The sequence below is a fragment of the Penicillium pulvis genome, assembly GCF_028828015.1.
Source record: "Penicillium pulvis strain IBT 33274 chromosome Unknown contig_10_segment0_segment0, whole genome shotgun sequence".
Taxonomy (NCBI): domain Eukaryota; kingdom Fungi; phylum Ascomycota; class Eurotiomycetes; order Eurotiales; family Aspergillaceae; genus Penicillium; species Penicillium pulvis.
Window position 1 is genome coordinate 649275 of NW_026643071.1, and position 1000626 is coordinate 1649900.

The 1000626-nt window shown below is 47.1% G+C and overlaps 375 protein-coding genes across 375 annotated transcripts; 179 read left to right on the plus strand and 196 right to left on the minus strand.

Annotated features, from left to right (window-relative positions):
- Positions 1 to 1439: 1439 nt before the first annotated feature.
- N7503_000262 (putative C6 finger domain protein) lies at positions 1440 to 2854 on the minus strand (the record flags this gene model as incomplete). The annotated part of the gene is made up of 3 exons (XM_057059823.1): positions 1440 to 2086; positions 2207 to 2545; positions 2737 to 2854. 3 exons carry the CDS (start codon positions 2852 to 2854, stop codon positions 1440 to 1442), a joined length of 1104 nt encoding a protein of 367 aa, XP_056926746.1.
- A 4993-nt stretch (positions 2855 to 7847) lies between these two features.
- On the minus strand, positions 7848 to 12458 carry N7503_000263 (uncharacterized protein; the record flags this gene model as incomplete). Its single annotated transcript, XM_057059824.1, has 6 exons — positions 12380 to 12458; positions 12254 to 12324; positions 12150 to 12197; positions 11485 to 12085; positions 10849 to 10999; positions 7848 to 10769 (listed from the first exon to the last, which is right to left on the minus strand). The coding sequence occupies exons 1-6, from the start codon at positions 12406 to 12408 to the stop codon at positions 7848 to 7850; spliced, it is 3822 nt and encodes a 1273-aa protein (XP_056926747.1). The 5' UTR covers positions 12409 to 12458.
- A 4757-nt stretch (positions 12459 to 17215) lies between these two features.
- Positions 17216 to 18518, plus strand: N7503_000264 (putative C2H2 finger domain protein; the record flags this gene model as incomplete). Its single annotated transcript, XM_057059825.1, has 2 exons — positions 17216 to 18334; positions 18393 to 18518. 2 exons carry the CDS (start codon positions 17216 to 17218, stop codon positions 18516 to 18518), a joined length of 1245 nt encoding a protein of 414 aa, XP_056926748.1.
- Positions 18519 to 19501: 983 nt separating this feature from the next.
- On the plus strand, positions 19502 to 20956 carry N7503_000265 (uncharacterized protein; the record flags this gene model as incomplete). The annotated part of the gene is made up of 3 exons (XM_057059826.1): positions 19502 to 20119; positions 20203 to 20367; positions 20495 to 20956. 3 exons carry the CDS (start codon positions 19502 to 19504, stop codon positions 20954 to 20956), a joined length of 1245 nt encoding a protein of 414 aa, XP_056926749.1.
- Positions 20957 to 21245: 289 nt separating this feature from the next.
- Positions 21246 to 23102, minus strand: N7503_000266 (uncharacterized protein; the record flags this gene model as incomplete). The annotated part of the gene is made up of 2 exons (XM_057059827.1): positions 23043 to 23102; positions 21246 to 22966 (listed from the first exon to the last, which is right to left on the minus strand). Exons 1-2 carry the CDS (start codon positions 23074 to 23076, stop codon positions 21246 to 21248), a joined length of 1755 nt encoding a protein of 584 aa, XP_056926750.1. The 5' UTR covers positions 23077 to 23102.
- Positions 23103 to 25062: 1960 nt separating this feature from the next.
- On the plus strand, positions 25063 to 26486 carry N7503_000267 (uncharacterized protein; the record flags this gene model as incomplete). The annotated part of the gene is made up of 6 exons (XM_057059828.1): positions 25063 to 25200; positions 25258 to 25484; positions 25545 to 25684; positions 25746 to 25840; positions 25895 to 26008; positions 26067 to 26486. The coding sequence occupies 6 exons, from the start codon at positions 25063 to 25065 to the stop codon at positions 26484 to 26486; spliced, it is 1134 nt and encodes a 377-aa protein (XP_056926751.1).
- A 564-nt stretch (positions 26487 to 27050) lies between these two features.
- On the plus strand, positions 27051 to 28485 carry N7503_000268 (glycoside hydrolase family 39 protein; the record flags this gene model as incomplete). Its single annotated transcript, XM_057059829.1, has 2 exons — positions 27051 to 27514; positions 27678 to 28485. The coding sequence occupies 2 exons, from the start codon at positions 27051 to 27053 to the stop codon at positions 28483 to 28485; spliced, it is 1272 nt and encodes a 423-aa protein (XP_056926752.1).
- A 202-nt stretch (positions 28486 to 28687) lies between these two features.
- Positions 28688 to 32711, minus strand: N7503_000269 (uncharacterized protein; the record flags this gene model as incomplete). Its single annotated transcript, XM_057059830.1, has 3 exons — positions 28688 to 31234; positions 31434 to 31678; positions 31736 to 32711. The coding sequence occupies 3 exons, from the start codon at positions 32709 to 32711 to the stop codon at positions 28688 to 28690; spliced, it is 3768 nt and encodes a 1255-aa protein (XP_056926753.1).
- Positions 32712 to 33787: 1076 nt separating this feature from the next.
- Positions 33788 to 34711, plus strand: N7503_000270 (secondary metabolism biosynthetic enzyme; the record flags this gene model as incomplete). The annotated part of the gene is made up of 1 exon (XM_057059831.1): positions 33788 to 34711. One exon carries the CDS (start codon positions 33788 to 33790, stop codon positions 34709 to 34711), a length of 924 nt encoding a protein of 307 aa, XP_056926754.1.
- A 1610-nt stretch (positions 34712 to 36321) lies between these two features.
- N7503_000271 (beta-glucosidase) lies at positions 36322 to 38811 on the plus strand (the record flags this gene model as incomplete). The annotated part of the gene is made up of 2 exons (XM_057059832.1): positions 36322 to 36454; positions 36527 to 38811. 2 exons carry the CDS (start codon positions 36322 to 36324, stop codon positions 38809 to 38811), a joined length of 2418 nt encoding a protein of 805 aa, XP_056926755.1.
- A 447-nt stretch (positions 38812 to 39258) lies between these two features.
- Positions 39259 to 39769, plus strand: N7503_000272 (uncharacterized protein; the record flags this gene model as incomplete). The annotated part of the gene is made up of 2 exons (XM_057059833.1): positions 39259 to 39629; positions 39685 to 39769. 2 exons carry the CDS (start codon positions 39259 to 39261, stop codon positions 39758 to 39760), a joined length of 447 nt encoding a protein of 148 aa, XP_056926756.1. The 3' UTR covers positions 39761 to 39769.
- A 2160-nt stretch (positions 39770 to 41929) lies between these two features.
- On the plus strand, positions 41930 to 43369 carry N7503_000273 (uncharacterized protein; the record flags this gene model as incomplete). The annotated part of the gene is made up of 3 exons (XM_057059834.1): positions 41930 to 41986; positions 42043 to 42367; positions 42423 to 43369. The coding sequence occupies 3 exons, from the start codon at positions 41930 to 41932 to the stop codon at positions 43367 to 43369; spliced, it is 1329 nt and encodes a 442-aa protein (XP_056926757.1).
- Positions 43370 to 44023: 654 nt separating this feature from the next.
- On the plus strand, positions 44024 to 45556 carry N7503_000274 (uncharacterized protein; the record flags this gene model as incomplete). The annotated part of the gene is made up of 6 exons (XM_057059835.1): positions 44024 to 44194; positions 44257 to 44390; positions 44447 to 44574; positions 44624 to 45281; positions 45336 to 45422; positions 45481 to 45556. The coding sequence occupies 6 exons, from the start codon at positions 44024 to 44026 to the stop codon at positions 45554 to 45556; spliced, it is 1254 nt and encodes a 417-aa protein (XP_056926758.1).
- Positions 45557 to 46236: 680 nt separating this feature from the next.
- Positions 46237 to 46995, minus strand: N7503_000275 (inorganic pyrophosphatase; the record flags this gene model as incomplete). The annotated part of the gene is made up of 3 exons (XM_057059836.1): positions 46237 to 46584; positions 46644 to 46763; positions 46849 to 46995. The coding sequence occupies 3 exons, from the start codon at positions 46993 to 46995 to the stop codon at positions 46237 to 46239; spliced, it is 615 nt and encodes a 204-aa protein (XP_056926759.1).
- Positions 46996 to 47303: 308 nt separating this feature from the next.
- Positions 47304 to 47660, plus strand: N7503_000276 (uncharacterized protein; the record flags this gene model as incomplete). Its single annotated transcript, XM_057059837.1, has 1 exon — positions 47304 to 47660. One exon carries the CDS (start codon positions 47304 to 47306, stop codon positions 47658 to 47660), a length of 357 nt encoding a protein of 118 aa, XP_056926760.1.
- Positions 47661 to 48469: 809 nt separating this feature from the next.
- On the minus strand, positions 48470 to 50024 carry N7503_000277 (enolase; the record flags this gene model as incomplete). The annotated part of the gene is made up of 5 exons (XM_057059838.1): positions 48470 to 48716; positions 48785 to 49235; positions 49308 to 49542; positions 49596 to 49891; positions 49943 to 50024. 5 exons carry the CDS (start codon positions 50022 to 50024, stop codon positions 48470 to 48472), a joined length of 1311 nt encoding a protein of 436 aa, XP_056926761.1.
- A 984-nt stretch (positions 50025 to 51008) lies between these two features.
- On the plus strand, positions 51009 to 51846 carry N7503_000278 (peptidyl-prolyl cis-trans isomerase f ppif; the record flags this gene model as incomplete). The annotated part of the gene is made up of 4 exons (XM_057059839.1): positions 51009 to 51057; positions 51241 to 51410; positions 51500 to 51606; positions 51672 to 51846. The coding sequence occupies 4 exons, from the start codon at positions 51009 to 51011 to the stop codon at positions 51844 to 51846; spliced, it is 501 nt and encodes a 166-aa protein (XP_056926762.1).
- A 1885-nt stretch (positions 51847 to 53731) lies between these two features.
- Positions 53732 to 56528, plus strand: N7503_000279 (Zn(II)2Cys6 transcription factor; the record flags this gene model as incomplete). The annotated part of the gene is made up of 5 exons (XM_057059840.1): positions 53732 to 53850; positions 53902 to 53929; positions 53988 to 54872; positions 54925 to 55503; positions 55563 to 56528. The coding sequence occupies 5 exons, from the start codon at positions 53732 to 53734 to the stop codon at positions 56526 to 56528; spliced, it is 2577 nt and encodes an 858-aa protein (XP_056926763.1).
- Positions 56529 to 56690: 162 nt separating this feature from the next.
- Positions 56691 to 58559, minus strand: N7503_000280 (MFS transporter; the record flags this gene model as incomplete). The annotated part of the gene is made up of 5 exons (XM_057059841.1): positions 56691 to 57321; positions 57375 to 57645; positions 57704 to 58089; positions 58149 to 58363; positions 58542 to 58559. 5 exons carry the CDS (start codon positions 58557 to 58559, stop codon positions 56691 to 56693), a joined length of 1521 nt encoding a protein of 506 aa, XP_056926764.1.
- A 35-nt stretch (positions 58560 to 58594) lies between these two features.
- On the minus strand, positions 58595 to 60399 carry N7503_000281 (putative MFS transporter; the record flags this gene model as incomplete). Its single annotated transcript, XM_057059842.1, has 6 exons — positions 58595 to 58754; positions 58817 to 59284; positions 59333 to 59747; positions 59807 to 60092; positions 60147 to 60172; positions 60234 to 60399. 6 exons carry the CDS (start codon positions 60397 to 60399, stop codon positions 58595 to 58597), a joined length of 1521 nt encoding a protein of 506 aa, XP_056926765.1.
- A 1451-nt stretch (positions 60400 to 61850) lies between these two features.
- N7503_000282 (NAD(P)-dependent alcohol dehydrogenase) lies at positions 61851 to 62849 on the plus strand (the record flags this gene model as incomplete). Its single annotated transcript, XM_057059843.1, has 1 exon — positions 61851 to 62849. One exon carries the CDS (start codon positions 61851 to 61853, stop codon positions 62847 to 62849), a length of 999 nt encoding a protein of 332 aa, XP_056926766.1.
- A 440-nt stretch (positions 62850 to 63289) lies between these two features.
- N7503_000283 (uncharacterized protein) lies at positions 63290 to 65048 on the minus strand (the record flags this gene model as incomplete). The annotated part of the gene is made up of 6 exons (XM_057059844.1): positions 63290 to 63551; positions 63605 to 63916; positions 63982 to 64105; positions 64159 to 64617; positions 64681 to 64838; positions 64897 to 65048. The coding sequence occupies 6 exons, from the start codon at positions 65046 to 65048 to the stop codon at positions 63290 to 63292; spliced, it is 1467 nt and encodes a 488-aa protein (XP_056926767.1).
- Positions 65049 to 65484: 436 nt separating this feature from the next.
- Positions 65485 to 67937, plus strand: N7503_000284 (fungal specific transcription factor domain-containing protein; the record flags this gene model as incomplete). Its single annotated transcript, XM_057059845.1, has 3 exons — positions 65485 to 65574; positions 65633 to 66417; positions 66473 to 67937. 3 exons carry the CDS (start codon positions 65485 to 65487, stop codon positions 67935 to 67937), a joined length of 2340 nt encoding a protein of 779 aa, XP_056926768.1.
- A 110-nt stretch (positions 67938 to 68047) lies between these two features.
- On the minus strand, positions 68048 to 69205 carry N7503_000285 (sugar phosphate isomerase/epimerase family protein; the record flags this gene model as incomplete). Its single annotated transcript, XM_057059846.1, has 1 exon — positions 68048 to 69205. The coding sequence occupies one exon, from the start codon at positions 69203 to 69205 to the stop codon at positions 68048 to 68050; it is 1158 nt and encodes a 385-aa protein (XP_056926769.1).
- A 1606-nt stretch (positions 69206 to 70811) lies between these two features.
- On the plus strand, positions 70812 to 71903 carry N7503_000286 (zinc-dependent alcohol dehydrogenase; the record flags this gene model as incomplete). The annotated part of the gene is made up of 1 exon (XM_057059847.1): positions 70812 to 71903. The coding sequence occupies one exon, from the start codon at positions 70812 to 70814 to the stop codon at positions 71901 to 71903; it is 1092 nt and encodes a 363-aa protein (XP_056926770.1).
- Positions 71904 to 72868: 965 nt separating this feature from the next.
- On the plus strand, positions 72869 to 73552 carry N7503_000287 (peroxiredoxin family protein; the record flags this gene model as incomplete). The annotated part of the gene is made up of 4 exons (XM_057059848.1): positions 72869 to 72918; positions 72974 to 73247; positions 73302 to 73448; positions 73517 to 73552. The coding sequence occupies 4 exons, from the start codon at positions 72869 to 72871 to the stop codon at positions 73550 to 73552; spliced, it is 507 nt and encodes a 168-aa protein (XP_056926771.1).
- Positions 73553 to 76350: 2798 nt separating this feature from the next.
- On the minus strand, positions 76351 to 76548 carry N7503_000288 (uncharacterized protein; the record flags this gene model as incomplete). Its single annotated transcript, XM_057059849.1, has 1 exon — positions 76351 to 76548. The coding sequence occupies one exon, from the start codon at positions 76546 to 76548 to the stop codon at positions 76351 to 76353; it is 198 nt and encodes a 65-aa protein (XP_056926772.1).
- Positions 76549 to 76635: 87 nt separating this feature from the next.
- Positions 76636 to 77439, plus strand: N7503_000289 (uncharacterized protein; the record flags this gene model as incomplete). Its single annotated transcript, XM_057059850.1, has 1 exon — positions 76636 to 77439. The coding sequence occupies one exon, from the start codon at positions 76636 to 76638 to the stop codon at positions 77437 to 77439; it is 804 nt and encodes a 267-aa protein (XP_056926773.1).
- Positions 77440 to 78388: 949 nt separating this feature from the next.
- Positions 78389 to 79237, minus strand: N7503_000290 (uncharacterized protein; the record flags this gene model as incomplete). The annotated part of the gene is made up of 1 exon (XM_057059851.1): positions 78389 to 79237. One exon carries the CDS (start codon positions 79235 to 79237, stop codon positions 78389 to 78391), a length of 849 nt encoding a protein of 282 aa, XP_056926774.1.
- A 1022-nt stretch (positions 79238 to 80259) lies between these two features.
- Positions 80260 to 80895, minus strand: cyp1 (putative peptidyl prolyl cis-trans isomerase (CypC); the record flags this gene model as incomplete). Its single annotated transcript, XM_057059852.1, has 3 exons — positions 80830 to 80895; positions 80736 to 80777; positions 80260 to 80673 (listed from the first exon to the last, which is right to left on the minus strand). Exons 1-3 carry the CDS (start codon positions 80860 to 80862, stop codon positions 80260 to 80262), a joined length of 489 nt encoding a protein of 162 aa, XP_056926775.1. The 5' UTR covers positions 80863 to 80895.
- Positions 80896 to 81109: 214 nt separating this feature from the next.
- On the plus strand, positions 81110 to 83002 carry N7503_000292 (aspartic endopeptidase; the record flags this gene model as incomplete). Its single annotated transcript, XM_057059853.1, has 1 exon — positions 81110 to 83002. One exon carries the CDS (start codon positions 81110 to 81112, stop codon positions 83000 to 83002), a length of 1893 nt encoding a protein of 630 aa, XP_056926776.1.
- A 156-nt stretch (positions 83003 to 83158) lies between these two features.
- On the minus strand, positions 83159 to 84313 carry N7503_000293 (3' exoribonuclease family protein; the record flags this gene model as incomplete). The annotated part of the gene is made up of 1 exon (XM_057059854.1): positions 83159 to 84313. One exon carries the CDS (start codon positions 84311 to 84313, stop codon positions 83159 to 83161), a length of 1155 nt encoding a protein of 384 aa, XP_056926777.1.
- A 1527-nt stretch (positions 84314 to 85840) lies between these two features.
- Positions 85841 to 88042, plus strand: N7503_000294 (putative metalloreductase transmembrane component; the record flags this gene model as incomplete). The annotated part of the gene is made up of 1 exon (XM_057059855.1): positions 85841 to 88042. One exon carries the CDS (start codon positions 85841 to 85843, stop codon positions 88040 to 88042), a length of 2202 nt encoding a protein of 733 aa, XP_056926778.1.
- Positions 88043 to 88352: 310 nt separating this feature from the next.
- N7503_000295 (GNAT family N-acetyltransferase) lies at positions 88353 to 89378 on the minus strand (the record flags this gene model as incomplete). The annotated part of the gene is made up of 1 exon (XM_057059856.1): positions 88353 to 89378. The coding sequence occupies one exon, from the start codon at positions 89376 to 89378 to the stop codon at positions 88353 to 88355; it is 1026 nt and encodes a 341-aa protein (XP_056926779.1).
- A 34-nt stretch (positions 89379 to 89412) lies between these two features.
- Positions 89413 to 90917, plus strand: N7503_000296 (uncharacterized protein; the record flags this gene model as incomplete). The annotated part of the gene is made up of 3 exons (XM_057059857.1): positions 89413 to 89548; positions 89732 to 90023; positions 90087 to 90917. Exons 2-3 carry the CDS (start codon positions 89967 to 89969, stop codon positions 90915 to 90917), a joined length of 888 nt encoding a protein of 295 aa, XP_056926780.1. The 5' UTR covers positions 89413 to 89548; positions 89732 to 89966.
- Positions 90918 to 91229: 312 nt separating this feature from the next.
- On the minus strand, positions 91230 to 92558 carry N7503_000297 (uncharacterized protein; the record flags this gene model as incomplete). Its single annotated transcript, XM_057059858.1, has 1 exon — positions 91230 to 92558. The coding sequence occupies one exon, from the start codon at positions 92556 to 92558 to the stop codon at positions 91230 to 91232; it is 1329 nt and encodes a 442-aa protein (XP_056926781.1).
- Positions 92559 to 92798: 240 nt separating this feature from the next.
- On the plus strand, positions 92799 to 94796 carry N7503_000298 (putative glucan 1,4-alpha-glucosidase; the record flags this gene model as incomplete). Its single annotated transcript, XM_057059859.1, has 3 exons — positions 92799 to 93051; positions 93102 to 93940; positions 93978 to 94796. Coding segments are annotated over 3 exons (1911 nt in total), but the record flags the coding sequence as incomplete, so codon positions are not given.
- Positions 94797 to 96347: 1551 nt separating this feature from the next.
- On the plus strand, positions 96348 to 98100 carry N7503_000299 (cytochrome P450; the record flags this gene model as incomplete). The annotated part of the gene is made up of 3 exons (XM_057059860.1): positions 96348 to 96425; positions 96529 to 97143; positions 97204 to 98100. The coding sequence occupies 3 exons, from the start codon at positions 96348 to 96350 to the stop codon at positions 98098 to 98100; spliced, it is 1590 nt and encodes a 529-aa protein (XP_056926783.1).
- A 265-nt stretch (positions 98101 to 98365) lies between these two features.
- N7503_000300 (Mpv17/PMP22 family protein) lies at positions 98366 to 99162 on the plus strand (the record flags this gene model as incomplete). Its single annotated transcript, XM_057059861.1, has 3 exons — positions 98366 to 98461; positions 98544 to 98957; positions 99010 to 99162. 3 exons carry the CDS (start codon positions 98366 to 98368, stop codon positions 99160 to 99162), a joined length of 663 nt encoding a protein of 220 aa, XP_056926784.1.
- Positions 99163 to 99927: 765 nt separating this feature from the next.
- Positions 99928 to 101734, minus strand: glkA (glucokinase glkA; the record flags this gene model as incomplete). Its single annotated transcript, XM_057059862.1, has 2 exons — positions 99928 to 101330; positions 101390 to 101734. The coding sequence occupies 2 exons, from the start codon at positions 101732 to 101734 to the stop codon at positions 100044 to 100046; spliced, it is 1632 nt and encodes a 543-aa protein (XP_056926785.1). The 3' UTR covers positions 99928 to 100043.
- A 1546-nt stretch (positions 101735 to 103280) lies between these two features.
- Positions 103281 to 104438, plus strand: N7503_000302 (Mic19 family protein). Its single transcript, XM_057059863.1, has 3 exons — positions 103281 to 103417; positions 103604 to 103661; positions 103735 to 104438. Exons 1-3 carry the CDS (start codon positions 103359 to 103361, stop codon positions 104263 to 104265), a joined length of 648 nt encoding a protein of 215 aa, XP_056926786.1. The 5' UTR covers positions 103281 to 103358; the 3' UTR covers positions 104266 to 104438.
- A 129-nt stretch (positions 104439 to 104567) lies between these two features.
- On the minus strand, positions 104568 to 107243 carry N7503_000303 (ribonuclease P/MRP protein subunit POP1; the record flags this gene model as incomplete). The annotated part of the gene is made up of 2 exons (XM_057059864.1): positions 104568 to 106844; positions 106908 to 107243. The coding sequence occupies 2 exons, from the start codon at positions 107241 to 107243 to the stop codon at positions 104568 to 104570; spliced, it is 2613 nt and encodes an 870-aa protein (XP_056926787.1).
- A 309-nt stretch (positions 107244 to 107552) lies between these two features.
- N7503_000304 (putative MFS drug efflux pump) lies at positions 107553 to 109684 on the minus strand (the record flags this gene model as incomplete). Its single annotated transcript, XM_057059865.1, has 8 exons — positions 107553 to 107963; positions 108017 to 108147; positions 108203 to 108575; positions 108629 to 109008; positions 109060 to 109216; positions 109271 to 109329; positions 109381 to 109459; positions 109517 to 109684. The coding sequence occupies 8 exons, from the start codon at positions 109682 to 109684 to the stop codon at positions 107553 to 107555; spliced, it is 1758 nt and encodes a 585-aa protein (XP_056926788.1).
- Positions 109685 to 110629: 945 nt separating this feature from the next.
- Positions 110630 to 111555, minus strand: N7503_000305 (PaaI family thioesterase; the record flags this gene model as incomplete). The annotated part of the gene is made up of 2 exons (XM_057059866.1): positions 110630 to 111007; positions 111145 to 111555. 2 exons carry the CDS (start codon positions 111553 to 111555, stop codon positions 110630 to 110632), a joined length of 789 nt encoding a protein of 262 aa, XP_056926789.1.
- Positions 111556 to 111815: 260 nt separating this feature from the next.
- Positions 111816 to 113671, minus strand: N7503_000306 (ubiquitin-specific protease UBP6; the record flags this gene model as incomplete). The annotated part of the gene is made up of 3 exons (XM_057059867.1): positions 111816 to 111877; positions 111929 to 113599; positions 113656 to 113671. The coding sequence occupies 3 exons, from the start codon at positions 113669 to 113671 to the stop codon at positions 111816 to 111818; spliced, it is 1749 nt and encodes a 582-aa protein (XP_056926790.1).
- A 353-nt stretch (positions 113672 to 114024) lies between these two features.
- On the plus strand, positions 114025 to 114994 carry N7503_000307 (actin-related protein 2/3 complex subunit 4 family protein; the record flags this gene model as incomplete). The annotated part of the gene is made up of 8 exons (XM_057059868.1): positions 114025 to 114056; positions 114123 to 114280; positions 114347 to 114409; positions 114463 to 114539; positions 114636 to 114718; positions 114780 to 114822; positions 114886 to 114930; positions 114986 to 114994. 8 exons carry the CDS (start codon positions 114025 to 114027, stop codon positions 114992 to 114994), a joined length of 510 nt encoding a protein of 169 aa, XP_056926791.1.
- Positions 114995 to 115403: 409 nt separating this feature from the next.
- N7503_000308 (uncharacterized protein) lies at positions 115404 to 115628 on the plus strand (the record flags this gene model as incomplete). The annotated part of the gene is made up of 1 exon (XM_057059869.1): positions 115404 to 115628. The coding sequence occupies one exon, from the start codon at positions 115404 to 115406 to the stop codon at positions 115626 to 115628; it is 225 nt and encodes a 74-aa protein (XP_056926792.1).
- A 1678-nt stretch (positions 115629 to 117306) lies between these two features.
- Positions 117307 to 118471, minus strand: N7503_000309 (tRNA wybutosine-synthesizing 3 family protein; the record flags this gene model as incomplete). Its single annotated transcript, XM_057059870.1, has 2 exons — positions 117307 to 117840; positions 117998 to 118471. The coding sequence occupies 2 exons, from the start codon at positions 118469 to 118471 to the stop codon at positions 117307 to 117309; spliced, it is 1008 nt and encodes a 335-aa protein (XP_056926793.1).
- A 497-nt stretch (positions 118472 to 118968) lies between these two features.
- N7503_000310 (DUF2461 domain-containing protein) lies at positions 118969 to 121550 on the plus strand (the record flags this gene model as incomplete). The annotated part of the gene is made up of 8 exons (XM_057059871.1): positions 118969 to 119512; positions 119574 to 119689; positions 119753 to 119806; positions 119903 to 119922; positions 119971 to 120041; positions 120135 to 120337; positions 121149 to 121289; positions 121512 to 121550. 8 exons carry the CDS (start codon positions 118969 to 118971, stop codon positions 121548 to 121550), a joined length of 1188 nt encoding a protein of 395 aa, XP_056926794.1.
- Positions 121551 to 127221: 5671 nt separating this feature from the next.
- N7503_000311 (Zn(II)2Cys6 transcription factor domain-containing protein) lies at positions 127222 to 128460 on the plus strand (the record flags this gene model as incomplete). The annotated part of the gene is made up of 4 exons (XM_057059872.1): positions 127222 to 127299; positions 127371 to 127622; positions 127681 to 127986; positions 128056 to 128460. 4 exons carry the CDS (start codon positions 127222 to 127224, stop codon positions 128458 to 128460), a joined length of 1041 nt encoding a protein of 346 aa, XP_056926795.1.
- Positions 128461 to 132657: 4197 nt separating this feature from the next.
- On the minus strand, positions 132658 to 133434 carry N7503_000312 (uncharacterized protein; the record flags this gene model as incomplete). The annotated part of the gene is made up of 1 exon (XM_057059873.1): positions 132658 to 133434. The coding sequence occupies one exon, from the start codon at positions 133432 to 133434 to the stop codon at positions 132658 to 132660; it is 777 nt and encodes a 258-aa protein (XP_056926796.1).
- A 439-nt stretch (positions 133435 to 133873) lies between these two features.
- On the plus strand, positions 133874 to 136536 carry N7503_000313 (FAD-dependent oxidoreductase; the record flags this gene model as incomplete). The annotated part of the gene is made up of 4 exons (XM_057059874.1): positions 133874 to 134172; positions 134234 to 134924; positions 134987 to 135732; positions 135798 to 136536. 4 exons carry the CDS (start codon positions 133874 to 133876, stop codon positions 136534 to 136536), a joined length of 2475 nt encoding a protein of 824 aa, XP_056926797.1.
- Positions 136537 to 137109: 573 nt separating this feature from the next.
- On the minus strand, positions 137110 to 141004 carry N7503_000314 (uncharacterized protein; the record flags this gene model as incomplete). Its single annotated transcript, XM_057059875.1, has 4 exons — positions 137110 to 137342; positions 137391 to 139582; positions 139633 to 140361; positions 140412 to 141004. The coding sequence occupies 4 exons, from the start codon at positions 141002 to 141004 to the stop codon at positions 137110 to 137112; spliced, it is 3747 nt and encodes a 1248-aa protein (XP_056926798.1).
- A 1708-nt stretch (positions 141005 to 142712) lies between these two features.
- Positions 142713 to 143415, plus strand: N7503_000315 (nuclear transport factor 2 family protein; the record flags this gene model as incomplete). The annotated part of the gene is made up of 2 exons (XM_057059876.1): positions 142713 to 142792; positions 143022 to 143415. 2 exons carry the CDS (start codon positions 142713 to 142715, stop codon positions 143413 to 143415), a joined length of 474 nt encoding a protein of 157 aa, XP_056926799.1.
- An 827-nt stretch (positions 143416 to 144242) lies between these two features.
- Positions 144243 to 145321, plus strand: N7503_000316 (Fig1 domain-containing protein; the record flags this gene model as incomplete). Its single annotated transcript, XM_057059877.1, has 4 exons — positions 144243 to 144270; positions 144329 to 144400; positions 144462 to 144840; positions 144901 to 145321. The coding sequence occupies 4 exons, from the start codon at positions 144243 to 144245 to the stop codon at positions 145319 to 145321; spliced, it is 900 nt and encodes a 299-aa protein (XP_056926800.1).
- A 496-nt stretch (positions 145322 to 145817) lies between these two features.
- N7503_000317 (Mg2+ transporter protein CorA-like/Zinc transport protein ZntB) lies at positions 145818 to 148631 on the plus strand (the record flags this gene model as incomplete). Its single annotated transcript, XM_057059878.1, has 2 exons — positions 145818 to 146886; positions 146938 to 148631. Coding segments are annotated over 2 exons (2763 nt in total), but the record flags the coding sequence as incomplete, so codon positions are not given.
- Positions 148632 to 149924: 1293 nt separating this feature from the next.
- On the plus strand, positions 149925 to 152271 carry N7503_000318 (uncharacterized protein; the record flags this gene model as incomplete). The annotated part of the gene is made up of 3 exons (XM_057059879.1): positions 149925 to 150058; positions 150125 to 150342; positions 150404 to 152271. 3 exons carry the CDS (start codon positions 149925 to 149927, stop codon positions 152269 to 152271), a joined length of 2220 nt encoding a protein of 739 aa, XP_056926802.1.
- Positions 152272 to 152394: 123 nt separating this feature from the next.
- N7503_000319 (ankyrin repeat domain-containing protein) lies at positions 152395 to 153597 on the plus strand (the record flags this gene model as incomplete). Its single annotated transcript, XM_057059880.1, has 1 exon — positions 152395 to 153597. The coding sequence occupies one exon, from the start codon at positions 152395 to 152397 to the stop codon at positions 153595 to 153597; it is 1203 nt and encodes a 400-aa protein (XP_056926803.1).
- An 818-nt stretch (positions 153598 to 154415) lies between these two features.
- Positions 154416 to 156868, plus strand: N7503_000320 (uncharacterized protein; the record flags this gene model as incomplete). The annotated part of the gene is made up of 8 exons (XM_057059881.1): positions 154416 to 154459; positions 154508 to 154630; positions 154684 to 154784; positions 154831 to 155004; positions 155055 to 155593; positions 155649 to 155922; positions 155979 to 156338; positions 156387 to 156868. The coding sequence occupies 8 exons, from the start codon at positions 154416 to 154418 to the stop codon at positions 156866 to 156868; spliced, it is 2097 nt and encodes a 698-aa protein (XP_056926804.1).
- A 226-nt stretch (positions 156869 to 157094) lies between these two features.
- On the minus strand, positions 157095 to 157417 carry N7503_000321 (uncharacterized protein; the record flags this gene model as incomplete). Its single annotated transcript, XM_057059882.1, has 2 exons — positions 157095 to 157102; positions 157216 to 157417. 2 exons carry the CDS (start codon positions 157415 to 157417, stop codon positions 157095 to 157097), a joined length of 210 nt encoding a protein of 69 aa, XP_056926805.1.
- Positions 157418 to 157851: 434 nt separating this feature from the next.
- On the minus strand, positions 157852 to 159228 carry N7503_000322 (NAD(P)/FAD-dependent oxidoreductase; the record flags this gene model as incomplete). Its single annotated transcript, XM_057059883.1, has 2 exons — positions 157852 to 158955; positions 159019 to 159228. 2 exons carry the CDS (start codon positions 159226 to 159228, stop codon positions 157852 to 157854), a joined length of 1314 nt encoding a protein of 437 aa, XP_056926806.1.
- A 305-nt stretch (positions 159229 to 159533) lies between these two features.
- On the plus strand, positions 159534 to 160481 carry N7503_000323 (pyrroline-5-carboxylate reductase family protein; the record flags this gene model as incomplete). The annotated part of the gene is made up of 2 exons (XM_057059884.1): positions 159534 to 159573; positions 159622 to 160481. The coding sequence occupies 2 exons, from the start codon at positions 159534 to 159536 to the stop codon at positions 160479 to 160481; spliced, it is 900 nt and encodes a 299-aa protein (XP_056926807.1).
- Positions 160482 to 160607: 126 nt separating this feature from the next.
- On the minus strand, positions 160608 to 161506 carry N7503_000324 (uncharacterized protein; the record flags this gene model as incomplete). The annotated part of the gene is made up of 2 exons (XM_057059885.1): positions 160608 to 161319; positions 161385 to 161506. The coding sequence occupies 2 exons, from the start codon at positions 161504 to 161506 to the stop codon at positions 160608 to 160610; spliced, it is 834 nt and encodes a 277-aa protein (XP_056926808.1).
- A 326-nt stretch (positions 161507 to 161832) lies between these two features.
- N7503_000325 (Aldehyde/histidinol dehydrogenase) lies at positions 161833 to 163688 on the plus strand (the record flags this gene model as incomplete). Its single annotated transcript, XM_057059886.1, has 3 exons — positions 161833 to 161976; positions 162037 to 163459; positions 163516 to 163688. 3 exons carry the CDS (start codon positions 161833 to 161835, stop codon positions 163686 to 163688), a joined length of 1740 nt encoding a protein of 579 aa, XP_056926809.1.
- Positions 163689 to 164671: 983 nt separating this feature from the next.
- Positions 164672 to 165492, minus strand: N7503_000326 (type 1 glutamine amidotransferase domain-containing protein; the record flags this gene model as incomplete). Its single annotated transcript, XM_057059887.1, has 3 exons — positions 164672 to 165057; positions 165113 to 165350; positions 165415 to 165492. The coding sequence occupies 3 exons, from the start codon at positions 165490 to 165492 to the stop codon at positions 164672 to 164674; spliced, it is 702 nt and encodes a 233-aa protein (XP_056926810.1).
- Positions 165493 to 168849: 3357 nt separating this feature from the next.
- Positions 168850 to 169747, minus strand: N7503_000327 (RTA1 domain-containing protein; the record flags this gene model as incomplete). The annotated part of the gene is made up of 2 exons (XM_057059888.1): positions 168850 to 169499; positions 169579 to 169747. The coding sequence occupies 2 exons, from the start codon at positions 169745 to 169747 to the stop codon at positions 168850 to 168852; spliced, it is 819 nt and encodes a 272-aa protein (XP_056926811.1).
- A 736-nt stretch (positions 169748 to 170483) lies between these two features.
- N7503_000328 (uncharacterized protein) lies at positions 170484 to 171656 on the plus strand (the record flags this gene model as incomplete). The annotated part of the gene is made up of 1 exon (XM_057059889.1): positions 170484 to 171656. The coding sequence occupies one exon, from the start codon at positions 170484 to 170486 to the stop codon at positions 171654 to 171656; it is 1173 nt and encodes a 390-aa protein (XP_056926812.1).
- Positions 171657 to 172569: 913 nt separating this feature from the next.
- Positions 172570 to 173139, minus strand: N7503_000329 (uncharacterized protein; the record flags this gene model as incomplete). The annotated part of the gene is made up of 1 exon (XM_057059890.1): positions 172570 to 173139. One exon carries the CDS (start codon positions 173137 to 173139, stop codon positions 172570 to 172572), a length of 570 nt encoding a protein of 189 aa, XP_056926813.1.
- Positions 173140 to 173225: 86 nt separating this feature from the next.
- On the minus strand, positions 173226 to 174572 carry N7503_000330 (uncharacterized protein; the record flags this gene model as incomplete). The annotated part of the gene is made up of 1 exon (XM_057059891.1): positions 173226 to 174572. The coding sequence occupies one exon, from the start codon at positions 174570 to 174572 to the stop codon at positions 173226 to 173228; it is 1347 nt and encodes a 448-aa protein (XP_056926814.1).
- A 654-nt stretch (positions 174573 to 175226) lies between these two features.
- N7503_000331 (uncharacterized protein) lies at positions 175227 to 175913 on the plus strand (the record flags this gene model as incomplete). Its single annotated transcript, XM_057059892.1, has 3 exons — positions 175227 to 175292; positions 175320 to 175433; positions 175695 to 175913. 3 exons carry the CDS (start codon positions 175227 to 175229, stop codon positions 175911 to 175913), a joined length of 399 nt encoding a protein of 132 aa, XP_056926815.1.
- A 262-nt stretch (positions 175914 to 176175) lies between these two features.
- On the minus strand, positions 176176 to 177589 carry N7503_000332 (proline dehydrogenase family protein; the record flags this gene model as incomplete). Its single annotated transcript, XM_057059893.1, has 2 exons — positions 176176 to 176983; positions 177042 to 177589. The coding sequence occupies 2 exons, from the start codon at positions 177587 to 177589 to the stop codon at positions 176176 to 176178; spliced, it is 1356 nt and encodes a 451-aa protein (XP_056926816.1).
- A 1245-nt stretch (positions 177590 to 178834) lies between these two features.
- On the plus strand, positions 178835 to 179585 carry N7503_000333 (peroxiredoxin family protein; the record flags this gene model as incomplete). The annotated part of the gene is made up of 4 exons (XM_057059894.1): positions 178835 to 178881; positions 178978 to 179090; positions 179180 to 179343; positions 179406 to 179585. 4 exons carry the CDS (start codon positions 178835 to 178837, stop codon positions 179583 to 179585), a joined length of 504 nt encoding a protein of 167 aa, XP_056926817.1.
- Positions 179586 to 180403: 818 nt separating this feature from the next.
- N7503_000334 (uncharacterized protein) lies at positions 180404 to 184086 on the minus strand (the record flags this gene model as incomplete). The annotated part of the gene is made up of 4 exons (XM_057059895.1): positions 180404 to 181582; positions 181630 to 182977; positions 183041 to 183755; positions 183813 to 184086. The coding sequence occupies 4 exons, from the start codon at positions 184084 to 184086 to the stop codon at positions 180404 to 180406; spliced, it is 3516 nt and encodes a 1171-aa protein (XP_056926818.1).
- Positions 184087 to 184347: 261 nt separating this feature from the next.
- N7503_000335 (uncharacterized protein) lies at positions 184348 to 185235 on the plus strand (the record flags this gene model as incomplete). Its single annotated transcript, XM_057059896.1, has 1 exon — positions 184348 to 185235. The coding sequence occupies one exon, from the start codon at positions 184348 to 184350 to the stop codon at positions 185233 to 185235; it is 888 nt and encodes a 295-aa protein (XP_056926819.1).
- Positions 185236 to 185356: 121 nt separating this feature from the next.
- N7503_000336 (uncharacterized protein) lies at positions 185357 to 187225 on the plus strand (the record flags this gene model as incomplete). The annotated part of the gene is made up of 1 exon (XM_057059897.1): positions 185357 to 187225. The coding sequence occupies one exon, from the start codon at positions 185357 to 185359 to the stop codon at positions 187223 to 187225; it is 1869 nt and encodes a 622-aa protein (XP_056926820.1).
- A 1165-nt stretch (positions 187226 to 188390) lies between these two features.
- Positions 188391 to 189196, plus strand: N7503_000337 (OBAP family protein; the record flags this gene model as incomplete). The annotated part of the gene is made up of 3 exons (XM_057059898.1): positions 188391 to 188607; positions 188666 to 189121; positions 189180 to 189196. The coding sequence occupies 3 exons, from the start codon at positions 188391 to 188393 to the stop codon at positions 189194 to 189196; spliced, it is 690 nt and encodes a 229-aa protein (XP_056926821.1).
- A 232-nt stretch (positions 189197 to 189428) lies between these two features.
- On the minus strand, positions 189429 to 191318 carry N7503_000338 (cytochrome P450; the record flags this gene model as incomplete). Its single annotated transcript, XM_057059899.1, has 6 exons — positions 189429 to 189650; positions 189704 to 189994; positions 190055 to 190234; positions 190296 to 190914; positions 190964 to 191083; positions 191143 to 191318. The coding sequence occupies 6 exons, from the start codon at positions 191316 to 191318 to the stop codon at positions 189429 to 189431; spliced, it is 1608 nt and encodes a 535-aa protein (XP_056926822.1).
- A 555-nt stretch (positions 191319 to 191873) lies between these two features.
- N7503_000339 (Mtc5p) lies at positions 191874 to 196162 on the minus strand (the record flags this gene model as incomplete). The annotated part of the gene is made up of 2 exons (XM_057059900.1): positions 191874 to 192899; positions 192956 to 196162. 2 exons carry the CDS (start codon positions 196160 to 196162, stop codon positions 191874 to 191876), a joined length of 4233 nt encoding a protein of 1410 aa, XP_056926823.1.
- Positions 196163 to 196612: 450 nt separating this feature from the next.
- On the plus strand, positions 196613 to 197237 carry N7503_000340 (E2 ubiquitin-conjugating protein UBC13; the record flags this gene model as incomplete). The annotated part of the gene is made up of 4 exons (XM_057059901.1): positions 196613 to 196665; positions 196730 to 196818; positions 196872 to 197003; positions 197062 to 197237. The coding sequence occupies 4 exons, from the start codon at positions 196613 to 196615 to the stop codon at positions 197235 to 197237; spliced, it is 450 nt and encodes a 149-aa protein (XP_056926824.1).
- An 892-nt stretch (positions 197238 to 198129) lies between these two features.
- On the minus strand, positions 198130 to 199962 carry N7503_000341 (uncharacterized protein; the record flags this gene model as incomplete). Its single annotated transcript, XM_057059902.1, has 1 exon — positions 198130 to 199962. One exon carries the CDS (start codon positions 199960 to 199962, stop codon positions 198130 to 198132), a length of 1833 nt encoding a protein of 610 aa, XP_056926825.1.
- Positions 199963 to 201333: 1371 nt separating this feature from the next.
- On the plus strand, positions 201334 to 201867 carry N7503_000342 (uncharacterized protein; the record flags this gene model as incomplete). The annotated part of the gene is made up of 1 exon (XM_057059903.1): positions 201334 to 201867. One exon carries the CDS (start codon positions 201334 to 201336, stop codon positions 201865 to 201867), a length of 534 nt encoding a protein of 177 aa, XP_056926826.1.
- Positions 201868 to 203221: 1354 nt separating this feature from the next.
- Positions 203222 to 204153, plus strand: N7503_000343 (60S ribosomal protein eL24; the record flags this gene model as incomplete). Its single annotated transcript, XM_057059904.1, has 3 exons — positions 203222 to 203272; positions 203521 to 203664; positions 203872 to 204153. The coding sequence occupies 3 exons, from the start codon at positions 203222 to 203224 to the stop codon at positions 204151 to 204153; spliced, it is 477 nt and encodes a 158-aa protein (XP_056926827.1).
- Positions 204154 to 205066: 913 nt separating this feature from the next.
- gup1 (glucosamine 6-phosphate N-acetyltransferase) lies at positions 205067 to 205750 on the minus strand (the record flags this gene model as incomplete). Its single annotated transcript, XM_057059905.1, has 2 exons — positions 205067 to 205169; positions 205256 to 205750. The coding sequence occupies 2 exons, from the start codon at positions 205748 to 205750 to the stop codon at positions 205080 to 205082; spliced, it is 585 nt and encodes a 194-aa protein (XP_056926828.1). The 3' UTR covers positions 205067 to 205079.
- A 497-nt stretch (positions 205751 to 206247) lies between these two features.
- N7503_000345 (class II fumarate hydratase) lies at positions 206248 to 208383 on the minus strand. Its single transcript, XM_057059906.1, has 7 exons — positions 208351 to 208383; positions 208055 to 208296; positions 207954 to 207998; positions 207851 to 207888; positions 207667 to 207782; positions 206582 to 207599; positions 206248 to 206523 (listed from the first exon to the last, which is right to left on the minus strand). The coding sequence occupies exons 2-7, from the start codon at positions 208271 to 208273 to the stop codon at positions 206340 to 206342; spliced, it is 1620 nt and encodes a 539-aa protein (XP_056926829.1). The 5' UTR covers positions 208274 to 208296; positions 208351 to 208383; the 3' UTR covers positions 206248 to 206339.
- Positions 208384 to 208595: 212 nt separating this feature from the next.
- Positions 208596 to 209822, minus strand: N7503_000346 (alpha/beta hydrolase; the record flags this gene model as incomplete). The annotated part of the gene is made up of 3 exons (XM_057059907.1): positions 208596 to 208853; positions 208907 to 209224; positions 209286 to 209822. The coding sequence occupies 3 exons, from the start codon at positions 209820 to 209822 to the stop codon at positions 208596 to 208598; spliced, it is 1113 nt and encodes a 370-aa protein (XP_056926830.1).
- A 793-nt stretch (positions 209823 to 210615) lies between these two features.
- N7503_000347 (putative aspartate transaminase) lies at positions 210616 to 212279 on the plus strand. Its single transcript, XM_057059908.1, has 3 exons — positions 210616 to 211770; positions 211830 to 211935; positions 211995 to 212279. Exons 1-3 carry the CDS (start codon positions 210691 to 210693, stop codon positions 212057 to 212059), a joined length of 1251 nt encoding a protein of 416 aa, XP_056926831.1. The 5' UTR covers positions 210616 to 210690; the 3' UTR covers positions 212060 to 212279.
- A 232-nt stretch (positions 212280 to 212511) lies between these two features.
- On the minus strand, positions 212512 to 213863 carry N7503_000348 (putative chitin biosynthesis protein (Chs5); the record flags this gene model as incomplete). The annotated part of the gene is made up of 2 exons (XM_057059909.1): positions 212512 to 213690; positions 213792 to 213863. 2 exons carry the CDS (start codon positions 213861 to 213863, stop codon positions 212512 to 212514), a joined length of 1251 nt encoding a protein of 416 aa, XP_056926832.1.
- Positions 213864 to 214220: 357 nt separating this feature from the next.
- N7503_000349 (uncharacterized protein) lies at positions 214221 to 214730 on the minus strand (the record flags this gene model as incomplete). Its single annotated transcript, XM_057059910.1, has 1 exon — positions 214221 to 214730. The coding sequence occupies one exon, from the start codon at positions 214728 to 214730 to the stop codon at positions 214221 to 214223; it is 510 nt and encodes a 169-aa protein (XP_056926833.1).
- Positions 214731 to 215179: 449 nt separating this feature from the next.
- Positions 215180 to 216519, plus strand: N7503_000350 (translation initiation complex factor eIF1A). The gene is made up of 2 exons (XM_057059911.1): positions 215180 to 215314; positions 215498 to 216519. The coding sequence occupies exons 1-2, from the start codon at positions 215294 to 215296 to the stop codon at positions 215924 to 215926; spliced, it is 450 nt and encodes a 149-aa protein (XP_056926834.1). The 5' UTR covers positions 215180 to 215293; the 3' UTR covers positions 215927 to 216519.
- A 307-nt stretch (positions 216520 to 216826) lies between these two features.
- Positions 216827 to 219083, minus strand: N7503_000351 (uncharacterized protein; the record flags this gene model as incomplete). Its single annotated transcript, XM_057059912.1, has 6 exons — positions 216827 to 217330; positions 217378 to 218233; positions 218291 to 218417; positions 218470 to 218724; positions 218776 to 218910; positions 219002 to 219083. The coding sequence occupies 6 exons, from the start codon at positions 219081 to 219083 to the stop codon at positions 216827 to 216829; spliced, it is 1959 nt and encodes a 652-aa protein (XP_056926835.1).
- A 697-nt stretch (positions 219084 to 219780) lies between these two features.
- On the minus strand, positions 219781 to 220133 carry N7503_000352 (uncharacterized protein). The gene is made up of 2 exons (XM_057059913.1): positions 219946 to 220133; positions 219781 to 219893 (listed from the first exon to the last, which is right to left on the minus strand). Exons 1-2 carry the CDS (start codon positions 220070 to 220072, stop codon positions 219820 to 219822), a joined length of 201 nt encoding a protein of 66 aa, XP_056926836.1. The 5' UTR covers positions 220073 to 220133; the 3' UTR covers positions 219781 to 219819.
- An 820-nt stretch (positions 220134 to 220953) lies between these two features.
- N7503_000353 (WASP family protein) lies at positions 220954 to 223270 on the plus strand (the record flags this gene model as incomplete). Its single annotated transcript, XM_057059914.1, has 3 exons — positions 220954 to 221157; positions 221215 to 223045; positions 223105 to 223270. 3 exons carry the CDS (start codon positions 220954 to 220956, stop codon positions 223134 to 223136), a joined length of 2067 nt encoding a protein of 688 aa, XP_056926837.1. The 3' UTR covers positions 223137 to 223270.
- Positions 223271 to 223622: 352 nt separating this feature from the next.
- On the minus strand, positions 223623 to 225617 carry N7503_000354 (purple acid phosphatase family protein; the record flags this gene model as incomplete). The annotated part of the gene is made up of 3 exons (XM_057059915.1): positions 223623 to 224466; positions 224515 to 225201; positions 225253 to 225617. 3 exons carry the CDS (start codon positions 225615 to 225617, stop codon positions 223623 to 223625), a joined length of 1896 nt encoding a protein of 631 aa, XP_056926838.1.
- Positions 225618 to 227339: 1722 nt separating this feature from the next.
- N7503_000355 (uncharacterized protein) lies at positions 227340 to 227867 on the plus strand (the record flags this gene model as incomplete). The annotated part of the gene is made up of 1 exon (XM_057059916.1): positions 227340 to 227867. One exon carries the CDS (start codon positions 227340 to 227342, stop codon positions 227865 to 227867), a length of 528 nt encoding a protein of 175 aa, XP_056926839.1.
- Positions 227868 to 229131: 1264 nt separating this feature from the next.
- N7503_000356 (uncharacterized protein) lies at positions 229132 to 230645 on the minus strand (the record flags this gene model as incomplete). The annotated part of the gene is made up of 2 exons (XM_057059917.1): positions 229132 to 230260; positions 230320 to 230645. 2 exons carry the CDS (start codon positions 230643 to 230645, stop codon positions 229132 to 229134), a joined length of 1455 nt encoding a protein of 484 aa, XP_056926840.1.
- A 567-nt stretch (positions 230646 to 231212) lies between these two features.
- Positions 231213 to 232875, minus strand: N7503_000357 (sugar porter family MFS transporter; the record flags this gene model as incomplete). The annotated part of the gene is made up of 3 exons (XM_057059918.1): positions 231213 to 231854; positions 231907 to 232610; positions 232665 to 232875. The coding sequence occupies 3 exons, from the start codon at positions 232873 to 232875 to the stop codon at positions 231213 to 231215; spliced, it is 1557 nt and encodes a 518-aa protein (XP_056926841.1).
- A 1869-nt stretch (positions 232876 to 234744) lies between these two features.
- N7503_000358 (uncharacterized protein) lies at positions 234745 to 236435 on the plus strand (the record flags this gene model as incomplete). The annotated part of the gene is made up of 2 exons (XM_057059919.1): positions 234745 to 235111; positions 235159 to 236435. Coding segments are annotated over 2 exons (1644 nt in total), but the record flags the coding sequence as incomplete, so codon positions are not given.
- Positions 236436 to 239127: 2692 nt separating this feature from the next.
- N7503_000359 (CorA family magnesium transporter) lies at positions 239128 to 240936 on the plus strand (the record flags this gene model as incomplete). The annotated part of the gene is made up of 3 exons (XM_057059920.1): positions 239128 to 239658; positions 239715 to 240352; positions 240405 to 240936. The coding sequence occupies 3 exons, from the start codon at positions 239128 to 239130 to the stop codon at positions 240934 to 240936; spliced, it is 1701 nt and encodes a 566-aa protein (XP_056926843.1).
- A 291-nt stretch (positions 240937 to 241227) lies between these two features.
- On the minus strand, positions 241228 to 242797 carry N7503_000360 (glycoside hydrolase family 27 protein; the record flags this gene model as incomplete). Its single annotated transcript, XM_057059921.1, has 4 exons — positions 241228 to 241862; positions 241916 to 242285; positions 242342 to 242665; positions 242714 to 242797. 4 exons carry the CDS (start codon positions 242795 to 242797, stop codon positions 241228 to 241230), a joined length of 1413 nt encoding a protein of 470 aa, XP_056926844.1.
- A 237-nt stretch (positions 242798 to 243034) lies between these two features.
- trm44 (tRNA (uracil) methyltransferase) lies at positions 243035 to 244192 on the minus strand (the record flags this gene model as incomplete). Its single annotated transcript, XM_057059922.1, has 1 exon — positions 243035 to 244192. The coding sequence occupies one exon, from the start codon at positions 244190 to 244192 to the stop codon at positions 243035 to 243037; it is 1158 nt and encodes a 385-aa protein (XP_056926845.1).
- Positions 244193 to 245543: 1351 nt separating this feature from the next.
- N7503_000362 (uncharacterized protein) lies at positions 245544 to 245819 on the minus strand (the record flags this gene model as incomplete). The annotated part of the gene is made up of 1 exon (XM_057059923.1): positions 245544 to 245819. One exon carries the CDS (start codon positions 245817 to 245819, stop codon positions 245544 to 245546), a length of 276 nt encoding a protein of 91 aa, XP_056926846.1.
- Positions 245820 to 246982: 1163 nt separating this feature from the next.
- On the minus strand, positions 246983 to 247782 carry N7503_000363 (uncharacterized protein; the record flags this gene model as incomplete). Its single annotated transcript, XM_057059924.1, has 2 exons — positions 246983 to 247682; positions 247730 to 247782. The coding sequence occupies 2 exons, from the start codon at positions 247780 to 247782 to the stop codon at positions 246983 to 246985; spliced, it is 753 nt and encodes a 250-aa protein (XP_056926847.1).
- Positions 247783 to 250247: 2465 nt separating this feature from the next.
- N7503_000364 (uncharacterized protein) lies at positions 250248 to 253777 on the plus strand (the record flags this gene model as incomplete). The annotated part of the gene is made up of 13 exons (XM_057059925.1): positions 250248 to 250878; positions 250931 to 250983; positions 251036 to 251535; positions 251584 to 251639; positions 251695 to 251870; positions 251923 to 252080; positions 252132 to 252158; positions 252221 to 252581; positions 252676 to 252742; positions 252777 to 252856; positions 252915 to 253249; positions 253312 to 253403; positions 253455 to 253777. 13 exons carry the CDS (start codon positions 250248 to 250250, stop codon positions 253775 to 253777), a joined length of 2859 nt encoding a protein of 952 aa, XP_056926848.1.
- A 174-nt stretch (positions 253778 to 253951) lies between these two features.
- N7503_000365 (GMC family oxidoreductase) lies at positions 253952 to 255610 on the minus strand (the record flags this gene model as incomplete). The annotated part of the gene is made up of 1 exon (XM_057059926.1): positions 253952 to 255610. The coding sequence occupies one exon, from the start codon at positions 255608 to 255610 to the stop codon at positions 253952 to 253954; it is 1659 nt and encodes a 552-aa protein (XP_056926849.1).
- Positions 255611 to 256212: 602 nt separating this feature from the next.
- Positions 256213 to 257186, plus strand: N7503_000366 (histidine phosphatase family protein; the record flags this gene model as incomplete). Its single annotated transcript, XM_057059927.1, has 4 exons — positions 256213 to 256388; positions 256501 to 256764; positions 256820 to 257035; positions 257123 to 257186. The coding sequence occupies 4 exons, from the start codon at positions 256213 to 256215 to the stop codon at positions 257184 to 257186; spliced, it is 720 nt and encodes a 239-aa protein (XP_056926850.1).
- A 190-nt stretch (positions 257187 to 257376) lies between these two features.
- On the minus strand, positions 257377 to 257754 carry N7503_000367 (DASH complex subunit HSK3 family protein; the record flags this gene model as incomplete). Its single annotated transcript, XM_057059928.1, has 1 exon — positions 257377 to 257754. One exon carries the CDS (start codon positions 257752 to 257754, stop codon positions 257377 to 257379), a length of 378 nt encoding a protein of 125 aa, XP_056926851.1.
- A 937-nt stretch (positions 257755 to 258691) lies between these two features.
- Positions 258692 to 261947, minus strand: N7503_000368 (ketopantoate reductase family protein). The gene is made up of 5 exons (XM_057059929.1): positions 261616 to 261947; positions 261414 to 261534; positions 261311 to 261351; positions 260817 to 261246; positions 258692 to 260758 (listed from the first exon to the last, which is right to left on the minus strand). The coding sequence occupies exons 1-5, from the start codon at positions 261647 to 261649 to the stop codon at positions 259099 to 259101; spliced, it is 2286 nt and encodes a 761-aa protein (XP_056926852.1). The 5' UTR covers positions 261650 to 261947; the 3' UTR covers positions 258692 to 259098.
- A 4946-nt stretch (positions 261948 to 266893) lies between these two features.
- Positions 266894 to 269325, minus strand: N7503_000369 (ATP-dependent RNA helicase SUB2). Its single transcript, XM_057059930.1, has 5 exons — positions 268864 to 269325; positions 267902 to 268312; positions 267480 to 267840; positions 267169 to 267426; positions 266894 to 267117 (listed from the first exon to the last, which is right to left on the minus strand). The coding sequence occupies exons 1-5, from the start codon at positions 269111 to 269113 to the stop codon at positions 267072 to 267074; spliced, it is 1326 nt and encodes a 441-aa protein (XP_056926853.1). The 5' UTR covers positions 269114 to 269325; the 3' UTR covers positions 266894 to 267071.
- A 1838-nt stretch (positions 269326 to 271163) lies between these two features.
- N7503_000370 (uncharacterized protein) lies at positions 271164 to 271750 on the minus strand (the record flags this gene model as incomplete). The annotated part of the gene is made up of 2 exons (XM_057059931.1): positions 271164 to 271391; positions 271475 to 271750. The coding sequence occupies 2 exons, from the start codon at positions 271748 to 271750 to the stop codon at positions 271164 to 271166; spliced, it is 504 nt and encodes a 167-aa protein (XP_056926854.1).
- A 1535-nt stretch (positions 271751 to 273285) lies between these two features.
- N7503_000371 (WW domain binding protein 11) lies at positions 273286 to 274101 on the plus strand (the record flags this gene model as incomplete). Its single annotated transcript, XM_057059932.1, has 1 exon — positions 273286 to 274101. The coding sequence occupies one exon, from the start codon at positions 273286 to 273288 to the stop codon at positions 274099 to 274101; it is 816 nt and encodes a 271-aa protein (XP_056926855.1).
- Positions 274102 to 274930: 829 nt separating this feature from the next.
- nimA (serine/threonine protein kinase nimA) lies at positions 274931 to 277213 on the minus strand (the record flags this gene model as incomplete). Its single annotated transcript, XM_057059933.1, has 4 exons — positions 274931 to 275304; positions 275375 to 276995; positions 277043 to 277095; positions 277162 to 277213. The coding sequence occupies 4 exons, from the start codon at positions 277211 to 277213 to the stop codon at positions 274931 to 274933; spliced, it is 2100 nt and encodes a 699-aa protein (XP_056926856.1).
- Positions 277214 to 277773: 560 nt separating this feature from the next.
- N7503_000373 (ankyrin repeat and BTB/POZ domain protein) lies at positions 277774 to 279761 on the plus strand (the record flags this gene model as incomplete). The annotated part of the gene is made up of 3 exons (XM_057059934.1): positions 277774 to 278016; positions 278086 to 278171; positions 278231 to 279761. 3 exons carry the CDS (start codon positions 277774 to 277776, stop codon positions 279759 to 279761), a joined length of 1860 nt encoding a protein of 619 aa, XP_056926857.1.
- A 494-nt stretch (positions 279762 to 280255) lies between these two features.
- On the minus strand, positions 280256 to 280676 carry N7503_000374 (uncharacterized protein; the record flags this gene model as incomplete). Its single annotated transcript, XM_057059935.1, has 2 exons — positions 280256 to 280444; positions 280563 to 280676. 2 exons carry the CDS (start codon positions 280674 to 280676, stop codon positions 280256 to 280258), a joined length of 303 nt encoding a protein of 100 aa, XP_056926858.1.
- Positions 280677 to 280863: 187 nt separating this feature from the next.
- Positions 280864 to 285026, plus strand: N7503_000375 (DNA repair ATPase SMC5; the record flags this gene model as incomplete). The annotated part of the gene is made up of 6 exons (XM_057059936.1): positions 280864 to 281373; positions 281431 to 282342; positions 282394 to 283284; positions 283338 to 283410; positions 283465 to 283592; positions 283642 to 285026. The coding sequence occupies 6 exons, from the start codon at positions 280864 to 280866 to the stop codon at positions 284767 to 284769; spliced, it is 3642 nt and encodes a 1213-aa protein (XP_056926859.1). The 3' UTR covers positions 284770 to 285026.
- Positions 285027 to 291363: 6337 nt separating this feature from the next.
- Positions 291364 to 292403, plus strand: N7503_000376 (uncharacterized protein). Its single transcript, XM_057059937.1, has 2 exons — positions 291364 to 291649; positions 291705 to 292403. The coding sequence occupies exons 1-2, from the start codon at positions 291484 to 291486 to the stop codon at positions 292373 to 292375; spliced, it is 837 nt and encodes a 278-aa protein (XP_056926860.1). The 5' UTR covers positions 291364 to 291483; the 3' UTR covers positions 292376 to 292403.
- A 1731-nt stretch (positions 292404 to 294134) lies between these two features.
- N7503_000377 (lipase family protein) lies at positions 294135 to 297561 on the minus strand (the record flags this gene model as incomplete). Its single annotated transcript, XM_057059938.1, has 2 exons — positions 294135 to 297191; positions 297244 to 297561. The coding sequence occupies 2 exons, from the start codon at positions 297559 to 297561 to the stop codon at positions 294135 to 294137; spliced, it is 3375 nt and encodes a 1124-aa protein (XP_056926861.1).
- Positions 297562 to 297726: 165 nt separating this feature from the next.
- On the minus strand, positions 297727 to 299109 carry N7503_000378 (lactate 2-monooxygenase; the record flags this gene model as incomplete). The annotated part of the gene is made up of 4 exons (XM_057059939.1): positions 297727 to 298064; positions 298115 to 298757; positions 298824 to 298845; positions 298901 to 299109. 4 exons carry the CDS (start codon positions 299107 to 299109, stop codon positions 297727 to 297729), a joined length of 1212 nt encoding a protein of 403 aa, XP_056926862.1.
- Positions 299110 to 300926: 1817 nt separating this feature from the next.
- On the minus strand, positions 300927 to 301507 carry N7503_000379 (uncharacterized protein; the record flags this gene model as incomplete). The annotated part of the gene is made up of 4 exons (XM_057059940.1): positions 300927 to 300948; positions 301012 to 301152; positions 301215 to 301302; positions 301384 to 301507. The coding sequence occupies 4 exons, from the start codon at positions 301505 to 301507 to the stop codon at positions 300927 to 300929; spliced, it is 375 nt and encodes a 124-aa protein (XP_056926863.1).
- Positions 301508 to 303495: 1988 nt separating this feature from the next.
- N7503_000380 (putative MFS alpha-glucoside transporter) lies at positions 303496 to 305352 on the minus strand (the record flags this gene model as incomplete). Its single annotated transcript, XM_057059941.1, has 5 exons — positions 303496 to 303707; positions 303766 to 304228; positions 304285 to 304710; positions 304779 to 305078; positions 305137 to 305352. The coding sequence occupies 5 exons, from the start codon at positions 305350 to 305352 to the stop codon at positions 303496 to 303498; spliced, it is 1617 nt and encodes a 538-aa protein (XP_056926864.1).
- Positions 305353 to 307905: 2553 nt separating this feature from the next.
- Positions 307906 to 308264, plus strand: N7503_000381 (NAD(P)-binding protein; the record flags this gene model as incomplete). Its single annotated transcript, XM_057059942.1, has 2 exons — positions 307906 to 308160; positions 308214 to 308264. 2 exons carry the CDS (start codon positions 307906 to 307908, stop codon positions 308262 to 308264), a joined length of 306 nt encoding a protein of 101 aa, XP_056926865.1.
- Positions 308265 to 309617: 1353 nt separating this feature from the next.
- N7503_000382 (uncharacterized protein) lies at positions 309618 to 311036 on the minus strand (the record flags this gene model as incomplete). Its single annotated transcript, XM_057059943.1, has 3 exons — positions 309618 to 309670; positions 309726 to 310656; positions 310713 to 311036. Coding segments are annotated over 3 exons (1308 nt in total), but the record flags the coding sequence as incomplete, so codon positions are not given.
- Positions 311037 to 312411: 1375 nt separating this feature from the next.
- Positions 312412 to 312699, plus strand: N7503_000383 (uncharacterized protein; the record flags this gene model as incomplete). Its single annotated transcript, XM_057059944.1, has 2 exons — positions 312412 to 312448; positions 312518 to 312699. The coding sequence occupies 2 exons, from the start codon at positions 312412 to 312414 to the stop codon at positions 312697 to 312699; spliced, it is 219 nt and encodes a 72-aa protein (XP_056926867.1).
- Positions 312700 to 313143: 444 nt separating this feature from the next.
- N7503_000384 (uncharacterized protein) lies at positions 313144 to 316007 on the plus strand (the record flags this gene model as incomplete). Its single annotated transcript, XM_057059945.1, has 3 exons — positions 313144 to 313228; positions 313278 to 313434; positions 313481 to 316007. 3 exons carry the CDS (start codon positions 313144 to 313146, stop codon positions 316005 to 316007), a joined length of 2769 nt encoding a protein of 922 aa, XP_056926868.1.
- A 1297-nt stretch (positions 316008 to 317304) lies between these two features.
- Positions 317305 to 318000, plus strand: N7503_000385 (uncharacterized protein; the record flags this gene model as incomplete). The annotated part of the gene is made up of 1 exon (XM_057059946.1): positions 317305 to 318000. One exon carries the CDS (start codon positions 317305 to 317307, stop codon positions 317998 to 318000), a length of 696 nt encoding a protein of 231 aa, XP_056926869.1.
- A 99-nt stretch (positions 318001 to 318099) lies between these two features.
- N7503_000386 (Lovastatin nonaketide synthase) lies at positions 318100 to 320038 on the plus strand (the record flags this gene model as incomplete). Its single annotated transcript, XM_057059947.1, has 3 exons — positions 318100 to 318511; positions 318712 to 319124; positions 319436 to 320038. 3 exons carry the CDS (start codon positions 318100 to 318102, stop codon positions 320036 to 320038), a joined length of 1428 nt encoding a protein of 475 aa, XP_056926870.1.
- Positions 320039 to 321313: 1275 nt separating this feature from the next.
- Positions 321314 to 322523, plus strand: N7503_000387 (uncharacterized protein; the record flags this gene model as incomplete). Its single annotated transcript, XM_057059948.1, has 3 exons — positions 321314 to 321783; positions 321850 to 321901; positions 321984 to 322523. 3 exons carry the CDS (start codon positions 321314 to 321316, stop codon positions 322521 to 322523), a joined length of 1062 nt encoding a protein of 353 aa, XP_056926871.1.
- Positions 322524 to 323330: 807 nt separating this feature from the next.
- Positions 323331 to 323843, plus strand: N7503_000388 (uncharacterized protein; the record flags this gene model as incomplete). The annotated part of the gene is made up of 1 exon (XM_057059949.1): positions 323331 to 323843. One exon carries the CDS (start codon positions 323331 to 323333, stop codon positions 323841 to 323843), a length of 513 nt encoding a protein of 170 aa, XP_056926872.1.
- Positions 323844 to 324323: 480 nt separating this feature from the next.
- Positions 324324 to 325841, minus strand: N7503_000389 (MFS transporter; the record flags this gene model as incomplete). The annotated part of the gene is made up of 4 exons (XM_057059950.1): positions 324324 to 324382; positions 324434 to 324607; positions 324674 to 325705; positions 325751 to 325841. The coding sequence occupies 4 exons, from the start codon at positions 325839 to 325841 to the stop codon at positions 324324 to 324326; spliced, it is 1356 nt and encodes a 451-aa protein (XP_056926873.1).
- A 1258-nt stretch (positions 325842 to 327099) lies between these two features.
- Positions 327100 to 328597, minus strand: N7503_000390 (uncharacterized protein; the record flags this gene model as incomplete). The annotated part of the gene is made up of 3 exons (XM_057059951.1): positions 327100 to 328069; positions 328133 to 328366; positions 328419 to 328597. The coding sequence occupies 3 exons, from the start codon at positions 328595 to 328597 to the stop codon at positions 327100 to 327102; spliced, it is 1383 nt and encodes a 460-aa protein (XP_056926874.1).
- Positions 328598 to 329201: 604 nt separating this feature from the next.
- On the minus strand, positions 329202 to 330110 carry N7503_000391 (uncharacterized protein; the record flags this gene model as incomplete). Its single annotated transcript, XM_057059952.1, has 2 exons — positions 329202 to 330025; positions 330074 to 330110. The coding sequence occupies 2 exons, from the start codon at positions 330108 to 330110 to the stop codon at positions 329202 to 329204; spliced, it is 861 nt and encodes a 286-aa protein (XP_056926875.1).
- A 596-nt stretch (positions 330111 to 330706) lies between these two features.
- N7503_000392 (uncharacterized protein) lies at positions 330707 to 332308 on the minus strand (the record flags this gene model as incomplete). The annotated part of the gene is made up of 3 exons (XM_057059953.1): positions 330707 to 331606; positions 331657 to 331896; positions 331955 to 332308. The coding sequence occupies 3 exons, from the start codon at positions 332306 to 332308 to the stop codon at positions 330707 to 330709; spliced, it is 1494 nt and encodes a 497-aa protein (XP_056926876.1).
- Positions 332309 to 333597: 1289 nt separating this feature from the next.
- N7503_000393 (uncharacterized protein) lies at positions 333598 to 335542 on the minus strand (the record flags this gene model as incomplete). The annotated part of the gene is made up of 4 exons (XM_057059954.1): positions 333598 to 333798; positions 333846 to 334920; positions 334974 to 335280; positions 335350 to 335542. The coding sequence occupies 4 exons, from the start codon at positions 335540 to 335542 to the stop codon at positions 333598 to 333600; spliced, it is 1776 nt and encodes a 591-aa protein (XP_056926877.1).
- Positions 335543 to 336251: 709 nt separating this feature from the next.
- N7503_000394 (aldehyde dehydrogenase family protein) lies at positions 336252 to 338014 on the minus strand (the record flags this gene model as incomplete). The annotated part of the gene is made up of 4 exons (XM_057059955.1): positions 336252 to 336619; positions 336691 to 337490; positions 337567 to 337797; positions 337872 to 338014. The coding sequence occupies 4 exons, from the start codon at positions 338012 to 338014 to the stop codon at positions 336252 to 336254; spliced, it is 1542 nt and encodes a 513-aa protein (XP_056926878.1).
- Positions 338015 to 338676: 662 nt separating this feature from the next.
- Positions 338677 to 339369, plus strand: N7503_000395 (type 1 glutamine amidotransferase domain-containing protein; the record flags this gene model as incomplete). The annotated part of the gene is made up of 1 exon (XM_057059956.1): positions 338677 to 339369. One exon carries the CDS (start codon positions 338677 to 338679, stop codon positions 339367 to 339369), a length of 693 nt encoding a protein of 230 aa, XP_056926879.1.
- Positions 339370 to 339818: 449 nt separating this feature from the next.
- N7503_000396 (uncharacterized protein) lies at positions 339819 to 340839 on the minus strand (the record flags this gene model as incomplete). Its single annotated transcript, XM_057059957.1, has 2 exons — positions 339819 to 340740; positions 340805 to 340839. The coding sequence occupies 2 exons, from the start codon at positions 340837 to 340839 to the stop codon at positions 339819 to 339821; spliced, it is 957 nt and encodes a 318-aa protein (XP_056926880.1).
- Positions 340840 to 343767: 2928 nt separating this feature from the next.
- On the minus strand, positions 343768 to 344598 carry N7503_000397 (alpha/beta fold hydrolase; the record flags this gene model as incomplete). The annotated part of the gene is made up of 1 exon (XM_057059958.1): positions 343768 to 344598. The coding sequence occupies one exon, from the start codon at positions 344596 to 344598 to the stop codon at positions 343768 to 343770; it is 831 nt and encodes a 276-aa protein (XP_056926881.1).
- A 962-nt stretch (positions 344599 to 345560) lies between these two features.
- Positions 345561 to 346580, plus strand: N7503_000398 (alpha/beta hydrolase; the record flags this gene model as incomplete). Its single annotated transcript, XM_057059959.1, has 1 exon — positions 345561 to 346580. The coding sequence occupies one exon, from the start codon at positions 345561 to 345563 to the stop codon at positions 346578 to 346580; it is 1020 nt and encodes a 339-aa protein (XP_056926882.1).
- Positions 346581 to 347525: 945 nt separating this feature from the next.
- N7503_000399 (NADP-dependent oxidoreductase) lies at positions 347526 to 348764 on the minus strand (the record flags this gene model as incomplete). Its single annotated transcript, XM_057059960.1, has 4 exons — positions 347526 to 348004; positions 348062 to 348193; positions 348247 to 348533; positions 348589 to 348764. The coding sequence occupies 4 exons, from the start codon at positions 348762 to 348764 to the stop codon at positions 347526 to 347528; spliced, it is 1074 nt and encodes a 357-aa protein (XP_056926883.1).
- Positions 348765 to 350903: 2139 nt separating this feature from the next.
- Positions 350904 to 351847, minus strand: N7503_000400 (uncharacterized protein; the record flags this gene model as incomplete). Its single annotated transcript, XM_057059961.1, has 2 exons — positions 350904 to 351616; positions 351685 to 351847. 2 exons carry the CDS (start codon positions 351845 to 351847, stop codon positions 350904 to 350906), a joined length of 876 nt encoding a protein of 291 aa, XP_056926884.1.
- Positions 351848 to 353786: 1939 nt separating this feature from the next.
- Positions 353787 to 355088, plus strand: N7503_000401 (phosphatase PAP2 family protein; the record flags this gene model as incomplete). The annotated part of the gene is made up of 3 exons (XM_057059962.1): positions 353787 to 353873; positions 353932 to 354458; positions 354521 to 355088. 3 exons carry the CDS (start codon positions 353787 to 353789, stop codon positions 355086 to 355088), a joined length of 1182 nt encoding a protein of 393 aa, XP_056926885.1.
- Positions 355089 to 355727: 639 nt separating this feature from the next.
- On the plus strand, positions 355728 to 356170 carry N7503_000402 (uncharacterized protein; the record flags this gene model as incomplete). Its single annotated transcript, XM_057059963.1, has 2 exons — positions 355728 to 355766; positions 355913 to 356170. 2 exons carry the CDS (start codon positions 355728 to 355730, stop codon positions 356168 to 356170), a joined length of 297 nt encoding a protein of 98 aa, XP_056926886.1.
- A 1161-nt stretch (positions 356171 to 357331) lies between these two features.
- N7503_000403 (uncharacterized protein) lies at positions 357332 to 357714 on the plus strand (the record flags this gene model as incomplete). Its single annotated transcript, XM_057059964.1, has 2 exons — positions 357332 to 357454; positions 357535 to 357714. The coding sequence occupies 2 exons, from the start codon at positions 357332 to 357334 to the stop codon at positions 357712 to 357714; spliced, it is 303 nt and encodes a 100-aa protein (XP_056926887.1).
- Positions 357715 to 359167: 1453 nt separating this feature from the next.
- On the minus strand, positions 359168 to 359581 carry N7503_000404 (EthD domain-containing protein; the record flags this gene model as incomplete). Its single annotated transcript, XM_057059965.1, has 1 exon — positions 359168 to 359581. One exon carries the CDS (start codon positions 359579 to 359581, stop codon positions 359168 to 359170), a length of 414 nt encoding a protein of 137 aa, XP_056926888.1.
- A 2207-nt stretch (positions 359582 to 361788) lies between these two features.
- N7503_000405 (glycoside hydrolase family 72 protein) lies at positions 361789 to 363690 on the plus strand (the record flags this gene model as incomplete). Its single annotated transcript, XM_057059966.1, has 4 exons — positions 361789 to 361996; positions 362061 to 362098; positions 362152 to 362177; positions 362231 to 363690. The coding sequence occupies exons 1-4, from the start codon at positions 361919 to 361921 to the stop codon at positions 363688 to 363690; spliced, it is 1602 nt and encodes a 533-aa protein (XP_056926889.1). The 5' UTR covers positions 361789 to 361918.
- A 1647-nt stretch (positions 363691 to 365337) lies between these two features.
- On the plus strand, positions 365338 to 365720 carry N7503_000406 (uncharacterized protein; the record flags this gene model as incomplete). Its single annotated transcript, XM_057059967.1, has 2 exons — positions 365338 to 365465; positions 365489 to 365720. 2 exons carry the CDS (start codon positions 365338 to 365340, stop codon positions 365718 to 365720), a joined length of 360 nt encoding a protein of 119 aa, XP_056926890.1.
- Positions 365721 to 367223: 1503 nt separating this feature from the next.
- Positions 367224 to 368810, plus strand: N7503_000407 (putative MFS transporter; the record flags this gene model as incomplete). Its single annotated transcript, XM_057059968.1, has 3 exons — positions 367224 to 367413; positions 367463 to 367563; positions 367617 to 368810. 3 exons carry the CDS (start codon positions 367224 to 367226, stop codon positions 368808 to 368810), a joined length of 1485 nt encoding a protein of 494 aa, XP_056926891.1.
- An 823-nt stretch (positions 368811 to 369633) lies between these two features.
- On the plus strand, positions 369634 to 370974 carry N7503_000408 (ferritin-like domain-containing protein; the record flags this gene model as incomplete). Its single annotated transcript, XM_057059969.1, has 5 exons — positions 369634 to 369718; positions 369797 to 369982; positions 370038 to 370127; positions 370180 to 370697; positions 370774 to 370974. 5 exons carry the CDS (start codon positions 369634 to 369636, stop codon positions 370972 to 370974), a joined length of 1080 nt encoding a protein of 359 aa, XP_056926892.1.
- A 1166-nt stretch (positions 370975 to 372140) lies between these two features.
- On the plus strand, positions 372141 to 372635 carry N7503_000409 (uncharacterized protein; the record flags this gene model as incomplete). The annotated part of the gene is made up of 1 exon (XM_057059970.1): positions 372141 to 372635. The coding sequence occupies one exon, from the start codon at positions 372141 to 372143 to the stop codon at positions 372633 to 372635; it is 495 nt and encodes a 164-aa protein (XP_056926893.1).
- Positions 372636 to 375847: 3212 nt separating this feature from the next.
- N7503_000410 (Zn(II)2Cys6 transcription factor domain-containing protein) lies at positions 375848 to 377020 on the plus strand (the record flags this gene model as incomplete). The annotated part of the gene is made up of 1 exon (XM_057059971.1): positions 375848 to 377020. The coding sequence occupies one exon, from the start codon at positions 375848 to 375850 to the stop codon at positions 377018 to 377020; it is 1173 nt and encodes a 390-aa protein (XP_056926894.1).
- A 2407-nt stretch (positions 377021 to 379427) lies between these two features.
- N7503_000411 (uncharacterized protein) lies at positions 379428 to 380918 on the plus strand (the record flags this gene model as incomplete). The annotated part of the gene is made up of 1 exon (XM_057059972.1): positions 379428 to 380918. The coding sequence occupies one exon, from the start codon at positions 379428 to 379430 to the stop codon at positions 380916 to 380918; it is 1491 nt and encodes a 496-aa protein (XP_056926895.1).
- Positions 380919 to 381440: 522 nt separating this feature from the next.
- N7503_000412 (Multiple inositol polyphosphate phosphatase) lies at positions 381441 to 382686 on the plus strand (the record flags this gene model as incomplete). Its single annotated transcript, XM_057059973.1, has 3 exons — positions 381441 to 381773; positions 381824 to 381869; positions 381926 to 382686. The coding sequence occupies 3 exons, from the start codon at positions 381441 to 381443 to the stop codon at positions 382684 to 382686; spliced, it is 1140 nt and encodes a 379-aa protein (XP_056926896.1).
- Positions 382687 to 383464: 778 nt separating this feature from the next.
- N7503_000413 (uncharacterized protein) lies at positions 383465 to 384809 on the plus strand (the record flags this gene model as incomplete). Its single annotated transcript, XM_057059974.1, has 2 exons — positions 383465 to 383547; positions 383612 to 384809. The coding sequence occupies 2 exons, from the start codon at positions 383465 to 383467 to the stop codon at positions 384807 to 384809; spliced, it is 1281 nt and encodes a 426-aa protein (XP_056926897.1).
- Positions 384810 to 385301: 492 nt separating this feature from the next.
- Positions 385302 to 386159, minus strand: N7503_000414 (nascent polypeptide-associated complex subunit family protein; the record flags this gene model as incomplete). The annotated part of the gene is made up of 3 exons (XM_057059975.1): positions 385302 to 385540; positions 385591 to 385763; positions 386095 to 386159. 3 exons carry the CDS (start codon positions 386157 to 386159, stop codon positions 385302 to 385304), a joined length of 477 nt encoding a protein of 158 aa, XP_056926898.1.
- A 1329-nt stretch (positions 386160 to 387488) lies between these two features.
- Positions 387489 to 388438, minus strand: N7503_000415 (NAD-dependent epimerase/dehydratase family protein; the record flags this gene model as incomplete). The annotated part of the gene is made up of 2 exons (XM_057059976.1): positions 387489 to 388108; positions 388165 to 388438. 2 exons carry the CDS (start codon positions 388436 to 388438, stop codon positions 387489 to 387491), a joined length of 894 nt encoding a protein of 297 aa, XP_056926899.1.
- Positions 388439 to 388774: 336 nt separating this feature from the next.
- Positions 388775 to 389887, minus strand: N7503_000416 (putative short-chain dehydrogenase/reductase family protein; the record flags this gene model as incomplete). The annotated part of the gene is made up of 2 exons (XM_057059977.1): positions 388775 to 389640; positions 389704 to 389887. The coding sequence occupies 2 exons, from the start codon at positions 389885 to 389887 to the stop codon at positions 388775 to 388777; spliced, it is 1050 nt and encodes a 349-aa protein (XP_056926900.1).
- Positions 389888 to 391692: 1805 nt separating this feature from the next.
- Positions 391693 to 393276, plus strand: N7503_000417 (carboxylesterase/lipase family protein; the record flags this gene model as incomplete). Its single annotated transcript, XM_057059978.1, has 1 exon — positions 391693 to 393276. One exon carries the CDS (start codon positions 391693 to 391695, stop codon positions 393274 to 393276), a length of 1584 nt encoding a protein of 527 aa, XP_056926901.1.
- Positions 393277 to 393929: 653 nt separating this feature from the next.
- On the plus strand, positions 393930 to 394735 carry N7503_000418 (putative DUF341 family oxidoreductase; the record flags this gene model as incomplete). The annotated part of the gene is made up of 3 exons (XM_057059979.1): positions 393930 to 393971; positions 394022 to 394121; positions 394236 to 394735. 3 exons carry the CDS (start codon positions 393930 to 393932, stop codon positions 394733 to 394735), a joined length of 642 nt encoding a protein of 213 aa, XP_056926902.1.
- Positions 394736 to 395033: 298 nt separating this feature from the next.
- On the minus strand, positions 395034 to 396026 carry N7503_000419 (palmitoyl-(protein) hydrolase; the record flags this gene model as incomplete). Its single annotated transcript, XM_057059980.1, has 6 exons — positions 395034 to 395127; positions 395177 to 395565; positions 395623 to 395676; positions 395726 to 395816; positions 395878 to 395889; positions 395944 to 396026. 6 exons carry the CDS (start codon positions 396024 to 396026, stop codon positions 395034 to 395036), a joined length of 723 nt encoding a protein of 240 aa, XP_056926903.1.
- A 2026-nt stretch (positions 396027 to 398052) lies between these two features.
- N7503_000420 (F-box protein) lies at positions 398053 to 398877 on the minus strand (the record flags this gene model as incomplete). Its single annotated transcript, XM_057059981.1, has 1 exon — positions 398053 to 398877. The coding sequence occupies one exon, from the start codon at positions 398875 to 398877 to the stop codon at positions 398053 to 398055; it is 825 nt and encodes a 274-aa protein (XP_056926904.1).
- Positions 398878 to 401497: 2620 nt separating this feature from the next.
- Positions 401498 to 403975, minus strand: N7503_000421 (uncharacterized protein; the record flags this gene model as incomplete). The annotated part of the gene is made up of 3 exons (XM_057059982.1): positions 401498 to 402278; positions 402335 to 403237; positions 403293 to 403975. The coding sequence occupies 3 exons, from the start codon at positions 403973 to 403975 to the stop codon at positions 401498 to 401500; spliced, it is 2367 nt and encodes a 788-aa protein (XP_056926905.1).
- A 2117-nt stretch (positions 403976 to 406092) lies between these two features.
- On the minus strand, positions 406093 to 407361 carry N7503_000422 (Mitochondrial dicarboxylate transporter; the record flags this gene model as incomplete). Its single annotated transcript, XM_057059983.1, has 2 exons — positions 406093 to 406754; positions 407229 to 407361. The coding sequence occupies 2 exons, from the start codon at positions 407359 to 407361 to the stop codon at positions 406093 to 406095; spliced, it is 795 nt and encodes a 264-aa protein (XP_056926906.1).
- Positions 407362 to 407820: 459 nt separating this feature from the next.
- Positions 407821 to 409531, plus strand: N7503_000423 (CaiB/BaiF CoA transferase family protein; the record flags this gene model as incomplete). Its single annotated transcript, XM_057059984.1, has 6 exons — positions 407821 to 408015; positions 408094 to 408165; positions 408234 to 408406; positions 408470 to 408567; positions 408641 to 409315; positions 409389 to 409531. The coding sequence occupies 6 exons, from the start codon at positions 407821 to 407823 to the stop codon at positions 409529 to 409531; spliced, it is 1356 nt and encodes a 451-aa protein (XP_056926907.1).
- A 329-nt stretch (positions 409532 to 409860) lies between these two features.
- Positions 409861 to 410619, minus strand: N7503_000424 (uncharacterized protein; the record flags this gene model as incomplete). The annotated part of the gene is made up of 3 exons (XM_057059985.1): positions 409861 to 410034; positions 410099 to 410416; positions 410485 to 410619. The coding sequence occupies 3 exons, from the start codon at positions 410617 to 410619 to the stop codon at positions 409861 to 409863; spliced, it is 627 nt and encodes a 208-aa protein (XP_056926908.1).
- Positions 410582 to 413270, plus strand: N7503_000425 (uncharacterized protein; the record flags this gene model as incomplete). The annotated part of the gene is made up of 12 exons (XM_057059986.1): positions 410582 to 410884; positions 411141 to 411220; positions 411291 to 411316; positions 411362 to 411441; positions 411531 to 411617; positions 411671 to 411762; positions 411826 to 412010; positions 412132 to 412428; positions 412493 to 412647; positions 412792 to 412910; positions 412969 to 413092; positions 413157 to 413270. 12 exons carry the CDS (start codon positions 410582 to 410584, stop codon positions 413268 to 413270), a joined length of 1662 nt encoding a protein of 553 aa, XP_056926909.1.
- An 849-nt stretch (positions 413271 to 414119) lies between these two features.
- Positions 414120 to 416192, minus strand: N7503_000426 (Zn(II)2Cys6 transcription factor; the record flags this gene model as incomplete). Its single annotated transcript, XM_057059987.1, has 5 exons — positions 414120 to 415064; positions 415128 to 415773; positions 415846 to 415965; positions 416009 to 416073; positions 416124 to 416192. 5 exons carry the CDS (start codon positions 416190 to 416192, stop codon positions 414120 to 414122), a joined length of 1845 nt encoding a protein of 614 aa, XP_056926910.1.
- A 726-nt stretch (positions 416193 to 416918) lies between these two features.
- Positions 416919 to 418170, plus strand: N7503_000427 (uncharacterized protein; the record flags this gene model as incomplete). The annotated part of the gene is made up of 5 exons (XM_057059988.1): positions 416919 to 417094; positions 417144 to 417366; positions 417417 to 417668; positions 417719 to 417828; positions 417885 to 418170. 5 exons carry the CDS (start codon positions 416919 to 416921, stop codon positions 418168 to 418170), a joined length of 1047 nt encoding a protein of 348 aa, XP_056926911.1.
- A 638-nt stretch (positions 418171 to 418808) lies between these two features.
- N7503_000428 (uncharacterized protein) lies at positions 418809 to 420182 on the minus strand (the record flags this gene model as incomplete). The annotated part of the gene is made up of 1 exon (XM_057059989.1): positions 418809 to 420182. One exon carries the CDS (start codon positions 420180 to 420182, stop codon positions 418809 to 418811), a length of 1374 nt encoding a protein of 457 aa, XP_056926912.1.
- Positions 420183 to 425662: 5480 nt separating this feature from the next.
- Positions 425663 to 425857, plus strand: N7503_000429 (uncharacterized protein; the record flags this gene model as incomplete). The annotated part of the gene is made up of 1 exon (XM_057059990.1): positions 425663 to 425857. One exon carries the CDS (start codon positions 425663 to 425665, stop codon positions 425855 to 425857), a length of 195 nt encoding a protein of 64 aa, XP_056926913.1.
- A 1010-nt stretch (positions 425858 to 426867) lies between these two features.
- On the plus strand, positions 426868 to 431788 carry N7503_000430 (P-loop containing nucleoside triphosphate hydrolase protein; the record flags this gene model as incomplete). The annotated part of the gene is made up of 12 exons (XM_057059991.1): positions 426868 to 427092; positions 427160 to 427688; positions 427743 to 427969; positions 428019 to 428298; positions 428357 to 428590; positions 428638 to 429341; positions 429398 to 429560; positions 429613 to 429948; positions 430004 to 430937; positions 430991 to 431074; positions 431132 to 431506; positions 431560 to 431788. 12 exons carry the CDS (start codon positions 426868 to 426870, stop codon positions 431786 to 431788), a joined length of 4320 nt encoding a protein of 1439 aa, XP_056926914.1.
- Positions 431789 to 432193: 405 nt separating this feature from the next.
- Positions 432194 to 433758, minus strand: N7503_000431 (uncharacterized protein; the record flags this gene model as incomplete). The annotated part of the gene is made up of 3 exons (XM_057059992.1): positions 432194 to 432988; positions 433046 to 433605; positions 433713 to 433758. The coding sequence occupies 3 exons, from the start codon at positions 433756 to 433758 to the stop codon at positions 432194 to 432196; spliced, it is 1401 nt and encodes a 466-aa protein (XP_056926915.1).
- Positions 433759 to 434830: 1072 nt separating this feature from the next.
- N7503_000432 (putative MFS monosaccharide transporter) lies at positions 434831 to 436516 on the minus strand (the record flags this gene model as incomplete). Its single annotated transcript, XM_057059993.1, has 5 exons — positions 434831 to 434950; positions 435005 to 435655; positions 435738 to 435937; positions 435998 to 436328; positions 436388 to 436516. 5 exons carry the CDS (start codon positions 436514 to 436516, stop codon positions 434831 to 434833), a joined length of 1431 nt encoding a protein of 476 aa, XP_056926916.1.
- A 758-nt stretch (positions 436517 to 437274) lies between these two features.
- N7503_000433 (uncharacterized protein) lies at positions 437275 to 438793 on the plus strand (the record flags this gene model as incomplete). Its single annotated transcript, XM_057059994.1, has 4 exons — positions 437275 to 437312; positions 437381 to 438207; positions 438268 to 438638; positions 438716 to 438793. The coding sequence occupies 4 exons, from the start codon at positions 437275 to 437277 to the stop codon at positions 438791 to 438793; spliced, it is 1314 nt and encodes a 437-aa protein (XP_056926917.1).
- Positions 438794 to 439956: 1163 nt separating this feature from the next.
- N7503_000434 (uncharacterized protein) lies at positions 439957 to 440619 on the minus strand (the record flags this gene model as incomplete). The annotated part of the gene is made up of 1 exon (XM_057059995.1): positions 439957 to 440619. The coding sequence occupies one exon, from the start codon at positions 440617 to 440619 to the stop codon at positions 439957 to 439959; it is 663 nt and encodes a 220-aa protein (XP_056926918.1).
- A 1749-nt stretch (positions 440620 to 442368) lies between these two features.
- N7503_000435 (uncharacterized protein) lies at positions 442369 to 442719 on the plus strand (the record flags this gene model as incomplete). Its single annotated transcript, XM_057059996.1, has 1 exon — positions 442369 to 442719. One exon carries the CDS (start codon positions 442369 to 442371, stop codon positions 442717 to 442719), a length of 351 nt encoding a protein of 116 aa, XP_056926919.1.
- A 1213-nt stretch (positions 442720 to 443932) lies between these two features.
- Positions 443933 to 445966, plus strand: N7503_000436 (uncharacterized protein; the record flags this gene model as incomplete). Its single annotated transcript, XM_057059997.1, has 3 exons — positions 443933 to 445411; positions 445493 to 445783; positions 445901 to 445966. The coding sequence occupies 3 exons, from the start codon at positions 443933 to 443935 to the stop codon at positions 445964 to 445966; spliced, it is 1836 nt and encodes a 611-aa protein (XP_056926920.1).
- Positions 445967 to 446019: 53 nt separating this feature from the next.
- On the minus strand, positions 446020 to 450616 carry N7503_000437 (ankyrin repeat and protein kinase domain-containing protein; the record flags this gene model as incomplete). Its single annotated transcript, XM_057059998.1, has 5 exons — positions 446020 to 446183; positions 446250 to 448683; positions 448765 to 448822; positions 448873 to 448944; positions 448998 to 450616. The coding sequence occupies 5 exons, from the start codon at positions 450614 to 450616 to the stop codon at positions 446020 to 446022; spliced, it is 4347 nt and encodes a 1448-aa protein (XP_056926921.1).
- A 349-nt stretch (positions 450617 to 450965) lies between these two features.
- On the plus strand, positions 450966 to 452699 carry N7503_000438 (uncharacterized protein; the record flags this gene model as incomplete). Its single annotated transcript, XM_057059999.1, has 1 exon — positions 450966 to 452699. The coding sequence occupies one exon, from the start codon at positions 450966 to 450968 to the stop codon at positions 452697 to 452699; it is 1734 nt and encodes a 577-aa protein (XP_056926922.1).
- A 977-nt stretch (positions 452700 to 453676) lies between these two features.
- On the minus strand, positions 453677 to 454924 carry N7503_000439 (uncharacterized protein; the record flags this gene model as incomplete). The annotated part of the gene is given in 5 exon segments (XM_057060000.1): positions 453677 to 453985; positions 454030 to 454325; positions 454364 to 454523; positions 454576 to 454640; positions 454654 to 454924. 5 exon segments carry the CDS (start codon positions 454922 to 454924, stop codon positions 453677 to 453679), a joined length of 1101 nt encoding a protein of 366 aa, XP_056926923.1.
- Positions 454835 to 455751, plus strand: N7503_000440 (uncharacterized protein; the record flags this gene model as incomplete). The annotated part of the gene is made up of 2 exons (XM_057060001.1): positions 454835 to 455657; positions 455705 to 455751. 2 exons carry the CDS (start codon positions 454835 to 454837, stop codon positions 455749 to 455751), a joined length of 870 nt encoding a protein of 289 aa, XP_056926924.1.
- A 123-nt stretch (positions 455752 to 455874) lies between these two features.
- On the minus strand, positions 455875 to 457484 carry N7503_000441 (putative MFS transporter; the record flags this gene model as incomplete). The annotated part of the gene is made up of 2 exons (XM_057060002.1): positions 455875 to 456811; positions 456862 to 457484. Coding segments are annotated over 2 exons (1560 nt in total), but the record flags the coding sequence as incomplete, so codon positions are not given.
- A 3104-nt stretch (positions 457485 to 460588) lies between these two features.
- N7503_000442 (uncharacterized protein) lies at positions 460589 to 462116 on the plus strand (the record flags this gene model as incomplete). The annotated part of the gene is made up of 2 exons (XM_057060003.1): positions 460589 to 460939; positions 460995 to 462116. 2 exons carry the CDS (start codon positions 460589 to 460591, stop codon positions 462114 to 462116), a joined length of 1473 nt encoding a protein of 490 aa, XP_056926926.1.
- Positions 462117 to 463265: 1149 nt separating this feature from the next.
- Positions 463266 to 464189, plus strand: N7503_000443 (uncharacterized protein; the record flags this gene model as incomplete). The annotated part of the gene is made up of 1 exon (XM_057060004.1): positions 463266 to 464189. The coding sequence occupies one exon, from the start codon at positions 463266 to 463268 to the stop codon at positions 464187 to 464189; it is 924 nt and encodes a 307-aa protein (XP_056926927.1).
- A 1178-nt stretch (positions 464190 to 465367) lies between these two features.
- Positions 465368 to 469120, plus strand: N7503_000444 (uncharacterized protein; the record flags this gene model as incomplete). The annotated part of the gene is made up of 5 exons (XM_057060005.1): positions 465368 to 465456; positions 465516 to 468410; positions 468462 to 468669; positions 468720 to 468828; positions 468879 to 469120. 5 exons carry the CDS (start codon positions 465368 to 465370, stop codon positions 469118 to 469120), a joined length of 3543 nt encoding a protein of 1180 aa, XP_056926928.1.
- Positions 469121 to 470182: 1062 nt separating this feature from the next.
- Positions 470183 to 470698, plus strand: N7503_000445 (uncharacterized protein; the record flags this gene model as incomplete). The annotated part of the gene is made up of 2 exons (XM_057060006.1): positions 470183 to 470194; positions 470249 to 470698. The coding sequence occupies 2 exons, from the start codon at positions 470183 to 470185 to the stop codon at positions 470696 to 470698; spliced, it is 462 nt and encodes a 153-aa protein (XP_056926929.1).
- Positions 470699 to 471224: 526 nt separating this feature from the next.
- N7503_000446 (putative serine/threonine protein kinase) lies at positions 471225 to 473294 on the minus strand (the record flags this gene model as incomplete). The annotated part of the gene is made up of 3 exons (XM_057060007.1): positions 471225 to 471312; positions 471367 to 472681; positions 472736 to 473294. 3 exons carry the CDS (start codon positions 473292 to 473294, stop codon positions 471225 to 471227), a joined length of 1962 nt encoding a protein of 653 aa, XP_056926930.1.
- Positions 473295 to 474276: 982 nt separating this feature from the next.
- On the minus strand, positions 474277 to 474746 carry N7503_000447 (cupin domain-containing protein; the record flags this gene model as incomplete). The annotated part of the gene is made up of 3 exons (XM_057060008.1): positions 474277 to 474306; positions 474358 to 474589; positions 474649 to 474746. The coding sequence occupies 3 exons, from the start codon at positions 474744 to 474746 to the stop codon at positions 474277 to 474279; spliced, it is 360 nt and encodes a 119-aa protein (XP_056926931.1).
- Positions 474747 to 475574: 828 nt separating this feature from the next.
- Positions 475575 to 476383, minus strand: N7503_000448 (uncharacterized protein; the record flags this gene model as incomplete). The annotated part of the gene is made up of 3 exons (XM_057060009.1): positions 475575 to 475882; positions 475947 to 476181; positions 476240 to 476383. The coding sequence occupies 3 exons, from the start codon at positions 476381 to 476383 to the stop codon at positions 475575 to 475577; spliced, it is 687 nt and encodes a 228-aa protein (XP_056926932.1).
- Positions 476384 to 477011: 628 nt separating this feature from the next.
- Positions 477012 to 479341, plus strand: N7503_000449 (Zn(II)2Cys6 transcription factor; the record flags this gene model as incomplete). The annotated part of the gene is made up of 6 exons (XM_057060010.1): positions 477012 to 477068; positions 477128 to 477216; positions 477274 to 477680; positions 477731 to 478249; positions 478303 to 478687; positions 478735 to 479341. 6 exons carry the CDS (start codon positions 477012 to 477014, stop codon positions 479339 to 479341), a joined length of 2064 nt encoding a protein of 687 aa, XP_056926933.1.
- Positions 479342 to 479544: 203 nt separating this feature from the next.
- On the minus strand, positions 479545 to 480456 carry N7503_000450 (NAD-dependent epimerase/dehydratase family protein; the record flags this gene model as incomplete). The annotated part of the gene is made up of 1 exon (XM_057060011.1): positions 479545 to 480456. One exon carries the CDS (start codon positions 480454 to 480456, stop codon positions 479545 to 479547), a length of 912 nt encoding a protein of 303 aa, XP_056926934.1.
- A 755-nt stretch (positions 480457 to 481211) lies between these two features.
- On the plus strand, positions 481212 to 483266 carry N7503_000451 (IlvD/Edd family dehydratase; the record flags this gene model as incomplete). The annotated part of the gene is made up of 3 exons (XM_057060012.1): positions 481212 to 481799; positions 481854 to 482008; positions 482057 to 483266. 3 exons carry the CDS (start codon positions 481212 to 481214, stop codon positions 483264 to 483266), a joined length of 1953 nt encoding a protein of 650 aa, XP_056926935.1.
- A 654-nt stretch (positions 483267 to 483920) lies between these two features.
- On the plus strand, positions 483921 to 485165 carry N7503_000452 (NAD(P)/FAD-dependent oxidoreductase; the record flags this gene model as incomplete). The annotated part of the gene is made up of 1 exon (XM_057060013.1): positions 483921 to 485165. One exon carries the CDS (start codon positions 483921 to 483923, stop codon positions 485163 to 485165), a length of 1245 nt encoding a protein of 414 aa, XP_056926936.1.
- Positions 485166 to 485602: 437 nt separating this feature from the next.
- On the minus strand, positions 485603 to 487972 carry N7503_000453 (fungal specific transcription factor domain-containing protein; the record flags this gene model as incomplete). The annotated part of the gene is made up of 4 exons (XM_057060014.1): positions 485603 to 485616; positions 485672 to 487621; positions 487687 to 487801; positions 487970 to 487972. The coding sequence occupies 4 exons, from the start codon at positions 487970 to 487972 to the stop codon at positions 485603 to 485605; spliced, it is 2082 nt and encodes a 693-aa protein (XP_056926937.1).
- A 1438-nt stretch (positions 487973 to 489410) lies between these two features.
- On the minus strand, positions 489411 to 490299 carry N7503_000454 (uncharacterized protein; the record flags this gene model as incomplete). Its single annotated transcript, XM_057060015.1, has 2 exons — positions 489411 to 489913; positions 489984 to 490299. The coding sequence occupies 2 exons, from the start codon at positions 490297 to 490299 to the stop codon at positions 489411 to 489413; spliced, it is 819 nt and encodes a 272-aa protein (XP_056926938.1).
- An 898-nt stretch (positions 490300 to 491197) lies between these two features.
- N7503_000455 (methylisocitrate lyase ICL2) lies at positions 491198 to 493274 on the plus strand (the record flags this gene model as incomplete). The annotated part of the gene is made up of 6 exons (XM_057060016.1): positions 491198 to 491606; positions 491675 to 491963; positions 492022 to 492434; positions 492485 to 492908; positions 492963 to 493216; positions 493267 to 493274. The coding sequence occupies 6 exons, from the start codon at positions 491198 to 491200 to the stop codon at positions 493272 to 493274; spliced, it is 1797 nt and encodes a 598-aa protein (XP_056926939.1).
- Positions 493275 to 493933: 659 nt separating this feature from the next.
- N7503_000456 (uncharacterized protein) lies at positions 493934 to 494617 on the minus strand (the record flags this gene model as incomplete). Its single annotated transcript, XM_057060017.1, has 3 exons — positions 494278 to 494617; positions 494163 to 494228; positions 493934 to 494104 (listed from the first exon to the last, which is right to left on the minus strand). The coding sequence occupies exons 1-3, from the start codon at positions 494596 to 494598 to the stop codon at positions 493934 to 493936; spliced, it is 558 nt and encodes a 185-aa protein (XP_056926940.1). The 5' UTR covers positions 494599 to 494617.
- A 922-nt stretch (positions 494618 to 495539) lies between these two features.
- On the plus strand, positions 495540 to 495737 carry N7503_000457 (uncharacterized protein; the record flags this gene model as incomplete). The annotated part of the gene is made up of 1 exon (XM_057060018.1): positions 495540 to 495737. The coding sequence occupies one exon, from the start codon at positions 495540 to 495542 to the stop codon at positions 495735 to 495737; it is 198 nt and encodes a 65-aa protein (XP_056926941.1).
- Positions 495738 to 496475: 738 nt separating this feature from the next.
- On the plus strand, positions 496476 to 497844 carry N7503_000458 (uncharacterized protein; the record flags this gene model as incomplete). Its single annotated transcript, XM_057060019.1, has 6 exons — positions 496476 to 496643; positions 496693 to 497074; positions 497133 to 497250; positions 497300 to 497367; positions 497427 to 497772; positions 497823 to 497844. The coding sequence occupies 6 exons, from the start codon at positions 496476 to 496478 to the stop codon at positions 497842 to 497844; spliced, it is 1104 nt and encodes a 367-aa protein (XP_056926942.1).
- A 163-nt stretch (positions 497845 to 498007) lies between these two features.
- On the minus strand, positions 498008 to 499893 carry N7503_000459 (fungal specific transcription factor domain-containing protein; the record flags this gene model as incomplete). Its single annotated transcript, XM_057060020.1, has 2 exons — positions 498008 to 498026; positions 498200 to 499893. The coding sequence occupies 2 exons, from the start codon at positions 499891 to 499893 to the stop codon at positions 498008 to 498010; spliced, it is 1713 nt and encodes a 570-aa protein (XP_056926943.1).
- A 623-nt stretch (positions 499894 to 500516) lies between these two features.
- On the minus strand, positions 500517 to 501305 carry N7503_000460 (aspartate/glutamate racemase family protein; the record flags this gene model as incomplete). The annotated part of the gene is made up of 1 exon (XM_057060021.1): positions 500517 to 501305. One exon carries the CDS (start codon positions 501303 to 501305, stop codon positions 500517 to 500519), a length of 789 nt encoding a protein of 262 aa, XP_056926944.1.
- A 488-nt stretch (positions 501306 to 501793) lies between these two features.
- On the minus strand, positions 501794 to 503385 carry N7503_000461 (hydantoinase/dihydropyrimidinase family protein; the record flags this gene model as incomplete). Its single annotated transcript, XM_057060022.1, has 2 exons — positions 501794 to 503281; positions 503350 to 503385. The coding sequence occupies 2 exons, from the start codon at positions 503383 to 503385 to the stop codon at positions 501794 to 501796; spliced, it is 1524 nt and encodes a 507-aa protein (XP_056926945.1).
- A 1526-nt stretch (positions 503386 to 504911) lies between these two features.
- N7503_000462 (uncharacterized protein) lies at positions 504912 to 505997 on the minus strand (the record flags this gene model as incomplete). Its single annotated transcript, XM_057060023.1, has 1 exon — positions 504912 to 505997. One exon carries the CDS (start codon positions 505995 to 505997, stop codon positions 504912 to 504914), a length of 1086 nt encoding a protein of 361 aa, XP_056926946.1.
- A 749-nt stretch (positions 505998 to 506746) lies between these two features.
- On the plus strand, positions 506747 to 508281 carry N7503_000463 (MFS transporter SHS family lactate transporter; the record flags this gene model as incomplete). The annotated part of the gene is made up of 2 exons (XM_057060024.1): positions 506747 to 507138; positions 507195 to 508281. The coding sequence occupies 2 exons, from the start codon at positions 506747 to 506749 to the stop codon at positions 508279 to 508281; spliced, it is 1479 nt and encodes a 492-aa protein (XP_056926947.1).
- Positions 508282 to 509498: 1217 nt separating this feature from the next.
- N7503_000464 (DUF3237 domain-containing protein) lies at positions 509499 to 510981 on the minus strand (the record flags this gene model as incomplete). Its single annotated transcript, XM_057060025.1, has 5 exons — positions 509499 to 509527; positions 509581 to 509875; positions 509929 to 510249; positions 510327 to 510821; positions 510913 to 510981. The coding sequence occupies 5 exons, from the start codon at positions 510979 to 510981 to the stop codon at positions 509499 to 509501; spliced, it is 1209 nt and encodes a 402-aa protein (XP_056926948.1).
- Positions 510982 to 511692: 711 nt separating this feature from the next.
- Positions 511693 to 512566, minus strand: N7503_000465 (glutathione S-transferase; the record flags this gene model as incomplete). The annotated part of the gene is made up of 3 exons (XM_057060026.1): positions 511693 to 512331; positions 512388 to 512464; positions 512512 to 512566. 3 exons carry the CDS (start codon positions 512564 to 512566, stop codon positions 511693 to 511695), a joined length of 771 nt encoding a protein of 256 aa, XP_056926949.1.
- Positions 512567 to 513588: 1022 nt separating this feature from the next.
- On the minus strand, positions 513589 to 515853 carry N7503_000466 (Rad21/Rec8 N terminal domain protein; the record flags this gene model as incomplete). Its single annotated transcript, XM_057060027.1, has 5 exons — positions 513589 to 515257; positions 515328 to 515462; positions 515533 to 515673; positions 515728 to 515764; positions 515835 to 515853. The coding sequence occupies 5 exons, from the start codon at positions 515851 to 515853 to the stop codon at positions 513589 to 513591; spliced, it is 2001 nt and encodes a 666-aa protein (XP_056926950.1).
- Positions 515854 to 516807: 954 nt separating this feature from the next.
- On the minus strand, positions 516808 to 518305 carry N7503_000467 (uncharacterized protein; the record flags this gene model as incomplete). Its single annotated transcript, XM_057060028.1, has 2 exons — positions 516808 to 516863; positions 516919 to 518305. 2 exons carry the CDS (start codon positions 518303 to 518305, stop codon positions 516808 to 516810), a joined length of 1443 nt encoding a protein of 480 aa, XP_056926951.1.
- N7503_000468 (uncharacterized protein) lies at positions 518269 to 519546 on the minus strand (the record flags this gene model as incomplete). The annotated part of the gene is made up of 1 exon (XM_057060029.1): positions 518269 to 519546. The coding sequence occupies one exon, from the start codon at positions 519544 to 519546 to the stop codon at positions 518269 to 518271; it is 1278 nt and encodes a 425-aa protein (XP_056926952.1).
- A 637-nt stretch (positions 519547 to 520183) lies between these two features.
- Positions 520184 to 520396, minus strand: N7503_000469 (uncharacterized protein; the record flags this gene model as incomplete). The annotated part of the gene is made up of 1 exon (XM_057060030.1): positions 520184 to 520396. The coding sequence occupies one exon, from the start codon at positions 520394 to 520396 to the stop codon at positions 520184 to 520186; it is 213 nt and encodes a 70-aa protein (XP_056926953.1).
- A 484-nt stretch (positions 520397 to 520880) lies between these two features.
- Positions 520881 to 522009, minus strand: N7503_000470 (SNAP receptor SNC2; the record flags this gene model as incomplete). Its single annotated transcript, XM_057060031.1, has 5 exons — positions 520881 to 520903; positions 520992 to 521220; positions 521390 to 521518; positions 521611 to 521726; positions 521976 to 522009. The coding sequence occupies 5 exons, from the start codon at positions 522007 to 522009 to the stop codon at positions 520881 to 520883; spliced, it is 531 nt and encodes a 176-aa protein (XP_056926954.1).
- A 1099-nt stretch (positions 522010 to 523108) lies between these two features.
- Positions 523109 to 524128, minus strand: N7503_000471 (SDR family NAD(P)-dependent oxidoreductase; the record flags this gene model as incomplete). The annotated part of the gene is made up of 2 exons (XM_057060032.1): positions 523109 to 523320; positions 523405 to 524128. The coding sequence occupies 2 exons, from the start codon at positions 524126 to 524128 to the stop codon at positions 523109 to 523111; spliced, it is 936 nt and encodes a 311-aa protein (XP_056926955.1).
- A 1350-nt stretch (positions 524129 to 525478) lies between these two features.
- N7503_000472 (Major facilitator superfamily domain general substrate transporter) lies at positions 525479 to 527167 on the minus strand (the record flags this gene model as incomplete). Its single annotated transcript, XM_057060033.1, has 1 exon — positions 525479 to 527167. One exon carries the CDS (start codon positions 527165 to 527167, stop codon positions 525479 to 525481), a length of 1689 nt encoding a protein of 562 aa, XP_056926956.1.
- A 1548-nt stretch (positions 527168 to 528715) lies between these two features.
- On the minus strand, positions 528716 to 529261 carry N7503_000473 (uncharacterized protein; the record flags this gene model as incomplete). The annotated part of the gene is made up of 3 exons (XM_057060034.1): positions 528716 to 528849; positions 528947 to 529131; positions 529224 to 529261. 3 exons carry the CDS (start codon positions 529259 to 529261, stop codon positions 528716 to 528718), a joined length of 357 nt encoding a protein of 118 aa, XP_056926957.1.
- Positions 529262 to 530737: 1476 nt separating this feature from the next.
- On the plus strand, positions 530738 to 531190 carry N7503_000474 (uncharacterized protein; the record flags this gene model as incomplete). The annotated part of the gene is made up of 2 exons (XM_057060035.1): positions 530738 to 530911; positions 530963 to 531190. 2 exons carry the CDS (start codon positions 530738 to 530740, stop codon positions 531188 to 531190), a joined length of 402 nt encoding a protein of 133 aa, XP_056926958.1.
- Positions 531191 to 531390: 200 nt separating this feature from the next.
- Positions 531391 to 533426, plus strand: N7503_000475 (uncharacterized protein; the record flags this gene model as incomplete). Its single annotated transcript, XM_057060036.1, has 2 exons — positions 531391 to 533239; positions 533299 to 533426. 2 exons carry the CDS (start codon positions 531391 to 531393, stop codon positions 533424 to 533426), a joined length of 1977 nt encoding a protein of 658 aa, XP_056926959.1.
- Positions 533427 to 534226: 800 nt separating this feature from the next.
- On the plus strand, positions 534227 to 535563 carry N7503_000476 (DODA-type extradiol aromatic ring-opening family dioxygenase; the record flags this gene model as incomplete). Its single annotated transcript, XM_057060037.1, has 4 exons — positions 534227 to 534559; positions 534652 to 534824; positions 534883 to 535043; positions 535100 to 535563. The coding sequence occupies 4 exons, from the start codon at positions 534227 to 534229 to the stop codon at positions 535561 to 535563; spliced, it is 1131 nt and encodes a 376-aa protein (XP_056926960.1).
- Positions 535564 to 535814: 251 nt separating this feature from the next.
- N7503_000477 (L51/S25/CI-B8 domain-containing protein) lies at positions 535815 to 536332 on the minus strand (the record flags this gene model as incomplete). The annotated part of the gene is made up of 4 exons (XM_057060038.1): positions 535815 to 535873; positions 535930 to 535962; positions 536046 to 536152; positions 536247 to 536332. The coding sequence occupies 4 exons, from the start codon at positions 536330 to 536332 to the stop codon at positions 535815 to 535817; spliced, it is 285 nt and encodes a 94-aa protein (XP_056926961.1).
- A 363-nt stretch (positions 536333 to 536695) lies between these two features.
- On the plus strand, positions 536696 to 537814 carry N7503_000478 (mitochondrial pyruvate carrier family protein). The gene is made up of 4 exons (XM_057060039.1): positions 536696 to 536923; positions 536996 to 537011; positions 537160 to 537296; positions 537367 to 537814. The coding sequence occupies exons 1-4, from the start codon at positions 536733 to 536735 to the stop codon at positions 537572 to 537574; spliced, it is 552 nt and encodes a 183-aa protein (XP_056926962.1). The 5' UTR covers positions 536696 to 536732; the 3' UTR covers positions 537575 to 537814.
- Positions 537815 to 538364: 550 nt separating this feature from the next.
- Positions 538365 to 540072, plus strand: N7503_000479 (putative extracellular exo-polygalacturonase; the record flags this gene model as incomplete). Its single annotated transcript, XM_057060040.1, has 8 exons — positions 538365 to 538695; positions 538753 to 539119; positions 539166 to 539224; positions 539275 to 539435; positions 539484 to 539672; positions 539738 to 539839; positions 539894 to 539974; positions 540031 to 540072. 8 exons carry the CDS (start codon positions 538365 to 538367, stop codon positions 540070 to 540072), a joined length of 1332 nt encoding a protein of 443 aa, XP_056926963.1.
- A 376-nt stretch (positions 540073 to 540448) lies between these two features.
- Positions 540449 to 542399, minus strand: N7503_000480 (major facilitator superfamily domain-containing protein; the record flags this gene model as incomplete). The annotated part of the gene is made up of 7 exons (XM_057060041.1): positions 540449 to 540512; positions 540570 to 540924; positions 540974 to 541376; positions 541430 to 541578; positions 541634 to 541713; positions 541769 to 542081; positions 542156 to 542399. 7 exons carry the CDS (start codon positions 542397 to 542399, stop codon positions 540449 to 540451), a joined length of 1608 nt encoding a protein of 535 aa, XP_056926964.1.
- Positions 542400 to 543500: 1101 nt separating this feature from the next.
- On the minus strand, positions 543501 to 544673 carry N7503_000481 (uncharacterized protein; the record flags this gene model as incomplete). The annotated part of the gene is made up of 1 exon (XM_057060042.1): positions 543501 to 544673. One exon carries the CDS (start codon positions 544671 to 544673, stop codon positions 543501 to 543503), a length of 1173 nt encoding a protein of 390 aa, XP_056926965.1.
- A 2927-nt stretch (positions 544674 to 547600) lies between these two features.
- Positions 547601 to 548474, minus strand: N7503_000482 (uncharacterized protein; the record flags this gene model as incomplete). Its single annotated transcript, XM_057060043.1, has 3 exons — positions 547601 to 548155; positions 548208 to 548366; positions 548463 to 548474. 3 exons carry the CDS (start codon positions 548472 to 548474, stop codon positions 547601 to 547603), a joined length of 726 nt encoding a protein of 241 aa, XP_056926966.1.
- Positions 548475 to 550335: 1861 nt separating this feature from the next.
- Positions 550336 to 550695, plus strand: N7503_000483 (uncharacterized protein; the record flags this gene model as incomplete). The annotated part of the gene is made up of 2 exons (XM_057060044.1): positions 550336 to 550607; positions 550653 to 550695. 2 exons carry the CDS (start codon positions 550336 to 550338, stop codon positions 550693 to 550695), a joined length of 315 nt encoding a protein of 104 aa, XP_056926967.1.
- A 789-nt stretch (positions 550696 to 551484) lies between these two features.
- N7503_000484 (pepsin-like aspartic protease) lies at positions 551485 to 553098 on the minus strand (the record flags this gene model as incomplete). Its single annotated transcript, XM_057060045.1, has 3 exons — positions 551485 to 552359; positions 552424 to 552741; positions 552807 to 553098. 3 exons carry the CDS (start codon positions 553096 to 553098, stop codon positions 551485 to 551487), a joined length of 1485 nt encoding a protein of 494 aa, XP_056926968.1.
- A 1655-nt stretch (positions 553099 to 554753) lies between these two features.
- N7503_000485 (cytochrome P450) lies at positions 554754 to 556478 on the minus strand (the record flags this gene model as incomplete). The annotated part of the gene is made up of 3 exons (XM_057060046.1): positions 554754 to 555251; positions 555302 to 556095; positions 556187 to 556478. The coding sequence occupies 3 exons, from the start codon at positions 556476 to 556478 to the stop codon at positions 554754 to 554756; spliced, it is 1584 nt and encodes a 527-aa protein (XP_056926969.1).
- Positions 556479 to 559086: 2608 nt separating this feature from the next.
- On the plus strand, positions 559087 to 561030 carry N7503_000486 (GMC family oxidoreductase; the record flags this gene model as incomplete). Its single annotated transcript, XM_057060047.1, has 1 exon — positions 559087 to 561030. The coding sequence occupies one exon, from the start codon at positions 559087 to 559089 to the stop codon at positions 561028 to 561030; it is 1944 nt and encodes a 647-aa protein (XP_056926970.1).
- Positions 561031 to 561325: 295 nt separating this feature from the next.
- On the minus strand, positions 561326 to 565789 carry N7503_000487 (uncharacterized protein; the record flags this gene model as incomplete). The annotated part of the gene is made up of 5 exons (XM_057060048.1): positions 561326 to 561779; positions 561850 to 563504; positions 563589 to 563712; positions 563776 to 564604; positions 564670 to 565789. The coding sequence occupies 5 exons, from the start codon at positions 565787 to 565789 to the stop codon at positions 561326 to 561328; spliced, it is 4182 nt and encodes a 1393-aa protein (XP_056926971.1).
- Positions 565790 to 567042: 1253 nt separating this feature from the next.
- On the plus strand, positions 567043 to 568896 carry N7503_000488 (GIY-YIG nuclease family protein; the record flags this gene model as incomplete). Its single annotated transcript, XM_057060049.1, has 1 exon — positions 567043 to 568896. One exon carries the CDS (start codon positions 567043 to 567045, stop codon positions 568894 to 568896), a length of 1854 nt encoding a protein of 617 aa, XP_056926972.1.
- Positions 568897 to 569477: 581 nt separating this feature from the next.
- N7503_000489 (uncharacterized protein) lies at positions 569478 to 570679 on the minus strand (the record flags this gene model as incomplete). Its single annotated transcript, XM_057060050.1, has 4 exons — positions 569478 to 569878; positions 569967 to 570111; positions 570187 to 570572; positions 570622 to 570679. 4 exons carry the CDS (start codon positions 570677 to 570679, stop codon positions 569478 to 569480), a joined length of 990 nt encoding a protein of 329 aa, XP_056926973.1.
- A 1738-nt stretch (positions 570680 to 572417) lies between these two features.
- N7503_000490 (intradiol ring-cleavage dioxygenase) lies at positions 572418 to 573654 on the plus strand (the record flags this gene model as incomplete). Its single annotated transcript, XM_057060051.1, has 3 exons — positions 572418 to 572702; positions 572742 to 573052; positions 573114 to 573654. 3 exons carry the CDS (start codon positions 572418 to 572420, stop codon positions 573652 to 573654), a joined length of 1137 nt encoding a protein of 378 aa, XP_056926974.1.
- Positions 573655 to 574482: 828 nt separating this feature from the next.
- Positions 574483 to 576044, minus strand: N7503_000491 (glycoside hydrolase family 76 protein; the record flags this gene model as incomplete). The annotated part of the gene is made up of 4 exons (XM_057060052.1): positions 574483 to 575061; positions 575110 to 575559; positions 575616 to 575860; positions 575945 to 576044. 4 exons carry the CDS (start codon positions 576042 to 576044, stop codon positions 574483 to 574485), a joined length of 1374 nt encoding a protein of 457 aa, XP_056926975.1.
- A 1699-nt stretch (positions 576045 to 577743) lies between these two features.
- N7503_000492 (putative short chain dehydrogenase/reductase) lies at positions 577744 to 578749 on the plus strand (the record flags this gene model as incomplete). Its single annotated transcript, XM_057060053.1, has 4 exons — positions 577744 to 577774; positions 577908 to 578183; positions 578244 to 578468; positions 578529 to 578749. The coding sequence occupies 4 exons, from the start codon at positions 577744 to 577746 to the stop codon at positions 578747 to 578749; spliced, it is 753 nt and encodes a 250-aa protein (XP_056926976.1).
- Positions 578750 to 579103: 354 nt separating this feature from the next.
- N7503_000493 (uncharacterized protein) lies at positions 579104 to 581486 on the minus strand (the record flags this gene model as incomplete). The annotated part of the gene is made up of 8 exons (XM_057060054.1): positions 579104 to 579465; positions 579520 to 579794; positions 579846 to 579937; positions 579987 to 580915; positions 580965 to 581082; positions 581143 to 581242; positions 581296 to 581350; positions 581399 to 581486. The coding sequence occupies 8 exons, from the start codon at positions 581484 to 581486 to the stop codon at positions 579104 to 579106; spliced, it is 2019 nt and encodes a 672-aa protein (XP_056926977.1).
- A 1163-nt stretch (positions 581487 to 582649) lies between these two features.
- N7503_000494 (flavin-containing monooxygenase) lies at positions 582650 to 584718 on the minus strand (the record flags this gene model as incomplete). Its single annotated transcript, XM_057060055.1, has 5 exons — positions 582650 to 583605; positions 583788 to 583935; positions 583987 to 584151; positions 584205 to 584398; positions 584463 to 584718. The coding sequence occupies 5 exons, from the start codon at positions 584716 to 584718 to the stop codon at positions 582650 to 582652; spliced, it is 1719 nt and encodes a 572-aa protein (XP_056926978.1).
- Positions 584719 to 586595: 1877 nt separating this feature from the next.
- N7503_000495 (putative phenol monooxygenase) lies at positions 586596 to 588770 on the plus strand (the record flags this gene model as incomplete). Its single annotated transcript, XM_057060056.1, has 5 exons — positions 586596 to 586931; positions 586989 to 587739; positions 587794 to 587816; positions 587877 to 588333; positions 588385 to 588770. 5 exons carry the CDS (start codon positions 586596 to 586598, stop codon positions 588768 to 588770), a joined length of 1953 nt encoding a protein of 650 aa, XP_056926979.1.
- Positions 588771 to 589105: 335 nt separating this feature from the next.
- On the minus strand, positions 589106 to 590854 carry N7503_000496 (WD40 repeat domain-containing protein; the record flags this gene model as incomplete). Its single annotated transcript, XM_057060057.1, has 1 exon — positions 589106 to 590854. One exon carries the CDS (start codon positions 590852 to 590854, stop codon positions 589106 to 589108), a length of 1749 nt encoding a protein of 582 aa, XP_056926980.1.
- Positions 590855 to 591191: 337 nt separating this feature from the next.
- Positions 591192 to 592981, minus strand: N7503_000497 (uncharacterized protein; the record flags this gene model as incomplete). The annotated part of the gene is made up of 3 exons (XM_057060058.1): positions 591192 to 591235; positions 591330 to 592817; positions 592873 to 592981. The coding sequence occupies 3 exons, from the start codon at positions 592979 to 592981 to the stop codon at positions 591192 to 591194; spliced, it is 1641 nt and encodes a 546-aa protein (XP_056926981.1).
- Positions 592982 to 594296: 1315 nt separating this feature from the next.
- Positions 594297 to 595941, plus strand: N7503_000498 (HNH endonuclease signature motif containing protein; the record flags this gene model as incomplete). The annotated part of the gene is made up of 2 exons (XM_057060059.1): positions 594297 to 595469; positions 595531 to 595941. The coding sequence occupies 2 exons, from the start codon at positions 594297 to 594299 to the stop codon at positions 595939 to 595941; spliced, it is 1584 nt and encodes a 527-aa protein (XP_056926982.1).
- Positions 595942 to 596370: 429 nt separating this feature from the next.
- On the plus strand, positions 596371 to 596858 carry N7503_000499 (uncharacterized protein; the record flags this gene model as incomplete). Its single annotated transcript, XM_057060060.1, has 2 exons — positions 596371 to 596459; positions 596528 to 596858. 2 exons carry the CDS (start codon positions 596371 to 596373, stop codon positions 596856 to 596858), a joined length of 420 nt encoding a protein of 139 aa, XP_056926983.1.
- Positions 596859 to 597445: 587 nt separating this feature from the next.
- N7503_000500 (uncharacterized protein) lies at positions 597446 to 598300 on the plus strand (the record flags this gene model as incomplete). The annotated part of the gene is made up of 2 exons (XM_057060061.1): positions 597446 to 597723; positions 597790 to 598300. The coding sequence occupies 2 exons, from the start codon at positions 597446 to 597448 to the stop codon at positions 598298 to 598300; spliced, it is 789 nt and encodes a 262-aa protein (XP_056926984.1).
- A 1243-nt stretch (positions 598301 to 599543) lies between these two features.
- N7503_000501 (uncharacterized protein) lies at positions 599544 to 601216 on the plus strand (the record flags this gene model as incomplete). Its single annotated transcript, XM_057060062.1, has 5 exons — positions 599544 to 599800; positions 599856 to 599941; positions 599994 to 600089; positions 600141 to 600513; positions 600574 to 601216. 5 exons carry the CDS (start codon positions 599544 to 599546, stop codon positions 601214 to 601216), a joined length of 1455 nt encoding a protein of 484 aa, XP_056926985.1.
- Positions 601217 to 601930: 714 nt separating this feature from the next.
- On the plus strand, positions 601931 to 603333 carry N7503_000502 (cupredoxin domain-containing protein; the record flags this gene model as incomplete). The annotated part of the gene is made up of 5 exons (XM_057060063.1): positions 601931 to 602401; positions 602455 to 602490; positions 602546 to 602614; positions 602669 to 603239; positions 603296 to 603333. 5 exons carry the CDS (start codon positions 601931 to 601933, stop codon positions 603331 to 603333), a joined length of 1185 nt encoding a protein of 394 aa, XP_056926986.1.
- A 445-nt stretch (positions 603334 to 603778) lies between these two features.
- N7503_000503 (uncharacterized protein) lies at positions 603779 to 605634 on the minus strand (the record flags this gene model as incomplete). Its single annotated transcript, XM_057060064.1, has 6 exons — positions 603779 to 604250; positions 604304 to 604426; positions 604494 to 604664; positions 604718 to 604879; positions 604939 to 605350; positions 605550 to 605634. 6 exons carry the CDS (start codon positions 605632 to 605634, stop codon positions 603779 to 603781), a joined length of 1425 nt encoding a protein of 474 aa, XP_056926987.1.
- Positions 605635 to 607201: 1567 nt separating this feature from the next.
- Positions 607202 to 608310, plus strand: N7503_000504 (NAD(P)-binding protein; the record flags this gene model as incomplete). Its single annotated transcript, XM_057060065.1, has 2 exons — positions 607202 to 607860; positions 607917 to 608310. 2 exons carry the CDS (start codon positions 607202 to 607204, stop codon positions 608308 to 608310), a joined length of 1053 nt encoding a protein of 350 aa, XP_056926988.1.
- Positions 608311 to 608841: 531 nt separating this feature from the next.
- N7503_000505 (uncharacterized protein) lies at positions 608842 to 609354 on the plus strand (the record flags this gene model as incomplete). Its single annotated transcript, XM_057060066.1, has 1 exon — positions 608842 to 609354. The coding sequence occupies one exon, from the start codon at positions 608842 to 608844 to the stop codon at positions 609352 to 609354; it is 513 nt and encodes a 170-aa protein (XP_056926989.1).
- A 101-nt stretch (positions 609355 to 609455) lies between these two features.
- On the minus strand, positions 609456 to 610413 carry N7503_000506 (sulfurtransferase; the record flags this gene model as incomplete). The annotated part of the gene is made up of 2 exons (XM_057060067.1): positions 609456 to 610197; positions 610253 to 610413. The coding sequence occupies 2 exons, from the start codon at positions 610411 to 610413 to the stop codon at positions 609456 to 609458; spliced, it is 903 nt and encodes a 300-aa protein (XP_056926990.1).
- Positions 610414 to 611172: 759 nt separating this feature from the next.
- Positions 611173 to 613133, minus strand: N7503_000507 (cytochrome P450; the record flags this gene model as incomplete). The annotated part of the gene is made up of 7 exons (XM_057060068.1): positions 611173 to 611360; positions 611408 to 611636; positions 611684 to 611855; positions 611910 to 612031; positions 612097 to 612431; positions 612487 to 612669; positions 612722 to 613133. 7 exons carry the CDS (start codon positions 613131 to 613133, stop codon positions 611173 to 611175), a joined length of 1641 nt encoding a protein of 546 aa, XP_056926991.1.
- A 3778-nt stretch (positions 613134 to 616911) lies between these two features.
- Positions 616912 to 617725, plus strand: N7503_000508 (uncharacterized protein; the record flags this gene model as incomplete). Its single annotated transcript, XM_057060069.1, is given in 2 exon segments — positions 616912 to 617512; positions 617529 to 617725. The coding sequence occupies 2 exon segments, from the start codon at positions 616912 to 616914 to the stop codon at positions 617723 to 617725; spliced, it is 798 nt and encodes a 265-aa protein (XP_056926992.1).
- Positions 617726 to 618673: 948 nt separating this feature from the next.
- On the plus strand, positions 618674 to 620115 carry N7503_000509 (NAD(P)-dependent alcohol dehydrogenase; the record flags this gene model as incomplete). Its single annotated transcript, XM_057060070.1, has 6 exons — positions 618674 to 618884; positions 618961 to 619385; positions 619446 to 619748; positions 619809 to 619859; positions 619917 to 619988; positions 620038 to 620115. The coding sequence occupies 6 exons, from the start codon at positions 618674 to 618676 to the stop codon at positions 620113 to 620115; spliced, it is 1140 nt and encodes a 379-aa protein (XP_056926993.1).
- A 274-nt stretch (positions 620116 to 620389) lies between these two features.
- N7503_000510 (intradiol ring-cleavage dioxygenase) lies at positions 620390 to 621798 on the minus strand (the record flags this gene model as incomplete). The annotated part of the gene is made up of 5 exons (XM_057060071.1): positions 620390 to 620841; positions 620919 to 621084; positions 621147 to 621289; positions 621341 to 621496; positions 621549 to 621798. 5 exons carry the CDS (start codon positions 621796 to 621798, stop codon positions 620390 to 620392), a joined length of 1167 nt encoding a protein of 388 aa, XP_056926994.1.
- Positions 621799 to 623180: 1382 nt separating this feature from the next.
- On the minus strand, positions 623181 to 624791 carry N7503_000511 (sugar porter family MFS transporter; the record flags this gene model as incomplete). Its single annotated transcript, XM_057060072.1, has 1 exon — positions 623181 to 624791. One exon carries the CDS (start codon positions 624789 to 624791, stop codon positions 623181 to 623183), a length of 1611 nt encoding a protein of 536 aa, XP_056926995.1.
- A 1931-nt stretch (positions 624792 to 626722) lies between these two features.
- N7503_000512 (uncharacterized protein) lies at positions 626723 to 627569 on the minus strand (the record flags this gene model as incomplete). The annotated part of the gene is made up of 3 exons (XM_057060073.1): positions 626723 to 626928; positions 626974 to 627287; positions 627403 to 627569. 3 exons carry the CDS (start codon positions 627567 to 627569, stop codon positions 626723 to 626725), a joined length of 687 nt encoding a protein of 228 aa, XP_056926996.1.
- A 336-nt stretch (positions 627570 to 627905) lies between these two features.
- N7503_000513 (uncharacterized protein) lies at positions 627906 to 628468 on the minus strand (the record flags this gene model as incomplete). The annotated part of the gene is made up of 3 exons (XM_057060074.1): positions 627906 to 628191; positions 628220 to 628413; positions 628442 to 628468. 3 exons carry the CDS (start codon positions 628466 to 628468, stop codon positions 627906 to 627908), a joined length of 507 nt encoding a protein of 168 aa, XP_056926997.1.
- A 1668-nt stretch (positions 628469 to 630136) lies between these two features.
- N7503_000514 (uncharacterized protein) lies at positions 630137 to 631083 on the plus strand (the record flags this gene model as incomplete). The annotated part of the gene is made up of 3 exons (XM_057060075.1): positions 630137 to 630205; positions 630265 to 630542; positions 630600 to 631083. The coding sequence occupies 3 exons, from the start codon at positions 630137 to 630139 to the stop codon at positions 631081 to 631083; spliced, it is 831 nt and encodes a 276-aa protein (XP_056926998.1).
- A 604-nt stretch (positions 631084 to 631687) lies between these two features.
- N7503_000515 (methyltransferase family protein) lies at positions 631688 to 632209 on the plus strand (the record flags this gene model as incomplete). The annotated part of the gene is made up of 1 exon (XM_057060076.1): positions 631688 to 632209. One exon carries the CDS (start codon positions 631688 to 631690, stop codon positions 632207 to 632209), a length of 522 nt encoding a protein of 173 aa, XP_056926999.1.
- Positions 632210 to 633114: 905 nt separating this feature from the next.
- N7503_000516 (uncharacterized protein) lies at positions 633115 to 635575 on the minus strand (the record flags this gene model as incomplete). The annotated part of the gene is made up of 20 exons (XM_057060077.1): positions 633115 to 633224; positions 633273 to 633351; positions 633404 to 633551; positions 633597 to 633725; positions 633775 to 633852; positions 633902 to 634103; positions 634152 to 634176; positions 634224 to 634256; positions 634310 to 634338; positions 634387 to 634421; positions 634469 to 634547; positions 634594 to 634708; positions 634762 to 634833; positions 634883 to 634947; positions 634998 to 635000; positions 635058 to 635086; positions 635134 to 635206; positions 635262 to 635331; positions 635397 to 635430; positions 635487 to 635575. The coding sequence occupies 20 exons, from the start codon at positions 635573 to 635575 to the stop codon at positions 633115 to 633117; spliced, it is 1497 nt and encodes a 498-aa protein (XP_056927000.1).
- A 659-nt stretch (positions 635576 to 636234) lies between these two features.
- Positions 636235 to 638094, plus strand: N7503_000517 (uncharacterized protein; the record flags this gene model as incomplete). The annotated part of the gene is made up of 6 exons (XM_057060078.1): positions 636235 to 636347; positions 636409 to 636439; positions 636499 to 636636; positions 636685 to 636715; positions 636768 to 637040; positions 637091 to 638094. The coding sequence occupies 6 exons, from the start codon at positions 636235 to 636237 to the stop codon at positions 638092 to 638094; spliced, it is 1590 nt and encodes a 529-aa protein (XP_056927001.1).
- Positions 638095 to 638230: 136 nt separating this feature from the next.
- Positions 638231 to 641776, minus strand: N7503_000518 (uncharacterized protein; the record flags this gene model as incomplete). The annotated part of the gene is made up of 1 exon (XM_057060079.1): positions 638231 to 641776. One exon carries the CDS (start codon positions 641774 to 641776, stop codon positions 638231 to 638233), a length of 3546 nt encoding a protein of 1181 aa, XP_056927002.1.
- A 1278-nt stretch (positions 641777 to 643054) lies between these two features.
- On the plus strand, positions 643055 to 644491 carry N7503_000519 (Gfo/Idh/MocA family protein; the record flags this gene model as incomplete). Its single annotated transcript, XM_057060080.1, has 3 exons — positions 643055 to 643164; positions 643229 to 643362; positions 643428 to 644491. 3 exons carry the CDS (start codon positions 643055 to 643057, stop codon positions 644489 to 644491), a joined length of 1308 nt encoding a protein of 435 aa, XP_056927003.1.
- A 273-nt stretch (positions 644492 to 644764) lies between these two features.
- On the minus strand, positions 644765 to 645481 carry N7503_000520 (putative IgE-binding protein; the record flags this gene model as incomplete). Its single annotated transcript, XM_057060081.1, has 2 exons — positions 644765 to 645151; positions 645215 to 645481. 2 exons carry the CDS (start codon positions 645479 to 645481, stop codon positions 644765 to 644767), a joined length of 654 nt encoding a protein of 217 aa, XP_056927004.1.
- Positions 645482 to 647017: 1536 nt separating this feature from the next.
- N7503_000521 (beta-glucosidase) lies at positions 647018 to 650356 on the minus strand (the record flags this gene model as incomplete). The annotated part of the gene is made up of 3 exons (XM_057060082.1): positions 647018 to 649422; positions 649480 to 649642; positions 649712 to 650356. The coding sequence occupies 3 exons, from the start codon at positions 650354 to 650356 to the stop codon at positions 647018 to 647020; spliced, it is 3213 nt and encodes a 1070-aa protein (XP_056927005.1).
- Positions 650357 to 650861: 505 nt separating this feature from the next.
- On the minus strand, positions 650862 to 652337 carry N7503_000522 (uncharacterized protein; the record flags this gene model as incomplete). Its single annotated transcript, XM_057060083.1, has 5 exons — positions 650862 to 650897; positions 650955 to 651550; positions 651597 to 651777; positions 651834 to 652088; positions 652140 to 652337. 5 exons carry the CDS (start codon positions 652335 to 652337, stop codon positions 650862 to 650864), a joined length of 1266 nt encoding a protein of 421 aa, XP_056927006.1.
- Positions 652338 to 653928: 1591 nt separating this feature from the next.
- On the minus strand, positions 653929 to 657536 carry N7503_000523 (putative mRNA-nucleus export ATPase (Elf1); the record flags this gene model as incomplete). Its single annotated transcript, XM_057060084.1, has 2 exons — positions 653929 to 654860; positions 654910 to 657536. Coding segments are annotated over 2 exons (3357 nt in total), but the record flags the coding sequence as incomplete, so codon positions are not given.
- A 2091-nt stretch (positions 657537 to 659627) lies between these two features.
- On the plus strand, positions 659628 to 660644 carry N7503_000524 (uncharacterized protein; the record flags this gene model as incomplete). Its single annotated transcript, XM_057060085.1, has 1 exon — positions 659628 to 660644. The coding sequence occupies one exon, from the start codon at positions 659628 to 659630 to the stop codon at positions 660642 to 660644; it is 1017 nt and encodes a 338-aa protein (XP_056927008.1).
- A 933-nt stretch (positions 660645 to 661577) lies between these two features.
- N7503_000525 (sterol desaturase family protein) lies at positions 661578 to 662624 on the plus strand (the record flags this gene model as incomplete). Its single annotated transcript, XM_057060086.1, has 1 exon — positions 661578 to 662624. The coding sequence occupies one exon, from the start codon at positions 661578 to 661580 to the stop codon at positions 662622 to 662624; it is 1047 nt and encodes a 348-aa protein (XP_056927009.1).
- Positions 662625 to 662818: 194 nt separating this feature from the next.
- N7503_000526 (dihydroflavonal-4-reductase) lies at positions 662819 to 663854 on the minus strand (the record flags this gene model as incomplete). Its single annotated transcript, XM_057060087.1, has 2 exons — positions 662819 to 663372; positions 663425 to 663854. 2 exons carry the CDS (start codon positions 663852 to 663854, stop codon positions 662819 to 662821), a joined length of 984 nt encoding a protein of 327 aa, XP_056927010.1.
- Positions 663855 to 664505: 651 nt separating this feature from the next.
- N7503_000527 (tautomerase family protein) lies at positions 664506 to 664967 on the plus strand (the record flags this gene model as incomplete). The annotated part of the gene is made up of 1 exon (XM_057060088.1): positions 664506 to 664967. One exon carries the CDS (start codon positions 664506 to 664508, stop codon positions 664965 to 664967), a length of 462 nt encoding a protein of 153 aa, XP_056927011.1.
- A 231-nt stretch (positions 664968 to 665198) lies between these two features.
- N7503_000528 (uncharacterized protein) lies at positions 665199 to 666708 on the minus strand (the record flags this gene model as incomplete). Its single annotated transcript, XM_057060089.1, has 4 exons — positions 665199 to 665630; positions 665681 to 666444; positions 666496 to 666509; positions 666569 to 666708. 4 exons carry the CDS (start codon positions 666706 to 666708, stop codon positions 665199 to 665201), a joined length of 1350 nt encoding a protein of 449 aa, XP_056927012.1.
- Positions 666709 to 668430: 1722 nt separating this feature from the next.
- bioDA (adenosylmethionine-8-amino-7-oxononanoate aminotransferase) lies at positions 668431 to 670995 on the minus strand (the record flags this gene model as incomplete). Its single annotated transcript, XM_057060090.1, has 5 exons — positions 668431 to 668603; positions 668655 to 669226; positions 669285 to 670618; positions 670667 to 670760; positions 670814 to 670995. 5 exons carry the CDS (start codon positions 670993 to 670995, stop codon positions 668431 to 668433), a joined length of 2355 nt encoding a protein of 784 aa, XP_056927013.1.
- Positions 670996 to 671425: 430 nt separating this feature from the next.
- Positions 671426 to 672796, plus strand: N7503_000530 (aminotransferase class I/II-fold pyridoxal phosphate-dependent enzyme; the record flags this gene model as incomplete). Its single annotated transcript, XM_057060091.1, has 3 exons — positions 671426 to 672218; positions 672271 to 672413; positions 672467 to 672796. The coding sequence occupies 3 exons, from the start codon at positions 671426 to 671428 to the stop codon at positions 672794 to 672796; spliced, it is 1266 nt and encodes a 421-aa protein (XP_056927014.1).
- Positions 672797 to 673204: 408 nt separating this feature from the next.
- Positions 673205 to 674767, plus strand: N7503_000531 (uncharacterized protein; the record flags this gene model as incomplete). Its single annotated transcript, XM_057060092.1, has 4 exons — positions 673205 to 673343; positions 673427 to 673530; positions 673588 to 674466; positions 674522 to 674767. The coding sequence occupies 4 exons, from the start codon at positions 673205 to 673207 to the stop codon at positions 674765 to 674767; spliced, it is 1368 nt and encodes a 455-aa protein (XP_056927015.1).
- Positions 674768 to 674983: 216 nt separating this feature from the next.
- On the minus strand, positions 674984 to 678383 carry N7503_000532 (uncharacterized protein; the record flags this gene model as incomplete). Its single annotated transcript, XM_057060093.1, has 4 exons — positions 674984 to 675646; positions 675704 to 677774; positions 677824 to 678089; positions 678141 to 678383. The coding sequence occupies 4 exons, from the start codon at positions 678381 to 678383 to the stop codon at positions 674984 to 674986; spliced, it is 3243 nt and encodes a 1080-aa protein (XP_056927016.1).
- Positions 678384 to 679347: 964 nt separating this feature from the next.
- N7503_000533 (uncharacterized protein) lies at positions 679348 to 679690 on the plus strand (the record flags this gene model as incomplete). The annotated part of the gene is made up of 2 exons (XM_057060094.1): positions 679348 to 679436; positions 679534 to 679690. 2 exons carry the CDS (start codon positions 679348 to 679350, stop codon positions 679688 to 679690), a joined length of 246 nt encoding a protein of 81 aa, XP_056927017.1.
- A 975-nt stretch (positions 679691 to 680665) lies between these two features.
- On the minus strand, positions 680666 to 681772 carry pmeA (putative pectin methylesterase; the record flags this gene model as incomplete). Its single annotated transcript, XM_057060095.1, has 3 exons — positions 680666 to 681093; positions 681161 to 681273; positions 681327 to 681772. The coding sequence occupies 3 exons, from the start codon at positions 681770 to 681772 to the stop codon at positions 680666 to 680668; spliced, it is 987 nt and encodes a 328-aa protein (XP_056927018.1).
- Positions 681773 to 682525: 753 nt separating this feature from the next.
- Positions 682526 to 683792, plus strand: N7503_000535 (putative extracellular exo-polygalacturonase; the record flags this gene model as incomplete). The annotated part of the gene is made up of 2 exons (XM_057060096.1): positions 682526 to 682926; positions 682988 to 683792. 2 exons carry the CDS (start codon positions 682526 to 682528, stop codon positions 683790 to 683792), a joined length of 1206 nt encoding a protein of 401 aa, XP_056927019.1.
- A 131-nt stretch (positions 683793 to 683923) lies between these two features.
- On the minus strand, positions 683924 to 684199 carry N7503_000536 (2-methylcitrate dehydratase; the record flags this gene model as incomplete). Its single annotated transcript, XM_057060097.1, has 1 exon — positions 683924 to 684199. One exon carries the CDS (start codon positions 684197 to 684199, stop codon positions 683924 to 683926), a length of 276 nt encoding a protein of 91 aa, XP_056927020.1.
- A 37-nt stretch (positions 684200 to 684236) lies between these two features.
- N7503_000537 (2-methylcitrate dehydratase) lies at positions 684237 to 685747 on the minus strand (the record flags this gene model as incomplete). The annotated part of the gene is made up of 4 exons (XM_057060098.1): positions 684237 to 684356; positions 684410 to 684594; positions 684644 to 685421; positions 685496 to 685747. 4 exons carry the CDS (start codon positions 685745 to 685747, stop codon positions 684237 to 684239), a joined length of 1335 nt encoding a protein of 444 aa, XP_056927021.1.
- Positions 685748 to 686315: 568 nt separating this feature from the next.
- On the minus strand, positions 686316 to 688316 carry N7503_000538 (DNA cytosine methyltransferase; the record flags this gene model as incomplete). The annotated part of the gene is made up of 2 exons (XM_057060099.1): positions 686316 to 686751; positions 686809 to 688316. 2 exons carry the CDS (start codon positions 688314 to 688316, stop codon positions 686316 to 686318), a joined length of 1944 nt encoding a protein of 647 aa, XP_056927022.1.
- An 845-nt stretch (positions 688317 to 689161) lies between these two features.
- On the plus strand, positions 689162 to 691020 carry N7503_000539 (amidophosphoribosyltransferase; the record flags this gene model as incomplete). The annotated part of the gene is made up of 3 exons (XM_057060100.1): positions 689162 to 689246; positions 689313 to 689765; positions 689831 to 691020. The coding sequence occupies 3 exons, from the start codon at positions 689162 to 689164 to the stop codon at positions 691018 to 691020; spliced, it is 1728 nt and encodes a 575-aa protein (XP_056927023.1).
- Positions 691021 to 691563: 543 nt separating this feature from the next.
- N7503_000540 (endonuclease III domain-containing protein) lies at positions 691564 to 693315 on the plus strand (the record flags this gene model as incomplete). The annotated part of the gene is made up of 1 exon (XM_057060101.1): positions 691564 to 693315. One exon carries the CDS (start codon positions 691564 to 691566, stop codon positions 693313 to 693315), a length of 1752 nt encoding a protein of 583 aa, XP_056927024.1.
- Positions 693316 to 693778: 463 nt separating this feature from the next.
- Positions 693779 to 695360, minus strand: N7503_000541 (acyl-CoA dehydrogenase family protein; the record flags this gene model as incomplete). The annotated part of the gene is made up of 7 exons (XM_057060102.1): positions 693779 to 694233; positions 694287 to 694376; positions 694436 to 694669; positions 694728 to 694905; positions 694954 to 694979; positions 695029 to 695134; positions 695181 to 695360. 7 exons carry the CDS (start codon positions 695358 to 695360, stop codon positions 693779 to 693781), a joined length of 1269 nt encoding a protein of 422 aa, XP_056927025.1.
- Positions 695361 to 695674: 314 nt separating this feature from the next.
- On the plus strand, positions 695675 to 696693 carry N7503_000542 (SDR family NAD(P)-dependent oxidoreductase; the record flags this gene model as incomplete). Its single annotated transcript, XM_057060103.1, has 4 exons — positions 695675 to 695780; positions 695834 to 696058; positions 696106 to 696367; positions 696420 to 696693. 4 exons carry the CDS (start codon positions 695675 to 695677, stop codon positions 696691 to 696693), a joined length of 867 nt encoding a protein of 288 aa, XP_056927026.1.
- A 1152-nt stretch (positions 696694 to 697845) lies between these two features.
- Positions 697846 to 702253, minus strand: N7503_000543 (uncharacterized protein; the record flags this gene model as incomplete). The annotated part of the gene is made up of 3 exons (XM_057060104.1): positions 697846 to 701540; positions 701565 to 701639; positions 701689 to 702253. 3 exons carry the CDS (start codon positions 702251 to 702253, stop codon positions 697846 to 697848), a joined length of 4335 nt encoding a protein of 1444 aa, XP_056927027.1.
- Positions 702254 to 703383: 1130 nt separating this feature from the next.
- N7503_000544 (uncharacterized protein) lies at positions 703384 to 704723 on the minus strand (the record flags this gene model as incomplete). Its single annotated transcript, XM_057060105.1, has 2 exons — positions 703384 to 703400; positions 703463 to 704723. The coding sequence occupies 2 exons, from the start codon at positions 704721 to 704723 to the stop codon at positions 703384 to 703386; spliced, it is 1278 nt and encodes a 425-aa protein (XP_056927028.1).
- A 2233-nt stretch (positions 704724 to 706956) lies between these two features.
- Positions 706957 to 707387, plus strand: N7503_000545 (saposin domain-containing protein; the record flags this gene model as incomplete). The annotated part of the gene is made up of 2 exons (XM_057060106.1): positions 706957 to 707014; positions 707119 to 707387. The coding sequence occupies 2 exons, from the start codon at positions 706957 to 706959 to the stop codon at positions 707385 to 707387; spliced, it is 327 nt and encodes a 108-aa protein (XP_056927029.1).
- Positions 707388 to 708108: 721 nt separating this feature from the next.
- N7503_000546 (Urea carboxylase) lies at positions 708109 to 713655 on the plus strand (the record flags this gene model as incomplete). The annotated part of the gene is made up of 2 exons (XM_057060107.1): positions 708109 to 713478; positions 713530 to 713655. 2 exons carry the CDS (start codon positions 708109 to 708111, stop codon positions 713653 to 713655), a joined length of 5496 nt encoding a protein of 1831 aa, XP_056927030.1.
- Positions 713656 to 713930: 275 nt separating this feature from the next.
- N7503_000547 (fungal specific transcription factor domain-containing protein) lies at positions 713931 to 715764 on the minus strand (the record flags this gene model as incomplete). The annotated part of the gene is made up of 2 exons (XM_057060108.1): positions 713931 to 715512; positions 715568 to 715764. 2 exons carry the CDS (start codon positions 715762 to 715764, stop codon positions 713931 to 713933), a joined length of 1779 nt encoding a protein of 592 aa, XP_056927031.1.
- A 1087-nt stretch (positions 715765 to 716851) lies between these two features.
- N7503_000548 (uncharacterized protein) lies at positions 716852 to 718498 on the plus strand (the record flags this gene model as incomplete). Its single annotated transcript, XM_057060109.1, has 1 exon — positions 716852 to 718498. The coding sequence occupies one exon, from the start codon at positions 716852 to 716854 to the stop codon at positions 718496 to 718498; it is 1647 nt and encodes a 548-aa protein (XP_056927032.1).
- Positions 718499 to 718769: 271 nt separating this feature from the next.
- On the minus strand, positions 718770 to 719465 carry N7503_000549 (uncharacterized protein; the record flags this gene model as incomplete). The annotated part of the gene is made up of 1 exon (XM_057060110.1): positions 718770 to 719465. The coding sequence occupies one exon, from the start codon at positions 719463 to 719465 to the stop codon at positions 718770 to 718772; it is 696 nt and encodes a 231-aa protein (XP_056927033.1).
- A 2995-nt stretch (positions 719466 to 722460) lies between these two features.
- On the plus strand, positions 722461 to 723072 carry N7503_000550 (SRPBCC domain-containing protein; the record flags this gene model as incomplete). Its single annotated transcript, XM_057060111.1, has 3 exons — positions 722461 to 722537; positions 722608 to 722760; positions 722830 to 723072. The coding sequence occupies exons 1-3, from the start codon at positions 722484 to 722486 to the stop codon at positions 723070 to 723072; spliced, it is 450 nt and encodes a 149-aa protein (XP_056927034.1). The 5' UTR covers positions 722461 to 722483.
- A 274-nt stretch (positions 723073 to 723346) lies between these two features.
- Positions 723347 to 732015, minus strand: N7503_000551 (type I polyketide synthase; the record flags this gene model as incomplete). The annotated part of the gene is made up of 8 exons (XM_057060112.1): positions 723347 to 723512; positions 723894 to 724795; positions 724848 to 725168; positions 725224 to 729866; positions 729933 to 730569; positions 730627 to 730868; positions 730999 to 731219; positions 731279 to 732015. The coding sequence occupies 8 exons, from the start codon at positions 732013 to 732015 to the stop codon at positions 723347 to 723349; spliced, it is 7869 nt and encodes a 2622-aa protein (XP_056927035.1).
- A 3814-nt stretch (positions 732016 to 735829) lies between these two features.
- N7503_000552 (uncharacterized protein) lies at positions 735830 to 740291 on the minus strand (the record flags this gene model as incomplete). Its single annotated transcript, XM_057060113.1, has 3 exons — positions 735830 to 738809; positions 738865 to 740146; positions 740207 to 740291. 3 exons carry the CDS (start codon positions 740289 to 740291, stop codon positions 735830 to 735832), a joined length of 4347 nt encoding a protein of 1448 aa, XP_056927036.1.
- Positions 740292 to 740873: 582 nt separating this feature from the next.
- N7503_000553 (uncharacterized protein) lies at positions 740874 to 742139 on the minus strand (the record flags this gene model as incomplete). Its single annotated transcript, XM_057060114.1, has 1 exon — positions 740874 to 742139. The coding sequence occupies one exon, from the start codon at positions 742137 to 742139 to the stop codon at positions 740874 to 740876; it is 1266 nt and encodes a 421-aa protein (XP_056927037.1).
- A 589-nt stretch (positions 742140 to 742728) lies between these two features.
- Positions 742729 to 743382, plus strand: N7503_000554 (GNAT family N-acetyltransferase; the record flags this gene model as incomplete). Its single annotated transcript, XM_057060115.1, has 1 exon — positions 742729 to 743382. One exon carries the CDS (start codon positions 742729 to 742731, stop codon positions 743380 to 743382), a length of 654 nt encoding a protein of 217 aa, XP_056927038.1.
- Positions 743383 to 746420: 3038 nt separating this feature from the next.
- Positions 746421 to 746811, minus strand: N7503_000555 (uncharacterized protein; the record flags this gene model as incomplete). Its single annotated transcript, XM_057060116.1, has 2 exons — positions 746421 to 746662; positions 746724 to 746811. 2 exons carry the CDS (start codon positions 746809 to 746811, stop codon positions 746421 to 746423), a joined length of 330 nt encoding a protein of 109 aa, XP_056927039.1.
- Positions 746812 to 747153: 342 nt separating this feature from the next.
- N7503_000556 (uncharacterized protein) lies at positions 747154 to 748651 on the minus strand (the record flags this gene model as incomplete). The annotated part of the gene is made up of 4 exons (XM_057060117.1): positions 747154 to 747164; positions 747265 to 747438; positions 747498 to 748517; positions 748567 to 748651. The coding sequence occupies 4 exons, from the start codon at positions 748649 to 748651 to the stop codon at positions 747154 to 747156; spliced, it is 1290 nt and encodes a 429-aa protein (XP_056927040.1).
- A 1084-nt stretch (positions 748652 to 749735) lies between these two features.
- Positions 749736 to 751346, minus strand: N7503_000557 (arylsulfotransferase family protein; the record flags this gene model as incomplete). Its single annotated transcript, XM_057060118.1, has 2 exons — positions 749736 to 750458; positions 750519 to 751346. 2 exons carry the CDS (start codon positions 751344 to 751346, stop codon positions 749736 to 749738), a joined length of 1551 nt encoding a protein of 516 aa, XP_056927041.1.
- Positions 751347 to 752409: 1063 nt separating this feature from the next.
- On the plus strand, positions 752410 to 753920 carry N7503_000558 (quinidine resistance protein 2; the record flags this gene model as incomplete). The annotated part of the gene is made up of 2 exons (XM_057060119.1): positions 752410 to 752652; positions 752709 to 753920. 2 exons carry the CDS (start codon positions 752410 to 752412, stop codon positions 753918 to 753920), a joined length of 1455 nt encoding a protein of 484 aa, XP_056927042.1.
- Positions 753921 to 754615: 695 nt separating this feature from the next.
- On the minus strand, positions 754616 to 755874 carry N7503_000559 (uncharacterized protein; the record flags this gene model as incomplete). Its single annotated transcript, XM_057060120.1, has 2 exons — positions 754616 to 755576; positions 755633 to 755874. 2 exons carry the CDS (start codon positions 755872 to 755874, stop codon positions 754616 to 754618), a joined length of 1203 nt encoding a protein of 400 aa, XP_056927043.1.
- A 660-nt stretch (positions 755875 to 756534) lies between these two features.
- On the plus strand, positions 756535 to 757589 carry N7503_000560 (SDR family NAD(P)-dependent oxidoreductase; the record flags this gene model as incomplete). Its single annotated transcript, XM_057060121.1, has 4 exons — positions 756535 to 756654; positions 756719 to 757006; positions 757079 to 757207; positions 757257 to 757589. The coding sequence occupies 4 exons, from the start codon at positions 756535 to 756537 to the stop codon at positions 757587 to 757589; spliced, it is 870 nt and encodes a 289-aa protein (XP_056927044.1).
- Positions 757590 to 757636: 47 nt separating this feature from the next.
- On the minus strand, positions 757637 to 759739 carry N7503_000561 (uncharacterized protein; the record flags this gene model as incomplete). Its single annotated transcript, XM_057060122.1, has 1 exon — positions 757637 to 759739. One exon carries the CDS (start codon positions 759737 to 759739, stop codon positions 757637 to 757639), a length of 2103 nt encoding a protein of 700 aa, XP_056927045.1.
- Positions 759740 to 760576: 837 nt separating this feature from the next.
- Positions 760577 to 761494, minus strand: N7503_000562 (uncharacterized protein; the record flags this gene model as incomplete). Its single annotated transcript, XM_057060123.1, has 1 exon — positions 760577 to 761494. One exon carries the CDS (start codon positions 761492 to 761494, stop codon positions 760577 to 760579), a length of 918 nt encoding a protein of 305 aa, XP_056927046.1.
- A 348-nt stretch (positions 761495 to 761842) lies between these two features.
- N7503_000563 (uncharacterized protein) lies at positions 761843 to 763495 on the plus strand (the record flags this gene model as incomplete). The annotated part of the gene is made up of 3 exons (XM_057060124.1): positions 761843 to 762187; positions 762248 to 762499; positions 762593 to 763495. The coding sequence occupies 3 exons, from the start codon at positions 761843 to 761845 to the stop codon at positions 763493 to 763495; spliced, it is 1500 nt and encodes a 499-aa protein (XP_056927047.1).
- A 1112-nt stretch (positions 763496 to 764607) lies between these two features.
- Positions 764608 to 765519, plus strand: N7503_000564 (alpha/beta fold hydrolase; the record flags this gene model as incomplete). Its single annotated transcript, XM_057060125.1, has 1 exon — positions 764608 to 765519. The coding sequence occupies one exon, from the start codon at positions 764608 to 764610 to the stop codon at positions 765517 to 765519; it is 912 nt and encodes a 303-aa protein (XP_056927048.1).
- A 3444-nt stretch (positions 765520 to 768963) lies between these two features.
- Positions 768964 to 777037, plus strand: N7503_000565 (lovastatin nonaketide synthase; the record flags this gene model as incomplete). Its single annotated transcript, XM_057060126.1, has 7 exons — positions 768964 to 769600; positions 769657 to 770304; positions 770360 to 773120; positions 773190 to 773410; positions 773468 to 775721; positions 775787 to 776484; positions 776547 to 777037. 7 exons carry the CDS (start codon positions 768964 to 768966, stop codon positions 777035 to 777037), a joined length of 7710 nt encoding a protein of 2569 aa, XP_056927049.1.
- A 314-nt stretch (positions 777038 to 777351) lies between these two features.
- N7503_000566 (uncharacterized protein) lies at positions 777352 to 779244 on the plus strand (the record flags this gene model as incomplete). The annotated part of the gene is made up of 5 exons (XM_057060127.1): positions 777352 to 778296; positions 778353 to 778407; positions 778471 to 778654; positions 778710 to 778841; positions 778905 to 779244. 5 exons carry the CDS (start codon positions 777352 to 777354, stop codon positions 779242 to 779244), a joined length of 1656 nt encoding a protein of 551 aa, XP_056927050.1.
- Positions 779245 to 779318: 74 nt separating this feature from the next.
- On the minus strand, positions 779319 to 781231 carry N7503_000567 (fungal specific transcription factor domain-containing protein; the record flags this gene model as incomplete). Its single annotated transcript, XM_057060128.1, has 2 exons — positions 779319 to 779909; positions 780026 to 781231. The coding sequence occupies 2 exons, from the start codon at positions 781229 to 781231 to the stop codon at positions 779319 to 779321; spliced, it is 1797 nt and encodes a 598-aa protein (XP_056927051.1).
- Positions 781232 to 783954: 2723 nt separating this feature from the next.
- On the plus strand, positions 783955 to 784226 carry N7503_000568 (uncharacterized protein; the record flags this gene model as incomplete). Its single annotated transcript, XM_057060129.1, has 2 exons — positions 783955 to 783975; positions 784047 to 784226. The coding sequence occupies 2 exons, from the start codon at positions 783955 to 783957 to the stop codon at positions 784224 to 784226; spliced, it is 201 nt and encodes a 66-aa protein (XP_056927052.1).
- Positions 784227 to 784562: 336 nt separating this feature from the next.
- N7503_000569 (uncharacterized protein) lies at positions 784563 to 785648 on the minus strand (the record flags this gene model as incomplete). Its single annotated transcript, XM_057060130.1, has 1 exon — positions 784563 to 785648. The coding sequence occupies one exon, from the start codon at positions 785646 to 785648 to the stop codon at positions 784563 to 784565; it is 1086 nt and encodes a 361-aa protein (XP_056927053.1).
- Positions 785649 to 786663: 1015 nt separating this feature from the next.
- Positions 786664 to 787397, minus strand: N7503_000570 (F1F0 ATP synthase subunit d; the record flags this gene model as incomplete). The annotated part of the gene is made up of 4 exons (XM_057060131.1): positions 786664 to 786693; positions 786759 to 786845; positions 786908 to 787303; positions 787389 to 787397. The coding sequence occupies 4 exons, from the start codon at positions 787395 to 787397 to the stop codon at positions 786664 to 786666; spliced, it is 522 nt and encodes a 173-aa protein (XP_056927054.1).
- Positions 787398 to 787627: 230 nt separating this feature from the next.
- Positions 787628 to 788916, minus strand: N7503_000571 (nascent polypeptide-associated complex subunit alpha). Its single transcript, XM_057060132.1, has 4 exons — positions 788782 to 788916; positions 788339 to 788581; positions 788150 to 788208; positions 787628 to 788088 (listed from the first exon to the last, which is right to left on the minus strand). The coding sequence occupies exons 2-4, from the start codon at positions 788558 to 788560 to the stop codon at positions 787755 to 787757; spliced, it is 615 nt and encodes a 204-aa protein (XP_056927055.1). The 5' UTR covers positions 788561 to 788581; positions 788782 to 788916; the 3' UTR covers positions 787628 to 787754.
- A 2304-nt stretch (positions 788917 to 791220) lies between these two features.
- Positions 791221 to 792404, minus strand: N7503_000572 (protein transporter YIF1; the record flags this gene model as incomplete). The annotated part of the gene is made up of 3 exons (XM_057060133.1): positions 791221 to 791418; positions 791490 to 792050; positions 792108 to 792404. 3 exons carry the CDS (start codon positions 792402 to 792404, stop codon positions 791221 to 791223), a joined length of 1056 nt encoding a protein of 351 aa, XP_056927056.1.
- A 180-nt stretch (positions 792405 to 792584) lies between these two features.
- Positions 792585 to 794751, plus strand: N7503_000573 (signal recognition particle receptor subunit alpha). Its single transcript, XM_057060134.1, has 3 exons — positions 792585 to 792903; positions 792963 to 793245; positions 793301 to 794751. Exons 1-3 carry the CDS (start codon positions 792679 to 792681, stop codon positions 794740 to 794742), a joined length of 1950 nt encoding a protein of 649 aa, XP_056927057.1. The 5' UTR covers positions 792585 to 792678; the 3' UTR covers positions 794743 to 794751.
- Positions 794752 to 798145: 3394 nt separating this feature from the next.
- N7503_000574 (uncharacterized protein) lies at positions 798146 to 798558 on the minus strand (the record flags this gene model as incomplete). The annotated part of the gene is made up of 2 exons (XM_057060135.1): positions 798146 to 798363; positions 798426 to 798558. The coding sequence occupies 2 exons, from the start codon at positions 798556 to 798558 to the stop codon at positions 798152 to 798154; spliced, it is 345 nt and encodes a 114-aa protein (XP_056927058.1). The 3' UTR covers positions 798146 to 798151.
- Positions 798559 to 799749: 1191 nt separating this feature from the next.
- On the plus strand, positions 799750 to 801441 carry N7503_000575 (MFS transporter; the record flags this gene model as incomplete). The annotated part of the gene is made up of 1 exon (XM_057060136.1): positions 799750 to 801441. The coding sequence occupies one exon, from the start codon at positions 799750 to 799752 to the stop codon at positions 801439 to 801441; it is 1692 nt and encodes a 563-aa protein (XP_056927059.1).
- Positions 801442 to 802112: 671 nt separating this feature from the next.
- Positions 802113 to 803847, minus strand: N7503_000576 (cytochrome P450; the record flags this gene model as incomplete). The annotated part of the gene is made up of 4 exons (XM_057060137.1): positions 802113 to 802287; positions 802352 to 802518; positions 802576 to 803688; positions 803761 to 803847. 4 exons carry the CDS (start codon positions 803845 to 803847, stop codon positions 802113 to 802115), a joined length of 1542 nt encoding a protein of 513 aa, XP_056927060.1.
- A 2354-nt stretch (positions 803848 to 806201) lies between these two features.
- Positions 806202 to 807499, plus strand: N7503_000577 (uncharacterized protein; the record flags this gene model as incomplete). The annotated part of the gene is made up of 3 exons (XM_057060138.1): positions 806202 to 806212; positions 806283 to 806933; positions 806995 to 807499. 3 exons carry the CDS (start codon positions 806202 to 806204, stop codon positions 807497 to 807499), a joined length of 1167 nt encoding a protein of 388 aa, XP_056927061.1.
- A 963-nt stretch (positions 807500 to 808462) lies between these two features.
- Positions 808463 to 809326, plus strand: N7503_000578 (uncharacterized protein; the record flags this gene model as incomplete). Its single annotated transcript, XM_057060139.1, has 1 exon — positions 808463 to 809326. The coding sequence occupies one exon, from the start codon at positions 808463 to 808465 to the stop codon at positions 809324 to 809326; it is 864 nt and encodes a 287-aa protein (XP_056927062.1).
- A 1079-nt stretch (positions 809327 to 810405) lies between these two features.
- N7503_000579 (Dehydrogenase) lies at positions 810406 to 811551 on the plus strand (the record flags this gene model as incomplete). The annotated part of the gene is made up of 2 exons (XM_057060140.1): positions 810406 to 810450; positions 810583 to 811551. 2 exons carry the CDS (start codon positions 810406 to 810408, stop codon positions 811549 to 811551), a joined length of 1014 nt encoding a protein of 337 aa, XP_056927063.1.
- A 1813-nt stretch (positions 811552 to 813364) lies between these two features.
- On the minus strand, positions 813365 to 814817 carry N7503_000580 (putative iron-sulfur cluster-binding protein; the record flags this gene model as incomplete). The annotated part of the gene is made up of 4 exons (XM_057060141.1): positions 813365 to 813441; positions 813500 to 813991; positions 814042 to 814519; positions 814575 to 814817. 4 exons carry the CDS (start codon positions 814815 to 814817, stop codon positions 813365 to 813367), a joined length of 1290 nt encoding a protein of 429 aa, XP_056927064.1.
- Positions 814818 to 815238: 421 nt separating this feature from the next.
- Positions 815239 to 816409, minus strand: N7503_000581 (aromatic ring-hydroxylating oxygenase subunit alpha; the record flags this gene model as incomplete). Its single annotated transcript, XM_057060142.1, has 5 exons — positions 815239 to 815372; positions 815429 to 815844; positions 815892 to 816073; positions 816121 to 816273; positions 816323 to 816409. The coding sequence occupies 5 exons, from the start codon at positions 816407 to 816409 to the stop codon at positions 815251 to 815253; spliced, it is 960 nt and encodes a 319-aa protein (XP_056927065.1). The 3' UTR covers positions 815239 to 815250.
- An 824-nt stretch (positions 816410 to 817233) lies between these two features.
- N7503_000582 (GTPase-activating protein GYP7) lies at positions 817234 to 819873 on the plus strand (the record flags this gene model as incomplete). The annotated part of the gene is made up of 5 exons (XM_057060143.1): positions 817234 to 817386; positions 817441 to 818803; positions 818853 to 819115; positions 819166 to 819484; positions 819536 to 819873. 5 exons carry the CDS (start codon positions 817234 to 817236, stop codon positions 819871 to 819873), a joined length of 2436 nt encoding a protein of 811 aa, XP_056927066.1.
- Positions 819874 to 820421: 548 nt separating this feature from the next.
- N7503_000583 (uncharacterized protein) lies at positions 820422 to 820804 on the minus strand (the record flags this gene model as incomplete). The annotated part of the gene is made up of 2 exons (XM_057060144.1): positions 820422 to 820472; positions 820538 to 820804. The coding sequence occupies 2 exons, from the start codon at positions 820802 to 820804 to the stop codon at positions 820422 to 820424; spliced, it is 318 nt and encodes a 105-aa protein (XP_056927067.1).
- A 463-nt stretch (positions 820805 to 821267) lies between these two features.
- Positions 821268 to 821623, minus strand: N7503_000584 (major facilitator superfamily domain-containing protein; the record flags this gene model as incomplete). The annotated part of the gene is made up of 2 exons (XM_057060145.1): positions 821268 to 821533; positions 821566 to 821623. 2 exons carry the CDS (start codon positions 821621 to 821623, stop codon positions 821268 to 821270), a joined length of 324 nt encoding a protein of 107 aa, XP_056927068.1.
- Positions 821624 to 822926: 1303 nt separating this feature from the next.
- On the minus strand, positions 822927 to 825040 carry N7503_000585 (uncharacterized protein; the record flags this gene model as incomplete). The annotated part of the gene is made up of 2 exons (XM_057060146.1): positions 822927 to 823536; positions 823593 to 825040. 2 exons carry the CDS (start codon positions 825038 to 825040, stop codon positions 822927 to 822929), a joined length of 2058 nt encoding a protein of 685 aa, XP_056927069.1.
- An 882-nt stretch (positions 825041 to 825922) lies between these two features.
- N7503_000586 (alpha/beta hydrolase) lies at positions 825923 to 827279 on the minus strand (the record flags this gene model as incomplete). Its single annotated transcript, XM_057060147.1, has 4 exons — positions 825923 to 826227; positions 826290 to 826584; positions 826654 to 826838; positions 826868 to 827279. 4 exons carry the CDS (start codon positions 827277 to 827279, stop codon positions 825923 to 825925), a joined length of 1197 nt encoding a protein of 398 aa, XP_056927070.1.
- A 453-nt stretch (positions 827280 to 827732) lies between these two features.
- N7503_000587 (Major facilitator superfamily domain general substrate transporter) lies at positions 827733 to 829774 on the plus strand (the record flags this gene model as incomplete). Its single annotated transcript, XM_057060148.1, has 8 exons — positions 827733 to 827870; positions 827926 to 827981; positions 828053 to 828180; positions 828235 to 828625; positions 828676 to 828925; positions 828979 to 829135; positions 829197 to 829443; positions 829501 to 829774. 8 exons carry the CDS (start codon positions 827733 to 827735, stop codon positions 829772 to 829774), a joined length of 1641 nt encoding a protein of 546 aa, XP_056927071.1.
- Positions 829775 to 830721: 947 nt separating this feature from the next.
- On the plus strand, positions 830722 to 832053 carry N7503_000588 (FAD-dependent oxidoreductase; the record flags this gene model as incomplete). The annotated part of the gene is made up of 5 exons (XM_057060149.1): positions 830722 to 830750; positions 830816 to 830935; positions 831004 to 831202; positions 831265 to 831665; positions 831729 to 832053. 5 exons carry the CDS (start codon positions 830722 to 830724, stop codon positions 832051 to 832053), a joined length of 1074 nt encoding a protein of 357 aa, XP_056927072.1.
- A 2143-nt stretch (positions 832054 to 834196) lies between these two features.
- N7503_000589 (uncharacterized protein) lies at positions 834197 to 835730 on the minus strand (the record flags this gene model as incomplete). The annotated part of the gene is made up of 3 exons (XM_057060150.1): positions 834197 to 835134; positions 835206 to 835597; positions 835678 to 835730. 3 exons carry the CDS (start codon positions 835728 to 835730, stop codon positions 834197 to 834199), a joined length of 1383 nt encoding a protein of 460 aa, XP_056927073.1.
- Positions 835731 to 837040: 1310 nt separating this feature from the next.
- On the plus strand, positions 837041 to 840144 carry N7503_000590 (ATP-binding protein; the record flags this gene model as incomplete). The annotated part of the gene is made up of 2 exons (XM_057060151.1): positions 837041 to 839075; positions 839126 to 840144. The coding sequence occupies 2 exons, from the start codon at positions 837041 to 837043 to the stop codon at positions 840142 to 840144; spliced, it is 3054 nt and encodes a 1017-aa protein (XP_056927074.1).
- Positions 840145 to 842258: 2114 nt separating this feature from the next.
- N7503_000591 (GAS2 domain protein) lies at positions 842259 to 846164 on the minus strand (the record flags this gene model as incomplete). Its single annotated transcript, XM_057060152.1, has 1 exon — positions 842259 to 846164. The coding sequence occupies one exon, from the start codon at positions 846162 to 846164 to the stop codon at positions 842259 to 842261; it is 3906 nt and encodes a 1301-aa protein (XP_056927075.1).
- Positions 846165 to 847894: 1730 nt separating this feature from the next.
- On the plus strand, positions 847895 to 849196 carry N7503_000592 (checkpoint protein HUS1 family protein; the record flags this gene model as incomplete). The annotated part of the gene is made up of 5 exons (XM_057060153.1): positions 847895 to 847937; positions 847984 to 848102; positions 848171 to 848975; positions 849038 to 849114; positions 849170 to 849196. 5 exons carry the CDS (start codon positions 847895 to 847897, stop codon positions 849194 to 849196), a joined length of 1071 nt encoding a protein of 356 aa, XP_056927076.1.
- Positions 849197 to 849747: 551 nt separating this feature from the next.
- sec16 (COPII coat assembly protein SEC16) lies at positions 849748 to 855691 on the minus strand (the record flags this gene model as incomplete). The annotated part of the gene is made up of 2 exons (XM_057060154.1): positions 849748 to 850298; positions 850351 to 855691. 2 exons carry the CDS (start codon positions 855689 to 855691, stop codon positions 849748 to 849750), a joined length of 5892 nt encoding a protein of 1963 aa, XP_056927077.1.
- A 745-nt stretch (positions 855692 to 856436) lies between these two features.
- Positions 856437 to 860257, plus strand: N7503_000594 (aminophospholipid-translocating P4-type ATPase NEO1; the record flags this gene model as incomplete). Its single annotated transcript, XM_057060155.1, is given in 3 exon segments — positions 856437 to 856947; positions 856959 to 858230; positions 858285 to 860257. 3 exon segments carry the CDS (start codon positions 856437 to 856439, stop codon positions 860255 to 860257), a joined length of 3756 nt encoding a protein of 1251 aa, XP_056927078.1.
- Positions 860258 to 860975: 718 nt separating this feature from the next.
- N7503_000595 (uncharacterized protein) lies at positions 860976 to 862556 on the minus strand (the record flags this gene model as incomplete). Its single annotated transcript, XM_057060156.1, has 1 exon — positions 860976 to 862556. The coding sequence occupies one exon, from the start codon at positions 862554 to 862556 to the stop codon at positions 860976 to 860978; it is 1581 nt and encodes a 526-aa protein (XP_056927079.1).
- A 3094-nt stretch (positions 862557 to 865650) lies between these two features.
- On the plus strand, positions 865651 to 866308 carry N7503_000596 (uncharacterized protein; the record flags this gene model as incomplete). Its single annotated transcript, XM_057060157.1, has 3 exons — positions 865651 to 866089; positions 866126 to 866175; positions 866288 to 866308. The coding sequence occupies 3 exons, from the start codon at positions 865651 to 865653 to the stop codon at positions 866306 to 866308; spliced, it is 510 nt and encodes a 169-aa protein (XP_056927080.1).
- Positions 866309 to 867680: 1372 nt separating this feature from the next.
- On the plus strand, positions 867681 to 868426 carry N7503_000597 (uncharacterized protein; the record flags this gene model as incomplete). Its single annotated transcript, XM_057060158.1, is given in 4 exon segments — positions 867681 to 867686; positions 867753 to 868117; positions 868136 to 868300; positions 868396 to 868426. The coding sequence occupies 4 exon segments, from the start codon at positions 867681 to 867683 to the stop codon at positions 868424 to 868426; spliced, it is 567 nt and encodes a 188-aa protein (XP_056927081.1).
- Positions 868427 to 869414: 988 nt separating this feature from the next.
- N7503_000598 (uncharacterized protein) lies at positions 869415 to 870880 on the plus strand (the record flags this gene model as incomplete). The annotated part of the gene is made up of 4 exons (XM_057060159.1): positions 869415 to 869559; positions 869908 to 870535; positions 870601 to 870676; positions 870716 to 870880. 4 exons carry the CDS (start codon positions 869415 to 869417, stop codon positions 870878 to 870880), a joined length of 1014 nt encoding a protein of 337 aa, XP_056927082.1.
- A 3546-nt stretch (positions 870881 to 874426) lies between these two features.
- N7503_000599 (glycoside hydrolase family 11 protein) lies at positions 874427 to 875117 on the plus strand (the record flags this gene model as incomplete). Its single annotated transcript, XM_057060160.1, has 2 exons — positions 874427 to 874656; positions 874706 to 875117. 2 exons carry the CDS (start codon positions 874427 to 874429, stop codon positions 875115 to 875117), a joined length of 642 nt encoding a protein of 213 aa, XP_056927083.1.
- Positions 875118 to 875736: 619 nt separating this feature from the next.
- On the minus strand, positions 875737 to 876794 carry N7503_000600 (ferritin-like domain-containing protein; the record flags this gene model as incomplete). Its single annotated transcript, XM_057060161.1, has 4 exons — positions 875737 to 876266; positions 876322 to 876411; positions 876461 to 876646; positions 876707 to 876794. 4 exons carry the CDS (start codon positions 876792 to 876794, stop codon positions 875737 to 875739), a joined length of 894 nt encoding a protein of 297 aa, XP_056927084.1.
- A 2097-nt stretch (positions 876795 to 878891) lies between these two features.
- Positions 878892 to 880620, plus strand: N7503_000601 (ferric reductase-like transmembrane domain-containing protein; the record flags this gene model as incomplete). The annotated part of the gene is made up of 3 exons (XM_057060162.1): positions 878892 to 879712; positions 879763 to 880297; positions 880540 to 880620. 3 exons carry the CDS (start codon positions 878892 to 878894, stop codon positions 880618 to 880620), a joined length of 1437 nt encoding a protein of 478 aa, XP_056927085.1.
- Positions 880621 to 881257: 637 nt separating this feature from the next.
- Positions 881258 to 882589, minus strand: N7503_000602 (ferritin-like domain-containing protein; the record flags this gene model as incomplete). The annotated part of the gene is made up of 3 exons (XM_057060163.1): positions 881258 to 881539; positions 881660 to 882261; positions 882319 to 882589. 3 exons carry the CDS (start codon positions 882587 to 882589, stop codon positions 881258 to 881260), a joined length of 1155 nt encoding a protein of 384 aa, XP_056927086.1.
- Positions 882590 to 884159: 1570 nt separating this feature from the next.
- On the plus strand, positions 884160 to 886022 carry N7503_000603 (uncharacterized protein; the record flags this gene model as incomplete). Its single annotated transcript, XM_057060164.1, has 3 exons — positions 884160 to 884804; positions 884870 to 885141; positions 885212 to 886022. 3 exons carry the CDS (start codon positions 884160 to 884162, stop codon positions 886020 to 886022), a joined length of 1728 nt encoding a protein of 575 aa, XP_056927087.1.
- A 1317-nt stretch (positions 886023 to 887339) lies between these two features.
- N7503_000604 (B3/B4 domain-containing protein) lies at positions 887340 to 888047 on the plus strand (the record flags this gene model as incomplete). Its single annotated transcript, XM_057060165.1, has 1 exon — positions 887340 to 888047. One exon carries the CDS (start codon positions 887340 to 887342, stop codon positions 888045 to 888047), a length of 708 nt encoding a protein of 235 aa, XP_056927088.1.
- A 2393-nt stretch (positions 888048 to 890440) lies between these two features.
- Positions 890441 to 892236, plus strand: N7503_000605 (fungal specific transcription factor domain-containing protein; the record flags this gene model as incomplete). Its single annotated transcript, XM_057060166.1, has 3 exons — positions 890441 to 891049; positions 891104 to 891729; positions 891783 to 892236. The coding sequence occupies 3 exons, from the start codon at positions 890441 to 890443 to the stop codon at positions 892234 to 892236; spliced, it is 1689 nt and encodes a 562-aa protein (XP_056927089.1).
- A 300-nt stretch (positions 892237 to 892536) lies between these two features.
- On the minus strand, positions 892537 to 894122 carry N7503_000606 (MFS transporter; the record flags this gene model as incomplete). Its single annotated transcript, XM_057060167.1, has 3 exons — positions 892537 to 893192; positions 893246 to 893786; positions 893853 to 894122. 3 exons carry the CDS (start codon positions 894120 to 894122, stop codon positions 892537 to 892539), a joined length of 1467 nt encoding a protein of 488 aa, XP_056927090.1.
- Positions 894123 to 894409: 287 nt separating this feature from the next.
- N7503_000607 (fatty acid synthase subunit beta) lies at positions 894410 to 895140 on the minus strand (the record flags this gene model as incomplete). Its single annotated transcript, XM_057060168.1, has 4 exons — positions 894410 to 894440; positions 894500 to 894831; positions 894886 to 895001; positions 895059 to 895140. 4 exons carry the CDS (start codon positions 895138 to 895140, stop codon positions 894410 to 894412), a joined length of 561 nt encoding a protein of 186 aa, XP_056927091.1.
- Positions 895141 to 895548: 408 nt separating this feature from the next.
- N7503_000608 (beta subunit of fatty acid synthase) lies at positions 895549 to 897396 on the minus strand (the record flags this gene model as incomplete). Its single annotated transcript, XM_057060169.1, has 2 exons — positions 895549 to 896545; positions 896624 to 897396. The coding sequence occupies 2 exons, from the start codon at positions 897394 to 897396 to the stop codon at positions 895549 to 895551; spliced, it is 1770 nt and encodes a 589-aa protein (XP_056927092.1).
- Positions 897397 to 901551: 4155 nt separating this feature from the next.
- N7503_000609 (O-acetylhomoserine aminocarboxypropyltransferase/cysteine synthase family protein) lies at positions 901552 to 903019 on the plus strand (the record flags this gene model as incomplete). Its single annotated transcript, XM_057060170.1, has 4 exons — positions 901552 to 901598; positions 901651 to 902149; positions 902202 to 902770; positions 902818 to 903019. 4 exons carry the CDS (start codon positions 901552 to 901554, stop codon positions 903017 to 903019), a joined length of 1317 nt encoding a protein of 438 aa, XP_056927093.1.
- A 770-nt stretch (positions 903020 to 903789) lies between these two features.
- On the minus strand, positions 903790 to 904506 carry N7503_000610 (uncharacterized protein; the record flags this gene model as incomplete). Its single annotated transcript, XM_057060171.1, has 1 exon — positions 903790 to 904506. The coding sequence occupies one exon, from the start codon at positions 904504 to 904506 to the stop codon at positions 903790 to 903792; it is 717 nt and encodes a 238-aa protein (XP_056927094.1).
- Positions 904507 to 904714: 208 nt separating this feature from the next.
- N7503_000611 (Nrd1 complex RNA-binding subunit) lies at positions 904715 to 906252 on the minus strand (the record flags this gene model as incomplete). Its single annotated transcript, XM_057060172.1, has 4 exons — positions 904715 to 905481; positions 905593 to 905689; positions 905826 to 906071; positions 906133 to 906252. The coding sequence occupies 4 exons, from the start codon at positions 906250 to 906252 to the stop codon at positions 904715 to 904717; spliced, it is 1230 nt and encodes a 409-aa protein (XP_056927095.1).
- Positions 906253 to 907702: 1450 nt separating this feature from the next.
- Positions 907703 to 909351, plus strand: cit1 (citrate (Si)-synthase CIT1; the record flags this gene model as incomplete). The annotated part of the gene is made up of 5 exons (XM_057060173.1): positions 907703 to 907810; positions 907865 to 907929; positions 907983 to 908067; positions 908139 to 908186; positions 908245 to 909351. 5 exons carry the CDS (start codon positions 907703 to 907705, stop codon positions 909349 to 909351), a joined length of 1413 nt encoding a protein of 470 aa, XP_056927096.1.
- Positions 909352 to 910125: 774 nt separating this feature from the next.
- N7503_000613 (putative mitochondrial DNA replication protein (Yhm2)) lies at positions 910126 to 911330 on the plus strand (the record flags this gene model as incomplete). Its single annotated transcript, XM_057060174.1, has 4 exons — positions 910126 to 910242; positions 910333 to 910429; positions 910542 to 911214; positions 911276 to 911330. The coding sequence occupies 4 exons, from the start codon at positions 910126 to 910128 to the stop codon at positions 911328 to 911330; spliced, it is 942 nt and encodes a 313-aa protein (XP_056927097.1).
- A 961-nt stretch (positions 911331 to 912291) lies between these two features.
- N7503_000614 (ubiquinol--cytochrome-c reductase subunit 2) lies at positions 912292 to 913922 on the minus strand (the record flags this gene model as incomplete). Its single annotated transcript, XM_057060175.1, has 4 exons — positions 912292 to 912387; positions 912451 to 913310; positions 913450 to 913624; positions 913683 to 913922. 4 exons carry the CDS (start codon positions 913920 to 913922, stop codon positions 912292 to 912294), a joined length of 1371 nt encoding a protein of 456 aa, XP_056927098.1.
- Positions 913923 to 914463: 541 nt separating this feature from the next.
- N7503_000615 (uncharacterized protein) lies at positions 914464 to 916592 on the plus strand (the record flags this gene model as incomplete). Its single annotated transcript, XM_057060176.1, has 4 exons — positions 914464 to 914475; positions 914531 to 914587; positions 914698 to 915516; positions 915582 to 916592. 4 exons carry the CDS (start codon positions 914464 to 914466, stop codon positions 916590 to 916592), a joined length of 1899 nt encoding a protein of 632 aa, XP_056927099.1.
- A 253-nt stretch (positions 916593 to 916845) lies between these two features.
- Positions 916846 to 919251, minus strand: N7503_000616 (phosphate-sensing transcription factor PHO4). The gene is made up of 3 exons (XM_057060177.1): positions 918715 to 919251; positions 917640 to 918648; positions 916846 to 917578 (listed from the first exon to the last, which is right to left on the minus strand). Exons 1-3 carry the CDS (start codon positions 919228 to 919230, stop codon positions 917091 to 917093), a joined length of 2013 nt encoding a protein of 670 aa, XP_056927100.1. The 5' UTR covers positions 919231 to 919251; the 3' UTR covers positions 916846 to 917090.
- A 935-nt stretch (positions 919252 to 920186) lies between these two features.
- On the plus strand, positions 920187 to 921045 carry N7503_000617 (uncharacterized protein; the record flags this gene model as incomplete). The annotated part of the gene is made up of 3 exons (XM_057060178.1): positions 920187 to 920631; positions 920689 to 920781; positions 920843 to 921045. The coding sequence occupies 3 exons, from the start codon at positions 920187 to 920189 to the stop codon at positions 921043 to 921045; spliced, it is 741 nt and encodes a 246-aa protein (XP_056927101.1).
- Positions 921046 to 921351: 306 nt separating this feature from the next.
- Positions 921352 to 922552, minus strand: N7503_000618 (WW domain-containing protein; the record flags this gene model as incomplete). The annotated part of the gene is made up of 3 exons (XM_057060179.1): positions 921352 to 922207; positions 922282 to 922405; positions 922492 to 922552. 3 exons carry the CDS (start codon positions 922550 to 922552, stop codon positions 921352 to 921354), a joined length of 1041 nt encoding a protein of 346 aa, XP_056927102.1.
- A 712-nt stretch (positions 922553 to 923264) lies between these two features.
- On the plus strand, positions 923265 to 924188 carry N7503_000619 (uncharacterized protein; the record flags this gene model as incomplete). The annotated part of the gene is made up of 1 exon (XM_057060180.1): positions 923265 to 924188. One exon carries the CDS (start codon positions 923265 to 923267, stop codon positions 924186 to 924188), a length of 924 nt encoding a protein of 307 aa, XP_056927103.1.
- Positions 924189 to 924682: 494 nt separating this feature from the next.
- N7503_000620 (WD repeat protein) lies at positions 924683 to 927475 on the minus strand (the record flags this gene model as incomplete). Its single annotated transcript, XM_057060181.1, has 1 exon — positions 924683 to 927475. The coding sequence occupies one exon, from the start codon at positions 927473 to 927475 to the stop codon at positions 924683 to 924685; it is 2793 nt and encodes a 930-aa protein (XP_056927104.1).
- Positions 927476 to 928159: 684 nt separating this feature from the next.
- On the minus strand, positions 928160 to 929303 carry pmp47 (putative peroxisomal membrane protein Pmp47; the record flags this gene model as incomplete). The annotated part of the gene is made up of 3 exons (XM_057060182.1): positions 929148 to 929303; positions 928364 to 929091; positions 928160 to 928275 (listed from the first exon to the last, which is right to left on the minus strand). Exons 1-3 carry the CDS (start codon positions 929258 to 929260, stop codon positions 928160 to 928162), a joined length of 957 nt encoding a protein of 318 aa, XP_056927105.1. The 5' UTR covers positions 929261 to 929303.
- Positions 929304 to 930046: 743 nt separating this feature from the next.
- On the minus strand, positions 930047 to 931085 carry N7503_000622 (Rab family GTPase YPT1; the record flags this gene model as incomplete). The annotated part of the gene is made up of 5 exons (XM_057060183.1): positions 930047 to 930241; positions 930337 to 930564; positions 930619 to 930666; positions 930727 to 930850; positions 931075 to 931085. The coding sequence occupies 5 exons, from the start codon at positions 931083 to 931085 to the stop codon at positions 930047 to 930049; spliced, it is 606 nt and encodes a 201-aa protein (XP_056927106.1).
- A 528-nt stretch (positions 931086 to 931613) lies between these two features.
- N7503_000623 (M1 family metallopeptidase) lies at positions 931614 to 935026 on the minus strand (the record flags this gene model as incomplete). The annotated part of the gene is made up of 12 exons (XM_057060184.1): positions 931614 to 932208; positions 932273 to 932485; positions 932551 to 932993; positions 933060 to 933130; positions 933193 to 933403; positions 933465 to 933490; positions 933543 to 933659; positions 933723 to 933840; positions 933907 to 934128; positions 934190 to 934614; positions 934699 to 934868; positions 934992 to 935026. The coding sequence occupies 12 exons, from the start codon at positions 935024 to 935026 to the stop codon at positions 931614 to 931616; spliced, it is 2646 nt and encodes an 881-aa protein (XP_056927107.1).
- A 468-nt stretch (positions 935027 to 935494) lies between these two features.
- On the plus strand, positions 935495 to 937763 carry N7503_000624 (Ssl1-domain-containing protein; the record flags this gene model as incomplete). The annotated part of the gene is made up of 5 exons (XM_057060185.1): positions 935495 to 935709; positions 935772 to 936107; positions 936158 to 936560; positions 937243 to 937367; positions 937421 to 937763. 5 exons carry the CDS (start codon positions 935495 to 935497, stop codon positions 937761 to 937763), a joined length of 1422 nt encoding a protein of 473 aa, XP_056927108.1.
- A 690-nt stretch (positions 937764 to 938453) lies between these two features.
- On the minus strand, positions 938454 to 941320 carry N7503_000625 (uncharacterized protein; the record flags this gene model as incomplete). The annotated part of the gene is made up of 7 exons (XM_057060186.1): positions 938454 to 938670; positions 938735 to 938825; positions 938879 to 939158; positions 939217 to 939843; positions 939892 to 940959; positions 941017 to 941127; positions 941213 to 941320. 7 exons carry the CDS (start codon positions 941318 to 941320, stop codon positions 938454 to 938456), a joined length of 2502 nt encoding a protein of 833 aa, XP_056927109.1.
- A 1466-nt stretch (positions 941321 to 942786) lies between these two features.
- On the plus strand, positions 942787 to 944493 carry N7503_000626 (putative ER to Golgi transport protein (Sly41); the record flags this gene model as incomplete). The annotated part of the gene is made up of 2 exons (XM_057060187.1): positions 942787 to 943176; positions 943228 to 944493. The coding sequence occupies 2 exons, from the start codon at positions 942787 to 942789 to the stop codon at positions 944491 to 944493; spliced, it is 1656 nt and encodes a 551-aa protein (XP_056927110.1).
- A 1027-nt stretch (positions 944494 to 945520) lies between these two features.
- On the plus strand, positions 945521 to 948070 carry N7503_000627 (putative NADH-ubiquinone oxidoreductase, subunit G; the record flags this gene model as incomplete). The annotated part of the gene is made up of 7 exons (XM_057060188.1): positions 945521 to 945626; positions 945682 to 945705; positions 945758 to 945809; positions 945869 to 945883; positions 945941 to 945963; positions 946030 to 947911; positions 947968 to 948070. The coding sequence occupies 7 exons, from the start codon at positions 945521 to 945523 to the stop codon at positions 948068 to 948070; spliced, it is 2205 nt and encodes a 734-aa protein (XP_056927111.1).
- Positions 948071 to 948558: 488 nt separating this feature from the next.
- Positions 948559 to 949863, minus strand: N7503_000628 (uncharacterized protein; the record flags this gene model as incomplete). The annotated part of the gene is made up of 4 exons (XM_057060189.1): positions 948559 to 948995; positions 949090 to 949396; positions 949458 to 949672; positions 949728 to 949863. The coding sequence occupies 4 exons, from the start codon at positions 949861 to 949863 to the stop codon at positions 948559 to 948561; spliced, it is 1095 nt and encodes a 364-aa protein (XP_056927112.1).
- Positions 949864 to 950629: 766 nt separating this feature from the next.
- Positions 950630 to 953652, plus strand: N7503_000629 (putative cytokinesis regulator (Byr4); the record flags this gene model as incomplete). Its single annotated transcript, XM_057060190.1, has 2 exons — positions 950630 to 953033; positions 953096 to 953652. The coding sequence occupies 2 exons, from the start codon at positions 950630 to 950632 to the stop codon at positions 953650 to 953652; spliced, it is 2961 nt and encodes a 986-aa protein (XP_056927113.1).
- Positions 953653 to 955490: 1838 nt separating this feature from the next.
- Positions 955491 to 956946, plus strand: N7503_000630 (integrase zinc binding domain-containing protein; the record flags this gene model as incomplete). The annotated part of the gene is made up of 5 exons (XM_057060191.1): positions 955491 to 955957; positions 956024 to 956146; positions 956197 to 956251; positions 956307 to 956446; positions 956508 to 956946. The coding sequence occupies 5 exons, from the start codon at positions 955491 to 955493 to the stop codon at positions 956944 to 956946; spliced, it is 1224 nt and encodes a 407-aa protein (XP_056927114.1).
- A 661-nt stretch (positions 956947 to 957607) lies between these two features.
- N7503_000631 (uncharacterized protein) lies at positions 957608 to 958541 on the minus strand (the record flags this gene model as incomplete). Its single annotated transcript, XM_057060192.1, has 6 exons — positions 957608 to 957644; positions 957701 to 957963; positions 958015 to 958220; positions 958297 to 958363; positions 958411 to 958469; positions 958520 to 958541. 6 exons carry the CDS (start codon positions 958539 to 958541, stop codon positions 957608 to 957610), a joined length of 654 nt encoding a protein of 217 aa, XP_056927115.1.
- A 351-nt stretch (positions 958542 to 958892) lies between these two features.
- N7503_000632 (uncharacterized protein) lies at positions 958893 to 959330 on the minus strand (the record flags this gene model as incomplete). The annotated part of the gene is made up of 1 exon (XM_057060193.1): positions 958893 to 959330. The coding sequence occupies one exon, from the start codon at positions 959328 to 959330 to the stop codon at positions 958893 to 958895; it is 438 nt and encodes a 145-aa protein (XP_056927116.1).
- A 401-nt stretch (positions 959331 to 959731) lies between these two features.
- N7503_000633 (uncharacterized protein) lies at positions 959732 to 960464 on the minus strand (the record flags this gene model as incomplete). Its single annotated transcript, XM_057060194.1, has 2 exons — positions 959732 to 960395; positions 960445 to 960464. The coding sequence occupies 2 exons, from the start codon at positions 960462 to 960464 to the stop codon at positions 959732 to 959734; spliced, it is 684 nt and encodes a 227-aa protein (XP_056927117.1).
- Positions 960465 to 960727: 263 nt separating this feature from the next.
- Positions 960728 to 962457, minus strand: N7503_000634 (U2 snRNP complex subunit CUS1; the record flags this gene model as incomplete). Its single annotated transcript, XM_057060195.1, has 2 exons — positions 960728 to 962347; positions 962401 to 962457. 2 exons carry the CDS (start codon positions 962455 to 962457, stop codon positions 960728 to 960730), a joined length of 1677 nt encoding a protein of 558 aa, XP_056927118.1.
- Positions 962458 to 963049: 592 nt separating this feature from the next.
- Positions 963050 to 963552, minus strand: N7503_000635 (mitochondrial 37S ribosomal protein mS33; the record flags this gene model as incomplete). The annotated part of the gene is made up of 4 exons (XM_057060196.1): positions 963050 to 963078; positions 963146 to 963195; positions 963252 to 963460; positions 963520 to 963552. 4 exons carry the CDS (start codon positions 963550 to 963552, stop codon positions 963050 to 963052), a joined length of 321 nt encoding a protein of 106 aa, XP_056927119.1.
- A 343-nt stretch (positions 963553 to 963895) lies between these two features.
- Positions 963896 to 964918, plus strand: N7503_000636 (ribonuclease III; the record flags this gene model as incomplete). Its single annotated transcript, XM_057060197.1, has 1 exon — positions 963896 to 964918. One exon carries the CDS (start codon positions 963896 to 963898, stop codon positions 964916 to 964918), a length of 1023 nt encoding a protein of 340 aa, XP_056927120.1.
- Between the last annotated feature and the right edge of the window lie 35708 nt (positions 964919 to 1000626).

Genomic DNA, 1000626 nt, shown 5'->3' on the forward strand with positions numbered 1-1000626 from the left:
TTTGAATCTTTTATATGAATTACTACGTTCAGAGCACATGGAGATACCAGAAAGTAAGACGTATGCTATCTGTTCTTGGTGAAACCAAAGGTCGTGAGTCGATGTAATATCAGCTGGCACTTAAAGTGGGTAATTGAGCGCAAAAGCAAATAGTCTACCAAGAGATGCCAAGCAAAGCTTAGAGAAGAAGAAATTTCCCTGCGCCTTGGTATTCCTTGTCGCTACCGACATCTTAGAACCCCACAAAAACCCCTGGAGCTTGGCCTGTCACTTTTGCGATCTTAAATATGACACTAAAATTCGATTCCCCCAAGGTTGCGGGTTGTAGATCGCGAGATGCAAATTAAATTCTTGGCATTATGGACGAGATGCATTTTTTCATGTTAACGTTATTTCCTTCTGTGAGGGTAAAACTCCTGATCATCGCCCATATCCCAATAGACATACAAAGCAACTGAATAGTCAAAATCAATAGACAAGCGGATCAAGTTTCATGTAGAAGAATATAATATATACAATGTATGCAATCTTCATGAAAAACCAGGCTCGATCCCAAAAAAATGTCGTAACGTGAAAGCAGTGGTCCAGGATGAAAAACGACTAGATCCGCGAGTTCCCTGTCCTGTCCTCCCACCTGGTATATATTTCCCATTCGCCCATCAATCGAGACCCGCGTCCCCTCGCGCCCCGGCCAGGTATTCCCAAACAAAAAGACAAAAAAATAATGAACACGCGATTGACCATGCAAATGAGACAAGATGTTTCCACCGGAGAAAAGAAGGTTCGGATCAGAATGAGATGTGATAATAGTGGGGATAGAATAGAGGATAAGAAAAGAAAACCCAGGCCTGACCCTTGGTCAGAGTGTAGGGTTGAATGTCAATGGTTGGGAAGGGGGTGAAACGAAAGTCTATATGCCCAAAACAAAGCCCCCATTTGAATAGAATGAATGCTGCCGTTGATGGTCCCAGTATGCATCCATGTCTGTTACATATGGGAACACCACCGGATGCATGCCAGATCTTTCGGCCAGGAGAGTAGTAAAAGGTTGAAAGCGAGAGAATAAAAAAATAAAGGTTGGGCCGTGCCATGATAGAATCAAACGGAAAAATGCCACCCGAGAACCTTGGAACCCTTGCGCCCGCTAATGACAGCTGCGAAGCAGACCCGCAACGGTATATGAGGATGAGGCAAAAACCAGAAAAGCAGTGCAAAAAAGCAGAAAGAAAAAGAGCAATAAAGAAAATAGTCAACGCAGATGGAAAACCCATAATTGTATATATCCCACGGGGTATTAGAAATGAAACAAGGCCGTCTAGGAATGTGGTATGTAAAACGTGAAGTCGTCCGGGCCCGAGAAGTGAAGTGCAAGAGATTTGCCTGGAGATGAAGTTGAATGAAGCGGATGGATGGTAGCGATTGGTGATTGATCAGGAACATCAAGGTCCTGAGCGTCCTGCCCCCGGATGTCCCATTGGAGGGGGTTGGGTAGAGTATTGTTGTTGTGGAACCGCTTCGCCTGCATACATGGGGTATGGAACGACGCCCATACCCGGTTGCATATTCATGGGCCACTGGGCATATTCCATGCCCGGTTGAGGCGGGTAAGGTACCGGGCCTGGAGGTTGCATATCGGAAGCTGAACCAGGTGAGCTGTGTGCACCGGCACTTGAAGAAAGGGACTGAGCGGGTGTTGTCATTCTCCTCTTCAGGTCTGGAGGCATTTGAGGTTGATATTGATTTTGGTATGAAGGGCTCATTTCCTGACCGGGGTAACTCATCGCTCTTGATGGTTGTTGTGGTGGGACTTGCCAGACTGTTCCGTCGGGTTGCATGGCGTAGGTGGGAGCGCTCATAGGCTGTGCTTGGCCAGACATTGGAGATGCGCCGGACATTGGTGAGCTGGGTGATAAGCCGGCTGGTACGGAGCCGGGAGTCCAGACGTTTGGTGATAGATTCATCATCTGGTTCTTGTTGGCAGCCATTGTAGCCAACATCTGGGGGTCTGATATCGTTGTGAATTCATCCCATGGGACCCCTGTTTCCATCGTGGGGTGTGTCGGGAATTCTCCGCCCATTGGTCGATCTATAGTACATGATCTGTTAATAATCCGAATCTTTTTCTTTTGCTCCCATTGTTTCCTTCTGCGCCGCGCATTCAACTGCCGAAGCAACCCAAAACCAACAAGAATAAGGGCTAACCTACCTGGCGCAAAGCCCGACATGGGGTGACCAGCATAGACGGCTGGATTAAAAGCAGATATGTCCTGACCGGACGACGCATTCAAAGGAATTTGCGGATACGGATAGTAAGGTTCCGCGGAATCGAATTTCACGTTTGTTGGTGACGAAGTAATTGTTGTCGAGTGATCCGCCGGCGGTTGCGTCTCCAATCGCGAAGTCGGCCTCGACTTTTTCTCAATCGGAGGTTGTTGATCGACTGGGAAAAACTGGCATTCCTTTCGCAATCGAATACAATTCTCACAACGTCCTTGTGAATCGTCCGGGGCTACCAAGCATCGAATCTTCCGTCGTCGGCAGTGCACTAGAAACCAAAAACAGTAAGTACTAGTTCGGCCCCCACAGTTGGTAGCGCATTCCCTCCGCATCATCGCCCAGTCCATAAAATGGTAACCTGTACATCTGCGCAAATGCGCCCAATGCGACATGGTCCTGAACAAAACAGGCGACACAGGAAGCGCGAGCGCATCGATAAGAGATTGAGAGTGAACTGACCACATGCGACAGACGTCCGATGATACCCCAATTTGTTACGTTTCTTATCTGCGTTACTCGCATCCATAGCGCTCTGTGAATTCGGTGTAGTTGCCATCGCCTCGACAGCCGCGGGCATAGCTCTTCCCCACAAAAGATCAGATCAAGATCGATCTAGATGACTGCTCCGCTCAGCGCATCAAAAGCGCCGTTCCAGCGAAACAATGATAGAAGCCGGGTTTTTAGGCGAGATCTGGGATGAAATGGCGAGAAACAAAAGAGGCCCGGCCATGCAGGCACCTCCGCAGCGAGTTCTGAACCGGAGGAGGCCGAGAGGGTCGGATATGACGCTGCGACAGTAAAACGCCCCGACGTTTTTTTCGTTCTTTAGATGCCGGTTCCACCTGCGCGCCACTAGACCAACAGGGATATTGCGCGCGTTTCAGCAGGGTCGCAAGGTAATTCGGGGGTTGGATTGGTAGGGGGATGGTAGAGTGGTAGAGTAGAGTGGGAGGGGCCCGCAGTATGCGTGTTTCGTGGTGGAAGGGTCGTCACGGTCGAGGATAGATTGGATTTCGTTTGGGTCCCCAAGCCCTGAGCCCCAGGCGAATTAATCGAGAGTAATTATAGTAAATTAGAGTGTCGGGTGGAAGTTCATGAAAGGGGAAGATCGGAAGACTTCTAGAATAAAGTATGGGCTTCCAATATGTCGACCCCGATTGACGACAATCACCGAAACAAGATTAGTAGGAAGGGAAATAATAAAATAATATAAAAAAGAAGAAACCAAAGGAGTGAATGAAGTGTAGGAAGATCGGAGAGAAGAATATCGTATAGAGTCGAGAAAGAGCTAATCGCGGGGTGAAACGCCCTTGGGCTGGTTTTGTGTTATTTTTTTTCTGACCTTTTCTTTTCTGGAATAAAATGATTTTGATAATAATAATTAATTTTTTAACTCAATTCAATCCATACGTGGAACAAAGTGGCTCTGCATCAGACCGACACTAGGACTAAGAGGGATGTATCGACTTAACCCAAATCAATGATGATCTCACTCAGGGGGAACTTCGTGACCAGACTCTATAGAGTTCTATACTTTCTTTTATTTTTCCCAATGCTAAAAGACTGTACAGGTTTAGTACAATGTAGTTCCCTTTTTTTTTTCTTTCCTTTCCCTTCTTCCTTGATTTTTCAATTCTTTTTTTAAAACTTAGGTACCAGTGTTCAGTGGCCACATATACCTGGATTAGGTAAACCAGCCCAAGCAACCCCTGATTGCGTACTATACCCCCTCAGGGCTGGTTCATGGCAAATGAGGCAGAGGCGAGGAACCATGGTCTGGGAGCCCTGACACAGTGGGGTCATAGAGTGGATGTGAGGTAGGTGACGATTTGGGGTTAGAGGAGGCCTTTTACCTGTCAATCCTTGATGAACTGGGGAATTCATCCATTCCAAGTCCCGGCGAGCTGATTGGGGTCGGGAAGCTTGGGTCGGCAGCTGGAACCAATGAGCTTGTTGGGTATAGGGTCCATTACTGCGAAAGAACCTTCTGTCTCTGGGCATTTCGGAGGTGATCATCGGAAACCTTGAGGGCTTCTCGAAGGACAACCCCCTTGAGAGGTACTAACGTGATTTCTTTAATTTCCATTGAACCCATACATATCAAAAGCGTTATTTTTCATGTACTTTTTTCCAACCCAATTTCCGATTTGTATCAACAGGAACGAACCACAGATTGATTGCTTCTAAAAACAGAAATTCAGGGTCCACGTATCAGCTTATACCGTGGACAGCACGCAATTCGGCTTTTTTTTTCTTTTTTTTTTTCATTTCAGTTCATATTCTTTCCTCTTTTGTCAAATTGTATTTATTTTTTCTTTTTTCTTAAAGTCTTTCCCCCCTTTTCTGCCTTTTCGTTGCCTTGTTTCTGGTTGGATCTTGACCCCAACTGCCTGGGGCGTAGCTTATTCTCCTTAGTATACCGATGACATCGTTTCAGATAATCTATATCGTTTCGAGGTTCAATCTCTTACATCGGATATCATTTCTTTTCTTTTTTGTAACTGCACTCTTTCCCCCTTTTTTTCCCCCTTCGGCAAAAATGATCTCTTCACTGGCTCGCCAATGAGCATTGTGATTTTCCTTAGTCATTGATCCATTTTACCCGCAGTGTACCATGAGGATACGTGCCCCGGTACCTTGGGTGGGAGTCGATAGCCGGTTAATCAGGACAATCTTAATCATATCGATTTACGCGACACTCCCAGACTAGAATCGTATTAGACGATCATGTACGAGAACTGACTTGGTAGGAGGCGAAGCAGAAAAAATAATAATAAAAAATAAAAAATTATAAAGCCACGGAGTATACTTAGTGGCCGACCAAAAAAAATGACATAATATGCATCTAGCTACACCCGAGTTGGACGTTGGTCCGAGGGGCTTAAAGAACACAGTGATGCAAGAAGACTTTCGGGGCAGACGGGGGCAAAAAAGAACAGCCAAGCCCCCCAAATGGAGGAAGCGATCTTGCTCCAACTGCCATTCTGTAACAAGGTCCCACATGTGGGGCCTTACTCAAGGTTTGATTAAGGATCATCGCGACGCAGTAGCGTGTTAGAGGATGGACTTGGCACCCGTCGGAAACGAGAAATGGGCCCCAGATCAAGATTCTTTTGTTCTTCGAAGCCTCAAGCGAGCTTCCATGAGCGATGCCTAATGGAGCAATGGAGCAGAAAGGAAGGTTCTACGAACCACTCTGTCGGTTGTGGAGCATAAAAATAGAGAAATCAACGAAAAATAGTAATAATTATTTATTAGAAAACGAGGAACAGAGGAGAAAAAAGAGGGCCTTGAGACGATCATAAGCGATCAAGACTACATAGAGAATCTTGGTGAGGGATCAACCCCTCTATCGCCTCTGTGGAGCGGATCAAGCTGGAAGAGAAAATGAAAGAGACAATCACTAGAAAAGGGGCAATTACTGTCCATAGGAACGTGTCACCACCAGCGTGGCTTTTTTGTGGACACGACCTTGCTCGTATGAAGTCGTTGAGAACCAATCATTGCTAAAAGCCATACAGCAACAACTCAACGACGATTCAGCGCTCGACCGCTCTTTGCTCTCGAGACTCCGTGCTCAGCTCTGGCCCCGCAGCATATCACCTCTAACACGCATCTGGTGGATGATCGTCAAGAATCGGATCCGAAAACCAAAAAGCGATTGGATCTGCAGTTGGGTAAAGAAAAAAGGTCGGGGTGCATTTGCATGTGTTGACGCGGCGAGTTGACAAGCACGCGATTAGATCTGGCAGTAGCGCGGAAATAGGATGCTCCACTCGGCTGTGCACTGTACCATTGTACACAAAGAGACTTTTGCTCCGATCGCATGGGTCTAGGATGTATCTGTGCATAAGTTCGGCTTCGGTTGGGCGATTGGGCAACGTGCGATCGGCTTTTGGTTGGATGAAACAAGGGTCCAAGGCTGACTCAGATCTCTGTTTCGCAAGAATCTAAAATTTAGACATTAAGATTGAAGTGAAACATAACGTTTTTCATCCTTGGAACTATATCGCTTTTAGTATTTAATCACTTTATCCCTTTCGGTTGGATCCGCGATTTTTTGGATTTTGATTGATTTGTGTCTTGTCGCTTCCAATCACCAATTGTCCGGTCTGACGTGGGATTCACATTGACCCCCTCGCTAGACCCGGTGTGGTTTAGCAGGCAACCAAGTTTTCTGCCTTTTCAACTGCCGACAGGGCTTGCATTGCGCACATCCCGGACTCCGTCACCGACATCTCTCAAGTAAAGGCAGATGTACTCCGGAACTTGTCCTAATTCGGGCTTCCCCCTAAGCCCTACTGTATACTTCGTTGGAACACTTTTTTTCTGTCGAGTCTTGACTATAAAGTGCTACAGCTCGGAAGCCCACCCGAAAAGGTAGCGAAACACCCGAAAATGAGACATTTTGGCCTCCCAACCCCCCCCACCATAATTTATTTCTATGTACATAACTCTTTAATCCGTGGGGGGGGTTTTAGACATCCACAATCCATTGTACAGTATTTGCGGAGAAAACAACATCCGCATATGAATATTTGCGTGTTCAACCTTGGAAGTTAGAGAGCAAATCAAGGAAGGTAGAGGATACCGATAAGCAACTGATCTCCTGACCATCACCCCAACCAGAACACCACCCTGTACCGTTCACTGTTCAACGGAGGTATCTCCCGGTGGGAAACCCGATCTCAGAGTCTCGACTTTCCCACTCCCGGTGGACCCCAGATGCAGGGACCTCACTGGTTCCAAACCAATTCCCCGGTTGTTTCACCATCCTCGGGCCCTTAACCTATTAAAGGAATGGGCTCCTCTCCATGGGTCTCCCTCTTTAACCTGCAACCTGCCTTACGCGTCCTCCCAAGAAAATCAGCAAAAAAATCCCCTCAAAAAAAGAAATCGGATCCAGGATTGAAAATTTCCTTTTTCAGCTGGGGCGTCCTTGTTCGCCCTATCAGCATACCCTGGGGGGATTTTGGTTTGGCTGTACCCTACAGCTGGGATTGTGGACTGCTCTCCATGGTGTCCAGCAGAAAGAGAAGGTGGTATCTGACTTCAAACTTCCGACCGTGGCTGTGCCCGTGAGATTTTATTTAATTTTATTTTCCATCCTCATTTCCTTTTTGCTCGCGTATTATTTTTATCTATGCAATTTCAGCATTGCAGAAAAAGCCGCAAAATCTTTGGGATGTTGGGAAAGGGGGCTCCTCTCGGTTGCGTGGAAATGGCGAATCCCGATCAAAAGCCGAACTTCTTCCCCGGTGATGTACATGGCACTCGGGCAACTCCTGAATACCGCCATGCTTTCGACTACTTATCTTCGACTACTTATCTTACGGAAACCTCGAGCTATACCGGCAATGGCAACTAATTACCGATGCTAATTACAAAGAGTAAACGCCACGCGACCTCTGCAATGATCTTCAACCTCCTATTACAGCTTTGATGCGCGGCGCCTTAAACGGTATGATGACATTTGTACATCTGCAGATCGCGATCATCTCAGATATCTGCCAAGATTGCAGCAACGTGCTCGTGTGATGACGACATCTTTACTACACATACTTGATATGTTAGTAGTCTCCTACTCGAACCACGACTTGCACATTGATCGCACGTGCTTCTCGGACACAACATGCGATGCATGTTTTCCCGACGCGACCGATTAACGCGTGACTTCCTACTGACGCGCACCAGGCTCGGACGAACGTCTCCTTGGTTCGGGATCCGCGCGCATCAATCACGATGACCTCATGGGGTCCATCTGTGTTGGCCGATGGGGCTGGTTGTTGAGGCAGGGACTCGAGAGAGACGTTCTTGTATGTATATGATCGATGCAGTGGATGGCCTGGTAGGCGTTTGAACCCACTCCACTCTGAGGATTCTGCTTTGTCACCTTTGTCCTGGTGATGGGATAGGAAGCCGAGTGGTGGACGACATTCATGGCCGGATATAAAGCGCACATTGTACCTGAGTGGCAACGTAACCGTAGTTGGAGCCTTAGATTCAGATTTAGACTCAGATTCCATCTCAAGAGCAAAAGAGATAGAAGCCTCATCGCTCTTAATGATATTCCTCCGTCGAGGCGTATGCACAGGCAAAATAAGCGCCTCTAGCCTCACGGTTGGCGCGGAACCACTCGTAGCAGGCTGATCAACCGGCAACGTAAAAGCATCAGCACTGATATCACCCGTGCCGAGCGGGGTTGAATCCAGTGCAAGCCTGCCTCCTTGCTTGATACGAGGACGGCACGCGGCTGAAGCCGAACCCGTGCGCGACACCCGCTGAACTGGGGCCTCAAACCGCTGAACCGGGACCTCAAACCAGCCCGGATCCAATGGGTTCATGGTATTCACATCGCGGGGAAGCACGTCACTGCCGACCCATCCCATACAGGTCTGGGCACAATCTAAAGCCGACAAGACACGGCCGACGATGCATGCCTTGCTCCACCAGCTGCGGCTGCCGTATATAAAGCCGCCGTAGAGATTGGCTGTCGGTCCTAGTTGCTCGATTGCGTTGGTGTCGTTCTCCAATAATGTACCGATCAGGAGGTGGCTTATTCCTTCGCCGGGTATGACAAACCCTGATAACCAGGTTCGAGAGATCCAGCCTAGAGTCTCGGATGCATGCGGATCATCATCTTCTATGCAGGGACTGCGCAGCTTGATGCACCGTCTAGACTGGCTTCGTGTGTACATGTCTTCTTGCACCGCTCTTGCGGCTGCAGGGTTGCTTGCTGTCTTTTCCGATGCTGGTTGATGTCCCTCAGTTTCGACTGGGGGAAAAGTTAAAGCCTGGCTGCCGTTGCGGAGTTTCTGTTCTAAAGTAGTCTTGAGTGTGTCGATATCCGGCCATCCAATGTTTTCCGCAAAGACACAGAGTCCTTCCAACTGCTGGCGGATATGCGGGGAACTGATGTGACATTGCCATGCTGAACGGCAATCAGGCTCAGTGGACGACGTGAGGCGACGATTGATAGACTCAAGCAACGAAAAGCGATGTTTGGTTGGTTTGTCGGATGGTGCGGATGACGGGGTGCCAACTGGTGAAGCTTCAGCTGGAGTCGAACCATAAGCAATATCAAGATTGTCGAGGAATCGCCGCGCAACAATGAGATCCCAGTTTACTTTTCCCTCTCGCATCCTGTCATAATGTTCGAGTTCTTGCATTGTCATCAGACCGCCGTGAGGGTCGTGTAACATGCCCCTGCGAACAAACGCATCGAGACGGATCAGGAGCTCCGCTGCAAGTAACAGTTGAACCAGGAGCCACTTTCGTTCCATACCTGGATTCATCCATGGTTTTTGTGATGAACCGGTTTCGCTTTCATTGAAGCAGTCTCCGTCTGCGTGCGGGGGTGCTTCCCATAGAATCTGGCCAGCTCGAACACGCCACTCTGGGAGACTGAAATCAATCCATGCTCCGCGTGTGGCGAGGACAGTCGTCAATGTCTTGATCTGTGATTTGAGACTCTCCGGATGCCCTGGCATCAGGTCTGCGGGTGGAGGATGAGGATACAGAAACTGGGTATGCAAAATTGTATGTAGTTCATGAGACGTTTCTATGTCCAAAACCGTCATCGTCGATCCATCGATGAGGATTTTCAAGCGCAATTGTCGCAAGTGTGTCAAGCGCTGCACCAGAGTCCGAAGATTGATATCTCGTACCCCAATACGCTTCCACGCAGCAGGTCCCTCTCGAAAGAGTTGGTGTCGGTCAAGCACAGCACCACTGAGACACTGCGAGTACGGCTTGCTATAGCCATCCATCAGCCCAAACGCTTCAGTAGCAGGAAGTTGCCCGAGTCGCTGGAATTCCGGGTCTACCCTAGGCTCGAGACGCCCGGAATACCGTTTCATATCAGCGATATCGAATTCCAAGAAATGTCGGTACCCGACAGTCCCTGGCTCTCTCCCGTTGTTGGCCAACATGTTTGGTACCTCAAAGACGCCCACATCGAATGAAGCTCTTTTGAACCCTCCAGTACGCTGCCAGCTGTGTAGGTGTAGAGGAACACCGCCCCTCACGGCCCAGTCATCTGGCACTGGTAAATGCGCATGGAGAGTACAAAGGGTGAACGAAGCATGAGGCAGCGGCTTGCGATCTAGCATGCGAAGAATAGGTGGATGATGTTCATCCCAGGGAAAAATGACTTGCGGGTAAAAGCGACCATGTTTGCCTCTTTCGAGCAAGAAATGGGGAGCTCCAGAGAAAATAGCCTTGATATCTTTTTTCGTGAGAGCCGCCTTATCTGGTGACTGTCCATCTTTGAGCTTGGCCGCTTCATCAAGACGGAATTCCAAATAATCCTGGATATTGCTCGGTTGCCTCGGCTCACCATGCGAAACAGCAGAAGATGGCTCTGGAGTTCCAGGCGTTCTAGGAGCTGAGGATCCAGAGTGAGAGCGTGAGCGATCGCTATGTCGGCTACTTTCGCGACCCCTGTCAGGCCTGGACTGACTGGTATCAATTCGGGGGACAGGGCCCCGGCTCTGTAATCACGATTAGCGATTTCGTCCCTTTGTGCCGTCGATTTCCCAATGCGACCATCTACATAAGTGCCAAGCGTACCAATGTCCCAGGTTTCGGCCTCGACGAATCTGATTTTAGCAAGCTCTCACTCTTCCTTCGAAACAAGCCATGGAAAATGCCTGAGCCCGAATCAGTCGCCGGTTCCTGCACAGAGTCAGGCGATGCGACCTCTGATTGGGAACGGCGACGACTAGTGAGGAACGTCATTAGACGAGATGCTTGTCTAGGCTAAAGCATGTGCCTGGCATGCGCTGACACGCATAGGACATGAATCATGAATTTATGTCGCGAGTAATGGTGAAAGAATCAGGAAAGATGCAAAGCTCCAAAGATGATGTAGCTGCAGATAAGCACTAGACCTAGAGCGCTGATCTCGGGTCACTCGGCTTGTGGCGGATCCCTGGCAACGGGTGACGGCAATGAAAGCGGGGATCACCCGAATTTGGTTATCTGGAGCACTAATGACGGAAAGTAACCAAAACCATCAATTCTTAGATTGCGCTATATACAGTGAACGGCTAGGTGAAAGTCCAATATCAATCTTCTGAGCTCAAGAGCTAACCCTCTCTACAGTCCGCATAGCGTGCAGAACTACAGACGATTCTTTGGCACAGGGGATCTAAATTGCATCAACTACCCTGATAAATTATTTTTGATATGGGTAGCAGTTCTTACGCGTGCTGGCCAAAGAACTGGAGCAGGGTCTTGTAGCCACGCTCGTATTCGCTCTTCACCTCAGAATCCTCCAGGTCAGAGCGGGCAGCCATCCAGCCGTGAATCTGAGTCGAGAAGGTCTCAACGTGGTTAGGGACGACGAGATTGGCCTTGAAAGCATCGACATCACTCTGGGGCTCATCCTTGGAAGCGAGCATGGCGAAAGGCACCTTAATAGTCTTGGCGTCGTTGGGGTCGACCATGGCGGGGTGGCACTGAGCGGCGCACTTGAAAATCTTGTTATCGCCAGCAACGGACAACGCCGCGATCTTACCACCCCAGCAGAATCCAAGGATAGACCAGTCGAATCCGCCATTGGGGGCCAGCTTGTTGGCCTCTGACACGATCTCGGGAAGCTTGGGGAGGTGGAGGGGCGGGGCGGCCTGGTTCTGGAAGAAGTTGCCGAGGAGCTTCTTGTGCTCGTCAGTGGTCGGCGGGTACCACGAAATATCGGCGGGCTTGCCCTCGAAGAAGTCGGGCATAAACACGCGGTATTTCTGCTCGTTAGAGTGGGCCAGGATATCGGCACCCTGGATGGTCTGGTCGAAGAAGCCGAAGATATCTGGACAGCCAATCCACAATTAGCTTGCGACTCTGGTGTCTGATGACTTCGCATAATAACTCACCGTATACGACAAGGATGGCTTTGGTCGCGGTCTCGGGGCCAGTCACGTCTGCATTGGTCAGATTAGCCTTTGATCTGAGTCGTGTCGTGTCGGCCTCGGCTTACATGTCTTCATGCCATTGATTTTCTGGTAGGAGCCCTTGGCCTGGTATCCTTTGGACACGACAGGGGGGATACTATAGAGAGTCAGCCACCGTTAACCAATCCCATGTTCAGAAGGTGTCGACGAACGAGCAGCAAGCCTTGCTAATTCCAGACATGATTGCCGATAGTGGATAGGTTGTGAAATAAGGCGTTTTGGTGCGAAAGGCTTCAGATGGTTATTTGTTAGAACACAAATAAATTGCGATTGAATCAAGGAGTTCACTTTACAATTTGAAATTCAAGCTTTTGGTAACTGGGGAGGAGAAGTTTCTCAGTAGAAGGAGGGTTTTGAAGAACCCCGCCGAATCGACGTCATCGGAACTAAGCTCGGCAATTCAAAACATTCCGTGAATGAACAATCCATGGATGTTCTAAGATATAATATCCATGCAAGCTTGTCTTTCAGATGATGATCCAGAGTGTATTGAGTTATGTCATATTTATTGGCCTCGGTAATGTACTTCAGAGCTAACATATATGTAACGTAAATTGAATGTCCATTTTATCTACGGTCGCATCGTAATCTCGCCGAGGTACGGGGTATATATAGATCGATCCGATCAACTATCACCACATGCCCTTACTTGAAAACATCCATAGATGCACTGAAAGCTGAAATGCAACGTTGCACACAGCAGCAAGATACCCCACAGAGAAAGCTACACTATTCTGATCGATCTAGGTGGTTTGCGATCGTGCAAGGTGGTTTGCAAAGTTGTGTTGGGGAAAGCGTATAGCCGACTCAAGCATCCAAGTTGAGATCTTTTTCAGACTCCCTCTTCCACGGCTTCAGAGAGCAGCCTTCTTAAAGGGAATGATACATCCCGAATAGATGTTCAGCATATGCATTAAAGTCACTAAGTCAGTCAGCTTCGGTTGCACTACTGTACAACCCCAAGGCTGTTTAGATCCAACTACATACCCACGGGTATATGATAGGTATCGCGGCTCAAGGTGTCATACTTTCGCAACTTGCTATTCGCCACTTGCCACTTGCCTATCCACTGACCATCCGTATTCCGTATTCATTATCGATGTACTCCGTATAGTAGACGATACATCACGTCGATCCAGTCTGGATCCAGCCTCAAGATGAATCTAGGCCTAGAAAACCTAATCTGAAACAAAGATAGCAGGCAATAATCAACATAAACTAACGCCAAAAACTCCTAGTGCAAAAGCCTCCTCGGGACCAGAAATAGAGGATCAAATAAAAAACAAGGGCTCAAATACATCTGCCGAACGCACATAACAGGACAGAACGATTAGATAAGGTATAGGGGTGCGAGCTCGGGGAGCGAGACCGAAAAAGAAAACAACCGTCCATAGGTGTTGTTTCTCCCCATTCCCACTCAAACTCAGCCCTGCAGAACAGAATTAGACCCTCTCCTCATGGACGTAGATCTCCCGAGAGACATCTTTTAGGCTTTACCCTCCCTGGATGCCCTGGAGTCGATCACCGTTCAACCCCAGGGATCAATTCTTGATTTCAAGGCCCACGGTGAACGCCAACCGCGCAGCCACAACCGGCAGGAACCGACGCAGGCGACGATCGCATGGCTCGAGCCCTGGATAGAACAGCTTTGGTGGATCCACTCGCACTGTCACATTTTGACGGGAGCCGCCTTGCATGAGACTGGGGCTGTCTAGCAAATCGGCTGCGAACCACAGCGCGCAGTGTGGTCCCGAGAGGGGGTTTAAACGGATTAGAATGAGGGTCCTAGGGGAGTCAATTTTATTTTTCTTGAAGGGGGAGGGGGGAAAAATAGAAAGAGTGGTCTAGAAGGTCGAGATGAACAACCTTTCTTGCCGGAGGGGCTGTGCAGTGTGCAGTGCATCAAGTCTTGTCTATCACCAATGTCTTATTATTTTTGATTTCATTTTGCATGTCTCAAGCTCATGTGAGATACTAGTTTCATTACGATTTATCATTAGCGCTTCCGAGTGTCCGAAATCTCCGTCTTATCCTGTCTCGATTGGGGGTCCACCACGGAGTACGCGCGGATCGAACTAGGAACTAGTGTAAGTATGTGCCATTACAATTCCTTCGGGAACAAAGCACGGAGGCAATTCGTTTTAAAATTTGCCCTAGACTTTACCCTTAATATTTATCATAGGATTACCCTTGGAATGTGACCGTGGTAAAAGGGAAAGTATCGGCCTCACATGCTTCCCCCTTCGAGGATTATGAGCTAGACCGGGGGCGGGGAGACTAAGGAGTCAATGCGGACCCGATCGCGATATCCGATGCGGTAGAATGCAGTAGTCAGTAGAAGCGAAGACATAGTGCTTTAGAGACAACGGATGTGTCCGGAACATCCGATGGATCAATCTCGGTTGTTTTCTTCAATTTTAAGGGTGAGTGGGGGGAGGAGTTTCATCTGAGAATTTCCAGTACGAGTATGTCCATCCAGCTGAACTTCACTTTGAGCTTTTGCATTTGCATTTGCATTTTTAACTTTTTACTTTTTATTTATCTCTCTAAGTTCATGAACTTCGGTACGTTTTCCTTGTCTATGAATGTTGAGCAGGGATCGACAGGGCATGTATCTGTACCCGTGCTCTTTTCGCCCCCGATTTCATAAGCATCTGTCAGGAGTCTGTGCTGTTCGGGGACCAACGAAGGATTCCCCTTCTATTGGTTGATAGGGAGGCGCCCATGCTGGTCCCATGGAAGCGAAGTCAATATGATTTTGACTCGTGTGGAGTTTATCACGGTGCCATTTCCGAGCGCCACCCCGATCGCACGCGCCAATGTGCAGGTGAAGAGACTAAAGCTAGAAGCTCTAAGCCCTAGGTTTGTGGTTATTTCCCGAGTATCGTAAGGAGACCGGTCCCGGGGGAATGGATGCGCACAAAATAAGTTTGGGCCTTTCGTTGGTGCAAAGTTGGTACCCTTGGTACGCTCTTGACCACGCTACAGATATTCCCGTTCCTAGGGACTTCTCCGACGGCTGAACCAATGAAAAACTCACGCTGGGTGTGTGAAAGAGATAGTTACAACCGAGTCCGGGGTTGACCGACTCCGTAAAAAAAAAGAAAGAAATTAAACAGATTTAATCAATATCTGCCGGGGGGGACCCTCTTTTGTGTTTCTTATTCTAGACCTCTTTTTAAATTTGATTTGTATTTTTTTTTTCTACATGTATGCCTTTGCCGTTTCTCGCTAACCGATGAGCATAGATATATTAATTCTCTGGTATTTTTGATCCCTCGGTGGGGGCTGAAAGGGGGTTTTTTTTTTCTTTTAGTTACTTTAGTTCTTCGCTTTGCAGGTGACCCGGAGCATGTTAGCCCCTCTTTTTCTTCTCGCAGCTAAACTACATTCGGGAATTGGGTCTAGCGCGCCGGGAAGGTAACGAATCACCAACGGCCCAGCTCGCTTGCCTCTACCCGGGGACGCGCCGGACGCTCCAGACCCCCATCGTCTCGTATTCTAGTCATTCCGACCTAGTCCGTGCGTTCTGCTTCTGACATGCGCCCCATTGGGCAGGAATCTCGCCAAATGCCGAATGGGATATAATCTTCTGCTTGACCATATCAATATTAAAGTATGTTAAAGGGGGTAAGATAGAGAGGTGAGTTGATAGATTACCGGATGAGAATCCAAATTCATCTTAGAACCAATCCTTTTTCCTTTCTTTTTTTTTACTCTCCGGAAGTCCCTACGCTAGATCCCTTTTCATTTATTTTTAATTGATTTAATTTTCTGTCTTTCCTTTTCACGCGATCAGTCGGGACGCAAGGAGCCTCTCTTTCTACGGAGTACTTCCCTCCCCACTTATTTTTTTTTTTTCCCTCGGTTCCCTTCCCACCTATATGTACGAGTTTAATAATAAATCTATAGGATTTTCCCAAAGTACCGTATATATCAAAAGAAAGGAAAAAACGAGACTAGCTTATCTATCAACCTAACTGCAGGGAGGCAGGACTGTCAAACGGTCTCATTCTTCCTTCATTCTCTCTTTCATCTCTCATATCTTCAAGTGGCGATCAGATCGAGTGATACAAGTCGATCTCGATTCCTAAAGCTCGGAACGGCCAACCGGGGACAGGACACTAGGGGAACTTGATTTTAGGGCCTGTCAACCACGTTGCCTTTTTTCCCTCCTTTTTTCATTAAAAAAAAAAAAACTAAAAAAAAATCGATTTTTGATTAAAATCCACTTTTGGCATATTTCGCTATTATTGACCGCGATTTGATTATTCTCTGGTTCATCTTCTGGAGTCTTCGCATCGTTCTTCCCCACGCTTTGGCCCAGACCCAAGTCGACCGTGGCCTTTCTATTTGGTTATTTACCATTTGGTCCGGCCTTTTTATACTATAATTACCTGTTCCCCCCCCCCGCGCTTGCCTTTACGCCTCCCCCAACGCCACGGCTGTTTTCTTTATCTTGACTGTTTCCCCCCCCCACCGAAGCTTTTGTTCTTCGTTACACGTGTTTGCATTATCGTGCACTATCCCCGATACCATGCCATTTCCGCGCTTACGTCGACCGTGACAATCTTCCCACCCCATGTCGCGCGGGCTGGTCAACTTTCAACTTCTCTAATCCGTTAGTCTTCACGGGCTGACGCCCCTCGAGATCCGCCATCTACTAAGGCGTTTCTATCTCCTCTACCTCCCCTCCAAAAAGCCTATCATCAATTTCCAACTGCCAAACTCCATCAACAGCTGAGATCGACTCGAGTCTTCGACTGTTGCTCCACTCTACGATCGCAACACCCAGCGATCGACACTCGCCCCTCCTGGATCCTTCGAGCCCTTCGGGGGCCCTTTCTGGTGGTCGAGACTGGAATTTGAATCCTGAAAATTCTTTTGCCACTATCCCGATCCATCTCCATTCATCTTTACCCGACTCCGATCTTTACGGCCCGAATAATCACACCGTCAACCTGGCAACTCTCGCGGTTCCCGCTCCCATGGGGACGGCGTTGGATGCGCTGGCCACTCAGCCATTGGTGAATCGACGACCTGCAGCCCCGACCTTGCCGAGTTTTGAGCTTCCGCCACCGCAGTTTGGATTGCCCGGAGGTGTCGCCAATAAATTCTCGACTCTTCAGAACCACCCCCCAGTCTCGCATCCACCCGCCAACGTGAGCGTGGGGAATCTCCTAACACCACCCGCGACAAACCAGTCGGGGGAGACTATCCACCCCGGGCACCACTTGTCATCTGCGGGAGCTTCCGAGCTGCCCCCAACATATTGGCCAGGAAATAGTCCGTACGGCGCTCCAGGTTCGGGATCCGCGACTCAGGCTTGGGCTTCTGGGGTACACGCAGCCTATCAGGGACGCCCGGCCTATTCCCCGGGGACTGTAGGCCGTCACAACGTGACATCTCCTCCCGTGACGGACGGACATCACCAACCTTTTGAGGCGCCGTCATTAGCTTCATTCCAACAAGGGTTGCCCGCACCACCATCCAGTGGTCCGCCCCACGTTTCACACCCCGCCACTATGGCTTTATATTCATCGGCGCACGCCACATCTCCCGCACCGTTGCCATCAAATGACCCTTATGCACCCAAACATCCTTCACTATATGGCGCTCCACCGCATCTGAGCCCTCACCAGACTGGATTTTCTCCCATCTACGCTGCGCCGTCCCTGGGAGGCGGAGGACTTGGAATGAACCACTCAGGAAGGATGCCCGCTCAAAGTCCGCCAGGTCAACCGCACATGGGCTATCCTCCACGCCAGCCCTGGCCCTCTTACTCCCTTCCCGCGATGAACGGACCCGTGATGACCAACGTCCACAGCCCGAACAGTCCGATGGCTATGATGGGGGGTATGCAGCCGGGATATTTATCTGGATTCAACAGCGGTCATGTGGCAAATACCCAGCACCTCTATGGAGGTCACCCGCCACCTCATGGTCTACCCGCGCCAGCCCCAGATCGTCCGTTCAAGTGCGATCAATGCCCACAAAGCTTCAACCGCAACCATGATCTCAAGCGACACAAGCGAATTCATTTGGCGGTGAAGCCTTTCCCCTGTGCCCATTGTGACAAGAGCTTCTCGCGGAAAGATGCGCTCAAGGTATGTAATCCAACTCTACAGATTAAGACTATCCAGAGCTCCGGCTAATCATTTACAGCGGCACATCCTGGTCAAGGGCTGCGGCAAGGATGGTGATTCCGACGGAAACAACAACCAAACCGGGGACACCATCAAAGGCGAACGAAGTGAGGACGGCAGTCCCACACTCAACGGACGAGTTTAACCCGTACCACTATATTTCTGCATCCCTGTGGCATTTTCGTCGTCCCTTATTTACGCGCCCTAATCTCTGTATGTATATCCGGGGCGAAGGATAAAGGGGACCTGTAACTACAGCGGCTTAGGAGTTGGTGAGGTCTATATCCACTTTTGATTGTTCTTGTGCTGTTTATTTTCGCGCTGGCGAAGGGTGTGTTGACATGGGCATATTGGGACGGTCTTCTTTTTACTGTTTGATTATTGTTTCTGAGCCTGACGTGTGACGTGTGTACTGATCTCTTTTTTCTGATTTACAAGCGAGCCCGGTTTGATTGTTTTGCCGGGAGTTGGACTCGGTGTTTGGTATATAACAACTGTGCATGAATGTTCCCATAATGGATAGCATCTACTTACAATTCCAAACATGCTTATAAGCCCTGGATTTCTTCTTTGCATCCATAATACAACCACATCAACTTAATTCCCTGACGCACGCTAGACAGATGACCCACGGCTCGATATTACTATAAGACAATGACAACAATATCAAGAATCCCTTAAGCCAGAACCGTAATTTATCGCCGTCTTTCTTTGTTCATCTTTGCCGCCAAGGTCCTCTTGGACCTTGAAGTGGGCGGTTTAGTAGCGCCTCACCCGTATGGCTGATACTCGCCCCATGCATGGCAGCACGACGCCCTGTAATTGATTTGTCTATACTATACCTGACAAAGAACGTCGTTTCCAGTCTCGGTAAAAAAAACTTTAAACAGGATGATCCAGTCTTTGACGACAGTCATCAGCCAAGAACGGGCCCAGGAGAATGACTTTTACAAGCCATGGCTTCAAGGACCCCTACTAGAGGTACTAATATGTGCCATTATCCCTACTGGCAGCTTGTTACTCCGACTTTTGTCCCCTGCCTTTCATACTACCTTATTACGTATTATATACCAGGGTAGCTCCCACCTACCCGAGCCCCGATCTATATCATCCGATCATCTTGAGAAAATGTATCAAAGACTCCTAAACCAACTCCTAACAGGACTTATATCTCTAACACTCCTGATCCAAACATATGCAATCCCATCTCATCCACACGCGAATTTCCTTCCAAATCCAAACCTCCATCCACCCCGCCAGAAAGAAACCACCTACCGAATTCCTAGCAAAATCCAAACCGGCACTGCAACCGCCCGCTTCAACATCGCATCCCCAAACAAAACCCTCTCAGACACTTCCATCCTCGCGCTAGACAGCCCCCAAATATCAAAAGTGACTTCCACGTCTTTCGACTGGTGGTACTTCGATGCCGTCTCAACAACAACTCCAGCAGAGTCCTTGACGATCATCCTATTCACGTCCGCAGCGAGCGCATTTCCATGGCTAGATTCTAGTGAATCGTCTGTGTTGATCGCGTACCTGTGGGCGGCGTTTGCGAATGGATCCGTGTTTCAGGAGTATGTTCCTGCGAAATTAGCTGTTGTTGAAGAGGGGCCGGCTGGGAAGGGCTCTGGTGCTTGGGATGGGAGTGGGTTTCAGTGGGTTGCTGGAGATGAGGATTCGAAGTATAGTGTTGTTGTTGCGTCGGAGGAAATGGGTGTCTATGGAAGGTTTTCGTTGAGCTCCGTGAGTTATTTTACTTTTCATGCTTTTGTTTTGAGTATAATAGAGAATGAATGGATGAGCGGCTAACATAAAGTTTCTTGAAGCAACATAAACCTCATTTACCGTGTGGTATTCAGGAAAGTACATCGACATTAGAGATAATGCCGGATATTGGTTGGGCGAGTCTTGTTCCGGATGCTTTAGCCACTGTGGATATGAATATTAAGGGATCGACATTGAGTTTCCAGGGACGCGGGTACCATGATAAGGTCAGTTGAGATCTTCATTTCATTATGCGCTGCACATTTTATGCAACTTGAAAGATATAGCTGCAGCTGCAGTTTCTTCGTTAATTATGCATATACTCTACCAGCGAACACATACTCACAGCAATAGAATTGGTCAAATCTCCCTTTCACAGAAAGCGTCCAAAACTGGTACTGGGGCCACGGCCGCATCGGAGACTACTCTATAGTCTGGTTCAGTGCCATCGCAATGGACAACATCACCTACACGAGCAGCTACGTCGCTCGAGATGACCAGGTCCTTGTATCTTCGTGTGACACTACGCTCCTCACAGTTCGTCCAGTGAGTGGTAATGTGACTTCCAATCCGACTGGGGGACGATATCCGCCTCAGGCAGGAGATATTCCGGACGGGTTTACCATTGAGGCTTCTTTGGGTGAGGAGGGTTGGTTGAAGGTTAATATTACGATTGTCACGCTTGTTACTGGGGATGGGGAGTACTATATGCGGTGGTCTGGGGAGTTGGTGGGGAGTGTTGTCGACACTGAGGGAATGGTGACGGATGCTGGGAGTGGAGTTGCTGTTTTTGAGCAGTTCGCTTTGGTTGAGTAATTGTATATTTTTGGGGATATCTGTATCCATATTTGTTTTTGTACATGGAGATTCCAAGGATATTCTGGCCCGGGAAAGCTTGGATTGTATTGTTTTGTGAGTTGTATATAGGATTGTACACGATTAGATTGAGTTGAGTCTATATCAGGATCGATTTGTTGAGCAAGTCTCTGGTGCCAAGGTAGACATCAACCAAATGAGGACCATATCGGATTGTTGTATGGAACATCGGGGTATATCGCGGGATGCGCGAAGGAAAACAAAATCGAAAGAAAAGGAGGGAACAAATTTATGCTTTGGATTTCCATTCATCCACCAAGCCCTTGTAATCCTCCGTCCCATACGGCTGGAAGCATCGTGCTAGCATACCCTTCTTGCGCTCCGTGGACAAGCCCAAGTCCCGCAGCATGAGATCAATGTACGGGATAGCATCGAATACAAAATCAGGATTCCGCTTGCCAAAGCCAGCCGGGTATCGGAACTTTCCAAACTCAGAGTGCAGAGTCGTCTCCCAGGCCAAGTCAAGCTCGGAATCATCCTCGGACTTGGAGTCGGAGCATGCGCGGACAGCGGGAGGGCAGCGCTCGGTTGAAGTAGGTGTGTATCGATCTGAGAAATATGCTGAGATCCAAAGGGCTTGTGTTTGGGCCACCAGGGTCGTGTTGATTGTCATAGGGACACCCATGAAGGCCAATGATCGCTCATTGAGTGTTGACAAGGGGACCATGAAACGGGCCAGGCGGAAGGGATGCGGGGCCGCTGCCTCGGATGTCTCATCGAGGGGGTGATATTTAGGATTGGGGTTAGGTTGGTCGCTGAGGCGAGGGAAACGGCGCAGAATCTCTGCGTCGGCGGCTTCCACCATTTTGGCATCAATTGGATCTTTGCTCCAAGGGAATCCCAGTGTGCGGTCGATGCCCTCGGGAAGGAATTTCAAGTTTGGGGTACAACGCCAGCCCGTAGCGCAGATGAGGGCTGTGGTGGGTAGTTCATCGCCTGTTGACAGATGAACTGTGTGGTCGGAGAGATGGTCCAGATCGGCGACATGAATTTTGACTGAGCCATTCTTGACTAGATCGAAGAAGTCGGTTGGGTAGTTCAGGATACTTAGTGATGAAGCAATCCAAAATGGGCTCACCCAAGGCTTGAGCTTCTTCATCTCCGGATCCTTGTCATAGCCGTTCAGCTGCACGACATCATCTGCTAGCACGCCCCAGAACGCATCGACGATCTTCCGTCCCAGCCAAGTTCCGTGCAGGAAGCTCCGCACACGAGTGTACCCATCGGCTTCACCCCAGATACAGGGGCTGAACCAGGTCAAGAGCCGTGTTGTCACCAGCTTCTCCAGCCACTTCTTCAGTGGAGTCACGTATGGCGGGGCCATCCAGCATGGACCGTGTCCCGACTCCCGCACGACCCAATCAACCTTCATGCCCGATGTTGCGCTCGCATAAACAGCATCCCATGCGGACTTGGTAGCACCAAAGACGGTGACTCGCTCCCCGGATTTAAAGACGTCGGCTTCATACTGCAGAATGTCCCGGCAGTGGAACAATGGTGCGCCGAAGGTCTCCTGGCCCTTGAAAGTAGGCAGATAAGCCTGCGAAGTGATTCCAGTCGCGACGATCAATTTCTTAGCCTCAATCGTCAGTGATTGTTCCTCATGCGACACGATCAATTTCCATGATCCATCCAGGTTGTGTTCAGCACTCTCAACAGAATGGTTCAACCGAACGCGATCGAGGAATTTGAAGTGCTCGGCGTACGCGACAAGGTACCGCTGCACCACGTCACCAGGGATATGCTCCCCAGGTTTCACGCCAAATGTGGCCTCATCCATAGGGAAATCGCTGTACTCGTACGTTCCAAGCATGTTATTGGACTTGAGGCCCTTGTACAGACGGTGCTTTGCCCACACTCCACCGACCGAGCTGGCTGCCTCCAATAACAGGACATTGCTGGTGGGATTGACCTCGCGGTAGGTCTTGACAGCAGCGAGACCGCTCCAACCTAGATAGATGTGAGATTACCGCTCAATCGCTAGTTGTTGGATCAATGCGCCTGACGCGCATTGCTTTAAACTTACCTGCGCCCACGACTACCAGATCCACGCTCTCCATGGTGAATAAGGGGTGTTTGTCCAATATAATATAATGGAATGACACTTTTCCCAATGAACGAACCAATGGAAGAAGTAAAACTACAAAGAAACAAAATCAAGGTCGCGAAAGAGTTGGAATGAATTCAAGGGCCGCGGAAAGTGGGGATGGAAACAGTCACAATGGCAATTACCGGGGAAATGAAATCGTACAATCTCTAATCGTACTCATACATTCTCCACTTTTGACAAAGAAAACGTAAAAGAGGACAACTCATGGAATCGGGTTGGTACGACATGCAACTAATCATTTCCGGTCCAGACTAAACCGATAGTACAACAAGTGATGGATTATTATTGGTGCGACCTTCAAGCTAGTCAAGGGGGAACATACCAATGCAGTAAACGGCGCAAGGTCCACCAAAGTCCAAGGTACTATCCGCCGTTTGACATGCTCGTTTAGCGCAAACCTAGACTGTCAAGGCGTTGGAGCCGCTAACCTGTCTGATCCATTAGAACGTGATGTGATCCACTCCACCGAGTCTGAGGCCGCGGACTGTCCAAACAGATGCATTCTTGCGCTTGTACTTTTGACTCATCCCTATCGGAGTATGCAGCTTGCCAAAGGACCAAAGAAACTATTGATTGCCCGACGATCATGCAGCCATGCTACATATATCAAAGAAAGATAAACTCAAATTCTTTGAACTTACACAGCCTTGGGACTATTTCCAACAATTCGATGAATCGTCCACGGTAGATGAGAAGTCGCAGAGTCCCGGCTCTGGACCCCTGAGACCAGCCCCACTTCACAACGGCACCAAACCGAACTTCCGGCCGCACTGAAACAGGGAACCGTGTCTTCAACCGCGGAGAAACATGGCTTGGCTTTAATTCAACTAGGGAAAAGAGTTACAAAAAACAAAAGATCTATAGATTGACACCATGCATAATCAAAGTCTTCAAAAACGGATACATCATAAATGAGACTAACAGAGGCAAAAAAAGCAATGAGATTCGGTACACTTGTAGGCTGATCGCAGATTGACCCACGGGTATACACGGGAGTCCATGCTGAATAGCCGATATCGAGGGGGAATCTCCGACCACAAAGATCAGCGATGCATACGTCTCGGTAGGGCAAATGGTATGACCTACAAAGCTTATGACTGGACCGGTTAACCGCAGACGCTCTGGCCGCACTGCATTTGCAACCTTTGACCAGAGGACAAAGAAAGTTCGACGCCATCACGATCTGCGATATCCCTTGGTGTAACCAATCATGCATAGAGAGAGAAAAAAGGGAAGGAGTCAGGTCCGTTGGTCGTCATCTTGCTAGCACGTGCAAGTCGTCAGGAGCTTTTCTTCACTTCCACAACGGCGATCGCTCGCTCGATGGGGTAAGGCTGAGTTCCACTTAGCCAGAAGAGCTGTGGATTTCTTAGTAAACCCGCCAACCAGGACTCAGAAACAATCCCCGAAGATGGGGCTTCTGGATCTTCAACTATTCCCGACGCCCGGGATGGATCCATTGCGGACCTGTGTGCCGCCAAAACACAGCGAACCGTGGAACGGCGCGGGCGGCACACGTCAAAGCCGTTAGGTTTATCATCCCCGTTTGGGGCGTTCTGAACTGTCAGAATTCGTTCCGAATTATCCAGCTCGCTAGCTGGTATCTTACTTGATTTTGTGGATTCCACAATTGCCAGTGGCGCCTCGATGGCGCGGGCTTGTTATCCGGGTTTTCTTTATTCATAAACCGACTAGGGTTGCGGACTTGCTTCTTTGTCTGGCCTGGTTCCATTGACAAGCAGAGGGGTGAAGGGGAAATAACCCAACAGTACACTCATTACAGCCATTTTTTTTTGTTTTCTTTTCCTTTCTTTCATGAGTTGTCCATCTCCCTAGTCGGGGTTGATTTGGTTCTTTATCTGGGTGTAACCCCTCGAAACGGAGTTCATTTCTTTGCGCTCCTTGAAAGAATAACCAACTATCTTTACCTTTCATCATGAGTGAGTTCGTCACAGAGGCATTCACTCTTCTGGGTGTCGCTATTGTGGTTATTGGTCTCAGAACCACGGCACGATGGATTATGGTCGGCCCTAAGAACTTCCAGGCGGATGATTATATTATGCTGGTGGCATGTGTGAGTACTCGACGTGGACGTAATTTGGACTTTGCTAATGACAACTACGAATTATAGGTTGTGTACGGGCTGGAAACCGCTGCTGCATATATGGTCGGCGCGTGGTTTGATGGTCTCGCAAACAATTCTATGACAGACGAAGAACGAGCCACCCTATCTCCTGACTCGCATGAATATCATTTGCGGGTGGGAGGCTCCAAGGTCCAGGTGACCGGTTGGTCGCTATATACGTTGCTGTTATGGCTGTTAAAGACATGCATGGCTATTTTTTACTCGCGATTGACGTGAGTAGACCCAATAGACTGGTACTAGGTATTGAAAAATCCTAACAACTTGATGATTAGTGCCGGACTGATCAACATGCGTGTACGAATCCACGTTGCCTATGTCTTGATTGCGTCAACCTATATTGTGACCCTTTGTTCGATTCTATTTGGGTGCCATCCCATGCACAAAAACTGGCAGATCAACCCAGACCCCGGCAGTAAGCACTGATGAACTGTTTGAATCGCTGGAAATAGGCTTACATTATGCGAACCTTCCAGATCACTGCCAGCCCGCTGTCTCCAAAATTGACATTTACGTGACTGTTGTACTCAACGTCGTGACAGATATCTACCTCATCAGTATCCCCGCCCCGGTAAGCACATGCGATTGGAAGTCAATTTCACGGCCAACCCTAACATCACCTCAGATGCTATTTAAAGCCCGACTACACTGGCGCGAAAAACTCGAACTCCTCGTCCTCTTCAGTGGAGGTCTATTCGTCATGATGTGCGGCATCCTCCGCTGTGTCTTAATTTTAACAGTAAATACAACCCTTTACCCGCTCCAAATACGCCTGCTAACATTTTGGCTCTCTCCAGGCTGGCGCAAACGGCGCTGAACAAGCCGGCAGCTGGGCCTGTCGCGAAACCTTCGTCGCCGTCGTAATCGGCAACGTCCCCATGATATACCCTCTCGTCCGCCGCCTCGCCCGTCGCGCAGGCCTATACCTCACAACAAGAACCGGTGCATCCGAAAGCTACCAGCTGTCCGAAGGAGATACCGGAGGCGGTTATGTCAAGCGGAAGAAGTTTAAGCACCCCCTATCGCTTCCGGCTGATACGCAGTGGAATACTGTCAGCGATGAACAAATGATACTACCCACGTCACGCCAACAGCCCCCGACTTGTTCGGCTGGGGATGGAGACTGGGATACGGCTAGCCATGGGAGCCACGGAGGTGGGATCAAGGTTGTTCACGAGACTATTGTACACAGCGCGGAAAAGAAGTCACGATCATAGAGAACATAGCGTTCGCTTATTTAAATGGTACCTTTCTTTCTTTGTTGACATTTCTGGAATGAAAGGAAATTCGCCTTCTCGATTCGATTGCAAGGTACTCTTGCTCAGCTTCCGTTTTTTGCTCACCAATACCTCGGCAGATCCGGCTTTACTACCCAACCTCACTTCCAGGACCACCATGACCATCTTAGTAAACACACATTTGGTCCACCGGAATAATTCTACAATGAGCCTAGACGTATGCACACTCCCCACCGGAAGAAAAAAAAGCATCCACATTTGAAATTCCATCAACCGATCAAATCCGGGGAAACTTCGCAATAATGCGGGGCTGCAGGTAGCTGCAGAATACCCCTGCGCCCAATTTCGTCACAAATAAACATACGATCTGTCACGGAGCTCCACAATGCACATTTAAATCCCGTGGAGAGCGGACGATGGAATTTACACTCCGTGAACAAGAGGAAAGAGGAAACGGGGTTCCGGCGAGACAAAGATAAAAGGCCAGACGCGTCGCATTCCAGGAACGACTCGTGCACACCATTCCTCCGAGCAACCTTCAAGATGATTCGCTCTGGGATTTTGACAGCTCTCCTGGCCACATCGCTGGCAGCGGCAGATAATATCACTGCCACTGTCAATCTTGCCGTGACAAAAGGACCTCCCAAGCACTTGGCCTCCGGATTCATTTACGGAATCCCTGACACGGCGGACTTTATCCCAGACCATTGGTACACGGATATGGGATTCCGGTATGGTCGAGCTGGAGGCGCGCAGCTAGAAGCTCCAAATCGGGGTTGGATCTGGGGTTTGAAGGAATACAAAGGTCGTCTTGCTTCGACTCTTTCGAACTATGATACCAGTCGCAAGTATGGCGCGGACTTTATTATCTTGCCCCATGATATATGGGGAACGGACCATGCCAACTCGTCGACTGTCTGGCCGGGTGACAACGGCGATTGGACAAATTATGATCTGTTTATACGCACATTGATGGCCGATCTCAAGGCTAATAATGCGCTTGAGGGGTTGGTGTGGGATATCTGGAATGAGCCTGATTTGACGGCTTTCTGGGTTCGGAGTCAGCAACAGTGGCTTGATTTGTATATTCGGACGCACAAACTTCTCAGGCAAGTATCATCTCTTCCCAAGTTCACGAATATATGACATGTGACTAATGATTTTCTACAGAGAGGATGCGGACTTCAACAAGGTCCAAATCTCGGGACCTACACTGGCTGGCTCGCCTCAAACTGACAACAGCTGGTGGACGAACTGGCTATCTCAAGTCGCCGGCAACAAAACAATTCCGGATCAATACGCATATCACCTGGAAGGAGTATCCACCGATTATTATGATGACCTCCAAAACACCAATGTAACATTGACAGCCATGCTTAAAACATACAAATTGCCCTCAAGACAAGTTAATATCAACGAGTACGCCAACTTCGCAGAGCAGATTCCCGCTGGCGCAGCATGGTGGATCTCACGACTGGAGCGCTACGACACACTTGGACTCCGAGGAAACTGGCAGAGTCTCTGCGTCCTACATGACCTATTCGCCAACCTCCTAACAAAAGTCGTCGATCCAACCGTCTGCACCGAGACGGACTACGTTTCCGCTCCAGAATACCAGGTTTACAAATACTACAACCTCAACATGACCGGTGAACGGGCGAGTACCACTGGCACAGGCGACCGGTTAATGGACGTATACGCGACCATAGATAAGGACAAAGTCCGCATTCTCTGCGGTGTCCGAGTTACCGAAGGTACTTGGCAGATTACGGTTGATAACATGAGTGCAGTTGGACTTCCGAAGTCGGGCACGATTGATATTCAGACTTGGGGATTTGCTGGCACCGATGTCTGGGAAGAGGTTGATTCGTATAGTGATCGGGGGATTGTTTCGCATACTTATTCGGGGAATACGTTGACTTTCCCCATTTATCAGACTGATACTAGTACGGCTTGGGCTTTTGAGTTTGCGAGGTAGATTTTGTTTATTGAAATACTTTGCAACGAAGACCTTTGGACATGCTTTTAGTGAACTGGGTACATCCTCTGTTTCTGGGGATGGATGCCAATAGTTAAAACAGGAGCATAATGGCTAAGGTTGCGATGGGATTAAGAGATAGGGAAACCAGGAACAAAAGCATTCTAGGCTGCGTTTTTCCGAGGCTCATGAGCTTTTTATTTTATAGCCTTTTGGGAGGAGGAGGCACGATGTCCAGTAATTCGGTACCGTTCTCTAGCAGCATTTGCGCGATCTTGTCGCGATGGAAGTAACGAGCAGCCTCGAGAGCAGTTCCGTGTATTCCACCCTTGGCGTTGACTTTGGCGCCCTTTTCTAGAAGCATCTGCACGATCTCATCGAGTCCTTTAGAACAAGCAGCCTGCAGTGCATTTCCATAATATCCACCCTGGGCGTTGACATCGGCTCCATATTCTAGAAGTACCCGCGCGATATTATCATGCCCTCGAAGACAAGCGGCCTGGAGTGCATCTCCATCTTCTAAACCCTGGGCGTTGACGTCAGCTCCATTTTCTAGCAGTACCCGCGCGATATTATCATGCCCTTGAAGACAAGCGGCCTGGAGCGCATTTCTATAATGTCCATCCCGGGCGTTGACATCGGCTCCATTCCCCAGAAGCATATGCACGAGCGTATCGTGTCCTTCACGGCAAGCAGCCTGGAGTGCATTTCCATATTCTCCACCCTGGGCGTTGACGTCAGCTCCATTATCTAGCAGTACCCGCGCGATATTATCATGCCCTCGAAGACAAGCGGCCTGGAGCGCATTACCATATTGTCCACCCCAGGCGTTGACTTTGGCGCCCTTTTCTCGAAGCATCTGCACGATCTCATCGTGTCCTTGAGAACAAGCAGCCTGGAGTGCATTTCCATAATATCCACCCCAGGCGTTGACATCGGCTCCATTTTCTAGAAGTACCCGCGCGATATTATCATGCCCTCGAAGACAAGCGGCCTGGAGCGCATTACCATATTGTCCACCCCAGGCGTTGACTTTGGCGCCCTTTTCTAGAAGCATCTGCACGATCTCATCGTGTCCATTAGAACAAGCAGCCTGGAGTGCATTTCCATAATGTCCACCCCAGGCGTTGACATCGGCTCCATTTTCTAGAAGTACCCGCGCGATATTATCATTCCCTCGAAGACAAGCGGCCTGGAGCGCATGACCATATTCTCCACCCCAGGCGTTGACATCGGCTCCATTTTCTAGCAGCATCGGTGCGAGACTATCGTGTCCTCGAAGACAAGCAATCTGGAGCGCATTTCCATGGTATCTACCACCCTGCGCGTTGACATCGGCTCCGTTCTCTAGCAAAATCTGCGCAATCCCACCATGTCCACGAGAACAAGCAGCCTGGAGTGCATTTTCATAAAATCCACCCCGGGCGTTGATGTCAGCTCCATTCTCTAATAATATATGCGTGGCGTTCCTATATCCATTGAGCGATGCCCAGCTTAACGGAGACGTCGATGAATCATCTGTGGTATTGATGTCCGTTTCTCCGAGTGAAAGCAGAAAGCGAATCTCCTCCACATGGCCATTGAATGCTGCTAGGTGTAGCGGTTGCATTCCAGGATCTTCCTTATATGGGCTTACTCTCTTCCAAAAAAGTGGAAACCATAGTAAGAAGCGTTCTTCACTCATTCCATATACACAATGTAGTAAATTGGACACTTCTTCGTCTGACTCCAAAGCCATTTGCCGGATATGGTCAGCCCAGTGAATTGCTGAGTATGCTAAGAAGCACTGAATATGAGACGAGGAATCCTGTTCTTCTTCCAGATCCTCTTCTTCTTCCAGATCCTCCATTAAAAGGTATCGTAAGCAGATCCGACCCATTTGACGTTCCGAATCATTTAGACTGCTCCAGTATGACAAATCTTGTCTTTTGATAAGGAACTCCCGGGCTGTTTGGTGAATGAGATATACTTTGGAGTTATTAGTAAAGACAAAAAGCCCACATAAATGCCGAATTTTCTTATCCAAATGAGATTCATCTAGGCCGGCTTGTTTTGTCGTCCGGGCTTCTGGGCAGGTGGCAATGCCCAGGGCCATAGCCATTTCTTGTATTGTTAGAGGACGCCGTGCCGCGACAATGATCTCTAGAATCTTCTTGACTGTCTCCATTTGATCGGCTGGGGCTCGAGAGAGGATCTTTTCGTATGCTGCGTTGACAGAACGCGGTATCAGCGTAATCAAACTTTGTTCTGGCCGAAGGCTGCGCTCAAAGGTCGTGCGGATTTCATCGATAGCAAGGTGTAACCATAGGTATGTACGATGTTTCATCTGAAGAAGCTGCTGCTCAACTCGTTGGTGAATATCAGGAGGTAGTGAGAGTTCCCTCACTCGAGCTTTCACTACTAAACTGATTTCATCGTGGATTCTGTCGTTTTCTTCTTCCCCCTTGATATGTATATGCGGGAATAAATCCGTGATTGTTTGAAAGTGATGCTGTATATGATCGTAAGGGCGGCTGGTGACCAAGAATTTCAGATAGGTATTCTGTGTTGATAAATGTGCATCTTGGTGAAAACACTGGAGGTACCTGATCAGTTGCCCCTGGTGATTGTCCCGGCATTCATCAAGTGCATCAAAGACACAGATCGTTTTGCATGATATAGCTGAGGTTGCCGTTATCAGAATTTGCCATAATTCATTCACGTCCTTTCGAAGCGCCTCTCCATTATTCTCCCACGGTTGCATCGCGAACTGTAGTAAGTCGGGTCTCTTGTTAAAGAGCTGATGGATTATCGAACATAGCGCAGTGGCAAGATCGTTCTGTTCATTGTTGTCCTTGAAAAAAAAAGTAACAAATCGTCACTTCTGAGTCCGGGCTAGGGCATTCCAAGTAATAATCAATAATAGACCTGGCTAGCACTGACTTTCCACAACCAGGATCAGCTGATACCCAGATGAGCTCATTGCAGTTGCTTTCCGACCAACGGATATATTGAGGGCTCTGTAGAACCCATTGGCAGGTCCCTTCTGCTCGTCTTGGATTGATGTTCTTTTGTTCAGTGTAGTTTGCGACTTTGAAAACTTGATGGCAAAGATGCTGCTTATCTGTGAGTGCTTGGTTCAGACCTTCGTAATGGTGCTGTTCCTTTTGATCGTGCAGTCGATCTAAGCGCAAGTTGGTGCCATCTAGCTTGTCTAGTAATATATTTAGTCAATATAATTCCGTATAGTCTCAGGCTGCTCTAGACTAACCAGACAAAATGACACTGATCCTCTTCTCCGCCTCAACTTCGTTAAGAGGGATCCTTTGTAGAAGGTCTTTCGTGTACGCAGCAGCTACCATCGCTGCATACCCTTGCCATCCCTTGTTCTTATGCGAATCCGAGTAGTCGCAGATGCCCCGGATAACAAGGCAGGGAAAGGAATTCATCAGCCCAGCGGCTTCCATTTCGAAGCAGAGAACGTCTTTTTCCGCGGCAAGTCTATCTCGAAGCAGAGCATCTCTCAACAATCCATTACCAGAAGCGACTAGCCCATAGTGAATAGCAGGGTTGTCTTCATCTTCGGCTCGCTCATGTCGTAGCACTAGCTTCGACGGATCATCCGCACATATAGCACAGTCTCCAGGGCTATGGATAACTTCGGGCCGAAACAACCGATCGGTGCTTAGTTCTGGCCGCTTATACCTTCGGCGTAGTCTCGGGTTATTTTCAAGGATAGTTTGAATAGATTCCTCAAGCTGATGCCCTTTTCTCTCGTACTGGGCCCGAATTCCCGTCATTGCAGTGCGCAACATAGTTGGTGGCTGATTCAGGAACCGCGTATGCTGAAAACTTTGACCCTGGACCGACTTGCCAAAATCGTATTGAAACACACCACCTTCACCACCACGAGGTGCGCTAACGACAATATCACCTAAGCGAATGTCATGGCGTTCGCTTGGTACACCTCCACCGATGCCGACCATGAGGCCAATCTTGACGTTGTGGAAACTGTTCAGCATATTTGTTGCAACATTGGCGGCGGAAGCCGTTCCATATTCGCCATCCGGTAAGACAGCGATAACAATGTTGTGTTCACCCATTTTCCCTAAGGTATAGTCGTTGGAATCATTTGGCGACACAAAGTTCGGTTTTTCATGCTCTTCGTCGAGAAGTTCTTGCGCGGCAATGTATTCCACGGGTAAGGCGCAAATCCAGCCCACGGTATAATTCGTTGGGTCTGACATGATTTCGAACAAGAAGCTCTGAGTAGCGGCAGTGAATGAGCCTGGACTTAGGTCGGCTATGCACACTGCGTATTTGATAGTCTCTTCGTCACGAGTGTAATAGACGCCAAGTCACGGAGACAACCCGTGCCAATATTAATAAGAGGGAAGTCGGAAGGGTGGAGGAAGACAGAGAATTAGTCGGCGGTTGCAGGGGGGCTCAGCCCCATGATGGAACACGTAGTAGCAGGGGGAAGAAGGGGATTGTCATTGGCGGAAGCCGTCATCCCCATGCGTCTTAAGCAAAAGAATGGCAGGATCTTGAGGCGCATATTTTGTTCAGATAAAGCGCCTGACTTTTCAATGTATTGTGTGATTCAGTTGACGATAGCTAGCACATACTGCTAATTGGTGTGATCTTTCCCAAGTCTCGATTCCTGAGGCGTCCGTTCCATGGCTACGGGGCGCGTCGGTACGCGCCGTACAGAACCCCTCTCAAGGCTGAGCTCGTAGACCCACTTCCACGAGCCACCAAATCATGTGCTTCATTTGACGACGTAAAAATGTAATTGAGTCCGCTCACATAATGGAAAATATTCCGAGATATTGTCTGGACGATCGTACTCCTTTCTCAATCAGGTTGAGCGTACATGATCCCTCTGATGTAGTTAGGCCGATCTAGATCAAGGCAAATTCAGGCAACCTTCGATCGGAGCCGTGGGCTCTGTTCACAAGCCACCGTAAGCTGACCTTGAATATTTTATGCGTGATCGAGGATGAATAACCCTTCCTGGCCAACCGATTTTAGGATTATACTTGGCATAGACTTTGATTGGATAGTGTCAAGATGGAGTTACGGGATCCAACGTGCTTTACGAAGTCAAGGAGCCAATGAAGCATCTTTCTACTATCATTAGCTACACTTGAACAAACCTTTCAAGTCACTTCCATTTTTTCGAGTAGACCCCCGTATTGGAGCAATGCGACGGAACTCGGGACCCAGATATAAAATGGCTGACTTCTCTCCAGCATAGACTGTAAGTCAATACTAACTTAAAACATTCCATCTTTCAAAATAATCCGCTCCTATTGTGACCATGACTGCCGTTGGAGTCACTAGAAAGTTTGACCCTATGCGGTTCTTGACCGATTTCAAGAGAACCTCCGATGCTATCGGTGCCTCTTATTCCGAGCCCTCCATACTGGAAACGCTAAATACTTTCAAAAGCTGCTTTCAGAACAGCATCGTGATCTGGCGTACTACCAACCGAGAAAACGATCCTCTGAATTACCGATTCTTCCTCCAGCAGCGACTGAACACAGTCGAAATCGCCATAAAAGCTGGCTACATCGAGCCAGATAATCAAATGGGGCGACTGATCACATCTTGGAGTGCATTATACAATGGAGAGTCCCAACAGTGGTGCGATTTCCACCCCGAAAGAGGCCTGGTTAAGACCTGGGTAAATTTGAAACGTGGACGACCAGTCAATGACATTCTGAATGCGCCAGGAGTTCCATACTCCGTTCAGTGCCATGGTCCAACATTTCGAAGCCTGGGCCTGGAGCTAGTAAGCTTCGTGGCCGTTGATTACGAAAGCTCAACAATGAACATATATTTCATTGCTCCAGGGCCAATTTCCGAGACCCAGGCTGCACAGTATACTGCACTAGCTCAATGCAAACCTCCCACCAGGGAAGAATTTCAAGATATGCGTTCATTCTTGGATCACCAAGGATTTACTTTCGCTATTACGATGGATTATGAGACAGGGGCTGTGACACGAGTGGCGTTCTATGCGTTGAACCTGTCAACAGATAGATTACCTGCTATCGGGGAGAGGCTTCTTATTCTCTTGGAAGCGGCACCGTCGTACGATAGGCAACAAACCATATGTCTAGCCTGGTCCTTTGGGTTAGGAGACAAGAAGTATATGAAGGCTGAGTCAAGCTATGTGGGGGACTTTACTTCGCTGTTGAGTCTCGGCTCACCACGCTATAAGACCACACCCAAACTGTGAAATAGGAAATAGGTTGGCAAAGACGGAACGACACATCGTCAGTAGATTCATCATCACAGAGTGCGGGACACCCTTCTGATACAAAGCCTCAGGCACCAACATCACGCTTTCGGCTTGTTACGTCAGGCATATCGCCAACAGAATCAATATAGGAGCTGCGGCAGAGATGTGGAACCTATGCGGTGTCTCCTGCTTAGATATAGAGCTGTTGGAATTTAGCTGTTTACAGATGTTTTAGAAACCCAACACTTCTGCCGTCTATCAAGGCGTATCTGCCCAAAAATACCGCGGTAATGCCTACGTTTGGGCAAACTTCCCTTTCCATTGACTGAGAAATCTACCGATCCCAACTGCCTTAGTGGAGTATCTAAAAGGTTCTTAAACCCGTTTTGGCCATATGTTGTGTATTCTAGGTGGTGCCCTTTCAGAAGCATGGCAGTCCATGTGGGGCCTCGCTCAATTGTCGGCAATTCAATACACCGCTACGCCAATGGCTTTTCGGTAGACCCTGGCAGTTAGTTCTGCATTTCGTAACCTCGAAATACTTGTTCTGCATGAAGGAACCCACTGAGCATATCACAATTGCACAGGAATATGATTTATCCGCGGCCTATCTCGTGATCATATCATCAAAACGGGCTTCCGTTACCAAATTTCAATTTGCTCCTCAGTAGGGAATCTTGGCGGTGCTCTGAGTCTTCAGAGAGTTTCTACTGGAAAGGCCTATGTGTCGTCATTGAAGTTGAAGCTACCGTATCAACAAGGAACCTGGCGCTCGGGATTTGTTCCTTGCCGTGTGCTCGATCGGTGTTGTGCTGAAGACCGGACTGCCGAATAAGAGACTTTCTAGGCTTAAATCTTGTCTGCTGATTGGGAACCTTGGCGGTGTTTCCGGGATCCCTTTTTCCGTTTCTACTTTGAGACACGGCTCCGTAGGCAAAAGCGTGATTGGCATCCGAGCTGTCCCTCATCGGCTAATGTTTCCCTATGGGCTAAAAAGTGGCACTGAATAGAGCCATTGCCCCGCGAATACCGGTTAAACATCGGAAGCATAACATCTTTATAAACCTAGACTAAGACGGATTAGGATTTTAGCATCTGTGTGCACGTGGTTCTTTCCCGCACAGCAGCCAACTTTGGTACCCCAGAAAGTTAAAACCAAAGTGAGCGGGGAACAATAAACACAACTCTATCGACATTCAATTTTGTCAGTATCCAAATGTAAATCCTTAAAAGGCTTGAGGAAAGTGACGTTTCGAGGAAGGGATCATGCGCAATTTTCTAATTCAATCATGGCTCACATGGCTCGCGTGGGAATGCCAGAAAAATGCGGGGCCCCGCTTTCTAACCCGTGCTAAAAGAAAGCCCCACTATTTTCTAAGGAAATTGGCCGAACCGGCTGTGTGCAATCAAGGCGTTGTCGAGTGCCAACTTCATTACCTCCGATCCGTGCTGCAATTATGAAGCTCAGATTGCCGTGTGGCTTACTGCCCGGGGTATATAAACTATGACTGCTTGCCCGTTGAAAGAGCATTTGACCCAGAACACAATACACTTTCATTCCCTTACTTGCCCGCTCTTTCTCTCTATTATTGCGACAACCTAGGAGGATGAAGCTAAACACGGTATCTGCCGCAGCGTTACTGCTGGTGTGGGGTGTCTCGGCAGAGAGTGAATCTTCCAAGGCCGCTGCCCTGGAGAAATTTTGGTCCTATGGCAGATCTGAGCCTGTGTATCCCACGCGTAAGCTTTTTGCCTCCACTTCCATTTTAATTCTCTGTAATGGATGATGGGATTAACAAATATGATGCCCAGCTGAAACGAAGGGTCTTGGAGATTGGAAGACCGCTTACACAAAAGCGAAAGCTCTCGTTGCTCAAATGACAAATGAGGAGAAGAACAACCTTACCTATGGATATACATCAACAACCAATGGCTGTAGTGGAAACTCAGGTGGTGCCCCGCGTCTGGGCTTCCCCGGAATCTGTTTGCAGGATGCCGGGAATGGTGTTCGGGGTACCGACATGGTTAACGGTTATCCTTCAGGCGTTCACGTTGGAGCAGCGTGGAACCGTGAGCTCTCATACCAGCGTGCCAGCCACATGGGTGCCGAATTTAAGAAGAAGGGTGTCAATGTAGCTTTGGGTCCAGTTGTCGGCCCTTCGGGTCGGATAGCCCGGGGCGGTCGTAACTGGGAAGGGTTCAGTAATGACCCCTACCTGGGTGGTGCCTTGGCCGGCGAGACAGTCACCGGTCTACAAGAGAACGTGATTGCATGCGTCAAACACTTCATTACCAATGAACAGGAAACAAATCGCAACCAAGCTTTGCTGCTGGCCGACAGCTACAACCAGTCTTACTCTAGCAATATCGATGACAAGACTATGCATGAGCAATACCTCTGGGCCTTCCAGGACACGGTCAAAGCTGGCGCTGGCTCTATCATGTGTAGCTACAACAGAATCAACAACAGCTATGGTTGTCAAAATAGCAAGACACTCAATGGTCTTCTGAAGGGCGAATTGGGTTTCCAGGGCTTCGTTGTGACGGATTGGAGTGCCCAGCACTCTGGCCTTGCAAGCACATTGTCTGGGTTGGATATGGTCATGCCGTCATCAACATACTGGGAGAACGGCACACTCGCCTTGGCGGTGAGCAATGGATCGCTCCCCCAGAGCCGTCTCGATGATATGGCCACCCGCATCGTGGCTTCTTGGTACAAATACGCCGAGCTGGAAGATCCAGGTCACGGAATGCCATTGAGTCTTCTTGAGCCGCACACTCTGGTAGACGCTCGGGACCCGAAATCCAAAAAGACTATCTTCCAAGGTGCTGTGGAAGGCCATGTTCTCGTGAAGAACATTGACAACACCCTGCCACTCAACAAGCCCAAGCTTCTTTCCCTTTTCGGCTATGATGCTGTGGCCGCATCAAAGAACACTGCAGACGGGCTTTCTCTTGACGGGTGGTCTCTCGGTCTGGACAACACTCTATCTTGGTCCAACGGTTCTGCAATCTCAGCGACTACCATTGAGTATCTTTTCCTATCTAGCCTTGATCCAACAACCAAAGGCCCCGGTGTTGCCCTGAACGGAACAATGATCTCCGGTGGAGGTTCCGGCTCCACAACGCCATCCTACATCGATGCACCCTTTGATGCCTTCCAGCGCCAAGCATACCAAGATGATACCTTCCTTGCATGGGATTTCACTTCACAAGACCCGCTCGTCAACCCTGCCTCTGAAGCCTGTATTGTTTTCATCAACGAGCAGTCAAGTGAAGGTTGGGACCGCCCATACCTGGCCGACCCATACTCCGATGAGCTAGTCTTGAATGTTGCAGCCCAATGCAACAACACTATCGTTGTTATCCACAACGCTGGAGTCCGACTTGTTGACCAGTGGATCGAGAATCCCAATATCACGGCTGTCATCTACGCCCATCTCCCCGGCCAAGACAGTGGCCGAGCCCTGGTGGAAGTTATGTACGGCAAGCAGTCACCTTCCGGCCGTCTCCCCTACACCGTTGCCAAGAAAGCAGCGGATTACGGTACCCTTCTCAACCCGACTGTTCCCTCAGGCGACCTTGACCTTTGGTATCCTCAAGCCAATTACACTGAAGGTGTCTACATCGATTACAAGGCTTTCGAAAAGAAGGGAATCACGCCTCAGTACGCATTCGGCTATGGTCTTACTTACACTACTTTCAAATACTCGGACCTGGAAGTCTCACTTGCACGCGGTGTGAGCACCAGCTACACGCCTCCTGGCAGCGTTGTTGCCGAAGGTGGTTTGCCATCGCTGTGGGATGTTGTCGCTTCTGTCACCTGTACCGTCGCTAACTCTGGATCTGTGGCGGCTGCGGAGGTTGCTCAGCTTTACGTTGGCATTCCTGGAGGTCCCGTGAAGGTTCTGCGTGGGTTTGAAAAACAGCTCATCCAGCCTGGTGCACACAAGAACTTCACGTTTGACCTGACGCGTCGTGATCTCAGTGCTTGGGATACTGAGAAACAAGTATGGGGCTTGCAGAAGGGCAAGTATCCAATTTATGTGGGCAAGAGTGTGTTGGATATCCAGTTGACTGGATCTTTGACTCTGTAGATTGTTCAATATCCTATAGACTTTCTTCAATGATGATTAATGTTGAGCCTCCACTATATTTACTTTAAAGGTGCGGACATCGACGACCCTTAGATCAGTCTGGCTGCCCACATGAGCAAATAGAGCTTTCGGATGGGCGTAGTTGAACACGGGGAAAGTCTCGTAGAACCTAAATTGTTCTTGCGGCTGATGCGATTGGGGGCAACTCACAGCCTTACCTAGAGTAGCACAGCCAAGGATTTGGGGGCTAAAAGGACCCTGGACCCTGCTGCCTAATTCCAGCTTATCACACTGTCATCCCGCACTCCTTGGCATTTACAATCTCTCCCCATGAGGCTTGGTAAGTCTTCCACATTCCTTTACATCTCTGAATTCTCTTTGAGGATTCACTCATTTGATATATAGTACTGCTGTTGTACTCCCTGATTTCAGCTTCACTGTGAAATCATGCGATCGTTCACCCTTTTTGCTCTGAGTCTCCTCGGAGCCACGGCTGCTGCTTTCCCCACCTCTACCAATCCCACGCACTCGGATGTTGTGTCTCTGACCCACAATTCATTCTACGATTTCATAGAGCAGCATGACCTGGTTTTGGTTAATTTCTATGCACCGTGGTGTCATTATTCCAAAGAGTTAGCCCCTAGATTCGAGGAAGCGGCCACAGTGCTGAAAACCGACAACATTCCCCTAGCCAAGGTGGACTGCACCCTGGAAAGAAGGCTATGCTCTGATTATGGGATTCGTGGTTATCCTACTTTGAAAGTGTTTCGTGGCCTCGAGTCGGTTGAGCGATACCCTGGCTCTCGTCGAACAGAATGGTATGCAACCCGCTAAATAAAACGGCACTTTTGGTTCATGCTAACCTCCTGACAGGATTGTCTCACATATGAGGAAGGAGTTGGCTTTCTCTCAGGCTGGAGAAGGCTTGTATCTTCAAACCTATGACTAAACTAGCATCGTAACTAGACCAGTGGACTCAATATTATTAAGCAGGCTTCTGGATTTCTTTTCAACATCCCAAGGATATGTACGGTCGGATATAGCGGTGCATAGAGAGTTACCTACCGAGTTTTCGAATAGAACCGGGGAGAACCAGGGCAGGCAATAGATGAACATAGTGACCGGCTCTTATACTGAAGCGAAACGACAAGATCTCACACAAGTCTTCTATAAAGTCCAATACAGACAAGCCGCTCCTGCTGCGAGACCCGCTACAAGGCTGGCTTAAGATGCGACTGTCGCGTCGACTGGCCTATACCACACGAAACCAAAATATATTTGCACTGATGTTGATTGTGAGTATTCAAGTAATTTTCACGAAGAGCTGGATTAGAGCATGGTGGCCGCGGTGCTTTCTGCAGCGGTCATTAATCGGTGTTTCGGGCTCATAACCTTTGCCTGGAATGTCACAGCGACTGCAATTATGTAGTTTGGCTTGTTGTAGGAGCAAGTGGCTACACTGTTTTTGACATGGCAGTCGTTTCACAGGGAGATGTTCCGGGGGAGAGGCCCTCGGCCAAAAAAAAAAAAAAAAAAAACAAAAACATATGGAGCAGCGGCGAATCGAACGCCGGACCTTTCGCATGCAAAGCGAACATTATACCACTAAACCACAACCCCATTTGATAAAACTTTAACCCTGATAAACGTTCTCCGAAGATGATTATTATATGCCTGGACTCGAGGGCTGGTGCGGTTCCGAACAAACTTCGCCGACCCACGGACAGGCCCACGAAAAGCCGGTCAAAGCGGGTCTCATGGAAGCCCTTTCTCGGTGAAAACATAACGGTTCCACAGAGTATATCGGTTTATCATGCCTAAATTCAACTACCTGAACAACCTTTGTGATACGCCAGACAACTGCAAACTACTAGAAGACTGCCAGCGAAGTGTTTTTCGGGAAGTATGAGGAGTTAGGACAAGGACTCGCGACCTGGCCTAACACCCGTTGGGCGAGAGCGTCTCCATAGATATGATAGGATAGATATATATTAGACCCTGTTTCTGTGCGTATTGAGTTGTTCACGTTCAATATTGGAAATCCAGACAAGTATCAAAGTTCCAAGGTTAGAAGAGCTCGAGCGTCAGAGGAAAGAAGAGTCAGATCATCTTGAAAAAGAGCGTATGGAGACCGAAGATTATCGCAAATGAGACCTATGTTGCTTATGATGCTGATGGGCAATAATGCCCTCAAGAGATCTCAAACTTCATACCGATGTTCAAGAGCTTGACTCGACGCAATTGGCTGGGAGCAGCCAGTCAGGCTCTCTATAAGTTACAATGTACTTCTCTAACGTATCGTCTCTTTGCCATTCCACTAAGCAGTGAGGGACATCGCTGATCATTCTTAAGATAGAATTTCTGGCTACATTGAATGCCATAAGAGGATTAGTTATCCGCGAGCTCGTATTCGTCTCCCACGGACCGCGATTGTGGATCCGTTCAATTAGCGATGTAGCATTGAGGCGCATTAAGTAACTAGCCTCATTGCTTTGGTCAGCCTTGCTCATAACGATCATCTCATTGGCGAGCTCCTACATACAAAGTCCAACTGGTGCAAATCATTTCCTATGTAGCTGCATCCTCGTAGACCCTGACAGCGCTGCCAAGCCAAGGAAGCCACTAATCAGCGGAGGAAAGCTTCTTATGGCATTGAATACCGAAATGCCAAGATCGACCGTTTGCCTGAGCTCTCGTATTGCATGTCAATTGTTTGTTCGGCACTTGGAGCGCAAGACCCTGGACAATAAGTTAAGCCTCCCGCGCCATCACATTACGGGGTATATACTTTTTCTTTCTTCATCTCTACGAGAACGGGATTCGTTACAGCATTCAAAGATCATGGCTTTGTGGAATCAGACTAGACCCAAATTTTTCACTTGGAAGGGCTCAATCAAAGCACTTCTCTTTTTCAACCTTCTTCTACTCGCGTCAGCAACAGCAGGGCCCAGATATGTCTCGCTGCAGCTGCACAGAAATGCCCGACCCTCTCTTGTGAAACGAAGTGTCGCAGAAGTGCCATTAGCCTACTTCCATTGGAGAAACCTCTTCTGGTTGAATGCTACTGTTGGAACCCCTCCACAGCCAGTCCAGCTTCAAATCGACACTGGAAGCAGTGATGTCTGGGTATTCGGACCAGACTCGTGTGGCTCAGAACAGTGCTATGGAAAACATTGTAAGTTAGCAAGACCACCACATTTCCGTGTTTGAAGCATTCCCGTTAACTCCCAGCTTGATGAAGATGACGAATCGCAATCCAGCACCGCTAGCTTGATCGATAAGGATGGGTTCCAAATAATGTATGGAGATAATTCGCAAGTCTTCGGGGATTATATGTCAGACAGTTTCCGGTTCAGTTCAATTACAATCAAAGACTTAGAATTTGCTGTTGCTAGAGAAACAAGTGGAGGCTCGATAGGCATTATGGGCATTGGCTTTGATGCAGGGGAGTCGATCGCGTATGCGGGTGGGAAGTCCTACAAGAATATCATGGACTCGATGGTGGATCAAGATCTGATCAACTCGCGCTCCTACAGCCTCTGGCTCAATGATCTTGGTAAGTCGGAAAAGAACAAAAGTTAACGCCAGCTGACTTTGCAATCTTATTTCAGAAAGTGGAACGGGTAATATTTTGTTTGGTGGTTATGACACGGCCAAATTCAAGGGTAATCTAACCCCAATCGCCATCCAAGATGACGCAAAAAGTGGCAAGATTACGTCTATGACCGTCCCATGGACATCGCTTTCAATTACAGATCCTACCGAAGGCACGACGAGCCTGACTGGAAAGGACTTCGCGGAGCCCGCAGTACTTGATTCGGGGTCATCGATCTCTATTGTCCCACAGGATATATATGATCAAGTCGCTGACTTTGCTAACGTACTTTACTATGAAGAAATGGCTTATGTTGAGTGCGAGGTCATGAAGTCGTATAAAGGTACCCTCAACTTTGGGTTTGATGGTTCCAGTGGGCCTATGATCTCAGTGCTCTTCTCCGAGCTTTGCCCTCCCATGGTGGACATAGATGGCGCGCCCATAACCCTTTCAAATGGAAACACATTATGCTGGTTTGGGCTTGAAGCAGCTCAGGAAGGTGGCATGATAGTGCTAGGCGACTCCTTCCTTCGCTCAGCATATGTTGTGTACAATCTAGACCGCAAAGAGATCGCTATTGCTCCGACCATTTTTGAAACCGACGAATCTAATGTTGTGGAAATTGACGCTCAGGGATCTTCTGGCGACCAAATATGGCATCTTTCTGGTGGGGTGACTGTCCAGCAGACGGCGACGGCTCGGCCAGAAGGACCAGGCCAACAAAATACCATGACAGTCACCACTGAGCTCTCGTACACGCCGACAGCCACTGGATTTCACCTCACCGGCTCTACTGTCTCGCAAAGCAGTACTTCCTCTCAACAAAGTGGCAGTCCTCAGTCAACAGAAGCATCCCAAGGCACCGCTACATCTTCAGCAGCTCCTAAGTCGGGTGCTTTTGTCAGCCTTACAATTTTCATTATATCCCTTTTCTTGGTAAGCGAGTTGATACTGATGGTGTGAAAGAAAGGATTGAGAGGAATCGGATCAAATGATTACTTTCCTTTTATATGTCAATATACACAATATGAGACCGAATCTTAGTGTTATATAATCATCACTTCTTTTCATAAGCTAGGTAAGTGTACCTTATGCAAGTGGCCTGGTCCACTTGCTCATGACTCAGTAGCCATCTAAAGCGCGAGACTAGCTAAATCAGCTGTGGATCGGAAAATTGGACTTGACTAGAAGTAGTCCATTGCAGATGGGCCACGCGGCTAAGCTTGAAGGATGATACTCGTTCTTCCCAATGAATTGGTGGAATGATTATTCATCAGCTAGAACTTCACCCATTATCCCAGTATTAGTGACCTGAACGTTATGCTTAAATTTATTTACCATTGATCATGATCTGGAGAAGGGACACTGCAGAGTACTTGCTATGTTTCTCATATTGCGACATAATGGCGTAACAGCCGCTACTAACGCGAGTTGCCAATGGCGTGCTCCTAGATACGTATTACTTCAAGCTATCGATTTCCCCGCAGAACCAAAGTATAAAGCTCAAGATGGTAATCCTATTTTCTTGAATCGACTTCCAAGAATCAGGTTCAGTAACAAAATGGGTAGCATAGCAGCAAATCCTTTTCAAAATGTGCCAGCGGGCCGAACAGGTAAATGATACATTTGATAATTGGCAAACCAGCATTAAGAACCTATCTTTCAGAGAACCTCGAGGCTCTTCTAACGCAGTTCCGAGCCGATACCGATCCGCGCAGAACTGATCTCCTGGTCGGTGTCTACAAAACGAACGAAGGAAAAGCCTATGTGCTACCAAGTGTGAAAGAGGTATGACTTCTCAAAGTTTAGTCCATGCCGGAACATCTTCAATAATTAACTTCGCACCACAGGCGAAGACGAGGATATTGAATGATCCTGATTGGCATCATGAGTATCGCCCTTCTTCTCTAGGATCCCTGACTTACAGGAACTTGAGCGCCAAGTTACTCTTTGGGTCTGATCATCGTCTTTTGCGGGAGAAAAGGTAAAATATAAATGATGCAATTCCAAAAATGATTCTAAAGCTGATTTATGAACTAGGGTTATCTCCACACAGACACTTGGCGCAAGTGGCGGATGCCATGTGGGCGCAGTCATGTTGAAAAATCATTATGAGCCATGGAAGGAGACTGGGAATTCCGAGATTTTCCTTCCGAGTGAGACCTGGTGTATGGAGTCGCTTTATCACACACGAAATCAATGCTAACTAAATCGAAGTAAATCATGCCCCTCTATTTGAATACGCGGGAATCAAGCCTAGCCTTCTGCCTTATTTCAGCAGCAAGACAAACAGCTTCGATTTTGAGAGATTTTCAGAGGCTATCAAGTTATTGCCAGCTCAATCCGTTGTTCTTCTCCAGTCTGGAGCCCAGAACCCAACAGGATGTGATCCATCGCCAGATCAGTGGCGAGCGCTGGCCTCAATCTTCTCCCAGCGTGGTCATCTGGCATTCTTCGATGCTGCATATCCCGGCTTTGCCTCTGGAGATATTGACACGGATCTTGAAGGTGTTCGTTTATTCGCCGACCGCGAAATCCCGCTCATCTTTGTCTCAACTTACGGAAAATCCTTTGGCCTTTACAGCGAGCGCGTTGGAATTCTCTCCATTCTTGCTCCGAGCGAGGAAGTCGGAAAGAGAATAGAGAAGCAATTGAGCCTACTAGCGCGTGCAGAGTCTGGAGCGCCCCCTGATTTTGGCTCCAAAATAATCGAAACTGTTCTATCAGATCAGACTTTGGAGCGCCAGTGGCGTGTAGAAGTGCGTGAGATGGCAAAGCAACTCAAGCAGCGCCGAGTTGCGCTCAGGGAGAGGTTGGAGGAGTTGGAAACACCGGGAGACTGGCAGCACATTACCGATCAGAACGGGATGTTCTCGTAAGACTTACCCTTATTGGTGCCAACCAGATTTATCTTGTTAACTTTCTTTAGATACGTTGGACTTTCTGTGGAACAAGTCACTCTCCTCCGAGACGAGCATCATGTTTACCTCCAAGATACTGGGAGAATATCCATCGCGTATGTTGAATGAGCAAACTCTGGGAACAAGCGCTGAGCTGACACTTCTTGCCTTTAGGGGGCTCAACAAATTCAATATAGACCACACTGCTCGCAGTATTAGCGACGTTATCAAAGCCACAACTCCTGAATGAAGGGGAAAACATTGGAAGGCCGCGTCAAAAACTTCGCGCCTGCTAGCCAAGCGAAGGGTTCAGATTCTCTTGTTTTAAAACCAGAGTGCTCTCACGTAGTGGCGATGCTCTGCGCTCGGGCAATCGTGGCTGTAGACTGAAGTCCTATACCCACTATACAGAATATACATGACAGCATTTCTTTATATTCCGCCTGTCCTTGTATCCATCTCCGCAGCAGCTGGTAAATCCACCAGTGTAGTGCATCTAGACCATGGATAAAGGCTGCCATTTGCTATCATCCACCACATGTCAATCATGGTCAATATCAATCTTATTCCGTAAGGTCAGAAATCGAGCCTCCATTTTGCAAACGAGTTTTCATTCGATGCTGAATCTTTCTACCTCAGAGATGTTTCCATTATTATGTGTAAGAATTGGCAAGTCCAATGCGACGGAGAAGTAAGACAAAGCCCAAAATGAAGGATGGGTGAGTTACCAAATTATGCTTCCTCGAGAGGAGTCTCCCACACCGAATATGGAGGACAGATATCTATTCAGAACGGGACCACCTTTCCAACACGAGAGCTACGCATCTGGGTAACCATTCCGAGGCTGCCAAGCAGTATGACAATTGCTTATGAGATCCAATGCAAATCTGTCTTTCATTAATGCCATCGCAATCAATGGGCGCATATCACTTACTGGCGGCTCATCAGTTCCCCGTCCAGTCCGAGCCTGTTCTCGCCCTTTCCCTCTGGCACTTTATACCGACAATACCAGCCTTTCAGGGAATCCAGAAAACCTGGCAGGTACCTTTCCACATCAGATATATCCGAAAGCTCATTGGCAAGAGGGTCGCCAATGTCGACAGCAACAATTTTCCAGTCTGTTTGTCCTTCATCCAACAGAGCAAAAGCGCCCAGAGGTTTGATCTTCTTCACCTGACCACACGCGCCAAGTGCGCTACCAATCTCACAAACATCGAGCGGGTCGTCATCTCCTCCAAGTCTTGTGTGGGTATCGATGAAATTTGGATCTTCCCAAGTCTAAATTCAAGTTAGTAAACTGAAGCGAAAAGAATCGGAGTGTAACTGAGGAAACTTACCTGAGGAAGAGCACCGTAGTTACAGGGGTAGCCTTGGAATGGAGCAATGTCTGCAAGCTGTCTTGGTCGGCCGTTGGAAATGTCCTGCTTGATAGGGTTGTACCTATCTCCCTTGGATATCTAGCGAATATTAGCGGTGTTTATTGCATTGGATCGACAGTCAACTTGCCTCCATTTTCGCCCTACTATGTCGAGGGATCTCAACAATCATGTTCAAGATCTCGCACTTGTCGTCTGTAAACAAGGGAATATCGTGCCACGGTGAGATTTGTTGACCGTTGCTTTTGAAAAACAGGCAATCCTCTCCGCTTTCCGATATCTGCAGCGTCTCAATTTCAAAGCTTGAAGACATTCCAGTTTCTCTGGGTAATTCCTTTGATGATCTGTGGTCATACAGAGGCCTCTGAAGAATGTCATAAATGTATGCGCATTCTACGGTGGACGGGAAAAGAAATGCTGAAACTCGGATACGACGTCATGGTCATGAAATTTGGGCATAGTGAAAAGAGGCTAAGCCGGGCAAACCAGGAAAGGCCATCCGAGATAGAAGGATTAAATGCGTAGGATAGATTTATGGTCGCTTTGTCTTCTTCCCTTTGCCAAACACAGCCTTACACTAGTCGGCAAATTTGTTTCCCAGCTTACGCTCACACTTACAAAATGAAAGCCCCTTTCGAAAAGCTTTGGGCTTTTTTGGCGGGCATTGCACATCCAAAGCAAAAGGCCAATAATGCAGATTCTCATCAAATCACCGAGAATGACGACAAAGCCGATTCATTGCACGTGAGAAAATCATACCCTCATGAAGGGCTTGACGATCCCGATGGTGGCTCTTATGCTGCTCTTAGCGAAATTGCAGCTCCCGAGCCCGTGGATAGACTCTCAGAAGGGGAATTGGCACATCGTCGTTCTTTAGAACAACGCCTGTCACAAACGCCCCATTCAAGTGCCGACCATGGGAACGGATGTGAAGCTTTGTGTGAGGTTGCAGAACCGGTGCCCGTGGAAAGGCAATAAGACGGGGGAACAGCGCAACATCCGTCTGATGAAGGGAGATATCTAAGCGTATCATGTTGATATCGGCCCTTCACTCGATAATTCTTTCTTCAACCCTCTTCGAGTCCTGTACCTGGCCTTCGGGTCTATAATATCTTGGATTTGTCGTCAAAAGTCAGTTCTGCAGGCAATGTGCAACACCTGTACATGCTGCCGTATATCGCTCATTACCTTTAATAAATTATGTAGTGGATATACTTGAGAGTTTTGCTTTAGTAAAGACTAAGTCCCCTGTGATGATCCGGAATGTTGGCAGAGTGTGTGGGGGTTTAAGTCACAATTACCACTATGTCTGGTAAAATCGTTTCCTCCTCCGCGCCCTCCCACCTACCCAATAGGTTTTCATCATGCTTTCATGAAAGCTATTGGAAATTCTCAGCAAGGAAGATAGGTTGGAGCCTTGCTTCATCTAGTGACATTGAAAACAATAACACTGCCGGGCTAAGGCTGGGAATGATCTGCGCTAAGCCGAGATTAACCTCCTCATTCAAAGGCTGACAGCCCAATTCTTGTATATTTAACATGCATTGATGAGTAGGCGCTTACAGTAGCGAATTCGACCTTGGAACTGCTTATGGTGGCCATTTTTGGGGTCCGACTGGCCCACAAGGCTTCTAGTGCAACATAGATCTGAGCCAAGCATCGCTAAAGAATCTCCAACCTCTTAGGCCTATACTTCCTGTATAGGCATTTCACGCTTTAAGACAAGGGTGTCATTGTTCTATCGCGACATGAAGAAGGCCCTCGTTAATATCAGACAAAACGTGGCTTTAGCACTTAGATGCCACCCTGAATTGTGAACCAGCATAAATGCATTTTTCACCCTTTGCCAAAAGCTCTGCCTCAATATCCATGAGCCGGTTATACTTGGCGACTCTCTCGCCCCGGCAAGGTGCCCCGGATTTGAGATGACCTGTTCTCAAGCCCACTGCCAAATCCGCAATGAAGTCATCGGTCGTCTCACCAGATCGATGAGACACGAAAACGCCCCAATCAAAACTGAAGGCCAGGTTTGCCCTACGAAAAGTTAGCACCGAAGTTTTTCGAAGTTTTTGGCAAAGTTTATTGCGAAGGAAAAGACTCACGCGTCTATCGCTTCGGAAATAGTCCCTATTTGGTTGATTTTCAGCAGCATAGAATTGCACGCTCTCTTCTCGTAAGCCTCCTGCACGTATTGCGTATTCGTGACCAGTAAATCATCCCCAACCAGTTCGACTGGGCATCCTTCATTGAACTTTGTCCAACTATCCCAATCAGTTTCGGCGAACGGATCCTCCAAGAGGACGACGGGATAATCCTGCAAGAGTGAATGATACAGGTCCATCATCTGTTTTGCGCTTTGCGCGTTCGGCCTTTTGTCTTTGAACCCAAGGTCGTAGTTTCCATCTCGGAAAAACTCACTTGATGCTGGATCAATCGCAAATTTGATTTTGCCAGTATATCCAGCAAGTGAAACTGCTTGAACTAGGAGGCCTAATGCTTCATAAGGCTGCGAGATTGGTGGCGCAAAACCTCCTTCGTCCCCAATACCGGCAGCTTGGAGGAGTTTATCAGTAATGATCAGGATAGAGATGTTTACCTAGGTGACTTTGGAAATGGTGCACAAACCAGATGGTCCAAACTTGTCAACGATGATTTTCTTCAGCTGTTGATAAACCTCACTACCCATTTGAATTGCTTCCATAAAAGACGACGCTCCAACAGGGGCTATCATAGTCTCTTGAAAAGCCATTTTGTTGCCCGAATGCACACCTCCATTTAGGACATTGAAGAACGGAACTGGCATCACAAAAGGCTTTTGCGCGCCAGACTCACGTTGAAGGAACTCGTATAAGGGAATGTCCTACAAGCCTCAGTCACACGTTTCGACCGTACTTTATCTGGTTCTCCACCTACTGAATGGGCTGCCCCAGCTCTGGCACAAGCCATACTGACGCCCAGAATAGCGTTCGCTCCGAGCTTTGCCTTATTCTTCGTACCGTCCAACTTCTTAAGAAGATGATCAATCTTTCTCTGATCCGTATCAACATTGAACCCACTCTTTACTAGCGCAGGATTGATAACGAGTCCGACATTTAAGACAGCCTTCTGAACACCATGGCCACCATATGCAGACTTGTCCCGATCTCGCAGCTCTATAGCTTCATTCGCACCTGTAGACGCACCGGAAGGGACGATAGATCGAAAAGTACCTGACTAATGTCAGACCGATACTTTTGTGGTGTAGATAGATATTCCCTTACCTCTGTCCGTAGTAATATCGACTTGAACAGTTGGATTTCCCCGCGAATCCAACCTTTGAGCGGCATGGATGGACCTGATCATCGTTAAATTCTTGAATTCAAAAGGCCCCGCGTAATGATTTGATACGTCAATCAAAAGAAGAAGAAGAAACGCTACAATTTTCTTTCTTGAGCGTTACCATCACCCTCATGAACAAAATAAGGCTTAATACAAATCGACAAAGGGAAGTATGAGCTAATAGATGAAAGATGATGATATCAAGCAGGAAGGTCACCCCGTCCTTACCGTCCTTACCGTCATTGCCGTCATTGCCGTCTTTGCCATCTCTGCCAGTTTGCCAACTTGCCAATGGCGCTCGAAGCCCAAGCTAGTATTTCCCTGCCTTTAGCCGTAAAACCACTTCCATTCTGACCACTGGGATTCGTGCATTCGTGCAGGTCACAAAACAACACCCTTCAAGAGCAGGTGGAGGTGAAGAATACCGTGGAATTTGGCATTACCCGGGCATTCATTCTACCGCTCGTGGCTACTTTAAGTGCAACAATTGCTAGCTGGATAATGGAGTGGAGAAATATTGAAGAAGATAGGGAAGCTCTAGCTCTTATGGAGTTGGGTCGAGTAGCTTTATTAGCACTGAGTACTCACTACTTGATCCCTCATAGACGGGGGATATGCTATAATCGGAAGTTGCTGACTGTACCCCCTCAACCTAAATGACATTGTCTTGGATTTCGAGATATACAGTCTGTATGCCGCCACGAAACTGATATTGTTGTAGATATAGCATTAATTGATCGCGCGGAGCTATACAAGCCAACACTTCATTGCCATCCAAGTAGCATGAGGGCTTACATTGAATAATTGATCTCCAGGCTCAAGGGTTTCGTGTAGTTGACTCCGTGAGGACGCGCTCAGACCTCGGGACGTGGCACCGAGTGGGGCAATTGCGAGTGCCCCTCCAAAGCTGCAAACTCCCCGCCTTCTTCCGCCTTGCCCTTATACCCCACCCGATTTCCTTCTCTTCTCTCATTCCTTTCAATACTAGCAACAACAAAGTCGTCCATCATGTCTTCCGCCCATTTTATCGTCGAGTACGGTCCCTCCGAGGACAACAGTGAGTGCCCTTTCTCCCAGCACCTTTGGATCCACTACCCACCCTCCTCCTGTCGCTTTAGTGTCAATAGCATTGTAAAACATCTCCCATGGCCAGCAATCATACCTCAATTGCTGCCTTTCGTCTATTCAATATTCCAAAGTAGTAAATGCAACCGTGCTAACTCATTCTCTCTCATTCCAGCCAAGCAGGGTCGCATCAGCTTCAAGCTTTACAACGATGTTGTCCCTGAGACCGCCGACAACTTCGCTCAGCTCTGCAACAAGCCCGCGGGCCAGGGCTACAAGGGCTCCAAGTTCCACCGTGTCATCCCCCAGTTCATGCTCCAGGGTGGTGACTTCACCAACCACAACGTAAGTGGCTCGGTCTATTCTTTTCTCTTCTCTGGCTTCCATGTCTTTCTTCTTGAGACAAGAGCTAATTAGGACATTCCCCACCTTAGGGTACCGGCGGCCGCTCTATCTACGGCGAAAAGTTCAAGGATGAGAACTTCAAGATCAAGCACACCAAGCCCGGTCTGCTTTCCATGGCCAACGCTGGTCCCAACACGTGAGTCACGTGCCATTGTCCTCGTCCATCGGGTTGAAATGCGGAGCTAATCCATTATCCAATAGCAACGGCTCCCAGTTCTTCATCACTACTGTTGTCACCAGCTGGCTCGACGGCAAGCACGTCGTCTTCGGCGAGGTTACCGAGGGCTATGAGCACGTTCAGGCCATCGAGGCTCTTGGCACCGGCTCCGGCACTGTCCGCGGCGTTGCCCGCATCGTCGACTCCGGCTCTCCTTAAATAATTTAGCCTCTGAAATTTAATTAAATCGCTAGGTCTACCGCCTCACAGTCATGCGGCTTAGGCCTTATTCGCTATTTCTTGATGATAAGCTTCACTGTAGTCATTATAAGAACTGCTGGAGAATTCATGTAATGTTATCCGATAACTAACGGGTAGAGACAGAATCAGCCAGCTGAGCTACCCTGGAGGCTCTTCCAAGGTTGGGGAAAGTAAGGGGTAGCCTGAGAGGAATACGAACCTCCTTTTAATATGTTTCTGGAGCTGCGAGAATCTACAACGCATCCTTTTAAATTCTCGAGATGTCGCTGCCTGAATTATAAGCGACGTACGGACCCGGATTGGTTCCGGAGGCTTTGGACCCTTTAGACCCTTTAGTGGGCCCCCGAGACAAGGCTACAGTCGAGGTCAAAAAGAGGTTAGCGTGAGAATCTAGAGGCTAGGCAATTTTGTTTTCTCTTCCTATCTTGCCCAATTCTGTTCCTCCGTTAATCTACTTCCAAGCAGTGCCAGTATGTCGGTTTGGTTATGCAGGTGAAATAATTCTGTCCCAATTTCTTGAAAACCTCCCTAACAATTCATTGGATTGTTTAGTCTGTTGTTAGGTTTAAATGCCCTGTCATTCATTCCACAGATTCGCCAGCTATACCGATTGAAAAGCGATGCGAGAATATCTGTCCTTTTACTACTTTTCAGTATCATCAGCGCAATGCAGCAGCTAAAACTCTGTTACTATTTTTCCTCGATGACAGGAAAGCATAGCCTAACAGCCCAGTCGTCAGAATGGATGCATCTGTTCTATGCAACTGCAGCATGGTTGTTAGCTTCTTCTATTCTGTACGCCACCAATTTAATCATTTAAAGTCCAACGTGATCAGAGAAACACGCTGATAGTAATTGCTACAACCAGGTTTATTACAGACATCTGCTATTCGTTCCTGCCGCTCATTAAAAAGTTGACGATCATAAGCCTCCTTTTGTTTTGCGAATTTGTCTCTCTCCACCCTCTCGCCACCGGTGGGAAAGGTCGTTCGACAACTCTGTTAGGATTTTCCAGCTTATTGCTGCGTATTAACCCTGCGGTGTTTTGTGTTACAGTGTATGTGGTCGATGACTCAGTCAACCAATATAGGCCGGATTCCACCTCACTTTGGAGCGTCGCAGGAACTGTTAGCCAACTTTTGATCCACATTATACTACCTATATCCTGGTTAGGGCTGGTTATCATCCCGTTTGAGAAGCTTCTGTCTTTACCGTTGATGGGGTTAGTGGGAGTTTACGAAATATTTGGTTGGGCATTAGTGGATAATGCTTTCTTTGCAGTGCTCCATGGGTGGCTTCTTTGGATGGCGTTGAAGGAAAAAAGGGCTCAGGCTACTCTTGAGAAGGGAAAATCTTTCATCGGGCCTTAGAGCCAGTACTGTGGATGTTTCGAAGATTCACTTGTATCTGCAGAAGCTGTTTGAATTGGCCTTCAAATCAAGAACTGTGTTCCTTTTCAGCAATTTAAAAATCCATAGATTGAAATCCAGTTCTAGTTACTGGGGCTGTATAGTACGTTCATGTCGTGTCCACAACCTATAACGGAGTATTACTTAGTCTCGGGATCTGCACGCATCTTGGTTGCCCGATATTTCAGGCCAGAAGCCGAGGTCTTCGCTGGGATACGGTTGAACCATCTTGCTTTGTTGTTCTCTTACTCGAACTCACATCATCTACTAATTGACTTTGAAAGCCCATCGACATGAGTCAATCTATACCGAGGAATCTACATATTCGGCAAAGGCGGCGACCCAGACCCAAGATTCCGATGATTCCGAAAGACCCACCTTCCACCTGAATTCCGCTTTCCCGGGCCAGCTCGGTATCTTCACCAATTGTTAAAATGAGGGATTCAGGGTCACAAAATAGACAAAGTCATGTCGATCCCGAGGAGAGTCAGGAGAATGATGTTTCGCAGCCGCCGAAAAGGCCAAAAAGAGCAAAATATGCCTCGAAAGCCTGGTCTGTTTTGCCCCAGAACCAAGACAACCGCATTGGCCTAACATCTTGAAGTACCCAGTGCAAAAGGCGGAAAATCAAAGTATGAATCGAAAGGTAGACAATTCATACAAATACCTTGCTAACATTGTACTCATTAGTGCGATGGTGATGCGCCATGCCAATCTTGCATAGCCAAGGGAAAGAAGTGCGAGCGAATTGGAACCGACATGCGCGGGAAATGGAGGAATACAGATCGCACAAGTGGCTCGGGTGATGAATCTTCTTCACTACTAAAAGAATTTGAGCCCCGGATGAGTTCGATGACAGATCCGGAATTTTATCCTCACAAGACGTCAGAAGGTCAAAGTGATCTCGACCGACCGGAAGCCCAACGCAACGTGAAAGACTCTAGAGAAGAGCGGACATCCCGTTCTGAACCCTGCCCTCGCTCTACGCAAGTCCCGACATTTTCTGGAGAAACATCCATTACACATAATTTGACAGTTGTTGAGAGTCGCCTTGAGCAGATGGGTGTCCAGTATGCCCGGCTTCAATCTGCATCACCCAATCGCGAATTTCGGTCTTGTCTGACACCTTCCCCCGAAAGCTCAGCCAAGCGCTATACAGAGACACGAACGACCTTTCTCAATCAGGTTCTGAATGCTCATGGATTGGCTCCCGACCGAGAGCAATGGGATGGACTTCTGCGTACCTTTTGCGATGAAGTGCACGTTCTTGTGCCATTTCTTCATTTACAAAACCTCTGGGAGCTGTATGAGAGAATGTGGGAAGCCCCATTGGAGGCGCAGCCAGAAAGCAACGATCGGCAACGAAACGGTGCTGTCCGTGTCCAGTACGCTCATATCTTACTATGCCTTGCTAATGGTAGGTGCGTTGAATCCTCCCGTTTTGAAGGTGACGAGGGGCGATATTCTGCAGGCTGGAGCTTGTACAATGCAGCCCGAGATATTTTTGGAGATCTTCTCGATGGATTCACCCAGTGCGCCGATCAAATCTTCGTGCTTCAAACGGTTCTTCTGATGGTAAGCATAAGTAATTATTCACATCGCGTGAAATTTTCTTGACATGATTCAGGTTGTCTATCTTTTCCGTATCGACTCCCATGGGTCTGCAGAAAAGGTTCTCGCGCTCTTGATATCGCATTCTCATCATCTTGGTCTCCACAGAAACCGAGTGGTCGAGTCTATGACACCTTTTGAGAGCGAGATGTCTCGGCGCTTATGGTGGTGTCAATATATTATGGATAGAAGACTCGCCATAGAGACTGGCCGCCCATTTTTTATTCAGGATGTTAATGTCGACGTGGGCCTTCCGCGCAACGTGGACGATGAATGGCTCACGAGGTCTCAAAGTACATTAAGAAAACACCACTCAGAGCAATCAACTAACGACCCCGAGATGGTTCCCGTTCCCTACCTTATTGCCATGGCAAGTTACTCTAAGGTAGTGGGCAAAGTTTGGGAAGCTCTTTATGGTGCCGCAACATCGGAATCCACCCCAAGCCCTCTTCTCAATGAGTACTTGGAGCACCTCATCACCCAATCACAAAGAGGCATTCACCCAGAGTTCACATACGACCCTCGGAACCCTGGGAGAGTTCAAAGTGATGGCGTGCCCTGGTGGAAGATCAAACAGAAATTTATAATGCGAATCGTATGTGACAAGAAAGGCATTTCTCACTTTTGTTCATAGAGGCTAACATACGTATCCAGAGGTGGTCGTCCTTATATCTACTGATTCGAAAACCGATGCTTCAAAAGTCCTGGACGCCAAATCAGCCAATTCCGGAAGCTATCGAAAACGAAGTTATTTGCATGCGTGTCGCCCAGAGTATATTTGACGACTTCAACGGCATGCCAGAACAACATCCAAAATACACATTTCCATTCCTACACTACGTCACCAATGCAACAATCATTGCCCTTGGGCTTATCATTAAGCAGCCTTCGTTCAAGCGAGCCTATGGCCAACTTACTCTTCAAGCTACACGTTCGCTATGGGACCATTGTCGCAAAACCTGGGTTTCTGGAAAAATGGCACGGACAGTTTGGAAACTGAATCAGATGGCCGATGCAACTCTCAGCCATCCTAGCGAGCGGTTGCAGGAGAGGGTTGGCGAACTTCGACATAATAGGGATCAGTCTGTTCTGAACGGGGCATCGCACTCGCCATCGCCTATTTTCACAGGCTCCGAATCTTCACCTATGTTGAGGTCCAACGGTGGGGATCAAGGTCTAAAAAACAATGCCATATATAAAAGGAAGGGCCATCGGAATATCCAAAGTGCCAATGAGCCATCAGCTGCGCGAACAAATGATTTCACTGGACTCGATGAACCTTTCACCACTGGATTTGAAATTGGACAGCAATGTCCCATTCCGAACGCTAGCATCGTGCGGGATTCGGAGAGAGCACAACTGGTCGAGAACAATCAACATAAACAGGCTGAGCCAATATCTGAAATACATGCCGTATCAGAAGCGAGTGCTCCCAATACCCGAAGTCAATTTGAAATGACACGGCCACATCCTTATTCGTCTGAGACTGTCCAGACGGGGCAGGACGAATTGGATGTAGACATGTCATTTTCTGGTGAGATGATAGATGGGGGGATGGAATGGTTGCAATCGCTGTTTGTCAATGGGCTAGATACTCAACTTCCTCCAGTGTGGGACTGAATTCCTACAAGATATTGAAAAATCCAATCGCAGTTTGATTAACGTGGAATCAGGTTAGTTAAGCAATAATATTGACCTCTGTCAAGGCAGTCTATATGATCATATGCAAGCAGGGCCTTTGACCATTTCTGGTCATCTCTGATTGACCAAATTCATTACCCCTCAAATACCCTTCACAATCATAGGGCTCCGCATTCGAATCCGATCGCCATATTTGTAGAATATAAAGGGAATTGGAATGAGAACAACCTCAATCAGCGCAAGCATGGTTCCAGCCCACTCAGCCCCCATCGCATGGTACATTCTATTTCCTGCTAGAGGAAGGACTCCCGCGAGACCGTATCGCACGATCGAATTCCCAGCAAGAGACGAGGCGGCATAAACGGTATAACTTCCCGCTAGGTAGTTGGTGGCATAGATGAATACCAAGCCATTGCCCAGTCCAAAAGGAAGCCCTGCCAATATTGGGCAGATCCAGTGAACGGGTGGCCGAGCAGTCCATGCAAACCAAAATTCGCCGATGGGGATTAATACACTACCCACACAGACAGCAAAGACCGCAGCTTCGGGGGCTGGTCGACCAGTAACAGGATTCTTGGGATGCATGGAAATGATCCGTCTAATCAATGGTTCCAGACTTACCGCGATTGCGGTGCCTGTTCCTATTCCACAATAGCTTAGCCCGGCTAACCCTGGAGACCAGCTTCGAAGCTCTTCGAAAACGATCGGATACGCAACGAAGCATAGAAACAGGACTGCGTACACTACTCCGACGTAGAGATTCCAGAAGACACTGAAAGCATGTTAGCTCCAACTGCAATTTGTTTTGGATGGCTGTTAGCTCACCAGATTGGCTCGAGGACAGCCATCCTCAAAGGTCGAATCATGTTTGTTTTGACGATTTGAAACCCCGTTTCCTCATGATCGTATAGGCACCACCATCGTTCGTCATCCGTTTCCTTCTGAATTCGTCTTGTTCTTTGTCGAAGAAGGGCTGGAGCATATGTTTCTTTAACTAAGAACATCAAAACAAAAGATACCCCGGAACAGATCAAGACGAGCCAGTTTATCCAGCGCCATCCGAGGTACTGATAGACAAAGCCCCCAATGATAGGACCTTTGAAGCAGCCTCACGTCAGATAGTAGCGACAATTTGGAATAAGATGGAGTCATACCAAGAACAGGCCCGTTCATCGTTCCAAGACTCCAACAACTTATAGCCAAAGCACGATACTTGTCATCAGTGACATCAGTAACACTACCAGGGGCACTTGCAATCCAAGCACCACCAAAGAAGCCACCAAAAAACCTGCTGATCAGAACGGCTTCGATGTTCTTCGCCAGAGCCACGGGTAGGATCATCAGGGCAAATAGTGTGACAGAGATGAGATATATTAGTCGGCGACCATATATCTCTGACAAAGAGGAAAGTATCACAGAGCCGATAGCAAGACCAAAGAGGTTTGTCGTCAAGCCGAGAAGAACAACAATATCGGATGAAATGTCGAAAGTCTGTTGAATACCTGCGATGCCTGAGGTGTACATTGTCGTATAAATTACCCTGGGCATCGTTAATAACCACTCTTTAATCCGGATTACTTGAAATCGTGTCAAACTTACACTATCGTTGTCGAAAAAGACATCGCCGCCACAATAAAACTTCTATACCAAACGGACCAATTCCGCGGGTTTTCGGGATCTCCATCTTCCCATGTCACCTCAAACTGGGGATCGCGTTGCAACACAACATCTTCTGGAGTAGGGAGTATCTCAAAGGATTTTGATTCCTCCATGATGGATCTTGTGCTTGCCGGTCCTTTCTGGGGGCGTTTCGGCTACTATAAAAGCCGGGGTTTTGCGGGGTAAAATATGTGCGGAATCTTAAGATTCCGTGACGCTAAATTGAACGTGATTGCACTAAATTTGCCGGGCTGCCTGTGCAGTGAATAATTATGTATTGACAAAAGTAAAACAGTCTTTTTTTATTGGCCATGAGCCAATGGGTCTCCATACAATCGGCAGACCATTCATTACATTGCCGTCTGAGGGCTGTTGGGTGTACTTTTTTACAGAACATATCTGAAGAACGGGTTCTCCTTGTCTGTTAGATCATCGAAAGCAATTTTGTCGCGGAGCACCTCGTCAAGCTCCAATTTCTCACGCGCTTTGTTCTCACGCCAGAGCACTACGTATAACGCAACAGCCGCGGCGATGGTGATGCAGTAGCTATAATGGTATTAGTAAGTTGTGTAACATGTATAATGAAAGGGAAGAAATGATAGACTGACCAAATAATCATTCCCTCCCACAGCTCTGGGTAATGCTGGGCCTTAGTCTTGGTTTTGACGAGCTGAGGCCCGATGATGTTTCCAACAGTGTAAGCGACGAAGGTAGTAGCGGCCATGATAGTTTTCTTAGTAGCTCCAGCCACGTTGCTGGCACCAATTGTAATGATCAAGCTGACGACTGGGCCGAAGAAGCCAGTGAGGGCATAACCGACGACTGGGGTAGCCGGGTGGTATCCCCATTGAGACTTCCAGATCATGATACAGCCGGCGATGACAGGGAGACAGCATGCGATGAGCATGGGAATGCGTGTGTTAGGGATGACGGTGGGAATGTATCCGCAGAGCGGAATGAAAATGATGCAAATCCCGCCGACGGGGAATTGGAACAGAATTGAGTCTAGGGTATCGTAGCCAAAGGTCGAAACAATCAAGGGCCCGAATCCAGAAATGGCTCCGTTAATTGTGTACCTGGTAAAATTAGCATGTGGAATGTGTTGGAAAGTCAAAGAGACTCACGCTGCTGCCATCATCAGAGCGACCAAGTAGATCTTTGGATCGGTGATCGACTCCTTCACCTGGCTGAACTTGATCTGCTGGCATCGAACACCTGTCTGTCCCCTGCGGAGGCGCTCTACAGCAACCAGCCGCTCTTCAGGGGTGAGGAACCAGGCAGTGACGGGGGAGTTAGGCATGACACAGCACCAAAGGCCGAACAAGAAGGTGAGTACACCGGCAAAAATGTAGATATACTGCCAGCTCTTCAGAGCTCCTGCGGTGATTTGACCAAAGCCATAGTTAAGTGCTCCACCAATGATTGTGAACCAACCAACACCGGAGAACCACCAAGCTTGTCGCATGGTCTGCTCTTCCTGGGTGTAATAACCACTGACAATAGTCATGAATCCGGTTGGGATCACGCTCTCAATGACTCCTATGGAGTGTTAGAAGTCGGCCATTTTCAAAATAATAATGATATCGATAGAGACGTACCAAGGAAGAACCGCTGGACGAACAATCCTCGCCAGGATGTCACACCAGCAGTCGCCGCACAGGTAACAGCCCAGAGCAGAACAACAGGACCAAAAACATAGCGCAGATTGAATTTCTGGAGGACAAGTGTCATAGGATACAATCCTGCCAGCATTCCAAAATAGAAAATCGACGTTGCCCAGCTAAGACGCTCAGTACTGGTTGTCGCCGGGGTGGTCGAATAATCAGTCACAGACAATGCCAGATCGGTGGTCATTCCAAAGAGAGAAGCACTTCCCAGAATGGCCTACAAAGGATGTTAATCGCCACCATTGCACGTAGAGATGTGAGCCATCCATACCTTATCCCAATAGACAATACCATAGCCTAGATAGAGATAGAATTCGGTCAGTTATGATTATGCAAATCCCGAAGCATGCATACATACCTATCAGCATCGCCGGCATGAAATAAAGATCGATTTTGCGTAACACTCTCTTTGCAACAATTGGATCAATATCCTGTGCTACATCGCCAACTACCGCTAAGGCCGCATCTTTCTCGGTATCATGCGCGGGGTCGCTCCCGCTACCAATGCCATGAACTTGAATCATCTTGCTCCCAGTCACGACGACAATATCGGCTTTTTCACTCAACTTCTAAATTGTAAACAAAAAAACTTTGCGAAAGTTAATCCCAACGAAATTGACTTTTCCACACTTCCCAATTGGGAGACCCGATATCGCGGGTAAACCAGCGCTTCACCGCCCCGGATACGGGCAGAACCGGTCAGCATCGGAGATGTGTAGTCCGCCAGGTCGTTCATTCGCTTCAGGTCTGTCTTTACAATGTACAAAGGATGTGGTATTGGGATGCGTAACCCATTGTTAAGATTCTGCAAGCTTTATGTGCTAGGTATTCGGATTGTTGCACAGAAGATATATCCAAGTGTAACTCTTCCACCACTTCGTTGGACAATTTACGCCGATTCTCAAATTTGATATTGTCCACTCATTCTGTGTGATATTGTCCACTCATTCACAGAATCAAACCTTGATCAGATAACTTATGACGCCGACCTCGGCCGTTCTGTGGTCTAGCCCTGGTTTTAACAAGCATTGCGAACCTGAGCTTTTGACCGACTGAAGTATTTAGCAATATGCTTATTGGAACAGCCATCCTCGCGGAGGATAATGATTTGGAGTCGGTCGCGGACAAGTTGCTTTCAGTGATATCTGTGCGCTAGAGTAGTAGGATTGATACTTGGCTCAGGGTGGTATGTGGGGCGTCGAGGTACAAGGGGGGTCCATAACCTTGGAATGGAGATTGTAGGATTGATGGAGTATATTGAGTATTTGGAAAATACTGAAGTCTGCAAAATAGCTATGGAATTTCGCAGGATATGGAGTCTGGAAGATATCGAACATGCATACAATTGGTGAATTTATGGATTGCAAGGTTTATTAACATGCTACCTGATGAGGAGTAGCATATCATAGTATTTGGTCGGATTCTGTGATATAAGGATGATATCATGCCTTAACTTGACAGTAATATGATAAGCGGTATCATATGATAGGAAGGCGGAGTCATATTTGTCTTACCGCCCGTGGGCTCAAATATCAAGCCTCGCGCCGACCGAGTCACCGACCGAGGCACATGCATGACCGCCTGGGCACAAGTATCCACAAAAGTTTCCTAGGGCTGCATCAATGATTAGAAATCAAACCAAGATTTACCATCCTTGGGTCAGATCATGATTCAGAGTCGGAAGGTCTTGTTCTGGATCTCGGTCATGAATAGAGTTCCCTTGATAAAGCGGGACCCGGAGAGGCCAAATGTGATGATATCAGCGATCCAGCTTGACCCGCCCTAGATAGCCAAACAGGTTACATCACCAGCAAATTGTCTTAGAACGGAAGTTTGCAACTGATTTTCTGGTCTCCATCTGCTTCTCTGCTTTTCATATGACGTAGGATGTAAGAGTTCCCTGGGTATTATAAAAGATGAGAGTTCCTGAAGGTGAATATGGATAACAAATCCAATTGCAAACCTGTTCACCACAATGTCGATCGAATTTACCGTATATAAAGGTGCCGAAGATGGTATCAAAGAAGAAGTGACGCGCAAAGATGAATTGAAGCGCGACGACGTGCTCGTCCGCGTCACTCACTCAGGCGTCTGCGGCACCGACCTCCATTATCAGACCGCCGACATGGCCCTTGGCCATGAGGGAACAGGTGTGGTAGAAGCGACCGGGCCCGATGCCCACATTCTGAAGAAAGGCGACCGAGTAGGCTGGGGATACGAACACGATTGCTGCGGCCACTGTCGCCAATGCCTGACAGGCTGGGAGACGCTATGCTCCGAGCGAAAGATGTACGGGTCGGCCGATCTGGATCAAGGATCCTTCGCGACGCATGCTGTGTGGCGTGAGGCCTTCCTTTTCAAGATCCCAGACAACCTTCTTAATGAGGATGCGGCTCCACTGATGTGTGGTGGATCCACCGTCTGGAATGCTCTGAATGTCGCCGGGGTGCGACCGACATCTCGCGTCGGCATCGTCGGTATTGGAGGACTGGGACATCTAGCCATCCAGTTCGCTGCTAAAATGGGCTGTGAGGTTGTTGTGTTCTCTGGTACGGATAGTAAGAAAGAAGAGGCGTCCAAATTGGGAGCAACGGAATTCCATGCGACCAAGGGTTTGAAGGAGTTGAAGCTGGAAAGGCCTATTGATAACCTACTCGTCACTACCAGCAGTCAGCCGGATTGGTCGATGTACTTCAACGTGATGGCGCCTGGCGGCGTCATTTCACCTTTGTCGGTGGATTCGGGCGAACTGAAGGTTCCGTATATGCCTTTGCTGACGACGGGTCTCCGGGTGCAGGGTGGAATTGTTTCTTCAAGACAGGTGCACCGTGAGATGCTGGACTTTGCGGCTCATCACAAAATCAAGCCTGTGAAGATGACTTTCCCAATGACTTTGGAAGGAGTGAAGCAGAGTCTGAAGACGCTGGAGGATGGCAAGATGCGTTACCGAGGTGTTCTTGTCGCGGGCAAGTAAACGCTGTTGCGCGTACCCTTGGTCTTCGCTTTTTCGAGTTTGAAAAGTTCCCAGACATTTCCACACGGGAAGTTGGAAGCTGTGTGTTATTTGAATGATAATTGTCAATGATGTCAAATGAGGACCTTGGGAGTCCCGAATCCCAACGTTGCGACTCCGATATCCACAGCCTCACATGAATATATATCCAGTCACTGCCAAACCTAAAACGAAGCCTTTCGAAAGATTCGATTTACTATAATTTTCCGAACTTATCAGAACATGCAAATAATTACTCCGTAACCTTGTGTTAACACAAATAATCCACCTGCCCGTCAGGTGCTAATTCTCAAGATTGTTAGGTAAACTTGTGTCTCCATCTACCCCCTGAAAGCACTGACCCCTCTCTTGCTTTCAAGTCTTCTTCTTTGGCAGAAACATACATCCGAGGCTGCTTTGACTTATAGCCGACCGTTCATAGGCGCCGCATCCTTTGCATCGGCAGCCGGCAGACGAGGTTCTGGTAATCCCAGCTCCTGCGCGATCACCCTCGCAGCCCACAAACCGGTCACGAATGCAAGAGCAAGACCACCAGCATAGCCAAGGTTACTGAATCCACCAGCATCAACTCCAGCAACCAAAAGGCCAGGAACTTCGGTTTTGTCAGGGGTCAAGGCATGCCCATGCTTGTCGATTGAGATTCCACCGTATGTGAAAGTAATTCTAAAGACGAGTGTCAACAAAAGCGAAAAACAGGAGTATTAGGACAAGCTTACGATGGTTGAACTTCCATGGCGTAGAATGGCCCTTCGCCATCAACTAGGGACGCAGGTGGTGGGCCGCCACGACCAACGGGAGCATCGAGTCCAACATTCGTTTTTCCGAGGCGCACAACCTGGTCATATTGTTCAATCGTGCGAGCGCACTGAGCGGAATCTACTCTCCACTGACGAAGTATTGCCATTAAGCCGCTTAGAGTTGGCGCACTTGCGACATTGCATCCATAATCACGCGCTTTCTGCAGACGATCAATAGAGCCGGCATTGGGGAACGGTGCACCCACGGTGTGTTGAAGGCGAGTCTTCTCACTAGTATGATCGAAGGGCATGAGATTAGTCTCCCACTGTCAAACCGCGATCTGGGCGTAACTTACTTGAAAAGCAAGAATCCTCTGCGCTTTTCTTGCTTTGCCAAATATTGGTTCACAATTTCATCGCCAGTCGTCTCGTCAGCAAATCGCTTTCCAGCTTCGTTGACCAACAAGCAGAATTTGCTCTCTATTGAGATTATTAGAGATTTGATCAACAGAAGGCCAGCCTCGTTTGCTTACGGTATTGTGCCAGTGGAAGGTAATCCTTCGGGTCCACATCCTGTGCCCGCACAGGTGCCGCCAAGAGGTGACCGTAGTATGTATTCATACCCCTGGTAGTTCCAGCACCTGACCTGGAGGCAAGACTGAGGCCATCGCCCACGGATCCTGGATTGGACCGCACGAAAATGTTGTCTCCGCCCTGTCCCAAGTATGTAGCTGTCATCTGGGGAGATCCTTGAAATCCTCCAGTGGCCAAAACAACCACCTTTGCCTTAACTTCGTAGTAGTTTTCCGCCAGTCCTGGGGTATGTTGACGAACAATAGCACCTGTGACCCGCGATCCAGGTACCCCCGGCTTCTCTTGAATGAGCTTTACCACAGATGTATTGGTCATAATCCGAGAACCATTTTTGCTTCCTTCGATGCGCTTCCGGTGCAGTTCATGAAGCTGAGGAATCTTGATTGGGAAACCAATTCCTTTCCCGTGGACTTGCTGTTAGTCGATAGTTCAGACTGGGCTGGGGCCAGAAGCATGCATACCGATAGTCATGATGCCGTCGAATCGCTGCGCCGTCGGGATCCCATTGTCTCGCATCCATTGCACTGCCGACAGATACTCGTCCATCCATGCTTGTTGAAGAACTGGGTCACCTTCTGGTACCCAGGCTCGCAATTTTTCGAACGTGTGAGGAGCCCAGCTGCATGATGAGAACCCAAATCAATTGAATGAGCTTGAGTAAGAATATTTAAACTTACAACATGCCTGCTGAAAGGGCCGATGATCCGCCGACCTCTGCTTGTTTCTCAACCACCAGTGTTTTGGCTCCTGCGCCTGCTGCAAATGCAGCGCATGACATGCCAGACATTCCGCCGCCACAGACCAAGGTGTCCACTTTGAGTATTTCCATTTTGCATGTATTTGGCGATGTAAATGATTTCAAAAGAATATGTCAGTAGCAATGACCAAACAACTAATGCTTATAAGTCTGTTGGGGCTTTATAAGAAATCTAAAATCTTGGTTGGTACTGTACCTCGGAGCCGGCCATTTGAATAATTGACCGGGTGGGGCTTCCACTCCGTCGATCCAATGCTCAAGGATCGATGCAAAGACTCACCCGACAGGAAATCAAGACATGGCGAGACTATGACTGAATGCTAGCTCGCTGCTATCAAACTGACAGTTGCGTGATCGCTAATCGCCGAACTGCTCGGAAGGTCCGATCAACGTTTCAAATAGCCTCAATTCCCCGCCACGCAGGATCTCTGGAACTGCCCCTCTTTCAGCCTCAATTCCGGGATGGACCCTGAAACCCACGCAAGGGTTCATCTGCAACAATCGTACGATGGATGTCACAGACACTGGCTCCGAGACTGGCCGGGCTTCGGTTCGCCCGGCTGCCGCGGCTGCCTGTGAAGCATGCCGGAAGATGAAGGTAAGCACGCGACTGAAACATCGGAATCTGCCCGCAATGAAATTGACAGCCTTGACAGATGAGATGCATTCGACCAGACACAAACGAGTCGAAAGGTCGAATAATAAGCCCTTGTGAACGATGTATGCGCACGAACCGGACCTGCAGGATCCCAGAGCCGCGTCCACTGGGGCGAAAACGGGGCGCGCGTGGTCGGTATTCAGGCTTCGAGAAGGCAGTACGCAAACTGCGATCGGAGATGAGGAAGGAAAAAATGGAACCTGAAGCAGAAAAGTTGCAGGATATTGTTCATCTTCCATCCAGCGGGCAAGCAACACCAAATCCGTATCTCCCCAGCGAACCAATATATCGCACGTCCTCTCCAACTACGAATAACATACCGGGGCTAGAATTCCACCAAGGTCAAGAAAGCATATCGCGACAAGGTGGCGGATTGCCCATAGGTTATTCGTTGCCTCATCATACCCAAGAACCAATCAGCAATCCTCTTGCGCTGCTGGCAGACGCATCAGATGCTGCTCGTGCACTTGAACACCATTCGATACCGGCTGACCACACACCACATTCTATGGATGAATCATCAGCCCAGGGGGATAATCTCGCAAGTGGAAGTCTTGGTCGTTTACTTCGTCGACCTGGCTACGTTTCACTTGGGCTACAACTGAGCAGAGAAAGCATGGAGCATGCATTAGATGCTTTGCTCACACCGTCACCAAACGTGGACAGATATTCAAATTATTTTAAAAAACCTGTTCAGAACTCACTTCGAGATGTCGGACCTGATGTTGACCCCGTCGACCTGGGATTGATCACTATGGAGGAGGCATATTACCTATTCCCAATGTGAGTCTCTTATCCTCTGTTGGCTCATATTAGCGTCCTTAACTTACATGTTCAGATATTTTACCCGCCTACATCCAATAAATGGAATACTTGACCCTGTCCTTCATACCCCAGAATTTGTGCGCTCCCGATCTGCATTGCTTTTCACGTGGGTCCTTGCCCTGACAGCACAATTTGACCATGCGTCTGCTTCAATCGCCAAAAGACTCCGTTTACACGGGGAGAAGCTATCGAAGCATGTCCATACCCGCGGTTTCAAGTCTGTGGAGATCGTCCAAGGCTACTATATCTCACTACTTTCCGCCACTCCCGCCGAGACATTGGCTAAGGAACGTTCGTGGCTGTATACAATGCATGCCTTTGGTGTAGCTGCAGAACTTGGGTTGGACCAATACTCTGATACTGAGGAATCTCGCAATAGCCTGGGTCTATCTGTATATCACCAGGATCGGGGGATATCAGCAATCTCACGGAGCTCAGAGGCGATGACTAACCAGATCTCTCCTCAATACGAAGGAAAAGATACCTCATATGGCCAGCGGTTGATCCGCAATAGAGAAAGAACGTGGTTCAGAATTCTTCTATGGGAAAGAGCCAATAGCGCCGCATATGGTCGGATTCATAGCTTCCCTGAAACAGCACTGACCAAAGGAATTGAGCGATGGTGGATGCATCCACTAGCAGATCCTACTGATAGGCATACGAGCGCATTCATCGCCCTACGACGGATCCTAGCGTCTCTTAACAGTGACCTCCGAGATAAACAGGAAGCACACCACGCCGATCCACACTGGGTCCGCGATCTAGTCGACAATAAACTTCAGCCTTGGTGCAATACGTGGCTAGGAACAGTGGCTACCAGTGCGTCCTGCTCGACCGAGCAACTTTCAAATACCTTCCTTCGATATGTTTACCTGCATGGAAGGCTTTGGACCCTTTCGATTGCACTTCATAACTCGAAAGACCAGAGCGGCAACCAGGCTGGCATTCGTAACGATTGTTTTGAAGCTGCCATAAATGCGTGCGAAGTGGCCGTAAATGATCTTGAAGTGATAGGAGAGCCATTATATGCCATGCTAGCACCGACTTGGGCGATGATTTCTTACGCTGCAGTTCTAGCTCTAAAACTGTTCCCTGCGATATATGGATCTCGTGTTGGAAGCCAGCTTGAGCTCCTTGCACTACTGAGTCAGGTTGCTCTACAACTCGAACGCGCTGGGCAGACGCCTTCTCATCGCTTCGGGATTGCGGCCTTGTTGGGCCAGCATATTATGAGAATACTCCGAGCTAAATCTGTGGCCTTAAGGGAAGAGCTAGATATTGAGTTGTCTTATCCTCAAGGCTCTGGCAACAACCAGCAAATGCCTCAGGATGGCGAAGAGGGGCATCCGAGTGGTCCATTTGTCTCTGACTATGATCCTTTTCTCACAAACGCTACCCTGCTTGGTGATGTTACCGAGGAGGGATTTGCAGATTTATTCCGAGAGATTTTCGGACCAGGCTTCGGAGGCGTGTTTTGATGAGCTTGACGTTGAAATGAATTATGATATATATTGACATTGTACATAAAGTAGAAGAATTAGTAACTCATCAACACCTAATTCTCAATACACAAATTTGATCAAACTGATCATAACCGATGGCTTGTCGTGCGTAAGCGCTGAATGACTTGAGAAATGGCTTGCTGGGCATGAACTTGGCTTTTCCAAAACGGAGCAAGCTTTGTTGCTGTGTTATACAACTTTTTCAGACTTTCCATACCACGAACAGCATGAGTCGTCGCAATATCATCCCCAGGTTTGTTTAAAGAAGCATTGAAAACCTCGAGCGAGATAGGTCCTTTATATCCTGTTCCGAGTACGGCGGCAGCCACAAGCTCAACGGGCATATAACCACCACGCGACTGCTCAAGGGGATACAGCCGGTGACTGCGCGACCAAGGTAGAAGAGCAGGAATGCTAGGGTCTTCTGGAGGGAAAAATGTTGAAGGATTCATCAACTCGGCATCACCACACTGGAAGAAAAAGATTCGATCCCCAGGAACGGTAGCGGCCAAGGACGCAAGCGACCCAGTCAAGACCTCCAACGATTCCTCCAGCATAGGATAAATGCGTCCATGTCCGGCAGGATTATACGGGTCCGCAAACTCAACAGCAAGAATATTGAACGCGTCAACAATCAAACCAACATTAGGTCGATTAGCAAACCGCACAGCCTCCCAAGACGAAGACCAAGTATTCCTCGTCGCCCAAGATAACCCCTCATACCCAATCTTCAGCATCCTCCCACCATCGGCCTTAGAATATGCCGCTGCCATATCACCCAGTTCTCCCAGATCCTTAGCGACAACCTTAAGATCAGACGTAACACCGCTATCTGTGCGAATACTAGCACACATAAAAACTAGATCGGTATCAAAAGCGCGCATGAACGGGAACCGCTTCGCAACCAGATCCAATGTCGCACGACGCTCAACCGGGTCTTTAATACCCTCGATCATGCGCAGAGGCTGTGTACAAGCGATCCGCATCCCGAGGGACTTCACCAGATCGCCCAACTTCCGGGCAACGCGCAGATTGTCCGGGGTAGCTTTCCAAAGCTCTTCACCTGAGAGACCATGTTCAACCAGGTATGCGGCCCAGCACTCATCGAAGAGATCAATCCATTGGTAGCCTGCTTTAGCGGCCGCTTCGAGTCGCGGGGTGAGTTTGTGCTCTCTCCAATTGCCGAGAGAGAGAGTGGCGATGCCGAGTTCGTTTGGTTGTTGAGGGGGCCACAGGGAGGACATGGTGATAGTTCTTTTGTTGGTTTGAGGAATTTTGGACGTGCGACCGTCGCTATTAGAAGGAAACTGGGTGATCGAATATCCGTCATGTCTTGCTCCGGGTACTCCACCCCCACAGTTCGGGGCCTTTTTTAATCTGCCGGGCTCTTCTCCGCCGGGGGGCATGCAGCCATTGGATCCACATAGAGGCAGCGTGTACCTATCGACAACACCTTTTGAGGGCTACCTTTGCGGGGAAATAAGGGCGGATAAAGGCTAACTACTGAGCGGATGAAATTAAAATTGGATTCCGCCCCTCGCATCATGTTCATGGCATCTAGGAGGGAAGACCGACTGCGCATTGTTGCTGTATACGAGCCGCTGGCTTCAACGCCTACTGCCCGAAGCAGCCGTGGGAATTGTCAGTCTTGAGTTTTACAATGGGCACATGACTACAATTTTGTTAACTCCATAAGCATTGAATTAACACATGCCCTTTATTTGAGATCTACAAGAGGTCTGTGTATCCACATGTACAACTATGCCTGCCCTCTAAAGAAGTCTAACTGCTTGGCAAGGGAATAACTAGTACTGTGTGGACATCTCGAGAATTAGTCGACAGCGGTTCATCTTGATATGAGAAACAAATTCTAAGCAGCTGCACAACTGCATTAACATTAGCCTTCTGTTTGAGGCTTGCTGGTCACCGCGAAGTAGTAGTAGTAGTTATTGTTTTTTTGTGTTCATCAATGTCCGGAGAAGCAAAGCAACGCCTTGTCTCGATCGTTCGCCCTTGATTGGGAAGATGCTTAGTTCCGGAGTTTTATATATCTGTGCAATTGTAAATAGCAAAAATAAGTCAAGGTGGCCAGTTGACGAAAAACGATTTCGAGCAAAAATCGACGGCTGGCGGATTCGAACCGCCGCCTCCGAAGAGAATTGATTTCTAGTCAATCGCCTTAGACCACTCGGCCAAACCGCCTATTGATGATGTCATCACAAAACAAAGCCTATATAGTTTAACTCTACTGTCGCCGCCTCAGAGCGAGGAGCCACAGGCATCGGGCGCGGAGAAGGAAGCAGCAAGTAAAGAGAAGCGAGGGAAAAGCTCACACTGGTCAAACAAAAGACCCTGACTCATTTCAAAAGATGTCTAGATTCGTAGCTAAATAGCAATAAACATTTAGTTAGGTTATGTGTTGAGCGCTTTGTAAACCGTAGACGTCGGGTGGGGTCCATAGGGATGAAGCGGGAGGAACCCGGGGGCGGGGTCCAAGCAAGGCGCTAACTAAAAGAGGTGCGTACTTCTTTTCGAGAATGAAAACATAACAGGATTCTCAGAGACCAAACCAAGAAAGTTCAATGGTGATGTAGAGCAGTCATGATAGTTCTTTATCGAATTGTGACGTCATGTCTAAGAATCAACTACGGCACCACAGCATGATTTCAATGTACATTTGATTCTGGATGCAAACGAACATCATTCCATTTGTATTTAATGTCCTATTACCTTGGGATGACGTTTAGTTTTAACCTGTTATACATAGATATTAATCGCGTATATAACATGATATCCTCGACATTCCACCAAGGTCCCTCAGTCTCAATTCAATTCACACCATAACCAATCATGACAGAGCAAATCCCCAAAACCATGCGGGCGGCCGTCGTCAAGGACTTCAACAAAGGCTACGAAGTCCGCGACATTGACGTACCCACCGACCTTGGCCCAAATGACATTCTCGTTAAAATTGCTGCAGCAGGCTACTGCCATACCGATCTACAAGTGTTGCAAGGCGTCTACGAATCATCAGGAGCAAAGCCTGGCCTTGTAGGATCGCATGAACCTGCCGGAACTGTCGTCAAGGCCGGATCTGACGCAGCGAAATCAAACATCCACGTTGGCGACCGTGTTGGCTCGATCAATACCTATGCATTCTGCGGAGAATGTAGCGCCTGTAAACACCAGGGCCAGCAGCTCTGTGAGAAGCTGGTTGGCATGCTCGGCTTGACTATCAACGGTGGTTTTGCCCAGTATATGAAAGCGGATGCCCGTGTCGTCTCAAAGATTCCAGAGTCTATTCCGTGGGATGAAGCTGCGCCACTTTTCTGCGCGGGTGCCACGGTTTATGGTGCTCTTCTGGCATCCGGTGTTAAGAAAGGCCAATGGCTAGCGATAGTCGGCATTGGTGGCCTTGGGCACCTGGGCGTGCAATATGCCAAAGCCTTAGGCGCTAATGTAATTGCCATTGACAACCGACAAGAAGGTATTGACACGGCTCTCTCTGTTCCATCACACCTCAGGCCGGATAAGACATTCGTGATCGACTCGGATGACGCACAGAACAAAGTCATCGAAGAACTACAGTCTTCCTTCTATGAAACCAATCCGGGTGTGGACCGCGTGGTTATCAACGCAGAGGCGCGAGGTCTTATCAAATTCTCGCAGCAGTTCTTGCGTAAAGGCGGCGTCGTGGTTGATGTTGGCTTGCCATCGGAGTGGTCGCTCGAAGTCGATCCGTTTGCACTAAGTTTCAAAGAACAGACTATCAAGGGACGGTTGATCTGTACACCCGAGCAGAGTCAGGATATGATCAATCTTCATGCGGACAATGGATGCAAGGTGCATATTGAGAAGACTTATGGGGTGGAGCAAATCAATGAGATGTGCGAGCATTACCAACGCAAAGATTTGAAGGGCCGACTTTGCATGGTGTTTTAATCTAGGGATTGAGGCGCGATATGGAAGATTCAGGCATTTATTTTCAAATCGAATCGAGGCAAATAGGCGAATGACGAAGCTTTCAGTTGCGCCAACTTGTTCTCCAACATATATCTAGATCTTTGAATCAGAATCTCATTTTCCTTTCCATATCCCGCAAGCTGGAGCCCGACATTGGATGTTCGACCTGTACCATCGTGGTGCTCGAACAGGTCTCGAAACCCGATCAGTTCTTGCATTATCTCGTCATAGATCAACATGAAAGTTGCTCCAATCTATCTGCGTACCTCCAGCTCCACAGTGATTCCTTTGGAAATGAAATTCTTCTTTCAGATAATTTTTTTTTTTTTTTAAATATTGACTGCCAGCGTTCAGATTTCGCGCTAATTCTTAGATTACAACAAATAATAAATTACATCATTTAGATAAGGATCAACAAACCTGTGCTTGAAGTCTATATGGCCAAGGAATAGGTAAGTCTGTCCGGTCACACGGTTGTCAAGAGCACGCAAGGGGTGTAGCATCCAGATCGTGAGCATACCAATTTTAGGTGCCGGAATCATGCTTGAAAGATAACAAGATGAAGTCAATATCTATCTCAATATAGGTCTTATAAAGAAAAAAGGCCAGTATCGGACTGTTCCGCCACAGGAATACTCTAAGGACATTTCAACTTGCGGTCCGAAGTCTACTTAAATCCCTCTGGGACTCAAAGTAAACGTTTCTATTGAAGTAGACACGATTCTTGACCGCTAAATCGAAGGAATAGACTAATCACAGCACTAGAATGCGACTTGCATCGGCGGGCTCCGGCCATTAATAAGCTTTGCCCGCAAGGTCGTCTCCACCCTGTGGGACCGCGGTACAATCATACCGCGGTCTGCCCCGCATCCCCTCCGAAGCTCTTCTGCCCAAACTCCATTTGTTTTCCAATAACTTCACCATTACAATCACCATAGCCCATCATGACTACACTCCAACCCGGCGACACCTTCCCCTCCGATGTGACCTTCCAGTAAGCTCTTGAACTCGGTACAGAAACAAGCTCATCGCTAATTGAATGTCAATAGGTACATCCCATGGTCCCAGGAGAGCAGCGAGCCCTCTTCATGCGGAATCCCAATCAAATACGATGCCTCCAAGGAGTGGGCGGATAAGAAGGTCGTCCTTTTCTCGGTTCCCGGTGCCTTTACCCCCACCTGCTCCGCCAACCACGTTCCCGGATACATCCAGAACCTCCCCAAGCTGAAGGAGAAGGGTGTTGATATTGTTGCTGTTCTTGCTTTCAACGACCCCTTTGTTATGAGCGCATGGGGCAAGGTGAACGGAGTGCGGGATTCCATCGTGAGTGCCAACGATTTTGCATCTTTTGACCAGCCACTTACATTCTTCGAAAAGCTCTTCCTTTCCGACCCTGATGCCAAGTTCTCCAAGAGCATTGGATGGGCCGATGCCGCCTCAGGACGCACTGGTCGGTATGCTATTGTCATTGACCACGGCAAGATTAGCTATGCCCAGATTGAGACCGAGCGGGGAGCCGTCAAGGTAAGAGACCGCCTTTGTGGATTTCAGTCTTTCTTGCTTGAGATATCTAATAAACTTTACTTTCGCAGAAATCCGGAGCTGATGCTGTGCTTGCTTCGCTGTAAATGAGACCATGGGACTATTCGCTTATCCACTTGGCCATTCGCGCGAGATCGAAGTAAGATTCTTTCATGCATATTCCCTCCATAGATATAAGATAGAACAACGACAACCTTGGGTCAACAACTGGCATACTTTGCGTCTCTCCTTTTCCATGTGTCTATGTAGGTGCATCACTAGCACAGGATATTAAATATGTCATCATGGTGGGTTGGGTACCGAGGATGAGGAAGGTACTGAAGAATTAATAGACATCTAGGTACTTGGGGCGGCTTAAAGAATGTTATTTTCTGCATATGTATAATCAATACTAGCAAAATAAAGATGATAATGAGAAGATATCTTCCTTTCTCTTTGTGGATTTCAGAAGGCAGACATGCGATGGACATCTCATTATCACCAGGAAGCACGCAAGTTGAGTGACTAAAAGAGATTGACCAGGAGAAGGGTCCAAGAAGAGAGTCAGAAACCACTTCGTTTGGTTACCTCCCGTTCCTCACCAGAAGCACCATTGTCAAAGCGCAAAACAACGGAAAAGGCCACACATAGCATCAATGACTTGACGTGATCCGCTGCAAATATTCTCATCACCGACATAAGCAAGCCATCCATGCCCAACAAGCGCCATTGCAACTGTTGACTGGTCCGGATCATTGCGGCTAAAGTCTTTGGATAAAGATCCAACGATACTATACAATCGATGGTCTGGATCAACATTCGTAAGAGTTGTACCATGCATGTCGAAAGTGGTTGGTAGACATCCATCCATGAAGCTTCGAGCAGTGGCTTGATTGAGCGTCAATGTAACCCGATCGCACCTACCTAGCCCCCAACTCAAGCCTGCCTTCCTGAAGAATGAATTGTCGGTCTCTTTACAGAGCGCGAAATGACCCATAGTGATGCATAGTCCGCCCTTGCGTACGTACCCCAGGATTGTATTCCAAACGAAATGATTGCTTGGGAGAAGCAAAGCTTTGTCCACGAGAAAGACCGCCTTTGGTAGGGATGATTTTCGTTCCGGTGGGTCTTTCAGTAGCGTTACGACTAGATGTGGGTCATTGATGGTTTGGATATTGAACTCTTTTTTCAGTTCGTCAAAGAGTGCAGGGTGTCTTTCATCGAATGATTGTGTCGATTCTTGCATAATGGATACAGTCAAGATCCACTCACGAGGCCCGAGAAGACGCATCCTTGAGGGTAGAGCAAGACTGGAAAGCTTGAATTCGAGGATAATTGAAAAAGTTGCTGTTTCAAGAAGGTTGAAAGTACTTATGAAGTGAGTTGTGAGTGCGTCAGTAGGCAAGATGAATGCATTGGCTATAGATGTAAAAGTGGCTGAAAGCTAAGAAAGAAGTGATGGAAAATCGAGGCAAAGGTGATGATCATTGATGTATAGGTTTATTGTTGCAATACGACTTGTATGAGATCAATTTCAACTTCTAAGTTTCTATAATTCGAATTTCTACTTCCTGAGACAGGGTATATAAGCTTTACGTGAATCAAATGTTTTGTTTCCTACATATTGCTATTGATGTTATAGCCTCACTGGCTGATTACAACAAACAGCCAGCAGCTGTGCTCATAGAGCTGGTAGGTAGCGATAAAAAAAAGATAATCTTACATAAGCATCATACACGCTCGGCTAAATATTTTCTTTGCTTGAAGATAGACCCACGGGGTTTGTTGAGAAATTGATGATTGAAAGTGTTATGGGCAACATATAATAGGGAACATATGTATGAAGTTCTCAGAGATTATAAATTTTTAGATTTAATGTGATATAGCTATGGCTCGCTTTTGAAAAGATGCGTGAAAAATAGAAGCCCGGAACGCGCGGTTAGCTACTATTTATCTTCCAGTGCATATAGCAAAATCACTGAGTTTAGCAGATCACCATAAGACTTGTGGTCCGGGCATGATTCTCAAATCGAATTGTGTCATATATATGCCACTGTATCCATCGCTGCATTGTTGAAGGCATACGCATGGTGGACCATCTTTTTCTCGAAATTTCCTACGTGACCCATTGTTCATCGGCCAATCCTTCCCAATTTCTACCGGTGGATCAGATTAGGGTTGGTTGTATTTCAGGAACCGTTTCGAAGTTCCGCGCTATCCCCCTTTAATGCGTTTATCAGTGGATGGCTCTGCTTTCCGAAGTGGATACATTTTTGAATATTTCTTCACCTTGAGGCCCTACTGTCCTTACATTCTACCTTCCTTGTCATCACCACTTGCCATATTATGTTTTCCATTCATTTAAATTCCGAAATTGCACAATATTTTTATGCGCATTATTTTTTGCTTTGCATCTGACGCTTATCTTGACATTGTTCGAGAATCCCACACTATAACGCCAAGGGACCTGTTTGCTTGCACCCGTGCAGATGATTCTTCATATGCTATAAAGCTGCTCTAATCCTCAAGGCCTTTCTCCGCTCGACTTGTTGTTCAGTGGTCGAACCAGACCAGCACGAATCCCATGGATGGTTCAATTCTTCCGAACGAGCTGCTCGTCTTAGTAGGAGAGCAACTCGGTGAACAGAATGATCGGTGGAATCTGATATTTGTTTGCCGGCATTTCTATCAGGTGTTGCTACCTGTGCTCTATCGCTCTCCAAAGCTGCGCGACTGGCCGCAAGTCGAGTCGTTTTTTTATGCAATTAGAAAAAATACAAGGCTTTCCTTGGCAGTCCGTGAACTGGATCTCGGAGATTGGATATCGAAGCCAGCCCCCTGCAAAGAGGAACAGGAAGAAATTAAGGCTTCGATTGCTGTGAGAAAACACTTTTTGCGGCTAGTCTCACAGAATGAAAATAACCTGGGACAATTCACAACCGGCCTTGGTAAAGGCCACACCGATGCCTGGGTTATGTTGATATTGCCGTTGATGAGCCAGCTCAGACAGCTCTCTCTCCCATGGAGCAACAGGGAAGGTCGCATGATTCATGGTGCCTTCAATACCGAAGGCCGATTTAGAGACAAATGCCACTTTCAACATCTTGAAAAGATCTCGTTTCAATTCTGCCCACGAGTGAATGATGATGAAATTGAATTTGGCAGTGAAAAGGCTTTCTCTGAGCTCATAATGCCTTTCTTTCAAATGCCATCCCTGCGTGCAATTTTGATTAACAACCTCATTGACCCAAGCTCCGGACTCGGCACGGAGTATAAGGGCCCCATGGGCTCCTCGACCATCACAGACATTGATTTGCGCGAAAGCTGCGCCAACAATGGTATGAATAAACTCATATTCTCGTGTGCGGCCCTCAGATCTTTCAAATATCAGCACTCGGATTTGCCTGTTGCATCCATCGGGTATCATCCAGAAAGGCTTTACCACTCCTTGATGCGGCACAGGGAAACTCTAGAGGTATTATGGCTGGACCATAATGGAAAGCATTACCCGTATACCGCAGCCGGGCTTAATCAGACCTACAAACAATGGATTGGGTCTTTCGCAGGATTTACTGCTCTTCGAGAACTCCGCATCCCATTGCATAATCTCCTCGATATTCGATTTAGAAGCGTACCGGCCACGCCCCTCTTTGAATGTCTTCCTTCGTCACTGGAATCAATTCACATCGAAGGCTGCGATCACAAACTATTTTCCATGTTAGTCTTGGAGCTTGGTGCGGTGATTGCAGATTGTGACACTCGGTTTCCAAACCTGCAACACGTGGCAATTGAAGGAAGGCTGCTGGATCCCACGTCAGTTGAATCGGGGGGTATTGACTTTTCAACACCGGACACTCCAGGGCCAGCTTTGAACGGCCACATTCTGCTGGCTGCCAAAACACTGCAACGATGTTGTGATGCAGTCGGCATTTCCTTACGAATTTACCATAACAACGCGCCCACACCCATTGAATTGCTCCATTCCCGGATGTAAATCACATCATAATAGTTTGCGTCTTTCAGTTCATGGCATCTTAGCGATTTCAGGCAGAAACCTCGCCAGATCGGCTGGGTCAGGCATAATTCATCAAGAAAACATTTTCAATGACAAGACTATTTTAATATCGTGACTGCTTAATTGGCTAGGAAGGCTAGGCCCTTTCTGACTTGTTCGTCCAGTGTATGTCAAAGATAGACGGTGAAACAACTGCGTCAGCACGTCTCTGCTCTTCCAACTTCTCCGCAGCTATCTGAGCAGCTTCCTTTTCCAGGGTGTCTTTTTCCAACTGTCTGCACTCATCCAAGAGTCTTCCTTTTTGAATACAATATATCGCACATTGATGCTCCGTGATAGAGTCCGCAACCGATCAACGATATGACCCAGGAGATCGTACTCGGTTCGAGCTCGGTTAGCGAAATCGCTAGGCCATTCCTCCCATGCTTCTTCCCTGTCGCATCCTTTGATGCAGCTAAACACGGACATAAATTGCACTGCTTCAGGTTGTTTATTGGGTACCCATCCACGCCTAATAACTCTGACCAGGCACCAAAGGGTGGAAAAAGTTTTATTGGAATGTTGTTGGTGTGTAGTGCTGTTGGAAGAGCGTTGACACATCAGCCATCAGTTTCTGGGGGAGGGGAGAGGAGAAGAAGCGGGACATGAGATTTCAAAATGTACGTACTGCATAAATTAAGATGAGCCTATTCCAATGAGTGGCAGATGTTTCCATTGGCGGGAACATCAAACGTGGTTATTTCAAATGATATAAACCGAGAATATAATCTTCTATATCTAGCTATCTATAAACCTTGAAGCCCAGCAGTTTTTTTTTTTTTTTTTTGGGAGTCTTTATGGTCATCGAAATCCACGTCATGGCGTTTTATACATTAGACCATCGCCACCGAAAGTATCATGAAAAACGAATATCAAAGCATTCCAGCGTTTAAGCAGACGCGGCCACAGCACTCGCTACTGCAGTCTGCTGAACATCAATGTACCACAGCATCAAAGCCGAAGAGAGGGTCGCAATCTCCCAGACTTCCCCCAGCGTCCCAGTAAGACCAGCACCCATAAATGCAAATCTGAATCCCTTTGTCATGCTAAATGAAGCATTATGAGCAATTATAGCCACTATTTCGTAGCCATCGCTAGTAACACCTGCGGCCCGCTTCTTTCTGCTCCCGCCAACATCGCTTCCAGGCCCAGATACACGTACCAACTTCCATCCATGAGAGACCCCAGTAGCGAGGTCCTTTATCTCTTTCCCATGGCTACTTCGCCATTCAAACCTCTCCCGTGAGCTACCTTTATCCTTCGCATCAATCTCAAAAGCCCAGGTTGATGAAGCGGACATGGAGCTCTTCGACGATCCTGGAACCAATTGTTCCTCGATCGACCCCACGTGGGGGCTACCAGGGCGGGCGGGAAGAGTAATGGTGGCTGGCTTGGTGCGACCCCATTTATCGGCACGGACTGTCGCCATGACTGGGTGTTCGTTTGTAGGGCCATCGTGTAGCTCGATCAAGGGCTTGCTACTCATAATATTCGCGTGGGTTGTCACCGCAAATAGTTTCTCCTCAGCAGAGGGTCCCAAGTGGAATGTTTTGGTTAGTTTCCATTGGAAATAGCCGTTCAGTACGGGCGGAAACTTGGTAGAGCTTTGGATTGTTTTGGAGCCATCTGCCTTCTCGTCATAAGAAGGAGTTTCATATGGTGGGACGTCCTGGTGCGATGGTTGGGCGCTCTCTGTATAGGGCGGCGGCGAGGCATCTCGATACACCGCCTTGGACATGATGATTTCGAGACAAAGAGAATAATGACTTCTTGAAGTCGATGGATTCAGGCGGTGCTGGTATTATATAGGGAACCATTGCTGACAACCCGGCCGGTGGCGGGGCGTAGCGCCAAGTTGGGAACGAAAGTTGACTTTGGGGCGAGATCGACAGCCGTAGTATATTCGGACCCTGAATAGCCTCATTGGTTGTTAATAGCTGCGGCCAGAGAATGACTGAATGGCGTATTTTAACTTTCTGTGTACATCCACATCTCTATGCACTATATGATTTCGATCCTTCGTAAACAGTGACGTCGACTATTATCGCTAGCCACTAGTACAGAGCTTGTACCACAATACTACCCAGTCAGATATTACGACAGATGTGTCCAGTTTGAACCACGCAATCCTATAAGCATTATATTCCGAATATGCACGTAGTCTGCAAGACTGGATGCCCAGGGTTCATCTTGCGATGAAGCTAGCTGTATTTCCACGTGACCCGATTACTCAGCCACCCACATTTAAGCAAAATTCGACGGCCCAGCAATTCTTTTCCCTCTTCATGCGCTCCCAGTGTTTTGCACAGCCCGACTGCCCTCCATGGCAAATTGGGTTTTATGGCGAGAGCCTTCACTGGATCTCGTCGTGGGAGTGCTAGAGAGACTTCACTCTGTATCTGCTGCTCCGGAATGGTAACATCTGATGGAAGCGGTTCGTTTTGTAGTGATACATTCATTTGTCTATAGCTAGGAGTTGTCTACATCTCCTAGCTCTCGTAGTATTGATAGAAATAGTCATGATCTGGTCATAGCCAAAACCTGTAAGCCACAACTATGGCTGTATCGCTCCGGCGGAGCGTCGCCTTAGAACTGGTGCTGCGCTTGTGTTTGCTCTTGTCCTGTTCGACAAGTCTTTGATCCCAATGCAAAGGTATAGTCTGCGCTTCCTGTCGATCACACAGAATGCGTAGAGAACAAGCTAAAGACCCTCCCTGCAATGGCAGCGGTATTAAATGATGGTGCTGAGCCTTCATGGCTTCACTCCTCTGCCCCTTCTTCCACCACTCTGGCCCGGATGATCTTGACCTCATCCACAGGTCGGTCCTCTCCCTTGGTCTTGACTAGACCCATGCGCTGAATAACCCGCATCCCGCTCTTCACGCGACCAAAGATTGTATGTTTGCCATCCAGCCAGGGTGTGGGTGCGAGAGTAACGAAGAATTGACTGCCGTTTGTGTTGGGACCGCTGTTCGCCATACTGAGAACACCAGCTCCAGTGTGCTTCAGGTCGCCGCGGATCTCGTCCTCGAATTTTTCGCCGTAGATTGAGCTGCCTCCACGGCCGGTGCCGGTAGGATCACCGGTTTGGACCATGAAGTTGGGGATGATGCGGTGGAAAATGACATTGTTGTAGTAGCCTCTTTGTGCGAGCGTCGCGAAGTTCTTGCAAGTCTAGATAGCTTGGTGTTAGGTCTTGGATCGTTGCGACAGAGTGTGGGGTGGTGGTTGCTCACCTTGGGCGCATGGGTGTTGTAGAGCTCAACGGTGAAAGTACCCTACTAGGAGTCAGCAATAGGTCACGGGCATGATGATCACTTCATGAATTACCATTGAGGTATCAAATGCTACTTCGGTCGACATCTTGAGGCTGGCTTCTGGAAGATGCGATCGCTGGTGCTTTGCGCAGTTCTTTTGGAGAGATGGAAGAGCAAAGGCGGAGCTTGGCGCGGCAGTTTACACGGTTTAACAACTTGCATGATTTCCAACTTCAACGTCACCCAGACCACCATGAACTAAATCCGTACTGTTTACAATCATTACTTCTTTCATATTGACTCTACCGCATCTTTGACTGCCTGCCTTGTTTAGGCTAAGGCTCAGAAACACCATGTCTGCGGCCAATGTCATGTCTGAGGACAATATCAATCCCCTCGTTGACTTCATTGCCTACGCGTTCTATTATCTCCCTCGCTTGGGACCTGAACTCTCCTTATATGGTCATTTACTGGTCTCTGCTCTTTTCCCCATCTGGATCGCCGCGCATGCTGCTCTTTCAAGGCCATCATCTGCCGCCAAGCCTCCTAAGAAGTCCGATAAAGACTGTGATGAGGATGGTGAAGACGAAGAGGACGAAGATGAAGAGGGGCCTGTAGAGAAGTTGGAAGGATTGCAGCCATCAGATGCTTTGATGTTCCCACTAATGGCAGGTTTCACACTGTGCTCCCTGTACGCGGCCCTCAAATGGCTCAAAGATCCCTCCATTGTCAACAAGATCCTTGGCTTTTACTTCTCGCAAATGGGCATGTTCTTCGCTGTGGCTTTTCTGAAGGATATCCTCCTATTTGGACGGTCTTTTATCTTCCCCAAATACTATCGCCATCAAGGGAGAATATTCCATGCGAAGCAGTCCGAGCGAGTGTTTAAAACCAAAACGACAGACGAAGTCAACAGCCCTGGGCATGTACGAAACTCACCTCTCCCCGGCGTATTTGGCAGAGTCCCACTTCCAGGCTTTGTTTTGAACCAACTCTGGGCCTGTCGCAATGCCTCCTATCAGCAGCTAAGGCTGCGGTTTCACATTCGTGGCTTGTTCAATATCAAACCCCTTGTGGGCCTTCTTGACCTTCTGAGTGTAACCGTTGCTCTTGTTGCCGTGGCCTACTTCCAGTTTGTGGAGAAGCCATGGTGGCTGACCAATTTCCTTGGCTTCAGTTTCTCCTACGGGACCATGCAGCTGATGTCCCCAACAACTTTCGGGACTGGATCACTTATCTTAACATCTTTGTTCTTCTATGATATCTACTTTGTGTTCTTCACCCCCGTGATGGTCCACGTCGCCAAGAACCTGGATGTTCCCATCAAACTCATGTTTCCTCGAACCGATGAAACTGGTGAACCGGCCCATGCTATGCTAGGCTTGGGAGATATTGTTATCCCGGGTATGATGGTTTGTCTCGCACTTCGGTTTGACCTTTTCCTTTACTATCGGCTTAAGGGGGCTCAAAAGGCAAAGATTGAAGGCTTGGATGGCGAAATCGCCAAACCCGAGTACCAGCGAGCAACCGGTCTGTGGGGTGAGCGATTCTGGGCACCGTCAGTAAGAACGAAAGAAGCAGAAGTTGAGCCGCCATATCACGATGCTAGAGCCTTTCCGAAGGTCTACTTCACTGCCAGCCTTGTTGGTTATGTCGCCGGCATGATTGCAACCCTTGTCGTCATGCAAAAATTCAATCACGCCCAGCCTGCTCTGCTGTATTTGGTTCCTGGTATATTGATCTCACTTTGGGGCACGGCGCTTGCCCGCGGTGAAGTCCGTTTGATGCTGGACTTCAGCGACGCTGAGGAGGATGAAGAGGAAGAAGGTAATGAGAAGAAAGATTCGAACAAGAAATTGGCAGATGCGGAAGCTGAGCCCGCCAAGGATGGAGTGAAGGGCCTTTTCATGCGTATCTTGTCTGGCGATACGACAGTCTTCAGCTCGAAATCCGAGCAGAAAAAGGAGGATGTGAATGAAAAGACCGAGTCGAAAGAATCCAAGGCAAGCAAGACCAAGGAGTCTGCAGCTGAGAAATCCAGAGCGAAAAATGCCGAGGACGACTTGGATTTGATTACATTCTCGATTTCCCTCCCCGGGAAGAAACACGCCAAACGTGGCATTGATTATGATGAGATCCCTACCAAAGATGAAGGGCTGGTTATGATTCCCGGTCCCGTCGATGACGATGATGAGCGCCCATTAAAGAAACGGCGCGGAACTCCCAGAAGGCCGACTTTGGAGTGAGCATAAGCGCACTTGAGCCTTTGTATCGCTAGATCCTTGTTTAAAGTTAACAACTCATGTGCTATAGAAATGAAACAATTCAATATTGAAAAACTTAGTTCATTATCTCGAAATTCTAAAGATGTGGTATCATGTCTTCTTTTCATGCTTTCAGAATCATCCTAGTATCTGTTTCATCTCATCCCATCGCTGCGCCGAAATATCCACCAATTGTCGGAGATCTTCTGTGTCGATGGTCCAACCACCAAGTTTCTCCATCTTCAGGATGACTGTCTTCTCGTTCTCCTTATCAACGACAACACAAGCCTTCTCCATTGTCAAACCCTCCTCGTATCCATCAGGATCAGCAAGAATCCACCTGCTCTGGGAGCCCTTCTTCTTTTGCTTCTCTGCATTCTGCTCCTCGGCATCCGGAATAACAATAGCTCGCCACCCCGCAGCAGCGTCGGCTTCGAAAACACAGAAAGAACTGGCAATTGGCATACCACGCAGAGAAAGCTTGTGAGCTTCGTTGATATCTTCCGAGCAGAGAATAGTCTCGTTATCCACATCCCACCAGGCCTTGGGCAATTTTGTATCGCGCAGGGCAGCCAGAACAGAGGCCCAGGCCGCATCGAAAGCATTGCCCGCAAGTGAAATGATCATGATATCAATGTAGAGTACCCAGAAAGCCTTAATCTCGCGAGGGTGGCGGTTCTCACTGCCGCCATCCACATCCATCTCATTCTCATTATGTTCTAGATTCGGCGGTTGGTACCAAACACGCAAATCGTCCGCCTTGACGAGGCGTGTGCTGTGGAGAAGCGACAAAATCTGATGTGAAAGCGACTGAGCCAGCGCGGAAGGTGGGGCGGAGGGAATGAAGCCCGGTGCGCAGCCGGTGCTCAAGGAAAGGTTGGGGACGAGCAAGTTGAGGTCTTCGATTTGAGCGCGATCCTCCTCGTTTTCGACGTCAGTCCCTTGGCCACCAGCTTCACTGGATTGGTTGGTAGCGGACGAAGACTGAGATACGCTCCACGATGCAATGTCCTCGGTGTGTAGCAATTCGGCGCGGACACCGCACACGGCGGCTGTGTCACCAATGCGCACCACGGCGCTGCCATTTGTGTGGGTCAAGGAGCCTGCGTTGGCTGATGTGACTCGGAATTGGGAAGCAGCGCGGCCATTAGCTCGGACGGAGGGTTGGTTCATTGCTGGTGGTGGGGAAAGATGAGCGAGGAGGTAGGCGTGTGGTTGAAGGCGAGCGAATTGTGAAGGAGGAAGTGAGAGAGATGGAGGCACCGAAGGTGCCGCCGTTGCCGAGGAAGTCATGACAGCGTGTTGATATAGAAGGTATAGCTATATCAATCTGTAGCTTGATCTTTCCGATCGTCAAGGAAAAAGTGATATCGATTGATTCGGCAGTACCTTTCCGCCTAGAGGCGGTGTCACTCTTGCCTGAGGCAGCCTAGCTCTATATAGTGCACGTGACCTATCTCAGTATGGGCACAAATGGGATGTTTTTTATCGAAGTTCTTAGCTGCTATTGAGATTTCTATTGGTCGTGATAAGATCTTGAATCTGATACGCTACACGGATTACCCGAAGGAACTTGCAATGAACTGTATAACGCCACAGGGGAAAATACGAAGTATAAGTAACTTTGCCAACAACAGACCTGCATGTGCCCAAAAGTTTGAAATTTTGAGATAATTACTTGATCACTGTGATGGTACTTGCATAGATAGATTCTATTTTCGCTCACTGTTGGCTCAATGAAGCTAAGTCATAGGCTTCGCTTCCTCGGACTCGCCATGGAACACCACCTCACTTAACATAGCTCACATTTGGAAACACAGGACTCTGCCCAGAAGGAATACCGGCCACAATGAATTCATGGTTTCTGGCCTCATGGGAAGTTCCTGTTGTCCAACTCAAACAGGGGCCACAAGCACCAAGTTCTAGGTGATTTGTGCTTCTATTTGGGGGAGGGAATGGGAAGCACCGACCTTAGAAAGCCCCTCCAAAGCCCCGGGATTTGTCTTTCCCTCGCTAACAGCTTTCTAGGTGCGTTTTTCCCTGCGCAAATCCTCCAGGTAATACTATTTTTACCCAGTCGGAGATTCGGCCCAAATGGACAAACTTAGAACGCGTCAGGGGTGATGAACCATATTCTCCGAGTCGAGTGTAACGAATAACGATGCAGCACTACAGCAATCAGGCACGAACCGAATTCCGACTTTGCAAGTTTAGCAGAGGAACCGTGCAGAGAAGCAGTACTATTTCAGCAATCTCCACCACACTAATGCGGCCCGATCACCCCAGTCACCTTGTCAGCAAAACGTTCCCGCTGATTGGTCTTGGGGGCGCTAAACCGTCACCTATCACTGGAAGATCCCCTTTCCACGAGGCCCAAAAGTTGCGGTCGCCCTGGCGTCACGCCCGATTCGAGGGATTCGACACCGTAAGTTGACCACTCACGGATCGTACAGCTTGGATTGGTCGTTGCTAGCCAACCGTTCGAATTATGATGTGGCTGATCTTACTTACAGTCTGACCATGCAAGACGGCGTGGGTCCCCGCTTTGGTGCACTACATACATCTAGAAGGGGGTTCCCCCCAGTTTTTCCTGTTTCGCCTTCGAACTAGTGAATTGATGATATCCTCGTGCTCTCGTGCCGATATGAACTTGATGCAACGTTAGGACTTGGAAGAGAGAGCTCTTCATATTTGAACTTTGAACTCTATTTGGTGAATAAGGTAGGCTCCACAGTCGTCCAGTGGACAAACAACAAACTTATCATATGGCAAAGATATAGACAATTTGAATCACAGATCTTGTCCATTACTGTGACTACAATGTCGGGGGAAATTCTTTCCCTCGCCAAGCGCGTGTATGTCGAGGTCACCGCCTCGACAACCACAGCTGAACAGAATGAAATGCAACGAGACTCTTTCCGTAAGGCCGCCAAATACGGATATGGATTCATCTATTTTGCAATTGTGCTGTTGTTCATTACTACTCTGATTCGACTCTATCACGGCTATAGCGACAAAGTACGGATTATCTTGCATAAGGAGAGCAATCCTCAAACCTTTTATGGCACCTCGACACCGGACGAATATGAACTTCCCAGTGCAGGCACTGATGCTTCAAGCATGAACTTCTTCCCGACAGCAGCATCACATCCGCCCCCTAGGCGCGAATCACTTCTTCAAAAAGTCATTCGCTTGAATAAAGTGATCGCGTTCTTCCGATGGATCTTCTATCGCCCTATTCCTACTCTAAGCATTCTGGGCATAGAATTTGTGTTCCCATCTCTGGCTGTGGTGGGCATAGTATTAGCCACCTTCATCTTCGTCACTCTATATTGCTTCGTCCCACAGCCTCTGTATTATTGGTACATTGCTTTGGGATCTCCTCCGCTTGCAGTTCGTGCAGGCATGCTGGCCGTCGCCATGATCCCATGGATTGTCGCACTAGCCACAAAAGCCAATTTCATCACCATGATGACCGGGCTTGGGCATGAACGACTGAATGGATTGCACCGCTGGTTGTCGTATATTTGTCTTTTTCTTTGCATTGTCCATGTGGTACCGTTCTATATCACACCAATCTGGACGGGTGATGCTCTGATCAACTATCGAAACTGGATTCCATCAGGTATCTACTACTATGGAAATGGATGGGCAGCATTTGCACCATTGATTGTTCTCTGCGTTCATTCGCTTCCTATCCTTCGGCATCGGATGTATGAGCTTTTCATCTTCATTCATATCCCTGTTTCCTGGATCTTCGTCGCAATGATGTTCTGGCACAGCAAGAACTATCTTAAGTCATGGGCTTATCTTTGGACAACTGTGGCTATCTGGGTTTCTACATACCTCATTCGACTGTTCTACCTGAACTGGTCCAATCCCTTCCGGACATCATCGTTCATGATCGGTGAAGAATCCGCCATCACACTGCTCCCGCAAAATGCCATCAAAGTGACAATCCCCACGAAAATGCGCTGGAGAGCTGGTCAGTATGTCTACCTGCGCATGCCCAGCATTGGATTTATGGAGAGTCATCCTTTCACGATTGCGTCGCTCTGCAGTGATGACTTCCCATCTGCTTATGGGGAAGAATACCGCGACATGACACTTGTCTTCCGCCCATTCGAAGGTTTCACTCAAAACGTTCTGAAGAAGGCGTTGGAATATGGTCCATTCAAAACGTATACCGCTTACCTAGAAGGACCTTATGGCGGGATGCAACGCAATATGGCGGCATTCGACGATGTAGTCTTTTTCGCTGGTGGAAGTGGCATCACCGCGATTGCCAGCCAGCTTCTAGACCTCATTAAACGGATTCGAGATGGCAAAGCCGTCACAAAGTCAATCAAGGTCATCTGGGCATTGAGGTCTGCCGAGACCATGGGGTGGTTCTCAGAAGAGCTCCGAATCTGTCGCGATAGTGCACCAGCGAACCTTGTGCACTGCCATTTCTTTCTTACCGGTATGCAGCTAGCTGATCAAGCCGGCCGAGACCTAGTCCAGGAGAAGATCTATGGTATGCTCCAAGGCATTGACAAACGAAACTCAGCATACATCCGGGAAGAAGCTGCTGGCGACGCAGAGCGCGAGAAGGAGCTGCGTCGAGAGAACGAAGATGGACTTGCTGCTCTCCCAGGCGCATATACTGTGAACAACATTCCCACACCTCGGCATTATATCCCGCCGAATATGTTGGGCTCACCTGCAAGCAGTAGTCCTGGCTTCGATTTTGGATTTGGGAATACAACACCTGTGTCCCAGATACAACCCACGCCACGGTTTGCGTCTTTCCAGCCTTCTATGCGAAGAGACAACTGGAAGACGGACTATTTCCGACCTGATGTTTCCAGCTTGCTAAACGAGTACTCAAAGAGCTTCGGACGTCGTGCTTGTATCTTTGTCTGTGGCCCACCGAGTCTGCGTGTCGAGGTGTCGAATACCGTGGCCAAGCTGCAGCTGCAGGTTCTGACTGATAGCTCCAAGGATGAGATCTTCCTGCACGCGGAAAACTATAACCACTAGTCTAGCGGGCTCCTGTATAATTTTGTCTTTCATGTTGTTGATACCCTTGGCGTTTTTAATCCTGTTATGAAGATAATTATGATACTTAGCTATCGAGTCTTAGGACAGTGCTGTTTCAATCAAGCAATCATTTCATAATTTCATTCGAAGCCGTCATAAACATTATGCTTGTTTCATATATAGCCACCGTATCACATTGATGCATGAAATGAACCTGCTATGCAGGCAAAACTCTAATTAATGAGCGGCCCCGGGGGTATCCAAACTATATCCGAACTTATAAACAGGCCTGTCAACGGGCCCAGCATGCTCATCGCCGTTGCGAATTATTTCCCTTCTCTTCCTCAGCCTTGCGTTTCCTTGAGGGTGTCTCATCACCATCGAGGATTCGTGAGTCACTCAGTAGCTGCACACCATGATCCTCCTCTTCTCCATCTTCTGCCTCCACCTTCTCCCAGTCCTCATCATCTGCATCATTCGGGGATGAGTCCTTGGCAGCTTCTTTCCATTCTATGGACACTTGGGACCTGCCCTCAGCTTCCACATCCTCCCATTGTACCTCTAAACGAACGACTTTGGCGCCCGAGGGCTTCAAACGTCGGTAATAACCTTCAACAACACCTTCCTGCACCTTAAAGCCCCTAGACACATACCACTTCAAAGCATCTTCATTCGCTTCATGAACATGGGCAGTAACAGAGGTGATATTATAGTGTTTGACCAAATCAGAAACTTGATCAGGGGCCCCCTCCACGGTCGGTGCAAGGAGCAATGAGTTCAGCAGTGAGGTCGCAACACCACGGCCACGATGAGCTGATAGAAGATGTAAAGTCTGGATGTACAGGTTCGTAGCCTCCCGTCCATGGATTACCTGTCCGGGATCCTGCTTCTCCAGCTTACACCGAATACCGCCGATCACTTGGTCTGTGCCTGGCACATATCCTGGGGATAGTCCCGCGGCGACAGGGTGGTCATGATATATTGCGACGCGTGAAAGCGACGCGATGACCGGGTCAGTGATAGTACTTGTGTAGAACGAAGTTGGGTAGCGAATAGGCAAGAGTGCAGTCGTGATACGCGTCAAAGAAGGTATGTGTACGGTTTTGACAGTCTCTACTGTGATGTAGGGATGCCCCGTCGCGTAGCCCGTGGGAATCTCATGAGGATATGGCAGGAAAGTGTCCTGGCTGACAATAGGCGGGCCACTCTTTGCGACAGCGGATGACAGGAGAGGGGGTGGGTAGCTAGGCGGTTTATGCGGACGAGCCGGACGGTGTGGCGATGGAGAAGAGGATGAGGTCCTCGACTTTGACTTAGCAAAGAACTGATATGCCATCTTTGAAAGTAAGAATATAAGCACGGGATTCTTTGAAGTTCAAGTTGTCGAGTTGAATGCGAATGCGGAGATGCGATAAGAGATAAGACAGTGAACAACTTGCTCCAGCCTCGTTCTCTTCTTTCATCTGTATCCACAAGCTGGACTCGGCCCAGCTTTCTATTCAGTTGGTCAGTTTTTTTCCCTGCATTACTCTCAATTCACTGGTATCCATTCATCCGTATCCTTCCCTTCGGAGTCATTCCCCTGATTGGAAACCAGAGTGGATCACCTCATTCCACCTCCCGAATTCACTGAACCCGCATCCGAGACTACTCACCTCTTCAATCTTGCTGACATTCACTTCCTGGTAGTGACAAGCCTACTTAAGGGTGTGTGCTTGGTTGGATTTCATATGTCCGACACTCCTCTTGCTTTCGGGCCGACTCCGATTTCGTTGCACGCACCTCCCTGCATAGATTTACTGCACATGGAGGACTAAGACAATACACTGGCGCGAAACTACGATTTGAACTGTGTCGCGGGTAGACACAGTCGGCCATACAGGAACAGTCAATCAATCTGGGGACTTCCCCGACGGCTCCGAAGATGGCCGGCTCCAATTCTGCGACGCCGGTCTACCCTGCCGGCACTGTCGCCAAAGTGGTATGTATCTGTCCAGGGATTCATATTCCCCGTGCAGGACAGTTCTGACCGTCTCATCTTTAGTCGACCGATATTCTCAACGAAACCTTCCACAACATCATCCATGATCTAGTCGCCAAAGTCCACCGGGAAGAGAAGGTGGCGCGGATGCGCTCTGCCGTGGTGCTCGCGAGACAAAAGGCCGAGGAAGGAGCATACGTGCCGGATGAGTCGCCTAGCAAGTCGATCGTCGATAGCAAGACTAGGGAAATGGTCATCGACCCAGTCAAACTTGCGAGCACGCATCTCGAGACCGATGCCGCCACATTTGACCACGGCAAAGTGTATCTGAAGGGAAATCCTTTGCATACAGTCAAGGAAATCATATGTACTGAATGTCGACTGCCCCGCCTTTCATATCCTCCTACCGGCGCCGGATTCCGACCACCCCCCGATCCACATCGCAAATACTGTGAGAACGGACCGATGATCGTACTACCAGGCCATGACGTCCACGGCAAGCTCTTCGCCATCATGCCAAATCCCAAGAAAAAGAAGACGGAAAAGGACAGCACAATTCCCGAAGTCCCGACAAGCAAGTGTCCCGTCTGTCCCCGGTACTTTGTCATGAATCGCGTGGCCCAGCATTTGGATCGCTGCATGAACATCTCCGGTCGCAACAGCACTCGCAATAAAACACCTACAGACAGCGGCGCTAGTGGCGCCAACAGTCCCACCTCCTCTGCACCAAAACGTGCTCATACCGACGAGGATGAAGGCAGTCCCAGCCCAACCAAGAAGAAGAAGCTGAATACGTCCAAGAAGGGGTCCTCAAATAAGCCCGGGCCTAGCAAGCTGAAGAACTCGTTCACGGTGGAAGACCACGAGGATGATATTAAGAGTGAGGATGCGTGAACTAGGCGATTTCTTTGTGCTTCATTTCGGTCATCTGGGTGTCTTAGGCGTTACAAGTTTGCTTCTTTCGTGTTATGGCGTCTGTGGGTTTGTTTTATCCAAGAATTTGCATAGATGACGGTGATGAATCGGGTGGGACAGGATTGTATATTACTACTCCATAATCGCAAGGCATAGTCATTATGGGCTTGACTGACTTGAAATCAACATATAACAAGGACTTTGTATAGAACAATGTAAGACTAGGTATGATCTAGGTAGCATGATCCACACTGGGCAGTTGCCCAGGCATTGTTTAATGTCTACTTCTACTTAGCCAGTATATGTAGCATACTGGCACCACTCCAAATCCTCACACAACCCCCGAATCTCCCAATTCTTCAAACAAAAAAGCACATCCACATCCCCGTCATTCATCATAGGTAAGAAAAACAGCAAACCCTGCACAGGTTTCGCCTTAGGTCTCCGCACAAAAGCCGGCTTCCCAAGTAGCCCATAGTCGAGCCTGTGCGTCGCAGCACTAGCCCACGACGATGCATTAATCCACGTATCAGGATTGAACCCATCGACAAAACTAATGGTGCTTTTATCTGGCGCTTCTGCAATCAAAGTAGCAAGACTGCGAAGGAAATGCTGATCTCTGACTCGTCGGACGTCTTGACGCAACTGTGCTGCGACATCTGCTAAGGAGGATTGTTCCATCGAGTTGAATGTCATCCGCGAGGAAGTTTTCATAACTGCTACGCCCATGTACTCGATTGGAATATTTAGTGTTCGTCGAAGATCGACTGCGCGAGAGAATCCTGTTATTGAATCTGGGTTCTGGTGACGATGCCGGATTGCACTTAGTCGCTTCCAGATAAAGGCGCTTAGAGCATCGTCTGTTGAGGGCGTTTCGGCGAGAACAGTAAGTCGAGTCAGATTGGATGCGCTGAATCGGAAGTAGTGGAACGCGGGCTTGGGACCTGGTCGGGGATTGGGACGTGGCGCTGGTGTGAATGAGGATGGACAGCGCATCTTCGAGTGATCATAGCGTTTCTCCCCAGCACCAAGAAGGGGAAATATACTCAGGCGATCTTGGGTATTAGCTGCAATGACCACATCGCTGAACTCTTTGTCTTGAAGTGCGATGGCTAGTAGCTGAAAGAATTGATCGATACCACCCATGTCTAGGATATTATGCTGTGCAGCGCAGTCGAGCACCACGCCGCCTTGTATCCAGCTCGCTGTCAGTGTCAGCACGGGTGCCGGGTTGGCTTCTGCTTCCGTGTATGTATCTGGCATGGCCGTCTCCGCTGAGAGTAGGCTTCCATCTAGCTGGTCGCTTGAAGCTTTGGCATGGAGGATCTTGTTGAAAGATGGGCAGTCTTTAGATCGGTCTTGGACCTTGAGGATGTTTTCTGTTTGTGGGCACCGAATTACTGTGAAATTGCCTGTGCATCCTTGGCTTGTGTTTAAATTTATAACTGCGCCACCGAGCCATGGGAGGGCTGATGTGATTTTATGGGTTGCTGCTTGAAGATGTGCGGCTATCGTTTCTCGGGATGATTCTGGTTGTGAGAAAAATACGGCAAGGTGGGTGTATCCTTTCATTCGAGGTAATTGTCCCCATACATCTTGCATTCCGGGAAACGTATCCATTCTGACGTTTCTTGGTATTTTGAAACTCGATTTCCTGTATATGACGTAGGACGAGGGCGTATGTCGTTAAGAACCGTGAGGCCTGGACTATTCGGCAAGTATGAGTGGAGCTCGCGGAGGTCGGGAAATTATCGGGAATTAGTATGGAGAAGCTTGTTCTCCGCATTGCACGGACATGATCTAGTTGAATAGCCGAAAACATAAATACTGCTCAGGATTAGCTGCCACTCAAATAATCAGCCAATTGCAATTTCTTTTCATCCTGGGGTTTTATCCTTCAAAATGAGGTCAACCTTCCTTACTGTTGCTGGAGTCCTCGTGGGAGGACAGGTAGCAGCTGCTAAACCCTTCAGTTCCCTAGACTCTTTCATATTGAAGGAGGGCGCGCGGTCCTATCAAGGGATAATCGACAATCTGGGAAACAAAGGTGTTAAAGCACCTGGTACAGCTGCTGGCTTGTTTGTTGCGAGTCCCAACACAGCGAATCCAGACTGTAAGTGAACAACCCAGAATTAGTTATGCAATTCTGACTGTGATTCTCAGACTTTTACACTTGGACTCGTGACTCTGCTTTGACTTTCAAGTGCTTGATTGATCTGTTCGATGGTGGTAGTTCCGAATTTGGCTTGAAGAACAGCGAATTGGAAACCGATATTCGGAACTATGTCTCCTCGCAGGCAGTTCTGCAGAATGTATCCAATCCATCTGGGACTCTAGAGAATGGAGCGGGCCTCGGTGAGCCCAAATTTGAAGTTGATTTGAATCCCTTCACTGGCTCTTGGGGCCGGCCTCAGCGAGATGGCCCCGCTCTCCGAGCTACTGCTTTGATCACCTACACCAACTACCTGCTTTCCAAGGGTCAAAAGTCCGAGGCAGTCAACATCATGTGGCCCATTATCTCCAATGACCTGGCATATGTTGGCCAGTACTGGAATGACACCGGCTTTGACCTCTGGGAAGAGACTGACGGATCTTCGTTCTTCACATTGGCCGTTCAACACCGTGCTTTGGTGCAGGGAGCAACTCTAGCACAGAAGCTTGGCAAGTCATGCACTGCGTGTTCGTCTCAAGCGCCCCAGATCCTTTGCTTCCTGCAGAGCTTTTGGAACGGAAAATACATCACTGCAAACATCAATCTCGACACCAGCCGTACTGGTATTGATGCAAACACCCTTTTGGGAAGCATTCACACCTTCGATCCCGAAGCTGCGTGTGATGATTCGACTTTCCAGCCTTGCTCAGCTAGAGCACTGGCAAATCACAAGGTTTATGTTGATGCTTTCCGCTCAATCTACAAGATCAACAGTGGCATTGCCGAGGGTTCTCCCGCCAATGTTGGCCGCTACCCAGAAGACGTCTATCAAGGGGGTAACCCATGGCGAGTTGATTCTCTAGAATTTTCATCCTCTACCGATCTAGGAAGCTAATAATCAAATATATAGGTATCTCACCACTCTGGCATCAGCTGAATTGCTCTACGATGCCTTATATCAATGGAACAAGATTGGCGGCCTTGATGTTACCGAGACTTCTCTGGCGTTCTTCAAGGATTTCCACTCATCTGTGAAGACTGGTTCCTACTCGGCACATAGCCAGACCTACAAGACGCTCACATCTGCCATCCGAACTTATGCCGACGGCTTTGTTGGCCTTGTCCAGGAATACACCCCTGCTAACGGCTCCTTGGCTGAGCAGTACAACCGCAACACCAGTGTCCCACTCTCAGCAAATGATCTGACATGGTCGTTTGCTTCCTTTTTGACGGCGATCCAACGCCGCGAATCAATCGTGCCTGGCTCGTGGGGCGAGAAGTCTGCCAACACTGTCCCAACCACCTGCTCCGCTTCACCTGTTACTGGCACCTATAAGGCTGCTACTTCGACATTCCCTACTTCCACTGCTGGGTGTGTTCCCGCGACTGATGTCGTGCCAATCACATTCTACCTCATTGAGAACACATACTATGGGGAGAATGTTTACATGACCGGTAACATCAGTGCGCTCGGCAATTGGGACACAAGTGATGGCCTTGCGCTCGACGCAGGGCTTTACACTGAGACGGACAATTTGTGGTTTGGCACTCTGGAACTGGTTACTGCAGGTACTCCATTCGAGTACAAGTACTACAAGATTGAGCCTAATGGAACGGTTACTTGGGAATCCGGCGACAATCGGGTGTCCGTCGTGCCCACTGGCTGCCCTATCCAGCCCAGTCTACACGATGTGTGGCGGTCTTAATTTCTTCTAGACTATCATCAGATAGTGGACGAGTGAAGTTTCCCTGTGGAAGCTTCTTGCAGAGTTGGTAATATCCAAACATGATGTTGTCCGCTGACTCCTTCCAAATATTTACCATTTACGTGAGCTTAAGCTTGTGTATCCCCAAGATATAGCAATATATCGATATTTTCCAAGGTCAATATACGGATGTATCTCTTTGATTATACTTGAAGTTTTTTGTCCATTATTCTAAGTATCAATATTCCAAAATTTCAATGTTCTCCGACCATATGAAACAACATACAGTATATCATCGAGTAAATATCCCACGGATCCGAGCCTCACCACAAACAATCTTCCCAAGCTGATAAGACATATTGCTCTCCTAAGGGTAATTACTATTACCGTCCCGTAACCACCAAAAACCGAAAATATGCTCCCGAGGTCGTTAAGCGTCCATAATATTTGAGGAGCGACAGAGGTTCGCGGGTATACAAATATACCCGTGGACCGCTACAAATCCAACGTCAAAGCCACTGAAACCTAATATAGCTCATCTGACGGCCTATATGAGTCTGCTAGCGTCCACTAGATTGGTTAAAGCCGGCTTCTTGCTGATAGATTAATACTGCCTGCATGGCCCGCCTTAAAAGACAAGGCAGCTGCGAGACCGGAGAGCTCGGAGCGAAAACGGCGATATTGACGCATACAGGATTACAATGATGACAATAGCCGGCAACCGTGTGGATCTTAGTTGTGGGATCTCAATAGTCCACTTATTATGTCGTGCGATATGATTCCGAGGCTGCTGAAGAGATTCGCTGCCTCGTGCAACCTAGTTATTTTGGTGAAAAATAAACAACAGCTCTCTAACCTTGAAGTGTTGAGTTCACCTTACCCAAAGCGAACTCCTTATTCGAGTTCCTCGACATGGGTAGTTGACAATGTACTCCACCAGTGGAGTATCCAAAGGCACGGGTATCGGCGGTGCGCTGCCTTGAAAGTACCACTGTAAGCCGCAGTGGGTATCAATTGAGGGGCAAATAGTACTGATTACTAGGAAGATGGAGCGCCGAAGTGATCTACTTTTTGTGTGGGTAAGTGCCTATAGGCGTCAAAGAGAAATACCAAAGAGTACGCATAACCTAGCATTAAGCGATTAAACGTAGAAGCTCCGACTTTAAACTCAAACACTGAATAAAATCCCGCAGATTGAGCAATTTATCCCCCACAAATACCACGAGCGAATAGTGTTTTAAGCATAACTCACCCGAAAACAATGTGGGGTTGTGTTATGCTTCATCCTTCATTCACCTTTCACAAACCACCCGCGGTGAAACACCAAATATCCGATATTACCCGTCAGATAGGATAAACACGACATCAAATTCCCTAAACGTCAGCATTCCAGACCAAACACAGTGGATTTGGGCGGGATCCATCGTCATTGACACCAAACTCGGCTGGGCGCGGATACCCGCGGTGACAGATCAGGTGCAAGTATAAAGTCCCACGCAACCAAAGATAAGCAGCGTGAAACTAATCACAGATGACGTGTGAACAGACATAATGCTCGTCGAACCAGTATTAAATTCTATGAGTTTGAAGGGGCTGGCGATTGATTTGGTTGCGGTGCTAGGTGTCTTGGTATGTTGTTATTCTCAGCCGCTTTGATCGGCGGAAGATCTATGCAGGGCTTCATTTTACTTTTACTGCAAAGCACCTCTAACGCGAAATTGAAAATGACCAGACAGTCGCCTTCGCGCTATACAACCGACTCGTTCATCCGCTCCGTCGAATTCCTGGCCCTTTCCTCGCCTCTCTCACACCCTGGGTCCAGCTCTACCACGGTCTAAAAGGTGATCGACACCTGTGGCTACATGATTTACACAAGAAGTACGGAACGCATGTGCGTGTTGCGCCAAATTTCGTCTCGGTGAATAGCGATCGTGGTCTGCATGATATCTACGGTCATGGCAAGCGAATTCAGAAAGCCGATTTCTACAATGCGTTCCCGGCCATTAAGGGTGTGTATAACACGCATAACGCCATTGATAAGACCATGCACGGACGTAAGAGACGTGTACTCAGCCAAGCATTTTCGGAAGCGGCCTTGAAGGGCATGGAGGATGTGATGCTGCTGCATGTGCGACAGCTTTGTGCCTCTCTGGCGGGTTACACCGCGAATGAGAATAGCCCGCCCGACTCCAAGGGTGTGGTGCGGAACATGGGAGATTGGTTCAGCTACCTCTCGTATGATGTGATGGGAGAGCTGTGTTTCGGAAAAAGCTTCGATATGCTCATTGCCGACGGAAAGAGACATATGATCGGCTTGGTGGATCGAGCCGCGAACCGGCACTATGTGGTAAGTGCAAACCCCAGCTTTTGTTTTGCTCAGTGAGAATAGACTCTAACAATAATTCAGTGTGGTCTCTGGATGCCTCTTGATCGCTGGCATCTCGACCAAATCTTCATCCGACAACTCACACAAGACCGATGGAACTTCATCATGAATTCCCGCGTGGAAGCGAACAAGCGAGCACAGGAACGAGCCTTAGCCGGCCGTGAAGCGAAAAAGGATTTCTTCTACTACCTGCTCAACGCCAAAGACCCCGAAACAGGCAAAGGACTCACAACACCAGAGCTCTGGGGTGAAGCAAATGTGCTCATGATCGCGGGCAGTGACACGACTTCCACAACACTCGCAGCCACCCTCTTCCACCTTGTCCGGTCGCCAGCAGCACGAGCCAAACTAAGCAAGGAAATTCGTGACGCATTTACAAACGTCGAAGAGATCATCAGTGGTTCAAGACTTAACGAGCTGGTATACCTGAAAGCATGTATCGACGAAGCACTTCGACTTGCGCCTGCTGTACCTGGTGCTATTCCTCGCCAGGTAATGGAAGGCGGCGCAATGGTTGACGGAGTCTTCCTACCTGCTGGAACGGACTGCGGTACACCTGTTTACTCCATCCACAGACAGGAGCAGTACTACCGCTCCGCAGAAAAGTTTGTGCCCGAGCGCTGGATTGAGGGCGCGACGTGCTCTGTATCTGGTGCCGAATGGACGACTACCAAGGAGGACATTGAGGTCGCTCGTCGGGCATTCTGCCCGTTTAGTATCGGACCTCGTGGGTGTATTGGAAAGAGCATGGCTTTCATGGAGATGCGCCTTACATTGGCGAGGCTGGTTTTCTTATTTGATATGACATTGGCTGATCGCGTTGGCGAGGACGCAGGCGGCCATTTGGCGCTCGTAGACCACTTTACCAGTGCGAAGAACGGGCCAAATGTGGAGTTTCAAAAAGTGATTTCAGCATAGGAATTTTGCAGTTATTTTCCGTCAATCAATATTATTTTCTGAACATTTAATAAAGAGAAAGTAAGGGAAAGCTGTAAACGAGGCTGTAGATCAGTACGGAGTAGCGATAACGATCCTTATCTCGTTAGTCAGGACACGTTTGCGTGCGAGGTCTTGGCAGCCCCCAAGGTCACACTCGACAACCTCAATAGACCCCAGATAACCCATCCAGACGCCTAGGATTCCTCGCTGAGTATTCTATGGCTGACCCGATGGTGCTAGGACTATGCTGTCGCCTCTGACTGTGACGTTCGTTCAGTCGACATTCCTCAATGCCCTGTCGAACATCCTAGCACAGCTAATCGACCAGCGCAACAACACCGTGAGTGACTACATAGACGGAGAAAAACATGACCAGGCATATGTAAAACTACAGAAGAAGCACAGTGCTAACATTGAATCAGACGCCCTTCGCGCTTAACACCTTAGCGCTACTGCAGTTTGTCACATATGGCATCCTGATCGTGCCAATCAATTTTTACTGGCAACGCGCCCTGGAGGCGCGTTACCCTGGTTTTCCATCGCGCGCTGAGATAGGCAATGTCTTCCGGTGCTCATCGCGGTCTTGTTCGTTGAAATCAGTGTTTTCATCCATTCGTTCTTTATTTTCTCCGTCCGCCTCGGATGATACCCTTCCGTCCAACAAGGATAAGGAGAAATGGGCACCTCGAGCTAGGAAGTCTGGTCTGCATAGTTTTATGATGAAATTCCTTCTGGATCAGACGGTCGCGGGCGCTATGAACATTGTGCTATTCATCGTCCTGATCCATTTCTTGAAGGGGGAGACCTTGAAGCGGTTGTGGGATTTGGTTTTAGAGGTATGTCTTGCTTGCCCCCATTCTTGACCGGCTCAGATGCTAATCTATGTAGGATTTCCGTCCTATCATGATTGCAAGAATGAAGTATCGTCCTGTTGTCTCTACTTTGATGTATACCGTCATACCAGTCGACCGTCGGGTCGTTTTTGCCAGTGCTTGTGGGGTCATCTGGGGTATTTACCTGAGTCTTTATGCAGCGGTCTAGTCTTTCTTATGTAATTGTGTCTTTTATAGCGGGTCTTTGAACTGAGCCGGTTTATATTATAGAGGGATCTAGAGTCCACGTCTAATACAACTTGCATGTCAACAAGGCAACTTCTCGCTCCCTAGAGTAAAATCAAGCACGATACGCGTATTCTTGGATTAGAGAGGATTGCGAAACGGCGATCGGTGTCAGGCTGCCATATTAGGTTAGTCTTTACGGGATTAACCGGCTGTTGGGGTAAATCTGGGGACGTTTGCGCCTTACCATTGGTCTAGCTGGTGTCTGCAGGTAGCCCTGGAGATATGATGGGAAATGAGAATTATTCAATGGCCCTAATGCATGTCTTCTCTACTTGGTCGTCTTTCAAAGGAGCAATGCGTGAGCTACGGCAAATCAAGAAACTCTGCTTGAATGTCTGGTTGGAAATTGATCCATATATGCAAAAATGTACTGAGATTGGATGCCCTCCCGCGCCAGGTGGCGCAACTCCATAAGACCGGATCAAAGCTAATGATACATTCTGCTGCAGGAGCGAGGCAAGAGCAGAATTGGTAGGTGAATAAACGAAACTATAAAGACGTGGCGCGTGAAATTGCTGATCCCACAGGTAACAATTCCTGTTTATTTCCTGGCCTGCTTGCGTTGAGCAGTTTTGCCTTGGAATGGGCCATGCAAGGATAATGGGTAAACGATGGGCAGGTGAGATGAGAGACAGATATTGGTACTTAAACCAAGACCAAGTACGCTTTTGACATGTCGCAATGACAAGCTCAAGATCACCAATAGCTACTGGCCCAGCCAGTGAGTAACAGCCCAAAGAAGTGAAATCGTAATAAGGTGGTAATGTTGAGGTGATTAGACAGCAAATGACGACCTCGGGCTTATTCGCGGGGGTTCTTCAAGTTCTCGTCCTTGCTAGCGACCAAGGCGATCAGGGCAGCACCAACACCGCTGCCATCCTTGGAAATTCCAATGCGGACCTTCTTGTCGCCCTCGACACCAACCTCCTTCACCTCTCGAAGGGCCTCGCGCAGGTGAGCCTCGAAGTTGGGGTAGAACTCGACGACACTGCCATCAACACCAACGTCGACCATGTCATCTGTCTGGAGTTTGCCAGTGTGGATGAGGATGGCCGCAAGGGGAACAGCGCTGAGACGAGCGGCACGCTTACCAATAGCGTGGGTCAAGATCTTGACTGCTTGGCAGTCTTCATTGCTGGCGTTCTCGATGTTCAGGTGGTCCTTCAGAGCAGTCTTGATATCGGTCATCTGGGAGGTGTTATCGGCCTCAACCACGCTGAGCAAGCTGGTGTCAAGACCCCACTGGCGGTAGAGAAGGCCCTCAGGAGTGATCGAGACGTTGGAGAAAAGGTCAACCTTGGAGTCTTTGTGCAGAGCCACCAAAGCCCGACGCAGGATCTCACCCAGGAACATTCCCGAGACCCGCTTCTCGAACATCTGAATACCAGGGTTGTTGCTATCCGCATCCAATTCACGGTCATAGATGGTGCTGGGCAGCACACCCAATTGGTTGTCAAAGCTACCCCACTCAGCGTTGATGATCATCTCGCCGGTGGAGGTATCGAAGTGCGCATCCTTCATGCTCTTCAGCTTGGTGATCTTATCGATCTTCTCAACGTAGGCACCGTTGGTTCCGGTACCAAAAATAGCACCGAGAAGGGTACCGGTCTCTCCGGGTGATGTGTAGGAACGAGCCATCAGAGTACCAACAGTGTCGTTGACAAGCGCAGCCACGCGAACGGGCAGGTCGAGATCATCAATGGCCGACTGGAGCAACGCGCACACATCGTGACCAACTGCATCGGGAATGTTGAAGCCCTTGGTCCACCGAATCAAAGTACCGGAGTTGATACCGTACTGACGCACGGGGAAACTGAAAGTGAAACCGAGGTCGAACAGCTCCTCCTCACCCTTGCCCTCTCGTCTCCGACGCTGGTGGGCCTCAAAGTGCTCGTTGTGGTGAATGCGCAGGAAAGCCTCGATCTGGCGTGCGAGGAAAGTGAAAAGGTCCTTGGAGGTTCCGGAGGCCATGAGTTCCCGAGGAATCATGATCTTGGACTGAGTGAGGGAGAAGGTGGTATCGCCGTGCAACTCAACGGAGCAGACACGGAAGTTGGTGCCACCCAGGTCAACAGCCAGGTACAAGCCCTGCATAGTGTCAGTTTTGAAAGGGTCTTTCAGGGCACAGTCAGATCGCATCACGATACCTTCTCTGTGCCATTGGGCACTGCGGTCACGAATGTTGGGATCTGGCTCAAAGTGGTGTTCTCCTGTGCCAAACCCTCGTTGGACTGACGAATGTATTCAGCAACCCCGCGCTGGACCTGAGCGGCGGGGTAATCGAACTCGCGCGCAATGCGCGTGGCCTCGGCCAACAGCGGGGAGGACATGGCGGGGCACGGAAAGTAGAGATGCTGGCGGAGAGAGAAGAAAAGGATGGAGAGTAGAAGAATAAGGATACTCGGAATGGAGAGAATGGTGTAAGAATGAGCTTTAGAGGATTTGAAGAAGGGAAATAAGGAAAAAAGTGGGAGGAGGGGTTCACTTTCCATGAGGTCAGTTCCCTTGGCGGTCGATTGCGGTACGAGACTCGACTACGTAGTGCCACTAAATCACTCTCACACTAAAACACCGGGTTTACCGGAGACTTGGCTGTATCTTTTTCCCCAGAATCGGCAGTTGTCGCTTTGTTTCCCTGATTTCTCTACATTTATACCTAGATTTAAATAACAGTCTGCGCAGGTGCTCCTGCATTCCACGAGGTTTCACAGCCATTCCCTCTCGCGCTTTATTCGCCCTTTTTTTATTTTTTCCTCGATGACGGCATAAAATTTCCTTGAAACCACGGAGATGTGGGGAGTGGCTGTGAATGGTCAATGGCTCTCCATGGCACGTTTTTCCCCGACTTCACCGGTGAGCCACAGTGGTTAAGACAAAGCGGGAGGTCGGGGGAATTCGAACAGGGAACGGGAAAGGCAAGGAATCACGGGGAAGGGGCTGCACAGTGTCGTATGCAGGTGCACGGGGAATCTCCGTTAGATGCCCGATTCATGTATGATTCGGGTATATTTTGAGTACTATAGACTTTTGCGATTGGATCAACTCCCTTCAATACCAAGGCCTGTCAATGTGATTCGGGATGGGTCGGCATCACAAACTCGGCTTCCGTCTGAAATCGGGTGGATTGGCCCGAGTGGTACGGAATACCGAGAATGCTTGCACAGTTCTCATTACCAAATGGGTGGATTCAGTAATAACCCCAAACCTCTTCTAGAAAGGTGGTCCCAACGGAACTGGGCTTAATTATGGGAGGAACTAGCTCTTCATTGGGGTTAGATTGGAAATTGGTCTGCACAGAATCCATGTGGAGGTTTTTTGTAAAAAAAAAAAGTAGATCCAGGGTCAACTGACCGACGTCACTGAGGCTTGTCTCGCCGACAATAATGCCTATGTTGAACAAGAAACCTTGTTTTTAAGGTTTTAGGTGGTGGAGGGCGCATCTATGTCATACAGACATGCATACCTATGCGCACATGGAGGATGACATACACTTAGTCCCTGAGAGATGCAAGACCGCGTTCGAGACCCATGGAATCTTACAGTTGATTCCACGAGATTAAGCCAGCGGACAGTTGCCTATAAGCCGACTGTAAAACGTGCAGAGCGCGATGCAATGCAGGCAAGATAAGTAAATCTGTAAGCTAGACTTTGATGTCAGAGCTAGAATGACGACTAGCAATTTGATGTTTCACTAGGTAAGAGCGTTCAAACGCAGAGACAATGACTGTTGCGCAGGAAGACGGACTGTTAGACAAACAACATTCGTTCTTTCGTAGCTGATGAACTGTTCAGGAGCATTATGTATTTCTCAATTCCCTCATATTCTTTTCTAGTACATAGTCTAACTATTTAGACTAATGACAGTATAGGTGGGATTGGAACAAAAGATTTGAAAGTTGTACTACTTAATCTGAGCAGTTGCCCAATTCCAAATTCCAAATACCAAGTTGATCGAACAAGCGTGCCAGTCCTGCAAGTCAAGATGGTCAACTGGCGACTAGGATCGTGATGACTAAGTTCACGTGACCTGAAGTATCGGAGCTTCGGGTGAACTGCATCTCACACACCCGCCCTTCTCTAGACTTGATTCGACAGCAATCACGGCCATATACAATCATGGGTGCTGGCAGTTCTAAGCCCGAGGCTGCGGGTGACTCCAAGCATGTCTTCTCCAGGTATTACCTCCCCGAAACCCGCTCTCCCTAGACCTCCGAAAGCACGACACGCGGGAAACGAACATGGCTCCGGTTATTGGGGATGGATCAATTGCGACGATAACCAGCCTGCCATCGACTCAATCCCACCAGCACATACAATGCCATATGCAGAGAAGAAACCAAACTAACGCCAAACCCGCATAGTAACTCCCCCATCCAATTCTCTTCCAACCTAGTGGACGCCCTCCAATCCACCTCCGAGGTACGTGATTGATACCAACCGCAATCTCAACTTAAAGCAAAGCAATGAAAATAACATATCACAAAATGAGCAGACCGACTCCTCCCGCTCCAAAGCCATCGAGCTCGAAATCCAAAACCGCGTCGCGGCCGAACTCAAGCGCCTCCACGAGCGCGAAAAGCAAACCCTCGCCGAGATCGAGAAGCGCATCTCCGAGTCCAAAGACAGCGGTGCCGCCCCCATCACCGCATCCACAGGCCCAGTGGCACAAGGCTACCCAATCGGCTCTTTGAACCTGGACGCTCCCCGGATTCCGTTCGCAGGCCGTGAGCACGACGCTCCTGCTTTCGTTGCGCCTGTCGAGACACCCGAGCAGGCGCCCGTTGCCAACCGCGAGATTTCGCGGGACTCTGTTTCCAGCGAGATTGATAAGCTGCGGACCCGGTTGGATGGACGTCGGAAGCTTGTTGATCTCGATGAGAGCGTTGAGAAGGCTAAGTCTGATGTTGTTGGTTGTTTGAGACTTAATGACCGTCGGCCGTTGAACTGTTGGAAGGAGGTTGAGGCTTTCAAGCAGGAGGTTGCTAAGATGGAGACTGCTTTTGTGGATCGGATTGTGGGTTAAATTCGGTTTGATCTGATTCGGTTCTAATTCGAAGCCGCGGGTTTGCCTTGCATAAAGATGTCTCTTTTTTTGTTCTCTTTTAGTTTTTTTTGGACTGTCATGGCTGCTGTACTGTATTGTATAGATAGCGCTTTTTGTTTGCCATGAATAGCATGGGATGGAATTGATCCTGGAATGATGATCTACTGCTAGCTTTCTACGTAGACTGTTTTACGGTGATCCAATAGCAAGGTATGAGCATATCATATAAGCGTGGTTCGTTCATCATCTTCTATATGGCAGTGGATCATAGGGTATCAACATCAGACAAGCTCCCACGTGCCTAACCGTCCTGACTTCTCCCCAGCCGCACGAACGATACACATTCTTCTCTCATGTTGCTTGACATCGGGTATCAAGACCTTCGAAAGCAAAATCGATCCAATACCAGTGCCTTTGCCCTCGGAAAGATTGTAGTTTCCAGAGGTCGCAAATCCGATCAAATCGTCCTCGGTGGGGACCTCCAAACAATCAGAGGCTGTCACTGGTGCTGAACATGAGAGCAGTGACTCGGCAAGTTGACGCCGGGCTTCCTCGTCTGACATTTCTGAAGCTGTCCGGCCCTTGGGCTTCTGGTCGGCATTCTTAGTTGTTGAGGCGAGATCTAACCATTTCTGACGCAATGAAGGGTCGGTTGGGAGACGGTAGATACGGGCACAGGGAACGGGTGTACCACGAGTGCAAAGTGTAAGGTAGACTGGAGCTAGGGCGCCAGAGCCTGGAGGAGACTTGATGAGGTTGCTGAGGATGCGATCGGTATTGCTAGGAGGGTATCGGATGTTGTGGATGTTGAGAGGAGGGGAAACAGAGGTGTCAGAACCAGCATCAACATTAGCATCAGCTGCTTTCTTGGAAGGCGCGGCATTAACAGCTTCCTGCGATGGTCCCTGGAGAAGTCGTTCCCAATCACACGCCCAACCATGTCCTATTTCTCCCTTCGGACGGTCAGCGCCCAGAGCGAGACTATCAAACTCAGGCCGACGCCCTTTGGGTCTGCGTTCCCACTCCTTTTGAGATTTCTGCGCTTCCTTCTGACCCCATTCCCAACCAGCTCGGGTTCCAGGGAAATCACCAGGGAACCACGGCTCGCCCGCCTCAAAGGCAAGCTGTTGCTGTTCTTTCAAGCCGCCGAAGCGCGGGTTTCCTCCGCTTGAAAGCGGGTAGTACATAATAGAGTACCAAACAGGAACGACACACCTCCATGGTAAAAGCACAGTCCAGGACCCGGGTGCGCTGTTCCGCTTGGATAAGGCAGATGGTTTGTTTGCCAGGATCATGACCGGAATATGTGGGTCGTTGGGCTGCGGAGCGGGACGAACGCCCGGGCCAGCGAGACCCCGACGACGGTTGATGGCTTTCTGGCTAGGAAGCTGACGAGCAGCTGCTAAGCGATTGGAGCGTTCGAATAGGAGAGAAGGTCCTTGTGTTTGATCAGGAGACCACTTGGCGAGCAACATGGCCAGATCATTCATGTGGGATTCGTTATCCGGAACTCGGAGGGTTTGTGGTGGGAATTGAAGGCGCGGATCGGAAACAGCAAAGGACAAAAGGGCATTTTGGGGAAGGGAACACGGGTTTGATACTCCCAGCAAAGAGGACCAGGTCGTCTCTGGACTCTGAGGTCCTGGGGCTTGGCCTTCTGAGCCCTGAACAGGCCGCAATGCTGCGAGCAAGGCTTCTGCAGATCCCGGTCCAGTAATTTCAATGCTGCCAATGTCAAATCGCAAATCTTCAATCATAACAGGAGGATTCTGTCTCTTCGAAGACTCGAGCAGATCTGTCCAGAGATGCAGGAATGCCGATGGATGAACTCGAACCCACAGCTTCCGTCGCGGGTCCTTTGTTGGCTGGCTTTGATCGGCACTGGTCATTTCAATATCTTCGTCCTTTGGCTGTGCGCACCAGACCAGTGTAACAGGCGCCAGTGGTCTTGTCGAATTAGCTTTCTCATAGGCCCACGCCTGTAACGACCGAGTACCAGCCCTCCACTTCTTTCCCTTGGAACCCCAGGCCTCATCGCCAACGATACCAACAGCCCTTAGGACAGCCTCAATGCACGGTTCTTTTCCCTCGAGCTGTACAGTAGACATGTAACTCATATCCCATGCCACCGCACCTCGTGACCCGCGTGCTCTGTGCGTAGGTCTATAGCTCTTTTCCGTAGGCGACACAGGGATCGCAAATCGCCAAATAGGATTCTTAGTCGTCGCCATATGAGCACGCTTCGCATGAAACATGTGAGTCGGCAACCAAGTCTTGCAACGCTGACGCTTCTTATATTTAGCCTCCGGCGGAGGCGGCCGCGAAAGCTTATTCTTCTTGATCTTAGGTATCCTTGGCGCAGTATTGAATGGATGGCTTCCCTCCTCTTTCAGCGTCGTAGCCGCATCCTTCGCCGCTTTGCCCTTCTTCGTCGCACGTCTCGCCTTAGACTTGGCATTGAGGTTCTGCAGGCGTCTGGCAGTTTCGAGTCGGATGCGCATAATCTGCGTGGGTTTGCGTCTCCGGGCAGTAACAGTCGGCGTCTTGTCCTCGATCATCTAATAATTCCAGCAATTTAAAATTAATTTACGCAAGTAAACTTTCGCAATTGCAACACTTACCTCCCGCTTGGCTCTCGCCCTCAACCTCCGTGGGACCCGTTTCACATTGTGACTTGCTGTTCGTCTCCGCAGGGAGCGGGGCACTTTCTGGAATGCTCGTGTTGTGAGTGCATCTCTTGAGCGCTGCATTCCATTTTCTAGAGCCTGGATTTCGAATGCGCGGGCAGCTGCGTATGCGGCGACATCGAGTTCGCCTGTTATTGAGAGGGCGGCATCGGTCGACTGGACGGCTAGGGTGCGGGCGTCGAATGTTTTTGCGCGCTTCCTAGATGCCCCTGTTGATCCATGGGGGCCTGGAGCGCCAAAGGGCTTCCTTTTAGCGAGATTGGAGGCCATGGTGACAGCTGATGGAGGTGCGGAGGTCAAGCGCAAGTGCGGATTAAAAAAGTTGTCGGGCTTGGCGCGTCATTGATCGGCGGCCCCACGCTACACTTTATTTACTTACAGGAACCAAGTTCTGGTATCTAGCTCTAAAGGACCTCGGGATGAAAGTGGAAAACTTTGATCGTATTAATTGATATTAATATATGGAATAATAACATATCATATGGATTCCAATAGTCAAGTTAAATGGTTGTAAGAAGGCAAGGTATGACAAGTATCGAGGTACACTTTCACGATATATATCCTCCACAACGCTGCCGATCACATCACAACCGCAACATGGTTGGTCATGTATTTGGAAATATTGCCCAAGAAACAAGCTGAGATAATAGAGATCACACCAAAGGCAATGCTCACATAATAAACATACTTGTATGATTCGGCGTAAGCCAGCTGGCCCGCTTCAACCACGATCTGATAGGCAGTCTCATTGCCTGCAATCCCGGGGATCTCTTTGATTTCATCCAACAGAGAAGCACCTGTGAGTGTAATAACTTCGGTGATGACTTCGACATCCGTGATATTAAGGTACATCTCCATGGCACCGCCGATGTAGTATGTGGCTTTGGGGACGAACTTGGAGATGAAGACGTTGTAGTAGATGGTGTAGCCAATACCGCCACCCACGACACGAATGGATAGAGTGAGAGCAGAGATAGTAGCGATGAGATCCTAAAGAGGTCAGTGATTGGCCCCACTTCATGGCTTCAGGGGTCAATACTTACATCGGGACAAATGATGGTGGTGATAATCGAAGCAGGGACAACAATACCACCGATTCCAAGACCAGCGAGAACCAATAGTCCCCACATCTGATACATGTTGTCGACACGTCCAATAGATAAAGCACCACAGCCTAAGAAGAACAAGGGTCAGTGTCTGTGAGATATTGTTTGACTGGAGGCACTTACCAGCAGTCATCAGGACACTGCTAGCAATCAACAGTTCTTTATTATGTCCTCTGAAAACACTCAACAGAACAAGGACAATGCAAGCCCCAGCAAGAATGGCAAATCCAATAGGCAGACTGCGAAGCCCAACCTCGACCGGGTCGTGACCGTAGACATTGAATGACTCAGTGGGCCAGAACATCAGGACAGAGAAGAAATTGCAGCCAGAAATGCAAGTGATAACCAGGGTAAGACCCAAAGTCCGAGGCTCTTGCTTCAAACGTGTTGGGAAGATTGGGTACTTGGCGCCATAGATCTCCCAGAATGCGAAAGCTACCAACAGCAGGAAACCAATGATCAGGGGTGCGAGGACATGGGCTGAACTCCAGGCATACTATAGTAACACGTCAGTAGAAGCGCTAGTACACCGACTGTCAAACAACATACCATGTATCCACCCCACTGCAATCCAGCCAGGAAAATGATAAGTCCTGTAATGCTCAAGAATCCACCCACAAAGTCAATGCGTTTGATGACCTCTCTTCGGCTTAGCCCGACTGAATTTTCCCGAGGAGGAGGGAAGTAGAACAGGACAGTAATCAGAAGACCAAATGCGTTCCACGCGCCACTGAATGCACCAACATAACGCCAGCTACTGTAGTATGCGATGAGCTGGGCCCAGAGTACCGACGGGCAAAAGGGGAGGATGGTGAAGATCAGGACGGCGACATAGACACCTCGCTTGCGGGTTGGTGCCATCTCTGAGGTTGCAGCCAGCGCAGTCAATTCATTCACACCGGCGCCAGCACCAGCAATCGCCATACCGGCTATTTCATTGTTAGTCTCAATATTGAATTGGAGTTACTCAGCAGACTAACCGATGAAAATATTCATGGTGTTTGCCGTGCTGCAGACAATCATTCCGATAACAATAAGGGAAGCCCCGATAATGGCAACATAGCGACGGCCAAGCAGATCAGACAGAGATCCGACAAAGGGACAGACTGCTGCAAGACCGAGTAAGTTCGCGAGAACCTGTAGATGAGTCAATCAATATGTGGTTGAGGACTTGGTAGGAGATGTACATACAAACCAAACCCAACGATCGGCTCCTCCGATGGATCCGTAAATATAGGGTGGAATTCCTCCTGAAAACAGTTAGAATGGGCCCCTGTGATAGACAAGTAAGTTTATCTTACCAAATAGATAAACAGGGATCTGACTGCCTGTCCACAAAAAGGCCATGGCCGCAAATCCCATGAAGCGCCGGAAAGTCATCTGAAATCGATCGCATATTAGGATAATTCACACAACAGACAACAGTGTTTGCCTTACCGGAAGATCCATCTCAGACTCTGTAAGACCAGCCTCAGTCGAGCTCAAATCAGCCACCTCCTGGTGACTGTGTCGACGATAAATGTCGCTGCTCTCCTGCGGCATGATCCCATTCTTCTCGTCCATCCGGGGTGGACCCGTGCCTGTGTCTTCAATTGAACCCGTCATGATGGAGATGGGCAGATAAAAAAATCGTAAACAGCACAACAGCTATCAAGGCGGGGTACAAGGATAATAAGGAAGTCAACAAAGGGGTAGGTAAAAAGATACAGATTTCAATTCCACCCAAGTTAGATGGATTGTCGATCCCCACTAGATGGGGGCTAGGAGAAGTATATACTCCGGTAACATCGCTTCGACAAGGTTGCACGATCTTATTGTCCCAAATGATTGGGGCCAAAAGCCAATAACCACACTCGTCCCGTTGTTTTCCATTGTCGGGACCTTCCGCTGGTTGCTGGGCTTGTAACGCACCAATCAGCGGATGCAGTGGCGATAATGGGGAATTATCCTGCACTGAATACGCAATAAAAAGCGAGACCAGATAAGCGATAGCCGGGAGAAAAGAGCAGAAATCCAGAAAATACCGAGGCAGCCTCGGATCCTTGGGTAGTCTTGGGGGCGATTCCGGTTGTGGTACATCGGAAAATGCGGGGGAAAGCGTGGAGAAGGTGGATCCTGGGAAAGAATGGAGCTGTCGAGGATGTCATGAACGCGGGTCTCGCCCTTTTTCCGGTTTAATGCCCATAATAGGACCAGCCCCGAAACCATAACACTTTGTCATTCGTGAATGTATTCTCCTTCCTTTTCTAGGGTCTGTGCTTAATGCTTGCCGATGGGACTAGTTACAACTTCCGACTAGTTACAGCATCAGTTGACGAGATGCAGGGTTCGATGTCATTGTGCGTAAAGATCTATGTTTAGGGAAAGATGTACAGAGATATGAAACGGTCCACGGGTTATCCGGAAGTATCACTATATGTACATGGGGAAAATCCGGTGGGGTAGATGATCTGTGGCAAATGACTCCTGATCGTAATCTATCGTATTCCCACCGGAAGAGCTAGTCACCAGACTTGAATCTCAGGTCTGAATTGCCACGCGGCTCATCATTTAGAATTTGTCCCCAATGGATGCAAGCTTGAACTTCTTGGGTACGACAAAAAGACCCGTGGCTTCAACACAGACTTGGCCTGTCAGATCGCGTACCTCACAAATGGTGTAAGCCTTTCGGTCCGTGCTCCGTTCCTGGTCCAGCCGTGTGTGGAAGGTGTAAAAAAGTCCCGAGTAAACAGGACGCCGATAGTTGATATTCATGTTAGCAGTCACTCCGGTTCGTTCGGGAAAGTGTCGAATGGCTGCTCGTCCCATATTCTCATCAACTACAGTTCCCAAAGCACCACCGTGAACCATGGTGGGCCATCCTTCAAGACCGGGTCCGAGGTAAACCACGCTGACAACCTTTTTCTCCTTGTCATTTGAGAAGACTCTCTATCGGAAACCATAAATGTTAGAAGATGACATCCCGAGGTTCGGTAGTTGAGGTGTTCGGCAGTTGTTTTTCTAAGGTTGGCGCGGCTGCCCCTGCACGACAATGGGCTCGTATGCTGACAGCCAAGGCAACTTACCTGTAATGCTATTCCTCTACTTCCAGCCAATGCGCTTGAAGTTAATCGATGGGCCTTGCTTGTCTCCGGCATGCCTTGGTATACACCCGATTCCTCATAATCAGGGTTATTTCGTAGCTCCTGTACGATCGGGAGACCCCGTTCGTAGACACGGTGAATTTCCTTCATGAATATCTGGTCCTCCGGTGATCCAGGCTGAGGAGGCAATGAAATCTTGCTATCCAGAACCCCGCCAGCTGCGACTCCAAGAGCTCCAAATATGCTGGCGTAAATTAGACGGCGGGTCCATCGCGAACGACCGGAAGGGGTTTGGGGCGCGGCGGTGGAGGCATGTCTAACAGACAATCGGGCAGCAATCGGAAGCCTTAAGATAGGCGTACGCAGTGGTAGTTGTAGTACCCGGGAATGCATGGTGGTCACATTGCCATTTTAGAAGAGAGAAGCTGCTGCGATACAGAGCCGCAGATCAACCGAGGCTATCATCACGTGATGATACGTTGCGCTGCAAGATCTCGAGCTTTGAACTACACGCAATCTGTAAACTACTGAATTCATAGTACGATTACCGCAATTGAGATAAAAAATAACATCCATTTGTGCCCATAAACATCCACTCGTGATCTTCGTTTCTATTCATCTAGAGGCATGTCTTTTGGTCATGGATAGTCCAATCAGTCCACAGTGGGCAATTCAATAGCGCGGTAGAGAAGAATCAAAGCTGAGTGGGACTCGCCTGAGATGACAAATTAGCAAAGTTTATAAAGGACGTGAGATAGGAACTTACCACCACCAGCCAAGGTCTCGATCTTCTCGGCCTCGACCTCGGTGACTTTGTCGTCATTGAACCACCACCACTTGTTGTTGTCTTCCTCCTCACGACGCTTGCTACCAGTCTGGTTGTCGGCCTTTCGGCTCTGCTGCTTGACATATGCTGTGTAGTGACCGCTGTCGGCGCTCGCACCCTGGTGGGTAATCACACCACGGAGTTCGTACAGGCCCGACTGGTTGGTCCCGCTATCCGAGGAGCCGCGTTGCTTGAGAAGCTCCTGCAGCTCTATCTTGGCAGCCTTGATCGCAGCATTCTTCTCCTCTTCGTATTGAGCATCGGTCTTGAACTCCTCCTCCATCTCAGTATCACCGTCCTTGTCGTTCTTCTTGTCGGTCTTCTTGTCCTTGGTCTCCTCAACCACCTTCTTCTTCTGCATCGGTTCCAAGTTTGCACTTTCACCGCCCTCAGCTTCATTCTTCTTTTGTTGTTCTTCCCGATCAAGAGCTAGTCTTTGACGCTTGCGAGAGCGCTCGGCATCTACCTCATCTTTGCGAATTTCGCGGACCTTGTCACGAACAGGGACAAGTTGGTCCCGAAGTTCATCGGTACAGAATTCCACCACGTCAAGCTCAGCCGGGAATGTTACCTTACGCATGATCTTGGCCTTCTTCTGAGTCTCGCGCTTCCAGAAGAAGCGGACAAAATGCACGGTCAAGTACTGCGGCAGGCGAGAAATCCGCGATCGCTTAGTGTACATAGCATTGCGGTCCAAAGTTGGGGACTGCTTTTCGATCTGCTCCTCCAAGCCGGCCATGATGCCATCCTGAAGGTGATTGGTGTCCTTGCCGATGTGGCAATCCAGTTTGAAAAAGACGTCAGAGGACTTGTTGGGTTCCTCACCCACCTGCTTGGCTGCGGGATCATCGCACTCCGTGACGGAGCTGAACTGACCGGCCATATATCTGTCGACGAACGACGTCCGACTGCCTGACTCTCCGTCCGAGATCGTCAGTTTGGCCCGCAGTTGGTTGATAATCTGCGACCAAGCCTCTTCGGCATCTTGCTGCGCATAGCCGTGGCCGTTGCGGTCCTGTTGAGCAAATTGGGGGAAAACTTCTCGGAGAGCAACCAGGAACTCCAAGGGCGGAATGCCCTCCTGGGTCTCAGACATCTGCTTGAACAGATTCCGTAGCTGCGCAGCAATGTCCTTTCGGCTTTCTAAGCCACCAAGACCAAAGCTGCTGAGACGTGACAGATTCGACTCAGCGGAGCTGCTGCTTGGCTGGTACTTAACAAGCTCCGCCTGCAGCTCAGGAACACCGCGAAGGGTCTGGAGGGTGGAGTTCAAGTAGCAGGTGTTGCCCAAGTTCTGTAGACCAGCAGGGATGGCTCCCTCTTGCTGTGCCACTTCAGCATCCGTCATGTCCTCCAAAAACTTCATTGTCTCCTTGGGTTTGCTCAGAGCGTCTTGGCCTCCGGAAGGTGTGCCCATCATCATGAAGGTTTGGCCTGGTTTGGCGTTGAGGGAGTACAGGGGGGTGTCATCTTTAAGGCCACCCTTGATGAGTACCTTTTGTCGATCTGGTTCCACGCCGGTCAGGGAGAATAGCTGATATTTCAATGTTTCGCCGGTGGAGGCTGGATCAAGCTCGACTTCGTAGCGCTTGCCGCCGTGTTTGATGATAACTTAGCACCTGTTAGCAGGAGGTACAGAGACCAAAGTCGTGGCATTTGGAACGTACTAGGTATGGCTGCCATTGTGACGAACCGATGGAACTGTTCAAAGCTTTGAGAGGGGTTTGAAAGAAGGTTGGGATGTAAACAGCTTCGAGGAGATGGAAAGATGGCGTGGGGCGCTCGCCTGCAAACACACCAAACAACCCATGGACCGCCGTCATCATCACCGCCCCCGGGGAGCGGGACGCCAACTCGCCCTCTGCCTAGCCATTCTCCACGATCTCCGAGCCTTTAATCCTCTGCCACCGGTGGTTGCGGATATCAAGGAATACTGCCTTGTGCGATTGAGCTTCCCATCTTGATCTAGAGTCTATTTGCGAAGTTCCCGTACTTGGATTGCCTCAATAACAACCACCCCCTCCCCCTCCCGCACCATGTCTCAATCACTCCGCCCATACCTCCAATGGTCTGTAACAGCTCTACAAGGCCCTATGACATCTGGAACTACTGGCTGATTGTATCTTACCTATAGTGTGCGCTCGTCGCTTACGGCAGCCTTGGCAATCTCCAACTTTGCTTCTCAGACATCCGAGCGTCATAACGTCCCAGAGATCGAGGCGCAGACATCCCCCGAGCTTATCCTGAACCCCTTGACAGTATCGCGTAATGCAGACGAGCGGGTTCTGATTGGTATGTGGTCCGAGCCTAGCTGGAACCCCATCTATATCTATCCAGGTGCTGAAGTGTGAAATGTAGAACCCTCGGTCAACAGTGTCCGAGTTTCGATCAGGATCAAGCAGGCGGATGAGATTGAGCACAGTATGTTGAACCTGGCAATATGTCCTTGTTTCGCAAGCTAATGAATCCGGCAGTCCTGGTCCACAAGTTCACCCGTTTCCTGCAACAACGTGCTGAGTCCTTCTTCATTCTCCGCCGGAAGCCTATCAAGGTGCGTATTCATTTACTGGACATATCGTGAAGCATACTCTAGATACTATGGTCGTATGCTTGGCCTGCTTGATCTTTCTCTAACGATCTCATCCAGGGCTATGATATTTCTTTCCTGATTACCAACGTGCATGTCGAAGCGATGTTGAAGCACAAATTGGTAGACTTTATCATTCAATTGTATGGTTCCCTTAACCAAGCGCGCCAGTTGGTTTTCACTAATCCGTCATTCTCTCTTTAGCATGGAGGAAGTCGACAAGGAGATTTCCGAGATGAAGTTGTTTGTGAGTGGTGGCCCCGATATACTCCCCTGTTGTTAATTACTACCATGTACTAATATCACGCAGTTGAATGCTCGTGCTCGCTTCGTTGCTGAATCTTTCTTGACTCCGGTAATTATTGGCTTAGTCTTCCCTCCCCTAGATCCGTTGCTAATACTCTTCCTAGTTCGACTAAACTATATGGCGTTCTTTTCTTCCTGGCGACGAATGATGCATGCTCCTGCTTTTCCTCTTTATCTAGGTACTTCTGTACATCTACCTCAGGCGGGCAATGATATTTCAGTTTGACCGTGAATCCAAACCCTTCTCCAATACTCACTTATGGCCGTACCAGGATCTAGGCATCAAAGCTTGAAATAGGGCCCAGCATTGTCGGCAAATATGCTTACAAGTTTCTTTTCCCTTGGGGACCTTGACAGTGGTTCCGTGATGGGTAGGCCAGTGATTGAACTGGGAAATACTAATTTAATCACGTGTCACCAATAACTACTATATAGAATCCCTCATCCTTGCAATGTTTTCAATTCTTTCAACCATGTCACATGGATCATAATATGAGCAGAATGAAAGCCCGATACACCACAATGACCATGCGTTCTATGTTTGGCGATGAGAACTATACGGATCGACTTCAGCATGCCCCTTTACAGCTAGAGATTGCGACTGACGAAGCTCGAAATCACTGGTATCCGCTCGATGATGAAGCTATGACCCATCTTGATGACGGAAAAATTCATCCAACTATCTCATCACGAGATATTCTATTCAGAGCTCCCGCATTACCAGCCAGCCAGCTTGCGCTTTACTAAGTGCTAGTCATATCAGTCTGGCACGAAAGTGATTTTGACCGCTGCATCATCATCGCTGCACGCTAGCAAAGCAGAGGAATACAGCACCCGCGATGCAAAGAAGGATATGAAAGCAGCGCTGTTGATTGGGATCCAGATTCCTGTTGCCAGTCATCTAAACGGCACCCTATATCCAAAATCTTAGAAAAAGGGAAGTAAGGCACAGGACTTTCAAATTCCATTGGCGCCCTTTGGCTTGCCTAGTCTTACATCCTTTCTAGTTGGCGATTTGATGAGCAGCAGCAGGAAGACTTAGAGATACGTTACACGGTCTCGACTGCTTGCTGGTAGCATCACGAGGTGTTGGATCAAAGGACGGAACGCGTGAGCTCTCTTGAAATCGACATCGGCAAGGTTTGAAAGAGTACTGTTCGGAGGTGGGCAGCCAGCTTAGCTCCCGGGTAAGGATGGAAAGTGTCTGTTCTAGAGAAAAAGCGTGAAATTTATTTTCACCTTGGTCAATCGCTTGAGAACAGGACCGAACGTTCACCATTATTCAGCTGGACGACAACTATCGGCGCCTTAATTCGTCACAAGCTGCATAAAGATCTCTTGCTTACTTCTACTTATGTTATGATCCAGGGCCATATTTTCTGGCCGGTCTTCCCGCAGCCTCAACATTCCTAACCCATCGTCATCTTAAAAGATATCATTGGGTTACTGTTCATAATTATAACGTAAGTTCAGGCTGGTCAATCTCTCGAAAACTAATTAATAAACGATCTACCTCTACGGATAATGATATGCCTTTGTCTGTGGCCCTGAGTTATATATACAGTATTATAGTATTAGTCTCTATGGTTCATTCTAAAAGCCAATTGTCCCATGCACTCTTATCAGTCGATGGATGCGTCTGGGTTTTGGGAGAAAATACTAAAGACATACATGGATACGGAATGTACAAAAGCCAGGACGATATCATAAAATCATTGATCATATATGCGGTAAGCACCACCTCGCCTTTCGTCTCTTTGAATTAGAGCGACCTTAAGCGGGAATATGCTAAAGGTCTTAGAGTCTGTTCATAGCGGGACGCTTCCTCATGACCCTACCGTAACTCTATAATGTCACCTTTTCACTATAGTCGCTCATCGAGGAAGTCCAGCAGAAATATTGTGTTCCACGTGTCTGCGCTCATATGCCATATCCAAGACGACAGCTAACCTACACTTATTGACCTTGGCAAAAAGAAGGCGACTCTTGTTTGCGGGACTGAGAGGTTTTCTTAGGCGACCCGAGTCACTCCCAGCAAACTTCTTATATACGAACTAAGCGAAAGAAGACTAGTATCAAAAAGTGCCCATTTTGCCATCCCAGAATGCGTCACTAAAAACCTTTAGCTTGGCTCTAGTAAACTGTGGGGGGACGCCAGCTAAGGCAATATATGATGATGGGTTAGACATACTGGATTCTTCCAGGAGCGAAATCAGTAATGATGGAGAGGCACGTTATCGAAGGCAGATAAATCAGGACGAATCGATTGGTTGTTCTCAAAAAGAGTCAAGCAATGAACTGTTTCAAGAACAATGCATGATAACCAGCCTTATACCTGGTATCACTTGCTGATGGCAACCGTGGGCTTCGCTATCTGGACGAATTTGTAACTTCATTTGAAATTGACACACTAATGCCCAGCCATTTAATAAGTATTCCCTCTAATATAGTCCATAGGATCTTTAGAATTATCCAGATCCTGTCCAGTAGGTTCTAATGCCTTCTGACTATCCAGGAGCTTCTTCTTCATCAACCCTTCTGCTCGCATTCTCTCCTTTCTAACCAAGGGATCTTCCCAGTCTGCCGGCTTCCCCTTCCCCTTACCAGACAATCGAATCTGATCAGGGGAGTAGGACTGTAACAACCCCATCCGGAAACGTCCCCTTCGATCCGCATTAACCGCAAATCGCTCATTAGCCATCTTAATCAGCATCTCGAGATACTCCTCTGTGACCAAACTGCGCACCACAGGCTCCGCACCGCTGTCGTCGTCATCACAATACCCAATCACCGATTCCAGTGAGAGACCAGATGACCGAACTGCAACAACAGGGCTGGGTCCTTCTTCACCCTCCAAGCAGCGCAGGCCTTGCAGACCACTTTCACGGAAGCCAGATGCAGCTGCCACCGCTAGAACTGGTTGAGCCTGGTGAAGGGTAGCTGTCATTATGTGGAGGATCTGAATCTAGTTAGTTGGGGTAATCTGATTTCCATCATTTCAAGGTTTTCGCAGCTTTTGTAACACGATGGCTAACATAAATATGTAGCCGATGCTAGCTTCTACCCTACTTGCAACAATCTCTAGACAAGGGTCCCAATGATAATTTAGTACATACCAAGGGTTCAAAATGAAAACGAACAAGTTGCAACGCTTTTCCAGTAGGTGGTTTCCCGTCTCCAGGAACCAAACCAAACCGTTCATGCAGTGGGAACACCCGTGTCCCAGACGCGGAAACATTGCTCTCAGGAAGAACAAAGGGATCATGCGATACATACAGCCAGCGACCGGTACCTTTACCCCCAGATTGGGCAAATTGTCTTTGCGCCTGCACTGATACCTGCTCGTCCTGTACAGAGCTGGTGCTCTTCTTCTTCCCCTCCAAAAATACACTAATACGACCTGCACAGCTGCTGGTCGTAACTAGGCCAGGCAGGGCATTGATATCTCGAATCAGATCACGGATACCCTCATCTACCGATCCTTTAGGCGAAGCATCTGTGTACTCGGCATCTGGCAATGACAATTCCTCTAGGATCTTGTTTTTGCGGGCCTCAAACACCGCGGGGATATTCGATGTGGGGTTGGACATGGCAGTAACTTCTGTCACATAAGCTTTTTCAATGGGCTTCGTGCTGGTCGGCTGAATCAGACGGGCTATAGTAATTGAAATGTACAATGGAATGTACCGGAATTAAGTGGAAATAGCGTTGATGACCAGTTCAGGGCAGAAAAAGAACCGAAGGGTTTCGGGGAGCTAAAAGGCGGAGAATCAGTTCCTTTCGTATTACGCAGTAAACCGAGAAAAAAAGCCGGTTTTACATTAAGGTATTTCCCACCCCTTGGATCCGTTTTTAATTCTCAATCTCCGTCAATCTCTTGAAATTTCTGTTCCAATTCCCGAAACTCGACTGGTGTCTGGATACAGTTTGTGTTCCTGTTCCTGGATCTCGATCTTTTCTACTTGATTGGGAAAACACAACTCCAAATTCGGTCAAATAAATACCTACAAATATTTACGCACCGACAAACAAGATACACATAGTAAAAAACTCGCACCGGCAACTCAGTATCTAACTCCACTTGATCATGGCCCGACGATCGTCTCGGCCCGGGCCCGCAGAAGTGCCTAAGTCAGCGCCAAAACGACGCGCCTCTGCACGACTGTCCGCCCCACAGGGAGAGATCAAAAGAATCAAGTCAAATAGCGCATTGACGGACTCGGTGAAATCCACCAGCAAGAAAAGCAAGTATTTCGAGCCAGAGAGCTCCGCGGAGCCGGAGCTGAATTCGAGTGACTCCGACGGTGGGGATTCGGGCTCCGCTTATGAGGAGAAAGAATCAGAAGACTCACCGACTCCGGAGGTAGAATTGGAGGCCTCCGAGAGCGACGAAGAACCCCGGGGCAAGGGTAAGCAGCAACGAAGTGGCACGTCTGCCAGCAGTCTCAAGGGCAAGGAGCTTTGGCGCGAAGGTGTTCGTACAGGACTAGGACCAGGGAAGGAGGTTTTTATCGCAAAACCCCAGGCCCGAGATGCTGGGGACGTGCCATATGAAGATGAGACGCTGCACCCGAATACGAAACTGTTTCTGCAGGACCTGGCCGAGAACAATGACCGCCAATGGCTGAAAGGTGGGTTGCATCCACCACGCGGTTAATCATGTCGCTGACCGGGATTTTTTGTTTTCGCTAGCGCATGATCCCGATTTCCGCGCGGCAAAGAAAGATTTTGAGACGTTTGTTGAGACGTTGTCCGCGAAGGTCTCCGAGGTGGATAGCACTGTCCCCGAGCTTCCCATGAAGGATCTGGTATGTCGCATATGGTTTTGGGGTCTCGTCACACCGTTTTCCAGTGCTGACTAGGTCATTCAGATTTTTCGCATTCATCGGGATGTTCGGTTTAGCAAGAATCCTCTTCCATACAAGGTAGGTGAAATGGTCTCCTCCACCCCCGGTCCAGTCGGGTGGCGAAGATGCCTTGTGCTACTGTGATGAGTTAGCGCCGTGCTAACGGACGAATAGATTCACTTCTCTGCTGCATGGTAAGTGTTCACGACAGGGAATGAGACCATTCACTCATATCAGCGCAGGTCCCGCACTGGCAAAAAGGGCCCATATGCAGCGTACTATGTCCACTTCCAACCTGGCTCCAGCTTCGTGGGTATGCTGTCTCCCATCGTCGTGTTTCTTGTTCCTTTCTCTGCGCTTTGCCTTTATTTATGATGGCCTGGCTGATTCGCATCGATTGTTATAGGTTGTGGTCTCTGGAACCCTGAGGCCGATGCACTGGCGGCGCTTCGAGAGGACATTGACACGTACGCAGATCAATGGAAGGAGGTGCTCCGAGCACCCGAGATGCGTCGAGAGTTTTTGAAGGGAGCTCGTGCCGAGGATGACGCGGTTGTGAAAGCCTTCGCGCATCACAATAGAGAATCTGCACTCAAGACCAAGCCCAAGGTATGTGTCTTCCATTAGTTTGCCATCTGTCGTCAGTCATCAGTCATCTATCATCCAATACTTTGCACTCTCGCTTTGGGGCAGAGACTATCATCAACCCTTGGTCATCTTCATCCCTTCTATGGTTCATCGTTAGCCATACTCGATGATGAAACCAAATGGCTTCAGAGGGTTAAGCGATCGCTGCGATCGAAGCTCTATCGTCTGATCGGACCCAGGCATCGAAATGACCTGATTTCCATCTTCATCACGGAGTCAAGTCATCTCTCTAGCCATGGTTTCCACGGTTCACCTCGGCAACGGGGGAAACCTATCCTGCCGTTCGAGGTGTTCTGCTGGGTCGCAGCGCGTTACTCAGGAATCCCCGCTGGAACACGAAGACCCAGGCCTATGACAGCATCATACGAGCCATTTCCACAAAGGAATGATGGCCTCAACGCCGACCACAGCTCAGTGGTGGCGGAAAGCATGACCGCGCACGGGTGTCAGCGGGAGGGTAACCCGTGTTTTGGAAAGCAACCGCACAAAGTCTTTCGGGAATCAACCTTGGCCCTGGGTCTCGTACCAGAGATTCAGAGATTATTGTCTATTTGTTTTCATTTTCTGTTTTTCTGGGTTTTGGGGGAGCATTTTCCCCTTTTCTTTCGTATTAAAATATTTTCTCACGCCGTCTCTTCTGGTTCCATGGTTCAGTCTGGCGCCAGTCTCCACGGGCCATGAGGAAATGGAAGAATGTCCCTCGGGCCCCCGAACGCCCCCGGAACCAAAACAAGGAGCACAATGATCTATGGTCACTAACATTGTTTTTTAGGGCTACGAGGCTGACAATAAGAATATCGAATTGCTTCGATTACGAAGCTTCACGATCGGACGACCCATCACTGACACGGAAATCATGGCAGCGGATGCGCAGGACCGGATCGTCGCGCTGATTGGGGTTATGGAGCCCTTCGTAAGCCCCCCTTCTGTTCCCCTCTCTCTGATCTATCGTGCTTTGTCTTGCCTCTGCCCCCGCCGATTTTGCCCCCTCTTGACTAGCCCCATTTCCCTTCTGAGCTAGCCACTTAGGCTCGGTTGCCCGTCCCCTTTAATGCCCCTCACCGAATGCGAGATGAGCTACTTCCTTCTTGTTGGGCCATGTTTGGAACATTTGCTGACCGCTTCTCTCAAACAGGTGACGTATCTCAACAGTGTTGTGATGCCCGATCAGTAATTGAGATTGGACTGGATCTGCTGCATTCGATTCCTCCGCACTGGCACTGACCAAGCGGAGAAAAAAAAATCACTTGAACGTAATTGGAAATACGTAGAGGGGGAAACCACCAATTTACTTGCATATTCTTCACGGGCGAAGCCGATTGATACTGTATCCACCAGATCCATTTTCACCGGGGAATTTCCACGGCCAATTTACTGATTATTTCGTGTCATTTTCGTCCGCACCCTTCGGGGAATCTCTAGCCTGCAACCAAATCAACTTGAACCACTAACCAAATCCTCGGCCGTCTTAGGCAACTACAGTTACGAGGCTGTGTACGGATCTCTATTTCTATCTCTAATTCGAATCCTGCGCCTGCAGCTTGTCCTCGTTGTTCTTTGTGCATCCTAATGCCCAAACATAGACAGCTGCATTTCCTGGTCCCATTTCTATGCAGAAGCAAGTGTCACTGCATCCTCGTCACATCTTAGCTGCAGACAAAGCGCCAATTCAACACGGAAAGATGAAACGGGAGGCGCTGATCAATTCTAGAATTATTTTCTTATTTTCATTACTCACTTGGTTTCACGACTGTTTCCCACTAGTCACCATCAAAGCCACCCGCAAATGCGATGTGCAGACTAGGTACGAACCTTGTCAAGCAATAAGGGCCAATAGTCCACGGGTCAATGGAATAGCGCAATTTCAACCCGTTCCATCCATGATAATCACAATTCTAACAAACTTTATCTACTCCTCTCTTCTGCCGTCGAAGTAGTAGTACATTAACCGATCCTCTCCCGATAGAACGGTTCAATCTGCGACAACCACTGTCACCTCGTAATTTCTTCACCAAAATAGAACAGCAGGAGCGCAGCGGACCGAATACGAATCCCAAAAGCGCAATACCTATTAAACAAAACTGGGTCAGTCAAACCCACAACCTTCCAGAAAGACATCAAAAAACCCCGACTCCATTTCCTCATTTTGGGGTCCCACCGGTCCCCGAAAAAAAGGCACTAGAAACGTAGAAGTAGCAAATGGAGCCATGGAAGAAAAATGGAATCCCGAACCACACTGCCGTGGAATACTAGTAGTGAGTAGTGTCGCCACCGCAAGCGCGCCCGCGCCCGCGCGCCGCGTTCGGCCCGTTGTCGGGCATGCCCGCTAGGCGAAACCTTGGGTGACTCCATCTGGATGGGATTGGATTGGGTCGGGTCGGGACTCCGCCGCGTTCCAGTACCAGAGTTTGGTGTCTGTACCAGTACCAGGTTTTCAGTGGTACAGTAGTTGCTGAGCACCTTCCTGGTATGGAATGGCTTTTACTGCATTCGGTAGGATCGGATGGATGGAGATTCTGTTCGAATGGGGACCTGCTTTCTTGGGATTGAATCCCGGTGTGTAGCAGATGTACGCAAATGAGTTTTGGCTTGGAATTTAGTTGTGTGCGGGCGTTGTGGTCGTGATTGTTTTATCTTCTCGAGCTTGATTATCTTCTTGAGCTTGGTAGCTGTACTTGTTGTTGGTGGTTATTTCTGCAGGTATAGATGCCTGATTAATGTACATGTACATGCATGTGCGTGTGCATTGCGTTTAGTGCCAATGTAGGGGGTACAGCGTACATGCTTGAGTGCATTATCATTGCAGGGCTACCCGTCTACTGTACATTATGCAGAGATCAGTGGAGTAAGGGGAAAAGGTAGAGAGAAGTGATGATCTTGATTGTGATCGACCGGGGAGGTAGTTTCCTCCACACCGGCCAACCAGAACCAGGTCCGAAGTAGTCTCTCGATTATCGGACTTGGATAATCACCGACTGGGGCTATGATGAGTTGGGATGTAGGTGTTGTATTCGAAGCCAACATCTCGTTGGCTGCTTTGCAGTGCCTCGTGGGTATGGTGTTCCATGTACAGAGATCTTTTGGGAAAGATGGAGATGCCAGACTGTACCGGATCTGGTGTTTTCGTCGCAAATTTGTGACCTGTCTTAGAGCCAGGCGTTGTTTGGTTTAGTTTGGAGCATTTATGGGGCTAGCAAGTTAGCTCAACAAGATAGTCTGCGGTTTTGAGATTAGGATTGTCGATGAAATCGTGGCTGGGGGCAGAGGAATGGTCGTTGAATGTCAGCCAGTAGAGGGCCTTGGATGTGACACCTGGTCTGTCAAGGTTTTTGTGACTGGGACATCGTGAAAAGACCGGAATTTTGTTGCAACTCGCAATGGCGAAGACTGCTAGTGTATGTATTTTGTGACTCACCCTTCTGTTCCAAGGTTGTCCTCAAAGTCATGCCAGCATGCAAGATAAAAGCATCATTGATCCGTAAATGATGAATGACATCAGCCTACATAATCAGCAGATCTCATCACAATTGACATGGTTTAGTTCCCACACCCTGTGCACGATTTCGATATACAATGCACCGGCCAATAGGAGCCCCGGACCCCAAGGTCCAACCCGCAGCGCCCAGCCACGTTAAGGCACCTGGGGAACCCCTGCCACGGGCTACAGATGATGTCCCATGCAGGCGCAATGCATAACCGAGACCTTGCTGCCCAAAGCCCGGGATCTGAGCGGCTCCTTGATGATTTTGAGTTGTTTGCTGACCCTCGGAAGGATAGCATTTAGCTTCAGCAATGGTCACGATCTCTGGTCACCCTGTCAGCCCTGTGGTCTGGAAGGGGGCCGTTCACTCCGACCCCGGTTGATTTACATAATGAACGGTGTGATGTCACCCATCAACATTATCAACTGGCTTTTTTTTTTATTTTTTTTTTGAGATGATAAGAGAATATTATTTGACTACAATGAAAGTTTATGGAGTAGACAGTATTTACTATTTCTTTTGAGTAAAAGCCTGAAAAAGAGCAAGTGGTGTGGTGTCAGATCGCTCATGCATCGGATAGCAGCAGGAAAAGAGGGAAAAAGCAATGTGATCGACCCGTCCTGTACGACAAACATTCAAATAAAAACAAAACGACAAATCGATAATTAAATTACTTTTTGTGTATTTCGCTCTGAGTCAAAATCCCAATCCTACGGTGTCACCGCCAGTCCTAAGTGTCCTGGGCCCATCACACGACTGGTGCACTGCCACATAAACCCTGCTAAACCCAACTCGCCACGTCAGATTCTGTCTCGTCATAGGCCCGTGTTCCCGTGACCGTCGTGCCATGCGGGCTGCAGCGGGCTGCGCCTATTAGTGCCCGACCGGCTCCATCCTGATAGACGCGCTCCCGTGTGGATAAAATTAGGAAGGAAAAAAAAAGGAGAAGAGGGGCAGGCCCCTCAATTCCTCTCCTGGGGGCCAAAAATTCATCTATAGGTAACCAAACAACAGGTAAGCTAATATAAATTGAAACCCGACGAGTCCACTTTGAACGCCGAGCAGGGGGAAATGAAAAAAAAAAAAAAAAAAAAAAAAAAAAAAAACCCCAACAAATCCTTGCCAATACGAAACGAAACCAAAAAAGAAAGAAAAAAAAGTCGTAGCCTGCACCACGGGTCGGGGTTGGATCCCTAAAGTCAGCGCTCAGTCCCTCCATTGGGTCCAGCTGGACTAGCGCGTCCCTAGCACAAACCGCATCGAGTGGCCAGGGAGTTTGGGTCGGGTGTGGATCCAAGAAACAGCGCAGAAAAAAAGAGGTGTTGCTCCGTACTCCGGTGCAAAGTCTGGTACGCTAAATGTAAGAGCAAAGGCCACGACAGAACAAAGTGGAGTTCAGCGGACGGAAAGACGCGGACGGGAATGCAAGCGCCGATTGGGTTCGCCAGGAAAAACAGGGAACAAAAAACGTGGCAAGACCCAGATTAATCTCTAGACTCCCGGACCTAGATCCTGAAAGAAAAATCATTTAATCGAGAAATAAAATTAGAAAGATATCCACTGGCGTTTCCCGTATAAATTAGATCAGAGTTAGGCAATCATCCCGAGCCTTGTTCTTCCTTGTTTGTCGAACACATGCATGAGATCGGCGGGAAGGCCGGAGCGGCCCGTGGGACAAGTACCCCGAGGCCAAAAGTTCGCCCGGCGGGATACTACCATTTTGAGGTATACTGTGCTTACGGTTAGTAAGTAATATTAAGTAGAGAGTACCTACCCTTCTAGTATAGTACACTGACCTCTGTTCGAACCAGAATGGTAATTAATTTAGGTGTCCCCGCTTCAGATGAAATCATAAGCGCTGATTTCCAAGGAACCGAGTCCACCAAAAAACGAGATGAGGTGGATCCCCGGGATTAGCGGTGACCGGCATCTTTTTAGGACTTGTAATTACTGACTGGAGACGTGCAACGTGGTTGTGGCTCCCTCTAGGAACCCGCCCCTGTCAGTTGCCAGCCGGCGCTAATGCAGGTTACCTTGGCTCTTGATGGGCCTTCCGAACCCAAACCAACCTTTCGGGCCCGGGTAGGAAGAGAGCAGGCTCCGCTCTCCGTCACCAGACACTCGTATCTTTGAGTGGCGAAAGCTGAGAAGTGGATTCGAAATGTTCAGCTGAAGTCTGATCGCCACCTCGCACACCGCTCTCAACTGGGCGAGGGATTGTTCAGTAGTACTTGCAGTAGCGCCCTGTACATGGCCCGGAGAAGATATGCCACATTTTTTTCTTTTTTCTTTTTCCCTGACTTGTGTTTCCAGTTTATTTTATATTTTAGTTTTTCTTGTTTCCCCTCCCACTTGATTAATAATATATTAATTACATTACCATTTTTTTCGTCTTCTTATTAGCCAGGATATGGTGGTGGATATTGGGTTGCAATGGATTAATGCAGGCAGATTCGTCCCGACCCGCGCCCATCGCCATGGTAGAGGATCCTGGTTCCGCGGGGCCGGTTGCGGTTGTGCGACGAGAGGAATGACGATCCCCATGGGCAGGGTTTATTCCATGAAATCTGGGTCAGCTGGATCTCGTCTTTTTTTAATTCGTTTTTCTTGATTGCAGATGATATCGATAATCTTAAGATCGAAAAATATGGTCAGACTCGGGGGAAATCCTGCTCTTTAATGATTACATCCTTGACCGACTATCTTAGTTTTGTGGGGAGAGAGGGGAATTAAATGGGGGCTGAAAAAGGATTGGAGTTATACTTTCGGGACGCGTTAACTAGTTCAAAGGGATAAGATATCCCTTGCCACACCGTTCTCGGTTCCACGGACCTTCGCAGCTGAGTTCCAAGAGTGCTGAGGTCTCAAGAGGGTCCGTCAATATGGATCCTGGGTCAATTGGCGCCGCTTTAGCCCGCGGTGCCCGGGCTCCACTGCGTTCTACGTAAAATAAAATAAAAATCCGTTACCAATGAGAAAATTGATTCCTTTTTTATTTTTCTTTCTTTTTCTTTTTTCTACTTGAATATTCTCTGATTGGTATCTTCGTCTTTTTTTCTATAGGACTCTGATTCCTGCTCACGTCATAGTCGACGCCGAGGCTCTTATTCTTTTCTTTTTTATTTTTTTTTCTCTTTCTCTTTTCCCCCTTGATTTCCTTTTTCTTCCTTGTTCTGCACTATCGCATTTCGGGATTTAGATTGGATCTTTCCTTCTTTCTTCCCCTGCGCTATGCTGGCGTGACTTGACCTTCCCCCCCTTTCATAACCCGACGTCACATCCCTGTACCCTTGACTCATCTCATTTGTTTCTCTTTTCTTACTGTACTTCCCCTCTCCCCTCTTCCCTCCAAAAATCATACAAATGTCGGGCCATCCCCCCGGATCGGGACCGCCGTACCCACCCACTTGGACATCCGACGATCCTTATCATCAGCCTCAGGTATGTTGAACACAGAGGATTATCGTCGTGGTCCACAATGCGCCCAATCTGACCTGGAATGGTCTTTCAAGTACTCGCAGGGACAATACCCTCCTCCTCCAGACACCGAGCGCTACTATCCTCCACCTCCGGCGCAATCGCAATACCCTCCTCCTCCCCCCATGGCTGCTGTTCACCAACACCAAAGGCAAGATCCTTATCAGTTGCCTCCACCGCCTCCAGGCTACCCCCCAGACCCCTATGGACAACCTGGAGTCGTCTACCAGGCTGCAGCACCGCGCCAACGAACAGCAATTGCGTGTCGCTACTGTCGCCGACGGAAGGTACGTGGGGAAAGATCTGTCAAGATTGACTGCGACCAGAGCTAATGAAACCCAACAGATTCGTTGCTCCGGGTTTGAAAGCTCATCGGATGGGCGGTGTACTAACTGCGTGCGATTTAACCAAGAGTGCATGTTCACACCCGTCTCGTCACAGGCGCAAGCATTTGTCCCCGCACATGCCGCCTACCCTCACCTACGCAACGCCGGACCAGGCCCCCGCGGTGGCCCTATGACACTCTACGGAGCCCACGGACAGCCTCTGCCTCCTCACCAGCAACAGCAAGGTGAATCTACCTTGCCGCCGCCTCAAGGGATGTACCCGCACTATGGTGGAGCACCCCTTGCATCATCGATGCCGGATCCGGTAAGGCAGTCATTCCAGGAACCGATAATCAAGACACGAACATGAGATCTAATATGTTGTTCCCCACAGAGACAACCTGGTGGTCGACGAGGTTCAGGCTCTGAGCCCGCTTATCCCGATCCGACAAATCTCGCTCCCGTTACTCCCGCCGGGTCCATCCCGGGATACCAGACCTCCAGCCCCTACTATGCACCTCACCCGCAGGATCGACGCGGCTCGCCTTCTGCCTACGGCTATGAAGCCCGTCATTCCTCTTCGCCCCACGGCTCGCCATACCCGCCCATTGCGCCGCCGCAAAGTGGTCCCACTCCACCTCCTTCGACCTCAGCGTCAACGCCCAGCGGCTCTGCTCGTGCGGGTCTGAATGTACGCGACATGCTGAACCCTGGCGATCCTCACACTCGCAGTCCCGCCGATAGCGACATGCTCAATGCGCTAAACCGGCGTGGTGGACCCGGTGGACCCGGTCACTAATTCTTCGGTGTTCTTTTTGGGATCTCGCGCTGGGTTGTGTCTGAACCCTGAGACCTGTGGAGAAGCGACGCGCGCGACGGGAATGCGGGGGAGTGCGAAGGAATGATCCGTGTGCTGGCCACACGGTTAGGGAGCACCATGTGTTGAAAATTATGGTGATCTAGAGGTATCGTGGCTGGACCGGCCAAATCCAGTTGGATTTGTGCCTTTATTTTTGTTTTCTTTCCTCTTTTGTCTCTCAGGGCCCGTCTCCTGCCGAGAGAGTTTTCTCTGGAATTCTCCTACCCCCTTTCGATGATCATGATCTTGCGAATGTGAGGGTGCCATTTTCCTACATGATTACTCCGGGGAAAATGCCAGGAATGATACTGGAAGGGTCGCTCTCAGATTACTCCGATCATGAAAACCCGATCTGGACGTAAGAATCTTGGCAGCTGATGAAACCGTTCGGATTTTGTCCCCCGATCCGACACGATGCCACACGAAACGCGGACCCATGAGCTTTACGAGCCGCACGAACTTTGAAGCACCGAATTTCCTATCGGCATACGATTTTATTTTTTCCTTGTTTCACCCATACATTTCGTTTCTCCTTGCCTTTCTGATTAATTGTGGAGGGTCTCGAGCACTAGACTTGGAGGGTGCGTTTTTCTGCAGTGCGAGAACCCACTTTTGTCGTTACTTTTCGGATCGCAATGTGGCAATCTTCTTCGGGAAGAATAGCTACATTCCTCGAATAACGACCTGGATCCATCCAGCAAGCCTTAGCGCTCATCGGTTCCATGCATACACGAACCATCCCCATTCCCATTTTTTTCCCCGTCCCCTTGTGATAAACCACTCGGAGATCACAGGTGGCTCACATACTTTTTTACAATCTCGGGCGGCTATTTGATCATTCCTGCGTTCTGGTTTGGTTCCATCATCATTTCGCGTCCTTTTGCGTTCATGCTCATGTTTATGGTACATCCTATCTTATGCGGCTGGCAATCTCTTTAAAGCTTTGATTTTTTGCGTGTTTGTTTGACAAAAGACGGTCGGCTGTGTCAACTTTTTCCGTTCCCTTTGCTACCGTTCTTCGTTCTCCCTTTTTGCACTTATTTTATGGTACTCTGCGCGTCTGCCGTTTCTTCAAGTGTTTACTTATTACTGGGAAGGCTGTTTGATCACTTTTTAGTTTTTACTGCACGTTATGTTCTCCATCTATCGTCTAGCGCTTGAGCTCGATCGCTCGAATCAACTCCTGCGTTATCTTCACAACTTTATCCACTGCAAGGAAATTATTGTAGTAACCAGCCTTGGAACGTAATTGGCTCATTTATTTACACTACTGTATTTAATTCGATCCAGATCCAGATCTCGTAGACTAAAATCGCAAACTCAAAGATCCAGATTCGAGCCGACCCGAGATAATGCACTTCATAGATCGCGGGACGGACCACTCCCTGATGCCATAAGGGTTCGTAGGGCTGATTCGACAAGGGTAGTAATTAGGGCTAAGCTAACCTGAATATGTCCGGGAGACGGGAGGGGAGGCTCCCGCGATCGAGCGGAAGGCCCGTTGGCCCGAGCAGTTAGTCAATAGCTTAATTTATCGCAACTTAATCTTATCGCGTCTATCAACGTGCGTGAATTTTTGAGACTTTTATTTGCTTAGGGTGTTAGGCGAATATTTTATGGACATTGGCGTTGAGTTTTTTTTTCTTTGCTTGTGATGTTGGTGATTGAGGTCTGGCTGGTAGATGGGGTTGAAAATGCATAGGTAAAGTTATCTGTAGTGTAAGGGGTCAATGAGGGCATTGGATTTTGTGAAAAGTGACTTGAACGGCCTTACTTACATGGAAACTATTGATAAAGTAGCTTTTCTGTCGTTGACTTGCGAGGAGCAGTTGAGCCTGAAATGATTGTTACTACGGGTTCGGCTTGGTGGCTTATCTCCTTGGCTTTTGTGCTTTTACTACTGTTTTCGACCTGTCAGTCTTCACTACATGCTTATTCTCGTTGTAAACCCGTGTCTTATGCATCCATGCCACTATGAAACGAGAGGGGAGTATTTGCTTGTTACAATTAGTGGTGAGTTCAAAGGCCTTCTACTCAATGAACTTGTACTTATTCTTGGCTAGGGGATTGTGTTTTGATAGAAACACCTTAAGTTGATTCTTCCTTGATCCTTGAATGGAAGAACAAATCACAGATTTACATGTATATAATGGTTTTCAAAGATTGATGGATTGATGTGATGACCTGTGGTCGACAAAAGAATGAAACTATGATCAACTTGAAGAGGTATCAGCATGAACGCAAAGCAACATAAACAAGTCTTCTTTAGAACCAGTGCTTCTTCACTGCTGCCACTTAGCCCCGGCCGCTAGTCTATAGCCACTAATATGGGCAAGGTGCTTCCCCGGGTGGCCCCTATCCAGATGGGACTCATTATCAGGTAGGTGCTTCATCACACCCTTGGCGTCGTTGGAACACCACAGCTTGCTCCTTCACACAACAATCGTTCGCACAACAACGAACGATAAATGAGTCACGAAGATCGATGTTCTTGATGTGTCATGGCCAAGTCTTGATTGAATTTGACCTGACACTCAGCTTCGTGGTTTGTAATTTTTGCTGAATGACGCCTGTTCAGAGAGGACATGAACCAAAACAGAGGGTTTAAGTCGGGTCAAGTGATGGATGGATGCTGTGGTGTTTTGATGCTGTGGTGTTTTGATGTTTTGTTTTTTGAATTTAATGTTTTGATTCTCATGTTTTGTCATGTTTTGTTGTGTTGTTCTTAGTGTTTTGTTTTTGTGGATTGTTTCTTTTGCTGGTGCTTCTTCACCACATGTGCATGATGTAAACCCGAGACTTGTTCCTCCACGCCACGATGAAAAGAATGGGCCAAGAAGTTCGGTGCTGGAATCGAGTTCAAGGGCCAGGTCCTCACTGAATTTGTCCTGACACGCAGCTGTTCCAGCTTCGTGACGCCTGTTCAGAGAGGAAAAGCAACTTGAAAACACAAGGGAATGGGGGAGGGGGAGGCGACGAGTTCACGGAGTGTGCTGCAAGATGAGTGAAGCTTCAGAGTGAAGAGTGCCTGTTCAGCAGACTCAGTTGGCGGAGAAGCAAATTGTGGAGAGTCATCTGGAAGGAGGAAGTAGAAGACTTGCACAGTCTGGAAAGTTAGCGAGGCACAGGAAATAAAGATTGCAAACAAACCTTGAACTCGTCGAGGCAAGTTGAGAAATTTGTTGAACAGCGTGATCAGGTTGATGGCATGTGTCAAGGAGGAAAAGTGACATGGCTTGATGTCAAATGTGAATGAATTTTTGATTCATGATGCATGCAAGGTGAAGATATGATTGAAGCATGATGAGAAATGAAGATGGAACTTGCAGAAGATGGAAGCAAGTTCAAAGACGAAGAAGAAGAGGAAAGTTGGAACTTGGAAGAGACGAGAGCAAGTTCGAAGTTCAAAGTGGAAGAAGGAAGTCAAAGTTGGAAGTCAGAACTTGGAAGACATGGGAGTTGAGGAAGGAAGAAAGAGGGGAGAAGGTGGAAAAGTTGAGGCTGTTTATACCTTTGGGTGGAGACTCTGGGGTACCTCAGGATCACTCCCCTTCGCGTAAATCGGCCTATCAAACGAAGGGTTACTTGCTCAGAATCAACTTTTATATTCAGAAACGACCAATCGGGCGAAAGGTAACAGCAAGACCACGCATCCTCAAGTGCTTGGACGAATTTCTTGCTTCATTTTGAACCTGCTTCCTTACACATACCCTTTCCATACCATTTGGCCCAACCTTTGCTTGAGGTGTTGCCCATTTGTTATAAGTTATACCTGCCTCTTGCCTCAGTAGCTCAATCTATTACCACCTTACAAGGTCCTCGAATTATCCTCCTTGCCTGACTCTGCACCACGCCTGTGCGTAGCTCCCATTGCTTTTTACTTCGTTATTGCTTCTTGTGTTTCTATGTACAGCTCGTACACGGGCAACTTCATCGACACCTTTCTCTTGGAGACATGCTTGCCTTATAGCTCTGGCCTTCGCAATGGTTGCACATGTGTTGTTTGATACGAGTAGGATTTGGCATAACGACAGTAAAATCTTTGCCTCTTCTCTTTCCGAGGGGATTGAATATAAAAACTTCATATGAAAGAACAGGCGCCACCTCCTCACTCCAGTCTCGGCGAGGAATCAAGTACTAATACACATAACACTCGTAGTGAAACTCCTTCAAAATTTCCGTAAACTGACCCACAGCAGCAACAATAGACAGAATATCATCCTCAGACCTATCAGCTTCAACAAGAGCAGCTGTCAAGTACCACCGCGGGCGATAGAACAGCGGACCTTGGTCCTCACGAGGAAGCACATCAAAAGACTTGCCAAGGGCATTCTCGATTTTGTCCCAACGCACCTTCCAAGCAGAATCAGTCATATTCATGTCATCTTGCCAAGCAAATTGACACCAAAGAATGCAAATCTCATTGCAAGGCATCGGGAGATCAAACAAGCTGACAAGGTAATCTGTGAGAAGTCCCATTTCCCATCGAAAGCGTATTGTCGCCGCGAGCATCGAGGCCTGCGCTTTGCCTTCGCCATGCTCGTAGTACGACCGCAAAGTGGCACTGAATGCCACATTCATGTCCAGAGTCCAGTCACCAGGGCACGTTTGATGGAATATCCGCGCCGTTTCTTTGAGTGTACCGTGAGCGAGGGCTTCTGTCATCTTAGAGACTATTTCTGGTTCGGGGCTGGTGTCTAGTTGGTGGGAGGCGGGCGTGCTCCAGCGTTGCTCGAAGTCTTCCAGTGAGAGTTCGATCTCGTCGAGGAATAGTTTTGGTGGTTCTTTCTCGTTGGGTTGGCGGGCGTCGCTTCCCTTGATGAGAAGCCGATAGAGCCAGCGAAGGGGTGTAGTATCAATAACAATATTCATGGCCTCGTTGGTTGGAATATGAGCTGCTAGAGACGTCCACATTGCAAAATAGAATGACTGGAATGTTAATAACTTGAAGTGTCTCGTGCTCGCTCCGGGCTTGTTCGCTTCGTTCCGGTGTTTCTGTAGAAAATGTACTGGTATTTAGCGACGACGAGAAAGGCTGTAGACGCAATATGTATCTCTGACTCTGAATCTGTATGATCCACTCGCATCCTGCTCGAAATGACATCAGATCGAGGTTGGTTTGCGGCTGACGAGTATAGAGCCCTCGGACTCCATATCTACTCGCTATGATTGGACAGCTCGTATAAGGTCCCACTCTGCCGCCCGCACTTAGTGTGGAGCGGTAAAGAGAACAAAGAAAGTTGATCGATCAACTCATTCCCGACTCCTTTTTTTCTTTGACCTTCTTGTTATCCTTTTCAAGCTTGTCTCGGCTTATACTTCTCAATTATTCCACCCAACAGTAGTAAAAGACATGGCGCCGAAGCAGAACTTCCGTGTGGTTATTGTCGGTGGATCAATCGCCGGCTTAACCCTTTCCCACTGTCTAGCGCGCCACAACATCGACTTTGTTTTGTTGGAAGCGCGCGAGGAAATCGCTCCACAAGAAGGCGCCTCGATCAGTATCTTTCCGACTGCTTGTTTGTCGCTGGAACAGCTAGGCGTTTTGGATGATATTCTGGAACAAGTGGAGCCGTTGAAGCCGTTGTACAATTGGGATTCGAACGGCAAGCTCCTTGCTTATACTGAAGTACCGGCTATATCCCAGAAGAGGTAGTGCCCTTGTTCCTTTGTTGAAACTTGACTTGGATGTGACTGATTACGCTCTTCTCAGGCATGGATACCCGGGAGCTTTCTTGGCGCGTCAAAGTATTCTTGAGATCTTGTATAAACATCTTGGAGAACGACAAGGCGCGGTCCTGACCGGCAAGAAGGTCATTAGTGTCGAGCACTTTGACAATCATGTTACTGTTCACTGCGCTGATGGGTCTTCCTTCGATGGAGATCTGGTGGTTGGTGCGGATGGTGTGAGAAGCATTGTCCGGCAGTTGATGTGGAGTCATATGGATTCCCGTGGGCTTCAAGCAGAAGCTCGAGAAGAGCGTGATCGTATGCTTTACCCCCGTTCTATGCAACCTAAGACTAATAATGAGCTAGGTATGACATGCGAGTACGATTGTGTGTTTGGAATATCCTCACCAACCCCTGGACTTTCAACACCGGATATCCACCGGACATATGCTCGGGGATGGTCAACAATCGTGGTCGCTGGAAAGGACAAGGCCTTCTGGTTCCTCTTTACCAAACTAGACCGCAAGTACAAAAGCCATGAGGTTCCAAGATTCAACCACGACGAGATTGACAAACATCTCGCTCCTTACATGAACATCCCCGTCTCGAACACTGTTCCCTTCTCCGAGGTGTACAACAGGAGAGAGGTTAGCAACTGGTTGGCATTAGAGGAGGTACTCTACAAGAACTGGTGTATAGACCGATTTGTCATCATCGGAGATGCAGCTCACAAGGTACGTTGAAGAACAATCTTCCAGCAATCAACATCTACCAGATACATTAACATGGTAAACAGATGGCTCCGAACTCAGGCCATGGCGGAGACACAGCTGTAGAAACATCAGTCTCCTTATCCAACACTATAGCATCAATGCTCGAAAAGCATCCAGAAATTCATACAAAAGACATCAACGACTCCCTCAAGAATTGGCAAGAAGCTCGAACCCCCCGAGTCACTCAGATCTGGCAAACAGCAGCTCAGGTAGTCCGCCTTGAAACATTAACCAGCTTCAAGCACAGAGTCATCCAACATTTCCTTCCAACCCTGATCGCACTGGCGCAAAACAAAGGATCTGCATATGCGGCTGCAGCAGAGCGAATCGATTGCCTCCCTCTACCGCCAAGATCATTTACAGGCACAATGCCATACAAATGTCAGGAGAATCTGGGACAAGTCCTTCAAGAGAAATTCTGGAAGCGGGTATTATGGGGTCTTCCACTATTCGCCCTGATGTGTATCGGAGCCTGTACAGTTGGGGCTACGATACTCAACATTAGGCCACATGCGGAAGCGCTATTAGAGCATGGATTCTGGAATGCTAGCACAGGAGAAGCTTTCAGCATTCACAAGCCGATCTACAAGCTTCGGGTTTTGGATGATATCTTCCAGCCTATCATCTTGTGTTTCCTTCCGTCGATTACAGGAACAGATCCGCAATCATGGACGCAGATGTTCAGTTTTATCCCGGAGTACGGCGCTGTATACGCTATCTGGCTGCTGGAAGGGTATCGCAAAGTAAATTCCTGGCCTGCAGTATTATTGTAAGTGGTCTTGGAAGGAGACAAACTTCCAAGAACCTCAGATATCAAATGCTAACGTCTGACAGCCCAATCATCATGGGCCAAGGAGCCCAACTCCTCTCCGTCGCTGCATTTGGTCCGCTATACTACTCCCTCCAATACCTCCAAGTCTCACTATACGAAACAGCTCCCAGCAATAACCGGGAGATTGATCCGACATGCACATACACGCTCCTCGCAGCTCTAGTAGCAGCCCATTACATCCCCTCATATGCGAGCTTCCTCGTCCCAGACCTCCAAGAAAGAAGATTATGGAACGCAGCATGGCAAATCTTCCCTCTTACAGTCCCCCTCCTCCAGCTCCCGTTGTCACTATTCCTGGGGTCTAAGCTTAATCCAGACGCAGCATCCGTTGAAGCGCGCGCAGAAAACAGGAAGAGGAGCTTAATCGCGATCCGGGTGGCGTATTGCTCATTAGCTGTGATTTCGGCGTTGGGATTCGTGTACGCACGTGCGAATGCACCGGTTGGGTCTTCGATGCTGGATATCTTTTGGCCAGGATTGAGGGGATATGCGTTGCCTGGTGATGCTTCATTTGAGGAGGGGATTGCAAGGTTCATGCAATATGATCAGGTCAGTTCAATGGCGTCGGGATTCGTTTGGCTTGGTTTGCGACTGCGGGAGCTGAGAAAATCTGGTGTTGAATTCTCTTGGTTTGGGGTAGTTGGTGGGTTAGTAGGGATTACATCTGTGTTTGGGCCTGGAACTGCATTTCTACTTGGATGGGGGTTGAAAGAGGAGCTGCTCCATAGACTTGGAGCTTGAGTATTGGGCAAATGGTCAAGAAATCGCATATTAGAGGTACTTTAGTTTTGAACAGACGGCTGAACCTAAATAATGTGAATGTATTGCAAAGCTAGCTACATGTAGTCGATGCAGTAACCTTCTGCCTGATCTGATGGAAGAGCAGGACTGGACCACGCCGATAGGCGAGTAACGTATGCGCGGTAATTATGAATTACACCCCGATTAAAGTCCGATCAATAGGCAAGGCCGTTACAGGAAAGAAAACACGCGTAAAGTAAAATCAAATGCAAAGTGATCGAGGGATATGAGGTTTTGAAGGGTTGGAGATAAGACGAAATTCAAGGGGACATAGATTGGTATGCTACCATGCGGATGAACGAACGAATGAGCCCACTAAAGTAGGTGAGACTCGATGGCGTGCGGGAAGGAAGCGTGAGATACAGGGAGACCGAGTGTGATGAGACGAAAACAGATGAAATGAGATGCAGTAAGTGCTTTTGCAGGCTGGAACGCATGGATGGGGAATGGATGAGCGAGGGACTTGGGTGAGCTGATGAATCATTCGGACAAAAGGACAGAGGACGTAGGAAATTAGGCGCTGGGGATAGTATCGAGCACGCGGGCCATCTTCTTTGCTCGCGCGGGATCCTCGACGATGAGGCCACGGGACTTCATAATTTGATAGACAGTGTCGACGACCTTGTTGAATGAGGACGCAGCACCACGCTCCTGCTTGAATTTAACAAGACTCAAGTTGGCCTGGCGGCCGTGTTCTAGGACAGTGTAGAACTGGGCCGTGAACTCAACTTCACGTAGTCGGAGAACTGAAATCAATTAGCATACTGTAGAGAAAATGAAGGATAGAAACTTACAGTTGACCTCGCCCACACGACCGTGAACAATGCTGTTGGCCTTGTCCATACGGACATCTTCCATTCCATAGTCCTCCCAGTCCACTAGGAGATGGTGGACTACCTTTCGGCCCTTAACCTTGCTGGTATTTAGAGCAATAATCCGAGTCGCAGGTTTGATTTGGAAAACACGAGCAAACCAATTGTGGTTTGCGATCGAGCGTCGCTTGTTTTGGAACGGATTTTGCGGATCATCGGTCTCGAAGGAACTATCCGTCTCAGGATAACCCTTGCAAAGTACATCTGACTGGCGGCGATCCTTGGGGTTGGGGTTGTCTTCAAACAATCTCAGTGAAATTCCGGTGCAGCTGCGGGGATTCAACCTACCAATCCCTGGCTCGGGAGTCTTGCTTGGCTTCTTCGACACCAGCTTCTTTAAGGCACCTCCAAATCTCTCCATTGACGTCTTGCGAGTTGGAACAGGCCGGGTGGGAGACTGGGGCTCTAGCGGGGGGTTGACAATGACTGTCCCAGTACTGGGGATGATTGGCGGTATGTCTTTCGGTGGGAGAGTAGGCAACGTGTCGGAATTCTGAGAGCGGGCTCTAAACCATGACCACTTCTTGTTTTCTGTACCTTTTCCGTCTTTCTTGGGGGATCCTGGGACTTCGCTGATGGGGTCAAGACCGCCAGGGTTACGGCTCTGTCTCGATGTAGCGGAGAAGGCTCGCATGGGATCAGTGGTGTAAGTATCTGGCTCCATGAGCTGGTTCTTTTTGCGGATCATCAATGGCTTAACTTCCTGCATTGAACCAAGCGAGCTGTGTGGGACCATTCGGATAGTGGCCTTGCCATCGCTATGGCGAGTCGTCGTATGGCGCAACTTGGGCCTCCGCTTTGGACTCACTTCATCTGGACCACCACGAATGGGGCTAGCGAATTCTTCACTGATCGCAGGCAAAGGAAGCTCACTGGTAGGAGGAGTAGGTATGGTGAATGGATCAACGAACCGAGGTTCGTTTTCTCCTACTCCATTACCAATCTTTTGAGACTGTTCTTCTTCGATCAGCCGATCTAGGTGGCCAATTACACCAGATAGGTAGCCCGGAATATTATCGGTGCGACCCGAGCTGTGTTCAACGAGCTTCTGTCGAGTCTCGGTCAGTTCCTGAATGCCATAAGATCGACTTGACTCTCTCGGTGGATGATAGCTGACCCTCTTTGAAGATTGATCAATGCGCCCCGGGCTCGCCATGGAGACAGGCGTTGTGGGGGTTTCGTAACCCATCTCTGTGCTGGTACTAGCAGTGCGGATGGTTGTCACAGAGCTACCATTGAACGCCTCTTCACAGATCTGGCTCAGCTCATTGGACACTTTACGAGCATCCTCCTTCCATACGAAGTCTGGATGGCGGAACCTTCTGGGTGGGTCCAAGTTCTTGACTTTGTTTCCGCTTCGGACGACTGTGGGTTGGGCAGGGAGCGGTGGACTGCTGGGGATATCATGAACGGATAGACCATCCGCGATCATCTGCAAGCTCGCAGCGCTAGGAGACCTCTTCAATTCACCCTGCTGGGTAAGCGTAGTCTTTCTTCGCTTTGGCTTGGTCGATCCCTGTGAGCGATTGCGCGTGTGGCGGAATGACACATTCCGGCGGTAGCTTGTTGAGTGAGTAGACAGGCCAGGCAGACGAGAGCTTGAATGAGGCATTTTCGAGGACTGCAAAGACTTCATAGAGTTGGGTTTATGTTTTCGTTTTTGCAGAACAGTGAATGGTGAGTCAGATACTTCGTTCTCATCCTCTGGCTCATCCACCTCCATAATGGAAGGCGGGGGCTTTCCGACTGGCGAAACTTCACCACGCTCAGGAATCTCCGGGACGGCATGGTGGACTGTAATTTGTGCGAACTTGGCTTCGACGGCCGTTCCTTGAGCTTTGGGCGACCTGAAGGGATCGTAACTTTGCACGCTCGCCGGAGAATTCGGTTCCTGTGTATTACCTAGCCGACGATGTAGATGTTTCATTGCAGGAGAGCGTCGTTTGGAATTTGCTACTCCAGTTTCAGTTCGACCACGTTGAGCCCTTTCGCCGATTCTCGAAATATGATGGTAGTCACTGGCAGAATACTCCAACGGCTGTCCCTGGTAGTTCTCCAGTTGTTCGTCTCGAAACTTGACAAGGGAGTTGTAGAACATTCGCTCGTGTGTGGGCCTTTCGTCATGTCAGCAAACTATATCAGACGACAACGTATTTTAACTCACTCAAGCGACATCACTCTCTGTATCAAACCTTCGGGCTTGACATCGTGCCACAAAGTTTGCAAGTTTCGAAGAATATCCATGTCAATCTCGCTGCGGCTAGTCACCGGGTTACCACAGTCCTTTATGGACAACGGTGGAGGCGGTCCAATATAGTAGTCGGCCATGGCATTGTGCAACTTCTCATATTTGGTCAAGAGGGGATGGGTCCAAATCTCCGGCATCGAGATACGGTCCTCCGGTCGCTTCTGCAGAATCCTAGTGATCAGATTGGCCGCCTCACAACTCAGCTCCTGAGGTATCATGTATTCGCCCTTCTTGACAAGCCGTAGTGTGTTGGGCAAGTCACCGCCATCAAATGGCAGGTATCCAGTCAAAAGAGCATACAGAATAATACCACAGCTCCACATATCCGCTCTGTCGCCACGATATTTCCGACCGTAGATGATCTCTGGGGCTGCATAATGAGGGCTTCCGCAAGAAGTGTTGAGCCAATGACCTGCAGGCTGGAGCGCAGCCATGCCAAAATCTGCCAGCTTGACGTTATGATTGCCATCGAGTAAGATATTCTCCGGCTTCAGATCTCGGTGGCAGATGTTGAATCTATGACAGTATCCTAGTCCAGCGATGATCTGGCGAAATAATCGAACAGCTTCTTCCTCTGGAAGTGGTCCGTTTTGAGAGACATAGTCGAACAGCTCGCCTCCTTCCACATATTCCAGGACAAGGTACCTGTAGATTGTCAATCATGATCTTCAGTTCGAGACTTGGGGGAAACATACAGTTCTCCACGATTTTCCCAGACGTCATACAAACTGATGACGTTGGAATGTTCAATCAGCTTCATTATCACAACCTCACGTTCAATCCCACACGGCATCTGTCGGGTATTCGAAAATCCTGCGAAATTGCTGGAGTTCCGATCCATTGCCGCAATACTTTCGCTCTGCACCATGGCAGCAGACTTCTTTGATACGATCTTGATAGCCGCGGTCTGCCCAGTGACCGCGTGTTTGGCCAATCGGACCCGACCAGTCGCACCTTTACCCAAGGTTCTGCCCAACTGCCATGGACCAACATGTGTCTTTCTTTTTCCCTTGCCCGACAAGATGGAAGCTGCAGAGACAACTGAGTTCCGTGCAGATTCTGTTTGCCAATCAGTAGCAACTGATAACCGCTGGTTTTCTTTGTCGCCGGGAGTTGGGCTCATGACTACCGACATGCGATCAGGGGTCTTGAGCTGGTCAAATTCCTCCACTTTGACGCGAGGTGTTTCCACTTTTGGTGATTTGCTGTGATTGATTCTGCTCGAGGCATCCATGAATGGCTGACGCCTCCGAAGAGTGTCATCCGAGTCCAACATTATTTGATCCATGTTGGCAATGAGGGGCTACTCGTATTCACAGCGGCGGCATAAATGTTTGTTCTGAAAAAGGTGCGTATGTTAGTTGAAACTAAAATACCAAGTCAGTCATGGTTGGTTCGACGTGTGGTTTGCAGCTACTCACATTAAGTCGAAGTAACGGCAAAGGGGGTTCACACGGAGAGCGCTTGTTGAAGAGATTGTGATTAAAGATCGGCTAGAGCAGTTTCTCGAAAGACAAAGAGTGACAAGTGGTTAATCAGAGTAACATCGCGGGGTCGAAGAATAGAACGAGAGGCGGGAGCTGTATACCCGGTTCAACGAAAGTGGTCGACACGAGGAAGAGGTCGTGAGATGGTGGCTCTGGGGGACAAGATCAAAAGAGGAGTGGGAGGGAACGGTTGTGTGGCATGCCTCAGCACCACTGTTGTGGAATGAGCGAAGAGATGAGATTCCACCTCATCATCGTTTGTCTGGAATGCACTTCCACTTTCCACTTTAACTATACTTCTACTTCTAATTTTCTCTAGAACGGACTGGATACTTCCTTCTAATACCTTCTATTTTCTTGTTTGAAATTGCTCTTCGTGATTCCTAGGAGTCTTCATGTATCAAACCTCTGTCCTGGGTAAGTATTTGTTCACTGTGCTAGTACTAACACTGCGTATACTTCCCGGGTGAGACACTCGAGACAACCTTTCCGACTGATCGTCAGTGTTGTTATGAGAGATAGACGGCAAGCAAAAAATCAGGTCTTCCTCAGAGAGAGGAAATCCATAAACATTCCATGGATGGTAGGGGGAAAACAATGTCGCAACAGCTTATCGGGGTTTATCGTGGCCAGGGGTTCACACATTTCACCCTCGACCCGTTGGGCATTCCACTCCCTACAGTCCGTAGTAAATCTAAAATTAAGTCACAGGAAAATCCTGTTTTCCGAAGTCGAAGGCCATCAATTGATTTGGAGCGGCATTGGATAATTGATTCTAATCTTTGACAGCTTGGTACAGGCTCCACTTACCCGTAGACTCCGCCAAATGCACCCCACCATACCGAACTTCGTATGCTTCAATGTTGTACAATCCATGAATTAATCAATAGTACATTTTTGCTTTTCTTGGTCCGACTTAGATTTAAATCAAAACAGCGTAATATGAATCAAATGCATGTGTAAATTTGGGCTGGCTAGTGGAACGAAATACGAAGTTCGATATTATGGATTCTGCGAGAGTCAATATATATTTTGCGGGACACGTCTATGTATCCTCGAGTATATCCACGTACCCAAGGTTTCCGTTATATGTTCGAAGGATATAACAAAAGCCACAGGCTGTGCAACAACAGATAATTTCTAACATTATTAAATTTGAAGGTATTGAATGCAGGGCTGAATAAATTACTACTATCTTGGGATCCTGCAAATTGGGAGCCAAATAGACTATCGCTGAATCGTAACTAGCGCTGACGATATTACCACACGATAACTGGCTGCGGTGCTTATAATCTCCGCAAAAGCCCACAAGCAAAGCCCGAAATTCCACATGGGATTTGCTATCGTTAGCAGACTATTCTGTAAGTCCGTACTGTTATCTTCGGCAGAGACTTCAGCCCTGGAGGCACCAGGATTAGAGTATAAAACCTTCCCGCGATACTTTCTACGGTCGCTTAGACTCAATCTTCCCTTCAACATCCCGCAACTTACACTTCATAATTCCTAAAAATGGCGGACATTAAACCTCCTTTCACAAAAGAGACGGCCCACAAAAAGGTCAAGGCAGCTCAGAATATGTGGAACACCCAGTAAGTTCACCCTGATCTCTTGACACATGGCCGCAGAAAGGGCGATAAATATCCCCATCCCTTGCATTCCACCCACCGCAATGTTTGTCCGTGCGAAGACCCTGCGCACATGCAGCCATGCCCTTTTCAGCGTAGCACATAATCTGATTCCCATTTGATTTCACCTCTGCTCTGCAGGCTGTCCTGGTTGTGCAGTTACCCGTGAATGACGTAGTTGACCATGCGACAGGGATCCCCCGCGCGTTGCCCTGGCATACACCCCAGATTGCATCTGGCGGAATCGAACATCATTCTTGTCAGGAACTGAGGGTATTGTCGAGTTTCTGACAGCCAAGTGGAAGCGAGAGCACAACTATCGGTTGCGTAAGGAGCTTTTCGCCTTTACCGATGATCGAATTGCTGTTCAATTCTGGTATGAGTATCAGGATGCGGATGATGGAATGCGCTGGAAGAGATGTTATGGGTTGGAAGATTGGACTTTTGATTGGGAGACTGGAAAGATGCGTAAGCGTATGATGAGTGGGAATGATATGCTTCTCGGGCCCGATGGGAATGGTGAAGGACGATGGTTCGTGGAAGGGGTTGATGTGAACGAAGTGCCGATTAGCGAACAGCACTGGTGAAATCAATTTCAAAAGAAGTAGTTGCGAGCCAATGGAAAAAATTGCTGAATAAAGGGCTCTCTGTCTATCTTCCAGGCTGTTGAACCTCCACCCGAGGACTGGGGGGTATTTGCACTAGTAGCACTACTCTCGTAACGGGTTTTGTTGAATGGTAGCTCCATACTACAAAATAGATCGCCACGAATCTCAAACCTAATCAATATGCTTGTTTGACCTCCAAGATTCATGGATGCTATTAAACACTGCTATGTACTATGCACCAGTACTCTTGAGGTTTACCTTAAGCTTCCGGATGCCAAGGTCCACACCCATTGTCCAATATATATCTCACGATAGACCTAATATTGGACACGAGGTTGGAACCTCAAGTAACCTTAATATTTTTTTTTGAGGCTTCAAGAAAATTCCGACGATCAGTTTCAGTGCGATTTCCTATGTCTCATCCCCCACTTGGGGCATTTTCACTAATGCTGGCGCCAAATTTTCGTATTCGGGCTGAGAAGTGGAGATTAGAAAAAGTGGGTTGTTTTTTCGGGCCGCCCGCATGCTGGCGTGATAAGAGGCTTACCGCTACTTTATCACATTAAAACCACGGCAGGTTGCTAAAATACACGCACTGTTCGTGCTGCATACACAGCTAAGCCTGTATTTGCCTAGCGCATGAGGCTGCATACACAACACGAGATTCTGACAGACATGACTTCTGCAAGGCATTCCCCACGATTGTCAGCATCCGGAACTTCCAACCTTGGAAGGCTTGAGGCCATAGGATTCCATCGAGTGGATATTCCTATTGCCAAACTTGTTGTGCTATCACCTGGCACACCATGAAGACGACGTTCAATGTATCATGGAGTAGGTTTAATTTACGCGAAGTGGAAGCCAACATTTGCTGACGACACAACGCGAATAGCCCGTTTCGTTCCTATGATCGGGTACCATCATGTTCTCATGATGATTTCGATGAGCGCAATCATTCTGCTATGTAAGAGAGAGTAGAAGCCCTTGAGAATGAATTTTCGAATTTCTGAACTCACTGCTTAAAGCAATTCTACTTGCCGGGTGCACGACCTCTGATTCTCTCAGCAATGTCTACTTATTATCGTTGCGATATACAAATAATTCCGAGGCAGCAACAAAACCGGCGCAAGTGAGCACCGTGATTCAATCAGCTGTTTACAATGTTTCGCAGACAAATTCTGGTTCGACATTTGAGGTGCGTGCGGGGTACATGGGGCTCTGCATATCGCAGGGTGACGTGGGGCGCGTCTGTTCCAGCAACGCCAAAATCCTGGCGAATATTGTCAAGGCCGAGAAGACAAGCAGTGCCACTGGCAACCTGACGACTGAGACTTCGCCCGATCCGCTTAATTTAATAATGATTGCTGAGGAGTTTAGGACGAAGATAGTGTTTGATGGCCTATTGTGAGGTTCCACGATTCATTTACTCCACTGGATTGCAAAGATACTAATAGGTTTACGCAGGTACATTGCTATCATTCTTGCTTTTGCATGTTTCATACTGCTGTCGACATTCCCCGGATGGCACTCGGAGACATCCGCGGAGGGATCGGATGTAGAAGTGAAGCCGTTCCCTTCTCGAGTTGTCTCCCAAGTCGCTTTGTGTCTAACAAGCTTTTCATTTGCGTTCGTTTCTATCTCAGTACTCTGGCAACATATAAATAGCAGCTCGACGGCATCAATGGCAGAGACCCTCACCTATGGTGCCGTTTCGGGACATGTTGGAACGGCTGCGATGGTACTGGGATGGTTTGCAGTCGGGCTTATTGGCGTCACCACCATTGGGCTGCTCATCATGATCATGAGTATCTCTCTGATTATAAGAATGACCGATGGAAGCGATGTGTCCTACGCTGAGTATATCCATTCTGATGATGAGGATTGAGATTTGGAACCACATATTGTTAGTTTGACACATCAGCCACATCTAGTATCATGCAGCGATTGGAATTCAGAATAAGATTAGAATGCTCACAAGGTGCCCTGTTACCGAATGATGGCCTTACAAATGATCCTGGGTCGATCGACACGTTTTTGTGCATTTTGACTTGAATGAAGCGAATCACATGCTGTTGATACCCAATTTACCAGGCAGCAAATTACTTGCATCTTATTTACTACGCTAGTCCAAATATGGGCTAGTGGAGGCATTCAGCTGTATTGTTCAATGGTTGATTTCCTCACAATTGACGTGGTCAGCCCTAGTCCGATTTCGGTAATGCTGACATGCACGGCCCAACCCTGCGGCTGGGGACCCTCACAACTATTGTCTTTGAAACCAAACATTCAATAATTCAAGAACGGACATTTCAGTCCGGATGGCGGGAGGACAACCTTCCGATCGACTCTTGGAATGGCTGAATCAATCAGAAAATCTAGAGCCTCCCATCGAACAGCGCCAAGAGGATTTAGATGAGCAGCCCCGCGAAGCGCAAGATGATCCACCCGTGATTGAAGAGCGACGAGATAATGTTAATAATCCACAAGGGGCGGGAGATACTGTGGATGGTATGGATCATCATGGTCCAATTGAACCAGACGTGGCCCCTGAAGCAATACCCCTGCCCAAGTCTGGCTCTGTATCTATAGCCAGCCATAATCACCAAGACGAGCACGAAGTTGCGCGCTCTGGGGATGACGCAGCGTCTCAAAATTCACTGGGTTTGCCTCCAGAGGCTCAGCCAGAACCTCCGGTGTCTGACCCTGAAGCGCTACAGCCCGAACTGCCAGAAGAGATACCCCAGGTGGTGGCTCCATCGGGATTCTGGGGAGGCAGGCGGGCTGAGAATCGACGGAAGAAAACACCAGGCAGGCTTACCTATGGAAAAATTCTTGATAATGCAGCCAAAGTGCTGGACCATATCAAAGACGGCAGTGTCCTTCGTTCCTCCAGGCACAACAGGACATCAATAACGTTTTACGATTATACCGAAGACACAATATCTGAGCCAAGACAGATCTTTACCGATAATGATATCCCGGTAATGGGGCACGCGGACAAAATTGTCAAACAGCGGCTTATTCTCGTGGAAGATCTCTCCAGACCAACCATAGATGCTCTTGGGATTACCTTCAGCATCAACCCGGAGTTCTTTGAGGAGCACTTATTGGACTCGAACTATGCGGGCTCAAGGCACAATGAGCCACCAGCTCGAACGTGGAAGACGGCGACGTTCCCAAAATCCCATATCTCCTTCAAGTGGATTCGACCTGTTTATCGACAGCCCACGTATTTTTCGCATCGAGATCTGGATGACCTCCTTGAAGGGTCGACTGAACATTATACTCGCCACGGCAATGTCACCACTAAAGTGATGACGAATATCTTCCGCATAGAGTGGGGGCTATGGACAGACCCGACTAAAACAGTGAGGATGGAGCGGGAATGTGGATTGGAAGAGAAGGTATCGATTTGGAAAGGCCAACTTCGGGGGCGAGATACCGAGATTGGTAAGCCATGGACGGCCATTTAGTGGTCAGACTATATTAACACACCACTAGTGATTGTACTCCTGGATCCTTTACCCGTGATAAGCGAGCACCATCGTGATTGGAGATTAAAGAAATCGGAGACAGTAACGGACTGGGGATTCGAACATCATCTTGTGGATGTGACATCGGAGAGATCCATACCAGAGAGCGACTTGATTGAAGAAGGGCTCGGGGGGTTGTTTTTGGCCGTACCCCGGCGTGTACGGGATGGTCGGCCTATTTCCAGGATTTGGGCTGATATGATCGTGGGACGTTGGAGAAAGCGCCCTGAAACCACCGACACATCCGAAGAGGATGAAGAGGAAAGAGAGGGAGTGCGGAAGGTCATCGTCAAGCAGATGGCGCCCCGCAAGCCTTTGGATGTTGATCTAAACCAAATATTTCGCTCAACGCGTCCGACAAAAAATTTTGGTACTAAACTTAGTGAGACGAAGTCAACTCAATATGGCATCCGGGAGGCGCTTGATATAGGTGGCGCCCCAGTCGGGATCCTAGGGCCCCTGCTTGACATCATCCGACGAGATACAACCACTCTACTCCAACATCTACGACAGATTCTCGACGAGGTAGAAGTCGATATTCTTGACGACACAAAGATGGAAGACCGATTGGCTTTATGGCGCCAGATCATCCACCGGGCCCAAAGAGAGCTGCCGGAGCTGAAGAACTCTTTGGAACCCCTTTACAAGTTCGGTCTGACAGTCACTCCTGAGACTGTATCCACAGAGCCACAAAGTGAGCTATCCAACAGCATCCAAAGTTATCAACAGCTCCCACATGATATCGACCAAATGATTGAGCGATTACGAGCCACTTCCGCCTCACTAACCTCAAACATGGGTCTCTTGGAAAGTCGCCGCTCGATCGATGAAGCTCACGCTGTGACGAGACTTACCGAGCTCGCTTTCGTTTTTATCCCTCTCTCCTTCGCCACATCCGTCTTCGGCATGCAGATTGAGCCCTTCGCTAACCCTGTTCCCATATGGAACTTCTTCGTCGTGGCAATCTCCGTGACCGCGTTTTCATATTTGATGAGAATGACAATGCGAAGCCAGTGGCTTACCCGCCTCAAAGCCGAAGTGAAGTACGACGTCCGGAAATACGCAGAAAAGCACGGCCAGCCCGTGCAATCTCGGTCACTGCCCATGCTTCTCATCATGCAATGGCTGGGGAACAGGCTAGGTCTCAGCATGATCAACACGGTAAAATGGACATTCAGACAGTGTGTTTGGGTTGGAAAGGGAACCTGGCATGTATTCGGCTTTTCCATCCTATTTGTCTTGTTGATTGGTGCCGTCTCGGGAATACCCATTGCCGTGATCTGCACTCGCGATCTTGAACCCGGTATCAAGATCCCCATCATCTTGTCTATTCTTGGAATTGCCTTTTGCATAGCGGGTCTTCCGTTTTTGTACAGCTATGACCCCGCGGCTCGTGACGTCTTGCCAAAACTCTTGATTTCAGGTGTTAGGCACACGCCTAGTTGGGTTCTGGTTACACTTCTCCTACTTGGTGCAATGGGGGCCTTGATTGGAGTGCCATTAGCGTTGATCTGGACCCGCTCACTCGCTACTGGCATTAAAGGCGGCCTCAGCGCTGGAGTTGTCATTATGGCGGTTCTTACGATGGCTGCATTTGGTACATTGAGAGCATTTGGAAATCGGTGGCCTCAAAGAAAGCGGGTAATTACCAGACTACGCTGAATTCTGTCAACGAAGTGTCCAACTTTCCTTGAGCTCAATTACAGCTCTCCCTGTAGAAATTCTCTGAGGTTATAGTCTCTATAATGCAATGGATTAGCAAGATCAAGGTACCCACTCAAATGTCGGCACAACCCATCATGAGGTAAGACAAGGACGAAATAGAATAGCGGCTAAGATTGACCATGCCCTCCTACTATACGTGTTTGGCCTCAAGAACAACTATTTGATCAATTGCACAACCTCTCATACAGCCATTCTAAATAGGCAATCACATATGCTCTTTGTCGGATACGACTAGTGTAGTACCCGTTCGTTGAAAATGGCTGTTAGGCTTGCTCGCCAGAAAATTCTGGATTAGGCCTTATTTTCTGTTAGGTGCCATCGTATGGTCCGCACCATGTATGTCTAATCCAGGAAAGACGTCCATGGTGACGCTCGGTATCTTTCTAGCTTCAGGGATGCGTTTACTCGCTCCATCGGTGAATTTGGCTGCTTCACAATGATGAATCAATGCTGATCTCGCCATTCTGATCTCGCCATTCTTCTATTGTGTTGCGCGAGCACGGAAACAAAGCAGAATGACGGAAGTTCGGCAGGTAGGACTGGAGTTTCGAGTGGATGTACTTATCGGTCTGACTGTTGAATTTTTATCTCACAATCGCAAGCCCGGGGCTTGAAATTGGGCAAGAGGTTGAATGACAGCTTGGAAATACAGACTAGCGGTACCACAATGGCTACTGCCTCCACTACCATAATTGCGTCAACGTTAGATATTGGAAGACTGACAAAAAGACCTAGTTGAGAAGAAAGTGAAAAAGGGGGGGCAATGGATGCCAGAATTACGGTGTGGCAGGGTAGAGTGAAAAAGCAATTATGGATGACTGCCCCTGACAGGGATTAGTATGTGTTGTCCCTTTTCAGTCCCAATGGCTTCGACCAATAGAAAGGGCTTAACGAGACGAAAAACATGATTTAGAGCTTAGCGTGAGACTACGTGGCGTACAGTCATTTGTTGAGACCAGAAACGACACAAGTAGCTATCGCTTCTGGAAACGACGCGTTTCGCCTTGGACGTTACATGGAAACTTTGGCCTTAATTGGGGGGCCAGGTCAATGCACACAGCAGCTTGAAAAATCATTCTGTACCTTTTGGCAACGTCCAATGGAGAGCTGGCCAACCTATCCCCTTTACTGGAATTCTGGCCATCCGCCTCAATCATTCGAGGTATAAAAGCGAAATGGATGGGCCAACGTTGAATCAGAAATTTTGTCAATCAGATAAACTCGAGACACATGGCGCGAACGAAAGATGAGACAGCTGAGTGGGAGAAATACCGCGATGAGCTCAAGTCGCTGTGGTTAGACAAACGATGGACCTTGAAACAGGTGAAAGAATACATGTCTCAGGCGCATAATTTCTGCAAAAGGTCAGTTGGTCAAGCTCATACAGGACCCTGTTGCAAATTATCTAATGCATTTCATTGGCCATTCAGTGAAAGTCAGTTCACTCGACAATTCAGCAGATGGGGGTTTAAGAAGAATTTGACAGATGCGGAATGGAAATTTGTCGCAAGGCGTGGGGAGAAGCGGAAACGTGAAGGAAAAGAGCCAGGTCCTGTCCGACTGCATGGAAAACTCATTCCTGAACCCAAAGTCAGGAAAGAGACCTCTCGTCATTCCAAATTGTCCAACCAGTACGTCGGCGATCTTGGTATGTATTGACTGCTTAGCTTTGCTGTGCCCATTCAAAAACACACTTGCTGATTGATCAGACCCGCCAACTCCTGATGGTGTTGTGGTGGGGACACCTAGGGTAGAGATAGAAAGTTTCTTTGATGCACCCTTAGAGTGGCTCCAGAATGGAAGTTTCGATTTTTTGAACCTCGATGCTCTATCCCCGGTTCCATCAAACCATGGAGATCTTGCATTCCAGTTCGAAATAGCGGAACCATTCCCGTCAGATTTCTGTCTTCATTCTCAATGGAATGAGCAGCCAGCTGTCATTTCCAATCCAAACGAGCTTACGGTGAAGCACCAAACAATAGCCCTTCTTTCATCATCCTCCGCCGTTGCCACACATAATGGAAACTGGCCCAGTTCCGACCATAAGATGGTTAAGGAGACTCTTCATATTCTCCTACGACAGTTTGTTGCTTGCGGCGGCCGGGGACATGGTGATCTGGTCTTAGCCCTGGAACCGGTTACGACAGGAGCAGACACTCAATATCAAATTTCTTCCCCAACAAACCCTTCAAACTACCTGCGGATGTGTGTCTATCTGGCATCTAATAATCTCCTTGCTTTAGCTTCAACAAGACAGCTGGTCTCGCTCATCGCAGAATCAAACTCTCATTCCAGTTTGAAGACGTTTGTGGAACCGTATTCTACAAGTAATGAGATATTCATGAGCACTCTGCTAGCAAGCGCAGCAGCCGTGGGAGACGCCAAGATCTGTCAAATACTCATTGAGGCTGGGGCAGACCTGGACACTCTCAGCGGAACGACCATGCGAACAACACCACTCCACCTCGCCATTCAAAATGGGAACACAAGATGTACGAAACTGTTACTGGAAGCTGGTGCGGACCCAAATTTGGTGGTCGAAAGAAACACGCCACTTCACAGTGCTTGCGTATACTGGTACTCTCGGCGAGCGCTCGATATTGTGAATCTTTTACTCCGGCATGGAGCACAGGTAAATCCATCGCAAGATTGCGCTCGATCGACACCTCTGCAACTTGCTGCGGACACCGAAGAGCCTGAGATCTTGAAGTCACTTCTCGACAATGGAGCGGACCCAAATGTTTCCACAACCTCTATGAGTGGCACTGCTCTACAGAGGGCGTGTTACGGCAATTCGAGGAACGCCAATATGGTAGAACTTCTGGTGAACGCAGGGGCCGACATCAATTATTGCTCTGGTTGCAGATTCCCCAGCCGAGATGGAGCTTCTTCTGCGGATCGCGATACATTCTCTTCCTCGAGCCAAGTCTTAGACGATTGGGGAAGTGGATTTGGGCTCCCACGTTCCTTCAAGCCTCCCATTCTCATTGCAGCCGAAAAAGGGAATTGGGAGACAGTGCAGCTTTTATTGGAAGAAGGAGCTGCAGTAAATACTGATTTAAAAAGCTGCCCCTCCCGAGCCCTTGAAAAAGAGCTCGACATAGCGGAAATAGCTGTTTTCACTCCACTGCAAGCTGCAATTCGAGCAAAAAACATGACCATGACTCGTATGTTATTGGTAAACGGCGCTGATGTCAATATGAAGGTGAAGGGCAATTATGGGCATACGGCGCTTCAAATTGCTGCTATGGTCGGCAACGAACGGCTTATCGGAATTTTATTGCGAGAGGGCGCAGATATTAATTCCCCTGCTGGTGTCTATTGTGGCCGGACAGCACTCCAAGCCGCTGCAATCCATTCCGGCACACGGCTTTTGGGTCTCTTACTTAGCGAGGGAGCAGATGTCAACGCCTCTCCAGCTCGGTTCTACGGCAGGACTTCTCTGCAGATAGCAATCACAGCAGGAAACATCGAAGGCGTCAGAATGCTGCTTGATGCGGGGGCCATCTTCAACACTGATCCTGATCTAACTGAGGGGGTCACTTGTCTTCAAGCAGCTTTCAAATTCGCCAATTAAGCAATCAAAATTGAAGTTGTTCATCTTTTGCTGCGTGTTGGGGTATCTGTTGGTGTAATCAAATCCGACCAAGAGTGCCAAAGTGGTCTTCTCCACGCTGCAGTGAGTAATCAAGATCTGGAAATGACAAGAAAGCTTCTGGAGAAAGGCGCAAACCCAAATATTGGATTTGGCAACTTCGAAAACCAAACCCTACTGCAGAGAGCTTCATCGCTAGGGAATAATGTTCTCGTACAGGAATTGATAAAACATGGAGCAGAAGTGAATGCTTCACCTTACCCGCTTGGTGGACGCACTGCATTGCAAGCAGCCTCTGAGCGGGGCCACGAAACTACAGCTCTGATTCTGCTGGACTTTGGCGCAACAATTAAAGCAGAAAGAGCCGGAGTCGATGGAGTCTCTGCAATCGAAGCTTCTCTCTATTCAAGCGATTTTGGGCTTACTCAGCTTTTCCTCAAGAGAGATCCCAACGCCATATCATCTGATCCCGTCACGAGTCGTCAGATCATAGGGAAAGCTTTGAATTTTCACAATTGCAATGTGGCCCTGCTCGAACTTCTTATCAGAAAAGGAGCCGATGTTGGCAACGCTCCGCACTCCGATTCAATATCAAACCTCCAAAGAGCAGCAAAAAGAGGCAACTTCCAAATCGTCCAATGTCTGATTTTGGCTGATACCAATATTAATCATCGCTGGAAAAAGACATCTGGAGGTGAAGTGACCGCTCTTCAAAGCGCTGTCGCTAGAGGGAACATCAATATCGTGGAATTACTTCTTCAAAGAGGTGCCGATGTCAATGCCCCTGCGAACGAGCATGGTGGAGAAACTGCGCTCCAAATAGCAGCTTCCCAGAATAACCACGTAATGGTGAAGCTCCTGAGGGGCCACGGCGCTGATGTCAATGGCTTACCAAGCCCGATCCGAGGCCGATCCGCACTACAGGAGGCTGCAAGTAGTGGCTTCATGCAACTCACTGAATATTTATTGGCTTCCGGAGCGGACCCTAATCTTCCACCAGCACGATTCGGAGGGGTGAGTGCTTTACAAGGAGCGGCCATTGAAGGAAAGATACGCATCGTGATCATGCTACTCCAAGCTGGAGCGTTGGTCAATGCAGCGCCTGCTATCGAAGAGGGACGTAGTGCAATCGAGGGTGCTGCGGAGAACGGCAGGCTTGATACACTGCGCCTTTTATTAGATTATCATCCCGACACGGAAGATTTTGAGATCACGAGGAAGAGGGCGGCAAGACTGGCTTTGTCTAATGGCCACTTGGCTATTGGGAGGTTTTTGATGGCCTATCGCAAGCATGCTTGGAAGGCATGATCAATGGATTTGGTTGATTTGTCATGGTATTGGGAGAATGTACTCAAATCTTCTGGGAAGAAGAAGGTTGAGATCTATTCTTGCTTTACTGAAAGTGTGGGGAATTCGTACTCCCCTTTTGATGGGACAAGGCATTTTAAAATCCTATTCTGTTATCGTGCAGAGTTGCATTCCTTGAATTTACATTCCCTTCTCTTTCCACTTGGCCGACCGATCGCGTTTCTCTGGAGAGGAAAGCGCCTACCACAGAATTAAAGTAGTAATCATTTGCGTCCATGCATGATGCTGGTTATTGTGATGAGGTGGATAATCGGGAAGCGGGCCCGAGAATCTTATCAAAACAAGACAAACAGACCGGGCGGCCTCCCGGTCGCCAATTATCCAGAAAGTTTCTTGAGAACGTGCCGGATCTCCTCAATAAATCTGTCTGGAATTTACATCTGGGGTAGATATAACACATGAATCATTCTACACCCCTCTCGCCAGGAATAGAAAGACAGGGTCGCATATTGGGAGGTATCGAAGTGTATGGCGATTTTATCATCAGTTTCAGCAAAACCATCTTAGATAGCCTACACTAGTTTGATATGGAAAGGATCAGCATATTTGCAAAATAAACGTCTCTCACAACTTGACTTTTCACCAAATTCATAAGGTTATAAATGATTCTTATCAAGTACATGGTGGTGGCGCCGCGTTATCTTACCGAATCAAGATAAGCTCCACCTCCGAATCCCCCCGCATTTCAAGGATGATTGATATTACGACCGACGTCCGATAGACGGCATTGAATCCGGCGATCATTATTAAGTATTCTTATGGCAGGAAACACAGCTAGAGTCACGAAGAGATCGCTGAATGCGTATGAACAACCCTCTAGCACCCGAGCTTTCTGACTGACTCAACGCAGGTGCACGCGATGCCGCAGACAAAAGATCAAATGCTCGGGGTCACAACCATGCGATAGCTGCAATAAACGCAAGCTCACATGTATCTTTGATGATCGAGATCAGAAGATACTTGTCACTAGGGGGTATGAATCGAATTCTCCCGCAGATATCGGCAAATATTCTAACGTGTGGGCAGTTATCTCGATGAGCTACAGCAGAAATTGGCTAGGTTGCAAGGAGATGAAAATAACGAGTCTGTTCCTCTAAGTCCAGAATATGGCGAGGAGATATCACATGGTTGGTTTCTTTGTTCTTTGTCACTACTACTGCTAAATCCTGACAGGATTGAAAGATCACAATGACGCACCGGGCATTACCCAGTCCTCGCCGAATGACAAGGAGGATGTCCAATCCAACCAAGAAATCCAGCAAGAGCTTGAAGATCCAGCATCGGGATTGACGAATCCGTTGTCGACAGGGCCGCCGGCCTTTATGTCAGCCGAGAACGGGCGAACATGTGTGCTAAGCCCCTCATCCTGGAAGAGCATTTGTCTAATCATACTACAGTTTATCTTGGAACTTCCTCCAATTGGTCATTCACCCGTCGAGTGCTGAGCCTAACACACGAGTTCATATACCAGGAAGCTCTCCCAACGGGGGCCTTGGCATTCGACGGTGCGACTTATGACCTAGGCTGGGATGGGCTCCGAACGCCTCAGAGACCCGATATCCCCACCGTACCAACCTTTGACCATGCTATGTATCTTATCAATACCGTGAAGTTTCGCTGTGGCCAGCTCTATCATCTCTTCGATGAAGCGGAATTCATGGGTGGCCTACACGATTTCTATTCGCAATCCAAGCCAAATGCGACATCCAGCTTATGGTATGTCCATTTCCTACTCATGCTCGCTTTTGGAAAGGGGTTCGTCCAGCACAAGGTACAAGGGAGTAAGCCTCCCGGTGCCGAATTCTTTGTGAAGGCTCTACAGCTATTGCCTGATATCAGTGTGTTGCACCAAGAACCCATCGAGTCAACGGAGATTATGTGTTGCATTGCACTCTACTTGCAAGCGCTTGATTGTCGATCATCTGCACACAATTATGTAAGTCATCTAAGCACCTCCTTAGCTTAGGTTCTCTACTAATTACACTCTTCAGATCGGCTCAGCGATGCGAATGGCCATGGCGGAGGGTTTGCACACCCAGATGCCGGTCGAATATTTGGGAGAGGATTTAGTCCAACGCTGTCGAAAGATTTGGTGGACTGTATACATTCTGGATCGTGAGATGTCCTCGCTCATGGGCCTACCTCAGTCCATCAGTGATGATCACATCAATACCTTGCTGCCGGCATTTCCGGGATCTGCACAGCGGACAGCCGGCATCAATATGCATATTAAAATTTCCAGAATAATCGCAGAGATTAGCAGTGGTAAATATTGATCGGTCAGCATTATCGATCCAGTTTTTTACTAACTTCGTTGACAGCTGTCTATGCAATCGACGGTCGTCTTAATCGGAACTTCTTACTTCGCACCAAATCCGCTTTAGCCAGTATCGCCCGGCTTGCAGATGAGCTTCATGAAGGCTTCCCCTTACACCTTGATCGATCAATGAGTGGGGTCTCCAGGACATCAGCCTATCTCCACCTCTTATATCACCGATGTATCGTTCTCGCCACCCGACCATTACTCTTCTGTTTTTTGAAGATCCGCTTCGAGTCTCCCGAACATTGCTTGGAAGCTCTGAACACATCCCGAAATGTTCGTAACTTGATACAGATGTGCATTGACTCATCTCAGAAGATGATCAACATCCTACACAGCCTTCAGTCCGAAGACCTCCTAGGTAACCACCACCCGATCACCTTTAGAGACTCAACTAATAAAACCTCAGAAACTTTCCTCCCTTTCGACCTCGAATCCGTCTTTGTCTCAACAGTAGTACTCCTCATGGCCCCAGCAATCGACGCCAGATGGTCCTCTCCAGCCTGGCTAGAGAAAGCCTACCTAATATTCGAAGAGATAATAGATAACGGAAATCTAATCGCCAAATTCCGGCGATCGGAACTACAGCTCCTGGACGAATTACTGAGCTGTTTTCCCCAAGATAACTCCCGATGTTTATCGGCAGCCGTTTCCTTCCCAACTAGTATCCTCAATAACCCCCACACGAGTGTTCAACTTGCAAGCTCTTTCCATCCTTCTGCGCATGCTCTAGGTAATGATCTGCTCACGGATCCTGGGGCGACGAATGATGATGAGTATGACTTGACAAGTGGCTTGACTGCGGCGCAGATTATGGCCGTTGCAGATTCCATTGAGAGTATCGATACGGAGTGGATGTCTAATGCTATGATTCAACATGGTATCTGGTAATGTGATATGATTCTATGTTATTAATGTTCACTGTTAGCGAATTGATACGTTTTACTGAATATATGCATCGGCTTAAAAGAAACGCCAGCTGCTCAGTGGTGTGTTTCTGGGCAGTTTTTCAAAGCCTATATTTAATCACAGCCGTATTGGCTTTCTCAAGATTCCTGAAGGTCAATTTCACAAGTCCAAGACATTCTCAATTTTTCATCATACTAAGACCATATTCTCATACCACTATCAATCCACAAGTTTAGATATAGTTACATTCAGCTTGTGACCCTACCTCTGATTAGCAGTAACAGGAGTCGTAAGACCCTTGACACAAGAAGGGCAGTTTCCAGACTTACCGTCACCACCCTTGAAGAATTTCTTGACTCTCGTGAAAAGCGGTGTCTTCGGAACAATAACTTTGCGGGTCAGGTCTTCGCACAGGACCTTGCAGGGAGTGGCATTTTCTTCAGCTTCAGAGCATTGCTCTACACTCTGAATCCACAAGTGGCCACAGCCTCCGGGGAGCTTAGCGTAGTCGAGTATATTGAGCTGGCACATTATAAAGGTTTTATCTGTATATTTTTAGAATACGGACTTGCCTTGAGCTTTTACTCGGAATGCTGGGGAGATGTCGAGTTAGTAGACTGATGTTTGTCTGACTTCTGGTTGATGATAGATTTCAGGGTTCATGTATGGAGATACCCGGTGTTCTTATACATAGGCGCCATTTGATCCTTGATTTTGTGTGCACAATGGTCTTTGTGAAGGGTTCAGGTCAACAACAAAGAGCAACTCTATATGCGCATAATGATATTGTCCTATTTTGCAGCGGCTTTGTTTTGTATGAAAGAAATGAGACATGTACGAATCAAGTAACGAAGAATAGAATGAAAGATGTCTAAGACAGTAGAGAAGAGATACTGAAAAACAATGTAATTGTTCATTGGAATGCAAACTTGATTCATATCTAATTCCAGATGCCATGATTCAATTTACAGCTTCGAGGCCTTTGGAGGTAGGATCGAAGTGAACTCCGTAGACTGCCCAAGACGCCAGCTAACATCACCACCCCAGTCGGCTTTCTCAGCATCGGCAGCAGGCTGCTTCCACCTCCACCGCTCCACAGACTGCTTATTATCAGGTGCAGACAGGAGATCAGTAATCCAAGAGCCCACAATAGGGAACATCTTGAAACCATGTCCCGAATCACCAGACATAATGATAATAGATGAGGACGTACTGGGAATATAATCCACAATAAAGTCCGAGTCGTTGGTGTCGGCAAACCAACACAAAGACTTCCTAACGAAAGGCCGGTCCGCAAGCGAAGGAAGAGTTTGACGCAGCAGATCTCTAAGCTGCTTTTCGTCCGCCTCAGGCAAGAAAGCGCTATCGCTCACATTCTCAGGCGCATGTGAGACACCAGTCTTGGGATCGGTATTAATATACCCACCACCCATCGGGCAAAGTTTCAGCAAGTTCGTCTTCGGATCAGGCTCGAAGAAGAACCCCAAATCACGCGCATAGGTGACAGGAATACCGCGGAGAGCAGAGGTCTCGTCATCCGTGAGATGCACATGAGCAACAGACCAAGACTTTGCCACGACTTCCTTGCCGATTTCGGGAACTAGGCGACCGGCTCCGGCTCCGGCTGCAACGATCACCAATGATGAGGGGTGGAAGCGACCATTCTTAGTTCTGATACCGGCGCATTTACGCCCTCCAAGGGTGCTCACATACACAATTTCGCTGACGGCACCTTGTTCTCCGAGGAAGAAACGGACCCCTGCTGCCTGGGTTTCGCGGTATACTGCTGCCAGGGCATTGGCTGAGTGGGCGTATCCGTCGAAGCGGTTTAGGTAACCGTGCCATCCTGTTAGCTCTCCATCAAGCTGCCAGCAGGCCTGGCGGACCTCGTTCACATCCTTCAGAGGCAGAACGTGGGGCTTAATCCTAGGATCATTCTCGGCTGATGCGCGAAATCGGTTTAATGTGTCGACGGCCTTCTCAGGGGCGGCTCCGGAAACACAATGCAAAAAGCCGGTTTGGTGGAAGTGAGGAGCAAACAATGGCGTTTTCCAGGCATCTATCGCTTTCTAGAGATTTAACTGTTAGCAATGGGACTCTTTGTCTTGTTGAACCGTACTGGGTGGTCGTACAATGGTCAAGTCGGTGTAAAACTGATCCTCATATTCGGCCCGCACAATTTTGTTCAAGTCGTTGGCTGCTGAAGAGCGAGGTGGGACGTTGTCATCTTTCTCGAACACGGAGATATTGGTATACCCTTTTCGAGAGAGATGAAGGGCTGACGAGAGGCCGAAGGCACCTCCGCCGACGATGATGATCGCGTCGGATTTGGACACCACCATGATTGAATGACAAACAATAATTATCTGCCGGTTTTAATGCTGTAGCTTCAATCATATATGTCGCGTTCTGTTACCAAATTCCGACATTGTTTGCGATATGTCGTGTCATCTGCATCGGCAACGCTTCCGAGTGGAGTCCGTGAGGGGAAACTCTATCAAAGTGCAGGTTACCCCACCATCATCGGCGCGGTTTCCGACTGCCAAAACTCATCTTATCGGCGGGGGGTTATGAGTATTGACACTTTCATACAAACTGGATTCATATCAAATATTCTCAGACAGACCAATTGCGTCGATACGAAAATATGACAGACAAGCCTTACACTCTGTGCTTTCTAGGATGCGGTAAGTAATTCAGTCAAAGTCATCGAGAATAGAGACTGATTATTTCAGGTAACCTGGGAGCTGCGATCCTTGACAGCTTGCTAAGCGCGTCAAACAATGAGCTGCCTTTCACACTTTTCGTTGCATGTGTTCGCAGTCAACAGTCACAGACGAAATTAGCCGCCCGTTTCTCCGAGCAGCTGGATCGATTAACCATCACCAAAGGCGATAATGTCTCAGCCATCCGTAAATCCGACGTGATCATTCTTGGCGTGGATCCTGTCGACATCGCGAAAGTGTTGACACAAACCGGAATCCGCGAGGCATTAAAGGACAAGCTGTTGATCAGCATCGCAGCCGGTTGGACGCGTCAAAAGCTCGAGCAAACAATTTATGAAAGCGAAACAACCAGCGAAAACACGGACGGTCGTGCGTGGGTGGTGCGTACGCTTCCCAACATCGCTGCACAAGTTTCCCAGTCCTTGACCGCGATCGAGATGTCGGAGCCCACACCACCAGATGAATATCTTCAAATCACGACAGCGATCTTCGAGCGGATTGGACGCACAGTGCAGATCCCTCCCCACCTCATGAATGCGACTACCGCGGTTGGAGGGTCCACTCCGGCTTTCTTTGCTGTGATCTGCGATGCTATGATCGATGCTGCCGTGGCGGTTGGCGTTCCTCGGGATTTGGCGCATACCATGATCTTCCAGTCTATGCAAGGGACAGCCACTATGCTTCAGACTGGAATTCACCCTGCTCTTCTTAAGGATCAGGGAACATCTCCTGAGGGATGCACTATTGGTGGCTTGATGGTTATGGAGGAGGCGGGTGTTCGGGGTCATATTGGACGGGCTCTTCGAGAGTCTGTCACGCTGGCTCGTCTTATGGAGACAAGCTCGCACGTCAACGATACACGGCATTGAGCCGCTAAACATAGATAAGATCTATAATGTTACGTGCTAAGAAGTATGCAGAAATTATAGGAGCATCCAATAACCACCCCTATCTGTAGTCTTGATTTATTGATGGAACATCTCGAGGTTTCTAATTCATCCATTCAAATTTCTATGAAAAAGCGACCGCAGTTCCAAGTTCGCCAAACATCCAAATCCAAAGGCAGGTAAAATCCGAATACACCTCACAACAGTCGTAGAAGCAAGATACCTCTGTGACTGCACAACCCGATCAACTAATGGCACAGCATGCTGCCGCATATAAAGATCCAACCCCAGCAAATGCAACGGCGTGGCTACGAATTGAGTCAGAACTGGAACGGTCAACTGCGAGATAACCGGTTTTGCCTGTGGATGCGAAGTGACGCTATCAGGAATCGCAGCGGATAATTTTGGCGCAAGTGTGAAGGATCCGAAAATGGTGACTCCATCACGCAGGAGAAAAATTGCCGTAGCTGCTCTCGCAACACCACGATTCTGTACGAGTGCAGGCCGTACTGCTTCGACGTCGTGCGCGTAGGTTTGGGTGCCGAATATTTTTGCGAAGCGGATGTCCTTCCATACCCCCATTGGCACGTTCACTAGGGTTGTTGTTGCGAATGTGATCATCCCTGTCCCGGAGGCTTTGAGCTTGGTGCTGATTGTATCGGTTCCATTTGCGACGATGTATGTTGCTGCATAGAGGGACCAGATTATGCCGAATGGTAGTTGGAAGACGAACCGCGCGGGGCTTTTGAATGCTTGAAGCGCATGTCGTCTTAATCCACGGAGGAGAGACTGGTTCCACGAAGATTTCTCGACAATTGCCCTGGGAACAATTAGAATCGCTCTGTTCGCCCTTTTTTTTTTTCTCAAGCTTTGTCACCGATTTACCTGTCTATTATTGTCACCGCTGGTGCGACTAGAGTTGCAGAAGCTATTGCGGCCCCAACGTCACCCGCCAGTCGACGAAAAAGCGTACTATCCCATACCTCTTCGTCCGATCGGTGCTGCATGATTGCGGTGTTCTTCCATCGTAATGGAAATTGCCACAAATAACTCAAGTGCTATCAGGGCAGCTCATGTTTCCCCGCCTACATTATGGAAAAGTGGAGATCCGGTGATATCGGGATCGCTTCCCGGTCCGACATAACAATTCTAGCTTTATCTTGAACCCCACATATTGAGTCCGTCATAGCTCCAGAGCTTCGATGGCGGGGTATCGCGTGTCACCATCGGGTGCGCGCCCGATGCTCCAAATCCTTGTTCACGATAAAGATGTACATTTAAAGACCAGGGTTCTGGATTCGTTCTGCTCTTCATCGCACACATCACGCACATCATGTCTTCTACATCTCTCCTGAGCATGCGCTCATCTCGAGTCTTCTCTCCTCGTCTGCGTTCCAACCTTTCCAAGCCCTCAATTCAGATCCGGGCTAAGGCTACCGCGCCTTTCCGTCTTCCCGATCCTCGCAATGAACCTAACGTAAGTACCTGTGGCAAATATGATTGGATGATAGTATGTGATTTTAATTGATGAAAATAGCCATTATACAAAAGAGGATCCGAAGAGCGTATCAAGCTAGAAGAGGCTCTTGTCAAGCTCCGAGCTCAACTTCCTGTCCAGAGCGACATCATCTACGACGGCAAGGTTCAAAAGAGCGCTCAGTCCTGGGACCAGCCTTTGCCTGCCGAGCATGCCACCGTCTTTACCAACTACCCTCTTGCAACCAGGGAGCAGATTAAAGAGGCCATTAAAGGCGCACTTGAGGCCAAAAAAGATTGGGAAGAGACTCCCTTCGTCGACCGTGCCGCCATCTTCCTCAAAGCCGCCGAGCTGGTGACCGGAAAATACCGCCATGAGTTGATTGCCGCAACTATGCTGGGTCAGGGCAAGAACATCTGGCAGGGCGAGATTGATGCCGCGGCCGAGTTGGCAGATTTCTTCCGCTTGAACTGCAACTACGCCGCGGAGATTCTCGAGAAACAGCCCACCCGCGGCAGCGATGGCATGTGGAGTCGTCTGGACCACCGCCCTCTGGAAGGATTCGTCTACGCGATCTCGCCTTTCAACTTCACCGCGTTAGGCGGAAATTTGATCTCCGGTCCAGCTTTGCTGGGTAACGTTGTGATCTGGAAGCCGTCACCCTCAAACGTCTACGCCAGCAGCATCGTGTACAAGATTCTTCTCGAGGCCGGTCTGCCCCCGAACGTCGTGCAATTCGTTACTGGAGACCCAGAGACGATCAACGATGTCGCATTGTCCCACCGCGACTTCGCCGGTCTGAATTTCATCGGTTCCTCTGATGTCTTCCGCTCTCTGTACTCTAGGATCGGCGAGGGCGTTGGGAAGAAGACATATCGCGAGTTCCCCCGCGTTGTCGCCGAGACAAGCGGCAAGAACTTCCACCTCGTCCACCCTTCAGCCGACATCCCCAGCGCAGTCAACCACACCATCCGCGGTTCTTTTGAGTACCAGGGTCAGAAATGCTCTGCTACCTCCCGGTTGTACCTGCCTGAGTCCCGGGCCGAGGAGTTCTTCGCTCTGCTCAAGGCTGGTGTGAAGGATATCACCATCGGAAACCCGGATAAGAACCTGGAGGCCTTCATGGGTCCTGTTATTCACCGTCGCTCGTTTGACAAGATCAAATCTATCATTGATAACTGCAACAAAGATCCTTCTCTCAAGCTCATTGCTGGAGGTACTACTGATGACTCTGTTGGCTTCTACGTTCACCCTACTGTCTACCAGGTTGACTCAGCAGATCATCAGCTGTTCAACGAGGAGATTTTCGGGCCCGTCCTTGCCGTCTACGTCTACCCCGACGCTGAGTGGTCCTCCACTCTGAAGAAGGTTGATCAGGCAGGTGGTGGCTTTGCCTTGACCGGTGCTGTTTTCGCTCAGGACCGCCGCGCTATCCGTGAGGCTGAGGATGCTCTCCGCTACTCTGCCGGCAACTTCTATATCAGTAAGTTTACATTCTCTGTACATTCTCTACCCTCATCACTGACTCATATCTATCAGACTGCAAGACAACTGCTGCCCTTATTGGCCAACAATCCTTCGGTGGTGCCCGTGCCAGTGGTACCAATGACAAGGCTGGTAGCTCTGATTCTCTGCGCCGATTCACCATCCCTCGGCTGATTAAAGAGGAGTTCTTCCCTCAGCATGGTTTCACCTACCCCAGCAACCACTAAATACCTACGAAAGTCATATTTGTATATAGATAGCATTTCGTGTCCAAAATCATTTTCATCGTCCATGTGGATTTCAATTTCTGATACTAGCTGTTTTGTGTATTTGTGTATTGGGGGCCTGTTTCATTACGATATGCGAGGGTCATGATAAGATTGTGCTCTATCACATGGTGATGGATCGAATCGCCTCAGGTAATTCCTGTATATCTTGCGCGTGATCGGCAATGGACTTCAAAGGTATTTCGTGAGCACCCTCCATGGTCCATTTACTGAAAGGCTCGTATCTGAACCTGAGTCTCCGTCTGTCTACCTTGCGGAGGAGCCACTCCAGTGCAGGTTCGTCGAAGGCACCCATAGTATCCAAGTGTGCACATGTTCCTGTCGCCGAGTACACACAGCGATTAATAATGACGTCGCTCAAGCGCGGCAACTTGCCCGTCTCCAAATTAATCTTCAATCACGTTCCAGATTTGAGCTCCACCCTCCAGAAATGAATCCCTTCCATGGTCTCCGCAGATTGGTGCATCACGGAAATCAAGGTATCCGATGAGATGGCAACACCTTTCAGGTTCAGGTACCTCAGACGTAGCAAACGAAGAAGGAAAGAGAAACTTTCTGCAAAGAATTGAGGATTCCTAGAGGGAACTAATCGCCCAACTTCCTTACGCTAGACGTTCGTTTCTCATATTAGTTCTATGGGCCCTATCTAGTCGTAATAAGACCGAAAGGCTCGCAGAGACTTCGACTTAATGCGCCTCAAAAATAGTTAGGGTTGGCTGATTTGGCCCCAGCAGGCGACTTCTCAAACAGGCAAGCACTCCTTCTCGAATGTCTACAACTAGTCACCTTAATTAATAGTTGTAGGCTACCACTATTGTTACCATGGCCTGCGTGGTACGTTCAACAAAACATGATCTCATATCGAATTGGAGGACATTCATTTCGCTCACATATGTCATAGTGATTAGCCCTTCAACCTATAGTCATAGGCCCAAGGCTTTGAGAATCTCCTCCCCAACAGCTGCAGCACTCGCCGGATTTTGACCAGTGATTATAAGCGAACCGTTACCGGCCGACCGAGAAACAACAACATTTTCGCTGAAGGGCTTTGCCTTTATATATTTACCGGATACACGATCCAGTTCTGATTCTAAAAGAAACGGCATGACTGAGGTTGTACCAACAGCGTCCTCCTCAGCATTTGACAGACCTGTCACTTCAACACCATCAATAACGGATTGACCGGATGGGGTCTTTGCCTGAAGGAGAACAGCTGGTCCATGGCAGACGGATGCGATAGGCTTCTGAGCAGCCACAAAATTCTCAATCAGGGCAATGCTATCGAAATCGTTGGTCAAGTCAAACATCGCTGATTTTGTCATTAGTGCAGTCTAAGCCAGCATTCAGCTGAGAGTTGCACTTACGCCCATGTCCACCAACATAAAAAAGTGCGTCGAACTCATCTGCTCGGGGAACCATTTCGTGGAGTCTGACTGTATTGCTCCAGAGAGCTTTCTGCTCTTTCAAAAACTTCATGCTTATCGCATCGTTCTGAGAAAGCTTGATAGATTCAGGAGCTAGAGGTGCTTCTCCACCCTTAGGAGACGCCACAAGTATATCAACCTTGCCATTCAGAATATAAAATGGGTGGGCGAATTCAGGCTGTTGATAAGTTTGTTAGCGCTTCCGTGAGCCACATCATATCAGGGGCAAAGGCAATATTCACGAGATACCATCCACTAGGGTGGTTGTTTGCTGGGATAAATGCTTGCGAAGTAAGGATGACAAGAACTTTTGGGGCCATTGCGACTTTTTGTTAATTAAGACAATTGTTTTGTCACTTAAAGATTGGTTGGATCCTTACACCCGGAAACAAGACATATTAAGTAGATCTGGAGACTATTATGTCAGTCAGGCTGGGTGCGGTCAGTTCAGAAGTAACGAATGTCACTGTGAATGCATAAATTGACCTTAATTCGTAGCTGCGGAGTTTCCGTAATTTGCGGAGTTTTGCGGAATTTCATCTGCAGCTGTTCAAGTCATAATAATCTTCATCTTTTGATGGATCGTGAGTTCGTAAGCAACTCCGCAAACTCCGCAACAGAATTCTTCCGCAAATCAAAGCGGTTTTGGCATCCAATGATGCAAACAGCTTACATATTCATAAATTTTGCTGGGCGTTCTGCGTGGAGGATATCGCGGCGACAAGGTGAACTCGGCAGAACAGGCAGAAGCCCAGCACAAATCAAATTTTCGATATATGTTTGTCAATTGTTGGGATAAGGAAGCCTAGGCTGCTAGGTAATGCATATACAGAAGCTTCTACCAAAACCTCAAAGCGTAGTGTCTAGATTACTCGAGAGACTCTCAGGTCTCCCATCGACTTTAAGAAAGGATGATCAATTGTAAGTTTGGTCACACTGCCTTCAAGAGTCCGTCGTTTAACTGTGTAGATCAAGTTGTTTAGGTTAAAAAGGCTACAGGACACCTGCTACTGGACTTTATCTAATGGTGCTGATTTATTTTGGGGCCCATATGTTAATTGCTTATGCCTTACTATAAGCCTCGCTGGAAATTAGAACTGGAAAGTTATTATGGAATGTAAGAGTGATATGTACGCGCAGACGCCTAGCACCGCCAGGGGTAGAGCAGCCATTGGAATAATACTTTGGGATTCATATAATGACTCCGAACATGAGTCTCGGGGATTTTAAACTGATTGATAGTGAATAGCTAACTCAAAGTTTACGTTTTCACGCTTGCGTAGGAAGGAGTCGATTGGATCAACCAGTTTAGGTTAACGTATAGTACAGTGATTAAAATCAATTAACAGCAGTCTTCTTCGTACTGACGAGAGCCACATATGAAAAATGAAGGTAAAATGTGCGACTTTTTTCAGGCTTGGGGATTAAAAGACCGCACTCTGGTGTACTCCATATTTCTACTTAGTGGAAGAATTTAGCGCGACGCTCAGGACAGCCCACATTGCTGAAATTTATTTCTAACCCCAAAGGATCAGGATCAGAATCAGTTAGGGAAGGTAAAGATTTCTTTTGGATTCAAGCTCTTCGCGGTGAGCATAAGCGGTTTCTTACGTCACAATTGGTGGTTAGATTATATAGCATCATAGAAGGGTCCGGAGTACCACGCTATTGTCGAAAGGTGTCTCTTTTAGGATAGGAATCAAATACCTAATCTGGAAAATGACGGGATGGAGGATGAGATTTATCAACATATAGTGCTTCCAATTATCAATAACTTGAAAATTTTCAGAAGGGTATCTCTTAGACGAAATGCAGATTTTAAGGCACTGATCTTGTCTAAATACCGACACGCGCACTCCAGGGCTACAAATTCAATCTTGAAGAACACAGTTCCATTTCTAGTTCATCTTCCTCGTTGTGCCAGTGGTAGGGCTGATCGACTCCTTGAAGGAAAGAATCCATCCAACAGAGGATCCTAGACTAAGTTAAAGAAGGGTAAAAGAAGATAGGAAGTAATAGAAACAGAGCGGGAACACAAAGAGAAGGAAAAAGAAGGTATAATTTAGCTCTGCCGTTACAGCAGTCCTATCTTTCCTAGTATACATGTTAATGAGAGAAGAGATATAGGCAGATATTTATCGTATGAGAATCCAAATATAGAACGATTTAGAGCATTTTGAGATTACAAGTAAATTAAACTTCCAAAAGTGTAATAAGAATCAATGAGGGGATGATTCATATGAATATATGTATATATTGGTTTTGGAAGACAATTTGATTCAAGCATCGAAGAACATTGACTAAGAGCGCAAACAATGGATATGTGCTGCGTCCTTGAAAGTGTTGCCGAGATTGCCGAGACCATCCCAAACAGTTGCGGCTGAGAGAATGCACGTGCAAGGAAAAGGTCACACTTCGCCGTTGTTGGAACTGCTGAGCTTCGGCTCTCAGTCCAACACGACGGGTACTCTGGCGCCAGAAACGAATCCTGAACACCCGGACAGCCCAACAAGAAAGATAGTGAGAGAGATCTAAATCGAATATAAAGCAGTACTAGTATAGCATGGATTTAGGGTCTAAGGCAATATGGTTCATATTGATTTCAAAACTAATTGTTAAGGAAGGAAAGAATTAAAAGAGAGGGATTCTTCTTCTTCCTTAATATAGAGAGAGCGTGTTAAGATATAAGGGTTGACTAGGCAAGGTCGAAGGTGTCACATATAATTCAAACGTAGAATAGACAAAAACTAATCCTTGAGGAATCAACTAATTCCTCAAGCGTGCTGAATATATACATGATGGGGCAATGCCCTGATCAAGCGAGTCATGCAGGTGCTTCCCGGGAGTAGATCGGGCATGATCAGGTAACGTCTCGGCCTATCCTGATATTATGCCCTAACGACGAGGTTACGCCGTAACAGAGTGAAAGAAAAGTAAGCGATTTATAATAATCTCACTCTTATGTATCACTCGTTATAGACTAGCTCTAGGTAAGCCTAGAGCTCACTTTTAATCTAGATGCTAATTCACTTCTGATTTAGCGCCGTTTTAGGATTTCTAAGGTATCTTATGATTTCTGCCTTAGAAAAGTGGTAATCATCCTTTCTTTTATAATAGGTGCACTATATGCCGAAGCCTACTTATATATTATATAGAGGTATTATAAAGTCAGCTTTTTAACGGTGTGATCTATATAAACTCTATGGCTCTTACTTTATTTTCTTTGATTTATTATAACGTTTTTAAACGATAAAGGATGGTTAGGCTAATATACAGTTAGTAAGGTGGTGAAGCTACATGTTCTATAGAGATATATATCTCCCCCATCAGAGCGGCAAGTCAACCACTTCAAATATTGCCACTTTATACTATATCTAATGGACAGGGGACCGCTCGAAGGCAGCACACTCCGAGATATGCGGGTCGATTCAGCCGTACAATATAATAACACAAGCAGCCGTAGGGTATATAGGATATAAGTGGTAGCACCTATATATGTAGCATGCGAGAGGTATAGAAGCGTGTTGTTCAATACTTTTCTCGAGCTGCTAGATATACTACCCATGCCCAGCAATTCAGCGTACTGAGAACTGGGTGTCATAATATAGGTCGGAAAACATCTTTCGGTCTATCCTGTAATGTCAAATAACTGGGGATTCCCGGTTCCCACTCCACTATCAATCATGAATGGAAGAATCCCTTCCTCCACGATGGAGCCCATGTGGATACCACAGGTAAAAGGCTACCATGAGCAGAAACATCAATGACGCATCGAAAACATAAAGAGGCCACTCTGTGATGACGAGATAGCCATCTTTGTTAACAGACTGCATCACAAATTCAACAACACGGTAGATGTTGCGCACGAGGACGGTAGTGGATGTCATGTACAACATGTTGATACAGGACTGCCAGGGCAGGTGTATGACCGGGCAAGACTCTGCTACATATGCTCGCATCCTCTTATTGAAAATCCCACAACAAACAATAAAGAAAGTAAACACGATGATCTGCAAAATAAGGCCGGCGATGATGATATAGTCGGCAATTAAGGTGAGGTCCTCATTTCCCAACAACCCGGCCGCATTGCCTTGAATCATGAGACAAGTGAAATCGCCAGTAATGAAAATCCAACTGACCCATCGTATGGGAATTGGCGAGAGGTCTTCAGCATGAACAGCGCGAACTATGCGAGCATAGACTATATAGAGCGTTGCGGCGAAGCCGATGGGAGGGACAACCAGGAGGATAGACGGTAGAAGGTATAGGATCAAGCTACCGGTGTTGGAAGAAGCAGCTGCTCGTGTGACATAACCAAATATCTCACCTACCCGGACAAGAGATTCAGTAAGAGTTCAAGAACTTTATCACGAGTCAATCCTGCGAAAGAGCGTGGTAGAACTCACAGATGCCGCCAACTATGAACGGAATTGTAAACAATGCCTTGGTCTTGTATAGTCGCCAGCAGTGGAATGAGGTCACAATGGTAAATAGGCCGAGAAACATCACCGAGAGTGGTAGGCTGGGAACATATCTCCACAAGTACACTCCCTGATAGGTCTGAAGTGTTGGCATAGTTGGCCGCACCGCAACGGAGACTAGTCTGGCGGAGTGAATTGGAAGAGGTATACAAAATGTTGTAAAGCGTGATTTGCGGAGCGACTCATTTCTTTTAAGTACCTCAACCAAGATACTTGGACCCAAACTGGCATCTCCTTTTTAAATGAGAATTGAATTGAGCTAGAGCCTGTCTCTGCAAATTGATAGAAAAATTCTGGAATACGCGTGTTACCTAACTGTCAAACCGAAGCTTATAGGCGCTAAAATAGTAAGCAGAGACTATGAAATCCACCCAGGCCTCCGGTTTCAGCCCGATGAGCGGGCCATGTTACGTAATACGCGTATTTGGAAGCGGCCCCATCTGACGGCTATTGGATGCCTTCTTTAGATTCTTACGACACGAGGTATCTACTCTGCAAAGCGGTATCCACGTCGTATCACTGTGCTCTCGGGTCTGAATACCCGCGGCCACCTATATGCTCCGTCGCAGCCACAGGAAATCACGAGCTGGATGTCTACCATGGTGAGTAGTACCTAAACAACGCCCATTCAACCCCGCTTCATGGGCCTTTTCTTTATTGACAAACTCCCCCATAGCAAAAAAAGACATGTCAAGGTAATACGCCCTGCTAGCTCATTCGCTGTCTAGCCCTTCTTAGATGGAACTCTCCCTTGTCCGATCGGGCTCCCGCCGCTAATATAGAGGCACCTTTAGTGCGACGAGCACCGCCCAGAATGTATACTCTGCACCATGTCAAATCGGAAGTGCAGTTACGCGGTACCAAGTGGTGATACTAATCAATCACCACTTGATCTTAGTTCCTCGCACTCTTCCAGGCTTCATCAACCTGACAAGTCAAACAACGATATCTTCCTCAGACGAGATCATGACTTCGAAGTTCAGTCGCTCAGTGGAGAACCATCGGGGACCAAATCGAATTATACATTGGCTCAACAGCAACCTATACCGACTCACTACCCCGAAAACAAGGTGGATCCTGCGCAGGAATCATCGACCGACGTCAACATCGATCATATGGAATTACTTATCCACTTGACGCTTGACAATAACGTAATCTGCCTCAGTCTTGGTGACGACGCCTTCACCAACCCTGTGTCTCTTTCCCTTGCACTGAAGGCGGGATTGAAGTCATCATATCTCCTGTATGAACTACTCGCAATTTCTGCACTTCATTTGGCCTCCCTGAATCCAACACGGTCAGATCTTCACTGGCATCAAGCTATTACTCTGCAAAGCCGCGCACTGGCTATGTTCAACTCAGAGTATAAGGCAATCAACGAAACAAATTGCGTTGATATCCTCTTGTTTTCCTCCATCCTTGGTCACCACCTTCTTGCCGACACATTAGCGAAGCGGGACCCCGGCGGCCTCGAAGCCTTCATGAGGAACTATATCCATTGTATTGAGATTCATCGAGGAATTCACACAATTGCTATGACTGCCTGGCCGCAGCTGGTGAAGTCGGAGCTTGAACCTATTCTCTCAGCAAGTTCGCGCTTTACATCACGCTCGCCGAGAGGCTGCGAGTGCCAACGTATTTTCGAGCTGGTAGATACTTGCGAAGGATTAGATCACGACGGTAAAGAGGCTTGTCAGCTCATGATTCGACATCTGCAAGTAGGCCTTGATGCTGCCGCAACAGAGCAACAGCAAGGATACAGACACTACATGATCTACACTTGGTTAATGCTAGCTCCACCAAAGTTCATTGATTTGCTTTACGAGAGGAGACCAGAGGCGCTGATATTGTTAGCGTACTATGCGATTTTGCTGCACTATGGTAGAAACATGTGGCAAGTCAGGGATGCAGGAGTGTATCTTTTTAAGATGATTCGTGATTATCTTCACCCACAGTGGAATGCATGGTTGCAGTACCCACAGGAGCTGATATTATCTGGTTAGTATGGTGAGATTATTACTTGTATCTTAAGGTGAAGCTGGAAGTGGCCTTATCTAGACCTAAAGCATGGAAATATGGGACAAGGAAGAAGAACTAGAGTGCATCAAAGTATGTAAATTAGAATAGAGTAAGAGAACGAGGAAGGGGATGCAATAGTCCAGACCCAGAGGTTAGCAATAACTACGAACGCCGATAAATATCTCTATATTCCCTACATGCAAATTGAGAAGTATAACAAACCTTTCATCATCGGTTATTATACAGTACGTAAACGAAGTTATTAGATATATTATTTTGGAAAATATTAAGAAAACTATGATCAAGTGATCGGGGGCCCCTAAGCTAGCATTTATTTATTTTTACCTGGCTAGGGGAAGTCATAGAGTCAAATCACCCCCTAGGGTGAGAATTTTCACTCCGTTCTCACTTCTCTCACCCAGTCTCCAAACTTGTCACCCGTATCACCCACACTCACCCTAACGTCGACCTTATTGTAGTGATTTATTTTCTATTTTTCTTATCTATAGAATAAAAAAGTTATGGTCTATATTTATTATGTTCTAATATGGGTGACCAGGGCGTGTGGAGAATTGACCGTGCGGAATACGTGGCTTAAGTACGGCTGAGCGGACGGGAAGCCCTGTTCTCCACACCCTATGGCGTATGTACTATATTATTATTTATCCAAAAAATATAGTATTGTCTCATGAGCAATTTGGTAAGAGCCGCTATAGGGTCGCGCATCCAGGGTGAGACATGTGAGTGCGCAATAGATAGGGTGAGAAGTAGGATGGGAATCACCCAAGTCGCGCTTAACAAAGGTATTGTTCCACATGGCAATTAGTGAGATGGGTCTGCCGTCACTATCGAATTAAAATTCAAATTGCTCCTTGATGTACACCTCCCCCCTCAAAACTATTGAACAATGTCTGCAGAAACTGAATATGGAGGCGGATGCTCCAACTCTTCAAACTCCGTCATCGAAAGCTCATACCCGAGATGTCGCTTAAGCAATTCATGAGTGATAAATCGCTCCGGAGTATTACCCTGAGCATCAACAAACGAAACATGAGGGTTAACCTCGCTGATTCGCTGCAGCTCGTTTGCATGGCGATGATGGTGTGGGCATCCGTCCACGCCAATCAGGAAGATTGTAACATGGACCCAAGAGAGACCGAGAAGATCAAGTTCAAACTCATCCATGTCGAGCGCTTCTCCGTCGAGTAAAAGAAGTAACCGCAGTTTCGGGGTCTCTGGACCAGCTTGCCAGCCATAAATTGGATGGTATGTTGCTGATTCGGAATGTTTTTGGAAATGCTTTTCCTTTACTTTCTGCCACCCAGTCATGACTCTTGTGAGACCCCCGAATGCGACCCATCGCCACATTTCATCCAAGTTCCAGTGATTTATGACGCCGATGTGATCTGCTTGGCTTGAGAATGTGGTGAGTTCGTAGCCTTGCCAATTTTTGTCGTGGTTGGCCATTGCGTCGGTGAAGCGACGAATTATTGCCTTTGCAACGTCTGCGGTGTAGAATGTTAGTGTTGATTATAGATTAATGATGTATCGCACTAGCCTTTATTCCTTGGTTGGGTCGATTTCGAGTACCCAGTGATAAGGTACTGGTTATAATTTGGTCGCACAGGCTCGAAATCCATGGAGCCGGAAACGTCTAACAAAATCATCGTATCGTCCAAAGGAGTCTCAACGCCGTCAAATGGTCTGAAAGCGGGAGGCATAACTTGATGTGAATAGCCCTTGGATGTATGCTGAACGTGACAGACATCATCGACAGCAAAGTATGCAGGAGGCGGTTCCACTGCAGACGCCATTCGAGCCCGCGCCCTATCCAAAGCAGATATCATATCTGGCTTCAGGCGAGCCCCGGTACTCCCTGCCCTATGATTCAAGACCCAATAGAGGCGTTCTTCGGCAGTGTCTTCGTATCCTCTCCACGCTGGTGTAATTCCTCTCCACCCCGCAGCGGCGTCAATCGAGAATTTGAGTGGATTGGAAGCCAAGTTTGCCCAAGATACAGGGATAGGTTCGAAGTATCCGGCTCGAAGTAAATGCAGGTATTGAAGAGGGTAGCGAGTTCGAAGTTCAGATATTTTCTCAGTCATCCCCATCTCCTCCTGGTATATACTCACAATCTTCCGTGTCGCCTCGTCGGGCCATCTTCCACGCTCTTCATAAAGTATGGCGGGGCGTAGCTCGATCCATTTACTAGCTTTTATAGCTGCCTTGTCCTTGGATGATTTGATTGAAAATGCCCGCTTGAGCCCGGAAAGCTTGGATCGCGTCGAGGGCTGGCCAGATGAATTAGAAGCCGGATCAGCGATAGACATGCTCGACATCGAAGATTCAAGTGAATTAGTCTCCCAAATGTTAAATGACGGTTCCTGGGCGTGAACAGCAGCCTGGGCCTTGGCATTCAGGGACTCATTCAAACTTATTGTCTGCCGAATTGAGACCGCATGGTAGCGCGCACTGGGCATTTGGGACCCATATAGACTCGCGCCATTAAATCCATAGGGAGAAACGACGAAGGTTGAGTACGGATTGTTTGTGAACCAGCTCACTTGGTAGCAGTCATGATAGAACTTTTCGCCTGGATACATAACAGCCCTTGACCACATCTCCAGAACATTAAGGCGGTTTATCTTTCTGCCAATATACCGGTGGATATGGCAGTTGCAATAGTAGTCTGTGTCGTGTTCCGGTTCGATTTCCGGATTGTAGATGCGAGATAGTTGCTGGACATTCTGTAGCAGAAACTGCATCTCCTGCTCATCCCGAGCACGGAAATGGCCGGCTTCGATGACTGCATTCGTATGTAGTGCAGGTGAGATCCTGTCTGCGGTGGCTGAATAAGAGGGGGGAAGGTCGGCTGGCTTTTTAATCTTTGAGGACTGCATAATCCCTGTCGGTTAGAAGATTGATGATGATTCCTGGCGATGTTCAGGTTGCACGCAGAAATGGAGAGAAATAAGCACGCGATGCGGGCGCATGGAGAGCCACGAGGGAATTAATAGCGCGGGGGGCGACAAACACGGGTACGTCGGCCACGTTTCCCCCCGCTCAGCCACAACTGATTAAAAGCTTGTCATGATAAATGACCGTGATTACGCAACGCGGACGTTTACCCGCACTTCTATCCATGGACATAGATACAAGGCAGAATGCTGTATATCAAGCCGGATCTCTTGGCGTTTCTTGGGTCCATCACACAACCGGTCCAGTGCATCCACAGAGTGGGGAGATTGCAGATCAATTTACGTGGGGCCGCACCGGCCCCTTTTCAATTATAAAGCGGCTCCTCAATTATTATTTGAACATTCAAAATAATAGGATAACAGTCGATCTATTTATAGGATTTCCGTAGGTGGATGCCTAAGGAGAAAGGTAGTAATTTCTTCGCTGACTGAAGGGGATTCATCCGGAATTACCCTCAGGTTACCCCTTTATCGCGTTCTCCGACTTCTCACCCATATCACCCACACTCACCCTCGATCACTTTCGCTAGCCGTTTCAGACGAAAAGGAGTATTGAGGGCGCTTCGAAAATTGGCCATGCAAAACTTGTGGCTCAAGTACGGCCGAGCGGACGAGAAGCCCTATTCTCCGCGCCCTATGGTCGTATGTACTTGACAGACGATTGAATAGCATAATGCAGGGCTAGATGTGATCCAATGCCAGCATAGTTGGTCATCTTTGAACTTGCTTCACTTGGCAGAGCCAGCCGCGGTCTTCGCGTGGGATATATCGTTCCAATGCGAGGTAGGTGAAACTCAAGAACTTCGACTTAAGCTTTTGAGTCAAAAACAAAGCACATGTTTCATAGTAATCGGTAAAGCTCCTTGAAGATACTGACATATACTATGAGATCCAAGAATTGTATTGCATAAACATGTAAGAAAGATATGCCTTGATATGGGCAGATCTGATCGAAAAGAAGAAAGAACGATTCCGTTGTATTCGTCCAAGGGCATCGAATCATTAAATGCTTTTGACAATCCCGCTCTAGAATACCTTTTTTAGACGGCGAACAAAAACAGAATCGCTGTTGGATATCCGGAATTTCCCGAGTCAAAAGTTGAAGGCCTCAACACGATGCCTTGGAAGTCAATTATTGAGCACTCTCAGGAGATCGCGAGATTTGCAGAGGACGTAATTCCGTATTTGCCGGAGGAGTCTGAGGATGCACTGGATGGGGTTGAAAGTGATGAAGACGGCTTTTGGGAGAATATTTGGGCATGAAGACGGGGATGTTGGTGTTATGATCAGGCCAGGATGTAATTGTGATGAGTGCCTGTATGACTTCCTTGACCCGAATGTATTTAATTCTCAATTCAGCATTCCTCTTTAAGATCATTTGGAGGTGGTACCTGGCTTTCTACAATGGGTATTCTCGATGTCTAGCGTAATAAGGCCATATGGAAGGGGACCAGGTTCACTTTGCCCAAGAATTGGTTCGATTCCATGAAACTGTAAGTCGTTTTTATGAAGCTGTTGTATCCAATCATGAAGAAGAAAAGGAAAAGGCAGCCCGAATCCTCCGTCCAAATTCTGCTTTCAAAGCATCATACTCATCACTGGTACGCATAACCGCATCTCGATTCTCAATAGCCCTCCGAAGTAGATAAGCCAAGCATTCGCCCATAGTACCCCAAGTCGAGCACTTGTACACCTCAGGCGTTCCATCGGCCCCCTTAAGCTGGAGCAGCGAGAAGCTGACTTCGTCCGACATTCCGTGTAGTTGAGCAAATCCAACAGGGACGGTAGGTAATCCTGCAGCGGTGCGCTGCTTATGAAGTTGGTGAGCATCCACGACACTCGCTTTGTTGTGGCTGGCCAAGAACAGGTTCACAGATGGGAAGGTAGTCTCAGTGCCGAACTTTCCAAAGCTCTGTTCGAGAACTCCCTGGGCGATTCCGTTGTAGGCATCATCGGTGTCTTGTTTTGTGTCGTGGATCAGGGAACGTTCGTCGGAGGCGAGGTAAGCACCACGCACTAATTTCAGTCCAAGTGTGAAACCTTCTTGTTGTGCCGCTGTCATGTGTCTTTCGAGTGTGGCCGGCGTGCTCTTGAGGTAGGCTTGGTATGTGAAGTAGATCAGGGCGTATCCATTGTGGTTGTATTTCCGCATCAGGTCGAGGGTGGTTCTACGCATTCCTGATAGGAAGTGGTGGGACTCGGCATCGACGAGAATGCGGACGTTGCGTTCTTCACATCGCCTGCATATTTCGTCTAGGGCGTCGAGCATCTGGTTTGGTGGTAGTTCGCCCTTGGAGAAGGCGTCAGTAACGATGGGACCGGCTCCGGTCAATCTTGAAAGGAAATCAGTTAATATGTATTTGCCGTTGATGAAAAAATGGAACAACTTACTTCATAGCCAGATAATCACCATCGCTGAGCTGTTTAATTGTCTCAAGGGTTCCTTTTTGCCATGCTTCGATGTTCGCACAGTGAGCAACCCGTGGATGTAGAGGATCATCGTTCTTTTCCGCATCCAGCGCGGCAATACCCAGCCCCTGCTGGGTGTTGGTACGGTGATCAAACACAGTCTCCTTGGCATAAGTCATAATCACACCGCGGAAGCCCATATCCTTCAGCTCACGGATTGTGGCTCTTGTCTCGGTATCAGTTTCACCCGCACAGAACTGCTCGTAGAATGTCTTCTTCAAGATTCCATGCAAAATGGGATTGCGGTCCACATTCGTGAGCCAGCCTCTGTCTGGCTTGGAAAGGATTGACATAAGCCAGAGAGAGGGGCCTAGTAGAAGTGGCTTAGAGGATATAGTAGAAACCAGCAATGATCGGAGAAGAACTTTGGTGGGCAGAGCCGAGAGAGGTGGCAGCGGGGCAGCAGTGTGAGTTCTGCTCTTCGCAGCCATTTGCAAGGTAGATGAAAAGCGCTGCTGCTTAGATGACATTGAGATGGTTGGTTGATGTATGCTGCATCGTGCGACGAGTAACTCGCTAGCCCGTGGACCAGGAGACTTTCCAACAGACCATAGAGTCACGGTTGACATTGTTCGAGGCGGGCAATCAGAATGCACTCTTATTTAGTATAGCCTCCAGAGTACGAGCAACCAGTTTATTTATCGTTTATCCTGCTACCCCACCTGTGCTTGTCCACCCCGCGATATCTTCCAGATTTACTTTCAGAAACCCAGTATCGGGCCCTTGTCGGGTGCTCATCCGACAAGGTTATCGCAACCAAAGGCATCGCGAGGGGCTGTTATGGGACAAATAAATTCATGTTACGTCCATGGTTGAATCTGGCGGGTTCATTTACCAATTCGGAAGAGAATCTCTTTGTCATGTGGCCAGAATAAGCATGGCCGGGAAGACGTCCGTACCGTCAGCTTGTCCGGAGTCGGATGGTCTACCGTCTACCCGTAGATAGGCTTCGCATAACACGCGGGGAAGGGCAGCAGCACAAAATCAGGTTGATAGAAAACATATAAGACTGTGATGTAAACCTTTAGCAAATAGTACAATGTGCGTCGCTTTTTCGTTCGTTATTACCTTGGTTTGGTGACAAAGGTGTTTGAACGAGCAAAATTGGTCGATCTGTTCTAGGCACTAAAGGAAAAATACATGAGTCATTTTCAATATGCTGCCGGGTTCTCAGTCGTTTGATCTGTCAAGAACGTATATCTAGAATCAGATTGTGTCTTACTCGGATTAGAGGCGATGGACTATACCCGATGTCGGGAATCGACTCCCGATACTGCCTGAGGCACTATCGGGTCCAGATGACAGTCAGGTGACCATGATTCTATAATTCTATGATTCCATGGCGTTACGTAATATGAACTAATTTTTTTAGTTTCGGCTTAATGCACGGTTCAGGCAGCCAGGCACTGATCGCCCCTCCTTGATAACATGATAAGTCAGCGGGGCAGTTCTCGCTCGGTCTTTCTTGATAATCCATGCGGTTCGGTATCTTTCTGCTTCGGATCAGCTCATAGAACGGTCCAATTGTTCCACCCCATTCGTCATATCTCTGATCCCGATGGGCCGATATGTGTAAGCGCCGGAGGCCGGAATATTAATACCGCCATTGCGCCCCTTGAACCGTTTCCTTATCTCTGTAAACTTAAACTTCTTTCCTTCCCGTACATTCAATTCTTTCCCATCTTCTCTTCTCAAACCAAATACACATATTCAAAATGTCTCTCAAGGCCGGTGACAACTTCCCCTCGGGCGTCGTCTTCTCGTACGTTTTTCTTGCATTTTTCCCAAGCCCCCCCCCCCCTCCATCCCCTCCATAACTACTCCCGAGTCAATTGCCGAAACTAACGAATTGCCACAGCTACATCCCCTGGGCTGAGGAGAGCGCCGAGTTCAAGGTCTGCGGTAACCCCATCAACTTCAACGTCGACAAGGAGTGGGCCAACAAGAAGGTTGTCCTCTTCGCTCTGCCCGGTTCGTCACCGCTTCTTTCCCCGTGTTATGATGTGTCTTTTTTTTCTCGCTCCCCCAAGGTTCTCCCCGCTGACCGCCACTCTCTACAGGTGCTTTCACTCCCGTCTGCTCCGCCAACCACGTCCCCGAGTACCTCGCCAAGCTCCCTGAGCTCCGCGCCAAGGGTGTCGATGCTGTTGCCGTCCTTGCCTACAACGATGCCTACGTTATGAGCGCCTGGGGCAAGGCCAACGGTGTTACCGGTGATGACATTGTACGTTCATCAATCCACTTGATTTCCTATTACCGATTTTCAACTAACATTCTTTTCTCCAGCTCTTCCTCTCCGACCCCGAGGCCCGTTTCTCCAAGTCCATCGGCTGGGCCGACGCTGAGGGCCGTACCTACCGTTACGCCATCATCATTGACAACGGCAAGGTCACCTACGCCGCCAAGGAGGCTGCCAAGAACGTCCTCGAGGTTACCTCCGCCGACCACATCCTCAAGCAGCTGTAAGCTTGCTTTGACCGTTTAGAAATGGGTTCAACTTAGACCAGCGCATGATTACGGGCTAGCGGGGTCCTCCAACTTCCAAATCGGCCTTTCTATTCTTGAAGAATGATCGGATTGTATTTGAGTCGTTGGTCAGGGCCCTCTTTTAGATTGCCCGCTCCTTTTAGCTTGCTCTTGTGTCGACATAGAGGAATACATCCTAATGATGCTATGACATTCTTTACCTTTCCACTGTTACGTGTCTTCGTAGTCGTAAATCGGAATCGCATGAACGACTCAAATTCATAAATCAACTACTTACGGGCTAAGCTTTCGTGGTGGCGCATTGTTTCCAGCCCAGCAAAGCCCGGCCCTTCTGATTGGTGCGGGGCTTGCCATACGAGGTCTGTCCGCAAGGCCAGTGCCCGCTCATTCTACTATCTGATCCGGGGAGGGGATCACTGGGGCTAGTGGGGATCGGCAAGTCAGCAGTTTTCAGGGGCTTAGTATGGAAAAGCCTAGTGGATGGGTGTTTTGGTTTCTACAAAAGTCCTGTCTATTTTGTTCGCAGCTTATACATGAGTATGTACAGTTCAGCACTGTTTTCCCTTGCTGGAATTTTGAGATAAGGTAGCCCTCCCATAAAGTCAATATTGATAGATGACAGTTCCCCAAAGCGAGCAATGCGTCAACACCCAATGCATAGTAGAACCCTTTCGAGTCGCTGGGACTTCGCAAGACCTATGCATGTTGTTCTCATTTCGGCTTACTATTTGCAAAATGATCCAGTCAATTAATCTGATGAAGACGCGGTGCTTGGGGCAAGCGATAAAGATCATTTCCTACCTCGAAAGCAAATTTCGCCAAGTTGACTCGCCCGGTGTTCCTCCAAAGCTTTCCTGCATTCTCTCTGTTCTCGACTTCCTGAAAGGTTCAAGCCCTGTTTCTCCCAAGGCTTGATATCTCCCAAAAGTTATGCTCAGCTTTTCCTTTACTTCCCTAGCGCTATTTCTTTTAGCTTGATCAATCTCAAAGACGCTCGTCTCAAGATACCTCAACACGAATTCCACAGCGTTCCCTTCATGAGGATCCCGTTTGCGTGCTTGGTCAATAAGATGTGTATGCCATGACTTAATGACCGGATGAGATTTTGGAGGCGAACTTGCCCTCTCACGCACGACGCAAAATGAATCGTGGCTTTTTGCAAGACGGTGATTGGTTCTCGCATCTGTGTACCGAGTTACCTCTTCGGAGCCGCCTTCTAGATATGTGAAAACAACGCTGAGGACACATCCCAGGGACCAGACATCACTTTTTGACCCCATGCTTGGAGTCGATGAGGTTGATTCAGGCGCCAGGTATGTGCTTTCTCCACGCTCGTTGGGAACCAATTCATCTGCTTCCAACCGGCTGCTGGAAACTCTCCGTATCCCGCCGCCCAGCCGACGACGCCGCCTTACTATATGAGCCAGACTGAAGCCGCTTAGTTTCCAAGTATATTTGGTTTCCCAGTTATGAGTCTCTCGGAAGAGTAGGATATTCCTAGGATTGATGTTCATGTGGTAACAGACCAGATCCTCCTTATCGGACGATCTTAAATCATTGTGAAGAAACTCCAGCCCGAGCGCAAGACCCATGAGGGAAGAAACAACTTCTGCCCTCTCCATACGGGTTTTGGGCTCCCTCTCAGGATGCTCCATCATGTAGGTCCAGAGATCATAGATGGCGAGGGGCATGAACAGACTGTACGTCGAGCCGACATCAAGGCTGCCATAGTATTCGATAACATTTTTGCATGTCAGATTCGATCCCGTGAAGATTTTCATTAACTCGCGTTGTGTCTGTACGGGCCGTGTGGGAAACGTTTCGTTGATGGTGTAGACCTTGCGCACCATTTCTATAGGCTCCTGGCGTGTTTGTCGACCTCGGGGGTCATAGAAGTGGCCCTGGGCAATCTTGACCTTGTAAACACCGCCGAATGCCCCGTGTGAAAGCAATTTCTGTTTTAGGAAAGGCAACCGCTGAGTTTTAGGGTCTTGAATTCGGACTTCCTCCCCCGGCGAATCACTGCGGGACAAAAACAAGCCTGGTTCGTGAAGAACTTCTCCGCGGTGCTCCGGTCACCAAAAAATTTCACGAGGTCTTCAAGACACACAGGTAGGGAATAAATTGTCCTTCTCGTGTCTGGGACTCGCCATGTCTCCTCATCCATAAGCTGGGTGGTAAATCTCCGGGCTTGCTCCATTTTACATTTTGCAAATATTAGAGTGGCCAGGAAGTCATGAAGCTTCCTTTCGTTTATCCTTCTGACAAAATCTCCCTCGCTAATTTGGACATGAGGGCCCAAGAGAATGCTTCGAAAGAAACGTAGCAGAATGTCGCGACGTAGAGTCTTCTGGGCGGTTCCATTTTTGGCAAAGCGAAGCTGGTCTTCATCTTTCCTTTCCATTCTCCTATATATTTGCTCGTATATTGCGTCGCAAATGCGGTCGTACTCGTCATTGAATCCTGATGGAATCGCTTCTAGCGCGACTTTTTGGTTTATCAGGGCATCATAATGGCGGGGGACGTCATGCCAATCCATGTACTCAGAATCTGGGACTGTGTCTTGCGAGGGATGTATAGAGCTGAGATCAATGTCACTATCTCCTTTTAGTGAGGAAATCTCCATATTGTTGACCTCCTGATTGAGATCAGTCTTATCCGAGCTGACCCATGACGATTGGTGGTCGGTTATGCCTGGAGCGCTCTGGTTATCTGCTGAAACTTCCATTGCAACATCTATAGATATTAAACGTAGCGTTAGAATCATGACACCTTGTAGATGTGCAGCTATATGGCTCGCAATCATTTCTACGCTAACGAGGTTGCTCGAGGATGGATCGCCTATGACCTCTGGTTCTGACTGCTCCTTTATCGTTTCAAATCCATCTCCACTGTTTTGTCCTGAACGTGTATGACCAATCTCTGTCTTGGTGCGCTTGTGGCTACTTTTCGAGCTTGCCATGAAGTGTGGTTCCTTAGGAAATGACTCTTCACTTTTACGGCCCAAATTCTTCGACGGAATATCATGTTGGTTCTTTATGGGAAGGCAACAGAGAGGGCAGACATCTCGCGGACGAGGGAGCCAAAGTCTACTCTGTCGCACGATAGCCTGAATTTGAGCTTCCGTAAAGGTGTCTTCATGGAGACTGTTGAGATGCGCGGTAAGGTCGCTCGGGTTGGAAAAGCTAGCGTCTTCTATACACAAAGGGCAAACCCACGATGACGGCGCGTGCACTTCCCGATGCCAGTTTTGGCCGTGTGTGGTAAGCATGTGCTGTAACCATTGCGTCGAGGTGGCAAACCTGGGCAATGTTTCGGCGCACTTCTCTGAGATACAAACGTAAGGCCTATGATCTTCATTCACATGCTGGCTATGATGTTTCAGATAAGTATGCACATTTAAGAGTAGGAAATTGGAGCTAAAGAATTCATACCGCCACTTGGTTCCCACCAACAATTTAGTCGGGAGAGGGCTAAAGCACCAGTCGCAGGTCAAGCTTCCTTTAGTTGGTTGGGGATAGTCTACCGGATTTACCATGATCGACATTGTTTTGGCTTTTGAAGAGGGGCTGAACATCTTTTTGTATTTGTTTCTGACTTCCTGAGTATCCACAGATGTAGGCTCAGAGTGGGGCAACAAGTGAGTTGCCCGAAGCGGCGTAGATCGAAGCTCTTTTAGGGTTAAAGATTTGCTTGGCTCAGGTACTGGTATCTCGATATCCATGGGGCTTCCGACATTGGCATCTAAAATTGACTGCTCCTCTGTAGGGAGCAGAATTCGGTTTTGGCGTTGTGATCGTGGGGATTGAAGCCGTTCCTGACGAGATTTGCGACGAAGGAACAAGGCGTATGTCTGCGTCATGCATCGAGTGAGCTGTTCAAGGAGACCCTCGCTGGCATCGGTGTAAAGTTTTCTGAGAGATAGATACGCAATCTCCTCGAAAGACGTGAAGTCAAATCTTTCTGCGAGCTTTCTCGTCTTTGCTGTTTGGCTCGTGACAGATGACTGTCGGATTGCGATTCCGAGGTGGTTGAGGCGTTCAATAGCCCCAGATATTGCCTCCAAGCTGGAAATACTAATATGAAGTTGTTGGCGCCTGTCGAAAGACTCGATTTTCACGCGTTCTGGTGAGTGATCCGGTTCGAATACTACCTACCGTGTCAGTACTCAATACCCTGCCGGGCGGGGAGGAAAGAATAAGGCACAGTAGGTCAAGTTTCTCTGCATGAGGTCCAGCAGAAGGAGCACCTGATCTTGGATCTCTACATGGTGCCGAAGCCTGTGATCCAAACAAATCCTCGATTCCGCGAAGACACCAAGGAAGGCTGCCCAAGCAGCGAATCGTTGGTTCAGCTCCGAAAGAATCGTCGCGCCATTTGGCTCGTCGTCATTGTTTAGCCTGGAGATCTGTTCTGCAAATAGCGTTTCACATTCCTCGGCAAGGCCGAAAATCGGTTCATTGTGCTCGATATCGTCCATGGTCCCTGATTCAACGAGGACAACAGGGACGTGACTGCATCCAATACCCGCACTTCTCCACTCTGAAATGCGGCACGTGCGGGGCAGCCGAGTCAGCCCCCACCTGACTAAGTTCAACACCCGATCTCGAGCTGATGATTAACCCTTCACTACTGTCCACTTCAAAGAATCTCGTGCGGCTTCTTCTGCGCGGTCCAATGGTAGTGAGATATGCTACCAACAATCATGTCTTTGGGATAGAGCGGCGAAGATAGTCCAACCATGCTACCGACTGAATCGCTTGGGTGGAACGGCCTCCAAGCTCTCAAATCACGTTTGTCCGGCAGACTAGAGAGGTTTACGAGAGACAAAACACCCAGTAGTCGCCCGCAGAAATTACAGAACGACGCAGCCTTCTTCGAGGTCGACCTGCGCCACATTTTCACGATAACACCCACGGTTTACGATATATCACAAGATGACTACTACTATATGGATGAAGTGGCACAAAATCTTCTGGCCTCACTAAACGAGATGGTCAACAAAGACATCATCGAGCATTCTGATGAATCAATCGGTCAAGAAATCAGATCTTTCAGAAGCGTACCATCCAGGTGCCCACGTACAGACGCTCACGATATCACAGTACTTGGCGACACGTACCCACAACTGAGTGCCCTGCTCGCCTTCTTAGATAATTCAACAGATCACTTCAACTTGGCTACGGGTCCAGGGTCACTATTATTTGAACTGCCCCAAGGACAGGCTGGCGTTATTGCGATGGACCACGTAATCACATGGAAAACATTCTTAGAAAAACTTGCGTCTAGCACACAGGAATCGCAAGTTTTTCAACATATATCCCCACAGCAAGAGGAGTTCTTGTCGCCAGAATCAACCCAGAACCAGCTAGGCTTGCGTCAAAAGCGGGCAAGCATTGTGGTAGACGCAATATTCAAGGAATTTCGAAAATATGATTGTGGAAAGACTCACGAAATCAAGTTGAAAGTTTCAGACGATTGGCAAACTAGTCCTTACCAAACGGCTCTGAATATGTTCGTGTCTTGCTGTCCGGACGGAAGTGTTTGGCAGGAAGCCAAGTGCGGCTCATTCCAGTACGTTTACACTACCACTCTTGATTTGCTGGCTTTTCTTTTGACAGATGATTAGTGTAACGATCGATGTGGCTGAGAAGGCCAACATATGTACGATAATCCAAAAAGCCCGGGAACGGGGTATAAAGCTCTATGCGTCCGTTGACAAACGAGGGCTGTTCGACATCTCGGATAAAATGCCGCCAAAGACGTCATCTTTGGATAGATTTACCGCCGAGTCCCTTGGCGAACTGCTCGATCAAAAGGTCTTCAGTCGCATCACCCCTCGGGACTACCTAGAAGGTGCAACAAAGGAGAAGTTCGGTTCTCGTGAAAAGGCCGTGCTAGCCCTTGCTCTTGCTAGATGTCTGATGGACTTCTTTGACGAGGACCTCGAACTAGCCTCGTATAGTTGGAAACCGGAAAGCATATATTTTCTGCGCTCTTCCGACACCAATGCGAGTAGCCGTGTCCCGTATATTTCGCTCAGGCCGAAAGCTTCGTCGAGCCCCAAATACCCCGATTTACTGAAGGCAGTTGGACCTGGAAACCCGATATTTCTTTCCTTTGCTAGGCTTCTGCTAGAAATTGATAATGGCGAGCAGATTCCGATGGATATACACCCTGAAAGCAAGGCTAATGTGTCTAACTGGGGTGAGATGTGTGCCTACGTTAACGTGGCAGAAAGAGACGGGAGCAGCAGCTACCTTAAAGCTGTTGAAGGATGTCTGTATCTGCACATGGCCCTGCCAAGATCACAAGATCAAACAATCACTTCTGCTGGTGAGGTATTGAGGAAGGTCATTTACGACCAAATAGTCCGGAATCTTGAGCTCATGGTGAACCCCCAGATTTCAAAACGAAAACGACGAGATTCAGTGTCAGACCTTCCGCTGGCGAAAAAACTTTCAATCTCGTCGCCTCCACATGTAAATTCACAAGAGGTGCTACCCTGTCGTGCCATCAACCCGCCCGGCAAGAAGTATGTACGCCCTGCTAGCCGCGATGATTTTGGCATTGCGATAGTATGCGCATTGCCGCTTGAGTATGATGCCGTGTCTTTACTCATCGACGAATATTGGGACGAGGAGTGCGACCACTATGGCAAGGCCGATGGAGACTTGAACGAGTACGCCACGGGACGAATGGGAGATTCCAACATCGTTCTTGTACTTCTTCCGGGAATGGGTAAAGTCAGCGCGGCTGGCACATCCGCCAGTCTTCGATCCAGCTATCCGAGACTGAGGCTCATCTTTTTGACTGGGGTCTGCGGCGGCGTACCGCATCCGAAACCAAACAAAGAGCTTCTCCTCGGCGACGTAGTCCTTAGTAAGGGTATCAGGCAATACGATCTTGGCAGGCAATACCCCGACGAGTTCGTGGTGAAAGATACCGTGGAAGATAGCCTTGGTAGAGCCCCTAAGCACATACGCAGCTTGCTTGCTATATGCGAGACAAAACTGAGCCGTGGCAGATTAGAGCGGAGTGCTGCCATTCACCTCCAGAAAATCCAGAGCAGCCCTTCTCAGAGGTGGGACAGAGAACAATACCAGTATCCAGGAGCCGCCGAAGATAAACTCTTCCGGCCAGATTACAGGCACAAACACCATGTCTCTTCCTATTGTCTCTGTGCAGAAAGTCACGAAAGCTATGTGTCCATATGCAAGGAATCCAGGGATTTGTCTTGTGATGATCTCGGATGCGACAATGACTATCTGGTACCGCGGAAGCGTCTCGAGCTCAAGCGAAAGCTAGAGCAAGAAGGGCGTAGCCAGGAGGCCCAAGCCCCTTCAATATTTGTTGGGCGTATAGGGTCAGGTGATACGGTAGTGAAGTCTGGCGAAGACCGTGACAGGATTGCCAAGAGTCACGGTGTCATTGCATTCGAGATGGAAGGCGCAGGTATATGGGACGAGTTACCCTGCATTGTGGTCAAGGCTGTTTGTGACTACGCGGATAGCCACAAGAACAAGATTTGGCAAGACTTTGCCGCCGCGACGGCAGCATCTGTCACAAAGGCGCTCCTGGAACGATATATTCGAATTGATAACTCATCAAGAGCGTAAAGCGTTCGGCTCCAAGATCACCCCTTTCGTTGAGAACGTCACGGACCCACTTAAAGGGACCTTTTGGAGACGATTTGATCAGGATTTTATACTTCAGAAATACACGAGACATTCTTCATCTATAGGTATCAAGCCAAAATTCATACAGCAATCACAAGATGATGGAAATTGATCAACCGAAGGACTTGAAATAAATATGGTGATTATGAGTAGATAGATTACCACAATTCCGATTGTAAAAGATTTCATAAGGGCGAAGAATCCCTTCGGATTTCTCAAATTCATCTGATATGACATTCATAAGCTGGTTGAAAGTAGTGAACTTGACCAGTAACTCTCAGTAATAGTATGATCTACATTAAAGAAGCCCGAACTCACACTGACTTCTAGCGCAGCAGCGGAAGCAAAATGAGAAGCGTAAATGCTTCAGAGCACCTCATCGCGCGTCTCCAAATCTTTCATCTTCTTCTGCTTTGATCCATACTCAGACTCAATAGTCGTTATCATGTTTATAAAGAGCTTTTAATATCCAAATGTTCGAAATTCGGAGGGTTTTATTTTCCAATAAGCTTGATAAGCAGACTCGGAGCTCCGAATCTTGTACATGATTGGTCAACTGCTGACCCACTGATCCCTTCCCTTTCAACGCTCGCCGTTCTCACCTCTATTTTGTGGCCTTCGACTGGGAAGCCCGACACAGGATGACGGAGAGCGCAACTCATCTAGATCTTATGTTATTTGCGTATCCTACGAAATGTAACGGAACGATCCAAATGCTGAGTCGCTGAATCACGTATCATCTCTATCGCTCTACCCTTGTCAAATCTGAAATACTTCGCATTCTCAGCACCGCTCCTTTTGGGGACGCTGATATTATGTAGTCTCGTGAGGCGATCCGCCAATTGATGGATTATGACCCGGGAAGCTAGCATCGGCCTTGGCTCACCCAGGCTGAGATAGACAATATTCAAATCATCATGACGTCAGAAATTCAAGGCGGACAGCGAGGCAAGAATTACGAAACCGAAAGCATTAAATATCGAATGAACAGGAAAAAAGCAACAAAATTTAGTATAACCTCATTACTCAGGAATCTTTCGTACAGAAACCCAAGTAGACCACTTGTTCAAATACCCGCAAGCGCAAATTCAAATTACGTCTCAAAATGTCCGCTTGTGCAAAAAGCTCGGAGAATGAAAACAGCTCTATCGCAGGTGGTGACCGCACGACAAAGAGCAAAGTTCTCGAGACAGGGGCTGGTCTAGTCCAGGACTTTACACCCGTCAAGCAGATTTGCGCTCATCTAAACGCATTCCACGTCTACGCCAACGACCGAACTCGATGCGTTGAAGCTAACCATTATTGCACGCATTTAACCGAAGGTATGAACATGGTTACTGTTTCTATTGTAGAAGAGATACCATGCTAATTCAAATCCAGATGTGCGACAGTGCTTGATCTATGACTCTCCGGATGCCAAAGCTCGCCTGATCGGCGTCGAGTATATGGTCTCACCACGCGTCTTCAAGACCCTTCCAGCCGAAGAGCGCAAGTTGTGGCACACTCACGAATTTGAAGTCAAAAGCGGCATGCTCATCATGCCGGCACCGGCATCTATGCCCAACGCGGCATGGGAGGCAGCGGAGACGGCGGAAATGGAGGATGTTGCGCCGATTTATGGAAAGACGTACCATTTCTGGCAAGTTGACCGTGGAGACGTGGTTCCTATGGGACCCCCACAGTTGATGGGGAGTTTCGGGTCGGAAGATGATGTGAAGAAGGCGTGTCCAGGTGGACTTGACGAATTGCTTCGGGAACGGGATGAGCGGTTTGGGGTGGATTATAAGGTGAAGGCGAAGAAGCGGGAAGGTATTGCGGCTGTTGACAAGCACCCAGGTATGTTACATATTTAAGTGCTATTGCGTTGAGATCATAAACTAACTTGGCTTGCTAGACGCAGACACAATGTGAGACAAGTCTGAATGAATAGGACTTCAGCCCCGTTCGTTCAGACTGAAGGTCATACTTACATTCAAAGACAAGGGGAGGGTATGGGATGCGGGGAAGAGTGATTAATGAATATTGATGCATTATCTGATATGTCTGAATGAATATGGGGTGTCTCCCCACTGCAACACCTCAAGACCTAGTCTAGTAATTAGATAAGGTCGAGTTGAGACTTGGCTAATGCTTTTTGTCATCATCAAGTCTCCTTCCCAAATCTTCCAAGATACTCCTCGGATTTCTCGAATTCATCTCGAATAACCTGCACCCGCTTATCGGAACGAGGAACAAACTCAACAGGGAATTTCTTAGGTGCAACAATAAATCCATCAGAAAAGGCCGAGCTCATACTAACGTCCAGCGGAGCTGCAGAAGTAGATTTAATATCGAATAGCCAAACCATCTTGGCAATATTAAGCATCTAGTGATCGATTAGCATTGTTTCAGATCACACTCCAGTCTTTCAAGAAGTACCAGCGAGTTCTCGGCCAATTTTTGACCAGGACAGACTCGTCGTCCTGCGCCAAACCCGTAAGTCGTTCGACGGTGCTTATCAGTGACTTCAGTCTTGGATCCGAATTTGTTGCCGAGGAAGCGCTCCGGTAAGAATCTATCAGGTTCTTCGTATTCGCTTTCGTCCATGTGGATGGCCCATGTGTTCGCAAATAAGATCGTACCCTTAGGCAGAAAGTATTCCCCGTAGTTGTCATCTTGGATTAGCATGTGAGGAATACCGCCAGGTGCGATTGGTCGCCATCGCAGAGTCTGCATAGGTTAGTTTCTTTAGCCTCTTCTTATTAAACTGCGTCATTGTGTGGGTCCTACTTCGTTCATACACGCCGATAAGTACTCCAATTGTCCAATGTCATCAAAGGTAGGCGATTTTTCACTGCTGCAGATACGGTCTACCTCTTCTTGTGCCTTTCTCAGAACCCCAGGGTTCTGCGTCATGGCGAGCACAAACGTAAGCAAAGTCGATGATGTGGTATCAGATCCAGCTTCCATCTAGAAACTCACTCAGCGAATGAAATCTCACAAGCGTTACGGCATCCAAGAGAAAACTTACCAAGATGCCTCCTAGGTATGCCACCTGCTCGTCGCTAAAGCCGATCTTCTCCTGGTCATCCATAAGCTTCTCCATAAAGCAAGAAGTCGAATTCCCCTTCCTAATGCGATCCCTGGTCTCATCTAGAAGCTTAAAATAAAGTGAACTCTGCTCTTGTCTTATTCCATTAGCCTCTTTCTTCCAAGGGCTAAGAAACTCCGGGGTGGCCTTCAAGAAGGGAAATGCATCCACAGGCGGAGTTGCCCCAGTTTCAAGAATTGCAGTGAATCTGTCCTGTGCGTGATACAAAGCCTGCACTTTGGGTGACTGGAAACTCTCGCCTCGTTGACCAAATACAGAAGCAAGAATGACAGCAGTGGAATAGCGACGGATATGGTCGTAATAGCCAGCTGGGTCGTCCAGCAATTGACACATCGTCTGTGTAGCTTCGGCTGTTTGTATGGGATGCAGCGCATCGACGGCAGCCACATTCAGCAAGCCTTGAACGGACTTGCGGAGAGTCCTCCAGCCTGCACCGTATTGTGCTAGCAGAATGTGAATTTCGTTTGGGCAGATGAGCTCCCGGCCGACGTAGTTTTCAGGTCGACCGGAGTAGATGGCGCCTCGTTTATCGAAAAGCCTGTCCAGGAGTCTATGTGAGCATTTATATCCGGGTAGTCACCGCTCACAGAGCCTTGAAGCCTTTGACTAACTCTGAGACATGGCGATGACTGTTTAACACCACGGCGTTTAGAGGACCTAGTTTCAGCCCAATGATACTTCCATATTCCTTGGTCCATTCATGTTGCCTATAAACCTTTGATTAAATATTACCAAGATATAAGGAGCCCATTAGGGTTTTACGCACTTTAAGAACCCTTTTCGCACGGGTAACTGATGTAGGTTTCCAATAATAGGAAGCCCAGGTGGTCCGGGAGGGAAGTTTTTGGGTCGACGGCTGGCAACCGCGTACTTTGTGATCAGGAGGATCAATGGAAGCACGATCCAAGCGAAAGCCAAGTTGAAAAGATTTAGCATGGCCATCTTCCAGCAGATGGTTGTGGAAAAAGCTGAAATTCTAGATGGCTGGCTCCACAGGTTTTGTGGAGCCTGAAGTATGTAGTACAAGTATCATCATTCCCACACCTTGCAGATCTTACCCCGCCCGCCATTTGGTTCGTCATATAGCAACTCTTTCCGAGATAAGGAGGCGGGGATACGTGCATAGAGGGACAAATTGGGACTCTTTTAAACCAGACCGATGTAACCTGGGAATGAGGGACCTAGCGAATCCCAACGCAGGAGCAGATGCGCTAGCGATATCTACATTCCAGGGCTAGGCAACTCTCAATGGTATGAGATCAAGTTTTCAGATACAACACTAAGAGGCTCGATGTTGTTCAATTTGATGGATGTCCTGTGTGAATCCCATGTACTTGGGGCGAAATTTGCAGTATGTCTTCTAATGTAGGTATCACAATGTATCCAGGCATAGAGGTATATCTGGAAAGAAGAAAATCATAATATACAACGCCATTGGTATCAATGATAAAGATCCCATCTCAACGCCAATAAAAAACATTTATATCAAGTCAAACATTATTTCCGCTTGGGCATGGCGATCGCTACGGAGCGATTCTTTCTCCGGTGCTCCTCCTTCGAGCGTAGACCCTGGCTGAGTCCACCGCCCATACCTCGTGCGAGAGATGCAAAAGGTGAAGAGGTTTGGAACATATCCAATTCATTTTCTTGTTGACCCAGGGCCGTTTTCACGGTGGGCGTACTTCGACCCGAATTATTGTTTCCTGCAGGTTCAGACTGCCGACGACGGTGACGCTTTTCTTGAGCGAGTGTCTGAGTGGGACCAGCAGGAGTTTCTGTCGGGTTGGGAGAGGTTGGCTCCCACGCCGGCATCGGCACAGCAGCTGTGACATGTTCAAAGCAGTTGCAGCCACATCCGCTTGGACAAGGTGGAGGAGGGAAGTCGGCAGGGTTTTTGAGATCAGCAGGTGGAAGGAACCAGCGTTGGTGACAGTCGAAACAGCTCACGTGGCCACAGCTGAGACATGGTACCAGCATTCCATCCACAACCTCACGACAGATCACACAAGGAAGCTTGGTGGGTAGTGCTTGTCGAGGATTGCAGTTCGAACAACGGCGGAATGAAGTCTGACGATTGTGCTTGGATGGTGTATCGGGAGCCACGGGCGTCGGAGCAAAAATGGAGGTTTGCAAGGCATGACCGCAATTCGCACAGTGACGTTGGAAATCAAGACCCTCGAGACCTTCCATGGCATCACGCTTTGTCGATTCACGAAGTGGGGACATCTTGGAACCGTTGCTGTTCCAATAATGGCTCATGTGCATGTCATCTATATCGTCGGCCACCTCGCCAATCTTGAGGACCTCGGCTTGTTGGATAGGCAGATCCCACATCGACAATATATCGGAATACGCAGCACGGTACGATTTCCAAAGCCACTCTTTGCTTCGGTCTAGAAGGCAATAGCCTGGTGTAGACTCGTCGCCATCAAATTCACTTTGATTTTTGAAAGTGACTTTGAACCGTGCGGCAGGCTTCATGATCTTGGGAGGAGGCTGATCGCTTTCGGTATCAGAAAAGGGCTGTAGGATAATAGTTAGAATATGGATTTCACAGGTCAAGGTATCATTACACTAACCGCTTGAACAGTTACCACGCTCGGGCTCTCGGCTGGGCTTTGTTTCTTCTTGCTAAGGTGAGTTACTGGAGGAGATGCCGATGATGGCCCGAATGTGAATGAGCGTGATAGTGAAGATGCTAGGACCGAGCCAAACCCGGACCCACTTCGTGGATGAGACTGCTGATCAGGCGAAGCCGCAATGGATACATTTTGACTCTGTGCTTTCCGATTAGCGGCTATGCCGCGTGGGCGGGATAGGTAAGGGGGTGTAGTGCCGGTAGAATAAGGGGGTGTGGAGTCAACACGCCAAAGCTCGCTCGATGACCTTGCTGACGTGTGGGGCGGTATGGCTTGGGGCTCTTTTGGGACGGATGAAGCCGGGGTAGTGGCCAGTGATTTGTTCTGTACAGTCGAGGTCACAGACCCAAAGTCCAAGGAGAAATCCTGTTGTTCGGGGTGCGTTCCTTTCACTTTTTCTGAGCGTCCTTCCTTGTTGGGTTCAAAGAGGACACAAGAGAGCATAGCGACCATTTGCACGTCGCCGATACGCTCAAAATGATCGAATAGGGCGGAGACAAGCCAGTGGCTACCCAAGGGGTGATCACCCCATCGAATAACACTATTAGCAACATCTTTGTAAATTGCGTTTTTGCCCAGGCTTTGGCTAATATCGAGGCGTTCTTTTCTTAATGCCCGTCTTGTCCCCAGCTTGGTCTCTATAGGAGACACCGGTTTTCGCTGGATGTGCAAGATCAGCTTGATCAGACCCCATATTTGAGCCAGTTCGTAATATCCAGCATCCAGGGCAACTGCAGCATTATGAGCGCATACAACTGTCCCTTCGCCGCAAATGCGATACTTGCTGGCCAATTCCCGTTTGACGGGTAACAGATCGCTGAAGTCATGAATAGAAACTACATTTTGAGTTGAATCGGCGGATTTGCTTGTCATGGCACCACCAATGGATCGCTGCGAATTATCCGTAGATCGAGGCCGGTAAATCCCCATACTACCGGCACTGCGCCAAGTCTGTGGTGGCTGGAAACGAGTCACAGGTAGTCCAGACAGAATATCAGAAGAGCCTGACGAGCTCGAGGTCTCGGAGTATGAATCATCGGAGTCATCGGATGCACCATCGGCCGTGCTTGTGATTGTACCGGTCATACGTGGTCCCGGGGAGCTAGTCTGCAGGCGCCCGAACCCTTCAAAAACTTTGTCTGTCCGTGACAATCTGCTCATCTCTTTGAACCCAAGATTGTCAAACAGAGCGATGGATTTGTCCTTCTTAGCAGGGAAAAAGCAGATCAGGCGGCCATCGTTTGCCCACAGCGCACCGCATCCTTTTGCTACTGGGACCATAACATTGGCATTCACTGGGCGGAGCAGCTCAGAGCTCATTCCCAGCTCCTGACTTTGTGTCATACCGACTTCGTCTTCGTCGCTGGATTCGCCTTCCAATTCTCCGTTGATCGGAGATTTAATCGTGTCAGTTGTTTCACCCAGGACCAATGCTACACTCTCCTCCAGTGAACTCTCGCCCAGAAGATAGCGCACAGCACCTTCCAGGCAACCTCGTTTCCGAGACATGTATGTTTCAGCAATTGTTCGCAATTCAGCTGTGATCTTGCCAGATAATTCATCGGTAACAGCCGCAGTTTTTTGACAATTGAAGGTTGGAATGGCGGTCTTCGGATAGCTGACCGGGAATTTTATATCCACTTTAAGAAAAAGGCTATCCCCATTTGCACCCCATGGTCCGTTCAGCGATATGGTGATCTTTCTCTGGCGAACATCAACTGATTCGAAGACAACCTTTGTAAACATGTCTCCTACGTGGCTGATCTCGTCTCCCAGAGTCTCGATATCCCAACCTGAGATTTTCACACCACGCATCCAAGCAATGGGATTTGTGTCTGCCCTGAGATTTGATCGTGGCTGCATACCCATGCGAGCATCGACATGGGCACCCTTTGTCCAGGCGCGAGCATGTGGGACTGAAATGGCATTCATTCCAGGTCCCCCAGCAAATTGTGTGGTCGTGTTGTGTTGGATCGAAGATGCTGAGTCTACATCTTCCAGGTCTAGATCCGAATTGACATCTCTGAAACTTCGATAGACTGCGCCTAGGCGAGTCACATTTCGAGTAGAGATGTATGATTTGCCCTTTTCATATCCAACGCGCTCAAAGATTTCCTGATTGACACGGTGTAGACGCAGCTCTCGGTCTGTGCCCCATGTGACCAGCTGAAATTCTCGGTGGTCAATTCCATCCACCACCCCGCCGCGGGGCCTCCATAGAAATTCTTTCACCTGACCTTTATGACCTGGAAAGCTGTGCACTAAAGGCAAGTCATCGTCGGGACTGCTGCCTTCGCCGGCTCGCCGACTATAAAGATGAAGATCGCTGTTCCCCCTCTGCGGCATAGCAGTCACACCCCATCCAAATGGAGTGTTTCTGGCGCGCCATACAGGGAATGGAGTGCGGATCAGCTTCTCGGGTTCATCTGTTTCCGAGGTATAGTCCCAAAACTTGATAGTTTTATCAAGGGAGCATGTCGTTAAAGCACCCCGCCGGACACGATTCCAATCCACACCATAGATCTTTGTGTCATGAGCTTCGATAGATCGGATCGGGTACGCACCCATGCGATCATCCCAGATACGAAGAAAGCGATCATGAGAACTAGCAATCACATGGGGATCTTGGCGATTCCATTTCACCTGAGTAGCGCCGGTAAACCAATCCGAAAAGGATATCACCGGACGGGACGGTGTGCGAAGATCCCAACAATGAACGAAGCTGTCGACGGCACAGGTAGCGAGAATGTCAGGATGAAATGCCGAGAAATTTATGTCTGTGATCGCGCGCGAATGTGCGTGCAGTACAAATTCAATGGAGTTCTGCCATGTCTTCATGGCCAAATTCCACACCAAAGCTTTTTGGTTAGATGTACTTACCACCCAATAGTCGCGGGAGGCAAAAGGCGACCACTGCACATCGGCGACCTCCCATGGTGTATGGTGAGGCAGATAACGGGGTGGAGAATACGGTGAGTCCAGGTCAATGACATGCAGACCTTCCTTGGAGGCAAGTACCACATCTCGCCCACATGGGGAAATGGACATAGACCCGACCGGCTGTTCCACATGGAATGAGCTGTCCTCATCGAAGGTCGGGCTCTCGAAGGCCGACGTGAGCGGCCGCGGCTCCATGGAGCTCGACATCTTGTCAGCGATCGAGACAGTAGGCCAATCGGGGCCAGAGTTGTTGTAGAGATTGCACTGTGAAAGATTTATGCACTATGTAGAAGCTCATGAGGAGCCGGTGCTCCCATATTGGCCATGCATATCCACGCTTGCATGGATAGACACTCGCGTGCCAGGGAGCTCCGATAAGGGAAGCGGGAATCGCAACGGGTGTGGCTGGTGTGGATCGTGTGGCTGGAGGCTGTTATAGTGTGGCGCAGTTTACGGAACACGGCAGAACCCCGCGGTGCAGTAATGCCCCTCTGGTTTATCATCAGTTATTAAACGTTGCTCGGCATTTTCTCAGCCTCGATCTTTCACTTTGATCTTTCTTGCTCGATTTAGCTATTGAACGTGACTTCTTTTCTGCAAAACTCGTCACTATATCTTCACAACTATATCCACACGTGAGCGATAAGCCTTGCAATCATGGCCCTGCCGAAGCGCATTATCAAGGAGACCGAGCGGTTGATGGCCGAGCCGTGAGTTTTAATTCTGGTCAACAGATACAAATGTTAGACTTCGGACTAATCAAGCTGCATCCAGCGTCCCCGGTATTAATGCTGTTCCCCACGACGACAACCTCCGATACTTCGATGTCTCGATTCACGGTCCATCCCAGTCTCCCTACGAAGGTACGCATTACTCGATCTCGTGCCTACAAACATGATAACTCATTTCCTTGCAGGTGGCATCTTCCGTCTTGAGCTGTTCCTTCCCGACGACTACCCTATGACCCCGCCGAAGATTCGTTTCTTGACCAAGATCTACCACCCCAACATCGACCGTCTCGGCCGCATTTGCTTGGATGTCCTCAAAAGTAAGCTTCACTTTACCAACTTTTTGTGTTTTTAATGCCTAATAAATTCCGCAAATAGACAACTGGTCCCCTGCCCTTCAGATCCGCACTATCCTCCTTTCCATCCAAGCCCTCCTCGGAGCCCCGAACCCGGATGACCCGCTCGCCAACGATGTGGCTCAGCGCTGGAAGGATGACGAGCCCGCTGCTATCCAGACAGCAAAGGAGTGGACTCGTACTCATGCTATGACTTGAATACGGCCAATTGTGATGTGACCATGAAGCAAAAAAGAGAAAGTAACAAAGTGTGGGGCAAGGGATATCCATTCCACTGAGATCATTGGGACGGGCAAGCTCGTTTTTCACCTTTTTAGCGTGATGTTGCCTTCCGCCACATCCATCATGTATGGGTTGGTGGCTTATTCAGAAGGCGTTGCATAGAATTAAATGTGTTAAAATCACATTACTCGGGTCTACTGGGCCTCTTCCACGATCAAGATAACGACGAGATACTTGCAATCGACAGTCTAGAATTCAGTCATAAGCCAAGCGTACAGAATACTGCAGATATTGTTAGCGGTGTATGATCTGGGTCAGCTGTGAGGATTGCCTTGACTGTCTAAAACAATCGGCGAACAAGGACGTGTGCTACCCAGAAGAGAAGGCCCATTACTGGATCACATCCTAAGGTATATCAAACTAACGAGAACCACCGTAGAGGAACACCACGCTCTCTCAGTGCCTCTGGTGTCATATGAGGATCCGACCTGGTGACCTCCCCAGTCCCCTTGTTCCTGAATACTCGAAATATCACTGGATCGCATCCGGTTCTCTCGGCCGTTTCTACCTCCCAATCCTCTGAGGGAGACGTTGTTCTTGGATCTTGGTCCGACAAAATTCCCGTCTCAGTGTTAAAATAACGGTAGATGCTGCATCTATTATGGGACTCGGCAAAGGCCTGGACCCTCCACGGCGATGGTAACGGGCCAAGGAAAGCATTCGCGTCGTCCAGCTCGGGGACAAAACATTCTCCGATTACAACAAACTTTCCTTGTGGTTGTCTTCGTAGGAGAATTGGTGACTCACAACCTAGTAAGCAGACTATGATATCGCCTTTCCTTGATCATCAGTCCACGGTTGAGAAAGACTAAGGTGGAGCATGGATCATACCTGGTTGTGCATCTGGAGGGCCAAGCCCGATATAGCCTTCCTCCGTTGTTAAGTAGGTTCGATCAAGAAGTATACCCAAGGAATATTCCTCTTGAAACGTGAGGTTTTCCCCAAAAATGTCATCGTTCGTCTGGATCCGTTCCTTCCACTGCTCCAGGGTGTCGACCCGGGGTTCTGGAAACCGGTCTTTCAGATAATTTCCGGTTATTGCTCGAGCAAATACATCCTGCTGGCTCTCTACTCCCACGCCCTTTCCGGAAAGATCAACACCAAGCAAGTTCCGAGCGGCAGAGGTCGAGTCGAGAAGGTTAATGCGATCTGCCTCGCGTCGATAATTTGGTACAGGACCACGGACAGTTCGGATCGTGGCAGCGTAGACGCCCTCAGCATCAAGAATATTGGGCTCGCGGAACACTACGTGGCAGGCGGAGTATCCCGAGCAAAATTGCCATTCAGCCGGCTTGACCCAGTCTTTCTTGTTATAATCTGGTACCCACGACGGGATAGTGGTCGTACGGTATCCCGAACGGCAGTATCGGAGGAGTTCTAACCTTTCGACTTGTCTAATGTGGGAGCAGACGAACAAAGTATAGATATCTTCGGCGGGTAAGGAGTACTGAGGATGGATGTTCTTTCTAAAATTCTCGTGGAATAGACCGAGAACACCGTAGATTATGTCCCGGGGATCCGCGCATTCTCTCTTGTTGGTGAGGCGGAGGATTAACGAGATTGGAGTATTGGACTGGATTGGATTAACAAGGGGCTCGATGAATGCTATTCTGGGCCGCGAGAGAGACGGGCATGCATTAAACTTGGTCCATAGCAGCACAATAGAGCGACGAAAATGTGTCCATGATATCTGGTCAAGCCCACACTGCAAAGTTGCATTGCTTGCAAGATGGATCTCCTGCAAGATCCATACCCGATTGAACCAATCGCGACTGAGGAAGGAGTTGACGGTTATCCAGGTATCAGATTCATATGGCAACCTGACGGCGGAATAGCACCAGTCTGGTTCAACCGCCTCGGGGGACGCTATTATCCAACTGTCCATCGTTGTCACGGCCTGCTGTCCTATAAAGCTGAGGGTTTTCATCGCGATGCCGCTATCGACGGACCCAGGCCCAAGCCAGACGACTACCTGGTCCGCTTCCTTGTAAATGTATGACATGCGCTTGACTTGCTCCTCTCTCTCGGATTGATCCTGCTGGTTCATGCAAATTGCGTCGGCCCAGATGGTGCGAGCACGGTCCTCATATCGGAGGTGCCGAAGCGCGAGGGCGAGGTTGTGGCCAATTTGAAGCTCTGTCGCCGACTCTTTCGACATGGATGCATGCGTAGGTATCACGTAGGTCACTTCATCGTCTGCCCTCGATCCCCATGTGTACGACAAGGCTTCGTAGCGGGGTCCCTCAGACTTCTTGGGCTGGGTTGAGTATTGACTGGGATCAATATTGGGATCAGGATGTGTCCACGTGGACTTGCAGTTGTTTCCATCTGAGTCTTCATAATAAAAAAGAATCTTCTGGTCTGTGTCTTCATGAACCTCCCAGCCCGGCGGTAGCGTTGCTCCCAATTTCTCTAAGCTGAACTTTGGTGCGGAGTCGTCTGATGGCCGAAGAGATACATGCAAAATACTGAGGTGAATGTCGTCGGAGAAAGTGCCGGGATGCAGCTGTATCAATCGGATTTCGTTTCGCGAGCTTTGTAGCTGAGAATAGCGGTAGGGATTCGACGAAGACTTCATTCTCATGTTGATATTGGCGTCTTCTAGAGTTCCAACATCAGTTGAGGATGGCAAAGACCTCATTTTTGAGACTTGCTCCTATGACCCCTCCCAAGCTGACACCCCGGTCAGATGACACGCTAAGATGGACCCCCTTGTAATAGTAGTATTTCCTGTCTCTGGAGGTACCAAGGCTACACGTAACGTGGGTCGTAAGGGTTCTTGTACGACGGGGTGACTTTAGGAAATGTATGAAATATAGATTATGGGGATGAATAGTAGGGCTTTGGACGGGTCTCCCTAAATTTGATGATTTATCATCACCGGTATTTTGATGACATTCAAGGAGGCCAGGATCGATGGGTATCTATGGACCGGGAGACCCTGCATCAAGTGAATCTATATTACTCGAAATTGAGGAATTGCCGAAATTGGCTGCACCACGAGGCTTGGCTGAGCCATTCAGACCCCCTCGGCAATTGATGATTTGATCATCAAGTTGCCTGAAAAGAAGCTTACAAAGAAGCTTGTAGTAGATTGGTGGATATCATGCTGACGGTCAGCACAGACGTTACATTGAAGATCTACCGCCACGGGCCGAGGGTTCGCTGATGACCATGTTACCGTGGGGCTGGTATGCAAGGGGCCGCACCAAGGTGAAGCTTTACTTCAGCGCGAAATCGCTAGTGGAGCCTGTGCCGCCACTAGGGCTCTGATAGCGCTAGGCTGTGGAGCCCCTGGACCCTGACTCCTTGGGAGACCTTTATTCTACGAATACCACTGGAGTTGGCTCCATGTCGGTTTGAATCAAGCCCTCAAATAATGCACAAACATCCTGTGAGTATAGGTACGCCTTATACAACGCTTTCATTTCAAAGTTGTGGTTACCAGCAAAATTTACTGAGCCATCTTGATAATAATGTAGATCATTACTCAAGTAATGGGGGCAAGAGAACAGTACCCTAGGGCTGCTTACTATGGGGCTAAGAATCACCAGATATACTATTGGAAGCAAAAAAAAAAAAGCAATGTGAAATCCAACTCCGCTGTCTAAGATATGCGGCATTTTCTTGATTGGGAAATTGGTGCTTTGCGCCTGCTTGTAGCAAGCCCATTCTCTAGCTGATACCACCCAATCCACATGTACACGACTCAATGAGGCCAAGACGGCAATGTAGAAATTTTGTAGATAGAAGGCTACATAATGTACTCTTCGTCCACCTCAAATCCATTCTTCGCCTCGCTCAGCATCAGTCAGCCAGCACAGTTCTTTTACTGAGGTACACACTCGGAGAGGCCTTTTAAAGCATAGAATAAAGCTAATTCTTGAATAGCTCCAAACACTCCAGTCCAATTCAGTCTTCCGCTTCCCAGCACTCAATTCCAAGTTCTTCATATGAACGCATCTGTCTCAATAGCCCTCATCATCAACTGGATCATTTTGACAATAGCAACATGCGGGCTTTTGCCATTGGACGTCTACTTGTATGTGTCAGCATCGGGGCTGGCCTGGCTCTCTCTAGCGCTATTCCGATCGGCCTGAAGAAGGAGCGCTCAGTCGCCCTGACCGACTCAACCGACGCGGCAGAGACGGCAATCAACTGGAAGGTTGTCAGGGGAGGCCTCAAAGTCACTCGGGATGTGATCGTTGTGGCAGCAGGCGCAACCTCAGCCATTGCAGCAGTAGTTGTCTGGATCCAGAGCGACAGTTCTAAAAACACTTGCAGTCCTATTTCAGGGAGTGGACAATCGGACAACGGTCAGCAGAAGTACAACTTCAAGTACTGGGTAACCACTACTGGAAAGAATTGTGATACCACTGCACAGACGAAGACTGTCTCTGCTGCCCTTGATGATGCTTGGGATGATGTTCACAAGCGCAATTATGACTATGCGTGCCTCGATTTCAGCCATGGAGGCACTTGGCATGGACATCTGGCAATGGCTACGGTTGATTCGGGTGTAGATGTCAACACAATGTGTAACTAGGGAGGATTTAAACTGGTGGGGCTTCAAGGATTTCGACATTTCCTGCATGCGGATACCGAGATACGGGGTTTTTGCTTGAGGCGGGGGACGTATCTGTGCAGCTTTTCAGTACAACTATCTCTGGGGCTGAGCTCTAAGCTCATGGAACTTTGATTGATGAGCTGGTGGGATCTGAATAGTTATGAATCAAGGATGGGTGAAAGAGGTGGTGATGGATTAGATCCAGCTCCAGAAGTCTGAGTTTAGCATGATCGGGCAAATCAGTATGACCAAACCAATATGAGCCCAATTCAAAAAAAGACATTCGCTTTGAACAATAGGCTCTGTCGCAGCTGTTCACATGTTTCTGGATTCGGTATTTGCTTGGCCTCATTCGAAGCAACAGGCTGGAGTCCTGCTCCTAGACATCTTCAATAAGAGGTGGAATTCTCCACGGCTAAATTATATGAGACCAGCAGAAGCTGAAAATTTGGAATAGCCTAGGCCCACGAGTATTGAATACCAAAAGTCAAAAAGTCAGATGCCTTAGTACATAGCATTGGTCATGTAGGTGCAGCCTGTGAGTTGAGAGCCCACACATGTATGAACTAAATATATATATATATGTATCCAGGGACTCATGGAGAGGGACCTCTCGCCCGGGTGGCATCCAAATGTCCACAGCACTCGACACCCATCTGCATAACTTTTGGAAGCCAAATCATGCAGTATAGTTGGGTTGGTGAGCCTGATTGCCGGTTAAAGCATGAAATGTGCCAACAAAGCTCTCTGAGCGTCATAACATTGGAAACGAAGCTGATAAATGATAAGTTTCACACCCACAAAAAAGGATTGTGCGGGTGAAAGACGAGGATTTTATGAACATTAAAAAGGATTTCGCTATTCCACATCAAGTAGGCAACAATGATGCTGAAGCGTGAATTCAGCCAAGGAAAGAGAAGGAGTTGAATGGCGTATCATTTAAGCTTATCTATCTGACTAGGAGAGTGGTGGAGAGCAGGCGTAGGGAGAAGAGATCAAAGAATTCTAAGCATATATCGAATCTCGGATCGGGCAGTTTCCTATTGCATAGATTAAATGCATCAAACGAGTAAACATCAAATTAGCAAACATCAAACATAACTCGGGCGCTCTGCTGTGGAAACCCACGATAAGTCTTATCGATAAGCGATAAGATACATAGATGAGACACACATCATGTGACTTGGGTCGGTCCCGAAAAGGGCAGCGTGCGTCACGTGTCGCACTTTAGCGAGGCGCACCACAATTGGACCCAGCGACGCTACTACCGCGATCCCCGAATTTCGACCATCACCAACGCCAACCGACCGTCAGCGCATCGTCCACCGTCAAGATGCGTACCTACGACGACTCCTTCAGCGGCCAGAAGATCTACCCTGGCAAGGTGCGTTTTGTTCCTGTCCCTCGATCCCCGTCTGCGCGAGAAGGAAATGGAAATTGTGCGGATTCGAGATTGAACGATACAACGCCACACATCGCGATGATCAACCACCACGACACCACCTACGGTCCTCTTGTCACCGATATCGATTTCGACTTGTCTCCGCCGGTTTCATGACACTTTTTGCGCAGACTTTATGCGGGGTTTATTTGTGGGAACTCAGATTGCTAATATTGGTTGTGGTGATACAGGGTAAGCTGTACGTCCGTGGCGACAGCAAGATCTTCCGCTTCCAGAACGGCAAGTCCGAGTCGCTGTTCCTCCAGCGCAAGAACCCCCGCCGCATTGCCTGGACTGTCCTTTACCGTCGCCAGCACCGCAAGGGTATCTCTGAGGTCGGTTACCAATCAATTCCTTTGGCTTTTGTTCGATTGTGTGATGGAAATGGCCCTTATTGAACCATTATTGGAAGCATTCTACAATCTTTTGATATTGGGGAGATGATGGCGCAAGAGGAGGGATATGATATCATTTCCAATGAAGTGGATCAAGAAAAACCGGGCATTTGCAAAATGGAATACTGATCTTTCTCGAATATATAGGAGGTTGCCAAGAAGCGCACTCGCCGTGTCGTGAAGCACCAGCGTGCTATCGTCGGTGCCTCCCTTGACGTTATCAAGGAGCGCCGCTCCCAGCGCCCCGAGGCCCGTGAGGCTGCCCGCAAGCAGGCTATCTCCGACGCCAAGGAGAAGAAGACCGCCGCCGCTGCCCAGAAGAAGGCCGACAAGGCCAAGAACGCTGCCTCCAAGGGTGGTGCTCAGCGCATTGCCTCCAAGCAGGGTGCTAAGGGCTCTGCTCCCAAGGTCGCCGCCAAGTCCCGCTAAATTACCCCATGACAAAAAGCTGGATGGTGTTTTATTCGTTGACGGTTGCGATATGATGGAACTTGCGGACAATGGGCTGGAGTACTGTCTGTGAGGACTGGCCCCAGGCCAATTTTTTTTACCTTGTTTCAGATATGAAATGCAGAAATGGGACAAGGAATCTCAATTAAAATTATTCACCGCAACTATTCTCTCATATTGATGTATTTCATCCATGGATATATTGGGCAAAATTGTCCTTGCCTCTCAAGGCTACATGTGGGTTTGGTCTCCTCCAATCCTGTGGAGGGGTCGATCAAGCCCATATACTTGAGCCGCAATATTTACCTTTGGGTACACACCCTTGGGCTCTCTATACGGTTGTGACTTATACAATGTAACCGACCTTGGAATTTTGAAACTCTACACATAATGTTTTTAGTAGTAGTCAACCCCGTAACCTAATTAATGCCAATTGATCCATCAATATATATTGCTTCTGTGGTTGGCAACTGGCCCATATAACCCTTGAATGCAGCACGTCTATACATGTAGTACATTATTTCAGTGTCTATCCCTCGATGCCATGGTTTCCACGCAAACCTTGAGCCATTTCTAGCTTAAACAGTTAGACTGATCAAGACAGCCCTATAGCCGATACTTGACACATCTGGATGAAAAGACAACAAGTACAGTGATCAAGGATCTCAAGGACCTGCTCTCAATCTCAAATCATGCTTTCTGTTCAATCCCACATTTATATGCACAGCTGAACCCATGCAAAAGCGTTCAAGTAATGTTGAATGCTCAGGTGAGCGGGTGTGTTCCCATATGATAGCCTCAAGAACAAGAGCGCAACCTCGAGGCTAACCATCCGAATGCCCTAAACGCCAGACCCGAAACGGGCAAGAACAAATCTAAAAACAAATTCCAAGCCCTGACCAAGCTCAGTAGTAGTGAGCCATCTCCAAACCAGCGCGCTTGAACCCGCACTTAACATAGAAGCCCTCATTGGCCTCGGAACAATCAAGAATGCTCTGTCGAACAAAGTCAGCACAAACCCCAACAAGAAACTCCCGCATATATAATGGAAAGAAGCGATCCAGAGACGAAAGAAATTTACCTTATAGCACCCAACCTGCGCCGCAACAAAATCCAAAGCCTGAATAATCCTCAATCCCAACTTCTTTCCCTGCTGACCCTTCTCAACAGCAATATCCTCAATGTGTCCAACCATGCCCAGCTCATGAATAAACTTGCGCTCAACAAGCAGAGACCCAGTACCAACGACCCGATCCGCTCCATCACACACAACAAGCATGTAATACTCGTCATTCCGGGACTTGATCCAGTCAAAGCGCTTGTCCCACTGCTCCTCGCTGATCTCACCAACGGTAGTCAGCACGCGCAAGACATCGAGGTAGCCACGCTGGTAGTCTGAGCGGCGGAGGGGACGAATGGTATAGTCTGTTGGAAGGAGGGAGATGACCTCGGGCGAGATCAGGGAGGCAGGGAACAAGGGACCGTCTTCAAGGTCTGTGACTGGGGTGACGGTTGAGGACATTGTTTTGGTAGGTTCGGTTGGAATGGTGGCTTGGGCGATGGTGGGAGTTGCCATTGTTTATGGTTGTGTGAGGATTGGTGAGCGTTGGAGAGGTGTGGTTTGGGTTTGAGATTTTGAAAGTTGTTGATCCAGGGGAGGGGCGAGACGGCGGGGTTTTAGCGCAAGGGAGATCGACGTGGGAAATTGGTCCAATATTGGCTTTATTCGGAGTTCTTTGCTTTGAATAATCTATGTAGAGAGTTGGAGGAGGTTGGGAAGAATTGATCGAGGTTTACATTTGCAATTAATATGGTTCCAAGGTTCGGGTGTGAAACATTGCCCCTGGAGCTCTTGCTATTAATACATACCCATGCCGGCGGACTAGTGGATTCTTGGAGCACTGCCCTGCATAATATTTTTCTACTTTGTTATGATTCGCGCATGTTGGATGAACATCGGTACGATTGTTTCTCCTTATCTTCATACATTAGAGGGGTTGTGCACGATTCCCGATCGCTACTATTTTTAAACCCGCAATCGCCCCGCCATAACGTCTACATTCTTTGAAGAGTGGATAATAGGAATACAATGCTTCTTATTCAGTATACAAGCCCCATTAGAACTATTCTATAGTGGCGGTTGAACAGCTGGGCTGTCAATTAATTTAAAGCTCCTTGGGAGCAAGCATCAGCTCGGGGCGGACGTGCTTGTCGAAGTCCTCCTCGCTGAGGGCCTTAAGTTCCATAGCGGACTCCTTAAGGGTGAGGCCCTTCTTGTGGGCGTTCTTGGCGACCTTGGAGGCCATGTCGTAACCAATGACGGGGTTCAGGCAGGTCACGAGCATCAGACTAGAAAGCCAGTTAGTAAGTGCAAGGGATAGGTAGGAAGGGGGAGAAAGGGACATACCTCTCGTGGAGAAGAGCGTTGATGCGGGACTCGTTAGCCTCCAGACCCTCAACAAGGTGCTTACGGAAGCTGTCCATGCCGTCAGACAGAATGCGAACGCTGTGGAGCAGGTTGCGGATCATGACGGGCTTGAAGACGTTCAGCTCGAACTGGCCGTTCATGCCACCAATGGTAGCGGCGACGTGGTTACCCATAACCTGGGAGCAGACCATGGTCAGGGACTCGCACTGAGTGGGGTTAACCTTGCCGGGCATGATGGAAGAGCCGGGCTCGTTCTCGGGGAGGCTCAGCTCGCCGAGACCGCAGCGGGGGCCGGAACCGAGGTAACGGATATCCTGGGCAATCTTGAACAGAGAGCCGGCAAGGGTGTTCAGGGAGCCGGAGGCCTCAACGATGGAGTCGTGGGCAGCGAGGACCTCGAACTTGTTGGGGGCAGTCTTGAACTCGGTGCCGGTCATCTTGGTGATCTCGGCGGCAATGGCCTCATCGAAGCCCTTGAAGGTGTTCAGACCGGTACCGACGGCGGTACCACCCTGAGCGAGGAAGCGCAGGTGGGGGATGCTGGCCTCGACACGCTCAACGTTGCGGTCAAGCTGGGCGACGTAGCCAGAGAACTCCTGGCCGAGAGTGAGGGGGGTGGCATCCTGCAAGTGGGTACGGCCAATCTTGATGATGTGGTTGAAGTCCTCAACCTTCTTCTGCAGGGCGTCGCGCAGGCCCTTGAGGGAGGGGATCAAGGTGTTCTCGAGCTCCACAACGGCGGCAATGTGCATAACGGTGGGGAAGGAGTCGTTGGAGGAAGCGGACATGTTGACGTGGTCGTTGGGGTGAACGGGCTTCTTGGAACCCATCTCGCCGCCCAGGATCTCAATGGCACGGTTGGAGATGACCTCGTTGGAGTTCATGTTGGACTGGGTGCCAGAGCCGGTCTGCCAGACAACCAGAGGGAAGTGGTCCAGCAGCTTACCCTCGGCGACCTCAGCAGCGGCCTGCTTGATGGCCTCACCGACCTTGGGGTCTTTGTAAAGTCAGTATCGTAGTTTTTTTGGGCGCATGTTTCTTGTAGTTTCAAGTGTTTCACTTACCAAGGCCGTACTTCATGTTGACGGTGGCGGCAGCACCCTTGAGGATACCGAAAGCCTTAACCACGGGGGCGGGCATGCGGTCCTGGGGCTGGTTGATGTCGAAGTTGCCCAGGGAGCTGTTCCCAATAACTCATCAGTTTCCCTATACAGTATGCCATTTGGAACTTCGTTGTGGTCGTCTTACCGCTGGGTCTGGGCACCCCAGTACTTGTCGGAGGGGACCTAATGAAGACTCGGATTAGGACTCCGCGTAGATGAGGGGAAAGCAGCTGTAAATTGAAACTCACCTGAATCTCGCCGAAGGCATCGCTCTCAGTACGGGAAGCAGAAGACTGCATTTCTTGTCAATAAAGTCCATCTAGACTTGGGTTCCTGATTCGCTTCCTACCATCTTGATGGTTGTGCTGAAGGCTCGCTTGTTGTTGTTGACAAGCTGAAGGCGGGGGAATTGACCGAGACGGCTACTGGAGCTCAAAGCCCGGCTGGCATAGGCCGGGGAGCGAGCAGCAACCGACACAAGGTTGCGGGCTGCGGGGTTGGCAGCTCTGGTCGCATGTGTCAAGGTGGCCATTGACCGCACCGCGGCTCGGGAGGTGGAGGGATTCATTTTGTGCCTGTGTATGCTTTAAACTGTGTCACAAGTCCAGTTAGAGTGCCCAATGGCTTGATTGAGTGGAGACGAACAAGAGTATGGGGTCAGAACGCTACCTTTATAAACAGCGACAGGAAGAAGAAAAGAAGAAACAAATGAACACCGAGTCGCAAAGCCGACTCTTCCCGGTATCGGCATAACAATACCAAAACGCTGATCCGATCTGCCGTGGGCGGTTACTGTAGTGACATCCCGTTGTATTGGAAATATATTGTATTGTACGGTTACCACCTAGCGCTTATACGTTCATCCATAATATTTATCTGATCAATGATCTTCACTCCACGAGCTCCCGTTGGAGTGCCGCGATCACTGCTGCATTGAACTGTCGCCCTCCTTCAAGAATGCCATCCAGAGCACTTAGTAAATGCGGTACCCCCAGGTATCGCTTGACTTCTACGCGAACCCCTGCTGCTTCAAGTTTGGCTGCGTATACCTCGCCCTCGTCGCGCAAAGGGTCAAGCTCGGCAGTTGAGACAAGGGCCGGAGCTAGCCTTGTGAAATCGGGTGCGAGCATGGGAGATATCTTCCAGTCCTATAAGAACGGTCAGCTTAGATTTTGTTGTAAAAATTGACTGTAAGACCCACATCTTCAGATGGTGGAGGTCGAGGCACGCCGAGGAAGTGTCGGTGAAAGTATGCCATGCGAGCCGCCGGAAGCGCTGGAGCAAACTCCATCTCTCGATAGGATTCGTATGGACAATTTTCACGGTCGAACTCGCCGTCTGGTGTAAAGACTTGGTGCATGTCACACACGGGGACAGTCAAGACTTGTAACCCAAGAGGGATCCCTTCATTGCGACAAAGATGAGCGATGACAGCTGCAAGATGGCCACCTGCAGATGCACCGCCTACAGATAGTCGAACCGGATCGAGGTTGAACTCGGCTGCCTTTTCGGTGCGGATCTAGATAGCTGTTAGTCCCAACGACTAGAATTCATTACAGCACTGGAGGATGTCTTCGCACCCAATTGAAGGCCGCCCAGCAATCCTCTACGGGGATTGGATACGGATTTTCAGGAGCCAGTCGGTAATCCACATCAAATGCAACAAGATTTCCATCAAGACCATCAACAAGAGTCTTGCAGAAATCATGGTCGGTGCCTAGGTTTCCAAATACCCATCCGCCGCCGTGAAAGTTGATATAGGCTGCTTTCTTCTTTTGCTCACCCTGAGCCTCCTGCTTTGGGGCCGGCTCAAATATGCGAATAGTAATTTCGCCTCCCTTCACGGGGCATTTTTGCTCAGTGATGCGATAGACATCGGGACCACGAGCACGGCCGTACGCGATGAGATACCTGGCTGGATTCTTGCGAAAGTCCTTAATTGGAACCTCGTGGGTATGCAAACGTCCAGCGTTGTATTTATTATAATACTCAACATAGACAGGATCATAGCGATTGATCAGCTCTGGAGGAATACTGTTGTGGAGAGATTGATAGATCTCTGGGAATTGAAATTCATGCAAGGCCGGGTCGCCTGTCTGCCACTCTTGCTGGGACATTCTGGAAGTTTGTTTTCTTTGAAAGGGGCGAGGAATGAGGTTCCCAAGGAGAAATTATATATGAATATCTCGTGAGGGGAAACTACCTCTATCTTTGTATCATCAGTCCATGATTGGCCCCTGTGGTTGTACGGCGCGGGGTCGTCAGTCTCCAAGTCCACAGATCTCTTGTCCCAATTCGCCCCGGCCATCATGATACGATTCCATCCGATTTCCCTCTGCTTTTCAAATGGTAAAATCTATATGATTTCATCTCGAATTGTTGGCCGGGAGTTCATGTTAGCAGTCATGGGTGGCACATACAGTATTAGAGATCTACTCCACACCCGCAGGAGAAACCAACTATATATTTCCAATGAACAGATCTATTTGGTTGACAACCCCCCACAAGAACCCTTTTAGAATGGGGATATACGACTTTTACACTCTCTATCACACCAATACGGAGTTCTCTCCGAGAATTTTAGAGTACTTATCTCGTATCCTTACTCCAAAGGAGTCAGCATGCATTTGATGACGTGCCTTGCTGATGACAAGGTTTAGATCTCCCCAGGAACAATAAGACTTGTCCAAACTTCAATATTTCCACATCCATGGATCCTAAACAAAGGCTAGCAACGGCATAAATGGCCTCGTGACATTCAGAAATCAAGATGAAGAGAAACATGATGCCAATATCCTTGGTGAGGGAACCGTTATTAAGCGGCCGTTCCCGCGGGGCAAAAAATATCTTTGAAGGCGATATCGGGTTTGACTCAGCGTACCAAACCCTCGCCCGCATTCCGGTGTTTCCTTTTGTTCCACGCATCAATCTCCCATTGCATTCTCTCCACACTTCCGAGCCCTCAATCGCCTCATAAACCTCACAATGGAAAAGGTTCCCACCCGTCTGAACGTTGCTCCGGTCCCACCGGATGAGATCTTCGCCTTGAACGGCGCCTACTTCGCCGATACCCACCCGCAAAAGGTCAGTCTCGGAGTCGGTGTTTACCGCACAGACGACGGCAAGCCATGGCCCCTCCCAGTCGTGGAGAAGGCTGAGAAGCAATTGGCAGCCGAGAACGACCTCATGCGACACGAATACACCGCTATCGAGGGCGATGTCCCCTTCCTGGAATTGGCGCGGGACCTGATGTTCGGCTTTGAGAACGGCACCGGCGACGCAGAGGGAAAGGCACGTATCGCATCAGTGCAGACTGTTGCTGGAACCGGCGCAAACCATCTCGGTGCCCTTTTCCTCGCACACCACATGAAGCCGCGTAACGTTTGGCTGTCGAATCCTTCGTGGGCGAACCACATGACTATCTGGGAATTGGCCGGCGTGCCCCGCAAGACCTACCCTTACTATCACGCCGCGACTCGGTCGTTCGACTTCGAGGGCATGATTGCTACCCTGGAGTCCGAGGCGCAGGAGGGAGATGCTGTTCTTCTGCATGCCTGTGCACACAACCCCACTGGTCTGGACCCGAATAAGGAGCAGTGGAAGGCCATTGCGGACGTGTGCGAGCGTAAGAAGCTTTTCCCCTTCTTTGATTCCGCGTACCAGGGTTTTGCTTCTGGATCCGTTGAGGAGGATGCCTGGGCTGTTCGCTATTTCTTTAACAACAAGCCTGATATGGAGATGTGCGTGGCACAGTCTTTCTCTAAGAACTTTGGTCTGTACGGTCAGCGTGTTGGTGCTTTCCACTACGTTACCAACCGCAGTGCCACTGTTATTCGCGATATTGTTGTGAACAACTTGTGCCACTTGATCCGTGGCGAGTTCTCCATGGGCCCTCGTATTGGTACTACTATTGTGAAGAAGATTTTGACCAATGATGAATTGGTCGCCGAATGGCACCAGGACCTCGAGGTCATGAGTTCCCGCATTAAGACCATGCGCCAGGCGCTGTATGACGAGTTGGTTCGTTTGAAGACTCCTGGCACTTGGGAGCACATTATTGAGCAGGTAAGTTTTAAACATTGGGTCTTAGCTTTGGTTGCACAAGTTACTAATCGTCTATCCAGAACGGCATGTTCTCCTACACCGGTCTGACTCCCAAGCAAGTCTATGCTCTCAAGGACCAGTACCACATCTACCTGCTCAAGTCCGGCCGAGCATCTATCAGCGGCTGTAAGTATACTGCATTCAAAACCTAATCGGAACATCCCACTAATCATGTCTCTATCTAGTGAGTGAGAAGAACGTCAAGTACGTGGCACAAGCCATCGACGACGTCATTCGAAACGTGCTTTAAATTGCGTTATAGACATATAAGTGATTTTGGTTGAAATATCGGGTTCGCATTGCGGGAAAAAGCCCTACTCCTTGGCCATCGAGATGAGATGAAATGCATTAGGCGGGCTGCCGGTCCTTACCTACTAACGAATGTTGATGATAGACTTCATAGATCATGACCGCCATGCTATAATTCATCCTGAATTTTGGCTTGAATACATATTGGTTCTTTTCTTTAATCAAATGTAAAAGGGTCGGAATATCAGGTTGCATTAAGAAACTATCTACTGTACACAAAGCGCAGCAAGTAAAAGAAGGGTAAACATCGAATATTCGTAACTAAAGCACCTTGTCTAGCAGGCTCTAGACCGCGATGACGTGAAACTGTACTGGATATAATCGTAGGAAGTGTCCACCAGACAAGAGAAGGCCGGACAAGGATCGGTATCAAGAAATGAGAAAAAAGGCTCTCTAGAGTGTTACTTCGCTGAAATCGCCTTCACCCTCTTTCCCTTTGCCCTTAGGATTAGGCTCATCCCCTTCGGGTTTGTGTTGCGGCAGTGTACTCTCTTTGCTTTCCTGTTCGGCATCTTCTTCGGCATCGTCTATCTGGACTGGTGGTTCTTCAGGTTTCTCAGACTCTGGTTCAGGCTCCGCGTGCCCATTCTGTTGGTGTGTTTCCTCTGCAATTTCTTCTGTATCGGACTCATCTTTGGGCGGCGGTGGAGGCGGGGCTTCTTCCTCATCTTGTGACCCAACTTCCTCTGCCTGCGCTTGTGGCTGAGCAGTGGCCTCACCCCCAGGGAATGGCGTCAGAGGTGGTTCAGCAGGAGGCTGCTCTGGTTCACTACGTTGTGGCTGGGTACTGGGTCTGCCCTGAGCGGTTGTAGCAGAGGACATGGTTGATGTAGTGCGTTGATGCGAAGAGCCATGGATGACACCGAGCTGACGGGTCTTGGGGTCCGCATTCAGATAATATCCGCGCACACCAGCAATTGTACCCTCCGATTCACAGGCATCGACCCATTCCGGCACCACAACCGGGATGTTCATCTCAACAGCCTTCTCCCACAGCGGGCCACGGCCCTCCGCACAGACGAAGTGTGTAGTATCAATGCGAACGGTATCAATCATCTTGCCACCAATACGTTCCAGTGTAGCTCCCAATGCCTCCTTGCGCGCCGGGTCCAGAATACCAGGGGTCACTGTAATACCGGAGAGATCGGTCATCTTGTGTGTGCGGCACGTCAACTTCTCCGACTGGTAAGTGCCAGCGGTAGTGCGCAAGACGAGATGGAAGGTGTATTCGGCATGAATGGCTAGACCGCTAATCTTGGTACTGCGAGTCTCGAGCGGGCGGGGTATGGAGCCGGCCTTGGAGTTGTTGCGGTAGAGGGAGAGTGTTTTCAGGGACGCGGTGGCCAGGTCTATGGGGTCCCACTCGAGTACAAGGGATGTTTGAGTTGCATTGCGCAGACGCAGTATGGGCGGCGATGGGGTTTTGACGCCGTAGGTGTTTAGGATTCGCTTCTGGAGTGATTGAAAGGCGTTGACGTTGGCGGTTTCCGCGGCGTGGTTGCGCGCAACATTGATGTCGACAATACTGCCAGATGAAATGTTATTTGGGAGGAGAACGGAGGGAAATTCAATCTAAGTTTGGTTGTATTAGTACACAGCTGGTCTTCGGTTCTTTGTATTGACTTTGGCATCCGTCTGGGGAAGGCCTCAGGCGACCAGGGGCTGGAGCTTACGATGCGGTTGTCCTGGGTCAAGAGCACAGCGACGCCGGCGTCTACCTTGCCGACAGTCAAGGAGACTAGCATGGCGAAATCGAATCAAAGAAATGGGGAGGATTTAAGAAGTGGTGGTCGGAGATGGGAGGAGGTGTAGTTGACAAGTCCCGTGTTGATTCCGCCAGATCGGCATTTAGCGAGGCTTGAGGCAGCGGAAGCTAAAATATGCTGTTCTATATTTACTCTTTGTCTCCGGCGCTCCACCAACCACCAACAATGATCAAGAATGCAGTTGATTTGTATTGATACGTTAATGCGTTTGAGTAGAGATGTACTAAATAGTGGATATAGTCTAAATTCATTCCCAACGCCATGCAAAGATGCTCCAATAATGTACAGGTATGCCCTACTCGGGCTGGTGATATAATACATATTGTACACTGCCAATCAAGACCCCGTAGAAGGCTTCTGAGGCTTTGCAGTTTTTAATGGCCTTGCAGGTTTCTTGGCCGTACGTTCAAAAAGCGCTGACCGTTGCTTCAGCATCTTTTGTAAGAGGTTATCGGCGTCCTTCTGAACTATCTTAAAGTCAAGATCGACACATGCAGGACGAAGTACCACCTCCAAAGAGCCCGTGAGATTGTGTTTTCGAGGCGTAGGGAAATCCTGTAGCGGGACTCCCAACTCATCATATCCTTGGTTTCGCAGCGCTTGTTGAAACGCGATTCTTGTCCTGCGTGCGCACCAGGAACGAACAACCCGCTTCATATGTCCGATGGGTGCTACTGAGACTCGCCACCACAGAGTATTCGGATCACGATTGGCCCACATATGAGCGATTTTAGGACGGATCGGATGGGTAGGAGAGCCTAGGTAGCGTTGCGCAATGGAAGGAATGATGTTTTGCGGACAATAGCGGAGGTTCATGCCAACCGAAGAAGTGGTTAACCACTTCATGATGAATCGGCTCGCACTGTAAGGAGTTGCCAGATTGGCTGGTAGGAAATAGTATCGCAACAGCAGCACATCGGTATCATAGCGAATTCAAGTCGAGGATCATGAAGGTCTCGAGACCTGGTAGGGTCGTGCGCTCCGGCGATTCGGGTCTCACTGGTACCAAATTGGGCAATGCTCAGGTATGGCTTGAAGCCCGAATGTCGCAAGTAAGTTGTCAAACACAGGCAGGCTAGCAGCCGCTTCAGACGCAAAGATCAAGACCGTTCACGATCTGCTTGGTCGCACCTGATTGTTATCGCGTGTATCTTTTTTCTGCCAAGTCAACACCGGGCGGTGGGACTGAACTAGCCTGAAAGAATTGGCCCACATTGCCACCTTTGTGCCTGATTAGGTAAGACGCAGATTTGAGCAGGACACAGATCCCCCACTCCCAACTCTCTTTCTTTCCACTCGACCACTCCGGGGATTATCTACTCCTCTTTTCTTCTTCACCGACGAAGAAAGAACCACGAGTACCATCACATAGCGAGACTTGAGTCCAGTGAAGGTCACGTCCCGCCACTATGCCCAAGAACAAGGGAAAGGTAAGATTGCAAAATATTCAGCCCCTCCTTGTTGGAATGTGTCACCCCGCCACCGTCCCTAATGAGTGGCCACACACTCATAAAATGGATCGATGAGCACGAAAAAGGGTGAAGATTTCAACTATGGTGTTTTTAGGCCTCGCACAAACCCCCTTGATCACATATACTAACAACTGAGTACAGGGTGGTAAGAACCGTCGTCGTGGAAAGAACGAGAACGACAATGAGAAGCGTGAGCTTGTCTTCAAGGAGGAGGGCCAGGAGTACGCTCAGGTCGTGAAGATGCTCGGTAACGGCCGTCTGGAGGCTCTTTGCTTCGATGGCGAGAAGCGTCTGGCCCACATTCGCGGCAAGCTTCGCAAGAAGGTCTGGATCAACCAGGGTGACATCATTCTCCTCTCCCTGCGTGACTACCAAGACGAGAAGGGCGATGTTATCATGAAGTACACCGCCGATGAGGCCCGTTCCCTGAAGGCCTACGGCGAGCTGCCCGAGCACGCCAAGATCAACGAGACCGATACCTACGGCGCCGAGGGCGCAGACGACAACGTCGAGTTCGACGAAGACCGTGACAGCGAGGATGAGAAGGAAATCGATGTCGACGAGCTCTAAGCTCACCCCTATCCACCCCAGAGCTCGATGCTCTCTGCCCTGCAAGGGTGCCATCATGGCGCTCTCCAGATGTTTCGCCAAACACCCCTCCTACACTGCCGCTGATGGTGGTCAGTATACTGGATCTAATGCTCCCGATCGCTCGAGCCTCCTTGCTCCACGAGGCCGACATCAGATCATTACATTCGTTTTTTGAACGGGTATAAAAAGCAATCGTCAACCAGTCTACGACGCTGAAGCCCATTACGGCTTTGCATGAGGATGAGGGCTTCTTTGTACCCCCTCTTAGGCGCTACGACAATTATCAGGACATGAAGCAATCGACGACACGGTTTCGGGATTTGCATGGCTGTTATGGGTGTCTGGGGTCGATTGTCTCCTTCAGTTCCCATTTGTCTTTGCAAAGCACCCGGGATCATGCTACAGAGAAAAGTGGTTGCAACGCGCATGATGAACCTGTGTGTCTGTGTACTTGCATCGCATCGAATGCTATGTGACTTAATCTGTTTAGCCTTGCTTTCCTTCCATTCCTTTCGAGTGATAGAGTTATGAAAAAGGTCACAAGAATTGAAAATAGTTATCATTATTACAAACTACTTCGTAATTTCCATTATTAGTAGACTCCAGGCTGCCAGATGCAAAAACTGTATTTACCTGATAGCCAGGGATAAGAACCCCCCTTATTACCTATTACCATCGATGATCGTTAAACGAATTCCACCTTATCCTACTTAGTATGCCGATATGAGACTACTATTAATGCTAGTTGCCCAAGAAAGTAGCCTTGCATCTTGATGGAATGAAGAATATTTTGAAATGGATCATAAACTAGCAGCTCGTTATTCTAGAATCGGTAAAGCAATAATCTAAAGAAAATACACGAAGGAATAAGAAACCAATTCACGAATCATCCAAACTACCCGTCCCACCGGTAGACCCATTCACACATCCAAAACTCCCAAACATCGCCTTAGCAGCAGCCTCCCAGACCGTCTCCTGCTGCAAGTAATTCTCCAGTGTGTAGAAAAGTCGACACTCCGCTGCTTCATAAACAAACTGCAACGGCGTCTCATCATCATCCGGATCATACTCATTACGCAGATTCAAATTGCCGCTCCATGCGAAAGATTCTGCAAGACTAGGGCTGGACTCATTGAATCTCTTCCATTCGGCCCGTGTGAGGAGTGGAGAGGATGTGTTGGCTGTGTTGCGAATCAGTGTGTTCGCTTGCTGGATGTAGCCGTTGATATAGTCGACTCCAAGAGATTGGCCTCCCTTTACGCCGCCAACGCCCTGCATGGGTTCATTTGTGGGACGGCCACCGAAGGCGATTGTGCGGACGCCTTGGCGCTTCATCAATTTGACGAAGAAGGCGCAGGTAGAGACGCAGTCGCCGTCTGTTATCTGGAAGGGGTTAGATGCTGAGTAGAATGATGGCTAGAAAGACTTACGATAGCGATGTTTTCTGCGGCGAAGAGAGCCTTGTTTGGATTCAGCGGAACAGAACCGTATCCATTAATCGGGAATGACTTGGATGAGGAAGATGTGTAGTTGAAATTGGCCAGGAGGCTAGATGAAGAGCTTCCCAAGATATCATGAGGACCATAAAGATCTTCCCAGGAAAGGAAACCATTCTGCTGGTTCGGTGTGACCATTTCCTTGTAGGCGAAGATATTGCTCGTATCCTTGGTGTTATCACGCGAGTAGGCCTGGGTCAGATACTTCGCAGCCTCATGGGCTCTGAATCGTGTCGCTGTATAGGGGAATGAGTTTGGGAAGAAAATACGGGACATGTCTATACCTGTAGACATGTATCCTCCAGGATTGGCAGTAACGTCGATCAAGATATTCTTCTTTCCGGCTGCTGTGACATTTTGTAAGAAGTCAACAGCCACTTGAGCCACTTGGGTTGGACTCGAGGAGAATGTCGGCAAGAAGAGAATAGCCGTGTCTTGAAGACTAGTAAGGTTTGAGAAGTAGCCAGCAATAGAGCTCTCAGGATTGCCCAATGTAGCACCAGGGAGCCCAGTATCTTCGGATGCCTGCTCAGCGCCCGCGTCAGAGCTCGTCTCCGTTGGCAAGCTTTGCGGAAGACAGTTGATATTGTACAGTTCTGTTCCATTCTGATAGGAGAAGTATCGCTCCATTGGCGTAGCGGTCTTCTGTACAGTATGGCTGCTTCCGTTGGCGTACTTGACGACGAGCTCTGACCCTTCAGTCCAAGCACTATTGGTAACCCAGATGCCATTCTGGTTTGTAGGCGTATTGGTAAAGGTGCGTGCCAGTGCCGGGAAGACTCGATTGTACCTGAGAAAGTCAATCATGGGACACATCTTGATAGGAAGGAGCTGCGAAGGGACTTACTGCGCATCACGGTCTTGAAGACTTTGGCTGAACGCATATGATCCAAGATACTCGGCAACAGCAGTGCCGTTTATGGATTCAATAGGTGACACGTCCTTCAAACCATCTTTTTGAGCCTTCGCATCGCCTAGTATCAATCAGCATGTATGTCGAGACTCAAAGCAGATGGGATGACAAACTCATCGTGTACACTTCCGGCAGTGAAAGCCCATCCGACGAGATAGACACAAGAGGCAAATCAATTTGAAAGCTGAAGATTGACTGCGAACACAGTTGAAATACCAAGTGACCATCATGAGCAGATGTTATGAGATTAGAGACATCCAAGTCCATCTCAAATTGGCTAGAATAGGTTTCGTTGTTGACATTGTCTAGAATAGAGTCAATCCCTCCTAGAAGATCGACAGCAGGCATGTCATAACCAGACGGTGGATCTATTAAGGACCATTAGTACCCAAGAAGCAAGCGAATATTGGGCTCCATACTCTTGAGAATATCAACCGTTGACTGAAACTCAAGCATTTTCCGGACTTGAGTCAAAAAAACAACCGCACGGTCCGAATCAAAAGGCATCGACATCAAGCATTGATACGCCAATTCATGGGTAATCGAAGTGGTCGCTGTGATGATTAGCCGTATCCATCCGAAACCAAGCCGATCACTTACTTTGGGCCTGATTGGCGCTCGAGACCATATTAGTGATCTACGCACATGGTTCAATATCGCGTGCAATATTTGCCCCGCAGACTGCCGCCAAAGCAACCGGGGCAAACAATTTTGCCTTGAGGAACATCGTTGGGAAGTTGAAGATGACAAAATGAAGTGGAATCGGTTTCAAAGAGTCTTGTATGGGGTTCTCCACTCTCAGGGGCCTAGTGGACCCTTGCGTGTTCCTTTTTTAGCCGATCTGCAGGCCCAAGATCTCCGCCAAGACGGTATTGAAGAAGTGCGATTTAGAATTTGGTCATACATCCTAGGTGGTTTGGGTTGGAATGTCAATTCCCTTATCTTCATGGCCAGTAGAAATTACAAGAGAAGAGTAGGGAAGGTACGGTGGTCTGTTGTCGGATTTGTTTACTGGCAGACTTGGTTGAGTACTGTAAAAACGGTTGCCTTGGATACCCAATCAATAATCATCCCATCATTATATCCTGATTGAGTAGTGTATACTTTTTCATTCCTCTTGGATCCGTATCTAATAGTAATGCCTGTTGACTTTGATCTGTTATCCCGAGGTCGGGGGTCGTTCAGTGGTCATTTTGATCACCAAGAACATTCCATCAAGCGCTCAACTATCTCAGGATGGTCGGGTGATACTGATATTGATTGCAATGGCTCGGGAAGTAATATATCGGCATTCAACGTTTAATTTTGACCTTGATCACCTACTGACTACGCTAATAGGTCACCGCAAGAAGTGCGATTGGCGCAACGAATACCAAACTAGTCGTAAAAGTATGCATTATAAAACAGGAGCTAAAACAGTCCTATGTGACCCCAAGGAAGTAAAAACAGGCTATTGAAGAGCATCAGTCTTTCTTGGACTTATTCAGTTCCTCCTTGCGTGCCTCGATCTCCTCATGCGAGGCCTTTGGCGGCATCTCTGGTTGGCGACGATTAGCTATTGCATCGCTAGCCGTAATTTGATAACTCACCGTCGGGAATTTGTGGACCCTTGGATATGTGATCTTGAGCTGAAGCCTTTGGCTTGTCCTCGGATTTAGTCTCACTGCTTCCCTTCTGGGCGGTGGGAAAATTCTCGGGCTCAGGAATAATAGGCATTTTGAGGCAGTAACGAAAGAGTTTCAACGATGATAGATTCAGGATAAGCTTGAGATTTGTATTTAGAATTGATACAAGCAGATGAGTTGGTGGAAAGACAAGGTTTTGGCGCTGATAACCTGCCCTTTTATAGATCCCTGTGGAATGACGTCGGCGGTCGGGAAGCTTGGTCTCACGCAGAGGCAACGTCAGGAAAAGCAGATGCCTAGATCTAATGATCGGTCTTCGATAATTATATAAGGATGGAACATACGCCCATAACAGAAACCTTCATATTCGGTAATGAGATTATAAGTAATTGTCTATGAGTCTACTGTTCATCCACGGTTCATATGGCTTATCAAGCATAGGGCGGCTCTTAGTGCGCTCAGAGTCCACTTGTCCATAACACTCGGCATTTCCCAACAAGGCATCAGAACTGATAGAAATAACAAAACGGTTTATTTGAAGAGAAGAAGACTTCATTCGTCAAGTATATGGAATGAGCATCAAATTGCCGCGTGCGCCGGTAGCTCCTTACTTAGTACTTTGAAGGTACCACGTGCCCTGTGGCAGATACGCGCCATCATCAAGTACCGCCCGAGTACTCCGCCCCCCGCCAACGTCTGACCTCTTTCCGCACACTGTTCTCTCTTTCTCTTCAAGGCAACCGCCGGTCGGCTCCTTTCCAATTCCTCACCTTCGATTACCCCGTGAGTCAGTTCCCAACGACTTCGCTCATCGCTCGACCCCTATCTCCACAGCCCTTATCCGGTTACCCTGTGAACTGGGGCCATTCTCGCCAGTGCTCCGCCCGGCTGCTATGCGCGCCCGACTAGTTTAACACCTACCAACACCGTCACACATACCCGTCTTCTCCATTTTTGGAGCTATACTCTACCATGTCTGGCCTCAAACTTCTGAGCAAGGCCGAGGAAACCATTGTCGAAAGACATCTGCCTAGAGATATCGCAAAAGGTGTCGCACGACTCCTTGTCGCCAACCCAGACCCCACGAAATGGCAATATACTGGACTGCAAGGCGTAATAGCCCTATGTGAGGATACGGTTGGACATTGCTTTTGGCTAAAAATGGTCGATGTCTCGGTGCGTGACCCTTAACTTTCCAAGTAACGATGAGAGACTGACATAGCTTTGGAACAGCCCGGTGGAAGTGGTACTGTGATCTGGGACCTCGAGCTCGAACAAAACTTTGATTATGTCAAGGAGAGAGAATTCTTCCATTCATTCGTTTTCGACGGTGCTCTGTTTGGACTCCTGTTCGCTGATTTGAAAGAGGCCAAGGAGTTTATTGCCGCGATCGAAAAGCGTGAGAAGATCGCCAGCAAGGAGACGAAAAAGAACCCATACAAGACCTACGAAAATGGTGCCCTTCTTATGGATCCTAACTCTACCAACGAGAAGAAAACCAAATCTCGGTTTGGAAGCTTGTTGCATCGTTCATCTCATAACTCCAATCCTACTCCGCAGTCAATAATACCTGTCGCGCCACTACCAACGCAACTACCAAGCCAACCCGCGGCGCAACCACCGGCGCAACCACCGGCGCAACCCCCAGCGCAACCACCGATGCAACCACCCAGCTCGGCTCCACAGGGGGGCTTGTTATTCGACCCCAAAGATCCACAATGGAAATGGCTGGTTGATGAGCTCTTCACTATGGGCATTTCGGGGGATCAGATTGTTGAGAATGCTGACTTTATCAATGATTATATTAAGCAACAAGGATTCTTGCCAGCAGCTCAAACAACTGCCGCCGCCGAGGAGCAACAGAAGCCAAGGGCAGCTCCCCCGCCTCCTCCGGGTCCTCCAGCTCCCAAGATCGTTCCAATCAGTCCCCAGGACACTGGAAGCAGTTCAGGCAGTCGACGTGGTCCTCCCCCACCACCACCAGCTCGGAAGAGTCGAACCGATGCTGCGGAAGAGTCAATCCCAACGCCGCCTCGAGAGCCATCGCCTCCAGCTCCGCCAGTTCGCAGGTTTAACGCGCCGCCTCCCTTCGCGGATGCAGGCAAGTTTGCTGTCCAGGAGGGCCCTTCAGAACGCAGACGACCACGGGCCGTTTCGAATGCTGCAGCTCCCAATGTCCCTCCACCGCCGCCGCGGCCTCCGAAGGCTCCGATGGACGATAGCCAGCCTCGGTTTGGAGTTCCTCCCCCATTCGCCGGGGATCGCAAGGTCTCTGCACCACCGGCACCTCCAATTCGTAGTCCTGTTCCTGGTCCACCCCCACCTCCCCCTCGTGGAGACAATGCGCCCCAGCTTCCCCCCAAAATCCCAAACACAATGGCTCCAGGGCTCCCTCCCCCTCCGCCTCCCAGAGGACCAACCTCTCCACCTCTACCACCAGCTCGGACAGCTCCTCCATCGATTACTCCTGCATTACCCCCACCGCCGCCACCCCGGGGCCCATCTTCACCTCCGCCGATACACCATGCTCCCCCACCACCACCTCAGGTTCCAGGCCGCGCTGTGCCACCACCACCCGGTCCAGCTGGTGGGCCTCCACCCCCTCCGGTGCGCAGTACCCCTCCAGTGCCACCTCCCCCTCCCCCAGTACCTACCTCTGGTGGATCCGGAGCACCTCCTCCGCCTCCTCCACCCCCGGGATTACCCTCTCGTGGGCCTGGAGTCCCCCCACCCCCTCCGCCCCCAGGAGGTGGAGCCTCAATCCCACCTCCGCCTCCTCCACCTGGCCCAGGGGGACCCCCGCCACCGCCAGCTCCGCCATTGCCCTCGACTGGTGGAGGTGGTCGAGACGATCTTTTGGCAGCTATTCGTGCATCTGGTGGCCAGGGTGGAGGCGGGTTGCGGAAAGTTAATGCCTCGGAGAAGAAAGACCGAAGTGCAGCCATGGTTCCTGGAGGTGCTGCGGAGTCATCTGCAGCAGCAACTAGTTCTGCTCCACAGGGTGGCTTGGCTGGTGCCTTGCAGGATGCTTTGAAGAAGCGGAAGCAGAAAGTCAGCGGAAGTGGTGAGTAGTCTCGGTCCTGATTTCATGAACAATTGTCTTTGTGCTAACTACAGATGTAGATGACGAGAAGGAAGACGACGACGATTGGTAGATTATTGTCATTTTTGCATCGGATCGCTTTCATCCATGATACCTATACCTTTGCCTAAGCATTTTTGCGGACATTAAGCATTATTTCCCTCTGATTGATCTTGCGGCGGTTGGTAAAAAGTTCGGATTCGAGCGTTCATGAAGGAGCATTCTATGCTTTGTATATATTCATTAGTTTGAAGCTCCAGTGATGTTGCTTAGTTTGATAAGTTTTTTCTGTGCAGACTTAGTAATCTATAAGTATGAGGCGAAGTGTTACATGCCGGAGGGTACCCTTTAGTTCAACAGACTCAGCCCATAGCATATCTACTACTGTATACTACTAACTCGAAAGCATATCATGAATCTGACCATCGTATTGAAACATTGATTAACATAGACAAGGCCTTTTCATCATGCATCTAATCGTGATTACCAGGATAGTACCGGCCACGTGCATAAAAGTTCAAGGTTACATACAAACATTACATCAATACATCACGTCGCTCTAGTAGTTAACAAAGCGAGGCTTCTTGCCAGCCGGGGTAGGCTTCTTTCCAGCACCCTGACCCTTTCCGGGGACCTGAGCATTAGAAGCAGTAGGCTTAAGCATCCAAAGCGAATCACCAACGGACCCATCATTGCCCTTGATGTACTCCCACTTCATAGCAGTAGAATTGGCAACAGTCAACTTGCTGAAACCATACTCCTTGGTGTTAAGCACAGCAGTAATGTTAGTGAGACCCTCACCAGTGCTGAACTCACTGTGGCTCTCAATGTTACCGGCCATACCGTTAACAACGTGAGTCATGGACTTGCCGGGGTTCATGCGGTAAGTGTGGTTGTTGATCACGGAGGCGGTATCAATGGTACCGTTACCGAGAGGGAACAGACGCTCATACCAGTGGATGTGTCCAGAGAGGTAGAGATCAACACCGTGCTCAAGGAAGAGAGCCTCGAACGCAGCGCGGATCTTCTTCATGTAGGAGGAGTAGGCGGAGCTGTACATGGGACGGTGACTCATGATGACGATCCAGGGAGTCTTGGTGCGGTCGACGCTCTCGAGATCAGCCTTGAGCCACTTGTACTGCTCGTAGGACTTGGTGTCGTCGACATCGCTGACAGCACCGAAGGGACCGCTGTCAGTGATGAAGGTCTCGGACTCGGTGGGGAGGGTCTCGTCGCCGGAGACATCCTCGGCGAAGGACCATTCAGGGCTGTCGGCGTAATCGGTCTCACCGTCCATGGAGACGAAGTGAGCAAGACCGTAGTCGAAGGAGTACCAGAAGTTGCTCACACCGCCGGACTCCTTACCGGGCATGCGGAAACGGTGCTGGTAAGCAGTGAAGTTTCTATAATCGATTAGCTTTTGCAAGGATAGAGGTTGGATGTAGTCTTACCTCTGCGAAGGAGGGCAGCTGTAGTAGGTAAGGTTGTCGGTGGGCCAGGTGCTGTTGGGCTGGTTCTCATCGAGGTAAGCAGTCAAGACGTTACCAGGACCATCGAACTCGCCACAGGAAGCCTCGTGGTTACCGGGCAGAACCATGTAAGGAATCTTCTTGGTAACGCTACCCATCCACTGCTGCCACAGATCCCAGTTGGATTCGTAGATAACACTCATATCACCACCCTGGGGACCACCCTGGTTGGGGATCTCGCCGGCAGGCAGAGGCTTCTTGTACTCGTCGGTGATGCCACCGGGCAGCTCACTGCTGGAGCCATTGTAGCAGACGGGCCAGTCAGACTCGCAAGCCATGATACCGGAGGACCAGTCATCAGCGTAACTGATGTCACCACCGTGCCAGGCGAAGGCAGCCTCGCTAGCAGCCTCGGTCAAGTACTTGTGGGTACCCTGGGCGTTGGTGTAGCCCATATCGTTCAGGACAGCAACGCTGAACTCGGTGGGGTCACCAGCCTTGCGGGCGGTGGTGAAGCTCAAGACCTCGGACTCGGTGGTGCCATTGGCAGCGGGGATCTGGTAGTAGTAGGTCTTACCAGACTCGAGGTGGGGGAGGGAGACTTCGTGGAAGTACTCGCTGCACTGGGTCACAGCCTTGATCTGCGAGCACGAAGGGGTACGGTCATAGCTATAAATGATCAGCATAAGCCTTGATCAATTGGTTGTAAAAGGAACTCACGAGTGACTGTAGCCTCGTGCGATGTTGGTCAAATGGTGAGGGTTGGTACCCCACTTGACAGTAGGCGCTCTTCCAAGACCGAAAGGAGTCTGGTAGTGAATGAGCATACCATCGGGGATGTAAGCCAACGAAATGACATTGACGTTGTTGGTCGGGTTCTTGTGAGCAGGCTTCACAGCGGGAGCCTCGACCAGACGAGTGAAACCCTTGCCATTGCCATTGATCGTGTTATCGACCCAATCGCCAATGGGGACAGCGGGACCCTTGTAGGGGAAGCGCTCGTCCACAGTTCTGCGATCAACCGCAGGACTGGCATTGGCGGCGGCGGACAGAGCCAGCAAGATGGAAGCAGTGGTAGCCTTCATGGTGAAAGAAAATTGAGCTCGTGTCTCCCCACAACAAACGGCTGCAGGGCCGGCTTTTATCTGTAACGCCCATTGCCGCTAAGGTGCTGGTGTGCATTCGGGCGTCGCTGATAAGCTAAGGTACAGAGCTTCTACACGTGCAATTGGGTGGTTGAGCGATTGGTTTATGCAAGATTAAACTAGTGTTAGCCTCCGCAGCGCCATAGTTGGGGGCTATAGGCACGGGATCTTGTCAAAACGCACGCACCCACACGATGTAAATAGTGGACATTCTGTGGGGATTAAATTGCTTATCCGTGGCAGTACCGGAGTTTCCCGGGCACATAACCACATGTGCACCGAAGTGGTTGGTGATTGGCTTGTCACACTTGGTTCAGGTACCCTTGATGATGGAATTGTGGAACACCCAAGGAACGACAGTTTCTTGTTTTGATCGTTGAAATGCTGCTTTCTGAGATTGATTAATTATTCAGATCGTATGATTGGCGGCACTCTTAGCCAAGTCGGCCATTCCCCACTCTATTAGAGCCTCGGGTTTATCCTCCGCTTCCGCATCGACTGGAGCCAATGCCGAGTTTCCAGAACATCACGTCCCTCGTACCCGTGTACACATTTACCCATTTATACATTTACCTAATAGATCCGGGTCATCTCTACTCCATAGCTTCTCCACGTACCATGTGCCTTTGAAGCTCCATACACTGCTTATGCTACGAACAAAGTGGTACGATATCCGTATCGGTTATCTCTCCGTCAAATATCGCTACAGTTATGAGCCACGGACACAGATAGCGGACCACATACATTATCCACCCGCAAGTTAAGCATCTGGACTTTAACATTTGACAGGTCGCATGCTGTCGCCTAGCATCGACAATGGGAAGTAAGCGATCCAGTGGAGTGGCGGCGGAAATCCGACGGCTAGCCTGAATGGGTACATTAACCGTCCCGCCTTTCCCGTTATTCTTGCGTGGTTGGAGTGCGTGGCTTGAGCTCGTCTGCAAGCGACATTGCTATTGCGGAGACTGCGCTTGGAGCCATTGTGCTTCAGCTTGATTGCACGTGCGTCATTGTTCATCATCGTAGTTGGAGGAGGGCCTAGTCCCTGATGGGCATCTTGTGATTAGCGCTCTCGGCTAAACTCTTCTATGGGGATCCTGAGTAGAAGGTAAGCTCTCGAGCTAAGGCTGTCACTCCTCTAGTCTCTGACAAGAGATTATTTCAGCCTACTTATGCGAACTACTACCCCCCGCTGGCCATATAAGCTTGACTATAGCCAATTATTTACTTACATAGGAAGCTTCATCGCTAGAGTACGGCGGGCTTTTAATATGAACTGAGCACTATGCACAACTGGAATCCCGGCAATTAAATTCGGGCGGGACTCGGGAGTAAGCTATGTGTGTGGCCGCATCGCCACAGCTAAAGGTGGATACGGCTGTTAAATGCTACGATTAGATAGCAAAGAAAGCAGAGGACCATATGTATATGTTTTTTGGAGGAAGGCGAAGTTAAGTAGCTACAAAAAAGTGCATTTATAGATGTTGAGATCCTTGAAGGGGTTATGTGACTCAGTGTCCAACAGCTGCATCTGTTTTGGTGATACTTTCCCATTCCTCCCAACATCACCCATGAATGATGTTCTCCGCGACTGTGCCAAATTTTGTAGTTCACTACCGATGGCATATCTCTGACAGTCTCAAGTTCTGAAATGGCCTAGATATGCTTGATAGCTTTCAGACCACTGTCTTTGAGGACCGAGGCCTCTTTGAAGGCGCGAGCACAGCGACAATCCGTGAGGATTTCCAGAAATGGGCAACGACTGCTATACAGGAAGAGGGCGGCTCGCTTGATATGATAGGGTCCTGGAGTTTTAGAGTGACACGTCATCGTTTCTGTCTTTTTGTTGATGAAGAATCCCTACAAAGTGTTCTGCAGGCACCTATTGAGGACTGCATTAACAAACATGCATTCGCGAATATGCTGAATGGGCGGTGGAAACCCGAGTCTATTGAAGGTTACAGCCAGGATGACCTTGACGATGGTGATAAATTAGAGGATCTAGTTGATGATGGATATGATCCCATTGAAGGGTACACTGTGAAGGATGTTGGGTGGATGAAGATTGCTTTGTGTGATGCGGGGCTGGAAGGGTTTGAAAAATTGGGCGAGGGCTTTGAATGGGAAAGAGTTTATGAGCGACCCCAGAAAATTTGTTGCAATATTTCAAACTTCCATGCCCGGCAATAGAATGATTTTAATGAGCTAAGGGAACGTGACACTCTTTGCACTTGCGTGAACAGCGTTTCAAGCCACAGTGCTCCAGAGTGATTACACATAAGTCTTTGTCCAGCATGGTGTCTTCTCTGGATTGATCTAGTTCCATGAAGTCCATTAGAGTCATCTCCATGAAACTTGCAATTCCCATTTTCTGGAGATAATAAAACCGCTGACGCATCTGATCTGGGGTGTTAGGCAACTTCTTTCTCCGCGAGCGGTAGAGCGCGACTGCGCTTGTATATCTCTCCTTCATTATTTGTTCCTCCTCTGTGCGCTTTAAGTCCTCTTGAGCCCTATGCTCACTAGGTATATTTCCCCAGCTTGTGGGTCGATCTGCGGCTGGTGAGCCGGAGATAGGTTTGCGATAGCAAAACTCTAGAAAATAATAAGGATCGAATGAAGTAAGTGGAAGAAGCCGAAGACACGAAGAGCAGCCCAATTTCATCGTGTTCCATTGTGGCCTTTCCCAGAGACTCTCGAAGGCAAGGTAGTTATATATGCTGTGATATGTGAGGGCGGTTTTACGCCCATTCTTCTCCGAAGGTCGACATTCGATAGCCATAAGTCTCTCTACAAAATGAACTTTTTGTGGATTGACGAGAGCCCGGAAATGAGAGCTGGCTTGGCTGATGGAAATGAGGCCGATGGGATCCAAGAGACGGAATATAAGACATTGAATTTCGACCGGCAAAGTACTCAAGTGTAGAGTTGGCATTTTTAGACAAATTGTTGAATGTCTGAAGCTACAGCAATAGTTCAAGGTGCAGAGTTGAGTACTTCTGTAAGGAAAAGAATGTCCATGGGTGTAATGGTCGCGGTGATGCCTTCCGAGTCCTAACTTAGCCAAATTAATCCCATTCTAGGAATCGGCGCACCTGAGTCATAGTGTAGATCACGGTACAACAGCAATATTGCAATGAAAATCTCGATTCGATAGAAGTTTTGATACGGTGGCGGAGGGCGATAGGTCAGTGAAAAGGAAACTTCTGTGGCTGGACAGGGCTGCATTACTCGTTTATGTTGACTGTGAATTACCTCGAAACACTGTCGGCGCCCAGTTTGAACTCCCATATCTTCTGGGTTGAGCCCCAATAAACAATATTATTAGACTTATCTATGCCATAGATCCAATTTTCTTGTACATTACTACTAGAAACCTCGATTGCAGCATATATCAATATTGTATAAACAATAATGCCTCCCAGAAAGATTAAGTGCAAAAAGATGGCATGTATTAATCAACTAACCATCCTTCGGGCTGCTGCCAAAGAAGTGGATGATCCTCGTCCGCGTATTCCGGGACCTCTTTTGCTCGTGGAATGACAGGGTCAAAGCCTTCGATTGTTCTCAGCAGTGGCAATCTTGCATCTTTATCAGCCACCAACTTTTCCAAAAGAGAATCAACATTCAGGTCAGGTGGGTAATTTCTCCCGCCCAATATTGGGTCACCCTCTTCTCCTTTTCCATAAAGCCGTATGCTTTGCAACGAGGCTGGCAAGGTATGCACTAGAGAGAATGACTCAGCATCGAGCCGATCTGGACCTATTCCTCTTGCCAGAAAACAGAGTGTATGAACACCTAGGCTCAGGCTTCTCAAGTCTGAGAAATCCGCTAGAGAGATGTTTCGTGGTGCTGTTTCAAGTTTCATATCGAGCTCGCTCATCTCTTCTTCCCATAATTCTTCGTACTCTGTATCTTCATCCACATCGAATCCTTCAGTAGACTCTATGCCCTCGTTGCCATATAATTCACCCCAAGAGACATTGTCTTCAACATCTAGATCAAGTTCCTCTAGACAATGACGGTGTCTCCAAAGACATCTTGCAATGGGTGTAAGAGTCACAGATGCCTTGCCTCCCTCTGGTTGAGCACGCCCACCAATAGTGTATGTAAATTTGCGCAGGGCCTTAGAGGAATTGATGATGTAGCACATCTCAGACTCGTCTAAATTTGAGTGGGTAAAACTGATATCGCTGTAATTTGCGGACTTTGGCGGAGGAGGCAAGCCGGCCTCATTGTTCCACGAGGCTAAACTGAAAGACACGGACTTCAGCGCTGGAAGTCGTCGCACCAAGTTTAGTCGATGATGATAATCTTCAGCGGTATTGTACCAAAAGCCATCATTACCCACGGAACAGTCGTCAGGTAGAAAAATAATCCGATTGAGGTTCTGTAGATAAGGAATCGACTCAGAGTTCCTGTTTGCGCGACGGAGCATAGTGAGGAGAGCAAAACTTTTAGTCTCGGAACTAGGTTCTCCGACATGAAATACAGCAAGGGACTGTAGCTGCGGTGATATAGCAATCAGCAGCGCTGCAAGGGCTTGTTTGAAGGCCATATGGCACAAGTGAGAGGAGTCCCGTCTATTGAATTTGTTAGTACATCATTACGGAAGCAGAATAGAAAAGAGTAATTCACGTACAAGTCTCTTCCGGATGGTTGGAGCAGCATATGTAGCACCAATTGTGGCTCATTTTCATCTGTAAACCCAGCTGTCTTAATGGCTGACTCTAATCTCCTAAGATCGTTCAGCTCCAGCTCCCGAGGGTTATCAGGTGGGTTATTAAAATCAAAATTGTGGCCATGCGATACACTTCGACGCCCATGGACTTCTAGATGACGAACATATTCGGCAATCTCCGGATTTTTTATAAGAAACAAGAGGGTCTTAAATCCATTCTCAAGATCATCTCCAACGCCGAGCCGTAACCGGCGATATTTTTCTCTATCTTCCGTTTTGGAGACCATGTGCATATATTGCCTCTGGCTTGGGACGTTGATTCCATTCTTCCATGGCTTCTTTGATACCAAATTTCGCAGTGTTGGTGATTGGGGACCTATGCAGCGGCGAATGTTTTGATGAAGTATTATCGACAGAAAAGTCAGTTTAGAAAAGAACATGAATAACGATGCGGAATTGTCAGGTCAATCTTTCTTGTGAAGTAGAACAAAGAGGTCTCTTTTAGGGGGAAGAACAGGATTACAATTGCCAAGGTGGAGTTCAATAATTGAACACCACACCAAGCTATATTTAGCCTAGTGTGTAATGGTAATACCGACGATAATAACTGTATTTGGGACCAGGTTGACAATTTTCCACAGAATAGGGGCGAATAGCAAAAATTACCATCTAATTACGAAGGTAAACTGGATTTACTCTAGTGTGTGTTCAATCATTGAACTCATATTCATGCCTGACAAAAAGGGAAAACAAATCTTAAGAGGAAAAAGAGCCGATGGTCTTCACGTACCACACCGGTAACCGCAGACGACATGTAAGCATCTCATTCCAATTTCCCATGCCGTCAAGTATATCTAGGCCTTGACCTCTTCGTGAACATATTCGCTCTTAGAACCACTATTCTCCGAATCTGGTCGATTCGATTGCAACTGCATCCGACGTGCCACTCGAGGTGGATCAAAGATATTCTTCGACTGAGCAAAGATCTCATCGATCTCCTCCAGCGTCCGTCCCTTAGTCTCAGGAAAGAAAAAGTAAACAGATGGCACAATGGCCGCATTGACCACTGCAAACACAATATAGTACTTGTTCCCGATGGTCGAAAAGCCGATAGGCGTCACTTCAGCAAGCAAGAAGTTGAACACCCATACTGTAGCAGTAGAGACTGCACTGACTGCAGCCCGAACCTGTAGGGGAGCCATTTCGGCAGCGTAGAGGAAAGTGAGACCTGAGTATCCAGTCGTGAAGATAAATTGGAAGCAGAAGAGTGCAATCACAGCAACCACTAGAGCAGCGGTGCTATCGGCTGCTCCGGGTGATGTTGTACCCGCGAGAATGGCCATGCAGATGCACATGGCTCCGGCACTCCAGAGCATGAGTGGTCGGCGACCGAGTCTATCGATTGTATAGTATGCAAGATAGCCGCCAAAGGGCTGCATTAAGCCCATAGATGCAGCGAGGATACGGGACTTCACGGCGTCGAGACCGAGATATTGCTAGACGTATGTTAGTAAATAGCATCGAGAGGGATCAAGAGTTTTAACCGACCTGGAAGATACTGGTCGCATAGTAGGTAATCAAATTAACACCACACATCTGTTGGAAGAACTGGCCAGTGGCCGCCAAATACGCACGATGAAAGAGACGCTGCTCTCCATTCGTGAACATCGCAGTCCAGGAGGTGTTTCCGCAGACAGAAAGGGTGGTCTGAATTTGTTGGATACTATCGGTGATTGTCTGCGAGTCAAGCTCAAGTTCTTGGAGAGCTGACATGACTTCCCGGGCTTCTTCAACCCGACCAACCTTAATCAGCCAGCGTGGTGACTCCGGAAGCACCAAGATGGAAGCCATGGCTATGGCGGACATGAGTATAGGGAATGCGAGAGGGAATCGCCAGGAGACAGAGTTTTCTTTCACGAAATAAAAGCCGAGATCGATCCAAAGCGCTATAGTCACCCCGAGACCGACAAAGATTCCGTCGGTAACAACATTCGAGCCTCGCTTGTGTGCTGGTGAGATTTCCGACTGCCAAACGGGTACTGTAGCGACGTATCCTCCAATGCCGACACCGAGGATTAATCTTGCGACGATGAACTGGGCAAAATCGAAGGATGTTGCCATGAGAAGGGCGCCGATAATGTTGATCAGGTTGGTCCAGAAGATAACTTTCTTCCGTCCTAGGAGGTCACCGAGGTAGACGCATGATAGGGCTCCGAAGATACCGCCGACAGTGTAGAGGGCGATGACCGTGCCTGTTCAGAAAAATGCATTAGAAATAAAACACAGGCCTTCTGATTCTCACTGACCTTGAATAGTCGAGTTCTCATGTTGCAATGCTCCAGTCGTATTGATAGTGTCCATGCGAGGGAACTGGTTGTTGAAAGTAGGAAGTGTCAAGAGGCCACCAGCCACGCTCATGTTATATCCATAACACGTGAAAGTCGGGCAAACAACTAGGAAAACCGCTGCTCGGAGAAGTGAATTGCCACGAAGGCCAAGATATGGTTTCAATCCCATCGTGAAATCGTGTAATCGTGAATTGCGCACAACAAGATTGAGCGACTAGGCTGGAAGAAGTGGAGATGAAAACAATCACAGAAGAATAAGCGAATTCTCTTTCATTAATATAGACTATCGTGTCAGAATGCGAAGACATTTGTCGGGTTTAGCTCGTGTTGCTTTGACCATAGTTTATGGTTAGGTTTGCGGTAGGCGGCGGTCGCCGTCAAATTCACAAGCCTGGCCACACTGTTTAACGGAGGCAATGACGGCCCCGGAAGTTTCCCCACACTTTTTCCCCGGATGCCAAGTTATGGTTACGGCCATGTAAGTCTGGGGTTCACCCCAACTGGTAGTCTTAGCCGTGCTCAGACCTCCGCTGTTCTCCGGGTGATCGATCGGAAAGGCGCTTCTACCCCAGATTATTGGATGGGCAAAGCGTGGCGAAGAGCCCAACTCGTTTTGTTTCCCGCGGCAGAGGACGTGAGGATTTTGAGATTTTCTGGCACGAAGGCCAATTTTCTTGTGTTTTCAGACCCATAGTCTGAATGTTGCCATAGTAGATTTGCAGTTCTTTAGTTGAATGTTAAAGTATGAAGCTCGGGGATAGTTCATGGCAGATGCAAACTCATATTGAAGGACCATTAAACCTCCAAGAATACTGTGGAGATGTTTAGCAAAGATCGTGCCGATCATTGCAGAGGCTGAAGACATAATGAGAGGCTAAGGGCTATGAGTGGGACTATTCCGATCGGGCTAATAGGCATTGTGACCGAGTCACTTACACATGCTTCTTACATCCTAGCAGACCGTCACTCTCAGCCTGAACATTAGACTCATCTCCATTGTGCTCGGGCTACGGCGGGATCCGCATCAAGGCTTGCAGCAGCAAAAGTGCACGACCCTTTGGCACCGCCCCTTTCAAGACTTGAAAACCCACAGGCTGTAGATCAACACGGAAGGTTTATTCCCGGGGATGCAGTTGGTATGATTTGCCACATAAAAAATCCAGTATAATAAATGGATTTGCACAAAACTAATTCTGGCGCTAGTGGATCTGCAGCCGTATTGACCCGACTTCTGGTCTAGAAGGACGGAGTGGGTATCGTCAACGAGTATAATTTAACACAAAAGCTACAGATCGGACCTTATAGACGCATTGAATGGATAACGTTTTCGGCCCAAAGACTCATAATCTGTGGCTATCCTCATCGAACTCTAAATGATGTAGCAACACATACTCGGACACGGAAATTGCAAGGCTCATTGTATAATATGCTAGTTCAGTTGTTAAGCGAGTCAATTGAGGAGAGGCTTGTTTGAGATTGGGCATATCGATTCAGGCAAAGTTGAGTACTTTCCGTATAGACTCAACTGCTTAGTGTTGTTGACGCTGCTCATGCTCTTTTTTCCAATACCATGGGCATTATGCGGGTCCTGATACTCATCTTCAAATACCTATGAGTGCAAATGCCGACCGGTTCTTCCTTACCTTACCTTACCATTATCTAAACTCAACCGCATATTTTATCTCGAAGGTTCTCTGATATCGCGTCAATACAAGTAATCAGTCGGAAACAGCCGAACACCGAGGCCAAAACACGAATGATCGTCATGCCCTGCCGATCCTCTTATCTCTTAACCTCGCGGTGAACTTCTCAAACAAGTAGACGATACTACATCAGCGAATATCAAATTCCAATTCAGCAAGTACAACCTTCAAACTATCAGCTCCTTTGATATGACTGCCTCTTCTGATACAGGTAAGCCCGCCCTCGCATCTTATTTCTAGAGGTATAAACAGGCTATATAAGCCTGTAATGTCCTCAAGGTAGTAGCAACCAAACACTACAATATTCATTTACGATGTTTCTGAATCTTTCTAGATTTGCCACGGGACTGCCTGCGGTATGGCTGTTTATTGCATTCCTCAATGCTTGTGGCACCACAGCCACGGCCTATCCATACACAGTCTATCGCGGTACCTTCATTCATCTTCCGCGTCTGAATTCTAGCTCGACGAAGCCAGAGCTTGCCAGAAATCAAGGTGTCTTGTGGGTTTCTGCTGCCGATGGCCGTATCAAAGGGTATGATTGGCAAGTCGTCGATGATGCCAGCTTTCAATCTTTCCTATCAAGCCACGGCTGGACAGATGCCAACGCCTCGTCCAAGAAACATACCCGTTCATCCACGCAAGTTCAGGTTGTGGAGTCCAACGATGAGCGAAACGAGTTCTTCTTTCCTGGATTCATCGGTAAGCTCTATCTCATCCCTCGTCGGACTTCAATACTGACCATATAGACACCCATATCCACGCACCACAGTTCCCCAACATCGGACTGTTTGGGTCATCAGGCCTCTTGGATTGGCTGAATGAATACACATACCCAGTTGAAAGCAGCTTCGGCTCTAAATCAGACCCAAAAAACCAGGAAACAGACCCCAAAGACACACCACCCGAGGGTCTGCGCGTCTATGACGAAGTTGTCGCTCGAACTCTTGCCCACGGAACAACGTGTGCTTCGTACTTTGCCACCATCCACGTCCCGGCTACCAATGCACTCGCAGCACTTTGCCACTCTCACGGTCAAAGAGCCTTTATCGGACGCGTCTGCATGGACAACAAAGATGAATGCCCATCTTACTACATCGATCAATCTGCAGACGAGGGTTTCAACGCAACAAAGTCGACAATTGACTATATCCAGACCCTAGACCCGAACGGAACATTGATCAACCCAATCATCACCCCCAGATTCGCTCCAAGCTGTTCCAACCACTCCCTTGATGGTCTCGGCAAGCTAGCCGCATCCTACAGTCCACCCCTCCACATCCAAACACACATCGCCGAGACAATCGACGAGATCGATCTCGTCCATCAACTATTCCCGGAAGCGGCCAGCTATGCTGATGTCTACGATAAGGCTCATCTACTTACGAACCGCACCATCCTCGCACACGGAGTACACCTTACCAAAGACGAGCGCACTCTCATCCGCGAGCGCGGCTCAAAAGTCGCGCACTGCCCAGCCTCAAACTCTGCCCTAGGCTCCGGCCTTGCCCCTGTCCGCGTTTTACTCGATGAGGGTCTCACAGTCGGACTAGGCACGGACGTTAGCGGTGGCTACAGCCCCAGTATCCTTGAAGTTGCACGACAGGCTTGCCTAGTATCCAGATTGCTTCAATACAGCGCCGAGTACCAAGCGATGACAGGCAATGCGGTATCAGATGGAAGTGAGAAGCTCTCTGTTGAGGACAGTCTCTACCTAGCCACGCGCGGTGGAGCGGCAGTCGTTGACATGGCAGATGATATTGGTGGCTTCGATAAGGGAATGATATGGGATGCTCAGCTGATTGAGCTGGGTGCTGTGACAAATAGCACTGTGAACCCGCTGGATGTTGCTAGTGCAAATGTTCTTGCTCATCGCAGTGTTGCTGAGTCCGGTCCTGTGGGTAATGTTGATTTGTTTGGGGATGAGACTTGGCAGGAACAGATTCAGAAGTGGATGTGGAGTGGTGATGATAGGAATGTGAAGAACGTATGGGTTCAGGGAAGGCTGGTGCATACCAGAGAGTAGGTTATGAGTGGCGTTATATAGGCCCTTGGCTTGTATGTTGATTTCATGTCAGCTCCATATGTACTTATAACACACAGTGCGTATATATTACTATTCAAACTCCCTTGATGCCTTCGAGCATGACCGGTAATATCTGTTCGAACTTTATGGGGGATCTCGATCATAAGGTATTCCCGCAATTTGAAGCAGCGCTGTGGTTAAACACAACATTAACGGTACTAGATAAGGCGCAGTATTTGATGTTCAGAGTAAGAGTATTGAGTACATACCCAGGTATGTACAAGGTCACAGTAATCCGTAGATTACCCCGTAATTTATAGGTGATCAAGACAGGTTATCTACCATGGCTTCAACATGTTGAATTTTATACTGGACTAGTACCGATCCGTCCTGACCACTCAAGCTTCACTTTCGTCGGTCGTCTTTTTCCTTTCTTACCACTCCCCCAGAAATACATACAGTATTTGTCTATATCTTGCTGCTCTTGCTTTCTGCTCATTCACCAAACCTTCGCAATGGCTACCCTCATACCCGGATATACTCGCTCTGCCACTGAATACAGCTTCAACGAAGACCAAACTGAAGCTATCATTCGAACCGTCGCCTACCACCGTCACGACTTCCCTCAATCCGTGATCTTCTTCTCGGAACGCGAACATAACAAGATTCGTTCATCAATCGCAACACCCTTTCAACGGAGTTCGAATGTTGGAGTTGGCTCTCTCGACCGGCTACCCCTCGAGCTTTTAATTGACATATTGGACCTTCTGGACATGCAATCTTTGTTCCAATTTCGACAAACAAATCTCAGATCAAGGCAGACAGTAGACTCTCTCAGCCAGTATCAGAGAGCAGTTTCTCATGGGTTGAACCTTTTCTGCGCCTTGTTGCGAACACGACTTGCTACCGACATCTCTCTACTCGACTTTGACAAGGCGTTGTGTACTAAGACATGCATCTTTTGTGGGCAATTCGGTGGATTTATATCCATCCTAGCTTGGAAGCGATGCTGTTTTAAATGCCTCCAGGAGTCTCCTGAAACCCAAGTGCGGAGTCTCGCTTCGGTTGAAAGACATCTATGCCCGAGTACTAACCAGTTGCGTCAACTAAGGTCATTCAAGTCATTGCCTGGAACATACTCGATGGGTCAACGTTCACAAAAGTCTCGCATTCAGATGGTTTCTTTTCATCAGGCTACTATGGTTGTCAATCGGCCACCGCACACACTTCCACCGATAATCGTAAGTGTCTATCAACGAAATGAAAAAGCCAACTCTATGGGCTCATGTGCACTCCCTTACTACGATAAAAAAACTGGCAAAGTTGAACGTGGAATCTCTTGTGCTGGGTGTGAAATTTCTCTTGAACAGAACGTTTACATTCCCTCCGCAGGCGTCACTAGGTTGCTCCACGTGGCGCGAGACAAAGAGTATGCACAAAACGGCTTTTTGGGCCACTTTCGGTGGTGTCGCAATGCACAGCTCATATGGAAGGCGAGTGGTGAAGGTGAGACTCTGCCAGCCGTGTTACCTGGGCTTGCTCAGTCAGGTTACCTCTTTCGTTGGAGAAGAAGAACATAGGGAACGAAAATCGTACAACTCTATGTACCAACCTATTCCGGTGCAATCTTTCTAGAATCTATGTGGTGGTGGTGTGCAGGACTGTTCTGGACGTTTGAGTATTGCCGACGCAAAAAAAAAAAAGAAAAAGAGACATATTGAGTTGAAAATGATACTGCACTTTGTAGAAGATGCTTTAAACGGACTATTTGTATTTGCCAGGCCAAAGTTTGCAGGCATCTAAAATTGAATACCCCAAAAATCCCACTAGACACTGCATTTACAGGATTAGGCACGGGCCGCACGGCGCAGTACTCTGAGTAGTATATTACCGAATACATACCCAGGTAGCTAATCATTCACAATAGGCTACCCTTGAATGTGACGGTGAGCAAAGAGTGATACGAGTCAGCACCTTTTCCAATATGTAGAATCGTAAGTGTAGCTACATTACGGCTTAACTAGAGCGTTATCTGTATGTTGACTTGTCTTAGGCCAGTCATACCTATGGTCTTAGGTACCTGGCAATTCCACTACAGTAGCACTTTCTCTAAATTAGTATTACTACTTAATACCATATGTGGTTAGGGAAATGTCTGACTTATTCTCGGGATGTTCCATTATAGATGTTCGAACTTGCCTCGATTTCCATTGGCTGAGGAAGTGCCTTAACGGAATATTCATTTTCCGTGGCAATCCCGAATTCCTTAAAGTTGACTAGTATAACGCTTTAGATCCCTCCCCATTGTGTATTCAATATGGCAATATACTCCTTAGTCTGCATAATCTGAGAGATGTAATTGAACACGAGATTCCAGGCTAATCATTCAAAGATCTGGAATTATGTTCCGTCATACAGGGAATAAGATTTCGGACGAGCGGATTGGTCGGTTCCGATATCCACATGCTCGCGAATTCGAATGCTTGAGAATCATGATCGGGTTTTTAACATACAAAATACTACAATTTCCAGTATATCAAGGTTAGCATTGCTTTGATTAGGTTCAATCATCCTGCTCTTGGGTCCTGCACCTTTATACTTCGGGTGCGGATTAACCTTACCCCGAAACGCGGCATTTTTCCCGCAATTGAGATCATCGGGCCATTCTCAGCGTCTGGACACCAACAGAGACATGCTGTCTCCGCTGAAGCCGTCTGCGCCATCGGCATCACTGCTGCGGTTCTTACACTCACAGTCAGGCTCCGTGGCTAATTCGTCGACATGCGCTCTCACAAAACGCGCTTCGAGCCATAACACCCTGGCGATAGGATCGTCGCGAAGATCCTCGACTTGGACTCGCCCTGACAAGTCACGATGTGTTGCCACACTCAACGCAAAGCTATCGATCACATCTGCCAGGCCGAAGGCCGAGATCTCTTCGCGCGCGCTTGAACAATTAATCTTTACTCGGCCTGCCTCCACGGCCCGTCGGCCTTTCCTCAAGCGCCTTCTCGATCTCAGGAAGAGCAAGACTGCCGAATACAAGAATACACAGAATGGACCCGCTTGGATTGATGAGGGGACAGATGGAATGTTCAACATTGGTCGTGGATTGGCCGCTAAGGCCTCGAACGAGTTGCGGATTCGATGTACGGAGTTTGACAGCAACGGGAATGTCACGCTGGTGAATGGAGAGTTTCGGAAATTGGAACTGATTGCCAAGGTTCGTTTGCAAATATTGCCCTGCTATAATGTGATCTTGCTAACTTTTGAGTCTAGTACGGCCTTCTTCCTCGAGACCTACGCAAGATTGATTCCTCCACTTTACCCCATATACTTGTCCGACCAAGCGCCATCCTCATCAACCTCTTGCATCTACGAGTCCTAATCAAAGCCGATCGAGTACTTGTATTTGATGCCTACGGGTCAACAGACTCTTACATGCAGTCCCTTTTCATCTACGATCTCGAAGGCAAACTACGCCAAAAGACATCGCAGGTTGCGCAGGCTGGTCCGGCTTTACCTTACGAACTTCGCGCTCTGGAAGCTGTGCTTATTAGCGTCACAACTGGCTTGGAAGAGGAGTTCAATGGTGTGAGGGATCCTGTCGTGCGGGTACTCCGAGCGCTCGAGGAGGACATTGATCGTGATAAGCTCCGACATCTCCTGATTTACTCGAAGAAGCTCGGTACTTTTGAACAGAAAGCTCGATTGGTCCGAGATGCTATTGATGATCTTCTCGAAGCGGACGATGATCTTGCTGCCATGTACCTGAGCGAAAGAGCAAAGGGCAAGGAACGAGATGAGGATGACCACCAGGAAGTGGAGATGTTGCTGGAGTCATATCACAAGGTCTGTGATGAAATTGTTCAGGCCAGTGGTAACTTGGTGACGAACATCCGCAATACTGAAGAAGTGTAAGTCCTATGTTCTATCTACTGAAGGAAACATTGCTCTAATACAAAGCAGGGTCAAAGCCATTCTCGACGCGAACCGCAACTCCCTCATGCTTCTCGATCTCAAATTCAGCATCGGCACATTATCCCTCGCAGCAGGAACACTGTACTCGGCTCTTTACGGAATGAACTTGAAGAACTTCATCGAAGAATCTGACTTTGGCTTCGGCGGCGTCTCTCTTATCTGCTTCGCCCTCACCGCAATTGTCAGCGTCTACGGTCTTGCTAAACTACGCAAACTCCAGCGTGTCCGCATGTGGGGCGAATCCGGCGTTGGAAGCAATTCTTTGAGCCCATTGAACACGAGATGTGGCGTGTCCGGACAGCGTGCGAACTGGCGCGCTGATTCCATCGAACCCGTCTGGGGCAGTCTTCCTGGCGAGGCTCGTTCAGAACGTATCGAACGTCTCCGAAAGAGTGCTGCCGCAGCTGCAGCAAATTCTGCGGCCAGAAACGCTGCTGCAGCTGCAGCGCAGCGTTCTTCTGTTTTTGAAAATGCTTTGGATGCTGAACGTATCAAGGCAGACAAACAAACGTCTCAATAGCCCGTTGGCAACAAAGTCTATTGAGGATCTTCATACAATACTTTGTACATACTTCATTATACCTACCTGTTTGACTGCGTTAGACTGCATGGCGTTCGGGCTTGTTTCGGGATCTCCAACAAAAAGACGGAGTTGGAGAAGGTCTCATTTCACTCATCTCTGTAATTTGTATACTATGTCATTCTTCCCTCCAAACCTCCACTCTGCTCGGTGCTGGATACTACAAAATAGAGCAAAGTTGACAATATATCAATCAAGCCATTCATATAGAAATATTCATATTCCATTACATCAAAGCTCATCATTACTCTTGACCTCCCTCAAACGCAACATAGCAACACCATGCGCCTCCACATGAGCCGTCACCGTCCCGCGAGCCTTAACACTCCCGACCTTAGACCCCATAAGCGCCTTAGAAGTCGGCAAAGGCTCCTGCGCGTAAACCTTCTCATATCCACCAAGAGCAGTCATATTAATCGGTCGCGTCGCATTCCCACCCTCGATAATCGCATTAGCAGTCGCATTGCTCATCCTATCAGCCCAGAGGTCATACACATCCCAACTATTCTGGATCTCGGACGCAGTACCCTCGGCCCCATCACCCCAGAAGATATCGGTCAGAGTAGCATTCATCTTCCGTGCAGTTGATCCACCATTCAAAAGCAAGACCAGCTGGTCACCGCCACTTAGCGAGCCACTGAACATTTGAATCTGACCTCCGTCAACATAGTAGCGCCAAATTCGCACGGCGGACGACGACTCCGGATCTTGGGATACGGCTAGCACTGCCGTGTTTTGCAAGATGGAAAGGGTAGGCGCGTCAATTGTTGTCATCACATTTGTCATGAGAAGGGGTGATTTGAGAGCCGCCCAAAGACTGAAATGGGCCACTGCTTCGGTGTCTGTTAAGCCGCCGTTTCCGACCTCTGTACTTTATTAGTGGCTTCCTTCGACGTTTGGGGTTAAGCAATTGACTCACCGAGCATATCTAGATCATTCCATGCACCTGCATACGGTTTGGAGGCGTAGTACACGGCCTTGTTAAGAACGTTCATGACAGAGCACTGATATCCGGGAGTCTTGCAGTCCAGACCCTCAGTTTCAGAGCAAGGACAGTTGACATTCTCACGATCCCAAACGTTGATCAGATCACCGCTCATTCGCCAAGAATTGCCGATCGTAGGAGCGAAATTCCATGGGCCGTCAACACCCCAGTTGCAAAGGGAGTACAGAATAGGTCGACCAGTGGCATTGAGTGCTTTGCCCATAGTGTTGTAGCGGTCGTATGAAAGCTTCGGGGTGCCTTCTTCGCCTTGATTGTAGCAGTTATCGTATTTAAGATAATCGATCTATGCAATTGTAAGCAACGCAATCCCTGAGAATATCAAGGAACGGATATACTCACACCCCAACTTGCCCAAAGCGCGGCGTCTTTCTCTTCGTAGCCTAGCGAGCCGGCGTACCGTGCGCAGGTCAATGTACCTGCACTAGAGTAAATCCCGAGCTTCAATCCCATGGCATGGATCTTGTCCGCTAAATCTGCGACACCATTGGGGAACTTGTTGGGATCTGGAATAAGATACCCTGAGGAGTTACGGCCTGCGGACCAGCAGTCATCCATGACAACATAGTGGTAACCGAGATCTTTAAAGCCCAGCGAAACAATTTTCTCGGCAGCCTGTAGAACGACAGTCTCATTCATGTCACAGGCAAAGGAATTCCAGGTATTCTGGTCTGGTTAGCTTTGTTCATTGTTACGTATGTTTAGGTCACATACCCATCCCATCTGAGGTGTGCGCGCGAGTCCATTCTCCAACGCGCTTGCTAGCCCAATGGCCAGAAAGAGAGGAGTTGCACGCATTCTGCTGGGTACAAAAGAACATAGAAGAAAAGAAAGCCGGCATTCGCATCAAGGTACCCATCATACTACTTATACCCCGCGTCCCCACGGGGTAGGTAGTATCCAGCATTTAGCCGGCGGAATGTCGGGAACAGCATGGCGTAAACCCCGTGTTGAAGAGGAACGAATCCCCGAAATTGCGCCGCTTTCCCCACTCAGCAAGCATCCGGATGTTTACAAGCTTTTTGGCGCTGATCTTCACGACATCAGATCATGGGTTTCCAGTCCCATCCCCTCATGTAGGCTCCGAGCGCGTTCGATCCAGGTCCGTGCGGCATGCTGGATTCCTCCATCCTTGAAGCATTCACGTTCGACAATCTCCTGAATCTTTTGTAGAAGCTCAGCACCTTTGTCGGTCTGAGGGTCCACCGATGCGGGGGCCGAGTTCTCGTCTCGAGATCCTTCTCGTTGCCGTGCTACTAATTGCCGACCCCCCACTATGACCGTATTGCGGGTACTGGGGATTTGGAGCTGGGATGATTCGACTTCGTACCCGATTTCCTGGGCGATTTGCATGGTCTTTGCTGTAAGCGAGCCGTACATTGAGCTGGCCTTGCCGTCTGCCGTTTTTTCTTTTGCTTTTGCTGCTCTCAGGGCCCTCAGATCTCCTGATGCGGGCTGGGGGTTTTGTTCGATGACATCATCTTGCATTTGAATTGATTTAATTCCTGAGTTTTCGGTGGCTGTTTTGCTCGGTGGAGGGAAGCGGTAGCTGGACCCTGAAAGTGAATGCGAACAGCATGGTATAGCAAGGAAAGGAAGCGGGGAGGCAGGGCAAGCTAGAGCTGACATTAGTGGAGTCCATAGGGTCAGCTCATCGGCATGATTCGAGATGATGAATGTGTCAGGTGGAAAGTCTCCTGTATGGATGTCCACGCCTATACTGTCGGTTTCAACGCAGTCTGCGAATTGTTTCGGGACGTAAATCTTCTCCATCAGTCGCTCTTGCACTGAACCTGGGAAAATATTCCATGTTTGGCGGCGACGAGCATCGTATCCACAGCCAGAATAACCTTCCATTAAAAGCAGGTATACAACCACACCGTTCCCACACGCGATATCAATGAACCCGGGGAATCGGGTGTTGATCTCGGTTTCTTTGGTGGTTTCGGCTGCCAGCACTGCTCCGTACATGGTGCGCCACAGCTCAATCAGAAATGCAGCCATACTTAGGTCTTCATTGATATGTTTGACAGGCTCAATTTTCTCAACCCAATGATCGCACAAATATTTTGCATATCGGTCTTTTAGACGCTCGTACGTATTGTGGACAAAGTGGCGGGGCACGATGTTGTCGTTGGAGGACGCATCGACTCCATTACCCTGCGGGCTGGCACTTTGAGATGTTGCCAACATTTGATGTCCTGGCAGTCTAAGGTTAGGAAGAATCCTAAGATTTATGATGTTCTTCTCGGTCCTGAATTTCGTTTTCTCCTCTCTCGCCAGACGAGATGTGGATATTGAAAGGACGACAACATCACGCCGTGCGTGTAAATTCATCGACCACGTGACCTGTCATATACTAGCTTCATCTTTACATCATTGTTTCGACAAGCACGCGGCACACAGAGGGTTTAAAACTTTATGAAACATTATATAAGTGCTTCCAAGGTTTTTGTTATCTTCATGCCAAGTAAGCTTACCGCTAAAGCCGATCAATCTGGTAATGCGCGGGAAAGGGATCCGTCATAGCTACGCAAAATCGACATGAAGTAGAGTATGGTGAAGATGACATATCCGCTGTATCCGAGACTCCTTTTCTCTACTTGAAAAAGAATCCAAAGGGTCTCTCAACAGTCAACAGTCAACAACACAACGTCCCGGATCCTTCAAAACATACATCAAAAGCAAAGAGTACCACCGCTGCAATGAGACTACTCAATCATTCCTCAGCCTTTATCTCTATGCTCTACTTTCCAGCTGCCATTTCTGGCATTTTCATACCAGATTCCACCTCCTACCCCATTGTCCACACAGACATGGCACCTCGAGCGGCTCCCGGTGCTTATAACTTCCATCTCTACGCTACCCATGGGTGTTCTGGCGTAGAGGAGACCTACACTGGTACTGGTGCCACTGGCTGTCTACAGAGTGTTGGTGGAGTGGGTGCATGGGGGTTTGCCAAAGTAGACATTGACCCTCACTGTACCGTCCATCTATTCAGTGACAGGAAATGCTCAAAGAAGCGCAACTTTGCCTCTATTCATTCTGATACGACGAACAAATGTAGTTCGGTGAGGAGGAATCGCATCAGAGGCTTCAAGGTGATCTGCTCATAATGATGGATGGTTGAATTTCGGCCAAGAACTTTGATGTTTGGGGATGGATGTCAGGAATGGCAAGTCCAGAGCAATGCGGCTCAACGTTTTTTTTTAGTTCCTTGTCGCCAGAGGCTGTATTTGTTTTGCCTCTGATAATGCAGAAGCTTCAAGAAGGAATTTACCTCTACTATGTTTAATTCTTTGTCGAACACTAGCAATTTTGATCATTGGTATCTAATACTGATTGTTGTCATCCTGGCTCTTTTTGTTCTCTAATATCTTCGAGGAGTTGTCGGAATTTTGAACTTTGCATTATTTTTTTTGTCTGGATTATTGACTTCGACGTTTTTTGTAAGGTTTGTTGCTTTTCACCATTTTTCGAATTAACTTAATTTTTTCATATTGATTTGGTTGTTCCTGTGTTCACATTTCTTGCCGGCATTCACTTATCCTTTCACTGCCCACCATTCTTCGAGCTCCCCTTCCGTGTCGAGGTGCCATTTTGCGTCAATCTCCTGTTGATCTCTGTAAACCGAGTCGAGGATTTGTATCGCGAACTCTGGCACTTCGACAAGAACTGATTCGTACTTGGCACCCATGTCTTTGTCTTGTAAAATATAGGGGAGCTTTGATCTTCCGGCGTTCACAGCGTGATTCTGGAGTTTGGCATTGTGGCCCAATCGCGCAAAGAAGACGCCTTGTAAAGAATCCAAAAATTGCATGGGTTCAAACGGACACCAGAATTTGCTCTCTCATATCTGTCCGCCGCCGCGTCGCAAAGACCTGGAATGTCGTATCTGTCGCCCAGGGCGAACAATTGGGCATGTAGTCGGAGGGGCGATAGTAAAAGCACCAGTGTCTTCTGTGGCTCATAGGTCGGATCTCGTCGAATTTGTCATCCTATTCGCCAGTGTAGACAAAGTCCAGCATTTTCTTTACAACGAAGCTTGATTCACCCGACATATTATATATGGACTCTTCTGCTTCCTGTACTGGATCAAACCAAATTAGAATTTCCCAAAGAGAAGGTAGCTTGAAAAACTTTCTATGAAGTCGCCGGTGCAGGCAGCTTACAACACCGGAGATTGAGCGCAGAGGATGATTTTATGAACATCGAAGTGGCTTCCATCATCACAAAGAATTGTGAGATCAGTAAATCTCCTCGCTTGCATAACCTGCTGTGTCTTAGTCAAGATTCACAAATTCCCGAGGAAGTCTTACTCTGTGACCTTTCCACAGATGAACTCCGTGCGTCTTGTTATTTTGTTGTCGGTTAATGAGAAGGGAACATCAACTATATAAAGCCAGTTCAGTTCAGTCGAGAATCAGAATTATCCATATATATGGGTATAGGTCTGGAGAAAGGGTATTCGCGATATGCAATGGGGCTGTGAAGGATAGGAAGGAAGGAGAAAGGTCTCGGGTCTGTAAAGCATGAATTTATAAGCGCCTGGGAGCGCGCTACATGACCCACGAACAGAATACTTGTAGAAAGTGAAAAGTGTAGCATGATCTTAGGAGCTTTCCTTAATCATGGACTTGAATGAACCCTTATTTCTTACTGTCCTTGTATTGTCTGGCGTTAACATGTCCCTTCTTCTTACTTGATCCTTACTTCTATATCGTTCGTTGCACACTTTCCTCTATGATACCAACACTGGGGACTCCTTTTGAAGAAAATATAGATATGATAACAAACAGTAATTTGAAGCTAATCAGAAATATAATGCCTCTTGAAATGCTCATAGTAGCTTTGAACTCTTTAATATCCTTAATTTTGCTATCCTTAATTTTGCGTAGAGCGATAGTAATTGTCTAAATTACAAAACTGGCGGGTTCCATGTTCCGCAATGGCACCTCTTGCACCTTGCTTGTAAAGGGATCATTAGCCTTGGTCCCCACAATCATGACATTGTGGGGACTCGTCAAAATAAAAGTCAAGCGTTTTTTTCACAAATTGTGGGACTTGGATGGCAATCGAATCGTATTTCGTGCGAACCGGCTCATCCTCTAAAGCCGATTCGAGTTGAGTGCTTGCAAATTGGACTGCAGTCGACTGCAGTTTATCGTTGTGGCTCAGTATTGAGAAGAAAACATCGGGCATGGAATCAAGGTATTCCAAGGCGTTGAACTGCTTTCTAATCCTGTCGCGGTATTTTGCCACGGCTGTGGCGCAAAGCTGTGGGATAATGAACTTATCACCCAAGGCGAACAATCGGGCATGCAGTTGAAGAGCTGACATCGCAGACACCGGCGTCTTCAGCGACTCATCACTTAGATTCCCGTCATTACTCAGGCTCTCGCTCAATTCTTCTGAGTAATCCCCCTGGTACAGGTATTCCAACATTTTCTTCACGACAGGTGTCGATTCACCTAGCATATGATACGTGGATTCTGCCGCCTCCTGTACTCGAGCCAAGTTAGTTAATATCAAGGAGAAGGCTGGGAAACTTTCCTTGAAGTTGCCTGTACACGCAGCTCGAAAGACAGGGGATTTTGAACATAGCATGAGCTTATGGACGTCGAACTTGGTGCCATCGTCACAGACGAGCTTAAGGTCACTATATTCGCCTCGTTCTCGAGACCTTCTGTCATTCAGCTAAGTTTCAGATATTTTGGAAGAATTTATTACCCCCAAACTTTGCTAAGCATGCGTTTGATATGCTTATTTTGTCTGTCAGACATTGTTGCGTATGCTTCTTTAAGAGGCAGGTGGTTGAACAGAGGAATTAAGAGATTCCGTCAACAAGAGCGGTTGAATAGCGGAGAGAAAGGAAGACGAAGAAGGAAGGCCTGCGAGACTTTTTTGTAGCAAGTTACTGCCTAAGGCACCATGTCTTCATTCACTACTCTTTACACCTTTTCCAAGGCTTCAATCTCTCATTTCGAACTTTCTCCACTCCAGAATGCCAGGTAGACTGACTGTATTGGTCAGTATTTGCTAGCCTGGCTGGCTGAGCCCACATCATTGGCTCGATAACTCCTCGAGCTTCATGATTATTTCAAAGAGATACTTGTCATCTTCTGTCGAGCTTGCACAAGTGTCAAGTACAGATTTGAGATTTTTCGTCGCTCAGATTGAGTGAGATGAGGTAATTTTACTTGTTGATTCCCAATGCTATCTTATTAGAGCACTACGCCAGCATTCATCATTATAAGAGTCTCTTCCACGACAGCGCACCGAATTGATCACTTCCTAACAGAACCACTACGAGGCGGCATCCATTAAACGTCTTCTTTATTACTTGGCTGCTCGCCGCTATGTCAACTCAGACGAAACTAAATGGATGGAATAACTGCAAATTCATAGGTTAGGTAAAGCTGCTATTCCTAAAGAGTTTAAGGCGAATCGAAGAGGAGCTTTCTAATTGAACACCACGAAATCAGTTAAACACCCCCACTGACCGCATTCAAGTAGCGCAATTTTCAAGATTTAGCGAGAAACAGTTTCGAGTGCATACCCAATTACCTATTTGCTCACATTACAAGTACGAAATTGATCCTCGGCTCGGGCAATTGAGTGGAGTACCTCATTTGAGAGACTTCATGTCCTTCCCAGTGGAAAAGCATGGACTCCGTCCTTCGGTGTGAAGGCTTAAACACCTCCTTGCCTTGAATGATTATACCCCGATACAGAATTTTCCTAGGGTCAAAGAAGCTGCTGAGGAGTATGGCTTCACGTCGCAGCTAGATACGAAGACAAAAATGGCTTTGCGCCGATTCTACAGACATTTGATTAAGGCAGGTGATCCGCTTGAAGTCCACTGGGCAAAGGAACGTGGAAAATTGCTTGAGTATGCGCAGAGCTCGCTGGGGGTTACCGATAAGAAAATGCGAGATGTTCTACGAAAATTGAATTTAACAATATAAATGACCGACAGGCTTGTCGGGCACAAGTAGCATGTTTTGATCACCCACTATTTGTGCCGTTTGTGGGCTATGTATTATGTATGTATCGAAGTTTCTCCAATGGACGATTGAAAATATACACGAGCGTTTTGGTACTGGTACTACCTAGGTGCGACCTAGTAGCTTGAACTTTGAATAGTATAGCCCTGGGGGGCGGAAGCCAATCTCGCTATGGGCTATGACTGTGTATAACAAAAGCTCTTGATAATATTCTCTTCAGTTGATCGCTTGTACATATAAATGGACCTAACTGCTGCAACAACAAACTAATTAAGCACATACGGGAACAATTAGATCCTCATTTAGACTTTATATTCGATATCTAAGTATCTATCTGATGCTTGAGTATTTACGAGGAAATGCGGTATGGCAGGCCTGATTCAAGGAGAGAGAAGACAAATCCATCCGCGAAGGATCAGATTTGGGAGGGGGATAAAGAACAAGAAATACTCAGAAACAAACAACAAACAACCACCTCTATCTCCCCACTCCTGCATGCCTGAGGCCTTCATCCCTGTACCACTCATTCGATAGGTCAATTCGCTCGAATTCTTCGATTTATAGTAGCATCCGTTATCTATTGCTATCAGCTACCGATCAAATAGCTATCATGTAGAAATAGACACAACCAAGTAGTCGATCACAGCGTCTTGGTGCAGCTTCTGTCATTCACAAGCAGCCTACAACACCCGAAAACGCGCTTTTTAGCTCCTCCACCTTAAAACCACTCACAATTCCCTCAATTTGCCGGCACCATGAGCGCCTCCCCTGTGTGGGCCGACGATGTGGTCCACTTGCCAGGCATGTAATATCCCTGGCAAAAATCGTGATATTCACATACTTCAGGGCCGAGGACTCTATGAATATCAGGAACCGTAGACATACATAGCGTTTGAATTTTTATTTGTCATAGCCACCATGTGCCACGGGCAAACGGCACTGGGTTAAATCTTCGATCTCTTACTTATACCTCACTTAGAGCTCATTAATACTTCTTACATATACCACAACAATCTATCAAACGGCAAAGTTGATCTTACACCTTCTCCATCCCGTGGGCCACCGTTCGTATCGCCGTAACAATTTTTGTCTCCTTTCCATCAACCATGCCCCGTCAGTGTCCCAGATTTAATCAAAACAGATCCTAACTTCTTCTCAAAATGTGGGGGCAGAATGTTAGCTTTCCCAAAATCCCATGGCCAAAGCTTCATCGCAAAAATAGATCTATCTCCAACGCCGCAATGGATGATAACTCATCGAGTTGTACTCGTGCTCACCAGAGCTCCAGAAATGCAAGTTCTATTTACTCCGCCCCTTGCCCTAGAACCAAGCGCCGAACAACCTCTCACTCTCTCAAGCCCTCAACAAAACGCGAGCATGCCCCTGATACTGTCGAATCTTCGATAAAATGCCGCAAAAGTTCATCGCGCGCTGGGAGCAGTGAGATTCTCCTGGGGCACATAGCTTCCCACAAAGGTACACCATCTCCATCCTCTCCGGCTACGGCTGTCCCAGTGGAGAGCGTCTTGTGTGATAAAGCACCCGAGCCCGACTCTTTACCGATTCATAATCCACCTGAAACCTCCCGGCCATTGGAAGAAATGGCTCAAGCCATAGTCCCTTCCCATGAAAATGAATTGGATGACTTTGGCTCAGAGCCGCTACCCAAAGCTCCCATATATGACCATGGTCTCCAACGTGGCCTCCGCGATGTCAGGAAGCAACTTGCTCGGCTTTTAAATACAATGAGTCTTGAGGTTGTGAGTGATCAAAGTTCGAACCTCAAGGAACTGAAAGATGAGACAGAGAAATTGGCCAATTTCCAGTACCCGAACTCTCGGACTGTTGGGTTTATTGGGACTTCTGGTGAAGGTAAGGTCTTGCGATAGCTTGTGGGCAAAAGCACAATATCTAATAAAAACAGGAAAGAGTTCCCTCATCAACTCTTTACTGGACCAACCAAATATAGCTCGGGCAGTAAGTTCTCCTTTTCGATATATCTTGATTATTTGTTGACTTGGTACTCCAGAGTGCAAGTGGTACTGCATGCACCTCTGTGGTCATAGAGTTTTGTTATGTGAGTAACAGCCACCCTCAGCCATACACCCTGGAAGCTTTCTTCATGAACTCGGAGGAAATAAGAGAGCTTCTTGAAGAGCTATTGCGAAGCTTCCGGTTGTACCGCTGTGAATCCTCTTTCAATGATATTGGATCAATCGACGAGAAAGAAAGCCTGATGGATGCGGCCGATCGCGCCGAGGGGACCTTGAAATCTTTGTTCGAGAGTCAGCCTGATTGGGGCTTGGATTTTCTTCGAGATGAGAGTGAGGGAGCAGAGAAAGCCATTCTGGTAAAGTTGGAAGGGTGGGCTCTTGCCGAGGTATCTCGCAGACCAGGCAGTCACGATTCTCTGGTTTATACCGTCGTCTCAGATAATCTCAAGGGATGCATAGAACAGCTTGATTATTTGGCAGCCGATTCGCACACAGGTGGTGGGCCTGTTTTTTGGCCATTTACCAAACTCTTGAGGTAACTTCCATTTCCTTCTCAACAACCAAACTCTTTTAACCTTCATAGGGTCTATCTCAAATCACCTATCTTGCGCACTGGACTGGTGATAGCAGATTTACCAGGTGAGTTGATATCGCCTAAATGCTGATCAACGGACTAAGACCCCACACTCTGTAGGCTTTCGAGACCTCAACTATGCAAGAGTTCGGGCGACGAACAAATATTTGTCGCACAGTTGTGACGAGATTTTCATCGTTTCGAGCATTGCTCGATGCTGCTCTGACCGATCCATCCCTGATATTAAGGGTAGATGTGCAGACAAACCATATCACATCGTCTGCACCAGATCTGATGTATTGCCCTTATTCAAGATATAATTGAGAAAGTTCTGACGTGCTTTCGCAGGCCATTTATCCCGAGGAAGAGGCTCGGGGGGAGGGCACATATGCTGAAGAAATTGGTTTGATGAACGACGAACTCGACGAACTCAATGACCAGTTGAGCGAAGTTCGTCTTTCAAGTCGCATGAACATGGAGGAAGCCATGAGGGGCTTTGAACTGATGTAAGCATTATCTTTTTCATTTGTATACAACATTAACTTATCTTTGAATAGGAATCAGATTGAGGACCTTGACTTTGAGTAAGGCCCTTGTTGATTTCTTTTTTACTTAATCTTGTTGCATATACTTATTGATACCTCAGGCGGAAAAGAATCATGATCACCACACGAAATGATCGAGTCAAACGGAATCTAAGCCAGAGCTATCCTGAAACGGGAGTTTTATGTGTCAGCAATTCGCTCTACAAAACTTACTGCGGCGGCGAACAACGTCTAGCCGATGCGTACATTGATTTGAGTGGGATCCGTGAGCTTCGGGAATATTGTCGATTGATCCCCGCGGCAATCCAGCTAAGCATGACAACGGCATACCTCAATCATCAGATTCCAGCCCATCTAGGATCTGTTCGCCAGTGGGCTTTGGCTGGTGCTGATTCCGTCAGCACCAATGAAGCTCCCGCTCTTCGTGCAGTTCTTTCAAAAGTTGCGGCCAGTCTTCGAAAGGTAAAATATATCCGAAGCAGCCCAGATACTTATGGCGAGCTATTTCCGGCCTTTGAATTATTCTGATAGCGAATAGGATCTACATTCACCACAGGGCTATGTTGATCCTGTGCAACGCAACCTGAATACGTTATTTGATGGTGATATCCTGCAAAAGATTAGTAAGTCTTATGCAGCTTTTTGTGTTCTTCTCAGACGCCCTGACATCAGCAATAGGGCTGTCGCAGGACACCTGGACATCGCAGTGTGCCAAGTTATGTGAAGATTGGTACAAGGTGAGTACCTCAGATGATCTAAAATCCAATCGCGTCTTGACTAACTCAAAGCTCCCAGTGGCATCACTCTACCATTGGTACATTTGTTCGACACAATGGAGATTGGAAAACCCGAGCTGTGGGTTACCGCTGCTGGAATAAGGAGCTGATCGCCAAACCTGGGGCAGAATTGATCCCGCACTGGCAAAATATTCATCAGTGGCTGAAATCCCAAAGCGAGATCCTCAACAAGTCGATCTGCAACAGCATTCAGCAAGTCTGCACTTTGCTTCGACAAAATTTGCACCATGCTCCCCAATCATTGGGAAATCTTCTCTCCGTCATGGAATCCAGGCAACAGAATATCAGCTACGTGGTTCAATGTCATATCCTGGAAATCAGCAGAAGCACAAAGTATGACTGTATGCTATATCCAACAGAGATCAAAGCTTTTAATTCTAACAAGTATTATTTAGTGCCACAATGCGAGACATGTCGGATGGCTATGCCAGTTCTTTCATGGCAGATCTTATGCGTCCTGCCTATCTGGAATGCACCAAGACCACAGGTAAATACAACCCCCACTCTTTCTCCAATAATTACTGACAGTAAGTGTAAGGAACGGGCTGCACTCTTAAGCGCAAAGACATTATATCCAACCATGTGCAAACCTCGCAACTCTTCGTCCAGTATCATGACCGTGCAAAAACAGACTATGCTAAAGTCTTGAAGGGACATTTTGATTCCCTTCAGAAAGGTATTGCTGCCGAATTGGAGAAGATCGAACGAGATTTGAACTCAGTGATAGGTGGAGAAGAGGGAATCCTGGAAGCTCACCAAAAACCATCGCTGAATGAACAGGTCATTTTGGAAATCGAATGTGTGCAGGCAGTTCTTGATAGGGCGCAATTTGATTTAGTGGAGGCGACGAGTCGTTTTTGATATTTTCAAGTTAATGCAGAGCGGGGGAAGTCGGAATTTGGGACTGCAATTGTTCATGAAAGGGTGTATCTTGATTTTAGCATTGACAAACGGATGCGACTTGATTGATATTAAAAGGATTAGGCACATTTATTAGAAGAGAAAAAAACTACCTATCATCAGAATACTCAAGTACTACTTATGTTTAGCAACAATGAAATCCACAGCCCTCGCTCCTAACGCATAAACAGCAACCTGCAAATGCGCTGCAAGAGGGAAAGGAATAACACTAGCATCCACAATCCTCAATCCCTTCACTCCATGAACCCTCAACTCTGGATCAACAACCCTCCCCATTGAACAGCTCCCAGCCGGATGAAAAGAAGTGATCCCCACACGTCTAACCCTATCATCAATCTCCTCATCCGTCGAAGTAGCCGTCAAAGTCTCATATCCCGGCGGCGGAACCTCACATTGGACAATATCTTTCAATGCCTCAGAATCCTGATACACCTCAAACGCCTTCCGAATCGCAGACCGAATAGCCACACGATCAAGCTCAGTGGCATAGTAATTCGGATCAATAACCGGCGGAGCAAGAGGATCAGCTGAAGATATCGTGATCTCACCTCTGGATGTAGGTGAAACTCCCAACACAGTCGAAGAGATACACGTCCCATCCATTGGTGTGTTCATATCCGCGAGATGCGCACCAACGGTTGTATAATAGTTGGCCGTCTCCGTAAAAACACAATGCGGGTTCAAAAGAAGCTGACTGGAAGGATTATTCAGATGGCCTCCATCCTTCTCAATAGAAGTCTTCACAAGACTCCTCTCGAGCCCAGAAAAAACTGTCCAATCACTCGGCCACCCAAGCTTCATCACCGGATCCTGCGTCAAAGCCTCAAAAGAAGAGTTCAACTCCGGCTTCTTCAGCCTCCACACAATCGGCACGGAAATATGATCATGAAAATTCCTCCCAACATACGGCGACTCAACAGTCTGCGTAATACCGACGCTCCTCAACATGTCCTTCGGCCCAATGCCAGATAGGAATAATATCTTTGGGCTATTATAAGCCCCCGCGGAAAGAATCACTTCCTTCGCTAAGAACTTCGCTCCACCAACAAGTTCAACACCAGTCGCAACCATCTCCCCATCCACCTCCGTAATAAGGATCCTCGCAACAGCCGACTTGGTAAGGACCTGAACCCCATCCAGACCAAATACACGATGAACATGCTGTCTGCGTCCCTGATTCCAACACTCAACTCTTTCAGATAGTCCTACCGGAAAGCCCGCATTAACATCATCCACAAATTTTACTCCGGATTCCATCCACGCTTCCCTGACCGGTTCGCGTAGCGAATATTTTCTCTTCTCATGCGACTGGGAAGGTGTAGATGTATATGTCACGAAAGGCTTAGCCGAAAACCGTGAAACATCCTCCTCCGCGCTCCGGCTTTCTGTTTTCGGGAAATATGGCTGGAGGGCGTTATAGCTCCATCTTGCGTCGCCGACTAATGTAGCCCAGCGGTCATAGTCGACTTTTGGTCCGCGGGTCCAGGTTCCGTTGCTGATTGCCGTTGAGCCGCCGAGGGCTTTTCCCGCTGCTTGGTAGCAGGTTCTGTTTCCGAAGTGTTGTTGTGGGACTGTGGATAGGTTCCAGTCTAGTTCTGTTTTGAGGGCCTGAGGTGCTTTTAGAGGTTCTGTTGTATGTTGGTGGCTGAAGGGGTCTGAACCTGCTTCTAAGAGGAGAATTTTGGATGAGGGAAGTTTGTGGTGGAGTTTTGAAGCCAGGACTGTGCCTGCTAGGCCGGCGCCTATTATTATGTAGTCGTATGCGAAGGCCATATTGGCTCCTCAGTATTTGGTTTGAGAGTCGAGATGAAGTTTGTTGAAGGTTGAATCCTTTGGGGGATTTGGACGTGGACTTTTTTTTGTTGCTGGCTTTGGGGCCGAACTCATTCTGGCGAGGCTGTGTTTTTATCTTTAGAGTTACCTGATATGTGCCACGTTTTCGAAATGGCCCCGTGGATGTTGATTACCCTGAAGGATGTACCGAAGGTATGACCAATGGCATTGGTCTTTATCCGCCATAGTGGGTGTATTGGGGGCTGAATTAGAGTAAAGCCATGATCACCGCGGCTCTATGCCACAATAGGATGGATGAAGCACTACCACATTGGGACGAACCATCCTAAATAGGAAAAGAACTATCCGTCACGCGAGTCTTTCAAGCTTATATCAGCCCGTTCTTACTTCCAAAGATCCGCTAAATACGCTGTCTGTTGCCTAGTAGACCTCAAGATTATAGTGTAAACAGTGTAAACATTGCTATCGATAAGAACCTGATAAGCTCTTATCGCTATGACGCAACCAATCTGACCGGATATCCCAACACAGCGCTGAACAAACCTGTACTTTCCTCCTCCTCAACCCACTTGTTCTAGAAAATGGCTCCCCGGTGCTTCATTGTCCGCCACGGCGAAACAGAATGGTCTCTTAACGGCCGCCACACCGGCTCGACAGACCTCCCACTTACAGCAAACGGCGAGAAACGCATAATCGCGACGGGCAAAGCGCTAGTGGGGAATGACCGATTGGTCGTTCCTAAGAACCTTGTTCATGTGTAAGTATCCTTCCACTCTTCCAGAATCACACATACCCTACACAATCGAAAAATAGGGAGGAATTTACAAGTTCGGTTTGAGTCCCATTTTGCATTGCTTACGCTGGTCCAGATACGTCTCACCCCGCACCCGCGCCCAGCGAACCCTGGAGCTCCTAGAAATCGGCTGCCGTGAACGACTACCCTGGACCGAGCACCGTAAGCCAGAAAACCAAGAGCCAATTCGCACAGAGGCGAAGGTTGAGGTTACGGATGTGATTCGGGAGTGGGATTACGGTGATTATGAAGGCTTGACTAGTAAGCAGATTAAGTCTATCCGGGCAGAGAAGGGGCAGGGGCCCTGGAATATTTGGACGGATGGATGTCCTGGTGGAGAGTGAGTATTTCATTCTCGCTGTGCTCATAAAACATTGAGGCTTAACGCTATCTAGGTCCCCCGAAGATGTGATGCGTCGTCTGGACGCATTGATTGCCGAGATCAGGGAAAAGCATCAGCGGCAATGCTTTGAGAATCCCGATTCGCCTAAGGGTGATGTCCTTGTTGTTGCGCATGGTCATATTCTGCGTGCATTTGCGATGCGCTGGGTTGGGAAGTCGTTGACGGAGACTTCGTTCATCCTTGAGGCTGGAAGTGTGGGAACTCTGAGGTATGTTGTATTGTTTTGTCGATGCGATTGTTTCTGCGTGACAGAAGAAGCATAGTGATTGAGGGCGTTGGCTGATCATTATCATAGCTATGAGCACCACAACATCGACGAGCCTGCAATTATGCTGGGTGGACAGTTCGTGGTTGAGTAGATTCTGACGGCAGGGTTCGAGTGTTTGTTCGGCGTGAACCCAGCCATTGTCGGATGGTAACTGTCAATACAGTTAGCGAAGCCCAAGCAATTATAAACCAGAGCCAAGTCAAACAAACTCACATGCATATCTCTGCATCACCGCGTATCCATATCCAGAAGCCACACCCAGTAACCATACAATCAAATCCTCAATCTTCCTCACTATCCTCAACCTTAACCCCAACCTCCTCCTCTTTAGGTTTATCCGCATTCCCCTTAACCCCCTCCTCCCCCAAAATCTTAGCAGAACCCATAAACATAGCCCCGATATACCCACCAAGGAACCGCATATCCCCCGCCTGCACAGCCGTCATCCTCAACAAATTCTCAGTATCAGCCAGATTGGCATTCAACTGCGCGAGCTGCGAGTGCAGGTGTGCGTATTGCCTGGTCTTCGCGGCGGACATTGAGGGTGTTGAGGAGCCGTAGCTGTTTGTGGGCTGGGTGAATGTGTTTCCTGGGAGGATTGAGGAGCGGGGGTAATTTTGGGTTTGGGAGTCGAGACGGCGGTGGGATGGGGGTGGCATTTTGTTAAGTTTGATTGTTTTAGCTTTGGGGATCTATATTGGGTTGATTGAGGGTTTGATTGAAGTTGAGGAACTGATAGGATAGTTGGAGATTAAAGTGTTATCGAGAAAAGCGGGATTTGTTTACATCGCGCACGTGACGTGTATACAATAGCAGATGCAGTCCGAAAGAAAAGCATTAATGAAAGCTCCATTATCGTTCACTTGTTTTGATTGGTTTCAAACTTGAGCCCTACTGACCAAGTGGTTTAGGTCCCTCAGAGTTTTATTTGGCAGAGTTTGGCTTGTACTTGAATGTGACTGGGATGGTGGGATCCGGCCTGTTCTACATGGCGTTCCTAGTCCACTCCGATTACCAACTTCAGAAAGTGTTTACGTTATGGAAATGAGATAATACCTGAAGTCATTTGAATACAACGAATAACGGAAGGGTCTATCAATTCGTGCGCTCCATATAGGATACGATTCTGTTCAAAGGGCGATGCAAGTCACCATCATTAATTCCCAGTCAAGCGCAAACCCAGCCAAAGCAGATCAAGACAACTCAACCGAATAAATCGAACCCCCGCTCTTTTGCAATACGCCAGGGACCAGACCACAGAAATCAGACAAGGCCGCAATGCGTCAGACCGGACAAGCAAAACGAAACATCAGGAAGGATGGAAATGCCGGAGCAGAAATGATAACAGCACATAATAAATAAGGCGACGTATACGGGCCCGTATAATGGTGGTCCACAAAAAAGGAAAGGCGCCGAATCACGTAGTGTACAGTCATGCAAGGAGAGGTGCGGCTGGTTGCGACTGGGTATGGTCAAGAGGCCAAGGGCGCTATATCAACATGCTGTAAAGGAGAGAGAGAGAGGTAGGGAGATGAGGAGAGGTCGGTCCCAGTCTAGACGCACGCAGGTCTCAACAAAAAAAAAAATAGGAAATGATGCCGCAGGAGACAGGATGAGTATCAATGCAGAGCAAAGGAACAAAATCAAGGATAGACAATAAACACAAACCCATACCCCAGCCACTCCGGAACAAGAAAACAGAAATAAGCGATAAAAACCCCTATGTCCCTCATGTATATGTAAAGAAGCGAACAGCAGAGTATTACCCGATAATTCATACCACAAAGGTTCGAATAGCAATATTCCCCGGTGGAATGACACGCACACAACGATGCAGAAAAAGTCCAAACATGACAAAGAGGTTTTCGAAAGCAGACGGGATATTCGTCCGGGTAGTGTGGTAGATGGAAAACGTCAAGGAGGAAATTCGGTCGTCATCAATTACCCTGTTGGTCATGGAAAGTAAAACAGGAGGGTCATCAACCCATAACAGTGTCCAGGTTTCACCGAACGGGCGGCGCAGGTGCAACTCGTGGATGTGGGTGATCACCCAAACTGATCTGACTGCTGTGAGCCGACGCTTCGGAATCGAGATTGGCACTGGCGCCACTATCACCACTCTCCGCGCTGGCGCTCGCACTTCCAGTCAGACTCTTGTTCTTGGGAGGGCCTTTAGCGGCATACGGGTTGCTCACCCCATATTGTTGCTCAATTTGTTGTGGGCCAACCGGGCCTTGTCCTGATGGCATTCGAGGGACCGGGGTCCGCATGTTTCCAGGCGGCGACGGGTGGCCGTTGTGAAGGGGTCCACTAGGGGGGCCGAGATTCGGGTCATGGGCCGTCATCGGGCGTCCCATGCGGGGATTGGGACCAGGAGGTCCTCCGGGGAATGGCGCTGCAGGGGACTGACTGTTTCGCCGGCTCTGGGGGTAGGGGCGGGCAGGGAAATCGCCCATCTGGCTGGCCGTCATAGAGTTGGCTCGCGAGTCAGCGGACAATTGGTTCCGGTCGACGGCTCCGTATCTGTTGGATGAGTAGCTCATCATGGGGTGCTCCATAAGCGAGTCATGGAGACCGGGGATCTCCTGCATCACTCGGTCACTGGCGCGCTTGCGGCCGAAGTATCGGCCAAAAGCAGATGAGGAGGGACGGTTCTGGGGGGTGGGACCACCTGCAAGTTCGGGGTTCTTGCGGAATTGCTGTATCTGACTCTGGCTCGGGGTCTTGCGTCCTCGGCGTGATGTAAGACTCATCATGTCTACACTGTCGGGGTCCACATGGGGGATGCCCATATTGTCCATCGGGTCGAAATAATCTTCATCCTCCTCATCAAACGCGGATGCAGGGGCCCGAGGGGGCGGTCGTCGTTGACCGGGAGGAGGACCCCGGCGCATACCCATCTCCTGCTCACGTATCTGCAATTCTCGCTGGCGCAGGGCCAATTCCCGTTCTCTTAAAGCTAACTCAGACGGTCCAGGGCCGTGGCCGTGGCCGCCATTTTGAGGTAACCCAGCTTCGCCTTCATCACCGTAGCTCATAAGGTGACTGAACTCCTCGAGACCCTCGAGAGAAGGGTCGCGGGGCATGCCTCCCCGGGACCCGGGAGGGGGCATCGGTCCACCTGGTGGGACCCGCATCATCCCTGGGGGTGGGCCTCGACGGGCCTGGGGGACGCCCATGCTCGAACTCGTCCGACTTCCTCGCATCGCTCCAGCCCCGTTCATTGGCGGTCGGTGCGGTGGAGGTGCGGATGACAATCGTGGAGGTGGCTGTCCCATGACCGATGCAGGGGGTGAATCATGACGGGGTCTGGACAGGTTCAGAGCGTTTGCGTGGTGGAGCATGGCGTACATAGCCTCAACTCGCGGTAAGGGCATATTCGATTCGGTGGCCAATTTGATTGGAGAGCCCAGGAAGTTCTCAACTTCCATTGGGCGTCGGGCCTGGAAATCCTGGAACATGAGGCTTGGGGCATCGGCCGTGATCATCTTCTGAATGGTCTTTTCCCGGAAATCGTCGGGGAATTTGCAGTCCAAAGATGCAGCCAGTTGCAAGAGTTCGTCAATAATACCCGTCACCAATTGACGCACTCCGACCTTCTCTAGCAATTGAGTGTGATTAGGGGATTCGAACACGATGCTCGCGGGGTGGAACGCGATCGGCCTAAACATTCCAATGTTAGCATAAAGGGGATCGCCGTTTTCGGAATAAGAGCACTCACCCAATCATCCGCTCGAACTGCTCCTGTCGAATATTGGGCGACACTTTACAGTCTACCTGCCCGGAGTTCAGAGTCAGGGAGAGGGCTGCAGCCATGTCGTTTTGAATGGAGGCGGGAATGTCGGATTTTCTGCTGGTCGCGCCCACGGAAATCTCGCTCGAGCTCAGGTGCTCGAACTCGCTGGCGCCAGTCTGGGTGATTTCGACATTGGAGACCAGGGAGAGAATGACATTGGTCGGGTATCGTTGCTCCAAGTGGGCTTCGATGCCCAGGGTATTTGTAGTGTTCACCAGGATACAGGTGTGCTGAGGGGTGACGACGGATTCGATGACCGAGGCCAGATCGTAGACATCCGGGAGCGCCTTCACGCAGAGGATGACATAGTCGTATACATTTTCACGAGAAGAGGCTTCTTCGGGGGTCCGGACCACTGTACACAAGTTAGTTGCTTGATTTGACCGAAGGCTGGTCAAGGAGTCAGGGAGTGATCGTACCATGCCGGGGCTTAAATCGCTCGTTGCCGAATGCTTTTGATCTGTTTAAAAGAGGAACATGAGTCAACTGATTTCCCTGCTACCGGATCGAATGGAAGCGTACTTGAAAGAGACACCATATTGTGAGACGGCTTCGAAGCCTTGTTTCCACACCAGTGTCACATCGCAAGAGGTTGTGGCCTGGAGTCGCCAAGACAGGAACGCTGAAATCGCATTGCCGCCAACTAAACAGTATTTCGTCAGTCGACCCATAATGGATGGTGATGGAATTTGATTTGCTGGTGGCTTGCACGGAAGAAACTCACCAGACAGAATGCGCAATCGTGGAGGGGGAGCCATGGTCTGAATGTGGCAGGAAGTGATGGGCGGGAAGGACCTAAGTTGAATGGTCCGGCGCGAGGCCGAGCAGATTTACCACCGACAAGCCAGGGTGGGGTTTAGGAAGGGGAGCGAGGGCACGATATCGACAACTGAAGGGGTGAAGGAGAGGGAAAGGGGAGGGAAAGATTCAAGGGGAGAAGAGAAACGAGTGATGAAGGGAAGATGGAAAAGGAAGGGAAGTTTCCAGTCAGGCAGTTCGAGATCAGCCTCAACTTTTTTTTTTTTTTTTTTTAGTCTTTTTGTTGTCTTGTTTTCGAACAATTGCACTTTCCGCTTTCCGCTTTCTCCCCTTGATTATAGCTGGATTTCAACGGTCGTGGATCCCCCACCTGAATCCGGAAACGGAGATATTGTCACCGGATAGAGCTGGATGCAGCAGGTAAGTTTATTTGTTCTCTAAGTCTAAGGCTATATGGCTTTATGCTTATGACTATGATTTAGGGGAGTTCCATATACTAGTTTCTGGTTTTCCGCGCTATCACTGTTTCGTGGCCCTCCACGCAATCAGTCCGCCTCATGACAGAGCAGGTCGTACATGCATGAACGGATTGCCTGGACTTGTTTATCGCGTTTGTACTGCAACATCAATACTTGAACAAAACAAATCAAACCAGAAAAAAAAACAAAAACAGTCCAAAAGAAAAGAAGAACTATTGATTCTGATCTGAACCTGAAGCTTCTATGTACATAAATCCGTGCTATAATTAACTGTAGATTATTAATTTAGATACAAATGAAAAAATTAAAAATTAAATTTTCCTTGTTCCACCGGCTCCACTTCGTACCAACGTCTGTTGATCTGCATAAGCTCTCCATAATTCTGTGACAGCCATACGATCAGACAATATAGAAAAAGGACTATATATATAGAGAGTACAGTATGAGAAGTAATTCAACGTTTATCCATTCCCTTATTAGTTACCAGCACCGAGTTATCCGTGCTTTATGTCCATCAAGTTCGGGTTTCGATGGACCCGACGCGTATAGGCCGCGTCCACCCCGTCACCACCCCACAGGCCACCTCGGCCGGGCACTAGAGAGTGCTGATGCATAGATTGGGCAAGGAAAAGAAAAAGGACTGTACATAAATGGATGGTCAAATCAGATGCTCAGGAATTGAGTTCGAATAATGGACTGAGCTTGAGTGCGTAAGGTTAGCGTCGTATTGGACATACTCAAGCCACCAATGTGCACCAGCATGGATAACAATCAGCTTTGCCGATAGTGGCGTTAACAGGGACCGGATATATGAATCCTTGCCAAGTGTCTGCATATGCATCTGACCGTGAAGACACAAGTAGATAAGAGGGGTGTTCCCCCCACTTCATTGGTATCCAGGCTCAAATCTGTACAGGTACACAATCCTCCCCTACAATCCGATCGATCGGCTTTTCGATCTTCGTACGTACTCGGTACTTGAGACTACCAAGCTTCATGCTTTTCAATTGTTCATCCTCCAGGCACATTAACTATTCAACTAATCACCGTTGTCTCTCCTTTTTTTTTTTTTAGTAATACCTTTCTTTGAAAAGTTCCAGGGATGTAGAAGGGGCGGTGTTGACATGCCTTAGGGATCGACGCGCGTGCCGACTGCTGTTTGCAGCTCAAGGGATGTTTCAGGACCCTAACATTACCCGGGGATTTTCAGGAATCTGATAAACTAAATTGAATCTATCTATAGGTAAATGACTCGTGTGTACTGGGTACTTCGCATACATTTCTAGTTATCTTATATACTTCTACGCAGATCTGTCTTGGACCCCGGACAATTCTTCAAGCTTCAGTGGAGAGACCCGCAGTGTAAATATTCGCGTCGCGAACGCGGTGGAGCCCTAAGTCCAGGCCCCAAAAAGAGAAACACACGCGGCCATGCCGACCGGTGGCAGGGGAAACGCGTGAGCCACGTTTGCAGAAGTCCCCGGAAACGGACATTTGTTGAGAATTTGTCTCTGGAGAATTGTACTGTATTGCATCCAGACTCCAGACTCCGCCACATTTTTTCTTGGCTGTCGATCGATGACCTCAGATGATTTTCAGGAGAACCACGCCACATACATCAGAATACAGTCCAACTACAGTTAGGACTTGACAAGGGGAGTCAATCAGTACCTGGATAATTTTGAACTATAATTTTCTTCTCCCAATTTCACTATGCGCACTACTACCCCGTAACTATGGTTCGCGCGTTTCAGACCTGTCGAGAATTTCGATGGGTCCAAAGCCCAGACTACGGTCTCGAGCACGATCCTTCGATCTATCTTCCGTAGTGAGGATCAATCCTGTACAAAGTACTATGTATAGTTTACATGATTCGCAATCAATTGCATTCACATTATCGCAATGGCACCAATTCCTTAGCTCCATTTCATGTCTTACTAGCATCGGCTTTTGCAAATCACAAAATCCCACTTGAGTCAGTGGCGGCTGCCAATCGCGCCCGAAAACCAACTATTCCATAGTAGGATAGCAAGGCTGACAGAACGGAACCCCCGGGAAGACCACGAGCATGAGCACGAGCAGCATAAACACGCCAAGACTCAAAGATTCTCTCTCAGTGGCTAGTGTGAATTTACCTAATGTAGTGCTAATGCTGGTACGGTCCTGCTGACTGAAAAATCAATTGCCGCGAGACAAAAACCAGGTGTTTCTTATCGACGCTAAAGCAAGACAAAGGGCGCCGCTAAGTGGATGTGTGCGAGGTCCGAGACAGGGTTCTGGCACTTAGCTTCCGCCCGCTGCCTTGATTTTCATTTTCTTTCTCTTTCTCTTGTGGTCCATTTCCAAGGTTAAGTAAACTAAATATCCCTGATTTTATGGCCATTACTAGACAATTAATAATGGTCGCTTATTCGTGCTGATTCGAGGTTATGTGTAAATTAACTACGGGATTTCATGTATAAATACAGCCGGACAACGGATCCATGCGTTTAACTATACCTGTATTATCATACATGCACAATTTCAAGGTTCTGATAAGAAAAATCAGGGTTGAAGTTATTCCAAGGTTTCTGTGCCTTTCCCGTAAACTCAAGTCCCGGCTCATAGCTCCAGCTCTACTGTAGCTACCCACTGATACCCAACTCAAATCCAAACGAATCACATGTTATGCTACCGTAGTGATCGTCCTGCATGCATCTCCTATTGGATCTAACGGGTCGCGCGACGTAATCATAATTTCCTTGTAGTCGCGTTCATTCGTACGGGGAACCCTAACGGCTGTCAGTGGCCCTGCATGGGCACGTCAACACGAGGAAAAGGGGTTCCCCGGTTTGCCAACCCATCCTATCATCTTGCTGATCTGGACGGAGCATAGCGGCTACGGATGGAACCTTGTGGGACGGAAGGGAAGAGCGAGAGCGAGTTGTATTGGGCCCTTAGATGCCGAGATCGACGTTGGAGAAATTAGAAATGTAGATCCGGAGTTCCTTTTAATGTATTCTCCTCGTACTTATACTTTGTCTCAATCGTCCAATAGAATATCATAAGCTTGGGTTCTTTTTTTATACAGCGCTAAACACCTTCTGAATACTAAAGCTTGGAACTCTTGAGTGTATAAACTTTAAAATATACATCCTCGTGTCAAAGGCTCTCGGGTTTAGCTTTCCACTCACATATGTGACCCGTGCGTTATAAAGGCTACCAGCACTGATTTATATATGTCGCCGAGGATGAACTGGCATCATAACAATCAATCTTCAGCGCTTCTTTATAAAGCAAAGGAGATCAGAATAGCCTTAGGTAACATAGGGTAGACTGTCAAGATCTCAATTCTAGACCTTTTACAGCTGCTCAGTAGTGAGTCTCGAAATTTATCCTGGAGAAGATAACCTTGGAATGTGTAGGTTTCAGAGTTGGTAACTGGCGATTCCATATGTGGGCTGCGGATAGTATGTATCACATCTTTTGCTGAGGGTGCGGACATTCATATACATATGACAGGAGTCACCTTGGAATGCAATGGTGGTAGGCGCTAAATATATAGTGGAGTTACAGCTTTGCATATCGATCCATTTCTTCAAATTTGAATTACATGTAGGCGGTCATTGACCATCATTTAAGTTGAGCTTACAGAGATGATCTCCAACACGGATAGAGAGAGACGTATTCCACTACAGTAGGCTTTACTTGGCTATCCGTACCCCGGCCTACTAGATGGGTTTGTTCAGGCCTTGGGAGATGCTGATACTTCCATGGACCAGAAGATTGTAGCCAGTGAAAAGCCAAAACAGCCATGGAGGCTTGAATGGTGTTTGAGAGACGCAGGAAAGGTTTCAGCAGCAAGCAGCCGCCTGGGGTTAAAATCGTCGGGGTCGGGAAGATACTCCGTGATCTATATATGGTGATCAATGCTACTGCATGCATCCAGAAGCCCACATGTATTAGATTCGGAGTTAACCATAGGCCCACGTCTTTAAGAAGGGTCTACTGTATCCAGGCCCAAGAATATCAGACCTATCAGGCATCGAGATAAAACTAAGCACAAAATCAAAATAAATTGCCAAGTCGCACCGTTAGCCTTGGCAGTCACGCCAATCACCACCTGTCTACATCTTCGGACTAGCGACACTGAATAGGGGCATGTTCGACCCTGAATTCTTATCTCGGCTAGAGCACACGACACGAATACGATCATTCCTCCTCTCTAGCCAAAGCCTCACCTTGCCCCTGAAAATACTCAACAGACGAAAGACGAGAAGAAGGCAACCAGCTATAACGTGGTGTTTGCTTGTTTTGGGTTGACAGCATCGATAGATCAACTTGTCAACGGTTCAAAGGTGTAGCTGGCAAGAAACGGGTGATCGGACGCGCGGACCACAGGCTTGAGGGGCTATTGATTGATCGAATCGATTGCAGTGGGGGGTGGAGAAGGGTTTAATTAGCTTGTTCCTGGCGGATCGTGGGTTCGTTTGTTATTGATTAGTGTAATCTCTTGAGCAGGTTTCAGGATGGGGGCTTATTTTTGTGGCCTGATCCAGGTACCTTTTTACAGGTGATTGTGTAAATTAATTTAATTAAATACTAGTTACTCCGTAGTTCCAATCTCTTCGATGTGATGAGGCGTTTATCTCCAAAGCACTCTTGAATGGATCTGGAGTTGCAGACCCACTGTTGCCTGGACCCAGGTGTATCTTACATAGCTTCAAGATTGACTTGGAACGCGTACCTGGACACGTCTGTACCTTAGAAGTCTTGAATGCATACTTTGGATGAGAACAGATCTTATTTGCATTTTGAGAATACGGATTCCATTCTTATCTGGAAACAAAATGGGGATCTGCCAGGTAGCAACCCCACGAAGAAAAACCCACGACCGAGCTATTACGCCATATGAAAACATTCAAACTTGGGTGACAGAGCCACCCACGCACCCATGGCGAATTTAAGCCATGTAGGTGGAAGAGTCGACACCACCCTCGGGGTACTCACTGTTCAAAGATTAGCTGTGTTATGAGAGTTAACATGTGGGAGGTACATACGGCAGAGCAACCTCGAAGCGCTTCTCAATGTCCTTGAGCACCTTCTCATCATCCTCGTTGCTGACGAAGGAGATGGACAGACCCTTGGTACCGAAACGACCAGCACGACCGACACGGTGGAGGTAGGAGTCGGCATCAGCGGGCAAATCATAGTTAATGGCAAGGTTGATACGCTCGATATCGATACCACGGCCGAAGACGTCAGTGGCGACACAGATACGCTTGTTGAACTCCTTGAACTCCTTGTAGCGTTTGATACTAGACGTTTCGTCAGTAATGTCTTTATGTTGACATTGAGAAACATGACTTACCGCTCCTCCTGGCTGACACCGGAGTGCACGGCGATACTGGGGAAGTTGCACTCGCGCAGCAGTTTGTCCAACTCGTTGGCACGGAGAGTGCTCTTCACGAAGATGATGACCTGGTTGAACTCAAGGTTGTCCAAAAGCTCGTTCAACTTGCGGTTCTTCTCCTGCTCGCTGAGCTTGATGTAGTACTGCTGCAGACCATGCAGAGTAAGCTTGGTGTCGTCGTCGACGTAAACCTCGAGAGGGTTGCGCATGAACTTCTTGCAAATGGGGCGGATTTCCTGGGAGAGGGTGGCACTGAACATCATGACCTGCTTGTCGGCGGGAGTGGCACGGAAAATATCCTGGACATCACGGCGCATGTCTTGAAAAAGAAGGAAATTAGACGCAGGTTCCTGCCTTGGATAGGACTGTTGTTCACTTACCGATCTGGTCAAGCATCTTGTCACACTCATCAAGAACGAAGGCCTTGACGTTGCGCAGAGACAGCTTCTTGTCACGGACCAGGGCGTTCAGACGACCGGGGGTGGCGACGACAATGTTGGGGTGAGTTTCCTTGTTGGCGAGCATCTCAACATCCTTCTGGATGGGAGTACCACCGTAGAAGACGGCAGTCTTGACATCGGGCAGGTACTTGGAGAAACGGGCGTATTCGTTCTTGATCTGGTAGGCGAGCTCACGAGTGTGGCACATCACAAGGATGGAGCACTCGCCAGCAACGGGCTCCAGCTGGTGAAGAGTGGTGAGAACGAAGACCGCGGTCTTACCGAGACCGGACTTGGCCTGGCAGAGAACATCGACGTTCAGGATGGCAGTCGGGATACAGACTTGTTGCACTGTAGGGAGGCGGAGTGGTGGTTAGACTTGGGTTCGACTCGATGAAGAAGCAAAAAAACAATTCGCGTCGCAAAGTCCGTCCATCCCCGAAATGAAAACCAGGAGATTGTATATATTCCACCTCTTCCTGAAAATGCTCCCAAAAACCGACTATCACAGTCGTCGTAACGACAAGCAGAGACTTCGACCCAATCAAAGTCTTACAGACGGCATGAGGGATATCTATCTTCGAGGTACCAGCAATCCGAATCGCATTTTTATTCCACCGTGAGCAATTAAGATCGCCCTCGCAAAGACAGAAATAAACTTCAGGTGGAAGTAAATGACGACCGTAGATCTAGCTGCCCGAGAACCCTGCAGCGCAAGGCTTGAGTAGCCAATCGAGAGGACGTTTAATCCTTGGCTCTAGCCAATGGTTCTCATGCCGTCTGCAAACTCAAGAATGACACAGCATCCGTATATATTGATGGACATTTCGTAGAGATGGACGGACGTTGCGGTTTGCAATATAATTGGAGGAAGGCATGTGGGATAAACGAGTTAGACTAACCCTCCGAAGGATGTTCGAAACCACAATCGGTGATGGCACGCAAGAGTTCACTCTTGAGCAGGAAATCGCGGAAACCAGTCGAGTGAATTCCGACGTAGCTGCCCTTCTTGTCGGGACGACCAGAGATGGTCAGATCACCCTTCTTTTCTTCATCGCCATTGGCGTCAGCGGGCGCGGCAGCCGGGGCCGGCGCGGTCGTCGTCTGAAGCTCCTCGTCGGAGTAATCGATCAAATCCTCCTCGTGCGACATTTTGGTGAATTAGGTGAGATGGAAAAGTTGGTAGGTGTGGGAGTTGGTTGCAGCGCGAGCTTTCTGTTGAGCTCAAAGAAAGTGAAGGAACAAAGGGGAGTGAAGCAAAGAGACTAAAGATTACGGAGATGGGTAAGAACAAAGGATTCGACGGGTCTGCCTCGGATGTGAAGGGGGGCAGGATGGGGTTGACGTCGAGGTGAATGGGGAAGAATGGGGGGAGATGCGGCTGCGAGGGATAAGAGTCAGCCATTGGGAGTGAATAAAGTCACATGACTGTTGCGATGCCGCATTGGGACTAGTGCGGGAGCCCTGATTTTGGTCTCGACGGCCAACACACTCAATTGCGAATTCACTACCCAGGCGCGACCACGATCTCAAAAAGGATGGCAAGACTTAAGGTCCCAAAGGAGGCCAAGAACTCTAAGAGCCATATAAAGGCTCGCATGGAATACTTACATCGGGTTTCACTGTATCTGCAAAGTAGTGCGACAACAAAGAACATTTCCACTACAAGCGCCACCAATGATATGGACTCGCAAGCCAAGCCCCCTAGCACTGAAACAGAACGCCCGGGTGATTCAAATCAGCCTCAAACAAAGGGTTCTCTACTCAATCTTTCGAGGGTCTGTGTCTCCCACATGCGGGGAGTCTCCTTAAAAACACAGACGCGGCTCCCAATACCTGTTAAGAGATCTTTTTGCAAGCGGTGTGACAGCCTTCTTATCCCTGAGGTTAGCTGCATACACGAGACTCAAAATCCCAGCAGGGGTGAGAAGAAAGCCTGGGCTGAGGTGCTGGTGGTTCGATGCTTCACCTGCGGGACAGAGAAGCGATTTCCTCAGACGGACAGGCGCAGCCAAAAGCTTGTGACGCGTCAGAAAGAAAAGCAAACACAACAACCTACTGCACCATGAAGTGAATTGAATTCATGCGACAATGCACAACTCCAAGGTTACCAGTGCCTTATCGATAAGCCTGCGCCCATCCTGCAGCCATCTTGGTGTGACCTGAGGCGATCAATCCAGTAAGGCATGCCGTGACAGCCGCCAGAATCATGCAACCTCGGTAGAGACCGATGAACTGGGTCAGTCGCTCAATCGATCCTCCTTGCAGCACCTGCTCGTTCAACCCGGTGGGATTCCCTTTTCGTGATTCAACCAGGAGAAAGGACGCTTTAGAATCTACGAGACGCTTACTTTCGGCATTGGTGTCGATCACTGATAGTCGACCCCGCGGCCCGGGTACGTCATGTTCGGCACGGAGCCACCTGACTATTCTTCAGCACAGGGCCAAACCTTCGCTAAACGAATTGAACAATCACTTTAGAGCTACAAGTATGATTCGCCTACTCAAAACATTTTGAAGCGAAATCGCGATCATCTTGGGTTGGGCAATGGCCCAGCAAAGCATCGAAGCTGAAGCGATGTACGAACATGCAGGGAGGGGGAATCGAAACCACAAGATCAACATAGCAGAATACATGAAGCAGCAAATACAAATGAAATGTTTATCTGCGCCAATCGAATCAAACAACCATCAAAAAAGTTCGTCAAAAGGTCGTTGGCATTTGGAAACGAATGCGGAGAGATCGTGGAAATGAAACAGCGTAGTAGAACAAACAAAGAAGAAACCCCTGCGCCGCCCATATACTGCAAATCTGAGGTAAGTCGCAGGCTCGAGGAGTCACCGGGACCAAAGTGCCGCGAGGCATGTAAGCAGTTCTTTCAATCGACTGTCGATTATTCAATGTGTCAAAAACAAGAAAAGAAAGTAAAACACGTGTCGCCTGCATAGAAGCCAAAGGTGTCCGCGAGGACGGAAGTCGTATATAATTTGTTTTGGGTTGTCTGTTTTGGGAGAAGTTCAAGGGACTAAGGAATCGGGAATTGAAGGATATAGGGATGTCGGAGATGCGTCTTCGCATTCTGTGAACGGGGAGTAGAGAGGATTGTATGTGTGGCGGATTGGAGCTCATCATGGTTTGGTGGAATTCTGCCCTTGCGGAAGAGAAGTGGTGACAGGTTATTGGAAAGGTGGGGCTTATATCTCAGCGGCGACGACGGGACTGTTCCATGCGACGATCTATGCCCTCGATTCGACCACGAAAGGATTTCACAATATCCCGAATGTGGGCGATCTTAGCCAGCTCGTTCTCCAAGTCGTCCGCAGACGCCATCATCGAGCGGGTACGGGCCATCTCCGCTTCGACATCATGCATGGTTTTCAATGCGCCGCTGCGACTGCGTTTGACGGAATCTGTAATTTGTTGCGAGAGCTTTATAACGGATTAGACAAGAGTCTTGGAAAAGGAAAACGGGACTTCGGTTTGAGAATCTCCCCTAAGCTAATGAAACTCACATAGTCGATCTGGCCACTGATGCGACGCTCCAAGGAGCCCAGCTGGTGCGACAGTGCGTGGAGACTATCGGGATCCAGCAATAAGCGGCCCTGACTGCTGGCGGCACTGGTTGCGCGCGAACTAGAGTTACTGACTCTCCCTGCACCGCGACCTCTGGAGGCGCCATTGCCGGCATGGCTGTTCTGGAGGGCAATTTGTTGCTGTTGTCGGAGGATCTGGATCTCGGAGGAGGTGAGGCCAAGCGAGGTGTCGGGGATCGAGGCTGAGACGGACATTTGGTCCCGGCAGAGACATGCTCCGACGGAGTCTACGAAGCGCCGATCAAACTCGAGGTGAGACCGAGCGGCCCGCAGGTCATGGTGGGATAAGGGATGCGCAGATGGGCGACTCTTGGGGAGCTATGGGGAGGAAGGGAGGCGGAGAAGAAGAGATGTGGGAGCCGCTTGAATTCGGCGGCAACTGGCGCGGCTTGAAAACTTCCGTTACACCAGGACAGGAGCAAGTTCCACCTGGGCAAGGTTGTTTGAGAGTGGGGAGAGAGGTGGAGTATTATATATGCTTTGCAACGTTGATGGTGGTGTGGATGTTTCTTTTTTTCTCTTTTCTTTTGGAGATATATATTTCAAATGTTCCAAGTTATGGTGGGAGCACAGGCTTTTTTTCCCGGGAAATATGATACCTCGGACGGGATCTAGAAGAAAAGAGAAGGAGGGGAAAAAGGTTCTTTTTTTTTTTATTAAATGAATTTTGGCTACGAAGATTGATTGGGCAACGGTTGATGATACTTGGGTCTTCAGGGTAGTATACAAGGGATAAGGTACATGTAGAGACAGCAATCAAGTTATAGACGTAGAATCTTCTAGGATTCTTGGATGAAGTCCGGTGGAGAGATTCTGGTTTCGTGATATATTGAAGTTCCTGTATACTGCCGAGCACCAATGTAGGTACCGTTGGCCGCGCCTCTGATCGGGGAGAAGACGGGGAGTGGAACTAAAATTGGCCTAGCTAGAGTCCCAAGTGCATATGTGGTATATTCAGAAGTATTCAGTGATAGTCAGTAGTTGTGATCCTCGAAGTATAGGATCATCGTCTGTCATATCGCTATCGCTAATCTGGATCCATCCCGAACCATGGAAAGCTCTCCGCCCACTCCGCCTTAGCTTCAACCGCTTTTTTACCCAACTTCCCTTTCACGCCTTACTCTGTCCTCACCCCCCGCAACCCGATTTTCCAACCCAATCCAATCAGGGATCGTCCTCCCACGCTGCCTAATTCGTGAGGCTGAATTCAACTTTGTCCCCCAAAAAAGTCGGTGATCTCACCACTTGATTGGCACAGACGCTTCCACAGAAGAGGCTTGCAGCTACCTCAGACGCGAGCCCCATCCCCCACGCAGAAGCCACAGCGCATCCCGGCTCAGCCTGTGAGCTCCGTCCATTGATTGATCCAATTCCAAGGGCGTCTTGCATACGGTCTCGACCCGACAGCCCGACTTGACGCGATTGTGACGAGCTTGTGAAGCGGCGCTGACGCTTTGATCACGCTTTCCTGCAGGCTAAGCCCGTTTCTCAGTCATTGGGTTTACCCGTGATCTCTCGTGCCATAGAAGCCCTGGAATCTCGTCTTCTCACCGCAATCTAGACTACCAGTGAGGCTCTGGGTCTGAGCTGACGACGTCACGCCAATTCCTTCTGATTGGTGTCTTCTGCCGACGAGCGAAGCATTGCGACCTAGAATCTCCCTGGGCTTTCGGGTTTCACCCTGGTGATACTGCGACGAACCAATACCAGCACACCTATAACATTCCAGTATGGCCAAGGACAAGGAGCGGTCCGTAAATCCGGCGGCAGCGCACAGGAAACAAGAGAAGCAGAAAAGTCTGAAGAAGGGAAAGGCTGAGCAGTTAGCGCGACGAAATGAGAAACTTGCGCGCCGCAACCCAGACCGGATTCAGCGACAGATTGAAGAAATGAAATCGGTCGAGCAAACAGGAGGACAATTACGACCACGGGACAAAGAGGTGCTTGAGGCACTGGAGAAGGATTTACGGGCGGTCTTGAAGGCCCGTGAGGCGCTCGGCGATAAGGCACCTAAGTTCCACCCTAGTCGTGGAGGGGATTACGGACATGATGGGCGAGACGCTGTACTCGGCAAGCGGAGACGAGATGAATTTGCCCCACCTGCAGACAGCGATTCTAGCGAAACGGACGAGGATGTGCGCCGGATACCAATGCCCCGGGATACACCCCCGCCAATCCCCCGGCAGCCACGGAAACGGGGTGAGGCTGATAGGGAGGCAGAACGGCGTGGACCCCATGCGCTTCCAACTAGACCACCTGCTCCTGAGGCAAAGAAGGTCTATGAAGCACAGCCTGAAATTCGGGATCTGCGAAAGGAGGCTGTTAATAAGTTTATTCCTGCTGCGGTGCGGATGAAGCAGGACTCGATCAAGGGCCAAGGAAAATTGCTTGAGCCGGAAGAGATGGATAGGCTTGAGAAAGCCGGGTATTCGGCTGGCACACAACAACCTACTGATGAGCAACTTTCATTGGAAGAGGAAGAGCGACGGTTCAATAACGAGCTAAAGACCGTTCAGATTGAGGAGGTTGAGGATGAAGATGCATAGACCCAAATGTGTCGAGGTCGATGAGGTTTAATGGAACACGAATAATTCCGAGGCATATACCCAAAATGTACTATAGATGACCATGAATCAAGCCAAGGATATTCAAACACTCCAACGTTCAGACTCAACGGCATTAATTAAAGGTTCCAAGATTCGTAAACAAAATGTCAGTATCCAGCAGCCCGTCCATGTATCGAGGCCGAAGATTGCTTGAAATGCGATATATACAAAGAACAAAATCAACACCCACAAATTAAACCAATACCAGTACCAATTAAATGCAGCAAATGCAAAAGAATAAGTTAGAGATGAAAATAAAAACGTGAAATAGACTCGAGTCACCATTGTACGACCGATGCAATAAATGTACAAGAAACTCCTCTCCGAAATTAGGAAACGGGCATGAATCATAACAAAGGAAAAGAATCAGTTGAGTCAGGAGTCCTCAAAAAGACCCACGTAAAGACGAAAGGGTGAGATAATCAGATCAAATCAAAACAAAACTCCGAGTCAAAACTTGCATGGATGGCAAGTGAGCTCCCAAACCGCACAAAGCCAGCCTGGCTTATCAAACTCCGAGAGGAAAAAACAAGACATAAAGCAAAAATGCAAAAGCAAAGAGGTATGCGCAAGAGGCAAGAAAATGTAGTCAAACGATGGACATAGTCAAGAAGCAGGGACGGTCTATCAAGTAGAAATCCATCCGTATCCAACGCCTTTACACCAGGAGAAACCGCTCCAGTATGGGTGTAAGAATGAAGCTGTGAATGAAGAAGAAAAGTAACCGAGATGGATATGAATGGATGAAAAGGGGAGGACAAAGAAGAGTCTACCGCAGGTTGCGGATAATCTTCTTTCCACGAGCCAAGAAGGGACTGGGCATCTCGTCACGCTCAGGGTCCCAGGTTGCAGGCGGGTCCCGCGAAGAAGATTGCAAGGAAATAGTAGCGCGCGAGTCACTAGCACATCGCTTGACTTCATCCATAGGACGACCACCAGCGCGAGCTTGCGCAAGCTCAACCAGAGTACGACCACCCATATTGCGTTGCATGACAGCCTTGAACATCTCATCGCCACCAGTGGGTTTGGTGGGGCTTTGCTTGGTGCTGTTCTTGCGGGTAGGAGAGCCAGCATCAGCAGCAAGGTTGGCAGATGAAGGGATCTTGGACAGACGACGGTGGGGGAGACTTCGAGCGGGAGCGGCTGTCACTCAGGTTCCGGGTTTCAGACAGCGAAGAAGAGGGGCCGCCTGACATTTGTGGGAGACGGGAACCATTGGATGGGAAGAGGGGTGGTTGAGTGCTGAGCTTTTGCATGAGAGCTGCAGTGTTTTGGCGCAGGAGAGGTCGTGGCGCGGCCTTGAATGGGTCTGGCTTCACCTTTGGTCGGGTTGGAGATGGGAGATCGGGTGTGTCGTCTTCGTCATCTGAGTAGGCTAGTGTAGGTTCCCATTTGGCCTTGTTACGCTCTGCCTCGGCAAAGATGTTACGACCTGTGCCGGTGCCGGATGTGCGGCGAGGAGACAGGGAGAGGGAGGCGATCGAGATGGGGGAAGGCTCGGCCATTTGAACATCCTGTGGGGAGTCGACAACTGTCTTTGAGCGGCAGAAGGGGGTACGAGCTTCCTTCTTTGGCTTCTTACGACCATTGGAAGTTGGCGATTCGGGCATGACTTGCGTGATATCGGCGGAAGAAGGCGCATCACTGTCATCTGTGCTGTGGCCTGAAGAGCGAGAGGCACGGCCGCTGGTACGAGACGATGATTGAGAAGAGTCGGAGCCCTGTGTACTTGTGCGGAAGAGTTCGCGAGGATTGCTGCCTCGCTTGACCTTCTCCTTCTCCAACTCTACCGCAACTCGACTCTGGACCTCAGTCTCAAACCGCTTGCGAAGCTGGCCAAGTTCCATCTGAACTTGTTTGTCAATCTCCAATCGAGCCCTAACCTCCCACTCGCGTCGAAGGGTGCTCTCGATATCGGCCTTAGCCTGCTGCTTCTCTTTCTCCATCTTAGAAATATTCTGCTCCATCTCGCGAACCCGTTGAACGGCCGCGTCTTCCCGACGGCGCAGGGTGCGGCCAAGGTCCACAACCTCCTTCTCCTTGCGCATCAGACGAATGATGGGAAGGTTAATTAGCGCAGCCGTGTCTGGGCGGTGGTCTGGGTTAACACGAAGACAGCTTCCAATGACGTTTTTCAATTCGGGAGAGTAGAAGTCCGGGAGCGGAGCGAATTTGCCCTCGCGAATTTTCTGGACCAGTTGAATGTGGGTGCGGGCATTGAAAGGGGGCTCCTTTGCGCACAGCTCGTACATGATACATCCGACCGCCCAAATATCGGAGCGAAGGGTGTACTTCTCTGCGGCGCAAATTTCAGGCGACATATAGAATGGTGTGCCGACATACGTGGAGGCAAAATCATGGGACTGCAACTGCTTAGACAGACCAAAGTCACCAAGCTTTACGCTGTTGTCGCTGCCAAGGAAGATGTTTTCGGGCTTGAGGTCGCGATGCAAGATAGTAACAGATCCCTGCTTCCCCTTGAGTCCAGTGGGTTTAGGGGGAGGACCAAGAATATTAGACCCAACCTCGGCAGGGTCGGAGCCATAGTGGCAGCGGAAAAGAGCAGTGACCAGCTGCGATAGGCATCGCCAAACGAAATCCTCCTCCGCATATTTGTTGGCCTTTTTGAGATTCTTGATGACCATACTCAAGTCTCCACCACCGCAGTATTCCATGTATAGGTAAAGGTCTTGGCTAGCCTTGAGGTGTTCGCGGTGGTAGTAGGCAACGATGTTGGGGTGTCGGAGGGAGCTTAGGATATTGAATTCGGCCGTGAGCTGTTCGCGCTCCTTCGCAGACATTTTGATGTAGTTGATCTCCTTGCGGCATAGGATCTGGAACTGTTAGGGTTGTCACACATCAACATGCAAAGGCCACTTACGAATCCATCCGATTTCCGCTTGACCTTGCGAATGATGCCGAAGGAGCCACAACCTTGATGAAAATCAGTATTCAGGCTGCTAGAAAGCATGAGAGTACAGAGCACATGGGGAGACCTACCAATCTTCTCCAGGATCTCATACTTATCCGCCTCGGCCAAAGCAATCGCCATGGCTATAGATTGCGAGACAATGTGAACAAAACAATGGAGGAACAGAAAGAAACGAGACGAATGTTCAAGAAAGATAGATGCTGAGCATAAGCACTGAGATATTCAAGTGTCCCTGTTTTGTTAGTAAAATGGACTGAAGAAGTGGAGGGAAAAGTTGTCTGCAATATGGGGTTTAGAGGTCGGAGATCCTTTGATGTTTGGTTAATCCGTGTTGCTGAGCAACCAACAAACTATGACACGCTTGCCCCACTGCGGTAAGCGGTCAACGTAACGCTCATTTAGCCCCAGTGACGCCAATAAGTAGGGATAGCGTCACCAATAACATCATGGGTTCCAAAAGATTGCCAATCTGATAGATAGAATCTTACGATATTGCCTCCACTCAAGTATCATCATGACTCCATATTTTATTCGATAATCTCGGTCGCTCACAGTACTTTGTATGGCCTCATTGGAGACAGACCACCACGTGACAAGCCTTATCGATAAGCTCTCGGAGTTCCGGTCCCGCATTCCTCCCCTCCCACTTCGAGTGGCAAGCTTCATCGGTGGTCTAGAAAATGGCGGAACTGGAGGAGCGGACTGTCTTGCGAAAAGACCAGCTAGAGATTAGCCTGGGAAATGAACAGCTACTGATCAAAGAGGGTACTATCAAGGATGATAACCCTTTAGATCTGAGTGAACCCTTCCGGGAACTTTGCAGTGCTTGCCGTAAGGGCGACCTGAAAGTCTGCCAGGAGAAAATCACCGAGGGGGTCAATGTGAATGCCCGTGATGCATACGATTACACTCCTTTGATTCTGGTAAGTTCGGGGAATGGCTGAAGTATATAGTTTATTTGAACGTGCAGTAACTAAATACTTTGGGGCCAGGCGAGTCTGTGCGGGCACTATGAAGTGGCACAATTGTTGCTGGAGTCTGGTTCACTCTGTGAGCGAGATACTTTTCAAGGCGAGAGGTATCCTGAGCCCCTGGTCTCAACGATTGACACTGGCTAATGTGTGTTCATGGCCATAGATGCTTGTATAATGCCCTGAATGACCGTATACGAAACCTCTTGCTTGAATATGACTATTCGAAGTCAACCGATCCACTGCAACCTCTTGCGGCGCATATTTCTTCGCTTCTCACTCGACCTTCACCGGTAACCTCAGATATCGAGGTAACGGCATCTGACCAATCGGTCCACCTGCATAAGTTTATTTTGGCTGCTCGATCTCCATATTTCCGTGGAAAGCTCGCAGCCGCCCCAGAATCAACAACTTGGAAGCTCCCTAGCAATGTTTCCCCAGATGCATTTACTGCAGCAATTAGATACTTATATCTGGGAGAGCCCCCGCGCGAGCTGAAGAGTGGACCTGGTACTGGGTTTACCGAATCAGAGGTATTCGCGGCCATTGACAAGATCTCCAAATATCTGGAAATTCAAAGTCTGATGGACAGTATCCTGGACAGTGGAGACAGGAGGATGGCCAGACAGCGAAGGACTCTAGAGCTTGCGAAGGGCCGGGATCAAATGGAAGAATGGTTCCGCACCAATGTTCTCGGAAACAAGATGGTCATCAACACATCTCAATCCAGTCAAGTGAAGTGGGATCGGAACAACACAATCTTTGCCGATGTTCTTCTGCAAGCAGATGAACTGCCTGATGAGGTCGAGAAGGGTCAAGCTCCAAAATCGGTACTCTTCCCATGCCACCGAGCAATGCTCCTCCGTTCTGAGTTCTTCCAAACCATGTTTTCGTCCTCGTTCCGCGAAGCTCAGATCACAGATCATTTGCATATTATTGACGTTGACTGTGCCCCCGATGTGCTGGAGATTGTACTCACATTCCTGTACACTGAGCGCGCTGATTTCCCCTTGGAAGTTGCAGTTGACGTTCTCTTTGCGGCCGACATGCTTTTCATTGAGAAATTGAAGACAAAGGCGGCCGTTGTAATTAGCACTCTGGGCAGTGGCGGCATGTCTCAAGCCGAAGCTGCGAAAACCCGAGGCAAGGACGACGACGATATTGATATCTATGCCATCATGCGCGCCGCTTGGTTGACCCGTGTCCAGCGATTGGAAGAGTTTGCTGCTCGATTCCTCGCATACCGACTGGAAGCCCATATCGACACGCCTGAGTTTGCGGAACTGATCGCAGAGTCAGCATCGCGTATTAAAGCGCGTCAGGAGACCGATTCTATTGAACTACTGGATGATATTCGATTCTACCTGAATGAACGCTTCCGGTTGAGATTTGATGATGCAGGCCTTGACGAGATGATGGATGAATCGCCCAAACCTGCAAACGGAGATGCGAATGGTGATGCGCCAGAGCTGCAGGATGTTGATAAAATCATAGATGGTGTTGAGGCACTCGACGTGTCGAACGGTAACGTCAATGGCAAGGAAGAAAGTAACCATCAGCAGCCCGATAAGATTCGTGAAATCCGCACCTTAGATGGAGTTATGGTTGAAGACGAGTTCGACGAAGATGCCATGAACTATGAGATTTTGATGGAGAAGTTAGATGCTCTTCTGGTGACTTTGAATCTCGATGCTTAGACATGGCCTTGTGGTACACCAGCGACAGGCTATCATACACGATCCCACGAGTCAATAATGAACATATGAAAGGGAAATTTGTCACATATATACACATCATTTATACATTGGGAAACTCAAAATCTAGAAATACATATCAATTTGGGTATGAACACGTTGTGCCGAAGTAGCTGCTTTTGTCCTCGCAACTATCTCTTAGAAGTAGTCCCCTGAGATTCACGATCAAGCATATAAGGCCTCTCAGGCATTGTCGATGCTGGTCCATTCTGGCCATTTGATGGGTAGGCATGAGTCAACAGTCGACGGCTTGGTTGATGACAAGGCAATTGGCGAGATTTTCGTGACCTTGGACTTTCGGGGGTGACGGAACAAGTAGGTGATGTCCTAAGCAATGTTGAGGATCAACGGAGTGCTTCAATTGGGTGAAAAGCTGAGCAATCGATCCAGGAAATCCTGCTTGAAGGCAGGCTAGATCTGGAGGCGCCACCAAACCTTCAACGGCCTTGCTGCGGTCGCTCTTTGTCGCTTCCCTCTGTACTTCTTTGGTTCTTTTCTTGGATCCTGGTGTCCAAGTCTCGGATTTGAGTTTCGATCATTCCTCTTCGGGCTGTCAGGTTGGAGCGCATGCCTTGTAGAACTGCCATTTGCTCATCGAACGTCGCTTCTTGGCGTTTTTTGGTATTCTATGGTACCACGAAGAGCTAAAATTAGCCATAGTCCTGTAATAAGCCAAGGTGATCATAGAAAACCCCAGACTAACATAGATGCTGCTTGGTTGGGGATGAAAGCATTGCTACTCACTTCGACAATCTCCTCATTTGTCTTTAGGCCAGCCCCATACAATGTGCCTGCAATAGTCACGGAGGTTACCGCAGCAGCTAGAACTGCCCGACGAATGTTCTGAGGGGACGCCATCTTCGAAGCGTCGAGATTGAAGTGACATCAAAGAAAGCTTGACAAAGAAATGTCCGGGGTTGACTCACCGCCTACCTAGACAGGACCCAATATTGAGCATCAAAGACGCGTCGCGTTTCCCATTTTCTCCTTATCAAGGTTTCACTTTCCACTCTGATGGGATTACCCCCCACCATCTGCGTGAACGATGTCGTCCCGCAGTTCGATCCCCCGTCGTCGAAATCAAAGTGAAAGTGCTGGCAGCGGTGTCGAATCCAGCCTCTCCCAACCAGCCAGCAGTAAACGCCCTCGTCTGAGCCCCGCACACGAAGCCGAAACCTCAGGTGATGAAGCGAGAAGTGAGACAGCTAGGGCTCTGGAGCGCTCTAGTGAAGATGAGTCCTCAAACGACGAAACCGAGCGAGGCGATGCGGTCGATGAGCCCTCAAGCGACGAAGCAGAGGGAGACGATGCGGCCGATGGAGGCGAAGAGTCGATGCCACCACCTCCTCGGCAACCACTCAAAGCCCATGCAGGATTCGACCTCAATGGGTACAAGCCTGGCGCAATTGTGCGCATTAAAGTGACAAACTTTGTCACTTATAACAATGCGGAGTTTTACCCCGGCCCGAAGCTCAATATGGTGATTGGGCCTAATGGAACTGGCAAGAGTACATTGGTTTGTGCCATTTGTCTTGGACTTGGATGGGGGCCTCAGGTATGGCATATGGACTCGTTTCATTATAGAGTTCTACTGACTTGACTCGCTCTATAGCATCTCGGACGTGCTAAAGATCTTGGCGAATTCGTCAAGCACGGCTGTCGAGAAGCAACGATCGAGATCGAACTCGCAAAACACCCGAAAGGCACTCTGAACCCTGTAATTAGTCGTACTATCAAGCGAGACGGAAACAAGAGTTCATTCACCCTTAATGGGCAGGCTGTTTCCAAGACAGCGGTACTGAAACTAGCACAAGAATTCGCTATTCAAGTCGACAACTTGTGCCAGTTCCTGCCCCAAGACAAGGTTGCAGAATTCGCTGCTCTCACCCCCATTGAACTCCTTCACTCTACCCAGAGAGCAGCCGCTGGAGAAGACATGATCGAACAACATGAGAACTTGAAGAAACTCCGATCCGAACAAAAGAATATTGAAATGGTTAATCGTGATGACAAGGAGACGCTAAGGAATCTGGAGAACCGGCAGGAGGCGCAGAGATCAGATGTTGAGAGAATGCGAGAAAGGGCCGTGATCCAACAAAAGATCGAGAATATGGAGTTCTTTCGGCCGGTTGTCGAATACAAAGACTGGCACCGGGGCTTTGAAGAACTGAAGTTGAAGAAAAACCGAACTGAAGAGGAATTCGAACAACTCAGACTTGATCTTGCACCTGCAATGGCAGCCGTGAATGCCAAAGTGACGTACAAGGATAAAATCGGCGACGTGAAAGATGCGCGGGAAAAGCAGGTCCAACAATTATCCACATTCGCTCAATCCCGCGGGAAAAAAATGGAAGATTTAGATCGTGAATTACAGGACTTGAACGCCACGATTGACGCTGAAAAGAAATCCGCCCAGAAACACAGAGAGGAAGCCGGCTTAGTTCAGCAGACGATCAACAGATTGACACGCGAGCAAGAGAATGGTGCTGTGGAGTTCAATCCTGACGATTACAATCAGCAATTGGTAAGCCACTTGATATGTACAAGGCAGAAGCAGCACTGATTATTTGAATAGCATGAGAAAAGGCGAGAAATCCGCGAGATTCAAGAAAAAGCCAGCGTAATCCAAGCCAGCAAACGGCCCATGGCGGAAAGAATTGTGGAGTTGAAAAGCCTTAAGCAAACGGAAGAGCAGAAGCTGGCGAGGTTGGATTCGCAGCTGGGTCAACAAGAAAGCAAGCTTGGGTCACTGTCCAAAGACACATACACAGCCTACCAATGGCTTCTCGAAAACCAGGACAAGTTCGAGAAAGAGGTATTCGGCCCTCCTATCGTAACATGTTCGGTCACCGATCCTCGTTATGCCAGCGCTGTTGAGTCCGCGTTCCAGAGAAACGACTTGACGGCGTTCACGACGCAAAGCAAAAAAGACTTTCGCACGCTGCAACAAGCGTTGAACAGAGAGTTGAATCTTTGGGACATCAGCATCAAGACTATCACCAAATCGCTCGATTCGATGAGGCCTGAGCTTTCCCGCGAGAATCTCCAGCGGCTTGGGTTCGAAGGATTCACCAGAGACTTCTTACGGGGCCCCGACCCGGTCATTGCCATGCTTTGCTACGAGAAAGACCTGCATAGGACACCTGTCTCCTTGACAGATATTTCTGACGAAGCCTACTCTGAGCTGGAAAGCGGAAATATCACCGCGTGGGTTGCTGGGAAGCAATCTTACAATATCACCCGACGTAAGGAGTATGGTCCAGGAGCTCAAACAACTCGCGTGCGCGCAATCAATCCTGCGAGGCACTGGACATCACAGCCTGTGGATGCGGCAGTCAAACAGCAACACCGGGATAACATCCGGGACTGGACAGCTGAACAGGAACAGCTTGAGAAACGCATGGAAGAAGAGAAGGCTAATTTGAATGAGCTCAAGGACGACATGGACCGACTCAACCGAGAGATGGTATTGAACCCTTCTTTGCTAGCTTCTCGGTGACATACTAATACTGCGTACAGAATGATGTCGAAAAGGAGAAAGCCGAAAAGCAGACTGCTTACACACACTATCGTGCGATTCCTGATAAACTGGGTATGTTTCTTCTCTTCATATGCTATTTCGCGTTCATGAACTAACACCATATAGCCGCCCAAATGGCTAAAAAGGCTCACATTACGACTCTCTTCGAAAAGATGCGAGAACGGGTTACTGATACTCGTAACAAGCAAGACCTGCTTGCCAATAAAAAGGCCAAGGCTGGTGCTGAATATGCCGTAAGTATTTCTCTCTATTACTGTTAGAATGTATGCTAATACATCAAAGGATGCGGTTGAGAAGATCTCCGAAGCATATAGAGAACTCTGCAAAGTTTGCATTCTACACGGGGAGGCAAAATCCGAGCTTCAGATTCTAAGGCTTCGTCACAGCGACTACGCCAAGATGATAGAACAAAAGGCCGTAGAGGCGAGACAAATAAAGGCGGCGTATCTAGAATCGAAGGAGCATGGCAAGACATTGATGCGGACGGCAAAACGCCTCTCAAATGAGATTAAGGAAAGACCCGGTGGTGAGGAGATCGCTGAAATGATGAGCCCGGCCGATTACAACATCGATCACTTCAATGCCGATATGGAGTCTGCAAGGGCCCGTTTGGATTTGACCCAAGGTGGCAGTGCCAACATGATCAAAGAATTTGAAGATCGCGAACGACAGATCGAGAGACTGCGCAACAAACTTTCTGATTTCCAGGCCGAAATGGCAGAATTTCAGGCAGCCATCAGTGAAATTCGTTCACACTGGGAGCCCAGGCTGGATGCACTTATCAGCAGGATCAGCGACGCCTTTTCAGACTCGTTCCAGCGCATTGGCTGTGCTGGACAAGTCTGTCTGGACAAGGTGGAAGCTGAGACAGCAGATGGGGAGCCTGGCGGCAGCGAATTCGATCAGTGGTCCATTCAAATCTGGGTCAAGTTCCGTGAAAATGAGAGCCTGTCCCTGTTGAACTCCCACCGTCAATCCGGTGGCGAGCGTGCTGTCAGCACCATTTTCTATCTCATGGCGCTGCAATCGCTCTCGGCCTCCCCTTTCCGCGTTGTCGACGAGATCAACCAGGGTATGGACCCAAGAAACGAGCGAATGGTTCACGGTCGCCTGGTGGATATTGCCTGTGCGCCGAACGAAGAAGAGATTGACGAAGAGGGCAATGTCGTCGGCGGCGGTGGTGGCCAGTACTTCCTGATTACACCGAAACTCCTGAGTGGTCTATCCTACAAACGCGGCATGAGAGTCCTCTGCATCTACAGTGGCGAGCATATGCCCGAAAGTGGAACGGTCAACTTCCACAAGTCCATTGACACCATGAAGCAGATTGTTGCTAGAGGTGGACGGACCACTGACACGGCCAGGCCTCCGCTGCTGGAAAGTCGAAGTCAAGTCAACGTTCGAGCCTGAGGGATTTTTCCTTCTCGTGACTGATATTTCCTGCTCTGATCTACACAATACAGCATAATGACCTAAGATACCATTTTTTGCTTTCGTGCTTTCCTTGTTTTGAGGATCATGTTTTGGAGTTGGGGATCAAGCTTGGTGGAACCGTTGGAGCGGGGGTGTATGAAATCGGTCCACTTTTCTGTAGGTAGCATTTAATTTGATATGCATATAACCTTGGAAGGACATTTTAACGAGCAATCAACGACCTGCCCAAGCGGGTATCGTTGCAGTGGAGAACGTTGTATCCACTCCGGAAGACTGATTCTTTGGGCTTCATGCATGATCGGACATGCCGTGTCTGAGCCCGTTTTTCTATTCGCACCAGCCCCTTGCCCGGTAGTTGGCATAGCGCGAACCGAAACAAACCAGATACCCGGAGTGGAGTGGACCAACGCAGGTCAAGTGTTACTGTTGTCGATCAGGCTGGTAGCCCTGCCAATACGACGGCAGCTTCCGATGGACATTTCCAAGGCTTTAGAAGGATTTTCACATCCATACTCTGATAGGACAAGCGGATAAATTGGAAAGGTTTGAACATTCAAGGAATGTAAAAATAAGCAGAACTTCATTTTCAACCTCCAATAACAGCCTCTAATAGGTACTGCGTCGAATCGGTCTCCCTTACCTCTTTCGCACCGTCAGCAATGGAAAGCCAACTGCAGTGTCATGCAGATCGACCACCGGGCGTTTCCGTCGCAGATCACAGGCTCCATTTCGGAGGTTTTGCATACCAATCGTTGGGCGACGTTGGGCATCCCCTCGCTACGGCCAACTTTATTTCATGGGCTTTGTCCCCCTGTTCGACCCCTCACCGGCCACCCTCCGCTGCTCTGTGGCGTTACTCGTTGGCTGCATCATGCAACCCCATGGGTGACCGTACAAGGCTGATCGACACTGCGCCTCATCTGTGTGGTGGAGGAGCTAAGTGATTGGTTCGATATTCCACGATCCGCATGGTCGATCCTGATAGATACAGACCAGGCCACATACAGTAAGTTGACCTGGGATGCATTGGCCAAATAACGAATGCACATACACGTTGCATTTCATCTTGCATGCTGAGCTGTCCACGCTTTGACTGAAGAATTAGGTTCCCAGGAAGCTAAGCTCCCACACAGAGTTCATAGAAACTTTTGATCTTCACGGTTCTTGATTCTTCTAGTTCACCGCTTCTCCCTGTATACCAAACTGGAGTATGACGCATATCGCCCCTAGAAATATGCATAGAAAGTCAACTGAAATCAAAAAAATGAAATCAAAAAAACTAAAATCAACTCCAAAACTCAACCACAGATACCCCAAGCCCATGACGCGCGGACGATACCGTGGCGCCGCTCCCTGTGCTAACGGCTAGGATCCCGCCGCCAGCCCCCGGTAACTAACAACACTATAGTAGCAGTCAACGCCTCCTCACTTTGATTATCCGGATCCGGGACCCCGGGGATTGGATTATCCCAACGGAATGGCTCGGGGCTACTAAAACCTGCACATTACCAGGTGATGTGGAGCGGATGCGGTTGTGGAAGCGGAAGTGGAGGGCGCTTGGAGCAGCCGAAGTTTGCTGATTCGTTCATCCGCCAAAGCAATTTGCACACAGACCGCTCTTACGGCGTAGATTAGATTACAGGTGCACAATAACATAGTAAGACGACAGAGAAGATAGAAAATAAAAGGCGCAGTTTTGATGTTCCCAGCTAATTCCCGAGGTCTAGGGGCTAAGAAATGCCATTAAACTCAAGTAAAGTAAGTTTGCGCAACATCGCATTTCGCACCCAACAAAGTATGGTCCGGAAAATCATTATCCACTTCTCATCCTAACGGCCCCCAATGTTTCAATTTCAATCGGAGCTCCCAACACGTTCCTTAGATGCCGTGTAACAATGACCTCGGTAGGATTCAGATCTAGTCGGCCGGATGTGAATCCTAGTGTTTCGGGTTCGGGTTCGCTTAGGTAAAAGGATGGAGTCATGTAACCCCGTGTTTGTGTGCAATTACACTGTTGCATCTCGAGTTGGGGTTCAGACTGGATGTGCAGTTATGCGTATGCGAATTAATATGCATAGTACATCACATCGCACATGCGTTCCCATTCTATTAACAGCATTTGGTTTTTTTTTTAATCGCCTCCTTGATGCAACCGTGGGATGATCTACGCGGTCTCAGCATAGCGCTTTGAAAAATTATAATGCACGGTAGCAAGTGCATACACCTAAAGTATATGCCCAAATTGTATACAGCCCCGTTTAACCAAGGTTTACGTTGATGGAGAATTCCCTCAAATCCTGGGGCAAACCTTCTTTACGAGCGACAATCCATACAGATCCCTGCCGTGGAATAATTCATTGCCGGGAACGAACTCTCCTCGAATCAATGTCAATTGATCATCCAGGATCTGCCTTTAGTGCGTAGTCGCCACGTCTCCTACATACGCCTGTACTGTATGTAGTGCACCCGATCACCCGCATCAGGGTCTGAAACGATCGCCAGGCTGGACTAGGCCAACAAAGAATTTACTTTTCCTTAGTCGCCCTCGAGGGGGTCAGAGGGTCATGTACACGGGGCCATTGCTGACTGCAAATAGATGACGACCCGAACTACTGGTACATATCCTTGCACTAGACTACGCCTATTATGGTACTATGTCCTTGATGCTATCAAGTTGGATGCAAGATATTGTAATGCTTACCAAGGACCACTTTAGGCAAGAAGTTTGTCCATCAGAGAAACCCAAAACTTGGTCTGAAGGTATAGTGCACAGGTACATCATCATACCTGTATATTGCTTTGCCTAGTAGGTGATACGGGGGATACGCATTGCGGAATTAACTCGGAAAGGGCAAAGTCAAAGTCACAGACCTCGGAATTTCCAGATCCTAAAATATCGCCTTTGCGGGTAAGCGCTGAGATCTTGCAAATCATGTGGTCATGTACTTTGTACGTGCATGTACGAAGTACATGTACAGGATCAGGATGATCTACGAAATCAGATGAGCCCAACCACCTAGTAAAAGTTGAAAGCTGGAACTTCCGGGGCTTAGCTTCAGAACCTTGGAACCATTGCCGACATTAATCATCAAAGAAATCCCCTCACCTCCCCAATCAAGTTACTCCCGCCCCCGCTAGAACGAAAGGAATGTATTGTAAAAAGGGAAATAAAGAAAAAAACCACCGGCCGATCGGCAACACGGGGTTTATACCTTATCCGGCCTAGTTCGATATCGCTAAGATCCCAGCTTGTTGGGGCTTGGACCGGAGGTGTCGATCCTAGTGACGAACAGGTCGTGTTTCAGCGCGGCTGACACATTCTTTTCGGTTTCTCCGATCTTTGATCGTCGGTCGATCCAGGGGTGTTACACACTACACTGAGCTTTGTTCTGGATTTTGGGCACTTTTCTCTTTTGTATAGTAAAGGGATACGGGGGTATACGTAGACATCGTTTTTTGCTTTTGGTGGTGCTTTTGCTTTTGTACGTATTCTATACGGGCGCTTCCGATAAATTTAGATGCATTTGCATTGGGACTTGCATATGATCTTGTTAATTTAGGAACATAATATGATACTGACTAGAATGTAGGGATTAGCTCTGCAGTTGTCTGCAGTTGTTGTTGGGGTACAGTGGAATGTTGCCTCTTGCCTTGCCCCTGAGGTGAGGCAATACGAATACGTTCAATAGAGTATACGGCAAATCCGCCGTTGTCCGATGCTTTCTAATGATGTATAATCGAGAGTTGTGAACAGACCAATGAAGTAAAACAGCACCGGAGAGACTGCCCGAATGGAGCTATGGCCAGCAGTTGCCTGGTGATCCACCGGGGCGATCCGCCGGATCAGGAAGGAGGTTAGACGCAGAGTGACAGGTCCGCTTCCGCGTCAGTTGGACACGTCAAGGGGACTCATTTCCACGTGTGAGAGGGTCTTGAGGGTCTACGAAACCTGATTGAGACATTGGTATCTATGATTAGATTGAATTCGATAGTTGCGGCTGTATGGTTGAAAAGGGATCGGATCCGGGGTTAGTGATCCTCATGCACTAGAATAACTAGTCTACTTATAATTCCAGTAAATATTAGTGATAAATATTCTAGAAGACGACATTATTCTTATTAATTAATATTAAGGATTGAGATGCCGTTTTTAATCAAGAGCATAAATTAAATTGGGAAGCATATTTCATGCCGAACGGATTCCGTCGGGACATAACTCTGCCGAGCACCCTTTTCACCTTCCCAAGATGGTTCAAGGTCCCAGGGCCCAGTCCTTTGCAGATCGTGGGGAACATCTACCCACACAAATCCCTACATAGTAAGATTAGCATGAATTCAAAATAAAATTCATCTCGCTTCGGTCGCTCATAATTTACTTTTCAAGTCAATTCCATGCAGCTTCAGGTCAGATGCAGACATGCAAGTGCCATGTGTTCGCCGCGTGGTTGGACACAATACAATATGGGGGAGATTGCCCCACACATGTGATATGGGAAAAAAGGGGTGAGACACTTCTCGCGTGGCCATGGGGCCACGCATGGGCCGGGATGATCCCCGATCGATCACTACCCGGGAGAATGGCTTAAAGGGTATTAGTACGCGACGCATACAAATTACAGTACAATGAAAGGGATCTACGTCAGTCTCGGATGTCCACTCGGATCGGCTAGTTTTACAATCTGATTGCCGTGCTCCGTGAGAGAGTCCATTCTACGGGATACTCCATAAGCAATACCAAGGAGAAATTAGAAAAGTCGTGTTACTTTGTTAGTGTTAGGTAAATTTTCCCATTCACCCAAGGCACCGGGCCCGGGCCACACTTCTGCCGCAAATTAGGTTTTGTCCTGGAGAGGAATGTCCTGTCGACAAAGTTTCGTTTCAACCATAGACCAAAAGCCTAGCAAAGAAGGAAAGAACCTTCGAGCTTTCCCGTCTGGCCCATTTTGCCGGGAATATTATCCCCAAGTACCATATAAACCATGTAAATGGAAATTTTGGGTTTTGTGTGGAAATGAAGAGCGTCAAGCAGGAAGGCAAAAAAAAAATGACCCAGCCCCTTCGAGCCGCAACGCCAATCAAGCCGGGCGGAATACTAACGCCGGGATTCTAGAGACTAGTCGATCCCGAACAGAAGTGCCGTGTGCGGTGAATGGGTGGGGAAGGAATTGTTATTTTTCTCGAAAGGGCCGATCAGGAGGATCGCCGTGGATCACGCTCGAGCCTTTCCACGCGCGTTTTGGGGGGTCGGGGGTGCATCGGCATATGTCTAGATTGATCTTAGTGAAGTACCAGGTCAATATTTTCTTTTCTTGATTACGGCCATTAATAGTAGTCGGAATCCTTCCGGCAAACAAGTCAAACAAGTCAAAACAATAATCAACCATGTCTCTAAGACAGTACTCAAGAGACTCAAAAAAAGGTCGCTGACGAAGGCTTTAGTAACTGACCAGGATATTCACCAGGGAGAAAGTGAAACTCCCCTTGCTTCCCCTAAAACGGCCGCACGGAGCAGGCGATCCTGGAGTGGACCAAAGCAGAGCAGTGGAGCCTCGCTTCCACGAGGTCGGGACGGATCCAGGACTAACGGCCAATCCCCGATCTCGCCTGTGCAGAATCGTGCACGGGCCCAGACAACGGCCCCGTTCCAGAACGCCGATCAGATCGTTTCTACTTTGGGACTCAGGATCTTCAGGAGACCCTGCGATCGCCTTTTGGCACCTTCTGTTCTGGTAAATGCGGAGCCAAGACATCTCTGGTTCATTTTTAGTTTTACTTTTTGCGTCGACACGTACGTGTAATAGTGGACCATATAGTTAAATCTTAATTGAAAATGCAGGATCTGTAGCTTTGACGATCAATTGTAAGGTTTGTGTAAGCGAGGCAGCGGTCCCGAGCGCTTAGAGCCGCCACCGCCGTCATGTAGTATTTTATTGTGTAATTTTTATGTATTCTGTATGCGTGTCTGGCCCCAACGGAGGTTTGTACATTTCGGGATTAGCGTAATGCGGGTCCTTTATGACCTTCCCTTTTGGCTTCCACGCGACATGAATCCGGGGCCGCCCCTTACTGACAGATCAGTGTCCTTGTGAGTATTCCAAGACTGAGAACAATAAATTTGAAAGTTTGCTATATGAAAGTTTCTGTAATATACTCTGGTTCATGCTGACCTCTGCGCTGAGTACGTAATTCGAGTGGTTCGACCGTTTATGGGGCGTATGTGACAGGTAAGCAGGATCTGCACTAGCTAACCGAGGCCAACGGGGACTTTCCGGCCTCCCATATCGGGCCTAGTGGCTTCGGACGCTAGGCACATCGCCAGTTTTTGATTGGCTTGTTCATCACCTGTGGGGCCTCGCTTTCTCTTGATCTTTTTCTCGTTTTTGACTTTTTTTTCTTTTGCTCGCATGGCATCGTCATCTTCCCCACCGTAGGGTTAATCTCCGAAAGAATTGTTTTTATTATTATTTTATTATAATTAATTAAATTAAGCTTTAGAACGGACTGTCTCACCTTTTTGTACGAGATTCAATCAGGAAACCCACCCTGGCTAATTTGCTGTTCGCTTTCCCCCTCGGCATCGTCGATCATCCACGCGAGTTCTGACTATAAACCCTCGTGCCCCCCATACTTTACTTCTCTGTATTCCTCTCCCCCAAACTTCATACCCCATAACACCGAGGTATCTTAATCATGGATCTCGCCAATCTTCTTACTGGCGCTCCTAAGCCATATACCGAGACCTACCACAAGCGTTCTTTGCAAGCGCCTCCCTCCCCACCGGTCGAGGATCAGGTCAAATGTTCTTTGCCTTCTATCTCCAGTTTGTTGGAAGGTGCCGACGGCCAGCACGCAGCTAGTATGTTTCCATCTTCAATCTATACCCACATTAAACATCATCTAACATTCACCAGAGCGTCAACGTCTCAGCCCATCGCTGTCCCGGGATCGTGATGTCTACGACACCATTCACCTCCCACCAACTCCTCCTCTCCGTCCAGGCTCCGGATCAGGTCACGCCCGTTCTCCAGAACTGAAGTCCCACCACCGTTCCTCAGTCTCAAGTACCGGCTCTGCACCAATGTCCAGCGGTCCCTACGCCTCTCCCGCTCCAAGCGTCTTCTCATACTCTTCTCCCATCGAGGCCCAAGCACCAATGTACTACCCCCGCCCACCAACAGCCTCAAGCTTCCAGCCCGCGACGCCCGTCACCGCGCCGCAGATGCCTCAACAACAGGTTCACCACCAACACGCACAACCTACTCCTCGCTCTCCATCTCTCATCTCCCCCGTTACTCCTGCTTGGCAACACCACCACTACTTCCCACCTTCCACTACAACTCCCTACCAGCAGAACCATGATCGCTATATCTGCCGCACATGCCACAAGGCTTTCTCGCGCCCTTCTTCGCTCCGCATACACTCCCACTCTCACACGGGCGAGAAGCCTTTCCGGTGTACACATGCCGGTTGTGGAAAGGCCTTCTCTGTGCGCAGTAATATGAAGCGTCATGAACGGGGTTGTCACTCTGGTCGTCCTGTTGCGCCTATCCCGGCTGCTGCTCCCACTGCTCTTGTGTCATAGACACTTGACAGCTCAAATGGAACGGTTCAAAACAAACCCCAAAAATTGAACCGAACCGACCTGCTTTGCATTACTACCTTTCCTTCCATATTTCTTACGGAAGGACTGGATGGATGGTTGCATGGATGATTTGAGAAATAATCTTTCCAAATCTTGTTTTATTGCATTTTCTTTTGTTATTTACTATGTCATTTTATGGGGGCGCTGGGATTTTTTTGGCGTTGGATCTGGGATGACTACTTTTTTGTCTCCGCTCGCCGTGATACCCTGGATTCTTTGGAGATTTTTTTGGGCCGGATTAGAGATTCTGAAGATCAGATCGATAAATATTAAAAATTACGAGAAATGTATTATTTATGATTACTTCCTTCTTTTCCTCTTATTTCCAGTCTTATTCTAGGTTTCGGGTTCGGGTTCGGGTTCGGATCGCCGGTATACACCAGGAGAAACTGGAATAACTTGCGTAATCTACAGGCCACGGGGTATACCTATAGAAGATAATCACAAATATCTCCAATTTAAACTCGATTTTAACCTCTAGATCCATACTACCATCCACCTAGGGAGGTATAATATGACCTATCCAATGTAGCCATCCGCCTTTGACATATTCAGATTCCACCCAGTCCTCACCCTATTCAAGTAGTAAAGCTCCGAAGACAAACATTTACTTCTTGACTGTTTCGAAATCTCCTATAGCGAGGTACGTATCCTCGTACTTTAGTCTCCTACATTGGTCATGCATTTCGTAGCGGTGGACCTCAGTTTGCGCGATATATATTTTGGGATGGATCAGCCTTACCAGACTAGACTAAGCCAAGGCTATTTCTTTTCTAGCGAACTCTTTTCGAACCCCTTTGTCCCAAATATCCAATCTATACCAAATAGGGAGGAGGTATTAGATTTTAACTATTTCTTAATTTTGGGGTGAATGAAAGCTTATGGTTCGCGAGTTCCAATCCTAACTCCGCTCGGATGTTCCCCGGACCCAGACGTCGGTAATGGATGGAATGCGTTTAGCCATTCTACAGCGAATCACGCAAAAATGGAAAATATGGTGAAGTCAGGCAGTTTAGAATTGACAGGATCTATGGAGTACCATAAATGGAAATAAACGGAACACGGAGGATTGGATGTTTGCAGAGTTGTGTTTCATCATAGAGGTCGGGGAGTTAGGGATAAGCCACTGGGGTGAGTTCTCACTTCTCACCCGCCGCCTTTCGCGATAACAATCCCAACCAACATTGTCAGATAATCAATTACAGACACACCGTATCTGATCTACGGTAAACATCAGTCCAGGGTTGAATCAATTCAAGTTGATTAGAACATTTGGAAAGTATCTGCGTGTTCGGGGTTTGCTCACATGGCCAAGCTGACTTTCTATGTATCCATCTGCGGTCCAGTGTAGATCTTCTTGGCGCGCTGATATGTGCCTTACCAGGTGCGATGTCCGGCCTGATCCAGTTATTTATGATGTAAACCTTCGAAGGTTTGTGATTCAAGGGGGAGTGTTTCAGGTTTAAGGTTCTTTGACGGCTGTGCAGGATCCCAAGGTTGCTGAAACGGAACATTCCCGAGCTTAATGATTGATGTCTGTACTACTCTACGATCTATCCAAATTATATCCACTGTATACCGTAATCGATCCGACATTCTAACAAACCCGAAATTCCAGTATATCCGAAATACCATAGATCCCATCGTAAATCATAATTTCATCCAAAATCATAGATCATCCACCACATAGCCAAATGAATCACTCATCCAAAACCCCCCTAACCAAAGCAGCAAGACTAGTCTCGTACCTAGCCGGATTATGATCACTCAACATCCCCGATGCAAATCTCAATTCCCCAAACCATTTCTCCACATCCCGAATAAACCTCATTTGAACCCTCGTAGCAGGTCGTCCAAGCCTCGGATACCCATCCCCAAACTCCGGCTGCGGCGTGAATGCTTCGCGCTGTAATACGCGCATAGTCTCAACCACGAATACCTCGCCTGGCGGCATCAGTTTTGGTGCTCGCATCGCGTCGCGGAGGAGGGCGAGCGTTTTCCAGGCCCAGGCGTCTTCGCCTACGCCATCGCCGGCGTTTACCACTAGAGGCGGCTGGTTGACATAGAATTTGTGCACGATACTTTGACGGAGTGTTTCGTGGAGACGTTGGCGAATATGTGTTTTTGCCTGGGAGACGTCTGTCTTGAAGAGGTGGGATGCTGTATGCATATCGTGAAGGATGCCGAGGGATAGACTTGGGACTATGTCGGAGCCGTTTACGATTGTTGTTATTAGGTTTCGGGTTGCGAGGCGAAGGAAAGGGGACATTACGGCTGGGGGACCGTAGGCGTAGACGTGGATTGGGCGGCCTGGGGGTAGGTCGTAATGTGGTGTGGATTCTGAGGTTTGTGTGTTGCTGTCGGTTAGAAGGCGGGTTGAAATTGGATGGCAAGGTGCTGTGACGAAGGATGGGCCTGCAAGAGAGCTGCTTGGCTCCGAGATCATGGTTGCGAGTAGAGCTGCCACGCCGCCGCCGAGGGAGTGGCCGCAGAGTACGACGCCGTAATCCGTGAACTCTTCCAGTGCTGCGCGGAGAGTGATCATCACTCGGCCGCCGCCGCCTTCGAGGAGTCGCTTCGCGGAGGCGTGCATTCCTTTGTGTACCTTCCAATTTTTGCCTTGCCATTCCAGGTCGTCGTAGTCGCAGGTCATGTCTGTGAGGATGTCTTCAAAGCCCCAGGTTCCTCGGAGGGTGAGAACTACTGCCTTGGACTCGTGGTCGATGGACAGGTAGTGTACGAGAGGGAACCCGCTTTCAGTTTCACCGGCCGCATTTGAGCCTCCAGCTGGATCCACAAAGGAGGAGAGTAGAATTGTTGATGGTGGGAGGCCGGCATTGTGTTCGAAGGCACTATGTTCATGGCTGTCCGACATTTTATGCGGGATGCTTTTCGCATCCTTAGGTACGCCCATGACCTTCAACGCACTGGAACCGTATGAAGCAGAGGAAAAGCGACAGAATCGGCGTATGTTTTGAACAAAATGCCTCTTTGGAAAGATTCCTGGCACGATGCCATCACGATTTAGTGCTTGAATGGTGTCTATATCTTCATAAGCGCTTTTGCGCGAGCGATGAGCTAGCAAAAGCGATGTTTCAGAACCAGCAGTCGCGACAGAGTACATGCTAGGGGTATACGACTGCGATCTTCTGTGCAGTGCTGATGAGCCCGGGCAATCATTGGACACAGGCCCGTCCGTTTCAGACCTTGATACCGACAAGGAACTGGTGCTGCGAACATGAGTTCGAGATGTGGCAGGAGATCCCGGGCGCAGGTCTCCAGCACGACGTGAGAAGGCATCAGTATGTGTAAGAAGAGACTCTTGACTTCTTTCATGCGAAACATAGTGACCTGCTCTGGAATTGTTCCTATCATGCATACCATGGGCAGGAGCATGTTTGGCTTGCGACCGTGGAGAGTGGCCTTGGGGAGAGTTGGAGAAAGGCGATCTTCGTAATCCACTATTCGGACCAGGGGTGGAAGGCCGATACTCTGCTGTTTGACTTGGTCTGACTGGGACTGGTCGATTTGCTTTCTCTCGTGCGGTCGCTTCTTTCATCGACGCCGCTCCTCGAGCAAGCTTTGTAGGCTGTCTACTGGCGGATGTGCCAGAGGATCCTGGTGCTTTGACAGCCGGCCTTTTGGGGAGCGGTGGCTTCACGCTGCTGGTCTTCTCGTGACCAGCGGGCTTGAAGCGCTGGGCAAATTTAGAGCCTCTGCCTGCGGCCTTTTCAGTCTGGCCAGTTGAAGACCTCGATATCGAGAATCCATCTTTGATAGTCGCATCACTCGTCGAGCCTTCCGACTGAGCTCGCTTGAGCTGGCTCCTCGGATTCCCGGCCAATGCCGAATTTACTTGTGAAGGCCGCTGGTAATCAGGCTCAATGAAATCCGGGATGGATGGACCCTGGGGTCGCAGCTGTGTGCTCTGCGACTTATTGAAGGCTGTGCGAAATACGACAGTGTGCTTCGGGAGTTTCGAAAATTCCGGCACACTAGGACTTGCATGGTCATGATGGTGAAATCGTTCTTCAACCATTGTAGTCCCAGGAGGTGCTGCGATTTCAGCCATCTCGTCATCGAAAATATCCACCGTGATTGTTCTTGCAGTCAGAGCCTCGGATCTTATGGAAGCATGACAGCCTGGTGGTAACTGGCTCATGATGTACGCTCGGATATCTTCGTCTGAGACCTGTTGTTGACTGTCCAGTGGGAACGAAAGACGAGCCCCTGTATATGAATCCGAGTTACTCGAGCGTCGCTGCACGGCATTGAAGGATTGATCCCCAGTGCCCGGCATCACGAATGAAGCGCCCTCCTGCTCGTCAGGGCCTTCTTCACGCGCTTCATTTGGGAATTGTAGTTGATGTGTTCCAACAACATCTGCCCGGGCTCCATTGTCAAGGATGACGGTATCCCAAATGACTTCATCACCGCCATTCTCTCGCAGTCGTCTTTCGGTATTCCTTTTACCCCAGCGCTGCAGAAGTGCAAAGCCCACTGAGCCAATCAACAGGTCCCCCACACCGATCTTCTCGATGCTGGCGCCGGTGTCGACGGATCTGAACTCACGCCGAATTAGGGTAATAATAGCCGCAATGGCCCTGGAACTCTCGGTCGATCCTAAAATCGCATCAAGGGTTGATAGAAGTGCCTGCGAGAAGTTCGCCACGGAAGCCAACGTGGTTGACGAGAAATGAAAAGTAGCCGCGGCGAAGAAGGATGCGGAGGTTACGGTTGTATGTAATGTTGCTAACTGATTTGATGTGAGTAGTAGATCTCGCCTGAAGTAAATTTTTTTCACTTACACTTCGTTCTAACAGTGATTCAGCCTCCATTCGTCCATGATCATCCCCACTACGAATCGCGACATCGCGACCGGCACGCGTCAGAATGCCTTCAACCACAGCACGGCCCAATTCTAAGCTCGTTAAGGTTGTCACTCGCGCGCCATCTAGGGCAACTCCACCAAAGAATGACCCGATGCGTAGCGTAAGTGAGGTTGATTGGGTCAGCAGAGATACCAAGGACGCGACTGGACGCGGGAGGAGCGTTGTGCCCGAGGTTGCGGGGACATGGCTTGTTAAAGCATTAGATTCGTTTGGTTCATCAGCATTTGCAGTCATAATGAGCCATGAGTAGATTCAATGATAAAGATGTAAAAGATAGAAAGAACAAGAATACAATGAAATCAACATTGGGCATCTAATGGAATCTAGATCATTTGACATGTGATTTCCACTTTGTTGGGAAATGACGTAGCCAATCGTCCATCGGGTATATCTTCATATCTACATCATCACCTTCGAATCTCCTCCGTATGTGACTCGGCGAATCTGTTTCGGGTTACACTCTTTCACCGAGCGAATTCCTGACAGCGTCATGTTCTGCCACAGATCACCAAGCATGTTCTTAATCACCTGCCGAGCACCTTCTTTTCCATCGATGCTGAGTCCATAAACAATGGGTCGTCCTACCATCACGGCTTTAGCTCCCAGGCACAGTGCTTTGACGACATCCATTCCTGTTCGGATACCGGAGTCGAATAGCACTGTCATCTGGTCGCCGACCGCCTCAACGATCTCGGGGAGAACATCTAGCGAACCGATCGCACCATCAACCTGGCGGCCTGCAGATAGTCAGCAATTGTAAATCCATGGAGTGCAGATTGAAACATACCACCGTGATTAGAAACCACGATTCCTTCGCAGCCATGTTTGAGTGCCAACTTCGCATCCTCCACATGCTGGATACCCTTCAAGACGATGGGACCGTCCCAGTGCTCCTTCAGAAAAGCGATATCTTCCCAAGAATGAGGTTGACCCATATGCACATCGGCCAACCATGCGACCGCAGCACCAACGATATCCTCTTCGACTGGCTTTCCAGACTTCTTCTCAAACTTGGCCCGGAAAACTGGATCACTGAACCCGACCTGGCACCCGGTTCCCTTGAGGAACGGGATGTACCCGTTGTCAAGATCAGCCGGTCGCCAGCCCTGAGTCCAGCAGTCCAAAGTGATGACCAGGACCGAGAAGCCGCTAGCCTTTGCCCGCTGCAGGATTGACACGGTGACATCGTTATCTTTAGGCCAGTAGAGCTGGTACCAGCGTTTACCATTGCCGCTGGCTTCTGCGAGCTCCTCAATAGAGCTGGTACCAGCCGTGCTCATAGTGAAAGGAATGCCTTCCTCTGCGCAGACCTTGGCCAGCCCAGTGTCCTTATCTTCGTGGAAAATACGCTGAACTCCAAGTGGGGCCACGATCAGTGGAGTGTCGTACTTCTGACCGAATAATTCCACTGAAACGTCCTGCTCCGTGACCTAATAGAAACAACCACTTTTGTCAGCTAACAAACATAGTGAGAAGCCATAACAGGCGTAACCAACATCGGGCATCATCCGTGGGATCCTAGAGAAATTAGCCTTACGCTACAAATCACATGTCGCGAGTAGGTCAGACTTACATCTTCCACTGCCGAAAGGCCAACCGGTTACTATCCATAGTCGCCTTCTCACCAGCACCCCCAGATACAAAGTTATACGTCTCCTCGCTGAGAGCCTTTTTCGCTTGTTCTTCCAGCATCCTCGGATCAGTTGTGACGGTCGGCTTGATACCCATCAGGGTACCCTTGGCAAAGACAACATTCTGGTAGCTTCCGTAATTAGTCGCCATGTTGATAATGATCGAAAGAAATAAAGCTTGGAGATTGCGAAGTAAAGATTGCGAACTAAAAAGCTGGGCAAGTCTGACCCAAGAAGAGACAATTTATATTCCATCGACAATACGAGATAGCCTGATTGGGTTTATGAAACACGAGCCCCCAAACCTTGCCATTCTCGGAGTATGTGAGATTTGGTATACTCCGCTTCTGTATTTTTCCTACGCAACCTATCCCAAGATCATGACACTGGGAAGGTCAAACCTACTAATATACCGAATACAGAATTCCCAAATTATGAAATGGGGCCGAAGATCATTCTAGTCATGTTAATATCGGGGCCAAATACTATTCCAGCCAACATCTCACTGGGGCCAATGAGTGAGCTTTCATGAGATTCTCTATACGCTCCGCATAATTTCAAGTCCACAACAGTTGTTCATGACTCCAGCTACGTTGTCTAAGTTCCAAAATTGATTTTATTGAAATAAGGAAGCTTCGAATGCATATTATTGTAACTGGTGGAGGATTACTATGAGCAAAATCAGACTTGGGTACAATTAGCCCCCAATCTTCACCGCGTGTGGCGTAGTTCGGACATGTCAGACCCAACACGACAGTGTTGGCGTCTGGAAAATTTGCAACCCTGATTAATTAGTTATAAAATGTGTAGGCAACAACAAATTCTCGACCTCGGGAATGATCATCAATACTTCTTACATCGAGAACCTTGTCTTGAACCCAATCGCGAAACCCCCTATACCCCGAAATAATATTCCACATATCTCTTTTCAGAAATATGATAGGCTGATATAACGGGGCTTATAATGAGATCTTGTATTAGTCCTGTATAGTCTTATTTTCCAGGTTGGAGGGCTCTTGCGCAAGGTTATTAAATTGTATAATTGATGTCCGGTCGCGCGTCGCTAAAGCGGCACTCACCAATTTCTTATATAGGCCGTAGCGCCGCACGCTATCTTGGTTCAACTATATGGTGTCTTCCTTTGATATATCCAGAACATACCACCATAACGTGTGGATAATAGCATAGGATAGGGCGCGAACGGGTAAGAAACATCATCTAAGGGGTAATCGACCCGCCTGTTACGCTATTACGGACCTAACTATTATAATTACCAATTGACACTGGTCCTGGAAGCAGGGGTTACACTTAGGTAGAGTCTAAATAAATTAACCTTGTAGCTTCTGGGTATATAATAGCAGCGGGGTAAGTAGGAGGGTAGAAGATCACGAGAAGTCATCTAACCTCTATCGCCGTAAGTAAGCTAAGCTTACTTTATAGAGACCTCGGTATAACGCAATGGACATTAGGATACTTGTTCTATCCTTGATTCTTTGTCAATAGCTAATCAATGTATGCGCTTGTTAGAAGAAACTTGATTTCAGGCGACATGGTCTACAGGGGTGACCAGAGTTCCACCGGAATGGCATGACTGGAATTCCAATCCCCTTCATTCTTCTCTTCCCTCTTCCCTGCTAGTTTCCCAGCTTACTTCAAAGTCTATGACATTCAGCTAGAACAGAGAGCTGGGTAATATCTAGGCAAGACTTTTCATTCGGAATTCAGTGATACTGTCTGCAAAGTAGCTACATTGTATGAAGATCTTGAATTTCCCTATGAAAGATAACCACAATTCTAGTCTTATACGCACAAAATAAATTGCATACAGAGTCAGTGAGAGAAAATGACAGGGAGAAAAACAGAAGGAGTTGGTCGATGCCCGAGAAGGAATAGTAGGGGGAATCTGTTGAGAGAGTTCCCACAGGGTTGAATAGCTTAGAGCACTGAACTTGTCCAGCAGCTGGCCGCCTAGTTGTCGCTAATAGACCCACTAGAACCAATCATTCCGCATTATAAAACGCTTCATGTACATGTTGGAATTCCCCCTGCGCACCAACTTCCATTAGACGTCGTTTTGCAGCACCTGAAAGATGACGCCGCCAAGGCCCAGTTCCAAGTAAGCTTTGGGCAGACTTCAGCAATACGCGGAGAGCCGATGAGAGCGTTAGTGTGTTTGCCATTACAATTGAAGTTCCTAAGTCGTGTTAGCCCTCAGGTGAATTTCAACATGACACCCTGGTGGGAGGGTGGACTTACTCCCAGATTGTGCATTCATAGCCACTGGGAATCTCCATTTGCTGGAGATGGTCGTTGAACTGCGTAAGACTACCGCCATTCAGGGAGACTGTTGGATCTGTTCAGCTACCCTTTCTCTTCGGAGGTGTTTGGGATCAGGGGAAGAGAAGTGAGGGTTCGATTCACTTACAGCAACTGCCATCAGGATCCACGTTGTAAGGAACAGTGACTCCACTGGTGCTGACCAGCGACACCACAATGGCAGCGTTGGCATAGCCGAGGAAAAGCAAGCTGGCAATTGGTTTGAAAAGCATATTGATTGAGTAGACACGAACTTCTTGTTGGACTGGCGACTGTGTTCAGAGTGTATTGAATGTTTGACTTGAAAGCTTGAGCAGAGAAAAATGGTGCTGTAATGTCCCGGTATTTATACCTCAGATGGTGGAGATTAATTTGATGGGATGCCCTCTTTTCTGTCTCCTCAACACAATACTCTTGCGGTGAGCATACAAATAAAATTCGTCAAAATATGCCAATATTGGCCTATACGAGCTGGATCACCGGCCATGATTTGATAATTCGTCAGTAACCAAACAGCCTGCTTATGTGCATGTACCCCGACTCCCGATGCTCAGAAGGAGTAAGCTCAGGCAACCCACCATCTATGACGGCTCGGGTATCGCTAGCGTGATCTAACTTCAGCCCTGTTTCGAGGGTCCAGAAGAGCTGCTGCCGTTGCCGACGTAGCTCTCTTCCTGATTGGCTAGTAAAAATTCATGAGCCCGACACACCTGATCAGTTGAAAAGCCCTAATATGCAGCCAAGCAGAGATTACATAGTCAACCTCACTCAATATTGAAGCGAGGCAGCTGAAGGCTGGCACGCCTGGTGAGCACTAGTTTTTGAATCGCTTCAGTTCTACATGTTGGGATGTGTGAAGATAATTAGACAAGCAAGAATTTCACCCAAGTGGTCTCCCTGCTAATAAGCTTACCTGTATTCTAGACGCTTTCGCCAATGTACACGAGGACACTGGGAAAGTTTACTTGTCTGACTGTTAGGCCCATATTGAAAAGTAATTCCGTGGAAATCCCTGAGCTGAAGTAGAAAATGATGTTTGTGGCTGTGTCGAAGGATTGTTTCTCCTTTGGGACCGAAACCTCAAGGTGCTGTTGTATGTAGGAGACTGGCCCTACTCCTCCACATTTGCTGCAGTACTGAGCACTGCTACGCGCCAGGTCGCTGATGCTCCATTTGGCATGAGCCTGATGGAAGAACTTGGAATTGACGGCATCTGCATAAACTGTGAGGTGTAATATAAGCCTCTTTAGTCCGCTTTGAAATTTCATGTCAAACTAAAGTAGGTTCTACGGATAGTATTCGGTGCTTTCAAAATGTTTTCCATTTCCAAAAGGCTGCGCGCGGTATGCACAACAGACATTAGGGAGACTTGATCAAAAAGAGCTCAACTTAACGTACCTAAGTCTATGGAGTCTTTAGATGAATTAGTGCTACAAAGGCTAACGACTGCCGATTGAAATGGTCAGTGCGTCAGGCATGACGCGCGAGATTGCCATTTGATTTATATATAGCACTCGTATATTCAAAACCTACTTTGGCCTCATATCTACACGAACTAGCATTAGATAACCACCGCATTTAGTCCCCAGTCGGACACATCCTACTATAGGCTATGTGTAGATGCCAAGAGGCTGATTGTTTAAATGGGAGACCGTGGCTCAATGATGTTCTATTCTCGCCTGGATAGGAAGGCAAACTCAGCTGTCGTGCGATGAGGGCCGGTGTTGTTTTTCATCCGCTCTCGGCTTGCTTCTCACCTGTCTATTGGTTCGTACCCTTCTCATGTGGATCGCGCGACGCCTAAGTGGCTTTCCTCTATGTCACCTTATTTGTACCCTATAATAAATTTCCAGGGTGTTTCTGATACATATGACCATAGGTCTTGAAAATAGGGCTTCCCGTTCGCTCAGTCATACTGAAGTTGATCGAACCCGATTATTCTTCATCGCCTGGAAATTTCACCTTGGCCTTTGGCTTTTTGACCGTTGCGTGATTATGCTTTAGGTCATGACTGCTGCTTGGAACTCTTGATACGAGATTGTTTTATATTCTTTTCAATTCGACAATCGGATGCCATATTGCAAGCATTTCCATAAAAAGTAGCACATAAAATTTAATTCGTTCCAATAGAAATCATGATTCTCCTAGGCGACGCTCTCTACGTGCTCACTAGGTTCCTTGCGCTCGTAGGTCTGTTGATGGGCGAATTCTATTTTGCATGTTAGTATACTCCAGTAAGGAGTCTTTTCAATTGACACTTACGTTCGGCCTTGGTATGCTTAAACATTCTTGCAGGAATATTGTTATCAAACAGCACATCGATCTCACCGAATGTTCGATCCTTTGTCTCTGGGAGACGGAACCAGCACCAAATATTGCAGAGAAGGTTGGTTCCTGCATAGAATAGACCGGCCTTGGCTCCCCAATTCCAGGCTTATGTATTCGTTAGCATAGCCCTTGGTAATGTAATAATTAACAAAGGAAGACTCACCTGTCGATGAGATCATGCGTGGCGTAATGGTATTATGCACAATTCCCGTCAGATTATACACAAATCGCCCAATACTAATAGTCTTATACCTCAACCGACCCGAGGGTGTCTCGGCCACGATGGGATAGCAGGCTGGGCCGACGGTGATCATGTTTGCTAGCGTGGAGATGACGAGGAGAATGCCAACCGCAAGTTTTGAACTATTATCGTGGGCGAAGCCAAGACCGCCGATCACGATGAGACAGACAAACATGAAGGCCATGCCAGTCATATAGATAGTCGCTCGGCCGACGTGCGGGAAAAGGAACCAGCAGATAATTCCACCGATGATGTAGCATGCCGAGAGGGAGATATTCACGTCGAAGGCCTGAAGCTCGGTGAAGCCTGCTGCTTCGAGGAAGGTAACGGCATAGCCGAGGATGGTATTGCCACACAGGAGCTGGGCTGCCCAGACGACACAGTTCTGGGGATTGTAAGTTTAGATCCAAGTGAGGTGAAGCGGCAAACGTAAATACTCACGATCTCCGTGCGCCGTAAATTGGTTCCCTTGAAACAATCGAGGAAGCTAGCATTCGACGTCTCTCCCTTTTCCAATTCGGTGGTGTGTCTAATGTATGCAAGGATGACATCGACATTACGTTCCTTATCGGGGCCATCTTGCTGCAACGCCATCAGACTCTTTCTGGCGAGATCGAGCTTATCACGGCGGACTGCGTTCCAAGGTGATTCGGGGGCAAAGTAAGCTCCAATGAAGAGAGGAACCGGCCAGATCCACTGAAGAACAAATGGAAGTCTCCATCCTAGGTCACCTTCAATGCTGGCTACAGCTCGGACGACTCCAGAAGATAGAAGGATACCGGCACCCCAGCACATGCAAACGTAGGCGGTCACATAGGGTCGGAGGACTGTGGGAACCACCTCACAAGCGTAGGACGTAGAAAGAGTCTGCATAATGTCACATCAAATCACATCAGTCACAATGCTAAAAGGTATATTGGAGGCAGATAGGTTACCTGGAAAACACCCCAAGAAACACCACACATCGCCTCTCCAAATGCCAAGACAGGCAAGGATGGCGCAAAAACCGGAATGAAGATCATGATAAGCATCCAAGCCATGAAAAACATCATGGTCGGTCGACAACCAAATCGATCTTGGGTATATGAGTTAACTATTAAGCCGGCAAGTTGGCCGACAAGAGATGAATTGGACAGCCCGGATTGCCACGAAGCGGGTATTAGGTTGCTCTTCGACACGGGATCCCACACTCCAAACCTCGTTCTGAACTGTGTTTGGCCGTAAAATGAAGTTATCTGTGCTTTTGATATCAGTGAGGTATTCTGTTCGGGTATACATATGAGGCTTGCGTACAATGACCAAATCATAGCCTTCCATGATCAAACTAGTAGATAGGAACATGGCCCAGAATACAGCTTTCTTATATTTCTTCAGTGCTTGGCGGATAGTCAACTTCCGGTCAGCTGCATCGCTTTGCTCTGCTTGATGAATGAGCTCAACGACGTCGGGGTTGCTCAGTTCAAAGGCTTCAAGCTCCCGTTTGGTCGGGGCGACCTTCTCTGTCGCCATCTTGTATCAGGTTCGGACCTCAAAATAAAAATATCAGGCAGTCGATCAGCAGTCACGCTTTTCGATATGTGTAGTCGAGATAACTCATACTGTGAAATTGCGGGGGAGCTAGTGATCATATATAACCAAGAAAGAAGCTCCGGTCTTCATGCAGCCAGATCTCCCCACCGGAGATCCACTAACGCGGCCGAGGATTAGACTTGTATAAAATATTTCTCAAGTGCATTTTGTGTGGGGTTGTGCATTCCGGAGCTAATCAGAAGTGGGATGAGCAAGACCCAGCCCCTTATTCGGTTGTATCCCCACGCTGCCCGGAGAACAGTCCTGGTGATCCAGTCCGGATTGAAAGCTTGACCTCCCCCACCGGAGATTACTTGTGTTTGGAATGGCTTGATTGGCTACGGCGTAGGCTCTATTTTTCTTAAATAAGTGCATTCTACGCCAATCAATCGAGTCTGTAGGACTAATGTGATATACGAGGATTCCATGCAATAGTAAAGAGGCGAGAGGCTTGGAGCATGTCAGAATTGCATTCATTGGAGATAATTGGATATCGGGGCGCGAATAACAGACACTTGAAGTTTTACCCTGCAGGAATACATCCCGGCACCCGGACCCCGCCTCACTTCGGAATGTGTTCAGAACCCTCCTGCGCATTGCCGTCGGGTCGGTTCATTCCCTAAATTTCTCGGTCAGGCCACGATTTTGCTGATTCAAGAAATTCGCCTGGTGAGAAATCAGGGGGTATGGCCCGATAATGCGGGGAGAAGGATCATCGGATTCTAAATTAAGCTATCGGCTGCTCCGACCCCGCAAAATCTTTTCAAAACGTTTGATCAACAGTAGACTCGGTGATCAGCACGGCAAGCTCTTATGAAAACTTCTGCCTTATTCAAAATATCGAGGAAAATTATTAATATCCATAGATGTTGCGTGCTTTTGGACTCAGGCCATAAGCAGTGGCCACTGATTGTTTACAGCAGCTATACATTTGAGCCAGTCAAATTGTGCAGACTGATAGGTCATACCATCTTTTTTCTCGGAGTCTTCTGATGACCCTTAGAAATGTGACTGCACTCCTGTTTCTCACGGTCACGTTCTGGTGGCTTGTTCCGGCGGGGGTGGGTTACTCCTCTCCGGCGGGATTCAGTATTAGGTCGGAAATTCGATATGATATACGCCTGAAAGATCAGGCCTTCTGCCGAGGCAAATAATTAGGTCTTGCTGGAGTCCTCTTGTCATAGATGGTTCGATTCATCATCACTTCTGTTCCTTTCTTGCATCATGGTTCGTCCCTTGGCGGGTCATGAACTGATAACCTTGCTTTGATCTATCTGCTGATCTCCCATTCGCCCTGAGATCCTCCCTTCACTACCTTCACTGGTGTCTCTTTTGATGAATTAGTAGTGCTCTCCGATCGTAGGAGGCCTGGACCACCGGCAGATAAAAAGAGATGGAGATGTCGTTCTACAGTAGAATTCGAAAACATATTATCCCCAGACACGCTTTCTTTCACAGCGCCTCACTCCGATCGCACTAATTTGCATTAGGTCAGAGAAAGTCCCACCATCTTGTCTTGATGTATTTCAAGTGAAATCACCAAAAGTACCTTATTACAGGGTCCAGCTGGTGGCAGACCAGATTTGCCGAAACGTCCCGCAGTAATAGATTCAAATTCGAAAACGGACTACCCCACAGACACCCATGCACACTTTGTACCTTGACCCGAAATGTCGTCGAGGTTTGTATTGGGAGACAACTCCTATTCAGCTGTATCGCGGTATATAACGTACTGCTCAGATTTGACTTTTAAGTCATCATAAATTACCGTGTTCACCATGTAAGACTATGCTCATGTGGTCAGATTCCAGACTGATTATAAACTTTATCTCTGCTCGGTGTCCATTATCCACGCACTTGCGACTTCGGTTTTTCTCGCTCTCTGTTCCTCGTAAATAATTTTCACTAGTGTCCTCTAAAAAGCGCATTCTCATTACTGGCTGCTCAGCCAATGGGATTGGCGCTGCACTAGCCCTGGCGCTGGCCCGAACAGGCCATCATATTTTTGCGACTGCACGTACATTGTCAAAGATTATAGAATCGCTTGTCTCACTTAGCAATGTGACGTCTGTTCAGCTAGATGTGACATCTCCCGAGTCTATTACGAAGGCTGTCTGAGTCGTGGAAGGCCATGGCGTGGGTCTCGATGTCCTGATAAACAACGCTGGCATTGGTTATACGATGCCCTTGATAGATGTGGATATCGAAATTGCGCAACGGACGTATGACACAAATGTGTGGGGTGTACTGAGGATGTCTCAAGCCTTCGTGCCCTTGCTTCTCAGGAGTAGGGGCAAGATTGTCACGTTAAGTAGTATTGGGGGAGTGACTAATACTCCCTGGATTGGTATAGTTCTACAATCCAGTCGATCAATATCAAGTGGTTACTCACACAGTCTAGGCATCTATTCGTCTTCCAAGTCAGCCATAACGACTATCTCAGAGACGCTCAGGCTTGAGCTTGCTCCTATTGGGATCAATGTACTCACCGTAATGGTCGGTACAGTCACAACCTCATTCCATTCCAACGAACCGGAAGTATTGCTACCCAGTTCTTCCCTCTTCCTAGGCGCTAGGGACATCATCACACAGTGGGCCTCTGGCCAAGCAGGACCCAAAGGATGCCCAGTCCAAGCGTTTGCGGATTCTATTATGGATGATATTATGGGGAAATCTGGGATGATATGGAGAGGACCCAATAGTAAATTACTCTGGTTTGCGTCCAAATGGATGCCTCAATGGCTGTGGGTAAGTATGTAGTCGACATGCTTGAAACACTTTATGCTGATAAAGGTAATTAGGACTACCTCTTGAGTAATAAGGTAGGCCTTGACAACTTGGTTAAAGCATGATTGTTTGTTCAAGGTCGGGTCAGACATGCGTTCGTTGTTCCTTGAGAAGTCAAATTCTAAGGGCCTACATTCATAAAGCGAGGGTGGGAGAGCAGAATATCGGATACTGATTGTTCGCGTAGCTTGGGTGAAATGCATTGACGCGCATAAAAAACAGTCCCGCCTCAATTGGTTTTGGTGCCGATTTGTGATCGTTGAAGCTCATGCCTACTCCGCGATGGCTAAGCTGTTGAACAAGGGCGTTGTGGGTCTCTGTCTTGAAGCAGCACATGACAATCTCTGGATTTTTGGCTCTAACCATGTCCGCGAAAACATTGTGCGCATCTGCAATGATAGTTGAGCCGTGCAGTGAATCGTACTAAAAGCACGGAGACGGGCCAAGTCATGTAAAGCTGACTTGTCATTCCATGCATATGCATCGGGTGACTTCAGGGAACTTGCCATGCTCTGATTTCTTTGGGACACAACGACTTATAGTCAAATCACGTGAAAAGATAGCATATGAGCTCACTGCTATTGCTTACCGAATGCGGACCCGATATCTGGCTCAACTTTCTCCCGGCTCGGGAAACTGGTTTTTGAAAGTTCAGAGATACTAGAATAGTCTCTACGTGCCGAATAAGATATCCGATCATAGAACTATTTCACAAAGATTTTCCGATTTGTTCTCGGCTCTATTGGTAGTTAGTGACATTGAAAGCGGCACTTTCCCTTAGCACGGAGTCATCATCGCCCATTACACGTCACAAGTTTGGTTATATAGAACTTGAGTATATGGGCATTTGCTGCTTCGACACCTATGTAGAAGTAGAATGACGTCAACCGCTCCACCACCAACAGTTTTGCGCTGTGTGCGGCAGAGAAGCATGATACGTTGTTTACAAGAACCCACACGGTCAGCCTGCTAGACAAATTAACTCAAAAATTCAAAAATTTGCTGATGATCCCAAGCTTCTCGAAATCAGGCCTTATCAGACTTAGTATCCTAGCTGAACATCGCTGACGAGGTGAGGAGGAGGCCGGCGGACTATATGAAGCCCACTCAAAGCCTGTATCTGCCAAAATGTAAAAGATAATTTTCACATTCATTTTGTTGAGATCGGAGTCTGGGAAATGTCTCTACAGTAAAGGCCAAACCCGGGAAAGAAATGAGAGCAAGTATACAATGGACATGTGAATATACACTAGCATGTACACAGATAAAAGGCAACTTCTTAGGTCTATGATTGAGGTTTGTAAGGAGATATAATATACGCAAAAAGCATTGAGTAGGATACTATATCAGTCTTTCAGTTTCATTGCTGCATCTCAGTAGCCGACAGCCTTCAACGAATGAAGATGATACCCCTTACAACGGGCTACCAAATCACTCCAGTTCTCCACTGTTTCCTTCATGACATCGGTTCCTGAATCTTCGGTCAATATTGGTCCTCATAAAATGTCGGTAGGCCGTAGACTCACCCCACATAAAGTCCTGCCAGCTGTGATCGGCCCAGAGATCTGGATTCTTACCCGGGCCTCGGATAGCCTCATCACGCTTGCGTTGTTCTTCGCCATCAGGTAAGTGTAAAGCCTTCCTTGTCACGGCGGCGCTATTTTGAATGCGCTCTGCGCGCTCTTTGCGCACCGCTTCGTAAACAGAAAGCGCCGTAGGGACCGAGTCAGTCAAAGAGAGCGCACATGTGAGGACACCAGCGTCTTCAATGGCTTGCGCAGCACCCTGAGCTACATATGGAAGCATCGGGTGACAAGCGTCACCCATTAGGACGCATTTGTTCTCAACCCAAGATGGCAAGGGCAAGTGGGAATTGAGAGTCCACTCCATCACCTCACCATCCGGGACATAAGTGAGCAGGCTGCGAACCAAATCATTCCAATCATGGTAAAAAGAAAGCATCTCTTTCTTGTCGCCTTTGTTGGTCCAGCTCTCCTCATTGGGCGCATCTTTCTTTTGAGGGTGTAGCAACACCATGTTGTACACAGAGTTGTTTTTAATGGGATAGGCCATGATATGACCACCTGGTCCCATCCACCGCATACCAACGTTATGGTTCAAAAGATCCAATGCGCGCTTGTCTTCTAGCATTTTCTCTTTCGGGATCATGACTCGATAGGCTGCATCTCCAGTCGGTTGGCACGTATCGCGAACTCCATGATGGGAAGCCATTTGTTGGCGTATGCTTGATTTGATCCCGTCGGCCGCAATCACCACGTCGCCAGAAATCCATTCACCCGACTCCAGCTGTACCTTGGCCTCAAAATCGTCAGGGACTCGAACCACGAGCGAGCTTTTTCGAATTTCGATCCCGGCAGCCTCGCACCCATGTAGCAGGATGAGTTGTAGATCGCCTCGGTGGATAACAGCCAAGGGTGCATGATACTTCTCGCCTACCTATAGACAGATGAGGTTGGACACGAACCAATCAATAGTCAAAAGTTGAGACATACCTCGGGCATCAAAGGCGCAGTTCCAAGTTCTTGGTTGTTCGCATACCGCCGCAGAGAATTTTCCTCTAAAATATTCGCCTTCTCCATGACCTGGTTTAACAAACCTAGACGATGTAGAATACGAGCAGCATTGGGGGCCACTTGAATGCCAGCACCAACTTCTGAGATCTCATGGACGCGTTCCAGGATCAGAACTTCATGGCCAGCCTTCTTGAGTCCCAGCGCTACCGTTAAGCCGGCGATACCAGCACCAACGATAATCACTTTCAAGGGGTGCTTGGCGGTGAAGTTCCAACTAAAAGTGTCCTTGAAGTCATCCATCATTCTTTTGTATTGTAATGCACAAGTTTTGTGTCGTAAAAATAATGTATAAGATGAGAAAGCAATTGTAAGTCACTCAATATTTGTGACATACATGATGATTTCTGGACTATGTAGGTATACTTATATGTGTCAAATTGCCGTACTTCTTTGCCATCTTCAATTATATATGACGTGCACGGCTACGCCGGCAATGAGCTCGGAGTCAAGAAGCACTCTAACAATTGATGACGTAAGCACTTATAGAGTCTGGCTAACCTTTCCAGAGCCGAACCCCTTGTGTGTGAGCCTTGATTTCCTATAGGTTCAATTTCGTTATAATGAGATATAGTCAGCAGGAAAGGCTGATTACATCATTAATGACATCAAATAGCTTAAATCACAATGTCCTTTCATAGGTTAATTTCGCAAGGCCCTCAGCGCTAGAATTGCCATTGTCAATAAATTAATATGATTCACCAACTTCCTTTGAATATCACGAGAATCGCTCGACCAGAAATATAGAAACAAGTGTTAATTATTACTATTTTGCATGGTGCATTGCAAAAGGTGTGAGAAAGAGGGAAATCGGCGTTGGTGGTATATCATTTGCTAGTAGATACATGCACAATTCGGCTAGATATGGCAAATTATGTACAATAGAAAGGCGATGGCTGGTTGTGATTGACCGAGACGAATCCGAATGTTGTTTATTATTGGATCCGACATCTCTCTCTGTGCATATTGCGCACTCACCCTTCTCATCCTGAGTCGCGCGTCGCTAAAGCGGCACGCACTATTTCAAATTTGGGCCATAGTGCATCACGTGGAGAGCCATACGGGATTGAAGTATATGGGTTTTTCCCGACTTATACCCAGTACATACGACCATAGGGTGTGGAGAACAGGGCTTCCCGTCCGCTCAGCCGTACTTAAGCCACACGCCGGTTAGTTAGTAGTATGGTGGGTGACCACATGCGAATCCTGACTGTTGTGTGTTTTTATTCTTATATTTGTCATATGGCCGCTCTCTGTAGATAGGTCCTTCTCTCCAACATCCCACAATACATCAGATTGTTCTGAATGTTCTTTTTGGCTCTGCAGTCGCAGGTATGGCTTAGCCATGTGGTCGGGAAGATCGCATGATTCTATGATCGTGGTAAGAGAGAGTAGATAGGCTGCTTGAATCAAATTGTTAATATCACGTGCTTCATATCATGCTCGTTAAACGCTTATTGCCTGAGGGTCAAGTGTCAGCTACCCTGCACGCGGCTGATCTTGAACTACCATTGCGTTTAGGTTCTTATCTCAGGGATGAAATTACTGACTGTGATATTTCATGAGATCGCAACAGGCTGTTCAGTTTTCAAAGACTTGAAATTTCGCTGAGCCTCTAAGCATGGCAAGGGCAAAGAATCTGGGCGGCGATTTCAAGAGTAAGCTTCACCTGCTGAATGGCAATCTGTATGATAAATCGTGAAACCCCCTAGAGAAAGAACCTACAGACCTGGAGCTTCAAAAGCGGAATACCGAGTTGAAACTTGCAGAGTTTGCTATTCATATTGATGTTTCCGACCTAATCTCGCTGGTAAAACACTTCGATACACTGGCCTCTCAGGAGAAGATGTTAGGGAGGCCCATTTTGATTGCTCCTCATATTGGCGCAAGAGAGATTTTAAATTCATGAAGGCTCTGCTCAAGTGTCGCTCCTGCGATATTTCAAGCATTTGGTTGGTAATGTTAGAGAATATAGCTCTTGGCTGCTAAAATTGCATTTAGGTCCTTTTATAGAGCTCCGATTTTTGTTTTTAGGATCTGCGAGTTGGCCTATCCCTTCTTGAGTTTGTGGTGTTCAATTATTTAGCTTCAGCCCTAGAAAAGTGTCATCACATGCTGTTGTAGGGTTTCATAGGTTACTTGGGCTCGGTTGACCCATTTTGCAGCCGTCATAATTAACACGGCCATTACTAGATCCGACGAATTCAGCTTCAGGTAGTATGCCTTCTAGAAGGACCCATTGCTCAGGATACATGGGGTCAGCTGATGGCGAGGCGGCGCCAAGGACCGACCCCGCTATTGATAAACTGTCCTTTCTCTAACATAGACACTTCACGTCGTAAGTGTGTCGAACATGAGCTCTATAAATGTGTCGTTTGGCGACGCGAATTTGGGGGTTCAGGTAGGGATCAATCATGGGCAAATATATCTTCCAGCGGGTGAGTTTCTAGTTGCTCTGAAATGGAACCAGGTCACATGTGCTGATAGCGCCTTCCTCAGAGCTACCAAAGCGCCCTGATCCCTTTTCGAACATATCGCTTTCCCACGAAGACTTCATCAGCCGTGATGCACTACTCAGCCAGATTCACGATAGATCCTCGAACTCAGGGTCCAGAGTGGTACTCGTCGGCCTTGGGGGCGTTGGGTGAGTATGACCAAGGGCGGTCCGTTCAACGCTGACAAGGCACTAGAAAAACACAGCTTGCCATCGAACACTGCAACCGAATTCGGCAACTTTCGCCTGAAACTTGGGTCTTCTGGATCCACGCAAGTAACTCCGCACGTTGTGAACAAAGTCTCCGTGACCTTGCCGATCGAGTTAAGATTCCTGGACGGGAAGACCCTACTGCCAATATTTTTCGACTTTTCAGGAATTGGCTACAAGACGAGAAGATCGGGGGATGGATTCTTGTTCTCGATAATGTTGACGATGACAGTCTCCTTCGCGAGACTTACGCGACTAGGTCCGAGGGCCAGGCAAACGACCGAAGTATCATCACGCCGCAGCCACCGCTAAGATATCTCCTCGAATGCTCCAATGGGTCTATCATTGTCACTAGTCGGAACAAAGGGGTAGCGTTGGACATCGCTAGTCCAAATGATATTATCGAAGTACCACCAATGGAGAAGGCCGAAGCTTTGGATCTACTCAAGAAGAAATTGAATATATCTACGGATCATGAGGACATACAGCAGCTGACTGAAGCACTTGAATATATGCCACTGGCAATTATACAGGCTGCCAGTTATATCACACGTTGTTCATCTCGTTGCTCGGTATCGCAGTACCTTGAGAAGATTCGAAAAGATGACCTCCAGGCCGTGCGACTACTTCAACGCCAGGCAGGTCTTCTCTATCAAGACTGGGAGGCCAAAAGCTCGATTATTCTCACCTGGCAAATATCATTTGACAGTATTCAGAGCACCAGACCATCCGCCACAGACTTGCTTTCTTTGATGAGCTTTTTTGAGCGGCAAGGAATCCCTCTAAGCATCCTTCGCGACTCACCAAGCCGAGCAATCAAGGACAATTTGAGTACAGGGAATATTACAGATAGTTCGAGCGAAGAGGATGGGGCTAGTAGGTCTGACGATGAGTCTAGCGCAGACCAGTCGTTCGAAGATGATATAACGACACTTTGCGACTTTTCATTAATCTCGTTTGGAGAGAACAACTCAATACTCACAATGCATCGACTAGTGCAATTAACAGTGCGTACATGGTTGAAGGCACACAAAAAGGACGCGCAGTGGAATGAAAGATTCATCAATAATCTATGTCGTGACTTTCCGATCGGGGAATATACGAACTGGGAACAGTGCCATTCGCTGTTTCCTCATGTTAAACTTGCGGCGTCTCAATGCCCAAAATCACACGATTCGCGACAGAAATGGGCAACGTTGCTTTCTAGAGCAGCGTGGTATGCACAAGCAACCGGGAATATTGCAGAATCGGTTGAAATGGCGTCTAAGTCAACAAATGAGAACTTGAAGTCTTTGGGAGTAGATAGTAAAGAGACACTAAAAAGCGCTACTATTCTAGCAACTGCATATAGGCTTGGGGGACTCTGGGGAGCGGCTGAAAAAATCGAAGTGGAGGTCATGAAGATGAGCAAGACGAAGCTCGGCTTAGACCATCCCTCTACACTTTTAAGTATGAACAATCTAGCATTGATATACCAGAACCAAGGCCGATGGAAGGATTCAGAGCAGCTCTTTGAGGAAGTGATGGAGAGGAGCGAGACGAGTTTCGGATCGGACCATGCCAACACACTATCAAGTATGAACAATCTTGCGTCGATATACCAGAACCAAGGCCAGTGGAAGAAGGCCGAGCAGCTTTTAAATAAGGTTCTGGAGATAAGCAAGAAGGAGCCCGGCATGTCAGACCATCCTAGTACACTTTCAAGCATGAGCAACCTCGCGTTAACTTACGGGAATATGGGCCAGTGGGAAAAGGCAGAGCGGCTACAGATTGATGTCGTGGAGACCCGCAAGAAAAGGCTTGGCACAGATCATCCCAACACGCTATTAAGTATTAATAGCCTAGCGTCGATATACTGGAACCAGGGCAGATTGGAGTCAACAGAGCGACTCCTTACACAGATCATGGAGACTCAAAAGACAAAGCTCGGTGCCGACCATCCCAATACGCTAATAAGCATCGCCAACTTAGCATCAACTTTCTGGAACCAGGGCCGGTTAGAAGAGGCCGAGCTCCTTGAGGTGCAAATCATGGAGGCTCGCAAGACAAAGCTCGGCCTGGACCATCCCGACACACTAACGAGCATGGCCAACCTAGCGGTGACATACCAAAACCAAGGCCGGTGGAAGGAGGCTGAGAAACTCGAGGTGCATGTCATGGAGGCTCGCAAGACTAAGCTCGGCGCGGACCATCCTGACACGCTTACAAGCATGGGCAACATAGCGTGGACGTATAGAAATCAGCACCGATTGGAAGAGGCCGAGCAGCTCTTTATACAGGTCATGGAGATGAGCAAGACGAAGCTCGGCGTGGACCACCCCGACACAATAACGGGCATGGTTAACCTTGCCTTCACATGGGAATCTATGGGTCGGCTTGCTGATGCAATTGATTTACTCAGGAGCTGCGTGGCTAAGCAGCGACGAATTCTGGGTCCCGAGCATCATCAAATTGTATCTAATTCTAAGGCTTTGCTTGAATGGGAAACTAGGCATCTAGCGATAGAGGCATAACCAATCGATTGTCCGTTCACCAGTTACTTTTACTACACAGCCTGAATCATCGGGTGAAGAATATTCAGACGCGGGTGAATATCTGCCTGGACTAACCTGAAGTGGGCTGAATAGAGCAGCGAGCCGCCCACGCCCGATCCGTGGGCTCTAGGTGACCATAACCTTAGACATGCTGTTGTATGTCTTTGTTTTTGTTTCTCTTCTATTTGAGCCAAAAAGTGTACTTGTCGCCCTACCCTTCAGCCCATTGAGTCCCCTTCACCTGAACACCCTGAACACCACTATTTTGCACTTAAACATCCTACACGTGCCTAAAGCGCTAACATTGCGTTTCCGCCCCTATACTGACTTCTACCCCTATATGCGTTTTTGCGATCATTACGGTGGAATCAGGCAGCATCCTAAAACGGTTTTCGTAGAAGGGATCTGACCTCATAGCTTATGGTATATTGGATGCCCTGGCAATCGGAAATTCGTGACTCCGTCTTCTCATTTCAGGAGGTCCGCAGGCAGCATTTGTAGGCAATTCTACCAGGATTATAATTTCCTTGAGCGCTTAAGGAGTCTCGAACATAAGTAATGACCTAGCTTTCGTAGTCTAATGCCCTAGTAGAAAGGATAACTGGCTCGCTTTAGGTCTACGGCTCTTCGATCAATAGATCAAGTGTTGTTAAGCACTATCCGGGATTTTCTAGTGTACACCTTGCCGTTATACGCCGTATGAGATAAGGCTGCTCAGGTGGCATACGCAAGAGAAATAATAGAGTTTCTTTGGCCAACCGCTTTTAGATTCGATAGTCGATTTGACTTGGTGTAGATTACCTACGGGGCTTTCATGCGCCATCACGAAGAGGTATATTTGGAGCAATTCTTGCCTGGAGCTTCTAAAGAACAGAGCGGTATATGGCCGTATTTGGCCAGGATTATCACGCTCGAGGGGTGAGGCATCAATGTTAGAAGCTTTCATAGTAGAAGGAGAAAGGGAGAAAGCTCCATAGCAAGGGATTTAAGTGCAACGATTCTACATAGCAGTTGCGTCATTTTTCATCTCCCGTTCTTTAATGTGACGCGACAGTCTCAACCTGCCGAGACAGCCTGACGGATATACGGGATGTCTTACTATATGCCAAATATAGTCAGGTCCAACAGGAGGGGGAAGTGGATTCAGGGGTGAGTGAGTGGGCTACGCGGATCAAAAAAGGCATAGATACCTCGGGGTCTCCCGTCGCGTTTAAAGTGGTCAACCTATGATCTCTATTCACACCAGGTAGCCATTACCCTCATATTTCCTATTATAATGACTCAACATGAGGGATCTAGCGTTGATGCCCACCAAGAATGCAACCTCCATCACCCATCATGGCCTGAACGCTGGTCGCATCCGGAATATACTGATTCGCCTCACGAACTTCGGAAGCGCTGGTGCAAGCAGCCCTGGTATAAAAACGAGACTCGCCCTTCTGTCATGTTCATTAAATGGCTCCGTTACTTACCCTGGGGCTTTGTGATCTACCGCACTGTTTACACGGCAGAATCCGACCGGCTCTGGTCTGCCTGCCTCGCAAAAATCGACCGTTATGTGCAATGGAGTATTGAAAAAATCGACAAGGATGAATACCCTGACGGCGACCGATGTCCTGAGAAGTTCGTGCAGGAAACCTATAAGAATTTTGTTTTCGAGGATCGACAGCGATGGGACGGGGCATCCTTGGACCAGATTCGTGAGGATTTCCAACGATATTCCGAATCTTTGGGAATGGAAGATGGGTCACATGTTCCATGGTCAAAAGCCTGTCTCGTGATAGACAATCAATGCTTGAAGTCGATCGTGAGTGCCTTCGAAGATCCGAAGGAGAGTGCAAACCGGGGAGGGCCTAAGGGAGGGTTTGTTATCGAGCAGGGTGGGTATATCATGTTGAAGCCCTATGTGGTGATGGTCGACCCTACCTTTAGCCCCGAGGATGACTATGACACGCCCGGGTACCAAGGATAAAACTTGGAGTGGGTCACAGACGAGATTTATCATCAGCCATTAGGAGATACCCAGGTCGAAGTTGAGATTAAGGCCGTTGGTCTAAACTTCCGCGACGTCATGATCACTATGGGGGAATATCTGGCAAACAGCCTGGGAAATGAAGCCGCTGGAATTGTGAGCAGAGTCGGCATCAAGGTAGATAGATTGAAGCCAGGAGAGCGGGTTGTCTTTCTTGGTGGGGTGGACACTGGTTGCTTCCATACATTTGGAAGGATCGACCAAGATGTTGTGGTCCCATTGCCCGACAGTATCAGCTTCGAAACCGCTGCCGGGCTTCCTTGTGTCTACTCAACTGTCCTATATGGTCTCAGGGAGGCCGCTCACTTGTCAAAAGGCGAAACGATTCTGATCCACGCTGCTGCCGTTGGAGTTGGCCAGGCCGCTATACAATATGCCAAGATTGTGGGAGCGGAAATATACGCTACCGTTTCTACCTTGGAAAAGCGTCAACTCATCATCTCAAAATACGGTATAGCCGAAGATCATGTCTTCTGTAGCAGAGACCTCACATTTGCTACTGCTATCAAGCGATGCACGAGAGGCCGGGGAGTAGATGTGATTCTCAACTCGCTCTCTGGAGAGTATTTGAGAATTCTTGGGAACTCATTGCACCTCTGGGTCGCTTTGTTGAGATCGGGAAGAGGGACGCGCAGAGCTATGGGCGTATAGAATTGACACCGTTCTTGCGAAATGTCACCATGACTAGTGTGGAGCTTCCGACAATGCGCCACAAGCCGTCTATGATTGGCCAGCTAACAGCAGACGCCATCCGTTTATTTGAAGAAGGAAAGATTCGAGAGGCAACGCCAACAACTATTTTGAAGTACTCCCAGGTTGAAGAAGGACTTCGATTATTGCAATCTGGGAAGGGAACAGGGAAAATGATACTTGTTCCTGAGCAAGAAGATCGCATCCCGTTGATACCGGATTTATCGTCGCCATTATTTTTAGACCCAAATGCGTCCTACATCTTGGCCGGTGCTCTTGGGGGAATTGGTCGAAGCATTGCACGATGGATGGTATCCCGTGGAGCCAAACAGTTGATATTCTTATCCCGTTCTGGCCGCGCTGAATCAGACGTGGTTCGTGATATGCTTGAGGATATACGGAAATCGAGTTGTCGAGCTGTGATCTTTAGCTGCGACATCACAGACAAAGGTTCTGTTGAAGAAGTGTTCCAAGCATGTACCCGATCACTCCCGTTGATCAAGGGCTGCATACAGTGTGCAATGATCTTGAAGGTGAATAACTCAAGAGCCTTTTTCTTTTCTTCCCTGTTTGTGCTTTCGGCATTCCGATGTGAAAAGATCGCCTCACTGATTTATAACATTTTTTTTGCACTCTTTTTTTCATACTAGGGTCAAGAAACTGGCTAACGGGTCCTCTAAATTAGGATTCGATGTTTGGGAGCATGTCATACAATGATTGGCAAACGGCAGTCAGACCCAAAGTGAAAGGATCGTGGAACCTTCACAATAGTCCCCCAAAGGATGTTGATTCCTTTGTCATGCTTTCATCAGCTACTGGTATCATCGGCAACAAGAGCCAAGCTAACTACGCTACTGGAAACACATATCAAGATGCTTTGGCTCAATATCGTGTATCCCAAGGCCTCCGAGGCAGTAGTGTGGACTTGGGAAGTATCCTCCAGGTCGGTTTTGTCGCTGAGAACATGCAATACGCGCGCCATACCACGGCCACGCTGAGATCACTGCGGGAAGACGAAGTTCATTCCATCTTGGAATACCTTTTGAGTGAGAAAGTATCACATTCAGCTTGCCAGGTCATTGCAGGGCTAAGCGATGAGACTCTTTACAATGGGCAAGATGTGTTGCCTCCGAGCTATTTTGCCTTCCTCTTCTTTGCCCATCTTCGAAAACCTTCCACTGTCAGGAAGATGACCTCCGAAACAAATCCATCCAGTCGCGTCCAGTCTCTTCTCCAGGCAGCTACGACGTTAGAGGAAGCGGTCGGCATTGTCACAGAAGGAATCTAAAACAAACTCTTGTAGCTACTTGCAATACCCGTTGAGAATATCGATCCCTCAAAGTCCATCAGTTCAAACGGTGTGGACTCCTTAGTGGCTACCGAGTTCCGAACATGGCTGGTGAAGGATTTGGGCGCAGAAATTCCTTTATTGGACATCACAGGGACTGATACCATCACGACCCTCAGCGCTAAAATAGCTACGGTCAGCAAATTAGCAGGATTTACCACCTCCCCTTGAACCTCACAAGAAAATTACTCTACCAGGGGAATCTAAAAAGGTGTTGGATATCTACATTTTGCACATGGCGCATTCCACAGGGCGATGGAGAAGGGCGTTGGGGATGAAACACGGCCTGCACTAAAGTCCGTTGACTTCATTATACCTCTGCTACTTAATTGGCTTTGATTCCGACTACTATGAATGGTCGATGAATTACCGTAGTCCATGTTGGAACGCCGAAGTCCGATTGGTCGAGCTCGGCACCGGTTGTGCCGATACCCGCAATCATTTCAAAAGACAATTTACAGGAATGTGGGGAAATGGCATAGTGTTGCAGCGAGTCCTTCACAGTCTAGCAGCTTAAATAATTTAATCTTTCCCCCTCCCTTTTTTTATCTTTCAAGAAGAGGGACTGTCGATATTAATATTACGCGTCTAGCTACGTGTCACGGACTAATACGTGCGGAAAGATTTATGAATTGATTGATTATAGTTAGGCCGCTCCGTGCCGGGTTACATTAGTACCATCGGAGCAGGTGATAGTGCAGCTTATGCTGACAGCCATGCATAAGTATGTGCTGACCTATCGACTGTTCACATGGTTGCTAGGAGGAGTTTAATGCATCGCACGACACTCCTTAGACAGATCTGATTGGTCCTTACCCCTCGCGATGATCAAGGTCAGTAATTGATCTAGTTCCACCTGTTCATCTATGATCTTCAGAGATACCAATACCCCTCAAGCCTGGTCCACGTGCCCCCACGCCCGCCCTATCTCGCCCCTTGTGCCTGACGGCACGTTCCTTGAATATGCTAAATCTGACATTTGCGTTAATTTGCGTCAAGCTTTTAGAACCATCGACTCTTCACGGACACTAGCCCGGGGAAGTGACCCAGTTGGGATAGTCTCACCTGGTCACAACCCAGCACGATATCCTGGCAGATGCAAGTTCTAGTGCGAGCGAACAAGGCCTATAAGTTTGGCCGCGATCGCCCGACCATGTCGATCTGCCTGGGTGCGTGACTTTATACCACAGGCTACCTACTACCAGGGTCACAAAAATGCCCTCAACTCTCCAAGTGTTCACCTTCCTCACGCTTGCCAGCCTCGCAGCTGCAGCGCCTGCCAAGAAGGCTGACCGGAAGCTGCGCAAACGCGACACGCTTCCGGACTATGCCATCACTTACGCGCCCCTATCGTACCTCTATAGTGGCGAGAAGTGGTTTCCGTCCGATATCACGACGCACCTGGCCAACGTCGAGCCCGAGGAGGACTATACCGCTATCGGGACTAATGGATCGGTCACGCTCGACACCCTCGATTCGCTCTCTTCGGATGTCTATCTGACTGCTTCTGATGGCCCCATCCTGGACCCATTGGACGGCACCCCGGCCTGGCTCTCTTCAGACTACGGTATCCCCGACAGCGATGGCCTTAGCGCCGCTCCTGGACTTATCATTGCCGCGGAGAAAAACAGCACTACGACCGACGTCTTCTACTTCTATTTCTATTCGTATAATTATGGGGGAAAGTGAGTGCCCAAGCCCCTCCCAACGCTGCATGCGAATATGGTTTGCTAAATCTGACTAATCCACAGGGTCCTGGATATCAATTTCGACGACCACGTTGGCGACTGGGAGCACGTTATGGTAAGCACATGAACATTTGCCGCTCGAATTTCAAATCTTCCACGCGTTTAGATTGCATCTACTCTAACAATCTTCTCTGCAGATCCGCTTCGTCGATGAAGAGCCATACGCCATCTATTGCTCCCAGCATAGCGCTGGATCGGCCTATTATTGGGATGTGGTGGACTTTTCGGGTGATCGCCCAATTACTTACGTTGCGTACGGTGGACACGCCAACTACGTGACCGCAGGTAGCCAAGATTACACTATCGCGCTAGGTATCATCTCCGACACAACTGACGCTGGGTACCTGTGGGATATGACGCTCAACTACCGGGGCTACTTGTACGACGTGGACGCAGACACCTTCTCCATCGCATCTGGAGCGGGAACAGGCGCCACTGAGGAGGCGGACGAGTCGGCCGATTGGCTGAACTGGCTAGGATATTGGGGTGACGAGGAGTATCCAGATGGGCTTCTAGATGACATCGAGACCGGCCAGTACTGCATCTCGTCCGAGTGCCACTACACAAGCGGGCCGACAGGCCCCGTGGACAAGAACCTCGGCCGGACTACCATGTGCGAGGATGATGACGACTGTACCATCTTCGATAGCATTGATGATCTGACGACACAATCTTAGATAAAGAATCATGTTTAGAGCGAGATTAAGCTGGATATAGCTACATTTTGTTGGTATATACGGCTCACTCGGCTGGAAATGATCTGAAATTGAATGATATACTCCCCGGTGGGAATCATGACCACGATGACGCATATAATTCAGCGTACTTACCAGTAAATAATTCCAACCCCCTATAATGCTGGTGCTGGTTAGTTGAGACAGCTAGACTTCGATTTTATATGTACGCTGTACGGGTACATCTTATCGAGGCCACGACCATACGCACTCTAGTATTTCTTTGAAAGCGACGACAGGGCGTGGAGCGGCATTTACACCACCATATGACAGCGGCTTTTAGCCATGCTCATCCTTTGACCAAAAGACGGCGCCGCACAAAGCATTGCCTCTGCATTCTCTGGTCTATTGGCCTTCGGTATCTACCGTATCCAATCCGGTCCATTAGCCCCGTGGCGATATCTTTTTCTCTAGGAAGGTTGTGGAACTGTCGTCTCTGCTATAATTGCATTATGGCTCTTACCAAAGTCAGCCGCCAAAGCAGGCTTTCTGACACCTGAAGAGAAAAACCTGGCCTGTCTCCGACTTCGAATGAATAGTTCCGCTGTGGCAGATGAGAAGCGTAACATCCGAGACGGTTTCCGAATACTCAAGCACGGAACTAGCTGGGCGATCCTCGCCATTCAAATTTGCCTTGGAGTACCTCTTTAGGGCGTCCAGTTGTTTTTGCCGGTCATCATCAAACGCCTTGGATACAGCATTGTCAAGACTAACTTATACACCGTGACACCCAATGTTTCAGGCGCCGTAATGTTGCTTATCCTGGCTTTCTGCAGCGACTGGACAAGATGCGGTTTCCCATTTATTGCCCTAGGCTTCTTGTTTACATTCATTGGCTTTATCATCTACGCTACTATTGATGTCAAGATAGACTTGAATGTCGCTTACTTCGCGTGCTTCATGATGACCTGGGGCACATCGGCCCCATCTGTCTTGCTTGACGTCTGGTATAATAACAACATTGCTAGTGAGAGCCGCCGTGTTGTTCTGACATGTATCTCTGTCCCAGTGGCCAACCTAATGGGAGTTGTGAGCTCCAACATTTTTCGCGACCATGATGCGCCGACATACCTCCCGGCTTTGATCACCCTTGCTGCATTTGGTGGAACTGGAGTTATCCTGACCTTGTGTCTTAGTTTTTGGATGATAATGGACAATAAGAGGCGAGACACAGTACAGGGTATTAATTTAAAAGCTGAAGACATCCCGACAGAGTCTCTCCAGGATGGGCCTGCCAGTATAGACTTCCGATGGTTTTACTAAGACCATGCAATTTAATAGGAATGTGTGTTATATACTTGCACTACCAGATGAGAGCTAAGATAGCGTAAGGCAGGTCTGTAGCGACCTGTCTATTGCGCACTTATCCTTTTCACCCCACCCGACTACTAGCTGCATTGAAGCTACACGCCGGTTACTTAGTAATATGGCGGGTGACCACATGCGAAGCCTAATTGTTGTGTGCTTTTACTTTTTGAATTGTCCAGGAAATCGCCGTTGCCGCCCTATCCTTCAGTCTTTCGCCTAAATTCCTTCCTATATTCTTGACCCGAATGCTCTGCACGCACTGAAGCGCTAACGGGTCTTTCTTCACCCGTGCTGGTTTTTTCCACCTCGGCGTGCTATTATAGTCAGGGCTCTTAGGAGCCAAGGAAGCTCAAAATGTATTCTTAAGGCGGAAATGACCATCATCGTGCATGTTGTGTATATAAAAGATTTCTGGGTTTGATTGGCAGTTTTGATTCATCTTTGGGAACCTAAGAAACGGCAGGCAAGAGTGGCGAGGATTATACAGAGTACACCTGTCTGGTTTGTCAGTAGTGTAGATGCCACAGAAACATTAATCCACTTACTCCAGGTCCAACTCATGTATGTATAGCCACAAATTTCAGTAAGAGAGCCAGAAAGTATCGGGCCTAGGATCAATCCGAGTGTAGAAGCCACTTCCGCCATAGAGAATATGCGCGAGAAGCCTCCACCAGGGCCAAAGCTCTCGGGATTCTCCTCTTGCTTCTCTTTGAGCACAGCTACAATATTACCTGATTAGTATTTTGTATTTTGTTGGAGCTGGGTCACCCGAGAATGACACTTACCGGTCAATTCGATGTTTGCAACACCAAGTATAAAGGGCTGCACAATGCCTATAGCAACAATACTGGTCATGTAAATGGCTGGACCTGCAGTTTCAGCGCTAGCCCAGGAGAAGTGACTGTTTCCAGCAATACCCAATATGACCATTAATATAGCCTGGATGATGAAGCCAACTGTTGTAGGGGCTCGTATGCCAATACGATCGCGTAGCCAACCAGCGAGTGGACTGATGAGAATTGCCGGAACGGAGAGGCAGAAGAATAGAAACCCAGTAGTGCCTGTTCCCCACCCGAAGGCCTCATCCACGTGCAGGGGCATTGTCGTATCAAAGCCAGTGCTCAAGGATACTATTGAAAGGGAGACCAGCAAAGCCGTGAAGACACGGCCATTGCTTAACATGGTGCGCCAGAAACCAAGAGTGGTAGGTGTGCCTTGCTGATCTTCGGATGAGGTAAGAAGGCCGGTCGTTTCTGACGCATCTGTCCTCTCGCTCGTACAATTTGATTTAGGATCATCGATCTTCTCGATCATAAGCAGACGAGCAATGATATCAATGGTCAAAATCACTACAGGTACGGACCATGTAGCCCAGTATCCCACAGTTTCTAAGAGTAGTCCTGATACTATAGGGCCACTCATTATCCCCGTATGAGCAAATGAGTTGACCAGGCCCATCACCGTGCCTAACCTATCTTGACTCGTGGTTTCTGCGACAGTTGCAAGCCCAACAATCCATACAAACGACCCCGCGACACCCTGCAAACAACGCCCTAGGAAGAACAAGGAGAGTGAACGGGAGCAAGCGACGATAGCAGTACCCACAATACATCCCAATAATGACAGTAATAGTGGCGATTTGCGGTTGGGTAATTGATCGACAAAATGCCCAATGACTGGGCCTGAGATAGCGGAGCAGACACCATGCATGGCAAGAACAACAGAGGTCAAGCGCTGCCTTTGCGAAGGCTCTATGCCTAGGCGACTTTCAAAAATAAATCCTAGAATAGGGACAAGGAATCCATAAAGGAATGTTTCTTTACAGGTTAGCGAGGTCTCCACAGGAAACAAGACAGACAAACCAGCGAACAAGGCAATAGAGATGGTGGATACTATAAACCACCCTGAAGACCGCCATTCGTAGCCTATAGGCCTTTCAAGAGAGCTGCTCATGATTTTTTAGTCTCGATGACACATTTGAGATTCCGGCGATTTGACAACGAAGAGCTTTGTGACATTGGAGATGGGATTCTATCCCTGGAACGGCTGCCTGGTTGGTGAAATCAAAACTGCCTCCGTCATTTTCTACAAGCGACTAGCCATCAATTTAGTGGAAGTAGGATCCTTGCTGTTATTGTAATTTACCTAATTCGTCTCTCTACAGTAAGAAAAGATGGCGAAAATGACGTGTATCCGCATTTTACGTGCACTGTGAGTGGAGTGCTCACAGTTTTTCTTTTGTCTCCTGTGTGTTTACCTTGCATCATCTGTGCAACAAAGGGACCCACTTAGGTAGAATTGACTAGGGGCGGACCTTGCTGTCCTTCAGCTCGCCAATAATCCCTTCCCCACTATTAAGACCTGCGTAAAATACTGTCCGCTTGGTTAGCCTGATGTGAACTTGTGAGGGTGAGTAACCTTGAGCGGAGCATTATGAGTTACGGATTCTCTGTGTCACATAGTCCCTGTACCCTACATATTATTGACACGTTTTCCAGGCTTGGCGGAGAGTCGGCTGGCTGCAGTCGGAGTTCCGCATTGCCTTTTCAATATTATGTCGGCTTGAGTGTTCCAATTCTAATTATCTCGTAAGATTTTCACACCTGCTGCGGGAAGTCAATATTTTGATGTAAGGTGGGATTGTACAGTGTCTTCAATACCAGAATTAGAAATTTTGAGCAGATTGCGATTTGACTCTCGGGCGCGTACCGCCCGGACACACACACGCCAATTGAAGAGACTGTCTCCCGATTCAACCACTTCCTCACTAATGAACAGGCCTTTCACTGGGGTACCTTCGAATTAGACTCGTACGAGATTGCAGCCGCTTGGTTCGTGGCTGACAAGCTGACGCTTGTAGATGCAGCTCCCAAGCAACCCGAGCACAACCTGCTGCTGGTGTACATGGATCTTCCCGAATCTACGGGTCTCCTGTATGATCAATAGCACGTCTGCTGTGAATCACATCAGGCTGAATCCAGGCGCTTTGGAGCTGGTAGACAGGGACTCAGGTTAATTCGGGGAAGGTTGAAGCTACAGTATGGAATTAGCCGGTGGACGAGCCAGCGACAATTTAGACATGAGATCTTTCATGAAGGAAGGTGGTCCTATACGTGCGCAAAGATTAACGATTCATCTATTTGCAATTGAGGAGATGCCGAGCTTTTTTGTCATTTCCCCTTCCCCCTTTGTAGTCGTCAAGCGAATGACACTAATTAAATCGATCCACAAAATTCATGACCTTATTCCCAGTGCTACTCTTCTCAAATTTCTCCAAGCTATTGAGAAAGTTAATGCTAAATAGGGTTCGATTCTCTGGAAAGACGTAGAAGAACTCCTCCAACAACTCCACCAGCGTAGCTTGGGGAAGGAGATCTTCGCCCGCAACGGCACGAAGCAGACGAATCTCAAGAGTCGCTTGGGGAGCAGAGTCCAGACAACCTAGGATTATCTGCCACTGCAAAATGCCCATGTTGGCAGTCTGCATCAGACTTACGATATTGTGGAACTCAAAATGTTCACCGTACCATTTGAAGCTGAACCGTCGGTCTCGGCCCGCTAGACGAAGGACGCGAAAGTGCGGCCGTTCAGCGTCGGGAATGACACCGATGGCAGCCTCGGGCATCGGATGCAGTGACCCCATATCGCCGGTGATGTACCGCACGAGCGGATTTCGCAGGCGCTGGAGGGAGGTCAAAACTATAATGCCCTGTTTGGACTCGGGCATCAAAGTACTGCGAGCAGCAACGTCGTGGACAGCAGACGGATCCAATATCTCGATCCGGACGAGCCTCGTGTCAATGATGAAGTCTCGTGTACCCGGAGGAGTGTTTTCTCCGGTGATTTTTGGATTGCTGAGTGCGTAAGGCCCTGCTTCGGCGCTTCCCAGGATAGAGAAAATCTGGACTGGACCAAGGGTGGCGATAATGTGGCCTCGCTGGGCCTCGGTCAGGGGCTCTGAAGTGTAAACCACTTTGTTGAGGCTAATCTGCTCTCGTTGATGATCAGGAAGGGCCAAGATGTGATGCATGATTTGGATAATCTGGCTGCTGTCTCCAGTCAGTACGTTGGCATGGTAGTGCACCAGAGCCCGGACGACCTCGGCGGGCTCCATGCGGCTCCCGGCACAGAGCACCGACGCTCCAGCGTTTTCAAACAGCTCGCTGATGAGATCGAGAGACCTATATAGAATTATGAGCTGCTGTTACCCGGACCTCGTTCTCTTGGTCGTCGAGGACTCGTACCGGTAAAGATACCCCGAAGTATGCATCGTAAGAACCCAGTCTTGGGACTCGACCACACCACAAGTCTTCAACAACGTGCCAAATACTTCTCTCTGGGTACGGTTTTCCTTGTTGTCTGTCGCAAACATCAGCGGTAGACCACCCGAGCCTCCTCCGGTGGTGCTGATGTAGGCGCTACGCCGGTAGCCATTCTTTTGATTCAGGTCATTCGTGAGGCGCTTAATGACCTTATACCTGAATTTGGTAATTAGATGAAAAGTCTAGTATATGGTAGCGGCAAACTTACAGGTCTTCCTTTTGGAGTATCGGTTGCAATCTAAGGTCCGGTTCCTTTTCCACCGCAGTGAGTTCAAAGACCTCTTGGATAGCGTCTGTGTCTGGGGGATATTCCACACTGGGGTTGTAGATCGGATGGATTTTCGCGACTCCCAGGACCTGTGATAAAGAATACACTTTGTCAACCATCTTAGAAGGTTCACTGTAAGAATGCGTGCTATTGACAGGGAGCCAATTTCATTCCACAGAAAGCAGAGTCTGAAGCACTCCACTACTCTGCCAGTCACCTGTTATTTTAGCGAGTGAGAATGGAGCATCTTCATCCGTGCGCATCTGTATTCTCCAGGTCAGATCAATCACATAGAATAGAACATCAATTTTTCAGTACTGATCAGATACCAGAGTGGGTCTCCAAGAAGCTCAGGTCGAAATTTTCAAGCTCGTGAAGTAGACTGCATGAGGATGGATGTATGAATGGCAAAGCGGACGCTTCCGAAATCCCTTGCATCTAATGAATAAGCAATAATTCCTGGAAATGCATAATGACGGAGGGGCTTATATTAGATTCGAATTACATCTACATGGACCGAGCTGCATGATGTGATAGCTCTCACTTGGCATCGTTTTGTTTTTATGGGTTTTCTTTGTGCTTTTTTCTCATGGAGACGAGGAAAAGGTACAGCAAGCATACAAGACCCACACTCATGCGCTGTAACCTAAGCTACATCTCGCATCATCTAGCTCTATGCAGTCGTTGCCCCTCCCAAAATCCCAACACTACTCCAAAGCGAAGTTAATGACAAGCTCCCGGAAATGGACGGGCATCCCAGCGCACTCGCCGCAAGTGGCGGTCAGGATCTTGAACTGCGTTGCGCGCATGCATCCATTGGCTATTGTCCATGATTAAAATCGATCCTCGAGGTAGGTGCTCAGGGGTGAGATGCAGGGCATTTTCCCGCCTATCCAGGATGCGCAGACACTGCCTGAGCTCTGCAAGGCCGGCGGCAGCGTCATGGTTCAATGGGGTGACTATGTCTTCACGGAAGCGCACCATGGCAGGCCGCCCGGGCTTGCTCGCCGCCATGAGATTGGAAATTATGTGGCACTGATTGTCCTTCTTGATGAACTCGGGCGGAATGGCGATGCGGAAGTGTGGTTTGATGAGGGCGGCGGTAGCCGTTGCCGAGAGCAAGTGGCTGAGGCGTTCGACATTCATGACAGAGAGGGTACCACCGCCACAACGGTCGGGTTGAAGCACCTGCAGGGCGAAAAAACGCGGAGGTGACTCTTCGTAGCTGCAGTCGGTATGCCATGGGAACTCCTGCATCGTCTCGGATCGGGCCTGGTAATTTTGACTTTGAAAAGTGATTGGGTTGGGGCGTACATCCCAAAACCAGCCGTGGGATGCACTATGAGTGATGGGAAGACCGTGACCATGGTGTTTATGAAGGCTCAAGAGCATGTTATGAAGGTATTGGCTGGTGTCATCTGTGAACTGGAGGCTGATCTTCAAGATACCGCTTTCTCGAAGGGCCTGAGCAACTTGGGCAACATGGCGTGGCTGATTGGCAAAGCCCAGATTACCTACTCTCACAGTAGGTACAGGAGGCGAAAGACCTATATCGAATTAGCCTTCATTACGAGGCTTTCCGGCGCCGGACTTACGAGCAAAGGAGCTCAGATTGGCAACAAATCGTTTCATTGTGTGATGTGCTCTCTAGACAGGCGCAGTACGATCAAAAGGTGCACCGAAGAAGATCAGTATAAATACCTCTAAGGTTCTATTTCACCGAAGTACTAAATCAATTACAGCTTGGTGGGTCCACTGCTCCGAGTCGAAGTCGAAGTGGCCCCATTTGGTGTTTCACTACGACAGATACTGCAGTGAACTACATTCCATTAATTATTAATTGCGGGCGCATGAGATAGGTAGCTTAAGCCGCAGGTAGAAACGAAATTTCATGGCAAGCGAATACTGAACATGTTTGCTGCTCGTTAGACCGTCAGCTGACGGGTGTATCCATCTGTCGACATACGGTTCAGCTGAGCCATGTCTTGAATGACAAATTGAGGCAATCGAGTAAGTAGTGCATTCTCTCAGGCGCAGAGCATCAAAAGTTACCCGTTCTAGACCCACTGGCTATTCTACGGCCCGGTCTACAGGGGAACTGATGAAATGAAGATAGGCAGACCAACCCATGATAGATTTTAATTCGTATACGATGGAATACCCTTGAATAAAAAGCCGGTCGTGAATACTAGGCATATTGTAGTCAAATATCAGAGGCTAAACAAATATCAATCACGATGCATGACAGAGCACATCCATGCACCTCCATGGCTGATGGCGACCACTCGATCCGCGCTACTGCGCCACACCCCAAATCCCAGGTATTCCCCATCGATCGAATGGTATGTCCCAACGAGGGGATATTGCATCTTGGTACCCGACTCCCGCAGGAACACATCGTACAGAACAGGGGTGATCTTGCGTTGGACGACAAACTTAGTGCTACCCGGAAGTAGCGCGGCGAAACTCAGACCCTCAACACACGAAATCCACTGCGCCGGGCTCAGGTCGTCTCCGAAGATGATGCCATCCCCCTTGCCACTGCGAATTGGCTTGAGAATATAATCGGCTTTAAGGGTGGGGGAGACCCGACAGCGCTGCAGTAGGGCCTCCAGGTCCGGTGATCCGGGGAGGAGTGTTTCTGCGATGCCCCGGTCCAGGCAGGTGGCCTGCAAGGGGGTCAGCACACCCCTGGCAACCAGAGGCTGAACTTCTTCTCTGACAATGCCGAGCATTCGCTTGTCGTGGACCAGTAGAACTGTGCGCAGATCGTTGAAACACCGGAGACTGAGCTGACGCAGCATTTCAGGCTGCAGGCTGAGGAGCTCATGTTGATGCAGCTCCAGTCCGACTTGCTGGATCTCCTCCAAGACTTCTCCCTCGCTGTTTACCAGGTTCGGGCTCAGGGGACTCGCATCGCTTTGTGCCAAGCAGCAAAGCTTGAAGTGCCCAGTGGAGTGTGGATCCGGAACCAGTCGAAGATCCTCGGGTGTAATGAACCGTGGAGTCAGTCCTAAATGACGCCGCGCGAAATCTACAAACATATGGATGTCCATGCCCTTCTCTTTACCCTTCAGCAGGTGCAGGGGTTGACTCGGCTGGAAGAGACGCAGCAACCCCCCGACCATCTAACACCAGTTAGCATCGATCATCCACGTGTGGCTCGCATTTTACCTACCTTGGAAACATCTGATGTTCCCATGAGGCCATTCCGCCCGTTGCTGACGCCAATGTCTTGTAATGCCTGTTGAGCATATGCCTCGTGCATGAGTCCATTGAACGAGAAGCGGGAATTAATCTCGCTGATGCGGAAATTCTCATCCCCGGCGCTATCCTGCTCAATGAGAAAGTCCGGTCGCCACGAGCCCAAACGCCCTCTGTAAGGAGGAAGTATGGCGTCAGGCTGAGCATCCATCCACTGCATACGTAGATTGGGGTAAGTAATTTATATACCTCCTCTCATCAGGGGAACATACTCGGAGCAGATCCTCCTCTGACTCTGATAAGGGCATGCGCTCCGGGAATCGAGCCACGTCGTCAGTCCACCATCTTTCGACAATATCCGTAATTGCGAGGACCAAGCCTTCGTGTAGATTCTTCACTTGTTTCTGGTGCTCGGGGCTGATGAGAATGGGACGCGGGCAGCAGCTTGTATGAGAGTTGCGTGGCCAGAACTCTGCAGAACAAAGTTGCTGGAGCCTGGAGTGAAGGGACGCATGGTCCTGAGTATCAACAATCTTGTCTGGCTTGTAAGATGCGACAGGCTCGTAATCATGCCCGTTCACAGCGGCGTGGATTTGCAGGAAGCGGGTAGAGTTAGGGCGTTTCATGGTGCAATGAAAAATTGAAGTCAAACTGCCTGACTGGTAACGCAAATTATATAGCTTACAATTCTATTTTTAGGTGATATATCCGATCTGATCAACCCCTGGGAGTAATTTAGATATCATCAGCGCTGACTGACCGAGGGAAGAATTTACCTCACCATGTACATAATGGCGCCACAGACGCGTTGGATTGGACATGATGTACGGGCAGTATTTTGGCTGAGACTTTCTAGCCGAAAGCATGCAGTAGACTAGTGATGCAACCCATTCACTCACCTGCAGATAATGTCTCAACCAGACGTCCCCACAATAAATTTATGATCCATTATATCTGGGCGATCATCTCGGGCTCTCCACCGGTGTAACCTTGGAATAATGGCTCATGCGGTTGGGGCCTCGAGAAAATGACTTGGATGAAGGCTTATGCCTACGTAGGGCGGAAATCGATATCATACTCCTATATCAACTTTTGCAGAGCGGCAAAAGAAATCGATCAGACGCAGCGAGTTCACCACGGCGCTAAGCAGGGCCAATTGCCCTGAGGTCGAAGATCTTGGCAAACGTAGGTCTCCCAGCTTTCTTGTCAGAAGAGTGAATCTCAGTATCTCGCTATTTAATGACGAGATTGTAGCACAGTACGCCTACGGCCCAGTGGTACTTCATGCAATTCTTCGGAACCTGATAGCACGAATAATATTATACAATTTCTGGCTAACTTTCAAAATAATCATGACCTCGCTTACCACTATATTCAGCTTGTCAGACATTTTCTCAATCCTCTCAGAATGATAGAAAGAGCTTTCTCCATGATGTGAACTGACTACGACTCTAGTTATTTCCCACAGTGCTGTGAAGATTCCTTGGTATGATATTTGTCAAAGGGTGAGGCATCTGCCGAGCCTTGGGGTATTAGAACAGTATATTGCCATTCTGGGCATAAGCAGAGATAAACTGACACTGTTCATCGCGATGGAACTTCGATACTTGACGGACAGACGACGTACCAAGAAGAGACCAGCCGAACTCCTCTGAACCCTACTCGGTTATCGCATCAAGATCCGTGCACGTAGACTAGGTAATATGAGTAAATCGGGCTGAGCTGAGATAGTATTGGCTAGTAACACCTTAGACGAGCAGGCAAGCAGGCAAGCAGGCAAGACCAAGCGAGATCAATCTTGGATAAAAAATGCTGATTTGTCGAAGAGGAAACGGTTTTGACGGAGATGGTAAGATAGGCCGGTGTCACGATAATCATGGTGCCAGTTGTGAATTAATCAGTTATGTCTTACTATTTATCCAGAAGCGGGTACATTAGAAACATTCAGTCGACTGAGAAACATTCCAGCTGAAGGATTGCTTGACTTCATGATTTTCAGAATCGACACGAGATATTGTAGCAATGATCTGATTGTTGGATCATTAGGCTGGGAGTCTAAGTGCAGCACAAAAACCCTTGCCGCCAGAAATAAGGGAAATGGAACAAAGGTGTTGCACTATTCGGGGTCAGCTCTGTTGTGCATCGAAGAGGGGCGCTAAATACCTTTAACAGGTCAAAATTGCCGATCATCCTTGTGAGACTAGATATCTGACTCGCCGCTAGTAAGCAACGATGGTGGTTTTCCATCATATACCAATCCAGCACCCTGCACGTTTTACTCGAGAAGATTGCTTGTTGGTGGTACCAAATCGTAGAGGCATGCACGCACAGATTGGCAAAGATCACATTTGTATCATGCATGCTGCTGGATAATCGAAGGTGCATGGGAAGACGTTGAAGAATGCGGATGGGAACGTCATAGTAACTCTGATGTTGTTTTGAATATTGCTCGTCCAAGCCACAATAATTACCATATGTTTGGATTCGGCGGATATGGGACAGGCTACGTCCGAGCAGACTGGCCGAAACACAAACATAAGCTAATGATGACAAGCTAGATAGATCTTCACTGGTTAAAATCTCGTATAGCTGAAGGGTGAGTTGTGGCTTGTTCTCCAGGAAAGACTGCTCGAAAGCGGGAAGGGTGGTCATAACCTGCGTACGATCGGTCAGCGCCATTGAAAGATCATGATAGTCGAGCAAAGGAGCACACACATCGGTTTCGTTAATAAGCATAGGCCGTCCCGTTGCAATACTTGCATACTGATCAATACAAAACGCCATCCAAAACACCCTCCGGCGTTCCTCTCCTTCGACCCAATCTTTTGGAGGGGGCATACACAGCTTGACACTTTGGCTTGGCCCGTCCAATTGATTGAGACCAATAATCAAGGAGAGACTGCACGCTTTACCTATACTAACCCACGCCCGCGGGATGAGAACCATTCGCAACTCGTAGATGGACATTAGTATCCACGCTTGGCAGTGTGACAGGGTGACGATCCCGCGCCCAAAGCTTTCCGTTGTCTCGTCGACTTCAGCATACTGGCGAGCACGCTGATAGAACTCAGAATGAAATGAGTAGTATCTATCGCAGAATAATGATGCATGACACCAAATCATGTATCGCAAGGAAAGCGGCAGGCGTAAATGGGCAGAGAGACTCGAGTTGATCAAAAAGCGGTTAGGGTGGATGATGGGTATAGACGGGTAAACTTTTTCAAAGAAGATATTGTCCCTTGAATGAATGTGAGAATTTAGCTTCCAATTTATTCAAACTGAAATGCTTACAGATCATAAATGATGTCCTCGGACGGGAGTTGTTCCCTGAAGGCCAGGCCGATGGAGCTCGATTGGAAATTGCTCGAATTACCAGGTATCAACGGAAAAGGCGTGTGGCTAACTTGAGAAGCTTCTTTGCCATTTGTATGAGGCTGCATCGGGCCAAACATTGAATATTCAACCCGCGTTGACTCTGATGAAGGCATGCGGAAGGATTCAGACATAGGCATGTTGGGTTGATCCTTTGGAAAATGAGAAGAGGCTGTTGGCAGCCTATGTGAAGTACTGTTCTCTTCAAGGAGCCCTTCGACTTTGGCTAAAAAACGGTGATTATTAGTCGTGTCGTGAACGTCTAAAAGCCGCGCGAGCTACCGCATTAACATACTCAGTCGTATTTCTAGCTCTTCCAAGACATTTCTTTTCGGACCACTCTTCTTGCGCATTGCACTGTAAGTACAGTCTTTCCCTAGACGTGAGCAAAGGCTACAACGAGGTTGTATCCTATCACATTTTGATTTTCTGCTCCGGCACATGGCGCATGCGTTGTATTTGAGCCTGGAGCTGTCCCTGTTGTTCATGGTTCCACACGTGACCTGAGCGCCACAATTTGGGTATTTTCGCCGTGTTAGTTTCTAAAAGTGAAACCAATATCAAAATTAGATGATACAGGTTGAGCCCCTCTAGATCTTAAGCTTATTTAGCTTATTTCACGGGAAAGATGGCCAGGCTTTTGGTAATACCCGATCGAATCACATTTCCACAATGGCAAGCGTAAAATCGGGCCGATTGCCGACCCGACCCCGACTGGTCTGTATCATCAGACTCCACTTGCACGGCAGTGATTGTTCATCTATCGTATTTTACCGAGGGATAATCCACACTACATTTTCGTAAGCGTATTCGAAGCAATACTCGACTAGTATTGTAATAAACTTAGGGTTCGCCCCAAAGGATCCGGTATTAGGAGTTCGCCACCATTATGCTATCCAATTTGTTTAGGCTTGTACCCAACGGGAACGCTCTAGTGAAGATCATAGTAAAAGAAAGATCGAAACAAATCGAAACAATGTCAAGGCTCCAGACCCACTACCCATGATAGCCAGCGCAAAATGGAACAAAGATTAAGACGTGTATACATGCTATGCTAGAGCGATAACTTCAGCATGCATGCAGCCCTCGTCGCCAGAAAGAAAATTAGGTAAGAGGATACGAGTCATCAGATATGAAAGATATTGCGAGAAGGGATTCATTAAACACAATGAATTTAAAATCTATAACGAACGGGATCTACTTACTAGCAGTGATAACAAGGGCACGTCCAGCACCGGCCTTCCCGCTTCCACTACCAAGCGTCAGGATATAGCGCAACCAGCCGAGAGTCAACTTTTGGCCTCTGCGGTCAAAGTCCGGCACTAGGGTGCTGGCAGCCTTGAGCTTGCTCAGCTTACCCGCGTATGGTGGGTAGCGGACGGCAAGGATAGACTCGAGCCAGCTGGGGCTGCTAGTGATAGGCCGTCGGTGCACCCAGACGTCGAAACTGGAGCGACCGCGGTAAGCACCGTAGCCGCTTTCGCCGACACCACCGAAAGGTAAGGTGGGGATGTGTAGGGCAGCGTCATTACAAGAGACACCGCCGGACCGAGTGGAGGAGATGACTGGAGAGTATATTCGTTAGATGTTGCCATATGAGAGAGCCTAGGGGACAGGACTAGGAGGTAGGAAATACTTTTAGCAACATCGGCCTTTGAGCCGAAAGGATATAGACCAAGGGGGGTACTCTGCACCCCATTGGCGAGGCTGATAGCCTCGTCTAGGTTCTCGACGGATAGAATCGGAATAAAAGGGCCGAAACTCTCCTCTGTGCATAGTGAGTCCTCGATAGAGTTTACTAAGACAACTGTAGGCTCAATGAATAGCTCTTCCTCATCTATAGTGCCGCCAAGCAGGATCTTGCCCTTGCTACTGTCAAGCATTGACTTGAGGCGCTGAAAATGGCCCTTGTTGATAATGCGCGAGTAGTCCGGCGACTTCTTAGCGCCCTGGGGGTAGAAGATCTTATAAGCTTTTTCAAATTCCTCTACCACCCGAGGCACAAGTGATTTATCGACGAGCAGGTAATTTTGTGAAGTGCAAAGCTGACCTGCATTCACCGTTTTGCCCCAGAGCATACGGCGCGCAACTAAGCGTGGGTCAGCTGTCTTACTGACTATAGCCGGGTTGATACCGCCTAGCTCGAGGACCACAGGGGTTAAGTAAGGTGCGGCTGCCTTGGCGATAATGCGGCCAACATTAGCACCGCCTGTAAAAAAGATCTTATCCCAGCGCTCGGCCAATAAAGCCTGAGTCTCGGATACACCTCCTTGGACAACGGAGTAGCATAGGGGGTCAAGGGATGCCTCGCAGATCTTTTGTATAACAACGGCGCTATGGGGTGCGTTTTCGGAGGGCTTGATAACGACAGTATTCCCCGCAGCAATAGCCCCAATAGCGGGGCCCAAGGTCAGCTGGAAGGGAAAGTTGAAAGTGCTAGATAATGTAGAAGAAAGCTATTAGATTCTCTCACCACTCACGTCGCAGGCTTGGGCAGAAGAGCGCAACATACCCGATCACCAACACACAACCGAGAGGATCCTTCCGAATCTTGGGCCTCATCAACTTGAACTGCAGGTCGATATCAGGGGCTTTCTCATCTTTCACCCACTTATGAAGGTTGCGAGTAGTAAAGACGATGTCGTTGAGCAGCCAGTCGATTTCGGCAATTTCGGCCTCGAAACGCGGCTTCCTCAAGTCCTGAGCGCAGGCCCGGATGATATCTGCCTCATGGTCCTTTATTCTACAGAAATTGTCAGTTAGTCTCTTTTTTCATGAAGCGTGTTGCGTTGAATTAGTAGAAGGTGTATCACGTACGCCCAGTAGAGCTTGCGAAGCTGGACGAGACGGAACTCGACATCGCGAGTCTTGTGCTCCAAGAACGACTTGCGGGTGGTGGAAATGCTTCCGGAGATGGCGTCGAGCGAGCTAAATTGAAGATTGGGGTGGTCGTCCGTCATAACGATAGCTAAAGAGGGCAAAGCAGTGAAATGTAGAAAGGGAGATAGCCCGTTAAGATTGTGAAGGAAATTTCTTCGTATTACTTTGCGATTTGGTGTTAGACGTTTAGACTAGTTTTTATAGTCTAGGCATAAGAGGCATCATACGGGAAATTACGAGTGTGTTATTGTCAGTGACCCTATCTTCGATGCGATTGTAATCTTGCGACTGTCCGGTGACTAGGATCTGTATCAATTCGGCCGGATTGTTGTACCGGAAAGGACAAGACGACAATGTAGATTCTTCTACCGAGGCAAACACGTGACTCCCTGAGGAGAATTTTAGGTCCATCGAGGTGTGGAGAATTTTAAGGTTTGGCGATGCGGCCTCCTTGGGACTAGCCGGATAGTTTGTTCACCCGCCTCGCCCCTTCATTTTCAAGCTATCCCTTGGCTTGCGAGCTGAAATGTTTAATTTATGGGCCCCGGAAAAGTTTGGTTGATCCATAAGATCACTAGTCTCTCCGACGATCTCTTTCTCCTCCAGTCTAAGTCATAAGCTCCAAATGGCCGCCTCCGGCGCCCTCGCAAAGGGGACATGCACCAAGTTTGTGCAGACAGCTCTGACATCGCGCTGTACATCTCACCCACCCAGTACCATTACGCTTTAAGAATTGCCAAGCATGGCTAAGCGAGTCTTGCATGTCGTCACCAACGCCGCGCATTACAACGATCCATCCCATCCGACCGGCTTGTGGTTATCCGAACTCACGCACGCTTGGCACGTTTTCGAAGAGCACGGTTATGAGCAGACCATCGTCAGCCCGGCAGGGGGTCTCTCTCCAATAGAGCCCAAGTCGCTGAAATTCCCCAACTACGATAAGACTGCGAAAGCCTGGAGGGCCGATCCGAGCCGAATGTTGTTGCTGAAGAACACTGCTCGACCTAGCCAAATTAACTCGGCTGATTTCGACGCTATTTATTTCACTGGTGGGCATGGGGTGATGTTTGATTTTCCCGACGATGAGGGTCTGCAGCGGATCACCCGGGAGATCTTCGAACGGGGTGGTATTGTCTCCTCTGTTTGCCACGGCTACTGCGGGCTGCTTAATACCAAGCTCTCTGATGGCTCGTACCTGGTAGCCGGACGTAACATGACCGGTTTTGCCTGGCGGGAAGAGGTGCTTGCTCGTGTGAATAAGCTTGTGCCCTACAACGCCGAAGAAGAGGTGAAGAAGCGTGGCGCGCACTATAAAAAGGCCAAGCTGCCTTTTATTTCTTACACCGTGGTGGACGCCAACCTGGTGACTGGGCAGAACCCAGGCTCGGCGAAAGAGACCGCGATGAAGGTCGTCACCGCCCTCAGCCGGTCATGAGTGATATCACTGGCCGCCTGGTAGGAAAACACTGGTGCTTGATGTTTCACCGATGTCGTCCTGACACCGAATCGCAGGAGTCTTCGTTAGGTCTGGAGATAGCAAAATTTAGTGTTTAAGGGAGAATAAAGGTAGCTAGTTGAGCCTATATCTGTCATGTCTAGAAGCCTATAATAACATCTACTTGACGAGTGTTTGGGTATCCCAGATGGTCTGGAATCCTGAAGCCCTACTCCTAATGGAATCTCAACAATCTGCATACGTAATTAAGCGAAGTACTCCTCTAAATCCTGAGCAGTGATGCGTGAGATCAGATACAGTACAATCACTCCGCAGAGCTGCTATTTATGCTGACCCGACATCCTTAACGGCCTCGTCCGTAACAGATACTTTAACAGTGCTGCTCGCATCCTCATAACTTAGCTAAAAGGAAGGTCGAATGATGATCATCACAGCTTGATATTATCAAACGCCTTTAAGGGTGTGGGCATGTTCAAGATCATCTGTGCATCCTTGAGAACGTCCATTCGCAGGATGGTCGAGACGCTCAATTCGCCAAGAAGTTTGCTGAGTGGACCTTGGCCCCGAGAGAGCTTGACGTCGCCAGGTAGAAGACGCTGTGACCCCAGGAGTGGGTTCGTCTGAACTGTTACCTGGTGCCATTTCCCATCGATCTCGTTGATCGCGTTGTTGATGCCGATCGAGGATTGCGACGGGATGTTTTTCAGGGCTGGAAGTGGTACTTCTAACGTCAGATCGGGCTTTCCGTCAGTCGCGGTGACACCGGCTTTAATATTGTGTTCGTCCATCTCCAAATTGATATGGGCGAGCCATTTGGGGAGTTGGTATCCGTATACACCGCGGACTCGAGCGATCTCAGTATCGACAGGCAGCGCCAACACATACCCATAGAAGGTTCGGTTCCATATAGAGCTAAGCAGTTGTGTCGTACTGTAGCTACCTTTACCCGGCTGGCGGACGATAATGGCGATCGATACCTCATTGTAAGGATCGTTGTCGCAAACGAGGTACGAGTAAAACGTCAACGCAACCAAGCCATAGCCAGGAAATGCCGTGATAGGCTCTAAAGGCGCTGGAAGCTTCGACCTTAAGCTCTCAAGGGGCGCGAGAAGGACAAGCTGGACACTCTTGGTGCGATAATAGAAGTTAGGAGCATAAATCTGACCCACTCTCGAATCGACCAGGCTCTTTGGGATTTTCCGGAAGAAATCGATGTCGGGTCCAACGGCTGGGTCGCGGGCTACCTCGTCTAGGTTCGGGTTCATACGATAACGGTCGTAGTAACCGCCCTTGGGTACATCGACCTTCTGACTTCCAAACTCGACTTGGACAGTCGGACACTTAGGATGTCTGTTAGGCCATCGAGAGAGTCAGTATAATGCCAGCGTAGGAATTAAATCTGAATCTCACTTACGAACCAGAGGTCTTTGATGATGCGACAGAATGCATGATGTACTTGCGATGGTAGTATAAAGAAGATGGCAAAGGCAAATGTCCATTCCTGTTTTGAAAGTTATATAGCGACTGTGAGCTTAATCTACCGAGGTAAACACGCGAGCTTTGGTTAGAGGGTACGGGTTGCATACTGTGTTGAGAATTATGAGTTTGGCAAGGGCTAGCATCATTGCTTGGGCCGGGTGGTTGGTTGCGCCGATGCGTCGGGCCGTGGATGTCTCCTCAACCTTGGAAAGCCGGCGCGCCTGGGCTACCAAAATTTCAACGTCCAAATGTTCCGAGGCAAAACTACTGGAAAATGCTGTAATCCGGCTTTGCTTGGTTTCAACGCGATAGCGTTCCTTAGCATTTGAAATAGGAGAGCGTAAGTGAGGCATACAGAAGATCATTATTATATATTACCAAAAACACACCGCTATCAAGTACCGAAGATACATAGAGGCTATCTTATGACGCTTCAAATACTTCGTCATCTAGGAAAATACCTAGTGTGATATCTTGGACAGACACTAAGATATCCGAAAGCCTATATACTGAGCCCAAAGCGTTGAGTGACAAAGTCATAAGATGTTCTATTCAGTATGATGATTTAGGGTGTTCCGAATGGCCGAAGGACTTACAGCTGAGCAAGCTGAAATAGTATAGGCTACTGATCCTTTCGCAAGAATAAGCGAAAGGCGAGGCCTAGTGGAACCAATTTTGGAAGGGAAAGTTGCTTGAGTGAAGAAAGAACGAATGACCGACCCTCTCATAAATTACCACTCTTTACGGACCCTGATACCCTACTCTAGTATCCTCGCTATAGGATTCGTAATGAATGGTAAACTGTGAAAGGGCCGATTCAAATACAGCACAGATTGAACTTTCGTGTTTCACGATGTTACGCCAGTCGTAATGCCAAGGATACCAAATTACTGTACAAAACTTGAATCAAAGTAGATCAGTACAGTGGCGTCTGACTAGTCTAAGACAACCTATTTTACCGCCTTATATTCTACCGCGTTTTCTACCAGTTCAAAACCTCTAAATTTAATAACTAGTATACCAGCCTTCGTTTTAAAGCACTTACTACACCCGGTGAGGTATGGTTATAGCAAGGTTTTCCAGCATATCTATATCCATCTCTAACCAAGCTTCTTATACCACAGAAACCACGAATTCAAGGGTCTCGTCGTTATCTAGCATACCTCTAATTTCAGGGTATAATTCATAGATTTTTACCTTTAAGAGCGACCAAAGGTTCTTAATAGGGTTTAAATCAGGTAAATAAGGAGGCCAGGCCATGATTTCGAAGTCTTAATCCACTAACCAATCATATACGACGTATATAGTATACATAGGAGCGTTATCTTATTAGAAGATAGCGCCATAAACTCCATCTAATAAAGTTAGAAGAACTCGTTAGTAAAGCTCGAGGATTACCTATCGATTAACCCCTCTATAAGGCGAATCCGGGTCTCCAAAGAGGGGAATAAGGCCTGTTCTTCGACCACTTCCTAAAAAGGCGGCCTAAAACATCTAGGACTTAGCCTTATGATAATCAACTACGTCGATATCTTAGAGTGGAATTTAAGTCGAGGGTCGGTTAAAGGTATACTCTCGGCGAGTACCTTTACCTTTTTCGATAGTTGATTCGTTAGACCAGAAGATCTTTGTCCATTTTTCAGAGTCATAATCTTGGACTCGTCGAGCCCATTCAAATCGCTTTCGAGCTTGATCTTTAGTAAGCGCTAGGCGTCGAAGACGAAGCTATTTCCGTTTATTCTCTTCGCGAAGAAGTCTCCACATCGTATCTCGACAGACCTTATAGTTAACTATTGCAAGAAGTTCATTATATTTAACGCGTGGGTTATTATTAATCGCTTAAAGGATATTCTCCTTATCCTCCTCGTTTAGCTTCTTTAGTGGGCTAGAACGAGGTAATGTCTCTTACGAGGGCCCTTTTTGATTAGATCTAAGCTATATAGACTTAATTATAGAGATTAGAATTGAAGGATATCGATCGTGAATCTCTTTATATAACCAGCTAATTGATTTAAGCTCTATAAGCTTCGTACGTTTATATAGGGCTAATTCGCACCCACGGCGACATACTGCCATATTATCACGGCGAATTAGAGGTATATTAAATAGAGCTTATGTATAATATAGGGGTTAGAATAGGTATTATAATAACTTATTATTATTTAAACTAGCGTGTTATAACGCGTGCCTAGGTAGGCTAACTATATATAGAAGGCGGTGGTAAAAGCGGTAAAATGGGTTGTCTCAGACTTATTAGACGCCACTATATAACCCTTATTTAGGCGGTAAATTACCGCTCCATGTCTCGACAAAATTCGTCATTGTGCATATAGCTTGGCAGTCAAAAAAGTGATTAATTGCTTAATGTGATCCTCTAATAATAAATAGTCTCTATTTATATCACATGAAAGCGTACCGCGTTATCCAGAGAGGATTGACCAAGATAGTCCGGGCTACAAAACTATCATCGATAGGTCACATCTTTTACACTAATCTATAGCAATCATTTAGGGGTTGTTTATGTTGCCCTTAAACGGTAATAGCAGGAGATATTTATGGTAGATGAGTGAGGTAAAGACTAGAATCATAAACATATGGAGAGCCGGTACACCATATTCTTTCTACTTCCATGCATAAGCATACGTCAGTCAAGTAGCATCAGCGTAATCACTAGAGACTAGTACGTAAATCTACCTCTATTTCCACCCTTTTTTTGATCATCTCAATATAATGATTTAAGACATATAGAGGCTGCAGGTTCAGACAGAAAAATTGACCATATCATGTCATTAGAACGAGCAGCACTTGCTAGATTACGTGACTAGCATTTAATATATAGCACTAGATATAACAGTTGATCTCAAAGTTATTTCCGAAGTCAAGACTAAAATGAGGGATTCAAGACTTGATAAAATCGAGAAGGTCTTTGTTAACTTCGTCAACATTGATGTTGTGGATAGCGTGAGATCCTCCTTTGTAGATCTTCAGGCTGCTTTGAGGCAGAAGTTTTGCTGACTTCAATCCTGATGCCTCAATGGGTACAACTTGATCATCATCCCCATGCAGAACCAGCACTGGGATATCGATTTTCTTCAGATCTTCCGTGAAATCTGTTTCCGAGAAATCTTTGATTGAGTCGTATGCTGACTTGAAGCTGGTGTTCATTCCCTGCTGCCACCAGCTACGAATTTGCCCTTCGCTTTGCTGTGCACCAGATCGGTTAAATCCGAAGAACGGCCCGCTAGGGACGTCCAGGAAGAATTGAGCGCGATCTTTACGCATTGCCTCTCGGAACGAATCAAAAACGGACTTTTCAGTTCCCTCGGGATTGGCACTAGTCTTTACCATCAAGGGGGGCACGGCACCGACCAGAACAGCTTTCTTAAAGCGGCTTGTGCCATGCTTTCCAAGGTAATGGGTAACCTCTCCTCCACCATGCGAGTGGCCAACCATCACTGCATCTTTGACCTTTAGATGGGCAAATAGCTCCTCGAGGTCATCGACAAAGGTATCCATGTTATTCCCATCCCAGGTCTGAGTAGATCGCCCATGACCACGCCGGTCGTGTGCAATAACACGGTAGCCATGATCAGCGAGATACATCATCTGATTTTCCCAGTTGTCACTGCTCAAGGGCCACCCATGGGAGAAGGTGACGATGGCCCCTCCGGGATTGCCCCAGTCCTTGTAGTAAAGCTCAGCTTCATCACGAAGCTTGAAGTATGGCATAATTGTTCACAGTATGATCCAATTTTCTGAATATCTCGATCTCAAGACGGTCTGATTTTAGAAGGTAGTGTGAAGGATGGATTGAATTGGTTATTTTACTGCCGTAAATATATGACTAGCTAAGGCAAGTCATGACGTCATTCAATAACGCTAGTTGATCATTTTCGGATAGTTCAATCACCCCGCCCTTTCCCAAGATTATTTAGCTATCCCTGCTTGATTTTGCCAAATGTAGGAACTATCGTCAACACTTGTGAGGTGATTCACAGCGGGTGGGGAGGGCTTGGAAAGCTGGTAAACAGCGTTTCCAAGCTTGTATTGTCATTTTTGGGCTAGTTTTTGGTATTTAATAATTAATTACGGTGAAGTGAGCTGTCCTGTAATAATAATGTCATTGTTTTACCAAGCTGTGCCAAAAAGACTAATTCATGTCCAAAGTAGAATCCTTATATACACATTGCCATACTGAGTAAGGTTATTGGGCCCACAGCAGCCTCCAAACTAGAATCGAAGTTGACGAGAGGTGTTAGCAGATAGCATTTCGTGTCTTCTTCCCTCCGTCACATTGGATACTGATTATATATCAATGTGAATGGATAATCAGTTCCCATTGCCGGCAAAGGCCTAAGTCGTTGATGTTGTCTGTTCATAACTCGATACTCGGAGGAACAAACTATCCGTTACCAGGCAATGGGACCCCAACGCCCGAGGTCAACAATCTCCACTTTTAAATCGGCCCTTTCTTTCTCAAGCCCGTATTTGCCTCGGTAGAAGGTATTTCTTTCGTCCTGTGATTATCAATCTACCATTGAGTCGAATGGAAAGATGTTAAAGTCCAAAGGCTCACAGACTATGCGCCATCATGCTAGGCAAAATCACTCTTCCATCTTTCGTTTTTCACCCAACACTTTATGTCAGCTAGGATTTGACTGGAATTTTTTGACGCAAATTATCACCAAGCGATGGCGTTGGATTGGCTCACGTTCTACTTCAAATTGCGCATCCTGAGGTGGCTAACGCGGCTTCTTGCTTGGCTGGATCGTAAGAGAAGTCCTGCTTTATCACTCACTCCGAGCTCCCGAGTTTTCATCCCATCGACTCTGTCCACTTCACCGGGCAATTTTGACCTTTTTTTCTACTATCCACCTGGTTACAACAAAGAAGCTGCGAACAAAGGTCAATATCCTATCGTCATAGTCCTGCATGGAGGAGGCTGGTGTGTCGGACATGCTCGCCATGACGAGCGATTCATCGCTACACTTACCGCACGCGGTCATTTTGTCATTGCAGTCAACTATCGCCTTGCACCCGAGTGTCCATATCCTGCTCCCGTGGCCGATTGCCTTGATGCTATGCTCTATGTCTGGAGAAACGCTGCTGCCATGGGGCTAGACAAGCACCGTACGTTCATCACCGGCTTCAGTGTCGGTGGTCAGATGGCGTTTGCTTCGCTATTCATGCTGTGGAAGGCACTACAGGACAGAGACCCGCTAGTCGATTCTGCGGTAATGGGCACAGTCAAGGGTATCACTGCGTTTTACCCGCCAATGGATCTGACCAAATCCAGAGCTGCGCGTGCTGCCTCCAATCCAGCATTTGTTGCGCTAAAGAAAAAGCCTGCATCGTCTTCCAAGCTCATCGGTGACATCTTTGACCGGGCATACTTCTGGAATGTGCAACCAACGCCAGACAAAAACCAAATGTACATCTCTCCAGGACTTGCTTCTCCGGATATGATGAATATGGCTTTGCCCCGCCGGATCTTTCTGAAGCTTGCGGGATTGGACCCCTTGCTGGTTGAAGGTGAAGCTGCAGCTGCTAGACTCAAGGCCGCGGGGAAGCAGGTTGGTGTTGAGACCATTGAGAATGTACCCCACTATTGGGACCATTTAGTGAAGACAGTAGACGAGAAAAGGCTGCGGCAAGAAGTTTACAACAAAGTGGCGAATGAGATTGAAGAGACTATGGAGACTACAAAGTGAACCTGTGACGCGCTCCAACCGATGCAGTGCGATCGAAATGTGAGTTGCAGCTTTCTATGCAATGACTTACTCAGGTCAGCGTGAAAAAACAAAAGAAGGCTACCGCTCTATGGAGGAGATATCTTGGGTTGCTGTACTGCGGAGCCGGATTTCTCTTGGAATACTCAGCAGCCTTTATGTGAATGTAAGGCGACTGTCAAGGTGGTCGAAAGTCCTAAGTTAAGTGTGTAACTGCTTGAATATTAGTCTAGCTTTTCTTTCTAAGCCAACCCTATGTTCTGCTCATGCGTTCTTTCTCGATTCTGTGTCATAAGCTGTAGTCAAAGTCTAGTCCGTGAGAAAAAGCCAATGGACGACATATAATTGTCTCCTTACATACTCACTTTTGGTTTGAGATATAGGAACTCGAATTAGTGATTAGCGCCAGGATCGCACAGTGAATTTCCTCTGAATGGACGTTCAAGGCTGGCACCCTAAGTCCATGTATTTGCAGAAGCCAATTTCTTTTAGATTTGAATTAATATTTGCACCTGTGCATGCTTTTAAAGGGTTGTAGACCTTGTGAGAAATGAAGCATGATAATAAAGTCGACGCGTGGTACTGATTATATTCCAGTGGACATGTTTTGAGAATATCGTTCCTCAGGTATGTCCTGTTCTATCATTTCATACCGGGAAAGCCCGCTCTACGCAATCTACAACTGTATCTTATACTAGTAAATTTCCATTTGCCTTACCATTTACCTCGCCTTCCTGTAACATCGGTGTGTGCAGAATTCTCCATCAACGTTTCAGGTCAAACTCGGAAGATAGAACGCCCGTGTATATGTTCAATATTGTTATACATCAATCAGACAAAGATGAATATCAGACATCAATGAGGGAGCTGTGTCCTGAATATTATTAAGATTGGGAGGTTCCATGCCTCATTGAATCCAAAAGCATTTCAAACGAACACAATAACGGATTTTCCAATGCCCCCTTTCCCATCATATACCACTTGACATGCATCACGGACCGCCGTAAGGTCCTTGAAGTGCGCTTTTGTTCCCACGATCGTTCTCATCTTTCCTGTTTCCACCCATTCTCGGATGGAGTTCAAATCGGTCGCGTTTGGTTCCAAAAAGATAGATGAATACTTGACCCCGTAGCGAGATGCACGCGCCCTTCGGGTCCAGTCCATAACGTTCAGAGCTGTGCGGATTGGGAAGGGCACAGTCACCTTGTCTTGCTTGCCAGGCGATCGTCGCATAACGCTAGAATTTTGGAGCACGTCCCCCGAGGTGAGTATGGAAACTGTAACAATGGCTCCCTTCGGGCGCACCAATGATAGATACTCCATCGCACTCCCTGTGGTGTCAAAAATGAAATCCACGGATCGCGAGGGAATCACAGTCATAGGATCAGACTTCTTATAGTCAATGACTGGTAGGACAAGTATGAGCTTCTGTGCGGTATACTACTAGAATGAAGTCGACTCACTTTCATCAACGACCCCTTCGCCTAAGAGCTCCTTCACTTTTTCCACTTTGCTGGTGGAGACCGTGGTAATTACCTTGCCAGCCTTGAAAATATTCTTCGCTAGTTGACATGCGAATATACCAGTCCCACCCACTGTGACAAGGTTAGCATCCGGTCTACAAAAGGGAGGTCAGGGAAAGACTTACAACCGGCAGGTATAAAGACAGTCTTTCCTTGGAGATTCCCTTCGTAACCCCGAAGCGCCTGGAGTGCCGTCATGCACGCCAAAGGAATGGAGGCAGCATCTTCCATCGAGATAGTGCTCGGTTTCAATGCAACAAAGTCTTCAGTTGACCTTGCCAGCTCACTCCACGATCCCCGATGACATTCTGGCAATCTAACAAAAACTTCATCGCCAGCTTTAAATCGTGTCACTTGGGATCCGGTATCCAAGACTGTGCCCGCGCAATCATAGCCGATTTTGTATGGAAAGCTTCCCGGAACATTTAGTATGAAAAAAAAAGGCCCAGGAAAAAGAAGACTCTTACCTGTCCTTGAGAACAGCTTTGGTTGCCCCCGCCGCTTTCTTGACGTCGATCGGGTTGACACTCGCAGCATGGACTTTAATTAAGATATCGGTTGGGCGTTCTACGGCAAGGGAAGGAACTTCGCCCAATTCATACTGATCGGGCGTAGCATGCTTTGGAATGTTGATGGAAAGCATCTTGCCTACCGTCAGAGTAGTGAGAGTAACTAGATAGCAAATGAAGTGAAGGAATTGCGGTTTTGAATGAAAATCGAGGCGTTTGACAAATCAAACTCAATTCGTTCCGGAGCATTAAACTGCCCGTCGGATGCAGAAAAAGCAGAGCCCCATCATCTATTCCGGTTGAATTCTCCACTCTCTGCCGCGAACGAGAATGCTTGCCTTGGCCACCTGTAGTTTTCCCGAGTAGTTTTTCGATAGCATAACCGCTTAATGAGGTTTATACGTTAAGAGAGAGCCAAGAACATACTCTGGCGTGGTAGACATCTGTCAAGACAAGAGTGGGTTCATTCAGTACATTAAGCTGGAATTGGTTCATTCGCCACCGAACCTTATTTTGTATTTGTATTTGTATGTACAGTACTCAGCGGGTAACAACTCAATACATACTGGTAAGGTCACTCGAATACTCCGTTACAACGCCCAGGGATAAAATTTGATCTAATCAATAAGTATCTGGTATCGTTCTCTCCTTCGCCAATAGGCGTACGAGCTCATACATTGTCGCGCGACGGAGGATGATATATCACCCGCTTTCCCCCTTTCGCCCTGTCTATTCACATTCATACTTCAGAAACAACTTGGTCGATATGATTTCTTTCATCGCATAATCAAGTACATACGACCATAGGGTGTGGAGAACAGGGCTTCCCGTCCGCTCAGCCGTACTTAAGCCACACGCCGGTTAGTTAGTAGTATGGTGGGTGACCACATGCGAATCCTGACTGTTGTATGTTTTTTTACATTTCTTGCTCTTCTTCCTTTTTGTTCGTGCGAGCAAGGTCTCTTGCCGCTTTAACCTTTATCTGAACGCCTTGAACAGCACTATTCTGCACCTGGATATCCTGCAAGCCCTGGAAGCGCCGACATGTCCATCCCCTCCCATGCTGACTTTTCCTTACATATGCGTTCTTCTTCGATCATAGCTCTCTGGCCTAGTTTTGGCGGGCCGAGACAATCATTGTATATGGTAAGAAGTGTGTGGAGGTACATATCCAACTGACTTTGAAAATTGCTGTACCCGCACTCGCCTTCACTCGGTCCTTATAGCTTCTTGTACTTTTGGGACCTCATTGGCCCCCATTCCGTGTTATCGGTGATAGTCAACACAGGATTCGTGGTAGCATTCCCCTTGCTCTCCAATAGTCTTTTAGAAAACGGCATAATAAGCCCTATCACAGTCGCATAGTGCAGTTCCGCAATCTCCCAAACGGGCCTGACTCAGTATTGGGTAGTGACAGTCAGGTATATTTATACCCTAAAAAATCCCAGGGCAACAGCAGCAGTAAAGGCTTGAATAATATCATTCATGATCATGAACTCAGCTGTATACATGTAGCTAAGTCTCAAGTGGCTAGATCTAATATACCATCTAATTATAGATCAAATTATATAAGGCAGACTACTATATTTAGCGTAATTATCAAGCCCTTTCAGGAAGTAGTCATACTTCAATATGTATATCTTTTTGGGGCTCTAAGGCTATTATCAATAGTAAATTATACTCAATATATATTCTACCTCCATATTCTTTCTCCAAGGGCATGGAAAAGTGGGAAAGATCGAAGCTTCTACTACGAGTAATTTGCACCTATGGAATTGTCTGGAAATTTTTAGAAAGTGAATTTTTCTGTCTAGGGTGCATATTCAGGAAAAGAGTATTCAGCTAGGTGAAGGCCCACCCGTATTGTCCTGGAGAGGGCTGAGTACGCAGAGCGGCGGGCCACCCCCGCCTGAAGCGGAGGCGCATTATTACCACACTAATGAAATGTTATTATGTGTCTCTGCTTTTGATTTTCACTGGACTTACTAATAAAAGCATTCGGTTAGCAATATGGGACCTAGGTGAGACGCATGGTCAAAACATTCTAAATCTTTCTGAGTTTATGTACTAGAACATGAGATTTTTCTGTAATATATTTGGAAGAACCTTCTTTCGATATTGACTACCACACTGCCAAGGAATATGACAGATGTACAAAGTTGCTCCATGAAGCATTGATGCAGCCTTGTATAGAATTATTAAAGACTCGGTAAACTTGCTCGGAGGAAATATTGACTTTAAGTGCTCACGACAGACGCTGGGAGGTCCCTGTTTCATGCCCTACCCAGGTCTGCCCAGGAAATCAGAAAGCGTCCCGGCATGGGTATACCATACCAAAATAGAATCTCATCTTTTAAGAGTTGCACCAGTCTATCCAAGACGTTACAGTCGCGCATGATACCGCCATAGGTCACAGCACCAGTTGTTATCGCGATGAGCCCGAATGGTAGGATAGTGCGGTCAATCAAATTATATACCACGTTGAATATGTGGAGGGCGCAATTGACCATGCCCGGGACGCGGATGGAGAAAAAGTGGTCAACAAGAGTGTTGCGAAACCAGACACGCGGAGCAGCCAGCTGTTCTAGAGGCTCATCCTTGTTCTTCTCGAGTCCGTCATACTCGGTGATGGACCCGCAGAATGACGACTCAAGTCCATGGCTCGGCGATTTCGACTCATTACTCTGGCAGTTATCTTTAGACGAATAGTAATCGTGCATCGCGCCAGTCGTACGATATAATACCGACTTGTATATCGACTGAGACTCGCCGCGCCCAGAGTAGGTGAAAATCAGTGCCAGAATGAAATGGGCTCCAATTACCCATGTCCCAATCCAGCCTATCTTGTGGTGGACGTTGTTCTTATATAGATCCGGTGTTTGGCTATTATAGACAATGCCCAGGAGGAGACCAAGTGTATTGAAGAGCAGGAAAACAAACTGCGACAGGAGCGCAAATCGCGATCGTGTAATGCTCAGAACGACCGCTGTTGCGATAAGTTAATTGCTGCTCTCATTTCCTCCATCGAACTGAACAATATTGAAGTTTTCTTACCTGCAGGTAGAATAAGGCACCAACCCAGCATCATCAGCGCTATATGTGCTATAATCGTATCCGAGTGCTTGCCGTAGGTGAAATAGCTCATGCGTCCATTGCTGTTGATATGCGACACGATAATTGTCGCCGCAGCGCCAGCGTCCATGTCCTCAGTCATCATGAGGAACGGCAGTCGTGAACGATATCAGAAAATACCTGCCAGGCAGCTCTAGTAGCTATTAATCGCATCGAGCCCACAGCTTAAACCAAGATGTTCTCGATCTAAGATGCAATCTCCACCAAGGTATTGCGATTTTTAAAAAAGAGTATGAGAAAGGAACAAAAAGAAAGGGGCTGAAGAACTCCCACAACGGACGATCGTTACTCCACTCCTAGAGAGTTTGACGTGACTTAGACTGCCAAATTTGGGCACTATAAGGCCCCGCCTGCTTCTAGATTTTTCTTGAAGTAAAATCAGTAGCTGGAACAGATCCGAGCCAATGATCGCTGCCACCACATATTACCCTACGCGTGTGTCCTTGGAGGAGACGACAGTAGTACAAAGTAGCAGCCGTGTAGTCGATGGGGCGGGGTTTGAAGAATCAATAAAACCATCAAAAAAAAGCGCCAAGCATTGACTCGCCGATTGTGAGGCAGTGGCGAAATGGAAATTAAAGGAAGAGAAAGAAGGGTCGCTGGCCCTGATTCCGGATGCTTCGGATAGTAGTAGGAAGACTTGGCAATGTTCCGATCCCGCGATACGAGGATTGCGATCAAAATGAATCTCTTTTCCGTTACCGGATAGACCGAGCTGGTGAACTAATCAGAGGCCGAAGTTTGCTCTTGAGTCATTCGTCTGCTAACAGCTAACTACTCACTCGGACTTCTCGGCGTTTGTGGCATCCGTCCTCGGCTTGAAGCGGATCCGATCTATCATGGGTAATATGTCACTGGCATTAAATACTAGTTGTTATTTAGTTACCGTCCAGAAAGCTTAAATGACTAAGCGGGTGAGATCTCCTCCCAATTTACAAACGCTTTTCCTTCACTCAGGTCCTGCTCTAGTATACTTGCCTGAATGGGAAAGCCATTTCTTTAACTTATTCGACTAATTGGTGCATTCGCTGGATACTGCTCACCATAGAAGGAATAGCGAGAGCAAGATTGTCACGCTCGTGGTCTAGATGTACGAATACGATGTCTGCAAGTTTCATTTTAAGTTTGAGTTTTCAAACTATCAGTAGTGGGCCCACTGTTCTACCCTAGACTTTTCCTCCTTGATTAATGATTAATCTCCACAATCGATCCCCGCGACAGATACAGGGTCAATAGGTAATCATTCATGTGCGGATACATAAGCCCAAGTAGAGGCTAGAAACCAGGCCATCATCTGCATAAGAATATAGTGAACACATTAGATATAACATGCAATGAAAGGTGACGGAGAGGAATGGAATAGTAGGCGGTAGAATGGTCGGCAAGTTTTGCTCTTGGATTATTTTGAGCGGAAGACATCCACTTTAGCTTGATTGGTTCATTCCTGTCGTTGGCAATCTTAGGTCTGACGAAAGACCGTACAAATCTTGCGTTAGGAAGCTGGCATGTGTCGCGTGGACAATGACCCCGAGAGGCAATAAACCTCAAAGACCTCGGATGAGGACGAGCACCGAAATATATCGAAAGTCTATGCATTTTACATATGCATTACTTCGCCCACAACCATCGAGATCCTGACACTCAAAAACCCATTCATTAGCTATTATCTCGGCTTACTTGACGCCATTGCCACTGCCGCTGGTACCATCGGGTAACGGGGTTCGGGGAGACACGCCTTCCGGTCATTCCGCTTATCCTCCCCAAGCTGAAATTTTAAAGAGGTAGAACATTCGGTCAGGGGGAGGCAGTTCTAATAGACACGTGATACACGACTGTACGTGAATCGCCCTGTCTAGGAGTCTCTTATTTTCCTCAATTTTCTGTTTTTTAGCGCATAAGATTGCTTTAGGCTGTACTCCAGATCGAATATATCCAACGGAACTCACACAAGAGACAACAGGCCTCACCCTGCCTTTCAGTCACTTTAATCAGTGATGTCCACGATAGCGGCCATCAATTCAAACATGGCGACTTTCGCAAATCTCACTGGCCGCGCTTCACCCGACCTAGGGAAGCCACAAATGGCATCTCACGCATGGCTTGAGCCTATTGTAAGTTCGACATATGCATATGTGTGGTTAGGCTTGTTAATAATCTTGAGACCCATAGGTGGTTGTCAGTATCATGGTTGGATCTTTAATCGTGAACCGCAGAAGGAACTCCAACAGAAACTCACTGGAACTGCCACACTTTGAGCATTTACACCGAGGTCGAGGTAGCTACGATATACTAGAGGACGGCGATACCCATATCACCAACGAACTTCCTTCAAATACCGAGAATGTGTACGGCATTACTATCAAAACCCGAGACTCCTCCCGCTGGTCACACCACATCCACAGTAGGATCTTGCACAAATTTCCATTCTTGGTGGAAATGTTCTACTGGATTATGAATTATTTGTTTTATTCTGTGACCAAGAGCACGGCTCAGTGGTTGTCGCCGGCCCAGATAGGAGTTGTCCAGGTTGCGCGAGACCACGCCATCAACATCCTCGACTTCGAACAACAAAGCGCCCGTTGGATGTTCCCCATCAAGGAAGTGGATTTTCAATCATTTTTTATCCAAAATCACCCATCAATCTTGACTGTGTTCAATCGAATCTATTCCTTGGTGCATATTCCGGGGACTGTGTTGTGAGTGTCGTTGACTTTCTAGTATTCCGACTTGTCCATCAACATATTAATCAATCCGATAGGTTCCTCTCTTGGTATTACTACGCCGCGAAAGAACATGATTCCTTTGCTGTGGCTCGTCGAACTATGACCCTTGGGAACTTTGTGGCCTTTTTAGTGTTCTGCGTCTACCCGTGCATGCCCCCTCGGCTACTTCCCAAGTCCTATGGATTCTACGACACCGTCCGACAAGGGAATGCCGAAAGTGTATGGGTTGGTGGCGAATCTGTGAACCAATTCGCTGCCATGCCCAGTCTACACTTTACATATGCGTTTGTGATTGGCTGCACGTTTCTTTATCATTCTGGAGTGGTGCAAAGACTTTTTGGCAAGCCAACGAAGAAGTCATGTCTGACTCAGATTTCTTTCTTGGTGCTCTCTATACTCTACCCGATCCTCGTCCTGAGCGTTATTGTTGCTACCGCCAACCATTACTGGTTGGATGCTGTCGTGGCCATTTTCTCGGTTACCCTATGCTTTCGCTTCAACCGGGTTCTTTTACTCTTTCTTCCTGTCGAATATGCAATTTGCTGGGCTTTGCGACTAACAAAGCCTGTTCATACCACCGGTGAGAGGGCAGATAAACGATAAATTCGCAATAGATTTTATGTTTGTCGGTGCTCGTGTGTTTTGATATATAAATAACATAGAAAGGAGACAACCTGATATCTCCCTATCGGAATTTTATTTTGCCAGTCTTATTTCATTCTCAATAGGGAAATTGTGGTATCTACTTCCAATTCAAATCATAGAAGGCGCTGAGTAAAACATGCCAAAGTTTTCGGAAGCTCTTATCCCGCGCTACAGCCACCGGTATCAGGCTGAATTCTCGCCCCACAAAATAGTTGACCAGTTGGCACAATTGCACGCAAAATGATTATCTTTCTGTATCGGGATTTCTGTATCGGGAGCTCTCAGTCACCTACCGTGGTTCCTCCCAACACTTCTACTTTCATAAGTACGTTACAAAATTGTAATGGCTATGTAAAGTGACCGCAACTGCCTGGCGAGACGCCTAAATCACCCTTTTAAGGTCCCTTATCTGTCTTGTGCGTTCGTATCGACGTTGGAGGTCGTTTCCATGAATCTTCCCTGATAAAGTGTGCTCAAGCTTTGTGGCGGGGACACGTAAGCTTCCTTGAGCATAGGTGCCCGAGATTTATTTTCTGTATAGCCTTTAGGTATCAGCCTAGAACCATCGGGCCGCGATTTTTACTCCCCGGCAAACGCATGACTTGGATCGTTCGTGGCTCAACCTCTACCTTCCAGGTCTATCCGTTAACGAATCAAAGATCTAAAATGTTTCTTCCTCGAGGCAGGAATTTACAAGATCTGGGTATTCAACCAAGATCAAGATGTCAAGCCGTTGATTTTGATTTCTGCAGGACAGAGTGTCTTGTAGTCAAAATTCTCAGCTTGGCTCCGAAAAGGAGGAAGATGACTCTGAGGAGTACGACGACCGCTCTGAGGATGGCTATAGTACCGATGATGGCTGTAGTACCGATGATGACAATAGCACCGAGGATGGAAATAGCACCGAGGACGGCAATAGCATCGAAGATGGCGAGGAGGGCGATGATGTTACAAAGGCTGAGAAATGGTGCGAGAAGGCACTGGGACCAAGCCGGATGCGTGAACAAGATGTTTGGGTACAGCGGCTAGCCGAATCGTAAGCGTACGCTCATAGTCGCAAAAAAGCTTTCAACAAATATCAGGAGGTTTTTTTGCCCAAGTTTCCTATTTCTTTTCTCATGTCCTGCCAACTAACACTTTTGTCTCTTTTCCAACTCAAAGACCAGTGACTTACTTGAGAGTATGGGGACATCGACCGAGATCGACATGGGAAAGTATTGGTTTGTTTAGCGTGACTGGCCAGGAAAAAAGACCAAGCGTTGGAATTTCTCAAGAAAGCCTTGGAACTTAGCGCTAGCAATATTAGTTCCCGATATGAGCTAATAAAAGCCTTCTTTCTTTGCGACCGCAAGCAAGAGCTAGAGGTCCGGATTCACGAGGTACTGAAGCTCAGAATCGTTTCAGGGCCTATGAGACACCTTGGTCTAGTGATGTAGATGGCCACCGAGGATGCGCCTGCTATTTATAATTAGCTCAACATGCTACTCCTCTGCAGAGGACCTCCATTACCTGCTGGAAGACATGCAGATAGCCATTGATAATGCGAAGGCCTAGAACCAGGATAAGTTGTGCGCTACATTGCTTTTGCATAGAGGGATCACGCATGCATGCTATTCCGGAAAGTCTCGTCATACAGATCAGGCCATCAAAGCATGGGAAGAATGCGCTGAAATAATCCGGGCCAAGATCAAGCACCAGTCTACAGGAGTAATCTTGTTGGAAAAGGTTGGGCGACAGCTGAGCCTTTATTACTTCACACAGGCCCCCAGATTCCTCAAGGAGCCCGAAAAGGCCGACTTTTATTCTCAAAAGTTGGAGGAAGTTTACCAGAGCCAGAAGGGCGGTATTCATGGCATGTCTGCTGCAAAGACATACCTGGCAGCGACCTCGTCTGCAAAGGGGAAAAAACGGCTGCCGCAGAGCTCTTTCAAGAAGACGTTAAAGAGGTATTTGGCTTATTATCTGATGACACAACTGGTAATGACAATCGCGGCTTCACGCTATTGTTTCATAAATTCCTATACATTCCATATTGCCTTTTCGCTTCTAGCTCGTCGTGCGCTAGATACTGATCTTCTGAAAGAATGGCTACAGTCTGAGGTGAAATCCAGAACACCGGAAGCCATCGTCTGGGAATCTCTCCAGGAAAATTGTACCTTTATATTAAAATTGAACAGATTACCGATTTCTTGGAAAGCAGAATGGAATCGATGGAGGACATATCCCACACTGATGACGATGCAGCCAAAAGGAAGTCTTACGAGACACTGTTTGAATCCATGTCTCGATATGAGGACGCCTTTGACGATGCCAACAACGATCATGTATGTGATGAGTGTGACTACTTCCTAGATACGAGCAGGAGCATATACGCATGCACATTTTGTTATAACATCGGACCCAGCGTTTCAAGAACGAGGAGTTCAAAACGCCGCTTTGCCGCGTCGATCATAAATGGATACAGATCCCACCTTGGAATGCGAAAACCCATGTTCGAGCATTCCGGCGCAGAGTTCGTATGGACGCTACTGTTGCAAATGGTGGGACTCTACAGGGTGGCCGAGAGTTCCTGCTTGTCGAGTGAATTCCCTGGAAGTGGAATGGGATCCCCAGGGAGTGTGGAACTCTGGGAAATGATGACAACTGCTTGAATTTGAGACCTATATCAGATTGAGTGACGTTCTATATTCAATGTCCCAGCCGCTTCCAATTGAAAAAATGCAGTTTGTGCTTAGCCAATACAGCACTACGCCTCAAAGGGGACGAATTCAGTATCATCATGAGACTGCCAATCTCTTCCAGCCAAAGCCATCTTCACCTTTTCGCAATCTTCGAAACCAGTGGCAGGAGAAGTAAAAGTTTCTCAGCTAATCAAAACTTGAACAGAACCCTGTGACGGAGGTTATTTTCTCACCCCCACTCTCAACCCCACGCGACGCTAAAGCGGCATCCCAAATTTCTCATCTGTGCCGCAGTGCCGCACCACCCACATGCACAGTGATATTTTTTCAATTATACAGCTCTGTTTGTTCAACAATATAGTACATACGACCATAGGGTGTGGAAAACAGGGCTTCCCGTCCGCTCAGCCGTACTTAAGCCACACGCCGGTTAGTTAGTAGTATGGTGGGTGACCACATGCGAATCCTGACTGTTGTATGTATTTTTTTTTGTTTATTTCTTGTTTTTTTGTTGAAGAAAGTGTCCTTGTCGCCCTACCATTTAGCTCTTCGGCCCCCTTCACCTAAATAAAATTACTGTTGTTGACTTAGCCCTCTTCATTCCATGCTGACTTCTCCTCCTAGATGCATTATCGCGGTCACGACGCTATGGTCTAGGCTGGGGTACCTTTTCCGCCAGGGCGTAGTCCTTTTATGCTTACCCTATTAAAATACCGCGATATGACTATCGAAGACAGTTATTTGAACTTAAACTTGTTTAAATCACAGCCTACCTAGCTCACTTGAGACTACAGCATAAAATTTCCATAATGAAAGTTAACAAAGAATGTATACCAGGTAATTCAACGGATGCACAAAATCACCACCTAAATTCCCATACATATCCGCCAGTATGTTCTCTCTTTCGCCTTATAAGCCGATGCCAACATATTTCAAGGGCTGTTTAGGTATGGTGCTCTTAAACCGAATCAAGTATCCCAACAGCTAAGTTATATTTGGCGATATTGAATAATTTTATACTAGAAGAAATCACGTCGCTAGCACCTATAGTAGGTGTGTATAAGAGAAGGTAATGCTAACGTAACATTGTCGTGAATAGACTATAAGTGTAGAGATCATAGATAGCTAATAGATATAAATTGATAAAAAAAAAAGTTATTTAAAAAAGAAACTAAATCTCAGGGAACTACTCTCTAGATCCCCGAATCCCTTTGAGTCATGGAGGTAATAGCTCATTTCAAATCCTGCTAGGTCTGGCATCATGCCTCTCTTTATACCTGGTCAGTGCCGGGACCTTACCAGCTTCCTCCCGCTAACAAACGACCTATAGGCGCTCTGCCTATACTCATCTATTCTTTATTTAAAGGTCTCAATGACGTCCCCAAGCAAGACAATCCCAAACTTCGACTTATCAAGGAACTTTTCCTCATCGGCTGCAATCTCAGCGGCAGCGTCGGGGGCGTAGATACTCGCACTGAAGGCTTGGAAAGCAGCCTGATCAGCGAAGGTAAGCTCCGCGTAAGCATCGAAATCAAAGTCGGACTGCTTTCCAACCAGAACGGTGGCAGGAGTCAGGGCGTTGCGCTCACTGGCACCTTCAGGAATGACCTCGACGGTGTTGCGTGCGATGTAGGTGCGCTTGTGTACGAGAGGAAAATGTTCCCCAGAGATACGCTTAACGAGTTCAGCGTGATTCTCGTAGTGCTTCTTGAAATCCTCAAGAGAAAGGCCGGGTTTGCGGTAAGCGTAGATGAATGCCTTCACAGACATGATAGCGAGTGCTTGTGTGGAGTTTTTTGGAGTTTCAACCAGTTTGTTTTGGTTGACAGCTGTTGAGAAAGCTGTGGGAAGATGGACAGAAAAGGGGAATAAATTCTTGATGGAAAATGAATATTATGAAGGACTGAGAAGGGAGGCAGAGACTAAATAGATGTGATAAAAGCGCCGAGAAACCAAAACAAAGGACAATTGGACCTTCCAATGTCTGCACTGATTACGAACATGCAGACCTAGAGAGCGGAGTTTGGGGGCGGGAGGGGAACATTCCGCCTGGACAACCGTCAGACATCTAGCTGATTTGAGCTTAACCTGGTGATGCATCTCAGATTACAGACACGGCTCAGCTGAAGGTTAAACCCAACTGAGATGAGATTATCATAGTTTAAACCACACCCGCATCGGTTCAATCGCCGATTTCATATTCGATATCCTGTATTGGAGATTTCTGAGCTTATAGCCGTGCCTTCCGGCTTGCGCGTTCCGCGCCCCACTTCGCTGAATTTAACAAATATTTCGGCCCCATGCAGCGCATTAGCGGGTTCTACTTGCAGATTGACCAAGATCGCGAGAATATTAAATAAGCATATTGGTCCCCCTGTTGGGTTTTCCTTAAATTTGTGCCGCATCTACAGCTTTGGTGTAATTTATTGGGCAAGACCTTGAGACCATGTAACATTTTCGCCCCCCACGCACCGCATTGGCGGGGTTTACTCACGCGCCGAAGCGCTGGTATTGATCAGTGTTAAGACAGGCAATTACAGCCCCATCCAAGCATCAGAACCGTAGATTCAATGTTGTCGATCAACCATGACATCGCTCAAAAATTGTATGCGAGCCCACCGACCAGTACAGGAGCAGCAAACTGCGTCAAGGATTTTCATTATATCTTTGAAGAAAAACGAATTCTCGCACTCAATTGATGTAGCTTTTCCACTATGTTCTATCTGCCATTTCATCCTCTGCCGTATTTGAGCCTCGGATCGATATGCGTCAGTATAAGGCCCTATAAGTAGGGTCAGAATTTTGGTTTACTTGGTGGCTCATATTTCAAGTTCTCGACTATAGTTCCTACAGGAAGGAAAATATCTCATATATGTTTCCTTGCCGAGAGCCACAATAGAATGAAATTCAAGGGCCTTGAAGACAAGAAGTCTCCTAAGGTATATATGAGGGAGGTAGATAGCAGCAGGATAAAGTGTCATGATTCATCGAGTGTTGAGATTAAGTGTGCTTGATTCCCGCAGTTCCAGAGATTCCATGCCTGTCGAACAGATACAGTTTACCGGCGTAAGCCTCCTTTGTTCGTGGCAACAAAGTGCTTAGAATTAGATCATTGCCGTGCTCGTCCAAGTAGACAACATGAATCATGTCCCGCGCTGGGCGGCTCGAGGTACACAGTTTCCTTCGAGTGATGGAAAGGGGAAAGAGAGAGGGTGGGGAGGACATCTCGCTCGCTTATTAAGCTTTCCGTCAAACTACGAAGATGTAAATTGTTATGCACCGAAGATTCAGGTGGATAATATGCAGGTGGGTGAATAGAGCGGCGAGCCGCTCACGCCCAAAGTGTCGGCAGCCATGGGCGCTGGGTGATCATCGGCAGACATGACTTTTTCTTTTGCCCCTCCCCGACACCCGTCCACTTTTTTCTTTGTTCCTGCCACTTTACTCGTCTTCCCAGGCGAGGAATCAGCGTGTAACGTTGTTTCTCTGTGAAACATAAACCCTGCCTTTTGATCGGCACCAGAGGATGACTTAAAAGATTGTTGCCTGGCCGAGTGGAGTGAAAAGGGAAGAATGGGACTCCTGACTACTATTCTGCTTACTCCGGGCGACGGCTAAATGAGTGCGACGCCATAATCGTACTACTGGATTTACGGGCCGTTGATTGGTGCAAAATGCCATGTTCCAACCTGTTGAAGCAAGCCACACTACTAGCGTGACCCCAACAACGACCCTGACCAGTCCCTTGAACCCTTTTCGGGGTTCATCGCATGGGCCAACGGACCCCACAACACCAGAAATCAAGCAATTTGACGGACCCACCAAGGGCCCATTGGATCGAGTGTCTTGAAAGTATGGCCCAAAATCGCATAGTGGAAATCGTGCGCACTTCACCTATTGGCCAATTTGCCGGATTTTGACGGCTGTGCCTATTTTAAACCTGGGTCGCCTCTTTTACATAAATGGCCTTTGTTTCTCTTTTCCCCGTCTCTCACTTCTCTTTAAAGCCTGTCCGCTCGTTCCCTGGCTTTGCAAGGAAAAAAAAATCCACTTTCGCTTGGCTTTTCACGAGGCTCTCGGCCCGGGACTGCTTATCGTTCTTTCAAGATGCAGCTCTCAATTGTGTCGGCAATCGCCCTGCTATGCGGGTCCGCTCTAGCTAGTGTCCCCGCGATTGAGATCAAGGTGATTATACTTACCTCTTTAGACAGGAGACCTTCGTGCTAATGGAACCGTAAAATTTTCTCAGGGCTCTAAATTCTTCTACTCCAACAATGGCAGCGAATTGTGAGTTTCCACCAGATCCGTTTCAACGTCCTGAGTACTGATGTTGCGACCAGTTTTATTCGCGGAGTTGCCTATCAGGGTTGAGTTGATATGACTCTCTTTCCCATGCTGTCAATTCTGACTATCTCCTAGAGGGTTATACCGGTGGCGGATCTACGGGAACCGGTCAGACCAGCGATACCGGCTACACCGATCCTCTCGCCAACTCCTCCAGCTGCGCGCGCGATATCCCTTATCTGACCCAGCTGCGTACCAACGTCATCCGCACGTACACCGTGGACCCCACCAAAGACCACGATGACTGTATGCAGCAGTTGGCCGATGCCGGAATCTATGTCATCACTGATCTCTCGTCCCCTGATATTTCGATCGAAGCCGATTCGCCTGTCTGGACTGTTGAACAGTACGAGCGCTATACCGCCGTCGTTGACGCTTTCCAGAAGTATGATAACGTGATTGGATTCTTCGCTGGCAACGAAGTCGTCAACCAGCCGAACCAAACCAACGCTGCCGCCTTTGTCAGAGCTGCGGCGAGAGATATGAAGGCCTACATCAAGCAGAAGGGATACCGAACCTCGCTGGGCCTGGGCTATGCAACCACCGATCAGTCCGACATCCGTCTTTCTCTCTCTAACTATTTGAACTGCGGAGACCAAACCACGGCCATCGACTTTTTCGGCTACAACATTTACGAATGGTGCGGCGACCAGACTTATCAAACCTCCGGCTACGAGGCCCGAACCGAGGAATACTCCAACTACTCTATCCCTGTTTTCTTCTCCGAGTACGGCTGCAACACCGTACAGCCCCGCACTTTCGAAGATGTCCCCGTCCTCTTCGGCTCCGAAATGAACGACGTCTGGAGCGGTGGCATTGTCTACATGTACTTCGAGACCACCAACGACTATGGCCTCGTCTCGGTGGATGGCGACTCTGTCTCCACCGAGGTCGACTTTAGCTACTACTCCAAGGAGATCCAGAGCGCAACAGCAACTGGAGTCAACAGCGCTAGCTACACCGCGACTAATTCGCCTCGCGCATGCCCAACCGTAGACGACGACTGGCTCGCAGAGGCCAGCCCCTTGCCCCCGACCCCGGACTCTGATCTCTGCTCCTGCATGGTCGCTAGCCTGTCCTGTGTTGTCAGCGACAGCGTTGATTCCACAAAGTACTCTGATCTCTTCGCCGAGGTCTGCGGATACGGCACGGACGTCTGTTCTGGTATCGCCCACAATGCAACCACTGGTGACTATGGCGCTTACAGTGTCTGTGCAAGCAAGGACCAGCTGTCCCAGGCTTTCAACAAGTACTACATTAGTCAGAAAAAGGCAAGCACTGCTTGTGACTTTAAAGGCGCCGCGAAGGTTCAGTCGGCCAGTAGTGCGACGGGCTCCTGTAGCTCGCTTATCAGCCAGGCGGGTGGTACAGCTGGGACTGGCACAGCATCCTCTGGCAGCAGCGCTTCTACCTCCACGTCTAAGGGCGCCGCTGCTGGCGCTGTTGCCCCCGCTGCGGTCTTTGTGACTGGCTGGGTTAGTGCTGCCTCGCTGGTGACAGTTGTTTTGACTGGGTCTCTGATGCTTGTTTTGTAAACATATGGCTTTCAAGGTCCAGTTTCTAGAATCTGGGTGATGCTCTTATATTCTTTGTTCCTGTGTTGATATTGTTTATTGTACAAAGCTTAACCTCATGTACTTGATTTGAATGGTGTCTAGAACTGGTCTTCCATTCTTGATAGCTTTATTCTTTCTTTTCAGGATTGTTCTACCAGCATTGCTAGCTCAGATATGCCTTGATTAAACCACCCAGATTAACAGAATGCTCCTGTCCATTGGCTCTCTTCCCCGACATGTTCAATTTTCCTGCTAATGTATGATACAAAATATTGGATGAAGCATGGGATTACAGTTAGCTTGCAGCAATACTATTGAATTAATTTTTGGCAGAAGTAGTCGACCAAGCGGCGACAATACCGTATTTCAGGCTGATAAAATTGGTTTCCGAGGAGCGTTGTCACTATATTATAGACAGGATTTTGGAATTGCTGAACAGCGACTTCTTACCACTCAAGGTCTTTTCCCCCTTAAGCGTAATAGTTTCCGCGCCTCCAATCCCCGACATCTCCTCTTTGGCACTGAAATTGCCTAGTGAAGCAACGAAACACCATTACACACTAGACACACTCTTCTGTGTCTACTCGAGCTTTTAATATAGTGCAGTACATAGACTACACTGAAAAGTGATGGCAATCAATTTATAGCACAAGAATATAATGGAACATTATGATTAGCGAAGAATGAAATTCAAGGCAGTTGTTCGCTCCCAAGGTTGCTGCGTACATATTTCTGCCGCCAGTTTATTCATAACATCCATGTCCCAATGAAAACCGCGCACCAGTAAAAATAGAAAGTTGATTTCATTGGCTAACGAATATGGGACTATTCGAACTTTCCTAGCAAATATTTGCACCATATAAACATTTCCAACCCATTCCCAAGTACATACGACCATAGGGTGTGGAGAACAGGGCTTCCCGTCCGCTCAGCCGTACTTAAGCCACACGCCGGTTAGTTAGTAGTATGGTGGGTGACCACATGCGAATCCTGACTGTTGTATGTTTTTTTACATTTCTTGCTCTTCTTCCTTTTTGTTCGTGGGATCTTCCCTCCCAGGTAGGTTGTCTTGGTCATCATTCTCTAGTCAGGTCTTAAATATTGAAGCAGGGTACTGTCTGCGAACCAGCGCGCCACTGCTACCGACCCACTTGTGACATCTAGTTCGGCCACGGGAGATAGTGGAAGACAAGAAAGGAGACCCAGAGAAGTGGCTTGTAGAAGGCATGATGATCTGGGATGCTGATCCCTGCGCGTAAGCGCTTATATATACTTCGTAATCTTCACCCCCACTACAATATACGTTCTAACAATCTACACAAATCAAAAGCTGGATATGAACCCTTACTGGCAGTCAGAAAATCCCGACCGTTGGGATTCTTATGATCGAAAGTCGTCGCATTCAATGCATATGGCTTTCAGTGCGATCGCCTGCGGTCTCACAATCCAATCGATATACACCCCCGAGTTTTTAGATTGGCCTTCCTTGACGCCTACTAGAGACGAAAGCTTTCTCGTGACCCTCGGCGAATTGCGGAAGCAGTTCAACCATCTCCGATCGTCCCCCCCCCAAAAAAGGAACTTCCATATCTCATGAACGATTTAGCGGCAGGGAGCATTGCCTCTATGCCCGAGAGGCTCACAGTGGGAACTCTGCGGAATGTTTTTCTATACATAGATGGCAACTCTGCAGCCTCTGTTCTTGAAAACCGGTTAGCAGATGACTATTGGATTTGGGCCGTCGTCCAGACTACGTGACAGATACCAAAAACCAAAGCTCGAGTGGGTACCAAGGCTACCTGCGCGTTCGTCTCCAACAGATTATTCACAACTTTTACGTCGCCCGGCGTTGGCATGCTGATGAGGTCTCCTTGAAAGATCTGTGGAAGGCGGCGCAGAAGGACCCTCATAATGGCTCTTTTGTTTCAATGGAAGACGAGGAAATATTTGCTCAGGACTCAACTTGGGAAGTTGCAACCGCCCTTCGATCAAGGACCCCGACGCAGTGAGCATCCGATGAATCGTATGTATGCGAAGCCAATAGAAACAACAAGAAGGTTTCTTGGTAGTTGAGTACTTGTTTCACCAAAGTGAATAAGTGTAAATCCAAAGTTCTTGATGGAAGTATACAGTTTTTTCCACTACTGCGTATTGCTACTTCCAGAGTATCGCCCAAAGTCTCCCTCTCATTTCGCTAAACATGCAACCGCATTGGCGATTAGCTGCTCATCCGGTCATGTCATATTTCTTGCATTTTCAGAGCAAACCCGATCACTAATATTTCATAATCTTTCAAAATGACCTCAGGCCTGTAAACTGCTTTTCATGTGGAAAACTACTGTATCTGCATCTTGATTCGAGCCTAAAATCGCTACCTGGGCATGAAACAAACGACACCTGCTCCGTAGCCACGTGCATTGCAAGTATGTTGCATCCCTCAACCTTAAATTAGAATCCATTTCGCCCGCTTACCGACTAGCAAGTTTATTAGGATGAATTCAGAGAAAGCTGTTATCGTCCTTTATGTCAATAAAACATAAGAAATCATACCCAGCGTCTCTCAAGATGGCGCTTTGGCCTTTTTTCACGCAAGCTGGAAACGATTCGCGGTGAGATATAGAGCAGATCCTTAATCACGTCACAGATAGTCAAGGTTACTGAGGCTAGAGTTTTTTATAGCCATTATCCAATCAGAAATAGAGGGTATACCCATGGATATATATAAAATGTCGAAGCATAATTGATGAAAGTGCTTAGGGAGCACTAGGCTGCATACGGTACTTTGGTGTAGTCCACCAGGTGGCAAACGGCAAGTGTGGCCCCGTTGACCTCCCATGCCGTATAGAGACGTTCTCAGCTAGCAATGTCTAGAGCAACGAGGTGTGCTTGGTGTGCTGACTCAAAAATACAAAATCAAAAATAAAGGTCCCTGCCGGGGTCGAACCGGCGATCTTTCGGATCAAAACCGAACGGAGTAACCGCTGTCCCAAGGGACCGAAAGTGTGGAATACTTGGACGAACAAAACGGTTCTTATTCGATAATTAATTCACAAATAGCAGAGGCGCGAGGATTGGCATCAAAGAAATTAATCTCCATTGAACAAGTTTAACACGTGGGGCGAGTAGGTGTTCGGAACGCTCAGATCCACCCAACTTGGGAGTGATGTAAGAGATATTCAATTGACTTCGAAAAATCGCGAAAGAAGATTAGGTAGCCTGAAGATTGACAAATTGACCTCATTTGTCGCACGAATACAAATTATTGCATATTGCTTTTTGGTTCGGTCGAGATTTCAATTTCATAATGCAATCACCCAATCACCGCCGACAGCATTCCGGACCCTGTCTTGGCAACATTAACCTTCGAGCTTGAAGATCGCCAGCTCTGCAGAGATTTTTTCTTCACATTACTAGACCGAATTTATTGCTCAATTACTAGCATGGGGCTGTCGTTTTCGTGAATCAATCGGTGATATTGGTTACCGTATTGTCGCAAGGTCCAATTGCAAGGGATGGAGGGGCACGTACGAGCCGAGAAGGACGTGGGTCCACCCCGGACAAATGACCCCGAGCTTCTTGATGAGATCAATTTGACATCCAAGGCTGAAGAAGCGAGGCTAGAGCGCGTCTTAACTCGGAAGATTGATCTGCACATCCTTCCATTTGTCGTGTTGATTTATCTGTTCAGCTTTCTAGATCGAGGTAAGTGTTACACTGGCACAGGAGACGACTCAATCGCTAATTTCTGCAGTAAACATTGGCAATGCCCGATTATATGGTCTGGAAGAAGATCTGGGCTTAGTGGGCGACCAATACCAGATTGCCGTATCCATTCTCTTTGTGACATATTGTGTATGTGGTAGCCACACCCGCTGAACTGACAGGACAAGCTAACCCCTTGCCAGTTCTTCGAAGTACCATCAAATCTGGTGATCAAAAAGCTAAAGCCATCTCGGTATATCGCGACTATCGCTGTACTGTGGGGTATCATCGCCACTCTGACGGGGATTACCCAGAATTATGGCGGCCTCATTGCATGCCGAGTATTACTCGGAGTCGTGGAGGCAGGACTCTTCCCAGGATTCTTGACTTACCTCACTATCTTCTACAACAAGCGCGAGATCGCCCTGCGAACTGGGTACCTATTCAGTAGTGCCGCCATTGCCGGTGCCTTTGGCGGTCTACTCGCCTACGGCATCGGATTCATGGACGGGATCTGTGGGATGCGCGGATGGCGTTGGATCATGATTCTCGAAGGCATCCCGACCGTCATACTCGGGGTAGCAACCTGGTTCTTCTTAGCAGATGACCCCGATACGGCATATTATCTCAACGAAGAAGAGCGGGCGCTCGTTGTGCGTCTTCGCAGCCGTTATGTTGGTCAGACAGAATCGGCGCAGAAGTTCCACTGGGCTGATGTGAAGGAGGGTGCGCTTGATTGGAAGATCTATGCGTTCTGCATCGGTCAGTTTGGTGTTGATACCATGCTGTACGGGTATAGCACTTTTCTTCCTACCATTATCGAGGGAATGGGAGATTGGTCTGTTCCCCAGGTCCAGGCTCTGACGATCCCTTGTTATGGACTGGGTGCGATTGCCTATCTTTCTGTGGCTTGGTTGAGCGACAGAACGCAGCATCGTGCGTTATTCACTTGTCTTTTCAGCGCGATCTCTGTGATCGGATATGGGATCTTGATCTCCGATTCTTCTTCCGGTGTCCATTACTTCGGAGCCCTGATGGTTGCTCTGGGATTGTATGTGACTGTCGGATTGCCGCTTGCCTGGCTACCTACCAATCTGCCTCGATATGGTAAACGCACATTTGCGACAGGTTTGCAGCTTACCTTTGGCAATATTAGTGGTGTCATGTCACCATTTTTGTACAAGAACTCCGAGGGACCACGATTTGTCCGAGGAAATGCCGTCACACTGGGCTTGGTAGGCTTCGCTGGTGTTCTCTATGGTGTGATGTGGGTCTGCCTTCATCTCATCAATAAGCGTCGTGAACAAGGACTCGAGGATGATAAGATTGCCGGCCTGACGGAGGAAGAAATTCAGGAGCTTGGAGATCGAAACCCTCGGTTCCACTACAGCACCTGAGAATAATACGAAGCCGAGGTCAAGTTTGTGAATAGAGTTTGTCATTGTCGACGCGATCAATGTCTGAAATATCGAATTGTGATTAGTTAGACCATAGATATGTGACTAGACTGAACTATGTTCATGCTGCTCTGTACAATCTCGGAAAGTATTCTATCCGGTTACGAGAACGATTGGTCTAGATCAACAAATTTCCGAAAATTCAATAGCTTGAGTGTCGGAACCTGACATTCCCGCTTGAGCTACGTCGACATCCGTGGTTCTTCGCTCGGTCTCGCTTTCGCTTTCGCTCTCGTGCCCGCTCTCGCTCTTAACCCCACACAAACACTACGGCTAGTTAAGTTATAACTTTCCCCAAGCTTGCTAATCTACCTTTTATGCAGAGCTATGACCGAGCGTTTGCCCTCTTAGGCAGGATCGGCCCATGATTTACGCCCACGCTAACCACGTTCTGACTTTCGAATAGTGTCCCTGCATTGTTAGCTCCGGGGCTTCGTTCCCCTCCAATCCAAGACGACCCCTCATTCATCGAATTTCTCCGGTCTTGCAAGTATCTTTATCTCGATTTGGAACATAGATAGATGATCATGGATTTGATTGTCAGACTCATTCATTCCCAGCCGGTAGAAGATTATCGACCAAGGAACAATAATACGACCTACCATTCGAGCAGGTCAAAGCAGAGCGAAGGCCATGACATCAATAATTAAGATTGGCATCTCGGCAAACTTATAAGTATCTCGTATTTTCCTGCACTGCAGAGGAAAAAATTGTCAGGATCAGTCTTCAGCTTGTCGATACATATCTTAATACTGCATTCATAATGAAGGTCACCAATGTTGTTCTGGCTGGTGCTGCCGTCGGTCTTTCCACGGCCAACCCAGTCAACAAGCGTGCAATAAGCGATGGTATGTTTTCCAAGAAATACTTTTGTATCAGTGTTGATCGAAATATTTGAGCAAACATCTAATATTCCTCTTTACTAGCTGATATCCTGAACTACGCTTTGACGCTCGAGCATCTCGAGGCCTCCTTCTACCAGGAAGGTCTCCAGAACTACACCCAAGCGGACTTTGTGAACGCTGGCTACATGGACCCCTTCTATGCCAACCTCATGGAAGTTGCTTCTGATGAGCAGACCCACGTGAGCTTCCTGACTCAGGCTCTGACAGGTGAGGCAAATCTCCAATAAGACAAAGTGTAGGGAAATATTGACCCTTTCTCTAGCCGCTGGTGCATCCCCAGTCGCGGCCTGCAACTACACTTTCCCATCCACCGATGTGAAGAGCTTCCTTGCTCTTGCCAGTGTCTTGGAGGGTACGTACACATCCATCTACATGAGCATGGACGAATACTGACAGCAATATAGGCGTCGGAGTCAGCGCTTACCTTGGTGCTGCCAGCAGCATCATGGACGCTACCTACCTTACTGCCGCAGGTAGCATTCTGACCGTCGAAGCACGACACAGCGCATACCTACGAGCCTACCTGGGCGAGAGTCCATTTGCCCAGGCCTTCGACAACCCCCTCGACTTCAACGAAGTCTACACCCTTGCCGCGCCCTTCATCACTGCCTGCCCTTCCACAAACGGAAAGCTCCCCGTGATGGCATTCCCTACTCTCACAATGAGCTCCACAAACACACTGATGAATGGATCTACTGTCCAGCTTACAGCCGGAAGTGGTTTTAACACCTCCAGCACCAACCTGTACGCTGCTTTCATTACCGTCACTGGTCCCGTTTGGGCCCCCTTGCAGTCCAGTGGTAGTGGCATGTTCACTGTCACTATTCCTAGTGGAGTTGCTGGCCAGAGCTATGTTGTTCTTACACAGGGAAACACCACGGCAACCGACGATAACATCGTTGCGGGTCCTGCTATCGTTGAGGTACAATCCTAAAAGAATCGCTATTCACCCTGTGCTTTGTTCTGTCGCAAAACTGACGTGGGGATTTGATTGATAGATTGGAAAGGCTATGGGTGGTGTAGGTATGTCTGGGTGCTCGTCGTCGATGACTGCTACCAAGAGTGGTGCAATGAGCAGCACTTCGGCTACAGCCCCGGCTTCGTCGTCCCCATTGTACAATGCCGCTGTCCAGAAGATGTCTGGTAGTATGTTTGGCGTTCTGGGTGCGGGTGTACTTGTTGCTGCTGCGCTTGTTTAACCATGCGACTTGGCCTTGCAAGATTGGTCCGCAGACCATGTTGGATGGATGGACAGATGTATTCTTGATTTTGTGATTTTTTTTTATCTTCAGTAATTAATTCAGGATTCAATCCATAATAGGACAATTCATTCTCACGTCTTGGCTGTCTTGGTTTGTTCCGTGCCAAGAGTATATGCATTTAGTAATTCTTGGCTTTGGATAATGCGCTCGCCAACTACATTGTGTCAGACGTGTTACTTACGTGATAAGTCTGAAGGTACAGAACGGCCCCCACACTCGATTGAGTTGGAAGTGTGACGATCTTCAGGGTCCAGACAGGAAAGGGGCGAGGCATTGATCATCCGACCAATCAGGAGTCCCGTCTGCACCCGTATCTTGCCCCGTAGACTGGAGCTACTCCACTTCTTCTCTTCTTTCCCAGTCTTGATACTTTTGTTAGAATGCGCGATTTCTATCGTACTCTTGGCTTGTAACATGAGAGCATCTTGGCGATACCAAGAGTCATGATCCTCAAGCTTCGGTCGTAAGCTTCGGCCATAACCCTCGACCCGAATGTGATGATGTTAAACATTGAGCGGTCTAACAGCATCTTGAAGCTATCTCGTATAATCAGAATAAATATTTCTTATGAATATAGGATTAAGATTATTATCCAGAGTTAGGGCGGTCTCATTGTTCTTTTTGAGGTTTGCCGTCAATCTGCCCTCATGTCACCCCCCTTTGCAATGTCCGTTTCCTAATCAGTCGGTCGGATTTGGACCCCTAATGAGTGGATTCAACAACATCTCTAAATATACGGAGTGTTTGCCTCTCTCCCTTCTCCTTCATGCACGATCTACATATTAGTTCGACAATGAAAGGTAGATCTGTGTACTCTTAGGAAGGTGGAAACAGACTCAGCCTGGTAGTCCCTTGGTGCATTGCTGATATTTCTCCACTACAGCTCTATGTTTTGGATACCACAGCTTCATGATGTCATAGTAAGCATAGAAGGATTGTAATATTCTTGGCATCAATTCCCTGAGACAAGATGGTGACCAGAGGAAGTATAAAAGACCCCTGAATTGCAACATCAAGATGAAAACCACCAGAGCAAGCAAAGCTACCAGCCCACAAACAGACTTGCTCAACCCACCTGAATTCTCAACTCCTACACTTCCACCATGCCTTCCATCCGCAACACTCTTCTCTGCCTAATGGCCACCTCCACAGCTGTCTACGCCGAGCACTTGAAGGTCGTCTGGTCCTCTGGCGACTTCTCAACCATCTCCGGTCCCTCTGGCGGCAACACAAACGGCCACTACTCCGGCTTCGCTATCATCAACGACGCGGGCGAAGCTATCTACGACCAGGGCTTCCCTGATGACCACTCGCCTTGCTACAACACTGGTGATGGTCGCGAATTTACGATCGAGGGTGACTGCTGGAGTACCCCTCGTAAGTTCAAGTGCAAATCCGACTTCGGTGGCCACCCTGATACCTGTGAGGTAAAAGATGGTGATGGAAACAGCTTGGGTACTGGTCATGGAGAGACGGATACTACTTTCATCGGTATTTCTATCGGCCAGGATGCTAGCTGTGTTGTGGAGTTTGATTCTGATAGTGACGGTTGTCCTGTCGATGATGGCAATGGGCCTCTTCATGTTACCTCGGGATAAATGGCCTTATGGAATTATTCAAAGGGAGACTGATATGTATGTTGAAGCTGGCTCTAGAATATAGGTCCTGGTTTACAATCGCAAGTTGATTTTTGTGAGTAAGCTTAGGTACCTGGTGTATATCATTTTGCGGGTTCCATTTTGTATAATCAGAATATGAATGGATGTGAAAGTGAGTTCATAGTAGACTCATGGTTCAGTAGGCTGAATAGGCTGCCTTGGCTCCACTTTTGCAGTATCCAGCAGTACTTCGGCCACAGAATTGCGTCCATTTTTAGCAGCCCATGAAGCGGAGTCTGGCCATATTCAGAACTCTTACACTCTGTGTCTTTTCATGATATGGATGTGACCATAATTCCTCGAACTCTCACGAGTCTTTGCTGCATCCATAATTTAAATTGGCTGTCCTGCCGAATATCTCCCCAGGTGCTGGTAAATCAGTTAAATTCTTCGCCGAATATCAATAAGTATGCTACCAACGAGCGTTCCCTGCTTCTCACTAGTTAGCTATATAAAGCTTGCTTGGGAAACAACACCCACCATGTGGATCGTTAGACTCGTTTCACCTATTAGGGGTAGCATTGATAAGTCCATGAGATATTTTGCTCCTAGACTGAGACTAAGTGATTAAGAGTTACGAAACGGACTCACGCTACTTAGTAATCTCAGAGCATTCTCGGAGCAATCTAGAGGGAATGGCCCCGGCCCGGGATTCATTGGCAGATTCGGAAGTCTCCGCTCTATTTACGACCCTTGCATGGTTCAATTGACTAGATAAGCCTTTAGTGCCTCCTCTAGTCTTTCGGTTAGACGATCAAGTAGGTAACCCTGGAAGCATTACATAACAAAACTCAAGAACCAATCATTCGACCGCAAAGTAGAGAAAAGGAATTTGATATGGGTGAATCTTTCTTGTAACATTTTTCTGGAGGAAGCTGTCTTTTGTGTTTCTCCTCATCTCGGTTCCCTTCCCCTCTCCTTTATACGACTTATTCGCATCAGATGACAGCAAACTCTCTACATCACTATGTACACAGGTGAGCTTAGGTACTTTTTCGAGACGCCTGATTACAACTCACATGGTAAGTCGGGTTGGTTTTCCTCAAGATGCCTTTCTCGTGCTTGCAAGTCAGGGAATATGCCTGGAATCTGCCGATGCTTGCCGTAATAAGTCAGGTGATCGACTTCGCACACAACTCCGTTACCTCCTTGCAGCTTGTGTTTGTCACAGAAAGGTCGAGCGCAAAGGACACATATATTCGTTATGCGAGAGCTTGAATCAGAAGACACTGGTAACTTTGGTTGTTTCTTCAGTTTACGAGTAGCCATCTGTTCACAAACAAAACACACAGCCTTCGGTCCCTCTTCCATAATGATAGATGGGGGTTTATTGCCGCGAATGGTTGAACAGTTTCCAATGTCTTGAATATTGCAATAGTAGGCGCACAAAAGGATATATATTATCAAAGGAAAAGGCCTGTATTAATACCTTAGAAATTCCACGTTCAACGCTTTAAACGAAACCCCAACCACAAATGCGGGGTTCGTTTGGTCGGGTGAAATTGCTATTACAAGGCAACTATACGAAGAATCCTTGGTGTGGCTTGGTTTGGATGACGTTTTTGCTAAACATTACAGCATATCAAGTGGTTTGATGGTCGTGAGGCTACCAGTAAGCAGCAGTAGAGAACGCATTGCGTATGTGGCAGGATGCTGGTACCACACGTTGCATATTCCGAAGGGCCTTGAGCTGAGTGTTATGCAGTCATTGGCTACTATTGTCTCACACGCATCCAACCAATCTCTGGTATCATCAGCCTTGACACTATCCAATTACTTGAAACGCCACCTGTCAGAGGCCAAGAGGGGTAACAGCATGTGCAAGGACTCTGCTACCAAAGGTAAGAGCTTTATATCGTATTACCGAACTTGGAGCCTCTAGCGAATCATGGCTACCAGTTGTTCTCATACAGTTACTGGCCTTGCCTTTACATAGAATATAGAGACTCAGCTGTATGAAATAAGAAGATTAATTTAAAGTTAAGGTTAAGGTATACAACAGAATGATTATCAGAACGCGAGGGATAAGCTTTGGAAACTCTAATCTCAAAACCGCTCAAAATGGAGATCATACAGAGGTGGCCTACAAAATATTATGAATAAGATAAGAGAATATGTACGACCATTTCACTTAGAATTTCTATGGAGCTGTTCGCCATGGTCGACGATAATTGTGGGGCATGGTCAACTCAAACGATAATGGTAGACGGGGAACAAAAGAAAAAAGGCCGGGCTTTGAAGAGAGATTTGTGCAAGGGGTGGAGCCGGCATAGTGAGGGAAGTGAGGATGGTAGGCGGAGAGGAGAAAATCAGGAGGATGAGGGGCGCTTCTCGATTGTTCCGGTTTCCAACAGGTGTGACTTTCTTTTCGAATTGAAGCTCAAGAGATCGTAACACGCTGCTTGGATTTGCCCAAATCAGGTGAATATAACCTTGCTAAATCATGCACAGGTGAGCTCAATCATTAATACTACCCTGAACTTTCAACTTTGAATCAAGACTTTTTCGATTTGGCCTAAAGGACTTTCGGTCGCGCTTCCAGCGACGTAAATATTCCAAGATCTTCCGAATTATGATTACAATAAGTCTTGTGATCGATGTCACATAAAACTCATCACTGCCTTTCAGTCTTTGTTAGGCACAAAAGATTTAGCGCAAAGGAGGCATTTTCTGTTATCAGAGATTCTGATACCGATCACCAGGACGCCTGGTTATGGGAAGTATGTGAAATCCCTCTCACGTCTCTCTTTACTGCCATAACTAGTTTAGTCGCAGATAGGACATATGATTTCCGATCCGTCCATGTTGATATATCGCGGTGAAGGAGCAAAGTGATGATTGAAGTTATTAGCGTTAGATAAGAGGAATATATGGGGAGGTATGGCTTATGTAGACTCTGAATGCAAGATTACACTTTTAAGCATTGATGTCGCTGTACAGAGTAGAGCTATGGAATTCCTAGTTTTCTAGATTTCTTAAACAGATTTCATTTTTCCTTGATTTGAATAAAGAATCATCAAAGAAAGTGGTGAAGCCATTCCAACGGGCCATGACGTAATCAAATTTCCGTCGGATCATTACTTCTTCCATCAATTGCCCCAGCTCTCCTTGACTGTCACATCTGACAAATCGAAGTCAATGTGTACTGCAATATGCCCCCGCTGAGACCACACCGTAAATCTCGGAATGGGTGTGACCGATGTCGCGAAAGGCGGGTCAAGTGTGACGAAAATGGCCCACCTTGCTCGAATTGCACAAACCGCCAGCTAAACTGCACATACCTGAAAGTTGAGGCTGCGCGCACCCGTGTCACCAATGCGCGACCGTCAAAATATCAAGCTCCACCTGCCAGCGAGAACTCCGACACACGATCCACACGATCGCGGAACGGCGTCGGATCGCCCGTGTCAGATCTATCCACCCCGCATGAAATCGACAACTTAGAATTAATGCATAAATTCTCTACTGACACGTACAAAAGTCTATGTGTGAGCGATTCTGAGAATATCACTTGGCAAATCACCATCCCTCGCTTGGCGCTCAAACATCACTATCTGCTGGACGGCATTATGGCCTTAGCCTCCATGCACCTAGCCACAACTGCCGAGCCTGCCGAGGCTCTTATTTACCAGGACAGAGGCCTCCAATATTATAACCGCAGTCTAAGTCCGTTTCGACACGCGATTGACAACATTACACCACAGAACTGCGATGCCGTTTTCGCGCATTCTATTGTGATGATCGCGATAAGCATCGCGTCGCCCCGACTCACCGCCACAAAGGACGAAAGCTCAAGCATCACAGAAAACATAGTCGTTTTGTTCGAGTTGTTACAGGGCGTCAAAAAAATTCTCCAGGCCTGTAAGCCATGGGTCAAGCTGGAGTTGTTTACCCAGGGTGAATTCTGGAAGAAGACTTCTACTGAGCTCAACGCCGATGAAGATGCCGCCCTTGCACATGTCGCTTCATTGAATGATCTTGTTATGACGGGGGTATACGCGAAACAGCATGACATTTGCAAGGATGTATTAGCGCATCTGCGCCACTGCTACGCGAAATTTGCTCGTTCGCCGGACCCGGCGCCTGTTATGGCTTGGCTTGCGGCGGTGGATAAGGATTTCGTGGATAATGTAAGATGCCGGCAGCATTTTTCACTGTTAATACTTATGTATTGGGGTGTACTGCTCGTGAAACTGGACGGGAAACGGTGGTGGGCTCGCAATGCAGGGAAAGCATTGGTTTCCGAGCTACTGGAGGCTTTACAGGGAGGTGATCCTCGGTGGGACAGTGCTCTTTCTTGGGTTCAACGAAAAATCTCGTTATGAGCCTCCATTCCAAGAATAACTTTAATTTCAGACCCCCTTTTACCCGCTGTGGCTGCAGCTATGGCCAAATCTTGCCAAACAATTGCAGAATGAAGATCTGTCGAATCAACAAGAATTGCCGCGGGTCACATCCCTTTTTCTTTTAGAGAGTCATAAAGAGATCCAGATAGACATGAATTATGTCTATCGCACTGAGTTGAATCGACTTACCAAGGTTGAAAGAATACAATTCTGCAGCATGAGACTGATTGAGCAGACTTGAGACTAGGTACTCCTTTTATTAGCCATTGAAAATTACCCACAATACCACAACTTTTACGCGAAGATGGACTTCACATTACATCTTCTCCACGCGGCTTGATTGCACTCGGCGACACTATAATCACAAATTCTATCTAAACACTCGCATTAGGCATATACTACTTCATCACAGTGCCCAATACGAAATACTGGAAAGTCATCCTTCCACTCGGCACAATGGTCCAAGATTCCATAAAAATCAGCTGGTGCCCCGGAACCTAGCCACTCAGCTTCTCATTATCTGAAACAACAACTGACCTCCCAACTTTCGACTGATGATTATACCAGTTCGTCGGCACAATGTCGATCTTCGATATCCTCTACTACACTGGGCATCGCTTAATGGACAATTGCCGCTTATACAAACTGTTGCCAAAAAAATCATCGGTTTGCGCAGGACCATTCCGAACAATTCCCCTTCGGGTGTTCTATACACATCCTATCGAGGAAGTGTGGGCGTATAGCATTGCTATTTTTGCCTGCTGCTGCGCAGCATAGCCACATTGTTAGCTTTGGTTATCGCTGGCACTATGTCGCGTGATAGTCATCATGTTCATACAAATTTCAGTTTGGGGCTGTTGGGGCGTTGAGATGGGTTTCTGGAATTCTGTATGCGTCCGGGGGTCATACTGGGTTGTTGAAGGGGCGTTGTTAAGGACCCAGTATCTTTTCTATTCACAAAAGATTCCATGAACATTGGGTAACTGTTTCTCTGCCCATAATCCAAAGTTCGAAACGACTGTGGTATGTGACGGTTTTCTTTACGCGCAATCTTGGAAGCAACTCTTCTTGGTCGTATTTGATTTCATAGTATTGTGTCTGATCGGCCAATGAGAGAATGTCAAATGTTGTAAGCCTCCTGTACTGCCGACCTATGTAATCGAATGTTATTGGCAGGGTGGCTTAGACCTGAGGGGCCTAGATTGTTGAACCCCACTTTCCTTTCCTATCTTGCCTCCAAAGCCCAACCCATGGATCATCATCTACACGACAAAACATATCTAGCTACGACATTCTAAGAATGAGTTGTCCTAATTTTCCTTTGGTCCTTGAATCTAGGATTGACCCTGTCGGACTTCACCCATCGCAGGATCCTTGCGATCCTGGGTTCGTGCATCAAAAACAACACCAGCTTCTTCCTCCTCCACTAAAGGCCCCCGTCCCGGCCTCCTTATCAACTACTACATTTCTGGAGGAGAAAGATCGTCGTGGTTCGATATGGCACAAAGAAAAACAGAGAGATTCTTCGGGATCCCAGGAAAGTGCTTCGACACCAGCACTCAAATCACCTGGCACGTATAAATGTGCCTGGAAAGGATGTGAGCATCAGGGCAGTTTCAATCGAAAAATAGACTTGAAGCGACATGTAGACATATCCCACATATTCCCATCCAATTTCCAATGTCCAGAGGAGCTCTGCCGAAAGACTTTCAACAGGAAGGATGAAATCGAGTCCCACATGCGACTGCACTTGGAATTAAACGGTAAATATATCATTTTCGGGACAGCACATATTCAAAATCAACAGACTGAATAAGACGAATATATAGAGCCCCTACGAGTGACGAACGGAAGGTTTTTTGAATCAAATTGGGATCTACCTTTTGTTGTTGCCGGCATATCCGATAAAATGGCATTTTTATTGGATACAATCACCTTGACGAGATCAGAAGACAAGATAAAAGTATCTACTTGTGGGCAATATATCCGGGAGGAGTTTGGAGGCTCTGGCATCCGCCTTCTTATGAAGCTTATAAGTGTCATAGAGCAAGATGACCAAACAGAAGGTGAGAGGTGACTTGGCTATTAACCATAATACAATATCGTCGGTTCTAATAGAGACATAGATGATTATTTGGAGAGCGCTGACTTCATGGTGAAGATACAAGCCAACGGAGTCTTTGTATCATTCTCGCCATCATATGATTACCTTTGGGACCTGCTTCTGTGGATTTGCTTGACATTTCGTCAATCAAAAGTCGGGGAAATCTGCCTGTCTACGTGCACGATCGATGCAAATATTGTGTTACTTCAAGAATTAACACCATCAGCGATACCAGAAAACACCTCTTGTTGGTCCAGTCTCTTTGACACCGCAATCGTTGCAATGGACCCCCGCATCAACTGCAGCTCGCAGGCTTTTTTGGATGTTGATTTCAATATGATGCTTCAAATAGCAGCTGTCGAGTATCCAGTCATGGTCGACAATGGCCTGATACTCATGGGATATTCAACTGCTCTAGTTCCTGTTGAAGACTTCGATCATCGGACAATCCTCTGGCACTTGGAGACAGCAAAGCATGACTTTCAGTTCAAGACAACGGAGATATTGGCAACGGGAAAGACTTGGCTGAAGAAGACGAAGCTGGAGGATCTACAATTCAAAAGGGCTTTACTTGGCTGGTGCCCGCAAGCAATTAGTCTCCTGGGAACTTCCAACTCAGGTTCCTCTGTGCGACTGTCAGATGCAAGAGTCAAATACTCTACATGGAGCTGGAGGGGAGCCAATTTGCAGTTTACTGCAACGACCACATCACCCCTTCAGATTGGTGGACAGATTGGTGTCGAGTTTAAAAGAACAATCAACACATTGAAGTTCAGCGCTGGGAAAAACTATCAAAAATGTTTAACAAATAGTGTCAAGGAGCAAGTTGTTCTATATGACGTTATTGAATCTAGGGCTTGGCTTGTGCCATTGATCTGTGTTTTCCATGAAATGCTGCTAGCATACTGGCAGAAAATTCCGAAAGCCCACCAGAAGGGGCCTATTCCATTAGCTGTACCTTCGGCTGATGGTGCCCTGGCATCATTCGATGCACTGAGCGGTAGTGGTGGATGTATAGTTGAAGGATCAGGAGATGACCAGTTGACCATACGTGATCTAATACTTGGATTTTCAGTCAATATGTCCAAGACAGCCATATGTCCCCCATGGCGATCTAAAGTTTACGGGTATGAATTCATGGACATCGTCATGGACTCCCCCCAAGGTCATCTCAAGGAAAGCCGCACTGACAAGGAGGGGTTGGCGTGGATTTCATTACTGCGCCAGGTGAACTGCTTTTTCTGCTCAGGGCTGGGCGATGCGATTGCCGGGTTGAAGGCCAACATGCGCGAATCTCCCTGCAATAAGCTCCCTAAAGGCTTTGACTGGCTGGCCACAACTATGCACAGCCTAGACGCATTGAACAATCGACACGGCAGTCATCGTTCTACGAGCATAGAATGCCGGCTTTCTGATCAGCTTTCCTGGTTCTTGACTGGGTCTCCGTTCCAAATGTGTCAACATGCAATTGGAAGTCAAGTGTCTTGCTGGAACACAAGCCCTTTCCTACAGGAAATTAAGGATCACAGTCAGAGGCCTCAGGATAGGCAGACACCTGGGCAACCGCAGGAGTTTTGTGATGGAGCGGTGGTTTTTGGCCGTGGGAGAAGAGCTATGAGCCCTATCACGATGGGATCCTTTGTTGGAATGGTCGTTCCAACTCAATCAACTCAACATTCCACCGCCGTACTCACCATCAGAACCGCACAAGCGCCATCTATGGATGACTTTTCTGTTGAACTGGCTCATTCTGAACAGTTCGTTCAACATTGATTATATCGTGCCCCGCCCAATGTTCTGCCGAATAATGTCAAGGTGCTGGAATTGATGGTAACGGAGCAACTATCTCGGTTTTCTATGTTATGCATTTTCTTTGAAATAAAGTACTAGAATTTGACAAAAGATCGATTCTTGAATTGAAGCGGTAAAAACCTGGGCTTTTCTACTGTCAAAAAAAAAGAAAATAAAAAAAATAAAAAGAGAAAGAAAGAAAGAAATCCATGTGTTGCTTCATGTATGTACCTCTCTCTACATGAGATATTACAATTGAAGTTTAGATAGCCCTGCACTGTGGGAGAAATCCTTCCTTTCTGGCCAAATGATATCTTATTCACGCGTTATGATCAACAGTTTACACTTGTACATTTGTTCTTCTCGTAATGCGGACTTATGCAGCGATTGGTCTCATACGTGTCTTGGCGGGGATTACAGGAGCTCTTCCCCCTTGAGTGATCCTTTTGACCCACAACAATGCTTGTCGCTTGAGCATATCTCTGCGTGCCGAGTGATGAGATCATGATCCTGAGACGGCCTCTATTAAAAATAGTATTCGCTTTCTGCGCAATTTATTTAGCAGTGACAGTTTACAGCAGTGTATTCGTCGCCCGGCTTACTCAAACCCGTGGACCCCAAATCCAAGTCCCCGGAGCTGCGACGCCCCACAGCGCGAGCTGGAAAACATGGTTCCATCCTCTCCAGGCCCAGCCAAATGCGACCAGGGAATCCAGCGAGGAATGGTATCTGTTCCAGCACCTAGGGGGAAACGGCCCCTGGATTGAGAAATCAGGATCAAATGATGAGTTGTCCATTGCACCTCCCAAGGGGTGCTCGGTTGACCAAGTGCATATGGTAAGTGTCTATAAAGTTGCTGACGTTCCATTCTCACTAATAAAATACAGATATCGCGACATGGAGAGAGGTACCCGACACCATCTGCAGGCAACCGTATGTCAATCTTGAATTTTGATCCCCGAGCGCCAAGCTCATACAATTTCACACAGGTCATCTGCAGCTCCTCGAGCGCATTACAGCACTCAAAGTACCATTGAATGGCTCGCTATCATTCCTCAACAACTGGACTTACTTCACCGATGACCCCTCCAAGGACTTTGGTCAGCTCACCAGCACCGGGCCTTATGCAGGCATCTTAGGTGCATTCACCACGGGAGTCAGATTTCGCACCCGATATGCCAATCTACTACCCAAGGACTCGATCACCCGTTTCTGGGCTAGCGACTCCCAGCGCGTCATAGAAACAGCCCGATATTTCGCTTCTGGGTTATTCGGGCTCGAATGGGAAAGCCACAAAAATGCAGTGCTAGAGATAATTCCGGAGACGTTTGAGCGAGGCGCGGATACCCTGACACCGGGCGAAACGTGCCGTAATTATGTTGAGGACAAGTCGCATGGCCATGATCTGGGTGCTAGACAGTTGGCTTTATTTCAGGATTGGTACATTCCCGGTATCGCTCAGCGCCTACTGAAAGATAACCCTGCTTTGGGTTCGTTGGCCAATATGGAAGTTTACGGTATGCAAGAGATGTGTGGATCTGAGACTATGGTTCGTGGATCTAGTCTCTGGTGTGATGTGTTTACCAGGGAAGACTGGGATCACTTTGAATATGCCCGTGACTTGTTGCACTATTACCGTGCTGGGCCAGGAAATGCATATGCTCGGGCGATGGGATGGCTCTGGTTGAATGCAACGTCTACCTTGTTGCAGAAAGGAATTGAAGCAGGGACAATGTTTTTGAGTTTGTAGGTGCAATAACTTTGATGTCATCCTTGGAACCTCCCTAGCTGACCAGTTCCAGCGCTCATGATGGAGACATTGTGCCCATTCTTACAGCCTTGGGGGTTCTATCTGCACATGGTGAAAGCCCCCTTCCACCCAGCTACTTTGTCGCCGACAGACTCTGGCGCACTTCATCAGTTTTGCCTATGGGTGGACGAATGATAATGGAGCGACTAAGTTGTTCGGACGAGAAGGACAAATTTATCCGGATCAACATCAATGATCGGGTAGTGCCATTGCCGTTTTGTAGAGCGGGCCCAGGAAGCTCATGCTCGCTGGATAATTTTATCAAATACCTTAACTCTCAGGAAGTCTCCTTTGAAGATTATGGACAAGCGTGTGGGTTAAAAGATCATGCGGAGAGGATCACATTCCTGCGTCAGGACTGAATGTATAGTCAATATATTTCAATTGGATGCTCCAAAAATTGTCTTCGGTGCTACTGTCGAAAAATGAAGCAAGAACTTAGCAGGTCATTGAAAGCATAAACAAAGATTCAACTCGAAAGCCAGATGAGGTGAATCGAACATAGATCAGAATTCTAAGTGATAGTGATGGCGGGTCATGTGACTGGTATCCCAGCGAACCACTGTTTACCAAAAGTTTCCCGTTTTTTGTTGCTTGACTCGAGCTTTGCCCCATCCCAGGCGGGACCATTCAATCCCTATTCAACTCCACATATTACCTCTCTCTACCACTACTGCAGCTCCATATTGCAAGATACACCCACGGAGTACCTTCCACAATGGAGTACCACGCCGTCCCTCCAGAGGAGCGCGCCAGAGATGAGCAGGGCAACCTTTTGCCCTGGGGTTATGTTTACAAAGAGTGAGTCGGAATCCATGCCGCTTTAATCACAAGTCTCCTCTGTTGAATGAACTAACAAACTTAGTGAATCCCGCAATCCCCGACGACCACCAGAGGAATCAGGGCCCTTCGGCAAGAGGAGAAACGCACGATATGAGCATGCTCGATCCCGAACACGAACAGGCACCCCAGCAAAGCGCGAGAACCCCAATGTCGCCGAATTCGGTCGATTATTCGCCCAGCAAGTCGATGAAGAGAAGATCAGCGGCCTCCCCAAATCAAACTCATCCTCCAGCCTCGACAACCCACGCAAGCAAACAGAGAAAGTCGCGACCGAATGCTTCTTATACGGGTACAAGGCCAAGGACAGCGAGTGGAAGGTTATCGACAAGTACGAGCGCATCTCACAAGGCATGATTTGTGAAGATTACCCACGCAGCGACCCGAATTCCACATCTCAGTATGCCCAGCTGCTGAGCGGCGGCGACGTCGTCATCCGCGCGAACCTATCCGCCGATGCCAACCGAAAGTCTAAGCGCTATGCTGGTGGTTTCCACTGGATCAAGATCACATTCGACTCGGCCCAGGCTGCGGATCGCGCATGCTTCTATTCACCACAAGAGGTCGATGGCCACCTTGTTTTCTGTGAGCTTTACCACGGCCACGGTCCTTCTGAGGATTCCGCTATTCCCGCCGACTCAAACGATGAATTCCCTTTGCGCACGAGAGCGCCGCGTACCCTGACCTCTACACAATCAACCTCTTTCTTGTCCAGCAAGGACCAAGACCGTCTCACCCTGCCGCGGTCTTTCGCTATGAACAACCTCTCTAGTGTTATGGATGCCCCAGAACCAGAAGACGGCTCGTCTTTTGACTCGTCAACCGCAACTTTCACTACCGGCACTGCCACCGGAACAACCGTCACTGCGACTGGCGCATCCTCAAGCTTTGATCGCTCCTTATCGCTGCACCAGCGCAACGTCCCTACTACTCCTGTGGAGCCGAAGCCGGAATCCGAATACATGACGCACATTCCTACCGTTCGACGCACGAAACTACGCCCTCTCGCCGAGGCCCTCCCCCCTCAGCCCACAGTTACCGAGCGCGTGCTAAGATCCATCCCGATTCTGAGTTGGTTCACTGGTGATATTGTGGGTGATGGACCTCAATTCCGCGAGGACGGTGCCTTTGACTATGACAAGTCAAACTCCTACTGGCGGTTCTGGTACATGGTGGACAAGGTTCTCGGAACAGATATTTGTGGACTGAAGGAGGAGTCTTAAATGACTGTCACGTACGCGACTTTCAGTCGACATTTCTCCTGGTGATTGCTTCCTCTGGAGGCATCGTTCATTGGAGACCACCACTCAAAGTGCATTCTAGGCGTCGTGGTTGGATTTATTTTTGGTGTACGATAGTCCTTGGGTATTTGACGTAGACATTATGAACCGTCCTACAAGGACTCTTTTCACGCTTCAACTTTCCAGCTTCCTGCAAGCCCGTTCAAATATCTTACGTAATCACGAATCTAGCAAAGCCCATAAATCCTAAGGTTATGGATTCTTCGCACCGATAGAAAGAAGTCGATACGATCCACTCAATCCCAGAGGAAGAAAAAAGCTCAAGGGAACAGACAGAATGAGCCATAGCAAAACCATCCGCAAAGGAAATCGGAAAACATAATAGAAACTGAAAACAACCGAATAGAACGGGATGAAACCATTTCATTGATCATTGATTGATCATAGACCAAAAATTTTTGCAAAGTTATCTATTTATTCGGCCTTGCTCTCGAAGTTCTCGCCCTCAACAAGCTCGGGGATATCATCCTCGTCATCGTTCTTGTCACCACCCTGAGCCTTCTGCATGTTCTGGTAGCTCTCGGCGAGCTTGCGGAGGGAGGCAAGGGAGTCGGGACCCAGCTGGTTCAGGATGCCGGGGACGAGCTCAGTGAGCTCCTTCTCCTCACCGTTTCCGTAGAGGGCGAAGGTGTTGGAGGGGACGGAGGCGTGGACTGAGGAATTGTTAGTGGTGCGCGGAGGGGTGTGGTGGAGATGGGCTTACCGCGGGGGTTGGCGAAGTGGATGACGTTGCCGTCCTCCTTGAACATGTTGACCTCCTCAATTCCCTGGATGGGCTGGACGTTCATCTTCTTAAGGGTGGCCTGGAGCTTCTTGTCGTCGGCACCGGAGTTGCGGTTGACCTTCTTGACGACGCGGCGGGGGGTACCCTTACCACTGTTAGGAAAACATTGTTAGTCGGACTGTGTTGGAATTTGAATTGCGGTTGCGGTTGTGGGTGCGAGTTTGATGTGGTAGTGATGCGGGTTGGTGATTATCGGTCGGCATGGATTCGGTGCAGGTTCCTGATCCCGTTGGTGAAAATCACGTAGTCGCGTAGTCCCCCATCAAATAGCAAGTCTCAAAGAAGCCGGAGATTGTAATAGCGTAGTTGATTTCGGGGTGTGGGAGTTGAGTCGAATTGTTGTCGCACCGAATCCATGAAGCGAAACGAAAGAACCGGAATGGAGGGGTCGGGGAAGAGTCTGGATTTAGAGATTATACGTACCCTGTCGAGTCAACAAAGTCAGCATTCCGCTTCCAAAACAACTGTAGGGAGTTCGCAGAGGCCATAACAGTCGGCTGACATGTCTATAAGTCAAGATGCAAGAAAGAGCAAGTTCTGGCAGCGCATATTGTTCACAATGAACTGCCCACTAGCTCAGAGCTCTATCCCAGCATCGACTCATAAAACACCAACCAACTTCCAATAGCCCCGCAAGACAAATTCACATACCGGTGCGAGCGCTCGCCTGCATTCTAGCCAACTTTGCTGTGTCCATCTTGATGGTTGTGAGGGGGTGTCTTCTACAGCGTCGGGTTAGCCGATGATCACCGAAGAGCAGCGGGGAAGGGCGAGTAAGCGAATGTCCCTGGTGAAAGACAGGACGCAGAATCGAAATCCAGCAGAGATTCTAGGCGAAATTAGAGGTATGGTGGTGGGCTTACCGGAATTGAAGGTGAGTGTGGAGGTGTGTAATCGGATTCAAGTTCGAGAGGGAAAGATGATGATGCACTATGGAGAGTTTTGTGTGGGGAGTTACAAAAACGGAAGATTCGCTAATGCGCCACTGTCGAGCTCCGCTATAATTCTACAATTCTACGGGAAGAGCTTGTTTCTTGTCAATAAGATCATAATTTTGCTATACATGTCGCATCTAAGTGATGTTCTTTGGTATTCTTGTCTGCAGTGGAATTGATTGTGGGCGAACACAAAACTGAAGCTCGGCTAAACCCTAAGAGTCATGTTCCCCCACCGCCCGGGGAGAGCTTCATGCCAACTCGGATATGAATCCTGGAATGTCTTGTCAGATTTCACTACTAACGTCTGAATTCAATGCTCAGCTTGATAAAGGTATAATAATTTGGGAGCTACTACGTGAAAGCGTCTAGTATATCAGTGGTTATAGACATCCTTGCATATGCCCGCACTGGAAAATGACCTGCGCCTGGAAGTTAGTACAGAGTATACAGGCACCTGTTGAGCAAGTCGGTTTCTTCTATTGGAAGCAGGAGAATTAGCGTTAAGAACATCGACATGATATCAATGCTAATCCAAACGTTTCCCTGACAGTGTTCCAAGATTTTGTCCTGGAGGTTCCACCTGGGGTTGCACCTTGCAAGCTCCAATTACATAGGTCAGGCTGGGTATATTCTATCAGGCAAGCACCACTCAGGTTCTCGCTACGTATACCCAAGCGACTATAGTATTGACTTGAAGAAGTGAAGGTCTTGAGATGGGCCAGAGCCAATTGAACGACCATATTTACATAAACAAAATGGGGCAAGTTGATCGACATCATAGTTGGTCTTGCAATATATATATTCAATTTTACATTCTAATTAACTGCCATTTTCTCCCTGCGCAAGATTGTCTCAAGGCTGCTCAAGCCTTGGAAACATTCAGTCCGGGGCGATACCCCTTTTCTTATCCCACAAGTTGAAATAATTCCGCCACTTATGCTTCTCCTGAAATCCAAGCAACCGCTTAATCTTCGCATTCGTCAACGGTGCCTCAAACTCCTCCATCTCCCGCGTAATAGGCGTATTAGGAAACAACTTCCGCAACAACTCCCTAGTAGGGCTCAGATTCGTAATTGAATCATTCGTCGCATTAAAAACCTGGAATCCCAACCCATCCTTCCGCAAAGCTGCCTCACACATTCCACCCAAATCCCGCGAATCAATGTATGCCCACCCATGTACCTTCCACAGCTCGGGCTCATGAACATAACTGTGAAAGGTATCCTCATTGTACTCGTCAGGCCCGATAACATGTCCAATACGGAGAACGTAGATATCAGCCCCAAACCGGGCTGCGAAGCCGCGTGACACACGCTCGTTGCACAGCTTCGCAATGGCATATGTATCCGTCGGACAGACGTCGTGATCTTCTTCGATGGGGAAGGATGAGTAATTAGCATCGCCTTGAGCAAATGCTACCCCGTACACGGTAGTGCTGCTTGCGACGACGATTTTCCGGATTCCGAGCTTGCAGGCTGCTTCACAGATGTTGTATGTACCTTGCGTATTTGAGCGGAAGAGCTCGTTGTCTGGTACGAGCATATTGCGTGGATACCCGGCCATGTGAATAACGGCGTCGGGCGGAGGGGGAGGCCTTCGGGGAAGGGCTCGGTTAGTGCCCATTGTCCGGAGAGTGCGTTGAAGACCTGGCCGCTGTCGGCCAGGTCGGTCCTCAGGGTGTGCACGCCTTGGCGGGACGTTGGGACTAGATCTAGATTCAGGATCTGGTGTCCGTTGTCGAGAAGTTCGGTGATGATGGATTGGCCTGCTTTGCCAGAGCCGCCGGTCACGACGATGCGGCCCAGTTTTGCGAGAGTGGCTCTGAACATTTGAACGACGTGGGATTGGGAATGAAGTGAATACTTCAAGGCTTAGGGATGCTTGGGATTCTCAGAGGAAGGGGCACGAGTAGGATAGCGAATCATGACTTCTATCGAATCATCATGATGACATTTGCGTCCAAGAGCAGTAAACGGAGGTGTAACTTCTCCTAAATGGCCAATCACTTAAAAAATTTGAAACATGATGGCATTCGTTGAATGGCGTTCCTCAAAAATGATGGGGTTTGTTTCTCCAGGTCTAGAAGCATGTGGTGTAAGTGAAATATCTACATTCCATGCCCAGGCAGTGTATAACCCAGGATGAGATAGCTGTAGATCACGAGATTAGCCACACTTAGAAATTTGAGCCTCAGTCCAGTCCCAAAGCTTCTCAGGGATATCCGGACTTTGAACAAAAGCAGTACCTGTACTGCGATATCCAACAGGCGTATAATAAGCACCATTAACCAAGTTCTCTTTGGCAGTAGTAGCAGTCCACAGGGAGTTAAAAGCACCGGTAGGAGTACTCCTAAAGAAAAGTCCCACAACCATCTCTACACCATGCTTCATGGAGAAGCCAAGAGCCTTAGCATGCCCATACAAGTCACTATTTACAGCACCAGGATGCACAGCAACCGACATAATCTCCGGATACCTTCTCGCAAGCTCCTTTGCAAAGAAAATATTCGCAGCCTTAGATGCACCATACCGGTACCAAGTACTCCCCGCCAAAAGCGATTCTGTAGAAGTAATCCCCTCAAACGTTGTCGGGCTAACGGCATGCGCGACGGACGCCAAGCTCAGAACGCGAACATCCGGTGTGACGCCTTTCGCGCGATCCCGCACGACAGTCTCCTGTAGCGTAGGAAGAAGTAGCTTCGTGAGCAGGAAATGACCCACATGGTTCGTGCCCAGCTGCACCTCAAATCCCTCTTCTGTTTTTGCCGCCGGGTTACCCATTGTGCCCGCGTTGAGAATGAGGATGTCTAGCCGGTCGCTGTCGGCCTGGAACTGGGCCGCGGCCGCGCGGATCGATCTGAAGGAGCCTAGGTCTAGTGGGAGGTAACGGATGTCGATAGGGGAGGAAAGTTCATTCTGGATTGATTCTATCGCTACGCGGGCTTTGCTTTCGGTGCGCGCGGCGAGATAGATTCGCGATGGGTTGTGCTTGGAGAGCTGGCGGATTGTTTCTTTGCCGATTCCTGCATTTCCTGGAATTACGAAGCTGTTAGCTTGGGTTTGGGTGCGATTGTCATTTCAATGTTTTTGTTTACCTCCTGTGAGTAGGATTACCTTGCCTTCCAGGCTAGGGATGTCGCGATCGGGCTTGAAGGAGGAACCGAGAAGGCCGAAAGTGGCCTCGTTTAGTGTCGGGCCGACGCTCGAGAGAGACTCCAGAGGGTGCCACAAGCCGTAGCTTAGAAACCCGCTACTGGCAACCATGTCGCGAATGTCCATTTTGTAAGTGAATGTATGTTGAGGAATTTTTTAATGATGGGTTGATCTTTACTGAAAGCCCACTAAAGCCTCCCGCTGCTAAGAAGAAGCTAGGGGGTTTATTGACATGATACCCCATGATTTCTAAAAAGCTGTACAAATGACAGAGAAATGTATGAAGACTAAGTTGGCTTAACCGTTGACTGTCATTTCCAATTTATTCTCAAAATGCTGATGCGTGTAAATATATCGTCAAAACATGTATCTAAATCTTGACTCAAGACGCGACTTCTAGTTTGCCGATCAATATAGAGTAGTGGAGCATCTTACTTCATTCCAACTTTATCCCGCTCACTCACTGTGCCCTGCTCCCAAGGACGCCCCAGAATGCACCTCTAGCTGAAGCAAGCCCAAAGAATATTTTGGTGATGACATCGTCGGCCTAGAGGTGGTAGAGCTCCCTCCATAACACGCTCATTGGAGAACACTTGCATCCTTAAAGCCTTGGTATGCCTCTGTAGTGTCGAGCATGATGTCCAGCCTCAACTCGAAAGGCCCCAGGTCCTGAGAGCGAACGATCTTGGCAACTTAGAGCATGGAGCATTCCCCTGCGGAGAATGACTTTCTTATCAATGGCGCCAGGCTTTCATACTCAAGTCCGGTAGACTGCTCCTTTGTGATACCTGGAACTGGCCGGCTCTGAGCCTCATTTGACCCATCAAATAGTAGACGTGGATTCTGGAGACGGGCCCAGCCGTGAGTTTGCGAGGCGATAATGGTGAAGCGAAGTCACCAGTTTCAGCGAGTTCGTCCTCGCATGGCATATGAAGCATAGAAGCTCAGCAGTTGCGGGCGACCGTATAAAAGAGCTTTTGTGTCGGGGCTACAACCTCACGCATAATACATCAACCATGCGGTGCTGAAGTGATGAGCTCTAAAGCCCCAATCTTTCTACTGCGACTGGAAACATCGGCTGGCACTGAGGCGCCTGGTCCAGCTCGGGGACAAGGTTCTCTGTGCATGGGCGGAAATCGGCTAGTGGGCTGGCGTGGGCACGAAGCGTGTACCGCTAATACGGACAGTTATTTCAGTTAGCAGCTGGTAGGTGGCACCATCCAGCCCCAGTACACCACCGGCTTCGGGCATGGCGTAAATACCCTATGTTTCATCAAAATGCTACATTCGAAAGGCAGATGCACTGAGAGATAGAATTAGTGAGAATTGATATAAAGGCCTTTGATTTTGAGCATTACTGTGATATGTAGCTTATTGCAAAGCCAAATATGTAAAGCCCTGGAGGTTTTCGATCGGTGGGTGCGATGCATGAAATCGATGAGCCCCACTGATCTTCAGGATTAAATTGTCGGGCCTTAATAACTTCCGTCCACCGACATCATCAACACATTTCAAAGGAAATAGATACTTATCCAAGTCTAGCTCCTCGGGTTGGTAAGGCCAATCCCTGCTGATACAGGTACAAGTTTCGGCTAGATGGAGCTTATTCTGCATGTTCCCCACACGCTGAGCATTGCTGCAGTTCTTCAGGGCCCATCCTCTATTCCGAATAATACTCCGAATTTATAGCGGTGGGGACGCGTCACTCACACCAGGGATCGTCGCCAAAATGTGGCCTCGCATCATGATTCTTAATCTGCCAAGGCATTGTACACGTCTCCACAGCATTGTCCTTGATTTCCGACATCATATCATCGCCGTGGCCCTACCCGAACACTAAGGTTATATAAACCCACTCTCCCTCGCGCCTAATTCCGATTTTTGCCAGTTCAGTCCCTTTTGCCAGTTCAGTCCCTTTTGTCACCGAGAAGATGAAGATCGCTGGGGACCTCGCCCGAGGGGCTAGCATCTTGGCTCTGCTATCCGTGGCAGATGCAGCTCTGTGGGAAAAGCCCATCACGCTCCCTCAGGGAAAGATCCAAGGTGTTGCAGCTTTCAATAGCAGCAGTGCCCCATCTACCATCCCCAACTGGAAGAATATCTCTACTTGGAAGGGTGTTCCTTATGCCGCCAGCCCAGCTGGAGACAATCGCTGGAGGCCGCCCCAGCCTGCCCCAGCCTGGAATGGAACCTTAAAAACCACGTCCTTCGGCCTTACCTGCCCCAGTACGGAAACTGGTGACGATATCGGCGAAGACTGTTTAACCGTCAATATCTGGAGCCCGGCCACCTCAGCTGATGCCAAGCTGCCTGTGATGTTCTGGTCGAACGCCGGTGGTGAGGGATCCTCTACATCAACTTATGATGGTGGAGGTATGGCTGGCAAGGATATTGTCTTCGTTAGCTACAACTACCGTGTTGGAGCCCTTGGTTGGCTCACTTTGTCCGAACTGGAGAAGGAAACGGGCGCGACAGGAAACTATGGCCTGTTGGATTCAATTGCAGCTCTGAAATGGGTCCATGAAAACATTGCCGCCTTTGGTGGTGACCCTGATGCCATCACGGCCGCTGGGCAGTCATTCGGTGCCGGAGTGAGCTACCATATTCTTAACAGCCATCTCACCAAGGGCTTGATCAAGGGAGTTATCGCAGAGAGTGGAATTAAGGACCCATACGACCCGAACGTGTACGGATATGGCAGCGACTACCACAATATGAGCACTTTGCTCGAGTTCAGCAACACGTTCGTTGACTCGTTGAATGTCACAAGCCTAGCCGAGCTGAGAGCAATGGATCTCACGACTATGTTCACTGCAACTGGGGCAAGTGACTTGAGCGGTTTCGACCCTGCACTGAACTACCATTCCATTCCAAACAAGTACATCGTCAGCTTGGAGGAGGGAGCGCCAAACAACGTCCCAATTCTGGTTGGCAACGCCGCAGCCGAGGATGGAATCGACCTGTCCACCACGTACAACGTGTCGGCGTACGAGGAGGGAATTAGGTCTTTGTATGGAAAGTATGCTGACGAGCTGCTGGCTCTCAACCCGGCGAACACTACTGCCGAGGCCACGGATGCGTACAATGCCATCTTGCGTGCCGGATTCTGCACCTCCACCTGGTCCTACGCTAAACGATGGAGCAACACCTCCGACAAGGACATTTACTACTACTTGTGGAATTACTCTCCCTCGAGCGGCAGCGGCCCCACTCATGCCTCGGAGGTTCCGTTCGCCCTGAATAACTTTTATGCTCAATCGTCGACCTACAACCAGACTGATTATGAGGTTGCCGAGAAGATGTCGTCCTACTGGGCCAACTTTGTCAAGACTCAAAACCCCAACAAGGGAGGCTCGGCTACTGAATCACTGCCTCATTGGGCTGCTAATGTTCCATCGGAAAACAACCAGTTCGAGTTGGGCTACAAGTGGAAGAAGATTCCCATCACCCCCATCGCTAAGGAGAAGAACGTTTTCCTGGAATACTGGCAGTGGGCGACTCCTAACCCGTTCTGATCATGTATCTATCTCGGTAGCCTTTGATGACACAATATGAGACCTCTGTGGATCACCGACATTATGTGGCTTTATTGTAATCGCTTCTTATCGCACGAACATGATTGATCTTGATCAACATTTGATTGGACATAAATATTTTAATACCCCATCGAATCAGACCTTTTACTCATGAGATTGAATGTGACAATCTAATTATACATTGAGTTCTAACTCTAATTTCGTTTGGAAAGGCTGAACAATTACGCGTCCCACTCGGCCAGATCTCGGAATGTCCGCCAAATCTAATCTTGATTTAATCAGATTAACATCACTACGTTGAACCACAGAGTACTACGGAGTACTTTCCTCCACTTTTCACATGGTTCTTGCCAAGAATTGAATTTATCCGATCCGATTCCGCTGCAATGACTTTCCACTTTCGCAGGGCTAGCCCAATTGGACCCCCCTGCATGCACATGCGACTATTGAAGATCCACTAGCGCCTTTATAACTCCGTCATCGCCCCCATGTCTGCAGAAAAGACTCAAGACCGCAGCTGAACCCCCAAATCTCACTTTCTGACTTAAAAACTCGATTCTCACCTCACTTGTGCTTTAATACCTTCATATAATCTTTGCATCCTCCAATCTCTACTCAAACAACGCGACAACATGAAGTTCCTGTGTTTGCACGGTGCGAGCACCAACACTGAGGTACGTGCACATGCGACAAGAGTACGCGTTGAAACTGACCCAATTTTCAGATCCTCGAGATCCAAACAGGTGGCTTGAGACAAAAGCTTTCAGAAAAGGGACATACCTTCAAATTCATGAACGGCAAATTCGTGGCGCCAGTTGAGGGGGGTACGAAACAATCTCCAAAAATTTCCCCGCTCACCCCGCTCGAGATTCCTAAACAGAATACCAAAAATCACACATAACGCGACGAAACAGAACAATTGACTAAAATATTCACAGAGCTTGAAGGCGTAGTTGACGGCCCTTTCTTTAACCACTATGATCGCGACACAACCCCCGGCTCAACAGTAGCCCAGGCTATCGAGCACACCCAAAACATAATCGCCAAGGAAGGACCCTTCGACGCGGTCCTAGGCTTCTCGCAAGGCGCCGCTTTGGCCGCTGCAATGATTATCCAGCACGCAAAGGCGAACCCCGGTGCCCCGCCCCTCTTCCGTGCGGCTGTCTTCTTGTGCGGAGGTGCGCCTTGGGAGCAATCTGGTTTGATGCAGTTCAAGTCTGCGCCGGATTTCCACCCGATTAATATTCCAACGGCAAACGTGGTGGGCAAGCTGGACCCGCTCTATGAGAGTGGAATGGAGCTTTATAAGCTTTGTGAGCCGTCTAAGGCTGGATTTTATGATCATGGGATGAAGCATATGGTTCCGTTTGATGCTGTGAACACTGATGCTATGATTCGCGTTATTGAGGAGGCTGTTGCGAAGGCTGTGGGGTATTAGGGATATGCACGGGGTGTGTTGAGTTGAAGTCCCGGCTGGGTTTATTTTATATTTTAGCATGCCGCAGGTTTGCTGGGACAGATATCATTTCTATGGAATATGCATTTCTATGAGCAGACCATAACCGAAAATAAACATAATTTCAGCAAAAAGACATCTAGTGAGATTTTTCTGATTGCTGAGGGGATCGGGATTGGGATTGGGATTTGGTCCAGGCTACTGCGGCGAGGAGCACTGCAAGCCCAAGAACCAGCGTGAGCCCCCAATTCGCATTCCCGGTAGTAGGGCGTTCATCAATTCATAAGCCGGCGGACTCCTCAGTGGGGAGGACCTTCTCCAAGAACTTTTCGAGGTCGTTAATCTCATCGGGATCCGCCGAGTGTCCAAGACCACTATAGCCAGTTAGTATGTCGCACACAAGTAGCAAACAAATGAACATACGCATAAGAGTGGAACGCAACATCCTGCACACCCAATTCCTTGACCATATCATAAGACTTCTCGCCGAACTCAAACTTCACAACGCCATCGTCCTTGCCGTGCGCCAAGAAGAACGGAGTCTCCTTGTTCGGGAACCCCTCGGGAATATAGTTCTTGATGCGGTCGCTAAGCAGCAGGTAACAAGACAGTCCAAAGACACCGCCCAGCTTCTCCTTGCCTGTAATACCGCTGAAGATGGACATAGCACCACCCTGCGAGAATCCGCCCAGCACGATGCGGGAGGGCTTGATGCCCTTGTCCATCTCTTCCTTGATAAGGGTGTTGAAGTATTCGCGCGAACGGAGGATACCGGGTTCATCTTGAGTGCGGACTGATTCTTGAATATCGAGCTATGCGGGAAAGCAACATGTCAGCGTACGTTTCCAGGAAAGGATCGGGAGTCTCACATCACCGCCCAGCTTGACGAGATCATACCATCCCGGCATAGCCATACCAAAGTTCTAAATTTCATCAGCACTGTCTGTGTCCGGACCAAGTGTCGTTTCATACCACTGTGATGGGAATGTTGGGAGCATTAGGGAAAATGAAAGCCACCTCGTCGAACTTGTTGCGGCGACGCCAGTTCTGAGCAAGGGCCATCCTGGTTCGAGACGAATGTCAATATTCGAGTCCGGGTTTCGGTTTAGGAATTCGAGACATACCATCCTTGACCACTGTTGAGAGATTAGGTTAGCTGGAGAGGTACTGTTGGCGGGGTGGGGACGTACGAGTCGCCCAGGCCGTGGGCCATGATCACCGTCGCAGTGTGCTTCTTCAGCGCAGGAACAACATAGGGGGCGCGGGCTGCCATTTTGTGGGTGATATCGAGGTGAGATATCTACAGTAAAGGGTGTGAATGGGAGGGAGAAATGAGCGCTAGGCGCTTGTTGACTCCACTATTCTGCCACCGAGGCTATTAGGTTGGTACACCGCCTGCGGAATCTATTAGATCGAAGGATTGGATGGATGCGCGACACCCATGTTCGCTGTATTGGCATATCGAAAATCACTTGGGGCCATTAGAAACTAATGAGATGATGACTATGCTGACATCTTGACATCTATCGAAAGATTTTTATAGGACTTCGATGGAAGGCTAGCACCCTCCCGGATGAGGCCAGAAAAAGGCTCTCCTCATGATTCGATGTAGTGACGGCGTATCTTGAGATCTAATAGTGAAAGATTGACAGAACATTCGCCTCAATCCCATGAATGGCTTAGAAGCAGTGGGAGATTGTAATTACAAATTGACCATTTGAATCACCATAATCTTAACTTTGATTTCGTGACTCTTGATTTCATAACTCGGTCCACACCCCGTTTTCAACACTTTTCTCATAAAGATCCCTTCATTGGCATCTCTGTGACCTGATAACCCTATCGTGCGAGAGCGCCTAATTGCACAAGTAAAACAGCACTAAACATACCCCAGATAGCCGTCTGTGTCAGAACAGCAGCCCCCCTCGAGATTGAAGTGCGCGTCTGACTAGAGATCGAATCCGGGTAAGGTCCGTGACCCCGACTAGTAGACCCATTGGGAGGTGCTTGGAATCATCGTCTGTGATAGTCATAACCCGAACTCCAGTATCATTCAAGCAAGTGGCAAGCGGGCTGTATATCACATTGGACGTAAATTGAACATCTGCACACTACAATATTTTGTCAGTATCTCCATCTCATACCAACAGATACAGGCCGCCTTACAGCGTAAGGAGATGCATTTAGCCGTCACTTGTCACAATATGGGGGGTAGCATTCGTTCCATCGAGGAACGCGATAGAGGAAGTCTTCTCGTGAACCTTGACGTGTGGTAGACACAGCGCACCCTCACCAATAAGTTGGAAGCCCTAAGCGCCTTCTGGCAAATTTTGCTGGAGAAAAAGCTTAGAAAGGGTTTGCGAAGAAAGGCTGCTCACAATCGTCGAGTGACAGCTGAAGAGTGACAGCTGAAGACACTGCCATTATCGTTTCGGTAAATGATCGTACCAAGCGCAATTTGACACCGAGAGGAGAGTTCAATGATTTCTGACTGTGGGACGGTAGAATAGTCTGCCATCTCGCATGAGGGCAATCAGTCTCCTGCCTTAATTTGACCAGGTTTTGGCTTTTCGGGGAGGCGGATATTCGAGCTATCAACTTTATCCCCCGCCACTCAGTCCGTTGTGATATTCCCACGCTGTCGATGTATATAACGATGCATGCAATGTTCCGACCGTTATCCCCTCTGCATCTTAGGGCCTGTGGGCTAAAAAAAAGCATCCGTTGTCCTATTTTCGGATAGGATCGCTGGTCCATCTATATAAGTGCCCTTCTCCAGCGCAAGCGCTTACAGTATTTCCTCCCCTCACGAAGCGCTTCGCAACTGCTTTCGCCTGGGTATCTCGCTTCCGATTTCAATCATACCATTAACGCAGCTGTGAAGCTAATTTCATGTCTAGAACCGTGTTTGATATTCTTAGTAGCAAATACGCGCCCTCTCAGTCCTGCCCCCTCCGGGTCCATTGAACACTCGCCTCCGTTCTGCGGAAAGAGCTACATGTGAAGCTGGCAACTCATTAAAAGATACTTTTATGCCTGACTGGCCCGTAGTGGCTTGGGCGCTGACGAACGACATACGTCTTGAAACAAAGAACTGTCTCAAGATGAAGTAGCTATCCGTTTCAGGAGAGCAGCCATTGGGTCTCAGCGCCTTATTCGAACGTGGCGCAAGCTGAAACGGCTCTCCTGGATCCCGTATCTCTCACGCATCGCTCAAATCGACTAACTACTATATATCCTAATGATCATCATTATCCCGGACCTCATTGTAAGTTTCAAAATCTAGACTGTGTAACGTTCTAGTCATCTCCCGGTGAACCCCCCCGAAGCTGCTCCAGAATTCTCTCATTTTCGGTCGGCGGGTCATCAACTTCTTCGCCATCGGAATCGAAAACCGCACAGCCCCCCGCAAAGGGGAACTCTCGAGCTAGGACAATATCAAATTCCCTGACCATCCTATCCAAGTCACCACTCATCTGGCATCGCCGACCTGTGGCTCCCACATACCCCTGCTTGACTTCAGCAGACAAGCCCTTCCCGATATAAATCGAGATATGGGTTCCTCTAGGCTTATCGAACAGTAGACTGACAACCCAATGAAACAGCGCTTCCATTTGGAGACCGTTAGATTGTTTTGCAGCTTTTGAGTGGCTCCAATTTGAGCCGAATCTTCCAGCCTGTCCGCTGAACCTTCCAACCGTGTATAGAGGCGGTTGGTGCGTCAGCATGCGGCGCCAGCTTGCTTCAGGGCGCATATACTGGTCTTGCTTGGTTGGAGATCGTAACAAATCTAAATCCACTAGTTTGATGTCTTCCCACTCGTGCCCCCAAGGCCTCCGAAAGCCGGCATTTTGGCCATTTTTCAAATTGACCAGTTGCTTTAGGAATGGAAATTTCTTGGCAAGCAATGGATTGCGACATCGGGGCTCGTCATTGCCTTCGTGGCTACTCGGTGAGAAGTAAAGGTCTTGTTGGAGGGTCTTTGACTCGCGGATCAAGTCCGCCCACCTATGGCAGACTCGCTGAGACGTAAGCAGGGTGGCCATGTCCATTTGACGTAGGATTGACAACATGATTTCGGGTATTTCCAGCGCCCTCTGCTGATGGGAACCATTCGCGTGCATGTCTTTTTGAGATGGATTTCAGTAATAGTATGAATGATGGAATGGTTTGGTTCAAGAGCTTTGTATGATGAATTGAATATCCGTGGGGATTGTCGTTGATTCTGAGTCATATTCTTGCTTTATGGGGGGTATCTTGGCATTTCGTGGGGGCCATTGCGAAGCAAGGTCAGCCGAGCAACCTAAAGATATATATACTTCCTAACATATCTATCTAACGTATTTTCACTTTAGTCTATGCTAACCAGTTGTTAGTGGGTAGCTCAGTCATCTAGGGTCTGCTGGCAGTTCATTGGAAACGTTTCCTGGTCCTGATTTTGAGATTCTCACATCCTGTGCATTCTGTTGAACCTGGTAAAGTAGTCTATATCTGTGTGGAACATAGCCAGATGACTCTTCAATACTTATAGCCGTTCAATTTACCGTCCTATGGCACCTTAAGCCCATGTTTCAAAGTCAGATCTATCGTTTCTAGCCAATCCCCGTATTTTCACCGCGTAAGGCGTCGAGAGTCAATATGCAACTTCCATGACTTCGTATGGAAAATATCGCCTTGCTCCTTGTGATGCCATTTGTTTCAGACAGCGTTTCATGAATTTTTTCTGTCTGAAGTCGCAGCAGTCGAGCACCGGACTCGTGAGGTGCAGGTCGAGAAGGAATAATCGATGACCTAACAAACTGAAAAGGCACACTGCAAGAAGTTAGTTCAATTTCCTAAAAGGACTAGATACAAAATGGAGCTGATTACTCGACTGCTGACGCAACCCAGGGAATCGCAACCTGACCAATCTCCAATCCGAGTCGGACCGCATGCCTAGCGAGCTATCCAAATTGAACTATATCATGCTACTTAATAAATATCCAAGTACATACGACCATAGGGCGTGGAGAACAGGGCTTGCCGTCCGCTCAGCCGTACTTGAGCCATATTATATCCGCATGGTTAATTATCTTCAAAGCCCTTTCACAGTAAAGCGGCGATGAAATAATGCTAGGTGAGTGTAGGTGATGTAGGTGAGAACTTTACAGACTAGGTGATAGAGGTGAGAAAGGGGTGATCGCCCCCCACCTAGACCTTGGAACCGCCCGCGAGCCGCCCTCTAAGGGCCGCCCACGGACCTGCACTTTTGCGGGCGGAGGATGCGCTATTCATGCCCGCGGCCGGCTCGAGGGCCGACGAACATGATAAACAGATAAAGACTAACCAAATAGGAAGTAAGAGTAGCACTGAAGTGGCGATGAAAAAGGCTTGAAAGTCTTCCTATTCGGCCGAAAGACCGTGTCTTTAAATACCCAGTTCTCAGGCTCAAGAAACAGTGCAAAATCATGACTATTGCGCTTGATAATGGTCACGATGATGACGATCAATTAAGGCCCACATTACGGAGTCTCGAAAGAGAGGTTATGTGTTAGCAGCCAATAGAATGTTGGATGAAGATGAGGCATACATTGATGCGGAGGAAGAGACCACTATGCGACCTGTGGAATCTTGCCTATGTTCTCATGCGATGTGATGTCCGCTTGTGCCCGCTCAAGTCCGATTGGTGATGAGAGGACCAGAAGGATAAGAAACATCACGGACTCAGGGCCCCACATCTTGAACGACTTATTGACCATGTTGATAGTGGTGGTAGCCTAGATGGTCATGATGGCGTTCCTGGTGATATCTGTCGAGACATGATTCTGGAAAGTCAGATAGGAAGGAAATCCAAAAAGGCTGGTACTTTGACATCTGGATTGACATGTTGAATCAATACAAGCATTTATATTCTATTTAGTACAATATAGTTTATCCAATTTAATTGCATTTATTTTATTAGCCTCCGATCAGATTCAATATCTTGCCAGCATGAACAGCGCATGCTTTAGAAATTACTTCATCCCTTCCTATATCTTGACCTGTAGAGCATCTTGTGATTCCAAGACTTCGGGAAACAGCCGCGAGAGAACACTGCGAATGGCTGGAGTCGCGTGCCACCGAGGCTTAAAAAGCTTATTTTCGGGAAGTATGCTGAATCAATCACCTCGGAGAATCGCCTAGATCTGAATATTGGTCCTCGAGGGTCCAGAATCTGGCTTTTTATTCAGCGAGAAACCCAAATTGAAACTGCTCGTCGCTTGCTGCACGACAGTAATGAGTGGGCCACTGATAAGATAAACCGTCCATCTCGGACAAACCGTTGAAGAGATCCTCGACGATGCTGGATAGACTTGACAGCTGTCCTTCTTACCCAAAGTGTGGTTGGCCCCATACTTAACTACTGAAAATAGGGCGTAGCAATACAAATTTGTGTTTCAAATGACTAGTGTTACTTTCAATTCGAAGTTCCTTCTTCCCGACCGATGCAGCACGTTGTTCGACTTAAAGAACAAATGACTTAAGACAGATCATTCTAGATCAAATTAAAGAATGCAACGATCATAACACTCAGAATCTGACCTTCGCACAAATTGTATTATCCGGGTCAAACAGACAATTGTGACGACCCCTGCAACTGCCAGCTGATAGAGGGGCTTTTCAAAAACGATATATCACCACGAGCCAACCATTCTCGACAGTAGCCTTCCCTCGCTACGGTTGCTCACCGAATAGACACATCAATCGATAGATTAACCAGTCATTCTAAGCATACAATTTAAACAAAGACGGCCTTTCAGTATCGAAGGATGTGAAGCTGCAGTGCCCTTTCCGTTCCTCAGCTCTGCCAAGTTGGTTCATCATCCATTCTGGCGATGTCATCGTCTCGCCCCATCTCACCAGCCCTAGGGCGGCATTCGAGTCATCCCTCGGTGGATGACAAGCAGCACTGATTACGGCGCTACATGAACCCGCCAAAGGCATCTCAGACTTGAACCGGCGCAGTGAAAGGCCAAGCAAAATTGCCAACATAAGACTCCCAACAAGGAGAGATAAAAAAATAGGCAACGGTGAATACGCAACACAGCTTGTGAGAGCATTGGCGAACTTGCCACTTGAAGTGTAGACAGTCATCCGGAAATAGAATAGACTCTGTGATACGAGCCAGTGAAGCACCATGTAGATAACCAGAATGGGAATGCTGTACGCATACGGAAGACTTAACCAGTATGTTGAGCGTTGCTTGCTGCCGTTTCCTTTGACTGGCCAGGTAACTCGAAGTGGTTTTCGAGTAGCTCCATAAGAGCTGTACTCGGCTGCTAACGTCATGCTCGTCAAGATGTTGTTGTAGCAGTAGTAACTCATAGTGACAATTAGTTGCGGCATGTTCGCCACTACTACACATGCCACAACTGAAAATCGCGCCGTCTGCTCCAGAACATTGTATGTGTTACTACCAATTCCGCTCTGCCAGTAATAGGCAAGGTCCAATGTAACACCACTCTCCACCGTGAAGTAAGAACCGGCCGCGATAGCCGACAAGCATCTTAATGAAATAAGTCAGCGTAGACAAAAGGCAGCGGCTTGAATTTCGAAACATACCCAATTAATGCCATACTCCATCGCTTCAAGCTCGGTGCTTGTAACCAGAATTTACATCGTGAGAGTGATTTGTAGATCACTGGTTGGTTTCGACCACCTTCCCAGGTTCCCATTCTTGCTCCTTTTTGTTCGGAGGTTTCCCAGTCTCCACCTTGAACCTCGGTTCTGGAAATCCAACAAAGACCCTTTGTTGTAGGATCTGGCTCTTCAATAAAAGACGCCACCGCATCACCAATAGTAAGAAGAGGCACCGATCGTGACCGGCTACTTCGCGCCGATAGAAACATAGCTATCACTTTCACTAATGAGGCGAGAACAATAGCGATGCAAATCGGCGGGCTATAAAGCAACTCACAATGCTCCTCTGCTTTGATTGCAAGACAACCGCTTAGCTGGTAGTTTGTGCTGTTATTGAAGACAGCAGAATTGTTGAAGAAGACAGCAAGGTTGTCGACGCATTTTGTGTCTATACCATAAGTGATTTCGTACTGCATTGCAAATGGTCTCCCAATCACATCTTTATCAAGCTTGGCGTGACCAAAGTATGTATCATCAGCTCCGTACGCCATCGAGCATGCAGTCCAGAGTATTGCTGCATCTCCCCCATCGCTCACGGATAATACTTCCGTGAGCGCAACAATCAATCTATAATCTACTTGATTGACAACATTAGGTATTTGAAGGCATTGACGAGTCGTGAGTCGCTCATAATTTCCTTCTGCGATGAGATCAACGGTTTCATTCCAGGAAATACCAGGAGAATCTCCGACGGGCTGAAAGTCATAGCATTGCTCCAGAGCTGGAGTGGTGAGACCCTGTATATTTTGCGAATTTAGATCGTGAGGTCCAATAACAACTTTGTAGTCATTGATAGATGAAGACTGGAACACCATTGAGTTATATCTAATAAGCGAGTCAGTAGGCCCTATCTATTCAGAGTGGAACATTACACACATACAGTAGGTGGAATGGTGTCGCTGTAATCAACAAACAGAGCCAAAGAACCAACCGGCACCGCCCTGCTGCAATAAGATTCCTCATACTTGCATTCCCAATATCAAGCCACCGGCGTTGTGCATGGGCCTTATTAATCTCCTCTCGAGTTGGAGCGACAAGTGCCTGCATGCAGTTATTGCTAGCAGCGAGAATGCAAGTACTCAGCACGTTGATGATGATGTGGAGTGCAAGGTCCCATCGTTTACACAAAGTGCAATTGCCCCTGTAGAACACTGCTGAGGTCGGAAATTTGCTATTATCATACTTGCGGGATAAGCCAGCGGCCGTCGTGATCAAGGCCAAATTGAGCAGCATAATCAATGCAGAAGCCTTTGCGCAGAGATATACGCCATCAATCCATCGGTGATCGACAATCTGACTTTTGTTATCCTCATTATCGTGTGATGTTTCTCGGTCGATTCTCTGACTTTTTAACAATGAGGCATGTTCCTCAAGTTGAGATGAGCTGACCAGCGACGACCGTGTTGTTTCGGCAATTGACGGTTCCGAAAAACAGGATTGTTTGTCATGAAGCTCGCTTAGCCTGATCTCGGTCGGTCGGTCTTTGGGAACTCTATAATTAGGTGAATCCCGGCCAAATGGTTGAATTTGTTCCCACATCGTTTTTAGACGTGCTTTTGACATTTCCGGGTCAACAGTAGAGGGTCAACCTAAGACTTGCATTTTCCTTTGGAATCAACTTAAGATATTTCCCCTCTTTTGAGGCACTAAGCGGCTGGCAATGATGCAGGCAAAAGGCCAAAGTTCTAGCGCAATGTTCATTGGCGTGTCAATTTGGCCCCCAATGCGTTTGGCTCCATAGCTTGGTGCCATCCTTTAATCAGTTAGGCTGATAGAGCCTGCGGCTGAGAAATAACTTGTCTTTCAAATTCCGGGGTGTAGCCACGGGGAATTCTAAGGCTGCCCAATGCCAGAAACTATAATCAAGGTAATTCTGGTGATCTACTAGAATTACATCAAGAAAAGATGATGGGAACTTTTCCAGGTCTAATTTGGAGATTAGCGCGATCTGAGTGGGGGCTATGTGCAGATGCCAAGAGGCTGGCTGTTTTAGACGGGGGATCGTGGCCCACTAATGTTCTACTGGCTAGGAGGGTCAATGCGGCAGTCGCGCGAGGGAGGGTAATCTCACACCCGCTCTCTCACCTTACTTCTCACCCTGTTTACCACGCACTCAGCCTTCTCACCCCTGGTCGCGCAACGCTAAAGTGGCTCTCACCCCGGCGGCACCTACCGAACTATTGGCAGCATTGAAGCCCTAGTGTATTCGCATAGTCAATCCTTTCTAGAGCCCTATTACACTAGAGCGGCGACGGGTCCACGCTAGATGAGTGTGGGTGATATGGGTGAAAACGGGGTGAGAATTCTCACCCTAGGGGTGATCGGCCCCGCCTGCTGGCCTTGCCTTGGGGCATTTTGGAGAAATAGAGAAACACCCTAGGGCCCTTCAATCGGTCAGCCATGAATTTTTAACCGCTTGAAATATGCCACTAAAGAAGAATTTCTAGGATGAGCTCGAAGAGTATATTATATATGCTAAGTCACATAGATTTACCTATAAGTATTAAAAATAGAGAGTCCGAAGCTAACGTTATCTCCTATAACCTACTTACTCTCGCCGCTATAAGTTATAGATACGATTCTATAAAACGAGTTTAGACTATATAAGTTTATAACATATATATCTACGAGCTATTAGCGATCTAATGATAATTAGCTAGAAACTTTTACGTGGTTAGCTATTACGCGGTGCTAACTAGTCATAATAAGTATCGCTCGTACTTATTATACATATACGTGAAGGCTCGTCCTTACGTCTTATATGTATCAAGAAAATCGATTATTATATGGCAGACGTAATTCGAAGGCTCTCAGCCAAAGATTGCATTTAAATATTTCAGAAAACAAATATAAAAAGGCCGACTGAAAAAATGGCCCCTAACAAATTCATTCAGGAACCAGGACTAGTAAACCAATAATCAACCAATAATTTTTTCTGATAATGACGGAAAATCCGAAACAATGGATCCGTGAGAGCTAAACAACCCATAACATGATCGAAAATCTCCGTACTTTGCTGACTCTGACAGGTGGAGAGTTGAAGTGCGTATTCTCGCTGCTCAGCTATGCATGTACTATGGTCGTTCAACCAACGTGCAGCCTCCACGCGGTCATTTGAAGTGGCGAATAAGGCTAGAGAACTTGATAGATCCTCGCTTAAGGGTGGTCCGAAGCCTCTGTTTTCAAACCAGGAGAACATCTCCGAGGGGCTTTGATGCTTCAAAATCAACTCGTGCCATATTGAAAGGTCGTTTAAAAACTAGGTAATGTGTTTAATAAGATAAGCCTAGTCAATAATTGACTGCAAAGGGTTTGCAATAAACATAAATATATGACTAATGTATCTAACAAGCGAGCGAGCCACCCCCAAATATATGATAACAGCGATAGATTACAACTTGATGTTTTAAAAACCACAAATTGGGTTCACAAAGAGCTCCCTACACATTCAGCGCGATCTTACGAGAAAAAGGACTTTTAACTTATTTTTGATAAGTATTTGCAGTCCACATTGCTTCACGAGTCTAAAATGATATAAAGTCTACTAGACTGCACCGAAGCTTATTGAACAGGACAAACTGGCTTTCAGGAAGTATAGAACAGCCTTCGTACAGTTGTATTCTAGGCTAATAGGGTCACTGGCCTCGCCCGCTTATATCGCGAAGTATAAAATCACTATCTCAACATTCTATTCTGTCATAATAGAGCGTTCGATAGAGAGAACGCAGCTGCTCCAGAAAGAGAAACGTCGCAGTAGTATGAGGAACAAGACGTAGAAAACTTGGTACCCAGCCACGGAAAATCCACCAAATGCCATCTGCCAGGACATTGCGGTGAATCAGGACAGGGATGGTGACGACTTGCAAATTTCTCATCATCTGGGTTTTGATGACGTCGATCGGGTTTGATATGCAGGTCGTCACCGTGCCAGCCAGAATTGACGCTGTGAGATGAGTCACGGTCATCTCCTCATGCAGACTGCTGTATGAAACCAGGGCCTTCTTGAACAGATCATAAGAAGCCAACTGCCCCCCAGTGACAATGGCGGACCGAATTGTATTTGCCCCAACGCCGCGATATAGCGCTTGAATACCGTCTTCTTGGGCAATCCTTCTCCAAGCATCAAAAACATGATTGTAGTTGCGACGCTGTTCGGGTGGTAGGACCGTGTCGGTTTGCATGCGGATGTTCGCCACCTCAGCTGGGCATCCCACTATTGCCCCGAACCCACCGCCTAAACTCGCAAATAGCAGGAGACGACTGGCATCTAAATCCGATTCACCTCTTCCAAAAGACCATTTCAGAGAATCATAAACGGCAAATCGTGACGTTCCATACAAGGCTATGCAGTGAAAGGAGGAAAGTGTCAGTAGAGTCCATTTGGAGATGAACTTCCGCGTTTTTGTCATCGTGGTGGAGGCATACCCTGTCTCGCGAATCCGGCTGTTACCTGCTCAAACCACGAACGACATAAGCCAGGAAAAAGTAATAGACTCCTAAGTCGAACATATGGATTATCCAATGCTTAGCTGTGAAAGGTTTCATCACTTACACCACGGTACCATCCTTGGAGACCTTCAGTCTTTATCAAATATACCATAGATGCAAATGATCCCCTTGTGGTTTGTACTGATTGCATTCGTGCCTTTTTATAAATGTTATCTCACTGATGATCAGCAAACTTACTCACTGTTAGATTTCTCAATGTATGACTAAAGATTCACCTTCACTATCAAGACTATCGTGTTAGCACTCTGAGATCAAGATCATTATCGCAACTATAACTGAACACGAAAATCAGCAGGAATAGTCGTACCTAGATCCATAGGGTGCGAGATAACGACAGCGAAACAAGAAGCAGCTCCACCTAACCACCAAGGGTATTGAATGGCGTCACTTCTCGGTTCGTCTGCCATCTTTGAAGTATCGCAGATCTTGTACGAGGTCATTGTGTTCCGCTTCAAGCTTGAAGAATTATCTTCCGGGGTGATGCAAAATCGCAAACTCAGTGTCTCGCTGGACAAGACTTGTCCATTTAAGCCGTTAATCATTTAAATTTACGTTGCTATCGAACTCATGTGACTATGGTTTCGTACATTCACTCAAATAGCTAAAAATAACGTGGACTCGGCCTAGCGTAGAGAAGTCACGGGAATTTTCGGCATTAGCCTATAAAGCTTGGCTAGATTTAGGTTGATGTGGGACAACGCGGTGGGTCTTCGGCATTTTATCGCCGATTGTAAACCGAATAACCGAAAACAGCCTCTGAATTATCATTAGAATGGAGGATCATAAAAATAAATCAATCGTAAACGGAATTGCATATGTGGTAGTATGTATACTACCTATCTGACTTTTTCTTATCCTTTTTCTCCCAATCGCGGCTATCATTCAAATATCTTAAAACCATGCAGACGTTCATTACATGCACTAGCAGAGCCCGGATTGGGCTCTCCGTGAAGTCCCGTTCTCTAACCACCGTTCGATCACATTGTATCCGGAATTTGAGTATTTCGACGGCACGTCAAAGCCCAAGTGGCCTACCCAGCACCGCTGGAGCCCTTCATGGGATCAAAGTCCTGGATCTGACTCGAGCTCTTGCTGTATGTATATGTGGTACCTTTCTATACCCAACCAACTCAATATCAGGTCTAACGAAGTCGATGGCAATATATTATTAGGGGCCTTTCTGCACACAAATTCTAGCAGATTATGGAGCCGACGTCATCAAAGTGGAACAGCCTAGGACTGGTGTGAGTATCATACCGATAAGTCTACAGTTATTCAGTTGCAAAAAGCGCCATTTTAACTGGAAGCTTAGGACGATTCTCGGCACTGGAAAGGCCCTGCCGAGGAAGAGAAGTGGAAAACATCAGAACCCATGTCTTTTTACTTCGCTAGTACCAACCGTAATAAGCGATCTATCACAATTGATCTGAAGAAGGAAAAGGGACGAGAAATTATCCTTGACTTGGCGAAGGAATGCGACGTCATGTAAGTCAGAATAAGGCATCCGTCACAAATAACATATTGGCTGAGTCGTTAAACTCACCTCAGGGTTAACAATTTTATTCCGGGAAAAGTGGAGCAGCTTGGAATTGGATATGATGTAATTTCGAAAGTCAATCCCAGAATCATATATGGCAGCATATCAGGTCCGTCTAATAATCTTTTGACAACACAGAATGTTTCACTAATTGGTTACCTGGTCTTTCAACTCACATTCAGGCTACGGAGCGAGTGGTCCCTATGCCAAACGTGCCGGGTATGATCTTATTGCCGCAGCGGAAGCTGGGTTGTTGCATATCACGGGTGAGCCTGACGGACCGCCCACCAAGCCAGGAATATCCATAGTGGACCTCTGTACAGGTCTGTATATGCATGGTGCACTTCTAGCCGCTCTCGAGGCACGGAACCGAACTGGAAAAGGTCAAAAGATAGATGGTTCATTGTTCGAGACTCAGATCGGATTGCTTGCCAATGTCGCTGCAACCTTTCTGAACACGGGACAAGAAGCCCGACGATGGGGAACGGGACATCCGACTATTGCTCCCTATTCTTCTTTTCCAACTCAGGACTCTTACATTGTTCTGGGAGCCGTCAATGACCGTCAATTCAAGGCGCTGGCAGGACATCTAGATCTACCGGAAATTGTGGATGACCCTCGATTTATGGACAACACTAGTCGGGTTCAACACCGCACGGAGCTTAAACAGATTCTTGACAAAGAGTTCCAGCGAAAGACAACATCGGAGTGGATTGATACGTTCACAGGCTCTGGAATGCCATATGCGCCCATTAACAATATTCAGAAAGCATTAGCTCACCCGCAGATTGAGAATCGTGAACTTATTGAGACGATCCCCTCTGACAAGACAGTGAACGGAAATATCAGGGTAACCGGTAGGTCTTTTGTAGTCTTGGACACCATTGGACCAAAACGGTTATTAGAACTGACACATATAATCTCTATCAGGAATTCCAGTGAAATTCAGCGACACGAAGGCCTCTGTTCGCCATGGCCCACCTTTATTAGGAGAGCATACCCGCGAGATCCTCCAGCAAATCAACCGTTCACCGGAAATGATCAATATTCTTCAGGGAGAGGGAGTTGTGTAAATGGGAAATATGTTAATAGATTCCTTCACTCTGCATATTCTGATATGAAATAAACAAATGACAAGCTAAATATTCACTATCAAAAAGACCGATGGAATCAAACACGACATTAATACCCGTTGTCGATGTATCTTGGACGCCTTCTGCCTAATAAAATAATATTCTGAGAACTTAGTGCATTGGAAATAGTCAAAGAGGATAAGTCGGTTTCTTGGGTGGGGGTGCAGGGTGGTTGTTTTATTTCAACTCGCCTCTATTTCGTGAAAATAAGCGAACATTTTTGAATTCTGCATATCACTTCCGACGTTTGTAAATCATCAATCCAAATTTTATGTTGCGATTTCGCTTTTCCATCCCCAGCCGCCTAATGTCCCACGCGGTAATCTGCTCATGCCTGCGGCCTTGCATATCTCAATGACGGCCTTTCGAACGGCTTGAACTTCTTCGTTGGTAGCTCCATGATTCAGTGCACCCTTAAGATGCCCCTTTAGTTGTGGGTTGACCTGGACAGACTATTAGAATCGACTAGGCATATCTTTTTTGACAATGTTTCTGACTAGGACTTACGTCTTGAGGAATGATAGCCGCAATTAACGCATAGCTTGTCTCAACTGGTGATAGGATATCCGTATTGCTGACAATATGACCATAAAACAACCTAGCGACCGCATCAAGGTCCTCTGTTCCCGACAATCTCATCTGTTCCATAACCCGATGTGCGATTTTTCCATAGGTCTTGTCAAAATATTCCCTCCCTCTCTTTATAATCTCCATAGGTTCAGTTTCAACAAGGTCTACCTGACGCGATGTGGGTGTTGACCCCGGGCGGGTATCCAGTAATGATGTCGGTGTTTCGGTCTTCAGATGAAGTAACGCATTGATTGTCTGGGAATAAAAGCTTGTCAGTATTGTTAAAACACCATTGAAGCACCTATATGGCTTTGGGAGACGACCTTTGGTAGACCTCCAACGGCGGCAGTTTTGACGAGTGCCTCTCGCATCCTCCTCGCAATGAATACATGCCCTCTATGATCCGTGGGATCAGGGCCGATGGCGGACTTGAAAACTCGAGGTATCTCTTCCGGCATGTTCAACACGGTCAATGTGGAGGCCGCTATGATATACCATGAATTAGCTGGAAGTCCAGGGAGAGTTGATACCGAAGACAGCAGTTTCGGAGTCATAACTCTGGCAGACAACGCCATAGTTCTCTTTAACTTTGTGACACCGGATTTTGTGAATGACAAATTTTTGAAAAAGAGGACAAAAATGTGGAAGCACGCGGTCTTTTTTCAGGGCGGACGCAATTCAACGGCCACGAAAGTGGATTCTCAGTTTTGGATCGATCAGTCCGTAAGTCCCCAAACAAGTCTCAGAAAGTGACTTAATATCGATGCTTCCTCCAGTGCTAGAGTTTTATATCCCATATCCAGAAAAGAATTGCAAGATTGAAATGCTGGCAGTGCCCGGTACTTTTCGGTAGTCCGTCGGCTTCCTTCGGGTGGGGCTGCCGTAGGTCCCCGTTATGCCGTTAGATGCGATGATATAATTTGGACAAAAAAGTGTCTTTACCCCGGATTTTCATCTATCGGATACAACATACTTTCAGTATACATTTGAGAATCCCAAACGTCTTCATCACTTCCACTATATCTACCAGCACGATGCCGGCTGCAAGCTCCTCAAGTGGTCAGCTCAAGTTATATAATATAATTATTGTATTAGCAATGTCTTTTGGATCGCTGAGTTTCGGGTATAGCAACAATATCATCGCTAGCACACTTGGTATGGATCTTTTCCGAAGCGTTATAACTGAACTCACATTGACAGAAAGTGCCTTCTTAGCACAGCCTTCGTTCAATGAATACTTTCAGCTAAACACGCGAACCAATGCGTCTCAACTCAAGGGAGTAATGACTGTACATTTACCCTCTTACAACGTGCTGTTAAAGATTACTTCATCCAAGAATGGGCTTTCTAATGAAACTGGTCTTTAAAGGGAGGATATTACGCCTCGGCTTTCATTGGAGTTTTCTTCGTGGGAATCTTGGCAGACCGATGGGGTAGAAAGAGGGCCATCGCTGTGGTGAGCATTCAGACCAAGTATCGTGGATGAGGGCTTCTCACTTTCTTTCTTAGGGTGCCATTTTGACTCTCATTTCGGGTGCCCTTCTCAGCGCGTCAGTCAATGTGGCAATGTTCATTGCCTTCAGATTTCTCAGTGGAGCAGGGTGAGTTTTAACACCTCCAATTAGAGTATCTACAGGTCTGGATATCAATTCTGACAACACAAGATCATCCATTCTTCTCGCTGGTGTTCCGCTCTGGATGAATGAAGTTGTTTCTGCGAAAGACCGAGGTCCACTTGTTGATATTCATGGAGCAATGTTTCAGGTTGGCTTCGCAATGTCCTCGTGGGTGGGTTACGGATTCTACTCCATAACCTCAAGGACCATTGATGCATGGAGAGCACCTCAAGGTATGTCAAGTAACACGAAGATACTATTAATAGTTCCTTCCATCTCCTATGTGAAGATTGCAAATGTGATTGAAACATGTAAGCTGTCAAGGAAGCAAACCCGATGCTAACTTGATTACAGCCTTTCAGTGTTTAGCGCCCCTAATAACGTTAGCCATTCTGCCATTTCTACCCGAAAGTCCTCGTTGGCTTCTACTGAAAGATCGGGTCGAAGAGGCTCGCCAAATCCTGTCACGATCTCACTCGATCGAAGAGTGCAATATTGAGCTGGCGCAGATTCACACCCAAATGCAGATCGATCGATCGTTGAATAGCAGCTATGTGCACATTTTTCGGAAATCAAGCTACCGAAAACGTGCTTTTCTAGCAATTTGTACTTGCGTAATGGCTCAATGCTCTGGAGTTCTTGTGGTTAACAGTAAGCGCCTCTGACAAGGCTGTGTTCAGTAGTATGTAAGCAAACAATACTGATTTACTGACAGATTACGGGCCAACCATCTACGCTAGCCTCGGATACGATAATGACAAGCAGTTGCTGCTTTCCGCGGTTTGGTCAACTTTTGGTGTTTTTTGCAGCTTCGCCGGCCTGACCTTTGTGGATCGACTTACTCGACCACGACTGCTATCCTTCGGTCTGGTAGGGTGCATGAGTTGCCTTATAATTCTCTCTGCACTTGTTGCAAGTGTTAATCCGGAGGCCAGTTCAAGTATCCTGAGAGCCGCGGTAGCTTTTATTTTCATTTATGCATTCTTCTGGTCAGGAGTACTATCGGGAACGCAGTTCGTTTACTGTGGCGAATTATTCCCATCAGCCTTGAGAGCCAAAGGATTGTCGCTTGGGGTCGCCGGCATAAATCTCACAAATGTTCTCTTCTTGACCGTTGCGCCCGTTGCATTTAGGTTTGTCCAATATTCGTGTCCGTTGCCTGCTGTAGGTGCACTAATCTGGAAAATATAGTCACATTGGTTGGAAGTTCTACCTCGTCTTCATTATCACAAGCGGACTGTCTGCCGTTGCTATACTTTTCCTGTGGCCCGACACACATGGTCTACGTCTTGAGGAGATAGATGCCTTATTCGGGGTAAGCTTAGTCCTTGCACGATAGTATGTAAAGCCGTACTGATTGTTTCTTTTTTGGGTTATAGGATAACGTTGGAGGGCTTGACGAATCGACGGTCGATGGAAATCTAAATGTCAAGGGGGCTGTTAGTTCAAAGCTAGAGGACAGCTCTGAGCACCTGGAATTTGCTCAGGTTTGAAAAGATCAACAAAGAAGTGAAACAAGCAGCAATTTTCTTCATTGATAGGCCTCATCAACTTCACTTTGAATTTGTGTTCTATAAGTTATCCTGGTCTAGTATTCAATTTTTCTACGTTTTATGGTTCAATGCCCTCCCCCCAACCCCTTGGCAACCTTTACTTGCCCATAGTTTATGAGTCACCTAGCTTGTATGTTGAAAAAACCCTAAATTGGGTATTAGGTTATTATAGAATGATTGTGGCTTTGCTCTTCTATAAATTGGCCTCTCGATTTTGCAACCACTTGTGACACTCATTTCTTTTGTGCTTTCATATTGAAGACCTTGTAAGCCTGTTGTCTGCGTACATATACTCAGCATGAATTCCGTCGTTTATGTCAAAATAACATGAGGTCTGTCTTGCTTGACTACATACATATCCTCATAGATACCGTGAAACTTTAGAAGTTCCCCAGGCCTTTCATGACAGACAGCTAGAAGGAAGTGGTAACCTGGAAAATCTTGGCAGAAATAAAGACATAGCGATCCATGCATGAGTGGCATAAGTATTCAAAAGAATATTCAAATTGTCAAAAACATTCGTCTGGAGCAGACGGTAAGGTTCCCACTTTGTTCAGGTGCTGGATACCCACAAAGTGACAGACGCTTGGCCAGTACTAGATCACGATTGACTGTTCCAAATGCAAATCAACTTCACGGCCATAGAGCGTGTTCTGTGAGTCAGCGCCATAATCACTTTTTTTACAATCAAAACTTGTGATGCGTGTAGACGGATTTGAGGTTAACCTTACGTTCGCAACTTGGGACAGGCTCAGCCATTGATCTAACACAGTTGGTTTTTAAGATCAATCAGTGTGTATCAAGGCTATTCCAGTCCATAAAAAACCCATATTGAGAAAGATCGAACTCCAGCAAACTCTCCAACGGAGCTTGTGGTATCGGAGTTGTGATATCATTCATATCAAAGAGAAGATTACCAGGCTCCCTCTGAATCACTGTGTCCGGCTCAACACTCAGACTACCAGAATTGAAGATCAAATTCCATTTGCGACATGACTCTGGGCCAAATGCGTTGAAGAAAGCTATTTCATCTGGACTCAGTTTCGGAATACCAAATGTCCCCACAGGAGGTGCCGTCATGACCTCCCGCGAGCAGCCCTCAATAATACGCAGCGGGCCGAGTGCTGAGTCCCACTGCTTGCTCATCTCATGCAGGGCCATTTTGATGACATTCAATTCATCTTCAACGGATGACCGTAATGCCGAGTATTTGTAGCACATTAATTGAGGGAAGCTGGCAATCAAGAGATGGAATGTGAAGATTGAATTGAGCCGGCGCACGTCGTCTCTCGCCAAGAAGTCCTCAAAGATACCCACAACAAACGATGATGAGAGTAATGGAACCGGAGACGGAATGCTGGTACTATAAAGTGGCCGATATAAAATGGTCAATGCCGTGAAGTACGGCACGTGCAGCTGCCAGATCTCGAGATCGTACATCGTAGGGTTTTTTTCTGGAGTTTGTTGATACATTCGTAAGCACGATGGTAGTTCGCTGATCCACAGCCGGAGATCTCTTTCAATGGCTACGTGTTTGGAATGTGTAAGCCCATTGCGGATGCAGAATTCCGCAAGCGTCCCGAGGATTGAACATATCCGAACATGAGCGACGAATAAGTGTGCATTCCTATCCTGGCAAGTAAAATCATCTAACGAGATGGGTCGGACGTCAGAGTCTTCAATGTTGATCGCTCGCGGTCTGCCTTGAGCGGCTGAAATGAGGGAATCTCTAGCCTATATTTTATGATGAGTTAGCCAGTCTCTGGACTAATGAGGGACCCCACGGAGAGGAAATACATAAAGCGTCCACCATAATCGTCGTCGCAACGACCGTTCTTGTCCTAGTCTTGGTTCCCGATGTAGACCAACGTCGAATGCAAGACTGACACAAGTGCGAAGCCAGAAGCTTGCTTTGTCAACGGAGATGTGTTCTGGGCCGGTCGGATTCCACCATTGCAGGATACAGGCAGCTCTAATGACCGTCATGGGGTTGGTCTCATATTGGGAGAAGAATAACACTTTCGCACGACGATATATATCCTCACAGGATTGATACCCTAGAGGAGCCGAACTCACTCGGGCGCCCGCCATATAGACGGCTTGAAGCAACAGAATCGACGGTTCGCTGTCGGGAGTTCCATTGCAGTCGATTCGATCAACTATAGGCATCCAGGGCTGACAGATTTGCAGAAAGCTGTCCAAAAGACCATTTCGGATCGTTCGTGGTGGTAAGTCGAATGCACGAACAAGCTCGAGCATCGCTCTATCGACCGGAGCACGCCCTCCAATTTCCACTTTATATCTTTTAGCAGAACCCTCATCAATAGATATTCCCCCTCCAGTATATGTGGACCTGCCGAGGTACGTCGTGTCACATTCAGTCAACGTATCATAATCTAGGTGCGGTGCATCTTGATTTAGATGTGACAGGTTGCCCACAGGGCTGGGAGTTTATTAGAATTATCGAAAACTAGTTATAGAATCCTAGGTGGAGGTTGTAGGGTAGTTGGCTCACTTACTCGAGGCGTCCACTACGATAGAGCAGATCCGAGCTTTCCGTGCGCGGAGATGGCGATGGGCTGTAGGTATATCTTCTGCGCTTCCTTTCTCGAGGTCTGCGTACGTCAAGACGGTGCTATTGCATAACAGAATCTCCATGAGTAAATTTACAGACTTACCTGCATTCATAACCCAATTCACGGCAATTCAAGCACGGGTGCTCTTCGTTTACGTTGCAACGGATCTAGAGGATTAATGGTGCGATACTACGCACGTAGTCTATTGACGACGTACCTTCTTTTTATGGCAAATGATACAAGCCTTTGAAGCGCGCGATTTCACTGAAGTCGTCGCAGGTTCCATTTTGCCGACACAATATTGCGTCAGGCCAGAATATAGGAGAAACGGGGAAACCTTGGAATTGAGGCGGTGAGACCAGTGCGGGGGAAGTTGTCTTTTCACACACAAACCTTGATATCTGGTAGTGAGTTGATAAAAATGTTTTAACTAAATTTACTGGAAGTGTACCACTACAAAAAGCTTACGTCTCTCGGTGATGCCTGCCAAGTAAATTTCGTAAAATTTGCGTGTAGAGCATTCTTTCAATCATATCATTATAATCGCTATTCCTAGGTGTTACGGACCCCTGCAAGACAGTACCCTATGGGAAAGCTAGCCTAACGAGCAGGTTAACTGAGAACCAATCAAAGTGTAGGCGGAGAAACATCTCATTGTTCTATATATTTGCAATACATAGTTCCATCTCCTGTTTATTTTAGTACATATGACCATAGGGTGTGGAGAACAGGGCTTCCCGTCCGCTCAGCCGTACTTAAGCCACATACTCTGCACGGCCAATTCTTAAAGAGCCCTGAGCACCAAAGCGGCACTCCAGGGTGAGTGCGGGTGATATGGGTGAGAAGTTTGGAGACTGGGGTGAGAGAGGTGAGAACGGGGTGAGAATTCTCACCCAGGGTGATATGGGCCACCCCCTTCGAGTCAGTGACTCTCCCCAAGCAAAATTAATAAATATTTGACCTTGGGCGCACTTTCGGTCTGTCCCAATTCATTTTTGGATTTTCAACAAGTATGTCTTCCAAGAATCTCCAGAAGGCCCTTGAAGAGCGCATTGCACGTGCCGCGTCACGTGGCTTTACCCAGGAGTATCAGAATGAGCGCGAACAAGAGGAAAATATTACATGCTACCGAGAGCTGGCGCCAGCTACGCTCAGAAAATATGAGGATGCAGCACTTAATTGGGCTTTGTATGTTTCTCTGCTGAAAAGTGTATCGTCTAATTCTGACAGATGGCAGATGGAGACTTTCTCGCAACGAAGCGACAAATGCCAACTTCTCCAAAGATGAACCTGACCCAACCCCGAACCTCCTGAAACTCTTTGTAGAGGACTATATCGCGACAAGGAGAAAGCTCCCCTGCGAGAAGTCTGCATGTCTTAATTTCATTAATTTTACTTCAAGATGGGAGCGAGAAACCTCTCGGTCTCTCCCCGATACAGTCAAGCAAGATGTTCTCAACGTAAGACGTCTCTGACTATCCTTTCAGTGTTCACTGCTAATATCTAAAAGTATATCCGGACCACTTCGACACCTAAATACGGGCTATCAACGAAACCTCGGGAACGTTTTATGGTCACGGCCAAGGACATAGAGTACCTTCTTCGGCGCCTTTTTGGCGACGATTGCCATGATTATATACATGAAAGAGCGCGAGTCCAGACTGGGAGTGCTCTCTCACTATTTGCTGGCTCGGGTGCTCGGGCAGGTGCTGTAGTCGAATCCAGTGCTTATCGTGACTCCAACGAATGTCTATACTACAGGGTGCGTGTCTAAAGCCTCCTGAACCAGCTAAGCTAACTAATAATCAATAGCACCTTTCATTTCATCTCAAATGGAGCCGTGAAGTGGGTGCTTTAAAGCGTTGGGTGACAATTGACCCTGAATTTCTGAAAGGTTGGCGGTACCGTGATGATGCAACCCTGTAAGTCTTGCAACCGATTTCCAGCTACTTTCCCATACTAATATAATAAAACAAAGGCCCAAAAATTGGTTTCGGGAACATCCAGTTCTTGGGATGAACTTCGTATTTTGGGTTATTGTGCATGGCATTGCTGATGGTGCTTTCAAAGGCCTCAGTACTGTAGCGGACGTCCTTGCCGAGAGACCCCCGAAAGGGAGAGAATCATGGACGCTTCAATGGAATGAGAACGCAAAAGACCTCGCTTTTTTTAGGATGGTCACTCCTGTAGGCCCTAAGTCTAATAGGATATTCAAAGGGCTTTTCCTCGCGATATGTCTCTATTTTAAGATTCCTGGTCTATAGATATATCTTCGCCACTAACTTTACGCTTATTAGAGTGTTTGTGCTCGAAGAGTAATTTAAGAGAGAAAGATAAAGTTCGTAGAAATTAAAACATTTAATTTACTAGGGTCACCTAATCTCTAGGCTCTATAACTCTAATAGAAAGAGTACCTAAGGTAAACTTAGTTATAATATTCGTCTATAGTGTAGAATTTGCGAGTGTAAAATCGATTCCGAACCGCGCGTCTCTTTAAACGGATTAGGATTCGGGATAGCAAACCTAAATCATATTGAAGCACTAAAACAAACAGAAATAAATTAGCGAAAGAAGAAGATTCCGAAGTTAAGTTTGTACATACCACCATGCCCCAACCCCATATGTCAGCTTCTTTCGACCATTTAAGACCACCTGGAAACTCAAACTGTATGTCTAGAATTTCACAATCGATTGCTAGAACTCCGATGTGTGTTTCAGAGCTCGACAAGGTGTTCTTCACGTAAGTAAGACTTCATTGGTTTAATCTGACACTTTCGTATATTTCTACCAACAAAACGTTGACAGTGCACTTCACGGGCCACCACACAAGCCAGCTATGAGGTTATGCTAAGTTGAAAGGTTGCTTAATGCATACATCTCCACTAGCTACTAAACCCACCATCTACTTCGAGCTCATTGCATTGAGCCCAGCAATGCGCCCAAAGACGAGCGCGCGTAAAACAGCAATAGCATTTGGCGCGGTGTCGTGGAAATGGCCGGTAATCTCACCTGCGGCGTAGAGGTTAGGAATAGCGCCTTGCTGAGTTAATACTCGCGCTTCTGTGTCAGTCGCAAGTCCACCAAAAGTGTATACAATAGCAGCGGCTAAAGGAAAAGCTAAATACGGCGGAGAGTTGAGCGGGCGGGCCCAGTTCGACTTTGGAGGTTCCAAGTGTGGGCCAGTTGCAAGGCCATCAAGGCTGCCAGCAGAAAAACGGGATACGTCTGTGTCACAAGCTGCGTTGTAGCTTGAGATTGTATCTAAGAGCGCCTGTTCCGGCACCTTCATCTGGACTGCTAGGCCAGATACTGTGTCCGCTGTAAGAGGCGGGATGTCGGTGCGAATGGCCGCTTCATAGCCTTCCACCTCAGAGAGTCTTGAATCGCAAACTACCCAGGCTGACTGGCCCGGAGCATCAAAGTGGATAGTTCGTGAAAGTTGTTCCCAGGTGTCATGGACGAGCCCTGCGCCCTCATCAACGAATCGCTTTCCGTTGCGATTCACCACAATACCATATGGATAGACGAGCACTAGTGGTGCAGGCATATCGCTGCGCGGATCGATTATTTCGCTATGCATGCCATTCCAATTTCCATTTACCGCAGCTCCGTTATTCAGCGCCATTTGGATCCCATCTCCTGTGTTCCACCGCGTGCCTGGACATATCGGTCGTAGAGACTCCGCACCGGTCCCGAAATGGGTATGCAGGAGGTCTGGATTACCTTGGAATCCACCGCTGGCGAGAACAACGGATTTAGCAATGAATCGCCGCCCGTCTGCCGCCTCAATGGTGGCCCCTTCTTTCCCAAGGTGCAGTTGCTTGGCGCGGCATTCGTACACCAGCTGGATGCCTTTTGCCCTGGCAGATCGCTGCAGCGCTTCGATTATGGCGGCACCTTTGCCGACGGGCTGAATCCTATCTGGCCACGACTTCAAGAAATAGTCCATGGCATGGAATTGCACACCTTGTCTCTCGAGCCACTGGACGGCCTGCGGTGCCTGGTCGGCCAACTTTTCGAAATAGGCGCGGTCGCCGTCTACGCCACTGATGGTCATCATATCATCCACGAAACCAGGCAATATCTCATTAACAGATCGCATGCGCATATTGGCGGGGCTATAACGCGTGTTCCCCCCGCTGGCATCCTCAGGCGTGCGCTCTAGCACGGCAATCTGAGCTGCTGGAACGAGTTCCGCCGCCGATACTGCGGCGGCTAGACCGGCCACGCCGTGACCAACTATGACAAGGTCATACATGCTAATTGTGCCTGCCATTTCGTTTTGGTATTTAGATTTCAGCAGGTTTTAGACACTCAAGTTGCTTGTCGTGGTGTTTGATGAAAAGATCTCGTCGTCGCTGAAGTCGAAATGATTCGCGCCGTAGGATTCGCTTATGTGTTGGCGCTAGTGTCTTCTGATAACGTGATTCCCGGCTACCCGAGCGTCCCGGTTACTCGAGCGATGCTTTGAGAACTTCAAATTTTGTAAATTTTCAATCCCAAATATTAACACGAAAAACATCAATTAATGACTAGATAACTTTTTGAGGACATCGAACATAGGTATGCCCTTTGGTTCCGCATCCAGAACAGGTGATTTGGCGCCGTATAGTAGATACAGGGGGTAATTCAGGCTCTACTGGTGGATCTGCAGCACCTTCCGTTGTAGATATATATTCACTCCCACCAGGATTTCCCTCCACTATATCAGGTACAATCTCTTCCAAACTTCGTAGACTGCCTTCATGCCTGATCTGTTTCTTACTAGAATCCTTTTTTTTCACCTGCTTCTTATTGGCAGTCTCCAATTTAGCGTAACGATCTTGAATAAAGATGAGCTCGTGAGCTAGCTCCACTCTGGAAGATCTGCATTGGAAATTTGAATTCGTGCTCCGGGGCCTTGTTCGAGTTGACAGAGCTTTCGCCACATACAAAACGGATATATTGATCCTCCTCCCAGGAGCCAGATAGGAATAATTCAAGTTGACACGTACCCAAGATTTAGCCATCAAAATTTCAACATCAATCAATGAGCAAGCACACCGGGTCGCTACATAATGTTCTCCGATTATTATGAATTGAGGTTCGGACTGCTCCCAAATGAGAATTGCGAAGCTTTGCTTGAGAGTTGGACCGAGATTATACTTCCTTTAGTCTCCCTCACAGGTAATTTGCAAGACTGGCCGCCATCTGGTATTTACAAAACTCGTCTGCAACCCTTTTGCTCTAGTATTGAGTTCAAATCTAATCCAAATAGATACTTCAAAGCTGGTGTACATAATGTGCGCTTCGGTGGTCGACAGTGCTATTCTCGACAAATTATGTGATGCCGCAAATCAGATACCCCGTTTTTGGCATTCCGAAAGATTCCAGATGGTTCTTGCTGGTATCATACTTATTCGGAAGGGCGAAATAATTGGCTCTATGGGCTCTGCACATTGCTTCCCTATCCAGCCGCATGGGCCTTATCAAGTGATAAGCCACAAAAATACGGTCCAAGGTGAATTGACCTATTACATTTGGTCACGCAAGACCCTCGATCCTCGCGATACAATCATCAGCTGCAGTCCATTTAATCCAGGTATACACGTATGGTGCGTCAATGTCGTGCAGGAACCATTCCATAGCCAAAAATTCGATTTAAAGAATGGCTTCTTGATTGAATGGCAAGAATTAAACATAGGGGGTGAACCAGGGTAGGTCTTCATGAGGAGACCGAAGTAAAAGCTAATACATTCTCAGAGGCGACTTGCACGGAGCTTGGGTGACACTGAGCAATGGCCGTCTCGATTGTGGAAGTGGCGACTACCACCATCTATTCCATGATACTATGGTTTTCGAAAAAATTCGGTACAAAGCAGTGATCGGTGGCTTATATCTAGTAGGAACGATAAAGTGAGTGACAATGCTCTCAACGCTAGTCGAAGACTGACTCAAGGCTATTTTAGCCATACCCGTGAAGCGGCAAAATTATCATACTACCTATAAGCCCATTTTATATTTCTAGTTCGCACGCATATTAATGATTAGGCTAACTTACGGAAGTGGTTTCTTAATTAGACAGGGATATTTTATGGGTGGAACGAACGGCCCCTTGGTCGAAGAGATAGCAGACTGGAATGCTATACCGATTATGATTACGGGGTAGTTTGTTCGATTATTATCACTCGAAAGTGTCAAGAAGTAATACCTGTTCAAGATAGCCAAACTTTTGCACCAGTATTTCAAATATTAACATTATTGCTTCGGAATGAAACATAGGATCGGTTTCTTTTGCAGCATCTTACATCAGTCAAAGTAGCCAATCGGAAGATCTCGCTTTTTCACTCGTGAATATTAGCCCTCTAACGGTTACCATTTCTTGAATTTATTCACTTACACATTACCTTAACTCCAACCTACCAGCCTGTGTTTTCAAAGAGAGTACATATAATATAAAATTAGAGCTGCAAATGCAAATTGAGGAAACAGTCAGCAGTATTAGTACTCCTCATGAATTCATTAAGTCGAGAACTCTCATCGCAACCTATTCAAAAACATATACTATCTCCGTACTAATTAGATAACTGCCAAATGACGTCGAATAGCCATTTACCTATTTGGTAGGTCTAGCTTTATTACTCTAGAAGCAGCATCTGGATGCTCAATAAGCTAACGGAGCTTACTACAAAAGCTAGAACTAGACATAGAAGGTTAGAGCGCCAGCCATCCTATATATTAGGGCAACAAATAAGATATTGTACACGTACTACTTTAAAAAAAACTAATAGTAAAATTTATATATTCTAAGGCCTCTGCTCTCTCCAAATCCTGAAAATCGAGAAAATCAAACCCGAATAATTTACTTCAATCGACCATAGGCCCTAGAGCTAGCTTTAGTGTCGTGAAAAATACCACGGTTCTATCCCCCTTCTGCCTCTATAAGATTCTTACTACTACTAAGTAATATCGTCTATCATATACTAAGTTTTCTAAAGTGTTAAGGCCGAATCCAGAAGGTACTGGCTTTTAGCCTTTCATCCCACCTATTCTATAGTAATGCGAGCGCAAATTCCGACCACCAGAACTTTGGTTCACTCTAACTAAAATATTCATAGCGATAGTGGAAATCTCACCAAAAGCCGCGTTCAATACTAAAATCGGCTATGCTCTTTAGACATACATAGACCAGATGCTTAGAATGCAGGAATTTCTTGACTTAAAGGAAGCTCCCCTAGCGAAGATTACTCGTAAACCTTAAAGAGAAGTTATTGTGCAACCAACCTTAACAGGTCTTTCTCCTTTCTGCGGAGAAGATACAAAGGGGCTAAAAACTTAAATATGCATTTTAGAAAGGATTGAAATACATCGTGGCATAGAATATAAGATTACGGGCTGGATAATCCACTTTACCACCCGCCAATTTCATAATTATAGCGTGTCGGGGAATTTAGCAGACCTTTATTATTTATTCATTTGATTTTATATCTACGTCCCTTTTTAGAATATGCTTGGTTTCTGAAACCACTCACCTATCATAAGCTTCGGGTCCATATTTTCGGCTTTCAATGCACATCTATTTCCCTACATGATGAATTATCCAGAACAAGAGTTTCCAGCCATTGCTGCTCTAAACAGGCCGATTGAAGGTCCAAGAGTAGAACCTAGTATTCTCAGACCTAACTCATCGAACAATGATACCAGGGCGATAGACAAGTAAGGCCATGCCTATTCTGGTGAGTCGAAACGCGTTCTTACAGGGCTCCTTTACAGGGGATACGTTCTTCGCATTGTCAGTCTAACCTTTGTGGAATTGAGACCGAATCTTGTGCAGCGGCTCGGAGCATACGCATATGCTCCGTTCTTTTCTCCTCTTCGTCACGCTTCCAAATTCGCCGGTTGGCATCTAAAGGCGTTGAAGCAGTAAGGCTTGATAGCTGCTTTTTTGACCTTTTGATCTGAATCGGACGTTGACGAGCTTGAAGAGAGAGCAATTTCCTCTCAAGCTCGTTTGTATACTCCGCATTGATTAATTGACCAGTCTGGTAGTGCTTAAACAGCTTTCTCTTTTGAGCTTTCTGAGAACTTAACGCAGCAGTGAAATACAAATAGTCTGGCTGTTCCGAATTAATCAAGCCAATTTTTCTCTTCCACTTCAAAAGCAATGCTAATTTTGCACTATTATCAAGGACATTGAATTGCTCGTGCCGTCATGAATGCAGTACCTGTCCCGAGAGCTGTGGTTATGGAATGCTCAATGCAGGAACACCTGGATGCTTCGCCACTGGCAATGCGCCGTTGGCCAATACGCGCAGACCGAGTTTTTCTGGCTCAACAACATGTATGTTATCATCAAAAATTTTCACACTAGGCCTTGTTGACTTACATAGGAACAGACCACCTACCTACTGACCGGGACCATCGATATCGCTCATTCCCGGCAACAATGCCGGCGTGGCTGCTCAGTGTTTCCAAGAAATACTACTAGACTGTGGTTTCATCCATATCGCAGGAGGTTATTGTCTTGCCGAGACGATCGACGACTTCTTTACTGGCCTAGTGCACAAGTTGGGGGCAACCAAGGGCTTTCCGTAAGCCCTGTCCCTGCTCAGGTCCACTACCAGGATCCTCGTGGAACCAGACGTGAATGTCTAGGTCTCCCACGCACATACGCATGTGCGTGTCCCGACCGAAATGGGTGCTTTGGGTGCCAACAATTCGCGGCTCAGTATAGGCCCCAATTGTTTATCCACGGCCGACCAGTTTAGCCATGCTTTTGCCCAAGCATAATATATCTCACTATATCTGAGGGAGGGCGTCGAATCACGCAAAGAAGCTCTATTTGCCGATTCAGTGAGGAGGGTGAATCGGCCTCACAGAGGCATTGAAATATCTTGGATTGGATCAAGAAGGAGCATACCCGTCTGGTTAGTTAATGGTAGCCAACGCGTAAAAAAGACAAATCTTGTACCAATGATACTCGATATCCCTGCCAAGAATTTTCACCTCGAATAAGACCCAGGTATCCATTCTGGTTACCATTGTTTACTAGGTTGTGCAATTGAGCCTGCTTACTGATTCCTGTGACTGCCGTAGCGAAGCCTATTCTGTCCTAGACTACCTAGGAATTGCTCTTTCTCCACCTACCCAACCTTTAATATAAGCGGCTTTCCGTTGCATCGTTTGGCAACATTTGTTCTACGTTCACATGAAGCACGGAACCGTTACTACAATTCATTTTAGGAGAAACCTTAAAAAAGGCCGAATACAATGGACACGAGAAATACATACACATTTCTTTAAATCAGCTCTGAAACTGCGAATTAATTAAACCAGCATCCAGAAGTCGCTGGCTGGCTCTAGATGGAAAGGATCGTGTAATAATTTCACGCGAATACTGGATGGGCCAGAAAGTTTGCCAATAAAGTTAAGCACCAGTGAATAAATAACTACGGGGGACAACAAGAAGGACCACGATCCAACAGTTTCTAGAGCGTAATAGATCTATCCTCCACAATTGAAGGCTCGGGCCGTTGATGGATAAGTGGTCCATCCACCTGAGAAGTCAATCATGCGTTCGCTTACGGAGGTGCAATTCAAATTTGATCATCAATGCGCCTCTGGCGATGAGTCAAGACAAAACACTGGTAGTGGCCACGGTAAATCTATTTTCCGCATCCAAAGGGACCAATTTCGGGCTATGTCGAACTTCCATTAGGTGGCTGCGTGCAGATGCCAAGTGGCCAAGTGTTTCAGATGGTTCACGAAAACCCAATCATGTTCTACCGTATTTCAGCTGAGAGGGGTCAGTGCAGCGGTCGCGCGACGGAGGGTGAGAACCACCCGTCCTCACCCAGCTCTCACCCTGTCTATTGCGCACTCACCCTACTCACCCCCGGTCGCGCGACGCTAAAGCGGCTCTCACCCATTTCTCACCCTAGCGGCACCCACCGAACTACTGGCCGCATTTAAGCCACACGCCGGTTAGTTAGTAGTATGGTGGGTGACCACATGCGAATCCTGACTGTTGTATGTTTTTTGTTCTACTTTTATACTTCGTTAGGAAAGCTCTCTTGCCGCCCTACCCTTCAGCCCATTCACCTAGATGCCTGTAACACCACTCACTGTTTTACACTTGAACATCCTGCACGTGCCTAAAGCGCTGACGTGGCCTTCCTCTCCCGTGCTGACCTTTTCCTCATAGGTGCGTTGTCATAGTCACTACTCTTTATTTTGGCCTCAGCTATATGTTCTATTGGTCTATAGTAGTACGAATCTTAAAGTAAGCTTAAAGTAAATTAAACGAACAAGAATATACTACAGTGAAACCTGGTTATAACGGATAATGAACGTGTCTGATTCAATCCATGAAAAGTACTCAAGTCGTGGGGATCATGCCGATTCCTCCGGCCTTGATAGGACTTCGACTATATCCCTACTGGTTGGCGTAGGCAATTAGCGGCCGACCTTTGCCTCGTGCTCTCTCTAGGTTTTACTGTAATACATAAGCTAGAAGCACAGGATTTAAAAAGGAAGGAAATATAAAATAATAAGTAGAAATTGGTGATCTTCGAAAAGGGTTAGATTATAGAGCGGTGGGCGGTATAGGATATCCATTGGCTAAGTAGAACGTGGTTGCCTTCCTTTGCAAAATCCCACTCACGTGCCTTCGTAACCACTGGAGCGAACTGGCCTACTGGAGCCCGCTGCACCGTGCAAAGCTCCACAATTCTCAACTTTGAGTCATTAAGAGTCAAGGCTGACCGTTTCTGGCAGGCTCGCCAAGACTCTCTCCAATAAAAACGCGTGATTCCAAGTTACTGACCCGCAGTCGGGCAGACATCAACAAATCAGCGTTCGCCATTTCACAACGGCCCCGTTCCCGCTTCTTTTCAGCCGCTGGTTATTGAGAGCTAATCGTAAAGTCGAGGGCAATAAAAGCATTGCACCAGCTCGTCTGGTGTGCTCTCACATTCATAATTATGAAGGGCCTGAGCCTACTGTGTGCTGTTTCGGACGAAGACGTCTTCGGCCCATTTGTGGACTCTTCGTGTCGCCATGGCTTTGATTTCACTCTTTTGTTCGAGGAGACAGTCCTCACATTCCTGCCTCTTCTAATCACCTCGCCTGTTGTTCTGATTCGATTATGGAGCCTTCGAAATGTATCGGAGAAGGTCAACCGTTCATGGTTCTATTTCACGAAAGAGGTCTGATAGCCCACACATTCTCCCTCGACAAGAGTCTGTTTTAACAATTGAACAAATTTATATTTAGATGGCTTCATTCCTGCATATAACTCTTCAGTTTATACTGCTAATTTTGTGGTATCAATCATCCACCCCCACGACAAGAGCAACTGTGCCAACATCTTTCGCTGCGGTAGTGGTGTCGCTTTTTTGTCTGTACTTGTCACACTTGGAGCATTTTCGCTCACTACGTCCCTCGACTACCCTGTGTCTCTTCCATGGATTTGCTCTGATTCTTGACCTACCGCGTCTTCGAACTCTCTCCCTCTTGCCGGATAATCGGACTGTGACTATCATATTTGCTGTCTCCTTGCTTTCCAGAGCTAGTGTTGTCATCCTCGAGGCCACAGAAAAAAGATCCCTGTTGAAGAAGCCATTCTCCGAATGCGCTATTGAAGCCACTAGTGGAATCTTCAATCGCAGCCTGTACTTGTGGTTGAGCGGTCTGCTGTGGAAGGGCTCGAAAACCACCTTAACTGTCGACGACCTCCCTATTCTCGATGACGATATCAAGGGAGCCTCAAGTCCTGAGACTCTAGTTGACAAATGGGACAAAGGTCAGATTTAGCTTCTTTGCCCGTGTCGTGTCAGGTCATCTAACTATTCAATAGCCAACAAATACGGCCGCAATGCTTTGCTATGGATCTTTATAAAACATTATAAATGGGGATTCCTTGGTGGCATCCTGCCACGTATGGCATTTACTGGCTTCTTGTTCACACAACCGTTCCTTGTCCAAAGGGTGCTGGACTTCATGACGGAGCCTGAACATGTCAATTCAGCAAACTACGCTCGTGGTCTTGTCGCGGCATATGGCATCGTCTACGTGGGAATTGCAGTATGTTTCATTAACCCGTTCCTTAATCCGACACTCACCATCGAATCAGATTACACACAATGTCTACCGTTCAAAGGTATACAGGGTTATTGCGATGGTCAGAGGAAGCTTGGTAAGTATGATCTTTGACAAAACGCTCCGTGTGGGCTCATCGGCTGCGTCAGATGCATCGGCGGTTACTCTGATGAGCACAGACATGGAACGCATTGGAGATGGTCTTCTCGATATGCATGAAACGTACTCCAATTTCGCAGAGGTTGTGCTCGCTCTTATTTTCTTGGCGCGACTTCTTGGTCTTGCTACCATCGCTTCTACAGTGCTCGTCATCGGTACGTCTTAGCTTTCCGTTTTGGTGCTATCATTGTCCCTCTGACATAAAAGCTACAGCTTGTTTGGTTGCCGGATTGCTTGTCTCTATAGCCAGGGCTAATGCTCAAGGCATATGGCTAGAGTTCGTTGAAGAGCGTGTTTCCGTGACTTCTAAGGTCCTCGGCGTCATGAAAAATGTCAAGATGACAGGCTTGACGGACATAGTTGCCAACAGTCTCCGGAAGCTGAGAAGAGATGAAATTGGAGCGTCGCAGAGGATGCGAGTCATTCGAGTCATCAATAATACAATTTGTGGGTAGAATAACCCAGATCGAAGAGTTCAGCTAACCTGCCAGCAGCTTACATCTCTGACGCGCTGGCTCCAGTAGTCGGCTTTGGACTCTATATCATCCTTGCCAAGGCAAATGGTGGACCTACGCTGACTAACGGAACTGCATTTGCAGCATTGACCCTTTTCTCTCTTCTCGATGCACCAATTGTCTCGATTGTCTATGGAACGGAAGATTTGATGACGGTTGTCAACTGCTTTCAAAGAATCCAGAAATACCTGAACGAAACCGAGCAAAAAGACCGTCGTTTAGAGCTGCCTGAAGAAGAACCGATACTTATTGACACGAATGAGAATGGGGGGAAATCGTGTGTGACGGCTTCCCATTTATCTGTTGCATGGGCAGTCGACGACGAGCCTATCCTCAAGGACCTGAATTTCGATATCAAACAAGGCAATACGACTATGATAATCGGCTCAGTGGGCTGCGGAAAGTCAACTCTCCTCAAGGTTCTGCTCGGTGAAGTCCAAGAGTGCTCTGGTCAGGTGTTCACATCATACAGAACTGCTGCATATTGTAGCCAATCTCCATGGGTCAAATTTGGAACTGTTCAGGAGAATATTGTTGGGTCGTCTCTGTGGGATAAATCCTGGTACGATCGTGTCGTCCACGCTTGTGCACTAGAGTTCGACGTGCAACAACTCCCAGCGGGAGATCAGACCAAAGTTGGTGTTCGTGGATCGAGGCTTAGCGGCGGGCAACAAATGCGTGTGGTAAGCATACAACAATGCTAGCGGTTTCGACTTCCAGCAGAAATTGACTTCTTCAGGCACTTGCTCGAGCTCTTTTTTCAAGAGAACCTGTTTTGATCCTGGATGATGTCTTGACTGGACTAGATCGTGAGACGGAGAAGCTCGTTCTAGACGCTGTTTTTGGGGCCCGTGGCATTGTGAAGGAGCTCGGCCAAACCGTTATTCTTGCTACAAACTCGAGTTCGTTCTCACTTTTTCCTGCTGAGAGATAAATCCACTAACAGCATCACAGTACACCACATTGCTTACTCTGACTTCATTATCTCGCTCAATGAGCAAGGCCAGATCGCCCAGCAAATCTTATCCAAAGAGCTTATGGCGAATAAAGATTATATTGCCATGTTCGACCACGCACCAGAGCAAGTCAATACAGATAGGGCACCAGATGTTGTATTCGATGATGAGCAGCTGCAAGAACTAAACCTAGAAGGCGAAGACACTGATGATCTCTGTCGAAGAACAGGTGACTGGACAGTCTACTTGTACTACTTCCAGGTCATGGGATACCCATTGCTATCCCTAGCAGTTGCATGCTCCGTATTCCATATTGCCGGGTCTACAATTCCACGTAAGTTTTGTCCTGATACTTCAAGCTCCCTTTCCCCAAGCTGACCAGCTTTCAGAAATCTGGCTACAATTGTGGACTAGTGCCAATGAAAAGCATCCGAATGCTGATATTCCGTACTGGCTCGGTGGCTACGCTGCTGTGGGATTCTTGACTCTTTTCGCCGTCTTTTGCTCGATCTTCCTTTTCGATATGCTCGTTATTCCCAAGACGGCTCGCCAATTTCATGAAATCCTTCTGGGTACAACGATGAGTGCCACCACCTCTTTCTTAACATCTACGGACATTGGAACTACAACCAACAGGTTCACTCAGGATCTGGAACTGATTGACGAAGAGCTCCCATCGGCTTTTGAGTTGGCAATGGATGAGGCTCTAAGCTGTCTCGTGGAAGGTTTCTTGATCTTCTTCGGCTCATCGTACGCCACGGCGGCAGTAATACCCATCTGCATCATCGCAGTCTACTATGTGGCAACATTCTATGTTAAAACATCTCGTCAAGTCCGTCTGCTAGATATTGAGACGAAAGCTCCGCTATTCTCTCATTTTCTGGAAACTCTGAGTGGCCTATCCAGCATTCGTGCTTATGGATGGACTGAAGAATATCGTCGTCTGAGCCGATTTGCTCTGGACACTTCCCAACGACCATTCTATATTCTCTTCTGCATCCAGCGCTGGCTCAATCTGGTTCTTGATTTAATCGTCGCTGCTATCGCCGTCATAGTCATTGCAATTGCGCTGTCTTTGAGAGGGAACTCATCACTCAGCCTTCTTGGCATTGCCTTGTTCAACATTGTGAATTTTAGCTATACTCTACAATCGCTGATTTCCGAGTGGACTGGCCTTGAGACATCAATCGGGGCTGTTTCTCGTATTCGCTCATATGTACGTGATGCCAAAACCGAGGACTTGGATACTGAGGTTCAGTCTGTCCCAAGCTCATGGCCACTACACGGGGAGGTAGAGTTTATCAATATGACGGCTTATTACGAGTATGTTCCATGGAACTCCATTTCTCGGGAGATTAGAAACTAATGTACTATAGGACCTCTTTGTCGCCGGCCCTAGAAAGAATCAATTTGAAGATTGCACCAGGACAGAAGATCGCGATCTGCGGTCGAACAGGAAGGTTAGTCGAGCTGTCTTTAAAAGTCCTCTATGTGGTTCTGTGGCCAATTTTACCTAGCGGGAAATCATCTCTCATCTCGACAATCCTGCGGACTCTTGAAATTGACAGTGGAAGCATCCTGATTGATGGTGTCAACATAGCACTGCTTTCGAGGTCCCACATTCGATCTTCATTGAACACGATTCCCCAGCAGGCCTTCTTCCTCCACGGCAATGTTCGGCTGAATGCCAATCCTCAACAAGATTTATCGGACGAGAAGATCATTGATGCCCTCCAAGAAACCAACCTTTGGTCTCATATCGAATCTAAAGGAGGGCTTGATATAGAGATGTCCGAAGAGCTACTCTCCCATGGACAGCAGCAGCTATTCTGTCTCGCGCGGGCTATTTGCAAATCTAGCCAGATTGTGATTATGGATGAGGCCACAAGCAGGTAAGTGGCTATACAGGATCGATCTTATCAATCAGTCACTAATAAGGCCATAGTATGGACTCGAAAAGCGAGAAACTCATGCAGAGCGTCATTCGCAAGCATTTCAAAGACCAGACTATCATTGCCATCGCACACAAACTGGACACCATTCTGGATTATGATAAGATCGCATTTATGGACCAAGGTAGAGTGGTTGAGTTCGATAAGCCTCAAGCTCTCTTGTCGATGGAGGAATCGGCGTTCAAGTCTTTGTACAATAGCTTCTGCGATCAGGCATCATGATAGACATTCATATGATGTAGTCCTTTGCGAAAAGGTTCACAGGTCAAGGAGCTCGATCGGGCTCGTTCGAAAAGCCAGGGTCTGTGGATTCGTGACGGGAATTTATGTCTTCATAAGCGACTATATAGACCGGATAATGTCTGCCAGGCAGGGCTCTACTATCTGGGCTGCCGCTGCTTTCATGAGGGTATTCAGGTTCAGGCTCACTGAGTAAATATATGTCAGCAAGGGCTCAGACCTCAGACTCAGTGTCCAATCAGTGAGAGTCCATAATGACTTTACCCAAAAGGGACAAGCCCCTACAGGTTGTTTGTACTGTAACGGGCTAGCGTTGATAGTTTTTGTCCTGCCCTCATCTCCTGGACATGCATTTCAAGTTGAGCGTCGTATCCGAGCCCGAATCATTTAGCTTGGACTTCTTTCCTGGCCAAGCCAGACATAATACAGCAGCTTCCCAGCATCAACTTGTCTGACCGCCGCGTGCCTCCCCAAGGAGTCATATCTCCAACTATTGTCCCACGCTGCGCCAAGTCTATCGACGCTTGCCCGCGTGTTCCAGCCCGTTTGTTGCTGGATATCTCGCAGAATGCGGACGCATGCTTTCCGCTCCGGCTCTACCACGAGACACTGACCCGCAATTGTAAGGAGTTGGACGGCATTCGCCCATGCGATGGAGCATGGGTTCGCCAGCGAGTTGGAGACAATCTGACGTGCGTAAGTCTGCGCTTGGGAAGTCACGTCGGAACTGGAGAGGACTGATAGGCGACTCGCATGCGAGCAAGGTGTGCAAATGGTGAGAATGAGAAACGCAGTATGCAGCATTTGCCACGAGGCGGACACGGAACCGTTCAAGTAACGCACAGACTGGAAGGGATTATCCTCTCCTTTCGGAGGTAGAATACTGAGAGGTGAGCACACAGCTGGCGCTTGGCTCTGGTGGCGCACCAGCTCAGCTTCAAGCTCCTTCCATCGGGCAGCGTGAAATTGTACAGCGTGCTCGTTTATGTCATCGGGGGTGCGACTCCTGAAATCGTGAACCATCCCGAGAAGAAAAACGACCTTTTTCTGCCATAGTTCGAGCGTCCACGTGGCTGGATCAGGGAACACCCCCCCAGGGATCCATTCCTTGGGTCCTAATGCTATCGGCTTGCCGGAACAGAGAGAGGCAAGGATAATCATCCTGCAGTAAATCCAGAATGACTGTGTGTTAAGTTTCAAATTAGCCCACATACTCACAGCATGAAGAACAGGACGTACAGCCTGTGCCAAGCCACCGCTCGCCCCATGCCAACCATGCATCTTGATAAGATCTCCTGTCCCCTTGAGGTGCAGGCCCCAATCCGTGGCCTTGCTCTCCACCATCTCACAGTGCGCTACAAGCAGACAACTCGCGAATACCGCAGGGTCGGGCCCACTGTTCTGTAGCCGCTTGGACAGCAGATTGATAGCCGCGTTGTAGTATGTCAAAGCCTGCTCGTGACTTTGTTGTTGTTGTTCATTGGCGAGGGAGTACTGGCGAGCTGCAACCGCGACACAGGCTAGCAACACAAGTTCGTCGTTTAGAGCGAGCTGCGGCACGACTGTGGAGAAATATCGAGGTGCATCGTCGAACATGTCGAAGCGTGGACCGATGAAGTCGACATATCGCCAGAGAAAAAAGGCGTCAATGGGATCTGTGATGGGAGCGGCGTTGCCGGATAATGCAGGCCGTGGCGACGGGTGCTGGTCTGATGAGACGCTCGAGGCCTCGTCGCTCGCTTCTACGACCTGGTATAGGTCGGAAACTTCTTGCGTTTCATGCACAAAGGTCGTTATTACTCAGAAGGCGTTAGACCAGTGATTGTTCCTCGCGGAGAGAGCCATCGTCAGTGGGTCCTGCTTACCTGGACCTTCTACTGTCTTTGAGGAGACAAAGTCCTCTAACAAGCAACCTGCAGGTGCTTTGAACTCGAGCGCAGTGAAGGTAACATCTTGACAAAGGGTACACTCAATCCCTCGTCGCTTGCATGAAGCACAAGGCCGCGATTGATCACACTTGACGTGGCTCTTGCGACAGTGCTCGCAGGCTTGACATCAGATATCAGCGTTTCTATTCTGAAAGATAATTGCATCTCGTGATTCAATGCCTACCTAGCTTAGATCTCGAGCTAGGCCCTCGCACTTGTTTTGAGAAGGATTCCCGAAAGGGCGGCATTGGAGAGTGCTGATCAAAAATAGTGCATGCTTTTGCTTTCTTTGATCTACCTAAGAGAGAAGCGAACTGGATGCGGGGACTAGCTTTCATGTTTTGGCCCGTGCGAACGGCAAAAAGGCGGGATTAGTCAGGAGAAAGTGTGGAGTTAGCAGCGGGCACTGCGCCATTCCAAGTTTCGCATTTAAGAAATTCATTTAATTGGGTTTCCCCTTTGCACGCAGAACCGCGGGTAAGTGCTCGGCTAGTTGCTTGGTCCATAGCCGGGTATACTTTCATAACCGAAGACTCCAAAAAGCAGCTTGCATATCGCATTGTCGTCATTACTCCGATGATCTACTCTCATTTTTGCTTCGCAGAATTCGCTTTATCATTTTCTCTATATTTACCCTTGTTCTTAAGTTTGAGAAGTAGGCGATGCACGCAAAGTCATTCAGTGATTACTACGGCCTGCTGCTGTTCCTTGATGCTTTACCGCATACAGCTCCTGTCAGCCGTTGCAGCGATCCCTGATGTGGATTGACTCAATTCATTTGGCCCTTAACATTGGCTTTTTCACCTGCATTTCCTAACATCTCGCAAAGTGATAACCCGTATGACGACATAGCGACGCCTCATTGCCTTCAACAAGAACAAAATGCGTTCAATCGGCCGCCTTCATGTCGTGATCTAGTACTTCAGCGATAATAGGACTCTCAGAAAGCCCAAGAATCCTCCGGGCCTCCTCAATAGGTATATTATACGGCATCGTCTTTTCTGTCTTGACCGGGTCACCTCCCGCAGCGAAGATAACATCCTAGAAGCCAAATTGTTAGCCTACTAGGTCTCTTCATGGGAGGTTAAGTTCGACTTCAACCCTTTCTCCTTCGGATGATACTCACGATCTCCTCGAGACTTCTCTTTCTCGTTTCGACCAGGAAGAAGTAGATGATAGGAACGAAGCTGGCATTCAGGATTGCAAAAATAATGTACTAGACACATGTTAGGTTGATCACAGACCGCAATGCACAAGGAGACAAGCATACCGTCTTCCAGCCGATATTTTGGAAAGCGGGTGGGATAATCATGACCACCACAAAGCAGAATAACCAGTTGCCAGCGCTCGCCAGGGCATTCGCCTGCGCGCGGCATCGCAGAGGTGCAATCTCGGCGCTGTACAAGAACGGTCCTCCAACCCAGGCGAGACCAAAGAAGGTATTGAAGAGAAACAGAAATCCAGCAGCGACCAATTGGCAGGTGCGCGACTCTGTGCTTTGAAGCCCAGCGATGACAGCAAAGCAGCTGGACATGCCAATGGTAGTCCACATAAAGGCCTTCCGACGCCCGAGACCTTCTATGAGCAAAACGGATAGAAGCGAGCATAGAGCATATTCCAACCCGCCCATGGCAGCGATGAGGTGGGATGTGCTAGCATTGAGGCCGAACGACTCTTGAAGTATCTTGTTGGCGTAGGTCGAGACCAGGTTGACTCCAGATATTTGCTGTGCCGATTGCATGAAGACTCCAATGGCGACGCGATGGAACGTCTTGTTTTTTCCCATGTCCAGCATTTCTCTGTAGGAGAATGGAGCAAGTTCAATCTGCGCTTCGAACAAGGCGATGATTGCCTCTCGTTCAGCCACTAGTTCGGGGTGGCTGACCGGCAGGCCCCGAAGCTTTGACAGGTTGTATGTGCCCTGCACAAGCAGTGTCCTGTCAGCGAGGGGCTCTTCACCAACCAGAGGAGCGTGGGTATGGCAAGAAAAGAACAATACATACCTCTTCAACCAGGCCATGTTTGATCAGCCAACGGGGTGACTCAGGAAGGAGATTGATAAATATGAAGACGATCAAAGCCGGGACAAGCTGAATACCCACGGGCGTACGCCATTGCGCTTGACCCTTCACAAAGAAGAAGCCATAACCAACGAGCTGGCCACAAGCGACGCCGAATGTCTGCAAGCCACCCTCAATCATGACTAGATTAAGTCAGCCTTTGGTCTTCAAATGCGAGAGCAAGGCGGAGGACTACTGCTTACCCCAACGCCCGCGACTTTGCGCTTTCGCACACTCGGACTGCCATGACGGCACCGTGGCAACCTGCAAGCCGAGGCCGATGCCGCTGATAATGCGACCCACTACCAACTGAGGTATTGCCCAGGCACTCGTCTGCAATGTGCCGCCGACCAGCATAAACAGCATACCGAACCAAACGGTCAGACGACGCCCGAGGCGGTCGCCAAGGTCCAAGCAGGCGAGGGCACCGACAAGAGCACCGAGTTCAAAAGAGGCGATCACGATGCCCTGGACATTAGCGTTTTTCATCTCGGGAAAGACAGTCGTGAAGGACTCCTCAGTAATCAGACCACCCTGGATTTGTTCTTAGACTGGGCGTGCTATAGGGGGTAAACTCAAGAAAGATAAAATACCATGATGCTCATGTCGTAGCCGAAAAGCCAAAATGCACATGCCGCAATGCCGGCAACGAGAATGTTGAGCTTCAGACCTGACGTGCCCATGTGGGTTGTGTATTTGGTTAATGGCAGGAAAGCCATCATTGCGAAGGGAAGTGTGAACGTGGACGGGGTATTTTCTCTCGGCTGGAGATAAATGAGATTGATTTAGACTTGAGACATATTACATAGCAGCAATCTGAAAGTCATGATTCTAACTTGACTTTATAAAGTCTCAACATAGGATTTGATGAGGCGTGGGAGACCGCAGGCCAAGGTCGGGGGATTTAAGATTCAATGCACCCGGAAGGCACCTAACTCCGAGACCCTTTCACAGTAAGCCAGGACAGGCTGCGGCAGAAATGATTGGCAGAGGAAGTACTAAGTGGGGTTGGATATCGCGGAAGGCAGTCATCGCCGACAGAAGATCCGGCCTTGGCGTGGGGAAGCCAAACCAATTGCAACGTACGTATCCTTAGTATATCGGAATCAGTTGCCTTCCGGGGACGATCCCCGTGATTTGTCCACGCTCAGTCCCCGTATCTCCACGGTTCGTATGTATTTCTCCACACGTCCATGTTGACTGTGGCAACAATTGAGGATTTCTAAAGAACCAAAGGACCTAATAAGGTTGGGATGGGGAGTGCGGGGATGGCAGTGCGGTTGACTCTGTCTCTGGAAGGGAACCGAGCCCGTGCCACTGTTGAGGGTGAGGTGGAGCATGGTTTTGTCGAGATTTCTCCCGACGAGATATATAAAGTATGCTCAATCTATGAATGTGCATGTTTCTGTGTTCGCACTAGACTCTTTCGTTTCACGGTTTGTGTCTTCAATTGCGCATTTCCTTCACGCTGGACCATACGATGCCTTCCGCTTTAAACCAGTCCAATGGCAGCCCACTGTAGGTGTCAATACCAGCATAACACGGTCATTTAAAATATTGCAATTACGTGGCTGAACCCCCAACAGTTCTCTTAAGGTCATTGGCCACAATGCGGGAACGTCCATGGACGGGGTCGACCTCGTTCATGTCCATTTCACCCAGGATAGCCCGACAACGCCGTTAAAGATGCAGCTCCTGCACTATGGAGAATATCCGATGCCTAAAAAACTTAAGGCACGGGTCATGAGGCTCATTAAGGAGAACATCACAACGCCCGAGGAATTAGCTATCGTCAACATCCAGCTAGGCGAGGTCATTAGCGACGCCGTCAATTGGTTTGTGCAGAAGAACGATCTCGTCATGGCAACGGACGTCGACCTGATTGGTGGTCAGGGCCAGACTATCTGGCACCTACCGCTGCCGGAGTTATTTGAGGGCAACCAAATCCGGGCACATCTCGACATGGCTGAGATTGCCATCATAGCCGCTAGCACTGGCGTCACCTCGCTTGGCAATTTTCGGGTGTCAGAAATGGCTCTCGGCCGGCAAGGCTGCCCACTTTTCGCGGCTCTCGATTCCCTCCTTCTAAGCCACCCGACGCTCAACCGCGCTGTGCAAAATATTGGCGGCATCGCAAACTTTTCAATTCTACCTCGAGGCGCTGTCGAAGAATGTTATGACTTCGATACCGGGCCTGGCAACGTCTTCATCGATGCGGCCGTGCGGTACTTCACCGGCGGTCAACAGGAATATGACAAGGATGGTGCAATGGGCTTGAAGGGCAGTATTGACCAGTCTGTTGTAGATAAAGTGCTCCAAGGACCATACTTCGTGCATGATATACCGAAGACTACTGGCCGAGAGACCTTTGGAGATCGGATGGCGGAGGATATCTGCGACGAGATGCTGAACCGTTAAGTTTGACTCCTCTAATCAAGACAGGGTTTTTGGCTGACAAAACGTGGCACTGCAGGCGGAGCTACGCCTGAGGACTGTGTTGCCACCATAACTCGCATCACAGCCAAGTCCCTGGCCGATGCCTACGAACGCTGGGGTCCACCTGGGGGCGTAGACGAGATCTACATGGGCGGTGGTGGATCGTTCAACCCCAACATCATCAATTACCTGAAGCAGCGCTTGCCCAACACTCGCATCGTCCCCATCTCTGAGATTGGGATCCCCATCGGCGCGAAAGAAGCTCTCGGATTTGCACTGCTGACGCTCGAGTGCTTCGTCGGACGACCCATGATTGTGCCCAAGAGGACCGAGTCGGACCGTCCAGGGGTGGTAGGCCAGATCCAGCCGGGCAAGAACATGCATCGCATCCGACAGCATGTCGCTAAAGTGAGTTGAACTTCCCCGTCCCGTTTAGAGCTAGCCAGGCACCGTACTGGAAACCCTGACACTGACATCGACGGCAGTTTTGGGGAGACTTTCCTGAGGAGCAGGTGAAATGCACAACAGAGATGATTCTTCTCCCTTCTCAGTGCAACAAGTAGCCTACCGCGGTGGGAGTTTACTCATTGGCGATGGTGGCGGCTTCATACCTACGATCAGTCATTGCTTATGCTAAGATAATAGCTGCGCTCAATGTAATGCAAAATAGTAGCGATGAATTGTGTTCTTTCGTCACTATCCCAGTAAGTCACCTACTATAGAGGGCGGTCACATAACCTCTAACATATATAAGATTAGTATACTAATAACCTGGGATATCTATAATAGCTTTCGTGTAGTCTATCTCTACATATTAGTAGGAAGGCATTTTACATTCATAGTATAGCCTAATCAATACTAAGTGAAGGATATAAAGAAATGGATAACTGTAGTGATTCCCCTCAAAATTTCAACAAAGCCACTTCTGCTGTAAATGCTGAAATTAAGGTGAGGAATGTTCAGGTGGTTGAAGAGGTACCTGAATTGCCCTGGAGAGGGTTGAAAAGAGCGGCGAGCCGCCCACGGTCATACAAACGCCGTAAAATGTTTTTGTTCATCTATTCTTGATTTTGCTTCGTCGAGAAAAACTGTTTTGCCGCCCTACTCTGCACCCCCTTTACCTGAACTCCTAAAGCTCCTATATTCTTCAACCGAACACCCTACACAACCTGAAGCGGTGACATTTCTCTTCACTACTGATATGTTGATATAGTCACAACTCTTTGGTCTGGCCTTCTCAATATTAGGATAGCGTTCTTCGAAAAATACCGCCTAGTAGCCCGTGATACATTTAGGTTTTACCCGGTTGGGCTATCATAGCTGTTGAGCTTCTTGACGGGAAGGGATTATCTATCCACCCAAAAGCGCTTAAGATTCTACCTTAAAGCCTGGCTCGTTCGGGACATTATGTGGGCGAACGCTAGTATCCTTACTGCCAGTTCAAATTCATACTTGGTCTGCGCATAAAGGAAAGAGAAAGTGAGTAAGGATTTTCTCGCCTCGCTTGGGGCTGGATGTATGTGCACCGAGCATCTTATTCGACGTTGTCAGAGATCATGTGTCTGCCTCTGTAGCCCTGGAGATAGATCAGGGATTCTCCCTTTTCACCCTTTCTTCTCTCGTCAACAACCACAATACCACATTGTTATGTCTCCTATTTCTCCTCCAGCGCCCCACACTATTTGACATAATTCGTAAACTTCAATAAAACGGAAAAGTGTAGGGCTCAAGCGGTATATGCTTTGTGAGCAGCAGGCTCCTCTGATGGGAGCCTAAACAATACTTTAAACAGCCTACCAGTAATGCGCAGTATATAGAGACCCAGCGTGACAATTGTCACCCAGCCCAAACAAAGGCAAAAAAGTAAAACTTTAGGCGATACCCAACCAAACTGCTTGACAGGGTCGAAGCCAAGGTCATGTTTAGCCTTCTCCATACTCTCCAGGGCCTTTTGCACGTCCATATTTGGCTCATCTTTTGAATCATTCTCCATTGTGATCATCGTATCGCCAAAGGCATCGTGTACAAACATCGCGCCACAGATCATTGTGAAGAAGAACATAATCACTAATTTCCAAATGACTTCATACATCCAGCCACAGCAGAACAGAATCGTAGCGAGTGCCTCACGGCGCGACTGGCGGTGGTGCGCGCTAGTCAAGCGATATGCCATGGAACCATCTCGAGGGTATTCCTGGAAGACCACAATGAAGCGGCAAACCAGGTAGGTGAGGAGGCTAGTGGAAAGAAATGAATCGAGAAAGTGCCATGCATTGTCCGTGAATTCCAGGGCGGTAAAGCCCAGAGCGGCGATTATCCAAAGGCTGAGCAAACAGATAGTAAAGGTTTTGTGGGCACGGAGGCCAAGCGTAGCCAGCGTGGGCGACATGGGAAATTATGGGTTTTGTTCCAAATATTGCCGGGGAAGATGAGTAAAGTGGAGAGAAAATATCGAGAGACAGAGCGAAAGTACTGAGGTTGACACGTCTCGTAGATTTTCCTTGGTTTATATAAACAGCGGACCTGTGAATACAGAGCCTAGTCAAATTCGCCGTTTCGAGTTTAGCGCCTCAAAACGACACTCTGTAGCCTAAAGCACTAATCCTCTTATCTACCTGAGGTGCCACTCGAACCAACGCCGAGCCTGCAGTGATCAAGCCGCAGCGGCATGATAAGCATCTCATGTCGACACTTTTACTTCCTTTTGAAGGTAGTGGTTATTTATTATGCTACAAAGCCATACAGGTCTCCCTCTAAGATACGCCTCGCTTGATTATGATTCCGTCCGCTCTAAATCCTGAAATTTTCGATACAGGCTTGACGCCGCGTATTGCGCCGCGTCATGCTCGTCCGAAAAAAACATTGCACAGTTCTAGGTACACTCCTAGTCTCACAGAATAATTAGCGTCAGTGTAGCAACAGATAATGTAACGTTCACCTGGGAAGCTATCGTTGTCGTTGGTATCTTCGGTCTGTGTGCCCCCCGTCGATGAATATTCAAAAGAAGAGCCTTGTGATAGTGCCCGCCGTTGATGAATATTCAAAAGAACAACCCAATGATAGTGGCCAGTAGAAAATATAGAAAAGAATACCACAACCCTCCCAGTGTTGGTTACCGCTGGATCCTAATTCAGCATCTAACCTAAATCGCCTGACTACGAGTATCAAAATAAGGTATAACTCTTGATAGGATACCTTGCTCTGATGGTCCTGATATCTAGGCTTCTTGAGTCTTTATTGAGTCTCGTGTGTCTTTTAGAATTCACGGAGCTCACTTTTCCAGTGGCATTACAGTCGTCATAGCATCAATAGACCCGATTGAATAGGTACACCACGCTATAATATTCTCCTCTATTCTGCCGAGAAAAATTCGATATTATACAAAAGTTTGACTCTGACATCGTTGGTCCACCCCCAACAGATAGTAAATACGATGAAGATGATTCGTAAAGCATGGAAGGTCTAATGCCTTAACAAAACTCTCAGCTAGACCCCGCCGTGCAATGCACGCTTTGGAAAATGGTCCCACTGTACCCTCTACTAATAATTCGGTAAATTGAAAACAAGCGAGAAATCAGCCGCAAAGTTGCTGCCTACTGCTTCTGATAAGCTTTGACTTTCTTTGGTTTAGATCAGCGGTCGGGCCGCAACAAGCCGCCGGGCGCGCGGTTCTGTCCGCAAAAAGCGGGTCTGTGGCAGTCGGGATACTTGGGGAAGGAAATGTGTCAATTTAATGGTAGAATAGCTCGCTACGAACACCTAAATATGAAAGTCTTATACATGTTTAGTATATAGATTTTGTAGTATGGAATTAGGCACTGTCTAAGTGGAAGGTTGCGTGAAAGTGTAAACATCCATGGATAAATAGCGCCTGGTCGTCCCCTCAAATTCAAATCAGGATATTTCATCTCCAATTTCCACACACACAACCTATCTACCTGCACACCCTGACATAACCCGTGGATATGAATAATTCTCCACTCAAACCGTTTAAGTACGATCTTGTGATCCCCCCAAGCGAAATGATGATAAAGACCACGATACACTATGTCACCCTGATGCGTGCTGGGTTTGACAAAGGCCACCCCTCTTCTGGGAGCCTCTTTCCGCTCATTCAATTGACATCAAACTCGCAAATATGAAGGCGGCCCTTCATGCCGGTGCCAACCCAAATGAAATGGACCACGAACCCGATAATCGTCGCAGTTACGGCCGCCCGCTCCATTGCGTTGCTCACGGCAACGGTCCAGCGGATTTCATGAAAGAGAACATTCCGCTCACTAAGCTACTACTCGAATATGGTGCTGATCCCTATCTGCCAGGCCCAAAGACCGCACAGGTCTGGGCTTCGCTAGGAACTCCATTATGCCACGTGGAGCAGTTGGCCACTTTACCTAATCAGGGTTTGAACCAACTACTTGAGTGTGGCTTCTGCCAGGAGGCCTATCAGATTATGGAAAAGGCTGCCGATGACTTGGATTCCAAGTAATTGGTGAAGTTATCTTTCGGTGACTCTGGCCTAATATTATATTAAAGGTCAGGCACACCCCATTGAGTTAGTTCTGTCTCCTCAAAAAGACTAGATACAGAACGGAGCCAATTCCTCCACTGCTGACGCTACGCAAGAAATGGCACGCTCATCAATTTCCAATATGGGTCGGGGTCGCATCCCCAGGGAGCCATCCATATTGAAGTACATGTTTTTTCTTAGCACCTGTTCAAGTACATACGACCATAGGGTGTGGAGAACAGGGCTTCCCGTCCGCTCAGCCGTACTTAAGCCACACGCCGGTTAGTTAGTAGTATGGTGGGTGACCACATGCGAATCCTGACTGTTGTATGTTTTTGTTTTTCGTTTAGTCATTTATTTTTGGTAGACACGATGGACGGAATTGCTCTTCGGCCCCTTCACCCCCTTTAGCCCTTTTACCTGAATGCCCTTGCACAGTACTATTCTACATTGAATATTCTGTATGCCCTGAACGTGTCGTTCCTATACCATCTTGATTTTTCGGCAGGCGTGTTGTTATGATCACAATTCTCTCGTAGTAGTTTCTACTAGTTGACTCGTTCCTCTTAGGATTCGAATGACGACATGGAGAAGAAGGGCCGCCTTGGAGATTCAAACTTGTTATTGGATATAAGCAACTACGGCGAGCGTATTAGTAAAATCCACAATAGTAGAAATAAATGTCCGTATAGAAACTTTCCGGCCGGCGCGACGCACTACCCGCATGTAGATTGGATTGTGTTTGATCTGACTCAATTCTTTAGCAACTACGCCGTCGTACATCATTGCTGTGGAAACCAACGAATGTTGCTATTCGCACAGCCCATCACTATTTCGGAAATTCTCAAATAATCTTCAAGTTGAGCTATTCAGTAACAGAAGAATGAGAAGGGAATAAAGATATAGTCTAATCCTCGCAGTTAAGACTCCAAGGCAATCGCTTTGCAAAGAGCAAGCCAAGGCCAGTTCTAGCTGAAAGGCCTCAGCCAACTGGGAAGAAAGAAGCAGGGTAGCAAAATAAAGGGAGGGTTAATCTGTTACATTCATAACTTCGGGGGTGGGTACAAGCATCCACACCGCCTTGGTCGCTTTTTGATAAGGACATCCATTTCCCGATCTCCCGTCTATTTGCGTTTATCCCTCACTATATACAATTTCTCAGCTATTGGACCTCCAAGAAAGTCATCTCACAATGGTGAGAACTACAAATGTGACCATTTCGAGTGAAATAGAGAAAGGCAGTATCGAATATGAGCCGTTCGTAGAATGGTTAACGCCGATCAGAGGGCGTGCTTTCATTTCACATGAAAGCGAGCGTGAGGTCAAACTAGGGGGAACTTTTGGACTTTTAGTTCGCCGAGATCTTATTGGCGCATCTTTCTTTGAGAAAATGGAGCCACCCTCCTCCGAGACCATGCAACTTGCTTGTGACCTATTTGATCGACACGGGCGCCTAAAGTATGAACTCATGTATCATCCTATTCGGAAGGGACTGGGTATTTGGCAAGGCGAACTTTCCCTGGGCAACTTTTTGATTATTGAATCCGTGTCCGTGATGAAAGACCATCGTCGCCGAAGCGTTGGACGGGAAATGGTGATGAACATGATCCAAAAGGCTATAGCACTCAATGATGACATTCGGTTTATATTTGCCTATCCAACCTGCTTGCATGAAGGGGAAGACCTTCAGGACCGTGCGGGAATGACTAAAAAGGAAAGATTTGAAATGGCGCGCGCCCAGGCCACGGTTGCCATTTGCTTCTTTAGGGCTTTGGGTTTCCGGCGAGTAGGGTTGACCAATTGGTTCGCTTTATCAAGCAAAGATGCCAATCACATTTCGCGAACCATAACAGCCGAGAATGACATAGATCCCCCTGAAATTGAGCAGTGGGAAAGCGACTACGATTCGGATGACCCTCAGCCCGAAGTCCCCAAGACGCGAACGATATTACATAGCGGATCGATCCACGAAGATGGGAACTTCAACTTCAGCGGGGCCTCATTGTCGTCAGCCATGAATGCAGCCACGGCTTTTGTCGACGACAAAAGAAAACGTCAAGATACTCGAAGCAGGCTTATTAGAAATCACCCGATTCATCATTCCTTTATGACTCTTTCCGATGCAGAGTGTCTGGAACTTCTTCTGGAACAGGACCGTGACAACGAGTCGCGGGAGAGACTCGCCAGAACGACGGATGACCGAGGGAATACCCTCCTTCATATGGCAGCCTGTCACTTCATGCCAAATTCTTTGATGTGGATCTTGAAACTCGCCATTGAAGGCTGGGACGCCAAAGAATGTCGCAACATACAAGGGTACACCCCTCTTGAAGCCTTACAGTCAAAATTGGAGGAGGGTCGCCTTGGGAAGTATTACGGGCAGCGCTTCATATTTCAAGCAGATCAATTTGATGGATATGATGAAAAGGCAACAGCATGCCTGCTTGCCCTTGAGGGACATGATAATGAAACCCCCGAAAGCATGAATCGATTACGTTTTGGCTGCAGCTGTGGTTTGTGTTTAGGGGGTTTTCTAAGTCGTCGCATGATTGAAAGTCTTCAACTGGGCTCTGAAAGTATCCTCAGTCAACTTGGAAACACAAAAGTTGCTCAAAGCCATCGACTTTGGTATAAACTAAATCGAGATCTCCTTGAGAACATACCTCAGAATGTGAGAGGCATGTTTAGACAAAGCAAGGTGTTGCAACGAGGATTTCGAGCCTTTTTTATAACAATCCTTCAATGTTTGCAGAGCAAAAATATCCCCACAGAAGAGAACTTGATGGCAATCTATCGGAAATCTCGACTGTGGCCGCAAATGTATGCTTTCTATTTTGCTCCGGGTGGTAGCATTGAAGTCGCTACGAACCTTATGCTGGATTTTGCGAAACAACAATTCCAAACAACAATTGTGGGCAGCCACCAGAGATATGACTCGCAAACATCAGACTCTCCATCATGCAGGAATGACTACGAGTTCGAATTGGTGAGACGACAATGTTCAAATGTTGCAAGTGCAATGGCTTCAGCGCAGTCATCTCAGGTATGCATCACTGATCGTATGAAGTAAGTTCATCTATAGTGGTTTACTTTTGATCTTGAGAACAGAAGGGAAATTTGGTAGGGGTTAGCTGCTAACAGCCTTCGTCGCAGACTTCAGGAATCATGGCTGCCTCAGCTTTCACGCTTGATGAAGACTACCGGGTTCTCAAATGGCTGGAATTAACTCCATACATCCATTGTGTGTCTTTTCAGGGACTTTGTATCCCTTACATGATTTTACTCGAACCCTTCTATAAATTCTCTGGTTTTCGCGGACAAGACCTTCCCAAAATCAGACGGTGTATCAACAAATGGAATCAGACTACCGATCTCGAGCTGTATTAGTTCGGCTCCATCACTATCATCGCCAGAAAATAATGTATGGCATTCCGGAACATCTTCTGCGTTATAGATTAGATACACCGAATTGCAGGTTTGAAAGAATGGGTGAAGTTTAGAGTGCTTACCATTCGGGAAGGCGACGAAGAATTGTACTCTAGGTCGACGAGTGAAGAGAAATGAGTTGTCAGACCGTCTAACAACAACCAGGCAGAATACAGAGATATTGCACTCGTACTCAAAAAGAAAAGAGTATATCGTACTTGCAAGATTTTTAATTTTTTTAGCAGCTGCAGTCGCGGTGAACAGGTTTCCCAGACACATGAGCAAGTCTTCTGACTCATTGATAGCGTTCTCATAGTAGATGATGGAGAGGTCCAAGAATGTCTGATTGTAGACGTTCAGCAAGCTGCAATCAATTTGAGGCCCATATGGCCCGTGAAGGATCATTTCTATGGACTTTAAACAGCCCTCTCGTGCAGCGATATGCAAAGCTGTATCGCCGGGAAATCTTGCAGATAATCGGTCAACTTGAGCGTTCAAAAACTGTGGCTCATGGAAATTGCGAAGAACGTGATCCAGGACCTTTCTGTTGCTCTCCGCAGGAATGAACGTTTCACTGGCAATCCGGGCGCCATTTGCTTGGGGGCTGACTGCAGAGTGAAAGGCAGTAAAGAAACTTTGCCGCCCGTGACTTTGGTGAACCTCACATCTCCAAAAAAGGTCATCTCTAGAAGATGGCGAAAGGACCAATGTTGCTAGACTGAGAAGTGTGTCTACTCTGTCGTTGGCAATGGGAGAAGTGGCATCAAGAGAAATTACTTCAGCTAAGAGCGACAACCCTTCGAACATGAAATCACAGTCTCCATGCAAACACAATAGGACTGCAGTTCTCAGATTCCCCGCAAGAAGACTCACCATTAGTGGAATGGTAAAGTTAGGGCGGCCAGTGTTGGTGACTATGTTCCGAGCAGAAGTTGATGATGGCGATGTGGAACAAGCCAATTCAACAAGAGAAGACACGTAATGTTCGTTATCGGACATGTTGCAAACTTTTGCCAGAGCATCTAATATTTGTTCATCATCATCAAGGTGCAGATCATCTTTGTGAGTAACCAAGAAGTCAAAAACATCTTTATTTGAGTACTGTATTGCAGTTCCAATGCACTCAATGAATATTCTTGTGTTGGATGGCCGGTAAATTCCACCGTCGCGGTTCCAGATAAAGCGGAGCAGTGGAAGGTTGTTCACCTCGCAAATTAGGACAGTTGGGTTAATGGATTGACCTGATACCTCTCGGCTGATTTCAAGTAGGCTGGAACCATAACGCATCAATGTTGCGACTGTCATCAACTGAGCATCCTGCACCCGCCACCCATGTGTCAAGGCAATCCTCATAAGGTCCTCCTTGGGCCTGTTCAAGGCATGCAATAACGGAGACGCTCTAATGTTCGGGCCGACCAGTCGGAGCTCATTGAGTTTCCCTCGCATTAGTTGAATGTCTTTACATGATGCCAGCAAAATCTCAACGATATCAAATCGGTATTTCGTAATAGCACTTTCGAGAGGGGAAGAGTCGATATACACGTCGTTGGTAAAGTCCTGCGGAACAAGCCTTTGATATGCAAAGATATTTGCCCCCCAATCTAGCAAGCTGTTAATAGCTTGGATGTTTCCAGCAATCACAGCCCAAAGAAGCGGTGTTCCAGCTTCCACATCAAACCGCCCATCGATGCCTTGCCGATAAGTATCTCCTTGTGAACAGTGGGCTTCTAAGATTGCACCATTCGTTAAGAGTAGTTTTGTCACCCGTGGAATATGCCTGTCTTCAAAAGCACCGAGAAAGTGCAATGGGTGTATATCACGGTATGTAGCAATTGTCGGGTCTGCTCCGAGTTCAAGGAGTAGTTCAACAACATCAGCGTGCCCACACCGGCATGCGGTAACTAGAGGGGTTTCCCCTGCTCTGTCCGTCATGTTGAAGTGTCTCGGAGGAAGTCTGCAAAGGCGTTTCAAGCTGTCAGATTGACCGTGTGCTGCAAGGTTGTGAATGAAGTAAGGTGGGACATCATAGCCAGAAGGTATCGCTCTCAATAGTAGCTCTGTATCGGACCACAGTGCGTCTCGGAAAAATGACCCCTGGTATTCAAACCGAATCAAGCGAGAGATCTTCAGATGATGCGATGGATCAAGCAGTCGTAAGCGTTGCATGGCTGTTAGGCTGCCTTTCATAGAAGCTTGGGATAGCCATTCCACTTCCGTTTCAACGCTTTCCGGCATCGCACTACCAAAGGCATAATGAAGCCTTCCAGCTACGCTTTGCGCGTGGTGATATCCAGACGCAGCCGCAAGATGCAGACAGTGTAGGGCAGTAGAGATGGGCGAGGGCTTAGTCTTCCATGTATCTGGATAACACAAAATCATGACAGAATATTCAAAACTTGCCAAGACCCGTCTTGTTTCGCTTTCTTGAACGGAGTCTGCTACATTCCTCAGTTGCTTAGTAATTTCTCTTCGAACAGAAACGGGCAGATATGATGTGTATTTTTCGTTCATCGATGCCTATTCATAGATCACGATTTGGTTAGGTACTCTGTTCAGCCGAACGCTATAGAAGCTTTTGATGGAAGCCCTTAAACTTACTCGGAATACCATTTCATCTTTTTTTATCCCAATCAGTCTTGTTCTCTCGTGTTTGCGCCTACACTTGGTTAATACGGCCTTTAGACAAATTCATGTTGAAATACACACCCCCATGCTTTGCAGATATCCCACATGTGAGTTACTACCTTAGCACGCTGTGACTTGATGAATGCAGAAGGACTATTTATGCGACGTTAGATATGAGCTGAAGTTATTTGTAATTTTTGACTTACCCCTTCCTCTTTGACGGTTTCCCTTTGCGGTGAAATAACTTGGGATATAATGGGCATTTTTGTGGAAAGCTCGCTATCATCCCAAATTTCCAGATAAAACGTAACTCTCTGAAAGGGTTGGTGGTGCTTGAGATGACGTCGTTTATTTCTCGGAGATTCAGCTCCAATTTCATGGACTGCCTGTGTTGCAGTGATTCTTCGAGACCGATCATGATAGAAACATCATTCTCCAGCTCTTCACGAGCTGCTAGGTTGATTTGGGATAGGTCATGTAGTTCCAAGCGCAGGACTTGCTGAAGAGCCCTCACAATATGACACATTGATCCTATTCGCATCATAGGCTCTCCACACGTCATCTGATCAATGAGATGGCTGAACATATTTTCACATCGTTCATTTTGCAGTGTCATCTTCTCGAATGGATTCCAATTTCCGCTGATGTCCTCAGGTACTTTTTGTCGTTGAGACATCATTTCAAACCGCGCTTGTTTCATGAGATCGGTTTGTTTGTTCAACCAATCCCATACACTTTGTTGGCGCTTTCGCTCCAGAGCTTCCTTTCCGAATGCCTTGCGCGCCGCTTGGGTGGATGGTAGAATCCGTTCGTCGCGGTTGAGCCAGCCATTCAATTCTCCTCGGCGTTTGTATTGTGTCAGATTCTCTTGGTCCGAATCAGATGCGGCGAGTAGCTTGTCCAAAATGAAGGGGCCTCTGACCAAGAATAACAGGGTAATCGCCAATGCGAATATGTCAGCTTTCAGCAGGCCTTGTTCGCTGAATTCCGCCTTGTGATCAAGACATTCGGGAGCAGTAAATGCAGGCGTGCCAATAAAAGCCTTCCTGGGAAATTGATCATGGTCAATAAATGTTGAAGACCCAAAGTCCGCTATCTTAGCCACGAATCCTTGATGCTTATCCTTGAAGACCAATACATTCTGCGGTTTGATGTCGCCATGCACAATGCCAGCCAAATGCAGAGCCTCAACTCCCTTTGCAATATCGATGCAGAGGCCGAGGCGCCTGCGCATGGAAGTCTTTTCATGGAATAATCGATAGAACGCGTCAAGATCACCCAACGAGGTGCCCTCAAGGACCAGGTTTGGGATCACATGATCAGTATCTACATCAACAGTTCTCCAGCAGCAGCCAAGGATTTTGACAATATTTTTGTGTTTTGTAATAGATTTGTGGTTAAGGATTCGATATTCATTCATCATCGATGCGAAAATTTGTCGCTTCTCATACAACTGCAGATTCTGGTCGAGTATTGGTGTCTTGACAGCTATTAGTTGAGGGAGCGCAATGTCGGCAATCCCCTCTGGCAAAACTCGCTGAAACTTCTGTCGGTTTATTAGAGAGACTGAGAAGTATGACCCCTTCCGTCGTTTATCGGACAATTGGATGTTGCTTGGGCTGATATGAACCATGTTTATCAATAGTGCCATCAATCCCGCCCTTTCAATCAATTGAGATACTAGGGATGTGAAGGAAATGATGTCGTAGTGCTCATTGTCAACTGCAACTTCAAGGTCATTCTGCTGTTCGACACTCGTCTCAGCAATGTCGGAGTACGAAGTAGCAGAAGAAGAACTTCTAGAATTGTAGTCGGAAGAATCCATGATCAAGAGGAGAAATTTGAACGAGGAGGTTCTTCCCAGCTTTCAGCATGTAAGCGCCAACGTCACAACGTGGTATGCGGAATCCCAAAATTTGAAGCAGCAGGTACTTTTGCACCTAGCAACACACGCTAGCAGTCTTCACGTGACCCGAACACGTTGGCCCCTTTGCTGTGTTATCCCTTTTAGTGTGTTATCCCTTTTAGTGTGTTATCCCCTTTGCTGCGTTGGCACAACCCACATCAAACACTCTTGATTTGCTTGGGACGGTGATCCGGACAGTGATCGCGACTGTTTTCTGTTTTCTGTTTACCTTGAGCAAATACCCAACACTGCAGTACTAAGCTTATCGATGGCTGAAGCTCATGTCAACACTCTGTTTGGCGCTGCGGGGTTCTTAGGTCAGCTAGTTCAAAATACATTAAGCGCATTTGAACTATGGGACAAAGTCGAAAAGGCGACTGAGTCGGCCGATCGATACATTGTTCGACTTCAATTTTTGCGCGCCAGACTACACTGGTGGACACTGTGCTGGGGCCTTTTGGATGATGAAACATCTCCTTCAGTAGTTGCAGATCCTCGGTTTGAAATTTATTCAGCTACTGTCGCAAATTATCTGCAACTCATTTCAAAGACACTGCGAAACCTAACTGCATGTGAAGACACTGCTTCAGTTTTCAAAAGGTTATACACTGCAAATGCCTCAAGTAGCCTCAGCAGATTGGTTATGCTGCTTAAACCTCTATCAAATTTGCAAAGCACTGGAACCGAAAACGTGAACAACGATGCATCAAATCTCAGAGAACGTCTCGAATGGGCTTTACAGAACGGCAAGGCCATGGAAAACTTGAAACTACTTTCTGTCTTGATTCAAGATCTGGAGGGGTTTCTTCCTGCTCCCGACTCCGACCTGAATGGCACAATTCTTGTCAACCCAGCGCTTAGAGCTAGTGCCTTGAAACTGAGGTGGTTGAGTCGTCAATCAGATTTTGACGTTTTCACCATATCTATTGCTGAGCTCAAGGCGACAAGTCTGAGCCAAGTAAATGAGTTCAAGCTTTCCCCACTCGACAAATCATCCAGACTTACTGGCAGCTTAGATGATCTGGGGGAAGTTCGAGCGGGCGCCCCTTACTTAGCAAAGTACAATGGAGTCGCAGTCCTTGTGGGCAGAAAGCAAGTTCCCATTATGACTGATCATACGGTTCTGCGAGCCCGCATTGAAAAATTGGTACGAATGTTGAGTTCCTCACAAAATATCAAAGAGCTCAGAACGCCTCCCTGCTTGGGATACATGTATACATCACCGGGAGAGGGCACGTTATCTCATACATCTGAGAGTTGCACTTATGAGATACTTTACTCCCTCGATGAGCAAAACTGTTATTCATTACGACATGCGCTGTTTAAAAAATGGAAAATCTCGCTCCGCACGCGATATGATATTGCTAGATCGCTCGCTCGATCAATTCTCTATCTGCACGCTGTTGAATGGCTTCACAAAGGAATCAGAAGCAGCAACGTGGTCTTCTCTACAAACAAAGACTTGCCCCGTGACTCCGAGAAATCTGAGAGCCCCAAATTTGCGGTGTCCGGCCTCCCTTACCTCGTGGGCTTCGAATATAGCCGGATTAACTCACGTGATGAAGGTACTGAAAAAACAATCGACACCTCGGATCATAATCTCTATCGACACCCAGACACCCAAGGCGAACCCAGCACCACCGACTCAAGCTTATACTTAGGGGAGAAAGGTCGCTTCACAAAAAACCACGACATATTTAGCCTTGGCGTGATACTTGTGGAACTCGGTGTCCTCAAGCCAGCTCATAAGATAGAAAGGGATCTTAAAGATCCCAAAAAGGACTATAAAAACGCAGAACTTGAAGATCGACCTCAGAAATTCAAGGAACATCTTCTAGAACTTGTCTCTGAGGTCGAAAATAACATGGGTCCTATATATGCAAATGTGACGTCTCAGTGCCTCGCGGCAAACTTCTACCGTCAAGATGTGACGATGGACCAAGAAGGTGCTGTGGCATTTTACAGGGATGTCATTGCTCAACTTGGAAAATGTAAAGTGTGATTACAATATATGGTGCTTGGCTTACCATCATACCTGGTCGTTCCTTTCCCTTCGGTTTTGATCATTTGTCCCCCAATTCAAAATGGGTCGGTCAAATGTATTTATTCAGATTATTCTTCTAGCTTTGATATGACATTAGAGGTCGCTTGGTACGTTATTTGCTCGTGATTGAGCGAGGCTTGAGAGGTGACCACGGACGGAGAAAGAAAGGTTACTTATAGCATCTTCTGTCAGAAGCGGGAAATGTACATTTTGCTGTACGGGCTGAATATTCGAGTGAAGAAAGTTCAGGTGGGTGAGAAATCGCCTTGAGCGCCCTGAAAAGAGCGGCGAGCTGCCTACCTATGCTATGACCGAACCTTGGACGCTAGGTGACGACGGTCATACTGATGCTGTTGAATATTTAGTTTTTATTTTCATTCTTTCTCTAACCATTTGCTTTTTTTTTTTTTGTTTGGGAGATATCAAGTAGACGCAAAAGACCTTTGTAGACTAGATGAGAGAAGTGGGCCCCGGGGTTTCGCCCGATAAAGATCTGCTCGCCGGTCCATCAAGAATCAGATCGGGCATCGGGGCAAGTCCGAAGCGGTTCATCCGCTTTCACCTCGCCCCCGCGATATATTCTGCCTCCATGCCCCTGGATTATTCCCTCTTGATAGGGCTTGTCTCATTCATCGATCTAAGTCCTTCTTCGCTCGAGTACCGATTCGAGGCTTCCGTCCCTGGCGTGTCTGTGTCGTCGATGCTCCAGAATAGAATACATCCGCACCATGTTCAAGCATTGACTGTAGAGAATCGTTCAGTTGAAGGATAGTGAGTCGGGAAGCTTGAGTGAAGTGAGAACTGATTCTGAACCTTGAAGAGACGTGTAACGACTTTCAACGAAGGGTGTATATAACCATTATTGTCCATTTCGCAAATTCCTGTTTTCATGTCCACTTGTCCTAAGAAACAAATTTGTAGAGACCCACCAGGTACTAAATGGACGCTTTTGACCATTTACCCTTGGCTCTGATCCGCGGGCCGTATACATACAACAGAAATGGAATCAAAATGAGAGCGACCGCAATAAACCCCAACAGACTGAATGCACAAGGAGTCCCTAATTTACGAGACATCGCATATGCAATAAGTGGAAAACATCCTGCAAGAATACTTGGAAGAAACGTATTGACTGCAACAGCACTGGCAGAGTATCTCTGGAATGTGTCAATCAGGTAATTCCATGCGGCTTGGAAAATGGTAAAAAAATCCAAGTCCTGTTGATACAGCACGTCAAATGGGGCCTAACCGAAAGAAATTCGGTCCGCTAGTCCAGCCCAATACAAACAAGCCCACAGCAAAAAATATTGAATCGATCATTATGGGTGCAAGTCGGGCTTCGGGAACGGGGCGATTGTTGTTTGCCTGAAATCGCTGACTGTAAAATGTCTGATTGACGATATTGACCACAGTACCAAGTAAGATGCCGACGAGAAGGGCTAGAAATGGCAAAGCTCCGACTAGCGCATTCCAACTGCGGAGCTCTTGAAACTCGATCGGGAATGAAGCTAAACTGAGGCAGAGGATGCCGTACACAAAAGACGCGTATGGAGCGACAGCAAAACATATCGGTGTCAATAATAGCTGAAATGGGCAAAAGATAAATTTGCTTCAAAGCTCACTCAATGTGGCATCCCAGTCTTCATGCTGGACATGAAGTGCCCAATCTCCTGACCGTAGGCGGAATTGACGGCTCTTGTAGACCAACAACGCCGGTGGAAAGCTTCCGCCCAAGAAAACAATCCCGAGGATGCACGAGAGTGCCATAATCATTCCAGTAATCTGCACTGTAGTTAGAACGCATATATTTTAAGTATGCTAGACTAAAACTCACATATTCAGTCCACTCCAAGTCAAGATTTGTCACTCCAATTGCCCCGCCCATGAAGGGGGAAATCACTGTTCCTGACACCAGGTGACACCAGGGTGAGCGCATACATTGTTACTGCGAGAGCACGGTACTTTGGAGTCCAAATGTCGGCTAGAACACCGCCGACATTTGTGGTGGGAGCGATCTGTACTACATCACCATCCATCGCCCGCGAGAAATATTCGACCGGATGATCCCAGACTTGGAGTCCGATGTTTGTGAAATGTCCAGTTCGGAGTTTATCTGCCGGTATGCGGCCGGTGAATGGAACCTTGTTGCCATTCCTGTGTTTCCTTCCAGGGCATTCCGTCATTGTAACATTGTGGTCAACTCGAACATCATATCAAAGCCATCCGATCTCAACGGGAAAAAGATAGGTGTTCAGGCCTACACTATGACAGTTGCTGTCTGGATCAGAGGCATACTGCAAGATGTTGGTGTCGATCTATCCACAATTACTTGGATCGAAGGAGACCTAGTCAAGCCTGGCTCTCACGGAAAAGCGAAGCCAAAGCCACTCCTCCGTCCGGTTTCCCGAATGCCGAATGAAAGTCTAAAGTCGCTCAGTCAACTCCTCCAAGATGGCGAAATTGCAGCCACTGTTGGTGCACATGCTCCGACGTGTTTTGGAGACGCAACTCACATTCAACGTTTATTCCCTAACGTCCGTGAGACCGAGAAGGAATACTATCAGAGAACCGAAGTATCTCCTATTATGCATCTCGTTGTCATCAAAAGAGACGTTGTGAAAAAGCACCCAATCGTCCCACAAAGTCTATACCAAGCAATGAATCAGTCTAGATACATGGCCCTAGATTCGATGAATTCGTTGTCTACTTACAGATATATGTTGCCGTTTCTCACGTCTGATTTAGACGAGATCAACGAGTCATTTGGTGGTGACCCTTGGCCTTACGGGATTGAGTCTAATCGTACGCCGCTGGAAGCACTAGTGAACTTACTCTTTGAAAAAGCTATGAATTCTCGCAGAGTTGCGGTTGAAGAAATATCTATTTCTGTGAATGGGCGATGGATATACAGACTTGGTATGTATTTATTAAAGGCAATTTACTAATAACAAAGCGATATCCAGGTAGTGGAAGCTTGCTTCAATTGAGCGATAATCTCTATCTTTGCTAATCAGATGATCCCCGAGTAGGTAGGAAGTCGCAAAAAAAAGTATTTCAGGAGTTATACTGCATAGTGATCAAGTTTGATGTGGGAATATTGAATAGAAATGGATTGGGGAGAAAGATATCACAGCTAATAAATATATACAAACTCATCATTCTCCCTATCAGTAATATCCTGATTCGCCTGCGTACCAGCATGAGTCACACCATCCATATTACCTTCCTCAACACCATGGAAGTGAGATTGCATCGAATGATCAACGATGATAGCGCTCTTACCGTTACGAACACGGCGACGAGCTTGCTGCTTGTTGAGGAACCACAGATTACCCCACTGAATAAGGACAACGCACGCCAAAGCACAAAAAATTCCCAAACAAGCACGCAGACCCGGGTGATAGTCCGGGGCATCCTTTGAGTCAAATAACAATGGGCCAACAATGTTGCCAGCAGAGGTAGCCGCATTGTATAGACTCATGGCAACCGACTTTTTGGTACTTCCTGCAGTATTACCAACAATCCAGGTGACGATCAATGGATTTCCGCCAAATAGGAACGCAAGCAAGTAATATCCTGCGAGAAGGGCACCTTGGTTCGCGTCTGTTCGTGGCACAGCATATAGAATGGCCAGGCCAGCGATCACAGGAAGCATGAATGTTGCGAGAATGGCTCCCTTGACACGAGCAGTCTGAGCCAGCCAGCTGGAAACCAAGATAGCGATAAGTTGCATCGCTCCGAATGGCATTGTCAATAGGCTGGTGCGGTATTTACCGTAGCCCAGGCCGCCAATAATCAAGGGACCAAATGTGTTGGTCACGCTGGCACCGATGTTTAGTAACATTGCCATACTGATCCACAAGTATGTTTTGGGCTCGAGGACGGCTTCGTAGACATGACTGAGCTTAAAATCTGTGGATCCAGTACCCGTTTGGTTGGCGCGGAGACGTTCCATACCCTGGAGCCTTTCGGTTTCGTTCAGGAATCGAGCAGTGCTGACGTCGTTGTCCAGGCGCCAGTAGACGATCGGAGCGGAGACTATAGTCACTAGACCTACAAATAGGAAGATACTACGACTTGTTAGTTAAAATCCACCGTGACTTGGGTTGTTTTGACTTACATTTGCCAAGACGCTAGAATATCCGAGTTAATGTGCGCTAAACCATAAGACAGAGCAGCGGCCACAATAGTAGCTAGACCATTGGTGCCATACCAAGCTGCGATACGAATTGGCTGTTCCGATCGAAGGTACCATTGGCTAGTAATGATACCGAAGAGTGGCAAACATCCCGCTTCGAAGAGTCCGAGGAAAAAGCGAGCAGCCATCAACTCGCTGAAGTTGTGGCAAGCGGCCATGCACGCCTGAGCAATACCCCAGCCAAGACACAGAATCGGCATCAGAATCTTCGGAGGAACTTTGACGATGAGGTAGGAGGAGAACGGCTGCCAGCACAGTTGAGCGATAGGGGCAATGGAGCCAATCAACGAGTATTGGTTTCCTGTCAACCCTGTATCGGTCTCCATTCCATATGTGGCTCCATATCCAAGGACGGTCTTGTCGAGAATCTGTAGAAAGTAGACCCAGATAAGAACAAGGAGAATGGTACGGTCGGTCTTGTGACAAATGCGTTTGTTCTCCTTCTCAGTCAAGGGCACGTGCGGTGGGTCAATAGGCAGGTCATCCTTCAAGGCCTGGGGGTCTTCATCGTGAACGGCGTTTGGCTTCGACATGTTGCTGCGCGTCTGTAAATGTTGTGCGCAGAAACTACGCTGTAACTCAGATCAAAACAAGATTCCGGGGCTTTATCTCTGGGTCCCCCCACGCTTAAATTAAGTTTGTGGGGGCATGTTTCCCCGCGTTCCCCCACGCCTCCGCTTTGTCCGAAGGGATCATGCGGTCATTATTCCTGAATTGATGTTAGTCTCGGGCTAATCATTGGTGGCTGTCGTTGGTGATAAATGACTGCTGCAAGCAAACTTTCTTTCCTCCAGTAATGTTCGGTCCATGGTGGTCTTTCTCCATTACCCTGTTTCGCTGCCCACTTGCCAGCTGCCGTGGTGGCTGGCGGATACGAGATAAGATTGGTTAGCGGCGGAATCACATGGTGAACGGCTAATGTCGGTGAGGATCACCGAATCAAGTCCTTTATTTGCGGGAAGTTCAAAGGCCGAAAACGTTGGGCCGAGATAAAGATGGGCCGATGGTTACGGTGATGGCGCCACATTTCTGAGACAGCTCTCATCTTTCTGTCTCGCCACTTGCCCCCACTCGCTTTCAGATAAGATTTAGGCATTAGAGAATTGGATGATAGCATTGAAGCGCTACATGATTACGTACTAGGGAAGAAAGGGGCAAAAAGCGGCAGTCAAGCGTATTATAGCGGGTAGGAAGTCAGGAAATTAGAAGTAAAAAGCCAAATAAGGAGAGGAGCTCCATCTAGCTAACTTAACTCCACTACTAAACCCACTAGCCACTCATTTGTAGACCTCGCCCACACACCCCGTGGGACCGTGGATAGACCCAAAGCCTGACCCAAATCCGCGCTAAAACTGGGTACTGTTTTGCTCTGAACCAACCCATGCCCAGGGGGATTACCCAGTCTATATACAAATATTGCGATTATAGACCATCTCATGGCATATGGAACGGACCAGGGATTATTGGTCCAGAGTAGACCTTAGGAAAAGAAACATATCGAGCGCCAGCATCTCCCGCCCGACGCTCGTCCTCCGCCCTCATGAGCTGCCGCCCCTATTTATAAAAAGGGATTTGACAATTTAGGTTCACAATCCTGCTGAGTCATTCTCTCTAACGTCGACAGAATAGCGTGCAAAATCAAAGATTCATCCAAGGGGATCATTACCCACAGGCAGATATCAGTAATGTAGTTCGGCTCATTCTAGACTTTCTGACCAAACCAAAGCAATCCAGAATTAAGATTATCCTGCTTTCGAGTCCATCTGCATGCCCAGCTTCAACTAGATTCAATTCTTGATCGGCCACTAAAGTCCGAATCCCAGTACGCGCCAAGCAAGGGGCTGTCATCAGGCTGTTCATTCAATAAGTGGGCTGGCTTCAGATAAAACGAATTCGAAGGCATAGAAAAACTTACTCCGTAGACCCAGCGCCCGCGATGAGAACATCAACTGGCATGGTACGACTAAGTGGGGCAGATGTTGCTACCCTGAGACCCGGGTATCCACCAGTCAGCTAGAGATATTTTGGACTGCTAAATTACATTTCAAGTAGGCTGGACGCTATTCATTTAGCAAAGACCCTGTAATATAGATACTGGGTACGAAATTATCTCTTACATATCCTTGGATGCTGTACTTGATTACACACCGCTACTTAGGTATTGATCATTGATTTACAGTTCAATTGGCCAAAATTCTGCATGCTAGCTCAAGTTGTTTCTAGAAATGTAGGAAGTCGATCACTAGGCTTCTTATGGGAGTATTACTGAGGCGCAATGTATATATCTGAGTATTCGCGGCAAGGGCCTCATCATGGTACCTAAAATGGATCATTATTGGTTCAGTAAACCAGGTATACCAGGTTCTAGACCGTATTCGGAGTCAAGAGATCCACGTAATGACTGCTCGTACAGCGGATCAGGCTGCTCAGTAACGTATTTGCAGAATAATGATGGGTTTGTAGAATTAGAGTTTTGGTGAATTTCAAAGTAAGACTTTGTGACTTTACCATAGACCACATGATGCGGTAGTTTGGCCCTTTGAGCTCCAAGAATATATCCTTGACTCAATCGCCTGCCCAAGTGTAGCAACTTAATCCATAGACTCTAAGAATGTACTATTGTTGGAATAAGGGATATATATCTATAAAGAAGATCTAGGAGAAGTCACGGTTGTTAAGATATGAGGTGGGAATTTACCGCATTTACTATATGTTTTGGGGTGGCCGGCTGGTTCATTAAGGGATACCTTAAGCGAGTCAGGCAGGCTATGTCATTATTATTTACCTGCTGCTGCTTTTTGTGGGTAACTGACTGAAAATTTCCCACCATATTTTTGTATTGTTTTGTGTTCTCCCCTTGGTCATCTTTAATATCCACAGTCGCAACATGATAGAACTAGGGGTAATTAATGACAGAGTTTTCATACGTTTCTTTGGGCTGGTTGCTTCGCACATTGGACCTGGGCTTGGTGCTATAGGCATTCACGCTGGTGAGGCTTAATCACTTCTCTCTCTCAGACAGTCTTTTCCTCTTCTATACCACTGAATACGAGGCGTTCGTATGCACTCAACCCTTCTTCCCTCCCTCCCACGTGCACCCTGTTCCGTACAACCTTTAGGATTAAAAGCGGCATGGGGTGAGCACTAAACCGGAAATGGAAGTCGAGGAGTGTGGCCTAAAGTCAGATGTAGTAAATGCAGCATGACTTGCGACTACAAATTGAGCTTCTCGCAGCATCAGTGCATACCGAGTTGCTTCTACCTGAAGCCACTTTACGGTGTACGTGTTAGTGAAGTCTTGGAAAGGTCGATCGCTTTTGAATACCCCTGATGAGGGAATTTGCCATTGGATCTACCGAAGCGTCAGGACTAAGTGTAGATAGATGCGAACCAGAAATACAAGGTTGTGCGGGCCATATAGGCAAGGCTCACTGTGCTTGGCTGCCTGAAATCAATATCTGCAGTGATGCATGCATGATGAGCGGGAGAGACAAAAAGTCAAAAGTTGCGGTCAAGGAAAGAAATTTTGTCATGACTGGTCGTATATACGTACCGAGATACAAATTTTGACCCATAAGCCAGCCCAAACTGTGTCACCTTGTTTGTTTGTGATCTTATACTTCATTCATTGTATCCCAATATCGTGGTTATGAAAAGTGTCTATCAACCACCTCAACATCAGCAAGTCTGCTTGTCAGCACTCCCCAACGGAGAGCCGCCATTGCCAGCCATAGTCGCTACCGACGTGAATAAAGCTCTAGATGAATTGGCTTATAAAAAGGCTGATAAATCCCTACCGCAGCCCGGGGTGGACCCCAACCAGCAGGATATTTCAGTGTATCCAATATTGAGCGACAAAGGCTTTTTAATACACCTGCAGGAGTTCCATGAAGCTTTGATCAAAGCCATCGTGAATATCGTGGAACGATGGTGGGATGACAGCGTTTCCGATTTCCCCTCGAGAATGCCCCTCGAGCCTCGGGCAGAAGATATGTTAAAGGTAAGTCACTCTTTCTCTTTTCACTAGATGCACCGAACACTAAATATACACATAGTGGATTGATGAACAAAGCAAGAATAGCTCAATGCCCGCTTTCGCAAACTGTCTGGGTAATTGGAGACCAGACTTTCTTTTGACCCACAATGACATTTCAGTCCAAGGGCCAGGTTTCCAGGTCTGTGAGATCAATAGTCGAACACCCTATAACTTCTTGATCCATACTGCATACAAGCATTGCATGATGAAGGGACTGCTCGGGTTGGACTCTATTATTCAGCCAGCAGGCGATTTCAAGACTATGGTGGATGGCATGTTCGAACACTTCAACCTTAACTTGCCGATACATTTGGTCAGGGGAAGAGACAGCATCGAAAGGCAAGAATTCGCCCTATTAGCTGAGCAGAAAACTGGATTACGGCCGAGATTGGTGAACGTATCTGACCTACAATTGGAGCCCGACTCCTCTTCTTCCACTGGACATACTCTTTATTGCAAGTTGCAAGAAACTGGGGATGAGCAAGAGCTAGAGAGAGTTCATCAAGTCGCTTTGGCGCTTTTTCCTGAGGAATACAGTCTTCTACCGCTTGACATGCTTTGTCATCTGGCGAAAATATCGGTGAATGATCTCCGTACCAGCCTATTCGTGAACGATCAGAGATTCCTAGGCATTATCTTGCAGGAATTGGATGGTCTTGTTGAGAAACATAAAGTCCTCACTCCTGATCAAGCTAGAATTCTCCAGGAAGGGATTGTGCCTACGATCCTGCCTGGATCTCCGGAACTCAAAAAAATCCTCCTAAGCAATATCAATCCGGGAAACACCTTAAAAAATGCTTTCATGCTGAAAGCAACTCGCTCTAGTCGAGGTGTTGGTCATTTGATCGGAGAGGAGCTTTCCACAGAAGAGTGGGAAGCAGCCTTGCTCGGAATGCAAGATCAAGCCATTCGGGCAGACGTAACATCATATGTACTTCAGCCATATGTGCGACAGCCCAAGTTCGACATCCTTGCAGACAAAGACAGAGTAGTGAGCAACAGTCAAGTAGTTGGTACTTATTATACTGTTAACGGTCGCTTTGTCGGGTTGGGACCTTGGCGCTCGGGAAATGGGAAGATATGCAACGTTTTCAATGGCGGGTGTGTGCTTGTAAACTCCGTTACAACTGCAGACTTATGAATGGCGCTGGCTCTGTGTATTAGCCGTTCAGTTTCTCTGAGAAAAAGAAATGAAACAATTCATCTAAGGCAGCGATTCAGCGAACCGGTTCTGACGATTTTAATGCTAGGCATGAGTTTTAAGATGAGATCCACCGCGAGACATATATGTAATGCTACATCGGAACTTGCATCAGATCCATCAAATATCCATATTTCCCCCCACGAGGTGCATGTAAAAGGAACTACAAGTATCGCAAACTGAGTACAGAACGTGTATTTCAAAGTTTCACAATACCAGCGAAACTGACAGGGATAACCGCATACAGCTGAAACCAAGCTGCCCCTCTTCCCTAGTTTCTGCTATGTATTTCCTTTCCGACCCTTACTTACTGAAGTCATCAATTGTTTATACTGGAGATATAAAAGGCGAGCATCATAGTTCAAAGACCCGAGGATCAAATTTCTCAACCCCCATATCCTACACCTCCATTCACGGCTTCATTAGAATCACAATGGACGGCTCTGGTGTGACATCCCCGCCGTTACAAGTTTGCCTCAGTGCCTCCAAAAAAGAGGGAACGGTGGTTTCGGCAGCCGACGCATCGTATGAAGATCGAAAATGCGCAGCGGAGGCCTTTTATTCTACAATTTCGCAATATACTGAAGATGACACCAACCTGCCATATGACCTGCGTTTCCTGAGTCCCCATCCCATATTGATCACTGATCAATTCTTGGCCAATTTAAAGCAGTTCCATGAGGCGCTTGCAATTGCATTGAGCAATATAGTGCAAAGATGGTTTACAGACAAGGAAGCTGATTTCCCTGCGCGGATGCCACTTGAGCCTCATGAAGAAGAGTTGCTACAGGTACACTATCACTCACATAATGTAGAAAGATTATTTCACAGCCTGCTTACACCCAATTGCTTTGCCAGTGGCTATCTAGTTATTGTGAAACGCATCCAGAGCACGCGTTTGAAGGACACCAGGGCACTTGGAGACCAGACCTACTCATCCCTGCTGATGAAAAGGATGAATTCAGAGTGTGCGAGATCAACGCCAGATTCTTTTCACTTAGCATTGATCTATCATCTTGGATTCACAGGGCTTTGGCTAGTGAAGAAACCAAGCCCCCCTTCGTCAATATACCTACCAACAATGACCACATGATTGAAGCTTTCTTTACGCTGTTCAAGGCCGAGCTGCCTATTCACTTGCTCCAGTCTGGGCAATTTCTTGCTGTTGAAGGTCGAGCGAGCATTATGGAAGCGTTTCGCGGTTGGATGGAGAAAAGGACCGGGATGAGGCCGCGCTCGGTGAGACCAGAAGATCTGCGTCTTGTCCCTGATGCTACTTCGGAAACTGGCTATGCTCTTTACTGTACCCGGCCTGCCAGTGAACTAGCTTCATCTGATTGCCAAGAGACGGAGGTGCTAGAAAAGATCCATCAAGCGGGTCTTCAGATGACAGGGGATGATTATTCGGCCCTGGCACCCGGCATGCGCCGCTATTTGGCGCTCCACGGGGCCAATGACACCCGCAGCAGATACATCGTTCACGACAAACGTATTCTGGGAATTGTCCACCAAGAACTGGATGACTTGGTTACCAAACATCGTGTCTTAACAGAGGCCCAAGCTACTCTCCTTCGGGCTCGAATCGTGCCTACAATCATACCAGGTTCGCGGGAATCAAATCAGCTGCTTGAGTTGTACCGCCAAGGGAAAGTCTCCAAGGATGACTTCATTATTAAGCCGGCACGGGGGGCCAGGGGACAGGGGATAAAGTTTGGCGATGAGCTAGAGACTTCGGCGTGGGAGAAAGTTCTTGACGATTTACAGAAGCCAGGGCTGAGTTTGGATAGAGTGACATACGTTATCCAGCGGATTGTCAAGCAAGTAGAGGAAGATTTGTTTTTGGATGAGGAGATTGGCGTGCAAAGGTGTCAACGAGTGGCGACCTACTACTCCCTGAATGGTGAATTCTTCGGACTGGGAGCGTGGAGGACCGTAGTTTCGAGTGACCGAGTTTGCAACATGGCGACTGGAAAGGCCTGGAAGATGGGAAGTGTGCTCTCGTCACACGAATGAGGTTACCGAGCTGCGCAGAGGTCTAATTGTTCAAAGTTTTACGCATCTTATCATCCTAAATCACCCATGGCCAATCAAACAACATATGGTCGAATCTGGTCTTATTAGAGCGGCTATCATGTACCGAGGATTGAATGGCAATGGTACTAATGACTTGTTATGGAGTACTGTCACGAGCAACGGATACATTCCGTTGCTTTTCTGAAACAGCCAGTCTCGTTGGTCCTTGGAACGTAAAACGTGGTTGGTGGAGTAATCTTGCGTAGTGGGCGGGGCGGCCCACGTAGCAAAACTTTTTCTACCGAATCATCAAATGTTTAAACTTGATATGTGTATTCTATTGGAGTTCCAAAGTCATTAAATCTATTTGATTTTTTTCTCTCTCGATTGTAAGATTCCAAGACTGGCCCTAAAACACCCATGAACCGGGTAGACTGTTGAAACCTGCCGCTCAGTATGATAAAGTGTAGCAGCGAGGGAGCGAGCCCATTATCTACTAACCCAACTAGGCCCTAAAACACTTGAGGGTAGGCTTTGAAAAATGGCATAATTAACCAATGGAAATCCATGGATATTTGATATCCGTGGTGGATACAGCAATCTAACTTTATGACGAATATGGATAGTTAAAAAGTCAAATTGTACCCGAGCAAAGGGGTAACCAAGTCTCGGAGAAAAATGTAGGTACCCGCGCCCTCCAGCGTTGATATCTACCAAGGCACCACCTGACCATCTCACGATTCTCAGACATGCAAGGCATCTGCAGCACTGCCTCGGGAGGGGGGGGTGATGAAAATGACGTCACAGGGCCTGGAAATGATCGTCGCCAAGCCCCACAACTGCGGCACATCCATTGGTTTAAACCTGTTACGTAGTAGCTGCGTCTCTCAAAAGCCCTGGAAAGTCCAACTACTGGAGCCCAGACTGGGTTTCTGATCTCAGAAAGCGGGTCGCTCTGATCTCAGAAAACGGCTCGCCTCGATCCGGAAGGCAGACCTCCTAATCCTATGAGGTCATAAGCCATTATCTACCCTTAAACCAACCACGTCCAGATACACGCGCCCCCAGAGTCTACTGAAGGCCTTATTGTACTATGCACGCGATTATCAGATCAAGATTTACATTCCGCTATATTTGTTGATGTCGACACGATCAAAATACATTGTTATGATCATCCAATGACGCCCGGCATCCAGACGAGAGGCCACGACGGTCCACGCAAATATGCGTACAATATCGACGCGGCCCGCGAACGGGAAATGCACCTGTATGGGATCAACCTACACATTTTACCGCTAGACACGACTACTAATCACTCGTTTACAGGTACCTTCCATATTGGGGATTCTCGGAAACCGAAAAATTCGCCCAGCATTCAGTCGGCCAGCAACCCAATATCTCACGCGACAGCGCGTTGACAGCATTCGCGCAAATAGCGAGTCTCCGATTAAATGCGAAGTGCGCACTCATCTCCCTCTTCGATCGCACAACGCAGCATGTTGTTGCCGAGTCAACGCCAAAGCTTGGCTTGCGCAGTACAGAAAGTGGAGAGGGATCTGAATCGCTATGGTGCGGCGTGCAACAACTTCCTCGAGAGAATATACCTATGTGTAATTGTGCGATGCATGCTTTTACTGGTAAGGGGTCGGAGCATTTCATGGTCCCGGATCTCACTCAAGATGACCGGTTCAAGAATGCTCCCTTCGTGACAGCGGCACCGCGCCACCGATTCTATATTTCCGTGCCTATTCGATCACCAGAACAGTACATCATTGGCAGTGTCGCGGTACTGGATGACAAACCTCGGAAAGGCTTAAGCAAGCAGGATATGAAGTTATTGAAAGAGCTCAGCGAAACCGTTATGGATTATCTGCTTTCGCAGCGCGCCATGCGCGAGGAGAATCGTGAAGAGAAGATGGTGCGCGCACTTGGATTGTTTGTGCGTGGCCATTCGGATCTGAGTCAAGGAATTGATGGTCTAGAAGTCCCGGATGACAAGCCTAAAGGTCTTGCACATGTCGATGAAAAGCTTAAGGAAATTCAGATATCCGGTGAAAGCAGTGACAATAAGCAGGACACTCGGCGCAACGGTGACGGGTGCAAACGGTCTGAGTCGCTAAAGCAGGGAGCGCCGAGTATGGAACAAAGTCGAAGTCAATCACCCGTTCGAAAATTCAAGGCGAAGGAAGACGGGCCACGCGAGTCGGGCGTGGAAAAGGAGGAAAACGACCAGCGACCTTCACTCACGCCTACCACCGAGCGACTGCAGAAGTCTATCGCCCCACAGAATGTGCAGTCTGTCCTCAATAGAGCTGCTTGTCTCATGAATCAAGCGCTAGAGACAGAGGGTGCTATGTTTATTGATGCAAGTGTGTATGCTCGGCGGCAAGTGATTGGAGTCGACAGTGACTCGCATCCCAATAAAGAGTCCAATAACGATGAACAAATGTATGGCGCCGAACCAAAGCTCGATGAAGGCATTCACGGCCCCAAAAGTCTGGTTCTGGGATACTCCACATCTTCCGGCTCAGGTAAAGACGAAAGCAAGCAAGACAGCCACTATGTTCCTCTACCGGGTGCCTTTGTGAACCATCTCATAGATCGATATCCACGGGGGAAGATATTCCATATCGAAAATGATGGCAGCATTGCACTGAGCTATCAAGGATTGTCGAAGGTGACCAGCCAGGCCTACACTGGAAACGAGAATGAAGTCAAACCCGGGTCACCGAAAGAGGAGGAATATCGACAAGAGACCATGGAAATTAAATATTTCCATAAGATTCTACCGGACGCCCGTTGTCTTGCCATCTATCCTGTTTGGGATTTCCACCGAAGTCGATGGTTCACAATGAGCCTGTCTTGGACTAATGACCCTGGACGTGTATTGTCAGAACCTAAAGATCTGACATACATGGCAGCATTCAGTAACACTGTCATGGCGGAGGTTTCGCGGATGGATATCGAAGCTGCCGACCGTGCCAAGGGCGACTTTATCTCGTCCATTTCGCATGAGTTGCGGTCCCCATTGCATGGTGTTCTTGGTACTATCGAGCTGCTTCAAGAAACAGTGACCAGCTACACTCAACAAGGATTGGTTGAGACAGTGCACAGCTGTGGACGTACCCTCCTAGATACTTTGAACCATTTGCTGGATTATGCAAAAATCAACACTCTCACCGTACCGAGGAGATCCAGTCTGCAAGACGGAAGTGAGATCACGAATGGCTCACAGCCAAAGCTAGCAGTCCCCGGCCTCGAACAAAAGGAAGACTTGAGTGCACTGGTGCAAGAAGTCGTGGAGGGTCTGCTCGCTGGTGCCGAGTTCTACGGCCGAGAGGCGACCAACGCTGCCAATAACCCCAAGCACGATGACTGGCGAATATCATCAAGTTCGTTGAAAGATAAGAAGGGCCGTATTATGGCCATTGTCGACGTCGAATGGCAAGACAACTGGAACTACTCCATATATGCGGGGGCCTGGCGCCGTGTTGTGATGAATCTCTTCGGCAATGCCCTTAAATACACGCAGACAGGCTATATCCGGCTCTTCATGAGGAAGGACACTATGGTTACAGAAGGTAACAAGGTTGTCCCGGCGGTGCGACTCACGATCAGTGACTCGGGCCGTGGCATGTCCCAGGATTTCCTCCTTCACAACCTCTATATCCCATTCATCCAGGAAGATACACAGTCGCCTGGCTTGGGGGTTGGCCTTCACCTAGTCCACCAAATCGTCAAGTCTCTCAATGGGCAAATCCAATTTAAGAGTGAGAAAGATCGTGGCACGGATGTTGACGTGGTCTTTCCCTTGTCAGAGCCACAGCCACCCCTGAAGCAACCGTCACCGTACCATTCATTGAGAGAGCAGCTTCGTGGCAAGAGAGCTTCGTTCTTCACAAAGAGTCTGCAGCGTGGCGACCTCGGTATTCGCCCGGAAGTTTTTGATAATATTAGGTTCAGTCTGGGTCGCATGGTGAGCGACTGGTTCGGGCTGCAAGTTTTGAGCTCTGATGAGCTTCAAGATGGAGAGGTGGCAGATTTCCTGATCGTGACTGAGCATGAATACCGAACTATGATGAAGGACTCGGCTGGGTCAGATATTCGGCGCTTGATTGAATCCAGGGCAAAATACCCGTTAATCGTCCTGAGTGACCAAGCAAGCAGTTGGAAGGTGGTGAAAGAAAATGATCGTGACCATGCGATCTTCTTGTCTCAACCGTGAGTCATAATCTCCCATTTCTGCGTCTCATTTTACTGACTGGTTAAAAGTGTGAGCCCAAAGACGCTAGCCACAGTATTTGAAAATTGTTTGCACCCGGAAGGGATTGCACAAGATCTCAAACGTGTGGGACCCTCCCCCAAAGATAACAAAAAGGCACGGAAAACAATCGACGCGCAAATTGAAGCACCAGAGCAACAAAAAACAAGTGCCGGAAAGAAAATTCTTCTGGTTGAGGACAACTCGGTAAACTTAAAGGTCAGTGGATCCTTCTCTTTTACACTCGGCCCATTTAACCGGATGATTAGATCATTGAAACCTGTGTCAAGAATACCGGGTTTGCATACAAAACAGCAACCAATGGACTGGAAGCAGTGGAAGCATTCAAGAACGAGAGGTTCGATGCGGTTGTAATGGGTAAGTCCCAGCACCAAACGACATTGCGCCCCCCTGCTGACCACATGTAGATATTTCCATGCCTCACATGGATGGACTTTCCGCAACTCGAGAAATGCGACACTTCGAAAGAGTAGATAAACTCACACCGGCCCATATCGTCATCCTCACGGCTGCACTCTCTGCTGAGATACAGAGGGAAGCGACCATCAGCGGTGTCGATAAGTTCCTAACTAAACCTACGCCTCTTAAGCAGCTGACCCAAATGCTCCACAGTCTGCCGCGGCTCAATACTCGCCAGGAAATTATGTGATGTTAAATTGTAACATAGTTTGTAATTTTAGTTTACGCAGCATGATGAAATCACGAGAACACGACTTTTGATGGAAATCCTTTCTGTTCAGTCAATTTACACGAGCAAATTGGCTTGACCGTTCACTCATATAGAAAGCACCAGATCACATCACGTTAGTTAACTGGTCAGTTGCATACATAATGCGCGACGCTAAGCCGCAAGCGGTTAGGCAGGAGACATGTAAATTGTGCATGCGGCAATCCAATGCTGCTCAGCCCAAAGCACATAAGGTTTGAACGATCTTGAATGTACGTATGAATACTAAATATAGGAGTATACTTCCTAAGCTTCCCGAGGTTGTACCTGTACATGAAAGTACTGTACGTGGAAGAAACTACATCCGCAACCCGACACCTGGTCGATCTCCATTGTTCGCGACTCGCCATATGACGCACAACGCCCATATCTCCATGTGCCCGTATAGATTTTATTCTTTCTCCACACTTTTGGACCCTATGAACGTAGACTGTGGAGGTAAAAGGCCCGGTAGTGCGAACGATGTGGGTACATAGCCGAGGTTAACCGATCATTTTCTCGCCCCGGAAAGCTCCTGCAAGGAAAGCAGACATAGCTTAGAATCAAGAATAATACAGTGTAGCAGGGATACTCAATACTCTGTTCATTTTGGGATTGTGACATTGAAACAATAATCCATCAACATTGGAAGAAATGACGATTTCCCGAAGATCTTGAATGAAGATCTTGAATGATATAGGCATTGGGGTTCCTGGTTACTGTAGCGTCATAAACCCAATTGTTCCTATGTGGGGAATAATCGACAGCGACAGCTAAACAACTCAATTTCATAACTTGAAACATGCAAAGCCTCTTGCCAACTAGAACACATGCAATCCAGTTTCGAAGCAATGCCAAGTTCCACATACCCGACCAAACCCAATCGGGATCCCGGCACATGACATCATCCAATTCAGCAAGCTCCTCATAACCAACCTCAAAACCACCTATCTTCCCCATCAATCAACACCACATCAATCAACCATCACAACCTCAACCGCCAAAATGTTCCGCTTCGTAAGATCGACCATCCCCAAGTCTAACATAATCGCACTACTAACCAAAACAAAGAGCAAAACCCTCGACCCCATCACCCTCTTCCACTCCCCGAGTGTCCCCAACAGCACCCGCGTCCTCACAATCCTCAAGCAAGCCTCCTCAGCCGCCGCCGAGACAGCCACAGAAGACCAAGCAAGTGACCACAGCTCTCACGCCAAGCAGCAGCGTGGCGAGTTCGAGCTCGAGGTAACCACCAACGAGCCCACCACCGATCAGCTCCGGAATATCATTGATTACATCAACCCTACCTCCGGCGTTGGCGGTCAGGGCGACAAGGCTACTTATGCTATCTCCGACTTGATCAAGGGAGCTAGGGATGCCGAGGATGCGCTCAAGAAGTTCAAGGAGGATAAGAGCAGCTTTGTGCGGCCTGTGACTGTTGACTGGGTCAACGGTCGGGCTGTTATTGGAGACCATGAGTCTGAAATTTTGAAGATGGTCCGCCAGTTGCCTAGCCACTAAGGCGTCTTGGATTTTTTCGTCTGCTCTACTGTATACCCGAGATACGAAGACGCAGGTAGTGCGTTGGATTTGAGTTGCTCCGCTGGATGAGTGTAGAGCTATTAATTAGAAATACACAATGTATGCTGGATCCTACGATATTGAAACTCAATAAACAGAGCAGAGGTAGACAGTAGATAATTTATAAGTACATTAGTCTTGCAATGTGTACTCACTACAGCACAATAAATTTTAAGTCGACATATTCGTCTATTCATATCTCCAACCTAGTACAGTAACAAGTAGAGTTCACACCTAATCCCCCATGAATAAATGAGAACAGGCAAGCTCGATCGCAAGTTTCAAAAGAAACGTAGAATAATAAAAATGCACCATTAAACTCATACTCGTACCATACGCGGCGTCCACCAGGGCACCAAGAAACCAAGATCCAGCTTGAGTTTCGCGGGCTCTAGCATGACGAGAGAAGAGAAGAGATACAAAAGAGGAGAAAAGATAAACCATCTTCCACATTCAGAAGATCAGATTAGAACATTGTTCCGAAGCTGCCATCGGTCGCGATAGGCTTGCGAGGGGAGCTGCGGCCTGTGCTATCGACAGCGGGTTTGCGATGACTGGAAAATGTTAGTATCGGAGCAAAAGAGTGGAAGAGGCTAGGTAATACACACCGGAAGGTAAATCCAACAAACAATCCCTTGTTCATCTTATCATCGCGATCCGCCATATCCTCCAATGCGCGTTGCTTATCATGAACTTCCTTGTACTTGGCCATATCAGACTCATTGCTGAAATCATCAAAGTAACCCGCATCAGTCTCCGAATCCAATTCTGGGACGAAAGGAGCTCGCTGTTCGCGGAGATGATTGAAATCGACCTCGGCGAAATAATCATGTGCGTGAATTTCATTGATATTCTTGAATCGTGTATCCTTCGCCGCAACGAGCTTCGTGATGAGATCCCACGTGCGCCGGGAAAGGAAGTAGTTCGGATCTTCGTAAACTGGCTTCCGGAGTACCTTCTGCCAACGCTTCAGGTTCTGCCATGTCTCGTCGACAGTCGCACCGGCGAAAGGTGGATATCCTGCTAGCGCTTCGAAAAGCATACAACCCAGACTCCAGTAGTCGACGGTGAAATCATATTCTTCACCCTTGAGCACCTCGGGTGCCATGTAGTCAGGTGACCCGACAATGGATTTGGCGTAGTTGACTTCCCGCTCCCGCAGAGTTCGGTACCCCTGTCGTCGCTCGGCCATTGTGCGTTGCTCCATGGGTCGACCGAAGGGAACGGGGGTATTTCCGACTTCTTCCAGTTTCACACGCATTGACTCGATCTTGCCGGGACTTAACATACCAGCCGCGAGACCGAAGTCGGTAAGTTTGACGTGACCGGTAGAGTCGATGAGGAAGTTCTCCGGTTTCAGATCACGATGGATATAGCCCAGGATGTGCAGAGCGTCGACACAGCTGAACATCTCTGCGATGTAGAATCGTGCGTGCCGGTTGTGAAGGACACCGGTGTTATTCAAGAGCGTGCGGAAATCTCCACCGGGGACATACTCCATCGCCAAGTAAATCTGGTCATCATCTTGGAATGCATACAACAATCTGACAAGCCATTCGCTCTTCGCAGCGGTAAGAATATCGCGCTCTGTGAGAATGTGTCGGATCTCGTCCAGCTTGAACAGCAGTCTCTTGCTCATCACCTTCAACGCACAGACCTCCCGTGTATCCTTCTTCTGAGCAAGGTACACCTGTCCATATCCACCCTGGCCGACCTGCGTCAGGATCTGGAAGTCATGCTGGCGCAGCCGTGTGCGACGCTTGCGTAGATGCGCCCGTTCGCGACCGAGATACTTCAGGAGCGCGGGCTCGTATTCTTCATTGGGTGTTCCAGGGGGTTCTGGATATGCGGCTTTGAATTGTGAGTGGCGAGTTTGACGATTGTGAACGTAGCTAAGGAGGTCGAAGTAGTGGTCGAGGAAGTCTAGCGCGGGGCAAGTTAGTAAATGCGTATATAGCGTTTCGGGTTAAGACATACAAAGTTGTGTGACATTTGTGAGGCGTTTGACACGGGGCTGTTGGAGTTTCTCCATTTCCTCCGGTGTCAGGCCGCGCAGCTGGACCTGCCGCTTGGAAGTATCCGCATCGCGGGGCTGATATGGTTCATGACGAGAGATGGCTGCTGCGGTCGGCTTTGATCCCAGGTCCTTGGGAGTGCGGGTGGTAGGGGGGGTATTTTCCTTGTTGGACTTGCGCGTTGGGCTGGTTGGGCGCTGGTGGATCACGCTCTCATTAAAATCCTCAATGCTGCTCCTGTCGGCCGTAAACATAGGATGATTGAAGTGATTATGGGTTGATTTGGACGGAGATGTGGGCGTGAGTTTCATAGCATTATCGAAAACATTGGGCAGGTCCAACGCGCCCGGCGGCGCCCGCGACTTGCTGGGACTACCGTGAGGGGTCTGTGGGGGACTGGTGAATCCATGGCCCGACGGAGTGGAGGGGCGATCGAGGGTCTCAGAACCGCGTGTGTGTAGCAGTGGTGGGGGGTTGGGGAGACGTAGACCAAGACGGTCATCAGCAATGTCGACAGCCATGGTTGAGTACGGAGTACCGTGGTGTGAAATGGAGAAGAGCGAGCGATAGAGGGGTTTGAAAGTGGTCCCCCCTTGATAAGAAAAGCCTAAGACACGCTAACCCGCGAAATCGGAAACAAGAACCAAATCCCACCTGAAGGGCCTGGCTTTGCTTATAATGCTTTTGGATGCGCAATCACGACGATCGCGGAACTCCACTTATTGAATACGATCTTGGTTTGTGCCTTGCTCTCCTCTCTTGTTTTTCCAAGGAACAAGATGAACAACCCACTTTTTCACGATCCCAAACCTTCCTAAATTAGTTTCAGCCTTCCTGCTGCTCATTACCCCTTGTATAAAGTTGCCCCGGCAACTCCCCCACGTCATACAGGCTGTGCAAAGGTCGCTAGTGCTGGTTATGGAGAATGGCCAACCCGGCTCTCAACGAGTCTATCGACTCGAGCTGAGCTCAAATGAACGTGATCCACTAGGATCGGGGTTTTGCCGCCCTGCAGGTCATTTTCTCTCGAGGATCGGCTCCAGTAGCCCCAGTCGTGGCTGTTGTCTCCGTGCCAAACATCTCCCCCCCCCGTTTCAGGGCTGGCTGATAATGGACCTGTACGAAAAGCCACCGACACCGACACATTGGTTATTTTACCGATTTGATTCGCGACTAGTCCCTTGTCAATGGGATCGCTAGTTGGGTCAATAGTGCGGCCCCAGAATATGCCAGTGATAAATTGACAGAAAATCTCCGAGCATGCAAGTGCCGAGACTATTGAATTATTTCTTTACGAGCTGCAGATGAAGTTTAATTCACGATTTATTGATATGGAATCACGATCGCAAGGGAGTCCAATATACAATCCCATTATTTCCCAGCTCCACTCGCGTAAGCAAACTACCGTATTGGGACAGTGGGGGCGACATCGATCCATGGATCTGCTGTCACGGCATCGCCAATAATTTGATATCGGAAATTGTCACTCGCACTCTATCACATTCACGCCGCTCCCTCGGCTCGTTGGCCCGTCTATATATTTTGGTCAGTCCACTTCGTGAAAACTCAGCCGTGGTTACTCACGTAGAACGCTAGCCCATAATCTTCGGTTGTGAAGGTAATTTTGGCTCCCTTGGGGAAATAAAACACATCCCCCGGAGTCGCGGTCACCTTCTGCCCTGTCTCATCAGAGATCACGAAATGTCCTTCCAAGATGATCTTCATCTCATCATAGGTATAGGTGTACACGAGTGGGGTGCCCTTTTCCAGGCGATAAAATCCACAGGAGATGGGCTTTTCGGCATTGTCTTTGTCACTATGATCAATTGTGAGTCTTCGGTGTGAGGTGTCGCTACTAATCATGGTGCACCATACCTCGAGATGACATCGCCTAGGAAGGCATTCTCGTTCGCAATAAGCGGGGGCTTAAATGTGGACTGGGCCTTAGCGTGGTAGGTAAATGCAGGTGGCATGGTGCAGAATGGTCAATATTCGGTACTGCTGAGAATCTGGAGACTGACAGAAACTGAGGGTCAGCAACTGCTTATAACTATGCCATTGCGATTTCCAGATCCAAGATGAGGGGAAGTTGATAATGCTCTCGGTTCGTATAGATGGCAACTCGATCCTTGCCGGGACGCATTCGGGTCTGTTGTCCTGACTAGGCAGTCCAGAGGAGAATGATAAGGCTCAATCATAGATCAACATGGCGGGGAACTTTGTATCCGGTGAGGGGAAGCTTTGTAGCTTGCCTGCAGCTGCCATGGCTGCAGTTTGTCCGATTGAAGATGTGGAGAATGACTATTGATGGTCCCGAAGTGAGGTTTGTACGGTCGGAAACCATTGAGGTATCTTTGTTTCATCGATCGCGTCTGAGAGCTATGGTTGATCAGATATCGTTGCGCATATCTGGGTAACTTGTAGCTCTGAGAGGATGTGGATATTTTTTCCCGATGCGGTTAGGCGTTCCCTGGCTATACAACTGCAGAGCATCAGCATAAATTCGAAGGCCTCTGCATGAAAGGTATGAGTAAGATTGGTAGAGAAAATATGACTAGAATGCATCCAATATTTCTCATTCTACTGCTTTGATTGTTTTCCAGGATTCTGTTCCGCTAGCTAACTGCAGCCTCAAGGCATGGGCTTGGAACAAGCAACTGGCCATGTTGTCAAGCAAGAAATGAAAAGAAAAGAAAAGAAAAGAAAAAAGCAATTTCAGGTCCTATCGCGTGGAAATGCTCCGATGAGCTCAATCAACAGTAGGAGCCAACTACTTACTCTGATGATAAAGAAAGCACAAGCTAAGTCCTTGCACGACGAATGATGCTACTGTAATCCTCAGGAGTCAGTGCTGCACGGAGCAAAGGTTCTACATCCTTGGACGCTTCGTTCAGTGCACGAAGGATGGTCAAATGCTCCTCCTTAGGCTTTTGCGGAAAGGCATTGAAGTCAATCAAGACGCGGCGGTCAGCAAGCCATTTCAGGATGAACTTTATATGTTCAAAGTCCTTCATGGCTCTTTGCATTCTTGGCGAATGGATCGGCTCATCGACGCAATACCAGGGAGTGATCTTCGTTAATAAGAGCACAGATGGGTGTAGAAATGGGCCTAAGGAGCCAGAGGTCGATCATTATAACAGAATTGACAGAATATTCTTGAAGGACAGACTTACAGTCGCTCTGTACCTTTTTGCGATCATTACTTGGATCGACCGATGACCGTGGAACCAATCTTACATCTGGAAGCCGTACATCATCATCCCCACCACCTCGAAAGAGATCGATTCCAATGTCGCTATCCAGTCCGCGGTATAAAAGCTCATTTTGACTGTTTAACCAAAATTGATCATCTTCCAGAAGTTGCTTCCGTACTTTGGCCGGGTCCCGGGACACAAGAAGGTCCAGATCCTGTAGTATGTTAGTTTTTGGCTGCCCATCTAATGGGTGAATGAATACAGAGATATACTGGTACGGCACAATTTCCTCCAACAAGATCAGTCGCATAGGACCCAATATATGCGTGGCTAACTCCTTGCGAGTGAAGAAGATATGAGAGGTGTTGCGCAGCGAAGTCAACATCTCTCGGGGCAGATGAAGAGAACTGGATCATGGTGATATTTGAGCATTTGATTTGGAAGTGAAGACGTGAATAATAAAGATATGGGTCTTCGTGAGGTCAGTTGTGAAATGGTCTGAGGGAAGAGATGGAAAGGAGGATTAGACATGCTGTGGAAGAGAACATTAGCGACCTCTTTTTTTGGTTTGCTGGATTGTTCTACGCATGAGACCTTCAATGAAGACCAACATCTGGCAATCCACTTCTTACATTTCCTATTCTAGTCGAATTACCTAATTCATTTCAATACATGGATATTGAAAGACCGTTGGCGCAACAGGAGTGCATGTGCCCAGGCAGATCAGATTCTCTATAAGGAATAGAAGATTGAATTCAAAAATTCGGATTTAGCCTGGTTTTCAAACAAAAGCTCATGCTCAGAATACTAAGAATTCTAAATGTCATGGAGATATCGCTTCCCGTATCTTCTCCGCAAAAGAGATTTTCCTGACACCGGCGGATCCAATAAGCTTCTCCGCCCCGGATTAGATATCCTTCAACCTTTAGACGTCGAGGCATTTTCATTGTAACTTGCAGCCAAAGACAACTCCACGGGCCCTGAGATTATGTGGGTGCCCTGATCATAATTATTCGCAGGTGGGGCCCGACCACTATCTTCACCATGCCCCTCCGAAAGAGCCGAGCGGCAGCAGCCTGCAATTTTTGTCGCGACAAAAAGGTATACACTCCCACCTCATGGAACAAGGACTACTCTAATCTTCACTTGGCGTGTCATAGCTCAAGTGCGATGCTCAGAAACCCACATGTGGTCATTGCGCAGCCAAGGGCATCGATTGCCAACAGGGTCCAATCAGACACAAGCCAAGGTGAGTCGGCAACTTGCAAGTATGACAGCACTGAAACTTACTGACAGTTTCTGAAAGGCCGACTAATCGGCGCATCGCACAATTGGAGCGTGAAAATGCGTTATTGCGTCAACAGGGGGGTCGAATACCGGATAGAAATATTCCCTTAGGCGACGAACCATCCATGATGTCAACGGATGCTTCTTTTACAATGAGTCCATCTCGTAGTCAAGCGGAAACCTCAATATCCCAGGCTGAGGCCTCGCCGATTGATCGACCAACTGTTTTAAGCAATGGCTCTTCTCATCCGGAAGCGCCCGATAGCGATCATCTCAAAAGCTCAACTTCGCTCTACCATGGACCGACGAGCGCTGTTTACGACGATACTGAACACTCTAGAAATAATGATTCTACAGAGTGGACCAATTCACCGGTGAATGAGGGCTGGACCCGGAGTCATTTGTTTGCAGAAACAGCAAGACAACGTAAGGGCAGATCCCGCGAAAATAACTATCCTACTAATGTACAACTCAAGGACAATTGGAGCTGTTGAATTTCTCCGCCGGAAAACTCGATTTTGACGGCCTTGATCCGGAAATTGGAATGCATCTCTTGTCAATATACTGGTGTCGCCAACTCTATACAGCGCAGATCATCTACCGACCGGCGTTTATGCGAGATATGGCTTGTAACGGGCCTTATTTTTCAAAATTGCTTCTCAATGCGATTCTGTTCACTGTTTCCAAGCATTGTGCGCGGCCTGAATTACGCTCAGATCCGGACGACATTAAAACGACCGGGTGGAGTTTTCGCCAGCGTTTCACGGAGCTTTTACGGGACAGCTTCGACAAAAGCGATATCACTACTCTCCAAGCACTGCTCATTATGTCCAACTCACTTTTCTCCAGATGTGACGAGCGAAGTTTATCTTGGTTATATGCGGGGAATGCATTCAATATGATCATCGACCTGGGACTACATGTTCTTCCTTCTCCAAGTAAGATGTCACCGGAGGATCTTGAGATTCGGAAGCGGGTTGTATGGGGGGCATACTGTGAGTCAACTACCGACCTTTGTGGTAATTTTCCTAATTAGGAGTCCGTTCAGCCATCGACAAAATCCAGTGTCTCTACCAAGGGAGGCCACCACTCCTTCGCTACACGAATTTCAAGGCGTCGTTGAACTTTCTCGACGAGTATGACGAGCTCGACCCCTTCCAGGAAATAACATATACCCCTGTCAAGCACCAGTCGGTTATACCGACATTGAATGTTTCCTTGTTAACAAAACTATGCGAACTATCAATCATCATCGATCGCATCCTGTGCGAACTCTACTCAGAGTCACAGGAAATGAGCCAGAGCCAAAGCCAGGTTATTTCTGACGACATCAACTCAGAATTAGGAAAATGGCGACAAAACCTTCCACCCCAGCTTGATTATCTTTCTCATCCCAGCGAATGTGTTCTTCTTCCCCAAGCATTCTGCCTCTTGTGAGTGTCCCGACCGCCACGACAACCCATTTACTAAACCCCGACAGAGCCCTATTCAATGTCCTAATAATCCTCTCCCAACGACCATTGTTCACAGGAAGCTACTGCCAAGCCGCCGGTCAGGAAGCAGCCTACGAATCCGTGAACGTGTGCACAACAGCCGCGAATCAAATCGTTCAGATCCTCCGTGACTATTCTCAGCATTTCTCCATCAGCAGCGCACCATACATGCTATCATACGCAACATACATCAGCGCGACCATCCACGCAAGAATTGTTGCCCAAAAAGGACGGAACTCGAATTCATATCAGTCGCTGCTGCTTTGTCGGACTATTCTTTTGGAGCACCAGCGTCTGTACGCGGCAGCGGGGAAAGCCCGAGCTAATTTGGACAAGCTCGTCGCGCATCTCGACATCAGTATTACTGAGGATGATGAGCAGGTCTCTGCGGCTGTAGGAAATACTGCAACTCAACAATTAGTTGTGCAGGAACCCTTGCCGGCCTTTGGTGCTTCTAATCTTGCGCCGCAGACTATGGAGCTACAATCTCCGCAGTTGGATTGGGAGCTGTCGGATCTGGATCTCGAGGCTATTGCCCAGGGATTCCGTCTTGGGGGTGAACTAGATTATCTCATGCGCCCTTCCGGTATATAAATTCCGAGTATGACATAGCATGTTGAGGGGTCGGAAAGATTGATCTCTTGATGGCATCTGGTATTGACCAATCGGATTGTCCCATTCCGGGCGCTCAACTAAAAGTGGAGCCCTCACCAAATATCGTCTGCATCACTTCCACATGACACCTGAGCACAGGAGTAATAGACATGATCCCACTCGAATGAATTTGCATTGCAAGTCTAACACTCGTAGTACTTCTGCCAAGGATGCTGCTGCTTAAAGCCCAACAACTCCTTGATCTTCCGATTAGGGATAGGAGCATCCCTTGCCCCCATCTCCCTAGTAAACGGCGTATTCGGCGCAACGCGCTTCAAAAACTCCGTCGTAGAAGGCTCATAGTTCGTAATCTCATCATTCACCGCATTGAAAACCTGGAACCCAAGACCTGCCTTGAGCACCGCAAGCTCACAAATCTGTCCCAAATCCCTCGTATCAGTATACGACCACCCATGCACAGCCCATTCCTCGGGCTTCTTAACATAAGAATCAAACATCTCTTCCTTATACTCCTCGGGTGCCACAATTCTCCCAATCCGCAAGACGTAAATATCTGACCCATACCTACGCGCAAAGCCACGCGCGATGCGCTCCCCGCACATTTTCGAGATGGCATACGTATCCATCGGGTTTGCGTCGACATCTTCATCGACGGGGAAAGACGGATACTCGAGATCGCCCTCGCCGTACGCGATTCCATAGACAGATACCGAGCTGGCTAGGATGATCTTTTTGATGTTTAGTCTTGAGGCTGCTTCGATAACGTTGTATTGGGCTGTTGTGTTACAGCGGAAGGTTTCTGTGTCGGGAACTAGCATGTTGCGTGCGTATGAGGCCAAATGGATCACGGCGTCGGGGATAAGGCCTAGTGGTTCGCGGAATGGCTCTGTTAAGTGGAAGTGGGAGCCAAATGCGCTATAAACCTGGCCTGCGTCTGTTAAATCGACGCGCATTGTGTGGACGCGGTCGCCTAGGTTTGGAGGCAGAGGAACTAGGTCCAAGTTCAAGATGTCATGGCCTTGATCGAGGAGGTATGCGATTATATGTTGGCCAGCTTTGCCTGAGCCGCCAGTGACGATGATACGTTTGCCCATTTTGATGTTGGACTGCGACCTCGTTGAGCGTGTGTTGTTAGGGAACAAGGTGTTCTGGGTTGTTGGGGTATGTGGAAAAAAAGGGTATGTCCAATCAATTTCTAATATTTAGCAAAGCTCCTATAATCGGCATTTATATGATGACGTGTAGTGTCGGGAAGAGTGCGGGGAGTGGAGATGCGTCGGGAGATGACTTTCCGGAGTCACCGGATTCGGTGGATATTTGGCTGGGGGAGGCTTTAGCCGTCGACATTAGCCTTGGATAATGAGATAGAATATCATAGTAAGAGATCAAAACATAATAACTCGGACCTAGTAAGCGGAAATGCCCCTACTGGCTGAAGTATCGGCCAAGGTATGTCCAATTAGCATCCATGTCATAACTAGCTAACATGCTAACACGCTAATCTTAATCGCACATATACTAATAGATCCAATCCCTTTCTATTACTCACAATATTGAAACAAAACTGAAGATATCCAAGGGTTGCGTCACCGGCACGGCAGTGGGGAGAAACACCGGAAAGTAACAATCCGAAATGAACCCCGAACCACGGGAAAAAATCACAACCGAGACCATTGGTCCACGCACTTAGAAATCCGAAATCAGACGTTGGTCCCCATATTGCGGGGTCTCCAATGGGAACCTCACCATCCGGGGACATCGATGATGCAAATACAAAAAGGACCCTGGACCCATGAACAAAACCGCCGAAAAGACGCCCTCAACCCCGCATTCTCCAACTCACCAAAACATGTCGTGTGCCTCCAAAAAATCATGCGAAGGCTGCGCATGCCCCAAGCCTTCAGCCCCGCCACAAATAGAAGACTGCATTGATGAACTCAAAGCCCTCCGGAGACGCAACCAAGAACTAGAGACAAGACTGAGTCTCGCAGCCGAGAATGGCACGAAAGCAATCATCCGGCAACCGGGCCGAACACTGCGGTCATCAGCCTGGTTCGACTGCCGCAGTGACCCCGGTATGACAGCCATTTACATGGAGCGGTATTTCAATTATGGCATTACGCGCGAGGAACTCATGTCCGGCAAGCCGATGATTGGAATTGCCCAGACTGGTTCCGATATTGCGCCGTGTAATCGGCATCATATTGAGTTATCCAAGCGAGTCAGGGAGGGCATTCGGACTGCGGGTGGTATTGCTTTTGAGTTTCCTACGCATCCTATTCAGGAGACTTCCAGACGACCTACTGCGACGCTAGATCGCAATTTGGCGTATTTGAGTATGGTGGAGGTTTTGACCGGGTACTTCCTTGATGGAGTTGTTATGTTGACTGGGTGTGATAAGACTACCCCGGCTTGTTTAATGGCTGCGGCTACTGTGGTATGTTTTCTTTTCATTTGGATTATGAATGGGACATTGCTGATACTGTGCTAGAATATTCCTGCTATCTGTCTTAATGTTGGCCCGATGTTGAATGGGTATTCTGAAGGCGCCTTAGCTGGCGCGGGTACCGTACTTTGGAAGGGACGAGAGATGTATGCCACTGGCGAAATTGACGACGGTGAATTTATGGATTATATCTCCAGAGGGTAAGTTTTTCTCCTGGCTTGAGACTCGCTCAAAATTGACTGTTTTAGAACCCCCTCTGTCGGCCACTGCAACACAATGGGTACTGCGTCAACTATGAATGCTCTCGCAGAAGCCCTCGGCATGGCACTACCAGGCTCAGCTGCCATTCCAGCAGCGTACCGCCACAGAGGCCAATGCGCCTACGAAACCGGAAAGCAGATCGTGGAGATGGTGGAGTCCGATCGCAAACCAAGCGACCTGATGACCCGCGAAGCATTCGAGAACGCAATCGTGGCAAACGCCGCATTTGGCGGAAGTACCAACGCTCCCATTCATCTCCTCGCTATCGCCCAGCATGTGGGCGTCGAGCTATCAATGGATGACTGGGATACTCTCGGATCACAGATTCCTCTTCTGCTGAATATGATGCCATCCGGCGAGTACCTTGGTGAAGAGTACTTCCGTGCCGGAGGTCTTCCAGCAATTATGGCTGAGCTTTTGGATGTTGGGAAGATCCACGGTGATGTGTTGACATGTAATGGAAAGACGATGGCTCAGAATGTCCGTGGGAAACATTCTTGGGATCGCCGCGTGATTCGTCCGTATGATGATCCTCTTATGAAAGAAGCAGGATTCATCCATTTGAAGGGTACGCTTTTCGATTCGGCAATTATGAAGACCTGCGTTATCTCTCCTGCTTTCCGGGAAAGATACCTCTCGAATCCGGAGGATCCTATGGCGTTCGAAGGATCAGTCATGGTATTTGATGGACCGGAAGAATACCACAGCAAAGTGGAACACTTGCCAGAGATTGATGACAAGACCATCCTTGTCATGCGCGGTGTTGGACCTTTGGGATACCCCGGTGCTGCAGAGGTTGTGAACATGCACCCTCCAGGCAGACTTTTGAAGCAAGGCGTGGACGCGCTGTTCTGTATTGGCGATGGACGGCAATCGGGAACATCAGGGAGCCCCTCCATTTTGAATGCCAGTCCCGAGGCTGCTGCGGGTGGAAATCTGGCTATCCTTCGCAATGGAGATAAGCTGCGGATTGATCTGCCAAAGCGACGAGTGGATATTCTTATCAGTGATGAAGAATTGCAAGAACGAAGAAAAGAGATGCTATCTAAGGAATATCCTCTTGTCCCGAGTGCTACGCCTTGGCAGGAGATCTTCCGTCAGGAAACGAATCAGCTATCCGACGGCATGGTGCTGCGGAAGGCTGTGAAATACCAGCGTCTGGCGCAACAAAACGAAGCCCCGAGGCACAATCATTAGTAGCGTTGTTTGGTTGATTATTAGAAGTATATACCATGAACTTTCCATATTGTCTGTGTACAATTCAAGATTCTCATCCAGAATTATCGTCTTAGTGTTCGATTTGGAGGTAAGAGCATGAGCAACCATTGGTGACCGCAACATCTTCTCCGTATGTGCCTTACTAAGCGGAACTTCGAGTTCATGCGGCGTCCGTGTCTTGGAGCTTGGACCCTCCACCATCTCAATCAACCTTGGGACTGCCAAAAGGATTCAGAGAATTCAGACCAACCAGTATAGCGGGTCGCACATAGCATCAGGGATTCGGCCTCTCGGAATCCGTTATCAAGACTTTAGGCCGAAAAGCACAGGGCTACTGCGGGGCTAGCGCACGACCCTTAAACCTCCAGCAAGCGCGATGTGATTGGTACAAGGATCTGGGAAACGAGGCTGCCAACCGCATCAGTCAACTTCATCCCAGGCTTACTACTTGAGGCGCACCAAAAATGCCACGGGTCACGATCCTTTGTCCAAGAATCCATAGATTGGAGGCGCTGCTTACGAGGGAAAGAACCAACCAGATTAGTCTGTCCTCCAGCTGAAGATATAAGGAGCATCCCGCCCCAGAAAGATGTAAACAAGATCCAAACTCTGTTCAAACTTGACATCGCCCAAATGGCGGAACCAAGTACCAAGAACATTGTCATCCTTGGAGGTTCCTACGCCGGCGTCTCAACAGCCCATTATCTCCTCAAACATGCCATTCCAAAATTATCAGACTCGCACACCTATCAAGTCGTCTTGGTCAGCGCTTCACCTGAGATAATATGTCGTCCCGCCTGTCCTCGTGCAATGATTTCAGACGACCTCCTCTCACAGGAGAAACTCTGGGTATCAATTCCAGAGGTCTTCAAGAATTACCCCGTTTCCAACTTCCGGTTCGAGCACGCCCGGGCAGAGCATGTAGACCACGCGAATCGGACAGTATCCATTCGCTACGAAGTGGAAGGGGATGATGAAAAAACCATTCCTTTCCATGCACTTGTCATCGCAACAGGTTGTTCGACTCCATCACCTCTCTTAGGCCTGAACAAAGACTCAGCGGAATTACGCACGCAATGGGCTCTTTTCCGGGATGCGATGAAGAAGGCGAAAAGCATCGTTATTGCTGGTGGTGGTCCGGCTGGGGTTGAAACTGCAGGTGAACTGGGCGAATACCTTAATGGACAGCCAGGCTGGTTCGCAGGCAAACTTGAGAATCCCAAAGTAGACATCACGGTCGTGACGTCTGCATCTCAGATCCTCCCATTACTGAGACTCAGTATCGCTGTTAAAGCAGAGGATTATCTCGCGTGCGTGGGTGTGACCGTTATTAAGGGTACCAAAGTCAGGGGCGTAACGCCGCCAGAATCAGGGACTGATCTTGCACTTCCGACTAAAGCCACTGTATCACTGTCCGATGGAACGGAGCTCAATGCGGATATCTATATCCCGGCTGTGGGTATGACGCCTAACACATCCTTCCTGGATAAATCGCTACTCATGTCCGATGGACGGGTGGAGACTAATCATTCTACTCTCCGGGTGGATAAAGCAGGGGACCGGGTCTACGCTGTTGGTGACGTAGGCTCTTATGCACGACCGGCTGTTCATTCGATTCTGAATGCTGTGCCGGTCGTGTGTGCGAACATCAAGCGGGATTTACTTCTTGCGGCTGGGGATGATGCTGCAGCGGAGCGTTCGTTCAAGGAGGATACGCGGGAGACACAGATGGTTCCTATTGGGAGGAGTAAAGGTGTTGGCGCAGCGATGGGGTACCGGCTGCCTAGTTTCCTGGTTTGGTTGATCAAGGGTCGGGATTACTGGCTCTGGACGACGGCGGATTTGTGGAGTGGGAAGCAGTGGGAGAAGGAGTCTTGAATCTGTGGGACTTTTTGTTGCTTCTGGCTTTGACGGTTGTTGGATGGTAATGGGGTCCGGGATAATGTGGCCGGGTGGGTGAGTGGATTTTCCAGTTATGGCTGGAATAATGGGTGCAGATGTATCTGCCGATTTAATACCTAGAGCTGGTAGCATTGTAGTCAGATAATGAACCAGAGTTCAGAAAATACCGGGTTCGATCAAAACACTATCAAGATTCACATAAATATCCTTAACGCCGCGCTGACCGCTCAATCGTAGTTGAGCTACAAAGCACAATTTCAAATAGTACTAGACATAAAGAATGAAAGTTATCTGTGTCAGTCGTAATTAGTACGGTAAGGGAAGTTCTCGAGAACTTGACTTTTCCAGGCTGAGCGCTGGTTTAGTAGAACAATTGAGATATCAATCTCGTGGGGCTCCATCAACAGATGAATTCACCCAAGGAAAACTGTGAATAGAAAGATCAGTACTAGCTATATTGAATTGGCGTAGAAATAACTTACCCTCCCAGCCCCATTCTCCCATAACATTCACCCAATGCAATCTGCTTCGGACTGTTCTCTCAAATTCGATATTCTCCAAAGGCGAAAGAGCAGAGCCCCGCCGAGAAGACCCAGATTTGGCAGGAACTCCTGGTACCCCTACCGTAGATTTCTCGAGCTGATCACAGGAATTGCCACGGTTATGAAAGTTTCTTCCATTGTTTTTGCTCTCGGAAGATCCGAATTTGGGGTTGGTATTTCCTCTGCTCTCGCAAGAGAAAGATCCAGCACATGAGGTAGCACATTGGTTCTGCTGCCGTTGCCTCTGGGCATTGAGTTTGTCACGGCGAGCCCACACCTCACGTACAACATCAAGGCAACGGTCGATCCCACCGAGCATTAGCCGAGACTGAACAGTGAACCATCTATCCATAACCCATCTCCGATCATCCTCATCGTCGACTTCAGCCCCGGCAGCGATAAGAGGGAACATTTGAATGATGGTTGTCCGTGACGTAGGAGGTACTGTGGCTAGCAATATCAATACACGCTTCGCTAGTTCCTCGGCCGGTTCGGATGGCATCTCCGGCACGGCTTGATGAAGGTAGAGCAATGTGGCCCAGCGATACGCATGTGCCACTTGGATGCTGTGCTGCACTTCGGATGTTGGGTCTTCTGGCGGTTCAAACCAATGCGGAGGCTCCCACTGCTCCACAAGTGATTTGAGCTCCATTCCTTGCGACACGATAGAGACCGAATTTGAGGAGCATTTTCGCACTCGCTGGACCAGTCTTGCGACTCGGCCGATGAGAGGGAAAAGAGTGGCTGCACATCCCATCAACGGATCAATCTCATGGACAGCATCACCGGGTAATTGAAAGATATCCTGAGTAAGATCATCTTGCCCTGACTCATCCAAAGAAGTAAGCCGCGCAAGAACATCCATATAGGTCCAGGTATTATACAAGAAGCGAATGCGATCAAGTCTGTCGTTGCTCTGTCCACCCTGGACGCCCACATTCAGTACCTGCTGCATCAACACCTTCGCCCCTCGTAGATGCTGAACACAGGTCCGAGTATTGTGGTCCCAGGTATCGGCAAACGCTAGCGCAAGACTAGTCGCCAGCGCCGTTTCAGTCCTCATACTTTGAATTTGTTCTCGAAGACATGTCATGCTCTTTCGCATGTGCTTGACACCTTGGACTCGCAGAGAAGGGTTTTCTTTGGCGGAGTGGAAGGCAGATAGTGCGAACAGAGCATGATATAGAGCGGGTGTTTCCTTAGCAAGAGGCCAAACCAGCGTCCTCCATGGGTTTTCTGTCCTGCCATCCTTGACTGACAAAATACCGCATGTCAACTTATCAAAGCGCATGGCCAGCATTTCTTGGCTTTCTGGTGCCAACGATGGTTGGCCTGGGAGACGTGAAAAATCAAAGATGTTATTGCCCTGGGCGGAGAATGGGAAGCCCCATTGGTTTGAGCTTGCATTTGATTGTCGAATTATCTCTTCGATTTCTCCATTATCCTCGTCCAGTAGTTGGGAGAAGTTGAAGTCTAAGTCAGGTGGTTGTTGGTATGCCGGGCCAAAGGTCATTGGACCTGAAGTGGTTTCAACATTCGTATCTAGGACCATCTCGTCGTCAAACGGTGCAGCTCCTTGGAACGTCTCAAGAAAAGGCAGAAAATGACATGAATCTGTATCCATGGAGTTGGACGCAGTGATGCCATGGACTATATCCTCGGCTGCGGATAAATGCTCTGGCATCACCTGGAACTCATCAAGGGAATGGGCATCGCCAGATACATAGCTTTTGATGCTTCCTGGTGAGCCTAGCAAAGATGATTCTCTGGGTGATGTGTTTGCAGGATTCGACTGCGCTCGGTTCGGCGAGACTGCAAGTTCAGTAATTGGAGGAGTAGGGAAGTCCTCCGGATTTGCGAGGGAGTTTAGTAGGTGAGAATGATTGTTGGCTAGAAAAAAGTGCATTAGATATGGACTGTAGATATTTTTCTTGGCGAGGTACTTTTGTCATTACCCTTCTTTGTCGGTTTGATGGTAGTCGGGCGACCAACAGCCAAGTTCGTCTCTTCGAAAGGTCGCCATTTGAAGTCCTTCTTATACCCACCACACGACACCTTGCGCCGATCGCACTGGGAACAGGATGGTTTCGTCTCATCGCACTTCAACCGTTTTGCCTTGCAGGTAATACAACCTGGGCGTCACGAAGTAATCGGGTCAGCGTTCTGCGCAGACATTTAGGCACGATGTGCCCAGTTTAATTGTATATTTTATTTCTTCCGATCAGATAAACACCGTACCATTACGACTCTTTGTCTGCCTTGGTTTCTGAGTTGACTTGGGGATCTGCTTTGCCTTGGATGATGCGGCAGCCTTTCCCCGCCCTGACGCCGGGGTCGGATCGGGCGAGTTTAAAAACGTGGACGGCGATGGAATTTTGATCGTTTCCATACCAAGGTAGTTTTAGATGTTCAGGAGTGGTCCGGAGAAAAAAGGAACAAGCAAATAGATGGGTGATGGGATGACGAAGATAAGACGGGGAACACAGCGAATGACAGAGAGTAGATAGGAATCGAGTCGAGCCGGGAGGAGTACAGTGATAAGATGCGGGGGCGCCGATCTTGGAGAAAGCCGTGAGGGGTTAGTCCGGGAGATTACAATCTGAGCCGAGTGCGTTGTTCGAGATGGCTGTCAGCCCGGGTGTTCGACGTTGATAAATAAATATATCAAGCTGTGGGACTATGTCAACAGGAGACAATGAAAATATTCGTACTTCGCACTACTCGAAAAACCCTCCGCGAAGGCCATGCCTGATGCGCTTTGCTACGTGCACTTCTTCAAAGAGACGTCATTTTTGGCTACAACGCAGGTAGCCGAATTAGTAGAAATCATCGCGACCCGGGTTCTGGACCATGGAGGAGTGCGATGATTAAACAAAACAAATTTTAGTTGAACATATCACTAACCATATTCGGCCTAGTGTGAGTCCGTAGCTGAATGAGTAGGTACTTAGATATGTATTTAGTGATACTAATTCTTCGAATTATGAACAATGCGCTCTACCCATATCATCAATGTGGTGTTCAACCTTGGAACGTGGTGTGATATTCCCCACAGGGGATGCACTGGAATCAAAACACAGCACAACAGCGCCAACTCCAGGGATAAATTTCTAGGACAAGTCGGCGTACATAATCCTTCGATTAAAGGAGGTGGAATTAATTATGTTTTTGTCGTACAAAAGAACAGTGTTAAAATGAATTGTGGGTGGGAAAAAAAGAAATGCAAAAAAGAAATGCCCCCTACCCGGATCGAACGAGTGATCTCTTCATTACAAGTGAAGCGCCTTACCGCTTGGCCAAGGAGGCATTTGATGCTAATGATGTCAGAACTCCAAATGTTAACCACAATTTATTTAGTCAAAACTACTAATAACTATGGGAACTACAGAGCACTACGAAGGAAATACATGGAAATTACAAGGTGCTTACTGGAAGTCTCACAAATCAATCGCAAATGCAGAACGCAAATCCAATGCGAGGCCAGCCTCTGAAAGAAAATAACAAAAACCGAAACAAGAGACAGAGACACAGCGACAGACAGGCACAAACAAAACAACCAGAAAAGAAAAAGAAAAGAAAAAGAAAAAACGAGACAGAAAACAGAAGAAAGAGACACGAGCATACAGACACCCAGCTACACGGAAGATGCATTCTCCGCCAGACAACATCGAGGATGGAATCATCTCGTCTCCCGATACGAGTTACGCTTCGGAGGATTCGATGTCCCACCGTCGGAGGGTCTCCACGAGCTGGTCTCGTACTCCTTGTATTCTGCATTCACCCAGCCGAGTTTGGCGCCAGTCATCTCCATCGACCTCTCCTCGGTCTCGATCCCCGCCTCTCCGGGGTTTCCATCCTGCCAGCCTCTCTTTGGCTTCGTGGGGGGAGGTGGAAGGGTGATGATAGGCGGCAAAGTAATTATTTGCGGAGCCGTAAGTGGATCAGGGAAGGTCGGTGTGACCGGCGTCCATGGGCGGTCCATGTTGATGTCGTTAGGGTCTCCCGTCCCCACGGCAATGTTGTATATGACCGGTGGGTCAACCCGAAGGTGCTGCTCCATTGCAGCGCCTTGGGCGACCCAGCTCTCATCGTATGAGAGGCCTGTTGTGATTACACCCGCGGTGATAAGCGGGGAAACCCGACAAATGTCGGCCGGTGAGATATTGCCGACCTCCATCAGACCTGTTGAATCGAATTGTTAGTGGACATGAACAATTTGAGGTTGATGGCAATTCTTTTGAACTGAACTTACTGAATGAAGTCTGATGGAGGCCCAGCCAGAGGAATTCTGGCGTCAGCACAACGCGGAGGACCCACGCCGGCGTGGGCCCTCCAGCGCTGATTGCGCAAATGAGTTGCGCGAGGAGGGGGGCGAACGTCGTCGCCAATGGAGTGATGATGGCGTCGGTGGGCTCCTCGCCCCAGAAATCGTCTAACAGCTGGGTTTTACCCCAGGAACGTGCTTCAAACTCGCCGCTGATGTAGCGAGCGGCCAGCAATCGAAGTCCGGCCTTGGTGAGAATGGGCAGACGACCAGCGTCTGAAGAAAGAGGATAGGGAGAAGACATTGTTAAGATCGGTGGGACTACAGTACTGAAATTACGGAAGCTGTGATGTATCTTATACCTTGCAAATGTAGTGAATCTAACTCTACAGACGGAGTGAATGTCAGGTCCAATTAAATGACCATATTCTATACACGGAAGTACTATGGCATTTCAGTCATAACAATAGGACATTCACTTTATGAAGATAAGACCCACGACAACCTAGAGCTTAGAAAATGGTGAATATTCTATGGACACCTGAAATATAGGTGAAGTGACCATCTGACCAATTAAAACCATATCAGATAATCATTCACTTCAATAAGACGCTTATTTACTTCTTTATGCATTCAGAACTGCTCTAAACAATTGTTTACTTCTCTCCCTATTGTAACCTAGTCTAAACGTGCATTCACTTTACTTCTCCTAATATTTTGCTGTTCAAAATTGGCCCTCAGTATGTAGTAAACCGCCTGTCCTAATCTCTACTTCCGCCATTATAATCGGTTTTTGATTCCATATATCTCCCTAATGCTGCTTTTCAATAATGTCCGATAGTATTTGATTATGCTTGGTATATCCTGGCACGTATGAAGTATTATCATATATGTTGGATTATTTTAAAGAGAAGTCACATGTTTTGAATACTTGAACAACCAGATAATATTAAATTCTTTCTGATTTATAATTACTGCTGACCGAATGTGGCGAAATGTCTGAATCACTTCCGGCGCGTTCGAATATAGATCCGGTTATTGCGGGCATTGCGGTTATCGGACTTGGAACCCTTAAAAGTGGATTTTCCCCAAGTCACGGCCCGAGGTTCAGCAGCGGAGGCGGAGAACAGTAAACATACCCCATCATCTCATTCTCTTCTCTTTCCCATTCCCAAGTTTTGTGGCAATTGCAACTTGTCATAATGTTTCGCTCCATAAGCCGACGAGTTCCACGCCAGCTCCCTCACCAAATTCCTCGTCCAACGGCGCCATCCCGTCTCGCCCTACGCGCGTTCACATGCGGTTATCCTCGGATGTCGTCACCACCTGCTCAACCAGTGTCCACCACACTGCCATCCGACGCATACCAGTTGCTGTCGACCGCTGAGAAAGCTGGCGCCGCAGAGGATGCCCTGTATGAACAACAAATCCGCGACGTGCAAGCATGGTGGGACTCCCCTCGGTACGAGGGCATCAAGCGACCCTATTCGGCTGAGGATGTCGTGAGCAAGCGTGGATCGCTGCAACAGAGCTATCCCAGTTCACTAATGGCGCGGAAACTGTTCAATTTGCTGAATGAGCGGGCTGCGGCTGGCGAGCCGGTACACACCAGTGAGTTGTGACGTGGAGCTGTTTTGCGACCTGTGGGACCCGACCGGCTAATACGTGGGGTAAAATAGTGGGTGCCATTGACCCTGTCCAGATGACACAGCAAGCTCCCAACCAGGAGATTTTGTATATTTCCGGATGGGCTTGCTCATCCCTTCTTACTAGCACCAATGAGGTTTCCCCCGATTTCGGCGATTACCCCTATAATACGGTACCGAACCAGGTCCAGCGCCTGTTCAAGGCGCAATCGATGCACGATCGGAAGCAGTGGGATGCTCGACGTAAATTAACTGCGGAGGAGCGCAAAAATACCCCTTACGTGGATTACATGCGACCGATTGTGGCAGATGGCGATACCGGGTATGTTGCGGCTATATGCGATTTGGGGCCTATATCGCTAATTAATTGCGATTTACAGACATGGCGGTTTATCGGCGGTTTTGAAGCTGGCCAAATTATTCGCTGAGAACGGTGCTGCGGCTGTGCACTTTGAGGATCAGCTCCACGGTGGTAAGAAGTGCGGCCACTTGGCTGGCAAAGTTCTGGTTCCCATTGGCGAGCACATTAACAGACTGACTGCTGCGCGATTCCAATGGGATATGATGGGCTGTGAAAACCTGGTCATTGCGCGCACAGATTCAGAAAGCGGCAAGCTTATTAGCAGTGCTATTGATGTGCGGGACCATGAGTTTATCCTCGGTATCACAGAAGAGGTCGAGCCGTTAGCCGAAACTCTGCAGGCGATGGAGCGCGAGGGCGCTTCACCAGCTGAAATTGATGCGTTTGAACTTGACTGGGTCAAGAACCACAAGCTTGTCTCCTTTGATGAGGGTATGTGACAATACTAATACATTTTTGTGCACCTACACTAACATTCCCAGCTGTCGATGCTCACCTCGAGGCCGAGGGTGCCAGCCAATCTACCAGAGACGCGTACAAGGCTCAAGTCGAGAAGAACCCTAACCTTTCTTTCTCTCGTCGTCGCGTCTTGGCTGCTGACTACACCAAGACTCCAGTGGTCTGGTCATGCGACAGCCCGCGCACTCGCGAGGGATTCTATCACTACCGCGCAGGTTTCCCAGCCGCCACCAAGCGTGCTAAGGAATTTGCTCCGTACGCCGATCTTCTCTGGGTTGAGACCGGTGATCCAGATGTTGAGAAGGCAGGCAAGCTGGCAGGTGATATTCGCGAGGTCTACCCTGGCAAGAAGCTTGTTTACAACTTGAGCCCTTCGTTCAATTGGATGAGCCAAGGATTTACCGAGGCTTCTCTCAAGTCGTTCATTTGGGATATTGCCAAGCATGGGTATGTACCATTTTTTTTGGATCATTTCTAGTGGGATGATACTAATTGGCGCAGATTCGTCCTGCAATTGATCTCCCTTGCAGGTCTTCACAGCAACGCCACTGTCACAACGGAATTGTCACGTGCCTTCAAGGATGAGGGTATGCTCGCCTATGTGCGACTTATCCAAGCCCGCGAGAAGGAGATGGGTGTCGACGTTCTTACTCACCAGAAGTGGAGTGGTGCGCCATACATGGATGGCATCCTGGGTGCAATTCAGAGCGGAAGCAGCAGCAGTAAGAGTATGGGCGAGGGTAACACCGAGAAAGGTAAGTCATCTCAACGATTTGATTGCACCGATGCTGACTGCATGATCTAGGCTTCTAAATCCTTCCAAGATAAAATGACCTAAGGTCTAAAATCATTTTACGTTTGTACAGAATTCAACAAGCTTCTCACTCATGCGCAAAGCCTTGTAATTTCGAGTCTCATACATCAACACCAGCCACAATCGTTCGTAAATTAGGTTTGTAGTATATACTTTATTGCGAATTATATCCACATCCGATTCGCGCGCTCCGTAGTGCGGATCGGAATACCCGACTGCCTCACAAACCAGGGATTAACAAATATCCCCTCAGGATCCTGCGAGGCTTACCTTCCAAGGCAAGCCCTAGGCCCAGATCCAAAGGCAAACTCCGCCCCCTTATCTTCGAAAGCCTAGCCTCATACTCCTCATCGCACTCACCAACATTCTGCAACCACTGTAGTTCTGACAGGAGTCAACCTTGCTAGAACTTTTTAGTGTTAGAGTTCTGTTTCCACGAGTTCCCCCTTGGTTGACTGATCGGATGTGGTAATTGCCATGTTTAAAAGCAACTTTGGTCAGGTTTCACGGTGATTGCTAGCGTGCGGCGCTCCGGGTGATGAATCGACCTTATGGATCATACGATGCATACATCAAAGAAAACAATTTACAACCAACTTAACAAACTCGATAATTCAAGCGATGTACATGATTTTCCTTGCTGCTGTTGACTCCGCCACTATAGCTTTGACGAAGGATCATTCAAATCCCCCGTGTGCTCCATCTGACTTCTTGCCGCAATGATCATCTCCTCAAGCTTTTCCTCGGCGAGATTGCGGCTGTGAGTGAAAAGCTCCACTAAGAAATCAGGGCTTATACTCTTCTTGATCACAATGCATTCGTGATGACCCTGGATGAGCGACCGAAGAGTAAGGAATCGCTCGCATCGAGAATTATGGGAATCTCACCTCATGCCACTTCCATGGTAGTTGATACTTCTCAAGGGTTTCGAGCAAGACGTGTCTGGTGGCGACCTGATTCTCAATAAGCTGAAGGTGTCCACGATGAGTTCGCCGAACATACTGTTTTCCACTGATGAGCCAATTTGGCATCCTCTTTTTTCTTTTCTGCTCGTTCAATATCTTCCGAGGTCAGCTGTCCAAAAGACATCGTCTCTAGTCTCTCATGGAAAGCTCGCAGCTTGCGCTCATCTTCGGCTTTCTCCCATTCTGCTCTCGGCGGTGCCCATGTTTCCGCGATAAGAGCCCAGAGCGCATCATTCCAAAATGGGGGCAATTCTTCCTGTGCTCTGTCTGTCGTAGTGGTCTGCCAAATTTCGTTATCTTTGAGAACTTGGTCCTTGAGTTGGTCGATTGATTCTTCTCCCGCTCTAAGTGCTTGCATCTTGAGGGTTTTCCCGTGCTATTTAGAGAGCTATTTGGAGGAAGAGAGGATTAAATGGGTGGAGGACACAGGCTGATCACGGAACCCCCGCCTTCTGGCTCAAATCTTGCGGCTCGTCCGGGCTACCGCCTGTTGGGGAGACATTGTCTTGTTGGTTCTTTGCCTTCCGCTAATTGGCTGGGGACTCTGACAATTCCGGTTGCTGTTGCCTAGAGAGCCTTGCAGGTTCGTAGCCTTGTGACGGGGGTTTACGTAGACTTTCTTGGTTTTCGTGTCGACTTCACGGTCTATGTCAGAGGCAGGAATTTCGTGATGCTTTGCGTAGGCTGGAAATCTCTCTCCAAATATCCTGCACTGTAGTACTTTTGTGTGAAATACAACCTCTGTTATCGACCCACGGTATTATAAAAAGTACCTACTCAGTCAGAAAGCGGTCTAGGAAGCGGAGCCTCCAAGGTCTATCCTATCAGGACTCACGGTTGCTGAACCGAGTTGCAAGAGTGAAGTGGTATGTATCATTTACTCGCTTCATCGATTAAAATCAGACTGGGTGTTTTTATTTTTATCATTATAGTCTGTGCCCTCGCGTCTCCGCTCGCCGAGAGACAGAACTCTATTATATGGTCTAGTAGCAAACAGACGCCGAAATGCTGCCAGGTCTTGGTAGGTGTGCAAGCTATATGCTACCGCCTTATTATTTTATCTACTGTATTTTGGCCTCGGGCCACGTTGACCTGTCTATAGTGGGTAGCTCGTGCAAAGGCCAAAACCTATGCGACACCGAGAATATGAGTCGCAAACATTGCATTGGTGAAGTGAAGCCAACCCAGGTGGTTTTTGATTGATACCCTTAACGTTTTCACTTACTATAGTGGAGGTGGAGGATCTAGCAATACCCAATTTTATGCCCTTGCGGATGAAGAACTCCGAGTCTAACCTTTATGGACCTACTCAAGGTCAAGGCCATGTTTGAGCATCCCGTCACAGGCTTGTCGAAATGCAGCCTTGAGCGTATTATCAGTGACATTAGACACCTGCCAATCACTGTATTCCTTAACAGCTTCATCCCTGCGCCTAGAGATATTGAGCGGGCTCAGACCCCTCGGATCAGCAGCCGTTTTGGTAGCAGTAATGTCTAACCTGATGGCGGAAGACTATGATGGATAAACGTTGATCTTGATAGGAGAGTACGCTATTCCGTCTCCTATACTATGCTAAAAAAAAAAAAAAAAAAAAAAAAAAAAAATTATGCCTTCTTTCAACTGAAACAAAGGAAGATAATGACCTATCGCTCGGCACTGACCTTTTCCCAAAAACCAGCCCCGCCGCTAAACTGAGCACGGTAAGTGTGGGCCGCGGACCGGCCCCATAGCGTCCATCCCGTAAAGCGGACCCACCCAGCTTGTTTCAAATTGCACGGATACATTAGGCCAATCCAGCATGAGGAAGTAGCGCGCTATCCTTGCACCATGCACCTAAACAGGTCTAGACAGATCTAAAGTTGGACCATGTATGCGAAGCCCGTACATGGCCCCCATGACGCATGCGAACCAAGGCCCCAAAACACGAGGATCTGCAGCTTTGGTTACGCCTTGGGACGAAATGCAGCCCGGGGCCTTGCTATCGGGTATCAAGGTGCAGAATCCTGGATTCAAGCGTGCATCAATTCTTCCGAGGTGAGCAGTCACAAAATTCACCGGGTGGTACAGGTACAGTAAGGCGTCCACATAAAGGCGCAGATATCGGGGACTCGGTGGTTGAATTCCTTTTGATCTCCGCGATGCGACTTTGACTTTGACTTTTTGCTGAAAAATACCTCCACTTCTGCTTTTATTTTGGGCTTTGTATTCATTGCAGAATCACCCTCTGGAGCAGCCATGGCTCTGTCCGCCATGCAGGCGGCTCAAGACAAGGGCCCGGTGATATTGGCTGTTGGCTGGATCCTGATTGCGATTCCTGGTGTTTTCGTTGCGCTGCGACTATATTGTAAAATCATGCTGGCGAGAGGGCTCGGATGGGATGACGCTGTCTGCGTCTTTTCTTGGGTAAGTTCTAAATTTGCCCAGCTGACGGGTTGTTTCCTAATCACATCAGCTCTTGCAACTCGTTTACACGGGCTTGGTCACTAGAGGTGTGCAAATGGGTGTGATTGGAAGACATGTTGACGCCATCGAGAATCAAAATATGATACCCCATGCACTGAAGCTCGTCTATATCGGCTTTGTGATCATTATCTTTGGCTGCGTATTTGCAAAGACCTCATTTGTCATCACCTTGTTGCGGATCGTGACCCGTCCGTGGCAAAAGATGGTGCTGTGGTTTATCATGATCAGCATGAACGCCATAATGTGGCTTTGCGGAATTTGCTACTTGGCTCAATGCAAGCCCACTGCTGCACTTTGGAATACGGCGCTAATGCCTACAGCCAAATGCTGGCCCATTATAGTCTTTGAGAACATCGCATTGACAGCTGGAGGTATGAGCTGAGTCTCAACCTAACTTTAGATGGTATGGGTACTGATATAACTTTGTAGCCTACTCCGGGTGCATGGACTTGATTCTCGCGTTATTCCCTTGGGTGATTCTCTGGAAGATTCAGATGAAGAAGCGTGAGAAGTTCGGTGTACTCATAGCTATGAGCATGGGTGTCTTGTGAGTGCGATATCATGATACAAAAGAACCTCTGCTAAACCAACAACAGTGCCTCAGTAGCAGCCTTCATCAAAACGTCAAAGCTTGTCAACGTCGCCCAACTCAAGGACTTCACCTGTATGTACAGAATCGCTGCATGAACCAACCAAATTGACTGACCACATTAACTCGATTAGACTACTGCACTCCAATCATCCTCTGGGCCTCGGCTGAAACGGGCTTGACAATTTGGGCCGCCTCAATCCCAGCCCTCCGCATCCTCTTTAAACGCATGCGCTCTTCACAGGAAGGAACAGACTATTCCTCCGCGAACTATAGCTCAAGGAAAGGGCGCACTTCAACACGCAGCGGAAGTAACGAAGACCGGTCGGATCCATACTATTACATGAATGGTGATATGATCACGCTCAACGACCGCAGGGAAGATGCAAGTGATAGGAGTATCTTGGGTGATTCGGGGATCAAGCAGACGAGAGAGATCTCGGTTACATATGAGCCTGGTCAGAGCGAGAGGGATGAGAGGTCATTGACAAATCGAGTGGATATTTTCCATCATTCATCCAATCGAATAGCAACATCACCTCATCAGGCTAGATGAAGTTTCCTCTCCAAAAACCCAGCATACATTCTAAGCGCCTCGCAAAAAACCCGCATCATCCCGAAAACATGTTCCCCTTTCAGTATCTCCGAAAGCAACCGCACGAGAACAGCACCCATCTGCCTCAATTGCTGCCCTCCATTCCCACCGAAAGCCACATTATTCGGCGCCGCCAAATCTGCCTCCCGAAGCACACTCGCAATAATCCTCAAAAGCCGCTTCGTATCAGCATGAAGATCCCCCGGATCCGCCGCCAAGGTCTCAAGCCATTTGCACAGAAATAGCGCGCACTCCAGGTTGCATAGCGAGTGGATCGTGCTCCATGTTAGTGTTTGTGTTCGTGCAACGTACTCGATACCCAGTCGGACTGGTATGGAAAGTGCATGAATGGATTGGAGGACTGCGTGGTAAACTTGAGTCGATTGCGGGGGCTTTGGGGCATTGAGGAATGAATTTGCGATTGTTTCAGCGTTCCATGTTTCTAGTTTGCGGTGTTGACCCAGGTTTAGGTGAAGGCGAATGCAGGCTATGCGGAAAATGGCTGTTGCGTTGAAGCCTAGGGGTCCCTTTGGGGATGACGGGGTTATTGATGAGGGGTCTGAGGTGGCTTCCCAGCTGCGTTGCCAGCGTCTAAGTGCGGTGTGGAAATTTGAGAGCGTTTCGACTGGTAGGGTTGGTGATTCGGTTGTTGGGGTTGCCGAAGAGGTCAGTTCCCAGGCGAGGAAGATGTGTTGGAAGATGCCGTGGATTAAGATGAGGTTTCCAAATGATGATAGACTGGGGCTTCGTCGATGGGTCTGCTTCGATCGGAATAATCGAGCATACGCTGTACCGAAGGGAGCACAGGGGGGCTGCTTTGAACGTAAGGTCTTCCATTCAGTGGCACTGGAGGCTTTCCAAAGTTCTTCGGGACAGGGGAGACAAAGCGAGGTCAATTCGCTATTCAGCATCTTTGGTGGCAAGTTGTACAGAATTGATTGGTTATTCGAGAGCATGTAAGCAGTGAACGTAGTACGTCGTCGTCCCTCTTTTTGAATCCACGTGTTCCATGTTTCGCTCTCAGAATGATTGTCATTGAGCAGTCCGCCATCTCGAAACGCTTGCGCCATTTGTGCGGTCATTGATATGGAATCATTTAACAGGTCATGATGTCCCCAGATACCTAAGGTCGAGAGAATGATCTGCGACTGTAGGATCTCCAGTTTAATTTTCTGGGAGCAGGCCACATCAATGTTAGCCCCTGGCTTGGGACACGAAAATAGTGCGTGGACGGAGATATAGTTATCAATGAGAGATTTCGATGCTCTAAAGAAGCAAGCAGCACGTTGACTCTCAAATCGATACTGCGCTCCCATTGCAATAATCGCTAGAATTAATGAAGGATTCAAGCTAGCAATTGATACTGTCGGAAGGTGAAGGAAGGGCAAATGCGCATGACTCCCAGTAAAGAAGCCTTCGATGTATCGGCATAAAACATACTTGGAGGGGAAGATGAAGTCTGCCTCGAGAATATGCCGAACATCATCAATTAGCAAAATAATAGATTGATACTCCTCTTTTCCGATGCGCCAGGGAGACTGCGTATGGGTCTCTGTCTGTCCCATGGGAGTGTCAGGGCGCTCTGAAAGGTCCTCTGCGTCCTGGGAATTGATCTCGTCGTTTTGGTTTAATGATGGAAGTTGGTAATTGCATAGGGATTCATCATCATCATAATCAGGGCCATTGGGCAATTTATCACCAGAATCGCCACCACTTGATGGTCCAGTCAAGGCAGAACTTGCTGGCTCGTAAATATCGAATCCAGTAATCGAGATCAGGTCATTCGGAAATTCAGCACCCAGAGGGTAATATTCTTCAAGAGAAAGGTTCCCATCCATGCCGCCCCAAAGAATATTCAGGTCTTGTAGATTCTCGTCAAAGAGCTGGCGTGTCGCATCTGGAGAAGGGGTGGGGTTTCCTGGTACCTCTATCATATCTGCCTGGTAAATCTTGTTCGACGAATCTATTGGAAACTGAAGTTGCATTGCCTCGGAATGATTTTGCATTGCTGTGGCTTGTATGTGCTGGTCCTCTTCTCGTAGAGGTTCAGTCGTCCTATAAGTCGCCGACTGGGCTTCCTGGCCTTCTGATTCCGCGACCAAAGACGTTCTCTCTACTTCATCATAATGTGTAATATTATTGGTTTGCACCTCTTGGTGAGATGAGGGATCATTTTTGACTTTCAAGTGTCGAGAAAGCAGATCACTGTCACTTGTTATTTTCAAACCCAAAACGATAAGCATGATCATATTCACCGTCTCGTAAACTTCCTATTGCAACGACAACTGAAAGGTTTCTCACGTGTATCTTTAAGCAATCAGTCATTCAGCCTCGGAAGCATCGATCAAAAAAGGCACCACGCACGAGTGCGCTCATGGCGAAGCAGATGTTCTCTTCTTGAGAAACGCCTCCGGCAAAACTTGCAAGGCGCGACTTCGATACGGGGTCGCATGTCATATATAGGACGACGGATCGCAGTTGTGTCCGGTGAGGGGATAGATAAGCAGCCGTGTGAGTGTTTAAACTAGTCTCTCACCGCTCACTTCCGCTGCGTTCTTTTATCTGCATTTTTTCCAGCTAAAGTGAAGGTATTATTGAAGATCAATGCAACTTTCCGTGTCATGCAGTCTCATAGCCAATTTTGATTTCTCATCAGCCTATCTGTGGCAGAACTTCGATACGCGCCATATTTAGCAGTTACCAGATCTTCTCTGACCAATCCAACAAGAAACTGAACTCCTATGGTCACACCATCCAAGATCACAGCCCCAGTCCCTTTTAATGAAGCTTCCTTACAGTTATCTCGAAACTCAGTCATGCCTGCGCAGCCCAGCAAAACACAGTCCGCACCCTTTTCTTCCACTAACCGACGAAGCTTCTCTGCTAGGTTGGCCTTCACTTCTTCTTTCGGTTTCGAGTCCAACTCCAATACACCCAATTTGGTAGATTCACATCCAGCAAAGTAATCCGAAAACCCATGAACGGAGACAGTGCGAGAATGGGCCATTACAGACCGGTCGGACATGCAGATAATTCCCATTTTGTCTCCAAGCATGCGCGCAGCATACATCGCAGCCTCCATTATGCCGAGAACAGGCTGCGAGAATTCTTCCTTTAGGACACTGATAAGGGGGTGGTCTCGAAAGCATGCAACTAGGAATGCGTCATAGTGGTCTGCAATGGGTTGGATTGCCCTTATGCAAGCTGCGGCGGAAAGCACCGCATCTGTTTGGGATTCGATTGCTGTCGGTGCGGGTTGTGGCGCAGTAAACCCGTGGACTGTGACATCTGGGGGTAGACTAGGCGCGATGGTCTTTAAACAGTCCAGTGTCATGTATTCGGTGGAGTTCGGGTTGATTAACAGAATGTTGATTCTGCGTTCTTTGGGAGGCCCGGACACACTGGGAAGCTCGGCCATGGCGTCCATGGTTTAAGGTATTTCTAAAGATTAAAAAGATATTGAAAAAATTTTTGGTGAGATCCTACAGTCTGTACTAGTGTATGGGGCAGAGGAATATATGTGATATGGTTTGGTGGAAGGAAGGAGAAACAATCAAGTACAAGAGTCTCTTGTTATAGGTGCCAGAGTCACATGACTGTCTGTCAATCACTGTTATTTACTTGAAAGGAATTTGGGGTAGAAATGAATCAAAAGGGCACTAAAGCTGGAGAACAAAACTATGATGACTGAGCGCTATGGAGCGGGGTCGGGTATTACTGATAAGATCCCTGTGCAGTATACCAAGTTGACCCTTGTCATTTCCAAAAGCAAATAAGTTACTTTGATTGGGTTCGTAAATGCTATAGACAGCGCTAGATGACGCCCAAATGGCGTCCGAGTCATGATCAATATTTCCTAGGTTCACTACCTATTAAAGTCATATTTGCTTTCATTTAGCCCTCCAATCAATTCAGACTCTTGGGGAGCCAAAAGTCCCTCTCTCCTTCAATCATACCAGGGGGAAGTTGTCCCGTCTTCCCAACCAGCACACGCCCAGTATCACGTTTGATAAATTGACCAAATCCTTTCACGCCACTAACAAAGTTCTCATCTGCGTTCCAGACGATCTCACCACGCAACATCGTAAAGCGAGGCCAATTCCTCACCTGCATCCCTTCAAATGGTGTATAATCAACATCATGATGCAAATTAACCTGAGAAATCGTTCTTGCACCCTCGTCCTGCGGGTGCCAGATCACCAAATCCGCATCGAATCCTGGCAAAATGGAACCCTTCTGCGTCAATCCATACAATCTCGCCGGATTGCCAGATGTAAGCTGCACAAAGCGCGCAAGGCTAAGTCTTGCTCGGTCCTTTGGAAGACATCCCTCCGATTCACTGAACAAAAGAGAGAGTCTGGTTTCAATGCCAGGAATCCCCTTGGGGATCTTGCTGAATTTTGGAATCCCGTTGATGATTCCGGCTTTCTTTCCTTCCGGATGGTCATATTTGGTCGGAGCATGGTCGGAGGAGAAAACGGTAAATGTGTCGTTGGCGATGCCCCGCCAGAGAGCTTCTAGGTCTTCGATGTTGTGGCGAAGAGGCGGAGAGCATACACCCTTTGCTCCGTGGAAATGATCATGCTCTTTGTTGGCTAATCGGGCGGAAAGGAGGAAGAGGTAGTGGGGACATGTTTCGGCGTGGATTGGAAGAAGTCGTGTCTGCGCGTCTCTGATGTGCTTCATTGCTCCGTCGGCGGATACATGTACTAGGAGGACAGGGGCATCGACTAGCTCAGCGAGTCTAATCGCTCGGTAAGATGCTTCGTCTTCTGCAATTTTTGGGCCCGCGATGGCATGGAAGAATGGTGCTGTGTTACCATTCCTTTCGAGTCCTTCGACTAAGAATTGAATCATGTCGCCGTTCTCTGCGTGGATCATCGTTGTCATTCCCAAAGAGCGACAGGCGAGTAATGTATCAAGAAGCTCATGATCGGATAGCTTATACAGCTCGTAAGTCATGTATAGTTTCACACTTGTAATTCCTTCCTTGACCAGTAACGGGAGCTCCTGTTGCAGGATTGTTTGGTTGGGCTTTGTGATGATGAAATGGAATCCATAGTCACAGTATGCCTGCCCTCGGGCTTTTTCATGGTATTCTTCTAGGACGGGAAACAATGTTGTCATTTCTTTTGTCTGTGATGTGAATGCCAACACTGTTGTTGTTCCACCGGCAACAGCACTGCGAGTACCAGTTTCCCAGCTATCTCCGGTGGGAGCATTTCTCTGGGCAAGGTGCACATGTGAATCTACACCACCGGGAGTGATGTACGCCCCTTGTGCATCAATGATCTTGGTCTCGGGCCCTTCGGAAAGATCATACCCTATGACGGATATCTTCCCTTTCGAAATCCCTATACTTTGCCCAGCAGGGAGCACTCCGCTTTCTGTGACCTGTTCAAGTCAGTTCTCTAATCCGGACATGAACTTTACTCTAATTGCTTCGAAAGGAAAGAACCTACAATAAGCCCATTCTTCACGATTGTATCTAAACCCATAATGATTGGTAATGTTTTGAGTACCGAATTATCTTTGCTTATTTTGGAATCCAACGAATTAGCCAGATTGTCAGGAAGTTTGTGCTAGATAATGGAAGGCATCTTCATTTGGTTGGTTTACTTCACGCTATTCCCAAAGTATTTACCCCAATTACCTTTATCTTGAACCCCTCAATCTTATCTTACAATATTACAGCACAGGACTCCGGAAATCGGAGTCGCGCGTACACTCTCTAATCCCAACATCTACTTGCCAAAACGCGCTATTGCTCACTTGGAGTTATCCATACTAATCTATCCATACTAATCCTGTCGTAAACTTCTCATTCGCTTCTCTCCGTCAACCATCACCACCAATAATCTCCACCAACTATCGTTACTTTGCGGATCGGTCCTCTCGTACACCGGATTTTGATACCTAATTCGTTCATCCAGCCAGGCTCGTATTTGACATGGTGTCCAACACAGTCTTTCAAGATTATTATGCAATCCTCGAGGTTTCCCAGTCTGCGAGTCCGTCTGCCATCAAGTCGGCATATAAAAGGCTGGCTTTCGATGCGACTGCGAAAATTCAACCTGTAGATTTTGTTGCTAGTTCCTTTCTTTTGCGTTATATTTCCTTGAAACATGGGTCATCATTGATAAGTGTATAACTAGCTTGATGAAGCTTACGAGCATCTTTGCGATATGGACAAGCGCCGAAAGTACGACGAGTTTTATGAATCAGAAACTCATCATGAGCCTACCAAGAATCTAATAATACTAGAGTCTGAACGAAAAGCTTCAAGAACTCGAATATGGCTTTGAGGGGCTGAAAGCTTCATTGTGCAGCGCACAAAAGGAGCTGACTAGACTAGTCGCGATGCGAGACAGTCTAAGCGAAAAGAGAGAACGCATTGTGGAAGAAAAAGCTACAAAGGAGTGATTGTCGCGATAATTTTTTTTCTATTGCACTAGACAAAGCGGCGTATCTTGCTTTGCAGGCACAAGAACACGGGGGGACGAGAGGTTGATTATGATTAAAATTGAAAGCGTGCACCAACACCAGATCATGCTCAAAAGGATGGAGATTCAAACTCTCAAAACAAAATGCTCAGGATCTCCTCTGCAGAAGAGAAGATCGAAGCAGAGATTCGAAGGGCAAATTAGCGGAGTGGAGAATGAACAGAGAACAAGCGAGTTCGGCTCGGTCCTCAAATAAAACAGATTTCACACGGGAGAAGGAACATTGGATTTGGGAATTTTGAAGAACCGGTAGCATTGTGTTTTGAAAGTCAACAGAGAAATGTCACAAAATTTATTTGAGAAAGGTCTATGGATGACACGTTTGATACTGTACTGTGATTGAGCCAGTGATAACAGTAGTATGCAAATTGTTGATGTATTACAGTCCGTAGACCTTACATCTTACCTACTAGGCTGACAAGCTTTACCCAGGCTCAAGCTGTTCGGGTTATTTAGGTCCCTGACCATGGATTTCTCTATCCAGGAATCTTCTATACTTCAATCTCAATATCTTTTTCCAATTAATCACTAGCCAAAAGCTCTGGCTCAACCACCCCAGCCCGTTCAACAATAGTATGATAATGCTCCGTCCTCCGATGCTTCTCAAAAGCAAAAACTGTACTTTTCGGCCGATCACAGTCCGCTAGATCAATAGTAGCCACCACCAGCTCATCCTCTTTCGTAGCAGCCTCTTTGATAATATGACCAAGTGGATGAACAATAATAGTTCCACCAACTAATGGATTTCCATCTTCCGCACCAGTTTTGGCAACATTAATACTGAAACAAGCATTCATGTAGCTATTTCCTTGGCAGGAAAGTTTATGGTGCAACATCACCAGCTCCTCAGCTGCCTCGGGACTCATGTCAACTGCATGGCCGCTGCTAGTAGTCTGGAAAGCAGTGGTATTGTAACCGCAACACATGATTTCCATTCCCTGTAGACCGTACACGCGCCATGCTTCGGGCCATCGTCGATCGTTGCAGATCAACATTCCGATAATAGGATCTCCTTTGCCAGTGGTAGACTTTCCCATGTCGCCCTTTTTCAGTGCGCCATCGACGAGGCCTGGAGCTCTGAATGCAGGGAATCCAAGGTCGCCGGGTCTGAAGTAGCGTTTTTCTAGTTGTTGGAAGGCACCCGGTGCGGTTTTGGGTTCCACGGAGCCGGGGAGGTGGACTTTGCGGTATTTTCCTACAATTTTGTTCGCCTTTGCTGAGTAGTAGACGCTTGAGTTATAGTCGACGTGAGAGCCGTCACTTTGAATGCTTCGCTCTGCATATCCAACATAAACGTCGATCCCAAGACTTCGAGCATGGTCGAATAGAGGTTTGATGTTTGGTGACTGCTCAATGCCGCCTTTGCTAGGATCTTCGATGTCGAAGTATTGATCCAGGTCTTGTCCTTCTAATAAATATCGGGGGAAGAAGGTGGTAAAGGCAAGTTCAGGGAAGACGGCCAATTTGACGCTCTGTTCTGCGGCTTGATCCAGGAGTGAGATCATTCGCTTCAATACATCTTCGCGGGTGTCTGCGAGGTGAATGGGACTCAGCTGGCAAGCGGCTACTGTCACTAGCCTGGGAGGTGCGTCTGTATCTGAACCCATCTTTATTCCCCGTGGTGTTTGTTTTCGATTTTCTGAAATCAAGTTTCCGAGCCAATTGATGTGATTATGTCGGTTTCAACGCGCTCTGGTAGAATCATGGCATCATGAAGAAGTTTTGAAAAGAATACAGCTTGGTTCAAATTACCAGCGAGCCCCGCAGCTCGTTATCAGTTATCGGAGTTTCTACTCCAACATGTAATTATTGGAGTTGAAAAGCCCCCGCCCAGTGGGGTAAATTGATAAGCATCCCGTTATGGTGGGATAGACCGTTGATCAACATGTCATATGCGTTCTTATCTTTCCTCAAATTCGAATATCTCCTGCTATTATCATGCTAGCTGTTTATTGAACTTGTGAGTTGAATTCTATAGTTGAGCATGATCAATACAATAAACACTTCGGATGCATCAACATTCCATATTGGGAAAGAAAGGATAAAAATTGCGCCCCCTAGAACTTTTCTGGCTTCATGGTGAGTCAACTAGATAAAACTCAACGTCTAGACTCGGATATTAGCCGCATATAGCTGTTCCTTTGGATTTATGCGGGGAACATATCAGCCAATGGACTGATGAAACCCATCTAATGTCGTTATCTCTAGGCAAGGCAAATCCATGCTCTCGATACCACTCACCAGTCTGTAAACAAAGCAAGGTCTATGCAACGATGCCCTTTAAATACGCTTAGTATGCCCTCAATCCGAGCCAAAGGAAATTTCGTTTCTATATTACCCTTGCCATCAAATCAAGATGAACTCTAGTCAGATATTCAAGGATGAAGAAAAATCAATTAAGACCCCTTCTTACCAACAAGGGGAAGTCTTTCCAGATAAATTCTCAATCCGAAAATATGCCATCACAAGACTTACTTCCCTAAAACCACCCATGGCCAAAGTGGCCAATCCAATTAAACTCCTAGCAATGCTAAACAAACAACAATGGGCCTTCTTCCTTGTTGCATTCCTCGCCTGGTCCTGGGACTCCTTCGACTTCTTCACCGTATCCCTAACAGTCGATGACCTAGCGGAGACATTTCAAAAATCCACCACGGACATAACCTGGGGTATCACACTTGTCCTAATGCTTCGATCTGCCGGCTCGGCATTGTTCGGTCTAGTAGCAGATCGCTATGGGCGAAAATGGTAAGCTTCATCCATATCACCAACTCATCATAGATATTCCAGCTAATCCGGTATAGGCCATTCATCACCGCCCTGCTCCTATTCATAATCCTCGAACTAGCAACAGGATTCTGCAAAACCTACAAACAGTTCCTCGCTATCCGCGCACTACTGGGAATAGCAATGGGCGGTCTATACGGTAACGCAGCCGTAACCGCATTGGAAGATTGTCCCACCGAAGCCCGCGGTCTAGTCGCAGGATTAATGCAGCAGGGCTACGCATTCGGGTACCTCCTCGCAACGGCCTTTGCGCGCGCATTAGTGGATACAACCAGTCACGGCTGGAGACCCTATTTCTGGTTTTCCGCTTGTCCGCCCGTTTTCATTATCATATTTCGTCTGTGTCTTCCCGAGACGAAGGCCTTTCGGAATCGACAGGCTCACGGGGAAGAGCAGTCAGCTCGTGCATTTCTTTCCGAAGGACACGTTGCGCTGCGGAACCATTGGCTTGTTTTCATTTACCTTGTGCTTCTGTCCAGTGGGCTCAATTTCATGTCGCATGGTACCCAGGATCTATACCCAACTATGCTGGAGAATGAGCGTGGGTTTTCAGCGAATGCGGTAACTGTTACGCAGGTCGTTGCTAATTTAGGCGCGATGGCTGGTGGATCGACGACGGGGTATTGCTCGCAGATATTTGGGCGGAGGTTTAGCATGCTTGTTGTTTGTGTTTTTGGGGGTGCGTTGTTATATCCGTATACTCATGTGAAGACTGAAGCTGTGACAGCTGTTGCGTTTTTCGTGCAGTTCTGTGTGCAGGGGGCTTGGAGTGTTATGCCTATTTATATGATGGAGTTGGCACCGGGCTCGTTTCAAACGTTTGTTGTTGGGTCTGCGTATCAGTTTGGTAGCCTTGCTTCGTCTGCTTCGTCGACTATTGAAGCGACGCTTGGGGAGCATTATCCGCTTGCGCCGCTTGTCAAGGCTGATGGAACGGTTGTTGATCGCTATAATTATGGTAAGGTCATTTGTATTTTCATGGGGGCCATTTATGCTTATACTGTTTTGTTGATTATTGTTGGGCCTGAGAAGAGAGGACGAAATACGGACATGGAGCTCAATGCTGATATTGATGAGATGGTCCATGGAAATGGAAGATATTAGTATCAGTGTATGGAAAGGACTTTACATTAGTATACGTCAATCTATCAATGTGGGTTATTGAACTTTATAGCTGGTTATTTGGGTATTTAATTTTTTTTATGAATATTCCGTAATTTTCTTTGATTTCTTTCCTTCTTCACGGTCGCGCAAATTTCTGGCTTGGTTGTTAGCTAAAACCCCAAGACTATCGTAGGTCTCTAGCACAAGAATAACCATTTGTCATATTCAACCTTGAATACCAAAAGATTCCCGGCATTGATATGTATCAGAGCAAGCAAGAATTATAATGGAAATAAAACCGAAACTATGGTTTGCTGAAAGCAAAAATATATATTTCGATAGATCCACCATGCGTACCGGGCACTAAACCCGCGTATGTACGGGGTACTCGATACCTAAGTATATCCCAGTCTGGGCCCGGGAAAACAGTAGAACTTACTAAAAAGTACTGGACACTGAATTGTGATAAGATAACCAGAGTCTGCTTAACCATGGATAGAAACTATGTGAAATATATCAAAACAAATCATAGTTTCTGGTTTCGTATTAGTAAATAATGGTTATGGCTCTCGAGCTATATTACAGACATTCTGTACGCACGTCATGTGGAGACTGTAAGATCTTCAAAACCGTTGTCCGGGGTAAAGACGGATTACAGAGTACACTTTTAAGCGTCGAATACCAAACGATCCGTTCATACTGTACGCGTTAATTTCTAGGTAAATAAATAACAGATCGATCGTCATTCTAGTAAAATAAAAAATTCACAGCCAAGTTAAATTACTAAGATCAGGAAATCAGAAAAGCGCAGAGCAGATATTGCATCCAGCTAGAGTAGGAAAAAGCAGTCCAGTGATAACAGTGCTTAAAATAAGACAGTTGATAGCAGAGATGGGAACCTTATAACACTAAATATCACGAAATCCGAGACCCTAGATCGCCAGTGTCACAATCACAATCACACAAAGTTCGTAGAAAGAGATACATCAGAATAGAAATAGGGGAGTGGCCACCACACGGTCAAGTGAACCACCGCTTGGTTCATGTACGGATCGCGATAACCATCAGCGGCCCAGGGTACAAATTCATCCGTACAAAAGCACTGGTCATAAAGCGCTATGAAAACATTGACTGAAGAAAACACCATTTTCCCGACACAAAAAGAAAAGAGACTCGCTCAAGAACGACAAAACATCGACATCGAGATATCGTGTTATTTAGTTGACACGGAATGCATCGAAGATAACTGTATGAGGCGTTAGTAATTAAGTCATATCAATGAGCAATGCCTATACATACCTTCTTGACCGCGACGGCAACCGCTGCCAATCCACATGAGGGTATTGAGGAAGGTGAACCGTTCGTCGCCTGTCTCCATGGAAAGATTGATGCGGTATTTATAACTTCCAGGGTTTATACCGTCAGCTTGGCCCTGATCATTGACCTTCTCGAGGATGTCCTTGGCACCAGTAAGCCAACCCTCGGCCTTAACCATGATGAAAGCGGGAGGGTCTTCGGCAGTCTGAAGCAAGTAGTTCGCACGAAGGTGAGTAGTTTGGTCCTTCGTCACGATCTGTGTGTCTTGACCACCGGGCTGTTTTAAGAATTAATATTGCACATCAAAACCTACAGTGTGACGAAACTTACCAGAACAATACCCTTGCCCCATCGACCAGCCCACTGACCACCAATGAATGAGACCCACTCGCGGTGGCCCCAGATGCTCTGGCCGACAGGAACCTTAGGATTCATCTTGATGCTCATGCGGAAATCAAGCTCGAGCGTCGGTGCAGGAATCTGGAGTGATCGCGCAACATCACCCTCAGGGAATGTGTGCAGGAGGTTGTTGGCGGGTATCGAATCCTTCATAACACTGAGATAGGTAGGGCATTCCAGCAAATGTTGACGCTGGCGACTAGTGTTCTTTGCGCGCACTTGCTGACAGTAAATACATTGCACAGACAGACACTGTCTTTGTTAGCATGAACGCTCTTCCATATGTTTACATCCGACAAAAAATCGGACAAAAGAAATTGGTCGCATACCTTATCCTCTTCTTTAGCGCGGAACTCAACAAACGCAGCGTGCACATCATCAAGCGGCGGCGCAGGCAAACTGGAAGTACTTGGCTTGGACTTGGGTTTCGGGGTTGAGCGAGGCGGAGGTAGTGACGAAGGCGCGGAACCTGGAGGCGCGCCGACCGCTGGCGGGCCGGGTGTGGCCATCGGCGGTCGGTTCTGCAAGGTGGACAACGGGGTACCGAGCGGGGTGGCATGAGGATTGACGCCGTTGGTGATCATGGAGCCATTGGGCGTGGGGATGGTAGGGCCAGTTGGGCCCGGTGCAGCAGTAGTAGGTCCATTAGGGGTGCCTGGGTATCCATTGGTAGGTCCGATACCATTGGGGGCTTGGGCGGGCTGAGTAGGTTGGGGCGCGTTGGGATGACCGCGCAGGCCGGGACATTCGAGAAGATGCTGCTTCTGTCGCGAGGTATTCTTTGCGCGAATCTGTTGACAGTAGATACACTGAACGGAAAGACACTATATGAAGAAACACCCAAAAACCGGGTTTCGTATGTTAGCCTGGTGTTTGTGGTGGGTTTGAAATATTACGAAATACGCAGTCACGCACCTTGTCATCTTCCTTGGCGCGGAACTCGACAAACGCCGCGTGCACCTCCTGGTCGACAGTGCGACCCATAATGAAAGCACCAGAATGAAAAACGAGAACCTTATAAACGACAAATACGCGTAATAACGCGAGGGGGAAAGACGGGGATGGGGTCGAGGGTTTTGATGTGGGTGGGGGTGTTGGTTTTGCGTAGGGGAGAGAGGGAGAAAGAAGAAATGGAAAGACCAAGACAGAATACGAGTGGCGCGGGAAATAACGCGCCTGCGTAATTATGAGTCCGGTTCGGAGTATTTCAGACTCGTATGATATTTTATTTCCTTTGTATGCCTACTCTAATACATCACAATTGATCATTGATTTATTAAATTATACAAACACTCAATGTCTTATTTCATATACTTTATTGCCAATCAAGATGTCTTCAATTCGTGGTGTGATTCCAGACATGGCCGGAACGCCGGTTATTTGACGATTACGCGCGAACGGACAGCATCCATCTTACGAGCTTGTCTTTTGAACAGACCAGTGGATTCAGATAGAACTCCCTTTGGCGGTTCTAGCTCTCTAGATGATTAAAATAATTGCAGATAATATTTGGCTATTTGATTAATAGGAATCTCGCCGGATTGCCTGCTGCTACTGTTATCGCATAAGGGGTTTCCTCCGCGCCGAGAACAATGTTATCTTGATATAGTACGTATCAATCTAAATTACTAATCTCGCTAGGAGCCTCGTACCTAAGCGATGCAAATTCTCTAAATTGTAACTTTCAACCCAAGGTTACTCCTTCCCGCGAAATTCCCAATCCTGTGGAAACATGCTATACTGCACATCATCTCTACCCCGGTAGATATCATCATAATGCGCAATCAAAGTCTCCGGGTCCTCCGCCTGCTGATAATACTTAGCCCCCAATGCCTTAAACACAGGATCATTCCACATCGTCGCCATCCAAGCCAGAGCATCCGGGCTTGCAGTATCCAGAGGCAAGCCATAGGTACGGAATCGCCAAAGAACAGGCCAGAAAAACGCATCGGCGATGGAGAATGTTCCATACAGAAAACCATCATCCTTCTCTCCTAGGGCTGCAAGACGCTCCTTAGTGCCTTTGCGAGCGACATCCCAGAGCGACAGCATACGCTCGATCTCTTTCGCTGCGTCAGCGGGGATTGGGATATTCCCCGTGTACTTGGCGATGAAGTTCGTGGGAAATGCATTCCGGATCGCTGAGAATCCGGAGTGCATCTGTGCAGCCGTGGAGCGAGCTAGAGCTCGAAGCTGACGATCACGAGGCCAGAGAGGTAGTTCTGGGTTGGATTCAGCGAGGAATTCGCAGATTGCGAGCGAGTCACAGATTGTAGTGTTCAGAGACCGAGATTCCAGGACTGGAACTAGACCTGTTGGTGACACCGTCTTCACCTGTTTATCCGTTAGACTCCTAAATATACGTCCAGTATGTGACCTGGGCGGCTTACATCGGTAAGCTTTACGAATTGGCAAGTGTGCGGAATTTGGAAGTATTCCAGAACAGACTCTACCCGCGCCGTCCAACCTTGGAAAATTTTAGCCAATGCCTATAAAAATACACAAGGGACTCACTGGAATAGCGGGTGTGAAGGCCGATAAAATGAAGGTCGGGGGTAAGAGCTGTCATTTTGTGTGAAGACGTTAATAGATGCTGCGATTAGAAAGAGACAGGTAGAGAGAGAAACGTTGAGAGTAAGTAGATTAAGCCTCATGAGTCATCCATACTGGCGGGCCATCTCATGGCTGTTGAGGCGGTTATCCATGGATATTTGCGCCAAGCGGGCTGCCCAAGGCATCTCCGACCGGACGCGCTCGGTTAGAAATAAATCGTAAGCGCACAGAGAGATGGAACGATTAGGAGGGACTCTGGGGGAAGAAAAAGCACGGTCGGGAAATAAAACCAATAATTGAGATTTGTAGATCTCTCTATTTACATTGTAAATATTCAGACGATGTTTATAGATCTACGTACGCGAGTATTATTACTGTTCCAAAGACTTCCTCGTTCCCGTAAGGTATCCTGTATCCTGTACGCGATACTGTCAACGGTCCCGATCCCTTACAGGTTCCTGGTAAGATTGACCACGCGAGTGTAAACAGATCTATATAATTGAAAATGTAGAAACTATCGCTTTTGTTCATTCACCAATTCTAATTGGATCCGCTCCATTGACCTGACTATCTCTCTCCCCCATTGCCACTCACGAAGGCAAAATTAACAGCACCTAATTTCAGGGTTGTACCGAATATATTGCAAGGACGAAGAAAATGGGCGTCATAAAAATTAGATGCATAAACGATACGCGACACAAACGTGGGCGTAAACATGTCTAGCCCCGAAGGGCTAAATCTCCGCAAGATCTGAGAATGAGATACCTGCGCCATTGATCTGAGTACTCTTCTCTCCTCTCTACGGTGACCCACAAAGACAAAATTAATCGCAATCTACCCTAACATGATAATTGCAATGCACAAACCAAAAGGCGTCGTAAAAATAAATTGCATAAGATACCGAGGTCTAAATAATAAAAAAGTACTCTTCACAGCCAGGCCGAAGAAAATCTAAGATCCATGAAATCACACGTCATCCATGCCGATGTCGCTCCCTTATCCATCAGTCTCCGAAAGTCAACCGTGACCTACTGCCGTTCACACCATACGCATAAATATCTCCCCATAATCATATCTCGTTCCCCAATTCTCAGCCCCAGTATCACGATACGGCTCCTGCGAAACACTCAACACTCCTTTAGTAGCAAGTGTGAGCACATTCATCAATCCCTGCGTAGCCACAGTCCGCGAAGTCTTCCCAGGCGGAAGAAGATCCGCAAATGCCATTTCACCCTGCCCATCCTCATCCATCGTATCTTGGATGAAATCGAAGAAATTAATGCTCTCCTGATCGAGCTGCGACGCGATACGCTGGATAGCAGATGCCCGCCGTGATAGCGTCGTGATGTCTTCCTTGTCCGTTGCAAGCTCGGCTTCAAGGTATCGGGAAATTTCAAGATCTTCGTCGAATCCTTCGAGGCCATCTTCGCCTTGTAGAGATAGACTTTCGAGTCGCTCGCGGTAGCCTCGTCCTGAGAGTGGACTGGCGCTTGTCAAGCGGCCTCGGCGTCCAGGTCGTAGACTTGATTCTCCGATGGGGAATTTGGAAGAGAGTTCGCTTAGACTTCCTAGGCGGCCGATTCGGGAACTTTGGGCGGAGTTTAGGTTCCATGGCATTTGAGAGGAGTGCTCGTCCATTAGACTAGGCGGTGCGTGACGGCCTATCTCAATGTCTATGGTGTTCATTCCTTTCTCGTTACTGCGGCGTTGCTGGTTTGCAATGGTGTCGGTTTCTGTATCTGTGTCGCTCTCTTCTTCGGGATTGCGAGAGTCTTTTTTGGCCGCTGGGCGCTGTTTGTCACCGTACAATGCGTTCTCGAGACCTTCGCCAGAGAAGCATTTCAGCGGGTGGTCTTCGCGCTGTGCGCCTAATCCCATGCCCACAGATCCAATGCCTTGACCGAAGACCCAGAATGCAGCGTTCTTCTTCACGGTAGTCTGCACTCTGTTCTGTTGTTTCTGCTTCGATGCATTGGCCATATTGATGATATACTCGTTGTTCCATCGTGCAAGGTCCGTGTTGCGGAGAGTTGTGTTGGTGTCAGTTTCGATGGATCTGATCACCCGGTTGTATTGGCGGCGTGCTCGTTGCTCCCCGACAAACCGAATTTCTTCCTGTTCAGCTGGTCCGTCTTGGTTTGGACCACCCTCCACAGAAAGTATAGTCTCATGCTCCCTCGCGTGGGTATCGATCTCCACCGCCGCATCCACGCCGGTCAAAGCCGCATCCTCGGTGAGATCCATCAGTTCCCCGGTTTGGCCATCAGTGAAGCCCTCACTCCCCGCTTGTTCTGGGAGGCTGTGCTTCGGTCTCTTTCTCGGCGAAATATTGGTGGCATCAAGCTCCACGATATTCCCGTTCTCATCAAACTCGAAATCTGGTTGAAGCAAGACACCCTCTTCATCCCCTAAGCGGTCTCTGCTCATCGTTCCAGAGAGCCCATGCTTGTGGGAAGACTCCATTCTATTATCATTGAAACCGGTCATTGTTCCATCCTGAAGTAAATCGTCCGAGCCCAGATCCAGGTGAACACTGACACGAGATGAGCTCGAGTGACTGCCGGCTGGTGACTTGGACCAGAGACTAGACCACTGGCTCGAGCCCTCATCATTCATAAAATCTAGAATATTGAAGTCAATGTTGAGACCTGGAAGATTAGTCTCGGGGAGGAAAGTCGGGTCGTATGGTAAAACAAGAGAATTAGGTCTAAAACAAGTTTTGTTAGCAGTTTCTCGGTCTAAGCTTTCTTCAATTCATAAGGTATCGATCGACTAACTTCGCCTTGCCAGCAAAAGGATCCAGTCCTCCACCAGGTAAGATCTTTAGTGTCGAGATCATTTTGTCATGCATTGATTGTGCGTCGAGAAGAGCATATCCGCACTGCTCGTGATAGACTCTTGAAACGCCGAACCTGAAGTGAAATTTGGTATCAGTGATATTAAATGAGTATGAGAGGATATGGAAGATGTTTGCAGACATACAATAAATTCCCCTGGAGTCGTAGTGCCATTGGTGCCTCCGGATTAACGATCACATTGCATGCCCCAGGCACATCAACCTCGAGAATGGCTTTGCGATTGAATCGTCTGGTAATAGAACGCGATCCGAGTGTTGCGACGAGCCTATTCTTGTAAGATGTGGTTGATCTCCACCAACGATTCATCAACGCGACTTACCAGATTGTCGCGACTCCATGCTCAGGGGAAGTAAGGACTATTTTAGAAAGTTAGTTTATGTTTCTCTAGGCTCGAGGCTCCTGGATCAACGTGAAATAGTGGCTCACTCTCATGACTGTAGAACATGGTGACGGCTTAGTTGATCTAGGCGTGATGATGGACAGGCTCTGATGATTTTGATAATCTTGATATTATCCCGATGTCCGGAGACTCGAGATTATGAATTGAGTCACTTGCATAAAGCACGCGTGCAAGGAAATTCGCGCTTTCAAATGTGAGAATGGTTCAGATTGGGTCATCAAAGCAGGGCAAGGTCGTAAGTCAGAGAGGATCAGGATCATCGAGAAGGGTTATCATGAGAAATAAATAGTTCCAGAGATGACTGGTAAAAAAGGGTAGATACTGGTAGAGAATGGGGGAGAAGGGAAATTGATGAATGGAGGTGAGAACGGTTCCTATCAGTCTACAAACTGGACCACACTGCATCACGTTAGAACACCAGGGCACACGATCTCACTCACTGTTAGTGCCCGCCAACCTTGACTTTCAGCGAGCAACCGAGGGTCACTCTCCCACAAGAGTTTGCAACTCCTCTCTAGTCGATCATTCCTTGAAACCGAGCACCAGTGAACAATTTGGTCGTAGATCAGATACATTGCATAGGAAATTTACTTTTCAGTGCTAAACAACGTGCTCTAAAGCCGGAGTATCATCTAGTACCAAAGGACATGGAACAAGAGCACAATATATAACCGAATATAGGAAACAAAAGGAAAGGAAACATCAAGAGTCCATGGAATCTAAACAAGGCAAAATGACGAGATTGAGACAAGACACCAACAGCCACAGCAGCGGCTCTTTCAGCGCAAAACGATGTAGACAGACACAAACGGGCAGTACAGGATAGACCTGGTGACGATACCAAAGGACATGAAACCAGTTCCACCATTGTGACCTATAGATGCACTCGGGGTAGACAACGGGAGAACTGGCAATAGCACAACACCATACAACACCACATACAACACAACACGGTCACCCTATAACTTTGTTTCGTACAGAGTTGCTTTATTTAAGCATTTACTCCAGGGGAATACCCTCGTACTCGGAGTAACCCAGAGCCAGGTTCATGTTCTCTGTAAATGGGTATTAGTAATAGCTTTAACCAAGTGAAGGAAGAATAGAACTTACGGAGACACTGGGTGGCGGCACCCTTCAGCAGGTTGTCGATGGTGGCACAGACAACAACACGCTTGCCGCTGGAGTGGACAGCAAAGCCACCAATGTCAACACCGTGGCGACCGGCAATGTCCTTGACAAGGGGAGCCTCGCCAACAATCTTGACAAGCTTCTCACCAGCGTAACGGTCCTGGTAGATGTTGCGAATGTCACGAGAAGTCATCTCCTTGTTCAGGGGAATGCTGATGGAGTGGCTGATACCCTGGAACCAGACAGCGACGTGGGGAATGAAAGCAACGCTGGCGCCCAGCTGAGAGCTGATCTCACGCTCGTGGATGTGGTCAGTCAGGCTGTAGGGGATGAGGTTGTTGGTGAGGAAGTTGACGTCGTTCTTGGGGCTGGGCTTGGTGCCAGCACCGGAGTAACCAGAGACACCGAAGGAGGTGGGCTGACCACCGAGGAAGGGAACGAGAGGAGCGATTCCGAGCTGAGCAGCAGTGGCATAGCATCCAGGGTTGGCAATGCGAGTGGCACGGGCAATCTTGGAGCGGTCGACCAACTCAGGCAGACCGTAGGTCCAGGAAGAGTCGAAGCGGTAGTCGGCACTCAGGTCAATGATGACGTTGCCCTTGGCAGCACCCTCGTCAACGGCGTCAACGAAAGGCTTGCAGACGCCGTTAGGCAGAGCCATAACCCAGCAGTCGACCTCACCGTTGGCGGACATCTTGCGAACATCCTCGGGGCTGAGGTTCTCGTAGATGATCTCGCGCTTGGTGTAACCCTTGAGCTTCTGGCCGGCCAGCTCACGCGACGAAACGTGACGGAGATCCATGTTGGGGTGGGCGTTGAGCAGGTTGATCAAAGCCTGACCGGTGTAACCACGGGCGCCAATGAGAGCAACCTTGGCGGGGGAAGAGTTGGAGGCGTTCTTCTCTCCGAGGGGAGGGTTGGGGTTGGTGGTGGAGTAGGCGCGAACACCCTTGACAGCAACAGCAGGGCGCACGGCACGGTTAGCACGCAGGACGTTGGAGCTGGTGGAGAAGGCACGCTTCTGCTCAGTAGAGGCAGCGCTGGCGCCAAAGCCCTTGGGCAGGGAAGCAGCCTGGTGAGCACGGTGAAGGCGTGACTCGAGGTTGATGTCACCGAACATCTGGCGGCCGTTCTTGGTGAACTCCTGGACCAGCTGCTTGACCTCCTCACCCTCCTCAACACCAGACCAGAACAGAACCTCGCCGTCGCGGCTCAGGCTGCCATCGGCCTTGTCGAAGAACCAGGTCAGGTTCTCGTCGTCCTCCTTGACAGTCCAGGCCAGCTTGGGGAAGTCCTTCATGACGCTGGAGAGCACGTTATCAGCAACGTTAGTCAACCAACCCGACTTGGTGATGGTGAAAGTAGCCATCTGGGCAACGACAGAGCCGTTCTGGGGGGCAGAACAACAGCCAGGGCCTCCATGGGGTCATCGTAGTAGATCTTGAACTCGTGCTCCTTGAGACCCTCGACGTAACGGTCAACAACGGCACGGGCATCAAGACCCTCACGATCACGGATGAGAACATCCTTGAGCGCCTGCAGGTCCTCGAACTCTGAGAGAGAGGTCTTGACGTGGATCTTGTTACCGCGGCGGATCAGAGTACCAGCGCCGGAGTCGGTGAACAACTCCTTCTGGAGATCAGCAGGGTGGATGATAGCCACGCTGGAGGAGCGAGGAAGATCGCTCAGGAGGTCCTTCATCTCCTTGATCTTGAGGCGAGTACCGTGACGCACCCACCACTGAGTCATCAGGTGATCGTACTCCTCATCCAGGTTAATGGCAGAGATCTTCTCGCCAGTGTCACCGTTGAAGAGACCACCCTTCTCAGCCAGGTAGACAATCTTCAATGGCTGCAGAGCGCGGGCCAGCTCGCCGGCCGCGACGTCCGCGTTAACGTTGAGAACCTGTCCATCGGGGGTCTCGGCCATGGAGGTCAGGATAGGCAAGCAGCCCGCAGCGATAGCGGACTCAATGGGCTTCTTGTCGACACCATTGATCTTACCGACCAGGTTGTACTTGGGCTTGTCCAAGTAGTCGGCGGAGAAAACACCCGCGGTCAAGGGACGAGCACGCACACCCATGCGCTCCAACTCCTCAACCAGCTTCATGTTCTCCTCCAGGAAAAGCTTGCGAGCCAGTGCCAGGGTCTTACCATCGGTAACTCGGATTCCATCCTCGAACTGGGGCTCGACGCCCGCGGCCTCCAGCATACGGTTCAGTTGCGGGCCAGCGCCGTGAACGACGATCGGGTAGAGGCCGACATGGTTAAGGAATGCAAGAGCGGAAGAGAGGGTCTGCAGGTGCTCAGTAATGATAGCACCACCGACCTTGATAACGGCGAATTGCTGGGAGGAGACTGAGGTGAAGTGGGAGAGGTACTGCTGCACCTCACGCTTGGAGCCAATGTTGCTCAACAGCTGCACGACAGTGTTGCGAGTAGAGGTCAGGTGAGGGTCAGTAGCACGAGAGTAGGCACGGCTCTGGCGCTGAGGAGTCGACACCGGGGCGCGGGCAATCACACTGCGAAGGGGGGAGACAGTGTGTGGTGCGGAGAAGGATCGGAGGGGCTTGGTGGAAGCTCTCCGCACAGCGGAGCGAAGGGACATCATCTTGCTCACCAACATGCGGCAGCTGCAATTGAGAAACTTGCAGGTAGGCAGGGAGGTGTCCCCCTTTTTAGATAGAAAGCGAAAGTGGGTGCGGTGGTGAGGGTAAAGTAAAGAGGGAAGTGTGACTAACAGCAGATTTTACAGATACCAAGGTAATCGGCCGGCCCTCGGAGCCACATCCAATGATGGGGAGAAGGCGGTGGAGCCACATTCAATTTTCTAGCGAGCGCCATTTACCGTTGGCCGATAAGATGACTGCGTTTTCCCTCGTTATATGGTTCTTTTTACGTTTGATTTTTACCCTATTTTTGCTCTTTCCCCTCTTTAAGCGCGTTAATTATTTGCGAATCAGAGGGTGTCTATATCTAAGGGGAAAAAGCAAATACAGCAGCTCAACAAAACTTTGTGCGTACGTAGAAAAAAAAGTACGCGAACCATGCACTTTGCACGCTAAGGCTCCTTGGGGTCAAATTCTTCACCACAGATCGTCATTGTCAAATCTGATCCGTGTCTCCAAGCCTCCAACCGAAGTCTAGCTTCCATAGTAGATGAGGGAACCCACTATGGGCCTCCGAGATCCCTTGAAACGTCATCCGAATTGGATCTAGTCCCAGTTATCTGATCCTCTCCATTAATCTTACTCGTCGTATCCCGCCACGCAACTATCCACTTCCTCCACACCTTGCCTTACTTGGCCTGGATTCGCTTCGTCCCGCCGGTTCAAAATACCAGAACACGAGGCCCTGCCGATATTATTTTGCTTCGGAACCTTACCGCGGCCCAACATTGGCTTAGGCCAAAGGATTTCCTTGAGGCCTCCACGAGGGCGGGTCACACCGTCAATTGGCATGGCGAAAACCGGGAAGAGCAAGCCGAACAAAATGGAGACATAATGGAGACATCAGACCAGGCGGACGGAGACTCCGGACTTTCTTAGAAGAGAAACAACTCCCGACACAAAAATAATTCAGGTGACATAATAATGGTAACATACTCAAACACGGCATCAGAGGCGATATCATTTACATCTTTACCCCTGTACAGAGTTTTTGATCATGAAAAACTCCGCATAGGGGGGCACCCAATCCCAAGGAACTGGGAGCTCGGTTCATTTCATCGCTGAAACAGGAAGAAAATGAAGTGAAGAAGCATATTGGTCATTCAGAAACACGCCCAAAACAAAACAGGAGGAGGTATTAGCAGCTGGGGAAGAAAACGACGGAGCTCGGCCTCAACGACAGTAAACCCCGGTCAAAAACAAGATCCCATATTCCCAAGAGAGAAAAGAAAAAGCACAACTTTCGCGCATGGCACATTCATGGTGTCCCGCCCCTTTAATGCTTTGTTGCTACGACAGCTGCCGATCAATGTTAGCGTCCCACTCGTTCCGACATCCGAAGCCCCAGAGGGTCGGATGTAGCCATTGAACCAAACATAAGACTTACAAGGGACAATGATGACCACCAGTAGGATGATCACACAGATAACCAGGCATACACGCATCTTCATATCCTTCCACCACATCTGCTTGCGTACGCGATTGGCACCCCGGCGGAATCCCTGGGCTGATACGGCAAGGTTGTCGGTCTTATCCTGCAGGGAGTCGAGACGCTCACCACGCTGGGAAACCTTTGTGATGTTCTCGCGCATAACACCGACAGTGTCATCGATTTGCTGAAGGGAGAGTATATGTTAGTCTCGCGGTCACTGGTAATAAACCCTCCGAGTCTCTTGAGCGATATCAATAAAGCGGCGCATATCATCCACCACGTTCAAATGTATGCGACATCATATTGGATTGCTGTCGAGAGGGTAGGTTGCTGGGGCAAAGGAGGAAACTAACCGCTTGCAGCGCAGCGGTGCGCTGGTTTCCATTCTGCTGCTGGGAGGCACCAGCAGTGGGCGCACCGGTCTGGTTGGCCGGGATATAGGGGTCGTAGGGCTGTTCGTTGGACATCGTGATGGGTCGGGACTGTTATTAAACGGGTTAGATATGACTTTGGTAAGGAAGTTGGTGGCGAGCAGACTAGTCAGGGACCCTTTGTTTGGACGGGGGTAACGTACCAGGTTCGTTGCCAAGGAGACGGGAAAGGGTGTAGAGGACGTGTGTGGTGTGAGAGTGATCGCACGCGAGTAGAGATCAAGTGTTTCAAAGGACGTGAGGGAGGGATTTGGATGGACTGGAGACTGTTAGGCTGTGAAGCTGACAAGTTGGAGTTGCCGCTGATGGCGGGTTCGGTGGTCACGTGATTGTGGCGCTGTCTCAAAGCGATCGGAAGCAGGCAAATTCTTTTTTGGATTTACTTTCAGACTTCAATCTCAGTTGACTAGTGGATAAATTTCAATATATTAGATTTATAAGCACATTTCTGGGGTCTTTGGGCGAATAAATGGTCATCACAAAGCTGGGGAAATGAGCTGCAATTTACTACAAACATGCCTCGGAAAAACCCTCGATCGCATAATGCCAACCTTCTTGTTCAAAAGCCGTTTAAGTTATCATTTCATATCGGGATCTTCTATTTCCGCAAATGCAGCACAATTCTCTTGTTTTAATCCTCGTGTAGTCTTTGTGGGGTGGAATGAATTATATATGGCTGCCTACTATTAGTTTCCCCAAAGTATACACGTTGCTCGAGAAACGCGTTGCGGATACTAAACTTAGTAACATGCTCCGGGCTCCACGGCTAACAATTGCCGCTCAATATCCCTGCAACAAACGCAGCTAGATCGGCTCCGGGTTTATGCATAAAGTATTGAAATTTCAACGTCATTTCTCAGAAATAATACTCCTGACATATGCACCCCTCAAATGGGATGGGCCGATCTGCCGATCCCCCGTGTGTTCGAATACCTTATGTACATTATGTAATCCGCCAGTTGGAGAAGGAAAGAGTGGACAGGGGATTTTATGGTTATACAAGGGGAGAATAGAGAACTCAAAGATTATGCATTCAACGAGTAAAGTCTCAAGCTACGAAGAGTTGGCCCAGACTTATATGTTGATCAGTATCATCAAGACTACCCCCTGATATTCGAATATTGGACTGATAGTTCCGTGCCACGAATCAGACAGAATGTATGGGGCCTTGCTGAAGATAAATGCCTTACAGAGGAATAGGAATATATTCATGTCCCCTCTATTTTCACGTGACTTGATGGTGTATACTGTAATCCTAAAGGCTTCCCACGTACCACAACTTCCTCTTTACAAGCCAGTGCCCTACTTAACTACGTTATGTCCACCGTGTGATGGCCTGCCCAGATGCTCAGTCCAAAAAATGTAGTCAGGAAACCGCAGCGCCAGAGTATGTATATTACAATTTGTAAGGGGCCCAAAGTACTCCCGTTCGAGTTGCAAGTTTACAACGAATGTTTTTTGTTCAACTTTTTAATTTGAAAGGAACTTTCAGGTGAGCAGCATGGTTCTAGGTTCTATTCTATTGGCGTCTTCATGCTGTCAATCCACCATAGTGAAGGCTTATGTGCTTATGAAAACAGCACGCACGTGTATATTCCATTCAACCTAAAATGGCAACTTCTCATACAGGTTACCGATCGCCTACTGGGTGCCTGGCAAAGGCTGACCACCCATATATCGCGGGAACCCTTGATAGCCGAGCCAAAGCTCACCAGTTCCTGGTGGGCCACCAATAATTTCCCTCTTGCGATCCTTGAGCTCATCAACGTCCCAAGCGGCGAAGACAATCTTGTTTCTCAGGAATTCCGCTTCGGGTGAGACAATCCAGACAAGGAAATCGGCGGGAAGAGAGACTGTTGAAATGAAAAAAGAACAATCGTCAGTTATTTGGGTACAAATACATACGGCCACAATGAACAAGATCAGCTTATACTTACTTTCATCAAAGGCAAATGGCAAGTTAATTGACTCCGACAGCTTAGCAGACATAGCCGTTTCGAGGAATCCGGGATGTACATTGTGCAGACGCACTTGGGGGTTCTCAGTAGCAAAGGACTCTAAGACCTTGACGGCGGCCATCTTACTGCTCACATAGGCACCCATGCCGGTGAACGGAGGAAAGATGATGCCCGCCGTAGTCAGATTGATGAAGGTCACCGGTTTGTCCTCGTTGGGGCTGACTATCTTGTTTGCCAGGACTATAGCCTGTGCTGTCGCCAGCGTACCAATAACGGTAGTCTTGTAGCCATCCAAAAAAGTATTCGGATCAATTTCCAGAAGTGGAACAACGGGGGCTAGGACGCCGGCACAGTGAACAAGGATGTCGATGCCACCAAATTCGGCAGCCACCGTATTCATGACATTTCGTACGCTTGAAGCATCGCACAGCTCAGCCTCGTGAGTTTGAATTTTCACTTCTGCGTTGCTGGTGCGGACTATCGTGGCAGTTTCCCCCAGGGCGTCGGCGCGTCGACCGAGAAGGATGATGGCTCGGGGACCGGATGCAGCAAAGGATGAAGCTGTGGCCCTTCCTATGCCGCCAGATGCACCAGTGATCAACACAACCTTGTCTGCAGTGGAGAGGCCGGGCTGAGTTGGATTGATACCAGCATATGTAGAGGAGTGAATGACCTTGGTGTATGAGGGGGATGGCGGTGTCATTTTCTCGATGTGATTTGTTGCAGTGGGTAAAGTGTGAAAAATTAAGGATTTCAATTAATCGATACTCCTTGGGCGTAAAATGGAAATGGCTTAGAGGTTTGCAGGTAGCAGTAAATATGGTCGGTCAAAACGGGGTGGAGGAAGGTTTAAATAGGCAGACCTGTCACGACTTAGGGCAGGAAGAGGTTCAGGTGGTATCCTCGGTATCAAATTTTGAAACACATTTTGAAAAACTTAATTTTGGTCACCACACAACCAATTTCATCCATATTATCATGGTATTCGCGCGTACATAGTAGGCATCAAGGCTCCAAAGTGGAACCGATACAGTGGAAGGATCTCGCCCCACTTCCTTCACTAGTCTGTTTTGGGTAATTTTCATCAGGTACGGACTCCGAGGTGCATATCGGCAAGCTTGCATTGAGGACGCCCGCCACACCTGGCCAACCAAAACAAAAAAAAGAAGTGTATACAGATCGTCGATCACATATTATGACTCATAATTGACTAGAAAGGACATAGAAAGTCTACACTTGGGTATAGGAGGCTTAGATATGACTCCTCAACATGCCAATGGGTACAACAGGTCATGCTGTGATGTGTTTGCATACACTCGCGAGTTATGAGGCGCATACGTTGACGTTAGAATAAAGTAGATAATTCATACTTGGATTCGTCGCCGAGTCATTCATCTACCACTTACTCTATCAAAATTTTATGGAGTGTCAACTGGGTAGTCATATTTTGTCACTTAAGTCCTGGTGTACGCATTTTGCTGCTGTACGCCTTTCGAGTTTCCATATTGAAATCAGCGTCATGAATCAAGAGAAAAGTGAATATATGTGTAAATCCGTACTATTCATAACAAGTACTAGCTCCACCTCCTCTTGACTGTTCCTTATTTCAGACGTGCTAGTCGCCCAAGGCCATTCCCGACATGCAGGAAGGCCCTACCGATTTACTTAACATAATCGGATGTCGCTGTCACGGGTGCCGCAAATTAAGTGTAGAGTTCTCGACAGGCAGCAAAAAGGACACTGCTCACGTCCAGATTTGAACTGAAGACCTCGGCATTACTAGTGCCGCGCTCTACCAACTGAGCTACGCGAGCTGTTATGTAATCAAGCTGGCAATGCCTCACTAAGTTACACCGGGTACTGCATACAAGAAAGAGCTTATCCAGCTAGTATAAAGAAAGATTTGCAGAGAGTCCACCGTCCAATGACGATGAAAATGGTCACACAACTGGCCACATCGGCCTTGGGATCTGTATCACGGAGGCCGGGTCGGTGATCAAGCTCTACTGGTCCTCCTACACTTTAAAGTAAGTGCGCATCGAGTTCTCCTTCACTAGCCTCCGACAGCGATGGCACGACCAAAAAGCTTCTCATTCTTCATGCAAAGAGCAGCAATCAGCATTATGGCCCCGGCAACAGGTACCATCACAAAGGTCATTTTCATTGCATCAGTAATGGCGACAATCGCTTTGTCTCGCAGCTCGCCGCTCAGATTGTCGAACATTGTGCTCTGCGCTCCTGCCACTGCGCTCTGAATTTCCTGTTGCGAGTAACTTTTGCCGGCTAGCACTGTTGACAGATTCTTGATGGCAACTTCCTGGTAGATTTGTGACGCAATAGCGAGCGCAATTACCTGTCCACCGATCTGTGAGACGTTTTGCAAACTGAGGCCAGAGCCTGTGTCCTCTGGATTGGTGGTCAGGGTAGCAACCGTATAGCCGGTCACCATTGAAAGACCGGTGCCAACAGCCACAAGTATTGTCAAGCCGTATATAGTGCCTGTTTTCGTAGTGGTGTCGAGGTAAACCATCAAGGGACCACCACCAGCTACCAAGAAAATGCTGGCGATGATATAGATGACCTTATATAACTTGATGAAGTGAAGTAATGACCCCGAAACAAGGTTGACAGCGACAGCAATGATAACAAAGGGCAACAAACGCACAGCAGCCATGAGGGCTGCATCACTGTTAACGAACTGGAAGTATATGGGAATGTAGTAGACCACAACATAAAGGGTTGTCGTGCCAGCTGCTGTCGCAATATAAAGAAGAACCTGGGTGCGGTCGCCTAGAAGATGACCTGGGAAAGCACGTCTGGCAGGGCTAGTCAAAACAGCGAAGTATTGCTGCAAGACATAGAGAAGCAATACAACCCCAAAGACAACAAATGTAGCGATAGTGCGACCGTCCTTCCATGGCCATTCAGTTCCAGCCATTGTGAATGCTAAAAGGAAACTGACCCAGACACCAGCTCCAAGAATGAGACCCACGAAATCGATGGAAGCCAACCGACTTCGGACGCTGACACCTTTCATCGGATGAATAGCTGGAAGACAGAAAAGAAAAGCCGGAGCCGATACAGCACCTATAACCAAATTAATGTAGAAGGCCCAACGCCAGGTTGCCGAGGATACAGCAAAGGCCCCGCCAACAACGGGTCCTAAAACTGCACCAAGGCCCCAAAACATGGCAATCAGAGACATATAAAAGCCTCGTTCCTTTTCCGTGGTCATTACCGCGAGGTATTGTAGAGATCCGAGGTAAATGCCGCTGCCCCCAGCACCAGCGATGACACGGCCAACTATAAGAGCGCTCATGGTTGGAGCGGCGCCACATATAGCCGAGCCAGCCTCAAAGAGCACGACGGTCGAAAAGTATACCCATTTCATATTGAAGGTATTGAAAAGGGTATTGAGGAATAGAATGACACACACAGAGCCCAATGGGAAACCCGCTCCGATCCAGGCGATTTGATCGACATGACCGAATCTTGTGATCACGGCGCTTTGAACGTCTGCTGCGATTGTGGTGTCGAGGCCGTATAGGAAGCAAGTTGTATAGAGCGAGGTACAGATGATTAGCCAACGAAAGCCACGGATTTTTCTGCCCCCATCCGACCCAGCTAGGGCTTCCTCTGGCGGAGATTGCTGGTCGGATGGCTTTTCAGCATCATGGCCCAAGCTGGCCTGTGGTTCCCTAGGGGATGGGTATTGGTCTGGTTGGTGGAGTGCCACTGACATCGCACGGTAGGGAACCCGATAAAACACGATTGTTCGGGACACACAAACTAAGAGGCTTTGCGACCTGATGAAAGAAAGTCACGGTATTTCAATTCCCGGGAATGATAATTATTTTGTATATCTTAGTTCTGGTAAGGAAGGCTCAGCGTCTAGGTGAAGGTAAAGGGGTACCTTTTTCCATAAAAGGACGGCAGCTTTACTCGTTATGAAAAGTTGTTTACATATTCAATGATATTTTATATTACGAAGCAAGTACAGGGGGAGGAAAGACATGCCGGGGCGTATTTCTAATCAATAATTATTTGTTCTTGTATCTTAATAATCATTGGTAAATCAGCTACACCCCTGCATTATAGTATGTTTCCGGCGAAGGATCTTCAGCACTAAGAGAATTTCCAAGATTATTAGCTGTAACTTGAATTTTGCATTATATTTTGTTTCAAATCCAAACCTTCATCCAATGGGGTGATGGCGCAATGGTAACGCGTCTGATTCCAGCTTGGGAAATCCAGAAGATTGGGAGTTCGATTCTCTCTCGCCTCATTTCTTTTTTGTCTTTTTTTCATCAGACCCAACCACGAATTTGGGAATAGATTTTCTCTTTACTGGTTTTTTTCTTTTTCTTTGAATTCCAGTCAATAGATTGCTGATTAGATTTATCAAGTTTTAGGTCTCGCGGAGAATGCTCAGTAGGATTAAGGTGCCGAAAATGCACGGCTACCAACCTAGGACCAGCACTCTATAGGCATGAACCCCATCTAAATTGACTCGACACTCCCGAGGTCTTCGGGAGTTGAAAAGTCTATGCATGGCTCTCCCTTTCCTGTAGTTTCCTTCTTTAGTGTTCGAAAATGGCTCCTTCTACCCTCCTTGGCAGCTCGCCCTATCTTTGAACCAAAAATATATATTCTGCAGGGTTGCTCATACGACAAATATATATATACCTTCTGATGTCAAGTTGCCTGACATAGGTAGTGACTACTTCCTGGGAAAATATGTCGGGGACTCGACATTTACATATTCAGATAAGGGGCTTTAAACCTCCTTGGAAGCACCTGAGAAGGGAGGAGCCCTATCAGGTTGAGATTCTTGCTTTGGATATATTTAGGTGGGGGTGTGTATAAAACTGTCACTTCCAACCTTCCCGAGGTCCAAAGGTAGTAACAGCTTTTCTAACAGCCAAAAAGTCGTCGAGATCAGACTTTCGTTAGAAAGACGAATGTTTATTGACCTAATTGATAGATGCACCATCCCAAGAGGCTTTGAAAGAGGAGTCAATTTTCCGTTAAATAGATATCAATATACAGAGGCTGTCACCGAGAGCCTTGAAGATATTCCGTCAAATGATGCCAACAGACTTATCGTACACACCATAATGATCATACAGGTCGATCCAAAGCGCCTGTACCGTCGCAAGGACGGTATCTCTTTCCAAAGAGAATTTTGCGAAGAATTAGAGCGCCAGAATCTCACTAGCCACAACGAGGAATGCATGGACTAGCCTAAAGAGCAGTCACCTCGAGTGCCATGATTTGAGGTATTTTGCAATTATTTCTTCTCCTCGCCCAGCATCTCCTTGCGCATCTCCTCCCGTTGTATCCGGTCCTCCTCCTTCGATTTGACCCGTTGAGCCTCGATAATCGCACGCTTCTGATCCAATTCTTCCTGTGCGGCGTACCAAACTAAAAGAAAGGAAAAAGTTAGCCTGAATACATCACATGGACGCTGATTCGGGGTTGAAGCGCAATCGTCTTCCAAAAAAAAGCCAAAAACACATACTGGACTTGTCAGACTTGGACCACTCCTTCAGCTTGGTAACATAATCGTCAAACTCCTGCGCCCGGCGCTCTCCCTGTTCCGCACTGCGCTTCTGGAGTTCTGGGTTGTACCGCTTCCTAAGCTCCTCATCGGTGGGTCGGATGTATTCGACGAAGGCAGGGCCACCAACGGAAATGGCGATGCCGCTGTAAGGCAAGCAGCGTCAGCGGACTCGGTTCATCAGATCCGTTCCATAATTACCCAGGATTCACATGCTATTCAGCTATTCGGCACTTACCCAATGATGACCTTCACCCACAATCCAGCGCGAGACATGGTGTGGAGTGTTTTCTCCGATGCGGAGAACAGGGATTGGTGGGAGGTTTCGGATATCTCGGAGCAGACGATAGAGGCGCGTGAACAGGATCTGTGACTGTTCGGAGGCAGCAGGTAGAGTCGTAGTGGGGATTGGAATTCAAGGGTGAGACACCGCGTGAACAAACATCATCTGCATCATCGCGGCTCTCATTTGCGGGATAACGATGTGGCTCAGTTGAGGCTGGTGTCAGAGGCTATGTGGCGCAGCAATGTCTCAAGTCGGGAATCACGGGAGCTTCGATTCTTCGATTACAATTCTAACTACAAGGTTTCTTTGTCGTTCTCCACACACTAGTGTTTCCTGTGACGTAGGATTAGAATTATCTACTCTTTGATGCTATTCGTCTCGCGATATTGTTCTGCCTATTCTTGGATACTGACACAGGGTCCATTTAGTCATCCATGGATTTGATCAGCATGCAGTTTCCTACCGTAATTCGTGCAATGAACGGACCCATTGGGCATGAAATTTTATTTGGGTCCCAGCTGGCAGTGGGGGGCCTTGTATCCCGATCACATTTACCAATGTATTTCAATCATAGCGAGTCAAATCAAACGTGTAGAATGGTATAAAATGGCGTTTTAGCAAGTTAAGAAATAGATTGAGGGGTTAAGGACGTGACGACGAACAAAACATTAGCAAGTGATGGGGCTTGCATTGGCATTGGACAGCCCTGAGTGATTAACTGAAACTGGAAGTACCGCGTATTCGTACTATGACCCCTGATCGTCAGGTACATTTTCTCTCCAGGCAAAACAGTAACTTTGCAATACCCGCGCGCGTTCTCGCAGTAGCTTCCAAGGGCAAGATGCCAGAGTGTCTCGCCTGAAACTCCACTGGGCTGAACCATGGTTGCCAAGCCCCGTTTCTAAGTTCCTTTAACAATAGAAATTAGAAAGCAAATTTAACAATTTAAAGACGATGACGGCGCAGAAGTGGGTCACCGGGTTTTATTAAAGTCACCTGTTTCCTTTCCACCCCATCGATATCCCGTGTCCCCCGCTTAATTCCTTGAAGGCATTGCAATTCCCAGGGGATTCAAGGTAAGTTGATTCTGGAATGTGATATTCTTCTGAATGCTTCTCGGGGCACGTGCTCCGGTTTGCGGGGAGTCCTGTGGTTTGTGTTCGGTACAAACTGACCGTTTTGGCAGCTTTTCAGCCCTCCTTGCATGCGACCAGACGGTTTTGCCAACAACACAACCGCCCCGGGGAAGAATTCTTGAAAAAGAAAGAGAGACAAGTCCAACCTTTCGTAAGCCAGAGCCATGGCGTACCCTTCGCAGGCAGCCCAGAGACCCCCGCCTCTGAGGCAGTACAATAACTCTGCGCCATCTCCTGCCTCGGCCCCTGGTGGTTATGCGCCTGATGCTATGTACGGCCTAGATGGTGGTCACGGCCCACCAGACTCTGGCTACTCGGACCCCGGATACAATGACCCTTCATATGGCTATCAAGCGGCTGCCCCTGGCCCTCCGCCGCCGCAGTCGCAACCCCGTGCAATGCGCCCACCGGGACCGCCAGGCTCAGCACGGCCACCTCCCGGATACAACGATGGGCGTGGCTACCCTGGTGGCAGACCACCTCCGCAGAAAAGTTCCAGGCCTCGTAAGTGAAATGGATACCCTTTTGTTACGGTTGGCATCTGACAGACCCTAGCGGGATCTCGCCCTCCGCGACAAGGCGAGGGTTTCGACAGTCCTTTCCCTGCAGTTCCCCCAGGCCGAGACCCGCGAGACCCGAGAGCTAGAGATCCCAGAGATCCCAGAGATCCGAGAGCTAGAGACCCGCGAGACCCGAGAGCTAGAGATCCTAGGGATCCTAGAGATCCGAGATCTAGAGACCCGCGAGACCCGCGAAACGGACGAGCTCCCCCTGGCGGAATAGAGAGGGGTATGGCGGCGATGGATATCAATGGCCAACCACCTCGACCACACACATCAAATTCAGCAAGATCAGATCCACGCGGGGCCCCACGTGGGATGCCGCCTCGCGGCCGAGGAGGTTACTATCCAGGTCCTCCACGATCCGGCCGACCACCCATGGACCCCAACGGTCCAATGGGGCCTCCATCAAGAAGCGCAACTATGCCATTGCGAGAGCCACCTCCCGGAGCGCCGTATAGCGAGTATGATTACCCAGCGGCCACGATGGGCGGAGAAATGCCTCCGCGCCCCAACACCGCCGGTAGCATGCGACCTCCTCGGGCTCGGGTTGCGCCTGGGGTGCCTGGGGTGCCTGGCAACGGCCTCGGTACAGGGTTGGCGGCTCCTCCTCCTGACCCTACAAACCGAGTTTCATACGCGCCCAAGGAGTTCCTGGATACCTACTACGATAGTAACAATGATGACGAGCCCGATATGCCCAACTTTGATGCCATTCCGCATAGCAATGGCCCAGTGGATGAGATGGGACTGGATGCACCGAAGCCTAAAATACAGACGCACGGCTCTCCAGGCTCCCCAGCTAGCGGCCAATATGCACCCTACTCCCCGGGTGGTCAAGTAACCCCCCAGTCTCAATCTCACCACAATCTTCGGCAAGGCAGTGCCCCTAACGAGTTTGAAAATGCCGGCTTCAATTTCGGTATTGGTGGTGAAATTTCACCGGCTGCTTCTGGATACGGAAATTCACCTAATGGTTACGATCAATCTGGTGGCTATTTCCCTCATGAAGCCGCACCGGCGTATACTCCAGCTCCTCCGGGCCCTGTCCCCCCCGGACCGCCTGTTCAACAAGGGTATCCTTATGAGAAGTCACCAGATGCCCAGCAAATTCCTGAGACTATGCCCTCTCGCGGGACACCCTTCCGACCGGGTCACGACCAAGCCGCGAAGCCCGCACCAGTGCGGAATTACAACAACGCCCCTGCGCCTGCGCAGGCCCCAGCTGCCGCTCCTCAGCCAGCGACTCCTGATGGCCAAACCCCCATTACACACGATGAGCTTGAGCGACTGCAACAAAAAGCGCGAGGCAATCCTTCAGACCAGGCTCTTCAGCTTCTACTAGCCAAGAAATTGGTGGAGGCTGCCACCGTTCTTGTGGCAGAGAATAGTCGACTTGATCCCAAAACAAAAGCAAAGGCAAAGGAGAAGTATATTGGTGATGCATTCAAAATAGTGAAGAAACTATCCCAGGCCGGATACGCAGATGCACAGTTCTTCCTCGCCGACTGCTATGGAGAAGGTCAGCTGGGATTGGAAGCTGATCCAAAGGAGGCATTTAACCTATATCATTCAGCCGCAAAGGCTGGCCACGCCCAGTCAGCGTACAGAGTAGCTGTCTGCTGCGAGATCGGCTCAGAAGAGGGCGGTGGAACAAAGCGAGATCCTTTCAAGGCTGTGCAATGGTACAAGCGCGCAGCGTCTCTGGGCGATACACCAGCGATGTACAAGATGGGCATGATCCACCTCAAGGGTTTACTCGGCCAAGCCCGCAATCCTCGCGAAGGTGTTTCGTGGCTCAAGCGCGCAGCTGAACGAGCCGACGAGGAGAACCCACATGCTCTCCACGAGCTGGCTCTCATGTATCAAACCGCTTCCGGTAACGATTCGATTGTTCGCGATGAGGCATATGCCAGTCAACTCTTCCACCAGGCCGCCGAGCTGGGCTACAAATTCTCCCAGTTCCGTCTCGGTACTGCGTACGAATATGGCTTGATGGGATGTGTCCCTGACAACCGCATGAGTATCATTTGGTACACCCGCGCTGCTGCTCAGGGCGAGCATCAAAGTGAACTTGCTCTTAGTGGCTGGTACCTCACTGGATCGGAGGGAGTTCTGCAGCAGAGCGATACGGAAGCATATCTCTGGGCACGGAAAGCAGCTACGGCTGGTCTTGCCAAGGCTGAGTATGCTATGGGTTACTTCACTGAAGTTGGAATCGGTGCCGCCGCTAATCTGGATGATGCGAAGCGATGGTATTGGCGTGCAGCGGGTAAGCATAACCTGATTGTGTTTTTAACTGACATCTTGCTGACCTTTCTTTTCTTACAGCCCAAGGATTCCCCAAGGCAAGGGAACGTCTCGAAGACCTTAAGAAGGGTGGAGGCAGGATGCAAAAGACTCGTCTCTCTCGCGCAGCTGTTAACAAGCAAAGTGACGGGGACTGTGTCTTGATGTAAATCCTTTGTTCCTGTTTGACCATTGCCTGTTAACCTTGCCAAATTCCCATCTCCGATACTCGATTCCACGGCTACTTTCTATACCCGGGCTCTCTCCCATACATGTATCTTTTAATGATCCAATGCTTCAATGACGACATCCACCAGTTATTTCGAACAGGACTCGCCTTTTGGTCTGGGCTGTAAAATTCCTTGTTTTGTTCTCTCCAAATTTCCACCTCATCTGCCCCTTGTTTTTTTTTTTTTTTGATTCCTAAGGGGTTTGGGGTTTGTTTTGATCACAATGCTTCTTCTTCTTCTTCTTTTGCTTTCTCTTTCTCTTTGATTCTCGGTTTTGGGGTGCATGATGGATCTTCACGGAGAAAGACATGACTAGTACGAACACATTAGGCAAATACCCTGGAGCTAGGCTTGGCTGCATTTGCGTTGGAATAGAATGGATCGCTGTGATATGTCAATATTTCTTTGCAGATATTAGTTCTCATTTTAGTAGATTTTCTATGGGTTGAAGTACTTGTATGAAAAAAGAAAACCCCTGTATAACCTACCTGAACCCGTATTCCCGAGCGGGCCTATTCCGCGCTGACACACACCATCGGCTCGGCTTATACAATCGGCTCAACATCCGATGCGCATTTCTAATGCAAATACCGAATCCTCATCCCACATGGACAATTTCAACCAATTATAACACATCTTGAATTGGGTCCCTTGATTTTATAATCTTCAGTCTCCAACCAAAACCCGACCTGGAAGTTTGCTTAGTTGAAAGCATTCAAAAGCCAAAGCCCATTTCATACATGTCTTCCGAACCTCACCACACCCCAAATAACAATCCGGACAACACAAGCGCAACCGGGATTCAAAACAGTCGGAAAACTTTGTTTCCTTCGCTCGTGACAATAGTCATCGCGGCTCTGATAGCACTATTCGCTAGCGACACCGCCAACCTGTCTGCGTTCCGTCGTCTATTCGGATCTTCAAGTGCTGCCCGTTCAGCCGTTGGTCCTTTATCTGCTGCATCGGCTTCTGCATCTGCATCTATTGCTGCTAGCACAGCTGTGAAAGGGAATATGGCGGACGATTCGATTTCTAAGACTAAGACGCCAGTCTATTTCCTTAGCCATGGTGGGGTAAGTAATAATCTCTGCATTCGTGTTACGGAAAGCCATTATTGGTCCGCTATACGTGTTGGTTTGGATCTTATACTGACGCTTCTACCCAGCCTAGCGTCATGTATGACGTGGATCACCCTGCGTATCGTAAACTAGGTCAGATCGGACGTGAGATTACTACTAAGGTTAAGCCTCGTGCTGTGGTAGTTTTCTCGGCGCATTGGCAAGGTGGTAGGGATACGATCTATGTCAACACGGCCGAGATGACGGATTTGATCTACGAGTATGTTTATGCCCTCGTTACACTCCAGAAGATAGTGTGCGTTGCTGATATTGTTTAGTTTCTATGGTTTCCCCGATCATTACTATAAAGAGAAATATCCGAACGTCGGAAGCAAGGAAGTTGCGCACAAAGTGCTCGATCTGCTGAAGGAAGCTGGTATCGAGGCAAAGGGCGTGAAGCGGGGCCTGGATCATGGTGTTTGGGCGAGCTTCAAGTGCGGTACGTCTCATTGGAGAGCTTGATTTTGCAAAATATGACACTAACAATGCGTATAGCTTTCGAACCGGACTCTAATGCTCTCAATGTCCCTATCGTCCAGGTTTCGCTCTTTGACACCGAAGACCCGAACCAACACTACCGCCTTGGCCAGGCTGTTGCCCGTCTACGCGAGGAAAACATTCTGATCGTCGTCTCCGGTATGGCAGTGCACAACCTCCGCGATATGCGATTCACTTTCGGAAAGCCGCAGCCATTGCCTTACGCTGTTAGCTTCGATGAGGCGTTGAAGGACGCTGCTACGGCGAAGCCCGAGGAGCGGGAGGCTGCTATGGCGAATTTGTTGAAGAGGCCGGATGCTAGACAGGCGCATCCGTCTTTCGAGCACTTGTTGCCTATTCATGTTGGGGCTGGAGCTGCAGGTGCTGATCTCGGAAAGCGCCTCTGGAAGTTTCCTGAGGGAAGTATGAGCTGGTCGCAGTACCGGTTTGGAGAGGTTGGAAATGCTAGTGCTTCGTTATAGAGCCGGCTGTTATATTAGAAAGTTCTTTTCGGAGTGGAACAATTTTGAGAAATTTCGGCAAAATCAGTCAATTGAATCCAAATATAATTCGGAATGCATGTTTGAGTTGGATTTTTCAGAGGACGAGATGTGTGAGACTCGGGTTCGATTTTCATCTATAGGTACACAGGATTGTAGAACGGCAAAACTCGCGATTGTGGCAGGGACATAAGACAGGTGATGGGCGAAGGGGAAGATGATGGTGAATGTCGTTATGAGGTCTGCTTCACCAATTGGGTGATGCGCTCTTCGATCTGCGCGTCGGAGAGACCTTTATTAATGTTAGCGATGTCCTCGGATCTGTCGGGGAAGAGCAAAAAGACCTACCGGACAGCGCTTCTTGAGTCTCCTTTCCGAAATCTGTATCGTATCCATTGAGTCAGCGATCCAGTTCTTGCTGGGTGTTGTGGGCTGGAATTGCCAGGGAAGCTGCGATGTCGTACCGTAACGGGCAAAGACTCGCGGCACGGTGCCAGAGGCCTCGCGCATGAGGATGGGAGTGTGGGGATTGTGCTTCTTCATGGTAGGGTAAGCGCGGTTAAGGAAGGTCCTGTTCAAGCGACGAATTGAATTAGTCAATGGATCCGGTGAGCATGTTGTCGTTGAAACTGGGATCGGATCTTCAGGTTGTTAGGAAGGCGCACCTTGTGGCAGCGCTCTGCTCAGAGGTCTGGCAGAAAAGGAAGCGGAGCTCCTTGAGGCCCTTGGTGAAAACGTATTTGCCCGACATGGCGTAATGGTGTGGAGTGGAGGATAGAGGAGGGGGTATCGTGTCTCTCAAGAGAATGAGAGCATTATTCACGAGCCCCGTGATTCGCTCGAGCAGAGATGGCTGCCGCTATACTGCATGTGGACTAGCTCGTATCACATTAGATAATCCGGAAAAGAACCGCTCACCACGGTTATTCATAACGTAGCAGGTCTAGTCTAGCTCTAGAGATAGATCCTTTAATAATTTAAGGCTATTTGTATTGTATCCATTTATCCAAAGCTTATCTCTATTCTCGTGGTGGTGCGATTCCATCGTTGTGACCTTGTAACCGGCGGAAAACTCACCTGCCCCGACCACCGGCCGATCCCGCCCTTCTTCCCTCTTCACTTCCTCAGTCGTCATATCTCAAACCGCCATCATGTCGTCTCGTGTGGGATTCCGCTTCCTTAACAACACTCGCTTTGCTTTCCGCAATGCCACTGGTCCCTTCCGCCGGCAGGCCGGCCAGGGCTTCCGTTTCCAGAGCTCCGAGGCCGGCGCCGCGGAGCAGCAGAGCATCTTCCAGCGCATGTGGAACAGCCCCGTTGGTGTGAAGACTGTGCACTTCTGGTAAGTCATCGGCGCTGACTCTCTGCTTAATTGCTTGAAATGGATGTTCCCGCTAACTTTGATGTCTGATAGGGCCCCTGTGATGAAGGTACGATTATGACTCCAGTCACCCTGCCCCGATAAGCGCTCGTTTCCGCCGAAGATTTGATATCTGCCAAATTTCGCGATAACATCGATGGGATTTGGGATGGGGGAGACTTCGCAAGATCAATGACTGACGTTAATTCTTTGTGCAGTGGGCTCTCGTCATCGCCGGTATCTCCGACTTCAACCGCCCAGCTGAGAAGCTGTCCCTTACCCAGAACGGTGCCCTGATGGCTACCGGTGCTATCTGGACTCGCTGGTGTTTGATCATCAAGCCCCGTAACGTCCTGTATGTTTCCAACTTCTGCCTTAGTCGTTCCGATCGGGCGACAAACATTTTGCTGACTCAATCTTCACAGGCTTGCCGCTGTCAACTTCTTCCTTGGATGTGTTGGTGTTGTCCAGGTCACCCGTATTTACAACTACCGCCGCAGCCTCGATGGCTCCGCTACTGAGACCGTCAAGGAGCTCGAGGGCGAGGTCGCCGATTCCGCCAAGAATGTCGTTTCTGCCGTTGAGGGTGCCGCTGAGAATGCCGTGAAGACTGTCGAGAAGAAGACCAACTAAACTGCATCATCTTCATGAGTCAGATGTGTTGGAAGTCACGGTGACGGTGCGGGTACTGAAAGATGTGGAGGGACAGGATTGCACGTAGATCGGTTTTTATAGAGGCTCGGGCGTTCACTCGGCCACTCGATACGCTCCAAAAACGGGAGTGTATCGTGTTTATTTTGCCATTTGTGCCGTCCTACTTTCTACGGGATCCGCTGTACATATAACTATGGAAAGTCTTTGTTTTGTGCTCAATTCTCGCTCACACTGTAACCCAGAACCTTAAAGCATAGGAACATAGAAAGTTCGTATCGGGTAAACAAATGGGTTTACTTGAGCCAGACGTTTACCCCCTAGTACCTGCGAAAGACTATCTAGCTTGACAACCAGTTGATTAATTCCGTAGTCCATGCATGATCGTCATTTCCCCGGATTTTTCCTCCCAATCGGTGAAATGCAAGTCAAACTTTCCTCCTATCGGACTTATGCCAAGGTCTTCCCTCCCATAAAACATAGTACTCCAATTTCCGAGCAACTCACTAACAAGACGCCGGTTCAACTTACAGCAGCTTCACTCTCCAGCTTCCCCACACATGATGCCGGCTCCCCGGATGAAGAGAGTGCATTGCGCCTTACCCCACCTCACCCGCATTTGGAAATAGCTTAGCGTGGACGCAAGTTTCACCATACGGATAATGCTTTTGCAGAATAGCTTTGAATATAAAAGAAGCACTGTCGCCGATCTTTCTTGGCCCCACAAGGGTGATCCAAATATCTCATCTACGTTCTTCTCTTGTTGCACAGAATGAGGATCTCCAATGCTTTAACACAGGCTACATGCCTTCTTTTGTCGCTGGGTATTGCCACTGAGGCGAGATCTGTCAGTCCAGTTGCAAAAGGCTACTCGCGGAGTGAGAAGTGCAAGCCGCATGCACCATTCAAGCCTCTTCCTCCAAGTCAGGCGCGGACCAAGACGTGTCACGTAGCTACGTATGGAAATGGACGCGATGACTCCAAGCACATTCTTTCCGCCATTGAAAAGTGCAACAATGGTGGAAAGGTTGTCTTCGACGCCGACAAGCTCTACACAATTGGTACAGCATTGGATCTGACCTTCCTCAAGCATGTGGATCTTGGTATGTCTGGTAATCAGAACATCTCTTCAATTGAATCTTGCTGATAATTTGGGACAGATATTCAGGGTTATGTCCAGTTTACCAACGACACAGATTACTGGCAGGCAAATGCTTTCAAGCAGGTCTATCAGAATGCCACAACATTTTTCGAACTGGGTGGCGAAGACGTCAATGTCTATGGTGGAGGTACGCTTGACGGAAATGGTCAGGTGTGGTACGACTTATATGCCGAGGATGCTTTGATTCTGCGCCCTGTCTTGGTGGGAGTTATTGGACTTAATGGTGGTACCATTGGTCCTTTGAACCTTCGCTATTCCCCCCAATGGTACCATTTTGTTGCCAACTCTACCAATATTGTCTTTGACGGGATCGATATCTCGGGATACAGCAAGGACAACGTTACTGCCAAGAACACTGATGGATGGTAAATTTTCGTTCTCGCGTGTCGGTAACTAGACTAATGAGAATAGGGATGTCTACCGCTCATCTAACATTGTCATCCAGAATTCTGTTATCAACAACGGTGATGGTACGAATCCATGACGATCTCTGGAATATTGTATTCTAACCGCTTTATAGACTGCGTCTCTTTCAAGCCCAACACTACGGATATCATTGTCCAGAATCTTCACTGCAATGGCTCTCACGGTATCTCTGTTGGTTCTCTGGGACAGTACGAGGGCGAAGTCGACATTGTTGAGAATGTGCTCGTGTATAACATTTCGATGTTCAATGCATCTGTAAGTAAGCTCACAATGGCCTCAGACTAGGATACTAATAATGAATAGGACGGCGCACGCATCAAAGTCTGGCCTGGCGTTTCTTCGGAGCTCTCCACTGACTTACAGGGCGGCGGTGGTTCGGGCATCGTGAAAAACATCACTTATGACACCATGTACATTGACAATGTCGACTATGCTATCGAAGTCACCCAGTGCTACGGACAGAGCAACCTGACTCTTTGCAATGAGTACCCGGTACGACTTCTTATCAAGCCTTGTATATGGTTCAACCATCTAACTTGTCGGTTTGCAAATTACAGAGTAGCCTCACCATCTCCGACGTTTACTTCAACAATATTCATGGTACGACCTCAGGCGAATACGACCCTGACGTTGGCACCATCGTTTGCTCAAGCCCATCTGTGAGTTACTTCAAACTATTGGTATCTTTTCTGATCTTTGACTAATCCTTCTAGGTTTGTTCGAATATCCATGCAACCAATATTGATGTCACCAATCCAGATGGACTTTACGCCAATGAGTTTGTTTGCACAAATGTAGGTTGCCAACGAGTCCAAAGACTGAGGCTTTGCTGACTGTGTCTATCATTTAGGTCAACACCACCTTGCTGGATGTCAATTGCATTTCTAGTTAAGAGATGGTTTTTATTAATATATCATGCTAGTCTGAATTCAAAAGGCATCATGGATAAAGGACAATTTTGAACTTTGTCGTAATCATGAATATGACTCCCTGCCAAGTGACGCCGTTAGAAAGGCCTATAAAATGAGTAGCTATAGCAACAATACAACGTCTTGGAAAGCCTCTGATGACGCTAGCTCATTTGAGAAGATTTTGGCTCGAATATGGAACAAAGGATTTGGACTGGTATAGAGGCTAAAAGAGAGGAGATTGTAGGGCGAAATCTGTTCAAATTCGGGATGACTGTATAAATTGCTGACTATCTAGACAAGCTTCTCTTTTTCCATTTCAGTATATGCGTCTGAAGCTTGCTTTCAGTTCTAGGTTAGTTATAGTCGATCGGCAAAGCCACGACGATGAACCCAGCCTCGAGCTCGCTTTCCAAAGATGTACCTAGTTCAAACAAGTTAGCAACCTCTCCAGTACTCAGAAGTGCCAGGGAAAACCTACATCGGAATTGTGAATAGGGTGACACCCATAGTGATCCCGCCAATAGCGAAGAAGCAATTACGAACACCTTGGTTAGAAATCCAATCATTGATATAGAAGGACAGACCAAATGCAAACATATTTTTGACAAAGTTCATCGCCGCAAAGGCCTCTCCGGCCTTCTCACGATGACAGTCTACCACATACGTTACCACTCCAGTAGTTCCAAGCTGAACTCCAAAGTTGATCAACCCCAAGCAAACAACCACGGGAACGGGCCAAGGATCCTGTGCAGCTGAGGATTGACCCCAGGCAAAGAAGCCTGTGGAGGTGAAGAGCAGGTATGTAACCATAATTGGTAGACGGAATTCAGGTTCTGATAGAGTCAGCAATCTCTCTAATAGTAGCTAGCAAAGCAAACGTACCAAATATACCACCATTTCTCATAGACATCCTAGTAACAAGACCGTCGATAAGAGGCCCTGCGACGATCGTACCCAGCACTGATGCCACAAACGAAGAGAGATTGGTTGCTCCCACACCGATGACTGAGAAGTTATACGGGGGCGCCGAGAAAATTTGTGATAAAGTAAGAGAGATACCGACAAGCCATGAGATGCACGTAGTGAATAGTAGCACAGCCCATAGAACAGGCGGTGATGCTAGGAGATAGAACGGCCGGATCAGGGTATTCCAGAAAGGGACGTGATTGACATAACCACTATAAGGCAACAAGTCCTCGAGCCATGAGGCGCGGGCTTCAGAGGTAGGGGTTGTGCTTGGGGTATGCTCGAGCTGTTCAAGACTCGCTTTCCCTTCCAAAACCATCTGGGTATATCAGACAAATTTCTGAAAACACCTATTGGATCACCAAAACTTACCTTTGATTCTCCAGTGTCAATATTTACAGCCTCCCGCTTGAAAGCTGACTCGGGCATGCAGAAAAAGATCAAAAGGAAGGCTAGGGCGAAAGCTCCACCCATACCATATAGTGCCTCGTGATACGAAGCGTACTGGATAATGACGGCCGCTATGAATCTGAATATTAGTAAAGAACCAAAAGTCAGAGTCATTAATTCACTCACCGATCGGAACGGCAAGGTTGATACCACCCAAAACACCAAGATTGAATATCGCTGTTCGAAATCCTCTCTCATGCACAAACCTGGAAACATTGTTAAATCAATCTTCCAAGCTTCCAAACTATATGACGCACTTACCAAATATCCGAGATGGAAGCCGGAACAAGAGCCTCCAAGGGTGCCATACACAATCCACAGAAAACCCTCGAAGCAACGAAAGACTCAAAGCTTTTCGCTTCAGCTGCCCAGAAACATGACACCATCAAACCAAGCGTAGTACCCAAATAGACCGGACGTTTCCCATATTTCACAGCCAAGGAATTGAACAACAAACTCCCCACTGCGATCGCAGCAATGGCACCGCCCTGCACAGCTGAAACGAAAGTTGTCAATGAGACGTCGAATTGAGCTGCTAAAGGAACGAATGCGCCTCCAAGAAGAGGGCCGACCGCTAAAAAGGGAAGGAGTGTCTAAATTAGTACCGTTCGACTCTCAATATCGTTTTCATTTTCGCGAATAGCCTACCTCCGACACAGCCACAACCCCATCCATAGGCAATTGTGAAAAGCTCTTTCTTTGTTCGAGACCAGTTGTATGGATCGTTAGGAGAGTCAGATGGCTGTGGCACGAGGACGATCTTGTCTGTGCGATCGTATTTGAGTAGACCGGGATCTATGCCGGAATAATTGTCTGTGTCTGAGTGGCCGTGTAGTGGAGCTGTTCCTGGGATGTGCTCCAGATTTGTGTCTTCGAGAATCCCAAACGGCATGTTGGGGGTATTAGGGATGGTTTGTTGCAAAATCTGGTGGGAGAGTGGGATGTTCTTGGATGCAAAAGCTACGGTGAAATGAGGAGAAACCAATGTCGAGTGACGTTGACGTGGGCTCTGGAATGGATTTAAAAAGCTCCTTGCAGATCTCTTGGTACGCTTACTAGTCAAGGGGAAAGGACTGGCCATTCGGTTCTTATAGGTTTGTAAAGTCTTGTTATAGTTACACTGATATACGGTTTTTCTATCATTGACCCGCCTATTATTCCATTTTCAAGATACGAGGTACTGTAGCTTGTGTTGATCTGGAGGAACTTCAGCGACAACTTGAGTTTTGTGGGACAGGAATATGGGGCTGTCAAGCCCCATAATGGATTATGGGGAAACCTATTTCTTGGATCTGGGGTTCCCCGCGGGGGTTTTCCGGGCTGAATAATGTGATCATTTCTTTGGGCTCTCGATGAATAATAGAACCTCAATCATTCATGATGGAAAAAGATCACCATGTCCAGGAGGATACATTGTATTCCTTTATTTTGATTACCATACAGAGATCAATCCCCTCCGAGTTAGCCAAAGTTGAACACTAACAAAATGAATGTATTATACTTACCGGAGAGAAACCCGAATATACTTTGAAGTAGATGCTGCTGGTATGTAATGGGTGCTATGCTCTATTAAATGCTGAACAAGAGGTTTCAATACTGGACTAGATAGAATTTTGACCTCTCAATATCAAAATATGTAGCCAAAGTCATAAAGCACGGTCGACAGTGTCTGGCAAAGGGATGGGTGTAAGCAGATGGGGATAGGCTTTGTACTGCCCCATCCATAGTCGTAGGTGCGAATGTGAGTATGGCTGTTATTCGCACTTATTCATCCATATTTATCTTTTGAAAGTGGACGTTCACATAGCTTCTCAGAACTCTTACAGTGCATAAGTAATCATGAGCATAGTCTAATTGAATATTCAAAGTATATTTAATAAATAAATTTAATTACTCAATAATATATCCCATTTCCATCGAGAATTGTACTATTAGTCCTGAAAGAAGCTGAGTGCCCATTATGAGCTATTGCCTTCGTCGCAGAATCTCACTACTAAGTGGCTCCTCCGCAAGTACCAGCATAGCAGTCGCTGTAACCATTGAATTTCCCATTCCAGGTGTACTGAAGTGCCCCAGTCCAAGAATATTTCCCACTCTCCTGATCGCACAGGCAGCTGCGCCACCACTGGCTATTCTGCGTGTCGCTAGAAAGCTCACTGGCGAGATGCCAAGCACCGTTGCTGTCCGGGTATTGACCTCCGACGTCGGCGTCGTACTCCTTCCATTGAGCCTCTGTACCGTAGAAATCCATCCCGTAGTACACGCCTGTAATACCATCTTCTGTGCTTGTACCATCTCCTCCACACACCACCGTGTTGTCGGTATAGATGTTACCACTGTCATTGCCAAATCCATCACAGTTTCCATCATCCTCGCGCTTGTGTGGCTTCTTAGTTGTACCAAAGTTATGGAGAGAACCGAGACCTGCCGAACTCCCGGTGCCATTCACAAAAAACATAGATACAGGTGCACCCAGTAGAGTCCCGTTCATGGAGCGCTGCACCATGATAGGGTTTGAATCGGTACTGTTGAGCACGTGGGCCATGGTGATGATTGCATAGTCCCGACCGACATCATGCAAGATGCTTGCATCCCCAGAGATTGCGTTCCTGACTGTCTTGTTTGCCAGGTGAGGGTGGAGAACGGACCAATCGTAGTATCCAGATTCATAGCCACGTTCTAGGACGGGTAGTGATCGACCAACATTGTTGACGACGTCACCATATTCACGGTAGAAGGGCAATAGCTGCAGGCTTTCCAAGTTGCCCTGATAAGACCCTTCGTTCTTCCAATCGTTCCATGCAGTGGCAAGGTCGGCACGTCCATCCCAAACAGAGAACATGGTCGAGATGATCCCAAACGAATTACAGGTCCACGACACCCACGACGGTGCAGAAGTCCACCACCCAAGGGCTTGACACGCCAGGTCGCCGAGTTGAATACCAGATGTCCAAGACATCGGGTTGATGAAAACCTTAGTGGCTGACCAGAGGAATGACCAAAGTCCTCGACGTTCATTATGGTGTTCAGCCCCTGTAGTCGAGACCTCCGAATGTCCGCTGTGGGTTCCCCGCACTATATCTTCACCTTCACGCCCATGCACCAGGAGATAGCTGTGCAGCTGTACATGAATTCCCTGTGGCATACCGAATTCACCACTCGACATTGCTTTGATTGGTTGGTCTAGAGGTTGAATAGAGTGTGCGTAGACCCCATTGTAGCTGAAGGCTGATAGCCATAAGATCAAGCAAGCCGATAGCATAGCACGCATTTTTGATGGCACCTTCCGATATTTGTGCTCGATTGAAAAGAAGGCCGACGGTAATGAAATTAATAGCAAATGCAAGGAGATGGAGGATTGAGCGTACCCTACGATCTGCCAATACTTTTACTTTCACTGGCATTCAAGAGGTGGCAGTTCTCAAGTAAAAGTATCGAACGATATGTTATTGTTCGTGAGACTTGGGACCAAGAATTGGATACTGTAGACGATGTGTTAGAGGCACTGATGAATTGGAAGATTTGCTCTCCTTTATGTACTTTGAACGAAATCACCAGCTAGCCGATTCCTACCAAGTCAATTATCGAATCTTTACTGGTCTTTGCCCTGCGCGATTCCCCCTAAACACAGGACTCAAAAAGACAGACATCGTATACGGTAAGATACAGTAAGCGAATGTGAGAAATGGAAAAGCAAGTTTAGTGGGACCAATTGTGATGACCAAGGCCCGGAGGAAAGATTGATAAAGCTGATGCCGCGATGCGTGAACGTTCATTAAACAATCGCCCCGCACTTGCAAGGCGGAGCTAACAGCTCTTCCACAGGGATCGCTACGGCGTAAGCTCACAAATAGGAGCATCATTGTCACATCCTGGGCTTTAGAGGCGCTTTCAGGTCATCTGCATATACGAGACCTATCGTATTATCATCACTATTCCGGCGCGATTAGGGACTGGCATTGTTGAATTATATTCTCATTTCCTGTTTAGGCTCTCCGGTGCCATCTAAAAGGCTTTGTATAGTCTACAGGAGAGCCTCGTCGACATATTGGACTTAGAGTTCTCATTCAGAATTCATACTAATGTTCACCTATGAGTACACAGTAGCGAGAGCTGATACCGCTTTATCTGAGCTCAGCTGACAGGGTTCAATATCAGTGTGGCGTCGCGCCAGCCCGCAGAAATTTCGCCAAGTTCTCTTCGGACTCCCACATTCTCTATTGGGCACTCACCTGTGAACCCTGCTTACCCCTAGTTGCGCCACATTCAAATGCCACTCACCAATTTCCTATCTTGGTCGCAGTACCGCACCACTTGGATAGCTTTCTTTTTAAAGTATATAATCTTTCTTAACACTTACTCAAGTACATACGACCATAGGGTGTGGAGAACAGGGCTTCCCGTCCGCTCAGCCGTACTTAAGCCACACGCCGGTTAGTTAGTAGTATGGTGGGTGACCACATGCGAATCCTGACTGTTGTATGTTTTTTTTTTTTTTTTTTTTTTTGTGTTTATTTCCTTGTTTTTGCTTGTGACGTGTTGTGAAAAATGAAGTTGTGACTAACTGAGAGGAGAAACAAGGCACCAAATGTAAGAAGGAAAAAAACAAATTTAAGGAGGCAGATAAGACAAACAGAGAGAAAACCCTTAGGTAGAGCAAAGGAGACAAAGAAGACAAGTCTCAGACTAGCTAATGGGATGACGCTAAGACTATGAGGATAGTTTGTCACAGTGACTACTTCTTACAAACACTGTTTTATGCTCTTTTCTTTTCTTTTTCTTTTTTGGCTTCATAACATTATGGATATGAAGAGGCCAGACCTATTGCAATGGTGTAAGGCTCTTTTGCTGGTCTATGAGTAGTCCACCCTGAACATTTCAAATAAAGATTACATCTTACAGCCTGAAAGATAGACCTCGGCATGGTTATCTACTTCTAGTGATATTCGCCTCTTACTTCCCGTGTTGAGCAATAATACGGTATACTTAGCTTCTTGTTTGTATTGCACAAACTATTGCAGTATCTATCCCGGATGCTATGTTCTTGAGCGAATGGACATACTTATAGATACGACACATAATATAACAAGGAATACGATTCTCAAGTCCTGTTTATCAAATTTCAAAGCACAATAGTTACCATTTATAACCATGAAAACCATAGTGTCCTTCCTGATAACAGTCCATCAACTTTAAGCCTCTATCTAGGGGATGAAAGATTGATAAATTTATAATAGATAAAGCGACGTAATTTGAAGATCAGAAGATATCACACTTTTATCGATAATTTAATTATTCGTGTCCCGTGCTATAGTTCCATTTCCCCTAATTTTAGCTTGAGGATGGGGACTCATCCTGTCTATAGTGGTTATAAAGACTGATAGGCCACTTAACGCTAAGGCGGCGTCTAACTGATAACAGTTGATGTAGAATATGTAAATAAAGTAGTAGGGTACATTAACCATAGATCTAGTGCATGTGACCATAGGGTGAATCATTGTGGCTACTATAGGTGAGAAATCTAGAGACTAAGGTTACAGAGTTAAGGCCAGGGTGAGAGCAGAGTAATAATATCTACCCTGGCACTCCTAAGTTTTGTCTGCCTTGTTTAAGACTATAGACAGTATTCTATAAAGGCCCAAACACAAGCTGCTAAATTTAATAACGGCTTGTCTTACTGCTCCATTAGAATAAGGTAGCCTGCATGAGCTTTAAATGTTAAAGATCGCTTGGCTTGGTTGGGTACTATTTTGGGATTCAGGCACGTTGATATAGCTCCTTATGGTATGAAGAAATAAGGCTCAATAGCTACGTTTAGCTGTAAAATAAATGAATATGAATGTATAAAGACTCATAACTCGCTCTTCCCCTATTCCTCCTGGATCGAACTGGTTGCGTTTCCTAGAGCTCTCTAACCGAATTGTGTCCCACTTTTCTTTAAAGGCAAAGAAGAGTAGCCATATAGTAACCGAGGATCCAATCTTATGCTCAAACAGCTTATTTGCAAAAGATGATCACCCGCCTGGTCCTGCTTTGTCCCCTTTAAGGCCTTTTGATAGATAAATGGATCACTTCGACTCCGCTATAGTGCACCTATGGGTGACTGGTGGCAGCTTGGCCCTGTCTCTGCGCGGCTTCTAATATCAACTGCTCCTTCTGCAAGCGCGCTATCTCTCGTTGATGAGCCTTTATTTTCTGATCACGCTCAAGGCGCTCCCTTTCCGCTTTTTCTTCTTTGCTTTCTTTTTTGGTCGAAAACCATGACGCAAACATACATTCTTTGACCCGTTCAAACAATACCCTGAAATGATTCGTTATAAAGTTTGCGCCGAACATGATATCTGCTAGACCATCAATAGCATCGCAAATAAAAAAGTCTCTCTTGAAAGTCACAGATGCTCCTTTTAGCCGGAATGTGACATCCCGCAGTATTCCTTTTACCGGCGTCGGATACCCTGAGATACTCCTTAGACATGGGTCGTCGAAATCCTGCGATATATCCTGATACCGGCTTATATCCTTAGCGTAGTGAGATGACATTATCAAGCCGCCTTGTACCTTAAGACCAGTATCAAGATTCGCAAGGGCGGGTATTCGCAAATTCCCCTTTCCATCGGCAAATAGATATTCGCGACCGTCAAAAATATCCTAAGGGGTGTTATTAGCTAAAAATTCTTGCTGCTTCGCACCAGAAGCGTACTTTATTATCCGTGGAATTATAACCAGCCCAATACGCTTCGTTTTTACAAGCACCGCGACCTCGACGGCGTTGATTCACGTTCTGGGGTTTTAGTATACCACGCTCCTCATCAATCAACTGCTTGACGTGAGCCCGGCGAATCTCTGATAATTTTAGATACTGTTGAGCTTTAAAGATCAAATTTGCCCGATTCTGGACTTTTTCGATGGCATATTCGACTTAACTGGGATACATCCGATCGCGCTGTACTCTTACCCAACGCGGCATTTATCTCGGGATAGGATCTGCTTTGAAAAACCTGTAGCCTTCTAATACTACACTGGTAGTAGCAGATATTAGCTCATGGTCAGACCCTGTTTTGGAAATAGGTAGAAAGTTCTTTGATGGCGGGTTCGACAGCTTATCCACTTAAGCCTCATTCGGGATCATTAGGGCAGCCTCGAAAGATTGTGGTGGAAAGCTGGTAGGCGAATCCTATATCTAAGCCCCATCGCTGGCACCAACCATAGCTTGAGGGCGGTGCTGGTCTTGGGACATAGGCGTGTCGTTCATACTTCTACCACGGACCTAACCACTATTGATCAACTTGGACTGAGTATTTAAAGGGTGAACGATATTTCTGGATGGTAACTGTGAAGGTAAATAATCTTCTTGGTCACAACGAGCCATATCTCAAGCCTAGCGTCGATATATATAAGTAATTTCGTGAATTTACCCTTAACGGACAAATAGCTATAGTATAGAGAGATTTTAAGACGACATACGTGAAGAGGATGAGATTTAGCTAGAAATAAGATAATAATGCTGCTCCACAAACAACTAAAAATGATTGTCATCAGCTACAATACATCTAGTATTTACAATACCATCAAACACCCCTTAGCTATCGATATAGATTCCTAGTGGGCCCAGATTTATCCTATAAGCCAAGATATACTACATAGCCTACTAGGAGTCTCGTGGGGGCGGTTTTATAGCCTCACTTTAGGCCGATATAATCCATTAGCTCTTATAGTTAGCCCTGCCTTGGCGCATTGCGGACTTCCCTACCTCAACTCGGAAAAACAATAAAACCCGATCGGATGATGGCTATCCATTCTGCTATTACTTAGCTCTTTAGACATGGATACGAACTTTCAACTCTAAAATAAGCGAAGACCAATCACTAGCTATATGATATTATTGCTCTTACTCCGTAGTAATCCCTATCAAGTAAGGGGTTGGGCGCCTACAACTCCTATTTAGAAGTTCGTGTCTACCTCATGAGTCAGCGTGTCTCTACTAGCAACAGATACCAGATTTAGCGTTCCGGGGGGCTAAGTAGAAGCCAAAACTTAGTTATATTCATGCTTGACCAGCGCCCTATCACGGAATGTCGACACTTATCTCCTCATTCATAATCATAGCACTTGCCTCCTAAAACCATCATATCTTAATCAGTAAAGAAACAGCTTAATACAAAGAGGTATAGAGGGTTACGCCAAAATTGCTAGCTTCATGAGCAGCCATTCGGAATCAACCCAGGTACTACGCTTCAGTAATATTAGTCTATAAAACATCCTCTACCTATAGGCTAAAATATATAGATTAAGAGAAGATCTGCGGCACATTAAAAAGCAAAACCAGAGCTCTTCATCAGAAGAATTAAAAAGCTTTTCCTTTAACTAGTTCACGCTTGCTAGTACACAGAACGACAACGGGCAGACAAATAAGCAATGGTAGAAATTTATTAAGCTCCGGAAGCTACTAAAAGATTATAGTATATATCACTCTCCATAATACCTCTCTTGGGTAACCATTAGAAGGCTACTTAACGAGAATATTTAGATAAAGCGGTGCTTCAGTACCATCAAATATCAATAATACCAAATCCTAGTTCCTACGATCTAGAAGGAATGAGAGAATAGCTACGACGACCAACTTTAGGATCCATTTATCTCACTAGTCGTGATAGAGAGATATAGTATCAAGGCACCAACCTAATATCAATTAGAGACAGGCAACGCTCAAACTCGTTAATAAGTTAGATTTCCAAAACACTTCTTCCCATATTCCAGAGATTAAGAGGACAGCATATAGTATATTGATTTATATAATTCTAGTATCTCAGTATTCGTTAACTCTAACCATGGCCGTATCCCAGACCAAAAATCAAAGCGACAACTCCAAATTTAGCATAAACTTCCAGGAGTATTCTCGAAAACATGTCATCAAAGCAGCGAACCTTTCCGGGGCAGTTCTTACCTCTCTATTACCAGTTATTACCATCCTCGTGCTCTATCTAGTGGAAGGCATGGGTGCCCGTCTAGGACTGGTTGCTCTTTTCAGTACATTCTTCTCGGCCTGCCTCTGGTTTTTGAATGACGGAAACATGGTGGAAGTGTTCTCAGCAACTTCGGCGTAAGTTGATAGACTTTTTGAGTTTCTCCTCTAACACATTATCAGGTTTGCCGCGGTGCAAGTCGTTTTCATTAGGGCCAATGGATGATCTTTCTTCTCTAAAATGAACATAAGGCTTGCTTCAACGCGTTAATCCTCTATCGATATACAAAATGGTATTCTATTTTTCTTTTCACTTGCACTATATTATCTTATTCAGTAATTATCCTGGCACATACGACCATAGGGTGTGGAGAACAGGGCTTCCCGTCCGCTCAGCCGTACTTAAGCCACACGCCGGTTAGTTAGTAGTATGGTGGGTGACCACATGCGAATCCTGACTGTTGTATGTTATTTTATCTTATCTTTTTTATCTTTTTTTTGGTAATAAAAAGTTCATTCAATACACGTGAGCTGCCAATTTCGAGTTTTCAAACTTGGGTGGAAATCTAAGGAGTGTTCCAATAAGAATTCCATCACTACATGGAATATGATCTCGACCACAGTCTCCTCAGGTAGTAGAAAACAGCTAGTAGACATTACTCCAGGTTGATGGTGTAATAACCATCATTGAGGCATTCTTCCTGCGATATTGTGGGTAAGTTTTCGGCCATTATTGCATATATCGTTCCTCAAAAAGTCGTCAACAACCTCTGGATACGGTTAGACTTTTATTTTTTTTATTTTTTTTTTTTAAATAGAGTTCTTTTAATATAACATGTCAGTCATGATACCATTCAGTCAACCTCGCACTTTTCGTGGCTCAGAAGTGTTGTGAGCTTAATTATCTTGCTGTTAATTTGGGAGGTGCTCGTGGCCATTTCACCCTATAGCTGACTTGACTAGCCCTCATTCCATTTGCCATAATGACCTTCTTCTAATTTCACAACCATGCCAATTACTTGAGCGCGAGGAAAAGTGACATGATTGAAACAACAAGGCTTACCAGGATACCCGAGCTGGTGGTTCCAGTAGAGGTAGCTGCGCCGTGTGATGTTTCTGCAGCTTGCGTTGCAGTGGCCGTCGGTGTATACGAAAACAGCGCTGTGATTGTTACAGAGCTATACGCGCCTGTGGTTTCTGTTGAAGTAGTTGCTGTCTGCTGAACAGCAGCCCCACTAGTGAGACTCCAACTTGAGTTATCAGAAGAACTCGGAGCGTCGATTTCCACAATATTGGTTTTGTCACTTTCGAAAACAGTTGGAGCGATGGCGATTTCCTTGCGGTCGATGTTGTACACAACGTATGCCGAGCGAAGGAAAGTGTCACCCAAGATAGTTGGTTCAAAATCAATATTAGGTTGGAATCCGAACCAGCATGCGTCGTGACCGTTGTTAAGGGTAAAGGAATCTCCATCCACGTCCAACATGGGAGGGCAGAACTCTGAGAACGGTACTGGAATCACTGGTCCACCAGAACCACCGAATCCTACGTTGAGGGTGCCTTTGTATTCCTGTACAATCTCACAATCGACATAAGCATTTCCATCTGTGTCGGAATAGACGTTGGCAATGGAGGCAAGTTTGTTATACAGGTCCACAGGGATATAAGAGAGCGTCGTGCCCGAGTCGAGGAGTGCAGCCTCTGTGAAATTATCTCCAGTCAGGCTGATGGTGCCTTGAGTGGGATCTGTAATTGAAAGCGATGTCCATGGAATAGTCATGGTTGTGATTGCGCCCGATTCTTCGTCGGGTTGAATGGCGATTGGGGTCAGATTTCCCTTGAATTTCTCAGTGTCGTAACCACCAAACAAGATATTACCTTCTCCAGACTCTTTAATATAATAACTGAGTTAGCTTGTGCAGGGATTCCACGCGTAGTGAGCTCTTACACTTACCAAGATCGTTCAGCCAGAGGCTGTATGCGCGAGAGTTGATGAGGCCTTGGTCGGCCATGGAGTCAATGATATTTCGATAGGGCTTGTCTCCAAAATCTGTGATCGCCTCGTTCGTGTCGAAACCAATCCCCATGATACCCATAGTACCGACATCGGACTGGGCAGTCGCAACGGCGAACTCCATCTTTTTGACTGCGAGCGAACCGACCCGGAAGACATCTGAGACATAGTCCCCGGCAACCTCGGACCCATCGCCATACGATATCAAAAACCCTTCTTCTTCTATCAAGCTGGAAGTGCTTGATTTGGATCTTTCGTCTTAATGAGCTAGACGTCAGCAACAAGATTACAGACTGGACGATGCAGGCATTTCAAGTACTCACAATAATCACAATCATCCTCGTCACATACGTCCGGTCCAAAAACCCAGGCGTCGCTACTTCCTGTGTCAACTGCGAGTTTGACTTGTTGCGGAGGGGTGCCAACAGTGGCATTCAACCAGAAGGCGCTAGAGGCGTAATTTAGGGACACAGCTGCAGCATCACGTTTCCCAATACGGCGATCTTTATTTTTGTACAGCGGTAGTGAGACGACTTTTGACTGCTCTGACGCTCCTGACACAAGTAGAACAAAGGTCAAAATGACAAAGACCGTAGTAGCCTTCCATGCAGGCATTTTGGGATAAGAATGAGATGGTGCCATGATCGAGAGTACCCTCACTCATGGATTTGAGATTCACAACAGCACATTTTATTGCGACATGTGGACCATTTTATTTCAAAATTAAGGGGTCTTGCGGCTACTAATTTTATTCAATCGAGTATTGCTCCATAAATGCGCCAAGAAAGACGGTTGGTCTTGGCACGGTGCTATTCTTGCGCCGCTACTCGCTTGCTTGGTTTAGCCGCAATATTGGGGTCCACTATGGGACGCACGAGAGGGAAAAAATCTTTGGTTCCGCAGCCTTGTACTGCAGCCTCGTACTGTACACAGCCCCCGAGGAACTGTTCATTTGCAATAAGGGCTGTAATCCACAGACTAAATTCAGTTTGGACCTACTTGAGGCTACACGCGACTGCCGATCGCTCGAACTCGTAGCCGAACGCCGTGTGGAGCGCCCTAAGAAGACCCTGGATCCGTGCTAGACAACCAGCCCAATCACCATTAGCGAAATCTTTCGCCCCATCGCCCGAAAACTTGTGTTTATCCCGCACGGTCCACAGTTGTGAATCCTTTAAGGCTGCGAAGTTCCCGCTACAGTGAGGTAGCATCGAGGCACAGGCAGCAGGCTAAATTCGGTAAAAAAGAGTCATTGACGAAAGAGCCCCTTTTTGACGGAGCTTAAATTTCAATCATGGATTTCGTATAATTGGCATGCAAGCTTTACTTTATCATGCGCGATATAGCTAATATAATCGGTTCTATTGGAATGTTACTGGGCTTAATCCGATTTAACCCGCTTCTCATCTCGCCGGTCTCGGAGATCCGGAGTCGGGCACTTCTACTCAAGTCCTAGTCTAGTCTAGGCTAAAAAGGCCTGAGGTTCTGCTGCTAAATGCATGTGATGAAGATATTAGTACTTATGGTTAAGTAACATGACTTCTAGAAGGTGAAAGATATTCCGAAGTCCTTTGGATCCGAAGATGCGGTGGATGTGATGGTCGCTGAAGAAGCACCCGAGATAGTCCAAAGTCAAAATCAATTTACCGGCTTCAGGTTGCACTAAGGACTCATCACCCACTGGACCTGAGGATATATGGATCTTTCCCTGGAAGGATTGAGCGTGAGAGAGACACTGAAGCTTGGGTGGAGTGGTTCCAGAAGGCTGACAGCACATTCCATTTATGGGGTGTTTTCCGTGGCACCGGGGGGCAAGAACGGGCATCATTGAGGCTGAGTGGATGGGTGCCTAGCTGCAAGGCTTGTGGGCTTGTATGGACTGTGTTTTACGCTAATCGCTGGTCATGTCGTGACGAGGATGAAGTTCCCGGTTCCTGTTCAGTCTTGCCTGGCCTTTGTCTGTCATGTTGAGTAAATAGCACTCGCTCAGATAGTCGGTCTCCTTGTTCGATCCAAGCTTCTTCTTATGGAATGATGCTTTCAATCTACTCCTATTCCTCCACACCTGTATGCTGTCTAAATTCTGCCAGAGAGATTTTCAAAATTGATGTAAAATCCCTGGACTATGTCTGGTGTCGTGCTAATGTTTTAATTGATGGCCTGCTGGACTTGTTCGAAGAAGCCGAGGATACGAGAAGGAACAATACAAAGCAACATTACTCCATGTATTTAACTGCTGTCCTTATATCTAGTCACGCGAGAACTTATGTTCAAACACGGTCGCATCGCAATTGCACTCGATGAGAGTCCTTCATTCGTAAGAGAAGCACCATATCTACGTCCCTGACTGCGTCCCAAATCCTATTCCGTAACTGCTCTTGCGTCTCCCCGGAGGTTGCGATAGGATGGATTCGATGGTTCTTCAGTAGCATACACACGACTGCTACGAACTCCACTTGAGAAAATTTGGCTCCTGGGCAGTTCTGCGGCCCATCCGACCAGGGGAAATAGGTGTTAGGGAGCGGGGTAACGAGTTGTTCATTGCCAACTGTGGACGTGTTCGAAGATGTCTGTATCCAGCGCGATGGCTGCCACACAAATGAATCCTCCCAGTATTGGGGATCTACTTGCATGGCGAGGAGACTAGGATTTATTCCTATGTCGGGAAGGATGGTGAATGTCCTCTGACCAACCTTTAGCAGCTGGGGCTGGTCACTGGTCCATTTTGGTAGGGATGGAATCGGCGGGAACAAACGGAGAGTTTCAAGCTGAGATGGTCAAAAGTCGATCCAACATTAGGAATAAGGGGAGATCATACCAAAACTGCTTTACAGCGACTGAGGCGAGGAAATATGTCCTTATAGTTGCCGGGTGTGACTGCAACAGACTGAAGTTCTTCAGACACCCAGTCCTGAACCTCAGGATGGGCTGCTAGAAGGTATGTAGCAAAGCTGAGGGTGTTGGCTGTTGTATCATGACCCGCGAAGTTGATAGCAAAGATATTGCCCAAAATTTCATCCACTGTTAGACCTTTTGACATCGAGCCGCTAGTCGCATTCTCGCCTGACACGGCTTCTGCCTGATTAAGATCCATGGCGCGTACAAAGGACGTCATAATGCTTCCGGAGCCAGTTTTTCCATGTTTCAGCGCTTTGGTTTCTTCATCAAGCATATCGACCATATACTGTTTGAATTTGTCTGCAGCCTTTGCAAGATTCTTCCAGGACTGAGGAGCAAATGACAAAGTCAATAACCTTCGTGGCGCAACCATCAACAGAATACAATTATCAAGTACCGTCTGCAAGGCATCGCGGTAGCCACTCGATTCATTTGTCTCCTTTTCATGCGAATGATTCGCACTATGGAAGCGATATGACTTCCGAAACCCCGTAGCGGCAAGGACGTTTAATGATAGATTTCGAGTGTCTTTAGCAACGCTCGAAACTTGATCGTCAGCCCAGGCCTCCAGAAGCTGACGCGTCTGCTCAACACTCTCATCCCAAACAAATGACATGATCTTCTCGTTAAACGGCGTGGCGAGAACCTTTCGGTGGCGTGGCCATTCTGCCCAGGTCGCTGTTGAGATACATGGCCCGTAGACCTCTAAAACCTCTAGAATGAATCACAACAAATGTAAGTTGGCCTCGAATAGAAGTGTGGAACATAGGCTTATCATCGGAGGAAACAAAGGGAAAAAACCTACTGTACATTTCAACCGGGCGAATGAAGTCAGTTCGCCTTTGAAATACCTCATTGATGGCACCAGGATCAGCAACCTGGACATAAATGCCAATAGGGGTAACCAATGCCCAAATTGGACCGTATCGGCGATGGGAGTCGCCGTTATCCTTAAATAGCCAGCCGCGACGAGAATATATCCCAAAGGTACCCCAATTAATAGGTAGTCGGTCAAGTAGTGGCCATAGCTGACCCTCGATAGATGCCCACAGAACATTCTGACCATCAACTGGGAGGCGCACCAAAGGAATGCCCATTGTGGATGCCCGGCGGTAGTTTAACTCCATAGAAACAAGGCTCCAAGCAAAATAGGCAAGGCCCAGCAGGCCAATCAAGTGAAATATCATTATAATGATAAAAGTATCTGGAGTCGGGAATGCAAATGAAGTTGGGAGCAAATGGAGAGAGATTGAATAGATGAAGACAGAGGTTTTGGGCGAAAGAAGTTTTGAGGGGTGCTCATGAATCCCTGTCGTTCTAGGTTGATTTCAGGGTATGTGTGGCCCGTCTTCCCATCAGTACCATATGCAAACCACGAAGCCAAGTCATAAAGCCCCCCGCACTCTTAACTGCAGGTTTCTTTGTCGCAAACTGTGACCACGTTTAGTGTGATGGAAATCAGCAGTGTTGGCGTAGGCATGGTCACGGCCATGCGGCATGTCGCATCCATGCAGTACAAAGACTACATCCCTGCACTCAACCCCTCCAACCAAAGAAATGACAAAATCCCGCAACCTGTATGTTAGCCTTACGGCTTTGATTTAGTGGTAACCTGGGGCAATTTCTTGAAACGGAATATATGGCCCCTGGAATAGTCAATCTTGAGAACCTTTTTCTGTTATTTCATAAGTTCATTTTTTGTTTTCAATATTATGATTTCATAATGATAAGGAAAGCCACTACTAATGCGCTATCTTTGGGGGCTAAGCAAAATGCACTTTGTTTAGCGCCCGATGTCTACAGCCTAGCTCTTTACGTTAAGAAACTAAGGAGCCTTGGATGAACCAATATGCCCCGAGCGAACCCCTTGTATGTTATTCCACAAGGGTTGAAGTACCAAGTTATATTTATTTATATTTTCTAACTTGATTGAGCAAAAGCGCCAGCATGCTCTTCAGCACGAAGGCTCTTTCCTGGGGCGTTCAAAATGACATGAAATCTTTGTATAAAAGTCCATACTGTAGTCTGATTTTTCTATTCGCCGTGCTCTGGATACTCTGGCGATGGTGGACTTTTACGATTATCCAAATTTCTTTCCCTCGAAGAATGCAATACCTGCCCTGCATCAACCTTCTGTTTGATCTGTCTTACTCTATTCATCCTACTACTTTAATATAGATAAGATAGATGACTTCTATATCTTTTCCCTCCGCATTGTCATATATTAATTTACGCTGATCGCATATTAGTTATGTACATATCGCATAGCAATTGCAAATACTATAGATATTATCTACTCCTATTAAACTCTCTATTCGTAACGTATCCTTCTTAATGCGCATATTGGTCGCCCGGCTTACATATGATGTTGCCAAGTCAATTTTGATGGGGCCGACAGCGGTTATTATCATTCAAGATATACCTAAACGCCGAGAGCGAATTGATGATTGATGGCTTGGTCAATTGTTTAACATGAATGATTCATTACTTATATAGGGGGAAAAAAGAACTTCGGACGTTGATGGAATTCTAGGACTCAAACAATAGTGATAGCTTAGAGAGGGGAGGAGAAGAGTAATGAAAAGCGAATAGGATCTTTACCTCTAAGTGCATAAACCCCCCTTTTCTGCACGGACTAAAAACCTTAGTGAAGAGGATCTAGGCAGGTGAATATCTCACTAATTTGCACCTGAAATCTGTAGACGCCTGACTCTGGTATGCCCTTTCCATTTATTCGCCTCCCATGGCTGACTTTTCTTCATAGACAACTTCGGTGACAACTTTCTGGCCTGCTCTTGGCTACATCTTCTACCAAACTACAGTAGTGAGGATTTTTGAACAGATTTCAATTAGGTCCTCGAGATAAGCTTTTTTCCCAGAGACAAATTTAGAGAGGGGCATTGTTTGAAATTGGGCTAAGTGATAAAAAAAAAGACGAGAAAAAGTCGTCATCCAGGAGCTGGAACTTGAAATTTTGATGGTGATGTTCGCGAAAGGAATACTGCATACAAGCAAAGCAATTCTTCCCCAAGGTAGAACCAAGGAAATTGGAAAAGATAGCTTCTTGCAATCCATTGATTGCGCCGATCCGTGGTCTCAGCTTGTTCGTTCTTGCCTTGGCCATTGAGGATCACTCAACCTAGCAGTAGACCTTGAGTGGGGACAGATGGCGAATACTCGAAATACTAGTCAATTGTGAGCGTTTCGGTATTTGAATATGTCGGGACTGTGGATATGGATGAGGAAGAATCAGTGTAGAAAGACGGTGTACTCTGTACGCCTCGGATCACTATTGAAAAAAAAAAATATCCATAATGTCTTGGCAAAATCAAACTGTCAGTGGCAATTGGTCCGGAAAGACGAACTCCTTCCGCCCATGTGGATCCCGGTGGTGATCGGCAGGGATGACTTGTCAAGTTGCAGAATGCCTATTAAACTACCGATGATCGTTCGGGAATTGCCTCTATAAGTGTACTAGCCTGAACTGCCAAGTTTTCTGCGAGTGGATTACCACGAGCTAGTGGAGGTAACGGTTTGACAGCTGCCCCACGACCGCGGCATGTTTTCAACGGTTTTGGTGAAGATTCTCCATGTATAAGAAATGATCCATTTTCAGGGGAAAGCAGAAACTAGGTATAAAATATAGGGCCCCATTCATACCCCCTTTGAGATAGCATTTCACCCTTAGTCGCTCTTTTTGCACTTATGTTTCTTACTCATCTGTTTGGTCTCCTGGCCACCACGGCCGGCCTGGCCAAGGCCGTCAATATCACCGGCTATGAATATGTTGTCGTTGGTTCTGGTGCTGGTGGTGGTCCTTTGGCCGCCCGCCTCGCTATGGGCGGTCACAAGACGCTTTTGCTTGAGGCTGGTGATGATCAGGGTGAAAATTACAACTACACGATCCCTGCCTACTCTGCCAGAGCATCCGAGGACGAGAAAATGTCGTGGAACTTCTTCGTACACCATTATGAAGATGATGAGCGCCAGGCTCGCGATTGGAAGGCAAGCTACGACACACCCGATGGGGGGCTATACACCGGTCTGAATCCTCCCGAGGGTTCAACATTGAAGGGAACGCTCTATCCTCGTACGGGCACTCTGGGTGGATGCACTGCTCATAACGCCTTGATTGCAGTCTATCCTCACCAATCCGACTTCGAATATATCTCGACCCTCACTGGTGATAGCTCTTGGACACCCGACAACATGCGCAAATATTTCGCCAAGCTGGAGAACAATGGTTACTTGCTTCCTGGGGCTAAGGGTCACGGTTATGAGGGCTGGCTGTCAACTGAGACCGCACCCCTTAGCATTGTTTTGGAGGACCCTCAGCTGCTAAGCATGTTGACCGGTGGTGCATTTGCTCTTGGTAACTTGACCGATAATGTTATGAACATCGGCACCCTACTGGCTGGCGATGCTAATACCGATACGAAGTCCCGTGATACCGACGATGGCTACTACCAGATCCCTATCGCGACGGACGATGCCCACCGTAATGGCGCTCGCGAATTTATCATTGCTGTACGGGATGCTAAGAACACTGATGGCTCTAAGAAGTACCCCCTTGATGTCCGTATGAACACGCACGTCACCAAGGTGACCTTCAATGAGACCGCCAACCCTCCTCGTGCTACCGGTGTCGAGTTCCTCGATGGCGAACATCTCTATAAGGCTAGTCCTATGTCTGACTCTGCTCTGGACGGTATCCCCGGCTCCGCCAGTGCTTCTCGTGAGGTTATCGTCGCTGGTGGTGTCTACAATTCGCCCCAGATCCTCAAATTGAGTGGTATTGGCCCCGCCGATGAACTTAAGAAATTTGGTATTAAGGTCATTAAGGATCTCCCTGGCGTCGGCACCAACCTCCAAGACCACTACGAGATCTCTGTGCAGGGCACGATTGAGAAGGACTTCTCCTGTTTGAACAAATGTACCTTTAGCATCCACGACCAGGAGGATCCTTGTATCAACGAATGGGAGTCTCCTATTCTCGGCGACCGCGGTATCTATTCATCCCCCGGTTTAGCCGCGACTATGCTCTACAAGAGCTCCACGGCCGACGATAACTGGGATATTTTCTGTTTCGGTGGACCTGTCAACTTCCGCGGGTACTTCCCCGATTACAGCATCAACGCCACCGACGAACACAACTGGTTCACCTGGGCTATCCTCAAAGCTCATCCCCGCAACTCGGCCGGTACCGTTGCCCTGCAGTCCGCGGACCCCCTTGATATGCCCAAAATCACCTTCAATTACTTCGATACCGGTGTCGGTGACTACGCAGCCGATCTCACTGCTCTCTACGAAGCCGTTGAGCTCGCTCGCGATGCCTTTGATCGGCAGCTCGTCAACATCACCGAAGTCCTCCCAGGTGCGGCTGTCCAGTCCAAGGAGGATATTGAGACCTATATCAAAGATGGTGCCTGGGGCCATCACGCCTCTTGCACCTGCCCCATTGGTGCCGATGACGACCCGATGGCTGTATTGGACTCCAAGTTCCGTGTGCGCGGTGTCTCTGGTCTTCGTGTCGTTGATGCTTCTGTCTATCCCAAGATTCCGGGTACTTTCACGGCTGTCTCTACCTACATGGTTGCCGAGAAAGCTGCTGACGATATTCTGAGTGAGCTCAAGGCCAGCTCTAAATAAGATGTGAAGATCACCTCTTGGGGTATTCGGTGAGAGGGAATATGTTCGGTGTTACCATTGTGAAGGGATTCCAAATGTATTTTTATTATTAATTAGACCATTCGTTACAAAGTCAAACATTATGCACTATTTCGTTACATCGGTCTGTTTCTTGTTCTTCCACAGGCCTTTGCTGACAAACCCATGAAGTATTGTCATAGTTAAGATTCAAATATGACAAGGCAGCCCGAAGAACTCCCTTAATTCGGCAATGCCGCCTATGCCAAAGTGCCGTACTAAGGGCTGGGGGCGTTAATCAAGTTTCGAGTTCTACTCCTTCCCTATCCTGCCACCACTCATCACCAATAGCTTGACAGATCTCCTTCCCCTCTCGTCGCCAATCCTCCTCCCGGGACTCTTCAGTCCCCCAGTCAAAATCCTGGGTCAGAACCCGCTTCATTTCAATCTGCTCCCGCGACCCAGGCAGATGAATATAGCCAAGTTCTCCACCGGGGAAATATACGACCTCCAAATCTCGGATATCATCGATAACTTTTTGAAGGTAGTTGGGAGCATGATGAGCCATACTTTCTTTCCGGAAGTCAATATCCGGCGGTTCAGATTCATCAATGACTCGGATGATATCCAATTCACGTTTGTACTGTCTATAAAAATTCCATGGAAGGTAACATGTACTTGACTTAGTGTCCAGAATGACCGAAATGCCGTCATCCAACCAACAAGTCAGCGCAACCTCCCATAGATTGCTACTATAAGGTCTGACAGACTCAACAGACTTGTTGCAATTATCTGGGTAACTGGTCGTCATCAAGACAATACTGATACATGGCGCTTTTTGTTTCCTTGCCGCGTATGCTCATGAGCAGCTCGATCAGTTGCTCCTTATCCCCATTGGTGGTCGATAGCAGCAGTTTTTCATCACTGTCACCATCGCCTAACCTGGCAACCGCTCCATTGTCAAGAAGCAGCTTAACGACGCCTTTCTTCCCTCTTTCTGCCGCTAACTCAAGTACTGTTTGCCCATTATCACTCGTTGATTCTATATTGGCTCCTCTATCTATCAGTAGCTGGACCACAGCCTCGTTCACAGGACTTTTTGCTTCTCTTGCGGCCCATGCAAGTGCCGTCCGGTTATACCTTTCATCTTTGACCTCTATATCAGCATTGTGGTCAAGTAACAGCTTAACCACTGCCTCGTGCCCTTCCCATGCTGCCCAGAGGAGTGGTGTCAGACCGTCCTCACCCTTGGATTCTATATCTGCGCCCTTTTCAAGCAAAAGCTGAACTACTGCCTTCTTTCCTTGATTAGCAGCCCTTGCAAGAGGCGTGTGACCCCAATCACCGTCCCTGCACTCTATACTGACACCATGGGCGAGCAATAGTTCAACCACGTCTTTGTGGCCACTTCCTGCAGCCCATATGATTGGAGGTATGCCATCATTGGTAAGGTCTGGGGAAGCGCCCTTGGCAAGAAGAAGCTCTGATATCGCGAGATGTCCCTTTGTAGCAGCCATTATAAGCGGAGTTTGACCGAACTCATCAATGGTCTCTAATGCCACGCCCTTTTTAAGGAGCTCCTTCACTACCGCGGTATGACCATTGTCTGCAGCCCATAGCAGCGGTGTTTGACCCCCGCTTTTGTATTCCCGATCGGCGCCTTTGTCGAGGAGGAACTTGACAACCATTTCATGTCCATTTGCGGAGGACCATGACAATGGGGTGAGACTGTCTTCGCTGTTCGCATTCATGTTGGCCCCCTCCTCAAACAATCGATGAACTACCGCAAGGTACCCATTCCTTGCGGCCCATACAAATGGTGTCTGACCATCTCTGTCCTTTGACTCCAAGTCACAGGCCTTGTATGATTGGTGGCCAGCGCTAGTTACAGGGACCTTGAGCAGCTGCAGCAATAACTCAACCGCATCTAGTATCCCAAAGTATGATGCCATGTGCAGCCCCGTCATATGCGTCTCCTTAAAATCCTGGAAGTGGCGGTCCTCGTACCACAGCAGATGGCTTGATGCCTCAAATTTAGTGCCGCCATTGAGAAATTTCATAATCTCTGGTAGGATACTCGAGGCCTTGCGAGCATGGTGTCCCCAATTCTGGGCGGAGTAGCCGTAGAGCCTGTTTGACTCCAAGCGGTCTTCGATGTCCTCCCAAGATCTTAGTTCTTGCTCTTCAAATGAAGCAAATGACATGTAAGTCAGGGATATTCGCGTTATGTACGTCTCAGGATTTGCGTATCTCACAGGATTATTCTCGTCATCTTCCGGAAACCAATGACCTTGTGTCCGCTCAAGATATTCCTGCACCGTATAGTGAACTAAGCGAATGACGTTGCTTTCCTCATCGACCGTAACCAGCCCGGCGCAAACAGAGAGGATTTCGTCATAAGCCGTGATGTTATCCATATCAAATTCGGAATCGCCCCCTTCCGTCGCCAATGCGTGCTCAAGCTCGGGAATTGAGAGCTGTCTCGTGGCACAGGTCAACCAGGACAAAGCCTTTCTTGCCCGCCGCCGAGACAAAGGTGGTTGACATTTTATTCTCATTACCGCTTGATTGTATGCATAGTCGTACCCGTCAGTCCCTTTCGGTATTGCTTTGAGTGCATTTCGGATTTCTCTTCGCGTTGTTGACCCCACTAGGGAGTTTATGTGTAATTGTGCAAGTAGAAATCTTCAGTAGAGATTTAGTAAATCAGATTTGAAGACGGGTAGAGCCTGAAGGGTAGATCCTCACATTCCATCAGCAAGGTCGACGATCTGAGTGCTGATCTCTTTCTGCAGATCATTGTTTCTTTGGATCAGCTTTGGCATTTGAGGCATATGTATCTCGCTATGGAGGAAGTTGCGAATATCTTCTTCCGGAGCTATAATATGCTTCCGGAGACAATCTTCGAATGTCTCCTCAATTTCTGGGATCGGTCGCGATGTGGCGAAAAAGTTTATTGAGAATGCATCCTGAAGAGCGAAAATTTGTGACAGGAACCTTGATCGACATCCGCGAGCCCGTTGACACTCGTCCAGCGCGTCAACAACAACAAAAATCCGTGTGTATAAGGATGCGACTGATAGAAGAACCTTCGAGAGTTCCTCTGCCGACGGCCTTGTTCTCCGTATTTGATGCTTGTTATAAAGAGCCGTCAAGCTCTCTGGTAAGGTTGGTCGTGCCTGGCTCAGCTGTTTGATCAAAGCCGCGATCAGGTGTTCCAGCCTCTGTTCGTGTTCTCGATTGAAATTACAGTATACATAAACAATCCTTGTCGATTGAATATGCGGAAATCGTGCGATCAGATCATCGATAATCGTTGCCGTTAGAATTGTTTTCCCGACACCAGGATCCCCTGGGCAGAATAACGTCTGCCCCTTTGAGTCCATGAATCTTCGATACTCCGTTGAGTTCAATAGCCACTGGCCGGTTCCAGGTTGCCTCTTTCTCGAAAAATCACTATGTTGTGGGCCATAGTCGACCTTTGTGAGCCAGGTAAGAATCTTCAAGTCATCCTTTCGATCCATTCTGGCATTAATTCTTTGAATGTCGGTATTTATTGTACCCAGTGTTTCCCCAACTATTATTAGACGAAATCAGATGAATTCCCATAACACCATATATTGAACTTTGAAGACAACTAACCATTATGTAAAATATCTCGCACCGGAGACTCAGCGTCGATATGACCTGGCTGGATACAGTGAAGAAGCTCCTTTGTATATGCCGCCGCTACCATGGCTGCATATTCCTGCCAATCTTTATTCTTTCCGGCATCTGCATAATCACAAATACCCCGAATAACAATGCAGGGAAATTCATTCATTAATCCAGCTGCCTCCGTTTCGAAACATAAGACGTGCCCGTCAAGATATTCATTCACTTTATCTCGCGACACGGCATCTTTGATCACCCTATTACCAGATGCAATCAGACCATAATGTATATGGGCATCCCCGGTATGCCTTTTTGACCCGCCCATGTGCGCCCTGTCTGTGGCATTCACTGCCCTAGAAGCGGGTGAAAACGACGTCGCACCTATGAGATGCCAGAAAGCGTTGACAAGAAAGGCATAGACAAAAATGAACATTGCCTTCCACCTCCCATATGTTTCTGGTTGGGGTGCGAATAATGGGTCTTCCAGAGAGTCGGACCTCGTGTAACCAGATAATATCAGCCTTGGATATCTTTCCTCGACATCACGAAGAATCTGAGATATCTGCGGCCCTTCCAGATCATGCTTGGTTTTTAGTGATTGTAGCGCTGTCAAAAGCACAGTTGGTGGCCTGTTCAAACTTCCGGTCCTTTCGAATCCATCGACAGTGTCCTTGCCCCGATCGTATTGGACGACCCCAGCATATTGGCCAATAGGGCTACTGACCACAACGTCCCCCAGTTGGACCTTTGCAGAAGGCACACCGCCACCGATTCCAACCATTAGACCAACCTTGATGTTTGGAAAAGTGTCGATCATGCGCTTTGCAACAGTTGATGCGGGGACCAGACCATAATCGCCACTCGGGAGACAGGTAATGACCACGTTATGGCCAGCAATCGAGCCTAATGTGTATACATTGTGATCGGCTGATGGTTTCAATAGCGGTGGATGTATTTCAGCTAACATTGCTGTCGCTGCAGTCTGCTCTTTCGACAAAGCGCAGACCCACCCCACTGTGTAGTCGTTGTGAGTCAACGGCTTGCCATTGTTTGTTGTGCTGGGGTCTGTCTTTTTCTCTTCTCCAATTCTTCCACTGGGCGACAACATTTTTCGAGATTTCACATATATTGCGGACAATAGTAGTGACAATCTTGATATAATGGGTCTTTTGATGTCATTTGTGTACCCTCTTCTCCGTCCCCGAGGATCTCACCTAGGAGGTAGCTTCAGCCCAAAAAGCTACGACTGGATCAGGTTTGTCCCTTTGAGATCTCTGGCGGTGGCGCGCCAGTAAAATCATAAATGAGCTCAGGGGTATGCAAAATTCTAAAGATTATGTTACATTCCGCTAGGGGCGTGTATATTGAAAACTGATCAGAAGAGGGGTAAGCGAGAGTCAGCGCGGTGGAGTCATCTCTCGCTGCATGACCAATCTCGTGAGCATTGGCCAAAATTTGCGCCTGAATACAGAAGAGGGCAACATGCTACGTGGGGGCTAAAACGTAGCTGCGGCTTCGTTAGCGGGTCGCGGATAATGACAGAATAGCACACTGATAACGGATAAGAACATTCATTGTCCTAGAGTAACCTGTGTCTGCCTGTGGTGCCAGTCTCATTTGGCTTATCCTCCTGGAGAAGTTTCATATCCAAAGCTGACATCAAGAGAGGTGGGGACCTCGCTCGCTTATATCACCTTCAAGTGTTGCAGTGCCCTTCTTGATAAACCCTCGGGCTGCCCTGAACAGGGCTGAACAATGCGGCGCCTAGTAACCACAAAATTACACCAGCCATTGTATGTTTTTTTATTCTTGTCTTTTATGTTCCTAATCTTGATTTGTTCGGGAAAGTGCCTTTGCCGCCCTGCCGTCACCTGAATGCCATGCACGCCCCTCGCCGTCTATGTTTCCCCTTAACTTCCATTTATGAAGGACTCATGGTTTAGAATAATACCAAGTTACTGAGTATCGCAAATTCATATGCATCGTTTGGCTGTCTATTGCAGAGCTCCTGGAGGGAAGAACGCGCATCGAACTGGTTTGTGAGGGGGCAGCTCCGCTGCGGCGCGAACCGAAACTTCCTGAGCGACCAACTGCGCCCCGAAGAATGGGGGCAGCCCGTCTCCACCACACGCATGACAGCGCCACCATACCAACTAGGAACCAACATGGATGCCGCTACTTCGAACCGAAATTAGAAATTTTGCCCGGGTTCCGGAGCATTTTCCGAGATGTTTTATAACTACGCTGTTACCTTGCATTGGCTTCGAAGCTATGCAAAAATCTCTGAAGCCACATCGAATAGAGTCTCGTCCAAAAATTGCTCACTTCTTAATGTGCTGTATATTAGTACATAATCGACCAATGCCTACTCCACCCAGTTCAGCAAACCTCAACGGTGGAATAATGCCATCAGGCACCGATGATTTAAGAAAGCGCAATGACAGCGAGATAATGTCTGAAAAACAAAACCGGACCATATCCCAAGAGGCTTCCCACGTCAGGCTGGAAGCGATCACAATAAATCAAGTCGTTACGAAACAACACGCCCCGTCTGCTCTTAATTCCGATAAGACTCCAGCCAAGTCCATTTCTAGACGCCGAGATGAAGCTAGCGCCAAGTTGGTCAAAATTCAAACACGCTTAGACCCAACAACTATAGATATCTCTTCATCGAACACCGGGCGAAAACCATATAAAAGAACCCATCTTGGCCAGACCACGGAAGAGACCAGTAGAGCGATGGCTCTGACACCTTCGTCGCCGATGGATGTTAGCTTGCTTTCTGTTTCCTTCAGATTGAGTAAAGTCAAGCGCTTTCGGCAGACGAGCTGTGTGTTATGGAGATTGCCAAACATCAGTGAGATCAACACAGAGTTCTCTGATCGCAAAAATATACTTCTTGCTCCCAAACCACGGCGGGTTATGGCTTCCAAGCAGGGTCTCGGACCGGAGCAAGCTTCAAGACCGCAGAGCATCACCACAGATGGTAGTGAGCAGCCTCAGCCTGCAGGGAACCGAACTGCTGAGACGTTTCTTGAATGTAAAAGAATCTCTTCGCCGCACACAGGAACAAAGCAAAAAGCCAACCAGGATGATTTTCCATGGGTTGCGCTCGAACGAAGGTCTTTCTGTGGAGCCTTGAAAGAAGTGGGCGCGGTTCCAAAGTCGCTCCTCAAAATTATGCCGCTTGAATTGCTCCAGCTTTTAGAAGAGGATGGCAGGAGATGTACGGCTCGGACAACTCAGGGCAATCGATGTAAACTTAATCACCCTATCGGATCTATGTCGGCGCAACTCCAAAGTCTGGCCTCCCTGAAGCCAGGCGCACTTTTACCAGTGATCCAAAATTTAATAGAAGTGGTATTCTGCGCAATACATCAGAAAGTTGCATTGAAAGAGACAATATTATGGAAAGAAGAGTTTGAAGAGGTCTCAAAGATCCAAGATTATGAATCTATGATCACGATTGAAAACAAGCGTTTATGGGCTCTTCTTCGCTGGGGCTGTCTATTGAAACAGGAGGCACTTTCTCAACCAATATCGACCTCTTTGCTGCAACATACAGTGGAAAAAGAAACGCTTCCGATCAACCCTATCCAAGAATTCAAGCATTATGTCAGTAAACGTTTATCTGGAACAATATCTGAAGAGCTTGCAATGCTTCTTACCAGGCCTCTCACACAAAGCGATCTGAAACATCAGGGCTCGATGTACATCTTCTGGCAACCTAGAAATTTTGGTCATTTGAAAATTGGAGGATCGGTAAACGTGCCTTGCCGGCTGGATCAATGGAACAAGCAGTGCAAGAAGACTATGGAGACTATCTTTCCGGAAAACGTGAAAGAAGAGGATGACAAAACGGTTGATTCACAACAGGTTCCACACATATCGCGCGTTGAAGCTCTAGTGCACCTGGAACTGCTACGCCACAGAAGAATTGAGAAAAAGTGCCCTGGTTGCTTAAAATCACACGTAGAATGGTTTGAGATTCCCAAGGATATTGCAATAGGGGTTGTTCGCAAGTGGTCGACTTGGATGTTGACACTGCCGTATGAGAAACAGATGCGAGACGGAAAAGAGCAGTGGATTCTGAAAAGCACGGAACGAGAAAATTTGGCTAATCTATGTCGCACTGATACAAAACCTTCAACTCCTTCTTTGCCTCCTGTCAAAGAGAAGAGACGCTCATCTCCTCGCTTTCGACGCTCGATTTGAAGTGAGAGGTGCAAAGAAGACTAGGAACATTTTAAACACTATGTATAAAGTTTAAATCTTGATCACTCAAATACTGGCTCTCCAATCTCAACATTATCCATGTATCTTTGATTAGGAATAAGACCATAGAGCTAGGATGTTACGGAAATGTCTATGACAGAAACAGAAGAGAACTATTTTGAAAAAATTACAAGACTCTCGGAGACCGAGCCAACGCCCGAAAATCGCGTCGACGAGGCGTTTTGTGCGAACGTGGATGTCAGCTCCATATCATATACCCCGGGCCATTGAAATGCAACGATACGGGAAAGTTTTAGGGCTAGAGAAAGATTTTCCAGTCAGTAATAGCTTCGATCTTATCTTTGAGTAGCCACGACAGATGAACTTAGATTTGGTCAATGTAATAGACATGCCTTAGCACCTTAGGTTTGAAGCTTACAGAAGAATTGTTTGTTTGTTCGAGGGTGTGGCAAGTTTAGTAGGAGCTTGACTTATTTGCTCAGCTATTCCCTATCTGAATATTTGTACCTTCACAAAATCTGGCTCAGGAGCACCGCGGCGAATCATTGAGGAGAATGAAATCAGATTTTCCTTCTCTTTTCAAAAAATCCTTCTTCGGCATCGATAGCGTACGCCGCTGATTGGGCTCCAGCCGTTGGGGATGCAGTAGGAAGATACCCGACAACATTTACACTCCCACCAGTGGTTTCTGCCGGGGTCGCTGACCTATTTACACCAATAGTAATGGACCCGACCAGACCGTCCGCAATCACACGTCCCAGTAAGGCGGTGGAAACTACCGCTGAATAACCATCCGAGTTTGCCGTGGAATAAAGCGAATCCGCTGCATTGGTTGTCCTGTTCAGAGTGGAAAGGTGGTCTTTATAAGGCTGCAGCTGATAGACTGAATTAATGAGCTCTTCTTCGAAGAAGAGCTGGCCCAGATGCTGAACACCAGCCTGGTTGTAGCTAGTGTCTTTGCCTGTCACATTTGTTTGCACGGTAACGTGGATGTGGGTCGTTCGTGAAATGTAGTAGCCAAGGGAAAATGGTGAGGAATTCCGTCATACCCTCCGAGTCGGTTCTTGAAATTCCTCGCAAGAACGTCTTGTCATCAGTGGTCCCATCGGTGCGTTTTTCGAACCCGCTCAGGAGATCACTTGTGTCGGGATCAATGCCAGTGAAGCCCGAGTAACTTCCTGTGGCGTTACAAGCCTTGAACATGACAAAATTTGATAATTAGCGATGGGTAATCGCCTCAATAGCCTATAATCTGGTGACAAAACATACCCAAATGGTCAGCCAGGCATCTGGCAAAGGCTCACAGGTTTCAACATCAATGACGCCAATGTCGAGATATAAGTTGACCCCTGATTGATCTTCTCGAACATCATGGCGATGAATCTCATTGTCAATACCGTAAGGTCCCCAAACGGTTTCTGGTGCCAGGATGCAGGTGGTGTTCGGGATGGTTCCAAAGACTGACTGGTCTGACAAGGCATGGCTACCTTCTAGACCTCTAGCTTCGCGACGTGTCCGAGCCTTTGCCTCACGTTTGGCGAATGTTGCCTGTCGCCGAGCTTCAATCTGAGCTTTACATGCGCCAGTCGAGCGAGAGCTCAGTTTATGAGCCTCGTGATGGAGCACTTTCGAATGATCGACAAGTTCCGGGTGTGCTGGCCGAATCAGTCGGTGAATAGCTAATTGGTGCGCTTGTCCACTTACCAATAGCAGGGGACAATGCGGACGCAAGAGTAACTGCTGAGAGAATAGGGAAACGCATTGCTCTAAATATTTGATTGTATAATGTTGTAACGTGCACAAGTCTCGCGATCTAAAAACTTCCTATATGGCTAGCAGAATATATTAAGCATTTTTATATATCAAGAGGTATCATAACAGCTGCCAAGGTATATACGTAATACCTTGGCTTAGGCGCGTGTCCTCGAAATCCGAAGATTGCCTATAACGACCCTCATATTTTGCTGAGGGTATACTTTGGAACGCCAAGCATTGCGCCTAGCTGTCCACGTCATATCTCGGCAACTAAAATCCCTACAATAACCGACTCGACGTCTCATTCTAGTATAGACCAAGCAGATCATAACACCATTTTAGTTTCGCTGTTGTTTGAAGTAGAGTAATTTAGGACTACCAACTCAACAGTATCACCAATCACTACTGCCCGCAGCACTTTTCGATAGCTAGATGCTGACGGTTAAGCACCTCCTCCTGGCGGGATCACACAATACATCCGCCATCCCGTTGTAAGACCTCATCTAATTACAAGATCTGCTCAACTGCCGGGACGTCGGCATTCGTCCTGTCGATCTTTCGGGATCGATAATCCAGAGCCCACAATTTGTTCTGGGCCATATAGGCGAGTGGGTCACCCAACCACTCCAAACTTTGTATTCTGGGGCTTTGCAACAGCCACAATCTGTAAAACCATCATTTATTGCTTCTGGGTTAACATTAGCCTGATGATCTCATTGTCTATGTATATCGCATGCATAAAGACGCGTACCGGTGATGTTTTTCTTGTTTCTCACTTAACAAGTGTATATTCAAGTAAATTTCCGGTAATGAAACAGAAGTGTAGGCCATGTCCTATCTTGTATAGGCGATCCACCTTCGTACAGGAGTCGCCTATCAGATAGAGCCTTTCATTGGCTTGCTCCTCACTTGAGGCCCCTGATTTGTTCGTTCCCTACGTCAGATGATCTTGCACAACATACTTGCTGGGTGAGAGTGAGCTTTCTGACTGACGTACTAGGATTTGGTTTTCTTCCTCATACTTGATGCTTTACAATTCATGCACGTGTTGTGGACGTATCCGTTTAATGAATGGTCGTCCAACTTGCCGGTTGCCCCGGCGCTAGCAAATGTACGAAGTATAAATCCGATGTTCAGACTGTTAGTGTTGGACCTATCAGTATTTCATATCTGCAACTTAGAGATAGGCCCAATCACATCAATTTCGAAATTTAACATACACGCGTGCGGATACACGATGAGAGATGTGCCGAGCTTGTCGATATGACCCAAGGAGCGACGAGAGCAGAACAGTGACGATAAGAAATTTCCCAATTCGAGACTGATACAGGATGCCAAGAGCATTATGCCCAGGTGGACCCGTGCCATTCATTCTATGCACTTACGCAAGCCGGATGGCGTACCTTGACCCTGGCTTTTTCTTGGAAGTAGATCTATTACTTTGTACAGAAACTGCGGATATTGGCCCTGCTTTGCCGTTGTCCAGATTTACGCGAACGTGGAGTTCATGTCTTCTCGGATGTTATAATCTGTAACTGCAGCCAATCAAGTCGGTGACATATAACTCATGCAAGTCTAAAGGTTGAGACGCTCCGAAAAACGCGCAGCCTAAATTTAGCGCAATGCCAGATTCATTAATCAAGAAGTATTTAAGAAGCTAAGTCCCCCTTACTTGAAGTCTCTAATCATATTCCATCTTGCACATCCCTCATTCACCAACCAACAGTCCATATCTGTCAGACACGATGCAGTTGCCGCTCTGCCTTGCAGTTGCTGCCACCTGTTTGGCCAGCGTTATTCTCGCGCATCCCGGGGAACATCATGATGATGCCCTTGTCAAGCGCAAGTTGAACATGCAAGAAGCTCGGGCTACTCACGGCAACCGTGCTCTCGCTAAGTGTGCTCGCTCTCAGGCCTACCGTTCGTTTCGTGCGCGAAACATCGAACGTCGCGAGTTGAAAGCCCTAGGAATTCGTCAGGAACGCGGCCTCAGTGACAGCAAGTTCTCCTTCTCTTATTCTTACTACAAGGTATGAAATGAACATACTACTAACTGAAAATTTGCAGAGACCAACGTCCACTTTCGTCGAACCTCAGATGACATGGAGAAATGGGCCGCTGTTGAGCACAACAAGACTGGAAAAATTACTCCGTTCGGTAATGTTTTTGACACAGAAACCACCTGTATACTGGCTCCTGTCATCACCGATGGCCCGTACTATGTTTGGGGCGAGTTGATTCGCCAAAATGTTGTCGAGAAGAAGTACTCTCGAGGTGTCCCAATGTATCTTGAGATCCAATACATCGACGTGGACACCTGCCAGCCTCTTCCAGATCTCTACGTGGATATATGGAATGCAAATGCTACTGGAGTGTATAGGTACGTCTCTTCAATTATTTATGATCTGATGCTAGTTTCTCTGACTCGAATTTTATTTCAGTGGTATCTCGGAAAGTGGCAACTACGCCGCTGCAGGGTGGAACAGCACTTACTTGCGAGGCATTCAGCCGACTGACAGTGACGGAGTCGCAGCGTTTGACACTATCATTCCCGGCCATTATTCCGGTCGAGCCACCCATACCCATCTGCTTGTCCACACCAACGCCACAATTCTTGCGAATGGTACACTCCAAATCAACTCCGGTTCAATCACTCATAACGGACAATTGTTCTACGACGACGCCCTTCGATCTGCTGTCGAGGCGTCGAATCCTTACAACACCAACACGATTGCGGTTACCAGCAATGAAGAAGACCAGTGGTTGCCAGAGCAGGCAACTTCGAGTTATGATCCATTTATTCGCTATGTCTATTTGGGCGATGATATTTCGGATGGCATTTTCGCATGGAAGGAAATTGGTATCAATTCCACTGCGGATTACACCAACGATTCGGACTACGCCATTGCTGCTTACCTTGGAGCTAATGGGGGCTACGAAAATGAGGGTGCTCACGCGTTCTCGGGCGGTGGCTCCTCGTGAAGGACTCGAGTATTGGACCATGTTCATTCATCACGATAGAATATGTTATTATATGTGAAATACTGTGGGTAAATTTTGGCCAATTAGCAGTATTAATACGAGATCATCTCAACACAAGCCACAATCAATACTCAAAAGAAACTTCAGTTCCTGAATAAATGGTACCGGTGGGTTATCTCGCGATTAGTGTTGCCAGTGGTTAAATTTGAAATAAAGGGATACCGTAAAGAGATGCCAAGATACATTTTCATGCTGAAAGGTAGCTTTCCTAATTTCTCCTCCTGCTTTTGGGACGAAAAAAGTAAAGTGTCGTCTAGACAGGGATCGCCCGGGAGCTATTCCCCATTCAAGACCTCAGACTCACCGGATCTACTCTGCGGCTAGTCTCGTTAAGAGCCGAGAAGGCCTTCATACCTAGTTCTCATAGCTGCTAGTATCGGAAGATCTTGGAACAACATGGACCGAGGGATCTCTTCCCGGTCCAAGTACGATCCGCGATTTCATGTGACATACGGGTCATATTGGGGTTAATTCGATACATTTGTATAAAATTTTTCACTTCGACGTCTTCCAGACAACGCCTGAGTTCTGAACATGATTTGTGTCATCCTGGACCCCGGGCACCAATCATTCAAATAGTTCAAAGTTCTATATTCAGTGCGATATCTTTTCGGTTGATCTATGCTATATGAAGCCCCCAAGTATTAACAATATGTACTAGAACAAATCATACCATGTAAACCAAAAGGCTTTCAAGGTAAAGAATATAAAACCACAAGCTCAATCCATCGAACTCCACGAACGGCCGATAGCTACAGAGTACACACCTCAACCTCCTAAGACGGTCCAACCCATGATGCCAACCCAGCCCGCCACGAAAAGCACTGTTAGAATGCCAGCACCGGCTCGATCGCCAGAAGTAACTTTTGTCGTAGTCTTAACCGTACTCGTGTCATTCTGACCAGCAGTAGCGTCACTGGTACTGTTTCCACCCGTTGTTGAAGTAACAGGGGCAGCATTGCTGAAAGCAATCATATTGGCGACAAAGATATTAGTGGCGCTGATTTCCTCTTCCATGCCAATCCAGCCATCATATTCCGACTTGTACCAGCGGACGCCACAAGTATTGTTACTGTGACCGGTGCAAGATAAAGCAGCTGCTGTAGCGGATGTTTGCAGCTTTGGCAGAATGGTATCATAGAGTGACGGGACAATCAAGGCTGTGAAGGAGAGCCAAGAAGAGACAAGTCCCTTAAAGAGAATTTCGTTGTCGTTGCACGCCTCAGAGGGCTCACAGACGACTTCTTCTAAAATTCCACCGTTGCTGTCCGGGGCAAAATGGGTGAATGTTTTTGTCAATAAGCCTGAGACCGCCGTTTCCCATGTCGTCTGCTCTGTGCCGTTTGTCTATATCAAATTAGAATTGGAGTAAGTGAATGATGAATCCCAACTTACGTAGTTGTACATATAGGCGGCACCCATCAGATACGTGCCGTAGTTATATGACCACTGTGTGTTTCCCTGGCTTGTGCAGCCGTCCTCCATAGCTGTCGAGTCGGCAACATTCCAGGTGGAGTTACTTAGGAGTGGAGTGGTCACTGACCAATCCCAGATCTTGCGAGCCCATGTGCCGTAAGTCTCATCTCCTGTGTAACGGTAGAGTCGTGCAGCTAGTTGAAATAATCCACCGTTGGCGATGGAGTTCTTCATCGTATAACCAGACTCCCACCACCAGATCTGCCAGCGCATGCCGCCCGAGCAAGTGGTAGTATCCCAACGCTCGATCTGGGTGTTAAAGACACCCTGGGCAAGTGCAAGCCAAGAGTATCCAGTAGAAGAATCAGCAAACTTGACTTCAGCAGCAGTGATAGCTGCAAGACCCCAAAACATTTGATCGTCATTTCCCTTGAGTAATGATTAGCAAATTGGAATTCGCATCAGTGGGCGACTAGATCTCTCACCAGGTAACTACTATAGTTTGCAGGCATATAGTCTCCATCACCAGCTTGCCACTCTAATCCGACTCGCAACTCATCATTATAGGAAGTATCACCCGTGAAATGCCAGTATTGGAGCAAAGCTAAGAAAAGAGCAGCTCCTTCCCACCATTTACTCGCAAAGGCACCAGGAATGTGACCTGTTTCGTTGCCTTTGTAGTAGGTCATCATAGCATAGGCGCTGGTACCAGCAGCATCTTTGATAGACTCTGTAAACGGGGGTCAGTATTCAGTTTTTCAGACCACTATGCAAGGCATGCGGATCCCGGCGGATAGCACGCGCTTTCACATACGTTCATCGCTGATATCCAAAGTAATCGCATTTACTCTATTGGAAAGGAGTAGCGTGACTAACGCGCCCTTCAACGAAAGCCAGTTCCCCCAGAAACGCATCGCGAACGCGAGCAATCAGCTTCCAGAAGCAGAACTGAGCTGTTTGGTATACAATGCACGGGGATTATCAACATGTAAACCGTAGTGAACCTTGGCACTATTGATCGTAGGAGCCAAGAGCGATCATTGATCACAGATGGCCTCGAAAAAAACCTCCTTTAAAAAGAAGGACATGAAATCGGGCCACCGGGAAAAGGGTAATTAATTATAGCAGCGCTAATACATTACTGTCAGGAGTGGAACCCACTATTTGGTTTAGGAGGCTACAGTATTAAATGTCACTTTTTCGGTCTAGCGTTATCTCCGATAGAAAGCCCGGCGCTAGCGTCGTCATTTTAAGAAGAGCGGAATTCCGTGGGAGCTACATAAGCGAGGAAGTGGTCCAATGGGTGAGTGCGATTGAGATTTTGTGTGTGAACGGCGCGGAAGCATGCATTAACGAGGGAAATGAACCACCCCACTACGAGCCGTGGGTCCCATCCATGATTGTTGTTAGAGTTTATCGACACCAGCAAGGAGAGATGATCAGATCAGTGAAGTAGTAAATAGATCTGCAAAGAGGAGAGTGCTCGTTTTTGAGGGGGGAGAAAAGGCGCAAAAAGGTAAGCTTCTCGCCTTAGGGACCCACTAGGTCATGTGATGCCGGACGGATCCGAGTCAAAAACCCCTTCCAAGGGCTCGAGATAACCAGACCCAGACCCCTTTTGTGAGACCCTTTTCCGTCCCTGAGAGCACGTGTTGAAACGGTCACGATTGAGAGCCTTCAAATGCTAGGTATATCTGTGATACGATCTGATACCTGTTATGATCCAGCTAGCGCCCAGCCTCCAAGACAAATAAAGTAGACGGCAGTCATATGCCGGGCTTGTTTGCAGCGTTAATTTTCTAGGCATTAATGTTCTAGGCCATACGGGCCTGACACGAAGCTAATTTTACGATTTTATTTACTCCGTACTCGTATTGAAATACTGAAATATGGTTAAAAGGGGCTCAGGGGAAGGCTAACCACAATGAGTATAGCGTGTTCTTCCAGAGACAGAATCTTATGATTCCAAGGTTTTCTGTGTTTAAGGCTGGAATCGATCGCGGTCTATTTTGTGCCTAAAATTATTTGACTGCGCATTTAAAAAATCGGCCTGAACCATGGATATCTGTATTCCATACCAAGGTTCTTTTCTCCTTGCAACAATATTTGTCAAGCTATTCTACTTTAGACTAAACATTATAATATGTCATTTTATCCGGGCATCTTACAGAAAGACAAATCCTGATCTCTCGCGATGTACGAAAGAAATTCTCAAGCTGCATAGATATATTTAAGTTATTTCTTGTCATTGGGAGATAGTGATCGTCCCCACCCCAGGGCTGAAGAAATTATAATGCGGGGTAAAACCGTCAGGACTGCTCAACAGCTAGAGAACCCAAAACATTAAGTTCACCCAAGCCCTGAAGGACCTCAGAAATAAGGCATTCAATCATCTGGATGATAAATCACGGTTCACGGGCTCTCGAGCCTCCGGAAATCCCCCAGTGCCAACTCTATGCCAATGTGGGGAAGCACATGAGGGGTAGGTGCGCACGCCTCTGCCGAACACAGTCACTGAAGTCTGCAAACCATTTCATAAGACACGAGATAACAAAGCGCAGCATAATTCCAAGAAACCCACCTTAATCGCGAAATCGTAAATCACAAAGCTCTATGTCTCCAAAACGCAGCGTGGTTGTCACTGGTAGGATATAATACACAATGCCCATCGCGCCAGAGTCCGCCACTGACACAGTATCTAGGAGGGGCATCAGGCATAGGACTGGGAATAACGAAGCACCTCATCCAAGATGCAAATACACATATAACTATTATAGATGTCAACTCCCAAACCGGCGCACAAACACTTGCCCAACTTCGAGCAGAGTTCCCGTCCGCAGGGGTTTCGTTCGAAGTATGCGACGTTTCGTATTGGGAGAGTCAAGCAGCGGCCTTTGAGAAAATCTTCACAGAGCAGGGTCGGATTGATATCGTATTTGCCAACGCTGGCATTACGGAGAAGGGTAGTTTGCTGCCGCGTGATGCTGCTAAGGATGGACCCGTGAAGCCAAATTTGGCTACTTTGAACGTGAACCTTGTTGGGGTTATCTATTGTGAGTGGTCATGCGAATACCCATTTGTTTGGGGAGGCTTCAGGCTAATGACCGGATTAGCGGTGCAACTTGCCATTCACTATATGTCTAGGAACTCATCCGGAAATGGCCAGGGTTCAAAGGGACTTATCTGCTGCACTGCCTCGAATGCGGGGTTATATCCCTTTCCTATGGCGCCTATGTATGCAGCTACAAAGCATGGTGTAATTGGATTGGTACGTTCGCTAGCTCGAATATTGATTCCTGAGGGCATTCGTATTAATGCCTTGGCTCCTGCCGTTATTGGTGAGTTTTTCTCTCCATTTTGAATCCGGTTCGATGATGAAAGGCTTCTAATCTTTACAGAAACGAATATCGCACCCAGTTCGGATTTGTTCAAGTCTATGGTGCTTACGCCTATGTCCACTGTATCCAAAGCCGTGGCGCAGTTCGTGGATGATGAATCCTTGACAGGGAAGGTCGCGGAGCTGCATGGGGAGCATGTTACTCTTGCAGAACCGCCGGCGTATGTGGATGAGGATACTGGGAAGAACATTGAGACGTTTTGGAATCTTGGGTATGCCTGAGATTTTTGCTTGGACTAGTGATAGACCAAGTACCAAAACTCAATTTGAGACAAAGGAATTTATCGATCAGCTATGGCCATCCAATGTTTGATACCATGTAGAAACGCAAAAACCTGTAGGTGACAGTGGTATAATTATAGGTATATATATATAAAAATGTAGAATAGTTCATCTTGTCAGTGAACCATAGAATGTGATCATCCAGGATATCAAAGTACTTGATCAACGCCTCCTCTAACCCCTTATAATTACCACCAAAACACCAGGAATGATCAAAGCACTTAAAAGACAGTGAAAAGCGATTCAAGGAAGACTTAGAGAGTAAGAGTATAACCGGCCAGCCGAAAAAAGAGACTACTCTGTCTCATCCTGTAACAAAACCTTTAACTTCTCCAACTTATCCTCGCAGCTCACCTCCATCTCCATAAGAACATCGACAGCATCCTTTTTAGTAACGAGTAGGTGTGAGACGAGCCAGAAATTGTAACTGTTCTTGTAGAAACCCATTGAAGCCCATTCGTCGTTCGAGGTTTGACTGCGCAATGCAAACCAGTAATCACGCCAGCGATTCAGGGCTATCATAATAGAAGATAGAAGCGAGTCTTCGGGGATTGTGCTCTTGCCGTTGGACGAGTTCTGATGCAATTGTATGACTTCACCGTGGCGTCCTAGGAATCCAACAAGCATCATGTGGGTATTTATGAAAGCAAATAGAACTGGGTCGGATGCGTTAGCATAAGTTCATTGTAGACGATGTGATATTTGCATACCGTGAATGAGCATGAACATGTCGAGAACAGTCAGATCCATCGAGTCTGGGGTCTGCACATGAGAATCTTGCGGCCGGGCAAACAGATTTTGGAACGCTTCGTATAATGTGAGATTGCGAGAAAGACGGAAGTTTGGTTCTGCGAATGGATGCTCGGCTTGAAAGATAGATTGTTCACAGGGGAAGTCGTTTTCCATTTCGGAAGTTGTAAGACGGTAGGGGTAGTTTTGATAGAAGTAAAATGCGCAGTCCATTAATGAAACAATGGAAATAGCCCTGTTGCTATGTTAGAACAGTGCTGTCTGCGCTCAAGTTCGGGATACTCACCGAATGCGGCATTCTGTCTGGATCCAAAGTGTTTCGTTTGATTGTTCATGCGGCATATGTCGGCACTTTATGAGACGAAGGCGTCGAGCCACCTTGCTCACAATTAGCATCATATACCTCCAATATAGGAATGAAACTCACTTTCACAACTTCGCCGAAGCGATTCTCCATCGCGCGGGCCCGAGCTGTTTGATTCCCTGCCCAGTATTGAGCTGCAACCATGATGAACCCGGCTAGGAAGTTTTGAAATTTGACCCAATCGTCTCCCTCATCAACAGTGGTCCGATTTCCTAGAAATATACTCGCAATCTCGCTTTCGGCCGAGTAGACTTGACTGGAATAAATAAACATCTCGGCGAAGTCAAGGACTCGTTTGGCCACGAATACCTCCCTTTGGTCGGTGCTATACATGGCCCCCATGAAAACCACCGCGGCCAGTAGCGGCAAAGACACCGTCTCTGGGTCGAAAGAAGGTAAATGAATCATAGGGCAGCTGGGTTGCCAGAACTTGAAGTATAATGCAGCGAATTTCCTTATGCGCGCGGTCGTCAAAAGGAAATTGAGGTTCGCTGATATCTCTTCTTGACCCTTGCTATCCAATGGAACGGTCCATGCTCGAGCTAGTATCGATTGAACGAGGGCCATAGCAAATGGGCGCTCTGGCTCAAAGACAGCTTGATCGGGGATTATTGTTGAGTGGGAATCTTGTGTGGAAGGAAGCCCTGCCGGGAGGGCATGCCCTGTGTATGGGTCCTCGACGGGCTTCTGCTCACCGAATGATGTGTTGAAGAAATCGAGGAATGAATTAGGGAAATATTGCATGGTGGACGGGTCGGGGTCCGCCGTGGCTGGGGTATACGCCGGTCGGTTGCCTGGCACATCGTATGGGAACACTCCACCTGTATCCTCCTGTGCCTCTTGTTCTTTGAGAATGAGGTTGCGAGCTCGGTCGTTGCGTGGGGGGAGGCGAAAGTGCTCCGTGAAGCTATCAAGCCCCGCATTCAGGAGAAACTTGATCGACCCACGGTCAGATTGTTCAGCGTACGTCTCGGTTGTGGTTGTCGGCGATCCTGCATGTCATAAGCTACTTGGTCCAGGCTGAAATATCTCGTATCATACCTTCATCTAAACCAGGATGTTGCGATCGGCCGATCCGTTCATTGTTACAGTCAAGGCCCCGTTTCACGCACGCTCCGCAGGGACTCTGACCATCGCAGCGTAATTTCATGGAGGTACACTAAGCGCGAAAAACAATTAGCAGGGTAGGTAGGCCTCTTCGTGCGCAATGGTTGCTTACCGAAAGACATGCATGGCGACGACGACCCCTCTGGCCGGTCTCGGGGATCTGGCGATCCCCCCGTTGGGCGCACTCCGCATAGTGGTCGCGAAGATTATCACTAAAGAATAAGGGTGTGAGATGAGAAAATTCCGAGAATTTTCGCGCACGTACCATCGAGCAAACGCCTCATTGCAGAAGACGCAGGAGTATGGCTTCTGGCCGGAATCTGCCCAGGCATAAGCGAGCTGGTCAGGATGCAGGAAACAATACATACGTCTTAAATGGTGCCTTTTCAAGTGATCAATGCGTGTGAAGCCCCGCTGACAGATCGTGCAGCGAAAATGCTTCTCGGCGGGCTTCATGGTTGTCCATCGGGGAGGAGATCTGGGGTATTGGGAGAGAGAGTGATTGAGTCTGGGGAGGAAAAGGTGCAGGTCTGTCTGGTATTGGTATTGCGGGCTGAAGTACCTCGTGCGCGAGTTAAATGCGGTGAGTGTACGCGGTTTTGATACAAAGGCCCGTATGGTACGGTAATATGCATGATATCATCACGAACTTAATCCAGCTGCGACATGAATTAAACGCGTAGGTTAATCATTGTCTTATAATCCATGGAAAACTATGATGAATCAGCTACATTGGTCATACACAGGATGCATTAACCTTGCTCAAAGGTCCATTGTATCGCAAAACTAAGTTTCTCATTCCAAGTAGTTGTACATTCATTGCTTCACTATTATATATTTTACCTCCCGATGTCCTCGGATCTTTTATCCGGTGATACAAGCTGACTGTCTGTCGTACAGCGGTAATTTTCTCCGACAATTGACAGGTCAATTGAACTTTGCTCCAAAATACCTTAGCCACACCATTCATCTTCTGCTCATCAAAAAGTCTCATTTCAGAGTATATAGACGACCGGACGATGTCATCATCCATAATATACAGGATGCGGACCAGGATATTGAACTGTTTGAGAGGCTTTAGCGAAGAGAAAGGAATAAACCCATAGAAATGGCGGTAGGACAAGTCAGCTTACATGCCAAGGAATGATTATAATCCTTCATCCCATCGATCTAGACACCACGCGGTCGTTGTTGATAATTCAAGGCTGAGTTGAACGATAATTCCACCTTCGGGTCGTCCCGTAGCACCTCGCGAAAGTTAAAGCAGGATGACTGCCAACTTGCAGTCGTTCCTCTTTGTTCTCGTGTGCGAGATCAGCCATTGCTTGACTACATTCTGGCGAGTCCATGTTGCTATCTACTTTATTTGTTGTTCTGACTGATTGATTTGGCCAGAATGGTACCATGGGTGTCAATTGCGCCATTACATACCACGAGACATATGAGCCCGTTCGTCTCGAGCGGAACGTCCCAAATGCACTTGAAGACTTTACACTCGATGTTTATCCAGCATGACGTTCCTTACTAAGGAAGTTGAATGTGGCCGCAAGAGAAATCGCATTCCTTTTGAAATGAATATCGCTATATACAAAACATGGGTTGTCGTATCTACGTGAGACTTACTCTGCCCCATTCTGTACCGCCGGGGTTGGAAAGTCGATCTGGTCATCATCCAAGTAATCAACGTTAATCTTCTTGTACTTCTCATTTTCAGTCCACCCATCACCAATCCAGCCCATCGGGTTATCATTAAGATATTCGTACTGATAGTCTTCCCAACGAGGATTGGAGAATACCTTCATAGAGTGAATCGACGAGCCTAACGTAGCACAATCAGCCAGCCAATCACAAGCTTGCAAGATAAAGAAACGCGAATACTCACCAGGCCAGACACCCGTCACGCGTCCTTCCTCTTTTCCACCCTTATACCAACTGCGACATTTACTACTGTAAACAGTATTCTTGAAATAGTCATCGCAGTACCGAGTAAACCGCTTCACAGACTCAGGGCGCACACTCATAGACCGAATATTATCACGCTGAATCTTGCGTAAGCACTCGGCGAAATATTCAATCTCTTTCTCAAACAGCATGATAAGGTTTCCTTCACCCAGACCTGAATTCGGCCCGAAGCAAATGAAATAGTTCGGGAAACCGTCCGTCGCGATTGAGAGATAGGTTTCGGGAGATGCCTTCCACCGCTCGGCGAGAGATAGTCCGTTAACTCCTGTGATGGGGAATCGGGGTGTGTAGCTGGTATCGAAGCCAGTTGCACAAACAATCATATCGACGGGTCGGTGCTGACCATCTGCGGTGATGACACCGGTCTCGTCGACCTTGACAATCTCGGACTTGATGATGTCCACTCTCGGGTCTGTCAATGCTTCGAGGTAGCCCGGACCGGGGGTGAGACGACGGCAGGTTGGTGGGAAAGATGGAACGAGTTCATCTAGTAGCTCGGGCTTGTTTGCTAGGCGTCGCTTCATGTTCTCGGTGAAAAATGGGATGGCGCCCAATTGCATGGGTGTGCCATTGAGAGTGGCTTCATGGACAGACTGCAAGTGGAGCTCAACCTCTGTATTCTAGTTAGAGGCAGCCATTTCGGGGGAAGCATGTGGCCTTGCCTTTGCGAAATTTCAACAATGCTGCAGGGTCATTCTTGAATTTTTCAAGCTCCTCGGGAGAAAACGAATCTGGAAAACATTAGTGCTTATTCCGTATGCAAGATCAAACACGCACAGTTATCACCACTTATACCGCGCCGATCAAGGACTTCTCTAGCATATGCTGGAGCTATCCAGGTACGACTGCGGACGTAGTGATCGATATGTGCTACCTTTGGCAAGGTTCCGGGTACGACCTGGATGCCACTAGAGCCATTTCCAATGACGGCGATGTTTTGACCCTATTCAACGGATCAGATGCCATGCCATAAAGTGTAGATAGATCAACATACTGTATAATCATATTCTGTATCCCAATCGGCGGTGTGCATTATTTTGCCTTTAAAGTCATGAATGCCCGGGATACTCGGCCATTTCCAGTTGTTCAAGCAGCCGGTGGCTTGGACCAAGATATCGCATTGATCTTGGTACTTTGAGCCACTATCAACATCTTCGAGCTTCAACAATTTGTTAGACCTTGCCTAATCCTGGTAGGGTAATCCTCGCTCACCTCTAATCTCCATTTAGCATCTTTCTCGTCCCAGTGTGCTCCCAATACTTGTTGCTTTAGCTTCATGAACTTCCGACAGCCATACTTATGCACGACTCGCTTCCAATATTCATGGATCTCGGGAGCGGGTGCGTAGAATGCGGACCACTCTTTGTTGGGCTCGAAGCTTGCTTGATAGGTGTGGGCTGGAACATCTGCAGAATCAAAAATTAGCATCAGGTCCCAGAGGGTCCTAAAATTGGAAGCAGAATAACGTACCGCATGCGCAACCAGGATATTTGTTTTCCAACCAAGTACCCCCAATATCGGGGTTCTTGTCATATATGCACAAGTCAAGGTTGGGAACCCTCTGGATGAATCGAATACAAGACAAGATTCCTGTAATGCCAGCGCCAATCACAACAACCCTTAAAGGTCGGCTTTCATCCACTGAGCGATTCTCAACAACGGACGCGGGGGTGTCAACCGGCACAGTAACGACCGTCGGGCCATTCACGACTCGAGAGCGTGTCATAGTGATATGAAATCAATAGAAGAGATCTGAATAGAGAATGGTAAAATGATTTCCAGAAGATCGCCAAAGCCCGGGGCATTTTGCTCCTCTTAAGCCTCTCAATTAATCATCGATGGGCAAACTCCAGCTCCGAGGCTATCGCCAACTAAAGTTTCATGGAAACCAATAAGTTCCGCCCCCCAAATCTTAAACTGGGTCCAACTACCAATTTTAGTGGAATATAGTTCATTGCCACTGGTTTCTATGGCTAGATCGGCAAAACCCCTCTATTTCCCTAGTTTAATGTACGCTGAATGGACCCGGCATACTGGCAATGCCCCACTTCCGCGCAAATTATTGTTTGCTATCAACGCCCATGAACTTGTAAGATCATCAGTCACTGGGTCGTAGCGCATCGGAATAAAGCCGCACCGCTTGATATGACTGGACAGCCCGGAAATCCCCCGGTCAAGAGCCCCACGCGGCTGAGAGTGCGGGGTCATTCCTTGCTATTAATACGGGGGCATGCATCAATAACCGACTCCCTGGACTTTACTTAACCGCAGAACTCCACTTATCTTTAGCCAAACGAGTAATGATTCGATAGATGTTTGCTCGTTCAATGCACCGCCTCAGCCAAGGCCCTCGTCGTCGTTGATCGATCGCTTAGCCTTTTACTATTGGTGTCGCATTGCAGCCTTATGCATGCAACTACGAATGTGGAATGAGAACGTGCTGAGGCTCGCATACACGATCGATGATCAAACCTTGACCTTGCTCATGCTTACAGTGACATGATACCAGTAAAATAGTCCCCCACTTCCATGCGCGGATAATTGCGAGACCCAGAAGCATCGTGGACTTCTTAGAGTGGTCGACAGTCATGTACCTCCATGGTCTCCACTGTCATTCCTAGCGTATCTTCTTCGTCTTTCAAGGCGTCCAGTATGTACCTCTACAGACCACACTTCGAGGCTTCAGAGTTTCCCATGCGTTGAATGGCAACGAATCTGGCCAGTTCTGGTACGATGCACATTTTGGGACTATTCACCTTTCAGTCTGTCAACTCGTCACGTTGGCATATAATCAGTTGGCGGACCAGTTCACTTGGTCCATCGCTGCCCTAGAATATTGCTAATGCCTGAGGTTCTCCACCTATGTATTCCTGTCCATTTGCAAGATTATACAACGTTCAATAACAAAAAACTAACCTCGGAAACCTTGGAAAATACGCAAGGCAAATCCAATACGTTTTTACTCCGTACCATAGGTTAACAATAAGCTATTCATGGAGATGTATCAATAATTTGGGGATATATGAATTATTTTACAATGAATGAAATACTCAGGATTAATATGCGTCTCATCAACGGTGTCGATTTGAGACATGACGTCAAAAATCTAGGAATGATTCATAAAACAGTCCTTGGGCAATGACAAGAGGATGATGACAATACCTTGCAATATGCTTGGACAAGATAGATCACACCCCGCAAGTCTATTTCCGAAATATGTATATCCGAACTTTGGTCCAAACTTCGGCATTTACCCCACAAACACCCCTCCGGCATTACTGTTGATTACTCGAATCTCACCAATCCACAGTCATGGATCTGCGGCTATTTCTGACTGGCTAATGAGCAGCGTTGGATCCACCCGACCCATTAGCTAGAACGAGTTATCGCTCATCGCGCATTCACCTTACCCCTCGATTCCCCGCTATTCAAGAAATTGTTGCTCGCGACACGTCTACACCGCGTTCTCAATGGGTCCAGGTCAATGGTCCGTCGACGCCACGGAACACAGATATAAATTCACACCCTGACTTCAATTCTGAGTTGGAATCGCGTACTCAATCATATATTCGTAACGGGCTCGCCAGCGCGGGTACACTCAGCATGCCCGTCTTCACCGAATATTCCTCCGCGTCGCGTGAACTCCGCGTCCTCCCTTCATTTGCACCACCACTGCCCCGTCTGGCACCCTCTGTTCCTCTGGACAGCAAGACAGAGAAGTATGAGGTTGTGATCGTAGGAGCTGGTCCGGCAGGACTTATGCTGGACCTCCTACTCGCGCGATACGGACTCAGCGACGACTCCCTCCTATGCGTCGACTCCAAGCCAACAACACTCAAGTCCGGGCAAGCCGATGGCCTTCAGCCACGCACTCTGGAGACACTGAAATCATTGGGCTTGGCAGACGAAATTTTGACCGAGGGTTGTCAGATGTGGCAGGTAAGGACATCTGCTTCTTTCCCGTGTGGCGAAGCTCTGTTCTAACAAATAACGCAGGTTGCCTTTTGGAACCCATCTGCCGATAAAGACAAGATCATCGAACGTACCTCCATCGTATCCGACGTCGCTGTTCCAGCCCGTTTCCCGCACGAAGTCACAATCCACCAAGGTCGAATTGAGCGAATCCTAGAAACAGATTTGCTCCGGTATTCGAAGCGAGGTGTGCAGCGCAACACAAAGCTCATCGACGTGAAGATCGATGAGGAGGGCGATGCGGAATACCCCGTCTTGGCAGAGATCGAAACAGACGGTCAGCGTCGCACCGTGCGCTCGAAGTACTTGGTCGGCGCTGATGGCGCGCACTCAATGGTTCGTCGTTGCATGGGACTTACACTCGAGGGCGAATCACTTGATCATATCTGGGGTGTGGTGGATCTTATTGTGGATACTGATTTCCCTGATATCAGACGCCGTTGTGCTATTCACTCTCCTGCTGGATCTGTGATGGTTATTCCGCGTGAGCGTACCGCGACTGGTGATTATTTGACGCGATTATATGTCCAGGTGCCTGGCGATGTGGACCCGGATAACGATCAGCAGGCGGGTGATACCAGAGCGCGGAGAAGTAAAGTGACTGAGAAAACTATTTTTGAAAATGCTGCTAAGGCATTTAAGCCATATTATATCCGACCGAAGACGGATGGTGCTGTTGACTGGTGGGCGGCTTACCAGATTGGACAGCGTGTTACCGATAATTTTGCGGTGAAGGATTCGAATGGTGTGAATCGGGTATTTATTGCTGGAGATGGTATGTTCCCAATGCATCAGTGGTACTGTTCGTATGCTAATATCAATTGTTTAGCTTGCCATACACACAGTCCAAAGGTAATCCGAATATCATATGTTCGCTTTTTGAATCAATTTCTGACAGAATCAATTTTACAGGCTGGCCAAGGAATGAACGTGTCCATGATGGACTCATACAACCTGGCATGGAAACTCGCATACTCAATTCACGGTCTCACTCCCGCATCCGTCAGCGGACAACCCGACCCTATCCTCGACACATACCAAGCTGAGCGTCACACCATTGCCCAAGAGCTGATTGAATTCGACCGCGCCTTCTCTTCTATGTTCTCTGGTCAGATTGGTGCATCAGAGGACGGCGTCGAAGGATTGACCCACGAAGAGTTCCTCGAAGTATTCAGTCGTGGCAATGGATTCACCAGCGGGTGTGGAATTGAATATCCCGAAAACATGGCCGTAGTCCGGAATTTGAACGGTGACAAAAACCCAATCAGCGGCACTGACTACCTGTCTGGACTCCTGCGCCCAGGCAGAAGGCTATTGAATGTGCGCCTTGTTCGACATGCTGATGGGTACCGCCGTGATTTACAAGACGGTGAGTCTGATTCGAACAAATTATTCCGCGACTTCTCTGACTGTTCATTAGACTTCACTTCCATTGGTCGTTTCCGTATCCTGTGTCTAACATCCTCGGATCTGCTGAATCCCCAGGGGATTTCCGCTCGTACGCTAGCCGCTCTTGGTGCTATCATTCCTCGGTTCCCACAGACTGTTCTTGAGCAGGTTGTCGTTCACCCGAAACTTGAAAAAGATTTTATGTGGAATGAAATTCCAAGGGAATTGAAGCAGTACTCCGAGATGTCATTCTATAATGGATATGAGCTGGATGATGTTTATAGCACCTTTGGCGTTGATCCAGCTCTAGGTGCGCTGGCTGTTGTTCGACCAGATGGATATGTTGGCGTTGTAGCAGAATTGGGTGACGTCAGGCGTGTGGAGCAATATCTGAAGACATTAATTCGCACAATTTAGGTGGTGCTGTCTGATAGGTAGATATGATTGCGCATATGAGCCATTCAGTTCCACAATTTAAGTTACTACTGTTTATAGCATCTTCTGAACCATCGAGGGAATTGAATCTTTCATGAATACCGGGCCTCACCGGAAATACGCGGAAGACTCCATCGAAAGTTGAGAAACGTGGGTGTAATTTTGCGCATGGATGTGGGGACATTTGAGATCGCTTTATTTCCCCGAGGCTCTTGGACCGCCCATGAGAAGTACTATAACTGTGTGATCCATGAGATTCTATCCTAGTCGATAATGCCAGCCCTTAATATCCTTGGTCACAAATTCTTCAGTATGAGTCATCGAGAACTCGGCCGTTTTGGCCTGTTCCCGTTGCTATCAAAAATCTTCGATGTTTCATTGTCCGGGTAGTCGTTAGAGAGATTCAGAAACAAGACACGGCCTTTTAGGCTGCCAATTGCCACCGCTGTTGTGTTAGGTGTGACAAAGAGAGACGAGACAGCTGATCGATACTCTGAGGGCAACCACAAAGTGGTTTCTCCATCAAAGGTAATCCACTTACGATCACGGCTGAGGCCATAGCCCACCTGCCGTGGTAGAGGAGTTGATTCATCAACAGGTGTCAAGCAAGGGCCATGAAATTCCAGATCAAACACGCCGATATCTGTCTGCAGCTGGCATGGGTTCCCCTTGCCAACTCGAAGTAGACCAAGAGATGGAATGTCAAAAATTGACAGGCACTGCTCACTTGCTAAATCCCATATTCTAACTGTGTTGTCTGTTGATCCTGTTGCGAGTCTTTTTCCGTCCGACGACCAAGCAATCGAGTTGACTGAACTGCGATGACCCTGGAGGTTTGAAGTACAATTTCCAGTGACTAGGTCCCATACTTTGACTAGGCCTACTGACCCCGAAGTAAGTCGCCTCCCATCTGGTGACCAGGAGATAGATCTGACCCAGTCACCATGCCCTTCAAGTATCGACGTGAGTTGCATATCTACCATGTCCCAGATCTTTACTTTTCGATCATCCGACCCTGATGCGATATGACTCCCATCTGGCGACCAGGCAATTGACGAGACGATGTTACCATGCCGGATAATCGAAATGCACTGTTTAGTCACCAGGTCCCAGATCCGGACTGTGTAATCAATGGATCCTGATGCGAGGCGCTTCCCATCCGGTGACCAAGCAATTGACCAGACCGACTCGCTATGTCCTTGGAAAGTCGAAACGCACTGTCCGGAAGCTAGATCCCAAAGTTTGACTGTTTTGTCGCTTGAATAGGATGCAACTTGGCTCCCATCTGGTGACCATGAGACCGATATTACTTTATCGCTATGCACATTGAGTGTCGTCACATACTGTTTAACGGTTGGGTCCCATATCCTCACTGATTCATCATCTGATCCTGATGCGAGCTGGCTTCCATCCGGCGACCAGGCAACCGACGTGACTGACTCACCATGCCCTTCAAGAGCTGACATGCACTGCCCAGTCGCTGGGTCCCATATTCTTACTGATTTATCGTGTGACCCCGATGCAAGCTGGCGTCCATCCGGCGACCACGCAACGGAATTAACATGCTTGCTATGCCCCTCAAGAACCAATACACATTGCAGAGTGAACCGATCAATAATTCTGACCGTATGATCCCGTGATCCTAATGCGATATGACTTCCATCCGGCGACCAATCAATCGAAAAAACTCGATAATTATCCCCAGGAATCGTTGTGCAATCTCTAGTGAACGGATCCCAGATCCCGATTACTCCAATAGATGCTGACGATGCGATGTTTTTTCCGTCTGGCGACCAGTCAATTGAGTAGACTGGACCGGACCAATGCTCGAGAGTTGCGATGCATTGCCCAGTGAAAACATTCCAGATCCTCATTTTTTGATCATCCGATCCCGATGCAATGTAACATCCACAAGGGGACCAGTCAATCGAATAAACTGTATGATCATATTCCCCCTCGAGAACCGACTTGCACTGCCCAGTCGCCGAATCCCAGATAGTGATTTTGCGATCCGCCGATCCTGAAGCGAGCTGGCTTCCATCTGGTGACCAAACAGTCACCCCCATTGAAGTTCTGTGTTTTCCAAGACTCAATTTACACAGAGAATGCCCAGTGGATGAGTCCCATACCCTCGAACTGCCTGAACGCGTTCCTGATGCGAGCCGACTTCCATCTGGCGACCAGGCAACCGAAGTGACTGGATTTGTATGTCCCTCAAAAATTTGAAGACATGGACTCCAGTCTTCTTCTATCGCGGGTTCATTGAGAACCCACTGTGGTCTGTCGTGTTGATAGTGTACCTTGTTTATGCTCTGGACTGGGCTGAACACAAGGCATGAGTTGTATATTTGAAGTGGGGCACTCTCAATCGCCGACCTATGATATCTAATAAGCCGGTAGCAATCATGGACACGCTTCGAAAGTGATTGTGATGAAGTGCCCATCTTCTATGATGTATCTTAGTAGTCGATCGTAGAAACATCATCCATAAACTGGAGTAGTCTCTGACCTTGAGCAAACAGTCAAGCTTTAGTATCACACCAATCCCCTCTGAGATATCTCCAAGAAGGCTGATCGCTTCGATCCAGTTCAGATATTTTTGTTGCAGAAATTCATCTACTAATCCACCGTCCTCTAGATCATCACTCGCCTCAGAAGCGCCCTCCTGGACGTGGTCCACCCAAAAGAGACATTGATATCGCGCTGCTGCTAAGGGGTCAGGGTCAGGTCGCCGTAATTGATTGATAGGGGCCCCAGGGGAATTGACGCCGTATATATTCCAACGAAGGTTTGTGAACATAACTTTCAAAGACAGTTGAAAAATGAGGAGATGTTTCTCGTTGATCCTTGATTTGAACAAGTGGACTGGAGCCATCTCAATCAGAAATTCTTTTGCGGATTGATGGATGAAGGAGATCGTGTGCTTCCGAATTGTTAGAAACGAGCCACATAGCGCTATGATTTCTAACAGAGCTTTATAGTCATCAGAGACACCATGTGGCATGTCAATAAAACCTATCAGTTCGTCCAACGTGATAGGCCGATACACATTGAGTATGACAGCCAGGATATTTTGGCATAGTCGGGCTTCTTCAATGTTAAGAATGTGATCCAACATCCGGTTGTATAGAGCTGTAAGTCCGGGCGGTAGCGTATTGAGCTTCGCGAGAGTATTCCATCGTGACGTTTTAGCAAGCTCCTGTGAAACCAAGGCCACCCATAAAAAGGTTCGTTGGGAATTTTGCGAAAGGTGTTGCAAAACTGCCTGGGAAATCTCGAAATTGTACTGCTTGAGCTCCGTTAATTGACGAACCCGGTGCTGGATGTATATTTCGACTGCCTCGGCGATAGATGCCTCGTTCAGCTCTAGACCGATCGTAGTTTTCTGGTTTACAGTCTCAAGGTGTTCTTCGATGCTAGGCCAGTTGCGACTAGAGGCAATCCATTTAACACTGGAGAAGATACAAGAGTTTCGAATGATAAAATCAAGAAGCAGAGGTAGCCCGGTGCTGCATTCATCGAGCGCATCAATTATCAGATAAGTGCTTGGCAGACTCGGGTCTCCTAAGATACCTATGAGGATTTTCGACAGAGCCTCCCACGCATTCGTATCTTCAAAGATTTGTTTGCCGACTTGATCGTACCCGCGTCGCACATGGGAGAGGAGATCTGGCTGCTTGTCAACGAGCGAATAGATCAGCCCACGTAGAACAGCAGTAGCGCTGTTTATGCGCACATCGGTAGCCTGACAAAAGAAGAATGAGACATTCGCAGCCTCAGATTGTGTCAATTCGTCGATGATGCCGCATAATAGCATTGTTTTTCCTTTGCCAGGATCCCCTCTGATCCAGAGCAGACGGCTGTCTTGGCCGTACCGCCATTGTTTGAAGCTTTCGTTGTCAATGATCCAACGGTATGAGTCTTTGAGCAGCCCGCCTTTGACCTGTTCGATACGATTTTTGTCATCACGAGGATCGGTCGTCCGCAGATCACGCATGCATGCTTGATTCAGTGACGCTTCTGGTCGCTCTAAGTCGTGAAGCAATTGTTAGTAATAATCTCGAACGGTCCTTGCAGAACATACCAGAGGAGATGTTGAATTCTGTGTTAACGTCACCATAGATACTCCCAGCTTGTAGCCCAGAGTTTTGACCGTCATACGATATTGTGTATGCCATGGTGGTGTTGACCATGGAGCCATGGTTGCAAACCACCAAGCTGAGCGATGCTCGATGGCCCCCACTGTCACCTGACCTACAATCTGACTTGCTTCCAGTAGAAATGTTTCTCACTCAACAATTCCAAGCGGTGAAGGCATTCTCGGATAATTGGTGTTATGCTTGGTGGCCGTCCAGCGACGAGATTAACTTTGATTCTACGGTTAATTGTAGATGACACTGACCCCAAAGCAGCCTCAGTCGCTTTGGAGATTACAGTGGAATGGGTCGAGCCGCTTCATGACATTCTGACGTGGACATGAGAGCAAGTGGACTTTAACTAAGCCTATTTAGGAAGGTCCGTGCGTGTTGGACCAAGTGAGCTCACTTAGATCTATAGAGATCTTGGATACATAGTACCGGATGGATATCTATCGTTCATAATCTTCTTCCGAGCTCGAAGTGAAATCCTGTAGTTGATATATGTTATTGCAACCTTGGAAGAGATGTATCTCTCTGGGTATATTCCGCTTTCTTCGCTTCCATTGTCATTGTTCTTACATAGCTATGAATCCATTGCAAATTCGATTTCTAAGGTTTAGGTCATTATTACATAGAAGGTGAACATTCGCAAGAACATGCATGTGCACATCCTCCAGTACATCCTCGATGAAGTTTCGAGCACCACAGAACCCAAAATCAAGAGCTAAATGACTACTATGATCTGGTGGTTGCGTGTTACAACAACCTTGGAAGTAATGAACAGGCTATATGGTTTTTCCCTTCATAAGTTTTGCTTTCTTCTCTTCTCTTCCTTGTCCCCAACCTTCATGTTCATCGTACACGCGCCTTGATCTACGCGTACCAAACGCTTGATTCACTTGTCATAACATCGAAGGTCTACTCTATACCCCTCCCTCTCTTTGATCGGTGTTCGCTCTTACATATTGACTCGCTTGACCACCAGAACACGTACTCGTGTTGGGGTCTTGAGTTGCTTGATCACAAAAACATTTTCTCTCCACACTTCACGTCTCTAGGGCAGTGAGCTTTCAACTGCGAGATCACAATCTTGCTTGCTGGCACCTTGACTCCCTTAATCAAACTAACACATAATCTTTCTCGCGTCCGGACTTCCTTGATTACAGGCACAGCATATCTTTTCGCCTGTTGCCAAGGTTGTGAGCCTTCAACTGCCAGATCATACTCTTGCTGGCATCTTGACTGCTTTATGAACAGAACAACATCTTCCTTCACCTCATGCTCGTGCCGAGCAGTTTACTTTCCGAGCTTAATCATGGGCGGCATCAAGAAATCATACAGAGCTCTGAGATCCAATATCCGGGTGAATATGGGTCGGTCAGACCGCGCCGACGATGAGAATAACCGTCCAGGGTCGCCGGAGCCAGCCTTACTCGACCGCATGGCACATCATCCAGGGTTACAGGAGCCAAGTTCACTCGACCGCATGGCAGATCAACCAGGATCACCGCGAAGCCTTCTAGGTGGCGTCTCCAATCATCCAGACTCGCCGGACCAAGCTTTACTAAGCCGCATGTCCGAAGACTGCCAGCGTCGCATCTCTGCTGCCCATGAGCGTTCAGTAAGTGGAACATCCCAGTCCTCGAACATCTCTGCGCTATCGAATGTTTCGGATTTTTTGGAAGCGAGAGTGAATCATCTATCATCGGAAGCGGATTATTACCGCATGTATCACGGTGGTTTGGTTGAGCTGAAGTGCCAGAGGAATTTGAATAAGAAAGTGAATAAGAAAGTGAATGAGAAAGTGAATGAGAAAGTGAATGAAAAAGTGAATGAAAAGGTGAATGAAAAGGTGAATGAGAACGTGGATGAGAACGTGGATGAGAACGTGGATGAGAACGTGAGTGAGAATGATGAAAAGTCTGATGCGGTCATTACAGGTGTGCTCGAACACTTGACTATGGTTCTGAGGGAGCTGAGATTCATTGAACGGTTTGCTGTCACCGTAGAGCGGGACATCGATGATGAGCTGGAAGACCTCCCCAATCCCGATGAGGAAGCCAAGCTGAAGTTCATGGAGAATGCATACACGAAGACTTTGATGGGTCGCATTCAAGCGCTCTCGGGCAATCAGGAAAAGACTGCGTTTTCCAAACATGACCAGCAAAGATTCCGAGCAGACGTTGTTGAGCGATACGGGGGGTTTTACACTGCTAGAGGTAAGAAGGAACTTTGGTGCCATGTCACCTGCCGTGCATGGGGTGCAGAATCTGTAAGGGCTGCCCACATCGTGCCAAAAGGTCTGGGAGGTGACGAAATTGCGTTCTTGTTTGGAGAAGCCGAGTTTGTCAGAAAAGATCCCCGAAATGGTTTGACCCTTCACAAATGCGTGGAGCAACAAATGGACCTAGGAAATATTGCAATTCTCCCAGCCCAATTTCCAGTGGGCGTCGAGAGCTCACAGTGGAAGTGCTTTGTTGTTGTGGACGAGATGCTTGACAATATTGCAACGTACTACGGCGAGGAATGCATTCGTTGGCGGGTAAGTATCCGAAATAACGCCTGGCTTATAAACATAGCTAACATGCATCTCTCTTCAATAGGATCTCCATGAAAAGCCCCTTATGTTCCTCACAGCCTCTCGCCCTGCTCGACGATACCTTTACTTGCGGTTCCTTGCAACGTACATGTGGGCCAAAAAACGGGGATACACACGTTTTACCGATGCGGTGGAGGTACACAAAGACTTTTGGGCTTCGCCAGGCCCGTACCTGGAAAAGTCGACATTGCTGGCGGTTGCGCGAACGGCAGGACTTGAGCTCCCAGAGTCCATTATGAACGGTACAACATTCGAGCACCGTCCATGTGATAACGACATGAAATCTCTGGTGCCAGGAGCGACAATGCAACTATGCCAGACTTTTAAAGCGACCCAACAGGCAGACGCATCGTCTTGGGGCAGTAGCAGCAATGAGGGACTCACCGAAGATGGTGACTCTAGTGACGAGGGATGAGATGTCAGTTCAGCATGATGAGCCATGAAGATGGAAATACGTGGTAGCATTTCACGGACGATATTTCAGCCAGGGGGGTTGCAATAGAGAAGGGGATGAGAACAGAGAAATGAGAGAAGTAGCAAGCACCTGGGCAGTTTCATCAAGATAAGGAAAAAATGTCACTGAGCATATTTTGAACCCCGCAGCTTGAGATGAGTACCTACCTGGGCAATCTTCCAAGTGAAGGATCGCTGTAGACTAAAACCATGGTTTGTGGCCCCTCCTTTACCAAATACTGTACGTTAAATATATAACATGAAGACGTCGGGAACCACGGGCCTTTGCGGGGAAAGGTTCCTCCGTCCCAAGATACTCCTTTCCCCCGGAAAGTTCCATTAGCCTGAAAATAAGAAAAGGGAAATCGAAAGACTCTGTCTGCTTAAGAGAATGGCCCCGGCAGGCTCAGTACAGAGGCTTGAGACAGCCTGGCGTGTCCAGCAAATTATGTCTATAGGATATTCAGGCATGGGTGCATGGTAAGTACTGCCAATGAATTGAAGAATATTGGTCGTTACCAAATCAAGTTATTAATGACTCTGCCTAGGTGTCTTTTGCTTCCATCGTCAGTCATCGGCTTGTCCCTCGCTCCTCAACATGTCTCTTATGACCGCACTACATTGCTACTTATGCGTTGCTTTGGAGCGCAAGCGGCAACCTGTGGTCTACTCCTTGGGGCAGCTACTATGACGAAGCGAAGTTTCACTGCCTTTGGTCTTGCCATGATTCCGTATCTTGCATTCAACGCTTGGTTTGGGATTGGCCCTGGACAAGGGATGTTTACCCCATTGTTGTGGTTAGATTTTGCTGGCAATGTCACCTTTGCCTTGGGTTCATTTTATTGTGCTAGTCTTTTGACAGGAATCAAAGAAGAATGAGGAACTGCAGGCTTTGTAGGTAGTTGTTTAGTGGCCTCGAACATTGACTGGCCTCTAACCTTGGCCAATAAATTGTATGTCTGGGTCTAAAGTGAAGCTTCCGTATGATTTAGAGATTGCGGGTTAAAAATAGCCCACTTGCTCCCAAATTAATGTGGAATCCTACAAGTTATCAAGGTTTTGGCGCAGAAATGGCCCCCAGGCTAGCTACACTAATCCTTCGCCGATCGTTGCAGTCGGCGAGAGATTACACCGTTCATCACGTGATCTCGCGGGGCCTGCCAAAACGGACTGAATGGAGCCGAGACTGACCAATCAGAACCCACGTCTCCTCGTACATCAAAATAGGATCATTGTTGACAACCTTGGCGGAAGGAGTCCGGTAGGGCCAAGTGTATTTATGACCATGGCAAAGAGAAAATCTATCAAAGGTGGAACATCTCATATTTAAAGGATATGGTCCTCAAACCTTTCAACAATCTTCTGTCCATTAAGTTGATTCGATTTTCTAGATCGAATGCCACTTTGTGAAGTTCTCACTACAGTATCTTTGGCAGCTAGGTGTGAGCTTCTCATGGTATAATAAAATGTCTGGGAGCAAGTCATTTGGATATCGTGACGGCATTGCTATTGCTCAAATAGTGGCATTTTCGTTCCCTCTGTTCGGCGCTATATACTTTAAATTCCACCATCAACTTGGGTGGTTCTGCATCGGTGTCTTCACAATCCTCAGACTCATCAGTGCGAGCTGCAAGCTTACTCTGATCCGGCATGACTCTCACGGGCTTCGGGCTGCTATTCTCGTTTGTGAGTCTCTTGGAATGATTCTTATCATATTTCTTTTGCTGGAGATGCTTGAGAGGATGTGAGTGTTCAACCGCCATTATGAATCTTGGTAGGGTTCAAAGCTAACCAAGTCACCTATTCATAGAAATCGAGTCGTCTCCGTTGCAGCTGCAAAAATATTTTGGATCCCATCGATCATCACCTGGATAGACATCGCGATCTCAATCGCCGGGTGGGTCGCTGTCATGCATGTCGAACATCCCCTCGCCCCGACGCCTTACAGTCAAGCCAGTATGGCCCTGTTGACTGTCATATATCTATATTTGGTTGGTGTGTTTGCCATTTTCTGGCATCGACGGAACGAATACTGCGAAGAAGAGCGCTGGGCATTAAAGGGCGTGACAATTTGCATCCCTTTACTCGCAATCCGCTTGGCATACTCATTGATCTTTATAATTACGGGAGATATGGACTTCAATGCTATCAAGGGCAACTCTACTGCCTACTTGGTTATGACGATGCTGCCCGAGGTTGCTATCATCGGTGTGTGTACTTATGTCATTGGGGTGAAGATTACACCACTGCGTCAACGTGGAAAACAGCTTTCGCAGAGGTTGGAAGATCCGAAAAGTCAACGTGGTATGTCTATGGAATGAAGTTGCTCCTCGTTGGTGACTGAACATGGCGACTGGAGAGATCTCGGCATATGAGCGGGGTGCGATAGCTCGAGTCTTACTACATGTGGACTGGGCCATTTGAGGAAAATTTCTTCTCGCCTGTAGCCATTTGACTCTGCTTTGCGGGGCAAAAATATATCTGCAGTTTCAATCAACCATTTCTTCTGACTGTGGGCTTCGGCTGAGATAGGGCCGCGTTTTGGACAGCAGTGAGTGCCTCTGTGAGAACCTCACGGACGCATTTTGGTTCCGCAATTATCCGTTCATAGGCAGTGTACAACTTCATTCCATACCTTTGTATCTAACAGTGAGCACCAAAATTTAGTGAATCCAGTTGAAAATGAGTACCGTGACCGGTCTATCAAGAAGACTTGATTGGGAGTAGTCGACTCGATGCGGAATTGATCCACGGTACTAAGGTTCGCGCATCGGCATGTCCGCTATTTCGTTCCGCTAATCTAAAGGTTATATCCGCACTTCTGTTCATGAAGTTCCGCTCATTAGCGCGGTACATAAGAATGATTGCGAGGCTTTAACTGCTTTGTAATAAAGGAGATATAACTAATCCCAGGTCTACAATCAAAAATATCAAAGTGTACATAAAAATATCGTTGTGCTCGATTCCGACTAAATGGCTCAAAGCGAATACATCTGGGCTCAAGAGGATATCTAGAGCGCTCGAATTTGTGGACTACGTTGGATTTCCGAAGATTTTATCTATTACTAAAACCCAACAATGACTTTCTAAATAGTCATATGAGTTTGTCAAGCCTGGAATCCAGGACTCGATAAACACCGCGTGGTTGACCAAGGTGGGGCCATGATAATAGACCAAGGGTAGACTTCCGTGCCCCAGACTTTACCCCGCGAACTAGGTATTAATGCGGGGAAAGATACGAAGATGCCAAGCTAATGTATCCTCGCCGAGCTTTTTAGTCTCCGGTGACTGAATTTGAGCGAATAGCAGATGATATATGAAATCACATTATCTCCTAAGGGGCGGAAAGCTCCCGTCGCCTCCCCGAGGCTCTCTTTGCTCCTCTGGTTAGCTGTGTTTTCCCTTCAGAGCTGACATCTTGGCCCGGGTATTAGTTACTTTGGATGTTATTTATGTTTCAAATGGTGGCATTTTAGGTGCCAGTCTTCGGTCTTTTCGTCTCATCGTCCTTCTCCCAACAACATTAGTGAGGACCAAATCTCACTTCGCTAGCCCAACCCCGATATGTCGGGAAATATTCTTGACGAGAAGAGCGATATCAAGCATGCTGAGTTTGCAGATATTGATGACATAGACTCAGCTGCAGAGAAGAAATTACTACGCAAGGTAGATCTTCACGTTGTTCCTGCTCTATTCGCTCTGTTTCTACTCGCCTTTCTCGATCGTGTCAACATCGGAAATGCCAAGATCTTCGGCCTTGAAGAAGAATTGGGGATGACTGGCTCACAGTACAGTATTGGCTTGATGGTGTTCTTCGTACCGTAAGGGATATTCGATTCGACTACAGGTAATGTCAAATACTGACTGCAAGAATAGGTATATTATCTTGGAAGTCCCAAGCAATATTATGATACGAAAGATTGCACCCTCAACCTGGCTCTGTGGAATTATGTTTCTCTGGGGTGGGTATCTCACAAATACCTATAGGAACCGGATCTGATCACTAGATATCAGGTATCGCGACGATCGGTATGGGTTTGATCCGAAACTTTGGCGGCTTGATTGCCATGAGACTCCTACTAGGAGCCTTTGAGGCAGGGCTTTTTCCAGGTGATTGTTGCACGTGAACTTCGAAAAATTGTCTTTGCTTACTTGAAGTAGGGTGTGTTTATCTTATATCAATGTACTACAAACGTCACGAGCTTCAATGGCGGATGAGTCTTTTCTTCTCGGCTAGTATTCTCGCCGGCGCGTTCGGCGGTCTTCTTGCCTACCTCATCGCAAATCTGGATGGCAAAGGTGGCTATGCTGGCTGGCGCTGGATCTTCATTATCGAAGGCCTATTGACCTGCGTGGTTGCCGTCATTCTCAAATACTTTGTCGTTGATTGGCCTGAAACTGCCAAGTTTCTGACTGAAGAAGAGCGCGCCTTGTTATCTCGGCGGCTGACGGCAGATGTCGCCACAGCTAAAATGGATCGCCTGGACCGCGCTGCAAACAAAAGGATATATGGCGACTGGAAAATTTGGTGCGGGTGAGTCGAATTCTCCGGAAAAGAAATGCCCCATGTTCGAATAATACTGAGCAGTTCTAGCACCTTTATGTACATGGGAGCATTGACAACAGGATATGCTTCATCTTTCTTCCTTCCGACAATCATAAAAGAGCTTGGATTCACCTCTACAGCTGCTCAAGTCCGTTCAATCCCGATATTTGTTGTCGCGGCCGTCCTGTCCCTCACGGTAGGCTGGGTGGCAGACCGTGTTCGTCATCGATATGCCTTTATCATGCTTGGCGTGGCATTTGGCACGGTCGGCTATTCTATCTGTTTGGGCCAGAATGGTCTACCCACCGGAGTCAAGTATATGGCCTGCTTCTTCATCACCAGCGGTGGCTACATGGCACAGCCTGTGACTTTAGTGTGGCTGTCAAACAATGTTGGAGGTCACTACAAGCGATCGATATCCTCGGCATTGCAGGTGGGCCTTGGAAACTGTGGAGGAATCATCGCGTCCAATGTCTTCATATCCAATCAAGCTCCCCTTTATCCAGTGGGATACGGTGTGAGCTTGGGTATGCTTCTTTTAACGAGCATCACAGCGACGGCTTTCTTGTTTGGCTTGAAGCATGAGAACAAAATGAGAGATCAAGGCAAACGAGACTGGAGACTTGGGGAGCCAGATCGTGAGGTCGAGAACATGGGAGATGATCATCCGCATTTCCGATTTACGCTCTGATCAATCTATCCCAAGATATTCCGCATGTCTCGCCTTGACGTGTGTGTAGCGCTCAGCATCAATAGCTCTAAGTTATCTATTTCGTCAATAATTCGTGTCTGTCCCGATTTCACCTATCCTCTATTATGAAGGTCTGGAATGTTCAAAGGCTTCGTGGAAGCCCAAGATTCACTATTTGGCCAATAGAAACATATATTTCTCGTTATCAGCCACGTTTGTGAAAGCCGATTAGTGGAACCTGCCCATCGAAGAACTCAAGTCAAACCTAAGCGATAGGGGAACGAACTTAACACTAGCATAACAAAGAGCCTTGGCGGGATTCTTTATACAATCCAAAATCCTTCTTCGAACTTGTTTCAAGTGGCAAAATACAGCAAGAGTGTCTACGAGTAGTGGAACAAGGAGATCTTCGCTATGTGTCTCCTGTTTGTGCGAATGAGAAGTCGAACATTAAGAACCCTGGGAGTTCAGACGGCCACCAATATAACACAGTTGAGTTAACCAAATCCATCTTTTTATAACAAAAATGTGTTTGCTGACACAAAGAACAAGAACATCGGAGACAAAGGCCAATTTTTAATCCGCGTAATCAAAGTCTCACACGTGGACTGTCTTGTCTTTGATTATCCAGAACTCTATTCCTCTCCTCTCTTCTTCTACCATTTACTCGACAATAACACTTCCAAACATCTGTATAGAGAGTATTAGCCCATAATGTGGCTCCCAAATCGGTTCTTGCGACCACTCTTGGGGTCGCTCATTGTGAAACTATGGGTGCTTGCACAGGGAGTGACAGTCCACAATGGACTTGAGGACACCGCCGACTTTACCACTGATGACGATGGAACAGCAAGCTCAACAGTTTCGAGTACCATTTCTTCTACGACTACCGCCGCCAGCACGTCGACATCCGGTCCATACACAACAAGCATCTCCACAACTACAACATCCACCGGCATCACCACTCATACTATTCAGGTGGGACCAAAGGTCAGCCCGCACGCTTACGTCCCGCACAATATCACTGCGAACCCGGGTGATATTCTTGTCTTCGAATTCTATCCTACAAATCACTCTGTTGCCAAGGCAGACTACCTCGCACCCTGTGTGCCAGCCGGCTCTGATGAATTTTGGTCCGGCGAATTTAACACCTTCACCGAGGAGGACGGTGACCTTGTTGGTCCAGTAAGTCAAAGAAATCCTATCACCTTGGAGCTAACTAAAATCCATATCACCAGGCTCCAACTTGGTCCATTACCGTCAATGACACAGAAGTATGCCTTCTTCATTCTGGGAACTACAAGCCGACACTAATGCATCAAAATCTAGCCAACATTCTTCTACTGCACCGCACCGGGATCATGTCTGGACAACGGGATGGTAGGCGTTATAAACGCGGTACGTTTTACCTGGTGACTTGAATTTGACCCGATCTCTAATAATCCATTCCAGAATTCAAGCCAGACTTGGGAAGCACAGTACAAGCGAGCCCTTACATATCCTTACATGCTACTGCCTGGCCAATCCATGCCCGCCGAAACATCCGCCTCAGGCTCAAGCTCCAGCTCATCATCCAGCAGTCCCACCGAGCACGGTCTTAGCACGGGCGCAATCGCCGGGATAGCAGTGGCGTGTGTAGCCTTCGTCGCGATCCTAATTGCACTATTCTGGACTCTGGGTCGCAACCGCATATATCAAAAATGGAGATCCTCAGAGGTCGGACGAACTGAGCGGACGGCCAAGTGGGCTCTATTCCAATCCCGCAATGGTGGTGTCACCCCAACTCAGCAAAGTGAACTGGACAGCGGCACTACATACACAGCACCACGATCCGAGCATAGCCATTTTTCTAGTCTCAAGCCAAGCCATTACTCGAGTCCTGATTTAAGTCATCGGGGGGTCTCGGAAGTTACGGATACCAGGTCCATGTATGGAGCGCTGGCGCTGCAACGTGGTTCTGGGCAGTGGAACTGGGATGCTCATCCTCGTAATCAGCGGGGACCGAGTGAGTTGGATGCGACTAGTGCGTCTCCGCCACAATGTCACTTGGTGAGAGACTATCGGTGATGTTTTTTATAGTTGTCCAAAGTTGTGGTAATATTTTGGAATTTGCGTGATTATTTTCGATGCTTTTCTTTCTTTCATTTATTCCCGCAGTTTTTGTAGAAACCTATTGAGAAATCCTGTTATCTTTGACTTAAAGTAATTTTGCGAGGCTTTCTACTAAAGTCATTTCACTTGCCTGGCTTTCATGGCTACAAATAGTATACAGTAAAGGCCGAAAGGAGTTGATGGCCACAATAAGCTCTGAAGAGACAGAACATACCGGCAATGTATCTGCAGAGTATTTGCAAGGAAAACCGATTCTACTGATTGTCCTGCCTTGATATCTGGGATTGTGAATAGAAAATGCCACTTTTCAAAAGATAAAATCCCTAGATTGAGATAAAAAGTCGCCTAGAGCAATCGAAATGCACGGAAATTCAGATAAGCCGTCACAAGTCTCCTATACCCACAGTCCGAGAACGAACTATGAGAAAGGGAGAAGGATTCAGTCCTTAGCTAATAGAGAAAAGCCCACATGACAGCCATGATCAGCGGTGCAGCACCGCTAATAAAGGTTATGGAAAAGGCCCGGGGAGTCCCGTTTATCTGAGTCGCAACATCGGTGCTGTCTGGCCTGTTTGCATCGGTTTCATTACTCTGAGCAGGCGTCTCAGACACCGTGGCACTACCATTCGAGCTCTCCTCCCCCGTGCTTCCTGTGCTTACTGAACTACTACTAGTACCACTAGTAGTAGCAGCAGTAGTCGTAGTGGTAGATGTGGTGGTAGCACCTGTCGTCGTCGTGCTTTGGTCCGTCGCTTCAACATCCTGCGGGAAATCGTAGGATTTGCAAGAATTAATATTCTCCCAGTCACTCGAGTAACTCGGCTGAGTAAGCCACAGCTGGTATAGTGTATCGTTACAAGGTATCTTGGGAGAATAGGCCAAACCGATCGGTCCTAAATCGTCCATATCGGGCAGATAAATACTATTTGAAGATTATTAGGCTGACAATCGAACAGGCAAGACGTGTTGACGGACCTGTTCAGCTTCCCCCAGAGATAGAAATATCTCGCAGTCTGAATAGTTGAATAGACATCAAGGGCTGCCCCTGTATTCAGTGTGATGCTCAGGCTTGTCTTTCCCAAGGAGCCTAAGCTGAGACTACAAAGTTGTCAGCCAAAAAAGAAATTCGAAACGTGTTATTGACCGGGTTTCTGGGGAGGCCGACCTAGATACACCGCCGTAAACCTCAAGTTGGCCGTTCAGCGTGTGTAAATTCGGAGCGTCGAAATCAAGAGTTTTGTCATAGCCTTCTTCTATATTGATTCGTAGCCCCTGACCGTAAACAAGCTCGGTTGATTCTATGTAGCCCGCTACTTCTAGCTTCGGCACAGATACACTAAGTAAGTTGTATATCAGCAGGAGTCTTGGTGCTCAAGGGAAGTAACGAACCTTTTCACGGCCCCTTCGACCATGAGGTAGTCTGTCTCCTCGAGTGATGGTAGATTGACAAGGATATAGGGGAAAGTCCTTGAGTCACCATAAATTCCACAGGTCTGCGCGCCACAGAATTCAACTCTCGTAGTAACTGTTTTGAGCAAGGAAAGGTCCGTACTATTGTAAGTGTGAGCAGAAATTCTAGTATGTGTCCACCGAGCTAAGTGCACTCATACTTTGTCCAACTTCCCCGGAATAACAAACTGTTAGCCTCGGACAGCGATCTCAAATCGACCGCCCCACTATCCGACGTCTGAACGAGCTCCACATCTCCTGCCACCTCGAGCTGCGGTAGAGAAACATTACCAGACAGACCAAGCAGATGGATGTTTTCAATATTTTCGAGATTACTCATCTCAAACTGATTGAGCGCTTTCGGGCTGTCCTCGGCAGTGGAGATGTTTCCATGGAATTCTGTCACATCATTGAGGATGAAGTCGCCTTCGTAGTCAGATTGAATGACGATATGGCCGTTGAGCGTCGTACATCCTTCAAATGAATCTAGTTGCTCGGGAGTGTGTAGTTCAAGTGTTGTCGGGGCGTCCCCGTCGACATTGGCAACAGTGTCGCAATCCCGTGCCTCGGCGCCTAATAACCGAGATTAGCACGCAAGTTCATTACCAGCAAAAACAAAATTATACCAATATATGACGGCGATCCGCCAAAGGCGAGTGCTAACAAAATATGCGAATACTTCATAGTCGCCGATGATTACCAACGCAGGAAAAACAAAACCCAACAGGGAAATCAGCCGTTTAAATAAAATGGCGAGTGGAGACTCTTCCACTCACAGCCGCAGGAACAGTGCGGACTGTAATCGAGATTGCCCCATCCGCCGCTAGGTCTACACGGACCGTCTTGGCTGTCCCCATACTTGGTTGTGGTGAGTAGCCTCAGGGTCTTTTCTGGCGCCAAGAAGGGACTGGGGGGCTCTCATTCGCCCGGATTCAGGGACAAGTGCGCCGTCTCTTGGCACTCTTGGCTTTCATTTTGGATCGAGCGCCGGTCTGACATTCGGGGATCAGATGACAGAAGCCCATCGCTTCAGGGATCAAGCCGGTCTGACTATTCTCTGCCGATCTTGGGCTGACATGTTGCCATTTGCCGATGTCGAGAGACGAGCCTTTGAGGGGGCCATGATCCAATGATATTATGTTATGTCCTAGTTCGACTGAGGGGGTCAGTGCGGCAGTCGGGGAACTTGCGGCTGAGAGAGACCAGTCGTCTTGTAAATTTCTGTATTTTCGTTGACTCTTGATATGTAGAGGCGTCTTCGTATGGTGATTAACTCGTGTCGTGAGGGGGGAAGTAAGACTTGAATTAGCACACGCGAATCCAACTACTTGGAGCTAGCAGCCGTACTCCGTCTATTAGACCGAAATGACCCTTATTAGGGCCAAGAAATAGCATATAAACTAGAGGGTTTAAGTTGTGTGGAAGGCTGCAATTACATAGCTCGTTAGGAAAGTGGGGACAGCAAGCGGGACGCACGATTCAACGATCTCGACGTATCTGTCTCGTCAGATGATTTACATACCCATTTGACGAGCAGTGTAGATAAAGACGGGTCGGGCGAAGGGCTGGTATCTCCAGCCCTCTGATTGTTTTCACGAGGTTTATGTGTAATTTCATGAATATTATAAGCTATATTGCATCGAGTAGCTCTACAAGTCGATGGTCGCCCCATCTCCGTCGATGTCATTGGCCCAAGAAATACTGCGTGTAGCCTCCACTGCGGATGGCGAATCTTCGGCCCGCGTTAATCAGGGGGGTGGAGCGCTGTTGATACTTCCGAAGCCGATTGCGGGCGCAGGATAGCCGCTGGGCTCAATCGGGCGCTCTTAGACCAAGAGCCAGCTTGCAGGGTGTGATACTCCAGTGGGAAGGGAGCAGGAGCTGCTCCTCCAGACCTGAATGGATCAGTGATTAGATAGGGAGGCCATGCTCTCCCAATTTCAGTGGACGCAAAGGTACGTAATTCAACAGCTCTTGACAAGGCAATCAATCCATGGTGCGAAGCCAACCTCGTTTGTAACCATCTCTTCTCCGCTCGTTTCTTTGGCTTCTCGGGGCGCCTTCTTATTAGTGCAGGGTACGCAGGCAAGAGAATTTTTTTTTGTTCGCGTAAAGCACCATGTCAATCATCCTTGCGCGTTTCTGCTCTCCCGGGCTACGAATTATCCCGCTCTCCGTCGGGCTCGGGTGCATTCAGGAGCAGAGTAGTTGTTCGGTGGAATTATCCCCCACTTCTAGGGTTTTCGGTAGGCTACAATCTGGGTGAATTAATCTCTTTGATTAGCGAATCAATTATTAATCATTACGGATTCCACAGATATTTTACATCCATTCGCGCGACTGTATATATACATCTGATCGGTAATGAATTCTTTCGGCCTTCTTGTACTAACAATTCTCACTTCATTTCGCTGATCCGTACACATGTCCGCCAACTCCAATCGGGAGGATTTCCCCATTAGCCCCAATCTCGGCTATGGGCTTCGTCTTTTCTTCTACTCGCAATTATTCGTCACCCCCAAGCTCCCAACCCAGTCTTTCGCCAAGCAAACCGTGATCGTCACCGGTGCCAACTCCGGGCTAGGCCTCGAATCCGCACAGCACTTCTACCGCCTCAACTCCGCCAGATTGATCCTCGCCGTTCGCTCTATTGCCAAGGGTCAAGGGGCTAAAGAGTATATTTTGCGGAACAATCCGCAACGCTCCGAGCCGGATGCTATCGAGATATGGCCCCTCGATCTCTCGAGCACTAAGTCAACGTTAGCATTCGCTGATCGCGTGAAGACAGACCTTCCACGGTTAGATGTTTTGGTAAACAACGCAGGAATAAATTCGCCTGAGTGGAAGGTCTACGAGGGCTATGAACAAGCCGTCCAGGTTAATGTTCTTAATACCTTTTTACTAGCACTATCCCTCTTACCTAAGCTTGAGGCGACGAGTGCTGTATTAGCGGAGAAGGAGCCATACCCACATCTAGTGATTGTGAGCTCTGAGGCGCACCGATTGACTAGATTCCCGGAGATCAATTTCCCTGAGCTATATACGAAGCTGAATAATAAGAGTAACTTTAGTCAGCAACCAAGGTTAGTTTTCTTTGTTCACTTATATATAGTTACTAATATCTATCTTCTTACTATAGATACCAAGCTACTAAGCTTATAGAAGTCCTCTTCACGCGTGAACTTGTCGCTCGCCTTGGTTCAACTAGCGTGATTATTAATCTCGTTAACCCTGGTCTATGCACCTCCAACCTAGAGCGCAACAGCGGCAAAGCTCCCATGGTGCTACGCTTAATACGGCGCATCTTAGATCGAACTACCGAGGTTGGCAGCCGCACCCTCGTCCTCGGCGCGTCAGCTCCCGCCAGTTCGCACGGCGAGTTTCAGAGCGATGGGTCGAACCAGGATGTAGAAGCGTGGATATATACAGAGGTCGGGCAGCGGGCACAGAAGAAAGTGTTTGAGCAGACGCTGCAGATTCTGGAGGCGAGGAAGTCGGGAATTGCGCATGAGGCAGGACTGCGCGATGTTTAAAGGAGATGGGATGTCAGAGCGTGGCTGACGTAGGACCAAGCATGGGCTTAATTTAGCGCGCGCGAGAGGGAGAAAGAGATAGACAGACAGATTCTATAAATACTGTGTAGGAGTTTAGGCTGGCTTGTTTCAAGTCAATACCACCAGCGCATCAGTAAGACTATGTTTTCCCGATTGAATATTCTACATTCGATGGTGAAAAAAAAAAATCTAAAATTGAATCTATTTAGTTAAATACGCGCTGCAAGCCGCACTGCAGCCCAGTTTGAAATTGGCTGACAAAACAGGAAATCGCGCATTGAAGCCAATGATCGCTACGGCACGCCGTAACAAAATGAAGTACGTTAAATAGGGAGCACGCAACCCCTCCATTCCCTTCTTTCCAAAGTTCATACCTTCATCCTCGAAGTTTTAATCCTCCTCGCTCTTACCATCGGATATATTTCCGTCATCAATAGGAGCCCCTCTTCAAACATCACGGAATTCAGACCGATCATTATTCTGTTCAAATTAACGATCATCGATTCCAACATGCTCGACTTTATCCGGGACTGCATCTTCGGAACTCTGGCAGATGACCCACTCCCTCCCGCCGACGGTCGATCTCCCGAGTCCATCGCTTCCGATATCGTCACCAGAATCCTGAACGCCGATTCTGTCGAATCACTCCGCAAACAGTTGAGAGAGGAAGTATTCATCGATAGTTGGTCGGAGGCCATCGCGAAAGCTATACTGGAAGGCTTGAAGAACGCAATCAATGCTGGCACAGAAATGGCAAAGGCAGCTGCTGACGCAGCGGCCAAGAGCAAGGATGCTGCTGTCAAGTTTGCGACCGATCATCCTGAGTACGCTACCTTGATTGCATTGGGAATCTTAGCCCTGTTGATGCCATGGGCTCTGGAATTAATCGGCTTTGGGGAGCTGGGTCCCATTGAGGGCTCCTTTGCAGCTGCTTGGCAAAGGACATTCGCTGGGTATGTACCCAAGGGAAGGTTATTTGGGTATTTCCAGAGGCTGGGAATGAAATGGCACTGGATTGTTTGAGTTGTCGGCGGCTGTTAGTGTCAAATCAATCCATCAGTTTTATATTGGGCATCATCTTTGGGTTATAGGTTATTTACATGGTCGAAATATGTAAAGACAGTCTAGTTGGTAACTATCAAGCCATTTTCGTTTACTCTGTCAGCCCACTCCATCCAGCTACCATCGTAAAGCCTCAAGTCCATACTGTAGCCGCATACACGCAATGCAAAGCCCAATGCAGAGGCAGTGACGCCAGAGTTGCACGTCAGCACAGCAGGCATGCTTTCAACCACACCAGCCTTCGTAAAAAGAGCCCGAAGCTCGTCCACTTGTCGTAGACATTTCTCCTCCGTCAAAAAGGAGGCTAGCGGAATGCTCACAGCATCCGGCATATGTCCCGGCCGCAAAGATGCATATGCGGCCTTATCAAGGCCGGAAAATTGGTTGAAAGGTCTGGCGTCAAGAATTTGGTAAGGTCTTTCGTTGGGCTGCGCAAGAATCTCGTCGCGCAACTCCTCGAAGGAAATGATTTCTCCTGGGCACAGCGATCCATGGACAGAAGTTGTTTTCGAATGAGACAGCGAGCGTGATAGTCCTCGTAATTGACCACTGGAAACAGGGAACCCTTGTTGAACATATTGAGGGAAGTTGTTCAGGACATGGACATTTTTGAAGCCGAAATGAAGGGATGTCCACGCGACACGCGGCGAGGAATATAATCCAATTTCGTAAGTGTCATAAACAACAATGACATCTTCTGATTGAATACCAAGATCGGCCATGCAGTCGGAGAAATGGGAAGCGGTAGGCATCATTACCGGATACTTGGAACTAGTATCGCTGATGGAGTCCATGTTGAAGAAGCTTGATCTTGTCAGCGGCGGGTCTCGTTTTTGGTCAATGCCAAAGATCGGCGTACATGGAGTTCGGGATGTGTTTTGATTCATAAGAGGCCAGTGTAGCGCTTCGGCCGGCAGCTACTGGGATAATGCGTTGTTTTTCCTGGCTGTTTGACACGGCATCATGGAGTTCGGACGGGGAGATAAACAATGTCCTAAAGGGGTCTGAAAGGGCGCTCATATTGTTTGAAGTAGAGTGCCAGTACGCTGATGCAATGTGCGATCCTGAATATAATAAGGAATAATTATGCTTGATTATGGTTGAGGTGAGCAAAAAAGGTGGAGAACTTTGTGCGGCTCAGGTGGGGTGTTTTGCCGACATCGGGGAATTGGATGAGGCGGGATGAAATAATGACCAAAATTGACTTGAAGCATCGCTTCTTGAGGTTTGTGTACTATGTCCTAATGTTTGCTCTATCTAGTCATGAGTGCCCTTAGAGCATCCCAAATTCGTGCTTGCAGGTGGAATTTCACCTGTAAGCGCCGACAGGTAAAGGGTTATGCATGACACGTAGCACCTATGAAGGTTGCAGCCAGAAATCAGCCAGGCGACTCTGGTTGGCTTGATGTCTAACCGCCTAATTACCACAAGGGTTTCAGCTCTCACAACTTTCGAAAGACCCTAATCTGAGTAGACCTCTCCTGCGACGCACACGAATGAGTCAGAGCTCAGCGCCACGCTACGCCCCGGAGATCTACTCCACAATGTGGCATATGGACTGAGGCAGTGCAGAGCTTGAAGCAGGGCCAGAAACGAAGGAGATCTACGAAAAAGCGTTCAAAATCCTTTCCAAAAAAGTTCGGATTTAAGCCGGACTCTTTTGGAACACGAGGCTTCAAGTACTTTCACGGTCAACATGTTGATACCATTCCAGTTCAAATACAACTTCCCTTTCGCGTTCTAGTGCCATGATCTCTCGCAACGTAACCTCCTCCCCACCTAATTCCTACGCTTGAAAGTCAACTCCATAGGTGCCGCAACCAAAGTGAATGCGTCGCGCTTCCCATTCCAGAAAGATGTCTCACTAAATCCAGACACGAAAGAAACGTCATACCGAGTCAAAATCTCGGCAGTCACTCGGCGAATCTCCATCAATGCGAGCTGTTTCCCAACGCAAACGTATGGACCTAAAGTATATTAGTACTTGGTGCGTACGACATGGTATGAGACGTACCGGCTCCGAACGGAATGAATACCGAAGCATCTTTCACAAGCTCGGGTTTCGTCGTCCATCTCTCTGGCCTGAACTCGTTCGGATACTCAAATGCCCTATCATCTGTGTAGTTCATATCAAAGATCAGCGATGAAACTGAGATAAGTGTTACCCGGATGGCAATACCTCTGAATAATGCATGCATAGGCACTGCGACCATAACATCGCCAGGGATGTATGTCTCGCCTATCTGAAGACCTTCGGGGGAGTTTGTCTCTGTAATCCAGAGGGAATTACAGGGTGCATGCGAAGAGTTTCATTGATGATAGCATCAAGAAACTTCAGGCCTGTCAATTGGTCTGTGGATATGTTCGGTAGCGCATCTAATTCTGATTGAAGTGATTTTTGTAGTTGAGGGTCCTTTACCAGCTCAAAGAACAAATTCGTCAAAGTCGCTGCGGTTGTATCGCTAATGCAAGCAGTTAGCCTCGCGAACTAAAATGGGCCCTCCACAGCTCTATACCTTCCAGCCACGCTGATGAGGTACGTGTCTCCGTGTAGGTTATGATGGTCCTGCTCGGTCTTAGCGCCTTGCTCAAATGACTTCAGAAGCCATGAGAAGACATCTGGGCGACTTGGAGGGTTCTAAGAGTATCAAATCATCAGAGTTTTTTTGTTTTTAATCTCTGTGTATATTTTCACAGGCTTACCTTGATACGATTTTGGACATTATTATCAAGCCACCCCCAAAATTTGAGGTAATCGGCATTGATTCCAGGAATGCGCTTGAAGAACGGGAACAGCCACATCAAATGGCTGAACAGCCCAATCATTTTCATGTCGGCATGCAATTGGTTAAGGAAGTACTTGTCCTCGTTATCTGCGAGCATGTCAAAAGACCGTCCGAATGAAAGATCCCCCATCACGTCGATCGAATAGAGGTTGAACCATTTGGTCATGTTCATCGGTTCGTTCAGTCCCTTTTCAATGGCCTGCATCAGTTGGGCGGTATAGTGGACCACGCGGGGCTCATAATCACGTAATGCTGTCCGCAAAGATTCGTTAGTATGTCGGTCGCATTCGCGCTTGGTCGGTGTTACCTTGTGAGCTAAACCCTTGATCCCAGGTCTTTCGCCGGCGTGCATGAGATGCCTTATCTCGGTCAGTTTGAAGTGAAACTCGAGGCTCAATGCAATTGTACCACGGTCCTTTCTGAGTCTTCGCTTGAGAGCTGTAAATTAGCTTGACGGCGGCCGGGTCAGAGATGGAGAGTTCCGTAGGGCCTTGTTTGCGAGAGTCAGCGACTTTCAACGATGACACATATGTGATACTGACCAATCCGCACATAATCACCATATCTCTTATGAAGCTTTTGTGTCTCCTCGTACAAACGAAAGTTCTTGGCCGATAAAAAAGTGACATAGAAGTTTGAAAGTCGCGCAAGGAACGGCCCAGGGAATTTATTCAGTCGATGTAATGCGCCTCGGTAGAAGGCCATACTACTATAGACTCCCAATAAATGATATGCGACGAGCCTCAAAGACCAATTTGGGGTGGTTGGGATGTCACTCTTCTCCAAAATGCCGAGGTACTCCACGCTAATCAATATTGCCGATATAATGGCGTAGTTAATCACGACAGCTGGTGCCTTCGTGTCCCACTCTCCGTGGCGGTATAGCAGAGCATGGATACTAACGCCTGTTAGGCCAGCAATGACCGGCAGCGCCTCAAAGGATTTTAACAACATGGTTGTAGACAAATCAATTTTAGGGTCAGTGTGGGAGGGACTAACAAGTCAAATACCCCAGCACACCCCAGCTAGCATTCCCCTCATTTGCGACACTCATGCAGGTCGGTTTATCCATGCTGCAGTGTGACATGTCTCCTCCAATCAAAATCAGTCTAATGAAAATTGCGGGGTATACCTTCATGAAGTGGACTTTTTTAGCGACAACGAGGTTTTTTATCAAAAGAATGTGCCTCCCTGAAAAGGCAAGAATAGTAGCATACTCATCAATTTCTTCGGAAACGAACATCTGGATTTCGATCTACCCTTTCGTTGAATTTCTTAACCCACTCGTACCCCTGAATGAAACTCATGTCCATTGTCTCGCACTATCTCACAAATGGGCGACTCAAGCATGAGTGAAAAGTGAGGCTCAACAAATTAAATGGTATAAGTTTCGGCACAGGAATCCATTGACTGTTCCTGGTTTTCAGCGCTTCAGCATCACCAACCTAATCCTTCGCTCACTTCAGTCTGTTGAGCCGCTCTCCCGAAAGTCGCCTCGGCCATCGTATTTCGCCGTTGGCTTGTCGCAAACCAAAGGGCCCTCCAATGCCTCGGCTTTTCCATGTTTCCTCCAGCAGTGGCTTCTTGTTGTGCAATTGGAAGATACATTTTTACTGCACTTTTCTTCCTCCGTGCGTGGGCAGGGATGTTTCTTGTGTCTTTCCTTATCAGGAACACCAGGATCTTCCTTTCGTCCCGCAGTTGCCACTTTCTTTCCAGTAGCAAGGATAAGTTGTCTCTTCACAAGTCAACGACCAGAACCGCGAGCACACTTGCATGGACAGAGATTAGGTATAAATACCCTGCTAAAGTTTTCAGGCTTGATAAGTCATCGCCTATCACTTTTGGCTCAGAATTGCCCCGTGCCTCGTAGTGATCGATCCTTGTTAGTATATTAGTCCAACTACTGACCTATACTGTAGCCCAGTCACGCCGTGATGTAGTCTTTGGGTCGGCTTCTTCATGTAAGATCAGAGTCAAGTATTGTCTTCGAGCATCCCACTATAGCCTGACCTATTTTGGGTGCAACCTCAGCAGAGATCTTTCTCGCTGGGCCCTTAGTTCGCATGTTGCACCATGAAGTAAGCCTAGCAAAGCGTCATTGGGCTGTGTATATAACTCCGGACGTGCTTCAGCACAACGGCCTGAGCCCACTGTTGACCAATTAGCCTGTTGAGTTGTCTAAAACATCACTGAGTTGATCACTATACCTTTCTTCCCAAAATAAAAATATAAATAGGGAAGTGCTTAACGTCTGCCTTAACCTGAAGAAAGCATCGTCCTCGACGTGCGAAGTATTGTGTGTGCTGACTGCGAACAGTATTAAAAGCAAAGTAATGGACCCGCTGAAAGTCATTGGTCCGAGCAACGGTATGCCACATCTCTTACTGATAGAAGCGAATTGTTGGCATACCGCAAAGTCTCTCATCCCGAAGGCAAATGAGATGCGATTTCTTGTGGTCAGGGTCGCCATAGCAGAGGGAGACACCGAACGTGTAAGCCGACGGTAGGTCCAGGAGTGGCGCGAGTAACGCGGGCAACGATGTTGAAGATTACCAGTTTGCCGCCATTCATCGAGGGTAGATAAGGAATCCCTGACGCAGAGAATAGTGCCACCAAGCATGATAGGTGAGGGAGGTATGGAAAGCTAGAAGCATAGGATTAGCCCGCGAGGCTTTCGATCGACTGGAGCAAGTTGGTGGAGGGGCCCCCACCCAGCGGGCCAAGTGCGGTATACTAGCGAAAAATATATTATCCGCGGTAAAGACGTTAGAAAAGTGGCACGGCGAGGTTCTTAAGCGCGTTGTATACAATGCCGGTTGGTTTGTGGGTCTCGTTCTGATTCATCAAAGCGAACGAGCGACGTGACCTCATTTCTGTCACAGCTGAAAATGTATACGTCTGCCGTGAATGAGCGTCAGATGCGCTTAATCGCGTCTCTGGCGAGGTCGTCTGGTAGGGTGTTTGAGCCTTTCTGTTAGTCGGAGAATACCTTTGCCATATTCATAGCATTCTAAATGTTGTTTTGTCAGCCGGACCGGCCCAACTCCATAGCCGTGGTTGTTCATTACTGACCACTTCCTCCACATCTCAGTGTAAAATGAAAATGACACCATTGATTGAGCTACCAGCCACATGGCGGGTTGATAATCGAGTATTGGAACCTGGGCCTCTTTTCTCATCCAATTCCGTGATTTCGAGGCCTAAGTCGCATGAAACTCTACCTCCATCGAGCAATTGGAGGCAGCTAGAAAGATGCAGAGAGTCAGAAAACCAAAATCAAAGGTCAACCCAAGCTCACTTAGACTTACTTCTTGCTTCGCGCGCAGCACTTTTCATATCCATGAAAGTGTGCTATTTCACTGAACCCTTTTTTCTGGTTTCTCTTCTTCGTAAGAATCGCACAACCCATAATTCGAGTTCCAGTCTCAAATCCGCGCACATACTGGCAATCTTCCATTCTGTAGGACTGCATTTGAAGGCCAACACATTTCATCAAGCTCTCCCACTCATCAGAGAGGCAGCCCGTTCCTATCATGAGGCTAGAATTTCGCAAGGCAATCAGCGGCGCTCGCTGTTTGAGTGAAAACAGCAGTATTGATGTCCCCTTTCTGGTTGTAGACTGAGTTTATTCCATAGGGTTTCTTGTCCTTTTCATAAGAGAATTACAGGTCAGAAAACCGTTGATAGCCTTACTTGTCATCCCTAATTCAATCATTCGGTAGCTCATCATGGCGAATCCTAGTCATTTCTCTCACTGAAACCCAAGTCAGCATTGCACTTCAAGTTATTATTTGGAAGGTCTGGCGTGTAAGTAAATGACAAATGAAACTCACATGACTTTCGCCCGGACACTTCTTGTCTTAGCTCGCATGTAAGTCTCTGCTTCATTCTCGATTCACTTTGATGATGTGGTTGTATTTCCCCACCAGTTTGGCTGCCGGGGAAAGTTGACCTTGGGAGATGGTAGAGAAGCAAAGAAGAAAGAGCAAGATATTTCTCTTTATATATCCATGGATGTTTCGGTGCGCTGCTGCCTAGATTTTCAACTTGCTGCACATGGGGAGGATAACGATGTCAAGTATGTGGTAGCATGTTTAGTTGTAGAGGAAAATATTTTCTGAAGATGAGGCAATATGTTTTCTGAGCAGTGGCATACAACTGGAGTACCTTAAACACGTGACCTGTTTCTTTGTTGGCAGCGTCAATGACATCGCAGGTGTGGCTTCTTTATTTCAAGGCCATGACTACGCTAAGATCCGAAGGCTTTGATGCGAAGCTACCAAATGGTATCTCAGATTACTTCTGCTACAAATCTCACAAAACTCTCATTGGATCTCAACATAGGGAGACTCCACCTGATGTGAGATGCCATTCAACGAAGTGGAAAGTGGGTATTCGGACTTGAACGACGCAGCCTGTGCAACTCAAGGCCCATGAGGCTCTTGACGATGGTTGTTAGTTATCTGCTACGTAATAGGACGATAAGGCGAAACTTAGCGTGACTTAGCGTTGTTATGGTGGGAGCTAACACGCGTCATCTAAGCCTCGCCGAGGTGATCCCGATCGCAGCCGCACCTTCCTAAATTCTGCCTTGTAGTCTCGAATATATAAAGGAAGTCGCAACAATAATATATGGTCGCTTCATGTTCGATAGTCATACAGGTTTCTCCAAGGTCGATTTCTTGTCACGCATTCGCCGTCTCGGAAAATCTCCCTCCTAGCGCTCAAAATGGATATTTTGCCTAGCGTCGCTGGTATCGACGGTGACACAGCTATTCTGGTACTTCTGTACATGCTGGTCTTGATGATCGGCGCCGTCTTTACTGCTCTAATATCTGGTTTACTTTTCCTCTGCCTCGTGTCGGTGATAGGTGCTTTTACATTCTTCGGCATCGACCTCTGCAAAAACCTGGAGGAGTTTTTCGACCAAAGAAACCAAAAATGGCTCGCCACAGGCGCAAATTCAATGGCCAAGGCCGTTTGCGGGGAGGATGAAAAACAGAAACAAGTTACTTTCCTCAATAAAAAGAAAGCCCTGCTCCAAGAGGGACGAGTTCTGGCGCAACGGGACGTTTATCAGACTGAGGAGATCAAAGATCTAGAGGAGATTGAAGATCTTGGCAAAAAGCCGATACCTTCCCAGCAAGAAAAACTCGAAAAGCACCGACAAGAGTCAAAAGAGGCATCGGATTTGCTGTTCAAGAATTGGCGACAGTACAAAGATCTCTTGCACGAATGTCCAGGTGGTGCCTGGATCCGCGAGGACGAGAGAAATCAGTCTAGCCGGCAGACCTCCCAAGAAGAGAAAACGGCATGCAAATATCGAAAAGGTTGTTGCGCGTTCAGTTGTGGTTGTTGTGAGAAGAATCGAGCTGTCACTGGAAACCAAAGAGAAAGACCTGATATGTATTTCTACTCGCATTGCACGTCAGAGTGCTCATGCTGTTTTCGCCGAGAGTCCCGTATATTTGGTTGTGAAGAATAGGGCTCGTGATGGAGGTTTTACTTGTACAGACTTCGTTGGTGGAAGACTTTTCCGATGAATCCGATGACTATCGTTTGTTTGTTATCTTTTGCTGGATTCACGTGCATCCTAAAGATACAAAGGCGTAAACTCACTTTACTGGTATTTTTGCTAGTACTACTGCGCCACAGAGTCGAGATCTGTGCGCCTTTCAAGTGACCTCTTCACTAGCGCAGCTCATGACTCGGACAAGCTCTCGGGATCTTCGGGAGACTTGAGGTTTTGAGGCTTATCTCGTAGCCTAAAGCAAGGGTCTTGCTGTGGATACATTCTCATTCAACCGGGCCAAGAAATCCTGACAACTATTGTCAAGCTTCAAGCTCAGTGGACCTACAGTAGGTAAAGAACTAATAATCAAGGTCTTAAATTGATTTGCTACTGTATAGTACATTTATTTATCTATTTTCAACCGGCGTCATCTTCTCATTCATCATCTGTTGTCTTTGAAGCGCTACTTAATATACAGCATTTCAGACGAGTTGAATTATTTAAGGATGTTTGAACTTTTCATGGGCCCCGCAAGTAGCTGAAAAGAACCCCACAGAACTGGATAATCGGTGCTTTCCTTACCGGGAGCTGTGGAAAGATTGTGATTCGTGAGTACCTAAGTGGGGTCGATCGGCTCGCATATTCTTATCTTGGCACGAAACCAGCTACGACCGCAGAGATCTGTTTTGTACGGGCCGTGCCGGGAAGTACCTTGGGAAATGAAGACCTTGGATCCACTTGGGTATATTTGTTCGACCTATTGAGCACACACTGATATTCTAATTGAACATGATATCCAGGGGAGAGGGATGTACTTCGGACCGCGGCAATATAGGCCCACATGCACTAATTGAGATCGCGTGGCTGATGAGCGGGGTCCCGAGGGGAAACAACAACAATAGACGAGCAGAAATACAAATAAGAGTATTTCAATCAATCACTTTGTTTCCTTTCCACAAATCCAAACACCACTACAAAAATGACATCCACAACCGCAATTGTATCTCACGAGCCTAAAGAGCTCATGAAATGGGAATGGTCCCTTGAAGAAGTCACCCTCACTGCCCCAGGCGACGATGAAATTTTAATAGAAATGTACGCCTCGGGGATCTGCCACACAGATATTCTACTCTCCTCCGTTCCCGCCGGCACACTTGGTGTTCAATACCCCAAAGTTGTCGGACATGAAGGTATCTTTAATACTCACTCTGAATCCTACCCCGCAACTATCCAAACCCTGGAATACGTCACTAACACGCAGCATAGGGGCCGGAATTGCCCGTGCAGTGGGCAAGAATGTTCAATCTGTCAGCGTAGGAGATCCTGTACTCCTATCATTCAGCTCTTGCTCTGCATGTATTCAATGTCAGGAATCTCACCCCGCATACTGCGATACATTCGCATATCGAAATTACGTCGGACACGACAAATCAATGTCCATGGATCCTGAGAAGAAGATTTGGTCCCAGTTCTTTGGACAATCTAGTTTTGCCAAACATAGCATTGTCAACAAATCTAGTGTTGTCAATGCTAAGGATCTCATCAATGATCTGGATGAGTTGAAGCTGTTTGCCCCATTGGGCTGCGGGTTCCAGACGGGTATGGGTGTTATTCAGAATATCACTATGGCTATGCCAAACGATACTGTGCTGGTTACTGGTCTTGGGGCTGTGGGGATGGGGTCTGTGTTAGTAAGTCTCCCCTACTGCCTATTATATAACCGAAGATGGAATGTACTGATATCGGAATAGACCGCTGGCATCGTGGAATGCAAGACCATTATCGCAGTTGATCGCGTCAAGTCTCGACTGGATCTTGCGAAGCAGCTCGGTGCTACGTATACGATTGATACGAGCGAAGTGGGCTTCACGACGCTAGACGAAGCTGTTCGGAAATTTGTTTCTACCGGAGTATCAATTGCTATTGATACTACCGGCGTACCAACGATAATTGAACAGTGTGTTCAGGCTACGCGCGCTCGTGGTAAAATGGTAATTGTTGGCTCGCCGCCAATGGGCTGGGAACTGAAGGTTCGAGCTGGACAACATCTAAACGTGAGTCTTGACCGTGAATACCGGCTGGAGATAATTCTGATGTTTATGGATATGTTCTAGAGTGGTCGAGCTATTATGGGATGTGTTCTGGGCGACTGTAATGCTCAAATTGTGAGTTTTACTGATACATCGAGAAACTAACAAAGTATCTTACTGATCTGGATTCAGGCCATTCCACAGCTTATTAAATGGTACCGTGAAGGGAAATTTCCCCTTGAGCCCTTTATTCGCTATTTCGATGTGAGTAGATTCAATGTTTTTGATATCTATATGTTAACGGAGTAATTAGGCCACGGACTACGATATTGCTGTCCACAAATTGGAAAGCGGGGAGGTTATCAAGCCAGTCTTAGTATGGAAGCACTAGGCACAATATTTGATGAATAGTAGCAAATAGGAAATCAAGATTTATGGTTCAACTTTAACTTACCAATAACACTAAATTCGTGCAGGGCGAGAACCAAATTAATAAACTAAATGATGTTTTCATAATATAGATGAGAACGGGCTACAGAAAATGGGGAAAATTGGACTTTTCAACAAGAGGGTTCACAGTAATAACCTGTTCCAAGATCTCACTAGATCAAAAAAGGTACACTATTTCATGCTTAATGGCAGACAAATATACTCATTCCAGTCTCCTAAACGCTCTGCGTGCGGCTACCACCCCGAGCAGTAGTGGTAGAAGAAGAACCAGGAGGAGAACCACCGCCACCACCGCCACCACCTCCAGAGCTGGAGCTATCATTCTCAACGCCACCCTCCTCAGTATAGTAAGCAGCAGGAGTAATATCGGTACTCTCAGTAGAATCAATACCAACGGTGATCCAAGCAAAGACACCATCAGATATATCATCACCAAGCAAGACGTACTCCATGAACGGATCAATGGTATCAGCCTCCTCGGATAGGATGCTGTCATTGGCGTTTGTGGTTATATCCTGAGTGTTGGTGGAGTAGGGAGATGTGGCCTCGACTTCAGTAATGAGGTCTTGGTCGAAGAAGAGCTGGCCAACGTGCGAGGAGTGAGCGGTGTAGAGGCCAGAGAGGGTATCGTTTGCGAGGACGGTGTCGTTTGAGGAGTGGGTGAGCACTGAGTACATTAGTTAGACTGAGTTTCACTGCTATGGATGTGTATGGGGAGTTGTGAGGGAATTTTTCGTGTCTTACCGTGGATGTGGGTGGCACGGCTGGTGTAGTGGCCCGGGAAAATAGACTCGAACTGCACGACTCCATCGCTGTTGCTGGCCTGGATACCGCGGAGGAAAGTGGCGTCAAGGTTGGTTGCGTCGGATGAGTCGCCGTTTCCGCTGGCCTGGATGCCGGAGTAGACACCCTGTTGGGTTTCGGATTAGAATCGAGTAGACATTTCAAATGAGAAGAACACATGGGACTTACGGTAGCGTTGCAGTGCCAAAGGTCCATGTAGACGTTGGGCAACGGCTCGCAGGTATTGGTGTCGAGGACCTGGATGTCCATGTACAGTGGGACACCCTCTTGGTCCTCGACGAGGTTCTCACGGATCAACTCGCCGGAGACATCTAGGGGTCATTAGCCCTGGTTCGATTGGCCGAATTGCGATCAATACTTACAGTAAGGACCCTGAGTGACATCCGGTCCCAAAATGCAGGTAGCTTCGGATCCAAACAGAACGCTGGCATCAGTTGACATGTCGACGTTAGTCAAGTTCGACTTGTGCGAGGTGTTCACGACAGTGTCAAGATCGCGGGCCTTGAGAAACCGAGACTCTGTGAAACAATTAGATTTGCACTATCGTCTCATTTTTTCTGAAAGACTTACCGTTCTTGAGACCGCGACGGCGACGAATATGCTTAACAGCATGCTCGCGACGAGCGACATTCTTGCTCTCGAGACCACGAGCCTTGAGCTTCGAGGCACATTGAGAGAGGCTGCGAGTCTGAATGCTGGAGCTCTTCAAGAAGGCAGCGCGCTCAGCAGCTTCAGCCTTGACATTGTGGCCAGGGTGAGCGGAAACAAGACCAGCTAGACCGACCAGGCCGACGGTAAGAGCAGAGGTGAGTTGCACCATGATGACTTATATAGTCAAGACACTGGAATGAAATGGAGAGAATTGCAGCGATAATAATCGGATTTAGATGTCGCCCTCCATCCTTTTATACCACGAAAGTCGTCCTCTCTTGGGGTACCCAGTTGATTTGCCCATACCCCAACAGGGTGATGATACATCAAACAAGACTAGGGGACGCTGACGAAAGGTATGGAGCCACCATTCCCATAACACACGAATCAGAGTCTCAATATTTCTCATCTCAAAGGTACCGAGTCCCTAATTCATGTACCGGGCCCGCAGTGGATCACCAATCGTGGTCTGGGGAGACCCAGAAGCCGGATAATGAGCCAAAACGGTACATGGTAAGCCGATCATATGTCTCGGTATTGGGCCAGGAAGCAACTCCCGGGATTAGTACTTTGAGAATTCTAGCCTCGGATGATCCGTGATGGATCAGTCCGCCGATCATGGGTCCACAGGGGGTTAAGCCAAGAACAAGTTGACGAGTCATGCAGCGCACGTCCTCAATGGAGGGCTTTAAGGAAACGCTGATCCAAGTTTATTTGGATGAATGGGTTCGGCATGTGGAGGATTGCTGTGTTGATCTGCAGTGATGACGAGTCTTTGAATATCAATTGGTGGTTTTGGGGTCTGAGATATTCCAGATGCAATATCAGTGGCTCAGTTTGGTATAGTATGTTTCCAGATTGGTCAAGGGGTTGGATAAAGTCGATCCTTGTTATTAATTCGCGCCTTCTGATATGCGAGTTATTCTTGCTGCATGCGCATCACGGTGTTAATATGCTAGGCCCTGTTTTAGGGTCTGGTCCCTGATGGCGTATTCGCCGCGGAGCATACAGAAGCATACGTACCCCTTCTTGGCAACCCGTTGGCAGGATGGCATCATGCCGGGAAATATCCCTCCACCAAAAAAGCCTGACGGGCGCATTTAATGTTGTGAATGCCAAGCAGCTTACAGGGGTAGGAAGGATTTGATTCGCAATCAAAGTCAATTTAGGCACGTGTCGCCAGTGTGTGATGCCATGTGTGGCGGTAAAATGTCGGAAGTGTATAGTGATGCCAAGGCTGCGGAAGGGCTTGGCATTCGCGTTGGAACGCTTGCTTGAGGGCATTGCGATTCTTATTCCAAAATTCCGCACTGGCAAATAAACGGCTTGAAAATCTACACATGGAATAGGAAGAAGTTTTTAGAATGTGATAAAATTAAATATTCGAATATAAGTACATTGAGTCACTAGATTCATCAACCAGAGTAACAATCAAACATCAACATCGTAGCATAGCACATGAAACATTGGTATTTCCGCTGAATGTGGGACCAGCCAAAAGCAAAAAGAAAGGAAAGACATGATATTTCGCCGGAAAGTAATCGTCACGGCTTAGACCTCCTGGTGGCTGACAACAGGGGCAATGGCAGCCTTGTCCATGGTAAGACCCATCTCACCAGCGAAGGTGGAGTGGGGCTTCCACTTGGCGGAAGTGCGAGGAGTAGTCTCCTCCATCATCTTGTCGACCTGCTCCAGAGTCAATCCCTTGGTCTCGGGAATGAGGAAGTAGGTGTACACGAAAGCACAGGTGCAGAGGGAGCCCCAAATGAAGAAGACCTTGGGACCAAGGTTACCCTCATCACTGTAGACCATGTAGGGGGTGATGACAGCGATAATGCAGTTCCAGAGCCAGTTGGAGGCGGTGGAGAGGGCAACACCGCGGGAACGGATGGGCAGAGGGAAGATTTCGCCGATAACGACCCAGGCACCAGGGCCCCAGGTGCTGGCAAAGAAGAAGATGTAGATACAGATAAAGGCGATCATGGCAGCGACAGCCTGCTGGTTGTCGTAGTCGGTGACACCGAGGATGGCAACGATGAATTGGCAGACGATCATGCCAAGGGAACCGTAGAGGAGGAGAGGGCGACGTCCGAACTTCTCAATGGCGTAGAAAGAGAGAGGAGTGGAGCAGACGTTGACGATGGTGGTGATGATGGACAGGAGGAAGGGGTTCTGGATCGTGCCAAGCTGGGAGAAGAAGGTGGTTCCGAAGTAGAAGACGAAGTTGACACCGGTCCACTGCTGCATCATCTGCAAAGAGGTACCAAGGATAGTGCGGCGGAGGTTGCTGTTGGGCTCCCAGAGGGAGCCACTGAAGCAAGCAGCCCAGCTAGCGAAGTATCCACCCTGGGGGGTAGCCTGGAGCTCGTAGAGGTGGTTGGCCTGGATCTCATTGAGCTCAATGTTGATGTACTCAGAGTCAGGGGCCTGTCCGCGAACACGGGCAAGAGCATCACGGGCCTTCTCCTGTTCACCCTTGCGAATGAAGTAACGGGGAGACTCGGGCAGGAAGAGAAGGCCGGTACCAAGAATAAGAGCCCAGACCATCTGGATAGCAATGGGGATGCGGTAAGAGCCAGAGTCAGCGCGGTTCTCAGTGGCATAGTCGACGCAAGTAGCCAACATCAGACCAATGGTAATGCAGAACTGGTAAGAGGAAACAATGGCACCGCGGACCTTGCGAGGAGCAATCTCAGACATGTAAAGAATGATAACTGCAGACACAAAACCAACACCGAAACCAGCAACCAAACGACCAGCGACGAGCAGACCGATGCTGCTAGAGGCAGTCTGCAGAGCGACACCGATGAGGAAGACAATACAACCAGCGATGATAGTGATGCGACGGCCAAACCAGTCGGCAAGATCACCAGCCAGGATAGCACCGAAGAAGGTACCAGCAGAGAGGATAGAGACGATGAGAGACTTCCTTGAGGCAGGAATCACAAAGTTGGCGGGGTCAGTACTGGCTTGGTCCAAGCCCTCGAAGGTGGAGATGAAGTAGTCCATGTCGAGAACACCACCAATGTATCCGGAGTCATATCCGAAGAAGATACCACCAAAGGCAGCAAAAGCACACATCAAGTAAGTCTTGAAGGTGACAGGGGCCTCGATGCGAGCAGCATCGACGCCCCCGATAGGGGAAACAGCACCACCTGGCATTTGATTGAGATCAGATGTAGGTGTGAAGATCTTTGAAGGTATAGTTGTGGTTGGGGATGTAGATTGGAAGAAGTGTAGTCGAGTAATCTTAGTCAAGAGAGAAGTAAGATAGAAAGATGAGTAGGTTGATTGTGATGATTGTATTGAAGGATGATGGAGAAAAGCAAAGTAGAGGGGGAAACATGGTGGTTTATATCCTTGAGAAAACGCCCTATACCACAAATCCCCGCAAACAAAAATAGCAGGAAAAAAAATCCCCAGACGGAGCTAGACGGTACTACCGATGTTTCGGCCCAAGAAAATGGTCGTCCGAAGCGATGCCATACCACGGACCGAGCTGGAATAAACCCCGCTAGATCCAATTGAGCATAACGTGGGCAGAGATTTCCCCGAAAGCAGGAGAGCCATGTGGGCAAGAACCTGGGGAAAGGCCTGGATGCGGGTGACAAAGCTATGGAAAAGACCCTGCGCCAATAAAAAGCCACCAAAATTAAACTGGCCAAACAGATTCTCGGGTCCAGGCCGAACTGGTCTCTCGGGCCCCTCGGGGTCAGTCCCTGAACCGGACAAGAGGCCCGTGGTATCTCAACGCTGATTGGCCCACACCCCGGAGCTAACTGCGCCACAACCCGAAATACTCTTTTTTCGCTCTTTTTTTCGCTGCGTGACCTGCTTTCGTGCGTCTCGGCCACAGTCATTCTCGGCCCGTGAATTCTTCACTTACTTGCTTGCTGCTTAGCCACACCCCGAGTCGTGTGATCCGATCGGGTGACCCCATGAACCCACGGCTATGTCCGTGAGTTTTATTTAGTAATCCCTGTAGCAGATCGCAGCCCATCCGGCTAGCTCTGGGCTTTAGCTTTTTTCTATCGCTACTCTAATATCGCTTAATCTGGCCCTGTAGCCGACCGCACAGAACAAAACACGGCTGGCACAAGGTTTAGTTACAGTGTCCGCCACAATTTAGCGAACCATCTTTCGCCAGGACTATGGCTTGCCTGGAAACGTAAAAAGAAAGTTTCAATCTGCTCAATAGGGCTTTTTCTGGAGACTCTGCCCCGCACCGCCCCACCCCCAAGGATGAAGAAGAGTCTACGCGGGGATATGAACCAGTAAAAATGTAAATCACCTTTTGTTCTTACGGGAAAAACAGGCGTTTGGTTGCATCCGCTCTTTGCCGTTTCTTGGGAAAGGTACTTGGCGCACCCCTTGGCGTCTATAGACTAAACACTGTCCCGCAAATTGAAACGCCCACCTTCCTTTTCTAATAGAAATCTAGGAGCTTGGAGGATGAAGGTCATCCGGCGTGAGCCGATGGCAGGTTTAACGTTATGGGATCTTGACCCTCGAACATAGGGGTCGACTGTTGAGGAATTGGGTTGTGAGCCGCGTTTAAGGACGCTACTCCGGTGATTGGTTCAAATTTGGGATATCATTTACTTGGCAGGCCAAGGCATCTCCATGTTTCTGGAAGGTTTACCAAGAAATTTGACATCTAGTGATCAAGTATTTCCTGTGTATTAATTTTACAAATCCCGGGGATCCCGGGGTCGATGATTTTCTGTCATCGGGATCTCTATCCCCATGTTCTCCAAATGAACCGAGAATCCAAGACATCCCGGTGAGAGGTTTCCGTTAGAGTAAAAGTTTGCAAAGCCGGGGCCCCAGAGTGAATCATCGGAACCGAGCTTCGCCAAGGCAGCATTCTGAAAGGTGAACGAGTCGGCACTTGCCCACATGTTACTCGGCCTTGGCATGGAAATAAAGTGATAATAGACTTTTTTCGATTTCTGTTTGGGGAGATTGCTAAACATGCTTTCTCTCACATAATGACGAGTCCTTTCTCACCGGTGCCTCAAATGAGACACTTTTCTGGGGTTCTCCCCTCATTACTCGTACACTCATCATCTTTCATGGTACCCAGAGATTGTTCACAATCCCTCTCCCCACTTCTCCAGAGTCCCCACGAAATTTGTCATGCCCGTTCCCCAGATGGAAGCCCCAGCCGCCTGCAGCGCTTTCTCTGGTTTCATGTGATCGACCGACCCCTCCGCGTTCATGTAGCTCGGGGTACACAGCTTCACACGGGCGAGGCCTCGCGCTCGAGACAGCACCTCCGCAGCCCACGCATCCTCGTCTTTCCCATACGGTTCAGTTACGAACAGATGTTATCCTTGGGTACAAGGGTTTCGTGACCGAGCCTCCTTGTCCATCTCCGACAAAATGCTTGCGACGTGGATGGTTAGCTGGTCAAGCATGTACGGGTAATTGGCACTGGTCGGTGCCTGCCACGGCCTGGAGGAGAACAGGTTTGAAACCTCGCTGCTCAAGTCTCTATGAATAGTTGATATGCCTTCTTTGCGCCACTTTTCATGGAGAGACTGATTTTCACCGAGGGTAACGATCATCTTTCCTTGGTTGACCGCAATTGCGAGACGATATCCAGTGCGGAACACAATGACGTCCAGCTCATGCTCGATTGGCTTGCCATGATGCCTTTCTCAGTCATCGCGGTACCCTCGCCTTTGGTGTAATGAGAGTGATATTAGGTTTGTTGAAGGTCTGGAGGTACTCGTCGCTGAAGCACGGTCTCTTGCACCATGAACAATACCATAGGATGAGCGATTCGGCTGCCTTTGGATCGTCCATGATTTCCGAGAGCCGGTCGCGATCTGCCTTCTGGTGCACCATGTCCTTTTCGATGATTTTCCCAGGTACCCAGGCTCGAGGTCTGACGGACCACCAATCAATACGCTGTATGATGGCATCTTGAACCATTTGTTGATAATGTTCACTTTTGGAAGGGGGTTCTCGTTGGAGAGGAATGCATTGAAGTTCTCGGCACGTTACGCTGCCATCCTGGACCCATGAACTTACTTTCCGCATGAGCAACTTCATTGTGGCGCGGGTACACATTGGCGGTAGTATGCTGGAAAACAATAACTTCCTTTGCCCACCTGGCTAACTCAGGAAGGACCTGAACAGCAGTTGCTCCGGTACCAATAGCTCCAACCCGCTTGTTCCTTATTTCGGTCATATCTGGTTGCGCCTGACATCCACCGGTGAAAGTCTAGTCCCAGCAGGAACTATGTATCACCTTTCTCTTGAAGGAATTCATGCCCTGAATATCCGGTATCTTGGCTGTATGCAACAATTCGTTGCAAGGTAGACGAAGTTCACCTGCACAAACCCACACGCACCGGAAATCTTCATGGTCGCATACAAAAAACAATTCGGCTCGTGCCATGCCAGATTATTCACACTGGTCTTGAACGAAGTCCGCCGAACAAGATCCCATTTCTTGGCAATTTGAGCAGCATGCTCCTGGATCTCGATACCACGATGTGTTTCGCACTGGCATGTATCCTGTTTCTTCCAGCAGGGGCAGGTATGTGTAGCTCTCGATGTCGCATTTCAAACCTGATTACTGGTTCCAGTGCCAGGTGCCGCCGAAGTCTCTGCCTTCATCCACGATTTTGATCTCATCGACGGTGCGGAATCCAGTTTGGATGAGACGAACGGCAAATAGGAGTCCTCCGAAGCCGGCGCCGACGATGACTATGCAACATTTTTTGAGTATGTGACAGACGTTACAATTTCTTGTGAAGTCATCGTTGTCCAGCTATTCTTGTGAAAGGGATTCTTCCTACTGGTCCATGTCCTTGGGATGGAGTCATTTTTGGCGTTCAACTTGGTACCTTTCCTCCACCTCAGCATCAATCATGTTCAGTTCGTGCTCGTGGGTACTCGGACTGGCAGGATCGCTCATTAGGGGGTCGAGGATTGGTAGAGTAGATATGATGAACTTCAGGAACATTGTTTCTCTTACATATATCAGAGAAGAAGAGTGGTTAACAACGATGAAGAGTAGATCGTGAGATAGTCTCCGGCAAGAGATAGGGGCAAACGACCTATTCGGGCATAGTCGCATTGAAGGATCGTTTTGTTGCGATGTTGTCGCATGGCTTCAATCCTCAGCTAACTGATAAAACAGATTACGCACACCTACAGGCTCATTTTGTCAAGATCGTATTAAAAACTTGTCTTGTCGTAATTTCATCCCCCAGCTTCTATGCGCACTCAGCATTTGAGCCAAATACGCATTGGAAAATACATGGGAATTGAAGCGGGCTTCATCATTAATACACCCCCAGCTATATTGGTGTGAATGCACTTATAACTTCAGACGGGTGTCAATCCGAAGAGCTACTAATCTTCAGAGATGTTATTTGATATAACCTTCAAGCCAAATCGTATCCAATGCATTGAATCAGTTTTCGTCCGTAATACGTAGCTAATGATTCATGTTCCTTGTCCCATGCCAGCCCCACAAACATCAGAGCCGCATCGCAAACGCCGATTCTCGGCCGACATCCGTCAACGAACAAGACCGCAATCTTGGAAGGCGCCCGCCAAGACCATGCTTGCTTTATCCACCTTGGCAATTCTCGGTAAGCCCAATCAGGGAAAACTAAACGAAGGTACAGGAGCTTTCTAATTGAACACCTTTGAATTAGTTGAACACCCTCACTAACCGCATTCAAAGTAGCGTAGTATTCAAGATTCAGAGAGTAATATTATTGAGTACATACCCAAGTACCTACTTGATTACATTATCCTATAGACTGCACTAGAATTTGAAGGTGATCAAAGAGTGACACCCGTTAAGTTACCTTGAACTACTTATATTATGACTCTAATGAAGCGTTATCTCGTATATTGACGTGGATTCAACGAGGTGATGCAAAGTACTTTAATACTTGAGATAGTGGTTTTTCTGAATTACAGGTACTGCACCATACAGGATATAGAAATGGAGTGTTCAATTATCGCGCTCCATCGCGCTCCAAGGTACAAACCGGATTTCCCCGGAGAAGTAAGATCGCCAAGTGCCAAGATCCAGCCACGGCAGGACAGCTCCTCCCATTCGACCGGATAGAGACAGGGTAAGCACTAGCAATGCAGTATTGAACCCTTCGGCTAGTCCCGAGCAGGCATAGCCCTAAGCCATGGACCCTTTAATACGTTTTACCACTCCCTCCCGGGTGGCGCATGTGTTTTCTTCAATTAGTCTGCTCTGTGTGACGATGTCTCTAACGTCCAAATTGGTGCTTTCTTTGCTGGTATCCGCCGGCTCGGTAGCTGCGGATTCAGTCGGTTACTTCGATGATACGTCCATATGTGCAGATCCAAAGGGGCTTTCAAAGTGTTATGATAAAGCAGACACTAGCTTGAGCAGCTGCATCAACAACAACTGCGCTGGGGGTGATGCGGACTGTTATAAGTATTGCAATGGGGATACGACGTGTATGCAATCGCAATGTCCCAATTTGGGGACTGATTGTATGAACGCTTGCTCGTGCGTTCAGGCGGTGAATCAGATTGATTGCATTGCGTCAAGCTGCTGGAATCAGGTTCGAATCTCCTTCCTTATATTCGGATGTGTATATACGCATATGCTAATTGATCGTAGGTCTACTCGTGCGAATACCAACGAACAATCGAAGACGTCCTCAATCTATGTGCATTGCCAGACATGGATCAATTCCCGTTCTGGCCTCCGCCCGACGATGCTGCCTCCGGATGCTCCTGCAACATAGGCAAGATGGATAAGAAAGAACTATTGATTGTGGATCAGATGACGACGTGCACAAATAACATGACCAATCTTGACCAGATGTCTTCTGTTGATGCTGTCAACGATTACGGTCAGGCTTGTATTTGCTGTGCAGAAAGTGCTATTTTATCTACGTATGTTGAGTCCACCTCCGCTTCACTACCATCACACTACTAACGTCTTGAAAACAGGATCTGGGATACCTGCCCGAACACGAAGCCTTCCCTCCTTGATGTCGATGGTTGGTACAACGGATTCATTGGACAGAACGATTGGCCCACATGTGGCGATTACCTTGATGCATATGATTGCGCTGGTGATCTTGGCTTCGGTGCTGAAGATGCGGGTGGAACTACAACATTCTACAAGCTGGGTGGTTTACCGAAGAATGGAACCGGGACGCTTTATAACACCGGTTCTTTGACCACACCGGTTAGTGGAGCTACCTTTACTTGGACATTCGGGACCATCCCGCATATTGTTACCGCTGTCTCGACGGATCATGTTGTTGCCGCTACTACAGCTACGGCTACGTCTACGGGCACTCAAGGCCAAACTAGTACCTCGACACAGACCGGTGCGGATAGTACTCAAACAGGTACGGCTATTGCTAAGGATGTACATATTTGGACCACACTGGCTTCTGTAGTTCTACTTGTCTTTGCTCTCTTTTAAGGTTGGAAGTTGGTTACCCAGATTTTACTAGCATTGACTGATCATGCAATATCCAATAATGATCATCTGGTATTCTAAACACTGAATTCAATTGCTCGACTTAGACTACTTTAGTCACGACACTTATGCGTTCAAATTCGATCATATGGTCAAATTAGTATCGAGGAAGAGTATGAAAGCTTCATATCCTCTCAATAGTATATTGCAGCTACGCTTTTCACGGACAACCATAATCCAAGCCCCTATCATTGACAAGACAACTGCCTCGGATGTCATCAGACGTCTCCACCCCAACCGGGAGTTACCGCAGTGACACCACATTAATTTAAATACAGTCAGCTTCCCCTCATCCCGACACTCTCGCGGGGCCGACCGTGATAGTGAGCTCATATATTCCATTGAAGACGAATCAACCATGGCTCAGCTAAGTACAGCGCTGCTAGGCGCCGCATTGATGCTGGCCGCGTACCTGTTTAACATATGCGCCACGCCACCAAACCCCTCAACCCCGCAAAAGGATCGGCAAATCAAAGATCAAATAGGGAGCTTGTTGGGCGCAGGGAGTCGAATCACTGCCATGCGCTATGCATCCATATCCTGCATCATGTACCACACTTTGATAACTGTTTTACCGGTTTATGCGCCCGAGTACATGGCGCAGGTGTGTCCGAACACGAGGAACCTCAACCCCGCAATCTTCGAATGGAGCCCAACCACCACCCTTGCTTTAGCGATGATCTATATCGGTGCTACAGTCCGCATCATGGCGTACGGTGGCTTGGGTCGGTTATTTACCTTTCATCTTGCGCCGCCGGACCGACTTGTTACCTCTGGTATCTATCGCTGGATTCAGCACCCAAGCTACTCGGGGTTGACGCTTATTAATGTGGCGACATTCATGTTGTTTGTTCGTTGGGATGGTCTGTTTGCGTGTTGGATTCCAGAGTCTACGCTGGCAATACTTGATGGGTGGGGTATTCCCATCATTTCTACTGCTGTGAGCTTTCAGGTGTTTCTCTTGGCTTTGCGAGTGAGGGATGAAGAAGACATGCTAAACCGCAAATTTGGGAACGAGTGGGAAGAATGGCATGCTAAGACCAAGAGAGTTATTCCTGGGATTCTTTGATTTGGTCCTGCAGGTTTTATGCATGTTGCCGATCGATGGCTTTTTGAGTCTTCATAATGTGTCAAGTAAGCATCATGAGTGAAAAGCGTGCAGTATTTTTGGTTATATTGTGGTAAGATACCTACCGATGATGTGCGGAACAATCATGACTATAATTATCATTTTATGTATCATCTTCACTTTAAATACTTCAGTTATCTATAACTGAAGGTATTCACATAGATTCTTCTATTTCATTACTCATAAACATGTTATTTGACTATTGTACAGGCAAAGGTAGAGATGCGACCGTGGGATGTTTAATACAAAGAAGAGGGTTCGATTTTCCCAAAGCGGGGGTCCAACTTCCGAAAAAGGGAGCTCAATACGGCATCTTTTCCTCTCATCCTACACTTTTAGCCCAGTTTTACTACCTGCAAGCACAGTAGAATCGTCAAGTGACCTTATTTATGGGTAAAATGACGCTGAATATATATTAATTACGTCCCAAATGATGAAAATTTTGCGCTTTGGGCCAAACTTGTAGTAGACATAAAAAATGGAGAAAATGGTGAAGACTAATCTGCTTCAAACATATATTTTGCGCACAATGTCGGAACATGCAACACATGACTTCCAAATATTGATACTTCAAAACCAAAGCACCGAGCGAAATATACACCGACGAGCTTACATTCGAAAATGGCAAATGCAAAATAAATATTAAAAGCTTCAAAGGGGTAAATTTCAAGGTTGTCGAGAACGTGTGTGATTGAACCGGATGAATCAGCAGGATCTACAAAACCAGGCATTAAGGCTCCAGAAATGAGGCATCATCTGACATACTGCAAAGCTAGCTACATGACGCCTCGATACTGATACCCATGTGTCGGTGGATCTGTTCCCTAGACAAGCATATTCTCCATTTACTCGACGCCCAGGTCAATGCGAGGACCAGTATAGTTCTTTCGTCCATCGACAATCCACTGGAAGGCAGATATAATGATAATGACTGCAAATGCAGCTATGCAGTAATCTGATCTTCACGTTAGTAAATTTTCGTTTGGGGGTGTAACCCACTTACTCATGCTGCTGCCCGTGACAGTGCTGGACGGAGGAAAGACAAACAGCACAGTAGTCAGAGCGATATATGATAGGGAGACCTAGTATAAGTCAGCTAGATGAATTGATCTAATTCAGCTTTTAGCATCTTACAATGTCGGTAAACCATCCCACGGCACGGGGTAGCTTCCACTTTCTCTCAGGTAGAGCATTCCGTCCCTGTAGGCAGTTGATGAGGATGGGAATGCCATATGACAGATCAAGTGCCACGACAGATGCGGAGATGATAGCGTTGAATGCACTGATTGGTTAGCCGGTTTTTCATTCATTGGGAGAAGATTCCTACCTGGAAGAACCGAGGAATATACATCCAAAGCAAATAACCACGACCACTGTCAAAATCAGGGCGTTGAGAGGCAACTGAAGAGTCGGGTGAACCTTGGCAAAGAACTTGGAGGCGGGTAGACCGCCATCACTATAGTTGTCAGCCGTAGTTTGAAGGATGGCTTCGATGGACATCTTACCGAGCAAAAGCGAAAATCATTCGGCTACTGGTAGTCATGACACTGAGGATAGCAAGAATCAGGCAGATGAGGGGTAGCCTAGTTCAGCTATTAGCTGGTATTCAACCAAGGGAAGGGGTCAATGTACATCAGAAGGCAAATTGCACCGGCTTTGTTCTTGGTTGCATCAATCAATATCTGCAGAAGAGGTCCGGCTGCCGAAGTGGTAACCTGCTCCATGTTGCCGGCGACAAATAGCAGGACAATCAAAAAGATGCAGCCCGTTACAGTGCCAATTCCGACACATGTCACCATGATCTTTGGGCCTTCAACGGATGGATTTGGTACCTCTGCTAAAATTAGACGTGTCAAAAAACCACTGACTCAGATGGTCATACCTTCAATCATGTGGACAACCGCATCCTAATTATGTCAGCTTCAAATTCTATATTATCAAAAAATGAACCTACAAATGCGGTCACACCGAGCCCTCCTTGAAGGAGCTATAAATATTTGTTAGCCATCTTGCTTGGATGTCCCACCGAGTAGAACATACGCCAAGCAGCCAAGCAACACCATCAGGCCCTGTTCACATCAGTACAATTATTCTCGTGGCCTCGATTGGATACTCACATCCTGTTTTATTGACGAAGTTGCAAAACACGAAGCTTTGAAAATTAGTAGTGATTCAAGCATGCCACAATCTTTGACCTACTAGGCAGTATTATAGTCGGGTGAGGCACAGGCCAAGACTGTGATGGATACAATCGCGAATCCACCGATAGACCAAGCAACTGTCTCATATTAGCCACGAAACCAAAGGAGACAATTGACCCATACAAGCACCGCGGTAAATGACAGGTAAGATGGAGTTCATGAACGCGTTGATTATAAAAGCACCGAGGGTCAGACCGATATATATGAGGAACTGTTGCCAGCGAGTAGACTCATAATTCTAGATATTTCTGTTAGTAAGACTAATATGAATCATGATTCTTAGAATTATACCGGATGCATAGCCGAAATTACTCCTACAATCAATTGACTTGAAAGCAGGGAGTTTGTAGCAACAAGGGCAACCTATAAACTCATTATTCACCTGAATTGAAACGCATTATGTAGAGCTTACCCATCCGGCGACATTGATCCAACCCGTGATCCAGGAGAGGATAGGAACCCATTTAGGCCAGGAAACTAACATGATTAGAATCTGCCAAAAACAAGGGCCATCGTGGTAGACGTACTGACTATGATTGTATTAGTATACCTTTGTTGTTATGTTATGAACCAACACATGAACTTACCTGCAACCCAATGATATTGTCCACCAGCCCTATGAGAAATGAGTAATTGAATTTAGGCCATGAAAATGATACATACGTTGGGTAAGCAGATAGAAACTCGGCGAGTGAAGTTGCGATACATAGATTGCAGAACCCCGCAGTGACGAGACCTATGGAGTGTTATCCGAAATCCCCACCCGGTGCCATTGGATCAAATTCACATACCCCATATGACGCTTGTGCTACCACCAGATGTGAGGCTGATTGATAAGCTCGCCGATAGAGCAGTCCATGACTAAAGTATGTGTTAAATTCTGGAGAGATTGCTTTCTGTGCAGAGTACAGGACAGTATGACTCACATTCAGGACAGCAAAAGCCAGCCCCAACATCGCCCTATAATATGATTAGTATTTGGGCATTTTGATTCTCAGTCCACATGCTGATCTCACCATGTCGAAAATTGTCGCTTCAACTCAGGCCTATGGCCCATAGCAGCCAACTGCGCATCATCATCCTGTATCGGTTCTTCTTTATTCATATTCACAAAACCACAGCAAGATAGATAAAATACGCTGGAATGAATCAAAGCAACGAAAAGGCAACGCAACCTCGGCAGGAATGCAGTCTAAGTATCTCACACATCCGCTACCATGCAGCATAACTATGTCAAGTACATGCGGATCTCTCCGACAGGGTTGCAGCGGCCTAGGATTGCGGGGAAAAGATCAGTAATCAGGGGCGCACCAATCACGGCGAATTAAGATACAAGGTGGAGACACGCTGTGGACCCAAAGAACCGAACAAGAATGGTCTTATCAGCTGCTCTTGTCTTGGACTTGGACATTGAATTAAGTTTATCAATTACGTTCGGCAGCGGCCCGGCTTGTCCTCCCTGTTTGGTCAGTAGCCGCATGGACTTACCCAAATTTGCGTGGTTGCATTAGCGGCATCGTGGCGTCTTCCCCAAAACTAGGATCCCTGCACAGTGATTACGTCGATCGTGAGAGATATCGGATGGACATGTTGTTTCTTGGTTTACGATTATGGGAAAATTGTCTTACAATTAACAATTATAAATATTGCTTTCACATCCCGAGGTTATTGGTATCGCCGGCAATATAAGTGCTTCGAAGACTCCGGTCGCTGTATCTTCCTTGACTCTGCTTTTATTTCCTTTTTTTCTTTCACAGTTTGAGGATGCATTCCAAACGAATTTTAGTTGCGGCACTAGCCGCCCAAACGTGCAGTGCAGCTGTATCGGCCGCTCGAGATCATGGTGCGCAATGTACCAAAACAACGGTCGCGATTCTGTAAGTCATTTCATCAAGCTGCGTTATGTCGTAGCTTTTTACTTTCACTGACACGTATTAGTGGTGGTGGAATGGCTGGTGTTGCTGCAGCAGTAAGCTACCCACTTTGAAAGTTGTAATTGTTGAAGATATACTGATCCAAAATTCATAGCAAGCTCTATCCAACTCTTCCATAAATGATTTCGTTATCATCGAGTATCAAGATAAGCTTGGAGGACGTGTCCACCACACAACCTTTGGCAAGGACAAAAACGGGGATCCGTACACGGTGGAGTTGGGTGCAAACTGGGTAAGGCATACCGTTCTAAGGCTCTGGGAACTGTACTAACAGCAACAGGTGCAAGGACTGGGATCCCCCGGTGGTCCAGGTGCGTTAATAATACTTTGAGCCAAATGCATTTATACTGACTTCACTCCCAGAGAACCCAATATGGACGCTTGCAAAGAAGTGGGGGTTAAATAACACCTACTCAAATTACAGCTCAATTCTCACCTACAACGAGACTGGCTATACAGACTTCTCCGCCCTCCTGGATGAATATGAAACAAAGTTTGAGACAGCTTCCGATCTTGCTGGTACTATCTTGAAGGAGAATTACCAGGATATGACTGTCCGCTCTGGTCTTTCCTTGGCCGACTGGAAGCCCAAACGTGATGATATGACTGCGCAGGCTGTGGAGTGGTGGGAATGGGGTAAGTCTGTCTGCCGATACAATATTTTCACGTTCTGACTAACCCCGCAGACTGGGAGGATGCCTACTCTCCCGAGCAGAGCTCTCTAGTCTTCGGCGTTGCCGGTAGCAACCTCACCTTCAATCAATTCAGCGATGAGAACAACTACGTCTGGGACCAGCGGGGCTTCAACCGCATCATTACGGGCGAGGCTTCAACCTTCCTAAAGGAGAACGATCCACGTGTCCACCTCAACTCCAAGGTGACCAAGATCAGCTACTCTGACGATGGCGTCACAATCTACAAAGACGACGGCAGCTGCGTCTCAGCCGCCTACGCAGTCTGCACCTTCTCACTTGGTGTTCTCCAAAGCGAAACTGTCTCCTTTACCCCAAATCTGCCGGACTGGAAGAAGACCTCGATCGAAAAATTCAGCATGGGAACCTACACAAAGATCTTCCTCCAATTCAACGAGACCTTCTGGCCTGAGGACACCCAATATTTCCTATACGCCTCCCCAACAACCCGCGGCTCCTACCCCGTCTGGCAGTCCCTCTCAGCACCAGGCTTCATCCAGGACTCAAACATCATCTTCGTCACACTCGTCCACGAACAAGCCTACCGCGTGGAGCGACAGACAGATGAGCAAACCAAAGAAGAAGTCATGAAGGTTCTGCGCGAGATGTATCCCGACATCACCATCCCCGAGCCAACGGCATTCATGTACCCGCGCTGGAGTACTACACCCTGGGCATACGGTAGTTACTCCAACTGGCCGCCATCTACCACGCTGGAGATGCATGAGAATTTCCGTGCCAACCTCAACCGTCTCTGGTTCGCGGGAGAGGCTACGAGTGCGCAGTACTTTGGATTCCTGCATGGCGCTTGGTTTGAGGGAAGGAATGCCGGAGAGCAGATTGCTGCGCTTTTGCAGGATGAGTGTGCGAATATAACTGATACGAGTGAGGCTTGTGGGAATCTTCGTCATTATGAGACGCTTTATGGATCTTCGCCGTTGGCGGATTATAGTGTTTTTGACGGGTGGTCGGTTAGTAGTTTTTACTCCAGTACTTAAGAGATTACTACCTGAAATGCATAGAGAGTAATTCTTATCGCCTTCAACTTCTTTGTCGAATAAGATGATTTGGGCCGAATATCTCAACACTGCTGAATGAAACAGCTATAGCTTATCACCAAACAGGAGTTCTTTCTCACTCAATATCATCATCGTTATCCCTCACTTGTTGACCAGGGGCGCTGAGTAAGGAGAGCAAGGGATGCAAGCTGCCCAACTCGTGCAGTCTTGAAAGCTTTGAGCTGCCTTGAGGTCGGAATGGGTAGCTATTGGGGCTAGCTAGGCCCATCCACGTAGATGTAACTGGCTTTTCCTCATACTTTTCAAGAACAGGATTGCGGACAGCAGCCTCTTGCAAGGACTGTAGCATTGCCATGGTGTCGATTGTATAGGGGTGGGTCTTTCCAAGGTATTGTTCTTGTTTCCGACCACACAAATCAAGAATGGCGATAGCCTCTACTAGGCGGTCTTGATATATCCAGTTCCAGGCCAGATTTGACATACTGGTCAGCGTGGAGAGATGATTGGTACCGAGGACCTTTTTTCTTGTCTCCAGGGTGTACTTCAAAAGCTCTTCGGCCTCCTTTAATCGCCCATGTCTCCCAAGCACCAAGGCGAGGTTGCTCATGCTTGTCAGTGTGGTTAAGTGTTCCATACCCAACTGCTTCTGTCTTGCCTTCATCAATTTAAGACCAATATCCCCGCTCTCTTTTAAGCGTCCCTGCTCCGCGTAAACTAACATGAGATTGCCCATGCTCGTAAGTGTGTCAGGATGCTCAACGCCTAGCAAACTTTTTCTTGCCTCCATTACTTGTAATTCTAGCTCCTCGCTTTCCTTGAATCGTCCCTGATCCTTGTATATGAGCGCGAGATTGCTCATGGTTCTCAGTGTTTCAGGATGATCAACGCCTAGGACCCTCTGTGTTGCGTCCGCTGATTGCATCCCAAATTTTTCGCCCTCCTCCAATTTTCCCTGAACCCAATAAATCATCGCAAGGTTGCTCATGCTAAGCAGTGTTTTAGGATGGTCAATGCCCTGCAATCTTGTTCTTGCCTCCAATATTTGTAGCTCAAGCTCCTCGCTCTCCTTCAAACGCCCATGATGGTAATATATTGCTGTGATATTGCCCATGCTCGTTAACGTGTCCAGATGTTCAATACCTAGAATCTTCTTTCTTGTCTCCATCACTTGTAGCCCAAGCTCTTCGCTCTCCTTCAATCGTCCCTGATCTCTATATATGAGCGCGAGGTCGCTCATACTAGTCAGTGTGAAACAATGGTCAAGCCCTTGCACCTTCTTATTTATCGCCACCACCTCGAGCAGAACCTCTTCAGCTTCAGTTAACCGGCCCTGCATAGAATATGTTGATGCCATGCAAGCCAAAGTAGCGAGGAGTCTTTCATCAGTTAAGGCGAGTCGCTCGCCTCTTGTTTCCAAGACTTTCAGAAACATGGTTTCTGCTTCATCTTCCCTTCCATCGGCGCTAAGGCACTTCCCAACACTTTGGGCGAGATTCTCTTTGATGTCTACATCCAGTTGAGACTCTTTTCCTTGAAGCCAAAGTTGAGCATGGGGTAAGTACGCTCGCCATCTGAATCGATTTATCGGGTCATTTGATGGAAAGACTGTGTTGAAACGTTCACCGACTTTCCCCGTCCACTCTTGCAGCAAACATCCATTCCTGAGCCAGTTCTTTGTAGCTAAATGGACAAGTCGGTGCATGCTGATGAATTCGTCGTTAGTTTGCGCTGTAACGAATGAGTAGGCTTTAAGTATTCCTAAGGCCTTGTGCTCCTCCAGCTTTGATTGTCTGGGTGGAAGAAGAGATAAAGGTATGTCTCGATGATCAATGCAAGCGATGAATGATAGGATATCCGCTGCCAGATCACTTAACCTTTTTACTTGTTGGAAAGAGATCATCCAGGTGACTGCTACCGGGTTCTTGCTTTCTGTGTACCGATAGCTATCCTCGAAGTCTTCGCTGAGCAAGTCGATCATTGTGTCTTCTTGTTCGCAAAGTAGGGTAAGATACGCCTCTAGAGAGACACAGTTCTCGTTGATGAAGCCTGCTGCTTGAATCAGAGCCAAGGGCAAGCCACAGAGCTGTTGTACTAATACAGTGGCTGATTTTGAATCCTCTATCTGATCTTTGTGGACAAGTAATTCTTTCAATAGATCAAGTGCGGTCGCACCACTCAATTCCGACAGTTCGATGATGTTAGGCCCAGCTAATCTGATTGCCAGTTGTTGATTTCGTGATGTGAACAGGATGAAACCTTTGTGGCACTGGGGAAGAAAATTTTTGAGTGCAGGTACGGTATGCGAGGACATCCACATATCCGCATCATCAGCATTATCGATGATCAGTAGCCATGGATCGACTTCTTGAGAGCTGAGATATGTTTTCACTTGGGACTTCACATCGATGGTGGGTCCACTTGGTAAACCCAACAGCTCATTGATGCTCATGAACGCTTGCTCAACAGCTTCGATGCTAGTTGCCGGTATCCAGAGAATGGAGAGTGTAGAATCTTCGCGAACCTGATAGGCCAGTTCAAGTGCAATATGAGTCTTACCCATGCCTCCCAATCCTGAAATCGCAGCTTTTCTGACATGGTCCTTGGAAAGAATCTGTTGTTTGAGCTGACGGATTTCGTCATTCCGGCCCAAGAATCGTGGATTCCGATCAAAAGGTACCGTCCACGCACGGCGCTTTTGGCTTTCGTCGGGTTGACATGTGGCCACCGCTATCATGGAGAGGAGGTCCTTTGTGTGTATCGCTGCGACTAGAGCTGCAAATTCCTGCCACTCTTTATTTTTGTGAGAGTCGCAATAATCACAAATGCCACGAACCACAAGACAGGGGAGGTGATTCATGATACCGGCTGCTTCCATTTCAAAACAAAGAGCACCAAAATCCTGTGCAAGTTTGTCTCGTTCACCGCCGTCTTTGATCACGCGGTTGCCGGATGCGATAAGTCCATAATGTATCTGAGGCTCTTTTGATACTCGCACTTCGCGCTCAACCTTCTGCTTGAAATCACAGCTGACACAGGAATTCTGTGACTCCAAATGAGAATATGTCGAAGGAAAGAGACAGTCTTCTTTGAAAGGTCGTGAAAACTTAGCCTCCATATCCGGATGCAGCCTAAATACTTTTGACACCTCTTCCAAGATTCGCTCATCTTTTCTCATCATATCCCTTGCCTGAATTTTGGAAACAGCTGTCAAAAGGATGGTCGGTGGCTGATTTAGCATGCCAGTGTGTTCAAAATGTCCACCGCTAACGGTCTTCCCTAAGTCATAGTGTACGACACCACCTAACCTTCCACTTGGCTTGCTCACGACAACATCGCCCAGTCGAATATCGGCAGTTTCACTCGGCACCCCGCCTCCAATGCCTACCATGACCCCGTAGCGAACATTCGGGAAGATGGATTGGATTTGTGACACGACCGAGGTGGCCGAAATTGTGCCATATACGCCGGATGGCAAACAGGCTATAACGATATTATGACCCGCGATTTTGCCAAGCGTGTACGTGATGTTGGTGATAGCGGTGGATGTGAGACTGGGATGCGTCTCCTCCAACATCGCTTGTGCCGCTGCCAACTCCAGTGGTAACGCACAGATCCATGCCAACGAGTAATCTGTACACGCAAGAGCTTTTGGTTCTGTCATCGTAAGCCCATATACATGAAAAGCCCGTCAAGTGTCTCTGTGACTTTATCACGGATGTCTCGGAGCTGAAAGTGGTGAGGGGCTGGAAAACGCTTGACTCGATTCGGGCGTCTACAGAGCCAATCATGCCCCACCAACGAATACTATACGAGGCGGCGACTATTTGCTTATGCCGAGAGGTCTCATACCTAAATGGATGAAGATAGTCAATACTGTCATTGAATATATAACCTAGTGTCAGATCGATGCAGACTTTCTGAAATAGCGATTGGAATTGTGACAGGAGCCATGTCGAATTTCTTCAATCGCTGGAATTGCTCTCATTAGGCATATAAATAATAGAAACAGCGAAGTGTCAGTAGGCAATCATCGGTAGTGGCTTTGTGAGGCTATCTGCGGGTATGGCAACCCTGGTTGTTGGCAAGGTTGTTGACCAGTCTGCTGTAAAGACAGGGATCGGTCGACAAGGATCAAGAAGATAAATGGCCCCTACGATAAAGCGCCCTTTGCACTCCGCATTACCTATCAAAGAGGCTTAGCTCATGTCCGTCAGTGGAGTGGGTAAACTAAAATGCGCAAATTTCATCCTCTTTCCCCTTCTCACTCTTCCCCTTGACATCGCAAAATAACACCCCCCAAGCATCCTTACACCCAAAATACCCGCAAACATGGAAATCAAAGCGGTTTTGATTACTGGATCTAGCGACGATGGAATTGGATATGGTCTGGCCCTGACTTCCCAAAAGCAAGGCTATCAGATCTTTCTTTTTGAAAATGATATAAATTAAATTTAAAAGTCTTCGCCACGGCCCGAAACCTTGACAAGATGATCAAGCTGAATAATTTGACTAACGTAAATTACTCAGCTGGCTACACTTTCTTGATGTGACCGAGGCCCAAAGTTTTGGCGATTAGCTTCCAAAGGACTAATATATGTGGCGCCAAGTATGTGTTTACTGTTCCTATAGAGATCGTTTGAATAAGACATGACTTCGCGAGACCTACCTCAATCGGACATTGTTCAGTCACGAAAATCGTGGGCGACTCATTCAAGGAAAAAGTGCACCAAATTCAATATCCAACCCATTTCACAATGTTCTTCTTTTTTTATAAAGCTCGAGAGTAATGCTGTCAACTTAGGGCAGGAAAGCGGAAAGTCCGGATATCGTCATCATTAGGTCACTCAGCTTTCACTCGGGAAACACATCTGTCCGCAGATCAGACACCAACGCGCTCACCAACCATTCACCACAAGCCTGTAAAACTATATCAAGAAATATGGTCTTCGACGTAGTATATCGCATCTGGTACGGATTCATAAATCCACCCGCAAGCACCAAAAAGGATGACGCCATTCGCTTTGGACTCCTCGGAGCATCGAACATCGCGTAAGTTTCAATTATCAGTCTTCCCACGCTATCGAAGCAAGTATTAGTATTGACAACCCTTTAGTCCAGTTGCACTGATCGCTCCTGCCGCTTCTCACTCGGAAGTAATCATAGCAGCAGTCGCAGCACGAGACCGGGATCGAGCCGAGAAGTATGCCAAAAAACATAACATTCCAATCGTGCACTCCACATATGAAGGTAAACTACACATTTCTCCATACCAAATTCAAACAAAAAGTCCCCAAAAATCTAACAAATCCAAGACCTTCTCGACGACCCAAGCATAGACGCGATCTACATTGCTCTCCCAGACAGCACACACTACGAATGGGCGCTTCGATCCCTAGCAGCAAAGAAGCACGTTCTCTTAGAAAAGCCCAGCTGCTCAAATGCCACAGAAGCCAGGGCTCTATTCACACATCCACTGGCTACAAAGCCCGGTGCCCCAGTTCTTCTAGAAGCATTCCACTACCGCTTCCACCCTGCGTGGCAAACATTCTTGGATCTAGTTCACAAAGCGCCGCAAGCAGGTAAAATTAAATCTGTATCTGCGGAACAGTATTTCCCGAAATATGCGTTCGGCGCGACCGATATAAGATGGCAGTATGAGCTTTCTGGTGGGTGTATGATGGACTTCGGGACATACCCGATGAATCTACTGAGGCAGGTTCTGAAAGAAGAACCGACCGAGGAATCGCTTTCTGCGGAGGGAAGACAAGTTTCGTTTCCCGGGCTTCCATTTAAAGAGCAGGTTGATGAGGCTATGAGGGCTACTTATGTGACTAGCAGTGGGGCTGTTGGGAGGATGAATGCCGATTTAAGGTTTGCGGGCGGGTGGCCTGTTCTTCCGGGGTTTTTGTCGGGAAACCTTCCTAGTATTGCGTGGCCGAAGTGTGAGGTTGAATGTGATGAGAAGGAAGTTGAGGTTGATGCAGGCGAGGAGGGGGGTGGGCGAAGCTGTTTCGTGAAGAGGAAGGTTGTGATTTGGAATCATCTTATGCCGAGTATTTATCATCGCATTGATGTCGAGGATACTTATTCTGTGCGCAGGGGAAGTGAAGTTTTGAGGACGTGGAAGGATGCACGAAATCTGAATGCATATACATGGCCTACTGGGGACAAAAGAGCTGGGACGAGTGGGGGTGGGAAGGAGTGGTGGTCGACATATTTTTATCAGCTTGAAGAGTTCGTGAATAGGGTCAAAGGACGCTCGGGAAGTGGCGTTTGGGTTGATGGGGAGGACAGTATTAAACAGATGGAGGCTATTGACTTGGTTTATAAGAAGGCTGGGATGAAGGCAAGGCCAACTAGTGAGTTTCAACTATGATGGTCATAGATTATGTACATCTACGTACATCTACGTACAAAATCAAATCGAAGTGAGGATGCACTCGGTGTGGACAAGTATTTCGCATTTCAACGGGTGTTGTATAGTATAGTAATGAAAGTAGCAACACCAATTCGTGAAAAGCTATAAAATACCGAAATATACATTCTATTCATCAGTCACGTATCTGTTTGATCCCAAGACCAAGACGTAATATAAACAATCCAGCTCTTTCAAACCGGGAACCGACTCAATTAAAAGTGAACAACGCGTTTAGATGTACTCCCAGGCAAGGCTGTTAGAAGTAACGTTCATGCCAACAGCAAGAGCATCGAAGCCCAGGCAGTCAGTAACGTTACCAGTAGGGACGGTGGCATTCTGCTGAGCAGCATACACCTGCCAAGTGGGAGGAGCAGCAGCAGCAGCACGGCGGGCAGCAGCAGAGCCAGAGTTAGAAGCAGGCACGGGGCAAGCCATGAAGCCGGAAGCGCCCTGGCCGGAGTAAGTCCAGGTACCGAGAGGGTTACCGGAGGCACCGGGGGTGTACACGAAAGGACCCTGGGACGAGCCGGCGGGGATGTAGCCGGAGTGGGGGGTGGTGAAGCTCAGAGCGCCGGAGGGAGCGACGTAGATGCTTTGGCCACCGGGAACGACAACATCCTGGATGTCTGTTAGTTGGGTTGCTCATTGGGGGTAGTGAGAGGGATTTGGAGATATGCTTACAAGAGCGGACTGGCCGTAGATGATGGTGTCGTTGGTGCGGCCGGCGCAGCCGGGGACGACCTCGCTGGGGCAGTAGGTGGAGCTCTTGCCGCCGAGGAAGAAGTGGCTGCCGGAGGCAGTCAGGGGGAGGAAGTGGATGGGAGAGCCGGAGCGGGCGGCAGTGACGCCGAAGGGAGTGTTGACGTCCTTAGCCTTAGTGGTGCCGACGCGCGAGCCCGGGAGGGCAGCGACGAGGGGGACAAGGGAGAGCAGAGCGGAAATCTTCATTGTGAAAGAGTGTGAAGAAATAGCGAGTGTAATTGGTAATTATTGGAATTGTGATAGTGAGGAAAGGGAATGAGGAGGAATCAAGCAGGTCTTAAATGCAGCTCGGATGCGGGATGGATATCATTCTTCATCCTGGATCCATAGAATTTTCCATGTGCCGTCTAGGGTCTTCTGATCGGCAGTGCTTTGACTTGGCTGCCACGGTACCATTGAATTCTATGTACATCTATGCACGGGCTAAGCTTAGCGCACCTGCTTCTTCGACGCGAGCTCCAGAGGAAACTCCATCGGCAGGGTCCTTGTTGGGAATAGCGTCGAGCTTACAGGCATGGAAACCAATAGCCGTTTCTTAGTGACTGCCTGCCTGGAGGACTGTGGCTCTATTTCAGGGTCCATAATCAGGAACCGTGGACTCCTATTGGATGATTACTGACGGGCCCTGAAACATGCTGCAGGGTCTCCACTTTGAGATGAAGTGATCGACAGCCACAACCAGGGTTTAGCAGGTTGTAGAGCAAGATTGGGCAGCGATAACATCTCACTCAGGGACAAGCTCCATACTGTATTTCCATTCGACACATGGAAAGCTGAAATCTTATCATTTCACTAGATTAGACATCAATTGCGAGGAAAATTTCGCATCGGAGATTTTTTTGATGGTTCGATCAAGCGATCAAAGCGAAGACCCTGACGGGAAAGTTGTTTCATGGAAATAGTGTCACAGCAGTTAGGAGAAGGGATCGACGGTTGTCTTACCGTACTGTACAGTGGCAAATATAGAATCACGATAAAGGCGCAGACCAGAAAAATTGTAAATACCCATATCTTGGACGATACTGTGGTTCAAGGCAACTGTCCCCGATGAATGGTCAGAATGTCTCCATTAAGACCCACAGTGTCTCGGCGAAGACGGTTTTGACATCACATCCGATGCTGGTCCCGATCGCCAACGGAGCTCCCCGTATTATACTGCGGGATGTATTGCGGGATGTGTATTGCGTGGTTATGATCTGGTGGCGGCACACATCGGGATGCATATTAACTTCTCGTCATAGGGTGGAATGTTCTGTGATATGATGAATCGCTGGGGTGGAGCCTTCGCGGTCTCGACTCAATCAAAAGTAATCTGCCTGTGACCGCGGACTCCGCAGGGGAGCCGAAAAGGAGTCAATGCGAGTGCGGCACCGCCACAGGCTGCGGAATGTTTCCCCGGCTAAATGGCCGTGTGGAGCTAAGAATTGAGGCGCAGTTGAAAGATAAAAACAGTGTCTTAGTCCAAGCCACTATCCTTTAGACAGGGCAAGGTTTGTCCAAATAAACCCGGTGATAAGGTTTCGATGTTGTCATGAGTACGCAGTAGGCCCGCACATCTAACGTGAAAAAATTATCCGGTATATGTTTTGTGTACTAATGGTACCGATGATATCCCGGGATCCCGGATAGCCCATAATAAACAAAACATCATCTATCGCTTGGGCAGTTGAATTAATACAAGAACAACGCTAATATCCACAAAGAAAAGGGGAGCCTAAGCACCTAAAATTCAGCCACCAACGGTAGATCCCGAGAGCTTCTCCCTGCCCAGATACGGAACGAATTCTCAGTCGGAAGTACCCAGTTCTGTTGCCTGACGCTCCAATAGCTGAGATCCTTCCGCGTCAATGTCATATTGACAACCCTCTTTTCGTTAGGCTCTAGTGACACCTTTTCAAAGTTTCGGAGAACACGGTCGGGGAACTCGATTGGTTCGGGGGTTCTTCCAAACCCGCGAGATTCGACGACGTTGGCGGGGAAGGAGACGTAGATCTGGATGACTTCCTTTCCGGGCCGGGAGCCTGTGTTTGTGAGCTCGACGGAGAGCTGCAGCATGGGTTCGTAGAGGGAAGGATTTCCGCCAGGGCCGCCTCCTGCAGCGGATGGATGTTGTTTGTCTTTGTATCCGTCAGGATAGGGGTATTTCCCGGCGTTGGTTCCTTCCCTAGTCTTCAAGTAGGGGTAGATATATTTGCCGAGGATGTTGAAGTCCGAAGGGAAGAGAGATGAAGAAGGACTTTCGGGCACGTTCTCATACTTTGGAGGATCGATCTGGTTCTTGAGACGCTTTGTAGGGAGTCGTGACTTGTCCTGCAACTGCTCGATTTGGAGTGATCCGAACTCGAAGGTAGTGTAGGAAAGACCAAAGCCAAACTCGTAGTGAGGAGTGACGTTGAACTTGTCAAAGTACCGGTAATCGAGATAGAGGCCCTGGGTAAGGAATACTTGCGGCACGGGCTCACTGGACTCGTACAATATCTGCGCGCCAGGTCCGTAGTCTTCCAATGAGCGGCCAATGGTATATGGTAGCCGTCCGCTAGCGTCAACATCCCCGAAAAGAACATCGGCTAGCGCATTTCCGCTTTCTTGGCCCGGCAGGTTGGCATACAGAACGGCATCGACGCCAGGAAGATCAATCCAGGGGTCTAAGATTACGGGTCCGATGGAGTGCACCACCACAATGGTTTTGCCGCGACCACCACCGCAATGGTGAGCCACCCCCTCGATCAGACCGGTCCCATTTCGCTGCAGGAAAAGATCGTTACGGTCTCCATTGACGCCGTCGATCTTGATGAAACCTTCGCCTCCGTCAGCGTTGGCAAAAACAAGGCAGAGATCTTGTTCAACCAGATCCTGCACAGCCACGTTGTTGGTCAGATATGCCCGGGCATCTACTGTTTCCGATGACCAAGCAGACTTCAGAGCGTCCCAAGGATTGACAAGATACGGGAAGTTCACGGCACCGCTTCCCCAGCCAGAAGCCAAGGTACCCTGGTTACAGCCTCGGTCGGCGCAGAAGTTGGGGCCTTGTCCAGGGCCCGCATCTTCCCCATAGATACCGACACGGTACTTTCCAGTGGAACGAGATGCATTGCGTGAAAGTGGAAGAATGCCGTCGACGTTTTTCAACAAAACAATCCCCTCTGCTGCTACCTTGCGAGCCACATTTCCGTGCGTATGGGGTGCTTTCCCCTGTGCATTGACAAAATAGTTAACCACCTCAATGGTGTGGTCATCTGGGCTACCGGGATGAAGGCTACCATTCCTCTCATGAGTCCAAGATGAGAAATTGGGACCAACGATGTCATTCGTTGGAGAGCCTTCCCACGTATCTTGACGGAAGTGATAGTAAGCCGCCACGATACGAGTAACCATATCGTTAAGCCGGTCCATGGGAACAGAAGTATTCAAAGCTGCGCGAGTCAGATGAGGACCCCACAGTGAGTCTCCATCTTGCCAATGTAAACCATCTCCTGGCATACTCATGTCAAGACCACTCAAAGCACTTTGAACACCCGACCGCTGAGCAAGCCAATCGGATTGAACGAACCCTTGGAATCCAAGTTCATCCTTGAGAATGCCATTAAGAAGCTTACTATTCTCACAAGCGTGACTGTTATTTACCATCTGGTATGAACACATCACGCTCGCCACGTCCGCTCGAACACTTTCAGCGAACGGCCAGACGAATACTTCGTGCAATGCCCGATCATCAATATTAGATGACATCGCCGTCGGGATGCCCCACTCAAAGGGTTGACGGAAATGTTCTTGCTCATTAAGCACAAAGTGCTTGGCTGTTGCCATCACACCGTTGCGCTGAATACCTCGAATGGTCTCGGCCGCGGCAACGCCCTGCAGGACGGGGTCCGAGCCAAAGGACTCCCAGTTACGGCCGCCGGCGGGGTTCATTCCCAATGCGCCCATGGAAGGACCAAGAATCACATTCACTCCTTTCAAGCGAGCTTCCCGACCGAGCGCAACACCTCGGGCTCGCATGAGCTCACGATTCCATGTTGCGCCAGTTGTGATACCAGCTGGGAACGCAGAGATGTTTTCCGCAAATCGAAGGCCCAAGGGACCATCTTGTAGACAAAGGGATGGGAAGTTGACACGGGTAGCAGGGCCTGGAACAAGAATGAATTAGCATCAAATATCACGATGAACAAATCATTGAGATTTACCAGTGTTTCCTACACATAGCCCCATCATCCAGCCCGTGCCCGTTGTGACATTAACCTTCTCCAATATACTCATCCGCTGTACAAGATCATGGGCCTTGCTGTAGCTTTCCTGCCACGCAGGATCTGTACCACCGAGGGGAGTAGGGTACCAAGGCACAGAATCCTAGAATCATTAGCATATTCCACAATGCAGGCCGTTCAGGCCGGTCAAGATCAAAACGGAGGGTCGTACAAATTCCGCCACCACTTTCTTACTGAACGACCTCCTCAATCCAACAGCTGAGAGCCACATCACCCCCAAGCCAATTGCAAGCAGAGCACATATCTGCCACCAAGGCCGCTTATGAACGACTGCCTGGATCTTGGACCGGAAAGTCGCATTTCTACTGTTCTCGTCGTCGGCGTAGGGTCGTTTATCAGCTGGGAACCCATATAACTCATTATCCTCGTCACTCAAGGCAAGAAGAGAGTCACCATCCTCGAGATCCAGATTGAATGATTCCGATAACGCGTTCCTCTCCCTTTGGTCCTTTTGCAGGAGCTGCTCGATCCGCTCCCCGACAGCATGGGGGTCGTCATTGGCTGCCCCATCATCCGAGTCACTTGAAGATATCCTTCGGTTCCTCGTAGCTGTATTTCGTCGAGGGCGACGCGATTTCAATTTGGATCCGTCGTCAGCTTTTATTGGGAGGAGCTTTACGTTGGCTTCGTCCTCGAGTGGGTATTCGTCATCGCTCGATAGGGGCGTGTCCGCGGCATCGTCTCGGGCTTCGATCAGCTTGCTTGTGTGTTCATTGTGGAATTCATCGTCTGAGTCGGTTGCCGCGTGTTCGTTCGGATTGTTGGGTCCCAACGACTCGTACCCTTTTCGAGCCATGTTTGAGGATCCGCGCTTGGTGTGGGGTGGTTTGAAGCTATCGCGTAGGGGTCTTGGCGGTGGAGAAGGGTTCAATTATCGGTGACGCGTAGGATACATCATGGGGCTGAAGACAACCAGACAGTACTGGGCGTACAAAACAATTGATTGATTGATTTGATCAGGGGAGGAGACTTGCAGGGAACCCAAATAATCATTCAAAGCCTGGACTCAGTCACGGTCACCTGACTGCACGACAAACGCCAAATTACGCGATCCAGGCTCATTCTTGTCAATGACTATATAGTAATGTGCGCATCAAATCTTAGACGGATACCCTTGAAATACGGGTGTTGAATGGTTTGAGAAATATTCAAAAACACCAGCCAGGTGATTTGTATTGCACAACATATTAACAATTATCATCACAATAGAGCTATATAAATGCCCGGGCGGGCAAAAGAAAAGAAACAGCCCTCTTTTATATCATCGGATACATCAGTCAAGATTAAGTATGTTCAACCACTTAGTTGGTAATACCAGTCTCCTTCTTTCCGTTGACCTATTCAATGAGTTAGCAGACATTCAATCATCCAGATTAAGACATGGGATCACTTACAGTACGCGAGTAAGGAATACCAACGTTGTACTTGCTGCGCAGGTCATAGGGGACAGGGCTGATGTAGTTGTAAGAAGGCTGGCGACGGTTGTAAGTCTCCTTGACAACATCAACAATACCGTGACCAGCGTTGCAAGCACGCTCGGTCTCGGGAATGGGCCAGAAAGGCTCGTAGTCAGAGTACTCGTTCTCAGACATGGGGCCGGGGTAGGTCTCGTTCATGAGGTTAGGAACGGCAGTGAGGTCAACCTCCCAGTTAACGAAACCGGTCTTATCAGCGACGAGCTGGAGGATGTTGGCACCGCAATCCCAGCGGCCGAGGGAGGGGAGACCGAAGTTGGCGCTGAGGGAGGCAATGATGGAGTAGTGGGTGTAGAAGGTGTCATCGGTGGTTCCCTTAAGGTGCTCGGGGACGGCACCGCCGAGGAGGATGCTGTACACGCGGTTCTCCTCGGTGTAGTTGCCAGTCTCGTCGAAGGTGACGAGGATGAGAGTGTCCTTGCTGAAGTACTCGTTCTTGAGGAGAGGGGGGAGGAAGCTGGCGAGGAAATCTCCGCCGACCTCGATGTCAGTGTCGTGGCAGTCGTTGGTCATGTCTATATTTGTTAGCTTTGGTTTTGAGGGAAGGTATTGGAAACATACTAGGGGTGATGAAGGAGTACTGGGGGATGCGGTGGTTGTCAAGGTCATCGTAGAAAGAGCTGAAGTTCTTGATCTGACGGGGACGAGTGTCATCGTTGGTGACAGACTCGAAGATGATCAGAGGATCGTGCTTGCGCATGTAGTCGTTGGCATAGGTCTTCTGGTTAGAGAAGTTGTATCCCTGTTTCGATATTAGATTGGAGCTAGAGATAGAGGCCGATATCAAAAAAGACTAACCTGGTAACCGGCGTAAGGCAGAGCCTCCTGGTACTGACCCCAAGAGATGCCCTTGACGTCGAACAGATCGGCAATGGTGGACACATTGGCGGGGATCTGGTGGAAATCGTCATTGTCCATACCAAAGTTGTCACCAGCAGCCGAGGCAACGTAGTTGGGCTGCGAAGGGTGAGTGGTGGCAAAGTAGTTGGTCAAGAGGATACCCTCCTTTGCGATCTTAGCAAAGTTGGCATCTTCGGAGACGGTTTTGTAGTCCTTTTTAAATGAGTTAGAGAGTAACATTAACAATTGATCAAATTAACTAACCTGGTTCTCGAACCAGATCTGGTGGAACTTGTCGAAAGCCAGACCCTTGACATTGGAGACAGGGGAGTAAGGCACAGCCTTAGCGGCGGCAGCCTCAACCTCAGCCAACGAGGGCATGTCATCGGAGGCGGGGATAGTCCTGGCCGAAGCCAAGGACATGGCGCCAATGAAGGCGGCGAGAGTCTGCTTGTTGAACATGGCGTCTCTTATGCTTATCAACCGATGGTGCACTGGAGAAGAAAAAAAAGAGATGATCTTTGGGTAACGCACGCGATCTTATACTCGCTGCGGAGATATCGATAACCAGTCGGAGATCACATATTTCTAGATTACTTCCCACGCGGGGCTCTTTTTCTTCGGTGCGACGGTAAACAAGCCGGTCAAAAAAGTATCTCCACAATGGCCGCATGATGCAGCACGCTGCATCTCTCGAGCAAGTGACTGGCTGAATCCCGCGTTCTCGAAAAGCGCAGGCTCGCATGGGGCACCGATTAAGTGGGGAATGGGAAGTTGGTTGCTTTAAATGCGATTGGACGAGGTATGAGGTGGGGCCCATTGTGCCTGGCACGTTCCATACCAAAGCGTCTTAACTGGTTCAAGATGTGGATCCGTCAGATTATCCGGCTATAAATCGCATAAGCGACAACAACATGGCGGGACAAGCTTTACCAAGCATATTCGCCCTTCGGCCAAGGACGGTTGTGCCGTCCTTGGCCTTTGTGGCTCTAGACTATGACCCTCATTTCGCTTGTAGCGCCGATTGGTGGCTTGGACCAGACGGCTATATCGGCTGATAACTTTTGGATGCTAGCGTAAGAATCCTGCAATTTTCCCGACGAAATTGTCTCCAACAATTGCCGTCGGGGTATTCTAGCATATCGTATGGAGAGTCCGGTTGGATACGGCGGAGGCAAATTAATGTCCAATTGAGTGGTTCGACCGATGCACCTGCACGTAGCCGACATTTCGATGTTGAACGATTTGGGTATCCAGGGCTAGTGGATCTCTAGATGCCAAGGTACTTGGTACATGGTGGCTTGATGCGCGTTGTTTTCTAGAACTAGCTTGCTGACCCTAGGTTGTCTGCTAACATGGCCGAAAGACAAACTCTACTTCAAGGCTAACAGAGAACTACGGTATGGTAGATCATGGAACTTATTTAAGAAGAAAGGCCTTCAGTCGCAGCCTCTACTAACAAAGCGAACACCCAGCCCAAGTGACAGGGCGTATATTCATAGTGCTAGTGGTTGGCTTAACGTCTCGGCAAGACTAATCCCCGGACTAAGAATCGTGCAGCTCCTGCGGATTCTTATTCGTTGAACACCACGATCCTAGATCCAGCCCTACGAACAGAACTGCACAGGTCAAAGCTGCCTGCTTATCGAACCATTCGAGACTTTCTAAAGCTAATTTCATCCGTAATGACATCGGCCCACTAAGCATGCGTCACATTCTATGTCGTACATTGGTTCCATAGACCTCGGTTGCGCTGCCCTGTTTCGGAGGATACATGGGTAAAAGCTTCAATGGCTTACGGATAATAAATCCACCATTCTAATCATTCTTACTCACCCCAATTTGTAACTAAAGCTCTCTACTCATGTCCATGCTGCATGGATCGGTTGCAAATAGAGTACACGGACCTGTGGACCGACGTCTCACTCTTGGAATAGGTAGTTTACGGGTCGCTGCTGCATTTATAGAATTCGATTTACAACAATAAATTATCATAAAATGTTCTCAATATTCGAAATAACTTTTGTTCAAGCAATGACTGGCAGGTTTATCCCAGTCTACAAGCTAAGAATGCATATCTACTAGAATTGGAGAAAGAAATAAACTCCGAGCGCCGTCTATCTAAGTCCCATGCAAATCCAAAAACAATGTACCTCTCTGATCAGGCACGCATGCAAGCAAAATAACCAACATGAACATGAACATGACAAAGCCCATTACACGTCAAAATTTACCAGGTCAATAGCCGGGCACAATTACTCATCGTCACTGTCGACGGGCTTGGGAGTACCCTTGGGGGAGTTGAGCCACTCAATGTGACGCAGACGGCGACGGACCTCACGGTCCTTCTGCTGAGCACGAGTCATCTTCTTCTTCTTCTTGGCACGGAACTTGAGCTCGCCCTGATCCTCGGCACCGGAGTTGACGGCAGAGGGCGCGGCGCTAGTGGCGGCCGAGAGAGCGGCAGGGGTACCAGGGGTCGAGGGAGTGTTGTTGGCGCTGTCCTCGAAGCGGTCGAGGCTGATAGCGGTGTTGGTACGGCTGACAACACGGCCATCGGCAATGTGCAGCTGCTCGGGGCACAGGGCACCGACGAACTCCTCGTTGTGAGAAATCATGACCACACCACCCTTGAAATCGCGAATGGCGACGGCCAGACCACCCAGAGAGTCACGATCCAAGAAGTTAGTAGGCTCGTCAAGCACCAGCAAGTGGGGGTTGTTCCACATGGCACCGGCAAGAACGACCTTGACCTTCTGACCACCGGAGAGACCGGAGATCTCGTTGTGGTTGGCAATCTCGGGGTCGAGACCAATGTCCTCGAAGTGCTTGGAGATGGTAGGGGGATCAAGGACACGGAATCCCAGACCCTCACGGGAAGCCTCGTGATCGTCGAACTCCTGGACCATCTTGAAGAATCCAAGCTCAGTCAGGGTCTCGCGAGAGATCATGACGTTGTTCTTGGGGAGCAAGCCAACCCATTTCCTATCCAAATTAGCAGTGATCAATTAAAAGAGACTCGGTGATAACTTACACTTCATACTGGAAGGACTTCTTCCACTTCTGACGACCCATGATAGCCTCAATACGGCGGGGGCCACGGCCATCGCCAAGGTCAATGGGAGTATCCAACAGCTTCTTGTCGGCCTCGGTCAAGATACGGGTCTGCTTCAAGAAGACCTCACGATCATCACCGTTGGCGTAACGCCACTGCAGGTACTGGCTAGGAGTCTTCTCCAAGTGCATCTCAACGTGCTCAAGAGCGTGCTGCTTGATGTAACCAATACGCAGGTTGGGGTGCTTCTCGACCTTACCACTGGAAGGAATGGTCTCACCAGTCAAGATCTTGATGAAAGTGGACTTTCCGGCACCGTTTCCTCCAATGATGGCAACACGGGAGGAAAGGGTCAGCGACAGGGAAGCATCGTGCAAAGAGGGCTTAGGGGCGCCCGGGTATTGGTAGGAAACATTGGTCATGCGCATGATGGAGCGGGTGGCAGACTTGATACCGGACAGGATACCAGGAGGGGGGAACTTGAACTGAACAGTTGAGGCGGACAGAGTGTAGTAGCTCTTACCCTCGGGCTTGACCTTGACGAAAGCAGCAAGGTTGCCAGGGTAGCAGACAAGCTTCTTGGTCTCGTAGTGGTAGATGTCTGTGCAGACCTCATCGAGGAAACCGGAGTCGTGAGAGACGATCAAAGAAGTGATATCGGTGTGCTTCTTGAGGTACTCCTGCAGCCACTTGACGTTGGCAACATCGAGGTGGTTAGTCGGCTCGTCGAGCAGGAGGACATCGGCCTTCATAAGCATAGCACGGGCAAGCGCCAGCTTCATCTTCCAACCACCCGACAGAGAGCCAACGGGCTGGGCTTGGCGACCTTCCGGTCCATCGGTGAAACCGAACTCGAGAAGAACGCTGGAGATAGCCTCCTTGCCCTCAGAAGCAATCTGGGGGTCCTTGGAAACGTATTCCAGGATGCTAAGGTCGGCATCCTCACCCTGGTTGTGCTCCACAAAGCAGGTACGGACCTCAGACTGAGGGGGGAAGCCTTCGAGCTTCTCATTGGCAATACTGCGCATGAGAGTGGACTTTCCAGCACCGTTGCGACCACACAGGCCGTAACGGTGACCCTTCAGCAGACGAAGGTTGGTGTGGGACAACAGGAGCATACCACCGTAAGCGAGGGAGAAGTTGGCATTGACGATCTCAACCTCGTTGGGGTCATCGGGAATAGGCTTGCCGTACTTGCGCTCATCCTCCTCAACGAAGTGGGCCTGGACAGCGGTGGCGACAGCCTCGAGATGCTCATCGGCCATCATACCGCGCAGGTAAGGAGTAATGCAAGAGGGAATACGGTCGTGCATACGGACGTTGACATCCTCACGGACCATGCTAGCAACGAACATCTTGGCCATCTCGACGAACTGGGCGTCGCCAGTCAGGCCGCCGTGCTCCTGGAGCTTAGGGTTCATGATAGACAGGACCTCCTCAGGGGTGACCTTAGAGATAGAACCAGAAGCAACGTTGTCGTCGCTCATAGCTGTGTCCATGACATTCAGGGCCCGGGTAGCGAGCTCACGGACCTCGGGGAGAGAGGCACGGTCCTTGACAGCCTTCACACCAGGCTGCAGCTTGGGCAGGAAGGTACGGGCCTCGGCAGGGTCGTGGACCAACTTGGTCAAGTTCTCGACAACGACGACGGTTTGACGAAGAGTCTCCTGGGGAGTAGTGGGGGTGTTGAGGGAGCGCTCCAGCAGGGGAGTAAGGAGGGCCAGCACGGGGGATGTGACAATGGCAACGAAGGTAGTCTGCGAGAGGGCGTGGATAGCCTTCTGCTGGGTCTGGGCAGAGGGCTGCTCCATGGTCTTCATCAGGAGGGGAATACGGGGGGCCACATCGTCGTTGGACAGAAGGGTGGTGAGAGCGGTCATGGTCTTGGTGGCCTGCTTGGCGACTTCGGCCTTAAGGTCATGCATGCCGGACTCGACAACGGGGATCAACTCCTTCAGGGTCTTTCCCATGGCGTCGCGCAGCACATCCTTCTGGCGCTCCTCTTCCAAAGAGCCAGTGCCCATCTGAGCACTGGAAGCCATCTTCTCCAGCAGCTTGAAACCACCAACGAAACCTTGCCATTTTCCAGAGCCCGTGCTGAGGTAAGACTCGAGGGCCGGGAGCAAAGCGTTGACCTTGGCCTCGGGGCTCAGGCCGTTGTAAAGGGCATCGACGGCATACTGGGCGGCATCGCGAACGACGGTACCCTTGTCGGCGAGGGAGTCCAAGACAACGTTGAAGATACCTCCATCCTTCAAGCAGAAGACGGCCTCACTGAGGGGGTACTCCTGGGGGAAGCGCTCGAACAAAGCACCAATGATCAACATGGCACTCTCACGGCGGGATCCGCTCTTCTTGTCGGTGGCAGCCTTCCGGGCCTCGGCGAGAACATTGTAGTTCAGCAGACCGGCAGCACCAACGCTCTGAATAAGCAGATTTGTCAAGGCATAAGAGGCATCCAGGGACTGCTGGGAGCTCTCTGCTGTGAAGATGGTGTTGAGAATAGAGGAAATCTCTTCGGATGTGGGGGCGACCCCGGAGGGGGGTTTTAGAGACAACGGTCGGCATAGCGGGCGACTCAGATGGGGAGACCGTGTGTGGCATTGTCTTTTTGATAGAGATTCAAGAAAAGAATCTGGCTTTTGTATATACCAGATTGTGCGACAAGTTGGCGGGGTGTCCTTAAACAAAGGCGCCGAGGGGGCGAAAACTCGAAAGCACGAGAAATCAGAATAAAAGACGGAAAATCGTACCAGGCGCGATCTGGAAGAAGCTGTACAAAGTCCAGAGACGGCGGTCGATACTCCAATCCACTTAACTTGAACAGCGAAGGGATAGAGGGGGTAGAGGGGGAGAGGGGAATTCAAAAGAGAGGCGTATCAGCGGGCTTATCCACACAATTTTTTTTTGTTTGGGCGGCGACAGCGGGTCTGCACCAATCACAGTGCAGGCTATTGCCATGGGTCACCACTTACCCTGATCTGGCTAGCCTTATCAGTTGGTACACCTCAGGCACAGGTTGAAAATTTCAAACGAGGCAGGCGAATTATGTCATACGTCCACCAATCAGATGTCTACGATTTCGGATGCAAGGGATAACTGTTCCTTACTTGGGTGGCTACCTTAATGATAACATCTAGAACCCACAGCCCTTGAGAAATCCATGGGTCCTATCGAAAAATTTATGCTTATGTACGACACCCGCGCATATTTTACATGGACCGTTGTGCTCCGGTGTACCCTGGAGCACTTCCAAGGTTTTTTTTTTTTTTTTTGTGGCAATGTGAGATATATATTATCGGCTTATACCAGAGCACACTTGTACAACCCTGTTACAAATCAATAGAACACCAGAGATCTACATGTACTTTCCATAGATTTCGAACAGTCCGCCAACATTCATGGGTTGGGTTACAAGTGCATAATCCGGTGTCTATATCTGACCTTGATGTTCTGTTCTCAATGCATACTATACAGTGTTTCGCTAAGGACTTGGGTATACAATCCCCCCCCCCTCCCCTACCCGGGCGTTTAGGTGTAGTTAGTAACTTGGCATCCTGGGGCATTAGATCATTACCTGCCATTAGCAACCTTCGAAGTTGGTATATAAGATTGAGTCCCTATGTTAGAAGGCTCCAAATTTTTCTCGTTACCGAACAAGGCAGCCCTTACCTAACAAGTAAATAAAAACTGGAAACCCAGTTACTACAAGTTTATAAGATAACCTTGTATGAAAGCTAGGGTTGAGTGATTTTGTTCATCTCGGGACCAATACTGGCAGCTGGTAAATTAATTGGTAGTTGGTTGTTTTCAACCTTGTATAAAGATCAGATAATTGAAAGCTCAGATTCCGCCTTCTGATGACCGCACAGGATCAATCCTATTAGATCACAATCAAACTTGTAGTCCCGTTACATCTTTTCGCCGACTTCGGGTGAATGTGTGGCTCGGACAAGGTAAACCCACGCTAAACAGCGACCAAGTGTTAGCTGCATTTCTGAGTCTAAGAATAGACCACAAGAATACAAAAGTACCACGCGTTCATTATGCATCTTACCCCTTCGTGATTTGCACCATTTCAACAGACTGGTAGAAAACTTTTGATGAAGGTCCCGGGGCCTCGTATCTGGGTTGCTGCCGCATGTTCCGTAAGCCGACGATATTTTACCGTTGAAAAGACACCTGAAATGGCCCCAATGATCTGACCTAGGCATCAATCATTTGTTATTTTTCCATTGGAAATGTAAGCGCCCATCTATCTGGGATCCACCGATGGTTCGGCCCGCTGTAAAGGCTTGTTGGTTTTTACTGGCCCGTGATCTACACTGACGTCGTCGAACAGAAGCTAATGGCTAGTTTTCCATCTTTCGACTCTCTAGCCACGTAGACCCCTGCAAATTCCCGAGTTTCAGCCCCGATTTACGCCTGAGGTCTGTTCGCTGCCCGTGGCGGTGCATGCGAGGCTAACAAGAATGAGGGTAGTGTCCTCAGGCTGTGCACAAGGCAGTATTTACGGAATGCAATGGCTGTGCCCACCAATGGATATAATATAGCAGTGTTGCCGGGGGGATTCGTCTTCTATTCCAGCATCAACCATAGTTTGTACTCAAGGCAGATTCAGTCGACTGGCCTGATTGAGCACCGCCCAATCGACGTCCACAATTTCTACAATTTACTTTATATTGTCCTTACTCCCAATGGCAGAGCAAACCATCAAGCTTGGCGACATTATTGGTCTTGAGATTCCCGCCAACAAAAAGTGGACATGTCTTGCAAAAACCAAGCAGCAACGCCGTTGTCAGCATGTCGTGGCTACAAGCAAATGCGATAAGGCAAGAGCAATTTTGCAACACAAGATGACTTTCCAAGAATCAGAGCATGATCTCATTGGATTTCACATAAAACAGCTTGTGAATCTTCTCTTCCATAATGGTATCCAGCATCCCAATATTAAAGGCCAAATGAAAGAGCAAGAAACGAAATGGCTCGATCTCTGGCGCGCTGAGCTGAAACACCGCGCTGAGAGTAATGGTAGTGCCGCTGATGTTGACGAACCTGAGCAATTTCCATCCGAAGGGGCAATGACCCAATACCACGAACCTGATGCAATCGCACAACTTCCTGCCAATGTAGGATACCCCACACTTCCGCTCGAAACCTCGCAAGTGCCCACAGATACTTCATTCCATACCACGGCCATCGCTTCCTACCTCAACCGCACAGTCACCTTGGATATTACGGAAGATGTCAGTGATCAAAGGGCTGAGGTTGCTACAGCATCTCAACCCAGTGTCGTTGGGTATGACGGGCCACTTGCGCCAAATCAAACATCATCTCATGAGAGCCTGGGACTTACTGTGTTTTTCAGTCCCAATCAACTGGAAATGATCAACATTATCTTACACTTCGGTCTTCAATTATGCGCATTCTTTCAAATACAATATGGGACCTTTATATCTCGTGATGGTGCCGGCAATAAGCGGACAGAGTCGCGTCTTCGGTTCAAACTTATATTTGGCATGGATCTTACCCTGTCGGAAATTCTCACATCCCCATGGGCTATCTTTCCCTTGTTTGTTGCATTAGGCCAGTTCATGTACGTACTGATTGGACCATGGTCAAGTTTTATGTTGTTTCTGTTTGTTGCTTTGGTTGGATCGTGCTGGACGGGTACACAAGACAAGGCTGTCGTTCGAAGAACCGAGAGGGTATAACGATACACATGTGAATATATGAATATGACCGCAATGAACCTTCTTTCCAAGTTTTCATGTTTTCATCATCCATTGATTGTAGGAGAGTAGAGGAAAGTATATAGCCGACTTGGAATCCCAACAAATATCGACCGAGGGAGTAGATGAGGAGATAACTTGCATCATATGTCCATGATCAGAGCATTAGATAAGATCGACCGAATTATGCACAGTAGCATCCCACCAATTATGATTCATGATAATCGTTTCAATATACAAACATGTTCATGAAGAAGTCCCAGTGGAACGCGATTGGCCCGGGTACCTTCTCACCCCGGGCGACCATAAATAACTAGAGCACCATGACATTACCACTAGTCCCTCAAGTATCGCAGAGGTTACCAATTTAGGACTGAGATCATCATCTGAAAAGGGTGAAAATGCGCCGGTATTGGATAGAAGGATGTCGATCACTTAGGCGAGTACCCATTTCACCGGTAATTTTCTGTCAAGCGTGATCTAAGATAGCGTCGCACGATCGCAAAGCCGAGGCTCAACTCTACCCCTGCATCTCGAACACCACCCAAGTGTGCATAACAGTGTTGTAACGCGCCAAAAAAACCATCACTGTTGGATTATTCACATTTTACACGTCATGAAGACATAATTTGCACCACTAAACTCTTGCAATGGCCAGTCGCAAGCCCTCGGCATGTTTGTGCGGGGGGAATTTCACGTGGGAGCGCGGATCCATTGTGGATACTTCAGGTTCTCTTGATCTACTCTTCATTTGATGTGAGATTTTGTTGGGGAAACCAGATCCACCCAGGGATCATTGGCGCCATGAACCACTTCACATGTGTATTGCAGTCTGATCTCTATATCCGGGGGACAATTGATATAAACCATGTCCCCCATCCACCATGAAGCCCAAGCACGGGATCTAACGCCACCATGGATACCAAACCAGCATCGAAGGATTCTATGAGATCCACCTGGCGCACTGCCGACCGGTCAGAATGGACGCATCAGCACTGGGCATTGGAACTGTTAAATGCCCATCCGATCGAATTAGGTAAAGAGGTACCAGTTCACGCCAAAGAAGAGAAGATCCCATTCATGCCGCAATGGTCTCTCCAGCGATGGGTGCTATTCTACTCTGCCATACCTCTGCTTCTGCATCAGGCCTATATGACCTACACTGGCCGTACATTGGGACCGATCGCTACGTTCAACTTTTATTTCCTCGCCTTCAACGCTACTGTCATCTACCAAGTGCATGTCCTGCGACGCCTGGGTCATATCTACGGCTTCCTAGATGGCGATAAACACGAGCGTGATGGAGTCCCTGATGTTGGTGTAGGCAAAGTCGTTACCTCACTTTATAAGACTACCGGCTCCCGACTCGTGATGGCTGTCTACTTGACCTACAACAGAGATCAACTCCCTAGCCAAATGAACTGGCTCTGGCTGCCACTCATGATCGGACTCTACGGAATTGTGCTCGACTTTTGGTTCTACTGGTACCATCGTATGATGCACGATGTGAGCTTCCTTTGGAAATTCCACCGCACCCACCACCTGACCAAGCATCCGAACCCTCTGCTTGCTGCCTACGCAGACCATGAACAAGAATTCTTCGATATGGTCGGCGTGCCGTTTATGACATATGTCAGCCTTCACCTTATGGGATTACCGATGGGTTTCTATGAGTGGTGGATCTGCCACCAATATGTGGCGTTCGCGGAGGTTTTCGGTCACAGCGGACTGCGAATGCATTTGACCGTGCCATCTACACTGAGTTGGTTGTTGCAAATATTCAACTGTGATATCGTTATCGAGGACCATGATCTTCATCACCGGAAGGGATGGAGGAAGAGCCACAACTATGGTAAACAGACTCGTCTTTGGGACCAGATCTTTGGCACTACCACTGATCGAATCGAGTCAGCGGCGGATAATGTTGATTATAACAATGTGGCAAGAATGCCCCTGTTTTAAATAAATTTTCAAGATCGCGCATTGAAGCGCAATGATGATGACGCAATATATTTGACTGTTTACTTCTGAATTTATCTGTATTCATATCGTTTGCTTTAAAAAACAAATTTATATTATTAGATTGGATACAATCAAAACAGACTATAATTCGGAACAACATAGTAGCACTCTCAATCTCCAGACAGCGCCCTTTACTAGTAAGACAATTGCTGATCGATAACATCACTAGTGATCTTTTCAGTTGAGCGCCACTTCATTCCAAGGATCTTCTCAGCAGCAGCATTCTCAACGTCCCAAGTCACGTCAAAGGGAGGCTGCAGCTTAACAGGCAGCGCGGGATACTTCTCCCTAACAAACTCCGCCGTCTCTGCCCAAGAAGCCGCGGGATGCGAAAGAATGAATTCCGTGCCACTTTTGGCGTCGGCTTGCAAAGCCTTCACGTGCGCATCCGCCACATCGCGAACATGAACCCATACATTTCCGATGAGAGGCTTTTCGCTGAGGAAGGAGTTGTAGAAGAACTTGTTCATACCCGCAAGGCCATCGGCAGTTTCCTGAATCATGTCGTCACCGAGGACGAAGACAGGGTGCAAAGTTAAGACTTTGTAGTGGGGGTTTACTTCTTTGAGGAAGTCTCGGGTAGCCTGGTGAGCCTTGATCTTGGATGCGGCGTACATCAGTCCGTGACCTCCAAAGCCTTCGGGGAAGGTCATGTTGAGATCGACGGGAATGACCTCGCCAGTGTTCTCTGTTTATCATTAGCAGCTAACCTTGAAGACTGTATTGTTGGGCAAACTGACCTTTCGCGACCACTGTCTTCGCAATCAGTGCATCCACGGGAGTCAACGACAGCGCAGAGGAGACAATGACGACTTTCTGGATCTGCTTATGTGCCAATGCGGCCTTGAGCATTGAAATAGTTGCCTGGACGGCTGGGTCGATATAGTCGCGTTGTAAATCCGTACCACTTCCTGGCATGGGAGAGGCAATGTGGAAGACATAGTCAACGCCATTGAGCGCGGATCTCAAAGCATCGACATTGGATAGATCTGGAATAAGAAATATCTCAATGTCGTTATTATACTCGGCATAACGCTTTCTGATGACGGCTTCTTGCTCCGGTTTGCGGATGCTCAGTCGAACGCGGTATCCGGCTTGCAGGGTCACGGCCACAACATGGGCGCCAATGAACCCGGTAGCACCGGTGATAAAGACAAGGGACTTGGACATATTGATTGTTAGGTTAGGTGATCCTGAGGTCTCTGAGATGAGGGGTTGAGATGCTTGGTTGTTGAGATTGATTTTTGAAAATCGATTCTTTAATGTCTACTTATACCTGAGGATTGGGACCTGGAATCCTTGGAAGATTCCATCGTATTTACAAATCTGAGCATTACCAATGATATATGAATAATCGGATATTAGTTGTTTTGGCTCGTGGTTAAGGTTGAACACGGGGATGTTTAAAGTCGTTTATTCATCAATTCGCGGGTAACGAGAGTGTGAAGAGCGAGAAGAATGTTGAATAATCTTTAATTCTTATTTGTCAGGGAAATGCCGAGACCCACCAAACCATCTCGGCATCAACATCATCAAAAACTATTTCGTCATTCGCTTTATTATTCATCCTTACGTTTGACGAGTGCGATACGTGAATGAGGAAATAATGATTACATCGATCTCCGATCGGAGTGGGACAACAGAATGTGATCTGGCTTCTATTAGACCGACCGGGCTAGTATAAAGCCACGCGGATGGCGCCACATCCACTGCAAACCAGCATTCATCAAGGATCCGAGGTTCTTCTAGTTGTTTATTCCTATCTGGAACATTTCCTAGATCCACACAAGTCTCCAATCTAATTTCCAAATCATATACACAATGCCTCTTTGGCAAATATATCACCCTCACGGCACGTTCGAGGACCATGCGTCCAAGCAAGCCTTCGCAGACGACATCACGAAGATGTACGTGACATTGGGCCTACCGGCGTTTTACGTGGTGACACAATTCCATAAGATGGAACATAATGACGTCTTCGTTGGCGGAAAAATGAGAATTGCTACCGATACACCATTTGTTCGCGTCGTGATCAACCACGTTGCGCTCCACGTTCCTGATGCCGATGCCGCCTACCTTCGCACTACCTCTCGTCTGGATGAGATTGTGAAGCCCCATCTTCTGGATAAGGGTTACGACTTTGAGTACCATGTTGGCGAAACGGAGAGACGGCTTTGGAAGATTAATAGCCTGATTCCTCCGCCTTTTAAGAGTCCCGAGGAGCAGGTTTGGGTTGAGGAGAATAAGGCGTCGCCTTATGAGGGTGGTTATCCACCCAAATGAGCGCGGTGTCTATGGGTGGATCGATGGAGGCAGAATGACGCATGAAGGCTGAGCAATCAAGCGTTAGAGTGGTAATGAACTGAAAGAGTGCGAAGAGGAATAGAATGTTCAAAGCTAGCAAAGCCAAATCTAATATCTATCATAACCAATTCTATATACAACGTAATGAAATAGCATAATCGTCACATGCAAAGAACCGTATAACATTAACCGTGACAGGCAGGGATACACCTATACCTCTGCATTGTTGGCACAAGAGAAGCTGTTGCTGGACGCATCATCGTGAATCGCCCGACCAGAGACGTAGAGACCAAGTCCACACATGCAGCCACCAATCAAAACAATCAGGACATTCAGGATGGTGAGGGCGATCTTCCGGGGAGAAGAGAACCATTTGCCCTTGTTGATGTGTAGCCAGTAAACACCAGCAAGGCCGTAACTGAACCAACTAGCGAAGAGCGAACTGATCAGACTGAGAAGGTCGCTGAAGACTGGGATGGCATCTGCAATGATCCAAGCGATGACCCAGCAGCTCACGCCGATGGCTACCCAGGTTCCGATGGATGTGAGGTCGCGGCGGTGCATGCGGTCTGTTCCGCGGAAGAGACGGACGTAGATGTATTTCAAACCAATGTGGCCGTTCACAACTCCGGCACCGACAATCTGGGAAATGTTAGTAACGGGAAAGGGTAGCTGGAGCATGGATGACATACGGTGGGAATGGCAATTCCGTACGCGACCTTCTTGAGAACAGGTCCAGCAGAGCCCAAGGCAGGTGATGTGACGTCTTGTCCAGCGTAATAATAGATAACAACGGCAGCAACGGTGTAGAAGATAATCTCAAAGGTCTGCAGCATATACAGAGCCTTAGGGAAGTCACGGGGATCACGCATCTCAGCGAGAAGACCGAAGAAAGCAACGTGCGCGCAGTAAGCGAACACGATGTTAGTCACGGCAGTGAAAGCCTTGTAGAGATTAGTGTCCACAGTAGCCTGGAGAGTAGTGTATCCATGGTCTTGGACACCGACACCGATCATGGTGATGATGACGGCAGTCAGGATACTGACGAAGGACATGCATGAGATGTAGGTCATGTTCTTCATGGTGCGTGGCAGAGAGCAGACCATGCAAATCAGGAATCCAACAGTAGTGAAAACCATAGTGCAGGTGCCGTGATCGGTAATGGTGTTCATCATCACACTGAATGTGAGAATGTGGCTGCCCATGATGAAGATGGAGAATAATAGCTGGCCAATTCCAAAAAGCTCACGACCGAATGCTCCCATAAGAACCTCACCCGCATCTGCGAGGTTCTGGATGTGAGGGTAGCGCTGGTGGAATTGTCCGATGACATATCCGGTATAAGTAGCGAGAAGACCCAAGCCGATGATCAGGACGAGGGCCGGGGCGAGACCCAGTTGAGCGAGAGTTGCTGGCAATGAAAGGACACCAAGTGAAACAGACTCGGCAATCATGACTGTAATATGTTAAAATCCTATCCAGAGCCCAATTCGCGATATTGACATACACATTCCGGTTTGCCTAAAACATCAATAATTAGCGATAGATTCGACATGCATTGTGATACGCGCATAACATACCACCACTCCATAGTCTTATATTTAACCTCCGCATTGGACTCATCACCAAACGCATCCACATACTGCGGCATGGAATCGTCCACCTTCTTCTCATCATATCCCGACTCCGAATCATGCTGCGTAATACCGTCGAAAGTCATTATGGCGGTAAATAGAACCTCGGACTAAGGATGAGAAGGAAGGCGAGGCGAACGAACGAACAAAAAAAGAACTAAGACAGGACCCCAGCCTTGATATGTATGTGTGCAAAAAAATCCCTAAGTGGATCCCAACGTTACAATGAGCCAACCGAAACCCCCGCGGTGAACACTTTTTATGGGGAAAACTCTGGGGCCGGAAGTTCTGGAAAGGCAAAATCTATCTGCTTATCTGACGTAAAATGATTTTCTTTGTACATCTTATTATGGAAGGAAACTGTCTTAGTGATGCAAATGTAGCTCGGTCAAGATCGTCGACATATAAGCGTCTTTCGGTCCACTCAGGCGCGCGATTGTGGGTCTACCACTCCACTTTATTGCATCTGTTCACCAATGATATTCTCGGGCTGACTTGATATTATCTAACGGAAATCCCGGGACCCTTTGTGGCTGGCCGACGGTAGCCGGAGTTTTCAATGACCAGGTTCAAATCTCAACTCCAACGCCAAGACATTGTTCGTTTAGGAGATTGGTTTATTTGTGGCATGATGATTGTTCGCAATAAGTGTGAATGTGTAGATCATGCTGTTTGGTGTTAATTGAGACTATTTTGCAAGTACGTCCTTGCCAATTGCAAATAAGCGCTAGGGGTACAAGACGGGAGATGCATACTCCAACTCTGGTAGGTGCCTGCGGCTCGATGCGCATCATCGCCACCAAGAAAGGAAAATTTTAGTCAGGGGAACCTTTAAGCTCCCAGCCCAGTTGCTGCCAAGATATTGTATGACAAAATTTTATCGTTGACCAGAGAATGATTTCCGTTCAAGTCTTGGGCGGGATTGCAATCTATTTCTCTCTGAGTCTCCACACCTCAGCCTTGAATAACCGGGTTTTATTTGCCGTTCATTACATGACATTCCAAATGCCGAATTGGACCATAGATGCTCGCACGCGAACAATATTTGAGTTACCAAATAGGGAATTGGTAACCGCCAACATGTACCATCAAAGCACCTCGCGTCCTCAAATTTCATTCTGAGCAGCACATGTAACATGATGTGAAGCATGAACTACTCGATTATTGATAAAGATACTTAAACCCCAATTCCATGCTTTGACAATCTAGTCTCCGTGCTACTAGTATTAGTAGCAATTCTCTGTCAACAATGCAGTGGGCCTGAGAATATTCTGAAGGATTCTCTCCACCACAAATTCCACAACTCCAAAGTTCAAACCCCAGGACAGACACGTCAGTGCGGTTGAGAAGGGTCGTGGCCCAGAACGTCAATTTCTATGACTACATCGCCCCACTCGCTCTTGTGGGGAAGGTCAACCCCTCGAAAAACTTGGAGTCATGTCCGCCTTTCCCAGTCAATACGGAAGATAGGTTTCCACCAGAAAGGCTTCGAAGAATTCTTCTCCAATGATCTAGCTTCGGACGTCACGGTCTCCACGCGGGGTTGGGAAAGCCGGGGTTTATCGGTTTCATATCCGAGAATTGTCGTCACTGGAGAGGTTTCTTGTTGACTACGTGGATTGGGGGCCATGATATTAGGTAAAAGCTTCGATAGAGGCTCTCCCGATGTCTGCCGGTGATGATCATTTTCACTCCCGAGTCGAGTTATTCAAAGTTATTTGCATAAAGTATATTCAGATATGTGCACGGCGCGCTATGGTAATCGACACCAGGTGGCTAAACAAAAAGAGACAGGAAATAAGTGCTGATCAGACAAGGGCGGACCGGAGAAGGCTCTCCAGCTCCTGCAATGACTCGGGCTTCGAGGTGACGCTAGACATCAAGTACAACACATTGCCCAATACCCGGGAATGAACGTTGAATTGATCTCCACCGGCGGCGAGCTTCTGCTGCAAGCCCTTCGCAGCGGTTGAATTATAACCTAAGATACTGTTAATTGGGAGTCTCTGCATGGAGTCAAAATAGGACTTACCAGCACCCTCTGCATCGCGTAAGGAAATACTCAATACAGTTCCGATAGCGAAAACACTTTCTACTGACTCCGCACAAGAAAGGTCCTTCAGAAGGCCATTCGACCAGACACTCCACACTTCAGGCGCAGAAGCAGCTGACGATGGAGTGTTCTGCCAGTCTGCACGGTATCCATCCCAGGACCCATCTTTGTCCATTTTAGACATCGCCCGCAGTGAGTCAACAGCAACTGTGCAGCCCGAGGCATGAGCCGTGTAACTGTGGCCGTGAAGAAGTGCGTCACTCTTCTCAGGACTAGAGAATGTGTCGAAGATCTCCTGGCTTGCTACTGTGGTGCAGAGAGGAATAAGACCGCCAGTGAGAAGCTTTGCGTTCACGGCAATGTCAGGGTGGACGTCTAAGAAGGATGCAGACGTTGGGCGACCGAGTCTGTAAAGTCCAGTGAACACTTCATCGAAGACCACTGGTAGACCGGACCAGGATGGAGAGGCCTTGGGTGATGTTGCGTTGGGGGAAAAGAGTTCTGGATGCTCACGAACGACGTCGGTCAGGCATCGCTGGAATAGGGGGTCACTAAAGAATCTGGTTAGCAGATGGTAATGTAAGTCATGTCAGAGTGCTGATCACGAACCAGAAAAGCATTCCACCAGCACCGAGGATAACAGGCTCTAAAATGAGAGCACCGAACTTCATGCCGTGGGTTTCGACAAGATCCTTGATCGTGCGGTGTATGTACTTCTTGTAGCGCTGACTGGCGTCAGATTCAAGTCGGCTGTTCAAATCGAATACTGATCCCAAGGAACTGAACTCTGCGTCGGGGCCGAGGTCTTCTCGAAGCTCCACGGGAACTTCCACCTTCCATTGACCATCAACCATTTTGACCAGAGGGAAGTCAAACCAGTGACCGCGACCGCGGTACCACTCCACCTTTTTGTTGTAGGTTGATGGCTCGGAGCAATCCATCACACCGATGGTATCACCATGATAACTGCCCTTAAGTCCAAGGATATTGATTTTCTCTTGGCTGGCATCCCAGCCATATCTATCGCACGCAGCCCGGAGACCCATCTTGATCGCCACTTCCATTCCCGTGCTACCGTTATCGGTGTAGAATACCTTGCTGAAGCGGGGGTTGTCGAGGGTCTTCAGTAGGCTTTCTGCAAGGGAAAGTGCTGGCTCGTGAACCGTGCCCGCAAACATCACATGGCCGTATCGACCAGCTGCGTAGGCGGCTGAGAGGGATAGCTCGGGGTTTCCATGACCCAGTCCCTGAGTCCACCAAGATGCGGAACCGTCAAAGGTTGGCCGGAGCTCTCCTTCCTGGTTGGCAGTGCCTTTGGAACCGAAGGTGTGGAAATAGTCGTCGTGGGCAGAATCAATGACTGTGATATCCTTGGCCTGCATACCCTGGTGTTGAGTGAAGGGATACCAAATCAGCTCTTGCGCGCGGTCGGTCATTTCTTCTAGCCTCTCAATCCGCTGCTTATTTTTGATGGTCATTTCTTCGAGGAGACGCAGGATCTCTGACTCCCGAGAAGCTTGGCCGTAATAGGCCAGCATAGCTTCTTCATCCCTTTGCTGGGCATCGGGGTCCGTCTGCATTGGCTTTGCAGGCGGAGCTGGCAAATGCACCAAAGGAATGCTTTTATTGCGGAAGTAATCACCAAGGTATTCATGGTTTTGATAATACTCATCGCGGAACAGTAATACGGATTGAACATCGTATCCACGGATCAACAGAGACTCATAGGCGGATATCGAAGAGGAGATACCGCCTAGTCGAGAATCTGCGACAAGGACAATGGGTAATCTGAGAGGGCGATATAGATCCGCTTGGGAATTGCCATTGGGACCGGGAGAATGCACGCCGCCGGCGGTCTCGACCAGCGCAAAATCAATGTCCGAGCGTGCCCACCCGGACAGTGTCTGATGAATAGATGCAAGGAGATCCTCATCTCGTGGAATCTACGACTGTTAGAAATGGTCTTCCGCCCGCGATATCATCGCACTTACAGTCTTCGATTTCGCCGCGAGATGCGGGCTGACTGGTTCATCGAACTGATACAAGCACTTGGTCAATGCTCCAGCTCCGTACCTTTCTAAGTGCCTGCAGTTTAATTAGCACCTATCCTTTCAGATAGTTTATGTGACTCATCGTACCGGTTATCAGCATCATCCAATGCCCCAGTAGACACGGGCTTAAGGAACGCGGCCCGCTGCTTTTGTCTCTGTACAGCATTACACAATACCGTCGAGACAATTGTCTTGCCAACGTCGGTATTAGCACCGTAGACCTGATGCGCGCGCAATGTGCGCCAAAGCCCCGAACCGACAGGAGCCATTGTGTGTGGGTTGATGAAGGAGAGTCACGAGTGGTAAAGTCAACTCCGCGCTGGTTGCGTTTACCGGGAAGTTTGACGTCAATTGGCGAATCAACTTTCCCCCGCGGACCCACAATTGTTCAGGTTCCCCTTTCACCGAGGTCCATGACTTCTCCGTTGAGCCCCAACGAACTCCAGAATTGTCTACGTCAGAACAAAAATAGAGGGAAAAAAAACAAACCCAATTATAACTCCCCATTTAATTAGTCTGTACTCAACACGTCTTGCAATAGGTTTACGTGTTACCTGCAGATTGTTCGAATCTGCAGTCCTGGAGCTAGACGATTAAAGTGCGGGATGATCACCACCGTGCCCAGATTGTCCCGTTCTTAGCCGTTGCAACGTCTCAACACACCTGACTCATTCCTTCATACACACTTCTTCAGTCACAATGAGTTCACAACGCAGCATCGGGGCATCTTCCAATGGAAAAACACTCGTCGACTCATTCAAAGACGCGTTATCGCGCAGAGAGGCCAAATCTGCACGTCGCAGACTGACAATCCTACCACAAACGGCAGTCGACTTCTCATCCAATGATTTTCTCTCACTCTCCACAGCCCCAGCATACCGCAATCGGTACCTGGCGCACGTGAACAACACGCCTGAATTCTTCCCATTCGCCAGCGGAGGATCGCGATTGCTAGATGGCAACTCAGCTTATGCAGAGGAATTGGAGCGTTTCGTGGCCGATTTTCATGAAGCGCCCGCGGCGCTTCTATTCAATTCCGGCTATGATGCGAATATTGGCATTTTGTCTAGTATTCCGCAGCCAGGTGATTTGATCTTATATGATGAGCTTATTCATGCTAGTTCACATGAGGGTATGCGTCTCTCTCGGGCTGGACAACGGGAGATGTTTCTGCATAGCTGTCCTGTCAGCTTGAGGGAGGTTCTTGAAGCGCAAATCGAACAGGATCCCAAAGTGAAGGATGGGTCGCGGAATGTCTTTGTGGTTATTGAGTCTATCTATAGTATGGATGGAGATGTGGCTCCCATTAAGGAGTTTCTTGATGTTGTGGATGAGCTTCTCCCTTTGGGGAATGGGTATTTTATTGTTGATGAGGCACATGCGACTGGTGTTTGTGGACCAAAGGGCGCCGGTGTGGTTCAGGCACTGGGAGTCCAGGATCGCATTTTCATTCGCGTTCACACTTTTGGCAAAGCTTTGGCTAGTCATGGTGGTGGGTTCCCTACACAATCTTCATTGATGTATTTGGCTTACACATTTCTTAGCGATGGTACTGTGCGGCCCAGAAACAAGAGACTATTTGATAAATTATGCTCGAAGCCTGATTTATACCACGGCCCTCGGGTTTCCCTTCCTTGCCTCGATTAGAACGGCCTATGAGCTTCTGTCCTCTGGAGAGACAGAATCGGTATGGGCGCATTCATCCTGCTTCAACGGATACTTGCTGACACTTCTTAACAGTTGCAAGACCGAGTTCAAAAACTGATCGGACATCTCCATAAGTCTTTGGCATCGCTACAGATTCGCCAGTCGGTCATGTTCGAAGTGGATCATTTCCCGACATCTCCCATCTTTTCGCTTCGAACATCCCAACCCCGTGAATTAGCAAGCTTTTGTCAGAAAGCGGGATTTATCGTTCGGGCTATAATGCCTCCCACGATTCCCGATGGCAAGGAGCGTGTGCGTGTTTGTCTGCATGCTGGCAATACCGAAGAAGAGGTCGAAGGACTGGTACAAACGATCCAGTCGTGGTTGGATATAGCTCCGGCTCAAAGGGGAACAAAATTATGATTTCCCAGATCCGTTTACTCAGTATGAATTACGACTCGATCAAAAATATACAGCGAAACCTTTTGTATAGTGGGCTTTTTTGAAGCAATGGCTACCTTGGAAAAGCTTTTAGGAGACTGCGCAATTAGCGACCTATACCGATTTCTTAAGGATATCACCTAGAAATTGAAAACTGATCAAAAACTCTTTTTGGATGGAAAATGGCAAAAAGTATTAAGAATTGACGAAAGTATTAAAGAAATGGGGAAGAAAATTCGAGGCATAAAAGTACAGAGCCTCATAATGGAGCCAAGGGTCCAGATTAAGTGGTGAGATAAGGTGCCAAGAACCGTGGGGCAGATCGCGAAAGCTCACCCCTTACGATTTCGCGACCGTGCTTGTCCCGCGCATTTTGTCAATCCACCGAAAATGGCTGGTCCATCAGGAATCGACACCAACGGGCTCCAGGTCCAGTCGGATTCTCGTTACCTCATCCGCCAACCGCGCGCTCTACAATGGTTCGAGAACGGGAGGCTGGTAAAACGTCGTGACGAGGAACGCCAATCAGGTAAGAACCCACCCACCTATCTGTCTCAGATACGGCGCGTGGGCATAAAAAAGACGAAAACAGAATACTCATTCAGGATACAGGTCGCTTTGAACTTTTCCTCGATTTGCTCTACATCGCAATTCTTTCTAATTTCGCCGATACACTTACCGAAGACATTTCCGGTGCAAAGCTCGCCAAGTACATCGTAAGATTCTGACCATCTCACGGAAAAAAAAAATCAGTTGGCTGAATCATCCTACAGCTTACCCTGGCACCATCATGGCACGTCTGGAGCGATCTTCGCGAAGTGATGAACTCATTCTACAATGACGATCTACTCCAGCGCATCCTGATCCTGTGGATCATGGCTTTAATGGTCGTATACGGGAACAACGCCCCACTAGTCGACGAAGACATCGGTGCAATGCGCTCAGCTGTTGGCTCATACATGGCTGCTAGGCTCTCACTAACAGTCATGCATATCTACAACTCTTTCGCAAGCTACCAGCACCGCCCACAGCTGCGTCTTTGGGCCGGTCTATCAGTCGTCACGCTGGCAGTGTACATCCCGTTATATTTCGAATCTGTTCCTATGCGTGGTAAGATTGCTGCGACAGCCGTGGCTGTGGTGTTGGAGGAGATTGCTTGGGTGTTTTGTTACTCGCCTGCTGCGAAGAAATTGCTGCGAGTTAAGTATTCTACTGCTGTTGATATCCCACATGAAGCAGATCGGTTCGCGGCGTTTTATATTATTGCGCTGGGTGAGTTTTTGTATTTGATTATTGTGGGGAATCATGCTGCTATTGGCTTGAATGAGCGGCTGTTGAGGGCGATTTGGACGCTTATCATTGCTTTTTGTTTGAACTGGTTGTATGTTCATGCTGATGGGTCTGTTGATTCGGCTCATCCGTTGAGGCATAATATTTATACGGCCTTTGGCTTTGCGATTGTGCACCTGCCGCTTATTGCTAGTCTGCTGGCTGGTGGGCATGTTGCTGCTGCTTCGGTTGAGGAGGAGGATTTTGAGGATGCGCAGAGGTGGTTGCTGTGTGGGGGATTGGGCGTTGGGATGCTTTGCTTGTATGCCTTTGCATTAATGCATGGGTCGAAGGATGAGAGCGGCGCGTTGTGTGTCGAAAAGGTATGAGGCTATGGAGGTTTTATTTTGCGGGTTCATTTGCTGATGTTTTGTCTAGCCGGTTCGCTTGATTATGAGACCGATCACTGGAATCATCGTCATTTTGCTGCCTCTTGCTCACCATCTTGGAGCTACCTCTATTCTTTCCATCATAATGGCACTGTTTGTGCTTTGCACGGTCTGGGAGAGTGTCAGTTCTCTCAAGAGTGGGGCCCATTTCTGGGAGCCTTGGACAGAGACGGATTACCCAGATCACTGCCACAGAGATGATTTCATGGAAGATGGCAAGACTGCCGCTGCTTAAGTCGCTGAACATACTTGATGATAGCAAGAGGTGACATTCTACGGTGAAATAAAACTCCCGCCGCCCAGGACAATCCTTGCCTACTGTTTAATATTAATGCAATAGAGTGAAATATACTTCATTTGATCTATGTCTATCGATCATTTCGCGCTAAAATCTTCATCTAGCTGAATTCCGATTATGCAATATTCCCCACGAACTCGGCAACTAATGCATTCAAACCAGGGACTGCTCAACCTTCATGTCACCAGTAGCCTGAGTCTCCGACCGACTCATAGTGGGCTGACGACTGAAATCCTTCAGTCTCCGCCTCTCATCTCTCGGAACCTCACCCTTCTTCTCTGCTCTATGCGCCTGGCGACGGAAATAAACCCTCTTGCACCACTTCCAGGACTCAATACCCAAGAAGAACAAAATAGTCTCGACGAACACAATTCCCCACTCCCAACTGATAGCAGTATGCTTAAACACACTGTGATTGATGACCGGGATATAAAGAATCGGGAAAGCAAGCACGAATCCTGCCATGATACCATAGAACAGGAATTGGTTACGCCAGATATCGTGCATCCACTGAGTGAAATGGCGCTTGGAGTCGGGCTGCATGCAAAAGAAGCTGCGGCGCAGGTTCAGCATCTCCCATGCAAGGAACAGGGCGAACCATGTCATGCAAGTGAATGTTGTTGCGCGGGCACGGAATACCGTGTCGCAAGTGTATGGTTTGTTTGGGTCGTTGTATTGTGTGTTGCAGCCTTCTCCTAGGTTGCCATCGCCCCACTGGAACATGACCAGTGCAAAGGCTGCGAGGCAGAGGGCTGCCATCCAAACGCCGTAGACTAGGGTGTCAATGATGATCTCCCAGGTGAAGATACCTTGTTTCTATCGAACGAGTCAGTATATGTTCATGCAAGGGGTGCGGTTATTGGGGGTACATACGCTTTGTGGAGGGCGATCCATCACATCCGGAGCGGCAATCTCCATCCCCAAGCCCATATCTGGTAGACCAGAAGTGATCATGATAATCCAGATAATCTCGACGGGGGAGATTGGGAAAACTGATTGCCCAGTGTTATCCTTGAAGGCCAGACCAATGAGCAGCGTCAAAGCAAGAGCCACGTTCTCCGCCAAAAGATGCAGAATGAATTTCTGAATATTGTCGAAAATACGACGTCCCTCTTCAATACCATTAATCATTGAAGCAAAGTTATCATCTGTCAGAACAAGTTCTGAGGCATCCTTTGCAACATCAGACCCGTTTTGACCCATGGCGATACCGACATCGGCGCGCTTCAGCGAGGGGGAATCATTCACACCGTCACCCGTCATCGCGACATAGCGACCACGTCGATGCAATGCTTCGATCATGCGGACCTTCGTGTTTGGTGCACAACGTGCGATAACCAAGGGGAGAGTAGGTAGGTTGTCGATCTCATCTTCGGATAACTTGTCAAATTCACTCGCCGTCATGACCATCGCGTCCGCGACATCCTTTGCGAGAGTGTCCATGTTCGATGGAATGATTCCGACTTGAGCGGCGATTGCGCGTGCTGTCCCGGGATGGTCTCCCGTTACCATGTGCACGGAGATTCCGGCCTTGTAGCACTGGCTGATTGCGCCGGCGGTTTCGGGGCGAGGAGGGTCGTATAGACCGATCAATCCGTAGAAAGTGAGGTCCTTCTCAACTTCCTCCCGTGGAAGGGTCTCATCGGTGTTAGAGTCAGAGGTGTGCTCTCGTCCGGCTAGAGCGAGAACGCGAAGGCCCTCTTTTGCGAGTGCTTCCATGTTCTCCAAGATTTCATCGTGGATATCCTCATCCAATGGAACGGCAGGGGAGTCAGGACTCCACTTGATGGATGTGCAAGCTTCAAGAACTCTCTCAACGGCTCCTTTGGTGAAAATCATCTCCTGTGCCTTCTCTGACTCGCCGTCCTGTTTGGCAAAAATGACGGACATCTTTTTCACGCTCGAATCGAAGGGGTATTCGGCCTTCTGCTGCCAGATCGGCTTGTCACCCTTGGTCCAATGATCAGAACCCCAGTCAAAACGAGTGGCGAAGACCTGGATAGCAATATCTGTTGGCTCACCACGGGCCTGCCACTCATCATTGGACGATTTGTGCAGATGAGCCAGGTTTGCCATAGCAGCGACATTAAGGAATGACTTCAACTCCTCATTATCCTTAAGCAAATCGGCAGGATTCGCGGGATCGCCGCCCTTGGAGTCAGCGTGCAACTTCATCGGTGGCTCGGCTGTCAAAATGAGATCTCCATCCTGAGGATTCAGGGGATCATTAGAAGATCCCACGGAATAAGTTCCCACGGACGGAATCCAGGCACGACGAGCCACCATTCGGCCCTGCGTCAAAGTACCAGTCTTATCAGAACAGATATTGGTAACAGCACCCAGTGCCTCCAGAGAGTCCAGCTTGCGGACAATAACATGTCTCTGAACCATCTGCCTCGTTCCGACTGCCATGGTGATCGTCAAAACAACAACCAAGCATGCAGGAATCATGGCCAAGCCAGTCGCGACCGCATAGATGATGACTTCATTGTCTCCGCGCCAGTCATTGGCTGCTGCAACCACAACAGCACAGATAACCGCAATTCCGAAGAGAAGTAGTGCGAGCTTTGATAGTTTGCGCTGTAGTGGTGTACCAACGTTGATACCGAGGAAACGACCAATCGCGTCCGTGGTGGTTAATGTCCACGCCTCGATGTACCAACGCTTTTTAGTCTCGCCTTCCGGTCCGCGCTTCACTGGCCGACGCTTAGTATCGCTACCATGAAGTGCGGCGGCGATGGCGCCGATTTCGGTTTGCATGCCTGTGCCGACTACCACGCCTCTGCCGCGGCCGCGGGTGACAGTTGACGAGCTATAGGCGATATTGAGACGGTCTCCTGGACCAGTATCGGCATCGAATGTGGATTCGGCTTCTTTTTGTACTGGGAGAGATTCACCCGTGAGCAATGCTTCGTCAGTCTCAAAGTTGAAAGCTTCGACCAATCTGCGAAAGGTTAGTTTCAGACATCTGGGAGTTTAGGGGGTGTTCGTACCTCAGATCTGCAGGGACGGTATCGCCAACTTTCAGTTCTACCATATCGCCAGGAACGATCTCATTTGCGGGGACTGTGGTAGTCTTGCCGTCGCGGGTCACTACTCCTGTGGGCGAACTCAGGGAGCGGAGGGAGTCCATTGTCTTCTCGGCGGCGAAGTCTTGGTAAACACCAACGACTACGTTAAGAACAATGACAGCTGCAATAAAGCCGCCTTCGATCCAGGACTGGATGCCGAAGCTGACTGCCATGGCGATGATAAGGATCTATGATGTGGTAAGCAAGTTGTGTGTGCTATTGAAGATGTGAATACTTACAAGCATCATCGCGTTGGCGATTTGGCGGATAATGATCTTTGCGAAGGAGACGCTTTCGCCTCCCTCTAGCATATTCTGGCCATATTTTTCAAGGCGCTGCTTCACATTCTCTGTAGTGAGACCATCATCGGAGTTTGTGCCTAGCTCATTGATCACTTCTTCAAATGTGAGATTATGAGGTGGGCTGGAGAGGTAGGGGTGGGAAGTGGTGTCGCCAAGGGGTTGGGCTTTCTCCGGAGACATGGCGTGGATGTCTGGGAGTCTAAGTGTTGTAGTTGTATATACTTCTAAAAGACTTTGCTCAAGGAGGTGTCATATAGAAAGTATCTTCGACAGAGTGGGAGTCCATACACGGGTTCAAGCAAGATGCAATTCCCGAGATGATAAGATCTAGACTCTAGACTTTGATTCTTAAGTACAATATAGTCTAAATCCCTTGGTACTTTTTTTATTTCCCTTTCCATTCCGGGGTATTGCGATCCTTAAATAAGTTTCCCTACCGGGATTGATGGCAAATTCCGCTCCTGTGAACGGCATCTTCTCCGAATCTCAGATATCGCACGGCATGAAATCTGGGGAACGATAATTCTATTACCCAATCGCGTACTCCTACCAAAGTTCGGTCTATGGCGGACCAGCTTGGCATTGTGTTTGCGACTCCTGCCGAGGCGTAATGACGCACACGACTGGTCTCGGCGTTGGCTCGGCCGTGAGCCGCCACTGGATCGTGATTGGTGCAGCGGAATACCAAGAGCGGGATTCTGGGCTGTAGTCTGGGCAAGGAAACTCCGCGCTGGACACCTCCAACACCTGAGATAATGTGTCATGCTTGGCTGATCTTGGACGCTTCTTGGCATCCTGCCTTCTGCGAGGTCTGAGGGTCCACTGCAGAGTTCAAATCTGCTCTCCTTTCCCGTTCTATTTTTTGTGTTTCTGGTACCCCCTCTCTGAGATACGTTATCTTGGTGGCGAACTCTGGCTAGCTGTGAATTTACCTTGATCGCGTCAGAGAATGGTCTTTGTTTAATCTTTATGGGGATGTGCTTTATTCAGCAGTGTGCCGAATAGTCCGATCGACATTGTTACCTGGCTCTCCCCGCGAATCCGGGGAAAACAAGCTGTTGGTTATTGGACATCTGTTTCTCGCCCTGCTCGTATTCGCACTTCATCATCCCTGATCTGAGGCCCGTGACCCTTGTTCCCCGCTATGGTAGACGATAACCTGCCGCGGGGCGAGGTGATTGGGATCATCATTGGTGCTGTGGCCCTGTTTTCCTTGATCAGCCTCATTCCTATGTGAGTTCTTGGGCACTGTCGGGCTTGGCTACATATGCCCCTGCAGCAGAATTATCTGGAACATTTCCTCATGTGACAAGTTTCTAACGTGTATCAGTGCTATCATGTGGCAACATCGGCGACGTGATGCTTCCCGCCGTGCTAGTGAAACTGCCAACCTCACTTCATCAATGCAGCAGGTATCTGTGACGAGATGGGTCGAGGAGCAGAATGAGCCGAGCGAAACTACACGCTACGCACAGGATATGTGGTAAGTCCTTTTTCTGTTATCTCCCACGCCCGACTCGCACGTGTCTTGGCTACGAGGGGTAGAGTGATACAGTGTGGGGAATGCCTAGGCTAGGCACAGGATTCTCCTGCCTCATAGGGCGTGCTCCATACTGTGTCTTTGATCCTGCTCTGGGCAATTTGGACTCGGGCACTTCTTTGAGTTTCCTTTACATGATGCCATGGCCAATACTTCCCGAGCCAAGTGTTCATTTCTTGGCCTCAGGCTTTCACTACCCAATTAACACTCATCACCCCATGGCTTATCTTTGGCTTGGACTAATATGTTTCTAGCCCCATATGCCTCTCATCCCTATCATCACCTGCCTATCTCTCCTCTCCTGAGTCTGTTCATCTACCTGGTAGTCCACGCCATCACTCTCCAGTTAGGTCAGATGACACATTCATACCGGACATTGGGATTGACAACAGCATTATTGTCTTGAATCGATGTCATCACGCCTTCCATTCGACCTGTCTCACGTCTTGGTTTGAATATCGGCATTACAAGTGTCCAATCTGTCAAGCTTCTTACTCGCCCGCTGATACAGTTTAACGGCTGTCGCTCGGACTTCACGATTATTTTCATCACTCATGATTCTTGTACTTTATTTACTACCTCACATAACTTTCAATAGTACACTCGCTTACCATTTGGGCAACCATTGAGCTCATTCAATCTTCAAATGCTAAGGGTTCATTTCGGAGGGTAAGACGTCTAAATACCTCGTAGGCGGCGTTTCTAGGAATATATACTGGAACTAAACCTTAACTCACTTCTGTCTTTAGTTGTACTGAAATAGATGGACAAAGGAACGTTGAACTTAATAAGTAAATCTTGAAATTAGCTATAAGCTTTCGACGTAGACATATCTTCTCAGCGTCCATATAGACTTGGGCACTTACCAAAGGGAATAGTTAGCAGCCAGATATTTTCCTGTCACACGGGCTAATGCTCATGCTCAGTAAGTCTCATCAATCCAGTTTCCATAGCCACTCCCAAGAACCGTCGTCTTCGTAACACCAGCAGTAATAGACGTCTCATACAACCGATCAGAAGTATCCGACCCATCTCCAGTATTATCATACTCATAATAAAGCGGAGTCGCGTCATCAGCCATAGTCGCCCAACCAGCCGCATTGATCAAAGAACCCAAGTCTGAATTCTGGTAGATAACACGCGCAAGAACGCGCCACGGCCGACCGAGGTACACTTCACCGTCGAGATCAAGACCCGACGCAGCCCTGATATTACAAGAATCAATCGCGTACCAGGAGGTATCGGTGGATTCTTCGCGCGAGCTGGCGGTTATGGCGCCGGGGCCGTTGGAAACGATGTCGCATTCGCCGAACCAGGCTGAGGCGTCGCCAAATATGTAGTCTACGGCTCCTGTATCAGATCAGCGAGTGTCCAATTGTAGCAGGGTATATGCTAGAATGTGGATGGGTCTGGGTACCTTCAATCATGCAGTTGGAATAATATTGTGTCCCGGCCTTCGCGTAGAGGGTATCCTGATATCCGGAGAATTGACACCCGTAAAAGCCCAGCTCATCTGCATTTGCAACGAGACTAGAGTATGTTAGCTGAAGCCTTTACATGTTGGAAAATGCTGATCTACTCACGCGACAGCTTGTGCTCCCTTGCCATACCCATTCACAACATTGATGTTATACATACTAACGCTATCGGAGACGATGTTCACCGTGGCACTCAGGTCCAAAGACCCAGCATCTTCTGAAGATATCGTGTTTGTGATGGTCACAGTGTTATCCTTGTACGTTCCAGAATCGGTCGTTTCACCATAGATGATGAGGGACCCAGCATAGTCGATTTTGATTTGTTCAGCATAAGTGCCACTATAGATAAAGATGCAGGCTGAAGAGGTCGATGAGCCCAATGCGGTCAGTGCGGCAGATATGGTCGAGTATGTTCCACTCGAGCCCACAGAGAGACATCCTGATGGTGGTGTAGTTCTGCTTACGCTGTTGCGTCGATTTAGCTTCGCTGGCGCACCGAAGACAGCGGTGCCGAGGCACAGGGCTGAGATGAAAAAGGGGAACAGTTTCATTTGGGCATGTACGAAACGATGTGCGACTTTCGGTTTCCTTGCTTAAAGAACGAAATCATAACTTCTTTATTATGATTCCCCCTTTCCACAACCCTCATTAGAACGAAGGATTATCCACTCCCGTAAAGACGGTGGAAAGTTTGACCTGCGTTTCGTAAATCCATCAATGGGGATTCCTTCTGAGACCTCCATCTGATTTAATCTGGATTGGACCCTTAACCCCGCTTATTTCAGGGTTGCTTTCGCATATCGGCTATACCCGTACCGTGCATCTCATTTAACCGGCCAGGACGAACGGAAAAGCCACAGTTTTTAACCGACCCCTATATGCGTACACCTCCTGTCACTAGGCCCGAGCCAAATGGCATTAGAGCATCATTAGCCGGATGCGCATGTGAAGAACCGATTGGGAATTACAAGGCTGCTACTGGTTTCACCCAAGTGGGGCCGCTGGACCTGCATATGCCCTTATTTGAAACTGGAGAAACAGTCCGCTAGATGTTCCTCGAATGGAGATACAATGCTTTACTGCCAAGGTTTGTCTAACGCTGATCCGGAAAATGCTCCGTGTGTCTTGAAACCACTGACAGCTAGTCTCTTAGTCAAACAGCCACTATAGTTTATTGTCGGTATCTATATCTATATATAACAACTTGGCCGATTCATGTCGGAGAAGTTTCTCCAAGGCCTTGGAATTCACAGCGCAAACAACCTATGGGATTAATTCACATCGCAAAGGTCATCTAATTCACAATGCGAGGACCGTCCTTTTTTCTCCCATTCCTGTCTCTGACCGCCGCCCTCTCTCCTCGCTCCCCAACCCGTACCCTTAACACTAGTGCCTCAACCTGCACACCCGTCGCCGGAGGTACATCCACCACAGACGATGTGCCCGCTATAGCGTCGGCGCTATCAACATGTGGTGACGGTGGTGTAATTGTCATTCCTACCGGAACCACATATTACATCAAAAGTGTTCTCGATTTCTCATCATGCAGTGGTTGCGACTTCCAGATCGAGGGAACCCTCAAGTTCGCCTCTGATACAGACTACTGGGAAGGTCGCACCGCTATGATGTATGTGAAGGATGTTACTGGCATGACCATGCGATCGCTCACTGGGAGTGGAGTTATCAATGGCAATGGACAAGATGCGTATGAACGCCCTAACCCTCGTGTACTACCTCTTTACAATCATAATACTGACCTCGTATAGATATGACCTCTTCGCTTCAGACAGCAGCTACCAACGCCCAACCCTCCTCTACATAACATCAAGCAGCAACATCAAAATAAGTGGTCTAACCCAAAAGAACCCACCAAACGTCTTCAACTCCGTCACAGGCTCAAGCAGCGACATCCATTTCTCAGACTTGACAATGACAGCAACGTCCAAAAGCACCAATGCAGCAAAGAACACCGACGGCTTCGATATCGGCTCTTGCACAACTGTAAGCATCACATCCGTCTCGGTAATTAACGATGACGACTGCGTAGCCTTCAAGCCAGGCGCAAACTACGTGACCGTTTCAGATATCACATGCACAGGGAGCCATGGGATAAGCGTTGGATCACTCGGTTCTTCTGGCGATGACACGGTGAAGAATGTGTATGTATCTGGTGCGACGATGATCAATTCGACCAAGGCGGCTGGAATCAAGACTTACCCCTCTGGTGGGGACCATGGGCTATCTACTGTTACTAATGTAACCTGGAGCGGGGTTGTTGTTGACGGGTGTGACTATGCGATTCAGATTCAGAGTTGTTACGGGGAAGATGCGAGTTATTGTGAGGAATATCCGGGTGATGCTGTTTTGTCGGATGTGGTTTTTGAGGGGTTTAGCGGGACGACTAGTGGGAAGTATGGGGATGTCACTGGGAATATGGATTGTGGTGCTGATGGGACTTGTGGGGTGACTGTTAGTGACTATACGGTTGTCGCGCCGGATGGGGAGAGTGAGGTCCTTTGTGCGAATACGGAAGATTTGGGGGTTACTTGTACATCTGGGGCTTCGGGATAAGGATATTGGTAAGATACTATAGGACTTGGAGAGAATAATTTAAAGAACCCACGGTCTATTGGAATTTTGCGGTGTATACTAGGCAGTCAAAAAATATGTTCATCATACAGATAGTTCGTTCTTGGGTTCCTCTAGGAAGAGGCAACCATCTTGTCCTTCACGTAAAGGTCAACGTACTTGTCAACCTCGTAGTTCTCGAGCTGCTGGCGGTCCCAGCCCACCTGGAGCAGCTCATCGATGCGAGCCTGGTCGAAGTGCGCCTGGAGGTGACGCTTGTACTTGGCCAGAATCTCAGGCTTGGCCTCCTCACGACGGAGACGGTGGCCCAGGGGAGCCTCAACGACGACCTCCTCAAGGACAGTGCCGTCATTCAGGGTGACAGTCAGAGCGTTGGGGATGGTACGCATGTTGGGGTTGTGGTAGTCCTTGGTGAACTGCTCGTCCTCAACGCAGCGGATGCGCTGGCGGAGGTCCTCCAGAAGAGGGGGAGGTAGCGGCCTCGGAGCCATCGGCGTAATCGGTGGCGGTCAGGCGGTTGAACACCAGCATGGTGGCAACCATGTACTGTAAGGAATTAGATATCGATCCTAAAAATTGACCGCAAAGTTGTGGCTCACCTGGACACAGTGGTCACGGTCGGCAAAGTTGTCCATGGCCTTGAACTGCTTGTCAATGATGCGAATGCAAGCCTCGTGGGTACGGTTGACGATCTCCTTGATGTCCTTGGCACTCTTGCCCATCTCCGCCAGCTTGATGTTGATCTTCTGGGCAGCCTCAATGGCAGTCTGGGAGTGGAACTCAGCTGAAAACAGTTAGCTCATAGATCGAATTTGCTGTCGGTCGGAACTTACCAGGGTAGGAAACCTTGAAGAGAACGTTCTCCATGACGTAGCTGCCGTAGGGGCGCTGGTACTCAAACTTCTTGCCCTTGAATAGAACATCGTAGAAACCCCAGACAGGAGCGGAGAGAACGGTGTGAAGACCACCCTCGCCCTTCTGCACCTTCAGAACAAGGTTCACCGCACGCTGGCAAGCATCACCAGCAGCCCACGACTTGCGCGACATGGTGTTAGGAGAGTGGCGGTAAGTGCGGAGAGACTGGCCATCAACCCAAGCCTGGGTGATGGCATCGGCGGTCTGCTTCTCAGTGAGACCCATCATCTTGGAGACCACAGCAGTAGTGGCAACCTTGACGAGGACAACGTGGTCCAGGCCGACCTTGTTAAAGGAGTTCTCCAGCGCCAAAACACCCTGGATTTCGTGGGCCTTGATCATAGCCTCCAAAACATCACGGATGGTCAAGATCTTGCCATTTCCAAGGTTTCCGCCCGCACGGTTGGTGCGAGAGATCCAGTCGGCCACGGCCAAGATACCACCAAGGTTATCGGAGGGGTGGCCCCATTCAGCAGCGAGCCAGCAGTCATTGTAGTCGAGCCAGCGGATCATGGCACCAATGTTGAAGGCGCCATTGATAGGGTCCAGCTGGTATGGGGTACCCGGAACGCGGGTTCCGTTGGGGACCACAGTTCCCTCCACGGTGGGGCCAAGGAGCTTTGCGCACTCCTTGAATTTCAGGGCCTCCAGACCGCAGCCTAGAGTGTCCAGGAAAACCAGGCGGGCAGTATCCATCTATTCCGATTGCCAGAATGCATCAGTCTCAAGTCCAATTTCAGCCCTTTGTGGAAAGAAACAAACAAACTTACCGCCAGGTCGGAATCCACATTGTATTGGTGGATATACTTGGCCATGTCCTGGATCTCCGGATCATAGGACTTGTCGGCCGGGGCAGCCGGTGCAGCAGATTGACGAGCAGCCATGGTAGAGAATTTGGGAGCAGTAGTGCGAACAGCACGAGTAATGGAGGAAGAGGAGAAGGTGGAGGGGATTCTCGAGATGGGGATGCGGGCCAAAGTGCGGGGAGCCGTGTGGGTCAACCGTCTCACGGGAAGGGACATGATGTGGGAAAGAGCAATTGGGAAGGATCAAGAAGAATCCAATTTCTACGGATTCGGGGAAGAGTTGAGGAGGAAGAAGGGATTAAATGGGGAAAAGGGTGATCACAGAAGTCAAGAATGTGGAGAGTTTGGGGTAAGAGAAAGGGTGATCGCAGGCTGACTTCATATTGCCGAGGCCAGTCGGTTAGTGTCGGTTAGTACGACATGATACTTAGTACCGTATAGCTACAGATTTTGAACTATGAAATTCACAAAATAACGGTACAGACTAGTACATCACTTTGAGTTATGATCTAGCTATGTGCTTGCATGTTTTAGTGATAGTGCCGAAAATCGGACGGTAATACAAATGTGAAGCCTATCTCAGGTACGCAGTACAGTTCATGAGGGACTAATATGCTGCACGAGAAAAGAAATCTGCGAAATCGGACTTTCCATTAATCACCGCGATCATCGGTGTTACTGCTCTTTTCTCGAAATTCTAATGTACAGTTCGAACGCTCCTCCCAGCGTTCAATTTTCGGGATTTCGTGTTTTTTCGTCCCCTCGGGCATCACATGCCCCAATTTCAAGCTCCGGTCCGAGCTTCCTCCTCCTCCATCGCATCTGTTCTCCGCAATGATTTGCGGACTTCTTTGAAAATCGCCTCGGCAAGCCGAGCTGGGACAGCATTCCCAATTTGCTTACGCCTGTTTGTGCCGCAGAACACAAACCCCATAGGAAATGTCTGGATGCAGGCAACTTCGCGAGGCGTCAATCCCCGCTTTCCCGAGGGATGGTAGTTGGCTTCACCACCACTGCAAGTGATGGTCTTTGCCGGTTGGTGTGGGCTGTATGGCTCGCGGTGAGCGTTTCTGGTACGCTCCAACAATGCTCTCGTGTCATGGTCCATCCAGGGGTCGGGGATCTCGCTGATCGCCCGATGGATGGTTTCGAAGGCCCTGAGGCCAGAGCCGAATGGACCATGTGTGGGTGTTGGCATTTGAGGGAGAGTCTCCCCGGGGCTTTTATTATACAGTCCTGTTAGTGAAGTTCAACATTCAAGGGAGGATCCATCTTACCCCGCAGCAATGATGATCAAGCGACGACGCGTCTGTGGAACACCATAATTCAGGCAATCCAACACCGCCCAGCGCACGGAATATCCAACTTCAATGAAATCCATGATCAGTCGATTGAATGTTTCAGTGTGCCGCCCTCGTAATCCGAATGTCTCTTCCATGGTCAACACTCGCGGACGAGCCTTGTTGATCAAATTGAGCGAGGTGAAGATGCATGCCGAATTTTGCTCGTCACGGACCTGGTTATGAATAGTATGTGCCGGCGAAAATGGCTGACATGGAGGTGATGTATGGCACACATCGATACGCAGCTCATCTGGATTCTGCGTCATAAAGATGTCGAAGGTGGATTGCTCCACCAAGGATTCTGGGAAATTGCGCCGATAAGTTTGTACGGCATTCGCATCCATATCGACAGCCCAAGTCAAGGCCAATCCGGCTTTTTTGGCGCCACAGGAGGCGCCACCTGCACCGCAGTATGCATCGCCGAAGGTGTATGTACGGTTGCGACTAGTATCATCGGGATTCCAGAATTGCGGATCAGGGTTCATCATATCAATTTCCAGTCTTTCAGCTCGAGGTGCGAGTGCGAATGCACCGAATGGGGTGGTCTGATTGCGACCTCGCCATTGGCCGCGCAACTCCCGGGCAGAGAGTCGAACATTATGGCCTCCGGATGCCTCCTCGAACGTGAGATACTCGACCGCAAACTCCTGATCATCTGTTCCTCCGGTTCGAGCACCTTGTCGCAGGACTGGCCGGAACTTGAGCGTGAGCTTCAATCGACATGTGAGAGCATCTTCTCCATGGGCTTCTGTATCGAAAATCTCGTCTTTTCGTCGCAAGTTGGTGAAGCGGATGCGACGAAAACATTTGATCTGGTCTAGTGAACAGACTCCATCGAGGTGAGGCATCCAAATCACTTCGCGGGCTGTTCTAGGGATGTAATCTCCTACGCTTTGGCTATCTGATGATACCAAGTGGCGGCCATGGAAAAAGTTTTCACCCCCACGCTGACTGACATAGTCGATGTGGAGAAAGTTTCCATCATGGAGCTCAACCGATGAGCCTTGTCCATAGATGATGCCATTGACAATCACTGATGAAGGGTGTCGTCGGGGCTCCAGAGTTAGTCGCGCAGTTTGTTCGCGGATATCGGCCACCGCTGGATTGCTGGGGACTTGTGCTCTTACTTGTGAGTGTGCGAGAGGCTCGTCAGTAAGATCGATGATATTCTTTGGTGGATCTTCTGTGAGGTCGATGGGGAGTTCCTGCGAACTTCCAAGGGGAGTTGAGACTGCTTGAGATGAGGAGCCTGAGCTCTGGGGCGAGCTCACCGAAGAGGATGAAGATTGAAGCTGGAAAGAAAGGCTATTCGGGGGCACAGAGCCCATGATGGAGGGCTCGTCTCTTAAATCTGCTGGGGTGCCGTCGAGCGCGCAGCGGGGTATGGTATACTCAGCTGAGCTCGCACCCGGCAGACGCGTCCCCGAAACAAGATCTATCATGTTTGAAGACATTCTCAGAGATTTTAAAGTGTTCTGAAGCAGCTGGGATCAAGAGAATAAGAAGGATGGCAATATCAAAGAGCAAGTGATGATGCTCCTCGATAGGAGCTGGAAGAAGTGTTGGTGTTTTGGTGTGCTGGGGAAGACGAAGCTTTTCAAACCAGAGCATATGAGACGATATGTCACTTCGATATTGAACTTCAAGCGTTGGCAATTTTTCAGAAATACCCTTTGCATGTCAACAGAACAAAGCCTCAGCGGCCAGCATAGGAACAAAGTGAAGATCATGATCAATACTACATTCAACCCATTGTCTACTTTGCAAAGAGTACTTATCACAGCAGGCTGCATGATTATCGACATTGGAGTGACCAGAAAGTGCAAGTTATTGTGATCTATTTTTACATCTATACAGACATGATGAATCTATACAGAGAACAGCCGGATTAGGGTGTGATGAGTCAGCACCGGGCCGGCGTCGGCGGAAAAAAAAAATTCGGTGGAGACGAACTCTCCTTTGGCGGGACCAGAGCACTGGAAAGAAATTCTCTTCCTTTTCCCCTCCTCTCTTGTTCCTGGGGGTCATTGTTGACCATTGCGCCCTTATCAACCACTTCCTGGTTCTGGTGAGTTGTGTTCTTTTTGTTATCTTCATCTGCACCACCCCTCTCTATGATGAACTTGGATATTTTTATAGATGTTAGACTTCCTAGCTATTTTTGCGGAGAAACATCCGAACTGATTTGAGAAATAACCCCGCGATGCATTTTTTGCCACAAGTGTGAACAAGGACATGTGCTAATCTGTTCCCGACCGGGTGCTTAGGAAACCTCCTCATCGTCATCATGTGTGGAATTATCGCTTTGATCCTGGCAAACCCCTCCGCCGCTGCTGCGGTCGACCTTCACGAGGCCCTGTATCTCCTCCAACGTGAGTGCCTGCGACCTATGCAATGAAGACAAGGGAGCAAAGGCTAAAGTCTGCTGTGTAACACAGATCGTGGTCAGGATGCTGCTGGTATTGCGACCTGCGCCTCTGGTGGCCGAATCTACCAGCTGAAGGCCAACGGTATGGCTGCTAAGGTTTTCCATGATGGTGCCAAGATTGCCAACCTTCCTGGTTCAATGGGTATCGCTCACCTGCGTTACCCTACGGCTGGTAGCAGTGCCAATGCCGAGGCACAGCCCTTCTATGTGAACAGTCCTTATGGTATCTGCTTTGCGCACAACGGAAACCTGATTAATGCGCCCGCACTTAAGAAGCACCTGGACCTGGAGGCACACCGTCATATCAACACTGATAGTGACAGTGAACTTATGCTCAACATCTTCGCTGATGAGCTGAGCGAGACCAAGAAGGCCCGCGTGAACAAAGAGGATCTCTTTGCCAGTTTAAGCCGTGTCTATGAGCGCTGTGAGGGTGGCTGGGCCTGCACTGCTCTGCTTGCTGGTAAGTCTTTATCTTCGTCACTAATTCCAGTACATCCGAGCAATCCGCTGACATCTTTGTTCTAGGCTTTGGACTCATCGGTTTCCGTGACTCCTACGGTATCCGTCCCCTGATTCTTGGCTCTCGTCAATCCCTGGATGGCGAAGGCACTGATTACATGATGGCATCTGAGTCCGTTGCTCTGGACCAGCTTGGTTTCAACAACCACCGTGACATTCAGCCCGGTGAGGCTGTTATCCTGGAGAAGGGTTGCGAGCCGGTCTTCCAGCAAGTGGCCCCCAAGCGGGACTACGCCCCTGATATTTTCGAGTATGTCTACTTTGCTCGGCCAGACTCCGTTATGGATGGAATCAGTGTGTACCGCAGCCGTCAGCGCATGGGTGACCGTCTTGGTGCCCGTATTCTGAAGGTTCTCGGACCCGAGGTCGTCAAGGATATTGACGTGGTTATTCCCATTCCTGAGACCTCAACTACTTCCGCCAGCCATGTTGCTCAATACTTGAATAAGCCCTACTGCCATGGTTTCGTGAAAAACCGTTATGTGTTCCGCACGTTCATTATGCCTGAGCAGAAGACTCGCCAGAAGGGTGTCCGCCGCAAGCTCAATGCTATGAAGGCTGAGTTCAAAGACCGCAATGTCCTGCTTGTTGATGACAGCATTGTCCGTGGTACCACCAGTCGCGAGATTGTCAGCATGGCTCGTGAGGCTGGAGCTAAGAAGGTCTACCTGGCCAGTTGTGCTCCTGAGATCACACACCCCCACATCTACGGTATCGATTTGGCTTCTCCGCAGGAGCTGGTTGCTCACAACCGTGATACCGCAGCCATCGCCCGCCACATCGGCGCTGAGAGCGTTGTGTTCCAAACTCTGGACGATCTCAAGGGCGCCTGTGCCGAGATCGCCATCGAGAACGGCCAAACAGAACCTGTCAACTTCGAAGTTGGTGTTTTCTGCGGTAGTTACGTCACCCCTGTGGGTGAGGGCTACTTCGATCACCTAGAGGAGGTCCGCGGTGAAGGCCGCAAGAACAAGGCTCTGGACAAGGCCAAGGAGGCCGTTGCTCACGGCTTTGCCAGCACCACTGATTACCAGATTGCCACCAAGGGAGTCGCAGTTGACACTAATGGCAAGATCATCCCTGCCGAGGATGATGTGCAACAAACCCGCACCAAGCCCTCCCATGAGGAGCGATCCAACCCCAAGGTGGACGACCGCATGGACATCAGCATCCACAACATGGCTGACCACCCATAATTATGACCATTTTCAATATTTTATTAGAGCCACTCGGGTTTGATTTGCATTCGGAGTCTTTGGAGTTATGTATCGGGCGGCATACCTTAGACCGGGAATGATTCCCTTTTGATGAGAAAAGTGATGTGTGATGTGAAAACGCATGTTATCTGAAGTGACCCATATACTCGTGTCGGATTATTTCCTGTGATCTCGACTGTTCGCACATGGGAAGAGATACCTTACTGAATAGAAAATATCCATATTTCATTTACTCCAAGTGTCACGTACCAACTGGTATAAATATAATTGTCCCTTCACTTCCTTTCCACCTTTCTTACCACATCACTCTTCAACTTAGGATTACTCTTATGATTGAAACTCTCATCTCAAACCTCGCGCCAATTCATCCAAAATCTGATTAACCAGTGTTTGGAAGAAGGAATTCTCGCGCCCTCGGCCAGTATCAGACCTCTGACGTCATACCCACCGACTCTACTTCTCAAGATTTCCCCAACTCTTTTTTCCCCGTGAAACCCCAGTTTTTCACAACAGTCTTACACCATGGCTGATGCTCCTCTCACTCGTGCTGCTGCTCGGGCTGCAGCAGCACCAACTACACCACAATCCGTCACCTCTCCCGCTACTGGTCCAGTGACTACCCAAACCCCTACCAAGACAAAGACCGTGAAAGGGAAGAAGAATGCCGCCAAGAAGACCAATTCCCGCGCAAAGTCAAAGGTCACAGCCCGAAATTCATTGGCCCAGGCGAAGCAGACAGCAACAATGAAGACCGCCAAGGCGGCATCGGCGAGGAAGGCCAGGGCCCAGAGAAAGGCCCAGAAGGCGGTGCTCAAGCAAGTTGCTGATGAAGAACTCCCGCACAACATGGGTCCCGACTCAGTCCCTTTGCCTAAAACTACGCCTAATGGTCTGAACAAAGAAAACCAACTTCGCGGTGATGCAGCTGTCGACAAGGCTGCTTCTGAACTTCAGGCTTCTGTGACTAAGTTGGAAAATGAGATTGAAGTCAACCTGGCTTCTCACCCCCCCAAGAAAGCTGAGAGTAAGAAGATTCGATATCGTCCTACTCCAGGTGTTACACCGTTCCCATCTTGGGCTCAACCGACTACCGAGGAATGTGAAGTTGTGAACAAACTTCTCTCTTCTATCCATGGAGAGGTCATTGCTCCCAAAGTCATTCCTGCGCCATCTCTCACTGTCACTGGCTGTGGCGAAGTCCCATCTGTATTGGATGCTCTTATTCGGACTCTTCTCAGCGGGGCTACTACATCCAGCAACTCCAGCAGAGCATTCAACGGTCTTGTGCAGCGCTTCGGTATTCTTAATGAAGGAATCGGCAAAGGAAGTGTCGACTGGGATGCCGTTCGCCGAGCCTCAATGGCCGATGTTTTCAATGCTATCAAGAGTGGTGGACTGGCTACTGTCAAGAGCAAGCGCTTGAAGGAAGTCCTCGACCTTGTGTATGAGGAAAGCCAGCAACGCCTCGGTGTCCTCACGGCTGCAAATGGCTCTACTGCCCCAACCAACGAAGACTCCAAGGCCCTTATTACAACTGCAGACGGTTCTACTACTCTGACCGGCGACTTACCCAAGGCATCCGACGAGATTTTAGAAGCGGGTAAAGAGTCCAAAGTTGCTAAATCTGCCGCATCACCCAATGAAGTATCCAAGATGCCCACGGAATTTGATCTCGCCTGCGCTGACCAGAACCGCCTATCTCTCAACCACATCCACAGCCTATCCACAGAAGATGCCATGATTGAACTGACCAAATACCCCGGAATCGGTCCCAAGACCGCAGCCTGTGTCGTCCTCTTCTGCCTACAGCGCCCCTGCTTCGCAGTCGACACCCACATCTTTCGGCTCACCAAATGGCTTGGCTGGATCCCACCTACAGGAGTCAACGAAGTCACCGCATTCAACCACCTGGAAGCTCGAATCCCCGATCACCTAAAGTACTCATTACACCAACTTTTCATTCGTCATGGAAAGGACTGCCCTCGTTGCCGTGCCATTACCGGCCAGGGATCTGCAGGTTGGGACGATGGATGTGTGATTGACCACTTAGTGAAACGGACCGGCCCACGCAAGGGAGGTGCTCTTACCAAGGTTGCGAAGAAAAGCAAGGCAAAGACTGCAGCCAAGAAGCGGAAGAAGCCTCCTGCAAGTTCTGCTCGTCCTGCAAAAAGGACCAAGACAGCAGATTTGCAGACACCTGCTGAGGAGGACGAGACTGAGGATGTCGAGCTTTCGGATATCTCGGATACGGTGCTTGATGATGTGTCTGACTGAGTTTGTGGGTGTGACTGTTGGTTTGCCACGGCGTACTCAATTTGCTAATACCGTGGAGGCGCTTAGGAGTTTGGTTGATATGGTTCTTATGCTTAAAGGTGTTTTTGAAACTTCTCTTGCTTGTGACTGTTTTTATATTGCTGTGGTCCAGCTTGACGCTGATGTCACCTGTTCGGTAGCTTTACCTGCTTTTCATGTGTTTTCAAGACAATTTGATACCCCCTTGCCCTTTTACCACCGGCTTGTTTCGCTCTTCTTCTACAAGCATTAGCCCCTCGATACCCTCTACTCCACTTGTTTAGTATTTCTCGTTGGGGTTGTAGACGAAGCTTCATGATGGAAGGTGTGCAGGAAATACCTAAAGTTTGATTATGCATTTAAAGGAAGATATACATCGAGTAATCAAAGATATGATTCCAAATGAAGCACAGCCACCTGCAGCAATATGAAAAAGACATGCATATCATAGATGAGCCAGCTTCCGCTGCTGCTTGGCAATCATATCAAGCAGAATCTCTTCACTACCTCCACTTACCACCAAAACCCGGACATCACGACTGATCTGCTCCACACGCTGTCCTTGTCCTTGACGAGAGTATCCAAGTCCACCAAATACCTGCTGGGACTCTCGGGAGATTTTCTCCAAATTATGAGCAGCTTGCACCTTGAGCATCGCAGCCAGCGGCGAGAAATTCAGAGACGGCATTCGGATCGACCGATATACCAACTCCTCCATGAATGCTTGGGTCGGCTCGAGCAGATTTGCCATACGCGAGAATTTCTGCCGGATTACCTGGTTTTCGAAAAGTGGCTTTCCGAAGGTCTCGCGCTTCAACGCGTGGCGGTAAGAGTCTTCGTATGCGATTCGGCCGAGTCGCAGGGCGGTTATGCCCACCCAAAGGCGCTCGTGAGCGAAGGCTAGGGAGGAAATGAGTTAATATGAATAGTATGGAATGGGAAGATGTCCTTACTTGACATGATGATTTCGAATCCGTGGTTTTCTTGCCCGAGTAGGTTTTCAGCTGGCACAAGTACCTCGTCAAACTCCATGAAAGTCGAGCCTGTCGAAAGTTAATCACAGGGGTCACTTGGTTAAGTTTCCTCTGGGCTATGAGAGTACCACTTGAGCTGACACCGGAATTCTCAATCTTTCTTCGCGAAATTCCCTTGCTTGCCAGTGGGACGATAAACACCGAGAGGCCCTTGGCATTAGCTGGGCCTGTTCGAGCAGCAACCAAGCCGTGATCGGCCCATTGTCCCTGCGTCACCCACTTCTTCTCTCCGTTGAGGACATAATGCTTCCCATCAGGTGTTTTCTTGGCAGTGGTGGTCAACCCAGCGACATCAGAGCCGGCTGAGATAAGTCAGCCATTTCAATTCCAACATGAGTCAACAGAAGCTAAGACTCTTACCGGCAGGCTCCGTGACGCAAAGGCAATGTCTTTGTTCGCCTCTCAGGAGAGGTGCTAGGTATTTTTCCTTCTGTATCGGGGTACCATAGTGATCAATCGGTGGTCCTCCGACCGTCGCACCGCCGTTTATACCCCACACCGTTCCTAGACAGGCGCAACGGGCCATTTCGTCGATGATCTACAGATATATCAGTTTTTTTGATTGGTAATTTTAAGCAGTACTTACCACCGCATCATGGAATTCATCCCACTCTGGGTCAAGTCAGTAGCTGTGCCTCTCGTTCACAAGACGGGGACTTACCATCAACACTAAGTCCGGCCGGCAATGTCAAGCCCTTTACATAGTCCTTCGGAAGGGGGAATGCAGAGGCTGCTAAGAAGCCCAACGATGCATGTCTTTTGAATGCCTGGTTGTGTGTTAGATCAATAATGATGAGGGCCGGCTTGACTAACAGCTTCCGGTACAAATCCTTGCTTTTCCCATTCCTCGACATTGGGCGCGATATCTCGATTCACATATTCGCGAACAAAGCGTTGCAGCTTGTGATGGCTTTCTTTGAAATAAGGGTGGTCATGGCGGCGGTGCCATGCTGGGTCCGCGGATGGGATGTCAGAGGTAAGTGCCGAAGCCATTTTGAAGCTGTGTTTGATAGTGATTTGATTTGATTTTGTGGTACAGATTCATATCCACTTTTGTACGGAGATTATTTAAATGGATACAAAATAGACGGAAACTTTTCCTTTCCGTATACGGAATTAACGAGTTGTGTTGAATGATCTAATTTTCCTAAGTGGCGGTTCGGCAATTTTCCAAACATGAAATATTCCGAACTTGTAGATCCCGAGGCCAAATTGACAAGCTGACATGATGAAACACTCACAAAAGGTGATGAAGAAGAGCAAGATTAAATTTTCGCTCTTGATATTTTACTTGACTTCAACAAATCATGGCAAACCACCGCTTGAACCAGATACAGAACCATCTCGTGAGCTCGGATATAGATCCCACTCGAGTTGACGGGCATGTCATTATCATCACTGGAGCTGCCCAAGGTAAAGCAAAACACTGCACCGATGAAGATCCATCGAACTAATCAAACAATAAGGCATTGGTCGGTCGGCCGCAATACTTCTTGCTCAAAAGGGAGCTAAGGTCGCAATCAACGATCTTGACTCCAACAAGGCACAAGAAGTGGTTCAAGAAATCCGAAATCTAGGAGGCATTGCTGAAGCCTTTCCGGGCAATATGCTGGATGAGACCTTCCCAGCAAAATTAGTGGCCGATGTCTTATCAAAATGGGGCAAGATCAATTGCCTAATTAACAACGCAGGTGAATATCATCTTACCTGACCCCTCTTTCATGGCTAACAACCACAGGGTTCTGTCACGATAGCGCAATACACAAGATGGACGATGCAAAGTTTGACGTGATCTTGAAAATCCACAATTACGCACCATTCCGTCTTCTTCGTGCCTTATCGCCACACTGGATGGACCCATCTGTTCGCGATATGCCCAAGTGCATCATCAACGTTTCATCAACATCCGGTCTACACGGTGCAATGGGGCAGATCAACTATGCTACTGCAAAAGCAGGCATAGTTGGCCTCACCAAGACTGTCGCTGCTGAATGGGGCCGGTATCTATACTCCAAATGACTGAATTAAACATCACATGCTTACTCTTTTTAGATACAATGTTCGTGCCAATGCCGTTGCTTATGGGTGGATTGATACTCGTATCACGCAGCCCCCGACTGAGTCTAAAGTACTGTCTCTTGATGGACAAGAAATCAAGGTTGGTATTCCAATAAATGCTAAGAAGTGGCGGGATGTTTCCGATATTCCGCTTTCGCGGCCTGGGACTGCGGATGAGGCTGCGAGAGTTATGCTTTTCTTGGCTAGTCCGCTTTCTTCTTATGTTAGTGGAACATGCGTTGAGTGTACTGGTGGGCGCTTTATGTGAGACACATTCCAAGGTTGGCGACGAGAGCGCAGAAATTCCTACGCGTCCTGTTAGAATGCAAAGAACCAATAACACATTTATGTTTGGACCTTAAACTCAAATATTTTCCTTCTCTCACTAAAATAGATACATAACACATGACCTGTATTTTAGATACGATTCTGCCCCAGAGCAGCCTGAATAGAGCAAACTGTCTCTCAGCACCCTGGATATGTCGCCGATTATAGCACCAAGTAGTCACCGGCAAATCCCGACTGGGACAGGCCCGGGCTCTTGTGGTCTTTCTGAGGTTCTTCTTATTACACATGATCAAATTTTCAAAGGATTCTAACGGGCTCGTGGTGCTATTGTTCCGAGGAAATGCAAGGAACAACACACAACAGGACCCTAAGATATGATTTCCAATGCGCCCCATAAACCACTCCACGTCTATGCTATACAGGCCATTAGCACCTTATTCTGAGGTAACGAGTACTTCTTACTTTTTTCGGTCTCTCTCCCAAGGTCTCGTTGTTGTGTCCCTGCAAATGTGACATCCGCTGAATACCAGTCAACATCGGATACACTCTATATTTCCATCTATCTATTTATCTTCGAGACTTTTATTGTTCAAAGTCCCCTGGAGGTTTTTGGGAATTTAAAAGATTTATCCGTTCCTCCAATAATTCGATATTGCGGCAGCTCTTTCGAAAGGTGATGTTAAACCAATATTGGTGTTTTTCCCTCAATCTGTAAATCTCCCTTATTATATCAACCCAGTCCCATCACATGCAATGAAGTCTTCATGTGTATTGATATACAATATAGAGCTACGTGTTCGCCGGGTATTGCTATTCAGAAATCAGACAATGCAGACAATGCTAGGGGTTCCAAGGTTACCTACAGGGCATCAATTGACTACCGGCTAGGTAGCGTTGGGTGTCACAATGCTATCAATACAAATTTTCACAAGCGGAATTCAGCTACGGTCGTGTTGGGCCATTTTCAGGTATCATACTCTAATGCCAAACATCATATATTGGTCGATATCGCCGATGGGAATAGGAGGCGGGCCCATCTCGAAAAGACCACGAAGTTACCAAGAGTAATGCGACATTTGTGATAGAAGATGTTTCAGTGATGACAAAAGCCATGATTTCGTAACACACCGAGCTAATTTTTCTTCTCTGGAAGACCATTTGGTTCGTTAAGGTTCATCTCGTGGGAGGGTTCAAGACATCGAGCACCAAGCCCAAAGCACTCCAGGCAAATATCAAAATCAAAGCATGCCTGGCACTTGCGATAATAATCACCGCTTCCAATATAGCGAAAGCACACGTCACAGCGTCTAGTCGCCTTTCCATAGTCACAAAAAGAAATCTCCATCTGCAATTCCTCCTCCGGGATCTTGACGCTGGTATTCTCGGCATGTTGAAGCAGAAGCTCTACAACATCAATGCTCCCACTCCTCTTGGCCCACCAGAATAACGTACGATCCAGGCCATCTCGAGTCCGAACTGTGAGACTTGTGGCAGTGATCAATTGTTTGGCCACTTCCAAACATCCATTCCTCACAGCTGCGAACAGGCATGTTGAGCCCCAATGATCTGCAAGGTCCACCGGGACATTGTTGGCAAGACATAAGTTAACCATGGCTATTTGACCTCTCGAAGCGGCATACCACAGTATTGTACGACCCCATTTGTCCAAAGCTTGAATCGTTGTAGCTGATGCCTCGAAAAACAGCCTAACCACTCCAAGGTGACCATTCTCAGAGGCATAGGACAATGCGGTGAGGCCAGCATTGCCGGTCGCTTCAGGATCTGCACCATGTTCAAGGAGCAATCTAGCAACTTCAACGTGACCTTTGGTCGCGGCCGCACTCAGGGCAGTGTGTCCAAAGCTATTAGCTGCCTCAGTATCTGCACCATTATCAAGAAGCAGTCTAACAACTTCAACGTGACCTTTGGTCGCGGCCGTATGCAGAGCAGTGAGCCCCAAGCGATTAGCTGCCTTGGTATCTGCACCATGTCCAAGGAGCAACTTGACTATGTCGAGACGACCTTCAAATGACGCATTATTAAGCGCAGTCCAACCATGCTTAGTCTTAGCTTCGATGTCAGCGCTATTATCAAGAAGCAACTGAATAACTTCGTAGTGACCTCCATTCGAAGCGTTCAGTAATGCACTCCACCCAAGATTGTCTGCGGCATCGATTTCGGCACCCCTGTCAAGAAGCAATGAAACTATCTCGGTATGACCTCTATATGAGGCGCTACATAGTGCGGTCCACCCCTGGTTGTCAGTCGCTTCCATCTCCGCACCATTGTCAAGCAGCAACTGAACAACTTCAAGATGACCTTGATCAGAAGCGTTGATTAGTGCGGTCCACCCATCACTATCGGTGGCTTCTTTTTTAGCACCATGCTCAAGAAGAAGCTTGACTACATCAACATGACCTTTATGCGATGCGGAGTCTAATGGGGTTCTGTCGAGTTCATCCCTGATATTGACATTAGCTCCATGGCTGATGAGCAAAAAAGCCACATCAAAATGGCCATAGCAGCAAGCAATGAAGAGTGGGGTCTCCTTGCCGCTTTCATCTAAATTCAAGTTGGCACCCATATCAATCAATATCTTCACTATGTCGAGAGATCCGTTTCTAGACGCAAAGTGTAACGAACTCCATCCAAATTCAGTTGAACCTTGAATACACGCACCATTGATGAGAAGTGTTTTGGCTATATCCAAGTGGCCCTCAGACAAAGCTGCATTCAATGGTGTGTATCCGGTGCTAACTGCAGCATCGATATTCGCTTCTGCCTTGATGAGGAGAGATACAATTCCCGTGTAGCCTTTCACCGATGCAGTGTACAAAGGTGTTCCTCCGTTGGCATTCACAGTCGAGGGCTCTGCGCCATTTTCAAGGAGCAATTGAACGATCTTCCTGTGTCCTGAATGAGTGGCTGCATGGAGTGGTGTGAACCCTTTGATATGCTGAGACTTTTTAACGTCTGCCCCCTCGTCAACCAGAAGTTGAACCACTTCTACATGACCATTGACTGCAGCTAGGTATAAAGGCGATGAGCCTTGAATTGTCGTGCTTGCCATATCTGCTCCCGCATTGAGTAATATCTTTGAGGTTTCCAAATGTCCTCTTGAGCAAGCTGCTGCCAAGGCAGTGAGTCCTCTGTTTCCCCTTTGATCAATGTCATCATGGCCAGAATTGATAAAGCCCTGCACGACATCGGTTATTCCAAGGGAAGCTGCATACCACATAGGGCTTGATGAGGTGAATTCAGGGTTTCGGTCATCTTTCTTGGCATCTTTGTCATTCGAATCAAACCACTCCTTCCAGTAAGACCAGGTTGGATTTTCTGTATCAAAGAGACGGCGAATGAGATCTGTCAATTGACCGTCTTTTTCATCATGCAGTGAAGAGTGCTGTTGCCATAACTCAGCCGCGTAGTTTCGGAAAGAGCTAAACAATTCAGATTGCTCGGTCGTCGAATCCCAAATCGTTACACAGTTCAAATATCGGAGACACATCTTGGCTAGTTGAATGCTCTCTGCCAGTTCGCTCGATGATCCTAAGGTCGAATTGAGTTGTAGCAGTCGACTTCGAGTTGGGATATGAAGCAGAAGATATTCTTTCACTGAGAAATGTGCAAGGTGAACCGTCTTCATGCCAGCAAGGCATTCTGCGTAGGGGCTTCGAATCTCCAGAAGAGAATTGCAATCTTTCAATATCTCAAACCCAATGTAGTCTTCGTCTATCTCATCTGGTATGTCATCAACGAGGACTTCATCCTCCTCCTCGCCCACAAGCAGAGCTCCAGCCATCTCGCTTATCGTCAACGGTCGCAGGGCAAACGCTGCCCATCGAAGTATGCGGAAAGCCCGCATCCGATTTTCATCAGAAAGTCGCGATATTCTCACCCAATTACGCTCATATGCATCCTCGAGCCCTGCAGGAGTGGCGTTAATGATTCTTTGTAGGGCCTTTTGATTGGTTGTGCTCCGTAGCTCGCCCTCCTGTAGCTTAATCCAGAGGAATTGCCCATTGCAACGATCAGCAAGCTTCTGAGATATATCCTCTTGAATTGCTTCCGTCTTCTTTGCCAATTTTCTTCGGACGACCGACCGAGAGTATATATCGATGTCCGGCCGAACGAGGTTGGGCGTAATCTTTTGCTGGATAAGCAACACATCCTCTATGGCGGAAAGGGAATCTCTGATCTCGGGCTCATCGCGGCTGAAGATCAACAGACGAGTTCGTGTTTGAGCGGTAACTTGTGCTATCGTATCCAAGAACCCCGCAATAGAGTCGTCCCGACGATCGCCCATCCGACTACATTCATCCAGACCATCCAGGATCAAAGTGCATCCTGGGACAGCTATCACTATATCTCTCAAAAGGCCAATGATTTCGTGGCGCGTTGCCTTCACTCCTTGTTGAAGCGCCCAAACATCACGAATTATCGCAAAGATTCTCGGATGCGACATCATCTGAGAAAGCCATGTTCTGATAGCCACAAAGTGATCTTCTCTCTCAGCGTCGGTGGAAAAAAAGAAATGGGAGACAGGCTCTTTGAGGTTAAAGGCCAAATGATCAACCACTTTAGCGCATAGGACAGACTTTCCGAATCCGGCTGGGGCGTTTACCCACAGGATCTTAGGATGGCCCACTGGAAAATCGTGGGAGTACCAGTGTAGAAACCAAGGCGTGCTTAGGATCCAATCACATGTCCCCTCGATTCTCCTTTCGGTGGAGCGCGCATAGGTTTCATTTGGCAAGTGTCCACCCAGCAGCCACTTATGTATATCCCGTTTGACCTCAACTATTTTTATTAACTTTTCTGGAGTCTCTTCAGGAAATCAGGTAAACGTACCTTCCATTTCAGTTTCTAACCTGATCATCATGCCCCTGAATTGTGCGTTCAAGTCCTGTCGATCAAACAAAATACCTAGATCGGATGTTAGCATAAGTCAAAAAGGGCACATGGTACTACTTACCGTTCGAATGTATCAATGAGCCACCGCTAGCTTTGTATAACCCAATCTGAAAGGGTGTCTCTTTCTCATTTCCAATCGGAACCAAGTTGTAAAGAATGTTGACCAAGGATGCAAATTGTTCAACTTGGGTAATTCTTTTTGCTTTATCTCTTAGTGCCCAGTTAAGTTTGTGAACCTTGGACTCCTTGATGAGATTCGGACGAGTGTGACTTCGGGACAGCATATGTCTTTTGGCCATCCTATCAGATGTAAGTTCAGATGGGGAAAATAGCTCTTCGCCAAAACAACAGACATCTTTCACAGCCGAAAGAAGCTCCTTGACTGTAGACATTACCCGCGGGTCATCTAATGCCTTGTCATGCACATCCGATATTCCTCCATCTTTGAATCCCACGGCCTGTCCCCAGTTTTCAAGGCGTAACTTATGGGCTTTGAATTGAGCAGATAGATTACGCGAGTCACTTCCAAAGTCTTGCCAGGAGTCAAATCTGTTCAGCACGTCTAAGCAAGTACTGAATAGACCGGCAAGCCCTATGATGCCGACCGCAAAGCTTAACGGTTCCATGGTTCAGAGGGTTGTAGCAGAATTGGTTGGCGTTTACAGACAAGCCGCATATCAACGTGATGGCTTCCCAAAGATGATGCACAGAAACGATAAAAGCTCCTATTCGTAGAAATATGCAAACGGGGAGGTTTGCAGGATTCGTACGCTGGCCATTTCAGCTCTTCCATTAGCGGTGCTCGGGCCGCAAAGCGAAGCGTCATTGCGGGGCAACGTATCGTATCCCCGCAGATGCAACTGGCAGCTCCAGCGACGACCCGAACACCTTCGGTGTCGTGGCTCGACACGTTGACATCCATCGCTGCGTTTTCATAGGCGAGGCTCAGTACATACCGCTGCCGAGTTCAAGTATGGATAATTTTCCGGCTTGATCCCTCATGCAGTGAAAATGAGGCTGAATCCATCAGATAATGCAGATCCAGCATGATCAATGAAGCCATATAGAGCAGGGCTGGAACTTTTGATCTTTAATTCCAAAGTATTCAAGCCGATAAAGTCACTTGAAATGAATCGATGGATCTTGTCCTGCTCCAATAGCAATTTGCATAACGCACCACTACAGAGGTTAATTTCGATGTCCAAGCCATCCCGTGGTTGAAGTCATGTTACAAACTTGCCACTATTCGCATTGATGGTATCAGTGCTGAAAATGTGTTCCTAGTTTCAATTGATCTCGGGTGCTATTTTCCTCTCTTTTTCATGGAGTTTTGGGGTTCCCCAATCACACTGTCAAGGCGACGAACAGACGAAGCCTGTAGCCCTGGGGATCTCCTAGAGATTACGAGAATATCCCAAGCCAGGCTTTCATGAATACATATATACTGTCTGTAGAGCACAGATTGATGAAGAAAGCAAAGATTATCCAGTCAATGAAGGCCGTCAGCGACATGCAAGAATGTTCTCTAATGATTCCCGGGGCTAGAATTTGCGCCAAAGAGAACCCCAATAAATTGTGTTGCTCGATATACATTCATAGCTAAGGTCATAGGCGATGAACGAGAGGATACATAATAGAAGGCTAGGAAATAAATACGACAAATGCGAAAAGGAAGAATAACCAAAGGAAAGAGGAGTTGGACACATCTGCATCACTACCACTGGGGCCCGCAGGCTGGTCAGGCAGCCTGTGGTCACTACAAAGCCGACATGCCTGAGCAAAGTCAAATATTTGGCACCAATGGCAAGAACGGCAGGCATGAGAGTATTTCTCACTAGCCATAGGTAGATAATCCTCCCGACGTATTCTAGACAAGGGTGCTTCGTCTTTAGCCCACCAGTGTAGTTTCGGAATGAAACCTGACAACTTCGCATATTTTTGCCAAAGTTGCTCCTTTTCAACATTCCCATCAAATCTATACTCAATGCGGTGCAACCCGGGTATCTTCCCTGAGTCAAAGCGTTTGGGCCAAGCTTGGGAATCCCAGGTCTTATAGAGGCGAGGACTCATATCATTTGGATCAATTCGCACTCTCAATGTATCCTCATGGTTTTCATGGAACCTATGGTGTATGCGTAGTAGAACACGATTCCTATGACGAGCCTTTCGGAGACCAGGATCATATTTCAAGACGATATCACAGTTTTCGGAAAGGTCGGCCAGGAATTGTTCCTCGTAGCTTGATTTCCAGCTATCGCCGTCCTCGTACCAATTCTGATACCGTTGAAAGCGAAGGACTCCCGCGGTCTCTCCGGAAAGAAAGTCAAGCTTTGTGTCAAGGAATATTCGGGTATCTGTAAGCCACTTTTCAATGTCTTTGTGGTGAGACTGTCTGAATGTAGGATTCTCTATAAGATTGTGTAGCAAGGAGCGGTGTTTGAGATTCGGCTCATTTTCCAAGGCAATACGAAGTGGTGGTGGAACATGCACCATGAAACTCGATAGGCGGGTGAAGGGCAATAATACAATGTCATAATCGGCCCGCGGAAGCTTATGGTAACCTGTGACTTGAAGAGGATCTCCGTTTTCATGCCATTTCATGACCAAGGCGACCCTCACGCAAGGGGTATAAGGCGCATCTTGCAGGATATCAATGAACTGATTGATATCTCGCCAGAGGCCCACAATTATACCCCGGTCCTCTGGGTATGGCGGAAGAATTTCGACTTGTAATGGTTTTCCGGTGACTCTCCAATAACGAGAGTTGTGCAGGTAGCTTTGTATCATGTCAAATCCTTTCAGATCGTTCCGATAACTGTGATTCTTGAAATACACTTCGACACTGAGCTCATTTAAACCATGACATCCTGCAATCTTGATCACTTGCACGAGGTCTTTATAAATGAAATCTGAAATCTCTTCATAAAGGTACCGACTGCAATATGAGATGGATAATGCGTGGGGTGTTCGCCGCTTTTTAAGGAGTCCAATAAATCGAGCAAAAAAGTGCTCGGAGATGAGATACTCCCATATCATCAAGCGGATTTCGATTGGCAGTCCTGAAAAAGTGCCAAGTTGGGCCAGACATGTAGCCATTGCGTCGAAGTGGTGGTCACCGGTGGGATTCAAGACTGTTCTGAGAGACTGTAGAGGGTGTAGAATGTGGAGGAAGTGAGAGGAAATTCGAAAACTTGAAAAGTTCAAAAGTGCAAGATATGAGGGAATGTAATATGGGTGTAAATGAATGAGGGCCAGGTAGGTACTAGTCGATGTATCCGAACCTAAGCTCTTTATGCTAAGCCTTGTCTGGAACTCGGGGCTTGCTGACTCATGAGCATCCATGTTATTTAGGTTCAAATTTCAAGGCAGCGATTTAGTGGGCTCACATGTTGTTGACTCACTCGGCATTTATATAATACAAGCCTCCACAAAGGCAGAACGGGAAAAAAGAAAGGGGGATGGGGGAAATCGTTATTGATATCAAGCAGAGATTGCAATGATTATGATGAGAAAAACAAAGAGAGTAGAGATCTAAGTGATAGCAAAGTTAACAGCAACACACACCTTTATTGGGGAGCAGCCTACAATTGGAAAGTACAGAGCAGAGGTTGCTTGGGTGCCTTAAAATAGGTGCTGATGAAAAGGCAAGTAAGCTCACTAAGCTCCCCAAATTGTCAGGAGCAGAGCTCTTCTGTCCAGGGTGTTAACAGTCACTACACCTCTACCTTGACTACATCCCTTTTTTGCACCTTCTACTGAATCCGTGTTGCCAGGTTTTTTAAATGAAAAATTGAGCCACTGTAGAATTTGTCTCGATGAGTGATGAAGTTACTGAAAAGCTTCATTCAATCCATCACAAAATGTAGGAAGTAGACTAACAACGATTAAAAATTATCTGGTATCAGTCGCCTAAACAAGCAGAAAAATGTTCATCAGTTGAAGTAGATTACGTGGATATGGTAGTATCTGGAGTGGTAATAATATTCGGTGAATATACTCAAGGACGTACTTGCCCACACTCAGCTTTTATAAAATCGGACGGTGATGGTGACTGAACCGGGCTTCTATACAGGCAGAGGTTTCAGAGTTAGTTCAAGCCACGTTGTGGGTTTACGGGTACATATATGTGACAGCAGCAGGATTCGAACGTGCGACGTTCTATAATGGAGCGAAGGATACTCTTCCTTATCCAATGCCAACGACAAAAAGACCAAAAAAGCGTCCCCGGGAAGGCTCGAACTTCCAACCTCCTGATTAACAGTCAGACGCGCTAGCCAATTGCGCCACGGAGACTTCTTATTGGTGCACGGACTCTTTTTCGTGTTTGTGCTGGGTAGATGGAGAGAAAAAGGAGCAAATAGAGATCATATGCGGGATTATTTTCTCCTCATGCTGCTTCCACGGATAGACCAGTGTAATCCACGGGTGATCAAGAGAGCCACATGGAACTTAAGATAAGATAATGATTGATTCAGCATGGGTCTTACTCCACCCATAGCAGTTCAGTAAAAATGGAACAGGCTAAGGTACATGGCCTCTAAAGCCGGTTTAGCGACTGTGCCAGCATTGGAATATGGAAGAGAATGAGGATCTCGGAGGATCTGGACCGAACTTTCCAGTGCCTCGATTTCTCACTTTGCCGGGTAAGCCTTGGGAAATTTTTTTTTTTTTTCTTATTTGACTCTTGGCCTTGAATCTGAGAATCGAAAAAAGTTGACCACAGATGTAAAATAAAATTCCTACTTTATCCGATGTTCTGAGAATGACATAGTTCTCCATATCTGAAGGGTGAATGAATTCACGATCCATAGATGTGGGGATTGAGCCCTGTTTCAGTTATTAGGTCTTGGCATTACAAGGACATGGATGCCTAGTGGACAGAACCTGACGTGTACAAACGAAGCTGTAGACCCAAACACGCTGCTTCTCAAGCTCGTTTTGGAAAAGAAAGGTTCCTGGACGGCGATGGTGCAAGGGGGACAATGCAGAATGTTAGTAGAGTCTTGATTTTCTTTTTTCGCTAGTGATCCGCATGTTAGTGATCGGCAAAGCGCTATTGAGTTCAAATTCTTCAGTGGATATTTGTGGAAGCTGAACATCACCCGTAGGCCTAAACACAGTAAAGATCACCTCTTTCGATCCGATCCGATCGATCAATATGTCTTGTGTTGCACTAGCCGCGTTCCACTGCTTATTGATGTCATTAGCCCCTTAGGAATTCAGCTTGCTATCTACTTTATAAATGAGATGTGCGAACTATAAGTACTTTTTTAAGTCCCAAATTCATATTAGCTTCGTGGCATAATCATCCGTCCCCTCCATTACCACCATGAAGTTCATCATTCCCACTATCTTGAGCGCCTTGACTGTTGTCCTAGCCACATCTTGTCAGTGTCCCGCCCCTTCTGACCCTATTCCTGTATTGCTACATTTACCTTCTATCCATTCCTATTTCAGAGATACTAACATGTATTTTCTTTCCAATTCATAGCTACTCCTGGCGCAGATAATATCTTATCTCGGCGAGACCGAGAGTGCGACCTTTGCAAAAAAGTAAATGGCCAGGTTGTCAACGACTTGCCCGAGTCTGCCACTGAGGAAGACATCATCTCAACTTTGGAAAATGTCTGTTCGAAGTTTAAATCGGACAAATCAGAGTGCGATACATTCCTTGAGCAATACTCGAACGAATTAGTCAGCATTTTGGTTGAAGAAGGTGACCCTGAGCGTGTTTGCGCATTGCTTGGCGTGTGTGTCTAGGACTGTCTACATGGTAGCCTGCGCAGTATGGTGAAATGAATGGCGCATCGAAAGCAGTGTCTGCATGTTTGAGGTTTTTATTCGTCCAAGAGATACCGCATCTCATCTTGATTTTCTTTTACTTTATGGGGAATGAAGGTGCAGTTGAGCAGTGTCAATTCTTGCGAGTCATACACTGCGAAGGATTCATAAATTCTAAAGCTTTTTAAAATACAAATTTGAACAACGTGCAGAACAGGTTCATATAAGCAGAAATAGGAGGCGACCGAGGTATCTCTTTCCACGTAGTCGTCATGCGTTGCCATTTTCCAAGCCTACCAATGTTGGCACCAATACGGCGGCAGCGACCGGAGAAGAAATCCTGAGCTGTTTAGTTGGTATTTGATTTTGTGGGGTACAGTGACCTAGTGCAAATCGATCGCGGCGACGGCGCGCGACGGCGCGCGACGGCCAATCTAGTGGGCCTTCTTGGCCCGGGGCAGATAACGCGGCTCATCCTCATTTGCAATTTCCATGACGTGCGTAGATATCGATATCGGACAACTTCGGACAAGTAATAGACACATGGATAATTATTCGAAAGATATATACCTCTCTTTATCCATGACGAGGTCCACAGAACTGCATTTCACTCGATATCTCCTCATCGCTGGTCAGTGTACACCTGTGTTTTGATTGTTTACTTTGACTGATAAGGGTGCCAAGATCTCATAGGACGTCCATGGCTTCAAAAACTTTCACCGGAAGTGAAGAGCGGCCTCTGACAATTCGCGAATGGCGTGAACTACAAGAGACTATTTCTGAGCCAACGCACCTTTTATCTTTGCTCGAGCGAGCAAAGCCGAATACATCAAATGCGTGGATCTCGTTGGCCACGCCGGAACAACTTATTACACAATGGGAGAATATCACTGAGCTTCGAGCCCAGGGGAAAGATCTTCCACTATTCGGCGTGCCATTCGCTGCGAAGGATAACATTGACGCCGCCGGGTTCTGCACGACGGCTGCATGTCCGTCTTTTGGGACTGAGCCTGTCACTACCGACTCAACAGTTGTGCAAAGGTTGAAGTCGCGAGGAGCAATTATCATTGGCAAAACAAACCTTGACCAGTTCGCCACGGGACTTGTCGGTACGCGTTCACCGTATGGGGCTGTAGCCAATTCCTTCGATCCAAATCGAGTCAGTGGCGGCAGCAGCTCGGGGAGTAGCGTGGTTGTCGCTCAAGGCCTGGTCCCGTTCTCTCTTGGCACAGATACAGCAGGATCAGGTCGGGTCCCAGCAGGGTTCAATAATCTTGTCGGACTCAAGCCCACGCGTGGCGCTTTGAGTGCACATGGCGTGGTACCAGCGTGCCGTTCTCTTGATTGTGTTTCTATCTTCGCCTTGACTCTCGATGATGCTGAACTCGTACTGCAACTGTCAGAGGGCTACGATGCTCAAGATGCGTACTCGAGAGATCGTGCCCGCTGTGCGACTGACAGGTCTCCCCGAGGAGCCTTGCCTTCACAGCCGACATTAGCTATATGTTCCCATCCTGAGTGGTTCGGCCGTTCTGAGCAGGCTGCTGCATACCAGATGGCATTGACTAAGGCTGAAGCGCTTGGATGGAAGCTAGAGCCTGTTGATTTCACACCCCTATTCTCTCTTGCCAGCTTCCTCTACGAGGGCCCGTGGGTTGCCGAGCGATATGCTGCAATCGACAAGTTCATCCGCTCCATGCCAGCCGAGGCCATGGACCCGGTCGTTCGGAACATCCTCATGAAAGCTGAGAACTTTTCTGCTACAGACCTTTTCACATGCGAGTACCGTCGTAAAGACCTGTCCCGTGAAATCGAGCAGATCTTCGGGCGATATGATGCGCTGCTGGTGCCCACGACTCCTACTTTCCCTTCGATGCAAGATCTCAAGGATGAGCCGGTCAAGGCCAACAGCCAGCTGGGTACGTATACAAACTTCGTGAATTTCATGGACTGGTCTGCCCTAGCAATTCCTGCTGGTTGGAGAGAAGACGGTCTGCCTTTCGGTATTACACTGATAGGAGAAGCGTGGGAAGAGCCCCGATTGTTGGATCTCGCTCGCCGCTGGATGTCCGATACACCGTGCTTGCTGGGAGCAACGGGTGTGAAACATCAAGAGGCTTGCTTTGAGCGCACTGTCGCCTCCGATGCTATGCAATTGGCGGTAGTCGGTGCCCATCTTTCTGGCTTCCCTCTGAACGAGGACTTGGTCTCGCGCGGCGCAACCTTGATCACTGCTACGACCACAGCGCCGTGTTATCAGCTATTCGCACTGCAAAAAATGGACTCAAACGCAGTATCCAAACCTGGGCTAAAAAGGGTTGCTGATTGTGGAGAGTCCATCGAAGTGGAGGTTTGGAACATGCCGGCCAACAAAATGGGCAGCTTTCTCGGTACTGTTACAGCACCCTTGGGCATCGGTTCGATTGAGTTGAAAGACGGCCAATGGGTTCACGGGTTTATCTGTGAGCCAATCGGTCTCGAGAATGCAGAGGATGTCACTAGCTTTGGTGGATGGCGAGGTTACAGCCAGTCGCTCAACACTTCTACCAACGAATCATCTCGGGCTGCATCTGCTACGCCTGCAACGAGTCTTGGTGAGAAGCGGATCAGAACTGTCTTAGTGGCAAACCGCGGGGAAATTGCACTGCGCATCATTCAAACTCTTCGTGCGATGGGAATTATGTCCGTTGCTATTTATTCAAGTGCCGATGCACGCGCGCCACATGTCACCGAAGCCGATGCTGCACTTCCGCTGGTTGGAAACACGGTATCTCACACTTATTTGAACAGCAAGCAGATCCTGAACTTAGCCATGAAAGCCAATGCCGATGCTGTCATTCCCGGATATGGGTTCCTTTCAGAGAATGCCGACTTTGCTACCGCCGTTGAAGCTGCAGGTCTGGTGTGGGTTGGACCAACTCCACAGCAGATGAGTGATTTGGGCTTGAAGCACCGTGCTCGTGAAATCGCTCTTACGGCCGGAATTCCTATTGTTCCCGGAAGCAAAGGTCTGGTCATCAGCCTAGAAGATGCACTGGCAGAAGCAGAGAGAATCGGTTATCCAGTGATGGTTAAAAGCACCGCTGGTGGAGGTGGAATCGGCCTCCAGAGATGTGCGGACATTGATGCACTCCGAGAGGCATTTGATGGTGTTCGTCTATTAGGACAGGCCAATTTTGGAGATGATGGGGTTTTCATCGAGCACTTCATTGATCGGGCCCGACACATCGAGGTCCAAATACTGGGTGATGGGGCTGGTCGAGTTATTTGTGCTGGTGAGCGGGACTGTTCGCTACAGCGTCGAAACCAGAAAGTGGTAGAAGAATCTCCTGCTGGATTTGTTCCAGTCGAAGTACGAGCGGATATGCGCCGCGCTGCCGCTGCCCTGGTAGCTTCCTTGCAATACCGCAATGTTGGTACCGTTGAATTTATCTTCGACATCGATACCGAGAAGTTCTACTTTCTGGAGATGAACACGCGTCTGCAGGTCGAGCATCCGGTGACTGAGGCTGTGACGGGTCTTGACCTTGTTGAGTGTATGATGCGCATTGCCATGGATGATTGTACAACTCTTTTCCCACAGCAAGTAAACGAGATTCCTGTCTCCGGTGCAGCAGTTGAAGTTCGTGTCTATGCCGAAAGTCCTCTTCAAGAATTTCGACCTTCCCCTGGAACGCTCTTGAACGTGGAGTTTCCATCCGGTGTCCGCGTTGACACTTGGGTCAGTTCGGGCCAGGAGTTATCGTCATCTTTTGATCCAATGATTGCAAAGATAATCGCACACGGTGATGACCGTTCTGCAGCTCTTCGAAAGCTCTCAGAAGCTCTGACAAAGACAACAATCACAGGCGTGGAAACAAACATGAGATACCTGCAGCAAATAATTGCTTGGGACGCGTTCCATTCCGGAGCCTTTACGACAGGGTCGCTCAATAGCTTCCCATACGAGGCTCAAGTAGTCGAAGTTATCGATGGTGGGTCCGACACAGCTGTACAGGACTTCCCTGGCCGGCAAGGTCTATGGCATATCGGCGTGCCACCCTCCGGTCCAATGGATTCCTACTCATTCCGTCTCGCCAACAAAATAGTGGGCAATGATGAGCATGCTGCAGGACTCGAGTGCTCGTTCCAGGGCCCGACACTGCTCTTCCACTCCCCTACTATCGTGGCTGTCGTTGGTGCCAATGCCCCTGTCACATTGGACGAGGAGGAAAGGGAGCACGGAATGGCTATAAGTGTTGGAGCCGGACAGAAACTTTCCATCGGGACAGCCACCAACGGCTCTCGAGTTTATCTCGCTATTCGAGGCGGCATCCAGGTCCCGGAAGTTCTAGGCAGCCGTTCAACATTTGCTATCGGCCATCTCGGAGGACACAATGGACGTAGTCTTCGCATCGGTGATCTCCTTCCAATGGCGCCTGCTACCAAGAAGGAATTCCCGTTGCTCAAGGCTCCACTTATGGTCCTGCCGTCAATTGAGAACCGAGAATGGGTCGTTGGTGCGATTCCTGGGCCACACGGTAGTCCGACTCATTTCACACAAGATGGGCTTGGAGAACTTTTCAATGGAATATGGACCGTCCACTATAATAGCAACCGTCTGGGCATCCGTTTAACCGGGCCCCGTCCAGAATGGGCAAGGGAAACCGGTGGTGATGCTGGTTTGCATCCCTCCAACATCCACGATAGCCCTTATTCGATCGGAAATGTGAGTTTCACAGGTGACGAAGCAGTTGTTTTGACAGCAGACGGGCCGAGTCTGGGTGGGTTTGTCGCCTTTGCCACGATCGCGGAGGCCGAGATGTGGAAATTTGGTCAGATGCGACCGGGCGATCACCTTCGGTTGCACCCGATATCTCTTGATGATGCAAAGACGCTTGCAAGAAATTTTGATCACTCAATCGCTACTCTGAGCCCACTGAAAAACACATATCTCCAGCAGACAAACTCTGTGGCCATAACCAGTGCGATAGTAAAGGATATTTCCGAAGCTGGCCGCTTCATTCGATGCAGCCAGGCAGGTGATCGAGCCTTGCTACTTGATTTTGGCACCGAAGATAATTTCACGATGCGGCAGACATTTCACATGATGAGCTTCATTGACAAACACCGATCCTCTCCAATTTTAGGTGTTGAGGAGCTCACCTCGGGGGTTCGAAGCCTGCATGTTCGCTTAGAAGCGAATTTCTCATTACCTCAAGTCCTTGATGCGCTAACCGCACACGAGGTCTCGCTTGGAACGGAGCTTCCATCTCGACTACCCTCACGGATCGTGCGTATGCCTCTTGTTTTCGATGACGAGAGGAGCCGCAAAGCAATCGCCCGCTATACATCGACAATTCGTTCGTCGGCACCGTATCTGCCCAGCAACATCGAGTTCTTGCAGAAACTGAACGGACTTGAAAGTCCCGATCAGGTGGAAAGCAGTTTGTATGAAGGCGCATTTCTCGTATTGGGCCTTGGTGATGTGTACCAAGGGTCTCCGTGTGCCATTCCACTAGATCCCCGTCATCGACTCTTCGGAACGAAGTACAACCCGTCCCGTTCATTTACTCCTCGTGGTGCTGTCGGTATTGCCGGTCAATACCTATGCATTTATGCGACAGACTCGCCTGGCGGGTATCAGCTCGTAGGTCGTACGGTTCCCATCTGGGATGAGTTCCACAAGTCCGAACTGGGCGAGAAGTCCCCGTGGACATTTTCACTTCTGGATCAGATTCGTTTCTACCCCGTGAGCGAAGAAGAACTTTCTGCAGCAGAAGCAAATGGAACTTCTAGCGATCTCATCAAGATTTCTGACACTGAGCTCGACCTCGACGAATATGAAAAGTGGTTGGGAGAGAACGAGGAGGATATCACCGCTGTGCGGGAGCAACGATCAAAGTCAGTCCATGAAGCGAAATTCTTTGACGATCTACTCAAACCATACGATCCGATCGCAATGCGACCAAGTCTGGGACAGGGAAGCTATGAATCCATGAATGGAGAGCGGGTGAAGGCACTTTTACCTGGACGATGTTTCCGTTGCACTGTCGAGGAGGGAGACCATGTTCAAGCAGGAGACGCTCTGGTGAGTACAACAAATGTCAGAACTACCGGGAACCGAGCTCACAATCTTTAGTTCTGGATTGAGTCCAATAAAATGGAGGTCAAAATTTGTGCACCAGTCAGTGGGAAATGTGTGAGAGTGCTGGTGGAAGAGGGAGACATTCTTGGGCCCAGTGACGATGTTATTATTATTCAGTAAGTATTATCAGATTTATAAATGAAGCAATATAATGCAAAGGAGCCACAGCTTGTTTCCAAAGGTAGAAAGGCTCGAACTTTTGGATTTTGAGCATCCCACATAAAGACTCCTTTGTGGAGGTCCGTCAAGCTCGTTCGGTACGTGCTATTAGCAGGACCTACTGCGTGATTCGGGCAATAGTGGATTATATCACAGACAATCTAAGCACCTACCGTCATCCTGGGCATCTACCGAAAGCTCCTCATAGGCCAGCGGAGTGCAAGAGCTCACTTGTGCTAAGGGTCCCGAAATGTAGCTGCCTTCACGGCAGCCAAATCACCGACCTCTTCATGGAGCATTCGAAGTGCCTCACGGGCAAATGGAGCAGCGGATGCGCGAACTTGCAGGATCCAGCACAGCTTTTCGAGGTGTTCAACGTACCCGGCTGCTTCATCCATTTGAGGGCTCGTTGCCCACAGCAGACCTGCAAAGGAACCGATCAAAGTCACCTGAGCAGCGGCTGCAAAGCCCCAAAATGATTGAATGTGCTCAGGTTGAAAAGATTCAATCAAGCTCATGGCTGATGTCAGACGGGCGCGAGCAGCGGCTCGAATCGCCGAACGAAGAGACGGCACGGTATCTGGTGACAGAGCGCGTAGCAATGCGCGGTGGATAGTAAGTTCTGTTGCCATATGTGACAGATGCAAGGCGCCGTTAGTCGATAGCCGTAATGAGGGTGTTGATTCCAATTGGAGGCTGGTGGGCAAGGCGGCATGCCATTCCCGTAACTCCACTGCGAGGGGTTTTGCCAGACTCATCGCGCCTGACGGTCCAATCCGCTCAAGTAGTCCGCCTTTTTTGGTTGCGCTTATTGAACACAATGTGGACACGATGCAACTAAAAATCTTAGTTAATTCAATGGATTGCAGAAACGCCGCCTGACCGGCTGCTTCGTCGACACCTCCGGCCCCCTTCTCATCTTGCCCAGTCGCTTCTTCTGGAAAGTCTTCTAAAGTACAAGGGGCAACATCCCAGTCGCTTGTCCCCTCATCTCCGTCAATCTGGGCAGGAATGAGAGAAGGTCGGCCGTGCACAAGAACGCCCCATTTGTCCTGCATGTATAGCGCCCACGCTAAACGTCGTCGTAGACCTTTCTCCCATTCCGGGATTCTCCATTCCGTACAGTCGATATGTATTCCCAATGTTTGCCCGAGGGATACAAGTTGAGCTGGAAGAGTGTTATGGGAAGACCTCATTCTTTGCAATAACAACAGGCCAGCCTGTAACGTGGAGAGCTTCGGCCGCTTCATATCTTCGTCCATGGCTCGCATTGCCAGACTCTCCAGGGCCTTAGCATCTGGTGTCGAAGATGCAGTAGCAAGAGTTCGATCGAAGAGCTTCCAGTCCAACGCGACAAGGTAAACGGCAGCGAGTAGTGGTGGTGAGAACTCGCGATAGGACCGGGCATATTTCTCAAGAAACACACCCTTGTCCAGGATCGGAAATGTGCGGTGCATAATGCGGAAATAAAGATTTACCAAGGTTGGTCCCAGTGGACGTATCGATTCCTCAATGCGATCCAGATCAGCGATGCGTTGCATTTCAGAAGCCGAGTCCTTGTCAGGGTAGGTGATGAATGTGGTGGATTGATTCACACGTCGCGGATAGCATCCCTCATGGTCGCCAAGCGAGATTGCTGATGGCCGCAGGTCAAGAAGTTGAGGTTCATGATAGCTAGCGGGGCCAATATACTCTGAATGCAGATGAAGCTCTAGACCTAATGTACCATTCAGGCGTGAACTTATCAGATCAGCGGTGGCCTGTTCTTCGATAGAGCCAACTGTTGATGGTGTTGGGGAGCTCCGGGGTCTCTTCGTTCTTTGATGAGGTTAGCTTGAAAGAGTATTGTTCTTCGGGATACTCCGAAACATACTTGGGTTCTACTGCGCTTGGTGACTTCTCAGTCCTTTTCCGCGGTCGGGGGCCATGAAGAAACGTGCATTCTAGACCATTCAAGTTACAAAATGTGCAGTTGTCTTTCTCCGGTTCCCTTATACATCTCGACTTGCGACGACGGCAGCGGTCGCAAGGGCGTCGCGCAGGGTAGTCCGTCGCTCCCGTCGCGAACATTTGTCATTTATGTTTTTGTTTCTGTACATATATCCCTGGTATAGGATTATCAAATCAACGGACATGAGTCATCGATATCTTTTTGGGGGTCATCATACAGCTTATCGGCTGAGATGGCATTGACTGACGATGTTGGCAATGAGCTGCACGTGCTGTTTGTTTAACGACCAAGTCGCATATCACGTGACTCGACACGACCGAATCATTGAAAGGCACGGGCATTAATCATGTAGCTGGCTTTTAGTTGCTCTAAAGAATCTTCTAGCAATAGTATATCAGAAGATGTGGATTACATTATATGTTCATACTCGTATTGTTGCTACGTTATCATCCACACCCTAACCCGCGAATGATCATAGGTTTTTTGGGACCCCTAAATGGCTCAAAACCTTCAATCCATCGCAATTACTATAAGCATTGGGCAGTAAGTGAAGCATGATCAATCAGCATGGATGACAGCCTAGAGGGAGTTGCTGAGTAAAAGGTGCATCACCGCTCACATGACAGCTGGAAAATACGGAACATAAGATATATTCATGTGTCACTTACGGCAGCAAGGAACTTGGCAGTCACCATGAATTCAAGTCATATTCAGTTGCTTAGTTATACGATTGAAATGTTCTTAGGTCAATTCACTATGAGCATAAGGGTCTGAAATAGATTACAGGACACCGAAGGATGCAATGCTTACAAGATTTCCATGACACAAGCCCGAATCTCGCGATTCACTTCTGTGCGGGGTTCGGTATATCATCACTCCGGCCGGAATCTCGCATTCCTATCACTGTGCTACGACCGCGTGTACATATCCTTTTTTGTTTAGATCGAAACATGCCCTAAGGCCTGTCTTAGAGGTTATAGCGTGTCGATTGCGTGGATTTAGCCTTGATGTCGCCTGTTTCTCTAATTTCGCGTTATTTCATCCATTTTCGGATGGATTTTGCGTGATTGATGCCATGTTAGATGGCCAGGAAGACTTTCCAGCCTGGGAATGTCCTATCAAATCGAAAAGGAGATAAATATCAAAGTGGTGGTCAATTTGATTAGAAGAAAGTTTGGACTCACTCAAGAAATTATCAGTAGAACAATGTCTAGCCTTGACCGACCGAAGATTGAGCTCAAGCCGGCTGCTGGTAACAAACCAGCCGTCGTGATGCAATGCAAGGACGAAGAGCAGTGCTTTGACACGACTGGCAAGGCAATTTTGAAGGATACAGAGAATGCAGTTCAGAAGGAGCATGAGATGAGCCTTCGAGATGCGATCCGCAAATACCCTCAAGCTATCTTTTGGTCTTCATGGTTCTCAGCAGCTGTCATTATGGAAGGCTTTGACCACTCATTCATCTCGGGATTCATTTCATTCCCCGCATTTCAAAAGCGCTATGGGGTTGAAGTGTCGCCCGGCGAATTTGAAATCCCCGCAGAGATGCAATCTGGCATCTCCAATGGTACTCAAGCAGGTGAGATCATCGGATTGCTTATTTGTGGTCTGCTTGTCGACCGGTTTGGCTCGCGATGGATCATGATAGCCTGCCTCTTTTTGTTGATCTGCTTTGTCTTCTTGCAGTTCTTCGCCGCAAATATCAACATGTATCTTGGTGCCGAGATTCTTCTGGGCGTACCGTGGGGCGCATTCCAGTCACTCACAAATGCTTACGCCGTGGAGGTTTGCCCTGGCACTCTCAGATCATACCTTACAATGCTTGTATCTATGTTCTGGAGTATCGGCTACTTAATCGGCACTGGTGTGTTGCGAGGCTTCCTTGGCATGACAACCTCCGCTGCTTATAAAATCCCGTTTGCACTGCAGTGGGTTTTTCCTGTTCCCCTGATCATCGGGATTTATTTCGCTCCCGAGTCTCCTTGGTGGTATATTCGAAAGGGGCGTCGCGACGATGCCGAAAAGTCACTACGAAGGCTTCGATCGAAAAAATATATTGACGACGGTGAAATTTCCGAGACCCTCGCCATGATGGAATATACATATCAAATCGAAGCCGAGATGAAGCAATCTAGCACATACTGGGATCTCTTCAAAGGCGTTGACCTTCGGCGCACAGAAATTTGCATCTGGACATATTCTGCCCAGGTTTGGTGTGCAGCACTTGTGGCATATATTGTTTATTTCTTGGAGGAAGCAGGACTTCCTGATAGCGCATCTTTCGATTTCGGAATGGGAGAGTATGCACTAGCCATTGTAGGTGTCTTTGTTGCATTCTATTTTGTTCCTCGGGTTGGGCGACGCAGACTTCTTCTGTCTGGTATCCTCTTTATGGTGGTGACAACGTTTGTGATCGGATTTCTTGGGATACCTGGCACCACCAATCATCCTGCACTGGCCTATGCAATTGGAAGTATCCTCCTAGTTGAATATTTCGTTTACTTCATCTCTATCGGCCCTGTCGTCTATACGATAGTAGCAGAGATTCCATCCAACACCCTCCGATCCAAGACCATCGTGGTCGCTCGAGCCACATACAACACAATCGCACTGATAAAGGGCCAGATCTTACCTCGCATGATTTCAACTGCTTCCTGGAACTGGGGCGCTAAAATGGCTTTTTTCTGGGGGGCTTTCATGCTGATGATCCTGATATGGGTGTACTATCGCCTGCCCGAGACGAAAGATAGAGCCTTTGTGGAGATTGATATCTTGTTCAAGAACAAAGTGTCCGCCCGGGATTTCAAGAAAGCTCAGGTAAACCTCACGAGCGAGAGTGTTGAAAAACCTTGATATCCATGTGCATATAGAACATATGATTGTTTTTGAAGTGGATCGTTGCTCTTCCAGATGCCCAGGTGTCTTTCGTTCCAAGTAGTCTTTTATCATATTTTGAATCTCGTGCAGTGTCTGACAAGAATTTGTCACTATATAATCCGCCGTCCTGTACTTTTCCCTCTCCCTTGATTTGTTCGAATATATGCTTAGCGACGGGAATTCATTCAGTATCGAAATCTTGAGATGGGCTCCACACATGGAAATTACCATCCGCGCACACGAGCTGCTAAAGCTCCCACACTTCCAAATTCCGATACCGTGCCACCAGCGGCGCCATCTGTCGAAAGCCAATACTGCCGCCCTCCACGACTGGTCCAGTCTTACCATCCAAATCCACCCATTCGAATAAAGGAAGTCCATTGATGGAGAACTTAACGTGGTTGCCATCTTTGAAGAGTTCGATCTGATAGAAGGCACCGCGTGCGTCCACCGCTGGCGGTAGCGGGTCCGCACCCTGCACTACAAGGTGAAAGCCGGGGCTCTTGCGCAAGTTGCAAGTATGGAATGCGCGTTCATCTTCCCATCGCCGACGGAAATACGAGACATGCAGAGTGCGGATGTCACTTGAGTGGTATTGAGGGTACTCGCCGTTTCGTCGGTGGAGCGAGGGCGAGAAGATAGATGAATCATCACCACTTCCTCCGGATGAAGACGCCGCCGCTGTAGCACCAAAGAAAAGCATAGCGAGACCTAACTCAGATGTAGGTGAGAACTCCCACTTGATGCGAATCCGGGATGGAAACGTCTCCGGGCACCAGAAGGTGAAGTGGTCATTTATTTCACCAGCAGAAGAGAGCTCGATTGCATTCTTACCATCCTTTGTGGTCACACACTTAGCCTGTACTGGACCTTCCGCAACCCAATCATCAACATCACTTGAAGAATCAAGGGGATTGCGGTAAAGGAGGCTGGGTACCTTCATCCCCTCGGGTAAGGCTAATTTCAAAATAGCCTTACGATTCAGAGTTCGAAAGTGACGATTATTATTTCGAACCGCCGAAACAAGGAGAAGTGCTTCAATAAGAAAGGTTCATTAGCCGACCAGTATTATTATGACCGTCTCAAGCCCCGAACGAGGCAAGGCGGGGGTCTCGCACTGACGCGTCAGCGGTAATAGGCCGCTTGCTGATCTCGGAGGAAAATAATGGCCTAATCCGATTATGGTTTAGGACCGAAGTATTGAACAAGCCCAAGAGCCGCCCAGTTATTTTTCTCAATTTGTGATAAAGATTGAAAATAGTCTGAGTCCACAGTATTGTGATCTATTAAGCGCATTATTTATAGACACGAAATGTACAGCTTTCCAGCAAGGACCGCTGCATGTTCCGTACAAGAAAAATAACAAAGTTCAAAGTTGAAGATCTCTGCCTGTGATAAATGGAAGGATGATTGATGAAACCTTCATATGAAGGCAGTGCAATATGAACATAAAGTACGGTGAAAATGAATGACTTCGGGAAGTGGAATATTGAAAATCAGCCTTGAAGAGGGGACATGAGTGCCTCACCTGGATGATCTCCCGTCAGACCGGCGGCTAGGTTGGACTGAAATCTTCCAATGAGCTTCGTTTTCCCGTGCCTGTGGAGAAAGGTCATGTCAAAGCAAACGATATGGCTGTATTGGGTTGGTGATATGGGTTAATACATGCAGTAATTCTAGTGCAGGATATAAATGGACCAGCTAATTTGATGTCTGTTTCTCAAGTGGGAGCCGGGTGACATAGATTCAAAAGACCACGCGGTTTAACATTATATTTCCCGAGAAACGATGCTCATGGAGGACTTGAGACATTTTGTCCTTGCAACAGTGAGGCTCTTCGGAAAGTAGTGAAGCATCAGATGAGTTGTTATATTATGTGGCAGCCTTGGAACTGTTATGGCAGTGGACCATCATTGGCGCGAAGCGAAAGCCACCGGAAGCTACCGCCCCCTCATATCCAAGGATACATGAAGCAGCCAATTGTATGCGGCCGTGCCGCACAGACCCCCGCTCTCAAAATGTATTGGGAAGGATTTGTTAGCCTGGCTAAGCAGTGGGGCTTTGCAATGGTATTGACGACCATGAATGGTGGAAGAGCCGCCGAGGCTGTTACAACTTACTGCGCCACTTCCTACACACCTGAGCCCAAATATACTTGTAGGCGGTCTACTGTTGATTTACCTCTCCCAGCCTGAGCCTTTTTTCAAAGACGTATGAGCGACTTTTATCATTGTTGAAGAATGTCTGAATATAAATTGCCGGAGTCTACGATTCGACCAGCAGACTCCTGGGAATCGAAAGAGCTTGACCTGCACAAGAGACCATGGCAGTACCTTGGGTATCCAGCTTTTTGCGAATGGTCTGCTTCCGACAATGACTTCTTTGTTCTTCGTCGCTTTAAAGTGCTCAACACGCGAGTGCTATTGAGAATGCAAGATTCTATATCTCAGTTGGAAGAGGAACTAGCTGCGATAGACAGCGAAAACTCTCAATTGGGCACCTCGCCTGTGAACAATGGGTCATTCAGGCATGATACTGTAATGAGAAGGGAGGCAATACTGGCTGAGGCACAGTCAAAATTGAAAGATTATAGTATGTTGACCCATGTCTCTCCTTTCTCGCCTTACTGCGTTTCATTGCTCTGGTTATTGGATGACAATTCGGCCTAACGAACGATCCAAGATGAATATGTGATCACATATTCCAAACTTAGGTCACGGCCTCCGGCTGACAAACATGAAATATCCAATGTGAAGAATTGGCTTTTACATTGTTACCCGGAGGCCATATTTTCGGCAGAAAGAAATTATGTGACAGCAGTGGATGATTTGATACGATTCGTGGAAGAGAAAAAGTCTCCTCTGCTTAGAAAGATGGAACGATTTTCAAGCATTACACAAAGCCTGTTTTTCAGGAAGAATATTGTGAGTTTGTTTCTGCTGGTTCTTTTGCTTATGAAGTCGGTCAGCATTGAGAACTTTCACGCAGATAATAAGGGCTAATAGAACAAGAAAACCAATATTAAAGGCTACGATCCAGAATCCACGAGCTATTACGACGATAATTTGATGGAGTCCTGCGCCCGATCTATCATTATCATCCTTGGCCTAGTCATGTTGATTGCACCGCCATGGTGGTTGATTTTCGTCGAAAAGAAAACCTATCAGCTTGGGATTATCACGGGCTTCATAATACTCTTCCTTGCACTGGTGGGGACTCTTACAGGTGCAAAGCCATTTGAAAGCTTGGCAGCCACTGCGGCGTATGTAAATCCCATCCCCCGATGCGCTTGCTATGTCTTTCAACAAGAACTGATTTCTCCTCTAAGCTATTCCGCAGTCCTCATGGTATTCATGCAGGTTGGGGGTAATGTGGCTTAAGGCTGGTTGAAACTGTGTATCGACCCGATATTGTGGAACCCTCCATGTGAAGCTACTTAGCAAGTTTTATTAATCCTGAGCAGATCTCATTAGCTGGCAAAACTACCGAAATACCGAGACCATCACGGACGCTGGGCGAACTGGTGTGGAAATTGGGGAAATTGGGGCACTCGTGTCCTCGCCTTCCAAAGTTGTTAAACATCTCATGACTATATATGCAAATTCATCAAACCCTCATGGGCGCTGAAACGAAGCGAGATGCTCAAAACACTCCGAAGTGGCTCGAATTCTATGACCTTAATTTCGGAGTATCTTTAAAAGAGTTTAGTGCAGGAAGGCACAAAGATGTTCCCGGATTGGTGTGCATTGGCGGGCATTGGCGGTAGCATTAGCGCGATTACTTACGGCCCCCAAATTAGGCCCCCTAGGATCGCCCACCGTAATATGCTTTCAGCATTCCCAAAATTTTCATATTTCTTTGTCATCTTCGACCCTCGAGCTCCTCCAGTATCCCATAATACTGCCGCAGTCGGTAGATCCTTTCCCAATACCCACTATTTGCCTTACCCGCTTGACTCGAAATGATCGAAACTCAAATCGAGATTGCGGCTCCACCCAGCCAAGTGCGGGATGTGGTAAGATTGACGCATCCTGTGCTACCGCCTAGATTTGGCTAACTCTAGTCTACTGCCACTCCTTTGATAGCTCCTCGACTTTGCAACTTACCCAGACTGGCAAAAATCGGGCCTTGTCCGCTTATTAGAACCCGAGGATTCGACTCGGACTTTGGCTACCTTGCAACCCGGCGATAAGATCAAGTGTGATATTGATGGCATGAAGTTCACGGCCGAGATCAAGGTTTCCCTTCCTATATATGCCAGATATTGGTCTACAAAATCGCATGCGCTGACGTGATGCTGATGACAGGAGAATTCGGAGCATCTGTTTCAATGGCAAGGACCCCCCGTGATGGGTCTGATTGCTGGGCTACACAGCTTCCGCTTCGAAGCAACCGAGTCTGGGGGTACAATCTTTACACAGTCAGAGGACTTTTCAGGTCTAATTGCCTTCCTGATGAGCCCTTCTCTGTTGGGGAGGAAAATGCTTGGTCAATATTGTCAGTTTAACGAGGAGTTGAAGGCTCGCGCAGAGAGAGGTTCCTCATCGTGATGCATTGTCGGTGGTTGACTAAGTAGGTAGTTAGATGGCAAGTCTTTGATTATAATATAGTTGGGATTGGTCTTGCCACACGGGAGGAGACGGAATGAATGTAGTTAAGTGTGCATTAAGGATTCAGCTGTGTCTTATCAAACTGGCCTGCACTAGCCCCACTCCCACTCTGCGGATCCTATTTATATTTACACATCAATAAGAGCTGTATGAATGGAAAGAATGAAATCTTTGTTTTTGGAAGAAAAAGGTGAGCAGGCCTAAATTGGCCCAATTAGCACACCATGACGGAGAGGTAGTCTGTCCAGTCCAGATTGATGCTCACATCGCTTGCATCAACACACTCGGTCATTCCTCTCGCCTTGAAGTCTGAACTGACTACTTCATGGATCTTGTTGAGGTAGTCCTTCTCTTCATGAACGTCAAATTGACCGGCATTGCTGATGTCAAGAGGTTCATCGGACATTGCATAAACAGACGAGGGAAGTATTAGGGCGCTGAAGACTGTGGGGGCGGGATCGGAGTGAATTCAGTGAAGGAATCAATGTCGTGAACGAAGAAAACAAGAATCAAGCTGCCTAGAAAATTGCGTGGGCAGATGCGGAGTACGAGATGGTAGAGACTATGCCATGGCTCCGACTCAGGTGTGGCATTATCTTTACACGTTCTTCAATAGTTGTTCCCAATGCATATCTGGAATGAAATATTGTTATATAATCTTCTAGTAGACTGGGGTATGTGGCTTAGTTCTGCTAGATAGGATAACACACATACGATCTACTAACTCCCTCTTTCAAGGTTCTCTAAGCCCCTTTTCCTACCTTACAAGTTGACCTGCTCTGGCCACAGATGTCATCACCGCCATTGCTTGGGTTTCTTTTTGATCTTGACCTTGCTCTATTGCTTCCATTACCAGCTTGCTTCTAGCAGCCAGGGTAGCTGCGAAGCTCTTGATTGACGTGGACTGAAGGATCTCCAAAACCTGTACGTTAACATGCATCTCTCTGCTAATCCAGCTCCTCAACTCGACTGCAACCAAAGAGTCTGTACCTAGATCCGCGATAGACTGGGAGTGAGATATTTCTTCTGATTCTATGGCAAGCAGCCGCCGTAGACGAGAGGCCAGAGCATCAGCAATGACCGTGATAGCCTCGTGAAGAGACTTTGCAGTAGCAATAGACTTCGATATGTCCTGCTCTTGTATGGCGACGGAATCACCGCTTATGCGGCGGGAAGACAATAGATGCCTAAATTTCGGATCTAACAAGTGCTGCATCACGGCTCCATTATTTTTTGAGTGGTCATATCGTAGTCCCAGCACAGTTTGAGCATCCTGGGACTCGGTCGCAGGCTCTTGGATGGCCTTATTGATCATTCGGAAGACCTGGTCTAACTCGACTGGCACATATCCCTGTTCCCTGAGGAATTGGACTGCTTCAGGGTTTTCGGCTACGTAGCCTGCGGACTTTATCATACCCAAATCAATTGAATGAGCCCGTAATCCAAGACTGATACGATGACGAGCTAGCGCGTCCTGGAACGTGCAACCAGATGCGTAGTTGGCTTGACCGGTATTGCCAACAATTCCAGCGGCCGATGATAGTAGAATAAAGAAATCAAGTGGCTGAGAGAGAAATGCTTCATGTAAATTCTGTGAACCGATAGTTTTTGGTTCAACTGCATCGAAGTATTCCGCATGAGACATGTTCTCCAGCAGGCAGTCCTGAACAAAGAGTCAATAAACTTTGCTTCTCGTGTAATTTATGAGCGCTTACCTTGAGCACCATGGCTGCTTGAATCACACCGCGGATTGGAGGCATCTCTTCCGATGCTTGCTGGATTGCGATTTTGAGTGAACCCTCATTTACAATGTCACAGATATAAATGGCGAGTTTGACTCCCATCTCTCTCACCTCCGCTGCCCAATCTTCCAGCACAGCACCTCGTAAGCCAAAACGAGTCAGAATGACGATGTTCCTGGCTCCTGATTGACACATCCACTTGACGATGGCGCGGCCCAGGCCTCCGAGACCACCAGAAATCATATAGGAGATGTTCCCTGCGAACTGAACTGCAGGAACGGGCCTTGGTACCACCTGGAATTTGGATTAATGAATGCACCAAGCACCTGGGACTTGGAGGAGGACAAACTTTAAATCGACTACCCTGTCTGCTATTTATAACGACTTTTCCAATGTGCTTTCCCGTCTGCAGCGTCCTGAATGCAGATTCAAGCTCGTTTGGCTCAAATTGCGTGATAGGATGAACAGATTTCAGGGCACCACTTTCTCGGAGGCAGAATACTGATGACAACAGCTGTGCAAAGAGACGTGGATTTTGTTTCAGAACCTTCGTCATGTCAACAGAAAAGAACGAGATGTTCTGTTGCATGAAGGATGTGTCCATTCTAGAATTTTGCAGAAAGTCTTGAATACCGATCTCCACAAACCGGCCGAAGGTTGCAAGGCATGCATGGGATTCGCGAGCAATGTCACCAGTTAAAGAGTTCAGCACGACATCAATACCACATCCTCCTGTCGCTTTCTGGAGACGTGCCAAGAGTCCAATTGAGCGGCTGGAGAAAATGTGATCGGGCAGGATATGGTACTCTTTCTGCAAGAAACTTGCTTTCTCATCATTTCCCACAGTGACGAATATCTCTGCACCAATATACTGAGCTAGCATGATGGCGACTTGCCCCACAGCCCCTGCTGCACTGTGAATGAGAACCTTCTCACCTTTTTGTAGATGCGCAAGGTTAACCAGTGCATAGTAAGCTGTGGTGTAAGCAACAACCAGCGAAGCCCCTTCCTCAAATGAGGTGAGGTCGTCCAAACGATGCACCCCGGCTCCTTTCATCCGTGCAATCGAGGAGAAACCTGTGGCTGACCAGCCGCAAACTCGGTCACCAACCTTGAAAGAGTCCCGAATATCGGATCCCACGGCTTGTATGAAGCCGCTACATTCACCTGTCATGAGAGAAGCATTTCCAAACTGACCCAAAGCAATCATGAGATCTCGGAAGTTCAATCCAGAAGCTCTAACCTCCACAAATACTTCATCTGCAGCGGGACCCGCATTAAAGATTTGCTGTTCATGCCACTGCACGCTGTCAAGTTTTCCAGGCGAGGCAACTTCCAGAGTCAAATTAGATTGTGCTGGATTGAACTCTACCTCCTGTTCGGGCCTGGTTACAGAGCCTGTGAGGTAGCCTGCAGTATCCTCATCATTAACGAGGCGTGGAATAAGCAACTGTCCGTTATGCTCAATGTATTCAGAATCATCATCTGTATTCTGACCTCGGAAAATGTCTTCGCAGAAGCCACGAATGATATCCCCTGTTGCTGAACATGATGTACTATCTGGGTCAGTCTTCAGTGTGATGAATCGCATACCACTGTTTTCTGACCGGGCCGTTCTCGCTAATCCAGTGACAAGCGCATTTTTAGGGTCATGGTTAGTGAGCCAAATGATCCCAGCCGCGTGTGCCAGTATTTTTTTCACTTGATCAAATTGTATTTTGTCACAAGAGTAAAGCAGAGGCTGCACCATCTCTGAAAGGAAGATGCAAATTTTTCCCTGTGGCTCACACTCAGTTAGCGTGGTTTCGTGAGCAACGCCATCGCCGAGGATGTTGTATAAGGACTCGGAAAGCTCATCCACGTGTTGAGAACTCTCGGAACTGGTGATGATTTCCACACCATACTTTGAGCCTTCTGAGATTTTTGGTTGGGCCTTAGAGATGATAACCTCGTACTGTGCGAACTCATCGATTTCGTAGTCAGGAATATGAGTGTCAACTCCGGAGAAGCCTGTTTCTTGCAGGACAGAGTGCCATTGGGGAATGTCCAGACAAGGGCTAACCACTCGGCCTTCCTCACGACCTGTGACTTTGCTTAGCATCTGGTAAGTATGATCAGTAAACTGGATAAATAACTTACCCATCCACCATCCCGGTAACGTGCCAAATATCATTTGGATGTAGACCATAGGTTTGGGAATCTCAAGCAGGAAGAGCCTTCCATTTGGCTTGAGCAGTTTATGCACATTGAGCATGGTTTCGTGAATGCTTCTTGTGGCATGTAGGACGTTTGACGCAATAACAAGATCGTATGAGCACTCATCAAATCCTTGCTCCACCGGGTTTTTCTCGATATCAAGCTTTTTATAGACAATAGCTGAGCCCCACTGCGAGAGCTTCTTATGGGCGTTTTCAAAAAACCCAGCAGAAATATCTGTGAAATCATATTGGGAGAATTGGCCATGCAGCGATTCAAGCACCGCTTGTGTGGCACCTCCTGTACCTGCACCAATTTCAATTACCTTCATATTAGGATCTTTCCGGCTTAGGATATCCACGTATGTTTGCATTGTGCTGTAGCATCTTCTGATTGAGTCCTCCTGGTAGAATTCATCGAGGAGACCGCCTGCCGTCATGAGTTCAAGAGGCTCAACTTCACCTAAGATGATCCGACTTAAATTGCTGCCGACCCGATAAACCATTAACCCGGTAGAGCCTAGAGATTCAACACGAGCTTGGAAGTTGGCATTATTGGCAAGGGGACGGATAGAGTCTGCATCAGCTACTGAAGCTTGCATCCAATCATACAAAAAGCGATGATGTTCAGCTGAGCCTTCCGATATCTCCTTGTCCCTCAATGTCTCTAGTGCCCTTTCCATCAAGATCAAGCATGCCTCATGGATCAGTTTGAAGTGTGTCGATGGCTTACTCTGAGAAAGTTTGGACATGGCGACCCTCTTCAAAGCCCCGTCCATTAGCTTGTCGATGTCTTCGATGTAGTGAATTTTGTGACAGATCTGCCTCGTTGATTCTTGATCATCCATTATAGCAGCACTATTCAACGCAGTGTAGGAGAGTCCCTCGATGAGTATCTGGGTTGCACCTCCTGCATTTGTGACTGAAGCATGTACTTTGCATTTCCTCGGCCCGTCGGATGTGGTCTTCGAATGGGCGCGGAGTTCTTCTCCATGAACATGCAGGATATCTCCGGCAATTGTGATCATATCGCAGTGTACTGGGACCATTGCAGAAAGGAGCGACCCGGAGGCATCTAATGCCGCGAGGGGAACTTGAAAAACACTGTCGAGCGTCGCGGGATGTAGCATTTGTGGTAGTTCATAGCCCTCAGTCATGTGTTTGGAAGTATCGGGTACTTTGATAGAGGCAAAGGCCTCGTGGTATCCTGTTCTGACATCTTGTACATTCTTGAAAGGTGGCGAAAATTGATAGCCAAGATCAGTGAGCTTTTCATAGAATCCCAGAAAGTCTTCGGTCTGGCGATGGTCGACGTCATTCGTAATGATACTCTCAAGGGTGTAATCTTTCTCGAATTGAACAGACACAAGACCTTGGCAATGCTCACTCCATGTACCATTGTTTGAGTAGGAGCAGATGAGGAACTCCTGCCAGCTTGAGGAGTTCTCGTGTTCAGACACCCTGTAGGGGCGTAACTTGGTCACCATCTCAATGCCATCCGAATCATCCGGCACGACAAGAGCCTTGGATATGTTCACACCCTTGAGTCTAAACAAGGAGATCTTCTTCCCTTCATCATTTTTCCGATAGATGTGTTGTTCGAGACATGCTTGAAGTATGACCGCTATGTATCCTGCTGCAGGGTAGATGATTTGTCCACCAAGAGAATGTCCCCGAATCCACGGAAGTTCGATTGGTCTGATAATGTGACGCCAGCTTGGTTCAAGGTGATTCCAATCCATTGACGGGACACCAAGAAGCTGATGGCGCGGTTGCGATCGCAGCCGGTAGTCTGAGCTCAATCGGGACTCTGCCCAGTATGTGGTGGAGTGATCCCAGGGATATGCTGGAAGGTCTGACAGGGCGATTAAATTCGAAATGTGGTCACGAGACTTTGTTAATTCATCAAGATTGAGAGGGTAATTCTGCACAAATAGCGCACCGGCAAGGGTAAGGACTGTCTTAGCTCCGTCTTCCTTGCGTATCAAGCTTGGTTTGTACTCCACATTTGCGGCAATATTGGAGGATCGGATGGTCTGCTGGATAGCTCCTCTGAGAGCGGAGTGAGGTCCAATTTCCACAATGGTATTGATAAACGGCCCGTCAAGATCCGAAGTAATCTCCGTATGGTGGCTGCACATTGCCATGATTGCTGCGGAAAATTTCACTTGAGACAGCAGGTTCTTCACCCAGTATTCGGGGTCTAGTTGAGACCCTTGGAGGGGACAACCGTACACAGAAGAGAAGAATGGAACATTGGACTCCTGTGGATTTATATCCCGGAGGGATTCGTAGTATTCTGTCGCAATGGTTTCCATATGATGTGAGTGGTAGGCTGTGTCGACATTAAGCTTCCTGGTAAAGTGGGATGAGCTACTCAGAGCCTCTTGAAGATAATCAATCGCGTTCTCATCTCCGGAGATAGTCACACTAGAAGGGCTGTTGATACAGGCCACCACAGCTTTGCCCATTCCGATAGGCATCGCCGTGATGTATTCTTTTACTTTCAATTCGGAAGCATTGGTGACTAACATTGCTCCTGGACAAGTATTTCGTTTTGTAGCTTGTGTGGCACACAGTCCCCGAAAATATGCCACCAACATTGCGTCGCGGGCGGACAATACGCCGCATGCATATGCAGCAGCTATCTCACCAGATGAATGTCCTGTGACTGCTGCAGGCCTTACTCCCCATGAGGATAGCAGATCCGTCAGTGCAATTTGTACCGCGGTACAAATAGGTTGTGAATACTCTGCCTGATAGACAAGACTTTTCTGACTATCTTTAAGTAATTCCTCTGCTCAGTCTTTAGCCAGACTATTCCAGCGATATTGAAGAGATGAAGCAGGGAGATCTTTCTCACCTGTAAGCGACCAGGATGCACCAAACGAGATGAGATATTCGTCGGCCCTCAATAGAGATGATTGGAATGCTGAGTAGTGCTGAAGAAGCTCCCTTCCCATTGTCGGCCATTGAGCACCCTGGCCAGTAAAGCAAAAGCCGAGACGATCTTCTGCGCTCAATAAAACTGCCCGTGTTGAGATTTTGGCAGTTTCAAGCGCTTGAACAAGCTCTTGTAGTGATGATGCCACAACCGCAATACGCCTTGGGAGGTGGGTGCGTCTCAGACATAGCGTATATGATAAGCTATCTAGCACATCAGCCTCAGATTTGGAGCATTTCTCGACATAAGATGCCAGGTTCTGTATCATTCTCTGAAGCACCTTCTCATTTCTAGCGCTGAGCACAAAGAGTCGATAGCTACGTGAGACAGGAGACTTGGTCAAGTTGTTGGAAATAATACTGCCGTTCTGGAGGTTCAACCTGACACAAGAGTCTTCAGAACACAGAGTCCTTGGAACTGAGTTATCACCAAGTAGCGTCAGGTAACTGTCCGCGGCGTCCAGAATAGCATGACAATTGGTTCCGCCGTATCCAAAGGCGTTGACACTGGCTCGCTTGTACGTTGAGTTCGGCCAATTCATCGTTTTGGTAGGGACCTAACAAGCAAATTGGTCAAAGTTAGACGGATTGTGAGGCTCTTTCTTTCTGCTTACCATCATATGCCATTCTTCCAAATGGATCTTGGGATTAGGCGACTGGAAGTCGTGATTTGGTACAATCACCCCCTTCTCGAGCATTAATGTGACCTTGATCAGGCCTGCCATACTCGCGCAGCTTTCCAGATGCCCAATGTTGGTTTTCACGCTACCCACAATCAATGGGTCCTTTTTGGAATGCAATTTGGCAAGTGTTGACGCGATAGCCTCAGCTTCCACCGGATCTCCGGCGGGCGTACCTGTTCCATGGGATTCGCACTATGGTTGCATGAGTCAGCGGGGAGGTGCATGGGTGTCCTGTTATTGGAGGTGGGCTTCAACTTGCATAGGCCGTCAGCGACATATCGAGCTCAGCATTGTGGTAAGCACCACGAATCATGTCAATCTGGGCTTTTGTCGAAGGCATCGTGATACCCGGGGTGCGTCCATCTTGGTTCGCGAAGGTACCCCGAATGATAGAGCGAATAGGATTGCCATCTCTCAGTGCATCATCAAGGGGTTTGAGGAAAATAGATGCGACGCCCTCGCCACGCCCATAGCCATTTCCTCGGGCATCAAACGTCAAACACCGACCGTTGTCTGACAAAAATCTGTTCCACGTCAGAAATGTGATGATTTACTTGAAACTCATGGGATTGGGAATATGTACCCCAGATTGCTCATTCCGACCAGAAGTTCAGGGTCTAAGATGAGATTGGCAGCAGAAACAATGGCTTGGGAGCTTTCACCGCAGCGTATACTCTGACATGCCTGATGCAAGGCAACCATGCTGCCGGAAGACCCAGTATCCAAGGTCATCGACGGACCCCGAAGGTCAAAAAAGTAAGAAACTCTGTTGGATATCAAGGCGTCTCCCGTGCCGAGAGCTTGGTATTTAGGTATTGCTTCTGGATCTCGAAGCACAATCGAAAACCAGTCTCGGTTGTATGTGTTAGCAAATACAGCTGTTTTGCTACCAGCAAGAGAGGACATGGTAATTCCGGCACTCTCGATGGCCTCATAGACACTCTCCAGAGTATGGCGCTGCTGTGGGTCCATTGCCTTTGCCTCGGTAGCGGATATGCTGAAGAATGGGGCGTCAAACTCGGCTAGATTCTGCTTAATGAAGTGAGCACCAATGGGATTGAAACTGCCATTTTGTTCTCTCTTGGGATGGTGATGAGCCGCCATGTTAAAGCGAAAACCGGCATCTGAAGTCCAAGCACTGCGGCCATTTTCAAGAAGCTCCCAGAACTTTTCTGGGGAGCTTGCATCCCCAGGAAATTTACAAGACAATCCAACAATGGCGATAGGGATATCTGCTCCAAATACTCTGTCTGGATGGTTCTCCCCAGTGGGATTGATGTTGTCTGAACCTTTCTTCATTCTAGCAGATGAATTTATCATTTACAATGATTTTGTGAACTTCAAATAGCTTAAAATTATGCTCAACAGAGTCAACACCATATTTGTGTAGAGGCTAAGGCCTTATATGCATTGAAATTCACAATGTGTATCTACGATACCTAGACCTCGAGATATGATCATCTCGAAAGGCGTGAGACTTCCTAAATGGGAATTTGATGCATCTGGACGAAGCTCCCGGCCTTGAGTGATTGCTGACGGGATCATCGCATCTGCCGCAATATAGACTGATCCTAGAAACTTTGTGCCGACCTCGGACCTTTCTCCCTGGCTATCTATGAGAAATCTCTGGTTCTAATTGGCCGCAGTGTTGTATAATTAGATGAATCTTCAGGTCGGGTCTTGGCGCCACACGGAGCGCGGCGGATTAGGTTTGTTTGCTACACTAACGATATGACTGCAGAAGCATCTTGTTTGAAACAGAAATTTGATACGTGGAAAGGTTACGCGGGTCAATTGCTGACTGCATTTGTAATCATTTTACCGTAGCCAATATCCTCTATTTCCTCTCAACCTTTATTAGTTTGAATTTGGCAAATGATGTTATATTGCGGTCGGCTAATTTTTCCTCGCTGTGGATACGTCGGCTAGCAGTCAACAAAGTGCCAATTTCCCGTAGTATTGCAAGTTTAAATGTTTGAGACACTTTCCTTATTACTCTTCTATGCTAGTACGTTACCCCCAGGCTGAATACCCTTTGGGCATCAACTTCATGGATCGAGCCAGGGCAAACCGCGCCTGCCTCTGATGCAAATAAAGGACAGTTCCTCCAATCTCCTCGCCTCCACCTCCCATTTCAGTGGTTGCATTGTCATTCCCGACCGGAAGAATAGCCAATACGATTACATGTTAGCTCTGACTCGTTACAAGGCAGATCATGCAAGGGAGAAAAGAGTGGGAGAAGGATCAGTTCCAAGCTTACTTCCTAGAGCAATGACATTCACTCTACCTGGCATAGAATCAAAAAGCTCTCCACCCTTCAGTCAAGTGAGTGACAGCAGCTTTTCTTATTGTATAGGCCATTCCCGCTTGAGGCCACGCCCGATAGAAGCTGAGAAATAGAGCTGGCGACCAATATCTGCGCTGATCTGCTTAACGTTCCCTTTCCGGTTGCCTTTGTCAAGGAGACTCAATAAGGTAATCGTAGTGTAATAAGTCAGTCACATCGACGTTGTAGATCTCTGCTCAATCGTCGAAGAACCGCAGAGAGCCTCCGCATCTCCTCTATACTGGGCATGTTGCCTCCTTCTTGAGAAACCAATCCATGCTACTTTGGCCCCTGGATTCCGGATTTGGCAATCAATCATTGTATATCTACAGGGGCCGCTGCTTCTATGGATGGGTAGTCACAAGCGGCATTCATTCACCTCGGGGGCGTAGTTGTCACGGCAATTGATTGCGAGGATCTGTTGCTGGCCAGACAAGGCTGGACGTAGTTCCGTCTACTGCAGGAATTTACTCCCTCCGGGCGGATATGGGAACTAATGAATGCTGTATTTTAAAGACACTACATGGAGTCACACTGTGTGCGAGAATAGAAATGAATTATCTTAGACATGTTTCGCTATCCAATTTTTTCTACTTTATCCCTGCAATCCAATTATATCCTACTCAGGATATGGTGTTAAGGCAGGTCAAATAGATCAGACAGCAAACTTACCGACTGTGACGACGAGTCGGCTCTACCTCCATAAGAGTCCGTGCTTCAAACCCAAATTCAGTTATTTTTGTGCTTGTAGGTCATGCAAAAAACAAAAACATACAACAGTCAGGATTCGCATGTGGTCACCCACCATACTACTAACTAACCGGCGTGTGGCTTAAGTACGGCTGAGCGGACGGGAAGCCCTGTTCTCCACACCCTATGGTCGTATGTACTGGGTGTATTTCCAGAACATACTACATACTTCAATCCAAAGAGCTCTCCACACTTGTTCCATATAAGGAATAGGTAAGTGCCGCTTTAGTCGCACGACCGGGGAGAAGCGGACCAACAGCACACACCGTAGCATTTAGCAAGCAGTTGGGTGCCACTCTCTTTCATATCTACATATATTATTGCTCCTCAAAAATGCTGATCTGCGGACTGTGATCATTATACTTTTCTCTAGAAAGTATATCCTTCATAATCTCAGTAGTGCGTAGCCTCGGTCCTAACCTGGTGGGAGAACGGAAACGATATTTCTACAATAGCATTACCATTACCGGGAAACCCAACTTATCTAACTAGCTTAGTTCAGCTTAGTTATGGGCTTAGCAAAAAAGCGAAGAAGAAGCAATTGAGAAAGGTAGCGCCAAGCTCCAAAGCGCGAAACCTTTAGATGATCGTTGCGATTATATTAAAAATTAAGATCGGGTTTTCTTTTCTGACCCGAAAGCGCGCCCAGCTCTTGATTCTCGTGGATTGTTAGGATAATATAAGCACTGACTGTATTGCTTTATCAAAGCTAGTTATTCGTGTGCATGACCTCTTGAGTGAGTATGCTATTATCAAAATAGGGTGACTAGCCTACTGTAGAGGGTCTTGGCAATGTCTTAGATCTAGTGAAGATTTTGCTTCTTAGCTCCCAAAAATCCCAAATCACACTTTGCGCTTAACAGGCAAACCCACCAAGAATTAGGCAGCAGTCGGAAAGGAAAAACACAGGATCTCGCCATCTTTAGACATGAAACAGTAACCGCCTACATGGCCAGTCAGGCCGTTTTAGAATAACTAAATACCCCCTATGACCATCCACAACACGTATCATTTGATTTTACAGCATCAATAACAGCTTATCTTAAATTTACTATAGTGATATATTCTAGTGTGTGATAAAAAGGCCGCAGCTTATTTAGCCAGAGACTTTATTACTAAAAGGTACTAGTAATTTTAGGCTCGAGGTGCTATCGCGTATATTCACCAGAGGAATGTAAGATATGACCATAACAGCAGAGGTCCTGAAATAAAACACAATATTATGGAAGGCAGTTCATCATGGCCGGGTGGAGCATAATATAGAAGGGAAGAGTGCGTGATAAGCGTGACTAATGACGCACCCGTCACTTCATCTATATAATATTAGTCGTTGATATAATAAAATTGTCATCGATACGCACAAAGCTTATGGCGAGGAGTTTCAGTCCATAAAACAGAGATGATCAAACAAATCGCAAGAATGTTAGAGAGTGTGCCGATTCCTATGATAATTTAGACAATGCTTTAAAGCTATAGGCTTCCTTGGCGATGACGTACTCCATTAAACCAGTGGCCCTGGCTGCCTTGATTCAATCTTTTGAGGGCGGGTAGCTTTTCTTCTCATGATGGCTGAAAATTATGGTTGTGATATTATAATAGTCCAGGGGGATATCATGCGGTTTTATCTAGCCCCTCTTGGCATTTATTGTCTACCCAGCCTGGCCCCCAAATAGCCTGGTCCACATTTGCGGGCCGCTGACTTGTTAGGGGACATGAATACTTTTCAGACTGCTGGATCTAAGCATTTTTTAATGACAAGATTACAGACAAGTATCATTGTATCAAGAATGTGAATATGAAGGCTTTAAATAAAGCAAGCTGTTCCGTGTGTACGACGCGATGACCCACACAAAGGCGCGGAGCTCGATTATGAAGATTTGCTGCAGTTGACACCTGGCTGAGTAGAAGCGGTACTAGGAATGATATCTAATCAGATGGTGGATGTATTACGGAGTAAAGGTTCGCCACTATACTAAGGTGAAAAACCTCGGAGATATCTACGAGGGGTAATATGTAAAGCAAAGGAGGGATCCATAGTTGATATAGTGGCACTAATCATCATTTATTGTAAGTCCATTTTGCTCGTAGGGATTCCATATCGATTTCAGGTCCAGTCTGCCCTTCAAGATCATCAATCTTCCGTCCAGCTTTTCGATGATCCTTTGATCTCATCGATAGCCGCCGCAAAAGTCGCTGGTTTAAAAGAGTTTCATCGGCTAATGCATCTTCTGGCATGATTGGTGGGCCTCGTGTACTTTTGAGTGCTGTCCGGATAATCTGCAACTTTGTAGGAATTAAGTGGCTAAGGACGCACCATAATACGCCAATTGTGATCAGAAGAGCCACCGCCGCTGTAGCGATCATGTAAACCAGAACGCTATGATCGGGTGCATTGCTCATGCTGAAGATACTAACAGCAAGTCCCACTGGTAGAAAGAATACGGTGACATAAGTGAAGAGGGTGATATTCTCTGCTTCCTTGAGCGATTTTTTAGATCGGATGGCGTCTTGGGCATTAGTTACCAACGCGATTAGGAACTCAATGCGCGCGGCTGTTGCTTTGATCTCTCGAACATGGTCCTCAAAGTGAACCAGCTTCTGCTTAATGGACTTCCGATATTTCTGCTCATCCATTCTTGTCCAGCGTGGTCGCGATCGGCCTTGAGAGCTCTCTCGGGAATTCCATTGCTCAATCAAGCCTTGCAGATTGGTAATGTTATTCTTCAAAATAACCAGAAGCTGGAAGATTTCCCGCAACTCCCCTGGCTTGCGATCTTCGAAGCTGTCTCTGGAAAAGTATTTTTCTCCCGCATCCGACGTGGTCGACCGAGGACCTTGTTCGATGCGCCGTAAAATCGAATCCATGCTACTAGACACCTTTTTCAGAATGCGATTGATGAAAACCAGCTCCAAAACCTTGCGTTGCTGCCAATTTGCACTTTGGCTGCGATCGTAGTCATCAAGTGGCGGATAATTAGCAAGCTCTGTCGCGTCTGCAAAATATTGAATAATATGACACGTCCAGTAGCGATCAAAGAAATCGCCCACGATACGAAAGCTAATTACAGCATCAATGAGATAGGTATCACTGCCGAACAGGCCACATTCTTGCGATTTCAGTTGTCGCACGCAATGGAGGTCTGCAGGGAGTGTCTCGTCTCCATTGGGCCTATACAGCTGGAAAAAGCGGAAATGAACTTCGGTCACCCAACTATTGACCACGGCCGCGGTATCATCATAAAAGTAGTTCGCATGCACTTTGGCATGTCGATCGAAGAATTGCGCCATGTGTACTCGCTCGAGCTCGGGTGATGCCAGGTAACACATGGTAGCGACCGTGTAGTCCGGAGCTCTGAGGTAAATCAAGCGCTTTTTGCTGGTCTCAGCACTCCGCGATTCCCGGAGTCGATTCCATAAGTCTATATAGGTGGGACAATCACTTGTTATGGACTTCTCCTCGACCGACCACTTTCGTTGCTTTCGTCCCCTACGGATATCGTCGACTATTACATAGCAGTCCGAAGCACGCGTCGAAATGCTTGATATCTGGTAATTCTCGACGATTCGCCTAAAGTCTCGATCTTTCAATGTTTCTTGAATCACCCCACGCGCTTCTTCTTGGATCGTATCAAAATCTTGCTCAGTTGCCGGTGGTGTAAAGTCCAGAAAGTCGGGATATTTATACACCCATTCTTCCGGTACATCGACGATATTGCCGAGTTCGACGAGCCTGCCGTATGGAACTTGACGTTTCAATGTTCTTTGGACTGCAACTGCTCGCCCGTCCGTTTGAAAATCAATATACCCTTGTACGGCAGTAAAATTGGTGTCCGGGATGGGGGACAGATCTGTTGGCTGGCCTTGTGAAGGTAGTTCTCGTTCACTAACAAGCGGGATTCTGGGCCCTGCTCTTGATGATCCAGGATCAATATCTGCTTCTCCAGTGACTTCAGGCTGGTCCGGTTTCACTTTCACAATGGTACGCAGAATAATGTAAGGGATTTCAAAGCCGACGTGAAAATAGAAATCACGGAAGAGCTCACGGTCGAAGAGAACGGGCTCCTTGCTGAAGTCGTCAAGCTGGCCAGGAAACAGACCATTTTCGGAAGAGGAGTTGAGAATAATTTGTGTTGCATGAGTAAACATCTCAGTTGGCGTAAAGCTTCGCTCGAGCTGATGGCCTTGCTTGGCCATCTCCATCGCCAGACCGTAGCGCAGAGGGTTGTCCCATTGGGATTCATCATTTCCTTCATCGTGTAAAACCTGCGCACTGACCAATTGTTTCCAAATTTCTTCTTCTCCTCTGAAGAAGCCCCAATCAAGTCCATAGTAAAGGATGGTATCCCGCGAATGAAATAAAAATCTTGTCTCTCGGGAGGTTCGGGTGACACTCAGCATGCGCTTCCGTAGCACATCGTTCTCAAGCGTAAAACGTCGCAGATTCTGTCTGCGCAGCTCCTCTGCTGTGAAATTCAACATTGGGCCTGATGTTGACTTCCGCGCTCCACGATGAGGTAAGTGATCAGCTATTCGAAGAAAGTCTTTTAGAGTTTCGTTCGGCATATTCTGTAGTGTTTCTTTGACATGCTGAATTAGGTATTCCAGATTATTCAATGCCTTCCAAATCCACACGTGGTCACTGAGACGATACAATGGAAGCTCCGAGTCGGCCAGATGTTGCCATGTTGGTGTGAGATGATTCTTAGTCTCAATAAGCTGGCGAAACCACGTCACCGCAAAGTCACCCAACCAACTGCACACAGAAAGTAGATCCTCTATATCATTAAATACCCGAAGGTATTCTGTGGCTTTGATAATGTGACTCGGCATGTTCATAGGCCCATCGGGCGGCAGATCTGTCTCTTCTGATTGATTCATGATCCTGCCCTGGATGCTGATATTAGACGAGCATGCCTCATCGCTGCTCAACTGTGAGACCCACTCAAGATGTCCTTTGCATGTCATGTGAATTTTCTCGCATAGTTCTGGTGCATCTGAAAGTACACCATGCATCTCCAACATAAAAATGAATGCAAAGCTTGAGTATATTATCAGCTTCAAGAAACGCAACTTCCAATCAGAAATGTACTCACTAGCTTCCTGAGACACTAACTCGATGATCACCAAAGTCACCACATGTAAGAGCTATGGGACCTATATGATCTTGGATTGATGCACTTCGATGAAGAACATCCTCTTTGCCATCAGGTGCGCTGAGCGTAATCATTGGGCCTTGAAAATCTCTTGGGGGTTCTGGGCTGAATTCAGAATCGGATTTCAGACTTTCTTGATCCTGAACCGTAGTTCTGTAGAGAGGAGTGCCATCCTTTTGATCAGGTGTTGTGAGTGTTATGACTGGTCTGTCATTTTCCACAGTGACAGGCACTGATGAAGACTCGAAATCCAAATTAGGTTGTTCGGCAGTTGGAATACTGCAGACCGAAAGTATATGTTCAAGGTTGCGACGGAGAAGCCAATTTATCTCTGGGTTTGAAGCAGAAGGCCTAGTGGTTGTAACAGATTCCGGTTGAGGGTCAAATTTCAGGTCGGTGCTTGAAAGGATGAAGTTCCGCCAGTCCTCCTTGGCTGTACTCATCTGGATTTTGAAAGCCACGGCTATTTCAACTGTATTCCTCTTCTTGAAATTATGCGTGATTGGGATCGGCTTTATTGCTCCTCCTTCCTTTTGTAAATTCAATTCTTGCGCGATCCCATCTTTGAAAACCCCGATTAGCACGCACATGCGTTCTTTTTCGACCCTCAAGTCTGGACTATTTTCCATGGCAACCATTCCGTAGCCATGGGGTGCCCTCAGAAAATCTACTTGCAGATTATTTCGTTTCTCCAGATAGTCCAAATCTTGCATATGACAATTGGGGTTCAGTTGCATATTCAAGGGCTCGAAAGATAGATACTCGTTCGTGATCTGGGTTTGCTGGACGACCACATTGTTCTGACACCATAACCTCACAGTGACCATGAATCGCTCATTGGTGCTATATGAAATGACTGGCCAACGGTCTCCCACAAACTCCACGCTCGGTGGCCGTGAGGATGCGGCGTTTAGGATTTGCAGGCCGAAACCGTTGGCCATAAGCTGGGCATTTTCTAGGAACTGCGATGAGCGCCAGTAGACATACCATGCCTCCGGATCATCGGGCATTCCCAGGCCAAGAATCCCCGACTGGAGGTGATCACTCGGTACAGGGCGACAAATACGAAGCAGGGAGCCGTATGCGCCTGCACTTGCAGTTGTACCCCGGTCACCGAAGGACACGTATGGGGCATGATGTCTTGTTGTGGTTTGTCGCGGCTGTTTCTTGTTATCAGACTGCAGAGTTGCTGCTCTGTGGAAAGGCGTCTCTAATCGTGGGGCTGCGGAGACTGGTTATTTCCTGCAATACCATTACCGGCAAATTCTGCCTCGGTACTTACGCTGGATTACATCGCGAAACCTTTTGTCACCTTCCTCTGGCAAGTCTATGAGTTCGATTATGGAGTTTTTCCCGGATGCCTCCATTCTGCGTCGGGGCAAGGAATAGCCATACGAGCTTGTCTGGGGGCGAGTGGGGAGAAACTACCTGGGACTTTTGCTTTTTCCGTAGTTTTCAGCTAACTATTCTGTTCTTGGAGATGATCCACTAATACTTTCCCCTTTACGCCAACCCGGTGCCTCTACTGTAGTAAGTACGACGGGCTGTTATTGGCTAGTCGATCTGGCACTACCCCGGCCCGGTGCGTCTGATGTCAGAAACTTCCACACGCACGTCCGACGCTTTATCTAATTGGGACACACCTTAGTTAGTTACCTTGTAGAGGCTTGGGTGACTAAGTAGGCTCACGCCCAAAACATTGCCTGAATCGGCCTTTTCACTAGCGTAAGCCACCATTAAGTGAGCGGACGGGAAGCTGTCCTCCCCGCCCTAGGTCGTATGTATGAGATCGTTGCTGGTTTGGCTGACGGACTTGGACTCTCTGTGCCGGATTGAGTTGCACGCGAATAGCATAGCCCTGTCAGAGAGCACTTGGGTATCTTTCAATATGGATCAAGTGTATAGAGGAATAAATGTCCTTGCCTTTGTTGCTTTATATTGTCTTCTGTCTACTTCGGTTGACAGTTTCGACCGCTGGTATTTTCATGAAGCCAGTCTCTCCACTTCCGGTCGCTCAGGATTGATCTCACGCGGGCCTCAAGCCACTCAGTGTTTCCCCAGAAGCCCCAAGACGCCTGGAATCTACACCAGTCAACCAGGGCCGTTTCCCAGTGTCGCTTGAACGTTTCCCATTCATACGGGTCAGCAGTCTTGTTTTGGAGGAGACAGGCGCGGTACCGCTCCAGCAGCTGCCTTTCTCCTTCACGCATGGTCAGTTTATTGGGTAAAGGTTCATGCCCATCAATAAGTATATGTAAAGGGACCGAGCACGTGAAAAGCTTGGCAAGGTCGCACACCCCAAGGCCAAGTCCGACGTATTGGAAATCAAAGAACGCCACGTCCTTTCCGTTAGTAGTCGTGAAAAGATTCTCCGACTTGACATCGCCATGAATATAAGACTCAAACGGCCTTCCACACGGTTTTAAGAAAAGTGCAGCCGTTTCGGCTACGGACAATGAGGTGCCTTCGAAAGTGCTGCACAGTGCTTCTGACCACTCCGAGTCGTCATCGACCAGGGAAGCGTACTCTGTACGTCGTGTCGCAAGATATGTATATCCTCCATTGAGCCATAAGCTACTCCCAGCCTTTTCTAGGCTCTGTCTTCTATTGAATTCCTCAAGGGGTGGCAAGAGATATTTATCAAGGGTATCCGGCTTCAACCCCAACGAGCGGCCGTGGAATCCCGCAAGCCAGTCTAGTGCCCCCTGTACTTGTGTGCGATTCAAAGCGCTCCTCTTTCCCCCAGCGACGGGAAACTTCGGGCGCAGATCAACCATAATAGTAGCCATCAGACCTCCAAGTTCCTTTTCGCCCTCACGGTCGTCATGCATGCCACGCGTCGAGGCAAGGCACTTGGCAACGCCAACATTGTCACCCAGCAGCGGTACCACATCAGTGTAGAAATATTGCTCCACCTCGTAGCTCAGCATTTTCCGCAGATGTCCTTCATCCCCATTTCTGGCGTTATTCCTTGGGGGTGATATGAGCTTCAGGACGAGCGGGTATATGGTCCCTGCGACGCCTGAGTCCAGCCCGCAAAGCTTGTCGAGTTTCCGAGCTGCGTTTTCGGTCGTTGCGCGGGCATTGATGGCACATATACGTCCATACCCTGCCCATAATGTCTGTAGGGTGCTGCACGAGACGAGTTCGAGAGAGTGCCATGATAGCATGATGGTTGCGACGCGTTCGGGGGAGTTGGCGGGGGGAGGAGCCATAGTGGCTGAGGATCTGGCAGGTCAATGACCTTGGGTACACAGGCTGGTAATGTGCCTTGGGGAGATATCTCTGCAGTTAACTTGGAACGCGAGACGTGAAGTGATGGTGGATCTGCAATGTTCTTATCAAGGTTATGTAAGCTGCCCCGCCGTCTCCTCAGTCTGCATTGCCAGTCGCCTTGACTTATACTGTATGATGTTGCCTGGGTTTTCCTCCTAATTGGCACTCATCGTCGGCGCTTCTTCCTGAATAAGTCCGTAAGCCGGTCCCGCTTATTTTTTTCAAACATACTTGTCTGCCCTCGGGCCCTCACCAGTACAGAATCTCAATGCTTTTCAATTTAGTTTCGTTCTACTCTTCGTCTGTCTGACTAAGATTGCTGTCTGTTGTGTATTTAGTGGAAGCTTTGCTTATCTCTCATCTTTCGGACTCACTGGTTCCTTTTTTTGCTGCCTGGGATGCTTCTATCAGGCCCCCGAATAGCTAGGTTGGCTTAAATGCCGTGTAAGCCTACATCAATGGATTCTTATACTCAGCAGTACGATTCCCATCACGGTCCCCCAACAGATTTGAACCTCAATCCTTACCATGGCTGCGAATGAATCAGTCACCAAGGGCTTTGTATCCAAGCGCCTGCTCTATCGTGCAGTGGAGGATTCAGACGAAGATAAAGCATTTTTCCAAAAAGAGTTCGAAAACGATCCTACCACTCAGGCACTCATGTCCCCAGCCCTCCAACGTCCCGCGAGTAAAAAGAACATCGAAAGCTTCATTAAAGACATAGAAGGATGTCTCCTTGGGGTGATTATTTGTCTTCGCCCTGAACGGTCTGAAGAAAGCTCATCTCCCAACAACGATGCTCAAACATCCGATCAAGCTTCCAAGGAAGCTAAACATGTTCCTATCGGTCTGCTAGCAATTTCTAACTGGGGCTCGGGCTTCAATCGCCATCGTCGTGCATCGTTGGGTTTGTCACTCAAAGAGGAATCTCGTGGTAAAGGGTACGGTCCTGAGGCGATTAATTGGGCGCTGGACTGGGCATTCCAATGTGCTGGGCTCCACAAGGTGTCTTTAGGTTGTTTTGGATTTAATCATCATGCCTTGGGGCTGTACCCGAGACTCGGCTTTGTGGAGGAAGGGCGTGAACGCGAATCTGTATTTTATCGTCGTGCTTGGTATGATGTGGTGTTGTTTTCTATGCTGGAGCATGAGTGGGAGAATTTAAGATCTAAGGGAAATTGAATGATATTCCGGTTAACGGACATCATTGGAGACATGACACATCTGGACATGCAATTTGGGAATTGGTAGATTAACATATAGAAATACATAACGTGATACCTATATAAGCAGGTATCTCTTTCACAAGTCATCTCTCGATCCCTGTTCATTAGATTCTATGATTATTCTGAGATAAGGGGAGTATCGAGAAATTAAGCAGTGGCTCTTCGGGGTTCGGGGAGCAGAACAAATTGAGATGCCGGAAGAGTGGTGAAGGGTTGAGAAGCCAGGGGATGGGAAAGAGAAATAGTTCTTAGTCCTTAGCACACTAGGGACTGATGTGAACAAGCAGTGATGCCTTCCCCTCTCCTTGACACTCAAAGCCCCACTGGGCCTTGCCGGCCGAACGTAATTCGTCGGTGGCCATGCTTTGTTGAGGTTGGCTTGGTATGCCGATAGTCGGCTTAGAGTTGCCAAGCACGCAGACTTAACGACAAACTTCCCCATCAAATACTAGCCTTTTTGCTACCCATACAAGGGCTAGTCGCTTCGCTTGTATGCCTTGAAGTACCAGCGGGCACACTCGGGTACGGGTCGCTTGGTGGACAAGTCTATTGGGCACATTGGAGCGGGCTTATCCATTGAAGTACTCATTGAATATGAGGGCCATTTTTCTGCACCTGGAATTCTCAGAATTCGTTTTGTCTCGGTTTTGTGAAAGCACGGGGACGGGTACCCGCGGGCATATGTATCCATGCCATCGCAAAGGCCAAGCGGATGGCGACTGGAATGCACATTAGCTCAACTCTTGCAGAGAGGACAGCCGACTGAGATCGGTGGGTGTAGGTCACTCGGCACATAGAGTTCTTCGTTTCGCAGAGAGGACAAGACTTGTCAATGGTGAGCTACTCGTCGTGAGCAAAAACGTCACTTAATGTCGGTGCTCCCATCCTCATTTGGTGGAAAGATAGTGTGGTGTCTCCGAAGACGTCGAGGCTGGAATTGGCGACAAGCCATTGTCTCTAGAGCACATCCCGCCTAAACGAGGAATGGTTGGTAGGCATTGAGTGTGGCGCGCTCGCTCAGCAGTGCTTTGCAAGGCGGGGTGGCCTAAGCAAAAGATTCAGCGCGACGGCAAATGCGGTGAGGTAGTGCAAGACGCGAGCGAGTGTTTGCGCCATGCCCCGCATACACGGGGATCAAGTCTTTCTTTTCTTGTCGTCTCTCTTTCTTTTATGGACCGATCACTCCTATCGACAACCTTCCTTATCCCAGGTATAACGAAAGACGTATGATATCCCGAAGATAAGCTAGGTACAGCAAGGGTCACATTATTTGATTGTGCATGCCGAATAGCCTTCATCTTATGGCAGAAGGTCAGAAATAGATACATGGCCATGTGGCACCTCCCCGGCTGGGACCCACGCGCGGAATCAATGACACAAACAGGAAAAAGAGGGATGTTGGGGCCGATCCTGTCAGTTTGGGGGCCAGTTCAACCTTGCATACAGTTTGGGTTTTTGACCCCCAGATGGTGCAGGTATGTATTGGTTTCTGCATCTGCTTACTAGTATGGGGGGCGGAAGTATACTTTCTAGCGCTTTGATTGGTTAGGAGACTCCGATCCTGAAGGATTGGGGCAAGCATTATGATTCCGGATTTTGTAAATGTGTAAACTGCGACGAAAATCTTTGAAATGCATGTTGCTATGAAAAAGGGGACACTGTTAGAACATGTTGTCACGGTTCAAGTAGGGATTTGATTTAAAAGTCACATTGGGGCCATATATCGAGAATGCCTGGAAGCGACTGGGATGTAGACGCGCAGGATTGGGAGGTTTAACGCGATGGCCCCAGTGCTCTCATAAATGAAAACCTGATCGTCTGTTGGGATGGGTGCGTGCCCATCTTTACAGGGTTGGTGCGTCAATTCTCGTGGCGGTGTACCTGTTGATCCTGTGGGGGCCGTGACATGCTAGATGTAGCTTACGCCTATCCAGTTGCTCGGTTCACGCAGAGATAAGAAATTGCTGGATGAACGACAAAAGTCGTCTGTTAATGTCTGATGCTTAATCATTGTCGCGATTTAGAATGGAATTATAAGTGCGATGCTAGAGTAGGTAGCATGGTTGCCACAATGGCACAGTCTTCGCCACGAGTGTTTCGATTGAATGGTGGCTTTTCGTCAGCAAGTAAGCAATACAAACCTTCTTCTAGAGGCCGTTTGAGGTTTTCTGAAATTCAGTAATGGGCCTCGTATTATTCTGCAAGGGTTCTGCTGACCCACCCTCGTCAGATCCACTACATGTTACAGAGTACCCTCGAGTGGCCCGTGGAAGGAATCGCTGGACCTAAGAATTGGAGGCTTGATATAGATCACGGAAATGGCATGCGAGATAATTTGTGGATGTACGTCATGGCACAGTCACAGACTATTTTCCGCTTTTACAATAGCGGTTTTCACCGGAGACAAAAGAAGAAAAATGGGTGTACCTTGCATATTATGAATATATGGCCGCTGATCAAAAATCATTAGAGAGTTCAGTATGCCCTTTTCTTAATCTGCGCTCTCTTTCAATGTCTCACAAAAAGTTGTCTCTATGAAGTGGTAACATTTCCACGGTATTCAGCATGAATATTATCGTGCTTATCTGGAGTCCATAACCATACCACCGCCAGCCAAACCCAAAGGATAGCCAAGACAGAAAACTGCCAGATTGGGGTTGGTCACTGCCTCGCCAAGATTTCGTGTCTTCACAGGAGACCGTGCGCAGCCATGACAGCCACTTACCTCATCTGGAAGAACTAAAGAGGAAGAATGGACCATCCTTAAATCCAAGAAGCGAGGTAATTTGCAGATATTCCAGTTTCAGAAACTCTAATCAGCACCGACGAAGATTCACTGTGCTATACTACTCAGACATCACATAATATTTATGCATAATAGCTGCTGATCAGGTCTATATGACGAGTAGTCAAGAAGCAAATACAGACCCGCTTCACATATATTTGAATCATAGCTTCCCACTCATCCTTTCTGTACTGCCGAGGCCAAACACTTTATGTTCCAGGCGCCACCATCCCATTAGGATCAACAGCATTCTTGAGAAGCTCATTGAACTTCAAGAAAGCACCATCATTCCAGTTATACGTACCCATAATTTGGTCCATAACAGCGAGATGCGTAGGATGTTCTTCCCGGCCCTTAGCTGCACAATCACCAATCAGTGTTTTGATAAGCCAGTGTGCCTTCTTCTTTTCCACGGCGTCCTCTTTGTTGAACACGATGCAGACGGTGTGATCTGATGGCCGGGATCAGTAAAAAGGTTGACAGACAGTATGTAAGGGGAAGAGGGGACTTACGCATCTCTCGCATGCCAACTGTGAATGTCCCGATAAAGTCTAGACCTGCTTCGTGGCATCTCTTCTTCATTTCTGCGTATTGTTCCATTGCGTCTTTCTTTTGGACGGGAGCGATTGGCGAGAAGAACAGATGTGCCCGAGAATTGCTAGGGGAGCTTTCTAGAATATTTTGTCTTCGACATATTCAGTTACCTAGCTCAATGGGTAGCCTTCCAAAATTAAAGTGCAAGAAGTCTAGGAACTGTCATGCAAGCTTCCAAGGTTGTTGGGCTCTATAAATCACAAATACTCAAACTCATATTCAGGAAGCACTTTACAAACTACGGACATCTTGAGCGGCGTAAGGAACGGTATTGAGGAGAACGCCATGTGCGAACTTTACAAATCTTATGTACGGTAATTCTAGCAGATCCCTTCGCAGAGCGGTGCTTCAGAGCAGTCCTTGAATCAGAAAAGGCAGATTACAAACAGAGCGAGTATGAGATAGAATATACCTATGGGTGTTAACTATATGTCACACTGGAGAGGCTGAATGACTTACTGCACGTCCAATTCATATATGTATAGCCTACCAACTCTTTCAGGGAACCACTGACGACAGGGCCAATAGCCATTCCAAGAGAAGTAGCAACATCAGTCATGGAGAATACACGGGAAAGACCCCCCTCTGGCCCAAATATACCGGGTGACTTTTCCTGGTGCGCTTTGACGATCCCTGGGATATGTTCGTTAATGTAACAAAGTTAACACTCTGTAAGAGCGGACTGTACTTACCGGCTAGTTCAACGGTTCCGATATTAGAAACGAACGGCCGTAATGTACCTATAGCAATAATAGACAATATGTAAAGTATCTCGCCGCGATTATGAATGCTAGCCCAGGCGAATTGATCGTTCCCGCCAATACCCAGCATGCCCAGCGCCCCTGCCTGTAGGATCAACGATACTACGGCAGGCATTCTAACCCCGACACGGTCACGGACCCATCCCGCGAGGGGACTAATCACCAGACTCGGAAAGATGAGACAAGAAAACATCAGACCAACAGAACCTGACTTCCATCCAAAAGTCTCCTGCACGTACAGGGGAAGTGTCGCATGGAAGCTGGTGCCAACGGCTGCGCTTGTGGTTGTAACGAGCAAGACCGCGAGCACACGACTGTCACATAACAAAATGCGCCAGAAGCTATCTGTTGTGGATGGAGTTGGAGGGTTTCCCTCCGAAGAAAGAAGGCTAGTGGTCTCGGTTGTATCTTCAGGTTTCGAAGAAAGCTCCAATGTACGCTCGACCATCAACAGACGTGCCATAAGGTCTAGAGACAAAACCAGCAGTGGAACCGACCAGGTTATCCAGTATCCAGCAATATCCAACAGTAACCCGGAGACCACAGGCCCACTAATCATTCCAAAGTTGACAAAGGAGTTCATCGCCCCCATCACTCTGCCCATTTTATCTTGGTCGACGGCATCCGCGACGGTTGCAAGACCGACAATCCACACCGCAGACCCAGAGACACTTTGCAACGCACGACCTATGAAGAGTACAGTGACGGAATAGGCGCCAGCAACCATACCAGTCCCTAAAATGCAACCGATGAGAGATAGTAACAATGGAATTTTGCGATTAGAGGTCTTATCAGCGAAATGTCCGATAATAGGACCGGAGATGACCGCGGCAGCGCCATATAAGGCGAGAACAGCAGAAGTAAACTCTTGAATCTTAGAGAAATCGATATGCAGTCGAGTTCGGAGCATATGGCCTAGGATGGGGACAAGAAAACCGTAAAGGAATGTTTCTGAGCGCGATCAGTGGCTGTTGACAAATGGCAGTGGTGGCAAACGAACCACTAAACAAGGCGATCGCAACAGTCGTGACAATGAACCATGTTGAAGAGCGCCATTTGTAACCTATAGGCATTGTATCGCCCATTGTCTGGATTATTTGCAAGAGTGTGAAAAGACTGCGCCTACCTCAGATTGGCCAAGAGAGCGACTTTGAGATATGTAATAGACATCTTCTGAAGAAGTCTGAAGACGCAGGGGCCTTCGAAGATCATGCTTGTGGGTCGAGGTGGGTCGCACTTTCCTTGGAGATCTTTTTTCGATTTTATGACACATTACATACGGGGGTCTATTTCAAAAGTTTTGTCTTTCTTTGCTTTTTCTATAATTACTAGCGTTGTACTCCGTCTAGCGTTATACAAGCATATAACCCCTTCTTACCCCTTTTCCACACCACCACCACTACCAATATGCTTAAGCATAATCTTGCTATGCGCGCGGCGCTTGCTATGATGAGAGTATCTAGTATAACGATAACCGATATATCGGACCACAGTGATATATCAACCCGGTCGACCAAGTGGGTATAGGCCCGGCTTTAAAAATGTGGTTTTGACCCCTAAATTCACCCTTACTCTCACTAGAAAGACAAAACTTTGGAAACGGACCTCGTATTGTACACGTCTGAATCAATCTCAGATGTATCCACTTCAGCCAGCCACGAGCACGAAGATCTACATGAATCTGTATCGTTGGATAATGCTTGCACTTGGCGGAGTGGATGTTGCGGGGCTGGAATCTCTGAGAAACACTCAAACTTCATTGCATCCTGACATCAACGCTAAAATAGCAAGCTGCAGGAGACATTTCCAAATTCTTGAGATTTTTTTGGTTTTGTTACACAGGTGGTAATACAAATACAAAGCTAAGCTTTCCAATGGGGTGGAAGTCAGGGGCCCTCTAGTGAGCGGCATAGCTTGCCTGGCCAATAAGAAAAATCCCAAACTAGCATGCTGCTATGGAGCAATAACATTGCAACAAGGGCGGGGTCATATGCATGTTTCTCTGGTCTCTAGGCTACATCTTCCAACATTAAACAGTAGTGAGGATTTTGAAATAACGCCAAATTGATGCACTAGTGTGCATACAACACCAATCTCATTCAATGGTCGTCAGGCTAGTTACATTGCTTAATCGGAAATTTTTCCAGTCTAAGGTTGATCAAGATCTGATCATTTCTTTAGTTCCGTCTTTCCTGGACCCTTCTTTGCCTTCCCTTCTATTCTGACAACATCGATGAGATCAGACCTTGTCCCATGATTAGGGCCTCCAATTGCCATTACCCTTACAAACGCCGCAACCACTTCAAGCGCGACCTTGGTCTCAAACCCACTTTTCGGCACAGTTGTCACAAGATTTAGCTCATCCTTCTTGTTACCAGCGCTGATTTGCCATGCCTCCACTCCTGTCGCGCCATTCCAACTGATGTACAGGGAAGCCATACCACCAGCGGAGTGAGCGAAAACGTCTGGCGCTGTTTGTGGTGTCCCAGTCCAGTTCGACTTGATCGCAGTGTAGCTTCCATCATTATGACTGAGACCAAACCAAGCTCTCGTAACGCAAATGTTATCTTCATCATATTCCTCATACTTGGGAACTATACCTTGACCAACCAGGACATGGCCGCCCGGTAGAGCTTGGTAGTTTCCGCGAGCGCTAGCGGAAACTAGATCTTGGGAATCAACAAGTTTGCGTCTCACCGTCACTTTCTTAGTTTTGAGATTCACATCTAAAAGGAGGCCGTTGCTTGGGAAGAAATAGGTCTCGTTACAGCTCACGCCGTTGTTGTGGAGCGAGATCGAGATGACGTCGGCAGTACGGCTTTGGATGCGTGCATTGTGCTGGGCGATGAATTGTGTACCTTGCCCAAGTGCAAAGTCGCCTCCGGTAAGCCCCTGCATAGTCCCCTATCTTAGATAACCACCAGCTGGAAGAATGGGCGAGATGAGACTAACATTTAATTTCCACTGTACCGAGCCGTTCTTGTTTATCAAGTAAATGGTGTTTAAGCATTTAAACGAAACGAGATAGTCATCCCCATATCGTGCGACAGAATTGATGTGGGCATAGTCCCATGGTGTGCTTTGAGAACTTCCCTCCAAAGTGCCATCCAATTCTCGCACTGATTCTTTCGGATCGATGGTGCCCGGGTTCTCAACCGCACTCCACCGGAAAAGGACTTCATTTGTCGTGACATCGATCTCATAAAACAGGCTGTCTTGTATCCACCCATTCCTCGGACCATTGAAAGGTCGCAAGTCCATTCTTGTCACATTGTATGCTGTGATCAAGATCGTCCCATTTTCCGTGATAAGAATTTCATGTTTATCGATGTAAGATGGGAATTGAACAAGTAAAGGAGAGACCCAGGTCTCATTTCCAGCTAAAGTGACAGTGTGAATCTCATGGTAGGAAGCGTTCAAAACATGTATCGACCCCGCTCCTGATCCTGCGAGACTCTCGTTGCCTGCCCAGTAGGTCAAAACGGGTTGAGAATTGAGGATTTGCGGGAGGAAATTGGATACATTCCCGGTTGCTTGTCCTTGCCAGACTAATTCATCGCCGTCAAAGATAGTGGGGGTTTGGCTTAGTGTGGTGCTGTTCCCTGGAGCCAAAAAAAGAAGCCCTGGGCTTGTGGAGCCAGAGCCAGTGCGAGTGATATTGATGAATGGAACGCTCAGGCTGCAGGATTCATATGACTGAGCAGGCCATCGATCATCTGTGGCCCCGAGCGTCGAAGCGACAACGTTCGAGAGACTAAAAAGGAGACTGTGAAAAAGCATGAAAACGATTTTTGACGTGGTCAACGAGGGGGCACAAAGGGGAAATTGTTTTATTTGAGCCGGGCGTGAATGGTGGCAGATACCCAACTGCCCAATCGACGCCATGCTTCGCATGCATGCCTTGATTTGGCCTGAGAATGCCGTAAAAGAGACCCCTTTAAACACAGCGTTAAGATAGGTGACTATACCAGAAATAGTCGTATTGTACTAGTAATCCTAGTCTAGAGTTCCACTGCCACCAAATCGACAAAAATGCGCGATTTCAAGGCTTGGCGATAGCCGGACCCACACGCTCAGCCGTATTGTAATATGCAGCCACTTTAATACACAAGCAAGGGCTTGGACTGCTGTAAAATACAGTATGAAATCCTCAAGTACACAAATCAGACGCTAGTGACACAGTTCGTGGCCAAACAACGTATTTTCGTCAGTTGGGGGGAGGGGGAAGATTCGGGAAATGTTCTAGCCGGGGGTTTCTATGGCGATCAGGAGTTCGAGAGTCGTATACGCACGAAAGTGGGTCTTATAAATCGCAAGGTGCGCTGAAAATGAACAGTATGATCCACACTAGCCCATTATGACCAGCACTGGTGTCACCTGGGTCAATCCAAGGGCATCTCTCGGGATCTATCGAACCAACAAGTGGAACGCACTGCTTCACCACGCTAGTAGCCTGATACATATAGAATACAGCGTATATAGTACACCTAATCCATCCATCCACGATTGCAGGACCCAGGGTGAAATGTATGTTAATTTTGCAGCTCTGCCTTAGTGGAGCAGAATCAGTGGATTCTTTGCAAGCTATTTCGTTCCTCGACTTTCCTACCCCTGCAAGAAATCAACGCTAATCGGAAGAATCGTTCGTACTTACACCCAACCACCTTGGACGCAGTTGGGAATCAAAGGCTTTTCTGTCTACTAGCCCTGGGAAAGTAAATCGATATCATTCCAACTAGTGGAAAATGAAGCTGACATTACGGATTTATTTCAGGTTGGCGCCAATATCTAGGGAAAGAAACCATTTGCCATCATACAGACCAGAGAAATTGCAACGAGCATTATGACTGTCACGCAAGAACAGGCGGTGCAGGATATAGAAAATGAGTGGGATCGAGAATTATCCGGCCTATCTGCCCATCGCGTGCTCTCAACACGTGAAAAGCTTTTGACAGTGTTTGTTGCTTCCCTGGCGACATTTATTTCCCCAATATCAGCGAGCATTTTTTATCCCGGTGTTGACGCTTTGGCGAGGAACCTGCATGTGTCTAACACCATGATTAATTATACCAATACCTCATTCAAGGTGAGTTGTGGCGTTCCCTCTCATCGCGATGTCACTGCTTTAATGTCAATATGTAGGTGTTTCAAGGAATCGCTCCATTGGTGACTGGGAATCTGTCAGATCGAATTGGACGTCGCACAGTTCTAATCCCAAGTTTGATCTTCTACGTCGCAACCAATTTTGGACTGGCTCTCCAGACAGACTTTGCCATGTTGATAGTCCTTCGGTCCTTACAGAGCATCTGTTGCAGTACGATCTCAATTGTGGGGACTGCAACCACGGCGGATGTTGTGGCAAAGACCGAGCGAGGGAGATATCTAGCTTACACAATTCTGGGGGCTACAGTTGGTCCTGCGCTTGGCCCACTTATCGGAGGCACACTGTCCCATTTTCTGGGATGGCGCAGCGTTTTCTGGTTCCTTGTTCTCTTTGGTACAGTGGTTCTGTCAGTCACTGTGTTATTCCTTCCGGAGACGTTTCACCGCAATCCCCCTCTTCCTAGACAGACGGGGTGGGTATCTCCGACGCAATCACCCGGCAGTTCTAGCAATAAAGGTTCGGACCAGACGATTGAGAACTCTGGGAGATATATCAGCCCTTGGAGTACGATAAGACTTCTTCGAGAGAAGGAGACTGCGTGCATTGTTTTCTTCAGTGCTATCTTTTACGCTTGTTATCTCTCGATCACAACAACGTTACCCTATGAGCTTGGGGGGCACTACAGCTTGAATGCGATGCAAATTGGGATTTCCTATCTTCCATATGGACTTGGGAGCTTGACATCCCGCTGGACAGCTGGCTCACTAGGTGATCTGAACCTTGCCCGTCTTGTTGCCCGCTCACAAAATACGCGCAACGAAGTAGAATATCTCAATGGTGAGCCTCCATTTGAGAAAGCTCGATTGCAGGTCACCCTCCCATTGGCATACTCTACTGCAATCTTTGTTGCCGCCTATAGCTGGGTCATTAATTACGAAGTTCATGTCTCCATACCGCTGGTTATGCTCTTCTTTATTGGGCATGGCATGGCTGGTGTAAGCAGTACCCTGACCACCTTGGTTATCGACTGCCATACCGAAAGGCCAGCCACGGCGATGGCGGCAGCAAATTTAGTGCGATGTCTTTTGGGAGCTGGGGCCAATGCTGCTGCTATTCCTTTAATCAATCTAATCTCCATTGGGTGGATGGGCACTCTGTTTGCTTTCACTTGTATAGCATCTACTCCGTTGATATGGGTGGTATATGCTTGGGGGCATAAATGGCGAACAGAAGGACATATTGCTATTTAATCTATGGGAGGAGTTGTCAATATTTTTCTTGAACGACACGGCAAAGGCTTTGGCAGAATGACTCCGCGGGATAAATAAATTGATACAGTGCAACCTGGCAACCACCAGAAAAGAAAGCAACTGAGGAAATGAACTAGGTGATATACCACAATGAAATGTTCATTTGGCGTTTGCGCCCAGGTATATACATCAACTTCGAACTGCACACCAAAGACGATGTTAATTCACCTATTTTAAGGATGGCGAATGAATAACTAAAACCCCGATAGCCTTTGCATATAATATTACATAGTGTCAAAGGAGGCGCTCCTGCCACAGCTCGAGGCTAGTCCAGTACGGTCGGACGCGGTCAGCTAGGAGAAGACAATCAAACACAACCACGCAACAAGAGATCGGAGGACCAAAGAATGTGTATTCGGAGGGACTACACCAGGGAGGTGTATGTCGATGAGTGTCCTACTGGCAGATGTCATAGGCTAGGTACATGTGCCCACACTAGGCGGTGATATCTACTCAATCTACTATCTCTGTGTGGGCGCACCCCACTACAATAGGTACCGAAGACAATGGATTATGAGACTTACGATCTGGAGCCCTGGCGAGTGGTATCTTACCACCAGGTCCCTAATTCAGTATGTGCCCAATCCAACCATAAATAAATTGCAAACGTGAAAACATATTTGCCACCGAGGTTTCTAAATATCCACAAAGCGCATCACTTTATTACCAGTCTTGCTGCGCTCAAAGCCCTGCAATCCTGAAACAAAGACGACATGGAAATAGGCTTCTGTGTCATGAACGACGTGGAAGAAACGCTTCAACTTCTGAACAAGGTCCCCATCAGATAACGTCCGACCGCCAGATTGTCCCCTCAGCACACGCAATTCCAGGTTATGAGTAGAAGTGGACATTTGAGTGCGAATGACCTGCCACTGCAGTACAGATATCTCATCAGATTGCATCAATCGAAGGATAGCCTTGAAGTCGAAATATTCGCCTTGCCAGTTGAAGCTGAAACGCTGATCACGCCCGTGCAACCGAAGGACCCTAAAGTGCTGTGATACCCCAGGATCAATGACATTGTTCTCCGGCAGAGGATGTAACGAACCGATATCCCCTGATAGATATCGGATGAGAGGATTACGCAGACGCTGGAGAGAGGTGGCTGCGATAACGCCTATTTCACCATCTGCAAGGGGTTTTATATCCTCTGGAGAATGGATGCTGCGTTCAGCTGCGCATTGAGGCAACACTTCGATGATAACATTCCGAGTATCGAAAATAAAATCGGCCGACTCGTCGTCTTCATGGTTCGTCACGGCATGGTTCATCACAGCCCACGGACCAGACTCGGCACTTGCGAATACGGAGCAAATCGGCACATCGCCAAACACCGATTTGATATACGCTCGCTGGGATCGCACCAATGGCTCAGAGGTATATATGACCTTTTTGATTTTGATTGCTTCTCGCTGTGTCTCTGGCAAGGAGGAGACATACATGGTAAATTGGAGAATCTGGCTAGAATCACCGCAGATAACGTTGATGCGAAAGGTAGAAACCAAACGGATAACTTCAGCATGAGGCATGTGATGGCCGGCACAGAATACTGTTCCACCGGCATTCTCCATGACCTCCGACATTAGGTCAAGAGATCTGACGATCATCAGTATGTTGATTATAAGGTGCACAACGATATGAGAGATAGATACCGGTACAAGTTCCCAGAGGCATGCATCGTCAAAACACAATCACCAGGCACGATAATGCCGCATTGCCGGAGTAATTTCCCCATTGAGATTCTTTGGATGCGGTTTTCCCTTGCATCGGTTAGAAACAACATTGGGAGACCACCTGACCCACCGCCAGTGGTGCTGATATAGGAGGCATGTCGAAAAAGATTGTCTGGTGCGTCATCTGCTATCAACCGTTGGATTATTTGATACCTCGTCATTATTAGCAAAGATCTGATACAATTTTAAGTAGCAGCGTACAGATTGTCTTTCTGAGTGAGAGGCAAATTGGTCAGATCTGGACATTGTTTGTCTTGTTTATCACCGATAATTGCATCTATTTGAGCTTGTGTTGGTGGAAATCGACTGCTGGAGTTATAAAACGGATGAATAGTCGACACTGCCAGGATTTCCTTGAGTGTATACTTTGGTGCCGTGCAGAAATCCATGACGATAGCCAGAAAAGAAAGACCCTGGGTGGGAAATACATCTACGGAAAGGAAGCTAAGAAAGGCCTTTTTAATACCGAAGACAAAAGCGATTGAACTAGTCGGATTCGATTTGGCAAAGATATTCATTTACCTCACCGTATCTGTATGGTATTCCCATTATAATGGGTATACTGTATTGAAAACAGGGGTTTGAAAGTGGAGCACTAAAATGTGGCTTAAATCCGTGGGGCCTTCCCTAGCCATGTAAATTAATTAATTAATTAGTCCTGACAGTATTACAAAACCATGAATGGGTCCACTCTCTCCACTCCTTCAGCGCAACCCCGATTCCCAACTTCAATTTAATAGTGAATTCTTCACCGCGAAATTTGACGATCGATTGTCTCCATTTTACCATTAGCTATTCCACAAACTGCCGCAAACCTCAACATGTTTTTACCTCAGAAACATACCACTGTATACCCAGCCGTTGATCCAGCAGGACCACTCAAAGATGCCAGCAGCGGCAAGGTGGTGATTATAGCCGGCGCCGGTAGGGGGATTGGCAAGGTTTGTGCCATTGCTAATCCTAATGATGCACCTCTATGTCACCAGACTAATTAAAATTGCACAGGCTATGGCACACACCTTCGCAGCCACCGGTGCCCGAGGCCTAGTTCTCATATCACGAACCAAAGGCCAATTGGAGCAAACAGGGTCAGAGATTCAGTCTGCACATCCAGCTTGTGAGATCAAGACATTTGCTCTAGATATTAGCCAGCCAGATGCCGTTCAGGAGATGTTCAAGCAGAGTGTAGCCGCTTTTGGCGAAGTTCATGTTCTTATGGCGAATGCGGGAATTATGGAACCATTCAGTGGTACACTTGATGAAGCTGATCCGTCTGCGTGGTGGGGCGTCTGTGTATGTTCTGTCTACTATCTTTGGAACTTGAGTATACATATATGATTTTGTGCTCCTGCTTACAGTCTCTAGGAGGTCAATCTGAGAGGAACATTCAATCTCTGTCAGTCTTTTATTCAGCATCGCAAGAGCCTCGAGAATGATTCCGCTCCCGGTGTAATTATTGCTACATCCGATCAGGCTTGTACCCAGTTGTTCCCGGTAAGAACTGAATCAAAAAAGGGAGTATCCGTGTGCTGATACTATATAGGGTTACTCGGCGCACTGCATCACCAAAACTGCCATAAATCGCATTATTGAATACGCTGAAGCTGAAAACAAGGAAGTTATCAAAGCATTTAGCATCAACCCCGGCGGCATCCCCACCGAGTTGGGCCTTGCCTGTCCGGAAAGGTTCCACCCGTATTTAACTGCCGATGTGACATTGCCGGCTGCGGTCTCCGTTTGGCTAGCTACATCGGACAGGGCTTACTTTCTGTCTGGGCGGTATGTGGATTGTCAGTGGGATGTGGATGAATTGTGTGCGTTAGAAGGGAGGATTGTGGAGGATGATTTACTCTCCCTGCGAATTAAAGAAACGTGACATTATACCTGTAAATTCCTCCATGTGGAATGGGGTTTAATATTCATTTAATGACATAGAGGTTGTTTAACGTGTACGGATCCCTCGCCGGTATAGTTTCGAGGCATATCTAACGCAGGATTGTGTGTGAAAAAGTCGACTGGTTTCAGCATCACTGACATTGACTCTGTCGGCATGACGGGAAACTCTTCCACGCGCGGTGAGTGCGTCATTCCGAAGGTAATCCACACAATCACATCCTCATTTCGCACAGAACCACTGCTTGCAACATACTTCGATATTCCGTCGATTTCCTCTGATGAGTTGGTGGTCCATTTCCCGCCAGCCCACAGATCCCCCTCTTGATGCCGCGTCACCCAAACATGATGCTGCGCGAATTTGGCGCGTTTCGCGTTAACCGAGGACGGATGAGCGAGAAGCATTTGGGACGGTGGAGGCATAAATTTGTATCCCACCGGGTTCTTGGAGTATGGATTCACGCTATTTTCGTTGATTATTTTGAAGACGCGGTTTTGCAGGGGGTTTGCATCGCGAAAGCCGGGCTGTTCGATGATGTCCTTTCGCACTTCCCATGCATTCCCGTGGATGTTCAGAGAATCATCCATTTCCAATGGATGACATTCTTCAGTTTGGACGGAGTTTTTATATCCGTCGATTGCCGTGTCTAATCGAAGACAGAAAAGATGCTGATGATTCTGAGCGAAGATGCCGGGAGCAACGACATTTCCCCATGGCGACACCTTGCCAGACTCAATAAGATGAGTAGACAAGATTCCGGTGGCTTTGACATCGTAAGAAAGATTGGCCGCTTCATCAAACTTCCAAGCCATGATATAATCGTAATTTCCAACGGTGATCATGGTTTGCAGGATCAAGACCCTTGATCGAGCAGAGACGCTGGCATGAGTGGCATCATTCGTATGCTTCCAGGAAATCCCATTGTCTTCCTCATGTAAGCATACCACATTTGGCAGTTCAATCGGCTGTCCACTCGATCCATTGCACAGTCCATGGAAATAATAGATCGACCCCAGGCAGTCACAGCCCAATCGGAGAGTATTGGCAAGTGCACCAGCACCAGCATCTCCCACGTCGAACGCCTGCTTGGTATGATACGGCGAGCGAGGATCACCATAAGGAACAGTCATCTCACTCAAACTGAGTCGGTAGAACAGACTCCGATTGTCATATCGGACATCATGAACCACCATTCCTTCGCGAAAATTGAAACTCACTCGGAAGCTCCATTTCTGCCACTCCACCAATGATGCGTCTTTGACGGTAAAGCTCACACCTTCTGGTTGGGTAACGACGATGGGTTTAACGTCTTTTCGGCGCTGAGGTTGAAGGTCGTCGACAAAGTTGCTTGGCCGGCAGTCCTTGAGGGCGGTTTTCTCCCACCATTTCCCTGATACTTCGTGTTTTTCCTTCTTGCCTTCTCCTCTTTCTTCCTGCTTAAATGCTGAGCCTAGCCACTCTTTTGGCTCTATCCCAGCTGTTGGTAGCGGATTGATCGAAATCACCTCGCGAGTCAAGATATCCACCACGGGAGAAATAGGAAGCGGGAATGCATATCGATTATTCTCCGGATGAGATCCTTTTGGTCCCTTGACGTAGGCAATGGCTCTCAAATGACGAGGTGGTATCTTCGCGGTGTCTTTGTCTGCGCCATGTGGCCATGCATCATACAGAAGCTCTATGTCGTCATTTAAACCGAGCTCCTTAAGAGCATCGGCCCACAGCTTCGATTGGCGAACAACTTCAATGCCGCCTCTATTTTCCAGTGCATCCATGAACCCTTGGTGGATGTTAGGTACTGAAAAATGGGCAAGTTCACTCTTATCGTCTAGAGAGACAATTTCCTCGTAGATTTTTGTCGTGTTTTTGATGTAGTAAAGAAGTTCCACACGACGAGGCAATTTAGGCCGACTGGCTGGTGGTTCCCCGGCATGTTCCAATTCCAGATATGGAATCATGTCGCTCTTTGGAGGCTCTATGAGACTAATTGACTTGAACGCAATTTGGTCCTTGTTCACATTGTGGCGGACTGTTGCTAATGGGAGCGTGATTTCTACTGCTGATTCGATTTCCGGGGCAGTGATGCTGGCGAAGGGGTGTGAAACCACGCGGACTGAAACCGGTTCTTTCATCCTGAATTGATGATCCTGTGGCCGTGTACGGAGTGTTGAATCAATGGTGAGGGATTAGATCAACTGACAACTTGAAGAGATGTCTTCGTGCGGGTCAGCCCGTGAGTCGTGGGGAGAAAAAAAGAAAACAAAAATATACGAGAAAGGAAAATTACAATGTCCATCCACTCTGCTAAATCTTGGAGTACAGTACTGTACAGAGAGACCAGTCTCATCTGACCCAAGTCTTGGAACAGGGCGGAGTATTATCTAAGATCCACACGACACCTAATAGGATAAGATCGGCTTTCTTCCATGTACTTTCCCGCAAAAATGACAGATCGGATCCCCGATAACTCGGAGACCAACTCCTATTTTGCGGTCACGCGATCGAATGAAAGTTACGTCACGGCGTATCCGGTTACTTTGGAAACGATCTGGACACCAGAAGCACATTTTGTCGCATATTATAACTTCTATCTGCATAGTAGCAGAGCAGAATACCTTATTTACACAGGGATAATCCTGAAGATCCCAGAAATATCATGTACGTATCGTAGCGTATCAATTAGGTATTTCTGAGCATCTGCAGGTTCTTATAAGTGTGACTAGTGGAACAAGTGGCAACGAGATATACAGTTGCATTTTGGATGCATTTGGATATTCAACAGCTCATTGTACAGGTTAATTATTAGTGCGATGCCGGCAGAACACCAAGTCTGCCTTCCAATATGGAAATGGTTTATCCAACTCCCATTTTGGCTTTTAAAGGAACATCGCAAAGCTAGAGCTGTACTCCACTCCTACAGGCGAAACATCAGGAAGCAAATTTGTATTCATTCTTTATGAGGCACTTGGTCAGGGTGCAAATGAAGAAGCGCCGAATGCTCTTGCATCCCACCGAACTCGTCGTAAATGTCGATTCGGATCCTTGACGTGATTTCGCGCATGTAGCCAGCGACGGTTATCCATGAGAATGATCGATCCTCGAGATAAATCTTGGGCCGTCAGGTGTAAAGTATTTGCATTGGCAGCTGGCCCAAGGAGAACAGATTTTAGCTCCTCCAAGGCTTCCGCGGCCTGTTTATCCAGCGGGGTGATGATATCTTCACGAAAACGAAGTTGAGATGTCTTTCCATCTGCACTTGTCGCAAGTAAGCCCCCAACGATATATTGATCCTCTGGGCTTTTCTTGAACTCGGGTGGGACGGCAATTCGATAATTCGGGGCGAAGAGCCACTTTTTAGCGAATGGCGAGAGCAGAGCGAGCAACTGCTCAACTTTCAAAACAGACAAAGTACCACCGCCACATGTATCCGGTTGAAGAACATGCAAGGCAAAAAACCGCGGCGGACATTTCTCGTAGCTGCAGTCCGTATGCCAGGGGAATTCGTTCATTGTTTCGGATCGAGCCTGGCAATGTTGAAGACTTGCCGGTGTTGGACGAATGTCCCACATCCATCCTCGGTCAGCACTGTGAGTGATCGGTAGGCCGTGACCATTGGTTTTGTGAAGGCCTCTCACGAGGGATTGGATGTAGTTGCTATCGTGGTCATCGAAGTCAAGTTTGATGTGGATAATGGCGTCGCGTTGGAGATGTTGATCGATAGTAGAGAGGTGAGTTTGATGAGAGGCAATGTCTGGGTGCGGGACCGTAACGTAGGGAATAGATGATACTGAACCTGTTGTCAATGATGAAACAGAATGCTGACGCGAAATAACCTTCACGGTGTTGAACTGACTGGCAAAAGGGCGAGGACGTATTAATCGCTGCATCTTGAAAGATGATACAGAAATTGATCAGATAGCAATCTGTTCGGTTCGGTAAGATGTTCTCATGGGACAAACATTCGATTTTGAGGAATCTGGATCTATCAATCGATCGGCGCCATCGTTCCAGCTAGCCACCGATCTTTACATACGCCCCTTAGTATTTACAATACAGACATACAGGTATGGGGAATCGATTGTATCATACGTAATTTACACATATTGAAACCCTAGCCCCTATATGGGTAGGTGATTCTCTTAGCCGAAGTTAAAAGCCACTCTTTACGATGTACGATATTTCTGGCCATCCGTCTCCTCCAACTCATCTCTATATTCATACAAACTGGTCTCAAAATGCAGATTCCCCGAATCGGGATGCAGCAAATATGCCTTGATGCAAGTAATCATGCGGCGTTAATAACACCCACGGAAGTGGGTCACTCTGAAAGAGTGCGAGATCGCGAGGCATACACAACCAGCATTTTACAGTCCAATCCGGCTTCGGTATGGCCGGAAGGCTCTATCACTTCGCACTCTCATCCGATGCTGGTGAATGTCGAGGATCATATTGATCAAATCAAAGATCTCCAAGAAGCACTCACATTAGCAATTGTGAATATTGTTGGTCGGTGGTGGGATCCTGAGACGGATTTCCCGAGTCGGATGCCGCTTGAGCCTTATGAAGAGGATCTTTTGAAAGTAAATTATATCTCGAATGTTTTTTTTTCATCGATCCCCATTTGTTGATTGATTCTGCAGTGGATGGAAAACTTGCCAACGGGAACAGTTCCCCCGTTCGATCAGTGCCTAGGATCCTGGCGGCCTGATTTTCTGATTGAAGAAGTACCCAATTCGACCGAGTCTAAACAGACTCGCGAGAAATTTCGCATTTGCGAGATCAACGCTCGTTTTTGCTGGAACGGCTTCTTCCATAGCGCCTATGGCCAACAGGCTTTAGTTGATATGGGTGCGAAAGAGAAGGGGTTCCGGGGAGCTGCGAACTGCGAAGAAGTGAGTCTGACATCAGTTGTTGTTTCAGCGCGGTTGAAAGATATGAAGAAGAAAGAAGGAGAATAAACGCTTACGAAAATCAAACTACGGTAGATTATCGATGGATTATTCACTCTATTCGACACATCCAAGACTCTTCATCTTCTCAAAGGGCAAGAATCAGGAATTGATATCGGAATGTTGGCCTGGGCCGTCGAAAGGCGGACAGGGATACCTCCTCGATTCATCAAACCTGAGGACCTGCGTTTAGTCCCGTGCAAGGTGTCGCTTTTTGGTCAAAAGTTGTGTTGTGTAATCCCGGATGAAGCGCATGTTTCGTCGACATCGACTGTCTTCCGATCAAATGGTGAGCGACTCGAAGAGATTCACCAAGTCAATCTTGAGCTTCGCCAAAGAGAATTGCGGGCAATGCCGACTGATATACTCCGCCATTTGTCACTACGCTGTTTTAACGATATGCGCACCATCCTTCTCGTCCACGACAAACGGATGTTGGGCCTCATTCTTCAGGAACTTGATTCGCTCGTTTCTCGGCACAAGGTCCTGACCCCGGCTCAGGCTACAATTCTCCGAGAAGGTATCTCGACGACTTTGGTTCCCGGCTCTTTGGAAATGAAACAGTTCATTGACATTTCTCGCATCAATCCCAATCTCAAGAACCAGTTTCTTTTGAAACCCATAAGGGGCGGGAAAGGTGCAGGTATTCTCTTCGGCGATGAACTGTCCCCAGAAGATTGGCAAAGCAAAATAGAGGGTTGTGTATGTGCAATGATCTCCCCGGATCGCACCTCATATATTGTTCAACGGACTGTTCCTCAAGCAGTCTACGATGTGGTTTCAAGGGATGGTGACGAGAGCAAACAGGTGCGTTTGGTTGGTACATATCTTGTCATCAACGGTCAATACTTTGGTCTGGGAATATGGCGTGCCAGTCAAGCTCGCATCTGTGCCATTTCTCAGGGAGCATCGTGGATGTGTTCCATCCTTAGTATCTGATAATGGCGAAAGCTTGATTGATTGGGAAACCAAGTGGCCAAAGGTACTGGGAGATGAAAATTCCATGAGGCGCTTACATGAAGGAGGATTGATTGGCCAGACCCATGAATTTGCCTCGAGTAGTGTCCCTTGACGATGGGTTCAAGGAACAGGCAATAAAAACGGCAATTGCAAATGGACAAAGACAATTGCACTGGAGTAGAAGTTCCTGTTTAGATACCCTCTCCGAGGGCTTTCCGATAGTTTACAATGAAGGTCATTCGCAGTATTTTCAAATTTAGAGGTGACATTCAGCTGCAAGCCAACTGATATCCTATCCCAGGCACTCGCCATTTATATCTCTTTCTGTCAGAGATTAACTAACGTAATCTGTAAGCGATGCAGGTGTGCTGCAAGACGCAGAAGAACTAGGAAATTGGTGAGAATCCGTGGGAAACTGAGAAAAATACGGATTTCTAGGCATCTGCACATAATCAGATTACAGAAACAGACAAAATTGAGATTTATTAAGCCCCCGAGGTTGTACAGTATGCCCGGGTGGAGATTTAGATACTTTAAATACACAATACCATTTGCGATACCTGTACACACCGCTTGTTAGGATCGAGAATCGAAATTGATTTCATGATCGGCTGGACCCGGTATGGCGTCCACTAGAGCTGAAGAAGCGTCGATTTGAAAATTTTCAGGAACTGTCCCCACCTCCCCCCACCCAACCGAACTTACCAGTAGGTTTCTTCTCTTTTTCCCCCTATCCCCTGCCTTACGGGCTTACGAAGATCATTAGAGACATTTGGTTCTTCTTCGTTGTCCGGGCAAATACCTTTGCCCTTTGGCTTTTTGAAGGAGTATGGATGGAAAAAACTAGGCCGCGTGGATCTCTACCGTGACGGTAATAGTCTTAGAAGGGTAACAGTGACACATGTAGCTCTCTAAGTAGATTAAGTCGCTGAAGCCGGACACCGTGCTTGCAAAGTTCCCAGATTAGTTAGTTATCGGTGTTTGGTTAGTCAGCAATTGCATAACATGGTCAGAGGCAAGGTTGATTAATCGCATACACAATTCAGACTCCACGACGTCAGACTCGATCAGATAATAGACTTCCTGCAACAATGGGTCTCTTTCATGGATTCAACGCATTTTCGGTCCAAACTCAAGCAGACCCAGCTATAAATATCCATGGTCTGCAGAGTGGTGATGCCTCGTCTTCCCTTCCACCACTTATTTTGCTACATGGATTCCCTCAGACGCTATACGCCTGGCACCGCATTGCACCCCAGCTTACCGACAAGTACACAGTCATATTGATCGATCTTCGCGGTTATGGACAATCTTGCAAGCCCACAGGCGTGTCGGCCTACGCAAAAAGCGCTATGGCTCGTGATTGCATTACAGTAATGGACAGCCTAGGCTTCGCCGATTCTTTCTACGTCTGTGCTCACGATCGGGGTGCCCGAGTAGCGCACAAACTCTGTGTTGACTTCCCCAGTCGCGTGAAAAAAACAATTCTTATCGACATTTGTCCAACACTGGCGATGTTTACCAAAACAGACTTTCATTTCGCCAAAGCTTATTTCCACTGGTTCTTATTGATTCAGGATGCGCCGCTTCCCGAGACATTCTTGTCAGGACGTCCTAGAGAAGTGATGGCATTGATGATGGGCGAACGACCTGGCGAGGGATTGAAAATTTTCGACCCAGAATGTTTCGACACCTATGTTAAAAATCTGGAAGATCCTGCTACTGTTCAAGCCATGTGCAATGACTACCGAGCGAGTGCCTCATTGGACCTAGACGAGGCTCGGGAAGATATGAAAAATCATAGGTTGGTGCAATGTCCATTGTTGGTTATATGGAGTAAGCATGGTGTTATTGAGAAGTCCTTCAAGGCAATTGAAGAATGGCAAGCAGTGGTGGCACAAGGGGTTGCCGTACAGGGCTACAGTCTTGATTCAGGTCATTCCATACCCGAGGAAGCACCTGAATTGGTTTTGTCTGCCATTGGCGAGTTTTTGTCTGGGTGATGTGATATATCTGGGTATACCGTTGAGTCGACGCACTCAACTTAATCATATCCAATCGCGCTGGAAGCTGTTTCTGAACAGACGGTCATTTACAACATTGCCTTCTATTGAGTCTCCTATGATTCTTTTGGGATTTCAAGATGTGGCTGACGATCATTTTTGGACGAGAAAAAGCAGCTCTCTCTTGTCCTTATTTTCCCTGGAGCCAATAAGCTGCTATCTTGACCTCTCATCTTCCTGCTCTTTGGGTACACCTTCTGAGACGGGCAACGGCTCCTTCGAGAGCTAGCTGGCGGATCCCAAGGTTGCGGGGTAGCACAGCGGATACTCTAGTAGCTGGTTCAACTGCTTCCGCGGTTGGACAACTTATTTCATTCCTTTAACTAATAGCCATTTTACTTATTATAAAGGCCTGTAAAGGCGTATTTTGTGACACGGGCTGAAAATTCAGGTGAAGAATATTTATGTGGGTAAACAAGTGCCTGGGTGCAATGAGTCAAACCCCAGCAACCAGTACTAAAAAACCTACGGATGGTGGAGACTACATAGCTCATGGTATCTTGGTCACATTTCCTTTACTTTTGAAGGTTATGGATCGCTGTGAGCCGTGTGTTCACTTTGGCATGGAGATAATCGTAATCAGATTCACGCTATTCACTGTTGCGATGATTATCTCCGGGGGCGCGTTCGCCCTCGAAAAAACGAAATACAGACCCAAGTCCGTATGAGGCCAACTGGCAACGGTACAGTTGCGAACCGGTATTTTTGAGGATTGAGCATCGAGCAGTACGTATAATTCACCTAGCGATACTCACTATGACACATTTATTATTTAACAAGCAAGACTTCCAAGAATATTCCTCGTAGATGAAGATGCTTTAATGTCGACGTAACAGAAGTAGTAGGATAGGATCTCGTGACTCTGACGCACCGTATATAGCTAAGCCACCACACTGATTATAACGCTGAGGTTTTAGGTCAGGTAAAATTGACGCAACAGTACTGGAGTCGGATTGGAAGTATAGTGAATACGCGTTGCGTTGTAAATATCCTCCGCTCCAAACAGAGACTGATTCCTTCAGAATCAGTCAGAGATCCCCTACAATCTTCCAAGCTGTGTGGGTTCGACAGGGGTCCAAGAGTGGATACCCCGTGACTTGGCGGGGCAACGTGATTGACTCGATGTTCCACCATTGTCGTTCCTATTATCCTTCACATTAGATATAAGCACTATCCTACCCATACCAATAGTTCCTAAACACCAGAGTACCGCAGTTTATGAATTATCGTTCCAGTTATAAGATACTAATTCTTTGTAAAGCCACTTAGCTACAGGCTTCCACAGAACCTAGCCCAACCCGGACCCAACCCGGGCTGGGTTGGGTTTTGGGTCGAGACCTTCGATCTAATGTTGGGTCCGGGTTATGATTTTCGACCCAGGCTGGGTGTAAGGAGTAAAAGGGCCAGGTAAGAAGATAGTGAAGGAGATCTGAGAGGAATATAAAATAATACTAATATGGTATGGATTTGAAGTCCAAGGCAATATAGATCATATTGGTTTCAAAACTAATTCTTAAGGAAGGAAAGAATCAAAAGAGAAAGAATCTTCTTCTCCCTTAATATAGAGGAAGTGAGAGCTAAGTGAGCGATTCATAATGATCTCACTCTGAATATCTCTTCGTCATGGACTAGCTCTAGACAAGCCTAGAGCTTACTCTTGGTCTAGATGCTGAATCAGAAATGATTCAGTACCGTTTCGGGATATCTGAGGTATCCCATGATTTCTGCCTTAGAATATTGGTAACCATCTTTTCTTTCATAACATAGAAATAGATAGAAATTAGGCTAAAATTAGGTAGAATCAGGTATTAGTCTTTGAAACGCGGGCCTATTAGGGGCCTATTTGCCGAAGCCTATATATAACCAGGGAGGTTATATAATAACCTAGCTAATGTATTACCTATCCTAAACTCCCAGGGCGGCACCCCAGACCCCACTGTTTACTAATCGTCGATAAGCCACACGTCAGTTAGTAGCATGGTGCCCACATACGAGTCCTGACTGAATGTTGTGTGTTAGTATCCACCCGTCTTTGTTGATTCGACGAGGAAACCCCGCCTACCGCCCTACTCATCGGCTCCTTTAGTCGCTTCACCCGGATGCCCAGGAATACCTATTTGTTGCTAAAATACTGCACGACCCTAGAATGCTGACGTGTCCTTCCCCTCTCCATGCTGACCTTTCCATTTAGTCACAACATTCTGATCTGGTCTTGGCTATGTCTTCCAAGCTCTAGGGGTGAGAATCTCCAAAATAACATCAAAGTGACATTAATTTTGTCATCTTAGGGAGAGTCTACACCTCAAAATAGCGCGAATGTCACCCTTTATAATTCAAGTATCGTATTTAAAAGCCTCGCATCAATTTTAGAACATCGGATGTGGAGACATATCTAGAAATGCAAGACCATGGCATTATTCATCCCACTACCCATGGGCCAGCGCTTACGGGCCGAAGACAGTCGCCCCAGAGAGGCTCGAGCCACAGCGAACTCACGCGACAAGTGACCCATGTTTATTGAAGAGCTTTTCATTTCTATTTGGTTTCCTTCTACCGCTCTATTAAACCCCCACTGACGACTATCATAGACTTCAAAACCAGATGCAAATACAAAAATGCAGGCTGTCACGGGCATACCTCGCTGATTGGTGTCAGCCTTGCCTTGCTATTTAGGGTTAGACTCTTTTGGGAAAGTCTCCGACTAGCTGACCCGTCTCGTGTTCGAGTGAATCACGCCAGAGCTAACCGATAGAGAACCATTCCAGCGGCGAACTGCAACGTTCGTTTGTCCCAGCATAGTTACTACACTGTTCTGCACAGCCCGTTTGTTGACACACACGATCACTTATCCTTCCCCAAATCACTTTTGGCCCGTCATATGATACTAAATTAATATTATGTACTTTCGAAGATCTAGTGCTGAAACTAGTACCCGAAGGATGTTTTGACTATGTGCCAATTATTGCACAATTCCCTTGTGTGTAGACTTTCAGGGTTTTCGAAAGGCACTAGGAGGCACTAGGAGGTACTAGGCAGTTCTAGGCCTCTAGAAATGTGACTGTAGGGAAAGTCTGCAGGATTCGGGCGCTTCCGACACTTGTCTTTTTGTTCGCCACTTAGAAGGGGCCCAACTCCGGTGGCCAACCTATTGAATGGTAGTGCTTCAGAATCAACATCAAGATATGAGGGGCGAGGCCACCTGCCCAGGTGCCCAGGTGGGGCAGATTGGCTTTCAGAGAATAGAGGGCAGTTCATTAGGTATATTCCATAATAAATCCCCACGGAAGCGAAATTACCTTGCGCAAAGCATTTTGAATCTCTTTAAAAATGTCTCCTTGATGGGTTTTATCGACACCGAGTAATTTATTCGACAAAACCTTTAGGATGGACATCAGAGGAAGTGAGCCAATCGCTATCGTGGGAAGTGGCTGTCGCTTCCCTGGTGGATCTTCATCCCCAGCAAAACTATGGGAACTACTTAGCCAGCCTCGAGATGTGTCAAGCAAAATTCCCGAGGATCGATTTAACTGGCAAAGCTTTTACCATCCCGACGGTGCTCACCATGGTACGACAAACACAGCACGAGGATATTTCCTCGAAGAAGGCATTCGCGACTTCGACCCTAAGTTTTTTAATATTCCTCCCTCAGAAGCAGACACAATGGATCCACAGCAGCGTTTGTTACTCGAGGTTGTTTACGAAGCTATAGAATCAGCTGGCATGACTCTTCAAGGATTGCGAGGCACGCGGACAGGAGTTTTTCTAGGCATGATGAGCTGTGACTATGATGACATTTTGCTCGAAGACTTGGAGTCTGTGCCCACATACACCGGTACAGGAATCGAGCGTAGTATGCATGCAAACAGAATTTCGTATTTTTTTGACTGGCATGGACCATCGATGAGTATTGACACGGCGTGCTCCTCAAGCATGATGGCCATCTATTTGGCAGTGCAGGCTTTGCGGAACGGGGATGCTTCAATGGCAATCGCGGCTGGAGCCTCATTGATTATTGGACCTGGTAAATCTTTCGTTATGTGAGTATAGAAAACACAGTGGAGCTAAAAGAGATTATAGGTAACTTTATAGTTCTGAGTAATCTAAACATGGTGGCGCCTGACGGTCGATCCAAGATGTGGGATGCAGAAGCCGATGGCTATGCGCGTGGTGAAGGCATCGGCGTTGTGGTTCTCAAGCCACTCAGTGCAGCACTGAAAGATGGAGATTCAATAGAATGTGTCATTCGTGAAGTCTTTGTCAACCAGGATGGCCGTACCCAGGGAGTCACTGTGCCAAATGGGAGTGCTCAAGCAGATCTCATCCGTCAAACATACAGACGTGCTGGTCTAGATCTCAATCGTGTACTCGACCGTCCACAGTACTTTGAGGCTCATGGTACTGGTACTCCAGCTGGTGATCCCCAGGAAGCACAGGCAATTTCCAGGGCTTTCTTTGGTGCAGATAATACTGTGTCTATTGAGAGTCCGCTGTACGTTGGATCTGTTAAAACAGTCATTGGTCACACTGAGGGTGCAGCAGGTATTGCGGGCATTCTGAAAACATCATTGGCTCTTCAACATGGATATCTCCCTCCCAACCAGCACTTCAACTCTCTCAGCTCTTCAGTCGCTCCATTTGCCGAAAATTTGGAAATTCCCACGTCTCTGCTCCCTTGGCCTTCGATCCCAGATGGTGGTCCAAGAAGAGCCAGTGTTAATAGCTTCGGTAATTTTTCGCGTCAATAGCTGTTTCTCTCTCGCTGACATGGCTCATTGTACAGGATTTGGCGGTTCAAATGCGCATGCCATTTTGGAGTCCTTTAATCCCGTGACGCAAATCATCAAGCAGGACGCTCCTTTCCAAAGTCCTTTATCCCCTTTCACATTCTCAGCCCCATCTGAGAAGAGCCTCAGGGCAGTCCTGCGTCGCACAGCAGAGCATCTCCAAGATTTCCCCGACACCAACATGCGTGATCTCGCCTACACACTACAAGTCCGTCGGTCTATTTTCCCCTTTCGCACAACACTCTCGGCTCTCAATGCCATTGAACTGTGTAAAAAGATTCATTCAGAGCTGGAGATCTCTAAAGAGAGTAACAGTTCTGCAATCGGAGTTCGCGCACTGTCGAATCCCAACAAGAAGATACTTGGTGTTTTCACAGGCCAGGGAGCACAATGGATGGGCATGGGCAAAGAACTCATCGCGCACTTACCCTATGCTCAAGAAATTTTGCACCAACTCCAACAAAATCTGGACACCTTACCAGATGTAGACAAACCATCATGGTCCCTTCGTGACCAGTTATTTGCTGACCCTGAGACTTCACGCCTCAACGAGACCGCAATCTCCCAACCATTAATTACAGCCATCCAAATAATATTGGTCTGTTTACTCCGACAAGCTGATGTCGAGCTCACCGCAGTGGTTGGTCATTCATCTGGTGAGATCGCAGCAGCTTATGCGGCGGGTTTCATTACCGCTGCGGATGCTATTCGCAATGCCTACTACCGGGGTCTCTTCGCAAAACTCGCAGCTGGGCCAAATCAGGAAAAGGGAGGGATGTTAGCAGCAGGTATTTCCTTGGATGAGGCTAAAGAGCTGTGCAGTCACCCTTATTATAGGTACCGGGCTATGGTTGCAGCCAGCAACTCGCCTGTCAGCGTGACTCTTTCTGGGGACATCGATGCGATCGAGAGTCTGAAATTCCATTTAGACGAAACAAAGAAGTTCTGTCGTCCACTGCGTGTTGAGGCGGGTTATCATTCACATCACATGAACCCTATTGTACCGGTGTATGTTCAAGCCCTTGAGGACTGTGGGGTCGAAGCGATTATGCCTGGAAGTGGTCACCCTCGTTGGTGGTCAAGTGTGCATCCAAGCGTTGGGCATGTGAAGTTCACGAAAGAGCTTGATATCGAGTACTGGAAAGACAACATGGTCCAGTCAGTCTTGTTCAATGAAGCTGTGGAGAACGCAGTGACTTCCGCCGGTCCATTCGACATCGCCATTGAGATTGGGCCACACTCGGCACTTCGAGGACCTTTCCAACAAACTCTCAATGCACTATCACAAAACGAGATTCCATACATCGGATGTTTAACTCGTGGGAAAGATGGCTTGGAGGCATTCTCGGAGACACTTGGGTCTATTTGGTCTCTTCTTGGTCCCTCGGCTGTGAACCTTGATGCCTTTGAACGTGGTGCGGCCCCTCACGTTGCTGATCGAGCTTTTCTCCGGGGTCTTCCCCCTCATCCATGGAACTATGAGCGCCCATACTGGTTTGAATCGAGGGTCGTCCGTGAAAAATGGCACCCTCAAGGTGGACGTCACTCATTACTTGGAGTAATTTTGGGAGGCAGGACCGAAACCGAAGTCAAATGGCGAAACTTTCTCCGCCTCAAGGAAATACCTTGGCTTGAACATCACCAAATTCATGATCAGCCCGTCTTTCCCACAACTGCCTACATGTGTATGGCCTGGGAGGCGGCTCTGAAAATCTCGGACGGACGCTCCATCCAATTGTTCGAGTTGCGCGACATCAAAATTGGCCATGGGATTCTTTTAAATGACACGTCCGCCGGCATTGAAGTCATCTTTACTCTCACCAACATCATGAAACCTTCCAAGGTCACGAATACCTTGCATGCTCGATTTCTCTGCCATTCCTGTATCAATAAAGATGAGAGTTTGCTGGTCCTTAATGCTGAGGGAGAGATACTAATGACATACGGCACGCCTTCGGTTTCTGAGCTCCCCGCAATCCATTCCCACGTGCCAAATCTGGTGGAGACAGATACTGAGGAGCTCTACATTGCTTTTAATAGAGTGGGATATGGCTATTCGGGAGATTTCAAGAGCATGGTCTCCCTCAAGAGGAAACGGAACTATTCATCGGGCATGATACGAAGGGTACCCACAGATTTGGTCATTCATCCCGCTACCCTGGACGCTGCCTTCCAGGCAGTATTAGCGGCAACAAGCTATCCTGGTGATGGAGCCCTGTGGGCAGTTTATACCCCAATCTCGGTGCGCTATGTCAGTCTCAATCCATATTTTGCCACCATGGATGATAAACGTGATAAAACTTGGTGTTTTGAGGGTACGCTCAAGGATTCTGGCGCTATGCATAGCGAGGGTACGGTTCAAGTGTATCCGCAAGGAGGTTCGAATGCTGTCTTCCAGATGGAAGGTATCACTGCAAAGCCAATCCATTCGATGACTGAAGCGGATGACCGAAGGCTCTTTTCGAAGATTGTCCTCAAGCAATCTTCAATTGATGGTGATTTGGGTGCAGGCGAACATGTAGCTTTCACGGAAGACTACCAGCTGGCTCATCTCCTAGAGCGGATTGCCCACTACTATCTTCGCCAGCTATTTCAGACTGTCGCTACACATGAAGAATCAGACACCTGGCTGCATCAGCAGGACACTTTGAGCATTTTAGCACGCATTATGAATCAGGTTTCAACAGGCAAACATATTTGGGCTAAACAAGAGTGGATTGCGGATACGAAGGAAGATATCATGGAGGCGGGGAAAGAGTAAGTTTGGTCGAAGCCGAGGATTCAATATGGCATTGCTAACATATCTTTCCTTCGTTTTCACTTTAGATTTGCACACATCATCGACTTTCACATCATGCATTATGTGGGAGAGAATATTTTATCTGTGTTTCATGGAGGAAAAACAGCGCTGGAATACCTGACGAAGAGCAATATGCTGCATGACTACTACCGCAACGGTTTGGGCTTTTCAATTTTGAACAATTGGCTAGCAGAGACTGTACATCGGCTCATTCATCGCTTTCCGCAAATGCACATTTTGGAATTTGGTAAGACTGAGAGATTAGATGTTGGTGTTTTCTTCTTCATGCTGACCGTAACTCTAGGCGCTGGGACTGGCATCACCACTGAGAATATTTTTCGGTCTACCGGCCTCCAGTTCGCATCCTATACGTTCGCCAATTGCTCTCCTGGTTTTCTTGACTCTGCGCAGGAGCAATTTAGGGAGCCTTTCAGCAAAGTACGGTATCGCACTCTAGATCTTGAAGCGGACCTTGCACTCCAAGGCTTCGAAGAGTATAGCTTTGACCTCATTATTGCATCCAATATCGTCCACATCACTAAGTCTATTGAAGCGGCATTATCAAAGGTTCGAAATCTCCTACGACCTGGTGGGTATCTCATTATATCAGGACTCACGAACAGCACATCCATTCGAGATCACCTATTCATGAATGCATTACCAGCACTATGGTGCGGACTTGATGATGGGCGACAATTCGCTCCACCTCTCGAAACAGCCCAGTGGGATGACCTTCTGCGCAAGTCGGGCTTCTCCGGGGTGGATGCCATGCCACCTACGAAGCATTCCTTGCTGTATCCAGTCTCTATCATGGTTTCCCAGGCTATCGATCCCCGTGTGGAGTTTTTAAGAGAGCCCGTCTTCTGCCCCGATCCATATCCAGGCGCGGCGGGTAATCTTGGTGAGCTGTTGATTGTGGGTGGGAAAGCCCTACGTACTTCCAAGCTTGTTCAACGGCTGTCTCTGGTCCTTTCGACAAAGTTCATCAAGGTTTCCATGGTGAAGAGCCTCGATGATGTTGCTCAATTTTCAGGACCGATTCCCGCAAGTATTGTTTTTCTAGGAGACTTGGATCATCCAACATTCGAGTCTATCACCGAAGCTGAGTTCAACAGCATCAAACGGATGACCAGTGGGACGCGAAACATGCTCTGGCTGACATCTGGCAGCCAGGGTAGTGAGCCTTATAACAATATGAGCATTGGATTTGGTCGATCTCTGGTCTATGAGATGCCTGACATGCGCCTTCAGTTTCTCGATATCAATGATCCCCAAGCTATGGATTCTCTCTATGTTGCGCAACTGCTATTAAGATTGTGTGCGCTCGGTAACTGGGCAGAGACAGGACAGCTTGACAATTTGCTCTGGACGTCTGAGCCGGAGATCTACCTTCAGGGCGGCAATGAGTACATTCCCCGCGTGATGCACGACAAATCTCGCAACGAGCGCTATAATACTCGACAGCGAATTGTCACTCGTAGAGCCAACGCTGCCACATTGCCTGTTCATCTAGAGGTGCGCGACACATCTTATATTCTCACTGAGGGATATCCGGCGCCCTGGGAGACAGAGGGAATAGTCACAATTGAAGTGTTGAAGTCAACTTTATCCGCCGTCTTCTTCCCATCGTTCAGTTCGGCTTACATCTCCTATGGCGTGGTCAAAGGTACCTCCGAGGCATTCATTGTGCCCACACGTTCTAACGCTTCAATCTTACACGTCCCTCGCGAAGCAATGTCTTACTGCGGCACTCACACGATTACCGGAGAGCAAGTCTTGGAAACGGTTGTCTGGCAGTTGATTGCCAATGTATTGCTACAGAGCTCATCCAGCCTGGGCAATATCTTATTATATCAGCCGCCACGGGCTCTGCTTCCTGTGCTCGTTCGCACGTTATCAAAGACAAGCATAGAGCTTGTTGAGATTGCGCATATTCCAACTTCACACCCTGAGGCAAGGCAAATTATCATACCTCCAAGAGCGATGGTACATCACATCAAAAATCTTATCCCCAAAAACATAAAACTTTTTGTAGACTTCTCTGCGGAAGGGGGTCCCGGTGGCTTTGCAAGCTGCCTCCGTGCCTGTCTGCCTTCTAAATGCAATAAGCTATACTCAAGTGATCTTTTTGGCACTGGGGCTGGTTTTTCTATGTTGGATTGCGAGGATTCAGAGTTTGCGATCTCGGATTTGACGACAGCAGTGACTGCTGCTCTGGAAATCCTGGTCACTGCACATTCAGCTTGGAACATGATGTTCAAATCGCCAGAGGAGTGTACAAAACAGATCCCAGGACATAATCTTCAGTTGATAGTTGACTGGAAAGCAAGTTCCGAAGTGACTGTACAAGCTCAGCCGGCAACTGCTCATGTCAACCTACGTCACAACAAAACTTACTTGCTAGTCGGTCTGACTACTGACCTCGGTCAGTTACTATGTGAGTGGATGATCAGTCGTGGGGCTCGCATCATTGTGCTAGTAAGCCGAAACCCACGGGTAGAACAGAGTTGGCTAGACGCGCAAGAGAGAAAAGGCGCAAAAATTCATATTTACACCACGTAAGTGATAAGCCACAACGAACCTTTTTCAGACCATGAGGGCTAACCATTTTTTTTATTCAAAGCGATGTCACCAAAAAGCAAGAAGTTCGTGAATTGTACGACGAGATTATTGCGGACCTACCACCTGTAGCTGGTGTGGCCAATGCAGCTATGGTCCTCAGGGACTCATTGTTTATGAACACAAATTTAGATATGCTCAATGAAGTACTTGCACCCAAAGTCAACGGAAGCAGGTATCTGGACGAGCTTTTCCATGATCCAGGTCTTGACTTCTTTATCCTCTTTTCGTCCCTTGGTGTCATCACTGGAAATGGCGGTCAGACAAGCTACAATGCAGCAAATGCATACCTCACTGCTCTTGCTGCTCAAAGACAAAGTCGTGGCCTCCCAGCATCTGTCATGAATCTGGGCCCAATTCTTGGGCTTGGCTATATCACCCGTGCGGGTCTGTTTTCGGGAGACGATATCGACGATGTCGGATTGTATCCGATTTCTGAGTCCGATTTTCTCGAGAACTTTGCGGAGGCTGTATTGGCAAGCCCAGTCATTCAGGGAGGCAATCATGAAATCATTTCAGGACTAAGGGACGTTGACCCTGTCAGCAATCCGCGGGTCTCCTGGATTCACAATCCCCGGTTATCGCATCTACAGCTCCATAAAGGTAGTACTATTGCTAATGAGGGAAATGGAAGCCCCATGTCAGTCAAGGAGCAGCTACTAGAGGCAAACTGCCTTGAAGACATGCAGCATGTTATTTTGGGTATATATTTTCTATGGATGATTTTACGTGCGCTACATCGTGATGCTGATCAAGCTATTCAGATGCCTTCACAATCAAGCTCTCAGTCATCCTTCAGCTTTCCATGGATAGCATAGATACTATATCACCACTGATTGGTCTAGGAGTTGATTCCCTGGTTGCGCTCGACATTCGCTCTTGGTTTATGAAGAGCCTAAGCGTTGAGGTTCCTCTGTTGGAGATTCTCAGTGGATCAACAGTCTCCGATATTGCCAATTATGCGACTCAGCAGCTGCCACCACATATTTCGTCAGATTCAGCCAGGCTTAATCCTCTTACATCGGAGTCGCCTTTGGCCCACGGTGGAAATGACATATCTACGCGTTCAATTAGCTCGACCGGCGACTCAACATCCACGGATCAGATCACGTTGAACGATGACACATTAACTCCTCCACTCAGTCCCAGTCTGCCTGAAGAAGGCTTCTCGCCAGGTGACTCTGTTATTAAAAATACGGAAGTATCGGAAGCGCCAGTTGGGAACATCACGGGCGGAACTCAACTTTCGTCTTGATCATCATTGTTCTCATTCGTCTTATCAAGGCTTTTTGAATTTTATGATGTATGAAGTAATTTAGATCATATCGTTTCATGTCAATAATGCATGAGAACTTTGCATTGATTGCCGGAAATTCACAAATTGCGGAACTGAAGCTCGGTACATTAGCATCCAACAATATTCCGAGTGGTATCACCCACAATATTCCGAGAATCGGCTCACTGGTAAAAGGTTTGGAAACAACAGCATCATTAGTAGTAGAATCCTTCATTGAAGTTAGATTTAATGGTCAGCAATATTCTGCCTTTCACGATACGCCACATGTCAAAATGTCAACCTACTACTCGCCAACATGGACTCACATTCCGGACAATTTATCCATCTCTCAACTGATGGCATCTGGTGTCGGGAATATCTCCCCACATAAGACAATCTATGAAGAAGCCATCACCGGAAAGACGGTCGCATATGAGCCCTTTCGTTGTCAAGTTCGTCAAACTGCGTATCATCTGCGCCATGCTCTGTCTCTACAGCCCGGAGATATTGTATCAATCATTGCTTCCAGCTGCATCGATTATATCCTCACAGCACAGGCAGTTTGGTGGGCAGGCGGCATTGTAAGCCCAATCAATAACAGTCTACACCCCGACGAGATTTCTCATGCACTCGATCTCATCAAACCTCGGTTTGTGGTGGTTGACGAAACCGTCTACGACAAGCTTCCAAAAGCCTTAGAGAAAAACAATACCTCTTTCGCTATATACACGATTGGAAATCTACCCAATACTGAATGGCCACTACTGCCACTCAATCAATCTTCATATACCAGCGGAGACCTCGAGCTACACACGCCCATCACCATCGCTGGCTTCAATTCCAAGGCTACATGCGCTGCAATCCTTCTGTCGAGCGGGACAACTGGCGCTCCTAAGGCAGTAATGCTGTCACACTATAATCTCGTGGCAGCATGCTTCCAGCTTCGGACCGATAACCCACAAAATTGGCGTGGCTCACAGCGAGAGATATTTTTCCCGCCACTTTCTCATGTTTATGCGCTCTATGTGTGCTTTACTATGAATCTCTGGCTGGGTGCTTATGTCTGTCTTATGCCTCGCTTTGACGTGAGACTATATTGCCGCTTGTTGCAAGATCGATCGGCTACACTTGCACGAATTGTACCAGCCGTGGCTAGAGTTCTGGCCGAGAGCCCTGTTGTTAGGGAATATCGATACCCGGACTTGGAGTACTTTAGCTGCGCTGCTGCCCCGTTGCATGTATTACTTCCAAAGCTTTTTTCAGTTACCTCGTTCTCTAACTTCTATCAATATAGGAAGAAACAGCTGCGAAGCTTCGAAAGGTGTTTCCTGGCGTTGCATTGTGTCAAAGTCTGTTTTGTTTTTCTTTCCTCCAGCCTTTCAGTTAAGTCGTACGCTAACATATCTTTGCAGCTTATGGATGCACCGAATTGACTGGTCCATGTGTCCAGAGCGGTGTACGAGACAAGGATCTTCCGCTATCTGCCTCGGGTGCGGTGATTTCAAATACCGAGATACGTTTCCTCGATCCAGATGGCAAGGATGTTGGATCTCGAGGTCCAGGAGAGATTGTCTGTCGAGCGCCAAATGTTATGATGTGAGTGTCCTTACCTGGACTCACCATGCGCCAGCCAGTTCTCATACAGTGCTAGGGCCTACATGCATAATGTAAAAGAGACCGCCGAAACAATTTTGGAAGGCGGATGGCTTCGTACCGGTGATCTAGGTTACCTAGATTCCAAAGGGTATCTTTATATCTATGGTCGGCTCAAGGAATTGATCAAGTACAAAGGGCAAGTCAACTGCAAGGCCTCCAAAGCTCTCGTCTAATCCCATTTTTTCTAAAGGTTTCAAGTTGCACCAGCCGAGTTGGAGAACATTATAATTCAACATCCACTGGTTGAAGAGGCAGCAGTCATTGGTATCTGGTCTGCCAGCCAAGACACCGAGCTTCCACGCGCGTATGTAGTACTTAAGGAAGATAGTCGTAGATGTTCCAACGCAGCAGTCCTACAGGAGATCTCCAATTTCGTGTCTGACAAAGTATCAAATTACAAAAGGTTGAGGGGCGGAGTGGTAGCTATCGATGCATTGCCAAGAAATACTACAGGGAAAGTCTTGAAGAAGGTGTTAAAAAACAAGGCTGCAAACAGTGACAAAGAGAGAGTTTTGGGGCCCAAACTATAATTTGCTTGGTTGAATAAGTTTCGTTATCTGGTTTTTGATTCTGTCCGTTGTTTATTTTCCTAGTAATAGACCACCTAGAAAAGATCGAGCGGGTCAGACTCACCCGAAGGCAGTGACTGCATCAGAGAATACCAATCAAAGTCCTCGGAAAAATGATTGAAATGGCTCCCATGTGTCTCCACAGTTCTTCGTGTAGATGGGCTCGGGGTGCTTTTGGAATGCTGATCACTAATAGCTTTGGAGTCAGTCATCATTGCACCAAAGTCCAATGAGAAAGGATCTTTGTCATTCCACATTTCTCCCAGGTCAAACATGTTTTCCATGTATCTCGGAGACTCTATCAGCTCATCAAAATTCCCAAGGTGGAGACTCCCCAAACTTTCCGTGGAAAGAACATCACCCAACGCTTCGTATGCTCTTGCAGCCGCTCCACTTTCGGATGACAGATTTCGAAGTAGCTTCGTGGCAAGAGACTTGGTGCTATTGAGGAGGGACTCTGGAAGAATCGGAACATCTTGCCGACGCTCAAGCTCAACCCAGTATAAGCTTTCTACTAAAGCAGATGTTAAGAAGTAGCCGCTTGGCTTGGGACATCCGAATGTATCAGTGTAGGCTTGCACCGCATCGACCATCCCCTTGCAGAGAGAGACACACGATTCACGGCGCTGGCAATCGTGAGTATCAGATATCAAGGTATGATGCCGAATGCTCAAACGAAGGAAAGAAAATCTCTGTCATGCAAATTAGGATATCCCCTTTTGAATCTTTCCTAATGACTTACCAGGAAAACAAGAATCCGGCGACGAATATGCCTCTCGCTCTCCTCGGTCATATAATTGAAAACATTTTCTGAACTCCAATGAAGCGTTGAAGGTAGTCGGCGATAAGCCAACATAATCCGGGTATCTGTCAATTCAAGGTCCTCCCAATCATCCTGCTTCTCAAAGGCCCGTGGAGAGAAGAAGCAATCCCAAATATATGACCAGAGCTGACTGAATGCAATCATGCTCTGGAGTAGCTGATGATGATCCTGCAAGCCACGATCGTCTTCTGCATCGAAGAAGTCTCTCACACCACATTCATTTTCTCGAACGGAATATGTTATTCCAATCTTTTGTGTAATCCGCTTGTCAAGGAAGTATAGCGTCCACCACAAGGACTGCCGGCAGACTATCTCGTCTTGTACATTTGTGGGCCACTGTTTCTGGTTATTGAGCTCGGTGCGACGCGCAATATAGAATCCTTGTGAGGCACTTTGCAGCGCCATTTGTAGCTTCTCTGCCCCGAGGAAGAAAGCTGCGGATAGTGTATGGTAGATCATGGTATCCAGATCATTATCATGCAGCTTCGCAAAGGTCTCCATTAGACTCAGCCCTTTGCAGTACGTTTGGGATCCCGGTGTAGAGTCTTCAGATGTATATGGCTCGGTCATAAGCGATGCATATGCCAGCATATTCAGTAATATTGCAATGATCTTGCAATTTTCAGCGGTCACTTTGATCTCCCTTTGCTTATCCCCATAGTCAAGGTTATCCAATACCGCAGATAATCGTTGGCGAACTTTTTCCTCGCGCAAGAATGGCCAGAAACATCCGAATTCTTCGAAGAAAGCTTCCACTTGGGACCATAGAATGGATTTCTCTGGGAGTTTGACCGAGATTATCTTTTCTGTGGGATTATGGCCCGATTCTGAGGAGCGCTTGGTGTTCCTGAGCCCACGAAGGGCCCGGATCTGAGAGCTTGATGCGATATAGCCAGGTGATGATGTGCTTGTAACGAAAGTGTCTGTTGGCTGAAAGATACCAAAATGCTGGCTACTGTCAAAAGGCTGACTAGTAGATTCAATGGATAGCTGTCCGTTGAATGGTGAAGATTTCTCGGTCGACAATAATGCTTGGGATTTGTCGGAGTCCAGGTTTGGAGTTGCATTGCGATTCTTGTATAAGTCATCGACCTTTTGTTGCAGTTGAGCCAATTGATTCATCATTGTTGAGGATTGCCTTTTCCTTTTAGGGCATTTTCCTTCACTTTTCATTCCAAATCTACCGTCAGCTACACAACTGGCTTTTTGAGGGGTTTAGCATACTCCACAGAGTTCAAGGTACGCTTCTTCGGTTTCCGGCCCCGTGGCTTATACTCCTCATATGTGCATTCCATGCCTCTAGCATCACAATTCGTACACATCACTCCGCCCGAACACTGTGTTCTCCATCAACATCTCTTTCCTGCTTAGTCAACCAAACCAGGTAGTCAACAAACCTTTACTTTCCGTCTATGACATTCATAGCTGTGAAACAATCAGCACTGAGATCCCGCGGATCTCCGCTTCATGGTAGCCGAACTGACCATGCATGAGAAGTATACTTGTCCCGCTTCCCACTTTCTTGTTCATCAATGCACTGCGGCATTTTGTTCGGAACTTTTATTCCAACGATTGTGGGATATCTCCGCAAATTTGGCTAGTAATATGGCCGAAAAATCGAAAATGCCGATGCTACCGGTGCTCATGTAAAAAGTGAATCTGCGGGGATAATTGTCTGGGGAAGTCGCTCTTCGTTGCGGGGAAATTAACTTCTCGGAATTTCGGCCGATCTCGGGTTCCGTTAGCGGCTGCATTGTCATGATCTAAGAACGCCAGCACGGATACTCTAAAATGCTATATATCCCCTATATCGCTCTGGCTAAACTCTCCATGTGTGTTTGGAATCTTAGAGACTCCAACCCAATGTATGTACCTTTACTTCAACTCAAGTCCTGATCCAACCAACTATCGTCACTCATCCTCGTTTGATGTCTTGTCTTGCAGTCTAAACGATGGGTACGTTCAGATATGAACCTAATATAATGGGGCTTACAAGGACAAGAATTAGCGAAAAGAACCAAGAACAAGAGTAAAAGAGAGGATTTGGATTCTGAAAAAGACGGGGGGTTATACTCGAAATACGCGTCTTCCTAAAATGTCTGAATCGCGCATTCTACGGAAATGCAAACCAATCCGACGCACTAAACAAGCGTTGATGACTTTTACCAAGCTTCCGCGAATTAAATCAATCTACTAGGATATAATCAGGTTTTCCAAGTACTCCGTCGAGATAAGAGTCATTCGATTTTGGGACTCTGGCATGCTGGCTCTCCCTTCCACCTGCCCCATCCTCCCCACTGATTATTTGTGAACAATTCCGCAGCTTTGGTGAATGAGCCATAGCATTCCTCGTTAAGGATAATAAAGAGGCCACATTGGTCCAAGATGGCCTGGAAATCTTTCTTTGGCCATGGCTAAATTTGCAAGTCATCATGCCATGGCACAAATTCTAGATTGGGCAAAGCCAGTGCTAATCCTTCTAGTATTATGCATCCTCCTCTAGTGGAGAGCCAAAGGCGGTGGGCGATGATACCCTGGGCAGGTGGGTATCTTGAATCAACTGGGCAGGTGGGTATGTATGCGCCCCTATACCCACTTTGAGTGATATTTCAGGACACGGGCCGTTCCGGACTGTTCTAAAATCGGGTATCGATGACATGATTATGCAAATTGTAACAGTATTGATAGACCCTTTCCAAACTGACGTATGGTTGTGGGTTCTTGTTCTTCATGTTAACCAATTATGGGCGTTAGATATGACCTGCTGCTAGTACTGCCTTTTGCTCTCTGGTGCCCATTCGCATGCGGCGATCCTCAATTCTACAGCAAAATCTGACCACCTGCACGTGAATGACAAGTGATCACCAGAAGCATGAGGATTCGCCCTCTTTTGGTCCTCTAGCTGTATGGCCACCGTACATTATCATTGACTGGAGCGAGGTCACGTGTGACTACCCCTGCCAGCAGTAGCCATCTGTGATTGGTGGGACACCGACCGCAGGTTACATAATTTTCAGGGCAGAATGTCTCACGTGGTGAGACTTACCCCCACTTTCACGTCCCAAAACGGCAATTCTAGAAGCTCGAGTGGTGATGTCATCGATAGCAAAAGCACGGTCGCGGCCCTGCAACCAGAATAAAGCTTCACAGGAACAAGTGTACCTCGCGAACCTGATAGAGGCCCCTTGGAGCTCATTTACCCTGCATAGCACCTAGATAGTTCATGTTCATGCACGAAGTAAGCCACAGAGGGGCGACAGCGACCACATGAGGCCGGTCGTGAGAGACCAGGATCGTCCTCAAATCAAGGAAGCAACCCGGGTCCAGCGTCGAGATGACGGAATAGGCTTAAATCCAACCGGTAACCTGTCACCAGAAGCAGATCTTTTGATCATTCTCCATTTGATCCTTGGAAGTTAAAATTGGAAAAGCCTTTTTTCCTCCTGCACATATCTCTCTCCTGCCTAACGAAAAGTCCCTGAACGACGTCAGAGCTGCTCAGCCCTATCATTCCTCACGTCAAGCTTGTTGTGGCTTGCCAATTCTGTCTATCTTTATCCCCTTTCAGCCATATTGTTACGTACCTTTACGACACTCGAAATTGCTCGCTGGTTCGATTGACGATCTCGTTGGCTGAGCTGCAAACCGGGTTTTTTTTCACCTTGGACCCTTTCTAGATAAATATCAGGCTCCTTGCCTCTTTTCTTTTTTCAATATGCGCCCTTTCAGTGATACATCTGTCCGCTCTACTGCTTCCAGCTCAACGCCTATCTCCATTTCGAAGCCTAAACCACCTCAAACTATACCTTTACACACCTCAACACAATAAACGCGTCGATTCCGTCAAAATGGGTTGCGTTGTATCTTGTGTATGTCGTCACTACCCCTTGCTTGGCCTACATATCTCAAGGTCGCGTTACTAACATTACTCTTCTCACAGGTCCAAGCTGTCTTCCATTCCATCGGCGCTTGCCTGATGGCCATCGTCAATACCATCGGTGCTGTCCTCCGCGCTATCATTGACGGCGTCGTCACCGTCCTCGATGCGATCATCTCCTGCCTGACTTGCGGTGGATGCGGAAGAAGAGGCGGCGGCCGTCGTCGTAGGGCGGCGGTTTGATCAATCATGACCACCATGCCCTCGCGGCTATGAGTTACGATTCTTGATTCTTGATTTGTTGCGACTGGGATATCCTGCTTTCTTTTTCCTTTGTATCTCATACCCAGGCGTCCATGAGGCTAGCTAAATTCAACTTGCTACTGAATTTTTAACACTGAATACTGTTCGTTCTCTTGATTTGTAGCATACGTAAAGGGCTTGATAATGCAATGTACATCCAGGTGCTCATGTGGGCCTGGAATCTATTGAAGGGTCCAAGTAGCAACCTTTCTTGGCACTGTGCGTCATCATCATATTTACTCGGGCATCACCATACTCCACATATGATATATCAACTTAGGTCATCTCGACCCCAGCCTGCATTTCATAAAACCGCATTAAATCCCCCTCCACATTTGCCATTAAATCATCCCATCTCTCCTCCAAAATGGCCCTTGCAAAAGGATCCCCTTCCCCCTCGGCGTACCGTCTAACCAAGTGATAATGTGAGCTCTGTAACGGCCACGGTGCCGGGACCCGACAATTTGCGGCGCGAAATGACATCTGCAGCAGCTGACGAAAAGGCTTGCTTTTCCGCTTGCGTATTAACCGACTTGTAATCTCGCTCGATCGATCGTTCAAGTACTCATCTTCATCTATGTAAAAGTCCGTAGACAAGAGATGAAGGAAATCGAATTGCGAATCAGACCACGGAGGTTGCAGTAGTTTATCAGGGATTCGACCGGGGCCGATTGCTGTGGAGGAAGGAAGACGGAAAAGATCGTTTTCGTAGTATACGTCGCTTGGTTCACGAACCTGTACTGCACCATAGTGGAACCAGATTGCGACCTTGCGATCGATATTGCTCCGTGATGATGAAGCTCGGTGTCTTTGTTTCGTTGCATCTTGAGTCTTGATTTGATTTTCTGGCAGTTGGGCGTGGAAGACTAGATCGCCTTTTCCACGGCGATCATTCATGCGCGGACGATCATGGACTTCTAGATCGTCGAATCGGGGACTTAGGCATTTAATTGTCTCTTCGTCTTCTGGGGAAAATAGTAGATCTGCACACTTGCGTCGTATGACATGATCTACGTATTCACGTTGACATTTTCGCATCAGCGGAAGTGTGCACCATCGACATGCGAGCAGGGTGGTTTGTAGCTGCTGCCGTTGTTCCCATGATAGATCCCAGAAATCGAGTGGTGGGGGTAAGAAGTCTGGGGTGAAGAATCCACTCCGGGAGCCTGAATTCGTGGAGCTGAAGACTAAGCGGATGAGCCAGGTGTAGAGGAGTGGGCTGGATAGGGCACGACTCAGATGCGGTGAGGCACGCGGGAGGTTGATTTCTAGGCTGTGGAGGAAGATCAATTGGATGATCTCTACGGGGAGCGACTCCAGGCACGAACGCGGGTGGTCGGCCAGTATATCGGAGTGAACCATCTGCGGTAAACAGCTTGAGAAGGTGGTGTTTGAGAGGTGGTGCTCATCAGGCAAATATAGATGCTATGTAAGCCTGGGTTTTTTGCGGGGTGGTTTCGTCACTGTTCAGGTACACCCGTAGACACCGGGGGGAACGCTGCAAGTGTGGCGAAGGAGTTTTGTGGTCTGGGATAGAATCTGGCTCATTTTAATGGTAACAAGGTCCACCGTGTGTTGATGACAGCGTGGGCATGTCGAATTACAGTGTCTCCTGTTGTGGGGGTACGGCGGAACGAAGTCATAGAGGGGGAGTGGATAAGGCTAGCACTTGAATCAACAGGTCTTGGCATTATGCCGCTTAAACATGAATCGTGTCATGAATGAGGCTGCTTTGTTTTGAGACGACGCGGAATTAATGGATTCAGGTCTGTCCATGGTTGTCGTTAGTTGTGCAGAGTGCATATCTCTACATGAAGAAGATTGCGGAGAGTTTATCTGGGCATGGTATTGATAACGACATGCCCAGGTGCGAGATTGGAATATGCGCTTCAATTGTTACTTAGCTTTGAATTGGATTTCCTGTATGGGTGGTTGATTGTAATTATTTTTTTATGTATTTCTACAAACTTTGAACTGCCTGTCGACTTTTCAAGGGTTCGGTGTTTGAATGCTGAAGTGGACCTGCATATATATTCCGACAAAATATATACAAGCATCATCCGAACCTTCCAAGGTTAGATCTTGAAAACCTTGGAACTTGATTGATTGAAGCATTCTTAAATAAATTACCATTAACATTCTGGACTACAGTTTTACCAGTTCAAATTTGAAAACGACATAAGAAAGCCTCTGTTCACGAGAACGCAGAAACCATTTGAATTGAATTGTTTCTATACACATCCCAGCCGCCCCATCGCACCATGGATGGGAATCTAACCGAAACCGGGCGTAAAGGCCATATGCTTGACACCAAACAAATATCTTGTGCAGTGAGATGAGGCGGGGAATAAATGAAGTTGTACACGATGTCCAACATTTAGACAGCGGACAGATCGCCGAAGCGCTCCTACACAACGAAAAAATAATCAGTATTCCGCTTTGAAAGCGGTAAATTTCCGGAGCTGTACGTACCTTGTAACCCGGGGGCATCCACTTGCCCTTGGAGACGAGGGAAGCGGTCTTCTCGTCGATCTCGGGCTGAGCGGAGGCAACCTCGTCCTGAACACAAAAAGTGATAAGTAAATACACCCAGACAGATTTTGTACACCACAGATACGTACGACAGTGAGGTCCTCGAAGGGACGGGCAGTCTCGATGTTCTCGAGGGTCTTCTGGAGGTTGACAAGCTCGGCCTCAACCTTGCCCTTGGTCTGCTCGGCGTTCTGGACGGCCTGGGCCTCGAAGGCGTCGATGGCCTTCAGCTGGCGGCTGACGTCGTAGGAAGCGGGCTTGAAGGTCTTGAAGTGGTTCTCGATCTCGTCGACAATAGCCTGGTTCTTGAGAGTCTTGCGGTAGTGGGCGAAGTCGATGGCCTGGGGCTGCTCGGACAGGATCTGGACCTTGCGGCGGGCATCATCGTTGCGCTTCTTGAAAGCCTGCAGGGAGGCGGCGGTCTGGCCGCGCAGACCGAGGGAGCTGGTCACCTTGGTCCAGTCGACCTTGAGAGCGGCGCTGCGCTGTTGTTCGGGTAAGGGGGGTTAGCGGGTGTTGGTTCCGGGCCGACGGAGAATGTTGCGCAGATCAGCAGGGAGGAGAACGTACAGCTGCCATTGTGACGGGAGGAGATATGGGGTGGTGGTGGAGGGAAGAGGGGGGAGAGTTCGATGTGCAGGGAGGTGCCGGACAGGCGAGTTTGACTCGGAAAGGTTTGGATGCGGGAAACACGTGACCACCCGGCATCCGAGCATCGGCCACTTGTATACATGACACCACTAGATCCCTTGATTGTGATGGATACGATATTTATTTCTTATTCGAGCACTTTACGGATTTGAAGCAGGTTTGGAAGTCACTTTGGGTTCGTTCAATTCTTTTTTTGAGTTCGAATTGTTTACACTAGGGCAACTCTGGTTGCAAAACCCAAGCCACTCACGAGAATCTCGACTTATTCACGCTAAGGGTAGTTTATCAAATGCTGAGAGCCATAATGGAGTTGACAATATCGTTGTCGTTCTCCCGCAGAGCCTTGACGGCCTTCTTGCGGGAAACACTAGCCTGAGCCATGACAAGGTCAATGTCCTTGCCCTCAAGGCCAGTCTCGTCAACCTCCTCACCATCATCCTCCTCATCCTCCTTCTTGGGCTCGAGAGGAGCGCCAAGCTCGTTCTCGTGGTCGTGCTCGTGGTCGTGATCGTGGTCGTGACCAGCGTGCTCACCAGCAGCCTCAGCGGCAGCGAGCTGCTGAGCAGCGGAAGCCTGAGCCTGGGCGTTCAAGTCCTCAATCTTGGCCTCACCGAAGATGCTGAAAAGATGCATTAGTATTTTCATTTCATGTTACATTGGTTGCGTAAGCGATCACATACATCCAGGTGTTGCTGTTGGGGGAACGGTAGACATCGGGCTGGCTAACGACGAAGAGGACCTGCAGAGAATCGAATTAGTCTCCCGGGCAGGAAATTTCCATGGAGCTGGCTGCAGGTCATTGGTGGAGGAGTGCGCTAATGCTAGAGCACTCTTCTCGAGACCAAAATGACCACACTATATGCACATACGTTCTTGGGGCGGCGGAGGGTGACACGGGTGATGCCGGGGACGTGCTTGAGGCCAAGCTTGGCAATGGCCTTGCGAGCCTTCTTCTCGTTGCGAGAGTGGATCATGACAGAGGCACCGCCGGGGATAGAGGGCTCAACCTCACCCTCGGACTCGGAGTCGCTCTCAACGTTGGTGTTGGGGACCTCCTCATCGGGAAGCTCTTCAACGCGGGGGTCGGCCATTGTGAATGTATGTGAGGGATTCTAGAAGACGGAAATCGATGTACAAGGTTAGTGGAAGCTCAATTTAAGCATCGAGTGGGCGAGAGATGGTGGGAAGTGGGAGGTGGGCGTATAGTGGGAGAACCGAACAACCCCCGCCCAGGAATCGCACAACGGGCGGAAAATGACGATTTCGGGTTGTGGGAATTCGATTTCGAGGGCTATAGAGCCATTCAACGCACCTGAAAAACAGATATAGAGCTGTGGTGGAAAAGGGTGGATTTTGTCAAGGCGTAAGATCGAAGAAGCCGTGAGCTGTGCGGCAAGACTGACCGAAAATCGTTAGCGAGGCGGTTACACCCACCCCGGACTCCCACACATTGCCCTATAACTGTGCCCATGCAAGATAGACCACAGTATATGCTCGCAACGTCACTTTACTATTACAATCAAATGTACATTTATTTTCGATTTTTTTTTTGACATTTTACATTGGAATACACAGAACTTTTGGGTTCTACACAGATTTGCTTTCCTTGATTCTTTTTCAGCCCAGGAAAGAATCCCGATTCTATAGAAAAAAAAAAGTAGCCAACGGGCCTAGAACGCAAAACAATGACACAGGGGCCTTGCTGGGACATCAAGGATTTTGAATCATTTTTGCTGTAGATGATTAATGCATACAGCGATTTTGCTGGCAATAATTCCAGCCATGGAAACCATCCCAGGACACCTCCTTCATCCTATGCACCAAATCCGTCGTAAAACATCTATGCCTTGGTAGCCCGGACCTTAGCGAAGGACTTCTGGACCTCGTAGCGGGCCTGGTAGAATAGTTAGAATGCTGCTGGGTTGAATAGTAGAATGCGACCTGGATCGGTGGAGTATCTGCCGATCCCAGTTCATGTATAGATCATCGTGAACGTACCTGCTTGCGGAGACGCAGGACCTTGAAGCGCTCGAAGTCGGTGAGGTTCTTCCGTCGCTGGACACGGTCGGTCTTCTGGGCGAAGTTGCTCTTGGTCCACTTGGCGTCGATCTCGTTCTTAGCCCAGAGCTTCTTGACGGGGCCGGTACCGGCAGCACGGGGAAGCTGGGGGATGGTGAAGGGAGTCAGGGTGGCGTGAGCGAGGGCAAGAACGTGACGGGGCACGATCTTCTGCTCCTCACCGGAGGGACCGTCAACCAAAACCTGTACAGAAAAGACAGTCAATAACACATTTCTCAACTGATTTGTCGCCTGTGCGCCTCCCCGAGAGGATCCTCTTCTTGGTGGACTCCTGTGTCCCACATGTGTATCTTTCGCGGACTCTTTCGGGGGTGACTTTGACGACTGGGATATGCGGATTTTTCAACATACACGGCGGTGGTCGACGATCTCAACGATGGCGGCGAGTTTGCCAGCGAAGGGACCGCTGCGGATCAGGACAAGGCGGCCAACCTCGACCAACTTCCACGAAGCGAGCTTGACATCGATATCGGCCATGGCGAAGGCTGTCTGTAGAATTTAACGAATTCAGCGGTTGTTTCTTTTAACTGATGTGCATGCGATCACACTCACGGTCGACGGGTTAGGATGAGTCGGAGGGTTGTTGTCGAAGAAAGTCGGATAGTCCAAGTTGGCTCTGCGAATTTCGGATGTGCCCACACAATTCTCGCTTAGCGGGCCACTCGCGGCTGGTCTAGGGTTCACTTATGTCAGCGACCCAGATCGCGTCGGACTTTCTATTTCTCCGACGCGCTGCTTTTCTTCGTTTTTTTTTTTCTTCTTCAATACTTAGTTGATCTTCATGATCTATCTCATGAGCAAAATGGTGCTCTTCATCACTTCAAATCACTCCAAATCATCAACAATGCACAACTAACGTCTCTGCTTGATACAGAGTACACTAATGGTACGTTTTATCGTTGAAACTGTTCTTGCACCTGCTCTACCTCGAATGATGCGGTAATTTGCGATTGACCCAGTGTCTGTGGAACCCTCGCCGGGGTTTCTTATGCAGCTCTGTCGGATTGATATTTAATTTCTTACATATTCTGACTCCTTGTTTCTCAAACCATTGTGATACTTGATTATGTTGCTGGAGCATCCTGCTGACTGCTCGAAGACCTTTAGATATTGCCAGTCTCCCGCCTTACAAAAATTCGACATCGATCTCTCAATGGGTATGTTTCACTATCGTTTCTTCTCATTCCATACCATCCACCCCCGGTTCAATGATTATAAACTTTATCACGCCTAGATAGTAATTGATGCCTCTGGCAATGATATTACCTTTATCACCAAGATCTCTGAGAACCATACACATGCTACACTTTTGTTTGTCTCATGCTCTAGTTGGACCTGCCTCTGACTATTTATAGGATTCTCACTTGTCGACCAAATGCCCATCAGTTTAGCTTATGTCTCAAATACAATATTCTTCTCTATGACCACCTTCATCTTCCTAGTCTATCCTCGTCTTTACATATGTATAATACCCTTAGTAACTTGCTTGAACGTGTGAATAGTTTTGATTACAATAAGTCGTGCTATATCGTGACTATTGAGGCCGTGTAGTATGGTCCCAAGACGTCAGACTGCTGCTCCTCAGCCTTCCATCCTGCCCATACCAGCCACACCTCCCCCGCCTGTTCCCGTCTATACCCAAAATGAAGCTTCCCCACAGTACCTAGACTGATCAAGAGCTTGCCTTCGATGCCAACGCCGACGGACCCTCCCGACTGAGAATCCACATGAAAATGAATTGAATGACATAGGAGTAGACAAACAAGAACTGCGTGCGACGGTTACGCTGTCCCCGGGCCACAGTGTGCATGCCAGTCTGCATAGTAGAGTCGGTCGAGTCTGGGAGCAAGACGTACTTCAACGAACGGAGCTAATACAAAGTAGTCAGCGTAGGTCACGAAAAGAGTATCGCCTACGAGTGGGGGTTATAGATCAACTGACCAGGAAGAACGCATTCGCCAAGAATGTGTACATAAAGACCGTCCAACCAACCCAGCCTCCAGTTCCGCGGCCAGGCATCAGGACCTCTGATGCAACCAAAGTGGCAATGATACCTACAAACTTATATCCCGAGTACGCCACGAGGTCCAGCAGCTGCGAGTCATTGTTGATGCTGAGGATGTACATGGCCATCTTCAAGCAAAGAATTTCGAAGACGATAACCGCGATGGCCGTGGTGGTGATCGAGCCCAGCAGCTCCGGGTGGAAGTTGCCTCGGAACCCGGCCAACAATACTGACAACAGAATGTATGTGACGACAGCCATGACGGGGATATACATGTCAGGTGAGTTCAGATCGTCTCGCGGTGGCAGGAACATGGACGAGTATTGTTGCTGCGTGATCTGGCCATCTGGGCCGGCAGAAGCGGGCATTCGGGCTTGCTGGCGGGACCAGGGCTTGTGTCGCCAAGGAAATAGGACGAGGATGAGCTTGTTCAGGACGTAGGAGTTGGAGACGTTGAAGTAGTGCTTCAGGGCTGGTATGGAAATATAGCGATTGAACTATGGGCAGAGGGTTAAAGACACGCGACGGCTAGCTTGTGAGTTCCATAGACTTACATTGCTTTCCATATACTCCTGTCCTGCCATCATCGCACTCTTACCAACCTGGAAACCCATCTGGGCTGTTGGGTCGGTCATAAATTGACCAAAGCCGGGGCCACCGGCATAATTTGGGTTACCACCCTGGGCAGGCGAGGGCTGGTATGGATTACCTCCATATCCGGCATTAGGGGTCTGTTGAGATGTAGGTGGGGGTGGTGAGCGCATCATAGGCACGGTCGACACATGCTGCGGGACGGGGTGGTGAAGAGGCGGCGACTGCGCGGGCGGCGGTGCGAAAGAGCCCCGATACATAATGCTCCTGATGAGACAGGGGAGAGAAGAGATAAAAGCACCAAGTGAGTCAAATGACTGCGTGCTGCGTCGAGGGGGCGGAGTTTGGGGGGTGAGGAGGGTAGGTGGAAGTCGAGAGAAGTGTTTATACGTGGCTGAAGATCCCGTTGTGTCTCCGAGCTCTCGACCATCACTTTTGCCCGGTCCGCCACCACGAACTTTCTTCTCTTCCACTCATTTTCTCCACAGATACCCCCGTTTCGCTCTAATTTTTCACATTCGAACGAGCTTCAAAATGCTTGAGGCTTTCGAAATCTTAACCACCTCCGGTGTGGTGCTGTGGTCCAAGTCCTACGCTCCTGTGGGGTCGCATGTCATTAATAGCCTGATCAACGACGTTTTTATCGAGGAGAAAGTTGCGCCGCAAAGCGCCTTGACTACAGGAGCTTCTCCGACATTCAAGAAGGAGAAATACACACTCAAATGGAAGCAGGTCAAGGAGTTCAACTTGATTTTCGTCGTATGTCCCGCTTATCGCATGTCGATCATATGTCGCATGACTGACCACGCTCTCTACAGGCTGTCTACCAATCATTGCTCCACCTTGGATGGATTGATAAACTGCTGGAAAACATCTCGACGATTTTCACCGACGTCTACAAGGATCAGCTCCTAGGCAATCGCAACAGAATCACCACCTACCGATTCGAGCCTTACTTCGAACAACAAGTGCGGGAGCTCGAGGATAATACCGGCGGTGCCTCAGAGGCCTATACCGTCGAGACCGGAGAAAAAAAGGATCCGCTTGTCTCATCGGATAATGGAGGTCCGCCACCACCGCCGATCCCCGGCCTTATGAAGGGTATGGATAAAATGACTCACGGAATTTGGACATTATAAAAGCTGACATCTTCCAGCGCAGCTTGGTGCTGCGCTAGCCGGGGCTCCCTCTGACGAGGGCACGCCACCGGCAACTCCTGATATTTCTAGGTCTTCAACTCCCCTTGCCGGCCACATCCTCACCGGAAAAGCCGGACCTGGCGGCCGAGGCTCTCGCCGTTCGCGCAAAGCTGCGAATGCGAGCGCCAATGCTTCGTCTGGCGATGAAGTTTCGCGCAAGGCAAAGCCTGCAAAGGGATCTGCCAAGAAGATGCGTAAATGGGACGACAGCGGATTCGCTGACGAGGATGATGGGGAAATTTTAGATTACTCTGCCCCAGCTGGTGATGCGGAGACTTCTACACCTGCAGTAGAGGCTGTCGCGCCGGAAGACTGGGGTCGCAAAACTGGCAAAGGCCAGTTTGTCCTGAAGGACTTGGGAGATGAGGTCCACAACATACTGGACAATGCTGATGCTGAAAAGAGCAAGGAAACTACGTCTTCTGGCTTCTTGGGTTCTGGCTTCAACGCCGTTGGAGGCTTATTCCGCAACATTGTTGGTGGTAAGACACTCACGGAGGGTGACCTCCAGAAGCCGCTCAAGGCGATGGAGGATCATCTTCTGGAGAAGAACGTGGCTCGTGAAGCTGCTGTGCGTCTTTGCGAAGGTGTGGAGCGCGAATTGGTTGGCAAGAAAACCGCAAATTTCCAGAGTGTTGATGCCGCTTTGCGTGTTGCTATGGAAGCTTCCCTGCGGAAGATCCTGACTCCAACATCCTCCTTGGATCTGCTACGCGAGATCAATGCCGTGACCGCCCCGACCACTAAACAGCAAGCTCCTCGTCCCTATGTCATGTCTATCGTTGGTGTCAACGGTGTTGGCAAATCCACCAATCTCAGCAAGATCTGCTTTTTCCTCTTGCAGAACAACTATCGAGTTCTCATTGCTGCTTGTGACACCTTCCGTTCAGGTGCAGTAGAGCAACTCCGCGTCCATGCTCGCAATTTGAACGAACTCAGTTCCCGTGAGAACGTCGGTAAAGTCGAGCTGTACGAGAAGGGCTATGGCAAAGATGCCGCCAACGTCGCCAAGGACGCAGTCGACTATGCTGCTAGCCAAAAGTTCGACGTTGTCTTGATTGACACCGCTGGCCGACGCCACAATGACCAGCGCCTCATGTCTTCGCTAGAGAAGTTTGCCAAGTTCGCTAACCCGGACAAGATCTTCATGGTTGGCGAGGCCTTGGTTGGAACAGACAGTGTTATGCAGGCTCGTAACTTCAACCAGGCCTTTGGAACTGGCAGAAGTCTGGACGGTTTCATCATCAGCAAGTGTGATACCGTGGGCGATATGGTCGGTACGCTAGTTAGCATGGTCCATGCCACTGGTATCCCCATTGTCTTCTTGGGTGTTGGACAGCATTATGGTGATTTGCGTGGACTGAGTGTTCCTTGGGCCGTGGACCTGTTGATGAAGTGATCATATGCAATTATGACTTATACCTTTCAATATGTTTTTGTGTTTCTCTCTTGTGATACCGTCTGTAGCCCTTGCTACGTAATCAGGAATGAACATTTGATCCAACAATTCAAATCATCTAATTACGCCATTATTTGGGTAGCAATCAAATTGGTATATGATAAAACGAGTATATTTAAGGAACAAAGGTGCTGTGCCAATATCCGTCTAAGTCGTGTTTCTCTTTGGAATTCATACTTCGCAATACGACACAATGACAGGTTTCTGTGTTGTTATAGGTGGAAAATGTGTGAGATTTGTGAAGAATTTGAGAATTGTTGCCATGAAGGGACCTTCCACTTCGCCTGTCACAAAGATAATACTTGGCTCAAGATCGGTTCTGTGTCTATAGGAAACAGCAAGTTGCTCACGGAGCTAGTCATCAGGCATAGGGCTATTTTACTAGCAGGGCCTATAGATCTTGTTCAAATGAAAGGTTAAATGTAAACTTCATTCATACCAGTTGGCTTCTAACTTGCGAGTCAAGGCTAAGAGATGTGAAGAAAAGTTTGATTTACGCAGGTACCCATTAATATTTCATTACTTTTTTATATTGACTACTTATATCAGCTGCTGTAGCCTGTAATACTTGTGCACATGTATTTCTTCTTTGATTCGTCGAAGATGGAATTTGCTATACAAGATAGTCAAGGCCAAGGGGTGGGGAACGTTGAAGGTCGCTGGTATAAAAGTGTAGTGAGCTTGATTGGAAATAATTCAAGGCTTTGGAACTTACTTCGATGTCATTTCTTCAGCAACTTGCACTCATAAGGCTTTGTGATTGTGTTGTATTCTGTTGTCAACTGGCCATGTTGTCTACCCGGGATATGCTGCGCAAGCGCACCATTCCACCTTGTCGGTTAGCTAGCCCTGATATAACCATATATCCATCCGGTATCATATAACAAGGCCGGCTGGCCCAATGGCAAGGCGCTTGACTACGAATCAAGAGATTGCAGGTTCGACCCCTGCGTCGGTCAATTTTTTTGGTGTTTTACATCCACATTGTGGATTTTTTTGGTGGCCACAGAATCTTCGGTTGTGCTCATCATTTTGAGTCCGGGGAGGTGGGATTAGCTTATATAGGCCGCGTTCTACCTGGTTTATATCTAGCTTAAATTTCTTGTCACCTAAATAGAGATACTAATGGTATCTGGCTCAAGTGGTCTTTTATTTCTGAATTTTCACTTTCACTTTTGTGTGCCGTATGGCAGTTTGGTAGGAGTGGAGATCGTGTGGGTCTGCCGTTTTTAACTCCACAAGTGCAGTCAGTATAACCCACATGAGGCACATAACCTCTAGGGTTCGCATTCTTTAACTGTTCAATGCCTTGGATGTTGCTGATTTATAAAATACAATTCTGTATAATTCTGTATCTAGCAAGCAGAGCAACTACTTTGGACAGGCCTTCTGATACTCCACGTTGTATAGATCTCAGTTTTTCAGCAGTCACCACTGATTCTTGGTTTTTTTAATAGATCCAAAGGAGATGCCCTGAATTCAATTGTTATTTAGAGTCCCTGATTTAACCGAATGTGTCAATGGAAGATACTAGAGTTCGTAAATGATAGTTCTAGCCTTGGAATCCGAGTGATATATGATTGTCCCTTACTCACAGCATAATCAAAAGTGTGATTGACACGGTTCTCTTTTGCATCTCCTACCTCAGTCGAGCCTTCAAAGCGATTCATACTGGAGCCTCGATGTAGTCTCACGCGCTACTGTTGATAGTCCAATATATGCGTAATCTCATGCTCATGCGGCGAGCGATGGTAGTCTTTTCGGACTAACACACTGCCAAAACAACGAGCTTTCCGAGAATTGACAAGCTTCTCTTTTTGCTTTCTTTTTGGGTATGTGACCAGTAAAGCAAAAGTGTAATTTGTTCAATCAAAATCATTGGCTCCCTCCGTAGAAATATGCCAGTTTCTTGTATAGGTGGTTTGGAGGCTTGTTACGGAAGCTTAGGCACAGCCGATCCACCTACCAACACAATTCTACCCACTCATTTAAACAAAAACCATAGCGGATGCAAAAAGTCCAAAAAATTGACCGACGCAGGGGTCGAACCTGCAATCTCTTGATTCGTAGTCAAGCGCCTTGCCATTGGGCCAGCCGGCCTTGTTGAAAATGGATGCCCAATAATGCTTTGAGTTCCTGAAAATTCTTTGGCCCCACATTTCCTTTTGCGGCCGACAGGTCTAACCGCCTACATTGTAGTGGAGATTCTGATTGAGCGTAGTAACCGTTATGCAGGGCTACACTATCAAAGTTATTTCACAACTCTGACCGCGGTATTGAGCTCCAAAAAATTGCCTGAGACGGGCAAGTACACCGAGTATAAGATGGGCTTCATGCGACAATTTGATTGTTCAATAGAAGCGCCTGCGCTTGATTCGTACGGTCCACCTACAAGTTTCTATGTCGCGCTTCTACGTTTATATGGAACCACAATATGATGGATGGATAGAACAGCCTGACGGAAGCAATCTGCCGATGGTTGCATCTAAGAGATGTTTGAAACAAGTCAATCAGACCAAACAAAGCCTTTTTAAGGGGATCAGATCTCCACGGTTATATTTCATTTTATCGTTACTATAGAATATTCACTAGTAAGGATGCATGCACGGTTCCTTATGCTGCATAATAAAAGGCCTTGGTTTCTTCACACTAGCCCGATCAGCACGTTGAAAACACCAAAAAGACAAAAAAGAAATCTCTCCCTCGGGGAATCGAACCCCGGTCTCCCGCGCTTATCGGTGTTAATGACAAGCGGAAATCATGACCACTAGACCAAGGAAGATGAAATAGTCGAGTTTCCGCTCGACCACTTGGCACTGGTTGATGTTGATTTTCCATGTTTTGGTATTATAATCTCATTTTTCACAATCTTTTCTTCTACCGCCGCCAATCTCTTAAGTCACCACATTGCGATCATCATACACGGAAGAGGTCGATTTTGAATTTGAAAAATATGCAATTATGTCGTGTAGAGAATATATAATGTCTTAATAACCGCCTGCCGAATTTGAGCTTATTCTCCCGACATTGTTCGTAATTTGCGGTTGGAGTATTAATATATATTTGAGGCACCTGTACGTACGTGCAGCACTGGACGTAACAGAACCGTGATTTATGGATGAGAAGAATAATGGCCTACCGGGAATCAAATACTTACAAGAACCCTCTTGAATAAAATATATTTAAATCTCATTTAACCAATCCGAAAATTTCCAGTATTGCTTCTGAATGCGATACCATTCTGGGCTGCAAAACATCCAGTACAATTCTCATTGTGGGCCCCCTAGGGTCACCAAGTCAAGCATTGCTCTCCAGTCCCTTCCGAGGCTCACCAATCCCTACAGTATGCTCAACAACCGACCAAGGTATCCTGTTTGATAGGCCTTACTGGCCTTGCATCCGACTTATTCTGGGTATTGCAGTCTTCTCCTGAGTAATCATTTTGATCATCCTGGTTGGCGTCATCAGTCGTTTCGGCACCCGTGGATCCATCTGTCATGATACTTCCGGATGTTTGAACACCCCTGGAGACAGTGGTGGGTTGCGGCGAATGGGCATCACCTGTAAGTTTGATCGTTAGGGTATCAAAGGAGAAAGCCCGATGGTTTTGATTCAGTACTCACCATTTTCCGTCCGAACACGTGGATCAAGCTTGTTCGCTAAATCTGAATCGTGTAAATCACCTTGACCCGTGTCATCTGTCTCATACTGGTGCCCGTGGACGACCTTTTCAACCTTCCGCATAATCTCCGACATGATTGATAGATCCTGACAGGTATGAAGATTTTCAACCACCAAAACTCCAAAGACTTAACAATGAGATTTATTGGCGATAGTTATATTCTAGTAGAATACCGTTGCCGACTGAAATCGTATTCATTTACGATCTATCTCGCCTTCCATATAGCCCGATGACGTAATATGATTACCAAGGCAGCATTATTGGACAGTCAGCGCCGATATAAAGCGTCATCAAACGGTATGATCATGCGATTGGGCAAAACCTTTTCTCTCTAGGGAAATACGACCTAGTTCACGAACATTCACAACATACTGTGCCCCTTCCTTGGAAGAGGCGACTTCTCCTGGTGAAAGGGGCAGCCAATCAGGGCAATGGATTGACTGAACCGCATGACTACTGATTTCACATCCCCAGATTTCCATGGTAAGGCTGGAGAAAACCGCACACCAACCAATTACAATTAGATACACCGCAGTCCACAATTCCAATGCATTTCCTTACCTTAACATGCGTGCAGACAAGTTGAACCGTGATGACTGCACCTGACCCAATACCTACTCGTGATAGCGGCATATAAATGGGGATTCTAGCTACAATAGAGACAGCCGGTGGAAATGGCCTAGTGGTTCTCCACGAACCCCCACCCTGGGCGATAACGTAATAACGGTTAGGACTGAAGCCACTGATATCGGGTATAGATGCCAGGAAGCTCGGCCTGCGGTAATTGCCCTTGTCCCGGCGTCACACACTAGGGTTATACTGTGCCAGAGACAGTAATTTGTGAATCGTAGTGCTCGCCAGCCTCGTCGTCACGTCGTATCATTTATACTAAATCTCAGCGTATTGACGATGCGGTCTCATGATCCAACGATTCATACGATTTGCCTAGATTTGCGATTACTCAGCGAGACCCGCATGCCGCTTACATCATTAATTCCATCCCCAAAGCGTTCCCCGGCCAAGGTTCACCTTCGTGCATAGCTTACTTTTCAAGACACATTTTCTCTCCGGCAGATCTTTGAGACCCCTTTCGAGTCTATTTTGTCCTTTTTTGCGCTTTCCTTAGCCCTGCAATCATCCATTGCGATCACATCCACGAACCTCGCACGAACCCAGCATTGCGGCTACGATCGGTGCTCCAGCCTTCAATCGTCTGGTTAGGCTGTGAAATACTCCGATTTAGCCTCAATACCTCCGTTTCCAAGATGAGTGAACGTCGCATCCAGGGCCGTCGCCGCTCGTCGACCCTGCATTACCAAACCTTTGATACAACCCCACCCAAGTCGCGTGGCCGTCCTATTTCGCCGATGGGATCTCCCGGCGATGACTGTGCGCCTTCCAATGAGGCCCCGGCGCCTAGCCACCAGCAAGCTCGGTCCCCATTGCCTATGAAACAGATGGCTGTACTGGCGTTTATCGCTCTGGCTGAGCAAACCGCCTTGAATTCGATCAGTCCATATTTGCCAGACATGGCTTCGGCCTTTCCCGAAGTGGAGCCTAGCCAAGTTGGTGTCTATGTGGGAACAATCGCATCGGCATTTGCGTTAGCCCAATTTGCCACAAACTACTTCTGGGGCGCACTGTCCGACCGTATTGGCCGAAAGCCTGTCATACTTCTCGGCACCCTTCTGACCGCAATGTGTTTCGTTGGCTTCGGATTCTGCAAGACTCTGGGCCAAGCAATTGCGGTCCAAGCACTGATGGGACTGGTAAATGGCAACCAGGGCTTAGTATCAACCTGTCTGGGCGAAATTACAGACCGCAGCAACCAGTCAAAGGCCTTCACTTACCTTCCCGTTCTATATGGAATCGGAGGTATAACGGGCCCACTCGTAGGAGGGCTGTTGGTGTTTGACAAAATTCCATTCACCAAGAAAGCGAATCCATACCCCTACCTTGCTCCGAATCTGTTCTCTGCCGCTGTCCTTCTTGTGGATTTCGGAGTGACGGCCTTTTTCATGGAGGAAAGCTTGGAAGACGCAGGGCCGTTACCTCAGTTTGGCAAAAAGATCAGCAGGAAGGTCCGCCATCTTTTCACCTGGCTATGGCAATTTACTGGACTCTCGCAGCATCCGACCTACCTTCGGGTTTCAAACCCTACTCTCGACGATACCGATACAGCCGAGGAGGGCGAAGATCACGACAGTGACTTGGATTCGGCTTCGGAGATTTCTGACCGAGTCATGCTGCACGAACCATTGACATGGAGCGAATTGTTTACGCGCGACACCGTCCTACTGCTATTGACTTACCTGATATTTGCCTTGTGTAACGTCTCATTCAATTCTTTGTTCCCCATCTTTACGCAAGCCAAACCACCAGCGGGACGCAATCTCACTCCAAGGGAGATTGGCCTGTCTCAGGGCTTTGCTGGTCTGGTGACGATACTTTTTCAGATCTGCGTCTTTAATCGCCTTCGTGGCAAGATGGGTAATCGGTGGTCGTATCGTGCTGGCCTTTTCGGCTTTGGAATTTCTTTCCTATTGATGCCTTTCGTCGGGTACAAGGGCGAGACCGGCGATGGATTCACACGCCAATACATAGTGTTGGCTGTTGAGTTATGCTCAGTGCTTCTGATTAAGACTGTCGCCTCTGTAGGTGGTCTGACCAGTGCTCTATTGCTAATCACCAACACCGCACCGAACCATGCCGTCTTGGGTGCTCTCAATGGCCTTGCGCAGACTCTTTCTGCTGCTGGACGCTCTGTTGGACCCTTCTTATCTGGAGGCCTCTTCACACTGACAGCCAAGATCCAACCATATGGTGAAGCCTGGGCCTTTGGTGTCTTCGGGGCCGTGTCTTTCGTCGGATTTCTCTTGAGTTTTGGCATCCGTGGCCAGGCTCTTGAAGCCGATGGCTTGCCTGATAACGCAAGCTTCAAGTCCGACACAGACTAGCCGAGCTTCTCTCAGCTTGAAGGTGATTTTGCAGCTACGGATACGTTGTCACGGCTACATTCGATTTTTTCCTATTCTTATTGTTTTCAAGCGTTGCATTCGAAGCACACACTAGGCATATCAACCCTATCGTCGGGTTCTCGAAGCATCTCCCGCAAGCCTAGTCGGGGTGGCGTTTAATGTCTCTGGGATCTCATTTCTTTCTTTGTGATTCTTTTTCTCTTTTCACATTCGGATCGTGAACATACGCGAATTTTAATTTCCGTGTCTGCCTCGGATACAGGATTGTGTACACTTTCTAGAGCTCTTGAACATCGCTGTCCTGCTGTATGATATTGAACAAAAGTTTCAGCCGCATTGATCAAGAAATACATAATCTCCTTTCAACATTGATCCTCTGGAATTCTAAGGTAATTACGCTTCATAATTAGACCACTGTAAGCAACAAAGCCCACCTAAAAAGTGTACGGGAATATTTGACAAGATTTGTAGACTGAATTTCGGCCAAAGGCTTATCAAATGTAAATTGACGAGGCTTGAGAACTCAAATAGTATCCCTTCTCTGTAGCGAGCTATATCTTCAAAATTATGCACCCAAGAGATAGTCGCAAGATCAAACGTAATTTGCACACCAGAAGAAAATGACACCAGAAATAATGATGGCTCCATGATCAAGCTTTCTCCGACTTCGCTATATCTCTTGGAAGAAGCTTGAGCATTAGTGGCGGTTTCTCCCACAGAGTATACACCTTTTGGTCTATCCAGTCAAAGTCGGGCTCAGCAAGCTCCATTTCAAAGTTGATAATCAGTCGAGCGAGTATCAAGCGCATCTCCACATACGCAAGGCTATAGAGAAGAATGGATGTCAGCAAGGCCTCTGAAACAGCTAAAGACGCATGAAGATCCGTACTTGCGACCAATGCAATTCCTTGGACCAAAGCTAAAGGGCTGTAGTGCATTTTTATTGTCAGACGCATATCGAGGATCATCGAGATGACGCTCAGGTAAAAAGTGCCTTGCGTCCTTGAAGTTCTTCTCCGAGTGATATGTTGTCAGGTGAGAGACCGAGACAGTTGTCTATAGATGTGTTAGACTGTGTTCAAAATGATAGAACACAAAATCAATCAAACTTACGCCTCCTGGTACAAAATGTCCATCGATAGTGTCACCTTGAGCATCAACAACACGAGGTAATCCAACAGGAACCGGCGGGTACATTCTCAACGCTTCATTCAAGCAGGCCTGCAGATAAACCAGCCGGTTACAGGCCTCTAGAGTAACATCCGCATCAGACCTGAAGGCGCCTCTTATCTCCTCCTTCAGCTTGGCAAAGGCGCGTGGGCTTCTCAGCAGGAGATATGTCGCTCCCGAGAGTAAAGTAGCAGTGGTCTCCGAGCCAGCGATAATCAACAGATCTGCATTGGTATATAGTTCGCCCTCACTGAATGCTTTAGACGGGTCCTTCTGTTTGAGAATGTTTGCAAAGAAATCAGGCCGATCATTTGATTTTCCCATTCTAATCTGGACTTTCTCCTTGGTCAATCTTTGATGGTCCAGTCTAGCGTGCATAAGCTTTTGAGGAGTGAAGAGCCGTTTCAAAGATTCTAGGTAGGGTACGCGGCGAACCAAACTGATTATAGCCCCGGCCTTGACACCTGCAAATATCATGCTTACCCACGGGTGATAGCTCGAGTCCTGAAGACAGTTGAATGGTTCACCGAATGCTAGATCTCCGATGATGTCAAAAGTGGTAAAGTTGTACCACGAGACGGCATCCACGGATATTGTTCCCCTATTTATGGTCTCGTGCAACCGCTGGATTAATAGATCAACATAGCCCTTGATGATGGGTTCCTGACCACGAAGAGAACCATCGGAGAATGCATGAGATAGTGAGCGACGGAAGCGAGTGTGATCTGCATCATTGGAAGAAATGATGCTAGGGAAGCCACCGATGGTCTCTTGATAGAATAGAGCATCTTTTGGCTTTTGGCTGTGGCCGGGTCTACTACCATAGATTGGCTTCCAGGCCTCGCCGTTGGTGACGAAAGAAAGTTCGTTCGGGGCAACCCGAACAACAGGACCGTACTTTTCATGTAGCCGTGTTATAACTCGATGTATTTGACCGGATGCGACCATATACATGTTGGGAATGCGTGTTGCTGCCATGGACTTTGGGCCTGGATACTTGGCCAGCGGGTGGAAGTAGACATTATAAACGACGAGACCGATCAAATATATGGGCATCTAAGCCATGAAAAGTGTTGAGCAAGTAGTCCATCTGATTGAGTTAAGCAATGAGCTAGAGGAAGTACCTACCATTGATAGACAGGACAGTAGAAGTGTGATGCCAAGGTGGAAAGGCGAGCTGCCCGAGTAGTCGGACATGCCTGGAATAACTGCCATGGCACAGATGCTAAAAGAAATAGACTCTTGAGCAAGAGTGGGAGAATATTGGCTTTGGTTTCTTAGGAATATCTGGTCTATTGAACAGACGAGACAACATTTATACCCCCTCTTTTGGCATAGAGACACGGGACCGGAAAGAATAGTTTCCAGCACCCGTGGATTGCATCATTAGACCGGACCCCGGGAAACAGAAGTATTCATGCCCCGCGTCATGCAAGCCCTACGTAGCCTGAAGAAGAGGGGGCGGAGAGAGCGCCCGAGGCCACTCTTTCGTCGGAAGTTCTGAAACATCTGATGTGAAGCATAGAATCCACGTGGCGGAAAAAAGCTTTAGCGCTAGAAATTTCTTTCAGTTAAATTATTTCTTTAAATCTAAGAATTAAATCTCAGGAAATTTTCTTTGAATAGGAATTGAAGCTAAAGATTTCATCATAGTGAGAATGAAAGACTTGCAGTTGCGGGTGGTTACGCCACTGTCTAAGCGGCCGGAGAAATGTCAGAAAAGTCTCCGCCGCAGGTCTATGATCTGCATTGGCATACATAATAAGACAGCTTTTATTGGTGGGGCCGTGTTGCAGGACTAGTCTGGCCCACCCTCGCCTTACCCATTATGCAACTGACTAGGATGTTTATGATCACTTGTGCGTCTGCACTAAATATCGGCAGAGTCCCCACACTTAAACGATGTTCCACAAGGTCACTGTCATGCATCAATGCTACATAATGGCCTGAACAATAGCAAACTAATTAAAAAAGGATCATAGCGTTCATCACCTAGCGATTCAAGTAGATGAAAGTGGATTATGGGGCTAATAATAGCCTTATGAACGTCATATCTTCAGTATTGATTAAGCACTTTATTTACTAGAAAAGTCTTTAAGGTTTTATGACTGCCATGCGCCAACATTAAGTTCGGCTAATTAAATCCCGTATGTGCGTGCATTCTGAATATAGGGTCATGATGTCGCAACCCCACACCGGTCACTCGACCTCGGACGGAAAACCTTGGAAGACCGGAGTCATATATATTAATCTGGACTCTGCGGTGGATATATAGCCAGAAGTCCCCCGTTTCGCTGATATAAGTGGCGTTTCAATTGACCAGAATAATTATGGAGAATGTATCCAGACACAGCTTGAGACGCGCAATCTCTATATTAACACTACGTGAAGTTGGCCCCTGACTGTCTTCAAGTTAGAATTGACTTGGAAGCTCCAAACTGTTATACCAGGAGACTAATTGTATCCTGGGGCCTGCAATTAACACTGTTCAACAAAAGATAAGAGGCTTGGTTGTGTCAAAGCACTCTTTGATCGCCAGGTGGCTCGTGCCCACAAGCAAGATTGAAATTTCGAAAATGTGGAGGTTATCACGGGAGACCTGATTTTTGGGAAACACTTAAGCTTATTGAAGATTTCGGTATGTTAGCCTTAGTGGGATGAACGAAACGCTATCGGGAAATACGTGCAGGAGAACTTCACGTGTACATCTCCTTTGTACATGTGGCGTGTGGGAGATGCGGTTTGCTTTGAGAATGTGTGCAAAATAGGCTCAGGTGGCAGCAGGCTATTGAGATACCTGTATGACTGATTGGAGGTCCGTGATGAATCATGTACTCCAGGGTTATGTCCAGGAAACTTCTTACATAAAAACTGTGCCGTAGGCCGATGAAGCTTTTTACGTGCTGGTTGCTGACGGCTCGATAATGCAATGACTTAGGTAATACCTCCCAAGATAGAGAAGGACGTGATGAGAGGGGGAAAATTAAGAGAAATAGCGAAGCAAATAAGCAACAACAAACGAACACGTAGCAAATTGGGTACTTACCAGGCCACCTCAGCCATATGCCGTAGCCCTTGAGCCCTCTGGGAGATTCATCAAGCGGACTTCTGGACATTGAGGCGCATCCGCCTCCGCGACCCGGCTATTAGCTACATACAGATCCTCGGTCGGATAATGGTTGCTGTACGTTGGGCATAGAAAGTCATGGAGGATCACCAAGGTGGGGCGGGACCATTCTCCCGACAAGGCTAGCGTGGTATTTAAAACCGCTAGTATTCACGAGTCACGCTAAGATTAATATGAGCATGAATACGAATGCGAAGTATGCGAAGTATACGGATGGGGCTCGCAACAAGCAAATATCCTCGGAAAAGAGCAACGGAACAGCTTATGAAGCAATCAACATTCTCTGCATATTGTAGGCCAAGCTGTACAATTGAGTTTTATTAGATGAGGGAATCCTCATATTCAATATTTCTTTGTTTGCCTACCCTGGTCACTTTAGCTCGGTTTCTTGCTCCCCCCCAGCCTCGTCCCCCTCCCCCTTTTTGAACCTACATCTCCCCACATGCTCGCTTCGTGAGTTTCCGCTATGTCCACTATGATATTATTTAGAAGTGGCAATTAAAGCTAATGACGATCATTACAGAATGGCGACTACACGATTGAAAGCTAGCTCATCCATGAGCCAATGCGAAATTACCGACCGCCAAATCCGGACCATGATCAAATCCAATGACTCAGACTGGCAAAAGTATCCAGAGATCTTCCACACTACTGGGAACGGGTCGAAAGGCACACTGAAGGTTCAATTTTACCCCGTCGCGTTGGCTACGAACCCAGATGGTGTCAGATACCTATCAGATGCACTCTTGAATAAGGTCCTGCCGCCCTGGAAGGCTTACCTAACTCAAAGGAGACAGCTCAACCCACGTCACAATATATGGAAGAGTGGCTGGAGTGACTGGTTGATAAAGGAAAAAGACAAGCTGAAAGGATTGAATCTTTCGTGGCCTAGCAAGCATGCCTCAGACATTATCCAGAGTATGGGCAATCCAAAGACTCCCACAGAAAGGCTCAAGGCGCCGGATAGCACCCAGAATGACGCACAAAAGAAGAACGCAAATGGTCGAGGCAGTAAACGGGCTTACCCAGATGAAGATACCCAGCATGACGTGCCCAACAAGAGATCCACTCGCCTACAGGAACGGTCCAATGGCTTGAGGAGCTCGAAAACCTCGGTTGAATCAAACTGCAGCGATGAAGAGATGGTATTCACACAAAGCCAGGAGCCTTCATCGTGAGTAAAAATGCTATTATGACCTATCAAACCCTCACACAGCTAACAAAGTTTGTCCAAGGTCCCTTGAACCCCATCAACGTCAATATATGAGACCAACTTTGCCCCCTGTCGGTAATCTCATGAATACAAGTGACACACAGGAAGTTCTGCCAATCAATCAGATCAAACTTCAGTTCAAGGAAAGTTTCCTTAAGTTCTTGAAACGCAATCGGAAACAAGCAGATTATCGTGACAGTATGGCCAACAAGGAGGATGGGAATAATATGGTCTTCGATGCTTGGCTTCCAGAACTCCTTGAAGAATACGAAGAGCTTGAAAAACTTTCTGAGACTGACCTTGCGGTCCAATCTGTGGGCCAAAAGGCATTGCAGCAGAATCTCAGCGAAGTTCATACCGAGTCCATGGCCAAGATTCAGAAATTCATATTGCTTAAATGGCAGCATGAAGACTTCTCACGGGAGATGGCCGAGTCTGAGGGGAAGATGATTCTGGAGCTTTCCACTTCTCTGGAGAGGTGTAGGGCTGCCTCTGAAAGACTTCGGAGTACATTCATCACCGAATGATTTCTATGCAGCCAGACACCATGCTTCAAGGTAAGCCATTATTTTCCATCGCCCTTCTGTCGTTGATCGTATTGCTCCTATCTAAAGATCTATTGCTCCCATTTTGGTCCTGCTGTCCGCATCTTAAATCTGTGTCAATCGTTTCCTTTCATGGTTTCCTGTCATCGATATCTTTCTCCATGAGGCTAATGACACGCAAATAGGGCAACCTGCAGCTTCTAAACTTCAAATCGATAGATTGGTCACCCAAAGGACATGAAGTTTAGCTATTAGGCTGCTCAAGTGTCACATGAAAATTGAAGATAACACAAGTTCAAATTTTCCAATCAAGCCTACAGATAAAGTTGGACCTTTCATTAAAGGCAAGAGCTTCATAGAAGACACTTCTGGGCGTATGGCGCCTCTTATATTCAAGACAAGGTAAGTCCTGTCTAGATAACCATTGAGGTGCCATACAAACTGTCCAAAAGGGGAAAGAATACTATAATAATGTAGATACATGTTAAGTAGGCGGGGAGCGTTCCTGGAAGGTAGGGAACGTAACCGTTGTGCACAACAAGCTGAGAGATTTCGACTGTTTCCTCTCTTCCATCCCTATCCCCCAATCTTCACATGGCGTATTTTATTCCGGCACATACGCGTATTTGAAGGATATCTTTTTCCACTGAACCATCTCAATCTAACCGTCTTTTGCAAACCCAGTTGTGCTTTACTCCAGATCGCCTTTTCAATTTGATATTGAAATCTATTGAAATCTTACTCTCAGTAAGTTCGATCCAATGAGACAAAGCGTCGCAAAACTGATCTTTTTCATCCCCTTTTTCAGGTCTTGCAATGTCGTCTCACACTCAAAGCTGTGACTGTTCTCGTTGTGTTGCGTCCATCGATTTTATCCAGGAAATTATTGATCATCCCCTCATGTTCAGTGAATCGAATACCCGAGAGAATCTCTTCCAAAATAGGATGGAACAGGAGATTCGCGTTGAAGGAAGACTGAACTCCGCCGTGGGCCATGTTATAGAGGGCATGCAATTCCAAGAAGATCACGAATATCGTATTCTTGGAAATACCGAGGTGAACTCCGTTCTTCTTGGCATTTTCGCTCGCTATACAAACGGTATCAAGGCTTTCAGTGCCATTGAGTTCCAGATTGCCCTGCACGCCTGGCTGGTTGCCGTTCAATATTGCGTTCCTCCCCTGTCATGGTCGACTTTCCTGATCGATATCATGCAAGAGTTTGTGTCAATCTCATACTGGAGCGAAATTCGCCGTATCTTCCAGCGTTTTGGGTCTGACATCCAGCCCCTTGCCGAAAAACTCGTTGTCCAGCTCCTGATTGATCTGGGGATTCCAGATATAATCCGTGAGCTCCATAATGAGTACCCGCATGGGTATTTTAAAACGCAATGGGGGTACACGAGGTTTCACGCTGAGGGTGTCACTATCATGCGACGATCTCAATGCCCTGATCCCATTATCAAAAGGGAAGATGACAATGACTCCAATCGAATCGACCCCTCAATTAGGGAAGACGGTAATCGTGAGAATGAGCACCCAGTGAGCAGACCCTTCCCCGATGAACTTTCACTTCTGCGATCCCGGGTGGGCCAACTGGAGCAAGCAGTTCATGGGGAGCCGCCAGACTCAGCATTCAATATCCATGCAGAAGCAACCGAGCGCCTGTTTTTGCTCGGATATCATGCCGATGTGACGCATGATCGGTTGCTCATGCTGTTTGAATCCGTCCAAGAGATGATCGCGATTCTCCAAAACTTGGACCACCGCATTCGGGCCTTGGAGGAGAGGGGTAGAGAAAGCAGAGAATGAGTCCTCAGTGCTCTGCGTGGTCGACTCTGAGCCCCATGTACCCTTAACGCCATGTGAAAATATTGAGTGCGGCTTGTCATCATAACGAGGGATTGTATGATAGACGTACAATCATGTTCGTGTCGTGTTCGTGTCTATGCTGGTGATAGCTATGTCTACCGTGTTCGCTATGTATTTTATTTGATAATCTTTGGCATCTACTCTCTACTGTCCCTCTCTGCTGTCTGTGCTTATCAGGTTCTTCTCAGCCTAGTTTAAGGTGTCTGGTTAGCGTGGCAATGACAGGTCTGTCAACGCAGGCTTAGAGTCGGATCATCGCGTAGCTGGCAAAGAATCAGATCAAGGAAAGGAACACTTCCATGGATTTTGCAGATTACAGTAAGTTATAAGCACGATCGCAGGCCCGTGGGAATCATGCATGCTGGCCGATATCTCTACGAACGCACAAGTGGAAGTGTACAGAACGTATGTGGTATTAACTTCTGGTATGGAGAAGGAAGAAGTCCGAGCTGCTCTAAGTGGAAGGATAAAGTGGCATATGGGTCACCTGACCTACCAATAATAACAAACCGGAACGACGATGGCATGACATACAAGTGACAATTCTTTACAGAATTCTCGGGTGCACGATAAACGGATTTTAAGTGACTCGCGGAGTAAATTATACGCACACTATGTGAATGTTGAAAACGTTTCTCCGACAAGGCATGCTGAATGTGAAGGTATTTCCGGAACATCTACCGCTGACCGTAAACGTAGGGCTAGCGTTGAACGAACCATGAGCCATCGCGGATAACGATTAATACGCAACTCGGAAGTGATTGATCATACGGCTCGACACGACTATACGATACGACCCTTGCCCCGAGCTCTACACGAGACATGGGATCGTATTGTCGGAAATTCATTTTGATTTCCATCGGAAATGAGATGACCCGCTCTCCTTTACCCCGTGAGTTGCGAGCCTGGAAAAACCATACAAAAAAGAGAGTTCTACCAGTTGTTCTCAATTCTGCTCAGGACAAGAACCTTCCAAGACTATGAGCTTTACGATTCCTCTGAATATATCATTCAACACAATGTCTTCTCAAACCGCCCTGATCCTCACGGAAATTGGCAAGCCTGTGAGTAGGGGATCTTTACCCATCCCCTCTGGGTATGAGTTGAAAGACCAGGAGATCTTGGTGAAAATCACCGCCGCAGGCCGCAAGTAGAGCCCTAGCTCCATTAAAGAGACGCAAAAATTCTTCTAACAGCAATCTTACATGCTAGTCGCACCGCTTGACCAGAAATTCCGTGATAACGGTCATCTCGGTATCGGATCGCGTCTACCAGCTGTCATATCGGGCGAAATCGTCGGCGAGGTGATTAAAGGAGGACCGAGCAACAAATTCTCTCCGGGAACGCACGTTGTCTCGCAAGCGCTCTTCAATTTGCCCCAAGGAGGCGGATTACAGGAGTACACCATCTTGAATGGAGAATATGCTGCCGCCGTCCCGGATGGTATCCCAGATATCGAGGCGGCACTATACCCGATCAATATCGTGACTGCAGCAATGAGTATTTTCTCATCTGCTGGGTTCGGCTTTCCGCTCCCGGAAACAGATGAAGCGGTGGAATTTGATTACGCAGCGCAACATGTTGTCATTATTGGCGGTGGGACCAACACCGGGAAGCTTGCTGTGCAGCTGTGCAATCTTGCGGGTATTGGGACGATAGTTGTTATCGCCGGTCCTGCGAACGGGGACTTACTGAAGAAACTTGGAGCTACGCATTTCATTGCGAGACAGGATACGGATGTTGAAGAGCAGGTTAGGGGTATTGTTGGTGATGATTTGCAATACGTCTACGATACGTTTACGTTCGGCGATTTGAGTTTGGGTGCCTCTTTGCTTTCGAATTCGAAAAAGGGCATTTTTGCGCATAATGGGATTGGTCAGATTCCTGATACTGTGTTGGCGATGAAGCAGGAGGGCCTTGAGGACAAGCGGATTCTGGGATTCTCGCATTTTATCCCTTCGTTTGGGAAATCGCTTTGGGAGAAAATTCCAGGGTGGCTTGCTCGTGGTCAGATTAAGCCGCTGGAATACAAGATTATCGAGGGGCTGAATGTTGAGAAGGTAAATTATGCTTTGGACGAGTATGCAGCCGGAAGAAGTGGAGAGAGATACATACCCGTCCAGAAGAATTGTCCCGATCCACTTTTCGGTAGGTCGCCCCAATAACGACCCCTCATTTTTTTTCTCTTCTTACACCACCCCAATTGCTCTTATGGAGCTGGGATATGTTGGAAAAAGAAGGCCTAAAGCTGAGTTAACCCCCGAGCAACGTGCTATAATCATATATATACACCAGCATGGAGCATCACAGACTAAATTAGCTAACGATTTTAAGTGCGCCCGTAGAACAATCTACCGTACACTTCAACGCTTTGAAGAAGAACAACGAATTATCTCTCTTCCTCGGTCTGGAAGGCCTAAGGTCTTTAACGATCGGGCTTGTAATTCCGTTAAAATTCAAGCCCGAAGAAATCCGTTCTGGACCTATAAGCAGCTCTCCGCGAGCGTTACTAGCTATCCATCTCGATCCATAATTCGACGTATTCTACTTCCCCACGGGCTCTCGAAACGCTTATCTAAAAAGAAAATCCCGATCGGGCCCCGATTGGCATTAAAACGGCGTGCTTTTTGTCGAAAATAGGGCCGGATTCGTGGAGAAAACGCGATTCAAAACTGGATCTTTTCGGACGAGTGTTCCGTGCAACGAACTTCGAACACTGGTCCGAAATGGTGCTAGAGATTCGTATCTAAAACTTATTAGAGGGATTTGGTGAACGCTAAAGTCTATGTGAAGGATATTTCCCAAATGGTTTAGGGTGCAATCTGGCTTGGAGGACGGTCGGAGTTGATCATTATGGAGCGGGATCATAGCGAGGGTTCTCGAGGAGGATATACCGCGAATTCATATATGGATGCGCTTGAAGAAGGTCTTCTTCCAATCTATGAACCTAGAAGAGTCTTTTAGCAAGATAACGCGAGTATTTATAACGCATACGTAATAAGAGACTGGTTTGAAGAGCATAGAATATACGTTGAAGATTAGCCCGCGCACTCGCCTAACCTCAACCCGATTGAACCGGTATAGGGTTGGTTAAAGCGTAAGCTATTCCAGCTCCACCCAGAGCTAATTAGCATAGGCCGATCGGAGATGGATTGGACCTATTTTAAGGCCTATATAACGGAAGCTTGGTGGGCAATTTCGCAGGAGCAGATTGATGGTTTAATCAGAAGCATGCCGAGACGGTTGGTGGCAGTTATGAGAGCTAGGGGGTATTATACGCGATATTAAACGTTGAAATTTAACCGAAATATTGTGTGTGATTTAAGCTTTGTAATCATATAATCATATGTGTATATATATATAATATGGTGGTGTGGTGTACTGTATTGTAGATATATATATTTAATGGGTGTGGGGCCAAAATGGCACTCGGGACAATTCTTTTGAATAGGTAGTGTATCACGTTCGGATTGCTTAGTATTAACAGTCCGGCGCACCTAAACTAAGGAGTCATGTCACCTTATATAGAGAGATCGCCAATCCAAACTTCAATCACATGAAAAGCTCTGAAATAAAAAAAATATATAGATATCCTTCGAAGGAAACCAACAAATTCGTGGCAGAAGAAAAACAAAAAGATATGACAAGAGTGGGATTTGAACCCACGCCTACAAACGTAGATCAGGAAATGATGTCAAGGTGGACCTTAACCTGACGCCTTAGACCAACTCGGCCATCTTGCCAATCACATAACATAGAGTCATATTAACGCAATATTAAGCTGGACTAGCTGATATGAGTTCGAGTACCTAGATTTCCATGTTTATCTCTCTACAATGGCAACTATGTAGCATAAACATTTCACGATTGTGTGAATGGGACTAGTTCCACCTATCTATGATAAAAAGCCACAAGCCATATTCGGCCACGCAAAGGTCCGCCAACAAGCTCTCCTAGTAATTCGCAACAATCTGGCGTCTACCAGTCTAGCCCACTGGAAGAAATACCAGATCCACCCTGTGATCCAGGGCCAGAACAATCGATTTCCTTGCACACTGTATTATATTAGAAGAGTAAAGAAATAGAAAAAAAAATTCAAGTAAAGTCACTCACATTGTTCAGCCTGTTGGAAAAGTGAGCTACCCTTGGGCTGACGCATGGCAGGGCGAATCAGACTACCACTAGTGCGCTCCAGCTTTTGGTGCTCTTGCAGTTGCTTTAAGAGGCCGTGAATATTTGGGGAGCTCCCAGCTGGCTTTTCAGTGGTAGATTGGAGCTCAATCTCGTTACTCTTGATGGAATCCTGGATAACTTCTCCAACAACACTGCTGAAAGCATCCTGATCTATGCCGGTCTTTGGCGAAGAAGTAAAGAGATCATATCGAACTTGCGTGATTGTCTCCGATGATGGTATAATAGTCAAAGATAACCATATATCGTCTTGTTCAAACGAGTAGAGAAATGTGCCAGGGAACAAAACGCAGTTTGCTTTCCGATTCTTCTGCCAGATAGTCCGCGCTATCTGAGTAGCGATAGATGGGTTCAGGACCTTAGGCATATTTTGCTCGAGTTTTGTACTGATGTCAGCAGAATAACGGGTATTTACTATTTAATGTCAGTAACTTTTGATAAACATGGTCGCCAGTCAAACATACTTCCCAGTTTCCAATTGAAAGCTCCAGTCAGTGTTTGTCCGGCCAGCCACTCAGATCTCGTCCCCAAATCGGCATTTCGCGTGAAGTCGCTTAGAATAGATAAAGTAGACTCCTCCATGGGGGCAGGTTCCCCAGAATTCAGGTTCACGAATACCCACCCTTGGCTGGTAGTATATGTATGGATCTCAAACAGGCTATTCTCTGACATCTCAAATCCAGGGACATCGTCAAACTTCGGTGCTTTCACCAGCCGCCCGTACGTATCATAGCTCCAGCCATGATACCGACATCCGAGTACAGTAGACGTACCAGTCTCCTTCCTGGTGATCGTGTATGCGCGATGACGGCAAACATTGTGGAATGCACGAATCTTATCATCCTTTCCTCTGATTAAGAAAACGGGGAAGCCTGCCACATCGAAGGTTTGGTAGGCTCCTGGCTTACTAAACTGGGTGACATGGGCAAGGTATAGCCAAGACTATATCTGGAGTTAGTCACCATAATCGATAGACATTCAAAGGGTCATCGGTTACTTTGCTGAATAGTGCCCGACGTTCCAGCTCGAAGACTTCCTGGCTCTGATACCACCCCTCCGGAACGTCAGGCTCTTTCGAGACTGATAATTGTCCACTAGAGTCATGATCTGGCACAGCAAGATCGGCGATCTTATCTTGCTTTTGTCGGAGTGGCCATGATCCGTTGACCAAGAAGACAACAGTCACGACGGCCACCAAGATAGAGCCGGGAGATAAGAGATAAGCATGAATGAAGTCCATCGTATATTCTTTAGAGTATGTAATTGAGCAAATCTGATTGACTCGGATATTTGTCTCTCCCCTGTCGGCATCGTCACTTCATATACCATCATCGATAGAGGCCCAAGTGCCCCATCCCCACATTATACACTTTGAATAACGGAACCACGCGCATCGCCCCCTCTTGCAGGGGTATTACCCGATTGAGTTGCAATTTCCAGCTCTCGGAGGTTTACGCATCGCCGATAATGCTTCGGCACTATCAAAATTGAGGGTATCGGGCTTCGATTAGTGGCTATTGAGCTTATCCTCCGACGTGGCAGATCTTAATTTTAGTGGCTGCAGTCATACAACTAATGTTCCCCACTTCGTGACAAACAAGAATCTCAATTTCAATTTAGGTGTTTAAATATGATGAAATAGACACTGGGATCTCCATGGTCAAAGTTTTATTCTACGCTGCCGTTTCGACAGTGGATGGTGCTGCATGTTCTTCCAGGGTGGATTCCTCGCTTTGGGCCTTTCGGTCGGCTTGGTGTTGTTCGAGGACCAAGTCAAAGACCCGTTTCTGGTAGTCTTGGACGGGTTAGTATTAGCTTGACAAATAGGTGAAGGGTGATGATTGTACTTACAGGATACGCCATTCTCCTGGATGGGGTTCAGGATGCCCTCGTGGTAGACACCCTTGGCTAGATTATCTTGTGCCTTCTCACACAGCTCGAAGTCTTCCATTGCGACCTGGCGGACAAACTTGAAGTATTCTTCGAATTTATCTCCGGATTCCAGGTGGTAGTAGTCGAACTCCATCCGGGTTACATGGGGATCTGCAGTGGGACACACGCGGAACGAGGACATGCCCCCGCCGTACACATTGAGCGTACAGTTGGGGAAGAAGTAGAGAAACAGTCCATCGTCTGGCTTCTTAGGATCAGCGATATGCTGGGAGAAATTATGCTTGTTGTGCACGGCGTAGAAAGTGGGCGGGTAGTAGACTGAGAATGATGGATGAGTGTACTGGCAATGCAGACACTCCTGATATCCATCCACCCTAGCAAACGTGAGAATCAAACAGTAAGAGTCTTTAATGGTGCTTACATGGTCTTCCAGTTGAACCGACCTTCATAGCGAATGCTGCGACGATGCGGGAGCCTAGTGAAGTCGACCCTCCCCAGTAGCTCCTCCAGCTCCGGGAAGAACTCATAGAAGCTGGGTGCATCATCCGATATTGTGGAGAAAAGGAGACCAGTTGGGGTGACATGGAAGCGCAATTCTTTGTCCTGTAATTGTCAGTAACCTGCCTGCTAGATGTCCATGCTCGCCATACCGTCTTTGCGCAGAACACCTTCAAATTATCACGACCTGGATTCAGATCATCTCCTCCGGTGCGAATAGCATAGATGGGTGTTTGTGCAACCTCATAATCAACATGCTCTCCCACAGTCTGGAATCTCGTCACAGGTCCGAGGAGGTACCAAGACTGGAATACATTAGCTTCTCTTCTATCAATGATGATAGAAGGTTCCCACCTTGAGAAAGACGGCACGACGCTCCATCTGATAGAGCGGCTCATTGCAATACCAAGAAGCTGGCAGGGTTCTCGCGAGTTCAGACATGATGGATACTCGGACTCAATCTGGAGACACGATTAATTTGATAGCGGTGACGAAGCCACGACTTTATATCGTAACTTGTCTGTGTTTTGAACAATATGTCTTGGGTCTTCGCTATTGGTGTGGTTAAACCTTAGCTGATTTGACTGGAGCTGTTTATCCTTTCCTGAAGTAGTTATCGAGTCCCGGCATGTTTGATGTTCACATGATTGGCGGGATTACGGTTGACTCATGGACATCGGCGGCACTGGGACTAGAACTAGAAATGCCACTGATCTTCATGGGATTTGAAAAATGTAGGATCTTGATATCTGATTTTGGAATATGATTCAATAGTCTTGAAGTAGTTCTCCCGTTATTCCGATCGGTCGCTTCGTACGTGTTGGGGAAGAGTATCGTATTATCGTCCCACAAGACCATACAAGACCATGGCACCTGGCATGGGCAGCTGACCACACAGCAAAAAAAATCCCTTCTCATGGATTCAAACTGCAGAAAACAGCTTTCTCAAGTCAAATTCAGGTTTTAGTTGAAGCTATTCCCGTTCTGCAAGGAGTTTGCTGCTGCCTGGACCGCGGCATAAGCAGTGGCGAACAGAGTGGAAACTTGAAAACGACATGACATCTTTCAACCCAAATTTATCAAACAAGAAGAAAAATTATCTTTCAAGAGAAATTATTCATTGACAGAGACGTTGCAGACTTGAAGAGCTAAAGAGCTGAAGAGCTGGGTTGATTGATCTACAAAGAGGGGCGCTTATCGATAAGTTTATCGATTAGATCATTACGTCTTCAGCCTTGATCTTAACTCTTCCAACATCCAACATCATGGCGAATCCGGTCAAATACACGCCTCCACCCACGCCCCCGTCACCATCGGCGTCGTATTATGACATGAGCGATGATGATGAGGATGAGTACAATACTATCGCTCATTCCCGCACGGGCCGTGGCGTGAAGCTCCTCTATTCCAAGAGCAAGGTAGGCACCCTGCTAAGTTGCTAGCAGATGCAGAACTAACTCGCAAGAAACCAGGTCTATGTCCATCCATCGTCCTCCGCAAAAGATAACATCCCTGGCTTCATTGCCCTCATCCAACAAAAGCCTCAATCCGGCTCCTACCCCTCCTCATCGAATAGCAATGACGCGGCGTCATACCTGCTGGCCTGGGTGCCCGAGTCATCGCTAGGCGATGCATACAGTACATATGTTAAAGTCGATCTATCGGATGATGCCTCATCGCCGCATCAGAGATACCTCGTCCCGGCCCTTCCGACCACCACCACACTTAAGGACCCCATCGGTCTGTACTCCTTCGCAGTGCCCATGTCGGAAATCTATTCGATCCTGGTACGCCCTCCAAGCCTCGGGTGGTGGTTCGGAAGCCTAGTGATCAATACACGTGCAGGTGACAGCTTTCCAGCCCTCTTTTTCCATGATAGTGAGTGCGAATCAACCATTCTGCAAAAGAAGAAGCGGGTCAAGGATAGCTTCGACCCATTTGACAGTGAGGGAGGCCTGTTTTGGGGTGGCGACGAAGTTCTTCGGTGGTTGCGAAGATACGTGGAGGTGGAGCGCTCCGCTGTCGACAAGAATGTGTACCTGGTCAACCCGTCCCAAGAAGATCAGCTCTCTTTTGGGAGAGCGTTATCTAGTGGGGATGCATCCCTGCCATCCAAAGCACAGCCGCAAGCTGCTGCGGGTCCGAGTGGTGGCAAGGGCGATGCCAGCATGGATCCCTTTACGCGGACTCTCAAAGAGACCCGTTGGAAGGTACTTGAGCAACTGAGCAAAATCACGACATTCACCCGTCGAACTGCGAATGACCTTGCCGAAAACCCGCGCATTCCACCGCAGGTACGACGTCTAATGAAGAACCCGGAAATCCAAACCCTCCAAGATGAGTTCGACAGCGCCAGAATATATCTGGCTCGTTGGGCGATGAGCATCGCCGAGCAGAGTGACAAGGAAAGAAACCAGAGAATCTACACGGCTCAGGATATGCTTGAGTCGGAGAATAGCGCTGTTGGAGACTTTGAGATCTTGGAGCTCGAGACTGGTAACCTGGGACTCCAGGAGCGGCGACGCACTCTGACGCTTTCCGAATGGGAGAGTTTCTTCGACCCAACATCTGGAAGGCTACAACTTACTGTTGATGAGGTCAAGGAGCGCATCTTCCATGGTGGACTGGATCCCAACGATGGTGCACGGAAAGAAGCATGGCTTTACCTTTTGGAAGTGTTTCCGTGGGATAGTAACCACGAGGAACGCCAAGCGATTATGAATTCGAAGCGTGACGAGTACATCAGGCTGAAGGCCGGCTGGTGGGAACGAATGGTCGATGGCAACTCGACCCCAGAAGAGTACGAGAATTGGAAAGAGCAGCGGAACCGTATAGGTAATATCAACAGTCTCTTTTGCGAAGCCTATTACTAACGTTCGCACAGAGAAGGATGTTCATCGCACAGACCGGACGATTCCGCTGTTTGCCGGAGAAGACATTCCTCACCCTGACCCGGATTCCCCATTCGCCGATGTGGGCACCAATGTTCATCTTGAGCAGATGAAGGACATGCTCTTGACGTACAATGAATATAACCCCGACTTGGGTTACGTGCAAGGAATGAGCGATCTTCTTGCCCCACTGTACGCAGTTATGCAAGATGATGCCGTGGCCTTCTGGGCATTTGTGGGCTTTATGGATCGGATGGTACGTGATAAGACATGAGATAAAAATGTCAGAAGCTAACAATCAATCAGGAACAAAATTTCCTGAGAGATCAATCAGGGATGCGGTCCCAACTTCTGGCCCTTGATCATCTCGTTCAGCTGATGGATCCCCAGCTCTATCTGCATCTGCAATCCGCCGATAGCACCAACTTCTTTTTCTTCTTCCGCATGTTGCTGGTCTGGTACAAGCGCGAGTTTGAGTGGGGAGATGTCCTTCGTCTCTGGGAGACACTCTGGACAGATTATTTCTCCAGCAGCTTCCATTTGTTCATTGCACTGGCCATTCTCGAGAAACATCGTGATGTCATCATGGACCACCTGAAGCATTTTGACGAGGTTCTGAAATACAGTAAGTCGACCCAGCTGGACCAATGTTAATCTAGCAACTAACATGATCCAGTCAACGAACTCTCCAACACAATGGAGCTTGTCCCCATTCTCACTCGCGCTGAATCGCTCTTCCGTCGCTTCGAGCGCTCCGTTCAGGCTATTGATAAGAAAGACAATTTCCCATCTGCACCCTCTGCCACTCAGCGTCATACATCAGGCGTCAACAGCCCGGCTTCCGGAAAGGGCAAGGCCCCACAGAACTCTTCGATTGGCTCTACAACTGGCTCCAACGCGGGTTCATCAGCTTTACAGAAAATCATGGACACCGACAAGCCCAAGGTCATTTCACCAGAACTAAGAGAGCTGCTTAGAAAGGATATCCCATGGAGGCGTCAGCACCAATCATAGAATTGCTTTGGCCAGCTTTCTTGTTTTCGGTGATCGGCTGTTACTACCACTTTTATGCTGTGATTGCTGTGATGGACTTAGTTCTTTCCAGTTCATGAAATAATGATTTGCAAATGTATACCATCCACTTGTCCATTTTATTATGTATGTAGTTCGTTCATATCAGGAAAGACCTAGTTTGGGAGTTACTGGATTTGTTTCTTTGATTTGGGTCATTGGACTGCTGGTTGAGAATGACCTCGGGAGGAACATGTCATTTAGTCCAATCTATTTGATCCAAGCTAGGGACTCTTCGCAGCAAGTAATCGCAGCAGTCCTCTCATGCCACATTGCGTCATGGAATTTTCCAAAAGAAAAAGAATAATCAAGTCCCTCGCATACCAGCATGGAAACCCATGTGGAAACATCACCACTCACTATCTCATGCATCATGAAGCCAAAAGTAAAAAAAAAAAAAACAAGGCAAAGCATCACTAGCTCATAACTAATTAGTGAGATAATCCAACATCTCGATCGACTAAACTAACATCATCAGTGAGCTTGTTGTCTTATTCGCCTATTCCATGATGCTGCCTCTGAAGGCTCTGCATGTTCGTGGTCTTAAGTGTTGATTAGTATTCAGTATATCAGTACCTAGAGAATGGATACTATGGTATATTCTTACCCGGTCGGTTATAAGATTGGCCACCAAGACTTTGAGGCTGAAAATCTCCGATAGGAGCTTTAGATGGGCGATCTGCTGGGCTTGGCTGGCTTGCACACTCTCAAGCTTGCTGAATCTTGACTCGAGGCTGAACATCCTGTCAGACAATTTGGTGGTCATGGTAACCATGGTATCGCAAGTGTTATGAGTGCAGAGAGGGGGGTTTGATGGTTTCTCGAGGTCGGTGCCACCGTCGTCCTGAAATTCTGCGTACTCGCATTCTGACATGAGAGGCTCAATGTTGTTGGGTAGGAGAGTTGGTATTTTATGGAAGGTTTATGTGAAGGAAAATATCATGATTGGTAGCTGAAGAGAATAGTGGAGGGGGAAGTAAGGAGGGAAAAATGAGGTAGGGGCCCCAGGGAGGAAGATATATAAAGTAAGGAGATTTGACTTTATGCAGTAATTCACGCCCAGTGGCTGACACACGCAGGGCATATGGCTCTAGAGCCTAAGGGTTAGAGGGACGCAATTAGCTATAATTTTGAATACTTCCGTCTACTAAAAATTCCAAACAGATTTCAATTTGAACTCTGCTAGTGTTCAAGGGCGACCATAGTCCTAAGAATCTAGATTAGCAGTAGGGTCAACCTCCCCATGTACCAAGAGCAGACAGTCAGAGCACTAAGAGCCATGCAACCACCTGTGAAAACCACGACAGCCATGTAGTTTGTTAGCCTGTAGCTCCCTATCAAAACCATTGACGATATAGACTTCCACTGAGTGGGCCTGTGAGAACATTGCCAATTTCCTTGTAATTCATGTTTGAAGCAGTCGGATCAGCGCTGATAGCCGTGGACATCCTGGCCCACATAGCGACATAGCCAGCACCGAAGAATCCATATACCAAAGCAAATGCAACTAGAGGCGCCAAGGAGTCGGCCAGCCCCCACAAAGCAAACGAAGCAGCCGCCGCAATAACACTGGAGGGCGTAAGAAGGAGATCAACCGAATTTCCTGGTCAGACTAAAAGCCAAATGTGAACTGACCAGCCACCTGCGAGAAACTCATGAACGCCAGAAGAAGTGCGCCCTCGGCATTACTCATCCTAATAGACCTGGCATATGAAGGAAGATAAAGTGATGGAAAGAAATACCCCAGCCCTTGCCCGACATTAGAGACCGTGTATACCCAGCACAAAGACATTTTCAAGAGAGTCCAGTCTGCTCTGGCAGTTACGGTGTGTGTGAAAGATGGCAAGCGTGATTTCAAGAAGGGGATGAGGGGACCAGTCAACACGAAAAGACCGATTGCGACGGTCCGCAGGGTAGTCCGGTATCCGGATATACAGCAGCTTTTAGTTGGGTTGAGAGATACCGAGGTCCAGCATAGCCCAATTCCCTTAAGCCCTTTTTGCCATGTAGATCTCTATTGCTGGTTACTCGAAGTAGCTGTTTCAGATAGGGGTATGTGGTTCAATGATGATCTACAGATGCCCAGCTAGGAGGGTCAATACGACCCATCGCGCGACGGATAATGGTTTCTCATGCGCTCTCACCCTTCATCTCACCCTGTATATTGCGCACATTTTTCATTTCAATATTCACTAGATAAACTGACCTATGACATATTCTGATACATACGACCATAGGGTGTGGAGAACAGGGCTTCCCGTCCGCTCAGCCGTACTTAAGCCACACGCCGGTTAGTTAGTAGTATGGTGGGTGACCACATGCGAATCCTGACTGTTGTATGTTTTTGTATCTTGTTTTTTGAATGTTCTTATTTTGCTTCATCGAGGAAACTCCCATGCCGCTCTACCCTTCAGCCCTTTCAGGCCATTCACCTATATACCATGAACACTACTATTTTGCACTAGACTATCCATCATTGCCCGGCGCCATTCTGGCTGTCTCATCAGCATAACTGATACCATCCTCTCAAACTAGACGGTCAGTAATACGTAACCGTGACTCGCGTTGACTTCCAGGAGTATGAGCAGGAATAAACAGTTAATCAAAATGTACTTCCAGGACAGAGCGACGGGAACCCGCCCCGAGGTCAGATGACTAATGCATGATTGCTGAGCCGACGCAGACGTTATGATACTGGAAATAACAAAATTACTAAAATGATCAAAGAACTTGAGAATTTGTAACGATCCCTCGGATATGTCATGACATGCAAGGTGGTAGAGATAACGCACAGTCATACTGACAGTGTTGAGGTGATTATTGGACTAATTACGGAAATAAGCCGCGAGGATAAGGACCTGTGAGCAAATCGAGATTTAAATCAGTCATTATGAAGGCTTGAAAGATCAAATCCAGGATTTAATAAATCCGATACTTGCAAGATGAGATCCTGGGGCTGCCGATGTTTTCAGACTGGTTCACCGATGATGCCTTTTTTAGCACGAGCCAGATGAAAAAGCGTCCGACACATGGTCCTTCAAAAGCAACACATTGTGAATGCCTTTCCAGAATATCGAGTCGATCCTTAGCAGGGCAAGACGAAGAAATGGTAAAGCCTCGGCCTTGAGACGCATATCTTTTCGCACCTTACGTAGACATGCAACCCATTCTGTAGCTTCACATCTATTGGGAGAGCTCACGGCCATCAGCAGGATTTGGAAACAGATTGACGAGAATCCGGTCACGCTCCAAGCCGGCCAAAGCACTTCAAGATCATCAGTCCGCAGATCCTGGATGAACTCAGCCGCCGCTATGAGGCAATCTTTTGCTTTACGTCGAGCTTGCTCACATGCTATAGCATAATCTGGGCTTATAGCATCGTTTAAATCGGAATCGATGAACGGTCGCATGATAGAGCGGCATATAGTCAAGTGAATATAATGATAGTTCATCTCGACAACCCTCTGCAATGCCGTAGGTCGACTTTGCCCTGGCGATGCGAAATCCACATCTCGAGTCCATTCGTGTAAATATTCAAGTAGAAGCTCGGCTGACTTCAGAACTTGTTTCTGATCAATTAAAAATATACTCATAGCACGGGGTGAGCTACAATTTGAATGAGTCCAGTTAATGTGAATACGATGGGCTACTCAAGTACTTACTATAAATGGACGAGAACACGGTCCAGGAGAGAGACAAGCTCTGCTTGCTTTATTATTCTTGACCAAGCTAGCGGATCTAGCTCGCTGAAGAGGTGATCATCCCGATTAGGGCTTTTCACCAACCACGTGTCCAGGTTGAGCAAAGGTGGTCGTCCCAAACTTAGAGCAAGCCATTTGTCTACCGAGTAGATGCAGTATGACAGATAACGCCGCTGGGCGACTTGCCAAGGGGGGATTTTCCATAGTGTTGGATCCAGATGTAGCCCGAGAGCGTGAGCGCATGCGACAAGAGAAGTGAGCTGAGACCACTTAAAGGCACTTTCTAGCGAAATTGGATTTGAGAATGGTCGAATAGCCAGAAGAAGCATGGACTGGACGATAGAAAGTCTGGGGGCGTGTGTTTCATGCATTATCGCCTTGTTGATAATTTTGTATAGGGCCGCGCCTGACGGCCTGTCGTATGCGAGGTCCACGCACAGCTTATCATCGAACTTGGTGAACGGCTGCACTATCAAGTAAACACTTGCAAGAAGGTATGGTGGGCTGTTGTTTGGATTGGGTTGATCATGTGAGAAGAATATCGGATAATGTGGCGCAATGATTCTTTTATAAAGTTCAATCAAGCGTAAACCAATATCTGGTGAGACTAATGACTCAAGTTCCTGTTGCAAGTCACGCAAAGAAAGCTCTGTACAACCAGTCTCTTCTCTGCCGGCAGCAAACATGGATTGTTCGGACAGCAAAAATTGAACTGGACTACTCTCTTGAGTGACAGAATGGATTCGGAGATTTTTGAAATGAAATGTCCCCGAGGCACCATATTGATAGCGATTCAATAAAGAAGGGTCCATGTCCCCACTACTACCAAGTAAATAAGGGGTCATGACATCTTGTGTATCAAGATGAGGAGCAGTTTCATTTCCCGAAGGAAGCACTGGTGAGAAAACACCAGCTGGAGGCAAGGAGGAGTCTGTGGTCCTAGAACGTGCTTCTAATGGCATATCAAGAGAATGGAAAAAGATGTTTCCTGGGCTGAATCCAGTTTGCCAAATGCCGTCCTCGAAGTCATCAGAGAGAACATCATTATTATTCTCAAATAAAGATTCGAGACCTACGGGGGATGCCTGAATGGCGTCATTGGCCCCGTTGTTATCAGTCGGCATCAAAGTCTCGTACTGAGCTGACTCATCCATTACCACTGGCAAACTTGTAAACTGAGGTTCTGAATATGAGACTGGTCTGTCTTGTTGGGTCTTGCTGCCAGAAGTCTGCTTCAACAAGTATCGGCGGGGCTTTGATGCTGGATGCAAGAAGGTGCATTCTTTCTTATGCAAGGTGCAAAGGTAACAAGGGGCGCCACGGTCGATCCGGCAAGCCGCCTTCTTAGCCCGACAGTAGTCACACGCTCGGTTTCTCTTGCTCATATATGTTCGACTTCTGTCGGGCATCTCGTAATTATGAGATTTGAATTCCGGTATTTGAATTGAGGCAAAAGGTGCGTCGTAGATTTAACGGTTGATTGACTTTACCGGTAACGTTGAGGGCGGGGAAGTTTATCCGACACCGACCAAGATCTCAACTTGCAAGGCATAGAAATGGCGAGACCAACGAAAGTCAATAGAATAATAGAAGAAATCCTCTTTGTATGTCTACTAAATAGTTCGTCAATTGGACAGTTTCACAGGAATATTCTCACAGCGTGTCCAAAAGCCTAGAATGAGCAAGATTGTCGGGGTTGAAGAGTATTAGTCATGAATATTGTTCTGGGAGATAACTACATGCCGACGCTGATTGGCCAGACTCAGCCATCCTACAATCTCGCACGTCGATTTAGAAGAAACCAATGATATGTTTTTGGGCTTTTGGTGGAGAGATGCGCTTTCCTGTTGAAACACATTAATCTATCTCACACCTGGTAGGCACCTGCACTAGCTCATGTTCAGTCGGCTACAGCAAGGCTCGATGTGAAGATCAACAGCACTTGTAAATCGTACTTAATTGGGATTCTGATATTGTTTCCAAAAGGAAATATACTCAATATGAAGCCAAATCTCACATGGTGATCTCCAAACAGCCTGTTTCTCGCACATGATATAAATTGGGGGGGGGGCTGGAATTATCTGACGAAGCGCGCGCTCCTTAATTCCAAAATTGGACCAGCTGCACACTAGAAAGACTAGATAAGAAAAGAATTCAGAATTTTGGCAAACGATTAATCTTTAGAACTTGAGGGAGTAATAGCACCTGGGCAGTCGGAGAAAGACAGAAACAGATTAGGCAACGAAATTTTATTTTTATATAGCTTTTCGTTTCTGCATGTCAACTTCAAACTAGACTGTTGTATGGCTAAAGTGAACCTCCCGAAGAATTTGACTTGTGTCCTTGATAAAAGCAAAGCTTTGCGAGAGTCCCCTCTCGGGATGATTGTAATGGCCAAAGGCATGAGGCATGCCTGGGTACCTTTTTATAGTAACTTCATTACCAGCCTCACCCAGCAGCCGGCCATAAAATTCACCTTCATCTCGCTCAAGATCACACTCTGCCGTAATGATATGTGCTCTCGCAAGATTTTTGAAAGAAGGAGCGAGCACGGGAGTGCAAATCCAATCCTTGGTCAGGATCTCTTCTTGAATATCTATAAGCAATTAGCAATAGAACATAAGAGTATATCACGTGGTCCGGAACAGGAGTCTCAACCATTATCGTCACCAAGCCAGTACTTGAGAAACCACTGCTCTCTACAAAGTGGGCCCCAAGGTACATCTTGGTAGAGTAGTACACTTTCATAAGGGCACGTTGTCTTTTCCAGTGTGCGGTTTTTAAGACAGTATCGCATGTCGGTTGCCGGAACTATCATCAGCTGAAGCCTCAAATCCACACCTTCGTCGCGAGCAAAATGTGCCAGTACCGCAGACATCTGCCCCCCTGCTGAAAGACCACCAATCGATACACTTGTTGGTAGAATGTTGAGGAGGGATGCGTTTGCAATAGTCTATTTACTTCCCGTGTATTAGTTATGATGCATACTCAATGGCTGAATGATTGCACTTGCCCATTTCACAGCATCCCAGCAGTCATAGGTGCTCGTGGGGTAGACAAACTCTGGAGCCAGCCGGTAGTCAACATCTATCACTTTAATTCGGGCATTGTTGCACATATGGCGACACCAGGCTGCCTCGGAGTTGAGGTTTCCAAGGACCCACCCCCTAAATCCAATCAGCGACATGTTGCAAGTGAGCTCGAAACCTTGGAATCTCGAACACGGGAACACATACCTCCATGAAAGTTCAAATGAACGGGGAATGGCCCCGGTCCTTCTGGCGAGTAAACTCTGATTGTGATATTCCCAGAGGGCTGGGTGACAGGAATCAATATGTCTTCGACATGGAAAACGGGTGGCCCTTCAAGTTGTCCAATACGACGGTCAGACTTGCAAAATACACCAAATATTTCCTCTTGTGTGGTGAACTCACCGGAGTATACGGGGTAGGTGAAGGCGAAATTTGCTGGCGTTTTACGATACTCTTCGATGGAGAGTTCGTCAGCTCTGATCATGGAGCTTCCGTGCTTCTCCCACAACTCTATCCATTGGGGATCTAGCCTGGTGCGAAGTCTCCCTGGAATGGACAGGCGCGGCTTTTGCTCGTGGATTGAGACCATTGTTGCAATTGTAGTATTCCCCGACATAGTGATGTGCTGAGACGAAGTCGTTACTTTGAAAACTGGAAAGTAAAGTAATCGCTCAATTCCACCAGCGGCTAAGCAATTCTTGAACTCGAATTTGTGGTCATTAAAGGGATTGGAACATGCTCGATCTACAATGCTTTCAATTCTAAGCCGGCGGGAATTCTTGACTCCGATTGGCGGCATTCGGATGTATCGTTACGTATCTAATCTCGCGCCGATAGGAGTTTATCCTTGTGTGGGGCTTTTCGTGGAGCAACTTGGCTCTTTTTTGACCAATGAGGGCCGTACAACCCCAGACCTTCCCAACCCTTCCCCTCGCCAAAAAGCTATTAAATGAGCGTTGTATGCCTCGTGCTCAGGATGAGATAGCGCAGATAGATATATTCTGTCACAAGGATTCACTTATTGACACAATCATACTGTGCAATCTCACTCACTTGCGTATACTATGCCATGGAGTCCGTCGTGATCGACTACAATACCGAAGACCCCGAGAACACTGAGCCAGGAACTACCACTGATGTCTTCGCTGGGCTTCGTCGCGTCCCTGGAAAATTCCCACCTCTTGCACTATTGATCCTCATTGTTGAAGTACGGCCCTCTGTACCCTGTGAACGTATTTAAGATCACACAATAACATTAACAGCTTGGAGAGCGTTTCACATACTTTGGCGTCAGTGGGCCAATCCAGAACTACATAAAGTAAGCTAAAGTCCGACTTTGAATTTCTGAGCCCCCTAGGACAACAGTCTCTGACTCGTTCATTCTATCAGCAACCCTTATAGTCCCGAGTCAAACCTTCCTGGCGCCCTAGGCAAAGGCCAATCTGTCGCCACTGCTCTCGGTGACTTCTTCAAGTTTTGGGCGTATGCCTCTACCATAATTGGTGCAATTATTGCAGGTATGCTTTACTACTTGAATCTTTTCCAGATAACCATAGCTCACGTTTCATCAGATCAATATCTCGGCAAATTCAAGACTATCACACTTGCGCTGGGAATTTACATTGTCGGCCTCATTATCCTTGTTGGTACTTCCACGCCGGCTGGAATTGAGAATGGTGCTGCATATGGTGGTTTGATCACCGCAATGGTCGTCATTGGCCTTGGTACAGGTGGAATCAAAGCTAACGTCACTCCGATGTGTGCCGAGCAATATCAAAATGCGAAACCGGTGTTGAGAGTTCTTAAAACCGGAGAAAAGGTTGTCGTTGATCCAGAGCTAACTGTTCAGCGGCTTTTCATGTGGTTCTACTGGGTTGTTAATGTCGGAGCCCTCTCACCTTTGATCACGACGACCGTTGAGTCGAAAGTGTCTTTCTGGGTGGCATATCTGATTCCCTTGATGTATGTATACAAGTACCCTTGGTCATGTGAATCTTGCTAATATAGTCTAGTGTGATCGTGTTGTCAGCGATTGTATTTATATCTGGCCAGAAACGCTATATCAGAATCCCTCCACAGGGATCTGCCATCGTTGACGCATGCAAGGTACTGAATATTGTTCGGCAAGAGAAGCACTTCAATGACGCGCTACCATCAGCTTTGGAAGCATCAGGGCGACTAGAGAAATATCCATTCGCATCGTCACCTCAATACACGGATCAGTATGTTTTAGACGTACGCCGTGGCTTCAGAAGCTGCAGAGTGAGCCTTCTTTCTGCATTTGTATCTTGGCTAATGCTAATAAAAATCTCTAGATGTTTGCCTTCTTCCCTTTCTACTTTATTTGCTGGGTTCAGATATGGAACAACCTGATCTCACAAGCTGGAACAATGGCTCTGCATGGAACCCCAAATGATCTCCTGCAAAACCTTGACCCAATTGCATTATGCATCTTTATTCCTCTCCTTGACTGTAATCTACACTGGTTCCAAATTTTATCTCTAGGAAAACTACTGACAATCTTGGTTCACAGTGGGCGTTTATCCCCTACTTCGGAAATGGAACATCAACTTCAACCCGGTCTACCGAATCTTCGCAGGCTTTGTTCTCGCATCTTTAGCTATGGCCTATGCTAGTGTTCTTCAGCACTATATTTATATCTCACCAATAGACAGTATTCATGTCTGGATACAGGCTCCGGCATACATCTTTGTGGCTTTATCTGAGGCATTCATCGTCATTACGGGTCTCGAGCTGGCCTTCACTCATGCCCCAAAGAGGTTGGTTTATCCACCCATCAACAATTCGAGCCCATGCTGATAGAATTACAACTGTAGTTTAAGGTCTTTTGTCTCTGCACTATTCTGGTTGACTATCGGTATAGCGGCGGCAATCTGTATTGGTCTTAGCCCTGTATCCCAAAACCCCTACCTTGTTTGGATGTATGGGTCTCTGGCAATCGTGGGCTTTGTGGCTGGGTGCGCATTCTTACTATGCTTTCGGAAAATTGATCCATGTGACCAATCGCTGGTCGAAGGCATTTCTATCGAAGCAGACGCAACGGTGTCTCCTACCAAGGCGAACAATGAGAAGTCTAATCTGCAATCTTAGCGATGCTTTAGAACCAAGATCATTTAGAAGACTCAAATTATGAGCTAGAACATCCGGCAAATATTAAACTTGATCTCTACACTATTTCCAATACAATAAGCGTAACATATAGGCACAGTCCAACGTTCACTGGATGAAGTGACGATCGATGGGATGATTCAGCATTCTCTAGTAAGTAGGATTTTCTGCGCGGCGAATACCAAACCAGCAAACTGTTGCCCAAGATTAGCCCTTTCTTTATTCTCTCCTAGGATACCACTGCCTCTAATAACCGATCTGAACGTAGACGGATAGATAGAGTCCTTACTCGGGTACTCCTACGGACTCCTATCTTCGCTATAGGTATGTTACAACAATAGTGTCATGGTAGCTGGACGAGTTCTCTGGTAAGCCCATTTCACATTTAGTTACAGCTTCACAATTTGACTATAGACTTGCAGGTAGTTCAAACTTCAACATTTTCGATCAACTAATTGAACTACCTGTGAAGACAATTCTTGGGGACATGTGCAAGTATCTAGACCTTTTTCATCATTACTATCGTGTGATCATATCCATGAAGATCGGTCGATAAGAATCAGTCATATCCAAGGAAATAGTCCACAATCTCACATGTTGTCAATTTGGTGGTGATTATCGCGCGATCTCACCAATCACAAGCAACACCGCTCCGTCCCCACCCCCGAATGCCGCCAATCACAGCCAAGTCCTGACCCAGAGCAAGATAGGCATTGAAATGTTGACAGATTCGTCGCTTTCGCACGAAGAAGCAAGGGTCTCAGCTGATCGCATTCAAGTAATATTCAGCCGTGCAAAACTTATAGATAAAGCCGAGAAGTATATTTACGCTCTCGCTAGCCTTTCATTGGATTCTTGGGAAAGAATTGAAAAAGTCTCGATACAAGGAATTGGTGTGAACTACCATCTTCAGTCTCATTCTGATGATAATGAAAAGCCGCCCAGTGGTCATTGTCGGGTAAGTCTTCATAGTGAAGGATGCGGTACTTTGCTTTCGATTAACAAGTGTGTATATGACTATAGTGCCGGTGTGATTGGGTTGAATGTTGCTTTGGTCCTTGCAGAGAAAGGTCATGCGAAACGAACCACTATCGTCGCTGAGCACCTTCCAGGTGATACCTCTATCAACTTTACATCGCCATGGTATGTGAGCAATATAAAATGATCGTATTTAGCATTTATTTACTACCTGATGCTCACCTGTAATTTAGGGCTGGAGCAAACTTTTCCGCCATCTCAGCAAGCGACAACAACGCATTGCGCTGGGACCGTCTCGGATATAGACATCTCCTAAAACTTGCCGCGGAAGACGGTGCAAATGCATTTGTTCAAGAAACCCCATCGACCGAGTATTGGGATGAGATGCCATCTCGCGAAAAGATTAACTCAATGGCTGGCTATCTGAAGAATGTTAGTATTTTCTTCAATTTGCACTCAGGGTTCTTGCAATTTCTAACAAAGTATCGTCCCAGTTCAAAGAAATCCCCACGCATCAGCTTCCAAATGGCGTTTCTTTCGGTATCACATTCATCACAATTACCATCAACGCTCCCATGCACATTCGTTATTTGCTCTTGAGACTTGTAAAGTATGGAGTCCAGGTGATTCGCAGAAAAGTCCCCAATATCTCTTCGGCTTTCCTTGGCAGTGACACCCAGGTAGTATTCAACTGTACCGGAAACGCGGCAAAACACTTGGAGGGTGTGGCGGACTCAAAATGCTATCCGACTAGAGGGCAGATTTTGCTTGCCAAGGCAAGTCAAGTTCAAAAAAACATCATGAGACACGGCAAGGACTATGAGACCTATATTATTCCACGGCCATACTCGAATGGGAACGTAGTTTTGGGTGGCTACATGCAGAGAGGATCTAGGTAAGCGAGAACGAGCAGAGAATACATTCCAAATCCAATCTTCACAGACTTACACCGCAGCAGTACCGGTGATACTTTCGGATACGAGACGGATTCCATCCTGTCCCGTACCAAGGCAATTCTCCCTGAGCTTGAATCGCATAACATAGAGATATCTGGCGCCTTTGCGGGTCTGCGACCATCTCGAGACGACGGAGCGCGTGTTGCTAAGGAGAATTTGCCGTTTGATGGTTCCGAAAAACAAGGCATCATTATTCACAACTACGGTGCTGGTGGGACAGGATTTCAGGCGGGGTATGGAATGGCGCTGGATGCCGTTGAACTTGCGGCTGATGTGCTGGAAAGCCTCTCTAATGCTTCGCCTAATGGGGTCAAGTCGTTATTGTAGACCTGTGTGAGCTCTGCAAGAACAGCATAACTTTACATTCGCGCAATCAGTGAAAGTAGTCATTTCATTCTCAGCGGTTCTCAATTCTCAATGAGTGCTAGGGTGTATATATGAAAATGCACAGCTAGAGTAGGATGTGCATGAAACGGATCCTCACGCTACCAAGATAGAGGATAAAGGTGACCGAGGATTTAGTCTGTTCCCAAGTTGTAGGTTTCTTCTGCGACAAGGCTTCGAAGATGTTACCTACTGATTCTGTTTATTTACTTGCATCCTCTGACGCCACTTTGGCCGTTTCACCCCCCAAGTTAAGTGCTTTTTTGGTTTTTATAGGCCCCCCCAAGCAAGAGCTGGCATGCTTTGCGGTTGGCCGATGGGAACACAAATTGGATCTATTGCAACCAAGGTGAACAATGCAGCTTTTAATTACAATAATACGGCAGTTCAATACTTTCTATTCGCATATTATCATTTCATGTCAAGAGTTTCGTCGTCATAAGACCGTATAGGTATGAGCACCTGACCTAGGTAACACCATAACAAAACCAAAAGCTTTGAAATCAAGATTAATCAACCATTTACCACTAGGTGTAATATTTGGCTTGTTCATTGTTCGAGGCCTCATTCCAAATCGCTTCACAAATTTCCCCTCCTTCCCGTTACCAATTTGCGTCGCGAAAGCCTTTTACGGTCCAACCGGTATCCTCGAACAGTATCCACACTTTATAGTTTCATCTTTGACATGTTCTAACACATACGACCATAGGGTGTGGAGAACAGGGCTTCCCGTCCGCTCAGCCGTACTTAAGCCACACGCCGGTTAGTTAGTAGTATGGTGGGTGACCACATGCGAATCCTGACTGTTGTATGTTTTTGCTAACTCGTACTCTTTTTTGATTTACCGAGGAAATTCTGTCAAGTCTGGCTATCCAAGTATACCCCTCCTGTAGGATAAGAGTAGTCAGTACACGAAGCGATTAGTGAACCTTGACGTAAGTCCCGCATGACAATGATGTAAAATGAACGTCAAGAACTAAGTAATGGCGGAAATGAGTAGGCTGTGATCCCTAATCCATTCTTCTTGAATAAGATGGGAATCATGGGATCTGGCTTAGCCAGTGTTAGGGCGGGTCACCTGCTTCACTAGCAAGCCCCTTCATAGCCCCAAGTTGATTGGGTCTTATTCCATGATCTCTTATGCATTGCCGATAACTACGTTTCTATAATGCCCCCTTTGTCTCTTAATGACTTTCAGGTTTTACAGGTTACCGCGACCTCTGCGAAATCCAGCCCGTTACCGTATGTATGAAGAAGCACTATCGCTTCGTTGCCGGGGACCTGGTGGTTGACCGTCCATCCTTATACACACGACATTTCAAACAACCCGGTTTGTTCGCTATTTGTATGCAGATGTTAAAAATGCACTATTGGGTCCATTGATCCCTGATCATGCCATCCTGTTTCAATTCATGTAAGAATGTATTTTTAGTTGGTCCGGGATGGGAATGATAGCAATTTTGTCATAGTTGGAGGTTTTATGTGACACCTTCTTGCAATACTTTGATATAGGTGCTAATTTCCTTGTCGTTTCGAACGAAGCTATAAACGTTGCCACGATAGATCTAGGTATCCTGTGTCGAGTAAGATGAATGTTTATATCCAACACCCAAATAGGGTGCTTATTTGTCTCACCGGCAGCTTCAAGCTCCGCTTTGTTTCCAAGCTTGAGGGAGACCACCGGCTAGCATTATGTCATTGGCTGAAGGTAGATAGTGCCTAGGAGAGATAAAAGAAGCCCTTGCTACAAAAAAAGATGGCCGTGGTAAGTAAAATAGTCCCGTGGATGGTGGGGGAGACAAGGCCTGAATTGGATTCAGACATAACAAATAAAGCACTTCGGCAAGGAATACAAGGGAATGCCTATATACAATCTATTCTGGGATTGACACCCTAGCCGAGATAAAATCCGCATTATGGAGGAGCAATAGAGTATTGCACTGTGTGGGCTTTGTAGTCAATTCCAGGCACTTCCAAGCTGCTGATCAACCCCCTAAGCTAGGTCATGGGGCGACGTTAGCCGACGTGGTGATATCAAAATGTGATCATGCTACACGACATGGTGGGTTTAACCGACTGATAAGAATCAATATTCTGCGTCGTTTTCAGACAGTCTGTAATCCAAAGCTCGAGAGAGCTGATCGCCGATCACTCGATCAGATAATCTCCTCGCTGCCTTTGCACTACTTGGTCTCAAGCTAATAAGTCGAGTTGGGTCAGACTGGAAAGTCGGAAGCTGAGTAATGCTCCTTTTGCTGTGATTTGGATTCGTCATGAAGATCTTTACGACCGGACCGAGCGTTGTGTCGTTCACAAGACAGTGCAAAAAATCCATGACAGATCTCAGATCTGCCAAGGTACTCGGCTTATCGAAGCGTTGAATGGAATCGATCACACACCATATCGTGACTTCTTCCGAGAACTGCTCTATAATTGTGTATAGCAGGTCACAGAGACGGGAAAGGTCATGGTCTTCCAAATCTTGAACAAACTCCCGACTGTCGATGAAATCAAGGTCAATTTTGTGAGTTGCCATAAGCCTCAGTAGGAGCTGAATGGTGATGAATCGAATAAGCCCCTTTGGACCAAGCCATTTATCGTTAGGGGTAAGATGAACGCCACAGAAGTAATGGACAACTACAGCATCTGAACTGGTGCTGAGCAAGGTAGTGATGAAAGACGCACTAAAAACCGAAGCAGCAGAGATCTTGGGCATGCTTGCATTGTAGAGATGCGCGTCCACAAGTACAAGGTCCGAATTAATGCTCTCAATCCACTGTAGAATTCGCCTGTGATGAAGGAGACACGTTTGGATTTCCACTTGGATATCCTCACTATGTCGACCTTTATTCGAAAGAACCCGATCCAGATCTTTGTTTGGCTGTTGTAGAGAAAGACTAAGCTCTGCAGGATCAGAGGACGAGTTCAGAAGGATTTGGAGAAGTTCATCTTCCGTAATCATGCTGCTGGGTCTTGCAACTTTGCCAAGTTTTTGCTGAATCTTTTTCATTTCCAACCGATGCACTAAGATTGTTCCTCAGTTTAAAGCGTTCTAGTCACTGCTCAGTAGAGCGAATGTGATAGATTTTGCTTACTCTGGCCCTGTTGTAGCACCTCCATCAAACCATTCCTAGCTTGTAATTGACTTCTCTGCAAGGCAATTTCTCGTTCCGCAATTTGATGGAAGGCACTGAAAATGAACTTGCATAAAGTGACAGTGTCTTCATGTCGGCGGTCGTCTTTCTCGATGGATCTTTCTAATATATCTCTCGCCTGATGCATATCATCCTGGACAACAGACATTTGTGAAGTCATGGCATGTGTCATAAGGCCTGTGGCTTCTATAGTTTGATCCCGAACCAGATTGACCACTCGTTCGAACTCCGCAGTGGATCTTTCAATTTTTGTCAATATACCTTCAAGGTCCGAAGGTGAAGGTTTCTGGCTGAACTTGGGAATATTTGATAGTTTCTTTCGCCAGGAGGGCCTGTTCTTTGTCGTCAACAGTATCATGTCTTCTATTGAGTCCACAATGGTTTGTGTCAGATCATCAGCCCTCGCACTTACATCCTTATCTCCGCGAAAACTTCTTCTTGCAGGATCGGCGCATGCAAGGGCATCCCGAATGCGTGAAAATACTTGGAATATTTTCATACGCTTCTCGACAGATCTTTCGGCTAGCTGTGTCAACATTAGCGAGGACTGTCATCCAGTGTACAGGGCAGAAGCCCACTTTGAAAACGATGGCCAGTCCCATTTTGACTACTGAAAGACCATATTCATTCGGTATCAGAGCAACCCATCCATCAAGAACCGATCTCCCTTCTCCTATGCCGCCCCATAATGAACGCCAAAACCCGCTATTTTGATTGTCAAAATTTTGTTCTGTGTTTGTGAGCGTCTCCGAGAGCTCTTCAAGTTTCTTTGCATCATTTTCGAAATTGACGCCGAGATTATCAGGCAAATAACGCATTAAAAGTTGTTCAAGCGAACTAGTCACATGAAATCAGCCTCATCATGTTCTCTGGTAAACATCAACCTCAAGGTTTTAAAAGGAGAGCTCACCTATACGTGTCGTTGGGTTCAAAGCGGCTCAGATCCTTATTGTAGCGTGATGAGCCGGCAAGGCTTATGTGAATTTCGGGGCCATGGGAAGTTATGAACGCAGCAGCAGAATTGGCCACCCGATCTTGATCAGAGTCTCTAGATAACCTCAGCATATCTTGGACCAGCTTTTATCACCGTAATGGAAAGATGATGCACAGAATGAACAATTTAGAAAATAAATGTTGGACTATAACTGCGGAAAGTTGCAAATCCTGGCTAAAGAGCCTCATGTGATTGCCCCGCTTCAATATACTTTCTGGTAGGCAAGGTGGATCCGTGGGTAAAGCCCATTGGCTTTGCTTTCGTTTATCTTTCAGCTCTCGGCCTCACGGGGTTCGAAGGCGCAACACGGACCGTCTCTCCTGGAGTAGGCTGACTGCATAAGCGCCTGGATCAAACGTGGTATATACCAACCAAACATAGCTTTTTGCGCCCGCTGATCTATAATTATTCATTCTTAAACCCAGCCAGGATGGGAACCAATTTTAGATATTATTAATCGGAGATACGCAAGTAGCCATCGCATGGACTGCAATTTTAGATTCCCGGTCCGGCCCTCTAGGTGACGGGACGCCCCGAGCAATCTCACTGCATTAGTGTCGCACCTATTTGGACCATACGCATAGCCTCTTTCATGTGCGTGCTCAAATGCCCTTGGGAATGGATTTGAATTCAAATACATATTTTCAGGGCCGGTCTTCAGGGTGAAATTCCTTTCTTTTGTGAAGTTTCTTATATTCAAAATACCGCCCCAGCTGACAGCTCCGGATCTCGTCACTTGAATTTCAACAGTCACCAGATAGTCTCATTGTTTATTTTCAAAATGGCGGAGCCTACAAAAACATCTTCTGAGACAACAAAAGACGAGACAGCCAAGAAGTTGGTCGATTCGAAAGTAGACGACAAGGAAGATACAGCTAAAAAAGAAAGAAAATTAAAATGGAAAAAGGCAAGAGAGGCTATTCCACTCAAGGTTGAAGTGGCATGGCTTGATTTCAATCACTTCAAGAATCGGTATACCGAACAAGAAGGCCATGCAATAATTGAAGTCCTACGTGGGCACCACGCCTTGGAGCGGGAAATCCGGCAGGAAGTTTGGGAACGGAATGAGAACGAAAGAGAGGAGAACGGTCAGCGTTCGAAAGTCAAGCCATATGAACTTAGAGACGAGGAGGAGACATGGGCACATCGCGTGCGAATTCAATCTCCCGAGCTTCTTTTGTTACTCTCAAGACTCACTGGGCATGGTGACAGTTGGGAGAGTGCAGGACCGCGCGTGTTCTACCGGCCCTTCGCGACTTTCTACCATACGTTGTCCCAAGTGAGAGAATGTTTGAAAATCTTGGAGGACAGGTGGTCGGGATATGATACACTTAATACCGATGGGGCTACTATGACTGGACTAAGGATTCCCACGAGGAGAAACAGGGACGAAGCAAATGATAGCCAGACATTGGATATGAAAACCCCCGCGGAGGCAACGACTGGATTTATCGTCAACTCCGTCACTGGGCTTCGCCATGTTCGCAAGTATGTGGAGTTTATAGAGGAGAGCCTTAGTCCTTTATGGACACGTGCAGCCGGAAGTAATCAGCGACAAGTTCAGTTCGCGAACCTGTGGATGTCCTTCCAGATTGGGGAACTGCTCTACATCCCATCAACATCAGAGAATACGACAGCAAAAGCCCAGTCCAAGGCAATAAATATGCCCCAAAAAATCTGGCGAGTCTATATAATCGAAAAAACAGACCATGAAGCTGGTCCTTTGAGCGATGTGGGCGAACGGTCCGATCAAGGACTGTTTTTGTGGTGCTATTTCATCGACTTTAATGGGAAGTCATACACGCCATATCTCGACAATATATACATACCCATGTTTTCTGGTGTGAAAGACATTACCACACTTCGTGCATATCCACTACGCTTTCATAAGAACAAGGATCTGATCTTGAAGACTCAACAAAAGCTTGGAGAATCTTTTGCGAATGTGCTCAACTTCCGGTATCTCTATTACGACGGATGGACGTTGGTGCATGATCCTGCCGAAAAGACTGATTCTGGTGCCGAGAGTAATGGCGAATACATCGACAGTCATGTCATGATTGACTTCGCTCAAGGTCACAAGACAAACAGTGAACTCGCTGCAAAATCGGAATTCACCATGACAGAATGGGATAATTCCTACTGGAAAGAGTCTGAGGATACTTCATTGCCGATAAAACACTGGGATGGGGAAGCGACGTCCGAAGTGATGGCAGAAGTGACTGAAATCGCGCAGATAGAAGAGCACCTGTCTTTGATGCTTTGCACACGGCAAATAGAGAAAAGCGAATCTTTGCATGCTTTGATCACAGAAACGTCAACCAAGGTAGACCCGGAAGATTACGTTTTGCTTCCTCGTCGTGTGATCGGTTATGCGTTTCGAGACCGAAAGTTCGTTCGGCTGAATGTGGAATTACTGAGACCAATCGTAAAATCGGAGCATGTCTTCAGAGATCTCAAAATTGATCAGGAACACAAGCGAATGATACGAGCTCTGATCAAGGCACACTTTCAGGATGAAAGGCCGAGCCTAGACTTGATTCAGGGTAAAGGATCTGGCCTGGTTATTTTATTGCATGGACCTCCAGGAGTGGGCAAAACAGCAACCGCAGAGGCAGTTGCCCAGGCAAACAATAAGCCTCTGTTTGTGATCACATGCGGCCATCTTGGATTTGAACCTGCTGAGGTGGAAGAAAACCTCAGGGAAATTTTCCGACTTGCGCATATTTGGGACTGTGTCCTCCTACTGGACGAGGCTGACGTTTTCTTGGCTCGTCGGGACTTGAGTGATCTGAAGAGAAACGCCCTCGTCTCTGGTATGTGGCCCTTATCTGATATAACTTCTATCAGGCTTACTATTTCGCAGTCTTTCTTCGGGTTCTAGAGTACTACAGCGGCGTCTTGTTTTTGACAACAAACCGAGTTGGAATTCTTGATGAAGCCTTCAAGTCTCGAATCCACATCAGCTTACACTACTCTGCTCTCACCAAAGAACAGACTCTCGCAATATTTGAAACCAACATTCGCAAGTTGCGGGAAGCCCAAGAGAAGAAGCTACAGCAATCTACCGAGTCAGATACTGGACGGCGGCCAGGGTTAAAAATTGACCAGGAGAGTATCCTCGACTATGCGGAGTGGCATTATGAGAATATGCCAGACCACCGCTGGAATGGAAGGCAAATTCGCAATGCCTTCCAAACTGCTAACTCCTTTGCGCAGTTTGATATGTGGAATAGCTCAGTGGACGCCTGGCAGAATACTCCAGATGAAAAGGATATCGATCAACTTGAGCGGAAGAGTGGTGACACAGTAGACCCAGTGCTTGACTGGCGGCACTTCCAGCTAGTAGCCAATACGGTCAAGCGATTTGATCAGTACCTAACTGAAGCGATTGGCGAATCGGAAGCCGAGGCAGCTTCTAGCTGGGGCTTACGTGCCGACGAGCATGACCCTAGCCATTTGAATGAAAGTCCAATGTATCGTCCTCGATCGCGTAGGTTTGAGCGCCATGAATACGTGCATAATTCACGTGGCTCAGCACATCGCAGGGGAACGGGGCGAACCAGTTCACTGAGAAATGAAGGGGCACGATATGGCAACCCATTATCGACACCGTCGCCTGTACGCTCGGTTGGCCGTGAGCATGGTCGCCAAGGTACACTCCGACGGGGTGCACCAGGACCCTCTCGCTCTTTTACCCCTGGCAGAACCTACGATTCGTCAACCGGTCTCATGGGTCAGGAAGAGTCGAGATGGAAAGGGCAGTCGCATCGTGGGGAGGGCTATAGCACTAGGGACCATAACTTTCGCGGAGAAAATGATGAAGATGATCCCGATGAGTATGGCTTTGATGAGGGGTTAATGGAAAGCGTTGAGAATTATTAAGATGGTAGGCTTCGTTGAACCAACTTTGGAAGCGGATTGGAAGCGAATCAAAGCTTTCCTATCCAGGAGGAGTGTTGTCCGTCCGACGTGTGGTGATTCATTATTGTTGTTGTTTTTATTATGTTTTCCAAATGATCCAAAGACGGGCGTTGTTTTGTTCCTGATTTATACTACAAATTACCCGGTGGTAAGGTCGTGTTTAGGATGGTCATATACCCAGTCCCCGTCAGAATTACCTAGTCCAAATATTTTGGAAGGCTTAGGGGGCCTCGGAAGTCGCGAATATATACGGTCAACTTCCGCTCATAGTACGGCGGAACAGTGCCCACTTTACTTATGGGCCGATACCCGGGTAAAAAGTCAGCGCATCAGTAGCTATCTGTGACCCCTTAGCCACAGCATCTACCGGTAAAACATTAGAATAGCTTTTGGCTTTTTCGAGCGACAGTATTAGGCGAATAGCTTCCTCTCCAAATACTAGTTTAGGATTCAGATTCATACCTTCTTTTCATTACATAGTCAGTACGCCAAGTGTAAGAAAATAAGTTATACATACAAATGATATTGCCTAATCCGGCGTAGCCCAAGTCCCATGGGATCCTATGGGATTCGATTCTCCACCAACTTCCAACTAGTTACCAAGATGCCATGGGTCCCGGTCCCAAATGCACAGGTCTACTCATATAAGTCAGCGTGGGGTCGTGCTCTATGCGCATTTTCATCCTGCTTCTCTGTTTATGGTAAAATATTGTGAGATAATACTCTATTATTAAAACTGTTAAAATTAACCAAAAGATAGTTACTTTATCTATTCTTTATAGTATGGTTTAGTAGAATAGTAAGGAATAATAATTAATAGTAGCAGTTAGGTAAGTACAGGCCGGTAAAGAAGAGTGAAAACCATCTATTTTATCTCTCCGCTACATTGAGGTGCCTCATTAATTCTTTCCCTGTCAAAAGTCACGAATGCGACTTTTGTACGTCAGATTCGGCCCTTCAGGTGAAGGACTGAAGCGGCGCCCGCTAGGGCGGCGAGCCGGCTAGGACAAAATCGTGGGCGCTAGGTAACCACCGTCGCATACATTATCTGTTGTATTTTTTGTTCTTGACAAAATATTGTTTTTTATGTGCTGTGAAGCCCACAGCCATGGTCAATCCCCAGTGTCATGTCAAAAAGCTTGAGAACAAGAATGCCAGCCAAGCCCAAGAAATAACCAATCGTCAACTACTGATGTCCAACCTGGTAAGAACATGGAAATCCTTTATAAGGACAATTACCAGGAAATGTACTGAATGACTTACACCAAAGTCCAGATCTGTGCACACCAATGGTCTGCAATAGGCCTCTCAGACCCGTTCTGCCCAGGGCTCCAAGGCTTGGAGTCTAGGTTCTGGCTCAGCCGTCTCGAATCGTGAGATACAACATCAAAACCCTCTTTGACTGTAGGCTTGCAGTCGAACGAGGCTTCTATCAATGGAGCATGGACGCCCAGGACACATTGTCTGATCATTGGAGTGGTCATGGAAGGCATTTGGCAGGGGATAGGCGGCGTTGGAATGAGTCGGATTAAGGGCGTACTTGCCATTGCCATGACCTGTTGCATGAGATCAAAAGAAACTTGATGAGCTAGACAACAAGATACGAGTAGGCATTGTAAATGGCTGGTAAGATCTTTACCGGGCAGGGATACATAAGCTACTTAACGGATAGAAGCCCCCACGACGCATTCAAGGCATAGCAAGATATTAATAGGCACTTTAATCTATTAACGTGTATGATAAGAACCTCAACAGGGTATCGAGCAAGAAGCAACAAGATATGGTATATGTACAGGTCGAAGTTAAAATCAAACCCCTGAAATAAAAACAACAAATTTGAAAATGAAACAACCAAATGTAAGTTTTTAACCCAGCCAACCCCGTATATCCAAAGTAAGATGATCAAGCCAGATTCAAATTTCGCCGCGCTGATGCAAATGATGCTGTAAGGAACATATTCCAAAATGTGTGCAGAGAAATAAGATGTTAAGAAAGGAAGAAGATAATCACAAGAAGCAAAAAGGTATTTCCACAGTAGACTCCGAATAACGCAAATGTCTCTCCTGGCCAGGGGATTATCTGTGGTTGCCCAGACCCCGAAGCACGACTCGTCTGCCCGTGCCACCTATACTGATATCGCCGATGCTTCGTACTTTGGGCAAAGAACGACCAGTGTGGTCGTGGTGAGGTAGATCATAGTGGTCGGTTTCGTCAATCTCAGGCGAGTGGTTTGAATCGAAGGGAGAAGGGTTGAAAGAGGTTGATCGACGGGTTTTTTGGAGGACATTCTCGACCCAGGCTTCGCCCTCGGGACTCATTGAGATTTGTCGCGAACGAGGCTTAGGGCCGGCGAGACCAAGGGGTGTTGAGTTGTCGTGGGATGGCAGAGGGAGTTGAGCAGGAGAATGGAGATCTCCGAATGAGTAGCTGGAAGACATTGAAAGACGACGACCTGGAGCTCCGGCGGATGGGGGTGATGTAAAGGAGCCGAGGTTTCCTGTCGTCACGGATCTAGGAGCCACGGCCTCCGACGCGGTGGAGTCGCGTCGTGATTTGCGCACGGTAAGAGAAGATGGTGGACGAGCACTGAGAACGGAGGCGGGTCGAGATGGGGTGGCACGACCAGAGTTAAGGGAAGGAGCGGCGGGAGGAAGAAGATTGGCAGCGGAAGAGTAGCCAGGAGACGAGCGAGTTGGGAGACCTTGCACTTCGACTCGAGGAGTTTCGGAGACCTTGCGACGGCCATGATGGACTACGTATTCGCGGAGATATTCGCCAAGATCTGCCCAACCACCACCAACTCGAACCATCACTCGTTGGCCGTCTTCGCCGACAGTACGAACGAATAACTTGGTGGGTGCGGTTTGGCCGCCGTGATGCAGATGGTAAAGCTTAACGTAGCTGTCCTCAGTCTTATGCGCATGTGACAAGCGCCTTCTGGCGGCAGGCATAAGCGTCAAAGAAGGAGCAGGAGTGAAACTCCGGGAAGGAGGGCCGTGTGGTGACTCGGAGAGGTATCGTTCTCGCATCTTTCGATCCATGGATGAGGAGGATGATGAACTATCCGCCTCGTTACTAGGGTCAACGAGGTGGATGCGGCCAGGGAGTGTGCTGAGGATAGAATTGATCTTTTCATCAAGCTGATCTCTAGGCTTCTTGGACAGCTTGTTCGGAGATGATGATCGAGAACCACTATCTATGAGCTCTGACTCGTCCTCTTCAACGTAGGAAAGTTCCTGCTTCTTGACTCCAAGACTCTCCAAGCTTGGATGGGCGGTCAGCCGCTGGCGCAAGCGCGCAGATTTGGGTTGGTCTTGATGCTGCATGGCCCTCCGGGCGGTATTTCCACCAAAAGCAGGCAGGCTGCGGTCAGGCGGGTTTGATGAAGTGTCACTGTTTTTCAAGTCCGATGCGGACTTTCCACGCACGAGAGCAGGACGGCGCCTAGGAACATGTGGAATCTGACTAGGTGTAGAAGAAACGCCAGGAATGCTTGAAATGACTGAGCTCTTCGACTTGAAGCGCTCGGGAATCTCAGGCACTGATTCAGTACTCAAGTCCAAGTCCAGCTTCTCGTTTATAAACCGCTGAAGAGGCAGGCTCACAGAGCGACTTGGTTGGAAAGCAGGATTGGCAGACATTTTAATATTTTCGAGTCGGCGAAGACGGTCTGCCCGAAGCATATAGTCACCACGTGGAGAGACAGACTTCGTAAATTCCCGGCGAAGTTCCCCATTTGATGATCCGGTGTGTGGCTCGGTTGGACGAGGACTAGCAAGAGAGCTGTCTGACAGAAAAGAGCCCACAGATCCTGTCGATGGCCGACGAGAGCGAGGCTTCGGGGAGCCCTTCTCGTGGCTTGAGATTCCTTGGCGGGACTTGGATAGCTTGATCGGGCTTTGTAATGGCTTCTTCTTGGAAGCAGCCTGCTGTTCTGGGACATGCTCTTTGATTGGCGCCGGTGGTGATGTCGCTCGAGCAGGCTGTGGCTTAGGAATCCTTGACTTTGTGTTTCCAGGTTGCTGGGGTGTGGATTTTGTTGATGAACCCTTGATCGTATCTCTTGATGGTTCAGCCGGGGTCGCTGGAGTTTCCATGGTTGGCATTTCTTCCTCATCGGTCGCGGACTGTGTCGGTTTTTCTACCGGCAAGGCCGTTGTCACAGTATTCGCATCATATGAAACATGCTCCGCAGACTTGGTCAGATCTTCATTCATTTCTTCCTTCAGGTCCGGACCTGCCTCATATTGGAGGCCCTCGCCTCCAAGCAGAGCTTCTTGTCTTGGGGCTAGAGGAGCAGTATCAGCAGTGCTGGACTCCTGCTCGCTCTCAGGCACATGGGGAACAGGCTTCTGGGCGAATGCATCCTCGTCTTTATGCTCGCCCAAGACAGCCGGCTTAGCTCCGGATTCTCGGACGGATGATGACTGCTGGGGCACAAAACCTTGCGGCGGGATGTTTTCTTTGTTCTCCACATCAGGCGACACCGGCAAAGGAATCCGAGATGGCGACTGGACTTCTGGTGTTCCAAGTGACAGGCCTCGGAGAAATGTTAATTGCGTTGGGGTTTCAATGTCTTCTGCAACTAGAAGATTTGATCGACTTTCAGGCTTTTCGCTGGTCTCTGTTCGAGGGCATGATTCGAGCACACTGCCGAGTGAAGCCTCGGGGCCAGAGGTCACAACCGTTAGGCCTATATCTACAGATGGCGTAGAACTTTGATCGGGCTGCTCCTGAACATGACAATTTGCAGAGTGAGCGGGTTGGAATGAGAGTCTAGCTTCCTCTCGGAGAGTCTCCATTGGAGCGATTTGGTCAGGCTCAGATTCAACGGGAGCTATGACTGGCTCAACATTGTTTTTCTTCTCGAAGACCTCTTCAGGCGAAGACTTGGATTCTTCACATAATTCGGCTGACGTAGACTGGTCCTTCGCGCGAAGCCATTCGGTGCGAAGCTTGTATCGCTCCGTTTCAACCACCCATGCAGCGAAGTCAGACTCAATACTTTCTAGATCATCAAGCCATTGTTCAGGCAAAGAATCATTTCGACCTTCCAACGCATCGAGAGCACGGTCCACCCGTTTCCCCACAGCAATGACTGCGGACTCGAGTTGGACATGTTGATCGCGTAGATAAGAGCTTGAAAATCGGGCCTCAACGTCTTCGGAAGCGTTTGATGACTGAATTGAGCTGCTGGAAGTATTCAAAGCGATTCTCGTTGACCGTAACTCTCTTAGAAGACCTGGGATGTGGCGTAAAACTAAAAGGCGAACCTCCCAGATGGTCAATAGATGGTTCAATCGCGCCAGATAGGGCAGGGCGCGTAGGATTGTGGCAGTAACGATGGCGGTAAAGTCACTGAGCTGTACATAGCTGAGCGGAGGGGGCACAGACACGGTGCTGGTCGAGGAGGAAGGGCGAGACCGGGATGGAATGTGGGCGTTAAGAACGTGTTCCTTTAATTCGTCCACATCCAAGCTATCCATTCCGTCGCGGATCTCTTCGATTCTCTTCTCGTATTCCTCCACCACTTCAGCTGGCAAGCTGCCATAATATATGATGCCAGTATCGGTCAATGGGGAGCTCGGCTCAACAAGGGATGATGCCGGAGGCATGAAGCCCTTTCCAGCCGCGGCCTCGTTGACTTTCGGCCACGCCCACGCCTGCACCTCCTTGTGCCAAAGATTAAGGTTACGGGCCGCTATGGCAGCACGGATGCCCAGGGCGCGTTCAGCAGGCGAGACTTGCGAGATACTTCGTGATAGGAGGTGTGAGAAGTTCCCGTTGGCCGGCACGGCTTCAGTGGAGGTGAGGGCATGTAGGGTCGATTCGGGAGAGAGATTACTGAGTAGAGGGTCGGTCTTGGGATATAACGATCCAGGAATTCGTTCCGGGGAAGTAGATCGTGAGTTGTCTCGGGAATGAGCGGGGGAGAGGCGGATGGATGGGCGAAGAGGGGTGACTTGTTGGTTAGCTGCCATTCCGAATGACAGGCTGGGCAGCCCAGCTCAACAAAGGGAGACACAGGGGATACAGGGAGCTTCAACCGGCTCCGGATGGCATAGGAACAATAAATATCGAGAAGGAGCAGCAGGCGGACGTAGAGAGCACTGACGAGCCCGCATGCTGAGACGCGATGCAATGGGAGTGGTTGGGTCCGGAGCAATTGAATTTCTCTCACGAGACTTGCAGGACGCGCGAGACAAACAGCGGTAAGCAAAATGATCCGTTTTAGCTTCACTTTTAACCTGAGTCTCGAGAGGTTATTCCTGGAATAAATATAAAGAAGAAAAGCAGTAAACAATCGGAATAATAATTGTGGTGGAGCTTCCAAAAGGGGCACGAAGTGGACCACTTCCGATGATCCGCGAAGTCTTTGGTTCGTGAATCGGATTGCTAATCGGCACGAACTCGCTTTAGCGTGTTTTGATATTCATAATGATCGGATTTAGCTGGCTTTCCAAGGTTATACCAAGTTTTAATCATTTTGTTCACATATTTCTTTGTGGGAAAATTAAATCAAATTACAGTCACTACATACAGCTAACATAGTGTCCTAAAATAGGTACACGTATGTCATGACGACTACTGAGGACCTATGAACCCCCCAAAAATGGAAAAAAAATCAAACAATCCCACTGCGTATAATTCATTCGATGATATGAGTTATGATCCCATCATGGCCCTTGCCTCGTTGCTGAATATGCTCGTGGACTTGAGATCGTTGCCGTGGTATCGTCGTTCGAAAGAAGATACATCACATCAATTCAATGGTAATATATTGACTTGAAATCATATAGCGCCACGCATACATCATATCAGAAGGCTTTCCAGTGATGATGGAATTTCAATTATCAATCGAGGGTATCATGCAAGGTACATTACAAATTGCAAATAGAATATCTTCCGTGACGATAGACTAGTGCCCAGGTGGTCAAGAATATGCAGGGATCACTCTGATATGCATCTTCCACCAACCCAGTCATGACGCATGACTGACTAAAAACATGAATATTTGATATGAGAAGTTCCTTTAGCAAGAAGAAGAAAGGGAGAAGAGGCCGAAATACTAACATATATTGGACTAAATACAGGGTCTGTGGATAGAGAGGAGAAAGGGATGTGCTATTGGCAAGGAGATGATACCTATCATAACTAGCAGAGTAGGTTGTCATCTCAGCCATGTAACTACCTATAGCCAGGCGGCTAGTGTATTTGAGAACGTTCTTAACGCTGAGATAGCATGCGAAGAATATGGCATTGCGTCGCATGAGATCTCTTCGATTACAGTGAGCTGTATAGACTCTCTCACCTCATTTCTTGTTCTTGTTGTCCGTTTACTTCTCCTCCCCAGTAGAAATTGACTCGCTTGAAAGACCTAGCCCTCCGCCCAGTACTATAATTGAAAACATGAAATCATCCAAGGTAATATGCCTGGCCCATGAGAACGGGGCAATACCCTCTAGATCCCCAATAACCATCACAAACAGCCCTTACAGGCCCAGAGCTGGATGGCCACCCTCGACCATAGAATTTACAGATCTCGTCAACCAACACACCCATCAGTGCAAAATAATAGATCGTTTTAGACAACAGAAGAATCACGTGTCGACGCGCCGAGTCGCGAACAAGATAACGATAGCGATAGCGATAAGAAAGTATCTCCACAATTCACGACTTGTTCCTTCCATCGACACATCTCACCAACACAATGCGTTTCAAGGCCCACTTAAAGAACACTAACGTCTTTTACAGTAAGTGGAATCCACGAAATAGACAATATAATACTTACAAAGGCAGAATTAACCGCCTCCCTATCATCTCTGGGCAAGATATGTTGGATGCGCCTAGAACACGATGTGGTGCGCTTCACCATCATCCCAGAGCAAGGCACCCAAGTATGGTCCCAGATTCCAGTTGTACGTGTCAAACCCATTTCATCAAGACCATTGGTAATCCGAATCAACCTTAACCCCATTACTTCCAGGAAACCATCTTTGACGAAGAGTCCTACGCATTACAATCTAACTCCGATGGCATCAACATTGAAGTCAACATCAGCATACTGAATCGTGCCCTCCGCTCCGCTATGGGTGCCACACACGCCCAATTACGTCTCACGAAGAAAGACAAATATCCCCTCCTAGCTCTCACGGTCCTAACAACCGAATGGACCGAGGGCAACATGGCCCTTGCGACGGACAAATCAGTTCAATCGGATTCAACGACAGGAGAGGTGATAGGGGGACGACGGGCCCGCGATCGCGAAACACGGATTACTCAGGAGATTCCTATTAAAATTTTGCACGAGGGAACCGTGGAAGATCTTCATGAACCGCACTGTCCTGATCCAGATGTGCATATCATTCTCCCTGGGCTTGCGCAGCTGAAAAGTATTTCGGATCGATTTACTAAGATTGCTGCTTCGGATGCGAAGGGTGGTCAGATGGGGGTTGTGGCGGCGGATGCGGCTTCGACTGCTACGGGATCTGGGGTTGCGGCGCTTTCTGCGAGTAGTGCACCCAAATTGGAGTTGAGTGCTAATATGCATGGGAAGTTGCGATTGTCGATTTCTACAGATGACCTGAAGATTGCAAGTTCTTGGTCTGGGCTTGTTAACCCGCCTCTGGATCCGGGTCATTTAAATCGTGACGAGTATTCGCAATTACCGAGTGAGCGGATGCGAGAGGTTGGTGATGATGATGAGTCAGGGTGGGCGAGGGTGCGGATTGATGCGAAGGATTGGGGTCGGGTGTTAAGTGTTGGGAGGTTGAGTCCCAAGGTGGTTGCTTGTGAGTTTGTTTTTTTCCGATGCGAAAGGGGGTATGATCGATTGCTCATCGTGACACACTAGGCTTCATTAACGATATGGCGTTGGTTCTTTACGTCTACCTGCCTGGTAGCTGGAATGGCGAAGAATCCTGCCTGACTGTGAGTACATGCTAGTCACTCGACGCGAACGCACTGATGATCTAATTTGCGCTAGTACTACATCAATTCATTTACGACATGATGGCAAATGACGCTACGTGTGATGGTTTAACATGATTTTCAAGGCCAAAAGCCGCGGTAACAATACCAGAATTCGTTATTAAGACAAGTGCATGAAAGTAAGTAGGCATGCTAATAGTGACCTTCAACTTGAAGGTATGAAGAGAAACAAGGATCATCCAATGTATACCGGAGTATATCTGCAGGACAAGTGATATACATGATGCAAGGAGAATCGTCCCCCTCGCTTCGCAGACGAAGGAATAGGCAGCAAAGAACAAAAAAGCAAGCTATGTGCAGGGCTTTGCGATGATAGTTCGGTCTGCAAGAAACTCCGGGGAATGAATGATCTGCTCAGTCTTGAAGACAAGCAAAACAACAAACATGCAAGATGCTGGGCGAGGAATGAACCTTAATCACGGGGAATCTATTATAGAGGGTAGGGACATGGGGCAGGGGAATACAGAAATAAAAAAAGGCATGAGGCATAATGAAACAAAGGAAAAGAACAAAGAAAAGATTTCAGCCAGGCATTGCCTGCTTAGACACCATTACAGCTTGATGATCAAATGATCATTGAGCCATGACATCAACATACCGACCCTTCTTTTTGCCTCGGACGGTGTTGGCACCCTTGCGAGCCGAGGGGGCGCCCAAAAGATCATCGATAGATTGGGCATGGCTGAGGGAAGAAGTAGGTCTAGGCGGGGTCGACGAAATGGCCCCGCTAGTAGAAACAGATCGTGGCATTGGCGGAGGAACAGCGAGTCCGGGAAAAGCGGGGCTTGAGGACAGATGCGCTGCATCACTAGACGACGATTGGGGTCGACTGCCAGATGCAGCGGACATTGGAGCAGGAGGAGGCGGCATGCTACCAGAGCTGGCTCGACTGGGAGGAGCAGAGCTTCGCGGAGGCGGGGGCGTGGCACGAACGCTAGCACTTGAGTTGGGATCCTTCTTGTTGACCCATTTCTTCAAATCATTATCGTAGTAGAATGAGCTCTCCTCGCCGAGCTTGGCTTTGATAGGACCGCCACCTGAATTGTCGGCGTCCTTTTTGGCAGCTCCGCCGAACCATCCACCAAACCAACCCTTCTTTTGAGCTTGCTGCTCACCGCGTTTGGCTGTAGTCCATGTTAGAAAAATAAACCAGTGAAACAAGGGAATGCAACTTACCATCCTCTTCGGCGGCCTTTCGGAATGCCTCGTCTGCCTTGCGATCATTCTCTTCCTTTTGGGATATCTTCAGGTTCGCTACTCGAGCCGCGAGATCATCATCGTCGTCACCGTCCATGAATGACTTCTTAGGCTTTAACTCCTCTTCTTCCTGTGGGTCAATTTCCTCTGGCGCAAGGTTCATGACTGGAGCGTAGGACGGAGGCTCATATGAATCAGGAGCAGCTGGGGGCATATAGCCAGAGTTTTCAGCTTGAGGCATGCCGGGTGGGCCTTGGTAATAAGGCGATTGACTGTTGGAGCCGATTTCCTGTCCGGGTGGCTTATAGAATAGACCATTCACTTGAGGTTGGGTCGCATCAGCCGGTGATTGCGTGGCATCCTCCTTAACTGGAGCCAAAGGCATGTAAGATTGCTGAGGCGGTGTGGGCTGGTAAGCAACATTGCCTGGTGATCCATACATTGGTGCCCCCTGGAATATCGAGTCCACTGGAGTTTCAGGCTCCTGTGAGAGTCTACGCTGTCCAAAGGAAAGTCCACCAGACACAGACCGCTGGGAATCCATCGAGGACCGACCACGCAAATTCTCTGGAGAGCCATTGGCCGCGTACTGGTTGGATGGAAGGTACCTGGAGGAACCAGCGGCTGGAATCGCGGCGGGGGGTATTTGCTGCGCACCAGCTCCAGGATAGGAGCCGTATAGATCTGACACAGATGGCGATCGGCTCACAGTAGGTGTTCCGGCCACATTGGCAAACGGCCCAAAGTCAGAAGTCTCACCTGCCTTGCCAGAGCCTGTTGAAGCTGCGTCATTGTCATCACCAACGACGAAACTATTGAACCGAGCCCACATCGACCCGGACACTTTCTCCATACTGGGCTTTGATATCCAGGATGAAGACCCATCGCTGGCAGCTTGACGCAGGCGCGCTGATAGCTCATCGATTTCAGTGAACAATTGCTGATGATGATAAGGCGAGGGGCGAGTGGTTGCCTTGAGAGATGTAGCAAACGCATCACAATAGTTCTGTGCCTCTGTCTTGCGTCCACGATCAGCAAGGTACTTGGCATGCATAAGCTTGAAGGCTAACAGGTGCGGCAAATTGGCTGCTGGGGAATTGCTAAGCATAGATGTGGCAAACTCATAGATTTCAGTCAAGAGGATAGAGTCGTCATCCAGCAAAGAACAGGGAAGGCGTTGGTGGTCAGCACCAAGGAGCACAATGTTTGCCTGTGGATCGTCGGGACCACCGAAGACAGCACCCCGAGAGAAGATGAAGCAAATGTGGGCAGCCTCCGTACGGCCATAAGAGGCTAATAGGTTTCCAAGAGCTAGCAGAGCTTGATGATCCTCAGAGCTCCGGTTACTCAATACCAGACCAAGAGTATCTCTCCAGCTCTCGAGCCCATCGAGTGCATTCTTAGAGGCACCCTGACCATCTGCTTTGCTGATCAAATGATGACCAGCCCGGGCAGATGGTGGAACAAGCTCGTCGATACTCTCCTCAACATTCCCGGCGAAGATTTCATAAAGAGCCGCAATCGACTCAGTATTGCCTCCACTAGATCGAACCTCACGTCGGACAAATTCCTGAACAACCTGCTTCCAAATAGTCTTCTCCATAGTAGAAGCAATCACCATCGCGTGGCCCCAGAGGCGCCGATCGACAGCGGCCCAAACAGCCTTCTCTCGCTCACCAAGCAGCAGATGATTGCGGAGCTCCTCACTCCACTGAGCATCGACAGCATCTGGCTGAGACGGCAGACCAGATGCCCCAGAGCCACATGGCGTCGAGAATGAGTTCCCATAAGAGCCCTCGGGTTGAGGGTCCGCAAGATTCGGGAAGATGGCCTGGCGCAGAGATTTCTGAGCTTCAGGTGATCCTTCAAAAGTACCATCACTCTCGACCAAAACCTTCGTGACCTTCCAGAGTAAAATCTTCTCTTCGTGGCGCTTCTGGACATCAGGTTGCTGCGGGTTGAAGCCAGGTGTTTCCTCATTTTCGAAAGCTGCGATCTTGCTAGACAGCCATGCCAGGACATCCTTCTTCTTGGATTTGGCTTTGAGAGGTCCAGGATGCGGCACAATGGTCTCGCCAGTCGGTAACCATGCATCAAGCTGAGAATGCCTAGGTTCACCAAGCGTAGGCTTTATCATGGGTGTTGCTACACCGGCAGAGTAACGAGGGATATGCTTGGGGAAGCACGACACCACAGCTCCGCCAAATCCAAATTTAAATATAGGAGCACCCTTCCAACGTTGCAGAGGATCTTGCTCTTGACCATCAGTAGGAGCAATGAAATCAAGCTGCTGAGAAACTCGAGAAACAGCCCGAGCACGGCTTGCAGCGGCTTGCTGAGGTGCATACGGGTTTGCGATTTTGGTCGGTGAGCTCGACCCGTGCACCGAAGCAGGACGAGGTAGTGTGTCAAGGGGTGGTACAAAAGCTCGCGGGCTTGTCAGTTGCTGACCAGGGGACTGAGTCTGAGATCTGCGAGGAGAAACAACTTCGGGTTCATTTGGTTGGGCATAAGGTTGAACATCGGCGGCAGCAGGAGCAGGGGCAGGAGCGTAGGTATTGTTTGGTGCCATACGTTGAGTAAACTGGTTCAAGTACTCCTGAGGTGCATACCGGCCCTTCTGTTGCGGACCACCTGGCGGACTTCCGGCTCCCTGGTTCACAGCATCGGTAGAACCATTAGGTAGCTGCGGAGCATAGAGCGACCCTTGGTCAATACTGTGACGCTGACGAGGAGGGGATAAATCTACAGAAGGCTGAAGGGAAGGCGGCAGCTGCTGCTGAGCACCGTCGGGTTGATAGGAGACCTTTTCGTGGTAGGCCAGAGGACTTGATGTACGGGGTTGGAAAGGCAGATTAGCACCTTGACCAGGTACACCAAGCGGCTGAGAGGCATAACGGTTGCGACCAGCTGACGAAGGCGGAGGCGCAGGCGAGTATCTTGGTCCCGAAGAGGGTTTCCCCGCATGCTGCAGAGAAGGAGGCATAGGAGAATACCTGGAAGCCGCAGGAGGACCAGGAGGAGCACTCGAGGCCAATGTTCCAACGGGACCATACGGATCCAAGAGCTCTGGCGGCTGGAGCGAAGGCTGAAGAGACGGGGCGCCAGTGGAAGCCGTTGGAGGAACAGGCGCTGTAGCTGGCAGGGGCGCATATGGGCTCTGGGACCCCGCACCGACTGATGAACCAGCCATCGCGGGACCGGTGGGCCCTGGAGTATACCGCCCCGAGCTGGCAGGTCTAGAGCGTGGGGGAGGCAATGGAAGTTCCTCAAAGAAGTTCTTCGGCGCCGGCGGAGGAGCGGCTGCCACAGACCCGACAGCAGCTGTGGATGCAGGGGGAGGAGCAGCATAAGAAGTAGAGCGTTGCATCGTGTTACACCCTGGAGGTGGTGGCGGCGGCATACTATTGTCCACCTTCGGAGGGGTAGGCTTATGGGTGAGAACAGGCCGCCGAGGCACTGACAAGTCATCGGGAAGATCATAAGGAGATTTGTAACCTTCTTTTGACCGTTCAGCAAAGCTTTCTCCTCTGCTAGTGACTGGATTGGGCGGCTGTTGGGTATAGTATGGCGGAATGCTCGCGTTTGTAGGAGGAGCTCCTGGGAATTCCACACCTCCTACCAGATCCGCCGTAGACGGCTGATGAGGTGCATATACACCAGGGATGAGCCTGGGCGGAGTTTGCCGCTGCTGAGGTGTCTCGAACGGACTATTCAAGCCAATGGCCATTGGGCTTTGTGGGACATTATGGGTAGGCCCCGTGAGATCTTCTTCCATATCATCGTCCAGATCCAGTGCGGCTTCCCAGCGAGCTGCAAGGTCATCTTCCTCTGCATCGCTCAGCTCCGCCTCCCACCTTGCGGCAAGATCATCCTCCGAAGGCGCAGGCAGGCTAGAATGTGCTTGAAGCTCCTGAGGTTCAGAAGTCGCGGCCTTGATAACATCTTCGAATTGCGCCGCTGCCGAGATATCGCTTGTCGGGGAGCTGACATCAAACCCAACTGATTCCAGTACCTGAGACGTGCTCTTGCGAGTAAGATGGAAAGGCTCTGCATTGGCGCCCGACGGTTTGACAGAGCTGAAGAAATCTTCCGCATCATCATTGTCATTGGCAAACAGATCCTTCGTCACATTATCGTCGTGCCCTGCATGTTCTGGGAAAGCTTGGCTGTCTTCTTCTAATAAGGGGACACCCTCTTCAAACCTCGACTCCGCTTCTGGTGCAAAAATGGGTTTGGTCTGGGTTTTAAGTTGGTTGAAGAAATCATCGCCATCGGAATCCAATTCCCCGTCGCCTTGATTTGCCCAGATACCACTGCCATCTGCACTTACATCCGCAAAAGGTGTGTCGAAAGTCACTTCCATGGGAGCAGTCGACTGTTCCGACTCCTCGACGATCATTTTATCTCGGAATTGATTGTCTTCTTCAAACGAGGGCGCTTCCTGCTCCGTCGAGGGCGGTGCGGGCCATGAGTCTACCGGGAAGGACTGTGTCACCTCTTGAGCAGCTTCGCTAGACGCGACAATCGCTTCAGCTGGGTCAGCATCTGGTAGAATAGGCGTGGACTCGACATTGTCAGAAAGCAAAGCGGAAAAGTCGTCTGGCCCCTCACTGGACTCGAACACTGCGGCAATAGACGAGGGTTCTGCTGGGATTGTTTCGGGTTGCGGATGCTCAGTTGGTGCTTCTGCGGCCGGCTGAGATTCCACCAGAGGGGCTTCCACGGGTAGAGTTTCAACAGGCGCATATTCACGAGCGGCTTTCGCTTCAGGGTCTTGTGGTTGATCTAGAGGTTCCTCCACTACCGGCTCTTTCGTCAACAGCTCCGAGAAGTCCACTGAGTCTTCATTCGATGCAAAGATCCCATCAGGTCCAGTACTCTCTATTTCCAGGCTTTCAGCGGTTGTTGGGGGCTCGGGCTCGCTAGGCTCGGATTGCGTTATTTGACTATGGTCGGTGGAGGGTTCGGAATGAGCGCCCGAGGTGACAATCGCGCTAGCATCATCTGCATGGTCAAAAACCGCTGGGCTGACATCGTCCGCGGTGTCGTCGGGGGTCGGGTGCACAGCCGCTAGAACAGAATCCAAGGACGTAGGCTGCGGTTGGGCAGCTGGTGTATCCTCAGGCATATCCCACGCAGAATAGTCGTCGTCACTAAGCGGTGATTTTAAGCTGGACTGAGGAGGTTCTTGCGCGTTGTCTGCGACTAGTTTATCGGACGAAGCAGCTTCGGTTGCAGTCGCCGTAAAGCCACTTTCTGGTAGCGATGCCGGATTCCAGGCACCAGTGGCCGCGCCAGGTGATATTGTTTGGGCCATGATCTGTTTATCAGGCCCTTGATTTTCGACTCGGTTCGAGGAGTTCGGAGGTTACCTGACACGTCTCTCCAATGACGTTCAGGGTCAACAATCCCAGCAAACAGAACAAAAGCGATATCAAAGTTGAAAATCCATTAAACGGCGTAGGGCAGGCGTCAAAGAGGAAAATATGATATTAAATTAGAAAGAAATAAACCATGAATGCATCAAGTTGCCGGACAGCCAAGAAATGAATAAGGATGAATGTCCCGAAGTCGCGACGCCCCCAGATTGACTTGCTCTCTGTTATTGGCCCCATTTGGGGGCCTGACTCAGCATCGCTATGCACTGCGAAGGACAAACATTCTTCCGAATTGAACACCGTTGCAGTGCAACACGTGATGCTATTTATGCATGATTATGTAAACAAATGACATAACCTCCTCCTTATGCAGTCAGGTGATGCTGCAGCATCATGGGCATCAGGCAGTCGCGGTGCTTAAATTATTTCCCACGATTCAGAGGCAGGAATTGATTACCATTGAGAACCACCGATATACCAACTTTTTTTTCCTCTGCTATCGGAACTCATTCTACAGGGCTCCCTCGAACCCCTTGAAGTTCCATTTCGTCCCCACTATGCTGCCGCGTCACTTCAATGCCGTGTGAACCGCCGATCTCAAATCCTTTATTTGTCCACACGCGATAACTTGGATCTCAGCTCATGACCAGCCTACTGTGAGGCTCGAAGGGCATCACGATAACGATGCCTTCTTCACCCGACTATCTTCATCCCTTGCGAACAGACGACCCCGATGACTTCGACGGATCCGATGACGACTTGGACCTTGAGGAGCTGGACCCCAACACAGCGCCAACACAGACAGATCGAGTCTCTCGAGACTATGCGAGTCGCTCACGAAACTATGGACCAGGAATAGCACTGAGAAATCTGCGAGTGGGCGTGGGTAGTCGTTGGCGGCGAAGTGCGTCTGGTCATAGGGACCTGGAGGAAGATACAGCTGCGCTGTTGGAAGAACGGGGTGAGGATGGGATTCGCCAGTCAAATGGGAGCTCTCGAAACATGACGGATGCTGATGCGCCGCTGCTGGATCGGCGGGGCTCTATCCGTATGTTCAATGACGAGGAACAATTTGAAAGGAGCCGGCTACGGCTGCCTAGTTTCAAAGGCCTAGGATTTCTACAAAATATGTTGGATCGGCTACGAGGAAACGATACCGACAACGAAAACGCGCCTCCCCGAGGAGTTCTTGTCGGTCAGCATCAGTCCACCAAATACCCCCTAACATCGTCTCCAACGCCAAATACACACCATGGAGCTTTCTGCCGCGAACCTTGTACAACGAGTTCTCCTTCTTTTTCAACATATACTTCCTTCTTGTGGCACTTTCACAAGTTCTTCCCATGTTGCGAATCGGCTACATGTCATCATATATTGCACCTTTGGCCTTTGTGGTTTCTATCTCGTTAGGCAAAGAAGCACTGGACGACATCGGGCGACGACGACGGGATGCTGAAGCAAATGCGGAAGAATTTACAGTTGTCTCCCTCGAGAGAAATGCCATGGACATGATCAAGAAATCGCGTGACTTGAAGGTAGGGGACGTCCTTAAGGTTCGAAAGAACCAACGCCTGCCTGCGGATGTGGTAATCCTTAAGAGCGTTTCGAATGACTCGGGCCCATCTCGCCAACACTCGTTAGAAGGACCTGCCGCTGGAGCATCTGCCGATCTGCTTGACGCGGACCACGAGGCCTCGGGGCCGGCCGCCGATGCCACATCCAACCTTGTTGAGGCTTCGTCCGCCAGTGACACATTCATCCGGACCGATCAGCTAGACGGCGAAACTGACTGGAAATTGCGTGTTCCTTCTGCATTGTCTCAATCACTCTCGTTCAACGACTTCACTCGACTAAAGATTACTGCGAGTCCTCCTGACCAGAGAGTCAACGAATTTGTGGGCACGATCGAACTTGGACCCCCAACTGGCTTTTACGACGCTCATGTGGACAAATCATCCAGTCAATTGCCAAATGATCCAGCTCAAGATGATGATAGCCAGAGGTCTAACTCAGCACCCTTGAGTATCGACAACACTGCGTGGGCTAATACAGTTCTGGCATCTAACACAATCACATATGCTGCTATCATCTACACCGGATCTCAAACACGCGCTGCTCTTTCCACTTCCCCTTCGCGATCCAAGGTAGGCCTGTTGGAATACGAGATTAATAACCTCACCAAAATTCTGTGCATTCTTACTCTTGCCCTCTCCATCGTTTTGGTAGCGTTTGAAGGGTTTGAGCCAACGAATGACAAGGTGTGGTATGTTGCTATAATGATCTACTTGATTCTCTTCTCAACCATTATTCCGATGAGTCTTCGAGTCAACCTGGACATGGCCAAGTCTGTTTACGGCCGATTCATAGAGCGTGATAAGGATATTCCAGGCACTGTTGTTCGGACCAGTACAATTCCGGAGGATTTGGGGAGAATAGAGTACTTGCTCTCTGACAAGACAGGGACTCTGACCCAGAATGGTGAGTACCACATACCTCTGTTACAACCAATAAATCACTGACCCTTTTTTGCAGAGATGGAATTGAAGAAGATCCACGTTGGTACTGTATCCTATGCCAATGAGGCAATGGATGAGGTTGCATCTTTCATCCGCCAAGGCTTTGCCGGTAACGCTTTGACGACTCCTTCGACTGTGTTTGGAAACCAGGCTGGCCAAGGAGCTGCACCTCGTACACGACGAGAAATTGGCTCTCGAGTCCGAGATCTCATTTTGGCCCTTGCTCTCTGTCACAACGTCACACCGACCACCGAGGAAGAAGATGGTCAAAAAGTGACAAGCTATCAAGCATCATCACCGGATGAAATCGCAATTGTCCGATACACCGAAGAGGTTGGACTGAAGCTATCCTACCGTGACCGACAAAATGTTGTTCTCGAATCCACAGACTCCAAGCAAGTGGTGGTTCGTGTTCGCATCATGGACATATTCCCTTTCACATCTGATAGCAAACGAATGGGCATCATTGTGCAATTCGAGCAGGGTGAAAAAATATCCGAAACAGAGAGCATATCGGACCCGGAGATTTGGTTTTATCAAAAGGGTGCAGACACTGTCATGTCATCAATTGTTGCGACGAATGACTGGCTTGATGAGGAGACTGCAAATATGGCGCGTGAAGGTCTTCGAACCCTGGTTATCGGACGCAAGCGTCTCTCGCTTCAACAGTACCAGGACTTCTCCGCCAAGTATAAGCAGGCATCTATGTCCTTTCAAGACCGTGACGCTGGCTTGGCCAAGGTTGTCGGTGAATACCTGGAACGGGATCTGGAACTGCTTGGTGTGACTGGTGTCGAAGATCGCTTACAACGTGATGTTAAGTCTTCCTTGGAGTTGATGCGCAATGCAGGCATCAAAATTTGGATGTTGACCGGCGACAAGGTTGAGACGGCACGATGTGTTGCCATTTCTGCCAAGCTGGTATCCCGGGGTCAGTACATCCATACTGTTTCGAAAGTGACAGACAAGTCTGCCGCCCAAGAAGCACTTGATTTCTTACGCAACAAAACCGACTGTTGCTTGCTGATCGACGGTGAATCGTTGACGTTGATGCTTGGTCCTTTCCGCACTGCATTCATTTCTGTTGCAGTGCTTCTTCCTGCAGTAATCGCATGTCGATGCTCACCGACACAGAAAGCCGAGGTCGCCAACTTGATCCGTCAGCACACCAAGAAGCGTGTTTGCTGTATTGGCGACGGAGGTAACGATGTGTCCATGATCCAAGCTGCCGATGTTGGAATTGGTATTGTGGGCAAAGAAGGTCGTCAGGCGTCTTTGGCTGCCGACTTCAGTATCACGCAGTTCCATCACTTGACCAAGTTGTTAGTTTGGCATGGCCGAAATTCATACAAGCGGTCCGCAAAATTAGCACAATTCATCATGCATCGTGGTTTGATCATCAGCGTATGTCAAACAATGTATAGCATTGCGGGACATTTCGATCCCAAGGGTTTATTCATTGATTGGCTCATGATCGGCTACGCCACTGTCTACACCAACGCACCTGTTTTCTCACTTGTCTTTGATCGAGACGTGGATGAGCGGCTTGCCAATCTTTACCCAGAGCTATATAAGGAGCTGAAGACCGGCAAGAGCTTAAGCTATCGTTCGTTCTTCACCTGGGTCCTTATCTCGGTCTACCAGGGAGCTGTCATCCAAGGCCTGTCCCAGATATTATTGGACACCATCACAGGTCCTCGTCTGATCAGTATCTCCTTTACAGCCTTGGTACTTAACGAACTGGGCATGGTGGCAATTGCCATCACTACTTGGCACCCACTCATGATCATATCCCTACTAGGCACACTGCTCCTGTACGCAGGCAGCGTTCCTTTCCTTGGGGACTACTTCAATCTCAGCTATGTCATTACCCTCGACTGGCTTTGGCGTGTTGTTGCCGTGCTAGCCGTTTCATTGGTACCTGTATGGGCTGGCAAACTCATCAAGCAGTCTGTGAAGCCCCCTAGCTACCGCAAGGTGCGTGGCTGATCTGTTTGGATAGATCTACGGTTTTGCTTTTGGCATTTTTTTTTTTTACTGCCCCTTTTCTCATATCTTCTTCTCATATGGCCACGGTAGAATACCTGGCTATCCTGTATATCTACTCCAAGCGTTATTGCAAAGCGCATCAGGCGTTGAGACATGAACCTCTTTTTTCTGATCTTGAAAGATACCTGGTCTTCCTTTTCTTTATCTAGAACTCTCCCATTACGAAAGTAAACAAGATTTTCCACAACGCAACTGTAACTCGTTACTATTTGGTTTCCTACGCTACTTTCTAGTTAACTCCATTGAGCTTAATAGGTCATAATATCATGCCCTACTGTTCAGCTTCGAACTGGAAATCTCCAACTACAGCAACATATAGTACTTTTTTTGCAGGCCATTTCCAACCACTTCTTTCCAAACCGAGAGGTCTGTTACAGATCATCAACGAAATGATTTTCGGATTCTCTAATCATTTCTAGTTCAAGTCTCCTACAGCCCTTGCCCATTGTAATCTGTATCAGCGACATTGTCCGTCCATATTTGACATGCATGTTCACGATAGTCATCTGTCTCCAAATACAATCTAAGATCCTCGTCGGTGGCATCAAAAACAAAATTTGATCCTGATGTGTTATACCCCCGCCACATAAGTGACGATTTTCCATCTACTCAAGCTTTTAGTCCTAGTAGCCTCTCAAGTCACTATCACAGCCAAGCCTCAAATATACATACCTCTCAATTCATTCGGATCCCTTCTCGTCACGAACGCAATCCACCGTCGATTCATCTCCATCGACAGGGCCACATGCCCAGAAACATTCTTGACCGGTGGGTAGAACCGAATGGGCGTAGTGAAGCCTCCTGGCAATCCCATCTCATACGCCAAATCGGCGCCGTGGTTCGCAAAGCCAGGCCCCAGGCCGTAGAAGTATTGGATTGGAATACCCGTTGTGGCCGCTTTGAAGTGGAAGCTGTACGTTGGCAGACCGAGTCTCGACCACAGCTGGGCCATATACCTTCGGGGCGCGTGCGAGACATAATCCCCCAACAGGGCTGCAGCGCGACGGTATTGAGAGCCACAGGGAAGATTGGCAGCGTGCATAGCCTTGCACCAGGCGAAGTCTGGCGGCAGGGAGTATGGCGGTGCTTCTCCTTGTCCATCTTCTGGGTATGAATCTAGTAGCTGCTCAATGACCGAATGTTGCAGGAGAGGAAAATTGGTTTCTAGTAAAGCTGCAGTCTCATTCGTCGAGTTGGGAAAGTATTCCGACGCCGTGACTTTGATCAGGCCCTCGTCCGAATTACTGCCCAGAAGGAGAGGCACACGAGCACAGTTTCCATCATGAATCTCCCACGCAGGAGGTCTCCGGAGGAAATCACCGTCTATTATCGGACCCCATCCCCCATCTATGCTCCCTTCAATGGGGTATAGGTTATACAATGAGGTCCTGCGAAGACAATCAAGCTTATCCTCTGCCATCGTACAATTAGCCCCTTCCACCAACTGATCAAACCCAGCTTGCATCTTCTCCGTGTCTGGCAAAGCAGCTCCCGTTGCAAACCCGCTAACTGCAATGGCACCACTGAACAGCTCAGTGCCACCATGGCCTCCATAGGCTGTTAGATGTTGTACAACACTGATTCCACCCGCAGACTCGCCCCAGATTGTAACCCGGAGCGGATCACCACCAAATGCGATGATATTCTCCTGGATCCAAGCCAGGGCCAATCGCTGGTCCTTCAGTCCCAGGTTGGTCACCCCGGCATTCAAAGCCTCCTGCCCTCCTGGAAATCCAAGAAAAGAGAGACGGTAGTTGATACTCACGGCGATGAGGGGCTGTTCCTCCATTACGGATCGTTGCACAATATACGATAGGTTCCACATTGGGTCTGCGGAAGAACCCTGGTGCAGGCCTCCGCCATATAACCAGAATAAAACAGGGAGAGGGTCAGCATCTTTGTTCTCAGCTGTTCTGGAGGGTCGGATGATATTCAAATTCAAACAGTCTTCACTTTGGGTCAGTCCCAGAAGTTCGTTGGAACCGAAGCCGTAGCATGTGTCACCGTAGCGAGAAGCGTCAAATGGATTGTCGCGATCGTAGGTATTGTTGATAGGCTTGGGATTGACTAGTCGAGGGGCTTGAGCATAAGGAATCCCCAGGAAGAGATCCTGCTGGAAGGAAGGGAGCTGTACGCCTCGTATGGTTCCATTTCGCGTAATAGCTGTGGGCGGTGGAAGATGAGTGCCATGAGTCAAGACTACGGATGCAAAGATGAACAGCCAAGTCAGGTTCCTCATGATTATAGACAGCCTCTTGTAACTTGCCACTGAGTCTAAAGCCCTCTTCTTTTCCTCTTCTGTAGATGTTGTATCCCTTAAGTAAGTAACATTCTTGGTCAACTGATGTAAGGGGTTGCTCGGCAATGTCTGTTATGCATGTCTCGTCGGTAACGATCGCGCATATCATCAGCCTAGACACATTCGAGATGATACCAATTTTACTAGAGAAAGATAGCCTTGGAGCTCCCATGAAGCTTGAGTGGAGAATATACCTATGACAACCCAAGAAGAAATTACTTCCGCTGCATTTGGCCTTTATGAAACGACAATACTAGGTTGGATACTCACAATGGTCCGAGTGGCCCTCCACACCACACCAATAATGCCCGCAAATACACGCACTATTGCAAGCGCAGGGAGAATCCCGAGCTCCTCGAGGTTTTCCGGATGCCATCTCTAATCATTGTGGATGCACTTCCTGAAGATTGGCAAGAGCAAACTCCACTGCCAGGCCCCTCGCCTCGAGCTCCAAGTATCCTGGTGCATACTGCTCAATGCTTCTTGTCCATGACTCTCGGTTTCCCCAATTAGCGAACCTGAAATCTATTGGTTGGTCATGTCTAAGATATCTAGGATGGGCAAATTTATATCCAAGCTGCCATAAGTGAGTGAACTAATCAGATACCTGATACTAGTCTAGCCACGGGAATATAGGGGAGGGGGGCGTACGGTTCATCTACCCAAGGTGAACTACCAATATGCTCGTCAATAAGAGCATCAAGTGTATACCGCATACCCCTGACCATAGTAGAATATCATCACCCGTCCTAGATCGAACGCTCTCCAAAGGACAGAATGCTTAATCTTTCCGTTAGGCTGGAATTCGAGTGCGGTAAGACGACCTGTCTCTAGACCTAACTGATCGATTGCGAACCAAAGACGGTTATATAGCTTATTGAAAAGCACATTGCCGTTACGTGTCATACATACAACCTTGAAATTCGCGGTCCGGAGAAATCGCGCAACTAAGATATTTTTGAGGGCAATCTCGCGGTCAGAGCTAAGAGTAGTAGGAATCTGCGGGGTTGGGCGCCCAATGTTTCCAGAGCCAAATGGATATCTAGTCCTAAAGCCATCCTGGTCCATATATTGAAGGATCAGGACCCTGAGAAGGTGGCAGTAGTTGCTAGGGTTGGTTTTCCCGTCCACAGGAGCAAGACAGGCGAATCTGTTGATGTCGGCTTCGTCGGCTGAGACAACAGCCGGTAGGTATTAAGATGGCGTTGCTCGGAGATGGTAAGACTAGATCGATATTTTAGTTTGAAAAAAGCGAAAAGAAAGGTGATTACAGACGTCACGGGAGCTTTGATCGGTTGTAGCCCATCGCCCCAATAGCTTATATCGCTGACGTAGCTCATGCTCATCGTCCAAATCAGAGACTCATTCTTCAGTCACAAACTGTACCCAGCCCTTGATCTCGTCTTGAATCTGTCCCGACGATAAAGGTCCGTCCAGATGGAAACGGAGTGCCGCGAGAAATGCGAGCGAAGATACGAGAGTCATTTTCTGACAATTTATCGTGAGTGTAATTACTGTATATTAGATGATTAGCCCGCGAAAAGATCACAGTCTTTCTCCGAATGTGCTTGGACGAGGCAGAGCAGAATCTTTACTCACTACATGATTGCGGTGACATGGCTAATGTGCAATTACATGCCATCGTGGAGCGATCCAGTTCTACAATCTGAAGTCTTACATATATGGCGAGGCGGGCCTTGGAGGATAGTACACATAGAACCGAGTGCTTCTATCGGGGGTACTTCGGGTGATCCTATGCATATGGGCAATCATTATTCATAATGACTATCTATTCTCGCTCAGGAATGGCTTGAACGGTGCATGAAATATTCAAGTCAAACACGAAACACCCGGATAAAGCCTTACAAGCCGAGGTTATGACCAATGCGAATACGTTATATGGCTATATGCGACCAATTATATCCAACATGGCAATATTGATGTATTTAGTCATGTGACTTTGATAGACCACCCGGGAAAATTGAAAGGCTTCCAAGGTTTCGTAGATACAATGATGAATTGATGTCAATGATGCAATCATGATCGACACACTATATGGCTATCTAATTGCCAAAAGCTAAGGACAGCCTACACTTACATACTGCATCGGCCCCAGCAAATGCAGTTTGAAGCGAAGAGAATTACTTCATTTTAATCATGGGAAAGACACGTGAGTATTCTTATTACTACCCTGACCCTCCATGTGCGTCTTGTGGAACTGCTCTTGAGCCTGAAGACGTACAAAACTGTAAGTCCTACCCAGTTGCGACTTGAAGTTTATATAGTAGTGGGTCACTGAAGGTCAACTCATGCCAGTTCGAGCACTCATCGAAGAATATTGTGGTGATAGAGAAAGACATACTTGGTTCAAGGATTGGAATAGTGGCGTTTCCAAATCATGCGTGTTTCATAAAGGCTGCTGGAAATTATTGATACAACACTTCAACAGAGGAGTTGTGCCTATCGACAAATTGGCCAATGTAGTTGAAGAAGCACCTTGGCCACAGTATCGTGTCTGTACGTCATTTTCCACTCCTTTTGCCGTGTTTCGCACCCATGAGCAAGCTCGAATAATTGATGGGTATTGTTAGATCATGTGATCCCAGAGACCGGGACTCCTAGCCCGAGATGCTTTCGATACATTGGCTTCCGGGCTGAGGCCAAGACATTCCCAAAGGCAGTCAACTTGGAACTTGCAGAATCTTCGACGGAGGGGACCCAAGTAAATGATTTCTTTTGTCTCCTGCCACTCGAAATCCGCTTTGAAATCGCCTATCTTCTTCCAACGCCTGAATACCTCAGCTTGAGACTTGCGTCAAAAGCTATGGTCCACATATTTGGATATCAGAAATTTTGGAAATCACGCTTCTTTTTACATCGGGAGCGGGGATATCTCAACTATCTCTGCGAAGAAGGCTGTAAAGACTGGAGATTGATGTACCGCTGCACTAGCAGACCGGGACGTCTTCCCAAAACATTACGTTTTAGAAGGCTGCAATGGCTTCATAATGAGTGGATTAAAGATAGGTGTATGATGATTGGAGCTCCTCTAACTATATCGCCTGAGAGCGATAGTCGACTTGATGGCCTACTCTGGGAGAGAGCTGCTGGGAATGTCCAATGTGATAGACCTTACAAATTCAGCACTACTCCAGTTCCACTCGGCAACGACATCTGCAAGCGGTGTCGTGGAGTGCATAAACTATTACCACCTCAGATGATCACCATCTCTGGCGAGCTTTTGGAAATCGATGTCTCTGTTCTTGCTGAAGATGAACATTCATTCATCACCGGGTTCAAGCTTGTCTACGGCGAAAGTATGTCAGGCATCAATTTTGGCTATCAAATCCCTCAAAAGCAGATCAAGATTGATCTTCGCGGTCACCAGCTGAGAGGCTTTGAAGTATTCGCTGGAGAAGGGGGCATCCAGGCCATACGTCCAATCTTCGATCAGAAATATGAACTTAGCCATAGTATGATTGGTAAGCCTAATACAACTTGCCAAGCAGTACTACTCACTCCAGATGGAGAGTTGAAAGCCTTTGCTGGGGATTTTGATGTGAGTCAAATATCAATGTGCTATTCCGTCACATGCGCAGTTTACTGACTCAATTGTAGCATTGCAGGATGGTAGGATTTGGAGTAGGTTCATTGCGTCCAAAATCAAGCAGGCGCCAGACACCATGATCTGAGTCATTATTTCCTATTACTTGCTGGCAGTTAAACGCCTTGAGTGGCTGTTATTAGTTATCATTTAATTTGCCTATATTCGCTTCTGAGCACTACCAGTGTTACTTCTGGCACTATTTAAAACCACCCCCCAAAACCGCGAATTTCAATAATCTGGAGAAGATCTCAATGCATTTCCTGATACCCACTCCTGCCACCTAATACTTTATTGTTTTTTTGTGTTTTCCACGGGCTGGACCTCGACCCTTTCCTTATCAACGATACTGTTCCCACGCCTACTCCTACTCCTACCCTTATCTACGCTGACTATTTTCTCTCATCAAGGTATACGCATTTGAAATTTACGGCCAGGATGAAAAGAAAAGCAGAGATTCTACAGGGTAGATCAAGTAATAAGATAGCTACGGAGTAGAAGTGCTGGTTACCAACCAATATATTAGATAAGTTTTCTACAAAAGCAAATGGGAATTTACAGAATTACTATCTCAAGTTCTTAGTATTTGGTACAAGTGTTCCAATTCTTTCATGATTGTCATTCATTCTTGAACTTCCCTGGTCTAGTAACTCGACCTATATCTTCGCAGTTCTGATTCCTCTCCTCTGGCTTCCTAGTATCTATCCACTCTATGCCGCTAGGTTAGAAAATCTTCACTCGTCTCCTCCTAATTCTTATCTCTTCTCCTACCACGAAAGAGCTTGATTACTTATTTGCTCCTTATGGACATCTGCCGTGAGCCTAGACAAATGGAATTGATAGACACTAGATCCAGAGATCCACCAGACTGGAAAGTAAACAATGCTCTTTAAATCAAATTAGATTCAGTCTTTTCTCACTTTGGGGACTAAATTCAATATAATCCTTTTCCTTATGGACGTCTCAATCCAGATATCTCTAACACTATATGCTCCCTACTGATCTGCTCATCTCTTTGTGGACATTCTGAATTGCACTTAGGCTTCACTTTTCGCGTATCCTCTCACGTACTATTTGTGCTCGTCTGCTGCCCTTATGTTTCCTGCTCCTACTCAATCGTTCAAGGAGCTTATACCCATATTTCTCTTTCTCCTCTACAGCAATACCTCTCTTTTATACCACTGATTCAGACAAACTATTCACCAACCTCTATCTACGTACTTCAATTACACCAATCCAGAGATCTCCAATACTTGGTCAAGCCAACAACCGCTGAACTACTCGTCGAAGCAACGGACATCAGCCCAAAGATCTTTCAAGTCTCCATCAATCTGTAAAACGCCAACCAAACGAAGATCCCCGTCATTTCAGCTCAGTTGCATCATCTCAAACAGCAATTGTCCCTCTACAGCCCTCCAAACGCCAGAAGCACCCATACCTCTGCCACCAAACTCAGCGAGATGGCTGTAAGTCCACAAGAGTTTGGAATATGATTTGATGGCACTAACATAGGACCGCAGTATCTAACGCAGCCCATACTGGCGGCTTACATAGCGAATATTGTACCTGGAAGCCTAGAGGCTGATGTTGATCATCTCTGGACGAACATCCTCGCATACTATTTCCCTATCTCGGAACGCTATGGAGTTGAACGGGAAGCCTATATCCGATCACGATCACAGACAAAGGCAAACGTTTGCGTTAGTACCCTGAGTCGAAATCTCATGTTCAAGGCAATCATCGTGGAGAACAAAAGGGCTTCGTCCTCCCAAACTGGATTTCCACCACCTACCTCCTGGATTCATGCCACTAGTCAACTTCTAGGATACATGCTATCCCGCCGATCTGAACAGCCGCGGGGCCTTGCAAGTCTATTTGGAATAGTAGGTATTGGAAGGTATGTTAAGTTCTTTAGGCTCCGGCAAGCAAATACCGTGCTTGAGGATTATGATCAAGATGGATTGATCTACCACTTAGTTACTGATAATGACGTGCTTGAGGATTATGATCAAGATGGATTGATCTACCACTTAGTTACTGATAATGAGGCTATTGAGCAAATACTCTTAGCGATGAAAAGGTACATCGCCAGGTATCGCTAAACTTTATATAGCTAACAGTTCTTTTTATTTCATTTCAATTCCTTTTTTTTGCCTAACTATATCAAGTTATCAGGCCTTCGCTTCGTCTTTCCGCCAAGGTGTAAGCTTTTCATGTGCTGACTATATCCAAGGCTCAGTGGTCAACCTTGATTCCTCACCTTCCTCGTTTTGTCGTTTCCCTTTACATATATTGTCACTATTCCACTCACCTTATGTTTTGCGCTATATTATTTTCCTCAGTACATATCCTTCTACATACGACCATAGGGTGTGGAGAACAGGGCTTCCCGTCCGCTCAGCCGTACTTAAGCCACACGCCGGTTAGTTAGTAGTATGGTGGGTGACCACATGCGAATCCTGACTGTTGTATGTTTCGTTTCTTTTTCTTTTTTTTTTTTTTTTTCTTTTTTTGGAAATCGGTATTTCGTATAGCTTCGCTACGGCGGGTAGAGAGTGCCAAGTTTCATATCATTAAGAGCTAACAGGATCTTATCCTCCTGTCTGGCCAATTTATGACTGGATTCAGAGCGATTTGGTGGCATGGGTGCTGGTCGAATCGGTAGGTGTAATGAGAGAGACGCGATTTTGGTTCGGTGACCGGGCCGACCCTGAGACCGGCGAAACCGTGGATTACGTTAATGGGCGACGTAGAGTCTGTAAAAAAAACATTGATATGACATATGGCAGATATGACGGAGGCTGGGAATTACTAGTGTTTCCTTGAACTGATCAATGCGGGATGACGTTGTTTGAATGGAAGTGACAGGTTCGTGCACCACACACAAGCACGAGCTAAGCAACCCGACAGATGCCAAGAAGCAATGGCATCTCCACACGATGTGGGCTGACACGACGTCATTTTCAATCTCTATGGCTGATATAAATTAATCAAGTCCTTAGCGACCGGGACTTTTGTTCTTAGCCTTATCTGAAACCCCACAGCTGGCTCTAGAACAAATCAATCTAGAAACCGTGTCTACTATATTCTCCTACTTAGTACCAAGTTTATTGATCGCTTTGCCTCCTGTGGATCCATGTTTTACGAATGATACCACTTCCCCCGCCTCCATCGAAACTTAATGTCGTACCACGATGACCACCGCTATGGCGAAGCCCATGGTCGCAACCGTGGATATGCTGCAGGTTATTATGATGAAAACCCCGATAGTCGGCGATACGATGCAAAACGCGGCTATGGCTCACACCGTCCACGACACGAATTTCAACGTCGATCATCGTCAGTTGGTGGGGACCCTGCCTATCACCTAGAAAATCGTTCCCAGCGGAACTCATCTCGTCTAAACAAAGGTTCTTATGCTTCGCTCGGGGTTCAAAAATACTCTGCTGACTGGAAGACCCGTAGATTTGGAATGGCCCAGCGGTTCTTCATCTAGGCCCAGCCACTCATCCCGCGATCAAAATTATCGCCGATCCACGGATGATGCCTCGAGAGCCAATGGCTACCAAGACCGGCATTGTAGTTATGATCAAGGCCCCAATGATAGTAACCGTGATCAGGGCCACAGTGGCTTCTTACGCGGCAAGGGCGGGCAGCTTTTAATGCATGCTGCTCTTCCCCTCATAGCCGCCGGTGCTGCAGAGGCCTTCTCGACGCGCAAAGAACCTGGAGAATGGAAGGGAGACAAAGGGAAGCATGTTGTGACGGCAGCTATCACCAATGGATTGATTAATAAGGATCCAAGCAAGTCTCAGAAACACCACATCGTGGGTACTACACTTCGGGGCTTACATGAAGGTGCCCCGAGCCGTGAAGAGAGAGCTGAGATTCAGCGTCGAGTTGGCGGAAGCCATACATCGAGCAACCTTAAGAAAGCTGCTGCAGTAGGTGCGGTGGCCTTCGCGGGAAAGGAGCTCTATGACCGATTTGTTCGCTCGAGATCTCCGGCACAAGACTACAACAATGACCGTTACAGATCGAACAAACGCAGTCAGAGTGTTTCGGATGACTGGCACCGTGGAACGAAGTTTTCAGACCATGAAGAAAGCGATGATCAAAGAAGCGCTCGATTCAAAGACAGAGATGGTCAATCCAACCACGGAGCAAGTTATTCTAGGCGCGATCCCGACTCCAGGAATTGGGATTATAGCTCTGATGGGTATTCGAGCTCGGATATCGAAAACAACTATCATGAAGATGATTACGGACGACAACGAGGCTCTCGAGATCTGGCCCGACCACGTTCCTTGAACAGGTACCCTGATAATTACCCACATGAGGACTGGTCGAGCTCTAAGCGCGATTCCGATTTGGGGATAGCTCAGATGAAAAGAGAAAGGAAAAGAAAATGAAGCGTGATATGCTGTTGTCCTCCGGGCTAGCCACTACGGCAACCGTTCACGCCGCTCACAAAGTCTACCGCTCAGTCGATTAGCACAAGCAACGCATGGATCAGCTGGAATATGGAGAGATCACGGCCGATGAGGCGCGCGAGGAGCGCATTAAATCCAACAGGATTGATGAGGCGAGCATCGGTCTCACCGCGCTGGGTATCAAGGGTGCGTATGGAGAGTGGAAAGCAGTGAACGAGAAGCGTTAGGAGACTCAAAAATTGAAACACGAGTGACTTCGTCGTGGAGTGCAACATGAACTCAAGCGCAATCACAGATACTCTCAATCATCTTATAAGAGATGCAGTTTAATGAGAGTTTTTTTATTAGCACTTGGCATCAACCTAGGTAACGTGTACTTCTCTATACTAAGCCCCGAATGAAAAATCCCATAGAATTCAGAAAGCGATACTAAACCATATATAAAGCTGTCCTCGATATCAGTCATGTTGAGTCCGCGGATACTGCAGACCAACATACACGTGGCTGTCTGTAGCTGTGAATAACATCCTTTCATCTTCATTCTGCGTACCATATTCAGTATCGTCTTAAATAGTACCTCGGTTGTTCGAAGGCGTTTCTTCTACTTAACACTATAGCGAGTCGGTGTTACAATATCGACTTGCTTTACTCACTACACTAGGTGGTGCACTTGCACATTAAATTAACTAGCTCATCCTCGAGTGCACTTTGGAAATGAGCGTAATATTTTGCGCCAACTGGAGGATTAATATACATCTATCAAACCACAACTTTGATTCAGGCACCACCCTGCGTTATGAAGACAATCGAAACAGTAGCACTCAAGCGCTTAATTATTAGCTTCACTTTTGGAAGTCGAGTCAGATTGACGAAAAGTGGAATGTTACGTACACAGCACCTGCGGCAGATATCTCGACTATTTTTGCCTGCATTCCACCGGAAAGCGATGCGATGAAGAAAGTTGGATAGAAAGAGATAGTAATCAAACGTGAGAGTATACCCTGAAGTGAGATCTATATTATAACAGGGGCTATGATCAAGAATATGACTAATGATCCTAGGAGCATTTGCGCAAGATTTACCGTCAAACTCCCATTAGCAAGATAAACCATGACGTCCATGAAAACCTTTGGCATCGAATCTATACGCTTCGTCGGCATAGTTTTCTTAATATATGTATGATCTACAATTAAGCAAACCTAAACCATGCTCCCGGGCGATCTAATTAGTTTGTCTTCCACCCATACTAAGAATGCCATAGTACCATTCTCGCGAGGTATAAAGCTATCAAAGCGTCTTCGTATTTCACGTATTCGGTTCCATTACGAGCTATACACCGAATCCCTTGGATCTAGTTCTGAAGTGTCGCGACAACGGACTTTTATAAAGCATGAGAAAGCCTAAGTTCACATGATGCTTTTGATATTATTCCCTGTCGTATCTCGAATGCGACTTTTGGATGTCAGATTCGGCCATGCAGGTGAAGGGCTGAAGCGGCGCCCGCTAGGGCGGCAAGCCGCCTAGGGACAAAGTCGTGAGCGCTAGCTGACCACCGGCATACAATATCTGTTGTATTTGTTTTTGTTCTTTTGTTCTTTCATTCTTGATCTTTGTTTCGTCGAGGGAACTCCCTTGCCCTACGCTTCACTCGTAGATTCGGGGTACAAGCGTGAAAGTTCCGTGGAGTGACCGTGATCGAAAGCGATGGCCGGAATAGTGATTTAATGACGTTTCGCATATTTTTGAGCAAAGCATGCGAGTGTGGAATAAAGTGTTTACTTATTAAAAGTTATTTGTTTTTCTCCGACCGGCAAAATGCTTTGTACAGTATGGGAGAAAGCGTGGAGTGGGTTCCATTCCTGTTGAACCTTTGATGGTACAATGAATATCCACCGCGTACAGCCAAACCCTTTATGAACGTAGGCCATGAGTAACCTAAAATCTTGCTAACACTGTTTCAGTGTACTCTCGAACATAAAAGTGGTTACGTGGTTGATTACGTGCTTTTGTAATCGAAAGAAGGGAAAAATAGTGACGTCAACTTAATCAGTCTTAAATCGCAGATTAGAATCTACTTATTAATGTATCGCCTGCCCGCTATTTCAGAAACTTTTCACAACTACAGAACGCGATTTTAACGGCGTGTTTCCTGCAAAATGCCAGTGACAGCTTCGTAAGTGCGGAAATGCAGATCTACAACATTTTACGGATGTAAAGAGAGAACACTTCCAGGTCTGACATTATTCGCTAGGGATATCTGTCTTGGCATTTTAGCTGTTTTCCTGCCACCAATTGCAGTCCTTTTAAAAAGAGGATGTGGAGCAGACTTCTGCATTAACATATTACTGACCTTATTGGGTGATATTCCTGGTATTATTCATGCATTGTGAGTGACAAAGATTTAATTGCGCTGTGTGATCTATACAAATCAAGTTTCGACTAACAGCAGATAGATATATTGTCTTCGCTTCCCATGACAGACGATACTATAATTGATTCGATCAAAAGTACTGGTCAAATAGATTAGTTTGCAATATGTTTAGAAAATATACGACAATATCCCGTGCGGCTCAGATGGAAGATGAATACGCATATAGTCCAGGCTTTGAACTATGACAGACCAAGCAAGAAAATGGGAAATTTGCATTGTTAATTGGAATGTCAATTGGAATCTAAGAGACCGCATCATGGGACCGGAAATAATGTTCTGCTTTGCCTGCACATGGCCTTCCCCTTAGCTCTATTTGAGCATAGCAACAAATTACAATCTTTGGAAGGTGGCTTTTCTAAGCAGTTTTCCTTTTGAAATACACAGCCGAGAAATAAAGAGTAAGTATCTGAGGGGCAAGGTGTTTCCAACTCCTGCTATAGCCGATATTAGATGGATATTAGAGTGTCCCATTTTGTATTACATGTTTTCCTTTATAACATTTGGACGTTGTGCTTACCTTCTATGGTAGACCAGTCAATGTCACACAGTCTGTCCTGTCAAGTATCCATGGATACACATATATTTCTTGGATACTGCCGCGGCCTAGATGGAATGATCTTTTCCGTTGTTAGTAGCATTGAATCCAAGGTCAAAAAGCTCAAGTCAAATAGCATGAGATTAGGGCGAGAAGAGCCGGGAGTCGCCATCAGCTACAATCATAGGGATTTTCCTTACTGCTAGCCGGCGATCATGATTTCTGAGCCGGCAAAACTTCTGCGGGGAAACCTGTGAAGAATCCCCACTTCCCCACCTCCACACTTTCAACCCAAATGTTACCCTAACGCACCTTTTAGCCTACTGCAGTCCTTCTAGCCAACTGTAGTCCATTTAGCCAAGTACAGTCATTTTAGCCAACTATAGTCATTTTAGCCAACTATAGTCATTTTAGCCAACTATAGTCATTTTAGCCTCCTGTAGTCCTTTTAGCCAACTTTGATCTTCTAGCCAACTTTGATCTTTTAGCCAAGTGCAGTCCTAGCCCACTGTAGTCTTTCTAGCTAAATGCAGTGCCAAGATTAGTAGCTACACCGGAAACCTAGAACCATAGAGCTGTCCCTGGAAACAGGCTCAAAGCAATGTCCTCTATTCCGTTCAACAAAGGTCACGCGGCAAAATCCACATATCCAAACCGCTTCGTCGAGCGGGGGAAAAGGATAAATAGTATTTTTTACAGATTACAAATAGAGGTAGAAACAGCTCACAGCAAGACTAATATTACAGCATAGGCTTCTTTTGTAGCTACACGCATCCATTCAGCAACATTTTATTCTCTTCAATCGTCATGAAAGTCACTGCAGCTTTCGCAGGCCTCTTAGCCACGGCACTCGCTGCACCTGCCGCTGAGCCTGTTTTGGTGCCGCGAAGTGCTGGTATTAACTACGTCCAGAATTATAACGGCAACCTTGGTGACTTCACCTACAGCGAGAGTGCCGGAACATATTCTATGTACTGGGAGGATGGAGTTAGCTCCGATTTCGTCGTTGGACTGGGCTGGACCACTGGCTCCTCTAAGTGGGTGACTATATCCTTCAACATTAAGCTCGGATCTAACCTTTATCAGATCAATCACCTACTCTGCCCAATACAGCGCCTCTGGCTCTGGCTCCTACCTCGCAGTGTATGGCTGGGTCAACTCCCCTCAGGCTGAGTACTACATCGTCGAAGACTATGGAAGTTACAACCCTTGCAGCTCGAGCTCGGCTACAAGCCTTGGTACCGTATCCTCTGATGGAGGCACCTACCAAGTCTGCACCGACATCCGGACCAACCAGCCATCTATCACGGGAACGAGCACGTTCACGCAGTTCTTCTCTGTTCGAGAGGGCGGGCGCACGTCTGGAACGGTGACTGTTGCCAACCATTTCAACTTCTGGGCGCAGCATGGGTTCGGCAACAGCAATTTCAATTATCAGGTCGTGGCGGTGGAGGCATGGAGTGGTGCTGGTAGTGCTAGTGTCACGATCTCTTCTTAGAATACGAAGGACACAGTAGTCGAAAGGCTTGAAAGCCGAGCGTTCTTTCGGGGCGTGATGATCAGACTGGGGATTCGTTAAGTTCAAATGTCAGAAGCGTATTTAGTGTGGCAGGGCCGAATTATACTTCCGCTTGTTATTTTCGCTCTTTTATTTTGCTTGGTTGAGGTGCAGAATCATGTCCCATTCCAAATTACTGCTCATACACGTCTGGATTGCCCACTTCTGAGCTGCGACAAGAAATACATAGTTGCTATCACAGGACTCAATGATATTGTTGTAGCGAATCGAGAAAAATATTTGATTATAATTGTTCTGCCATACAGCAGTACGTGCCAAAGATCGTATCAAAGCTCAACCATTCACCGCAGAAGAGCCTGATTGAAGAAAAGAATAGAAGTTTATGGTGACAATGCCAGCTTTATGGTATCAGCCCCCTTGAGGATTGGAGTTGACTCAGGGAGCTGCTCTCAGGCGAGACAAAACAGTAGTCCATATCGCCCTTGCTAGCTAAAAAGCCCTCGGTCGGCTTATTTTGTGCTCTTTGGGGTAGCAATCTATTGAAAAATCAAGGTCAGTCTCACAAAAACTCGACTTGGCAGGAAAACAAGAGAGACATCTAGATTACCTCAATAATAGCAGGGCCGGCGACAATATTGTCGTCGGTAACCTGGCTCTTGCCCTTGGTGATTACGACGTAGCTCTGGCCCGAAATACCATTAGGGATAGTCGCAGTAAAGGAGTTATCACCCGTGAAGTGGAGAGGAGTCCAGATAGGTCCAGTGACAGTAATGAAAGCAGCGTGTAGGTTGCTTGGGTTGGAATCGTCGAAGCCACTGCCGGCCACTAAGCTGACTTTAGAGCCACTGGTGACGGTGTGGGTTGACTTCAACGTCAGCGAAGGGAATGCCTTCACCGGGAGCTTTCCGTTGCTGGAGGGGCATGAGGTAATGAAAGGCGATGCAACGGTGTACACCTCGTCAAGGTCGAGAGGATCGTCAAAAGGCTGGGGGAAGGGAACTTCGCCAATAGTGGCGCGTAGGTAGGCGCTATGGCGGGCTTCAACTGTCAGAATGCTACCAGCAGCGGTAAGATAGTCTTTGTTGGCAATGGACGCAGCAGCACCGAGATAGGCGCTAACACCGACACCTAGTCATAGATATTAGTGGAGATCGAATGGCTATCATGGATAGAAAAAAAAAACCTTCAAGGACGCTAGCAAGGGCTAGGAAGGTCTTTACATCGGTCGAGGGGAAGGAGTAGGTGCATTGTTTGACGGGAGAAGCACCGGCAGCTAGAAATTGTTGTTAGATTTGACTCTTAATATGATATTTGATACTCACCGGTTAGCGCCTGTGTCAGGAAGTCCACATGTTTCTTCTCGTCCGAAGCGACCTCTTGCAGGTTGGCGTAGAATGGGTCTTTGAAGCCAGCTTTCATGAAATCTTCGTGGGTGTAGTTCTTGAGACCCTCCGCGTAGAAGGTAGCCTCGAGGTGCTCGAGTGTGAGGGCATAGTTGAGGATATCGGCTGGATAATTCAAGATTATTATAAATTCGTATCAAGTGTGAATTTATGGGGACAACATACCGTCGGTGATAGCTTCACGGGTAGCAATAGGGCTAGCCTGGGCCATGCCGAGCACCGCACCGGTCAGGGCAATGTTGCTGACCTTCATTGCGTGAGGATGTAGAGGCTTTGGTAAATTGTTTAAGTAGATTGAATCGTAGGTGTTAGACTAAAAAAAAAAATTTATTATTGACAGGCGAGCGAGAGCATTTTATACCTAATAGCGACCGAGTCCCTTGAGTTATCAAATTGTTAGAAGGGGTTCATGCTCTGCTATGTCTTGACTAGCCAATAGTACTTCCCTGGTACCTGTCCTTCTTAGAATTCGGGCGTCTTCATACTCGGTATAAACATATTGGACAAGGGATTGCGATCGGCGCCAAAATTTCCATATCTAGGCAAAGCTAGTGGAAGGGTTAGGTTGATGAGATGAGTCCGGAGGAAAGCGAGAGCGAGAGCGAGTCCGACGCTGCAGAATTTGAAGATTAAGATTATCATGCGCTACTATCTTCCAAAAAGAGAATGCAAAAAAGCAAGACCAAGCCACCCTTACGTGGAGAAGTTCATTCTCCAGAGATGAGGAGAATAAATCTGGGAGAAAAAGCGACCCTTCGACAGTCATTCTTATGGGCGCTTTTGGAGATATGAAGGTTTGCCATGAGATGAATCATCAAATTCAGAACTTGATGCAATTGAGTACCTCGCACTCATTGAAAGATTGTTTAGGTGAGAAAGTTCATCACTAATTCCTTTTTGTTTTAATGTTATTCAAATGGGGTACGATTGTCCGATAATATCAAGAACATTAGAATGATGAGTCTGACACAGATTCCACCAACACATATAGTTTGACTTTCTGATCTCTCATCTATTTATATTCCATTTTATCAGAAGATGCACAGTGGCCTTTCTCAATCTAATGATTTGCTGAGGACAAGAATCGTCAGGCTTAAAACAGCCCCAGATTGCGCTGTGGAAAGTCTGGTGGGAGAACTAACTGGAGTGAGGATCTAGACAGGGAATAAGCCTTTGAGAAGGACTTAGCCATTGGTGCCATATAAAGCGATATCTATAAAGCGTTCGTAAAGTATTACCATCATGGCAGCCAGTTGTTGAGCTCAACTGTGGATTAGTGCGGTGCATGAATCAATGGGAGGTGTCAGCTGCGGGCAAAAGTAGACCCATTGGCGGCGATTCTAGTTCCACAACAGCAAAGCCTGGTTTGTCGGCTTAAGCCATTGAAATTATTGCCCAAAGAACTGATTCCACCCTGGCTGATAACGAAATCATTTCAGACCGCCAAGCCAATTGTTTTGTTTGCGGGAACGACATACTATTAGTGATGGCTACATGATTGGTGCAGACAAAAGACCTCACCAGCCATGGCGAAGGTGAGGGCTCACATTGTAAAGAAATTTGAAGCTCGGGCATCACCCAATAGATCAAATCGTGAGCTTTGAATAGAATGGACAGATATATGCCTGTGACAAGCAGACAGGGTCTCCATACTTGATCGCGAACCCTTCTGTTTTGGGTTTTCAACGATTCTCTTTTCTAGCTATTTCTCATCTAATTAAGATAAAAGATCCAAAAATGCTCACTAAAAGATCGGTGGTAGAGAACAATTAAACAACAAACTGCGCCAAGAATAGGGAGGTAAGGAGGCACAAGTCTTCACGGATCAGAAACTGCAGGTACAATGAGGGGTACAGAAAGCGATACTAGCTAAAGAGCGCAGTATCAAGGTTGATATTCACCTAGAATGATGGTGATGGCGCCATCCGACATGATAAATTCCGGGAGAAATCTCCGACCGAGAACGAGAACGAGAACGGGAACGAAGACGCGGGAGTTGTAGTGTTTATCAGAGACAAATGAAGATCCCTTACACTCTCACTTAAGGCTGCTGGTAGATTGGCGTCAACTCTACATTGCGCAGTTTGAGACCCACTAGTGATATTAGTACAATCGATGTGGCCTCCAATTTCCACCTCTCTTTGTGCTGCTACTTTTTGGAATGACGAGAATCACTCCGAGAACGTGTCTCTATCCTCTCGCGGGGAGTATTCTTCTCACCTTTGGTCTCTCGATCGGTTTGACATTTCGATCAGATCATCATTGCTATGCTGGTACCTGTGGAGAATGGCTTTTTCCTCTCCAGGCCCGACTACATGTGGTGATCTGGTATTCCTGGGTATTGCTGTCCATGGTGTTCTTCACCGTTCGTGCTTTTCAGCCCCAGTTGCGTCGCTTTCTCCAGCAACAGTTAGTTGATTGCAAGATCCCCTTGGTGGGTGAGCGGTTGGCTATCAGCGCGCTACTTGGATCCATCTGGGTTACCAGCCTATACGGCATCATCGTAGGTGTCTGGTGGATTCGCCTGCGAGATTACTTTGATGGTAGAGGTCATGAAAATGGCGTTTTTGATGGAAATCGCCGTCTTGCTGCGGTTGCATTAACTGGCCACCTCTGCGATGTCACAATGGGGATGGTCCTTATCCCCGTCTCTCGACACAGCGCATTAGCGTCATTCTTCAAACTCTCCGTCTCAACCACGCTTACTTTTCATATGTTGGCAGCATACACTCTCTTTATCCTTGTCCTGATCCATGGATTCCTTTATGTATCCTGGGTACCGGTCTTCTACACCCTCTCGGAGAAGCTTCGGCCAGTATTCCCCGTCTTAAACCCAACATATCTATACTTCCAGACTTGGCCGGGAGACTCATCTGCCTTGGGTATCTGGCGAGCCTCCCTAATATTCACTGGTCTCGCCTCCGCCATGATCATGGGTCTCATTTTTGTCACCACGTTACCAAGAATTCGGTTAAAGCATTTCAATCTCTTTTATTTTACTCACCTCCTGAGTATTGTGGCCGTCATAATAATCTGTCTGCACGCCAGTACGGTCTTTTACTGTGTAGCTCCAGGGCTTGCCATGTGGGTGCTCGACTGGGGTATGCGACTTTACGAGTTGAGAGAGTGTGTGCCAGGCAAAGTGGCGCATCTAGGTAAAGGATGGTATTGGTAAGTGAAGCCATTCTTCTTCCAAACCCGGTCGCTAAGTTATTTTTCAGTATCGATATGCTACTCCCTAGACATCGAATCGACGGATGTGCGTGCAAGTCCCCAGTTGCCCATTTCTACATTCGCCATTCGTTATCCTCCTCCCGGGAGCTCCATCCTTTCACCACTATTACCCCTCTTGCCTCTCAGAAAGAAGTCAATTCCGAGTCCCGAGATGATATACCGATCCAATTTCTCTTCCGTAAGCGTGGCAATCCAGACAGCCTCCCGGGCCCACAGGTCAGAAACCATAAACGGTCGACCGGGCTGAGATTGTTCTACAAATCCACCAAGCAGACCTTTCAGTGGACAGATAAACTAGCCGGTCTCGCCGATAGATACAGACAATTGTCCGGGGATGGAGATAATAGCAGCAGCAACAGCCAGCAAATCAGCACGCCTCTTATTGAGCCTGCTAGCAAGAGTCTAAGACGCACTTATCCGTCACAGGGGGTGGATATTTCTCTGAGGCTTGAAGGTCCGTACTTCTCCGAGGCAGATCCCTCGCTGTACAGGACCGTCATATGTTTTGTCGCTGGTACTGGTGTGAGTGGGGCCATAGCCATAGCCCGGGATTTCCTTGAAAGGAAGAGACAGCAAGCGACTCTTACTACAGATCCTCGTGAGCTAGGAAATGAAAAAGGGACAAAAGCTGTTTCCGTATGGGAGAAGTGTGTCGTTTTTTGGAGCGTGAAAGCGACAGACTATACCGACCTACCATTTTTGAAAGGTAGTGCAAAGTTCCATGATCTTCACCTCCACACATGTATACTGACGCAGTATGGTAGCCGATCCGACAGCATCTCTCGAAGTACATGTGCACCTCACTGGAGAAGGAAGATCTCGGCTGGATTTCGAGGAAAGTTTAGCTTCGATTTGCCCTGAACCGTCTGAAGGGTCCAATTGGGTCTATTTGTCTGGCCCAAATCCATTTATTGAATCCGGAGAAAGGGCATGTAAAGCGAACCCAGGGGTAGAATGGTACAGCGCCAAATGGGACATTTGATTTTCCTTGTCATCCTTCTTTACGTGGGCTTTCATCTTTTATTGGTTTCCTATTAGATTCTTTCTATGTGACTTATTCTTCCAATATACAATTCTTCGCCTATTCTGCCTACATAAGCGTTGGTAGAAAATGGGAGTCTGTAGGTACAAAGCACGATCTTTGTTTGTTTCAGTAAGGCGCGACTTTGTATAGTATAGCAGGAGTTTGTTTGTTAGTGGCAAAGAGAAGTTTCTTGAATATCTTTATTGGCCCTCATAGCTTCGACTGAAATCGTAACCTCGAAATAACCAAGGAAACTCTCTTATTGCACAGCTTTTGAACCCAGAAACAAAACGCTCTTATCACCGAGATTGAAAACATGGAAGATAGCCATTCCTATGGAGCCTATTGATATATTTCGGAGACTCCGAGGGGCTTGACCCAAAACAACAAGTCGCAAACACCATATGGCATCGATGACAGTCAGATGATACAGACTGGCTTTATGACGCGATAATAATTTACAGGAGAGCCATGAAAGCAATAGCAACAGCAAGGCAGCCAAAGGCAGGCTGGACACTGGAGGCGGCACCAGTGAAGAAGGCCCCGCCCTCAGTGGCAGTAAGGCTTGAGCTTGGTTGCGCAGGGATCGCGGAAGACTGGGCCTGAGAGGTACTCATTGGCTTCCCAGCAGAATGCTCAGACGCGCTAGATTGAGCAGCCTGGGCCGAGGTCATGTTAGAAGTAGTATTGCTGCTCCCACCTGTGCAACCAGTGGTGAGGCGGCCGTTTTTGGCACCAATCTGTGAAGTAAAGCAATGATTTGTCAGCCAACCCCTCAATAAGCCAGTGACTAAATTGTAAACCAAGAAATGATATAATAAACACCATTTGCTAGGAAAGAAAATTCACCCTTCACGTACCTCTAAAATTGCGGGCCCGGCAAGGATGTTATCATCAGAGACGTTCTTATTAGAGGAGGTCAAAACCACATAGCTTTGACCCTCCACACCTTGGGGGATTGTAACGGAATAGCCACCTGTAGTCGGGCTGACAGTAGCCCAGACTGGACCGGTTACGGTGATGAAGGCGGCGTAGATATGCCCGCTAGCAGTGAATCCCTCTCCTGTGGCGAGGGAGACCTGAGAGCCGGCCAAAAGGGTGCCACTGGAGATACTGGTCAAAGAAGGGAATGCCTTGACGGGCAGAGCAGGATTGCTGCTTGGGCAAGAAACGATAAATGGAGACGCAACGGTGTAGACTTCATCAAAGTCAAGGGGGTTGTCGAAAGGCTGGGCAAAGGGGACCTCGCCAGCAGCAGCGCGGAGGTAAGAGCTGTGTCGGGCCTCGACAGTTAGGATAGAGCCCGCATCAGTGAGGTACTGCTTGTTTGCAATAGAGGCTGCAGCTCCAAGGTAGGCACTGACACCTACCCCCTCAAGTACGTTGGCGAGGGCCACAAAATTGTCTACATCGGTGGCCGGGAAAGCATAAGTGCATTCGGCAGTGGCGGGAGCGCCAGCGGCTGGTCAAATGTTAGTTAGGCGATCTCGAAACTTCACTTAGATGGCATTTAGCATACCCTGAAGAGCACTGGTCAGAAAGCTGACGTGCTCTTTCTCATCAGAGGCAACCTTCAAGAGGTTGTTGTAGAATGGATCGGCGTATCCGGCATTGACAAAGTCTGCCTGCGAGTAGTTTTGGAGACCCTGAGCGTAGAAAGTTGCCTCAAGGTGCTCGAGAGTTAGAGCGTAGTTAAGAATGTCGGCATCGGTGACAGCACGCTTGGAGACAGGATTAGCTTGGACAGTGCTGATAGCAGCAATAAGCGCGGCGTAGGAAGACGACTTCATTTCGACGGATAACTGAAAATTAAGATCGACAAATAGATAAGAGACCTCAGTTGAGCTTAGGTTGATTGAATAGCAAGTAGAACATGATAGACTGAGTACACAAGCAACTACAACCCTTCTTATACCTTCCTGTTGGCCTAACGTTTCGTGACTCCATGGCTGTTTGCATGCCCTGGAAACATGGCTTTCCCCGTGCAAACTTGGACTCTTTTCTCCGATTTACAACTCCCCTTCTGCATCTGTCACTTTAGTCTTCACTGACTAGGCTATGAAGATGAGAAATGCTTCAGAGGTTTATTTTTACTTTCCTAAAGGTGCTGGGAACAACTCCAAGCTTGGCCTCTAGACATATAGAATGGCAGTTTGACATGCCGGAAGCGTAGAGCGTTCGTTGAGAACAGATAGAAGGCGGAGAGTGGTATAAATCATTCATTTGGCGGCCGGGGCTTACACGTTAACGGCGAAGCATTCTGTGCTCGTTCAGAGGTGATCACAACTGACATTGAATTTGTGGGCGATGTATGTGTTTCCTAACCTAGCTTTGCAGCGGACCGCCCGAAGCAGGCATCCAAATATTCGCTTGACGTTGGAGATACCTAAGACATCATTGAGGTATGAACTGAATGACTAAATTCCTGTCAAATCAAGGAATGTGTGACAAGTCTGTTATGGGGCTCAACTGAAATTTGGTTTCGAGAATGTGCTCGGATCCTCAGAGTTGAACCCGGCAGGAATTCCCCCCGCAATGGAGCATGAAAGCCAAGCTTATTTGGGCGCTAACCCCTTTTCCTTTAAACTACTTCCCCGGGATCACGTAACCCGAAAGTTTAACTACGAGGTCCCAACGGGAGCGAGAACGAGAGCGAAAAAAAAGAACAGAGTCGAGACTATCCCTTCCCCTTTCCCCGTATTTAGAATGTTGCTTGTGAACGGCCCTTGGCGGGCATGAATGAATTGAATTCAATTGGAAAAATATACAATGAAATCAACTTCGAAGGAACAGGTCAACTTTCTAGAAAAATTATTTGTTTGCATGCACTTTCCGACAAACAATAGAACCATGAATCTTGAACCTGTTGGAGACCGACATCATCGGCGTTTTTGAAAGCATAATTCCAAATCCAACATATTCCCTATTAAGGATTTGTTTTTGACTTTTCGTTCTGTTGTTCTTGTTTGTCTGGGTCTGAATCAAGAACTGTACCCAAATGTAGAATAGTGGGGGGTAGTTTTTGTTACTGTGTCTCTTAGAGTCTGGCCTTTGTAGCGCGCATAACTATCTTAGGCAGCACTTTGGGCCTTCAGGCATTTCAGCTTCCAGGTTCTCCTTACGCAAGTTGCGGTGTACTCCTGCTTTCATGAGTTTGTCCAAGCTGCTCCTTTTGGTCTTCCCCAGATTGCAGAGCATTGTGAATTGGACTTTCCGGGCACGGCTCTCTCGTAGAGTACTCGGTTTCTTGTCTTCCAGATCGCCGGCGATTCATAGTCACAAATGTTCGAAGCGCCCTCAACTGAAAGTCTCAAGTGTGGTGACCATATCCAAACAGTGGCAAAAACACAACACCCCGCCATGAATTGCCCCCGAACCGACGATACAGTCCAGCACCCAAGTTGGAATTTCAATCCACTACGTTCAAATTCAGAAACCATCACACCAAGTCTGTTAAATGGTCATCGAAACTCCAAAATCCACCATAATGACGCGACCAACACCGGATGTACAGCCGGCGATGATACTTTGTCCACAACTCCACAACAGCAAAGCCGGAAAGAGCAAGACCCCGAAAATGAGAAGACCGTCGACGGTGATTCGGTCGCTGCTAGAGTCACAGGGTGGGAACCACCCTCGAGGACTAGAAAACTACCTCACCGTTTTCTCCAACCCATCCTTACATCTTCATATCTTCAATTCACGGGCAGCATGGCCAAGTTTGCTCGCTTCGTGGGGCCTGGATTCCTTATTGCGGTCGCCTACATTGATCCGGGAAACTACTCCACAGACGTCTCTGCCGGAGCGGATTTCAAGTACAGCTTGCTGTTCGTTGTTCTCATGTCTAATCTCTTCGCTATACTCTTGCAGTCCCTGTGCATTAAGCTAGGTACTGTGACAGGCCTAAATTTAGCGGAGAATTGTCGAGAGCACCTTCCGCGATGGCTGGTCATCATTCTCTATATCTTCGCGGAGGTGGCTATAATTGCAACCGATATTGCAGAGGTATGGATACCTTTCCTCTGATTACCGGGATAGGTGAGAGCCCTGCTTGCTGACACCTTTGACAGGTGGTCGGATCGGCAATCGCGCTAAATCTGCTTCTAAATATCCCATTGGTGGCCGGATGCGCCATCACTTTGGTGGATGTCCTCTTTCTGCTCCTCTTCTATCGGCCAAACGGGTCAATGCGGGGGTTGCGCTGGTTCGAATTCTTTGTTATGGCCCTCGTTCTGGGAGTCGTCATATGCTTCTGCATCCAACTCTCCCTTATCAAGAACCAGTCAGTCGGGGAAGTCTTCCGAGGCTACTTGCCATCAACTGCCATTGTCCAATCAGAAGGGTGAGTTTTTGCCTTGTCCGAGTAGTGAGCTTCTATTTGAGATAAATATGCTAATGTGTGTTGTCATTAGCCTCTATCAGAGCTGTGGCATCCTCGGGGCTACCGTTATGCCACATTCCCTATTTCTTGGGAGTGGGGTTGTCCAGTCTCGCCTGAAGGAATTTGATGTCACAACAGGCTATGTGGACGCCTCTGTTCCACTTGGAAGTAACGGCGGCGCGGTAGAATACCGGCCTTCTATCCACGCTATCCGAGGATGCATGAAATACTCGATCATTGAGTTGGTGCTAGCGTTATTCACATTCGCACTGTTTGTTAACAGCGCCATACTCATTATCGCCGGTGCTTCTCTATACGGTCGTCCTGACAAAAACGATGCAGACCTTTTCGGAATCCACAGGCTACTTTCCCAGTCGATCGCGCCCGCCGCTGGTCTGGTTTTCGCCCTGGCCTTGTTACTGTCAGGATTATCTGCTGGCATTGTCTGCACTATGGCGGGTCAGATGGTGAGTGAGGGAATGTTGAATTGGAGCCTGCAGCCCTGGCTTCGCAGACTCATTACTCGTTCTATCAGCATTGCTCCCAGTATCATAATTGCCGCTGCCGTCGGGAAGCCTGGACTAGACCAGACCCTTAACGCCAGCCAAGTTGTTTTGAGTGCTATCTTACCGTTTGTCTCCGCTCCACTGATTTACTTTACATGTTTCAACCGTTACATGAGCGTCCCGGTGGAGGTCGGTGATCGTGAGGATGACGTTCAGGTGGAACAAGTTTCGATGCGAAACAGCTTAGTGCTCTCAATAACTGTGGTGCTCGTCTGGCTGCTCATTGTAGTAATGAATGTGGCATTGCTGATTATGGTCGGGATGGGTAAAGCTTAGTTTTAAAACTAGCTATAGCGGAGATTTGCAGGATACTACGTAAATATATACTCCGATACAGAAGACAGAAGGTCACGTCTATGCGATAAACAGGCTATCACAATATATGACGACATGAAATTCGAGCCAAGTACAGGAGCAAGATTGACCAAAATGAGGACTGGAAAAATGGCTGCAGGTCTTCATCTTGGTCCTAAATTGCTGCAGCATGTGACTTAAAAGGCTGGTGATCCACGAATCACTGATTAATGTCCCCCCACATATTCCTTGTCCCACTCTGGCTGAATATCTACCCAAACTACGGTTAAGGGGACTGGGCTGCTAGAGCGGTGAGCCACCTACGACACAGAATCGTAGGCGCTAAATTACTAGGGCCATACTTATGCTGCATATCCTTGTTCTTCTGTGATTTGTGTTGTGAAGCGTTATGGAGGTTAACTGAGGCTGGTGAGAACATGTACGACCAATGGGATCATTCTACTAAACAAATGTCGTGTGGAGCCATTACCGAGTTTCTCTCGGTAAACAAACACCCTTTGGAGGGGAACTATACACATCTCAAGAATGAACAAAAAAAATCAAAACACAAGCGACAAATTTGCATGTAATACTCTCGTATCATTGTGATAGATCTTTTACAATTTGGCATTATTTGAAGGCGTGGCTATCAATATATTCTTATGATAACATACCTGTACAAAAAGTAGCCAGCCCTTGACTTCCTCTTTGATCTGGTCCAAATATAAATTTGTTTTTGAGTGATTTGATGGACCTGAGAGTTCCCCCCGGCCAGTGTTGAACGGATCTCAGCATGGCTAAGATCGAAGAATTCAATAATTACAAAACGGGTGTGAAGTAGATGAAAAGGCCCTGATCGCACCTGGTGGACCCCCCCACTCCAAGTCGTCATACCCGTGGATATTTACAGGTGGGTCAGTGAAAGCTTCACTGACAGTTATTCTAACTGAAAATGGAAGTTGTCTGGTGTGGGGCTCTACAGGAACCCGTTTCTTGGCATTCCCGGTGCATTCTACATTATCATTTGCAAAGTGGCGAAAGTCGAATTCTTCAGATGTTTCCTTGAGTCCACAAAGAAAGACTGATTGGTTAGCTGACACGAAGCAACCATAGATGTTGTCTTTTACTATGAGTATAACCGAGCGCTGGCCGCCCCACGGCTGCATATATATATCAGGACAACCCATGAAATTTGCCTGTCTGCGCTCACAGTCTTCAAATTATTTTCACCTTTTTAAATTGCTCTAGCTTGGATCTGTACCAACTCACACATCTTCAACACATTACCCCGGGACATAAATGGCACATAAGCTGCTGGAAGCTGCGCGCGTGGCGCCACAAATCTATGAGCTACGTCCTGATTATCGAGCCCTGCTGATGGTGGTTGAGGGCATCCCTCCGGGCCCTAGTGATGATTTCAGCGAAAACATGTTACGGGAAGCCGAATCTTGCGTCAAAGAGTTGCTGTTGAAACACACCATCACCGAGTTTCCACATATCGCCGCATGGAGAGACGCTTACAAGGCTTTTGGAGCTAAGCCGCAGAAGACCCGCAACAGTCTAGAGGCATTGACGCGTCGCGCCGAGAATGGCTTACCGCGCGTAAACCGGCTGACGGACATTTACAATGCTATCTCAGTCAAGCATCAAATTCCACTTGGCGGCGAAGACCTTGATAAATACAATGGCTCGCCGTTTCTGATCCGCGCCACTGGGCAGGAACCCTTCCAGACATTTTCTGGCGGGGAACCTCAAACGGAACTCGCAGCTCCTGGGGAGCCTATCTGGTGTGATGAGACTGGCGTCACTTGCCGCCGCTGGAATTGGCGACAGGGTCCACGGACCGCATTGACGGATGAGAGCACACGTGTTCTATTCATTCTGGATGCATTAGAGCCGCTTTCTGACGATGCCCTGGTACAAGCTGCCGACGAGCTTGCCTCAGCATTGAAACGCCTATCTCCAGAGGTGAAAACGACAACCCGAATCATTGCTCATTCCGCTTGAGCTCACCCTGACATGTATTTACTGGATCATGAACCTGCATTCTAAGGTGATCACGTTGACATGAAGGCAACATTGCTGAAGCAAATGGAGTAGGGACCAATTGATTGAGAAGCCTAGCCATTAGGAAGGGAATAAAGAAGCGTACTTTGTTGTTACTTCTTCAAATTGAATTATGACTTACTTTGACCAATCTATCTACACTCATGCTGTCTTATCATTCTATTGGAAAGATGAGGATGAAAAACATTAGAATCGTAATGCCGCATCCACCTTGACGACTTGGCCCGGTAAGTATTCTAACTTAGTGGGGAAAAAAATGGAAAAAAAAGTATTCCTTTTAGGATCGTGGTAGTGTGATTTCGAAATGCGGACCCGGTGATATATATTCTGGTAAAGCGGGAAGCCAATTGGCCAGATGTTGAGGTTATGCCACAGATGGCCCCACTACCATCAACTTCCTAGAATGGAAAATATTGGGAGTTGGTTTCAATCTTGCACAATGAGCACATCTAAGAGTTATTCATATTTTAAATTCCTTGCAGTTATGGAGCAAGTGGAACCCTCAAGATAGAATCCTTTTACAGCGAAATAATCAGAAATCAAAATCAACCATGTTATTTCTTTAATGGCTTGGAAAATCCCTTGACTGTACTTAATTTAGAGCTCCCGGCTTAAACGCTTGCTATCACGCGGACCATGCTCTCTGTTCATGTCACCCTTCACCACTTGCGCACTTTCACTATATATTCCTATTCAAAGGTATGTCTGGTACATACGACCATAGGGTGTGGAGAACAGGGCTTCCCGTCCGCTCAGCCGTACTTAAGCCACACGCCGGTTAGTTAGTAGTATGGTGGGTGACCACATGCGAATCCTGACTGTTGTATGTTTTTGTTTTTGTTTACAATTTATTACCTCTTCAGTACAACACACGTAACTAATAGATGCAATGCAAAGCCGCTACATCTAGGCCAGGGGCAATCAAGCTTAGGTCTTGCTCAATCTTTTCACGTTCTATGCTAAGATCTATAGTCTCGAAGTTTAGTTGATTGTATGTTTCCTAGTTAAATCGAGCTTTAGGTCATCCACAGCTCTTTAAACGAGATTCCTGTGGTCATGAAGCGTTTAGACGATGATGGAACAAGGGAGTCTTCAATAATTCGATAATGAGTTGGTAAGAGCAAGAACATCAATTATTTAAGATAAATCGCATCAATTGACGTATTAGCAACCTCACCCGAGCATTTCTCTTCATGTTGTATAAAGCCTTGAATGGCATGTATGTTGTCGGTCCCAGCTTGATCAGTGCAGCTGAGTCGCCATTGGGAAGCATCAAATTGAAAAACCCAGTCAGCAAGAGTTATGTCCGGTAGATCCATCATTTGCTGTGCACAATGTCTTCCAGCCTGTGTGAAAGATGCAATACTGTTGACCTCTCGCCAATGACCTTATTAACCTTATCGTCAACGCCGCGTTACGATGGCCCGTACCCGAAACCAGGCTGATATTTATTAGGACAAGCGGTAAGTTATTAGCCACTTACACATCTATATAACTTACAACCTAGCCAAGCATAGCTTAGGATGTTACCGGTTACGAGCCGAGAAACAAGCTGCCGAAGGGGTAAACTGTTTCCGAATTTTACTGTAAGTCTAGTGAAGACATATGTGAAAGGCTGAAGCTGACCTGATTCTGAATTATTGACAGCATCTATTACGTTGATCAGGTTGAACGCACAGGTCCTGGAGACGTAGAGGACCGCTTGTGAGTTCAGCGATGGTAATACAACTCGGACCTCGCGTGCCGAACCCCGCCACTTATCACCACCACAATCATTATCATCAATCCATCATTCATCCTCCAATCCATCTGCTCTTCCAATATCATCGTAATTTCCCTTGCGTTTCATCATGCAGACCAGGAAGCGCCCTCGTCTCAGTTCTGAAGCCGACTTCACGACACCTGCCTGCAATCAATGTCGGTCACGCAAGGTCAGTCCTCTCATCATACTGTATAAATGGATCGAATAGTAAATCAGCTCCATTCAGATTCGATGCGATCGTAACCAGCCGGAATGTTCCGCCTGTTGCAAAGCTGGCGTCCCCTGTGATTTTTCCGCCTCGTTCAAAAGGACCAACCCTGCCAGACAGCTGTGCGATTTCTCTCATTATTGTTCTTATGCAATAATGTAATAGGCTAACCTAGTCAGATTACATGACTTCTCGTCCGTCCTCAGCCGATTAGACCACGTAGATCGGTCCTTGGCGCGCCTGTCGGAGCAAGTCAAGTCGTTGACCGCAAATTGCATCGTGACCACAGAGCCGCTACCCTTGCCCACCATCACGGATCGGAATGGACCAGAGATGAACAGGGAAGAAGGGCCCCCTGATGATATGGCCTCGAAACAGGATCTCTTAACCGTGGGGTGTGGTGAGCGTCTGTATAGCTATCCCGCCGCACTATGCCTGTTCCGTGCCTCGCAGAAGCTGCTGAGGGCAGCCCTGCATACCGAACCCCCATCGCTGCACGGTCCGCTGGCAGAAAGCGTGGGGAATCCCGCCTTACGACCATCGCTGCGGCGTCATTACGAGATGTTTCCGTTTCGACAGGGGTGTACCGAGCCGCCCATCACCAGTGACCAAAGGCCCATCACGCCGCCTCCCCAGGATGTCTTGTATTCCGTACTCGATCGCTACCTGAACCACATTAACCTTCATACTCCTGTGTTCGAGGCTGGTGTACTGTATGAGACCATTCCGGAGTGCTATCGATCCAATGGTCCCTCTGACCACCGCGCCTGGCTGGTGTGTTTGAACAGTATTGTCCTGCTTACCTTGCATCTCGACGCCCGTGTGGCCCGACGATCTGGCCTTGATATCGACCCATGGACAAAGCATTCACAGGTAATTTCAGACGCCTTGAACAATTGTCGCCGTGCCTTGGCCGATTTAGACGTGCTGTCGCAGCCAACAGTGGTCAACATTCAGGCTCTCATCATGCTGGTAAGGAATAGGGCCCTGTAGATAATTCACGAACGGCCAAGTTGATCATTACAGGCTCTAGTGGCGCGGGAATTCTTCTTCAACGCGGTATTCGAGAAGGTCTGCTCTGCAGCCTGTAAAATAGCACGGTCCATCGGCCTCCACCGGTGCGTCGGGACTGTGAATGACAGTGCACTGCAAGCCCGCCAGCGACTCTTCTGGATCTTGTACGCCATGGATAAAACCCGTGTCTTCCTTAGCGGACATTCCCCCGATCTATATCTCTTTGACTCTGAGTTCCAGCCCCTGCCCTCCACCCCGCTGATGCCCGTTGAAATGCAACTCCACTCTACCGCGGCACACATGATGGCTGTTTGGGAGGAAATCTATATCGGGCTATACTCGGCGCGAGCAGTGTTCTTGGGGGCAGAACATCGGCGCGAGCAGTTGCATCGGTTAAATCGCATGTGCGACGAGCGTTTACCGTCACATCCGTCGCTGGTGTCTCGTGACCCTGGCTTGCGCCTGATGCAGCTGGAGATCAAATACTGCTACCATGTCAGCAAGATTCTGATCCACCGTTGCCATCGGACAGCCGAGGAATGGCAGATAACCCGCGAACATGCCGTATCCGCTCTCAAGACCATAACTGATGTCTTCGAGGAGCCTGTGACACCAGGCAGTTGTATGGTCCTGGGCCGGTAGGTGCTTTCACACCCCTCACATCCACTTGAAGCTGATCAATTACTTGTAGGATGTTCCAAAACTACCCACTTGTTGCTTTTCACGACCTCTGCGCGCGATACCTGACGGGGGAGGGTGCAATCGACCTCGCGGCCATTGTCCCGCAGCTGATCAGCGTCCGCCACCAACTGAGCTCCTTAGAGAATAAGGACATACCAAATGCATATGTGACGAAGCTACATCTGGGTGTCGCTTGGTGCACCGAATTGATGAGCATGATCACTGCCTCGAGTGAGGCCTTGGAGCCAACAACATACCTGCTGACCCCGTCGACCATTACTGATATGGGAGACTTTCGGCCATCTGGGTCGATCGGGCATGACTCCGCAACTTACTCGCCTGGTACTAGCAACACGCTGACTCGGGAGCAAGAGGACATCTTCGAGACATTTGATTCGCCCGATTACTTCTTCGACCCGGCACTTCTTGAAGTTCTGCTCTCAGAAGGGCATTTCGCCACGTAGATGCCGAATTTATGATTTTGAATTTGTTTACGCTCTCTTTAAAAATAGTACATGAGTTTCAGACGTGCGACCTAGATGATTTCTCAGGCACCATGAAGTGGCTGGTATCACCGTACACTATATGATTTTTATCGTAGAAACCGAATAAATAACCACCTTATTGCACATGGGAGGCTAGTCATTCATCGGGATAAGGGATCTGTCCAGAAGCCGTTGGCAACACCTGAAACAGGTGAGCCTGCAATACCACTGATGCCAGCCCTCGTTCCGTCCTGCGCAATATCCCTCTAGCGTCATCTTTCAGGTTTTGTTGGCCGACATGCGCGACCACAGTCGAATCCTCTGCCCAAACAGATAGAAGATGACTGGGACTGGGGCTAAAGCGACGGCCAGAAACGCCAACAGACTGGTCGCCCAGGGAAAGCCCAGCCGGTGGTACATAGCATTGGCAAAGAGAGGAAATCCGGCCCCGAAGCAGCTTCGGACGACGGTATTGGCGGAGATGGCGCTGTTCGCGTAGATCAAGTACACGTCGACGATATATTTTAGACCCGAGATAAAGGTTGCGAACATCGATGCCGACACCACCGCCGGCGCAATGATCTCCGCACCCCAGGGGATACTAGGATTGCTTGTCCACGCGAACCAGAACAGTCCGATGGGCAGTCCGACGGCGCCCACGATCATCGGCGGCAGACGACGCTCCGGCACCACCTTACCCGGGGTCGAGTTGACCTGCCGCGCGAAGATGGTCATTGACCAAGTCACCATGCCCATCAGTCCCAGGATGATGCCGACGAAGAGACTGAGGAAGGAAAGTGACCCGATTTGTGGCGCCCAGCCACGTTCCTCTACGAATGAGATGGGGAAGCCCTCGAAGAATAGGAATAGCAGTCCATAGAGGAAGCTCATATACAGGGTGACCAACATCATGATGGGCTCCGTCGCAAGAAGAGCTGTATGGAGAGTGAGTAGGTGTGGGGGCATGATCTCGAGGGTCACAACTTACTCCACGGGCGCAACAGATAAGTCTGCGCGAAGGACATGAACGTTGTCTCCCCTTCCTCTTCCATCTTACTATGGAGCGCCCAATTCTTGGTTTGAAATCGTAGTCGCGCCGCCTTGGCTGTGAGCAGCGTGGGTGCATAAGTCTCGGGCAAGACGACCCACGCGAGGATGGAAAAGCTATAGGCGGCGATCATCGTGATCCACATGGTCCATCGCCAGCCTAAATAGCTCTCCGTGATAAAGTCGCCGACAATGGGCCCGATAACGGGACCTACGAAGGCTGTGGCCACGAAGCAGTCTAGCGAGATGCCTCGACTGACTGCGGTGTTCCACACGTCTGTCAAGGCTCCCCCTGTCACAGCCATTGACGACGCGCCGAAGGCGCCGCTGAAGAAGCGTGAGATCAGAATGGTATAGAAGTTCTGTGCCACTGCGACCGGAATGCAGAAGGTCGAGAAGAGCACGACACCGCTGAGAATGGGCCATCGCCTCCCGTACTTCTCAGACAGTGGGCCAAAGATCAAGGGACCGGTGACAAACCCCTATATGTAAACAACGGTTGTTATATTTAAACAATGTTAGGGTAAACAAAAATAGGGAGGACGTACCATCAAGAATATGGTAGTGGTCGTTAGAATGGCCACCTCGGAGCTGATGTGGAATTCTTCCTCCAGCGAGGTAAGAGTACCACTCATTATGCTGGACCCGATGTTGACGATCAAGGGTAAAGCAACGAGTACAACACTGACGAACAATTTGTACCGGAGGGACCAGTTATGGGGGTTTCCCGAGTCACAGGGGCCATCCCATTGTACCACCCACGTCGGCTCTGGGGGGTCGGGCCCCTTCTCGGTGTCGGGCATCGCGTTGACCTTCATTGTGGAAGCTCGCAATATGCTATAATAAGATTTGGATTGATGATGTGAGAAGATAATTGACAGAGGCGAGTTTTAATTGAAGGTGTTCGCCTATATGTGTCCGTCCTGCGGAGCTCGGCTGCCGCGCCCGAGGAGAATTACGTGCGCATACAAGGAATAGGCATTTATGATCCATTGATTGGCAATTTTCAGGGGTGGAGACTACTAGTCGGAAGTACGGCATACACAGAGAGGGAATTGATAAGCACATGAACGGCATTCTAAGGTGATAGTCATACAAAAACAAGTTAAGCGGCCAGAACCTCGCCCAGGATGGGACTGGCGGTCAACCGATGTGCTTCCTGAATTGTACTCTGGGCTCAATGTGAATGGCTTACCCATAACATTGGGAATCCACTTCCCAACCAGCCGCTGAGGGTCGACGTCGCCGTCGCGAATTCGTTCCTCCAAAAGCTGCGGTACGAAGGCACCCCGGCGCGTAGATGCGCCAAATGAAACGGCACATCGATCCCCTGCAGTGGTATCGTGGTCGTGCCACGCTGGAGAGTGATGGGACTAGCCAGCCGTTGGGCTTCGGAAACACGCCGCGACACGATGCTGAGGCTATCCTCTGACTGAGGATTTTCCGCCACCCCCGGGAAATGGCTGCGCCATTAGGAGCTTTGGCAATGTAGTTGAGGATAGCCCCCAAGGCATGAAGGTTACCCAGCTGTCAAGACAATATCAGTACCTGGATAAGGCCCTGAAATAGAAGGAGACTTACCATTCCTGCACAGACATACTGTTCGCCTTCCACGTTGAAGTTGACAATCTCCAGCAGTGCATTGGTCGTCGTCGCGATCATCTCCACCAGATTTCTTAAGGCCCGTTCCGTGAAGACTACAGCGACAGGTTAGCAAATTAGCTAGTTTTGCAAGAAATTGGCCTCCAACTTACACTTGCCGACGCGTGCGGGATTAACAGCAACCATGGAGAAGTTGGTGCGTCCCTGGTCATCGCGCTCAATGACCAATTGCATCGCGAGTCCTTCGATAGAACACGACTTGGAGCAGATCTTCAAAGCGCATGAGTTCAGCAAAGGCTGACAGCGCAGCATATTCTCCCAGAGAATGGCCGGCAAAGCATGCGCCCTCCTGGATGACTCCGCGGTGCTTCAAGTCTGCCATGGCCGCCTGCTCGAGTAACATGATAATTGGCTGTGCGAACTGGGTAGAGAATAACAATCCCCGGGGATCAGAAAAGGTTTAAGACATGCTCTCGCTCGTCAGGTCCTCAATGATCGGCTTTTTGATGATCTTTCTATCCGGATGATATGAGTCGATCGTCATCGCCATATAGTTTGATCGTGCCTGTCTGCCACGCTGACCTCTGTAATATACCGTAAGTGACTTGGGATTGTTTCGAACAAGATCTAACACCGACCACCCTACATATGAATCAACTCTTGAGTCAGGGTGATCGTTGGCCCAGTAAATGTCGCATCGGGAGAGCAGGCATTCATTTCGTAGCCGAGCCACACATTGCTGTAAAATGATTTGATGCGAGCATCCCGGTCATTAGTAAGCTCTTCCAGAGCAGATGATAAACCGGTTGAAAGGTGCCTATACTGGAGGGACAAAATAGCTGGCGCGGCCGTGAAATTACGCGGTTGGTATAAATCAAAGCAAATGGTCATGTCGGCGTCGGATCGGTGTATCACAGCGAGCGTATGCCCACTTGTAGTATCGCTTAACACGATCCGCTGTACTTTGTGTTCCAGTAGCAGCATCTGCCCTGGTTTCAAGTCGAATATTTTCTTGAAAGGATTCTTCCTGCGAACTCCGTTGCGGATAGTATGGGACTCGCACACAAGATCGTGCACCCATCCAAATGAGTTCGCAGCCAAAACGCCTAACCAGTCAACAGAGTCACCGGGAAGAGCACAAAAAGTCTGTGTGCAGGCAGTATTTTCATCAGTATAACCAAGTGGTCCAGACAGTGGGGACGTAGAAGCAGGGTCCTCGGTCCTCGGGATGCGCTTCAAGTCTCCACCGTAACGTTCACGAAGGAGATTGCTTGTATGGAAGTCTGATATGCTCTTCAAGATTTCCTGGGCCGACTCATCTAGGTTGACAGAATGTCTGACGGCGACTGGTCCCTGCAGAACACAGACTCGTTCAACATCTTGATTGACAACCGCCTCAATGTCTTCCGACTGCCAGAGTGAGTCTTTTTTGAACCAGAACTCGAAGTTCTCATCGAGAACGGGGATGAAATTAACGGGTTTCTGCGTTCGGGCTTTGCATCTCTGAATGGAAAAGGTTGCATCGTCTGGATGCAACTGCCGCGTGTTGCACTCCGGGCAATGCGCTGCGAATGACTCAACGAAGGCGTTCGGATCTTCCAATGCATCAATATCGAAGTAAAAATTAGAGGAAGTTCTGCTGAGGAAACGCAGAGCAAGATCATAAACCAGGCGCATGTACGAGCCGTGGATCCAACGCTTCTAGTGGCTGATATACATCAGCTGGATCATTCTCTTCAAAACAGCCGTGTATGTCATGTCAATGAGATCAAGGGGGGTTCCAGTATTGTCTTGCCCAAACCAGGGCTTTGCGTAGTCTCTGTTCAGTCGAGAGATAATGTACTGCTTCTTTTTGTTGATCTCTTCAACCATCTTCGGGCGTGGAAGAGCAAAGACACTCTGGTCCAGCTCAGCCCAGAGACGCACACCGCGATTAGCAATCTTGTGGATCGGCTGCCCCATTTCAGACTTCACTGTTATCACGCCTCCGGCATTCCCGGTGTAGGTTCGCTCCCAGTCGCTGTCCCCCACGCCAGGCGTGTCGCAGATGAGTTTTTTGACCTGTAGGCTCGTATGAGCTTCCCGGCAAACCATCAGGCGACTACCCAGTAAAACTCCATCGGAAGGCATCGCAGGATACCCAAATTGCTTCGACCATGTGCCTAACATATACGGATATGTATCCTCTCCAGCACCAAAGTCACTTCCGGCAACGAGGATCACATTCTCTCTCTTCCGGCATTCGTGATATATGGCGAAAATGGGCGCATGAAAGTCCTCAAATGAGTGATGACCACCACCGCGCCCTCCTGTCCACTGAAGAATGATTGGAAAATCTGGGCGGTCATCTGTAATTTTTAACACGGCTATGATGGCGTCGACAGAACCAGGCTTGAAGGAAATGTATTTCAAGCCAATATCGTCAATGTATCCTCGAGCAACCTCGAGAGAGGGTACACCGGCGCCAATGGTGATCCCATCTATAGGCATGCCCTGGTCGATCAGCTTGCGAATTAAACGCGTCTGCCATTCAATGGTCTCTGGATTGACATAGATGAGATTCACGATGATTGCGCGCCCGGGTTTAACTTCCAATTCTTGTGACAAAACTTAGGGCCATACGTCGATCCGCGCGGACCGGTCCGCCCCACAACTTTACAACCTAATCTCTTCCCGTCAAAGACCAGCTGCATATAGCCCATAGAGTGACATTTATATATTCGAGTAATAACAAGTCGGTTCCAGAAAAGTGTCAGCGTAGGTAGTTCTTCATAAAGAAACCAGACTAAATGTGGTCTGGGTAATGTTCAGCTGAGTAAAATAAAATGTAAGCCCGTCGGATGTTAGAACTTTCTTCCCGCAAGGGATGCAAACTGCAACGCGAGAGACCTTGCACACTGACTTCCAAGGCTCACGCGGGCTCAATAATAGATGCAGAGTGGAAATATAGTTGCATATAGTAAGCTACCTCATAGGTGAGGCTGATGTGTGCGTATTACTCGTAACATGACCCTCAAGCCAGCCAACACAAGCTTAAACTAATAAGTCCTAAATTTGATTCTGAGTGCCTAAATACCCCAATACAATTAGCTATTAAGACCCAATCCGCCCTGAAATCTACGAATATCTATATCAAGGCCAAGCGGCCCAAGCCCTAAGGGCAGACTATTTTCAGAGGCGCAGGAACCAACGAACACCTAAATCACTCGATCACTCATCCATTATTAGGCGGCCTTTGTGATGATTCCGCCGGCCCAGAGGATTCCACCCTAGTTATTGCGCACTCACCAGGCTTCTCACCCCGGTCGCAGGCGTACCACATAGAGCTCTCTAGATTGAAGTATATAGTTCTTCCTCGCATACTATCTAGTACATACGACCATAGGGTGTGGAGAACAGGGCTTCCCGTCCGCTCAGCCGTACTTAAGCCACACGCCGGTTAGTTAGTAGTATGGTGGGTGACCACATGCGAATCCTAACTGTTGTATGTTTTTGTTTTTATTTCTCTTCTATTTGAGCCAAAAAGTGCACTTATCGCCCTACCATTCCCCTCCACCCACCCGTTCACCTGAAGTGCTGACGTACCCCCTCGGCTATACTATTCCTCTTTCTTATCCTTCTTCCTGCTCACGTCCCTCCTCTTTTCTCTGCTTCTTTAGTGCCTGAACTGATCCTCATTAGAGCTGATAATGAAAACTGATTCTGCCTAGGTATGTTTGCCCTGTGGCCCAATTTTCGTATAATCATAGCTGGCATTCCTGTCGGTGGCTCTGATTCCATGGTCCTCGCACAATGGCTGGTAAACTGCACATTGCTCTGTGTAGAGAACATCATACTCAGTTGCCTAATGTCTTCTTGGTCCTCCCAAAACACTCTTGTTTAGATAGCTGATTGTCGCTGTCAATTGGACATAGCCTATATCCGGTTGGCTGCCTGTCAATCCGGTCTGGTGTTTGTTTTTGTCTTTTCACCTGTTCTGATATTCATTGAACCCACGTCATTAGACTGAGACTGGTTTTACTTAACCATTCCCTGCGCTACCACTACTGCCTATAAGGATATTTTAGCCATATTATGTGAATTGAATGGAAGCAATATGATATGGTGCGTAGTGTAATGTTAGGTAGTGACAAGGAGGAGAGGGTCGACCAAGATGAAGCCTAAGTAGCGATAGGATAGAGGCACTAGTTCTAATCAGGTGATCAACATATTAGGTTTGGAAAAGCAGGAATGGTTGGATTCTGACCTGATTTGTTGACATTTATATAGAGAAAATACCTTGCCGCCATTCTGGTCCTGCGGTGCTACAATCTTCCCCATTTATCCAAACAAAGACTTCAACTCTAGTACTTCACATGATCTGCGAAGACCACAAACACCCTAACTAAACCCTAATAAGACTTTCTGCATTGGACCATCTACTGGCAGCTCAAAAATTAGCCCTTGGGCTGGAATAGCTTGCGGCTAGCCATCGGCGGTTGGGCTTCCATGTAGATCCGCCTGTTCTTTACTCTCCAGATGTCAGCTTTCGACTGTATCGATGTCAATCTTGATTTAGCGAACCGTTTAAGAAGTGCTAGCTTCCGAGGCGTGGATGAAATCGATGATGAGAACAAGACATGTCTGACAAAAGCTTGGACAAACACCCCATCCCGTGATTTATAAGTCTTCCTGCAAAAGACTCACTGGCTGATTAGCAAAGGTGCTGATGTCTATCACCAAACTTCGTCTGGATCGGTCTTGCATGGGAAATAACGTGGGATCAATTTTGAACTGGATGAAGGACAATAACACTCTTCTTCAAAGATTCATTCTTTGAGTCAACATTCAAAGGCCTTGTTGACAACAGTCTTATCCGACAATACTCGAGATGATTGTAAAAGTGCCTGTTCTCTGAACGGATGCTCTCCACTGACGACCCTTTTGAGCGGACTTTTACCCACGCGAACCAGGGTTGTCCTTCTTCACTCAAAATCCGAGCCCGAGCCTGATGAACACTTCAAAAGCCATTTGGGTGTTGGCATACTTCGCTTCATCACATTTAAAACCTTGAATATCCCTCATACCTGCTTGCACGAATACAGAAAGATCGATTCAGAGAATATAGAAGAGATCCAAGATAAACAGAAATTCGTGTTATTGGATCTCGAGACGCTATTGACACAATACCTCGAAGAATTGAATGTGCATGGCTTGCAACTTCCGAGCTACATGACAGGACTATAGCGGACTAACATTGCTTCATTTCTATCAACACCCAGACCTCATAGTGTAAAGAAAATTATTCATATTCTTGAGTCAGGAGTTATTCTTGACGGTCACGAGACACAAGGGGGGGAGTTTTCTTTATCCTAGCTACGGCACAAGATCATCAGAGATGAAACTAGGGTGCCGAAGGAGGATGATCAGAACAGAAACCCATCTGTTAGAGGTCCATGTCGGGAAAAAATCCCGGAACAGGCAATAGCTAGGAGAAATCGAATTTGGAGAAGGAAAAGTCGACAAGAAATGGGGTTTTCCATTATGATGATATGGGATCACCCCAAATGCGTCCCACCTTCTCTGACCTTGTACATACGATGACCCAGAACAGTCACTTATCAGGTTGCCCACGGATAATTGGTTTTACCGTCCTAAGCGCCGCTCTTCATGTATATGTTAACATAAAAAGCTGTATTCAATAAAAATAGTCAAATAACTCCAATAACTGCGACCAGATTGAGTTAGAAGTCTACAACGCCCACACCAGGCAACTAGTATGTAGAAACTAAGTACGAGAGAAAAAAGCCATTAATATCTCATTCTCAACCTCCTAAAACAATGAGAAACTCTCATTTCATACAGCAGGAATAGCTCAATGTTTCTGCTCTATAACCGCACTTTCAAGTAGGAATACGCACTACTAGCCGTGGACTTGGAAAATTTGAAAGAAAGGGAAAGTTCGTGTTTGATCTCCTGTATTATTCTTATTTTTTCTTGTCTATAAATTGCAATTGTCAAAGGCGTAATCTGCGGTGGATAAAAGAGTCTTATCCGATGATCGTGGAATACTCTGTATTAAAACTCAGCTAAGAGGTTCAGCGCGGCCGTCGGGCAATGCTCACTATGGACTTCATTTTAGACACACCAGTTAGTGAGTAGTATTTGGAAGTACTGGTATACAAAGTCTAAGATTGCACGGTTTTTTGGCTTTATTTTCGGGGGTCAAGTTGGGGTGACGGCTTATCGCCTGAATCTCCACAAAGGTTAATTAACGCCACTTGTAACAGTTAGTACGGATTGTGGAGTATATTTACAATCATATATCACTATAGTCTAATACGAATCAAAGACTGTATGCTTTTGACTTTAGGTATAAGTGTATCAGGTCATGGATACATTCGGTCGCTTTGACCCGTGGACCTATTTGCAGTTACTATATGATACATGTGATCTTTTCAATTATGCCTCCTATTCCTAATTTGGATACGGATTATGGTGACTCGGGGTCTGAATTCTGCATGTCGCAATCCCGCAACTTCGTGTTGTTAACTCGCCCGAGAAATAACCTTCCATCACGCCATCGAGTCTTCCCCGCCATTGCCCCTCTCGATCGTACTTATAGAGCCTTCTTCCTTTTGCTGATACCAACTCCATATTTCCACCATGTCAGAGCAGAACTTACATTTCGAGACTCTTCAGCTTCATGCGGGGTAAGCCTTCCCCCGCGACCTTTCCGCGCTTCCAATGCTTACAAGTCAATAGTCATGAACCTGACCCAACCACTAAATCCCGCGCTGTGCCCATCTATGCCACCACCTCCTTCACCTTCGATGATTCCGCTCATGGCGCCAGGCTCTTTGGCCTCAAGGAGTTCGGAAATATTTACAGCCGTATCATGAACCCCACCGTAGATGTCTTCGAGAAGCGCATTGCAGCTCTAGAGGGTGGTATCGCTGCCGTCGCCGCCTCATCAGGCCAGGCCGCCCAGTTCATGGCCATTTCAGCCCTCGCGCATGCTGGAGATAATATCGTCGCTACCAGCAATCTCTACGGAGGCACCTACAACCAATTCAAGGTGTTCTTCCCACGCCTGGGTATCAATACTAAGTTCGTCAAGGGCGATGACCCTGCCGATATTGCGGCTGCCATTGATGACCGTACCAAGGCTGTATTCTTGGAGACCATTGGCAACCCGCGTTATAATGTGCCGGATTTTGAGGCAATTGCCAAGGTAGCTCATGAGAAGGGCGTTCCGCTTGTCGTAGGTTGAAACCCACTGAATGAATATGATTGGGACACTCACGTAGATACAGGTTGACAACACCTTCGGCGCGGGTGGTTACTTTGCTCGCCCCATCGACCACGGCGCTGATATCGTTGTACACAGTGCCACTAAATGGATCGGTGGTCACGGTACCACTATTGGAGGCGTCGTTATCGACAGCGGCAAGTTCGACTGGGGCAAGAATAGTGCCCGCTTCCCGCAGTTCGTCGAGCCTTCGGAGGGTTATCATGGCTTGAAGTTCTGGGAGACTTTTGGTGCCGCTGCTTATGCCATCCGGGTTCGAGTCGAAATCCTGCGTGATTTGGGCTCGGCCTTGAATCCCTTCGCCGCGCAGCAACTGCTCTTGGGAATCGAAACCTTGAGTCTGCGGTCGGAGCGTCATGCCACCAATGCATTGGCTTTGGCTAAGTGGCTGCAGAAGAATGAGAATGTGAGCTGGGTATCTTATCCAGGTCTGGAGGATCATCCTTCTCATGCTCTTGCGAAGAAGTACCTCCCGCGCGGCTTTGGTGGTGTTCTGTCCGTGGGTATTAAGGGTGGTGCTGCTGGTGGTAGCCAGGTGGTTGATAATTTTAAGCTGATCTCTAACCTTGCCAAGTAAGTTTTTCCTGGTTCATGTTTTGGTATTGACTAACACCTTCCAGTGTCGGAGACTCTAAGACCCTGGCTATTCACCCTTGGTCTACGACTCACGAGCAGTTGACCGAGCAGGAGCGCCGGGATTCTGGCGTGACTGAAGATGGAATCCGAATTTCCGTCGGCACCGAGCACATTGACGATATCATCGCTGATTTCGAACAGTCCTTCCGTGCCTCCAAGGCTGTGCTGTCGGACCGCACGGCTTGAAAGGGTGTAATCTCTCATTTCAGGTGGAAGGCTGGAAGTTTAGGAGCAAATATCTCTATAATGAGCTAGGAACATGCCAAAATGAAGGTTGACCTGGCCAGTAACAAGGTCTGGAGGAATTCCAGATCTACTTTTGGCCTTTTTATTACCTACGAGATGGCAATTAAGTTACGATAATACCACAATATTCATTGACATGTAGTTGGTTAATTGTAACCACAGCAGTGGGTTTTAATATCTGGGCTTCGAATAGTACATTGGGTAACATTCTTGATGATGAGCTAGCTAATTTAACGAACCACAATCAATTTGAAAGACTTATGTGATACAGTAGAAGAAATATCCAGGTTTGGACGGCAGCTACAACAGGGGAGAAAAGGATGCGGCCAGAAATATGAGTCCGTAATAAGATTCTTTCTTGCCTACAATGGGCATTCATGACAACGTCATACAGTTCGCAATAGGCATATGCAAAAGTTTGAAAGGAAAGCAAAGAAATGGAAAGAAGAAATAATTGAAACCCCCCAGTCGCAAGAAAAAAGAAAAAAAAGAAAACCTCCCTCTTCAGTCATTTTGATACAGATCATGCCAGCCCATCAAAACGCCAGTTGCCCGCGGACAACACCGAATGTCCATGCAAAAATGGTGAAATAGAAGACAGTGGTCAGAAAGGCCGACAGGCCAAGAATCGGAATAAGAAATGGAAATGGAAATGGAAAAGAGATAAGGTAAAGGGAGACGATTTGCAAAAAAAACAGTGGCCGAATGCTTTACTCACCCTGGCCCGGAGCCGGAGGTTGAGAAGTCTGCATGGAACCCTGACCCATCATGAAACCAGGGGGGAGCATGGGCATGCCAGGGAAACTGAATCCGTAAGCAGGAACGGCAGGAGGAACGGCGGAGTTCACGTTGTTGGGCATGTCACGGTCACCCTGAGGAGGACCAGAGTGGTGACCGCCACCGAAACCATCACGCTCCGGGCGACGACCACCAGTGAAACGGTCACCTTGGGTGCGAGTGGAGATTGGGCCCCGCTTGCCACCAGTGTCGGTTGCGATGCGACGGCTGATGGCCTTGGAAGAGACACCCGCACCGATCTCAATATCGGGCTCCTCCACCACCATGCCAGATTCAATCTGACGGCCACCAGTGCCACCGTACTCCGCAGTAAGCATCCACTTGCGGTCTGCCTCGGTCAAACGTTCGATCGGAATGATACTAACACCCGTCTGGTAATCACTGCAGTCACGGGGACCGAATCCCACACCCCATCGGGTACGTAGTTGCATCTCTCCCGCGCGGTAAGATTCCATTCCATCGCGTGCGGCAATCGCATCCTGGCGGGTGATCATCTTGATGAAGGCATGGCGCTTGTCAACGTTGACGATGCACGTTTGAACGACACCAAACTTGCCAAACAAGGCACGCAGATTGGCCTCGGAGGAGGTGACACCGCCGACGAAAAGGGTGCGGCTGAGGACTTTCATGTTGTTTTGGCCGATGGAATAGTCCCATTCGATCAGCTTAGGACCCGGAGGTGGCAGGTTGGGATCATTGCGAGGAGGCGAAGGAGAACGGCGTCTACGTCCAGCCGGCGGACTGCGCTGGCGGTACTCATTGCCCCGACGGCCACGGGCATCTCGAGGGTCACCTCGACGACCGGGCGATTCACCATGGTATTCGCCATAGACAGGGCTATCGCGGCGACGAGGGGGGAGAGGCAGTGCGGCGTCGGTCCCAGCCAGCACCAGGAGAGCGCGAGCGACGGCGATATCCGCCTGGAGAACGGTCGTATTGACGGTCACGATCGCGTTCATCCCGATTCTGATTCTCTTGCTGGCCCCATCCGGGCATACCGGGCATACCGGGCATACCGGGCATTCCAGGCATCGAAGGCATCCCGGGCATTGGAGGCATTCCCGGCATGGCATTGAAACCAGGCTGAGCCGGGTTCGCGCCCATGTTGCTCATGGTGAAGAGTTGCAAGGCGGTGGCCCATTGGTCTTGAGGGATTCCCTGGGCGGCAAGCATTTGGAGCAGCTGAAGCTGCTGCGCCATCGCACCTCCATCGGGCATGGCTGGAGCCGCAGCTTGTGGGAGCATAGCTGCCATCGGGTTCTGGGTCATCGGGTTCGGGGTGGGGCTATGAGTCTGTTGGCCCAAGGCAGGGTTTTGACCAAGAGCACCCAGGGCAGCGAACGGGTTCATGGCATTGGGAGCGGCAAATTGATTTGGAGCCGAAGGGGGAATCGAGGCATCGGCCGAAGAGATGGGCAACGGGGCGGACGGGTTCAAAGCCGCCAGCGGGTTGGCTGGGGCAGCGGGGGCAGCGGTATTCTGCTTGGCCATGTCGGCCAACGCCTTCAAGATACTCGAAGTATCTGGAGCAGCTGCAGAGTTACTCGCTCCGAGAGGGTTCGAACCGGGAGCAGGTGATCCTTCGGGAGTGGTTGACTCAATGTCTGAACAAGCGGTTAGCACTGCAGGCAATGCCAAGTCTGAAGATGACAAGAAAGCAAGGGAATAATAAAAGCGAGATGATCCAGTTGCTATACAGAAGGGAGCAAGCTTACTTTGGGGGGTGTTCATTTTCTCTCGAATGGAGGCGAGCATAGGAAGAGGGAACGTGCATCCTCGCTCCCAGATGTCGATGAGTTTCTTGATCTTGTCCTATACGATTAAGAAAAAAAGGGATACGTTAATCATACGGTTCCTCTAAGGAATCAGAGTTGGCGATGTAGATGAGGGTTTCCCCATCTACGCCCCCAAGCGGTGGGGCTGATTCGAATGCATATCTAGCGCGTACCTTTTGATCCTGCGGGGATGTGTTTATAATATCTCCCATCAAAACGGGCAGCAATTCGGTGACTCGGTTAACACCAGCGGCGAAAGTTCCATCGGGAGCCGAGCTTCCTGGAGGTTGACCAGCTTTGCGTGCAGCTTCTACCCACTGTCGGGTTACAGAGTCTACGACATAGAGTACGCCCAGCTTGTGGGTGCCCGGTGCCTTTTTGAAGTGTGTGTAGATCTTTTGAATAAGAACGGATTCATTCTGCAGTAGGTGAGTTAGTTTTGAGGATAACCTGAGGTGGTAGGGAGGGTTCAACGCGTACCTGAACATTGGCAGTGCACAATGTGGTGATGCTGTGAATCTTGGAGCCTGATACGCCAGGTGGTTTCAAGGCCAGCATGGACTGGAGATAGTTCTCCAGCTCCGCTACAGCTGACGACATGACGGTGGAAAAATAGAAAGAAAAGAGAGAATTCTCAGCAAGTGAAGGGGTCTATTGCCGTCGACCCGAAGAGAGAAGGAAAGGTCGGCCCAAGTCCCGCTACTGTAGAATTGCGAACAGGAGTAAAGGGCAAAAATGTCTTCTTTTTGGTTTTTGGTGACAAGATTAGGTTCGAGAGATTTCAATATCTAGCCGTCTTCTTCACTACAGCATAGGAATCACTGTCGAACCAGGCCAGAATAGAAGTCGCCTACAGCTGGAATACAGCCTAGGGGGGTATGCCCTTGATGAAGTACGAGTACGGGGACCTAGAGGCGTACTGGTGAGAGGGAAAGATAAGAATCCACGGATTTACAGAGTACTATCCGTGGGGGAGAATCCGATATTTCCGAGATGAGAACGTTGGCGAGTTGATGAGTCGACGGGAAGGAACTTCAAGTGAAAAAAAGGAGTGAAAGGTGTGGCCTGTTCCCGCTAGGCTGGATTGGGCTACTAATGTGCACGTGATATATATCACGTGTCACTTCGCGTGAGGTCTGTCTGGTCTCCCGTTCCCACACGGGCCACGCGGAAATCGGTTCCCCCGGCTACTGTTGTTGATGGAGCTACAATTTGATTGAAAAAAAATAGAATAAAAAATAAAATAAAATAAAAAGGCATTAACTCATCACACGGAGTATGGGCAGGAAACCCACTCTGAGAGCTAGGATGGGGTCGGAAGATTTCCGTTGGCGAAAATCGGCTTCTTTTGGCTCGATTCCTTACTGTTTTAGTATTAGTTGCTTCCCCATCTTCGTTGTCCTCTTTTCTTGCCCCGTGGAGCTCCCGAATTTCGGTGAGCTTTTGGGGCAGAGGACCGGCTATAAACGGAGCTGAGAATGCAGTGTCTACATGTAGATTTCGATTATTCAGATATAGATGAACCGAGTCAGCGAGTCATCTGCAGAATGTGATCATGGGGAAGGTCAAATATAGCCCCCAAAGGTGCTAATCTGATGCCGAGGGCCCCAACCCGCACTTTCGGGGATCCGGATGGCGGGTATGGGATGGCGACTTGCCGACGTCACTGCCATGGCCCCCCATCAGGGATAGTGGGTAATATACGGTATACCTGTACCCCCTGATATTGCTGAGTTTATACCTCGGTCCTAATCAGATGGGACAAATACTGCACCTATACGTATTGTACAGAATATAGGCTATGGGATTAGATCAAAATGAAATCAAACGAGACGGAAATGGTCGGACTCGACGATCCACGGCAGCCCGAGAGTACCGTTGGGAGTAAATTACATACTGATCAGCCCGACCCGTACCGGGTGTATTACGGGAAAAATCCAATCCGAAAAAAGGGAGCTCCCGGATGATTTCTTTTCTTTCCTCTTCCTCTCCCCCATCCCACTCCTCTCTTTCCCACACTTCTCTGTCGTGTTGAGATTGACATTTCACAATGGCCTCCATCCGAATTGGTACCTCCGCTTTGCGGTCCTCCATGGCTAAGCCCGTGCAGACTGCCGCCCTGAACGGCGCGCGCTGCTACTCCTCCGCCAAGGCTAAGGTACGTTGTCGCATCTCGCATCACGAGTATCAATGATACTAATCTCTCGGATAGTCTCTCAAGGACACCTTCGCCGACAACCTGCCCGCCGAGATCGAGAAGGTCAAGAAGCTCCGCAAGTATGTCATTCCGCGTCAACCAAACTACGTGTCAGTTGCTGATACAATTACAGGGACTACGGTAGCACCGTCATCGGTGAGGTCACCCTCGACCAGGCTTACGGTGGTGCCCGTGGTATCAAGTCTCTCGTCTGGGAAGTGAGTTTCATATCCTGATAGCTCCATGATGCGCCTCCGCAGTGAGACTGACTTTTTTTTTCTCGGTATAGGGTTCCGTCCTTGACTCTGAGGAGGGTATCCGTTTCCGTGGCCGTACCGTAAGTGATTGGAATAGGGACGTTGAATACCGATGGGCCACTAACACCCCAAATCTAGATCCCCGAGATCCAGGAGCTTCTTCCCAAGGCTCCCGGTGGTGAGGAGCCCCTTCCCGAGGGTCTCTTCTGGCTGCTCTTGACTGGCGAGATTCCTTCCGAGCAGCAGGTCCGTGACCTGTCTGCCGAGTGGGCTGCCCGTTCCGATGTCCCCAAGTTCGTTGAGGAGCTCATCGACCGCTGCCCCAGCACCCTCCACCCCATGGCTCAGTTCTCCCTGGCCGTGACTGCTCTTGAGCACGAGTCTTCCTTCGCCAAGGCTTACGCTAAGGGTGTCAACAAGAAGGAGTACTGGAACTACACCTTCGAGGACTCCATGGACCTGATCGCCAAGCTGCCCACCATCGCCGCCAAGATCTACCGTAACGTCTTCCAGGACGGCAAGGTCGCTCCCATCCAGAAGGACAAGGATTACTCCTTCAACTTGGCCAACCAGCTTGGCTTCGGTGGCAACAAGGACTTTGTTGAGCTGATGCGTCTGTACCTGACCATCCACTCCGACCACGAGGGTGGTAACGTTAGCGCCCACACCACTCACCTGGTCGGCTCCGCCCTGAGCTCCCCCATGCTCTCCCTCTCTGCCGGTCTCCAGGGTCTGGCCGGTCCCCTGCACGGTCTGGCCAACCAGGAGGTCCTGAACTGGCTCACCAAGATGAAGCAGGCCGTTGGCAACGACCTGACTGATGAGTCCATCAAGAACTACCTCTGGTCCACCCTGAACGCCGGCCAGGTCGTTCCCGGTTACGGCCACGCCGTTCTCCGCAAGACTGACCCCCGTTACGTGTCTCAGCGCGAGTTTGCCCTCCGCAAGCTGCCCGATGACCCCATGTTCAAGCTGGTCAGCCAGGTCTACAAGATCGCCCCCGGTGTTCTGACCGAGCACGGCAAGACCAAGAACCCCTACCCCAACGTTGATGCCCACTCTGGTGTCCTCCTCCAGTACTACGGCTTGACCGAGGCCAACTACTACACCGTCCTGTTCGGTGTGTCCCGTGCTCTTGGTGTCCTGCCCCAGCTGATCATCGACCGTGCTCTTGGTATGCCCATTGAGCGCCCCAAGTCTTTCAGCACTGAGGCCTACGCCAAGCTCGTCGGTGCCAAGCTGTAAATGTAACAGCCTTGGTTTTCGGGGGGTGTTTCTACGTTAAGACATGTATTATTCCTTTTATTATATCTAGTCCTGTGATTTGTTTGTCATGTATGATAGGACTTGGGTTCGAGCGGGCCTTGTAACAGCACTTCCTCGAAAGCATGATTCATCACGTAACTGTATGATTGCGTAAATCCAGAATGGACTGGATGTGAAGTGCATATTGTACTGCATGCATATCGTAAGCAAGTCAAGATAAGCCAAGTATGCAGTATGCGCCGTACGAAGAATGGTCTCACGGCTACTGAGGAGAATGGATCACACGTGAATTGTTGGGGCTCAACCTTCTTGACCCACTCAAAAAAAAAAATAACAACAATATATATGGTATGTAGATATGAGATGAAATCACAAAAGTCAGGGACGCCATAGAAATCACTTTTACTCTGGAAAATACTCATAGTAGGATTAATTGGCGATTATCGGAATTTGGGGGAATTCGCGGAGTAGCAAAGGCCGACATTCAACCCATCGGTTGTTGTGAAAGCCCAAGGCGGTATGGAAGGTACCCCGTACCCAATAGTATGAGTGGGAACTCCGCTCTGGCCTGAGCTGATTTCCCCTATAAGACAATTGGCGCCTCGATCTGTTCCTTTCTTTTCCAACCACCTTCTGCATTTTCCACAGACTCCCCCTTGAGTCTCTTACTCCTCTCCTCTCCTCCATCCCTTAGGCGACGAAGCCCCTATTTCCCTTGGTCAGGGCCCCTTTCAGCAGCACCCCATTCCAGAAATGTCGACTACTCCAGAGATGGCCGCCGCGCCTCAGCTTGAGAAGAAGCCCGTCAAGTTCAGCAACCTGTTGCTGGGCGCTGGTTTGAACTTGTTTGAGGTCACCACCTTGGGACAGGTTAGTCTTTCGAAGCTTCACAGCTTCCCGCCCTAGCTCTTGAGGGGCGCCTGAAAGCCAATCCATCAACTAACATCCATCCCTTTCTAGCCGTTGGAAGTGATCAAGACAACCATGGCCGCCAATCGGGGCGACAGCTTCGGCAGTGCTATGGGTCGGATTTGGGGCCGTGGCGGGATCCTCGGTTGTATGTAACCCCCTTCGCTTTTCCTCCGATGCGCGCAACCTGCGGGTGGAGAACCTTCCAGCCAATCCTGTGGGAATGAAACCAAGCTGACTGACGATCTTCCGACCCTTAGACTATCAAGGACTCATTCCGTGGGCCTGGATTGAGGCCTCCACCAAGGGCGCCGTCCTCCTGTTCGTTGCCTCCGAAGCGGAGTGGCAAGCTCGCCGGTTCGGTGCCAATGATTTCGTTAGCGGTATCAGCGGTGGTATGGCTGGTGGTATCGCCCAGGCCTATGCCACCATGGGCTTCTGCACCTGCATGAAGACTGTCGAGATCACCAAGCACAAGATGGCTGCTGCTGGCGTCCAGCCCGCCAGTACCTTCGGAACCTTCATGGATATCTACCGCAAGGAGGGTATCCGGGGTATCAACCGTGGTGTCAACGCCGTGGCCATTCGTCAGACTACCAACTGGGGTTCTCGCTTCGGTCTTTCGCGTCTGGCTGAGTCGGCCATCCGCAAGGTCACCCACAAGGAGGATGGCCAGAAGCTGTCCCCCTGGGAGAAGATCCTCGCCTCCGGTCTCGGTGGTGGTCTTTCCGCCTGGAACCAGCCCATTGAGGTCATTCGTGTCGAGATGCAGAGCAAGACCGTTGACCCTAACCGCCCCAAGAATCTCACTGTCGGCAAGGCCTTCAAGTACATCTACGATTCTAACGGTGTTCGCGGTCTTTACCGCGGTGTCGCTCCCCGTATTGGTCTCGGTATCTGGCAGACCGTCTGCATGGTGGCTCTTGGTGATATGTACGTTTTGGTTTTCTTTACCCCCAAGTGATACCTCGGGACTAACCTCTGTGACTGTTAGGGCCAAGGAAGCAGTCGAAAAACTGACTGGCGATACCGTCACCGCTAAGCACTAAAGAGAAGGTTTGAGATACCCTTCTGCTATGCAGCGGTTGTCGGAAAAGAGCGAGACAAGAATCTCATCGTTCATACATAATTTGAAACACCCCGATACCCACTGAATGCATTTGTGATTGTGATACTCAAACACTCCTTGGCATGGCCCATGGTGATTTAATTAATTCTATATTTATTGGAAATGAAATAGACTAGATATTACTAAACCTGTGAAGAGACCCAACCTAGAAATGACTTCCTAAAATCCGATTTCAGGGACATGTTATGTTCGATTGAAAATCCCCAGTTTTCGGGGAAATCTTGCCCCATATCTTCATGTGAAATCATCCGATCTCGGGGGCGTAAATCGGCTGAGACGTCACTGCATGAGTCTGTCTTCCATTCATCCGTTCGATTTCGACCGAGGCTTTATATTCTAATGAGGATCAGCCCTGTACATACGGCTTGACCTCGGCTGTAATGACATATACCATGGACGTCTTATGATCGTGACTACCAGATATTCCGTTATGTCATTTCATACTTGAAGGTCTCCACACTCGGTAGAATGGAGGACAGAAGCATTACAAAACCTACTGTTGCGATGCAGATGTGTTCAGTTGACAGGACTTTTCGGTGTTTGGTATCTCCCGTCACCCGGTACTTTCGAAGAGCCCTCCCAGGACTATTTAGCTCATGCGAAAGACATGCTAAATGGAATCTGATCAGATGGCCATGCTGTCTTGTTTCTAAGACATACTCCTAGATATTGGTGTTTTACAGGATAAGAACCCAGAGAACAAAGAAAAAAGGATTATAGCGAGAACTGCATCGAATAAGGTACAATTGTATTACAGTCAACTACACCCAAACACAAAGGAGATATCGGGAAGGAATCTAGGCACAAGTGATCACATCAAATCCAAACGAGGAAACACGCTTTTCCCTCGGTCTAGGGGTTGTATGGTATACAAGGGATATTTAAGCAGACAGACCAATGTCCTCAGCGTAAGGGAGGTGGTGGACATCGCCGACGCTGACGAGAGTGGCCTTTCCGGAGAGGAAAGTCTGGGCAGCCTGTAGAACATGTTGGTCAGTACAAATGGATTGATTGGGAAATGCTAGAGAATTAGAACATACCTCCTTGACCTGCTGCTCAGTAACCTTCTCAAGAGCCTGGGCGATCTCGCCAATCTGGTAGGCCTTGCTGCCGTGAACCAGACCGGAGCCAGTGGCCTCAAGGCCAGTCTCCAGGGTCTGGACAGACTCCAGAGCACTGAACTTGGCCAGGGCAATGGCCTTCTGAATGTCCTCGCTGGCGACCTCGCCGGCGGCGGCCTTCTTCAAGGCATCGACGACATTCTTGCTGGCGGCACCGATCTGGTCAGCGGCACCGGTAAGAGTGACGGTGAAGAGACCAGCATCGGAGTAGGCGAGGTTCTTGGTCGAGACGTTAAGGAAAGAGAAGCCCTCGGTGGCCTTAGACAGGAGCGAGAAACCGGGGGTCCACTTGATGGAGGACTCGCCGCCCAGAAGAGCTGCCAGGACGGAAGCCTCGGGCTTGTAGCCAGCAGTGCCGAAAGCGCTGGAGCCGGGGAAGGCAATCACGACGGCGTTGCCGGTCTTGGAGGGAAGACGCTGCTCACCACCGAAGTACTTGGTGGGCTCGCTGGCCTGGAGCTTGTACTGGCCGGCGGAGGCACCGGTGGGGAGATCCTGGAAGAATTGGCCGACCCACTTGGAGACCTCGGCGGAGTTGGGACCGGTGGCAACCAAAGCGATGTTGGACTTGGAGTAGGCATCCTGAGCAAACTGGGTCAGGGCGTCGCCGGACAGGTACTTCTCATAGGGGGTGGACTGGCTGGGGGTGATGGGAGCACCCAGGCCGCGGTGGAAGGCAACGCCGTGAGCAGCATCAATGGCGACGGTCTCAGCGCTGGAGTAAACGGCGTCCTGCTGGTACTTGAGGAGTTGGCTAACAACCTCGTTCAGTTCGTGGTCTAGTGTCAAACGAAAATTCAATGTCAGTTGGCAACCCCAAAAAAAGTTTCTCATATGCCATCATCATCATCATCATCCTCCTCCACCTTTTTTCCAAGCTCATGTCGCCTCCTCAAACCATCATATCAAGTTACTTACCAGTGAACTTGGGCTTGCCAGCAACCTCAGCCAGCAGCTCTGTGAAGTAAGGGAGATCATTGGCGAGGAACTTGGCGCGGAGAACGACGTTTTCGCGCGAGTGTGTCGAAGAGATCTGACCGCCGAGCAGCTCAACCTCCCGAGTGATGCGCAGTGCGGAACGCTTAAGTGTGGTCTATAAACGGACAGATTAGCATTGGGCAAGTTGATCAAACAATGGATGCGGAACCAACCTTGAAGGCGAACTTGTCAAGGGCATCGGAGAAGCCAGGGAAGGGCTGGTAACGGGAGCCAGCCTTGGCCACCAGCGCCAAAGTGCCAGTGGCACCGTTGACCTCACGGTTGGCAACCTTCACGCCGGCAGCCTCGGTGACATCGTACTGGAAAGTCGGGTTGGCAGCAGAGGCCATGGCCCGACGGCCGGCGGAGAGCGCACGCGGCGCATTTCGGCTCAGGGAAGACCGCGACAGCATGATGTGCCAGGGACAATTGAAAAAGGGTAAGAAAGGGGAACCCGGACGGGCTTTGAAGGAAGCAATTGAGGGGAGGGGGGGGAGATGCGTCGGGAGAGGGAAGCAGACGGGTTACGAAAAGCTTCAAGATGCCGGGGCTGGGTTGATTACTCAGACTCTGATTGGCTGCCGTGACGAGTCGGACGGACTCGGAAGAACTTTTCTACAATTGAAGATTGGTTTTATATAGTCCTGTTGAGGAAGAGTTCTGATTTAGAAAATTATGAAAATCTCTGCTTGTTTATAGATTTAATTTAGATCAAAACAAAATAGCTTCGAAAATCCATTCAAGATCATTTCCATCAAGTGTGGCTAGAATAGAAGATCGAATTCCTGTGTAGATGCAGGATCAGCTGATTGTACACGTGACTGATAAGCAAAAAAGTGCCCGCCGTTATTACTCTTTCGCAACTATACCACTTCCCCTCCATGAACTTGTCGCGGTGACCTCAATTGCTCCTCGTGAGGACTGGAGGCTGGCAAGCCTTCTTAAAACGCCATGATGATGTCCCAGGTTCGCTACAGCCCCTCCACTGACTTCGGTCCAGTACTGATTCGTCTCTGCGCAGCATGCCGTGGAGCTCTGTACGCTCCTCATCGAGGATCACTTCGGAGAGCTGTTCGCAGTAAGTGATCCTGAAACAATGCATGCAACATACAGGCATGCGGAAATAGCCTCGTTGTGGTGGCATTTCAGTTCAAGAGCAATGCTGATCATTAGCTTGATGTTTTACAGCGCATCTTCTCAACCTTACAACGCTATGAACGGCTTTCTCTTCCTCGATTAAAATTTTATTCTCGCCTTACTGATCGCCAACTGCGCCATGGCTTGACAGCCATGATTCAGCATCATCTCGTCTACTACTTCACCTCTCTCGAAGATAACAATACCTACTACGAATCAAACCCTCATGCCGCATACTACCTCGTGCGCTCCGGGAAGATTCTCAATCTGGTCGAAGATCGGCTTGGGGAATATGCGGCCCGAGTCATGGAGGCAATTCTATTCCTCGGTCACGCCTCTGTCAGCCATCTTGAAACTCTTCCCGAGCTTCAATCCTTAACGCCCACAGTCCCGAATGGGGTTGCAAACGACAACGAAGAACTACAGGAAGATGAAATGGAAGCCGAGGACCAACCCGGCAAGACCAACGGTGATCATGCGTCAGAAAGAAAACCCGCACCTTTCCATGCCACCATCAAAGCTCTTGCATCTCATGGATACTTGATGCGTGTTCGTGACGCCCACTTTCAGAGCCCCGGGGACAATCTGCTCGAAGCACAACGCACAGTGTCTTCCCGTTCGGATATCAAGGCGCTGAAGGGAAAGAGGCAACAAGAGACGGTCGCGTCTGAGATCCAGGAATTGGTACATAATCGGACACATGCCGATCTTTCCCAGGAGCTCATGGTGAATGGTCTTCCTCGAGGGATCAAAAGGAAGTTCGGACACAGTTCTAATGGGTTAGAAAACGGAGTAAGCGAGCATCAAATGACGAATGAGGAGAACCACTGGTCAGAAGATGGAGACGGATTCGATAATACCCCCATGGAGGTAAGATCCCTGCTATCATCCAAATAGCCACATCTTTCAGACTGGAAGCTGACGTTTCCCTGTAGTCCGGACTGGTCGTGCGGGTGAATTATGAAAAGTTGGATGTGGCATTACGAAACGCTAGGTTTGTCACCCTTGCTGAGCAGGATGCACCTCCGGCGACCGCAGAGGTATATGACTGTCTCCTTCGACATGTTGAGTACGCTACGCTTCGATGCCGAGACACAGACGAGATTCCACGTGAGCGTGAAGAAGGAGAGCAATGGACTATCCCCATTGATGCAGAAAGGATTCTAGGGGATATCGACCCTTGTCTGGATCTGTCCGGGGCGTTTGCCCCGTTAGAGTCATCTTCACAATCGGTAAATCGAGGCGGGAAACGGCCCTTGGAGAATGGGGTCAACGGGGATCATGAGGGTTCTGACGACGAGTCCAGTGGCCCAAATCGAGTCTGGGAGATTAACCAGCACCTTCAACTTCTTGCACAGCCACCTCACAACCTCACGTCTTGTGTTGAGTTGTATGGTGTCCCCAAGTGGCGGATTGGCTTCCGTGGCTTGGCTCGCAAGTTACGGCACCTGGAGCTGGAACGAATGATTGAATCCAGATATGGTGACGTTGCCATCCGTGTGATCCGTGTGCTTCATGCGAAGGGCAAACTAGATGAGAAGCGACTACAAGAAATCAGCTTGCTTCCATTCAAGGATCTGCGGCAAACCCTTGCTAGCATGCAGTCTGGTGGGTTTGTGGATTTGCAGGAGGTGCCCAAGGACGCACAGCGCCAACCTTCCAAGACCATTTTCCTCTGGTACTATGATCCCGATCGAGTCTGCAGCAGTATTTTGGAGGACACATACAAGGCCATGTCGCGGACCCTGCAGCGCATCAAAGTCGAGCGAGGTCGACTCAAGGATTTCCTCGAGAAAACCGAGCGGAGCGATGTTAAGGGCCACGAGGAGGAGTACCTCACCGAAGAGGAGTTGGAACTCTTGCAACGCTGGAAAGACAAGGAAGCTCTCTTACTTGCCGAAGTGGCTCGCTTGGATGACATGGTGGCGGTGTTCCGCGACTATTGATTCATCTACTCCGAAGTCATAGGCGGGTTTCTCTTTGCATCTGTACAGCCTCATGAGCGACGAAACCCAGGCAGCATTTGAAGGTGTTGGTGATTTTCGTCTTCTTTCACTGCCAAGATATACATATAGTTACAGTATAGGCACACTGTCAAGTATCTATCTACCTAGCTATAATCTTATCCCCAAGGATTTCAAAAAATAAAATAAATATATATGTGAAGTCTATCTGGATATACGAATTCATAAAGATATCAAAAAAAAAAAGGGAATAGAGCCACGTATAGAACCACAATAGACACCGAGCAAGAACAAGACATCAACGCCAACGCTATCACACCCACATCCAGAAAAAGATAGCAGGAAAAAAAACAGATCATTACGCATCCACATAGCGAGACTGTCGATAAAGATCCTAGGGTTATCCGATTCCTTTTCCCGACCAAAATATACAATGTAAGTCAACCCCTGATCCCCGTCTTTTTAAAATATACAGTCTGGTCATGAACTCTTGTCTTCCGACTCGTTCTTGCTAGTCAGCTCCGCTGTGCTCGCAGTCGGAGTGCTGCTCCCATCATTAAGGGTGAAGCCCGCGAGCTTGGCTTCGGTCGCAACCAATTTCTCATTAGTCTCCTTGAGGCTCCTTTGCAAGGACTTGATATAGTCAATGGCCATTTCCACCGCACTAGCCTTGCTGATAGCCTGGTTGGTCGCTTTATCTTTTTCCTTGTCGCCAGGCTTGGTCCCTGTCAATGCAGCCTCCTTGGCTAATCGAGCTTGAACAAAGTCTGGGGGAACCAAAGCCTCAATTTCCTTAAGAGCACTGTTGATGCGGTTTCGCCGGCCCTGTTCGGCCAATTTGTGGTTGGTCCGTTTGGAGCTGAGGTTTTCGGCCAGGGCCTCTGGATATGAAACACCCGAGGGCAAAGTGCCATCAAGAATATGCTGGTAATTCGATTTGGAGGCAAAGAGTGCATCTTGCGCGAAATCTATAGAATATGATTAGTATGAGTTATGCGAGAGAGATAAAGGAACAAATATTGGACTCACTTTCACTGCCGGCCCGCATCAAAGGCTGGATACTAGGGCTAATCTTCGGTCGTAGTTGCGGACTAGCATGTGTGGAGGATACACTGGGCCGTTTCCGACTGGAGATGGAAGACCGGGATGGGTCTGATCTCTTCGGGATCGGCCCACTGGGAGATGGCATGGCAGCCGTCCGAGGGCTCATGGGGACGGACCCATTTGCGGAGCCCGACCTGGCTTCTAGCAAAGGAGTCAAGTTTGCAGAAATGGCTGGACTAGCCCGGACACTCGTGTCAATGCGATTCATCTTAGGACGGGCCTGCGAGGTTGCCACCGCCTCAGGCAAAGTGATGTCCTCCATGGTCTCGTCATGGTACTCCAGTTGCGCTCGTCCCATAAATTGGCCAGAGGGGTCCTGGGTGTGTTGGGAACGTTGGATGCGCATGAGAGTGGCGGGGGTTGCGGCACTGGGAGGCTGTGCCGGCTGAGGAGCGATGGCCGGGGACTTGCGTGACGAAGGGAGCGCTGGAGGTAGCATCAATGGTTCTGACAATGGTTCTGGCGAGACCGAATCCTGGCCCGAGCCCTCGGTGCTGCTGGCCTGGAGCGAGCGGACATCATTATTCTGTGGCTTGTTCAATTCCTGGGATAGGCTATTGTAGAATTCATCCGAATTCGGGACCGGCCTTCCCCTTCGCTGGGTCTGAGCCCGCAGGGAAGGCGACTGTTTGACCTTACTTCGTCCCGAAAGACGGGAGGCGGTTGATGTTCGTCGGCGATTGGTCTTGCGAATGATACCCGGGGAGCCCGGAGCTGACGTCCCTGGCAGTGTATTTCCGTCGACGTTGGCTACGAAGCCGACATCCGACATCTGTCTTGAGTGGTAAAAGCCATTGGTGGAGTGTGGTTGCGCCTCCAGCGCGGGCGAGGTGAGGGGAGTGATGCTATATTCCCCGGGAATCGCATACGAGTCCAGTTGGAATTGGGTTTCCAGCGGTGTCATCGCAGGCGATACGAGAGGAGTGTAGAGCGCCTGGCGAGCTGGTGAGCAAGAGAAGCCCGGGGAAAAAGGGTTAGGTATATCATATCTGATACATACCTGGTCCTCGACGCGCGAGTATCGAGGATCATACATCTCCGGATTTTCGTCCATGCGTTGTGAATATCGGACGGCGTTCCCATGCATCTCAATACTGTTCGGGGTCGGAGGGATCATCGAGGGTCCTTGCATGTAGTGCTGGCCCGACTGTTGTGGCATGGTCTGGTGGGAGGAATCCTGGGCGCAGAAGCCCGGGGTCATGCTGGGAGTGGTGGTGTAGGGCATGGCGGGTTGCGACTGGGTCGCATGGTGACCATAGTCCATTGACATCCCCTCCATTGCAGTGGCATATGGATGTGATCGGGGGTCAGAGGCCATGGTTGAGGGCGCCGAGGTGGTGGGAGGGTGTCCCATTGAATGTTGCTCCTGCATCTGGGAATGTGCTGGTCCGTGCCCTTCTAGGTCTGTGAAATGCATGTCGAACTCGAGGAAGTTGGAGAATTCATCTTCCCCCGGCGAGATGAGGGGATTCTCATGAAGCTGCTCCGGCCACGGCATGGCCGATTGTGGCTCCATGATGCCTTCTGGGGTGGGAGGGGAGAAGAGAAAGTCGGCAAGTAAAGAGGGGAAAGTGATTGGAGGTGGCAGAGGGATCGAGCCAATCAACGAGGGGTGTTACAGGAACGGGATTTCCGATGCGACCATACAGCCAAGTCGTGAAAAAAGCAATAGTTGAAGCCCGTTGAACATGTGAGGGACTGGGGAAAAGGGGAAAGAGGAACGAGAGTGGGCAATGGGGGAAGGGGAAAAGGTTGGGTAAGAGGAACCAACCTTGGAACTCTTTTGCCTCTTTTTTTTTTTTTGGCTCTATTTCTCTTAGTTTCTACTTTTACTCTACTTATTACTTTTCGGGCGGAAACGGTACTTCCAGCTCCGTGAACAATTAATTTCTCGTTGGCGCTAAAGGCGCCTGGTGTCTCTCTAACCGAAGAATGTAGTCTAGTGCGAGTGAGATTCGAGAGAATCCAGTATAGCGGCTTTCCATATGCATGCAACAAACTTAATATTTCAATATAGAGAGAATCCTCTTAAGCACTTGGATTTGAGAGCACTTGACTTCCCCAGTGTCTCCATCTGTCAAGTCTCCATTAAAAAAGCAAAGCCCAGGGTCAATTCCCGAGTCCACCAAGTGGGGAAAGCAGTCCAGCCCAGCTCGGCTCTTGTCCGTGACTGCTAACCGAGCTGCCTATTATGGAGTCGAGAGGGATGAGTGACCGAGGATTTCAACTAGAGATTGGATTCTCATGAAGATGCACTAATCTATATGACTTGGTAGTTCCCAAGTACTGTAATTGTAATATTCATGATGCTGTCATGTGCCTTCCCTTTACCCGGTTATAACTCAACGCTTAGTTAGGTCACGAGACCTGAACCAATATACCACACCTGGTCCAAGCTTCTTAAGTTGATGCGAATCTCTACGGAGTAGTCGATCTCTCAATCTCAAATCCACGAATACTTCCAAGCCCACCATGTCGCTCGTGGTGGTTCTTCTGCTCTGCCATTTGGCGGCAGCCTCCCTCACCATCACCATCCCCGCCACAAATCTCCTCCCTAACCCACATGGGCTCCCCGCATCCACCCATGCCACTCTGACCACGCTCCCCTCCGGCAACGATCACCTCTTGACTGCATCACTCACGCACGCATCGACATTGGTCTTCCATGATATTCCGGCTCAGCAGGAATCATATTTGTTGGACATTCGCTCCAGCGAATACATCTTCGCCCCTTATCGGGTCGACGTGGCTGCCGATGGGTCCGTTCTAGGAATCTGGGAGACCTTCCGTGGAAATCCATGGGACAACCGTGGTGCTGAGAAATATGTCGTTGATGTGGCTGCCAAGAAACAATCAGATGTCGTTGTCGAGGCCAAGCTCGTGGGTCGGAGGGGTTTCTTCGAGGAACGCGCCAAATGTGAGTGATGTGGTGAGTGATATTCTCACTATGATTGCTAACATAGCTCGTACATAGTTTCACCTTTGAGTCTCGTTAAGAACCCCATGATCTTGCTGGCTATTGTTGCCTTGGGTTTCACTCTCGGCATGCCCAAGCTGATGGAAAGCAGTATGATAGACCCTTTGTGTTGAGAAATCGAGAACCCCCTTTGACTGACTAATTGCTTTAGTGGATCCGGAAATGCGCGCCGAATTTGAGGAGCACTCCCGCTCCTCACCCTTGACGGGAGGGGCCAGCAATGCCCTTGCTGGAGGTGGATTTGATCTGGCGGGCTGGATGGCAGGCACCTCGCCTAACCCCATGGCCAATGCCGATGCTGCCCCCGCTGGGGTCACCGGCCGTGATACAGGTGCGGCCACACGGCGACGTTAGCTTTGAGTGGGTACACTACGGCGGATCTTGTCAATACATAATAAACTCATAGAATTACAAAGTGATTCAATAAATGCTCGTAAAATCATAAATCCATCACATCCTAAGCCCGTAGTGAATCCCTTCCAAATCGAACCTAGTGGAACCTAATCCTCCCAACATAGCTGTCATTCCGCGTCAAAAATCGGAGGAAAAAAGATATGAGACCCAGAGCTCATAAGACTTGCCCAGGTTCAGTGGCGGTCAAACACAGAAAAACTCATGAAAGCAAGCCCCTCCAAATAGAACAAATGGTGGGGAAACGGTTTAGAAATCGCCTCCGCCAAAATCACCACCACCGTCGTCAAAACCGCCTCCACCAAAGTCACCACCTCCACCACCTCCACCACCATAGTCATCTCCACCATAGCCTCCATTATCATAATCATGATGGTCCTCCATCCCTTCCACGGCATCAGCAATCAAAAGTCCACCCAGCAATCCACCACCCACGCCCAGTGCAGCGGCACCGGCTGTTCCCATGCCATGTTTCTGTTGCGGCTGCTGCTGGTAGTACCCGCCTTGGGAAGGGTATCCTCCATATCCGGCTGCCTGGTATCCGTATCCTGGCGCCTGCTGCTGCGGGTAACGCCCGTATCCGGCATTCGGTGGTGGCTGCTGCGGGTATGAAGCATACTGGGGACGCGATTGTTGTGGTGGGCGGGAGCTGCTGGAGCTCTTGCCCATCAACTTACTCAGGAAGCCTCTACTGCGAGACTTCTGCTCTGGTGCCGAGCCCCCGGCGATTTGCTCGGAGGCATAGGAACCGGTGGATTGAGGCGCATTTTGCCCGCTGTAAAAATCAGCCGCGGCACCTGGCGTCCCGGGACCTCTGCTACCACTGCTAGCCCGTGCATCCTCCTCCGCCTGGAGCTTAGCGGCGAGGCGGGCGTCATCATCGATCATAGGGCTGGCAGTACCGCGTGAGGAAGTAGTCGGGTTATATGGGTTATTTGAGGCCAGTGGCCGCTTCTGGTCCCCAGCATTGGCGAGTGCAGCAGGGTCAGCAGAGCCTGCGTTATCGTATGATGGTGGTAGCTCGCTAGAAGCTCCGTCAGTGGACGGAGCTGGTGTCTCTGGACGTTCCCATTGCGATTTTCCGGTGATGAGATTTACGAAGAACCTATAGTCATTAAGTCAGTTCCCCAACTCGTTTTCTGGATTGAAAGGCATCAAGGAGGTAGGATACCGACGTACCATGACTGATATCGCTCATCGTACTGCGCCTTCCATCCTTCCGGAAGAGAGGGTGGGGGAGGCCCGGGAGGTGGTGTAAATGGAGCCGACATTGGGGTGAAGAAAATGCAAGACTTGGTGAGTTCTAAAAGAACAGATCAAATGGATGAAAGAAAGAGAAATAGAAAGATGGGCGGAGCAATCAGGGAAAGTGAGGTAGTAACTACATACCGGCTCCACAGTCCCCGCCTAGAACTAGAAGCTGCGCCACAGCGTGGCAGTGCGACGTCATCTTATGTAAGAATTCCGTGGTTACAGCCTTCGATCGATTCTCCAAGCCTAATGCCAAGACACACTATGCTATAGGTGGAATAGCCCCAGGATGGCAACTTTTCTGTATGAACACCTATACAATCGTTTACTCCATCAATCGTGACTGTACAAATACCGCGCTATCCCAATACAGCTTAGTGGGAGGGGTCGAACCATGGATTTCCAGGGTCCGCTTGACAGACTCTGACCCCTAGCCGTATACCCTATTACTCTTTTTGGACGAAATTACCTATACAAGCGCGGACTTGGTAAGATAGTACGGTAATTTCACCCCATTATATTTCTATTTCTTCGCTCTAGGCCCGTCACGTTTACTATATTTAACTATGATTGTATCTAGCTGATAAAGCTACAAGTTATATGGCAGGGCAAGCTGTATGTGTGGTGGAAAACTAGGCTATATCTGTCTAGGATCGGTGAAGCTATCGCGATATAAGGAATATAGGGGGTGTACTGTAGGTGCTGAGGGAATATACAAGGCCTATGATAATAGCTTACTGACACACAATAGTTCCTTACGATACTGCGTAACAATAATGCGGCTTAATAAGTAAAATTCGTCCCAAAAAAAAAGTTACCTGGGGTATACGGCCAGGGGTCACCATAACAGTTACCTATTACTACTTCTCCCAGTTTCGGACGCGTTAATTTTCTTACCTACGCTCGCTACCATGAAGATCACTCCTTTCTGGGTCTCCATGGCCCTGTTTGTTCCCCTGGCTCTAGCTGAGTCCACAGCGACATCTGCTACGTCTACCTCTACTGCCGCGGCATCGAGCTGTACCGCTTCCCTCGTCACTAGCCTCTGCAGCTACCCGGAGCCTGGCTCGGACTTTGCCGTCGCCAGCGACGGTAGAGCCTTCTGCTGGGACTACTGTAACGCCCACCCTCCCTGCAGCTTTGTTGTCTTCTCTGCCGGTAACCCTAACACGGGTACCGGCACTTGCTGGCTGTACCCGGGTGAAACCTTCAATGCGAGCGAAGGTAGTACGGATTGCGCCAATCCCAACCTGTCCGTCTACAGTCAGCCCGTGTGTGCTGGCGGGAGCGCAACCACCACTTCTGGCGCCTGCGCCGCCACTGCGACTCCCTCTGCTATTGCCTCGGTCTGTGGGTACCCGGCGCCTGATGACTGCTTTGACGATTGTATCGCTAGTACGGGTGCATCGGACTGCTTAAGTCAATGTGCAAAGGCCGATTCGTGCAGCTATGTCGTCTTCAATCCGGAGGATGGAAGTAACTCGCCATATGCCTCGGGAAATTGCTGGATCTATCCGAACGGCACATTTAACACTGGGTCTGTGACCGCTTGTAGTGGGGCTGCTGAACAGTTTGTGTATAACAACTTGTGTCCCAAGCCATCGGTTTCATCGTCCTCCCTTTCATCATCTGCGGAACGCTCTAGTGGCACAGGAACTGCAGGCACTACTTCGGGCTCAACTACTAGCGCTGCGACGGGTTCTAATGGCACTGGAACCGCAGACAATACTACGAGCTCGACTACTAGCAGCGAGAATTCTGCGCCTATTAGCCCTTCGCTCACTAATCCATTGGCTATAGGCGTGGCTATATTAATATTGCAGGCCCTTCAATGATAATTCTTGTATTTATTGGTTATCCGTTCAGCGGAACAAACTCTTACAAACAATGTATTATATACTAACGAATGTTGTATGAGTTCACTTCTCCTCATATATCTCTCGCTATTGTAGAGGGTATGTTACGTCATTCATCCCATAATGCAAATGATGGACTAGAGGTAAAAAGCAGGGACAGTTCACTATATCACAAATTTTCAATCGAAGTGTAGCGAGCGCTCCGTCACTGATATACGTAAGTGTGTATATGATTATTCAGTGGTGCTAGACCTCTCCAAAATCTACTGAGCATATTAGTCGTACAGTATTAGATAAGTTTCGACAATAATACTAAGCAGGTAGTCGCACCATTTTTAGGACATACTGTACCTAACAAAGATATTACTAGTTGTACAAGATTTGTCAAGACCTGAAATCTCATTCTATGTCTCTCTAGGAGGCAGACACATAGGCCTATTCAACACTTCTAATAGTACATGATGACTTCGCCTTCAGTCGCTATCACAAATATTCGCATCATAGCGTCCACTATCTGGCCACCAATAGTCATCTTCTAGGCCATCTTCCAGATGTTCAAGAGAAAATGGAAGTCTTGAGTCTCGCTTTGTCTGAGGTTCTGTGGTTGACTCGGGTTCCGGGGAATCGCCGGTCAGGTCGATATGAACCACTTCAATGTTACCGACCACTGGACCATGGCGCCGCTTCTTTCGCTTCTCCTTGTCTTTCTCATTGTTGTGCCTTTTCTTCTTCTTTCGATCTCCTGCAGATAATTCGACCCCAGTCCCTTTGCGCTTAGGCTTCTCCCTTAGCAAATGATCGGGCTGGCTATTCCGTATTCTAGCGACTTTTCTTTGATTCATGAGTTCACATTGCGCATTTGAATCTACTTCACCCTGATGTAGGACCTCTGGACCCCAAAGTTGACGGACTCGGTACTCGTCTTTTAAAGGTATTCTTTTCAGCTGGTCCAGGGGTGTATCCTCATTGGTATCACGTGCCCAGCGAGCATAAGGGCCTTGGTAATTAGATCCCTGCCCCGGGCCGTAGATCGGATGCAGTTCGATCTCGGCGTTAGAGAGAAGCACACTACTAGCCTCACGCCCAGAAATATCCTGAGAGGGCGGCTCTGGGGCACGCCTTAACCCAAACCCTATGTTTTCAGGATCGGAGCAAGGCCCGGTAGACAACACCCGAATGCCTCCACCATGAGACCCAATAAGAAGGTGGGATCCATCCTCCGAAAAGGCCCCACTCGTGATCCCCTCGTCGAACTTGGCAATGTCAGCCACTAGCACATCTTCGGGGGCTCGACGAATATCCCATTGTTTCACAAATCCATCAGAACCACCCGTGTAGAGCTGATCCATAGATCTTCCCCACAGAGCAAAAGAGACTCCATAGTCAGTCAGCTCCCGGGGCTGCTTATGGTTGAGTGGGTGGAGTGGGGCGCCATGAGGAAGTTGAAGAATGCTATTTTTGTCGGGAAAACGGACATCCCAAACATACGTCCGACCATCCGTACAGCTGGCGGTGATATAGGTCGAATCCATCGGGCAAAAGCTCGTTTCCATCACATCCGCCGCTGGACAGGGAAATCGGCCAGTGAAGGTGAAATTACCGTCTATGCAGTCATACAGCTGCAGAACAGTTCTCGTCTTCAGTGGAAGCTGCATTGCCTGGCTGTATGTCGTGGCAGCAACAAATTTCGGCAAAAATGGATGCCATTTGATATCAAAAACATTTTGAGAGTCCGGGACCAGCTTCCGTGGTGTCACTGAGCCCTGATTGATAGTCCACAGCCCTAAATGACCATGATTGGGAACCTTGTACTCATCTAGACTTCGCTCCGCCATGCCACCGACTAGAACATGATTTGTTGATGCCGTGTGGCCCCATGCAAGAGTGGTGGGCACCAGATCAATGTTCTTCTGGCGAGGGTGCCGAACAATAGACAAATCCACGCAAATAGGAGCCTGACCCTCCTGAACATCCCAGAGATGGAACCTATCGGTCCCGGTAGCAATGAGGTTAGGCATGGATTTTGACAGAGCCATGACTACGACTTTGGAGCTATGCTCCAAGGTTTGAAGGCATGAAGGATGTTTGTGAGCAGCGGCATCCCAGATCTTGACAGTGTTGTCATAACTCGCGGTGTATAGTCGGTTACCAACCCACTGCATATCAGTGACACTTGTGTACAAGCGCTCATCGGTAGCAATCTGTGAAGGGGTCCAATGGTCTGGAAGCTCGTATAGGGCACTATTGACAAGGTCGCCCAGAAGCAAATTATACCTTCGATTGTACTCCGGTTGCGCCGTTGCTCCCGCAGCAAACTTTGTGGAATCAGGCGACCAGGCGAGGACGGTCACATCACTCGAGGCGCCTTTCCAAGACTTCCAGGGCCTGAGATCGGATGTCATCGCTGTGCGAATCCGGCTGCTATGGCTGCAACCGCGCAATTCTCGATCCCACAACAGTCTTTGAATATTAGGAGATCTGCGAGAGGGGTCTTTTTTGAGCAGATTGAATACCGAGGGAGGATCCGGAGACAGCGAAAGTTCTGATGCAAGCTCAGAAGGGACTCGCGAGGAGATTCGAGAGGTCCGAGTCAACGCTTCTCTCGAACTCCTTCGGGTCTCGTTGGTTTCCAGGCCAAGCAATACACGTACATTGTATGTGGTCGGTTTGTTTTTGGCCCGGCCAGAACGCCTAGGAGCTAGGCCGTCAGGGCTCTGTAGGAGTGGCCCAGAGGAAGTTGGAGTTAACCTAGACTCTGAAGGGGACATGTGCAAGTCGATAGCTTGATTCGGAGGGTGGGGACTTATGACCCTTCGTCCTGGGAACGAGTCTGTCTGAGGAAGTGGACCCACAAGCGAATCTGAAAATGAGGGGTTTTCTTCCAATATCTGGTTTGGTTTCAACGCAGCCAAGCCATTCTGCAGAATTGCTTGGTCATTTTGTTGTAGAGCAGGGTTGGAGAATGAGTGACTGGGTAAATTTGATTGCTTTGAAGGGAGGTTTTTGGTAGATGTCTCTATTGTCTCCGGAGCGCTTCGTGGTGTTCGCCAGGCATCTTTGACACTTTCCAGGTGGAACACCGTATGGCCATGGGTAACAGTATTTGAGGGCACGGCTTGTTCACGTGGCGGTTTGGTGGAGAGCTGTGTAAATTTTGCAAGTAAACGATGAGCCTCCTGGGAGACATATTCGACATACTCAGCGCTATCTTCTAGGCCAAAGCCAGCAATCTGGCCCTTGTCTCTAGCACGTAAGGTATGAAGCATTTCGTTGACTTCCTCACACCATTGTTTGAGGCATGTATCTTGATGGCGTGTCTAGGAAGGCATTGGACAACTATCCGATATCCCCAAAGATTATTGCCCGATCACATTCCAAGGTTCTCCGAGAGCATCCAGTGACATGCTTCGGGAAGCTTGACAATGGTGACGCGATGCAAATCTAAGAGGGCAATGGGGGGATACAATTGGGTGGTTCCGGACATCCAAGGGTTTGAGGAAAGGGTGGATCTCAATGATTGTTAGCGGGGCTCAATGAACAAAGGACGTAAACAAACCGACGTAGAGAAGCAATGTGCCAACACAATATGCCCAGGTGAGACACCAAATTGTTCAGGTATGAGGGATTCGCAATCGCGAAGTCGCGCCACAATCAACGCGGAGACAAGGCGGTGAGACCCAGAAATTATCTACGACTATAAACATGCTTATCGCTTTCTTGAAGTACTTTTATGTTGATAAGGGCATGACATAAAGATAAAGAACGTATATGTACAACTTTGTAGAGCTTATTATAGATGTGCAAAACAGGCTATCTCACCTCATTTTGAACCATAGCCATTTGGAAAATGAATTGGTAAATATTTTTACCTCAAATCACCCGTCAACGTGGATGCTTAGATACAACCCTCTTCTGTTACTAGAAGCTTGGGGGTGGAATGGCATACCACCCTACTTGCGGATCGCACTTCTCTTGCGCATGGCGATCATTGTATCATACAGCACATCCTTGAAAGCAAACAGGAAGGCAGCTGTGATGGCACTCTGGGTCACCTTAGGGCCAATTCCTAGTTCAATAGATTAGTAAAGGATAATACATACAGATATATATATAATATAAAAAAAAGAATGAGAGGAGCAAAGAATTCAACTTACCCTTGTATAGACCCTTCCACCCCTCTTCCTGAATAATTCTCTTAAGACTTCCATTCAAACTCTCCTTAGGACCATCCTTACTGGCCACATGCATCCGACTCTTGATCGTGATGTATGGGTAAGTGATACTGGTGGCCAAAATCTTGCCCAAGGCCCCTAGGTAAAAGGCGTCCTTGGGAGTCATCCGGCGACGACGTTCCACCATATTCTTTAGCTGCTCAAAAATAGTGTATTGCAGAATTGGGTTGATCACGAGAATCAACGCTGGCAGAACACCGGCAAACAGGGCCTTGGGACCTTCTTGTCGTAACAGGTCCATCAAGGTACTGAGGGTCGACGCCTTGCTTTTAGGCGCTCCGGGGAGACCTTGTTCCTCCGACTCGGACTTGCGAGCCGTCATACGGGTATTGATCACCCAGATTGGGTTGGTGATCATCACTGTGGCACTGCCTGCAATTGCCCCTGCAATCATGGACTCCACGGTGGTAAGCTTCTTAGAAGCGCGACCCGCCTGAACGGCGGCCTTCTCAAAGGCCGCCCGGGTCCACTCATACCAGTAGTAGTAAACAAAGTTGGTGACGCTGATTCCGAAGAGAGCGGACTCCAGACCTGAGTAGAGTCCAGAGATACCCTCTCGCTGGACGATCCGTCGAATCGCATCGAGATTGGTGGAGTGCGCACGCTTAGACTCGACCTGCGCTCTGGTAGACAAGGTGATGAGGGGGTATCTAGTAAGTAGATATTAAAGATGGCCCATGGGAAAGCAACATGGAATATAACCTACGTCAAGATCATCGACAAAACTCCTCCTCCGGCACCGGCCAGCGCGTGCGCAATGTTATCACTTTGCTGAACGGCCACAGAGGGGGCGGGCTTCTGCTGTGGACGTTCGGACATGGTTGCAGTGGAAAGGAAAGGCGGGTTAGTTGGAAGTCACGATGAAAGGTTGAGGAGGTCAAGGATTAAAAAGATGATCGTATGGGATTCAGGAGCAAAAAGGGTGCGATAATGAATCGGCTTTGATGAGGGAAGGAGAGTTTCATGACGTGCCGAGTGAGCCTCGGCTCGTGCCCAACTCCACTACATTCCGGGGTCGATGCGACAGATGATCCAGTACCAAATCCAGGAGGATGTCGGGACTGACCGAATAGTAGAAATTGTCCGGTCTTTTTAGGTAATAAACGACTTCTTCTGTCCGAAAGCGATGGCATGTGATTTCTAAAAGAATTCCAACACATGACTGGGGATTAGATATCCAATCAACCCGGATTGATTTATTACTACGCACATGATCCACTCCAAAGAGACAAAAATTCTCGCCATTAATCCATTCAGAGATGAATCCAACCTACAAGAAAGAGAATAGAGAGAGATAGAGGGAAAAGTAGAACATGTCACAGCGAAGGCCCAGAAATACGTGGCCAGGGAAGGATAGAAAGGGGGGTAAGGGGAGGAGAAAAGAGAAAAAAAAAAGAAAACACCGGTGATCACGAAGCAAACGCAGAAAGACAGAACGCAGGGCCGTCTAAAGACAGGAAGAAGAAACCAAGGACCCTCAAGCCTCGTCAAGTCCTCAATGCCGGGTGTGAAGCCTAGCCATCGAAGACACCTAGCATACCGCTTCGAGAGGACCCTCAATTCGTGTAACATTGCGCCAAATGAGAAGCATCATATCGCATGGGTCTAACAGCAGCCACCTCCCGACCCAGACTGAACACCCTGGCCCTGGCCAACCTGCACAGTGGGCTTGTTGTTGACGGTGGCTGTTCCCATACGCTCCTTGATCTGTCGTGCCATTGTCAAGAATGCCTGCTCGACGTTCGATGCGTTCTTAGCGGAGGTCTCGAGGAAGGGGATTCCGAGGCTATCGGCAAACTCCTATACCAGATGGAAAATCCCATGGGTCAGCAACGGACAAAATTATATCAAGAAGGGGTGAAATGTGTTGAGATGTGGATCCAAAAAAGCCATACCTTTGCCACGGTGTACTCCACGACCTTCTTGTCCTCCATATCACTCTTGTTGCCCACCAACAGTTTGTTCACACCCTCGGTGGCGTATCGGTCAATCTCCTGAAGCCACTGCTTGACATTGTTGAAGGAGTCCATGTCGGTCACATCATACACCACACAGATTCCGTGGGCGCCACGGTAGTAAGATGAGGTGATGGTACGGAAACGTTCCTGGCCAGCAGTGTCCCACTAAATTGCACTAGTTAGCCATGTACCATAAGCGCTATATTAGATTTCACGTACAATCTGAAGTTTCACGGTCTTGCCATCCAGTTCGATGGTGCGGATTTTCTGCAACGGGTGCATTAGCATGTCATTCCGGGAGCCCCACCGGAGTCCAGGTCAACATACAAAGTCCACTCCGATAGTCGAGATGTAGCTCTCCGTGTAGGTGTCATCGGCGAAACGAAGCAGCAGACAAGACTTTCCAACACCGGAGTCTCCGATGAGCAACAGCTTGAAGAGGTAATCGTATCTATTGTTGGGATTTGAAGTTAGGATAGGCAGATCGGCGAGATGACGTTTGGAAAGTCGCAACCAAGGGGGGGGATATCAGCGGCTTAGAAGAATACTCTAGAAAATCAAAACAACATCAGTTGAGTCCTCCAAATCGTGGCTTCCCATAATGAAGGTTTTGCAATAACAGCATGGGACACGGGGGAGATGCGTCCCGACCGAGGGAACATAGAGGCTTACCACTCAGGATTCATGATGAAGGGAGGAAAGTTGGACCAAGCACCAAAATGCAGTTGAATATAGCAAAAAGAAGGAAGAGAGATGGGAGGTGAAGGAGGTGTCCAAGTTGGAGGGGAGTTGAATGATGAACGCCTGAAATGGATGATAGGAGGTGCAGGTGGGCACACGCACCTGATGTGCAGCTTTGTTTCACCGTCACCGCTTTGTTAATTCACGAAATTATATACCTATAGCCTATAGGTCGTCTCGAATCTCTCCTTCAAATTAATTGTTGAATTCATTAGTTCAAGTTCCTTTGTTCTTTATTTCCCATTATTTCTTCACTTCATACAACTGAAGATGATTTCCTTTAGGTTGGACTATGATTGAAACTACATGTCATCCAAGTGACCTTCCTCACCGCACATGTTCTCCGCCTCGTGCGGACCTCAGTTGCCCCTGGCAGGTGACCAAGGTGATCATCCATGCCAAGGATTCCCCTCGCTGGTTCCATTTCCCATCATGTTGCCTTGAAATCACAACTAAGGAACGTAATGAATGCCTCATGCGAAGCCATGGGCCCGCAGCCACTCAAGAGCCAGCGCCTGGTCCCGCTCCTTGTAGGAGGCGTTGGTACGAATGTTATCAGAGATAATGACGAGAGCACGCTCATAAGAACCAGTGTTCTTGCTCTGGAAGAAAGTGGCAATATCATCCCCAATCTGGTGATCAGCAAACTTGGACAAACCCATGCGGATGAATCGCTCAAAGACTACATTGTTAGAGGACAGTCGGGCTTCCACCGATGTCCAGTTCGTCTTAATGTACTCCCACAGCAGGTGTCGGACCCGGGAATTGGCAGCCAGAGACACTGCACCACTGTGCATGTCCTGGATGGCTACCTTGTCAGAGAAAACGAAGTCCAAGTAGTCCGTCACAAGTGCGGGTTCCTTGGTGCGTCCCATGGCAGCCAGACAAATCTCCTTGCCATCAACAGAATCGGTGCGCAGGTACTCAGCCTTGACAGCATCATATTCTTTGCGGCTGCCTTCCGACACATTGAGGCTGAAGATCACTGATCGAAGATTGGTGTGGATGGCATTCTTGTCTTGGCCTGTGGCCCACAGGTCGAATCGCCTCTTGGCTTCAGCGATGATACTTGATACTCTCGTCAGCAAGAATGATCTACGAATTTCGCTTGAGAAGACAGCACATAGCTTACCCTTCATCACCAGCATTACCAGCCATAGCGATCAGCAGCTTGCGGAGCTGAACAGTGAGATAGTCCTCATTGGGTTGGAATTCCCAGCCAATTTTCTCTGCGGCCGGAGAAGCCAAGTTCTTGGTGAATTTCTTCAATCCCTCTGCCACAGGTTCGTTTTGGGAGAAAACAGAGCGGAGGTTTGCCAGAGATGAAGACACCTGCGACCAGACACTGTATATTCAGACGTCAGGATTAGCGGGGGGTAAAAAAGACCGCCAAAACGAATAGGATCTTACAGATAGTTTGTCTCCGCCTTGAACCCTTCCAGAAGAGCCAACAGGGCTGGTGTAGAGCCTTCGCCAGAAACTGCAAGAGCAGCGGCATCTCCCAGCAATCCGATCTTATCTTCAGTGCTCAGAAGCTCAAGGGATTGACCCAGCTTCTCTAGGCGAGCAGGAGAGTAGTTTGTCCGGTAGAAACCAGCCAGGTCCTTATTAATCTTGTAGAAAGTATGCTCTCCGATGCCTGACACATTGTCGGATTTTTGGGTCAGGGCACGGGTATCCACAGTAGCTAGGTTTTGGCCGGACTTGATTCCTAGAGGAATCCACCAAGTGGTCTCGTCCTCTTCGGACTTCGCGTCTCCGGTCGACAAGAATCGATTTTGACGAACACTGATCTGACCGGGTTCTTCTGTCACAGTGACGACTGGGAAACCAATATTGCGAATCCAGGGATCCTAGATAATGTCGTCAGAGTTTGGCTTCCTCGTGAAACCATATGTATAAATCTTGGAGAGACTTACCATGAATCCGTGCACATCTTGACCAGAAGCCTTACTCAAAGCAGACCACAGATCATTCGTAGTCGCGTTTCCTTCAACGTCAGGGATTAGCATCGATCATTGTTCTACTCAGTTCCCATTCCTCCTCCCTTACCGTATGCATGAGACTTAAGGTAGTCAGCGACACCCCGGAGGAATGTCTCGCGGCCAAGGTGAACACTCAGCATGCGAATTACCGAACTTCCCTTGAGATAGCTGATGTGATCAAAGATCTGGTCCACCTCGAGGGCGTTCCGGACTGGCACCTCGATAGGGTGGGAGGCTCGTAGCGAGTCAAGATGGAATGCTTGTTGCACACCCTCAGCCTGGGAAGAACGTCAATGGTGATCTATGGGGAAGAACGGCTTTACCTCGGGCATTTCGTACGACAAACTGAGACCAGATGTTCCAATCTGCCGAACATGTTAGATTATGACATGGATAAGGAGTCTGGACGATGCCTACCCGGGTGAAAGTGGTCCACGGCAAGCCAACCAACCCAGGTTGCAAACCCTTCGTTCAACCAAAGCTCATTCCACCAGTCCATGGTGACAAGGTTGCCGAACCACTGGTGAGCCAGCTCTATGATTCAATGTGTTAGATACAACCCAAGTTCTATATATGAGGTGAGAGAGGAAGACTGACCGTGAGCGACTACATAAGCAATCCGGTTCTTGTACCGGTTGTCTGATTTTCCTTCGTCGAAAAGAACGGCAGTGGTCCGGTAGGTGACCAGTCCCCAGTTCTCCATAGCTCCCATGGCCTGACAAGAATTTAGTCAGTTAAACGCCAAGTTCTTGGCCATGATTGAAAAGGCTCAATCACTCACAAACTCGTGCACAGCCAGGAGATCAGCCTTAGGAAGCGGATATTCAATCTCAAAAATTTCCGAGAAATAATCAACTGTCCGAGAAGCACATTCGAGAGCAAAGCGAGCCTGCTCTTTGAGACCCCGAGTGGTATAGACCCGGACAGGGATGCTCTTTCCCTGGTACTTGCGCTCTGTCATGGCCTCAACATATTCGAAATCACCTACTGCCCAAGCGAGGAGCTACAGGCCAGAATGGTTTGTTAACGACCTTTGATCATGGTGTGCAGGGCCTTGTACTCACGTAAGTGCTCATGACGGGTGTTTTCTCAAACGTGACGAACTTGAGTCCGGGATGACTTCCGTCTCTTTCGGATTGAACAGGCATGTTACTGAGAGCAGTCTGGCCTTTGGGGATTTCTATTTCAAAATCAAAAGTGGCCTTCAGGTTTGGCTCATCAAAGCAAGGGAAGGCCCTCCGGGCATCGCAAGATTCGAACTGGGTGCTCAGCATATAGTAAAAGTCACCGTCCTTGGGCGTATCAGCGGCCGGTTCCCCCACGGGCGTATACTTGGATCGGTAAAAGCCCGACATAGCATTGTTCATAGTGCCAGTGAAGTTGATCGACAGGACCACATCGGAAGGTGCAAGTTCCTGCGAGAACTTCAAAGATACTCGTTCGGACGTCTTGTCGTAGGTGATATCAGAAGCCTTTGCCAAAAGAGCACCTGTTTAAAAAAGAATGAGGACACGATTAGTCTTATCCATCACTGCGCATCTAAGGTGCATCCAAGGTGATTTTCGACACGAACCATCCTCTCCCAGTACTTCGGCACTCTGAACTTCGATCTCCTTGGCATTCAGCACAATTTCCTTGGTGGTACGAGTGACCTTGGTATCGATCTTCAGCAGACCCTTGTATCCCCACGAGCCCTCGAGCTGCAAGTCGAAAAGCGAGACATGGTAGTTGGTTGGTTTGGCCCTGATTTCACGTTAGCCTACTGTTTCATGTATTCCATAGCTCTCATGTCAGCCCCTTTCATGTGTCACCGTTTTCAAGGGACCTGAACGAAACGGTAAGAGCATTGAAGAAGACATCACTCACACGTCAGGCAAGGTATCTCTGTCGGTGGAGGCCATCATGCGAGCCTCGGCGGAGCAATAACGAGGAAAGACTAAGTGAAGTCTAGGCGCAGTGATCGGAGATAATCGAGGGCGCAGACGAGGGGAGCGAGAAGGAAAAGAGGAGAGGAAGGAGGGGGAGGGGCAGAAAGGCACTCGCCGCTCTGCAATGGCGACTCCAGCGCGTCTGGTCGCCGCTATGGATCTTCTCCCCCACATCTCTTCCAATTGCCTCTCCCCAAATCCCGGCTATTGTCGGATGGGATCTGAAAGATTTTCGGGTCTTTTTTATTTTTCTCCTTGCAGTCTCAGTTCCTGATACCCTAATTTCACGAATTTTCCCGTTTGATGCGCGTCAAAGAAGTGAAGAGAAGTTTCTCCAGACGGAGCTCCGTCGGAGCTTGGACCATCTTCAAAGGCGGCTAGCATTCCCGCGCTACGAATCCACCTTTCACCCACTTTGGGCCGGTACCGATATTTACCAGAATGGCCGACTCGGACGAGGAATACGTCGGAGACGTCACCGAGGATGAGGATGATCTCCAGGTAACCCGGAAAGATCAGGTCGGGACCAGGAAGAGAAAACAGCGGGGAGGAGCTGAGTGGGAGTTGTCCAGGACCTGGGAAACGCTCGTCGAAGGCGCAGATGGTACAATCAGTGCGACTGTGGAGGGGCTGCTGGAAGCTGGGAAGCGGAAAAGGTAGTTACACTTGACTTGCTGAGACGTCGAGATGTCCGGTAGACTGACCTCATTACGACTAGATTGTTAAAGGATACAACTCCTCTCCAACGCGGTATTATACGACATCTGATCCTTGTCCTCGATCTTTCACAGTCCATGTCCGAAAAGGATCTACGTCCGACACGCTACCTGCTGACCCTGCGATATGCGCAGGAATTCGTTCGAGAATTCTTTGAACAAAACCCCATCTCCCAACTGGGTGTCTTGGGCCTACGGGATGGCCTGGCTCTTCGAATCAGCGATATGAGTGGAAATCCCACGGAACACATGACAGCCATCCAATCGCTCAAGACCCAAGATCCAAAAGGTCTGCCCAGTTTGCAAAATGGTCTAGACATGGCGCGAGGTGCCCTGTTGTACGTTGTCTGTTCTACCTTCTTTTATCTGAGCTAACTTGTGGCTATAGTCACACCCCCAACCATGGCACTAGGGAAGTGTTGGTGATTTTTGGCTCTCTTTTGTCCTCGGACCCGGGTGATATTCACCAGACCATCAATACCTTGATCAGTGACAAGGTACGAGTCCGCATTGTCGGACTCGCTGCACAGGTCGCGATTTGTCGCGAGCTTTGCACGAAAACGAACGGAGGTGATGAAACAGCCTACGGTGTGGCGCTTAATGAGCAGCATTTCCGGGAGCTGATGATGGATGTGACCACACCACCCGCCGTATATTCTCAGAAACAATCTGCTAGCTCACTGTTAATGATGGGGTTTCCATCTCGAACAGTAGAGTCAAAATTCTCTCTCTGCGCTTGCCACTCGAAACCATCCCGGGGTGGGTACTTATGCTCTCGCTGTGGCAGCAAGGTATGTAGTCTACCCGCAGAGTGCCCTTCTTGCGGGCTTACCCTGATTCTTTCGACGCACCTTGCCCGTTCATACCACCATCTATTCCCCTTGATAAATTGGGTTGAGGTGCCATGGCGCCGGGCTTCCCGAAGTACCGGGTGTTTTGCATGTGGCCTACCTTTTCCTGCTGTTCCACCCGAGGACCAATGGCAAGCGGCTGAAACCCACACCAAAGGAATGAGTGTGAGTAGTCGTTACGAATGTACAGCGTGTCAGAACCATTTCTGCATTGACTGCGATCTCTTCGCTCATGAAGTGGTGCATAATTGTCCGGGATGCCAGAGTAAAAATAACCGGGTCTTGGACAGCGTGGCGAAGGTAGATGGAATGGACACGAGCATTTGAAATTTTATTATATATGCATCGTTCGGCGTCATGTGAAGTCTTTCTAGGCAGAGGGAAAACTAAAATTAGATGAATAACAATGGATATAAAAATTTTGACTATCACTCAAGCATGTAACTGAAGATGTAAAGCAAGCTCCAAGAAGCTATAAGATACGGCTTATCGCGTCAACCTCGGCTACAATCCATTTCTCTCTCTCTGCCCCACCCCTCCGCATCACTGTATTGAGGTCAAGACAGAAGGCAAAATGGCATCGTCGGATTTGTTCGAACGACTACGGATGTATTCTTTTCAGAATGATCCCGAATTCGCAAATGGTCTCGCCATTATCCTTGGTCATCCCAATACGCCCGCCTCGGAGACCGAGATGAGTCGCGAAGATGATCTTGTTTTACAGGCCAAATGTTTCTTCTTCTCACGGTATCACTTTGTCACCGACATTTATCAGGGCCATCCACTGATTCAATATACAGGAAAGAAAACATCTCTCCACCCATTGACTTCACTGCCTATAAATCGTGGCTAATTGCATCATCGCCTTGCGAGCCTCATGAATCGAGTGGTCCAGCTGATTCCTCTAATGCCCCCGGTTCCGAGCGACCAGCGGACACGGAACCTACGTATCCATCTTCGTTTGCGCATATAGTCGAGCTTATTACCACAGGGCAGCCAATCCCGGGGATTGAACAGATTCCAGACACTGTGTTGACAGGGCATGACATCTCAAGTGAGAAGCCTCGGCGACGCAAGCCATGGGAGAAGGATGGATTGGAACAAACGCAGGATGAATCTACAACTGAAGTTTCATCTGCATGATCATATTATGAACGCTTTTGGGGGGCTCAGATAGAGAAAGCAGATGCTCTGCAAAGGGGAATATATGTAACTGGGTTTATAAAGATACCAGTCCTCCGCTCGTGCGATAACAGATGACAAACAGTGGCCATAAAAACCCGGGTGGCTGAATAACACAATAGAAAAGTATCCCCGAGGGTTAAACATGCAAAGACAGACAAGAAAGGTCGGCAGTAGATATCGCAGAAGCATGTAATAAGGCCATTCGCGAACCGAACCTCCGACACAATAAACACCCCATAACTACTCCCTACTTGGAAAGTGAAATATAAGCTACCATCACAAGCAGATTGACGCCTTGGAGGTTCTTCGGGCCATGTTCGTCACTTGACACAAAAAGCCTGGATGACTGAACAATGGACGCGTGACAGACCAAGAAAATAGATCGGCGGACACAGTGAACGGACGAGATTGAATCCATAGAGATAAAACAAGGCGATCTTGGCAGCACCTCATTGCCACCAGACTGGTGGACACCGAAGATGAAAATAATTGATATTATCAATGCTTTGTCGATTTTCTCTTCTTTTCTTTGGGGTAATGGGTATTCCTCGTTAAGGAATCGGTTTCGTTTTCTCTTTCGTTCCGGTAACGTAGGTAAATGAGCATATCAAGTGTCATGTGTTGAGCCTTGAGGAGATCTGGGTAAATCTAACGGAAAGCCGCATAGTTGGCATTCCATTGGTTTCCCCGATTGAACCGATTGCCACTTTGACCGGTTGAGGGAAACCTGTCTTCATTGAATTGATTGAATCGTCCGATTTGGATGCCGGTGCCAGGTCCAGGACGCGTGGCATGGGATGGGTTGCAACAGAGCATGGCAACACGGGAACCAAACTTCGAACCACGAAGGGAAACCATATGCTTGCTAAAAAGAACAATGAGCTCTGGAAACGAAGCTGGAGCTGAAGAAGGGAGGGAGAGAAACATACCGGATGTGGCTAGCAACGAGCTCACGCTGATGAGGTGCAGCATTCATGAGAATCCATTGGATCAAGTAGTTTCCATATTGATCACCTGCAACTGTAGACTATGTGAGAGTTGGCTTCAATAGCAAGAGATGGGGTACCACTCACTGTCGATCAAAGGCATCCGAGGTCGGTCGGCACGACCTGTGCAAACGCGGGAGAGAAAACGATCTAGAAATTCCGAGCCTCCAATTTTCAAACACTTTTCGACGATCTTGGACGCAAATTGATCCATGCTATACTCGACCGCATGGTGAAGGACGTGCTCAATCGCGCGACTCTTGTCATGGGGTGCACCGTGCTCACAGACATGTTGAATGCACCAGTTGCCGAATTGGCCATGTGCGAGTACATCTACTTTCCCCAATACTTCTTCAATTGCCGGTCGCTGTTAGATATTAGCATCCGATGAAGGAAACTCCTTTTATGGGATAGCAAGATCCTACCTTCTCCTCCTCAACGCAGTTTTCGAAAATATTCTGAACTACCAAGCTCCCCGTCTCTCCTAGAGCGACCTCATGCCACATTCCACGTAGAGCTTCGTTCACTTTGGCCATTACTTGCGGTGGCTCGCCGGTCCATCGCAGTTCAAAAAGTTTCTGCCAGACATGGCATGCATACCGATGAATCACCGTCTCTGGGATTCGGCGAAGAAGTTCATGTACCATGACAGCCTTGTCTTCCTCGGGAACGCAGTCAAACGCCTTTTGAATCACATGGCAGCCAAACGGGTCCATACTCAGGCTGAGAGTATTGCCTCTGATTGCATTGGCAATGGCTACAATCTGCTCGGGGGTTCCATGCTCAAAGCATCGTTGGACCAGAAAATTCCCAAACCGGTTCACCATCAAAGGGTAGGCTTGACTGACAATCGCTTCGATTATCTCATATTTCTGTTCCGTTGTACCGACTTTGAGTTTCTGTTGTAGGAAAATAGAGGCTTGTTGATCGTTGTTGCAAACGATTTTGTCCATGATGTATCTCCAGTCACATGAAACGTTCTTGTCCAGGAGACGACGGTAATTGAGAGGTTCAAGAGGTGAAAGGTAGGTTTGAGTAGAATTTCCACCAGGCTGTATAGCTTTAGTTCATGTCCATCAAGTTAATATTAGAATACTCACAGAAGAAGCTGTCCACGGGGCTCCTCCGTTCGTGTTTCCGGCTGTGAACTCGGTAGCAGTTGGAGAAAGAGCGGTTGACATGGACCTGGTGTGATAAGGCGTCATTGTGTAGGTATTGATGGGCTGGAAAGTACTGGATGGTCTTGCAGTAGGTGGTGAGGGAGATTTGGGAGCAGGGTTTGTAGGAGATCCTGGAACAAGGCCGCCCCAAGCAGAACTCTGAGCTGGCAGAAACAAGCCAGTCCGGCTTACCTGAGATATAGGCCGACGGTGTACAGGGCTCGGGGCCTGAACGTATCGAGATGGGTCGCTTGGGGATCTCGAGTAAAAGCCGTATGCACCGGTCGAAGGGCCTGATAGAACCCTCTGCGGTTTTATCGTCCCGTGGGACCCGAATGCAGGATATGCAGTTGAGCCACCCGGTCCACCCCAAAATCGATTCAACTCCTGGGCAGTAACATTAGGGCCGTGGAAAGCTTCGCCATAGGCTTTGTCGAAAGGAGTATCGTTGGTTGCGACTCCGAATGAGGTCTGACCCTGCGGATTCCATGGTGCCCGAGCACGATTGTAGCCCCCAGCAGACAAGGCGTCGGAGATATCGGACTGGGAGTCCTCTTGCGAATTCCACGCATCCTGGATCTGACCGAATGCAGGGTTTGAAGCATTGAAAGCACTTTGAAGATGACTGATTGTTTGTTCCGTGATCTCACGACCACCGAAATCTGCCTCGGATGGTGGCCCAAGAGCTTGGTCCAGAGTATGCTTGATAACCCGTGTCTGAGCAAGCTCTTGCTCCTGGAGAGCAATTTTGGAGTTTGCAGCAAGGAGCTGCTGTTGAAGTCGAACAAGTTCCACCATCTTGTCATCGGGGCCATGGTGATCCACAGCGTCGGAAGCCACAGGATGTTGCGTCTCATTTGATGTCGTAGCCTGTGATGGACCTAAGGATCGGCCGGCCTCTGCATGAGTCGTCAAAAAAACTTTGGGAGGATGTCTGGCGACGATTATCTCCAGTTTTGAAGAATGCTCAGCGATAGATTCGGGTTTCATGTGCTCCAATCTCGGCTTCTAGGACTGTCAGGCCACGGCCACAATGTCCTCTGCGGCATCAGGAGGGACACTGACCTTGTAAGATGGAGGCTCGAAATCTTCGCTCGAAGAGCTTTGGGGATCTCCGTTTCTGGTGGCGTCGATAGCATCCGCTGAGCCATGACGAGCGTTGGAATGCCCGAGGCTCTGAGGGAGGGGGGAAGATCAAGAATATAAGTGCTATGTCTTGTTTTTCACGGGCCTAACATTTTCAATAACTCAGGAGACTTACCGACAATTCTCGACCCAATGTGAGGTTCCGTGCATCCGCGACTGCGTTGCTGAGTCTTGCATCTTTGTTAATGCGGGCAAGCTTGGACGGAACGACGAGAGAGGACATGGTGCTAGCTTGAGTGGGCTGGAACTAGTAGAAACGCGCGGACGTGTTTCTTTAGGTATCAAAATCACACAGAATGTCAGGGCAGTCAGATTCTCACTAAATAACGGTCAACTTGGGAATGACCGTTGACTTGGAGCTTGAGAATTGAATGTATGTAAAAAAAGAAAAACGAAGAGGGAAGCAGATTGAGGAAGATGGAGAGAGACAGAAGAAGAGGTAGATTGGGAGGGTGAGGATGAGGAAAGACTACAACGCGAGAACTGAGTCAAATTAGGGTAAGGACGCTCTCTAATAGGAAGGCACGGATATCTTCAAGTTCGTACTCAAGGGTAAATACGACGAATTATATCATTAGTATAATTGTTGAAGTCTTAGTTATTTGGGAAGTCAAACATAGGGTTGCTCCAACTTTTGTCCTCAAGGTAAAAGATTCCCCTAAACTGAGCTCATGCCAATAGCAGGGTTTTGGATCTATGCAGCCTTGAAGTTCAAATAGGTGGAAATAGAGGAGACATGATTGGAGCTTGGAGATATAAATTACGACAAGGCGATGACCTTCCCAAGTGATATTCAAGCTTCCAATGATTCTTGTATGCATGAAATGGGGGCAGGCATATCACATACAGTATGTATCTGCGTATGGTACAAGGCTTTCGTGATCTGAACTTGCAAGGCTTTAGAATAGGACAAAGATTTCGGGGGCTTCGGGCCGTAGCGAGTGGAGCAGCACAAGCTTGAAATTCTAGACCCCTTGGCATTATAGAGGTATGACTGTGACTGGATTCCATTCACCTTCATATCCACGTGATCTCGTGTCAACAACACTGTAGATAGCTACATCCCCGGAAGTATTTGTAGTAAATTATCAAATAACGAGATCCTCGCGTAGTACTATTCTTCTTTACTCTGAGACTACCCTGTGGAATATTCTCTTACGTACCTAGGTGTATCAATCTATATATTTGCATTTCTATTTAAATCGCCGTTGCCTACGGGTATATTAGAGATCCCCATTCGGCGCCCTCCGCGTATGTAATGTAACGGCCGGTGGCGGTAGCACTCGACACGGGCCAACCTTCAATTTCCCTCCCTTCTGTCCACTCCACCCCCCATCCCCCCATCTCTTTCCTATAAAATAGCCTCTCTCTCTACTTGGTTGATACGCTCTGGCTTCGTGGATCTCTGTTGCTTTGCACCGAGAATTACATCTTGTGCCGTTCTCCACCCCCATTCGCTCAAGCTGATTCATCACCCACGAACCACCTGCGCTCATTACCCGTTGTGAATTTAGGACCAGAACAATCGACCGCGAGAAAGATTCAATCTGGAGAGGGATTGACCCTAAGTCTCGATCGTCCTTTTTTGTCATTCGCTTGGGTAGGTGGACCGGAATGCTTATTTCCTCGGAAGAAATGCTAACGAGGGCCAGCGGCGAAGAAAGCCGGGGATACTAAAGGCTATTGGCGATGGCCACAACCACAGTCACCGGTCATGGGCGTCGGGCATCCATGCGACAAGCGGAACTACAAGCGCAAGCGAAACCCTCTTCTCAACCGACGAGTAGTCCAATCGATGAATTCCCTCCCTACGAAGAAACTCTCGACTCCGCCGTGGGGACCGGCCGCCCGAATCCAAGTCCCTCCGTGAAATACGCATCCAATGATCTGTGGGAACCACGGAAATCGACCTTCTATTCGAGAGACCATTCCGTCAGTTCCATAAGAAACCCCAAACATCGGCCTCGAAAAAGTATCAGCGAGGCTATCACCACGATCCGGGCTCGCAACGGCAGTATGAGTGCCAACGCACATGAGTTAGCGGAGGCTCTTCGCGCCCCGGTATCATATCGATTGATTGTATGCTTCGAGGGATAATGAGCTGCTGATGCCGAGCTAATGTCTGTGTAGGGCCTCTGTATGATTTGGTACCTAACGTCCGCGCTCACCAACACGTCCTCGAAATCCATCTTGAATGCCCTCCCAATGCCCATCACGTTGACCATCATCCAATTTGCATTTGTATCATTTTGGTGTCTGCTACTCGTATACCTGTCCACAGTGATACCCAGACTGCGACAGAGCGTGCCGATTCTCAGGCACGGCATCCGCTATCCCTCCCGCGAGGTGATCTCCACTGCGTTGCCCCTGGCCGTCTTCCAGCTAGCCGGACATATTCTCAGCTCTATGGCAACCTCTCAAATCCCCGTTTCATTGGTTCATACGATCAAGGGACTCTCACCTTTGTTCACTGTTCTGGCGTACCGATTCCTGTTTCGCATTCGATATGCACGAGCTACCTATTTGTCGCTAATTCCCCTCACCTTTGGGGTTATGCTTGCATGCTCCACGGGACTGTCAACGAATTTCTTTGGGATTTCTTGTGCATTCCTGGCTGCGTTGGTCTTTGTGTCACAGAACATTTTTTCGAAGAAACTCTTCAATGAGGCAGACCGAGCCGAGTCCGATGCAAACCCGGCAAGGCGAAAGCTGGACAAGCTGAATCTGCTTTGCTATTGCTCCGGCCTGGCATTTTTCCTAACTTTACCCATTTGGTTCGTCAGTGAGGGCTACCCCTTAGTGTCCGATTTCATCAATGACGGAGTGATTTCTCTGTCCGGCAAACAAGGGTCGCTGGACCATGGGGCTCTGGTGCTTGAATTTGTCTTCAACGGCGTCTCACATTTCGCTCAAAATATCCTGGCCTTTGTGCTGTTGTCTATGGTGTCACCCGTCTCTTATTCAGTTGCCTCCTTGGTCAAGCGGGTGTTCGTCATCGTGGTCGCGATTGTGTGGTTTGGAAGCACCACCACCTCCATTCAGGCTGTTGGAATTGGCCTCACTTTTGTGGGCCTTTACCTGTATGATCGCAATAGCCACGACGATGTGGCTGACCAGCGCGCGAATGCAGACCACTTTCGCGCGCGGGAGTCGATTCTCCCCACAAATGTCCAACACTCCAGCAAGCCGTGGGACTCGAATGGCTATTCTTTCCCCGGCCCACGATCGTTTGAATCCTTCACTTCTAATAATGGCCATCCCACCAACAGCTCCAAGAAGGAAGACGATGGCCACGGACGCGCCCGACCTCGCGGAGCTAGTGTTTCCCGGACTTGGCTCCCGGGAACCAAACAAGAATCAACATGGCAGAGAAATGATTCTCCCGTTGCTACATAGTATCTTATCCTAGTTCTTCTCTCTCTCCCTTTTTGATCTTCCTTTGCCCCCTTTATTGCCGGGTTAAACCATATTGGGGGGGAATCCGGTGTATTATACTATGGCGTTGTGGTATTTTGAGCACGAATTTCAAGTCATGCTATCTGCCAGACCGGTCCTTTGAATATGCTTTGTCGCTAGCATCTAACCGGGGCCATTTGTATGTGTGGAATGTATACGGTTGTAATCCGTGACTCTTGACATGACACTTCTAACCTACGCACCAGAGTAGATCGAAAGCAGAGGCAACAGCAGTGTGTATCTTGGAGATTCTTTGATTTTAAGTGTGCTTCAATGAATGAAATACTTACCACGCTGAAAATGCCAAGAATGGATCGGATTGACACATTCAAGATGTGGCTATTATATGATTACATTTCTGAAACAGAAGCATTGAGAGGATGGTCCAAGGAGAATAAATTTTGAGTAGTAGGTAATAATCATTGGCCTATATGTTTTGGGCGATATATATAATATTATATTTACGCTTGACGGTCCGTATACGTGTCCCGTGATGGAAGGAAAAAAAAATATCACAGACGCTCTTCATCATGAGCGGTAGTGTGTAGTCGCCGTCGGTAAAGAACAATATCATAATCGGGGAAACCCCTTGACTGCTCCAGTTCGGGACATTGTTCTTGGACTATGCTGTAGAGGAAACGGGAAAGGTCGAGCCTGTCTCCTACAATAAATGATGCCCGTGAATGAGATGATTTCCAAAAGAGGGTTCAAGGGGAGACGGGGCTTATAAAGGGGAAAACGAGGCCCGGAACTACCATTGATCCGGGGCAAAGTAACCGAGCCAATCCGCGCAAAGCCATTTGCGAAGACTGCCTTACTCAGCCCAGGGATGGTCAGCATTTGCATTATGTAATCCAAAGCAGATTCGAAGCCCGTCTGAACAAGCTCCCTTCTTCTCTCCCACCCCCTCGTCCGCATCAAACCCTTCCCCAACCTTCCCCCCTCCCCTCATCGACCTCTTCCAATTATGCGGCCGCAGCTGTTTCGTGCGGCCGCCCGGTCTCTCCGGGTGCCCCGAGCCCGGCCCTTCGCAACGACAGCCCCTCGCGCGGCCGAGGTGGAACTCACCATTGGTATGGCCTAAACATCTTCTATAAGGTGCCAATCATATGCTAATCTCTCCTTTAGATGGCAAGAAGGTTTCCGTCGAAGGTAATACTCTTTTCACCCATCGCCATTGGTCCAATGCTCACTTCCTCAACAGCCGGTTCGGCTCTCATCCAGGCTTGCGAACAAGCAGGTGCTACTATCCCAAGGTATGTCACCCTTGAATTAGCCCAGGGTTTCATCTTCTCTATGCTGACTTAGCTTACAGATATTGCTACCACGAGTATGTGTTCCAATGCCGATGCATCCGATATTTCACAGTGCTAACACAGTGATAAAGAAAACTATTGATTGCGGGAAACTGTGCGTCGCAATCATTTCTCACCTTGGATGTCTTGTTACCGCAGTACTAACGTGCATTTATATTAGGCCGTATGTGTCTCGTCGAAGTTGAGAAAGCCCCGAAGCCAGTGGCATCATGCGCTTGGCCGGTCCAGCCAGGTATGGTGGTCAAGACAAATTCGCCGCTAGTGCACAAGGCCAGGGAGGGTGTGATGGAGTTCCTCCTCGCCAACCACCCTCTGGACTGCCCTGTCTGTGACCAGGGAGGAGAATGTGATCTCCAAGACCAGTCGATGCGTTACGGTGCGGATCGTGGTCGTTTCCATGAGGTCAGTGGTAAGCGTGCCGTTGAAGACAAGAACATCGGCCCCCTCGTGAAAACCTCGATGAACCGATGCATTCAATGCACTCGCTGTGTTCGATTCATGAACGATGTCGCGGGTGCTCCCGAGCTGGGAACCAGCGGCCGTGGAAACGAAATGCAGATTGGAACCTACCTGGAGCAAAGCCTTGACTCGGAGTTATCAGGCAACATCATCGATCTCTGCCCCGTTGGTGCCCTGACCTCCAAGCCTTACGCTTTCCGGGCTCGCCCTTGGGAGCTGAAGCACACCGAATCCATCGATGTTCTTGACGCACTTGGCTCCAACATCCGCATTGATAGTCGGGGTATGGAGGTGATGCGCATCATCCCGAGACTGAACGATGACATCAACGAGGAATGGATTAACGACAAGTCACGTTTCGCGTGCGACGGCTTGAAGACTCAGCGACTCACTACTCCTCTGATCCGTCGTGATGGCAAATTCGTCCCTGCTACTTGGGAACAGGCCTTGGTAGAAATCTCATCGGCTCAGCAGAAACTTCAGCTGCAACCTAATGAGTTCAAGGCTGTCGCCGGACACCTCGTCGACACCGAATCCCTTGTCGCCATGAAAGACATGGCCAACAAGTTGGGCTCCGACAACCTTGCGCTCGATCAACCCGGTGGCAGTGACCCTATCGCCCACGGTATCGATGTACGATCCAACTACCTGTTCAACTCTAAGATTTACGGCATTGAGGAGGCCGATGCTATCCTGCTGGTCGCCACTAACCCCCGTCATGAGGCCTCTGTTCTCAACGCCCGCATTCGTAAGCAGTACCTGCGCTCGGATCTGGAAGTTGGACTAGTGGGTGAGGAGTTTGAGAGCACTTTTGACTATGACCACCTGGGTGCCGATGTGTCCGCTCTGAAGGCTACTCTGTCTGGTGAATTTGGCAAGAAGCTCGGCTCTGCTCAACGGCCCATGATCGTCGTTGGTAGTGCAGCTGCTGAGCACCCCGATGCTAAGGCCATCTTCGAGGCTGTCGGCAGCTTCGTCGAGAAGCACAATGCTAGCTTCAACACCCCGGAGTGGCAAGGTTACAATGTCTTGCAGCGTGCCGCCTCTCGGGCTGGTGCCTACGAAGTGGGATTCACTGCTCCATCCCCCGAGGTTGCCCAGACCACCCCGAAGATGGTTTGGCTCTTGGGCGCCGATGAGATTGCCCAGAGTGAAATCCCGAAGGATGCGTTTGTCATCTACCAGGGTCACCACGGTGACCGGGGTGCTCAGTTGGCCGACGTCGTTCTGCCTGGTGCAGCCTACACCGAGAAGTCTGCCACCTATGTCAATACCGAAGGCCGTGTGCAAGTGACTCGTGCTGCTACATCGTTACCTGGGGCAGCCCGTGATGATTGGAAGATCATTCGCGCCACCAGCGAGTTCCTTGGCGTTCCCCTTCCCTATGATGATATTGAGGCCCTGCGTGACCGTATGGAAGAGATCAGCCCTGTCATGCGCCGCTACGATGTTCTTGAACCCACCTCCGTCAGCGCATTGAGCAAGGTGCAGCTGGCTGATCAGAACAAGGGCTCCTCTGCTACCGGAGCTCCTTTCAAGAAGGTTATCGAGGACTTCTTCTTTACTGACGCAATCTCCCGAAGGTTCGCGCCCTGATTTATCTTTTGGTATTGACTCTATACTGACTCTTTTCTTTCAGCTCACCCACCATGGCCCGCTGCTCGGCTTCCAAGGCCACCGGCAACCCGGAGACCAACTTCATGGCCGCCGGCGAAATGTCTCCTCAGGCATTGTACGGCTAAATGGAATGGAGATCACTCTCCTTCGGTAGCCGCTGATTGATTCCATGTTTTGACTAATGGTTGCAGGCGTTGTTATTTGTACCACATTAAACCTCCCTTTGATGTACCCATTTCCTTTCCATATTCTGTTTTCTCCCATCACGTTCAACGCCGATTCATCTTGTTTCCGTGGTTGACCTCTTTCGCCCACTCTCCGGATGTTGCCTGGGAATAATCGGTCGGGGTTGACTTGTACATAAAATGATTGAGACCCACAAAATTCTATTTCCGTCTCGGAGAACACATGCTCGTTTGAGATAACGACTTTTTCGCAAGGCTTGCATTCATGGGCCTCGATTGTATACTGTTAGGCCTTGCCATATAAGAGGTTACTGTTACTGCTGGAATCAGTCAATTTATTTTGAATTTAGGTCTTGCATGTCCACAATTTTGATTGAATCGTTCAACATGAACCAACCATCTCTTGGTGTACATGGCTGCAGCAATGATCATAGCTCATCATCATCGGTCTCTCCAGCAGTTTCTTCGGCAACTTCATTGGGAGCAGGGGCTGCCCCTGCCTTCGCCGATGGCTCTCGTCTGGTGAAAGGTAGCTCTCTGCGCGGTGGCGGGGCCGCTGTTTTGGACGATGAACCCTCCAGTTCCTTGGTCTGATCTGAATCGGCAGGCGCCTGTGCTGTCTCTGGGTCCCCGGACTCATCATCCGTGGTCGCATTCCCTTCCTCCAGCTGCTGTGGCGTAGATTGGCCTTCAGCGTCAGTGTCTTGGTCAATCAAGGAATCTTCGCCTTTGCCTTGATCAATGTCCATTCTCTCGAATTCTGTATCACCATCTCCATCACTCATATCATGAGCATTTCGTTTTGTAGACTGCTGCTCTCCCCCAGCTGCATGGACATTCGCAGTGGCTGCTTGTATCTCTGAGACTGGCTCCCAGGGCGTGTGTATTAGCTAGGTATAGGTAACTTTGTTGACAGTCTTATCAGAAAGTTCAGGTAGGGCCGAGTGAAGGGAGCATACCTTTTGTGGGGTCGGCTGTTGCGCATGCTAGAAGCCGTTGCTGGTTACGTATCTTGAGCTTTTTCTCATTCAACAGTTGAACGAAATTAGCCACCAGCTGGGTTTCATGCTGGGATTTGGCCCGTATCAGTTCCTCCAGTTGTTCTTCCAGTTTTTGTACCGTGTCCACTGCAGCGCGGTGTCGATCCGTCAAGTCAATGACCTGACTTTCCAACTCGCCGGCCCTAGCGGCAGCAAGACCCGACCATTCAAACAGCTCTATCGCTTGCTCATCATTTTGCTTGAGGATGATTGCACCAAGCCTTTGCTGAGAACAAAAATGAAGTCAGAATGTATATGTAGCTTGCCCCCTGGGAGGTTTCACATACCGTGATAGATTGGACCCTTTTGCGAATTGTGATTACCATCTCTTTGTTCTCCTCCCCCGGATCTGTGATGTGAGTGGAGGCCTCCACGCCCGACAATGCTGGCAGCTGCTGGGTAGGGGGGCCTTGTCCCAACACATGGGCGATGATCTGCGTCCACTCTTCATCTACGCCCTGGTAGTTTTTGGCGCGTAGTTCCTTTATGTGAGACTCTTGTACTATGCGAGTATTAATGATCGTAGTAGTGATGTGGATCATGCACGAAGACTTTACCCCTGGCTGTGTATGGGCTTTCGCCTTCAGTGGCAGTGAGGGTGAGGTCCAGTGGAGCTGGTCCCAACTTCACCACATGGAGAAGAATGAACTCGTTTTGCTCGTCCGAGCGAGCGAACCGCAAAACTCGAGACATTTGGACTGGTAAATGATCTGCAATTCCAGGGTTGGGAAGAGTTCTATATGGTGGTAACTGTCCTTGATGACAATCATTTTGCCCAGGCAACAATGCTCCCGCATAGGCATCTATTCTGGATATATATACCATGGTTCCAGTACAATTCAAACTGGCAGTATTATCCCTTCAAAATAGATCGGGAATGATCTTAATTACTTTTTTATTATTATTTATTAGCTCCTGACAATGTACAATGGATATATATTGATATCCAAGTTGCCTTCAGCTGAGGTCTTGGGAATCCTACAGTGGGCAGTTCCCCACCGCGTCCACTAGCACGTTCCTCTCCCGGGAATCTCTCTCTCCTCTCTTCCAGCCTCTTTCCACCGCGCCGTCTCTGGAATATTCCAACATCTATTGACTTCCTAGGGTTCCTGTCGGGAGGGGTGATTTTTGGTCAAGTATCGTTGAAATCATTACCCCTGAACCCCGAATACCGTCTATCTCCTCAACCCCTTCAAATTGAGGAACTCACCAGAAGCCACCCTCACCTACATACGCGCGATAAAAAGATAAAGGGTGACAATCAAAAGACCATCAAAGCAAGCAAGCGAAGACAGAGAAAGAGAAAGAGAAAGACCCTGCATTCATTCCGCCCTATCATCACGGGATGACGCCCCATCTTCGACTTGTGTCAGCGCCGCAAAGCACGGAGTTTACTTCTTAGTCATTAAACTTGCCCAGTGTGACACTATTACCCTATCAACTACACGTGCCGCTCACAATGGAGTCGACGGCTCCCCAAATACGACCGGAGGAGGAGGAGCAAATCGAATGTTGGGATGATGATGATGATCTGCAGTTCATCGAGGGCATTCAATCCCGTGCGGCATCTAGTACAGGATCGATGGCCAATTCTTCATTCCGGCCATCAGGACATCGCGATTCGATTTCGTCGCGGCGGTCTGCTCGGTCCGATCTGGACTCGAATGTTGGAGACGAAGACTGGCAGGTTCCTTTGCACGATGATGAGTTTGCTAAAGAAGAAGCTCTCGCCTCAGCCAAAAACGCAGGGATCCCGATCCCCGCCAATATACCTAGCTCTGCTCTTCTTGGAGGTGCCATCAAACGCCTGTCCACTCGAAAGCCCAAGAGGAGCTTTGTAGATGACTGGTCTGAAGATGTAGAGCTCCCGGGCCCGGATGCCATACTGCAACTCAGAACAGCTCAAGAAGTGACATTTCCAGAATCAATCAGACAGATAAGCTCAGCAGTTACAAGTCCGGTGAAGTCTACAGCTTCCTCTTCTTGGAATGAGAACATCTCAACTCGCCTACATTCAGCACTGGGAAATCTAGACCGGTTTCGGGACGATGACGATGATGGCCCTATCAACTGGGATGTTCCAACCATCAAAGCACCCACCCCACGATCCCCACAGAAGATTGCTACCAAGGTGACCGGAAGGAACCCAAATATGGAACAGGAAGACGATTTTGATCAAGACCTCGAGTTGCCGCCGGATTATCAACCCTTGAAACTATCAAATCGAAAAGATACCACTGGCATCTCTAGCCCCGTTCTAGAGGATTTTGATCTAGAATGGTCCGAAGGGAGCATAGGTGTCCGAGTGGGTGGGACGGCCCGCGATGGCCGCTCGATTCCTAGTTCCTCGATATCTATCGCCAGCCCTAGTGTGTCAAGTTGTCTGACCGGGGAAAGTGAAGAGGATGGTCTGGACGGCCTAGTATTCCCAGATGGCCCATTGGATTTTACCGCGTCCCTCAAACGACGAGAAGAGGAAACCACCGAGAATGATGCCGCAGAAGCCAAGCAAGAATCGCAGGCTTTGAAGTCGTCGGAGTCGGATGACTTTTTCTCTGGCATCGAGGTTGACAACGGGAGAGCTTTCGCATCCAAGAAACTAACATTGAACCCCAATGTGAAACGAAAGACAGAGTGGCCAGCCAGCCCAACAAGGCGGTCTTCAACAACCTTGACCTTCACCACTACCGGTACCGGCGCAGTCAACACAGCAGGCTCCCCCCGGCAGAATACTCGCATCCCACGCCTATCTGGCCATGACAGGAACCATTCGACTCATCTGGAGACCGTTTCAGAAAGTGGTGCTCCAATATCTAAATTCCAAAGACCCCAGTCCCGCCTTGGGCATTCGTCCCAGTCTTCAATTTCTAGTATCCAGTCTGCCAGTGTGGTTTCAACTTCCCCACACCCAAACCCTGCAGGCCGAAGGCTTCTTGGAGCACGAGCTCCCCAAGCCGTTGCTCCCGTGGGCGATTCCGGTGCTCCTCCCAAACAATTGCGAACGAAGAGGTCCTTACCTTCCATTCGTGGCATTGCATCCGCTACTTCAGCTCAGGTCCCGCAACGATTGCCATCTCATCCAGATGGGTTTATTCGTCCATCGGTAAACCGACCAAAGACACCAGTGGAGCGCACCATCGTGGCTGGAAGAACATCCAGCCGAAGGACACCAGCTCCGCTCATTCCAGCAGGCGCATCGGAAAGGCAATCGCAGCATGCCAACATCAAAACATACCGCCCCCCTCGCCGCCACAACTCTGATAGCTCCAGTGACCTACTTAGCCCCCAAGGCACCTTCTCTCGATTTTCGCGATCAAATCGACCGGAATCTTTCCGCCTGAGCCTCGATGACAGCAAAACGGAGAGTGCTAGCCCAACGGCTAAACGCACACTTACCCGACCAACTCGACGGCGCAATTTTGGAGATGGAACCGAGTTAGAATCCTTTGACGACTTGCCTACGTCTGTCTCAACAGAGAGCAGATTTACCAAGAACCCTGCCGGCCGCGGTGCCCCCCGATCAGTGCGCGCCAGACTGAGCCAGAGCCGCATTATTCCTCCTGGCGAATCCCCGACCCAATCCTCTACACCACCCTCGGCCTCTAAGCCTCTGGCGTCTACGCCACGGTTTGCCCGAGACACGAATGCCTCCCGGAATGCGCGAGAGCAGCGGATCGCATCCATGAACCCCCGCAATCGCGACATAACCCCACTTGGTTCTTTTAACCCTAATTGGAAGGCCCACCCCATCCCTCGGATATCCCCAATTGCCGCGCCGATTCGCAGCCGCAAAAGTGGAATCAAACCGCAATCCAAGCCTCATCTGATCAAGCCTATGGGATCTGGGGTGCAGGAATCTAAATGTAAGAGCATCATCAACACTTTTCCGTTGGCACTGGACAGAAACTAATACTGAACGTTATAGCCGTGAGAGGCATGCACTATAACCCCGACACTTATCGTTGGGAAGGTAATGAAAACCTTGTGCAGGAGTTTGACGTCGCCACTGCCCCCAAATCGCCGAAACCCGCTCCAGCTCTTATCAGTAATGTAGGTGCTGCGAATAATGCTCAGGCGGTCGGTGGGATGATTTTTGATCCACAGCGCATGTGCTGGCTTCGAGCCACGCCGCTTGCATCCGGACAGCACGGTGGAATCGCCCTTGAAGACGAGGACGATGTTTTTGCAGGCTTAGATGACTTGGATGATAAAACCATCGGCACCAAACGAGACCCCGAGACCGTGACCGGCTCCACCCCTAATACCGCCAGGGATGATCCGAGTGCAGGCGAATCTTCCGATGAAGGGCCCATCACCGAAGAATTTGACGTGGGCCCCGAATTCATCCGCCGACAAAGAGCCGAGGAAGAGAAATGGAGGCGGAAAGTCGACAAGTGGATCGATTTTGACCGTGGAGGTGATACTCACTGGCGATGGGCGATCCGTGACCTGACTGATGGTATGGAGCATCCCACAGTATAAAAGGAGCTCTTAAAGAGGAGGATACACGAACTAATGACGCGAAGACCCTTGTCTTTCATGGCCTTGATGAAACTGGCCAGCACGAATTTACGGTTCTTGCTGTTTTGTAACTATATTTGTGTCTTTTCCCATAGTACATACTGCACCTAATGCGAGGAAGGGGGGATGAGAAACTCCCTGAGAACTTCTCTCTCTTCCATGATAGTTTTTGCTTGTACTACTTCCCCTTCCCCCCTTATGAGATATACAGTTTGTTACCGGCAACTATGCTCCATGACCTGCATTTTTTTTTGCTTCGATGAACAAGGAAGATCCATGCTGCAATGATCGACAACCGCAGCACCCCAGGCAGATCCGAAACCACTCGGATTCGGTGTTTCCAGGGTATACGCGCGCTTCTCTGCTTCTCCTCCTGTCCTTTCTGACAGCTCTCCCAGAGATCCTCGGGAAGCAACAGCGTGACACCGGGTGATAGATTGTATAACTCCTGCTGGCTTCGAGCCCCTTTTCGGTTTCGCGACTGGCCCAGATGCGGTGCTGCGAGGGTCCGGCCGCCAAGTCCTTTGAACACGGTGTCTCACCTGTCGCGGTCGGGCCAAACGCATGCAATCCTGTCATCCCGCATGATGCATTTGATTGCCCATCAGACCCAATCCCGCCATGCCCTGGCATCGACGCCACGTCAAGGTCACGCCCCAGCGTTTCCCTGACAGCTCACCTAACCAACTGAACACAAATCACCATGACATACGAAGCGGTGGGGGAATTCTTCGGCCTTATTCATGCCCATTCTGCATAGCCCGTACAGTGGAAGTTCTCTCCCAATCCATGTTCCTTACGGACGGCTACGTGCATGTTTGGACTTTTGCCGGAGCAATCTCCAGCCCGACTTTTGTTTGACGAAGGCAAACCTGCAGAAACAAAGCTCTACGTTCGCCTCTTGTTCGTTTCCCGGGGAGTTTGTTCCGCCGTCATAATCGGGGAGGTCCTACTTGGCCCCCCGGGTGCTTGTCACCATTGACATGGGGCCGATCTTCCCTTCTTCCCCCCCCCCCACTCTCCTACTATAGGTGGCCTCGACAGGGCCCAACGTGGCTCTCCATGAGGCAAATGGTGGCGCCGGGCATCGAGGCAGGAATCCGTATCACCATTGCTTGTGTGCGCTGTCGTATCAGCCTGCTTTCACCCTTCAATCCCCTCGGCGGGTCGGAAAGAATTCGACCACGAACCCTAGTCCTTCTTTGCTTCTCTATTTTCCTCTGACATTTGCTTTCTTTTCTTTTTGTTGGTTTATTCTTATTTTCATTTAATTTTTTTTGGGCCAGAAAACCAATTCAGAAATGTGAAAATGTATTTTTGATTTCGATGATTTTACCTGTTTCTCCTCCATGTCGACTTTCCTACCTTGCAGACCTGGGTAATACCCCGTACCTTACAGAGCTTTGCTTGACTTACTGTTTTGTTTTTCTGTGGAATCTTCGCAGTCTGGCTTTCAGGGATACCCTCTGTTGCTTCTACCCTACTCTGTTTCGACATGGTCTCGTGCACTTTCTTGGGCATCGGTCATGTCCTGCAAGATTGGTCTGGGGGGCGTCTTGCAGGTCCTTTTTAATGCAATTGCTACCCCATAATCATCGTCTTCATCCTGACCCTTTGTCTCGCTTTCTATATCATTGAGCCACCCGCCTTCACTGGGTACTTTGTGATATCTTTTTGTCTCTTTCCCTATTCACTCGTTCTTTATTCATTTCCCTCTTTCAATTCCACTCTATACCAAATCTTCGTGTACTCGTGAGAACATTGAATTGTTGACCTGATTCTGGAAAGCATCTAACACAATGGGCAACTTCACGAGACGGAATGAAGGAAACGATAGCTATATCATCAACCAACAGATGACTGTTCCTGGAAGTTACAGCCATACAGGCGGTCATGAGTTCAACACGACAGGATCTGGCTCATATCATTTCCCCCAGCATTCGTTTACCCCTTATGGATCTCAATTTGCCCCCTCCTATGGGCAACAATCTGGCCTCTCTGCTGGCATACAGCATTTGCAGTATCCGGATCACACCATTCCTTCAATGCCCCCCTCTGATGATATGAGGCTGCACAGTTCGTCTTCACAATACATGCCAGAGCCACGATACCTGCCTACCAGATACTTGCCCCTTCGGGAGGCTCTCAGTGAGACGGAGATTGAGGATCAAGGATCTCATAACGAGGGTACCATGCTGTCAGAAGCTGTCGTTCCTCCATTGGATGGGTTCCCGGATGTCAAAGAATTTGACCAATTGATGCAGAGGTATGTCTACGCCCCAAGATAGCCTGCTCTGACGATCTGGAAGCTAATGGTGTGGCTTCGGGTCAGTTACGTCAATGAATTGTCGGTGAAGAAACAGGACAAGGCGTTAATTCATGCCAAAAGGGCGCGAAACATCAAGAACGTGCTAATGGAACCGAAAGATACGGCGATTGAATCCGCTCAGTTTCGGTACGCTCTTTCACAACCGTCCCGCAAGATCAAGACTGATCCATTCATAGCTTCTGGGTTAAAAAGATGTTCAAACTCCAAAGTGCCGGGATCGGAACCGCCGATGTAGGTTCCATGCGTCTGCATGCCATTGCAATATAGTTCTAATCAAATCCTCCAGTGTCGCAAGATGATCTGCCATGAGGGGAAGCCCGTCGCCATCCGCGAGAAACTTTTCAAAATCCTGACGCAGGCGCACAAGCAATGCCAACATGGTGGACGGGATAAGACCTCTGCTCAAGTCCGACGCATCTACTCCTGGTAGGGTTCCCCAGAATGATCCGAGAGCTTTGGCCACTGACTACATCTCTTTTTGTTCCAGGGTTCCAAAGGAACTGATCTCTCGCTTCGTGAAGATCTGTCCAACATGTCAAGTGCGTCGTGGGGGATCTCGTCTCACACCCCCCAGTTCTCGGCGAAGCTCCCCCCGCCTAGATCGGGTGTCCCGATCTCCGAAACTGCCTTCACCCCCGATCTCAAGACGGGAATCAACGTTTGGGCAAGTATCCATTGACCGGGCCCAGTCTGACTACTTTGGCCAGTTGCATGGTCATGGGTGGATTGAGAATCACCAAAGTTTACAGGGCCGGTCCACCTTGAGCCCTGGGATCCGGCCAGCCCATGGATCTATGGGCAGTCTCACCCACTCGATGACAGGATCATTAGACCATTTCGGTGATATTTCCGTACCGGGCTCGCAACTCAGCTACACCGCCGGATATGGTCCATCCTATGGTCCGCCTCCTCAGCGTGAGTACTGATCACTTGGAGCTGGATATTGAAGGCCATGTGGTCACTGCTTGAGGTCATTCTTTGACATGCGTTCTCTCCTTTGAAATTCGTCTACTGTCATTTCCCACGAAACCCAATCGCCCCTCTAAAAAGTGAAGTTTCGGTTTTGATAATGGGTATGGAGTATGTGGTTTGTTCGACCTGGGGATCTGAAGCAAAGAGAGAAGGAGAAAAGGCATCAATACGATGTAGAAAAGCTGAATGTAGAAAAGTTGAATGCATTGAAAACATTGATACATCTAAATATAACCATTCCGTGCGTTTTTTTTTTAAACAAAAATTGGGGGGAATGAATATCCCCGATACCAAAGGTGTCGGTTAACCTGGTAATGGGCGAAGCTGCCCAAACCGCTCCCATTCACAGCGGTATCCATTTGCGTACGAAATACGAATCTAAAAGCATATTCGTATAGCTGAAGCGATGTGAAAGGCGTCATGACATTCGTAGACCAGATCCGATTGATCAAACATTCAAAACCAAGGGAAGGAAGCGGAACATGCTTATCTTAGGTGGATTGCTCCAAGGCCCATGCCCCTAGAGTTATACACCGGCATTTGCGAGGGCAAGCCACGGAGAAGAAACTCTTTCACGAAGCTCAGAAGACCGTATACCTTCCAGTAACCTCTTTTTTAGACGGGAAGGGAGAACCGCTTTCCTTTCAACACCCTTTGAACGATTAGCATTGGCAAGACTGGGCACGCGGCACGCGGATCATGGCTTACTTGTTGTAGTAGATGTAGAAGAAATCCGAGTAAAGTAAGGTCTGGATGATGCCAGCAATGATGGGGACAGGTTGGAAAGATCGTTGGAAGTGAGCCTCGGTGAAGTAGCGGTACATCCAATTCGGGATATAGAGGGCCCGGTACAGACCCAGGGCGAATAAGTAGTGCGTGGTGATTGTATCGGCTTCTCCCGTCCGCTGTAACATGAAGAGCTGCGGCAAGATGGCGACGGATTCCAACCAGATCGAGAAGGTCCAGAGAATCTATTCGTTATTAGACACGTGGGCGCCAAATGTCTTAGAGTGTAGACCAACCTCGGAGAACCGATAGTCGTGCGGGAAAAGGACCGCGAGGATCGCGCTGATTCCCAGAAGGTATTGAACCTTGAAGGTGTCAATGTTCGGGTCATGGGTGGGCTTGTAATCGTTCAGCATGAGGTAGATAATGTAGCCGGAGGAGCCAATGAAGAGGAGCTTGAAGGTCGTGAGGTAAAGCGAATCGAAGAAAGTCCAAAACAAATCTAAATAACGTGACCACGTTAGCATGGCATTTCCATCGAATTTCAAGAGCCTCCAACTGGGAACGTTGGAACGCACCAAGATAGCGAGTGACAAAAACCAGAAGGTAGAGGACTTGCGACTTGAAAGATAGACCGGAGCAGCTCTATGATCCATTAGCGATAGGCGTAAGAAGGCCAGAAGTTGACATACACTGGTAGACTTCATCTTCTGCAGAAGAACGAAGATAGAGGCCAGATGGGAGAAATCGGCTGCGATTGAAGTCAGTATGGTGCGCATGATGTAGAGAGAAGCAACTAACCTAAAAGCCTGAAGAGATTCATGATTGCGTAGAGCTGAGAGGAGTTGTAAAGGGAAGAGTTGTTGACACGAAACCAGGAAGGGGCTACATTGCCGATCAGGTACACGCGGGCCAAGCGGCACTTTAAGAGTGGAACCGGAACCTGCACCCTAATGTATATGATTCATAGATGAAGATAGAGGGATTGAATGTAATAGAAACCAATTTCCCACATTAAAAGAAAGGAGAATGAGAAAAGAAATTACAAATTCATCAGATTCACGCCGTATTCCATGCTTCCCATATTCCCTATTCCTCATATCACCATAAGAACCCCCCAAAAAGCCAAGGTTAACGCCTAATTGATACAAATACATAAATCACATTGGCCACGTCAGAACGGGATGCCACCTCCAATGGCCTCGTCTGCCATACGTTGTAAGTGTCCTTCGGCCAAATCGCTCTTGAGCGCACAGATGGAGCTTTCATGATCCAGCCGATCCCAATCACGGAGTCCTGCGCGCTTCAATCGTTGGGACTCGGCCATCTGCTCAAGTAGTTTTTCTTGGTCAGACTCAAGTTGGGATAGACGTTTCTCCGTTGCCCCATCCAATGCCGATGGTAGAGTCCGGCCACCTGGGATCAGAGTATACAGTCCGACCAGGTGATTTGGAGGTTTAGACACGGGCGAGGAGGATACTACAGGAGCAGTACTATTCTGTCGGGATCCGGGATGACGAAAGTTTCCTCCAGGCACCGGAGGGGTGAAGGACGCTCGAGGACCAGAAGGAGTGGGGTGCGGTGCAGTCATAGGTGGTCCGCGACGAGCCATCGGAGCACTGGGCCACGGCCCGTCTCGAGAACCGGGGGGGCCACGACGTGGGCGGGTTGGTGCCGATAGAAAGGACGTATTATGAGAGCCTCGAGGTTGTGAGGGTATTGTCTTAGGTCCGTGGGATGGCCCTGACGGTGGTGACTGGCGAATCCCTGTATTCCTTGGCTGTGTTGGAATATGACTGCCAGATCGGGATTGAACGGGCTGCGACAATTCACTTTCTGGGCGATCCGCATTGCTGGGTCCCCTTTCGGAGTGGATAGCCTCTGGGTGTCGCGTCGAATCGCGATCTCGGTAGAATTGGGGCCCCGAGAGCCCAGAAGGTCGACGAGGAGGCGAAGAGCGAATAGGGGATCGACTACGGCTTTTGCGAGTCGCTGGGCGACGGTCCGGACCCGTCACTGGAGAGGACCGCCGTGATGTAGTACTGGAATCGGGCCGCGCAACATGGACAGGCGAAACTGGCCTAGACTGCGAAAAAGGTCGGGCCCGGCTGAAGTCCGGAGGCAGGTCTCGACGGGGAAGGGCATGAGACGGGCTCTGCGAGCGAAGCGTAGAGGTGACTTGCGCTCTCGGAGAGACGGCTCGGATGCTTCTGTCACCGGTCGGGCCTTTGGGAGGGGTAGTCCGCCGAATTGGGCGCAAATCTTGACTCCCGAGGGACGCATCTCGATTGCGCCTTGGGCTGCTGCGGCCACGAGATACGTCACGCGATCGCCCTTCGCTGTAAGGAGACTTGGAGCGCCATGATGGAAGAGGGGATCGGGGTCGATCCTCTCTCCGCGGAGAGAATCGTCGAGGAGGAGAACGCCTTCTCCCGTACGAACCAGGCCCAAAACCTCGGCCTTGGAAGGGAGGGGTTCTGGAGCGACGCCGGTAATCGGGAGGAGAACGACTTCTTGGACGTCCATAGCCTCGACTAGATGGCAGCCAAGTATCACCACGTAGGCGAGATCGATTCCGAGGAGGCGAGCGTCGGTGTCGGGGGTCGTATCCTCGCGAGGGTGACCGACCTGGTCGGTCAGCCGGTCGATAACTTTCCCCCCTCGCCGGTCATCGAATCTGCAAGCCTATTAGTAAAGTCACTTTCGGTGGATGAGACGGTACATACCTTCTACGATCCCAATCCATGATGACTGGGTGGAGAAGTTTTGAGATGTTGGTGCAAGAAAAGGAAAAATGATGATGTTGCCAAGGAGAGATCGGAGATACGGGAGAAAGCTAAACCACTTTCGGTACATCAAACTACCTTTCAGAACAATATCTATGGGTATCAACATCAATATTAATACATTAACGGGAAAAAGGGACAATGTTTGATTTGTAAAGCTATCAGGGTTATCCTTCAGGGTTAAAGAAAAAAGCAAATATAATCAGAGAGATAACAGTGAGCTTCAGTGCTTGCCCCGTCGCTCTTCTTCTTTGCGCAATCGCTTGCGACTCTCTTGTGCGATCATATCACTGAGATCCTCTTGAAATCCCCATTGCGGCTGGTTTTGCTGCTGTCGTTGAACTTCGTACATGTTTTGAAGACTCTCTTTGCTGAGACCATCGCCAGCTTGAATCGCATCCAGGTCCACTGAGACGTCCACATCCCCAGGCTTCTTGCGTTTTCGGGATTGGTCATCGACTCCAAGAAGTGGAGGATTGCCGGAGGACGTACTGAGATCATAGGCTCGATCTCCACCGAAAAATCCCTGAACACTCGTCTGTTTCTCTGGGATAACCTGATATGCGCTCCGGGGATGAACGGTCTCTTCAGTCTCTGTTCCCCGGTGGTGCTTCCGGACGTCAAATTCTCCGGCAACACTCTCTGTGCCCACAAATTCAGACGGGGCCGCCGAGGCCATACCGCTTGGAGTATCCAGGCCACTGGGAGAGTGGGTCCCAGCTTCAGCCTCCTCCTCATCGGCGTCTTCTTCGTCTTCATCCTCGTCTTCCTCACTTTCCTCCTCAGATTCCTCTGATGCCTGTAGCTCTCCCCAGAGATCTTTCTCGATCGGCTCTCCCTGCTGGTCATTTTGCTGGGGCTGCAAGACCCCGAAGATGTCACCTCCATAAAGCGGTCGGTTGTGCTCATCAACCGGAGGTTTTCCGTATCCTCCAGGGTGATAGCCCCACATCGCACCTGGTGGGGGTGGTGCATTCAGACCAGGGACTTTCAAGGCAGGATAGGAGGGAGGTGGCCCATAACGTTGCTGATTGATGAGCCAAGGCGGAGGAGCCCCCGGTGGCATATTGAGGGCCTCTTTGAGTTCGTCGCTCAACTCGCCGGGGCGAAGGTGCTTGAGATTGGTTTCATATTCCTTGCCCTCGTAATAAATCTCACCATATCGAGTCAGCTCTGGCTTGGTTTGAAAACGGAAGAACGCCTCGTATAGCTTCTGGTAGTCGATATCTAACCGTCCCATCTTGGGTGCCACTCTTTCCCGTTGTTTTTGCTTTAGGCTCGACTGGTCCTGCTTGTCCAAAGCGGCATCACGCATTTCTGCGATACCGGTTTCCTGGATGAACTTGGGGAGGGCGAAGGGCGCCTTTTCCACGCCTCGTTTAGAGGAAAGGTATTCCCGTTTGAGCGACCAGTGTAAGGGAACCGGAACCACATTGCGATGGGCTTTGATGTGGATTAGAAGTCGAGGATCATTCGCAGATGTGTCTGTCCATTCCACAATTTCAGGTTTCTGAACCATGGCTTTGAGTTCGGCCACCGATAACTTGTTCATTTCCTTGCGCTTCTTTTTCGATATCTTCGGCTCTTGTTCATTTTCCTCGTCCGGGATATCATCTGCGTCGCTAAAGTAGACTTCTGGCTTCTCGGCATCCTTGTTTGTAGCAACCTCGCCGGCGGTCTCGTCAAATTTACTGACGATGCCCTTGTACATCTCCCATAATGGATCGTTCTCCTCGAGGGAAGCCCCATCAGCGGGGGCGCTCGGTGCTTTCGGGGTATCAGAGACTGTAGCTGGTTGGATTGGTTGTTCTTGGGGTGTATCTTCAGTCGCCTCGCTAACAGCCTGGGAAATATGTCAGCGCCTGTAGGCATTCGGAAGCAGGGGCGCAAACTCACCTCTGCCTTTTGAAGCTTTTTCCGAGCCCTCCGAAGTTGGTTCTTGCTTTGTTTCATCGTTGCTGATGACGCCGCAGCTTCCGCTTTCTTTGATCGAAAAGCTATCACCGGTGGGGAAAGAAGTTGGCTGTCGCAGGATTAAGAGATGAGTCGCGATCAAGACCAAGTCGCGATAAAATGCCAATGATTTAGTCTGATTGGTTCAACAGCACTCACCGCCTTTACCCCAGCTGCATGTACGGAGTTCATGAGGTCAATGTTTCCTTTGAAGTCTGTGGATCTTGAGTTCTTTCAATGTGTTTTTGAGGTATACATATGAGCTCTTATTGATTGAAATTTAAGTCCGATCCTAGAGCCTTGCTGGACGGAATAAGACTGTCCTTAACCAGCTTAGGGATGTTCTGTGGAAGACCAGGTCCAATTCTCTACATGTAGATGATGATAAACGCTTAAAGTACATGTGTGTATATAGTACAACCAAAGGCGAGATCTTGAACACAAGTAGATAGATATGATAGGCGACCAAAGAGCCCTGACCGGTGAAATCCCGTTCCATACTTCCATTCTTGCAGAGCTCGTCCTATTCGCAACCCGAGACACACTACCAGGTGTGACGGCATTGTTCGATTCACCACGGGCGGTGGTACATCTATTTCTTCTTTTTTGCTGATCGGGATTCTAATACGGAAGAGACTGGTTAGGGCATCTCCTAAGATTGACGACATTGTATAAGGGCCAATCTTACCTGCAGCGGTCCGCTTCTTCTTCGGTCGGCCCTTTCCTCGAAGCTTTGCACTGGACAAATCATTAAGTATGGTAACAAGAGGGTAATAAGACCGGAGGGTACCCACATTTGAATAGCCTCCTCTCGGTCATCTTCAGCCTCGTCGAAAGTCGTCAATCCAAGAGGCTTGTATGTGTTCTGGAGATCGCGGAAAGACACTTCCTGCTTGGGGTACCATGCTGCAAGTGCAGGGCCACGAAGTCGCTGTCTGAGGATCTTATTTCCCAATCGGAGTCTTTGCGGGTTGAAGTTGAGCGAGAAGATACGACATTGTGACTGTGGGTGAAGGAAAATTAATATTAGAGAGCATCTCACATTATTAGGGAATCTCATACCTTGACCAGGTCCAATAACCGGCCTTGAGACATCTTCACGGTGCTGCAGTGGACGCGAAGGAACGAGGAAGATTGCCGACTGGTGCCGTTGAAAGTCGAGAGTTTCTGATCATGTGACCGTTTCCATCATTCCACCACTGGAGATGATATCAACGAATCTCAAATTGCTCCAGCGGCCTTTTTGCTTTCCGAATACAATCTGAATTGGAGAAGAAGAAAAACACCAGGTTTTCTCCGCCATGAGCTCCAAACGATCGGCGCCTTCTGTGGGCAGCAATGTATCCCACCCGTGCACAAAACGATCCAAGGTAATTATGACTATCTTCTCCCCAGAAATTCTCTGTCGGTCTCGCCTGTGATATAACTAACCTGTGGTATGAAGAACAGCCATTTGTCGGAGAAGGACCAAACTGCGAATCCTGTAGGAGAAAATCGTCCGATCCACGCCTCAAGCAGCAACTCTCGGCTGTCTCTTCTAAAGACCCTCGTTGAAGAAGCAACAAATGATCTCGAGATTACCGAGGCTGAACCTAAAATTGCGCAAGCGATAGCAATGCTGTATAGCGCTTTTCAGGATTCACATGGGCCTTTAGTGCTTGATCATGAATCTCGCCAAGCTTCTCAAGGCGCAGAGCCCAAGTTTTCAACCCCAAAACCACAGCGCAATCAATCCGGAATGCCTAGCTTGCCACCGATTCAGGATATTTTACTTCAGCGAGCTGTTTTTATGCACCCGGCTTGTGGAAAGTCAAGTGATGCCAGCTACGACCGACTAGAGGTACTGGGGGACGCATATATCGAACTGATAGCAACCAAATTGGTGTGGGAGAGATTTCCGGGCATTCCTGCTGGGAGAATATCACAGATTCGAGAAGGCTTAGTCAAGAATGAGACGCTTGCGAAATTTGCCGAGAAATATGGATTTGATCATAAAGCATCGGTCCCAGCGACCTACTCCGACCAGCCGAAACGATGGGTAAAGACCAAAGGCGATATTTTCGAAGCTTATGTGGCTGCGGTCGTATTATCTGATCCACAAAAGGGCTATGGGATGGTGGAAGAGTGGCTGATCGGATTGTGGTCGCCACTTTTAGACAAGTTAGGGCATCAGAAAGCGGAGTTACGTTCTAAGGAGGAGCTTGCAAAGAGAGTCATGGGCAAAGGTATCAAGCTGGAATATCTCCCGGAGCGTGATCCGATTCAAGTAAAGGGCAGCGGTACTCAGATGTTTTTCATTGGGGTCTATCTCACAGGCTGGGGCTGGGAAAAAACGCATCTTGGCTCAGGGCAAGGCTCTAGTAAAGTGGAGGCAGGGGACGAAGCCGCTCGAACTGCCCTACTGAATACATCACTGATCTCTCAAGTCATCGCTGCCAAGAAGGCGATGACGGGGAAATAATAATCAAATCAAACTGTGACCCTCTGTCTAATGACTTCAGTAAATCCCTACCTATGATCCATGGACAGGGTGTATCTCCCGATGTATGAAAGGGCTGTTATATATGCCCTCCTGTCCAGAACCGACTACATCTATTTGCCTCCATATTCTCAGTGGCCTTTGACTGGAGTTTCCTCTATCTCCTAACACCTCATGACATTGGAGGGAAAGGACCTAAGAGCGTACTCTCAGTAATCTTTTAACATGCAGTTGGACTGGAGTCAGCTTACCTACACCCTTAGCTTCGATATATTTGATACATGCACGTTCCTGATTCAATCCAAGATCAAGTTTATTCTCGGATACTCGACAGGTCTTATTGTACGACTGGGGAATCTGGGAAGAGACTTGACGGTCGCAACAATCATAACAATCGCAAAAGGTTTGCAACACCTGGCGCACTCTCCACTCCTTGATCTTGTTCCATTGGTACTCGATGTCGGCACCACGACTGATGCAACGACAAGGCAACTAAGGCACACCGTGACTGAGTACGTCCGGCACGCCATTACTCTCGAGAAAGTCTTGGGCAGTCTGCATCATGCCACATGGAAAATGACTGGTAGATCCAGTCGTCCGCCTTGATGCAATATAGAGCCTAGCACCCTGGCACAGAGTCAAGTGGCGACTCCTTACCACTTAGACTCCTCTGTCGAGCTCGGTAGACCTTCGACTGGCAGCGGCAGCCCTGCGACTGGATATTACTTAAATAATAAGAGGTTTTCACAGGAATGTCTCGCCACAATGAGCAACCGACAGCGTCATCTTATCCTTATGGAGGGAATTATGGTGCTGTCCCCCAGTCAGAGTTTGAGGAAATTGGGCATGTTCATATTATCTTAGCTCGATCTCACTAAGCTTCAGCCTAAAGTTGTTCTCTGCCATTATGACCTTGACCACGTAGTATTCTCACTAAGAGATTATGGTATAGCCTGGTGAGCATTATTGATTGAAACCATGGCTAGAATGCGCCCCGTCGCCTACTAATATGCTAGGGGCTTTGTCCCGAGGTTCTTCAAGTCTATAGTTTGATTGATAAACTATGTTCCAAAATAAATATTCCTACTTTTGGCCTACCGTGGTGACGTGGTCCGTGGAGGGCCATATAAAACTGATCATAGCCCTTCGCATTCTCGACACATGACATAGATTGTCGGCTTGCGAGTTCGGAAAGAAGTGAATACATAGGGAGCAAGTAGAATAATACTCGGATTTGCTCAATTGCTGGCTTCGTAGATCTGGTGCAAACCCTCTTCCGGCCTTCACTGAGGCTGACCAGGAAGCTTTTGCATTAGAAGTTCTAGAGAAACCAAGCATATTTGAATAAAGGTGCTATAGATGACCTACATGGCCGTGTCTAATCTCTCTGCTCCATGGATGTGGCTATTGATTATTCAATATAACATCAAGCCCATGTCGTGAAGCCCCTTAGAAGGGTTGTAACATATTTCCCCCCCCCCCCGATTTCTTATAGCCCCGCCCATAGAACGCGAACCAGGAGGTGACTCCCACAACGCCGCTTTCCTAGATTCTAATTAGTCCTATGGTGGGAATTCCGTGAAGCTTCAAGAGCAGAGGAGTAGAGTCATGGCTTATGTCTTTCTAAAAGCATCTATATAAGGCTTTTACTAACTTAGTTACGAAGTCGCGACTCGCTTATAATAGGTGGGAATCGGTATCTTATAGTCTATATTTGATTTTAGGTCTTATAGTTCAATTTGAATAATGGTTAACCATAGAATATTTATGTAAGGAATAAAAGGGCTAGGTAAGAAGATAGTGAAGGAGAAATAAATAAAATATAAAATAGTACTAATATAGTATAGATTTAAAGTCTAAGATATTATATATCATATTATTTCTAAAACTAATTCTTAAAGAAGAAAAGAATTAAAAGAGAGAGATTCTTCTTCTTCCTAAATATAGAGGAAGTAGGACCTAAGTGAGTAATTTATAATAATTATACTCTATCTATCTCTTTATTATAGATTAGCTCTAGGTATATCTAGAGCTTACTCTTAATCTAGATACTAGATTAGAAGTAATTTAGTATTATTCTAGGATATCTAAGGTATTTTATAATTTATATCTTAGATAATTATCTTTTTTTTATAATAAATATTCTCTCTTTTAATATTACTTTTAGTTAGAGAATAATATAGAAAGTGAATAAGAAGTTAAGAAAGAGATATTAAAGAAGATTCTAGTAATATATAATATATAGTAACTTTAAAATTTTTAGCTTATTCTTAGCTATCTCTCACTTTTTAATTTGTTTAGTATTATATCTATATTATAATTTTTTAAAATTCACTACCTTAGAGTAATTATTATAATATAATTATAGTATATATTATACCTTAATAATTAATTAAAGAATTAGACTCTATTTAAAACTATAATAGATATTATAGCTAGAATTAAAGCTTTTACTAATCTTAATAAGTTAATTATTATATTCTTCTTTACAAGATTCATAATTAGATAGATACTAGAATAGTAAGATATATAGCTAATTTTAATATTATTACAAAAAAGCCTAGAATAGGAGTAAATTTAATTTCATGATAGATTAAAGTATATAATCTATAATCTAGATTAGAGCTTTAAAGATTTATTAATAATCTATTATACTTAAGTATAATTTAATAGTAAAGAAAATAGTAATTCTAATATGTAAAAAGTTAATTTATTTAATTTTAATAAAGTAATAATACTTTACTTTCTTAAAATCCTAAAGTAAATTATTAAAGATACATTTTTTAGTATATAAAGAATATTATTTAATACTATTTAGTTATAATATTTATACTTTAATATAAGCGCTTATTTTAGTTTTAAAAAGATAAAATTAGATATGATTATTAATTAATTATAAAATATATATTTTGAAAAAAGATTAAATAAGCTATTTTTACTATCTAAGATAAAAAAAAGTCTATTAATATTAATAGAGATTGTTAAGAAGATAATCTTTAAGAATTAATGAATATTTAAGATTAAAGTAAAATAGAATTGAATTAGAGATAAGATAAAAATAAGACTAATTAAAGATAGTAGGATAACATGTATTTCCTTAGTATTTTAAATTTATTAATATAAGCTAGTATATTAATGTTTACTTTTAGTATGTTTTAATTATATTTAGAACACTAATCTTTTTATTTTAATAAAAAGTAATCTTCTTTATTAATTTTTATCTTTTCTTTAACTTCTTTTATTTCTTCATAATTCTTACCTTCTAGAAGTAGAAATAATATAATTTTACTTTATTTTAATTTTTATATTTAAAATTATTATAATTTAAATAATAAAATATAAAAGATATTATAGATTCTATGATATTTTATAAATATAGTAGTTTAATAGGCTTATTAGCTAATTTAATCTGGAATTTAAAATATATTAATAAATTTTAGAATAAGCTTCTTTACTAAAATCTTTAATTAGAGGTTTTCTATAAGAAAGAGATAAGATTCCTCCATTTCTCTTATTATATTTTCCTAGTATAATTTACAAGCTAATTATTACTATTAAATATAAATTAATATAATCTAAGATTACTTTAATTATATAGTTAAGTTCTTTCAAATAATAATACCATATTCTAAAATAATATATTATAACATATAGCCCTTACTTAGAAATACTATAGTTTACTTTTAAATTAGTAAAACTTTAAGACTAAGATACTATAAGACAAAAATTCCATGTTTTCTTTTACTTAGCATAATATACTAGCCATGACCTATTTTTAAATATTAGTTTTTAGTCTAATAAGTAATTTTAGGGTTCAAATAAGCTAGACTTTACTCTTAATCTATTAAATTACTCTCTATAAAGATAATATATCTAAGAAATTTAGCTTTAGATTAACATAAGATATATTTTAATAGCTTAATATATAGCTAAGCTTTTTATAAGTACTTTACTTTAGTACTTATTCAATATAACTTATATATATATTTCTTATTTTAGAGAATTTAAGAATATTAATTATCTAAGTAAATAAAAAAGTTTATCTAGAATTCTATATAATATAATATAGATATATATAGTTCTAAAACATAGTAGATATATTAATTAATCTAGATAATATAAGTATATATTAAAAGAATTATATTAGATTTAAAATCCTATTTTATACTTATCTCTATTTTTAACTTAAATTTAATAATATATACCTTATATATTAATTTTACTAAAGTATTAAGAGCTAGATAATCTATTTAGAATCTAAGTAATAAGAGATAATAGACATTAATTCTTTATTAAAATCCTATCTAGATCTCTATAATTAATATATAAATAAAGAGTTCTATATTTCTTTAGTATAAAAAGAATAGAAGCTCTTATAGGATTTTTTAAACATTGAAATCTATTAGTTTTAAGATTTTCTACTAAATAATCTTAAAGTAATTTTAATCTATTATCTATTAATTAAATAAGGAATTATATTAATTATTTATTCAAAAAATTCTAGAAGGTTCTAAATCTATTTCAAAAAAAGATAGATTTATATTTATATAGATTAGATAGAATTAATAGTTTATTATTTATAATATTATTCTAATCTTGAATTAAGCTTACTTTAGATTTATTTCTCTTTCTCTCTACTAATAACACTAGTAAGCTATGATAATTACAAAGATAGGATTTTTTAAAGTACTATATTCTCTTTTATAATTATCAATAAATTTTTAATTTAGTGAAGGTTATTATTAGTAATAAAATAAGACTTTAATTATAGTTTAAATATCTTTTAATGATAATATAGGCCTATATCTTTATATATTAAGATAGTAAATATAATAAAAGCTCTATAATCAGGAATTAAGAGATTTCTGACTATTTAGATATTAAAGTTTTATATAAATTTTGAAATACTACTTCTAAATAAATTTTAGACTAAGAATATTAACTTTAGTTATTATATTAAGATAAATATAGGTCTTCTATTAATATCTTACTATAGAACTTAAGAAAAACTATAAACTCCTAATTAATTTAAGAAACATCAAAATAATAGAGTTTCTTAATCTTTTAAATAATGATTTTTTAGTATTTATTTACTATACTCAAGTATTTTATAAATAATTAAATTATACATAATAAAAATTATCATAGATATAATAATTAATTTTCTATTTAATATAAGTTTAGCTTCTTAGATTCTACTTAGATTTCTCTTGTTTTTAGGACTCTTTATTAGAGCTTTTAATAAACTTTTTGTAAAATAAAACTAATTTTAAAGAAACATAATTAAAAAAGAGAGATTTTTCTTCTTTTTTAATATAGAGAAAGTAAGAGCTAAGTAAGTAATTTATAGTAATATTACTCTATATATCTTTATATTATAGACTAGTTCTAGATAAGCCTAGAACTTACTTATAATCTAGATACTAAATTACTTTTATTTACTACTATTCTAGGATATCTAAGCTATCTTATAAATTCTATCTTAGAAAACAGATAATTATCTTTTCTCTTATAGTATAAAGCTATAATATATATATATTATTTAGATAAGCTATCTATTATCTAGATCTTTCTTTTCTTTTCTCTACTTAACTTACTTAAATAAAAGAATTAGTAGATGATACTAATATTAGTTAGTCTTATATAGACTTGTAACTATAGAGTAGGCCCTTACTAGGTAGTACTAGATAAGCGCCTACTAAACCTATACTTAAGATCTATATAAAGGGATAAGAGACTAAGTATATATCTTTAAAAAGGAGATTTATATCTTAAGTATAGAATAAGTAAAAAGCTATAACTATAGTTTCTAAGTAATAATATTTAATTAAATATAAAGAGTGAAATTTATATATATAGTAATAGTTATTCTTATATAGTCTAGCCCTTCTTATTAACTTAATATGATTCTATTTCTATTATTAGGGTAGGTCCTATTCTATTATCAAGATAAGATACTATATATTTAGTAACTATCTGATTATTATATAAGATATATATTATATTAATAAATAAAAGCCTAGCAATAGCTTAGATAATAAAGAAGTAAAAGTCTATTATATAAAGGAAAATATATATTAGATTAAATTATATAAGACTAAGCTAGTTACTATAAAGCTTCTTTTAATTATTTCTAATTTATAGGCTCTAATTTATATAATTTAAAAAAGTATTAAGAAAGTCTAATACATTAGTAAAGTTTAATCTAGTCTATAAAATATGCTTACTAGATTTTTTATATATATATTTTAGAATTATAAGATAATCTATTTTAAGAGATTATAAAATATATAAAGAGTATACTAATATATATATAATAATCATATTATCTTAAGAGGGAATTATATTATATTTTAGAGTTTAAGAAATATAATTACTAAGAATAAAGATTTAATATCTTTCTTTTATTTTAAGAAGATTAAGAAGATAAGACCTTTCTTTATTAGCTAATAGAGTCTAAATAAATCTAAGGTCTTTCCATTTTTACTAACTGTAGATTATTAATTATATAAAGTCTACTAGTCTAGTTTACTATAAAGAGTTTTTATCTTTACAGAAAACTATTAGATGAAGAGTAAATTTAACCACGCCTATATATTTAATTAAGATTATATATCTATAATTTTTAGATTATAAAAGAGCGCGCTAAATATAATATTTAGCTCTTATATATTATAAGTTAAAATATTGAGTATTCTTCATATAATTTTTAAAAAAGATATAACTCTATATATCTATATAGATTATCTATCATTTAAGAGGATTATCTTTAATTCTAGCTAGTTTAAATAATTTTATATATAGTTTAACGCGATCTTTACGCCTGTTAAGGTAGACTTAAAGATTAAATAAGATATATTATATATATCTACTATCTTATATATTAATAATTTTATTACTAGTTAATAGCTTATATAGTAAGATACGCCCCTCTTACTCTATAAATCTTTAATATTTCTAAAAGTAAGTTACTAAAGTAATATTAAGGAGAAGAATAGTTAAGAAATTTAATATATTTCAGTTACTCGCTTAGAAATAAATCACATTAAAGTAAAATTATTTTTATATTCTATTAGACTAAGTATAGTCTAGTAGTTAATAGTATCAAAGTTTTAGTATATTTAATTAGATAAATCTTTTATTATAAATATTCTACTTAAGATTTTAAAGCTGAATTTTAAGAATATCTTATTTAAAATCTATCTTATAGTACTTTATACTATTTAAGAATATCTAGTTGTTATATAATAGCTTTTTAAACTAAATATTTATCTTAATTCTAAAATAATTAGATTCTTGACTTAAGAAGTTTTTACTAGAATTATTAAATCTACCTTAAAGAAATCTAATTTTAAAATAAGAAGGTTCTAATATAAAACTAACTTCTACTAGTGTTCTTCTAGTAATTAATAAATATTGTATATATCTCTAAACTTATAAAATTAATTTTATTCATAATATAGAAAAGAAACTATAATATCTATTTTATATCATCTCTGTATAAATGTGCTTTTTATAGGAGTTTTAGTATATCTTAAATTAAATAAGTATTATATATAATAAATACATAGCTTTAACTTAGCTTCTGATATATGGTTTAGATTAGAAGGGGTTAAGTTTGAAATAAGAGTTATTCTTTTATATATTCTTATTAATTAATATAGTCTCTATGCTAACTATTATGGTCTTTTTAAAGATACATTCTATCTATCTTATTCTTTAACATAAGTAATACATATTACTATATTAGGAACTATTACTCTCTTTAAATAATATTAAGAAATTATGAGAGGAAAAAAAAGGGAAAGAGTAATAAAATATAACTTAGAAGATATTAGAGATATATAATCCCTAAAAATCTAAAAGATTTTATTTCTTTTACTTAAATTATTTTATAACTTTTAATTATAACCCTATACTTATTATAACTATTCTTAATTATTTAGCTATATTAGGTATTTCCTATATATCAAAAAATTGTAGTACATAAGACTAAACTTACTTTTAGAAATAATATGATATATTTTTACTATCTACTTAGATAGCTATAAATAAAAGAATTAAAAGTTATAGAATAAAATAAAAATTGATTGTTTAAGATATAAAATCTAAGATAGTATTCCTTTCTATTAGTCATAAATTTAAGTCATTAAGAAAGAAAGAATTCTAAAGATAAAGATTCTTTTTTCCTTATTAGAAGGAATTTAGAGCTAAGTAAGCTATTTATGATAAGCTGTTTTTTATATCTTATTTATTCTAGATTATATACTATAGACTTACTTCTTAATTAATCTAGAGCTTACTATTAACCTAGATACTAGTTTAGAAGTAATTAAAAACCATTCTAGAATATATTATATTCTTCCTTATCTTAGAAAGTCAGTAGCTATCTTTTCCTTCATAATAAGATTATATATATATAATAGATAATATCTAATATTAATACTTATATAGTCTTATTATAATTAATACTATTTTTCAATATAAGACATAGTAATTCTGATTTATACTTAGGCGGCTAATACTAGCCTATCTTATATATAACCCTAAGTTATCCTATTCCTATTTGAGTATTTAGTTAGTTATTAAGCCCTATATTTATTATAGGCTAAGAAGAGCTATAGTTATTAAGATATTAGTCGATTATGAAATTAACTATATATTTAGATTATCTTAGCGATCTAGATATTTTACTTACTAATAAATTATATTTAAAATCATTTCTTCTTAGTATAATAGACTTTTAATAGTTTTAAAAGATTTATATGATATCTATAAATTTAATTAATCTAGCTTTATCATCTACTTCTATAAGACTCATAAATAATTATAAAAAGGTTATAAGCTAAGTAAAAAGATATTATACAACTAACTTAAAATAAGGAACGACTTTTAATATACTAGGAGTTTTAGATTATATTACGTCTCTTAATACTTACTATATAAATTATAGTAAAATATCCTTCTACTCTCTTTTTTATTAATATAATATATAGCTCATATATAAATTATTCAGTAAAGATAGAAGAAATAAAATGATTTCAAATATTATATATATAGTTTTATTACTTATCATCTACTTTATAGTAGAGCTCTTAGTATCAAAAACTTTCTTAAGATCTATTATTAAGCTTATGAATAAAAAGATAGAAAAGTTCGAAGAAAGATATTATATTTATATTAAAATATGATAAAGAATTAGCAAGAAGGGTTTATATAGCTATTTATTAAACTATTATTAGAATTTATATTAGACTATCTTTATAAAATATAAAGAATCTACTTTTCATAAATAAAGGATTAGATTAATTTAGTACGAAAATAGAGAGAGAACTAAGTACTAAAAAGTATAATAGTATAAGAGGTATAAAGGACATAGAGATATAATAAAGTTATAGAGTAAAAAATAGAGATAATATTATAGGCGTAATAGATATAAGATCTTATAGAGGATCTAGTATATATGTTAAGTAAGTCTTTTACTTGAAGTCAATTAGGAGTAGATTACCTCTTATCTTATATGAAAGCTAGCTTTCCTTATAGCTATAGATATTCAAAGCTATAGCTATACTAACTACTAAGGAAGAGGTTAGCTTTTTTTAGAATATAAAGTATAAGATTAGTAAATTTGTAGTAAACTACTACTATAATCTAGAATTAAGCATTACTAAGAGAAATATATCTATCTAATTCCTAAAAACAAAAACTATTTTATAGATATAAAGAGAAAAAGACTGAATAACAGAAGAGTAAAAGGAATATAAACTAGTATAAATTTGAACTAGGATTATATAATTAATACTAACTATAAAACTAGTTCTTAAGGAAGGAAAAACTAAAGAGCTAGAGGGCCTTCCTCCTTAACATAGAAATTTTAGAGCTTAGAGATCTATTTTTATATATATATACTCTAGATAAGTCTAGCTTAGTCTAAATATAGGATAAAATAACCTTTTAACTTAGTACTGTTTTAGAATAAAATATTTTTATCTTATAAAACTAGTAACTATCTTCTCTTTCCTAATAACTTATATATAGATTATAAAAGCCTAGATATATATTATAGCTATAGAAAAAAGCGTTCTTAAGGTATATTTAAGCTATTATATATCTATTAATACTTCTCTAAAAAAGTTTTAATAAATTAAGTAGAATATAGACTTAATCCTAAGAATAAGACTTTATATAGAAACCTCTCTTAATTAATACCTTCCTAATAAAAATAAGAAATATTTCTTAAGAATATCTTAAATTATTATTTAAACTTAGCCTATCTTATATAATTATATAGGGGAGTTAAAGGGTTAATATTAGTACTAAAGGTTTTATATAAAAATCTTTCTATTTAAGTAGGAAATATATCTATTAAACTAATATTCTATTAAAGAATATAATCTCTATATTATAAAAGAAAAGATAGATATCTATTTTTCTAAGGTAGAAATCATAGGATACTTTAGATATCCTAAAATAGTACTAAATCACTTCTAATTTAGTATCTAGATTAAGAGTAAGCTCTAGGCTTACCTAGAGCTAGTCTATAATAAAGAGATATTTAAAGTAAGATTATTATAAACTATTTATCTAGCTCTTACTTAGCTCTTATTTCCTATATATTAAGGAAGAAGAAGAATCTCTCTCTTTTAATTCTTCTCTTTCTTAAGAATTAGTTTTAAAACTAATATAATCTATATTATCTTAGACCTAAATCTATACTATATTAGTACTATTTTATATTTCTCTTAGTTCCTTTTTACTATCTTCTTATCTAGCCCTTTTATTCCTTATACTCTAGTATATTATTTAGTATCTTACTTACTTAGAAAATATTATAATATATATATATAGATATATAGTCCCCCTAAAAATACTCTTAACTATATATTAAAATTCTAGACTTTTATACCCCTATAAATATCTAAGAGTAATTTAGTTTAGGCCTATATATTTATAGCTAAGTAAAAGTCTTTAGTAAATAGGTTATACTAAGTTTAGAATAACTAGTAAAGTCAAAATTATAGACCTTAAGTAATAATATAGAATTATTCTTAGTAAATTTAATAATTATAGTAAACTTATTTATAATAATATTAAATAGTAATTATAGATTAGTTAGGTTTAAATTACCTAACTAGACTATCTATAGATATATCTCTATAGTATATTATATAGGCCACTACTTAACTAGATTTTAGTACTTAACTAGGTTTTCTTATATTTATATAGCTATCTATATTTTACTACCTAAGATAGGGGAATATTATAAAATTAAAGATTAGATTAAATAAGTAATATCTATAATATAATATAGAAAAAAGCCTAATACTAAGGCCCTATTATATAAATTTAATATCCTATATAAGCGCTTATATACTAGAATTTAAGATATACTAAATAAAACTAAATATCTATAGCCTTATAGATATCTTAGCGTAGCTTAAGAGAAATCCCTTATTACTTAGATCTACTATCTTAGAGAAATTAGTATTTTACTAACTCTTAAAGTAGTAGAGGCTTAAGTAATTTATATATTATTTAGTCTATATATTTATAAGATTAGATAGAATATAGATATAGAGATTACTAAAGTTAAGATTTATATATTTAGAAAAATCTAGATATATAATTTTATAAAATATTATTTATCTAATTTAAAGCTTATTATTTAAAAACTAATAGAAGCTATATATATAGAAATATCTATTATAGATATTATAAAATTTCTATAATAGATTTAAGTAATATATATATTCTATAATATCTTATAATATCTATAATTTTAATAAATCTAGCTTTATTATAGCCTAATAAGATCGCTATAAGATACTTTCTAAGGACTATTATAGTATTAAATAAGCTAAGGACCTTATTATATATAAACTTATAATATCTATTAAGTATATATTAGTAAATAATTATACTCTTTTATTCTTTTTTATTATTAAAGGATCTAATATTCTTATTAATTAGTTTTAAAATAATCTTTAGTCTTAAAATAGAGATATAATATTAATTTTAAGCTCTAGTATAATTAATTATAATCTTACTTTTAAATAATTAGAATACTTTAATAAGTATACTTAGGATTAGACTAAAAAAGATAAGTTTTTTTAGTTATAGTACTTTTTTTATCTTCCTAGATATTAAGAAAAAAAAGGCTATTTTATAAACTTACTAGAACTTAAGAGAGGAGAAATATATTAGTATTAGCTAAATAAAAAATAGCTTTTAATTATAGATAATTATAGATTATATATAATAATTAAGTTTCTCTAATATTATAAGGACTATAATATTATTATCTTTTTATTAGTATTATATATAACTTATCTTTATTAATTACTTAATAGTATACTATTTTAAAATCTTAAATATATATATAGAAGATTAAATAATTTTATATAATCCCTAGATATAAGACTTATAAATAAATATAACTTTTTCTATTATATCTACTAAATCTATAAGAAAGCCCTAAATCCTTATATTATCTAATCTAGCTAGAAGAAGATAGGGCTTTATCCCTTTAACCCTAATTTAGTTATTTAAAAGATTATAGATTAAGAGCCTAAGCTTTTAATTCTTATTAATTATAATCTACTTTTAATAAAGCTCTTAGAATTATATAGACCCTCTTATTAATTTTATCTTTAAGCTTTATAATAGCTCTTAGATCTCTTAATAAAGTACTTACTATATAAATAAGATAATATAGAGTTTTAAGAAGGACTATAGAGTTAGTTATATCTAAATATAATAAGAAACTAGATAGGAGAGTTTACTAGATATATAAAGCTTTTTATTAAACTATTATTAATTAGTAGATAAATATTTAACTTTAATAATAAAAGATTATACTTCTAAAGTATAGAAAATACCCCTTATATAGATAGATACTATTAAGAATTAGACTAATTAATATTAGAGATATAAAAGGATTAATTATAGAGACTAAGAGAAAGGCGAATATTAAAAAATTTAATCTTTAGTAAATAAGTTTAGATATAAAATAAGTAAAGAAACTACCTATTAACTAGGAGAGTTAAATAAGTAGGGGAAATATATAGATAGAGCCCTTAGATAATAAATAAGTAGGTATATTAATAGTTTTTATAATATATTATTATAAAAAGTTAGGATTAATATAAAAAACCTTATTAAGCACTAAAACCTAGTTAAGTAGTAGCCTATATAATATACTATAGAGATATATCTATAGATAGCCTAGTTAGGTAATTTAAACCTAACTAAGCTATAATTAAGACTTAAAAAAAGCTAAAAATAATAAGATTAGAAATCTATAGTAGTTACTTTTATATTATTATTATAGGAACTAAGTACTTATTCTTTAATTACTAAAGACTCCTATTTATATAGTTCTACTAAATAATAATCTCTTATCTAATAAATAAGCTTAAAATTCTATAATATTATATAGATAAGTCGTAATTAATTATAGCCTTATATAAGAATTTTATTCTCTTAGACTTAGGTTAAATAAATCTTAGATAGCTAATAATAATCTACTTATATATAACTAAATGATTTTACTTACTTATAAGAGATTAATAAAGTTCTTAATTCGTCTATAAAATATAGACTATAAAGTCTATAATACTATTACCTTCTTATTTAATTCTCAATTTTCTTAGAAGAAAAAGGATTAACTTATAACTATTCACTAATATTAAATAAAGTATAGCTATTTTTTATATTTATATTTTTCTTAGTTACTCTTTTATATATCTTATATCTAGTTATATCTTCTTTTCGGATTATTTACTTATTATTATTATAAAGTAATTAAAATAGAAAGGTCTTAAGTGTCTTATTTTAAGTATTTATTATAATATTATATTATAAAACTAAAAAGATATAATAAGCCTTTGATAAATTATTATATACTATTATATATTCTAATTCTAGTCTACTCTAGATAATAATGATAAGATCTTCTTAGTTTAATTTATAAATCTTTTATCGTCAAGAAGTATATAGATAACTTTCTTATAAGATATAAAGATATTATTAAGATAGAAAAGATTTATAAAGTAAGAGTAAGTTCTTACTAAATTAATATATAATATTAAATATAAAACTAAGACTGCTACATGATATTATTTAGTTTATTATAGGCTTTATATTTAATATCAATTAAGCTTATAGATGAATATTATATATTAAAGATAGCTTATCTTAATTAAATAAAATCTTTTATAAGATTCTATAGTTAGTAAAACCTTTTATAGTAGAACTATTACTATTTATGTTTATATTGATTACTTTTTTAGCTAGGATTTTCTATAAGATTTGATTTTTACTAGATATAAATATAATAGTATATTAGTGAATAATCGCTCCTTTCTAATTACCTTTATTTTATATATCTTATATTACCTTAGACTAAGAGTGAACTCTTATAAATTATAAAAAGATATATATAATTAAACTATATAAACTATATACTACTAAATTATATATTAAAATCTAAGAAATATTATTTAAAGCTTTTATAGTTAATAATCCTATTTTAAGTAAGCTTAGGGACTATATTAAGATAGATAGTAGATTAAGTAGTATAAAATTAGTAGATAGCTAGTTAAAAATAATAGATATATTATAAAACTAAGAGAGCTTATAGGATAGTTTAATAAAAGTCCTTAATCATAGTAGCTATAGTAAAAGATATTAAGATTTCTATATAATATTAAGTAGTAAGTAATTTATAAGTATTACCCTCTATAGATATAACTAATAGTATTAGTATTAGCCTATATAAGCTATATTAATTAATAGTATCTTATAAATATTTCTTAGAACTTATAATATATTATCTAGTAATTTTAATACTTTTCTTTTACTATTAAAAGTAAAATTATCTAATATACTATAATATATCCCTTAAGTAGAGTAGTATTATAAATCTAGATATTATATATATTATATAGGAATAAGGGTAAAGAAGAACAATTTTTACTAGACCTTTACTAGAAAGATAATTAGAGGGTTTTTATAGAGAATATAAATTATATAGCTATAATATACTTAAGATTAGTCACTTAAACTATTCTATTAGTAAATAAATATATTTATATAATATTACTATTAAGAGATCCTAGGGCCTTTAGACCTAATTAAAAATAGATCAATTAGTTTTAGGATTAAAATAGTAGCTATTAGAGTTTAGTATCTAAATTATAGTTCTATATATAATAATCTATTTTGCTAAGATAAAGTAGAAGAAGGTATTTAATTAGATATAATAGTATATAAAGTAAATAAAACTTCTAAGATATTTATAGCTATATGTTTATTAGTTATAAGGATTTATAGACTATTTAATAATTATTTTGCTTACTTAAAAAGATAGGCCAGAAATATATGATTTTACTATATAATAAATATTACTGGCTTAATTTTAACTATAAGAGTTATTATAGAAGCTTATAATTAGCGCTCTCTTTTATAGAAATTATACTTAGATAATCTTAATCTAATATTGATTTATTTAGTTTTAGTTATTAGTTTTCCTCTAATAGTTATATTTAAGAGTAAGTAGTCTTTATAAAAAGCTAGTCTAATAGATATATAAAGGTCAATAATCTCTAGTTAGTAATAATAATTAGATCTTATAAATAATCTAAGTCTAATAGTACCCTTAAAGATAATTCTAGGGGATTACTATAAAAACCCCCTTTTAGCTATAAAAACCCCCCTCTAACTATATATAGTTAGTGTATATTATATAATAGAATACTAGTATTCTCGTATATATAGAAAGAAAAGCTTATAAATCATATACTACTAAATCATATATTAAAACCTCTAGATTTCCTATCTAACCTACTATAGTTAAGAATACTATTTTAATCTATCTTATAAGCTTTAAATTACCCTATTTTACTACTATTTTAACTATTAAAATAAGCTCTTTACTACTTACTAATTCGCTTATTAATCTACTCACTAATTCGCTTATTAATCTACCTATTAATCTTAATAACCTACTTACTAATCTTATACTACTTAATCTCCCTCTTACTCTACTATCTACTCTACTATATACTACTATAATCCCTACTCTACTTATAGCTATATATAATATATATAAGCTTAGAATTAATATAGTTAATAAGTTTACTAAGCTATAATATATTTCCCTAGCGAGTGGAATATCTAGGCGAGTAGAATACCCTAACTAAAACGCGTTAATTAATTAGCCTATTCTTCTTTAACTAACTACTATATCTCTAGTTCGCTCCTAAAATCGTTAAAAATTAGTAAAGTAAGAGGGGCGTATCTTACTTACTATATAAGCTATTAAAAAGTAAGGAAAATTATTAATTTATAAAGTAGTAGATATATATAATATACCACTTTTAATACTCTATACTTAGCTCTATAAATATAAGAATCGCGTTAATTTATATATAAATTACTTTATATTAACTAAAATTAAAGAGAATTTATTAGTAAAATAGATAATCTCTATAGATATATATAGAGTAGCGCCTTAATCTAAGTATATATATAAAATAGCTAATCTTTTACTTATAATATATAGAATAACCCTAATTTAGACTATTAGTAAAAACTAGATTCTATAATTTATAGAATAATACTTAAGAATTAATTTATAATTCTTAAGATATTATAATTATAAATATACTAAGTATAAGGATCTAAAAATTATTTAAGAATAGTTTAATCTAGTTTAAAAGATAATATCTAAGAATAAGATCTATAAAGATAATATATATAACTTTAATAAGATAGGCTTCGCGATAGGCTTAACTATAATTATAAAGATTATAATAAGAGTAGATATAGATAGTTAGTACTATCTATTTTTATAATCTAAAAATAATAAGTAGATTATTATAATTAAGTCTATTAGCGCGTCTAGATTTAGTCTTTCTTTAATAGTAATCTTTAAGGATTAAGTCTTTATTATAAGCTAGACTAATCTAATTCTAGATACTTAGTTTCTTTAAAAAAATAAGAATAGATAGACCTTAGATAAAATTAGAATTAAATAGCTTTAAAAAGTCTTTCTTTTATTAACTTTCTTAAGAATAGAAGGGAAATTTAACTCTAAAATTTAATAAAATTTATTTATAAAATAATATAATTCTAATTTATATATTACTATACTCTTTATATCTTTTATAACCCTTTAATATAGATTATTTTACTATATTAAAATATATATATAGGGAAAAGATTAAAGATCTAATATAAGCTTAATAAAATTATATTAATAAGCTTAACTTTCTTAATATCTTTCTAAGTACTTAAATTAAAGCTTTTAAACTAGAGATAATTAGAAATAGCTTTATAGTAACTAGATTAGTTCTATATAATCTAAATTATATAATTTTAGAACTAAATATTTAACTTTCTATATCTATACCCCCCCCTTTAAGAGATAATTAAAATAGTATATAGGAGCTAAAGATACTATTAAATTATATATAGCTTTAAAAGTAAGCTTCTTCTATATAAAATCTTAAAATAATACTCTAGAAGTCTACTAAGCCTAGTAAATTCTATAATAGATTAGGTACTTAAAGTATATTAAATTACTATATAGAATACTACTTTTCTTATAGGAGAAAATAAGGTTTTATATACTATAAATATAAGAATTAAGTAGAAATAAATAAGACCTAAGCGTTAAATAGCTTATATAGAGACTATATCTATATAAGAGCTTTAAGAGCTAGCTTAGTGTGCTTTAGAAGCTCTAGAAGCACTAATTTAACCTTTATTAACTAGCTAATCTTAAGTATAAGAACCACGCTAGTAAGCTCTACTAAAGTATTTAAATTATAGAATTTAGGGGTATAAGATTATATATTATTTAAATTTAGTTAAATAGCTTATATATAAAATATTATGTTATTCTAATTAATATATATTAATTTAAATTACTATAATTTAATAGGGTATCCCGCTTATTAGGGAGTTATATTAGTAGTTAAATTAGTCTTATATAATCTAAAAAGCCTAATTTAATTTACTATATCTAACCCCCCCTTATAAGATATTAGAATAGTATATAAGAGCTAAGTATATTATTAGAAGTAGGTTTCTATTTTTAAAAGCTCCTAGATTAATATTTAAAATATATAATAAGTTTATAGAATTCTCTATAATAGATCAAATATATTAAATTACTTTTATAAAATCACTTCCTTTACTTAATAGATAAATTTTTCTTTGATAACTTATAATATTATATAATCTTATTTATTAGACTTACCTTTTTTACTATATTAAATATCTTTTAGAAAATTACTAACTAACTTTTCTTTTATAATATATATCTATTATAAGATAGATTACCTATTAAATAAAATATTAGGATTATATAATAGAGATAAGAATAAGTATAAGAAAGCTAGTAATATAGTAGTATTAATATTATATAATTTAATATGTCTACTAGAAATATAGCTATAAGAATCTATAATAAGTTAAGAATTAGTTATATAGGGGTAAAGCTCTAATATTAGAAGTATACTATTATTAAATACTTAATTTTTAGGATATATATTAGAAACTACTTTTTAGAATATATATAATACTTTCTATCTTTATAAGGGAGAATAAGATTAATATAAGGCCTTATTAATAGATTATTAGGATTATCAAATATTAAGGATATATTAATATTCTAAATTTATATATTAGAATTTAATTAGGAGTTACTCTTACGAACTATCCAATCTATTATTTAACAATTATTATTCCTATTAGATACTTAAGTCTCAATATTTTTTCTCTTAATCTATACTATTCCTAAAGTCTATTAGTAGCTTAGTAACTAAGAGCCTCTATAAATTAATAGTATTCCTTTATTTTCTTCTTCTTCTCTTTCTTATATAGAATTAATATATATATATATACTACTTAATCTAATTAGTTATATTTATAATGATAAAATTTTATATCTAATACTTGAAGCTATATATCTATAAAGAGTATATTCTCTAAGGAATAGAGGAATTAATGTAATAATATAATAACTAAGATTATTAATTTTTCTAGAAAAGGAAATAGTAATTTTAAACGTAAAATCATAATAACTTATTAATTAATAAAAGCTTATTATAAGAAGGGATTATAATAGAAAAGAACCTAAATCTAAATTATACTTCATTAAATATTAAAATAATATTTTAGTAAATTAATAATTAATTATATTTATATAACAAGAATATTAATCTATCTTTTTGAAAGCTATTATATATATTAGATCTATTGATTTATTTAAAGATTCTAAGATTCTATTTAGATATATATATATATATATATATCTATTACTTTAGGATAAATTTAATTTTTATAGAAAATTATTTAGTAAAAGGATATAAAGAATTAATAAATTCACTTTTTAGAAGTTATGTAGAGGCTCCTATACTTCTTGTATTAAAAAATATATATTATATTAAAAAATAATTATTTATATAAGGTCTTAGATATATTAGTATATTATCTAAAATTAGAAAAAAATAATTTTATAAAACTTAGCTATATACTAAGCCTTTAGTTTATATAATCTATTGATACTATTTTTATATATAGAGTTTTTTTACTATATCAAGAAGAGTACTTACTTCTATTTATTTGTTAAAGTCTAAGGTTTTAGAGATACTTAGGTCTTTACTATATTTTATAAATTATTTATAGATTTATTTTTATATTATTTGAAGTACTTAAGCTATTAGTTTATAAAAAGGTAGGAATAGAAAGAAGCCTAAATTATATACCTAATTAAATTATTAATAGGGAGTATTTATATAAGCTATTTAAGTTTTAAATTAGTTTTACTTTTAGTATATCTTAGTTCTAAATTAATATTAATATTAAATTTACTAGATAACAGTATTATTATTTAGATATAATATATTCTTTTGTAGGAAATTCTTATAACTAAATTTTAATACTTAACTAAAATAGGTTAATAATATAATTTTAGTCCTTATACTAGAAACTATAAATTATTAAGTAAGTTTTAAGTTTAAACTTAGATATATTTAGCTAATTTAAAGATAATACCTTTAAGCTATATAGAAATATAGTATTATAGTAGCCCCTATAACTACCTTAAGTATTATCTATCTTACTAAAATAAGCGCTTTTAAGTACGCTTATAAGTAATCTAAATATAATCTATAGTCTCTGTAATATTATAGTACTATTAGCTTAATAAATACCTCTTAGGCTATTAAGGTTTAATATATCTAGACTAATAGCTTTAATATAGTATATAAGATTATAGCTAGTATAGAAGAGTAGTGGAATATTATATAATCACCTAGGGGATTAAAAATCTTATATAAAGGTTATATATAGTTATAGATGATCTAGTTAAAATAGATTTTATTATATCTAGATTTTATAAATTCTAGCTACTCTAATCTTTATTAATATAAAAGTAATTATTGACTTATTTTAAAATATAATATATATCTTTATAAAGATTAATCTATTTAAGAGTATATACTTTATATTTTACTAGCTCTTATTATTAGTAAACTTTTTAAGTATAAGCTTACCCCTTTTTAAATAGGAATATATATTTAATATCAGGCTATATAAAGTAGATTTAACTAAGATAAATCCTTATATTATCTCTAATAAGTATTTATATATGGATATTTTAATTACTAAATTTATATTAAGATAGATAGATATAATACTTCATTAGTATATTCTTAGATCTTCTTGAATATTATAATAAATATAAGCTTTAATACTTAATTTATAATCATTAATATATAGCTCTTATTATAAATTAATTCTTAGCACTTACTAGTTTTATATATAATCTAATATATTTTTAATAAGACTATAGATATATTATCCTATTCTCTAGTATCTAATAGTATCTATAATTACTCTTTTATTATAGAATATTAAAAATTATATATTTTTAAGACTATCAATAATTTTTCAAGAGTCTAGGCTTAAAATTAGAACTTATTTATCTTATAAGTCCTGCCTTAGCTTATAAGAATATTCATTATATTAATCTAGATCTTCTCTTATAGATATCTTAGTATTATAGGATTAAGAACTATATAAATTAATATCTTATTAGAGGCCTTTATTAGTAAGATATTTTACTCTCTTTTTTTCATAACTCTTATTATATAAATAAGGATAGGATTAAGCTTAGAATAGTACTAATATAACTAGGTGTCTTTATACTATATTAGATATATATTATTTCTATAAACCTCTAGTTTTTCTACCTCTAATTAATAGCTTAATCTTATTTCTATAAGACTTCTTTATTATATATATATATAGATATTTTTAGATAGTAATAATATTATTAGAAGTAATAATATAAAGCTCTAATATATAGGGTTAAGCTTTATTATATATGATCAAAATCACTATAGACTATTGAATATTAGCTGATAGAGTAGTTATCAATATAGAGATATCTATAGTACTACTCTAGTAGCTATTATCTATAAATTTTATATAATATTACTATATATAGTACTTATTATAACTTTTTAAAGGACTATATCTCTATTCATATCTTTTTTTATTTATTAAGATTATAGATGTAATAGAGATATCTATTTTTATCTTTCTATAAAAAAATATTATTAATGGATAATAATATATATATTTTCCTATTTTTCAACTTAATATCTAAACAGATACTAATATATACTTTAAAGTATGATAATTCTTAACTATACTAGAGATATAAAATAACCCTATTATCTTATACTACTATATTAAAGATTTAAATATGATGTTAAGTCTTTTTTTAGTATCTTTAATTAGTTAATAATATAAATAGCTACTTATATAGCTTTATACTATATATCTTCTAATATAGTAATACTAATTATCATATTCCTTATAGTCTAGATTAGATATATGTTAATTAGCTAATATATTATTATAGTTTTTTAAGTTTCTTATTTTTAATCTTTGTTAATACTTTGTAGCTAATTTAATTCCTTATGTACTTGAAAGCTTAATTAGCTCTAATACTATAATCTTCTAAATCTATAAGTAACCATTATAGCTATAGTATAGATAATTCTTTATAATAATTAGGATATATATTTACTCTATTTTACTTAATTCTCTTATATTTAGTATATAGAAGCTTATTTCTTAAGTAAGAAAAGCGATATATTATATAGTAATTTAATATATTCAAGTACTTGATCTATTATAGGATTCGCTATACTTAGTAGGCTTCTAGAGTATTCCCCTAATAGTATTTTAATAGAAGAAGCTACTTCTATAGCTACTTATAATTTAATAAGGTCTTTAGCTCTTATATACTACTTAAAATATCTCTTAAAGATAGAAATATAGATATAGAAAGTCAAATATTGAGCTTTAGAATTATATAATTCAGATTATATAGGACTAAGCTAGTTATTATAAAGCTTCATCTAATTATTTCTAGTTTAAAAGCTTTAAGTTAAGTACTTAGAAGATATAGATTAAGAAAATTCAGGTTATTAATATAATTTACTTATATTTATATAAGTAAATCAATATTCTTCCTATCCTATATATATATTCTAATATAATAAAATAATCTATATTAAAATATTATAAAATATTATAAAAGATATAAATAGTATAGTAGTATATATATTAGAATTATATTATTTAAAGAATAAAATTTATTATATACTAGAGTTAAACAACTTCTATAACTATTAAGAATAAGAAGTTAGAATTTCCCCTTTATTCTTAAGAAAGTTATAAGAAGAAAGACTTTTTAAAGCTTATTAAGTCTAATTATATCTAAGGTCTATCTATTTTTATTATAGTAAAGATACTAGTAATCTAGAGATTACTTAGCCTAGTATTATAGACCTACTTAGCTTATAATAAAATTAGGGGTAAGAACTAACTAGTTCCTAGAAGGGAAATAGAATAACCTAAAGTTATATATAAGATAAGCTAGTATTAGCTACCTAAGTATAATAGAGAATACTATATCTAAATGAAAGATAATTATAAAATAAATTATGTAAGTAATAGCACTTAGTAATCCTGCCTAAGTAATTTAGAGATAGAATACTAAAAATAGTAAGGCTAAAAGAAATCTATTATATAGGCTACTTTATATAATATTTCTCTGTTTCTTACTATCTAAGGCTATTTCTAGTTTATTACTTACTAATATAAAGTATACTCTTAATGATTATAGGATAGTTAGCTTTATTAATCTTATTTTTATATTTAAGATAAATCCTCTTACTAAAGAATATATACTTAGTCTCTAATTACTTAATATAAACTTTAAGTATAGCTTAACTAGGTACTACTATCTAATAGAATTTACGATCTAATCTTTATTAATGGTCTATATTAGCGTTATTCTATATATTTCAAGTAAGAGATTAGCTATATAATATATAATCTTTGATTAGAAAGCTATTTTAAATATATTTTATATATATCTTATATATATTTATACAGATTATCTACTATTTTAATAAATTCTCTTAAATTTCATTTAATCTAAATATATTTATATATATATATAGTTTTTATATTCTTAAAGATAGGCTTAGAGAATAAAAAATAGTATATTATATATATATATATATACTCTTCTTATTATATCAAAGTTTAATAACTTAAAGAGTAAACAAGAGATATAGTAGTTAACTAAAGAAGAATAGACTAATTAATTAATATATTTTAGTTAGGGTAATATCTAGTTTAAAAGCTTCTAAATAACTTTCTCATAATATATTAAGGAAATTAAACTTATTAATATAGTTATAACTATTTTATATCTTTATCTTTATATATTAATTATATACATATTTTAAAACTATAAAATAATCTATATTAAGAGATTATAAAAGATATAATAAATATATAAATATATGAATTAGAATAATATTATATTTAAAATAAATTCAAGTAAATTCTAGAGTTAAATAGCTTTTATAACTACTAAGAAACTCTAATTTTATATATAATCTATTTATCTTTATTAATTATTAAGAACTAATCTTTTAGAGACCCTTTAAACTAGTCTATAATATAGGTTATTAATTTAAAAATCACTATTATAGAAAGACTAAATCTAAATTTACTAATATACTTAATTATAATTATCTATTTATGATTTCTAGATTATAAAAAAGAGGCCTAACTATAATAATCTACTCTTATAATAACTTTTATAGTCACGATTAAGCCTATAATAAAGCCTATCTTATTAAAGTTATATATTATATCTATACTAATCTCTTTCTTAAGGATTATATTTTAGACTAGATTAAATTAATCTTTAATAAGGCTTAGAATGTTACGCGCTTATAATTATAGTATCTTAAGAATTAGATATATATTCTTATATATGAATTTATAAAGTTATATATCTATTTTTCGCTAATAGTTAGTAATAGGGTTATTTCTTAAATAATAAATAGAAGATCTATTATTTCTTATATAATGTTATATTATAAGATAGCTCTATATATATCTAGAGATATAATCTAATTCTTAAGAGTTTCTTCTTTAGATATAGTTAATTTATATAAATTTATATATATTTCTACTTAATATAGAACCCTATAGAAACGCGCGTAAAGCGTGGATTTAGATATAGTAGTAATTAAAGATTAGCGCTTTACTTAATTAATGCGTTTTTTAATAGGGTATATAGCTTATATATATATATAGCTCGCTTACTAGATATATTATATATTCTTAGATTATATTAAAAATCTAATCTATATAATCTAGATCTATAGCTTAAGCCTTTAGTCTTATATTAATTTCTAGAAATATATCTTATCTTAAATATTCTACTATAATAAATCATAGATTATACTATCTTATAAAGTTCTTATACTCTATACTAGATTATAGAATAATTAAATTTAATAAGACTATTTATATTATAACTCTTAAATATTATATTAAATAATATTATAGTTCACTAAAGTATACTAATATGAGCTTACAAAGCTCTAATCTTTATTATTACTAATTTATAATCTTAAGAGTCTAAGACTTTATCAAAGTTTAGGCTTCTACTAGCTAATTAGATAATAATTCTAGGGTTATTCTATTTACTACTTATACTCTCAAGATATATTAAATATAAGAGATAGTCTACTTAACAGAACTTATCACAGATTGAAAAAAAATTATGTAATTAAAAAGGTAGCTATATATTATAAAAAGTATAAAAAAGTATTTAAATCCTTCTTAATATTTTTAAAGATATATCTTAATATATACATTATAAAATAGAATATCTATTTATAGTAATTAGAATATAAGGACTCTCTAAGGCTTTATAATAAGGGCTTATAATCCATTAGCGCTATATAATACTTTAAGATTAAAGGAGAGAAAAAAAGGAAGTATAAGCTATATTAACTTACTACTTACTATAAACGAAAAATAGACAGATAAAAATAATTATATATTATAGTTATATAGAGAAGAGGAGAAAGAAAAGAGGAATAAGCGCTATCTATCTATAAAGCTAAGACTAGATTATATATAATTTAAGGTTATCTAAGCTTACTATAATTCTCTATTCGTTTCTTAGCTTTAATATTATAATTAAATCTATAAAAACAGCTTTCAATATTAATCTCTTATTAGTACCTTAATATTAGATATAAATAATACCTTTACTTATTACTATTAATTATATTATCTATAGAAAGTATACTTTAACTATAATACGCTAAGTTAATAATACTATAATCCTTACCTTTTTAGCTTATGGAGTATTGTAAGAATTAGCCTAGGTTATTATATTATTAACTTTAAAGAAACTATAATATATCTTATAAAATCTAATACTCTAGTTATCCTTAAAATTTAATATAAAAGTAATTATTTATATATCTTAAGAGTATTATGGACTAGATTAAATAACTTCTATTTTAGGATAATATTATGATTATATTATTATCGAATATTTTATAAATCATATACCTTAAATCATATTATTATAATAATAAGTTATATATATATACACACGCGTATATAATATAATATAGCTCTTATACTACGCCCTATTATATAAGGTAAAGTCTAAGCTTAGCGTAGATAAAGTAAGTTAATAAAAGGTATCTATTATTAATAAGCTATATAAGTATATAGGATAGGTTATATAATTACAAAAATACTTAATCATAATATAATCATAATATTTTCCTAAAATAGACATTATTTTATCTAATTAGTAATACTCTATATTAAGATATAGTATATGACTTTAAAAGATAAACCTATTTTATAGTATTATCTTTATTTTATGAGCTTCTAGGATTTAATATTTAATATATAGATATAAACTTTAAAATTCTTTATAGATATATAGCTTATTATAGGCTATATAAAGTTTATTTAATTTATTAACTTCTAGTAACTAATCTTATAGATACTTATATATAAACTTATTATTAGAGGTACTAACTCTAGGCATCATTACTATCTACGCTAACTAACTTCTCTAGGAATTCAATCACCTTATCCTAGCTCTATAAAGCAAGATATAAATAATATAGGATTAATATATAACTTAGCTACTATATTAACTATAATAAATAAGTTTAGTATTAGTCAATTACTATTAATATATAAACTTTATAGAAATTAAGTCTTTATAGTTATTGAGCTTTTAGTCTTAATCTCTTAGGATTAATAGCTAAAAGAGTAGAGAATTTATATCTTATAAATAATCTAAGAGTAAGCTTATTAACTATAATAATATATATATATATTAATTATAATAATTAGTATTTCTATTTATAATAGCTATAGTATATCTTAAGGTACGTTTTTTATGATCTATAATATAATAAAAAGGGCTTTAGTCTTATTATTCACTACTTTTATTTATTTTAATTATATAATTCTCTTTTAATATATATTATTATCTTTATTTTCCTAAGAAACTATATTTTTATTCTATAAAACTTATATAAATTAGAATTATAAGATAATTATTCTATTCTTTATATTTTAGGATTTTAAGCTTATATATATATATTATTAGTAAATAAAACTAATAGTATATTTAGTAGATAAGTTATATATATAAGTAAGCTACGTACCCTATTAAATTTTAATAATTTAATTTAATATAATTTAACTATAATAATATAATATTTAATATATAAGCTATTTAACTAGTTTTAGATAGCGCGTTCTTATATAGCCCTAAATATTATACTTAGAGTATATAGGTAGAGCTTACTAGCGTAGTTCTTAATCTTATAATTAACTAGTTAACTCTATATTTAAAGGTTAAACTCTAGATATTATAGCGTTTTAATATAATTATTTAAATTTAGCTAGCTTATAGCTTTAGATTAAATAATTTACTATCTAGATCTTATCTTTTTTCGCTTCTCTTTCTTATTAGTAGTATATAAATTATAGTTTTCTTATATAAGAATTATTATATTTTATATTATAAGCTTATACTCTTTTATAAGCTAATCTAATATATAATTTAATAGGCTCTAGGGACTTATTAAATATTATTTTAATAGCTTTTTAATTAAAGAAGCTTATTAATAGAGCTATTTTAGTATTATAGGGATTTTTAATATAAAATTTTAATCTAATTTACTTCTATAGCTTACTAGAGATATTAGAGTTTAAAGATAAATATTTAGTTTAAAAATTATATAATTTAGATTAAGTAGAACTAAATTAATAGCTATAAAACTACTTTTAATAATATCTAATTTAAAAGCTTCTAAATAAGCTTTTAGTAATATATTAAGAAAATTAAACTTATTAATATAGTTATAACTATTTTATATCTATATCTTTATATATTAACTATATATATACTTTAAGACTATAAAATAATCTATATAAAGAGATTATAAAAGATATAATAAGTATATAGATATATAAATTAGAATAATATTATTTTTAGAGTAAATTTAATTAAATTCTAAAGTTATATAACTTCTATAACTATTAAAAACTAAAAGTTAATATTTCTTTTTTATTTATAAGAAAGTTAAGGGAATAAAGACTTTTTAAAGCTAAAAAACTCTAATTTTATATATAGTTTATTTATTTTTATTAACTATAAAGAACTAGTCTTTTAGAGACCTTTTAAACTAGTCTATAATATAGATCCTTAACTTAAAAACTATTATTAAAGAAAGACTAAATCTAGATATATTAATATACTTAATTATAGTTATTTATTTATAATTTCTAGATTATAAAAGAGAGGTCTAACTATAATAATCTACTCTTATAATAACTTTTATAGTTATAATTAAGTCTATTATAGAGCCTATCTTATTAAAGTTATATATATTATCTATATTAATCCCCTTTTTTATAAATTATACTTTAGACTAGATTACACTAATCTTTAACTATTCTTAGATCCTTATATTTTATATATTTATAATTATAATATCTTAAGAATTAGATATATATCCTTATATATTATTTTATAAAGTTATATATCTATTTTTCGCTAATAATTAATAATAGGGTTATTCCTTAAGTAATAAATAAAAGATCTACTATTTCTTATATAATCTTATACTATAGAGTAGCTTTATATATATCTAGAGATATAATCTAGTTCTTAAGAATTTCTTCTTTAGATATAATTAATTTATATAAATTTATATATATTTCTACTTAATATAGAACCCTATAGAGACGTATATAGAGCGTAGATTTAGATATAGTAAATATATATACTACTTACTATATAGAGGTAATTTCTTATTTTTTAATAGCTTATATAGTAAGTAAGATACGCCCCTCTTATTCTACTAATTTTTATCGATTTTATAAGCGTTTTAGAGATATAGTAGTAGTTAAAGATTAGAGCTCTAATTAATCTACGCGTTTTTTAATAGGGTGCGTAGCTCACTTATATATATAGCTTACTTACTAAATATATTAAAGTATAATACTTAGAAAGATAAAGAACTTTATATAGATATTTAAGAATACTATAATTACTTTATTTTATAATTAATAGATTACTAAAGTATATAAGGGCCTTAATAATAATATATAAATAATATGAATAATAAATCTTATTATAGATAGGCTTAAATAGTTAGAAGATAAGTAAGTTAATATATAGATAAAGACCGTTTTTTCTAGTTAGAAATATAGTAGAAAATTAAATATTATAGAATATCTTAATATATAAAATCCCTATATTAATCTATATCCTATTTATAGAAGCTAGTAAATATAGTAATATAATAAAAAGAAAATATATAATAATTATAAAGATCTTAAATTTACTAAAGCTATATTTCTTAGTTAAGCTAACTATTATAGGAAATTATATACTTATTCTCTAAATAATTTACTATTACTAAAATAGAAGAATTTATCTTACTAATAGAGAATATAGAAAGATACTAAATAGTTTAAGATAATCTAGGATAATATCTATTATAGTTAATTCTATAATAGCTTTAATTAAGACCCTTAAAAATATATTTATAAGATATTTTATCTTAGCTAAAAAGAGAGAATCTTATATTATATAATCTATTTAAAGTATTAGGATTATTATACTTAAAACTAAGTTTAGGCTATTAAAGAATATAGATATATAATAAGCCCTATTTTTAATATTTAATAATATAAATATCTATTAGATATAGACTAAAGATTCTATTTTTATCTATATAGTATTAGTTAGAATATAAAGTACTTAGCTAAGTAAAACTTTATTTACTATCTTATATATAAATAGATATAATTTAGAAAAAATACTTAACTAAGTTAGTCTATCTCTTTTACTCTAAATAAACTAACTAGGAGTATTATAGAGAAGCTTAATAGTAGATTTATTCTATTATTTTACTTAAAATTATATATTAAAGTAATAAAGAAGACTAATAGACTATATTCCTATATAGTTACTCTAGAGTCTTAGAACTATTATTAGATATTATATATATATTCTTTATAAAATTAAAGATAGTATAATATAATTACTAATTTATTTAAGAGAAAAGCTAGCTGATGAAATTAAAATAGATACTTAAAAAATCTTCAATATAGATCTAAACTTAACTAAACTAAAGAAATTTAAGACTTTTTATTTCATTTAATAGCTATATATTATAAATAATCTAGTAGAATAATATACTATATATACCCCTACTTACTATTAGAGATGAGAAAGTATATAAGCTAAAGATAGATAAGGAAAAACTTATAATATATAAGAGAGAGATAATATTATATAGAGATTATAGCTAACTTAGTAGCTTTAATATATAGCTTTAGATTATTACTCAACTTAAGATTAAATAAGAAGAGAAGAAGAAGTAAGAGGATCTTATAAGTATTAATAAAATCTTAATATCTAGGCTTACTATTTTTGTTAGATATATTTAGAATAAAAGTAATAAGGTATAAGATAATTATTAATAAATTTTATGAGGGGCTTCTAGTATTATTTATTACTTAATATAACTATAGATCAAGTCTTTAACTAAAAGTTTAATAGATATATTTATAGCATTAATAGAAACTTACTAGGAATAGTAAATATTAGTTATTTATTAAAAGTCTATACTAAAAAAAGATATAAGAATATAGATTATAGTATTATATTATTAGATTAAGATCGCTTAAAATCTAACTATACTATTCTAGGCTAGAATTATAAGAAACATAAAGAAGACTAGCCTTTTTATCATCTAGAAAGTATAAGAATATATAAGAGTAATAATCTAACTAAAAAAGACGTATTATCTAGTATATACCCTATAGGATATAAGAATAATCTAATAATATCTAGCTAAGATTAAAAGGTTAAAGAAGCCTATAAGATAATAAATAGATAGTTAGAAGATATTAAGTATCTTATAATAGCTATAATAGATTAAAAAGTAAAAATATATAGAAAGATAAAAATTATACTTATAGTAAAAAATAAAAGTCTAGACTAAAGCTAGTAATAATTAGAAAGACATACTTAGAGATAAATAAGTAGATATTATTAAAATAATATTACTAATCTTATAAATAGTAATTTAATAAAAAGCTTTTAAATTATATAATTAATAATAGAATAAGAGATAAAACCTAAAAAGGAATATAGATTAAGCTTATATAGGATTAATGTAATATAGTAAATAATAAGCCTAGTATCTATATATAAGATAATAATTACTATAAATTATATAATAATATAAAGCCCTAAGGAAAGTAGGCCTATTCCTTTATATAATAATTAAATAAAAAATTTAAAAATCTAGTAAGATAGAGTATAATACTTAAATACTATATTAATAATAGTAAGAGAAAGATATACTAAGTATAAAGAATAAGTAATAAAATATAATAATATTTTAAATATATAAGAGATTTAGAAAAATTTATATTTCTTCTTATAAGTAAACTTTTAAACTATAAGTATTATATATAAGATGATATAGACTAAAATTAATAATAGGGTTACTTAAAATAGGAAGGAATATATTAAACGCTAAATAGAGATAAATAAAAAATAAGCTAAGACTAGTAATAGGAGTATAAAGATTAAGAAAAGAGCGCGAAGTAAATATAGATAACGGAATAATTAGAATAGAATAAGAAGGGGTAAAAATATGCAAAAAAGATAAAAAAGTAGAATTTAATATCCTTATCCTTTATAAGATAAAAAAAGAGATTTATACGTTCTTTATATAAGTTATAGAAAATATTAATAATAAAAGTAAAGTCTCTATTATAAAAATCTTTTAATAGAAATTTATAGATACTATTATTTAAATAATAAAAATAGAGTAATAAGATATTATTCTATATATACTATATAATATCTATTCTTTTTAAGTAGATAAAGATAATAATTTTAGCTAATATCCCTAGGTTTATTTTTTATACTTTTATTAATAAGAAAGTATTTTCTATTTAAAAGTAATTTATCTTATTACTCTATAATTTTTAAAGACTATTCTTAGAAGAAAAGGAAATGTAGAGAATATTTAATTTATAGAGTTAGATATAATCTAGTATATCTAAGATATAGTAAAGAAAAAGATATATACTAATATTAAAATAGTTATCATTAGATCTTAGTAACTAACTCTAAAATATAAGATAATAATTAGAAGAATATATAGGCTAAGAATTTATAGATATGATTTCCGAATTTAAGAAGAAATCTTTAATATAGTTATAAATTTTATTAATATCTAATAATAGAAGATATTTAAAGGAAATAATATTTAAGAGAAAACAAGACTCATTGAAGATAATAGGAAAGTAAAGAGAATAAACGTATTTTTAAAGAAATAAAAATACTATATATAAGGGAATAGAGTAAAGGTATTTCTTTCTATAAACTATATTTATAATATCTAAATCTAAGGGCTCTATTAGAGAAATTTAGTACGTTAAGTTATATTTAAGAAGAAATTATTTTACCAAGGAGAGCGTTTAAGTTTAAAATTAATAGGGGGGAAAGGATAACTAGGAACCTATTTTCTAGTAAAAAGAATATAATAATTAGGTAAACTAACGCTAAGGCCTAGAATTATAGAGAAGAAACTAATTTAGAGATAAGATATATAGAATATAATTAATAATAAATATTATTATATTAGTATTATACTAAGAAGAGTTTAATATTAATAATTTATTCTTTTTATTAAGCTATTAATTTAGTCTATAAATAAATACTATATATTTAAGATAAATAACTTATTTTAATTAAATATAATTAATTAAGGCGATTTATAATTAGTAAGTATATTCTTAACTAAGATTAAGACAATTTACTTCATATTTATTCTTTGAATAGTTAAGATTATATATAATCTATAGTTTCTTAGACATCTATAAGATCTATATTTTTATATATAATAAGTATCTAATAGGCTTATCTTATAACTATATATTATATTTATTAATATATATTTAGACTTTCTAATATAGCCCTAGAATAGAGAAGTAATATGTAATTCGCTCTACTATTTTTTTAATCCTTAGATATCCTTTAGTAAATTTATTATAATATTTCTAAACAATTTCTTCTTATATAAATATAAGAATATAGATTAGTCTATATATAAGTAATATATCTTTATCTAAGATTACCTTTCTATTTTTATTGTTAAGTATCTATTATCAGCCTTTATTCTTCTACTTCTCTAATCTATTATAACTATATATTATTCTATAATCTATTAGTAACTATAAGGATTTAGTAACTATATATTAGATTTCTATTCTTATGATTAATATAGCTTCTTTAAGTCCTTCTTATAATCTAAGTATTAGTTAAGTATATTTACTTAGCTATTTATTTTACTATTATTATATTAATTCTAAAGAGTTAAAATTATTTCATAATAATACTTTAAATAAGTTCTTTTATTAAGATATAGAATATAAGATTCTTATAGTCTAATTAACTAATACCTAGTACTTTACTACTTTAGGATATAGTCTAGACTTTAAATATTAATATTATAGTTAGTAATTCTTTATTATAAATATTATATTTAAGTTCTATTGATATTATTCTCTATATTTAGAAGATAATAGCCTTGGATTTATTGACTCTATTAATTTCTATATCCTAGATTATTTAAACCTTAAATACTTATAAGTTATCTCCTATAAAATTATATTTTAAACCCTTAGTATTTATTATTCTAACTATCATAGTTAAGAGCTCTATAAAAACCCATTTTAAAAGTTCCATATTAACCTATTTTACTACTATCTTAACCTTTAAAAATAAGCTATCTATAGTATTCTAACTTACCTACTACTATCTACCTTTCTATATACTACCCTAATCCCTATAGTATAGTATAGTATAGCTTGAATAGAAAATTTAAGGGTTTAAAAATATAGTCTTATAATATATATCTTATAAGTATCTCTTTCTCTATATACTAGAATACTAATATTTACTTATATAATACATACTAAAGCTAGTTAGAAGGGGGTCTTCAGAGCAATCCCCTATAAAGAATTGATTATATTATAAAGAACTTCTTCTAAATTACTAAATAACTCTTTAGCTTAATTATTTCATTTAGAAAGTATATTCTTATTTATTAATTAGTTTAATCTGATTATAGATTTTATAAACCTAAGGATAAGTTTCTAATAATAGTTATAAAATTCTATAATATTGTTAATCTTCTTCTCTCCTATACTAAATTAATTATTATTAATAATATATCCTTATAATCCTATTTCTCATATATAGTATTTATTCTTTCTAAGTTTGAGAGTTACTTTAGCTTTTTATAACTTTAAGAGTATTTTCTAAATATATTATTAATATTTCTTTAGAGTCTTTAAGAATATTAGAATATTATATAGATATATTACTATGAATATATTAAGATAATCTTTAAAATATTAAAAGTAAAGTATTAGAATAATACTAATATAAAACTTAGTTCAGAAGACTATCTTCTACTTATATCTTTATTTTAATATTAAAATAATTATATATCTTTATAATATTGAACTTTAAGAAATTCTTAGCTTTATAGATTTAATCTTAAATATCTTAGATTAAAATGGTAGATATTAGTTTCCTTTTATAATTAAGTTTAGATATTAATAGCCTATATAAAATTATAGACTTTTATTCTTTTTTGGTATAAATAGGATTAGATATCTTATTAATAATATTAAGTATTAAATATATTCTTTCTCTAAATTAGTTTTAATATACTCTTTGATATCTAAGATACTATTTTAGATAAATAGTAAATCTTTACATAGATTAATCTTATAATTATAAGGTCTATACCTTAGTAATTAGTCTATTAGTAATAGTAAAAATATATTTTAGAATTTATAATACTCTTTTAGTGATTCAAGTACTTCTTCTTTTATTATATAAAAGACTATTAATTCTTTATATATTATGATATATTCCCTAGGCCTATTATTTAATACACTGACTCTCTATTCTAGATTCTTAATAATAATTATCTTAATATATTCCTAATAATACTTATCCTTATATTGAGATTCTATATAGACTTTCTCTTTTTATCTATTTATCATTATTTCACGTATTTATTGTTATAGCTACTATTTTATACTATTCTAGTACTTTATATGACAATAGAGTTATAGTATTATAACTATGGTATTCTTTATATTATATTATATTTATTAATCAATATAATATTAAAACTAATAATCTTAAAGATTCTCTAATAATTAGTCTTTAGGGCTCTTTATTTAATCTAATAATAAATATACTCTTTAGTTTCTTCACTTATAGTATTTATAATCTTGAAATATATCTTAAGTTTATAAATTCCTATATATTCTTTAGTTTATTGATACTCTAATAATTTTAAGTAGAAAATTTACTTCTAATTTTGGATATATCTCTTATTATATAGCTATAAGCTAGTATTATTATCTATAGATCTATATTCCTCTTTCTTTATGAATAGGTTTATAATTTTCCTTATTATAATTGATACTTATATTCCATATAAGTTTCTTAAGAAGACTAATCTAAAATATAATTTCATATTTTCTTTAAGAGATTCTTAAGATATATAAGATATATTTAACGTAAGATTTCTAAGGTTTTAGATTCTATCCTTTATAATCTTATGAATCCTAAGATTATAGTTAGAAGTCTTAGATAGTATATTCGATTCCTTAAGGCTAATTAGGTCCCA

Coding starts and splice junctions, on each gene's coding strand:
- N7503_000616 (XM_057060177.1), bottom strand. CDS start 919,230: ATGGAGCCACAATCGGCCATGCCGTGGCCGGAGCAGCTTCATGAGAAT. Junction 918,649..918,714: donor ACTCGCGCGTCGAGGACCAG/GTATGTATCAGA, acceptor CCAGCTCGCCAG/GCGCTCTACACTCCTCTCGT. Junction 917,579..917,639: donor GATGCGGGCCGGCAGTGAAA/GTGAGTCCAATA, acceptor CATATTCTATAG/ATTTCGCGCAAGATGCACTC.
- N7503_000347 (XM_057059908.1), top strand. CDS start 210,691: ATGGAAAAGGTTCCCACCCGTCTGAACGTTGCTCCGGTCCCACCGGAT. Junction 211,771..211,829: donor GGGAGCACATTATTGAGCAG/GTAAGTTTTAAA, acceptor TCGTCTATCCAG/AACGGCATGTTCTCCTACAC. Junction 211,936..211,994: donor CCGAGCATCTATCAGCGGCT/GTAAGTATACTG, acceptor GTCTCTATCTAG/TGAGTGAGAAGAACGTCAAG.
- N7503_000345 (XM_057059906.1), bottom strand. CDS start 208,273: ATGAATCCCTCCACCTCCCGAGCCGCGGTGCGGTCAATGGCCACCTTG. Junction 207,783..207,850: donor TGGGGTGCCCAGACCCAGCG/GTAAGACGACCA, acceptor TATTGGGAACAG/CTCCCTGGGCAACTTCGACA. Junction 207,600..207,666: donor CAACATGAAGTACGGCCTTG/GTAAGTGAAACA, acceptor GACTTTACAAAG/ACCCCAAGGTCGGTGAGGCC.
- N7503_000376 (XM_057059937.1), top strand. CDS start 291,484: ATGGATCTCGCCAATCTTCTTACTGGCGCTCCTAAGCCATATACCGAG. Junction 291,650..291,704: donor CGACGGCCAGCACGCAGCTA/GTATGTTTCCAT, acceptor AACATTCACCAG/AGCGTCAACGTCTCAGCCCA.
- N7503_000571 (XM_057060132.1), bottom strand. CDS start 788,560: ATGGCCGACCCCCGCGTTGAAGAGCTTCCCGATGAGGAGGTCCCCAAC. Junction 788,209..788,338: donor CCCTCCGCCGCCCCAAGAAC/GTATGTGCATAT, acceptor GATTCTCTGCAG/GTCCTCTTCGTCGTTAGCCA. Junction 788,089..788,149: donor CCCAACAGCAACACCTGGAT/GTATGTGATCGC, acceptor GCATCTTTTCAG/CATCTTCGGTGAGGCCAAGA.
- N7503_000368 (XM_057059929.1), bottom strand. CDS start 261,649: ATGGCTCCCCCTCCACGATTGCGCATTCTGTCTG. Junction 261,247..261,310: donor GCGATTTAAGCCCCGGCATG/GTACGATCACTC, acceptor ACTTGTGTACAG/TGGTCCGGACCCCCGAAGAA. Junction 260,759..260,816: donor CAGTTCGAGCGGATGATTGG/GTGAGTGCTCTT, acceptor TGGAATGTTTAG/GCCGATCGCGTTCCACCCCG.
- N7503_000573 (XM_057060134.1), top strand. CDS start 792,679: ATGCTTGAGGCTTTCGAAATCTTAACCACCTCCGGTGTGGTGCTGTGG. Junction 792,904..792,962: donor AGTTCAACTTGATTTTCGTC/GTATGTCCCGCT, acceptor CGCTCTCTACAG/GCTGTCTACCAATCATTGCT. Junction 793,246..793,300: donor GATCCCCGGCCTTATGAAGG/GTATGGATAAAA, acceptor GACATCTTCCAG/CGCAGCTTGGTGCTGCGCTA.
- N7503_000302 (XM_057059863.1), top strand. CDS start 103,359: ATGGGTGCTGGCAGTTCTAAGCCCGAGGCTGCGGGTGACTCCAAGCAT. Junction 103,418..103,603: donor TCCAAGCATGTCTTCTCCAG/GTATTACCTCCC, acceptor AAACCCGCATAG/TAACTCCCCCATCCAATTCT. Junction 103,662..103,734: donor CCCTCCAATCCACCTCCGAG/GTACGTGATTGA, acceptor CAAAATGAGCAG/ACCGACTCCTCCCGCTCCAA.
- N7503_000478 (XM_057060039.1), top strand. CDS start 536,733: ATGTCGTCTCGTGTGGGATTCCGCTTCCTTAACAACACTCGCTTTGCT. Junction 537,297..537,366: donor ATCAAGCCCCGTAACGTCCT/GTATGTTTCCAA, acceptor CAATCTTCACAG/GCTTGCCGCTGTCAACTTCT.
- N7503_000369 (XM_057059930.1), bottom strand. CDS start 269,113: ATGTCGCACGAGGAGGATTTGATCGATTACTCCGACGAGGAGCTTCAG. Junction 267,841..267,901: donor CAAGATGCTTGACCAGATCG/GTAAGTGAACAA, acceptor TTCTTTTTCAAG/ACATGCGCCGTGATGTCCAG. Junction 267,427..267,479: donor GGTGTCAGCCAGGAGGAGCG/GTAAGTCATGTT, acceptor CGAAACGTCTAG/TATCAAACGCTACAAGGAGT.
- N7503_000350 (XM_057059911.1), top strand. CDS start 215,294: ATGCCCAAGAACAAGGGAAAG. Junction 215,315..215,497: donor TGCCCAAGAACAAGGGAAAG/GTAAGATTGCAA, acceptor AACTGAGTACAG/GGTGGTAAGAACCGTCGTCG.
- N7503_000352 (XM_057059913.1), bottom strand. CDS start 220,072: ATGCCTATTATTCCTGAGCCCGAGAATTTTCCCACCGCCCAGAAGGGA. Junction 219,894..219,945: donor GGGTCCACAAATTCCCGACG/GTGAGTTATCAA, acceptor GTCGCCAACCAG/AGATGCCGCCAAAGGCCTCG.